Raw genomic sequence first — 1,011,677 nt, 5'->3', positions numbered from 1 at the left:
TAATGGCTTTCATTCTGGGAAACAACTTACAAAAGGTATGTGAAGTCAATACCACCTCAGCTTTGTGAACTGGAAGTTTTCTTCTTGTGAATGCTTATCAGGATGTCGTATTAAATATCAACCTATTGTGTAAAAATGTATAGTTACCCTAGCTTAGGATATATGAGAACTTCAAGGATTCTGAACTTTAAAAGGAGGCCAATTTAGTACTTTATTTCAACAAAGTCAACTTGACATATTCATGATAATTGATTCCATCTAACTTGTACACAGGTTTGGACTGCAGGGAAAAATCAGTGCCACCTTGCAAATTTAGAATCCAATAAAACTGCTCATTAAACATGTCCAGGTGATTTTCCCAGTTTAGTCATAAATCTAGTTATTTTGCTACAAATTCTCTCTAGAAGGATTCCAAAGAGTTATCAAATTAATGGCTATTAACTAGGATTTTAATGTTATATTCTAGATTATTCTGATGTTTGGTTTTAATGAGAATATGACCTACATCTAGCAAGAATCAATTTTGCGTATTGCAATTTTAAGTCAAAGTAAAACTTTATTTCTCCACAGATTATCTTTCACGTACAAAAAAGGCTTTTATAGTAGGAAAGGAGGTCAGATATGTTATTTTGTCCATATAATTCAAAGAATAAGTTTTTACGGGTAAGTAAATTCACTTTTCTCCTGTTTTGCTTTAATATCTGATTAGTATTTACCTTGAAATCATTCAAATGAGATCACTGAAAAATATATACAATATAAACTATTTTATTTTTGATGTGTCTCCAGCCATCGGCTAATGGCCATTTTCAGAGTCCTGTTTGGTGTAAGTACCACTGAAGGAAGAACAAGATTTGTCATGGGACTTGTACGTTTCTTTTTGCTGATCCAATTTTCCATTGCTTCCTTTTCATATGAATAGCCATCTAAAAAACAACAACAACAACAACACAAATTATTTGCAATTTCGGGAGGCTGGGATTTACTAAAATGAGCTGGGTATACCAGCTCCACTGCCAAGGCCATCACTGTGATTTAAGTGGGAGTCTTGTATCACTACTCCTAAAATACTTCTGCCACAACACCCTAAATATTCCTTAGAAGATGCGTTGAGATTGTATAAATTACCTTAGTGTCAATATTTTACGGATAATTTTGAACACAAAAAGTATTAAAGAAAAAAAGACCCTGTCCAAAATTCAGATATGGCAGAAAGGAAGAAAGGAAAAGAGCCAGGGAAAGGTGAGTGGTGGTGATGATAAATGGCTTCATTAGAGCTGTTAGCGACGTGTGAAAATTAATATGGCTAAAGAGAAGAGCCTTAGGAGTAACTCAGCAAAACTTTGACATACGGAAAACTCAGGGAACCAGATACCAAGAGATTATAAAACTCACCCCACTAAGGACTTGACAGTAAAGGGATTTGTGATTAAAAAAAAAAAAAAATTCCACTGGCTAATCCATGTGCTTAATACCACATCTGTGCAAAATTCTTTATATGTATAGCAAAGGTAAAGCTTTGTTTTTATATATGTATATACTTTTAGCTCTTTCACAAAATCTTCCTTCCTAATTACATTTACACATTTATTTGCTTTAATTTATGATGCGTACAACAGTTTCAAACTAACAGTGCCAATATATTGCTAACATAAGACTGAAAGAAATTGCGGATTTCTTTCTGGCTCTTTGTGTCACCAAAAATAGATCCCGTAGGGCTTCTAACTGAAATACTGTGAAAATCACTGGGGTAAAAAAAAATTCTTCCATTTCATTATGTCACCACTTTGACATACAACTATGTTCATTTGCTTCCCTCTTTATCCTCTCACTTTTTAGATTGGTTTGTCTTTCATGATTTATCTCTGTAAAACACTTAAGTGAATTCCAAGTAAAAACTATAAAAGAAGGTGCATTCGGAGGAGTCTAATCAGTCTCTGTTCAACACCTGTTCCCTGCCTTCCCATACAGGGAACTATGTACACTTCTGTTTATCCTTTTGTTTTCTGAAAATATAAGCAACTGTATGTGTACACACAATACAAACATTCTTACATGAGAGCTAGCATACTGTACACTACTTTGTACCTGCTTCGTTTTCACTTAACTGTAACTTGCTTTTTTATTCCTCCCCTCCCCCCACAGTAGTCCACTGTATGGATGGACTGTATGGAGGCATTGATGGGCATCTCGGTTGTTTCCAACCTTTGCCTTGTACAAATAGTGCTGCAATGGACAGTCTTGTTTTTGGAGAGATTCCAGAAGTAGGACTGCTGCATTACAGGGTATACGTAATTTTGCTAGATATTCACTAGATAAGAGTATATATAATTTCGCTAGCAGCATTAATAAGAATGCTTTTTCCCCCCAAGAGCTTCATCAAAAGAATACGTTGTCAAATCAGATTTTTACCAGTCTCTCACGAACACTGCTATAGGATGTCAGGTAGCTTTATTTTGAGGGAGCTAGAATTTTTTTTTTTTTTTTTTTTTTTTTACATTTAAGAGCCATTTGCTTTTCTTTGTCCTGTGAACTGTTAATATTTTTGGTTTTGGCCCATTTTTCCATCGAGTTGACCTTTACTTAGGAAGATTTTTTCCTTTTTAAACATTAAGATATAATTGACATATTAGTTTCAGATGCACAACAATTCTTCACTATATTGTGAAATGATCACTATAGGTCTCATAAACATCCATCATGATGTACAATTACAATTTTTTCCTTTTTCTTGTGATGGGAGACTTTAAAGATTTCTGTTATGGTTAAAGGGGAGAGGAAGGTACAGGCTTCCAGTTAAGGAATGAATAAGTCATGGGGATGAAAGGTACAGCACAGGGAATATAGTATATATTATATATGGTATAGCATTCATTATGCTCTACTTACCACACATGTATATAATATATATACTATACATTTTGTATAGTAAATACATTATATAATATATATGTAATACATTATTATATATACATTATGTTTAATATATATTATATACATTTGTGGTAAGCAGAGCATAATGAATGCATACAGTTGTTGAAATCACTATGCCTCACAAACTGTGTCAGGTAGACTTCAATTTTTAAAAATCTTAGCAAGTTTCTAATATACAATACAGTATTAACTATAGTCACCATGCTGTACATAATATCCCTAGGACTGCTCATGTTATAACTGGAAATTTGTGTCTTTTGACTACCTTCACATTTCAGTGGTTGTCAGAGATGGGGGGTAGGGGGCCAGTTTGTTCTATCCATGAATTCAGTGTTCTGTCTTAGATTCTACATGTAAGTGAGATCAATGGGTCTCTTTCTCTGACTTATTTTACTTAGCACAATGCCCTCAAGGTCTATCCATGATGGCACAAATGTCAGGATTCTTTTTTTTTTTTTTTAATGGCTGAGTTACATTCCATTGTGTACATATATATTTTCTTCATACATTCATCCACTGGTGGACACTTGGGTTATTATGTCTTGGCTATTCTAAATATTGGCAATGAATGTGGAGGTACAGACATCTTTTCAAGTTAGTGACTTGCTTCCTTTGAATAAATACCCAGAAGGGGGTTGCTGGATCATAAGGTAGTTCTATTTTTAATTTTGGGGGGGGGGGGGAATCTCCATATTTTTCATAGTGATTGCACCAACTTACATTCCAACAAAACAGTGCATAAGAGTTCCCTTTTCTCCACATCCTCACCAACACTACATTTTTTGTTTTTATATATTTTTTTTTATTCTGCCTCCCTTGAGAGAATGTGGACCCATAGTTAGTGTATTCTCTATCCCTTGGTCTCTTTTTTTTTTTTTTTTTCCCTTCCCCACCCCCATGGTGTTCTGTTAAGTTTCTCAGGATCCACATAAGAGTGAAAACATATGGTATCCGTCTTTCTCTGTATGACTTATTTCACTTAGTGTAATACTCTCCAGTTCCATCCACGTTGCTACAAAAGGCCATATTTCATTCTTTCTCATTGCCAAGTAGTATTCCATTGTGTATATAAACCATAATTTCTTTATCCATTCATCAGTTGATGGACATTTAGGCTCTTTCCGTAATTTGGCTGTTGTTCAAAGTGCTGCTATAAACATTGGGGTACAAGTGCCCCTATGCATCGTCTCCTGTATCCCTTGGGTAAATTCCTAGCAGTGCTATTGCTGGGTCAGAGGGTAGATCTATTTTTAATTTTTTGAGGAACCTCCACACTTTTCCAGAGTGGCTGCACCAGTTTGCATTCCCACCAACAGTGCAAGAGGGTTCCCGTTTCTCCACATCCTCCCCAGCATCTATAGTCTCCTGATTTGTTCATTTTAGCCACTCTGACTGGCATGAGGTGGTAGCTCAGTGTGGTTTTGATTTGTATTTCCCTGATGTGGAGTGACGTTGAGCATCTTTTCATGTTCCTGTTGGCCATACGGATGTCTTCTTTAGAGAAGTGTCTGTTCATGTTTTCTGCCCATTTCTTCACTGGATTATTTGTCTTTCGGGTGTGGAGTTTGGTGAGTTCTTACAGATTTTGGGTACTAAACCCTTGGTCTGATACGTCATTTGCAAATATCTTCTCCCATTCCGCTGGTTGCCTTTTAGTTTTGTTGATTGTTTCCTTTGTAATGCAGAAGCTTTTTATCTTCATGAGGTCCCAATAGTTCATTTTTGCTTTTAATTCCCTTGCCTTTGGAGATGTGTCAAGTAAGAAATAGCTGCGGCTGAGGCCAGAGAGGTTTTTTCCTGCTTTCTCCTCTAGGGTTTTGATGGTTTCCTGTCTCATATTCAGGTCCTTCATCCATTTTGAGTTTATTTTTGTGAATGGTGTAAGAAAGTGGTCTAATTTCATTCTTCTGCATGTTGCTGTCCAGTTCTCCCAGCACCATTTGTTAAAGAGACTGTCTTTTTTCCATTGGATATTCTTTCCTGCTTTGTCAAAGATTAGTTGGCCACACTTCTGTGGGTCCAATTCTGGAGTCTATTCTATTCCATTGGTCTATGTGTCTGTTTTTCTGCCAATACCATGCTGTCTTGATGATTACAGCTTTGTAGTAGAGGCTGAAGTCTGGGATTGTGGTGCCTCCCGCTTTGGTTGTCTTCAATATTACTCGGGAAGCATCACAATCCCAGACTTTTTTTTTTTTTTTTTTTTAAATAAGCATTTCTAACAGGTGTGAGGTGACTGCTCATTGTGGTTTTGTAATTCCCTGATGATTAGTAACGTTGAGCACCTTTTCATGTACTTGCTGACCCTCTGTAGGTCATCTTTGGAAAAATGTACATTTAGATCCTCTGCTCATCTTTTATTCATTTTTTGCTATTGAGTTATAGGAGTTCTTTATATATTTTGGATATTAATCTTTATCAGATATGTGATTTGTAAGTATTTTCCCCCATTTTGTAGGCTGCCTTTTCACTTTGCTGATGGTTTCTTTTGCTGTGCAGAAGCTTTTCAGTTTGATGTAGTCCCACTTATTTTTGCTTTTGTTCCCTTTGCTTTCAGTGTGAAATAAAAAAAAAAAAAAAAAAAAAAAATCATTGCCAAGCCAGATATCAAGGAGCTTACCACCTATGTTTCTTCTGGGAGTTTTTTGGCTTCATGTCTTACACTGTCTTTAATCCATTTGGAGTTGATTTTGTATATGGTGTAAGGTCCCATTTCATTCTTTTTGCACACGGCTAATGTTTTCCTAGCACCAATTAATGAAGAAACCATCCTTTCCCCATTGTATATTCCTGGCTCCTTAGTTGTAGATTAATGATCATATATGTGTGGGTTTATTTCTGGGCTCTCTATTCTGTTATATGTCTGTTTTTATGCCAACACCATACTGTTTTGATGCTATATATAGCTTTGTAATATAGTCTGAAATCAGGAAATGTGATGCCTCCAGCTTTTTCATTAAGATTTCTTTGGCTATTCAAGGTCTTCTGTGCTTCCACACAAATTTTAGGATTGTTTGCTCTATTTTTGTGAAAAATGCCATTGGAATTTTGATAGAGATTACACTGAATCTATAGATTGATTTGGGTAGTAGAGACATTTTAACAATATTCTTTCAATCCGTGCCTTTCCATTTCTTCATGTATTCTTCACTTTCTTTTCTCAATATATTATAATTTTCAGTCTATAGATTTTTTACCTCCTTGGTTAAATTTATTCCTAGGTATCTTTTTTATTCCGTTGTAAATGGGAGTATTAATTTCTCTGACAGCTTGTTACTAGTGTACAGAAATGCAACAAATTTCTGTGTATTAATTTTGTATCCTAATACTTTAATTTGTTGATTAGTTCTAACAGTGTTTTTGTGGAGTCTTTACACTTTTCCATGTATAACATGTCATCTGCAGAGATCATTTTACTTCTTCCTTTCCAATTTGGATGTCTTTTCTTTGTGCTTTGCTTCACCTAACTGCTCTAGCTATGACTTCCAGTACTATGTTGAATAAAAGTAATGAGACTAGGCTCTCTTATTCCCAATCTTAGTGGAAAAGATTTCAACTTTTCACTGCTGACACTGATACTAGCTGTGGGCTTGTCCTATATGGCCTTTATTATGTTGGAGTACATTCCCTCTATACCCATTTTGTTGAGTGCTTTTATCATAAATGAATGTTGGATTTTGTCAAAGGCTTTTTCTGCATCGAGATAGGATTTTTATTCTTCATTGTTGTCAATGTGATATATGATGGTGATTTACAGAGGTTGAACCATTCTTGCATCCTTGGAATAAATCCCACTTGATCATGGTGTGTAACCCTTTTAATGTATTGAATTTGATTTGCTAAAATTGAGGAATTTTACATCTATGTTCATCAGGGATATTGGTCTGTAATTTTCTTGTAATGTCCTTGTCTAGTTTTGCTATCGGGGTAATGCTGCCCTTATAAAATGAGTTTGGAAATGCTCCCTCCTTTTCTAGTTTTTGGAAGTTTGAGAAGGATTGGTATTCCATGAATGTTTTTTGTACCTTTGGAATATTGGCACTTCATCAGTTTTTCAGATATTTCTCTTGGATTTTGAGTCCAGGTTAGGAAATGTCTCTATTTCCAGATTATCAAGGAATTTATCTGCATTTTCTTCTGGGACTTGTTTATCTCTAATCCATTTGAAATTTACATGTACAGTATAAGAGATGAAGCCAGTTTTACCCTTTTCCATATGGTTATTATGTTGTAAGAATACCACTTGTTAAAAGTATTTATTACCACTGACTTAACATACGCCATTTTTATCATTCACTAAATGATTTCCAAATGCACTTGTATCAATTCCTCGATTAAAAAAAAAATCATTTCCATTCTGTTTATTCATGTGCCAATCTCGTACTGTGTTATATAGAGGCTTAAAACATGTTTTAATATTTGATAGGACTAAGTGATACTGTTTTATTTTCTAGGTTATTTGTTGTGTGGTCCTTCCAATGGAATCTATCATCATCATCTGTATCACTAGGAAAAAAATCTAATAGTGGCATCTTGCTGACATTGTATCTTCAAATTAGTGGGGTATGCTTTCCATTTGTTCCAAGTTTACTTTGTAGGGATGTGTTATAGTCTTCTTCATGTTGATCTGGTACATTGTCCTCTGTTATTTTTTTTTATTGAAATTGACAATGTTACATTAGTCTCAGCTGTACAACATACTGATTTGATAAGTCTGTATATTGTGCTATGCTCACAAGTGTAGCTACCATTGGTCACCATACAATGGTATTACAATACTCTTTGGCTATATTCCCTATACCGTACCTTATATCCCCCTGACTTATTCCAGAAGTGGAAGCCTGTATCCCTGTTCCCCTTCACCAATTTTGCCCATTCCCCTACCCCCCTCCATTCTGGCAATCATGAGTTTATTCCCTGTATTTATGGATCTGTTTCTGCTTTTTATTATTATTTCTTTTTAGATTCCACATACAACTGAAATATATTTGTCTTTCTTTGTCTGACTTCACTTAGCATAATATCCTCTCAGTCCCATGTTGTGGCAATGTTATGCCTTTTAACTGCTTTTTGTTTACATATATTTACACACAAGTGAAAGGCTATTGATTCCTCTTTGATTTAACTTGCTAAATGCTGATTAGACTTATTAAGCTATTGTTGCTAAGCTCCAAATTCATGCACAATACTGGGGATTCAGCATGCTGGAGCCAGGATAATGCAAACCACATTTCTGCTTTTGTCAGTTGACTCCTTGTTAGATCTTACAATAGGAATCTTCTAGAGGAAGACAAAAACAGAGTGAAATCTCCTATCAGTGTTGTGCCTGGCCATGGCCCTTCATCTGGCAGGGGTAGTTGGTTATACTCTCCAGATTTTTTTGCTTGTTTCTTTGTAGGTATATGCCCAAATTTGTCCTATCCTACCCCTTTAGAGGCACCAGTTGGGTAGTACCCCTTCTTTAAAGGCCTGAACTCTGGTTCTGAGAGACCTATGTGAGGTTCTGATAACCTCAACTTGCTTATGTTCCCCAGAGTCCTAGAGATGGTACATGCTTTCTGTAGATACTGTTACTGCCTTGTTGAGATATAATTTACACACCACAAAATCCACCCTTTTTTAGTATACAATTTAATGGTTCTTGGTGGTGATGATTGCTTAACTTTGAATTATACTAACTTCGAAACATTTTCATCACTCGGAAAAATCCTGTACCCCTTAGCATTCACTCTCCCCTCTCTTGGCAACCACTCATCTACTTTCTGTCTCTGTAGATTTGCCTATTTTGGACATTTCCTATAAATAGGATCATATACTATGTAGTCTTTGGTTTCTGGCTTCTTTCACTTAGCATGTGTCCAAGGTTCATCCATGTAGCATGTAGAAGTATTTGTCCTTCTAGCTGATCAGTATTCCATTGTATGGACATATCACATTTTATTCATTTATTCAGTGATGGGACATTTGGGTTATTTCCATGTTTTGGCTATATCAATGTTTTGGCATATCAATAAGGCTGTGAGTATTCACGTAAACTTTGTGTGTGAATGTTTTCAATTCTCTCAGATGTAGATCTACAATTGCTAGACATGGTGACTGTGTTTAGCTTTTTGAGGAAGTGCCAGTTTTCAACAACAGCTGTACCATTTTACATTTCCATCAGCAATATTTCTGCACATGCTTCCAACACATGTTAGGTTCTAGTTTTTGCCGTAGGTGTCAAGTGGTATCTAAATGTGGTTTTGATTTTCATTTCCATGATGATATTGGACATCTAATACTTATTGACCACTTGTAGATCTCTTATGAAGAAAGGTCTATTCAAATCCTTTGCCTATTTTTTAACTGGATTATTTGTCTTACTGTTGAATTGTAGGAATAGTTTGACAGGAAAACGTATTCCATTTTTATTTATAAAAATCTGAGTATAATGGGGGTACCTGGGTGGCTCAGCTGTTTAAGCATCTGACTCTTGATCTCCACTCAGGTCTTTATCTCAGGGTTGTGAGTTCAAGCCCTGTGTTAGGCTCCATGCTGGGCATGAAGCCGACTTAAAAACAAAACCAAAAAAAATTGAGTATAATGAACCTCAATCTTACGTAGTACCATCACGCTGGCCTACTACTGATAAATGATGTGCATGTTAATATTATTACTATGTGGAACATTATGAGTTCATTAACAGCTAATTCATGTGTCACGAGGCTACATAAATCTGATAATAGAATGTTTTTGACCTTCCAGATGAAAGAGGCCCACTTTTGTTATTAATTTCTTAGTTATGTTCCATTGTGGAGAGATAATGCTGTTTGTGTTACTTCTGGTAGTGATAGTGTTCGGTGCTTAAATATGGTTAATATTTATGAATGTCCCATATCTGTTTTAAAAAGCGTACTTTCTATTTTGAACATTCAGGGTTTGATACACAGATCTATTTTCAACTGAGAGATACAATCAAGCCTATTACTGTGCTTTTTCCTCACACTGTAGTTTCTACTTTAAGAAAGTTGTTGCTGTTTGAGACTGCATAATGGTTATCTTCACTGAGACCTTTGATCTTCAATATCACATGGTATCTGTGTCTTAAAAATTTGTTTTTTGGTCTGAGGTCTATGTTTGCAGACAAGTATGTAACCCTTCTTTACTTTTACTTGCAACTGTGTCATTTTTGCCTATCCTGAATCCTTGCTTTTAGGTTGGATTATGCTTTGTTAGCTAATGTCAAATCTTTTTTCTCTTTAGGGAGGAGTTAAATCCACTGGTAGAATTACCAAGCAACAAATTGGTAATACTTACCATTCTTTTTATATATCACATAAATAAACTTTCACTATAGGAGCTAGTTTCACCAATTTTAATGCTTAGGGAAGTTTGTATTTTGGATTTTTTGGTTACCTTTACAGTAATATCTTTTTTTTTTTAATGTTTGTTTATTTTTGAGAGAGAGAGAGAACTCATGCACAGGCCAGGGAGGGACAGAGAAAGTAGGAGACACAGAATCCAAAGCAGGCTCTGAGCTGTCAGCACAGAGCCCCCTGTGGGGCTCAAACCCATGGACCGTGAGATCATGACCTGAGACGAAGCCGGACACTCAACCGACTGAGCCATCCAGGTACCCCTGCACTAATATCTTTTAAAAAGAGACCAAGAATACTATTAGCATCCCCTGGTTCTTTATAGTAAGTAGTACTCAAAACTTCAAATACGTTTTCCATCAGTTAATAATCAGTGAGCATATTCAATTTTTCATATTCTCTACTCTCCACTTTTAATATATATTTTATCTGCACTGTTAGAAAATGTTATCACACGGTGTTTTGTCACCTTTAATTGAATTTTCTTAGGTGAATAATTTTTCCTTGCCTGCTTGGGTGGTAGTAGTGTGTAACATGTCAAATCATTCAGTCTATGGAGGTACAGGCTTCCTACTGTAACTAAGTCAGTTACACTGGCCATAGTTTACCCTAAAGTTCAATATCAGCTTTTCATGGTTATTCTAATGAATCACTATTTTATAATACCAAGAGTTTTCTACTGGTAACAAATACTTGATAAATAGGAAAATCAGGAATTTGGGTTGGATCTATAGCATTGCTAATAAGGTTTCAGACTGTTCTCCTGAAGTTCATCCCAAAGCAGAGGGATTATTAGAGCTACAAAGCAAAGGCCACATCCCCACCCACACATATACATAGAGCCTTTCATGCATAAACGAAAAGTCACTGAAGCATTATTATAACTAAAAACATTTGCAGCTTATAATTTGTATTAATGACACTCCTGGTTTCTTTGAAAAATTCATGCATGAAGTTTACTACAATTAGAGTTAGCTTATTTGAAATCAAACATGTTGCCAGGGGGACAAGTGACAATATTTAAGAGAATATATGTACATATTCAGTATTAACTAAGTTTGCTTATTTTTACTACTTTTTAAAACTGACTTAAATTTTAAAACCTTCAATAAAATATTTTTTGTCCAAATGGTACCATTTGACTTTTGCTATAAATTAGGATATCAAGTTGACAAATCAAGAACTGTACCAGCTAGTTCTAAGAGGTAAGCAATATTTAATAAGTTCTACTCACAAAATTTTATTTCATAATATACTCTGATGAAGAAGTTCTGGAAAAATACCAAAGTAACAATACCTTTTTAAGATTTGTTTCTTAGACTTCTATTTCTGGTAACAAAGCAGATTAAGTGAGCCCTTATATTTCTTGCTACATTATACTTAGAAATGTGACAAAAAGGAACCATCTTTTTACATGTATAGCTGACTTCCAAGTTCAAGTGAAAAATATTAGCTAACTGGCCTGGGCTTTGAATTTATATTGTCTTTGTCCAAGAAAAAAGCTTGCTCTGTCCCCTGTTGCTCTCCAACACCTCTCTGGAGCTAAATGCCCTCTTCCTGCCCTGAAATTCCACAGGTAATACTTGACTGAATACTCAGACAACAAAGAACAGAATTAGGATCCCACAAACATCAGAAAGTGAAAACAGATACAAGCTCTGAATATTTCTAAGGAATGAACCTAAGAAACAATATCTTCTGAGTATTTAATACTCACACAGCTAATTGTGTATAATTACTGTTCAAAAGCGTTGTCAGGAATACCTGACTAGTGTAATGTTTTCATTTCTACTACCCACTCCACCCCCAAATTAAGTTTGATTTTAGGTTTCTGTAATTCTAATAATAATGTCAATTAGATTTTCTTTTGTTTAATATGATGATTCTAAAATTCATCAGGAGGTCTGAATGGGCAAAAATTGGGCAAGCCAATTTTTTTAAAAATTTTTTTTTGACATTTATTTATTTTTGAGACAGAGAGAGAGAGAGCGAGCATGAACAGGGGAGGGTCAGAGACAGAGGGAGACACAGAATCTGAAACAGGCTCCAGGCTCTGAGCTGTCAGCACAGAGCCCGATGCTCAAACTCACGGACCGCAAGATCATGACCTGAGCTGAAGTCGGACGCTTAACCGACTGAGCCACCCAGGCGCCCCAAGCCAGTTTTTAAAAAGAATGAAAGATGAGCATAATTAAAGTATGGCAGTACCTATCAATATTAAGATTTTTATCCAATAGTTACATTTAAATAAGTGTACCTGTATATACTACATGACTAAGGATTTTTTCTACAGAATTACTTGGAAAACTTTATGGCACAGTCATGCCATGAAATACATCCTGTAGTTGAGAATGAGGTAGTTCTGAATATACTAACATGAAATACTCTCTGATATATTAAGTAAATGAAAGCAATTTTTTAAAAGATTGTATCATATTGCTTTGTCACAGGATGAAATTATAAATAGAAAAATATCTGGATGGATATATCAAAGCCTCCACATTTTCAAAATATATATTTCTCTATTGCTTGTTTTTCACCAATCACATGCTGCTTTAAAAAAAAAAATCTTTTTTAACATTTATTTATTTTTGAGACAGAGAGAGACAGAGCATGAATGGGGGAGGGGCAGAGAGTGAGGGAGACACAGAATCGGAAGCAGGCTCCAAGCCATCAGCCCAGAGCCTGATGCGGGGCTCGAACTCACAGACCGCAAGAACGTGACCTGAGCCGAAGTCGGACATTTAACCGACTGAGCCACCCAGGCGCCCCTGCATGCTGCTTTTTAAAAATACTCTGTAAGAATGCTTCTGAGGCAGTTAGTTTAACAGATAAGGTATAGAGGCCTTCTGAAACATCAAGGGAAAAACACCAAAAAGGATGTGATTAATTCAGAAAAATTCAGGAAAGAAGGGGGAAACGAGCTAGAAGAAAGCAGAATCAAGTGGAAATATGTTGGCAGGAATTAGCCCAAATTTATCAATCACAATATAAAGCCATCAGTTCAATTCCACTAAAGATGAAGACTGAGATTTTAATTCAACTTCAACTATATGTATGTTTTTGTATGTTTTCCACAGGGAACACCTCTAAAAGTAACACAGGAAGACTAAAAATAAATGAATGGCAACTCTCCCTGGATAATGCTAATTGAAAAAACCTAATCCCCAAATGTTATTTACTATATGATTCCATTCATAAGGTACTTTTGAAATGACAAAGTTTAGAAATGGAGAATAGAGGGGCGCCTGGTTGGCTCAGTCAGTTAAGTGTCCAACTTCAGCTCAGGTCATGATCTCATGGTTCATGGGTTCAAGCCCCATGTCAGGCTCTGTGCTGACAGCTCAGAGCCTGGAGCCTGCTTCAGATTCTGTGTTTCCCTGTCTCTCTCTCTCTGCCCCTCCCCAACTCGTGTTCTGTCTCTTAAAAATAAATGTTTAAAAAAATTTTTTGAAAGAAATGGAGAACAGAATGAGGAGAGAGCAGGCAGGTGATGGATATAGTTAGAAAAAGGCAAAAGAAGGTGTGTAGGTTTGGAGCTGTTCTGTCTTGACTGGTGGCTGATGCTCAAACTTCCAAAAGGGACAAACTTGGAGCTGGGGAAATCTAAATAAGCTTGGTAGATTGCATCAATGTTCATATCCTACTTGTGATATATCATTTTGCAAAATGTTGGCACTGGGGTAACTGGACCAAGTGTACAGACCTGTCATTTTTTAGAACTGCATGTGGAAGACACAGGCCATACCAAATAGAAGGCTATGGAGGAACTATAATTCTTATACACTGCTGGAGGGGGTAACGCTGTTTCAACCACTCTGGATAATAACCTGTGCATATCTACTCTATGGAATATACCCAATAACAATGCATATGTGTGTTCACCAAAAAACATGAATAAAGATTCATGGCAGGTAACAATGACAGAATGGATAATTTATAGTATATTGACACATAAAAGTTAAACAAATTACTGCTTTGTACAACAACATGGATAAATCAAACAATGCTTCAGAAGCTTAAGAACTCCAGAAAGACCTACTTTATGATTCAATTTAGATAAAGTTACATCAAGATGTACACTACGTTTATTTTAAAAGTAGATTGAAAGAAAAATACTATGCAACTATAAACAAAAAGAGAATCAAGATTAAAACAAATGAGATACAATTCAACAAAAAATATATTAAATGATGCCAACAAGTATATTTTAAGGTAACAGAAAATGCAAACCTCCAAGAAGAGAGAATACTCAGAAATCTAATTTGATGAAATTATGTATTAAAAGCTAGATTTGGAATTATAATTAAAAGAAACTTTCCTATAATAAAGCAAGAAAACTCCAATATCTCTTAAGAACACAGATACAACAATGCTGGAAATATTAGCATGTCAAATCCAGCAATAAGTGAAGAAGATAATTCAAACCCTAAAGATTCCAAAAGAAAGTTCTAAGAAATCAATTCAGCAAAGCTGCAGGATACAAAAATCAACATATAAAAATCAGCTGTGGTTCCACACACTGACCATAAAGAATCCAAAAACGAAATTAAGAAAATTCTATTTACAAATAGCATCAAAAAGAATTAAATACTTAGTCATAAACTTAAAGAGGTGAAAGACTTGTATGCTGAAAACTATAGAACATTGCTGTAAGAAATTAAACAAAAAAGGCATCCTGCTCATGGACTGGAAGACAGTGGTTAAAATTCCCATACTACCTAAAGAAATTATAGAGTCCATGTGATCCCCATTGCAATCCCTCTCAAAATCCCAAAGACATTTTGTGTATGAATTACAATAGATCCTAAAGAGCCAGAACAATCCTGAAGAAAAAAAGGTTGGAAGACTCACATTTCTTGATTTCAAAAGTTACTATATACAAAGCTACAGTAATCAAAACAGTATGGTACTGGCATAAAGACAGATATGTAGACCAATAGAATATAAGAGAAGCAAACCCCCACATAGTCAAGTGTTTTCAACAAGGGTGCCAAGACCATTCTTTAACAAACGGGGTTGGTGAAGTGAGTATCTGCATACAAAAGGATAAGTAGACCATATACAAAAGATAATAAAACTCAGGGGAATGCTTCAAGACATTGGATTTGGTAATGATTTCCCAAATATAACGCCAAAAACACATGCAGTAAAAGAAAAAATAAACTAGACTTCATCAAAATTAAGAACTTTTGTGTATCAAAGGGCCCTATAACAAAGTGAAAAGGCAACCTGTGGAATGGGAGCTACATTTCTAAATCATATCTGATAAGGGATTGATATCCAGAATACATAAATGACTCCTATAACTAAACAACAAAAACAGATTGAAAAATGGCAAAGGACTTAAATAGACATTTCTCCAAAGAAGACATATAAAATGGTCAATAAGTACATAAGAAGGTCAGCATCCTAATCACTAGAGAAATGTAAATCAAAACCGCAATGAGCTACCACCTCACACCCATCGGGATGGCTATTATAAAACAATACAAACACCAGAAAATAACAAGTCCTGGCAAGGATGTAGAAAACTTGGAACCCTTGTGCACTGCTGGTGAGAATGTAAAATAGTGCCGCCCCTGTGGAGATGGTATGGTGGTTCCTCAAAAAATTAAATATAGAATTACTATATGACCTAACAATTCCACTTCTGGGTATATACCCAAAAGAACTAAAGGCAGGGACTTGAGCAGGTATTTGTACACTCATGTTCACAGTGGCATTATTCACAATAGCCAAAAGGGAGTAACAACCCAAATGTCCATGGCTGGATGTATATACCAAATATGGTATATCCACACAATGAAATATTTTTCAGCTTTAAAAAGGAAAGCAATTGTGACACATGCTACAGTGTGCATGAACCCCGAAGACATTATACTAAGTAAAATAAGTCAACACAAAAGGACAAATATTCCATGATTCTACTTCTATGAGGTATCCAGAATAGTCAAATTCAATACCACTGAATTGTACACTCAAAAATTGTTAAAATGGTTTTATATATATGTATATCATCACAATAAAAAAAAAAAATCAACGAATCTAAATTGTGTTAAGTAGAATAATGACTCACAAATATGTCCACATCCTAATTGGAACCTATGACTGTGTTACATTAACATGGCAAAAGAAAACTAAGGTTGCAAAGGAATTAAGGTCACTAATAAGCTGATTTTAAGACAGGAAATTATCGTATCACATGAGCTCTTAAAAGCCAAAGAGGAAGGTAGGAAGGTGGGTCAAAGAGATGCAATGTGATACAAGAAAGATACTGTCACTAGGTTTGAAGATGGAAAAAGGCCCCAAGCCAAGAAATGAAACAGTCCACGAGGCCAGTGTATTAGTTTCCTATTGCCTCTAGAACAAAATACTACAAATTTAGTGGCTTAACACAATTTGTTATCTTACAGTTCTGCAAATCAGAAATATGACATCAGTTTCACTGGGTTGAAATCAAGGTGTCAGCAGGGTGGCATTCTCTCCAAAGACTCCAGGGGACAGAAAATCTCTTCCCTTGTCTTTATTAGCTTCTAGAGGCTGCCTAAATTCCTTAGCTCATTGTCTAGTATCAGATAATAACCTCTATCCTGTTGTCACATCTCCTTCTCTGCCCAACTCTTCTGCTTCCCTCTTTCACTTATAAGGATCCTTGTGATTACACTGGGTCTACCCAGATAATACAGGAGACGCTTTCATCTCAAGATCCTTAATCGCATCTACAAAACCTTTTTGGCCTTGTAACATTCATAGGCTCTGGGGATCTAGGACATGGACATTCTGCCTACCACAGCTGGAAACAGCCCTCAGCTTATAGCCAGCAAAAACATACAGGCCTCAGTCCTAAAATCGCAGGGTACTGAATTCTACCAACAACCTAAATGAGTAAGAAATGGATTCTTCCCTAGAGCCACCAGCAAGGAACAGAACATGCCAATACCTTGACTTTAGCCTGTGAGAATGTACTGGGCCTCTGACCTACAGAAATGTTGTTCTAAGCCACTAATTTTGTGATGATTTGATATGGCAGCAACAGGAAATGAATACAGTAATCAATCAATACAGGATAAAGGAGAAAAACCATCTTATTTCAGTGGATAAACATTTTAAATATTCTCAGCAATTAGAGATAGAAGAAAACTTCTCTAACTTGATAGAAGGCAGCTTACATCATACTTAATGGCGAAAGATTGAATGCTCCCCCCCCCACCCCCCGCCCAAGAGCAGATTAAGGTATGACTATCTACTCTTACCACTTCTATTCAACATTGCACTGCAAATCCTAGCCAGTGTAACAAGAAACAGGAAAAGGAGTGGGGACAGAAGGAGGCATACACATTGGAAATACAAATCCCTACTTGCAGATGATATGATCACGTATGAAGAAAATCTATGAAAGAGCTATTATTACCAATAAACTAAGCAAGGTCACAGAATACAAAGTCAGTCTACAAAATCAACTGTGGAATACCAAGCAATGAAGAATTGGGAATTGAAAATTTTTAAAAACTACTTTTTTAAAAGTTTATTTATCTTTGATAGAGAGAGGGTGTGCATGTGCACATGCATGGGAGAGGAGCAGAGAGAGGGAGAGAGAGAATCCCAGGCAGGCTCCTCACTGTCAGTGCAGAGCCCAACATGGGCTACCCTTATGAACTGTGAGATCATGACCTGAGTGAAAAATCAAGAGTCAGATGCTTAATTGACTGAGCCACTGAAGCACCCCACAACTAGTATTTATAGTGTCATAAAAATAGTAAATACCTAAGGACAGTATTAGCAAAGTATGGGCAAAACCTATAGACTGAAATATAAAGACCTAAATAAATGGAGAGCTGTGTGATATTCATGAGTTGGAAATGTCGATTCTGAATTGCTCTATAGATTAAACACCATTCTCATCAAATTCCTGGCAAGCTTTTACACAAATTCCTGGCAACCTACAAAACATTGTGGAAAGAAGTAAAGAAGACACAAATAAATGGAAAGGCATCCTGTATTCATGGATTGGAGGAGTTAATGTTGTTAAAATTCCATACTACCCAAAGTCATCTATAGATGCAACACAACCTCCATCAAAATCCCAATGACACTTTTTACAGAAATAGAAAAAAATCCATACTAAAATTCACATGGAATCCCAAAGGACTCTAAAGCGCTAAAACAATCCTGAGAAAGAACAAAGCCAGAGGCCTCACACTTCCTGATTTCAAAACATATTACAAAGTTATAGTAATCAAAATAGTATGGTACTGACTATACTAAGACAAACATATAGACCAATGGAAGGAAATAACCAAGAAATAAATCCTCACATATGTGGCCAAATGATCTTCAACAAGGATGCCAAGACCATACAATGGGGAAAGACCACACACTTTTCAAATGTCCACTGAATATCCTAACAAAAACTGTCAAAATTGTTCTTTTTCATGTTCATAAAATATTCTCGTTGGAGCACACATACCATAAAAATAACCCTAAGTAATGGGTAATAATAGAAAAAAATAAGTACTAAGATATCAGTGCAATGATATTTACAAAATAAAGATTTCTACTGTTTGGTGTTTGTATGTGTTTGCAAGAGTCAAAATGTAGCATAGAGCCACAGTGGAATAAAGTTATTTAGGCTAAGTCAATATTTAGAAGTGTATAAAGTTTTACACAAAGATAAAAAAAATATGGATTCACTGATCACAACTAGATAAAGTATGTATGCCTATGTCTATTGACAAAGATTAGAAATTAATGTGGAATGATGCAACTTCATAATCTTTAAATCTTATTCCTGTAAGGTTGTTTAAATTCATGGTAGACAAAATAAACATAAGAGATCTCAACAGTCTATCTCAAAAACAGTATTTTAACTTGCATTCTTATAACCGAACACGCATTTCACAAGTTTAAACTTGTGAAATTTCATAAGTTTAAACTTACTCCTTTTGTCCTAACCTACTCCATCCAGTTTTATTACGAAATATACAATGTTCAGGGCACCTAGGTGGCTCAGTGAGTTGAGCATCTAACTCCTGATTCGGCTCAGGTCATGGTCTCACCATTCATGAGTTGGAGCCCCATGTCAGGCTCTGTGCTGACAGCGTGGAGCCTGCTTGCAATTCTCTCTCTCCCTCTCTCTCTCTGCCCCTTCCCAACTGGTTCACACACACTCTCTCAAATAAACATTTAAAAACAAAAGAAATATATAACGTTCAACAGTTTACTTCAGATTAAATGACTTAAAAAAACTTACGAGCTATAAAACAGAGATTTAAAAAACTTTCCACATTTAAACAAACTTCTGTAAACTATCTACATCATTTATTCATTTAGCACACAACATGCCCTCAAACTTACAAAAGCATCACACATACCTGATGCAATGACAGGATCTTTCATAAGCTCCCTAGTTATTGGACATAGAAATTCATCAGGAATTCCAGAAGAAAGGGTTTTCACCTCTGTCCTAAGCTCTTCAATTTTCCTCAGCACTTTACTCCGCAGCCCTAGAGATTCTGGAAAGAAATTATTCTGTTAGGGTAGGAGAACCTCTGGTAACCTTTATGCAAGTCTTTAGCAAATAGAGAGGTTATCTATTACAACCCAAAATCTTCACACATACTGTTTGACCACACGGAATGGTTTTCTTTATAAATTCTTTAACCAATATTTATAGTACAGAATATCGTGTGGTTAAAATAAATCAGCAACTAATGGTGAGTTTATTCTAAACAAGCTTAGATTCTACAAGTTTGAGAATTTCAGACTGCTGAATAGTAATATACCATACAACCTTAGAAAAGGCTTGTTGTTATTGGTTATGTATTTAAGCAAAAAATTTCCTAAGAACAATTTTTAAACATCTTCAGTTTAATAATGGAAAAATTCCATCTTATATGTAAAACATTTTTGAAATTGGAAATATTATTGGCCGATCTCATATGAAACACAATCATGAAGCTCATCTGTTTGTCCCAGACTGTACACACAAGTTAAACTCACTCATTTGCATTTTTACTTTATCAAGTTTTAAAAACTACCTTCATTTTCAGCTTCTGGAAGTTGAGAGTAATTAATTGTAGGAGGTTTAGTGTTATTAGCTGTTTACCTTTTTAGAACTGACAGCTCTACTTTATTTTTTTTAATTTTTTTTTAACGTTTATTTATTTTTGAGACAGAGACAGAGCATGAACGGGGGAGGGTCAGAGAGAGAGGGAGACACAGAATCTGAAGCAGGTTCCAGGCTCTGAGCGGTCAGCACAGAGCCCGACGCGGGGCTCAAACTCACGGACCGCGAGATCATGACGTGAGCTGAAGTCGGACGCTTAACCGACTGAGCCACCCAGGTGCCCCAGTGACAGTTCTACTTTAGACAGAGACATGTGAAGGTAGGGGGGTGGGTAGAAGAAAAAAATTACATTTCCCAACACCTCACAGTTTTCATGAAAAGCCAAATCAGCTTTTTATTTTGTTGGGAGGCAATTCTTCAGGGTGTTTATACACCCCTTATGATGACTTTTTTGCAGTAATTTGTGTCCCTCCCAGAGGGCAGATTTGTTCTCTGATAGGTACAAAGATAAAATGACACTTGGGCTAGGTTTGCTAGCAATCCCCTCAAAAGATGAAAGAGTTTCGTGAGCTCAGGGTATCTCCGCTATGACACAGACACAAACTGCCCTCACAAGACTTCGGGGGGAAAGAAAAACCTTGAAGCTCATGCTGCTTGCTGTGCCCTGAGGAATACACTGTTTAAATCTATTCGGATTCATTGCCCACAATCTACGGAAGTGTGGCAAGTCAACCTAGCAGCCGCCTGCCTCTTAGGGACTACGGCACTGCTTTCCTAGGAATTCTTTCCTATGTAATTCACCGAAACCAAATTGAAGAGTTTTTAAACAGTTTTTTAAAAGTACCACAACATGTTTACAATTAGAAGTCATCTCATTTAAAGGGATAGTTATACAACATACAAGAAAAAGATATAGAAGCATTTAATATTATGAAAAATATATATTTCCCTGTCAAAAATATGGGTGCTAATATTTAGAATGCTTATGATTTTTATAATAGAGAACACAGAAAACCTATTTCAAAATGCCCCCAGATAAGAAAAAGTTAAATTGGGTGTTATCCGTGTCCAATTTTAATGTCATTTAAAAATGGAATCAGATCACTTTGCCCTCAGGGAAGCAATTACCAAGTGATATCCCCAGAGCTTAGCCAGAAACAAATATCTCCTTTTGTGACTGGGGGTTGGGAGTGGGTGTTATTAAATTTAATTGCTCAGGAAGAAAAGACCCTTACCAGCTGATGGCTAGTAAACCCTTAGTATGGGTAATGGGAACTATCTGGATATATTTATTGTAACTCTGAAAAGGCATGTGGTTCTTAATAAGATGTCAAGTTAAATAGGACAACAATTCCTGTACTCTCTTCTCCAACCCTGAAAATGCTACATAATTGAGAACTGATGGAGTCTACACACAAATAACAACCAAAGATATAAAACAAAACTCTGAAAAGCCCCTAAGAAAATAGAGGTAACTGGGTTCCAGAGTGAGGGATGGAAGATGGCCACTTACAGCAGAGCTATGTGTACACGAATGGAAGAGAGACCTTGATACCTCTACCGTTCTCTCTACCAGCTGTGTCCTGTATGGATCACTGCTGAAGCAGCAAGGCCAGCAATGGCTGGAGGCACCATAACAAGACAGAGCTGTCGCCCAGAACTAAGAAACACAGCTCATCAGGCTGGTCACTCCATCACCTCTCCACTGCCCAGAGAGAGAGAACAACAAAACCAGAAGCCAGTTTCTCAGGAAAGAACAGAACAACAAAAACATATTTTTTAAAAAAACTATTAAAAAAAAAAACCAACTCCTGACTAGAATGGTCAAGGGAAAACAAAGACGTACAAACGATAGGAAAAGAAAAGGGAAACATGATGATAGATACAAGTAGGGATTTTTTTCAAAAGGATTTGGATAAGTCGGTGGTAGAAGCAGTATAGTTTTTTAATTTCTCCGAATCTCCACATAAAAAAAGAGTGAGAGAGCAAAATCAAATCCCACAGACAATCTCCGCAACAAAGTAAAGTGGCGAGGCGTCTCACAAACCCCACCGTATAAGCAGGCGAGGACAAACCACCAACCTCCACAGACCTGTGGTTGACACCTGTGTGGAAGGAAGTAACAGGACATCTGACCGGCCTGAGGAAAGGAGCCCCCCCCAAATGCCCACAAGTTCCCACTGGAAAGTGTGGTGGGCCAATTTAAGAGCAGCAACTGAACTGCCCAGTCCAGCAGCAGGTCCATGCACAGGCTCACAGTAACTAGACCAGAACTAAAGGGACTGTGTCACTTTAATCGTGTATAACAACAACAACAACAACAAAACAGTGAATGTTCCAGTAGTTCATGATAGTTCACTTAGGCAACAAATGAAAATCTACATAAGGAAGTAGTTCTAGGAATTGAAGAAACTCAAAATCTAAGGATGTTCAGTTGCTGCATAAAGTTTGAAAAAGCATCTGATTGAACAATTTCATATTATAATTTTAAGCTAGAAAATGATAAAAATGTCTCATGTGCTTTATGGTTTCTTGGAAAGACAAGAGCAAACGGTAGAGGAAGCCTTTTGAAAAAACTTCATTCCCAATTAGGACTCTATGATTGATAATTATTTGAATGTAGGTGTAAGGACTGACATGATATAGAAGAGTTCTTCAGCATTTGTCATTCCAGGTTTCTACCACTATATCATCTACAGCAATTCCACACTCCAAGGCAGGCAGCAATTTAAAATTTCTGAGACCCAAAAATAAACTGAAGCCAAGGTGCAGATGAAAGTCATGTGGCCAGATTTACTGCTTGCCTACTATCACATCTCAGAAGCGAGATGTGATAAAAGTCATACTTAATGACTTTTGAATGAGAGATTAAATACTATAGTGGAGTTCACAAATTCGTGGATTCACAAATGTCTTAAGACAGCTCTCTCTCTCAACGTCAAGGATCTTTTGTACCTGTAATCTGTCTGGACATTTCTTATGCAAACATGGGACTAAATATAAAGAGTTATCTTCTAGTTACAACTGGCTAGTATACCCTGGTTTCCATTAACACAATCCTAAGAAAGGATGGTTATCCTAGATTAAAGCATCAAACTCCAGCAGATATTCAAGTCTATAGAAAGTTCCTTTATTATATATTTATAAAAGGCTCACTAGAAAATTTCATAGACTGCTTGATTCCTTAAAAGTAACTTAAGTGTCAAACATAATAGATACACATACTTTGGTCTCTAACACCCCAATGTGCTTTACTGCACAATTCCTCCGTATGACGAATACACAAATTCCTATTTACGTATTGACTTAGGAACTGTTCTAACAATTGTATCACAAGTCAAAAGCAAGTAAGAGAGTTATGCATCTAAAGAATAAAATTCATTATCATTTACTCATCAGTTTGCCTCTTAGCACATTTTTTCTTTAGACTCAATTTCAATTCTCTATTATGCCAATATACTATCTTAAGAATCTGCTTTTCTTAAAATTCAAGACTAAAAGAAATTCACTGTAGCTTAAAGTAGTACTTGTAGAAGATTAAAGTTAACTTCTTGATCCTTTATAATTCTTTATAATTCTATAAAAACTTTCAAATACTGTAGAATTATGTGAAAAAATAAATGCCCTAGCCCATTTACTAATTTATTCTGTTTAATTTGCCAACTTTCCAAATCTTAAACACACAGAATAGATTCCTTATTTACTAGAAAATGTTAACATTTTTGTCTCCATTCATAATAATAATTTTCCTAATTCCACTATTAGACCACTATAGAAGTTAAATTATATTTCAGTTTTGGCTTGGGCCTGACCTGATAGTTCTGAAACTTATTTCACTGAAGTTTAAAATGATTGTAACTACTAATCCTGGGACTCATCCTTCAAAAACTATTTCAAATCATTAATTAAATCCTATAAGAATTTCATATTATTTATCTATCAGAATAGAATTCTATTCCTATTGTTTTTACTATGCTTCTTTTGTTTTCAAACATCCTTGGTTGAAATCTGAAATTATTGTTTTATAGTGTTAAGTGCTTCTAAATGATAAGGTACTGTTAAGATTTATTGTGAGAGAGTAATAATAAATCAACTAATGAAGATGCAAAAATCAGCAGAAAAACAAACAAACAAACAACGCTACACTCTGTTACCAACTTTCAGGAGGAAAGAATAAATTATAAAGGCAATAAGTCATTAGAAATACAAAAATAGCTCTCATAATATGGCCGGAGTACAAAACCATCTGACCCTAAGTATTTTCACAAATCATCATTATGTTAACTTTTTAAAGGCCGTAAGATTTCAAGAGATTTAAATACACTCATATGCTATATTTACCATATAAGGAAAGTATAACACTATACTCCAAAATGGTTTTAATATTTTTTTTTGTTATTTGACTCTTCATTAACAATAAATCTCACTAAGGATATCCTATTTTCTATGCTTTCTCAGTAGGATTTCATTATAGCATGTTAATAGTAGTGTCTGGTTATTAGTTTTATTACAGCATGACATTAAGTCTTCAAACTAGGGGCGCCTGGGTGGCTCAGTCGGTTGAGCACCCAACTTTGGCTCAGGTCACAATCTCACAGTTCGTGGGTTCAAGCCCAGCATCAGGCTCTGTGCTGACAGCTTGCTCAGAGCCTGGAGCCTGCTTCAGATTCTGTCTCCTTCTCTCTTTGCCCCTCCCCCACTCACGCTTTGTCTCACTCTGTCAAAAATAAACGTAAAAAATAAAAAAATAAAAACAAAAGACTTCAAACTATTTTTGATAAGGATCTAGTCTCCAGAACATAATAAACAACTCTTACAACTCAACAACTTAAAGACAAATAAACCAGTTTAAAAATATTTTTAACAATTTTAATTCTCAGACATTTCTCTGAAGAAGATACATAAATGGTCAATAAGAACTTGAAAAAATACTCCATATAATTAGGTAAACACAAACCCAAACCACAATCTAATACCACTTCACATCTACAAGGGTGGCTATAATCAAGGTGACAGGTAATAACAAGTACTGAGAAAGAGGTGAAGAAACTGGAAACCTTACATATTGAAGCACTTACACATACAAAACATGGATGAACCTTGACAGCATTATGTTACATAGAAGAAGCCAGATACAAAGGGCACCTACTGTATGGTTCCACTTACAAGAAATATCCCAAACAGACAAATCCATAAAGACAAAGTAGATTAGTGGTTGCCAGAGGCTAGGGAGAGAGAATGGGGTTCTTTTGAGGGGATAAAAAGGTTCTGAAAATAGACAGTGTTGTTGATGGTTATAAAACTCTATGAATACACTAAAAACCACTGAATTATACACTTAAGGAAAAATGACTTGTATACTGAAAATGACAAAGCATTTTTAAAAGAAATGAAGAGGGGCGCCTGGGTGGCTCAGTCGGTTAAGCGTCCGACTTCGGCTCAGGTCACGATCTCGCGGTCCGTGAGTTCAAGCCCCGCGTCGGGCTCTGGGCTGACGGCTCAGAGCCTGGAGCCTGCTTCCGATTCTGTGTCTCCCTCTCTTTCTGCCCCTCCCCCGTTCATGCTGTGTCTCTCTCTGTCTCAAAAATAAATAAACGTTAAAAAAAAAAATTTAAAAGAAATGAAGAAGACCTGAATAAACTGAAAAACGTCCTGTGCTTATGGATTGGAAAACTTAAGATGACAATAATCCCCAAATTAATTCACAGATTCAATATAAGCCCTATCAAAATTGGCTTTTTTTTAATGTTTATTTTTGATAAAGAGCAAGTGGGGGAGGAGCACAGAGAGAGGGAAACACAATCCAAAGCAGGCTCTGCACTGTCAGCTCAGAGCCTGATGCGGGGCTCAAACTCACAAACCACGAGATCATGACCTGAGCTGAAATCAAGAGTTGGACACTTGGGGCACCTGGGTGGCTCAGTCAGTTAACTGTCCAACTTCAGCTCAGGTCATGATCTGGTGGCTCATGAGTCTGAGCCCCACGTCAGGCTCTGTGCTGATAGCTCAGAGCTGCTTGGAGCCTGCTTTGGATTCTGTGTCTCTCTCTCTCTCTCTCTGCTCCTCTCCAGCTTGTGCTCTCTCTCTGTCTCTCAAAAATAAAATAAACATTAAACATTAAAAAAAAAAAAGAGTTGGGCACTTAACTGAGCCACCCATGCAACAGCAAAATAAGTGGCTTTTTAAGGAGTGCACTTCTGATGAGCACCAGGTGTTGTATGGAAATGTTGAGTCACTATATTGTATACCTGAAACTAATATTATACTGTGTTAACAGGAATTTAAATTAAAACTTAAAAATAAATAAATTAGTTAATTAAATAAATCCACCTGATTTTAAACAGAAATTGACAGGTTGATTCTAAAATTCATATGGAAATGCAAGGGACCCAGAAAAACAAAACCAATCTTGAAGAAGAAAAAAAAAAAGAGGACCCACACTTTTCAATTTCAAAACCTACTACAAAGCTACAGTAATTAAGACAGTGTGAGTGTAAGAATCGACAAATATGTCAATGATAGAATTGAGAATCCAGAAATAAATCCTCACATTTGTGGTCAATTGATTTTTAACAAGGGTGCCAAGACAATCCCAAAAGGCAAGAATAGTCTTTTCGACAAATTGTGCTAGGACAGCAGCTGGATATCGACATCTGAAAGAGTGAAGCTGGACCCCTATACTCATACCATATCCAAAAATTAAGTCAAAATTGATCACACACCTAAATGTAGGAGCTAGACGTATAAATTCATAGAAGAAAAACAGGTTTAAATCTTTGAGACTTAGAATTAGGCAATAGTTTATTAGGTATGACACCTACAGCCTAAGCAACAATAGGAAAAAAGATAAATTGGACTTCATCAAAATTTTTAAATTTCTGTGCTTCAAAGGGCACTATCAAGCAAGTATAAGGCTAACCTACAGAAAGGGAGAAAATATTTCCAAATCACATATCTAATAAGAGCCTCATACCCAAATTTATATAAAAAATAATAAAAAGACAAATAACCCAGTTTTTAAAATGGCCAAAGGATCTTAACAGACATTTCCACAAAGAAGATCTACAAATAGCTAACAAGCATATGGAAAGATGTTCAACATCACCAGTCATCAGGAAATGTATACTGAAATCATAATGAGAAACCACTAGGATGGCTATAATTAAAAAAACACATGTTGATGAGGATGTGGAGAAATCGAAATTCTTGGGGTGTCTGGGTGGCTCAGTCAGTTAAGTGTCTGATTTTGGCTCAGGTCATGATCCCCGGTTCACAAGTTGAACTCCCGCATCAGGGGCTCTGTGCTGACAGCTCAGCGCCTGGAGCCTGCTTCAGATTCTGTGTCTCCCTCTCTCTCTGCCACTCCCCTGCTCGTACTGACTGTCTCTCTCTCTCTCTCTCTAAAATATACAGACATTAAAAAAAATTTAAAAAAAAGAAAAGAAGAGAAACTGAAATTCTCATATATAGCTGGTAAGAACATAAAATAGCACAGCTGCTTTGGAAATAGTCTGGCAGTTCCTCAAATGTAAGCACAGAGTTACTATATGACCCACGAATTCCACTCCCAATTATACACCCAAGAAAACTGCAAACAGATACTACACAAAAGCGTGTACACAAATGTTCAGAGCAGCATTATTCACAATAGTCAAAAATGGAAACAATCTAAATTCAATCAACTGATAAATGGATAGCAAAAAGTGATAAATTTATACTGTGAAATATTAGTCGTAAGAAGAAATGAAGCACTAATATATGCTATAGCATGGATGAACTCTGAAAACATGCTAAGCCAGAAAAGGCAGCATATTGTATGATTCCATTTCTATGAAATGTCAAGAAGAGGCAAATCCTTAGAGACAAAATGCAGATTAGTGGTTGCCAGGAGCTAGAAAGAAAGGGAAAGAGGAGTGACCGCTCATGAGCATGGGGTTTCTTTTTGAAGGGATGAAAATGTTGTGTGATTAGACAGTGGTGATGGCTATACAACTCTGTGGATATACTAAAAATCACTGCATTGTACACTTATAAAAGGGTGAGTTTTATCATGTGAATTACATCTCAATTTCTAAAATAAATACATTTTGAAAATTAATTACAAGGTGGCTTTAGTTACTTAAAGAAATACCACATAACATTTCTTTTCCATAATCTAACCTACATAATCCTTCTCTACAAAGAAATATACCAGCATAATTACTGTGCCAGAACAGTAAGAGGAAAGCATTAATACAACTGAAACCAATTTCAGAGTAAATTATTAAAAGTCGCTTTTAAGAATGCCCATCTTCCACTAATCTTACCAATTTTCAAATCATCAGCCAGACTTTCTTTGGTGAGATTCAACAATTCTCTTCCATCAATGTTATTCATTTTGAAAATACCAACAAGGTCATTTAAACCTTGGGCACAAAGCCACACTGAAACATCATCCTCTGACCAGTCTTCAGGAAATTGCTTCGCCTCGTCTTCTGTGCTCCTTGCTTAAAAACAAACCCACAAACAGAAAGGCAGGTAAAATAACAATGAAGGAAAGTATTGCCCTTATGAATATTCTCACTGAGAATTAAAAACTAAATAAAATTTCCTTAAAGCTGTGTTTTAACAACCTTTTAAGAAATTTCAAAAAAATCAAATAACACTATGTACAGTTACAATATTATTTAATACTATATTAAATACTACTCTCTTGGAACTTTTCAGTCTAGAAAAACAATTTTTTATTATATAAAATTCATATCAGCAAAAGTACTCTGCTCTATCGTCTGCATATCAGCACCACTATTCAGTTAATTCTGACAGTAATAAAAGTAAAATTCCTAAATTATGTGTCAACATTGCTTGATGAGGCCAAAAATAAAACGAACAAAGTAAAACTCTGCTTTCTATTTTGTTCTCAGGCTATATTTATCTGAAAAAACAGTATACGTACAAATAAATAGCTTATAAAAAAATTGGGAGGTATGATTTCCATGAATATGCTCCTAAAAGGATTTACCAACAGGTTTAACATATATAAACTACTTGAAACACTAGATTCTCTAAAATTATTTTTAAATTATACATTCGGATATACACTTCATATTGAGAAAAAGCAAAGTGAGTAATTTGTTAAAAATTTATGTGATTTAAAAAAAATTTTTTTTAATGTTTTTTTATTTTTGAAAGAGAAAGAGTGTGAATGGGGGAGGGGCAGAGAGCAAGAGGGAGACAGAATCTGAAGCAGACTCCAGGCATCGAGCTGTCAGCACAGAGCCTGACTTGGGCCTCAAACTCGTGAACCATGAGATCATGACACTTAACTGATTGAGCCACCCAGGTGCCCCCAAAAATTACAGGATTTTTAAATTTAATGGTGAATGGGATTGAACTGGGTTAAATATGATGCCCTTACTAACCTTGGCAAGGTGTTTCCAGATCAAATTGCCAGATGTTCACTGTTTTGTCCATTGAACCAGTAGCAAGTAAAAGGATATTGGGTGCAAAGGCACAAGTTGTGACATACCTAATTAATAAAAACAACTATTATGTATCCTCAGACTAATTTTTTTATTATATTAATACAAAATAAGGTTAAGTTCAGACCTGGTGTGCTGAGTCAATGTGTGAAGTATATTCTCAGTATTCTGAAAAACAATAAAAACAGCTTTATATTTGCTCAGGCAGGAGTAAAGTTACTGATAAAGGCTCATTTGACATAAATAGTTTATATGATACCAGTATTTTACTATAATTAGTCACTAATGTAAGTTGAAACTTTACCCAAAAAAAAGAGAACAGCCTCTATAACTAATAATATTATCAGGTACTTATTTCACTCTCAGTAATTAGCACTGTTGTCTGCTGACCACCCTCCTAGAAATTTTTAGTATAATAGATCCTGGGCTTCTGCTGATGGTTTTGAATTTACTAACAGTAGCCTAAACATCTATTACATGAAATGACCTGTATTTTTGCTATGGCATTTGACTTGTACCCAACTGCAGGACCGGTGAAGAGAAATTAGTCACTTAGATTTTGAGTACACTTAGCTGGCCATCTAGCATCTAGATATATTTATTAATTTTTAAAAAGTGAAGTGTAATTAACAGTGTTATATTAGTTTCAAATGTACAATTAGTTGTATTTAGCTGAGATTCATATACATATTTTATGGAGGAAGTTTAGTGTTCTAGCTATTCTTGTGAATGTAAAATCTTAAGCAAATTTGTTGAGAAACATTCAGGATCTACTTCACCCAGTTTGTATTCTTTTCCATCTCCTGCCAGAGCACTCCGCGATTTGAATTCCCACATAGAAGACTAGTTTAGATTCCTTGCTTGACCGACTACACTTTGATGATTAACATCTCTGGTTCATTTGCTAGCACGCTGCAGCCTGAATTCCATCATTGTAAGGCTCCATTCAACATGGATTTCTCTTGAAGAATATTTTCATCAACCACATCTTTGCTACATGTAAAATGTTCATTTTTTTTTTTCATACTCATGCAACTCGGTCTTTATTCATATGGCTCTACCAAAAACTGCCATTTTCCCAAGTCTATTAAAACTTACTCTTCCTTCTATCAGTCTCTAAAGCCAGCCAGATCTCTACCAGTGATCTAGGCCACTTTCAGCACACCCATCCACAACCCTGGGGTAAATATTCATTCTTTGCTATTACGGAAACCTGGTAGAAAAATTTAAGAAAAATCAATTTGAAGTGTTTTTTTTTTTTTTTTTTTTTGGATATTGGTGCTCTTTAAATCTGTATTTTCTTTGATCAGATTAATCATCTATCTTAGCCATCTATCCATCTTAAAATCATTACTGAAATATTTAAGGGCCTGTCCCAGAACCAATAACTTGCATAACTATCTTAGCACTTTTGAAAATGTATATTCTTAGGCACTCTAAAAAGAAAAGAAAGTATTTTATCCATCTTGCCTAACAAAACTTGAAGTTCAGTACCCTAATAAACATAATTTACGCATATCACACATGCAAGATTTTGAAATACTTACAGTATCATACACTATGACAGATTTATCCACTGATCTTTAAAAGAAAAAGGAAATTATGGGTGAGAAGTTCTATAAAAACCAGGTAGTTATTAATATTTTTAAATCATTTAAATAACTTTTTTAGAAAAGGCTGAGATACTGATATACAAACATTTAGAATGCAAGCTTTTTGTCCATATGTATGAACTTTTATTCAAGACTACTTGCCACATATAAAATTTTTCAGAAAATTATAAACTTTATTAAATACTAGTTTATTAATACTTTATTAACACTAGTATATGCTATTTATACCATCTAGCCATAAACAGAGTAAGCATTTATGATGTATAAATAAGACATAATCCCATATCAAGTTAATAACTCAAAGGGAAAAACCACTATAAGGGAAAGCTATTTATAATTGACCCTCAAACAATGAAGGGATAGGGGCACTGATTCTCCTCTTCCCCATGCAGTTGAAAATCTATGTATGAGAAAGACAGATACCATAGGATTTTTACCCATATATGGAATTTAAGAAACAAAACAGATGAACATAGGGGAAAGGAAAAGAGAGACAGAGAGAGAGAAGAAAGCAAACCATAAAAGACTTAACAATAGAGAACAAACTGAGGGTTGATGGAGGGAGGTGGGCAGGGGATGGGCTAAATGGGTGATGGGTATTAAGGAGGGCACTTGTGTTGAGCACTGGTTGTTATATGTAAGTGATGAATCACTAAATTCTACACCTGAAACCAATATTACCATATATGTTAATTTCTAACTAGAATTTAAATAAAGACTTGAAATAAAAAACAAAAATTTAAAAATAAAAACTGTGCAAATGTATATCAGGCTATATGGATATATGCATAAATACATGTATGAATCACAAAAATATTCTTGTCAAAAATGATACTATGAGCTACAATTCAAATTTCATTTAAGAAAAAAGAAAATCCACGTATAACTTTTGACTCTTCAAAAACTTAACTACTACTAAGCCTCCTGTTGACTGGAAGCTTTACCAACAACAAATAGTTGATTAACACATATTGTGTATGTTATATGTATTCTATACTGTATTCTTACAATAAAGCTAGAAAAAATAAAATGTTAAGAAAATCTTAAGAGAAAATACTGTACTGTACCAAAAAAACTGCATATAAGTAAACCCATGCAGTTCAAACCCATGTTGTTCAATGGTAAACTATACTTGTTACTTGGTTTTTGTTTCAAACATCATTGTTCTTTATCATTAATATAGCCATGACTTAATTACCAACCTCTCTCTCTACACACACACACACACACACACACACACACACACACGTCTTGTGACTCATTTCTGAAAACTGTAATTCTAAACTTGGTATGAGCTCTGCAAGGTTTCTTTTAATAGTATAAAATTAAAAACAGCCATCTGGGATTATTCTGGTGGTAAAAAGAAAATCATCAAACAAATAAAAATGCAAACATTGTAACAAACTACATAATTAACAATAGATAAATGTGTTTCTGCATAGTATCTTCCCTCTTTAAAAATATATATGATGCTATATATATGCTACATGCTACACCATGATATATGCTACAAGGTAAGATAATACAACAATATAAGTGTTACTAATGTCTGTACAACTTTAATAATATTTATAGTTATTATTATTAAAAGATAGCTGATAAGAGACCACAGGAGTCATACCTACTGGAGGGCTTAAAATTCCTTGTTTAGTGTAAGTTATCCAGGGTAGAGGATGGATTTTGACTGCAGAATCTTTGTTATAAGTCCAAAATAAGAATTACACTTTAAATGTTCAAATGTAAAATAAAATACAAGAAAGTGGGAAGCACACAGAATGCTTTCTGGATGTAAAAAACAGTTACAGCATTAAATGTTAAATTCCAGCCAAAAAACACTGAAAATATTAATTAGCAGCTAACATTATTTGAGTACATATATACTAAACATAACTTGTGGATACTCTTATTGAGTCCTAAATTCCTCAAGGTACAAGGTATGATTATCAGAATATATAAAATTCTTAGGGAAAACTTTTACTTCTGAGCAGCCTAAAAAAGAAAACTAAAAGGAAATTCCACCTTCTTTTTTTTTTTTAATTTTTTTTTTTAACATTTATTTATTTTTGAGACAGAGAGAGACAGAGCATGAACGAGGGAGGGTCAGAGAGAGAGGGAGACACAGAATCTGAAACAGGCTCCAGGCTCTGAGCAGTCAGCACAGAGCCGGACGCGGGGCTCGAACTCACATACCATGAGATCGTGACCCGAGCCGAAGTCGGACGCTTAACCGACTGAGCCACCCAGGTGCCCCGGAAATTCCACCTTCTTAACTACACATAGTGCAATTAAAACTGACTCATCCTAATACTATAGCACTTGAAAAGTTGGATCATCATTAGTAATCTTTATGAGCATCTTATATTGGGAAGACAGAAATAAGGACAACAAGCAAGAGTTCACATACGAGAACAGCATGAAATAAGGCCGAAAATGTAGACTAGAACAAAAATACAAAGTACCCAAGAAATGTAGGCAATCCTGTAGGCAACAGATAGTCAGCCATGAAGGCAATGGAATAGGTTCACTTGATATTGAGGTAAAAAAAAAAAAAAAAAAAAAGTGAATCTGAGAAGCAAAAGGCCAAACATTAAGATCTCCTAAGAGTCTAAACATCCAACCAAGAAGAATAGAAATTATGAATGAAGATGTGTGGACTTAGGAAGATAGAAAAGATTGTCAACTCACCTCCTATAACCTCTAATTTGACTAATGGGATTCAAAGAAAGATACCATAGGATTTGATAGCTGATTACATTTAGTGGAAGGAAATTAGAGTTAGGAAAAAAATAATAGTTTTTAATATTTGAGATTTGAGTTGGAAAGACCAGGAGAATAACAGAACCACTGTAAACAGACACAAAATAAAATACTTTGAAATCACTCAAGCAATATAAAACCTCAAAATATTCCCTAAATTGAACCTGAACCAACACTGAACAAGAAGTCCAATTGTCTGGTGCCCCTGGTTATACATTTCCTACCTGCTTTATGTAACTCTTTCCCCAACTTTTCATATCTACATTCCACCACAATCTGCCCTGTCACTTTACGCCCAGGTTTCCTTATAAAAGAAGTATTAGTTTTCAAGCCTTTTGATACTGCATTCCTTCAGTTTTGTGGCACTCTAAAACCTCAACTCCGCTCACTCAAGACTACAAGACAAACATATCAATTATATCTAGACAGTTACTGGGTGAGAGCAATACTACATATTGTTATGTGTTTGATATTGAAGAGCATACATAGACTCATGGGTGATCAGTGACATTATGACGTACAGCCACCCATATCAGAAATCACCAAAGCATTTTAATCTAAACTAGCTTTATACAATGGCAAAACAAACAAACAAACAAACAAACCCTAATCAAATGAAATTACCAACATTTCTTTAGGTCAAGTGTGTTCCTAAGTTTTAAAGATTTATTTTACACTCAAGCATTTTTATTTTAAATGTATTTACCTATGGGGGTGCCTAGTGGCTCAGTGAGTTAAACATCTGACTCTTGATTTCGGCTCAGTTCATGATCTCTGGGTTGTGAGATCAAGCCCCTCATTGGACTCGGTGTTGAATGTGGAACCTGCTTAGGATTCTCTCTGCCCCTCCCCTAATCATGCTCGCTTGCTCTCTCTCTCTCTCAAAAAAAAAAAAAGGGAGGGGTAATTATCTATGTTTCTTCTCACTCATAAAGTATTTGAAGTCTCTTACAAGATGCAGCAAAAACAAGGTAAAAATTATATGAGGAAACTGGAGACGAAGAGAATACAAAGATGAGGTGAGGAAGAAAAAATAAAGATTAAAAATAAAAATATACGTCATAAAATCCAGTCCACCTTGCCACAGGAGGGCTGCAAGTTTGGTTCTGAGCTTCTTTAGCAATTAAAAAAAATGTAGAAACACAAACTCAAAGTTTGGAAAAGAGACATCAATTCCTCAGACTGAGACCTGAAAGAACTATTTTCCCCAAGGTGTTTACAGAGAGGATACTATGACAAAAAGTCCTCAACAACTGTTTCAAAGACACATGGTTAATTTCAAACATTTATTTTATAATACCCCTCAGTATAGGCCAACGGTTGAAACTTCAAGCAGAAGTCAGAAAATGAGGAAGTAAAATGTTATGTAACTGCCCAATGTTTTATATTACACAAAAAATAATATACATAATGTTTAATAAACAATTATTATGCCCCCAAAATAAATAATGCTTTGCTGGAATTTTCTTTTTTTTTTTTTTTTAATTTTTTATTTTATTTATTTTGAGAGAGAGAGCACACAGCAGAGGAGGGGCAGAGAGACAGGGAGAGAGAGAATCCCACATCAGTGCAGAGCCTGACACGGGGCTCAATCTCATGAACCAGGAGATCATGACCTGAGCAGAAACTAAGAGTCAGACATTGAACTGACTGAGCCACCCAGGTGCCCCCAGCATTTTCTTATTTAAGCTTCATAACAATCTTATGAGGAAAGTGTTATTATTTTCTCTATTTTATAATTCAGAGAAATGAAGTTGAGATAAGATATGGAATTAGAAACTGTTCAAGGTCACACAGCTAGTAAATGGCAGGACTGGGATGAAAACTAGTTCTATGTGATCCCAAAACCCAACTTTTTGCATTTTACTTCCTAGAACATCATCCCCCATGAATGTATTAACATTAAAATTGATTCATAATGGGGATGGTTTTAGCCTAAAAACACATAAGGCAGATGACATGGCCATTCATATTTCATTAAAGCTTTCACAAGACATCTAATTTAAAGCAATGCAATATCTAATTTTATCTTTATCTATTGATAAATCGCCATCATGCACTTTTAGGCTACTAAATGTACTGACCTGTTCTATAGGATTATAAACAATGTTGTAAAGAGATAGAGGGGAAAAGATGATTTTGGAAGAGTGATCTCAAGCCTTATTCTAGTCATTACTGAGCAAGAGAAGGTTGTTTGTTATAGCCACTCCAAATTCATGACAATAAAACTCTATCCTTTACATTTACAAAATAGATAAAATATAAACAAACATCTTGTTGGATGAAAGGGTACATTTCTCAGCCTTTCTGGAATAAGGTTCCTGGTCTTATTCCTCTCCTGCTTAGCAGAAAAAGAATGAAAGATGACTGGAAAGTTTGGGGGAAGACATTAGGCCATTTGGCCCAGCCCCTTCTGGATTTTCTCTTTTACCTGATCTGCCTCTGCAGGGGAAGTCTGCAGTGGTGCTGGCTGCCCAAGAGCAGTGAGCAAGTCAGCTGCAAATCTACAGACATGTCATCCAGTCTGTCCTGTAGTTCTCTGTCACTGGTTTCCGACTCAAGAAGAAGAAAAGGGTGGGCACCTGGGTAGCTCAGTAGGTTAAGCATCCAACTTTGGCTCAGGTCATGATCTCACAGTTCATGAGTTTGAGTCCCACACTGGGTGCTCTGCTTTCAGTGCGGAGCCTGCTTATGATTCATTCATTCTCTCTCTCTCTCTCTCTCTCTCTCTCTCTCTCTCTCTCTCTCCTCTGCCCCTCCCACGCTCATGCTCTTTCTCTCTCAAAAATAAACATTTTAAAAATTTTTTAAAAGAAGGGCGCCTGGGTGGCTCAGTTGGTTAAGCGGCCGACTTTGGCTCAGGTCATGATCTTGCGGTCTGTGAGTTCGAGCCCCGCGTCGGGCTCTGTGCTGACAGCTCAGAGCCTGGAGCCTGTTTCAGATTCTGTGTCTCCCTCTCTCTGACCCTCCCCCGTTCATGCTCTGTCTCTCTCTGTCTCAAAAATAAATAAACGTTAAAAAAAAAAAAATTTAAAAAAATTTTTTTAAAAGAAGAAAAGAGGGTTTTATCTATTGAACTCTAACAACAATGAGCATTTTAAAACTGGTTTCCAAGGAATCCTACCTACTAGAACTGAGAATTTATGGAAAGTGGCAGCCCTATTTGAATTAGGAAGACTGATCTTTCCTGCCTGAACAAAAGCTATATGTTTGTTTTATCTGGTTGATCAAGAGAAGTAGGGTAGAACAAAAGACAAATTCTGCCAAAGGCCTAGAGGAAAATTATTAGAAGAGAGATGCAGAGAAAGATGGAATAAATTCCTACGTATTTTGTTCCATCGTGGGTGATGCCATCATAGCTCTGAGAACTAATGAAATATGTGAAGCAGACATGAGAACCCATGTATCTTCTGCTAGCCCAGATATTGAAGAGATTTTAAATAATGTAAAACAATGCCACTCTTTTTATTTTTCCTAAGAAAAAAAATCTTAACATGCAATGAGTATATATTTTTAATGAATTAAAAATATTTTAGAATTTTCTCAGTTTTATTTTTGGTAAATAGCAATATACATATATGTATGTATATATATGTAATATATATATCACATATATACACACACATACATGTAATATATATATTACACACACATATACATGTAATATATATATTACACACACATATACATGTAATATATACATATATATAATATATAGATCATATATAGATATCATATATAGATATCATATATAGATATCATATATATAGCATATATATGATATATATCATCCATATAAGCAAAAGCTCTTTGAGGTCAATAACTTTTAAGAATGTCAAAGAATCCTAAAACCAAAATGTATGAGAACCATTGACCTAAATCATAGTTTAATTTCTTTAACCTTTAACACCCATCTCTCCTATAGCTAGGAGATGCTTATTAGAAATGCTTTCAAAGTTTCAATTGTTTTCCTAAATCCATACAAAGTTATAACAACATCCTAGTTCTCTTTCATCTCTACAATCTATTTTTCCAGCCTCAATTCCCATTACTCCTTTTTACATTTATCATACTTTTTTTTTTTTTTTTAAGATTTATTTCGTTTTGAGAGAGAGAGAGAGAGAGAGAGAGAGAGAGAGAGCAAGCTGGGGAGGGGCTAAAGGGCAGAAAGAGAGAGAATCTCAAGCAGGCTCCACACTCAGCATAGAGTCTGACAAGGGCTAGATCCCACAACCCTGGGATCATGACCTGAGCCAAAATCAAGAGTTGGACACTCAACCAAATGAGCCACCCAGGCACCTCTCCATTTATAATACATTGTAATTCACTCAAGAATTTCCTGCCTCTTGGAATGCCCTGTTTCCCCGATCCTCCCATATCTGCATAAATTCCATAATGCCTTTTACATAGTTACCCTGTATCTATCCCCTATACCACTTCCTTAGCACACCTGACCTATAATCCCATTCTGGGGTCAATTCATTTTTCCTATGTAGCCACTTGTATTCAAAAATCTTTTATCCTACTCGCTTTTTTCCTACTCTCTCTTTAGCAGATGTATCCATTCCATCTTACCAATGATTCTTAGTTGCAGATGGAATCTATCATCAACCAATTAACTTGTTCTTTATCTATTCATGAAATATAGTTAAAACATATGTCCCAATTCTCCTAAAAGACTAAATGTTTATCTTTCACCATCCTTTACATTTCCAAACAATTCACTTGCCTGTATATTTATCCAAATGAACTAAGAATACTCAGAAAAATATCTCAATGTGACCTAGAGCACATATGCCAAAAAGTATTTAACAATGTAAAATTCCATTAATCTAGAATGACTGAAAAGGTCTATCTTAGTTAACATAAAATATTAATTATAAATCACATATATATATAAGGAAGTATGCTATAAAATGCCATTTTTTATAACACAAATAGTAACACAAAAACTATACTGAATATCACTTAATACTTCTTTCATGATTCAGAAAGCAAAGACATGTTAGATCTTGTAATATTATTAGGTTATCACGTGAACATCAAGATAGAGAATCAAAACGTCTTTAAGGGCACACTGTCTTATACTTCCTTTTACATGCCCTATTGCAATTGGCAGAGACCTGGGTACATAAGAGAATCATAAATACTTGCTGAATTTCATACCATCATTTTGTCAATTAACCTCTCAAAAATGAAATGCACGATATATCCCCCCCAAACAACAGAAGGAAATCCAACTTTATTTGTTTAAACTTTCCACTGATTTCAATCCTAGGTCAAAGGAGAATTACTATAAATGCTTTTTTGATGAGCCATTTTCATCGTTTGAGATGAAAGAGTCAATCTAAAATGATGGCAATATAACTAATTATTTGGCTTTTATCTGGCAAGGATTAGAGAATATGGGAAAAGAACTATCAGGTTCAGTCCAGAACATTTTAAGTGAATGTTAGGAGCCTAAATATCTTGGCTGGAGCAAAAGCTGCTGTGAAGAGCTATGAATGTGTATTTCAGTGCTATGACCTGTGAGATCAGACAGGCACGTTTGCAAAAATCCAATGGCAGCAAGGAGAAAATATACCAAAGTACACAAATAGGAGAATATAAAGTAACTGAATCATACCACTGTGTACCAAACCAATTGCTTTATAGAACAAAGTTTTGGAAAATAGAAGCCAAGATTAAAATTTTCAACAGAGAACTAGAGATCATAAAAAGTGACATAGTGGACCTGGAAAAACTAGCCAAATAGAAATGTCAGGACCAAAAAGTAAAATAACCAAAATTAAAGATCCATCAATGGACCAATTTAAAGTAACATATCAGATAAAGCTAAGGAGGGCATCAGCAAAGGAGAAATTATTCAGAATACAGCACAAGAAATAAGAGAATGAAAAATGCAGAAGAAAAAAGATATAAAGTTTATAGTAAGAAGGTATATTTTGCATTTAATTAGAGTCCGAGATTTAGAGGAGAGAAAGGGCAGAAGTAATATTTGAAGAGATAATAAGAATTTCCCCTTAACTGATGAATTATTACTCTACATATTTAACTAGCTCAGTGAATTCCAAAGCAAACTAAATAAAAAGAAATCCAAATCTAAATACAAAGTAAGTGCAAAAAACCAGAGAGAACATTTTTGTGAGCAGCCAGTGAAAAAAATACAAATTACAAAGAAGTAACAATTAGAATCAGACTTCTCTACTGCAATACACAAAAATACAAGTCCTGAGTAAACTGTTTTTATTCCAACAAAGCAAGGTTGGTTTAACATTTGAAAAGCCAATATAATTTACCACCTAACAGAATAAAAGAAAAATCATATGATTATTTCAAAAGATACAGGTAAAATCAGAATACCTCTTCGTGATTAAAAAAAAGAAACTCATAAGCTAGAAGGAACAGAGGGGCTAATAAAGTTTATCTCCCCAAAACCTATATGATCATACTTAATAATGAAAGCTTTCCCTTTGCAAAAAGGAATCAAAGGATGGCTGTTATCACTGTTTCCATTATCTTGGTAGTGTCAGCCAGTTCAGCAGCACATAGATGATATCAAAGGTACAATGATTAGAAAGGAAGAAACAAAAATCATCATTATTAATGTGATATGATTGATTTTTGTTATCAAAAACACAAAATTTAAGATCTTTACAGGTAAATCTCTGGTTTTCCCATATTTACTTCCTTACATTTGCTATCTCTTTTATAATAGCAACAAAAAAATTAAGTGCTTAGAAATAAATCTAATAAAAGAGGAGGAAGACTTCTACATAGAAGACAATTATTGAGAGAAATCAAAACAAAAATAAATGGAGAAACATAACACATTCATGGATTAGAAGACTCAATATCGTAAAGAGGTCAATTATCTCTGCTTTTGTCAGACTCATTACAACCACAATCAAAATCCAAACAGGTCTGTGGCTGTACAGAGAGTAACTAGAGGCACTATGACCAGCTAAATCTAAAATTTATATGGAAGTGTCAAAATTCAGGAATAGCTAAGATACAAAGCCTTGGAAAGACAGAATGGTTTTAGAGAAGGGATAGATAAACAGAAAAAAATAGTAAGTTTATTATTTAGAACAAAAAAAGCAGGCTGAGAACCAGATCCACACACACATGGTCAGTGGTTTCTCACAAGGTAGCAGAACAACATGGAGAAAAGACGGTATTTTCGATGCATAGTACTTGGACAACTGGCTATCCACATGGAAAGAAATAATATTGGATTCCTATTGTACATGATGCCCACATATCACATTTGAGAAAAGAAAAATAATGAAGGTTTTAGAAGATAATATGGGAAAATACCTTTATGACTCAGAACATAAAAAACTAAGTACACTAAAATTATCAACTGTGAACAGGCAAATCCACAGAAGGGAAAAGATATTTGTAACATATATAACCAATAAGTGGCTCATATACTGAAATACAGAGAGCATATATATATATATATATATAAAATCATATATTCATATTATATATATGTATAATATATATAATATAAACAATGAAAATCAACAAACCACAGCTGTATGCGTTAATATGAATGTCATAAACATCACGTTGACTAAGGAAAGCCAGACACAAAACAATACACATTGCATGATTTGTTTTAAATCAGTTTAAAAGAAAAAAGCAATATTGTATATGACTTGAGGTGCTGTCACCCTACAGGGGTACCTGGAAGGGGAGGATTTTCAGAGCAGAACCAGTGATGTTCTATTTCTTGACCTGAGTAGTGGTTACACAGGTCTGTATAACTTTATTGAGCTATTCTCTTATGTTTTATGTACTTTTATGTATGTCCTATTTCATATGAAAATGGTGTAAGGAAATTAAACTAAAAAGCTTACCCCGAGACTAGCATCTGCCCATTATGAGAAAAAGCACAAGCCAGAACAGGAGCACAGTGCCCACTCAGTGTACTTTTATATTTTAATTCAAAACCTGCAAATAACAAGGTGAGAAAAATTAGCAAGCTGACTGTGCTTAGAATTTATCTTTAAGTCAAAACAATTTCACTTATTCATTTTAATAAAAAAATTAAAAATAATTAAATAAATAATGAATTAAATAAATATTAAATAATAAACTTAATAAATCTTTAAGTGCCTAAACAATACAAAAATGAAAAAAACTCCCCCTGCAACTCAGGTACTGGAATGCAGTGTGATTAAGTGGTTTCAGAAGTTCAGTAATGGATAAAGTAAATGGTGCACTCAGCAAAGGTGCAGAGGATTGTAATGATCAAATGCTTTAAAAATTTTTAATGTTGGGGCGCCTGGGTGGCTCAGTCGGTTAAGCGTCTCACTTCAGCTCAGGTCACGATCTCACACTCCGTGAGTTCGAGCCCCGCGTCGGGCTCTGGGCCAATGGCTCAGAGCCTGGAGCCTGCTTCCGATTCTATGTCTCCCTCTCTCTGCTCCTCCCCCGTTCATGCTCTCTCTCTGTCTCAAAAATAAATAAACGTTAAAAAAAAAAAATTAAAAAAAAATTTTTTTAATATTAAACTCTATAAAATACATAAAAATATGAAATTGTAAACTAATATAAAATTTTAAAATACAGTATAAGACAATCTTGGCATCTAATTTTAAAAAATATAAAAAATATACATATTGGGGTTCCTGGCTGGCTCAGTCAGTGGAGAATGTAACTCTTGATCTTGGGGTCATGAGTTTGAGCCCCATGCTGGGCATGGAGCCTACTTATAAAGTATATATATGTTAAAAAAAAAAAAAATACATACACACATACATATGTATATATACACACACACAATTGCCCAAATGCCTAAAAAGGAATCAAATTGCTCAAATGCCTAAACAAAGATCAGTTTTCAAAATATGATATTAAAAAAATATTTTCTCATTCCACAAATAAAAATAATCAATGGTAATTTATCCATCTTATAATTCTAATATATAATACTCCTACAAAGTATGGGAACACTAAATCCTTTTCATACCTTCTATAATTACTGAAAAGGAATAGCACAACTATTTTAAAGGTAAACCCAGGGAATTCAATACATTTTAGTGACAAGCTATAAAAATTATTAGGAAGTTGACCTGAGATAAGTAAATAAGTGAAATCTATTAATTTTCTCAGACCCAATGAAAACTTTTTTGAAGTGTTAATGGCTCTTATAACAAGCATTTAATTAAACAAAAAGTCATTAGAGCAGGTAAAAGTTTCAACAAGTAGGAAAAAATATTTGCAGTTTGTTATTTAACTGAAGCTTATTAGGTAACAAATAATCAAATAAGAATATTTTTAGGCATCTGAAGCAAGATGGCCAAATGACCATATAATTTCAGAGTCCTCATTGAAATGATAGTGGAAGAATTAATAAAGATATAAAATCACATCAATGAAGAGAATAGAAAGAGAGGTATCAACAATCCAAAATTCAAACCAATTTTGAAAAGTCAGAAAGCAAATTAACTAATGAGGAGGAAAAAGTAACAGCCCAGAGTGCAAAAGGAGGGGCTATGTCCAAGAATACCCCAAAAGACTTAGGACTATCAAAAGCTAATGAAAAGGAAAGTCAGAATGACACAGACATCGACCTGAAAACAAAAAAGTTAGTGAAAAGCCTGTTTATGAAACAGTGTCTACCTTTAATTCCTCCCTGGTCCCACCCATAGCATACTGAACGAAAGCCTGATACTGCTTTCTGAGCAAAATATTTCTAGGGAAAATAACAGCTTTCTGGGGAGCTCCCTGGCAGCTCCAGGGCAATTCCCTAAGCCCCTAAATCCTCCTCAGTAAGGGCCAACAACCCACCCCTTTAATCGAAAGGGAAGCCAGCAACAACAAACCACTGTGTGCATAGACCCTCTAAATATCTTATTTTTGCCTAGTTATTAAATGTAAATGGAAAACAAGGATCACCAGACATTTGAAGAAGGTAACCATATGAAAGAGAAAGATCAGAGTAAACAAAAGGCCCAAGAGCAAACAAAGATAATCAGGAAACCGAAGGGAACAACAAAACAAAAAGCCTCTAATTAATACCCTGAGAGTTTTAAGATGATCTTGCTTTCATAAAATAAAAACAGTAAGAGAAAGAAACAGAAAATAATATGAGCTAATAGAAATTGAAAATATGATGGAATAAAAAATTCCATAGGGAATGAAATTAGGAGGTCCAACGTTCTATTGATGAGAGTTATTAAAAGAGAGGACATGGGGAAGAAATTATTAAAGAAATAACTTAAAGGAACACTTTTTCAAAACTGAATAATGTAAGTTTCTTGACTGAAGGGTCACCTGAAGGAATAGTGCAATACAGGGAGGAACGACCTCCCACACACTATCAAATAACAATCCCTACAGTGAATACATTTAAAATATAGTGGTATAACAATATTTACAGAAACTGTGAAAACCACCAAGAATTGCAAACAGATAAAGCGCAAAGCGGTTACCTCTGGTCAGCAGAAATGTGTGTGGTGATGGTGTTGAGGTCATCATCAGTGATGAGCATCCAATTTTTAAATCATGTATATGCAATTTCTCTGATTAAAATTTATTAAAGCATATTTTTATAATCACTTCTAGATATCCAGAATTCCTTAAGTAAAAAGAATCATTCATATAGAAATTCTATCTTGACTACAAATAATTTTAGAGAACTACTAATTAATACATACCTAAGATATGGGTAAAAGAAACAACCCAAATTTTGATCTGGCAATCCTGACCACATGATGCCAATCGAAAATACTGAAGACCTTGCTCTCCATCTAAAAACGTAAAATTTGTTAAAAATAAATACACAAGAATTGATCAAACATTTAAACCAAAAAATTTTCAACTTCCTATATCGAGATGTTAATTCTATTCATTTAAACCATATTCACAAGAGATATTAACTTTAACCAACATTTCATTCTATTGGTATAAGAATTTATTTTCAACAAGGTACTTCAGAAGATTAGGACTCTAACCCCTGAAGTTGCTTCAACAAAATACCTTTTTTTATTTACCTTCCATTAAGGTAACTCAAGGTTCCATGGGCCAATATTGAGCCACTAAGCCTAGAGAATTTTCCAGCCCAATTTTAGAGTCTATGAGCTAGCACTGATGGGAAAAATTAGGAAGAAAAGTTATGAGTGTTAAATGTTTAATTATTTCCAACTTAACTTTTTTTTAAAGAACACACCCATTTCTTTTTTTTTTTTATTTTTATTTTTTTTTAACATTTATTCATTTTTGAGAGATGGAGGGAGACAGAGTGTGAGTAGGGGAGGGACAGAATCCAAAGCAGGCTCCAGGCTCTGAGCAGTCAGCACAGAACCCGATGCAGGGCTCGAACTCACGAACCCTGAGATCATGACTGGAGCTGAAGTCGGATACCTAACTGACTGAGCCACCCAGGCACCCCAAGAACATACCAATTTCTTAAAAGCTTAGTCTAGAATTCACATGAAATAATGAGATTTTTTCCCCGCATTTGATTTAATCAAGACAAATGCTGGAATTATATGAATCCAAAATAACATTAACTCGGTCTATTTTATTTGGTGGAAATTATACAAATTAGGGAAAGTAATCAGTAAATTTGGTGTCATAAAAAATCCATTAGTTTTTAATATTTAGTGAGATAATTTCAGTGTATAATTACATACACACTAGGTAAGCTCCTAAATACCTGTTGGTAATGTAAATATTGAAATCAACTCAATTTTACATAAGTTCCACCCAACATCATCACACATGTAGCTTCATCAAAGGAAGTTTGGGCACGGATATGTATTAAGATACAATTAAATGGGTAAGCACAGGGGAGGTTCATCTGAAGTGATTTTTACCTGAAATCTAAAGGATATCTAAGAGTAACCAGGTGAAGGGTTCACATGTAAAACAATTGGAAAAATCTTACAAACATTCAAGGAATGAAAGGAGGCCAGTGTGGCAAGAGAATGCATGAGGCCAAGTGTGCTTTAAGAGGCAGGGAAACAGAGTGTGTCAGGCTTTATGTTTTGGATTTGGCATTTTCTCTTACCTTAAACTTATTTTAACCATTCACTGATAGGTTTGAAATAGGGAAGTGCCAAAATGATCCCACCCACCTCCTGGCCCTGGGCTGTGCAATAAAGGTAGTCACTAGCCACATGTGGCTACTGAATGCCTAAAATGTGGCTAGTATAAATTGAAATGTGACATAATACACACACCAGATTTCAAAAGCCTAGCACCAAAAAGTAGTAAAATATCTTATTGTTACTATCGATTACTGAAATATTTAATATATATTGAATACAATTAAAATATATCATTAAAATTAATGTCACCAACTACTAAAAAATTTTAAATTTACAAACGTAGCTCCCGTTATACTGCTAATAGGACAGCACTGGTGGTGTAACAAGACTGGAAGCAACAAAGGCAGAACTCCCATCCTAACACAGGGAATGAAACAGAAGAAGAAAGCTTCCCAACTCACTGCTATCTATTTAAAACCAAGAGTCTATCTATATTCAGGAGTCTGTACTTCTTCTAAAAGCTAATTGTGTTGTCAAACATGTCATAAATTTAGCTTTTGCTTCAAAGATTAAATTAGTAAACTTTTGAAAATTTAGCTTCTGTTTCCAATTTTTTTTTTAACTTCACATTTCTCTTTGAATATTAACATACTGTATTTTAAAATAGGGTCAAGTCCTCTAAATTACCATATCCAAGGAATCCAGATGTACTGTACAAAGCTGAGTCATCCCCAACATATATTCAAGAACCTGATTTTCCCCTATCATGTTCTTTGTGATTTCATTTTGATCAAGAGAAAGGAGAATGATTTCCTTAAAAGGAATGAATTAAAGAGGCTTCTCATTTTACTAAAGGTGAAATGAAAATGAATAAAGAACCAGAAGTCATATACAAATTACAAATAGGAACCACTAGTGCTTAAAAGAGTAAAATAACTAACCAGAAACTGGCTGTGAAGAAAAATCACAGCAGGTAATTCCAAGATCATGTGCTTTTTCACTATGCAAACACCTCATTTTATCATCCCACACTGTTAAATCTCCACACGAGGAGCCAGTGACAAAGAGGTTTCCATCAGGAGAAAATGCACAGGCCACCAAGGAGCCATCCTTAACACTACCGCACCTGAAATAAAAGCAAAAAAATAAATAAATAAAAAGAAGAAGAAGGGGAAGGTTTTCACTTCAGAGTATCTTTTACCTTATATTGCAATTTCTAACAACAGCTTGATATAGTAAAAACAGGAAAAATGGCTATCTGAGAACTAGAAAGGGCAGATGTCTATATAAATAAAAAATCATACACTTAAAAAAAAGAGGCTCTAAATGTTATCTTAACTAACATATTCAAGCCTAAGCTATACAGATCTAAACCAAAGTCCATGTATCTTCGTATTTTTCCAAATGGCAGGTCTGTATGAACAGGTTAAAATCTACAAAACTTAAAAAAAGCTCTGACAACCACCACTATCAACCATGGCCACATAATTCTTAAAAACCTATTCTTATTGAAAAACATGTTATTAGGGTCAAAAGTACTTTCAACTTTAGTATTAAAAGAAGCAACAGTGAAATCTTTTATTTTCAAGTATGAATTCTTTATGAAAAGAAAATTATCTTGGGAAGAAAAAGAAGCACTGTGCTGACAATATTATTTTCTCAATTAGGAAAAAAACTGGTAAAAGCCCAACAATTAGTGCAGTGTCCCATTCAGCACTTAAATCTGTAGTGTATCATTTTACAACATACATTAGGGTCGTAATGCCAGAGGGCCAGAAGTCGTCATCTGATAAGTGAAAAGGAAAATTCCTTAGTTGACCTCTATATTTCACGCATGTAAAAAAGATGTCTGTATGGAAACCAATTTGACAATAAATTTCATATATTGAAAAAATAAATAAAAAAATAAAAAATAAAAAAAGATGTCATTCCTCCTGCGCATTCTCTTTAAACTATTCATTAAACACTGTTTAAAACACATGACCTTGTTCAGTCAAAAGACCTAAATCTAATGAGCAACAGTTGTTTACCAGCTGGCATGTGCTCTGAATGATGCTGGGGGGCAGGGAGGAGAAAGTATACTGGGCTATTTTACTTGGTAATATTGAAAAGTTTATGGGTGGCTCAGTCGGGTAAACATCTGTGTGACTTGATTTTGGCTCTGTGCTGACAGCATGGAGTCTGCTTGGCATTCTGTCTGTCTGTCTCTCTCTCTGCTCCTCCCTAGCTAGTGCATGCAAGCTCTCTCCCTCTCTCTGTCAAAATAAATGTTTTTAAAAAAGAAAGAAAAAAATACTCAAAGGGTAAACTTTTTGTTATCTGTATTTCACCACAATGTACATAAAAATACATAGCTTTCATGTTGGCAAGTTGCAACAGAACATTACCAGTGTAACATAATTGATGTATTTTTATCTAAAAGGAGTTTTCAGTTGTTTTTCGTTTGCTTGTTTTTTAAATGTAACACAACACTACACTAATCACAAGGTTCTTTTATCTGGGGTTGGGGTTGATTATTCACCCAGCAAGAATCCTAGTCAGGAAAATAGCTGTCTCTTTAGGTGAGACTTACCTACCATTGGTCTATTATTGAGAACACCTGGGTCATGAGTGACAAAAATAAAGCCTAAAATTACTGAACCTTATTCAAAAGACCATTTTCTTCGTCTAGCTCTTAAAGTCAAAATCCATAAAAGTCTAACAGATTAATCCTTATTTTACAAGAGAAAGATTGGAAATATAAAACTCTCAGAGCCAAGCAGATCTATAAGAACCACTTAAACATCTGTTTTTATGTCCTTCAGAAATCAAGTCAAAATGTTATTCCTTGTGGTGTCTGAAAATTATCTGCTTCTTCAAGTCATCAAAATATTCTGCTTTCTATTTTTATTTTTTTGGTAGACTTGTTAATAGGATTTAAATATTCATACCTATACAACTTGTACGACTGAGCATTGTAATATTTTAATTTAAATATTAAAGCAGAAAGGATTTAAACGTTCATACCTATATAACTTGTATGACTGAGTATTCCACAAAACAACCGTTCCATCAGCTGCCCCTGACACCAAACAAGTGGAGTCTGGGGAAAACTGGCAAACCCTCACGGGGCTACCACTGGGCTGTTCCATCACTGCCAAAGGCTCTCCATTTTGAGTATTCCATAGGACAGTGGTACCATCTGTTGAACAGGAAGCCAAAATGTGTCCTGAAGGGGAGAAACAGCAGCAGTGGACAGCATAGGTGTGAAGCTTCAATGGTGAGTGGGGCAGTTCAGTAAAGTCACTGAGGGAGTACAGGCGAATTGTTTTGTCCAAAGAGCAAGTGGCCAAGAGGGAAGAGGAGAATGCACAGCAGTTGACATCATCACCATGATCAGCTAATGTGTGGATTAGTTTCACCATGTTTCTTATTGGAAGTAAAATGTCCTGCAATTTTTAAATAAAGATTACTTCATCGTCGGAATCAAATAAATACAACTCAAGTCCACATAAAAGAGTCAAAATCAATTCAAGAGTTTTCTCAGAGATGGCTCCTACATTCATATTTTTACAGGACAAACTATTATACTTGAGATAAAAATAATTGGGAGAGAAAATGCCAATAAGACTATAAACTCTAATGATGATCACAGTCACAACCGGCACACCAATAAAGTTCCATAACTCTTGAAAAAGAACCTTGTTGTGTAACTTCAAACTGATTTGATACTGAACATCCAAAACCTTGAGTATGTATTTCACCTCTGAAGCCTTTCCCTTAACTAATTACTTCTCAAAGATGCCTCATTCCAGATTGGCTACTCTCAACTCAAAAAGATTTTCCATTCTTAAGAAACTGTTTCGGCTGCTCCTTGCAGAGGATGGGAGGCAAGGCTAAAGCTCTATCTTTAAGATGCATTAACTGCACAGTTCACTCATAAAAACTAACAAACGGTTTCATTCAAAATTTCACTGGCAGTGTTGAAAGCTCTCGTGGTCCACCATCTTGCTTAATAAAGAATAAAATGATATCGAACACTTGAGGTGAAGAAACAATTTAATAAGTCAAGGAAACCAAGAGAAGGAAACCAAAGAGAAAGAGTGGTAATAAGGACTTAGCCAGACTGCGCTTAAGAACAAATTTACAAATTTAGAATGAAATCCAAGCCCTTTGTCACTGCTTATAAAATGTTATATGATCTGGCTCTTGCCTGCTTCTCAGATCTCAAGTCCTGCCACTCCTCCTTGCCCTCATTTCCTTCCAGCCTCCCTGATCAAATGGATTTGGTCCCAGCTCTTCATAAAGTTGTTTTTCCATGTTGAAATTCTCTTCCCTTTGCTTTTGGGATCTTATTTCTCAATGTAAATTCCAAGGGAGTAGAGATCTTGTCCATCTTGCTCATTTCTATATTCATAGCACACAAAACAGTGTCAGGCACCTAACATGCTCAAATAAATATTTATTGCATATTTTTTTCCCAAATCCATTTGAGTTTTACCTTTAAGTATCATATATGAACACAATATAAAGTTATTAGAAATTTTAAAATAAATCTACCAATAGTAAAAAAAAAAAATCCAGCAGGGGAAAAAATAATGCAAAATGAAACAATAATCGGCGCTGAAATACTCTTAGATTGTAATTCATGATCCCTTGTTAAAATGTTACTTACAGAATTCTTTACAAACATATGGAGCATAGCTTTACCAATATTTATCATAGCCCAAACTTCAGCCTCTTTTTTCCAAACATAAACTTCAATAAAGTCTTTAAAAAAAAACAAAAAAACAAAAAACAACAAAAAAAAAAGCAAACCACATTATGTCCTGATAGATTGTCACCTGTACTAGCGCACTGAAAACAAGCAAGATCAGGCGGTGATTTCTGGGAGAACTCCCAAATCCCAACTGTGCAGGTACACATAGGTAATCTTGCAAATAAACTTTGGCTTCCACACCCTTGTGGCACTCAGCTCCCTTTGCAGTTCCAGACCAAATAGCGACATTACCACTTGAAAGAACAGCCTGTTTGGAAAAGCTCTCTCAAGACTACCGCTTCCTGCCTCCGGGTGTGGGCGTCTCCACTCAGGGCTCAGCTGTCACTCCAGAGGTTCCATCCCCGAGCCGGCCGGTGAACTCGCCAATGTCAACACACGCATCCCTATCTAATCCAAAGCAAACCGGGGATTTGCCCTAAATCTCCCCAAATAAAGCCCGCGATTTACTCCCCCTGCACGTAGGGACCAAGAGTGTGCCCTAATCTGAGAGCCTGCCAGGCCTTAGCGGACTGAGCCACCCAGGAAGGAGGGCTGCCGGCTGACCGGCGGGGAGTCAGGCCTTCCGGGGCGCAAGGCGGCTTTTGACTCGGCCCAGCTGCGGCTTCCACGCAACGCCCGCAGGCCCCGCCCGGCTCCCGGCCCGGGTCGCACGGCCGCGCCCTGCTCCGGTCCAGGTGCTGGCTGGCCCCTGTCGCGCGTTAGGAACCAGATTCTGAGGACCAGAGGTTCAGACACCCCGAGTAGGGAGGCTTCGCCGGCTGACCCCAGCAATGCTCCCCCACCTGCCTCTGTCGCTGCTAAACCTGTCCACGGATGCGGCCACTTCCACCTGGAAGACCCAGGACCTGCGGAATCCGCCCTCAGGTGCCCTCGGAGCGGCGCGGACCACGTGACATGCAGGTGAGGCGGGCGGGGCTGGCAAACGCGGAAATCCAAAGAGAATGGAAACGGGCCCCGCCCCCCGGGCCCGCCCCTCACCGCGGCGCATGCGTGCATTCCCTCCCTTCGCTGCGGACGTCCCTTACTTCTGGCGCCAGTTCCAGATGAGTTCAGTTTGGGGAATATCCTTTATTTGCAGGGTTTTTTTTTTTTTTTTTTCCCAGTTGAGGAAACTGAAGTCCCAAGGCCTAACGAGTGCCTGAAATATGGTTTTAAAGGTGGGATTGTATCAACTGTCTGGTTATTGCAGTTCGGGGTTTTTGAAGCTTCTTCCTTTCTCATTTCTCGTGTGTATTGTCTGTTCTCTTCTGACCTCCGTGATTCTCTTTTCTGTTTAGGCTAGCTCGGCTCTCAGCGGTCCATGACTTGGTGTTTTCTGTCATCGTCTTCGTGCTCAGGTTTCCTACATCTCTTCAGGGCAGCCTGCGGTTCCTGCGATTCCTGCTGTTCCTGCTGTTCACTGGACAGGCCCCTGTGGATATCCTGGTATCACCTTGAAGCCGATGTTCATTCCTCCGACCTTTTTGAGTGTGTCTCCTGGGCTCACGAATGAACCGTGGTTTCGCGTGTAATTGACTACAAAGTCGTCCTGCCAATCACTTTTGAGATTAAAAAGTTGTGCAGAAAAACGTTCCTAAGCATGCTAACGCTTGTTAACCAAGTGCAAGTACAGGATAAGTACGTGACATTATAGGGCTCCCAGATGCAAAATCAAAGATACAGACAACTTTTATTTTTAAATTTTCTTTGTAAAGATTTTAAAACTAATATTTAAGGAATATAGTGAACTGTTGAAACTTTGAAAGCTGCTAATGATTTTGCTAGTTATTAGTAAGTATATATTGGCAAATTAGCAACCTTTAAGAAAAAAAGTCAATATAGTTTAGTCAAATAAATATAATTTTGCTATGTAACTTAATTGTAGTAACATCAATCAAAACACATAATTTCATGCCAGTGACACTGTGGGCACATTGTAAATAAACTACTACAATCCTAGAACTTAGATCAGTTTCAAACTAAGCAGCATATACAGGACACCTTCTTGTTTCAAAATACATGCTGCCTTTTGTAATGGTACTTATCCAGTCCTATATCAGCTTACACTGGCTATTGCTATTGCTATAATACAGAGACTATCCTCCTTAAAAGGAAGATTAGTTACATATTGAATAGAGTTATGAGGCTGTTAGAACCTAACTGAAGCTTCTCTTCTGGTAAATCATTGAAGTAATACTACAAAACATAGCTTTTAAGAGAAGTCTTTTGTTTTCTGTTGATCAGACTTTTTTGTTTTGTTTTTAAATTAAAAGCATATCCATGGGAATGCAAGCTGGTGCAGCCACTCTGGAGAACAGTATGGAGGTTCCTCAAAAAACTAAAAATAGAAGTACCCTAGACCCAGCAGTTGCACTACTAGGCATTTATCCACCCATGTTTATAGCAGTACTATCAACAATAGCCAAAGTATGGAAAGAGCCCAAATGTCCATCGATGGATGACTGGATAAAGAAGATGTGGTGTATATATATACAATGGAGTATTACTCGGCAATCAAAAAGAATGAAATCTTGCCATTTGCAACTACGTGGATGGAACTAGAGGGTATTATGCTAAGTGAAATTAGTCAGAGAAAGACAAATCATATGACTTCACTCATATGAGGACTTTAAGAGACAAAACAGATAAACATAAGGGAAGGGAAACAAAAATAATATAAAAACAGGGAGGAGGACAAAACAGAAGAGATTCTTAAATATGGAGAACAAACTGAGGGTTACTGGAGGCGTGGGAGGGGGGATGGGCTAAATGGGTAAGGGGCACTAAGGAATCTACTCCTGAAATCGTTGTTGCACTATATGCTAATAATTTGGATGTAAATTTTAAAAAATAAAATTAAAAAATAAAAATAAAAGCATACCTAGTTTGCAGTTATGTGAGGGAGGTATTCTATAATACAGTCTACTTTAAGAATTGTTTTATAAAATCAGCCATCAGGAGATAGCTTTTATTTTTAATCCATGCAACTTTAGAGTTTAATGAGGGAACATTATAAAAAGAAAATGAGGAAACCAAAGTCATATATTTGACCTAGCACCTAAGATGCTCATTTTATTTTTTAAAAAATTCTTTTAACGTTTATTTATTTTTGAGACAGAGAGAGAGAGAGAGAGAGAGAGAGCGAGAGTATGAACAGGGGAGGGTCAGAGAAAGAGGGAGACACAGAATCTGAAACAGGCTCCAGGCTCTGAGCTGTCAGCACAGAGCCCGATGCAGGGCTCGAACTCACGGACCGTGAGATCATGACCTGAGCGAAGTCGGACGCTTAACCGACTGAGCCACCGAGTCCCCCCTAAAATGCTCATTTTAAAGATGAAATTGAGATCACTGGAAATTATTTGTAATGAGAAAGACAAACAGAAAAGGGGCAATCAAAATTCATGATTTTGAGATGCTCCTGTGATTTTTTAAATAAGGGGTGCATCATGACTGAGATTTTGGACACCTAATTACATGCCAAAGTATTGCCAAAACAGTATGTTTCTAAAAACAACTTTGTGACTGTATGAATAATAGAGCTCTTTGTAGGAAACAAAGGAAATATAAATAAGAAAAATAGCTAATAATTGCATCACTCAAAGATTACCCACTCAAAGGGTATTCTAAGTGAAAGAAGTCAGAGAGGGAAAGACATATACCATATGATTTCACTTATATGTGAAATCCAAGAAACAAAAGAGAAACCAATTCACAGGTACAGAAAACAAGCTGGTGGTTGCCAGAGAGTGGGGGAAGGTGGGAGATGGGCAAAATAGAGGAAGGGGATTAAAAGATACAACTTCTAGGGGCGCCTGGGTGGCGCAGTCGGTTAAGCGTCCGACTTCAGCCAGGTCACGATCTCGCGGTCCGTGAGTTCGAGCCCCGCGTCAGGCTCTGGGCTGATGGCTCGGAGCCTGGAGCCTGTTCCGATTCTGGGTCTCCCTCTCTCTCTGCCCCTCCCCCGTTCATGCTCTGTCTCTCTCTGTCCCAAAAATAAATAAAAAACGTTGAAAAAAAAATAAAATGAAATAGCTTTAAAAAAAAAAAAAAAAAAGATACAACTTCTAGTTATAAAATAAGACACAGGGATACAATGTAAAGCATCGGGAATATAGGTAAAAATGTGACAGCTTTGTATGGTGATAGATGGTAGCTAGATTTATGGTGATCACTTCATGATGTATAAAAACGTTGAATCACTGTTGTACACCTGAAACTAATATGTTGTGTGTCAACAACACTTCAAAAAAAGAAAAGAAAAAGCCCAGAGATAATATTTCCTTTCAGTCTTTCATTCATATAAATATCAATAATTTTACAAAGTCCTGCAAACTTCCTTTTTAAACTTAAACTTATATCCTGAGTATTTTCTATGCCTAAAATTTCTCCAGTAGCTTATTATTCTGTATAATAGTTCACATTTCCAGCAACAATTTATTTAACATTTTCCCTGTTTCAGTATTTTTGTGATTATAAACAGTACTGGATTAGACGGCTTTGTACATAAATCTTTATCCACATTCATGGACATTTACTAAGGAAATTGTTAAATAGAAATAGAATTCCTGGGCATAACGGTGTAAAAATTCCTAATAGATACTGCCATATTGCTTTTCGGGGGGGCTGTATGGTTTGCACTTTAGGCAACATGTGGTTGTGTCTGTTTCTCCACACTCTTGACAGACTTGAGTAATATTTAATCTTCACTAATTTGATGAGCAAATTGGTTATAATATTCTGTAAGTAAAATATGTAAAACAACCCCCTGCCTACACATGACAGTAGTGCAGCACAGAGACCTTGAGGCCAATATGGTTAGCTGCAGGGAAAGGCAAGTTCAGAGAGGGAAGCCTTGCTGTAGTTGTTCTCTAGTCTATGAGTTTGCACTTTTGTGAGATATTAAAGTATCTTGCCAATAGCCTAGAGAAACATTGTAAGAATTCGTAGAGATCATTGATCACATAAGTGACTGGTTATTTTCTCTCACAGAACAGATAGAGTCTCAAAATAGTTGGAACTTCAACTTAGAATCTTAAAGATTCAAATTTTATGCATTTTTCTTTACTTATGTAACTGTGAGCAATAATCCTATTTTATCTTTATTTTCTAGTTGTTCCTTGTAATAATGCTACTTAAGGAATATAGAAGAACTTTTAAAATGATATAAAGAAAAACTAACTTTGCAATTAGTTAGCAATACATGCTCTCGAAATACAATTGCAATGGCAATGGAATGGTTGTGAATCAGTTAGTGAGTACAAAAATATATGGTTGAGGGTAGCCAAGAGCTCAAAGGAGGGAGACATGCTAGGAGCTGGAGTGATTAGAACAGGTGGGCATAGGAGTGGGTCCTAAATTAGCTTGAAGTTTGGACCAGCTGAGAGATGAGCTTGGGAAATTACCCAGTTCCACAGTAACTACTCAGGAATGTATTAGGGTTGTTTCACTTTGCCCTTTCCTCTTCTTTAGTACAAGAAGTATTTTTCTTGTTTATGGATTTTTAAATTCTAAGTACCATAATTTAATTAAAAACTGTTCTTATTTCTCCTGTGTCATTTTCTCAGTTCTTTATTTTCTAATGTCTTTTTATTAATGCTCTTTAAGAGAATTCAAGATGTTAAAAATGCATTTTTGAAAAAAACACCACATTTTTGGTTTCAGATTCATGTTTTTTTATTACATAAGAAGAAAATGTGATGGACACGATGACCCTTATGGACAGTACTCCTCTGGAAAATTCTCCAGAAGTCCCCCAGTAGACTTTCTCTCATCTGCCCAGAATTGTGTCACTTGCCCATTTGTGAAGCACTTTCAAGAGGTGTGTACTTGCCACTTTGGTGTACTAATTAAGATTTACATTCCTGGGGCTGATAAAGGGCCCACTTTCCCCTGAAGCACATGACCAACCAATATCTACAAGAGTGGATGCTGGAAGGAAATAAGGAGACAGCTAATGAATACAGTTAAAGTGTCTTCCACATGGAAAATATCTATACAATAGAAATGTATTTAACTTAAGAGAATAGATGTGAAAGTCACATCTCAATTATGTTATGCCTCGATCTTTAATCCTGAAATGGTATTACTCAGTATATTCTCATTGTATTTACCACCTAAATCTACCATACTTGGTTGTGTCTTTTTAAATGTGAAAATGAAAATAATGCACATTTGTTGCAAAGATAATTATGATATACGGATAAGGAAGATGACAGAGATGTTAGTCTTCTTAGATTCTACCAACCAGAGAAGAAACCACTGTGAACATTTTTATACATCCCTTCAGAATTTTCCCCACACTAAGTGCATTAAATATATTTTAACAGAATTACTATACATTCTATAGTATAATCACCTTTTACATTTACCAATATTGATATAGATCTATGTGATAGTTTTTAATAGCTGAATAGAACCTATTTTTAAAAAGTCACTTCTATATTCAAAAGAATTGAGCTTTGCTACAATGAAAATATTCAGAAAAGCGTATCACAAATGCTGAAAGCAATATTAAAAAAGAAATTGTAAACATGTTTTGACAATTGGAGGAGTCACTAGAATACGTATATAGATAGCTTCTCAAGGCATCACACTGTCTCCCATACAAACCTACCTCATGTAAGTGTCTCACTAACCTTTGGTAATCTAATGAACTCATTGAGCTTTCCTTTCACTTCAGAGCCCAAGATTTATTCCCAAAGGGCTCTAAGCCTTAGTCCTCTATCATTTGCTACTGAATTCCCCCTCAATATTCACCATATTCTTTGATATCCACTACCATGATTATTAGGGCTTTTTTTTTTTTTTTTTTTTTAATTAAAGGGGATGGTAAGGAATCTGTTCTGGGAACATAAGAATACCCTTAGAAATGGGAGCGCCTGGGTGGCTCAGTCGGTTGGGTGGCCAACTTGGGCTCAGGTCATGATCTCGCGGTCCGTGAGTTCCAGTCCCGAGTCAGGCTCTGTGCTGACAGCCTGGAGCCTGTTTCAGATTCTGTGTCTCCCTCTCCCTGACCCTCCCCCATTCATGCTCTGTCTCTCTCTGTCTCAAAAATAAATAAACGTCAAAGAAAAAATTAAAAAAAAAGAATACCCTTAGAAATCGAGCTTGATACTTATTTTTAAAAAAATGTTTTTAATTTTGGGGCACCTAGGTGTCTCAGTTAGTTAAGCCTCTGACTTCAACTCAGGCCATGACCTCACGGTTCCTGAGTTTGAGCCCTGCATCTGGCTGTCTGTCAGCACAGAGCCCACTTTGGATCCTCTGTCTCCCTCTCTCTCTGCCCCTCCCCTGCTCACTCTCTCTCAAATATAAACATTTAGAAAAATTTAGTTAAAAAGTTAGAATTTTTTTTTAAGTTCAAGAATGAACTATCTACAATTTATACCCCACAACACTTTTATTTAGTCATCCAATGAGAACAACCCAAATGATTTTCACGTGTATGATCAAGGTAGAGAAACTACAAACAGATCTCATATTAATTTTGCTACTGCCTCTCTCTTGATTTAAACACTAAGGTGCAAAATTCTCTTCGACTGAAGATACAGAGGATCCAAATTAGCTTTTCCTGTAACCCTGCATGTAGCCAACTCCTTACCCACCACACCTCCAAGCACTACTTTTGCTGTAGTTAACTCATAGGTATATACAGGCCCCAGGAATACCTAAGAACTTTCAATATTTTCTGTTCAATATACCTGAGCTTTTTCTTTAGCAATATCAGCTGTCCCAACTAACTAGAGCAAATGCAAATGTTTCATCTCCTGAATATCAACTTGAAAATAAAATTTGGTTGAAATAAAATTTGGTGCAGTTTTTACCATCCCTAGAAAGCAGACAGGGTTAGATATGACAGTTACATTAAAAAAAAAAACCAAAAAAACAAAAAACAAAAAACTTCAAACATACACAAAGTTGAAGCTACTAATATGATTTAGATAAATTGTTTGATACTTTTCAAAACATGGTATTCAAATTCAATATCTATAATAAATTGTTAGTGAAAAATAATACACACAAAAATTGAACATTTGTTGGAGGATGGGGAAGAAGAGTCCTCTTTCACTGCTGGTAGGTGTGTAAACTGGTGCAATCATCCGGAGAGTAATATGGCAAAAACGTGGAAAGTGTGCACATACCTAACTTGTATAGATCCTAGAGAAATTCTTATCGCAGTTAGTTTTCTACTGTTATGTAACAAATTACTCAAAACTGAGTGACTTAAAACAGTATTTATTATCTCATAGTTTCTGTAATAATTCAGTAACATGTAGAAATCAGTTCCATTTCTATACACTAATAACAAGCTATTGAACAAAAATTAAGAAAATAATCCCATTTATAACGACATAAAAAAGAATAAAAAACCTAGGAATAAATTTAACCAAGGTGAAAGCCTTGTACACCAAAAACTATAAACATTGATTAAAGACACAAATAAATGGAAAGATATTCTGTGCTCATAGACTGGAAGAATATTGTTAAAATGACCATAGTGTCCAAAGCAATCTACAGATTCAGTACAATCCTCATCAAAATACCAATGGCGTTTTTCACAAAAAAGGAACAAACAATCCTAAAATTTGTATGGAACCACAAAGACCCGGAATAGCCAAAGCAATCTTGAGAAGGAATAACAAAGCTGAGGGCATTACACTTACTGATTTCAAACTATAATACAAAGCTATAGTAATCAAAACAGTACACTACTGGCATGAAAACAAACACATCAATGGAATAGAATAGAGAGCCCAGAAATAAAACCTATGCATATATGATCAATTAATCTATGACTAGGCAGTAGAATATGCAATGGGGAGAAGACAGTCTCTTTGATACATGGTGTTGGAAAAACTAGACAATTACATGAAAAATCATGAAATTGGACCATTATCTTATGCCATATACAAAAAAATTTACAAAATGGATTAACAACTTCAATGTGAGACCTAAAACCATAAAACTCTTAGAAGAAAACATAGCCAGTAAGCTGTTTGACATCAATCTTAGCAATATTTTTTGGAGCATTTTCCAGGCAACAAAAGCAAAAATAAACAAATGGGATTACATCAAATTAAAAAGCTTTTGCACAGTGAAGGAAACCACTAACAAACGAAAAGGCAACCTACTGCATGGGAGGAGATATTTGCAAGACATACATCCAATAAGGGATTAATATCCAAAATATATAAAGAATTCACACAATGTAATATCAAAAAACAACCCAAGTAAAAAATGAGCAGAGGATTTGAATAGAAATTTTTCCAAAGGAGACATACAGATGGCCAATAGTCATGTGAAAAAGTGCTCAATATACTAATCAGGGAAATGCAAATCAAAACCAAAATGAGATATTACTTCACACTGATTAGATTGGTTATTATCAAAAAGACATAAAATAACAAGTATTGGCTAGGATGTGGAGAAAAGGGAGCCCTTATACACTGTTGGGAATATAAATTGGTGCAGCCACTATGGAAAACAGTATGGAGTTTCCTCAAAAAATTAAAACAATACCACAGGATCCAGCAATTCCATTTCTGGGTACTTATCTGAAGAAAACAAAAACACCAACTTGAAGAGATGTATGCACCCTTATGTTCATTGTAACAACAGCCAAGATATAGAAGCAACCTAAATGTCTGTCAACAGATGAATGGACAAAGAAGATACGTTGTGTGCATACACACACACAACGGAGTATTAGCCACAAAAAAGGAATGAAATCTTGCCATTTGTGACAACATAGATGAACCTAGAGGGTATTATGGTAAATGAAATAAGTCAGACAAAGACAAATATGATTTCACTTATATGTGGAGAAACAAAACATGCAAAACAGATTCATAGATACAGGAAACACACCGTTACCAGAAGAGGAAGGGTTTGAAGGGGGCTGCAATAGGCAGGGGAATCAAGAGGAACAAACTTCCAGCTATAAAATAAAGTCATGGGGATATAATGTACAGCATAGGAACAGAGTCAATAATATTGTAATAACTTCATATGGTGGTAGACAGTAACTACATTTCTCATGGAGATCAATTCATAGTATATACAAAATAAATCACTATGATGTACAATTGACGCTAATATGTAAACTATCCTTTAATTAAAAAAAAGCAACAACTCAGAAGTAGCTTGGTTGGGTAGTTTTGGCTCAGGGTCTTTAATGAAACTGTAGTCCAGATGTTGGCTGGGGCTCCAGTCATTTGAAAGTTTAACTCGGGCTGTAGGAGCCACTTCTAAGATGCTGCAGTCATTTGGCTTGCAAGCTGGTGCTAGCTATTGGCTGTTCCAGATGGGTATCCTCATAACACAATAGTTGGGCTTACCCAGAGCAAGTGATCCAAGAAAACAAGGTGGAAGCAGCAATGTATTTTATGACCTAGTCTGGGAATGCACAGGCCATCACTCTGCCATATTATGTTGGTCACCCAGGCTAACCTTGATACAATGTGGGAAAGGATTATACAAGAGCATGAATACCAGAAAGTGGAGATCATTTGGAAACATCCTGGAAACCGGCTTCCACACATAGGCCCATAGAAGATATGTATGACAATATTCACTGCAATATTAGATTTTCATTCTCAGAAAATTTGAAACCAAGTATGGTATGAGCCTGTGACGGAATACCTTGCAGCAATCAAAAGTAGTGAACTAGATGTACACATTACTTTTTGAAACTCGAAAGAAAAACAAATTTATAGCATAATGCAACTGATAAAGTTAAAAAAAAACACTGTTTTGCACACTGTATATTTGTAAAGATACACATGTTGCTAAATAAATATATAAAAGGCTAATTGGAAAGACACGTCAAAGTATTTGTACGTGGGGGGAAGGAAATCGAAGAGTTGCTGAATGAAGAACTAGAAAAATAAAGTCTTTGCAAGAACAATGTGAAGAATGTGACATGAATCGAGAGAGAAATTACCTCAATTGTATACAGTTGAGGCTTAACTTTTTTTTTCTTTAAGGTATAGTAGTGTAGCCCTCTCAGGTTTGGGAGATCTCTCACTAGAGCCAAGTTCCTAGTAGATAAGGCTCTATTAGTTTCCTAGTGTTCTATTTTTTTTTTTTATGAGTCATAATCCTATGGAAGGGAAATTTTGATTCTCTTAAAAATACTTACTCTGTCTCCTTGTTGGCATGAAATTCTTTTAACAGAACACAAACTTCCTTCATTTCTCAAATGGACATATTTAAGATACAAATAACCTTGAAGAGAGGGAGCCCACAAATAAAATTTACAGGAGGAGTAAATGATTGATACCAGATTTCCTGGTTGAGAATGTGTTTACGGGGTGGCTAAATGAATAGGACTTTAAATTTCTTGAAAGGGGATGAGGTTGGAGGTGATGGAAAAGAGAAGGAACACAGAGGGGGTGCATAAGGTACCAAGGACAGATTAGATCCTCATAATTTTGATTAAATTGATGATTTTAACAAATTTCGTTTGGGGGTTGAAACAAGAAAAAACAATCACCTTGCATTTACAGTAAGTTAGTTATGAGTTCAACGTGTACCCATAGATAAATTTTCACTGTTCAATTTTCACTACTGTTAACAACTAAATAAATATTGAATTATTCTTTACATATTTCAAACTGATGACTATTTTCTGTGTTTTCTGTGTTTCTATTACTCAGTTATTCTTGGTTGGTTACTCCTTGAGTGATAATCTAAATCTAAATATGTGGGGAAGCCACATATAATTTACAGAGCCATCAAAACTAAAGTGGAGAGTGTTCAGGTTTAAAGCCTAGTTTAAAGTATGTTGCGTATACTTGTTGTGTGACAGCAGAGGGTAAGGAAAATGTTATTATATTTAAAGTGAAAAATGATACTGGTTGATTGTAGATATACCCAACCCAGGGTACTGTCAGTGCAAGATTCATTCACAAAACAAAGGATCCACAAATTTATAGTAACAATAGTTACCCAGACCAATTGCCCTTTTCCAATCATGTCCACTTCTTGAACGCCTACCCTTGGTGAGTAACAATAACGAAGACACTAATCTAAAGGAGCCACTATTGGACGCCTGGGTGGCTCAGTTGGTTAAGTGGTTGATGTCAGCTCAGGTTATGATCTCACAGTCCGCAGGTTTGAGCCCTATGTCAGGCTCTGTGCTGACAGTTCAGAGCTTGGATCCTGCTTTGGATGCTGTGTCTCCTCTCTGCCCCTCTCTTGCTGGTACACTGTCTCTCTCTCTCTCTCTCTCTCTCTGTCTCTCTCTCTCAAAAGTAAATAAACATTAAAAAAATAAATAAAGGAGCCAGTATTTACCAAGATTTCCTTTTTTTTTCAGGGACATTTATTTTTAAAAGAAAATTATCACTCTTGAAAAATTGTACTTTGTGTGTTTAAGTATTTTATTTCTCATTTATGAGCTCCTCAGACACCAGACATATTATTATCAAGCTGCTTATATACCATCTAATATAAATTAATGTAAGCATGTATCATCCCTAAGGCACAACACCCCCATGAAGAAGACTCCCCATGGAGCATCTGGCAGTTCAATAAACACAGAAACCAGACACTTTATTCACAGCACCACCTTGTTCTTTTCTTCGCATAGTCTTTTTGATGAAGCACCAGCCCCTTAAGGCATCAGTGCAGTATATGGTTAACAAAAACTGACATATTTACATAACAACAGCTGATTTTCATAGAAGTCTCCACAAACAATCTAGAAATTTTGGAAAATACTCAGTGGCTTCGAAGCATTTTAAAGTTAGTAATATTTTCTTCAAAACTTTTCTACTCTTCCTTCACTATTAAAACCATTCTCTAAGGACATCGTCTCAGGACCACATCTTCACTAGGCTGTACGCTCCACAATGGGTCTGTGCCTGTCTCGTTCACCACTGATTCCTCAGAGCCCAGCAAGGCATCAAATCATATTTCAAGAATGCTTGAATTGGTAGCTCACGACTTATTAGAGTAATTCATAGGATCAACTTTGCTTATTGACAACTGGGTTATATGTCTACCAGTAGAGACATTTCTCATTCAGAACAAGACTTTTAAAATGTATTCTAAAATTTTCATATTGAAAATATGAAAAAAACAAACAATAAAATGCTGTTCAGAGATGCAAGTCACAACATTTGACTTAAAACCACCCTCCTCCATCCAGCCCACTGTCCTTTGAGCTACAGTCTGTTGTTCCTCCTTTATGATTTTGAAAAAATCAAATTTAAATGAACATTTTCAGGCTCATTAAGAAAAACTAAAAAACTAGTTTGTAAAAGTCTTTTATTGTATCCGTGCCACACATAGTAGTGAAAAATAACACTCCTAAAAAAAAGAATGCTACCTTTTTCACAACATTTTATTTTAAATAAAACTTCAAGTACTCTTACATAGGTACAAAAAAAATTCTGATCTATTTGCCTCCAACAGGCCACCACAACACACAGTAGATAAAACACAGTGGTTACAAATGTCTTTTAAATTTATTTCTGAGGCAAGGCAAATGGGAAGGAAATGTTTCTATGAAAAAATACTGTGTGTGTAGGAAATTGTCACAATTTTATTCCACATGGATACAAATGATTATACTTTAATTTAGGCCCTGGTGGCTTAAAATTATATAACAAAATAGAAAAATGGAAAACTAATATCCCCTACACCCTGTTTCAAAGGCAGGCACTACCAAGATCAAGGAGACGCCACAGTGTTGGTAGAGGATAATTACTGTACAAGCTGTATAGCTATAATTACCTTCAGACTAAAATAAAATGCTACAATCCTTCTAAGGCGTAAACAATAATGTCTCCAAACAATATATACACATAATACATATTTAAAACAAGACTTAATATAAACAATAATGAACAGTATATACATGTCAATTTTTCTTCACTGTCTTGAAATACAATTTAACTACACAAGTGATGCAGCAACATATATATATATATATATATATATATATATATATATATATATATATATAAAAATGTACTTGTAACTCTACAGTAAAGTTTATTTTTGGTGCTTTATAGCACATCAGTGTAAACAGTTTAACTTGGCTTTGTTTTATATTTTAAAACATTCCTTGTTGTATTTTCAAGATTTAAAGCAATTTTCTAGTTCTTCCTTTTCACAGAAAACGAAGATTCTGGATGTGGTTTAATCATAAATAATTCATAAAATTAAATACATTCACTAAAAAATAAACTACAAAGTAAAAAAATGAAAAATAGATATTTATTGAGAGGGAAAGGAGAACCATTTCCCACATTAGAGCTCTGGTGTTGAATATTCAGTGCGATTTGATATATTTTAATTGCTATTGCACTATAACACCCTTTCCTTTGAAAATTCTTTGGGTGTGCTTCCCTGTTCTACCAAAGTTAGCTGATAAATCACACAAACCAATAACCAAGGGCCTTGGTTGTTGTAGGAGTGAAGCCTTTAAAAATGGTATCATTCTTCTGATACTTTTTTTTTTGTTTTTTTGTGATGCTTATTTTAAGGAAAAAAAAGTCATTATGTATGTGCCTTGCACATTTATGTAAATACAGTTCACATTGCTGGTCTCATTTGTCCTTGTTTAAAAGGAAAAAAAAAGAGAGGTTATTATAACTTCAGCTCACTTTGAAAATATCTGTCCACTTTTTTTCAAAATACTTCCTCATACTGTGGCCAGCTCTGCCTATATCAGAATCATCTTCATTAAATGTTTCACAGTTGTCAAAAACAAGCCTGACATCTACAGCAAAGGTTTCAAGGTTTGGATATCTGAAAGAAAACACATGATTTAGAGATTGTGTTTACAGGGTGGCTTTCTTTTATCAACAAATGAAGATGTAATAAAAGGTAAAAGGAAAAATAAAACTGAAAGAAAAAAAGATTAGGATAACTACATTTAAACTGACAGAAAACATATTGTACTTTCTTATAGATAAGCATTTAAAAAATTGCATGTGTTCTGAACCATGTAGTTAAGATTTAAAAAGATTAAATGGAAAAAAACCATTTCTCTGAAGATCAAGATATATTTCAACTAACTAGCCTTTTTCCCACATCCAATTTCCTGTCTGACCTGTACATAGTTCTCCGTCCCAAGACTCATCCCACTTGACTGATTTATTAGTTCCTCTGACCAACTGTGGTACCCTATCATTCATATTCAAAAATATTTAGTTGTGGGGCACCTGGGTGGCTCAGTTGGTTAAGCATTTGACTTTGGCTCAGGTCGTGATCTCACAGCTCGTGAGTTCGAGCCCCACATTGGGCTCTGTGCTGACAGCTCCAAGCCTGGAGCCTGCTTCAGATTCTGTGTCTCCCTCTCTCTCTGTTCTTCCCCTGCTCACGCTCTGTCCCTCTCTCTCTCAAAAATAAATAAACATAAAAAAAATATTTAGTCGCAATAATGTAAATACTTCCTATGCACTGTAAATGTTATACTTGCCCTGTAGCCTTTACACACATACATCTCAGGACATATTGCTCTGTGTTAAATCTGCCCCATTTCCCATTTCTGTTCTTTTCTCTTCAAATGTGCTCTTTTGCTAAAGCACTGGAGTGTGATAATCCAAAACAAGCCAAAAAAAAAAAAAGTACGTGTTATCCCTTCATCAGAGGTAACATTATGAGGACCTGCCTTTCCATAAGAAGCACTGTGGCTTCAAGTTCTTTTTTGGCAGAATAAGTCCAATCCTCTTTCTCTGTAAGAACATGGAGAAAAGAACAGAAAGGTGAATGAATCTGCCTAAACTCATTAGTTAAAAAAAAAAAAAAAAAAAAAAAAAAAAAAAAGAGTGGTTTGTTTGAAGCCAACTGAAGCCAAACCAATACAGTTCACAAGACGGCTTCTGGAAATTCAAATTAATTCTAGCTTACGGTAAGCTAGATACTAAAATAATTTACCTATTAGAAATACCCATGAAGTACACACTGAAGCTCTGAGACCTGGGAAAGTAGAATTATTTCTTTGATGGACTGTCTTGTATAGTCTTCCCCTTCTTCCCACTTCCATTCTACTATGTGCCGTAATAAAAGGAGTAACTTTTCTCTATCTGCAATGGGCTCACCAAATTAATTCAGAACTTATGTCACCTCACCTATTTTCCTGTTCTTCTGGGGATTATTTTTTAATGAAGGCAAATTCACATAAAATAAAGTTACCCATTTTAAGATGGCATTTAGTACATTCACGACATTTACTATTACCGTTTCTATCTAGTTCCAAAACCCTGCCATTATCCCCAAAGGAAACCCTGTATCCATTAAGCAGTTAACCCCCATCCCTCCCTATCTTGTCTCTGGCAACCACTAATCTGTCTTTCTCTGTGGATTTATCTACTCTGGAAGTTTAATATAAACGGAGTCATACAACATGTGTGGGAATAATTTTTATAAAATATTTTAAGGTTACTTTGAGAAATATTTACCTCTTTAGACTGTTCCTTACTGTAAGAGAAGGTTAATGATTTTTGCTGGGGAGACTAGAATTCTGGTGAAACAAATACTATTCTTATGTCTTGTCCCTCTTCCTTTACAGAAGGATGGAGCAGTATATGGAACCCAGAAAGAGTCGCTAAAGTAGGTACTTCCTCCACTCTACTTTATACATTTCTAGTTTAAACATTTGAAATAATGTTTATGAGTTTTGGTTCCAACTTATTAGTTTGGGTTTAATCAAACAACTTGGATTTAGAAGGGTTTGAATCCACTAAATTTTGCCTCCCACACAGCTGGCATCACGAACAGGATTATAGAGAACTGCTTCCCTCTCTCTGCCTGCTTCTGCTGTGACTTCCTCCATTCACCAGGCATTCTGCCTTGGTGTTTATTTTCGGGATCTGGAGGCTTAGGTTGATCCTCCATCCAGGAATTGGAGACACATGTCAAGTCTTTCTGTGTAAGTCTTGTCGTGGCCATGTTGATCATAGAGCCCATGATGCTGCCCACCTAAACATCTCATTGTTTTGAAAGAAAAAAGCTAAAGAACTAGTTTATATCCAGACAGCAGCCATTGCTTTTTGGTTCACATTAGAACCAATAGTTTTAATAATTTTAAATGTTTTCTGATTTGGGGCAGATCCCTTCTATAATTTTTTAAAAAATAAAACAAAAAAGACATAATCTTTTGAAAGGCTGACATTTCAGTCTCCAAAGAAATAAGTTAATCATTTGATCAGTCTCTCAAATCCTTTCATACATGTGAGAAGGACACTGATTATTAGGAGTTAAATTCTACTTAACTCTTCTACACTGAATGTAAATTATGGAGCACAGTGATTTTCACCAAAAGAACATTTAAGAGGAACTAAACAACATACTGCATTGTAAGGATAACAACACCACCACCACCACCAATAATAATGTGATTAAAATCTATCTTACGGTTATTCTTCAATGTAAAATTCCTTCTTTCTCCATATTTTTTGTGACCTTGCCTGAAATTACGGTCACAGGGTAGATTAAGCTAAACCAGTATGAAGGAGTAAGAGGAGCAGAGGAGAATGGAGAAGAGAACACACAAGCTCCCAGCTCCTGGCCACTTACATGGGGGATGCTTTTGTGTGGGCTTATTTGGTAAGTGAACAGCCTCATTTTTGTGGCTCCAAAATGGGCCACTGTTCAGAACCAACTCAATTCCACTAACAGCTGCTACTTGCTGGTAGGAATTTGAAGTAGTCTAACCAATATCATTAACTGTGGCCAGGAAGTCACTTTATTCTTTGGGTAGGATCACAAAGAGAATGTGGTAGAGAAGAGCAAATAGTAGTTTTCTTTCACATTTTAAGAAGTAAATTTTTAGTATTCTCCAAGACCTCACAAGAAAACTTTTAATATTTAAAATTTCCAATGACCTTCTCTCTCTACATTATAACAATCTGAAAATATTACAATTTTTATTAAATCCACACGAGATGTTATCAATATTCCGCTGATGTATGATAAAAGCTCTCAATTATGTTATTTATTTACTTACTTTGGGAGACTTCCCTGTTACTTTTCTTTACCTCTTAGGCTGGGTCAGGTGGCCTTCAATGTCAAAAGCAGCTTTATCACACTGCTTTTCCATTGTTCAAAAAATTCTAATTGACTTGTCTAACCAAACACACATACAGACAGACATATACACACACACCCCTCCAAAGGTAGGGCTTTTATTTAATGTGTCTTTGGCTCACTAGAGGACTACCCAACACATATTAAGCATTCAATAAATATTGAATTGAAATGATTTACTTACTGCCCACTACTTAATTTCTCTCTAATTGTGGAAAAATCCATAGGCTTCTTAATAACTTTCTTATAACCAGGAACGAGTTTCAAGTTTACAGGAAGTAGAAAAGGCCACGCATCCTCATGAGTTTCCATTTCAGTAAGGATCATACTAAAAAAAAAATAATAATATTTGAAGTCAGTATCTATGCTTTAGAATTATCTATTTTTATTAAAAACTTAGCTTTTATAATCCTTCAAGTAAAAACAATGCAAATTCATTTATTAAAAGAGATGAAATACATTTACTGATATTGTAGACTGTACATTTTCCTATCTGTCAAAAGTTGTCCAAAAGTCACCTTTAACACAGTGGGAAGTTTCTAAACAAAAAAATGAGTACGTGTGTCTGAAATAATTAATACCTGCAAAGAGCGAGGTCTTTGGAGTCATCTCTTTTAGGTTTCTTAACAGAAGTAGAACTTTCCTGTTTTGACAAGTTAATAGAAGTGTTTTCCTCTATTTTTCTTTTTTTCAGGTCTTTGTTTCCTCTTTTCAGTGAACTATTTGTAGATGCAGAGTCTTCATCTTCAGTATCCCCTGTTAAAGTTCCTTTCTTGCCTTTCTTTGACTCATTAGTCTTTTTTCCTTTGACATGAAGTTTTTTGATTTTTAGAGTTTGACCACTTGCCTTTAATTAAAAAAAAAAAATAAGAAAATAACCATCTACAGACCTTTTATTACTTTAGCGGCACCTGGGTGACCCCGCTGGTTGAGCATCCGACTTTGGCTCAGGTCATGATCTCACTGTTTGTGGGTTCAGGCCCCGTGTCGGGCTCTGTGCTGACAGTGTGGAGCCTGGAGCCTGCTTTGGCTTCCTTCTCTCTCTGCCTCTCCCCCCCTCACGCTCTCTCTCCCTCTCTCCCTCTCTCTCTCAAAAATAAATAAACATTAGTTTTTTTTTAATTATGTAAGTCTAACAGGACAAAAAGAATATTATCTCTGATCTAGAAGGCTGATAATTTTATTTTTAATAGAGATTTATGAATTTGTTTTCCCATAAGGTTAAAATCTAATAAAGCATGAAAAATCTATCTTAAGAATTCTTAAAATTCGAAGATGTTGATTTATGGTAATCTATCTTTGGTACTAAAGAACTTAGCAGTATTCCTTTAGTGTAGTCACTAACCAAACGAGTTTAAAGGTACAAAAGGACTATCTTTGAGAACACAGTTAGGAACAAAGGTGAAAATGAACAAAAATATAGACCTTATTAATAAGATACTTGAAGAGGTAGTTGAAAAGCTAGGCTAAAACATGAAAAATAGCTCAGAAAGTGTCAAATAAAGGAAAAGTCCTTTATATGTGATTAAATCTACTGGAAATTGATATATCTCTGCTTTTTTAAGATAAAGAAAAAAAAACATTTGCTATGAAAAGAGAGTTCCATAAAATTGTGGTTCTCAGGTGTGAATAAAGCAATGGTGAAAAATGAGAGAGAGAGAGAGAGAGAGAGAGAGAGAGAGAGAGAATGTCTGTTTTTGCAGAAAACAATAGACATAGTATAAAAGAGATCACATTTGAAATTTAAGGTTACGAATTCTAGCTATAGCTCTGTCAGTGACTAGCTATGGAATTTGCACAAAAATGTCTGAGGCCCTATTTTGTCATCTGTAAAATTAGAAAAGTAAGCCACACAATTGGTAAGGTCATTCTAGCTCTAAAATTACATGAACAAAAATCTCAGTGTGGCCTTCTGCAATGTAACTACAACTGTAGACAGCACATTGATGTAACAATGAGCCCCCATCCTTCATCTAGAAATAGGGAAACAAGTCTGTATTTTGAGAGTTAAATGTTATAATAAATATAATGGATCCTAGGAGAGAGATAGGCAGTCACTGGTAATGCACGATTTTGTTTTGGTTTTCCAGAATAGTGCTAACCTTCTTTCAAAAAATGATTTTTTCTCCTACCCAGACTGTTAAAAATTCTTAGACCGCAGAGTCAGATATTTGGTCTAGGCTTAATCTAAAGTTGGCTCTATTCTTGAAAGAGTTGGCTGAAAACATTACTTTGGAGTATTTCATATTAATTTCTTTGACAATTTCATGAACTCTGCTATTAACATTTTAAAATAATTGCTCTTAAGCAATTAAAATTATTTGGTTCTCTATTGGGAAGTTAGAAATATAGTTAAGGAGATATTTTAATTGCCTGAAATAATAAAGCAAACTATCAATCTGATACCTTCCCCATATCGTATCAAAGAATCACTACCCCCTTGTCACTAAAATAATTAAAATGTTTTACTAAGTCTCCTTTCCATTTAGTTTATTAATTTTTATTCACTAATATCTGATATTCTGAGTTTTCATATAGCCTGACCTTCTAGCACTCTTAAATCATAAGAAAACAGAAAGAGGATGCTTAATATAATGATGAAAAAGTCCATTTAATGAAGATTAAATTAAGTTAGATTGAATAATTATGCCACTTAACAAGGACAATATTTCATGAATATGGGCCAAAACTTCTAGTTCTTTATGTGAACTAAATTATTACTTGGGATAATTTTCTAATAAACTCATAACTACAGTAGGAAAACATGAAACTTAAATCACAGAATCAAAAGGTTTTTGTGATGTTTCAAAAAGACAATGAAGTTTATACATTTCTTTAATAAATAATGTTTATCAGCTTGCCTCATTACACTGTACACATACACATACACACACACACATATATCTATATATTATATTTTCATTGTAGAAAGAGAGACAGTATGCGAGTGAGCAGAGGAGAGGGAGAGAGAGAATCTTTAATTAATTAAATTAATTAAATAATGATAAATGTATATTAATAACATTAACTTTAAAAATCTTTTTATGGGGTGCCTGGATGGCTCAGTCAGTTAATCAACTGACTTCGGCTCAGATCATGATCTCATGGTCCGTGAGCTTGAGCCCCTCATTGGGCTCTCTGCTGTCAGCGTGGAGCCCACTTCAGATCCTCTGTACCCCTCTCTGTCCCAAAAATAAATAAACATTAAAAAAGTCTTTTTACATCAAAATCAAATGTTTAATATTTTTATTGCTATAAGAAATGTAACATCTAATTCACTACATTAAATAAACAAAGAGAGCAGAGGCTTAGAAATCTGCATTACATAAAAGCACTTGGATTAGATCACAGGGTTTAGGATTCTTAGACCACTGCTTGAATGGAGTGATATAATTTAAGCAAATTTACTGAAAATAAACCTCCTATAGTCTACCAGATGATTAACAAGAATTAACACACCAATTTGTTAGTAATTCGTGAAGCTTTAAAGAAGATTTCTATAAGTTGACAGTTAAGAAGCTAAAACATAATTTATGTACAACCAGTGAAAATTATTATTGAACTACACTTAACTAGATAGGATAAAATAATCAAGTAATGAAAAATTAAGAAGTGATTACTAGCGAATATAATGCAAGGCAGAACCATCTGCTATTTTATAAAATATAAACATATAATAAAAGAAAAGATATTATATATTATAAAAGTAAAATATAAAATAAAATATAAATAATACAAATAAAACGTAATAAAGTATTATATACATATGTCACCAAACTTTAAAGTCATAAAAACTCTCACACACATGACTATATTTGATCTTCTAAAACCTCTATAAATTAGATACTATCCCATTTTACAGATAACCCTGAAGCTAAGAATGTGGTCCAATGTTTATAAATCAGGGAGGTGAGAAAAACCACCAAGGGACCGAAAAAGAGCAAAGGCAGGTAGACAACCAGTTAAGTATGGTATCTTAGAAGCCAAGTAGAAGCGGGGTTTTAAGGAGAGGAAGTGCTCCACTCTATTAAATGTAACTAATAGGTTAGATGAGGTCAAAGCACTGATCACTGAGTTGAGCAATGTGGAAGTCATTTGTGGTCATAATAAGAGCACTTCTGGAGAAGCTGTGGAAGTACAAATCTTACTGGAGTAAGTTCAAGAGTGATTTGGAGGAGAAAAAACAGAGAGAACCAGAACAGAAAACTTTCCACAAGTTCTTCTATAAAGAAAAGGGGGAAAATGAAGGCAGTGGAACAAGGAAGAAGTGAGGCCAGAAGAGGGTTTTTGTTTAGTTTTTTCAAGATGGAAGGAAGGAGGCTGGATGGAATGTTAGTAGGCTGATGAGAAGAACCCAGGGGAGAAAGAAAAACTGATGATGGTGCAGGAGAAGAGAGAACTGTTGGTCATACTCCTAAGGAAGTGAGGGGGGGGTGCCTTGGGTGGCTCAGTTGGTTGAGCACCCAACTTTTGATTTTGGCTCCAGTCATGATCTCACAGTTGGTCATGAGATTGAGCCCCACACTGGCTCAAAGCTGAGCATGGAGCCTGCTTCAGATTCTCTCCCTCTACCTCTCTTTGCCCCTCCCCTGCTTACATTTTCTTTCTCTCTTGCTCTCAGAAGAAGAAGAAGAAGAAGAAGAAGAAGAAGAAGAAGAAGAAGAAGAAAAAGAAGGAGGAGGAGGAGGAGGAGGAGGAGGAAGAGAGAGGGGATGGGTTCCTCAAACCAACTTAGAGCCACTAGTAGTTCATGGAAACAGGAGAGAAAGGAGAGTATGTAAGCACACATACAGGAAGGATGGTGGATGTAGTGGCAAATTCTTACGATCTTTTCTTCTGGCGGCTTCTATTTTCACAGGGAAATGGAAGTAAGGTCATCAGTTGAGAATACAGATGGAGGAGACAGAGCTGGAGGTAAATCATCAGGCACCATTAAAGGCCTTCTTAATGACTTGAATTTAAAGGGCTGGGTGTTTATTCCAACCACATTCAGATATAAAAATATAGGTGCTGGAGAAGTCAAAGTTGGATTAGCCAGAATCATGGTTTTCCTAAGTGAAAGAGCGGCAAAGAGGATAAAGGTGGATACAGTGATTATGATAATGAAATGTTGACACATTACAAGCTAGGTTAGGAGAAAAGAAAGGACCTGAAGGGGGAGGGGGTCTTCAGATAAACGGTGAAAAGGTCTTCAGATAAACGGACTGGAGGCCAAAGGACTGTTGGAGTTAGAGTGAGAAAGGGGGTAGACAGAAGAGAAAGGATGTGGTGAACAGATGCGTGTCTGGAATTTACTTTATGGAGAGGCAGCAGTTACTGGTAATGATTAATGATAGCTAGTGGTCAAGAGATTAAACACGGGAAGGGAGTGCCCGAGTTAGGAAACACCTAACAAAGACTCTGGCCCTCAGTACACACTGACACTTTCACACTTCTTACTTCTTACTTTCTAATTCTATTATCATGTTGCTTCTCTTTAATCAATCGGTATGAGTGTCCACAGGTTTCTAATTTAAATGTGACCAGAAAGTGACTTAAAATATATATGCTTGTTACCATGACCTAACAACTTAACTCCTTAGATATATACCCAAGTGAAAACATTTATTCATACAAAAACGTGTGTATGAATGTTTCACAGCAGCATTATTCATGGTAGCCAAACCATGGCAACAACCCAAATGTTCACTAACTGAAGAATGGATAAACAAAACGTGGTATATCCATATAATGGATTATCATTTGACTATAAAAAGGAAGTACTATTACATGCTAGGACATGAATGAACCCCAAAAATATTGTGCTAATGCAAGAAGTCAGGCACAAAAGGCAGTATATTGTAATGACCAGAATAGGTAAATCCATTGAGACAGAAAGTAGACTAGTGGTTGCCAAAGGCTAAGGGGAGACGAGGAATGGGGAGTGACTGCTCATGGGTACAAAGATATACTTTTTTAGGGTTGTGAAAATGCTGTGGAATTAAATAGTGCCAATGGTTGTACAACTTTGTGAATATTATAAAAACCACCGAATTGTGTACTTTAAAAAGGTGATTTTTATGACTTATGAATTATATCTTTAAAAAATCTCCATACGACTCTGCATTTTGATTTGGCAATTAAAAAATTTAGTGTTAGATCAGTCTTACCTTAGCAATGCAAGCTGGACAAAACCAGTCCCCATCTGGTATGGTTGTAATCTTGGGTCTATGGCAGTATGTGTGACAGCCTTTGTCACAACCATCACAAAGCAGGAGCAGTTCTTCATTATCTCCCTTTCGACAGATCTGGCAATACTATAATACATGAGAAATCATTTAAAATTAACTCTCTGCTATGAAGAAGAGTTATTGGGATATTAAACACACCATAATTCCTAATTTATATTAGTAACAAACATTCCGCTTGCTAACAAATATACAGTAGCCATACACATCTATGTATCTCTCATTACACAGATATGGACCACATGACGGGTGAGCAGTTCAATTGGGGTAAATGCACATTTCGGGTACACTGCAAAGAACAAAGCTAGAGGTTGAATGCCTGCACACACTTCAGAAGCATGTACACATTAACATATGAAATAATTAACATGACATCAGAGCACATAAAGCAATGAGTAGCTTTAATACATGGTGTTTTAATTTTTAATGTATTTCATCTTTTGCTTATCTTAGTATCCTCATGATATCCTGAGAAAGAAATAAGTAAGAGTTAGAGTAATTTTTAAGATAAAAAATAGGAAACTTGTATTAGTATCAAAATTACATATGGTAATAAAAAGATGACCCTATATATTGACTAAGTTATCCATCTATTTTTTGTGATTGATTAAAAAATGTGTCCAAACCAGAAAACTTTGGAATTCAACCCAAATCAAACAAATGTGTCACAAGTGCAGAAAATGGATCCCACAAAATGTAAAGAGGAGAAAAGTGATACAATAAATTAAATCAAATAATTTAATTAGTTATGATTTATTTTGTAGAACAAAATAAAATTACTTCTCTGTGAAAAAGTTTCTAATGTCATTAAGAACTTTAAAATCTATAAGGAGAGTTTTCCCCCCATGCATGCATATTCTGTATAACAAGTTTCACAAAGGGAAAGAAACAAAGTCAGATAAGAAAAACTTTCAGGATGGCTTTATAAACTGTATTTTGACCTTTAGTTTATATTCTCAGTCACGGTAGTAAATGTCTTGTAGTAAATGTCTTGTAATCAATATTTTAAAAAATGGAAACATTTAAACTTTAAAGCATACCAATTTAAAGTTATATATTTATCCTCTTAAAAACAAAATAGCTTAACTGCTCAAACTTATTTTTAAAATTTTCAATATAACAGTAAACCTTAAACTGGGAAAGTCTAAAATAGTGTTATATAACTCAATATGTACAATGATAGCTTAAAAATTTTATCAAATTGCAGATACACACTCTTCAGCTTAAAAATCTATCAAATATATGTAAAATACATAACACTAAAATTGGCATGTGTGCTAGGAGCAAAAACAGCAGAAGTTAACATTCCAACAGTAAGTATTTATTTTATGACCTTTCCTAACACCGTATCACTAAATACCTCAGCATGGTATTATTTCTCCAAATTTAAACTACAGCTTTAAAACTTCCACTGTAAAAACATTCATTGCGAAATAACATTTGGAAGGTTATATTTAAATCCCTATAACAGTAAAATGAAAACATCAGATTCACGAACATTAAGTAAATTCTGTTTCTATAACAGATAACTAAAAATACTATAAAGTGTGTCTTACATCTCACATTTATGATTGAAAAATAAAATTATTTTCTGATACTTATTAAGAAAGGATGGCAGTTATCAAGCCTATAACACTTGAAAAATCACAGCAGTAGCTCATAATATGCTAGAGCAAATGTAGAGCATAACAGTAGATATTGCGTATGCTTAACATTACCAACAATATAAAGCAAACTGTGGACAGAGAATTATCTAGAGGCAGATTATGATAGCTTCTTCTTTTCTTGGTAAGCCTGATCTCTGACAAATGAGGAATATCTAAGGGTAACTGAATACTTTAATTTTGATAGGATTTGTTATGAGGATTAGTATAGGCACTATTACATTACTAGTTAACAGTTAAAAAGTGCTCATTAATCTTTGAAAATGAAACTATGCCTTCTTTCAAAGATCGTTTCATAGAAAATAATGTATTATTAAATATTAAAAAATGAAGATTATAACATGAAATTAAATAATAAATGTATATTAATAACATGCAAAACAGTTTACGAATTTGCTAAAAATGACATAAAGCTTTTAACTGCAGTAAGTATACTAATGTAAAGGCAGATTTTGGTAACAAGCTCTGGGTTTCTATATATAAATTACAACAAAACTGACCACACTGCAATGACTATTATGGTATGAGAAAAATAATGGTTTGATGTAGGAATTCAATTGTTTTTAATCATTACAGCCTAGATTTCACTGAATAGATTTCTCCAAGGTGATTTTAAAACTGGTTTTAATATTAAATTCTAGAAGAAAAATTCTTTTTGCCTGGTAAAAATGCTACCAGATGAACAGAACAATGCCTTAAAATTTATGGTAAATCATAATATGGATTGGAAAAGACCTAAAAATGAGAAGATTGTGAAAACTGCAGATTCATTATTCCATGGATATTTTATGAAGAAGGGAAAAACCACAGAAGAAAAAAAACCACATTTTTTTCTTCACAGAAGTAAAGAAAAACCATATTTATTTGTAGGAATGAATTAAGTAGTCTAAACTTAGAGATGAAAATGAGGGCAGGAATGCTAAATTATTTCAGGATCACTTCTTTTCTTTCGAAGTCATTAATAAAAATATATCTCAAATGTTTGGATTTTAAAGCTAATCTGTAATTCAAAAGCAAATGATAAATTAAGCCATAAAATTTCACATATTATAAATATTTCTATATACGATATATAAGAAGCAAGAGGGACATGAACATGACTTAAAATAAGTACCTCCCTGGAGGATATATGGAATATAGCTTTTATTTTGAGTATACTGTATTTGGTGCCTGGTACAAAGTAGAGGCCACTACAGGATAATAACTACTTGGGCTTGAGCAAAGAGGTGAAAAACTAGTTTTTAACTGTGAGTGGAAAAAATAAAACATCTATTCTTCTCATCAGCTATATCCCATGTCAAATATACAACATCAAGTGCACAAACTAAGAGCTCTTGCTTATCGTGTATTTACTAATCTAAGCATTTCTCAGCATTACAAAAGAAGAAAAAGAAAATTGATAGAAATATAAAGACATTTTAAGAATGCAGTGAATGGCTGTGCCTGGGTGGCTCAGTTAGTTAAGCGTCCGACTTTAGCTCAGGTCATGATCTCACGGTTTGTGAGTTTGAGCTCTGCATCGGGCTTTGTGCCGACAGCTCAGAGCCTGGAGCCTGCTTCACATTTTGTGTCTCCCTCTCTCTCTGCCCCTCCCCCACTCATGCTTTGTCTGTCTGTCTCTCTCAAAAACAAACATTAAAAATTTTTAAAAAAAATATTAAAGAATGCCGTGAATGTCTGTAGCAGATAATGTTAGCAACTGGAATGTTTACACGTGTGAAAGGGTCTTCAAAATATTTAGATTAACAGCTATTATGTTGACAGAATACAGAAAACAACTTCAGTCAGAGTTATAAACAATATTCAATGGAATGCGAATCAAGATTTAAAAAAAATAAGAGAACACATTTGGTAGGTTCCTTCAGAGAGCTCAAAATAAGGAAAAAAGTATCACACTAATACAGTATTTAAGAATTAAGCAAAGTGTCAAGTAAAGCATACATTATTTTGACAATAAGTAATGTACAGTTAAGAAAGATTTAGAGGTTGGGAAAAACAGGACAAAGTAAATTAGTTATAGTATTTCTTAAATGAAAACACTTACAACTTTCATAATTGATTTTTCCCATGCTATTGATTTCTGTAACTGCTGAATGCACAGAGCTACCTGTGCAGCACTGCGAGCTTCTGACAATGCCCTTCTCCATACCCTGAGCCCTGGAGCAATATCCTCTTCAATTCTGCATTGAAATATAGAAAAATTAAGTAGGTCATATCCATATTTATGGTCACTGAATGTGAAACAATCATCACACTGAAAGCCAAGCAATGACAAAAACATGTAACAGCCAATAAGAATAAGGTTTAAGCAACTAAATTTGATGTAGTGCACAGACTGTGGCTACGTGCCTCAAAGCTTAGTCACAACCAGGTAAATGTAAGATCACTTTGCAGGATTATCAACGCACATAACAAAAAAAAAAATGTTTTTACAAAGCACCATGCAAATAGCATGATCCATATGGATCACAGACATACAAGAAGATACATAGATAACAGGCAATAGAAAATAGGCTCCAATTAGCAAAGAAGCACAATAATTTTTCAAGTTAATCTCAATAACCTACCCGTCACCATCACCACTAATGGATGGTGCAGGAGCAGGGACAGTAACTGTGCCCACATTATCCAGTTTGATCTGAATGGTGGTACTTAAGGGGCTCTTCAGATACCTTCTCTCAATGTTCCGCTCCAAATCAGCCAGCCTGGTTACAGCTATATCTAGGGGGTTGTCACTCTTCCGTTCTAGTGCATGTGCACTGCTTTCTTCTTCGCCAGTACATTCTCCATCATGCTCCTTGCACAACTTAGAAAATGACTTATGTTCAAAATATACCAAGTCCTCCCTTTCTGATGCAGGCTCTGGACACATCCAACCCTATATATCAAGAGAATAATGTTATTATGGTTTCCTCTTAAAATGCCTGATGGGTGAATTACCTGTACTTAAAATACAGCAGCAGACACCAGCTGATCTCAAGGATCTTTACTGAAAATTTTTACCTTGTGTTTCCTAATGCTAGGTAGAGACAAGAACAGAAAATTAAAAGAAACAGGTGTAAGGAAGGATTGAAGAAGAAAATTTAGTAACTTTTGATATGAAAGGTATAATGAAAAGCAGCAAATATTCCAAAGGACTTACATGCTTTTGATTTCGTGGGACCACTTAAATGAAAAGCTCTCAGTAGTCTCTAAACTTTGCTCTTCCTTTCCATTTTCATTCCTTCCACCACTCTTCCATACAGATCCTTGTACTTACCATTTTTGCTTCAGCCACACAAGCTTTGCCGAAGCTGTTACATTTGTCTGTATGGCTTCTCCCTCTTCTCTTTACCTACCTAACTCTACTCATCCTGTAGCTCTCATGTTAAAATGTAGTTCCTCAGGGAATTCTTCCCTGATGTCCTTTAGGAAGTGAAGTCTCCCCATTACAGGCTCTCACAGAACCACAAAATACTCCATAGCCTTGTGATAGTCCCAATTTTACACTATGAGAGCAGGGGCCATGTCTGCTTTTAGTCACTTTATCTCCAGCATAGTGAAGGCAAACAGACGGCACTTAATATAGAGATGTCGATTGAATAAATGATCTTACAACTCAGCTTGCTTATATCAACCTTCTAGCTCTAAGTCCTTCAAAGATTCCCTACTATTTAACTATTCCCTATATTTTTACCACAACATTCAAGTACCTCGAGCTACCCTTTCTTTCATGTTCCCATTTATGCATCCCCCACTGCAGTCAAAATCCATGACCTGTCACTCCACAAATATGTTCTGAGCTTCCTGATCCTTGCGCTCCATTCATGCTGTTCACTTTTCCTGGTATGGCATTCCCTATTCTGGGACTGTCAAAAGCTTCCTCATCTCAAGTTCCAACTCAACTTCTACATGAAATCTTCCCTGATCGCTCCCATATCACCACCAGAAGTCATATATTCTTTTACTAAATTCATGTATGACTGTATACTTCCCTGCAATCAGTTACTAGATTCTGCAGAGATGTATACATCTCTTGTCTCCCTATTATATGACAAGCTTTCTGAGGGCAGAAACCACCTTTTATCCCATTTTGTGATGTCCACTGACTAATGTGGAATGGGTACATAGTAAATAAAAAACAAAATGAACACTATCCTTTTTATTAAATCTCTTTAGAGATAATTACCTTGTCTTATATATTGGGATGAATTCTTCCTCATTATATTTAGAAAGGACATTTATATTTAGAAAGGGTGAAATTATGAATAGTACACATAAGTGCACTAGGTACAACTCGTGTCAAATGTCCTCATTCTTTTTTTTTTTAATTTTTTTTAATGTTTATTTATTTCTGAGACAGAGAGAGACAGAGCAAGGGTGGGGGAGGGGCAGAGAGAGATGGGGACACAGAATCCAAAGCAGGCTCCAGGCTCTGAGCTGTCAGCACAGAGCCCGACACAGGGCTCAAACTCACAGACTGCGAGATCATGACCTAAGCCGAGGCCGGACGTTGAACTGACTGAGCCACCCAGGTGCTCCTCAAATGGCCTCATTCTTATAGTTTGAAAGGGACCCTACATCCCACTTAAAAAAAAAAATTCCAGGGCGCCTGGGTGGCTCAGTCGGTTAAGTGTCTGACTTGGGCTCAGGTCATGATCTCACGATTGAGGAGTTCCAGCCCTTGGGCTCCTGCTGGCAGTGGGAGTCTGTTTGGGATTCTCTCTGTCCACCACTCCCCCACTTGCGCTTTCTCTCTCTCTCTCTCTCTCTCTCTCCAAATAAATAAGTAAACTTAAGAAAAAATTTCCACTTAGCTACTGAAAACACAGCCAAACACATCTAAGCAGCCAATAATGTGAAAGGGTCAGTGCACTAAAACCTGAGTGTGTCTCCAGGAAAATGTTTCAGGTCCATGTTCTGACTTTATACATAAGTTAGAAAAGCATGATGATATGCTTTTCCAACCAATAGCCAATCAGAACTGGCAAATTAGATAGAGGGAGGGAAGTTGGAGGAAAATAGGGCTATTAGAACCAGTCAAATTTATCTATTTATTTTGTTTTTGTTTTCGTGATTTTAGAGCCAATCAAATTTAAACCAGCAAGTAGTAACAACTGACCATGAGAGAAAACAGACTATAGAAAGCAGATATTGTCATTTAAAAAGCAAAGCACACTAGGATCATTTAATGTAGAGGTAAAACCTCTTCACATTTCCTGAGGGAATCATTATCTAATAATTGGTCTTCATACTGAAGATACTATGTCACCAATATAATTTAAATCAAACTCATTATTCTCAATTTAAGAAGGTAGTGTAATGCATAACATAAGTGACCCAACAAACATGTTTAAAAAATTATGCCACTAAAAGGAATAATTATAATTTCTCCAGAAAATTAATTTGTGTAAAAGAGTTCATTTGTTGAAGATGCCAGATAAATGAGTCAGTTTTATATTGTATTACAGTACCAGGAAGAAGATTCATATAGTTGGCTAGGACAATGGTTACAGTAAATGATAAATTTTTGCTTCCCAAAGTAGTTATGGTAGTTATGTCTGTGGCAAGAAAAGGATATTTTATTGGCTCTGGAAAATGATATTTTTTGGAGATCCCTGAAAGTTTCTGAATGCCAGCATTAAAGTAATTTTGAAGAAATATTTTAATTATCGGATAGTATTATGGCATAAGCTTCTCATTACGGATAAAACATGAAATATCAAATCGAATTACATGGAAACTACATTTTCCAAACCTTTTCAGGTGTATGTCTCACACTTATTCATCATCAATCCATTTATATCTTCAGAGACCTCACCTTATTATCAATTGAGAGGACCTTTATACTCTTTACAAAACCAAAAAAGTCTTGCACAGAGATAAAGCTTTTCTTTTGCCCTTCTACTGGAAACCAGTTCTGATCATTGTTTGTGACACGGTAATGCCCAGTAGATAAATACATATATTAAAAGCTTACATAATATGTAGGTTATGCGTGTCTGAGTACCATAATATAACATACATTCAGATACAGCTACATTCTCCAATTTTACATTATATAGAGTGAAAGTCTGACACAGAACATGGCTTGTATAGAGGTTCTTCCTGGTCCTATATGAAACACTACAGTAGGAGTTTAATAGAGCATTATATTATCACGGGTAAAACTGTGAAAGTCTGCTTGCAGTAAAGAACTGCATATCAGAAATGAGATTTTTGATTGTCATTAAGGATGCAGTGAGGTTTAATAACAAGAGCATATGATCTGGAGTTAGACTGACAGAGTGACTTGATTTGAACCCACATGTAGCCACTTACTCTAAGACTACTGGCAGGTTACTTACTCTGAGCCTGTTTTCTTACCTGTGCGATGGGAGAAATTAATTCAGGATTGTATGGAGACTTAAATGAGATAAAATGAAAACATTCAACACAGGAACTGGCATATATCAGGCATATAATCAATGTTAGTTACCTTCCATTATCCTAAAAACAGATTTTATTCCAAGCCAATTTTACCTTTACTTGCAAACTTGCTGATGCAACTCTCCTTTCTAGATCTTCTACCTGTTGAAGAATACTCAAATCCATTTCCATTGCTTGTTCTTCTACTGACCAGTTCTCCACAATATCTCGAGTTACCTGGTTTTCTTCATTTTCATTTAATTCAATAATAGCAACTACATTTGAAAAGAAATTAATTTTAAAATCTACTTTACTCCTCAGTGATTTCTCTCGGAAAGTAAACAAAATTCTATGGGAACTCATGCATGTAATCAAACACACACAAATGCACCTGTGCATATGCAGGCAGCTTATTTTTAAAAGCAGGAATATTCTTTTTTAAGAAACAACACAATATGTCTGCAGGTTGTAAAAAATTATAAGTAATACCACTTCAAGAAATGTAAATAGTTACTGTTTGTTGAGTAAAATAGGAAAAAAAAGATGCCTTTTAGTAATAAATTAAGACATACTAAAATATATCCTAAGGTAAAAGAATTAGTAAAATCTTCATAAGTAAGCAAAGAGCAGAAATTTCTTTTAGATACATACCATCCTTATTCTTGATGCAGGCTTGGGTAATATAATCCAAGTGTTTCTGAATTTGTTTCTGTAATGCCTTTTCTCTTATTCCTCTGAGATGCAGCACTTTGAGCAAAGCTTTTAGGTCCTCTGGGTCAATAATTCTCCACCAACCAAACTGCATTTCTAAGTCAAGATGAATATGTAGAACTTTTACAAATATCTTGAATACAAATTAATGGCACAATGCAAATCAAAAGATTTATAACCACATATATAACCATCAAAGATTCAGTTATAATACAGGATTCTATTAACAGTGAAATAATGTAAGTGACTAAACACCATCTCAATGTACCCACCTTCTGGAATAGGTTTTGGACTAGGAAAATCTACTGGTTTTGCTACTTCAACAGCTGCAGGTTGAGTTGAAGAGACTTTTTCATTCTGTGGGACTGGAGATTCACTTTTACTTGAAGCAACATTGGGAGTCAAGAACGAATTACCATTTCCTTCAGATAATCCCAACCCCGATCCCAGACTAGGTAAAGGTGACGTAAATGGAATATTGGAGGTAAGCACGCCAGTGGGCCATCCACAAAACTGGAGTCCCATCATAGATACTCCACTTTTCATCTACAAAAAACAAAACATTTCATAAGTAGAATAATCTAAAAAGTTAGGAAAAATGTTTAGCATCTTAAATTATTTTTTAAATTCTGAAAACAAAGTTATTAAATACGCCTCTGCATTAGACTAGAAGTGCACAGGTTTGTAATGAAGCTTGGTAATAGCAATTCTGACTCTTCCCAGTTTTCAAACGGTGGCAGTGATCATACAAATATTCAATGGATTCCCCATCTTCATGGGGTCAAAGATTAAAGAAAGCAACATAAAAATGACCAGTACAAACCTGAAGAGGTGATACAGCAAATGGATTTAGGCCAACAGGATTCTGAGCAGAAGATGACCCCAAGAGGGGAGCCGGAGCAGGGGAGGGGGACTGGGATGGTGGCTGAGACTGAGGAGTCACCACAGAAGCAGCTGATGCATCAGTATGGGTGAGTGAACTGTCATCACAAGGGGTTCTTGGCAAAAGGCTGAACCACTGTCTGTTCTTTTCAGTCAGTGTTTTTAACAGCTGGTCATTGGGTAGAGGGCTGTAGAACTTCCCTGGACCACTTGAACCAGGACTGAATGGATTATTAGAGTCTGTCTTCTCCATGTTGCTTTGTGTTGCTGTTGATTGAATGCTGGCCAATGAATGTTTTCCACTGTTTTGATAAGACAATGTACACCCGTTTGCACTACTATTTGGTTTGGGGGTTATTATGTCTGACTCAGGAGACATTTTAGCTACTTCTAAAAGCTTGCTTAATTTTGAAAAAGAGCCAGGTTTCTGAAGAAACAAGTTTGTGTTATCTTTTTCTTTAGGATCTTCCTTTTGCTCACAAAGATCTGGATTTGAGCAATTTAAAGTATCTTCAGAAGTCTCAAATATTTCTTCTTTGATCTGGATACTTTCTGCCTTTTTTAGTTTTTCTCTTTCTTTTGCAATTTCTTCTAGTCCTATAAAATTGAAAAGTATGAAGGTCAGTTATTCTATCAAACCAGTATTTTAATTGAATTTTATTACTATTTATCAAGTTATATGCATAAATATCTAAACAAACTTCTAGATTACTAATATTCTCCATTTTTTCCCTTTTTTTATAGGCTAGATTTGTTTGCTCATTGGAAAATTAATGTAATTTTGTAACTAATCATTACAAAAAATTAAAATATTAACATATTAAAAGCCCTAATACATGACAAAAATTACTATTAACATTTTTTTGTAAATCCTTCTAGGAGTTCTATATGCAAACACATATACACCTAAGCCTATAAGTGAAAAGAAAAAAAGGAAATCCTATTATAATATTCTAACCTACATGTTTTACTGAATAATACTCCGTAAACATCCTGATATATCAATAAATATATAACTGCACCATAAATTTTAATGGCTATCTTCAATGGAATGCAATTAATTTAAATAATCAATCTTCTACTGATAGCTATTATTAGGGTCTAATTATTCTATTATAAACAATGCTGTAAATGGTGAATGATCTAGTATCTGTATCATTGTACTTTAAAATTTTTTTTTCTGATTTACTTCCTTAGCATAAATTTCTAGAAAAAACCTTATTGAATGTTGAGATAGGTACTTTTCAGAATTTTTGAAGTATAATTGTCTTACTCCCCTCTAGAAAGTCTAAATTGATACACATTAACACCAGAAGTACACAAAAGCATGTATTTCCCTTAGTCCTCAAATAAACTGAATACTATTCATATTTTTTGTCTTTTCCAATATCTGGGGGGTGAAAGTCCAAATTGTACTTTTTTTCTGATCACTACGTAAGATTATCTTTTCATAGGTTTATTGGTATTTCTCCTTTGTGGACTTCTGGTTCATATGTCTGACCAATGTTTTAAAAAAATAATTCATAAACACTCTTTTAAAAATATAAATACAGGGGCACCTGGGTGGCTTAGTTGGTTAAGTGTCCGACTTTGGCTCTGGTCATATCTTGCAGTTCATGAGTTTGAGCCCCACATCAGGCTCTGCGCTGACAGCTCAGATCCTGGAGCCTGCTTCAGATACTGCGTCTCCCTCTCTCTCTGCCTCTCCCCAGTCACCATCTCCCACTCACACTCTGTCTCTCTCTCTCTCTCAAAAATAATTTAAAAAAACATTAAAAATATAAATATACTAGTTTATTTGATTTGAGAAGTAATATGTGCTCAAGGTAAAATATTTAGTAATGAGAGGTATAAGGTAAAACCGTTTCTGTCCTACTCCCTCAATCCCTATTTCTACTCTTCATAGGTAACCATGGTTAACCAATTATGCCTGTAGATCCTTCTGGAGATCTTACATGTATACATGTGACCATCATTTTACACTATTACCTAAATGAGATACTACTCTTCACTTTTCTGCAACTTAGAATAAAACCCAAACTCCTACACAAGGTCTACAACAGTGTATGATCTAGTTCCTGAAAAACTCCACAACCTCTGACCACTATTGTCCTTGTTCTTCCTTTCTCCCTTTTTTTGCTTCTCAAACATGCTAAGTTCTGACCTGTCTTGAGGCCTTTACACTTGCTATTTCCTCTGAGTAGAATACTGTTGTAACTTTATCCTCATATTTCAAACTAAGTGTCATTTTCTCAGTGAAGTTTTCTCTGATCATCTAATTTTTTAAAAATGTTTATTTATTGAGAGAGAGAGAGAGAGAGAGACAGAGCGGGAGCGGGGGAGGGGCAGAGAGAGAGGGGGAGACACAGAATCCGAAGCAGGCTCCAGGCTCTGAGCTGTCAGCACAGAGCCTGATGCAGGGCTCGAACCCATGAACCGTGAGATCATGATCTGAGACGAAGTCCGGCGCTTAACCAACTGAGCCACACTCTGATCACCTTATCTAAAGCAGGGGCCCCATCCCATTCACCTTAGAATATCATTCTGTATATTTACTTTGCAGAATTTACCATTAGACACAATAATCTGTTTATTTTCTATTCTACACCCCCTCACCCACAAACTAGAATTTAAATCAACAAATTTGCTTAAAGGTAGAGCAATGTCTATCTTGCTTATTATTGGATCCCAAATGCCTAACATGATGGCTGCTATCAAATGGAAACTCAATAAACATTTTTTGAATGATGAAATAATGAATTTAATGTTTTCACTATATATATACCTTCAACAGCTTTCAATGGCAGAACACATAATTATACTTGATCAGCTGCATAATATTCTATTATCTAGGTATATCATGACTTATTTAACTAATTCTATTAATGTCTGAAATAGCTCTTCTATGCTTCTCTTGAAATTCATTTCTACCCCAAATTAAAAGTCTATAACTCAGACTTAGGCTTCTGGCCAATCAGGAGTCACAGGGACTAGATTTACCTCCTTGCATGAAACAACCAAAAAACAGACAAAATATATGAAACAACAGTTTGTAAGAAACTGGACATCAGGTGACAATGAGAGAAACCAAGTGCAGAAGCCCTATGATTGCCCTAGTTTACTGCCTTGGGATAGTTTCCAGGCTACATCACAGAGAGAGAAATCCAGACACAGCTGGAAGACTCCTGAGATGAGGAGATGGTACTGAGAGTCCAGGGGAGACCCAAATGGCTAGAGTGCTCAGGAAGGAGAACTGGAGAGGAGAGAGCTGCCTGGAGAGAGAACTCCACAGATGAGTGGACAGACCCCTTGAGTGTTCAGCTAAATAATGATAAGTGCCTATGTGTCAGGAATGCACCTGAGACCAAGGAAAGAACCACCTGAAAAGGATTAGAGGTGAAAGTGCTAGATACTCACACATGCTGGGAATGGACCCATTCCTACCAGCCAGGCTTGGAAACCTCAAAACTCACAGGCATCAGGTAGAATACTCAAGGATCTTGCTTCAGTAGTTAGGGTATAATTAGCCCTAGAATAAACACTGTTCTAGTCCTGCCTAACAAATTTTAAAACCAAGACCTGAAAGGATCAAACTTTTCCCAAGTCCCTTAACAATATTTCAGTTAAACAAAGCTCAAAAATGTTTGTGGGAATTAAAAAATATCCAGTACCAAATGAGATAAAATTCACAATGTCAGGCATCCAATCAAAATTAGAAGGCATGCAAAGAAACAGGAAAACACGATGCATAATTAGAAAAAAAATCAATCATAAAAACTGACCCCAAACTAACAAGATAATAGAATTAGCAGACAAAGACATTAAATTTGAAAAAATAATGGCTGATGCTCTGGAAAACAGTGTGGAGGTTACTCAAAAAATTAAAAACAGAACTACCCTATGACCCAGCAATAGCACTACTAGGTTTATCCAAAGGATACAGGAGCGCTGATTCATAGGGGCCCATGTACCCCAATGTTTATAGCAGCGCTTTCAACAATAGCCAAATTATGGTAAGAGCTTAAATGTCCATCAACTGATGAATGGGTAAAGAAGAAGTGGTTTATATATACAATGGAATACTACTTGGCAATGAGAAAGAATGAAATCATGCCATTTGCAGCAACGTGGATGGAACTGGAAGGTATTATGCTGAGTGAAATAAGTCAGTCAGAGAAAGACAGGTATCATATGTTTACACTCATACGTGGATCTTGAGAAACTTAACAGAAGACCATGGGGGAAGGGAAGGGGAAAAAAAATAGTTACAAACAGAAAGGGAGGGAGGCAAACCATAAGAGACTCTTAAATACAGAGAACTGAGGGTTGATGGCAGGGGTGGGGGGAGGGGAAAATGGGTGATGGGTATTGAGGAGGGCACCTGTTGGGATGAGCATTGGGTGTTGTATGTAAGTGATGAATCACGAGAATCTACCCCAAAAACCAAGAGCACATTTTACACACTGTATGTTAGCCAATTTGACAATAAATTATATTAAAAAAAAGAAACAATAATGGCTGAAAAAATTCCAAATTTGGTGAAAACTATAAAACACAGACCCACGAAACTCAGCAAACTCCCAGGAAAAGAAACATGAAGACAACTACACCAAGACATACAATCAAATTGTTTAACACCAACGGATACAGAAAATCTAAAAGGCAGGTGACAAAATATCTTATGCCTCATATAATCTCTATGCACTTGTACACATTTACTCTAAGAAAACCCTACTTTATCACCCTAATTAGGCACATGTGGAAAGTGTCACTGTGCTTTATTCAAGTTATTGTTTAGTAAGTACTACTACTTGTTCTTGACCTATTCTGAGAACTAGTATCTTAAACGACTGCTGTCATACGTCCCAAAACAAACAGATTAGCTAAACCAAAAAACCAACCAACCAACCAACCAATTTTTACTGGCTTGAGACTAGTAGATGATGTCCCATTTATATCTAATAAAGTAGATGGAGCTGATGATACATTTTAATAGCCCATTCATCATTGTCTTCAACTTTTGTATTCAAATTACTTAATTATGAACAGTTAAACCTCTTATTAAAATGTAAAATTATCTTAATGTAAATTATTTAATTTACACAGGATGTTTAGCATAAAGAGATTTTTAAATTTTAAATAATTTTCTATCTCCTATCTCATACAACCCCCCTGGTTCTTTCCAGTTCTTACTTTTCTGACGTGTCAATAAGTATTAATAAATATCTTCAAAACAGACTGAAGGCAAGAGATGAAACAGGGAATGCTGTTCACTTGATTCATTTCCCTGGTAGTAAACGCCAGTGCATCATAACCAAGAAAATACCATTTCGCATTAAAACAAATCCTAAACAAATAACATGCTTTCTACTGGAAAGAGACGATGTCTTCTTGAATTTTCTCAGAATCACACTGAACCTTCTCAGTTCACCTAACAGTTGTCATTGGACACTAGGTGTCCACCACTCTGAGTTCAAGTGAAAAAATTTTCCTTTGCTCTCTTTACTTAGGCCGAAGAAAACTATAATTTTCAAATAAATTTTACTACACTGTAAGTAAAACACAGATAGAGAACATAAGAAAAGTAAAGACACTGGCATTTAGAATACAGGTCCCTGTGCAGTGGCTTCCTCCCAGGGCTCAAAGGCACTTTTCCCCAGAAGTACTCTCACTGATTTTTAGTTGTCTTCATGTTGAGAGAGCTCCCATTACCCAGCATCCAGGAGATTGCTTGCTATTATTACTGTGGAGAAGACTAAAGGAAGCAGATTCTCATCATTTGTCTCTCTAGGATTGTTCCTTCCCAGTCTGATTCAGGAATTAAAAAAAAAGATGATTGATACCATAATACCCTTTCCCTTCATATGAGAGTCCCCCACATATCCATAACAGGAATTATGTTTTATTTACACTTCTAGATCAAATGCTGTAATCATATCCTAATACAAAATAGAAGCGTAACATTCACATCATAGTATATACATATAATTAACAACAAACTTGTTTCATTTTTGTTACAATACCAAATAAATTATCTATAATCTAACATACCCCTACACACACACACACACACACACACACACACACACACACACACACATATCTTTGGTTTTAGCTGGGTGGCCATGGGGACTTTTTTCCTTCCCACTTTGCTGAGGGACAGCAGGACACTACAGCCTTTTAGCAGCTAATATCAACACTGTTCTCAGGGTCCTACATGTGTAGACTTTGCTTTTTGGTGTGCATACCCCCAAGCACTGTTCCTAGACCCGAAGTTCCCTTGATACATTTACTGTTAGAGAAACAAAGTGCTTTCTACCCTTTCTCACACTAACCCATAAATACAGAGCAAGCCATAGGATATAGTATTTTATCTCTTGGAGTGATTTTGTTACAAATCCAAGTCCTATGGAACCACTATGGGAGCTGGGAGATCTTTTGTACTGTTCCTTCTCTGCTTGTAAGTTGCCTTTACTAATAAACTTTGCTGCTATTAGCACTATGTGTGTCATTAGTGGTTTTGTAACTGTGCATCTTGTACAACAGTTGGTGTCCAACAAAGTTTAATGTCATGGATATTTGGAAGGGAAGCATGCAGGGGTGGAAGAATTTCTCCTTGGGGTCAGTGTAATTCACTTAGTGGACTTAGGAAGGTCTCAGTAGCTATGCCCAAAGATGAAAGAAGCACTACAGTGTATACTAAAGAGGGGGACTAGTGGTGATAAGGTGGTTTGAAATTCAGTTCTGTCCTTCCTTCCTTCCTTACCAGCTTAGAGATTTTCATGAGCCCTAAGTGGGAGAGTGAACTAGAAAGAGTGATAGGAGCCCCTTTAGAAGAGAGAGTGGGGCAAACTCCCACTATTATGTTAACTCCCCTGTTATGATGTGAACTATCCCCTATGATATGAAGCCAGTTATTGCGAGGCATGCTCCATAGGAACCTGAATGGGAATCCCAGCAGAAGGAAATCCATCAATAAACAAAGTAAGAGCTGGGTTCTCAAACTACCATAAACACTTGGAAGGATCCTTAGAGGCTTGGCTTGCTTGTTTGCATGATGAAGAGACAATAGTGGTATTAAAACAAGTGGAGTAGGGGGAATGCCCTTGCTACACAATAAGCAGTCTGGGTTAACTCGTAGTGCTGGGACAGGCATTGTCACCATTTTCAAACTGGATGCTTGGTAGCTTTGGTAAAATAGATCCCTGTTGGGGTGATTTTCCCGAGACTCTTTATGTGAACTGGACTTGATCCACAGCAGATGTAGACACTAGCTACGTTACCATAATTCTAAGAAAACCCAGGGCTTGCGAGGGGATGGGCCTGACAACATGCCCTTGGTATAAAGAATGTTAAATGACTGAATCAGAACAGGTCCATGTATGTGGATAACGGCTTTGATTTTACTCCTTCACCTGGGAGGCAATGTTAGAAATGAAATAGTTCTTTTGGGTCATACAAGCCTCATTTCAGGGAAGGAAATGGAAAGTGAGAGCCTAAAATGTGGCACAGGTTTCTATACAAAATAAAAAGAAAAAAGGTACAAAGGAAGAAGATAGGCTAGACTTCTGGTATTGCTCATAGAGAGAAGCAATGATAAGACAGAGGTGATGTGTTGTATAATTTTAGAGTATGGAAGTGTTATCCACTTCAAAAATCTGAGAAGGTGGAAAAGAGACCCATGGGATGAGACACAGAAGATCCAATGGCCACTGGCTTGAGGAGTTGTTAGGAGAGGGGGAGTTGCCAGAAGATTAGGTGAAGAGAGTCCCTGCAGAGGACTATCCCTCAGACATTATAGCAGTTGAGCCTCACCACATTCACCATCTGGTAAGATCTCATAGTCTCTAGACTCTTCAGGAAAGGATTTGGAGAATAGAACCAAGGGAAATACCCTGTTTCATCTCAACTCTTGAAATGGGATTATGGGTTGGAACATTCACAGTCATCAGCTCTACTTTATGAAATTGATTCAACTCCAGAAGCCAGGCTTTCTTTGTTCCCTGATCTGGGCTCTTTCAAACTTAAGAAGGACCAGGGCTGGGCTCTATCCCTGTGTCCCCCTCTAAAGGACTGCTAACCACACTTCTCAGTTCACTATGCTAGAAAGAAGAGCCTCAAATATTTATGGGCTTGCTAGAAATGAGGGCCCAAGTGTCTACTGTTCTAGAATGCAAAACAGCCTGGGCAAACAAGTTCCCATATTGCGGCTGCGAGTTGGTGTTACCTATGACTCAAAGCCCAGAATCGCAACCCATGTAAAGGCTTTTGAACCTTTTTGTGTGAACTCCAATTGTTCCTTTATCAGACTGCATAACTGGCATGAAAATACTGTGGTATTTAACTCCTGCACAAGTATGTCCACATATCAGTGGGACATATTTGTTGTGACTTCTACTGGCAGTTTTGGTAACTGTTGGCCAGGCATGTTGTCAATACCCAGATGCACTGACCAGGCCTGCCATGGCTGTACAAGAGTGCTACATACCTGGAGGAGAAAGATTGCATTTCTCATGCAAGAATAGATTCAGATAGGGGTACTGAACAACACCATTACACTATTTAACGACGCTGTTTGACACTAGCATTGTAAGTGTCTATGACTGAAGTCAAGACACTCTGATGACATTTGTTAAGTTTTGAATATCTCATTTCCTCTAGCTACTGAATGGTATATACACCTTTTCTGGATATAGAGATACTGTGTCTCTCCATGTGTGGACCATATAATACTATTAAGACTGAAGCATATTTATCACATAGTAAGATTTCCAGAAATAATACAAACAATTGGAATGCCTTTCACAGTTGTTGCCAAAGCTTGCCAACATAGTGTTGAGTGGCTGGCTTGTCCGTGTTCCCTCTTCTCTACAGGCAGTACAGAATGCTGGAATGATATTCTAAAAGATGGGTGCACCAACACCCCTCCATGGTGACCTCCGTACATTGTCCAGTCTGGCTGTCCTCTTCCGTTTATACTTTGAGCACTTCTCATACCTCATAAAGGTCCTTACACTGTGGTGAAGTTCCTTGGCATATTGGAGTTGAAGAGCAGAAATGGAGAATATACTTGGTATGCCAGGACCCTGAGTTTTTATACCTCAAAATTTCTCTCCTTTTTTGGCACCTTTCAACAGGTGGCTGGGAAGTTCCTGTTGTTCTTATTACAGATGAATGGATGGACATAAATGTCAATATTCTCCTACTTTTCAGATGACATTTGCAAGTTACACCCAGAGGAATGGTAATTTTTATTCTCTCTTTGTTACAACAGTTTTAAATTTTTGTTGTACACTCACTCTACAGGCAGGAGATTTTGCTGTAGTCCTTTTACCCATATAATATATTCTGTCTGGAGGACATCTTTGGTGGGAAAATGGCACCTCCTGGTTTTGTGTGGAACTTACTGTTCCAGAAAAAAAGGACAGTCCATATAGATCACCACTGAAGATAATGATGGACTTGGCATGGGCATAAACATAACTGACCACAGAAGGTGAGAGGGTGAATATAGCATGAATAATTCTCCTGTTGCCTTTCTTACAGATATTAACAAACTATACTGAATAATCCTCTACAGCTATCCCACACAATGACACTTATTTCAAAGCTATCAGGATGTTGTATTTGTCATCCTCAACCTTCTTAATTATGGAGGATATTCTGTGCATTCCACTCCCAGACAGTGTCATAGGAATTACTCATTACTCCAGAGTCCTTATTTGTTCGGGCTATCCATAATTCTGTCCTTACTAATTATGCTGTGTAAAACTCCCTTTATCTTCTTAGAGGCAGAAGGACACTCATATCCTGACATCTCAGCTCCCAGTGATCCATCAGCGCCACCTGGTAGCACTTTTCCCCACTTCAGACCTACAGTTGAGTCTGGCTAACAGCACACTGGCAGTGTGCTAACCCCAGGGAAACATAAATGCCACATAGATACAAAATGTAGCATTGAACCAGACTGGCTGGCACTCTCTGCCATCCAGGGGAACTTGTTTTCTTATGTGAAAAGCAAGGCCTTCCTGCTTCCTATCTGGACATAACACTGTCTACATTCTTTGGGAATAACTATGAGACCTTTTATAATGGCACCAACTGGCTGGTTAGCTCATTTGGTTAGAGTGTGGTGTTATATGACTAAAAATCTAAAAGGCACTGGCAACTTTCCCAGCTGTGATCTCTAGGGTCAGCATCAAACCTACCTGCAAGATGGCAAGTATGTAGGGATACAAGCTTTCATTACTTTGCACAAGGGCTCCTTCCTTGAATAGGCACCCATGAAGCTGAGGGTATGACCCCAAATCATCTACACTGAGGGACACTACCACTGAGAAGGCTTGGGCTGTTATCACTGAACAAAAATAGCATTGATTCCTTGACCCGAGTAATATTATAAATGCATAGCTTTGGACCATTTGTTGAATATACTATAGGCAGATTCCTCAGGGTAATTGATGTTGTGCAATATTGTTTGTTTTGGAATTTCTCTGGCTTATCTGATTTCTCCTTCAGAAGGCACCATTTAAAATCCAACTGATAACTGTTCCACCTAGTGAAGGCATATACCTACTGAGTCACAAGGGTCAGAGGGTAGACTGAAGGGGAATAAACCCTCAGTTTTAGCTAAATGGCTACAGGGGCTCTCTTCCTTCTGTCTTCCCAGAGGCCCAACAGAAAGCCAGATTAGTCACTGAGCTGGTTGGCAGATGGACAGTAGGGCCTTTGGCTGATGTTGGCACTGTTCCCAAGGCCCTCAGTATGTGGAACCTGCCCTTTGTAGTCATACTCCTTATTGCTGTTCCCAGGTACAGAATTCCTATATATATAGGACCTATATAAATGTTTTATATATACATACATATATATATATATATATATATGTATGTATATATAAACACACACACACACACACACACACACACACATATACATACCTACATAATATGTTGTTCCTTAGAGAAACAAAGGGTTTTCTACCCCCTCTTGGACTAAGCTAAAAAAAATAGAGTGTGAAAGAAGGCATCTCTCTCTTTGGGTGTTCTTGTTGCCTGTCTAGGCTGCAACTGGACGACACTCTTGTAGAACCAACATGGGGGCTTAGAAGATCCTGTGTGCTTTGTTATGTGCTCTACTCTTGAGTTACCATACTGATAAACTTTGTTATTAGCACCATGTGTTTCACTCATGGTGTGGGTTATCTTGCACGAACACCCTGAATTTAATTAATAATTTTCTTTGGAGGTAATCCCAGACCTGATTTCTTTTTTGTTATAATGTTGAGGATAAAGATAATTTTAGGGATTTTTAAAAAAACTTGGACATTTATTTTTTAAAGCTTGTGCATTTGTACTTTTAAATAGATGAATGTTGTTAAATCTAACTTTATTAAGAATAGATGGTTAGATAACTTTTAAAAAGTGACAAATGAGAGGAATAGAATATTGCCTATTGTTAATATTGTATTAACTTTTGTTTTCAAGTGGGCTCCATGCCCAACATGGGGCTTGAACTCACAACCCTGAGATTAAAAGTCATGTACTCTACTGACTGAGCCAGCCAGGTGTCCCCTGTATTAACTTTTAATATCCAATATTTTATGGTCATTTCTACTAGTTGGTACTTATTCATCTTTATCAGCCTTGCCTCCCAGATATAGTACTTGTCTATATTACATATTAATATGCTTTTGTTCTTTGTCTTCATATATGGTATATCTTTCCAATTAGGTTGTGAGCTCTTTCTGGAGACAGGTTAATTGATTCTTTTGTATCTCCATAGTACTTAGTACAAGGCACTATACAAGTGCAGATTAAACACCTGATTAAAATCATAAAGGTTTTTTTCTACTTTAATTAGCTGTAAGATAAAGAGAAGGAATTTACATCTGTTATTTATTTTATAAGTTTCATAGCACTTAGAATAATATAGCAGATGCACATTTATCAGCGAATTAATAAAACCTTTATGAGAAAACCTTTAAGTGAAAATTTATTCCTCCTTTTCCGCTGTACTATGCAATGACCACAAATAATAGTATAAAGTATGATTAATATTTATATATCACTTTGTAGCTCTTTTAAATTCATTATTTGACATGATAATAACCAAAGAATTTATACAGAGCCTATTACAATTCTCTTGTAGAAAGAAAAATCAGGGTCCAGAGAGGTTAAATTGTGGGACCTGAACAGAAACTGAGGTCCAGTAACTATAAATTCAATAAATGTTATTTAATTTGAGAGGCCTCAAATTAAAAAGTTTCCTGTAAGCTATTCTTATAAACCTGATAAAGACATTTAATTACTTACTTTCTTAAAGTATTTTTAATGTGCCTGTGATATATAAAGTACAATGTTTCACACTATGTAGAATCAAAAGTTGTACATATAAGGGCTATAAAACTTAAATAATATAAATAAACTCAATGTATATCAATTGCCAAGATAATGATACAATTATTTGGTTTTCTAGGAGTTCACAGATAAGCTGGAGAAGAATTTATAAAAAGGCTAGAACTTGAGCTGGATCAAGAAAGGTGAAATTTAAAATGATTAAAGAAAAGGCAAATTAGCGTTATATTGAACAGAACTCAGCAAAACAAAGTATGCAAAGTAGGAAGAATGCACATGTGTTAAGCAGTGGTGAGTAGATTGGTCTATGTAAATTCATACTGGGGAACAGTATGAAGACATTTTGAAGTCAGATTTATAGAAGGCCATGAATGCTTGTATGCCAGGTTTTATAAAGACTTATTACATCATCTTACAGGCAGTAGGAAGTCCTTCGAGGTTTTGAAGCAGAGACATGATATGATGACAGAATGTAATGTAAGGAAGAGATTGTATAGAGAGAAGTTGGGGGCAGCTGTAATAATCCACATATATATTAAGAAAGAACTGATTTCAGCAGTGTTGCAGAGATTGACTTTAGACATTTTGAAGGGAAAGCGGACATCCTAGATAACTTCAACTTTACAAGCTCAGGTGACTGAGATTAATGTGGACCTTAGTCAAATCGAACAATATGTAATTGGTCTGGGGTAGGGCTCAGGTTTTGTGATTTTTTAAGGTTCTCATTTGATTCTTGTAGCTAAGGTCAAGTCAGTCATCGGGCACTTTATTGCTCTTAAGCTTTACCAAGGCTGTGCACCTCAGTGACTCACAATTTTATAATATTTTTTTCTGTAATTTTCTAATTTTAAGTTAAATCTCTAAAGACATATGCACTTTTATGTTTATTGCAGCATTTTTTAAAGTTTTTTTTTTAAAATTCCAGTTAGTTAACATACAGTGTAATATTAGTTTCACGTGTATAATTTAGTGATTCAACACTTACATACAACAGCTGGTACTCATCACAAGTGCACACCTAAATCCCCATCACCTAGTTAACCCAACCCCCCTAACCACCTCCCTCTGGTAACCATCAGTTTGTTCTCTATAGTTAAGAGTTTGTTTCTTAGTTCACTTCTCTTCCCCCCCCCCCCCATGGTCGTTTGTTTTGTTTCTTAAATTCCACATAAGAGTGAAATCATATGGTATTTGTCTTTCTCTGACTTATTTTGCTCAGCATAATACTCTCTAGCTCCATCCATATCATTGCAAATGGCAAGATTTCATTCTTTCTTATGACTAATATTCCATTGTGCGTGTGTGTGTGTGTGTATGTATAAAGAAGTGATATATATATCAGTTGATGGGCACCTGGACTCTTTCCATAAATTAGTTATTGTAGATAATGCTGCTATAAACATCAGGGTACATGTATCCCTTCGAATTAGTATTTTTGTATTCTTTGGGTAAATATCTAGTAGTGCAATTGTTGGATTGCACAGTGGTTTTATTTTTAACTTTCTGAGGAAACTCCATACTGTTTTTAACAGTGGCTGTACCAGTTTGCATTCCCAGCAACAGTGTAAGAGGGTTCCCCTTTGTCCACATCCTTGCCAATACTTGTTGTTTCTTGTTAATTTTAGCCATTCTGACAGGTGTGAGGTGATATAGCTCATTGTAGTTTTGATTTGCATTTCTCTAATGATGAGTGATGCTGAGCATCTTTTCATTATCTGCCATCTGTATGTCTTCTTTGGAAAAATGTCTATTTATGTCTTCTGCCTATTTTTAAATTGGATTATTTGTTTTTTGAGTGTTGAGCTTTATAAGTTCTTTATATATTTTGGATAATAATCCTTTATCAGATCTGTCAATTGCAAACATCTTCTCCATTCTGTAGGTTGCCTTTTAGTTTTGTTGATTGTTTCCTTCACCATGCAGCTTTTTATTTTGAAGAAGTCCCAATAGTTTACTTTTGCTTTTGTTTCCCTTGCCTCAGGAGACATATCTAGTAAGAAGTTGCCAAAGCTGATGTCAAAGCTGATGTCAAAGAGGTTACTGCCTGTGTTCTCCTTTAGGATTTTAATGGTTTCCAGTCTCACATTTAGGTCTTTAATCCATTTTGAATTTATTTTCATGTATGATCTAACAAAGTGGTCCGGTTTCATTCTTTTACATGAAGCATTATTTTTAATAGCCTAGATGTGGAAGCAATCCAAGTGTCCTTCAATAGATGAATGGACAAGAAGATGTGGATGGACAAGAAGATATGCTATGCATACACACGCATGTGCACATGCATGTGCGCACGCACACACACACACACACACACACACACACAGGAATATTACTCAGCCATAAAAAAGAATGTAATCTAGGGTGCCTGGTTGGCTCAGTCGAGTTAAGTGTCTGACTTTGGCTCAGGTCATGATCTCACGGTTCATGAGTTTGAGCCCCACATCAGGCTCTGTGCTGACAGCTCAAAGCCTGGAGCCTGCTTCAGATTCTGTGTGTGTGTGTCTCTCTCTCTCTCTCTGCTCCCCTGCTTGTGCTCTCTCTCTCTCTCAAAAAAAAACATTACAATTAAAATTTAAAAAGAATGAAAATTTGCCATTTGTAACAACATGGGTGGGCCTAGAAGGTACAATGCTAGGTGAAATAAGTCAGAGAAAGACAAATTCCATAGGGTTTCACTCATATGTGGAATTTAAGAATCAAAAAAAAAAAAAAAAAAAAAAAAAAAAAAGAACAAAGAAAAAAACAGACAAACAAACAAACCTAGACTCTTAAATAGAAAGAACAAACTGGTGGTTGCCAGAGTGGAGGTGGGTTGGGGGATGGATGAAATAAAGGGGATTAAGGGTACACTTATTTTAATGGGCACTGAGTAATTTATAGAATTGTTGAATCATTATATTGTACACCTGAAACTAAAAACACTATGTTAATTATACTTAAATAAAAAAATAGATTTCTATACTAAACCTTTTACTTACTTTCATACTTAACAAGATCCTCCTCTTGACTCTTCTGATTCAGTTTAAAATATCACAATTTTTCTTTTTTTAAAAAATTTTTAAATGTTTATTATTTATTTTTGAGAGAGAGAGTCAGAATGAGAGTGGGGAAGTGGCAGAGAGAGAGAGGGACACACAGAATCCAAAGCAGCTCCAGGCTCCAAGCTGTTGGCACAGAGCCCAACGCGGGGCCCAAGCCCAAGAACTGCGAGATCATGACCTGAACCGAAGTCGGACACTCAATGGACTGAGCCACCGAGGTACCCCAATATCACGATTTTTCTATTAAGGATTAATTCATCCAATTTTTCTCTGATTTCATTTTTCTTACATCACATTAAATCTTTCTTATAGCGATCCTACCTTCAAGATATCACACTCTGGGGGAACCCGGGTGGTTAAGCATTGGACTTCAGCTCAGGTCATGATTTCACGGTTTGTGAGTTCAAGCCCGACATTGGGCTCCCTGCTGTCAGCACGGAGCTGTCTTGGGATCCTCTGTCCTCCTCTCTTTCTGCCCCTCCCTATCACTCTCTCTCTCAAAAAGAAATAAACATTAAAAAAAAAAAGATATCATGGTCTTCCCATGTTTCTTGTTTGTACTTGAGCTTAGGGCCTCCCTACTTTTTTTCTAGGCTACTAGAGTGATCCCACGACTGATTTCTCTGCCCCCTTTCTCCTCAATCCAATGTGTACTTTGCTCCAGATTATTTATTTTAGCATAGTTCCCCTGCCTATATTACTCTTTGCCTTCAAGACCTCACAGTCTAGTGCCAGAATGGCCATGTATGCCAAAAATTGTAAATTATTAAAGTAGGCTATATAACATTTTCCTGGTTTGAGTATTTTAAGCACTTTGTGTTTATTCCTTTGACTACCTCCAACTTCATTCACTCTCTGGTTTGCAAAGTCCTAACTTTTCTTAGAGTTGCCTTTGGGGCCACCCCTGGAATGAAAAGCAAGTGTATAGGATATAGGTCTAACTGTAAAGGCTAGGAGTTCCCCAAATACATCAACCAGAACAATTCTGGTTTTGTTAGATATTGGGGTTCTGCATAAGATTTATAAAATTTTAAACAATTTATTTAAACAAAAACAAAAACAAAAATAAAATCCCAGTTAACTCATTTCTTCCACCCCTCCCCCCTAACCTCTGGCAACCACCAATCTGTTCTTTGTATCTATAACCTTGGTTTTCTTTTCCTTTTATTATTTTTTTAGATTACAAATATAAGACAGATCATATGGTATTTGTCTTTCTCTGATTTATTCCACTTAGCATAATGTCCTCAAGGTTTATCTATCTTGTGGCAAATAGCAAGATTTTATTCTTTTTTTATGGCTGGGTAATATTCTACATGAGGTGTGTGTGTGTGTGTGTGTGTGTGTGTGTGTGTGTGTGTGTGTATACCCTACCATCTTTATTCATTCATTCACTGATGGACACTTAGGTTGTTTCTATATCTTGGCTACTGTGAATAATGCTGCAGTGAAATAGGGGTGCATATATCTTTTTGAGTTAGTGTTTTCATTTTCTTTGGATAAATACCCAGAAGTGGAATTGCTACATCATATGGTAGTTCCATTTTTAATTTTTTGAAGACCCCTCATATTCTCTTCCATTGTGGCTGCACTGATTTACGTCTCTACCAATAGTGCATAAGGTTCCCTTCTTTTCACATTGTCACCAACATCTGTTATTTCTTGTCTTCTTGATACTAGCCATTCTAACAGGTGTGAGGTGAGATCTCATTGTGGTTTTGATTTGCATTTCTCTGATGATTAGTGATGTTGAGCACTTTTCATATGCCTTTTGGCCATCTGCATGTTTTCTGTGGAAAAATGTCTCTTCAGATCTTCTGCCCATTTTTAAATCAGGTCATTTTTCTGCTTTGAGTCACATGAGTTATTTACATATTTTGGTTATTGGTATCTTATCAGATATATGATTTATAAATATCTTCTCCCACTCAGATTACCTGTTCATTTTGCTGATGGTTTCCTTTGCAGTGCAAAAACTTTTTAGACCAATGTAGTCCCACTTACTTATTTATTACTATTTTTTCCATGCTTAAAATATTTTTATTTTAAAATATTTTATGCAGTTAAAAAAGGAACCCATCACACTATTCTGTTAAATCAACAGGCTGACCCATCTACATCAATTTTTAAAAACAAGTACAATGCAATTGAAGCTTCCATGTACTCTCCCTGATACCATTAGCAACTCCTGCTCTGGAAAGGCAAGGGGTAACTTTCACATATAATTCCAATATATGATTTTATACTCTTACTTCATGTAATTTGAAACCATAGGAAATATATTACTGTGTAAAACACTGCTTACTATATGCCAACAATGCTTAAATGCCAGCTACAACTTTAAGTACTTTACACGCATTATTAACTGCTCTCCTGCAAAAGATTTTTATTTTAAAAAGTTGTTCTAAAAACAACTACTTTATAAAATTTTGGGTCTGGACATTGCTGTGATTAATCAAACCCCTCTTTCCACTCACTGGACTGTTAAAGTATTACAATGCATGGATTTTGTTTTATCTATCTTTCAACCTCCTGCAGTGCCTATAAATGCCTGGCATTAAATGGGTATTCAAAAAAAATGTGTTAAAAGAAGTTTTGGCCTGCATGCATCACCATGGAACCATAGCTATATCCTGAAACTTGTAAGCACTGGCATAATACTCTCAGTGCCATCAGAATTTAAACATTTGGAAACACTCAAACATATAGTTCTGAAAAGTTCACTTCAAGACCATTTATCCAGCACATAAATGCACTAGGTACTGAGTTAGTTAATATAACACAAGTGGAGACAGCAAGAAAATAGCCTAAAGGTAAATAAATAAATAAATAAATAAATAAAATAAAAATAAAAAATAAAAAATAAAAATCAAGGATTGTGTAGTTTAATACAAAACTCAAGAAAGAAAAAGGTTTAATGGAGAAGGAAGTGATCATAAATTTCGGACATGAACAAGATTTCAAGATGAATGAGATTACGATAAGGGTCTTACTTTAAGCAAATTATTTCCAGGGATACTGGCAGGATGGACGCTTGTTGCAAAGGTTAAAGAATAAACCACATATTAAAAAATTTGACAATGGGAAGGGAGAAAAAATAGAGAAGCAGCTATAAAGGAAAATACAGGGAAAGATCTTTGTCCACTAAATAAGAAAAGAACAGTTTATGTGTGATGTCAGAAAGAGTGACAGAAGAGAAATCATGAACACAGAGGAAATATTTATCAGTGAAAGAGGCATGAGTTCAAAAGGAAGGGGAATCAAGGTTTTACACTGTTTATCCATAAAGCAAATTTGATTGTGGAAGCACAAACTACAGTGAAGAAGTAACACGGTTTTTCAAAGTATGGTTTTTGATATTATTTTGTAACAGATTAATAGTTCCTACCTTCACCACTCTCCATGCCTTCTACAAAAATCCCCCCACATTGGGGAAGAATCCAGTACCGGCGTCTGTAACGATCCTGGCCAAACATCATCGAACGCAAAGAGTGAGAAGCGTCAAAGAGCTTCCTTCTGTACTGACTCTGTTGCTGTTAAAAAATGATGCATATAATTAAGCTATGGGTGTCAAGTGCTTTAAAAATTAATATAAAAGTGACTTTACACTTATTATGCCTTTACTAAGCAGATAAATTTCACTACTGGGAACAGACAGCAAAAGAGCTAAATATTCTATGCCTGACTTCAATTTCAGTAACACTTAATATAGTTAGTAATTATTTTGAAAGTAATTGGAATAGTCTTGTTACCATGGACTAAAAAGATGTTTTATTTTACCAGTTATCTTATAGTAAAGCAAATCTTAAGCTTGGTAGTAAACAATGTGATCAACTATTTTACTGGCCAGAACAAACTGGCTCAGTTCTATTGAGTATATAGTGTATAACAAATAACTCTCACAACATATGTAATTGACGGTATCTGTATTTGCTTATTTTTATACTCATACTGTAAACCTAAGCAACAAATTGCTAAATTTTGGGATAAATTTGGGATGAATCTAACATTGATATAATATACAGGTATCTCATAACATTAATCTCATAATACTAATACTTTTAAAAATACATCTTTTTTACAGAAGTCCATTTGAAACTTCACTAATACTACCGAAATTCAATTTTCAATTGAATTTTTAAAATCATAAGTATGTAAATATGTAATTTATAAATCCAGTGCAAATATAATCCACAAATATAGTAATGTAGAATAAAACATAAGATGCTGAAACTATTACCATGACATTTGACTGAATTTTAAAAACAATTACTTTCAAGAAATAAAACAATGCATTTATGCTATTTTGTATTTAAATGAAGAGCTGAAGAATATAGGCCCTGGTTAAGTTTAGGCTTTTAACCTTGTTATTAAACTTTTAAGGTTTAATTGTGAGAATGTTTCTAGAGCTCCTCATTTTACTTATTTATAAAAAACTTATTTTTATGTTAGCAGCCAGAAAAACTAATCCCATACAAGGTGGATCTTTAAAACACTGCAAAAAAGATGTTAACTGTAATCTGAAAAGTGCTTACTTTACTCAGTTTTTCAATCTGTTTTTCTAGCTCTTCAACACTTGCTGCTTGGTCACCTTCATCCTATACATAACAAAATACATATCATTTACCTGTTTTTAAGATTTATTTAATCAATCAGTCAGCAAATATATAATGAAAGTCTTCTATATGCAAGGTACTATAATATGCATATGGAAATGAGTAAGATTCAGTTGTTGTTCTTTATAAATTAATAATCTGGTAGGGAGACAAATAAAACATTAACACTAAAAAATGAAAACCACCAAATAGTAGGGAGCTATGAGGCTCTCAAGACAGGTAGAGATTAAGAGTCATGGAGTTCAGGGGAGGGAGAGATTTATTCTAGTGGGAATCTATACTAAGAATCTATACTTAGAATCTATACTAAGAAGTTGTGTTTTTTTTTATATGAAATTTATTGTCAAATTGGTTTCCATACAACATTCAGTGCTCATCCCAATAGGTGCCCTCCTCAATGCCCATCACCCACCTTCCCCTCCTTCCCAACCCCCATCAACCCTCAGTTTATTCTCAGTTTTTAATAAGTTTCTTATACTTTGGCTCTCTCCCTCTCTAACTTTTTTGTTTGTTTGTTTCCTTCCCCTCCCCCATGGTCTTCTGTTAAGTTTCTCAGGATCCACGTAAGAGTGAAAACATATGGTATCTGTCTTTCTTATTTCACTTAGCATAACACTCTCCAGTTCCATCCACGTTGCTACAAAAGGAATACAGGAGTGCTGATGCATAGGGGCACTTGTACCCCAATGTTTACAGCAGCACTTTCAACAATAGCCAGATTATGGAAAAAGCCTAAATGTCCATCAACTGATGAATGGATAAAAAAATTGTGGTTTATATACACAATGGAATACTACTTGGCAATGAGAAAGAATGAAGAAGTTGTGTTTTAATCAGCTACTGAAGAATGCTTAGGAATTGATTGATCAGAGAAAAAAGGGCAGGGCATTCCAGAAAAAGTCTGGCATATCATGACCTCAAAGGTCCATCAAGAGATAAGGTGGGAGATGAGGAAAGGATGAGTTTAGGGCTAACCTGTCAGAGCTGTAAATGCTTGTCAATGGACAATGATATCCCTCAAGGGCCATTAAATATCAGAACTATGTTTTATAAAGATTAATCTGATAACAGTTACGAGATAGCCTAGAGCAGGGAAAGGACTAGAACTGTTAAATCTCATTAGTAGATCCCTGCAATGATTCAAGAGGGAAGGAGAATGTGGGCCTTGCTAGGGTCAAGGAAATAGAAAAGGAGAAAAGCAAATGGATATAAGAGACATTACATAATTAACACTGCTAAGTCCTGACAAGTCATGGATAGGAGGCAGAGAAGGGTGAGGGAGATGAAGAAAGGAGTAAACTATGATGTTCAGGCTTTACATCTGGGGACTGCAAAAATCTTAGTACCATTAATCAAGTCATTTTTAGAGCAAAGAAGGCATGTTACATTTTGAACACATTGAGCTTTTAGAAGAAAAATAATCTCTACTATAATTTCATAAATGGGAAGTATATATGTGACTATGAATTTCTTTCATTCTAGAAAATAAATATAGGAAAACTTGCCCCAAATTATATGTTTGAGAGGAAAAGTATGAAATAATAGAAGGTATATGTGCTTCTTTGAATCTCAGCTGCACTACTTCATGTAGGCCAAGTACTTAACTCTTCAAAGACTATTCTGTAATCTGTAAATTGATGATAACATTATCTGTGATATGGGATTTTTGTGAGAACTAAACAAGAAACAGATCTGAAACAACTGGCATAGTTCCTGGCATCTAATAAATAAATACAGTTACTTTCCTTCTTTCTGAAAATTGTACTTTAATGAGAAGATGCAGATACATCTTAGGACAAAAAAAAAAAAAACACTTTGATATTCACTTTCTATAAGCATTTTTACAAAGGTACACCGTCACCAACCACTCATGAACAGATATTTCTAGACCAGTATGGTTATCTCCCCAATACAAGGAAGTGAAAGGAAAATCACGTTAGTTTTACCATTACCCATCATTTATCCACCCCTTATCCAAATCAAGTGAACCAAATTATAGAAGCATTTAGGCATATTAATTGTGCTAATAGTAATAGGGTTTCTATTTGGGATTAAAAGAAACCTAAAATCCTTAAATCTTGACTCTCAGAGACATATTTACATATCTATATAATTCTAAATCAATCTTTTGACCAGAGGATAAATGTTTGATAATGTGCTTATGTAAAAATACAATTCAATCAATAGGTATTTGAAATAAGACATCGAAGTAGCTATCTGTCAGCCAAATTAACTAACTGCTATTTCTAAGACTCTTCCTATGATGAAAAGGGAGTAAACTGTCTACTGAAGTTTTACTTAAAGGAGCTTTTGGCTAATAGTCCTTATAATTTTAAGAGACACGAAGGAACTTGAAAGACCAGAGAGAAAGGCGATGACAAAATTAAGAACACAGAATCTATCCCAGCCATGGTTCTCCATGGTTTTTTATCCAAAGAGAGGGCCATTATTTGTCCCTGTATACTGAAGGTTAATTGTCCACATAACCTTACATCCTAAAATGTGACGTTAAAGTTCACAAAGGTTTCAACACAAATCTAAGTATTAGGGATATTCCATGTGTTGAAGGAATCAAGAGTGAGAAAAGGGAATCATAGCTGAGACAAAAGGCAGGATTTTCTATGACTTAGTCAAGGGCAGGATTTTCTCACTGAAAGAGGTCATGTGGGCCTCTGCAATTAATCCTCTAAGGAGTATAACTACTGACATGAACTATACTTTAAATAAGAGGCCACATATGTTTTTGGAGGAATAATGTGCCTATCAGTCAGATTCACTTAAATAGTTAAACTTTTATTAAATAGGAAATTGATAAGTGGCTGCCAGTTCTTTAATATAAAGAATAGCTCTCAAATCATTTAAAGGAAATGCTAATTTGGCTTCTTATGTCCTAAAATATTTATTATTTTTAAAAGCTTTTAAACTGTTTTCTCACATGAATAACAAGATATACATTTTCCAGGGTTGTGATCAATGAAAACTTACTATCTAATTAACTCTATAATTCAACACTCATAAAAAAATAAAGTACTACTTTAAATAATACATCTGGTCTAAAAAACATTAATGATGATTTTTAAATAATTAATAATGATTTTTAAATCCCCCTTTAAAGAAAAAAGAAATGTATAGTTTGTTAATTTTCCATGTGAGAAAAGAAAGCTAGACAAAACAAATAATTTCTGTAAATAAACTCTAATTTAGTGGGATAACTACCCAGTAGAATACACTGAAATCCCACTAGAGAATTTTAAAATTTATGAGAGTTAACATTGTAAAGCAATTTATACCATTAAGTGCTGAAGAGTGATACTAATTCTATGAAAAGGTGATTAATATTGGTCAGAAAGGTTTAATTCCTGCTATGGACACAGCTCCACTTGGCAAATGAAGCAGATTGGTTATAAATGGTATCTTTTGTTTGAGTAATTACAATTCTGATATCCAAAATATATACCCTTCACATTATTTGCCACAGCATGAAACATACGATCAAGTGGTTTCAAAACTATAACATTATGAAATAATTGATTTATGCAAGGAATCTCAATGCAGTCTCTTTTCCGGATTGGTACTCAAAGAAGTAAAGCTTATTCTAGTGATTTTTATCATTTTGGTTTAAATATAAGATGGAGAAGAATTTATGAAAACATTTTGCATGTATGCTGTTTTTACTTAAGGGAATTGTATAGCACATCATCTTGTTAATTCCTCCACATTATCCAGATGCAGTCAAAATTTTGATTCAGTAATTTATCATTGGTCTTGATTAGACATTATTTTCACACATTCCATCAATAAATTCATCCCTCTAAGTCTTTTTTCTTTAATTCTCCAGCAGTACTTAGTTGATGCAGGAAAGGAAAATAGTTCTTTCTAGACTTTCTTAGCTAAATACTCCTGACATTGAGGGCAGAAGGAAAGGTTGACAGTAAATTCTTTTTTGAGTGCCATTCTGCAGCCTTATCAATATTTCTAGCATTCCTTACTGGTAACAGGTAAACCTCAACCTGTATCTTCCTCTTATACATGTCAATTTCTGTGGCTTATGGTAGTTTCCCTTAAACACACACACACACACACACACACACACACACACACACACACACACACACACACACACCTCTATGGCCTTGCCTTCTTTTCTGTAGGCAACTCTTCAAAGCTAGCCCATCCACCTTGACTGAATCCCCTCCAAAATCATTAGGGACCTTACACCATTAAATATTTTCTTCTCTTTATTCTTCAACCCCCCATCCCATTTTATTGACTCCTTCCCTTCAACCAAAAATTATCTCACGTCTTTCACATCTGAAAAATCCTTGGTCTTAGGAACTACCCTTTCTGCTAAGTCACAATGCTTAAAGCAGTCATATTCACTTTCTCACTTTCTAATTTTTCTCAGTCACAGCCTGGCTTCTGCTCCCATTCCTTTAATGAAACTGTGCTGGCTTTGGTTACCAATGGCATCTATGTTACCAAATCCAGAGAACACGCTCAGTCCTCATAGCACTAGATTCCTGCTGCCTTAACACTGTTTATCACTCCCTCCTTTTTGAAATGCTTAATTTTCTGGGCTTTTATTACTACATGACTAGAAAAGAGTTAACATTATGGGTCTGCCTGCTATCCTTTGAAAGGATGCTCACAAGTTTGGCCCTTGGTGTCTGGGAACTTGGATTTTAAAGGGTTTCCTTCATTCTGATAAGACTGGCTCACTAAACTGATATAACAATGTGGGTCATACTTTTCTTCTGTGAGTCTGGAATTTTGGCACATGCTATGCAGGGGGTGCCCATGTGACAGGCCTCGGTAAAAACACTGGGCATCAAGTCTCTAATGGGCTGCCCTAGTATATAACATATTTTTCATATGTCCCAACTTATTGCTGGAAGAATTAAGCCCATTCTGTGTCACTCCCCTAGGAAAAGACTTTTAGAAACTTGAGCCTGGTTTTCTCTGGATTTTGGCCCATATGGCCTTTTTTCTTTGCTGGTTGTGCTTTGTTCCTTTTGCTGTAAGAATTCATAGGCATAGCATGACTAGATTCTGAGTTCTGTGAGCTCTCCTACTGAATCACAGATTCTGGAGGTGGTCTTGGGGATCCTTGACCCCCTATAGAAGTCTTCTACCTCACTGACTATTCCTTCTTCAGCAAAAAGCCTTGTGAGATCTTAAATATTGACATTCCCTGGGGTTCCAACCTCAGTCCACTACTTTTTTCACTAAATCAATCCTCCTGTGAAAAGTTATCTACCTTATGACTTTAAATTATTGTTTAAATGCTAGTAACTCCCAGATCTATATTTTAAAGACTAACTTCTTCAGGCTTCAGGTTTTTTAAGTTTATGTATTTGACAGAAAGAGAGAGAGAGAGAGAGAGAGAGAGAGAGAGAGAGAGAGGAAGAGGCAGAGAGAGGAGACGGAGAGAGAGAGAATCCCAAGCAGGTTCCTCATGACATGGGACTCAAACCCACAAACTGTGAGATCATGACCTGAGCTGAAATGAAGAGTCCGATGCTCAACTGACTGAGCCATTCAGGTACCCCTGGGCTTCAGATTCTTAAATCCAACTGACTTCTCAAGTTCTGCATAGGCACCTCCAATTAAACATATCTAAAATAAGCCTACCATCATTTCCTATCTTCAACTATCTGTACTTCCTCCCCTCCTTCTCTATCATCTATTTACTCTGCTTCTCCTGATTTCTCTCAGTTAATGGCAACAATATCATGCAGTCTCCCAAGCCAGATAGTTGGGAATCAATCCTTCCCCTCTGTCAATCTACACAGCCCATCTTCAAATACTACTCATTCTTCCCACTGAGTATTTATTGAGTCCTTTCCTCCTTCATCCCAACTACAATTGGTCTAGTTTCAGACCCCCTCACAATTCATCTAAACTATGGCAATATCTCCTGACTGATTTTCCCACCTCTGATCTTGCCCTACCCAGATCTATATCTATATTCCACTATATATAGTCACTTAAAACTCAAGTTTGACTATGCAACTGCTTCACTTATAACCCTTCAATGGTTCCAAAAAAAGTATAAAAGCCTAGTTCACAGCTATTGGATAGGAGCCTGTCTAGTACCATTGAAGCACTTGTAATTCCCTTAAAGCAAAAAAGCATGTTGTGGTTTCAGGCTTCTGTGCCTGAATAGCTCATGCTGTTCTCTCTGCCTGGAACATTTCTACAGATTCTTCCCCAGGCAACATGGAGCCCACTTTGTAGCCTCAGCTAATGAGTCCACAAAGCCTTTGTGAGAATTTAGTCCTCCAAAGGTTAAATGCCCTTCCTTTGTACTGTATAGTACATTGTAAATACTGCTATCAAATCAGTGAACACTTAACACATTACATTTGGTTACTGCAAATCTTCCTCAATGAGAACATAAAATGAGAGGGGATTTTCAGTGTCTTAATCATCTTTGGTCAAAAGTGGCCAGAGCTAGGCACATAATAAACTGGTATTTAAGAAATACATCAATCTCACTAAACCTGACAACACTTTTAAGGCATGAAGAATTTTACAAATGTAAGATATGATGCTAAGAGATAAAAGAGAATACCTGAAATTAAGAATCCGCCTAGTTCTCTGGAGAATGCTCAAGTCATTATATAAAAAGAAAAACTTCACTTCTTTTATTCAGTATAAGTGCCTTCTATGTGTAGGCACTGTATTCAATAGCGACCTGATTATCACAAAAAACTGTGTGAGGTGAATATTGTAACATACAGTTTTCAGAGGAAGAAACTGAGGCCGGTAATTGTCAAAATGGAGTTTGAACACAAATCCATTGGACTCCAAATTCTGTGTTATTGTTCCAATATGTTGTGCAATATTAGTTGAGTTTAAAATCAACCTAATTTGATTACCTCATCTTCACAGATATCAGTCTTCTTTCCTTTTTTGTCTTCTTTATCTTCTTCATCCTCATCATCTTCATCAGCTTGTTCATCACTATCATCGTCATCATCATCATCAAAATCACTGTCTCCTCCCTTCCTTCTTCGTTTGCGTCCTGGTGTGGGGGTGCCCAATGGATGCTGTTCTTCTCCAAGATCAATGCCACCTGACGTGTCTCTTTTGCCTGTTTTCTTAGCATGAATGATTCTGAGCCTTTAAATATGAAAAAAAATGATGATATGGAAGAAAAGCCTTCTCTCTGTACTTTTTAAAAAACATGAGTTTTAAATAAAAATACCATAAGGTATTTTTGCCAGTAAGGAATAAATCAATGACAGTGAAGATTGGAATTAAGGAAATTTAACAAATATGTTTCCTGAAATTATAGAATATATTAACTTTCAAGAATTATTCAGGATATCCCTTTGGAATTAGAACACATTTAAAAAAATAAAACTTAGAAGGCTGAAAAGATTAACTCTAGCAATGGCCAAGTGATAATTCCTGATCTCATACTATCAGACTGAATAAATTTCAATTCAAATTATTGCAAAGAAACTACCCTTTTAACATAGAAGTTGCATAATTTCCTGGCAGGAGGCTAATTAGGTTTTAATGCTGAATACATTTGGATATGTTAGACGCGCTGTAAAAGCAAACTTTAATTAGAAAGCAATTTTTAAAAAGAAGTAGTTCCAAACAGATTCTATTTATGACAAAAGCAACCGGATGGCAACAACAATCTTAGAAAATGTGATTGTTTGACTTCTTTGAAATAAAGATAAATGGACTGTCTTCTAAGTTTGAAGAATATGAGCTTAATGAATCTCATTATATCTCTTGTCCATTGTAAATTCTGACCCTGAGTTTCATTAATTTCACATCTCATCTTAATTAAGCTGTAACTTTTCTAATTCTTAGATGAAGTTAAAATTCTATCTTTGCAATTTCTATGTTTTACAGGGGAATTTGTACAAATGAAAAACAGTAAACTAATTTTAATAAAACAGGACTTACTTGCGAAGTTTACCTTCTACTACCCATTTATCTCTCCTCAAGTTTGACATATAATCAATGTTCTTGTCAATTTCACTGTCAATGCAAAAATTTATTAGAAGACATAAATTAATCAATTATGTGACACTTTGATAATTTGATTTGGTAATAAGCAAATTGATAGTTTTTCAGTTAGTAAAAATAATGATTGCCTATGAATAGCAAAAATAATTGAAAATTATATTAACATATTATCATAGCTTAGAGACATATAGGAAACTTAAGATGTCCAATAATGGTAGGAATGCATGGCTCCAAAATATTTTGATTGACCCTTTTCATACAAAGGTAAAAGACTAAAACTAACATATTTAAATCTGTAAATAACAAATAGCAAGAACAAGATGAACATGGATTCATTCACCAAATCTTGAAATACTAGAGTGGAGAACTTACTTTGACTCTTGAATGAGGTTAAGTACTTTAAAAAAAAAGCACAAATAAATTGAAAAACTAAAATTATTAATATTGAATTAGCACATAATAAAATAAAAAGTAGCCAGGTAATTCTAGGAATGCCTTACTAAGGAAAATCAGGTAGTCATCTATGATTGAAAGATGTCAAAAAAAGAAAAATTCTGGATTCTTTCATTGGTGCTGGATTCTGGCACCACAGCAAAAATAAAAAAGCAAAACAAAACATTTTTACATTTCCATATATAATTAACAAAATTATTATATAAACAAAAGACTATATTTATAGTCTTTTAAATATAGTTTAAAATAAATATAGTTTATTATATAAACAAAGACTATATTCAGTATGATCCCAATTTTTTAATAGACTTCAAAGAAATACATGAAGATATTATTAGCAGTAATTATCTCTGAATGGTAAGACTAACTGTAATTGTTTTCTTTGTGTTACTCTGTAATTTCAAACTTTCTGTAAGAAAATTTGTATTACTTTGTGATTAGATAAACTCAAGACAGAAAAGAATCACCAACAGAAAAGTCTGGGTATATGCTTACCTCACCACACTCTTACTGCATGCCAGTTCATTGATCAGGAAAGCCAAGACTGAGGCTTTCTGTGCTGGAGTATGAGCCTGAAAAGCTTTGGTTTTCAGGCTTTCCGTAAGCTCAGTTTGTCCACAATGGGCTTCCATAAAAATCTGCAAGATCTCGGAAACATTGTCTCGGTTCACACCAACATTCAGCAAATGTTCTCCAAGAGCTGTTTTGGCCTATAAAAGTTTGGCATTTTTATCAGTATTGATCATAGCCATTAGTAACATAAAAACAGTAAGATTTTAAAAAATCGATATCACATGATATAGATATTACTGACAAGGACTTTATTCACATTCGATCAGTAGCGCTGTGGGGAGTAGGCTCCAGAGCACTAGTACTGTGGTGTCACGGGTTCTATTGCCTGCTATACTGAATGGATAGGGAAATGGAGGAGTAATTAACAGGCACATCTGGGAGCTTCTCACTGTACAACATACCAAATGTGTATCTTAGTTGAAATTAAGATAAATTTTAATGTATTGGGTATCCACTGAGCACTACAGAGTTTTCATGTGCTGGTCTGTAGATGCTTTGATTAGCCTGAGTTATTCACAGTGATTCAGAGAGAACACAGTATAGTTTTGGAAAGCACGCATAAGTTCTAATTGCTTTATGAATTATGAATCCTGTTTTGTTTAATATCACATGGGTATTTCCTTAAGTCAACTTGGTTTTTGCGGTCAGCTAGAGAAAAAGAGGAATTTGGGAATGATCTATATTCCTTAGGTTCTATGAATCAGATTTTTCTAGGTTTGTACCAATTTAACCTGAAGCAAATCTACATTTAACTTGGTGAGACATGTGGAAAAAAACTGGATCAGTCTATACAACCTTCTGCTAATATGCTAACACCAGCTAACAATTCATGGATAGTACAAATTTTAAAAAAATTTATATTTTGTTTTTTTTTACCTTGTATCCTGTAATTAGACCTGGATCACATACAGCAGCTGAGAGGAGCCTCACAAGCAAGTCTTGTACTTCACCCATGCTGTCCCCTATATTTAGCAATCCCTCTTGAAGAACACTCAGGTTTGGAACATCAATATTCACATCAAAGCCCAAAACTTTACCAAAGTTTCGTAAGAACTGCACCACCATGAGACAGTCTGAAAATGTACTTCCAGAGAGAACAAGTCCTGGAATACGAGGCAAATCTGGCAAAGGCTGAAAATAAAATAAAATAAATAATAAATAATTTAAAAGCCATGGTTTTATACCTTCTGAAGGAAAACAGGTTGCTATCTTTCTTTTTCCTGTATTATACCAGTGATTTTCCCTCTGGATTTTAAATCCCCTGGGGGCATTTCTACAACCCCATGGTATTAAGTATAGATAGGTTCTTGATTGCAAATAACCAACAATAAATTTTGGTTGAACTCAACATGAACTTAGATGTCTGCAAAAGAGAACACTAACTTTAATTAACTTACATATTTATAAAACATAGTTTATATAGCTGGAACAAAAATTAGATAACATAAGGAACAATTTGGGGGTGCCTGGGTGGCTCAGTCGGTTAAGCAACTTACTCTTGATCATGGCTTGGGTCACGATCTCATGATTCATGGGTCTGAGCCCCGCATCAGGCTCTGTGCTGAAAGCATTGAGCCTACCTGGGATTCTCTCTCTCTCTCTCTCTCTCTCTCTCTCTCTGCCCCTCCCCCCACTTGCTCTCTTTCTCTCTCAGAATAAATAAAAATAAACTTAAAAAAAAAGAAACATTTAATTCAGAGACTTTTTTCTTGAAACTTATCATACACACACATTTCTGTAGGATTCTAAAAATGTATATCACAAAGCTAACAAAAGTAAGGCTTAAAATGAACATATATTTGATACAGTGCATATGGATTTAAATAAAAAGAAAGATGCAGAAAGATAAAGCTCATTTGATGTTAAAAAATATTTACTCACTATGAAGCTTATTAAATGTGTTAACTACTGTATATTCCCATTCTGGGCTTAGGAAATTTTCAACATCCAATTGAGTAAACCTAGTATGTATACTTTCACTTTTATTTACAAGCATTTATGCTAAGTAAATAAATAGAATATTAATACAATTAAATCCTCACTAGAGTGTTAAAAGTTTGCTTTAAGCACTTTATTTTGTTTTTGTTTTTAGTTTTTTTTTTTTTTAATATTTATTTATCTTTGAGAGAGGGACACAGTGCTAGTGGAGGACAGGCAGAGAGAGAGGGAGGCACAGAATCCAAAGCAGGCTCCAGGCTCTGAGCTGTCAGCACAGGGGCCAAACTCATGAACCGTGAGATCATGACCTGAGCCAAAGTCGGTCACTTAACTGACTGAGGCACCCAGGTGCCCCACTTTAAGCACTTGAGAAGAGAGCCTGCACAAATCAAGAGACAATCATTATTTGTATATCAGATGACTATGGCATATAAGTAAATATAGATGCCACTGATCAAGTATAATAGTATTAAGATAATATTGTAGAGATGATATGCAGTATCGATACAATTCTCTAGAAATACCATCTTCTTAGCTATAGTCAAACAAAATGGATCTCTATTCATAAACATGTGAAATCATGCCTGATACCAAGATTATTTTGCTCTTTCCACATGTTTACTTATATATGTTTACTTTATTATATATATATGAATATATCATAGCCACATTACATGTCTGTGAAGCATGATAGAGGAGAAAACACATATGAGGTATTTTGGCTGGATATACTTCCTGGCTTTCAGTGTAATAAACAGTATGAACTCTGGAATTGAACAAACTAGAGACTGAATCCAAGTTGCCATTTATTAGCAAGTTTGATCTTGGGCAAGTTCCTTAACCTCTTTGTGTCTCAGTTTTCCCATCTGTAAATGGGCATAATAAATACCAGTTCCACAGGACTATGGTGAGGATTAAATAGAGAATTTATTTAAAGCACTTAGCACACTGCCTGACATGTAGCAAACATACTCAAAAGTTAGCTATAATTACTAAAGCATTGAAGGAGATTATAGATTATAAACCTTAGTTTATGTAAATATCTATAGGGGCGTGGTGAGGAGTTAGAGATTTCTGTACCTAACTGCCTGGAAAGAATCAAATGACACATAGAAATCCTATCTACTTCTATAATTCATCTTTACAGATTTCTTCAGTATTTCTACTTAAATTTAAAAAGGTTTAGGGGTGCCCAGGTGACTTGGTGGGTTAAGTGTCCAATTCTTGGTTTGGGATCAGGTCATGATCTCGTGGTTTGTGAGTTCAAGCCCACCTCAGGGATTCTCTCTTTCCCTCTCTCTGCCCCTCCCTGGTGCATGCTCTCTTTCTCTCTCTCAAAATACATAAACCTACAAAAATAAAAATAAAAAGATTTACAGTGCTCCATTTACGTACTAAGAAGTACCATTATTAGCATAGGAGCTCTAGAGAGGTTTATTGGTGGCCATCCAGGAAACACAGATTGACCTAGACATGGAAATCTACGGCTCTGGTTAAAAACAAAAGGCTTTCATAATGGCAACTCTGGCAAAGGAATCAGGTGGGATACAGAAAAATTAAATTTATTAATGAAATGGTTACATAATAAATTACCTTTTGGTCTGCTAAGCACATGTCTTCATTAGGCTTCTTTAGTTCCTTTGCCATTTCTAATTCTAATCTTCGTTGCTCCAGTTTACGCTCTTTATTTAATCTTTTCTCATCACGTTTTTCTTGTTTCAACCGTTCTTTTTCCTTGAAAATAAAACCATGTCCAAAAGTCTCTTTAATCACTGGATGTGTCTGAAAAATCTCCAGTTAACATTTAAAAAGTTAACAAAGTGTTATTATTTCCACAAACAGAATTCCCCTAAGAGGTTTAGGAATAGACTTTGAACTACATAGAAACAATGACTTATTTTGCTTTTTAGTGTTTTCACCCTTTGAATTTCAAATAGTCTTATGACTATGTGTGTGTGTGTGTGTGTTTATATTATCGATACTAGTTTAACTCAGATTATTCCATTATTCAGAATTTATTCAATCCTTCCCCAGGTTACAATAAGAGAATGAAATACTTATTAATAAGAGCAGATATATAAAATGCACATGGCTAAATAAACATAAAATACGGTTAGTTAGTATTAATACAAGTTTTTGTGTAGCTCTAGGAAGCAAGGGAGGATTTACAGCATGAAAGCAGAAGCAACATGCTTGAATTGCAAAAGCAGTTCTTTCAAAGTGCATTAGCTAGTCTTAAGATAGCACCTGTAACAAAATCAAAATATTATTTGCCACTATAAACAACACTTAAGGGAATGTAAAATGGATTCTGAAGGCAATTCCAAAAGCATTCAAAAAATATTTTCAGTAATGACAATAATATGGAAATAACTGTCCTGTCTCCCTGTTGTAGGAGATGACACTCTGCTGGAAGAAGAAGTCACGATATTTTCTTTAATAGTATTAGTGTCATTATTTTATTGCCATGCCTCAAATACAATTCTTATTTAGAGGAGAAATAACAGTAGAATCATCAGGCGGTTCTAACCTACTACCTCACACATTTGACACATTAATGATGGGTTTACTTTTGTAAAGCCGGTCATGTCTCTTTCTTCATTAAAATCTTTCAATTTTGTTTTTAATTTTTAACAAAATAAAGTCCAACTCTTTACTTTTGAATTAAAACTCTTCTTTTTCAATCTTATCTCCCATTTTTGTAGTTTATGTGGATTTAGTCCAACTATTTGCTATTCCTGATGAACATCTTGTTTCCTTACCTCCTTATATTGGTGCGCTCCAATCAGCAAGGTCATTACTCCCACCTAGTGGATCTGAATCCTAGTTAAACACTACCACCTCTTCCCCATTATCAATTTATCTTAATTCTCATAGCCCAACCTATAATTTTAACATTGCACTTATTGCTTCTTATTCGATAGTGGCATTTTTGCCCATATTCTAGCTATCTCTGTTTCCATTATCATGGCTAAGACAGCACATTGAGTGCTATGCCACAAGGAATAGGGGTAGGTGGGGGACAGAGAGGACTGGAGAGGATATATTCCAGGCAGAGTAGAGAAAGCACAGTGTATCTGAGAAATTGCTAGTAGTTTCCAGGGTGGAGTGTAGGTTGCAGGTTGAACAGTTGCTGAGTATCATGATACAGAGCCAGAGGCTGGGTCATGAGAGCCTTTTTATATGATATGCTCACGTCACTGCTCATTTTTATACTGCCTCTAAATTTCTGGGTTACTGGTTCAAGCAGGCATTTGGAAGGAAAATGTTAAGGAAGCTACTCTGTGAGATTATTGACACCAAAAAAGCGCTACAACTAATCTTATTGATTATAACTGAAAGTTTCTGAGGGTCTAATGACATAAAATATACACAATTAACATGCAACATTCCCACAATGCAGTATAGATTTTTCAAATCAAATTATCATTGGTAGAACAATTTTTTCCCAGAGTTGGATTTTCAATTTATAAACACATGAAATGTTGCTCTAAGAATTTTTCCAGGGAAGGGAAAACTTTTTGGTCACTCAACAGAATAATGAATTACAACCACCAACAGAAAAAACAAATGTCCCATAGATTTCAAAGTGGCTGGTGCAAAATTTTCTACTATATAGGACTAACCCAGAATTCTAATCATTAAGAATCTTAATGATGTTCATAACAGTAATTACAAAACTAAAAATTGAGACTAAAATTCACTAAAAACTGTTGAAAATGGTCACCATTTCTTTTCAAAAAGAGAGAAAGGGCATGTGTGACACTAATGCTCTCTTTGTTGTGCCAACTTCACATTGGTGGCAATATGGGGGTATGTAACACTTCAATGATACATCAACAATGAGTTAGAGCGCATTTCATGTCATGAGGTAAATATGCCTGACATTCTTGAATACCAGTTTTAGCTAGTGATAGGCAGTATTTTTTCCAGTTAAAAGCATGGCTATAATATGGAATAGAGAGTAAAATGACATCAATTTTTGAGATAAAACAGAGCTTTCCAAGAAATCTTAGAAATTTGTAGGGCCTTTATTACTTAAAGACAGGTATCCATTCTTATCTTGAAGTATTAGGGATACTTCTCAGGAAACATGAAGTTTCTAAATGCAATGAATTTGGTGAATTTACTCACTAATTTATTTAATGAACCTTAACGAACTGTATAAGACTAATATAAATCCTGTGGTTCAGATACAAGATAACTTTCAAAGAACTAGAGCTTCTGGGTCCCCTCAACAATCAACTAATATTTAAAATGGTTTATAAAGACAGTCACGATCTAGTCCCACACAAGTTTTGGTCTCCTATGTCATGATTCCCAGTTCATTTCCCATGCTCTGGTTACATTGTGTGATACACCTGTGTTGAGAAGATAATGTAACCAGATTGAGGTATTGTTTGGAGGAGGAGGAGGAGGAGGAGGAGGAGGAGGAGGAGGAGGAGGAGGAGGAGGAGGAGGAGGAGGAAGAAAAAGGACAAGGAGGAGGACAGGGAGGAAGGGGAGAAGTAAAGAGAAGAGGAGGAGAAGGAGAAGAAGGAGAAAAACAAAGCCAAGGTAGGTGCATACATTTGGTGAAAACTAACTCCCTCTTTGCACCTTCCTCCTCTCTGCCCCACAGGTCATTTTGAGTTACAACACTGTACCTTTGTATACGCCATCTCCTCTGCCTGGAATATAGAACTTCTCTTCCTTAACACAGAAATAAAGCCTGTTTTTTATTCTCCTCATAACTACTTCAGGCATTTTAATATTTCTGTTTTGGGGGGCTCCCATATAACTTAGCATTTATTGCACTGTGTGACAATTACTTGTCTAAAGTTATCTTTTCCACTTTAGTGTAAGCTTCTAGAGGTCAGAGGAACAAACTTATTCACCTATTTCTTTATGGACCTATTCAGTTCCCAGGAGTACAATCTGCCAGACACTTCAAGGAAGTTTTTAATGATTTTATCTTTCTCCCTATCAAGCCTGTATGAGTTCAACTTTCCTCTCCCACTGGTCTCAATATTGTTCTTATTTCCATCTACAATAGTTGTCATATGTCTTTAACAGAAATATTCAGTGTGCCTTAGCAAATAAAAATTATTTAAACATTGATTAATTTGCTGAATGATTAATTCCACAAATGCCATATAAATAATGATGTTAACATTTGTACTAGTCATTAAACATATTCGATAGCCAATTTTTTCCTCTACTTTTTATATTTCATTCTGTGGACAAACATAATCGATGTCTTCTATTTTCAATTATACACAAAAGCAGATTTTAATACAAATTAATAATATTCTACTTATATTTGCAAATTTCAAAATATCTAAGACATATTTCCCACATCTACTCCAAAATTATTAATTTCTTAATTATTTTAATTGCATACATTATGATTGGATGTGCTTGCAAATACACCTTCCCCATATCAAAATTAAATAGATTTCTTATTATCTGATACTTTTTTCCAGAAACTAAAGTTTAAAGCGGGTGTGCTATTTTAGGCCAAATTTAAAGATGTTTAAACTTGTGTAGTATTCTCTCTTCTAGAACTGATATACTGTTTGAAAGAGCAATATTTACCAACTTTTCACCTAAGCCTTTTCATGATATAATATTATGTTTTGTTGCTATGTCAAATACTAGGATTTCACAATGGAACTTTCTGATTTTGCAAGGACATTTCACAACAAACCATTTGACCTAGCAGAGAAGACTTAATACACCTATCACAATATGAAAGGAATGGTAAAACGTATTTTATATTTTGGTTAGACTTTAGGGAAATAACTTAGATTGCCTACAAATGACTAAAAAATATAGCTCCTGACTATATTTTAGATTGACTGTCAATGATGATAAACATTAGTATGGTTTCTCTTAATTTTTTTTGGCCTTCATCCTCCTACCCCCTCTAGTTTTCTAGATGTAGAAATTCTTTTTTTTTTTTCTTTTAATGTCTATTTATTTTTGAGAGAGAGACAGTGTGAGCAGGGGAGGGGCAGAGAGAGAGGGAGACACAGAATCTGAAGCAGGCTCCAGGCACAGAACTCGATGAGGGGCCTGAACTCACAAGCTGTGAGATCTTGACCTGAGCCGAAGTCAGATGCTTAACTGACTAGCCAGGTGCCCCTAGACATAGAAATTCTTGAAGTAAATGAATTCTTGGAATATAAATAATGTATAATAAAATATTAATTTGTTCATCTTATAGTAATAGAATTTTCTGTATCAAAATATTACTGATATCTTAGTTAAGAAGTCCTTTAAATTTCATTTCAAAGTTGAAACACCTTTTCATAGCAAACGCATTAAATTTCGATTATCCTAAATAGCCCAAAATACATAGGGTGAAAATTTCAAAATCAGTTTTTTACTCACATAAAAAGATTACTTTCTGGACTCTCAAGGCATAAATGACAGTATTTACAGAAATCTGTAGCACAATAAATGTATGAAATAAATTTATTCTATTTTAGTATTATAGAAGTTTAAAAACCAAACAATGGATGTGGTAGAATGACCTGCTATTGTAAACTTTTACAACTTATCAGATTGCAAAATAGGACATTTTTAAGAAACCATGTTGCAAAGATGCCTATGTTTTTTGCATTTTACGATGCTACTGGGTCTCTTAGGTGTTTGTTCTGGGCATAATTGGGAGAATACATTTCTTTTGACAGCAACTTGCACTTAAGTTTCAAAGATATAAATATAATTTAAGAGACACAGGTTTACCTCAGGGTGCAGGAAGAATACAAGTATAAATAAGATTAATAATACAAGCCATTTATAGAAGACAGATATAAAGATTAAAAAGAATATTGTTTTATGGTAACATGGAATGTGAGTAGAACAATCAGGGTAATTTTTTTTTAAAGGGGACTAATTTACATTTAAAATATTATGAAAATTATGTTTAAGCAAATGAAAAACTTATGAATCATATGACTGAAGAGACTCTTACATTTTATACTTTAATAATAATTTTACTTTATATGTGTAATATAATGATATTTAAAAAGAATAAAACCTCCCAGTTATTGTATTTTCTCAAAATCCACCACAGTATTACATAAAAGTCTGTACTTACTTTAGATTATGTATCTATTGTATAGAATAGTTTCTGTTATACCAATGTCCCCTAAGTTAAAATCAAAATTGTTAATAATTCTTGAGTCAGATAATCAGATTTCAATATATCTAAAGTTGATAATAATTTCTCAAAAATTAAATTCGTTATATGACATTTAGTATTTTATTGTGCAGTTAACATAAAATCATTTCACATTTGTTTTTAGACTAATTAACTTTAAAATTAAAGTGCATTATAAGTACATTGTATAAGTACAATATACACTTATACCATATATTTACAATGTCTTCAACTGAAAAATGGGTTTGCTTAAACAAACCCACCTGCATATACAATTCTACTTTTTATTTTCATTTTTCACTAACTCATGATTAATATAAATATAGGATTATAAAAGAGTCTCATGACTTGAATCATGGGTGGGGAGGGGGTAGGGAGGGGTTATACATTGTTTTCTGCTTTTAAATTGTTTATTAGGTAACTTCTGAAACCTGAACTATTCTCTTCTATTTTATGGTTTTGTTTCTTAAAGTGCTGACACAGTCATTTTGTGATAGCTGTATGTTTAACAACCTTTTGTAGTTTATTGATCCTTGGAGGGAGACATACAAAAGACACTAATAATTACTACGGTTGATTATTCAGTTAATATGAGTAAATTATTTATAAATTTGTGACTGGTATAATGTGAAGTTTTAATAAATGAAACAGGAGATTTTGAGCTACTTTGTCACATTGCTTAAATCAACCTCTTTCTGGTACTTAGTAATAATGAAAGCAGATGGGTCTCATATGATACTTGAATTATACTAAGAAATAAGCCTTTTTCATTCATGAGACTATTCTTTCTTACATTTTCTTATAAAATATTTATAAACTGTGATGATATGCTCATGACCCTTTAAAATTAATAAGAGAGCAATAACAAGTAAGATAATTTACAGAAGTCTGAATATTCTTACTAATTGCAGATGTATATAAAGGAAAATCTATAGAAATTGGGATTACTTTAGTAAAAATTTATTGAGTTAATACTAAATCTAAAAGTAAGATCATTGTAGTGTACACAGAGAAACATAAAAGTGATGTTTGTGTTACCTTCTTACTTTGATGGATATAGGGAATTTCTTGGAATAATTTCAGATGTTATAGATTTTTAACTAACAAGGTGAAAGTAATTCATTTTTTTAACCTCAAGTCTTTAAACATTAATCATAGCATTTGCAATTTTGTTTATCCTCTATATTTTTATTTCTTCACAATAATTAAATGTTAAATGTAATAATTAAATGTTAGAATCAAGGGTTACATATTGGCCAGTTCAGAATTTTTTTTTAATATTTCCTTAAATTTTATTTATTTATTTATTTATTTATTTATTTATTTATTTATTTATATTTTTATTTTAGACAGATTACAAGCAGGGGAGAGGGGCAGAGAGAGAGAGAGAGAGAGAGAGCGAGAGCGAGAGAGAGAGAGAGACAGAGAGACACAGTCTTAAGCAGGCTCCTTGCTTGCACAAAGCCCAAGGCAGGCTCGATCCCATGACCCTGGGATTGTGACCTGAGCTAAAATCAAGAGTTGGACGCTCACTTGATAGAGCCATCAAGATGCCCTCCAGTTGAGAATTTTTAGTTGGCCCTGCCTAGGTATCATATGACTTTAACGTTGTAAAAAGTTTGTTCTTTTAATAGTTAAAAATGGAAAAAAATATATAGGTAATAGGAGACAGAATATGAAGCCAAGATATGACCATTATTGGCATTAAAGTTACATCTTTTGCATGTTGAGTAATAATAAGGAAATGGACAAGTGCCTATAGGAATATTTTGTTAATATTCACTGAGGTGGCAAGTTCTTGTAAAGATGTGACAAAGATTTGGATTGCCAGTAAAAACATATGCCTAGTTAATGCTTAACTGTTAACACTGTAAAGTTTTATCTCTCTGATATGCTAAAAAAAAATCATTAATATTTATTTTGTTTTTCCTGCAGTATCTAATCTAATGCTGTCCACAAAATAATAGTTTAAGAAATTCAAAAAAATATTTAGTTGATCGCAGATCTATAGGTACCATTCAGTAGAGGAACAAATCAGAATAAGTGGTAAAATTATCTAGTTTTGTTCACAAGTCTATAGTTATCAGAGGATAACAACATTTTTAAAAAATTTTTCTAATGTTTATTTATTTTTGAGAGAGAGAGAGAGACAGAGACAGAGCATGAGAGGTGGAGGGGCAGAGAGAGGAGACAGAATCTGAAGCAGGCTCCAGGTTCTGAGCTGTCAGCACAGAGCCTGATGTGGGGCTCAAAGTCAGAGTGCAAGATCATGACCTGAGCCAAAGTCAGAGGCTTAACTGAGTGAGCCATCCAGGAGCCCCAGGATAACAACATTTTAGGAGCTCAGTTTTACCTATGGGATTCTCTCATATATTCCAATAAAGGACTATTTGTGATATATGTTATTCTATTGCTATTTTAAATAATGGTTCTTTGGATGTTTAGCTTTAAGAAGGAAAATCACCTAGAGTAAAATAAAAGATTTTACTGTTATTACATAAAGAGAATTATACTGACAGAAAACATAATAATGTATTCATTCTTTAATGATTTTTTTATCATCAATTTGTTTTCTTTAACTGCTACTTTCATTTTTATTTCATTCATTCATTCATTCAACTATAATTTTCTAAGCTCCAAACATATACAAATATATACAGTGGCAGACAAGACAGACAAGATTCCTGTCCTCACAGATCTTACCCTCCTGGGAGGAAACAGACCATAAACAAGTGCAAAATAAGTAAGATGATGGAACGGAGGTCCAGAAAGGGGGTATAAAAAAGGCAACATTAGGTGTTCCAGAAAGGCCTCTTTGACAAGTTAACATTTGATCTATAACTAAACAGCAAATAAGGAAGGCCTGGGTGGCTCAGTCAGTTGAGCGTCTGACTTCGGCTCAGGTCATGAGAACTTAGGCTCAGGTCATGATCTCACAGTTCGTGGGTTCGAGCCCCACATCAGGCTCTGTGCTGACCGCTTGCTCAGAGCCTGGAGCCTGCTTCAGATTCTGTGTCTCCTCTCTCTGCCCCTCCCCCACTCATGCTTTGTCTCACTCTGTTTCTCAAAAATAAACAAATGTAAATTAAAAATAAATAAATAAATAAACAGCAAATAAGAACCACTCGAATATTTGGTGCAAGAACAGCAATGGTAAAAACCCTTTGTCTAGAATAATAAAAAACAAAAATGATTGAAATACAGTACTTAAGAGACAAACTGTATGAGGTAAAGTTGGAATGAGAGGTCAGAACATGTGGGACTGCTATGTCATGGTGAGGAATTTGGACTTTATTACAATGGCAATGAGAAGCCACTGGAGAGTGTTAAGATGTAACCTGGTTTCCTTTCTGAAAAGATCACTCTGGCTGCTCTGTAGAGAATACATTAGAGAGTACTGAGGAAACCAAGAATGAAAACAAGGGAAGGCAGGTTTCGTGCATTATTGTGCTTTATATTAGTACTTTATATTTATAAAGTAATATATATTATTCTTGGTATATTATTCTTGGCATGTTGCCTCTCTATATTAGAAATCTATAATGATAGTTTAAGCCAGAGCTGAGGACAAAATACTGAAATACAGGCATCTCAACTTCTAGATCAAACAGTGTCATTTTAATTAATTGTCATTTATTAAATGCTTATCTCACTCGATAATCTTATAATCCTAGGAGGTAGGTATCATTATCTCAATTTTAAAGAATAGCCTCAAGAGGTAAAGCAAGTTGGTTCAGAGTTGGCATGGGAAATCTGAGTCTCTCATACTCCAAAGCCCTGGATACAGTGGCCATACCTTTATTTAACTACTTTAATATACAATGCATTCCTTTGTAATATATATTTTAACCTTTAACTGATTTCTATTATGTTTAAATAAGCTCATCTTGACTTATTTCAATACTTTTCTTATTCTGAATTGTCTGTTAAACGTCTATTTTAAGGAAAGTACTTGGGGGCACCTGGCTGGTTCAGTCAGAGGAGCATGTGACTCTTGATCCTGGGGTCATGAGTTCGAGCCCCACCATGGTTGTAGAGATTACTTAAATAAATAAACCTTTAAAAAAATAAGGAAAGTTTAGGTCCAATTTTACACATAGAAGAGTAAAGAATAATTCTGAAAGCAGAAGTCCACGGTTGATCTGACTAGGGTTTGCGTTAGGACTTGTTTAGGCATGCTGTAATATTAATTTTGTGAAACTCTAGTTACAGTATTAAATAACTACTTTTATCCAAACGAATGCCGGTCACTACATTAAAAAAAGATAATTAAAATCTCAGCCGAGGAAATGAACACATACATCGGAATCCTGCCTACGTTCTTTCACGTTCTAACAGTTATTATTTAACATTTGGTTTGCTTATGAAAGCCATTAAATCGCGACAAACCTATGTCCTGAAAAACTCACATTTAGAAAGACCATTACTTTAGGAAAAAATAGGTTTTATTCTTAGATAATATTTTTCTAGAAACATGAACTTACTTCTGCTTTTTTACGAGCTTCCATAGCTTTCATAAGCATCATATGTTGTCGTCTTCTCTCTCGTTCCTATTAGGCCAGAAAAAATTAGGAAAATAACTCTAGTTAATGGTTTGATTTTGAAATGGAAAAACAAAACAAAACAAAACAAAACTCAGTATAGCATGTTTAGCATTTATAGACAAGTCACAGTAAATACTAAATATAAGACAAGAATGGCCAGTCTGTGCATGTTTTAGTTCAGGTTTAGAAAGCAAATACAAGAACAATCAAAAGCAAAAAGGTAAAGCAATGAACATGGAGACAGTGTAAACAGAAGCATACAAGATTTACTTATGGTCAGTTGTGATGCTCCTTCAAAAGCTGGCAGAACAAAAAGCATAATGGTTGGCTGGAACAGGTCAGTTACCTTACATCTGCTATTAGAAAAGCCACAAATATGTACTAGAGGCCAATTAAACTAAGGTTGTATTGTTCTTAAATTTTTAGATCAGGCAGAAATTTATAATCACTTTCACTTCATGGTTTTAGAATTAGTTATTTTTATTTCAAGTACGCTATCATTTTGTAAATTCAATAAGCCACCGACAAATTAGAAAGAGTTTTTTAAAGCTTTTATACCAATTTAGTTAAACTAGTCGTGGTTCATATACAAGCACCAATGAAATGGGGTATTCCTGGTTACTGATGTCTGCCACCTGATGCGCTAGGTAAGACCATAAAAGCTGCACCATGGGCTAATAAATGGAATCTAAAAGGCACAGTATGAAAACAAGGTAAGCACTAGTTTTGTTTGATAATCTCATTTTATTTTAAAATAAAAAATCAGATAGTTATATATCTAATCATTTCTTTTTGTTTAAAAGTATTTGGTCCCCCCAAAGGGATGTTTCTAAAATTATTTCTAAAATTTGTCTATCAAACCAGAATATATTTCATATTCTCTCATCAACCTAACTCAAAATTCCCATTGTATTCAATGGCAGTTTTGCATCTAGAATTGATGGGAGAATATGGGTCATTATCACATCTAATTGTATAGTGATCCAACTTTCATTGTGACATCAGTAATGTAAATTTTTAGACAGCAGCCTTATATAAGGCTTGCACAAATCAATTAAAAATCCTGGAGATGTATCATACTTCTTTATAGACAGACAAGCAGATGTATGCAATGCACTGTGCTGTAAAGCCATGCAGCAGTATGTAATATGACAGCAGCCAGTGCTACACTTTATGCATTGCTATGACAACCATATCACAACCAAATCACAATGCGGTGTTAGATGTACAAAAATAAACATACCCATACCATATCTAGTCTATGCCTCTCCAACTCCTGGTAGAAAGAGTTGGCACAACATTATGAAACAGAAATCACAGAGTCATGAAACCAATTTTTAACCCCCCAAAAGACACCAATACCAAAGCAAGGCAATAAACTGTAAGATGAAGGAAAAACTTAAGCAGGAATTAAATTGGAAATTTTTAAGAAAATATTTTGAAGATTGTCCCCAAATCAGATTTAAGAAAAATCATAAAATGTACATTTTGACAATTGCATAACTGTATGTATACAGACCTGATGCTTCAGAAGAACGGCTTGTTGTCTTCTCATTTCTTTTTCCTTAAAAATAAGAAACTTTTAATATGCAATTTTTAGGGAAGATTTAGAACACAGTACAAATATTAAAAGTTTCTCTTCTGAGGTTCTATAGTCCTCCCTTAGGTCAAACCATATGAAATTGCAAATATTTAATCATTTTTTACTTATGTGGTGGCAATTTCATATGGTTCTACATAATACAGAAAGATTATATGACAAGCAAGGATATTATTATTAGCAAGGATATTATTCAGTAGCCATTTAAACTTAAAATACAATAACCTAATAGCACATTTCAATAGCATATTCACTGAACTGATTAGCTAGATGGTCAGATCATATAAGATACAACTGGCACGTGGACTTTTAAAATTACTTTAATACATTATGTAGTGCAACCTTCAAATCCAGCTGATTAGAACTCTGTCCATTCGGAACATAAATTCCCAAATATACTCTATAATTAAAAGCATCTATATCATTTCTATACACTATCTATTTATGAAAGTAACAAGAGACTAAGAGATCAGTTTCAGATTTTCATGCTCAGCTATAATGCAGGGCACTACCCCAAGGGGGTCAGGCTTAATGCAAACATTCTATGAATATCATCAATTTAAATATTCTTATAAAGGTAAAAATCTACATGATATTAATATCTTTTTTCTAAAGAAAAAAGTAACAGAGTCCATGTAGAAAAGGTAACAAATAGTTCCCTGGCTTTATAAGATATAATTGTGTCTGCTCCTGGAACCAGTAGGGCCTCATTTCACTCAGCAGTCCTTTCAGTAATCAATTATGAGAAAAAGTGGAAGGTGAGGGGTGGAATGTGTATGTTTGTATGTGTGTCTTGGGGAGGGTTGCGGGGGGCGGCGTTCAACTCTCTAATGCTTCACACAGAAAGTCAAAACCAAAACATTATAGTAATTAACAATGGCTAATTTTATTATTGGTAAGTAACAGTTGCTAAAATTAGATTTTTATTTCTGTAGGCTTCTCACTTTTTAATAGTTAAAATAGTTGCTGGATATTAACCAAGATAAACTTGTAATCTAAGTAGAGAATCAGATTTGGAACACAATTTAAAACATAAACATCAACAACACAAAATAGCTTTGGGAAGATCATTCTGATTCAGCAAAACTATATACAGGTATTATGTAATAGTTTGCATTTCTGATTTGATGTTTGCTACTTAAGTAAGAGCTCAAAGCATCACATAAAACCTGTATAAGGAAATAAAAAAACATACATACAATATACATACAATAAAACCACACATTATACACATATTGTATCTGTGCTAAACATTTTAAAATAATTATTTTGAGGAGAGCTATTATTTTTGTATAATTAATACTGGTGTAATAGCGTATAGTTTTTATTTTTGAAAAATAAAAACTCTGGTTCTCATCTAAACTAACCTTTATTCGTTTTTCGGCCTCCAATAATTTGGCATTTGCTGCTTCTTCCTTCTTTTTCTTTTTAGCCTGTGCATGCAAAACAGGTCTCAAAGTCATGCAACAGCACCACTACAACTTGAAAATAATCTCAGACTTAAAAATGGAGTTACATGCCTCACAGGTACAAAACAATATGTAACATATATGTAGACAATTACATACCCCCCCACCAGTTAACATTACATTTAACATACTAATCTCATTTTTAATGTATAATTAGCATTAAGATATACAAAAAGTTTTAAAATGTATAAAAGTATGTCAGCTTTCCCTCTTCAAACTCTGTTAAAAGTCTGAAATAACTAAGCATTGATGTTATTTTAACTTAACACTTAAACACAGAAAAAACCATTTTGTGGCATGTATTGTCTTTTTTATAGTTTTTAAAAGTAAAACATGATTGCTGTAGAAAGTTTAGAAAATGGGGTGGATTTTAAATGATAAAAAAGTTAATGAATAAATCAGTAACATAAAAATGCACATGTCCGTCCACTTTATTTGAAATTTCTTCAACACTTGAAATGAGATAAATCTGTTCCTCAGATGATTTAAATGACACATTAAATCTCATTTTCCCTAGCTGTGCAATGTGGTTAATTAAAGGTTTTTTTTTTTAAATAGGATGGAAACATATTTCATGAAGCATATTTTGATTATTAAGATTGTGCCATCAAATTTGAGCTTCACAATCTTAAAGTCTTTAACTATCTTGTAGTTTTATAACTATCCAGTAGTTATTATCAGTTTACTTTAAGATAAGCATATTTACTATTTGGGAGGTTTTATTTATTTATTTATTTTTTTAACAATTAATATTTTACTGGCATTTTTAGTTTTGTAACACCTTTATATGCCTTGGTTTTCTCTTACACCTTCTGCATTGGTCTTTTTTTTTTTTTTTTATTTTTTAATATATGAAATTTACTGTCAAATTGGTTTCCATACAACACCCAGTGCTCATCCCAAAAGGTGCCCTCCTCAATACCCATCACCCACCCTGCCCTCCCTCCCACCCCCCATCAACCCTCAGTTTGTTCTCAGTTTTTAACAGTCTCTTATGCTTTGGCTCTCTCCCACTCTAGCCTCTTTTTTTTTTTTTTTTTTTTTTCCTTCCCCTCCCCCATGGGTTTCTGTTATGTTTCTCAGGATCCACATAAGAGTGAAACCATATGGTATCTGTCTTTCTCTGTATGGCTTATTTCACTTAGCATCACACTCTCCAGTTCCATCCATGTTGCTACAAAAGGCCATATTTCATTTTTTCTCATTGCCACGTAGTATTCCATTGTGTATATAAACCACAATTTCTTTATCCATTCATCAGTTGATGGACATTTAGGCTCTTTCCATAATTTGGCTATTGTTGAGAGTGCCGCTATAAACATTGGGGTACAGGTGCCCCTATGCATCAGTACTCCTGTATCCCTTGGGTAAATTCCTAGCAGTGCTATTGCTGGGTCATAGGGTAGGTCTATTTTTAATTTTCTGAGGAACCTCCACACTGCTTTCCAGAGCGGCTGCACCAATTTGCATTCACTATTTGGGAGGTTTTAAAATTAATTTGAAGGCAGTAAGGAAATATCTGTATATTTCTGGATGGAAAAAAACAAACAGAAAACCTCAATTATCTGGGGTCCTCAGAATTGTTTTACATAGCAATAGTTTTCTGAATAGCTGAGAGGTTATAATAATTTTAAACATTAAAAGTTTATTTTTACAATTATGGATGAAAATAATTTTGAGACCTATGCCTGTTTAGACATAGTACCACTAAACATAATTTAGCTTTTTCTTGATGACTCAGGACAATTGTTCTGAACATCAGTTATTATACTACACAGTTCAATAGAGTAATGTATTTTGGCCACTAAGGTGTTGAAAATTGCTTGCTATTCAACTAAAAATTACATGCTGTTGCTAGGTTTTTGAATTCCTATATATGCGGGTTGGAGTTTTGCTGCATTTTTCCCTTGCTGTCTTTTGGCTATTACTTCTGCTGTTGCCAACATATGTCTTTAGCCCTATTCCAGTAGCTTCAGGGGAAGGATATATTAGAAACCAGAAAATCAAGCTAGTTAAACTGTTTCTACATTTAAAATTTACCTTTACTTTTGTAATGTTTTATTTCTAAATTAAAAATAAATATCTAACTATATGTCCTAATGAGTTTTCTAAAAGTAAAGAATATGAATTTTAGCACATGAACTTTATGACAACTATATTGTCTGCTCAGAGGTTTCCTCTTTATTTTGTCTTATTTTCTAGGTTTTTATTAGACTAATTAGGATTAGATTAGCTTGCTACTTAAATAAGGTTTAGATAAGATCTTACTCTGCGTTACTTTTAAAGAGAATTTCTGATGAATGTATTAATTTGTATGAGTGAGAGACTATGTGGGTAAAATTTTTATTTTTGCAAACTTTAAGATATATTATATCAAATTTAAGAGCTCTACCTCTAGAATTTGCTGGGCTCGAAGTTCTTTTTCCATTCTGATTTGTTGTATTCTTTTAATTTTTTCCTGTAGAAAAAGTTATGATAATTTAAGACAATAAATATGTAGATGAACACATTTAAGCGGAATGAAATTAATTTAAGGTAAGTACACATTTACCAAAGGTTGCCCATGCTGGATCTAAAACTTAATGATTTAAGCGGAATGAAATTAATTTAAGGTAAGTACACATTTACCAAAGGTTGCCCATGCTGGATCTAAAACTTAATGATTTAGCTTAGCATCATATATATATATATATATATATATATATATATATATATATATATATATATATATTCATGTCTTACTTAATAGGATTTTACAAAATTTCTCAAAACAATTTATAAAATACAAATTCTAACTAAGTATATAGAAGCCAGGTAAACCAAGGTAATTAAACTCATTTAGCCTGTTTGCAAGCATAAGTAATACCTACTTTGAAATAAATATAGGTCAGAATGATCAGAAAAAATAATACATCAGGAATCAGAAAACTTAAAGCTAGTTCTGAGTTACTGTCATTCATTACATGATCTTGAACATATAACTACTCTTGTATAAAACAGGGAGAAGTGCTTACCCTTTACTCACTATGTCATGACAAAATTACGATTCTTAAAAAAGTGTATAGTGTTATACAATTGTAATAGATTAACAACTTTTTCCATACCATAATTTCTTATTTCACATAGTGAATAACATAACATCACATTACAATAAGCTAAATTCAGCAGTAATCTAACATTATTTTAAAATGGGTCAACTACAATTTAACATTGTAAGGAATAATTCACACAACATACTAGGTATTCACATTGTCTAAATTTAATGTTCTAGTTATTGTTTTAGAATTCAGTGATCATGTAAATTTTGATAAGAATTTTATAGCTGATTTAAAAATGATGCCATATGCTATAAGCACATTGTTAACAATTTCATGTTCATAAATCTCTTTGAAATTCCCAAATTGGCACTGATAAGAATACGTAGTTTTAAAAAACCCCAAAAAAAAACAAAAAAAAACCCCCACCAACCCCAACTGTACTGCTTGCAAATTGCACTGTTCCTAGGATTTCTAGAACCAACCCATTTTACACTGCTTTCTATTACAATACCTACTCCTATCTCCGGATGCTAGTGTATCTTTTGAAGCTATGCTTTAACATGTTGTTTTTTTATTAAATTTCTTTTCTTTTTTAAAAAATTTTATTTAATTTATTTTTTTAACTTATGTCCAAGTTAGCATAGTGCAACAATGATTTCAGGAGTAGATTCCTTAATGCACCTTACCCATTTAGCCCATCCCCCCTCCCACAACCCCTCCAGTAACCCTCAGTTTGTTCTCCATATTTATGAGTCTCTTCTGTTTTGTCCCCTTCCCTGTTTTTATATTATTTTTGTTACCCTTCCCTTATGTTCACCTGTTTTGTCTCTTAAACCCCGCATATGAGTTTTTGTCTTTCTCTAATTTCGCTTAGCATAATACCCTCTAGTTCCATCCACATAGTTGTGAATGGCTGCTTTAACATGTTTTTAAACTTACTGCTGTTTTTCCTCATACTAATGTTATTGATTCCCTGCAGGGCTCTCTACTGCAGGAAAAGGAGATTTCTGAAATTACTGTTCTGATTTTAGAAGACTGATCACATTCCATAATTTTGTTTTTGGTGATCCTACTTGGTATTGAATATTAATTATAGCTTGCCAAACATAAAAACCCAAGAGTATCTTTTATTTCATTCCAGTCTTAGAGAAGGCTGTACTTGATCCACACTTGATATATTTATTTAGTTTAGAACTTGAGACCCAAGTAAAGCACACTTGTGATTTAATTTTCGTGCTCTTGTTAATCATAAGGTTATAAAATGGTATATTCTCAAGTCAGCAAAAGTGATTTATTATTTTCTTAGGCACAGAGATAGGTATGGAATTTTGGGCTTAAGTTCAACTCAGAGCTTTATCTTAGCTGTCCAAGTGATTCATATATATGTACATATATTTGGTAGTGCTGTCATCAGCATTAGCAGAGATAAACCTTGTTTATAAATTATTATAAGTTCACCTTATAATATTGAGTACCCAATCACTGAACTGGGCACTTTACTTAAAATATCTTAATGATCATTGAAAAAAAAAAACACATGGGGAGCCTGGGTGGCTCAGTCGGTTGAGTGTCCGACTTTGGCTCAGGTCATGATCTTGTGGTCCGTGAGTTTGAGCCCCGCGTCAGGCTCTGTGCTGACAGCTCAGAGCCTGGAGCCTGTTTTGGATTCTGTGTCTCCCTCTCTCTGACCCTCCCCCATTCATGCTCTGTCTCTCTGTCTCAAAAATGAATAAACGTTAAAAAAAAATTTAAAAAACCCACAAAAACAAACAAACAAAAAACAACGGGGTGCCTGGGTGACTTGGTCAGTTAAGCATCTGACTTCTGCTCAGGTCATGATCTCACGGTTCATGGGTTCGAGCCCCACATTGGGCTCTGGGCTGACAACTCAGAGTCTGGATCCTGATTCAAATTCTTTGTCACCCTCTCTCTCCCTCTCCCCTGCTCACTCTCTCTCTCTCTGTCTTTCAAAAATAAATAAATGTAAAAATATTTAAAAAAAACAAAAACAAAAACACAGGAGTTGAGGTTATCTTTTTTTTTTTTTTAACCTAAGAGAAAATTGAAATTGCTGGAGGGTAAATATTTTGCCTAACATCAAATACTAAATATAGAGACCTGGTTAGATTCCAATGCTTTTGCTCCTTCTGCTTCATAATAATGCTTCTGCAAGTCTCTTGAAAATTGCTTTGAGGACTATATGCTGATATATAGGGGCCTACTAGGTGGAATAAAGAATCCAGACGATAAGAAGCATGTGATACCATTTAATCCTAGATCTAATGCTGACTTTAAAATAGGCATTGTGACTATGTGAGTAAACCCATGCTAGACTTTGATTCACCCTATTGGCAACAACGAATAAGTCAAGTGGTATTAAAAGACTAGCCTCAGACAAATATCTTGATGAATATCTAAGATTAGTTCATTTGTATTCATGTTGCTGGAACCTTGGGACCCCAATGCTTTTTTGATGAGCAGCAAAAACTATGTAGGCTTAAGGTGTAGCCACTTTAAGAGCTTAGGAACACAAAACTGAACTTCAGAGGCTGATGAAATCTGGTGCGTCTCTAGGCATTAGGAAGTAGGATAAGCTGTAAAAAATTAGTATTTCACTTAAAATAAAATATAGACTATTTTTACATATACATGGAATATACAATAAATATTTATGTTATTTTGATATATATATATATATATATATATATATATATATATATATATACAGTGCCTTTAGCAGTCACAATCAACAAACTAAGGAATGAATCTGAGTTTACAATTGACCACATTAAATTACAGTGAGGAGTATACCATATAGTCTGGTGTTTGATATCTGTCTCTTAAAAAGTGAACATCTGTTTGTGCCAGGCATTGTGGTATATACGCTACATTCCAAGATCTCGTTTAATCATTGGATAATGAGGTTATTTCCTTTTACCATGGAGGAAATAGAGACAAAGAGGATAATTCATCTAAGATGACAAAAATATTAAGCAGCAGAGCCCATATTCAACTCTTGGCTGCCTGACTACAGACTAAGTTCTGACTCCCCATTCCACATCAACTCTCTCTAATCCCACATCACATCCAACCCAAGCCATTTATTTAGCAGCTATTTATATAATAACACAATTTACTTCGTTTCATACTCAGAAAAAACTACTTGCTGTTCAAAATATTAAATGAATAGTAGTTCCCTCATTTCCTTTCTGCTTTAATGATTATACGAATACATGGAGATGGGAGAGTAGCTCACACCCTCACATCTTAAATGCTCAATATCTTGTCATGCCATTGCATGAATTCTTAATTCACTTATAAAAATTTAAAAATCATTTCACCTACCTGTACTTAATTTTGAAAACTACATAGGGGAGAGAGATTATAGATAGAAGATAGAATGTTGGATATGTTGAAATAGTGCATTCTTGGTTTTATTTTTTTTGTGTTTTTTTTTTTTTGCACTAAGAATATTTAAGCATTCAGAAGCAGTGGACACAAACCTTATTCTATAAACTTGAATTTAACTTTCTATGTATATTTTATGTATTTCAGAAGAAGAAGCTTCTCTTACTAAAATCTAAACATTTAAGCAATAGCCTTCATTTATTGATAATTAATTTTAAAAGTTTGAAAGCTGTTCAGATGTCAACCTATATTCAAAGTCTATCAGGATATTAAAAATACTTATACAAATCTACTATTTGGTAAGCTTTAAAAACTTGGAAGTATGAGACTTGGTTCAAAAATGAGGTGAATTTTAATTAATGCAAGATGACAACTTTCTAAGTAAGATCCATAATATTAATGTGAAATGTGGTTATTTCAGAAATCAAGATGAAAATAATGTACATATCTACATATGCCAATAAAGCCTCAATATAACACTTGTGCTTTAAAAATCAGTTCTAATGCATAAACGTACCTGTTGTTTCATAATCTTTATTTGTTCTTTTTGCTTTCTCTTCTCCTCAGCAGCCATTATTGCTGTGGTAAAAACCGAAGCACAGATATCATCAACAAGGAAACAAAGAGGAGAAACTTCTTATGAATTCCCCAACACTCACTCTTGATGTTTATGTTTTCATTTAAATCACCTACCTTGTTGTTTTTTAGCTTCTTTGGCAACCCGAGCCTGTTCCTGCTTTTGAAGTTTTCTCAAAAGCTTTATTTGCGCTGCTTGTCTGGCTATTTCTGAAAAACACAACATTTCAAAAAATATTATTAACAACTTGACATAACTGTTAACCTAGAAACAATGACTGTGTGAAACTGGCATCGTCATGAAGGACATAATTTTTAAGAAAATCGCCTAAGGTTAGATACCAACTGAGAGAATGGTGTGGCAGCAAATTTCATGTTTATTTCCCCTAGAAACTGCTAAATTATTTCACCAAAGAAGATCCCACACACAGAACTACACAAAAATGATACTTCTTTTAATTCTCTTCACAAAGGGTAATCTGAGCACATCGGTTTTTGGGTTTGTTTTTTTTTTCACATTTTGTGTAATCCCCACTTTGTAGGAAAGTAGTAGCTAGTATGTAAAAATAGTGCTTTAGCTTTGGTCTTAAAAATAACAAAATACATGAAAAGGAAAAAGGACTCAAAATAGAACAAATGCAAAGCCTCCAAAACTCAGTATCACAATCAGCTATATAAATGGTAGTTTCTGAATCCAGTGACATTTTCATTTATGAAGAAGAGGGTCTAAATCTCCTAAATAAAGAGTACAGAATGTCAAGGAGTTTTATTTATTTTTTTATTTTTAAATTTTTTTTTTAATGTTTATTTATTTTTGAGACAGAGAGAGACAGAGCATGAACGGGGGAGGGTCAGAGAGAGGGAGACACAGAATCTGAAACAGGCTCCAGGCTCTGAGCTGTCAGCACAGAGCCCGACGCGGGGCTCGAACTCACGGACCGCGAGATCATGACCTGAGCCGAAGTTGGCCGCTCAACCGACTGAGCCACCCAGGGGCCCCTGTCAAGGAGTTTTAAAGACAACTTAGTTCTCATAATTTTTAAGGACAAATGCATGAAACTGGGATAGACTGACATCTATAGTCAGTCTATATAGTGGAGTGGCCCCAACTATTCATTCTTCTTTCTTCCAAGTCATCTGCAATGTGACTTTGCAGTTCCTCTCATCAAGAGGTGACATATATTTATCTTCTTGTCCCTTGATTCTGAGTTCAGACATGTGATCTTCATTAGCTAATAGGATGTTAGCAGTTGTGATACACATAGAAGGTTGAAAATATACTTGTACTATTTCTATTTCTTCACTTGTGCCTTGCTTGCCCTTTACTATAAAGACATGATTGGGCGAGGCTGCTGAAGGTTGGGACACATGGAGTCAGAGGACTTCATGTGTGTGAAAACACCCAGCCAAGATCAGCAGAGCTGCCTAACTTACCTCCAGCTGCTTTGATCTGCGCAACAATTAATGCTTAGTGTTATAAATCACTGAAATTGTGTGGTTGGTTGTTTTCCAACATTACTATGGCAACAGGTAACTGACATGGAAAGCATGTCATGCTTTCTTCTGCTGGCAAACCTGGTCAGCATATTTTTAACTATAAAAGTGCCGTATGGGGCACCTGGGTGGCTCAGTCGGTTGAGCGTCCAACTTGGGCTCAGGTCATGATCTCGCAGTTCGTGAGTTCGGGCCCCGCGTCAGGCTCTGTGCTGACAGCTCAGAGCCTGGAGCCTGTTTCAGATTTTGTGTCTCCCTCTCTCTCTCTGACCCTTCCCCGTTCATGCTCTGTCTCTCTCTGTCTCAAAAATAAATAAACATTAAAAATAAATAAATAAATAAATAATAAAGTGCTGTATCATAGTATCACTCATAAAATACCACCTTACATTAGACATTATTTTAAACTTTGTAGCAGATAAGTTTTAAGAAATCTATATATTATATTGAATAATGAATATTAATTACTTGAGTTCTACTAATTTTTTCCACCATTTATTGAACTGCTGTATTAAATTTACATAAACTTATTTAATCTTCATAACAATATTATGAGATAGGCAACATTATGCCCAGTTTACAAAAGAAATAACTAAGGCTCACAAAGGTTAAATAACAAAGCCAACATACAAACCCAAGTCTTTCTGACTTCACAGTCTATATGATCCTAGTTCTAAAAACCTTTAAGAAAAGTTGAGTGCCTTGAGATTTTAGGTAAGAATTTAACCCTCTGTCCTGTAACAGCAGAAGTGACATTGGTTACTATGGTTGATTTTCTATTAATAAGACTTTAACACAGGGGAGGGGATGTAAAGGGTCTAACTTTATCTAGTAAACTGGAAGGGTTAATGGAAGATGATGCTAAAATATATCTCCAATCCTCCAATAACTCATAAATAACTTTTGAAATATTAATTTGAAAAAGATCTTTTATGGATTAAGAAATTACCTATCCATTTAAAGATAAAAGTTTACTTTTGAAATAGTTTATTTTCACACAGAATTAGGAATATTTTAGATACACCACATTTCTTTGGTTCTAAGATGCAATTTTTAAACACACTCTAAAATCAGAATATGTGTGACAATTGGCAGTACTTTGCTTTTGTAGTGGTACATCTTGAAATAATGGTACATTGCAATGACTATGGCATCTCAGATTCTATGACATATGAAAGGGAGAGGTACTATTTCATATCTTAGAAAATTTAAAGTATTAATAGTTTTGGCAGGTTTATTTATTAGGTCAATAGTCCTTTTCATATCAAAACTGCCAGATTCTTATCTTTATTTTCTAGAGAAATTAGAGAACTCTCATGTCATAATGCTTGGGTGTACATTCAAAATTTGCATTTACTTTGCTGTTCTGAACTTTACTTCAAATTAAGTCCAGTATTTCAGTTTAGGTGAGGCCTAGTAGGATAATATGACAGAAACTTCTAGAATACCTTCAAATAACTCCCTCAACCTGTTAATGTAGAAGCCTTTCAGAAATAAAAGGAGTGATAAAGTGATTCATTCCTTTCTTCCCAAGAAAAAAATATGCATATTTTACCATATATGCTGGTAAATATTAATAATTTACTTTTAAATATTTAACATTTATATACATGTTGAGGAAAAAACATATACATCATCTTGTGAAAGGTAACAGAATTTGCAAAATGCAACATAATACAACAAGGGAGACTTATGTAACAGAATACAAACCAATTTGAAATCTCAAGGGAGAAAAAAAAATTTGGGTAAAAGTTAAATAATTGCCTTTTATTTTCTTAAAATAAAATTTAGTTAATTTTCCATATATAAAGCTGCCATTTTAGATACTAAGTATTAATAGTATTTGCAGTAGATATTCAAGACATGCATGAAGAGCCCATGCTTTGGGTATCCATTAATTTCAAGCTTTCTTATTTTATGCAAATAATGCACACTCATCACTTATACATTCATCAGAAGAGTCAGTGGTTTATTGACAATGTTAATTTTAAAAACCCATCATTTATAGCTGTATCTCTTAATATATTAACTTTTTATCAACCTTCACTAATAACTATTTAGGGGAGATAAAAATCATAACAGAAACCAAATAAAATAACATAAAAAATTTTCACTCTTGGGGCTCCTGACTGGCTCAGTCAGAATAGCATGTGACTCCTGACCTTGGGGCATGAGTTTGAGGCCAACATTGGGTATAGAGATTACATACATACATACATACATACATACATACATACATATATACATAAACAAGCAAACCAAAAAAATTCATTAACATACAAGAAAGAAAAACTTATATGACATTAAGTTACATGCCAGATAGTTAATTTACATGCCATCAGTGGAACTATGAATCAGCGCAACCTTTTTGGAGACAATATTTGCCTGCTAGCTTCCAAAACTGAAAATGCACATACCCTTTGATTCAAAGATTCTATCTCTACAATTTTATACTATGAAATAGCCATACCTATAGAAGGATATGAATAAATGTGTAATATGTGTTTATTGCAGGACCATTTGTGGTAGCAATGATTGGGAAGCAGCTCAAATAGTCATCAAAAGAGACTGATTAACTGAAGTAATGGTAGAGCCATATGTGGCATCACTTTACTATTCAGCTAGTAAAAGCCTAAGGTTGATTTTTAAGTGCAGATATAGAAATATGTTCGAGATAAATTAGGTGGAATAAATTAAGTGGATAAATTAAGCAAGTTGAATAGGATGTACATAAGCCCATCTATTTTACAAATGAAAAGATATATATGATACAATATATTACATATGTATATGTACACATATATTGTGTCACATGACTGTGTGTATGTAGGAGTGTGAATACACATTTCTGGATGGATTTATAAAACACTGTTAATAATGATGCCGCTCATGAGTGTCTTTTATTTTAAAGTGAGTGAGAACGAGTGTCTTATTTGTAAAGCATTCTATTCTTTGAGTTTTGTTGTGGGTGTTTATTTTATAATAAAAACAAAACAGCTCCAAAGAAGTCAATATTATGATAGTGTTTACAATAAAGAGAAATAAGTCAAGCTTTTCTTCCGGAAAAAAAAACCATGCAAAGAAGTAAAATCCTGTTAGTCTTTCAAGTCAATTTTTATTATTAAGCATTTATTTTATATTGATTTATATGTTTTTATATATGCTTGTGAATATAAGACACCAATACATCTCTTTTGATGTATATTCAGATAGCCTTAAGAGGCTTCACATTTGTACCTAGTTACTCAAACTCATATAGAACTCTTTTATTTTAGTCAGCTTTCTGTGTCAGACATAGCATGGTAACTTCATGTTGATAATTTATGTGTAGCTTTCAGTTACAATACATTTGAGGTTATTATGAGCACTTTGTGCTTGAAAAGTAACACTTTCTGGTGATCTTAAAATAAATTATGATTTAAATCTATCAGTTGGCCATTTTGAAAATATATGTGATATATCCAGACTACAAAGAACCCAAACTAAAAAGACTGGGGTTACTTACCAGTAATTGGAGTTCTCTGACTGAAAATTTACTCCACAGATCCACATATTTTGGAGTTATTCCCTTGTACCACCTCAAGGAATCGGGAGCTGTTAAAATGAGAATTTCCAGAAGGTTGGCACCACCTTAAGGCATGTGCCAAGTGCTGGGTGATTCCCTTTCTGTGCAAGCCTTGAAAGCTTATCCCCCACCTTTGTAATTCTAAACACACAAGATCTGATGTGTTTATGAGTAAGGCTCTTGAAAGGAGCTTACCTAATCAAAGAACTCCAGTTACCAGTGAGATTCCTTATTTTCTCAGTTTTATTCTAACACAAATATCTACTTTTCAGAAAGTGAGAGCAGTATCATTCATATTCAAAAACATAAGAAATGCGGAGACATATTAGTATGATCATTACAGTGTCATTCTATCTCTTACCTTGAGCTTGCAGTTTTCTTAGCAATTTGGCATCTGTGTTGTCTAGAAACTCAGCACTTCCCACGTTTGGAGGCCGACCCTTCCGACGTCTCATCCTGGATTCCTCTCTTGCTCGCTGTCTATCTGGATTTGGTGGTCTTCCTCTACGGCCTTCCATTGCCCTGATACGGGGAATGACATCCTCTTCTTTCAAAAGACACCACTGCATTCCCTTTTAATTAACATTTTACAGAAATAATATATTAAAAGAAAAATAAACACAAGTGATCAACATGTCAGAAAATTCTATGTAAATTCAGATATTCTGAAATTTATAAAGCTAGTATAAAGCTTAGAAATTTTAATTTTTAATTAAATTTATATCTATAATTATTCATGGCCTTTGGCATATCTTTGGTTTTCTTACTTTAATGAGTTCAACTTTAAATAGAGATCTAGATCTATAAAAATATATTTATAAACACATGTATCCATAAACCCATAAATAGAGATATACCAATCACATTTCCAAACTATAATGACCATAAAGTTGGCAGATATTTGAAAATATTAGTTGTGTGATGACACCCCTATGGATTGTTTTCATGTATTATCAGTTCAACCAAGCATGAAGCTATCCAAATAACTGAAGGAAGTTTCTCTTTATAGATATATTACAGGGATGCCTGGGTGGCTCAGTTGATTAAGTGTCCTTAAGTGTCTGACTTCAGCTCAGGTCATGATCTCATGGTCCATGGGCTCGAGCCCTAGTTGGGCTCTGTGCGACAGTTAGGAGCCTGGAGCCTGCTTCAGATTCTGTGTCTCCCTCTCTTTCTGCCCCCCCCCCCCCCAACTCCATCATGCTCTGTCTCTCAAAAATGAATAAACATTAAACAAAAAAAAGAAATATTACAGATAATAAATCAAGAAGGAATGTAAGAGTTAGAATACCAGCATTGTGTAATACCTGATGAATTCAGGGATCTAAGCATTGAACCTGAATGGTTGTCAATCACCAGAAAGAGAGACCACTAGGTAAACATCAGCCCTCTAATGGGGGTTCACTCCATCATCTATAAATTCATCTTGCCCTCTACCAAATGAATCAAACCTAAATGTGATGAGGTTTCTGGACCTAATTACTATAACTTTACAGGAAAAATAGGATAAGAAGTGTATGTTAAACTACATAGCAAAATTCAGTCTGTAGGAAATTCTACAAATTACTCAGTTTTTTTGAGAAATAAATTTTAAGGAAAAAAAACTGTAAGATTAAAGGAGACTTAAAAGATGTATCAAATACATTTTATCTAAATATTGATTCAAATATAAAACCTTCAGAAAATTAGAATAATTAAAGAACTGAAACTGTGAACAATGCCTAACATTTGATGGTATCCAGAAATCATAATTTTAAAGTGTGATAATGGTACTCTTGTAGAAAACAAGAGTCCTTATCTTCTAGAGATACATATTGAATATTTTACAGATAAAACAAGACGTGTAAGATTTGCTTCAGCAAATGGAAAAGTAGAAGCAGATGGGGACATACGTAAAACAATACTGGCTATATGATTTCTAAAGCTGATGATGGGTACATCGTATATATTACATATTTGAGATTTCCCATTATAAGTCACCAAGAGAAACACATAAACTACCATAATGCTAATGCATTATAGGAATAATCCTGCTCAGTGCATAGATACAATCTGAGTCTGGTTTTTATTATCCTCAATATGTCAATCAAAACAAATACACTGTTATATTACCTTCTTATTGTCTAAAGTAATACGTTCAGATAGAAGAATGGCACCCTTTCAAAATAGTTTTATTTCTTACTTCTTCTTTAAAAACATTTATTTTGAGAAAGAGAGAGAGAGAGAGAGAGAGAGAGAGAGAGAGAGAGAGTGTGTGTGTGTGTGTGTGTGTGTGTGTGTGGAAGGGGCAGAGGGAGAGTATGAGAGAATCTCAAGCAGGCTCTGTGTTGTCAGCACAGCCGAAGATCATGACCTGAGCTGAAATCAAGAGTTGAACACTTGACCAACTGAGCCATTCAGGTGCCCCTGTTACGTAATTTTTTAAGAGATAATTTCTCTAGGGGCGCTTGGGTGGCTCAGTCAGTTAAGCTCTGACTTTGGCTCAGGTCATGATCTCACAGTTTGTGGGTTCAGAGTTCCACATCAGGCTCTGCACTGACAGTGTGGAGCCTGCTTAGGATTCTCTCTCCCCCCTCTCTGCTCTGCCCCCACTTGCACATGCTCTCTCCCTCTCTCTCAAAATAAATAAATAAACGTAAAGAGAGAGAGATAATTCCTTTAATATGAAGGTTAAGGAAATTTTCAAAATGTGCTTTCTTCTTAAAAGAATGTTAAACTAGGAATTTAGCTTGAACCACTGTAGTCAGTTCTGCAACCAAAAACAATAAAAAGTTGTTGAGTTACTTTTTATTCCATAATTCCTAATCTGGGGCAAGAAATCTTGATTATCTCATTCAATGGGCATTAAAAATACAAATACTACTCCTGCTACCATCCTGGATGAAAGTTACATCCCACATTGCAAGCACTGTGCTTTGTTCCAGGCATTTTCAATACATTAATGTTCACAACACTTCTAATATGGTGGGTTTTATTGTTCCAACATTACAACTGAGGGAATTCACACCCAGTAAGGTTAAATAATTTCCTGAGGTACAGAGGCAACAAGGAATAGAACTGTATTTTGAACCTAGGACTATCTCACTCTAAAACCTGGGCTCTTAACCTCTACATGTAATTGATTGATGTTACAAAGATGTTTTTATATTTGATAAGTGACTGACAACAATATTCAGCTACGAAAGCATGCATGACCAAGATTGTGTCACAGAAGAATTGTGTCAAAAAACCCAAATGCATATAACCCATATTTGTATGTTAAAAATAATATCTATACTAATTATTTTCAGTAATTCTCATGTGAAAAATAATTTTAAAAAATCTTTTTTAATGTTTATTTTTTGAGAGAGAGAGAGAGAGAGAGATAGCAAGTGAGTGGGGAGGGGCAGAGAGAGAGGGACACATAGAATCTGAAACAGGCTCCAGGCTCTGAGCTGTCAGCACAGAGCCCGATGTGGGGCTTGAACTCACGGACCTCAAGATCATGACATGAGCCGAAGTTGGATGCTTAACCAACTGAGCCACGCAGGCACCCCTAATTTTACAAAGTAATTCTGAAGGAAGTAAAAATTTTTTCCTCAGATTTCAAATGAAGTCAATAGGAACAACAGTTCTATGAACTGCATTTTAATGCCACAAACCACTGAGAAGAAAATCATCAAAACAGTTTTATGTTTACCAGTATGGGAAGCTTTTGATTCATTTAGATTTTCATTTTTCTGTTATGCTTTTAGGCACCAAGGCAGTATGCATCACATAAATTGAAAAATAGAGAAGTGACATTTGTGACACTTGGAGAAGAGAGAGACTAATAAAAGAGTCTGTAAAGGAATCTACATTCAGTTTTTAAACTATCTTATTAATCATAAAGTCAACTTAAGCCAAAATTTAAAGGGTTTTATCAATTTATTTTTTTATTCAGTTACAATTTTTACATAGTTATGTTTTATTCAGCTAGGAAAACATACCTACGTCAAGAAAGGAATAGATTATGTTGGTGTCCAAAATTTACCAAATATAGTGACATTTTCATTTACATTTTTGCCCTCGGCATTTATAAAGTAAATACTTGTTAAGGGAACTGCATATATTGTGCTACATATACAGTCTTCTGACTCCTGGGTTTCAGAAAACGAGAAATAGACTGTAAGGAAAACCTGAAGCTTAAAATACATCCTTAATTCATGGAGTAGTCAAAATAAGTGAGAAGGAAAAAGAAAAAGTATTTTTCTCGATGAATGTTTCTTTAGAAAAAGGAAACAGAATTTATATCACTTGATTCATATGCTATAAGCTTTTTTGTCAATAAAAAATTATGCATCAAGAGAGTTAGCGTATTATTTTTTCTTAATTTCTAAGACTAACATAGTAAATGGCTCCTGAAAATAATCTTTCTTGACTAAGACATGGATACAAAGAAAATGGATACAAAGAAAACAGATGATCAACACGATGGGGATGGTGACAGATTGCCTATTTTACATTATTCTGCTTTCAAGAGTTACTAATTTCAAACTTTAGCAGTAACACCTTCATTTCTATAAATACTACAGAGAGAAGAAAAAAGATTTATGTTTTATTTCAGAAGACTAAACAAAATAATAAGCATACTACACCATATTGTCTGCACTGCACTATAAAAGTAAAATATAAGACTGTAAGGTTTTGGGGTGCCTGGGTGGCTCAGTTGGTTCAGCATCTGACTTCGGTTCAGGTCATTATCTCACAGTTCGTGGTCAGGCTCTGTGCTGACAGCTCGGAGCCTGAAGCCTGCTTCCGATTCTGTGTCTCCCTCTCTCTCTGGCCCTCCCCTACTCATGCTCTGTCTCACTCTTTCTCTCAAAAATAAATAAACATTAATACCATATGGTTTCACTCTTATGTGGATCCTGAGAAACATAACAGAAACCCATGGGGGAGGGGAAGGAAAAAAAAAAAAAAAAAAAAGAGGTTAGAGTGGGAGAGAGCCAAAGCATTAGAGACTGTTAAAAACTGAGAACAAACTGAGGGTTGATGGGGGGTGGGAGGGAGGGCAGGGTGGGTGATGGGTATTGAGGAGGGCACTTTTTGGGATGAGCACTGGGTGTTGTATGGAAACCAATTTGACAGTAAATTTCATATATTAAAAAAAAAAAAAAATTTTTTTTTTAAAAAGGCTGTAAGGTTTTATAAACTTGTGTTGAGGCACCTAGTTTGTACAAGACATAACAGTCTCTAAAGGTAAATGAGAATCTTCTAATGTACCGTGCTGAGTTGTAATAAATTTGAAAAAGGGTTTAGAGGTTGGGACAAGAAGTTGTCGGAATTGTCCACTTAAAAAAAATAATGATGGTCTGAATTAGGGCTTGAGAATTAGAGTTGGAAAGAAAGGTGATTACATTGGTCTTTCAGGAGGGAAGACTACCTGTATATGAAAGAGAAAAGTCTGAATGGAGACCAGAGAGGTGATTAAAGTTGGGAGGGGTCTCTAGGTAACATGGAAAAGGGAAATGATAGTGAGGTTTTTTTCATCCTGAACAAACTGAAGATACAGGATGAAAAAATACTTGAGAAAACCTGCAAATAAAATCATTACTCTCAGGTATTTTACATCTTAAAAACTAAATAGAGCTTAAAAAAACCATTTATTTTAAATGAATAATTTAAAAATGTTTTCTATATTCAGAAATTCAAAAATTATATGAAATTGAATCTACATATGATTTTGTATTTCAACGTTTCCATTATTCTTCATAAATGATACTCCAAAGTATTATTGAACATCTCATGAGCAATTTACTCGTTTTTTCCTTTACACTGAATTGTGTAATTAACTAGGATCCTACATTTTACTGGCAGCTAATGTCAATTTGTGGTTTACCAGCAATATGTTCAAGTTTTAATGAAATGTATTCTCAAGTCTCATTCCTGCTTCAATTTTATATGAGTTTATCTTTGTTTTGTTGCTCCCATTGTGTTTGATTTTACATACTTGTAGGCTGACTTATTTAGGGGATAAAGAGTATGTAAGTAAAAGAAGAAAACCAGTCCACCAAAAGTCAATTCACTGAGTAATCTATTTGCCAAGTCACTGATTTTGTTTTTGTTTTTGTTTTTTTTTAAGTTTTTATATCACGAAGACTTTGCTGCAGCAATTTCAGCATGGATTTGCAGTGCTGGGCCACTAAAAGTCAATTTCCCATGTTAATATTGGAGATGCCTAATACTTCTCCAATGCTCAATGTTATATAAGTGAATGGATAAATTTTACTCTTATTTTTCTGGATTGGGACCTATTTCTCTATTCCAGTCTTTGACTCTGGTAGTAAAACAGCTGAGGTGAAGATTTTAAAGCTGGAGTAAGATATTTGATCTGTCAATTTTAGGTTTGTTAGTCATTCAGCGAATTGATCATTTACCAAATTGATTTCAGGCTAGTTTTCAGTAAATTTAACCACAGTTCAAGTAAACAAAACTGATGTTTTCACTACTTTTTCTTTGTAAGTGTACTTTCAGAATACTTTACTTCCCAATAATTAGTTTATAAAAAAGCTTTTAGAATGTGATACCTAAAAGGGAATTGATCTTAAAGACCTATGGTATATATACTGCACATCACAGGTGAGGATACTAAGGCCTAGAAAAGTAGGTTTCAGTTTTTCAAAGCAACATAGGATGCTGAATTATCCTGACAGGAGTCTAAGAAAAAATCTTAAGAGCACAGGCAAAGTGAGGCATCAAATATTTTTGACAGGACTTCCTATTTTAAGAAAACACTAAAGCTAGTATCATGAGAAAAATCAAAGTTCTGTTGAATTTCCTTATGCTTATTTCATAATTTAGCATTATGTCTATATTTGGCTACTTTATGGTGCCAGAAGTAGGTAGTGAGAACTTTATGTACCATGAACTTTACAGCATTAGGGATTCTTAATCCACTGTAATCATATAGTTTATTAATATCATATACTAAATAGCATTTCAAAGATGTGAAAGAGTAAGATTATCTCCTGGGAGATGGGTATCATCTATTAAAAACCAGTGAGAAAGATGTGGTTTGATACAATTGTTCCACAAGGCTGGCCCTGCTTTCCAGTTACTCACAGTAGGTTACCCTCTAAGAGTCACGACCTTCAAATACTTCCTTAACTGCACACTTGGATTCATACGGTTGGCCTCCTAGTATAGGCCCTTGCCTAGCCATCAGAAATCCTACCTGGTAGATTAGTGACATAAATTTTCAGTATTTTAGATTTCTGGTACTGATCTTTCATGTTCTCAGTGTCCATATAGCCCCACAGCTATGTTGCATTAGGTGTGACAGTTAACAGCAGAGTTGAATTAGAACCCTGGTTGCTGACTCCCAATCTTTTGTTCTTTACTTATATGAAATAATTACCAGCATTATAATCTTTGCCAGAGACTGTATGTTGTCTGCTTTATTGTGAAGTGTCCCTAAATTCCTTACTAATAAAACCCTGATTTTAACTTGATAGCATTGTACTTAGTGTTTTACCTCTTTAAGCCAGTAATCATAACTTTTATTTCTTTTGTACTTTTTAGTTTCTCTACAAACACTTGCTTTGTTTTGTTTTTTCAAAGCCAGGCCTTCAAGTTCACTTCTGTAGTGAAATGTGTTCACCGTTTTCTTTATGGTAAATGCCTTTAAGGAAAATTTACCTTGGGGAAAAATGCCTGGCACATTAAGTATTTGCCACAAATATTTATTGATTAAATGACTAAGAAAAATGGTTCTTTTCAGTAAGAACAATAAATATCTTTCTTTTCTCATGGTCTTATGCCATTAAAATATATATATATATATATATATATATATATATATATATATATATATCTTTTAAAAATATATACATCTCAAATAGAAAAGCAATATTTTCTAAGTCACTTTTAACTCGTTCCTTCTGTGCATCGTTCTTTTTCTTTTTTTTTTTTTTTTTTACAGCCTGAATACAGTAAACATTCATTAGTCTATGCATGTGAACATACTGGTTGAAAAATAATTTTATCATTATACTTATGCTTAAATGTTTTCTTCTCTGCAGTTCACAACAATACTTTTTAAAGTAGATTATCATATATTTCAAATAATCTATGTCATTAATAATTTATTGTGAAGCCTTCATATATTCCTAATAAAATATGAATACTCTTTTACCTAAATATAATATTTAGGTAAATAAAAATCTTATTTTATATTTACCAACGTATGCCTAGCTCATCCTTACTTTTTATTATCCTGACACCCAAAACCAAAATAAAATGAAAACAATGACAAACGTTAGGTTCAATAAGTTCTTTATAATGTGATGAAGCAGAAATCTATAAAAAATTTATTTACCTTATACTCTTTTCAAAAGGGTTTCACTGACTAACATAGAAGGTAGCCAGCTAGTAAACCATGGCCTTATAATATTGTTCATTTTGTTCCATGAAGCCTATTATCCCTAAAATCACAGTTTTTATAGAAGCCTGTAGGAAGTGTTTGACATGTAAGTATCAATAGATACTGACAAGTAGCTGATTCTATAAATATTTACCACATTTATAGACTGAAATAAATAACACTGATAATGAATAGAGTCTTTTCTCACCATCTCTTGTGTCAACTCTGAATTAAAGGCTTTTCTTTACTTTAAAAAAATATTTTTTTAAGATTTATTTATTTTTAAGAGAGAGAGACAGAGTGCAAGTGGGGGAGGAGCAGAGAGAGAAAGGGAGACACAGAATCCGAAGTAGGCTCCAGGCTCTGAGATGTCAGCATAGAGCCCAACATGGGGCTCAAACTCACAGTGAGATCATGACCTGAGCTGAAGTCGGATGCTTAACTGACTGAGCCACCCAGGCACCCTGCTTTCTTATTTTTGAAAGTAATCATTAGATTGTCCTTTAATGATGAATTTACTTAAATTTCAATAAATGTAAGTTCTCATACCTCTCATCCCACTGTATTATATCCAAAGTTAGTCAATATTTTCAGATGCTTGCTGTTAATAAATATATGCATACTCTCTCTTAAGTTCAGAAATAATCTTGAGTTGAAAAATAACTGCTACAAAAAAACCATGGTTCTCTACTGCAGACTCGAATTATCTTCTAGTAGAAACTCCATTAATTTCATTTGTAAAAAAAATATAGAGCTTTGCATTACCACTGTTGAAATTTTTGAAATGCCTTGAGCAAAGTAACAACTTACAGAACTAATATTGGATACTTTTGATAAGTTTAAGAGGAAAAGGAAAAATATGATGGAGAAAGTTTATTTTTCCAATGCAAATGTTTAGGAAAGGGACTAAGAATAGCAATGAGTCTGCAAATATTAAACACCCAAAATAGATAAATGGGGCTTGGAAAACTGTAGCAGTAATATCTGAAATCATTATGTACAACTTCCATGCCTTTGGAAAACTGAATGCTTAGCTTTATTAGAAGGGATTGAAGTATTTATTTATTTTTTTTAAGTTTATTTATTTATTTTGAGAGAGAGAGAGAGAGCATGAGCATGGGAAGAGCAGAGAAAGAAAAAGGAAAGAAAAAAGAAAGAGAGAGAGAGAGAGAGAGAGAGAGAGAGAGAGAGAGAATGAGAATCCCAAACAGGGTCCACACTAACAGCACAGAGCCTGACGTGGGGTTCGAACTCACAAACCACGGGATCATGACTTGAGCCAAAACCAAAAGTCGGACACTTAACTGACTGAGTCACCCAGGCGCACCATATGTATTTATTTAATTGAAAGTTGCTTTTCACGTTGTATGTAATACAAGCACATTTAGAAAATGTGAAACTTGTAAGAAGTAAAAAGAAAAACAATGATCCATTGTATCACCAATCATTACATCTATCATTAAAATTTTGACAAATTTCTTCTCAGTCTTTCCAATATGCAGTTTTGTTTTTCAGTATATATACAGTCATCATTCCCTTTCTAGAATTTGTATAAAGGCAGACATATTGTAAACACATACAGATCATCTCTGCATAGCAACAGTGGCTTGGACAAACTATATTTTACATCTTCTACAAAGTTTAGGCATATCAAATTATTACAGATCATAGTTTCTCTAACAAAAATCTATAATCTTTGTTCATTTTCATAGAAAATTTTACATAATTATATACATTTCTAATTACCTATATCTTATACATTTTGATCATATATGGAAATGTATACGGTTCTACAACTGTATGTACTATATGTATCTCTAATTAATTAACTAAACTTTTTTGGGTTACTTACCTTTAATTTTTGTTCTCTGAAAGTATCTTAAAACGAATCCAACTTCCTAATTTTTTTAAACTGACAGAAGTGCTCTCAAAATTGCTAATATTTTCCCTGAGCAATCTACTGAAATGTTGGCAGCTTAACATATTCTAGATTTAGTAATTCATCATATTTCCTTGATGAATTGATCTCTCAACAAAGCAATATGCATTTGGAAAACACTGATTATGCTTAATAAAAAGTGAATGGATGTCAAAGAACATTTTACTCTGCTTAATGAGGCTTTATAGATTAAGTCTAATTATCACTGATACAAAACTAAAAATCCTTTATGTATTGAACAGTAATTAGCTTTTCTCTCAGAACAAAAATCTATTTAACTTAAAAACATAAGGATATCTTTGGCAGAAATAAGACAAGTAAAGATTTGATAACATGAGCCAAAAGATTAAAGAATGATTCGAATTTTTAAATAAATTATTGTCTTCTAACATTTTTTTGTGACAAGAAACTGATCCAGCATATATGGAAGTGGGTAAAATAACTCCAAAATTCTGAAAATCTGTTTGGTGGCAGATTTAGTTTAAGTTAAACATTTTTTTAAGTTTAAAAAATAAAAAGAGAAAAATTCTAGAATATATTTCAGGAAAGAAGCTAAACCTCAAATAAATCTATTTTGGCATTTTAGAATTACCAGGAAAGAAACAAGTGGACTTGGACATAACTTGTCCCTTAAAAAGTCATGGACAATAATAAAAAATAGGTAATGGGTTGAATGTAAAAGAACACTGTTAGAAACCCTGAGTTCTAGTTATGTCTCTGCCTGGTTGAGACTGTATGATCCTGGAAAATTCCCCTAATCTTTGAGCTCTCAAAATAAATCTCCTGCAGAATTAGGAAGGCCTTTTGTATTTCTCTAACTATAAAATTAGAGGGTAAGATATGATGGAAAAACTGCCCACTCACACTAGAAAATATTTATTGCCAGAAAAAAATTTCTTTCTGTGCATTATAATGGGCCAAAAGGGAGAAAGATTCAATCAAGAAAGAAAATATCAACTGCAGTTGGCTGAGCAATTTAACCTTTTGAAACATTTTCATGCATATGATCTCATTTAACCTCACCATAATCCTAGGAGGCAGAAGTAAAATTATTATTGCCTTTATTTTGCGGACAAAGAAATTGAGGAAAAGGGGCATTATTCTGATGTTGTTTGAAATCACAGAACTATTTCATGGGTGAACAAGAATGGTCTCCTCACTCCTTAACTAGGACCTCTTTCAATGGAGCCGATAAAGTTAAAGCGAACAGTTAACCATATGCAGCTGAATCCAAGTAAGAAACAAAAGCAAAACAATAAAGGAAACATATAGGAAATGAAGTCTCTACAGTGGGTTCTTTGTGCTGATTGGTAAGGCTGTATACTTAACTCATAAGCAAAAAGGGAGTTATGGTGATATTTTCAGAAATGTATATAATTAACTAAAAAATTAAATTTCTGTAAAAAGCAGAAATTTTACGTCCCTAATATTAAGGAACCTCCCTCCCTCCCTCTGCCCACCACCCCCCCCCAACGTAAAAATGGATCATGTAGCATGGCATAATCAGATGGACAAGATCTTTCAAAAAAACTAAGGCATATTTTTATTCCCTTCTGGACTGACTTCCAACAGCATGTTTTTCCTATTCAAATTAATTTACCTTTCAGTCAGTTTACCTTTCAGGGAACTAATGTTTTCCTATATTTCATGTGAACATGCAGATACTTTTATACCTGTATAAATTATAAAACTGTTGACAAAATTAATAAACAGGAAAAAGTTTACTTAAAAAATTTGAAAAAGAAATCTGTTATGTCAAAGCTCCTTGTTACTGGAATATAGTGGATTGAAGCCTTGGTGTGTGTTAACCACAAAGTTATATGTATAGCTGTATGAATTAACTAACAAAAGGCAATGCTCCAGAGTGTAGTGAAATTTACTTCATTTAGGTTATGGTACTACGTTTTGTTTTAAAGACTGTACTTTTTAAAAAGTGGATACCTGCGGTCCATCTCTGGCTTCATAGAAGTCACCCACTCTTATTTTTGCACTGAAGCTGAAATTGTCCCTTGAGATATCCATTATTCCATTTCTGCTGAGATACTGAAAAAATCACATATTTTTCCACTTCAGGTTTTAATAATTACAACCCAGCTTTGATGTATAGCTTTCTTCAGGACACTAATGTTTTGCATATTCTAGCAAGGGGCTATGGGTTTAGAGAAGATCACTTTAGGTTAAGTACATTAGTCTCATACAAGAGAATATTTTCTGAGAAAGGAGAGCACTTTTTCTTTCCCATAAACATGCGTAATAGGCACCAAATGTATGTTATTTGGTGAAAAGTATGTACCTTTATTACTTCAGGGTATTGCCTAAGTTTCTTTCCACATGGAGCATAATACGCTACTTCTCCTTGAAGGCGCCCTCCAAAGTTTCTTATTCTTGTCTCTCTTTGCCAGCTACACATAACAGAAATGAGGGTTATAACATATTTAATTTTAAGAAAGCTTTTTTTAAAAAAAATTAAGAACACATGCTTTTTAGACAGCAGGAAAAATACAAATAAAAGAAATATAAGTCCCTAATCATACGACTCAGATACATTTATCATTATTTTGATTAACTAAGTAATTCAATGAAAAATTAATCAGACCCAATTTACAAATATTAAACTCCATTAAATTTCTTAGAAATCATTAACTGGTATTACTTTGGGTTTTCAGACCAATTCAGTAATGTGTCAAGGTGTACTGATGTTTTACACCTGAAAAGCTTTAAGTGGAAAGAGTAAAGTGAACTTGGCTCTCTGCTCCTCGGGGATCATGTACTTCTAATGTAAACAGTCTCAGTTCCACCTAAACCATTTTAGCCAAACTCTGGGCAAGTCCCCCCAGTTTTGCCACAGTGGCTTTTACTGTCCTTTAACCCCATCTTCACAAAATCCTCTTATACTCTTAACTGTGTCCCAGCCCTTTGCCAATGACTCTCTCTTGCTTGCTTCTTTTCAGTCCTAGTCCCACCTGACTGTGTGATTCCATTCCAGATGCGCCATACCTAAACACTGCAGTTCAGCTGAATTTCAGTTTTCTAATATATTAACTTCTTTGCCCTTTGCTCTGGCTCTTCTGCTCTAATGAATACCATGCAGTCTATTCAGGTCTTTTACTAACAGCAGAGAGTGAGAAATCAAACATGCACACATATGTGGAGGAAAGGCAACGAGAGAAATCCTACTTTGCATACCCATATTCCAAAGGAATACGCAGCTCGCGCTCATCTGTTACTCTTCGCCTTTTGGAAGTGCCTTCAAGAAAATTCAGCCAGTTAACATAACAGATTAGCTTGTACAGATGATAATTTTTTGATAGTTTTGAAAATTTTCTTTAAATAATATATCTTAATGACTTGAATCATTTAATGTCTTTCTGCAACTTGTAGGTTATTTTTAGATGATTTTCAATAAAACACTGTATCAAATAGAGGCCTTTTTTCCTTCTTTGGTCTGCATGACAGAGTAACTGGTCTTTCTAAAGAAAATACAACGGAAGACAAAAATACGTAGCTTTCCTCTCATTTTGTATTTAAAGAAATAGCTAAAGAAGGAGGAGGAAAATAGAAGACAGAGGTTTCAGAAAACCAGATACAGTTGTTTTCTTTGAGAATATGACTTTTTAAGATGCTGAAAAATTTCAACAGCTGGCTCATACACTTAAAAATACTATACATCTATGTTCGTATAAATCCATAGTCAAAACTACTACCAGGTCTTTAAACCTAAGGGACAAATAGGATTATGATTACATGTAAAATTCTTTATAGACAATGACTAAGTTTCACAAATGCAAATACACGCCTCTTAAATTAGCAGACTATCATACTGGACTGTGGCAAATGAAAGCAAAACCAGACATTTGTAAGAAAAGAGTGAAATAAATAAAACAACATGATATTTTACTATATATCTCTATATTTCCTTAGCTACCAAAATAGAAATAAAAAGTCCTTTTGGAATTCATGTAAAAACTTTTAATGAAGACTTCTGGAAGTTTATAAAAGGTCAAATAGAAAAAAAAAGATGTGGCATGTTAATGAAATAATAATACTACTCACTAATACAAATGATATTTGGCTATATGTTGGACAGATATGCAATTGTATCTTAAGTAACCAAGTGAGCTCATTTTTATAAAGTACAAAAAAAGTCCAACTATCCATCAAATTCTAAATTCTAGAAGCATAAACTGAATACCAAAGCAGGAAAGTATTCAAAATCAAGAACTGTCATCAATCGTGTTCTCAAATTGGAAACACAGAAAAAAAAATGGTAATGGGTCATATCCTTTGAAAATACACATGGACCTTTCTTAGCCAACCTCAAATCTAGCTGTCACGCTTGAGTCCAATGAGATCATCCCCAGAAAACTGTATAAATAAGAGTTCTTGCTATGGTTTGACTTCTACTTTACAATAATAAAAATAAAGTATAGGTACCAGAGTGTGGACTTGAAGTAAGTGTGGAAGAAGGTGTGCCAAGAAAAGCAGGTGACTGGGATTCAGAACATAAGGCAGCAGGAGCAGAGCCTGGGGCTTTTGCTATGTGGAGGTTACGAGGTGTTGGGTGAGCAGTGAGACTGATGGAAGGGCTTTTGACAGAGGAAGTTGTTTTATTCAGTTTCATTGACGTTTTCTCTCCTTCAGTATCACTATCTGATTCATCTTGGTCTTTATCATCATCATCATCTTCTTCTGATCCTTCTGTATCTGATTCTGAATTACTATCTGATTCTGGGAAGTAAAAGAAGCATTCGTATATTATAACTAGATAATCACCAACATTTGCAGTTTGTATCTAAATGGGATAGTTTAGGAATCAGAATCTGTGATTGAACTCAACTGAGCAACTTTCCTAAAGACTTAATGTAAAAATTACTATCTAACAATCTATTTGAGTACAATGTATGCAGACTACAAATCCTCAAAATTCATTAAAAGTATCAGCTTTACTCAACTCTTTAATCATAAAACAGTTCTTCTCACATGGCACTATTCACATGATGAGTTCTGCTTAGTGGCTTCAAAATCACTTTTAATTTAATATAGAAACTAAGGTATAGAGGGAATAGAATTGATTATTTAAATTAATAGATTCCAATAGCTTTAGAAGTATACTAGGTTCAGTATGAGGAAGAGAAGTCTGGAACTACCATCATTCTTTCATCTGGACTTTGAGGTAAAAGAAAACCATTTTCTTAGAGATTCTTGACTTTTCAGGGTGCAGTTATTCTATTTAGGTGCACGATTTCATCAGGCTTCACCAAAGACCAGGTTACTGATATAATTATGTGTGATCACTTAATGGTTTAATAATTTAAGTTTGTTCTAGCAATGTAGTTCTATAAAAGTATCTCTTCCTATAGATATGTATAATCTACTCCTGGATTAAACTTGATAAACGCAGGCCTGATGCTTGGAATGTATCTTAAAGGTTCCCAGAATAACAGCTTTTGTGGAATCTGCCTATGTTGAAATTTGTTATAAAAACTGTCTTCGAAAGTTATTAATAATGGTAGTCATATTCTATCATGTAAAGTTGTGTTTATGGGAATCCCAGGAAAAAATATTATCAGGAAAAGCTGTTCTTACACTGAGCGACTTTAGATACTTTAAGTTGTATAACTGACTATATTTTCCTATTTATATTGGTAGCTAAAAAATTTACCATTGGACTTGTGGAGGGTCAGTAATAAGTCCAAATATTTTTTATAATATGTATTTCATTTTTGTATTTAAGATTTAAACTATCTTATATTTTATGCTTCCAATCTTCTGTGGAACAAGGAGGAGAGTTAAGGAGAAGAAAAACAGAAAGAAGTTTTAAAAAATACTGGAAAGCGAATTAAAAAATAAAATCAAGGAGTACTCTACTTGTTATTATACAAATTCTGTGTTGCTAATGGACAATCATAGGGATTTAGGTTTTTAGCACTTTCTAAATGACTGTGACTACAATTGTACCTCAGTGAAAATACCTGCTGCAACACTTAAACAGGTAGAAGAGATGAAAAAGAAAAGACAAATGAGTGGTCATGAATTAAATGAAAATTAAGCCAAGTTTGTGATTTCTTAATTCCTGCATCATTTATATTCATTTAAAGTTATTTGTTTAATGTTAAATGAATAACAAAGCTGAGAATTTAACTAGGATTTCCAATTTCAGTTCCTCCTATATTTTACCAGCTCATTACAGAAAGGCACATAGCTGTGGGAAACACAGTGAATGACAATGATTATAAGTCTGTGAACTAAGATCCTCCTTAAAATGTTTTGGTTCAGATAGCATTTACAGAAATACTTCAAATTTAAAAATAAAAAATAACCTGATTGGCTGTCATCAGATTCATCATCTTCATCATCTTCCTCATCTTCTTCCTCATCATCTTCTTCTTCATCCTCATTTGAATCTTCAGAATCTTTACTACTGGGAATGTCTGAATCTGTTCCCCTGAACTGTTCCACTAAAGATTTTGCAGGGTGGGGGTGATGCTGTGTTTTCACTGGGTTTACATTATTGCTAACTGCTCTTTCCTTCCCTTGACTATGCAGTATGGGAGAGGCGGAGGGGGTTACAGCTGTCTGACTGCCAGGGGTTCTTCTCCCACCTGTACTCAAATTTACAGGTGAGGAAAAAGGGGTGCTGCTTGGAGTAGCGATGTTTTCATTAATCTTACTCTGCATTTTAGTTTTGGTAGTAAGTGCTAGAGGAGCTTCTTGAATGACACTTTGAATAACTCCATTTGGTTGGTGATTACCTAAAAGTGCATTTGTCAAGAATGGATTAGGGTGGTTGTTTTCTGACGCCTGTTTTGGATGTGCTGGTGAACTAGAGGTTGCTTTCGGATTTGACAAAGCTGCAATAACCTTCTTCAAGCTCTTGGATGACTCTGGTTTCTTTAACTGTGCTGGGAATGTCTGTTTATATTGTTCCTGTGAAAACAAAAGTTAAAAAACAAAACAACAATGTACCATAAAAACAAAGATTACTTGTATTTGCCTTCCATATCTGACAACGGCTACTCATATACAAATTTAAATCATGATATACAAGTGCTTAAAATTAGTGGCAGTGATGACTAGTTGGTTGCTGAAACTTGGCTAGACATAATATATATTTAAAATTCAGTTAGTCTTTGTCCCTTCAAAATATAGGTTTCCCCTCTCTCATTACTATGGTCCCCTGTGTCTCAATAATCTAAATTTGAAATGCTGAAAACATCTTTTACTTTTCTTTCTTCCAAGTCAGCCATATTCCTATGTCTTTTGGACTCTTTCATCAGAATATTGCTCATACATAAGCCATACCATCATTTCTTCCCACACAACTCCCAACATATGCTATATCCTCATGTCATTTTTATCTTAATTTAAACTATTTTAGCACCTTGGTCAAAAGCTTTAGTGTCTCCCCTGTCACTGACAACTTTGTAAGGCCTAAATACTTAATTTTGAGCCTCAAGTTACTTTTCAAATTATAACTTTCTAGTCAAACTGTACTATTTGCCATGCCCTGTTCATGTCATACTTCTACCACCTCCGCATTTTGCTATAATCCTTTTCTCTGTGTGAAACGTCCTCCTCTTCTAAATCGCAAGCTGACAAAATCTTGCTCATCCTTCAAAATCCAGCCCAAAATGCTTTCCATGTTTGTTCCAACCAGAAGCACTCATGACTTCTATCCTTTGAACCCCATTACCTCTTATTTGTTACCGGATACTACCTGCAGTATGCATGATATGAAGCTGCTGGGATTGCTGGCTCAACATTGTGTGGAGTCTACCTTGGAGTCTCTTTAGCACATTAACATTAGAAAGAGTATAATAAAACAGTTTAGAAAAAGTGCACTTTACCTGGAAAAAAACGATTTGTAAACCATTAAGCTATAAAATTTACATCTATAAATAAGAAATAAAAACTTATTTGGCTCTCAGAATCTTGATAAGAATAAAACCACATGAACTTTATTAAATTTGTATAATTAAAATAGTACTTAAGTAGAGGGGCGCCTGGGTGGCTCAGTCGGTTAAACGTCCGACTTCGGCTCAGGTCATGATCTCACTGTTCGTGGGTTCGAGCCCCGTGTCGGGCTCTGTGCTGACAGCTCAGAGCCTGGAGCCTGCCTCAGATTCTGTGTCTCCCTCTCTCTCTGCTCCTCCCCCACTCATGATCTGTCTCTCTCTCAAAAATTAAATAAACATTTAAAAAAAATTAAAAAACTTAAGTAGAATGATTAAAGTATTTTAAGTCTAGTGTTGAATTTCAGAAGGTCAAAGTCTGTAACGAAAATGGTTGCCTTAGAATTAAAATCGGTAGCACTGTCAGCATTGAACCTGGGCTCTGAACATTCTAGCCAGCAAAAATTTGTGGTGGGCATTTCAGAGTATAAATGCAGATGGAATGCAATATAGAATAATGTATTAAATCTTTTACAGCAGCAGTGCTAGTAAGCAGTATGCAATTCCTACATAAACTTCTTTATCTTATTTAATATCCTCACTGTATTAGTTTAGAAAATTAAGTTAATTCTTTGTAAACAAAGACTGTCACATAATATTCATACCTAAGGCGATGCTTCACAAAAAGAACATGCTTAATTAGCATTTATTCAGTGATTAAATATGGGAAGTTATACTAAATTGCATTTACCTTTTAAAAATAACTTCATGGCAAAATTCTTGTATAAAATACATTATGTAAAAATGCATTAATATACTTAATTTTACTTAATAGTTTCAATATAAAAATATTGTATATTATATATAAGTATTTATATGTACTGAGATTTCAGCTGAAAAATTTAGTATGTTTTCATTTCTTAGAACAAAATTATGTCATATAATCATTTTGCACTCTTTTTTTATAGGTAGTAAATTTTCCTTCTAAACATAGGATCAAAACAGTCATGAAAACAAAACCTTGTCCTTTAGTTTTATATTTTAATTTTCTGAAATTCATTTTGACTTAATTCTAAAGAATCACTTTCCATATATTGACACCTGAAGGTTTTCAAAAAAACCCCAAAGATCACTGTATTTCACCCTAAGACTTGTATCAGTTACTCTTTTAAAGCAAACATGTTGTCCTTTTTGATACTAGAGGTGGTACATAAAAAGGGAAGGGGGGGGAATTGAGAACTGCACAACAGCAAATGTCTTGCTGCTTTAAGACAGCCACTTAGATGACGAGAGTATGGGAAGGCAGGTTTGAAGCTCTGTGCTTCCTCCAAGTTTTTGCTCCCCCAGCCCTTACCTGAGTCTGCAGTCCACAAAATAAATAAATAAATAAGTAAATAAATAAATAAATAAATAAATAAATAAAAATAAAAATAAAAATAAAAATAAAAATAAAAATAAAAAAATCTAAGCAAAACTTGATAAAGAATATTCACTACTGGTATCTATATCCAATTAATGTATATTGATTTGAATTAAATGTCTATATTATAAGGGTATAGAAAGAGCCAATGATTAAATAATACTAAAAAAAAATCATAGACTAGTAGGGGAGGCAGATACATGGCAGGTAACATGAAATAATTGAGACTATCATAGGAATAAACCAAAATTCTGTATGTTAGACTGTCATATAAAGAAAGAGAGCTGATGTAAGAAAAATATTTATAAAATACCCTTTAACTCAATGCTAGGTACCAAGAAAAAGTACACAAAGTCATTTAGAGTTGAGTCTAATATGAATGTCCATTCACATAAAATATTTCCCATGAACTACAATTATCAGTTCAGAAACACCACATTGTTTCATCTTAATCATGGGCTTGGTTTAAGAATGACCTTAAGAATGACCTTGGTTTAAAATCCTTCTGTTCTTTAATTGTTATGCAATGTTAGTGAGGGATTTAATCTCTCTAAGCTTTAGTTTCTTTACCTCACACAATTTTGTAAGCATCACATAAGATCATATGTGTAGGAAGTCTGGCTTGGCCACATTTATTAAGCAAGTGTTTAATAAGTGACTTTCTAACAGGCAGTCATATAAAATTCTTTAAATAAGAAACATTTAAGAAACTCTTTGAAAATTAAGAAACCTTTCAAAATACAAATAACTCCTAATATGCTCTATAATTTATCTTAAAGTAGGATACACATTAATTAAAAATTAAAATAACCCAAACAGTGTAAATTTTAGTTTGCTTAATTTACTCATAGGCAATAATGTGATGCCAGAAATAATACCTCCTTCTGATTGAGCATCACAAATTATCATATGCATGATATTATACCATTGGTCATTCTGTTTAGATCAGTGGTTTTCAAATCTGGCTATACATTTGAAAGCTTTTGATATGTGCAATACCTTGGTCTCAACAGACTAAGAGATTCTGATTTAATTCTTCTAAGGTATTATTCCTTTTTTTAAAGTTTTCCAAGTAATTCTAATGTATCCTTAGGCTTGAGAACTATGCATTTAGATTCTCAACAAAGCCTGATTTGTTCATGTAATTTTACTTTGACCCTGTTCTTAAATTCTTCTCAGTGCAGTAAGAGTTAATGGACAAGGACATTGTAACTTTTTTGAGAAAGGCAGCTATCACAGAGGTTAAGAACAAGGATTCTAGTACTACTGCTTAGATCTGAATTTTAACTCTGTCACTAACTAGCAGTGTGATCTTGGGAGAGTTATTTTTTATGAATCTCAATTTGATTATCTGTAAATGGGCATTATAATATTAGTAGCATTTACAGATGTTAGTGTCCAATGAGTAAATGCATATTCAGCACTTAAAACAACAGCTGGCAAACAGCAAGAGCTTTACAAGTTATCTAATGGGATTAAGAGGTCTAATGATAATTTTTGTAATCAAAAGACAGGATACTTTGTTCAAACATAATATTTTGTCTCTACTCTGGATTGGTTCTAGAATAAAAGGCACTGGTCATTTAATTACTAGAATTCTACTAGACATATGAATGTAGACTATGTAGAAATATAAAATCAATAGCAAGAAAATAAAGATGAAAAAATTCTCTGATTATTGGTTCTGGTATTTGTATAAATAAAAATTACTCAAAATATTTTATATTTCATATAGTTGAGTCTAATGTGAATGTCCATTCACATGAAATATTTCCCATGAACTACCATTATCATTTCAGAAACACCAAATTATTTCATCTTAATCATGGGATTTGATACAAGAATGATCTTGGTTTAAAATCCTTCTGCTCTTTACTTGTTATTTAGAACAAGTAAAGACTCAGTCAGGTGAGTGTCCGACTTCGGCTCAGGTCATGATCTCACAGTTCCTGAGTTTGAGCCCTGCATCATGCTCTCTGCAGTCAGTGCAGAGCCTGCTTGAGATCTTCTGTCCTCCTCTCTCTTTGCCCCTCCCCACTTGGGCAGTCAACCGTTCTCTCTCTCTCTCAAAAATAAATAAACATTAAAATAAATGATTCTTCATAAAATCATTCGTTCTCTCTCTCTCTTAAAAATAAATAACATTAAAATAAGTGATTCTTCATAAAGGATTTTTATGTTTGTGGTTGATAAGGTATAGGGCTACAGAGGTAAATGACTCAAGTTCATTTCTTTAAAGAAGAATATATTGATATTAGAAAAAAAGGACATTGATCTTAAAGAAAAGTAATTTGGAGTATATCTTATTCAAATGTATTTCTCCCCTTTCTGCTAAATCATTAAACCTCAGGAAAAATGACACGATTGTGTGCCAAAAATACATTAAGCAGATGTATATGTAAATATAAAATCAGAGAAATCTGATGTGCATATGCTATTCCTGGTAACTAATAAAGTATGAAAATAAGAGTAGAATTTCATTTAAACTAGCATATTGTAAGAGTATGTAAAAGCTCTTTTTCTAATAATAAAATTATTTTATAAATAATTTTTAACTCACCCGTTTGGATCGCATTTCACTGGTCAAAGGACTAGATTCTTCAGAGGTATTTTTATTCCCTGCTTTAAGTACATCAGGAGAAGAAGGAACTATGAGTTTCATGTAAGTTTCCTTTTTGGCTTGATTTACCAAAGATAAAGGTTTCACATTGGACACCAATCCCGTAGACTGTATTACACTTGTGTGTTTGTTCACAGATTCCTCCTTTGCCTGAGAGCTTTGGAAAATATATGGAAGCTGCTGTGACAAAACCTGAGGCTGCTTCTGCTGGGATTGGAATGATGGGTGAGTCTGGGACTCAGACACAAGAGGTAATGGCTGCTGTATTCTTTTTTCCTGGGCTTTTTCAGTTGCTTTCTGTCCATCTGCTTTTGGGTCTGATATACCATGTAATAGCACCTGTAAATAAAAATAAAAAAGCAACTTCTCAATATCTATTAAAACAAAGAACATCAAGCAGTTGAAGAAAAAGGGTACTTTAAAAAGTTTTTTGGGGCGCCTGGGTGGCTCAGTCGGTTGAGCGTCCAACTTCGGCTCAGGTCATGATCTCTTGGCTTGTGAGTTCGGGCCCCGCCTCGGGCTCTGTGCTGACAGCTCAGAGCCTGGAACCTCTTCAGATTCTGTGTCTTTCTCTCTCTGTCTCTGCCCCTCCCCCGCTCACACTCTGTCTCTCTCTGTCTCTCAAAAATAAATAAACATTAAAAAAAAAATTAAAAAGTTTTTCTAGTGACTTTAGATAGATATATAAAGCTCACTAAAAAAATACACCAAATGTCCCTTTATAAATGTTTCTCCATCTCCTATTCTTTCTTGTGCAAATATAAGAACTAACAGCAATGATTAACTTTAAACTTTAGGGACTCTGACAGTCAAGATAAAGCAGTTAATTCCTAAATATGCATAATGTGTGGATACTGCCAATGAAACTGTTTATACCTGGTTGTTACTTTTATGCTGTGCTTCGCTCTCTGAATCAGAATCATCATCTTCACTTTCTTCAATACTTTGATCTTCTTCTTCTTCATCTTCCTCTAGATCATCTGAATCACTACTACTAATGCCTTCACTTGAGGTGTCTGATGATGTACCCGAATCACTATCACTGTTGCTAGAACTTTCCATAGCTTTCTTCCTTGGTTTCTGGATAAAGACAAATTTTTAGCAAGACTTCATTTTTGGAAAAAATTCAAAGTTCAGTAAGAGCTATGATTTTTAATTTTCAAGTGGTATTTCAATTTCAAAATATCACTTTAGAAAAAAGGAAAAAGTCACATGTTGTAAGGGCAATTATTCAATAAATGAATCCAAGTAACTTATCTGATAGGAATTCTCCAATAAAAAATACAGGCTCTGCATGTACGGGATATTAGAAACATCTAGCATATATATAGATCTATTCATATGACGGCCATGCTTCAAAATGTATGACAGATTAAAAAGAGAAATTTACAAAATAATAATTCCAATTATTGTAAGGGTTACAGACACTGAAGTTTCTATTTAGCTTTAGTCTTCTTTTTTATGCAGATGGTGAGTCAGTAGCCAAATATTTACATGTAACATGCCAAACATACCCTTCCAGGTGCTGGACAACAATGATGTTTAAGACAGAGCCCTTGCCTTCAAGAAACTTACATTCTAGTGCTGGCGGTGGTAGAATAAATAAAGGACTAATATAAAAGCAAAAAAATTCCATATAGTAGTAAGTACTGTAGAGAAAATAAAATAGGTAGCAAAAGACTTAGGGGGCTGCTCTAGCAAGGAATTTAATTTTTGTATTTCACTTCACAAAAGATAGAAAATATGATAAAGACATTAATTTCTGGAACCTTTAAGGCTCTACAGGAAGAAGAAAATCCAAAATTGATACAAAGTGACATTAGGTCACATTAAAAAAGTTTTGTGTTTAAAGGACAGACAATGGTAGTGCATAAAAAGGAGGGAAAATCATGACATGAATTATAACTAAACAACTATATAACAACGGAAAAGTTAAAAGTCTGCCAACAGGAAGACTGAAAAGAAGAAATATTAACAAGGTACAGGAATAGATTGAGTATAATTCAAAGTTACATAGGAACATTTCAGTAGGATTTGCTGATAGATAAAATAAAGAAAAAATATAGAAAAATCAGCAATAAATTACAAAAGTAATGAATTACAAAAGTTATGGTCTTAACGGAAATATACTCTGTCATGACTAATGAGTCTGGGGAATGAAAGACAATAATACACTTCCACAAAAAGAAGCCAGGATGAAGTGATAGTTATAGACTGCAAATTAGGACTCTTTCCTTTTTGCTTTCTGAAATTTAAGTTAAATAAAATAAAATGCATATGAGTGAAGACAGTCACTCCTGTTGAGATATTCTGCATGCAATGATACTCTGTATTAACTGCTCCAAATTAGCAACCATAATGCTTCCTCTGGAAATACAATAAGACAAATACTGGCTACCATTATTCCTTGAACTATCTCTTTCCCTCAGAGTAAAGCAAGAGTGATGAGAAATAATGTGGGTAACACGGAATGAAAAAGACCAAAGTAGAGATTAAAGGGAAACAATAGTAATATAGAAAAATTAAGTCTACCATTTATTTGGCAGAGAAACAGCTTCTTCATTGTAACCAAAATCTATTAGGGGTTTCTAAGCATGTATAGCAAGATTATGAAAATCATGGAGTCTAAACAGAAGTTATCACTTTGCGTTTTACTAGAGGCTAAGAAAGGAAAGGAAAAAGTGAGATACAGTAATTTACCAGAGAAAAATAAACTCCTATTCCAATACCCAAGTAATCTGTATAGTTTTTAATTTAAAGGTGGCACAAGAAAGGGAGTCTACATGCCTCAAGAGTGGGTCTAGAGGTGTGGGTTCTAAAGTTTTAATGTGCAAAATATTTACTTGCTGAACTTGCAACAACCAGCAGATTCCGGAGTCCCAATTCCAAACAGGACACAGGGATCTACATTAACAAGCACTTTAATGTGATTCTGGTGCAGGTGGTCTTCGCAGACCATACACTGACAGTATACAAAGAGTCTGTGCCTCTATAATGAAACAAATTTAGTCCCCATATTAAAAAAATATATAGAAGTTAATAGACAAGTCGAGGTATTAGAGGAAAAGAAAAAATAAGTTTCAGTACTATCAATTTCATCTCCTTAATCTCTATTACGTGTGTGTGTGTGTGTGTGTGTGTGTGTGTGTCTTTTGTAGTCACACACAATTAAGTACACAATTAAGTAGTAAGTCTCTTTCCTGTCACTTAAACATTTTAAAAACGAATCTTCTTAGGTTATCAAAAAGTGATCAAAAAAGAGCTTATTAACCACCATTCACACCCTATTCCAAGCTAGGAAAGCTTTTAAGAATCCTCTCCTTGAACTTTCATTTCATTGTATACTTCTTTCTTTCAATAACAAAACAAATTCAAGGCTATTATGTACCAGACATAGTTGCTCTAGTCTCTGGGGATACAAGGGTATGACAGCAACTCTGCCCTAGTGGTAACAGGGAGAACAGAATCAACAAACAATATAATTAGGTGTTTTTAGTGATATATACCACAACTAAAATAGGATTCTTGGATTGATTGTGTGTGCTGGGGGTGAGGATGGGCATAAAGATTTAGATGCAGTTATCAGGTAAGACCGTTTTGAGCTGAGACCTAAATGGAGAGTGAGAGACACTCACATGAAGATAAAAGTAGAGCCTTTCAACACAGGGGAAAGACCAAAGGCAACAGCCATGAAATAAGTTTGATATGTTCAAAGACCTGGAAAGGTCAGCAATCAGTTATAGCACAGGGAGCCAGAGAGAGAAAGAGCCACAGGAAACAAGGTTGAATGGACTGGCAGGGGTCAGATCATATGGGGTCTTATAAGACTTGACAAGGATTTTAGTCTGAGGGGGATAGGAAACACTGGAAGGAGTGATAACATAAAATTATTTTAAAACCACAAAAACTCACTTATGTTTTTAAGAAGACTGTCTGCATGTAAAAAGTAGCTTGTTACTGACTTGTAATAGCAGGAGTGGAACTTATTTAAACTTGAATTGTTTTATTTCCCGCCCCCCCCCAACAGGCTATATATGTATTTTAGTCTGTGACTTATATTGTTTAATTTGAAATATCTACATTTATTCTAAATAATCACACATTCTATATGAGGGAATTGGACTTAATGATTGTCAATGAACACTACTGACATAGCAACCCCCAGAAGGAATTATTGAAATTAGCTGAAGAACATTTTTTCAAACTACACATGAAAAAGGTTACCGAAGCAATGTTTAAAAAGCTTTTAAAAAGGAAAAACACTGGGCAAAAAAAATATATAAAATTTTCTTCCTTAGTTCCAATGTCCTTCATTCCCATTTTACTTGACAACCTACTACCACAAATTCATGCCAGACAATGACTTACCCAGAGGAAGAAGCGCTCTTTTTCTGAAATTTTAAGTTCTAGTATCCCTCACTTTGATAACCAACCTCTCTCTAGTGTCATTTCAACATAGATGCCTATAGACACCACCACGGTACCTCAGAATCCAACACTTTATATCATTAAAAAAGTGCCCCTGTAAGTTTTTACTACTTGCTACAGGAAATATTTTTTACTTTAATAGCACCGATTTTGCTTAGAAATGTCGATGTAGATTCCTTACTAAAGCTAAGGACAGAATCTATTTCATACGTATGCTGCTAAAGTCTTGCTCAATGCCTTGTATACCGTGGAAGCACTGGAGAGTACAGATGTTATTAGATTTTAGCACTATTTCTAAGAGGTACATTCCATCCCCAAACAGCAGAAAACACATTCTTTTAAGCACATGTGGAACATTCTCCAGGATAGATCACGTTAGCCCACAAAAGAAGCCTCTATAAATTCCAAAAGACTAAAATCATATCATGCATCTTTTCCAACCACAATGTATGAAACTAGAAACCAAACACAAGAAAAAATTGGAAAGCACACAACTACATGAAGTCTAAATAACACACTACAAAACAATGAATAGATCAACTAAGAAATCAGAGGGGAAATCAAAAAATATATGGAGGCAAATGAAAATATAACAGTCCCAAATCTTTGGGATGCAGCAAAAGCTGTTCAAGAAGGAAGTTTATAGCAATACAGGTATACCTAAAGGAACAAGAAAATCTCAAATAAACAATCTAAACTTGCAACCAAAAGTAAAAAGAAAAAGAACAAAGCTCAAAGCCAGTAAAAGAACAAAAATAATAAAGATTGGAGCAGAAATAAATGAGAGAGATTGGAGCAGAAATAAATGAAAGAGACTAAAAGAACCAGGAGCTGGTTCTTTGAAAAAATAAAAAAAAATTGATAAACCTTTAAGCCAGACTCATCAAGAAATTAAGACAGGACTCAAATAAATAAAATCAGAAATGAAAGATGAGAAATAATAACTGGTATCACAGAAATACAACGGATTATAAAAGAATACTCTGAAAAATTACATGCCGACAAACAGGACAACTCAGAAGAAATGGATAAATTCCCAGAAACATATAATCTTACAAAACTAAATCAAGAATAAATAGAAAATTTGAAGAGATCAATTACTAGTCATGAAACTGAATCAATAATCAAAAGCTCCCAACGAACGCCAGATGGCTTCACAGGTGAATTCTACCAAACTCTTAAAGAAGAGATACTTACTTTTTGCAAACTCTTCCAATAAATAGAAGAGGAAGGAAAGCTTCCAAGTTCATTCTATGAGACCAACATTATCCTGATACCGAAACCAGATAAAGACATTACAAAAAGGAAAAAAAAAAAAAAAAAAAAAAAGAAAGCTACAGGCCAATATCTCTGATGCACATTACAAAAATCCTCAACAAAATACTAGCAAACTGAATCAAAAAAAAGTCACTCACCACAATCAAGTGGGATTTACTCCAGAAATGCAAGGGTGGTTCAATATTCACAAATCAATGTGATACATCATATTAATAAGAAAAAAGATAGAAAACATTTGATCATCTCAGTAGACCCATAATAGTATTTGACAAAGTACAACATTCATTCATGATAAACTATCAACAAAGTAAGTTTACAGGGAACATATCCCAACATAATAAAGGCCATATATGAAAACCCACAGCTAACATCATATTTAATCATGAAAAACTGAGAGCTTTTCCTCTAAGATTAGGACCAAGACAAGGATGTCCATCCTTACCACTTTTATAATGGAAGTCCTGGTACATAGTACTAGAAGTCCTGGCCACAGCAATTACCGAAGGGGGGAAAATACATAAAAGGCATCCAAATTGGTAAAACTTCTTCCTTATTTGCAGTTGACAGGATACTATATATAGAAAATCCTAAAGACTCTACCAACAAACTACTAGAACAGATTAATGAACTCAGTAAAGTTGCAAGATACAAAATTAATCTACAGAAATCTGTTGCATTTCTATACACTAACAATGAAGTAGCAGGAAGAAAAATTAAGAAAACAATTCCACTTACAATTGCACCAAAATAATAAAATACCTAAAAATAAACCAAGGAGGTGAAAGACCTGTATATGGAAACTACAAAACATTGATGAAAGAAACTGAAAAGGACACAAGCAAATACAAATATATTCCATGCTCATGGACTGGAAGAACCGATATTATTAAAATGTCCATATTACCTAAAGCTGTCTACAGATTTAATGCAATCTCTATCGAAATATCAACAACATTTTTCACAGAATTAGAAGAAATACTACTAAATTTGTATGGAACCACAGGAGATTCTGAATAGCCAAACTAATCTTGAAAAAGAAGAACAAAGCTGGAGTATCACAATCCCAGATTTCAAGATGTACTACAAAGCTGTAGTAAACAAAACAGTGTGGTACTGGGGCACCCGGATGACTCCATCAATTAAGTATCTGACTTGATTTTGGCTCAGGTCATGATCTCATGGCTGTGAGGCCTTATATTGGGCTCCCTGCTGGGCATGAAGCCTGCTTAACATTCTCTCTCTCCCTCTTCCTCTGCCCCTCCTTGCTCATGCTCTCGCTCTCTCTAAAAAACAAAATGAAACAAAACAAAACAACAACACAACAACAAAAACTAAACAGAACCGGAGTGCTACAGGCAAAAAATAGACACATAGCCCAACAGAATAGAATAAAAAGCCTGAAATAAACATACTTTTATGGTCAATTGATCTATAACAAAGGAGGCAAGAAAATACAATGGGTAAGAGATAATCTCTTCAACAAATGGTGCTGGGAAAATAGGACACTTACAAGCAAAAGAATAAAACAAGACCACTTTCTTGTACCATGCACAAAAATAAACTCAATAAAGATCTAAATATGAGACATGAAACCATAAAACTTCTAGAAGAAAACACAGGCAGTAGTTTCTTAGACATCAGCCATAGAAACATTTTTCTATCTGTGTCTCCTCAGGTAAGGGAAACAAAAGCAAAATTAAACTACTAGGACTTTATCAAGTAAAAAGATTTTGCAACAGTGAAAGAAACCATCAACAAAACAACAAAGGCAACCTGCTGAATGGGAGAAGATAGTTACTCATGGTACATCTGATAAGGGGTTCATAGCCAAAATATATAAAAAACTTAATACAACTCAATGCTAAAAAAAACCCAAATAATTTGATTTAAAAATGGGTAGGGGACCTGAATAGACATTTCTCCAAAGAAGACATACAGACGGCCAACAGACAGATTAAAAGGTACTCAACATCACTCATCACTCATCAGAGAAATGCAAATCAAATCCACAACAAATTATCACCTTACACTAGTCAAAATGGCTAAAATCAAAAATAAAAGAAATAAGATGTGCTGGCAAGGCCATATAGAAAAAAACCTCATGCATTATTGGTGGGAATATAAATTGGTACAGCCACTCTGGAAAACAGCATGGAGTTAAAATACAATTACTATATGATTCAGTAAGTGCACTACTGGGTATTATCCAAAGAAAATGAAAGTGCTAATTCAACAAGGTATATGCACCCCTATGTTTATTCAGCATTATTTACAATAGCCAAGATATGGAAGCAACTCAAGTGTTCATCAATATATGAATGGATAAGAAGATGTGATGTATATATTACAGTAGATATTATTCAGCCATAAAAAAGAATGAGATTTTGCTACTTGCCACAACATGGATAGAGCTAGAGAGTATCATGCTAAGTGAAATCAGTCAGAAAAAGACAAATATCATATGATTTCAGTCATATATGGAATTTAAGAAACAAAACAAATGAACAAAGAAAAGAAGAGAGAAATTTAAAAATCTACTCCTAAATACAGAGAACAAATTGGTGGTTGCCAGAAAGCAGGTGGGTGGGAGCTGGGTGAAATAGATAAAGGGGATTAAGGGTATCTTTATCCTGATGAGCACTAAGTAATGTATAGAACTGTTGAATCATTACATTGTACATCTGAAACTAATATAACACTGTATGTTAATGATACTTGAATTTAAAAAAGAACATTTCTCCAAAAAGGTGAAAACAGCTTTATTACATATTTTTCAATTAAAAATACTAGTTAATAGTAAAAGGGCAGCAGTGTGGACCTAGCTCCTTGGAGCTCATACTAATGGGAATGCCATGAACAAATCATAAGATGAAGATTGAAGACAGTTAAAGAGCAACAGGAGAGAATGACCATGTGTGGACATAGCTCCTTGGAGCTCATACTAATGGGAATGCCCATGAAACAAATCATAAGATGAAGATTGAAGAGCAGTTAAAGAGCAACAGGTAGAGAATATGACCCTGAAACCTGTGTCCCTGGAAGGAAACAACCAAGAGTCTTTTATCACAATTGCTCAGTGGGGTGGCTTAAAAGAGGAAAGAAAATGTTTGTTTGGGGCCTAAGTACAGTTCTGTTGAGTTTTGTGGTGAGTACCATTAGACTTTTGGCTTTGCCATATGACCTTCTCCAGACCTTCATATGTTTTACTTTATTCTGGAAAACATTTATCTTCTGTTGAAAAGGGAACTAAAAGATCTAGAGGAAATATTTCTGTGAAATATTCTGGGCAAAAGGAAAGAAATTTTTGTTTGTTCAATTGATCCTGGAAAACATACGGGGCTTGATGCTGTATTGAAAAAGGACAAAAGAAAATTTTATAAAATAGTTCTTTAATATTAAAGTTGGAACCTGGGAGGCATGTTGAAATCTGAAGATTTAAGGTTGGACCAATATCACCTATATTTTGCTGTGGTGTCAGAACTTCCTAGTCCCCTTGATATTACAGCTGAATGGGTGAAGAAAGTGATGTGTGCACAATCACAAACTGTTGACTCTTCCCCCAGAAACCAGGCCTTGAACGTGGTTTTTATAAAATTTAGAGATGACACCACTCTAGTTATTATCTTTGTTTCCAAAATGTTTGCAGTTGATGCTAAGACTTTAATTCAAAATAAACCAAGACCCCTCACTGGAGAGGAAATACAAATGAGAGTAGACCAAATTCACTAATATGGGTGCACTTACTAGAACTTCCAGATATAATGTGTTAGTTTGTATAGCTCGAGTTATCTCAGCTTACTTGCTTGGATGCATGAAACCTGGACTCAGTGGTTGCCTACCTTTAATAACATGGAAATGTCACAGCTTCCCTGGTATGATATGGAAGAAGAAATCTAAAGGCTTTGAGTAACGAGAATATTGGAGTAAATTTACCATATGCAATCTGCATATCCACCCTACTCCTAATAACATCACTTCTATGGCAGATAAAGTCTAGTCAGAAGGCAGAAAACACATCAGCAATTTGAACAGGGGAATTTTATTATATAGAATTATTAACTAGTGGGATGCCTAGGTGGCTCAGTTACAGGACTGACCACCCAACTCTTGATTTCAGCTCTGATCATGGTCTCACTGTTTGTGGGATTGAGCCCCTCAGCATGCTTTGCACTAACAGTGAGGAGTCTGCTTGGAAATTCTCTCTTACCCACTCTGCCTCTTCCCCACTCATGCTCACATGTGTGCTCTCTCTCTCTCTCTCAAAATAAATAAACTTTAAAAAGAAGAATTATTAACTAGTAACAGAATATGAACTGCTAAGAGAGACAGACCTCTAAAGAATACAAAATAGCAGTGTTTTCACTCATGCGGAATTTGAGAAACTTAACAGAAGCCCATGGAGAAGAGAAGGGGAAAAAATAGTTTCAAATAGAGACAAAGGCAAACCATAAGAGACTCTTAAATACAGAGAACAAACTGGGGGTTGATGGGGAGGGGGCGATGGAAGAGAGGGGAAAATGGGTGACAGGCATTGAGGACGACACTTGTTGGGATGAGCACTGGGTGTTGTATGTAAGTGATGAATCATGGGAATCTACTCCCGAAGCCAAGAGCACACTGTATACACTGTATGTTAGCTAACTTGACAATAAATTATATTTAAAAACAAAACAAAACAAAACAAAACAAAACAAAACAAAAGGAAACAATCAGCAAAACTAAAAGGCAACCGACAAAATGGGAGAAGATATTTGCAAACAACCTGTCAGATAAAGGGTTAGTATCCAAAATCTATAAAGAACTTCTCAAACTCAACACCCACAAAACAAATAATCCAGTGAAGAAATGGGCAAAAGAAACGAATAGACACTTCTCCAAAGAAGACATCCAGATGGCCAACCGACACATGAAAAAATGCTCAGCATCACTCATCATCAGGGAAATACAAATCAAAACCACAATGAGATACCACCTCACACCTGTCAGAATGGCTAACATTAACAACTCAGGCAACAACAGATGTTGGCGAGGATGCAGAGAAAAGAGGATCTCTTTTGCATTGTTGGTGGGAATGCAAGCTGGTGCAGCCACTCTGGAAAACAGTATGGAGGTTCCTTAAAAAACTAAAAGTAGAACTACCCTACAACCCAGCAATCGCACTACTAGGCATTTATCCACGGGATACAGGTGTGCTGTTTCAAAGGGACACATACACCCCCGTGTTTACAGCAGCACTATCAACAATAGCCAAAGCATGGAAAGAGCCCAAATATCCATCGATGCATGAATGGATAAAGATGTGGTATATATATATACAATGGAGTATGACTCGGCAATCAAAAAGAATGAAATCTTGCCATTTGCAACTACGTGGATGGAACTGGAGGGGATTATGCTAAGTGAAATTAGTCAGAGAAAGACAAAAATCATATGACTTCACTCATATGAGGACTTTAAGAGACAAAACAGATGAACATAAGGGAAGGGAAGCAAAAATAATATGAAAACAGGCAGGGGGACAAAAACATGAGACTCTTAAATATGGAGAACAAACAGAGGGTTACTAGAGGGGTTGTGGGAGGGGGGATGGGCTAAATGGTTAAGGGGAATTAAGGAATCTATTCCTGAAATCATTGTTGCACTATATGCTAACTAACTTGGATATAAATTTAAAAAATAAATTAAATAAATATTTAAAAGAAAGAAAGAAAGAAAAGAAAAGAAAAGAAAAAGAAAATGGGACTTACATGGCTGGGTGTAGGGAGAGCAAGGATACAGAAACCACAGGGAGCTGGCACATCACTCTCTTCCCAGGCCAGGGCTCCCCTGGTGAGGGCACTTCATTGTGCAGCCTGCTGATGCATTTCTGGCTGTGGGCAGGCCACTGTTGGAAGGGCTCTAGTCCCACATAACCAGAGTTGGTGAGAGGAGAGAGTTTACCACAATGTGGTTTGCTGTTATTTGGCAAGGCAGCCTTGTGAGGGCCCAATGTTGTGCAGTTAATTATAGCTGACTGCCTTGCATATAATACTAGGGTCCCAGCTTGTTGAAAGCCTCTAGAGGTGGAAGAAACTCATGGACAGGCAGGTAGAAAAAGGCCTCTTCCACCCACATCACTGCCTGGCATCCTAGGAGCCCACCCTTTAAATAAATATGGCCTCTGTAAGTCACTGGCTAAAATTCCCCCCAGTTAGGATTATTGCAGTGAGCACATAAAAATAACTTTCAGAGCTGCCAAAGTTTAAATGTTGCCTATATTCACCTCCCTATGTCTGTGCCTCTTAACAAATGCCTGAAGACCTCCTTAAAAATTGACCTAAATCACGAAACTATATAAAAGAGGCATTGCAACTATCAAATAGCAAAGCAATAATAATAGATACTGTCATCTGCAAATAATGATAAACCTGTCTTCCTCTCCATCACTATATCCCCTTTTTAATATTCATGCCCTATTGCACTGGCTTATTTGACTTATCCGAACATTAAATAATGCAGCCCTAACGGGGAAAAAAAAGAATATTGAAATAGCAGATGTATGGAGTAGCCACTTATTGTAGGGCACAGGTACAGTACTAAAATAAAGGTAAACTTGGAAGACAGTCTCTCTCTTCCAACCTCATTCACCCAAGGCTGAACTTCAGACTTTGTTGGAGAGGAGGTGGCTGTTGCCCAGTGTCTGGCAGAAAAGCTAACTGAGGTATCACAGGTCAGGCTGGCAAATAGAAAACATGCCAGCTGGAGTGCCAGGAAAAGTTGCTGGAAACCTCCGAGCTAGGGTGCCAGTAAAATTAGCTAGAAAGGCACCCACTGCTGTTTGGGTAAAACTTATTAATAAGGTCCCTGCTGGGATGCCCATGAAACCCACTAGAATGGGTGTACTACTAGTTCTCTTGAACAGAGCCCATGGAGAAGCAGCCAGCTGGTGACAAAGCTACCCACTGGCAACCACGGCATAAGAGCAAGAAGAAAACACCAGAAACAGAAGCCCTTTCCTCTTCCAGGGATTCTCCAAGATCCTCTGCTGACAAAGTCTAACATTGTGCCAATTGGCAAAGGAGAAGAGGGTGAATTTATAGAGCTGAAAGGCATAAATTGATAACCTGCATAGTTGGGGATAAAATGAAATAAAATTGGCCATGAGGGGATGACTGCTGAAACTGAGTAATAGGTGCACAAGATTATTATGCTATTCTGTCTATTCTATATATTTGAAACTTCCCATAATGTTTTCTTATTTTTGTTTTCCTAAAAACATAGGCTCTGGGGTCAACCTGCTTGACTTCAAATCCTGGCCACTTACCAGCCAACTATTTTGAGGCTCTGTTTCCCCATGTGTAATAGCAATACCTAGCTCATTAGAGGTATAGACAGGATTAAAATAGGTGTGATATGCAAAATGATTAGAGTAGAGCTGGTATGTAGTAAGTTCTCCATAAATCTTAGCTATTATTGCTATTTGTATTATTTATACTGGTGCTGACAGTTTTAATTTTTAAGAGACATAATATTAGCATCACACCATAAAAATAAACGTGTAAAAGTAAGAGTTGGTAATTCATAAGAAATGATTCCACGGAGTCAGGTGGTTTGACCTTTAGAATGATCTGTTGTATATTTGTCCTAGAAGGAAGAGTAACTTACCTTATCTTTTATTTTGTCAGCTCTAGCATCCAAAGGCTGGTTTTTGTTTTGTTCCTGATTACATTTTCGATTTCCTCCACCTGAGCTTATACTTTTACTTTGTCCCACAGAACTTGAAGCAGTAGTGGATAGTACAGGTGTGTTGATACCAGATACAGATGATGTAGTGTTTCCATTTATTGACCCATTTACACCTTGAAAATAAAAATAAACATGTTTATACAAAAGAATATTAATCAGTCATAAGAAGGAATGAAGTAATGATATATGCTACAATATGAAGGACTCTCTAAAACATTATGCTAAGTGAAAGAAATCAGACACAAAAAGTCACATATTGGATGATTCCATCCGTATGAAATATTGACAATGGGTAAATCCATAGAAACAGAGCACAAGTTAGTGGTTGCCAGGGTCTGGGGGAGGGAAGAATGAGGAGAAACTGCTTAAGGGGTATGGAGTTTCCTTCTGGAGTGATGAAAATGTTTTGAAACTAGATAGAGGTAGTGGTTGTTCAGTACTGTGAATACATTAAATTTCACTGAATTATTCACTTTAAAATGGTAACTTTATATTTATCTGAATTTCACTTCAATTAAAATAACGTTTAGAAATATAATTAAGAAGAATGAAGTCTTGCCATTTGCAACTACGTGGATGGAACTAGAGGGGATTATGCTAAGTGAAATTAGTCAGCCAGAGAAAGACAAAAATCCTATGACTTCACTCATATGAGGACGTTAAGAGACAAAACAGATGAACATAAGGGAAGGGAAACAAAAATAATGTAAAAACAGGGAAGGGGACAAAACAGAAGAGACTCATAAATATGGAGAACAAACTGAGGGTTACAGGAGGGGTTGTGGGAGGGGGGGATGAGCTAAATGGGTAAGGGGCACTAAGGAATCTACTCCTGAAATCACTGTTGCACTATATGCTAACTAATTTGGATGTAAATTTTTAAAAAATTAAAAATAAAATTAAAAACAAAGAAAAAAGAAATATAATTAAATGCAAATATTTCCCCTTTCAGAGCAAACCCACTGACAACTCTTACTCAAGTAAAAAAAGATAATAATAAACCATCTAAAATGCTATTATAATTTGCAGATGCTCTTCTAGCAACAGTTATCAACTACAGCAATATTAAAAATCAGTTAAAAGAAAAAAGGAGGACTTGGATATTAATTTTGATGAATTTAATGCTGAATTACAGAAGAAGTAATATCTTATTTTGGGTTACACAAAAGAGGTAATGAGATACAGAGGAAAAAGCAGTGGAGCTGGGAGTTAGAAGGCCTGGGTTCAAATCCTGCCCATGCCACATTTACATGTAAGTGGTCCTTGAATCACTTATTTAACCTTGGATGAGAAATGAGAATACTTCCAATCTCTAAGAGTCATCATTGTAAGATTAAGCAAGACAGTATGAAAAAGGTGTCTAGTACAATGTTATATAAATGTCATTAAATCTAAACTCTACTGAAAATAGGTATTGAAATGGAGCACTTGTAGGACCTCACTTAAGTTAATATAAATACCTTTTTCAGGACCATTTCTATTACTTTTTCCTGAAGTCCTTGAATGGAAGGAAGAAGAATCATGGTTCTGGGCTGGAGGAGCAAACAGCGGTGGAATTCCCAGCAATGGTGGAAAGAAGGTCGCCCCTGTACGAGTATGAACATCTGTTGTTCGCCACCATTCTGCACCTCAAAACCAAACACCAAACAAACAAACAAAAGTACGTGAATTAACTTTCTAGTTGATGTAACAATTCTTATAATTTTCAAGTTTCATCTTGGAACAAAATTGCTGAATCACACATAGTTCTGACCATCTAACTATAAGATAGTTGATTAGATATTGTACGCTCATCATTCCTCTCATTAAGATAATATCCAAGGATCTTCACTTAGCAGCTCCTTGAGTTCAAGTTTATGAAGAATAAAGGTAGTCTATGGTTTTAAAAATAAAATGGAAAACTTGGAATATTAAAGAACTATTTGACTCTTTGATAACTTAAACCATAATTTTCAAAATTAGCAAAGAAACAATATTTAAGAATACACTAATCTATTTTAAAACCTTAGAATTTAAGTTACCATCTACAACCTATGTTAAGAATTTCTTCAAGTTACATATTAATAAATCTGGGTCTGATAAATCATAAATAATAATACAAAGACTGCTACTGTAAACTGAAAATCACTGTGGGGTTTTTTCTAAGAAATGAAAAGCATTCAAAGATTTCCAAAACAAGTCATATTAAAATATGAAAGGTTTATAAAATTCCTCTCCATAAATTTAATGAAGAAAACTTGGATTTTGTTTATATTTTCTCTCATAATTACGATGATTGTTTTAATAATGTAAAATGACTCAATGGTAGAAAATCATCAAATGCAATTTAAATGTTCAAACAGTGGCTCTTAGTTTAAACTTTTAGAAAAGGAGAGAAGCCAAATTTTATAGAATATATTTTCCAAAAAAGGTGAAGATTAAGAAGAGATTTGAAAATAATCCAAAAGAAAGTCTTGTATTACCCCATTTAAAATCTCAGAAATAATCTTTCCACTTGGCTAACCTACCAGAGTAACAAATCATTTATTACCTTTGAGGCTAATCATCAAAGAGATATGCTATATTTTTCTTTGATTGTAACTACCAGAAGGAAATTATAGAAAAAAAAAAACCCAATAATATAGTATAAGAAACATTCAATATTCGTCAGGGTATTGTGTGATCTTTAAATCTTTTGCAGGAATATCTTTTCATTAAAAATAGAATGTAATGCAATGTTCACCGTCATCATCAGATTTTGCCAAGTGAAATGTTCATGGTACCTGCTATTCTAAAAGGTCTAAGAGACAGCATAAGCAGAAAACTGCAAAAACTATTCTTCCGCACTGCAGGAAGGCGCTGCTAGTGAAATGACACCAATGCATATTTAGCAGTGCCTGAATGACGGAAACTGAACCAAGAATAACTATACAAAGGCATTAATCATTTATCCACTGTTTAGATGAAAGAAGTGCATGTAGGTGGGAAGAAAAACTGTGTATTTGGAGCTTGTATCAGCACAGTTGCAATCTATTATTATTTATAGGTTTGAAACCTAGGTACCAGATAGATAATAAAAAGGGACTGAGGTTTCCTAAAGGTATTTATATTATTTAATATAGAGTCTATAATTAAAGCATTACAGCTGAATGTATAGACTTTATAAATAACCAACAAATCAAAGTGTAAGATTCAAATACTTTACATATAACCTCAGAAAAAAACATAACCATAACACTGTACTTTAGAGCATTACTATAAAATATGTACACAATGGGGAATAGAAAAAAAAATTGGAAAATGAATATGGTATATTTAAACTGACACTACAGGTAAAACAAACAAACAAACAAACAAACAAACAAGTAAATACAATAAATCAAATAAAAATATGAAGATGGTAAAGCTTCTGACTAAACTTTGCAAATGTCTAATATTTCATAAGAAATAATATAATTTTTGTTAAGCGACAAGCTTATTTATCTTCCAAATTTAAGAAAATAGAAAGCAAATTTAGTCACTCACAAACTAGCTTGTTGATAAGATAAAATATACAAAATAGGGAGTACATAACCCAGCACATGATGAGTTTTCAAATGTATTTAAATGAGGTAACAGCATATTGGCAATATTAGTCATATTCAACTGTAAGAGTTTAATATTTTAGATGATATTGAACCTAGAAAATATAGCAGACTTTTAAAATCTTTTGTGCTTGATACAGCCAGATGCTTCACAGAATTCATGATGATACAAAAATATAATTATCAAAAATCATAAATATTTTAAAAGAGATGACTGTGAAAGGCTATTTCAATATAAAAAGGAAATAATATCACACTAATATCCATGAAATTATTTTGCATCATTGATTCAATCATCTGAAATAAATTATTCCTTATTTAAAATTTCTAGTAATTTCTTCCTTGTGTGTCTTATTTTTTAAGGTGATTTCAAAAATTTGGCATTTAAATGATTACTCTTTTAAATAAAGGCAATTATAGAGAATTTAAATTTAAATTATACCAAATCTACAACTTGAAAAATGAGTCCTCTGGGTCTGGACATAGTCTCTGTTCATTTGGCAAAAACAGTATGCTTATATAGACAATACTTTCACCATCAAAGACTGCTTGTAATTGTTTATCTACCTCCTAAAAACTATAAACAACACATACAATGTGAGTGTATTCCTCAACACACAGAACATGACAGATGCTCAAAGAACTTTGTACAATAAATGAATGAGTGAATAGTCCAGGTAGGCTAGAGAAGTTATTAACTTTTTTTCTGTACAGTGGAAGTTATCAACAGTATTTAAATCCAGATGAGTAACTCTTTACAACTGATAACTATCATTTATCACTGTGATAAACTATTCATTATCACTGGTAACTATCAGTGCAGATAGTATCTGATTTTAATAATATAATAATTATATCGTGGCTTAGTAATACTCAAAAGCTATGTATGGTATGATAATTTAAGTTACCATCTAAGAATTTCCTCAAATTACATACCAGATAAATCTGGGTCTGATAACTACGATAAAATGATTAAAAAAATTTTAAGATAATTAGTAACTATATTACTACTATCTATTTTGATTTTTGTTCAGAAATCCTAGATTTCAGCAAATATCTATTGAATTGATCATCTTGCCAAGCAACCATGCTAGAAACTGGCCAAAATAAATTCCTATCAGTATTTTTAAAGCAAATGCTAAAACTTAGTTTAAGACTTCATTTTAACTTTGCAGTCACATTATCCCTCCCATTCAGCTCCTCTCTCCCAAACAACTGAATTAAAGGAATAATATGACTCAAAAAACAGTACTTGAAATATACATCTAACCATCTTTCCATTCTGTATATAGTTAAAATGAGATACTTGTTTCCTTTTAAAGGAGCACTTGACAATTTATTACCCATTAAAGTGGGCAAGAGGAAATAATAATGATAACTACAATTATGTACTAATTATATATGCTAAACTTTGCAATCAGTACTGATATGGCTTATCCTTAATCTTTACAAGAATACTAAGAGGCAGGTACTATTATTTATCCTCATTTTTCAGATGAGAAAACTGAGGCAGAGTGGTCATATTACTTGTTCAAGGTAGCAGTCACATTTAAATTCAGGTCTATTTGTCTCTAGAATTATGCTCTAATTTTTAAGCTATTTTATGTAACACTAAACCATGCGTCCCTTACTAAAATTTATTAAAGTAAAATCAATCACCAGAAACACATTAAAGTTTAGACTTTCAAAATAACATAATGAGACAAATCATAGCATGTTTGTCCAATTTAAGCTTTAACTGATGTCCTACGGAGCTCCTGAATTCTCATCTATAGAATTGGGATAATTCTGGTCTTGCTGCTATGCAAGTGGTGCAAATCTATAGTTGTTCTTATCAAATATGGAAAAATATAGAAATTTAAGAGCCAAGTTCATCTTCCTTAGGAAGTGAGAACTCAAAATAAAAGTATAGATATATTGATTGTAAGAACTGGAATGTACTTTCCACTCTGAGTTAAATAATTTTTAAAAATCAAATAAAGCTGAGGAAAGTTCATCAAGCTCTACACTTAAGATATTTACACCTCCCTGCATGTTATATTTCAATAAAAGGCATGAGAAAAACATGGCCTAATTATTCACTTTTGTGGCAGATGCCCCCTTCTCTAAACACTTGAATATCTATAATTGCACTACCACCTAGCACAAATCGTGTGGGGTTTTTTGCACATGGTAAATAGGATAGAGCCAATTCTTGTACAAGAGTTTTAATATACCAGGCATTAGACTACTCTTTTTGTTCAATTTAATAAACAAATTACCGCTTGAACATTTTCAAGCTTTCCTCCTCTCCTTGAACACTGTTTGTAACAGATGTTTACCTGGAAAAGATGCTAGTTGGGGATGTGCGGCTAAGGCTGTGGGTGTACCAAGTGTCCCCAAACCACCAAATTCTGAATGCCCTGAGCTGGCTGAATGTAGACCAAAGACTGGGTGGCTGACCATTGGGAAGGCACTCGACACTGTGGACAGGTTAAACGGTTGATCCCCAGCTGCTCTGAATAAATGTCCTGGGAGGGAAAAAAACACACTTAAAGTTGTACTATAAAAACAGATGAGATTTATCTGATTTCAGCGTTCATAATTAAAATTTCTTATCCATTAAATTTCTATTTTACACTTTTTTCTTTTGTATTTTTGCTCTTCACACTCTATAGAATATTTCTAGAAATACTGAAGTACTCTAAATATCAAAATGAGTGGTATAACCTTATTTACTTTGAATTTGAGATTGGAAAAATAATGTTTCAGGTACATAATTTTCACTAATTATATAGTTTGACCTGCTGAAGTGAACTTTCTGTTAATGCATTACATTCTTAGCAAAATTTTACACTCATAAGAATGAAAATAAAAACGTTCTATTAACATAAGGTTGAAAACCAAAGAAGTCAGTCCAGGATTTGTCACCAACCATTACTCAGATTCTCATACACTCTGGGCAAAGCATTCCCAGTTCCATGTACTAGAAGTGAAGCTATGGTCTCTGTCCAATACCTCTGAGGTGAGGAGTGTGCATACCAAAAACAGATTATATTTTGGCCTAATAAAGCAACGTAAAAGACAACGTAAAGATTTAATAAATAAACCTACTAAGATATTTCTAAATGTATCTAAGGGTGGTTATCAATACAAAAGTCTTTTTGAACTTTGTGATGGAAAGATCATGTTCAATTCAAATGTGTGACTGTTCAATTTCCACTCTAAAGAGAATCCAGTTCTGAGTGTCATGATTCCAGTTTGAAATGTTACACAATCAAAACCATGACTTGTTTTTCATATTTTGTAAGAGAAATAGCAGGAAATTTGTTAATACTTGGAAACCTTCCTTTAACTTCCAGGAAATAATTAAGTTTCCTTGGCCTGATACTATGAAAACAGAATATCAAATCCCACACTCTAGGCTATTTTAAGAATTTACTGTGTAAAAGGTACTATTATGCTCTGTGTCAAAATAAGGGTAAGTCTTCCTTATTATCTCCTGCTTATACCATACCTAACTGTGTACTGCAATTTAGGCTTAACATAATACATTTGAGAAATGTAATTATGTAAGTTAAAAAAAATAAACTTTTGTTGTCATTTAGTTATCAAGGAAATATCTCCTCTGCTTTTTTTATTCCTGAAAACCAAAAGGAAGTCATCAAAAAGGTCACAGTCCACCTTCAGAGATTAATATAAACTCTGCATTATTTACTGAAATAACACAACACTTTTTAACTGAAGTAGTAAGATTTAAATAAATTGCATCAACTATATCTTATATCAACTTATCAGGTAAAAAGTTCCAATTGAGGGTGAATTTCCCATTATAACAACGCAGTAACTGGATCTCACGGGAAGATCCTCAAAGTGCCTTTGCAAGAAGGCCCACAAACAAACTGTAAGGGAGAGGACAAGGGAAGGACAGACTTGGGTATCCTTTCTAAGTCAGCCAATCTCTGTTTCTGTTCATCACAGCCTAAACAGAAATTTTGTGAATTTGGTACTTTTGTGTTATCAGAATTCTAGACCACATTAGCACTAAAGTTGAGTCAAAACAAAAATAGGGCATACGATAAGAAAAGGCCATTCAATGGGGCGCCTGGGTGGCGCAGTCGGTTAAGCCTCCGACTTCAGCCAGGTCACGATCTCGCGGTCCGTGAGTTCGAGCCCCGCGTCAGGCTCTGGGCCGATGGCTCAGAGCCTGGAGCCTGTTTCCGATTCTGTGTCTCCCTCTCTCTCTGCCCCTCCCCCGTTCATGCTCTGTCTCTCTCTGTCCCAAAAATAAATAAAAAACGTTGAAAAAAAAAATTTAAAAAAAAAAAAAAAAAAAAAAAGGCCATTCAAAATCACTAAGAGTAGCAACAGGTCACCAGAAAGATTGTGTAAATTTTTTTTTTTTTTTGCAAAGTCTCAAAAACCCAGCTAGTTTCTCTAAAAAATGAACTGTAACATCAAGAACTAGTATTTATTTATTTTCACAGGTAAAATCCCTGGTTCTTACCAATCATTTCAACTTCATCAATCAGATGCCCTTAATCAAATGTTTCATTTATAAACATACTATGATCAGTTACCTTTCCTTCTACATCAGTTTTCTTGATAAGCAAGTTAAACTAACCACTCCAGTTTGAGGATTTTAGAATCACTTTTCATTTATATTTTATAAAATAATAATTCTTAAATTATATTTGTCAACTCTATTTATGTAAAAATGATTTAATATGAAAAAAATCTGTGGGGTAAACTCAAAACTACACAAATATTATAAAAATTCAGAACAGATTGAAATTATAAAGGGTCAGAAACTGCTCGAAATACTTTCATAACAGCTAATGAATTAGTAGTAAACGTTCCTAGATGCATAGTTAAAAGATCAATTTTATTTTTGTGAAGTAAATGAGCTAAATGTTGGAGTCTCGTGAACAGAAAACATGAACAATACTTAAATGAAGTTGTCACTCTTGCAGCAGTAATCAAGAACCAATCATACACAATTTGATAACAAAAATGTTCTTTTTTTTTTTAACTCTAAAAAGAGTGGATATCTAGAAGGAAGTGAATCTAGAATTTCAACAAAATATGAGCTTCACTCACCATAGATTCAAATGGAAAAAAGAAAGCATAGTCCTGTACACAGAGTTACATTTATGCCCAGCAACATTACAAAGAAGCTAACTTATTCTATTTTTTTACTCTTTCTTGTAAAACTCTTGGTGAAGATAATTAAAGCATAGAAAACACCCAGGTGACAATGGAATCTTTAGGGTTTATTCCCTATTGGCCTATCACTTTTGTATTTAGTAAAAAACACTAGGACCACATTATAATGATTATAGTGATGCCATGCGTTATCAAAAATACACATTAGAGATTTCCTCTGCCATATATGGATACAGTTGTACACAGAAGAGAAACGATTTCATAATGCATTTCATATTTTTTACTGTATTTTTGCCTTTATAGCAAGAATCTAGAAGTCAATGATATAAAAAATAGCTTTCTCATTAAAATCTCTTAACACTATATATAATTTCAGTATTGTTTTTGTACCACCTTTTAAAATACACAGATACTAATTCCATGTAAAAATCTTCCAGAATTATTCTGTTCTTTATTCAAAAGTTTCTGTAATTCAGGCATTTCATAAACATACCTATGAAGTGTCAGGTGCTATGTTTAGTATTTGGCATACAAGGAAGAATGAGACATAATCCCTGACCTCAAGAAACTCATAGTTGAACATAACTTAAATACTATTGAACTATTTTTTACACCACATTGTCTAAAACAAGTTAATTAATATTTCAGTATTATTTAAACTGGTACTTTCATATATAGGAGCTAGTAATAGATTCCAAACACCCAAAAATGGTGTTTCATACAAAGTATACAGTAAATATCTGTTGAACAAATTAATTCACTACTCATGAAAAGTACATCCATGGGACTTATTTCAAAGACCTTCAATCAGAACAGGAAGTATACTTCCTAGCTTTCTTTCTTTTGCCTTACTTCACCAACCCCTGGTCCTTTTTTTTTTTTTTTTTTTTTTGAATGTTTATTTATTTTTGAGAGAGAGACAGAGCTCTCTGAGAGAGAGACAGGGATTAGGGGCAGACAGAGAGGGAGACACAGAATCCAAAGCAGGCTCCAGACTCTGATCGGTCAGCATAGAGCCCAATGAGGGGCTCAAACCCACAAACTGTGAGATTATGACCTGAGCCAAAGTCGGACACTTAACCCTGACTTTTTTTTTTTTTTTAATTACCACTTCCTCCTTGATTCCATTTAGGTCTCATATTGGTTTTGATCATTCAAAACTCTACCACCTCAAAACATCTTAAACTCTTAAGTTGCACTCTACCCACAGTTTCCACATTTCCATTTCCTTACTTCTTAGCATGACTCCCCCAATCTCCTACCATACCGACCCTATCTATTCTTCCTTCTCAATCTCATTGCCATCTCTCCTGAGTTAACCTTGAAATAAAAGTCTTACCTGTATGTCTGTTCCCTCCCCACTTCTTGGGATCTTTACTATTTGTGCCAAACCTCAAGCCTCTCTTCCATTTTGTCTATAAAGTTACTAAAGTTTTCCTAATCATCAGGATGATGATGATGTCTAATCTTGACATGTCTCATTTTTAACCTCTCTGTATAAATCTGGCCTTTCTGAGTGCCTCTTCCTTATTAAAACCCACATTCAGGGGAGTGAGGGGGACTTAAAACACACACACACACACACACACACACACACACACACACACACACACACACAATCCATGTTCACCCTTAAGCTCCAGGTCACGGAACGGTCTTGATCATCTTCTTAACTGTATCTTTTAATAATATTTCTGGTTTGCTTTATTGGATTCTCTTTTCTAATTGTTAAGCATTCTTAAAGATTTTGTCCAGCTATCTTTTTTTCCCCTGTATTCTTTCTTTCTGTTATTCATGTGTTTTCACTGTTTTAACTATCACTTCTATGCAAATAATTGGTAAACTAAGATTTTAGCTCCTTGAGAACAAAAACTGAATCTGATTTATCTCAGCATCCCCAATACCTGGCATGTGTGAAACATAATTGGTACTTAAGTAACAAATGTTTCCCATGTTATATTTTTGGTCACGTTCTTTTACTTCACATCCCCCACCTACGTAACGGTTTTTTTTTTTTTTTTAACTTCTTTTGCCTTTTATAATCTTATCTATCTTAACTATTTCAAAAACATATTGCCCAAGAAGTATTCCTGAATTTCCCAGACATGTTTTGGGGTTTTTTTTGAACTTTCATGATTATTTGCAATCTTTTACCATACTACATTTCTAGAATGTAAAGTTATAAAGAAAAAAGCCATCTCTTAATCATTTTTACTGTCTTTAAAACATTGCATAAAACAAACTGTTATCAGTTGCAAGGGCAATGCTTCCTAATACCTGCATACAGACAGCTAAAATGGTCGTTTTCTTTGTTTCCTTCTTCTTTTAAAAGGCTAGAACAACCAGGAATTATTTGAATGACTGAAAATACAGTTGATCCTTGAACAACATAGAATTAAGGGGTGCCACCCCTCCTCCCACCCCCTGCAGGTGAAAATCCACCTATACCTTTTGACTCCTTCCAAAACTTAACTACTAATAGCCTATTGTCAACTGGAAGCCTTACTGACAACATAATAGTCAAAATTAACACATATTTTGTATGTTATCTATATTCTATACAATATTCTTGCAATTAAAATATTACAAATGTTAAGGGGCACCTGGGTGGCTCAGTCGGTTGAGTGTCCGACTTCAGCTCAGGTCATGACCTCACGGCCTGTGGGTTTGAGCCCTGCATCCGGCTCTGTGCTGACAGCTTGGAGCCTGAAGCCTTCTTCGGATTCTGTGTCTCCCTCCCTCTCTGCCCCTAACCCACTCGCATTCTGTCTCTGTCTCTCTCAAAAATAAATAAATATTAAAAAAATTTTTTAATATTACAAATGTTAAAATCGTAATGAAGAGAAGTACATTTATAGTACTAAACGGTATTTATTGGGGGAAAAACGTCTGTATAAGGGGACCCACACAGTTCAAACCGTGTTGTTCAAGGAACAACTGTATATCTCACTTTTTCTATCCTCCAATTATAAAAAGCATTCACAAAGTTACTCAAAGCTCTTTGGGAAATTATATGCTGATTTAAGGACTCTATGTTATGGCTTTAATCTTCTTATACAGCAGGGGGTGCTGTTTATATTACACCCTTGATTCCATCACCAGAACAATATCCTTAGCCTTTAGCTATATTGAAATTTCAAGCTTCTGTTCATAAAGTGACTTTTTATCAGGGACTGGTGGTGGCTCAATGAATGTCATAACTACATTTAAAACAAAGCATATTCTGTATTAATAAAAATAACACAATAATTTTCTTACATGAAGCAAAATACAACATGAGTCAAACAGGTTCTGTTAACCTCATGACTACAAAATAAAGTTATTTGGATATTAGAATGTTCCATTTTTGGAGAAGTAATTTTTTTCTACATTAATATACCTGATATCAGAAGATCCTCCAAAATAAACACTTGTTATGATTAAAATTCTTAAATTTTGCTCTGAGAAAACATTTGCAATCTGATAAATCATGTCATAAGATGAACATACTTTTAGAAGACTACAATTATTCTTTTTAACAGATACTAATATTCAAACATAGTTTCAATATTATGAATGCAACTTTTAGTTTCTATTTTAAGTGGTAGATAATAATGCGCACATCTTGAATAAAAATTAATATACATCTGTAATACCTGAGTTCTGACTTCCATTATAATAAGCTCAATATTTTTTAGCAGAGCTTTTTAAATTCTGCTAGCCAATCTAAAGTAATTTAAAGAAGTTACACAAAATGCCAGTGTCTTGCTAACAAGCCATGGTAACTAACAAAGCATGGTAACTGCAAGTGTCTTTATTAATGTTGGTGAATTTCATGCCAGAACACAATAAGGGTTTTCCCCCCATGAGAACAAAATAGTATAAACACTGTACTAATGCCTTGAACCTAAACTACCACTGAATAAAATCTCCTATCTACTAGAAAAGTCCAGATAGCCAATTGAAGCAAAATAATTAGGGGTACCTGCATGGCGGTTCAGTTGGTTGAGCATTCGACTTTGGCTCAGGTTATGATCTCATGGTTCATGAGTTCGAGTCCCACATGGGGCTCTGTGCTGACAGCTCAGAGTCTGGAACCTGCTTCAGATTCTGTGTCTCCCTCTCTCTGCCCTTCCCCCGCTCACACTCGGTCTGTTTGTCTGTCTCTCTCTCTCTCTCCAAAATAAATAAATATTAAAAAAATAGTTTAAAAATAATTACAAAAAGTATGCTAAAGCATTTAATCTTTTTAAAAATCAAGGAGACTGCTTACTGTGAGAGAACTCCACATGTTGCCTTTTGTGCACTAGAAATAAAAATATCTTTAATCTTTCATTGCTTCCCAAACTTGTTGCAACATGTCTTCAAACTCTTGTCTCCACTTACTTAAAATTATAAGCATAATTTTACAGCATTGCGAAATCAGCCTTTGCTATACAGGTAGGCTTACTTCTGCATAATCATCAAAACTGGCAGCACATTGAAATAAAGGTTATGTGCGTATATTAACACTAGTAATGACTAAGTGTAAAAACAACTTGAACATCATCAAAATCACTGTAAATTCAAGAAATGCTCAAATGATTGGCTCACATGTTAAAATCCTTAAATATATTAATCTTCAAATATTCTAGAACTCAAAGTGTGTAAACTATATAAACTTGATCTCTGATTAGAGAACAGAATTCTATAGTTAATGGTGATAAAACATTTCCCCAAATAAACTTCATTTCATTCCTGCAGTCTCAAAACGTTTTTAGCCAGTTAACCCTTATATTTTAACATTTAAAATGATGCATGGCATGGAAATAAAGTCTTTATTTTTAAGTATTTATTTTGAGATTATTTTAGGACTCACAAGAGTTGCAAAAACAGCAGTCTCAACCTCCCCTATGTTAACATCTTACGTGACAAAAAAGAATTTTCAAAACCAGGAAATTAACCTTGATTAATTAATTAAAATTAAAAATTTATTCAGATCTTTTAAGGTTTAGTTGCTGTACCTCCTTAATTTTCCCTGATTTGTGACAGTTCCTCAGACTTGTCTTTCAAGACCTTGATACATTCAAGAGTACTGGTTCAGTATTTTGTAGAACATCTCTCAATGTGGTTTCTTTAATGCTTTCTCTCAATTTGAAGAGATTATGCATCATTGGGTAGGGTAACCAATGTGCCCTTCTTGGTGCAACATATCTGGGGCCCAAGATGTTGCTATGTGTACCAGAGAGACTAATTCCATCACTCGATTTAAGTTGTGATCTGCCTGGATTTTATGTAAAATTACTATTTTTCCTTTCAAATAGTTGTGGTGTTATAAAATTAGAAAACAAGTCATTAACAGCCTAGGTAACCTTGGGAACAAAAGCTGCCACTCTCTAACACTGAACATGGTAAACAGCTTTTGATTCAGTTTAGCAAATGACTGTTGTTAAAAGATAGGAGCAGTTCCTCTTTCGTAATAAGCATTTTTGTTAGATCCGACGAAAGGATTTAGAGTTCATGGATTAAAATGCTAAAAATATACAATATTTTATATATACTTTTATCTTCAAATCCAACTGTACTTATTTTAGTAATGAAATAGAAAACTAAAAATAATCGAATTCCAAAATCTTATTTTACCTATGTTTTAATAAATAAAAAATACTTACAATGAGCAAAAATTATTAAATCAGCTTTGAAAAACGTACTAAGTGTATTAATTTGCTGGGGTTGCCATAACAAAGTACCACAAACTGAGTGCCTCTGATTACAATTTATCATCACACAGTTTCAGAGGTTGGCAGTCAGAAATCAAAGTGGCTCTAAGGAAGGATCTGTTCCTTGGTTCTCTCTTAGCTTTTGGTAACCTAGGTGTTCTTTGTAGGTCTTTACATGGGCTTCTCTGTGCATGTCTCTGTGTCCAAATTTCCCTCATTCATAAGGATACCAGTCATACTGGTTTAAAACCCACTCTAATAACCTCATTTTAACTTGATCTTCTGTAAGGACTCTATCTCCAAATAGGTCACATTCTGAGATACTGGGAGTTAGGACTCCAGTATGTTTTCTGGGAAGAGACAAAATTTAATCTATAGCACTGGGCTTATTTTTATGAGTACTTAATTGGTTTTAAGATATTACCTTACTTTAGTAATTTACTGTTAAAATTCTAAGTTAAAACTACAAAGTTCTACTCATAAAAGTTAGGTAAAATAATATTTCAAAAATATTGGGTGCTTTGTGATCAAATCCATCATTAAATAAACACACTAAGTTGGAGGAAGTTTAGATACTTGAAAGTTTGAGGGCCTTTATTTATGAAATTTGTAGATATCTACAACATATACAAATCATCTAAAAAGGAAAATAATGGTAGTTTATACTATAATGTAAATATTCAAAGAAACTGGGATAAAACTTTGGCTGTATCCCTAAACCCACAAGAATAGGTCTATCTCATTCCCTTGATGATTCACTAGTGATGTAAACTTAAGCCCTGGGTATCTTCTAAATAAGAAGTTCGAATAAAATAACAACTTTGAACTTGCAGGGTTTTATTTATTCCTTCTGTTTTCAGCAAGGTCAGCTGATACTTTAAGATTCTTTACCATGTGGCTTATAATGCCCATCCCCAGCTAAAATCTGCATAGCCATTTGGTATTACCGAACAAAATATAGCATCATCTAGAAAATGTATTAATTAAAGTTGATTCATCATCTAATTTTCATGTCCAAGTCCTGCAAGTTCATCTCCTTCCTTTCTTCAAAAATTGTTTCTTGAGCATATATTTTGTGCCAATCCCTGAATGGATAAATGTGGATTAAAAAAAAGCAGATATAGTTCCTGTCCTTTAAACACAGAAAAAGGACAAGTAAGTAAAATAACACCAACTGTATAATTAGATTGTGAAGAGTATGATGGAGGAAATTATTAGGGGCAAAAATATATAATAGTGGAACAATTACATAGACACTATGAACAGAGGAGAATTCTCCAATTAGTGTCTTAGGACATTTAACCTGAGACAAACCATAAGAAAGAATCAGCCACATGAAGATCTTCCAGACACAGGGGAAGCATGTTTGAGATCCTGATTTGGGAAAGAATGTTTTATATCTGAAGAAGTGAAAGGCTTAGGAGGCTGAAAGATAATGAGACCAGAGTGAGAACAGTACTGGATCAATTTGATGTAGTCAGAGATTTGATCATGGAGGGTATAGGGTGTTAGGTGTTAGGTCAAAAGGTACCAAACACCCAGCTCAAAAATGGCTAAAGTAAAAAAGTGTATGTATTAACTCACACAATGTAAAAGCTTTGGAAAATATTCACTTTAAATAAGGAAGATTGAAAGTTTACCAGCACCTAATTTCTCTTTCTTCGTTTGGTTCTACTTCCTCAAATGGGCCCTTCCTCAAATGGGCCCTTCCTCCTAGGTTTGTGGGACAAAAGGGTATCCTTTCTCACGAATAACAATCCCAGAATGGAATCCCTTTGTCTTTGATTACTCTGACTTACATCATGTGGCTCTTATTCCTTAGCCAATCACTACTGCCTGAGAAATATATTTGGATTGGCTAGACTGGGTAACACACCACCCCTGGAGTCTTAGGCGAATTTTTTTAAAGTGATTTGTTTTTGGGGGGCAACTTCAGGCAATACTGTAGTAGTAGTGAAGAGGTCACATGAACCATCCATAGAAAATAATTATAAAAATCGGATTTAAAACAACAACAACAAAATTAAAGGTACTGAAAAGCAACCAAAAGCTAAGAAAAGCCAAGGGAGAGTTTAATCTAGAAAAATCGTAATGAGAAGGGGGTAAGAAGCATGACTTTGTGGCTTTCTGGTCCGATATGCTGCCTAAACCTCACAGGTATAACTACAGAAAAGAGCGGAAGAAAACACATCAGGCTTATCAACTAAAGGTGCCAGAGGTCAGAATCCAGGGCTGAGAAAACATCAGGAAATTTATAGGGGAAATTCTGGCAATGAGCAAACCACAGAAAGAATGAGGCCCAAATTCAGAGCTTAAATTATCCAAGTGCCTAGCTACAAGTACACTGTACATGAATAGGGAAGGATTCCAGGGCACTGCGAAATAGCTAGCAGAGAATGAAGAGAAATCTACTCCTGAAAGACAGAGCTACACATAGCAGATCAGCTGAGTTTGATGTATTTCTTTATTGAGTACAATCCCTCACCATGATAAGCTTAGACAGCAGAAAGCCTGAAGTGTCAGAGTACAGAGTCCAAAGCTAGCACAGCAGCTGGAAAGTAGAGGGTAATCTTAGAAGCAAGGAAACCACAGAGAGAAAGAGACTCATCTCTGCCTAAGTACTTGGTTGACCCAACAGTTTTCACAGGCACAGAAGAAACCAGCAGGGGGTTAGTCTACAAAAAAAAAAAACAAAAAACAAAACAGTGGAAAGTCAAAAAACAGAGGATAGATCATCATCAGTATGTTTTTGACCACAATGACATTAAAATGGACATCGATAAAGAATTGAGATGTTGGAAAACCCAAAAGATTCCACCAAAAAACTGCTAGAATTGATTCATGAATTCAGCAAAGTTGCAGGATATAACGCACAGAAATCAGTTGCATTCCTATACACCAAATATGAAGTGACAGAAAGAGAAATCGAGGAATCGATCCCATTTACAGTTGCACAAAAAACCATAAAATACCTAGGAATAAATCTAACCAAAGAGGTGAAAAATCTACACACTGAAAACTATAGAAGGCTTATGAAAGAAATTGAAGAAGACACAAAAAAATGGAAAAAGATTCCATGCTCCTGGATGGGAAGAACAAATATTGTTAAAATGTCAATACTACTCAAAGCAATCTACATATTGAATGCAATCCCTATCAAAACAACACCAGCATTCTTCACAGAGCTAGAACAAATAATCCTAAATTTGTATGGAACCAGAAAAGACCCCGAATAGACAAAGCAATCTTGAAAAAGAAAACTAAAGCAGGAGACATCACAATCCCAGACTTCAAGCTATACTACAAAGTTGTAATCATCAAGACAGTATGGTACTGGCACAAGCACAGACACTCAGATAAATGGAACAGAATAGAGACTGCAAAAACGGACCCACAAACATATAGCCGACTATACTTTGACAAAGCAGGAAAGAATATCCAATGGAATAAAGACAGTCTCTTCAGCAAGTGGTGCTGGGAAAACTGGACAGCGACATGCAGAAGAATGAACCTGGACCACTTTCTTATACCATACACAAAAATAAACTCAAAATGGATGAAAGACCTTAATGTAAGACAGGAAGCCATCAAAATCCTCGAGGAGAAAGAAGGCAAAACCCTCTTTGATCTTGGCTGTAGCAACTTCTTACTCAACACGTCTCCAGAGGCAAGGGAAACAAAAGCAAAAATGAACTACTGGGACCTCATCAAAATAAAAAGCTTCTGCACAGCGTAGGAAACAATCAGCAAAACTAAAAGGCAACCGACAAAATGGGAGAAGATATTTGCAAACAATCTGTCAGATAAAGGGTTAGTATCCAAAATCTATAAAGAACTTCTCAAACTCAACACCCACAAAACAAATAATCCAGTGAAGAAATGGGCAAAAGAAACGAATAGACACTTCTCCAAAGAAGACATCCAGATGGCCAACCGACACATGAAAAAATGCTCAGCATCACTCATCATCAGGGAAATACAAATCAAAACCACAATGAGATACCACCTCACACCTGTCAGAATGGCTAACATTTAACAACTCAGGCAACAACAGATGTTGGCGAGGATGCGGAGAAAAGAGGATCTCTTTTGCATTGTTGGTGGGAATGCAAGCTGGTGCAGCCACTCTGGAAAACAGTATGGAGGTTCCTTAAAAAACTAAAAGTAGAACTACCCTACAACCCAGCAATCGCACTACTAGGCATTTATCCACGGGATACAGGTGTGCTGTTTCAAAGGGACACATGCACCCCCGTGTTTACAGCAGCACTATCAACAATAGCCAAAGCATGGAAAGAGCCCAAATATCCATCGATGCATGAATGGATAAAGATGTGGTATATATATATATACAATGGAGTATGACTCGGCAATCAAAAAGAATGAAATCTTGCCATTTGCAACTACGTGGATGGAACTGGAGGGGATTATGCTAAGTGAAATTAGTCAGAGAAAGACAAAAATCATATGTCTTCACTCATATGAGGACTTTAAGAGACAAAATAGATGAACATAAGGGAAGGGAAACAAAAATAATATAAAAACAGGGAGGGGGACAAAACAGAAGAGACTCATAAATATGGAGAACAAACAGGGTTACAGGAGGGGTTGTGGGAGGGGGGAATGGGCTAAATGGGTAAGGGGCGCTAAGGAATCTACTCCTGAAATCATTGTTGCACTATATGCTAACTAATTTGGTGTAAATTTTTAAAAATAAAAAATAAAATTAAAAAAACTTGAGATGTCAAATTACTGACTTCCAAATAACCCATTGGTGAAAGAAAAATACAAAAGGCAACAAAATATTTTCACTAGAATGATACTGAAAACATCAAAATATGTGGGATACAGTTACAAGTAGTTAACCAAGAAGTTTATAACATTAAATGCATACATAAGAAAAAGAAAAAGGTCTTGAATAAATGACCGAAGCTTTCCTTTTAAGAAGTTACCAAAAAGAAAGAAAGAAAGAAAGAAAGAAAGAAAGAAAGAAAGAAAGAAAGAAATTACACACACAAAAGAAAAAAAATCAGGAAATAATAAAGGACAGAAATAAATAAAACACAAAAGTGAGAAAAACCAATGAAACCAAAAGCTAGTTTGTCAAAAAGATTAATAAAATCGATAAACCTCTAGTCACAAAGAAAAAAAAGGCACAAATTATTAACATCGATAATGAAAGAGGACATTCAAAGGATAAGTTACTATTTGGAACAACTTTGTGCTCATAAAGTCAATGATTTAGATGAAATGGACAAATTCCTTGAAAGACATCAACAACCAAGGCTCACTAACGAAAAACGATAAGCTGAATATATTCTCTATCAATATGTAAAAAGTTGAACTCATGGCTTAATATCTTCCAACAACAATTAAAACAACAACAAATTTTCCAAGCCCAGATGACTTCCACTGGTGGATTCTACCAAAAATTTAAGGAAGAAATAATACCAATTCGATACAAACTTTTCCCAAAAAACAGGTTTTCAAGAAGGAGGAAGAGGTCAACTATGTAAACTCTGCCAAGAGGCTGAGATGAGAATAGAAAAGTAACAGGTATGGGTTGATGTGTACATAAGAGATGAGAAAAAGGAGAAAGCATATGCAACTTTGACTTTTGAGGAATTTGCCTGTGAAGCAAGGCAGAAAATAGGGCAATGACCAGAAGAATAGTTGAGATGAAAGGAAGGTTTTTGGTATGTGTTTTTTTTTTTTTTTTAGGATGGGAGATACTAACAGCATACTTTTATATTGAGGGACATGATCCAGTAAATACAGAAAAATTAATGATATTGTATAGAAGGAATGAAGTCCTTAAAAGTCTTTTAAACATCTTTTTAAAAAGCAATAGGTATTTGCTATTGTCTGTGATGCTTAAGAGCCATATCTTTTGAGTGAAGCATTTTTTCTATTTTGTTTAATTTACATTGTTGTATGGAATAATATATCAAAAGAAATTTGTAATAAGTACATATGAGCTATTAGATGTTCTGAAGAAGAAAACTGCTGAAATTGGTATTAAGTTCATCTATATATACATCAGGAGTTTATTACACTTCACAGGTTGAGAGATATGGCAGAGGGCCTATCACCAGATGAGCTGACGTGCATAGACAATTGGCTCATTTAACATTAGTTCTAACCTCCTTTCAGTGTACCTTCCTGTGATACAGAAGCTGGGCAGCTTAAAACTACATTTACCAGTGTCTCTTGCAGCCAGGATGGATATAGTTTAGATTCTGCCAATCAGATATGTTTGAAAAGAATTAAAACCTGAGTTAATCTGGCACATTAGCAGCACATAATGTGCATGCCTGAGGTGGGTGTACACCTAGGAGGCAACACAGAACAACCTTGGAGGCAGTTATGTCAGTGGTTCCCAAACACTGGATTGCAGCTGAGGTGGTATGATCCATGGAGACATTAGCTGGAACAGTGGTGTCCTGATTGACCCTTAAGCAGGCCAATTCAGTAGTAACGCCCTGAAAGCATGCATGACGACGAGGGAACCAGCTCCTCAATAATTTCATAAGTACCCAATTCCCTATATTAAATCTCTTTCTGCTGAAAACAGCTTTAGTGTTATCATGAGCTGAACTGGCTGAAATATCAACCAACAACCCCAACTGGTGACCATTTCAAAACCAAAAAGCCAATTCAGTCTATCACAACTGGTCTGCTATCTGATTACCAAGGACTCTTCAAAGTAATACTGAAGGAAAGGAAAATGAAATCCTTAAAAATGTATGTATAACCTTGAAGGTTAAAGAGGAGTTCTTAAACTAGGATAACCATAAATAAAAATATTGAGAAATCTGACTACATTAAAATTGGAAGTTCTATTAATCAAAAGACAATTTGGAATAAAAAAAGACACACCACAGACTGGGTAAAGATAGGTCCCACAAATATAACTAACAAAAGGACCAGCATCCAAAATATAAAATACTCCTAAATCTATAGGAAAAAGATACACAATCTGATGGAAAAATGTACCAAAGTCCTAAATAATCACTTCAAGAAAGAAGATCCAAAAGGCTAAAAACATAAAAAGGCACCTCAGTGAGACATTTCATATTCATCACTGACAAAAATCAAAAAGGCTGACAATGGGAAGTGTTAGCATGGATGACAAGCCTCAGGATTCTAATACACAGTTGGTGGAAAAAGAAATTAGTACTACTGGTAAAGTTGGAAGACATTTTCAGAAATGTATGCTTCTATACACTGGGATCCTTGTTTATTGGTCCTAGCATTGTAATTAGCAAAAGTTGGAAACAACTCAAATGTCCACCAACAGGAATATGGATGTATATTCTATTAAGTGCAACATGCAAACAAAAAGATAACTGAGCCTTTTCTCTTTTAAAACTTATTCCTCCTCCACATTTCTCATTACCTCACTCCTGACCCAGTTACTCGAGTCATGTCCGGGCTTCTCTCTCTCTCTAAACATTGCCTTGCCAAATTTGAATAGTCATTATGTCCCATATGTCCCTTCTTCTCTAACTCCTTAATTTGAGCCCATATAATTTCTCACCCAGATAAATATAACTAACTCCTAAAGGTCTTCTTTGCCTCTAGTCTCATTCCCACTGCAAACTGATGTTCAAATGTTGCTAAAGCTTTCATTTTCAAAGCCATGTGATGATAAAACCCTTCTACTTGGATGAAGTATGAATAAAAATAATGGTTATAATTTACTAGGCACCCACTGTATGTCAGGCATTATCTCATTTATCCCTATAAGGCTGCAAAATGGGTGATGTTATATCTATTCTATAGATGAGGCAACTAAAGCTTGAAAGGAGTAAAATGGGGCCCCTGGGTGGCTCAGTCAGATGAATGTCTAACTCTTACTTTCAACTTGGGTTATGATTCCAGGATCATGGGATCAAGCCCCACATCAGGCTCCCTGCTGAGCATGGAGCCTGCTTGATATTCTCATTCTCCCTCTCTCTGCCTCTCTCCTCCCTCACATATGTTCTCTCTCCTTAAAAAAAATAAAAAGATAAGTTAATTACCCAAATTCACACAGTTAATAAGTGAACAAGCCAAGATTCAATTTCAAGTTATTTCGATTGCAAAATCTTTGCTTTTAATCATGACTCTGCCTAAATTCCTAAGCATCGCACATGAAGTTCTAAATGATCTGACAGTAGCCTATTCCCCAGCTTGACTTCCTGTCCCTCTTGCTTCCATTTCACCATGGTAGATATTGCCTATCCCTTACTAGTAACCTCTATTTTCTTCAGCAAAGCAGTATCCTCAGCTAAAAACTTGTTTTCCTGACCTTCCGGAAGCTGAGGTTATGATTCAGAGGAAAGAGATACAAGTGGAAATCTCTGGATGGGGTTTCTGGGAAAGCTCTTTAACAGGGGCCAAAGCAAGCTAGTATGCAACTTTTGCTGCACCCTCACCCCATCTTCTTCCTTCCTAGAAAATTATGCTGTACAGAAATCAGCTCTCTTACAGCCATGGGATATACATGTGAGCATGAAAGCCCCATACTCTAAAAGACAGAATATAAAATTAGAAGCCCAAGTCTGTGATGGCATTACCCACTCCAGGACTGCCTTTCTATGGGCTTGCATGTTTAATTGCCATGTTTTCCTACTCACAGTTAAGCACTGTCATAACCGACATATACCCTAAGTTCAGGTATTTATTGGTCGACTTGCAATTTCCTCGATATATTATGATTTGGTACACTTCTGTAGAGGGAGGTGGCCTGCAAGTAAGACACATATATAAACCAGTCTTTAATTTCTAAAGGAAAAGTAATACTCTGGCTTAAGCCAGAGAATTTTTAAACCATATATTTGTTTTGTGTATTCAGCATTTTTATAAGCTTTTGTTTAAAGCTTCTACCCTTAAAAATGGGTTGAAATTCAGCAACTATTACTGAAATTTCTCAAAGTTTTACCTTTGTGTTAGGTCAATGACCACAAATCTCAAACAAATTTGATAAAGTTTAATTGTGGAACTATTCTCTTAGCTTTTACTCAGAGTCAATATGTGGAATAATCTGAGTATCTGTGAAATTGGTATGTAGGTACTATTTGGTTTTTTTATACAAAAGTTCTGGTGACATATTCCACATACCACTCAGGGCTAGAAAAAAAGGTTTATTTTTCTTCTGAAGAACTGATATACTTACTAACAGTGGTGTATGAGTCATGTAACACATTATGTATTCCTTTTATTCTTAGCGACTAGTTTGGTAAGTTTTTTGGTCCAATATCAGTGGCTTTGTTTGGCTAACACCTTTTTACCTTTTAGAGCCTATTCTTTGATATTTTAGGTATTTTGTGTTTGCTTATTGTGCCAATACATTTATTGAAAGCTGTTTCAAATTATTTTTTAGAAATAGGTAAGTTCTTTTTTAAAAATTATAACTTAAAGGAAAAAGAAATATTACTCTTCTGATATGACCAACAAAAACCCATATGCAGATACCCTTAATCAATAATTATTGCGATGTTGTTTTCTATCATAGTTACTGTAATAAAATTGAAGGTGTGTTGTGAGAGGCAATCCTCCCAGGTTTCTGCATATTATTGCTGGGTATGCCAAGAATGCAAAGCCTTGACTGCTCTGTAAGCAGACCATTTCTCAGGATTGCATTTGCAGGGAGCAACCCTGAAGGATGAAGCAGCATCTTCCTCAAGACAGAGCAGGTTTGCTTTCATTTAATATGAAAGCATTGGATTCCTCAAGTTTGGTATTCCTCAGCTGCAACACAAACACACTTATAAGATTTATAAGATTCAACTGGGCCATTGTGTTGCCTCTTTAGGACTTGGGAGGCATGGGGAGCCAAGGCCAACATGATACTCATGCTATTTGCTGCGAAAGAAATAAAATGTCTGACCCAGGAGTCTCATGTCTTCTGCCAGCATGCACAATAGGGACAGGCTAACTTGGAGGTGGGTTTAGTCCCAACCCCCAACAAGGTATTCACTCAAAAAAATTAGTTGATCATTCAAAGTTTGAAAGCAGGTTTGAATTACATCCTTTGTAACTCAGAGGAATTCCTACAGACATACCATTAATGAAGATGATGGAGAAAGGCCAATTAAAATAACTGTTTAAATCAACAGAATGTCCTCAAAGGATCCATTAAAGAACTGGTGAGGCTTTGACATTTTAAAGATGAAAATGGTTTTGTTGTCGCTATACATCAAATAAATTGAGGAGATTCAAGTTGTTTAAGACAAAGAGTCTAGATTCATTAACATTCTATGATCTTGTTATAAATGAAGAGAGTTATCAGAATGAATGGGCCAAAAACAATGAATCAAATAAGGGAAGATAGGAAAATATGATAAATAGAGCTATGCAGGACAACTGAGCATTCTCTTATGCAACCCATCGGTTGTAAGTTAATATAAGGCTTTACTTTAAACATAAACCACAACACTGTGAAAGCTAAAAACAAAAAAGCATTTTCTTAGAAACTGAAAAAACTCATGTTGCACATACTGAAAGTATGATATGTTAATAACTAATATATGTCTGAATAAACATAGAAGTAAAATATGCTTTCATTCAATATAAGCAACTCACCATAAAAATTCTACAACTTTCAAGTTGGTAAATAAATGATAAAAATGATTTTTTTTTCTAGACAACAAAATTTCTGACGTAGAAAATGAAAAAAATTCATGCTGCATATACGGAAAGTATAATGTGTTAATAACGAATATGTTTCTGAATAAATATAGAAATAAAATATGCCTTCATTCAACATAAGCAGCTCAACATAAAAAGTCTATGACACTTTCAAGTTGGCAAATAAATGTAAAAAGTGAATTCTTTCCTAGATAAGGGAATTTCTGATGTTACTTTGCAACTCAGCATACCCCACCCCTTTTGCAACTCTCAACCACCACTAACAAAAAATAGTGCCCAACATGTTGTAAGTGTCCAAAGTTATAAGCAGTTTAAGTGTCACTAATTCAGAAAACTAAGAAATTGGTAACAGCAAAGTGTCCAGAAAACTCATAGCCCTGTACTCAAGAATTGAAACCTTCAACATTAAAAAAAAAAAAAAAAAAATCTCTAGAAACACTATATAAAGACTAATACAAAGTAAGACAAGCAGATTGGAAGATACACTGAAATGAGCCGACAACAAAGGAAATAAAAAGAATTATAAAGCGCAGGAAAGAATAATTACAAAAGTACAACTGTGTACAATCATTTAGACAAACTAAGATAAAATGCCAATCACAGCATCACTATTTTTGAACACAGCATATTGTCAAAGGCATTCATCATTTTATATATAAGGGAAGTGTGCATGAAGTTGTGAACTGACTCAACCAAGAATGTACAGGATGCAGGATAGGGATTTCATTTATTATTTTTATTTTTTTTTTATTAAAAAAAAAATTTAACGTTTATTTATTATTGAGAGATAGAGACACACAGAGCGTGAGCAGGGGAGGGGTAGGGAGAGGGGGAAACACACAATCCGAAGTAGGCTCCAGGCTCCGAGCCGTTAGCACAGAGCCCGATGTGGGGCTCGAACTCACAAACTGCGAGATCATGACCCAAGCCGAAGTCGGTCGCTCAACCAACTGAGCCACCCAGGCGCCCCTCATTTATTATTTTTAAATAAAAGGCTATTTTATCTTACTTATTTTGTAATCCCTAAGAAAATTCTAGAAAATTGTTCTGATAAATCAATGACAAAATGACATCCTTCTTATCATTCCATTGATTAAAAGAAATCAAAATAATTGAATAAGTATATATTTGACAATTTACTAAGGTATTTTGTTAGCAAACATTCCATATTTATCCAAAATTATAAATCTAATTTTGAAAAAGATATCATTTAGTTCTTTGGCTTATAAACATATGAAATAATCTATATGATAAAAAAATATTTAACTTTAAAACCTTCCTAGTGATAAAGGAATGAGTTAACCCTTTAGCATTTTCCTTTTTTTCTTTTAAAAAAAAAGGAGGTATTCTACCAAATCTGCGTTTGGGCAAAGAATGATTTTGGTCAGTAATTAAAAACACCTTCTATAAAATTAATCAAAATTTATGATATTTTCACTTCTGAAATCGAATTTTTATTATTGTCTTTTTAGCAGTCTGAACTTTGTTCATGTTTAAGAGAAACTTGTCATGCTATTAATTTTTAGACTATTTTCCATCGAGTAGATGATCTCCTTTAGTACACATCATGAACTGGTGTAGTTGGGAGTTTGGTGAAAGATATTTCAAATAGCAGAAGCAAATTTAGAACAAAAGGTCCATGGCATTGGTACCTAATCTTACCACCAAGGACTCCTTTGTATTTCTTTCACTTCTTCATGGGTTTATTGTTTAAAAATATTTTGCATGTACTCATTTATTAATTGAAATGGTCAAATTAAGACAAGATGAAGAGAGCTTCTCATAAGCATGTAAAGCATGAAAGATCCAGCATGACACCTCAGTATGCTGGCAAAATCCAGGAAAAGCAGAAACCTAGTTATTGTTCAACAGGTCAAGAGAGATGATGAAAACATTTTACTCAGAGTTCAGTAAAACACTATGAATGCAAATTAATAAATGGAAGGTATTCTAAAACTGAGTCAATAAAGGGTATTCACCACATGGGTTGATTGTAGAGCTCAGGGAAGCAGCTCCCGTGGAAAGGCCACCTTTTGAAACTGATGAAGCCACAGAAGGTACTGAAGATGAAGGTGTAGTAGAGGAGGCTGTTGAGGATGGTAACCGTTCTCCAGACTCCATATCTATGAGAGGGAGAAAAACATTAATTCTCAGTATCTGATGGTGGCATTATTCAAAGAACTAAACATATTTAAATAATTCAAACATTTAGGCATATTTTTTAAAATATGAAAGTGTTTCAAAATACATGTTCTTCAGAAAGATAAAATATGGAATACATAAAAACAAAATAAGTATAATTTAAAACACCAATTTATGAAATAAGTTTAATGTTTAGTATACCAAATCCTCTTTTAATAGACTTGAAGAGTTTCCTTATAGCAAAAAAAAAAAAACATTAACAGTGGTTTGCATATATCTTCATACAAATGTGTTGCCACAATCTTAGAAAAATTAACATATTAACTTCTTATTCTTCCTAAATCACCTCATCGTCTATTCACTTACAACATAACACCCATATTATCTTAACGAATCAAGAAAATAACACCAGATTTATTTTTTGTGTGTGTGTTTTTAAATTTTACTTTAGAGGGAGAGGAAGAGCATGCACGAGTGGGTGAGAAGGGCAGAGAGAGAGAGAGAGAGAGAGAGAGAGAGAGAGAGAATCCCAAGCAGGCTCCATACTCAGCATGGAGCCTGATGTGGGACTTGATCCGGAAACCCTGGGATCATGACCTGAGATAAAACCGAGTCGGATGCTCAACCAACTGAGCCACCAAGGTGCCCCCAAAATAACACCACATTTGAATGCGTTGTAACCCTGTCTTCCAAACCCAAGTCTTGTAAGTCTTAAACATCCAAGAATCTGACTTGGTAATCCCCAACAGAGCAAGCACTCCTCCCTCACCAAAAAGATAAATCCATTTTACAGTTTTTAATCATGTCAAGTATGAACTACAATTAAAATGGCCTTAATATGACCCATTTATAATAACTGAGCCATTTATATGTATTTATACTTATTTGCTTAGCTATTTCAGGTGTAATCTTACATTGGTCTTACTGTAACAGTTAATGCTGATATTAAAAATTTAGAGTAGAAATGGGTGGAGGGGGATCAAAAAGTACAAACTTTCAGTTAAAATAAGTAAGTCATAGGATATAATGTACACCATGGTGACTGTTGTTAGTAACACTGTTTTGTTTGAAAGTTGCTAAGAAAGTAGATCTTAAAAGTTCTCATCACAAAAGAAATCTGTAACTGTGTGGTGATGAATGTTAAGTATGCTTATCATGATGATCCTTTTGCAATACATACAAATATGCAATACATACAAATATTTGCAATACATACAAATTATCAAATCATTATGTTGTATATGTGAAACGAATATAAAATGTTATATGTCAATTATACCCCAATATTTTTTTAAAAATATAGAATATTAAAATGGTTATTTTAATACTTTCTGCATACAGTGATCCTACAAGGAAGCTAGAAAATCATGACCTTCACAACTGCTTTAATAAGTACACAATTTACAGGAAGAAACAAAATAAAGACACTGCTCACTTAAAACTGAATTTACAATCCACCACAAACTTTCACTATGGAAATAATCTAACCATAAAAAAAAGATTTCTGCATGGAATTCTACAGGCAATTCAAATAAAAACAGTTTGTTTTAAAAATACTGTCCAATTAAAATAATGCAGAGTTAATGTTTAAATGTTGATTTCATCCATATGGTATCTAGATGATTTTTCTCTTAAGATGAATACATATAGTAAAGATTATCATCTCTGGTTGACACATAGCATCATTAGTAACAAGTTCAATAAGTTTTCCAATCATACACAATTCAAAACCTTCTGTTCATATTCTGGTATTGCTGTTAATCACCTTATAGATGATAATGCCATAATGAGTATGTTCATATTCTTAAATAACTTCTCTTTCTTTTTTTCAGCATTCATCATGGAAAGGCATAGCTGGTACCAATGGTTACATGAAACTAATGCTTACAGGGCAGGTTTTGGGTCATCAAGCAGTCACCAACGAACTTTGAAACATGAGGCTGGTTTGAGCCGAGGACCCTACTGACATCTTTCACTACAAATTATTTTCACCAACAAGTCTCGTTTTACTAAATGCAAAAAATAGGAATCCTTTACCTAGAGTTTATAGAAAAAGGCTATTTAAAAAAAATTATAGCTGGTAACTTCACTGTGCCTAAATGCATTTAAAAAAATGGAAAGTTGTTTTTTTTTTTAATTTGCTTTTGTACTATATAATTTGGTGATATAACATAGATAAGCACTTTAGTTGAGTATCTGGCATAAAAGAATTCAATAAATAATAGTTGTTACTTTTTTTAGGATAATAAATTATAAGCTCTAGGTGTATTTCTTTCTGTTGCTGTAACTTGATTTGGGACTAAAGCAAGTAAAATCCAGAAAGTCAAACAAGCAGTCTCTACATATTGCTTATTGGAGATCATTTTTCCTGGAAATATTTATTAAAATTAAAAATATACATATACTTGGATCTTACAATCTATTTTTGAGAATCTATTCTGTAGTAATAAAATACTAGTAGGTTCTTTATTATAACATAGTTTAAAAATAAAATTTAAACCTGGCAATAAGAAAGAGTGGAACTACAGCTGGTAGTTACAGGTCTTTAGAACTACTCAGAGAAGAAGCCTTAAAATACATGTGCACGGAGGGATACTAATAGCAGTAGAAAGTCTGGAAAAAGCAGGAGAGAGCAGAGAAAGGAGGAGAAAGTCTGAGGAGAAACAAGATATTGGCATAGTCTCCAAGTATCTGCTCCAAAGTTTTTACTAATTACAGATGGCAAAAAATTAACTTCACAGTGGAGAAACTATACAACTTGTAATAAAATATCATGTGCCCTCTGATGCCCTTAGAGGCACATACCACCTCTGTGGCATTCTTCCTGACAACACATAACCTCAGTCGAATCATGAGAAAACATCAGACAAACCAAAACTGACTAGTGTTCACCAAGTGTCCAGCTCATGAAAGTAAAGGAAAGACGAAAGAACAGCCAAAGGTTAAAGAAAGACTTAAAGCAGATACAGTTAAATGTGATGTTGGATCCTAGGCTGAAATTTGGAACAGAAAAAGAACATTAATGGAAAAGCTAGTGAAATCCTTAAAAAGTCTATAGTTCAGTTAATAGTGCTGTACCAGTGTTAATTTTCTGATTTTTATAATTTTGATAACTGTACTATGGTTATATAAATTATGAAAATTAGGGGGAAAATATATATGTGGGTAAAATATATACATGTGGGTAAAAAAAATATATGAATGCTCTGTATTTGTTTTTTAACTGTTTTTAAGTCTAAGATTATTTCTAAATGAAAAGTAAAGAAAAACAAAAAACAGTCTGGCACATAGTAGGCACTCAAAAAAATACATATGGGTTGGGGTTGAGGAATATAAATCTAAATACTGAAGAAATGAAGACACTGATTACATTGGGATTACAGCATTATGTCAACAAGACATTTGATAACAGACACTATTTGAGTTCAAAAACAGTATCTGGAGCTTATCAGCTGTGACCTTGTACCAATTATATAACTTCAGTGAACTTTCAATTCCCTCATGAGTAATATGATGATGATATAATTAGGATTAACTGAGATAATGCATGTAAAGTGCTGAATACCTACCATTTAATAATTATTAGCTATTGTTTTTAATAAGTGAATATCTGTGTATATAATTACCCATGTGTATATGTGGCAGTAAAAGAAACCTTAAGGTATTTTAGATTATTCATTTCAAGTAAATATTTCAGAGTCATATTTATTTTAAGGTTATATGTATGTTTAGCATGTTATTACATTTTTTAGCCAGATAAATTTTGTGTTAAGAATTAAAAAAAAAAGAATTTAAAATAAATGTCTTGCAATTGTATAAGTATGAATGGTGAAGTGTTTTGCCTTAAAACTTTCAAACTAAAGTGGAACACAAATATATGTGAAAATGAATACATTCATTTTCAGTTGAAAAAATATAATTATGATTACACTAAATTGTTATTCATTATTTAAGCATATTACACAAAAATGGTAGAAACCCATCTCTTCAAATCATTTAAGAAAAATATATTCAGAGGCTCCTGGGGGCTCAGTGGGTTGAGTGTCCAACTCTTGATTTCAGCTTGGGTCATGATCCCAGGGTCCTGGGATTGAGCCCTGCCTCGGGCTCCATGCTTAGCATGGAGCCTGTTTAAGATTCTCTCTCTCTCTCAACCTGTGCTCCCCTCCCCATGCTCTCTCTCTAAATAAAAAAAAATAATAATAATTTAAATAAAAGAAAAATATATTCATTAAAATAAAAATGGTTAAGGTGTCCCAGAAGCATCTATTTTCAGATTTCTATTAGGGCCAGAGCATCCAGATCTGATACTGGCAATCCTATAACAGCCTCTCATTCTGACTCTATGTGTTAAGGATACCACCTTCATCTCAGGTTCAAACCACTACCAACAAACTTCTCTGTGACCAAAAATAGCCCAAATACCGTACAATCAAAATGAAGGGGCTATATAATAATATGACTCTGCCATCGCACACACTCAGCTATGGAAGAATATCAATTAGTAGGTGCATCTTCTAGCTTAAGGCCATTTATGAATATACTTTTTAATGTATAACTTCAGAATTCTTTATTTGCAAAGTTAATAACCAAGGTAAGGTAAAGATTACTACAACTGAAAATTAACATAAAATACTACAGTAAAAAATAAATTTGTTGATGTGAACAATGGAAGAAAAACGTGCAGAAGGTGATGAAGAGATTATAAAAGATTTGATTTATTACATATCTTTCCCATAGTCTAAAGCACTAGCTCTCAACCAGGAGTGACTTCATAATGCCCTCTTTGGCCACTAGGAAACATTTGGCAAAGTCTGGAGACACTTTTGATGGCCACATCTGAGAGCATGCTACTGACAGTGCAGAGATAGAGTCTAGGGATGTTGCTCAACTCCTACAATGCAAAGGACATCCCCTCCACAGAGAATTAGCTGGCCCAAAATGTTAGCAGCGCTAAGGCTGAGAAATCCTGATCTAAAGTATCAAAAATTGTATAACTTGGAATTCAATTAACTAAGACTTTCTGTGAAGTAGTAATTATACGTAATTGTTATAAGATGATTCAAGCTGATTTAACATTATATTCAACTAGGTTTTGTGCCAAACTCTGGTCTATATTTTACATTTTGTCCTAATTGTTTAAAACTGATAATGTAGGATATGTAATTAACAGATATCAGAATATTTGGTCATCCTAGATAACATGAATTTACTATATTTTATTAAGATGATATTTACTAGGGTGCCAGGGTGGTGGCTCAGGCAGTTATATATCTGACTCTTGATTTCATCTCAAGTCACAATCTCATAGTTGTGAGATCAAGCCCCGAGTCAGACTCCATGGTGATAGTGCAGAGCCTGCTTGGGATTCTCTTCTCCTCTCTCTGCCCCTCCCCACTTCTCTTTCTCTCTCAAAATAAATAAACTTAAAAAAAAATGTGACATTTACCAGTAACAATTCTGAGAATAGACAAAAATCAAAATTACTACAAACAACTTCCTCCCTGAATGATGATTTTCTATGCTTCAGAAAGATTCAATGATCGCTTGTTACTGATAATACTGTTCAAATTCAGGCATATCAAACTTCCCTTTTGTGTAACCTGAGTTTATGAACACTGACAGCTGCTAGGCATAAACCTGAACAGGTGCTAATAGGGAAGGGCAAGACATGTTGGCTAAGAAATGCAAACGTGATCAGCTGCCTCTTGTTCCAGCTACGCAATTCTTTAGTACTGAAAGCATAGGGATAGAAGAGACTGAATATTCAGATAGTAAACATAAAAACAGATGTAGGTTTTCTCCGGAGAGGTGTTCTGCCTTTATTGTTGCCAAAAACACCAAAAGTTCTCTGTGAGAACTCAAAACACATAAGTAGATTTGGCGAAAGTTTACTTCTCAATGCATTATAAACTCGAGTGAAACACAATCATCAAGAATAGTATCAGGAGGAAGTCGCTATGCTGCTTCTTTAGGTTTAGTAGAACCACTAACTGTAGATTTACACGTCCATCATTTTCTAAAAGTTTTGAAAAAGGATTTCATATAACTCTTTTATTTACTTATTTTTTTGAAAGAGAGAGAAAGAGACAGAGCACACGCACAAGTGGGAGAGAGGCAGAGGGAGACAGAATCCTAAGCAGGCTCCAAGCCCAGTGCAGAGCCTGACAGCGGCCTCGATCTCAGGACTGCGAGATCATGACCTGAGCCAAAATCAAGAGTCAGACGCTCAAATGACTGAGCCATCCGGAAGCCCCTATAACTATTTCTTTATATAACTTCCAGGTAACTGAACACGTAGACAAATAATATTTCAAGATATTAAGTAGCAAAACAAAAACAAAGTCAAGAATACACAAACATTTTTCTGGTAAGAGATTTTGTGAAAGAGGAGATGAGGCAGAAACACCTTATTAGACCTCAAACATTCTCCAAACATAATATGGTTTGAAGGAAAATCATTCTATTTACAAAACTTTTATTTGCCTACATTTAAAAAAATAGTTCTTTTGAGTCATTAAGTATGTATATTGTGATTTAAAAAATGAATACATAAAATGAATCAATTTCTTTTGCTGCTACACACATTTTAACTACCACTGTAAATGTCAAACAGTTATATCCTCAAACAAAAGGGGGCTGGCAATCAGGTGCTCTGTGTCATAACCTGTGATCAGGGCAAGTCCCAGACACCCTAAAGACTAGTTTCCTTACCTGAAAAATGATAGGTTTTAATAAACTAGCCCTCAAGTCCCTATCACAGTTTTATCAAATTGATGGTAAAAAAAAACAAAACAAATCAAAACGTTCACATTGTGTTAAAATATTTAACAATTTAATTCCACTTTTTCCTTATCCTCCCTTTCACTGGCCTTGGTTCCATCTCCAAACGTGTGTCATGCTAAATTATAAATTTCTAAAATGTAAATTATAAATTTTTAAAGATTTGTTCATCTTATTTGTACCTCAAGAGATTTGATAAGAAAATTATTCAAGAGTGAAGCACTGATTTTCATACTATTCAGTAAATATCTAATCAGAGTATCCTTTTCCATAGAAAGGATTAAGTGTTCCTTTGCAAGGAGTCGTCTGTGAGGAAGAGGTTATCCTAAGATATAAAAGAATATTGTAGAAGATTTGAATAAAATTTAACATGTATAGATCAGCTAAACTATATATAGAGTATATGAATTTGAATATTGACTAGAATTAGAAATTTCTGGGGTGCCTGGGTGGCTCAGCCAGTTAAGCATCGACTTCAGCTCAGACAAGTTCAAGCCCCATGTCAGGCTCTGTGCTGACAGCTCAGAGCCTCAATCCTGTTTCAGATTCTGTGTCTCCCTCTCTCTCTGCCCCTTCCCACTCCCGCTGTATCTCAATCTCCCTCAAAAATAAATAAATGTTAAAAAATTTTAAAACAAATTTCTAACAAGGATACAAAAGTTGGAAGGATAAAAAGAGAGGCAAGATCTAGTTAATTGTTCCTTTCATCTACAAATGCAAGGCGTCCCAAAGCACAAGCAAAAGACCTAAAGCTTTGCTTACCTAGGAAATACAACTACATTAACTCAAATTTCTAAGATATTTCTGGAGAGTAACTGGGGCTGATGAATAAGAGATTGAGAAAAATAAAGCAGGGTAACAAACAGAAGTGTATCCACATACAAAGAAAGAAAGCCGCCAAGTACTACATGTCTGATGAAGTAGAATAAAAACTCCCTTTTAGTGGGGAAAAAGCAGAGCTAACCTAGCGGGAAAAACATACTTCTTAAAGAATAAAATGAGGTTCAGAGTTTGTGAATATCATGCTTTTGTTCTGGTAATCCTAACATTAGGTTTGTCTTTCTATATTATCACTCTCCTGTTCAAAATCTTCAGTTTATCCAAGAAATATATTCACACATATTAATTGTAAATGACTTTTAAGAGCAAAATATTCCATCAATTAGTAATTGTTAAATTACGCTACATCATTTTAATAGAATATTATACAGCTATTATAAAAGAATGAGGTAGATCTATACTAGATAATCTAATTAAATGAAAACAGTTAACTGGGAGGAATAGAAATAGAATGATCTCATGTGTGATGAAGAAAAAAGAGTATATTCTTATGTCTGTATGCTCAAAATACTTCTAAAAAATATGTAAGAAACTAGTAACTATTTACACCTAGGTAAAAGGACTAAGGAATTGGCATCTAGGATAGGTGAATTATTTTTCACCATGTATCTTTTCTACCACCTGAATATTTTTTACTATATGCTAGTATTAATGACAATTAATTTAATAGAAAAAAAAAGATTTCTAAAGATGTGGTATTACTCAAAATTACCTTCCAATATGTTCTACAGCGAGTTCCAATTCGAGATAGTGGTGCATAAGGATCCTTAATCCACCTTCTCCCACAGACATACTAAGTCTACAGCTACCTACGAAACAATTTACTTTCAAAAAAACACCTCAAGTCTGGCTGAGTAATGACTAGATATCAGGCAAACAAGAAAACCACATCAAAGCAGTTAAGAGGCTGGGAAAGTCTTGCTATAAAATCCCACTCCCCGGCATAGAGACTCATCACTAGGAAGGAACTCAAAATCTAAGAAGTTCTCCATGAGGAGCAAAGGGCTCAAGCCCCACATTGGGCACCCCAACTTTTATGACACACACTTGAGAGATGAGCCCCCAAAACAATGAACTCTGAAAAACAACAAGGTTTGCACCCCAAGACCTACAAGACTATAGTGATCCGAGAAACTTCTTTTAAGGGACTCATGCTCAGATTCACCCACCCCAGGACGCAACTCAGAGGCAGCCAATTGTGCCCCGACCTAATGTGAAGAAGGCTCACCTACTTAAGTTAAAGCGTTGGCAAGAGGGAGCAGCATCTAATTTCACACACACATCCAGGAGCCTGCTGGAACGCTCCCCTGGGATGGAGACTAGAAGATGTCATCTTCACGCTTTCCTTTTTGCTGTGCTCCAGACCATCAGTGCCTTTCAGAAGGAAGCTTTTACATACAATTAGTGCCCCAATTTTGAGGGCCACTGCCTAGGGAACACCTCTTGATTGCCTAGCTATGGAGGCCAGAGGAGACTGTCTTCCTGGTCCCACAGACTGTAATCATCATACCCCTCTCTAGAACACCAATTTTTACAACTGCTTTCAAGGGGCACCTGTACATCACTCGGCTCTGCTGGCTAGTGGGGCTTACATTCGTGGGTCCACAGGACTGTTACAAGCAGAGAAAGGTTCTTAACCAGCTACCATCTCCAGGTCACAGCAAGAGGCAACAGACCCACAGACTGATCTTTCTGTGAGGGAGTCTATTAGCTAGTCATCATTAATTTGACTTGAGCGGCAAGCAGCTAATTAAACATACATTGAGGGGCTGTAATCTCTTCCAGATACCTTGGAGGGTGGGTGCTATCTTGGAGTTCACCATGTGTCACACTCCAGAGTGCTAGTGTCTCTTACAGAGGGACTTTACACGCATCTGGTATCCTGGTTTTTATGTCTGGTGCCTGGTTTTTCTAGCTGTCACCCAGGGAACACCTCTTGATTACCTGGCTCTGGTAGTACCTGAAAAGATGTTCAATATCATTTATCATCAGGGTGATGCAAATTAAAACCACAATGAGATAATACCTCACACATGTAAAAATGGCTATTATCAGAAAGATAAGAAATAACAAGTATTGGCAAGGGTATGGAGAAAAAGGAACCCTTGTGCACAGTTGGTGGGAGTATAAATTGGTGCAGTTACTATGGAAAACAGTGTGGAGGTTCCTCAAAAAATTAAAAATATAATGCCCATATGATCCAGTAATTATATTTCTGGGTATTTATCAAAAGAAAACAAAAACACTAACTCAAAAAGATAATATGCAGCTCCATGTTCATAGCAACATTATTTACAATAGCCAAGATGGGGAAACAACCTCCAATTGATGTATGGATAAAGAAACTGTGGTATATGCATATAATCGAATATTATTCAGCCATAGAATAGAATGAAATTTTGCTATTTGTGATCATATGAATGCACCTCGAGGGCATTATGCTACATGAAGTAAGTCCCAAAGAGAAAAACAAATGCTATAAGATCTTTCTCATGTGTATAAATCTAAAATAAAAGTTTAGAACTAAAAATAAAAGAATATCAAGTTCATAGATACAGAGAACAGATTGGTGATTACCAGAGACTGTGGGGGGGGGGGGGGGGCGGTGAGAGAAAAAGGTGAACTGTTTCTGTCTTCTTTTGATTTAAATAACTTGAATTTAAAAATGTTCTGCAGAGTCTTAGGTATCTTTTAAGTGTCTTGGAATATGGCACAAAGAGGAAGGAGAGATTATGGCTCTCGCCCATATGCTACTGGCTTCTGTCAAAAGTCCTCTCATTTATTTTGTATATTGAGATTCCACATGAGATTTTGTTTGAAAAAAAGGATCCTATTGCCTTAAAAAATGTTTGCAAATCACTGGTCTAAAGGATATGTCTCATATCACTCCTTCACAACATGGCCATCTGTCCAATCCTATTTGTTGTGACTTTAAAATCTGAGTCCTCAACCGGAGGTAGGAGGCACTGTCATTCTTGTTTGGTCTTTAAATCCTAATTTCAAGCCATTGCACAATTTGTCCTCAAATTAGATCTCATTCCCCTATGAAGAATACCCACCTAATTTAGCATCCCAAATACTCTGATTCTGGCAGGTTGACTCCATTCACCCATTTGGGGAAGTTGTAAGTGACATAGCTTATTATCTACCTACTATCTCCTTGTCAATATCCCTCTGGATACTCAGTCCTCTCTTTTCTATCTTCATTTGTTTAAAAGAGGAAATCAAAAAGAATAAGAACAAAATAAGGTAACTGTAGAATAGAATGCTTGGCTCAACTGACATTAATATTTAGTAACCTGTCCATTGGAGGTTAGGGGGAACTAAGTGATGGATTTACAACACTGTAATAAAACAATTTCTTCCTCTTAGAAATTTTAAACCTTAATGACTAATCCTTTCCTTCCTTCCTGTTAAAATGGAGGTGGACTTCCTTCATTCCCTTAAACTTATCATCACCTTTTTGCAGTTTTCAAGAACTTTGCTCAATTGATCTTTCCCTCTCTTTTCTATATCTCCCCTCTACTAGATTCTTCTCCATTATCTCCCATCTTTAAAAACAACAAAAACTCTCCTCTGACCACTCATCCCTATTTTGCCATCTCATATTTTATACTCTTACTTTCTTTTTTTTTTAAATTCTTTAACAATTATTTATCATTGAGAGACAGAGAGACACAGAGTTTGAGCAGGGAAGGGTCAGAGAGAGGGGGAGACACAGAATCTGAAGTAGGCTCCAGGCTCTGAGCTATCAGCACAGAGCCCAACGCAGGGCTCGAACCCACGAACTGTGAGATCATGACCTGAGCTGAAGTCGGTTGCCCAACCAACTGAGCCACCCAGGCACCCCTATACTCTTACTTTCAACCAAGACTATTTACAATGAAATTGTCTATATTTATGGCTTCCATTTTTTTTTACCTGCCCTTCATAACTTCACTCACACTAGTCTGGCCCATCATTAGTATGACTTGAGTGCTGGGATCCCGCTGCCAAAACAACACATGTAAGCTAAGCAAAATCTAATTGGGGGAGTCTGTGGCCCTGCAGAAAGAAAGACTATAAAAAGAATACAGAAATCAACCAGGAGATAAAGAGAATTTTATAGTAAAAGTTGACAGCAATCTGACTGGGGTAATGCAAAGAAATCGATGGAAAAATTTGGACAACAGTATCATTAAGGTTGGAGGCCAAGTCATGAGAGAAACCCTGTATGCAAAGCATGGAATTTATGTACCATACAGGGGGATGAGCATGTATGTGTCTATCCTCCTGACACCCGAATGGAGTCCATCGCCTTGTCTTCTCAAGTTTACTTCCACCATAATCTGAAATCAATTTACGTTTTTCCATCTCCACAGTATCACCCTGATCCATGTCACTAATAGTTTTCCTCTAGAAACAAGCTTGTCCCAATACCCTAATCATTCCTGCTAAAATCCATTCTTCACAGAGTATGGCACTTCCTTGCTTAAAGTAGTCAATAACATTGCAGTTATATTTAAGATAAAGTATAAAATCATTGACAGGCTCCACAAAGTTCCTCCGTCTATCCCTTTAGCCTCATACATAGTATATGCTCAGTATTTTTTGGCTGAATGAGCTAAATATAAAACATGAGGGGAAATTATAGAGACGTTTTTCATAGTCACCACTGTTTTCTTTGGCGTTCTTATCATTAAACTCTAATAAAACTTAGTTAAGTGAAAAACTAGTTTGAAGTGAAAAAAAATAGGATGAGGAAGATATTTAAATGCTGACCCTGTTATTACCCTTTTAAATTTTTGTTTATATATTTAGTAATCTGGAAAGGAATTAAAAATACATTCACCAAATTTTTAGTAAAACAATTTTAGTGAAATCACTTAATTTTATTGTAGGCAAAATAAAATTGATAACAGATATATTGTAAAACACACCGTTCAAAAGGAATAGGTTCAAAGTTGTATAAACAACCAAAAGTACCACAAATAAAAGATTGAAAAAAACCACTAAAAAGAAACAGAGCAAAAAAATATAATAATAATAATGAAGTGGTCAGATTACATAGCAAGTAAGTTACCTTAAAACTGAACATCAGGGTGGGAAAACTTGAGACAATTTATTAAATACATTTCTACTATTACTGACAGTATCATCACCACTTATAATCCTATTATAACTCCACCATCATCGTATTAGTTCTTGAGAGCCCAGTATTTATATTAGGCACTATGTTAATAAGTATTTTCTCTTTGGAGTACTCTCCAAATGTATTATTGTCATCATTAACAATAATTTTCAGATGAGGAAACACAGGCATAGAAAAATTAAGTAATGTGCCATTGGCAAAGGTGTTAAGTGTCAGAGACAAAAGTCTGACCTCACTCTTGGTATTTAAGACATTTCATTATGATCTGAACTAATAAGGAACAGGTTAAGTTGTGGACACTATATTTTTTATACTTTAAGAAATAAATGTGACAAAAAATAAATTTTATTTTAAAAATGAAAAAAAAAAAGTTTTAGGTCCAAAATAAGAAGACTAAAGAATGAAAATTGTAGTCTTAAAAACTACTGGTTTAGAAAAAGCATGTAAGGGCACCTGGCTGGCTCAGTCAGAAGAGCCTGTAAGTTTTGATTGTGGGGTTGTGAGTTCAAACATCATGTTGGGCATAGAGATTGCTAAAAAAAAAAATACATTAGAAACACACTTAAAAGTAAAGAAAGAATGAAATAAAAAGAAAAAAAAGAATCTAAAAAAGTCTCTGATTCAGCCTTTTTCTTTTCCCTCCTAAATATCTATAAAACCCAGAAAAAGAAAATGTAATAGCATAAAAAAAATTAAGAGGGTTGATGACCTATCAAAATCTGGAAAGAATTTCTATACTGCAACAAAATAAAATGAAGAGATAAGTAAACAAATATTTAGTAAAGTATATACTACATAATCATTAAAAATCTTATTTTCTAATACTATTTAACACAAGAAAACATTCATGGTATAATGCTAAGTGAAAAGAGCAATATATATAACATAAAGTATGATCTAATTTTGTTTAAAAAAAGTACAGAGGTACTTGGTGGCTTAGTTGGTGAAGTGCATGACTCTTGATTTCAGCTCAGGTCATGATCTCACAGTCTGTGTGATTGAGTCCTATGTTGGGCTTCATGCTGACAGCACAGAGCCTGCTTAAGATTGTCTCTCTCCCTCTCTCTATGCCCCTCCCCTGCTCACACGTTCTCTCTCTCAAAAATAAATAAACTTTAAAAAAGTACAGATATAGGGGCGCCTGGGTGGCGCAGTCGGTTGAGCGTCCGACTTCAGCCAGGTCACGATCTCGCGGTCCGTGAGTTCGAGCCCCGCGTCGGGCTCTGGGCTGATGGCTCAGAGCCTGGAGCCTGTTTCCGATTCTGTGTCTCCCTCTCTCTGCCCCTCCCCCGTTCATGCTCTGTCTCTCTCTGTCCCAAAAATAAATAAAAAACGTTGAAAAAAAAAAAAAAAAGTACAGATATATAAGTATAAATAAAATTTTTTAAAAGAATGAAAGGACATACACCAAAATGTTAATAGTTATCTTAGAATGGTGGAATTTTGAGTGACTTCTACTTCTAATCTCTACATTAAAAGTTATTACATAAAAATTAAACAGTCATTTGTTTTAAAGGGGTAGAAATACAGCTGACCTTTGAACAACACAGGTTTGAACTGCACAGGTTCCCTTATATGCGATTTTTTGGATACTGTATTATTATTTTTTTTAATGAGAGAGAAAAGAGGAAGATGAGTGGGGGAGGGGCTGTGAGCAGTGGGGACAAAGAATCTGAAGCAGGCTGTGAGCTGACAGCAGACAGCCTGATTCAGGGCTTGAATTCATGAACCCTGAGATCATGACCAGAGCTGAAGTTGGACACCCAACCAACTGAGCCACCCAGATGATCCACAGAACAGTACTTTAAATGTATCTTCTCTTTCTTATGATTTTCTTGATAACATTTTCCTTTCTCTAGCTTACTTTAAGGATAGAGTATACAATATATATACAAAATATGCATTAAATGAGTGTTCATATTTTTGGTAAGGCTTCTGGCCAAGAGTAGGCTATAAGCAGTTAAGTTTCTGGGGAATAAAAACTAATACACAGATTTTCAACTGCATGGGGGGGTGGGAGGTCCTAACTCCTCCATTGTTCAAGGGTCAAGTATAATCTTAAAATTTAAGTCTGGTATAGAAAAAATTCTTGATCAAGAATATAATAAGTAATTTTATAGATGCAAAATTTGTCCTTGAGGGTACTTTAGGAAGATGACCTACAACCATTTGCCCTACCATGGTTCAAGAGATAAATTAGTCACAAACTCCACATTTCCAGTTACCATTAACCAAGAGTCCAAAATTACAAAGGGTACTAAAAAAATTATTCCATAAAGAACCACATGTATTCTGAAAAGTGCCATATTACTGTTATTGGCTTAGACTACTTAACTGTTCACTAACCCAAATGCAAGATTCTAGATCAAGTCATAAAACCAATTTCCTGTCAGCTATAGTATTCACTATTATAATAGTTTACTTAACCATAGACAAATTCTTATTTCTAGATGCCTATTACATAGCATAAATGAGCTGCTGATCATTGAACAAGTTATAATGAACATGCTTGAAACAAATGGAAAAACAGGAAGACTAAATGATGAAATAGAAGATATAAAGAACCAATGGAAATTTTAAAATTATAAAATGCATTAACAAAATTTAAAAACTCACTGGATGGACTCAGCACTAGAATGCAGATGATAGAGAAAAGAATTAATGAACTTCAAGACAGATCAACAGAAATTATCCAATCTGAACAACAGAGAGAGTAACCATTAAAAACAAATAATGAAACCTCAGGGACATGTGGGATAGCAACAAAAGGTCTAAATAGTTGTGTCACCAGAGTCATGGAAAGAGAGGTAAGAAAATGTGGTGTTGAAAAATTACTTGGAAGAAATCATACCTGAAAACTTTCCACTATTGATGAAAGACATAACACTTTAGATTCAAGAGGTTGAGCAAACTCGAAACTGGATAAATTCAAAGAAAAATCAGGATTTAGATAGAAATGGACAACATTTCAACTAAGTATACCACTTTTACCAAACAAATTCAAGTTTTAAGAATTCCCTCTTAGGAAAGTACCAGAAAAACACTTTTCCTGAAAGCTGAAATTTCTAATTATATTGTATTGTTTCTTTCCTATTCCTTCATTTTAGTCTGCGTCAAAAGCTTTGACTTCTTGGAAAGATATATTTTGCTTCTGATTACTATTTTACTATATTGCTAATTATTTTTTCCTAAATTTATAACAAAATTTTATTAATGCTAAGGTCCAACAGAATATAGCAAAACCCATGCTTTGATTCTTCATGTGAATACTGAATTATGATTATGAATCTTTAATGAAAAAAGTCTGGATTGGGGCACCTGGGTGGCTCAGTCAGTTAAGTGTCTGACTTTGGCTCAGGTCGTGATCTAGCGGTTCGTGAGTTTGAGCCCCACATTGAGCTCTGTGCTGACAGCTCAGAGCCTGGAGCCTGCTTCAGATTCTGTGTCTCCCTCTCTCTCTGCCCTTACCCCACTCATTGTCTGCCTCTCTCTCAAAAATAAATAAACATTAAAAAACAAATTTTAAAAAACCTGGATCAACTCATGCACAAAATATATACATAAAACATGTAAACTAATCATGTGTAATCTTATTATACTTTTTAATACAAGACTTAGAGAATGGTCAACTAATTTATACATTTTATACTACACAAGTCCAAAACAGCAATAGAATCTGTCCAACTTCCTGGGAGTTTACTAGCATGGGTGTGACTCATCTAACCTAAACCCAATGTTAGGATTATAGTCTTATTTCATATTAATTCCTGGAAGACTGATAAGTTCAAAAATACAGCTTGAGGAATTTTTGTTTTTTGAGAGAGTAGAAGTGGGGGAAAAGGGCAGAGGGAGAAAGAGAGAGAATCCCAAGCAGGCTCCACGCTTAGCATGGAGCCTGATGTGGGGTTCAATTTTAGGACCTTGAGATTATAACCTGAGCTGAAATCAAGAGTCAGATGCTCAGCCAACTGAGCTACTCAGGTGCCCCTATACCTTGAGGAATTTTAAGTTAATATTGACAATCCTTGTCACAGAGTCTGTAAGAGACAAATGAAGCAATTCACATTTTTCACACTAAACAGTCCTTTGGCTAGCCCAATGCTAACCTCTAGAGCTCTAATATGTATGCTTGATCAGATTTCACTTTCTGAGGTTTATGATAAATGAAGACAAGATCAGGAAAAAAACTGCACCTATAATATTGTCCTTCCTCAGTATGCGTGAAAAGTTTTCAAAAAATAGCTTTTCCATAGCTTGTTATATGATCTATAAAAACCCACAAGTTTGTAGGAATCTATTCATGGCCACTATTAAGTTTATACAATTTATATCTGTGTAATATGTCTTAGGGCCACATTAACCTTAAAATAATTTTAAAAACACCCTCAAAAAATTAGCTTCGTCCTACCAACATTAATACCATGTCTTCCTCTGCTTTAGTTGGGTATTGATATCAATAAGCAAGCTTAAAATATATAAATCTAACCAAATTGCTTACAGAATATATTTATAGACAGGTTTAAAAGGTGATTTCAAACATCCCAAATGTAAGCAATCATGTGCATTTCTGATGTTTAATGCTTTCTAAAACTTGAACATGTCCCTATGTGCTAGAAAGCAAGTATATTAGTCAGCCCTTGAATGATGAAGGAGTTGGAGCACTGACCCCCCACCCCAGTGCAGTCAAAAATCTGCATAATTTTTGATTCATGAAAATTTTAACTATTAATAGCCTACTGTTAACCAGAAGCCTTATTGATAACATACAGTGGTTTAACACCCATTTTATATATGTATTATATACTGTCTTCTTGCAATAAAGTAAACTAGAGAAAAGAAAATGTTATAAAAAAATCATATATTATTTTTAAAAAACCCTATGTAGATGTTACATGTTTTATTAACACTAGATATCAAAAATGTAAAGACAATGTAAAAAAATTCATGTTTATTTATAAGTATAATGATTCATGCATTGGTAATGAAAAAGTAGCAATATGAATGCTTTATGAATAGCCTAGTATAATGGATACAATCGCTTCAAGTAACCAAGCCCACACACTAATGAGTAAATTGTTATAAAATTTAATGGTTCCATAGTATTGCAATTCCATTTGTAATACAGTTTTAGAAACACTGTTACATTTAAAACAACACCTGTGAAGATAGGCTGATACACAGTTTCTCCAATTATAAGAGACAGGCATATTGTATAGTAATGTAATTCTTTGAAAGCAAGGTTACATAATGGTAAGAAAATGAATACACTGATTATATATATTTTAAAAAAATTTTTTAATATTTGAGAGAGAGACAGACAGCGCAAGTCAGGGAGGGGCAGAGAAAGAGGGAGACACAGAATCTGAGGCAGGCTACGGGGTCTGAGCTCTCAGCACAGAGCCCGACACGGGGCTCAAACTCACGAACAGTGAGTTCATGACCTGAGCTGAAGTCGAATGCTTAACCGACTGAGCCACCCAGGTGCCCCATACACTGATTATATAGTAAATATCATTCACCTTATGCCTATGTTAAGTATAGGCTATCCACTTCCATACAAATCTTTCACATAATGTTCTACGTGATGAAAACTTAGGGGGTAATGATGGTAATAACACAAAAACATTCAGTTCTTGCTATACAGTTATTAGATTTTCACATCAAGACATACACAACCAGGTAAGCTTACTAACTGTACAGCATGATGATTATTTACTATTCATTAAGTGGAAGTAAATCACCACTTCCACGAGGTGTTCGTCCTCACCATCTTCACATTGAGTAGGCTGAGAAGGAGGAGGAAGGGGAGGACTCGCTCTTGTTGTCTCATGGGTGATAAACGTAGAAGAGGTGGAGGAGGTGGAAGGGGAGGCAGGAGAGGCAAGCACACCTGGTGTAACTTTATAGAAATACTGTACATTGTAATTTCTGACTCTTTTGCTTTCAATTTCTCTAGAAACACTTCCGTACAATACCAATCTTTCTACCATTTGTTTTAGTTTCAGTGCCCATAATCTCTGAAGGGTCCATTTTTTTAGTTTACTTATTTATTTTGAGAGAGGAAAAAAAGACAGAAAGAACACAGGTGGGACAGAGAGAGGGAGACAGAGAGAAACCCAAGCAGGCTCCATGCTGTCAGCTCAGAGCCTGACACAGGGCTTGGACCCCACAGATGGTAAGATCATGACCTGAGCCAAAATTAAGAGTTAGATGTCCAACCGACTGAGCCACCCAGGCTCCCCAGGAGAGTCTATATTATAAAAGAAGTAAAAAAACAGTCTTAAGTAATTAGAACACTTCTGTCAGATCATCTAATGTCGTTTTGGCACTGCTTCTTCTATGTCTTCTTCCTCATCACGTGGCACTGGTTTGGAAGCATTCATTTCTACCAAGTCATCTTCTATTAATGCGTCTGGTATGGTGTCTACTAGCTCTTGAATTTCTCCAAGATCCATACCTTGAAACCCCTTTACCTCCCTTGTACCAATCTTTACATGATTTCCTTGATTGGCTATGTTGTAAATCCTGTGAAGTCAAGCACAACACATTTTCTCCAGCAGGAATTTGTTTCAGGCTTGATGGCTTTCAAGGCATTTTCTATAATGATGGCATCTTCAATGGTATAATCCTTCCAGTCTTTCATGGTGTTTTTCTCCAACAAGGTTCTCTTCCATAGCATTGGCAAACCTTTCCATAGAGCACCATGTGTAATGAGCCCTAAAGGTTCTTATGACCCCTCTGATTTAGAAACTGAATTAGAGACATTGTGTTTGCGGGCAAGTAGGTCACTTCAACACCCGTCAGTGTTTAACTCATGGGGCTGTGGGTAGCCAGGGAGAATCGTCCAATATCAAAAGAACTTTAAAAGGCAGGGCACCTCCTGACTTCAGGGACAAAAGCATCAATGGAACCAACCCAGCAAAAGGGTTCTTGTTGTCCAGGCCTTCTTGTACAACCAAAAGACTGGCAGCTAGAATTTACCTTTTTCCTTTAACCAAAGGTTAGCAGCTTTACAAATAAAGGCAGTCCCGATCTTAAAACCTAACTGCATTTGGACAAAATAGTAGAGTTAGCCTATCCCTTCCTACCTTGGATCCTGGTGCTTGCTTGCCTTCCTTACTAATAAATGTCCTTTGTGACATTTTCCCCCCAGAATAGGGCACTTTTATCTGCATTAAAAACTTGTTCAGGGGTGCCTCGGTGGGTCAGTTGGTTACACAACCAACTTTTGACTTTAGCTCAGATCATGATCTCTCAGTTTGTGGTGAGACTGAGCCCTGAGTTGGGCTCTGTGCTGACAGCACAGAACCTACCTGGGACTCCCTCTCTCTCTCTGCCCCCCGCCCCCCCCCCCCCCAGCCCGGCCCCATGCACTTGCATGGTCTCCCTCTCTCTCAAAACAAACAAACAAACAAACAAAACAAACTTAAAAAGAAAAAACCTGGTTCAGGCAGGTATCTTTCCTCCTCAATAACTTTCTTAATGGTACCTGGGAACCTGTCTAAGGCTTCTTGGTTGGCAGAAGCTACTTCCTGTTATCTTGACATGTTTTAAGTCAAACCTCTTTCTAAAATTATCGCTATCCTTTGCTGGCATGAAAATTTCCACCTTTATATTCTTCACCCTCCTTTTACTTTGCCATACAAAATGATTTTGCTTTTTCTCAAATCGTATTGGAGTTTATAGGTGTATAGTAAGCCTTTCTTATAGCAATCCTGCACCTACATAAAAGCTACATTTTTGGTACAAATTAAAAAGGTATTTCACAAAAAGTGCAAAGTTTTCATGCCTGTGGGTGTAGCTGCAGTAACCACTTCAGGAATTTCCTTTTCTTTTTTTACAATGGTCCTTATGCTGGATTCATTTATTTTGAAATTGCAGTCAACTATAGCTGCAGTACACAGCACGCAATTCAACTTTTTCTTGTAATGTCATGGCTTTTCTCTTGCTTCTTAGGAGCACTTCCATCATCCACTTCATATGGGTCCCAAGATGTGATTTAAGATTTATGGTATTGCATTAAACAATATGAAAAGTATGCAAGAACCAAGAGCGATCACTTTTTACTGCAATATGCAATTCACTAGAGAGACAAACTGCTCACACATATGATTAGCATCACTCAGCGTTTTAACCAGATACTCACAAAACTTTAGCTCGCTGTGATAGCAGTAGGAGGTGGCTACAAATTCATTACAGTAATACATTATGTACTACAGTTACTTTTATGCAGTTATAATCTCACACTGAAAGTGTGAAGCTTGCTTGGGATTCTCTCTCTTCCTTTGTCTCTGCCTTTCCTCCACTCCTGTTTCTCTCTCTCTCTCTCTCTCAAAATAAATAAATGAACTTAAAAAAAAAGATTATGGTAGCAGAAATCAGGTTTCTAGTATCTTACAGTTCCTACAGAGCCTTAGTGGGGTACTTTGCCCAAAATATTTGCTTATTAAATATTTGTCGAATAAATGAAAATTCATTATTTATATACCTAAACTGATGGGTCCTATTCAAAAAGAAAATAAAGAGGAGTGCCTGGATGGCTTCTTAGGTTGAGCCTCGGACTCTTCATCATTATGCTTGAGTCATAATCTCACAGTTTGCGGGTTCAAGCCCCACATCAGGCTCTGAACTGACAGGTTGGAGCCTGCTTGGGATTCAGTCTCCTCCTCTCTCTGCCCCTCTCCCCTTGCTCTCTCTGTCTCTCTCTCAAAATAAGTAAGTAAGTAAATAAATAAATAAATAAAACCCACAAAGATATGGCAAGAAAAACAGTAATGCTATAACTATCAAATTGTATTACCTGGATATTAGAGCCAGCACTCTATATCAAATTTGTTTCAAAATGATCACAAGGAATATTAAAATAATATTTTAAAATTCTAGCATAGAAATCATAGGTACTCCTGGAAACACTGGGACAGATTTGAGTTTAATTGGTACTAAAATAACGTAATATTCCCAACATTATAAGCAAAGAAAAAAGATCTTTCATATTTATAAAAATGTTTCTTTATTAACCTAAGAGTAACTTGCTTAGAGGGTGAAGATAATACAGCTAAAAAGTATTAATTCTATCTTATTGTAATGTTACCCCAAAAGAAAAACAGTAGGTGGTCACATTTTAGATTTTACAATTCAAAGAAAATAATTCATTAAAGTTACTGTATTTCATTATAATGACTAAATGAATAAATAAAATAAGACCCAATTTGTATTGCTGCCTACAAGACCCTCACTTTAGATGTAAGAAAATACATAAACTAAAAGTGAAGGGATGGAAAAAGACATTGCATGCAAATATAAACCTAAAGAAAGCTAAGACAGCTATACTTATATCAATCAAAATTGACTTTTATCAATCAAAATTGACTTTAAAGCAAGGACTATAATAAGAGACAAAGAAGGGCATTACATAATAATAAAGAATTCAATCCACAATAGGATATAACATTTGTATTATGCACTCAAGATAGGAGCATCTCAGTAAATAAGCAAATATTAACAGACCTAAAGGGATAAATAGATGGCAATACAATAATTGTACAGGACTTTAATACCCAATACATCAATGGATAGAACATCCAGACAGAAATCAATAAGGAAACCATCAGCCTTAAACAACATGTTAGATCAGACGGACTTAATAGATTTACACAGAACATTCCATCCAAAGGCAACAGAATATACGTTGTTTTTAAGCGCACATGGAACATCCTCCAGAATTCATACTCTAGGCCACAAAACAAGTCTTAATACATTTAGAAGGACTGAAATCATATCAAGCATCTTTTCTAACTGCAATGAAATAAAACTAGAAATGAATTATGTGAAGAAAATTGGAAAATTCACAAGTATATGGAGACTAAACAACATGCTACTGAACAACCAATGGGTCAAAACTGAAAGAGAAAACAAAAACAATCCCTTGAGACATATGAAAATGGAAAATATATCAAAATTTATGCGATGCAGCAAAAGCAATTCTAAGAGGGTATTTCATAGCAATAAATGCCTACACTCAAGAAACAAGAAGTCTCAAATAAACAACCTAAATTTAAACCTGAAGTAACCAGAAAAACAAGAATAAACAAAGCCCAATGTTAGTAGAGGTAGAAGATTAAAGCAGAAAAAGAGACTAAAAATAGAAAAGATCAATGAACAGAGCTGGTTCTTTGACAAAATCAACAAGATTGACAAACTTTTAGCTAGACTCACCAAGATAAAAAGGGAGAGCATCAAATAAAGTCAGAAATGAAACAGATGTTACAATTATGCCACAGAAGCATGGAGGATAATAAGAAACTACTATGAACAATTATATGCCAACAAATTGGACAGCCTAGAAGAAACAGATACAGTCCTAGAAACATACAAGCTACCAGAACTGAATCATGATGAAACAAAAAGCCTGAGAAGACCAATTACTAGTAAGGAAATTTAACCTGTATTGAAAAACTTTTTAACACAGAAGTCCAGCACCAGATAGCTTCACTGGTGATTTCTACCAAACATCCAAAGAAGAATTAATATCAACCCTTCTCAAACTCTTCCACAAAGTACCAAAGGAGGAAACTCTTCTAAACTCATTTTAGGAGGCCATTACTTTGATTCCACAAGAAAAGAAAATTGCAGGCCAATATCCCTGATGTTCAGAGATGTAAAAATCCTCAACCAAATATTAACAAGCCAAATTCAACAATATGTTAAAAGGATCATACACCATGATCAAATGGGATTTACTCTAGAGATACAAGGTTGGTTCAACATCTACAAATCAGTAAATGCAATATACCATACTAACAAAACTGAAGGAAAGTAATCATATGATCATCTCAAAGATGTAGGAAAAGCATTTGACAAAACTCAACATTCATTTATGATAAAAACTCTCAACAAAGCAGGTATAGAGGGAATGTACCTCAATATAATAAAGGTCATACATAACAAGCCCACAGCTAACATCATACTCAATGATAAAAACTAAAAGCTTTTTCCTCTAAGATTAAGACAAGAATGCCTAATTGCCCCACTTTTATTTAGCATAATATTGAAAATCCTAGCCAGATCAATTAGGCAAGAAAAAAGAAATACAAGGCATACAATTGGAAGGAAGAAGTAAAACTGTCTTTGCAGATGACATGATTTTACATATAGAAAACTCTAAAGACTCCATCAAAAACTATTATCAGTAAACTTGCAGCATATAAAAATTAATACACAAAAATCTGTTGTTTCTTTTCTTTTCTTTGTTTTTGAGAGACAGAGAGAGAGAGAGAATGAGCTTGTGAGTTGGGGAGAGGGACAGAGGGAGGGAGGAGGTGGGAGAGAGAGAGAGAGAGAGAGAGAGAGAGAGAGAGAGGATCCCAAGCAGGCTCTGCACGGAGCCAATGTGGGGCTCAACCTATAACCCTGGGACCATAACCCAAGCCAAAATCAAGAGTCAGATGCTCAACCAGCTAAGCCAGCCAGGTGCCCCATCTGCTATGTTTCCAATAATAATTATTATTAGAAAGAGAAATTAAGAAAACAATCCCATTTACAATTGCATCAAAAAGAAAAAATACCTAGGAATAAATTTAACCAAGAAGGTGAAAAACCAGTATACTGGAAACCATAAGACATTAATGAAAAAAAATTGAAGACACAAATATATGGCAAAATATTCTGTGCTCATGGATTGGAAGAATTAATATCGTTAAAATAACTATACTACCCAAAGAATCTATAGATTCAACATAATTTCTATCAAAATTCCAATGGCACTTTTCACAGAAATAGAACAATCCTAAAATTTACATGGAACCACAATAGACCCTGAATAACCACAGCAATCTTGAAAAAGAAAAACAATGCTAGAGGAATCATGCTCTCCTATTTCAAACTCTATTACAAAGCCAAAACAATTAAAACAGTATGGGATTGGCATAAAAACAGATATATAGATCAGTCGAACAGAACAGAAAGCCCAGAAACACACCCATGCATACATACATGATTAATCAGTTTATGAAAAAGGAGGCAAGAATATACAATAGGAAAGGACAGTCTCTTCAATAAATGGTGTCAAGAAAATAACAGCCACATGCAAAAATAATGAAACTGGCCACATCTTACCATACACAAAATTACATACAAAAAAATAATTCAGAATGGATTAAAAACTTGAACTTAAGACCTGAATCCATAAAAGCCCTAGAAGAAAACGTAGGTAAGCTCTTTGACATAGGACTTGGCAATGATTTTTTGAATCCAACATCAAAAGTAATAGCAACAACAACAAAAAATAAACAAGTGGGACTATATCAAACTAAAATATTTTCGAACAGCAAAGGAAACCATCAATAAAGTAAAAAGGCAACGTACTGAATGGGAGAAAATATCTGTAAATCATATATCTGATAAGGGGCTAATATCCAAAATATATAAAGAATTCATATGATTCAACAGCAAAACAAACCCAAAACAATCCAATTAAAAACTGGGCTAAAGATCTAAGTAGGCATTTTCCCCCAAAAAACATACAGATGGCTAACAAGTACATGAAAAGATACTCAACATTATTAATAATTAGGTTAATGTAAATCAAAACCATAATGACATATCACCTCATACCTGTTAGAACAGCTATTATCAAAAAGACAAGAAACAAGTGTTGGTGAGGATATGGAGGAAAGGGAATGCTTTGTGCACTGTTGATGGGGATATAAATTGGTGTGAAACAGTATGAAGGGCTCCTCAAAAACACTAAAAATGTTTGTATTTATCCAAAGGAAACAAAAACAGTAACTCAAAAAGATGTGCACCACTATGTTCAATGCAGCATTATTTACAATAGCAAAGATATGGAAATGATCTAACTGTTCACTGGTGATGAATGGATAAAGAAATAGTACATACCATTAAAAAGTAAAATCTTGCCATTTGCAACAACATGAATTGATCTTAAGGGCATTATGCTAAGTGCAGTAAGTCATAAAGAGAAAGACAAATACTGTTTGATCTCTATTATACATGGAATCTAAAAAATTAGAAAGAAAAAAAAAAGAAAACCAAGCTCACAGAGCACAGTTGGTGATTGCCAGAGGCAGGAGGTAGAGGGTGGGAAAACTCCGTGAAGGAGGTCAAAGGTTTTAAAAAAGGGGGAGGGAGCCAGACATAATAAGGGGTCAAGAATATACTCATAACTGTGGGGAGTGAGAAGGTAGAATGTAGCCTCATGAGGGAAGTGCAAGGCTTAGCAGAGAGTGCTGTACTTGTGAGTATAAGAAGTTAGGTAACAGGCCCCCTGGAATATAGAAAAAAATAAATTTTAAAAATAATGTATTTCATTCTTTAAAGACAAAGGTCATGTAAGAGCACCTGGGTGGCTCAGTTGTTTAAGCATCTGACTCCGGCTCAGGTCATGATCTTGCAGTCTGGTCCATGGGTTCAAGCCCCACATCAGGCTCTGTGCTGATTGCTCAAAGCCTGGAGCCTGCTTTGGATTCCGTGTCTCCCTCTCTCTCTGCCCCCCCCCTGCTCGCACTCTGTCTCTCTCTCAAAAATAAATAAACATTAAAAAAAACACAATAAATAAATAAAGACAAAGATCATGTCAACATGACCTTTAAAGTTAAACTTAAGAGTACAGGATTTTTATCATACCATATCCACTTTTACTTCTGTAGTTCTTTTCACTTGCCAAAAATTCTCAGTCCTTGTACCAAATATCAGTTCTTGACACTTTCAGTACGCAGCAGAGAATTATTCATGTAATTTATGACACAATATACAAACAGTAACCTCAATAACAAAATGAACACTAACACAAGAATATGGTTACTGAAAACACAATTAATTTGGTCTTTAGCATGTAGTCCGCTAGGGATATACAGCCAAATTACAATATTTAAAAAATAGTTCTTCTCTGTGTGGTTACATCTTCAATTACATTTTTAAAAAATCAAGTCTTTTCATTACATTTCATTCCAATTTTTAAGGATAGCATTCAACTAGACAGCAAGCAATTTTGATGAACCAAAGACCAATGTATCAAAAGCAATGTCTAAATCTGCACAGTCCTATAGGGTGGCTATTAACCAACAACATGCAGATAATTAAATTTAAATTAATTAAAATTAAATAAAATTTAAAAGTCACACTAGCCAAAATTCAAGTGTTCAACAGCTATCACATTATCATTACAAAAGTTCTATTGTATAGCACGGGTCTAAATAATACTCTTCTCTCAGACATTGAAATTTTCTTGCTTACTGAGGTAGCCTGCTTCATATTGAGTAATTTGAGCTGTTAAAACTGTTAAAGCATGAGTTGGCAGCTTTAGGGCAGATACTACCCTATTAAAGTTTTTTTTTAAGGAAGGCTGATGTGTAAGAAGTTATCTGGGACAGCAGTTACCTTCATGAAGAAATTGAAACTATTATCACGCTATCATGAGTGCTTCACAGAGTATATTTACCATTACCAAAATAATGGGAATATCATTAAAATCATTTGTAGATTGTTTAAGGTGGAGGTTAGCTATTTGTAAACTATTCACTTAAAAGCTTGCACTATTCATTTAGGAGGTAATCTCAAATAACTCTATTGTTATAACTTGTGTTTCTTCTTAACATTTCCATCAAAATATCCCTAGCACAAATCACAAATTTTGCTCTATTTGCAATATTATAGGTTCAGGTACTGTTATCAGAAGAGACCATATACATAAACTTACTATACGTTCTCAATGCATTTAGTTAGAATTTAATAGGAGAAAAAAAAGGGTGGCTTCAGAAAACAGGAGTAGATACAGAATTTCTTTGCATAGGTTTTCCTTTGACCCTCTACTGATGCTGACAACACTCTCTCTATAGGTATTTCAAGGGTGAAAAAAAAGCTAAAGTCTTGGTATCCCAAGGCTTTGTCCTTTTACAAAGGACATAGAACTGACAAAGAACTGTCAGAGCAGAGCCCAGTGTGGGACTTGAACCCACGACCCACAAGATGATGACCTGAGCCGAAATCGGGTTGGATGCTTAACCAACTGAGCCACTCAGGCACCCCTGAACCCTAAAATTTTAAGTCACTTCTATGATACTGAATTCTTTAGTCCCAGTTACAGAAAAATTTCAAAACTGTGACTCATTTATTGGAAGGTCATGAAATCAACATGTCAATGTCATAAAAACAAGATATCCTTTTTTGATTTCCTTGGTTTCCCAGTAATGTATATTTTTTATGGGGAAGCACAGAAGGATTTTATAATCCCTAACCCGGGATGCCTGGGTGGCTCAGTCCGTTAAGCATATGACTCTTGGTTTTGGCTCATGGTTTGTGGGTTCGAGCCCTGCATTGGTCTGTGCACTGACAGTATGGAGCCTTCTTGGTATTCTCTTTCTGTCCCTTTCTCTCTGCCCCTCCCCTGTTCCCTTTCTCTCTCATTCTCAAACATAATTAAATAAAAACTAAAAAAAAAAAAAAATACGAACAACCCTCTGAGGTAGGCACTATTATTAAAAAAAAAAAAAAAAAAAAAAAAAAAACCTAACCATACTACCTGCTATACTGGAATGATTACTACTACTACTACTAGGACTACTACTCTTACACACACACGTGTGCACACACACACATACACATGATTGTGTATACTGCTACACTAGCAGAATCCATGCTTTTTGCACACAGTCCACTAAAGTAAGAGCAGTTGTACAAAATTCTTAGAATTCCTCTAGAACTCAGGGACCTGTACTCCTAACTTTCCAATCTATGACAAAGAAATATGGGACATTATATTAGTTGGGCACCTGGGATGGCACGTAAATGTTAGATTCTTAATTTTGAATATTCAGCTAATTAAAGATAGATCAAACTTCTTTCACTCAGACGCTATAAGGACACCAATTATACAAAGTTTAACCATGTATGAAAACATAATATGTTCAACCTTTCAGAAGACATTTATTAAACCATGAAGCATGCTAGGTGTTTGGGATATAATGAATAAGTCAAGTAGGTTAAGTAGTCTATCTCAAGGGTTCATAGTTTAGTAGACTGGAGCAATGGTGAAAACTTGATCAAAACTGAGTTAAACAGATTTTTCCTTGCTAAGGAAGTTGAGCTAAGTGACAGTCATGGTGATACCAGGTATTGGAAAATAGTATTCATTTAGGAAATTGAGTGGCCTTTTGGGGAGACGTATATGTAAATGAGCAAAAACAAAGTAGAAAATAAGTTTTATATACATTGGAAAGATATTACATTCATTCTTTACTTTGTTAATGATTAGGGATATCTATATTAAAAGTTACACATTTTCTCCTAGTCAAATATATAAAAACATCTAGTATGAAAAACTAAAATGCGTCTGAAAACAAATTCCCATCTTAGAATGTAAGGACAGATTTATATTGTTTTATAATACATAAGACATTACATAATTTTAATTATTCTTTAATGATTACATTTGTGATATAGATAAGTTACAGTCTTTGCCTTACAGAAGTTCATCATCTAATAATTTTCATTTTTTAATTTTCTCTCAATTTTTTTCATTTCATCCTGTTCTTGCCACAACTTAACGCAAATCTGAATAGCTACAAATTTTTTTAATTTTTTTTTTTTTTAAGAGAGCGTGTGCATACACATGTGCAAGCAAGGACAGGGCAGAGGGAGAAAGAGAGAGAATCTTAAGCAGGCTCCATTCCCAGTGCAGAGCCCAACTACTCAGAGCTGGATCCTACCACTGTGAGACCATGACCTGAGCCCAAATCAAGAGTTGAGATACTTAAATGACTAAGCCACCCAGGCACCCCCGTAAATTACTACAAAGTTTAAAGAATTTTTTGTAGTAAACAGAAATGTATATGTTCACTTTACTAAATTCAGAAAGTATTTTAAAAATACAGGAGAAAATTTTTTTTAAAAATCCACCTCCTCACATATAATGTCTAAGTCTTAAACCTGTGTTGGGCAATAAGGTGCGTCTTGTTGTTGTTCTCTCTTAACCCTGAAATAACTGAAGATTTCTATCCAATCTTTCCTCATCTTTAGGACCAGAAACGAGGAAGAGTCAGAAAGAAGAGCTAGGGGCTGGGAGGGGTAAGGAGGTTGAAAGGAGACTAGGAATTTGAAGAGATGTGACATCACTGGTAGACTAGGCTACCAGGAAGAAAAAAAAAGATCTTTGCCTTGAAGTAATTTTTAAATGATGACAGTTTTCATGAAAGTAACATTCTAGCCTTCACTCCCATCCAGGAAGTAGGAAGGTCCATGCCGCATTGTGCTTTTCTCATGCTTCTCCCATATAAAAACATTTAATTCACCAAATAAGACTTCTTGCTACTGATATAATCCTTAACCCTCAACAGTGGGCCTCATGACCCCACTCCCATGGTCAAAGCTGTCTGAACCAGAAATGACCTGGAGGAGACAATGGCTAGCCAGAAATCTATGACATGTGTTAGCTGCCTCTAAAAGATTCTACAATGTAATCAGATTATCTTTGATATAGACATTTTAACTAATAAAAACAGAAGTTGTTGCTGAGTGGGAAATCATGAAGCCCTAAGAACATACAAACTAAAGAAAAGTTGGTTGGAAAAAATGTTGGGAGAGCAGGTATACAGAGAAGCGAAGTGGTACTGTGAGAGAGAAAATGAAATTATTACCAATCTCAGGTTCTTTTCTTTAGACCTGCCTTTTTGTTTTTCTTGTATTCCCTATGACTTCTCTCTCGCCTTCTAAATTTTTTTTAATGTTTATTTATTTTTGAGAGAGAGAGACAAACAGACAGACAGACTGTGAGCTGGGGAGGGGCAGACAGAGAAGGAGGCACAGAATCTGAAGCAGGCTCCAGGTTCTGAGCTGTCAGCACAGAGCCCAACACGGGGCTTGAACTCATGAACGTGAGATCATGACCTGAGCTAAAGTCAGATGCTTAACCAACCGAACCACCCAGATGCTCCTGTCTTGCCTTCTAAATACCCATCCTTCTAATGAGTTTTAGTGGGTTATTGTTACTTGCAACCAAAAGACACTGGTAGAAAACCTCCTAACAAATGTCACGTTTAGTCTTGTCTTTTCTCATCCTTGTTCATCCTACTTATACCACTGAGACATATTCTGTTTTTCCTTTCCAACAATCCAAATGCTGTGCTCTTTCAAATATAGGCCCAAGAGTCACTTTATCCATAAAGCTGTCTCTGACTAACCCTAGATCACAACTTCCCATCTTTGAAGTACAGAGCACTTTAGCTTCTACCCAGGAAGCTGCTAATTATATTGACTTGTTACTGCTCTGTATTTATGTTATAAATTCACTGTATTATTCAAAACATAGCCATTATGTCTGTTGAGTCTTAGTTTCTGAATCAGTAAAATGGGATTAATTACACCTACTTCAAAGACTTATTGTAAAGAGAGTGCCTAGCACACTTCCTGCTAGGTCTTTTGTTCTTCTGTGTTTGGCCAAAATTCAGAAGAAAATATCTTTATTTTCTTCAAACTAAATATACAAGAGTGGGGGAAAAGTTGATTAAAACTTAATACTATTTCTTTCATAAATTAAATGTGAACAAAACTATGTGAAAACCGTCAAGAGCATTTTCACTTCTAAGCACATTTCTTTCACAGGTAAACCTGAATAGATGTTGAAATATATTGGGTATCCCCTGTCTACATGCCCCTCAAACAGTGTTATTATTACTTTACCTATGGATAATAGTATAATTTAAAGATTTGGGTTTTGGTGACAATAACATTTTCAGTTTAGTTTTTTGTTATTGTTGTTTATTTATTTTGAGAGAGAGAGAGAGAAAGCATGGGAGGAGCAGAGGGAGAGCGAGAGAACGCCAAGAATTGTGACACTGCAGAGCCTGATGCAGAGCTCGAAGCATAGACCGCGAGATCATGACCTCAGCCAAAATCAAAAGTCAGAGGGTTAATCAACTGAGCCATCCAGATGCCTCTAGTTTTTAGATAACCAAATAGTAAAACTGCTTTTTCCTAAGAATACCTAAGGATTTCCCAAGAATGTTATAACTTTCATTATTCAAAAAAATTAATTTGCTCAGACTATAACTCCCTTTTCTCAGTAATTGAGGGATCAAATTTTTCTTTTATGACACAGATAATGTCAAGAGATTCATAAGTAGTTACAATAATTCCCTTCACCATTTTCTTAACTACAAAATTCAGTCAAATTATGTACTAATATCTTCTCAAATAGGTATCTTCCCTTTTCCTCTTAATTTTTTTATTATTTTCAGTATTGCATATAATTCTTACATTTCTTACTGTACCAACAGGTCAAAATATTAATTAATACTCCAAGTTTGTATTTGAAGAATCAAGACCCTTCAAAATACTGCTCAGAGAGAATTTAACTGCCTACCTTCATAATAAAAGGTCTTAAGTATACATCTCAAACATGTCTCAACATGACCTGTGCTAAATACATGAAAATATTACTTAACAGTTAAATATAGTGATATAATGAATGTAACTACGAGACTTTTTTCTGCAGAGTTAAAGTGTCAACTCAATAATAAAATCACTCTAAAAGTGAGCATTGAAATGATAAAATTAAGTATTCTTTTGAAATAGCTCACTGATTACTAAAATAAATGCAATCTAATGATAGAACCATATATAGTTATTTGAACTACAAAACTGTGCTTTAAATGGTTATCTAAATATTCCACTTCAAATGTTCAAAAGTTAAGAACACTTGGGTTCTCAAAAGGCTAACATAGAGTTACCATATGACCCAGCAACTCTTTTCCTAAGTATATACCCAAGAGAAATGAAAACATATGTCCACATAAAAACTTGTGTATGAATGTGGAAATAATCCAAGTGACTATCAACTGATAAACAGATAAATAAAATGCAGTAGACCCACACAATGAAGTATTATTCAGCAATAAAAAGGAATGAAATATTGATACATGCTACAACATGGAAGAACCTTGAAAACATGCAAAGTGAAAGAAGCCAGTCACAAATGACCACATAATGCATGATTCCATTAATACGAAATGTCTGGAAAAGGTAAATATGTAGAGACAGAATGTAGATTAGTGGTTGCCTTGGGCTGTGGGAAGGTTAGAGGAGAATGAGGAATTACTGTTAACGAGTACTGAGTTTCTTTTTGGGATGATAAAAATGTTTTAGTTGATTGTGATAATGGTTGCACAACTCTGAATACACTAAAAGCTGAACTGTATACTTTAGATAGATGAATTGTATGGTATGTGAATTATATGTCCATAAAGCTGGTTATTAAAAAAAAGAGACTATTTGGGTCTCATGTTGATAAGATGCTATTTGACATAATGCATTCTCTACTGAAATTTTAAAGTTAGTATTTTCAATTTCAGTCTCTATATCTAAGACTGAATGTAGAATTGTCCCTAGAATGACCTTTCATGTATCAAATTCTCTCAGGAGCTCACCATTTAGTCAATTTCTCATCTGTGTGTGTGTGTGTGTGTGTGTGTGTGTGTGTGTGTGTGTGTGTATGCATGTGTATGTGTACATATATATAAACTTGCTAACTCTATATTAACTCAGTTTAGAAACTGAACAGGTTTATCCAACATTATTAAGTTTCTAAGTACTTACCAGACTTGTTGTACAACTTCATTCCAATGGTCATGTGACTAGCTAGATTTTTATAATAGAGGGATTTAATAAAGAAAAATAAGCCTGAGATTCTAAACCACATAAACTTTTCACTCTCTTCTGCTGATCCTGCTTCCTAAATACCTTCTTTCTATTCCTACTATCATTTTAGTACAATCCTAAATCAGTTCTTACTGAAAATACTGTTATAGCCTTCTTTAAGAGATCTGTTTCTCTCTTCCCCAATCCTTCTCTACACAGCCACAGTAATCTTACCAAAAAAATAGTAATCATTTTAATACAAAAACCTGATCCTACTACTCCCCTACTTAAAACTCTTTCAGTATCTCTGAATCATATGTATGGTAAAATCCCAGGTCCTCTGTTTGGCACAAGAAGCTCTTCTTAATGAGGCTTCTGACTTCCTCTCTGGTCTCACTCTCCTCTCATACACTCAGCGGCCAAACATCTTGCCATTCCCAAATATGCCCACGTCTCCCCTGCATCCATGCCATGTATCTGGTATATGACGTTCACTGTTCCTCACATGTCCTTCCTTTATCCCTGCCAAACTCCTATACATATTCTAGGTCTCATCTCATTAATTACTTAGTCTGGGAAGCCAGTCTGATTCACTGAAGAAGTCACAGGTACTCCTTTCTTGTTGCTCTTATATACTTACTAATTAAAGTACTTATAACACTGTACTGTGCAACAATTTTGTTTTGATATCTTATTTCCTACTAAATGGTGAGATCCTTGTGAAAGCATGGACTATTGTTTATCATCTTTAAACCCTTATAATCTAGAATATAAGATCTTAATAAAAGGCTTTGAATCAAAGTGCATGATAATCATTAAAATTTATATGTAACTTGGTAATTTGGAAAAGCCAAGCCAAACCAAACAAAAAACCATTGCACACATATTCTCATTTTACCCTAAGAACAAATCTTGAAGTAGGTAGTTTTGGTATTATTTTAATTTTATAGATGAGGAATTCTGCTTTAATATTTACCACCAATTGTCAGTTTAAAAGAATGAAAAAGAAACTTAAGATATAGAAAAAACCCTCTATTTCCTATAAAAATTTTAACGAAGAAATAACTTTAAAATAAGCCTTCATAAACACACTTGTCAATAACTAAACAAGCTACTTATCAATTTTCAATTTCTGAAGTGGAAAAATGCTAGCCAGCATGGCCTACACATTTCCTTTCATCTATCACTCCAAACTCATAGCATTCAAGGTGGTTGGTAATAAGGGCAGGTGTGAGAACTCTGTCATCCTCTTGTCATAACAAGGACAGAGCAATCTGAACCAAAGATCTGTACTTTCCAGGAGTCTTCTGCCTCTTCCCAAAGAACTCTTATAAGGGCTACTATAAGTAGATTGTCGAAACCAAGGTTTACATATGCAGTAGGTATACTGAAAGCCAGAAGGGAAAATACGACTGCTATACCTCCAAAAAAGTTTCTATGAGGACATGTGACTACCTGAGTAAAGCCCTCCACCAAGCCAGAAATCCCTTACCAGGTAACCCCTACAATGATCTATCACTATTTGAGGCTCCACCTCACCCCTGCACAGAGGAAGGCAGCATGATGAAAGCAGAACTGGACCTAAAAATGGACCCACCATCCCAACTCTGCATTCTCAGAGTTGTAATATGCCACATTGGATACCGGATGTCCACAAGGTTCGCCTTCAATATCATGTCTAAGGAATGATTAATAAACAGATTACAACAAACCGATCCTACTTAAATAAAGACTCAGAACAGCTTTCAGAGAGTAATGATGTACATTTCTATTAGCTATTATTAGATGAAGAAAATACCTTGGTAATTCTGAAGTATGGTAATTCATATACCATATGTATGGTATATGTATTATATATATTGTAGTCTTACAAAAAAACTACAGAAAATATTATGAAGAAAATCATCAGGAAGAAAAAATACATTTACAATGTTGTACTGTATTTATTGAAAAAAAAAATCCATGTGAAAATGGACCCACACAGTTCAAACCTGTGTCGTTCAAGGGTCAACTGTATATTTCAAAGATTAACCTATTTTCAGATATATAGTTTACAAGTATTTTCTCCCATTCCATACATTGCTTTTCCACTCTGTTGACTATTTCCTTTGCTGTGCAGAAAATTCATAGTTTGATGTAGTCTCATTTATTTTTGTTTTTGTTGCCTATGCTTTTGATGTCATATCCATGATAATCATTGCTGAAACCAATGTCACGAAGCTTTCCCACTCAGTTTTATTTAGGGAGTTTCACACCTTCACATCTTACATTGAGGTCTTTAATCTATTTTGAGTTGATTTTTGTGTGTAGTATACTTCATGTATGTTGTCCAATTTCATTCTTTTGCATGTCGATATGCAGTTTTTCCATTACCACTTATTGAACAGACTAGTTTTTCCTTACTGTGTATTCTTGGCACTCTTTTCAAAGATTACTTGACTATATATGCATAGATTTATCTCTGGGCTCTCTATTTTATTTCATTGGTCTATATGTCTGTCAATCCAGTACTATACTGTTTTGATTACTGTGTCTTTAATATATTTCAAAATCAGGAAGTGCGAAGCCTCCATCTTTGTTTTTCTTTCTACAGATTGATTTAGCTATCTGTGATCTTTTACAGTTCCACACTAATTTTAGAATTGTTTTTTGTATTTCTGTAAAAAGTGCTGTTGAGATTTTGATAGCGATTGTACTGAATCTGTGGACCACTTTGAATACTATGGAAAGTTTAACAATATTGCCTTCTAATCCTCCTCTTTAAATTTTCTGTTTCACTTGGTTTTTGATCGTTTTAAATTCTTTACTTTCTTAGCATTTTGACAATGCCACAATAAGAACATTTAAAATATTTTATCTAATTATTTAATTTTCACTAGCTTATTCAAAGTATTTAAGTCTACCACAATTCTGTGTTCACTTAAGTATTGTCTTTTTGGTTTTAACCAAATGGAAACTTTTTTTCCGAAAAGCTATCTCTAAGTTTAACCTTTATTGATGACTTAGAGACTCTATAATCTCATTCTCAGTTCCTATTTAATTGTGGAAAGACTCTAGGCTCAAAACACTACTAAGGCAACTTTCCTCAGAGGTTTGAACAAAGGAAAAAAGAAGATTCTGTGAGTTCTCCTGTGTCACTTTTCTCAAAATTGCTGGCTATTTCAAATTCCCTATTCACCAAATAGTCTCACGTACACCCTTTGATAAGAAATTTAAAGGAACCTTCTGATTGCTCTTCCTTTTATTTCCAGAAATTACTTCTCTAATGTCCTAAACAATATTATTAGGGTGACCAATTATATCTGTTATTACTATTACCATATTGAATACACAAGTAATTCATTATTGTTTATGTGCTTATTATATTATACATACTTCCTAGGGAAGTTTGCAATTAGGTCAAAAAGTTTCCCTATTCCAATACCCCTTCCCATTTCCTCAGTTATATGACCTTATCAAGCCAGTGAAATAAGTCTGTCTTTTGGCTTTAGTGGCTCCTCACTGATCTAAAAAAGGTAAACACTGTTCTACTAACTCACACTGAATTCTAGAATTTATACTTTCACAAGTCATCTCAAAAACCAGTCGTCTCTCTCAATACTTAAAGGCATAAAATGTTAATATAACTGAAATAAATAAATATAAAATGACTAAAAAGAATGTATTGGGAGTATTTTCCAGTTAGATATAATTAAGTGGGATTTTACTTTATAATGTGAAAAGGCAACTAAAAAATATCTTAGCCTTGGGCAGAATTACACTGAAGTTACATTACCAGTAGGCTTAATTATTAAAATTCACTTTAAGAGGTGGCTTTTTACACGTACACATTTCTTTTCTTCTCCTTTTAAGAAAAGCATATGTTATGTGCTGAAGCCAGTATTCAGTCTAATCTTTTACATACTCTATAGCATAATAAAAGGTTATTTTTAATGTTTATTTATTTTTGAGAGAGAGAGAGCATGAGCAGGGAGCGGTAGAGAGAGGGAGACAGAGAGTCTGAAGTAGGCTCCGTGCTGTCAGTGGAAAGCCCAATGTGGGGCTTGAACCCACAAACCGTGAGATCATGACCTGGGCTGAAGTCAGAGGCTCAACCAACTGAGCCACCCAGATGCCCCTGTATATATAGTATGATAGAATAAAAATTAATGCTTGATGCAGTCACTGCAGACAACAGATTCCTCAAAAAGCTAAACATCAAATTACCACATGACCTAGCAATTTCATTCCAAGGTACATATATACCCTGAAAATAACTGAAAGCAGAGTACTGAACAGATATTTGTACATTTAAACATCCATCAAAAGATGAATGGATAAATGTGATATATACATAAATATATACATACATATGTATGTCATATATGTGATAGATAGATAGATAGATAATGGGATATTACTGAGCCCTAAAGAGTAATGAGGCTCTGATACATGATATAACATAGATGAATCTTGGCACATTATACTAAGTGAAAGAAACCTGACACAAAAGGACAGATATTACATGACTTGACTTACAGGAAACATCTAGAATAGACAAATTGATGGGGACAGAAAGTAGATTCAAGATTATCAGGGGTTGGGGAAAGGGGGAAATGGAGAATTAATTAGTGCTTAATGGTTACAGAGTTTCCATTTGGGTAATGAAAAAGTTTTGAAAATAAAGCAGTGACTGTCAGACAACATTGTAAATGTAATTAATGCCAATGAATTGTACACTTAAAAATGTTTAAAATGGCAACTTTTATGTTATATATTTTTCCACAACTTAAAAAACTTAGTACTACTGAATATCCCAAATCATTGGATTATACACCCTAAATGGATAAATTGTAAATTGCAGTATGTGAAATATCTCAGGAAATATGTTATAAAATTAATGTTTGAAGTCTTTCTTCAATGCTTGAAGTTCAGGTCCCTTTTCCTTTTTCCAGACTTCCTTGGTCATTTTAGTGACCTTTGTCTTGTTCTCAAATCACATTTCACTTGTTTATATTACTTACTTAGCAATTAATCCTATCCTCTTTTTGGCATCACTAGTGTTTTAAAATTACTGTTATACGTTTAAGATTTGATTATGCTTTGTTTATAGAACAAGATTAGATGCTCATATTATCAAATTAAGACCAATATTTCATATCTGTTTGTGCTTTGTTTACCAAACAAGATTAGTAGTAGCTCAAATTGTCAAATTAGGACCCAGTAGTTCTCTGCCATCTTCTAATCTTCAAAAAAATAATACTACATTTGCACAAATATAGAGAGTAAAAATTTCAGTTACAAATGTTAAGAGAAAGCAGTCTCAGAAAAATATGATTGGAATACTCATTTGCTGGGCACTCCACAATTAATCAAGGATGTAATAGATTTAGTTCAGTAGTAATTATTTATTTTAATGTTTTATTTATTTTTGAGAGAGAAAGAGAGAGAGAGACAGAGTAAGAGCGGGAGGGGCAGAGAGAGGGGGAGACACAGAATCTGAAGTAGGCTCCAGGCTCTGAGGTGTCAACACAGAGCCCAATGCAGGCCTCAAACCCATGAAACCTAAGATTATGACTGAGGCAGAAGTCAGACGCTGAACTGACTGAGCCACACAGGCGCCCCTAGTTCAGTACAATTATTAAAAATAGGCAATAGGATACTTTCACCAGAAAATTTTCTGACTGACCATTTTTCTTTTTCCCCAAAGACACTATACAAATAAGAAATAAAACAAAATAGGTGAGGAATATACAAACATTTAACATATACGCTAATATTTTTTTATGCCTAAGTAGATGTGTTTAGGATATATACTTCTAATCCTGAAAAGAATTAACTAAAACATGAAATTATACAGATAATTAAGTTACAACAGCCAACCAAAATTTTTGTTTACTGAAAAAGCTCATTTAATGATTACAGCAGTCTTGGGGCACCTGGGTGGCTGAGTCAGTTAAGTGGCCGACTTCAGCTCAGGTCATGATCTCATGGTTTGTGATTTTGAGCCCCATGTCGGGCTCTGCACTGACAGCTTAGAGCCTGGAGCCTGCTTCAGATTCTGTGTCTCCCTCTCTCTTTCCCTCCCCCACTCGTGCTGTCTGTCTCACTCTCTCTCTCTCTCTCTGCCTCTCAAAAAATAAATAAATGAGAAAAAAATTAAAAAACAATTATAGCAGTCTTAAATTATACATAAGTATTTTGGGGTATAAAATGAAAAAGAAGGTAGACTTTAGAAAAAGAAATAGGAAGGATAAATATCTTTTTTTTCTTGTTCCTTTGAAAAATAGCATAAAAATTTGGGAAATATATAAAACAGTGCACTTGGAATAAAGTCATATAGTTATAGAACAGAAATATAAAGACTAGGTAAATTTCCTACATATGTCTTTAGTATATGCTTAAAATAACCTGTTAGGCATACAGACTATTTTAATCCACAGTGGAGTTTTTAATTGGTACTTTTAAAAATGTGCAAAATGCTTTTGTTAAAATATTTCTTTTCTACAGAATGTCTGAATGACCTTCTCTTAAGTGTGCTTTTAAAAACATATCATAAATTCTATAAATTATATTTTGATCTAAAGGCAAATGTTTAAGCTTTTAAAGTATAGCATCAGTACCTCAAAAGTAAATCTGTTCCAATGAACAAGTATGCTTCTATTCTTTACTGAAGTAGAATGACTTATATTCACTTTTACAGTGAAAATATCCACTGACATCTCAGAGAATATTGCTTTTCCAGTCAGAAACACAGCTATTTATCAAATCACTTCCCCATAAAACAGCCAATAAAGGGAAGGAAACAAAAATAGGTTTCCATCAGATAAAATACATGAGTTAAACTCATTCTATATTAATTAAAAAGTCCTCATGCCCTTAATCTCTGAGGTTTTATAATTTACACATGACTCCAACAAACTTGGATTGTGATTTCAAGGTCACAGCATATTAGAAAGAGGGATAAAGATGATAATGATAGCAGCTGTAATTTTTCTAAGCGTGTATTAAGCACTACGCAGGGGGACAGGGCTGAGGGTGGAGGGACTGTCAGTAGTAGGTAATTGTATGAAAGTCGTGCAGAAATTAAAAAGAAAAACAAAACAAAACAAAACCCCCCAAAACAGCATCAACAAATGGCTTTAACTCTATGATGGAGAATCCATAAGCCTTATGTCCCAAGGGTATCCCTATGTTCCAATACAGGGTAACAAAAAAAGACAACTCCATGAAACCTTAAACAAATGTTTGAAGTTTAATATATCAGACTTTTTTAAAATGAGCATAGGCAATAGAATCTAAAGATTTAGATTTGAACCCAGACCCATCACTTAATATATCAACGACCTCAGGCAATTAGAATCTCCCTCAGACTCAGTTTCTCCAAGTGTAAAGTGGGATAATATTTATTTTATGGCACTATACTGGGAATTAACATATGTAATAGCACCCAGTACAACTGATTAATATAGTAGCCACTGAAATACTCTGAAAATTTAACTATCCAGAATAAATTGTTCTTTGAAATAAACAATTTTATTGCTTTCCAAAATATTATAACTTTTTAAATTTTTTTAATGTTTATTTTTGGGAGGGAGAGAGAGAGAGCATGCGCGCGATAGTGAGGGAGGGGCAGAGAGAAAGGGAGATACAGAATCCAAAGCAGGTTCCAGGCTCTGAGCTGACAGCACAGAGCCCAATGCGGGGCTCGAACTCCTGAATTGGGAGATAGTGACCTGAGCCAAAGTCAGACACTTAACCAAAGTCAGACACTTAACTGACTGAGCCACCCAGGCGTCCCAAACATTATAACTTTTTAGATGTTACTCTGGAGTTTGTAAATACATAAAGTAGAAAATGCCAAGATTCATTTAAGTGTATGAAGAATGCTCTCAAATCTCATCATAATGCACCTCTTTGACCAGGTAAGTCCAATTCATTCTTTAGCCTCAGTTTAGATAGTATCTCTTCTGGAAAGCCTTCCCACAATCTCTACTTGCATATCTTCCAGACACTTAAAAATCGATCACATCCCAAACCGAAGTCCTGAATGCCCATCTCTATCCCAGACTTGTTCCATCTGAATCCCTTCCCCATCTCACAGCCAATGGCAACACCATCCTTCTAAGTTGCTCAGCCAAAAACCTGAGAGTCATTTGTCTTCTTTTTCTCATATCCCACACCCAATCCATTGAAAGACCTTTTTGCTTGTACCTTAACAACATCCAGAATTTGCTACCAACTTCAGTCAGATTATTCTATTAGCCTTCTAACTAGTGGCCAATGCCACCAGTCTCAAAACAGCAACTGGAGTGATCTTTTAAAAATATAAGACAGATTTACTGATAGCCCTGCAATGGCTCCTCAAAGTCGTTGTAGTGTTCTGTAAAGTCCTATATGAAATGACCCTTCTACCCATTACCTGTGTCAATAGCTCCTCTACTCTCCTTCCCCCCTCACTCTGCTCTAATCACAATGGTCTCTGTTCATTACTCTGAACAATTGACATATATTCCTGCCTCAAGCTTTCTACCTGGAAGGCTCTTCCTAAAGATTTCCACATAGCTAACCAATTCCTTGGTTTTTGGTTAAATATCACCTTCTCTGTAAATCCCTCTTCAGCCTCTGCTACCCATCACCACCAAAGCCTTATTCTGCTCTACTTTTTCTATCTTCCATAACACTTGTCACCTTTAAACATGCTATACACTTTATTTATCATGCTTATTGTTTCTATCTACCCCACTGTATGTTCCACAAGAGCAGAGAGCTTTGAAAGTTTTATTTACTGATATATCCCATGTACCTAGAACAGCACACCAAATGCAAATTAAATATGTGAATAAAGGAATACATTAGAGGGATGCCTGGATGGCTCAGTCGGTTAAGCATCCAACTTCAGCTCAGGTCATGATCTCACAGTTTGTCAGTTTGAGACCCGCAGCAAGATCCTCTGTATCCCTCGCTCTCTGCCCCTCCCCCCACTCTCGCACACTCTCTCTCAAAAATAAACAAATATTAAGAAAAAAAAAAGAGGGGCGCCTGGGTGGCTCAGTTGGTTAAGTGTCCGACTTCGGCTCGGGTCATGATCTCTCAGTCCGTGGGTTCAAGCCCCGCGTCGGGCTCTGTGCTGACAGCTCGGAGCCCGGAGCCTGTTTCAGATTCTGTGTCTCCCTCTCTCTCTCTGAGCCTCCCCCCATTCAAGCTCTGTCTCTCTCTGTCTCAAAAAATAAATAAACGTTAAAAAAATTTTAAAAAAAGAGAAAAAAAAAAAGAATACATTAGATACTTCTTGTGCTGCCTGCATCCTGCACTGACTAGTATTATAGGTTATCACATTGTACTGTAATATGTAATAGCCTGTTAATTTTCTGCCGCTTCAACTAAACTGTTTCTTGAAACAAAGAATTTTATTTTGTTTTCCATTATTGTTGCTAGTACTTCCTTATAGTGCCTGACACTTAGTAAGTACTCTGCATTATTTAATAAACTGATGGGAAAAAAAACCTATCTAAATCAAGGTGTAAGCACCTTATTATCTCCAAAATATAAACACAATGCTTAAAGGCATGACACCGAAGACTGAGTTCTGGATTCTGGATTCTGTTACTGTTTTTGGTCTGAATCTGGCCCTTACTGGCTAAGGAACACTGTTGAAATTATTTAAATTCCCTACCACTATTTCCTTATCAGTACAAATAGGAGTAATGATGGTATCTAAACCTCAAGTGATTATCATGAATATAAAATACAGGTAATAGTGAAGGAGTTCAGAACATGCAACACTAGCATATTGACTATTTTGAGTTAAAGGCACTTGAAAAACAGTAAATATAAGGAAAGCAGATGACCTTCCTTCTTTTTCTTAAAAGCAAAAACTGAAATTCTTGTATTAAAGATGTCCTCCCTATACCAGAAGGAAAGTAACACTCTTATCATCAAGGACAAAAAGTTGAGACTAAATTAATCCTACACAAACAGACTTTGTTAAAAATAATTATTCTCTCCCTTTGGCCTCTGCACATAGGTTAGTCACTTTTCCACAATTGCCTCTCTTTGTGCAACTTAATATAAAACAAGTAGGTTTTGCCATTTCTTTGGGTCATCATTTCTTATGCAGTCTCCCATGTCACACAAAACTTTTATTAAATACATGTGTATGCTTTTGTCCTGTTGATCTATTTTGAGTCCATTTAATTTTCAGGCCCAGACAAAAAGAACTCTAAAAGAGTAAAGGTAAATGTTTCTATCTCCTACAACAGAATTAGCTCAGTGATTGGTACATATTAAGCAGTCAATAATTGAAATCTATTACTTGTTATCACAAATTAAATAGAGGAACTATTATAAGTCCTATTTCAATAACTTGACTAAGCTAAAATATTCACTAAATATAATCTTTAGAATCTCCTAGAAAGCACCAATAATATATATTAAAAATTATTGAGTTACCTAAAATAATTTTGATAAGCATTTTGGAAAAGAAAATACATTAACTCAACAAAATAGAATTATATTTATATTATCCCAGAATATTTTTAAGTATTTCTAGATGTTAGGTTCTAAACTATATTCAATAATTGCCTTTAATGTTTAATAATTTCATAATGTTTTCTTTTAAATGGCCAGGATACCTACTACTAGAGTTTAAAAATAAAACAACTTGGGGTGCCTGGTTGACTCAGTCAGTTAAGTCAGCTCAGGTCATGATCTCATGGTTCATGGGTTCGAGTCCTGCATTGGGCTCTGTGCTGACAGTTCGGAGCCTGGAGCCTCCTTCTAATTCCGTGTCTCCCTCTCTCTCTGTTCCTCCCCTGCTCATGCTCTGTCTCTGTCTCTCTCTCTTGAAAATAAATTAACATTAAAAAAATTTTTTTCTAATCAAATATCTTACTATTTAGATAAACTATGCTTATAGGCCTTTAATATATATGCACATTCTTCCTTCTACTCTGAATAATCTCATTTCCAGATATGAGACTTTTGAGAAAAAGATTTAAGTACATTTGTGACTCTTTACTAAATCACCTCCAAGGTTTTCACTTGTCATTTTAGTCATGTATCCAACAATAAATATAATCTTTTGGTAATGTTGTATTAAGAACTGAGCAAAACTAACAATTCAGTCCAAATTAAAAGACCAATTTTATGGTGTTTATTTTAAACCTTATTTTCTCTTATTTTATAATAAAAATGTTTCTGTTGTTTTATAATAGAAATAATTTTCCTATTATTTCCCTGCCTACTGTGACTCCTAAATGTTTTCCTACTCTATCTCCAGAGTCAGTTCTCCATTTTACAAAATACTTGTGAAAACTAATTTTCTTTATAGTTTGTACTGACACAAAGAAATAAACAAACATACACATTTTACTAAACACTCATATGGGCAGTAGACAAGAAAACTGAGGCAAGCAGTTTAGATGATTGTCCCAAGAACACAGATGGAGTGACTGCCAGCTTTAGGATTAAAACTAAGAAGCTCATTATTCCCTTCTTATATTGCGAGTACTTAATATTGTTTTTACATCACAAGGATCTCTTAACTAATCTAAAAACAATAATTTAATAATTAAAACAATTATCAACAATAATTATGACAAATGTAAACAGATTTATGAAATCTAGTAAACAAAAGTAAAATTAATTTATCCAAATATTCCCTGAAAAAACCTGATTTACCACATAAGTTGTTTTTAAATTTTTCCTTAGAAAGCCAAGAAAGTGGCAGTCGAATATAATTTATCATTTCAATGTCTTTTTAAAAAACCAATTTCTTGAACCAAAATCTACAATGAGTATATGAGACCACACAGAAATACTCTTCATTTAAAAAACAATTCTCCAAACTTAAAACACTAGTTTCAACTCTAATTGTAAACTTAAACTTCAGGATATATTTATAACACATATATCTATGAAAAGACAATGCTAAAAAGTAAAGAAAACACCAAATACTACTGCATTTACAAGAGAAAAAGACATACAGTATAACATTAACAGCTTACTGTGGAGAGTGGGTTTAATCAGGAAGTAGCCATTATCCTTTCGATTCAGAGCAGTGACAGCACTCCAAAACAACAAGCCGTGGTATTTTTCAGTTAAAAGGAATGAAAGAATACCTACTATTGTGTCCTAGCTTTGCTGACCCCAAAGGTCACCACATGTCTTTTAATCAAAAGCTATCATGAAAACATAATCCAAGTAAGCATTTACAATGCTCTATTTGTTGAAACACCTAAAATCTACCTAACACAACCTCTCTCCCTCAGTTACTCACAAAACATGGCTGTCTTATTCAGAGATTAGCAATTATTGTAATGAGATACTGTCGGAGAGGGTCAAATAGTACTTCCTGCAGTTTACACATCTTGATTTCCTGGTAAACAAACTGAAAGGCAGGTGGAGCACTTAGATCACCAGTAAACGTGAATGCTCACGTGACAAAACTAAGCCAGGTAAAGTGGATGTCTCAAGTAATCGCTCTTCTTAATTTTATTAACGTCAAAACAGACAATAAGGAGTTCCTTCTTCCTTTTTCTAAGGAGGGTTTATTCCTGACATGCATAGGCACAGTTTATAATAAGGAATGCTTGAAAATGAATCTGTTTAAGTAGGTTTTGAAAATTACTTCTGGCAAGTAAATTGTAAAAGACAAGGCAATGCTAACAAGGTATATTAAAAAAAAAAAAAAACAACTAAGAATAACTGTTCAAAAACCTGCTAAATATAAAGAAAAGTCTTTAAATTTCAACTGCTTCAAGAAAGTAGATAAAAGAAGTTTCTGAGTTATAATTAAATTTTAGTCAAAGCATAAACCTATTTTTATCAGGACAAGCTCCTACAAAAATATTACTTTATAATTTATGTGGCAGTCTTTGAAAAAAAACTATCTCAATTATCTGAATCAAAAAGTTTACACAACTCGAAGCTATTCCCAGCATCCTTTAAAATTCATATTTCAAAAAGAAAACAAAACTGAAAATATTTATCTGTGAGCATCTCAAAAAAATATTGTTAGCTTGAAGACTAAGTTTTCTTGTCCCTAGTTTTTTTCCCCCCAAAACTGCTGTTTTTTTCCCTGTCTGAAATTTCTAGTATAGGTGAACGAGGGTTGGTTTAAATTACCTAAGGGTATGAAACAAACAAACACATACTCTGTCAACGTGATAAACTAATTCACTACTTTAAAAATATTTAGGCGATTTTTTTCTTAATCTACAAAACTGCATTTATCTTAATTCTATTTATACCAAGGCCATGCATGCATCTATTTCGTAACTACTAAGAACATAGACTGTTTTGATTTTAAGGCAAAAAGCTCTTAATGACCCTTTTACAACAATATAATCATATCACGGCATTAAATTATATTATTTAAATCATATTTACTCTATTTGCAAATAAAATTCTAATGTACTGAAATAGAAAACAAAAGAAATTAATAACAGAACACCCAAGTATAGAAAATTGTGCCGAGAGTACAGAAACTCAGAATGGGTCTCATTTACAAACAATATGTGTCATTGGAAAGGAGTGTGTATTCAATATTAAACATTAACACAAGTCGCTAATCACCACCTTTACTACAATGACACATGAAATAGCAAATTTTCAGAAAACTATGACTAAGGAGTTAACAGGTCCAGCTGAATTTCTTGGTCAAATGAAATAATTCAACTATTCTACAGTTACCTGAAAAACAAAACAAAGCCCTTACTTATTCCCTTTATAGAAAATTTAACATATTATTCATAATTAAATATGTAGCTTTGACTGTGATTCATATACCAAAACAAAAGTAAAGTTTAAATTAGAAAATTATCAGTTCAGTTATTTCAAAGATCCACGACTATCTTAGCTTTCTATAATAAGTCAAATTTAGAGGATAATGAAATAAAAATATAAAAGTAACGAAGATAAATTTGAAATTTTGTTTCATTCAAGATAGCTGTTACCAACAAGCAGCAAGTTTTGGTATTAAGAATTTACAATTCAGCTGAAAGGGCTGGGGCTAAAACCAGGGTAATATATGTGGTCCTCTGTGAGTTAGAAAAAGACCCCTCTGAGCTCACATATGAGAAAAAGGCACCCTTTCCTCCTCTAGGATGTATTTCAGCCTTACTTGTTTCTCTCAAGTCAGGCACTCTTGTGTAGGCACACTTAGCACAATGAGCTAGCTATACCTGGTAGCCCTGTACAGGCAAAAAGCTTCAGAAAGGATTCCCCTGCCCGCCTGGCAAGTCTAAGAAACCACACAGGAGATTAGTCATCCATGACTTAAGAAATTTATACAGAAAGAAAAGAGGAGACAGGGGAGGGGACACCAGGGAGAAAGGTTCCTGCTTTTATTTGCTTGTCTTCTGCTGGCAATAAATAAGCTTTTATTGGTTATTTATATCCCATTTTATTCCAAAATAATTTAATGTGACTTACAGAAATATGAGTAGTAGAACAGATGCTTTCAAAATATAAATTAACATGAATAAAGGGAAAAATAAGAGGAAGGAAGATGAAACACAAGGTAAACTTGAAACACAGAAACACCTATCACAGTTGCCTTACACAATTCTAAGATGTGGGTGGTTCAGCTCTGAGCTTCCTAGCTATGGAAGTAAAGTGGGAAACAAGATCAAATTACAAAATTTTAATTCTCTGTAATATGTGTTACAAACCAGCACCAAGGCTTTTCCTAGCACTCCGAATTGAGAGAAATTTCTTTTATACTTTTTAATAAAGTAACACTGGACAATTCAAATTTTTTTCCCACAGCATCTTTACAGAAATTAAATAACAAACTTCATATGAAACTTTCTTTTAACATTTCCTTAGCACAAGCTGAGGTCATAACACAATGAAAAGTTACCCAGAAAATAAGCCATCTTGCTAGGAAAGCTTCTGTAATTTGTCTAATCTATTTTTTTTTTTTTTAAACAAACACTAACCATCCCCAAGGACCTCTTGTTAAATTCACAGTCTACTCTCATGTTCCAAATTCATACTTTATTTTCTAAATTCAGGTTCTTTTGCTGGATGAGCAAGTAAAAACAGGGCATGCAAGCTCTAACTGTGGTTCCACATCAGACAAGGGAAGACACTGGTAGTTAGGTAAGTCTAGATACTTAAAAGGGAACTTGTCTTTTTTTTTACTTACAATAGTTCCTCTCTTCTTTGTTAGTGACTTTCCACAATCCTGCTCAATCCAACAGCCTGAGAGCCCAATCTATGATGACTTTTATTCCTCCTTAGTTTGGTATTTCTAACTAGGGTAAAGAAATCTAACTTAGGGTTTCTAGATTCCTAAGTTGTCATTCAGTCTGCACCAGTTTAGATTCATTTTAGAGCATGATTTTTGAGTGCTTTTATAGCATTTGCTTTTAATATTCTTGGTTGGGGGAGGAATGGAAGACAGTAGTGAAATTAATACAAACAGAATTCCTATCTCTCATTTTATTATACAAGAAAAACAAAGTTGGCAATGGTAGTATCTCAAAATACCACATATCTGGACTGAATACCACTAAAATTTAACAATGTTACAACCTGATTTTCACATGTGGCAAATAAGTAGTAGCAAATCACATCTTCCATTACAGCTGAGTTGGGTGCTTCTCAGTCTCCCAAAGATGCCAAGTTTATGTTCTGTTTCCCATTGCTTTTCCTTCTCATTATCAGCTTAGACCTTATCACTTTCAGCATTCTCCTCTCTCACAGCCTATTTGGTCCCATGAAACCTTCTTTCTCTACTTGATTTAGCTCTATATTATTCTCTAATTATTTTAGGAACCTCCCTTACTAAATTTGGAAATTCCTTATTCTATATTACTCACTGTGAATCATAAGATGCAAACACCTTAAGTACAAATTAACTTACGCATTAATAAACTGCTGTACATATTTATTACAGCTCATGTTTGTCCAACATGACCAAGATATTTATTAAGATTGCATCAGGTGAGCCAGAGGCCATTTTTTACTATATAGGTAATTTCTAAATGGTGTACACAGTCAACCCATATTAAATCAAACCTTAGGCTTTTCTACTTTCAAGATGGTCTAAGGAATTTTAGTTGTAAGAACAACTTTTGAGAACACTGCCAAAAATCAAACATATTTGATAAAATTGTCAGACCTAAAAATGACCAAAATTAAATAACAACTGTGTCTAATATAGTTTGGTCCATATTTGAACTCATATACATAACCCAAAGAGTTAGGCAGCCTACTCCCTTATTAAATGAACTTTTTCAATGTGTAGCCACTAAAATGTGTTATATCTGAATTTCCTCTTTTATGAAAATTCAATCTAAGTATATAGTTAATCTCAATGTTCAATTTTCGCTATTGCAAAAGGTAGCGGTATTTACATTTGGCATAATGTGTACACTTGCTTAACATTTTTCTTGCGATAATAAAAAGCACTTCTAACATTTAAAAATGTTAGAAAGCATATGCTTAAGAAGCTCATGTCAATTAGCAGCTTAAATCAATCAAGATTATATTCTAGTCATTTAAAAAGTTATAGGATAATTAAAATGGTCACAATATTAACCGCCTTATAATTGTTTACCTCAAAGAACAAAAGTAGAAAACATATGTCTAAAATAAATCGAAAAGCTTTCAAACCAACTAAACAACAAAAGAAAGAATATAATCCAATTTTCTCTCTCTTCCTAAAAAGCAAACCGGAAAGAAGAAACCAAAGGAAGCTACAAATATATATTTTTTCATTTATTGCCACATAATAGATACACGCAGAGCCAGTGAGAATACAATATTCATTTTGCTGCAGAAGAACAGACATTGCATAACAATGAGATTTGCTAATGAAATCAACCATCAACCTGGAATACATATGTATTAAACCAAGACCTCAGTGTCATTTTCTTTTTGCATCGTTTGTTCTTTCTTTCATTTTCTTCTTGACCTTGTCAGTATTTTTGTCCTTTAGATTTCGGAACTTTGTAAAGCAAAATCAAGACTATAATATCATAGTGTAATGCTTTTTATTCATCACATTTATTTTTAATGTAAATTCCAATTGTTCTGCTTCTATCAGCACTATTAATGTACCTTACGAAAAAAAAAAATCAATGGATGCTACCAGAAGAAACAAAGGAGGCTTATTTCTATACAAAATAGTTGGATCAGATCTGAAAAAAACTTTTATCAAGACTTGACATAAAATTCCACATAACAGTTTTTAGAGCAATATTAGTGCTTGCTTATGTAATAAGAAATTTAAAAAAGAATATATTTTAAAGCCATTTTTGTAATGATATAAATCCTCCAGCAATTTCTACTACAGAGAGTTATTAAGTGAAATAATGTGGGGCTGATAGAATAACTATCAACATGCAAATTATTCTAATGCTTTTAGATTAAAATCATAATTTTTCTCCCCAAAAATGCTCTGCCGTCCTGGTCTACAAAGTTAATCACCAATTTCCATTAATCAAAAGTAAATAATTCTGACAATTTTCTTAAAAATTTATTATTTTATGATTTAGTTATTACATATTTCTGTAAAGGCCCAAAAGACTATGAAAGTACTTGATATTATATATCTTTTTTAAAAAAGCACTAATGTCCCTCATAATTAATTAATTTATTTTTTTAGTATAAGCTATTTAACTAAATGACTGTCCTATTGGTTGACTGTTTACACAATTAGGTTTTTCAATTCATGTGTGCTACAAATAAAATGAACAGACTAACCTGCTGTGGTATATAATTGCTACTAATTCATGATAATAACAACTTTTAAAAATAGCAATACTTATACCAATTAAAACAGCCTTAGTCAAACAAAATTAAGTTCTCTGTTTTTATTTTTGTAGTACCTTAATATCTAACCTCAAACAATATCCTTCAATATCTGTTGTAAAAGTAAACTGAATATTCCTTATAATTTAAACTGTCTGAAAGTTGCTACTGACAGTCTAAGAGTTCTCCAGACTATTTTAAAAGCCATGAAGGATGATTTTAAGCAAAGAAACACATAATCACAGAACAATCATTAATCCATACACACAAGGTATTTCCTTAAAAAACCCAGAAATTTCTGTTAAAATGACAAAATATGAAGCCGACCATAGGGAAACAGCCAGTTGAAACAAATATTTATGGCAATACTGAAAACCTACTTTCACTCAGGCAAAGGGGCAAGGGATACAATCCTAAAATGTAGTGATGGGATTTGGAAAGTCATCTAGCTCCTTGCTACTAAAAGTGTGGTCCACAGACGACCAACATTCCAGCTGCTTCTTAGAAATGAAGATTCTCAAGCCCCCACCCAAACCTACTGAATCAGAATCTTATGTACCTTAAAAGTGAAGAAGCCATGGTCTAGAAAATTCTTCAGCCTACCTAAGAATTTGTATACCAATTCCAGTGACTTCTGATATTCTAACAACTCCACAAAAATCCACAGTAAAATGCAGAACATTCAGAGGATGAACAATTTACTTGTCATACTCAAAGTCCATTACCTAGCATTTGCTTAATGACTTGAAGTTTCATACTCATATGGAAACTAATTAGACAATAAATTATATTTAATATAAAAAAATAAGTTTCATACTCCTATTGACTACTGATTTGACATTTGTGGTGATAAAAGAATAAGGGGGCAAGAATAATATCTTTTATGTAAGATCTTAGAAAATATTAAATAAATAGTAAAACAGCAGCATTTACATATCCTTAGCAATTATTTTAAATTTTTCAACAGAAGAGTTCTTTCTTAAATAGAATCTTGTGAGGAAGCCCCACAGAGTAAAAAATAAATGAAGGCCTACTCTTTGGGGCCAAGGAGGCACCCAGCAGTAGCCAAGGCATCTCAACAGAACTACCTCATATGTTTCTTCAGGGTACAGTTTGAAAAACTCTGACTTAAAGAAACTTGAGAGCCTAAAAACAAACTAAACAACTGTTATACTGATCACAAATAAAATTTGCTGTTCATCAAAGTAAAATCTTAAAGATCACTATACTATAGAGAAACCTGTTTACTTTATTCTGTGGTGTTTTAAACTAAGAACCCTAGATTGAATTACATAATAAAGCATTTTTTTGTTACTCAAATTGATCTTTCCCCAAATTGTTCTAATTGGCGCAAGCTAGATTTCTTTCACTAATATGAGATTTTAATTTAATTATTTTAGTTAATAGTATGCCTACCATTATACGAGACATTATGTGAAGTGCTACAAGGGCAACGTAGATGAATGGACCAAGTATTCTACTGATCACCTTGGAAGGGTTAAGACAAATATATGGGATATAACAAGTGCCATAAAAGCAATATAACTATGGAAGCATAATTAACTGAGGACCTCAGAAAAGGCTTCATGAAAGGTGACATCTGAAGCAGACTTTGAAAAGTATGTAGGATTTTGAAAGGCAAAAGTGGCTGTGTTGGAGGAACCAGAAAAAATGGCATCATTTAAAAAAAATTTTTTTTTAACGTTTATTCATTTTTGAGAGACAGAGAGAGACAGAGCATGAGTGGGGAAGGGACAGAGAGAGAGGGAGACACAGACTCTGAAGCAGGCTCCAGGCTCTGAGCTATCAGCACAGAGCCCGATGCAGGGCTGGAACTCACGAACTGTGAGATCATGACCTGAGCCAAAGCCGGTCGCTCAACCGACTGAGCCACCTAGGTGCCCTGAAAAAATGGCATCTTCAGTGGAGAGAAGACATATGCTGAGAAGCAGAAGCTGAAAAGGTCTGGGTATATTTGAAGAACAGCTTGAGGCAGCTTGCACGCTCCCTAACCAGAATCTAAGGTGCCTGGGTGGCTGGGTCAGTTAAGTGCCCGACTCTTGATTTCCACTCAGGTCATGATCTCACGGTTTGTGAGCTGAAGCTCTGTGTTGGGTTCTGTGCTGACAGCACAGAGCCTGCTTGGGATTCTCTCTCTCTCCCTCTCTTGCTTGGGATTCTCTCTCTCTCCCTCTCTTGCTTGGGATTCTCTCTCTCTCTCTCTCTCTCTCTCCCTCTTTTTCTGTTCCTCTCTTGTCGGTGCACACACACTCTCTCTCAAAATAAATAAAGAAACTTAAAAAAAAAGAATCATGAGTTGTTCATTTTATGACAGTAACACCCATAGAACTCAAGTGTTAATATACCTGTATAGTCCTGTAAGAGCATTAAATACCTGTTTGAATGAATTAATCAATCAATGAATGAATGTAATCTACTATGGCTAGTATATATGGCATATGTAGAAAATAGTGGGAGATACGGCTGAAAAGGTAGTTTATGACCTTATTGGAGACAACCTTGAATACTATATTAAGTACTTAAATTTAATGCTGCAAACAATGGTAAGCCACCTGCATTAGAAATATTGATCTGGCAGTGTCAAGTAGGATGGATTGGGACAGGAAGAGAGTTCCAATAGGGATACTGAAATGTTCAGTCTGTTGCAATAGTTTAGGCAAGAGGTTGTGGGAGTAGAATCAGAAATACAAAGATGAGTATGAAAGACAAGAATAATCAATTTTTTTTCTGTTAGGCAGTCAAAGTAGAGCAAGAAATAAAAAAATTATAGGGTCACCTGGGTGGCTCAGTTGGTTAAGCGTCCAACTTTGGCTCAGGTCATGATCTCACTCTCTTGAGTTTGACCACTCGTGAGTTTGAGTCCCAAGTCAGGCTCTGTGCTGGCAGCTCAGAGCCTGAAGCCTGCTTCGGATTCTGTGTCTCCCTCTCTCTCTGCTCCTCCCCTGCTCATGCTCTCTTTCTCTCTCAAAAATAAACACTAAAAAAAATTTTTTTTAATTTATATTATAGAAGTAAAACCTGTTGGACTTCATAGCAGGTTCTATATAGAGGGAGTGGGAAGGGAAAAAGTAAAGAAATCCCAAAAGTTTGCAAGAATGTAAAACAGGAAATCTCTTATGCACTACTGGTGTAAACTGGTATGACCAGCTAGAAAAAATTAGTATGTAATAAAATCAAAGCTGTACATAGTCTATATCACAGTAATTCCACTTCTACATATATAACCCAGAAAACTCACACATGTGCATAAAGGGGCATATACAAAAATGTAATTTGCAGCACTATGTTTATAATGAAATATTGGAAAATGAATAAATTAAAAGATTGTAGAATGTTTATATAATGAAATAGTATAGAGCAATTAAATGACCTAGAGCTACACATTTTAACATATATATCTTTAATAAGAGAAGATGAATTGTTTTATGAATGATCAATGAAACCAGTCTCTGGAGGACAATGAAAAGGAAAAAAAGTTAAAAAAAAAAAAAAAAAGAATAAATTTTTAGGTTTAGTGTGGAGGGGAAATAGGTTTTTTGTTTGTTTTTACCAGGACTTATTATTTTACAAATGGAAGTGTGCACCTTTGACCACCTTCACTCATTTTGCCCATCCCCCACCTCTGGCAACCAACAATCTATGCTTTGTATCTATGAGTCCCAATTTTTGTTCCTTTTGTGTGTGTTTTGGGGTTTTCTTTGTTTTTTGTTTTTTTTGTTTTAGATTCCACGTGTAAGTGAGATCACATGGTATTGGTTTTTCTCAGTCTCACTTCACCTAGCACAATGCTCTCAGGGTCCATCCATGTTGTCAAAAATAGCAGGATTGCCTTCTTTTTGTGGCTAATATTCCATTGTATATAATTACCCATTCACCCATTGATGGACACTTAGGTTATTTCCATGTCTTGGGTATTATAAGTAATGCTGCAATGAACGTGGGAGTATCAGGCAAACTTTTTTTCTCAGAGATGGGTGGAGAGGTAGAAGAAGAAAAAAAACATAGTTTTCTAACTTTTAATTTTGAAATAACTATATATGTATAGAAAGTTGCAAAACTTTACATAACTATAGCACAATATCAAAACCAGTAAACTACAATATGTATGTATAGTTCTGTGTTTTATCCTATGTGTAGATTCATGTAACCAACAATGCAATCAAGATATGGAACTATCCCATCATCACAAAGATCTCTCTCATGACACTCTTTTACAGTCACACCCAAACCTCTCCTTCAGCATCCCAAATCCTGATAACCACTAATTTGTTCTTGAACTCTATAATTTCGTCTTTATATAGGTGGAATCATAGTGACCTTTTCAGTTTGGCTTTTTTCACTCAACCTAATGCCCTTGAGATCTATCCAATTGTTATGTGTATCAATAATTGGAACCTTTTTAGTGCTGAGTAGTACTGCACAAAATGGACATACCATACTGTCTTTAGCCATTCACTTATTTATTTTACTTATTTTTAATTTTTTAATTTATTTTTGAGAGACAGAGAGAGACAGAGTGTGAGCAGGGGAGGGGCACAGAGAGACAGAAAGACACAGAATCTGAAGAGGCTCCAGGCTCCGAGCCGTCAGCACAGAGCTCGACGCGGGGCTTGAACTCACAAGCTGTGAGATCATGACCTGAGCCGAAGTCGGACGCTTAACCGACTGAGCCACCCAGGGACCCCTAGCCATTCACCTATTGCAAGACATTTTGGTTGTTTCCAATTTTGGCTATTACAAATAAAGCTGCAATGAACAAATATGTACATTTTGCTGGGATATATGCTCAGGAGTGTGGTGGTGGTTTGGTCATGTAGTAAGGGTATGTTTAGCTGTTTGTTTCTTTTTTTTTTTCTTAAATAAACTGTCAAACTCTTTCCCAGAGTGGTTGTGCCATTTTACATTCCCAGCAGCAATGTATAAAAGTTCCATTTTTCTCCACATCCTTGCCAGCATTTGATGTATGTCACTATGTTTTATTTTGGCTGTTCTGATGCGTGAGTAGTGATAGCTCATTTGTGCATTTCCCTGATGGCTTGTGATGTTGAACGTCTTTTCATGTACTCACCTGATATCTGTACATTCTCTTTGGTCACATGTTTCTTCATCTCTTTTAGCCATTTTCTAACTGGACTGTTGGCATTTTTACTGTTGAGTTTGAGAGTTTTTATATATCTGAGATATGAGTACTTTGTCAGATTTGTGGTTTTCAAATATTGTCTCCTAGTATGTAGCTTGTGTTTTGGAAAGCAAAAGGTTTTAAGTTTTATAAAGTCCAAATTACTGATCTCCACTGATTTTTTTTTCTTTTATGGATTTTGTGGATTTTGTGTCATGTATAAGAACTCTTCACCAAGTTAGGTCCCGTAGATTTTCCCTTATGTTTTCTTCTAAAAGTTTTATATATTACATTTAATTTTATAATCCAAACAGATTTTAAACTAGAAAAAGGAGAAAATGATAAATCTGTCTATCAGAAGGTTTTCAACTACTTAATAGAAATAATTTCAACATTTATTTGGTATCCTATTACAGCAAAACACTTAAGATACATACAAGGTATAGGATCTAAAGAGTGGATACAACATATATTTTTATTTTATTCTTACAAGTGCTTTGTCAGAATTATACATCAGTGCACCTGACTTAGGAAGAACTTGTACGTGTTCTTGGGGGAAAATTACAGCTGTTCTAAACCTTTAAGAGTGGAAAAATTAGTCTACTCACCAAAAGAAGGCTGTGTCAGGAAGACATAATAGCACTGAACAAAGGCAAAAGAACTGTATGTCCACTGCATGCTTTAGGAAGTATACATGGTCTTAAAGTTAGAGAGCACTAAGTATGGGAGATTTAGGCAAAATTTTGGATGTAGGCAGGAGACAGATTATGGAAGATTTCATATGCCATGCAAATTAGATTAAATTTTATTCTGTTTGATGGGAAGCTAGTAAATTATTTTAAGTAGGTGAATAATCTAGTTAGATTTGTGATGTCAATTAAATTGTCACTGAGAGGATGATGAATTTGGACACAGCAAGACTAGAGGCAGAACCACCAGGTGGAAGGCGATAGTGACATCCTAAGTAAGGCATGATGCAAACCTACATAAAGATTTAAGCATCGTAAATAGAAAAGAAAGGATGGATTTGAGAAATATTTAAAGAAAAAAAAAAAAAGAACTATAGTCTTCATTATAAAAGCAGGCAGGGAGAGGTGTTGACTTAAGGTAAACAGAGAACTTATGAAACAGCTTTGTAGAAATGCTTTTATTAACTTTTAGTTAACTCATAGTTAACCTGTAGTATTAGATAACACAGTATTTACCAGGGCATGAAAAACACTAGTACCATAAGACGATCTTTGAAGGGAGGGTCAAATGAGTTGGAGATTCACAAAACATAATTTAAAAACATTATGTTTATTTATTTTTGAGACAGAGAGAGACAGACAGACAGAGACACAGAGTATGACTGGGGGAGAGGCAGAGAGAGAGGGAAACACAGAATCTGAAGCAGGCTCCAGGCTTTGAGCTGTCAGCATAGAGCCTGATGTGGGACACAAACCCACAAGCCATGAGATCATGACCTGAGCTAAAGTTGGAAGCTTCAGGACTGAGCCACCCAAGTACCCCTTAGATTCACAAAACTTATTAGCATATTAACAGATGCACAGAAACAGCTTTTAAAATGAATTTTGTAACTTTAACATTAACCCTATGTTTTCTAAACTTATTTGACCATGGAACTGTTTTTCTTGCAATGCTCACTCCATACAACCAATGCTCTACTGAGACTACTTTGGGGACTGCTGGTTTAGCAACAGTGTGGGCTTTGGTTAAGCTTAGAACATAATTTTTTTAAGTCTTCCCTTAAAAAAAGAATTAAATCTCAAATGTAAGTTTAGGTGAAACTTCTATGACTTCATTTATTATTCTCCATTGGCTCACACCACTTCAGTCATGCTGGTTTCCTTATTGCTCTTCAAATATGCCCAACATAGTCTCCCTTAATGTCTTTGCATTTACTGCTTTCCTTGGAATAGTCCTCACTTAGATATATGCATGACTTGCTCCCCAAACGTTCTTACGATCCTTGTTAAACTGTCATCTTATTAGACAGGGCTTCGCTGACCACCCTGAAAGAAATACTAATTCCACAACCCTTGCACTCATGACCCGTTATTTGCTTCATCTCTCTTCAGTGTTGGTTGTCATCTCACATATTAAATATCAATTTATTAGCCATTATCCCTTTTGCTCATAGAATATAAGCCCCATGAGTGCAGAGTCTGTTCTGCTCACTGCCTTACCCTCAGCACTTGCATGTACTAAGCACTCAATAATTCACTATTGAATAATTCACTAATCATCATTTAACCTCTCCCATAGGTTATTTACTTCATAACAAAAAAAATAATGGGGGAGCATCTGGCTGCCTCAGTTGGTAGAACAGATGTCTTGTGATCTCAGGGTTGTGAATTCAAGCCCTATGTTGGGTGTAGAGATTATTTAAAAATAATAATAATTAAATTAAAATTAAAAATAGATAATGGGTAAAATAGCTACCTATCAACATATCCATTAATAGGAATAGTATTGGAAGATGGCGGCCTAGGAGGATGCTGGGCTCACCGCGCATGCTCCTGATCACTTAGCTTCCACCTACACCTGCCTAAATAACCCAAAAAACCGCCAGAAGACTACCAGAATGGAGTCTCCGGAGCCAAGCACAGACGAGAGGCCCACGGAAGAGGGTAGGAAGGGCGGAGAGGCAGTGCACACTCCACAGACTGGAGGGAGGGAGCCGGGCGGAGGGGCGACCCCCCGGCCAAGCAGAGCCCCCGAGTCTGGCTGGCAAAAGCGGAGGGGCTGGACGGAGTGTGTTCCGAGAGCAAGCGGGACTTGACATCTGGAAGGTTATAAGCTAACAGCTCTGATCGGAGAACGGGAGGGCGGGAGGACAACAGGAGGGAGAGTTGTTCAGCCCCGGACGACAGAGATCAGCCTGGCGGGGAATAAAGGCGCTCGCCAGTGCCATCTCCCTCGCCCATCCCCCAGCCAAAATCCCAAAGGGAACCGGTTCCTGCCAGAGAACTTGCTTGCACCGCGCAAACACCCAAAGCTGTGCTTCTGTGGATCCATCCCTCTGCAGGTCTGACTCCCTCCTGGTGCCGCAGGGCCCCTCCGGAAGCAGATCTCTGAAGGAAAAGCAAGCTGAGCCTACCCCTCCCAACCCTGTGCACCTTGACGATCCACCCCAGCTAATACGCCAGATCCCCAGCACCACAAGCCTGGCAGTGTGCAAGTAGCTCAGATGGGCCACGCCATACCACAGTGAATCCCGCCTCTAGGAGAGGGGAAGAGAAGGCACACACCAGTCTGACTGTGGCCCCAGCGGTGGGCTGGGGGCAGACATCAGGTCTGACTGGGGCCCCGCCCACCAACGCAAGTTATTCAAGACAGCACAGGGGAAGTGCCCCGCAGTCCGCACCACTCCAGGGACTATCCAAAATGACGAAACGGAAGAATTCCCTTCAGAAAAAAGTCCAGGAAATAACAACAGCTAACAAACTGATCAAAAATGATTTAAACACTATAACAGAAAGTGAATTTAGAATAATAGTCATAAAATTAATCGCTGGGCTTGAAAACAGTATAAAGGACAGCAGAGAATCTCTTGCTACAGAGATCAAGGGAGTAAGGAACAGCCAGGAGGAGCTAAAAAAGGCTATCAACGAGCTGCAAAATAAAATGGAGACAACTACGGCTCGGATTGAAGAGGCAGAGGAGAGAAGAGGTGAACTAGACGATAAAATTATGGAAAAGGAAGAAGCTGAGAAAGAGATAAAAAAAATCCAAGAGTATGAGGGGAAAATTAGAGAACTAAGTGATGCACTAAAGAGAAATAATATACGCATAATTGGTATTCCAGAGGAGGAAGAGAGAGGGAAAGGTGCTGAAGGTGTTCTTGAAGAAATAATAGCTGAGAACTTCCTGGATCTGGGGAAGGAAAAAGGCAATGAAATCCAAGAGGCACAGAGAACTCCCTTCAGACTTAACTTGAATCCATCTTCTGAATGACATATCATAGTGAAACTGGCAAAATACAACGATAAAGAGAAAATTCTGAAAGCAGCTAAACATGCTCTAACATATAAAGGGAGACCTATAAGACTCGTGACCGATCTCTCTACTGAAACTTGGCAGGCCAGAAAGGAATGGCAGGAGATCTTCAATGTGATGAACAGAAAAAATATGCAGCCGAGAATCCTTTATCCAGCAAGTCTGTCATTTAGAATAGAAGGAGAGATAAAGGTCTTCCCAAACAAACAAAAACTGAAGGAATTCGTCACCACTAAACCAGCCCTACAAGAGATCCTAAGGGGGATCCTGTGAGACAAAGTACCAGAAACATCGCTACAAGCATGAAACCTACAGACATCACAATGACTCTGAACCCATATCTTTCTATAATAACACTGAATGTAAATGGATTAAATGCGCCAACCAAAAGACATAGGGTATCAGAATGGATAAAAAACCAAGACCCATCTATTTGTTGTCTACAAGAGACTCATTTTAGACCTGAGGACACCTTCAGATTGAGAGTGAGGGGATGGAGAACTATTTATCATGCCACTGGAAGTCAAAAGAAAGCTGGAGTAGCCATACTTATATCAGACAAACTAGACTTTAAATTAAAGGCTGTAACAAGAGATGAAGAAGGGCATTATATAATAATTACAGGGTCTATCCATCAGGAAGAGCTAACAATTATAAATGTCTATGCGCCGAATATAGGAGCCCCCAGATATATAAAACAATTCCTCACAAACATAAGCAACCTTATTGATAAGAATGTGGTAATTGCAGGGGACTTTAACACTCCACTTACAGAAATGGATAGATCATCTAGACACATGGTCAATATAGAAACAAGGGCCCTGAATGATACATTGGATCAGATGGACTTGACAGATATATTTAGAACTCTGCATCCCAAAACAACAGAATATACTTTCTTCTCGAGAGCACATGGAACATTCTCCAAGATATATCACATACTGGGTCACAAAACAGCCCTTCATAAGTATACAAGAATTGAAATCATACCATGCATACTTTCAGACCAGAATGCTATGAAGCTTGAAATCAACCACAGGAAAAAGTCTGGAAAACCTCCAAAAGCATGGAGGTTAAAGAACACCCTACTAAAGAATGAATGGGTCACCAGGCAATTAGAGAAGAAATTAAAAAATATATGGAAACAAATGAAAATGAAAATACAACAATCCAAATGCTTTGGGATGCAGCGAAGGCAGTCCTGAGAGGAAAATACATTGCAATCCAGGCCTATCTCAAGAAACAAGAAAAATCCCAAATACAAAATCTAACAGCACACCTAAAGGAAATAGAAGCAGAACCGCAAACACAGCCTAAATCCAGCAGAAGAGAAATAATGAAGATCAGAGCAGAAATAAACAATACAGAATCTAAAAAAACTGTAGAGCATCATAGATGTAGAGCATTATAGATCAACGAAACCAAGAGTTGGTTTTTTGAAAAAATAAACAAAATTGACAAACCTCTAGCCAGGCTTCTCAAAAAGAAAAGGGAGATGACCCAAATAGATAAAATCATGAATGAAAATGGAATTATTACAACCAATCCCTCAGAGATACAAGCAATTATCAGGGAATACTATGAAAAATTATATGCCAACAAACTGGACAACGTGGAAGAAATGGACCAATTCCTAAACACCCACACGCTTCCACAACTCAATCAGGAGAAAACAGAAAGCTTGAACAGACCCATAACCAGCGAAGAAATTGAATCGGTCATCAAAAATCTCCCAACGAATAAGAGTCCAGGACCAGATGGCTTCCCAGGGGAGTTCTACCAGACGTTTAAAGCAGAGATAATACCTATCCTTCTCAAGCTATTCCAAGAAATAGAAAGGGAAGGAAAACTTCCAGACTCATTCTATGAAGCCAGTATTACTTTGATTCCTAAACCAGACAGAGACCCAGTAAAAAAGAGAACTACAGGCCAATATCCCTGATGAATATGGATGCAAAAATTCTCAATAAGATACTAGCAAATCGAATTCAACAGCATATAAAAAGAATTATTCACCATGATCAAGTGGGATTCATTCCTGGAATGCAGGGCTGGTTCAACATTCGCAAATCAATCAACGTGATACATCACATTAATAAAAGAAAAGATAAGAACCATATGATCCTGTCAATCGATGCAGAAAAGGCCTTTGACAAAATCCAGCACCCTTTCTTAATAAAAACCCTTGAGAAAGTCGGGATAGAAGGAACATACTTAAAGATCATAAAGGCCATTTATGAAAAGCCCACAGCTAACATCATCCTCAATGGGGAAAAACTGAGAGCTTTTTCCCTGAGATCAGGAACACGACAGGGATGTCCACTCTCACCACTGTTGTTTAACATAGTGTTGGAAGTTCTAGCATCAGCAATCAGACAACAAAAGGAAATCAAAGGCATCAAAATTGGCAAAGATGAAGTTAAGCTTTCACTTTTTGCAGATGACATGATGTTATACATGGAAAATCCGATAGACTCCACCAGAAGTCTGCTAGAACTGATACATGAATTTAGCAAAGTTGCAGGATACAAAATCAATGTACAGAAATCCGTTGCATTCTTATACACTAACAATGAAGCAACAGAAAGACAAATAAAGAAACTGATCCCATTCATAACTGCACCAAGAAGCATAAAATACCTAGGAAAAAATCTAACCAAAGATATAAAAGATCTGTATGCTGAAAACTATAGAAAGCTTATGAAGGAAATTGAAGAAGATATAACGAAATGGAAAAACATTCCATGCTCATGGATTGGAAGAATAAATATTGTCAAAATGTCAATACTACCCAAAGCTATCTACACATTCAATGCAATCCCAATCAAAATTGCACCAGCATTCTTCTCGAAACTAGAACAAGCAATCCTGAAATTTGTATGGAAACACAAAAGGCCCCGAATAGCCAAAGTAATTTGAAGAAGAAGACCAAAGCAGGAGGCATCACAATCCCAGACTTTAGCCTCTACTACAAAGCTGTCATCATCAAGACAGCATGGTATTGGCACAAAAACAGACACATAGACCAATGGAATAGAATAGAAACCCCAGAACTAGACCCACAAACGTATGGCCAACTAATCTTTGACAAAGCAGGAAAGAATATCCAATGGAAAAAAGACAGTCTCTTTAACAAATGGTGCTGGGAACTCTGGACAGCAACATGCAGAAGGTTGAAACTAGACCACTTTCTCACACCATTCACAAAAATAAACTCAAAATGGATAAAGGACCTGAATGTGAGACAGGAAACCATCAAAACCTTAGAGGAGAAAGCAGGAAAAGACCTCTCTGACCTCAGCCGTAGCAATCTCTTACTCGACACATCCCCAAAGGCAAGGGAATTAAAAGCAAAAATGAACTACTGGGACCTTATGAAGATAAAAAGCTTCTGCACAGCAAAGGAAACAACCAACAAAACTAAAAGGCAACCAACGGAATGGGAAAAGATATTTGCAAATGACATATCAGACAAAGGGCTAGCATCCAAAATCTATAAAGAGCTCACCAAACTCCACACCCGAAAAACAAATAACCCAGTGAAGAAATGGGCAGAAAATGTGAATAGACATTTCTCTAAAGAAGACATCCGGATGGCCAACAGGCACATGAAAAGATGCTCAACGTTGCTCCTCATCAGGGAAATACAAATCAAAACCACACTCAGATATCACCTCACGCCAGTCAGAGTGGCCAAAATGATAAATCAGGAGACTATAGATGCTGGAGAGGATATGAAGAAACGGGAACCCTCTTGCACTGTTGGTGGGAATGCAAATTGGTGCAGCCACTCTGGAAAATTAAAAATAGACCTACCCTATGATGCAGTAATAGCACTGGTAGGAATTTACCCAAGGGATACAGGAGTACTGATGCATAAGGGCACTTGTACCCCAAAGTTTATAGCAGCACTCTCAACAATAGACAAATTATGGAAAGAGCCTAAATGTCCATCAACTGATGAATGGATTAAAAAATTGTGGTTTATATACACAATGGAGTACTATGTGGCAATGAGAAAGAATGAAATATGGCCCTTTGTAGCAACGTGGACGGAACTGGAGAGTGTTATGCTAAGTGAAATAAGCCATACAGAGAAAGACAGATACCATATGGTTTCACTCTTATGTGGATCCTGAGAAACTTAACAGAAACCCATGGGGAGGGGAGCAAAAAAAAAAAAAAAGGTTTGAGTGGAAGAGAGCCAAAGCATAAGAGACTCTTAAAAACTGAGAACAAACTGAGGGTTGATGGGGGGTGGGAGGGAGGGGAGGGTGGGTGATGGGTATTGAGGAGGGCACATTTTGGGATGAGCACTGGGTATTGTATGGAAACCAATTTGACAATAAACTTCATATATTGAAAAAAATAGGAATAGTATTCTTCTTTATGATGTTAACAATTAATATTTTTCATGTCCACATTTTATCTACAAGGTCTGAGCAGTTTTATCCAAACAAAACTTACAAAGAAAACCAAACACTTATTCAAAATTCTCACAGCTTTCAGCACTAACCTTTAAAAATTTTCTACTAACCAAACACATCTGTAAAGTTGTATAATTTTATCATTAGAAAATGCACAAGCATCATTCTGTATAATTGTTGTCAAATTTCTCTTTAACTGTGTTTCTTTAGATACTGGCTTAGAAAAGACTATAACTGGAAGCACTGAATGTAGCAATCTTGACCCTCTAAAGCAAAGGGTCCTTTTCTGCTGTAATATACAGTAATTCATTTCTATAACGTTAGCAATTGTCAAATGCTTTGGTAATTTTTAAGTGTGTGATGCTTCCACTTGTAATTTTAGTCATGATGTACACTTTAATATAGGCCAGCTGTCCAATTGAACACACTATACATGACAATACTCTCATTGGTATATATATTCCACTAAAACTAGAAGAAATTCTCATGGATACATGCAACAGTTTTTCAAAATATCTCAATTAAAAAATCTATAAAAACCTTAAATATTTAATATTTAATATAATATTAATATTTTCATATCAAATGCAACATCTCTAACAGAACAGACTTTTAAAAATACTCAACACAAAAAATATATTTGAATAGGTTCTGGTTTAAACAAAATATTGTTTAAATGTGTTTTTATTAAGGACTAAGAAGATATTTCATGCATATATAACTTTATAACCCAGTATAAACTCTCCATTCAATTAAAATTTTTCTATACTGCAATCTAGTGATGCAGACTAACATAAAAAACTATAGGGGTGCCTGGGTGGCTCTGTCAGTTAAGAGTCCGACTCTTGATTTCAGCTCAGGTCATGATCTCACGGTTAGTGAGACTGAGCCCACGGTTGGGTTCTGCACTGTCAAGGTGAAGTCTGCTTGGGATTCTCCCTCTCCCTCTCCCTCTGCCTCTCCTCCCTCCTGCGCACACACGCTCTCCCTATCTCCCTCAAAATAAATCTTTTTAAAAAATCACAAAACTTGAATTCTTTCCAATGAAAACATGTGCAATTGAATAGTAAATAAAAGTCTCTGAAATTATGTACTCTTACGCAGCTGTCATGAGTAAATAGGTGTATGTTGTGATTTTTTTTTTCAGTTTATTTATTTTATTTTTGAGAGAGAAGGTACAACATTGGGAGGGGCAAAAAGAGAGGGAGAGGGAGAGAGACCCAAGCAGACTCCACACTGTCAGCACAGAGCCCATTGCAGGGCTTGAAGTCACAAACCGTGAGATCATGACTTGAGCTGAAATCGAGAGTCAGTCAGTGGCTCAATCAGCTGAGCCCCCAGGTGCCCCTACGTTGTGGTATTCTAAGTTTTCTTCAAAGAGAGTAGTTTCTTTCACCTTCATAATTAAAGGCATTTTATATGTATACAAGAAATAATCTAACAGTTACCTAGTGTTTTTAATGAACTCATTTGGTTACCTTGGTTAAATCACAGTCTCTGAGACTTGGTCTCTTCATCTGTAAAATGACAGTTTGTCTAGGATTTTTAATATACTTCCTAGCTTTAATATTCTATGACCCTATAAAATTGTTTTTCCTGTTAATCTCTATTGTTTTTCTTCTTGTTAACTGAGAAATACTTTTGATAGCAAGAAATGCACATTCCCTTAAAAGCTACTTCTTTAAAAACTAGATAATAAAACATATTTATGTCTCTCTATAATTAAACACCTCAATTTGTACTGAAATGTGATAAGTACTGTTTATCTACTTTAGGTGAATAAGAGCTGAGGACAATTTATTAGAGCATAAGAAAGACGCCTCAGCACTAGAAGGTCACAGCCTGTGTGCTGAGCTGCTAGCAAAACATCTATGATGCTCCAAAGCTGCCATTTTTCTTCCTTGACAAAGACTCCATCTGCCACTGAGCCATTTACAGCCTCTAAGTCAGAATATCAATGATTTCCGACTATTCTGCAAGCCTGCTTTCACCTTGACATCACCTCTGTAATACATCTAAAGCAAATGATACATATATCCCCAACTGTAAGCATGAAGCCCATGCTTTATTCACCTGATAGGTATTTAAGCTTCCCTCTAATGTACCATTTTTATTTATGCAGACTTGAAGAGAATTTTAAAGTGTATATATTTGCTCTAATTTTTGTTGCTTTATTTACCTGTTCTAAATCAAATATATTCATAAAACTTTAAAACCTGAAAAGGCTGTGCTAGGGAGTGTTCAGTAATGGCTTACTAACTAAGACAACAAAACTACATCATATTTACACCTAATACAATCTGCTATAAAATTGCTTCACATAAAATATTTCCTTAGAAACTGAAAACACTAAAGCAATGAAGAAATGTTGATAAAATTTCTAGTTTTGTACTTAAATCAATGTTCTTCACATTGTAACAAGTGAAACCCATCTATGTAACAATTAAAAGAGACCCAGAGAATTTTTCAGTTATATCTTGCTATTTCTTACTATTTTTGTTTAGTAAAGTATTAGAAATAGATGCAAACTTCCAAGAACTATTCAAAACTCTTCTTCCATCCCTTTTAAATAAAAGCAGTATAATCCTTGGTCATTAACATGTATAAAAATGGAAATAACCTTATTTACAATATTACTTTTATCTGAATATAATTCTCTATAAAACAAAGATTGTGTTAAGGCCTATTATACGCAAAACATTAAGGGGAGTACAAAAAAGTTTCAAGTAAGATTCTTGGGCTCAAGAAGGGGAAATTATAAATGAACTCATAAAAAATAGTCTAAGAAGACAAGGTACTTTAGAGTGAGAGGAAGTGTGATACACAGGAAGGAATTCTGGATTACAGGTTAGGAGACTGAAGTCTATTTATATCTTGGCTCTGAACCCTCCAAGTGCTTATATTAACCATTTAACTCTAGACAAAGTACTTACCCAACTGTAAAGTGAGGTGACTAGACTAGGTGATACCCAAAGTCTCTTGCTGCTCTAGCACTCTATATCAGGATCCATGAGTCTAGATGTCAAATGATTACAGACACTAACTGGCCCAAGATTTTCAGTGGCACTCTATTTAGGTAGATGTGGCTCATATCAAAAAGGAAATAAGATTTGGGTTTGGTACTGAAGGATGTGCAATATTTAACTATATATGCGGACTTAGAAACTTCCCCAAAAAAGAACAGCATAAATAAAGGTGGACAAAGAAATCATGATTTCCCATGTGTTAATGTAGCAATGTTCCCTGCAATGAGTGAGAAGAGGAGACATGATACTGGAGACAGAAAAGCTAGAGAAACATCTAAACATGACCTAATAGGGTGGTGGTGGGAACACAAGGAAAACAAAAAAGGCAAAAGGGTACAGGCCATAATGAAGCCAGAGCACAGTCACTTTCAAGTTTTGATTTAGAGTCAGAGGAAGGAGAACGGTCCAACATGATACCAGGATTCATACAATGATGTGGAAAATGGTGATACTATTAACAGAAATAACCCTGAAATGTGATCCTCTTTCTAAAATAACGTGAAAAAAATAGAATACCTTAAAAAGAAATAAAGTCATCTAATTATTGAAAAGGAACATTGAGCTGGGAATTACACACTGACGCTGGATTCTGCCATGAACTAGCCGTGTAACATAGAGCCAGTCGCTCTAAGGTTTGGTTTTGCAAAATGAAAGCACTAGACTTAATATGACTTTAAGATGCTTTTCAGTTTTGTATATAATATGCATCTTAATTTCTGAACAAACTTGAAGTTGTAGAGGCAAGCAATCTTTTGTAATAGTATTAATCCTAACTGATTGAAGATTTAGCATTTTTTACATATGAAATAAAAGTACTTCATACAAAAATAATAAGAATGGTTATTTCCACCTAAGAGTTACAACCCCACAACCCCAGACACAACCACCCCAAAACCAAAGACAGAAGAAGCAATTTCAGAACTAACCCTGCAGTTTTGATCCTGAATTAATAATTAGCTAATACATTCATTAAATACCTTTTACTAGGCACTAAGGGAAAGGCAAAAGAAGATACAGTTTCCACGTTTAAGCATGTAATAACTTTATTAATGAGATAAAATGAACTTGTGTGAACAATTAAAAACTGCCTTTTGATGCAGACTAACCCACATACCAAAAAATTCATTCCTTAACATCAATTCAAAGGGAGATAAATCCTGAAGCATAAACAGAAAGATGTAATGGATATGAAATTTGGTTAAAGGAGAAAATATTTTTAGAATGTTTCCTTTAACAAGAGAGGCCATAATCAAATTAAAATTTTTATTCCTTTTTCATAGTTATTTTTGCACAACAATTATTTTAATTTCAATAAAAACTTCATATTTATTATGATGTCATGACTCAAAATATATGGAGGATTTATAAAATTTACTCCTAGTAGAAGGTGTCAAACAAACAAAAGAGACAAATTTTTCTCTAAACATTAAATTACAATTTATATCAAATTCTAAAATACTTTGTATTCCAAAACTAATTTTAAAATTTACTAACAATTTTAATTTTTTCAAGAAAGTAGTTAAATTTAACAAACATACAAAAGAGAGAACTTAATTTCTAGTAACTTGCCTCATTTCTTCCATTAAGTGTGCTTATAATAAATATTAAAGGGGCGCCTGGGTGGCTCAGTTGGTTGAGCATCCAACTTTGGCTCAGGTCATGATCTCGCGGCTCGTGGGTTCGAGCCCTGTGTCGGGCTCTGTGCTGACAGCTGGGAGCCTGGAGCCTGCCTTGGATTCTGCGTCTCCCTCTCTCTCTGCCCCTAACCCACTCGCATTCTGTCTCCATCTCTCTCAAAAATAAACAAACATTAAAAAATAAATAAATTTTAAAAATAATTAAAACAGCATATCAGAGCTTCTTAGTCTTTTTTTTAAGTTTCATTTATTTAAGTAATCTCTTCACCATACGTGGGGCTCAAATTCACGATCCCAAGATCAAGAATTGCATGCTCCTCCAACTGAGCCAGTTGGGCCCCCAGAGTTTATTAGTCTTAATACTTAACATTATAGTCAACTGAAGATATAATATAATTAGCAGGTACTGCACATATTAGAGTATGATAAATTTTTATTCTTTGGAAAAATACTTCCATGTACTCATAGACTTTGATCTCCAAGATGACATCTTTTTTTAAAAAATACATCTTTATTTTACTTGAAGGGTATGAAGACTAAAAATAAACCTTCTTTATTTTGCCTAGTAAGTCCAATATTCAGTATTCAAAAATAACCACAATAAAATGCTTAAAATAAGACAAAGCAAATGGATTAAAAACAATGAGACACTCACACACTACCGAAACTCAAACAGGAAGAAACAGAAAATTTGAACAGGCCCATAACCAGGAAAGAAATTGAATCGGTTATCAAAAATCTCTCAACAAATAAGAGTCCTGGGCCAGATGGCTTCCCAGGCAATTCTACCAGACATTTAAAGCAGAGTTAATACCTATTATTCTCAAACTGTTGCAAAAAATAGAAATGGAAAGAAAGCTTCCAAACTCATTCTACGAAGCCAGCATTACCTTGATTCCAAAACCAGACATAGACTCCACTAAAAAGCAGAACTACAGGCCAGTATCCTTGATGAACACAGATGTAAAAATTCTCAACAAGACACAAGCAAACTGAATTCAATAATACATTAAAAGAATTCTTCACCATGATCAAGTGGGATTTATTCCTGGGCTCCTGATATTTGCAAATCAATCAATGTGATACACCACGTTAATAAAAGAAAGGATAAGAACCATATGATCCTTTCAATAGATGCAGAAAAAGCACTTGACAAAATATAGCATCATTTCTTAATTTAAAAAAAAACCCTCAGGAAAGTAGGAATAGAAGGAACATACCTCAACATCATAAAAATCATACATGAAAGGCCCACAGCTAATATCATCCTCAGTGGGGAAAACACTGACAGCTTTCCCCCTAAGGTCAGGAACACGACAGGGATGGCCACTCTCATAACTATTATTCAACATAGTACTGGAAGCCCTAGCCTCAGCAATCAGACAACAAAACAAAATAAAAGGCATCCAAACTGGCAAAGAAGAAGTTAAACTTTCACTCTTTGCAGAAGACATGATATTCTACATGGAAAACCTGAAAGACTCCACCAAGTAACTGATACCAAATAACTCCACCAAGAACTGATATGTGAATTCAGCAATGTCACAGGATATAAAATCAATGTACAGAAATCGGTTGCATTTCTGTACATCAATAATGAAACAGCAAAAAGAGAAATCAAGGAATTGATCTCATTTACAACTGCACCAAGAACCATAAAATATCTAGGAATAAACCTAACCAAAGAGGTAAAAGATCTGTATGCTCAAAACTATAGAAAGCTTATGAAAGAAACTGAAGAAGAGACAAAGAAATGGAAAAACATACCATGCTCATGGATTGGAAGAGCAAATATTGTAAAAATGTCTATACTACCCAAAGAAATCTACACATTCAATGCAATCCCTATCAAAAATATCATCAGCATTCTTCACAGAGCTAGAACAAATAGTCATAAAATTTGTATGGAACCACAAAAGACTCCAAATAGCCAAAGCAATGTTGAAAAAGATAACCAAAGCTGGAAGCACCACAATCCTGGGCTTTAACCTATATTACAAAGCTGTAATCATCAAGCCAGTATGGTACTGGCACAAAAACAGACACCTAGATCAATGGAATAGAGAACCCAGAAGCGGACCTACAAACAAGTGCCAACTAATCTTTGACAAAGCAGGAAAGAATATTCAATGGAAAAAAGACAGTCTCTTTAGCAAATGGTGCTGGGTGAACTGGACAGTAACATGCAGAAGAATGAAACTGGACCACTTTCTTACACCATACATAAGGGCATAAAGTGATAATTCAGCAAAACAAAAACATTGTATAATCCCACTTATATTAGGTATTTTGAGTAGTCAAAACACGGAAACAGCAAGTAGAATGGTGGTTGCCAAGGAATGGAGGGAGGAGGAAATGGAAACTTCTTTAATGGGTACAGAGTTTCAGTTCTGCAAAATGAAAAAGTTCTGGAAACTGGTTGCACAAACAATGTGAATATATTTAACACTACTGAATTTACAATTAGAAATGGTTAGCATGGCAAATTTCATATTAAAAAAAAAAGATGTCTTTTAGGTGGGGGCATCAGCACAGAGGCCACTTCATATCCTGTTTTTCATATCAAACTAAATGATAAAAGACCAAAAGCCTTCCCCCTAAGATCAGGAAGAAGACAAGAATGACTGCTTTCACAACTGGAAGTTCTAGCCATAATAATTAGGAAAAAAAAAGAAGACGAAGAAGAAGAAGAAGAAGAAGAAGAAGAAGAAGAAGAAGAAGAAGAAGGAGGAGGAGGAGGAGGAGGAGGAGAAAGGAAGAAAGGAAGAAAGAAAGGGAGGAAGGGAGGAAGGAAAAGACACCCAAATTGGAAAGGTAAAACTGTCGCTATTTGCAGATGACATGTTCCCAAAGACAGAATACCCCAAAGATAAGAAAAAAAAAAAAACTACTCGCACTAATAAACAAACTCAGTAAAATTTTACAGAGTACAAGATGAACACACACAAACATGCGTGTGTGCACACACACACACACACACACACACACACAATCAGCTGGGTTCTATAGACCAACAATGAACAATCCAAAAAAGAAATTAAGAAAGCATTTACAATAGCATCCAAAAGAACAAAATACCTAGAAATAAATTTAACGAAGGAGGTGAAAGACTTCCACACTGAAAACTACAAAACATGGCTTAAAAAAAAATGAAAGATGACCTGAATAAATGGAAAAGCATCCGATGCTTGATTTTAAGATTTAGTATTTTTAAGATAGCAACACTACCCAAAGTGATGTACAGATTCAATGCAATTACTACCAGTATTCCAACAACCTTTTTTTTTTCTTACAGAAATAGAAAAGTTAATCCTCAAATTTATGTGGAATTGCAAGTGGCCCCAAATAACCAAAGTAATATTATGAAAGAAGAACAAAGTTGAAGGACTCACATTTCCCAATTTCAAACTTATTACAAAGCTACAGCAATCAAACAGTGTGGCACTGGTGTGAGGACAAACATATAGACCCAATGGCATAAAACTAAAAGTACACATATTGAGTAAACACAAATATCTACAGCCAACTGATTTTTGACAACAACATCAAGACCATTCAGTGAGAGGAAGAAGAGTCTCTTCAACAAATGGTGCTGGGAAAACTGGATATCTATATGCAAAAAAATTAAGTTGGACCCCTATCTCATAATATATATGAAAATTAATTTAAAATAGATTGGGGACCCTGGCTGGCTCAGTTGGTAGAACATGTGACTCTTGGTTTTGAGTTTGAGCCCCCGCCGTTGGATGTAGAGATATTTAAAAGTAAAATTGTATAAAAAATGGGCTAATGACCTAAACATAAGTGAAATAATAAAAAAAAAAAAATCTTAGAAGAAACATAGCGGTAAATCTTCACAAACTTGGATCTGGCAGTGGATTCTTAAATATGATACCAAAAGCACAAACAAGAAAGAAATAAAATAGATAAACTGGATTTTAAAGAATTAAAATCTGGGAGATAAATCAAATATTATTAAGAACGTGAAAAGATAGGGCACCTGGGTGGCTCAGCTTGTCAGGCATCCGACTTCAGCTCAGGTCATGATCTTATGGTTTGTAAGTTTGAGCCTGTATTGATAACTGTATTGGCAGCTCAGAGCCTGGAACCTGCTTCAGATTCTGTGTCTCCCTCTCTCAAAAAAAATTAATTTTTTTTTAAAAAGGTGAAAAAAATCTACAGAATAGGAGAAAATATTTGCAAATCACATAACTGTAACGGTCTAATATCCAAAATAGATAAAGAATCTTACAACTCACAAAGACACAACACAACAACACAAAGACAACAACCCAATTTAAAAATGGACAAAGGATTTGAATAAACATCCAAAGAAGATATATATATATATATATATATATATATATATATATATAGCCAATAACCACTTGAAAAGACACTCAAAATCATTAGCAATGTGTGAAATGCAAATCAAAACCACAATGAGGCAAATCAAAACCACTTCACACCCACTAGTATAGCTGTAATACTATATAAATAAATAATAAAAATAACAAGTATTGACAAGGAAATGAAGAAATTGGAAATCTCATACATTGCTGGGAGGAAAGCTGGGGGGAAACGATTTGGTGGATTTTCTAACAGTTAAACAAAGAATTAACATCTAACCCAGCAATTCCATTCCTAGATATATACTCAAAAGAACTGAAAAGAGGCACTCAAGTGCAAGTATATGCATGTGTTCACAGCAGCATGACTCACAGTACTCAAAAAAGTGATAACAACTCCAATCTCCATCAATGAACAGACAGAAAAATTGTGCTATACACATACAATAAAATATTATTCAGATACAAATAACAATCAAAACTGATATCTACTACAAGGTAGATGAACCTTCAAGGCAAGTCAGAGCCAGAAACCAAAGGCTTCATATATGTATTATTCTATCTTACATCTTCAAAATAGGTGAATTCATAGACAGGATACAACATGGTGAATGCACTAAATTGTTCACGTTTTTTAATTTATTTTTTATTTTTTATTTTTGAGAAAGAGAGAGAGCACAAGCAGAGAAGGGGCAGAGAAAGAGAGACAGAATCTGAAGCAGGCTCCAGGCTCCGAACTGCAGCAGAGACCAATGTGGGGCTCGAACTCGTGAACTACAAGATCATGACCTGAGCTGATGTCAGATGTTTAACCGATTGAGCCACCCAGGCACCCTAATTTGTCCACTTTTAAATGGGTTAATTTTATGTCATATGAATTTCACTTCAATAAAAAGAAAAGTTTTTGTGTGTTTTTTTTTTTTTTTTAAGGGCAAACAGGACTTAATCAAGTTCTTTTCCAAGGAGAAAAGAGAAAAGTACACCAGGGTTAAGAACATTTTAAAAATGCCAAAGTTCTTTAGTATGAGGGAAAAAAATCTGTAATTACTTATTACAGATATCATCCTCAATTTTTTTTCTTCTCTTACTCCCTCTCTCCCTCTCTCTCTATATATATGTGTGTACATATTATATGTAAATTATTTATTTTCTCTCTATCTCTCTCCTATAATTCAGATTATACCTTCTGTCTTGGTCCTACAATGATCTCTCTGCTGTTTTCTACTTCCTCTTATCTATTTTTTATGAGATGGCCTCAATGTTATCCTCTAATCCTTCTAAGTAAGCTTTTCATTTGATATTTTAACTTTTGAGAGCTTTCTGGGTTTTGCCCATTCATTTTTTTATAGCAAACTCTTGTAACATGGATACATTGTTTTCTCTTCTCTAAAAATATTCATTATAATAATTATTTAATTTTTCTTCCTCTTGTAGAGTTTCTGTTTCATCTCATTTTTTTCCTACTTATCTTTTTTAGGTCTGTCATTTCTAACACAGGCTTTCCTCAAATGTCTGATGACCCTTGCCTATCCAATCATAGAATGAAACATTAAAACCTTAAGTGGAAACTCTGTCAAGCTGTATGAGGCTTATCAACTGCGGATTTCACTATAGGGTGACTTGGTTAAGCCATTTCACTTGAGAATCCCTTTGATGTTTTTATCTTTAGGTTTTTAAGACCCAAGTTAGCAAAGGTGACTAGGAGATCACAATACTCAGTATATAATAAGCCTTTACTCAAACTCAATTTTGTTACAATACCCTTGCCCACAAAGGTGTTTCATTTACCTAAGTCCAAAGACCCTCAGTTTTATCTACCCCAGAGGATAAACAATAAACCTCCAATCTTCTAGTGAGTAAAGGAGGCACCCAACTGTGTTAAGTACAGGAGATCTGAGGAATATAACTGGTTAAACGGACTTTTTTATGTCTAATGAATGTTTAATAAACATTTTATATTTTCATAGAGTCTTTGTATTTAAAGATTCACTTGTATCTATAACTGTACCCCACCACTACTGCTGCCCCTTCCAGAGATTCCTAGAACTGACCATTTCTGAGTGTTCAAGTTTTCCAAAGGTATAAACTGCACTTTTTCCCAGCTCTCCTCATTGTTAGCTGATTATTCAGTTCTCGCACTCTGCTAAATTGGTTACTACTCATCTGTCCACTTTCCAGATCCCAGAATTTTGTTGCTATTCATCCCTCTCCTATTTCTTTGCTTATGTTTTCTTAAAATGCATTTTTCTATCAAATTAGTGGGCCTTCAGCAATTAGCCCACCCGTGCTCAGCAAGCTAAGTATATTATATGTGTTCAAGCTACCTATTGTCGTCTTCCCTCAGTCTTATGAAGTTTTTTCTATGTTAAAAATCATCTTCTATAAGAAGATACTGGTTTCAGGGGGAATTACTCTGTTGCAATTAATTTTAAAGGTCATTTTTTATTAGATAAAGGCTGGCTACCCTTTCTTGAAGTTCTGCTGTATTTTTCTTTTAACTTTTCTTTTTATATTCACTCTGTACAACACCGCACTGTCTGTTTTGACTGAACATTTAACTGCTAAGGAGGAAATAACACCGCCTCCTTCAGTTCCTTCAATTCTCTCAGTATACTTATGTTCTAAATCACACTGTGCTGGTTTCATTTCTCTTCATATCCTGGCATGTGGGTACTCTGCATTTGTTTTAAGTTTGTACTTTCTCTTTAGGCATCTCCCTAGGTTTCATACAATTTAATTTTCTAAGAATCCTTCCTCTAATTCTTGACCAACAGACTTACAAAGCACATAGTTTTCGCTATAGACTTGTTGCTCATTCCCATTGTACTCACATTCATCCCATGGCACTCTGGCCAGTTTATTTCTAAGAGGGCCTGCTTAATATGGTGGGAAACCTTATACATCTAGCTGGGATTTTGAGTGGGTGAAAGATCTAAGCTCCCAGTACAGGGCCATCAGCAAATGCTATCACCAGCTCAAAAAAAAGTAAGGTCCCTTTTTACAATCACACCTCCCCCCTCAAAAACAACTCCCAAAATTTGCTATGAGTATGAAGCCTTCTTTCAAAACTTTTAACATTTCGTCTTGTTCCCACCTCAAGTACACTTACAAAACTGGAGGATAAAGGGTGAGAGAGAATAGAACAGGAAAAGGGCAGCAGTAACAAAGAGCATCATAATGTTTTTACACGCTTTACTGTGAAAAGAAATTCAACTTTCTCATGTATACGAAGTCAGGTACCACTTATTTATTTTGCTATATAGCTGGAAATCCTAAAGATTTTTTGCAGCATAAGCATCTGTTTTCAAATAGTAATACCTAGCCCCTATTATGCTTCAAAAGCAAGATGGAAAAAACAAAACAAAACAAAAACAAAAGCAAGATGGGAAATCTTTGTAGAATGAAAAATTTTGATGAGGCCTTTCCCACCCCCAGGGATTACACCATGCTTTCTATATTCAAAAAACATGGTATATATACCTCTGTCATGGCATCTATCACATCCATAATGACTGGTTTGTGTGTCTGTTTCTTCACTATATCTTACACTCCTAAAGAAGGGAATACAATCAGTATATTTCCCATCTTTATAAATTTACTAAGTAATTCAAAAGATACAATGTAATGTTTATTGAGAATGCATATCCATGAATTTCTTTTAAGATGATGGAAACTTCTTAACTATGATAGCAATAGTATATAATTTAAGAATAAGAAAACAGAATACCTCCAAAAATATAAATTCATACAAATCACAAAGAATTTATACTATTACTTTAATGCCACCAATGTACTATATATACATGACTTCCTCTTTAAAAGCCTCTAATAGGAGAAAAGTTGAGTTTGGAACATTTTCAAATTAAACATGAGATGAAGGAAAATAAAATCCACTGCCAACCAAAAAAACTTCCAGTGGCTTCTCTTCACATTGGAAAGAAGTTCTAACTAGTTTTGATGACATATGCCTTCCCCTTCTCCACAGTTTGCAACGGTCTAGTCTCATCAGCACTGTGATTCCTATTTCCTCAGAACAGCTGGTTCCCTCTGGTGATGCATTTCTCGATACAAGTGTTGCCTCCTCACAGAGGCCTTCTCCAACTTTTATATGTATACTACCCTCAATTCTACCCTGCCCCCATATATGCTATCATATTTTTCTTACCTTTCAGCCTCCTTAGGAGATCTTATCAATTATTAAAAATATTTTTTAATGTTTATTCATTTTTGAGAGACAGAGAGAGAGAGAGAGAGAGCATGTGTGTGAGTAAGCACAAGTGGGGGAGGGGCCCAGAGGGGGCAGTGGGACAAAGGATCCAGAGTGGGCTCTGGGCTGACAGCAGAGAGTCCAATGAGAGTCTCAGACTCCCAAACTGCAAGATCATGTCCTGAGCCAAAGTCCAATGCTTAACCCACTGATCCACCCAGGCACCCCCAAAATATTTTATGTATTAATTTACTTCTGCTCTCTTACCGAAAAGTAAACTTAATAAAAGTAAACAGTAAGAAATTTGTCTTACTGACATAGTATCTACATAGTATCTACAATAGCTAGATGGGGGAAGCATGTAAGTCAATATTCCATAAATGTTTGTTAAATAAATGAATAAATGAGTGACTGAATGTGAAGCACATAATGCACTGATTGACTGAATGAATGGCTCACAATTCTTTCATAGGGAATATTTTCTGAAGCAATACATTATATAGTAGAAACATCATTGTCTTTAGAGAAGTATGAATTTGAATCCCAGTTACACCAATTACTAATTATGTCAACTTGGAACAGTTACTTATTATCAGTAAGACTAAGATAAAATGAAACTTGGAATCTGTCTGGCACACAATTAGCCTTTGTTAACTCTCTGTTAGTGGGCTGGAGATGAAAATAGAAGAAATCATAGCAACAGATCAAATATATGTTTGTTCTAATGGTCACTGTTGAGCATCATGGGTTCACCTATTTACTGAAAAGCAACAGGTCACAAGCAGAGCTAAAAAAATAATATAACCATGACTGCGTTTGAAACAAGTAAAATCATATCCCTCAAACATAGTCAGCATTTTGTTATCATCTATTGAAATAACAAGGAACAATTTCAGGTCACAGAAATCTCAAGCTTATACATTTCTTTTTAAAAAAAATTTTTAACATTTATTTATTTTTGAGACAGAGAGAGAGAGAGCATGAACAGGGGAGGGTCAGAGAAAGAGGGAGACACAGAATCTGAAACAGGCTCCAGGCTCTGAGCTGTCAGCAGAGAGCCCGACGCGGGGCTCAAACCCACGGACCGTGAGATCATGACCTGGGCCGAAGTCGGACGCCCAACCGACTGAGCCACCCAGGCGTCCCACAAGCTTATAAATTTCTTAAATATTTCTTACATTTGTATTTATAAGAAATGCAGTAGTCAAAGTATTGGATCAAGGCAATCCTAGATTATGTTACTTGTTCTACCTCTTGATCACTGTACAATCTTAGGTGACTTGTTCAACCTCTGTAAGCCTCAATTAATATTGGGTTATTGACAATTCAGCTTTAATTCACACTTCAAATATTTCTCTTTGCTCTTAAGGTAAAGGGGGAAAACACCTCATCTTATTCTACAATGCCCTTTATCTTCTGGTTGTTAGTCTCAAACCATAATCCTTGTTCTCTGTACTCTAGCTACACTGACCTTTTTTTTTTTCCTTCAAAGCACTATGTTCCCTACCTATTTACCTATGTAGTTACCTTTTATTTATTTCCTTTTATTTTTTTAACATTTATTTATTTTTGAGAGACACAGCACAAGTGGGGTAGGAGCAGATAGAGAGGGAGACACAGGATCTGAAGCAGACTCCAGGCTCTGAGCTATCAGCACAGAGCCCAACGCAGGGCTTGAACTCATAAACCACAAGATCATGACATGAGCTGAAGTTTGATGCTTAACCGACTGAGCCACCCAGGAACCCCAGTAGTTAACTTTACTGGAGTTTTATACTGCTTTGTATGGCTTTTAGTTACTATGTCTGTTCATTTCAGCCTGAAGAATTCCTTTTACCATTTCTTGCAGGGCAGGTCAACTAGCCCAACATACTCCTAAATATGCTCAAAGAGCTAAAGAAAACCATGGACAAAGAATAAGAAGAAACCAGGAAAATAATACATGAGCAAAATATCAATAAAGACATAGAAATTATAAAGAGGAAGTAGGGGAACCCAGGTGACTCAGTTGGTTAAGCACTGGACTCTTGATTTCGGCTCAAGTCATGAACTCACAGTTTGTGAGTTCAAGCCCCACGTGGGGCTCTGTGCTAACAGGGCCTGCTTGAGATTCTCCGTTTCCGTCTCTTTCTGCCTTCCCCCATTCACCCTCTCTCAAAAATAAATAACATTTTTAAAATAAATAAATAAATAGGAACTAAATAAAAATGCTGGAGCTAAAAAGTACAAGAAGTGAAATTAAAGTCACTAGAGGGATTCAAAGCAAATCTGAGCAGACATGAGAAGGAACTAACAGACTTGAAGATAGGTCAATTTAGATTATCTAGTCTGAGGAACAGAAAAAAAAAGTATGGAGAAGTGAACAGATGTATTATGGATGTCTCAAAAGAAGAAGAGAAAAAAGGGCAGAAAAAATATTTGAAGACATATGCTTGAAAACTTCCCAAATTTGGGGGGAAAAAACATGAACCTACACATCTAACAAGCTCAGTGCACTCCAAATAGGATAAACACAAAGAGAATCACACTGAGACACACAGCCAAGCTGATGAAAGACGAAGACAAGATAGAATCTTGAAAGCAGCAACACAGGAGCACCTCGTCATTTATAAGGAGTCTTCAATAAAATTAACAGCCAATTTCTCATCAGAAAGTATAGAAGCCAGAGGCAGTAAGATGATATATGTGAAGTGGTAGAAAAACTAAAAATTAAAAAACAATTGTCAACCAAGGATTCTATATCTAGCAAAACTACACTTTAAAAATGAAGGAGAAATTAAAACATTCCCAAATAAATGAAATAAAGGAGATAAATATTAAGAGCACCATGGCAAAAAGAGAAACAATGTAGCACAGTAAAGACATAGGCTCCATGTGCAACTGCCTTGGCTTTAACTCTGAACTTCACTGCCTAATAACAATGTAACTCTGGGCAAATTGTTTAACCTCTCTACAGCTCAGTTTCCCAACTATTAAATGAGGATAATAACAATACCTACCTCATGAAGTTAGGATAAAAGAAGTTAAAACAGTAAACTCATAAAAGGGTACGTGGTACATAATTAAGCACTCAGATGTTGACTATCATCATCATCATCATCATCATCATCATTTTTATAGAAGTTCTAGAAATATTCATTTTTATTTTTTTCAACCACCTATATTTTTGTAAAACAAATACTGAATATTGAGAAAGCATGATAAAATAGTGAAAATTTTTGTAGAACTGTGCATTAGTGAAATAACAAAATTATTGGGGCACCTGGGTGACTCATTTGGTTAAGTGTCTGACTCTTGATTTCAGCTCAGGTCATGATCTTACAGTCATGAGATGGAGCTCTGTGTCAGGTTCCGTGTTGAGTGTGGGACCTGCTTAAGATTTTCTTTCTCTCTCTCTTTGCCCCTCTCCACCACTTGCACACACTCTCTCTCTCTCTCTCTAATTTTTTTTAATCACAAAATTATATTTTATTTCTAATAAATGGTATTGAACTAAATATTTTATTACCCCCTTTTTCAGAGGCCAAGTAAAAAAAAAGTGATTGGTTAAAGCACTTTTTTTCAAGCCTCTGACAAAGATGTTTATGTCTTTAGGGATAGACTTACGCTTTTTGCTTAAAAAACAGCCCAACACTACTATCTAACAATAATTCCTTAATATTAAATATTGAATCAGTATACACATTTCTTTGTCTTGTCATATTTTTAAATTATTTGTTTGAATTTGGACTCAAATATAATCTATACATTAGAATTGGCTGATATGTCTTTCAAACTCTGTTAATCTGTAACTGCTCCCACCACATCTCCAAGCCATTAATATTTTAGTTGAAGAAAATAGGTATTTTGTCTTTTAGAGTTTGCCGGTGTGAACTTATTCTAATTTTATCTCCCTGATGTCACTTAATATGTCATGTGGCCCTTACTATTTCTTAATCATATTCAATATTTTTTTCTATTGTTTTAAATTGGATGGACAGCTTCATGGTGGTGGTGTGTACTTTTGTTAGCTAATAGATGTCTTTCTTACATAAAATAGGAATAATAAATAAAGTCGTTAGGAAGACTGAATGAGTTATTACATATCAAATTCTTAAATTAGTACCTGGAACACAGCAAACACTCCATAAACATTGGCTCTTATTATCATACTGCCTGTAGACAATCATAGGATTTGATATTAAACAAGATAAGAATTTTTGAAGAAAGGGGTGCCTGGGTGGCTCAGTTGGTTAAATGTTCAAGTTTGGCTCAGGTCATGATCCCATGTTTCATGAGTTCGAGCCCCATGTCAGGCTCTGTGCTGACAGCTCAGAACCTGGAGCCTGCTTCACATTCTGTGTCTCCCTCTCTCTCTGCCCCACCGCCCCTGCTCATGTTCTGTCTCTCAAAAATAAACAAAGATTAAAAAAAATTTTTTTAAGGAATTTTTGAAGAAGTAGTTAAGAATAACTAATATTTCTGGCTTGGGTGGCTGAGTGGATGTTGATGTCACTGACCAATACAGGGAGTATATAAAAAGGAAAAGGTTTTGGGGAAATTGGAAGAGAATGTGTTCAAGTTTAGAAGTGTTAAATTTAGTGCCTGTGGGATAGCAAGGAACTGGAAACAGGGGTTCTAAAATTTAAAAGAGAAGTCTGTGAGCAGGAAATAAAGATAAAATGTTGAGAGGAAAGGGAGCTCAGTGAAGGTCAGAGTTGTCATAAAAGACTAGAAGACCACTCCTGGAATGAATTGGCATTGGATAAAGAGAGGTAACAACACTTCAAGCAAAGGAAATGATGTATGGAAAAAGGCACACAGAAAAAATCATCACTGTATGTTCTGGTCATAAGAATGTTCTGAATAGAAAACAATCTGTGTGTTGGAAAGTTCCACAGACAGAACAAAGCTAACTTTGGCTCTAAAATTCAGGAATAGGTAATTCAATTTAAGTAGAAAATGGGAAGATGCTTAAGATGTTAGTAAGATGACTAAACTCTGTTGTGGCAACATGATGCAAAAATCTACTATAAGAGAATTAGAAAGGTAGAAAATGTACTTACTATACTAACCTAGAGGATTTAAAATTTATGCCAGTTTTAATTCCACCTAAGCTAAAGAGAACACTGCCTAGGTACTGTGGCTTCAGGAAGTACCCCAAAAGTGCAAGATGGCATCTTTAGTGCTTTCCCATATCCCTTTCCATTCCATTCTCCTGTGTCTCCTCTTCCTTGGGAAACCAATGTTCTCAAGCTGCCCTAACTACATAAAACTACATTTTTGCAATGATGCATCATCTTATTCCTTGAAGCATGCTGGTTACATCTTCACATTCAGTTCTAACCTGCCATGTAATCTTTCATTCTCCCCCTACTACCCTAGAGATCCTTTGTCAAATCAAAGTAATTCATGCAACACGGTAAGCGATCAAAATCCTAGGGGATATTTAATTTAAAAAGAAGAATTTACTAACTTGTATGACTTTCAAATTGTCAAAGTGCATGGTCTCCATATGTTTTCTATATATTTATCCATTCCAGTTCAATCTGAAATGATCACACTAAGAGACACACTAGCATAGGACAGTTTACTGAATACATTTTTGCCGTGCCACTACTGGAAGCAAAGCATTCTAACAGACTCTAAGGGAACTGCAAGAATGAATAAAAATCGATGCCTTTACCAGATGGTAAGGACTTTACAGTCTAACAGGTGAAATAGCCAAACACACAACTCATAAGGCAGGTAAGAGCTTTATAAGAATGTTTCTAAAGCTTAAGTTATGTATAGACCCTTACAAAGGGAGAAAAAATGCTTTCTGAACACATGGGTAGACTGAAATTAACTAAATCTTATATTACTGAAATACACAGAAAACAAAAACTATGAATAAGCACAAACTCTTCTTGCTACTAGATCTAATTCAACATAGTACCAAAACAAATTTACAAAGTGTGCCCATAAGAACTATAAACTAACTGTCATCATATGATGTCTTTTCTAAAATAAAATCATTGTACTCAACATGATGGAATATGGTACTGACTGCTGCTTCTCCATTATTTTCTAGTTACATTTGAGTTTGGCATGCCTATCTTATAATCTAGTGTTCCCTGAATGATTTAATATTTCCACCATTTCTTTCTACTCAAACTGCTACAAAGCTTTAATTTAGTTCCCTCTGATGTCATCTGGCCTTCACTTGATACAAACAAACCACTTGCACATGTCAAATATATTTTTGTTCTTTTCTCATTAGACTGACATAATTAAAGACAGTCCTAGTCCTGAAAGTACTGGTAGTAATTGGTTATAAGGTAAGCATCCCAGGTGATTAAAAAAAAAAAAATGCTTGTGTTAATTTCTTTTATATAAACATTTGTAAATTATTGTAGCAAACTCTCTCTCTCTCCACAGAAAATATATCTACATACTCAGGTCCAAGGTAGTGCTGCAGAACAATGCTGTGACAGAAATAACAAATACTAGAAAGGCAGAAACGATGGGGATATTAATTCCAACTGCAAATGGATCCAGAGGTTTTAAGGAGGAGGTAACATTTGAGGGGAACCGTGACATTTGAGATCAGTGCCAAATGTGTAAGTTTTCTCAAATGTCCTTTCTGTAGGTTTGGCACTAAAACTATGAAACAACTAGAGTGAAGAAGAAAAAAGACACCCAGAAATATTCAGTAATCAGGACAATAAAGAGACAAAAGCCATGAGTGGTATGAACAAAAGTTGAGTAGTTTTTCCTGAGAGGAAAGCAAATCAGAGCATAAAATTATAAATATTAGATGTGCTATTCACAAAACAGATGGCATACTTTGCACGCAGTACTACTTGTACTACTTTACGTTATGATGGAAATACACCTATTGATGAATTTAAAATGCGTTTGAAAAATGCAATCATATAAGGACAGCATCAGGAATATTTGTATGAGTTAAACTGTTTTCTTAACATCCCTGACATGCTAACTAGGTGCCTTTTTGATGCTATATACAATAAAAATTTTCCATTTTTATCAAAATCTTTTCTCTTCTACAGTTTTTTATTTGTATATGTATACAAAAATAATAAGAATCAATTTGATAATTCCACAATCCAGTCTATAACAACAGTCCTCTCTCAAATCTAAAAAGTTTTTGAAGATTATATTTGTATTTTATCTGCTCCTTGACTAACATTTGGAAGTCTTCACTGGTGTTCTAGAAAGTGTGAGTGAAGAGAATGATGTACTAACAAGATTAAATTTAAAGTCACTTCCATTCAGAAAACATTCACCTAGTCTAGGTTCTATACTCACTACTGATTATAGCAAAAACCCACCAAACCAAAGTAGAAAACTCTTTTATATTCTCTCATGCTTCCATGATTACTTCTAGACTATGTTAAGTTACTGCCTTTTTCTTTTTTTAGGCAAATTAAGCAGTAGCTCATTTAGAATTTTCAGGTGAGAACTGATCTTTAAACCAAGTGAGTGTGTAACATTGCACACTTCCTCTTGTTCAAAGAAGCTGAGTTGGGTCTCTGCAGCATGGTGTCATTTATACCTGCAGTCACTCACATGGGGAACATCATGCATGCTTTTAGCTCCATTAATGGTATAATGGTACAAGTTTGCAGGAGATGCATCTTGGGGGAGGAGTCTTTTATCCAAACATACATCTACTTTTGGTATTAAAAAAGTAGAAAAATAAAAGTCACTTAATACATACCAGACTTGCTCTAGAAATGGTTGATTTCTGTACTTTGCAAACAATGACTTAACTAATAAATCACACTGGGAAAGACTCTTGCCCTTTCTGAGTCATAGTTTAGTTATCTGTAAAACGTAATAACAGGTCTTGTAAAATTGTTAAAGGCTCAAATAGAAAGCACTTACCATCTTAAAAAGCAGTGAATAAAGAAATATTAGTTTTGGTCTTCCTTCTTCAACACATACATAAAATATATTTATCATTAAAATATTTAATGGAGGGGTACCTGGCTGACTCAGTCAGTAGAGCATAAAACTCTTGATCTTGGGGTTGTGAGTTTGAGCCCCATGTTGGGTGTAGAGATTACTTAAAACATCTTAAAATATTTCCTGGAAAAACCATGTATAATATTAAAATGATTAATATTAAAAGAAATCTTTGTTAGATACCTGGCATTTACCAAACATCTTGGTAAGTAAATTCCTACAAGATCTAAACTTTAGGCTCATTTACTTCCTCAAATTTTACATTTCAACAGTATTGGACCCAAATATTTGCGTGTCCCTGAACATATGCCCTTTCCAAATATATATGCATATTTCCTCTTTCTGGATTCTCTTCCTTAAAAAAAAACTTTTTTGAGTATAGTTGACACAAAATATTACATTAGTTTCAGGTGTACAACATAACGATTCAACAAGTGTATACATTATGCACCAAAGTGTAGCTACCACCTGTCACCATACGACACTATTATAACATCACTGGCTATACTCCTAAACTGTGCCTCTTATTCCTGTGATTTAGTCATTCCATGATTGAAAGCCTATGTCTCCCACTACACTTCCCTCATTTGCTCATTCCCCCCCAACCCCCCACCTGCAACCACCAGTTTGTTCTCTGTATTTACAGGTCTGATCTACTTTTTGTTTTTTCATTTGTTTTGTTTTGTTTCAAGAGTATTTTCTACATATAAGTGCAATCATACGTTACTTGTCTTTCTCGGCCTTAGCATAATACCCTCTAGGTCTATCCATGTTGTCACAAATGGCACAATCTCATCCTTTTTATGGGTGCATAATAGCCCAGTGGAGTGTGTTGTGTTGTGTGTGTGTGTGTGTGTGTGTGTACACGTGCATGCACACACATATGCCACAATTTTCTCTACCGTTCATCTATTGATAGACACTTAGGTTGCTTCTGTATCTTGGCTATTGTAAATAATGCTCCATTAAACACAGGTGCATATATCTTTTGGAATTAGTGTTTTCTTCTAATTCATACTTCAAACATCTAGCCCTATGTCATCCTTCTCTGTAAAGGTTTCTTTAGTCTCCTAGACACAGTGAATAATTCCATTTTCTATCAAGCTATCAAAAATGGGGTGCTTGGGTGGCTCAGTTGGTTAAACGTCTGACTTTGGCTCAGGTCATGATCACACGGTTCGTGGTTTCGAGCCCCACGACCCACTCTGTGCTGACAGCTTGGAGCCTGGAGCATGCTTCAGATTCTGTGTCTCCCTCTCTCTGCCCCTCCCCCACTAACACTTTATGTCTCTCTATCTCTCTCTCTCAAAAATAAATAAACATTAAAAATTTTTTTAACAAGGCAGCAGAATTCAATAAAAATAAATAAAATGTAAACAAATCAAAGACATTTAAAAACGGCATGAACTTTGTCAAATTATTTTGGTGTGTCAGGATTAGTTTTGGCCATGTCTGACAGAAAATCCAAAACCAGTGGCTTACAAAAAAAAAGCATATCTCTGTCATGTCAAGGAAGCCCAGATGGTGACAGGCTAGTGTAGACACAGTGACAACCTGAAGATATTAGAAACGTTCTATCTTATTGCTTTGCCCATTCTTTGTTTGTTTCTTTTTTTGTTATTTATTTTGAGAGAGAGAGAGAGAGAGAGAGAGAGAGAGAGAGAGAGAGAGAGATTGGGGGAGGGGCAGGAAGAGGGAGAGAGAGAGCATCCCAAGCAGGTTCCACACTGTCAGTGCGGAGCCCGACACAGGGCTCAATCCCACGAACTGTGAGATCATGACTTGAGCCAAAAGCAAGTGTAGGACGCTTAACTGACTGAGCCAACCAGGCGTCCTTGCTTTGCCTATTCTTAGTTTGTAGTTTCCACTCACTTCCAATTATCATGTCCACATTTTAGCCAGCAAGGAGGACAGGGGGGAAAAAGAGGGAATGTACCTCTTCCTTTAAGACTATTTTTTGCAAGTTGCACACATTACTGCTGTTTACTTATCTCTAGCCAAGACTTAGTCACATGAGTAAGATGCAAGGGAAATTGGGAGATATTTTTATTCCAGGTATTGCTATTCTGGGGAAAACATTAGTGCAAGGGGGGAGGGGAACCAACATTAGGGAACAACTAACAATCACCACTGTATTTCATTTTATCTTATCTGTCATAGGTATCTGACATTTTAAATTTGCTATCTACCACCAATATTTCTAACAGTGTGTACACTAAAAATTATGTAATAATTCCTTCTAAATTTTAATTTTTAAATGAAACATTTCTATTAGTAGATATTTGTCTCTATAAAATTTAAAGAATATTTATAATAAAATTACCAAGGGAAAAACAGGAATATTAATAAAAAACAGAAAAGGCCATTTCAATTATTTTAAAAGTTGCTTTGTAACAGATTAAAATATGTAGTAAAATGTGAAGTGAAAAGTAAAATGAAGCCACTGTATTAGTGAAAGTACATATGAACAAAACTGCATATAAGTGAAACTGCATAAATACTCCCAAAGAGGAGGGAGAATTTGGAAAGATACAAGAAGAAAAAAATATATGAGTTATTTTATCTTACTTCCTATAAATGCTGCTTACAGATATTTTTTAATCAAGTAATGGTGATCACAAAACAGAACACTAAAGAAGTATGGTGGAAGAAAGCAAAAGCAGGTTTAGGCCAAGATGTCACACTAGGTGACTCTGGTAAAGTAACTTCACAGGTGATGTCTATGATGAGGGGTCAAAAGAATCTAATACGTATCAGCCTCTGTGCTATGTTTCCTAAGCATTATGTCACTTAATATTCACAACAGTCCTAGAGATATAAATATTATCTCTGCTTTAGAGAGGAAAAAACTAGATCTTAAGCATGTGTAATTGTCTCAAGATCACAACAGCTATATAAGTATCAGAGCGCAAACTTAAACAAAGGTTTTTCTGACCACAGTTCATGTTCTTTACCATTTCGTATATTATCTCCCTTGGTTTTCTCAACTGTGTATCAGGGGAATGTAGCACAATCTGAACCATTCTCAAGTGCATTCTGGCCTTTTAAGATGTTGGTATCCTGTAAGGTCTGACTCTCTTTCCCTAAATAAAACCACATCATATCAAAACATCTAATCAACCTCTTCCCAGGAATTTATATGTCAATTAAGTTATAAATATATATAACATAGAAAGTAGAAATTCATTTATTGAAATTTATAGACAAGGAGCTCCTGGGTGGCTCAGCTGGTTACACCTCGGGCTCTTGATTTCGGCTCAGGTCATTATCTCACGGTTCATGAGTTTGAGCCCTGCATCAGGCTCTGCCCTGACAGTGCACAGCCTGCTTGGGATTCTCTGCCTCCCCCTCTCTCTGCCCCTCCCCTGTGTGCGCTCTCTCTCTCTCAAAATAAATATTTAAAAAACTTTTTTTTACTTACAGATAAAAAGGACCGCCATATTGGGGCACCTGGGTGGCTCAGTCAGTCGAGCATCTGACTCTTGGGTTTCGGCTCAGGTCATGATCTCATGGTTTTGTGGATTTGAGCCCTGTATCGGGCTCTGTGATGGCAGTGCCAAGCCTGTTGGGGATTCTCTCTCTTTCCCTCTCTCTCTGCCCCTCCCCTGCTCGCACTCTCTCTGTCTCTCTCAAAATAAATAAATAAGCTTTAAAAAGTTAAAAAAAAAAGGGGCGCCTGGGTGGCGCAGTCGGTTAAGCGGCCGACTTCAGCCAGGTCACGATCTCACGGTCCGTGAGTTCGAGCCCCGCGTCAGGCTCTGAGCCCCGCGTCAGGCGCTGGGCTGATGGCTCGGAGCCTGGAGCCTGTTTCCGATTCTGTGTCTCCCTCTCTCTCTCTGCCCCTCCCCCGTTCATGCTCTGTCTCTCTCTGTCCCAAAAATAAAAAAAAAAAAAAAAAAAAAAAAAAAAGGACCACAATATGTAAGATAAATTCAGATGTTTGGGGTATATCCCTGATCTTTACAGCTGATTTTATGCACCTTTATCTAAATGTCAAGAAGACATATATAAAGTTAAGAGGGAGGAAAGTTAATGAACATTATATTTACATTTTGCATAGTAATCCTTTTAAATGTAACACATTTTAGAGGTGAAGACACTGAGGCACAAGGATGCTGATTTGCTGAAGGTCACATACCTAGTATACAGTTGCATCAGTACTTGAACTCCTTCTAGTTCTAAAATCTACATTCTTTCCCATCCACCCTGCTTCCTGTGGTTCAATTTTGGATATCCATGCATTAATATACTTATTTCTATTTTAATATAGGAAAACTAAAGATACGATTTAACTTAGCTCTTTCTTAGGCATTTTTGATTACCGGCAAACATTTGCTGAATACTCATTTAATGAGCACAGCTGGAATAAATGTATTAAAATATGTAAAATACAAGAGAATATATATCATCAGTAACATAGGAATAAAAAATTAAGCATTACCAAACTACTAAGGAGAGAGAATCACTTTCAATTAGGAAGATTAGGGAAGGCCTCGAACACATGGTTACATGTGGACAGGGCATTAGAAGAGAAGTTTGAAATCATCAGAAAAAATTAAAAGCCTGAAAGGAAAAGAATATTCTAGGGAGGGGCACCTGGCTGGCTCAGTTGGTAGAGCATGCAACTCCTGATCTCAGGGTTGTGAGTTTAAGCCTCACGTTGGGTGTAGCGATTACTTAAAAATAAAATAAAAAAAACAAAAGGAATATTCTGGGGAAAAGGAAGTATGGAACCAAAATGAATATTCAACATGGAGTAGAGTCCACACAGGGTAGAGTGTAGGATTCTTCTTCTTGAATAATAGGATATTTGGCTGGGAAATATGCTAGAGCCAAATTGAGGAGGAAGCTTAAATACCAAGTTAGAATATCTAGAGTTGATCTTGTAGGAAAAGGGAAGTCACTGAACATCTTCAACCAGAGAAATGAAAGAGAGCAGTGTTTTAGTAAATTAAATTGAGATGTATAGGCTTCAAGAGAATTGATGATGGCCAGGAAGATGGGAGATTAGATTTGGACATTTCTGTGAATTACAACATGGGAAAAACAGAAATTCTCTGGGGAAAAAAGTATAAAAGATGTATACTATATAATATATAAAAACTCATTACAGCTTCAACTCTGAAACAATCTGTAATATACCCCTCCCTAACCACAATATTCTATTCTTTTAGCTATTACTTTATCATCTGATTTCATCAGCTTATCTACTTCTGACTAGTCCCTTACCCTCTCCATTTTCTTTGAACATATCAGCCCTTCCCCGGCCTCACTTTATTTCTACCCCATGGTCAATACTTGAACTACTCTGTCCATAGTTCCCTAAGCCTGAATCAGTGTTGAAATCTACCCTCTTTTCTTGACTCAAGGGGCTGGAGAAGGCCTCAAAGTCCTGATATTATTACAAAGTAAGGGTTCCTCTTATTAGTCACTTATGAACATCTCAAATGAATACTTCTTAGTCTTTAACTTATTTAATATTTGATAATATTGGATAGTACCTCTTTTCCTGAAATTCTTGAATTCAGAACAGCTGCAATTACATACTCTCCTAATATTACCCTAAAAATGTACAGTAAAAGTCAGCATTTTCAAATTGAAAACCTTTTTCATCTGATTCTAATGTTAATCTCCTTGATTGTAAAGTACTAGATATAAACAGAAGGTTACTACAGAAATATGTTAATATCTTGTTGTAAACTATTCAGTTAGGATAATAAAGTTCTGATTAAGAAAAAACAAACAAGGAAAGAGCTACAAATCAGAGATAGCTAACTTGATCCCCTAGGAAAATAAATGAACATTCCATAAACATCTGAACATCTGTATACTCGATGATGATAAAGTCTTTAAAAATACGATAAAATTCTCCCTGGCCTCTGAAAAATGTTAACCTTAAAAAATAAACCAGTTTTCAAAATAAGTGCTAAAACATAAACACAAAGATTACACATGAATTTACATTTCTGATAATTATTGCTTCTATAATTAGTGAACAATTAGGACAGGATTAAAGAAGCAGACTGTATAAATGATTTACTCTAAATTTATTTCTCTGTCATTTAAAAGAATTTTTCAAAAATACTATAAAATCTCATTACTGTAATTCAGATTTTACTATTTAGAATTTCACAATAATGTGGATCATGGCCTTGGATAAAGTTTTTTCATTAAGAAACATATTTCCTTATATATAGTAGAAATTAACAGTTTAAAATTAAACAGGAAAAGTGTCAGTTACTTATGAGATCTGTTTTCAACAACTCTCCATATTTGGAAGACTCTCTATAAATCATTCAAATATCAATGAAAAATTTAAGCAACCCTAAGAATCCTTTCAAGGCTGTTTTCACAGTCTTGTGATTACAATCTCAAGTAACTTTATTTTTGTAATTTTTTTCCTAATGTGGAGTCACCTTAAATGTTCTGCTATTTTTTAGTAAAAAAAATGTTAAAAGATGGTGTTCAGATTATGATTCACACTGAAATACATTAATATAATTAGGCACATAGTTTCAGGTATAAATTAAAAGTAGTTTTCATTTTAAATGTTTTTAAATCATTTAAAGCAATATTTTAAAAGTATTTAAATAACTACAAGCATGAGATGTGGTTCATTGAAAACGTAAACATTCAATTGGCTGTTGAATGAAAGAATCATAATTTAAAATTATAAATAATTTCCAACTCAAGTGTTATTCTGGAGAAAACAAAACATCCTTAAAAGCTTAATTATTGTTTTAGTCTTACTGTGATCAATGTGGTCAATCTTGTGACATCACTGTTGAGAAATCTGCAATAGGAAAACAGAAATAGCATTCAGCTGAATCACATTTGAGTAAGTAATTTCAGAAACTAAAATGTTAGTTTAGTATTTTTGTCTTCCTTGATGCCATAAGTCATATTTAAATTAATCTAAAGTTGTCAGGGAAAGTACAATTGGCATGGCACAAATAAAGCATGAAGCACTTGCGGTTTTTTTATAGGTCATTATTTATTATAGCATGGTAAATTATGTTCTGTTTATAATCAGCAACACCCCAGGGTTACCATAATGTAACATATTAGTAATACCCTATAGGACATTTGGGTTAGTTTTATTTGTTTTCAAATATTTACTAAGAAGAGAATCACAGTATGTTAAATATACTGCAAACAAAAGAGTGGTACTGTTTATAGATAACTTTTTCTCTATGATCAGATTAGCAGTTCATTTTATGGCTAGAATGTGATCAATTTATTATCAATTAATAGGAGAAAGAGCTTTATGCTCATCCTTATGAAGAGTGACAAAACTAGTAAAGACTGAAAATATCATTGGGAAAGAACTATACACTATAAATCCCAAGGAAGTTACAAGTGAAACTATTTCCTGAACTGTAGATAGCTTAGAGTTCTTATTTCTGTAAAATCAAAGCTTTTAGAAATTTCTCAGCTAGTAAGGCATGGTTTCAGGTAAGCTTTGTTTTTTTTTTAATGTTTATTTATTTTTGAGAGAGACAGAGAGAGAGAAAGAGCAGGGGAGGGGCAGAGAGAGAAGGAGACACAGCATCCAAACCAGGCTCCAGGCTCTGAGCTGTCAGCACAGAGCCTGACACGGGGCTTGAACCCACAAAATGTGACATCATGACCTGAGCCAAAGTTGGACGCTTAATTGACAGAGATACCCAGGTGCCCCAGGCAAGCTTTTAAATGTTTCATGTTAAAAATAACACAATGTTATGGTGTTCTAATATTCATAACGGGCCTTCATATAATATTTCATCAGATCCTCATAACAATTCCTTCAAAGTAGTGGGAAAGAGATATTTTTTATTATACACTCATGGAAAATAGATGGTAGACAGTATACATGATTTGTCCAAGTACACAGAACTGAGTTTCCCTTGGGTCCTTTTTTATCTCACACCTTTCATCCATTCCATTCTGCCAACAAACACATTACCCTCTGTATCCAAAGACCTGCCTTCAAGGAGCTACTTCCTAGCATTATGCTCTCAACTTAAATCAATATAAAAAGCAGTCTTATGGGGAGCCTGGCTGGCTCAGTCAGTAGAGCAACTGACTCTTAATCTCAGGGTCCTGAGTCCAAGCCCCACTTTAAACAAACAAACAAAACCAAAACCAAGACAGTCTTGTGATGATAATGTGTCAACACAAAAAGTCTTATGAAAGAAGCAATTATACTTTCTATAAAACTCTGTAATTCAAAAAGGTATTAAAGTTTTTTTAAAGTTACATTCAAACAATATTTGTGATTGAATAAAAGATAAATGTTCCATTTTATTTTTTATTTCTTGGGGGAAAAAAGACAAGGTAATTAAGACTATCTATAAAGAACTAGTAGGGGCGCCTGGGTGGCTCAGTCTGTTGACCATCCAACCTCAGCTCAGGTCATAATCTCATGGTTTGTGGGTTCAAGCTCCACATCAGGCTCTGAGCTAACAGCTCAGAGCTAGAGCCTACTTTGAATTCTGTGTCTCCCCTCTCTTTCTGTCCCTCCCCAACTTGTACTCTATCTCTATTTCTCTCTCTCTCAAAAATAAATAAACATTAAAAAAAAGTGTCTTAAAAAATATATACGTTTTACTGGGTACTTGCAAATGCAAAAAAAAAATACATGAAATTAAAATAACACCAGATAAAATCAGACAAACCTTAAAGCTTCTCATACAAACCCTAAGTGGCTTTTACAAGGAAAGGTAGTTCTTTAAACTCATCTTGAAACTAGGAAATATATTCAATGCATATTCATATATAAAAAGTAATATTAAATTTTATGAAAACATAAGTCAACTAATATATTGGTTATGTGCTTTTTCTCCACAAGTCACCATTCCAGTAAATATGCACAGAAAATCTCAACCAAATTTACCCCCAGAAAACACCTGCCAGTGTTAAACTGTGGGATAAGTCAAGATATACAATTATATAAACATTTTTCAAGTAATTAGCATATAACTGTCTTTATTTTTCCTCTTCTTCTGCCCCAAAACACAGTCTTTCTTTATATAATTGATTTTAACACACTCAAGTCTTAACCTTCACCTGACAGCACCACAAAAGTCTCAACATACACAAAGTAAGGATTCCTATCCCTACCCAGCGTATTGAAAAGATTCAAAGGAATAAATGGATACAATACCTACTTTTTCTCCCTTCACTCAAACTGAAGATAGAAATATATGCTGCTTAACTCTAAAATTCACTTAAACAATAGTCATTAAATATTTAATGTTTTTGCTGTGTTCTATGCTGTTTTCAAGGTGTGGTTCATACAATAAAAAATATTTCTTTTTTTTTTTTTTTAACATTTATTCATTTTTGAGAGTGAGAGAGACAGAGCATGAGTTGGGGAGGGGCAGAGAGAGAGGGAGACACAGAATCCAAAGCAGGCTCCAGGCTCCGAATTGCCAGCACAGGACCCAACGGCGGGGCTCGAACTCACAGACTGCGAGATCATGACCTGAGCTGAAGTCGGACGCTTAACCGACTGAGACCCCCAGGTGCCCCTAAAAAATTATTTCTAAAATTTACGTAAGAAAAATAATTTCACATGGGGAGCCTGAGTGGCTCAGTTGGTTCAGCATCTGACTCTCGATTTCAGCTCAGGTGATGATCTCAGGGTTGTGAGACTGAGCCCCACATCTTCCCTTCTCCCTCTGACCCTCCCCTGTGTGCACACATGCGCTCTCTCTCAAAAAAAAAAAAAAAGAAAAGAAAAAAAAGAAAAAAAAAGAAAAGAAAAGGAAAGAAAAAGAAAAAACTAGAGAAGAAACGGCTACTTGTAGGCCGTTTCAGTTTTGGCAGTCTTAGACTGCACACATGGAAAGCCTGCTTCTATCATTCTCTTTCTAAAGATTCACAACTACACATCTTTTGGCATGTACTTTTAAGGTTTACCAAAAACTTTTTTAAAAATCTAAACATGTTTCTACCATCATCTAGCTATTTCAAATCCTGACCATTATTTTTTTAATTAGGGAAATTATTTGATAAGTAAAAAAAAAAAATCCACAGGCTTTGATAATAATACCTTTTTTTAGAAGGTAAGGACAAAATACTTGTAAATACGAGGAAACTACTGAGGAAACTGGTAAAAATGTCATCACCACCAATGGAATACTTTATCCAGTGCTGTGCAATAGAACTTTCTGCAATGATGGGAATGTTCAGTATCTGTGCTGTCCAATACCTAGCCCACAGCCAAATGTGACTACTGAGCACTTGTAATATTGTTACTATGACTAAGCAACTGACTTTTAAATTTTAATTAATTTTAATTACTATTAATTTAGATTTAAATAACCACTGGTAGATAGCGGCTACCATATTAGAGCACCATATCAAGACTGAACTGTAAGTGATTCTTCTAAATATTCGAAAATGTTCTTCTCTAGTTTTTAGAAATGGAAAAAGGGGAGCCTGGGTGGCTCAGTCAGATGAGCTTCTGACTTCGGCTCAGGTCATGATCTCATGGTTCGTGAGTTCGGGCTCTGTGCTGACAGCTCAGAGCCTGGAGTCTGCTTCAGATTCTGTCTGTGTCTCCCTCTCTCTCTGCCCCTCCCCTGCTCACGCTCTGTCTCTCCCTCTCTCTCAAAAATAAATACACATAAAAAAAATTAAAAAAAATAAAAAGAAATGGAAAAAAAAAACCCTCAACTGTGTTGTATAGGGTATGTTCATTTCAGAAAAATTGCTCCAAATTTGGAGGGGAACTATTTTATCTTTGAGTAACTTTCAAGTTTATGTTTGGTGGGGGGAAAAAAGAAAGATTTATTTTACCATCCTTAATGTATCATAGGGCTTATACAAGGAAACAGTCTTGGGTTTTGGAGAACTGTATTCTAAACATTTTCAGATTGCACTGATATTGCCTGCTATTTAAAAGTTTCAATTTACTTTACTTTGTTCAGCTGGGTAGAACATGTACTATTATAACTAAAACCTCAACAGAAGATAGGGAAAAAAAGAAATTTATTTTATTAACAACTTTGATAGTCTTGATCCTTACAAACCTCTTTTGCTATCAACTGTTTTTGTTTATTATTTTAAGAAAAACAATGAGCAAGCCTTAATAGCAAGACAAAAATTTTAACTAAGCATGTAGGGGCACCTGAGTGGCTCAGTTAGTTAAGTGTCCAACTCTTGATTTTGGCTCAGGTCACAATCTCAGTTTGTGAGTTCGAGCCCTGCATCAGGCTCTGAGCTGACAATGTAGAGCCTGCTTGGGATACTCTCTCTTCCTCTCTCTTGCCCTTCCCCAACTCAAATACTTACTCTCTCTCTCTCTCAAAAATAAATAAACATACTTTAAAAAAAAAAGTTTTTACTGAGCATGTAATATAACGTATATGAAAAAAGCCTGCTATCTAGTCTAAAGTGAGTATAGAAATAGAAGACATTAGGGGTACCTGGGTGGCTCAGTCAACTAAGCATTTGACTCTTTGTTTAGGCTCAGGTCATGATCTCACAGTTCATGAGTTCAAGCCCCTCATCAGGCTCTGTGCTGACAGTTTGGACCCTACTTGGAATTCTCTCTCTCCCCCTCTCTCTGCCCACCCTGTCTCTGTCTTTCTCAAAATAATTAATTAAAAAATAAAGTTAAAAAAAATAGACATTATATAACATTAATATAAACTTCGTTAAGCAGCTTTCTCAAGTTGGATAGGCACTGATGAATTTAGATATTTACTTTTACTTTACATGCAAATAAAGTGATAGAAATAATTTCCTGATCTGTACAAACACTGGTATCCGGGCTAAAAGTTGTTTTCCTGATTTCTACATCCAAGGTAGAAAAAGAAAGGAAAACAGGCAGCGTGAATAAATATGGATTCCAATCCCAAGCAGTATTTTTGGTGCATCGCATTCACTGAATGGCTCCTGTCCTCGGTTTCAACTGCGTCTAAGCTGGGCATGCAGTAAAATACCTGATGTGCTTCTTTCCTTGCTGTTCACAGAGAATATGAAGGCAGTAGCTGTAATTATTCTGCAACTGCACATTAATCCATGCTAAAATACACTGGAATTAGTAAAAATGATGGAACTTCCTATCCTTAAAACTGACAACTGACAGGCTCCCTGAAATAAAGTGTTCACACAACTTACAGAACTGAAAGAGTCCTACAGGTTCACCAATTCAAAGTCATCAGTTTTTATTTTGACTGTTGTAATTTTTTTAATGTTTATTTAGTTTGGAAGAGAGACAGAGCATGAGTGGGGGAGGAGCAGAGAGAGAGGGAGACACAGAAATCCAAGCAGTCTCCAGGTTCTGAGCTGTCAACACAGAGCCTGATGCAGGGCTCGAACTCATGAACCGCGTTATCATGACCTGATCCAAAGTCAGATGCTTAACCGACTGAGCCACCCAGATGCCCCGAATGTTTATAATTTTTTGATCAATAAAAGCAAGATTATTAATGCCTAGGTTCTATATGCTGGCACTGTTTGGCTTTGGAGATCTCATCAGGCTTTCTGGTAGGTTAAGTAGACCTCTAATTCAATACCTGCTGTTGATTATTTCAATCCCTGCTGTTAGAATCAGAAGGCCCCTATCTACACCAGAGAAACTCAGAAAGTTAGAAAGTGATGAAGGCTAGGAATAAAGCAAATTACAGTTTTTCAGTTTAAAACCTCTCACTTTGTCATATACAACGTAGAGCCGAAGTGAGATTTCCCTTAAGAGAGCTTCCTTAAATGCTAAACAAAACCAAAAGCAAAAACAAAAAAGCATATATAATCTTTTAAAGCCTTAAAAATGAATTACCAGGATTCTAACTTTTCGGCACCCTCTCCAAGTCACTACTCTCTTCAATTAAACAACTCATTGTCAGTACTACTACTTGAGATAAAACCAAATAAAACAAAGGTCATTTAAAAAGCACTTCTTGTATGGTCAATGATTTCACATTTCTTATAAAACAAATTTACATTTCCATAACTTACTAAAATGTATCAATAATTTCACCTTCCTTACTGCAAAACACACACACACACACACACACACACACACACACACACACAAAACTATCACCCCCTCAAAACGAATTACTTTATTTGAAATGTTTGTCCTTATTGTTATGTATGATTGAAACTTCTCTAGAAAAGTTTTAATCCAGTCAACTCACAAAATTTTTAAACAACGAACGTAAGCCCGATTACATGAAGTTTCCCTACAGCTCGTAATTCTGTTGATAATAAAAACCAGGCAAATGAAGCACAACCGGCTGTTAGACTTGGTGAAATATTTTAAAAATGTAAGTATATGTAAGCTGCATGGTTTCCCCAACTTTACCACCCCACTCTTTCAACACTAATTAGCACTTCTCAAAATCTTTACTCACTGGTTCATAGGTTTCTGCTTTAGAGCCATAAATGGTCACCCAGCAGAGGAAGAAAGTGGTAGACTGCTAGTCGGTATTGAAACATTCTTGAGGTTAATATATACACAATATCCAAAAATGAACTAATCACTTGGGGGAAGTAACATAAAGAAGAGCTTCATTTGAGAAAAATTATATGCTGTTTTGGCTGTACTTTTATATCTCTAAATTCTTTAGGAAATTCAACTCAAATTGTAGCAACACAAAGAGACAAAGCTTTTAGGAATTACTATTAACCAAATTAAAACATGTTATCTGAATATAATTATGGGGAAATTTTACTTTTTTTTAATGTTTTTTATTTATTTTTTGAGACAGAGAGTGACAGAGCATGAGCAGGGGAGGGGCAGAGAGAGAGGGAGACACAGAATCTGAAGCAGGCTCCAGGCTCTGAGCTGTCAGTACAGAGCCCAACGCGGGGCTCAAACTCAGAGACTGTGAGATCATGACTTCAGCCGAAGTCGGACGCCCAACCGACTGAGCCACCCAGGCGCCCTGGGGAGATTTTACTTTTTATCAAAATCAGAGTGCATCTTAGTCCTCTCAACAAATGCCAATCGAAAATTTGCCACTTACAAGATAGCCTTTAAAAAAAGCAAAACAGAAACATCTCACTTGAACAAGCCAATAATTAAGACAAGCACCTAAGTTCACAGCTTTTTTTTTTTTTAAGGGTTTCATGTTCCATAGCTAAAAGACTGAAATGAAACTATTCCCATCCAAACCTTCAAATATCCAATGCAGGCTATGAAGACTGATGAGGCAGTTAGCAATGTAACAAGTTAAAAAAAATAAGTTTGGGGTGCCCAGGTGGCTGAGTCAGTTAAGCATCTGACTTGATTTCGGCTCAGGTTCTGGTTTCATGGTTCGTGAGTTTGAGCCCCACATCAGGTTCTGCACTGACTATGCGAAGCCTGCTTGAGATTCTCTCTCTGTCCCTCACTCTCTGCCCGCACACCCCCCGCCCCACCGCCCCACACTCTCTCTCTCAAAATAAATAAACTTAAAAAAAATTAGATCCAATAACTAAACATGCTATCATTAATAACAAAAACTAGGTTTCAGATAGCATATATTTTCCTCTGTTAAAACTTTTCCATGAATGTTAAGGGAGTTTAAATAATTATTACTGCTATTTTTTCTTAGAAACCTTGAATGATTTCATCATTAACAAGAAATCTGGTCTACTGCTTTCAACAATACATTACATAACCTTCATCTTCATTTAGAATTCTGGCATATATTTATTATATACCTTGGGCAATCTCACAACTTTAGTTTGCCATAGCACAATTATCTACTTTACACCAAGGTTGTGAAGTTTAGTTAATTATGCTTATAAAATTTTTAGACATACACAGATGAAAGACATGGATAAGGCACTGATATATCTAACTGCATGTACTTAATGAAAAAATGCAACTTACAAACATTTAACAGCCACAGTCTGAATGAATCTTAAAGACACTATGCTAAATGAAATAAGGCAATGCTTATTGACTTATTTTAAGGGTTGTGTCCATCCCCTGTCCCCTAATTCATTTGTTGAAATCTAACCCCCAATGTGATGGCATTTGAAGGTGGGGATTTTGGGGGGGGGGGGGTGGTGATTGGGTCACGAGAGCAGAACCCTCCTGAATGGAATTAGTGCCCTTATAGAAGAGAACCCATAGAACTTCCTTGTTCCTTCCACCATGTGAAATTATAGAAAAAGACAGCCATCTATGAACCAGGAAGCAGGCCCTAACCACATACTGAAGCTGTCCACACCTTGATCTTGGGACTTCCCAGCCTCCAAAATTGTGAGAAACAAATTTCTATTGTTTATAAGCCACCCAGTCTATAGTACTTTGTTATAGTAATCCAAACAGGACTAAGACAGCCAATCACAACAAGACAATATATGAGAGGTACACTGAATAGTCGAATTCATAAAACAGAAAGTAGAATGGTGATTTGCCAGGGGCTAGGGGAGGGGCAAATGGGAAGTTATTGTTTAATGGGTACACAGTTTTAATTTTGGAAGATGAATGATGTATGGTGGTGATGACTGCACAACAATGTAAATGTACTTAAGGCCACTGAACTGTATATTTAAAAGTAGTTAAAACATTAAATTTAATGTTATGTATATTTTGCCACAATAATAAAAAATTAACAAGTGGAAATCTTATATAAATCATAAACCAATCTTAAAATTTTTCTTTCACTAATACACACATTAAAACATTAATCAAATCAAGCAATTCACTTGTTCATTAACTATTGAGTGTTTTCTCTGTGCTGGAAATATGGCAGTGAAAAATACAAAATCTCTGTCTTCACAGAACTTATGCAGAAATAGCAAAGGCCTACAAAACAACAAAAAAGACAAATTTTATCCTTTCTCATAGTGACAAGTACTACAATGGAGGGTAAAGAGATGGAGTGGTGGCAAGGAAGGCCTCTCAGAGAAGATTACTGCCCAGACACCAGAATGCAGTAAGAAGAAACACTTCAGGTAGAGACAATAGCAAGTGCAAGGGTCCTAAAGCGGAAAGGCTTAGGTGTTTTAAAAAAATGAGGGGCGCCTGGGTGGCTCAGTCGGTTGGGAGGCCGACTTCGGCTCAGGTCATGATCTTGCGGTCTGTGAGTTCGAGCCCCGCGTCGGGCTCCTTGCTGACTGCTTGGAGCCTGGAGCCTGCTTCAAATTCTGTGTCTCCATCTCTCTCTGCCCCTTCCCCATTCGCACTCTGTCTCTCTCTGTCTTTCAAAAATGAATAAATGTTAAAAAAAAAAAATTAAAAAAAAAATGACAAGAAGGCACAGTGCTGGTGCACAGTAAGTTATAAGTCAGTGGTAAGAGAGTTAGGCGCAGATCACAGAGGGCCTGAAAAGCAACAGCAATAGTTTGAATATTATTCCAGGTGTGCTGAAAGCCACATGGGATGCTTTCACTAAGGGAGTGATCTGATTAAAACAAGCAAAGACACCCTAATTACTCTATACAGAATAATCTTGGAGATAGGAGAGGGAGAGATTAATCAAAACACAGAGATCAATTTAGAGAACAACTGTTTGTGGAAATGAGATGACAATCATGGTAGCCATGTCAATGGTAGAAGTGGTTGGATATTTGTCGCTGATGGACTGAGAAAAAAAGCATCATAACAGTCAAGGATGACTCCAAGGTTTTGGTTAGATCAATTGGGTGAACAATGCTGCCAAACACTGAGGAGGAGGACACTAGGGTAGGAATAGGTTTGGTGGTGTTGTTGGTGACAGTATTAAGAAACCAAGAATTTGGTTTTGGCAACGTTAAGTACGCAAGTGAAAAGTTTCAGGAGAGACGACACAGTGAACTGTGACAAATGGTGCTGGACAACACTTAATCTGAGGGCTGACAAATGACCATGGGATTTAGTGAGGGAAATTCATTGGTGCCCATGACAAGACTGCTGTCAGTCGAGTGATGAAGACAAAAGCATAAATAAAACAAGTAAAGCAAAGAAAGTGTGACGAGGCCATGCAAGTGGCATATACGGACAACTCTTTGAAGGAGTTTTGCTATAAAGGACTCTACAGAAATAGTACTATAGCTAAAGAGGGATGTGGGATCTTGAAATGCTTTTGTATTAAAATGAGGGAACAGTACAGCATGTATATATGCTGATGAGATGAGAAAAAAAATGAATGATGATAGGGAAAATTACAGAAGCAAAATCAATGATTACTAAGCATCAAATAAATGCATAAATCTGTCCTTTGCCGCTAGAAATGCAAAGATAATAAATATACAACATGTAACTAATCTAAGGATTATATGGAAACTATATTGAAAATCAGAGGGGAATATAGTATATACATAATTAAATTAAAAATCCCTTAGAAACAGTATTATTTTATAATAGAGGCTGTCATGCTAAAAAGATTATGCAAAGCAATGTTGATCATTTTATGATGTGACAGCAATGTCCTTCTAAGCTATACACATGCAGCTGCACAATTTAAAAATAATGCCATACACAGCTTTTATTTGATTATGCACAGTGGTGCTTAAATAGGATCAACATTAGATAAAGAGTAAAGCCAGCAATTTTTAAAAACATCTCCATTGTACTTTCCCTTTTTCCTTCTCTGTATTGACCCATTTCCACTTTTGGACTTCCAGCACCCTCTTCTGTAACTCACCACTCTACTCAAAACAGAAAGCAATACTCATATCAATCATTGACACAAATCTTCATCATTTCTCATTATTTTCTGTAATGTTCCCTTGCCTCCTTAAAAAAGTTAAGAATTAGATAGTTGTAAGAGGTGATGGGGATGAAAGTGTGCACTGGCTGTGATGAGCACCGGCTGTTGTACAGAAGTGCTGAATCACTATCTAGCACACCTGAAACTAATGTTACACTGCATGTTAACTGGAATTTAAATAAAAACTTAAAATAAAAAGAATTCGACAGTTATAAAGACCATTGAGGACATATTAGTGTAAATTAATATGTTATTCAAACACATTTGCATTTTAAGCTTTTTTCCCTCCAATTGTAAGATTTTTTATTCCTTCTTATTTTTATATTCTGTCCCGTTAAAACATAAGATATGAGATAATACACTTACGTACATAATAAACAAAATAAAAATAAGAAATTGAGAGAAAAATAACATTAGGCCAAAAATAAAGTTAGTTTCAAAAATGCATGCCACAAAGCCCTGTACTCTTAGTTATGGTAGGGGGAAGGGGCAACCAAAGAGATAGGGGTTTCAGTTTCCTGATAGCCAAATGCAAAGAAGAAATGACTGTCATAGGCAGCTTTTACTGATTTATATTATTCACAGTACTCATAAAATTAAATCATTTTCTTGAAGAAAGCTCTTTTTGTTACTGAGACCTAAGAAAAGTCATTCTATTGAGTTGTCAAAAATATTCCAGCAATAACTAATCATTTTTGAACAAGGATTTCTTTAACATTCCTCCCAGACTGGCCAATGGCATAGTACTTAAGAGTCTTTCAGCAGCTAAACAGGGTTCAAGTATGTCACACACAACTTTAATTCAAGGATAAGATATGGAATATCCAGAGCAGTATTCTACCTATTACAGGTATTCCTCCCCAAAATATATTGTTAGAAATCACAATTAATTTTTAAACTTGAGATAAAATTCACATAACATAAAATTCACCATTTTAAAGTATATAACTCAGTGGTGTTAATAGATTCACAATGTTGTACAACCACTATTGAATTCCAGAACATTTTCATCATCCCACAGAGAAACACCATACCAATTAAGCAGTCATTGCCCATTCTCCTCCCCACTCTCCTTCTCAGGCCTTGGCAACCGCTAATCTACTTTCTGTCTCTATGAATTTGCCTATTCTGGACATTTTCACATAAATGGAATCATATAATATCTGACCTCTACCGTGTGGCTTCTTTCACTTATCATACTGTTTCCAAGGCTCATCCATACTATAGCATGTATTGGTACTTCATTCTCTTATATGTATTAATAATAGTCAATTGTACGTGCATTTTTTTTATCCATTCATTGGTTAATAGGAATTTAGGTTGTATCTACCTTTAGGCTCTTATAAATAATGCTATGAACATTCATATACAAATTTTTGTGTGTACAAAAAGTGTCAGTTTTCTTAGATAAATACCTAGAAACAGAGATTTTGGGTGATATGGTGACTATATTTAACTTATTAACTGCCAAACTGTTTACCAAAACAGCTGTAGCATTTTACATTCCCACAAGCAGTACATGAGATTTTCAATTTTTCACATCTTTGCCAACCCTTGTTATTTTCCATTATTTTTTATAGTCATCTTAGTAGATATGAAGTATTATCTCATTAGAGCTTTAATTTGCATTTCCTGGTGGCTAATGATGTTGAGCACTTTGTCACGTGCTTATTGCCATTTGTACATCTTCTTGGAGAAATGTTCGAATCCTTTGCCTATTCCTTAATTGGCTCACTTATCATTTTGTTGTAAAGTTTTGTTCACAATGAATTTTTAAGGATTTTCATCTATTACCAGTTGTCAGATTAGGAGTGAAAAAATAAAATAAATTATAATATGTGCAAATGAAGATAGAAGATCAAAACTACTTTAGGACAGGGGCGCCTGGATGGCTCAGTTGGTTAAGTGTCCGACTCTTGATTTCAGCTAGGTCATGATCTCACAGCTCGAGGGTTCGAGCCCCACATCGGGCTCTGTGCTGACAGCACGGAGCCTGCTTGGGATTCTCTCTCCCTCTCTCTCTCTGCCCCTCCCCTGTTCACTTGCTCTCTGTTTCTCAAAAATAAATAAATAAACATTTAAAAAACTACTTTGAGGCAGAAAACACATCTCCATATTACATGGAACTACTGTATAATAGTTACTAATATCAACACAAATCCTTGCACTGCTTGTTTATTTTCTTCTTCCTCAATACCAAATGTATTGCCTAGTTAATGAACAGTTGGTATCCATAAAGAGGCATATTGTTTTAACATTTCAACAAAAACTGGCAATTGTCAAATAATTAGAAAAAAAAGATGGATATTAAGACAGCTTGAAACATTTCAAAAGAAACTAACAAATAAATAGATTATAGCTTGAAAAAGTAAAGCATATAATATTTGCATGCTCACTGAGTTCTCCATGCAGACTTAAAAGCTTTAAAAAAAAAAAGTTAATAGCTCTTATTTGTAGCTTTAAAGGCAATGCTAAGTTTGACTCTTTCAATAGTGACCAAAGATTTTATTCCAGTGTCTGGATTACTCTGGTCTGAATAGGCAACACTTTTCTTTAAAGTTCTAGGAATGGAAGATACTGACCATCAAGCTAGTTAACCAAATGCAGTCACAAGCTTAAATTTATGGTAAGAAGGATGGTGAAAAGAACACTTCTGAGTTTCTTAAGAATGCGATTCTTATGGATGGAATTTGAAACAAATATAATACTGCCTTTGCTGGGGGAAGAGGGCAAGAACATGAGCGCTCCTAATAAGTTTCACCACTTCAATATCTAAGTTATATTAGATATAATTTTAATTCACTATTGCCATAGTAAATGAATTTTATTATTCCATTTACTATTTTTTTCCTTATAGGATTTTTGTGACCTACCCCCTAACATTACTTGGCATGATCTCTGTTCTATCCAGTGATGCACAGGCAGCATTTATCAAGCAACAATTAAGGTATGTGATCTATTCCATAACCAATTATGTCCTGACTTATAATTTCAATCTATATGTGTGATATTATCAATGATACACAGAATTAATGTCACCCAGCCTTGTTCTCAAAACAATGCATAAAGCTTTAAATTTAAAAAATGATTCTAATTCTCAAACTGTTAATGAATTAAACAAACATAAAAATTGGAATATTTCAAAGGGAACACCTGCCTTCAGTTTCTAAAAAATATTGAGAAGTGAGCTATTCAAGATTAAACAATGATTGTTTTTACAGCAACCCAAAGAATAACCAACATACTACAAAATGTGCAGACTGTGTTCTTCCTTTCTTATCATATACTTAAACAAAATAGGTAAAAAAGTTTCATTACATGAAAACAGGTTTAATGCTGTACCCACTTGATCAACAAGTTTTCTAATATTAAGCAGAAATAGTATGAAAAGATGCAAATGTTTGCATTTTTTTAAGTTGGTAGATTTAGAATTTTTTAAAACAAAAATACATAAAAAAGATGCTTACATTTCTCATGATAAAAATATTTTTGACTCCATATGTTAAAAATGACTTCACTTTTCTAATTGCTTTATAGTCACTGTATTTCAAAAATGTATATGAATTAAAATTTCACCATTTTCAGCAATTAATTCACCTGGGAGATCATCTTTTTTTGTGCTTTAACTTAATCCAAAGAAAGCAGGTCAGTTCATTAAGATACAAAAATGTTCCATGACAGGGGTGCCTGGCTGGCTCAGTCAGTAGAGCATGCAGCTCTTGATCTCCAGGTTGTAAATAAGTTCAAGCCCTGTGTTGGGTGTAGTGATTACTTTAAAAAATAAAATAAACTAAAATCTTAAAAAAAGAAGGTCCATGATACAACAGTAAGCCTTGTGGAGTGTCTGATACATAGGTTTTCAATGTACGTCTACTAAACTAAGTTGTATATTTTATCTGTGCTTTAACTTCCTCTGATATACAATACCAGAATGTAGAGAATAAAGATTCTGATCTTTAGTTGAAACTTTAAAACTTAAAATGTTCTGGGTCACCTGTGTGACTCAGTTGAGCATCCAACTTTGGCTCAGGTCATGATCTCACGGTTCATGAGTTCTAGTCCCACATCGGGCTCACTGCTGTCAGCACAGAGCCTGCTTTGGATCCTCTGTTCCCCCCTCTCTCTGTACCTTCACAGCTTGTGCTCTGTCAAAAATAAATAAACATTGAAACAAGAAAAAAAAACTTAGAATGTTCTTACTTAGAAATCAATTTCACTTTAGAATATGGACAATTTGATTCCAGTATTTTACTTCTTAAAAAATTTTTTAAAGGACACTTGAGTTTTTTAAGTTTATTTATTTTAAGAGAGAGAGAGAGGGAGGGGCAGAGAGAAAGGGAGAGAGAGAATCCCAAGCAGGCTCCACGCTGTCAGTGCAGAGCCTGACACAGGGCTCAATCCCACAGATCCTGAGATCATGACACAAGCTGAAATCAAGAGTTGGCTGCTCAACCAATTAAGCCACCTAGTCACCCCTCATTCCAGTATTTAAATATGATTTCACTGTATAGAAGAGGGCAATAGATAAAAAAGCAGAGTAATACTCAATTTGAAAGGCTCTCCAATATATCATCCTGAGGAAAAAGTGATCCCCATTAAATGACATTTTCCTGTCATTTTTAGCCCCAAGACACTTTTTACCCTTTCTCTGTCTTCTCTCCTTTTATCTAGAAAAGAGCAACTTCTCCTAACTTCTGCCATCTCTCCTCTGACCCCAGTGCCAACTTCCAGCACTCCCTACACCCTGTAGATAAATGTGGTGATCTTAACACCCCATCAGATGCTGTGCATATCTTTATCACTAATTAACTTATTCCTATTGTTAGGATCTTCTTTTTATTAATCTGTTTCCTTTCACTAGACTCCAAGTTTCATAAAAGTAATGGTTATGTCTAATATATAACGGATACTTGTAGTGCAATAAAAAATAATCTAATATATAACAGATACTTGTAGTATAATAAAAAATAAATATATAGTCTCTATCTCTGGTTCCTGACACAGAGCTCCAAAAAGTTCTGGAATTTAAATTTACTACGTCTATATGTTGGTGAGTGGACTCATGGGGAAGGTAGGTAGATAACTTCAGGATGGGGGTCAGTCACCAGAGAAAAACCAACCATTCAATTAGAGGGTTAGAACTTCCAGCTCCACTACCTCCGAAGACAGGTGAGGGACTTGAGATTGAATTTGTCAACAATGCCTATGTAATCAACGATACCTATGTAACCTTCATAAAAACCCCTAAATGATAGGAGTTAGGGAGCTTACAAGTTAGTGAACAGATCCATATGCCAAAAGCATCATATATACTAACTCTATGGAGACAGAAGATCCTGTGCTCAGGACCTTTCTAGACATCACCCTATAATATACTTCTTATTGTGCCTGTCCATCTGTATCCTTTATTATAAACTGTGACAGTAAGTAGAACACTTTCTTGAGTTCTATTAAGTCCTCAGGGAGGGGGTCGTGGGAACCCATGATTTATAGTTGGCCAGGCAGAAATGTGGGTAGCCTAGGGACCCCATTTGCAGCTGGCACTGGAAGCAGGCAGCAGTCTTGTGGGAGTGAGCCCTTAACCTGTGGGATCTGCACTGTGTCAGAATTGAATTAAATTGCCAGAGACTCACTGGGTGTTGGAAAATTGATGAATTTGTTGTTTTGGGAAAAAATACTCAATACATTTATTTTGGGAAAATGAATAAATGAGTGAAAAGTTAATTAAAAAAGAAGTAAACCAGGCCACCTGAGTGGCTCAGTTGGTTGAGCATCCAAATCTTGATTTCGGCTCAGGTCATGATCCCAGGGTTGCGATATTGAGCCCCATGTCAGTCTGCTTGGGATTCTCTCTCCCTCTGCCCCTCTTCCTCACTCATGCTTGCTCACTCTCTCTCTCTCTCTCTCTCTCGCTCTCTCAAATAAAAAATAAAAAAATAAAAAATAAAAAGAAGAAAAGCATATTTAATTTATTCACATTATAGTCATTCTTACATTAATTTTTAGAGCTTGTTTTTCCTTTATTGCTATTCATTTACATTTAATTTCTCTACATAGACAATGCTTGCTTTTTTTCTCTTATAATTATTTTAACATAAGTACTCTCTTTTAAACTGAATACTGCTTTCAAGTTTGCCAAAACTTAAACCAAAATATATTATCAAAATCAAAATCAAAACCAAAAAGTTGATTTCTCCTTTATGAAAGACTGAGAATTTAGCATGGACTTACGTGCCTCTTATTTTATTTTATTTATCATAAGCAACTTGAGAATAAAGATTGTGTTTAATTAGAATTTTCTTTCCCAGAGATTAACAGAGTGCTTAGGACATGAAGTGTACTCATGAGCTAAAAAAGAAAAAGAAATACTGTAAGGGGAAAAAAAGGTCAGAAAAGGATTGTTAATTGGAAAGGAAGAGGGAAAAGATCTTCCTAGAAAACTGGAAAAAAGAGGAATACATAACAGGAGAGAGGAATACTGAATTTGGCCAAAGTATATTTTGAGTAATCTTCAAGAAAATAATTTCAGATAAAAAATCTTTAACAAGCCCTCACAGAGGTAAGTCATGAAAGGAGAACTTGTTGTAAGAAATTTGGAAGGGACCCAAAATGGCCAAAACAATCTTGAAAAAGAGGAACAAAGCTGGAAAGTTAACACTTATTTTTTTTAAGACTTACTACAAAGCTACAGCAATCAAAGCAGTGTGATAATGGCTTAATACTAGATATTTATTTATTTTTTTAATGTTTATTTATTTTTGAGAAAAAGAGAGACAGAAAGCGAGCAGGGGAGGAGCAGAGAGGGAGGGACACAGAATCCCAACCAGGCTCCAGGCTCTGAGCTGTCAGCACAAAGTTGGATGCTTAACTGACTGAGCCACCAAGGTGCCCCAATACTAGATACTGAAATGAATACTATATCAATGAAATGAAATTGGGAATCGAGAAACAAACCTTTACTTGTGTGGTTGATGGATACTTGATAAGAGTGCCTAAATACAACAGGTGCCTTTAAAACAAAAAAGTGCTAGGACAACCAGATATCCAAATGTAGAAGAGTGAAGTTGGACCTTTACCTCATACCATGCACAGAATTAACTCAAAATGGATCAAAAATCCAAAAAAAAGGGGCGCCTGGGTGGCGCAGTCGGTTAAGCGTCCGACTTCAGCCAGGTCACGATCTCGCGGTCCGTGAGTTCGGGCCCCGCGTCGGGCTCTGGGCTGATGGCTCAGAGCCTGGAGCCTGTTTCCGATTCTGTGTCTCCCTCTCTCTGCCCCTCCCCCGTTCGTGCTCTGTCTGTCTCTCTCTGTCCCAAAAATAAATAAAAAACGTTGAAAAAAAAATTTAAAAAAAAAAAAAATTCCAAAAAAAAGCTAAAATTATAAAACTCTTGGAAGAAAATATAGGTGTAAATCTTCTTGACCTTGGATTAGGCAATGATTTCTTACATATGATGTCAAAAGTGAAGGCAATCAAAGTTAAAAGCACAAGCAATTAAAGAAAAATAGATAAATTGAACTTTATCTAAAGGTGAAATTTTTGTGCCTCAAAAGACACTGTCAAGAAAGTGAAGAGACAACAGAAATGAAGGAAAATACTTGCAAAGCATTTGTCTAATAAAGAAATTGTATTATATATATAAATATACCTCTTAAAACTCAATTTGTTAAAAACGAATAATGCAATTTTAAAATGGACAAAGAATTTTAATAGAAATGTATCTAAAGAAGATATACAAATGAACCATAAACACACAAAAAGATGCTCAACAACATTAGCCACCAGGGAAATGCAAATCAAGACCACAATGAGATACTACTTCATACCCCTAGATTGGCTAAAATGAAAAAGACAGAAAATAACAAGTGTTGGTGAAGATACAGAGAAACTGAAGCCTCTAAATATTGCTGGTGCGATTGCATGTTGCAGCCACTTTGGAAAATATGTGGTAGTTCCTCAATAAGTTAAACAGAATTACCATATCATACAGTAATTCCTTTCCTATGTACCCAAGAGTATTGAAAATATATGTCACACAAAAATCTACATGTTTACAGTGTAGGTTTTGTGCATGAATGATCATAGCAGCATTTTTCATAACTGTTTAATATTCACAATTATTCAAATGTTCATCACTGATAAACAAACAAAATGTGGTAATCCCTACAATGAAAGATCATTCAGTAATAAAATAAAAGGAAGTGCAGATACATGCTACAACATGGATGAACCTAAATATAAAACACTGTTATGTGAAAGAAGTCAATCACAAAGGCAAAATACTGTAAATTTCCATTTTTATATGAAATTTCCAGAATAGGAAATTACTGGTTTCTAGGGCCCAGGGCAGTGGGAAACCATTAAATTGCTGGTCTCTAGGGGCTGGTTTCCAGGTAGTGGGAAATAGAGAGTGACTTCTAGTTTATATATGGGATTTCTTAATGAGGTGAAAAAAAAAGTCATAAAATTATATAGTAGTGATGGTACAGAACTCTGTAAATATATTAAAAACCATTGAATTGTATTGTATATTTATTTAAAAGGGTGCATTTTACAGGTGAATTATGTATCAACAAACTTAGTTTAAAAAAAAAAAAAAAAACAGTTAAGGGGCACCTGGGTGGCCCAATCGGCCCCATCAATTCTTGATTTCAGTTCAGGTCATAATCCTGGAGTTTTGAGATTGAGCCCCATATTGGGCTCCATCCTGAGCATGGAGCTTGCTTGGGATACTCTCTCTCTCCCTCTGCCCCTCTCCCCCACTCACGGTCTCTCTCTCAAATAAAAAATATATATAAATATAAATAAATAAACAGTTAAGAGATCTGTAGGCAATACTGAGAAGCTCCAACATGTAACTAATAGGTAGGTCCTAAAAAATGGATGGAGTTATAAAGAGGCAACATTTGAAGAGTTAACAACTGAATATCTTTTAGAATTGAAGAAGGAATTCGTTTCTCACATTCAAAGTATAGTTTGTGTCCCAAGAAGGATAAAAATATATATATCCACATCTAGACAAAACATCAAGATGAAATTGCAGAACATTAGGTAGGATAAACAGGAAATCACAAAAGATGTCAAAGAGAAAAAGACATATATTATCTCATAAGGAATACCGACAGACTATTCCTCAGCAACAAGAGAAAACAAAACACAATGAAGTAATAGCTTCAAAACTGAGAAATTGTATACAAAATACAATCATTCCTTAAAGATTAGCTTGTTTATTTTTTTCGTATTTTAGGGGAGGGCAATTTTAATTGTTGATACTGTTTCTTTCTTGATTATTCATTTACTCGGGTTTTTAAAAATCCTGAAGCAATTTTCAAGTATAGATACTTAAAGTTCTTTTAGAAAATTATCTGTTTTACATAAGATTTCAAATTTCATATAAAGTTGTTCATTTTATTTTGTTACTTTTTAGGTGCCTGTGATTTTAGGATTTTTTTTATGTTTTGGTAACTCTTGATGAAAGCAATCCCTTATTATTAATTTCTGTGGTCCTTGATAATATATCTTGCTTTGATATCTACTCAGCCTGAAATTAATATAATCAATCCAGCTTTCTTTTGATTATTTGTCAAGTATACCTTTTATACCCTTTCACTTTTAATCTACCTATGTCTTTATATTTAAAATGAGTTTTTCTTCAATAGCATATAATTGGTTCTTACATTTTTATCTGATCTGTCTCTCTTAATTGAAGTATTTATACCATTTACATTAAATATAATTATTGATATGGCTGGATTTAAATCTACCATCATGATAGTTGTTTTCTATCAATCCTACTTTTTTCCTTTTCCTTCTTTACTTGTCTTCTTTTAGATTAAGTATTTATTTATTTATTATGGAAAAGAGAAAAGATAAAGAGGAAAAGACTCACTTTATGAAACTAGTTTAATTTTGAAAGTAAAACCAAACCAATTTCAGTTGCAAAATCCTAAACACACTGGTAAATCAAATATAGCAAAATATGAAAATACTATTAATAAATCATGATTAAGCAGTTTTTATTCAGAGAATACAAGGATAGCTCTATTTCTGAAAAGCTATTAATGTTAATCACAATATAATGAATTATAAGGAGAAAATTACAGTATCTCCTCAAGAATGCAAAAAAAGTATTCAATAAAATCCAAATATAAGTTTTGAGTAAAAACTCTTCACCAACTTAGTTAAAAAGTAGAAAATTTCTTTAACATGACAACTTACTATTAGTAGTAACAAATAATAATTAAAATGAAGAAGCATTCTCAATAGGGTCAAGAAAAAAACTAAATGTTTGTTCTTACCACTTCTATATAATATTGTCCTTTAGTTCCTAATCAACAAAGAAAGTTAAGAGTATAGGATTTCTGGCTGGCAGCCAAGCTGAAAACCCAGCCAACAATCAGCATCAACCATAAGACATGAGCAAAGGTATCTCCAGATTATTCCAGCTTACGGCTGGGAAGCCACCCCTAGACTCCATCCGAGGCATATGGAGCAGACACAAAGAAACCCTGCTATACTCTGTCTGAATTCCTAACACACAGAAACCGTAAAATATAATAAAATAAGTGTTGTTTTAAGTCACTAAATTTTGGGTTACTCACTGGAACAATGGGGAAAGATTTTTAAATTAAAAAAACATAATCATAAAAGAAAAAACTAACAATTTTTAAATTTCTATACAACGACGTTTTAACCAAAGACAAGGCACTGAGAGAAGATATCGCCAAGTCATATAACTGTAGAATAACAGACAGCCTAAGTTTGAAAAATGGGCCAAGAATAGGAACAAACCACAAAAGAGGAAACTTAGATGACTCATAAACATATAAAAGATATTTAACCAGGCAATGGGAGAAATAAAAATAACAATTAGGAACCACTTAATAACCAGTCAGATTGGTAAAAATTTTAAGTCTAATAATATCAAATTCATTAAGGATCAAAAATATGGAAATCTGGCATGCATTTTGTCATAGCAACTGTCCCCTGCATGATGATGTTATCCAGAAAAGCCAAGGATGTATGGCAGGGACAGCGGCTCCCAGAACCCACTCTCCAGATGTACAGACATCATTCCTCAGCAATCACTTGGGAGCAGTGAAGGGGACACCCTGAGGGACAGGTGGATGTGGTCTGCTGCCAGCCATGAGGCCAGAGCTTTCCCAAATCACAACACAGACCTAGGGATTGTGGAATGTTAATGTACAACTATCAGAGAGCAATTTGTCATTAGATAAGTATTTCAAGGTACAAATACAATTCTAGATATATACCCTTCATAACTCCCACAGCTATGCCTAAGAAGATAGGCAGAAGAATATTCCTTTCAACACTTATAGTAAAAAACTATAAACACCCTATATATCAACTATTAGGAGAACAGATAAATTAACTGCATTATATTCATACAAAGAAATACTGTTCAGCAATTAAGATGAATACCTTACAGTACATGAATAAACACGGATAAATCTGAAAAACAACGATTAGTGATAAAAACAGTTTGGAAAATGATACATACAGTATAATGCTATATAATAAGGTTTTAAAACCTGCCAAACAATACTGCATATCATATACATATATGGTACAAATCCGTACACTTTCTTAGGAGTTTCTTAGGAGTGATTGACACAAATCTCTCTTCTATGAAGAAAAGGAAGAGAAAGAATGGGATTGGGTAGTTACATATAAGGTTTCAAGTGTACCTGGTTTTATTTATGTATAATAAGTTGAAACATATGTGGCAACAGATTAACATTTATTAAAGTAAGGTGATAGGTACAGTACAAACATTGTATTATTTTATAGTCTTTATGTCTGCAATGTTTTAAAATGTTTTTTAAGTTTTAAAAAACATTGCAAGGGACCATGGAGAGGTTGGAGGCTTGAGAAAGTGAAAAGATGTGGAATCTTGATTGTGGAAAATGTACTAAGTTCAGTTTATTAGAAATGAGTGATACAATTGCCAGTAAAAATACAGTAATTGGATCACATGGAAGCAATTTATGAAAAGATTCGAAACAGTGCCATTTTAAACAGATGTTCCCTTAATACATTTAATAATGTCTATTTATGAAACATTCTACTTGAATTTCTCTGCCCTACAAAATAAAGAGACAGTTATCAAATAATCAAAAACAAATCTCTGGGGGTGCCTGGCTGGCTGAGTCGATAAAACATGTGACTCTTAATCTCAGAGTTGTAGGTTTAAGCCCCACGTTGGGTGTAGAGACTCTTTAAAAAATAAAATCTTAAAAAAAAACCAAAAATCTATGAAACCATAATATAAATTTACACAAAAGAATATTTTGTTTCTATTAGCAACTTTTACAGTTACCTCTATTCTAGAAGACATTTCTCTTGTCAAAGATATAGTAATTAAAATGCAGAGGATTCTGAATATATACATATCTGAATAGAAAATGCTTTGACTTTATTAACTAACACAGTTTAAAGGAGATCTGTAAAAACCTGCTTAGGTCCTTCAAACTCTAGACTCCAAAATTATTGTGTAACTTTACGCTTTATTGAAAATGGTTAGAAGTTATTAAAAAACAAAATTCCACTTTTTGTAATAGCCTTACACTTAAATAGCAACTAGAACCTGTACCTCATCTCTCTGACTTTTGGAGTCTAAGCTTTATAGTTATCACTTGGTTTTTTAAGTATTTTGAGTAACCCTTCCTACTTTTTGAGAGCAGGAAATGTTTTATGCATCACTGTTTTCCCAATACCTAATCCATAAGAGATGTTCAATAAATAATTATTTGTTAAATGAATGAAATGAATCTAGCCCCTAGCACAGACACAGTCTCAAAAGCTCTGCAACAGACTGCACAGCCAAAGCAACTATCGTGGGTCAGACCAACTAGCTCATTCAGCTTAAGATTCTGGAAATTATTTAGAGACTTTACTATCCTCAGGAGCTCTACTTTTAATACTTCTCCCCTAATATATCAGGCAGTAAGCCAATCATTTGGATCTAAAATTCTCTTGAAGATAGAAGACCAACAGACAGCTCTTTAAAATGTAATAAAAATATTTTTATATATGGGAATTTCACACTTCATGGACTAATTATGATTCAAGAGGCCAAGATTCACTGCTAATACTACAGGTAATGAGATGATGAGGACTAAGCAAGGTTACTGGATTTAAAAAAAAGGAGAATATAACTCATGATGCACAAAGGAACTATTTCAGTACAGTGGTAGGAACAGAAGACAAACTACTTTTTATAAATATGATAATAATAATTATCTAGTTTAGATTTCTTATATTTAGAGACAATGTGGCTGATTCTACTAAGGAATAATACCACAACAAAGGAGCAAGCATAATTCAAAAAAATCCTATGTATCCATATAATATAGGCCACGCTCAAAGGTAAGTTATCAACTATTTTGAGTTTACTATCTTTCTTTTTTTTTTGCTTAAATGCTTATTTTTTATTTTTGAGAGGGGGAAGGGGCCGAGATAGAGCGGGACAGAGGACCTGAAGCGGGCTCTGTGCTGACAGCAGAGCTCCCAAAGTGGGGCTTGAACTCACGCAGTAGGAGATGGTGACCTGAGCTGAAGTCGGAAGCCCAACCAACTGAGCCACTCAGTCGCCTTGAGTTTATTATATTTCATATGCATTTTGATAAGACTGGAACATTAAGAGCAGGATGAGTTTTTTGTTTGCTTGTTTCTTAATATTTTATTTTTAAGTAACTCTACACTCAATGTGGGTTTTGAACTTACAACACCAAGATCAAAAGTCACATGCTCTACTGGCTAAGCCAGCCCGGTACCCTAGGATAAATTCTATTTTAAAGTACAGCAATTTATTAAATCACTTTTCTTTTGATTTTTATCGTGACACAAGAGAAAATATCAAAACAATTTAAGAATGTTGAGGACTAAAACTCCAAACTGCAAGGTGCAAGGTGGTAGGTGAGAAGTAAACAAGAGTAATAGTACACCATCATAGGAAAAGCAAGTCACACACAGAATAAAATTTATTCCTGGGGCACACAGGTGGCTCAGTTAGTTAAGCGTCCAACTCTTGATTTCTGCCCTGGTCATGATCCCAGGGTTGTGAGACTGAGCTCTGCGACAGGCTCCATGTGCTGAGCATTCAGCCTTCTTAAGATTCTCTCTCTCTCTCTCTCTCTCTCTCTCTCTCTCTCTCTCTTTCTCCCTCTGCTCCTTCCCTACTTACACCCACAGGTGTGCACTTTCTCTCAAAAAAAATTATCCCTGTACTACATTATTTACTAATTAAAATAATGATGCTAATAATTATAAAACAATTACCAAATCTTTTTAAAGGACATATTATATGTATAGGACTTTTTCTAGGCAACTGTGTTCATAAGAAATATAAAACCTAGGTCTATCATATGTTCTTTTTTCTCCCCATTTTTAAGTTTTGTTAAAATAAAGTTTACTCTCAAATGGTTCAGAACAAAAAAGCAAACGGTGAATTTTGAAAAAGGGATAAAAGCTATACTGGATGTTCTACACTATTCTTATTCTTGCAGCTTGACTGCAGCTTGAAATTTATGTAAATAAACAGTTAAAAATTGTGCCTAAGACATAGAAGCTACATATGGAATTCTAATTGATAACACTAAAGAATACAAGCAATTATTAGCAAGTAATTATGTAAAAATACAAAAATACATGTAATTTCAAAGCACTGTCAGTTTATCACACCCAAATTGTAAACAATGACAGATCTGTGTCTTTCATGAAACTGGGTAAATATAATGGGGTCAATTATATCAGGACATTCTGTATATGGTCAGTAATTTCAATTAAGATTCAGAAATTGTGGAAATTACCTCTAGCAATGTTTATTAATATTATTAATGCTGAAAACAGGTTTTTGTGCATCACTGAATTCAGTCCTCACTGACTAACATTTAATGGGTCAAAAAGAATGAGTTTTCTGTTGACTCAGCCAGTGCAGTGATTGACAAACATAATTCAATAATACCAGAAAGAATAAAATGTCAACTTCTGTGTCTGATACTTACAAGATTCTATCAATGCTTTATTTTTATTCTATCCTTTTAAAACTATTTTCTCTTACTTCTGATTTACTTCCTTGCTGCTGTTTTTGTTGTTGTTGTTTTGGGGTTGTTTTTTGTTTGTTTTGTTTTGTTTTGTTTTTTTGCAAGAGAGAGAGAGCACTCATGTGCACACATAAGCAAGGGAGAGGGAGACAGAGATGGAGACAGAGAATTCTAAGCAGGCTACATGCCCAGCACAGAGCCAGACTCGAGGCTCTATCTTATGATGGTGAGATCATGACCTGAGCTGAAATCAGGAGTTGGATGCTCAACCAACTGAGCCACCCAGGTGCCCCTGCTTCATTGTTTTAATTTTTCAGTAGACTTTTTGTTTTATCTTTCATATTTTTTAATCTTAATTTTCCTTTCAATTGTCATTTTTATCTTATTTATTATTATTATATGAGTCTCAGTTTACACCAATAAGAAGAAAGCATTATATATGGATAACACAGATTATGAACATACGAATTGGAATCCTTTTTTTCCATCCATTTCTATAGTAAGTCTCTACAAAATCTGAGATTTAGTATATCAGAAGTTATACATTCAGACAAAAACTCACTTCTACAATATTACTATACTTGTGCAGATATCATATTTAGACTGCTGAAACAATGTTGCTTTCTCACATTATTTACCATCATTGATTTTTGCCTTATATAACTATTAATAATTCTATAAACAATACAATATATATTACAAGAAGTTAAATTAGAATTTATATTTATGGAAGGGCTTGATGTCCTTTGCTTATTACAGAAATGATGCAGGTAGGAAAGAATCTTCTGACAGAAATCCAACACTGTGTCCTATGATTGCTTTAGAGTATACTAGCTCAAATCTGGCCTATCTTTATGAAATTTTATAATTTATAAAGATAATTTATATATTTTTTCATATTTCTTAACGTATCAATGCATTAAGCTATCTTACACTATAAGATATATACTTGTAACATAACCATAAATCACAGAGAAAGTATCATCACAGAAAGGAAAATTGAAGTTTATAGACAGATTAAATGATTTACCAAAATTACATAGACAGCAAAGTAGCAGACTAGAGGATGTAAACACTAACATGTCCCTAGCCTAAAGAATGAGAAGAACTTCTCTTGGTCATGTCACAGGAGCAAGTGAAAAGAAATACAAAAGGTGGCTATGCAGAACCAAAAGCAGCACTGTGTGAATTGATCTAAATCATCAAGATTATCTCTATAATATCTGCTAGACACTTCATAGAACCATAAATACCTCAGCACTTTATTTTGTCTGCTCTGCAATGAGCAAATATATCCTACTTCCAAAATTTCTTCTATACCAGAACCACTGAATCAGACAGTGATTTTATTTTATTTATTTTATTTATTTTTTTATTTTTTACACACACGGCAGATTTATTTTTAATAAAATGTGGCAAAAACCAGCTTTCTTGCCCGAGCAATTTATCTATAGAAGATAGTGTGTATATTTTACATTTATAAACCAGCAACCAAAATTGCTGAATATCCCCAGTAGATCTTATTGTTCAGTGGTTTGATGATTCTTTCTTTGTCTTGCCCACACCCATTGCCAGTGGTTGTACCAGATTTTTTCTAGGAGCATGCTGTCTACTCAGGCCTATGTCAGTGTACATTTAGCCTTCAGACAGTGATTTTAAAAGCTTTTTGTTTTGAACTGATGGTTACCAGAGAGGAAGCAAGTAGGGGGAATGGGTGAAATAGGTGATGAGGATTAAGGAGTGCACTTGTTGTGATGAGCACTAGGTGATATATGCAATCGTGAATCACTATACTTTACATCTGAAACTAATATAGCACTGTATGTTAACTATACTGGAATTAAAATTTTAAAAAGATAAAAAAAATTAAAAAAAATATATAAGCTTTTTGTTTGGGACAGGTATAAAAAAGAACCAACAGGAGAGCAAATAGTATATAATGTTATAATATACATCAGTTCTGATTTTTTCAAGATAATCCCTTCACTGAGAAGTTTTTTTTAGCCTGAATCATTGTAATTATAATCCAGAACCAATAAAATAAAGGATCAAATGTGTTAGAAACAAGGACTGAAGACTGAAGGGAGCCATGGAAAAGACTGGTTCACTACACGGGGATATTCTTACCCTTGCAAAAACTTTGATCAAAAGCATTGTTGCAAAAGCACAGCTAGAAGAGAATGAACATAGACACTCCTCAAAATTAACCTCTGACTCAGATTCCAAAGAGTGGTCAAGGCTTGCTCTGATTTTGGTATGTGGTTGGAGGGAGACTATTTCAAACTGGTAATATATAAGGAGAAACACTACAGGTTAAGATAAACACCAATCTTCTTAGGGCTTTTTCACAGCTATACAATAATAGGAATGCAGGCTGCAATTGGTGTGGGGGGGTGGTAAGGAGTTGGGAGTATATAAGGATACACAGTCTTACCAGATAAAATGTTCTTAAGCAGTGAGGCAAATATTCAAAGCTATCTTTCATCATGTAGGCAATCTAAAGTTGGAGTAAAGTGGCTCCAGGCTAGCTCAGTCTGAGAAGCATGAGAGTCTTGATCTTAGGGTTGTGAGTTCAAGTCCCATGATGGATGTAGAGATTACTTAAAAATAAAATCTTTAGGAAAACCTGGGTGGCTCAATTAAGTGTTGACTCTTGACTTTGGGTACTGATCTCATGGTTCATGGATTGAATCCTGCATCAAGCTCTGGGCTGAAGGTGTGGAGACTGCTTGGGATTGATTCTCTCTCTCTCTCTCTCTCTCTCTCTCCCTCCCTCTCTCTCTCTCTCCCCCTCCCCCACTCATGCTCTAAACAAACAGGGAGTTAAGATGGTGGAGAAGTAGGGGGATTAGGATTTTCCTCATACCTGAAACACAGCTGTATTGAGGTCAGATCACTTGCAACACCCAGGAAATCAATCTGCGGAGTGGCACTAGGATCTCCGTAGTTGGAGGGAGACAGCTTGGTGGGATTGAGGTGCGTGTATGTGAATGGGGGGGAGATAAAACAGCGTCTGACTTCCACTCAAGTCACAATCTCATGGTTCATGCATTCAACCCCTGTCGGGCTCTGTGCTGACAGCTCAGAGCCTGGAGCCTGCTTCGGATTCTGTATCTCCCTCTCTCTATGCCCCTCTCCTGCTCATGCTCTGTCTCTCTCTCTCAAAAATAAATAAACGTTAAAAAATTTTTAAAAAGGAAGAGCTAAAAAAAAATCTGTAAGCTGAAAACAATAGAAAGCTTATTTAAAAAATTAAAGAAGACACAAAGAAATGGAAAAACATTCCACGTTCATGGATTGGAAGAACAAATATTGTTAAAATGCCAATACTACTCAAAGCAATCTGCATATTCAATGCAATCCCTATCAAAATAACACCAGCATTCTTCACAGAGCTAGAACAATCCTAAAATTTGTATGGAACCACAAAAGACCTGTATAGCCAAAGAAATGTTGAAAAAGAAAACCAAAGCTGGAGGCATCACAATCCCAGAATTTAACCTGTATTAAAAGCTGTAATCATCAAAACAGTATGGTACTGGCACAAAAAAAAAGATGCATAGATCAATGAAACAGAATAGAGAACCAAGAAATGGACCCACAAATACATGGCTAACTAATCTTCAACAAAGCAGGAAAGAATATCCAATGGAAAAATGAGAGTCTCTTTAGCAAATGGTTCTGGGAGAACTGGACAGCAACATGTAGAAAAATGAAACTGGACCACTCTCTTATACCATACACAGAAATAAATTCAAAAATGGATGAAAGACCTAAATGTGAGACAGGAAACCATCAAAATCCTACAGGAGAATACAAGCAGCAACCTCTTTGACCTTCACCACAGCAACTTCTTACTTGACATGTCTCCAAAGACAAGGGAAGTAAAAGCAAAAATGAACTATTGAGACCTCATCCAGATAAAAAGCTTCTGCACAGCGAAGGAAACAATCAGCAAAACTAAAAGGCAACTGACAGAATGGGAGAACATATTTACAAATGACATGTCAGATAAAGAGTTAGTATCCACAATCTATAAAGAACTTAACCAAACTCCACACCCAAAAAAACCAAATAATTCATAGAAGAAATGGGCAGAAGACATGAATAGACACTTTTCCATAATAGACACCCAGATGCCAAATAGATACATGAAAAGATGCTCAATATTGCTCACCATCAGGGAAATACAAATTAAAATCACAATGAGATACCACTTCACACTGCTCAGAATAGCTAAAATTAACAACTTGCAGATCAACAGATGCTGGTGAGGATGTGGAGAAAAGGAAACCCTATGGCACTGTTGGTGGGAATGCAAACTGGCGTAGGCACCCTGGAAAACAGTATGGAGGTTCCTCAAAAAATTAAAAGTAGAGCTACCCTATGACCCAGCAATTGCACTACTAGGAATTTATCCTAAGGATACAAAAATGCTGGTTCCAAGGGGCACATGCACCCTAGTGGTTATAGCAGTGCTATCAACAATAGCCAAATTATGGAGAGAGCCCAAATGCCCATCAACTGATGAATCAATTGAGAAGATGTGGTGTGTGTGTGTGTGGGTGTGTGTGTGTGTGTGTGTGTATACATATATATGCAATGGAATACTACCCAGCGATGGAAAAAGAATTAAGTCTTGCCATTTGCACAATGGAATTGGAGGAATAATTAGTGAAATAAGTCAGCCAGAGAAAGACAGATATCACATGATTTCACTTACGTGTGGAATTTGAGAAACTGAACAGATGAACATAGGGGAAGGGAAGGAAAAATAAGATAAATACAGAGAGGGAAGCAAAAGAGAAGAGACTCTTAAATACAGAGAACAAACTGAGAGTTGATGGGGGGGGGGTTTAATGGGTGATGGGCATTAAGGAGGGCACTTCTGGGGATGAGCACTAGGTGTATATGTAAGTGATGACTCACTAGGTTCCACTTTGGAAGCCAAGACTACACTGTATGTTAACTAACTTGAGAATAAAAAAAAAAAAAAAAGGCACCTGTGGCTCAGTTGGTTAAGCATCTGACTTCGGCTCAGGTCTTGATATCACAGTTCATGGGTTCGAGTCCTGCATCAGGCTTTGCACTGACAGTGTGGAACCTACTTGGGATTCTCTCTCTCCCCATCTCTCTCTGCCCCCTCCCACTCATGCTTTCTCTCTCTCTCAAAATAAATAAATAAATTTATTTAAAAAAACAACAAAGTTCCTTAAAACAAAAATAATATATATGAAAAAATAAACATTTTTTTAAAAAAATTAAAATAAAATATTTTTTAAAAAGAAAATAAAATGGGAGTAAAAACAGAATTGGGACCTGGGCAGGCAGTTTTACCAAAGGTAGGAGTCTACATATGAATGCAATGGTCACAAAGAAAACAAAATAACAATCAACAAAAACAAAGACCAGTTCCCTCCCTAACTTCTCAGGCTTTTGAATGATGAACTAAATGACTGAATAAATCTATAGTATTAAAGCCTTCAGGATACAAGACAGTATACAGATAAATAGAGAAGGAAGTCAAGAAGAATCTACCTATATATTGTTAAGCAAATAGTAATTCTTTATAAATCTGCCCTTATATGAAGACGACTCATCTAGACGAAAACCCCAGGCAAAAATTTTGTCATTAAAAGGTATGAAATAAACACAGTAGGTAAAAGATTAATGAAGAAGACACACCAGGAAACAAGAATGAAAGACTGCTTTCTACACCCAGGAAAATTTCTCTCTGTAAAGTAAGTTATAAAATGAAATAAAAATAGAATGAATCAAAATTTGTGAATTTAGTTCAACTCTAGTCAAAACTCACAGGATTATTTTCTGTCACTTGACAAAAATGGTCAAAACATACCTGAGAAAAGCAACTAACATAAGAATTCTGAAATAAGTGAGCAAAGATGAGAGGTCTGTCCTAAGAAATATCGAAACTTAGGGCGCCTGGGTGGCTCAGTTGGTTAAGCGTCCAACTCTTGGTTTTGGCTCAGGTCATGATCTCACATTTGGTGGGTTCAAGCCCCCTGGTGGGCTCTGTGCTGACAGTGCAGACCCTGCTTGGAATTCTCTCTCTGTGTCCCTTGTGCACTCTCTAGCTCTCTCTCAAAATAAGTTAATAATCTTAAAAAAAAAATAAATACGAAAACTTATACAGCTAACAATTAAAATTAAGGTATTGAGGAAGAAATAAGAATATGAAAGAAACCCTTCTGCCTCCGTGAGCAGTGCCATGGCAATTGGCAAGAAAAAGCACCTTACAAAAGGCAGCAAAAAGGGAGCCAAGAAAAAAGTGGTTGATCCATCTTCTAAGAAAGATTGGTATGATGTGAAAGCACCAGCTATGTTCAATAAAGTAACATTGAAAAAACACTAATTACAAAAGCTCAAGGAACCAAAATTGCATCTGATGGCCCTGAGTGTCATGTTTATGAATTAAGCCTTGCTTACCTGCAGAATGATGAAGGTACATTTAGAACTGAGGATGTTCAGGGCAAAAACTGCCTAATTTCCATGGCATGGATCTTACCTATAAAAAAATGTGTTCCATGGTCAAAAAATGGCATTACATGACTGAAGGTCATGTTTTGATGTCAATACTCCCAAAAGTTATTTTGTCTGTTTTGTGTTGGTTTTACTAAAAAATGCAACAATCAGATTCAAAAGACTTTTTATGCTCAGCACCAACAAATTTGGAAAAAGATGATGGAAATCATGACCTAAGAGGTGCAGACAGGTGAATTGAAAGAAATGGTCAATAACTCTATTCCAGACAGCATTGGTGTTAGGATGTCCTTGGAACCACAGTAGAGGGGACGGCCATCTTGCCAGCTCAACCCAATGAAAAGCCCCTAGTAGTTGCCAGAACGAATTGGAGGTCAACCAATCACCGAGCGACAGCTCGACCTGATGGGGAAAAAGGCCCACCCGGACCTAAACCCTGAACCGCTGCAGCTTAAAAACCCCACCCCACCACACCTGGGGGCGACTTCCCTGACTCTTCTCTCTCTCCCTGAGTCACAAAACCTCGCCCAAGACCTTAGTTCCCAAATAAAGCCTTTGACTGCTAAAATTTTTTAGCCTCTGACTCCTATCTTTACCCTGCCTTACGCCTGACCCTAACAATTGGAAAAGACATATAAAAGGCTTGCCAGGAGCACCATGGTGGCTCAGTCAGTTGAGCATCTGATTCTAGGTTTTGACTCAGGTCATAATCACGCAGTTTGTGGGATCGAGCCCCATGTCCAGCTCTGCACTGACAGCACAGAACCTGCTTGGGATTCTCTCTCTCTCTGCCCCTCCCCACTCACAATCCGGCTCACTCTCTCTCTCAAAATAAATAAACATTAAAAAAAAAAGGAAAGAAAAGGCTTGTCAGTCTATTTATCTGCTCCATGATGTCCTTGTTAGAGAAGTAAAAATGCTAAAGAAGCCTAAGTTTGAATTGGGAAAGCTTATGGCACTTCATTGTGAAGGTAGTACCTCTGGAAAAGCTACTGTTTATAAGACTGGTGCTACACTTGACCATGTTGATAAACATGAGCCATCACTCCAAGAATTCAAAATTTAGATATTTAATGGTGAGAAATAAGAAATCTTATTTGCGATGTTTAAAAACAGAAGAATATGAAAGACATAATTCAAAGAATGCAAAATGAGTCCTAATGAGTTTAATATATTTTTTTTTATTTATTTAATTTTAGAGAGAGTGCGTGTGTGTGCACATGCAGGCAATCAGGGGAGGGGCAGAGGAAGAGACAGAATCCCAGGCAGGCTCCACCCTCAGCATGGAGCCCAATGTGGGGCTCGATCCCATGACCCTGGGATCATGATCCCAGCCAAAATCAAGAATCGGACACTCAACCAACTGAGCAACCCAGGCACCCCAAATATATGTATATATATTATATATATTTTACGTTTGTTTATTTATTTCTTTATGAGAAAGCGAGCAAGTGTGCAAGGAGCAGAGAGAGAGGGAGACAGAGAATCCCAAGCACTTTCTGTACTGTCAGCACACAGCCCAATATGGGGCTTCAACTCACGAACCATGAGATCATAACCTGGCTCAAAATCAAGAGTCAGACATTCAACCAACTGAGCCACCCCAGTGCTATGCCCTTAATATGTATTTTTAAAGTGATATTTCAAATTAGTGAAAAAAGGAACAAGCATTCAATAAATAATATTGGGATAATGGGCTAAAAATCTGGGAGAAAAATTAAATGATCTATAACTCACAATTCTAGATTTCCAAATCAGACCAAAAAAGACATTTTAAAATATCAGCAGGAATATTTTTATCACCTTAGCACAGAGAATGGCCTCCTTCTAGAGGTGGCATTTGTGTCAAACACTGCTCATTATCCCTCAGTGTCCATTCTCTTATTTCTAGCTGGAGGATAGAATCACACAAAAACCCAGATTTCACTGGGAACCTCCCCCTCAGCTAGCAGTTTCATTCCCCAATGCTCTCTTGCAATGTTGTGACAAAGTTATAAACAAGCACATATGAACAAAGTCATATGTGCAACTTCCCAGTTATATTCTTTAAACAGGTCTACCTTCCACTTCTTTCTCCCTTCCTGATGCTGGAAGAAAGTGACAACTAATACCATCGCCTTGGATTCACAGATGGAATTCACATAGTAGGAGTGTCAAAGCCATTCTTGGACCACTCCCTATTAAACTGTTACATGGAAGAGAAATAAAGTTTTATCTCATTTAAGCCACTGCAGCTTTGGTCTCTTTGTTCTAGCAGGTTGGCCTGTATTCTAATACCAAAGCTATAAACCATACAGGAAAAGAAAGAGATCGTAGCACTTAAAAAATAAAATTTTTTCACATGGAAAATGTATATAGTTAAATGTACACAAAATTATTCACACAAGGTTAAAAAGTAAAGAACAAATTGTTAAAAATATATTTTCAACATATGTGGTAAAAGTTTCATTCCTATGAATAAATAAAAAAAGGACACGCACCCAAAAGAAAAGTAGACAAAATATATGTGTGGACAATTCCAGAGAAAATACATACCAAAAAAACAGCCCTATTATTTACCTCTAATACTTTACCTAATAAATACAAATCTAAGTAAGATACAACTTTTTCCTTATTAGATTGGTAAGGATTAAAAGTATCAGGAAAAGGGAACTCTCATACAAATTAGTGCAAGTTTTGTACAGGAATAATCTACCAAAATTGATAAAATTTAATGTACATACTCTTTGATCCAATAACTATTTTCTAAGAAAATGGTCACACTCACACACACACACACACACACACACACACACACACACACACACACACACATATATTTCTCAACAATTTCTGTAATAGTAAAAAACTAGAAGCTTCCATTTCCTGAAATAAGAGGTTGGTTAAACAAATTAGAGTATATCCACAAAACAGAATATTCTGCTGCCATTAAAATGATATAGTTTGATATGTTATGATACAGAAATATTCATGACATATAGTTGAATGAAAAACAGGTTCCCAAAATAAAATGCTCAGTAGAATATTTGTATATACTGGTACAGGAATAAGTGTAACAATTTACACCAACACATTTAGTAATTATCTCTGGATGGTGAGATTTCTGTATTACCTGAACTTTTTTTTTTAAAGAAAGAACATAAGAGACTCCTAAATATAGAAGGAAAAAAGCCATTTTCACTTATAAACAAAAATACAGAAGTAATGACATATCAATATGTCAATTTCTACAGAGAAATCATCCATGAGAATTGAAAAATTCCCACAAAGAATTTAGCAATGAACAATTGTTAGTGATCTTCCTCAAGAAGAACAGTTTCACTGGAGTGATGGGAGTAAAAGACATACTGTAATAGAGTGGGTTAGCAACAATTAATTTCAAGTCTTCCTGCATCTCTATCCCTAAACCCTTCCAAACTCTAGGAACTACTATTACAACCTTCAACAGGATTTCAAGATTCCTCAGGACTATTATCACGGACCACAGTCTAAGTCTACACATCCATCTACGCATCCATTTACTCCAGTCAAAATTAACCACTCCTTTCTCTGGCATCCTGCAATACTTAGCATATCTATTTATGGATATTTATGGTTATTATTTATGTGTCTATATAAATAGTGTATTGTTTATATTTCTATAGCGTCCATCATGTTATATGGTCTTTGCTATCAAGCATAGAGTCATTCATGTCTGTTTCTTACGAGTCTTTTTTTTTCCAAAGTTTATTTAAGAGAGAGAGAGAGCACACATGTGTGCACGCAGGGGAGGGGTAGAGAGAGAGGGAAAGAATCCCAAGCAGGCTTTGCACTGACAAAAGCTCAAACTCATGAACTGCAAGATCATGACCTGAGCCGAGATCAAGAGTCAGACACTTAACCAAGGAGCCACCCAGGTGCCCCTGTTTCTCAAGACTCATAAGCATAGTATCTTTCATAGAGCCTAGGAACCAGCTAACTACCTACAACTCTGAATTTAGTGACAAAGTGATTTAGAGTCACTAAATCAGTGATTCTAAATCACTGATAAGTCAGAACCACTTCTAAAACAAAAAGAACAAGTTCAGAAAGTGAATTCAAAAGAACTAAGCAAAGAATGACTACGTTTTCTATTGGCTATTAGTTTCTACTTCAAGACTATCTGCACACAGGTAGTCAACTTCCATGATTGGCTGTCAGCATTTCAGTCTTTTGTGTATTCCTAAGAATTCGATTAATAGTATGCATGCGTGATTTGGCAATGAAGTTAAAAAACTAACAATGAGTGAATGATCACTGGAATATGGGTTAGTTATCTATCTATTCTTAAAACTTGAGACTAAGCAAACTACCAAAACCCCTGATATTGACTTCATGGTGTTTTACATAGACTATCGTTGTATAAAGCTCCTGAACCACCAGCATTGATCTTCATGAGAAAGTTCTGAACGGTTATATTATATTTCCAGAAATTATAAACTGCCTTCCTTCTTGAAGCCTGCCTAAACCAATTTCTGAGAAATTTCGTTCAGCTACAAAGCTATATAATCATTGCCAAATTAATCTTAACAAATTTACACATTTCTGCCATTTTGTCATTTCTATCCTATACTGTTACATGAGACCTTTGAACTAAATAGCATCTTAGTTCAGATTCTAAAAATCTACATGTTTATAATTTGATGCAATACTATTTAAGTTTTCACCTGCATTTATTAATTCAGCAAAGAATTCCAGAAGGACACTGGACTCAGGAAGAACACCTATGTTCTTGTTCAGTATACGAGTACCTATCAGCTATGAAATAAAAGGAGTGATCACAATAAAACCTAAAGAAAATGTGGTAGAAAACAAATTTAAATTATTCAAGAGGAGAGAGAATAAAATAAAAATGGAAACAAAAAAAAACATAAATAAATTTAATTCAGGGGCACCTGCATGGCTGGGTCGGTTGAGCATCTGACTCTTGATTTTGGCCCAGGTCATGATCCGGGAGTCATGGGATTGAGCCTGGCATCAGACTCCACGCTGAGCATGGAACCTGTTTAAGAATCTCTCTCCCTCTGCCCCTCTTCCCTTTTCCCCTCACCTTTCTCTCAAAAATAAAAAACTCAATTCAATAGGCATTTTACCAAGTGCTTTTCATATTCTAGGCATGAAGTTATGTGTTAAGAATATAAAGGTAAACAGGGGTCCCTGGGTGGCTCAGTTGGTTGAATGTCCAACTCTTGATTCTGGCTCAAGTCATAATCCCAGGATTGTGGGAGCGAGCCTATGTCCAGCTCTATGCTGAGTGTGGAGCCTGCCTAAGATTCTCTCTCTCTCTCTCTCTCTCTCTGCCCCTCTCCCCCACTCATGTTCTAAAATTAAAAAAAAAATAATATAAAGGTACATATGGGGCACCTGGGTGGCTCAGTTGGTCGTGTCCAACTCTTGGTTTCAGCTCAGGTCATGATTTCACAAATGGTAGGATCAAGCTCCTTGTCAGTGCAGAGCCTGCTTGGGATTCATTCTCTCTCTCTCTCTCCCTCCCCTCTCTCTCTCTCTCTCTTTCTCTCTGCTCCTCCCCAACTTGTGGTGTTTCTGTCACTCTCAAAATAAATCAAAACTTTAAAAAAGAATACAAATAGATTGAAGTATTAATTAACTTGGTAATGCTTAATAAGTCTTTAGCCAAAAAGAAGCAAGGACCCAAAAGCCCCAAATGAGATAAGTAAAATTGCTGTTTAGAGTTGAACCACAGCATTTGCCACTAATTAACTTACAAATCTATGTCTAAGGTTCCTAATCTGTATAATGAGGAATGCAGACTCAAGATCCTTCACTTCTAAAATTCTAAGACTTAAAACCACGTTAACAGAATAGAAATTGGGACAGTAGATCCAAATCTACAAAAAGTATAAAAAGATGATTATGAAACCCTTATAGTGAACCAGTATGTACTTAAGGTATCAAAATTTCAAAAGAAAAAAATATTATAATATGGATATGTAATATGTATTTTAGATACAAAAGCTTCAAAAATACATCCAGATCTAGGAAAATAATCTCTACATCTTCCTTCATTCATAGGAATTGTTTTTAGACCATATAAAGTTAGGAGGACACTAAGCTAAATCTACAAATGGCAGCCTAAAATGCTAGGACCAAAACTTACAAACATTAGTAAAATATTTTTCCTTTAAGATCTAGAAGCTTACTAAATTCCTGAAAAACAAATAGCTTCAAATTATTACCAATTCATAAATTAAATTATAATCATGAAATATATTCAGAATCTCAAGTAAATCTGGCTGACATTACTGAGAGTACAGAAAATATGGATTTGAATCCTGCATTTACCATACACTAGCTCTGTCATCTTGGGCAAGTTATTTAACCACATCTCAGTTTCCTGAAGTGTGAAACAGAACAGATATAGAACCTACCTCAAAGAATTCTTGTGAGGATGAAAAAAATATATGCCAAGTCCTAATAGTATAATACAAATATAAGTAAAAGATGCTAACAGATAATATACAGAAAAAATAAAGCAGCCATTTTAAGGGGCACCTGGCTGGCTCAGTCAGTAGAGCAGGGGACACTTGATCTCTGAGTTGTGAGTTCAAGCCCCACATTGGATGTAGAGTTCACTTATAAAAAAAAAAAAAAGTGTCCATTACATGCAAATATATTAAATCTGACTAATAATCAAAGACATACAAATTTGAACAATCTTGAGTCATCATTATGGACCAACCAGATCATCAAAGGGTAAAAAAAAAAAAAACTTTTTGTTTGGTTTTTAATTTTTTTAATGTTTATTTATTTTTGAGAGAGAGACACAGCATGAGTTGGGGAGGGGCAGAAAGAGAGAGACACAGAATATGAAGCAGGCTCCAGGCTCTGAGCTGTCAGCACAGAGCCCAATGCGGAACTTGAACCCACAAACCCATGAGATCATGACCTGAGCCAAAGTCAGACACTTTAACTGACTAAGCCACCCAGACACCCCCACAAAAAGTATTTTGTTTTGTGTTTTTTTGAAGGTGTAGCAGCAAGTATGCTCTCATACAATTTTAGAGAGAGTATAAGTTGTTACCATTGTTTGGAAAGTAGTTTGGTAACAATAACCAAAATTCTGATCCAGCCATTTCTCTTTTAGGAATTACACTATAAAAATAACCACAAGAGCATAAAGCCAATTCTACAAAATGTTCAAGAGGGAACTCCTCATAATTTGGAAAACTTTGAAGCCATTCAAAATATCTATTAATGAAGACACTTCTCTAAAGAAGACATCCAGATGCCCAACAGGCACATGAAAGGATGCTCAACGTCATCCTCATCAGGGAAATACAAATCAAAGCCACACTGAGATATCACCTCATTCCAGTCAGAGTGGCTAAAATAAACAAATCAGGAGACTATAGATGCTGGAGAGGATGTGGAGAAATGGGAACCCTCTTGCACTGTTGGTGGGAATGCAAACTGGTGCAGCCGCTCTGGAAAACAGTATGGAGGTTCCTCAAAAAAATAAAAATAGATCTACCCTATGACCCAGCAATAGCACTGCTAGGAATTTATCCAAGGGATACAGGAGTACTGATGCACAGGGGCACATGTACCCCAATGTTTATAGCAGCACTTTCAACAATAGCCAAATTATGGAAAGAGCCTAAATGTCCATCAACTGATGAATGGATAAAGAAGATGTGGTTTATATATACAATGGAATACTACTTGGCGATGAGAAAGAATGACATATGGCCTTTTGTAGCAACGTGGATGGAACTGGAGAGTGTTATGCTAAGTGAAATAAGTCATACAGAGAAAGACGGATACCATATGTTTTCACTCTTATGTGGATCCTGAGAAACATGGGGGAGGGGGAGGGGAAAAAAAAGTTACAGAGAGGGAAGAAGGCAAACCATAAGAGACTCTTTTTTTTTTTTTTAACCTTTATTTATTTTTGAGACAGAGAGAGACAGAGCATGAATGGGGGAGGGTCAGAGAGAGGGAGATACAGAATCTGAAACAGGCTCCAGGCTCCAAGCTGTCAGCACAGAGCCCGAATGGGGGCTCGAACTCACGGACCGCGAGATCATGACCTGAGCCGAAGTCGGACGCTTAACCGACTGAGCCACCCAGGCGCCCCAAGAGACTCTTAAAAAGTGAGAATAAACTGAGGGTTGATGGAGGGTAGGAGGGAGGGGGAAATGGGTGATGGGCACTGAGAGGGCACCTGTTGGGATGAGCACTGGGTATCGTATGGAAATCAATTTGGCAATAAATTTCATATTAATAAATAAATAAATAAATGTCTATTAATGAGCATTAATGCAATTTGGGTATATCCATAAAGTGACTTTGTAGTCATTAAGAAGTGATTTATATTCTCTATATTGATAAGAAGCAAAGTGCTCCACAACATACTTTCTTGAGTAAAAGAGAAAATTACAAGCCAACAGAGTATGACCTTATATTTATAAATGTGTTATGTATTCTTATAGAGAAGAAAGTTCAATATTATAGTGTTAAAGTGCTTACCTCCAGATAGGATTTTAAGTGACTTAACTATCTTACATAAATTCTTCATGTATTACTTAAACTTTCTATATGAGTATTCATTACCTTTATAATCAGAAAAAAAATCTATTTTCATTATTCAAATAATTTTATAAACAATTACTGAAAGAGGAATATAAATTCCTCCTCCAATGATTGTTTTTACCGCACGAAAGAACTGATCCAAACAAACACTATTACATAAGGAAAAGAAAACATACTCTGAATGTACCCTAAGATTAGAGGAACCTGACAACTCAAGGAAAGGAAAAGACAGACCAATTATGGCAAAAAGATTCAACAGTATCTCTATCATAAAACATTTCCAACATTATGACTACAGTCTTCTTATATACTACAAGAAATAAAACTAGGAACCTGAATGAGGAAGAGAAAGGCAAAAGAAAGAGCTAAGAAATTTACTAGGCACAATCAAACTTAACACTGCTTTTCAAGTGACTCTTACTTTTCAAGTAATTGAAAGAATTATTCAAACATGAGAAAGGAACTAGTCCATTTATGTCAGAGGACTTTAAGTTATTTAAGAAAACCTGTATCAAACTGATCGAAATCTAACCTGTCTTCACTTGTCACTAATTATCTACTGAGATATCCCATGCTGATATAAAGAAAAGCCTAAGGACATACAAATGTTAACTTTTCCTAGTATCAATACATGAAAACTATTTTTTCCCTTACAAAAAATTCTAGTGCTTAACTTTCCTATTTGAATTCAGGAAAAAGTACTAAATGATGATTAAATTTAAAGCATCAGGAGCAACACGGAACAACAGTCAAGAAACTGAGGGTATGGTTCCAATTTTCCATTTACTCAGTCTCAATTTCATTATAAGTAAAATGAGAAGATTGACGAGAGCTCCAAATATATTTAATGGAGCATCAGTGATATGACAGGCTCTTTGAAAGAATTACATGCTCCATGAAAATAAAGGTTCTATTGGTGAAGTAAGTTCAGGAAATTCTGCACACCACTTACCTCTCTGAAGTATCATAATGCACTGTACTGCAGAAAAGAAAGTATGTAACTTTGTATAACCACCATGTCTCATAATTAGAGACAAACTAAATGTCTGTCAATAGAGGAATAATTAATTATACAGCATAGTGTGATCTTTATAAAGAAGACATTCTATATACTGATATGGTAGATTTCTGTGACACAAGATAAAAAAGATAAACTACAGAATAATACATATATATGTTAGATTTTTTAGTTCTTGTATATATGTAGTCACATGCATACAAAAAGTTCTGAAAGAATACACAGCAAACTTTTTTGTTTTTATTTTTTTAGAGATAGAAAGAGAGAGCACAGGAGTGGAGGACAGAGAAAGAAAGCACATAAGCGCAGAGGGGGGGAGAGAGGGAGAGAGGGAGAGAGGGAGAGAGGGAGAGAGGGAGAGAGGGAGAGAGAGAGAGAGAGAGAGAGAGAGAGAGAGAGAATCCCAAACAGGCTCCATGCTGCAGGGCTCAATCCCACAACTGTGGGACCATGACCAGAGTCAAAATCAAGAGTTGGGTGCTCAACCAACTGAGCCACCCAGGCACCACCCCACACAGCAAAGTTTTTAAGAGTGATTCTAGAAATGGCAATTGGCAGGGTGAAGGGGAATACATTTCACAGATTTAACTTTTTCCAGTACAAACATACCTTTCTAAAATAAAACAAGTAGCCAAGAAAAAAATATAGATGCACTAGAGTATAGAGTAGTTCACACTATTTAAAGTGGATCTTTTCATAATGGAGATATATTGGTTCTTTTGTAAATATTAAACTTCATGCCTTTTTTTATAACATGATGTATCTCTAGGTCACTGAATTAAAGATTTACTAGGATATTCACTGAGACCTTGCCTTTAAAAATACAAGTTAGAAAACTTAAATGCTTGTAATAATAAATGACTATCAACCCAAGAAAATTTTTCAGTGTTATCTATTTTATGACTTGCCTGCATGATTTCATACGAGTTTTGAAAGTTAACAAAATAATGTGTATAATTATGCAGAACACATAACAACCAAAAATGTACCTATAACATAAAGAAAAAAATCCAATGTGTAATTCTGTTATGATTATACCTGTGTAAAGTGAGAAGTATATTCTTTTAATAACTGAACATATGTAATACAACAATGTGTGCTAAACACTAAAGAAATAGACACAGAAGTTGCAGCACTGGCCTCTCAGGAAGCTTTAGTCAAGTGGAATAAAGACGAGTAAATCAATAGTAATCGTACAGTGAGATTGATGTACTCCCCCCCCCCCCACACACACACACACAAAACATATTCAGATATGCCAAATGCTGTCTAGATGCTATTTTTTGGTAGAAAGAAAAACAAAAATAATTCTGGTTTCTTCAGGAGAGAAAACTACAATAAAAATATGTGAAAGCCTTAAGTGCCAAAGGAAAAAATACAGCAAAAAAGGGATAGGGAATGCAGGGTGGAGAGTTTGCAATGTGGGTTAGGGTGTTAAAGAAAAGAATCATGTGGAAGAATACTTTGAAGCAATTGTATGAAAGAGCTGAGAACAACCCATATGGTTATATGAAGGAATAGCAAATGCAAATGTTTTTCTTTTTTTTTTTTTAAGTTTATTTATTTATTTTGAGAGAAATAGACAATGCAAGTGGGGGAGGGGAAGAGAGAGAGGGAGAGAGAGAGAGAACCCCAACTAGGCTCTACACTGTCCGCACAGAGCCTGACACAGGACTCAAACTCACAAAACTGTGAGATGGTGACCTGAGCCAAAACCATGAGGCGGACACTTAACTGACTGAGCCACCCAGAAGCCCCATAAATGCAAATGTTTTACCTATTACCTATACAAGAAATACCAAGGGGGCTAATGTAGTTAGGCCCAGAGTATACTATACAGAGTATATGTAGTAAGAAGTGACATGAGGCCCTGTAAGGAAGATCAGGTTGGGCCTTGTAGGCCACTGCAAAAACTCTGGTTATATGTATGGGTTCGTTGATTGGTTAGTCGCTTTTACAGATTTTATTTTTTAGAGCAGTTTTAGGTTCGCAGCAGAACTCATGGGTTGGTACAGAGATTTCCTTGGCCCCAAACATGCATACCTATTATCAACATACTCAAAGTGGTACATTTGTTACAACCTAAGAACACGCAAAGTCCAGTTTACATTAGGAATTGCTCTTGGTATGCATCGTATGGGTTTGGAAAAATATATAATGACATGTGTCTACCAATATAACATCATACAGAGTAGTTTCACTGCCTTAAAAACCCTTTGTGCTGCACCTAATTCATTCCTCCCATTCTTCTAACCTCTAGCAAACACTGATCTTTTTACTATCTCCAGTTTTGCCTCTTCCAAAATGTCATATATTTGGAATCATACAGTCTGCAGCCTCTTCAGATTGGCTTCTTTCACTCAGTAATAAGCAATTAAGGTTCCATATATATCTTTCCATTGCTTGATAACTCACTTCTTTGTAATACTGAATAACAGTCCATTTCTGGATGCACCACAGTTTATTTATCCATTCACCTGCTAAAGGACATCTGCATTGCTTTCAGGTTTTAGCAATCATGAACGAAACTTCAGGCTTTTTTGTGGACATAAGTTTTCAACAAATTTGGGTAAATGCCAAGGAGAGTGATTGCTAAAATGTATGGTAAGAATATGGTTAATTTTATAAGAAACTGTGAAACTGTATTCCAAAGTGGCTGTACCATTTTGCATTCCCACCAGCAATCAATGAGAGTTTCTGTTGCTTCAAATTCTCTCCATAATTTGATGTTGTCCGTGTTTAGATTTTGGACAATTTAATAGGTGTGTAGTAGTATATCATTGTTGATTCAGATTGCATTTCCCTGATGACATATGATGTAGAGCATTTTAATGTGTTTATTTGCCACCATGATTTCTCTGGTGAGCTTCAAGATCTTTGGACTCTTTTAAAATTAGGTTGTTTAGGGGCACCTGTGTGGCTCAGTTGGTTAAGTGTCTGACATTGGCTCAGGTCACAGTATCATGATTTGTGAGTTTGAGCCCTGCATCAGGTTCTGTGCTAATCGCACAAAGCCTGCTTTGGATTCTCTGTCTCCCTCTCTCTGTGCCTTGCTCGCATACTCTCTCTCTCAAAAATAAACATTTGAAAAAAAATAAAATAAAATTAGGTTGTTTTCTTATTGTTGAGGTTTTTTATTTTGTTTTGTTTTTTGTTTTTATTTTTATTTTTTTTTTGAGAGAGAGAGAGAGAGAGAGCAAGCCAGGAAGGGGCAGAGAAAAATCCCAAGCAGGGTCTGTGCCATCAGTGCAGAGGCCGACATGGGACTCAAACTCATTTCTTTTCTTTTTTCTTATAAGTTTATTTCTTTGAAAGAGAGACCAAGGAGGGGCAGAGAAAAAGAGAGAGAGAGAGAGAGAGAGAGAGAGCGAGAGAAAGAATACCAAGCAGGCTTTGCACTGACAATACAGAGCCTGATGTAGGGCATGAACCCACAAACCTATGAGATCATGACCTGAGTAGAAATCAAGAGTCAGATGCTTAACTGACTGAGCCACTCAGGTGCCCCAGTTCTGCCTTCTAATTTTTAGGTATGTAATTCATTTTAGGTTAATTTTTGTAAAGGATGTAAAGTCAGTGTCTAGATTCATTTTTGCATGTGGATGTCCAGTTATTACAGCACCATTTTGTGAAAAGACTATCTTTGCGTCATTTTATTATTGCCTTGCTTTGTCAAACATCAATTGCTTATGCTGATGTAGATCTATTTCTGGGTTTTCCAATCTGTCCCACTGATCTGTCTATTCTTGTGCCAATACCATACTGCCTTGATTACTGTAGGTTTATTATACGTATTAAAGTTGGGTAATGTCAGTCCTCCAACTTTAACACTGAGAATCTTAAGTTTGAGATGCCTCATAAACATGTAGGCATAAGTGCCAAGAAAGCAGTTGGTATGAGAGTTTCAGTTTAGGGGGGGAAAAAACTCCAGGCTTATAAATTTATTCCATTAAGAAAAAAGAAAATGACCTTCTTAAACTCTTCCAAAAAAATAGAAGAGGAGGAGGAAACACTCCCAAATTCATCTTATGAGGCCAGCATCACCCTGATAACAAAATCAAACAAGGACACTAGAAGAAATGAAAATTATAGGCCAATATATCTGACAAACAGAGATGCAAAAATCCTCAACACAATAACAAACCAAAATCAACCCAGCAATTGCACTACTAGCTATTTATCCAAGGGATACAGGTGTGTTGTTTTGAAGGGGCATATGCACCCCAATGTTTATAGCAGCACTATCAACAATAGCCTAAGTATGGAAAGAGCCCAAATGTCCATCAATGGATGAATGGATAAGAAGGTGTGGTGTATACACACACACACACACACACACACACACACACACAAAGGGAGTGTTACTTAGCAATCAAAAAGAACGAAATCTTGCCATTTGCAACTATGTGGATGGAACTGAAGGGTATTATGCTAGGTGAAATTAGTTAGAGAAAGACAAAAATCCTATGACTTCACTCATATGAGGACTTTAAGAGACAAAACAGATGAACAGAAGGGAAGGGAAACAAAAATAATATAAAAACAGGGAGGGGGACAAAACAGAAGAGACTCATAAATATGGAGAACTAACAGAGGGTTACAGGAGGGGTTGTGGGAGAGGGGATGGGCTAAATGGGTAAGGGGCACTAAGGAATCTACTCCTGAAATCATTGTTGCACTATATGCTAACTGATTTGGATGTAAATTTAAAAAAAATAAATAAAATTAATAAAAATAAATAAGTAAATAAACGTAAAAAAATAACAAACCAAAATAAACAATATATTAAAAGGATCATACACCATGATCAAGTGGGATGTAACCCTGGGATACATGGATGCTGCAACATTCACATATCAATCACATAATACACCACATTAATACAATGAAGGATACAAATCATGATTCTCTTAATAGATGTAGAAAAAGCATTTGATAAAATTCAACATCCATTTTTGATTAAAAAAATCTCAACAAAATGGGTATAAAGGGAATGTACCTCAACATAATAAAGGCCATATCTGACAATCCCACAGCAAACATCATTCTCAATGGTGAAAGCTAAAACTGTTTCCTCTAAGATCAGAAACAAGGCAAAAGAGAGACAAGTATGCCCATTCTCCTCACTTCTATTCAACATAGTTTGAAAACTCTAGCCAGAGCAATTAGGCAAGAAAAAGAAATAATAGGCATCCAAATCGGAAATGGAAAAGTAAACCTGTCTCTATTTGCTGATGACAAGATATTATAAATAGAAAACACTAAAGACTGCACCAAAAAACTACTAGAAGTAATAAATAAATTTAGTAAAGTTGCAGGATTCAAAATCAATATACAAAAGCTGTTGAATTTCTATTCACAAATAACAAACTATCACAAAAAGAAATTAAGAAAAGAATCCCATTTACAACTACATAAAAGAGAAAAAAAAAAAAAGCCAAGGAATTTAGCCAAAGAGGTGAAAGACCTATACACTAAAAACTGTAAGACACTGAAGAAGACACAAATAAATGGAAGAAATATTCCATAGTTATGGATTGGAGGAATTAATATTGTTAAAATGTTGTATGCTACTTAAAGCAACCTGCAGTTCAGTGCAATCCCTATTTAAATTCCCATAGCATTTTTCACAGAAATGGAACAAACAGATCCTAAAATACATATGGAACTACAAAAGACTCCAAATAGCCAAAACAATCTTGAGAAAGAAGAACAAAGCTGGAGGCATCACACTTCCTGGCTTCAAACTGTATTACAAAACTATAGAAATCAAAACAGTAGAATATTGACATAAAAACAAACCAAGACACATAGATCAATGGTACAGAATAGAAAGCCCAGAAATAAATTCATGCATATATGGCCAACTAATTTATGACAAAGGAGGCAAGAATATACAATGGGGAAAGGACAATCTCTTCAAAAAATGGTATGGGGAAAACTGGATGGCTACATGCAAAAGAAAGTCATTGGATCACTATCTTACAACATATACAAAAATCACCTCAAAATGGATTAAAGACTTGAACATAAGACCTAAACCCATAAAAGCGCTAGAAGAAAACATAGGTGGTAAGCTCCTTGAGATTGACTTTAGGAATCATTTTTTAGATTTGACACCAAAATCAAAGGCAACAGGTACAAAAGTAAACACATAGAACTAAATCAAACTAATAAGCTTCTATACAGAAAAGGAAACCATCATTAAAAAAAAAAAGAGGGGGCACCTGGGTGGCTCAGTCAGTTGAGCCTTTGGCTCTTGGTTTCAGCTCAGGCTGTGATCTCGCAGTTCGTCCATGCTGACAGAGCGAAGCCTGCTTGGGACCCTCTCTCTCCCCCTCTCTCTGCCCCTCCCCCATCCACACTCTCTCTCAAAATAAATAAATAAACTTTTAAAAAAATGAAAAGGCAACCTACTGCGTGGGAGAAAATATTTACAAATCATATATCTGATAAGAAGTTAACATCCAAAATATATAAAGAACTACAACTCAATAGCAAAAAAAAAAAAAAAAAAAAATCTAATTAAAAAATGGGCAGAGGATCTGAGTATTTTTTTCAAAAAGATATGCAGATAGCCAACAGGTGTCTCAACATCAAGGATCATCAGAATGATGCAAATCAAAACCAAAATGAAGTACACCTCACATCTGTTAGAATGGCCATTATCAAGGGGCATCCGGGTCGCTCAGTTGGTTAAGCAGCCGACTTTGGCTCTGGTCATGATCTCGTGGTCCCTGAATTCAAGCCCTACCTACATCAGGCTCTGTGCTGACAGCTCAGAGCCTGGCGCCTGCTTTGGATTCTGTGTTTCCTTCTCTCTCTGCCCCTCCCCCACTCACACTGGGTCTCTGTCTCTGTCTCTCTCTCTCTCAAAAATAAACAGACATTAAAAAAAAAAAAAGGGAGCAGCGCCTGGGTGGCTCAGTCTGTTAAGCCTCCAACTTCGGCTCAGGTCATGATCTCACAGTTCACGGGTTAGAGCCCCGCGTCCTTGGGCTCTGTGCTGACAGCTCAGAGCCTGGAGCTTGCTTCAGATTCTGTGTCTCCCTCTCTCCCTGCCCCTCCCCGACTCATGCTTTGTCTCTCTCCTTCAAAAAAAAAAAAAATTAAAAAACAAAATTTTAAAAAATGGCTATTATCCAAAAAATCCAAGAAATAATAAGTATTGACAAGGATGAACAGAAAATGGAACATTCGTGTACTGTTGGTTAACAATTTAAATTGGTGCAAGGCGCCTGGGTGGCCTTGTTACAGTCTGGCTCTTGATTTCAGCTCAGGTCATGACCTCAGGGTTCTGTGAGTTTGAGCCCTGTGTGGGACTGGTGCTGATAGCAGGGAGCCTGCTTAACATTCTCCCTCTTTCTCTGCCCCTTCCCTGCTCGAGTGCTGTCTCTCTCAAAATAAATAAATAAACTTTACAAAAAAAAAAAAAAAGTAAATTGGTGCAGCCACTATGGAAACCAGTATGGAACTTCCTCAAAGAATGAAAAATTGAACTACCATGTGGTCTAGCAATTCCAGTTCTGGGTATTCATTAGAAGAAAGTAAAAAATACTAACTCAAAAAGATATACGCACCCCCATGTTCACAGCAGCATTCCTTACAATAGTCAAGGAGCAACCAAAGTATGTACCGATGGATGAATGGACAAGGAAAATGTTCGTATGTACAATGAAATATTACTCAGCCATAAAACAGAAATACTGCCATTTGTGACAAAGTGGATGGACCTCAAGGGCATTATGCTAAGTGAAATAAGTCAGAGAAAGACAAATATGGTATCATCTCACTTACATGTAGAATCTTAAAAACAAACAACCCCACAAGCTGATAGAACAGATTGATGGTTGCCAGTGGCAGGAGGGGAATAGGTGACATGGGTAAGGAAGTCAAAAGTTGCAAACTTGCAGTTACAAAATAAATAAGTCATGAGATGTAATACAGCGTGGTGACTATAGATAGTAAATTATATTGCATATTTGAAAGTTGCGAGGGGAATATATCTTAAAAGTTTTTATCACAAGAAAAAACATTTTGTAACTATGTACGGTGATAGATGTTAACCAGACTTAACGGGGTAATTATTTCACATCATACATAAGTATCATTAAACTAATATAACATTATACATCAATTATATTTCAATAGGAAAACTCCCCTCAAAAAATGGAATAAGCAACTTTGGGAGTCATTAGCATTTCAATGCTATCTAAATCCAAGGATTGAATTATTTCACCAAGAAAGTGATTACAGTGAAAGAACAGAAGTTGTGCAAGGAGTGAGGCCTGGGGCATGGGTGGAGAGATGAAGAGAAACCAGCAAAGAAAGGGAAAACAGAAAACTAGGAGGAAAAACAAAATAAGAAAATTGTGGAAGGCAAAAGAAAAAGAACATTTAAAGGAGGATAGAGTGACAAACTTTGTTAAATCCTACAAGTCTTGTTAAAAAGTGAGAACTGGGAACTGACTGAAGTCACAGAAGTCATCATGAACACTGGCAATAACAGTTTTGTGGAGCTGATATGAAGCAAAAGCATGATTAAGGCCAGAATAAGGAAGAATGGCAGGCGAGCATTATAGGTAGCAAATTCAAGAGAGCTGAGTGACAAGCAGAGAATTTATGGAAATAATGAAAGAAATGAAAAGAAGCATCTTTTTTCCCTGGTATGTTGTAGTAATAATCCAAGAAGGGAAAAGATGATGATTCAAGAGGGAGACATGTGAGTAATATGAAGCAACTATACGAAAACAAGAGGGATTATGGGGGAGTGGAAAGGCAAGTGTACCTACCTCTGGGCAGATCTCTTTGAGATACGTCTCAAAGATTATTTGATTTGATGATGGATTGGGTAATAAATACTAGGTACATGGAACAAACAAGCTTTGCAAAAGCAAAAATCTTACAGGCAACTATTTCTTTCTCTTTCTAGTTGGCCGTATTTTTGCTCCCACTATTTGATTTGCATACCTAGGAAATCTTGTTTGTTCTGAATTGTATTAGGCTAGTAATATTTGATACTGTATTTATGAAATGAGTGCAAAAAAAAAAGGTTATTTCCCTGAAAATTGAATGCTTCTGAAAAACTTGATAAAAATATTTGTTTTCTTAAAGTTACTGTTAATTAGACAAGGTAAGATAAGCATATATACTTACAGAAAACATCATAAATATATATAGGGACTGTGCACCCAGAAAGCTTTGTAAGAATGTAAGTTCTTGGTGCAGCCACTCTAGGGAACAGTATGGAGTTTTCTCAAAAAACTAAAAATAGACCTACCCTACAATCCAGCAATTGCACTCTTAGGTATTTACCCAAAGAACACAAAAAATACAGATACAAAGGGGTACATGCACCCCAATGTTCATAGCAGCATTACCAACAGTAGCCAAACTATGGAGAGAGCCCAAATATCCATCAACTGATGAATAAAGAGATGGTATACAAATACAATGGAATATTACTCAGTGATCATAAAGAATGAAATCTTGCCATTCATAACGACATGCCATTCATAACAACATTATGTTGAGTAAAATAAATCAGAGAAAGCCAAAGACCATATGATTTCACTCTTATGGGGAATTTGAGAAACAAAACAAATGGACACATGGGAAGAGGGAAGAAAAAGAGGAGAGAGGGAAACAAACCACAAAAAATAAAAGAGAACAAACTGAGGGTTGATAGAGTGAGGTAGGTGGGTGGGAGATGGGCTAAATGGGTAACAGGTATGAAGGAAGGCACTTGTGATGAGCACTGGGTGTTATATGTAAGTGATGAATCACTGAATTCTACCCCTGAAACCAATATTGCATTCTATGTTAACTAAAATAAAATTTAAAAAAAAGTATCTAGGTTCTTTCTACTTTAAAGAATCTGATAATAAATTTTTATTTTGGAAGTGTGGGTTCAGGAAAGACAATGATTTCCACTTAGGGAATCAATCCTTAAATAAAAAGTACAAATTTACTCCCTCTCCTCCCCCCCAACAGACAGATTTAAAAAAAAAGATCACAAATGGGGCGCCTGGGTGGCTCAGTCAGTAGGGTCATGATCTGAGTTCCAGCCCCGTGTCAGGCTCTGTGCTGACAGCTCAGGGCCTGGAGCCTGCTTAGGATTCTGTCTCTCTCTCTCTCTCTCTCTCTCTCTCTCTGCCCCTTCCCTGATCATGCTCTGTCTCTCTCTGTCTCAAAAATAAATAAAAACATTAAAAAATATTTTTTTTTTAAATCACAAATGAATGTGAAAGTTTGAGTTATTAACAGCTTACATTAAAAAAACTAAATGTTGGGGCGCCTGGGTGGCTCAGTCGGCTAAGCATCTGACCTCAGCTCAGGTCATGATCTCGCGGTCCGTGAGTTCGAGCCCCGCATTGGGCTCTGTGCTGACAGCTCAGAGCCTGGAGCCTGTTTCGGATTCTGTGTCTCCCTCTCTCTCTGACCCTCCCCTGTTCATGCTCTGCCTCTGTCTCAAAAATAAATAAACGCTAAAAAAAAAAATTAAAAAAAAAAAAACAACTAAATGTTTTGGAGCGCCTGGGTGGCTCAGTCCGTTAAGCATCCGACTTCAGCTCAGGTTATGGTCTCACAGTCCGTGAGTTCGAGCCCCATGTCGGGCTCTGTGCCGACAGCTCAGAGCCTGGATCAGGCTTCAATTCTGTGTCTCCCTCTCTCTCTGCTGCTGCCCCACTTGTGCTCACTCTGTCTCTTACTAATAAACATTAAAACAAAATTTCAAAAAAATAAATGTTTATTATATATGTATATATATATTTTTAATGATTTCCCATTTTGACTGTTTTGATTAAATGAATAGCTATCACCTCCAACTTGCATTGGATAAGAAGTTTCTGTTACTGTAAATTCAGCAAATAATAATTAGAAATCATTTTTTAAAATTTAAGTATCCATATTAGAAATATTCCAGATAAAATGGTTAACATACTTTCCCTTCCTCCTTCAATAAGACTCTGTCTTTTTTCCTAATACTCAGAATCATCTAAAAAAATCAATTAGGTATTTCCTATGTATTAGTTTTGTAACTGTAGTACAAGTGATGTCCGCATTAAATGAACTAGACTTTGTCCCTGTGCTTAATGGAAGCAATAAGACTTCTTTCAGTTTTCCTCATCTCTCTCTTATTAGAAATCTTACCACTTGTGACCTGCTTGCTACCTGAATGCTTACTTAAGATTAATCTTTTTAAGGGTGCCTGGCTGGCTCAGTCTGAAGAGCATGTGACTCTTGATCTTGGAGTTGTGAGTTTGAGTCCCACATAGGGTATAGAGATTACTTAAAAAAATAAAAAAACTTAAAAAAAATAATTGTCTTTTCAAAACCTTGGCCTAAATAAATGACTTTTTCCCTTGCATGCCTACTCATTCTGTATTTTTAGCAAAAGTCACCCTTATGTTGTTCACTCACAAACTTCTCAACTAAGTATGAGTAAAGCAGATTTAATACTCAGAATTTAAATGTATTTAATAAATGATTTTATGTGTGGTAAAGATGCAGGTTATTATTTTTAGGATACTATACTTATTTCACAATTACAGCCTTATTATTAAAATATCATATTAAACTTGAAAACCCACTGCGAATTGTTAATTTATTGATGATCTAGAGTTTGTAGTAATTATAGCATGATTAGAAGTTTACGTCTGCTACAGCAAAAAAGGATTTGTAAAGATCAAGACTAAAAGTATTACTTAAACCTTGAAAATATCTGCCTTCATTTTGTTTTGTTTTTTGTGTGTGTGGAAGGTGCTGGACTATATACAAATCTGCTGAATGGAAGTAATCAAATCACCTAATTCTACATACAATTCAGAATTTTTTTTGGCAAATTGCTGCTAAGCTTATTATTAAGCTACCTTAAAGGTGTTAACTAATCTCCAGTTGAACAAGTTCATCAACTTCAGGCTTATAAATTTCCTACTTAAAAAAAAAAAAAAATTAAGCAAGTTCACTAACTATTCTCCCTGATATGTATCCAAATACCACTAGTATATATGAATTGGTCATTTTGAATATTAAAACGTATCATAAGGATAACTAAAAATATATTGAAAAATTAAAACTATTCAACATAAAATATATTTAGACTGGGATAATATAAACTCTAAAACTAAATAATATAAATGTGTAAAAGCTTGAATTTAGATGCTCGGTTAAATTTTGATCCTACAAGGTTTTACATGTTGAAATTCATTACTAAGAAAAGATAACTTCTCTCTCTCTCTCTTTTCCCTCAATTACATCTTCCACAATGCCAGTAGAGATCCTTTTCTAAAGCCTAAACCTGACTAAATCTAATCATGTCCCTCTCCTCCTTTCAAAAAACTTAACGAAAAAAAAAAAAAAACCCTCACTAATGTCCCATCACCTGCAAGATTCTTCATCACTTGCTAGCCTGATCTTCCAATATTATTTGCTAGCACTGTGCTTTCCCATTTTGCCCACGTGAACATATTTCAATTAATTCTTCAAAAATCTGCTAAGATTTCAACTTGTTTAATCACTAATATTTATTGACTATGACTATATTACCAGTATTTTTTTAATGTTTATTCATTTTTGAGAGAGAGAGACAGACAGACAGACAGACAGACAGAACATGTGTGGGAGAGGAGCAGAGAGAGCACAGAATCCGAAGCGGGCTCCAGGCTCTGAGCTGTCAGCACAGCCCCGATGCAGGGCTCGAACCCACAGACTATGAGAACATGACCAGAGCCGAAGTCAGATGCTCAACCAACTGAGCCACCCAGGCACCCCAACTATATTACCAATTTTAAGGTCCAGGGCTATGTGTTATAAATATGTAACTTTTAGATGATAAAATGCAGCCCTTGCCTTCAGAGTAGAACAATATGGTGACTTTCTCCCTAAAATATTACCCATCTCACAGTTACCTTCTTCAGAGCTACCTCTTTACATTAAATCTAATTTTTCTGATGCATTTATCATCCTCTAATGTAATTATTTACAAGACTGTTTAAGTTCGAATTATTTTCAGTGATAATGAATGAGATGAAAACCATCTCAGAATACGTGTGTGTCTGACTTCAGAGTAGGTTTGTTTCCTGGCCAAAGCCTACTATAAATCTAAGATGTTCAACGTCTTGTCTGTTCTACTGGCTCTTGGCAAAACTTCTGAGACCTTCGAGAAAAGCAATGTATTCCTGGTGCTCCCCAGGCAGTGCTGAGCTCCACCAACTCACCTGCAAAAGTGTTATCCACCCCTCCGGCTGCCACAAAATCCATCAGGTAGTTATATAAGGCCCAGCCCAAGGAACTGGTGTTGAGTGTGTAATTTGTGTTCTTCCATGCAGATTCGCCAATGGACTGAAAGCTCACCTCACTGATGGAGAAAATGTCGCTCTCGTCCTCCTCTTCTTGCCCAACCTCATCTTCTGGATAGTGACAGTCCAGGAATAGGGCCTTCTTACCAGCATTCTTTTAACTTCAACCATGAAATTAGGAGTGGACAATTCAGGTTCCTGTTCTTCAACCTTCTCCCTCAGGGAAGGATCCTCCTCCCCATCAGATGTTGGCAGGATGCTATTGTTAATGTTGAAAGTGACACTGATCTCTTCTTCAGCAACTTTCCACATTAATTTGACTTCTGTCCCATTCACTTCCAGCTCCTAACCTCCAGACATCTTGGGGAGGGACTTAATGCTTCTGTATCTTTTTTCTCCTTAATTTCATCATCCAGGGATGCAACAAAAGCTTTGTCTTCCTGGTTGTGCAGCATGCGGCAGCTGCAGCCACAGGGCCCTCGAGAGCTCAGGAGGCCCTGCTGATCCAGCCCATCTGCAGGTGAGGGGGCCTCAAGTGCCCCATACAAGGCCAGGCATGGCTGCAGCAGAGGCCAAGGCAGAGGGGCTGGGCTGGTCACAGAAGCTCCCCCCCCACCAAAGAGCTGGGGACGCTAGGGAGCCCAGATCATGAGGCACTCAGTACAGCAGAGGCAACATCGGGGCCATAGACACGTGTGGGCACAAAGGATGACCCAAGTGGAAGATCCCAGCCCACGCCCCACTGTAAATACCCTATTTCAAACTTTTTCATTATCATAGTATTTGTTATAGTGATCTGTGATCAGTGATCTTTGATGTTATGATTATAATTGTTTTGAGGTGCCATGAACCATGCCCATACAAGATGATGAACTTAATAAATGCTGGATGTGTTCTGATTGCTCCACTGATGGGACAGATCTCCTGTCTCCTTCTCTCAACTTGGGCCTATTCCCCAAGACACAACAATATAGAAATTAGACCATTTAATAACCTTACAATGGTGTCTAAGTGTTAAAGGGAAAGGAATGTCTCCTACTTTAAATTGAAAGCAAAAATGATTACGCTTAATGATGAAGGCATGTTGAAAGCTGAGGCAGGTCAAAAATTAGGGCTCTTGTGCCAAACAGCCAAGTTGTAAATGTAGAGGAAAAGTTCTTGAAGGAAATTAAAACTGCTACACTAAAGAACACATGAATGATAAGAAGTGAAACTACATTATTGCTGATATGGAGAAAGTTTTAGTGATTTAGACAGAAGATCAAACCAGTCAAAAAATCCCTTTAAGCCAAAGCCTAATCCAGTGCAAGGCACTAACTCTTCAATTGTATGAAGACTGAGAGAGGAAAGGAGGTCGCAGAAGAAATGCTGGAAGCTAGCAGAGGTTGGCTCATGAGATTTAAGGAAAGAAGCCATCTTCATAACATAAAAGCATCAGGTGAAGCAGCAAGTGCTGATGTAGAAGCTGCAGCAAGTTATCCAGAAGATCTAGCTAAGAGAATTAAAGAAGATGCCTACACTAAACAACATATTTTTCAATGTAGACAAATAGCGTTCAATTGGAAGATGTCATCTAGGACTTTCACAGCTAGAGAGGAGAAGTCAATATCTGGCTTCAAACCTTGAAAGGACAGATTGACTCTTGTTAGGGACTAACACAGCTGGTGACATGAAGTTGAAGCCAATACTGATTTGCCATTCCCAAACTCCTAGGCCCTTAAGAATTACGCTACATCTACTCTGCCTATGCTCTATAAATGAAACAATAAAGCCTGGATGATAGCACATCTGTTTAAAACATTGTGTACTGAATTAAGCCCACTGTTGAGAACTATTGCTCAAAAAAAAGATTCCTTTCAAAGTATTACTGCTCATTGACCATGCACCTGGTCACTACAGAGCTCTCATGCTGCTGTCATGCTTGCTAATACAATATCCATTCTGTAGCCAATGGATCAAGGAGTAATTCTGACATTCAAGTCTTACTATTTTTTTTAATGTTTATTTCTTCTGAGAGGGAGAGAAACAGCGTGAGTGTGCAAGCAGGGGAAGGACAGAGAGAGAAGGAGAGAGAAAGAATCCCAAGCTCACAGCATAGAGCCCAACTCAGGGCTCCATCCCACGAACCATGAGATCATGACCTAAGCTGAGTTGCTCGGGGTGCCTGGGTGGCTCAATCAGTTAAGTTAATCCCTGCTTAGGATTCTCTCTGCCCCTCCACTGCTCGCTCACATGCTCTCTCTCTCTCTCTCTCAAAATTAATAAACATTTAAAAAACATAAATAAATCGCTTACCTTCGAGAAGAAAAAAGGGTCAGACGCTCAACTGACTGAGCCACCCAGACACCCCGACATTTTACATTTTAAAAGTTGATTTTAGGGGGACCTGTGTGGTTCAGTCAGTTAAGCATCAGACTTCGGCTCAGGTCATGATCTCACGGCTCATGAGTTTAAGCCCCACGTGGGGCTCTGTGCTGCCAGCTCAGAGCCTGGAGCCTACTTTAGATTCTGTGTCTCCTTCTCTCTCTGCCCCTCTGCCTCTCATGCTCTCTCTCTCTCTCAAAAATGAGTAAACATTAAAAAATTAAATTAAAATAAAAGCTTATTTTAAAACATTTATTTCTTGACATGATAAGTAACAGTCTTAACTACATCTAATAATATTTTCAATACCTTCTCAGAATTTAAGATCTGTATTTTTCAGGGTTCACTTAAATAGTATGTGTGAAAATATATTGACCACAGTAGGCTTATATCACATAATATCAAATCTCATTCCCTAGAAAACATGTGTTATTGTAATACCTATGAATGAAAAGCACATTATAAACATCTAAAGATACAGCAGCACAGAATAGATAGTAGTCTAACCATTCACAAGAATGAAAAGCTCTTTTCCAAGCTGTTAGAAAGGCTCTTTCTCGGGGCGCCTGGGTGGCGCAGTCGGTTAAGCGTCCGACTTCAGCCAGGTCACGATCTCACGGTCCATGAGTTCGAGCCCCGCGTCAGGCTCTGGGCTGATGGCTCGGAGCCTGGAGCCTGTTTCCGATTCTGTGTCTCCCTCTCTCTCTGCCCCTCCCCCGTTCATGCTCTGTCTCTCTCTGTCCCAAAAATAAATTAAGAACGTTGAAAAAAAAAAAAAAGAAAGGCTCTTTCTCAATAGCTTTTTAGGCAAATGAACAAGTCTGAAGCAAATGAGAGTTAAGTTTTCAGGTTATTTTTCCTCCTAGTCAACCGACCTTACACTGCATATCTTTAAAACAGGAGTTGTAAATTAAACACAACTACAGGTAAAGAATTAGACTCCTCATTAATTTCAGTTGATGGCTGCTTTGCCAATTTCCCTAGTCCACTTCTGTTTCTATGGTAACAAAGGTAGACTCAAGAAGCAGAAGCAAATATTTTAAGTTAACAGTTATGTGGGGAGAGTCAAGTACTGAATGGCATATACAGTAATTTAATTTTAAGAAATAATCTAAACTATGAAAAGGAAGAAGGGAATCACAGTTCATTTAATCTAAAAGCAACTCAAAAGGAGGAGTCTGCCAGTCCAGTATTTTTTCCTTGATTATCTTCACAGAAAAATATTTTCATTTTCATTTAACTTCTCTAAAAAATCTGGTCCCACTCCCACTATGGGTGGCCAAAAAAACAAAACCCTAAACTCACCAAGTGTCCAGATTTACTTTCTTTTTTTTAAATTTTTTTTTTTCAACGTTTTTTATTTATTTTTGGGACAGAGAGAGACAGAGCATGAACGGGGGAGGGGCAGAGAGAGAGGGAGACACAGAATCGGAAACAGGCTCCAGGCTCCGAGCCATCAGCCCAGAGCCTGACGCGGGGCTCGAACTCACGGACCGCGAGATCGTGACCTGGCTGAAGTCGGACGCTTAACCGACTGCGCCACCCAGGCGCCCCCAGATTTACTTTCTAACACAAAACTCATACTACTAGCATGAAGGCTTTAAAATATGATAGCGTATTTTGTGATCTTAACTAGGGCTCCATTTTAGACTGTGATTTTCTTTGAAACAGCTGATTCTAATATGACCTTTTATTTTTAAGCAAAGCAACTATATTTAAGAATGAAAACAAACCTATTAATACTGGTATGAATCTTTCATATATATGCATATAATGAAATACATATTTATCTGGAATACGAATTTCTCTAGCAGAGTTTCTAAATATTTCTGGGATCATCTTAAGTTTGAGTATCTAAAATCCTGAATTAGTTAAATCCTTTCAACTGTTTATTCTTTTCTAAGTTGCTTTAAGTTCAAATTTTTCTTTTTCCTCTCTCAAAACATTTTCACTCCAAAGAGTCTATATTTCTGTCTCTGTCTCTGTCTCTCTCTCATTACTCTGGGGGAAGCAAAAAGCCATGTCAGAAGGAGCACTATGGAAATGACCATGTGGCAAAGAACTGAGGCTGCCTGCCAAAAGCCAACAAGGAACTGTCAATAAAAATGTGAGCTTGGCATCCAATTCTCCAGCACCAGTAGAGCTTTGAGGTAACTGCTGTCCCAGCTGGAAGCCTGATAGCTACCTCAAAAGAGATGCTGAGTTAAAACAACCTAAGTCAATCCCAGTTTCCTGAGCCACAGAAATTAAAATACAAAGATTAGTGGAAAAAGCAGGTTGGAAAATGATACATACAGAATAATGATATGTAAGGTTTTCAAACATGCCATATAATGCTACTAAACATGAGTATTTTGCTAAATTTGATAATCAATAGGATATTATTCATCTTTTTATTTCCTCCCACCCCAACTCTGTGAGTTCCTTGCCTACAGCAAATACTTTTAATAAGTAAAGGACAAAGTAAAGCATTAAGATGTAATGCAGTTTGGCCAAAATTCATACCTAATGGGCTTGCTCTTACTGCTAAGGGAAACAAACTTTAAGCCCCTACCTCTATGAGAGAACTAAATAATAAAAAGTAAATGTTCATTTATAAAATACGTCAACTGCTAACCTGTAAACATCAGAAAACAAAGTATGTCCAAAATCTACATTTTGACCACTATTTTCCAGAGTCAACATACAAACTTTGGCCAAATGTTTTCATCTTTATCTACAGACAATTTGGAATGTACCTCTGTTTAGTTCTATGCATCCAAATATTACCTCTCTATTAAGAATGTTCCTATTGAACAAAAACAGACACTCAGATCAATGGAACAGAATAGAGAATGCAGAAATGGACCCACAAACATATGGCCAACTAATCTTTGACAAAGCAGGAAAGAATATCCAATGGAATAAAGACAGTCTCTTCAGCAAATGGTGCTGGGAAAACTGGACAGTGACATGCAGAAAAATGATTCTGGACCACTTTCTTACCCCATACACAAATATAAACTCAAAATGGATGAAAGACCTCAATGTAAGACAGGAAGCTATCAGAATCCTTGAGGAGAAAGCAGGCAAAACCTCTTTGATCTTGGCCGTAGCAACTTCTTGCTCAACACATCTCCAGAGGCAAGGGAAACAAAGCAAAAATGAACTATTGGGACCTCATCAAAATAAAAAGCTTATGCACAGTGAAGGAAACAATCAGCAAAACTAAAAGGCAACCAATGGAATGGGAGAATATATTTGCAAATGACAGATCAGATAAAGGGTCAGTATACAAAATCTATAAAGAATTATCAAACTCGACACCCAAAAAACAAATAATCCAGTGAAGAAATGGGTAAAAGACATGAATAGGCACTTCTCCAAAGAAGAAAACCAGATGGCCAACTGACACATGAAAAAATGGTCAACATCACTCATCATCAGGGAAATACAAGTCAAAACCACAATGAGATACCACCTCACACCTGTCAGAAAGGCTAACATTAACAACTCAGGGAACAACAGATGTTGGTGAAGATGCGAAGAAAGAGGATCTCTTGTGCATTGTTGGCGGGAATGCAAGCTGGTGCAGCCACTCTGGAAAACAGTATGGAGGTTCCTCAAAAAATTAAAAATAGAACTACCCTATGAACACAGCAATTGCACTACTAGGTATTTATCCAAGGGATTACAGGTGTGCTGTTTCAAAGGGACACATGCACCCCAATGTTTATAGCAGCATTATCAACAATATCCAAAGTATGGAAAGAACCCATATGTCCATCAATGGATGAATGGATAAAGAAGATGTGGTATATATATATACCATATATATATATATAGCATATGGTATATATTTGGTATATATATGGTATACCATTATATGGTATATATATATACGTGGTATATATATATATATATATATATATATATATATATATATATATACACACACACACAATGGAGTATTACTTGACAACCAAAAAGAATGAAATCTTGTTATTTGCAACTACGTGGATGGAACTAGAGGGTACTATGCTAAGCGAAATTAGTCAGAGAAAGACAAATATCATATGACTTCACTCATATGAGGATTTTAAGACACAGAACAGATGAACACAAGGGAAGGGAAGCAAAAATAATATAAAAACTGGACATATTAAGAGACTCTTAAATATGGAGAACAAACAGAGGGTTACTGGAGGGGTTCTGGGAGGGGGGATGGGCTAAATGAGTACAGGGGATTAAGGAATCTACCCCTGATATCATTGTTGTACTATATGCTAACTAACTTGGATGTACATTTAAAAAAATAAATTAAATTAAAAGAAAAAAAGAAACAAAGAAGGTCAAATATGGAAGCATGGAAAACATAAAAATTATATTTTTATTCAAGTAACACATGCACATTGTGGAAAAGTCAAAAGGTGTAGTTAATCACAAAATAAGCTCACTACCAATAAGCACATTTTCACATTTTGCTGCATGTCATTCTAGGCTTTTTATGTATAATCTATACATAAATATATAACTTTTGAAAATAGGCAGATTCAAAAGCGCCATCAAATTTTAGGGTTAGTAGAAATTGCATTCTGTTGACAAGAGGTTTGTTTTCACCATGTACAGCAATGCCCTTTAAATTTGGGAACTTCTGTATCATTCAGATGTGTACTTTTGCAGTTGTAAAAAGTATCAGATTCTAAAAAAAAAAAAAAAAAGTGTTCCTAAGAGAAAAAATTGTATAAGACTTTTTAGCAAAAGCAAAAAAGGGTTACAGATGGCCTATCCAGGACATCATAATAAATTATCAGTGCCTTTCTTTTTTTCTGGGGGGGGGGGGGGGGGGGTAAAATATACATAACATTTACCATTGTAACCATTTTAAAATGTACATTTAAGCATTTAAAATTAGGTACATTCACAATGTTGTGTAACCATTACCACCACCCATTTTCAGGCCTTTTACCGTCTGTAAAATTTCCAGAGAATAAAGAAATTAAACTTGTAATCTTTTATTTACTTAAAAAAATTTTTTTTAATGTTCATTGTATTTTTGAGAGAGAGAGAGAGAGAAACAGAGCACAAGCAGGCGAGGAGCAGAGAGAGAGAGAAGGATATACAGAATCTGTAACAGGCTCCAGGCTCCAAGCTGTCAGCACACAGTGGGGCTTGAAATCACGAACTGTGAGATCTTGACTGGAGCCAAAGTCGGCACTTAACCAACTGAGCCATCCAGGTGCCCCAAATCTCAGGACCACAAAGTGCCACAAAGTCAGGACGTTTTAAGACCCCAGTTTGTATAATTAAGGCAAATATTTGGCAAATTAGACTAATTTAATAAATTTGGTTTTTAAAAGAAGTTATGGTGTTAACCAAACAAGCTAACATTAATCCCATACAATGTTTATAATTTTGAAAAATATAAACTCCTATGTTCAACTAAATTGAATCATTATTCTGGCAAATTTTTATTTCAACAGTAACTATGCTTTGTAGCTTGGCAGCTTTAAGGTAATTTTTAATATAATTTATTGTCAAATTGGTTTCCATACAACACCCAGTGCTCATCCCACAAGTGCCCTCCTCAATGGCCATCACCCACTTTCCCCTCTCCCCCAACTCCCATCAACCTTCAGTTTGTTCTCTGTATTTAAGAGTCTCTTATGCTTTGCCTCCTTCCCTCTCTGTAACTTTTTTTTTCCTCCTTTCCCTCCTCATGGTCTTCTGTTAAGTTTCTCAAGATCCACATATGAGTGAAAACATATGATATCTGCCTTTCTCTGACTGCCTTATTTCACTTAGCATAATACCCTCCAGTTCCATCCATGTTGCTACAAATGGCCAGATTTCATTCTTTCTCATTGACAAGTAGTATTCCATTGTATATATAAACCACAACTTCTTTATCCATTCATCAGTTGAGGTACATTTAGGCTCTTTCCAGAATGTGGCTATTGTTGAAAGTGCTGCTATAAACATTGGGGTACATGTGCCCGTAAGCATCAGCACTCCTATATCCCTAGGGTAAATTCCTAGTAGTGTTATTGCTGGGTCATAGGGTAGTTCTATTTTTAGATTTTTGAGGAACCTCCACACTATTTTCCAGAGTGGCTGTACCAGTTTGCATTCCCATGAAGGTAATTTTCAAGATCTTTAGGTAATCAAAAAACCTCGGAGTGGTATTAAATTGAGTTGATTATGTATGCCCAGGTGACTCAGTTGGTCAAGTGTCTGACTTTGGCTCAGGTCATGATCTCATGGTTAGTGGATTTGAGTCCCGTGTTGGGCTCTGTATGGGTGCAGAGCCTTCTAGGGATTCTCACTCTCTCCTCTCTCTGCCCCTCCGCAGCTCAAAATCTCTCTCTTTCAAGATAACTTAAAAAAATTTTTCAGTTGATTGAATGATTATTAGATACATAATTTCTAAAGTAAAATACTGAAACATCAATTACTAAACATAGTTGTATGCTTATATGCTTTTGCTTCTTTTTAAAAAAAATTTTTTTTAATGTTTATTTCTTTTTGAGAGAGAGATACACAGAGTGTGAGCAGGGGAAGGGTAGAGAGAGAGATAGACACAGAAACCAAAGCAGGCTCCAGGCTCTGAGCTGTTAGCACAAAGCCCAATACGGGGCTTGAACTCACAGACCGTGAGATCACGACCTGAGCCGAAGTCGGAGGCTTAACTGACTGAGCCACCCAGGCACCCCTACATATTTTTGCTTCTTATTTTAATATTGATAAGCTATTGTTTTGAGTCATGTTAATGAAACTGTTCATTTTTGCCACTTTGAGGTGTAAAACAGATGAATGTGTGGCTGTAAAAAGTTGTGTTGCACATGCTCATGAGCTCTGCCTAGTCTGCTAAAATGCTGGTGCACGGCAGACAGGTCTCAATTATTCACCCCTAACTTTTCACTGTGAAACAGAAATCACTTAGTTTGACTAAAAGGTACAGTCAATAATGAGTAGTTGAGACTACATTAGGAGTAACAGTGACAGAGAAGTACAAATGGGTATGTGCATTTATTTCTCAAAAAAAAGAAAAAAAAAGAAAAAAAAAGTTTTATCCTAAAGGAGGGATTCTCGGGTTTTTCGGTCTCCTGGTCCTTTTCTACTCGTAGAACTTATTGAAGACTTCAAAGAACTTTTATTTTATGTTGAATATAGCTATTGAAATGTACCATATTGGAAATTAAAAATGAGAAATAATTTTAAATATTTATTGACATATTTGAAGACAGCAATGATGAATGCTTTGTATATTAACATAAATAACATCTTAGTATTGTTATGAAGACAGTTTTGAGCTCATAGATCCCCTTAAAGAGAATCACTGACCTGTAGTAAAGTGTCCATTTATTTCAGAATATGAAAGACAATAAATAAAGGATCTAAATTGGAAAGTGAACCTTATTGGTTTTGATCGATAATAGCCAACTCAGAACAACAGATATGAAACATTTTAAATTTTAGTAAATTACATTCAATGTTGATGGACTTGCCTCCTTGGGGTAATTATTAATATCTTCATCTTCATATGAAAGGCTATTTTACACCTTCTATATCAGAAATGCTATGTTTTACCAGAATAATTTTCTGTGCATTATTTGACTTTATTAAGTCCTTGATTATATAGAGAAAAATTAAAAAAATAAAGATTCCTCCTCACTTATGAATCAGCAAAAGTATTATCTTCTATGTTTATTTCTTTAACTTTTTTTAAAGTTTATTTCTTTTGGGGGAGGGGGGAAGAGACAGAGGGAAAGAGGTAGACTCCCAAGCAGGCTCTGCACTGTCAGTGCAGAACTCAACGCAGGGCCCAAATCCATGAACTGTGAGATCGTGACCTGAGCCAAAACCAAGACCCAGATAATTAACTGACTGAACCACCCAGGCACCCTTTCTATGTTTATTTTTACTGCTACTTTGATTAAATAGATAACCAAATACTGTTTCTCAGGCATCCAGGTATCCTTTTTGAAGGATGATCATAATAATCTTAAAGATTTTTCTTGATTACCCCCAAAAGACTGGTCTTACTATGAGGTATGGCTGATTATTTTCATAGGAGCAGGCAAGAATGTTAACCAGCCTCTTTGAGTTTGTTTTTGCATGTCTTAGTAAAGTCTATACACTTATTGTCCAACTACTATCGCTACCAAATAAACTCAAGGAGGCTGGACCAGACTTGTGGGGAAATCAAGAAAAATCTTTAAGATTATTATGATCATCCTTCAAAAATCTTAGCAAAACCATTCCTTCTAAACAATTCAAATAGAAATATGATTCCCTAGTAAACAGAAACATGATTATCTGTAAAAATTAAGAATACACAAATTAAAATTATTCCCATTAAAAATACAGTAAGGAGAGCCTCGATGGTTCATTCAGTTGAGTGTCCAACTCTTGATTTCAGCTCAGGTCATGATCCCAGGGTCATGGGATCAGGCCCCACATTGGGCTCCACTCTCAGCATGCATCCTGCTTAAGATTCTCCAACTCTCTCTCTCTCTCTCTCTCTCTCTCTCTCGCTCTCGCTCTGCCCCTCTCCCATGCTCATGCACATTCTCTCTCTCTCTCAAAATAAAAAATATTGGATAAAAGAATACAATAAAAAATAGGTGCCTGGAGGCGCCTGGGTAGCTCAGTTGGTTAAGCGTCCAACTCTTGGTTTCAGCTCGAGTACTGATCTTGTGGTTCTTGAGTTGGAGACCTGTGTCAGATTCTGTGCTGGCCAGCGTGGAGCCTGCTTGAGATTCTATGTCTCCCTCTCTCTCTGTTTTCCCCTACTCACAATCTCAATGTCTCTCTCTCTCTTTCAAAAATAAATAAGTATTAAAAAAAAAAAAAAGGAGGCTGGCTGGCTCAGTGGGAAAAGCATACAACTCTTGTTCTCAGGGTTGTGAGTTTGAGCCCCACACTGAGTATAAAGATTAGTAAAAAAAAAAAATAAACTTCTACTAAATTTTTTTTAACATGTATTCATTTTTTGAGAGACAGAGAGAGAGCACAAGCAGGGGAGGGGCAGAGAGAGAGGGAGACACAGAATCCGAAGCAGGCTCCAGGCTCTGAGCTGTCAGCACAGAGCCCGACACAACTCAAACTCATGAACCCCGAGATCATGACCTAAGCCGAAGTCAGACACTTAACTGACTGCGCCACCCAGCAACCCCCCCGACAAAAAATAAACTTTTAAAAAAAGAATAAAAAAAATTATCAAAGTCCAGTGCAAGGAGCATAAAATAGTACATTTTCTCCTGAGGAGCATTTCATGAATATGTGAAAGAGAGTTTTAAAATCTGAATAAAATTGCATTCATTCACATAATCCCTCCCAAAAATCTACCCAAAAGGACTAAAACCAGTACAAAAAATGCCATCATCAAAGAAGTACGGGAAAATACCAACACTATAAGAAGACTCTGAATCTATACACATATGCCCCAAGAATAAAAGGTGGAGATTTTAGGAAATAAGAATATTCTGAAATGTCCCAACCCATAACTTGTAGAATCAAAGTTTAGGGATATGGAAGGCCTGTAAGAGAAGTGGGAATCACAGAGTTTGACACTCAGGTTCACATTGCAGAAAGACATCAAGGGCTACCTTTTGGCCTCATGGTTTTAATTTTCCTCAACCTGTGATTAGGTTTGAAAAGGAAACAGCTTTAAAGTGATGATGAAATCTGACTAAGCAGATACAAGTGCTAACTCGCCACACAAACCTCATAATCCACAGTACTACAGGGTAGCCATTATCCCCGTGCTGATATTCCCCATCCACAGGTATGCCAGGCTCTCCCTGAAGCAGGGGAACTGTTAAAATCAAAGGTTGACTCTCAAACATAGGATCACAGGTATACCCACAACACAGATCTCAAGAGGTTCAGCAAAAAAGCTCTAGGAGAAAACTATATATCTTGTTGCCAGTTCATCTTGTTGCTTATCCGAAATGTTAAAAACCATCAACATCTAAACCTCTATCTACCCCAATTATAAAATGAAAAACAAACTTAAAAAACACTAAGGTAAACAGAGAAAGCCATCAAAAATTACCAAATTGCCCATGCATTTAAATAAATTTCAACTTCCTTCCTGAATTTTTTAAAAGTCTTAATAAAATAAAAATAGATGAATACTTGCTTAGCATGATTTTCAAGAACATATGTAACAAACCAAAAGTATCACAGACAATGATGAGGTATTTGAAGCATTTCAAAATTCAGAAAAAGAAAATAAGGGTGTGCTCAGTGTTAACACTGATACTAGTCAACTTCATTTTATTCTTTACACAGAAAAATAAAGTTATAAATATTAGAAGTGTGGCAGCAAAACTATTTGCATAAGATATGATTACATATCTGGAAAACCTTGAGAATCAACTGAAAAATTATTAGAAACAATAGGAAAACTGAGTAACTCAGGGGGATCTAGGTGGCTGTGTCAGTTAAGCATCTGACTCTTGATTCTGGCTCCAGTTATGAACTTACAGCTATGAGATCAAGTCCTGTGACAGGCTCCATGCCCAGCATGGATTTGCTCTCCCTCTCCCCCTGTCCCTCATGCATGCTCTCGCTCCCTCTCAAAAAAGAAAGAAAGAGGGGCGCCTGGGTGGCTCAGTCGGTTAAGCGTCCGACTTCAGCCAGGTCACGATCTCGCGGTCCGTGAGTTCGAGCCCCGCGTCAGGCTCTGGGCTGATGGCTCGGAGCCTGGAGCCTGTTTCCGATTCTGTGTCTCCCTCTCTCTCTGCCCCTCCCCCGTTCATGCTCTGTCTCTCTCTGTCCCAAAAATTAAAAAAAAAAAAAAAAAAAAAAAAAAAAAAAGAAAGAAAGAAAGAAAGAGAAGGAAGAGAAGGAAGGGAGGAAGGAAGGGAGGAAGGAAGGGAGGAAGGATGGAAGGAAGGGAGGAAGGATGGAAGGAAGGAAGGAAGGAAGGCAGGAAGGAAGGAAGGAAGGAAAAAAAAAAAGAGAAAGTTGAGTAATTCAATCAATAGCCAGTAGGAATTACTCCACAATAGTTTGGGGAAAACTGAATAGTCTTGTGGGAAAAAAAAATAAAGCTCGGAGTTCACACCTTATTTTCACTTAAATAGATTCCATCTACAATAAACATTCTGGTGTAAAGCAAAACAAACCTTGAAGCTACACATAAAAAGGAATGAAACATTGGTCTTCTAAATACCTATACTTCTTCCTGTCCTGAAAACAACAATCTTGGGGGGAAAATTCTACAATAAATTTCAAAAAAGAAAGGAAGAAGAAGGAAAGGAAAAAGAGAAGAAAGGAGAAAGAAAAAACTAACCTAGCAGAATGTGCTAGGGCTTGCTCATAGAAGTTCACAAGAGTCAACTGTTAAAATTTTCAGGAATTTTGCAGTTGTTAAACACAGTCATTATTAAAAATTAAATTATATAAACTTACCATTCAATAAATTATTTTGAAAATAAGGTAGGGGTGCCTGGGTGGCTCAGTTGTTTGAGCGTCCCACTTTGGCTCAGGTCATGATCTCACAGCTCGTGAGTTTGAGCCCCGTGTCAGGCTCGGTGCTGACATCTCAGAGCCTGGAGCCTGCTTCGGATTCTGTGTCTCCCTCTCTCTTTGCCCCTAACCCACTCGCATTCTGTCTCTGTCTCTCTCAAAAAATAAATAAACATTAAAAACTTTTTTTTAATAAAAATAAGGTAATAAGCACTCAAAACTTATCACTTCCTAATTGTCTTACCACATTTTATTAATCTCTATGCTGTTGAGGTTATTTACACCTATTGTATCAGTTTGATACAGATACTGTGTAATAATTGTATGCCTGCACTTCTCAACTCTGCTCAGGGGTATTAAGTTGTTGGAATGAAATAGGCCATGTCAGGAGTTCTAACACCAGAGAAAAGAGCACACACTATAAATCAAGGCTCCCACCACCAGGCACACAAACCGGTTGTTAATATTTACCAGAATACCATTGCATATATGTAAATCATTCATTATACTTTGACCCAGCAATTAAATCTCCAGGAATGTTTCCTACTGAAATATATCAGATTATGAAAAAAGGCTTAGTGATGTTTGAGGTTAAATTATTTCATTATATATATCTTAACCAAAAACAATCTAAATGCCCCAAACTTGGGTAGTTGAATAAATTATTATATACTGTTTGAAAATATTTAATGACATGAGAAAAAATGCTCATGATATAATCCAAAAAAGAGCTAATGAAGTAAAAAAAAAAAAAAAAAAAAAAAGCAGAATGAAAATCTACATGTATAATAGCTACTCTGGAAAAGAAAAAAATACACACACAAATACATTTTTTTTAAAAAATCAGAAATTAAAACTTTGTTTTATGAAAAAAACAGCAAAAAGGCATTTCTAGTTGAAGAATTTCTGATATTTGTAAGTTAAACTCTGAAATTTCTTTCTGTCAAAGCTCCAGTCTCACTGCTGTACATACCCACATCTTCTCATTCCCTCTAATTACAGAGCGACCCCTCCTTCTAGTTAATGTTAATCAGTATCATATGGGTAAGGAACCCATGTCTTCCCACTTCTCACAGAATTTCTGAATTATATCCCTTGCCCCTAGACCTTCATTCTTATCATTACAAAAGTCATTTTCAAGCCACATTTCCTTCTTAGAAACTTTCCAATTTCTTTTCCTTTCCCTTAAAAAAAAACAAAAAAACAAAAAAACAGAAAACTATCTAAACTCCATGTTCCTATTTCTTTAGCTTTAGTCCAAACTACTTGACTAAAACTATTATGGCCAAAGTCACCAATGTCCTTTTTGCCTAATTCAATAGGATTTTTTTGATTTGTTCTTACTCGTTACCACAAAAACATTTCACTCCATGTCTGCTCCCGTCATTTTTTTCTTAGAAGTGAGGTTCATGGAACACACTTGCTGTTTTTTCATTTATGAAGACTTTCATTTCATTAAATAAACTTCAATATAAAATAAAATAAAAATGCAAGTAATAGAGTTTTGGGCATTTGAAATTTTTATCTTAATACTTTTTCTGTATTTTTCAAAACTTTTAAGAATGTTATTAGTGAAAACTACACTTTTAATTTTGAAAAAGAAAAGTCCTTATATATCTAAAACATAATTATATGCCAATTGACCCTCAACTTTTTTTAAATTTTTTTTTTTTTTTTTTTTTTTTTTTTATTTTTGAGACAGAGAGAGACAGAGCATGAACAGGGGAGGAGCAGAGAGAGAGGGAGACACAGAATCTGAAATAGGCTCCAGGCTCTGAGCTGTCAGCACAGAGCCTGACGCGGGGCTCGAACTCACGGACTGTGAGATCATGACCTGAGCCGAAGTCGGACGCTTAACCGACAAGCCACCCAGGCGCCCCGACCCTCAACTTTTAAAAAATGTTACCAAATAAACAACAAAATGAATATAAAGAAAATAATCAAAGGACAATTAAAATGTAAGAAGGAATAACAGGCAAGTTGTAGAGTTGCATGTACAATTCACTTTTATCATAAATAAGTATATAGCACAAATATAATAGAAGATCTGTTTGGTTTTTAAAGGTTCAAGTTGTATTCTCAAATAGTCATAATTCAGACATCTGATAAGTGTAACAGAATTATGTACCAGGATGATAACCCTACCTTATCAAGGAAAATTAATTTTTAATACACTCAGTATTATCTAATAAAATTAATATTTTTAGAAGGAATTCTATTACTCCTTAGTTATCTAGTTCAATGTTCCTTATAATAGAGATTTTTTTATACTCTAAGTGTTGAAGGAAAGTTGGACCCTTACCTTGGGCATTAAGGGTAGTTTTACTACAAAAAGAATGGGGAAGAGGGTGCCTGGGAAGAGGGTGCCTGGCTGGCTCAGTCAGTAGAGCATACAACTCTTGATCTTGGGGTCAGGATTCGAGCCTCATTGGCATGAATTTACTTAAAAAAAAAAAAGAATGGGAAGAATTATATGTCAAAAAACAAAATAAATATATGAGAAGTTACTATAAAAACTCCGGAGGTGCCTGGCTGGTTCAGTCGGAAGAGCATGGGGCTCTTCACTTGAGGTTGTGAGTTCGAGCCCCATGTTGGGTGTAGAGATGGCATAAATATATTTATAAACTAAAACACACACACACACACACACACACACACACACACACACACACCCCAAAAAACAAAAACAACCTCTGGGGAAGAGTGGATTTTTTAAGTTTAAAATGGAAACAATGTTTAAAATATATGAAGAAGTAATCAGTATTTCATATTTCTGTAAATAAAAACTATTAAAAAGCAAAAGAATTATAATAAATATAATAAAAGCATATCATTAATATTAGGAATTTATAAATAGGTTATAATAAATATATTAAGACCTCTAGGCGGTAACAGGCAATGCCAAAGACAAACCACAAAAGAGAAACAGGTTAAAGTACTGAAAAAATGCTCATTGTAACCAGTCACAGAAATGCAGATTAAATAAGGTACAATTTTTTTGCAATTGGATTGGCAATGGCTAATAATGATGAATATAACCCAATCCAATGAAGGTGTTAGTAAAACAGGCACAGTCATATACCATTAGTGAGATACTGTAAACCCATACAATCCTTTTAAAAGCCAAGTTCACAATACATATATTAAGAGCCTTAAAACATTCCCAGCCTTTGATCCAGTAATTGCATTTTTAGGAATTTATCTTATGAAATGATGTCACACAGCCACAAATAAAAGTACTCTGCATAAAAATGTTCATTGAAGCATCATCTATAAAGGTTGGAAGTAGTGAATCAATCCATCTGTATGCACAACCATGTGCTCCATTATTAGCATTCCACTGTAGCACAAGGGAAGAATCAGATAACCATGTGAGGAGGCAGAGGGTTGAGAAGATTTCAAAAACATAACTCTTCACAAGAGTCTTAGAAAAGAAGCAGATTTTACCAAGCAGAAAGAGAGGGAATAAAAATTGCATACAGGGAACATCATGTACAAAATCATGGATTCATGAAAGTCTATCCTCAGGGATCCATAAAAACTATGGTTTGTTTGTAGTATGTTTAGAGCCTGCTGCTTCCTACCTCCCAGTAGTTTTCAGAAAGTGATGTTTAGCAGTGGTTTAAACACATACAGAGCATCAGCACTCCTGTATCCCTTGGGTAAATTCCTAGCAGTGCTATTCCCGGGTCATAGGGTAGATCTATTTTTAATTTTTTGAGGAACCTCCACACTGTTTTCCAGAGTGGCTGCACCAGTTTGCATTCCCACCAATAGTGCAAAATGGTTCCCGTTTTCCACATCCTCTCCAACATCTATACTCTCTTGATTTGTTCATTTTAGCCACTCTGACTGGCGTGAGGTGATATCTCAGTGTGGTTTTGATTTGTATTTCCCTGATGAGAGGGTGGCAGGTAGGGGAAAGTGGGTGATGGGCATTGAGGAGGGGACCTGTTGGGATGAGCACTGAGTGTTGTATGGAAACCAATTTGACAATAAATTTCACATTGAAAAAAAGATGTGAAAAATAAACCACATACTGAACAATAAATACAAACAAAAATGAAAAATATTAGGCTAACTGGATATGAGTATTCATCTTCATATAATGTGATACACCAGGAGGAAAGTAGAAGGGTTTTTAAAAACAGATGAGACTTTATCTTAAGCTAAACTCATCATGAGAGTGTTATGATATTAGAAACAATATCTAACTACTGTCAAGTGATAAGCTACAGGCAATCTCTTTTGTTCTTACCTTTACTATCTGGCATGGAGGAAATAAGAGTTCAACTACATCAAATTACTGTTATGGTCATAAGAAATAGATTTGCATGAAGGTAATACAATCTCCAACTTCCCCAAACTAGTTCAACTCCATTCCTTTAAATTATCATGTACCTCATATTTATCCTTCTGCCCATTCTATTTCTATTCGTTTAGTCACTACCACCTGACACTGGAATGTCTGCAGTAAGTCACTGGTCATTCTTTTAATAGTCTCTACTTTCTGTACATTTAACCGATTTCTTCCAAATCTATCTTTCTAAATTTTTAATCATATCATATCTCTGCTTAAAAATCTATTAGCTAACAGGGTGCCTGGGTGGCTCAGCCGGTTGAGAGCCCAGCTCTTGATTGTGGTTCTGATCATGATCTCACAAACATGTCACTGTTAGTGTAGAGCCAGCTTGGGATTCTCTCTCTCTCTCTGCCCCTTCTTGTTCACGTGCTCTCTCTCAAAATAAACAAACTTAAAAAAAAAGATCAATTAGTTAACCCAAACTCCCCTTTGTAACTTTATCTCCCACTATTTTCAAACGAATTTTAGTTAGGTTTCCCTCCATCCTCTCCTTCATTCAGGTTGCTGTTCTAAAATATCTACCACTTCCTTCAAAACCCAGCTGAAGAGTCACTATCTCCTTGAACCCTTTTAATTCTAGACCAATTATTTCTTTTCTCTCTTTCTCTTTCTCTCTCTCTCTTTCTTCCTTTCTTTCTTTCCATTTTGGGGTATCAATAGCAATACTTAAGTATATAAACTATCTTGAACCATGCTACCTTCAATATATACTAAAGACTCATCTTATTGGGGGTTGGGGAGTGTGGGTAGGTCCTAGTCAGTAAGCTGTATCAAAATATAGTAAACATTATCTTTGACATTAACCATACTGGAGACAGATACATGATCCTTCAATAAGTACAACACAGCCAGTTTGCCAGCATTCGAACAGATGTCCAGAAACACATAGCTGGCCTGAATTTAGGAGCTACGATATACCAAAAAAAAAAAAAAAAAAAAAAAAAAAAAATTCTATTAAGATATAAGAGCCACACTTAGTGTAAGATGCCACACTATGACAGCTACCCAGGAACAGAGAGTACCTGACTCTGGCATCCTGCCTGGAGACACCTTTACTGAATGAATGATGGTTATTGAAATTGTTTTTCCTTTCCCATCCTCAATTTTTCCTAACAGTTGAATTTCAATGGGTTAAAACCACAAAAGATGAGACTGTACTCTATGTACATCCTTTCACTCTGAGTAAATTATGACCTCCTTGAGCATATGCATTTTATTTCTGAGCACTTTGAATTGTTTCTAGTTACTAAGAAATAGATGCTGGCTTAATTCTTGTTTTCAATTTAATGATCAATTTATTTCACTAATAACTACTGCCTAATATGAGACTATTAGCACATCACAATAGTGTGAAACATGAAAAAATAAGTGATTTTTATTTGTTTCCATGGGCAATTACAGGATTACTTTTAGGTCTCTTGTGAAGTCCTGAGAGTAACAAATACAAAAATAAACATGCATTTTTGTCTGGGTACATGTAATTAATTTAGTTGGTACCTCTGGACTGAAGCTGAAACATACCAAATACTACCTACTAAGCATAAAATATTTGCAATAAATTGCAAAAAAATTACCTATTTCACAAAAAGTGTCCCTCATTAAGATGAAAAAGGTCAAATTCAAGGTACTATGTCAATAGAACATTTCAGGAGTGCCTGGGTGGCTCAACTGGTAAAGCATCTAACTCTTGATTTTGGCTCAGGTCATGATCTCACAGTTCGTGGGTTTGAGCCCCACATGGGGCTCTGCACACAGAGCATGGAACCTGCTTGGGATCCTCTCTCGCTTCTCTCTGCCCCTCCCCTGCTTGCTCACTCTTCACTCAAAAAAATAATAAAATAAAATAAATTAAAAAATAGAACATTTCATTAAAAACAACCACCCAAAAAACCCCCAAAATCTGGAAAATTCTAGTCACATTCTATTTGGCTTTCTCCTTCCCCTGATCCCCAGCATGCTTTAGTCCTATCCTCCCATTTCACACGTGGTACAAAAGCACTTACACATTCTTTAAGCCAATTCTTCTCTTTTGAATTTTGGCTGTACATCTATGAACAATCTTTCTGGAAAGGAAAGGGAAAAGAAAGCTTTCACCTAACTGGCCAAAGTATTACATGCTCTCTTCCTGGACGGAATGTTTATTGTTTACACAGCCCTTCCCTTACCCTTCAACTTCCTACTTCAAATCCCCAAGGTATGATTATAGGTAAGAGTTATTTTCTCAATAAGCTGCTGAAAATACTAATGACATTGCACAAGAATCTAATGCTACAGTACAGAGGCCACAATGGAGAAAATCTTGAGACTTTCCAAGAGGACTCAATTGCATAACAATGCTCCATTTCTCTTAACCCCATTTAAAAGCTTCTTTAAAGCTGTCTCCTCTCTTTGATATTGTTACTATCTACCTCCTAACAACACTTCCTTTAGCTCTGCAGTAACCTCTCTTTTACAGTAAGAGTTTTGACCCACAACCTCTGTCTGTTACTGTTGCCTGGCAGACCCTATTTCTTCCACTATGCTACACTAACCCATAAAAGGAGAAACATATCATCCTGTGACTTACGGGCTGCTCCCTGATTTTTTCAGATGCTCAAGATTGGCTTTGCTGCTTCATATGTTGCCATAATGGTTTATGTCAATAGTAATCCTTTTCCCAAGGAAGTCCAGAAGTATGTTTCAATAACCATGTTATCATGGAAACCACAAAAAGATGGTTAAGCGCGGCTTCTCTCTAAACTCAGTCACTAGACAGCCTTTTATTTCCACTCATTTCCACCTCTAATTTATCTCAAAACACATCATCGTACAAGAAATACTTATGTAAAAGTTTTAAGGTTTTCTTCTGACCTGTCTCCTGCAAGTAAATATTCATCACAACATTGTAAATAAGGAAAATGAAATAAATGTCATGGTCTTAGTGCAGCAATAATGAAGTTAGGAAAAGTCTAACCACTGAAAATTAAGCGGTTATACATTCGTGAAGTTTTTTGAATCTTTCCTTTTCATACATTAATTTTTTTTTTTTTTTTTTTTTTTTTTTTTTTTTTTTTTTCTGAGAGAGCGAGCTCTTATAGGCACAAGCATGCGAGCAGAGGAGGGGCAGAGGGAGAGGAAGAAAACCTTAAGCAGACTCCAGGCCCAGCCTGACCTGGGGCTCAATCTCATGACTTTGAGATCATGACCTGAGCCAAAATCAAGAGTCAGACACTTAACCGACTGAGCCACCCAGGCGTCCAAATCATGCTCTCTATTTTTAATGGTATTTCTATTAGTGTAATTCACTACTGATGTAATTACAAGTAGGGGTTATAAATTTCTTTTTGTCCTTATGGATATTCCTATTATTGGCAGTTCAGACAGTTCCACCTTCTTTATTCATCCACAGTAACTACAAGAGGGGAAAGTGTTTTTTGAGTCGGTTATCAAATCCCCTTGGAAAGCTAGTTCTTCACCAGTAAATGGAGAAAAGAGAAAAACAGATGCCCTCTCTTGCTCAATGTTCTTAGCAAGTATAATCATGCATTATGTTTCAAAACAAAAACAAAAACCACTTATAAAGCAGCGGAAAAGAATGAAGGAGAAAGGAATGGTTCTGATTAGTCTCACAAGAAACACAGTATTTCAATAACTCTGATCAGAAAGGACAGTTTTGTCAATTTTAAACTGGTCTCCACAAACAACAAGCCTATCATTGAAAGGGATGATTTGAAACTGATTAACCCATCTTCTCCAGAAAAAGCAGAGCAGTCATTTTTGAAAGCAATGGAGGAAAAGGATTCCAAAACATTTTCTTTTCTTCAGGGTAACCTCAAGAAGGTTGCCCAACTACTCCAGACACCTAATAGACCTAGCTTTAATTTATTTGTTCTATGTGGGGCTCATAATGTCCTTCTTTTATTGCATGCTTTCTTCCTAATCCCTAAATATTCAGTTTACTCATTTTTCTAGGTCAAATTCAATGCTACCTAACCAAAGAATCTTTTCTAATGATTCCAAACCAGAAGTCATGTCACCCCTATTCTAAGCTTTCACAAACTGTCATCCATAGCTTTTTAAGAATACTGAATACAGCATTCAGTATAAACTTGATGAATGAAGGTAGTTCTCCCCTCTTTCCCCCTGTTATTAGTACTAGGACAATAAAAGTGTATCAAATATCTGACTCCCCTGTGGTTGTCATTACTGAGTCAACTCATTTTTCAAGGAATGGCTACATTTTCTACTGTTTTGTTGAGTTACTAATATTTTAAAAATTGACTCCATTTCCTCATCTTTCTCTTTATCTAAATATAATCATCTGTTGCAATGAGAGCCAAAAAACGTAGACAAATAAAATCCCAAACATTCATTCTGGTGAAAATGTAAGAACTTCTTTCCTTCTGATTTATCAAGAAGTGGGAGAGGAAGGGAAAGAAAACTTATTTGAATTTTACTTCCTTTTATTTCCTCAGCTTATTCTGTGATGAGATTCCAAACAGGAAAATAACTGAACAGACAACAGTCAAAAGACACAACAGACAACAGTCAAAAGGCACACACACAAAAAGAAGATTTATAATAATTCATGAAATGATCAATGTAACCTCAAATGATGGCAAATTAACTGCGTATATAAAGTTATTATCCGATGCAACTCAAAACTAAAACATAACACATCGTCCTTTAATAACCTCTGAATTTATTATTTAGAAAAAAGTACAGCCTACTATCTGTTAGATTAAATTTGGCCATATATTCTGTTATATTACCAACACATCCAGCCATTTGTGAAACCAAGAAAGAGTAAAATGCACTCTTAGGAGTGGTACTCAACCTTGAAGTGCTGAAAGCTACTTCATCATCTAGCATGGGGACAAACACATGCATGCACATGTGAACATAACACTATGTTGTGTAGAAGGCTCAATATAATCACCATCCTTGTAAATCACTCAGGTATCCACTTATTTTAACATACACAAATCAAGGCAGAGCTCCCTGTGATTCCTACAAGGAGAGCGGAAATCACATTTAACACCTCTCCTCCCACTCTTCTCATTGAAAACTTGGGATTCACAGGTTTTCCCTCTCCTTTCAGTCACTACCAGGCAGCACAACCTGCGGGAAACTATTACAGGTGGACTAGTTTATACATATCATTTAAATACTGTAGGAGTGCAGCTGTGCTTAATATTCCAGAAGTGAGCCAAAAAGCAGAAAAGACTCATTAGATTTCTTCTAAAAAAAGATTAAAGTAACTTCCTGGTTTTAGGATTAGCATTACTCTAATCAAAGCATAATGTCTTGCTGATTTTCCTATCTTGTCTTACACCACTCATAAACTAAAAGTATTGTCACTTTTCTATGTATTATGTGAAATTGTTTTACAGGCTAATTAAGCACAATCTATTGCATGTGTTGTTACCTAAATCTATATATAACTAGCAAAATATAATTAACAACATTTTCAAATCAGAGATAATTCAGTTACTCATCTATGAACAAAAATTATAAAACATATTTTCCAAAAAATACAATGGTGGTGTAATCTAGCTTTGTTTCCTTTCTGGCCAAGATGAGATATATGATGGGTAATATATTATTGACCTTTTACACTTGGTTCTTTCAAAGCTTCTTCATTTTATTCAGCATTTAGTTTAAATTAAATATTTAAAATTGAAGCTGTTCTATGTTGCAGACATAGCTAAAATGAAGAGCTTCTGTAGCAGCAGTGACCAGATTTTAAATGCAGGTAGATCAATAAAAAAAAAAAAAAAAAAAATCACCAAGCACAGGCTCCATGTGTGAGTGGAATGGTTTATAATAGCTTGCAAATGACTATGTGCTTGCTGTAACCAGCTGTTCTTAAATTATGAATATGCAACCAATTCATGTTAAAGCCAAATCCCTGCACTATTTCTACAGAGAAATCCCAGTAGTTTTGCTTGTTCTACATGTTAGCTCTGTTAAGGATACAAATAGCAGTAAGCTTCCGAACAAATAGGACCAAACTATTGGCATTTCATGCACTGGGTCCATTATCACAGCAGGGGATGTCAATCATTGGTACATTCCTATAACAGCTCAGGCAATATGACAATGATCTCGTAGGAAAAAAAATCAAAATCTCTGCAGCATACTCAAAGTCCTTCTGACAACCTAATGCTTTCTTACTTCAGCCAATCAGAATGTCAGACCTGACCTACTAGAAGACTTGCATCAAGCCTGAAACATTTAAAAACATCAATCATAAAAACAAAGACAGGACATTGAATTATACAGTATTAACCTCCAGGGTTTGCATACAAAGACCTTAGATTTATTTATGTCCCAGTGAGTTAAGAGCTTCAGTACACCGTTCTTTACACCAAACTGACTGCCAATTTGATGAACCTCTCTGCCCTCAGCAGGAGTGCACTGTCTTTGATTAATGAGTGCATGCTTGTGGAAAAGTGTTAAGAGGAGAAAACAGAGGAAAAACACACAATTATGTCTACACATAGCTGAAGTACCAATGCAATAATTATCTTCAAAACAAATACTCCTTTTTCCTTACATACACATGCACACATGTGCACACACAAAATTAGTAAAGGTTCTTATCTGTATTACTTTCATTGTTATATCTAACATTTTTTTGAATGAAAGACATTCAAAAACCAAAGTACGAGTCAAATTTCATAGATTATAAAAACAACTATGTTAAAAGCATTAATGTAAAAAGATAGAAAACACCCTATCTTATATAGTAAATTTTTAGATATGTGGGATAAAAACTTTATTTTCACCTCATACTCTTATAAAAGCCTATTCATTTAAAAAACTCAATGTTTAATCTACAAATATCAAGACCATTAAATATTTTACACCTCAAACTGTATTATGAATTGCCACAATTCACATAACATTCAAAATAGATTTAAAAGTCATATAAATTGTTTTGGTTTTCTCTCAGCAAAGATATTGCCAATATTTTATAATTCCATATGTAATTATAAATTATACTCATTGCCCGTAACTTCAAAGCTAATACGGTCAACAGAAAAACTCATGAATGAAAGTTTAAATTTTTTATGATTCTTCTGTTTAGAATTGCCCTCTACCCAATGTAGGAAAATTCCTGCTTAAACAATGGAATGCTGATTTGCACTACACTATAATTAAGACTACATTACCTGTAAAAATGAGTTAAGCATTGAGATTCCTTTTTTAAAAAGTTGACATTTAATATCTTTACCTTAATCCAGTTTATATGAGTATCTGCCTTGACACAAACATCTTATGAGTAAGTGTATTTCTTAAAAACTGAATCACAGGCTAAGGTTAACAGAATACTTTTCTTTTTAAGGAATTGTAAAGCTATTACATAAAAAGAGTTGAGAAAGCATATTACCTGAAAGAAATCTTAGTAATGTGTGATCTATTTAAAAGGAAAACATCTCTATAAACTTATAATTTCAGGAAATCATAATTCTGGTATCACTCAGCATGTACTAAAAGTGCTTACAATTTGTTTATATTGTATAGGAAATCCTTCTAAGGCTATTTAACTTAGCAAATCATATATTCGCATCATCAATTTCACATTTTAATATTTTTAAAGGCATCCTATTTTAAATGTTATGAATTTTATGCTCTTTGAAAAACTGTTTTAAAGATTTAAAAATTAAAAATGAATAAATACTGGAACTACAAAAGATCTCCTGACATAGTGAATAAAGTATATTATATCCTTAAACTTATTATCCTAAAGATTTTTTACACAATTTTTCAAAAAATGTTTTCTCTTTTGGAATAATCACTTTATTCTTCCTCTTTTCTATCTCTTCTCCCACTAAATAAATAAATAAACAAATAAACAAACAAATAAATAAAAGAAGTAGAAAACACTTAGGCACCAATGGGATGATTTGACACCATTTAGTACCATAGTCTGATAGTTGAAACTATCAATAAAAGTTATTAGTACAATAAAAATATAATTCCCATTTTAAAATCATTAGATGATCACCAATTATTTATTATCTTCACCTTCTTATACAGAAAATTAAACATAAAACTGCCTTTTCCTCAGCAATTCTTTTCTCTTCTGATTACCTTCTGCAACAAAAGTTTAAAGAAATATTTAATCAAACAAGTCAGTATTTATTAAATAAAGTACAATCTTTTAAAACCTTGTGGTATGAAATACTTAATTTTATATAATCAAAAACCTCTTAAAATACCTAACTAGGTAATTTAATTAATCCCTCAGGATATCAAGTATATTAAAAATCATTAAGATGATATAATCTCAACTAGGGATCAAAATCACATTATTTTGTTCGTGCTAAATCACTTCTTTTAGTAGTCCTAGCTAGGAGTAGGTCCAAAACTCAGAAATTACACCTTAAAATCTTTTTCTTTGAGAAATCTTTAAACCAAAAGTATTCAAGTTTAACACATTCTTTCACTAATTCAAGGAAGTAAGACAGAAAACAGAAACTTTCATGCAACTGTGATATCCTACATCTTGTATAGTAACACAAAAGTAGCAACAAAGACATTAACAATTGCAGTTCAAGCTGGGAGTGACTGTTCTGTTTCAATTCAATGACACCACTAATGGCTTCTTAGCAGCTCCATGAAATCAACCAGCTGTCAAGTTGATGCATCAGAAGGAACAGTTATGCACTCCCATAAGAAAAAGCAACACATCAGGATGTTTGGCAAAACATCTGCTCCTTTACACTGCAGTTCTATAATAAACATGCAAACAAAGAAATGAGAGAAAGGGCAACAGAATTAAAATTCCAAGGTTTCCATTACAGTCTTAAACGCATTTAAAATAAATGACATAAAAATAAAAACAAATTTCTGCCAACTTGAATACTTTTATTTTAAATCTCGAAAAATGCTAAACATAATTACTCAGATTCTTCTGGAAAGGCAAAAACTACAGAAAAATCATTTCATTTTAAAAATTGAGAGTAAACTTGTTCACCAAGAAAAATCATTATCATAATGTTATGTACAAAACTCAAAAAATAATACCAAAATATATCCTTCATTCAATTAGTACTTAATAAATTATGTCAAATGCGTTTCCAAGACTGAATACTCTAAAAAATATTTTAAATAGTGTTTGAAAAAGTAAATGCCACTACAGTTCAGCACTAGCTTAACATATAAAACCAGTAAAGATACTATTCTCTGAATTTTAAAATATGTACCTACTCCTACTTTTCTCCAAACCATTATATGAAGACAACAATATTAAGTCCTGATAAATAACTTTCTTTTAAACGCATACTATTTGATCACTCCCCCCCTCCCAAAAGACTCTTCTTGTTTGCCATTACAGGCTGAAAATAATTTTGATTACAGCCATTCATTTCAAACACTTGTAAAATTTTACTTTTTTCTATCTGAAACTTATAAGTGCCTCAATGTTGTCTAAATTATTGATTATGCAGCACAGTGACAATATGTACAGTGTTTACAATAGGTGTGAGACATCAAATGTACTTAACTACCATTTTCTTAAACTACTTATCCTCTGTTGCTTGCCATTTATAATCTGCCAAATCTTCTAGTCCTTTGTTGCATGTATAATTTAAAACCATCTGTTCTATGTGCTTTTAACTATTTAAACATTTTTCACCTACCTACAATTCACATAAATGGCAGACATTCAATTCAGTCAGGCTTTCTGTATAGCATTTTACATAAAGCAAATTCCAAGATAAATAGCATAGCAAACAACACCAAAGACGACTGCTACAGAGATAAAAACATACTACTACATACAATGTAAGTTCTTATGTGTTAGACAAACCTTTTCAGAATTGTTTCAATTACTTGTTTTTTTTTTTTGTTTTTTTTTTTTTAGTTAATTGTAGTCAGTGTTTTTTCCCAACCCAGAAGACAAAGAGAATGCAAATTAAATACAGACAGTTTCATGTCCTTGTTAGAAGAGAAGTAAATATGCTGACTGAAAATGACTACAGGAGACAGAATTCCACTTTCCCATTCAATTTACAGTGCTTTTATTTATATACCAGTCAGTGTATCATTAAGTTTGGTCATGTGACCCACCGAACTTCTGTGAGGTGAAAAACTACGTTAGACAAGCAAATTAAAACAACACTATTTTTATTATTTATTTTTTCATAATGGCTGACAAGGAGCTTACAGCTTGAGGTTATAAAATATATTTTAAAATAAATTTTGTCTTTTAAATACTAACTACATTTTTACCAATCGTTTGATTTAATATCTGCTACTAAATTTTAAAAGTATCCAGTATCTCCAGGTATTTTCATAGTTGTTTTTGCAAAATGCAAGGAAATATGTAAAAAATAATTTAATTACAAAAGGGGATCTAGGTAATCTAAAGTCATTATACGTAAAATGTTAACCAAGCTGATTAAAGAAAAATCGACAGCAGAGTGGAGTAAATGAGAAAGGGAATGTGCTGATTAAAAATAACATTTGAAACCTTTAAAGAATAAAAAAAAAAAAAAACCAACACGTAGACAAAAGCTAGGTGAGTATCAATGACACTATAAAAGTTTATACCATTTTTTTTTTACACATTTTCCACCTGTTACCAAAACAAAACGTATAGACGCTGAGGGTTCATTTTGAGAGCAGAACCCAAAAATAAGCAGCACAACTTCTCTAACCAGTAAGTTACACGGTCCTTTAAAACAGGGAAAAAATTTAGCGAAAAATTGACTCTTGGGAAAATTTCTCGATAAAGTTTACATGACGTCACTGGGCCCCCTGAACATTCCCTAAACTTTGAGTCTTTTCCACACACACTTTTTTGCCTTTCTACGCCTTCTTACCCTTTCTCAAAAATAAAAAAGGGGAGACTTGGGAATAAAAATTGCCCAAGATGGCGAAACGCTTGTTGTTTAGAGGGCAGGGGAAAAAATGGAGGATATTGTAATATACACAAAGGGATAAATTTCAACAACTCGGCCAAGGACTGCAGCTGCTTCTCTCTTTATAAGGAAGCAACACACAAAAGATAAATACAGAGGGAGAGAAAAGAAGAGAAAAATCTCCCAAATAGCAGGGCCAGCTCTTACTCTGCAAACACTTCCTTCCTTTCCCAAGTCCCAATTCTGGGGTTCATGGAACTACTTTAAGGGGAGGGTTGACGCGAAAGAGAAAGGGGGGAGGGGAGCGACAAGAAGATTAAAAGCGAGGAAGAGTTGAGGGCTGGCGGCTGTTCTCGGGGAGAACTGCTAGGAGACAGACATTACTGTAGGAAAAGCTGTGCTCCTCTAACCTCTGTGTACAGACGTGCATCTTCCCAAGTATCCAGATCCTTTCCCAGTCCCACCTGCCCCCATTACACGCCCCGCGCCCGCAGACCATTTTCTGAAAACTCTGGAGCTCCAAGCTACCCAGAGAGAGCTAAAGAGGCCCGAACTGGGGAGTGGGGGGGCGCAGCTCATCAGTCCTAAAGGGAAGAGGGGGCGGAGGCAAAAAGGGGCAGCAGTAGGCGGACTGGGGTCGGGGGGGGGGGGTATATTGAAACTACCCCGACAGGGATTGGGGGAGCAGCGTATATTCCCTCGTAGGAACGGCGATCGCAACAGTGCCAGAGGTTATCGTTTGAGAAGCAAAAGTGTTGGCGGCCCCCCGAGCTCTGGAAGCCGAGAGGAGGAGGAGGCGCGCAGCCCCGGCGGCCAGGCTGGGCGGCCGGCACAAAGGAAGCGGACTCGCGGCGGCGGCGGCCCGCGGCCCTGCTGCACCGAAGTCCCGCACCGGCAGCCAGGAATAAAGTTTACATTCTCCGGAGACCGCACCCCCCACCTCCCACCCAGGACCGCGTCCTCCTCCCCCAAACTCCGCTCGGGACCCCGAGCACCGCCCCAGCCTTCCAGCCAGCACAACAAAGAGACACACCGACCGGCGAGGGTAAACAGCCGCTGAGGGCGAGCAGGGCGGGCAGGGCGAGCGCCGCGAGACCAGCAACTCCGGAGTCCCCGCTCGCAGGAGCGTAGTTTCTCCTGTTCTGCTGCCGCCGGCTCGGTAACATTTGCAATTTTCGACTTCACCCGCACCCCTCACACCCGAACATTTTGAACTCACCTTTACTTTCGAACTGAGAGTTGCGGTGGGTGGGATTTTTGTCTTCCCCAGATGGTTGAAGGTTACGATTTTTGTTTTTGGAAACCCTACCACCTCCTTATCTCGATTATTATTTTTGCAAGAAAAGTATAAAGAGAGTTGGAGTGGAGGTGAGATTTGTGATCGGGAAAGCCCTTGACTCCCTCCTTCTCCGCCTTCCGCCTCTCTCTGATTAGTTCCTATCCAGCAGCAGATTGAAGCAGGAGATGATTCTTCTCAAGGTTTGTTCAGCAGCTTCACTTCTAGGCGAAGGCTTCATGAACCAAGTGACGTCAACCAACAAGGCTTCTCTCTCTCTCCTCTCTCTAACAATGAAAGTTGCTGTTAACAAGGGAAAAAAGAGAGAGAATTGTTTATACCATTTCAGTTCCAATAATAAATGACCTATCAGCTCCTAAAGGAGCCAAGGGAGGGAGGGGGGTTACTTCTTTCTCCAAGAATACTATAGCTTCGAGTTTGCAACCGTTCCTTGTCCCAGGAAAAAAGTTAAGAAACTAATTTTTTTTTGCTTTCAAAAGTAGGGCAGAAAATAGGATTGAAAACCTAATTTTAAAAAACGTAAACTGGAAAATAGGGAGCATAGATTAATCATTCTCACCTAAACTTTTTTTCTCGTAAACTCATAATTCGGTTGAAGTCTGTAAACCAACTAAATTAATATGCCAAGAATTCATGGATGTTTGGAACTCAAAAAGCAGGACGCAAGATGGTCCGGGATAAAACGCTATTGCCCAAACACGGGCAAATTAAACTAGCTGTAGTGTTGATGCACTGAAATAAATTTAAATAAAACGTTAAAACAGTAAGTCGTTTTAAAGTTATAAATTAAAACTGTAAAGGGTAATCTCAATTGTAGTTTTTCCCTCCAATTTCTGAGGTCAAAAAAGTGGAGGGGGAGGGAACTAATTGTAGGAATTGAGCATTTTTTAAAGAATCAAGTTAAGACTGGTAGCTCATTGCTCCATTTTTAAACTACACAGGAGGTATGCTTTTTGTCTACCCCCCAATCTCCTCCCAACTTTCTGTTTACCCTTCCATTTCTCCCTCAGCCCTCAATTCCAACATCCTGAAACCAATAAAGTTGAAATAAAGGTGAAGCACACCCTATTCCCTCCTGGATACACCACCCCATAGCTTCCTAAAAATGATTCTTAAAAAGCCTTAACTTTGGCTAATGTTTTATTACACAGGAAGATATATAATTTTTTTTTCCCACTGAGGTAGTGTTTTTTCCCCACAACACATTAAAATCTCAAAGTTCATATAATAAAAAATTTCATGAGTTAATTTTCAGGATGAAGAGCAAGTGAAAGGCAAGCTACGGAAGAATAATTTGACCATATATGTGTATTTTGTCCATACATTTGTGGATAAATGTATCTTAAAAGATGCTATTGTTTTATGTTTCCTCTTCAGCCACTGGCTGTGATTTTAATTGTGCTGGAGGATCTTCATTAGTATTAACACATGGGGAGATTTCACAAAGCTGCTTCATTAGGAGGGAAAAAAAAGCTTGGCAGACTAGGTCTTTTTGCATGCACTGAGAATGTCAGCCTTACCTCGGTCATTTGTAACATAATAAGTGCAAGTACAATGATTGCAATGCAGGAGCACTGGGGGAAGGGCAGAAATACTGCCTGTCTAATAGGGATATCTGAAAAAAAGGCTGCTCATTACACAGTAAAATGTATGCTAAAAATTAGTGAAGATGATGTCTCAGGAGACTGATGCTAAATAAATTAATGTGCTGATATGTTTTTAATTATTATTTTTGTAGTAGTTTATTTCGTTCTCAGGATTCACATTGAGCAGCAAAGCTGCGCTAGCACTTATTGATTTTTTTTCCCTGCCACATTCCCGGAATACAGATTTTAATCATTTCACTACACCACACTCAGTAATTTCATTAAAAACTGGAACCTTCCATCCCCAGAAAAGCATTTAATTTCAATGACATACAATTTCTCTCTTAGCAGAAAACTGTCTCTACAGTAAAAGCTGGCCTAAGGTTCAAATGCATAATTTAATCCTGAGTTTTCCATGCTCTGCATTCCTTTGAAGCTATAATTTGAGTAACTACCTAATAACTGTAATAAGGACAATAATTTCCTTATAATATATTATTAACTCATATTTAATTAACTCAGAGGCCAAGCTCTGTACATGTATGACTGGGTCAAGAGTTCTACAATCTCAAAATTTACCAATAATGTTCCAGAAGAAAAACATAGATTAAAATACAAGTATGAATGCTATCATTTAGATATTCCAGCCAAATTAATATGCAAAAAAGTTCATGAATTTTAAATAATAGTGGTCATTACTCAAATAAACAGTATTTTAAAACATGTGGAAGGAAACCAGGCAACTCACTAATTCTATATATAAAGAATTATAATATTGATATTTCAAAACAATCCATTTCTGACAGTTTAATCACTAGATTTACTACTGAGAAAGTATTCAATTTTGAAAACATTTTTTTAAAAAGGGCTATATTCAAGTTGCCTCAATTTTCATACAGAATTCTCTTAAACATTTCTCTTAAAGTTAAATGGCACGCTTGAGTAATTTGGATAACAAAGGATATTTAAATACTTCAAGAACAATATACAGCAAAGTACGTTTCAATTTTAGGTTACAGTAATATTCTGAAATGATACTGGGTTGAAGATGGCACATTGGTTTTCCAAACAATAGGTTTTATACGGATATGTAATTTATATTGCCTGCTTTTAGAGAAGAAACCTGTGGGAAAAACATTTGATATAATTCACTTATTACTTTGAATATATATCTAATCAACAGAAAAGACTGATACATCTCTAATAAAAATGACTAACTTATATAAAAATCAAAACTCATATTAAAAATTCCTATCATTCCTCTGGGTGATTTTAAAACCATAATCCAAAAAAAAAAAGTTTTAAGACTATGTATATATAATCTCAAGTTGCCATCACATACAACACAAAGCTTTTCCTTGGTTGAATGATGGAAGTAACTTACACAAAATAAGACTTAAGTGTTGTCAAAATGTTAGAAAAAAGGATAAAAGTAATGATAATACAGAACTTGGTTTTACTGCCTACAAAATATTTAAAAACTATATATTTTATATTTTATTATCAAAACTATATATATTTATTATATAATTTGGAAAATATTTTTGCAATGCTCAGAGTTGAAATGCAATTAAATGTAAATCAATAATTAACAAAACAGTGGATAAATGAAAAACTCAGATTAACATCTAAAATTCATAAGGTGAATTTCTACATTTCAATAAAAAAAGCTTCAATTTATATATTTAAGTATATATTTAAAATAATTTGGTGCTTTTTGGGAGTTCAAATATATTATCTAATTTATACATTTAAAACTGATTTTTTAAAAAACAGCATACTAGAAATTTAAAACTGGATTATGCCAGTATTTGATACCCTCTTACTATGAAGTTGTGCTTATTTTTAATGATTCCTTCCTTGTTTTATGTTATCGCATTTGATTGTTTCAGAGATTACAACACAGTCACAGAGTTGGGGGGTGGGGAGATAATTACTATAGTTATAAAATAATTTGGCTTCAGTAGCACTTAGTTCTTTGCCTAAGATCATCATCTAAATTAGTACTTCATCTTCAGAATTCTAAAATAAATTTAAAACACATCTTTTCTAATATTACTGATAACTATTTCTGAAATTCTATCTATGATACATACCTAACCCATGCTACCACTATATGCCACCACTAGATGTAAATTTTGCACTTTCTTCTGTAAAGTAGCATCTATTTTTAGGATCAAAATAGAACTTCTTAAATAGGTAGATATAGAGATAAAGATGGTCAGGTATCAAATTTATTACTATGGGTATAATACATGGATCTTCAAAGAGTAAGGAATTGACATGTACAGAGAACAAATTCTATAAAGGCTGACTACAAAAAGCCAAACGAATGAGAGATCTCAATAGTGGAACAAGCTGGCCACTGTCATGTCTTGTTTCAGTTTCAATCAGTACAAACTAATGAAGAGTTATTTGTTTTCATTCATTGAACAAACATTTGAGTGCTCGCTATATGCTATGCGCTCTGCTACAGGCTGGAAAAACATGAAAAGCTCATATTCTGGTTGATGTTGAAAGTGTGAAATTCCTGGGAGATTAGAGACTCACATAAATCATATTATAAAGATACAAATAATGAAGTTTTGTTAGAATAAAGAGGATGGGGCAACTAATTCTGACTGTGAGTCTAAAAAAGAGCTTTATCAAAGGGATGCCATTTGAACTGCATCTCAAAAACTGACAGCTTACCAGCTATTTGGGAAGGGGCAGATCCTAAGTAAAAGAAACCATAAGTTTAAATACAAAGAGCTACTAAGTCTGGTGCCCATCCACTAGTGAGAATACCAGTGCAACAGGAATTTCAGTGTGAGGTGTATCAGGGATGAAGTAGGAAAAGGAGGGTAGGATCTGAGAGTGAAAGGCCTGATACATACCATGGTAAGATGGCTGAATTTATTCTGAGCGCCAACAAAGGTGAGCAAAGGAGTGACATGATCAACCTTGTTTTTAGGGAGCAGCAACTGTCTAGGTGCATTGTCTAGTGCAAATGATAGACTGTAGTATGTAACGGTCCATGAGAAAGACAGTAAAAGACAGTGGCATTAGAGATTCAAAGTCAGATATTTTTGAGGAAAATGTGGATTTGGTGACCAACTGAAAACACATAGAGTTAAAGGAGAGGAAGGACTGAAGGAAGACTAGTGGGATTTCTGGCTTAAAAAACCGGATAAATGGTAGAGTCATTTGTAAGGCCATTTTTAATGGAATTATCAGAATCCATTGCAAAGGTTTTTTTGTTGTTGTTTTTTCAATGTACATGCCCAGGGACAATATCAAGAGATTCAGTAGGTCTAGGGTGGAAACCAAGTACTTCTTTTCCTTTTTAAAAGAACTCTGACAGTGCTTCAGATAAACACTCCTAATTAAGAACAGTATTATAAAATTGATTATAAAATTCAGTTGGAAGAAAAAAAAAGCCCTGAAAAAGAAGAGCATTGAAAGTGTGTGTGGAGGTCCCACATCGGATACTAAAATATGCTATATATGTGGCCTTTATAATTTACATTTGGCCTTGGCACCTGAGAAAAAGACCAATGAAACGTAATAGAAAATTGAGAAATTGACCCAGGTGCATATGGAAATTTAACATAGATAAAAGCTGAATCTCAAAGCAGTGAGGAAGAAATGGACTTCTTAATAAGTGGTATTGGGATATCTGGGTAGTCATAAGAGATGAATTGGGATCTATTCTAAAAATGAATTTTAAAAAGAACAGATACTTAAATATAAAAATTTGAACCACATCAGTACTAGGAGAATTTATGGGTCAATCCTTCTATAATTGGAGGGTAGGGAAAACATCTCTAGTAATGGTTAAAACTAAATGCAATAATGTGAAATACTGGCAATACATAAAATACATTCAAATACATGAAACTAAAAAGGTTTATATGGCACTTAAAGAAAAAGGTTTTATATGGCAAAAAAAAAAGAAAAGAAAAAATACCACAAGTTAAGAACAATGACAAATGAGAAGCTTAAAAAAATATTTTAACTTATATGAGATAATGGAATAACCCTATATATAAAGAGTATCTAAAAATGAATAAAAGACCAACACCCTGATAGAAAAATGGCAAGAGATATGAACAGATATTTTAACAAAAATAAATGCAAATGCCCCTTACACAGAAATATCCTCAACCTCGCTGATAAGAGAAACACAAATTAAGAATCACTGAGATAGGAGTGTCTGGGTGGCTCAGTCAGTTAAGCATCTGACTTGGCTCAGGTCATGACCTCATGGTTCCTAAGTTTGAGCCCTGCATCAGGCTCTCTGCTGTCAGCAGCAGAGAAACTCTGCCCCTCCCCGCTCATCTCTCTCTCTCTCTCAAAAATAAACATTAAAAAAAAGAAGAAGAAGAATCACCGAGATACTATTTCTCACCCAACAAGTTGGCAAAAATCCAAGTTTCACAACTTGTTAGAAAGGCACTTGTGGGGAAAAGGACCCTCTAAAATATGCTTATTGGAGTGAAAGACGTAAAATCCCCAACAACAGAGAATTTGACAGTATCTAGCAAAGTAACATATGCATTTCTTTTCTGACTAGCAAAACCCATTTCCAAGAATCTGATCAACACTGACAAAAATATAAAATAGATATAAGAAGATATTCACTGAAGCATTGTTTGTTACCGCTAAAGTGTGGAAAATAACCCAAATGTTCATCATAGGGAAATGGTTGAGTTAATTATGGTACATGCACAGTATTATGCAATTTTTTTTAATTAAAAAAAATTTTTTTTAATGTTTATTTTTGAGAAAGAGAGACAGAGCATGAGCGGGGGAGGGGCAGAGAGAGAGGGAGACACAGAATCTGAAGCAGGCTCCAGGCTCTGAGCTGTCAACACAGAGCCCAAGGTGGGGCTCAATCCCATAAGCTGTGAGATCATGACCTCAGCTGAAGTCAGACACTTAACAGACTGAGCCACACAGGTGCCCCATGCAAGTTTTAAAAATAAATAAGGAAGGAATGTATATAGTATGAAGTATTTCACACCTACCGAATATATTAAGTAAAACAAAAAAAAAAGCAAGGTGGATAAAAACATCAACGGTATGCTACCATTCTTACATATATTTACCTAATTTTTTAAATGAAAGGAAAAAAGTCAAAACTTTAAAAACATGATCACCTATAAGGAGAAAAGGAACAAGGTAGAAAATACAGAATAGTAGGAAGTTTTCACATAAGACTTGTTTTGTAGATGTGATTTTAGAACCATATAAAGTAATTTACATAATTAGAAAACAAAAACAAATTAAACTTAAAAACACTCCCATTAAATGAAAGTTAATGAAATGAATGAACTTGATTGCATATGGAGTTCCATACAGAGAATATTTCAAATGCCTTTACATACAATAATTTTTTTAAGTTTATTTATTTATTTTTGAGAGACAGAGACAGAATGAGAATAAGTGGGGGAGGGGCAGAGAGAAAGTGGGACAGAGGATCCAAAGCAGGGGCTGTGCTGGAAGCAGATAGCCTGATGCAGGCACAAACTCATGCACCATGAGATCATTACCTGAGAGAAGTCTGACACTTAACTGACTGAACCACCCAGGTGCCCCTACATACAATAATTTTTAAAAACCACACACAAACAGTAATTTAACAGCATATCCCTCATAGGATATAAACTAAAAAATAACTTGAAAGCAGCAACAAAACAGGAACTTAAATTGCTATCACTAACCATATTTTTGTGGTATGAACTGGTGTTGTTACTGTAATATTGTTGCATGCACAGTCTGAGATAAAGCAAATGGATGTTTTGCAAACAGCAAAGTTAGTGTTTTTAAAAATTAATTTTTGCTACGGGACAAAAAAGAAACATATAAAATGAATGAGTTACATGAACTCTCTGATCCTGAATTTGAACTCTGATCCTGAATTAGGATATATAAATGAACTCATTACATATTTTATATTTAAAAATATATACTTCTTAGTTTTGCTCACTGTAAAAGCCTTAAAAACAGGGACCATTGCAGAAGCAACAAGCACACACCTGTGTACCCATATTATAGTCTCTAAACACCATTTGCCCTGAAAAGAATTCCTTGATGTCAAGGCTGATTCCAGGTTCAGGATAGGAAATGTCCAAGATAAGCCTAGAATACCCTATTACACCATTAAGCATGGAAACTATCCAGATTACTGGCTTCATGCTAAAAGGACTAGAGAAACAATTTAAAGAGGACAAATAGAAGTGACTCCCACTGGCCAAAGATGAGACAATTTGAACAACTACAATGGAATGAAACATAAATATATCTTAATATATAAATTTATAATGATACTCTTTTAAAAATCTCATTTTTCATCTTTGAAGGATGCCAGGAACCAACTCATAATTTTGAAAACTGGTAAATAAAGGAAACAAGAATTTATTCAACATTTCCTACCAAATGTGCCTTTGGGAATCTAATTTGAAATTGTGTTGCAATATATACTGCTATATATCTGCATGTATGTGTGTGTCTATATATACAAAGATTTCAACGTTAGATTTCATTTTTTACAAAAGAAGCTTAAAAATGTTACTGGTCTGGGTGCCTGGGTGGCTCAGTCAGTTAAGCATCTGTTTCTTGATTTTGGCTCAGGTCATGATCTCACGGTTCTTGGGATGGAGCCCCCCATGTTGGGCTCCATGTTGACAGCATGGGGCCTATTTGGGATTCTCTCTCTGCCCCTCCCCCTGCTCATCCTGCACTCTTTCTCTCAAAATAAATAAATAAACATTGTTAAAAAATGTTATTGGCCTGTACTAATGGTTACTGTTCAAGTACACAATTAACCTGTGAGCTTCAAGGCAGAAAAAACAAAGAGGGAATATAATACCATTCTCCTTATCTGGTAAATAAGAAACTTACAACTTATTTTATTTATTTATTTATTTATTTAAATATAATTTATTGTTAAATTGGCTTACATACAACACCAAGAGCTCATCCCAACAAGTGCCCTCCTCAATGTCCATCACCCACTTTCCCCTCTCCCCCACCCCCATCAACCTTCAGTTTGTTCTCTTATATGTAAAAGTCTCTTATGGTTTGCCTCTCTCCCTCTCTGTTTGTAACTTTTTTTTTCACCTTCCCTTTGCCCATGGTCTTCTGTTAAGTTTCTCAAGATCCACATATGAGTGAAAACATATGACATCTGTCTTTCTCTGACTGACTTATTTCACTTACCATAATACCAAATGGCATCATTTCATTCTTTCTCATTGCCAAGTTGTATTCCATTGTATATATAAACCACATCTTCTTTATCCATTCGTCAGTTGATGGACATTTAGGCTTTTTCCATAATTTGGCTATTGTTGAAAATGCTGCTATAAACATTGGGGTACATATGCCCCTATGCATCAGCACTCCTGTATCCCTTGGGTAAATTCCTAGCAGTGCTATTGCTGGGTCATAGGGTAGTTCTATTTTTAGTTTTTTGAGGAACCTCCACACTGTTTTCCAGAGTGGCTGTACCAGTTTGCATTCCCACCAACAGTGCAAGCGGGTTCCCGTTTCTCCACATCTCTCCAGCATCTGTAGTCTCCTGATTTGTTCATTTTAGCCACTCTGATCAGTGTGAGGTAGTATCTCAGTGTGGCTTTGATTTGTATTTCCCTGATGATGAGTGACACTGAGCATCATTTCATGTGTCTGTTGATCATCTGGATGTCTTCTTAGAAAAGTATCTATTCATGTCTTCTGCCCATTTCTTCACTGGATTATTTGGTTTTTGGGTGTAGAGTTTGGTGAGTTCTTTATAGATTTTGGATACTAGCCCTTTATCCGATAAGTCATTTGCAAATATCTTTCCCATTCCATTGGTTGCCTTTTAGTTTTGTTGACTGTTTCCTTTGCAGTGCAGAAGCTTTTTATCTTCATGAGGTCCCAATAGTTCATTTTTGCTTTTAATTCCTTTGCCTTTGGAGATGTGTTGAGTAAGAAATTGCAGTGGCTGATGTCAAAGAGGTTGTTGCCTGTTTTATCCTCTAGGGTTTTGATGGTTTCCTGTGTCTCACATTTAGGTCTTTCATCCATTTTGAGTTTATTTTTGTGTATGGTGTAGGTGGTCTAGTTTCATTTTTCTGTATGTTGTTGTCCAGTTCTCTCAGTACCATTTGCTAAAGAGACTGTCTTTTTTCTGTTGGATACTCTTTCCTGATTTGTCAAAGATTAGTTGGGCATACATTTGTGGGTCCAATTCTGGGTTCTCTATTCTATTACATTGGCCTATGTGTCTGTTCTTGTGCCAATACCATACTGTCTTGATAATTACAGCTTTGTAGTGGAGGCTAAAGTCTGGGATTGTGATGCCTCCCACTTTGGTTTTCTTCTTCAATATCACTTTAGCTATTTGGGGTTTTCTGTGGTTCCATACAAATTTTAGGATTGTTTGTTCTAGTTTCTTACCAATTTAGTAAGATGAACTTAAAATAATGGAATAACATCAAACAAAATTTTATAACGAATGTATAAACAATATTTATATGGTTTCCATAGCAGTCCTCCATGAAGGCCAAGGGTGTAGTGATAAATATAATTAAGTTGATTGAATTTATTCAGTTAGACTCTTGCTCATGCAAGTCAATCATATAAGATTGTATATATTATGCCCAGCAGCACTCCAGGGGCCGCCACATGTTGAATCCAACTCATACTAACTCATGACAAAGTAAACTTTTCAGGAAATTTGCACGTTGGCTTTTCTTTTTTTTTTATTTTTTTATTTATTTTTTTAACGTTTATCTATTATTGAGAAACAGAGAGAGAGAGAGCATGAGCATGAGAGGGACAGAGAGAAGGGGAGACAGAATCTGAAGCAAGCTCCAGGCTCTGAGCTGTCAGCACAGAGCCTGACATGGGGCTTGAACTCATAAATTGCAAGATCGTGACCTGAACCAAAGTTGGATGCTCAACTGACTGAGCCACCCAGGTGCCCCGCAAGTTGGTTTTTCAACACAGTCATTACCAAAAATAAATATTTTCAAACTTAAAAATCAAGTAAACAATATTAAACACAAACACTCAAAACTCATCACTTCTTATTTTATTATGCTTTACTATCATAGGTGTACTTCAGGTTATTTATGTTTGCTGTAGTACAGCAAAAACAAATCAACAACAACAACAACAAAAACTACAAGTAGTTGTGTGCTACCTCTCATCTCTTCCCAACTCTGTGTTCAGTGATGGCACATTGGTAGCTTGAGATGGACCATGACGGGAACATTTACACAATGGAAACTGGCAAACACAACATATCAGTGCGTAACAATGTGTTTTTTTTGCTAAGTCTAGACTTAAGAAGTTAATGGAAAAATGTTAATGCAAATTAAACTTACATGTTACATTGGAATAACAGAAAAAATGGGAAAATAACAATCTTCTAATATTTGAAACCTATTAACAAGTTAGCAAGAAGTCACTCACATCATTGATGAACAAGTTTTTTTTTTTTTTAATCTTATTCACTTAAACAAAAGTATCAACGGCCATTTATGTCAGAACGACATTCTTCAGCAATTTCAACTACAGGTTGGCTACAGACACAAGAGTTTGGTAAAATCAATGAGAGCATTCTGTGAAAATAAACTGGCTATATCTATTTGACAATACAGTATTATATATTTTATTATTTGAAATTTATTCAAATAATTTTCCCAGATTTACCACCACATCTCTGTTGGAGAGGACCATAATGGCTACTAGCCCTTGAGGAATGCACAATCCAATTGAGAGAATCAATAATCTAAAATATCTGATACAATGTGATAAATAATCTAACAAAGGTATTCAAAGTAAAATAAGTGCACATTAGATATTTTCTCTGGGTAGAGATGGGGGAAGAAAAATGTGTATGAGTCAATCTCATAGTAATTAAGCCTTCTTTGCATTACAGTTTATCTTGATGTATAATTTACAGCATTAAACTTTATAATTTAGCTCTGAAGGATAGTTTCAAAGTATTCAAGGTACTGACACATGCCATTTGGGCAAGCCCTCTAAAAATCACAGAAGTAGTGTTTTCTGGATCAGGAAGAAATTTTTTTTTAAGTTTTTTATTTATTTTGAGGTGGGGTGCAGAGAGAGAAAGAAAATACCAAGCAGACTCCATACCACCAGTGTGGAGCCTGACATGACACTGGAACTCATGACCCATAAGATCATGATCTGAGCCAAAATCAAGTTGGGACACTCAACCGACTAAGCCACGCAGGCGCCCCAGGAAGAAATATTTTTATATCCTATCTGATTTCAAACATTCATGTGACTCCCTTCCCAACTTATGGTCAACATGTTTCAAGTTTGAAAACCAGGGTTTTATATTCGCCCCTCATTTATTTTCACAGCATCCTGAAACATATATATTCTAGGACCAAAATTCAATCCTAAGCATAATTTTCACTACTTCCCTTATATTTTGTTAGTCATCTTATTATTGTTATTTTTCTTTAAATAGACTCCAGGCCCAGCATAGGGCTTGAACTCACAACCCTGAGATGAGGAGTTGGATCCTCTACTGAGCCAACCGGTGTCCCCTTCACTCCTATTAAAAACTGAATCAACAGGCACCTGGCTGGCTCAGTTAATACAGCATATGACTCTTGATCTCCTGATTGTGACTTCAAGCCCCATGCTGGGCATGGAACTCACTTTAAGAAAAAATAAAAAAAATAAAAAAAATAAAAACAGAATCAGATCAGTCCATATTGTTTACAGACAATTGTGCCCTGGGAATAATGCAATATAAGAAATAATATTCAAGTGTCAACTCTTTAGTATAGTAATGTTGTTCCTTGTCCTACAGCTTTCAGTCTATCAATATAGATTCCAACACACCTTTTCCAGGACATTTTTTTGGCTCAAAATCTAATTGTGATCCAAATTTTTTCAATTTCTTCCTCTTTAACATGGATTTTCACTGACCTTAAAAAAGTTGTCAAGCATTTCACTCTCATAAGTGAACTGCACATAGGTAAAAAGCTCATTCATACTCTTCACATAAAAGGTTTCATCCAACTGTAAAGCCAAGTATCTATTAGCATGTACATGTTAGAGTAACTGTGCATTCATACTGTATATCATTAATAGTATAGTGTCCAAATGTATCACATTAAAGGAATATTGCCAAAAGTTCATTCTGACTTATTCCCAGACATAATATTTATTATTTTGTTGCTTGTTTAATAAGCTTGGAAAATGTGTGGCTTATAACTGCTTTTTTGCTCTGAGGAGTGCAACACTTAATTAATACTTTCTTAGCTTTAGTGTCTTCACTTTTAGAGACAAAAATACTGGAAAGTAATATTTTGTGTTTATTCTGGGAAGCTTTTACTATTTTACCAGAATAGTTTACAAAAAATGTCATTAGTTTGTTTTTTCTTTAAAAAGAGTCAAAGATATTAAAATATCCCTAGCCCAAATGAATTCAAATTACTTTTTATGATCTCACTCTTTCCCCCTATATATTTATAACCTTTCTTCCATTCTTTATTGAAGAAAGACAATCCAAAAGAGAGAGAAAAATTATCCTCCTGAGATACAAAACAAATGACAGAAATCACCTGCAAACAAGGTAATATAAACTGGATTTTAAAAAAATTTTTTAATGTTTATTTTTAAGAGAGAGAGAGAGAGAGAGAGAGAGGGCAGGGGCAGAGAGAGAGGGAGACACAGAATCCGAAGCAGGTTCCAGGCTCTGAGCTGTCAGCACAGAGCCCCAATATGGGCTCAAACTCATGAATCCTGAGATAATGACCTTAGTGGAAATTGGACACTTAACTGACTGAGCCACCCAGGCGCCCCAACCTGGATCTTTTAAAAGAGGGGAAAAAAATTATGAACACTGAGGTATTTATTATGGTTAAACTATAAGGAGAGGGAGACAATTCAGAAGGAGCTTTTTTTTTTTTTTAAGGTAATCTCTTATACCTAATGTGGGGCTCAAACTCACAACTCCAATATAGAGTCACATGGCCTACTAACTGAGCCAGCCAGGTGTTCCTCATCTAGAGCTTTTGTTGCAGCTTTTATGTGCAGCTTTTGTTGGAGGAATTAAGTCAAGTTCACTGAGATTTTCTTGGAAGTTCACCTTAACTACTGAGGGGAGGAAACGTATCTTTATTCTGAGGGACACAGCCCTTAGGATTCAGATTATTCCTTTAGTTTAGGAGTCTTCAAGCCTCTGTTTCTGCCTCAAAATTACCCTACCCTTCACGTTTCACCTTTCAGTCATCTCTTCCCAGCAGCTGTTTCTATTTCTGCTTACTAAGAAAGAGAATAATATATTGAGACACTATACATCTATTCTCTACTATTATAAGTGTATCAGTGATGAATCTCAAGATCATCATTAATCTTGAGATTAAGGGAAGCTTTTAGGGAGTAGATGTAAGGTTGGGCACCACACTGTGCTTCAACAAATCTTTTGTTTCTTTCCCTTGCTATCATCTTTTGAAATGTATGATATGAGATTCCACCCTGTTTCTCATTTCTGGTTACTGCTAGTGAACATTTTGTTTTGTTTTGGGTTTTCTTCTGGTTCTTACTTTCATTTTTTTAATGTTTATTTATTTGTTTTGATAGAGAGTGAGAAAGCAAGTGGCACAAGAGCAGAGAGGGAGAGAGAGAACCCCAAGCAGGCTCTGCACTGTCAGCGTGGAGCCCAACCTCATGAATCACGAGATAATGACCTGAGTCGAAATCAAGAGTTGGACTTAACTGACGCTTAACTGACTGGGCCACTCAGGTGCCCTCCGCTTTTTTTTAATTGTTGTAGCTCATATCATTAACTATCAGAAGAATGAAATTCTGTAGCTTCTTTCTACCATCTTTACACAAAAGCCTCTTTTTAAAACAATTTTTAATGTTCATTTATTTTTGAGAGAGAGAGTGTGAGCAGGGGAGGGGCAGAGACAGAGGGAGACACAGAATCCAAAGCAGGCTCCAGGCTCCGAACTGGCAGCACAGAACCCAACACAGAGCTCAAACTCACAGACCAGAAGATCATGACCTGAGCCTAAGTCGGATGCTTAACCAACTGAGCCACCCAGGACCCCTACACAAAGCCTCTTAACTGAAAACATAGTTAATTGAAAGCATATTTGTTATATTTAGATGGTTTGACACATAATACCAAAGCTTATATCTAGAGGAATTTTTGTCTTTACTAAAATCTTTTCATACCTCCTTTAATTACTATACTATACCAGGTCTTTTGTTTCATTCAGTCGTTTAATTGTTTGAGAAATTCTTACTGAAATTCTATTTATATGTCAGGTATTATTATAGATGCTAGGGATGCAGCAATGAAAAAAGTAAACCTGCCTTATAGGGCTTACTTTCTTGTAAGGAGAGATAGGCAATAAACAAACAAGCAAACACAGTATGTACCAGGGTCAGCAAACTTCCTCTATCAAGGGCCAAACAGTAAATGTTTTAGGCTTTGTGGGCCATGCATCTCTGTTGCAATCTCCCAACTCTTACAGTGAAAAATAAAAATTAAAAAAAACAGCCACAGACAATGTTAAAAAGGCAGGCATAGCTGTCTCCTGAGAAAATCTTACGTACAAAAACAGACAGTAAGTAAGATTTAACTCACTGGCCATACTTTGCAGATTCCTGTTATATATGACTATAACAAGTATTATGGAGAAAAAATAGTAGAGGCAAGATGTATAAGTAGGTCTAGGAATAGTGAAAAAGGGCCCCACTAATAAGATATTTGGGCAAAAACCTAAAAAGAAGTGAGTGAATAAGGCATGTAGACATATAGGGGAAGAGCTTCCCAGGCAGAGGGAACGAGATTTGCAAAGGTCCTGTAGTGAAAGCATGCTTAGTTTGTTCAAGAAAAGTAAATAGGAGGGGTGCCTGGGTGGCTCAGTCAGTTGAGCATCCCAGCTCAGGTCATGATATCACAGTTCGTGGGATCTAGCCATGCATCAGGCTCTGTGCTGACAGTGTGAGCCTACTTGGGATTCTCTCTCAAATAAAAATAAAATCTCAAAGTCAACTAAAGATTACATATCGACAATTGGGTTTACAACAAAGCATCATAGCTGTTTCACTGAAGTGGTTAGAAAGATTTTTTAAAAACTTCTTTCAGTTAAGGAGTATGTCTTTTAAAGTCCCCCCCCCCCCCCGCCCCCGACAACGCAGGGGTTTGGGAAGTATTTTCTAAGCTCTTAAAGAATCTGGGAATATATTTATGTTTCTTTTAGAAATGAGACACAAATCAGTTGAACACAAAATTCTTAAATCAATCTTTTCCCCTTAAAATTTTCTATTTCTTACAGAATTTTACTGTTAAAAAATTGAGTCCATTCAATTGAGCCTGAAACATGTAAAATTTTTTTATGCTTTTACTGTTAAGTAATCTCTACACCCAACATGGGGCTCACACTTACAACCCTAGATCAAGAGTCGCATGTTCTACAGACCGAGCCAGCCAGGTGCTCTAAGACTGCTTAATAATTAATGGAAATTAAATTTTATTTCCTTATAGGTAACATGACTCTTCCGAGTGTCTATTCTTATTATAATTCAAAAATACAGTCAGGTGGATTTAAGAATTGTTCTCTGTTAGGGGTACCTGGGTAGCTCAGTCAGTTAAGCGTCTTGACTTCAGCTTGGGTCATGATCTCACAGTCTGTGGATTCAAGCCCTGCGTCAGGCTCTGTGCTGACAGCTCAGAGCCTAGAGCCTGCTTCGGATTCTGTGTCTCCCTCTCTCTCTGCCCCTCCCCTGCTAGTCTCTCTCTCTCTCTCTCTCAAAAGTAAATAAAACATTTTAAAAAAAGTTAAAAAGAATGATTCTCTGTTGATTCTTCTTAGATTAGCTGAATTATTTAACTGGAATTCTTAGATTTAAAAATCTTCATAAATATGTTTGATTTTTGCTCATTTTCTAGTTGCTTATTTTGTAACATACCTAAGTTGGATATGTTTAAAAAATAATATCATTGCATATATTCTTCTTTTCTTCCGCTTACAGGGAAATTTCAAGATTACATCAATGATTTGTTTGCATGGTCATTTGGGTACATATTGCCACTAATAAAGACTTAAATTCCATCAGAGAAATTTTAATTTCCTCAAAATCTTTCCTGATATTACTTAACTCCCTTTTTACCCAATCTTAACATTTTTCTATTCTACTTTGGGTTTTCTGCTCAACTGTTATCAAAATCATACTTTCTAACTTATAGCAGATATTGAAAATGTTTATAGAATTTTCTTTTAAGTTTTAGTGTTATATTCTTTCCTTGATTTGGAGGATAATGTACATTTGCTCCTCTTCTGTAACATGTTTTTCATCCATTGCTTAATGACTTTTTTCTGTTTTCTTTCACCTTAATGAAGCGTTACCTATAACAACTTAGAGCTTGTCATAGGCTATAGCATAGACCTTCTTTGTGCACACTTCAGTGATATACAGGTTCTCAGATTTACAGCTGGATATATGTATATATATTATACCTATATGTGTATATCTTAGTTTATGAGTGTATATAGTTTATCACTTAATTCCAAGTATCAAACAGGTCTTAATCAAGTGGTGAGAATCTTCTAGATATCAGGCCACCTTACCAAAAATCAATTTACTAAGAGCTAACCTTCAATTTACTAAATGATTTGTTAAATATATCAAACTCATTCACAAGTAACAAAGGTAAAGGCTTTAACATATTTTAAAAAAACATATAAAAATATAATGAAATTTCAGAAAATAAAAGATCAGTGTTTCACATAAAAATATTTTTACATATTTAAAAATTTTTTTAACATTCTCTTTTAGATTTTATTTTTAAGTAATCTCTAACGTGGGCTTGAACTTACAACCCCAAGATCAAGAGTCACATGCTCCACCAACCCAGCCAGCCAGGCACTCCTTTTAACAAATTTTTGATTTGGGATTGTTTGTGCTAATTTTTATTTCTTTTCAAAGCTTTTGTTTTTATGCTTAACATTTTAATTTTATTTTATTTAAAAAAATTTTAATTCTAGTATAGTTAAAATACAGTGTTATATTAGTTTCAAGTGAACAATATAGTGATTCAAAAATTCTATACAGTACTCAGGGATCATCAAGGTAAGTGTACTCTTAATCCCCATCAACTCTTTCACCCATCCATCCACCCATCCCTTCTGATAACCATCAGTTTGTTCTCTAAAGTTAAGAGTCTATCATTTATTTTTTTCCTTTGTTCATTTGTTTCTTAAATTCCACATATGAGAGAAACCACATGGTATTTGTCTTTCTCTGACTTATTTTGCTTAGCATTATATTCCATAGATCCATCCATGTTGTTGCAAATGGCAAGATGTAGTTCTTTTTTATGGCTGAGTAATATTCCATTGTATATATATACCACTTCTTTACCCACTTATCTACTGATGGACACTTGGGATACTTCCATATTCTGGCTATTGTAAATAATGATGCAATCAACATAGGGTTGCATATATCTTGTTGAATTAGTGTTTTCACATTTTGGGGATAAATATCTAGTAGTGGAATTACTGGATTACATGGTAGTTCTTTTTTTATGTAGGTTTCACACACAGCACAGAGCCCAGTGCAGGGTTTGAACTCACATCCCTGAGATCAAGACGTGAGATCAAGAATCAAATGCTTAACCAAGTGAACCACCCAGGCACCCCTATGGTAGTTCTATTTTTTACTTTTTGAGGAACCTCCATACTCTTTTCCCACAGTGGCTGCACCCATTTGCATTCCTTCCAATAGTGCTCAAGGGTTCTTTTTCTCCACATCCTCACCAACACCTATTGTTTCTTGTGTTGTGGATTTTAGCCATTCTGATGGGTGTGACATGATATCCCATTGTGGTTTTGATGATCATTTTCCTGATGATTAGAGATGTTGAGCATATTTTCATATGTCTGTTGCCCATCTGTATGTCTTTGTTGAAGAAATGTCTTTTCATGTCTTCTGCCCATTTTTAATTGGATTATTTGGGTGTTTTTTTTTGGGGGGGGTACTGAATTGTTATCAGTTCTTTATATATTTTAGAATCTAACCCTTTATCAAATAGGTTATTTGCAAATATCTTCTTCTATTACATACCTTGTCTTTTAGTCTTATTATTTCCTTCACTGGGCAGAAGCTTCTTATTTTGATGTAGTCCTAATAGTTTATTTTTACTTTTATCTCCTTTGCCTCAGGAGATATATCTAGAAATATGCTGCTATGGCTGATGTCAGAGAAATTACTGCCTGTGCTTTCTTCTAGGATTTTTATAGTTTCAGGTCTTACATTTAAGTACTTAATCCATTTTGAGTTTATTTTTGTGTATGGTGTGAGAAAGTGGTCTAGTTTTATTCTTTTGCATGTTAACTGCCCAGTTTTCACAACACTATTTGTTGAAGAAACTGTCTTCTTCCCACTGCATCTTCTCATCTCATTTGTTGAAGATTAATTGACCACATAATTGTGGGCTTACTTATGGGCTCTCTATTCTGTTCTACTGATCTATGTGTCTATTTCTGTGCCAGTACCATACTGTTTTGTTTACTATAGCTTTGTAATAAAACTTGAAATCTAGACTATGATACCTTCAGTTTTGTTCTTCTTTTTCAAGATTACTTTGGCTATTTCAGGATCTTTGGTTATTCAGGATCTAAACACATTTTAGGAATTTGTTCTGGTTCTGTGAAAAATGCTGTTGGTGTTTTGATAGAGACTGCATCAAATCTGTAGAGTGCTTTGGGGAGTACGTACATTTTAACAATATTTGTTCTTCCAGTCCATGAGCATGGAATTTACTTCCATATGTTTGTGTTGTCTTCAGTTTCTTTCATCAGTGTTTTATAGTTTTCAGAGTTCAAGTCTTTCACATCCTTGGTTAAGTTTTTCCTATTTTATTATTTTTGGTGCAGTTGTAAATGGGATTTTCTTAATTTCTCTTTGTGCTGCTTCATTATTAGCATATAGAAATGCAATGGATTTCTGTACATTGATTTTGTATCCTGTGACCTTACTGAATTCATTAATCAGCTATAGTATTTGTTGGGTGGAGTCTTTAGGGTTTTCTATATATAGTAATATGCCATGTGCAAATAGTGAGAATTTTACTTTTTCTTTACCAATTTGGATGCCTTTTGTTTTCTTGTGTAATTGCTGTGGCTACGACTTCCAGTACTATGTTGAATAAAAGTATTGAGAGTGGACATGCTTGTTTTATTCCCCATCTTAGGGGAAAAGCTCTCAGTTTTTCACCGTTGAGTATGATGTTACCTGTGGGTTTTTCATATATGACCTTTATTATGTTAATAAGTTCCCTATAAATGTACTTTGTTGATGGTTTTTATCATTAATGGATGTTGTATTTTGTCAAACACTTTTTCTGTATCTATCGAAATAATCATATGGTCTTTATCTTATTGCTGTGATTTTTTTGAAAGCTCTTGAATTTAATTGAATGAAACCTTTTAGGTGAATTTATACATTCATACTTCCTTCTGATGCCTTTGAATACAATTAAATTAAAACTAAAAAATTTAAATTATTACTAGTTTTAGTGGTTTTATTGAGATATACAAGTAATCTACACTTTGCACAATAATGCAGGAGAGTAAAAATGACTGTGTAATCTGAAGCATGTAAAGATTTTTATTAATGGAAAAAATTATGAAAGCTCCATAACCCTTACAAACTTTTGTCAAAACATGGAAAACTCTCTTACTGCTAACTACAAATTTATAGGGAAATGAAAAAAATATTAAAACCAACATTATATAGTGCATTAAAATTTTAAACATCAAACACATTGAGATTAAAGTATTTTCTCACTTCTTTGAAAAAAAAACTATTAAGAGTAGTTTGAACAGTATTTGCTTTCTCTTCCTTCTATAACTTAAGGTAGAGAATGAGCAGCTTTTCTATGCCTTGGTGTATTTTATACCGCATTTTAAGTCAGGATCAGCTTCCAACATTTCATCCTGGTGCTTTCAATGTCATGAAATATCCCTAAGAGTTATTTTGGAAAAATTTTACTGGATGACTTCTTCTGGGACATCTTAATCCTTTTCGTCACAACCACTTTCCTCATTTATGTGGATGACTTCACTTTCACTAAATTCCTCTGACTTAATATCTAGAGTCTTTTGAATGACAGTGGTGTCAACATTCCCATGGTCAAGTATTTCATCTATAACTCCAATTAAGATAGATTTGAATTTCACTAACAACATTATCACAGTTTGGGTTTTTGGCTGCACTTTCATCTTTGTCAGTATTAGTCTGCTCAGCAATAACAAAATAGCACAGTCTGGATGGCTTAAACAACAGAAATTTATTTCTCAGTTTTGTATGTTGGAAAGTTCAGTCCTTGTCAAGGTGCTAATGAGGTAGGCTTCATTCTGAATTCTCTTTTCTTGGTTTATTGGTAGCTGCTATCTTCTGTGCCTTCATATAATGGAGAGAGAGAAAATAAGCTTTCTAGTTTCTTCTAAGTTTATTTTTTTAGTAGCCTCTACACCCAACATGGGGCTTGAACTCACAACCTCAAGATCAAGAGTCACATGCTGCACTGACTGACTCAGCCAGGCATCCCCTGTATTTTCTTTTTCATAAGGCCTCCTCTCCTCCATGTCTGGTATCTCTCTCTCTCTCTCTCTCTTTAAGTTTATTTATTTTTGAGAGAGACAGAGCATGAGCAGAGAAGGGGCAGAGAGAGAGGGAGACATAGAATCTGAAGCAGGCTCCAGGCTTTGAGCTGTCAGCACAAAGCCTGACGTGGGGCTCGAACCCACAAACCATGAGATCATGACTTGAGCTGAAGTCCAGATGCTCAACCGACTGAGCCACTCAGGAGCCCCCTTTGGTATCTCTTCTTAAAAGGACACTAATCCTATTGGGTAAGGGTCCACCCTTATGACCTCATTCAATCTTAATTACTGAGAAGCCTCATCTCTAATAAAAGTCACATTGGAGGTTAAGGTTTCAACGTAAGAAATTTGGTGGGATACAAACATCCAATCTGTAACATTCCACCTCTGGCACTCCAATATTCATACCCTTCCCATATACAAAATATATTTGTTTCATCCCAACAACCCCCAAAAGTCTTAATTCATTCCAGCATCAACTTTAAAGTCCAAAGTCTAAATATCAAGTATATTAGACATGGGTGAGATTCAAGGTAATTCATCATGAAAGAAAATTCTTCAGCTGTAAACCTGTGATACCAGACAAGTTTCAAAATACAATGGTGGGACATGCAGATGATAAACACTCCCATTTCGAAAGAAATAAACGGGAAACACAGGAGAGGTGATAGGTCACAAGCAAGTCCAAAATCTAACAAGGCAAATTCCATTAGATCTTAAGGTTTGAAAATAATCATCTTTGGCTCAATATTCTACCTTTTAGGCCCACTGGAATGGCAAGAATCACTCTGATAGCTCTGCAGGGAATCCCTAATCTTATGACTCCCTTTGAGAGCCCCTCTATCTTAAATTAAGTAGAAAAGAACCTTGCTCCCTAGGCCTGTAGTGAGAGTGGCAGCCTTAAAAACTCTGAGTCTCTTTTGGGGTCATTCTTCATTTTTCTTTAAGAATAGCATACATTTACAGCTGAATAGGTCTATGGTCCTGTCCTATAGAATCTAAAAGTCCTACAGCCTTCTTTCATTCTGTCCTGCTTTCCCTGTCCCCTTGAATTCAAATTGATAGAGTCTCTCCTAGTACAATCTCCTCTCTATTCCTGGCTTCTGCTTAGATGGCTGATTGAATCCACAAATTGCACCCAGGATCTCTTTATCAAATGGTTGTTCAGCCACACCTTTAGTATTCTCTTCAGAACAAGCTTTTCAGTTTTTGCAATATGGATGGCCTGAAAATTTACCAAATCTTCAAATTCTGGTTCCTTTTTGCTTAACAATTCTGTCTTCAATTTATCTCACTTCTCACATTTTACCATAAGCAATAAAGTCTAGAGCAACACCTGTAATGCTTTGTTTAGAAATCTTCTTTGCCAAATATCCAATTTCATTATTCAGAAACTCTATCTTTCACAAAACACAAGAACAAAATTTGGCTAAGCTTTCAGCCACTTTACAACAGAGACTGCCTTTCCTTCAGTTCCTAATAACCTGTTCCTCATTTCTGTCAGAGACCTCACCAAGAATGGTCTTTAATGCCCATTTTTCTACCAACATTGTATTTATGATTATTTATATATTCTCTAAGAAGATGAAAACCTTCTCTTCAGCTCTTCTTTTTCTTTCTGAGCCCTCATCAGAATGGTCTTTAATGTTCATACTCTAGCATGCACTTCATAACTCATCTAGCTTCTGCCCATTATCCAGTTCCAAAGTCACTTCCACATGTTTAGGTATTTGATACAGTAGCAGCCCACTTGGTACCTGTTCTTGGTACCAAAATCTGTATTAGTCAGGGATCTCCAGAGAAACAGAACACTATATATATAGAAAGAGATTTATTATTACGAATTGACTCATGTAATAATAGAGGTTGAGTAGTCCTGTGAACTACAGTAGGCAAGCTGGAGATCCAGGAGAGACAATGGTGTAGTTCCACACTGATACCGAAGTCCAAAGTACCAGGAGAATCTTTGTTGTAAGTTTCTCTACAAGAGCTGACAGGATCAAGACTCAAGAAGAGCCAAAGGCATGAAAAGACTTAAGTCACAGTGCATCAGACATGCAGAAGGAGTATCCTCTTACTCAAGGGTCAGCCATTTAGTTTTATTTAGGCTTTCAAGTGACTTGATGAGAGCGACACACATAGCCGTTCAATCTGCTTTACTCAGTGTACTGGTTCAAATGTTAATTTCATCCAAAAACACCTTCACAGATACACACAGAATACTGTTTGACTAAATACCTGGGCACTCCATGACCCTATCAAGTTGACACATAAAATTAACTATATCAGTCAGCTAATTCCCTCTTTTAGTTATCCATTTTCATAAATTGTAACGAGGGTTGATCACTGGGAGGCAACACAACTATGTGCTTTGCTGTTTGTCCATGAACTAATATTATATATGCAGTGAATAATCATCAACAGACTTTGAAAAAAAAGTAGTGTGACTAGTCACTATCATGACATGCATCTGTTATTTATTCATTTTTACTTATTATTTTTTTGAGAGAGAGAGAGACAGAGTGTGCAAGTAGGGGAGGGGAAGAGAGAGGAGGAGACAGAATCTGAAGTAGGCTCTAGGCTCCAGGTTCCCAGCTGTCGGCACAGAGCCTGACGTGGGGCTCAAACTCACGAACCACAAGATCATGACCTGAGCCAAAGTCAGATGCTTAACCAACTGAGCCACACAGCCACCCCACATCTGTTATTTAAATAAATGGTGATTTGTGGGCTGAAGGGTTAGGAGCAAAGTTTGTAATCCATGCAATTATTTAAAAGAAATAGTCTGTAATGAATTAAATTCGGACCATATTTTTAAGGAGTGGGTATAATTTAATTAAATATGCAAAAATTTGTAAATATTGGAGATATGCAAAGTGAGGACTTCTTGTACATACAATAAGTTGTACATATTTAATACTTATAATTAGATCATTTTGTTATATGTTTATACCTTTCAACATAATCAGTGTTGTGAGTATATCCATTACCCTCAAAAAGATTTCTTATGCTCCTTTACTTGTTTTAATAGTTGATAATTTAATTTAGATTTGCTATCAGTTACCTTTAATTCTAATAGCATATGTCCTTGAGTTAGACCACCTGCATTTAAACTCTGCCTTCTGTATATACCAGGTCCTTATGCTCCTTTATAATACCTCCCTTCTATTATTTCATTTTACCCAACTCTGGAACCCAGGCAACCACTGCTTTGTTTTCAGTCACAATGGATTAGTTTGCACTTTCCAGAATTTTATCTAAATAAAATCATATGGTATGTACTCTTTTTTGTCTGGCTTCTTCCACTCGGTATAATTCTTTTGATATTCACCAATTTTGTTGCATGTATCAACTATTCATTCCCTTTACTGCTAAGTTGTATTCATTCTATGGATACCAAGTTCAATTTATCTGTTCATCAGTTAATATTTGGATTGTAATAGCCACTTTTTGGCTATTACAAACAATGCTGCTATAAAGTTTCATATACAAAATTGTATGCAGATGTACATTACCATTTTTTTAACCACTTCTTTTGAATATATACCAAGGAGTGGGATGACTGGATCATGTGGTAGGTATATATTCAATTTTGTAAGAAGTTCCAAAATGACTGTATCATTTTACATTCCCACCAGCAGTGTGTGAGTGCTCCAGATCTTTTACATTCAAGCCAAAACACAGGGATGGTATGTCTTTTCAATTCTGGTCGTTCTTATAGTTGCCTGGTAGTATATGGTGTCTGTGTTAATTTGAATTTCCCTCCAACTAATAATGTTGGATATCTTTTCATATGCCTATTTACCATTCTTGTATCTACTCTGATGAAGTATCTGCTCAAATCATTTGCCCCCCCCCCTTTTTAAATATTTATTTTTGAGAGAGAGAGAGACAGAGCACAAGCAGGGGAGGGGCAGAGAGATAGACACAGAATCCAGAGCAGGCTCCAGGCTCTGAGCTGTCAGCACAGAGCCTGATGCAGGACTTGAACTCACAGTTCCTGAGTTCATGACCTGAGCCTAACTCGGATGCTTAATCGACTGAGCCACCCATTTGCCCTTTTTAAAACTGGGTTGTAAATTTTTTAATTCCTGAATATTGAGAGTTCTTCATGCATTCTGGATACAAGTCTTATCAGATTTGCAAATGTATCATCCCAGAGTGTAGTCTGTCTTTTCATTCCCTTAGGAGTATATTTTGAAGAGCTAAGATTTTCTTCTTGATAAAAAACAATTATCTATTTTTACATTTATAGATCCAGCTTTTGGAAAACTTCATGGAAAATCATGATGAATTTCACCTTCTCTTATGTTTTTTTTCTAGAAGCTTTATAGCTGAGGTTTTACATATAGGCCTATGTTCTATTTTGAGTTAGTTTTTAGGTATCATGCAAAGTACAGATGAAAACCCATTTCTGGTACAAGGATATCCGATTTTTCCAATTCCATCTGTTGAAAGGAATAGCCTTTATTCATTAAATTGACTTTGTACCTTTATAAAAATCATTAATCTTTCAGTTTCTGTCTGTATTTCTAGAAAAGACTTCATTTCCATGTTTGAAAGATTTTTGCTGGGTATAGAATTCTCTACTATTCTATAATAAAAACTATAGAATTCACAGTTATTTTTCTTTAAGTATTTTAAAGATATCAATCTATGGTCTTCTTGCTTACATTATTTCTGATGATGAATCTCCTAAAAGTCTTCTGTTTGTTGCTATGTAGGTCATGTGTCTCTTTCCCTCAAATTGCTTTCAAGATTTTCTCTTTTTTACTTGTTTTGATTAATTTCATGATGACCTACCCTGATGCAGTTTTCTTATTTCCTGGTTTTATGCTTTATTGAGTTTTTTCAATCTCCAGGTTTATAACATTCATCAAATTCAGAAAATTTTCAGCCATTATTTCTTCAAATATTTTTTTCTGCATCTTTCTTTTTGGAGAAGTCCAATTACAAATATACTATTAGGCTATCTGATTATTCTAAAGCTCAATGATGTTCTATTAATTTTTTTAAAAATTTACTTTATGATTCATTTTTAATAGTTTCTAATGTTGTATCATCATATTCATTAATCTTTTCTTCTGCAACATAAACTTTGCTGTTAATTCCATCCAATGTGTTTTTCATCTCAGGAATTATTTATCAGCACTAGATGTTCATTTTGGGTCTTTTCTATATCTTCCATTATTCTATGGAAAAAATATTCATTTTCATGCTTATCTTTCCTCTACCTTTGTTTTACAAATGGAATATACTTATAATAACTTTGATCTCCTTATCTATTTCTACCATCTGTGTTAATTCTGAATCATTTGCAATTAATTGATTTCCTTATTATTCATCATATTTTCTTGTGTCTTTGCATGCCCAGTAATTTTCTTCTTTTTCAACTTTATTTATTTTATTAAGTAATCTCTATCCCCAACATGGGGCTCAAACTCATGACCCCAAGATCAAGAGCCACATGCTCTACTGACTGAAACTGCCAGCTGCCCCCAAAAATCACGTGTTTCATATATTCCTTCTTTTTTCCATTTATTTCAGGTTGTGAGGTAAATCTTGTTCAGTGACTCCATCTTGTTCAGGAACAGAAATGCCTATTAATTTATTTTTAATTATTAAAACATTCCTGCTAAAAACCATAGGAATTTAAATCCCCAGCACATAATGCCATCAGGGTACTACCTTTCTTCATATCTGTGGAGAACCATATATCCAAAAATTCAATCCATTTATTCCAGCAGTCACCTACTTTATAAATAATGGGAAAAAAAATGGGAAAGGGCTGGTGCATTATAATGGCGATCTCAGAAAACAGTAATGGAATGGTTGTATAGCCTTCTAATTTTTAAAAATTTTTTTATTGTTTATTATTTTTGAGAGAGACAGAGAGACAGAGAGACAGAGAGCAAGCAGGGAAAGGGCAGAGAGAGAGGGAGACACAGAATCTGAGGCAGGTTCCAGGCTCTGAGCGCTCAGGACAGAGCCCAATGTGGGGCTCGAACTCACAGGCTGTGAGATCATGACCTGAGCTGTAGTCGGCAGCCCAAGTGACTGAGCCACCCAGGTGCCCCAATATAGCCTTCTGGTTAATAAAAACCTCACTGCAAGCAGGGGAACTAATAGTAGAGAGAAAAAGTTTTACATTTTTCCCCAATGACTACAACTATTTTTATTTTATGAAAGGATGTATGTGAGTTGTTTTTCCCATTCTAGCTCTACCTTTAGATTTAGTGAACACGCCTTGTACATTCTCATAATTACTCTAATGACAATCTTAATTTTTGGCAGAAGTGTAGGTTTTCATTTATTGCTATTTCCACAGTTATACTTGTGTGATCAGGTATGACAGGGTTGCTTGGAAGATTTCCTTTTTAAGATGTTTTTTATTATTGAGATATAATTCATTTACCATAAAATTTACCCCTTTAAGATGTGCAATTTAGTGTTTTTTAGAATATTTGCTAATTTGTGCAATCCCTACTACTATATAATTCCAGATTTTCATTACCCTAAAAAGACATCTCATAGCCATTAACAGTCACTACCAAATCTCCCCCAGTTCCTGGAAACCACTAGCTGACTTTCCCTATAGATTTGTGTCTATGGCCATACCACCCTGAACGCACCTGATCTTGTCTGATCTCCCCCTATGGATTTGTGTATTCTGGACATCACATAGAAAAAGAACCATACAAAAATTTGGTCTTTTGTGACTGGTTTCTTTCACACAGCATTATGTTTTTCAGGTTCACCCGTTCTGTACCATGTATCAGTACTTCATTTCATTTTATTTCTGAGTAATATTTATTGTATGGATATACGACATTTTATTTTTCCATTTGTCTGTTAACAAACATTTGGAGTATTTCCACCTTTTGGCTATTTTGAATATTACTGCTATAAATATTTGCATACAGGTTTTTGTATGAGCATATGTTTTAAGTTCTCTTGGATGTATATAACTAAGAGTAAAATTGACAAGTCATATGGTAACTATATTTAACTTTTATTTTTAATTTTTTAATGTTTATTTTTGAGAAAGAGAGAGACAGAGCATGAGCGGGGGAGTCAAGAGAGAGAGGGAGGCACAGAATCTGAAACAGGCTCCAGGCTCTGAGCTGTCAGCACAGAGCCCCATACGGGGCTCGAACTTAGGAATGGTGAGATCATGACCTAGCCAAAGTCGGACACTTAACCAACTGAGACACGCAGGTGCCCCTCCCTGTTTAACTTTTTAAGCAACTACTAAACTGCTGTCCCAAGTGTCTATACATTTTACTTTCCAACTAGCAATGTATCCTCACCATCACTTCCTGGTCTCTGTCTTTTTTTTTATTACAGCCAAATCTAGTGGGTATAAAGGGTGTAAAGTGATATCTCATTGTAGTTTTGATTTGCATTTCCCCATGACTAATGATGTTGAGTATGCAAGATGTCATTTTCAACTAACTTCCTACAATAACCCCTTATGAAAAATTCAATAAGAATTTCAACAAAAACCTGATAAACATTTGACATTAGTTTTTTAAATGTCACTTCTATAAGATTTCTATTAGACTATTTTTCAATTTGTTCAAATGTGTACATAAACTCAGCTGTGTACAGCTGAAATAGATATTCTGTAATTCCTTTAAAAAACATAAAAAATCGTAAAGAATCATAGTTTACAGGCTTCATGTCACCTAGTACCTCTCACCAAAATATAAAGTAGTCTTTGCTTGTTGTCTTATAAATCAAAACAATTTAGAATTGAAATTTAAAACTTAAAGAAAACCTGGATCAACCAGCTTATATGCTCTATGTTGTAATTATAAATAAAATTCAGTGACTTCCAAAATCACTTAATTAGTGCTACAACTGTAATTAAAATTTAGATATATTGACCACTATATCAGTATTCCTTCTAATGGGGTTCACTGAAAAATAAGCTCAAACAGTAAAAGATGTAGCACAAAATAATGGCAAGGGCAATTGACTGGTAATCAGAAGACCTGCATATATTTTATTACATTTGGTTTTTCATGGGGGAATTGTATTTTGTTTTTAAGTTTTTAATGTTTATTTGTTTTTGAGAGAGAGAGAGACAGAGAATGAGCAGAAGAGGGGGAGAGAGAGAGGGAGACACAGAATCTGAAGCAGGCTCCAGGCTCTGAGCTGTCAGCACAGAGCCCAACATGGGGCTCAAACTCACAAACTGTGAGATCATGACCTGAGCCAAAGTCAGACACTCAGTGGACTGAGCCACCCAGGTGCCCCTGGAGGAATATTATCTTAACCTCTGGGACATATCTTGACCAAATGGAAAATTCTTTTTTTTTTTTTAAGTTTATTTATTTATTCTGAGAGAGAAAGCACGAGCGGGGGGAAGGTCAGAGATAGAGGATAATGAGAGAGAATCCCAAGCAGGCTTCGCACTGCCAGTGCAGAGCCCAATATGGGCTCAAACTCACAACTGTGAGATCATGACCTGGGCTGAAGTCGGACACTCAACTGACTGAGCCACCCAGGCACCCCTCAAATGGAAAATTCTAACGATAATATCTAGCAAATTCTTCCACATCTGAAATTCCTTGGGAGTCGGTAGAGTACAAAAGAGCATTAACAACTGAATTTGGGAGTTAACCTACAAAAAAGAGTACAGGAACTTTAAATAATAAAAGCCAAAACCTTTGTCGAACTGTCACTGTTATAGCAATGGAATGGAATCAGAAGTACATTCCTTGAACAAGAATAGCACAGACTACCACAGGTAGGAAAAGAACTCAACACACACTCTGTTGTAATATATAATATTTCCCAATTGCACAGAGGCAGCCGGAATCAGAAGCATGCCAAAGGTTTCACCTTAGCTTCTTTTCTCTGTAATATCTTCAGAGTCTGTAAATGCCAGAATAAAATATATAAAGAAGCAGGGCACAGGGTGGGAATATATGAAATTATGCATACTGGGAGTGGAAAAAGGGTGGAAACGTGTACTTGAATATAACACATATATCCAAAGCATTGTAAAATGAAGTCTGACACCAGTTTAGACAGAAAACCCAAACCTAAATAGCCTAAATAGCCTACATAGCCAAAGCAACCATGAAAAAGGAAAAAGTTGAGGTATCAATTCTGGACTTCAAGTTATATTATATTACAAAGCTGTAGTAATCAAAACAGTATGGTACTAGCACAAAAACAGACACAGATCACTAGAATGAAATAGAAAACCCAGAAATAAACCGACAATTATATGGTCAATTAATCTTAGACAAAGCAAGAAAGAATATTTAATGGGAAAAAAATCTCTTCAATAAACGATGCTGGGAAAACTAGACAGCCAATGTGCAAATAAATGAAACTAGACTATTTTCTCACCCCATACACAAATATAAATTCAAAATGGATTAAAGACCCAAATGTGAGACATGAAACCATAAAAATCTTAGAAGAGAACACAGACAGTAACTTCTCACATTGACCATGGCAACATTTTTCTAGATAGGTCTCCTGAAGCAAGGGAAACAAAGGCAAAAATAAACTATTGGGACTACAGAAAAATAAAAAACTTCTGGGGTGCCTGGGTGGCTCAGTTGGTTATAATGGCCAACTTTGACTCAGGTCATGATCTCATGATACATGAATTCCAGCCCCGCATGGTATCACAGCCCAGCCCCTGTGTTGACAGTGCAGAGTCTGCTTGGGATTCTCTCTCTCTCCCTCTCACTCTGCCCGTCTCCCATTTGCTCGCTCTCTAAATAAATAAATAGCTTCTGCACAGTGAACAATCAACAAAGCTAAAAGGCAACCTATAGAATGGGAGAAAATATTGCAAATAACATATCTGATAAAGGGTTAGTATCCAAATTATACAAAGAACTGATACAACTCAACACTCAAAAAACAAACCAATTAAAATATGGGCAGGGAAAGCATAAGAGACTCTTAAAAACTAAGAACAGAGGGTTCATGGGGGGTGAGAGGAAGGGGAGGGTGGGTGATGGGTATTGAGGAGGGCACCTTTTGGAATGAGCACTGGGTGTTGTATGGAAACCAATTTGACAATAAACTTCATATATTGAAAAAAAAAAAAATAAAATAAAATAAAATAAAATAAAATAAAATAAAATAAAATAAAATAAAATATGGGCAGGAGATATTTCTCCAAAGATGACATACAGATGGCCAACAGACACACTGAAAAGATACTCATCATTACATATCATCAGGGAAATGCAAATCCAAACTACAATGAGATATCACCTCACACGTGTCAGAATGTCTAAAATAAAAAATAAAAGAAACAACAGATGTTGGTGAGGATGTGAAGAAAATGAAACCTTTCCTTGTGCACTGCTGGTGGGAATGCCAACTGGTGCAGCTACTGGAAAACAGTATAGAGGTTCCTCAAAAAGTAAAAGATAGAACTATCCTATGATCCAGCAATTGCACCACTGGATTTACCCAAGGAATATAAAAACACTAATTCATAATTTTTTAAAGTAACTTCTATGACAATGTGGGGCTTAAACTCATGACCCTGAGATTAAGAGTCACATACTCTACTGCCTGAGCCAATCAGGGCCCCTCACAAACACTAATTAAAAGAGGTACATGCACCCCTAAGTTTATAACAGTGTTATTTACAATAGCCAAATTATGGAAGTAGCCCAAACGTCCATTGATTAATTAATGGATAAAGAAGATGTGTATGTGTGTGTGTGTGTGTACATATACATACAAACATATATATGGATATATGTTTATAATATACATATGGATAAAGATGTTTATATATATCCATATGTATATATACAATATATCCATATATATGTAAATATGTATCCATATTTATATATAATATATTCATATATAATATATATGTCTATGCTTATATAAATATATAATATATATCCATATATATATAAATATTCTATTACATAATGGAATGTTATACAGCCATGAAAAACAATGAAATCCTGCCATTTGCAATGACATGGATGGAACTAGAGAGTACAGTGCTAAGTGAAATGTAAGAGAACAACAAATACTGTATGATTTCAATCATATGTGGAATTTAAGAAACAGAACAAGCAAAAGGAAAAAGAGAGAGACACACACCAAGAAAGAGACTCTTTAACTATAGAGAAGGAATTGATGATTACCAGAGAGGAGGTGGGTGGGGGATGAGTTAAATACATGATGACAATTAAGGAATGCATTTGTTGTGACAAGCACAGGGTGATGTATGGAGTTGTTGAATCATTACATCATATACCTGAAACTAATACATATACTGTATATTAACTAATGAATTAAAATAAAAACTTAAAAATATATAAATAAAATAAAATATATAAATAATTAATGAAAAAAACACAAGATAGGCCAACTCATCCATAGAAGATAAGTATCAATAGGTATTGCAAAATGAAGTAGAATCTTGGCTTCAAAGTCAATGCTCAAAGGGCTATTTTCCAGCAACTGTTTTAAGTGAGGATGCCTAGGGGTCTTTCTTCATTGCTATCTGTTGAAAAGAATGCTAGATAGCCTTATATGAGTATGCAGGCAAGAAGAAAAAGAAAGAAAGAAAGAAAGAAAGAAAGAAAGAAAGAAAGAAAGAAAGAAAGAAAGAAAGAAAGAAAGAAAGAAAGAAAAAGACACTTTTTAAAAAAAAGAAAAAAGACACTGCAGCAAAAGTAAAAGACATGTTAAATGTATACATTCTATAAATAGTTTCCTCTGAACAAAACATAAACATTTAGTTTCATTTGCTTGGTTACCTCAAAGAGGATGCAACAGGAAACACAGACAAAGAGACAACAGGGAAGGGTAGGGGTGGGGGAGACAACATGGATTCAGAAGCAATTAGCCCATATAAGGAATTACCTAATACAAAGTAACAAAAATAATTAAAATATGCATTACAGGCAGACTAAATCTGAAGATGTGAAAGACATAGTTTGAAATATTTTTTAGAATGAAGAAAAATATTAATATGGAACAATCCGGAAAAGAGAAGATGGCTGATATGAAGGAAAGAGAATGAATATCGTACCTAAAATAGCTCTATATATCAGCCAAGATTCTTCTCTCAGTACATAGATGGCACAATTTGGGATAATTCAAAGAAATTTAATGTACAAAGGTACTACTCATAAAAGTAAGAGTGAACAGAAACCACAAGGAACAGTACAATAACCCAGGGCTAACAGCAATAGAGCTTTTACTGTCCCTATAGTCACAGGTTTGAGTAGGGAGGTTAGATACTGTAATTAGAAGGGAAGAGAGTAGAAAAAATCCATCTTCAGTATACAGACATAGATAGCCTAAGGTGTCCTAATAGGGAGAGAGCCACAGGGATAAATACTTTGGCTACATACTCTACCCTTCTTCTGATATTTTTGAAGGGCTCTCTTCATTGGTGGAAATTGATCAAGTGCCAGAGGGTTTGTTTTTTTAACCCATATAATGCATAAAAATCAGCATCCTAGGGTAAAAAGCAAAGTAGACAAAAAAGAAGAATGGATTTGTAAGGGTAAATGGAAGAAAAAATACTGTTCCATAGGAACAAAAAAATGTGAATGTCTGCCTTTTGAATGAAGTCCCTTCACAATTATTATAATTATTGACACAGTTGTACTTTTTTCATCATTATATTTGTTTTCTAAATGTCCTTCTTGGTCTTCTATTACTCCTCTGAGGTCTTATATGTTAAATAAGTATGTTTTTAAATGTAACAGTGTAATTCCACTTTTGATTAAATTATCACATTTTGTTTAAGGTTTTTTTAGTCATTGCTTTAGGGGTTACAGAATGAATCTTTAATTTATGACAATCTACTTCAGATAAATACTGACTTAATTCTATTACAGCAAATTGCTTCTATATGTTCCATTTCCTCCATCATTATTAGTACTATTAATGTCAATTACATTACTGTTATGTATGTTACACACTCAACAACAAAATACTAAAATTACTGTTTGAAACTACTTTTCTGAAGGTTTTTTTTTAATACGTTAAGAAAACAAAGAAAAATATTAGTGTTTTATGTTTACGCACATATATACCATTTCTAGTGCTCTTCATTCCTTCATATGGATCTGAGTTGCTGTTAAGTATTGTTTCTTTTCAGCCTGAATAACTTTCTTAATGTTTGTAGTGCCAGTCGGTTGGCAACAAAATCTTAGATTTTGTTTTCTTAGGAATGTCTTTATGTTACTTTAATTTCTGAAAGATAATTTTACTGCATATAGAATTCTATTGTTGTCAGTTCCCCACCCAAACTCAACCCCAAGACTTTGAATATGTCGTTACATTGTCTTTTCAATGCCATTGTTCCTGATGAGAGAAATCAGCTATTAGTAGTATCCTTGCTCCCTTGTATATTGTTGGGGTTTTTTGTTGTTGTTTTTGTTCTTGCTTCTTTCTAGAGTTCTTCTTGTCTTTGACTTTAAACAGTTTCATTCAGTATATCCAAGTGTGGCCCCATGTCTTTTTCACAGTTAGAGTTTGTTGAGCTTCTCTAACCTACACATTAATATTCTTATCAAATTTTCATTAGTTATTTCTTTAATTTTTCCTGCCTCCCTCACCTGTCTTGTTTTTTTAGGATGCCCATTACATGTACATAGGGAACTTCACACATCCATAGTTATATGAGATTCTGTTCGTTTTCTTCAATCATTGTCTCTCTATTCCATGCATAGGGTAATTACAAATGATTTTCAAGTTCACGGATTCTATCTGCTATTGAGCCCATCTAGAGAATTTTTAATTTCAGTTACAATACATTGAAGTGCTAGAATTTCTATTTGGTTCTTTTTCTATAGATTGTATTTCTCTATTTAGATTCCCTTTTTATTGAGTTATTTCTACTATGTTTTCCATTAGTTCTTTAAACATAATTTTCAAAATATTAAAAAGCTATGTCTAAGAGTTGCTTTGAGATCATTGTCTGTAAAACCTAACATCTGGGTCTATCAGCGTTAATTTCTATTGACTTATTTCCTGGTATGTGTCATTCTTTCTTATTTCTTTGCATGTCTAGTAGTTTTGAAAACATTTTAGAGAGCATATGTCAACTCTGGATTCTGCTCTATTTACTGACACGTTTTGTTTTGGTAACTTGCCTGGATTTAAACTGCAGAATCTGTCTCTGCATCAGTGGATATCATTGATAACTTTGCTCAAATAGAAAAAAATTAATTTTTTGGATCAGTTTTAAAGAAAAATAAAGTACACATGTTCTCATATACCCTCTCATATCCCTCTATAATTTCCCATATTATATATATATATATATACATACATATATGTACATATATACATACACACATACATGTATATATATATACATACACACATATACATATATATACACATATATACATATACATAAATTTATCTATTTTTTATTTTTATATATACATATGTATATATACATTTATATTTATATATATGTATATATACATATATATAAATTTATCTATTATTTTTAATTTTTTAGTGTTTACTTATTTTTAAGAGAGAGAAACACAGCACCAGCAGGGGAGGGGTAGAGAGAGAGACAGAATCCTAAGCAGGCTTTGGGCTGTCAGCAGAGAGCCTGATGTGGGGCTTGAACCCATAAACCATGAGATTGTGACCTGAGGTAAAGTCAGATGCTAAACCAACTGAGCCAACCAGGCACCCCAATATTTTGAATTACTATTGTATATTTGTTAAAACTCATGAGTCAGATTTATACATTATTTTTAACTAATGCCATAGAGTACATTAGTGTTCACAATTTCTGTTATTCATTCTATGGGTTTTGACAAAGTATAATGACATGTATCTACCATTTGAGTATCATACAAAATAATTTCACTGCCCTAAAAATCTCATATGCTCCACCTATTCATCCCTGCTTTCCTTCCCTAAACCCTAGCAGCCACTAATTTTTTGTTTAATCTTTTTATAGTTTTGCATTTTCCAGAATGTCATATATAATTGTCCTTATATAGTATGTAGTCTTTTCAGATTTTTTTTTCCCTTAACAATTTGTGTTTAAGTGTCTTCCATGTCTTTTAGTGGTTTGACAGCTCATTTACTTTTAGTGTTGAATAACATTCCATTGTATGAATTTATCACAGTTTGTCCATTCACCTATTAAAGGACATCTTGGTCACTTCCAGGTTTTGGCAGTTATAAGTAAAAATTCTAGAGGCACCTGGGTGGCTCAGTCAGATAAGCATCTGACTCTTGATTTCGGCTCAGGTCATGATCTCACAGTTCATGAGTTTGAGCCCTCTCTCAGTGTGGAGCCTACTTGGGATTCTTTCTCTCCCTCTTTCTCTGCTGCTCCCCTGCATGCTCTCTCTCTCTCAAACATTTTTTTTTAATGCTATACACATCTGAAAGCAGATTTTTGTGTGGACATAAATTTTCAACTAATCTCAACTAATTCAAAGGAGCATGACTGCTGAATCATACATTAAGAGTATGTTTAGTTTTGTGTAAGAAGCTGCCAAACTATCTTCCAAAGTGGCTGTACCATTTGAACTCCCAACGGCAATGAATGAGAGCTCCTCTTGCTCCACATACCTGTCAGCATTTGCTTTGTGTTGTGGATTTTGACCATTATAACAGGTGTGTAGTGGTATCCTATTGTTTTGATTTACAATCACCTAATCAAATGATATTGAGCAGCTTTTCATATACCTATTTGCCACTATATATGTATATATACATGTATATATATATATATGTATATATATATATATACGTATATATATATATATATATATATATATATATATATATATGTCTTCTTTGATGAGGTTTCTATTCAGGCATTTTCCCATTTATTAATTGGGTTGTTTTCTTATTGTTGAGTTTTTGTAAGTTATTTGTATACTCTGAATACCAGTACTTTATCAGATATGTGTTTTATAAACATCTTTTCACAGTCTGTGACTTGTCTTCTCATATTCTTAACAATGTCTTTTTCATTTTCAATGAAATTTCAATGTCTTTTAAATTTTAATATGGTCTAGGGGCGCCTGGGTGGCGCAGTCGGTTAAGCGTCCGACTTCAGCCAGGTCACGATCTCGCGGTCTGTGAGTTCGAGCCCCGCGTCGGGCTCTGGGCTGATGGCTCGGAGCCTGGAGCCTGTTTCCGATTCTGTGTCTCCCTCTCTCTCTGCCCCTCCCCCGTTCATGCTCTGTCTCTCTCTGTCCCAAAAATAAATAAAAAACGTTGAAAAAAAAATTTAAAAAAAAAAAAATAAATTTTAATATGGTCTAATTTATCAATTTTTTGTTTCATGGATTATGCTTTTGTTGTTGTACCTAAAAATTTATTAAAAACTCAAGGTTACATAGATTTTTTCCTATGTCATCTTCCTGGAATTTTACATTTTTGAATTTTACATGTAGGTTTATGATCCATTTTGAGCTCTTTTTTTTTCATTTTGACTTAATTTTTGTGAAAGTTATAAGGTTTGTGTCTAGATTAAATTTTGCGCATGTATATGTCTAGCTGTCCTGTATCTTTTATAAAGATTATCCTCCACTGAATTCTCTTTGCTCCTTTTTCAAAACTCAGTTAAATAAGTTTTTGTGGGACTATTTCTAGGTTCTTCATTCTCTTCCATTTGCCAATTTATCTATTCTTTTTTTTTTTTAAAGTAAGCTCTATACCCATGTGGGGCTTGAAGTCACAGCCCTGAGAACAAGAGTTGACCCCAAGACCCAGAGTTGCATGCTGTACCAAATAAGCCAGGTAGGTGCCCCTCAATTTATCTTTTCTTTCATCAATACTGCACTGTCTGGAATACCGCAGCCTTATAGTAAAATCTTAAAATCAGGGAGTATCATTCCTTTAGTCTTTTTTCTCCTTCAATATTGTGTTGACTATTCTGAGTCTTTGCATTTCCATTTAAGGTTGAAAATCAGTTTGTCAATATCCTCAAAATGGGTAGTATTTTGATTGGGACTGCATTAAATCTACACACCAAGTTAGGAAGAAATGATATCTTGACAATATTGAGTCTTCATATCCATGTACATAAACAAGCTCTCGATTTAATTCCATCTTTAATTTTTTTCATCAGAGTTTAATAGGTTTTTTTCACATACATCTTTCACATATTGTGTTATATTTGTATCTAAATATTTCATGTTTTTTTGGTAGCAATGTAAAAGGTATTGTGTTTTCAATTTCAAGCTCAAGTATCCATTGCTTGTATAAGAAGGCAATTGGCTTTTGTATATTAGGGTTGTACTCTATAATCTTTATTTTAATACTTTATCCATTTTGAGACAGAGAGAGTGAAAATGGGGGAGGGGCAGAGAGAATGGGAGAGAGAGAGAGTCCCAAGCTGGCTCTGCACTGAGTGCAGGGCTTGATCTCACAACTGTGAGATCATGACGTGAGCCAAAATCCAGAGTTGGATGCTTAACTGACTAAGCCATCCAGGTGCTCCTCTACAATCTTGCTATAATTGGTTATTTGTTCCAAAAGTTTTTTGGTTGATTCTTTAGATCTGAGAACAAAAGCAGTTTTATTTTTCTCTTCCCAATCTGTATACATTTAAGTTCCTTTTCTTGTCTTATTGCATTAGCTAGACTGTCCAGTATGATGATGAATGGGAGTAGTGAGAATGGACATACTTGCCTTGTTACTGATGTTAGTGGGAAAGTGTAGTTTCTCACCATTAAGTATGATGTCAGCTGTAGGTTGTTTGTTTTTTAATACATTTTCTTTTTGAAGTTGAGATTTCTTTCTATTTTCAGTTGGTAAGTTATTATGAATGGTGCTGGATTGTCTCTAATTCTTTTCCTCTATCAATATAATCATATCATTTTTCTTCTTTCACTTGTTGATGTGATGAATTACATTAGTTGATTTTTGAATACTGATGCTACCCTTACATATCTGAAATAAATCCGAGTTAGCCATGCTAAATAATTCTTTTTATACATTGTTGGATTCAATTTGCTAATATTTTGTGTAGTATTTTGCATCTATATTCCTCAGGGATACTGACCTGCAATTTCGTCTCTTGTAACGTATCTGTCTGGTTTTGGTATTTGGGTAATGCTGGCCTCACAGAATGGGTTAGGCAGTATTAGTTCTGCTTCTGTCTTCTGGCAGAGATGATACAGCATTTGTATAATATTCCTTGAATGCTGCTAGGTTTTTTTTCATTCCTATTATTATTATTTTGTAATGTGGCTTACTAGATGATGTGTCCTTTGTGGCATAACTTAGTGGTCAGCCAATGATTTGGCCAGAGTTTATATATTCATTCCCTTCCTGCCACCTCCAGATTTGTACACTTAGCAAAATGATTTTAAGATGCATTCATATTGTTATATGTGTGTTGATAGTTCATCCTTATGTATTGCTGAGGAGTATACCATTTTATAAATACATCACAGTTTGGTTATCCACTAACATTTCAGATGTTTCCAATTTGGGGCTATTACAAATAAAGTTGATAGGAGCATTCCAGTACTAGAATTTATGTGGACATACGGTCTTGTCACTTGGGTAAATTCCTAAAGTGGAATAGTTGAATAATGTGGCAGGTGTATGTTTAACTCTTTAAAAAACTGTCAAACTGTTTTCAAAAGTGGCTTTACAATTTTACATTCTCATCAGCAGGGAATGAGTGTTCCAACTCCTCCACAACCATGTCAACACTTGGTATGGTCAAGCTTGTAAATTTTATCCATTCGAAGTATATTCGAGGTATCCATAGAGGTATCTCTATACATGTTTGTGTTATTATGGGAATTCACAGAACATGAAATTATTTTAAGGGGAATAATTCAGTGGTACTCAGTACATTTACAATATCATGCAACCATCCCATTATTTAATTGGAAAACATTTACATCACCCCAAAATAAAATCTCATACCAAGTAGCTATTATATATTCTCTCCTTCTCCCAACCACTGGTGACCACCAATCTGTTTCTTCCCCCCAACCAATGTACTTTCTGTCTCTAGATTTATCCATTCTGGATATTCCACATAATTGGAATCATACAGTAGATATACGGCCTTATGTGTTTGGCTTCTTTCACTTAGCATAATGTTATTGAGGCTCATCTACATTGCAGCATGTATCACTACGTCATTTTTTTTTAATGTTCATTTATCTTTGAAAGAGAGAGCTACAGAGTGTGAGCAGGAGAACTACTTTATTTCTTCTAAGTGACTGAATAATATTCTATCATATGACTATACCCCAGCTGGTTTATTCATTCATCCACTGATGGACACTTAGGTTATTTCTACATTTTGGCTACTATGAATAGTGCTGCTATAAACATTTGTGTGCAAGGCCACCTGGGTGGCTCAGTTGGTTAAGCATCTGACTTTGGTTCAGGTCATGATTTCATGGTTCATGAGTTCAAGTCCCACATGTGGTGAGCTCGAGCCCCACTTCGGATGAGCTCATGCCCCACTTTGGGTGAGCATGAGCCCTGCTTTGGGTGAGCCCTGCTTATCTCTGTCTGCCCCTTGTGGGATCCTCTCTCTTTTCCTCTCTCTCCACCCTCGCTTACTTGCACCCTCTCTCTCAAAAAATAAATAACATAAAAATAAACATTTGTGTACAGTATTTGTTTGAGTATCTGTTTTAACTTCTTTAGGGTATGTACCTAGGAGTGAAATTACTAGGTCATATGGTAATTATATGTTTAAGTTTTTCAGAAACTGCCAAACTGTTTTCCACAGTTGCTGAACCATTTTATATTCCCACCAGCAATGTATATATGAAAGGTTCCAATTTCTTCACAAACTCACCAATGCTTTTTTCTTAATCCTTTGTTCAGAGGCCAACCTAGTAAATATGAATGGTATCTCATTATGGTTTTGATTTGTATTTCCTTAATGACTAATGATACTGATCATCTTTGTGTGCTTATTAGCCATTGAGTACACCTTATTAAAAAATTTTTAAATGTTTATTTATTTTTGAAGGAGAGAAAGAGCATGAGTGGGGGAGGGGCAGAGAGAGAGATAGACAGACAGACACAAAATCTGAAGCAGGCTCTAAGGTCCGAGCTGTCAGCACAGAGCATGACATGGGGCTTGGACTCACGAGCCATGAGATCATGACCTGAGCTGAAGTAGGAAGGGTACACCTTCTTTAGATAAATGTCTATTCAGATACTTTGCCCATTTTTCAATTGGGTTTTTGTCTTATTATTGAGTTGCAAGAGGCTTTCACATATTCAAGATACAAGTTTCTTATTAGATATTTCATTTGAAAATATTTTCCCCATTCTGTGGGCTGTCTTTTTACCTTCTTGATATTGGCCTTTGAAGTACAAAAGTTTTAATATTGATGAAGTCCAATTTATCTGTTTTTATTTTGTTGCTAACTTTTAAAAAACTATAAACCAGGAGGACAGAGTTAAGATAGAAGAGAAGTAGGGGGACTGGGATTTTCCTTGTCCCTCAAACACAGCTGTATTGTTTTCACTTGAAACACCCAGGAAATCGATCTGCGAAATGGCTGTAGGATCTCCACAGTTGGAGGGAGACAGCTTGGCAGGATTGAGGTGCATGTATGTGAATTGGGGGAGATAAAATGGCATATGCACGGAGAGGAGAGAAACCTTTCTGTGCAGAGACAAAAGGTAGAGAAAGAGGGGTTGTAAAAGTGCAGCATCAAGTTAGCATAAGAGGAAAACCTCTCTGCACCATGGACTGGGAAAGAAAAATAGAGAGTGCCAGTTTCTTTTTTGCAAACAGCCTTAGGAGCTGAAACTCAGAGGTTCAGAAGTGCACAATGTTCTCCTGAGCCTTGGCACACCCTCCTGAGAGGAGGGAGCTGGCCCCAGAGTGCACAGCCCAGTGTAGCGATCTAGAGGCCCACTGGGAAAGAACAGTCCCCTTATAAGAGTAATTTGGGAAGAGGGTATATTGTCTTCCCAAGGACAAAAGACCCTGCAGGTGCCAGCCAAAGATCTTTATCAGAAGGGCAGAGTGGTTCTACTTCAGAACAGCGTCCATACAGTGTGGGGTCCTTTAAGACATGAGGTTTTGAATACCAGCCAAAGACCTAGAAGGAGTGTGAGAACTGTGGAGCAGGGCAAACTGACTAACCTCGTTATTCTGTGAGAGCTGCCTGAACAGCGTGGTTTGAGATACACAGTCCGGGAATAAGAGATTAGGGTGTCACCATTTTTCTCTCCAACACCAACTTGAAGGGACTTTAGAGAGCAGCACAGCAGCCAGCAGTGGAGGCAGAACATGTTTATACAAATCCTGCCCCTCCATGCCTGGCAAGTGCTTATCTACTGGACAAGACTGACTGACCCAATGCAGCTGGCCTCTCCTCCAGAGCATCACAGTCATCGGTCCTAGGCACCAACAGAAAATTGTTTTTTGTTTTTTAATCTATTTTATTTTATTTATTTTATTGCTCTTTCTTCCCGCTTCTTTTTTTCTTTTGGAATCAGGCTCATAGTTTCGGACTTGTTTTTGGTCAATTCGTGTTTGTGTGTGTATGTGTATACACACACACACACACATACACATATGCATATACACACATACATATACATATACACATGCACATATATATATATACACACACACCCTTTTTTTCTGATTAGGAATTTTTATTCTATTCTTTTCCTACCTTTTCTATTTCTTCTTCTTTATTTTCCTTTCTCTTTTTTCTGGATTAAGACTTATAGTTTTTTTAGTCTTTGTTTGGCCTTCTTTTCTCCCCTTTCATTTTTCTCTTTTTATGGTATCAGGCTTCCCCCACCTTCCTTTTTTTCCCTAGGTTTACTTCAACAAACAAATCAAAGTACACCTGGCTGAAGATCCAAACACTCCACCACTACAAGCAAGAGGGGGTCTGCAGAGGACTGATCAGTGGGATAGAGCAGCCAAAATGCAACAACAAAGTGCACACAACATATACCAAAAACACTTCTTGAAGTGCCAGGCCCTGGACAGTGTATGGCCCCCCACCTTTTTTTAATGTTTATTTTTATTTTTGAGAGAGAGAGAGAGAGTGTAAGCAGGGAGTGTGGGCAGAGAGAGAGGGAGACACAGAATCCAAAGCATTCTCCAGGCTCTGAGCTGTCAGCACAGAGCCTGATGTGGGGCTCGAACCCACAAACTATGAGATCATGACCTGAGCCAAATGCCCAACGGACTGAGCCACCCAGGTGCCCCAATGTATGACCCCTTTTTAACACAGTAGTACTCTCAGGTGCAGGACACATTACAAGCTTTTAAAACACGCAAAAGACAGAAACTTAGCCAATATGACAAAACAGAGGAATTCTCCCCAAAAGAAAGTTCAAGAAGAAATCATAGCCAGAGAATTGCTCAAAACACATATAAACAATGTAGGTGAAAAAGAATTTATAGTGACAGTCATAATATTTATCACTTGGCTTGAAAAAGCATATAAGACAGCAGAGAATATATTGCTGCAGAGAACAAAACCTAAGAACGAATAAAAATAAATTTAAAAATGCTATAAGATGCAAAATTAGCTAGATACAGTGACACTGAGGATAGAAGCAGCAGAGGAGAGAATAGGTGAAATAGAAGATAAAATTATGGAAAATCATGAAGCTGAAATAAAGAAAGAAAGGAAATTACTAGATCATGAGGGGAGATTTAAAGAACTAAGTGATTCCATGAATTGAAAAAAATATCTGTATCATAGGGGTTCCAGAAGAAGAAAAGAGAAATGGGAAGAAGGTTTATTTGAACAAATTATAGCTGAGAACCTCCCTAATCTGGGGAAGGAAACAGGCATTCAAGTCCAAGAGGCACAGAGAACTCCTTTCAAAATCAACAAAACAGATCAACACCATGACATATCATAGTGAAACTGGCAAAATACAAAGATAAAGGGAGAATTCTGAAAGCAGCTAGGGACAAATGGTCCTTGATCTACAAGGGTAGACAAATAAGGTGAGTACCAGACCTGTCCACTGAAACTTGGCAGGCCAGAAGGGAATGGCAGGAAAGATTCAATGTGCTGAATGGGGAAAATATGCAACCAAGAATCCTATATCCAGCAAGGCTGTCATTCAAAATAGAAGGAGAGATAAAGACTTTCCCAGACAAACAAAAAGTAAAGGAGTCTGTAACCACTAAACAAGCCTGCAAGAGATTGTAAGGGGAACTCTGTGACTGGAAAGCATCAAAGACTACAAAGGACCATAGACATCACTGCACCATGAAATCTACAGATAATACAATGGCACTAAATTTGTGTCTTTCAATAATTACTCTGAATGTAAATGGACTAAATGCCCCAATCAAAAGACACAGGGTATCAGAATGGATAAAAGAACAATATACATCTATACGCTGCCTACAAGAGACTAATTTTAGACCTGAGGACACCTACAGATTGAAAGTGAGGGGATGGAGAACCATCTATCATGATAATGGACGTCAAAAGAAAGCTGGAGTAGCAATATTTGGTATCAGACAAACTAGATTTTAAAACAAAGACTGTAATAAGAGATGAAGAAAGGCATAATTCAGGGGTCTATCCATCAAGAAGAGCTAAGAATTGTAAATATTTATGCTCCCAACGTGAAGGATCCCAAAAATATAAATCAATTAATCACAAACATAAGCAAACTTACTGATAATATTGCTGTAACTGTAGGAGACTATTCACTTACAACAATGGACAGATCATCTAGGCAGAAAGTCAATAAGGAAACAAGGGCTCTGAATGACACATTGAACCAGATGGACTTAACAGAGATATATTCAGAACTTTTCATCCTAAAGCAGCAGAATACACATTCTTCTCAAGTGCATATGGAAAATTCTCCAAAACAGATCACATACTGGGTCACAAAACAGCCCTCAACAGGTGCAAAAAGACTGAGATCATACAATGCATATTTTCAGATCACACTGCTATGAAACTTGAAATCAACCACAAAAAAACTTTTGAAAAGCTCCCATATACATGGAGGTTAAAGAACATCCTACTAAGGAATGAATGAGTTAACCAGGAAATTAAAGAACAAATTATAAAATATACAGAAGCAAATGAAAATGAATATATGACAGTCCAAACCCTTTGCGATGCAGAAAAGGCAGTCCTAAGAGGAAAATACACTGTAATTCAGGCCTATCTCAAGAAGCAAGAAAGGCCCCAAATACACAATCTAACTTATACCTAAAGGAGCTAGAAAAGCAACAGCAAATAGAGCTCAGAGCCAGCAGAAGAAAGGAAATAATAAACATTAGAGCAGAAATAAACAACATAGAATCCAAAAAAAACCCGTAGAACAGATCAATGAAACTAAGAGCTGATTTGCTGAAAGAATAAACAAAATTGATAAACCCCTATTAGCTAGACTTCTCAAAAAGAAGAGGACCCAAATAGATAAAATCACGAATGAAAGAGGACAGATCACAACCAACATCACAGAAGTTCAGTTATTAAAGAATACTATGAAAAATTATATGCCAACAAACTGGAAAATCTGGAAGAAATGGACAAATTCCTATACACTCACACACTACCAAAGCTCAAACGGGAAGAAACAGAAAATGTAAACAGAACCATAACCGGCAAAGAAACTGAATCGGCTATCAAAAATCTCCCAAGAAATAACAGCCTTGAGTCAGACAGCTTCCCAGAGGAATTCCACTACACATTTAAAGCAGAGATAAGATCTATTCTTCTCAAACTTTTTCAAAAAACAGAAATAGAAGGAAAGCTTCCACATTCATTCTATGAAACCAGCATTACCTTGACTCCAAAACCAAAAACCCCACTAAAAAGGAGAATTCAGGCCAATATCCCTGATGAACCTGGATACAAAACATTGCAATAAGATACTAGCAAAGTGAATTCAACATAACATTAAAGGAATTATTCACCATGATCAACTGGGATTTATTCCTGGGCTCCAGGACTGGTTCAATATTTGCAAATAAATCAACGTGATATACCACATTAAGAGGAAAGGATAAGATCCATATGATCCTGTCAAAAGACGCAGAAAGAGCATTTGACAAAATACAGCATCCTCTCTTGACAAAAACCCTTAAGAAAGTCAGGACAGAAGGAGAATACCTTAACATCATAAAAACCATACATGAAAGATCCACAGCTATTATCATTCTCAATGGGGAAAAACTGAGAGGTTTCCCCCTAATGTCAGGAACATGACAAGGATATCCACTCTCACCACTGCTGTTCAACATAGTGTTGGAAGTGCTAGTCTCAGCAATCAGACAACAAAATGAAATAAAAGGCATCCAAACTGGCAAAGAAGTCAAACTTTCACTCTTTGCAGATGACATGATACTCTACATGGAAAACCTGAAAGACTCCACAAAAACTGCTAGAAATGATCCATGAATTCAGCAAAGTCACAGGGTATAAAATCAATGTACAGAAATTGGTTGCATTTCTTTACATCAATAACGAAGCAACAGAAAGAGATATCAAGGAATCAATCCCATTTACAATTGCACCCAGAACCATAAAATACCTAAGAATAAACCTAACCAAAGAGGTAAAAGATCTGTATGCTGAAAATTATAGAAAGCTTATGAAAGAAATTGAAGAAGACACAAAGAAATGGGAAAACATTCCATGCTCATGGATTGGAAGAACAAATATTGGTAAAATGTCAGTACTACCCATAGCAATCTACACATGCAATGTGGTTTCAATCAAAATAGAACCAGCGTTTTTCACACAACTAGAACAAACTATAATAAAATTTGTATGGAACCACAAAAGACCCTGAACAGACAAAGTAATGTTGAAAAAGACAACCAAAGTTGGAGGCATCACAATCCAGACTTTAGCCTGTATTACAAAGTTGCAATAATAATCAAGATAGTATGGTATTGGCCACAAAAACAGACACATAGACCAATGGAATAGAATAAAAAACCCAGAGATGGACTCACACATAAAATGGTTTAGCTTAGCTACATCTGAAAATGGTTTATTGTTTCTTTTTTTTTTTTTTAATTTATTTTCTAGTTAGTTAACATTTGGCCAGCTAATCTTTGACAAAGCAGGAAAGAGTATCCAAGGGAAAAAACGTAGTCTCTTTAGCAAACAGTGCTGGGAAAACTGGACAGCAACATGCAGAAGAATGAAACTGTACCATTTTCTTATACCATACACAAAAATAAACTCAAAATGGATGAAAGACCTAAATGTGAGACAGGAAACCATTAAAATCTTAGAGGAAAAAACAGGCAAGAACCTCTTTGACCTCAGCTCCAATAACTTCTTACTTGACATGTCTCCGAAGGCAAGGGAAATAAAAGCAAAAATGAGTAAAAATCTCATCAGAGTAAAAAGCTTCCGCACAACAAAGACACAATCAACAAAACTAAAAGGCAGCCAACAGAATGGGAGAAGATATCGCAAATGACATATCGGATAAAGGGTTAGTATCCCAAATCTATAAAGAACTTACCAAACTCAACACCCAAAAAACAAATAATCCAGTGAAGAAATAGGCAAAAGATATGAATAGACATTTTTCCAAAGAAGACATCCAGATGACAAACAGATACATGAAATGGTGCTCAACATAGCTCATCATCAGGGAAATACAAATCAAAATCACAATGAGATACCACCTCACACCTGTCAGAATGGCCAAAATTAACAACTCAGGAAACAAAAGGTGTTGGCGAGGATGTGGAGAAACAGGACCGCTATTGCACTGTTGGTGGGAATGCAAACTGGTATAGCCACTTTGTAAAACAGTATGGAGGTTACTCAAAAAATTAAAAATAGAATTACCCTATGACCCAACAACTGGAACTACTAGGTATTTATCCAAAGGATTAAAAAAAAATGCTGATTCAAAGGGGCACATGCATCCCAATGTTTATAGCAGTGCTATCAATATGGAAAGAGCCCAAATGTCCAACAACTAACGAATGGATTAAGAAGATGTGTGTGTATGCACACACACACACACACCCCACACACACAATGGAGTACTACTCAACAACAAAAAAAATCAAATCTTGCCATTTGCAACAACGTGAATGGAACTGGAGGGTATTATGCTAAGTGAAATAAGTCAACCAGAGAAAGATATATGATTTCACTCATATGTGGAATTTGAGAAACTGAATAAATGAACTTAAGGGAAGGGAATGAAAAATAAGATAAAAACAGACAGGGGCAAACCATTAGAGACTCTTAAATACAGAGAACTGAGGATTGATGGGGAGGGTGGGTAGGTGGGTTAAATAGTTGATGGGCATTAAGGAGGGCACCTTTCAGGAAAAGCACTGGGTGTCAAATGTAAGAGATGAATCACTGGGTTCTACTCCTGAAGCCAAGACTACACTGTATGTTAACTAAAAAAAAAAAAAAAAAAAAAAAAAAAGGTAAAGAAACCGTAAACCATTTTCAGATGTGGCTAAGCTAAACCATTTTATGTGTCCACCAGAATTTGCTGCAAATCCTAACCAACATTTAGTACTGACACCTTTTAAACTTTAACAATATTAATGAGTATAAAAGGGGTCTCATTTTGATTTAAATTTTCATTTCTCTGTTGACTAATGATATTGAACAATTTTCTTTTGACTATTTATTTCCCTATTCATGTATCTTTCTGGTGATGTGCCTGTGCAAAACTTTGGCCTATTTTTAAACCGGATCATTTTTCTTTTATTCCTTAAAAATTTTTTTAATGTTTATTTATTTTTGAGGGAGAGACAGAGAGACAGAGGCAAGGGGAGAGGGGTAGAGAAAGAGGGAGGAGAGGGAGTCACAGACTCAGAAACAGGCTCCAAGCTCTGAGGTGTCAGCCCAGAGCCCGACGCAGGGCTCAAACCCACAGACCATGAGATCATGACCTGAGCCAAACTCGGACACTTAACCAATTGAGCCACCCAGGCACCCCAAGAATTGACCTTTTCATAATGCTAAGTTTATGTCTTCTTTGGGATCTTTTCGGAATTTTTATGTTTTTACTCAGATGGTTTTAGGCATTTTATATTAAATTTATGCCTAGATTTTTTTTGCATTATTTTTGTTTTGTTATTGAAAATTAAGTCTTATCTTCCATTATATCTTCTATTTACTTTTGTGTCTATGTGAGGATGTAAATTTTTTTATGTTGAACTTATAATCTGCTATTTAAATTCTCTTATGGCTTTTACTAGTTTTCACATTTCTTCTAGATATTTTTGGATATAGAGTCATACCATCTGCAAAGAGAAGTGGTTTACCTCTTCCTTTCCAATTTTTATGACTGAAAATTCTTTGTCTTGTCTAAAACTTCCATAGCAATATTAACCATCTTTATCTTTTCCTGACTTAGTGGCAATGCTTCTATTGTTTGTTACTGTTGCTTTTGCTTGCTTTTTTGTTTTAAATAAGCTCTATATCCAACATGGGGATTGAATTCATGATCTTGAGATAAGGAGTCAGATGTTCTACCAACAAAGTCAGCTAGATGCCCCATACTGTCTATGAATAAAGACCTTAAACACAGGGTATTAGCTGAATATAAAACTGCAAGAAGGGCAGGAGGAACAGGTTCTTTAAAGACTCTTTAAAAATGACTTCCAGAACAAAATCACTAAAAATCTTCCTGAATTGGCTGCCTGGTAGTGACAGCCAAGAGGAAGAGAAAAGTAGCCTTCACTTAACTTCTTCCTTCCAGATTTTGCAGGAATGCATTTTTATAGGAGGGACTTGATGTGCATCCAGAACCTGCGAAACAAAAGATTCAGGAAATGCAATTTTTAGTTTCAAGGCTCCTTAATGCAAGAATGCACAACTGAATGGGGGCACCTGGGTGGCTCAGTTGGTTACACCATGGACTCCTGATTTTGGTTCAGGTCACAATCTCACAGTTCCTGAGTTCAAACCCTGCTTTAGGCTCCACGCTGACAGCACTGAGCCTGCTTGGGATTCTCTCTCTCCCTCTCTCTGCCCCTCTCCCGTTCATGCTCTTTCTCTCTCTTAAAATAAATAAACTTCAAAAAAAAAAAAAGATGGCAAAATAGAATGTAATTGAAGGGAAGGTGAATGAGCTAAATAACTCTAAAATCCCTCTGGTTCCTCACTCAGGGATAGGAAAATTTTGTGTGCATTAGTGAATTATTCTCTATTTTTACTCAGGATATGAGGGAGTAAGTTCAAGGTAAAGAATGTCTTAGCAACGTTAAGTAAAACATTAAAAAGAAAAACCCTTCCAGTTATAGAATTATGAAATCCAAGAAAGGCCTTCTCAAGAGATATTAAAAATTAGATCAAGTAATTATTTTTTCTGGGATAATTAAGGTAAAGTTTTCTCTAAATGTACAGAAAATGGTTCTTCAAATTTCCTCAATGCATTTAATTATTATCCACTATATTTTTATATTTACTAGCATATCGACTTATTAGAGAATATAAAAAATTTTTAGCTTTCTTAAATGAAAGGCTCCAATTATCTCTATGTATCAATGTTGTTAAATATACCTACTTATGACATGAATCAAACTCTTAATTTTATTTTTATTTATTTTTTAATATGAAATTTATTGTCAAATTGGTTTCCACACTACACCCAGTGCTCATCCTAACAGGTGCCCTCCTCAAGGCCCATCACCCACTAAACTCTTAACTTCAGTACAGAAATTTCTACAAGGATTCTGCCCATTTATCTTTTAACCATGTATCTTCCCACTCACCAACACCAAAATCTGAAGCCTTTTCTTAAATTATGAATCATGTCTACTAAATGTCCTCTTCAGAAAATTCTAGGTGTGGACAGTTAATATTTGACACCACTCATTAAAATTCTCTATTTACTCTTGTTCAGAAAACTCCAGTGGCAATGTTTGGCTTATAGTGCAAGCAAACCTTTTCTTTAAAAATAGTTTTATCTGAGAAGCAGTTTCTTAAGATTAGTAAAAATATTTTTATACCATTTATTTGCTGTTTCTGTTGATATTTATGAACTAATATGTCTTGTATAGAACTTGAAACAGTTAAACAGAACCTCTAAAATGAAAGACTTTTTTCCTTCTAATTCATATACCTCTATGTATTTTCTATGTCATACTGTTTTACTTCGTTTGTCACTTTGGTGTGAATAAAATGAGGATCTTAATTATATATGTATGTATGTATTTTCCCTGACTTTTGTTCTAATATAAAGCCCATCATAAGAATTAAATAAAGAGTTATGAGCTCTCTTCTTCCTGAAAATACTGAGGATATCCTAAGAATAAATAAGATGGTTAGTAAACTTACTCATATGAGTAACTTGTTTCTTTGTGATGATTTACAGCTATTTCTGTGTCTGTGTATGTGTACATAGTACTGTTCAGTGTTATATTTTAGTTCTTCCAAATGACAATAATAGATCTTTACCATATTAAATATTTTTCAACTAAGGGAAAAATTTAAAAATATAAAATCATATTAAAATCAAGCTATTCAAGGCAAATTCTTAAGACAGGAAGTAGCTTAGAGGTTACCAGTAGCTGGGGAGTTATTGCTTAATGGTTACAGAGTTTCTGTTTGTGGTGATGAAAAAAGTTTTGCAAACTAGCAGACAGTTGCACAACAGTATGAATGTAATTAATACCACTGAATTGTATACGAGAAAATGGTAAAACTTATGTATGTTACAAATGTTTTAAATGGCTAGAATGGTAAATTTTATGTTGTATATATTTTAAGCACCATCTTAAAAAAATGGTCATTCATTTACAAGAACGTTTATTCCCTTAAAAACTGCTACATTTGATATAAATGTTAAATATATCATAGTCTCACACCTCCATTTCTGAGGTAGACTTTACCTAAAAATTTCACAGATATATAATAATCTATAATTCATCCCCATTATGCTAGAAATTGCCATATTTTCCTTGTTGAATAAATCATTTTAATTATAATACTACATATGGTAAGCCTTTTAATTTTAGTTGAGTCAAAATACTGATGAAAAGCACCTAGCAACCAAAAATCTAAGATGGACTCCTGAAAGAAAAAAGGTGTCAGCCCTTTTTGAATAGAAGTTCTGCACCGTGCTGAAAGGGAATCTTTAAGAGTGATACAATGTATACATACCAAAGCCCACATAATTATCAGAAATCATGTGTATTTGCCTGAAAAGTAATAAAAACATGCAGTATGAGAGAAGAAAATCCTCAAGAAATAAGAAGACAATCTAACTCTTGAATATATACAGCTCTCCTCATTTCAGAGACAAAAAAAAAAAATTCCTTTTCATTTCCTATTTTTTTCTAAGTACTCTTTAACAGACCGTTTGCAACACAACACAATATTTTGTTATAGAGCAATTTTCTAAAGATATTCTTTTTTTTTTTTTTTTAATTTTTTTTTTTTTTTTTAATGTTTATTTATTTTTGAGACAGAGAGAGACAGAGCATGAACGGGGGAGGGTCAGAGAGAGAGGGAGACACAGAATCCGAAGCAGGCTCCAGGCTCCGAGCTGTCAGCACAGAGCCCGATGCGGGGCTCGAACTCACGGACCGCGAGATCATGACCTGAGCCGAAGTCAGACGCTTAACCGACTTAGCCACCCAGGCGCCCCTCTAAAGATATTCTTAATGTAGCTATGTTTTTGATAATTATATGTAGAAGACTAAAAATCAATAATAAGCCATGAAATTAACATAATTTTAAACATACCTTTAAAAAGAGATAAATGATATTCATTCTTTCTTATAGTGTCAAAAAAAGGATTAAAAAAAAAAGACAGAGGAAATGAGGTTCCTGGGTGGCTCAGGGGGTTTGATTCTTGATTTTGGCTCAGGTCGTGATCTCACGATTCATGAGTTCGAGCCCTACATCGGGCTTGATGCTAACAGTGTGGAGCCTGCTTGGGATTCTCTCTCTCTCCCTCTCTCTCTGCCACTTCCATGCATGCATGGTCTTTCTCTCAAAATATGTAAAATAAATTTAATTTAAAAAAACAGCAAATTAAAATACATCTTACTTGTTAAATTTTATTTCTGATTTCATATCTATCATGAAACATATATCAGGACAAAATAAACCCATAAACAACAAGTATCACATATTGTGGCAATGAAGAGTCATTCAAAGAAAGTGGTTTCAGAATATGCTATTTGAGCACAGATAAACTTTATTTTTATTTCAGAAGCTTAATTTTGCCCAAATCCTGATTACCATAACATTTAGAAATATAAAAACAAGTACTTTTGTGGATTTGTTTGTTTGTTTTCTTCTCTCTTTTCAGGGAATCACCCTTATGGCTGTACCTATCAAGTTACTTCTAAGAACAAGAGAAATAACAAATGCCGTACTGTTTACATCCCCACCTAGTGGTCCTAAAGTTTTGTTCATCATAGCTATTAAAAAATGAATACTTAAAACATGAAAACTCAAATAAAGTTATCTGGCTAAAATTAGAACAAAACTTTACAGCTAGGAAAGGTATTATTAGATCATTTAATTCCATGTTATTACAGTTAGGGAATGTATTGCTATACCAGAAACTATATGAAGCCATCAGAAAAAAAAAAATGGAGCATTTTCTTAGAACGTCTAGTTTACTTAATGCTGTGTATTAAAGCAAACATATATCCTGAAGTAAAATGTTTATTTATACCATTTCTATTACAAAATAGAAATCAAGTTCATGAGACACGAAATACTAATTCCAACTGCCAAACTGCTATACAATATGTGTGTGTGTGTGGGGGGGGGGGGTTGTATATATAATTTCTTAGCTCTTTTATTCTAGTCTTCAGAATTTTCCTTTCACTTCATATCATAGCACATGTACAACCTAAGGTCAACTCAAAAGTCCTATTCTAGATTCTTTTTTATAATTTGTTTAAAAATTTAATATTAAATTGAATTTTGGAAGAAGTAGATACTTCTATGATTTTTAATGCATGTACACATTCATGTTACTATCAGCACAATCACGATAGAGAATACTTCTATCACCTTCCACCTTCAAAATCTCTTTTAGTATATCTTTGTAGTCACACATTCCCACAATCCCTAGCCTCTGGCAACCACTGATCTATTTTCTATTAATGTAAGTTTATCTTTCCAAAAACAGTTTATAAAGGTAATCATACATAATGTAACCGCTTGAGAATGGTGTCTTTATATCATGGTTCCCTTTGACATTCATTCAATTTTTTTCCCTTCATTTAACTTTCAGTTCATTCCTTTCAATTGTTTTTTTCTTTTTTTTAAAGTTTATTTATTTATTTTGAGAGTTTGTGGGGCTCAAACTTAAGAACTGTAAGATCATGATCTGGGCTAAAACCAAGAGGAGTCGGAGGTTCCAGACTGAGCCATCCAGGTGCCCTGATTTTTTTTAAGCAATTTTTTAGTCCTATTTTATTTTTTTTAATTTAAAATTTTTTTAATTTTAATTTCAGTTAACATACAGGGTTATATTACTTTCAAGTATACAACAAAGTGATTCCAAAATTCCATACATCACCCAATGCTCATCATGACAACTACACTCTTTAATCCCCATTAGCTATTGAACCCATCCCTCACCCCCTTCTCCTTTCTATTGTTGAATAGTTCTATATAATATATGGGATAGTGTATAGTATATCATGGTATAAAAAGATATATATATATATATATATATATGATATATATATATGATATATATATATCATATATATCATGATATAGTATATCATGGTATAAAAAGAAGTACCATAGTTTGTTTACACATTCAGCCACTAAAGAATTTTTGGCTTGTTTCTATTTCAGAGTGAATGTGAATAGAGTTCATAAACATTTGTGTTTAGGCTCTTTTCTAATTTACAAATGTAGGTGATTTACTATTAGAAGACTTTTGTAAGTCAACTATTTATAAAGAATGTGACATGAAAATACAACTTTCATAAAAGTAAGAATTTAAATAAACATTCATATTTTAAAGATTTTATTTTGAAGCAATTTCTACACCCAACATGGGGCTTGAACCCACAACCCCAAGCAAGAGTCATATACTCTATCAACTCAAGCAGCCAGGTGCTCCTAAATAAATACTTTCAATGCCTAGATTACTTCATCACTATTTAGGAATTAGCATTAAGAAGACAATTATTTCAGCTTATATATGAAAAAAGTAAAATAGAAAGGATGAATAGTTAAACTTCTTTTAAATAAGAGTATATGTCATAATTTACTTAAAAAAATCTAGAAAGGGGAGACTTCCAAGGACGATGGTAGAGTAGAGGGATCCTAAACTCAACTCAACCCAGGGATACAACTAGATAATACCCACATCCGTGCAAATAACCCAGAAAGTGATCCAAAGAATGGCAGAACAGATTCTCTACAGCTAAATATAGAGAAGAGGCCACATAAAAAAACATAGGAAGGGCAAAGATGTGGTCAGGAGCTAAAGGACCAGTGGGATTGTCTGATGGAGAAACACCGTAGGTGCAGAGAGGAAAAAGAAACTGACCCTCAGACTGAGCATCCCAGGCACAGAGAATCTGAATTGGGAAGATAAATCTCCATAACATTTGGATTTGAAAACCTGAGGGTCCCAACAATCCGTGGGACTTAACATCTGAAAGTTTAAAAATCAGTGGACTCAGTTCTGGCAGAGCTGGGAGGGCAGCTTATTAAGAGACAGCACAATAAACAGACTTGCTGAGATACAACATAGAATTAGCAGTTTGGAAAATGCCTGGGGTATATGGGAGGAATATTTATTCACTAATCTCAGAACCTGTGCTACAAGAGGAGTGATCATTGGGAGACCTCTCCAAGAGAAAAAAAGAGCTGGGGCATGCCAATTCTCTTTCCCATCCCTTGGTCTAAATACTCCTGTAGGAAAAAGCACAGTGCTACCCTCTCCAATTAGCTTGCTAACATTGCACCCCACCCCTTCTTGTGGGTATGGGCAGTGTGGGTATGGGCTGCAGGTCCACTCCCACAATAGACCAGTGTGGAACGTGCTGGTACTGAGTGCCTTGTACCTGTTCTCCTGTAGATCTGCTCCCTGCAATACTGCCCTTGGCCAGAGCCCACTCAAAACACTGCCACAAGCCTGGTGGTGTGCAACTAGTGCCCACAGGGGCCAACACCACTCCAAAGCGCTCCTGCCCCAGGGAAAGGGGAAGACAACCACTCATAACAGTACAACTACAACACCAGCAGTTCACAGTGAACCCTAGCAGTTCACTGGGGCAGACACCTGGTCTGACTGCAGGTCTTGCCCACCAAAGAAAACTTCTCCAACATAGGGAAAATGCACTGAAGTTCTCTGGTAAACATCTGGTCTGACTCAACTGAAACTCAACTAACAACACAGGAACCAAACACTGCCCACAAGAGGCAAAAGAGAGCCATTGCAGATGACTGACTGGACTGAAGGAAAATGTGGCTCAGCCACAACAGTAAGGCACACACAGCACACATAAGAGGCACCCCTTAAGTGGCAGGTTCTCATGAACCAGGGACATTGCACTGAAAGGCACTATAGGACCTCTTCTTCATAAATCCACTACTTTCAAAGGCAAGAGATGTAGCTGATGTTCCTAACACACAGAAACAGATATAGAGAGTTGGACAAAATGAGGAGACAGAAGAATATATCCCAAGTGAAAGAACAGGACAAAATCACAGCAAGAAAGCAAAATGAATGGAGATTAATTAATACACCTGATAGAGAATTTAAAGTAATGGTCATAAAGATACCCACTGGGGGGCCCTGGCTAGCTCAGTCAGTAGAGTATGTGACTCTTGATCTTGAGTTCAGGCCCCATGTTGGATGTGGAGTTTAATTTTAAAAATAAGATACTCACTTGACTTGAGTAAAGAGTGGAGGACCTCAATGAGACGCTCAAAAACAAAATATTTTAAAAAATCGGAGATGAAGAAGTCAGTTGAAATGAAAAATACACTAAATGAAATAAGTGGTAGATTAGAGAAAGAAAAAGAACAGACTGGCAACCTGGAGGACAGAGTAATTGAAAGCAATCAAGTTTAACAGGAGGAAAAAAAAATGAAAATAGACTAGAGGAATTCAGCGGCCCCATCAAGTGTAATAACATTCGTATTATAGGGATCTCAGAAGGAAAAGAGGGAGAAAGGGAGCAGAAAATTTATTTGAAGAAATAATACCTGAATACTTCCTGAATCTGGGGAAGGAAAAAGATCTCCAGATCTAGGAGGCACAGACAGCCTCCAACAAAGTCAGCCCAAGGAGGTACAACATCAAGATACACAGTAATTAAAATAGCAGAGAGTAAGTACACCTGGCTGGCTCAGTCTGTGGGGCATACAACTCTTGATCTCAGGGTTCTGAGTTTGAGCCTCACATTGGGTGTACAGATTACTTAAGAATAAAATCTTTAAAGGGTGCCTGGGTGGCTCAGTTGATTGAACATCCGGCTTTGGCTCAGGTAATGATCTCATGGTTCATGAGTTCAAACTCCCCATCAGGTTTACTGCTGCCAGGGCGGAGCCCACTTTGGATCCTCTACCCACTCCCCACCCCTCCACTGCTTATACTCTCTCAAAAATAAACATTTAAAAAAAAAAAGAATAAAATCTTTAGAAAAATACTTTAAAAACAAAGTTAAATAAAATGGCAGAAAGTAGTGATAAAAGAGATAGTGATAAAGAGAGAATTTTAAAAGAGAGATAAAGAGAGTAGAAAACTATTTCATACCAAAGAAACCCATTAGGAATGCTGGCTGATGTTTTAGCAAAAACTGCAGTACAAGGAGTGGCACAATTATTAAAAATGCTGAAAGCAAAAACTTTGCAACCAAGAGTACTCTACCCAGTAAGGGTATCAGTCAAAATAGAAAGAGAGATAAGCAGTTTCTCAGACAAAAGTTAAAGGAATACATCACCACTAAATCAGCTCTACAAGATATGTTAAAGGAGACTCCTTGAGTGGAAAGGAAAGACCATAAGTAGGAATAGAAAAAAGTAGGAAGTACAAAAGCAGTAAAATTAAGTATATTTATAAAAATCAGTCAAAGGATTCACAAAATAAAAGTATGTAAAGTATGATACCATGTACCTAAAATGTGATAGGGAAAGGAGTAAAGAAGGGGTTCAAACTTAAGTGACCATCACCTTAACATAGACTGCTATATGCATAAGATGTTACATATAAACCTAGTGGTAACCACAAATTAAAGACCATTAATAGATATGCAAAAAATAAAGAGAAAGAAATCCAAGTATATCACTAAAGAAAGCCAGAAAACTGTGAGACAGCAAGAGAACAAAGGAACAGAGAAGAACATTGAAAACAACCATAAAATAACTAACAAAATAGCATTAAGTACATATTTATCAATAATTATTTTGAATGGGGGTGCCGGTTGAGCGTCCGACTTCAGCTCAGGTCATGATCTCATGGTTTGTGAGTTCCAGCCTCACATCGGACTCTGTGTTGACAGCTCAGAGTCTGGAACCTGCTTTGGATTTTGTCTCCCTCTCTCCCTGCCCCTCCCCCACTCACACTCTGTCTCCCTCTCTCTCAAAAATAAATAAAGATTAAAAAAACATTTAAAAAATTATTATTTCAGATGTAAATGGACTAAATGTTCTTGCCAAAATACATAGTGTGACAGAATGGATTAAAAAAAGCAAGACCTATCTATATACTGCCTACACAACACTCATTTCAGACCTAAAGACACATGCAGATTTAAAGTGAATAGATGTAAAAGCATTTATCAAGCAAATGGAAGTGAAAAGAAAACTGTGGTAGCAATACCTAGTATCAGACAAAATAGATTTTTAAAACAAAGATTGTCACAAGAGACAATGAAGGACACTATATAATCATAAAAGGAATGATCTAACAAGATATAATAGTTACAATATTTATGCACCCAATATGAAAGCACCCAAATATACATAAAGCAAATAAGAACAAACATAAAGGACATAACTGATAGTAATACAATAATAGTAGAGGACTTTAACACCCCACTTTTATCAATGGATAAATCATCCAAACAAAATCAAGATGGAAAGAGTGGCTTTGAAGAACACATTGAACCAGATGGATCTAACAGATATACTCAGAACATTCAATCATAATAGAGCAGAATATACATTCTTTTCAAGTGCACATGGAACATTCTCCAGAATAGATCACAAAATAAGTCTCAAAAAAATAAAAACAAAAGGAAGTTACACAATGCATCTTTTCTGACCACAATGCTATGAAACTGGAAATCAACCAGAAGCATACAAACATGTGGAGGTTAAGTAACATGCTACTAAATGTTTGAATGGATCAACCAATAAATCAAAGAGGAAATCAAAAAATACATGGAGACAAATAAAAATGAAAACTCAATGATCAAAAATCTTTGGGATGCAGAAAAAGCTGTTCTAAGAGGGAAGTTCATAGCAATACAGTCCTTACCTCAAGGAGCAAAAAAATATCAAATAAAAAAACCTAACTTTATACCTAAAGGAGTTAGGAAAAGAATAAACAAAACCCAAATCCAATAAAAGGAAGGAAATAATAAAGAATACAGTAGAAATAAATTAAATACTAAATCAATTAATGAAACCAGGAGCTAGTTCTTTGAAAGGACCACCAAAATTCATAAACCTTTAGCCAAACTCATCGAAGAACAAAAAGAGGACTCAAATAAACAAAATCAGGGTTTCTCAGGACTCCAATAGACCTTGCTGCCACTGCTTACCAAGGATCACAGTTGTCAATACAATGAACCAAGGAGACATCATGCCCTTGCTGGACCTGGAACTGGCAGATACCCCCACACTTGGCAGCCTGTACCACTAGAATCAAGGTGACAACATGATCCAGCAAGTCCCCACCCAAAGGTGAAAGACTTCCTTTACCAAAGTCAGTCCATATAAGACACCTGGGTGGCTCAGTCAGTTGAGTGTCTGACTCTTGATTTCGACTCAGGTCATGATCCCAGGGTCATGGAATCAAGCCCTATGTCAGGATCTAGGCTGAGCATGGAATCTGCTGGAGATTCTCTCTTTCTCTTTCCCTCTGCCCCTCTCCCCAGCTCACTCTCTCTCTCTCTAAAATTAAAAAAGTCAGGCCATAAAGTCTGGAAAAAGAAACGGCTTCTTCAAATGCACAAATACCTATGCAAGGCTACAGGGACCTTGAAGAATCAGGGAAATCTATCTTCCCCAAAGGAATACGTTAAATTCCTCCAGGAATTGCCTGACAAAGAATTCAAAGTAATTGTTCTACAGATGGTTGGAGAGCTACAAGAGAGAAACAATTATACAATATCAAAGGAACAATAAAAGAACAAAATGAGAAGTTGAACAAAGAGAAAACACAAAAAGAATGAAACAAAAACTTTGGAACTGAAGAATACAATGACTAAACTTAAAGTATTCAAGTAGAGAGCTTCAATAGTAGAATTGAACAAACAGGAGAGAGATTTAGAGAGATTATCCATTCAAAGGAGAAAAAGAAAAAAATAATGAAAAGGAATGAAGAAAGCCTCTGGTACTAATGGGACACTATCAAGTAAAATAATGTGTGTATCAGTAGAGTGCTAGAAAAGGAAGAGAAGGATAAAGGGGCAAACAGCTTATTTAAAGAAATAATGGATGAGAACTTCCCAAATCTGGGGTTTTATCTAGATATTCAAGTTCATGATGCTAATAGGTGGCCTCAAAATTTGAATACAAAACAATTATCTCCAAGATACATAATAATAAAGCTGTCTAAAACTGAAGAAAAAGAAAAGTGTTAAAGCAGTAAGAGAAAAAAATTTCTCTCCTATACAGGAATCCCCATAAACCTATCAATGGATTTTTCAGATACCTTGTAGGCCAGAAGAAAACAGGATGACATATTGAAAGTGCTATAGGAAAGAAACTGCCAACCAAAAAAACTTTATACAGTAAAGTTGTCCTTCAGAATTGAAGGTGAAATACTTTCCCTAGTAAACAAAAGCTGAGCAAATTTATCACCACTAAACCTACCTTACAAGAAATGCTGTAAGGGGGTCTTCAACCTGAAGAAAAAAGGATGCTAATTTGTATCAAGCAAACACAGCAACAAGAGTGCCCAGCTGGCTCAACTGGTTAGTCGTCTGACTCCTGATTTCAGCTCAAGTCATGATCTCATGGTTTCATGAGTTCAAGCCCCATGTTGGACTCTGCACTGCTTAGGATTCCCTCTCCCTCTCTCTCTGCCCCTCCTCCTCCCTCCCTCCCTCCTTCCCTCTAAAAAAGAATAAATAAACTTAAAAAAAAAAAAAACACAGGAACATATACAATACACTGGTAAAGGTAAGCATACAGCCAAATTTAGATACACTAATACTGTAATATAGTTATGTATTAACCTCTTAATTTTAGAATAAAGGTTAAAGGACAAAAGCATTTAAAACAGGTATAGCTTCAACAAGTTGTTAAAGGGATTACAGGCATAGCTTCAAGTTGTTAAGGGATACACAATACAAAAAGATATAAATGATGACAAAAAATATAAAAGGGAGGGAGTAAAAAGAGATTTTGTATGTGATCAAAGTTAAGTTGTTATCAACATAAAATAGACTGTAAAATGATACATAAGCTTCATGGTAACCACAAAGCAGAAACTTATAGTTGATATCCAAAATGATAAAAAGAAAATCAAAGCATACTACCAATGAAAATTATTAATACAAAAATAGGTAGTGAGAAATGAAAAAAGGAATAACAAAACTAAAAAACAGTCAGAAAACAGTAAGATGGCATTAACAAGTCCACATCTATCAATAATTACTCTAAATATAAGAGGACTGAATTCTCTAATCAAAAGGAATAGAGTGGCTGGATGGACAAAAAAAAACAAAAACAAAAACACACACACACACACCCAATTATATGCTGCTTATTCACTCCAGCTTTAAGGACATTTATAGGCACAAAGTGAAGGGATGGGAAAAAAAATCCACATAAGTGGAAACCAAAAGACAGCAGGGGTGACTATAGAGCTGACGTTGAACAACACAGGTTTAAACTGTGCAGGTCCACTTAATACGTGATTTTTTTTTTTTTACACACACAGTATATAATATGTTTCTCTTATGATTTCTTACCATTTTCTTTTCTTTAGTTTATTGTAAGAATATGGTATATAATACATATAACATACAAAATTATCTTGAGTGTTTATGTGATTGGTCAACAGTATTCTAGTCAACAGTAGCCTATTAGTTAACTTTTCGGGGAGGCAAACGTTACATGTGGATTTTCAACTCTGTTGGGGGTCAGTACCCTTAAATCTCACATTGTTCAAGAATCAACTGTACTGAAAAAGCTTTCGGGGAAGATGGCGGCATAGGAGGACGCTGGGCTCACCGCGCGTCCTGCTGATCACTTAGATTCCACCTACACCTGCCTAAATAACCCAGAAAACCGCCAGAGGATTAGCAGAACGGAGTCTCCGGAGCCAAGCGCAGACGAGAGGCCCACAGAAGAGGGTAGGAAGGGCGGTGAGGCGGTGCGCGCTCCACGGACTGGCAGGAGGGAGCCGGGGCAGAGGGCGGCCCACCGGCCAAGCAGAGCCCCCGAGTCTGGCTGGCAAAAGCGGAAGGGCCGGGCGGAGTGTGTTCCGACAGCAAGCGCGACTTAGCGTCTGGGAGGTCATAAGTTAACAGCTCTGCTCAGAAAGCGGGAAGGCTGGAGGACAAAGGGAGGGAGAGCTGCTGAGCCCCCGGACGACAGAGCTCAGTTTGGTGGGGAACAAAGGCGCTCGCCAGCGCCATCTCCCTCGCCCATCCCCCAGCCAAAATCCCAAAGGGAACCAGTTCCTGCCAGGGAACTTGCTCGCTCCGCGCAAACACCCAACTCTGTGCTTCTGCGGAGCCGAACCTCTGGCAGCGGATCTGACTCCCTCCTGCTGCCACAGGGCCCCTCCTGAAGTGGATCACCTAAGGAGAAGCGAGCTAAGCCTGCCCCTCCTGCCCCCGTGCACCTTGCCTACCCACCCCAGCTAATACGCCAGATCCCCAGCACCACAAGCCTGGCAGTGTGCAAGTAGCCCAGACGGGCCACGCCACCCCACAGTGAATCCCGCCCCTAGGAGAGGGGAAGAGAAGGCACACACCAGTCTGACTGTGGCCCCAGCGGTGGGCTGGGGGCAGACATCAGGTCTGACTGCGGCCCCGCCCACCAAATCCAGTTAGACACCACAGCACAGGGGAAGTGCCCTGCAGGTCCGCACCACTCCAGGGACTATCCAAAATGACCAAATGGAAGAATTCCCCTCAGAAGAATCTCCAGGAAATAACAACAGCTAATGAACTGATCAAAAAGGATTTAAATAATATAACAGAAAGTGAATTTAGAATAATAGTCATAAAATTAATCGCTGGGCTTGAAAACAGTATACAGGACAGCAGAGAATCTCTTGCTACAGAGATCAAGGGACTAAGGAACAGTCATGAGGAGCTGAAAAGCGCTTTAAACGAAATGCAAAACAAAATGGAAACAACGACAGCTCGGATTGAAGAGGCAGAGGAGAGAATAGGTGAACTAGAAGATAAAGTTATGGAAAAAGAGGAAGCTGAGAGAAAGAGAGATAAAAAAATCCAGGAGTATGAGGGGAAAATTAGAGAACTAAGTGATACACTAAAAAGAAATAATATATGCATAATTGGTATCCCAGAGGAGGAAGAGAGAGGGAAAGGTGCTGAAGGGGTACTTGAAGAAATTATAGCTGAGAACTTCCCTGACCTGGGGAAGGAAAAAGGCATTGAAATTCAAGAGGCACAGAGAACCCCCTTCAGACATAACTTGAATCAATCTTCTGCACAACATATCATAGTGAAACTGGCAAAATACAAGGATAAAGAGAAAATTCTGAAAGCAGCAAGGGATAAACGTGCCCTCACATATAAAGGGAGACCTATAAGACTCATGACTGATCTCTCTTTTGAAACTTGGCAGGCCAGAAAGGCTTGGCACGATATCTTCAGTGTGCTAAACAGAAAAAATATGCAGCCGAGAATCCTTTATCCAGCAAGTCTGTCATTTAGAAGAAGGAGAGATAAAGGTCTTCCCAAACAACCAAAAACTGAAGGAATTCGTCACCACTAAACCAGCCCTACAAGAGATCCTAAGGGGGATCCTGTGAAACAAAGTACCAGAGACATCACTACAAGCATAAAACATACAGACATCACAATGATTCTAAACCCGTATCTTTCTATAATAACACTGAATGTAAATGGATTAAATGCGCCAACCAAAAGACATAGGGTACCAGAATGGATAAAAAACCAAGACCCATCTATTTGCTGTCTACAAGAGACTCATTTTAGATCTGAGGACACCTTTAGATTGAGAGTGAGGGGATGGAGAACTATTTATCATGCTACTGGAAGTCAAAAGAAAGCTGGAGTAGCCATACTTATATCAGACAAACTAGACTTTAAATTAAAGGCTGTAACAAGAGATGAAGAAGGGCATTATATAATAATTACAGGGTCTATCCATCAGGAAGAGCTAACAATTATAAATGTCTATGCGCCGAATACCGGAGCCCCCAAATATATAAAACAATTACTCATAAAAATAAGCAACCTTATTGATAAGAATGTGGTAATTGCAGGGGACTTTAACACCCCACTTACAGAAATGGATAGATCATCTAGACACATGGTCAATAAAGAAACAAGGGCCCTGAATGATACATTGGATCAGATGGACTTGACAGATATATTTAGAACTCTGCATCCCAAAGCAACAGAATATACTTTCTTCTCGAGTGCACATGGAATATTCTCCAAGATAGATCATATACTGGGTCACAAAACAGCCCTTCATAAGTTTACAAGAATTGAAATCATACCATGCATACTTTCAGACCACAATGCTATGAAGCTTGAAATCAACCACAGGAAAAAGTCTGGAAAACCTCCAAAAGCATGGAGGTTAAAGAACACCCTACTAACGAATGAGTGGGTCAACCAGGCAATTAGAGAAGAAATTAAAAAATAGATGGAAACAAACGAAAATGAAAACACAATAATCCAAACGCTTTGGGACGCAGCGAAGGCAGTCCTGAGAGGAAAATACATTGCAATCCAGGCCTGTCTCAAGAAACAAGAAAAATCCCAGATACAAAATCTAACAGCACACCTAAAGGAAATAGAAGCAGAACAGCAAAGGCAGCCTAAACCCAGCAGAAGAAGAGAAATAATAAAGATCAGAGCAGAAATAAACAATATAGAATCTAAAAAAACGGTAGAGCAGATCAACGAAACCAAGAGTTGGTTTTTTGAAAAAATAAACAAAATTGACAAACCTCTAGCCAGGCTTCTCAAAAAGAAAAGGGAGATGACCCAAATAGATAAAATCATGAATGAAAATGGGATTATTACAACCAATCCCTCAGAGATACAAACAATTATCAGGGAATAGTATGAAAAATTATATGCCAACAAATTGGATAACCTGGAAGAAATGGACAAATTCCTAAACACCCACACTCTTCCAAAACTCAATCAGGAGGAAATAGAAAGCTTGAACAGACCCATAACCAGCGAAGAAATTGAATCGGTTATCAAAATCTCCCAACAAATAAGAGTCCAGGACCAGATGGCTTCCCAGGGGAGTTCTACCAGACGTTTAAAGCAGAGATAATACCTATCCTTCTCAAGCTATTCCAAGAAATAGAAAGGGTAGGAAAACTTCCAGACTCATTCTATAAAGCCAGTATTACTTTGATTCCTAAACCAGACAGAGACCCAGTAAAAAAAGAGAACTACAGGCCAATATCCCTGATGAATATGGATGCAAAAATTCTCAATAAGATACTAGCAAATCGAATTCAACAGCATATAAAAAGAATTATTCACCATGATCAAGTGGGATTCATTCCTGGAATGCAGGGCTGGTTCAACATTCGCAAATCAATCAATGTGATACATCACATTAACAACAAAAAAGAGAAGAACCATATGATCCTGTCAATCGATGCAGAAAAGGCCTTTGACAAAATCCAGCACCCTTTCTTAATAAAAACCCTTGAGAAAGTCGGGATAGAAGGAACATACTTAAAGATCATAAAAGCCATTTATGAAAAGCCCACAGCTAACATCATCCTCAACGGGGAAAAACTGAGAGCTTTTTCCCTGAGATCAGGAACACGACAGGGATGCCCACTCTCACAGCTGTTGTTTAACATAGTGCTGGAAGTTCTAGCATCAGCAATCAGACAACAAAAGGAAATCAAAGGCATCAAAATTGGCAAAGATGAAGTCAAGCTTTCGCTTTTTGCAGATGACATGATATTATACATGGAAAATCCGATAGACTCCACCAAAAGTCTGCTAGAACTGATACATGAATTCAGCAAAGTTGCAGGATACAAAATCAATGTACAGAAATCCGTTGCATTCTTATACACTAACAATGAAGCAACAGAAAGACAAATAAAGAAACTGATCCCATTCACAATTGCACCAAGAAGCATAAAATACCTAGGAATAAATCTAACCAAAGATGTAAAAGATCTGTATGCTGAAAACTATAGAAAGCTTATGAAGGTAACTGAAGAAGAATTAAAGAAATGGAAAGACATTCCCTGCTCATGGATTGGAAGAATAAATATTGTCAAAATGTCAATACTACCCAAAGCTATCTACACATTCAATGCAATCCCAATCACAATTGCACCAGCATTCTTCTCGAAACTAGAACAAGCAATCCTAAAATTCATATGGAACCACAAAAGGCCCCGAATAGCCAAAGTAATTTTGAAGAAGAAGACCAAAGCAGGAGGCATCACAATCCCAGGCTTTAGCCTCTACTACAAAGCTGTCATCATCAAGACAGCATGGTATTGGCACAAAAACAGACACATAGACCAATGGAATAGAATAGAAACCCCAGAACTAGACCCACAAACGTATGGCCAACTAATCTTTGACAAAGCAGGAAAGAACATCCAATGGAAAAAAGACAGTCTCTTTAACAAATGGTGCTGGGAGAACTGGACAGCAACATGCAGAAGGTTGAAACTAGACCACTTTCTCACACCATTCACAAAAATAAACTCAAAATGGATAAAGGACCTGAATGTGAGACAGGAAACCATCAAAACCTTAGAGGAGAAAGCAGGAAAAGACCTCTCTGACCTCAGCCGTAGCAATCTCTTACTCGACACATCCCCAAAGGCAAGGGAATTAAAAGCAAAAGTGAATTACTGGGACCTTATGAAGATAAAAAGCTTCTGCACAGCAAAGGAAACAACCAACAAAACTAAAAGGCAACCAACGGAATGGGAAAAGATATTTGCAAATGACATATCGGACAAAGGGCTAGTATCCAAAATCCAGAAAGAGCTCACCAAACTCCACACCCGAAAAACAAATAACCCAGTGAAGAAATGGGCAGAAAACATGAATAGACACTTCTCTAAAGAAGACATCCGGATGGCCAACAGGCACATGAAAAGATGTTCAACGTCACTCCTTATCAGGGAAATACAAATCAAAACCACACTCAGACATCACCTCACGCCGGTCAGAGTGGCCAAAATGAACAAATCAGGAGACTATAGATGCTGGCGAGGATGTGGAGAAAAGGGAACCCTCTTGCACTGTTGGTGGGAATGCAAATTGGTGCAGCTGCTCTGGAAAGCAGTGTGGAGGTTCCTCAGAAAATTAAAAATAGACCTACCCTATGACCCAGCAATAGCACTGCTAGGAATTTATCCAAGGGATACAGGAGTACTGATGCATAGGGGCACTTGTACCCCAATGTTTATAGCAGCACTATCAACAATAGCCAAATTATGGAAAGAGCCTAAATGTCCATCAACTGATGAATGGATAAAGAAATTGTGGTTTATATACACAATGGAATACTACGTGGCAATGAGAAAAAATGAAATACGGCCTTTTGTAGCAACGTGGATGGAACTGGAGGGTGTGATGCTAAGTGAAATAAGCCATACAGAGAAAGACAGATACCATATGGTTTCACTCTTATGTGGATCCTGAGAAACGTAACAGAAACCCGTGGGGGAGGGGAAGAAAAAAAAAAAAAAGAGGTTAGAGTGGGAGAGAGCCAAAGCATAAGAGACTGTTAAAAACTGAGAACAAACTGAGGGTTGATGGGGGGTGGGAGGGAGGGGAGGGTGGGTGATGGGTATTGAGGAGGGCACCTTTTGGGATGAGCACTGGGTGTTGTATGGAAACCAATTTGACAATAAATCTCATATATTAAAAAAAAAAAGAAAAAAAAAGAAATATTAAGTAAAAAAAAAAAAAAAAAAAAAAGAATCAACTGTACTTATATCAGACAAAACAAACTTATAGCCAAAAATGGTAACAAGAAGTGAAGATGGTCATTATGTAATGATAAGGGAGTCCATTCATCAAGAAGCTGTAACAATCTTAAATACACATGCACTTAACATTAGAGCACCTAAATATATTAAGTAAACTCTAACAGATTTGAATGGAAAAATAGACATTGTATTGTAAGAGCAGTGGACTTCAATACCCCATTTTCAACAATGAATAGATCATTCAGATAGAAAATCAACAAGGATATATTGGACTTGAACCATACTTTAGACCAAATGGAACAGATGTGCACAAAAAATTCCATCCAACAGTGGTAGAATACACATTCTTCACAAATGCACAAGGAACATTTTCCTGGATAGATCATATGATAGGCCATAAAACAACTTTTAGCAAATTTAAGACTGAAATCATACCAAGCATTTTTTCAGACCATAGTGCTATGAGAATAGAAATCAATTAACAGGAGTAAAGCTGGAAAATTCATAGATATGTGGGGATTAAACAACAAGCTCATGAATAACCAATGGATCAAAAACTAAATCAGAGAGAAATCAAGAACTCTCTTGAAACAAATGAAAATGGACCACAATATATCAAACCCTACGGTATGCTGCAAAATCAGTTCTTTATTTTTTTTAAGTTTTAATTTATTTTTAGTATTCTCTACAGCCAACAACGGGCTTAAAACTCATGACAAGATCAAGAGTTGCACGATTTTCTGACTGAGCCAGCCAGATGCCCCTGCAAAATCAGTTATAAGAGGGAAGTTTACAGAGTCAACGCCTACATTAACAGGAAAAATCTCAAAAAAGAAAAAGAAAGGAAAAGAAAGAAAAAAGACAAGAAAGATCTCAAAACAAACAGCTTCACTTAACATCTTCAGGAACTAAAAAAGAAAAATAAGCTAAGTCCCAAATTAGCAGATGAAAGGAAATAAAAAATATCAGAGCAGAAATAAATGAGAGACAAGAAAAAATAATATATCAATGAAACTAACCTACATTTTTGAAAAGATAAATAGAATTGATAAACATTAGCTAGACTGTCACTGAGTGGAGAAAAGCAAATGTTTGTGCACTATTGGTGGGAATGTAAATTGGTACAACTACTATAGAAATCAGTATGTAAGTTCCTCAAAAAATTAAAGATAGAACTACCATATCTGATTTCTGGGTATATATTTAAAGGACATGAGAAGAGGCTCTCAAAGAGATTATCTGTACCATCATGTTCAGTACAGCATTATTTACAATAGCTAACATACGGCAACTTAGTGCCTTAAAAACACAAGTTTATACTTATGCACATAAGAAGTTTGACGTGAGTTTTTTTAAGATTTTACTTTTAAATAATCTCTACACCCAACATGGGGCTGGAACTCTCAACCTTGAAATCAAGAGTTGAATGCTCTACCAACTGAGCCAGCGAGGCACTCCTAAAATGAATTTTATTGGACTAAAACTAAGGTGTTGACAGGTCTAATTCCTTCTGAGGGCTTCAAGGAAGAATCTGTTTCTTGCTTCATCCAGCTTCTGGAAACTACCCGTATACCTTGGTTCCTGGCCACATTACTCCAATCTCTGCTTTGTTGTCCCATTGCCACCTTCTCTTGCCTCCATCTTATAAAAACTCTTGTGATTAGATTTAAGGTTTTATCCAGATAACCCAGGATAACTGCCCATCTCCAGATCTTTAACTGAATTACATCTGCAAGTCCCTTTTGTCATATAAGTTGACACTTTTTGGTTCTTGAAATTAGAATGTGAGTACCACAGTAGTCAACTCCTCTGTTACCCAGCCACTGGCAACCACTGCTGATAGATCTGTCCCTAGTAGTTTTACCTTTTCCAGAATTTCATATAAGTGCAATTACTACAGCATGTAGCCTTTGCAGTCTGGCTTCTTTCTCTCTTAGCATAATAAATATGAAATTCATCCATGTCATCGCATCAATCAGTTCATTCCTTTGCATTACTGAGAAATATTCCATTGCATGGACATACCATATCTTGTTTATCCATTCACAAGTTGAAGGATATTTGTGTTTCCAGTTTTTGCCAAGTATGAAAAAAGCTGATAAAAACACTAATGTGCAGTTTTTTGTGGGAGCACAGTTTCATTCTCTTGGGTAATTACCTAGGAATAAGAATGCTAGTTTGTATGGTTAGCATGTTTAACGTTCTAAGAAACTGTCAAACTCCACTGCAATGTACCTCTACCCCTTGTATCTTTTTTTAAAGTTTATTTATTTATTTTTAGAGAGAGTGAGTAAACAGAGAGGGGGCAGGGAAGGGAGAAAGAGGATCCCAAGCAGGTTGCACACTGCCAAAGCAGAGCCCAACACAGGGCTCAAACTCATGAACTGTGAGACCTGAGCTGAAACCAAGCATTAGATGTTCAACCGACTGAGCCACCCAGGCGCACACCACCCCCTTTATCTTTTCTGATGCACATATAGTTAACCACTGCATAAACAAAGAAAAAGTGTTTGTAAAGAAAAAGTTAAGGAAATAGTTTTTGATTAGACAACACTGTTTACCAAAGTGCTAACAATGAATTCTCAATAGAGAAAGACATAGATACAAAAATAGGAAAATACATTTAAAAGACAGGACAGATACTTCTAAAGGCTCTAACATATATCTAAGAATATTTCCAGAAATTATTCAAGAGAATAAGAGAACATAATATTCAATAAATAACAGCTGAAAATTTTCCAAAATTCTGGAGATATTTAAATCCACAGATTGATAGTGCATAAACAGAATAGTCTTACCCAGACACACTATGATAAAAACAGTAAGGATAGTAAGAACAAAGAGAAAATCTTAAATCTACCATAATGAATAAACGGATTACCTAAAAGAATGAAAATTAAGATTGATAAAATATTTAACCAACAATAGCAGAAGCTAGACAACAATGAAAAAATCTACAACTTTTTATGTGAAATACTGGGACCAACAATATTTCAGAATTCGGATTTTTATGGGGGAAGAAGGATGTTAGAAAATTAATATGGTTCATATCCTCCTATACATTACATAGGACTTCCATTAGCACATTTAGCCAACCCCAAGGAATAATGCTTAAGTAGCAAGGTGAAAGGGGTAGATGTTAGGCTCCAGAAGCTTCTACAGAGATATGAAGAGATACATCACAGTAGAGAAGATTGGGCAGAATAATACTAAGTTTGTTTGGACACTGCAAATTAAATCACCACTTTACATGGATTTACCTTTTTCTGTATTGTTTATATAAAATAAGTAAGTTAGTTTCCAGATCTTTTCTTCTGAAATCCCTCTCCTGCAAAAATCCATTTCCTACTCCCTGGAGGTCCACTCTTAAAATGTTTTTGGTCTACAATCCTAGAACTGTATTTTTAAAAATACCTTTTTTGACCTAGATTCAAAATAAGAAATGTATTTTACATTACAATACACAAATCACTTGCTCACACACATAAACATCTGTAATAAAAGTTTCTGTAATAGTAATTATATTATGTGACTAGTACTGGCATTTTCTATTGTTTTATTCAACTTGAAACAATGTGACTTACTAAACTGACTTCATGACACACCAATTGGTAACAACCTGCAGCCTAAAAATGATCTAGAAATTTTCTATGCATGTATACAAATTTTATGTAAAAATGTGATAAGACCATACAAATTATATCTTTGTTACATTGTAGCTGACTTTAAGAAAAATTTTATTTAAATTCAAGTTAGAGAACATAAATGTAATATTAATTTCAGGTGTAAAATTTAGTGATTCAGCACTCACATATAACACCCAGAGTTCCTCACAAGTGCACTCCTTAATCCCTATCACCTATTTAACCCCCCACCCCCACACCTTTCCTTTGGTAAACCATCAGTTTGTTCTCTATAGTTAAGAGTCTGTTTTTTGGTTTGCCTCTCTCTCTCTCTCTCTTTTGTTTTGCTCATTTGTTTATTAAATTCCACATAAGAGTAAAATCATATGGCATTTGTCCTTCTCTGGCTTATTTTGCTTAACACAATACTCTCTAGCTCCATCCATGCTATTGTCAATAGACATTGTAGCTATCTTTATTCAGTCTTTTTTACACTGTTTGTTAATATGTTCTTAGTGTCACTAAGAGCTAAAGCATACCTATATCCTCATTTGCACTTTCTTTACTTGTAATTGTATTCTGGAAGCAATAAATTATTTTCTTGGGGCACCTGGGTGGCTCAGTTAGTTAAGCGTCTGACTCTTGATTTTTGGCTCAGGTCAGGGTCTCATGGTTCGTGGGTTTGAGGCAGTGCAGAGCCTGCCTGGGATTCTCTCTCTCCCTCTCTATCGCTCTCTTTCTCTCAAAAGTAAATAAACATTTAAAATAAAACAAAGTAAAATAAAACAAAATAAAATATTTTCTAAAACGACTTTCTAAGGGAGTGCCTGATTGGCTCAGTTGGAAGAGCATGAGACTCTTGATCTCAAGGTCATGAATTCAAGCCCCACATTGGGTGTAGACATTATTAGAAATAAATAATAAACTTTAAAAATAAATAAATAAAATAAAACGGCTTTCCAAGATATAGAACAGAAGTATCCGGTAGGGTAGTAACCTTCTTATGTCACAGATCAAAGAGATATATTTTCAAACTTCCACAAGAAATCCTATATTTTTATATGGAATTTCCTGTCAAACAGGCCAAGCTGTCTACATCATTCTTACTCACTGAAGTGGAATTTGAGGGTGGAGGTATTATTGCTTGAAAGAGTTATGAGTAATGTCAAGATCTCCCTCCTTTATGCCCCTGCTATGCCCTTTTATGTATGCATGTTAAGCTAGACTGTTTAGTTATTAGTTTTGTTATGTAAATAGTGTCATGAATTTAATCACAGACCTTTATGCTTTTCATAAGAGGTGAGAAATATGAGAAAGTGTTTACACTTTAAGAAGTGCAAATAAAACGTACAAAAATGTCCTACTGCAGCTGTATAATTTTATTAATAATTTCTAGATACCAAGTAAGCTATAATTTTTATTTAGAAAGAATAAGCATCAACCAATTTTAAATGGTAACATTTGGTAACTGACATAATTAACTAAGGTATTGCACTTAAGAATAACAAATAGGGTATGTTTCTTACAACTTTTAACTCTGGGTTTTTTTTACTTTTTATGTTGAAGTGACTTCAGATTTAATAATAGCGTTAGGGGTGCCTGGGTGGCTTGGTCAGTTAAATGCCAGATTTCGGCTCAGGTCATGATCTCACGGTTCATGGGTTTGAGCCCTGCATCAGGCTCTGTGCTGACAGCTCAGAGCCTGGAGCCTGCTTCGGTTTCTGTGTTTCCCTCTCCTTCTGCCCCTCCCCACTTGGATTCTGTCCCTCTCTCTCTTAAAACTAAATAGTTAAAATAATAATAATAATAAAGTTACAAAATAGTACAAACCACTCAGCACCAAGATCTTGGTTTCTAAATATTATTCTTCAATAAAGGGAACAAGGTTCTGGAGAAATAGCCCATTTAGGACAGGGACAAGGAAAATACAAGATAAAAGAGAAGCATGTGGAAATATCAAAAAGCAAGGCAAAGCTCACAAACCAAAAGGATGGGGATATATCAAAAGGCCATAGGAGATCACCAGGATTTCCAATAGTTAAAGCTGGAACCATTTCGGTGATAGAATAAATAATGTATTAGATTTAACTCAAAGAATGAAATAAATACAGATGAGTCCATAGAAATATAAATAATAAATAGACAGAAAAGAGTCAAATATCCATTATAAAGGAATCCAAATGATATAACATAGAAACTATCCTGTCCAGGAGGTGAGGCTTAACCTGCACCCCACCTGATCCTTTGAGACTGGGCTGGACTTAGTGACTCCCTCCCAAACAGAGTAGGAAAAATTGCAACTTTACAGAGGAGAAACCTGGCAGATACTACCTTAAGATATCAAGGTTTACATCACCAGAGATACCATGTTGATAGCATCTACTCCTGATATGATGTGATAGAAGGGTACTTCACTTCTGTAGTATTCTAAGAAGCCATAACCCCAGTCTAACCATGACAAATACATACAAAAAACAAAACTGAGGGATATTCTTAGAAATATTTCTAAGATTATTTCTAAGAAATATTTCTAAGATATTTGAGTTTCCTCAAAACTGTCAATGTCATGATTTTTTTTTTTTAAAAAAGGCTGAGAAACTGTCACAGACCAAAGGAGACTGAAGAGAGATGACAAACAAATGCAATGTGGTACACTGGACTGCATCTTTGAATAGAAAAGGGACATTAAGGGGTACCTGGGTGGCTCAGTCTGTTAAGGGCCTGACTCTTGATTTTGGCTCAGATCATGATCTCATGGTTGGAGAGTTTGAGCCCTGCATTGGGCTCTGCACTGACAGTGTGCAGCCTGCTTAGGATTCTCTCTCTCTCCCCCCAACTCCTCTCTCTGTCCTTCTTCCGCTTGTGCACACACTTGCGCTCTCTCTCTCTCTCTCTCTCTCTCTCTCTCAAAATACACTTAAAAAAAAAAAGGACATTATGTGATTAAGGTCTGAAGTTTAGAGGAAAATTCGTAGAAAACAGATGAAATCTGAATAAAGTCAGATTTAGGGGTTTAGTTAATAGTAATGCACCAATATTGGTTTCTTAGTTTTCAAAATGTACCATGGTAATTTAAAATGAAAACTAAAATTGGACGAAGTGTGTACTATCTTTTAAACTTTTCTGTAACTCTGAAATTATTCCAAAACTTAGAAGTTTATTTTTTAAACAATACAATTTCCATAAACCCTTCTTCATTCAGATTCCCCAAACTTAACATGTGCTTTATCAGTGTCTTTCTCTCCCCTCTACAGACTTTTCTGAATTTGAAAACAAGTTGCAGACATCATTCCCCTTTATAAATATTTCAATGTAGTTCCTCAAAAAGTACATTAATTAAAATAAGGCACTTACCATTAACATAGCACTATCCAATTTACAGACCTTTACATTTTGCCAATTGTTCCACTACTATCTTTTACGACAAAAATAGAATAATAAAATAAAAGTAACTTTTTCCATCTTGACCAATGACTCAGCCCAGTGTCATACACTGTATTTAACTGTCATATCTCTTTAGACTTTGATCTGAAGCAAGTTCCTCATTCTTTGTTTTTCTTGACCTTGACATTTTTTTAAAACAACGGGCCATTTTTGGTGAACTATCCCTCAGTTTGGGTTTAATTGAAGTTTTTTCATGTTTAAATTCAGGTTACATTTTTTTTTATAAGTTCATTTGCATTTTATTTTCTCTTTAAAAATAAAACACACACACACACACACACACACACGTATACACAGAAGAAAACAGATCCACTGAAAATGAGAGTGATATCCACTCAGTGCTACTAGCAGGATGGGCCAGGGTTTCCACTTCCATGGTCTGGATGAGAAGGGTTTTGCATTTGTTTGGCTGGGTGAGTTTCACCATTCATCAGGTGTTCCAGGTGAGTCATTCAGTTTTGGTTTCTCTCTGAAAGACCCCTTTGGAGGTCACTGTATGGCCCACGTGTTTGTTTCTGCTGCCAAGCTGGTCTAATCAGATGACAATATGGCAAAGGCTCCCACATTTCCAGCTGCCCAGAGTTTCTTTCTTTCTTTTTTTATTTTAATTGCAGTATAGCTAACATACAGTGTTATACAAGTCTCAGGTGTACAATTTAGTGATTCAACGATTCTATACATTACATAGTGCTCATCATAAATGTATTCTTTAACCGGCATCACCTAGCTCCCTCATTCCCCCACCCACCACACATCTTGGAACTATCAGTTTGTTCTCTATGGTTAAGAGTTTGTTTTTTGGTTTGTCTTTCTCTTTTTCCTTTGCTTCTTTATTTTGTTTCTTAAATTCTACATATGAGTGAAACCATATGGCATTTGTCTTTCTCTGGCTGACTTATTCCACTTAGCATAAGAATCTCTACCTTCATCCATGTAGTTGCAAATGGCAAGATTTAATTCTTTATTATGGCTGAATATATTCCATTGTATATACATATCACTTCTTTATCCATTCATCTACTGATGGCCACTTGGGCTGCTTCCAAATTTTGGCTATTGTAAATAGTGTTTCAATAAACATAAGGGTACATGTATCCCTCTGAACTAGCATTTTTGTATGTTTTGGGTAAATACCCAGTAGTGTGATTTACAGAGGTAGGGTAGTTCTATTTTTAAATTTTTTTCTTTAACATGGAAAACTTCACAAATTTGAGTGTCATCCTTGTGCAGGAGTGCCATGCTAATCTGCTCTACATCATTCCAATTATAGTACATGCACTGCTGAAGAAAGCACTCTATTTTTAACTTTTTGAAAAACCTCCATGCTGTTTTCCACAGTGGCTGCACCAGTTTGCATTCCCATCAACAGTGCAAGAGGCTTTTTTCTCCATATTCTCACCAGTACTTATTTCTTGTTGATGTCAGCCATTCTAATAGGTGTGAGGTGATATCTCATTGTAGTTCTGATTTGCATTTCCCTGATGAGGAATGATGTTGAACATCTTTTCATGTTGGCCATCTGTATATCTTCTTTGTAGAAAAGTGTCTTCATGTCTTTTTTAAAAGTTTTCATTTAAATTCCAGTTAATTAACATACAGTATAATATTAGTTTCCTGTGTATAATTTAATGATTCAACACTTACATACAAGACCCAGTGCTCATCTTAACAAGTGCACTTTTTTTTTTAACATTTTATTTTGAGTGAGCTAGACAGAGCACAAGTGGGGGAGGGGCAGAGAGAGAGGAGGGGACAAAGAATCCTAAGCAGGCTCCGGGCTCTGAGCTGTCAGCACAGAGCCCGACGCGGAGCCTGAACCCACCAACTGTGAGATCATGACCTGAGCTGAAGGTGGCCACCCAACTGACTGAGCCACCCAGGTGCCCCAATACAGCAAGTGCACTTCTTAGTCCCCATCACCTATTTAACCCATCCCTCCAGACGCCCCCCCCCCCCCCCCCCCCCCACGTAACCATCAGTTTGTTCTCTACAGTTAAGAGTTTATTTCTTGGTTTGCCTTTCTCTTTTTTCCCCTATGATCATTTGTTTTGTTTCTTAAATTCTACACGAGTGAAATCATATGTTATTTGTCTTTCTCTGAGTTATTTTGCTTAGGATAATATTCTCTAGCTCCATCCATGTCATTGCAAATGGCAAGATTTTATTATTGTTTATAGCTGTAATAATATTCCTTTTTATATATATACACCACTTCTCTATCCATTCAGCACTTGATGGACATTTGGGCTCTTTTCATAATTTGGCTACTGTAGATTATGCTGCTTTATAAACACTGCAGTGCTTGTATTCCTTCGAATTAGTAGTTTTGTATTCTCTGGGTAAATACCTAGTAGTACAATTACTGGATCATAGGGTAGTTCTATTTTTAACTTTTTGAGAAACCTCCATACTGTTTTCCACAGTGGTTGCACCAGTCTGCATTCCCACCAACAGTGTAAGAGGGTTCCCCTTTCTCCACATCCTCTCCAAGACCTCTTATTTCTATGCTGTAAATTTTAGCCATTCTGACAAATGGGTAGTGGTATCTCATTGTAGTTTTGTTTTTCCCTGATGATGAGTGATATTGAGCATCTTTTCATGTGTTTGTTGACAATCGGTTTGTCAAATTGTCATGAAGAGAAATGTCTCATGTCTTCTGCCCATTTTCTAATTGGATTTTTTGTGTGTTTTGGGTGTTGAGTTGTATCAATTCTTTATATATTTTGCATACTAACCTTTTATAAGATATTTCATTTACTACTAACCTTTTATCAGATATGTCATTTGCAAATATCTTCTCCCATTCTGTAGGTTGCCTCTTAGTTTTGTTGATTATTCCCTTCACTGTGCAGAAGCTTTTTACTTTGATGTAGTCCAACAGTTTGGTTTTGCTTTTGTGTCCCTTGCCTGAGGAGACACATCTAGAAATATGTTGCTATGGATGATGTCAGAGAAATTACTACTTGTGTTCTCTTTCAAGATTTTTATGACTTCAAGTCTTAAATTTAGGTCCTTAATCCATTTTGAGTTTATTTTTGTGTATGGTGTGAGAAAGTGGTCCATTTTCATTCTTTTGCATGTAGCTGTCCAGTTTTTCCAACACCATTTATTGAAGAGACTATCTCTTTCCCATTGCATATTCTTTCCTCCATTGTTAATGATTAATTGATCATAGAATTGTGGGACATGTTACATATTTTGTAATACCACAGAAGTGATATTATGCTCCTCTCAGTACATACTATCAGGATATATTATGTCTATTTGTCCCATTACTAACAATGTTGACAACTTGGTAAATATGGTGCCTCTGCTGTAAAGTTGCAATTTTTTTCCTTCAGTGATTAGTAAGGGTCTTGTGGGGAGGTATTTTGACACTGTAAAACCACCCTCCTTTGTCAACTCTTTATGTATTAGTTGTAGGATCCATAGATGCTAAGTACTTGAAACATTTCCCAGCTATGTTTACATAGATGACTTCCATATCAACTCATCTAGCTCTATAAAAAAGCATGATGGTATTTTCATTAAGATTATATTAAAATTATAAATTAAGGAGAACTATCTTTTCATTGGTTCAAATCTAGTTGTGTATCTTTAAGAAGTATATTAAAGATTTATTCAAATAGCTTTTGTATAATTCTTGTTATATTTATTCCTAAGTATTTTATCTTCTTTGTTGGTGTTAAATTGGGGTTTTCCCTAACATTATATCTGCTAACTGATAAGTGGTTGTATATGTAAAGGATTTTAGGTTCTATTGAATTATACTGAATCCTAATTTTATAGCTTAGTGGTTACTGAATTATTTTGTCTGAGTTAGTTTTAATGATTCTCTAGGTCAGGAGTACACAATCTTTCTGTAAGACGTTAAAATGTTTTCAGCTTTGTTGGGCCAGACCATTTTTACCACAACTCTCCAACCAGGCCAGTGGAAGGAAAAGTAGCTACACACAATACACAAACAAAATGATATCACTAGATTTGGTTACTGGGTTCCTTTACTGATCCCTGCTCTAGGCTTTTCTAGGTATACTACCTTAACTGCAAATAGAGACTGTTGCCTTATTTTCTAACTGTTATGACTCTACTGATTGCTCTGGTTTAATTGCATTGCCTAATATCTCCAGTAAAATGTTTAATAGTGTTACTGGATACCCTTGCCTTGTTCCTAATGTTAGTAGTGAAAATGCCCTTAGTGTTGCGCATTAAGAAGATGTTAAGAAAATATTCATTGATTCCTCTTTGTTGAGTGTTTTTACTAGGTGTTTATTTTTGAAGGTCATTTAAGTGTCTATATATGATTTGTTTTGTTATGTACAACATGGCAGGGGCACCTGAGTGGCTCAGTAAGTTGAGCATCCAACTTTGGCGCAGGCCATGATTTCATGTGAATTTGAGCCCCACATCAGGCTTGATGCGGGCAGCTTGGGCCTGTCTGTCCCCTTTCTCTCTACCCTTCCTGGCTCACGTTCTCTCTCAAAAATAAATAAATAAATAAATAAATAAATAAATAAATAAATAAAATATAAATATATGCACACAATATGGCATATTCTATTAATGGGTTTCCTAATATTTAGCCAACCTTGTGTTCCCAGAATAAATCCCACATTGTCATATTATTTTCTTAATGTACAGGAATTTAAGTAATATTTTATCTATTTATAGTTGATATCAGTCTATAATTTCTTTTTTGCACTATCTTTAAGAATTGGTATTATTCACTTTCAATGGTCTGGAATAATTTATAGAGCACTAAGACTATTTGGTGTTTAGATATTTCATAAAATATCCTTGTGGAACTATATGGTCCTGGTGCTTTTTTAAAAAGTAGGTCTTTTTTTTTATCTTTCTCTTATCTTTCTCTTTCTTTTTTATCTTCTATGTCTTCTACAGAAATTAGAGTATCTCAAATGTCAAATGTGTCAGGTGTTTTTTTTTTTTTAAATATTTATTTATTTATTTACTGGGGTGGGGGTGGGGAGCAGAGAGAGAGGGAGAGAGACAATCCCAAGCAGGCTCTGCGTTGTTAGTGCAGAGCCCAATGCAGGGCTTGATCTCACAAAGTGTGAGATCATGACTTGAGCTGAAATCAAGAGTCAGACACTTAACCAACTGAGCCACCCAGGTGCCCCAACAGTTTCAAAAAACCATATTTACCTTGGAAATTACCTTTATCAACTAGATTTTCAATTGTATTTAAAAAGAGGTTTGCAAAGGAGGTTCTTATAATATTTTTTTAATTGAGCTATAATTCCCATATCATAAAATTTACCTTTTTACACTGATATGTGATAAAGTGTACCCTCCTATCCCAAATTCATATGTTGAATTCATCTAGTACCTCAGAATGTGACTATATTTGGAGACAGGACCTTTAAAGAAGTAATTAAGGTAGAAGGAGGAGATATGGATGGGCCCTAATTCACTATGAATGGTCCTCATCTGAAGAGGAGATTCGACACAGATAACACACAGACCATAAGGTGATCATGTAAGGACACAGTGAGAACACAGCCATCTGTGAGCCAAAGAGAGGCCTCAGAATAAGATCGACCATGCTGACACCTTCATCTCAGACCTCTAGCCTTCAGAACTGTTAAAAATAAACTGCATTGTTTAAGTCACCCAGTCTGTGGTATTTGTGATGGCAATCCTAGCAAACTATTACATAAAATACTCAATTCACATTTATGCAACCATCACCACCGTCTACTTCCAAAACATTTTCATCACATAACCCTGTACCCATTATCTGTAACTCCCAATTTCTGCTTTCCTCAGTCCCTGGCAACCACTAAATCTATTCTCTATCTCCTTACATGTTGATATCCATTTGTCCCAGCACCATTTGTTGAACATACTTTTCTTTCCCCATTGAGTTTTCTTGGCATCCTTGGTGAAAATAAGCTGACCATAAAGACGTTTATTCTTGTACGTTCAGTTCTATTCCATGGAACTATGTCTATCTTTAGGCCGTTTATTTTTGGTGGGGGAGTGAGGGGTAATAGCCATTTTCATCAACTGAAACAGAACTTTTTATCCTCATTTTCTCTTTCCTTTTAGAAATTAGTTTTATGTAGTTCAAGTTCCTGTCACTTCTGCATTTCTGTGAACAGGAATGACTGGGGCAGTTTATAAGATCCCTGTATCTTACATAGGATAGAATATCCTCTGCTTTTAGTAAAGAATGATTTCTTTACTGATTGGATCTGGGGCCAGGGCAATATGAAGGGATTTGCCCTCCTGTTTTTAAAAATATTCTTCTGTCTTGCAGGATCCTAAATTTTCCTCTCCTGCTTTTTTTTTTCCTTTTAACTATTTAGTTTCCAAAGGGCAATTTCCCATCATTTTTTACCTTTCTTCCCCAAAAGATATGCCTTTCCAAAATTGCTTCTGTGTGTCCTTTACAAACATGTAAGTCCCTTTCCTGTAGTGTGCTCTGATTTATAAGTAAGCTTTTTTTCTCAAAACTTCAGTATTTAGGGAAGAACTTCCTTTCCTGAAAGTGATTTTAATCAATCGTAAGCATGTCACTAGCTCCTTTCTCGTTCTGTGCAATTTTTCCCAGACCACCCTTGCTGTGGTGGCTTCCACAGGGGCATGAATGATGGCTTATTATAATTTGATATTCATTTTTCTATTACAGATAATCTGAAGTTTGAATACTCTCTTTGTTCTAGTTATGTTAAAACATGGGATTATGTATAGTTTTATTTGTTCTTTATTGTTTTTTGGAGGATGTGTAGGGAGATTCAGATTCATGCATTTGTGGTTACTTCAGTTATCCAGTCTATCTTTTAATATTTTTGTGAATATTTTGTTTGTTTTTCCTGGATGAAGAACTGTCAGGCTCTTAATGGTCTGAGGTATGTTTACTCTAGTATTGCAACGGTAATACTGCTCCAGAGCAATATTGCAACTGACTAATCTTCACCGACTCAATGGTCAATATAGTATAAAGGTAATTACTATAGATACTATACTCCTACCATGGCATTAAAATAATTCATAAACTATGTGGCATTTAATCAGTAATGACAACTGTAGAAGAAAAAACTTGTTAACTAAATGCAAAATAAAACAACAGTCTTACATACAGAAGGAAATTCTTTTAAGGTTCTTTTTCTACTAGAAAATTATTTTTCCTTAAATAGTCAGGTTTAATAAATTACAGGTTTATCATAATGTCTATATAAGAGAGCATTTGATTCACAGTCCATACTACTTTTGGCTTTTCTTGAGCTTTGCTTACCAGAATACAGCCCACATGAAAAACCTAATGAACACGATATTAAAAATATCAAATGAAATTACTGTCTCCTTATATCTTAAAGAATGTTTACCTATACTTAATAGAAATTAACCTGGAATTAGTTTTAGTAAAAGATACTTCGTTTTAGTAAAGAATTTTTTTTTTAAGTTTATTTATTTATTTTGAAAGACAAAGAATAAGTGGGGGAGTGGCAGAGAGAGAATCCCAAGCAGGCTCTACGCTGTCAGCATAGGCCCATCGCAGGGCTTGATCTCATGGAACCATGGATCATGACCTAAGCTGAAACCAAAAGTCGGATGCTTAACTGACTGAGCCACCCAGATGCCCCAGTAAAGAGGTTTCTTTAAATTACTGTGACTTACTATTTTTATTCTTGGAGCTGCAATAGCATTACTTAGGTGTTATTATACTAATTTTACTTTACATAGGAGTTAGAACTGATTACTGGGAATTTGAAACTATTCAGGTTCTATCAGTTAAACAATATGTGATCTTAGGTAAATAACTTTGCTTCTCTCAACTGTTGTTTTTTTCATATGAAATACGTAATTATTTGATAATATCTATTATGAGAGGTTGTGAAAGGTTTAATTAGTGTTTCCAAAATCCTTTTAAATATTCAAATGAAAAAGAGTCAATGCAAATTACCAATAATTATCAGTTTGGCTAGTACACATTACTCCACTAACCACCATTGCCAGAACACTCATTGCAGTATCTTGGGAAACTAAGTATATCTCCCAAAAACCTAGTATTCCCCTCAATATAAAACGATTTTACTTTTTTTTTCTTTCTTGTTTTATTTTCAAATTTTTATTTAAATTCCAGTTAGTTAACATTCAGTGAAATATTGGTTTCAGGAGTAGAATTCAGGGATTCGTCACTTACATACAACATCCAGTGCTCATCCTAACGAGTGCCCTCCTTAAACGCCATCACCCATCTAGCCCATCCCCTACCATCCCCTCCATCAACTCTCAGTTTGTTCTCTATTTTTAAGAGTCTTTTATGTTTGTTTCCCTCGTTCTTTTCTCCTTTTTTCCCTTCCCATATGTTCATCTGTTTTGTTTCTTAAATTCCACATATGAGGGAAATCATATGGTATTTGTCTTTCTCTGACTGACTTATTTCACTTAGCATAATACACTGTAGCTCCATCCATGTTGTTACAAATTGAAAGATTTCATTCCTTCTGGTAAAATCATTTTACTAACAGGTATTGCTGTACCATACATATAAGAACGTTTAGCCCTTTTATCAAATACTATACGTGGCATACTATTATAAAGTCTTTTTCTTTTTAACATAAAAATATTTTATGGGGACCTGGGTGGCTCTATCAGTTGAGTGTCTCACTCTTGATTTCAGCTTGGGTCATGATCCCAGGGTGCTGGGATCAAGCCCTATGTCAGGCTCCACACTGAGCGTGAGGTCTGCTTAAGATTCTCTCTTTCTCCCCACCTCTGTCCCCTCCCCTGCTCATGTGGGCATTCTCTCTCTAAAATATATATATATATAAATAAATAAGTAAATAAATAAATATTTTAATAGGAGCTACTGCTACTTCACGTAATAAAAATAATTAGTCTGGGCGCCTGGGTGGCTCAGTCAGTTAAGCATCTGACTTCAGCTCAGGTCATGATCTCACGGTTTGTGGGTTTGAACCCCACGTCGGGCTCTGTGCTTACAGCTCAGAGCCTGGAGCCTGCTCCAGATTCTGTGTTTCCCTCTCTGCTCCTCCCCTACTTGCACTCTGTCTCTCCCTCTCTCAAAAATAAACAAACATTTAAAAATAAATAAATAAATAAATAAATAAAAATAAAATTAGTCCTTTCCACCATATTTCCATATAACAGTCAGTTGACTTTTAATATTGCCCTGAATCAATGTTTTCTTTCTTAATAGCTCTTGGAATCAAAATTTTTCTATTCAGGAGTGCCTGCATGGCTAAGTCAGTTGAGCATCCAACTTCAGCTTAGGTCATGATCACACAGTTCTTGGGTTCTAACCCTGTGTCGGGCTCTGTGCTGACAGCTCAGAGCCTGGAGCATGCTTCAGATTGTGTCTTCCTCTCTCTCTGCCCTTCCACTGTTCATGATCTGTCTCTCTCGTTCTCAAAAATAAAATTAAAAAATTTTTTTCAATAAAAGTTTTCTATTCATATAATAGTATCCAAAAGTACTAACAATTTTTATATTTCTAATGAGTATAATCATGTCTTACACAATTAAATAGTGTCTTAAACTGAAGATTTCTCAGCAACAATATTTACTCTACCTGTCCAAAACATATTTAGTGAATATACACTACTATCATATAATTACCACTTAACTATTTTAAGCAACTTACAAAAAACAAAATCCCAAAACTTCCTTGTTTGCTCCTTTGTTTAACATTTAAATGAGTCTGCCTCTGTGCTGAGTGTGGAGTCTGCTTGAGATTCTTCCTTTCTCTCTCCCTCTTCCCTTCTCCCCTGCTTGAGCTCTTTCTCTCTCTCTCTAAAATAAAAAAAAAAACAAAAACATTTACTGAGTGCCCAGGTTTGCAAATATGGTCTCTAGTTATCTCAGATATTAGAAATAGCATGTGGTGACAGAGCAAGGAATACAGGATGGAGTTAGACATACCCAGTAGCCTCAGAAGGGACAATGACACACAGCTGAAGAACAAGTATCCCTTGGAGCATGCCATTCCAAAGGACATTGCTGGATCTTATAGATTAAATCAATATTTAAGTTGGCCCAGGCACATTAACACTATTAAAAAGCCATGATTAGAAAAAAAACCCTGAATTCTCATTCTTCATGGAACTTAGAATAAATGTCAGTGGATGAAAATCTAATATTTTGTCTCTGTGCTTTGATTATTCAGTCACCCCAAATATAGCTTCTCACTTACATGTATTTTTTAAATTTTTTGTTTATTTATTTCTGAGAGAGACAGAGAGAGAAAGCAAGTAGGAGAGGGGCAGAGAGATGAGACACAGAATCCAAAGCAGGCTCTAGGCTCTGAGCTGTCAGCACAGAGCCCAATGAGGGGCTCAAACTCATGAACCGCGAGATCATGACCTGAGCTGAAGTCGGATGCTTAACCTACTGAGCCACCCAGGTCCCCCTCAATTACATATTTTTTTGAAGTTTATTTATTTATTTTGAGAGAAGAAAGTGTGAGTTGGGGAAGGGCAGAGATGGGAGACAGAATCTCAAGCAACTTGGTGCTTGACCTCAGGAACCGTAGAATCATAACCAGAGCTGGAATCAAGAGTTGGATGCTTAACCAACTGATCCACCCAGGCACCCCTCACTTCTATTTGAATCCTATCCCTATGGCGGGGTCCAGTTGTAATACCACATCCACAAATACTCCAATGGATTTTATTCATCCTGTATTACACTGCATCGTATGAATTTAGAATTCCTCCAACCTATGTATTGATCTTAGCTACTTATCTCCACTATAGGAGTCCATAGTCCTGGGACTTTTACTCATATGGCATTACAATACAAATGCCTTACTGGTAGAAAAAGTCAAACATGTAAGAATCCTTAGAAATTGTTAAAAAATTAAAAATGGGAAGTAATGAAAATGTTACCACCTTCACATTTTCTCTTGACTCTGAAATATATAAACTGTCAATACTATTTCTCATTGCTAGTATAAATAAATGAATCAAGTTATCCTAATAAAATTTTGAAAGTGTTTAAAACAGGAAACTAAAAAAATAATAAAATAAAACAGGAAACTATTTTAAGATACTTTTAAAATATTAATGAAAAGCATACTGAATGTCTATGATAAATTATGAAACTACCATACAACACCGAATATGAGCGTAAAGTTTTCAAACTCTGTCTTACCAACTGCCTCAAAATAATGAATTTATTTTAAATAAGTCACAAATATAAGCAATCCTAGAAGAGTTGGCTATTCACCTTTTAGATAAATGTTCTTTTAAAAAGCTTTGAGAATTTGACATTAATACTATCTTTCTTTCTCATATTTTAACATCTATGAAAATTTGAAGGACATATAGAAAGTTTTATTCATATATTTTTGAAAAGTCTGTCTTTTGTATTTAAAAACAAGGAGCGGAAGGTACAGGCTTCCAGTTATAGAATGAATTAAGTCACAGGGATGAAAGAGAATATAGTTAATGGTATTAACTATATAATAGCATCATATAGTGCCAGTAGCTACATTTGTGGTAAGCATAGAATAATGTATAGAGTTTTCCAAATCACTATGTTGTACACCTGAAACTAATGCAACATTGTATGCCAACTCTACTTTATTTTTTTTTTAATTTTTTTAATGTTTATTTATTTCTGAGACAGAGAGAGACAGAGCATGAACGGAGGAGGGTCAGAGAGAGGCAGACACAGAATCTGAAGCAGACTCCAGGCTCCGAGCTGTCAGTACAGAGCCCGACGCGGGGCTCGAACTCACAAACCATGAGATCATGACCTGAGCTGAAGTCGCTCGCTCAACCGACTGAGCCACCCAGGTGCCCCTAACTCTACTTTAATAAACAAACAAAGAAAGAAATAAAGTGAAAATACTGTACAGTTCTCCCAAGAAGAAAGGAAAAGAAGCAATAGTGTGTCTGAAAAAAAAAAAAAAAATCAATCCATAATAATGGCTTTTTAGAAGAAATTTAGAGTATGAACTGTATCTTCAGTTCTATTTAAAAGACTTTTTTAAAAGACTGTTTAAAAAAAACCAGTTTCCTGTTTTAAACACTTTCAAAATTTTATTAGGATAACTTGTTTAGTGATTTATACTATCAATGAGAGATAGTATTGACAGCTTATATATTTCCAAATCAAGAGAAAATGTGAAAGTGGTCACATTTTAATTACTTCCCATTTTTAATTTTTTAACAATTAAAAGACTTTTTAAATAGAAAATATTTCAAGTCTATTTAAAATACTTCTTCAATCTATAAAAATTTTAAATGTCAATTTCTTCCTTTTAAATTATAGAAAGATAACATAACTAACTCAATGAGTTGCTATTCAAACATGTAGAATATAAATATTTGAATAATTTTATTTTATCTTATTTGCTACTAAACTCAACAATTTATTTGTAGATGACAATTTCTACCATAAACACTAATCATTTAAATAATAAAGTCTGTTTGCAACAACATGGACGGAGCTATAGAGTATAATGCAAAATAAAGTCAGAGAAAGATAAATACCACATGATTTCACTCATATGTGGACTTGAAAGAACAAAACAAATGAGCAACAACAACAACAACAAAAAGAAACAAAGCAAAAAATGCTCTTAACTATAGAGAACAAACTGATGGTTACCAGAAGGTAGCTGGGTTCGGGTATGAGTGAAATAGGTGAAGGGGATTAAGAGTACATTTATTATTATGAGCACTGAGTAACATATAGGATTGTTAAATCACTCTACTGTAACATGAAACTAATGTAACGCTGTATGTTATATATACTGGAATTAAAATTTAAAAAAAATAATAAATAATAAAGTCTGGCAATTCAAAGATACTACTTTCCTAATATCAGGCATGAATTCGCAAAGCAATTATAAAAGAGTAAATTCTACGAATTATAAATACCACTTCTAATTTTTTATACTATTTATTTTCTATTACTAGTACTTATTACCACTTATTTTATAACATCTTATTTAGTTACCTGGGCTGCTATAACAATATCACAGACAACATATATCTCTCAGTTCTGGAGGCTAGAAAGTCCAAGATCAAGGTAACTGGTGAGGCTCCACTTCCTGGTTTATAGACTGCTGTCTTATCATTGTGTATTCACATGGCTCACTCCTTCTTCTTACAAGGGTACTAATCCAATTATGAGGGTCCCACCATAATAACACAGACTAAACCTGTTTATTTCCCATGGTTCCCACCACTAATATCATCACCTTGGGGATTAGGGTTTCAATATATGAATTTGGGGCGAGGGGTGGGGAAACATGTTTATTTCAATGCATAACACTAATGGACAGGATGAAAAGTTTCTCAATCTCATAAAGTGTTACAGTCTAATATTTCTTAAAAAAACGATTTTCAAGTAGAATTTTTATTACCTATATATATTCTATGTGTTACATAGATTTCATGGTTAAACACGATTTAATCATGAAAAATGTTAGGGCAAATTTAACTGGCAAACAAAGTTTGATTAAAGAAAAATACTACAGGGGTGCCTGGCTGGCTTGGTTGGTTGAGTGTTTGACTCCTGATTTTGTCTCAGGTCGTGATCCCATGGTCATGAGATTGACACCTGCATCGGGCTCGGCGCTGATCGTGAAGCCTGCTTAGGATTTTCTCTCCCTTCCTTTGCCCCTCACCCCCACTTGTTCACCCTAGCTCTCTAAAATAAAAATAAAAAAAATTACTACAAAACTTCATTTTGATGAGCTAAATAGAGCCATGCTTAGTTTTTAGTAAAATCTACAGAATTAAAACATTTCTAATCAATGGTAATCCAAAAGAACATTATGAAGTATTAAAAAAAAAAGAAAAACCAAAAATAAAGTATTCTATAAATTAAATCTAAATGTGATTAATGTCATAGTCATCAGCCACCATGAAAAAGACACATCTATTATAAAATAAAATTTATGTACACATCTTAGAGAGCAAATATTAGGAGAATGTATTCACTTACAGATACATAGAATGGTTTTTTTTCAATTTTTTCTCTAATAATTTTTTAAGGATTGATGAAAGTTATTCTAATATATTCCTGAATTTAAAAAAAAAGACCTTATGTTTTAAGTTGGTTTCAGGATTTAAACTGAGAGAAAAGGACAAACATTTCTCATATGTATCCTGTCACCACACATGTATAGCCTTCCCCCATTATCAACATCAGATACCAAAATGGCATACATACATGTACGTATATATGTGTGTGTGGGTATATACACACACACACAAATACATACAAATATATATATATATATATATATATATATATATATATATATACACATTTATTTTTTAAAACCAGCGATGAACCTACATTGACCCCTTACTATTACTCAAAGTCCACCTTAGATTTCATTCTTGCTATGTAAATTCTATGTTTGGACAAAAGCATAGTAACTTATATTTAGCATTATAACATTATACAGAGTATTTCCACTTCCTACAAATCCTCTGTGGTATGCCTATTCATCTCTTCCCAATCCTACTCCTGGCAACCATCAATCCTTTTGTTGACTCCAGTATTGCCTTTTCCAAAATGTCATATACTTGGACATAGCCTTTTCAGAATGGTGGCTTTCACTTAACAATATGCACTTAAGTTTCTTCCATGTCTTTTCATCACTTGAAGCTCATTTATTTTTTAGCTCTGAATAATATTCAATCGCCTGGATGTGCCACAGTTTATTTACCCATTCACCTACTAAAGGGCATCTTAGTTTCTTCCAAGAATAAAGCTGCTTTAAACATTCATGTTCAGGTTTTTCAAGGGACAAAAGTTTTCAACTCCTTTGGGTAAATACCAAGTAATGCAACTGCTGGATATTGTGGTGAGAGTATGTTTCATTCTGTAAAAAAACATTTTCATTTGTAAGAAACTATCTTCAAATGTGGGTATACCATATCCTCACCAGCATTATATGAGAGTTCTACTTCCTCATCAGCATTTGGTATTGTCAGTGTTCCGGATTGGGGCTATTCTAATAGGTACACAGTGGTACTTCACTGTTTTAATTTGCAGTTCCCTGATGACATATGATGTGGAACATCTTTTAATATGCTTATGTGCCATCTGTACATCTTCTGTGGTGAAGTGTCTGTTAAGGCCCTTGGTTCATTTTAAAATTAGGTTTTTTCTTATTGCTGAGTTTTAGGTGTTCTTTATATATCTTGGATAACAGTTTTTTATCAGATGTGTCTTTGGCCAATATTTTCTCTCACTCTGTGGCTTGACTTCTCACTATCTTGACTGTCTTTCACAGAGCAAAGGTTTTTTATTTTAATGAAGTCCAGCTTACAATTATTTCTTTCATGGACCATGTTCTTGGTGTTTTATTTAAAAAGGTATAACCAGGGGCGCCTGGGTAGCTCAGTCAGTTGAGCATCAGACTTCAGCTCAGGTCATGATCTCACAGTTTGTGGGTTCGAGCTCCACATCAGGCTCTGTGCTGACCTCTTGCTCAGAGCCTGGAGCCTGCTTCAGATTCTGTGTCTCCTCTCTCTGCCCCTCCCCCGCTCATGCTTTGTCTCACTCTGTTTCTCAAAAATAAATAAATGTAAAAAAAAAAAAAATTAAAAAACAAAAATAAAAAGGCATAACCAGGGGTTCCTGGTGGGCTCAACAGGGAGAGCATGCAACTTGATCTCTGGGTTGCTAAGTTCGAGCCCCACAATGGGTGTAGAGATTACTGAAAAATAAAATCTTTTTTTGAAAAAGGCATAACCATATCCAAGGTCTCTAAGTTTTCTCCTGTTTTAGCTTGTGTAGTTGCATAGTCTTGCATTTTATACTAGGCCTATGATCCATTTTGAGCTAATTTTGATGAAGGGTGTAAAGTCTACTTAGTTTCATTTTTTTTTTTCACGGGGAGGGTGGGGAGGGGGGCATGTCGATATCCAGTTGGTCCAGCACCATTTGTTGCAGTGACTGTGTCCATCGTGTTGCCTTTGCTACTTTGTCAAAAAACAGTTGACTACAGAGGCACCTGGGTGGCTCAGTCAGCTAAGTGTCTGTTTGACTTTGGCTCAGGTCATGATTTTGAGGTTCTGGAGTTTGATCCCTGCATTGGGCTCTGTACTGACAGCTCAGAGCCTGGCACCTACTTCAGATTCTGTGTCTTCTCTCTCTCTGCCCCTCACCCACTCGCATTCTGTCTCTCTCTCTCTCTCGAAAATAAACAAACATTAAAAAAACTTAAAATTTTTTTTAAGTTGACTATAAATGTATATGTGTATAAATATATGTAAGTATATACAAACATATACACACATGTAAATATTTACATACATATACATATACATACAAAGGTCTATTTCTGGGCTCCGTATTCTGTTCCATTCATCAACGTCTACTCTTTTGCCAATATCACACTACTCTGATTACTTTAGTTATATAGTAAGTCTAAATGTTGGGTAGCCATCAGTTCTCCAACTTTTTTCTTCTCCTCCAATACTGTGTTGGCTATTCTTAATTTTCTGAATAAACTTCAAAATCAGTTTGTCAGCGTCTATGAAATGACTCGCTGGGATTTACTGAATGTATAGAACAAGTTGGGTAGAACTGACATCTTGATAATGAGTATTTCTATCTATGAACATGAAATTTCTCTCCATTTATTTAGTTCTTCTTTGATTTGTTTACCAGAATTTTAAAGTTTTCTTCATTCAGATCTTATACATATTTTGTATATTAGCATTATATCCTGGAACTTTACTATAATTGCCTGTTAGTTCCAGGAGGTTTTTTTTTTCCTTTTCAAATTTGCATTTAAATTCTAGTTAGTTAACATAGAGTACAATACTGGTTTCAGTAGGATTCAGTGATTCATCACTTACATACAATGCTTGTAACAAGTGCTTCTTTGTATTTCTGTGGTATTGGTTGTGATCTCTCCTTTTTCATTCATGATTTTATTTATTTGGGTCTTTCCTCTTTTCTTTTTGATGAGTCTGGCTAGGGGTTTATCAATTTTATTAATTCTTTTGAAGACTCAGCTCTCAGTTTTGTTGTTTGGTTCTACTGGCTTTTTTGTTTGTTTGTTTCTATACTGTTTATTTCTGCTCTAACCTCTACTATTTCCCTTCTTCTGCTGGTTTTAGGCTTTATTTGATGTTCCTTTTCTAGTTCCTTTAGGTGTAAGATTAGGTTTTATATTTGAGACACTTCCTGCTTCTTGAGGTAGGCCTCTATTATAATATGCTTCCCCCTTAGGACTGCCTTTGCTGTAGCCCAAAGGTTTTGGACTACCGTGTTTGCATTTTCATTTGCTTCTGTGTACTTTTTAATTTCGTCTTTAATTTCCTGGTTAACTCATTCATTCTTTAAAATAGGATGTTCTTTAGCCTCCATGTATTTGTGGTCTTTACAAATTTTCTTCTTGTGGTTGGCTTCAAGTTTCAGAGTATTGTATTCTGAAAATATGTATGGAATGGTCTCAATCTTTTTGAACTTGGGAGGGCTGATCTGCGATCCCGTATGCAATCTATTCTGGAGAATGTTCCATGCGCACTCAAAAAGAATGTGTATTCTGCTGCTTTAGGATGAAATGCTCTGAATATATCTGTTAAGTCCATTTGTTCCAGGGTGTTATTCAAAACCATTGTTTCCTTGTTGATTTTCCTCTTAGGTTATCTGTCCATTGTGGTTAAGTGTGGTGCTAAAGTCAATGACTTTTTTTATGTTTGTTATTAATTGACTTATATATTTGGGTGCTTCCAATTTGGGAACATAAATATTTACAATTGTTAGATCTTCTTGATGGATAGACCCCTTAATTATGATATAATATCCTTCTTCATCTCTTGTTACAGTCTTTGCTTTAAAATCTAGTTTGTCTTATATAAGTATGGCTACTCCAGGGGTGCCTGGGTGGCTCAGTCTGGTAAGTGTCTGACTTCAGCTCAGGTCATGATCTCACAGTTCACAAGTTCAAGTCTGGCATTGGGCTCTGTGCTGACAGCTCAGAGCCTGGAGCCTGCTTTAGAATCTGTATCTCCCTCTTTCTTTCTGTGCCTCCCCTGCTCATGCTTTGCCTCTCTCTCTCTCAAAAATAAATAAAAACATTTAAAAAATTTTTAAAAAGTATGGCTACTCCAGCTGTCTTTTGATGTTTATTAGCATAATGGCTCTCGATCCCCTCAACTTTTTTTTTAATTAATTTTTTATGTTTATTTATTTTTGAGAGCAAAAGAGACAGAGTGCAAGCAGGGAAGGGTCAGAGAGAGAGAGGGGAACACAGAATCCAAAGCAAACTCCAGGCTCTGAGCTGTCAGCACAGAGCCCGACATAGGGCTTGAATCCACGAACTGTGACATCATGACCTGGGCTGAAGTGAGACGCTCAACTGACTGAGCCACCCTAGTGCCCCTCCCCTCAGCTTTCAATCTGCAGGTGTCTTTAGTTCTAAAATGAGTCTCTTGTAGCCACCATAAAGATGGATCTTGTTTTTTTAATCCATTCTGATACCCCATGTCTTTTGATTGGAGCATTTAGTCCATTTATATTCAGAGTGATTACTGAAAGATATGAATTTAGTTCCATTGCATTACCTGTAAAGCTGGATTTCTGGTGATGTTCTCTGTTCCTGTCTAGTCTTTGTTGCTTTTAGTCTTTTTTTTCACAAAGAGTCCCCTTTAATATTTCTTGCAGGGTTGGTTTAGTAGTCATGAACTCCTTTAGTTTGTGTTTGTCTGGGAAACTCTTTATCTCTCCTTCCATTCTGAATGACAGCTTTTCTGGATAAAGTATTGTTGGCTGCATATTTTTCCCATTCAGCACATTGAATATATATATATATATATCTCCTGCCATTCCCTTCTGACCTGCCAAATTTTTGTGGACAGATCTCCTGCAAACATGATCTATCTTCCCTTGTAGGTTAAGAACTTCTTTTCTCTTGCTGCTTCTAAGATTCTTTCCTTGTGTATTTATTTTGTGAATTTCACTATAATATGTCTAGGCAATGGCAGGCTTTTAATTTAATGAGAGTTTTCTGTGCTTCATGGATTTCAGTGTCTGTGTCCTTCCCCAGATTGGGGAAGTTTTCAGCTATAATTTGCTCAAGTAAACTTTCTGTCCCTTTTTCTCTCTCTTCATCTTCTGGGACTCCTATGATAAGAATGTTATTACACTTTAAGAAGTCACTGAATTCCCTAAATCTACCTTCATGATCCAATACCTTTCTTTCCCTTTTCTTAGCTTCATTAATTTCCACAATTTTATCTTCTATATTGCTGATTCATTCCTCTACATCATTCATCCTTGTTGTTATGACATCCACTCAGGTTTGCATATTGGTTATGGCATTTGCAATTTCATTCTGACTAGGTTTTAGTTGTATTTTTTTTTCTAATTTTAGAGAGAGAGTGAGCGCATGAGCAGGGGAGAGGGGCAGAGGGAGAGAGAGAGAATTTTAAGCAGGCTCTATGCTCAGCATGGAGCCCAATGTGGGGTTCAATCCCATGACCATCTTGATTACAACCTGTGACAAAATCAAGAATCAGACACTCAACTGACTGAGCCATACAGGCACTCCTGATTTTAGTTCTTTTATCTCTGCAGTAAGGGATTCTCTACTGTCTTCTATGCTTTTTTCAAGCACAGCTAGTATTCTTGCAATTGCTTGTTAAAATTCTAGTTCAAACATCTTATATCTGTATTGATTAAGTCGCTACCGTTAGTTCACTTCCTATTCTTTTGGGGTAAATTCCTCCATCTTGTCATTCTACCATATAGGAAAAAAAAAAACCTAGATGCTGGGTGTCTTTGGTCTGCTTGTTGAAGGAAGCTAGATCCAAAAAATAAAAGTAAAAAAAAAAATGTACATTTTTTAAATTAAAAAATAAAAAATATATATAAATTTAAAAAGTAAATACAAAAAGGAAGCTAGATCCTATTTCCCCTAAAGCTGAAGCTTTGTGGCACTCTATTATCAGTAGACTTACTGATAATAAGAGTAAGATAGACTTACTGATAATAAGAGTAAGTGCAAGAGGTTTGTGCTGATCTTCTGCATGAAGAAGTGCCTGTTGTACTGATTCTTGGGCTGGTTTGCCCTTCTAGAGATGCACCTGCCAGGCACAGGGAGGTGGGGTTTGGTGCAAGCTGCTCTGGCCTCCACTCAGTGGCAGTGCTGTTTATCTCACTCAGGTCAGTCAGTGCTGATGGGTAAGGGCAAAACGACTTTACCCTGCTCTCTCATCCCTACGGCAGAAAGCTCACACTCACCACTCTTTAGAAAGCCCTCATACAACCCCTCTTATGTCCTGGGCTTCTATCAGATTCGTGCCTTCACCCTGTCTGTGTCCAACCTGTTTTAGATCAAGTGTGTGGCTGGGTTTCTACACTCCAAATTTTAGGGACTTGTGCAGCACAGCCCTGTGTTGATCCTCTGGGGGGTGGGTCTCACTGCACTTTTGCCATTTGCCATCCCATGCCAGGAAAGCAGTTGCACAACCATGCAGCAGCTTGGATGTTATGGCAAAGCAGAGCAGAAAGCCGGCACCACGACTCACTGCCCTCAATTGGTGTCCCCACTCCTATATCTGGAAACACTGCAGCATGTTGGTGCCACACTTTATTCTGTCCCTAGAGAGCCCTCACTGCCACTCCCAAATGTACTCCAAGCAGGGGAACTGTGTCTCCACATGTGACCCAGGGGATCCTTAGGCCGTGCTGTCTGCTCCTAGGCCTCCACCCTCCTTCCCCTAAGACTGGCACAACCCCAGTGGTGGTGGGCTTCTAAAACTTCAGATTTTGTGTTCCACCGCTTATAGTACCTAATGGTAGTCTCCAGAAGCAGGGCTCCCTCCCCTCCAGAGCACTTGCAGCACATTCAGTTCTTATCTCCCCCAAATCAACTCTCCACAACTCCTACCTTCCATGATTCTACCTGTAGACGTGCAGTTTTGTTCTCTCTGTCCTCAGATTGATTTCTTGGGTGTTCAGAATGATTAGACATATATTTGGCTGTGTTCAAGGGATGAGACAAGCTTAGGGCCCTCGTACTCTTCTGCTATCTTAACTCCTCCCAGTTCCATAAGTTTTTTTGTTCTTTTTTATTCTTTCATATTTTCTACATAGACAACCATATCATCTGCAAATAAAGACAGTTTTATGTCTTCTTTCCTAATCTATATTACATTTTCTTAATTTTTTTTTACCAAATTTCAGCCTTATTTAGGTATAATTGGCATAAAATTTTAAGATTTTTTTTCTTTTAGTAGGCTTCATGAACATCACAGGGCCCAACATAAGGCTTGAATTCATGACCCTGAGGTAAAGACCTGAGCTGATATTAAGAGTTGAACACTTAATCAACTGAGCTACCCAGATGCCCCAAACTGTAAGATATTTAAAGTGTACATCATGGTGATTTGATATATGTATATAATGTGAACCAATCTGTACACCTTTTAATGCCTTACTGCATTAGCCATGAGTTCCAGTACAATGTTGAGAAGGGGTGGTGAGATGAGACATCTTTGCAGTGTACCCAAACTTAGTGGGAAAGCTCCAAATTTCTCACCATTAAGAACATTAGCTGTAGGGGCGCCTGAATGGCTCAGTCAGTTAAGCGTCTGACTATGGCTCAAGTCATGATCTCACAGTAAGTTTGAGCCCTGCATTGGGCTGTGTGCTGACAGCTCAGAGCCTGGTGCCTGCTTCCAGTTCTGTGTCTCCCCCCCACCCCACCTCTCCCCCATGTGTGCACATACACTCTCTCTTAAAAATAAACTTAAAAAAAAATTAGTTGTAGACTGTAAACTTTTTACCAAGGTGAGAATGTTCCCCAATATTCCTAGTTTGCTGAGTCTTTTATCATGAATGGGTGTTGGATTTTCTCAAATGTTTCTTTTACATTTGCTGATATGATCATGTGATTTTTTAGCCTGTTGATATAATAGATTGCAGTAACTGATTTTTTAATGCTGAAGCAGCCTTACATACCTGAGATAAACCACACTTGCTTGTTATGTATAATTCTTTTTACACATTTGTGTATTTGACTTGTTAATATTTTGCTCAGGACTTTGGCATTTATATTCATAAGCGATACTGGTGTCAAGTTTTTATTTTCTTGTAATGTCTTTGGTTTTGGGTAGTGCTAGCTTCACAGATCCGAAGTTAAGAAGTATTCCCTCTGCTTCTATCCTTTGAGATTGCAAAGAATTGGTGTAATTTCTCCCTTAAATATTTGGTACAATTCACTAGTGAACCCATGTGAGCCTGAGGCTTGCTGTTTTGGAAAGTTGTGAATTATTATTTTTTTAATTTTATTTTTTATTTTTTAAAATTTACATCCAAATTAGTTAGCATATAGTGCAACAATGATTTCAGGAGTAGATTCCTTAGTGTCCCTTACCCATTTAGCCCATCCCCCCTCCCACAACTCCTCCAGTAACCCTCAGTTTGTTCTCCATATTTATGAGTCTCTTCTGTTTTGTCCCCCTCCCTGTTTTTACATTATTTTTGTTTCCCTTCCCTTACGTTTGTCTGTTTTGTCTCTTAAAGTCCTCATATGAGTGAAGTCATATGATTTTTGTCGGAAAGTAATGAATTATTGATTCAATTTCTTTAACACGTATAGGTCTATGCAAATCTATATTTTTGTATGTATCTTGACAAATTGTCTATTTTTATTTTTTTAATATGAAATTTATTGTCAAATTGGTTTCCATACAACACCCAGTGCTCATCCCTACCACCCCCCATCAACCCTCAGTTTGTTCTCAGTTTTTAAGACTCTCTTACGCTTTGGCTCTCTCCCTCTCTAACCTTTTTTTTTTCTTCCCCCCCCCCCCCCCCCCCCCCCGCCATGGGCTTCTGTTAAGTTTCTCAGGATCCACATAAGAGTGAAAACATATGGTATCTGACTTTCCCTGTATGACTTATTTCACTTAGCATAACACTCTCCAGTTCCATCCACGTTGCTACAAAAGGCCGTATTTCATTCTTTCTCATTGCCACATAGTATTCTATTGTGTATATACACCATAATTTCTTTATCCATTCATCAGTTGATGGACATTTAGGCTCTTTCCATAATTTGGCTATTGTTGATAGTGCTGCTATAAACATTGGGGTACAAGTGCCCCTATGCATCATTTTCCTGTATCCCTTGGGTAAATTCCTAGCAGTGCTATTGCTGGGTCATAGGGTAGGTCTATTTTTAATTTTTTGAGGAACCTCCACACTGTTTTCCATAGTGGCTGCACCAGTTTGCATTCCCACCAACAGTGCAAGAGAGTTCGCATTTCTCCACATCCTCGCCAGCATCTATAGTCTCCTGACTTGTTCATTTTAGCCACTCTGACTGGTGTGACGTGATATCTGAGTGTGGTTTTGATTCGTACTTCCCTGATGAGGAGCGACGTTGAGCATCTTTTCATGTGCCTGTTAGCCATCTGGATGTCATCTTTAGAGAAGTGTCTCTTCATGTTTTCTGCCCATTTCTTCACTGGATTATTTGTTTTTTGGGTGTGGAGTTTGGTGAGCTCTTTCTGGATTTTGGATACTAGCCCTTTGTCCAATATGTCATTTGCAAATATCTGTTCCCATTCCGCTGGTTGACTTTTAGTTTTGTTGGTTGTTTCCTTTGCAGTGCAGAAGCTTTTTATCTTCATGAGGTCCCAATAGTTCATTTTTGCTTTTAATTCCCTTGCCTTTGGGGATGTGTCGAGTAAGAGATTGCTATGGCTGAGGTCAGAGAGGTCTTTTCCTGCTTTCTCCTCTAGGGTTTTGATGGTTTCCTGTCTCACATTCAGGTCCTTTATCCATTTTGAGTTTATTTTTGTGAATGGTGTAAGAAAGTGGTCTAGTTTCATCCTTTTGCTGTCCAGTTCTCCCAGCACCATTTGTTAAAGAGACTGTCTTTTTTCCATTGGATGTTCTCTCCTGCTTTGTCAAAGAGTAGTTGGCCATACGTTTGTGGGTCTAGTTCTGGGGTTTCTATTCTATTCCATTGGTCTATGTGTCTGTTTTTGTGCCAATACCATGCTGTCTTGATGATGACAGCTTTGTAGTAGAGGCTAAAGTCTGGGATTGTGATGCCTCCTGCTTTGGTCTTCTTCTTCAAAATTACTTTGGCTCTTCGGGGCCTTTTGTGGTTCCATACAAATTTTAGGATTGCTTGTTCTAGCTTCGAGAAGAATGCTAGTGCAATTTAGATCGGGATTGCATTGAATGTGTAGATAGCTTTGGGTAGTACTGACATTTTAACAATATTTATTCTTCCAATCCATGAGCATGGAATGTTTTTCCATTTCTTTATATCTTCTTCAATTTCCTTCATAAGCTTTCTATAGTTTTCAGCATACAGATCTTTTACATTTTGGGTAGGTTTATTCCTAGGTATTTTATGCTTCTTGGTGCAATTGTGAATGGGATTTTTTTTTGTCTTTGTCTTTTTGTTGCTTCATTATTAGTGTATAAAACTGCAACTGATTTCTGTACATTGATTTTGTATCCTGCAACTTTGATGAATTCATGTATCAGTTCTAGCAGACTTTTGGTGGAGTCTATCGGATTTTCCATGTATAATATCATGTCATCTGCAAAAAGTGAAAGCTTAACTTCATCTTTACCAATTTTGATGAATTTTATTTCCTTTTGTTGTCTGATTGCTGATGCTAGAACTTCCAACACTATATTAAACAACAGCGGTGAGAGTGGACATCCCTCTCACGTTCCTGATCTCAGGGAGAAAGCTCTCAGTTTTTCCCCACTGAGGATAATATTAGTTTTGGGCTTTTCATAAATGGCTTTCATGATGTTTAAGTATGTTCCTTCTATCCCGACTTTCTCAAGGTTTGTATTAAGGATGCTGAATTTTGTCAAACGCTTTTTCTGCCTTGATTGACAGGATCATATGGTTCTTATTTTTTCTTTTATTAATGTGATGTATCAAATTGATTGATCTGCGAATGTTGAAACAGCCCTGCAGTCCAGGAATGAATCCCACTTGATCATGGTGAATAATTCTTTTTATATGCTGTTGAATTCAATTTGCTAGTATCTTATTGAGAATTTTTGCATCCATATTCATCAGGGATATTGGCCTGTAGTTCTCTTTTTTTACTGGGTCTCTGTCTGGTTTAGGAATCAAAGTAATGCTGGCTTCATAGAATGAGTCTGGAAGTTTTCCTTCCCTTTCTATTTTTTGGAATAGCTTGAGAAGGATAGGTATTATCTCTGCTTTAAATGTCTGGTAGAATTCTCCTGTGAAGCCATCTGGTCCTGGACTTTTATTTGTTGGGAGATTTTTGATAACTGATTCAATTTCTTTGCTGGTTATGGGTCTGTTCAAGCTTTCTATTTCTTCCTGTTTGAGTTTTGGAAGCGTGTGGGTGTTTAGGAATTGGTCCATTTCTTCCAGGTTGTCCAGTTTGCTGGCATATAATTCTCCATAGTATTCCCGATAATTGCTTGTATTTCTGAGGGATTGGTTGTAATAATTCCATTTTCATGCATGATTTTATCTATTTGGGTCATCTCCCTTTTCTTTTTGAGAAGCCTAGCTAGAGGTTTATCAATTTTGTTTATTTTTTCAAAAAACCAACTCTTGGTTTCATTAATCTGCTCTACAGGTTTTTTTAGATTCTATATTGTTTATTTCTGCTCTGATATTTATTATTTCTCTTCTACTGCTGGGTTTGGGGTGTCTTTGCTGCTCTGCTTCTATTTCCTTTAGGTGTGCTGCTAGATTTTGTATTTGGGATTTTTCTTGTTTCTTGAGATAGGACTGGATTGCAATGTATTTTCCTCTCAGGACTGCCTTCGCTGCATCCCAAAGCGTTTGGATTGTTGCATTTTCATTTTCATTTGTTTCCATCTATTTTTTAATTTCTTCTCTAATTGCCTGGTTGACCCACTCATTCTTTAGTAGGGTGTTCTTTAACCTCCATGCTTTTGGAGGTTTTCCAGACTTTTTCCTGTGGTTGATTTCAAGCTTCATAGCACTGTGTTCTGAAAGTATGCATGGTATGATCTCAATTCTTGTATATTTATGAAGGGCTGTTTTGTGACCCAGTATGTGATTTATCTTGGAGAATGTTCCATGAGCACTTGAGAAGAAAGTATATTCTGTTGCTTTGGGATGCAGAGTTCTAAATATATCTGTCAAGTCCATCTGATCCAATGTATCATTCAGGGCCCTTGTTTCTTTATTGATTCTGTGTCTAGATGATCTATCCATTGTTGTATGTGGAGTATTAAAGTCCTCTGCAATTACCACATTCTTATCAATAAGGTTGCTTATGTTTGTGAGTAATTGTTTTATACATTTGGGGGCTCCTGTATTCGGCGCATAGACATTTATAATTGTTAGCTCTTCCTGATGGATAGACCCTGTAATTATTATATAATGCCCTTCTTCATCTCTTGTTACAGCCTTTAATTTAAAGTCTAGTTTGTCTGATATAAGTATGGCTACTCCAGCTTTCTTTTGACTTCCAGTAGCATGATAGATAGTTCTCCATCCCCTCACTTTCAGTCTGAAGGTGTCCTCAGGTCTAAAATGAGTCTCTTGTAGACAGCAAATAGATGGGTCTTGTTTTTTTTATCCATTCTGATACCCTATGTCTTTTGGTTGGCGCATTTAGTCCATTCACGTTCAGTGTTATTATAGAAAGATATGGGTTTAGAGTCATTGTGATGTCTGTAGGTTTCATGCTTGTAGTGATGTCTCTGGTACTTTGTCTCACAGGATCCCCCTTAGGATCTCTTGTAGGGCTGGTTTAGTGGTGATGAATTCCTTCAGTTTTTGTTTGTTTGGGAAGACCTTTATCTCTCTTTCTATTCTAAATGACAGACTTGCTGGATAAAGGATTCTCGGCTGCATATTTTTTCTGTTCATCACATTGAAGATTTCCTGCCATTCTTTTCTGGCCTGCCAAGTTTCAGTAGATAGATCCGTCACTAGTTTTATCGGTCTCCCTTTATATGTTAGAGCATAATTATCCCTAGCTGCTTTCAGAATTTTCTCTTTATCCTTGTATTTTGCCAGTTTCACTATGATATGTCGTGCAGAAGATCGATTCAAGTTATGTTTGAAGGGAGTTCTCTGTGCCTCTTGGATTTCATTGCCTTTTTCCTTCCCCAGATCAGGGAAATTCTCAGCTATGATTTCTTCAAGTACACCTTCAGCACCTTTCTCTCTGTCTTCCTCCTCTGGAATCCCAACTATGCGTATGTTAGTACATTTCATCACATCACTTAGTTCTCTAATTCTCCCCTCATACTCCTGGATTTTTTTATCTTTTTCTTAGCTTCCTCTTTTTCCATAATTTTATCTTCTGATTCACCTATTCTCTCCTCTGCCTCTTCAATCTGAGATGTGGTCGCCTCCATTTTATTTTGCAGCTCATTTATAGCATTTTTAGCTCCTCCTGACTGTTTTCTTAGTCTCTTGATCTCTGTAGCAATAGATTCTCTGCTGTCCTCTATACTTTTTTCAAGCCCAGCAATTCATTTTATGGCTATTATTTTAAATTCATTTTCTGTTATATTGCTTAAATCGTTTTTGATCAGTTCATTAGCTGTCGCTACTTCCTGGCGTTTCTTCTGAGGAGAATCCTTTCATTTCATCATTTTGGATAGTCCCTAGAGTGGCACGGAACTGCAGGGCTCTTCCTCTGTGCTGTCTGGAGTAACCTGTGTTGGTGGGTGGGGCCTCAGTCAGACCTGATGTCTGCCCCAGCCCACGGCTGGGGCCACAGTCAGACTGGTGTGTACCTTATCTTCCCCTCTCCCAGGGGCAGTACTCACTGTGGAGTGGTGTGACCCCTGTATGGGTACTAGCACACTGCCAGGCTTGTTGTGCTGCTTCTATGGGATCTGGTATATTAGCCGGGGTGTATCTGCAAGGTGCACAGGGGCGGGAGGGGCAGACTCAGCTCACTTTGCCTTTGGTGGTCCGCTTCTGGAGGGGCCCTGTGGTACCGGGCAGGAGGCAGACCCATCGGAGGGATGGATCCACAGAAGCACAGAGTTGGGTGTTTGCTCGGTGCAAGCAAGTTCTGTGATGGGAACCGGTTCCCTTTGGGATTTTGGCTGGGGGATGGGTGAGGGAGATGGCACTTCCCAGCGCCTTTGTTCCCCGCCAAGCTGAGCTCTGTCCTCCGGGACTCAACGACTCTCCCTCCCAATGTCCTCTCGTCCTCCCTGCTCTGAGAGCAGAGCTGTTGACTTATTAATATTCCAGATGTTAAGTCCCACTGGCTGTCAGAACACGCTCCATCCGGCCCCTGTGCTTTTGCAAGCCAGACTCGGGGGCTTTGCCTTACCAGGCAGGCTGCCCCTCCGCCACCCGGGCTTCCTCCCGCCTGTCCCTATAGCACGTACCGCCTCTCCGCCCTTCCTCCCCTCTTCCATGGGCCTCTTGTCTACACTTGGCGCCAGAGAGTCCGTTCTGCTAGTCTTCTGGCAGTTTTCTGGGTTATTTAGGCAGATGTGGGTAGAATTTAAGTGATCAGTAGGACACGGTGAGCCCAGCGTCCTCCTACGCCGCCATCTTCTGCCAAACCTCGACAAATTGTGTCTTTAAAGGAATTGGCTCATTTCATCTAGGTTATCAAATATGTAGGCATAAAGTTGTTCATAGTATTCCTTTGTAATCCTTTTAGTTTCCATGGAATCTGTAGTGATGTCCTCTGTTTTCTGCCATTATTAATTTGTATCCTTTCTTCTTTTCTTAGTTGGCTAGAAATTTGTTGATTCTATCAATCTTTTCAAAGAACTGGCTTTTAGTTTTGTTGATTTTTACTATTGACTTCCTGGTTTTAATTTCATAGATTTTAGTCATAATTCTTACTATTTCTTTTCTTCTATTTACTTTGGACTTAATTTTCTCTTCCTTTTCTAGCTTTCTAAGGTGGAAACTTATTGAATTTAGATTTTTCTTCTTTTCTAACATATGAATTCAGTGCTATAAATTTACCTCTAAGCACTGCTTTACTGCTTCCCACAAATTTTGATTAAGTTATATTTTCATTAAGTTCAAAATATTTTAAAATTTCTTATGAGATTTCTTCTTTGACCCCTATGTTTAGAAGGGTATTGTTTAATCTCCTGTATTTTAATGTTTTCTAGTTGTCTTTCTGTGATTGATTCCTAGTTTAATTCCATTATGGTCTGAGAACACACATTGTATCTCTATTTTTAAATTTGTTAAAGTGTGTTTCATGTCCTAGAATATAGTTTATCTTGGCAAACGCTCCACATGAGCTTGAGAAAACATTAATTTTCCTGTTTTGGATGGAGTCTATATATGTCAATTATATCTAGTCGATTAAAGACGTTGTTGAGTTCAAGTATGTCCTTACTGATTTTCTATCTGCTGAATTAACCCATCTGAGAGAGGAGTATGGATGTCTCCAACTATGATAGTGAATTCATCTATTTCTCTTTGCAATTCTATCATTTTTGTATCAGGTAGTTCGATGCTCTGTTAGATGCATACATTTAAAAAATTGTTATGTGTTCTTGGAGAACTGATCCCTTTATCATTATGTAATGATCTTCTTTATCCCTACTAGCTTTCTTTACTTTGAAGTCTGCTATATACGTTATACATACATATTTAAAATGAGTTTCTTGTAGAAAACATAGAGTTGAATCTTATTTTTTCATCCATTCTGATGATGTCCTTTAACTGGTACATTTAGACCAATGATATTCAACTTAGTTACTAATATAGTTGGATTACTATCATTACATTTGTTACTGTTTTCTTTTTGTTGCCCTTGTTCTCTGTTCCTATTTTTGTCTTTCACTCTTTTCTGCCTTACAGTTTTAACTGAATGTTTTATATGATTCTATTTTCTCTTTCTTAGCATATGAATCTTAGTTCCTTTTTGCTGTTTTTACTGGCTGCCCCTAGAGTTTTCACTATACATTCACAACTAATCCAAATCCACCTTCAAATAATATTACACAACTTCACAAGTAGTGTATCTTATAATAACAAAATAATCCTAATTTTTTCCTTCCCGCTCTTGTATCATTGGTGTTAGTCATTTTGCTTATATATAAGTATACAGAAGCACTTATATACACATATACATATACATAATTGCATATATTGTTGGTATTATTTTGAACAAAAAAAAACCTGCTATCTATTAGATTAAGAAGAAAAATAAAAGTTCTTATTTTACCTTCATTTTTTCCTTCTTTGGTGTTCTTCCTTTCTTCATATATATCTGAATTTCTAAACTATATTATTTTCCTTCTCTGTAATGAATTTCTTTTAGCATTTTTGTAAAGCAGGTCTACTGTCAGCAAGTTTTCTCAAATGCCGTTTGTCAATTTCTCCCTCAGTTTTGAAAGGAATCCCATATGGCACAGAATTCTACATTAGTGGTTTTTTTCACAGCGTTTTAAATATTTTAGTTCACTCTCTTTCCTTGCATGGCTTCTGAGGAGAAATTAGTGTAATTCTTATCTTTGTTCTTATTTGGATAAGGCATTTTTAACTCTGGCCTCTTTCAGGATTTTTTCTTTTGTCTTTGCTTTTTTTTTGTAATTTTAAAGTGATATGCTAAAGTGTAAGTTTGCTTGGACATTTTATCCTGCTCGGTGTTCTATGGATATCTGGTTTGGTGTCTAACAAAAATTTGGTAGAAATTCTGTCATTATTGTTTCCAATATTTCTTCTGTTCTTTTCTTTCTTCTCTTTGAGATAGTCCCATTAACCTATGTTACACCTTTTCTAGTTGTTCCACAGCCCCTGGAAATGTATTGTTTTTTGATAGTTTTTGTTCTCTTTGACTTTTGGTTTTCATGGATTCTATTGCCATATACTCTAACTCAGAGATTCTTTCCTCAGTTATGTCTAATCTAATAAACTCATCAGAGATATTCTTCATTTCTGTAACAGTGTTTTTTTTTTTATCTGTAGCATTTTTTTGTTATTGTTCTTCCTTATGATTTGCATGATTCTGCTTACATTGCTCAGCTATTTTTGTGTGTTTACTTTATCCATTAGAGCCTTTAGCATATTAATTAATTATAGTTGTTGCAAATTCCTATTCTATGAAGAACATAGTATGTTAAGAATCTCCAATGGGAAAATGTGCACGGTGTTAAACTGGGGTGCTATGTTAAAAATAAATATATGATGGGAGCAACAAAAAAATTCCAACATCTCTGCTATGTCTGGTTCTGATGCTTGCTTTTATCTCTTGAAATTATGTTTTTTTCCTTTTTGTTATGCCTTTTAATTTCTTCTTGATAGCCAGACATAATTTATTGGGATAAAAGGAACTGCTAAAAATAGACTTTTAGTGATATAATGGTGAGATATGGGGGGAGGGGAAGCATTGTATAATCCCATGATTATGTCTCAGTCTTTTAGTGAGCCAATGCCTATGGACTATGAACTTCACAATAGCTTTTCAGGTTTTTTTTTTTTTTTCCCCTACTGCCTTAGGTGGGACAGGATGGTTAGAGTTGGCTACAGTTGGGCACTGCTCTTCTTCTGCAAGGAAGGATAGAGCTTGCTCTAGTTGGGGACTTCTCTTACCCAGACCAGTTAGGCTCTGATAATACCTCAGCAGGTTAGGTTTTGGTTAAGTAGTTTCCCCTGAAGGCCGGGTTTCTTAAGAACAGAGTAATCTGGTGTATTTCAAAGTGGTTTCTTTCTTCCTTCTCTTGCCAGAAGTCCAAAGAGAGTTTTCTTTGATACTTACTTTGGGAATCTGGTCTAGTTCCTGAAAGTGAATCTCACAATATTGTGGTGCCCCCCCACCCCATGAATAGGTCTCACTGGAGTTTTTAAGTCCCAAAATTGTCTACACTAAGCCTCCAGCAATTCATCAATTATAGTTCAGGTTTCCCTACCCAGGCACTGGTTCCTGTGGTCAGCTCCTGATTCTCCACTCCTATAAGCCACAGCTCACTGTATTTGTCTGTCTAGTCTCTCCAATCTTGGGGATAGTGTTTGTTTTGTGTCCTCCTCTCTCTTATGAATTCAAGAGCAGCTGCTGATTTTTCAGTCTGTTCAGCTTTTTACTTGTTGTTAGGATGGAATAGGGACTTCCAAGCTCTTTCAATGTGTAACCAGAAAGTGGAACCACTAGTCATTGATCTTTAATAGGAACAGATGGTCCCATTCTTTAGCATTAAGTGCCTGTATCATTGATTTTTTTCATAAATAAAGGTAGTTTACTTATCTGTATGAATTGATGGAATGCTAATTTAAAAATATTTGGGGGGGGCGGTGTGTCGGTGGCTCAGTTCATTAGGTGTCTGACTTTGGAAGCAGTTTGTGTGTTGGAGCCCCGAGTCAGGCTCCATGTTGACAGCTTGGAGCCTGAAGCTTGCTTCAGATTCCGTGTGTGTGTGTCTCTCTCTCCACCCCTCCCCTGCTTGTGTTTGCAAGCATTCTCTCTCTCTCTCTCTCAAAAATAAATGTTAAAAAAAAATAAATTTTTTTTGTAAATTCAGGAAAAAAGGGAAATGTTCCCTTATTCCTACTTTAAAAGCAACACTGTAATGTTTAATAGTTGACTCTGTATTTTAAAAATTTACATTTTATTCTTAAAAGCATTTTTTAATCTACCTTATATTAATTTTTGTTCATTTCTTTTCCACAACATTTTTCTGAACAAAATAAGTTAGAAATATTGCAAATATAGTTAATGCCAATTTTGCTGTGAATAAAACTTAAACTCTACACACTGTTCTGATAGCAAGAAAACAAAAGTCTTCTAAAAAGGGTGTAAAAACTTCTATTTGGCACCTAAGAGTTGATTTTCTCTCACTTTGATTTAGAAGCAGTGTTGCAATAGTGTATTTAGGTCTTTCTACACATTTTTCTTTCATTAAAGAGAATAAATGATAATAGTTTTTTATATGGCTTTCTTCCAAGCATCGATAAGACTAAACACTAGCAATTTTTATTTCTGGACATTGTAAGAAAGAATTATTAAAATTTAAACTCTTTACTCAAACTTTTTAGATATAAATTTTCATCTACCCAATTAATTTCTTAATGCTATAATTTGATTAGTGTTTTATTTATTCAGATTAAAGATTGTTAATAAGGCCTATTAAAATCCTGATATATAATTTCATAAAAATAATTGTATTTTAGAAGTACTCTAGCAATTTGTAACAGGATGACTAACAGCAAAATTTATGTACCAAGAAAACATTTGGTTATCAACCTAAGGAAACAATGTCTAAAACAAAAGAGTCATGTCAATATATGTATTTATAAAACTGTTAAAGGAAACCAAATATTTCTTAAAATTGTATTTATTTTCATTCACATCCTAAGACCCTATTATGAAAACACATGTTTAAAACTTTCAATTCAAGAATATTTGAGACAAAGTTCATAAGATTAAAAAAATACCTTAACAGAGTTCCAAACAATAATCACTTTCCTGAGAAAAGCCTTTCCATAATTTATCATAACTGGCTATACACAAACAAAAAGTACTGATTTAGTATCCCTAAAAACTGAAAATATAATTTTTTAAAGTAGAGGGTTCTCAGCTTTGAAGAGAATAATATTCAAGCCACAACAAAATCGACAACTACCACCACTGTTTGCATACTATACTAAAGTTAAGAATTACAAACATTTACTATAAATGAAATACTTAAAGTATGTCACTATTATCATAACATTTATGATGACATAATAGTGGAAAATGTAGAATTTCTTCTGTATTGTCCTTGGTACAAATGGCCAACTTGCTGTCAAGAGTGGACAAGGCTACACAGTGAAAATTGAGATAAGACTCTTGGATAGGGAACAGGGTAAAGAAGCTAAGTAGTATATATGTATTTATGTGTATAATTTAAAAAAAAATTATTATGATATATAAAAATATTAATACGGTATTTTTAAATAATTAAGTATATTCAATGGTTTTAGCAAACTGCTGATAAAAGGAAGTAAGAATAGTGGGAAAAAAATTAGATAATTCCTAGGCAGGTTAGTAGCATAACATGCACTGTATAATACAAAGTTAGTTAGGTGTATTGGGGGATTCTGGAAGAAACAGTTACCATTTCTTATTACTGAAATAGGCAGGTGACTGAAATGCAGAACATTATCAATATGTGAAAAAGATTCAAAAGGGACCCAAACGATAGCACTCTATATAGTTCGGAACAGTCTAGTTTTCACAATATAAAATCCAGAAATAAATCTAGTATAAATTTGAAAATTCAGTGTGTGACAAAGGTCATACATAAAGACAGGATTATTTAAGAAATGCTACTAGCACAGCTGGTTATCCATTGAATGTAACATGAAACTGGATCCTATGATCTTATTCCATCACACAATCTGAGTTTAATTAAACATAATCTGGAAAATGTAGGATACTACATGATACAATCCAGGGAGAGGTTAAGATTTATTAAACTAAGTTAGAAACCCAAAAGTCATAAAAGAAATCACAGATACATTTTAACATGAACATATCTTTGGCAAAAGATACTAAACGGCAAGTCAACAGACAGATCAGAGAGTTGAAAAAACACTGTGAAGACAGGAGAGAGTGGTAATAGCCATCACAAATTGAAAAGAAAGGATAAATAATCAATACAAATAGGGATTTAGGTAAGAGGTACTTTTGGTTGAAAAAAGCCAGATGCATATGATGCTATTTTATAAAATAAATGGTTAAAAAAAACCTCCAAGTAGTTCTGTGTGTGTGTAGAGAAAAAGAGAGTGCATGTGCACATGTATGTGCATGTGTATATGTGTATTATAGAACTATTCTTTTAAGACTGTGTAGTTGTCCAGAAAAAAGTGCAGAAAGATACTGATTTTGCAAGGATATTTGTATAGTGGTAAGAGAGACAAATTATGAAGGAAAAGGGAAAAAATACTAAAACAGCTACTATGAATAATCACATACCTACATTGTTATAAAAGCATACACATGAAGAAAAATTAAGTTAAGAAAGGCATAGTAACCAAACTTGCCAGAGGGAATACCCAAGGAATTTCTATTAGTAATTGGATGTTTTTCTGCTTATAGTCTCATAAAATGTAATCTGAAGTGGCCATGGAGGCCAATTATTATCATTCTGATGTGTGTGTATGTTTAGCTTGGTTGTTATTAAAAGAACAAGGTCAGTTCAGTCTGGTTTCACAGTTTACTCCAAGGGTCAACAAACTTTCTGTAAAAAAACAAACAGTAAATGTTCTAGGCTTTTGGGGCCATATTGTCTCTATCACAACTAGTCACCACTGTTGGGTAAAAGCACTCATTCATAGGTTGTTATGGTTAATTTTAAGTGTTAACTTAGCCAATGCAGAGCATCAAGTTATTTAATCAAATGCTAATTTAAGGCATTGCTGTGAAGATATTTTGTAAATGTGCTCAGTATCTACAATGTGCTGACTTTAAGTCAAGGAGATTATCCTTGATAATAAGATGGGCCCCATCTAATCAGCCTTGAGAGCAAAAACAGTGTTTCTGGAGAAGAAATTCTGCCTCAAGACTGCACTATCCACTCCTATCAGAGTTTCGAGCCTTCTGGCCTGCTCTACAAATTTCAATGTTAACACTCCCTACAACTATGTTAGCCAATTCTCTAGATAGAGAGTTCTGTTTCTCTGGCCAACTCTAATATACAGACAATACATAAACATAGTCTGGCTGTGTTCCAATAAAACGATTTACAATAACAGACAGTGAACCAGATTTGGCCTGTGTACGATATTTTTCCAACCCCTAGTATTATTAATAATAAAAGCTGCTTTTATTTAAAACTATGTCTCAGGCAGTGTGAAATGCGCTTCACATACAGATTCCAAGTGCCTTGTAAATTGGGAACTGCTCCTATTTGGCTCATGTATTCCAGAGCTAAATGAGCAAGAATGATATTCCTAGAACTAATGAGTTCTAGACCATGAGCTTAGGTGTAAGAAAGTGTTTCTCAGAGAGGGATTCAAGATGGTATTCTCTTTGTTTTTATATTGTTTCATCTATTGGCTCTGGGGATTGAAAATTATTGCAGCACAAGTCAACCGGGTGTCGTGGATGTTTATTAAATGTGGCACCTTTTAATTAAACTCGAATTTCTAAAATTCCATTCAATTAGAGGAGAAAAATTCACAAAAATCACTAAATCTGGGGCTTATCATTTTTGGAATGAATGGAATTCTTTATATCAAAGATTTAAAGCAAAGGATCTTTAAGAAGGAAGAGGCCTCAATCTGTAGACTATTATTATTATTATTACATACTTAAAATTACTTGTAACTATTTATTTTTGAGAGAGAGAGAGAGAGAGAGAGAGAGGGAGTGTGTGTGTGTGTGTGTGTGTGTGTGTGTGCGCATGCGCACACAGGGGAGGGGCAGACAGAGAGGGGGAGAGAAAGAATTCCAAGTAGAGTCTACACTGTCAGCGCAGGGTCCCATGCAGGGCTCGAACTCACAAACTGTGAGATCATGACCAGAGCCAAAAGCAAGAGCCGGATGCTTAACTGACTGAGCCACTCAAGTGCCCTTAAAATTACCTATAACTTTAAATAGTAGATCCTAAACTTGGTTGATGCCACAATGTTCCCTTCTCCAGGGATTAATAAGATTCCCATCTGAGAAGAAATTGGCATCCTTTGTTTGCAACTCAGGGACCTCTCTATAGCCACTCTTTTCTCATCCCAGGTATTACCTTCTGTTAGCCAAAGCTTAAGAAATAACCTACATTTAAAAATGATTTGATTTAGGAACACCTGGGTGGCTCAGTTGGTTAAGAGCATCGGGTTCTATGCTGACAGTGTAGAGCCTGCTTGGGATTCTCTCTCTTTCCCTCTCTGTTTCTCCCCGACTTGTACGTTCTCTTTCTCTCTTTCAAAATAAACTTTAAAAATGCATTTAAAAATGATTTGATTTACAAAAAGCAAATATGACCACACCTTTTAAAGACCACATAGCTTATGCAAAGTGAAAAATATCTATAAGATTGCTTTTACATAGAGAAGCTTCTTAGAAAGTTAGGGTGTGGGATGACAAAAAAGGAAGAAAAATTGGAACTTGGAAATTCAGTATCTGAAAGAGAATTCTCTAAGCTATCAGCTAGTTGAAGAACTATTAACGTAAGAGGAAAGGACTGTTATGACCATGACCAAATGATAGGCAAATTTACAAAGTAGAAGGGGAAAAATTACTAGTAGTATGGAAACTAATTTAAGTGGTGTGGGCAAGTGGTAAACCAAGATATTTAGATAAAAAAAGGTACGTCAGAGTTGGTCATAAGGATAAAAAGCTTAGCAAAAGAAGGCTAATTAGGGGAATTTTGCACACAAAAAAACAACTATGGAGTCTAAATTGATCAGAACAGTTCTGATTTCAAATATTTTCCTGTCAAATCATTTTGTACTGATTTTTAGATCAGAAAATATAGTCACCATTTTACCCATCTGTATCCACAATTCTATCAAATTGTCTTTAACATAGGAAAATTTCAAAAAATTTTTGATAATGAAAACTCATTAAAAACTCATGGAAACTCAAATCAGAGAAGGTACTTTAAAAACAATGAAAACTAACCATTCTTAAGGAATAAAAACACAGTTATCAGTGGTTTTTATGCAATTACTAGCATCAGTAATAGAGTGTGGAAAGTATGTTTAGCATAGAAAATTGGTGTCACACTCACCTCTGCTGATATCATCAGTTCTGGGTGTGGATGAAGCCATAATCTGTCAAAATCTGATCCATTCTTGCCAGGTTTGGGGGTTCTGTAGAGAAGTTACTGGTACCAGGTCTGACTGCCATAGCTCAGAAAAATGGTGCAGTCATTCCTCTTAGTGTAGAATATACTTGAGAAGATGTTTAAGGGACCTATATAATATTAAGCCCCAGAAAGACAATATTAGTGGTGGCTTAGACATGGAATATAATAGCTAACAGTTATGGTATGCTTACTATGTTCCAGGAACTAATGCATTATCTTATTTAGTATTTTCTTTTTTTTATTATGAAATTTATTGTCAAATTGGTTTCCATACAACACCCAGTGCTCATCCCAACAGGTGCCCTCTTCAATACCCATCACCCACTTGCCCCTCCCTCCCATCCCCACCCATTTAATATTTTCAACAGCTCTGTGGGGTACAGGTATTGTTATTAATCCCATTTTACAGGAAACAGGCTTATCAAGGTTAAAGAATTGCTGGGGCCCCTGGGTGGCTCAGTTGGTTGGGCGATAGACTTCAGCTCAGGTCATGATCTCAGGGTTTGTGAGTCTGAGCCCCGCATCGCGCTCTGTGCTGACAGCTCAGAACCTGGAGCCTGCTTCCAATTCTGTGTCTGCCTCTCTCTGACCCTCTCCCACTCACGCTCTCTTTCTCTCAAAAATAAGTAAGTCCTAAATAAAATTAAAAAAAAATTGCTCAACACAACAAAGGTAGTAATACAGAGGCAGAACTAGGATATGAACTCATGCAATCTGGTGCTTCACATGTGCACATATCCATAACTACATTGCTAGTAGTATACTCAACCTGGCTGCAAAAAAAAAAAAAAAAAAAATGTGTTTTCTAAAAAGGGCAAGTTAATTTCCTCTAATATGTTCACTTTATCCCATACCACATGCTTAATCTTTAACTCAAATCCTAAAAAGCTAGACTGGCATTTATATGACAATTTTAAATAATAAACTTTGAATCTTTAAAATTTATAATATTTTACAATTTATAAGAGTGAACGAAGCATGGATAGTCTGTTAGTCTCCCAGAGTGAAATGGGGATGAGAAGTGATAGTGCATTCCCTTCAGATGAAATGACAAAGATATTCATAGAAACCTCATACTTCATTTATTGGAATTATTTGAATACAATGCATCGCTTAAAACCTAATAAAACAGTCACTTTAACAGATGCCGTTGAGTAAGTCTACAAGTCTTAGTAACTTATCTTTACCGTTAAAGAACTTTTATGTTTGATACATTATTCAAAATAAGTACAATATCACCTGAATCCACGTAATGTAATCTAAATCCACATCAATTGCAGTTTTCTCTTACTCCTTTTTATTTTTTACTAATCATTTACATACTAAGCTTACCACATTTACAGGGTTTTTAAATGTTTCGCCTAATTTTCACAGGACCATTTACCTTAAAATTTTCCTCCAAGTGAATTTTTACTGCAAAATCTGTAGCTACACTATCAAAGATCAGTATCACGATTTTAGGAGACACGACTGTAAAAGTACACCACCACCAAGCCTGAATGACCACCAGCAAGAAACGGTCCTGGGCAACTGGCTCCTACCCTGAAAGGTGAGGGCTCTCAGACCACGGGCAGGACCGGCAGAGAGTGGGAGGAGGGGAGGTCGGGAGAGGCAGTGCTTGATTCAAGTCAATAAACATTCACTGCGCCACTTACCAAGCGCCAAAAAAAAAAAAAAAAAAAAAAAAGGAACTGGGCGGTATTTCGAGCAGTGGGTCCAACTGGTTTGCCAGAGGCGGCAAGAGACGATGGCGTGGACTCGGGCGCCGGGGCCGGCAAGGCTGAATTAGAGCCTCTAGCCAAGTAAGCGAGGCGGCAACTAGGGCTGGGCCTCCAGCACCCCTCTCCCGGCGTCCGCACCCTTGCCGGCCCAGCCGCCAGCCCGCCGGCCCACCAGCCGCAGCTGCTTACCGGTGGCGCCTTGCTGCCTCCCTGGGGGCAGCCCTTCAACGGTTGCCGCAGTCAGAGCACCACCCCGCGGTAGGGTACGTCGAGCCCGCCCGCCCGCAGCTCTCGGGTCCCCCGCAGCACCGCCCCTCTCGCGAGATGTCGGCGGAGTCCGTGAAGTGGGGGGAAGAGAAGGGAGGGGCTTTTAACGGTGGCGGCTGGTTCTGCGCCGGATCTGAGAGAGGGGCGGTCGCCATTGTGCTTCTCTGCGGACTGCTTTGCCTCAGTTAGAGGCCTAGAACTCCGAGGAGGAAGGCAGTGCTGCGGTCGTTGCGAGAGGGACGCGCCTTATTCGTTGCCAGCTCGGGAGCAGGGGTAATAAGCTGCGGCGCACGGGCTTTTCTCTCTCTGGGAGTTGGTTCTAACCTAGGCCGCGTGGGGGAAGGGAGAAAACGAAGTACAGGCTTGGGGACGCGGAGGCTGCTTCCTCCGTCTTTACTTGGCGCGGAGGATCGTGATACGGAGTCACGGGTACGAAGGGAGACTGGGCGCAGGCCTCTGCCGGTGGCCTTTCATCTCGTGGTGGAGTTTGTGACGGGTGGAGGGGCAGATTGTACGTCTTCCTTAAGGACGTGTTGTTGGCAAGGGCTGGGGGTTTCGGCCCTATCTTGGCCTTTGGAGGCCTGCTCTTGACTCGGGGTAAGGAGGGTCCTCCAGAGCCCTGCGGGCCGGGCGTGTCACGAGTGAAGTATTTAAGGAGCGCGGTGTGGAAGGCGGGGAAGTTTGGGCCTCTGCCAACCCGGTCTCGAATTGAAGGGACTTTGCTAAGCCCCTTAAGTTGCGGTGGCGCTTTGCTCGTTGATCGCCCTGTTTCTTGAATATCGTGATACTTTGAGAGTTGCTTTGTGTTGTGATAAATTTGTATGTTCTTCGAGTTGAAATAGTTGGTGGTATGTATAAAAACGAACCTGTTGGTAGAAGAAGTAAAAATATGGAAGGCACGATTTGTAGAATATTCCCTTATTTTGATGGAACTGCGTAGTGAAGATGAACATGTACAAACACACACCATAAAATACTACAATTATTTTTTTTCGTACGTACACAGATAGTAATATACGGGGGAAATCTACCCTGGTAATGGATTCCTCACTAGTGTCGTTTGGCACTATTGAGAGTAAATGTGCCAAAGTGAAACTGAATTTAGTAAGGTGTCTTTTGTTTGTTTTTTGTAGGACTTTTATTTATTTTTACTTAAACCTCCCCTTCCTCCCTTTCTGTTTACAACTAAGAGGTAAGGTTAAAAATGAATTTTTGTTTTAAAAACCAAACAGTATGTTGTTAACAAGGCAGACAAAAAGTGTAACGAGATTTTTTTGGTGAAGATAAAGATTTTGTTTCAGAAATGAGGTCAGTATTTCCTTTACAGGTCTACAGCCTTTTGTGAAACAGTTGTGGTCCGAAGACCTGGATTTGAGTCTTAATTTTGCCGATTTTAAATCTCTTCAGATTTCCTTGAAAACGGCAGTTTTCCTAGAGTTGATGTGAGGACCAAAGTGGATGAGGTCGCCTGTAGTAGTCAACACCTAGGGGACATAATACTCTCAAAGTGAATTTTTCATGTATATAAAAGCAATTGGAATTGATACAAGTCCAGTTTATATTCCAGTCAGAATAACCTTAAAATATTATTCTGCCTGTAATTTCTCCTTCCCCCCAGTAACCTGTATTTATATAAATTCTATAATACAAATGTTTTTATTTTTTTAATTTACATCCAAATTAGCATATAGTGCAATAGTGATTTCAGGAGTAGATTCCTTAGTGCCCCTTACCCATTTAGCCCATCCCCCTGTCCTGTAACCCCTCCAGCAACCGTCTGTTCTCCATATTTAAGAGTCTCTCCTGTTTTGTCCCCCTCCCTGTTTTTATATTATTTTTGCTTCCCTTCCCTTATGTTCATCTGTTCTGTGTCTTAAAGTCCTCATATGAGTGAAGTCATGTATTTGTCTTTCTCTAATTTCGCTTAGCATAATACCCTCTAGTTCCATCCATGTAGTTGCAAATGGCTGCAAGTGTTTTTAGATAAGAACTTTTTACAGCTTTTCCTTTGCTTTAAATGATGCCTCAGATGTCAGCCTGTGGATATGCATAGTCTTGGCTTTTCTCAAAGTTGCACACAGGGTCAGATGTCTTGAATAAGAATGATTAAAAATTCCTACTTAAATACAAGTGATTACTCTTTCTGCTATACTGGTAAGAGTGCTTATTTTCCAAGATAAAGTACAAAGATTCCCTTATATAGATAGACTTGCACATATGTTCTACATGAAGATGTCAGGTAATCAAGTGAGACCTCATTCGTGGCTCACATGCAGCCAATCTTTAATGAGCTCTATATCCATTTTACACAACTCTTCATCTGACTTATGTTCAAGAGTTGCCCACATTTTAATACTATGTTTTACGAAAATGGTAGTGCAGAATTATCAAATTATGTAAAACATTTTTTGATAACTTATTGCATTCCAGCTACTAGACCAGGGCTTCACATTATGAGAATGAGCTGGACACCTCATCTGCCCTCTACAACTCACAGTTTAGTCATGAGACTAATGTATAAACAACTACTGCTATTATCTTAGTGTAGGTACATAGTAGTACTGTGGGAGGACAGAAGAGGGGTGCTTAATCTTTGGGGAAATTTGTACAGAAAGTATTGCTTGAACTGAGATGTGGAGAAGACTATAGGAGTTTGATAAGGAAACTGCAAAGTCATGGTATCCCATTTTGTTTTAGGAATGGACAGTTTGTTCCCATAGCTGCAACGAATTGAATGGAAGATGACTTGAAAAACCTCTACTGTTTGAGAAAGTGCTCTGTGTCTTTGGAAATGGAGAGCTATTATGTCCCTAAGACCAATAAAAGTAATTTTTAAGATTGCCTTTACTGACAGCATCTTTTCTGTTACTGCAGATAATTGTCAGTAATAAAGAACAGTGGGAAATGCTTAAGTGGAAGGCAGTGAAATGTTTGCATCAAACCTTATTTTTAACCAGCAAATTAAACTTAACTAATTAACTTTTAACTCCTAAATAACAGATTAACAACTGATCCCATTAGGATTACAATGTGAAATGAGTAAGATTTTGAATTACTTGTAACATCTATTGAATTCACTAAAGCAAAATTCTGTTATAGTGAAATAATTTATCTCCTCACAAATCATTATTTTATAGAAATACTGTCTTTAAAAAGTTGCTGATAGTAAGATGAACCCAAGAGCAAGGGATAAAATTATAATTTGAGAGTTGGCTGTGGCTTAATTTTCATTGATCTTAACTTTTCTATTCTGGTCTGAAGTCATGCGATCGATCAAAGCTGGTTTTTCTTGCTCTCAAATATATTTCTCTGTGGCTCTACCAGTTAGACTACATAAGTTGAATACCTGGTTTTGAAATCACCTACTGTTCTCCACCTAGTTTTGTCAACAGTTTTAAAAGAGGGCAACTTCTGAACTTTAAAAGCTAGGTTCTCATCTATTATTATTGCACTATAGTATAATGTGTCTCTCACCTTCCAGAAAAAAAAAAAAAACTAACTAAAATGGTGGCCACTCTAAAGATTGAAACTTGATATTTACATTTTAATTTTTTTCTTAATGTTTATTTTTGAGAGAGAGAGAGAGAGAGAAAGAGAAATATGATTGGGAGAGGGGCAGAGAGAGGGAGACACAGAATCTGAAGCAGGCTCCAGGCTCTGAGCTGTCAGCATGGAACCTCATGCAGGGCTGGAACCCACGAACCATGAGATCATGACCTAAGCTGAAGTCGGATGCTTAATCGACTGAGCCACCTAGGTACCCCAGCAGATTAAATACATACTTTAAAGGAAAACAGATTATCTCATAAGGTAGTATATAGACTATAGTCGTTTTCTCGTGAGGATGTTAAACCTTTTTCTGATTATTTTTTAAGACGTGGGTATGTTTGTCCTAAGTATCTGTCAGCTACAAACCCAGAGGCAGTTTTTTTTTTGTTTTGTTTTGTTTTTTAAAGACCCAAAGAGTTCTCTGCTTTCTGATGTGACCACCCAGTGTGAATGAAATAGCTTCCACATTTCCATGTTCACTAGAACCCATAAAACACTAGGATTTCCCACTTACAAAAAAAAAATTATTTTTCCCCCAGAAGCAGATTGATTAAAAGACTATACCAAATAGATGTAAATAATGGAATTATAACTATGCAATTCTGTGAGACTACTGGCTATTGAAATACATTGGTATTTTGTGTGAGAACTTTGGCCTTCATGCCATGAATTTATTGTGTAGTAATACTGTGCTCTTGATAATTCATTAACTTCAATTCCCCTAGATATTTAAGACAAATTCTAAATTAGACCCTGTAATAGAATCAGATTTTTCATAGAAACTGGGTACATAATGATAATTATGGCAAAATAGAAATTAGGATGAATTGTGAAGCTTTACTCTGTTGCTACATAGCAAACCACCTCAAAACCTAGTGGATTAAAATTACTGTTTACTGTTTTACAGCCCTATGTGCCTGTTGGGCAGTTCTGGTTTTGCTGGGGTTCACTTACATACCAGTATTTAGCTGTAGGATTTCTCAGACTGGAAGGTCCAAGATGGTGTCACTCATATTTCTGACAGTTGGTATCAGTTAACATGTAGGCTCTGCTCCATGTCGTCATCTTAATGGCATGGGGGTCTCGACAGCATTCCAAGAGAGAGAGAGAGGAAGTTGTAAGGCTTACAGCTTTGCAAATCATATGATGTCACTTACACTACATTCTTTTAATCAAAGTAAGTCTCGCAAGACTAGCGCATATTCAAGGGATGTGGAAAATAAGAGTCTGCCTCTTCTGGGCAGACAGGCAACATGATAATGCAAGGAGGTATGTATGCATACTTGGAGGGATTTAGAGCCATGTTTTGTAATTTACCACAGGTTGCTTAGAACAGTTTAAGAATAGGCACTCTTATAGATATCTTGATTGGGATTTGCTTTAAAATAGAGAATGGTGGGGTGCCTGGCTGATTGAGTGGGTAGAGCCTAGACGTTGGGACTCTTGATCTTGGGATTATGAGTTCAAGCCCCATGCTGGGTGCAGAGATTACTTAAAGATAAAATCTTAAAGAAATAGAGGATGGTAAAACAGACTATAAGATAGGTCAGATGTTGATAATTATTGGAGACTGTTGATTGGTATGTGGAAGTTTATTGTCTCTAGTATATGTTTGAAATTTTTTATAGTAAAAATTTTAAAGCATACTCAGGTGTTCTAAATGTTTTGTGGAGTGATTTTAACCTTATTTTCTACTTAGTAATTACTAGAATAGTACTTTAATTTTTTTTTATTTTCTTTTGTGGTTAGTAGATACTAAAGAGGGTAGACCAGTAGTGCTGCAATTTAGGGAATTATTCTTAGGAGTTCTCTAGAGTTTATTATATTTAAAAAAGAAACATGTCTTTCATTTTTAAATAATTGCTTCCCATAATTACAAAAGGAAGAGCAGGTACATTAAAGAAATTTCGAAAACTAAATATAAAGAAAACAAAATCCAGTTAGAGATAACAGGAAAAAATGTTAATAATGCTTATTTTTCCCAATATTTATGTACATACTCCAGTGGGCAAAGTGTATTTCTTCATCCTGTAGCAGTTATCCTCCTGTAATAAATCCGCATGACACTAAAAGTCTTACTGTGTTAAAAACAAAGTTCAAGTAATGAAATAGCCAACAGAATGTCTACAAAGCTGTATGAAAATCTTTTAAAGACGATGGCATTGCTCAATAATAGGGAGTATTTGCTGAATACATATTATGTCCAGCAAAGTTCACAATATACCTTTGAAGTTGGTACTATTATTATCCCCATTTTGTAGGTAAAGAATTAAACATTAGAGAAATTAAGCTTAGAGTCGCACCAAGGACAGACCTCATAGCTTGCATTCTTAACTGTCTTTTTTTTTTTTTTTTTTTTTTTTTTTTTTTTAATGTTTATTTCTTGAGAGAGAGCGAGTTGGGGGTGGAAGCATAGAGTGAGACAGAATCTGGAGCTCAAATATGGGCTCAAACTCAGAATCCATGAGATCGTGACCTGAGCCAAAATTAAGAGTCAGATACTTAACCAACTGAGCCACCCAGAGGCCCCTTAACTACCATATTTCTGCAAATAGTTAGAAATTGGCTTTTATACTAAAAATTGGGCAATGCTTAATTTATTGTGCTTAGCCTCAGGTTCCTATTTATTTCTATCTTAATTAGTATCTTAATCTTGATTTCTGAAAGGAAAAGTCTTAGGTGTGGGCTGTACTTTGTTGATATAGATCAGGCTGGGGCCTTTATGTTAGTCTGGTTATTTGGTTTTTGACTACTTGGTGATTTTTTTTTTTAATTTTTTTTAACGTTTATTTATTTTTGAGACAGAGAGAGACAGAGCATGAACGGGGGAGGGTCAGAGAGAGGGAGACACAGAATCTGAAACAGGCTCCAGGCTCTGAGCTGTCAGCACAGAGCCCGACGCGGGGCTCGAACTCACGGACCGCGAGATCATGACCTGAGCCGAAGTCAGCCGCCTAACCAACTGAGCCACCCAGGCACCCCAAACTTGGTGATTTTTGACAGATCCTGAACAGACTGTTAACATAATCTTAAGAGTGGTGACAAAGAATACATGCTATTTAAGAGATTCCTTTATAGGCAGAATCAGTGAAAAACTATAACATTATGCTATCATTTCTCTGATCTTAGGAATTAGTAAGTTTTCCAACTTTGGTAACCAAAAATCCAAGCCCTGCTTGGTAAACAATTTGTGGTAGTGCTCAAAGAAAACTTTATGTTAAGTAGGGTAATAGGTAGGACTCCTTTGGTCTTAAGTGTTTTCCTATACTGCCTGAAGCTTTTCAGTTTACTTTTTCATAGTGCCCCAAATTCTACTTATTAGACATAATTAGTGGAGGCAAGCACTTAGGCTTACCATGTAGAAGGTACAGTGAAATCAAAGGGCAGGGAGATAGCCTATGTGTATGAGGAAAAGTAAGTAGATGAGTGTGTAAGTGATTTAAAATCTCTTATCACCCCAGGCTGCTGTCCTGTGTTTTCAAAACTATTTCCAATGTGCTTCTAGATCTCTTACATATATTTCAGGCTACTCATTTCTTTAAAACTCAGCTTGTGTTTTTTGTTTTTTTGTTTTTTTTTTTTTGTCTACCACTCCCAGCTCCCTGCCAAAAAAGAAAAATATGTTTGTTTTTCATCATTCTGAATAATCTCTCTCATCCCCCCTGCCCCCCATAGAATTCTTTTCTATTTGATGTATTGAATATGCCTTCTATCCATTTACTTTTGGATCCTCTTTAATTTGCCTTGGAGCCAGTATGTTTCTTTCTGATAACTTGTCCTTAATTGGGGAGAAACTTGTGGGGGGGGGGGTGTTTGTTTTTAGCTGATGGTATTTCAAAATCTTCAGTAGCTCCCGAGCCTGTAGTCCATAGTATTAGATTGTGCTCCCTTATTCCACAAAGGTATTAAAATTAATTACTTTCAGTATTATAAGAAATGCAGGAAGATGTTTATGTGTTTATTAAGACTAGGCAAAACTAGACAGAGTTTTGTTGGGTTACTAATTGTTTCATCTTTGAAAGTTCTGTTTGTCAGGAACATAATTTATGGGGTCCTAAGAGAAAAATAATATACAAATTACTAGTGGTAAAAGCTTCAAAACTATCATTTTTTTTTTTAATGTTTATTTTTGAGAGAGAGCACGTGTATGTGCACAGGGGACAGGCAGAGACAGAGGGAGACAGAATTTGTAGCAGACTCCAGACTCTGAGCTAATAGCACAGAGCCTGATGTGGGGCTTGACCCATGAACTGGGAGATCATGACCTGAGCCAAAGTCGGACACTTAACCCACTGAGCCATCCAGGCTCCCCGAAAACCATTGTATTGTTAAAGTACGAACTCCTGAGCAGAGAACACAAGGTTGCCTTTACAGTATGGGTATAACCTGTTTTATGAATTCCTTTTAGCACCCTTTCTGTTCATCTCTCCCATACCATCCCTTTCACTCTGGCACTCAGATCATTTTCTATTTTCCAGTTCTTCAACATGCTTTAGCATTTTTATGCATCCTCCTTTTTCTATTATTCTTCAAAGGTCAAGACAGACGTTCCCTTTTCTGAAGTCTTTCTCATCTGGAACTTTTGTTTATTTCCAATCAGTGCTCCCATGGCATTTTCAGGTTTTTGTTGTTTTTAAGCAGAATTTTTAGTGAGCATAATATGTTCAGTTTAAGCATAATTTTCAGTGAGTATTGATGTAATTGCTAATTATTCTAGTTGATATCTGCTGGGCTTTCTGACTCTAATCATTACTTTGTCACTTTTGAAACACTTTCAGCCAGTATCTCCAATTTTTTTTTCTCTGTCCTGGTCCTTTCCTTCTGTAATTCCACCTAAACATATGGTAGACTTCCTTAGTCTTCTTTTAGTATCTTTGAAGCCCTCTCTTCTATATTTACCACCATCTGTTTTTCTCTGCTTCATGCTTGATAATTTTCTTCTAGCCTATTTTCCAGTTCCCTAGTTTTTAGTTTTGCTTAGTTTACTGTTAAATGCATCAGTTTTCCACTTTGCTAACATTGGAGCCATATTCATCTGGTTCTGCCCGACTCTCTTATCTCCTAGCAGTGGGTTGATTCTTTTTTCCCTTGTATTTTTGTGTGTCTTATAACTTTTGTTTAAATGCCAAACATTGTAAGTAAAAGAAGAGACTGAAATAAATAATATTTAAGCCTGAATGTGGACATTGGACATAATCCACTTTTGTCAGACAGTGTGATGGGTTGTGTTGGTTTAGTCTGTAGTTGGGTCAGGTTTGAAATTTATTATCACTTTATTTACCTTTAGAATACTCCAGTAGTAGACTGTCACTACATAGTGCTTAGTGTGAGGCCTTGGATACTAGAGGATATAAGTTTTCTTTCAGTAGCCTCAACTTCCTTCAGGCCCTGCACATCTAGCATTAAGGGGTCTCAATTTGTTACAACTCTCTCAGCAGTAAGCTACCTTTCTTATTTGGAACAAAGCTTGGGACAAAAGGAAGTGTACTTAGTTCTGTACATCTTTCTCTAATCTTAGGCAAGCTCTCTGTGCCTGGTCCTCAGATTTCTGTCCTTCTTGCTGCCTTCTAGAGTGTAGAGTGCATGCAAAACTCTGCCATCTCCCCTACCCCACCCCAAAAGCAACTGATCTCTGCCTTGTATTGATGGAGGATCTTGGGCAAGCAGGTTTCATAGTCTTTCTGTAGTAGCTACATACAGACCACAGCCTTGTATCAGTTTAGAATCTGTGCTGGAAGTGGGTTTCATACCCTTTATTAGCAACAGCCACTCGCACCTTGTACTCCTGCAGGATCTGGAGCATGGACGAGCTTCTTCAAGTTCTCCTTTTCTTTTCTTTTCTTAAACATAGGCAGGTCGTGGATCGTCATGCTGCAGAGAGTAAGACTTTCCAGTCTCCTGTCTGTCCTCATTCTTTGTTATGAGCACTCAGTGGAGGCCTGTGTAAAAGACTTACCTTGTATTGAGGCTCCCAGAGTTATTAAAGTGTCTTACACTAACAAATATTTGTCTTTGTGTATTTAAGAATTTGATAAATTTTGGCTGTTACCAGCCTTTTTTTTTTTTTTTTCAATATATGAAATTTATTGTCAAATTGGTTTCCATACAACACCCAGTGCTCATCCCAAAAGGTGCCCTCCTCAATACCCATCACCCACTCTCCCCTCCCTCCCACCCCCCATCAATCCTCAGTTTGTTCTCAGTTTTTAAGAGTCTCTTATGCTTTGGCTCTCTCCCACTCTAATCTCTTTTTTTTTTTTTCCTTCCCCTCCCCCATGGGTTTCCGCCAAGTTTCTCAGGATCCACATAAGAGTGAAAGCATATGGTATCTGTCCCTCTCTGTATGGCTTATTTCACTTAGCATAACACTCTCCAGTTCCACCCACGTTGCTACAAAGGGCCATATTTCATTCTTTCTCATTGCCACGTAGTACTCCATTGTGTATATAAACCACAATTTCTTTATCCATTTATCAGTTGATGGACATTTAGGCTCTTTCCATAATTTGGCTATTATTGAGAGTACTGCTATAAACATTGGGGTACAAGTGCCCCTATGCATCAGTATTCCTGTATCCCTTGGGTAAATTCCTAGCAGTGCTATTGTGTTACCAGCTTTTTTGATGGCCTCCTTTGTTTTATTTCTTTTGGAGGGGCTTACCATTCTTTGTATTTCAATTCGTCTGTTTGCCTTGTAGCCTCAGCTTTGGTGGACTCAAGAAAAATGATTTTATAGATTATCTGGCTCATTCTTGATATGTTAGGTGTTGGAATGATGGTCTCTTGTGGCTTTCCATGAAGCAGTGGGGTGACACTTAATCCCAATTTTATTTGATTAGTTTGACTTTTCTTGACAATATTCAAGCAGAGGGGTGCCTGGATATCTCAGTTGGTTAAGTGTCAGACTCTTGATTTCAGGTCAGGTCATGAACTCAAGGTTCGTGGCATCGAGCCTTGTGTCAGGCACATGCTGATATCATGGAGCCTGCTTGGGATTCTCTCTCCACCTGCCCCCTCCCCCCAAATAAATAAACTTTATTAAAAAATAAACAGAAAAGTTGGGAGACTAGTGAAATTAATATGTGTACAACCATGCCTTGTGCATATCCTGGGCTTTGATTTCTTCCACAAGAGTGGTAAAATGAAAATTTAAATTTTGGGGAATTTACAAATGCTCCCAGGGGCAGAAGTAGCTTCTGTATCTTCATATCTCTTAGAGTCCCATTTCCCCTTCATTGTTGACCTAGTAATTCCTTATTTTGTCAACCTTTCGTTGCTCTTAAGAGGATGCTCTTTATATTTCAGTCTAATATTTTTCATTGTTTTGAGGGAAGATTGCTTTGAATAATCTATCAAGAACGTATGATTCTCTTCCATAGCATTTTGTATATTTTTGGTATTTGTATTTTATTGGAGTTATTTATGTATTTATTTATTTTTATTCTATTCACTCCCTGTACCCCTTAAGTATGAGTTCAGGAGATAGTTTTTTTTTTATATTTTGAGAATTTAGCACCCCACCTGGCATATTGAAAGTACTCAGGGAAAAAAAAGTACTCTAAAAAAAAATTCTTTTTTTACATTTATTTTTGAGAGACAGAGCACAAGTGGGGGAGGGGCAGAAAGGAGACACAGAATCCGAAGCAGGCTCCAGGCTCTGAGCTGTTAGCACAGAGCCCAACCTGGGGCCTGAACTCAAAAACTGTGAGATCATGACCTGAGCCAAAGTCGGACGCTCAACCGACTGAGCCACCCAGGCGCCCCAGTAGTCAGTAACTTTTAAAAGTTGAATGAACTGGAACTAGGAATTTTTTTTTTAAGGTAGTAATTGGAAATTAACTGGAAATAGTAGGTTAGAGTTCTGGATGCTGAGCCAAAGAGTTTAGGCTTTTCTTTTTAAGGTATTAAAAAAAAGTTTGGTTGGAAATGGTGTATTACTAGTAGAATGAAATACAAAAGAAGGTGTGTGGATTAATGATGAGTTTGCTTTAGACAGATCTTAGTATGGTATTTTTAGAGACTAACTTTGTTGGTTTACCCAGAGTACCCTTGATGTCCAAGTAAAGTCTTGCTGGTAAACATTGTAAAATTCAATTTTAATTTGTTTGTATTCCAGTGTTGTGAGAAAATTTTTCAGTTGCATTTAACATGTGATTATGAGATCTTGATAATTTGCAGATAACATCAAGGTGCAGAATTACAGAATTTTGCATGTCAGGTGATGACATGGAATTCTTTTAGGCTTTTTATCTGAACTAAGAGAAGGTGTAAGGAATTATTTTTGCCACAGAATAGATTTGAATTGTGCTGTTTATAGGTAGAAAACACATTTTTTTTTTAAATCTAAAGATCTTTTAAAATGTTCAGGTCACTGGAAAACATGAACTTGTTTTAAAGAGCTCTTCAGAGAGTTTCTTAGGAAACCTAGCAGAATGATATTATCGACAAAAAAAATAATCAATTTTTCTAGTAGCTAACAAGTTACAGGTTTATGAGATGAACGTACTATATAAATTGTGGAGTTGATATGAACACCTGTATTCCACTCCTGTTGCTTATGTCAGTCATTATTAAAATGCCTCAAGGTGAGGGTACACTTAACAGGGTAAAATCACAACTAATTAGGTAAACTAGCAGTTAAATATCTGCTCCAGAGAATCTTCACCTAAGAGACCTCTGATTTCCAAAGTTGAAAAGTTCAATAAAGTAAAACTCTCAAATTGATCAAAAGATTTTTGTGGCTCGTTTCCTTCTTTCTGCATTCAAACCAAGTCTGGAGAATGGAAAATCAGCCCCTTGGAGCTAGCAGTGCTTCAGCTTACTAGTCAAATATGGTGATAAGGAACATGAACACATAATGTGGGTAGACCCGTGATGCCTAGGACTTGCATGGGGCTTAAAGAGAGTATAAATTGTGTTGTGGAAGTTTCATAGTAGTCATCAGTACTATATGCAACTTGAGTAGGAAGGTATTCCAGATAGTTACATACCCCTTCGGCTCACGCTCATGCTCTGCTCTCCTGACTTCACTTATAAAACAGGAGTTCAAGGATGAAATTATCAAGAATTTCAGTGTGTCAGCATCAGAGCTTTCAGGGTCCTATACTTGTGCAAAGGTGTCTCACACCTTGGTGATATGTTTATTTTATTACCATACAGAAAGAGAGCTGTGTAACTCTGGAATCAAATCTAAAGAAATTTAGATTTAAAGGCATAATAGTGTTAGAAAAACCTGAGAAACTATTACACTGACACATGAACTTTATTGTGCTGTACTCTTTAAGTTTTGGTTAAAGCTTCAAATACTTTTTTCCGATAGTCCATTCTTGTTTACACCTTTATTTTATAGCACTTAACAACAATTTAAGTTATATGGTTATTTATGTGGTTTGTTTTCTACCTGTCTACAACATCTTCTTAGTCACTATCTCAGTGTTCATACTCAATGTTATCCTCTGACCGCATACCTTTGTTTAGTGTTAATTAATGTGCCTAGCACACACACTAAGCATCTAGGCTTGAAAAGATGCCTCCATAATACTTTGTATATGGTCTGGTAGCAGTCCACATTGTAGGTGGTCTGGTAGAAGTCTTCCAAGGACCTGCACATTTTATTTTTTTCTACAGTTTTTTTGTGCTTTCAACCTACATCTTATGCAACCAAGTTATGTAAGTTTTCTGGTAACACCTACATTGTCAGAATTCAATCAATTTATATAGAGGAGTTGCCAAAAATAGTTTTATGCAGTATAAATTATATATCTCAGAGGACTCTGCCTCTTTGCCTTCTCCCGAGAGGTTTGTTTTGAGCAGATTTCCTACTAGGTTAGTTTCATTCTGCAAGTAAGTCTGCAAGTAAGATTGGTATAAATACAAAGTAACTATAAGGTATGATTAAGAAGCATAATTGTTAAAGAACTGGCTGCAGGCCTGTATCTTTTAAAACAAAATTTGTGTCTCTATACTTATCACAAATATATCCCTTGTTTAGTATTTTTAAGACTTCTTAATTAAATGATAAATCTGGTACTTGTTAAATCATTTATGGGTTTTTGAATGTCTGTATTTAACCAGTGATATTCTTACTACTAGTGCAAACCTTTTTTAAAGGTCAAATTCATAATCCTCTTTAATAAAAAAAATTTTTGTATAGTATATTATAAATGGTTTATAAAAAACTGAAGGTAGAAAAGATTTGTTAGGTGACTGTATGCTTTATCATCCAAACCAGGCCACTTTTAAGAGACAAACCAAGGACTATTAATAGTTGTCTTGGGATAATGAGCACAAATTAGGACTTTTCTGGCCATGCCAGGCAAACCAGGAAATATGGTCATCCTACTTAAAAGGAGAGAAGTCTTTTGCCCCACCCTTCATTCCCAGTCTCTTTCCAAAGGCACTGACCCTCAACTTTTTAGCTGTTCTAGAATTTATCTTCATATTTCTAAATAATGTGTTTATACTATTTAATATTTTTTCACTATTATATGTATTTTTCCTATTCACCCTTGTCTTCTCCAATCACCTGTATTCCACAGCATGTTTGTAGCAAAATTATTGATTCAGTAGTTTATGTTTACATTATTATAACTATGTAAATTTTAAGGTTCACTTTGCCAAACACCCCCTTTTTTGAAAAATAACTTTTCCTAACAGAAAACTAATTTGCCATTTGTTCTTTGTGCTCAGCATTTTTTTCCCAATTTTTTTTTTAAGTTATGTATTTATTTGGGGGTGGGGGGACAAAGGGAAAGGGGGAGAGAGAATCCCCAAGCAAGCTCAGCGCTGTCAACCCAGCTCCATCTCAGGAGCTATGAGATGATCTGAACCAAAATCAAGAGTCGGAGCCACCCAGGCGCCCCTCCCAATTTTATAATGGTCTCTGACACATGCCAAAATAGTTTCCTTATGATTTCCTCCACCCCCCTTAGAACTTTGCTTTCATTATCTGGGATCCTGCTCCAGTCTGGATTAGCTGTTCCCTGTGCTTCCTATATATCTTTGGAACTGTTTCCTGTGTTCTGTGTCTGGAGTTTCTTTTACTTAAGTTTCCTGGGTTCCATGTCTGTTTCTTTACACTCATTTTTCTTTTCTTTTTTTAAAAAAAAAAAATTTTTTTTAACGTTTATTTTTAATTTTGGGACAGAGAGAGACAGAGCATGAACGGGGGAGGGGCAGAGAGAGAGGGAGACACAGAATCGGAAGCAGGCTCCAGGCTCTGAGCCATCAGCCCAGAGCCCGACGCGGGGCTTGAACTCACGAACCGCGAGACCGTGACCTGAGCTGAAGTCGGACGCTCAACCGACTGAGCCACGCAGGCGCCCCTACACTCTCATTTTTCTAGGATATGTTCTTCATTTAGCTTCCTTTGACTTTTTTTCTTGTTTTTTTTTTTTTCTTTATCTTGTTTTAAAGATCTTGAATGTCTGAAAATGTGTCCTATTCGCCACCTTACACTTAGTTGCTAGATGGGAATTCAAGGCTAAACCTTTTTCTCAGTACTACAGGCAATTGCTTAATTGTCTTAAGCGTTTTTAAAGTTGTAATTAAGAAGCCAGTAGGGGGTCTTCCCTTCATTTCTCGTGTTCTCAAATTTCAAGATGATAAATTGTGATTAGTGTTGGTCTTTTTTTCTTTGATCCTGCTGGGTAATCTAGAGCCCTTTCAATGTGGAGATTTATATCTTTAAATTAATAGAAAGGTTCCTATTTCTTTGGTAATTTTTTTTCTCTTTTCACCATGGTTAAAGTCAGATAGTAATTTGCCTGGTTAATTCTCTTAATTTAAGGTTGTATTTTCTACTTCTAAGAGGATTTCTCAATTTATTCTTAATAGTTATATTGAATTTAGATGAATGTATCACATTTTTTAAAAAGCATATCCCATTTTAAATGGGCCACACAAGATTTTTATTATCATCTGATTGCTTTCTTAAGGACTGTTATTTAATGAATAGATGTCTTTTGATCCCTTTGAGGAGGGTAGTTATCTCCTTAAATTTTCTTTAAGTTCCTTTTTTTTTTTTTTTTTTTTACTCTGGTCTTTCTTTCAAATTGGGGGATTTCTTTGGACACTTACTTAGTGATCCTTATTGTTACTGTTTGAAGGAAACACTAAAACTGTTTAGAGAGACGCCTGAGTAGCTCCATTGGTTAAGCATCCAACTCTTGTTTTAGCTCAGGTCATGATCTCAGGGTTGTAAGATAGAGTCCAGATTAGGCTCTGCGCTGGGCATGGAGTCTGCCTAAGATTCTTTTTGTCCCTTTCCCTCTGCCACTCCCTCACTCCAAAAAAAAAAAAAAAACTGATTAGAAACTCTTGGTGACTAGTAGACTTTGCTGTGGAGTAGGATGTTTATGTGGCAAACTAGCTTTGTAACCGGGGGCAGTCCAAATGTCAGTGTCCAGAAATCTTACTCCTCTGGTGTTTTGTTTGGTGATCCAACAGTAAAAATGCCTTAATTTTATGGCAATATTGTAGAAATAGGACCAGGAAAAAGTTTTCAGGTCTCCGTATTGAACATGTATAGATTTTGTTTTATTTTTTTTACATTTACCCCTGTAAAGATGATTGTATGCTTAAGTGAGGTGGATTGCCTGTGAAATCCTTATTCTGAAGAAGCCTTATTCTGACTTTTGGAAGAATGAAGCTAGGGGAAGAATTTGGAGTTTTACCGTTCCAGCTACAGATTTTAATTCAGCTCACTTTCAACCCCATGCATCTTTTTTTATGGTACTTTTCAGGTCTTGGTTCTTTTTAGTGTGCTAAGGCCAAATGTTTTGTTTTTAGTTTCTATCTCTTTCTAAGTGCCTAGGGTATAGTTTTATCTTCTCTGCTTAATTATTATACCTCTCCTTCTCCTCTAGATTTTCCAAATACACATTGAAATCTATTGCTTTCAGGGCACCTAGGTGGCTCAGTTGGTTAAGCCTCCAACTTCGGCTCAGGTCACGATCTTAACAGTTGGTGAGTTCAAGCCCCACATTGGACTCTGTGCTGACAGTTCAGAGCCAGGAACCTGCTTCAGATTCTGTGTCTGTCTGTCTGTCTGTCTGTCTCTCTCTCTCTCTCTCTCTCTGCCCCTCCCCCGCTCTGTCTCTCAAAAGTAAATAAACATTAAAAAAAATTTAAAAAAAGATCTCTTGCTTTGTGTGGCCCCCTTGCTGTTCTTTTTTCATGGTTAAAGCCTTTGGTTTCAATTATTGTCTTATAAAGGTTTTGGAAAGAGGGGCAAATAGATGCATAAGGATAACCTGTCATTTTTTTTAATAGTTATTTATTTTTGAAAGAGAGAGAGAATGTGTGAGCAAGGGAGGGGTAAAGAGAGAGGGAGACACAGAATCTGAAGCAGGCTCCAGGCTCTGAGCTGTCAGCACAGAGCCTGATGTGGCGCTCAAACTCACAAACCTTGAGATCATGACGAGCCAAAGTGCAGGCTTAACCTACTGAGCCATCCAGGCGCCCCTAGGATAACCTGTCATGTTTTAACAGAAAGTTCAAAACTGACCTTTTTTGATAAGCTTTCTTTGATCTAATCATATCTCAGTATAATTTTTACTGTGGTTTCTCATTAGCTAGATATTCTTAGTGGAATGATTTTAATTGATCATGCATTTGTGTTTTCATGTTTGTTGTATATTTCCTACTGTTTTTTCCTCTTCATCTTTTCTGTTACCGCCTCATACCATGTTTTTAAAGTAAATATGATCAGCAAAGGAAATTTCTTTTGTAGTATTTTTTTCTGTGTGCTGTTACCTTTTATTTTATTTTATTTTTATTTTTTAATTTAATTTGTTTTATTTAAAAAAATTTTTTTTAACATTTATTTATTTTTGAGAGACAGAGCATGAGCAGGGGAGGGGCAGAGAGAAAGGGAGACACAGAATCCGAAGTAGGCTCCAGGCTCCGAGCTGTCAGCACAGAGCCCGATGCGGGGCTTGAACTCACAAACTGTGAGTTCATGACCTGAGCCGAAGTCGGACGCTTAACTGACTGAGCCACCCAGGCTCCCCTTAATTTTATTTTTTTAAAATTTACATCCAAATTAGTTAGCATATAGTGCAACAATGATTTCAGGAGTAGATTCCTTAGTGCCCCTTACCCATTTAGCCCATCCCCCCTCCTACACCCACCCTCCCAATCCTCTGTTCTCCATATTTATGAGTCTCTTATGCTTTGTCCCCCTCCCTGTTTTTATATTATTGTTTCCCTTCCCTATGTTCATCTGTTTGGTCTCTTAAAGTCCTCCTATGAGTGAAGTCATATGATTTTTGTGTTTCTCTAATTTCACTTAGCATAATACCCTCCAGTTCCATCCATGTAGTTGCAAATGGCAAGATTTCATTCTTTTTGATTGCCGAGTAATACTCCATTGTATATGTATATATAGCACATCTTTATCCATTCATCCATCGATGGATATTTGGGCTCTTTCCATACTTTGGCTATTGTTGATAGTTCTTTTGTAGTAACTTTTAAGGTAGAAAGTTGTGATTGATCCAAGGTAGGTAAGTTAATAAGGTTACATGCCAAAAATAAATTAGGTATTTTTACTTTAAATGTTTAAATTTGAATATTTTGGTAAAGCAAATTCTTTAAATACAAGCAGCATGCCAGGAAAGTGAAGTGCATCTGTTTGTAGTTGCTTTAATTTCAATCCATTACCAGAACAATAAGGGAATTTTTGACATTGAAAGTGAGGGAAAAGTTGAGATTATTATTTCTTTTTTATTTGCGACTTTCTTTTGCCCTTCTCTTCTTTCTCCTCTCAAGACTGGTGGTTTCTCAGTTATCCAGTGGCCTCATTTCTAAATGAGGATTTAGATTTCTAAATCCTTTCCCCAGAAAATTTTTAAAGTTTATTAATTTATAAAAATAATGTGAGGGGCGCCTGGGTGGCTCAGTCAGTTAAGCATCCAACTTTGGCTTGGGTCATGATCTCATGGTTCGTGGGTTTGAGCCCCACATCAAGCTCTGTACTGACTGCCCAGAGCCTGGAGCCTGCTTCAGATTCTATGTCTCCCTCCCTCTCTACCCTTCCCTTGCTCACACTGTATCTCTCTCTCTCTCTCTCTCTCTCTCTCTCGCTCTCTCTCTCTCTCAAAAATAAATATTAAAAAATATGTTTGGAAGTCTTTATAGCAGTACTACTTGTAATAGCCTAGAACTGGAACCGATTCAGTGTTCATCCACAGTAGAATAGGAAAATAAATTACGTGTATTGATATAGTAAAATACCGTACAATCCAATTAAAGTGAACTTACAACAGCTACATACAGCGACACAAATGACTCTCACAAATACAATATTAAGCAAATAAAACCAGACATAGAAGAGTACATGTTGTATGTTTCTGTTCATATAGACACAGGTGTCCACCTCTGTCCAAAAGTAGAGCATTTCTGTGAAACTGTTTGTAAGCTGAAATTGGTGTAAAGAGAAGAAGCAAATACCATTAGTTTATGTGAGAAAACTATTGAATGTTCCCAGCCCAAAAAATAACCTCCTGTTGCCAGACTTTTCTGGCACCTTAGGCCGCCTCTTGTTAATGGTTGCATAAAATACATTGAGGTAAAGCACAGAAACTCATAGACACAGTTTAAAGTTATGGGAACTTGATGCCAAGGCCAGGAATGTAGTTCCTGGGAAAGGAGGTTGGTGTTGTCACTTGCTACTCAGTACACATTGCCTCTATAATGGCTTGCTGCAAAACAAATACTGAATGTTTTTTTTTCACTTTTCACCTTTTTTTGTTTTTGAGAGAGAGTGTGCCTGTGTGCATGCATCACAGGAGAGGGAGAGAATCCCACCCAGGCTCCACCCCAATACAGAGCACAATACAGGGTTTGATCTCAGGACCCTGAAATCATGACCTGAGCCAAAATCAAGAGTCAGATGTGTATCCAACTGAGCCACCCAGGTACCTCATTGCCTTCTTTTTATAAAAGCAAAAATTCTCTTTGGATTTCTTCTGGTTAGTGAAAACAGGTGAAGTAGCATAACATAGACTTTTGAAAAGTAGGAGATACCTGCATAGTTAAAAGATCATGCATAGCTGTTGGGACTCTTGGTGTAGGTTAAGGAATATTTAGTAAAGAAAATTTAGAAGTTATTCTCATTTTTGAAAAATCCTACAAATTTGTGTAGGATTCTATAGAGAGAAATTACTAAGGAAAAGAGCCCAAGCTTTGGCAACAACCTGAGTTTCTCATCTCACTTTTATCAGCTTGCTTCGTTTTATGGGCAATAGGAAGCCTTTGATGGACTTTAGATTCCTGCCTTGTAGAAGAAGAGTTTTGATAGTCTCATAATTCCCCATGCCTGATACAGTTAATTTGCATGGTTAATTCTTGATTTGAGTTGATGATTACGCCTGGGTGGCTTAGTCAGTTAAACATCTGACTCTTTATTTTGGCTCAGGTCATAATCTCAGGGTCGTAAGATCAAGCTCCTCATCAGGCTCAGGGTCGAGCCTGCTTGGGATTTTCTTTCTCCCACTCCCTTTGCCCTTCACTGCCCGCCCCCCACCCCTCCCCAAGAAAGAAAGAAAGAACCTAAGATTTCCATGATTTTCCAAAGACAATTAATCAAAATTTACATTTTGCAGGAAACTTTAAGAATGGAGTCTAAACCTTCAAGGATCCCAAGAAGAATTTCTGTTCAACCATCCGGCTCTTTAAGTGCTAGGATGATGTCTGGAAGCAGAGGAAATAGTTTAAATGATACCTATCACTCAAGAGACTCTTCATTTAGACTGGATTCTGAATATCAGGTAACAACTTAGAATATATGTATACAGTCTCTTTTTCAAAATCTCCTGGGGCCACATGTTTTTTAGATTTTAGAAAAGTGTAATTTTAAGATCTTCAGCTGGATCTGAGACATCCTGTAATAAAACCCATTAATATATCTGCAGGAAAGTGAATGACCATTTACACCAAGTATTAAAAACTCAGTGTTTTTCCAGCTTTGTGGACTTCAGAATTATGAAGAAGACATTGTGGTTTGGGGCACCTGGATGGCTCAATCAGTTGAGCATCCAACTCTTGATTTTGGCTCAGGTCATGATCCCAGGTCATGGGTGGGATCGAGTCCTGGGTTGGGCTCCTGTGCTGAGCAAGGAGCCTGCTTAAGATTCTCTCTTCCTCTGCTCCTCTCCCCTTCTCATATGCCTGCCCTTGTGTCCGCCCCCTCAATAAAAATAAAGGCGGCCTTGATGCTCTTATGTAAAATAATTTTACTGTATTTCAAAGACTTGGAAACCTGTTTACTTAAAAACATAAGTATCATTTAAGTGTAAGTTTAACTTGTCAATGTGGATGACTTGGTCAAAGGACCAAAAACTACATCCTTTCTTTAACATTATATTATGAATTCATCTGACTTTTCTCTGCATGTATGCAAAGCAGTGGTGGAATAATGAATTTTTTTTTTTAATGTTTATTTTTGCAGGAGAGAGAGACAGAGTGTGAGCGGGGGAGGGGCAGAGAGGGAGATACAGAATCTGAAACTGGGTCGAGACTCAGCTGCCAGCACAAAGCTGTGCGCCGGGCTTGAACTCACAAACTGTGTGATCATGACCTGAGCCAAAGTCAGATGCTTAACCAACTGAGCCACCCAGGCACCCCTGATTGTTAAGTGTTTTTATTTCACAGTATGGCTTTTAAATATTTTGATTTTATTAGTAGGTGATTGTTAACAGACTGTCTTTTAGACGAACTTTAGGGTTTTATTTTTATGGTTAGTTAGGAGTTTGCAGATTCATTATCTACATAAACCTACATAAGCTACTCTTATGTAGTTAATTTTCCTTTAGATTGACAGCAGAGTTTTGAAAGGGCTTATTAGTGATATAAACACAGTAGTTGTAGTATAAAACAGTATAAATTTCAAAAGCCATGATTTCTAGGTTTAATGCAATTTATATGGCTGATCTTTCAAATTTAAATTTATTGCATTATTGTCTGAACAGCTAATGAAATCATAAGTGATGTGCAAAAGTCTGTTTGGGTAACTAGAATCTAAAAATCCTTTAGTGAGAATTTCCATTTAAGTTATTTAAAAATATGTATACCATGTGATGTGTATTATATGAGAGAGTCTCATTTTAAAATATTTCTACATAGTAATAAGCATTTTATAAAATATTCCGAGAAAGACTGAAGTAAAATATTTCTTTAAAGTGCCTAATCTATTACATACTTCCTCACTTTTTACGAACTATTTACTTACTCTTATTTTATTTGTGTTTTTAAAGTTTATTTTTTGAGAGAGCACAAGTGAGGGAGGGGCAGAGAGAGAGAATTCCAAGCAGGCTCTTGCAGTGTCAGCATGGAGCCTGTTGCAGGGCCCAAACCCATGAACCACAAGATCATGACTTGAGCCAAAATTGGATGCTTCACCAACTGAGCCACCCAGTCACCCTTATTTTATCTTTTAACGTTTGTTTTTTCATTTTGAGAGAGAAAGGGGGGGGGAAGCTAGCACCACCCATGAGCCGGGGAGGGAGAGAATCTCAAGCAGGCTCTACATTGTCATTGTATAGCCCGATGCAGGTCTTGATCTCAGGAACTGTAAGATCATTACCCGAGCCAAAATCAAGAGTCAGGCACTCAACTGACTGAGCCACCTAGGCACCCCAACTTAGTCTCATTTTAAATGTTGGTTGATAATGTATTTTTTTATTCTGTTGCTAGACAAAAAGGACACTTGCCCAGAGGTGCAGAATTGTATATTTTCATTCTATAGAAAAGTTCTGGGTTAAATGATTGTTACTGATTAAGAGCACAGATTTGTTTTTTTTCCAATTTTTCATATAGCTTGTTAGTAAGGAACAAAGACTCTGAAACCATACTGTATTGCCTGGATTGGAGTCCTGTTCTGTTATTTGCTAGCTGTGTCAACCTAGGCAAGTTACTTTACATTGTTCTTTCTTATTTTCCATATCAGTCAGTTGGGTTATTAGTGTTAGGTGAATTATTACACTGAATGAGAATAGTGCCTGCCACATGATAAACACTATGTAAGTGTTAGCTGCTACATTTGTTTTCATTATAATTGTCATAGCTAATTATATTAAGTGTAAAGTCTTAACTACATTTAGAAAATTTATTGACAACCACTTTAAAACATATTTACAATACTATTCCTTCTGGCTTTTTCTTCTTTTTCTTAATGTCCTACTAGATTACTCTAAAAGTCTCAGTTTTCATGGTGGAAGTTCAACAAATGCAAGCGTGAAAAATCACTTATATCTTTCATTGATTGTTAATAAGATAAATCAGCTTTGGAGTTTTTCTTAATGTTTTTCAATCGCTTTAAGTGGCATCCATTTTTTTCTAATGGATTATAGGAACATTTCCAGTCTTAAATCAACTACTCCTAGCCTGCTTTGCTCTTTAGCTTTGATTTAGAAACTGAAATTTCTGTGTTCTTGTGTAAATTATTTTTTATCTGGGTTTCTTCTGTAAAATGGTGGTAATAGCTTTTCACACAGTTATTACTAGGATTAAGTGAAAGAAATAACACATTAAAGCACTTACAACAACTGTGGCTGGAGCTTAGGGTTCAAATGTTTCCATTTTATAATGATTATTGTTTCCATTTTATGATGATGTTTGTGATTGTTACTGTATTCATTATTTCCTGGCTTTATTTTGGTTTAAATAGATAATACCCTTAAGGTACAGTGTAATATGTTACCAGAATATTTAAATTACATATTATATATTTAGTTTTATATAATCTTAATACTACTCAACAAAATGTTTACATTTACATTCCCTTTAAATATCAAAGGGAATATTTTTAAAAATTACTCCTGTTTTCTCACACCTGTTTGCAACCTAGCATTCCATTCCCCTTATCTCAGACACTTGGTAAAGCTGAAGCTTCAAAAAGATAGGCATGATAGATCAATTTCAGTTACATTACAGACTAAATGATAGGGAAACACCTTATATAGTGCTTAACATTTTATAGAATAATGTTTCCTTTTAACTTTATTTACGTAGGGTGGATACTTGTGTCATTTCATGCATAAAGATCTGCAATCTGGAAAGAGAAGTGGTTTCCCCAGTCACATGATTAGGATAGTGTACCTAAAAATCTAAGACTTAGGGATAGCATTGTTTCTTTGGGAAAATATAGATTCTAAGTTCCAAACAATTGATTTTCTCAAGATCTTTTGGTTTTCAGCCATTTGTAAGCTGGGCTTCCTCTCTTACGAATCTTGCTGAAATTTTTGTTACTTCATCTTGAAGTTTTTGTTAACAATTTGAATGATCATCTTATTTCTTTGGTAACAGTTAAGTAGAATTTTAAATATTTTTGAAAAAATATAATTCCTATAATTCATATTGTAATAAGAATTTGGTAGTATTTTGTAATATGTAATAATTATTTCACATACATTTCTTTTTTTATTTTATTTTATTTTTATTTTGAAAGAGAAAGCAGGTATGTGATCGGGGGGGGGGGGGCAGGGCAAGAGAGATGGGGGGAGAGAGAGAATCCTAAGCAGGCTTCATGCTGTCAGCAAGGAGATGAACATAGGGCTTGATCCCATAAACCATGAGATGATGACCTGAGCTGAAACTGAGTCCAACACTTATCCAACTGAGCTACCCAGGAGCCTCAGTTTTACGTATATTTCTATAACTCAATTTAAGTGACCATAATCCCACTACACTTTCTCTCTTCTACTTTGAGATTACTTTTATTTTTTCATTTTTATTTTTTTTTAATTTTTTAAAATTTTTATTTTTTTAATTTATATACAAGTTACTTAGTCTATAGTGCTATAATGATTTCGAGTAGATTCTAGTGATTCATCCCCTGTAACATCCAGCTTTGAGATTACTTTTAATGTGAAACGATAAAATGAGAGGCTTTCTGTTTACATATTTTCTAGTTTGTAGATCAATTTAGAGAGCTCAGTACCATTTGCATATTTTGCATACTATGTTATCTCAAGAATTAAAAGAATGGTCATTAATATGTGTTTATGTACTACAGGGTTCACTTCCAGAGAACTAAATGCATGCAAGTATGCATATAATCAGTCAAGAAAATGAAAATAGTTTTAAAATGGAATCAGGAAAAATACAGATAAAATACTGAAAGTGGATCAAAGTTGCAACACTGCAGGCATTTGTAAGTCCTGTAGTGTTTTAATGTTAAACTTGGACTCTTGTTTTGGGCTTCAGAAAGGTCACAGGGAAATACAGTCAGCTTTCAGCTTTTAAGGTGTTTTGTTCATAAGGACAAGTAACCAATTCCTCAAAGCAATGCTTGGCAATTTGGTTTGGAAGGGGACCGTGAATAATACAGTGGACCACGTCTTTAGTGTTCATATTATTAGTATATTCCTAGTTTAGTCAAGTTGTTTCATGGTAAACCTAAGCATTAGCAAAGGATGTGATGCTACAGTACAGCTCAGTGAAATCACTTCCATAAAGGGACAACAGAGTGATCTAAATACCAATTTTCTGGTAGTCTTCATATAGGTATTGGGGAATTTTGAGTGATCAGTGGACTCCAAATCCTTTTTTGTATTCTGTAAGATTTCTTACCTGGATTTATCATAAAGTTGGGCATGAATTAGTTCATAAATCTTAAAATCATCTAATGTCTTTTTTATGAAAATTGAAGACTACTCATTCGGAATACAAACTGGAATGTAAGATTTCACATTAGTGTGGCAATGTATACTCTTAACACATGAATATTTAGAAGCGGTCAAAGTTCCAAGTTGTTACTTATGGCTGAGATAATTTTGGTCTGGAAATTTTTCAAAGCAGGAATTAGCAGTCATCCCAGTCATAGCATTGATTCATGGAAATGATGAGCCAAGGAAGAGCATTTCATTCTGGACTTGGTTCTGGTACAGTGCATTAAATGATTAAGCATTGTCCAGTGGATGACACTGATTGTATTTGCAGCAATTGTTAATGTTCTTTTTTTCAAGAATAACTTCTTTGAGGTATAGGTCACATAGCATATGACTCACTCATTTAAAGTATACAATTGGGTGGTTTTTATTTTTTAATTTTTTTCTAATGTTTATTTTTAATTTTGAGAGAAGAGACAGAGCATGAGCTGGAGAGGGGCAGAGAGGGAGAGACAGAATCCAAAGCAGGCTCCAGGCTCTGAGCTGTCAGTACAGAGTCCGATGCAGGGTTTGAAACCACAAACCGTGAAATCATCACCAGAGCTGAAGTTGTACGCTTAACCAACTGAGCCACCCAGGCACCCCTACAATTTTGTGGTTTTTAGTATATTTGCAGAGTTGTGCAAATCATCACCACAATCAATTGTAGAACCTTTTTATCTCCTTAGGGAAAAAACCCAGATTCTTTAGCTGTCACTGCACTGCCCTTCCTCCTCAGCACTAAGCAACCACTGGTCTACTTTCTGTCTCTGTAGATTTCCTTATTTTGGACTTTCATTTACAGAAATAGAAGCATATGCTATGGTATTTTGTATTAGCTTTCACTTAGCATGCCTTTAAGGTTCATCTGCGTTGTGGCGTATATCAGTACCTCATTCCTTTTTTATGAATGAGCAATATTCCATTGAATTGGATATACTTTTTTTATGGATAAATAATACTCCATTGTGTGGATATGTCACATTTTGTTTATCCATTCATCTATCCACTGATGGACATTTGTGTTTTCATGTTTTGGCTATTATGAATAATGGTGCCATAAATATTCATGTACAGTTTTTGTACAGACTTACGGTTTCAGTTACCTTGGGTATATACCTGAGAGTGGAATTGTTCAGTCATATGGTATAACTCTGTTCAATTTTTTGAGGAGCTGCCAGACTATTTTCCAAACCAGCTGGACCATTTTATATTCCTACCAGCAATTAAGTATGGGGTTCTGATCTTGCTACATCTTTGCCTACACACTTATCTTACATTTTGATTCTAGCCATCCTATCCTGTGTGAAGTATCTTATTGCAGCTTTGATTTAGATTTCCTTGATGACTCTTGATGTTTAGTATCTTTTGCTAATTATAATTAGCTACTTTAATATCTTTGAAGAAACATCTATTCAGATCCTGTGCTCATTGTTTACTTGGGTTATTTGTTGCTTTATTATTGAGTGGTAAAAGTTTTTTATTTTCAATTCCACTTTTTTATTACTAGCATATGGGAAAGTGATCAAGTTTTTTTTTTCATATTAATCGTGTGTTCTACAACCTTACTGTAATCCTTTTTTCGTTCCACAAGGTATTTTTTTGTTATTGTTGATTCTGTAAGATTTTCCACATTGAGGGTGTCATCTTCAAATAAAGATACTTTTATGTCTTCCTTCCCAATCTGTACATTTCATTTCCTTTTCTTGCCTTATTGCACTACTTAAAACTTCTAGTGCACTGTTAGGAAAGAGTGGTGTAAAGAAGAACCAACTAAGCCCAAAGTTAAAAGGGTAGAAATTAAAAAGATTAATAAAAAATAGAGACTAAAAAGACAATAGAAAAAATAAGTGAAACTAAGAGCTGTTTGGGGTTTTTTTTGTTTTGTTTTTTAAAGTTAGACAGAATAGACTAACCTTTGGCTGGGCTCACCAAGAGAAAAAGAAGTCTCAAAATCAGAAATAAATGGTACCAAAAAATACAAAGGATCATAAGGGACAACTATGAACAATTATATGCCAAAAACTGGACAACCTATAGAAATAAATTCGTGGTAACACATAACCCACTAAGGCTGAATCATAAAGAAATAGAAAATCTGAACAGATCAATAATGAGTAAGGAGATTGACTCAGTAATCAAAACCTCCCAACAAATGAAAGTCCAGGATCAGATCACTTCACTTGTACAAATTTTACCAAACTTCTCAAACTTTCAAAAAAACAGTAAGATTCCCAATTTACTTTATGGGGCCAACATTACCCTAACACCAAAACCAAACATGAATACTATAATAAAAGAAATATGCCAGTATCCCTGGTGAACACGCATGTAAAATCCTCAATAAAATATTAGCAAACCAAATTCAATAATACATTAAGAAGATCCTACACCATGGTCAAGTGGGGTTTATCCCTAGGATATAAGGATGGTTCAACATCCACATATCAGTCAATGTGATATTCCACATTAACAAAATGAGGGCTAAAAATCATATCATCTCAGATGCAGGAAAAGTGTTTGACAAAATTCAGCATGCATTTATGATAAAAACTCAGCAAAATGGGTATAGAGAGAATGTAACATGGTAAAGACCATATATGACAAGCCTACAGGGAACATCATACTCCATGGTGAAAAGCTGAAAGCTTTTCCTCTAAGATCAAACTAGAGACAGGAAGCCTACTCTTTATCACTTTTGTTCAACATAGCATTGGCAGCTCTAGCCAGTGTGTAGTTGGTCAAGAAAGAGAAATAAAAGGCTTTCGCATCAAAAGAGAACGTGTAAAACTGCCTCCTTTTTCTAGATAACATAATACTTAGAGAAACCCTAAAGACTCCACCAGAAAATTGTTAGAACTAACTTAAAAATTCAGTAGAGCTGTGTGATACAAAGTCAGTACAAAAATCAGTTGCATTTCTATAACAAACTATTAGAGAAATTAAGGAAACAGTCCTATTTGCAACTGCATCAAAAAGTAAAATACCTACAGGGGATTAATTTGAGCAAGGGGGTGAATGTTGTATACTTGAAATTATGAGACATTGATTAATGAAAGAAGTTGAAAAAGACACAGATAAATGGAAAGCTATCCTGTGCCCTTGGGTTGAAAGCATTAATGTTGTTAAAATGCCCATACTGCTTTGGGTGCCTGGGTGGCTCAGTCAACTGAGTGTCTGACTCTTGATTTTGGCCCAGGTCATGATCTCACAGTTTGTGAGATTGAGCCCCGTGTCAGGCTCTGTGCTGACAGCGCGGAGCCTGCTTGGGATTCTGTCTGCCTCCCCACCCTCCCCCTTCTCTTTCTCAAAAATAAATAATCATTGAAAGAAAAAATCCCATACTCCCCAAAAGAGTCTACAGATTGGGTGTAGTTTCTACCAAAATTCCAGTGGTATTTTTCATAGAAATAACAGTCTTAAAGTTTGGTATCTCAAAAGCCCCAATAGCTAAAGCAATATTGAGAAAGAATAATGAAACTGGAGGCATTGTGTTCCTTGATTTCAAACTAGATTACAATCCTAAGACTAATCAAAACACTATGATATTGGCGTAAAAAGCAGTTAAATCAGTGGAGCACTGTAAAGAGTCCAGAAATAAACCCACGCATATATGGTCAATTAATGGACCACAGTGGAGCCAAGAATGTGCAGTGTGGAATGTAAAGTCTCTTCAATAAATTGTGTTGGGAAAACGGGAAAGCCATATGTAAAGGAATTAAAATGAGCCACTATCTTACACAATACACAAAATCAAGTTAATGGATTAAAGAATTGAACGATAGATCTGAATCCATAAAACTAGAAGAAAATATAGACTGTAAGATCCTTGACAGGGGACTTGGCAATTTTTTGGATTTCACACCAAAAGCAAAGGCAGCCAAAACAATAGTAAACAAGTGGGACTGCATCATATTAAAAAGCTTCTGCATAGCAAAGGAAATCATCAAAACAAAATGATAAGGCAGTCTACCAAACAGGAGAAAATATTTGCAAATGATATACCTTATAAGGGGTTAACCTCAAATGTATAAAGAAATTTTCATACAACTCTGTAGCAAACAAAAGAACTGTTTAAAAAATTGGCAGAGGATCTGAATGGACATTTTCGCAAAAAGGACACATTAATGGCCAATAGGTACATTGAACAGGTATTCAACATCACTTATTAGAGAAGACAATGACCTATCACCTCAAGAATAGCTAGACAAGAATTAGCAAGTGTTGGCTAGGGTATGGAGAAAAGAAAACCCTTGTGCACTATTGGTGGAAATGTAAATTGGTGTAATCACTATCACAGACATGATGAAGGTTCCTCCAGAAATTAAAATCAACTACCATATGATCTAACATTTCTACTTCTGTGTATTTATCTGAAAGAAAGGCATTAATTCAAAAAGATAAGTACACCTCATGTTAATTGAGCATTATTTACAGTATCCAAGACATGGAAACAAGTGTCCATTGATGGATGAATGGGTGAAGTAAATGTTGTGTGTATATTTACGGTAGAATATAATTCAGCCATAGAAATTAAAAATATCCTACGATTTGCAACAGCATGGTGGCATTGTGCCAAAGTGAAATATGTCAGGCAGAAACAAATCCCTAATTAGATCTCACTTCTATATGGAATCTAAAGAAAATTCTGAATTTATGGGTGCAGAGAACAAATTGGTGATTGCCAGAGTCTGGGAGGTAGGGTTGGGCAAAGTGGGTGAAGGTGGCCAAAAGGTATAAATTTCCAGTTATAAAATAGTCCTCAGGATATAATGGGCAGTATATTGACTATAGTTAATAATACCAGGGGGTATATTTGAAAATTGGTGAGAGAGTAGATCTTAGAAGTTCTCAGTCACAAGGGTAGAAATTTTATCACTGTGTTGTAGTAGATGTTGACTAGAATGACTGTATTTATCATTATGATACACAGAGAATCATGTGAGACATCTGAAACTAATGTTATATGGCAGTTACATCTAAGGTTTGTTTGTTTTTTTTCTTAAGAGGATATAAAAAGATAAGCAGTGCTGAGGGGTAAATCTTTGCCTTATACCTGATGTTAGGGGGCCTTGGGTTTTCCAACCCAATTCCAAAGTGGGAGAGGGTGGGATCCCTCACACAACCCACATAATTCTTGGACACCATTGTGGTGTGTCTAAGAATTCAGTTCCATTCTGGGGCGCCTGGGTGGCGCAGTCGGTTAAGCCTCCGACTTCAGCCAGGTCACGATCTCGCGGTCTGTGAGTTCGAGCCCCGCGTCAGGCTCTGGGCCGATGGCTCGGAGCCTGGAGCCTGTTTCCGATTCTGTGTCTCCCTCTCTCTCTGCCCCTCCCCCGTTCATGCTCTGTCTCTCTCTGTCCCAAAAATAAATAAAAAACGTTGAAAAAAAAAAAAAATTAAAAAAAAAAAAAAAAAGAATTCAGTTCCATTCTAACACTTATCTATTTGGAGATAGCATCAGATTTCCACAGATTAGTGAAAATCCTGCAAGACTGCCTTCTACCCACTCCCCCACTTTAGATGCCAGTCACAGGGTAGGTTCTATCAACATCCACCAGAGCTTTTAGGTTTTAGATTTTTTTTTTTTTTTTTTTTTGCTTTTTTATTTTATTTATTTTGAGTGAGGGAGAGCAGGGGAGGGGCAGAGAGGGAGAGACAGGATCCCAAGCAGACTCCATGCTCTCAGCAAAGAGCCTGATGTGGGGGCTTGAACTCCCGAAATGTGAGGTCATCACCTGAATTGAAATCAAGAGTTGGACGCTTAACTCACAGAGCCACCCAGGTGCCCCCCATCTTAAGTTTTTTATTTGCTAGAGTGGCTCACAGAAGTCAAGGGAATTCTTTTATGTTTACCGGTTTGTTAAATAATATGAGTAAGATGAAGAGATAAATAGGGTAACGGATGGGGAAAAGGTGCAGAGCTTCTGTAAGCCCTCTGCAGGCATGCCACTCTACTGCATCTCCACATGTTCACCAATCTAGAAGCTGTCTGAACCAAGTTCTTTTCGGTTTTTATGGAGGCGTCATTACATAGTCATAATTACCTAAGCTATTTGCTATTATATACTTAAACCTTCACCGTTCTCTCTGGAGGTTGAGGAGTGACGTAGGACTGAAAGTGTAATCCACATTATCACAGAGGACATTCTTGCCTTATTTGTACAGTGTTACTAGTCTCAGGTATACAACATAATGATTCAACAGTTCTGTAGATTACTCCATGCTTATCAAGATAAGTGTACACGTGGGGCACCTGGGTGACTCAGTCGAGCGTCCAACTTTGGCTCAGGTCATGATCTTGCTGTTCGTGGGTTCAAGCCCCACATTGGGCTCTGTGCTGACAGCTCGGAGCCTGGAGCCTGCTTCGGATTCTGTGTCTCCCTCTCTCTGCCCCTTCCCCACTCATGCTCTGTCTGTCTCTGTCTCTGAAAGATGAATAAACGTTAAAAAAAAAAAAGAATTAAAAGATAAGTGTACTCTTGATCCCCTTTTGTTTTTTAAATTCTACATGAGTGAAATCATATAGTTGTCTTTCTCTGACTGACTTATTTCACTTAGTCTGCCCATGTTGTTAGAAATGGCAAGCTCTAATTCTTTTTTATGGTTAATAGTCCCCTGTATGTATGTATGTATGTATGGGTGTATGTATATATACACCACATCTCTATTGATGGACACTTGGGTTGCTTCTGTATCTTAACAATTGTAAATAATGGTACAGTAAATATAGAGGTGCATACATTTTTTTTTAATATATGAAATTTATTGTCAAATTGGTTTCCATACAACACCCAGTGCTCATCCCAAAAGGTGCCCTCCTCAATACCCATCACCTACCCTCCCCTCCCTCCCACCCCCCATCAACCCTCAGTTTGTTCTCAGTTTTTAACAGTCTCTTATGCTTTGGCTCTCTCCCACTCTAACCTCTTTTTTTTTTTTTCTTCCTTCCCGTCCCCCATGGGTTTCTGTTAAGTTTCTCAGGATCCACGTTAAGAGTGAAACCATATGGTATCTGTCTTTCTCTGTATGGCTTATTTCACTTAGCATCACACTCTCCAGTTCCATCCATGTTGCTACAAAAGGCCATATTTCATTCTTTCTCATTGCCACGTAGTATTCCATTGTGTATATAAACCACAATTTCTTTATCCATTCATCAGTTGATGGACATTTAGGCTCTTCCCATGATTTGGCTATTGTTGAGAGTGCTGCTATAAACATTGGGGTACAAGTGCCCCTGTGCATCAGTATTCCTGTATCCCTTGGATAAATTCCTAGCAGTGCTATTGCTGGGTCATAGGGTAGGTCTATTTTTAATTTTCTGAGGAACTTCCACACTGCTTTCCAGAGCGGCTGCACCAATTTGCATTCCCACCAACAGTGCAAGAGGGTTCCCTTTTCTCCACATCCTCGCCAGCATCTATAGTCTCCTGATTTGTTCATTTTGGCCACTCTGACCGGCGTGAGGTGGTATCTCAGTGTGGTTTTGATTTGTATTTCCCTGATAAGGAGCGACGTTGAACATCTTTTCATGTGCCTGTTGGCCATCCGGATGTCTTCTTTAGAGAAGTGTCTATTCATGTTTTCTGCCCATTTCTTCACTGGGTTATTTGTTTTTCGGGTGTGGAGTTTGGTGAGCTCTTTCTGGATTTTGGATACTAGCCCTTTGTCCGATATGTCATTTGCAAATATCTTTTCCCATTCCGTTGGTTGCCTTTTAGTTTTGTTGGTTGTTTCCTTTGCTGTGCAGAAGCTTTTTATCTTCATAAGGTCCCAGTAATTCACTTTTGCTTTTAATTCCCTTGCCTATGGGGATGTGTCGAGTAAGAGATTGCTACGGCTGAGGTCAGAGAGGTCTTTTCCTGCTTTCTCCTCTAAGGTTTTGATGGTTTCCTGTCTCACATCCAGGTCCTTTATCCATTTTGAGTTTATTTTTGTGAATGGTGTGAGAAAGTGGTCTAGTTTCAACCTTCTGCATGTTGCTGTCCAGTTCTCCCAGCACCATTTGTTAAAGAGACTGTCTTTTTTCCATTGGATGTTCTTTCCTGCTTTGTCAAAGATTAGTTGGCCATACGTTTGTGGGTCTAGTTCTGGGGTTTCTATTCTATTCCATTGGACTATGTGTCTGTTTTTGTGCCAATACCATGCTGTCTTGATGATGACAGCTTTGTAGTAGAGGCTAAAGTCTGGGATTGTGATGCCTCCTGCTTTGGTCTTCTTCTTCAAAATTACTTTGGCTATTCGGGGCCTTTTGTGGTTCCATATGAATTTTAGGATTGCTTGTTCTAGTTTCGAGAAGAATGCTGGTGCAATTGTGATTGGGATTGCATTGAATGTGTAGATAGCTTTGGGTAGTATTGACATTTTGACAATATTTATTCTTCCAATCCATGAGCAGGGAATGTCTTTCCATTTCTTTAATTCTTCTTCAGTTACCTTCATAAGCTTTCTATAGTTTTCAGCATACAGATCTTTTACATCTTTGGTTAGATTTATTCCTAGGTATTTTATGCTTGGTGCAATTGTGAATGGGATCAGTTTCTTTATTTGTCTTTCTGTTGCTTCATTGTTAGTGTATAAGAATGCAACTGATTTCTGTACATTGATTTTGTATCCTGCAACTTTGCTGAATTCATGTATCAGTTCTAGTAGAGGTGCATACATTTTTTTGAATTAATGTTTTCATTTCTTTCAGTAAATACCCAGTAGTGGAATTACTGGATCAAATGGCATTTCTGGTTTTAATTTTTTGAGGAATCTCTGTACTGTTTTCCACAGAGGTTGAACCAGTTTGCATTCCCACTGTCAGTGCCCTAGGGTTCCTTCTCCATATCCTCCCCAACACATATTTCTTGTGTTTTTGATTTTAGCTCTTCTGACAGGTGTGAGGTGATACCCCATTGTGGTTTTGATTTGCATATCCTTGATGATTAGTGACATTGAGTATCTTTTCATGCACCTGTTGGCCATCTGTATGTCTCCTTTGGAGAAGGGTCTATTTAGGTCCTCTGCCCGTTTTTAATTTGGTGGTGGTGGTGTTGGGTTGTATAAGTTCTTTATATAATTTTTGGTTATTAACCCCCTATTGTATACATCATTTGCAAATACCCAATTTGGTATGTTGCCTTTTTGTTTTGTTGAGGTATAGAAGTGATTTTGGGGGCAGGGGTGGGTAGAGTCCCAATAGCTTAATTTTGCTTTTGTTTCCCTTTCCTGAGGAGACATAGCTAGAAAAATGTTTTTACAGCCAATGTCAAATTATTGCCTGTATTTTTTTCTTGGAGTTTTATGGTTTCAGATCTTACCTTTAGGTCTTTAAATAATTTATTTTTGTGTATGATGTGAGAAAGTGGTCCAGTTTCATTCTTTCCCATGTAGCTTACCTGTTTAGCCAGCACCATTTGTTAAAAAGACTGTCTTTTCTCCATTGTTTCTTAAAAAAAATTTTTTTTTTGCACTTTTATTTATTTTTGAGAGGCAGAGCATAAGTGAGGGAAGGGCAGAGAGAAAATGAGACACAGAATCCAAAGCAGGCTCCAGGCTCCCAGCTGTCAGCCCAGAGCCCGACGTGGGTTTCAAACTCAGGAACCATGAGATCATGACCTGTGCCAAAGTCGGATGCTTAACCGACTGAGCCACCCAGGTGCCCCTGTCTTTTCCCCATTGTATATTCTCTCCTCCTTTGTCATAGATCAGTTGACCTGAAAGATGGGATTATTTCTGGGTTCTCTATTCTGTTCCATTTATTTATTTGTCCGTTTTTGTGCCAGTGCCATAGTGTTTTGATTACTATACCTTTGTAGTATAGTTTGGAATCTGGGAGTGTGATTCTTACAGCTTTGTTCTTCTTTCTTAAGATTGCTTTGCCTATTCTGGGTATTTTGTGGTTCCATACAAATTTTAGTATTATTTTAGTTCTGTGAAAAATGGCATTTTGATAGAGATTTCATTAAATCTGTAGATTGTTATGAACATTTTAACAGTCTGTGAGCATGGAATATCTTTCCATTTCTTTGTGTCCTCTTCAGTTTCTTTCATCATTGTTTTTATAGTTTTCATTGTACAGTTTTTCACCTCCTTGGTTAAGTTTATTCCTAAGTATTTTATTATTTTGGGTGTAATTGTAAATGGGTTTTTTTTTTTTAAGTTTCTCTTTGTAGCTGTATTTTTTTTTATAGATAATTGTTTATCAAATTGATGAAATTACCTTTTATTTCTAGTTTGCTGAGAATTTTTATCAGAAAGGGATGTTGGATTTTATTAAATGCTTTTTTTTTCATCTGTTGGTCACATGATTTTTGTTTCTTTAGCCTTTTAATGTGATGGATTACATGGATTGATTTTTTTTAATGTTGAACCAGCCTTACATATCTGGGATAAATCCCTCTTCGTTGTGGTATATGATTTGTCTTGTACTTTCTGAATTCAGTGCTTTAGTATTTTATTGAGGACTTCTGTGTGTCTTCATGACAGATAGTGGTTTATAGTTTACTTGTTTATTATGTCTTTGTCTGGTTTTGGTATTAGGGTAATGCTGCCCTTATAGTATGAATAAAGAAGTATTTTCTCTTCTGTCCTCTGCAGGAGATTGGAGAGAATTGTTGTATTTTCTTCCTTAAATGTTTGGTAGAAATCACCAGTGAACCCATGTGGGCCTTGTTTTCCCTGTTTTGGAAACTTAAGTATTGACTTAATTTATGAGTTGTGAGAGTTTTTAAAATATTCTGGATATAAGTTTCTTATTAAATCTATGATTTACAAATAAGTTTTCATTAATGTTCTTTTTTTACTGCACCATCTTAGTAAGATCAGTTGTGTTGGCAGTGTTTTTTAGACCTTAGAAATCTTGAACAAAAATTTTTTTCGCATTATTCATAATAGTCAAAAAAGTGGAAATAACCCCAAAACTACTTTTAAAGCATCCATTATCTGAAGGGCAGTATGCTTTGGAGATAGACTAATTTCCTATTTTATTTGCCCACCAATAGTTCCAAATTGTTAAAATAATTAAGAATGGTAAAAATTTCAGACTAAAGGTATTTGAACGGTGGACCAAGTTGGTAGGAGCCCAAAACAGTTTTGATTTTGATTTTAAACCAGCAGAAATACTGGTCAGAACCTCTGTTTTTCCTTTCCATATATTGATATTAACAAGCACTTTTGTCTCTCGGATGACATATAGGCTGCATGGGCTGCATTTTAGAGTGGGAAGTCATGAAAATTGTTTCCTGAGCAGTGAGTGTGTCTTTACCCACCAGTAGCCAGTGCCTGAAAACAGAATTGATACTCAACTTTTTGTTCATTTCTCACAATGTCTCTAAATTTGATGAGTTTTCATCTCTTATAATTATTCTGTTCTCATTGCTTTTGTTGAAAGCACTTATTCCCTGCTATTTCAATGACTTCATAGTTGATTTTCCTACTTTCTGTTATTCCGTTTTTTTCATCTTCCACAATGCTCTAAGGATCTAAGAAGTGGTTGATCCGATGGTATTTTCTCCTTTAGTAGTTACCAAAGTCCAATTTGCAGAAGTGCCATTCAGTAACAATTTGGTCCATGCAAGAGGGGAAAAATAAGGAAAAGATATTATACGAATAAAGTTTATTCACTTTAAAAGTCTGTTTTATTCTATTATGTTGTCATGTTTGAGGAGTATATAAAGTGTCCCTTTTAAAAGTTGGAGTGGGATTAGATGGTATTTGCTAATTTAGATTTCCTTGCTTGTCAACCTGGCAATTCTTTCTAAATTTTAAATTAAAACATCTTTATTTTGGTCTCTGAAATCCAAAGGTCTTAGAATCAGTGGTCTATATAACACATGGTCCCTAATACCCTGATGATGGCACATAATAGTTTGGTTGTGAAATATCTAATGAATTTCGTCTCTAATGCTACTCCAGTTCATTCATTGAGGCTCTGTGGAGGACTTGGTGCAGAAGGCTTGTGAGACCAAATTTGTACTAAGCTGAAGCCACACTGAGTTTGCAGTAGGGATGGGCAAGGGATGGATGAACTCTGGATCTGGCCTGTTCCTACTTATTCAGCTTTGCATCTTCTACTTTTCCATGTGTGCAAGGCTTATTTTGTACAGGTACCCTGAACAAATAATACATAGTTCCCTGAAACCATGCAGTATGCTTCTTGTAATTGAAGCATAATAGAAAAGGACACTTTTTTTTTTTTTTTTTTTTTAACATTCATTTTTGAAAGGCAGAGACAGAATGCGAATGGGGGAGGGGCAGAGAGAGAGGGAGACACAGGAGCAGAAGCAGGCTCCAGGCTCTGAGCTGTCAGCACAGAGTCCAATGCGGGGCTCAAACTCCTGGACCACGAGATCATGACCTGAGCCAAAGTCGGCTGCTTAACCAACTGAGCCACTCAGGCGCCGCGAAAAGGACACTTTCAACAATTATGTTGGAATATGTTCTTATTATTTAAGTCTACATATTTAAAGGGATAGATTAATCCTTTTTCTTTTTATGCCTTGCATAGAATAAACTGCTTTAACCAATTAAAGAAGTAGGAGGAAGTGAAATAGTTTGTACATTCTGAGTAATTTTTGTATTACAGGTTGCTATAACTTGTGTGTGTATATTTCTGTGTTCAAAGAGAAAACCTTGAGCTAAGAGTTTTAATATATACTATGTTTACTATGTATATGTTTACCTGTTTCTTGCTTCACTGATGAAAAAAATCCAGATACTAGGATTTTTTTTTTAATACCATTTACATTCTGAGAAAAATACAGAATATTTCTGGGCATTAGATCCAAGATACATTTTTTATTATTTGAAAAATCTTGTTTTTATAGTAGAGTTTTCATAATTTATTTATATATTATTTTTTTGGTGTTCTGTTCACCTTTAGGAAAGGACATAGGTTTCTCAGGAGTTTGAAATATTAAACCAGGAAAAAAAATGATTGTAAGAATTTTGTTCCTCAGTTTTTTCTAACACAAGTATTTATATACAGTTACATAGTAGATTTAATCTATATCAGATTGATTACCTAGCAGAGTATAATTACAGTATAAAGTAAAGGGACATGTGAGTAGAAAGGAACAAAAAACTATGAAAAACCTACATAGTAGAAAAATGTATGCTTGTGAGGAATGAATTGAATTCAGAATAAATTAGTAGACTGAATACAAGCATTTTGTTCCGTTACAACCGTTTTTTGTTGTTGTTTTTTTTTACTGATAGTCTACATCAGCATCAGCATCACCATTTCAGTCTACTTGGTATAGTGAATCTGAGATAACTCAGGGAGCACGCTCAAGATCACAAAACCAGCAACGGGATCATGATTCAAAAAGACCTAAACTTTCCTGTACAAACTGTGCATCTACCTCTGCTGGGAGAAATATTGGACATGGTTTAAATGCCGTATCAGGTAAGAGTTAAATTTGTGTAAGGGTTATTATATATGCATTATGGACTAAAGCCCTTTTACCAAAACTTAGTGTTATTAAACAAGTTCTGCATGCAAGAGTGGGTCAAAAATGTAGTGGAGATTTCAAAATCTTATTAGTGCTGAAACTAAAATTAACTCAGTTTGGATTTTCTTTCTAAATTTGATACAAATTTCCTGTACAAACAAGATTAACATATTTTGGTTAATTAGAATAGCTGATCTGTTTGGTAATCAAATTGGTAAAAATGACATGTATTTTGCTGGTTATTGTATAGGAGGTCACTTTTTTTTTTTTTTTAATTGTTATACTAGGGAAGCCAAATTTACTGATACGTTAACATTCCCTAACCTAAGCGTATCTTTTATAAATGGTGAATATTGTGTTATATACTTATATTGAGAAAAAATAGAAATTCTTTGAACAAAAATAGTTGATGGTATTCTATTTGGAGTTCTATATATAAGGAATCTGAAAGCGATGATTCAATTCTAGACCTCTGTATGGCATTGGACAAGTCACTTAACCATTCTGGGATTTAGATGCCTTATCCATAAAGTTCCATGCATGGTATTTTGTACTCACAGACATACATTTATTGCACAAATTGAAAACATCTTTTCTTTTCCTTGAGGGGGCAGATGAGGCTCCCTCCTCACTTAGATTCCTCTTCAAATGAAACACTAGGAAATGCCTGAGATAGTTTTAAGGTGAGACAGAGTTTGTGATGACACAATTGGAGATAAAATTCTTGAAATGCATTTGTATTATCATTTGAATTAGTGTAAGCGATTCCTTTCTATTTTGATAGGCAGGACCGCCTGGGGAAAGACACTGCCCATCTGAAGAATATTAAGAGTAGTGTGATGGGGAAGAGCAGACTGTCCTTAACATTGTAGACAAACACCATTGTGCACAGATACTTTTGGTCTCTTCTGCTGTGTGAAGGCATAGCATTAAATACCCTGGGCCATTTCCCTTAATGAGGAGGAATCAATAAGGCTATTGGGACTAGGAAAGGAAGAACCAAAATTTCAAGGTAAATAGTTAGGGGGGAAAGTTATCAGACTTATTTTTAATTTATTTTGTTAGATATGATTTCATTTAAAAATTTAGATTATGATTGCAACAGTACGTTAATTTTTACAATAAGTGAAGCAAGTGTGATGGCAATGATAATATTTCTGATAAAATATCTTCAGTGGCTATAGTAAAACATCTTCCATTTTGACATGGCTTGATTTTAATTTTGGCTGTTCTCCAATATCAGTTTCATTGACTTTTCAGGAAATTCTGCATCTTTGACCAGCTTTGCATTTTGTTCTGGAATTATTTTACATCAAGCTCACATGGTATGGTCAGGTGTTCTAGAAGGTGACTGAGACATTGGCATCACGGATGGGTGGTAAATTGTAGTGTTAGAGAAGAATATTTGAGTAGGAAACAATTTTATAAGTGATGAGTTCATTAGTGAATAATTTTATGTTTTGCTGAATTTTGCTTCTGATTACATCTATGTAACAAATCATGATAACCTCCCTGTATAATACCACAGAATTGTCATCAGAAATCTTGAAAGCATTTTCTGAATTAAAATTTCTTCCATTATTTTAAGAATCTTCTTGGAGGCATAATCAAGTTCCTAGATCTTCATCAATGGTACTTGGATCATTTGGGACTGACTTGATGAGAGAGAGAAGAGATTTAGAGAGAAGAACAGATTCTTCCATTAGTAATCTTATGGATTATAGCCACCGAAGTGGTGATTTCACAAATTCATCATGTATGTATAAATTGTATTATTATGTATAGCTTAATAATGTTACATTTTCCTCTGTGTATGTATTATTAAAATGACAGTACAAACGAATACATGAAGCGCATCATACGGAGATTTCAAAATAGCTTAGTATGTTTTTATACTGTATACTAGCTTATTTATTTTTATACTTTAAAAAATAAAAAGCTTAAAATAGATGTACAGTCGTATCTGGATTCTGCCTGCTTATAATTTTCTAAAAGTATATGTTGGGGCACCTAGGTGGCTTAGTGAGTTAAGTTTCCTACTCTTGGTTTCAGCTCAGGTCATGATCTCACGGTTCGTAAGATCAAGCCCTGCATTGGGCTCTGTGCTGTCAGTTTGGAGCCTGCTTGGGATTCTCTCCTCTCTGACTCTCCCCCACTCTTTCTCTCTCAAAATAAATAAATATTGAAAAATACTTTATTAAAAACTATGTCGTAAAGTATACTAAATAATTTTAGCATACCCCAATATCATTTGCGTTATACAGTTGACCCTTGAACAATGCAGGGGTGAGGGCACTGGCCCCTATCTGCCCCTTCCTCCAGTGCAGTTGAAAATCTATGTATATATAACTTTTGACTCCCCCAAAACTTTACTACTCATACCCTACTGCTGACTGGAAGCCTTACCAAAAATGTAAGCAGTTAGATAACATATACTTGTATGTATTACATAATGAATTCTTATAATAAAGTAAGCTAGAGAAAAGAAATTATGTCATTAAAAAAATCATAATGGGTGCCTGGGTGGCTCAGTCGGTTAAGTGTCTGACTTCGGCTCAGGTCATGATCTCGCAGTTTGTGAGTTCGAGCCCCGCATCGGGCACTGTGCTGACAGCTTGGAGCCTGGAGCCTGCTTCGAATTCTGTGTCTGTCTGTCTCTCTTTCTCTCTCTGTCTGCCCCTACCCGCCCTCCCCAAAATAAATAAACATTAAAAATGTTAAAAAAGAAAAGAAAAAATCGTAAGAGAAATACATATATAATGCCTACTGTATTTACCAGAAAAATCTGTGGATAAGTGGACCTATGCAGATCGAATCCATGTTGTTCAGGGATTAACTGTATAGTGTAATAACTACTTAATGGTAAATTTCTGACCTAACTAAAGCTTGAAATCAACATTTAATTTAGAATTACTTTTGTTTAACATGAATGTGCTTTTATTCATTCAGTTGAAATAAAGACCCACACTATTTCTGTCAGTGTATTAAGGTTTTCAAAATTAAATGTCATAAAATAGTAATACTAAAAAACAAAAGGTGCTTATTGAAGTTGAGAGATCTAGCAGGCAGAAGTGGAGTTTGATTTACATAGAAGAAAATACATTTGTTTGGGGCACCTACGTGGCTCAGTCAGTTAAGTGCCTGACTTGATTTTGGCTCAGGTTATGATCTCAGGGTTCTTGAGATCGAGGGCCTGTGTTGGGTTCTGTGTGGACAGCACAGAACCTGCTTTGGGCTCTGTCTGTCTCCTCTCTCTGCCCCTCCCCCGCTTGTGTTTTCTCTCTCAAAATAAATAAACTAAAAAAAAAAAAAAATTGTTTTAGGTAATCTCTTCACCCATCCTGGAGCTCAGACTCACAACCCCATCAACTGAGCCAGCCAGGCACACCCTGTGTAGGTTATTTTAAATAAAGTTATTGGGGCAGTCTTTGCCTTGACCAATGATCAATGAAGACCTCTTTTTATTTGTTTGGTTTTAGGCGTATGAGCTCTAGTATATAGTATCAGTGGCGTCTAGGTTTGAATGTCTAAAAGTATAGGGTAGAGTAGATTTAGCCACTAACAGTTTATCCCTTCACAAAGGTCCATGTGTTAGCACAGTATCAATCTCACTCTTTAAGCTAAGTGTGTGGTTGAGAATTCTTTATAAAGGAATGCTGTAGTATTTCTCATCTCATTTTAAGGTGTAGAACCACCACTAGTGGGCTCTATTCTGACTCCTAGCTTCTAGCAAGTGTTGAAAAATAGAGTTATGTCTGATAAGTAACAGAGATAAGAACTTGAAAGAAAAAAGATTGGAGGAATTTTTAGCTGTCAACCAAGGTTTGCCGTAAAATTTTAAGGATGATAATATTTGTATGAAATAACTTTTATACTTCTTGCAGTGTAGGAAGAATCTCCAAAACACTGTCTTCCTAGGATTATTTTGCCATTATTTATTGTAAGAGTCCTTTACAGTGAATTCTTTGGCTCATTGAAAATTTCTTATCCATTTAGAGGCACCTGGGGGGCTCAGTCGGTTAAGCATTCGACTTTGGCTCAGATCAAGATCTCATGGTTTGTGAATTTGAGCTCCACATCATTCTCTCCGCTGTCAGCGCAGAGTCCACTTTGGATCCTCTGTCTCCCTCTCTCTCCCACACACGCTCTCTCTCAAAAATACCCCCCCACACACACACGCACTCTCTCTCAAAAATAAACATTTAAAAATAAAATAAAATTCCTTATCCATTTAGATGTTAGATATTTACCATATCATTTTCTGATTAACAGATTCAGACTGTTATACCTTCATTAATTTAGTAGATTTAGATGTTTGTCTCATTAGCCATGATACATTTCTTTCTTTTCAGTTTGGAGTGTTGACTTAGCAGTATAAAAAGAGAAATACATTTATGTTTTTTTCTGTAATAGTAGTTAAGCTGTGTATTCATAATAATAGCAGTATTGGTTTGAATCCAGTGTTTCATTTTGCAAATATTAGTTAATAATTCTAAATTTAATACTCAAAATATTTCATGTAATTGGTTATCTTTCTTTTCTTTCAAAAATAGATATTCAAGACAGAGTTCCTTCTTCATATTCACAGGGAGCAAGACCAAAAGATAACTCAGTGAGCACTTTACAGTTGAATACATCATCCACAAACCACCAGATGCCTTCTGAACATCAGACTGTACCATGTTCTAGGGACTCTAATAGAAATTCTCTAAGGTCAAATTTTTCTCCAAGAGAATTGGAATCTCCCCAAAGCAGTACACAGCCTGGATTTTCTTATCTTTCAAATAGAGATGAAGCCTCAACCATAAGCAGTTCAGATAGGGTTGGTTCATCTCAAAGATCATTTCAAGAATCTTCTGACAACGAAGGTAGACGTTCAACCAGAAGATTGCTGTCACGTATAGCTTCTAGTATGTCATCTACCTTCTTTCCCCGAAGATCTAGTCAGGATTCCTTGAATACAAGATCATTGAGTTCTGAAAATTCCTATGTTTCTCCAAGAATCTTGACAGCTTCACAGTCTCGTAGCAATGCAGCGTCAGCTTCTGATGTTCCCGATAATAGGGCATCTGAAGCTTCTCAGGGATTTCGATTTCTTAGGCGAAGATGGGGTTTGTCATCTCTTAGCCAAAATCATAGCTCTGAGCCTGATTCAGAAAATTTTAACCAAGAATCTGAAGGTAGAAATACAGGACCATGGTTATCTTCCTCACTTAGAAATAGATGCACACCTTTGTTCTCTAGAAGGAGACGAGAGGGACGAGATGAATCTTCAAGGATACCTACCTCTGATATACCACCTAGATCTCATCATATTTTTAGAAGAGAATCAAATGAAGTGGTTCACCTTGAAGCACAGAGTGATCCCCTTGGGGCTACTGCCAACAGATCACAAGCATCTGCAGCATCGAGTAGTGCTGCTACGGGTGGCTCCACATCAGATTCAGCTCACAGTGGAAGAAATACAGGAATAACAGGGATCCTTCCTGGTTCTTTATTTCGATTCGCAGTCCCCCCAGCACTTGGAAATAATTTGACCGACAATGTCATGATCACTGTAGATATTATTCCTTCAGGTTGGAGTTCATCTGATGGAAAAAGTGATAAAACTAAAAGTACACCTTCAAGAGACCCAGAAAAACTGCAGAAAATAAAAGAGAGGTAAATTTGAATACCTGTCATAAGTCGGTAAAGCAAGAGCAGATTAGAGGAAGAAATCTTTTTTTATTTTTGAAGGGAGAAAGCACATGAGTGGGGGAGGGGCAGAGAGAGAGAGAGGGACAGAATCTGAAGGGGGGCTCTGCAGTGAGCCTGATGTGGGACTCAAAGTTGTGAACTGTGAGATCATGACCTGAGCTGAAGTCAGATGCTCAACCAAGTGAACCACCCAGGTGCCCCAGAAATCTTTATTTCTAAAATGGCTTCTCATAACAAGAAACATACCGGAAATTTCTTTCCTTAAAATTTATACCCACTAAGATGTTAAATTCTCAGAGGTAAAGTGGATGAGAATTAGTAATGAAGATAGGCACTGGGGGTGTAGATTGCATCAAGAAATAGTCTGAAGATTATTTTTAACCAGCTTTCAATACAGCTTTTTGCATAAAAAGGCAAAAAATCTTAATGTCTCACCCTGTTCCTTGGTAGACCATTGCTAAGTAGAATTGATAAGGGACCCCAGGGGTTTATAAATTATCAAAACTATCTGTCTTACCCTTTAGTAAGATTTATTTACCATTTATTTGTATATCTCATCTCAGACTCTTCTGGAATGAGATAAAATAAAATCATTTGCACAGATTTTGTTTTTGACGTGTACATGTACACAGAATATTCTTTGTATATTGATTTGACAGAAATAGTAGTTTAAATTTAGGACTTAGAATCTTTTTATAAGCAAATACAATCTTTGTACAGTTGATTATTTAAAAATCTCTGGTAAGAGTGAAGAGATGAAAGATCAGAGATTTCAGTCCCAACTTGATTGTTTATTTTGTCATTTTAGTGTACTTAGTTTTTCCATCTATTAAAATAATTTTTATTGTAAAATGGATTAGGATAGTTCATGTAAAATATAGGAAGACAAGACTTAGGTAAAGCTAAGGTTGTGGGGTGTTTTAACTTGTTGCTTTTTCTTCTTCATAAATAACTAATGTAATGGGATTGTTGGGAAGCATAGTTTTTACTATTTTAGATTTTTTTATTTTTTTAAGAAGAAATACATTAAAATGTAACTCTCTGGGCATAAAGAGAGTCTGGGTTGTTGGATATTAGGCTACTACATTCCCTTTTTTCTTTATGTAGGACAAATTGTAGCATGGGACTATTCTCTTCTCACATTTGAAGTTTGCTATTTTTCCTTTCTTGATAAAAGATACCCTGGTAGTCTTAGCTTTAATGTCATAGTAACTCCCTCTGATTATAAGCTGTCTGCTGATAAATGTAGTAACTATTATATTTCCTGTGTTCAAAGTTAGGTTAATTTGAGGGCAGTGGTTCAACAGAGGGCAAAGCATTAGTTTGGTAATTTCCAAAGAGAAACAAATTAATCCAGCACCACCGTGTCTGGTTAGATTATAAAGCAGTATTTGTTGGTTATTTTGTCATAGAAATAGTGTGTGGGTATTCCTTCATTATATATTTTTTGCTAATATGTGATTTCAAGACACTCCACAAGTAAATTAATACAAGTCTAAAAAATTGAAACTCTTAAGTAAAAATAATTGAAAGTATAAGCCAGAGAAAGTTAAATCTGAAGGTAAAACATAAATATTTATGCTTGAGGTTATATCTCTGGCTTAACCAGACCATGATAATCACCTAACAGTTGTACATCTAATCCTCTTTCCATACATCTTTTTGCTGAATTCATTAGGAACCTGTATCATCCAGGTTGTATTTTAGTAACAGTTTAGCATTCAGTTGTAATTTACTGAGTTACTTCTTTCATGCCAGCAATGGACTAAGGCAATAAGCACTTTAACAAACATTAAATATTTGTAAAATATATATATAAATGGCTATCATTCTGCATTTAAATTAAGCAGTACATGTGGGCCTGTTAGAGGACATAGGTTAATGAAAACTGCTTCACACTTTAAAAGCCTACTCTGTTGAAATGAGGATGATTAAATAAATAACATTGCTAGGGGTGGGGGAAATGAATAAAAGTCTTTGTTCTTTTACTGTGATTTAGCACAAAAAGTTTATCAGTTTAACCCTATGTGGTTCTGATAGCATGTAAGTGAAAAAACACAAGCCCGGATTTAATTTTTTGAAGTTGTCCTAAATGTTTTTTCGGAGATGGGGGAGGAAAGTGCTAAGTATGTAAGTACATTACCTTTATACCATTGGAACTGAAGTAGTCTACGACACTGTAGAAATTAAAATTTCTTGGCATATTTGTAAAGTGATTGTGAAAAATAAGGTGTGATACGAAATAAGTGTGATATCAAAGACAAAATTACTTAAATCCTTTGAAGGTAAATAATAGGATATCCTGTTTCATTTACCTTTAAAACAGTTATTGTCATTTTCATTCTCATTGAATTGGTTTTTAATGGTGGTTGGAGCTTTTTATGGTTGTTTGCTTTTTTTCTACTTAGAACATGAATAGAAATAACAAAAATATTGTTTGAGATTATGTATGATTTGAAATGACCAACCAGGATAAGTTTTGATAGCTGTATTTACAAGATGTTCCTTCTTTTCTAGCCTCCTTTTAGAGGACTCTGAAGAAGAAGAAGGTGACTTATGTAGAATTTGTCAGATGGCAGCTGCATCATCATCTAACTTGCTGATAGAGCCGTGCAAGTGCACAGGAAGCTTGCAGTATGTTCACCAAGATTGTATGAAAAAGTGGTTACAGGCCAAAATTAACTCTGGTAAGATTTGCCTTTTTGTGTGTTTTGTTTTTGCAGTCTTTCCAAGAGATGCACGTACATATACGTTTTAGTTACCAAATCTGATTATAATTTACTGATTGTCAAATTTATACTCTTATCAAAAGTATGGTAATTAATTTTTGAAGCAAAAGCATTAATGAACTTCATTAATCTTGCTTCAAAATTTAATGTATTGTACTGTGGTTTTTTTTTTTTTTAAATATTACTTCTTTTGGGGCGCCTGGGTGTCTCAGTCGATGAAGTGTCTGACTTGGGCTCATATCATGATCTCAGTTTGTGAGTTTGAGCTCTGTGTCCGGCTCTGTGCTGACAGCTTAGAGCCTGGAGCCTGCTTCAGATTTCAGATTCTGTGTTTCTTTCCCTCTCTCTCTCTCTCTCTCTCTCTCTCTCTCTCTGCCCCTCCCCCGCTCGCGCGCGCGCGCGCTCTCTCTCTCTCTCTCTCTCTCTGCCCCTCCCCCGCTCGCGCGCGCGCGCGCTCTCTCTCTCTCTCTCTCTCTCTCAAAAGTAAATAAACATAAATAAATAATTAATTTTTGAGAGAGAGAGAGAGTGCAAGCTGGAGAGGGGCAGAGGGAGAGGGAGACAGAGAATCAGAAGCAGGCTCTAGCCTCTGAGCTGTCAGTGCAGAGCCTGATGCAGAGCTCAAACTCAAAACCATGAAATCTTGACCTGAGCTGAAATCAAGAGTCAGACACTTAACTGACTGAGCCACCTAGGCACCCCTCTTTTTTTAATGTTTATTTGTTTATTTTGAGAGAGTGAAATTTAATTTTAAAGTTGAGAGAAATTTGTTAGACCATGAGTACCAGAGGATATAAGTAAAAATGACTCCTAAGGTAAGAAGGGTGGGAAATTAGATGAGATTAGTAAATGTGCACAATTTTAAAAAATTTGTTTATTTTGAGAGAGAGAGCAAGCAGGGGAGGGGCAGAGAGAGAGAGAGAGAGGGAGGGAGACACAGCATCCCAAGCAGGCCCTATGCTGTCAGCACAGAGCCCCACACGGGCCCGAACCGTCAGATCATGAGCTGATAAGAAGAGCCAGATGCTTGACTGACTGAGCCACCCAGGCGCACCAGTGTATGCCATTGTATGAGATTGATGGTCTAATAATAGTTGGTGACAGGAAAATAATTTGTGAGGTAGGATGGCATTAATACTGATTTTTTTTTTTTTAACATTTATTTATTTTTGAGAGACAGAGCATGAGCAGGGGAGGGGCAGAGAGAGGGAGGCACAGAATCAGAAGCAGGTTCTGGGCTCCGAGCTGTCAGCACAGAGCCCAATGTGGGACTCAAATCCACGAACCGTGAGATCATGACCTGAGGCGAAGTCGGACGCTCAACCGACTGAGCCACCCCGGGGCCCCTTTAATACTGATTTTAATCATCATTTTGGAAGACTTGGGTAACCTGTTCAAGCTGGAGATTGTGAGGCTCCTGGGAAAAATTTGTTTGTAGCTAGGTAACCAAGGCCTCCTTTGGGGTAGGGAGGTTATGTTTTCTTTTAAACTAGCCTGATCCCAGTGCTGTGGGGGAAGACCCATCTCACCTGTTGCAGCTTCTTAGCTGTACGGTGGTATGATAGCTTCTTGGCTTTATCATGTCCTGGGCCGTTATCAAGATTAAATGAATGTTCAGCATGGTAGCATTTGTTCTTGACACTTAGTAAGGGCCCAGCAATGTTAGCCATTACCAAAATGAGAAACAAGTTGACTCACCTTCTAATACATTTGCAGTTAGACATTTAGCGTTGTGTAGGCAGGAAAACAGTTGATACAGTGTGTTAAGAACATTGTTAGGCCTAGATTGGAATAATGGCACTAAAACTTAACTGAAGGATCTTAAGTTTTTTTAACATTGGTTCTCAACCTTGGCTGCTGATCAAAATTATCCCTTAGAGTTTTAAAAAACATTGATGCCTTAGATCTACTTTTGAATGTTCTTAAGTAGGTCTGGGATTGGGCCTCAGATCCATTATGAGTAAAAGTGAGTAATTCTTACCACATAAGGTTGTTGTGAAGGTCAAATGAGATGACGTTTATAAATAGTTTCTCACAGTACTGGGCATGTGGTAAATACTCAATTAGATGGGTGTTACCAGGTTATTAATAAGCTTTCTAAGATATGATCAGATGAATATAAAGATCTCAAGAACTGAACCTTCTTGATAAATTTTCACAAAGGCTTTCTCATACTTACATAAAGACCCCATCTAGTAGAAGATTCATTCTGGTAGAGATTGATTTTAAACATTTATTAAGCAGCTGCCACGTATGGACTGTTAAACTCTCAGGGTATGCGAAAATGAATAAAGCAAGTCTAGTACAAGTTGAGGCGAATGCAGTCAGGGCAGTCAGGGCCTACTGAATGAGGTGGGGTCTTAATGGAAAGAGCCCTAGATTAAACATGTAGGGATAAATGGGCTTTTCTGAGCTGTATATGATCTACTGAACGTTGTTCTATAAGTCACTTAATTCCTAGAAGAAAAAACATGAAGCACTAAAACGTGAAAGAATTTGTACTACATGATCTCAGAGGCCCGTATTTTATAATCACACTTCTCCTGCTTCTGAATCAGAGAATAGTTCTAAGAAATGTCTGATAAATGTAGGGCGCCTGGGTGGCTCAGTAGGTTAAGTGTCCAGCTTCGGTTCAGGTCAGGATCTCACCATTCGTGAGTTCGAGCTCCACCTCAGGCTCTGTGCTGACAGCTCAGAGCCTGGAGCCTGTTTCAGATTCTATGTCTCCCTCTTTGTCTGTCTGTCTGTCTGTCTCTCTCGCTCTCAAAAATAAACATTAAAAATTTTAAAAACAAATGTCTGATAAATCTCTTTCACGTTCTTTGTTTTCCATCAGTCATAGTATGGACTTATCCTGAATTTAGTTCAGTGGTACAATATTAATTGTCTTTAATTAAAATATTCCAGATGCATTTTAATTTCAGTATCTCTATGTATGTTAGACTCCTAAAACAGCAACAACAGCTTGGTTTTAATCATATACTGGAAATACAGTGACTATCTTAATGTAATTTGACTACAGGACATTTTGAGACAACAGAGAACATACTACCTTAGAATAGCACTCACTTTCTGTTCCAACTATTTTCAAAAGAAAATGCATATAAATTACTGCTGTCTTAGACTTTATGCCAGATTTTACTGTTTAAGAGCTTGAAGGCAGAGGTTACTACTTTTCTTTTTCCTTCTAAATCTTGGCATATAACAGTCAACAAATGTTAATTGAATCTAAACTTCTACCCTGTTAATCACATGACTTCTTTGCTTTTAGGATATGTGTGTGTGTATATATATATATATATATACATTTTTTTTTTTTAGGATATATATACATATATATACACACACTTTTAGGATATTATATATATGTATATGTATATTTTAGTTTAAAGCTGTCTAAAAATAAGCATGGGGGAAAATGGCTATATGTTTAATTAGACAAAATTACCAATGATTTAATTGGAGCCAGAAGCTTAGGAGTAACCAGTAACTGCATATTGGACAGAAAGAACTGTTTTTCCTTTTGTGATAAAATATATATAAAGTAAAATTTCCCTTTTGACCATTATTACATGTGTAATTCAGTGTCATTGAGTATGTTCAGAATGTTGTGTGACCATCACCACTATCTACTTCCAAAATTTTATTATCACCCCAAAACAAAAACTCTTCATCCATTAAGCAGCAGCTCCCACCTCCCTTTCTCCTGAATCCCTGGTAACTTACTTATTTTCATCCATGTTGTAGCATGTATCAAGACTTTGTTCCTTTTATGACTGAATGGAGCTGTTTTTACCTAGACAAAGGTGGATTCCTTTTGTTCCCTCCTAGCTTACAGGGAATGCACATTTCTTAGAGGACAAAACGTCTTAGGTATATATTGTCACATCAGAGATACTGGCCTGGATATAGGTAACTAGTTGTTTGGGATACTACATTATTTAACATTGTTTTCATGGCATCGTGCCAAGGTACTTAAATAAGAAGCGGGAAGTACAGATGATGTTCCATTGTCAGCTTCCCACCATCAAGGATGGGGTAGCATGCATTTCTGGAAGGAAAAAAACAGACACCTAAATAATGGGCATAAGCTTAGGACCTGACAAGCACGTTAGTGTTAACCAGTTGTTATTTTAGGAGACCTTACCAGGTTTATGGCAGTAATGCAATCTTCCTTCCTTTCTCCCTTTTGATTCTCTATATTCTAAGCTTAAAACTTTACAAGGAATAGTATTTTGTGGAGACATAGCAAACTAAGTTTTCCTTTTAATTTTACCAGGTTCTTCATTAGAGGCTGTAACCACCTGTGAACTCTGTAAAGAGAAGTTGCAGCTTAACCTGGAGGATTTTGATATTCATGAACTACATAGAGCTCATGCAAATGAACAAGTTAGTATATTTTGCCTAATTTGGTAAGTGTCTGTTCTATGCTTAAAGGACAACTCTTGAAGAAAAGATTAAATCATGGTCAGAAAACCTGCATTAAAATAATAATAATAATAATGTTTTTAATATAATTCTGTTACCACATTAGGTATTATATGATTCTATAATTTTTCATTTTCCCCCTAACTTTTTAAAGCACAAGGCACATAACAAAGTCACAAATTTTAAGTGTAAGGTAAAATTCATCATATGCTTCCTAAATAAACCTAAAAATAAGGAAAGCTTAGGAAATGGGTCCCAAAGTAGGCATGCCAACCTTCTCTCCCCAGAGCTGTCTCAATTGTGAATGCCTCTGAGTACTGGAAAATAATTGAAACACCAAACCCCAGATCTGCATCCTGTTTTTTGTTTTGTTTTTTTTTTATGTTAGGAATAATTTTTTATGTGCCTATATAATCCCCTGTTCTTCCTCATGTCTGATTCCCTCTACCCTCCCCATTCCGCTTCCATCTATATGTTGAACGAGTTATCTTATGTGAAATCATTTATTCCAAGTTCACATTGTTTTTCTTTCCTTTAGTATTTGTATCACTACAAATACATAATGTCAGGATTTCTCTGATGATACTAAAATTTTATTTCATGTATTATCCTCTCATGTCTCAGATTTTTTTGGTATGTATTGATCTCTCCTTCCCTTCTCCCCCCATTGATTGGATCACTAATTTTTCTTGAAATTTAGAGCTCAGTATTTTTTCCTTTTTAAAGGAAAATTCAGGTGGGAGATGTTGAAAGATTATGAGGATAACTCTAGGGCCATACTATCCAAATGTGCTTATTAGCATATTTGTGATAAAAAGAGAGGTGATGGTGACAGAATGCATGAATGCTTGAAAAACACCTTTTAAATGAAGTGTTTGGACACTTTTCTCCCTTTTTTATTAAAGTGAAGTTTATGTAATGTAACCATTTTAAGGTGAACAGTTATTGGTACTAGTACACTTGAGCACTACACAACCATTACCTCTCTCTAGTTCCGGGACATTTTCATCTCTTCAAAATAAAATCCTGTACCCATTAAGTAGGGGATCCCTATTTCCCCCTTCTCCCATCCCCTGGCAGCCACCAATCTGTGTTCTATTTGACTTTGTCTATTCTGGATATTTCATATAAATTGAAACATGCAATATATGATCTTTTGTGGACACTCTTTTTAAATGTGCGAATATAGATACCCTTTGAAAATCTGATTAAAACCAAGGAACACTCTTTACAAAATATACATAGACACAAAATCTGCATATAATTTAAGGGACTCCCAGATCTCTTGAAGCTAATTGCCTAGATCCAGGTTAAGAATCACTGATCTAAGGAATGAAAAAAATTAGTTGATATAGTACAGATGCTACTCTAATACTGGTTATTGTTTTATTCCTTAATGAAGCCAGTTGTCCAAAAGGAGTACCACTTTCAATAAGGAATTGTCTTAAATTCTTAAGGAGTCTCTCTAGACAGCTAGAGTTTTAAGTTTTTAAGTTTTTTAAGTTTTTTTTTTTTAAGTTTTTTTTTAACGTTTATTTTTGAGACAGAGACAGAGCATGAACGGGGGAGGGTCAGAGAGAGAGAGACACAGAATCTGAAACAGGCTCCAGGCTCTGAGCTGTCAGCACAAAGCCCGATGCGGGGCTTGAACTCACGGACTGCGAGATCATGACCTGAGCCGAAGTCGGCTGCTTAACTGAGCCACCCAGGCGCCCCCTTAAATTTTTTTTAAATGTTTTATTATTTATTTTTGAGAGAGGGAGAGACACAGCGCAAGTGGAGGAGGGGCAGAGAGGGAGACAGAATCCAAAACAGACTCCAGGCTCTAGGCTGTCAGCACAGAGCCCGACCAGGGGCTCAAACTCACAAGCCGTGAGATCATGACTTGAGCTGAAGTGATATGCTTAACCACCTGAGCCACCCAGGCGTCCCTAGACAGTGGTATTTTAAAGAACAAGAAGAAAGAGTATGGAAAGATGCAAAGAAATTTTTATTTTTTTCCTCAAAATCAGAGTAGGTTTCAAAGAATGGTTTTCTTCCATTCTTTCTGTAGGTACTCCATCATGTCTCTTGAAGGTGGTTCTTTGGCTTTTCAGTACAGCCAAGAGTATTTTTATTGTTCTTCAAGGATTTTAATGACCCACCTCTTAAATAATTGAGAGGCATTGAGAAATATTAGGTGGAAAATGACAGTCTTGATGAAGCTTTCTGGCTTTAACATCTTTGTTCTTGGTGAATCATGGATTTTAGTGGTCTGACAGATACCCTCATTTTAAATGATTAGTTTATAATACATTTTAATCTTCTGGATGCATGATTTCCTTTTAAGTTAAAAACAAAGTTAATGAAGTGAAGCATTTAGAGAAACTTTTAATTTCAAATTTGTTGAGTATTCTGAAGAATCTATAACCAGTTACTTGCTGAAGTTGCCACTAAGAACATAGATTTCTTAAGTTATCAAAATATGATACAATTTAGAGATCACTGTGTAAACAGTTACAGAAGAGATTAGATTTTTTAATAGCACTATATTCATGATTTGTTTTCTTAGCTTCAAAACCAACAGAACAGCATTGAACCAAAGATCTATTTTTACCCATTGCAAATTTCTATGTGAATGATATGAGGAAGTTACTTTACTACCTTTTTTTTAGTTAATTTTTATATTTAGTGTTGCCTTTAAGTTAATTAAATTACATGAACAACCTGTCAGAATAGGATTTTAGTCACATAATGTATTGATTTTTGCTGTAGATGAAATGGTAATTTTTAAGCAAATAGTTACAGCTATCTGTGTAATGAAATCAGTTTTCAGCTTTATGTAGAACCAGAGCATTCATTCCACCATCAAATGATTTTTCCCACTTTTATATAAATCATTACATAAAGGAAGACTATATGAGAATGAAAAGGTTATTCATACACCTATTTGAATACATTATATGGCAATTAGTGAACTTTTATGAAACTATGAAAGACAGCTCTTTCTTTTTCAATAATTGGCATTATACTCTTCCTAGGAGCTGGATGTAAATACATTTCCTCTAGTTTATCGGTATGCTATAAGTATCAATCTCAATTCTACTAATTTTTCATTCTTCATTTTTTTTTTTCTCGCTTGCTTTCCTGTTGAAGGCTGAGTATGAGTTTATCAGCTCTGGTCTCTACCTAGTTGTGTTATTGCACTTGTGCGAACAAAGCTTTTCTGATATGATGGGAAATACAAATGAACCAAGCACACGTGTCCGAGTAAGTAATATTGGAGTTGGGGGAGCAGGGAGGGTGTGATGCAGCAAGTGTTCGCTTTGGAAAGCAGATTGTCTTACATGTTTACATTTAGTTTTCTTTAGGGAGCTCTTATATTAAAATGTGCCTTGAAAATAAAGATAATGTAGATTTAATGGGAATTGCTTTCTTCCTTCTTTATCAAGCAGGCTAATTTTTCCAAAAAGCTATTTTTAAACAAGTAATTTTCTAGCTCTTGAAGGTAATTGGAATATATTTTAGTGAAAAACAGGGATGGAATTGAAAATACCTAGGGAAAATGCTCTTTTTCATTTGGGAGGGAAAAAAACAACTCATTATTAAATTGAACTCCAAAAACCAAAAGAGTATGGGAAATTAACTTCAATTTCATTTGTTACTATCCTGTAAAAGATTAGCAGTGTACTAATTTTTAAGTATTCATATTACTAGAAACTACTTAAGATATGGACTATTGTGTGTTTACTCTGTACACTCTTACCTTAATGTTAACACTTGAGCTAGCTGTCTCTTAGGTGCTTATGAGTATAGGATGCTACTTACCTCAGTGTACCATAGGAAATTTATACTCTCTGCCTCGCCCAATTTGTGTGGCAGGGGCTAGGGCCTGCATCAGTACTGTAGTATTGTGAACACTTCATATCTTGAAATGTGTTCATAAACATATACTTCAGACTATTTTTTAAATACTCACTTTGTTAAAAATGGAGCCAAATTTCTGGTGAGGTGTAATGTTTTTGTTTTATCTTGAAAATTACCAAATAACCAAATAATCAAAATTACCAAATATATATAGTTTGGAAATTGGTAAAACATTTTTCTGTAATCCTCATGTGAACATTCCTGTAAGCCATTTGATAGATTATTATCATTGAGAGAAAAGAGAATGAACTATCGAGCATTTATAATTTGAGCGAAGATCGCTGGACTTTTAAGTACTTTAGAAATCGTAGTACCTAAATATAGTAGATGCCATAAGATGATTTCCTAAAAGGTAACTTATCTTTTCAAAATGAATAAACCTTTATATAAAGCATATAATTCATGCCTTTGTAAAAGGTACAAATTATTAAAGTGGAAGTCATTTTCACAAATTTTTTTTAAGTATCGAAATAAATGTAATACATCTGGAGCTATCAAATTTAGACAGGAAGATAAAATTGTTCCTGTTTTGTTTTTTTGACCCCTAAGAGTGTTCATTTGTGTCCACATTGTAATGGTTTTAATTTTTTCTCCATAATTTTTTGAAGTGTTGTATTTATGCAAGACAGAAATGCCATTAGATAAAATTATTTTATTATAGCAGCTTTCAGTTTTTACATGATTCATGATTTCTACATGACCATTTATATAATGGTGATTATATACAACAGTTAAAAAATATTTTAAGCTTGTAATTTTTGATGTGGGGGTAGAAAGACCCCTATTTTAAAGGCTTAAATGGTGTTTGACTTTTTAAAGTAGAAATGAATCTCCTATACTGATTCTCTTTTTAGATCAATTTGCAACATTTAAACTACTATATTTCTTTCTGCATTGTTTCTAGTTTATTAACCTTGCAAGAACTCTTCAGGCACATATGGAAGATCTCGAAAGTAGGTGGAATTTCCCCTTCCCAGACTTGTTGAATTTCTTTTGCAAATTAAATCCACAGACCAAAACCTTACTGTATACGCTTTCTACCAAATTAGAGCTTCATTTATAGGCGTAGTAATACCATAATAACTGATTTGGGAAAGATGGGTTGGGCAACTGAGCTTTTTCAAAGCATATTTTTAAAAAATAACAATTTTAAGGTACAGAAGGATATATTTTAACTAGTGTTTTATTTAAAATTTTTATTTTTGATCGCCTTAATTTTAATCAAAAAGAAAACTTCTGGTCAAACCACACTTCTAAATCTGTTAGGTGTGTGTGTGTGAGAGAGAGAGAGAAATTTTGTTATTCATCTTTGTTAGATCATTAAAAGTTTTCCCTGGGTTTGTGTATAGTTCTAGGAAAATAGGGGTGAAAGATTCCTAGTTCTGAGTCCGTAACAGAAGCCATAGTTTTTTTTTTGCTCCTTGTTCAGGTCCTCATGGACCTTTAATAGGCAGCCAGCTCCGACAGCAACTCCAATCTCTTAAGATCACGTTCCAGCATTAGGACTTCTGCCTGGGCTCCTATGTGAAGGCACTTAATGCCCAAATCTTTACAGGCATCTGCACAGCTTAACCTCAAAGTCCTACAACCTCCAGGGTGCTTCGTACCAGGTGGGCACAGATATTGGTGGCTCTGAAACAGTTCCTGGGAATTCAAGATTACCCTACCTATTGTACTTTTTCACCCAAAGCAACTGGCTCCCCACGATCAGATTCCATTACACTCTTTGAAGTGTTTTAAAATATATATTCTCCACTTGATTATTCTCTGTACTCATCTTCAAAACACTTGTGGAGTGTTACCTGTAGTGTGCGTGTTTTTTTACCCTTTGAAGTAAAGTTTGAGAAGGACTTGGTCTTCATGAGAGCCTTTTAATTCCTAGAATATTCTAAGACATGGGTTGTTGTCATTAAGTTTGTACTATTTTTAAGTTTTGAAAGGATTAGAGGTACAACCAGATGCCTTTTCACAGTTTAGTATGTGTGAAAATGGTATATAAAGGAGTCTGGTATATAAAGTGGGAATTCATTTGGTGTACATCTTTTTTTTTCTTTTATATAAACTTCTTCACATCCCTTATGTTACCTAACACAAAGATCTCTTTTAGCAAATTATAATTCATACTTTGCCAGATGTGATGGTAGTAATTTGTTTTAGATGATAGTAATATTTTCCCCAGATTGCTTTACTTTTTTTTAAACTAACATTTAGTAGTTTCCTAAACATAGCAATGTCTACTGCCAACATGTAAGAAAGACGGAGGTGAAATATACCCAGATTCAGCTGAGAGTAAAAGCTGTTGTGGGTGCTACAAGCTTACTCCTAAGTACCAGAATATTAATGTATTCTAAAAGTTGGTTCTCACTGAATTTTCTTCTCTTGTGGAGTTAATTGAAGAGAAAACATGAGAAGTTCTCTGAAAAACTGTTTTATTTCTTAGTTTGATATTTCTCCATAATATAGCATAAAACTTAACCATAGGATTTACTCATTCATGAGCCAAGTATATGCTTGCTATCATTTACTAAAAATGGATTGAAGATTTCTGCAAGATAAATTGAAACATGAAAACTTAAGTTTCATCCATACATGTAGGATGTTTTTGTTGATTCCATTTGTTGGGTGCTCTTAAATATTGGGTCTAATATTAATACAAGAAGAGTATACATTTAACCTTTCTGCCCTTGATAATAGGGGAAATGCTGGTTGGGTGTTTATTTTAGTGAATTCCATTTTCCTCAACACGTAACAGTTTAGAGAATCCATAGTTTTATACTTAGGTCCCTCCTATAGACATTCCAGGATGTTTATTTTAAACTTCTGAGCTACTACAATGGCTCTTAAATTGAAGTCAGAAATGTTACAAACATGATGTTTCTGACAATGTAGAGGCATAGGAATAATCTCAAAAGTTTTTTACTAAATCCAATTGTTTTAACTTAGGCTGTGTCTATATAAAAGCTTTTTGGACTAAATAGAGCTTTTTCTTGGCATTGTATAGACATAGCTTTGATGTAAATTGCAAGGATACCCATAACCTATTCTGTGTACATTTTTTTTCATTCTCATCGGATGCATCAAACATGCAGCGGTAATAAACCAGATTCTACTCAGGTGTGTGAGAGCACTTGCCTTAAGTTCATTTTTTTCTCTAGTGTCTAAATCATTAGCTACTGTGAACACAGGCTGATCTCAGAAGCTTTTTAGAAGACGTTCTTGAAGCACATTTTTAAGCATTCTCATTTTTATAAAAACTAACATAAAAAGATGTTGGGGTGGGAGCATTATGGATGGGCATCACCCACAGTCAGACCACCCCTAACCCTGTCATAACTTATCATTTTGACCAAACAGAATACTAAATTGGGTTTTTTTATTTTACAAGTCATTGCTGTTCTGGCTTCATATTTATACGTATCCATTCTCATCCCCCTTAAAATCATTCTTGATCATCCTGTTTTCTTTCAACAGCTTCAGAGGATGATTCCGAAGAAGATGGAGACCATAACAGAACATTTGATATTGCCTAACTTCATATAAGACAAATGGATGATCTGTGAACAAGTGTTTATTAAAACTGGCAATTACGTATGATTTAATTTTGTGGGGAATGCCTATTGGAGATATATATAGATATATCTAGATATATCTATCTATAGATAGATATATCTAGATATATCTATATATATTCTCAAGTATTGCTGAATTAAAAATTCTCCTGGACCTTTTAACATGGCCAATGAATCTGATGTTTATAAACTGGTCATCAAAAGTATTTTTCTTTTCGGTGAGTGGGAAAATGTTATCCTTGTTTTAAATATCTAAGTAATGCTGATGACCCTTTTTTGTGTTTTGATTACTGTAGTCATATTTATGAAAAAAAAATGGTTCATGTTTTTAGTTTCTTGCTAGTGAAAAAAGTGGGACAAAATATGCTTTTGAAATAAAATGGCACCTAATTATTTTTCTTTTCAAAAATGCCTTAAGTTACAGTCTCATTTTCATGATCATTTGCTTCCAGTGTTTATAAAAAAAATAATTGGGAAGTTATGAAAGCATTATATATTAGGTTCCCAAAGTTAATACGAATCCTAAATTCACTTAGCAATAAAATCTAATTTTTAAGAAGTATATAAATATAAAATGTATAAATGATGGATAAATTTTTGTATTGATTTGCAAAATGCAGATTATATTTGATAAGCCATAGTATGTAGATATTCCTTTTAGGAGTATTACAGCTGTAAATTATATTGGAATTGCCCATCAAATGCTATTTGGGAAAAAAAATTACTGCAATCTCAAGTTAATGGAATATTTTTAAATCCCACATTTAAAGTTTAAAACACTGGTTTTCAATGTGTTTTTTAGTGTTGTCACTTCTTTATAGATAAATACGATATAAATAACCTGTTTGGATCCTGGTCGTTTTTAACTGTTCCTTGGTAATTCTGAGCATTTATTTACTGACTTAATATTTTTCACCACTTTTGGAGAACAGATGAACATCACCTATTCACCATGAATAGATCTACACCATGGTCAGGAGTTGTGTATAAAGTTTCATAACACTGTATATATTTCCTCTGTCAACACCCTTTAGGATATACTTTTAAACACCTTCAGGTGGTTTCAGATTAAATAGTCTTATGTTATGGCAACTAACTACATTTTCAGAACCTAAATAGAAACCATGCAATTTCTCAAATGTGAATCAACAGTTTGCCCACACTTAGTTTGTTTGTCTTAATGTAAAACCTTGGCTGGAAATAAAATGCATACTGATTGATTTACTTTATAGTTTGAAATGTTTCCTTTTGAACTGGTGGTGCTCAAAGTAGACTTCAAACCTTAAAGCTTTTTTAAGAAGTAAAACCCCAATTCATACAAAAATATAAATTTAAAAAAAAAATTTTTTTTTAACGTTTATTTATTTTTGAGACAGAGAGCATGAATGGGGGAGGGTCAGAGAGAGGGAGACACAGAATCTGAAACATGCTCCAGGCTCTGAGCTGTCAGCACAGAGCCCGACGCAGGGCTTGAACTCATGGACCGCGAGATCATGACCTGAGCCGAAGTCGGCCGCTTAACCGACTGAGCCACCCAGGCGCCCCTAAATGTAAAACATTTGCTCAATTTTTACCTGTTATCTCTGCATTGCCTTAAAGGAAAAATACAAAATTAAGGATACCAGTTTCACTATTCTGTGGGCCCTTAAGGGGTGCTTTGAGTTTCAAACATTTACACTTTTAATAGACTCAGCATGAAAGTTAAGTATCTTCTACTTAACCCACAAAACTTACTTCAAAATTTAAATAGTAGGGGGCGCCTGGGTGGCTCAGTTGGTTAAGCGTCCAACTTCGGCCCAGGTCATGATGTCCTGTTTTGTGCATTTGAGCCCCGCATCGGGCTCTGTGCTGACAGCTTGCTCAGCCTGGAGTTTGCTTTGGATTCTGTGTTTCCTTCTCTCTCTGCCCCTCCCCCACTCACTCGCTGTCTCTCAAAAATGTTTTTTTTTTTTAATTTAGTAGAAAACATTCCATTGGTATGCAGTTTATTGTCATATTAAATGCTTAATGCCAGAGATACACAGTGGCTTGAGCTTAGTATACTTTCAGTTCCGTAGTACCGCTTACTATTTCATATTTCAATATTGCATAAGCTTCTGATACCCTGTACGTGTGAATTACTTTTAAAACCATATAAACAGAAATAGACCATAGAGCACTCACTACAGAGAATGCAAATTCTTAGGAAAATGCAGTTTAATGTTATTCTCTCTAGATACCTGCCAAACGTAAGAATTTATACTGTCCTTATTAACCAAAACCAAGATGTTGAAGAAAGCAATTTATACATTTTGAATATAAATAAGCATGGTTATGTTGATGATAATAAAAATATACATACAGACTTGAATGACCCAGTTTGCTGTTGACCACTGAATAGATGCAAAGGCCCTGTTACAGATGTTCTGATGTATGAAGAAAATTAAGATTTAACACTTCACTAACCAGGGACCTCTAAGGACTTACTTGAAAGGTGAAATCAAATATGGAAAATTAAATCAGTTTAATGTAGCTGTTTTGTAAGAGCTGCCATTGGGTAGAAGTGATCAAAATGAACAAGAAAATTAGTTGTATGGGAGTTAAGTGGAAGGGGAGATTCTAGAGCAGCACTGTCCAGTAAAACTTCGTGATGATGGATGGAAGTGGAAATGCTCTGTAATTTGTATTGCCTATTACGGTAGCTGCTACATGTGTTTGAGCATTTGAAGTGTGGCTAGTGCAACTGAGAAACTGAACTTTAAGTTATATTTAATTTTAACATAAATAGCCACATGTAGCTTGTGGCTACTATATTGGATACTGTAGAAATCTGTGACTATTAGAGAACGTTTTAAGGAAGAGTTAAGATCTGTCTTAGTTTTTAAATGACTGGTAGAATTTGAATAGAAAAAGGAAGGAATTCCAATCTGTTCACTATTAATAACTTACCAGGAATAAAATAGTATCCAAAAACTTAGAAATGTAAAGCTCTTGCAGAGTGTAGTTGTTTTGTGTAAGAAGGCTAGTGTAACATCTGTTCTTTTAGTACCACACAGCCATACCATATAGTCTTGTCAGCACTTTGTAGTTTTTCCTATGTCATTAAACAACAGTGCCATTAATTGTGATGAAGGAGGTTATTCGTAATGCCAGTGGACACATCGTGTAAGCTGGGACTTTGTTGCCATTGGTCAAGCTTGAGATAGTGTATCTCCCCATAAGAAAAGTTTTTCCCATAAGATAATTGATGAGACATTGGTTAGGGAGAGAGACTACTACTTTGAGCTTTCAGGGTTTCTAAGTAAAGATAATTTTATGTGAACTCCATATATTTATCTTTTCTAGTTATTTTTAAGCTATAAAGAATGCTAAGGAAAATCACTCTTGATTCAGCTCTCGTTTTCATTTTTTACCCCCAAAAAGATTCTTCTCACCTTTACTGACAACTTTGAGCATCACAACTACAGTAGTATGTAGTGTTTTTCTGCAGTTTTTGCTACCCTAGTTTTCATGTCCTTGAATGATAGTTCATCAGTGTTCGGGGAGCACTGACACACCTTATATAGGAACAGATCTGGAGGTAGAGAAGAAATATTCTTAAATAAAGGGGCTCTGTGATCAAAGCATTATCCTCACTGCCATCCACTTCCACATCTTCCTGGTATGGCTGTAATCCTTTTTGCTTCAAAAAATTTATAAAATTTCATTGACATTCTAACCATTTGTTATTAGTACAAAATAAGATTTCTTGTCCAAAGTGATGTTCTAAAAGTAATGAAATTTTAAAATGTAGGATATGGGGTGGTTAAAATCTAAAAAATTTTCTACATCTAACTCAAAAGGGAAGATAAAAATATTAGGGGAATCGTCTGCCACAGTAAATTGTAATGTGTGACGTCTTAATGTATAGGATCTTTTTAAAGGTATGTTTTCTCATGTTTATTAATAAAAGAGCAAGACCTAGAAATTGGTTAAGACCTGGTGATTACTAAAACTACAGTGGTAGGTAAGAGTTATTTTTGTTTTTGTTTTTTTCCCCAATTCTAACCTAAGGTGGTTCAACCAAATGGGAAGGAAGATAGAGCAGTAGACTGGGTTTTTATTTTTATCTACTTTACTACTTTAGGCTTTATTTAAACTTTTTTAAGTGAAAGGTACATTTAGGGAGGTGGTTAAAACTACCAAATTGTATTTATCATTCCTTTTTAAAAACTTATGATAAACCTAAAGATCAGTTTTTGTCACGATTATATGAGAATAATGTTACTGGAATAAGGAAATATACCATGAAAACTGATTTTCATTGTCAAATTTTACATTAAAATCCTGTACAGGAAATCGCTGTCAACATTTGATGTCTTAATCTGAAATTTCCAAGATCTTAGTCAAATTGAACAGCATACTCATTTTCTTCTGCAACAACCAAAACACAGTCGTCGTTATAAGGTGATTGGGGTGCAGCTGAAAAAACTGTGGTGAAACCAGAATCCAAATTTCTTTTGTACAGGAACCAAACGATTGCTCCCAAAACTGTCAAAATTACTGTGCTAGCAATCACCAAAGCTGATATTAAAATGTGGTTATCTGAAAAGGAAAAGACAAAAAAAAAAAAAAAAAAAATATATATATATATATATATATATATATATATATATATGGAAATCAGGACACCCAGTTGCTAGAACTGCACTTGGGCGAGGGGGGGCATAAATACAGTTTCATCATGTAAATATTTGCCTATTAGAATTTCCCACACTGATGAGAAAAATAAATTACACTTATTCAGATTTGTATTTGTTAGCTTGAATGACTGCCATTCTTAAGATTTTAAGTTTTACAATTCTCCATCCTAAAATGGAAATTACCTACACTCAGGGTATGTCACGGTTCTACGTGTCTTCCTTGGATTTTACTTCCTAGTCTAAGACTTCCTATTTACTGCTCTTTTCAAGACTAGTTGTCTTTAGATACTTGTTTACATTAATGAAACTTATTGGTTCATCTGGCTTTTGGCATTTAAAATTTGTTATCACTGAGAAAAAACAAGAATGGCAGTGAATTATCTCCCTTTTTCTATTTATTCAAGTAACTATATATATGTGTATTCCTGAAGCAATTACAACCTTGCAGTCCTTGGCTACTGAAAACCCTCATAAACTTTCCATAAGTCAGTCAGTCCAGGGAAATTAACTCAGTTTAGGAGTTAGGAGGAAGAAAATGGCCACTAAAAGGAAAATTCTCTCCTTTTTGATCTTTAAAGTTTGTAGCAGTCACAGTTTGGTAAGGTTTGGGGTGTATTATTTGTTGGACCTTTAGATGAAAACGTGTCAAGAAAGCCAGGCAAATAGTTGCACAGTCTTATGAAATATTATTTTTTAATGAATTCAAAGACAACTCTGTTGCTAGTTCTTTCAACAACTCCTGATAAGATTTTGAGAACCATCATAAACCTACATACACTTTTGTACTTAAATCTCTATGTATCCTTTTATATTCTACTCAATCGGTAAATATCCTTCCCCCTCACCCAAATATACACGTGCAAATGTTCTACAAGATATGTGTCAGAAAATACTGTGCTCCTCCTGTCCCACTGCCACTCACCCTGAATTCCCATTCATCAAATCCATTCCTTTTAAGATTATTTGCCTCCATACTTATAAATAACATACTTACACGGCTTTTCTTAATTTTTTAATGTGAAATACACATAACAAAATACCATCTTAACCTGTTTTAAGTTTACAGTTTTATAGCGTTAAGTACGTTCACACTGATGTGCTGTCACCACTTTCTCCACAGAATTCTTCATCTTTCAAACCCGAGAAACTATGTATTAAACAGTAATGCCCCATTCTTCCCTTATTTTATTCCTTGTCAACCACCATTCTACCTTTTGTAGGTCCACTACTCCAGGTATCTCAGATCATTGGAATCACCAAGTATTTGTACTTTTGTAACCAGCTTATTTCACTTAGCCTAACTAATGTCTTCCAAGTTTGTGCATATTGTAGGATGTGTCAGAATTGCCTTTTTAAGGCTAAATAATGTTCCATAGTGTATATATCATGTTCTACTTACCCATTCATCTGTTGATGGACACTTGGGTTGGCACCTTCCACTTTTTGGCTATTGTGAATAATGCTGCTATGAACATGAGTGTACAAATCTTTGATACCTCTTTTCATTCCTTTTGCGTATATACCCAGAAGTGGGATTGCTGCATCGTAGGTATTTCTATTTTTAGTTTTTTGAGAATTTATCATTACTGTTTTCTGTACCATTTGAAATTCCCATCAATAGGGCACAACTGTTCCATTTTCTCCATATCCTTGTCAATACTTGATTTGTTTTTTGTTATTATATGTATATATGTGTGTGTTTGTAATATATATATATATATATATATTTTTTTTTTTTTTTTTTTTTTTTTTTTTTTTGGTAGCCAACCTAATGGATGTGAGGTGGTACTCTGCTTGATTTTATTTTTGAGTTTTTTTTTTTTTAACGTTTATTCATTTTTGAGAGACAGAGCATGAGCAGGGAAAGGGCAGAGAGAGGGAGACACAGAATCTGAACCAGGCTCCAGGCTCCAAGCTGTCAGCACAGAGCCTGATGCAGGGCTTAAACCCACCAACCGCGAGATCATGACCTGAGCCGAAGTCGGACGCTCAACCGACTAAGCCACCCAGGCACTCTGCTTGATTTTATTTTTAAGCTCTGTGCCAACATGGGGCAACTCACTACCCCGAGATCAAGAGCCAAGTGCTCTACCAGCTGAGCCAGCCAGATGCCCCTTTGGTTGATACTTTAAGGTATTTATTCCTTCTGTTGAAGAGTGAGAACTTAATTCTCCAATATACACACGAATTCTCAAACACTCCTTTCCTCTTCCATCACAGTTACAGCAATCCCCAAATTAGAAAATCTACATCTGACCATGCCAATCCAGAATTTTTAAAAACAACTACCAATTTAGAAAGCAACCCAATAAAAAATAAGGACAAAAGACTTGAGTAGGCATTTCGCAAAACACAATGAAATGGCTAATAAAAGTGCTCAACATTATTCACCAGGGAAATGAAAATCAAAATGATTACACACACCTGAATGGCTGAAATTAGATGGGACTTTCCATGGGATGGATATGCAGTAGAATGTAGCAGTTCAACCACTTTGAAAAATTACTTGGTAGTTTCTAATAAAGCCAAATATATTAGCTACCCTATTGACCTTGCAGTTCTTCTCTTTGGAATATACACAAGGAAAATGAGAAAATAGGTCCAAATGAGAATGTTCATAGGCTGTTCTATCATTTTAGTACCAAACTAGACATGATGCATATATACATAATAGGAAATTGGACAAATTGTGATACATTTACAAAGTACTATACAACAGTAGAATAAGTACAATATATACGTAACATGGATGGATCTAAAAAAAATTCTTGAGTGAAAAAAGCCAGTAGAATTCTATCTATGTTCTAAACCAGCAACTCTAACCTATGGTGATGGAACTCAAAATAGTGGGTAACTCTGGGAGAGATGATGGTAGGGGATACATTTATTGGTAATGGGCATGAAGGAAATTTTTTGGTGTAACATGTTCTTTCTCTATCTTGATTTGGGAGGTAGTTACCCAGGTATATCCAGAGGCAACCATCAAACTGTACACTTAAGATTTGTGCATCTTATTCACACCTCAGATTAAAAATTATGCTACCAATTGGCAACAAAAAAAAAAAAATTTAATAGACATGTTTCTGGGAATGCAAAATAGTACAATTCTAAAACCATGTTATCGATCAAAGTTCTACATCCACTTTTCAAATCCAACATTTGCATTTCAGGGAATCTAATCTTTAAATAATGTATTTGTGCAAGTAGATTCATTCACTGCAGCACTGTAATGTTTGGAAACCAGCCAGTAAGGGTCTGGAGCTGGTTTATATCCATAAAGACATATACGGAAGAGTATGCGTTGTTGATACCTAGAATCTATTAGTGAATAAAAGGGCAAAGTAAGTCCTATATCTCAATTTGCTGATCTTGGCAAAAGAAACACAGTTAAGAAACTTGACCCGCCTCAGGCTCTGGGCTGACAGCTTGGAGCCTGGAGCCTCTTTCCGATTCTGTGTCTCCTTCTCTCTCTGCCCCTCCCCCGTTCATGCTCTGTCTCTCTCTGTCCCAAAAATAAATAAAAAAACGTTGAAAAAAAAATTTAAAAAAAAAAGAAACTTGAGCTGGTGCCCAATAAGGATAAAAGTAGAATAATGTAGACAGGGGCAAGATGGGAGACGGACTTTTCAGCATTTGCCTTACTATTTTGCTTTTTCAACCATGTTAATGTATTACCTGTTCTTTCAAAAAAATATGCATTTAGGGGCACCTGGGTGGTTCGGCCAATTAAGTGTCCAACTCTTGATCTCAGCTCAGGTCATGATCTCACTGTTCCTAATAAAGCCCCACATCTGGCTCTGCTGACAGAGCAGAGCCTGCTTGGGATTCTCTCTCCCCTCTCTCTCTGCCCCTCCATTCATGCACACGGGCTCTCTCAAAGTAAATGAACTTTAAAAAAAATGCATTTAGTAAACCCTTAAGACAGATCCTTAAAGAACTATAATTATAAGGTCAAAGTCTTTTAAACAAAAGATTGCAGACTCATTTCCCACAAAAAAGGGAATTCAATGGGAAAATACAATTTGGTATTTAAAAAAATTCATACATATTTGCAGTTACCATATTTAGGATGTCAATTCTTATTACTAAGTTAAGACCTTTCTAAATTCTTATAAAAGTTGTTCCACTTTATAAAATTATATAATTAATTTTAAGGAGGTCTTTAGTAATATTTTGACATTAGAATCAATGTATTTTTACTTGTGGGAAGATTTTTAACAAAAGACCATTACTTACCTGATAAATATTTCTTTTCATATGGGACTAAAATGCAAAAGAAAATGAAAATTAAAATTCAAGTATGTATACTTTATTCTAAGTTTGCCTTTAAACACTTTCAAAATAGTTGAAAATGAAATTTAGTAGCTTAATATCCCTATTTCTATTGCTTGGTCAATTGTTTTCCATTTTGAACAAAGTTGTTTTTTGTTTCTTTTTTTTTAAAGATGTAGAGGTCTAACAGTGTATTAGCTTGGTTGGTGGAGAAAGAATAAGGAAACTCAAAGTGATGAGGTGAGGAAAATAATTTTTGTTAGAGGGTCTACAGAAAACAAACCTAATAAAATTGAAGTATACAACTGTGACCCCATTAGTATGGATTTGCTCACTATTTCTGATGTTTCAGTTATAGTTTAATTAAAAATTTGGTTTATATAAATGTGCCCTGAGACTTAGTACATGAAAAAAAAATTTTTTTAATCCAATAAATATTGGAAGTGGAATTCCACTACCATAAAACTATGATAAATTTAATATAATCAACTGTAGTTAAGAACCCTGCTGAGGCATACAAAAAAATCAAAAGGGGAAAATAATTTTGGTTTACAGTTGAAGTAGAAGGGGGGAAATACTAAAGATGCAAAGTGGAGAAATGGCTGTCATGTTTCAAGTATCCCAAAATCATATTTTGAAATTTTAAGTGTTTTTAATAAGAACAAAATTTTTTCTGAAACTTGGAACATGCTTTGATGTTTAACAATAACATCAAAATACTGTTGTGAGACATAATAATTTTGTCCATTAGAAAGCATTCTGAAGGGGAAGAAGGGACGGCCAGAGCCCAGGGGTGGTGGTTGGAAGGGCAGGGGCCAGGTTCAGAGCTTGCACCTCAGGGTTGCGGTGGGGAGAAAAAGCATTCTGATGGGTCAGAAGAAAAATTGCATTTTAGTCCAGAATAAGTTATTGACTACAATGCAGTTTTTCTTCATTTGCCTAAACAAAGGATGTTAGTACCTGTACAAGGTAAAATTCTTTAAACATTAGCTAGAACTCTGGAATCAGACATGAGTAGCTAATCCAATAACATGCAAGGAGACTATGATAATTCCTTTGAACAAGAGAAGAAATTTCTGACCTCTTGCAGGCTCTAAGAATAAGCAGATAGAATGAAAGTATGCCTGATTCACATGAGAATTATATTGGACTTCCAAAAGATCTGGGAGCATAGCATCCTAATTAATATATTCTGAAGTCTTTCTTACTCCCTCTAATTTATTGAGGCATACTTGTCTCAAAAATTTTTATTTTAAAACCAGCCCTACTTTCCCCACCCCTCTAGAAATGGAAAAAAGTTTTCAGTTATACTTACTAGCTGCTTTACAAAGGGTTCCTTCCACAGAAGAAATTTCACAATTTCCTTTTTTCCATTCACCTGTCTTGGTGTGCAAAAAGGCACAGGTGTCAACTAGATCCTCACCATCTTCTTGGTCTGTCCATTTATCAAATGTCATATTTGACTTATCAAACCACTTGAAACTTGCATCTGTCAGTTAAGAATATTTTTATCATTATGACAGTGTTAAATGGAGTTAAAAAGAAAGCCTAAGAAAAGGATCTGGGATTAAAGGTGGAAAATTACTAAGATATGTCTGCTCAAAACTTTTAGTTGTAGGATTTAAATTAGGAGGAATATATCTTGTGTACCAGCAAATGAAAGGTATTGGCTCAAAGAAGTTCTACGGAAGATCCTGTTTTTGAAAATAATAAAGTAACATTTTCTTGGGGGAAATAGCCAAGAAAATTAAAATATTAATAGTAACCTTAGTAGTTTCATTTCATTAATAATGCATGTACTTTCTGTTTCCTACAGGGACAATAAATACATTTACATAATATAACCTTGATAGTTCAATCTAGCAATATCCTACAGTTGACACATTTATGACACTACCATATTACAAAAATGCTGAGCCTAGAACCATATTTTAATCCGGACAAAAGAAACACAGCTGCTCAGGAAAGAGTTGCAGTATAGGTCATAGGTGCACACTGAAAATAGAATACCCAGAGACTATAGGAAACATCAACTTGAACTACAGAACTGAAGAATCTCAAAGTTACCAGTTTTATTACCATTAAAAAAAAAAAAGTGGTTTCCTACAAGGTAAATATTACTTACCATCTGTGTCAAAAAACATGCCTAGTAGGATATCATCTGGGCCTTTCCATTGCTTTTTCAAAGTCTCCAGTATAAAAGCATTTTCTTCTTCATTATGTATGCTTACCATGTCTGCTCCTGAAATTATTTTTAGGTAGAAATAAAGTTACCATGTTTCCAGAATCAATGCAGATCACAGGAATTATATAAAAATTATGCATTATAATACATTTACCATAATGTATTATACTTTCACACCTTTTTAAATTTCAGCTTGAGAATATGCACAATTTTGAAGAGACAATATATTCATGAGTAAAGTGATGTGATAAATTGAGCACAACAATTTTATATTCTCATTTCATTTATGTAGAGTTGGTAATTTACACACAAGGGAACAAAACATCATGGGAGGCTTCAGCAATAGAACATATTTTCTGCATCTCTCAACTTTCCTTTTTCCCATCACCTCTTCCTCGAGCAACCATGGTTTCTCCCTTTGTTTACTAGTGTAGTGAGGAGAAGCTCTGACCAAATCTAGGAGAACTGTAAACTATGAAGTCAACTTGCCAGAACAGTTGCAAGACGTGAAATTAAGCAACAGTCTGACTTGCCTCATTTAACTGGCCTTCGTGTGCCTGCTGCCCAAAGCCTTACATGTACATATTCTGTGGTCTTTAGAAAATTCCTGGTTAAGGAAAATGATCAATAAAAGAGGTCTATCATTGGATAGTTAATCACACTTTCATGTGATTCAAGAGTAAAGAGCAGCAGCGATCTATATTTTATATCTCCCATACATTAGCTTTTGTGGTTCTTAAAGTCTATAAGCTACATATACATACAAGCATCCTATAAATATCAGGAGTAACTACTTTTCCAAGAGATATTTAACCCTGTTTCCTTACCTAGACAAAGATTCTCTTGCAAATTAAAAAGAATTTCACTGTCTTAATTGGATAATACTTTAGAGAAAATGCTAGTAGAGTTAGTTCCTTTCATGATATTCTGTTTTTTCAAGTGAAGACAGTTGAATAAATGATGACATCAAGGCTTGTGCTCAAAGCAGCCAGAAAGCTGGCAGGGAGGATACATCTAATCCCTGGGTGTAAGACAAAAAAAAAAAAAAAAATAATAATAATAATAATGTAACAGCCTTTCAGGTGTACTCAGCTAAATATGGAATATAACACAAAAATAATAAACATAGGACTTCTCAGCCTCAGTAATTTAGAAGTAACAATTTTCCCATTTTCCAATGATAAGTTGTTGATCCTACGTATATTTTACAGTGTGGAGACTTTCTGTACTATAACTAATGCAAGTACATGGAGAAATACGGTACTTTTGCCTACTATTACATTCTTCCAAAATCATCCAAACTTAACAAAGTCTCCTGAAAATTCCAGAATATTGTCTTAGTTCAGTGGTTCTCCACCTTGAGCATGCATCAAAATCTGGAGGGCTTCCAACTGGAATGAGATGGGGCCTGAGAATTTACATTCCCAACAAGTTCCCAGGTGATGCTGATGCTGCTGATCCAGGGACCATCCTTTGAGAATTACAGGTGGCTTAAATTGTAGGCTACTATATTTATGACCTCACTCTAAAGTTGATAATATTTTGTAATAAGTTAACAGTTAAATGGAAAAGACAGCTACTATGTACTGACATACTAAGAAAAATTTTTATTAAATGATTACTTTTATACCTTAAAAGAAGCTTACCAAAAAAACCCCAATAAATTTAACAATAGGGGAAAAGAAAATTACTATAGGGCCAAAAAGTCTAAAATCACAAACCAGGCAGACTGCAGCTCTATTATAAATAAAGAAGCCAACACCTTAATGGAAGAAAAATAATTGTTTCAAGACTGTAAAAAAGACAGTTCACCCTCACAGAAGGAAATCTAACAAAAGAAATGTGTGAGAAATGCAATCTCACTGGTAAAGAAATGAAAATTAAATTAAGCAGCCTTTCAGACTTCTAGATTAAACAGTGTTGGCCCTGGGTATAACAAAATAGAAACTCATAAGTGGTTAGGTGGAGTAAAAATTAGTACAACCTTCTTGGAAACAATATGGCAAGATGTGTCAAAAGCCCTTAAAAGGGCACATATTTGACCCAGCAATCCTTAATAATCATTGGCTCTGTGCTCAAATAGACACGACCATTAATGTTCACCGCACGTTTGTGACACTGAAAGATTGCAAATAATTCAACAGCCAATATTAAAGGATTAATTAAATCAATTATGGCATTTCTATATACTGGATTAATACACAGTTATTAGGAAATATGCATTACATTTTTGCTGCCACAGACATCTTTAATGGAAAATGCAAATTACGGGACAGTTTGCCAAATATCCCTTTTTTTATATATTAAAAAAATAGCTGGGACGCCTGGGTGGCTCAGTAGGTTAAGCACACAACTTCGGCTCAGGTCATGATCTCACAGTTCGTGAGTTCAAACCCTGCATAGGGCTCTGCACACACAGCACAGAGCTACTTCGGATCCTCCCTCTCTCTCTGCTCCTCCCCCTCTGGTACTCTCTCTCAAAAATAAACATTAAAAGGCACACTGCATTAAAAAAAAAAAAAAAGTATTAATATAAATTTGCCTGGGGTGAAATGTCTAGGATATTTAACCAAAATGTTAACAATCATTACATTTCCTTATTAGGGTGGTGCAATTTAGGGTGATTTTGCTATATTTTTAAAATATCTGCACATGTATTTTTCTAAGTTTTTTAATAGTGATTGTGCATATTACAAAGAACTTTTAAAAGAAAAATCAGATAACAATACTTTAATCCAAAGTTAGGATTCAGCAAGGCTCTCTGAGTCGTATCTCCATTTTGAAAAACTCTATGATGGTTTTCTTATCATTTCCAGCTGCCTGCCTGTTAAATGTCGCACAGACTTTTAATTTGTTTCACCCTGATACTTGTACTCACTTGTAAAATGTGACCAAAATACCACTCTAGAAAAACTCTCAAGGGAAGTATTTAACTAGGTTATAGTTTTGGCTTAAGTGTTCAGAGAGGAGTTTTTCATCCTTTTCTTTGACCTTGTGGAAGCCAAGGGAACTTTAATGATTCTTAACATTGTAATCTAATTAAATATTGTATAAACTTAAATTACTGTGTCAGGCAAATAAGTCACACTTTCATTTTCTTTAACAAATGACAGCGTAAGTCCCTGGAGAATGCATGTGCTCAAGAAAAATTTTTTTACAGTGCATTACCAGTGACACTACCTGCTGAGATATAATATGGGTCTTCAATTCTTTTTATAGCTAGTGACATATCTCACAAATCACAAAAAAGAAATATTGAAAATATTTATTTTTTCTATTATAATGATAACATAAATTAAAGGTAAATGTTGCAAAATAAGAAAAATGTTAGCCTCTCACAATTATTTACCTAAATGAATAAGGATACCAAAAATAAGGAGAGGTAATATGAAGTAAATTATACAAAACACTGGGAATATTTCTAAAGATAGCTCACTGCAGCACAAAAGGTAACAAGTCACTTGTTTTCTAAACCCCTAATGACAGGTTTTACATATGATTTTGTATAGCTGGCAAGATTTTATAAATCCCAATGTAAATACTGTAGTATTATACCTTATGCTTTTTCTTCCTCATACATAGCAAACACTGAATTTATGTCTACTTACGACTCTTAACCAAAATACTGGTGTAGCCAAAAATAAATACCAGTGTTATTAACTAATTTTAGCTAATTTTCTGATTCATTAATGAACTGGGTATTTCCAGAGTAGAAACAAATATAGAGGATTTTCAAATAAATGGTAAGGTAAAGAGAAATGTATGAGAAATTTTTAAAAATCCAATCAGTAAGACAAACTGAATTTATAGATTTTTAACTGGGGAAAAGAGTTATATTTTTCTTTAGACACAAGATAAATTTTATAAGCAAATTTGAATATAACAATTTAAAATTCCTGGGGCCTCTGGGTGGCTCAGTCCTTAAGCATCCAACTTCAGCTCAAGCCATGATCTCATGGTTTGTGGGTTCGAGCCCCGCATCGGGCTCTGTGCTGACAGCTCAGAGTCTGGAGTCTGCATCAGATTCCGTGTCTCCTCCTCTCTGTCCCCCTTCCCTGCTTGTGTTCTCTCTCTCTCAAAAATAAATAAGCATTTAAAATTCCTTAGTGGCTGCCCTGCTTGAACAAATAGAGTTAATGGACTCCAGAACAAGCAATCAAGGTCAAATCACAAAGTTTCTGGCTGTTTCCAATTCTGTTTTGCTTTGCTAAAGAAAAATGGCAAATACAACTCAACTGCAGTTGAGTCGTAGAAAAAGTCAACCAGTAGTAATTTTGCCTCTGTAAAGTAAGCATTTGCTTAATTGCTAAAGATAAGTAGTAAAACTGGACAGTGAATTCTGACATAGTGGTTCATACAGGCTAGTAAGTCCCAAATAATGTCTGTTATTGAAATCTACATTAAGTATACCTAATATAAGTAATTTTTTAAAAAGATAGAAAATTGTTATAGGGGAAGCCCCATTTGAAAAAATGCCTATTATTCAATTTTTGAAAAAATATTTATTTTGATAGAGAATGTGTGAGCAGCTGATGGGCAGAGAAAGAGAATCCTAAGCAGGCTCCACGCTGTCAGCACAGGGCCTGCCTGACTCGGGGCTCAAACTCACAAACCGTGAGCTCATGACCTGAGCTGAAATCAAGAGTCAGATGCTTAACCGATTGAGCCACCCAGGCAGCCCTCAATTTCTTTAAAATGAAACCATACTGGTAGATTCGAAATGTCTTATTTTCAAAGAGCCAATGTTCAACACCATTTGGCAGGTATGGGTTTTTCAAAGGGAAACAATATGCATTGAGTACTACATGGCACTTACCAGGATTAAAAACCTCTATGCTTACATTCACTCCTTCTATGATAAGTGAATATGATTTGATATTCTTCCAAAATGTTGTATTGGTCGGTTGTTAGATTTTTTTTTTTTTTTAAGGTAAAGGGCATTTCTAAATGCTGGAGTTACTGATAAGTCTAAGATAAAATTTAATGAAATGATCAAGAGATTTTAGATCTCATGCAGTAATAAAAAACACCTCTAAAGAATCAAGGACTCTCCTATCACCATCACAGGTATTTCAGTTGAAAAAGTTGCTAGTTCACATCCTAGTTTCAGTTTGAACTTACAAGTATCACAACAGTTAGAGACAACAACAAGGATGCACTTTGGGCCAAACAGCCAAACATATAAAGAACACCCAAGCACACCTTTTTAAAAATACCATTTTTATTTAAAATATTTCACAATGTGAAGTTGTAAATATATTTTCTGGAGAACACTGAATGTATCTGCTAGCAAATAGCCTTTTTCTCTTTTTTCTTTCTCTTTCTTTCATTTTTTTTTTTTTTTTTTTTTTTTATTTTGAGAGAGAGAGAGAAAGAGAGCATGAGCAGGAGAGGGGCAGGGAGAGAATCCCAAGCAGGCTCTGAGCTGTCAGTGCAGAGCCCGAGGTGGGGCTTGATCTCATGAACGATGAGATCATGACCTGAGCTGAAATCAAGAGTCAGACAGTCAACAGACTGAGCCACCCAGGCGCCCTTCTCCTTTTTCTTTAACATACATTTCTTTACCACAGTTTCACCTCATGGTCCCATTTGACTTCTGCCCACACTACATACCTGAAACAGCACTTTCAAGGCAGAATAACAGAGTGTTCTGTTAGACCTTGCTAGACCCTGGTTTAAATCCTGGCTCTGTCACTTACTACCTGTGTGACCTCAAACAAATAAACTGCACTTAGTTTGTCCCGTTGATAAAAGGAGGATAATAAAAAAACTACCTGATAGGTTTGTTACGTTCATTAAAGCCAGGTAAAGTATATGGTGTGCCTAAGCACAGTGCCTGGCACAGAGTATGCACATTAAATGGAGACTTCTGTTGCTAAGTTTCTGGCACAAAGCTTTGGACAGTACTGGCTAACAGCTGTCTCCCAACTCAAAGGTTAAGTATATGCCCAATTCCACTTATGGCTTATGTATTCTACAATAAAAATGGTCCATCTATTACAGGGACCCAGGTAAAAGCGAGATATTACAAAACTGTTTATTTTTGAGAGAGAGCCAGCGAGCGAGCATGCGAGCGAGCATGCAAGCGGGGGAGGAGCAGAGAGAGAGGGAGACACAGAATCTGAAGCAGGCCAGAGACTGAGCTGTCAGCACAGAGCCCGATGTGGGGCTCAAACTCACAGACAACAAGATCATGACCTGAGCCAAAGTTGGAAGCTTAACCGACTGAGCCACCCAGGCGCCCTGACAAAACTATTTTTGCAAGGAATTAGTGAACACTATTTAAAGACTGTGAAAAAAAAAGGAATGAACTCCTTACCATGATCAGTACACTGATTTCTGATGTCCTCTATGCTTTCTACTTTGATGGCTTCTTGAAGAAAAATGTAACAACTGTCTTGGAACTGAACCCAGGTAGATGAAGGACAGTCTATATGGGAAAAAAGAAACCCTGTTAAATAACTTGAAAAGAATTCCATGAATTCCTAAAGATAGTAGATATTAAATTTTCAAAGAGAAAAAGAAAGGCAATACCCCTTGTTAATTTAGCAACAAAGCTCTCAGTCTTTGTCAAAAGAAATCAACTACTGTGATGGGAATTTATTTGTCTCCATTCTATATATGGGAGAAGAGAAATGTGCCAATGATTCTCTTCTGATTTGACAGAACAAAGTTACAAGCCTTTAGGGTGTTTAGAAATTCAGACATGTAGATTACAGCATTATTACCAAGGCAACGAACTATCAAGAAAGACAACCAATAGAAATACAAGCTCTTTGTGAAGGTTGTCTTTGCAGTATGTAGTAACAATTTCAAAGTCTCAAGAGTTTATAAGACCTTTCTTAAAAATTATACTTCCAAGAACAGAGAACAAATTGCTAGATTATGAATATTCAGACACGTTTTCATATTGCACAGGAAAACAAGATAGATGTTCTTATGAATGTTTTTAGTTTAACACCTCATCAAAGCAGATTCGTTGAACTTAGTTCTGTGAAACAGAACCATCTCTCTTCCTCCATTGCTGCAAAGGGGAGTGGCACCTCTTTTGTCTCTTGATCTCTTCTTGTTCATTATAAATGTGTACATCTGGGGGCACCTGGGTGGCTCAGTCGGTTAAGCGTCCGACTTCAGCTCAGGTCACGATCTCGCGGTCCGTGAGTTCAAGCCCTGCGTCGGGCTCTGGGCTGATGGCTCAGAGCCTGGAGCCTACTTCTGATTCTGTGTCTCCCTCTCTCTCTGCCCCTCCCCCGTTCATGCTGTCTCAAAAATAAATAAACGTTAAAAAAAAAAAATTTTAAATGTATACATCTGTGAACCTTGGCTCTGGAATTTCATTAGTATTAGAAGCAAAAGTAAAAGAGCTTGATTTCACTGGCCAGAATGGGGAAAACGGAGGAGGATTTTACTGAATTCCAGTGAATAAAAGAAGCATAAGGCATTAATCTTCCCTATTTCCTTAAGCCTCTATAGGGAAAATCACTATGATTTTTCCTGGTTTTATTTTTAAGTTTTGTTTGTAATTTTGGTATACACAAGTAAAAGAATCCCTTACTACAAAGATCAGGACTTAACCTCAGACCTATGTTAATTTAAATTCAACAACTTGACTTTACTAAGCTCAGAATATAGCAAAGACCATTAGCTGTCCCCAGTACTTAACCTCAGCGTTTCTTTTCTGGTATATTTATTTTTATTTTGTCTCATTTCATTTCACTTCATTTCATTTCCATTTCATTATTTCATTTAATTTCATTTCCCTCAGTTTCTTATATAGCACAAAATACATGGCCACCAAGCTAACCTGTTTTCCAGTCTTCTAGTAACTTCTGGATAATGAGCTGTGAGCTGAAGTGAAAGGTGCAAAATTGCCTTTAAAAGTACTTTCAAAGTGTGTTCCCTGGATTATACTTCCCCTTTCCCACTGGCTAACGTATACTCAGCCATCTTTAATCATATGAACAATGGAAACAGCCTAAGAAGAAGAAAGCAACAAGACAGAAGGATCCTACATGGAGCCATCATATCACACTTGGATTGTTACGAGACAGAAAACAAACTTCTATCTTGGTAAGCCATTGTTAATTCAGGTGACTGTACAGCATCTGGGTCAATATTCTAAATTTTTTTTTTTTTCAACGTTTTTTATTTATTTTTGGGACAGAGAGAGACAGACAGAGCATGAACGGGGGAGGGGCAGAGAGAGAGGGAGACACAGAATCGGAAACAGGCTCCAGGCTCCGAGCCATCAGCCCAGAGCCCGACGCGGGGCTCGAACTCACGGACCGCGAGATCGTGACCTGGCTGAAGTCGGACGCTTAACCGACTGCGCCACCCAGGCGCCCCAAATATTCTAAATAATACCACAGGTTACTTAAAATTGCCTCCATGGTGAGACCTGAATTTTTCCTGGCCTCATACTGCTATATTTAGTAGTTAACTCATTCAAGATGGGGGTGCCTGCCTGGCTGACTCAGTTGGTAGAACACGTGACTCTTGATCTTGGGGTTGTAGGTTCGAGGCCCACGTTCAGTGTAGAGATTACTTAAAAATAAAAAATAAATCATTCAAGATGTACTAGCATAAGGATAGGTGTCTCAAGATACAATTTATTTTATATACAGGTTTTTTCCTTCCTGCTGTTCTGTAAGTACTTGCATGACACCTGTGACTACCTTGGCTTGAACTCTGGTAGGAATCTAGAACTTTCTCATGGTGGTGGCTTAAAGGTAGTTGGTAGGGTATTTTAGCAACAGTTACATAATGAAACATCAAGTATAAAAAAAAAATCTGGCTGTAAAACTGTATGTGCAGTATGATCTCAGGAGTTAAAAAGCAAGAAGTCCAGAAAGGTTTAAGAATTGGAGAGGCCAGACACACATCTGTAGGGGAAGCGTTCAGGGAGGACCTGAAAACAGAATGTGTGGTTGAAAGTCTGTAGGTGGAGGAGCAACGCTCTGAGATCCTCTTCCTACGAAACAGTACTCAACCATCATACTTTCATTATATACCTTTGCTGCCCTCTTTGAAAGTCGGGTTCTTAGAGGAACTTTTTTAGATTCACATATAAGTGAAATCATATAATACCTCAAGGTATTTTTAATTTCCTCTTTGATTTCTTCATTGACATTGTTTCATACCATGTTGTTTAGCCTCCATATGTTTGTGGAGTTTGGGGATTTTTTACTTTTTTTTCTCTCTTGTATTTGATATCGAGTTTCATACTAGCTATGTTGTTATCAGGAAAGATACTTGGGGTGCGTGAGTGGCTCAGTCAGTTTAGCGACTGACTCTTGATTTTGGCTCAGATCATGATCTCAAGATTCCTGAGATCAAGCCCCACTGTCAGCACGGACCTTGCTTGGGATTGATTCTCCTTCCCTCTCTCTGCTCCTCCCCTGCTCACACACATGCTCTCTCTCAAAATAAATAAACATTTAAGAAAAGATGCTTGATATGATCTCAATCTTTAAATTTATTGAGACTTGTTTTGTGGCCTAACATGTGACCTAAAGTGAGAATAGTCCATGTGCATTTGAAAAGAATGTGTATTCTTCCCTTGGGTCTGTGTGTATCTATTAAGTCCACGTGGTTTAATACGTTAAGGCTGCTGTTTCCTTATTGATTTTTTGTCCAGATGATATATTCACTGATATAAGTGGAATGTTAAAGTCCCCTACTATTATTGTATTACTGTCAATTTCTAACTTCATATCTGTTAATATTTGCTTTATATATTTAGGTGCTCATATGTTGGGTGTACAGATATTTGTAACTGTTATATTCTCTTGTTCGATTGATCTCTTTATGATTATGTAATGCCCTTCTTTGTCTCTTGTTAACAGTCTTTCTTTTAAAGTCAGTTTTGTCTAGGGGTGCCTAGGTGGCTCAATCGGTTAAGCATCTGACTCTTGATTTTGGCTCAGGTCATTATCCCAGGGTTGTGGGATTGTGCCCTGCATCAAGCCCCATGTCAGGCTCTGGATCAGCTTGTGACTCTCTCTCCCCCACTCTGCCCCTTTCCCCTGCTTGTGTGCTCTAAGTAAATAAATAAGTAAATAAATAGTCTGTTTTGTCTAAGTATTGCTACCCAGCTTTCTTTCCATTTCCATGTAATATCTTTTTCCATTTCTTCACTTTCAGTCTATATGTTTCTTTAGGTCTGAAGTGAGTCTTATAGGCAGACTGTAAATGAGTCTTGTTTTGTTTTTGTTGAAGCTCTATGCCCAATGCGGGCTTGAACTCACAACCCCAAGATTAAGAGTCGTATGCTCTACCGAGTCAGCCAGGTACACTAGGGGTCTTTTTTTTTTTTTTTTTTTTAATTTATTTAGTCACCCTTTGTCTACTGACTGGAACATTTAGACCATTTACATTTAAAGTAATTATTGATAGCTATGTATGTACAGCCACTTCGTTAATTGCTTTCTGGTTGCTTTTGTAGTTCTTTCTGTTCCTTCTTCTTTTGCTCCTTCCCTTGTGATATGACTTTCTTTAATGTTATGTTTGGATTCCTTTCTCTTTATTTTTTGTGTATCTGTTATAGGTTTTTGGTTTGTGGTTACCATGAGGTTCATACATAGAGCATCCTATGTATACAGCAGTCTATTTTAAGTTGATGGTTGCTTAAGTTTGAACACATTCTAAAAGCACTACATTTTGCTCTCTCCACATTTTATATCTGACATCATATTTTAAAACTTATTTTGTGCATCCCTTACCTAATTATTGTAGATATAACTGACTTTACTACTTCTGTCTTTTAATCTTCATACTAGCTTTATAAGTGGTTGATCCATTACCCATACTAGACGTTTCCCTTTACCAGTGCATTTTTTTCTTTCAAAATCTTCTTCTATTTATGTTTTTTTTTTCTGCCTAACGGAGTCCCTTTAAGGTTTCTTTTAAGGCCGGTTGAGTGGTGATGACCACATCTCTGCCCCTCCTACCCTTCCCAATGTGGCTTTTTCTTTCCATCTTTATCTGTGGAAGAGCTGCTCTGCTAACTCTAGTCGTGCTCAAAGAGAGTTGATCTGTAGATCGTTATAGCCGGGCCAGGTCCATGGGCGGAGTTGAGCTCCGGATCCTCCCACTCTGCCATCTTGATCCTCCTCCCTCTTTTTTCCTTGTATTTCTGTGTTACTAACTGGAATCATTTTCCATTTGTTTGAAGAAATCCCTTTGGTGTTTATTTAACTACAAGTCTATTACAAACTCCTTCAGTTTTTGGGTTTTCTGTAAATATCTTTATACTGCCTTCATGGTTAAAGGATATTTTTGCAAATACGGAATTCTAGATTGTCAGCTTATCTTTCATTTAAGATGTCATTTTGTTGTTTTGGCTTCCATCGTTCCTATTGAGAAATCAGCTGATTGTTGCTCTTCCTGGCTTCGTTCAAGATCTTGTCTTTGTTTTTTAGCAGTTTGACAGTGGTATGCTTCATTTTTATTTTATTTATTTTTTAATGCTTATTCATCTTTGAGAGAGGGAGAAGGTGTGAGAAGGGGAAGGGCAGAGAGAGAAGGGGACAGGATTCAAAGTGGGCTCCATGCTGACAGCAGCGAGCCAGATGCAGGGTTCAAACTCACAAATCGTGAGATCATGACTGATCCGACTGAGCCACCTAGGATCCCCTCTTTTTTTTTTTTTTTTTTAATCCTGCTAACATTTCATTGCATTTATAGAATCTATGGCTTATTTTCAATGGTCTCTTTCAGAAAGTTCTGGGCCACTATCACTTCAGATAATGCTTCCATTTTCTCTCTCCTCTCTTGCTGGGACTACAATTATGTTTATGTTAGACTTTTCACCATGTCCCATATGTTCCCTTTGCTCTTTTCTATATTTTTAATACTTCTGGCTTTCCATACTATAATTTTGTTCTTTCTGGTGTACTAATCTACTCCTTAGGTTTTAACAAATCTGCTGTTAACACTCATCTATTCAGTTCATAATGTCAATGCTTCTTCAGTTATAGAATTCTAATTTGTTTATACTTTTATAGATTCTGGGTCTCTGTTAAAATTCTCAATTTTATGATCTATATTCTTAAACTTATTACAGTTATTTTAAAGTCCATTTCTGATTAATCTCTGGGTTGCCTCTTGGTCTATTTTTGTTTCTTTTCCCTTTTGGCCTGTTTCTTATTCCTTGGTACATGACTGGATGTGTTTTGTTGTTGTTGCTGTTGTTGTTTTTTATTTTTTAAATCAATTACCAGACACTGTGTAGGAAAAAAAGTAGAGGCTCTAGATGATGTTATTCTCCTCTAAAAAGGACTCTAGTGGGAAGCTTGGGTATTGACATTTTATTTTTTTTTATTTTTTTTTTTTAATTTTTTTTTTCCAACCTTTTTTATTTATTTTTGGGACAGAGAGAGACAGAGCATGAACGGGGGAGGGGCAGAGAGAGAGGGAGACACAGAATCGGAAACAGGCTCCAGGCTCCGAGCCATCAGCCCAGAGCCTGACGCGGGGCTCGAACTCACGGACCGCGAGATCGTGACCTGGCTGAAGTCGGACGCTTAACCGACTGCGCCACCCAGGCGCCCTGGGTATTGACATTTTAAAAAGAAGGAAATAACTTGAGCTACAACTCACAGGATAAAGGAGTTTGCCATATACAAAAATCAAAAGAGAAAGAAATTCGAAAATAAAGGGAATATCATAAAAAGCACCCAGTAAAGGAGTGAAATATTTGTTGTATTAGTGAAGTAGGCAGGTCTCTCCCTCCTACCAGATAATATTTCATGTATTAAGACATGAGAGACAAAACAGTCATTTCCAGAATGAAACTCAAATAGAAAGTCACAAGGGCAGGTACTATCAAATGCAAATTTTAACTTTCTTTTCCCTTTTTTTTCTTCTCCTATTTTCTTCTGATTCCTTTTGCTGCCCTTTCTTTCTCCTTATAAAATTAAAAAAAACAAAAAACAAAAAACAAAAAAAAAACAACCTTAAATGGAAACAGACTCCATTACCCTATTTGATGACACCTGAGAGATCTTTACCTATCACTGGAAGTTCTTGGATCACAGGTTGAGAAATGCTGTTGTATTATTTCTAGTCAAAGCTACACATAGTATTTTCTACTGATAATAAGTAACTCAAGAATATAAAAATAGTTTTTGCAATACTGTTTATATGGAATAAAGGAACTCTATTAAGTACACAAAAATATAATCAACACCTAGTAATGTAAGTTTACAAATTACTTCTTTGTACACTTGTAGTTCTTATGCTTTATAAATGCTAATTCTGCTCTCCACATCATCTATTGATTAAAGTATACTCTCATTTCGGAGGCAGCTCATGTGTGAATTCTCTGTGAAGTGTCCAACCCTCATCTTCCTGTATGTAGCCTCTTTCTCCTCTGAACTTCTACAGGACTTTGCACTACACTACATATGAGAGGCCTTTTTGGTTTCAAGAACGAAAGACTTGTTCAGGTTACCCCAAATGATAGACATGATAAGGATACACGGGATAATAAGAAATCTGAAGATTCTATCTCAGCAAATAGGCTTCATAGGGTTCTTATACCAGGAACTCCCTTGAGCTGCTACCCAGCCTAGAATAGTCATCCTTCATCCCTCTTTTGATTAGTTGAGGTTAGGGCAGTAAGGATAAAATGGCACAAAACATGGGGACCTATGCATAAGAACCACAGACAGCCATTCTTCTTGGAAAAGGGGCTGTTACCCTTTGATGACCGACACTCATTCATATAGCACTGATCAAATCCTACTTTGTATGATAGTTATCTGATATTTACCCTGTTTTCCCAATTGGACTGTTAACTGCATGACAACAGAGACCATTTCTTTATTTTTTCCCAAAGTTTATTTCTTTAGAGAGAGAGTATAAGTGGGGAAGGGGCAGAGAGAGAGAATTTCAAGCAGGCTCCACACCACCAAGTGCTGAGCTGTCAGCACAGTCTGACGTGGGGCTCGAAATCACAAACCTCCAGATCGTGACCTGAGCCGAAGTCACTTAATTGACTGAACCACCCAGGGGGCCCAACAGAGATCACTTCTTAAATCTAACTGTACCCTTAATAATAACTATCATAGTGTCTTGTACGTAACACAAGATAGCATGCAAGGAACTAGGACGGTGCAGGGTTCTGATTAAGCACATTAAGCTGTGGAGAAGTCTGGTTCTGACTGCATGACCTTGGATATGTTACTTAACCTTACCGTGCCCCAGTTTCCTTTTTTGTAAAAACGGGGATGATAACAGTACCTACTCTCAGGAGGTTATTGTGGGAAAGTTGTTCTAGGTGCTAGGGATTCCACAGTGAACAAAAAGGAGAAAAAATCCTTCCATCCTGGTAGTTGAGGCAGATACACAAAGGCAAGATATGTTAGATGATGTTTTATACTTAGAGGATACATTAGTAATCTATTTTTATGTAATAAATCAATAGCTTAAAATGGCAAAGAAAACACAAAACACCTTTATTATCTCACACAGTTTCTCTGGGTCAGGAATTTGGAAGCAGCTACCTAGCTGGGTGATTCTGGCTTGGAGTTTGCCATGAAGATGCGGTCAAGCTATTGGCCAGGGCTGCATTGATCTGAAAACTGAACTGAGGCTAGAGGATACGCCTCCAAGAAGCCTCCTTTATATGGATGGTGGGTTGATGCTCATTGTGGGGAAGAGGCCTCAGGGTGGCTTGAGGCTCCTTATGACATGGCAGATAGTTTCTCTCAAAGCAAATGATTCAAATGAGAACAAGGGAGAAGTACAATAACTTTTATAATTCAGCCTTGGGAGTCACACTCTTACTTCTGCAATGTCCTATTGGTTACACAGGTCAGCCCTATTCGGTGCTGGGGTGAGCTACACAAAACTATGAATACCAGGAGGAAAGAATCATTGGGGCCATCTTGGAAGCTAGATAGTGATAAGCACGGAGGAGCAAAGCTAAACCAGAGAAGTAAGATCCTGAATGTAGGTCAGGGGTTAGAAATTTTAGAAAGGAGTCTAAGAAAGATCTCATTATAAAGGTGACATATGAAAAGTCTGCATGAGCTGAAGGAAAAAAAGCCATGTGGAAATCTAGGTCAGATAGGGAATAGCAAACATGGGCCCCTGAGATGGGAATGAATATAGTAATGATAATGATAGCTGGAGCAACTCAAAAACCACTGCTGAATAATTACATAAGCAATACATGGCAAAACAAAAAATTTAGAAAGCTATAGACAGAAAAATAGAAAACAAACTGTTCACTTCCTCAAAATTTTCAACTGCCTCCTACTCAGGCTCATTTCAGCATTAGCAGTAACCCCAGTTAATTCAGCACTGAACCCTTCCTCTCGTGCTACAAGTCAGTGTGTGCCCCAGAAACACGTTTTAAGCGCCAAGAGATATGTTTTTACTTTGAGAAGAAAGGTGTTCGAGCAGAGGCTGGATAGCTCTTATGCAGAAAGCTGTTGAGGTTTAAGCACTTCATGAGCAGAAAGCTAAGCTAAGCCTTCTTCCATGCTGTTTATCTTTGCAGTAACCCTGTTATCATTAAAAACCTGACTCCCCAAAATACTGCCAGAAGTTTTCAATTACAGATGCTGTAATATTTTCTATACAAATATATTTCAACAATGCACACACACACACACACACACACACACACACACACAGCCTGCCCACAATGCTCTTTGCAAAGTACTTTTCTGTTACTCTTACTTCCTCACAGCAGCCTTGAAAGATAGGTTATTAATAACTTTATATTATGTGACTCTTTATGGATTTTATAACTTTATAATTCTATTGACTCAATATATACAGAAATTTAGGAGCCTGATGAAAACTTGAGCAGCTTGTACTTATGATTCCAAAAGTTTCTACATAGATCCTCTACCTAAAATTACCATGTGCTAAGACAATAAAACGGCACATCTACAGGAATATTTGGCATTATCAGTCAGTTCTAGTAGAACTCTCTGTTCCCTTATAATTTCTCTTCTTAAGCAACCAGGCACAGCATAAGAGGAAGTGATCCTTGGGAAATACTTGTTCTGAATATTAACAAAGTGAAGGCAAGGACTGCACTTTTCCCCCTGGTCAATAAGAAGACCTTTGCTCCTCTCCATTAGGATATGAGTCGTGCTTCCGTACCTTCCATAAGAGCAACTGTGGTAGAGTCAAAGAAAGAAGAGGAGCTGTTTGTTTATTATGTATGAAGGCAGGAGTGGGGTTCCAAGTCCCTGACTAACCCAGAGGGCCTGTGGCTGTACTCTGGGCTGCAAGATCTCCCTGAATCACAAGGAAATTCAGCTTCTCTGACTCCGCCTCCATATCACCCTTAACCCAGCTTCCAAGATGTCCACCTCCATCATCCACCCTCCAGTCCCATCGCAGAAGAGCTGTCATGAGATTTATTTATAGAATGGGGGTGCCAGTGTTACTGTGCACCTTTCTCGGTGGGCATCACTGGTCCATTTTCTTATAGATTCAGTTTCAAGATTTGCTCTCAAAATCTGAAATAACCCACACACACAAAAATAAAATACTTGATACGTATCATAAAAAACTGTAGACGGGGCACGTGGGTGGCTTAGTCAGTTGAGCATCAGACTTCATCTCAGGTTATGATCTCACAAGTTTGTGAGTTCAAGCCCCACACTGGGCTCACTGTTGTCAGCGCAGGGCCCACTTCAGATCCTCTGTCCCTCTCTTCCTGCTCCTCCCCTGCTTGCGCTCTCTCTCTCAAAAAAAAAAAAAAAGTGGACAATGACCCTGTTGCAAAACTGGTTTTCAACACACAAGCACATTTTTAAATGCTTCTCAACAATGATAAAAGTCTTAAAATAATACCTAACTGTAATTTCACTTTCTTCTTTTTAGAAGAAAAAGAAACATTTATTAATGTTTCAAAATTTGCAAAAATATACCTGAGATAATTTCCCCTGAAACATCGCTGTGCCATCTACAAGGATTACAAAAAGTCACATCAATACATGAAGATGATTTCATGCTTTGAATTCAATTATGAGATCAGTTCAGGAAAGAGGTAAAGTAATTTGAAAGAAACTGAAATCCCATTATCACCCTTACTTTTTAAAAAGCATTCATTTAAAACTTTTGGTCCTTTTATTATAAACTAGACAAAAGTACAGAGACACAACTCAAAACAAAAATTCACAAGACAGTAAAGTCTCTGTTATTATGTATCTTAATTCAGTAAGGGGACAACAAGCAAGAAGATGATGAGTAAACAAGATGCATTTGGATAGTATTAAGTGCTTTGAAGAAGATAAAATATGGGGTTGTGATATTGAGAATGTGGGGCGTTCAGGGAAGGCCTGAGGAGGTGACATATGATCATACAGAGATTTGAATGACGTGGGCGGGGGCAGCCATGCCAAGGATAGGGGAAGGGGAGGGCAGTCTGGCAGAAGAGCCAGCAGGTGGTTGAGTCCCCAGGGGCTCAGTATGGATAAACAGAGTGAACAGCAAGAACGGTAAAAGATAACGTCAAAAAGAAAGGCAGGGGCATGGGCACCTCATCTAGGGCTTGTAGCCCATGGAAATTCAAAATTAGTAATGTAGACTGATCCACAGAATGAGGACTTACTCTGAATATGCTTATTCACTCACCTCATACCGCCGATGGGAAATCATTGACCCAATAAACATATACTGATCACATACTGTGTGCAAAAAGCACCATTATAGAAGAACTTTCTAAAAGGGATGCCATGGGACCTTACTCAGGAATTTACACAATGTGTTATTTATTTTGATTTTCAAGATAATAACTAAGAACATAAGATCACTTATACTAATAAATTCCAAAATAACAGAGAATAACAATGATTTCCACTTCAACGTTAAATTTATACTGCATACAATATGAAAGGTGCTTTTCTGTTAAGATCTTGCCATTCAGCTAATTCTGTGATAATCTTGAAAAGCTCTTTCTTGACTTAGTTCTAAGTCTAATGTAATTTTCTGATGGTGTTTGGATAGAAGATTGTGAAGTATGATGAAAAACATGTTTTTTTCAGCCCTGTATCATCAACATGTATGTGAATGTAATCAGTAACCACAACTATCCAAACCCACATAATGTGGCACTCATGATGTTTTCTAATTGCAATAATTACCCTTCATTTTGTATGAAGAGAACAGAAGGAAGGAAATCAAGATTTGCCATGCCTGCAATAGGTACAAGCCATCGAGTTCTCACTTAATGCTCATGATGGTCATTCGGGGTATTATCTCCAAGTGCAATGAGTTGGATAACTTGATCAAGGCCATACATTCTGTACCTAACTCCAAAGTTTATGCTCTTTCTAAATTAATCCTTACAGCCTCCTGACTGATAGAGGCTGGTTAATTACTAGCATTAATTTATTCAACATGCCCCCTTCTTAAGCTTTGGAAAAGCCTAGTTAACAAGGAAAAAAGAACAAAATTTTCCAAAGATAGCTTGTCCTCTATTACTGATCAAAAACAACTTCTCTGAAAAGACAGATATCAAAATCTAGAAATAGATTGTTTTAAAAATCTGACAGGAAAAGTATGTTTTGACTAACATGAAGTATGAGGGCATGGCAGCCCGGAGGGTGGGTTACACAGGCGTTTAGATGTTACTGGCAAACATAATGAGGGTGTGTAGGGGAGGGCGGGGTCACGAAACAGTCCAGCCTTGTCTTACTCAAAAAATAGGCTCAGTGTGAAGTATGAAAATCGGCACATCTTGTTTCTGCCCCTCCAAAGGCAGCAGATGGCATAACTAGTCCTAAATGCTGATCCACAAGGGCTCTCAGGAAAGGAGCTTTGATTCTGAGCTGCTTACTCTAGCTGCCTCCAACACTGAGATCCGTTCAACTATTTCTGCCTGTCAGCAGGCTTCCAGGAAGAACTTACAAAATGGGAGAGAAATTCAGGGGGAAAAACCCCAAAAACAAAAACAAAAAACAAAACACAAAACCAAAAAAAAAAAAAAAAAACCCACTTGCATAAGCATTTTATTTAAACCCACACAAGTATTCCCTTGGTTCTTGTTTATTTTGCTCTTTAATTCCTGGAACTGTTTAATCAATAGTGTTTCTGGATGGAAGTCTTCCCCCCCCCCATTCAATTTTTTTGACATGCTTGTATAAAAAACTTGTAAACTAAAAGCTTGTAAACAAACAAACACCCCACATATTCAACGGAATTGTCTATTTTCCTCCGTAGTCATTTTGGCAATGACTGACTAATCACGTGTGATTTTTACAGATGACCCTTGCACAACAGCAGAGCAGACTTAAAGACTTTTTAAAATCACACGACGTAAGACGAATCTGAGCTTAGCCTGTTCACGTCCCACCGCGATCCAGGGGTTAGCTGGCTGAACTGTTTTCCTGTTTCAACAACTTGAACACCAAGCGGCGGGACAAACAAGGCGGCGAGCACGTGAGGGCCTGCTTCCTCCCGCCTCCACCCTCCGTCCGCAATGCGCAGAGGGGAAATCTCCGCAGCTGACTTCCCCGCTTCTCATTTCGGCCCCAAATGGCCCTGAAGCTCCCCAGGCGTGCGGCTCTAAGTCCCTCTGCTCTGCCATCAGACAGCACCCCCGTTTGAGAACCCCTCCCCGATAGTGGGGTCTGCGCCGAGGCTGTGCGCACGGTGGGCGAGAAAGGGCAAGCTCGGGTCTTCGACGGGCCTTTCCCTGGGGCGCGCACTCGGAACCCGCTGCACCAGGGGGCGCCGGGCGGGGGCCGGGAGGTGACCGGACGCAGGGCCCCGGAGCAGGGGGGCAGGCAGGAGGGCGCCCGGGGTGGGCGCGCAGAGCAGGGTAGGGCTAGACGCCCGGTCGGGAGGCCGCGCCTCCGGGCCACCCTCGGGAGGCCAGCGGCTGGAGCTACACCACCGTGCCGGGGGTGAGGGCTACCGCCCGGGGTTTGGCTGCCGGGAGGAGGAGGGGACGCGGCAAGGGGCAGCTCACCAGCGACGGCGGCGGCGGCGAGGCCCAGCAGCGGGAGCAGGAGAGCCGGCAGCGCGGCCCGGGGCATGACGGCGCGTGCGGGCGCCCAGCTGCGCTCCTCGGAAGTGCGGGGCGCGGCGAATCCCGCCCACGCGGCCGGTCTCAGGGGGCGGGGGAGAAAGGCCAAGGGGGCGGAAGGGGGCCCGCCGGGGGCTGACCCGGCCGCGAGAGCCCGCCCGTGCGCCGCCTCTGCGAAGTCTCTGTTGTATTTGGAACTTGTCCTTTGAACTGGAATAATTTCGGACTCTCAAAAATGTTGCAAGAGTCCGAAGAATTTCCGTAACCCTTCAGCCAGCTTCCCTAAATGTTAACAACGTGTATAACTCCAGTAAAATGGTCGAAGCCGGGAAATTAAAACTGGTATAATGCTATTAACTAACCTTCAGCTTTTATCACCTTTCGCCAATTGTCCCTCTAACGGTCTTTTTTGTTGTTGTTCTGCGCGCGTATGTGTGTATGTGTGTGTGTCCTTTTCTGTTCTAAAATCCAGTCCAGCATTATACATTGCATTGAGATGTCTTCTCTCCTTAGTCTCCTTTAATGTGGGACAGTTCCTCTGTCATTGTTTGTCTTTCCCCCATCTCGTTTGAAGAGTACTGGCCATTTTGTAGAATGTCCTTCAGTTTTGGTGTGTCTCATGTATCCTCTGGAGGGAAGTTGGAAGAACAGGATTCAGGTTATGTTTTTGTTTCTTTGGCGAGAGTACCACAGAAATGATGTGTCCTGCCCAGGAGAGACACCATGTCAGTATGTCTTATCACTGGTGATGCTAATTTTGAACACTCGGTCCAAGTGTCTGCCAGATTCCTCCTTTGGATCTAGTGGTCAGAAACCTTTTCAAAGGCTCCTCCCAGTGGACTGTGTCTCTCAGACAACTTTCATCTGTTATCAGCTTCAGGGATTGAGGACTTTAAACTATATTTGCACAGCCCCTGAAAGGAACGAACGCTCCCCATACCTTGATCTCAAACTTCTAGCCTCGAGAACTGTAAGACAATAAATTTCTCTTTTTAAAGGAAAAAAACAAAAACAAAAAAACTGTGCTTGCTGTAAGTATAATCTAAGCAGCTATGAACTGACTGGCGAGGCATCTAGAACCAGATAACACAAAGCACAAACAAGAGCCAAGTAAGACTGTTTGTTTAAACCCCAGACATAGCCTCGTGTCTTCAGTGAAACACTGCTTTAAAGTCAAGTCTAAATTCAACAATAAAAACACAAACAACTCAATTTACAAGTGTACCAATGATCTGAGTAGACATTTCACCCAAGATTTTCAGATGGTAAAAAGCATACGAAAGCACTCGACATCATAGGTCACTAAAGAATTGCAAATTAAAATAAAAATGAGATACCACCATACACCTATTAGAATGGCTAAAATCCAAAACACTGACAACAACTGTTGAAGAAGATGAGGAGCAAGAGGAACTCTGAATCGTTGCTGGTGGGAATACAAAATGGTGCAACCACTCGGAAGACGGTTTCGCAGCTTCTTAACAGAACTATTTATATCCATCCTTACCATACAATGCAACAATTGTGCTTCTTGGTATTTTCCTGAACAAGTTGAAAACTTGCACACACACAAAAAGTTGCATACGTATGTTTATAGCAGCTTTATTCACAATTGCCAAAACCTGAAAGCAACCAAGATGTCTTCCAATAGGTGATGAACAAACTGTGGTACATTAATACAATGGAATATTATTCAGCACTAAAAAGAAATGAACTATCAGGTCATTAAAAGACACTAAGAACCTTAAATATATAATACAGTATTAGTAGCTGTAATCACTATGCTGTACATTAGACCTTCTGAACTTATCTTATAACTAGAAGTTTTTGTCCTTTGTCCAACATCTCCCCATTTCTTCTACCCTCAAGCCCCTGGTAACCACAACTCTGCTGTTTCTATGAGTTCAGCTATTTTTTATTTCATATATAAGTGACATCATACAGCATTTGTCTTTCTGTCTTACTTTTTTGTTTTTGTATTGAGATATAAATTGACATATAACATTATATTAATTTCAGGTGTATAACATAATGATTCTATATTTGTATATGTCATGAAATGATCACCATAGTAAGTTTACTTAACATCCATTGCCATATATAATTATACATATTTTTCTTAAGGAAAAAAAATATTTTTTTTGCTTGTGATGCTGACTTATTTCACTCAGCATAATGTCCTCAAGTTTTACCCATGTTGTCACAAATGGCAGTTTCCTTCTTTCTCGTGGTTAAATAATATTCCACTATGTGTGTATGTGTGATACAGGTATCTATACATAATTTATTTTATCCATTCATTTATTGACAAATAACTAGGTTCCTTCTATGTCTTGGCTATTGTAAATAATCCTGCAGTGAACAGGGGAGTACAGATATCCCCTCAAGATCTTGTTCTCATTTCCTTTGACTATACACCCAGAAGTGGGATTGCTGGATCATATGATAATTATATATATATTTTTTCTTTTCTTTTCTTTCTTTCTTTCTTTCTTTCTTTCTTTCTTTCTTTCTTTCTTTCTTTCTTTTTAAAGTAAGCTCTACACCCAATGTGGGGCTTGAACTCGTGGCCACAAGATCAAGAGTCTCATGCTCTACTGACTGAGCCAGCCAGGTGCCTCTGGTAATCCTATTTTTAATTTTTTGAGGATGGGTCCTCTTCTTTCTTCTTCACAGGCTCCTGTTCCTCAACTTCAGTGAAGTAACTGAGGACAGGTAGAGGAAATCGATCAATTTTCCTGGTTGTCATCAGTACAAATGTATGGCTTTTAATTTTATCTGGGTCCTGTATGCCTTTTCTATGATCCTTTTATTTGTCTTGGTCATTGTCCTCCCCCATTCCTCTAATCGGGTATTGCAAAATGTTTTATTAACACTCTTCAAACTGAGACCCAATTTGCTACTCATGTTTCTCAGTAGAAGATCTTGCCTTCTACTCCATAGAGAAAGGGGGGCCATCAGGTCTAGACAAAAATTTTCAAATACTTTCCTGCTCTCCCTTTCTCTTCCACACAGGTCTTCCTTGTGTGGCCTCAGAGAGGATGGCAGTCTTCTCTGTCCCATCCAAACCCGGTTCCTTTTTCTGTGGGCTTCGACCTGCCCTTCTCCATCCCAAGATTTTCTTCTATGACTCCGTCTTTCTTCCCTGCATCATTAATTTCTCTCTGCCCACTCTTTGTGGATCTTTCGATTTGTTTTGCTTTGTTCCTCTCAGTTTCTGATCTGTGAACCTCTTTCCCTCCTTCTTTGGAAAAAAAACCTTCTTCAACCCACCTTCTCCCTCTTCTTTCCTTTTCCACCATACTTTTCAGAATCTCACGTCCCCCATTTTCTAATTTCCCTTCCACTTTGCAGCTCACTCTGGATTCTGGCTCCACTCTGCTACATTTCCACTGGCTTAGATCACCAGTGTTTTGCTAATTTCTGGAGTCCAGTTCTATCTGACTTTGTTTCTCTATTGCTTAGCAATTGGAAGAGAGATGGAGTCCTGGGAGAAGATCTTGGGGAAGATGGAGAAGGGCAGGTCTAAGCCCATAGAAAGAGGAACTGGGTTTGGATTGACTTGATGTTACATTGCATTAAAAGGGTGAACTTGGCCAGTGAACTTACCCCCTAGGGCTTCCCAAACTGTCAGTCCACATAAGGTTCCTGGGGAAGGTCCCTGGGCTGGGCATTGCTGAGATCCCTTTTGGCCTGAGATAGGTAGGAGGCCTAGATAATTTTAGACCAAAACACAGAGGGAGTCCTCCTCTGTATTTCAGCTCCTGTAGGCTCAGGAGTGGGGAAAATGGGATGAAGAGGAAAGGTTGATGAGGAAGACCAGTGAAGAGCCTGGTGCAAACAATCCGGGGAGAAAAAAAAAAATTATAAAGGCCTGAATTGAAAGAGCTGATAATGGAAACAGCCACTCTGTGAGAAGCCTGAGATAAAACTGACTGAATTGTTGAATTAGGGGGATGAGAAAGAGATGATTGGAGGATGAATTCTGAATTTCTAGCTTGGGGGAAAAGGACTGTAGTGTTTTCATATTGATTGAACGAGAATATACGAAAACTTAGGGGAAATGGAAAAAAAATTTCTAAACTTCTGCTTCTGATTAATTTAGCTTGGAAAAAAAAGAGAAATACACATATACTAAATTTGCTGAAATGTAGATAATTGTAAGAACATTTTAATTTAGAACATGCAGGGAATTAGAGGTGACTTTGTATGGATGATGAGGTCTAGTCAAAATAAGTCTTTGACATCTAGCTAAAATTTGTTTTCTTAAACAAGATAAAATTATTGAACTAATAACAATTAAGTCTTCACTTCCCCAAGAGGGCTTTAGGATTAAATGAACCTAAGATAAAGGAATGTGAATCTCTTTCCATAGCATAAATTTAGCAGTGGCTTGAGGATTTGGGGTTACCAACATTATGGTAGTCATTTGCAGAAGACAACTGCCAGATAATGGCAACATCCTGCCCCAGGATCGGGGAGGGGAACATGCTGTGTGTGGGGAGAAAGGACGAAAAAGAGGATGATCAATGGTATCACTTCCACATTTGTCCCCTGTACCTGATCATTAGGTGTATCTACTTACTTTTTTAGGTACCCGGTTTCAAGAGATCAATTTTGTCAGACCGCATGTGAGGGTTGGTTTTGTCAGACCGCATGTGAGGGAAGACTGGAAAAGGCTGTCTTCATTTCTATTGATCCATCTGCAACTGGTCAAATGAGGAAGTGAACACCATATGGGCAGTTGTGGTCATGCTGAGAAGGACTTTCATGTAGATTATCCAGTGGGAGTTAGAAATATGAGCCTGGAACTTGATATGTAATCTACTGACTTAGAAGTGGCTGATGAATGCCTTGGGCTGGGAGGTAGGGGAGAATCTCCTGAGGGAGCACTATGAGAAGTAAGAGTGGATCGTAGATGGAATTTCTGCTGATCTAATAGTTAAAAGACTTGCTGAGAACTGCTGAGTCAATGGCATCTGAAAAAGAGACTCAAGTCAAACATTCAGAGATACAGGATGATATTTATTCTTTAAAAAATGTACACAAAATCTTAAGGATACCTCACATTACAACAGCTGTATATTTACCTTTTCTTATACTACATGCCTCACATAATAAAACCCAATCTAGAGATGTTTTTGAGATACATTTTTTCAACAAGGATCAACAACACTTTCACTAAAAAAATGAAACAAGTTTATTATAGCATCGCTACTATATATAGCTGTGTTTTCACATCAAGTTGGTTTAGTTCTTTGAAGAAAGTCTTTAACAACTAAAATTGTACAGATCACAGGGTAAGAGGACCTAGTCTAACAAATTCAGTAAAAGATATTTCAGGACAACCATACTATACTTTAGACTATACTAAAACTGTCTTTTGAAAATTATTTATAAGTTTATCATAGTACAAACACTCTAAAATTTTAAAATAAATCTATGGATATTATACAAAAATATTCTAAAGTATAAATATAAACACTGAATAAAACATTCACCATGTTCAGTGGAAACTATCATTCAAAATATATTCTAGGTGGTAAACTTAAAGTGATAACCACCAAACAGTGTTTCCTTAATTATTCATCACTTAAAATAGTAGTAATCACAAAGTTTAGAGTTTCATTATAAAATTTTCAGTTTCACAAATGCAAGATACACAATTTCTTGTATACATAGACACCTTTTCTCTTTAGCTCACAGAAAAAGGCATTAAAGTAACACAAACTTCTTCGTCAAAATTTGACATGTCACATAAAGCATAAAAATTGCAAAATTTTCAAGAACTTGTATCCTTAGCTGATTCCCTTTAAGAGGGAAAGAGTTAAATATTGTACATAAGAAAAGACAAAAACCACACTGCTACAGTATACCTAAATCAGTCTAAAAACAATGTTCCTGTATACTTTAGAAAAATGTTAAGTATTAAATCTTCTTTAAAAGCCATCATTTTATGAATAAGTATGACAAAACAAAATATTTGCATTTAATCAATTTTAGTATGAAATATGTTTGGAATAGTATAAGAAGCATCTTGCCAAGAGCATTATTTTGCTGTATAAAAAAGTAAGCATATCTCATTAATAATTTCTCCTAAATGCTACAAATGACTACTTTAAAACAATGTTGATATTATTTACAGTTATGTTTTTACCTTGAGGTACAAATTTTGCATTAGGCTAGATTTTTTTTTTTTTTTTTTTTTTTAGTAGGCTCCATACCCAATGTGGGGCTTGAACTCACAACCCTGAGATCAAGAGTTGCATGCTTTACTGACTGAGCCAGCCAAGCACCCCTAGGCTGGATATTTTTAAAAGCAAAAAGGTAGACTTGTGACTTATTAACATGCCAATTTTAAGTTAAAATACCATTAAAATATACATATCCTAGTTACTAACTACATTCTTACAGAGAAAATGCACATGAAATTTATTACCCTACAAATAACTTGGACTTTAGTCCCAGCTTTGGTTCTTTTCCATTCTATTAAGTAAAGTTTTAAACATGGCATTTCGTGGATAATTCACTGTAGATACTAGGACTGCAATTAAACAACTGAAAAAGTACTAATGACTTCTACTTTAGAACAGAGTAAATACTGACACTGGGAAAATCTGAGAAGGCTCATTTTCCTTAACACGTTAGTGCAAATTAACAAACTTTTAGAAGAATTTACTCATGGAAAGTGGGAAGCATAATCTCATCTTCATTCATTCCTTGTTCATATCGAACTGAAGAGAAGACTGCCCAGTGCAAACGGTTCCTTTGGAAGAGGAACCAAATCAGTGCACTGATGAGAGCTAAGACACTTAGCACAGCAAATGTGATAGTTATTCCTCGGTAATCAGAGCCTAGAATAGGGAAAGGTTTGACATTGGAGGAGAGAATATAAAAGCGATCATTATTGATCTAATACATTAGGCTGTGTGTCACATTGTAAACTCTGTATGAATTAGACACAATAAGTACTTGATTGTTTCATAGCATTAACACAGAATTCAAAGTCATCATCAAACACTCAAGTATTTTCTTTACAGATTTAACCGTTTTCCTTTTCATTCAAATCCTATTCATTGTTTTAGCAATTTTCTTTTAAAGAACTTAGAGCATTGTCATTATTCTCACTTTCCCTCCTCATCATCCTTTCTGAGAACATTACTCCCAGTATATTACCTTACTTTGATAGCAAATTGCTGTAAGTTGTAAATTTTTGTGTTTGACTCACCCAGTGCCAAATAAAGTGTTATTTGCTTTAAAGCAAATTTACGACTTTAGGATGACTTCATTTAGCTACTAGCTATTCAATTTCAAATGCTCTTCCAGGCCCCTTCTCTACAGGCTGCACAGATGGACTCATTCTGTCCCCTTCTTTTAAACATCATCTCTAAGCTGACCTCCCTTCTCTTTCATATGTCCAACTGCATGCTAGACATTCCATATGAATATCTCATCTCCATATGGACAGTTCAAAATGCCAAATCAGAACTCTCGGCTTACATCACCCTAACCCTGCTCCTGGGCTCCCCCCATAATCTTCCAGTTGTTTTCCATTTCACTCAGCATAGAACCTGAACTCTTCAGCCTGGCTTCCAGAGCCCTAGGTGGCTGGTACACGCCTACCTTTCAGCTCTTCCTTGAGCACTCGTCAAGCTTGTTCTGCTTGAGGCTTTTTGCTCCATCTGGTACCTCTCCCTGGCGTGCCTTTTCCCCTGATCTTTGTTTGGCTGGCCTTTCAAATCTCAGCTTCAGTGTCTCCTACTCTTAGACATCTTCCCTGATAACCTAATCTAGTGTAGCCATCCCCATACCCAGCACACAAAACCCAGCATACAGTAGACACTCCAAATATTTGCTGAATCAATGCATGAATATATAGATACCAATCACTTAGTATTGGCGATTTATCTTCAATATTTATTCACCAAAAGGACGCTTTTATGCTAAATCTTTAAAGATGTTGCCATGAAAAACTTAGAGCTCCTTTCTCTAGAAATGAAATTAAGGTAAGATTTTTTCTGGTTATTCTACGCATCAATTCAGGATGAAACCTAAGTTTAAATTATGACTTTCTACAGATGTTCCTTCCAGGAAATTTTAAGTAATTAAATCCAGTTTTGCACTGTTGCTAAGCTAATCATGAGTTTTATGGGAATGAGGAGAAAGGAAGCAAGCTAACTACAGAATTAGACCTTTGACCTTTTACATATCTGACCAACAGAATCAAATATATCTTAAGAACATATTCAAAGAAATGAGCTCCCTAATATTCTGGCAGCTTCTATTTTTCTTAGGAAATAATTACACAAAGTTTAGGCTGTTTGTGGTTTCACCTGGGAGTCTTAGACATCTTGGTATTTATTATCTCTTACAATACATTTTTCTGAGGGAAAGCATCTGTGTAGCTTAAGCAATTTTTTTGGTTATCCTTTAAGGACTAAATAAGGACTTCAGGAGGCAAGTGCAAAACATTGCACATAATTGAGTTGTACATTTACTTCCTGACCTGTTCTGCAAAAATATTCCTTAAGGGCAGGTTCCATACTTACCCAGAGGAGCTTTGCAGACAACCCTTCCATAGCCATGTGAACATTCAACTTTTATCCAAGTTTCATTTGAAGCTAACAAAATGCTACATTTTCCATCACCACTCTTAATTTTATTTGCCCATTTGACAAATGTCACTTTTGATCCATCCAACCAATTCCAAGACTGATCTAAAGAAAGAAATTAAGTTTATTGTCTCCAAATTTCTAAGGTAGAAAGGCATGTGGCTCGTATAACTCATTTACATAGAACTATGCTATGCCACTGTTGAAAATGAAACTTATTAAAAATGAAAATATTTAAAAAAAATCAGTCCTTCAGTTGCACTTGTCACATTTCAAGTGCTCCATAGCCATATATGGCTAGTGACTACTGTTACACAGCACAGATATAGAACATTTCCATCTTTGCGGAAAGTTCTATTAGCACTGATATAAAATGTGGTGTTTTGATTAAAAAGTAGAATGCTTGCACATTCATTGTGGAAGGGATAGATTTCTAAAGACCTGCATCTCCATCAGCAACCTCACCTCCTACTAAAAAACTCGTATCATTAAAGATGTGCTGGGGAAGAAGGGTCTAGAGGGTCCAGGAGGGTCTCCCCACCAGGACTCCATTTTTATTTTCCAGCTGAGGTAGCACCACCTTGTGGTGATAGTGTAAACACAATTTAGAACTCATTTAGATGGCCAACTTTGAATCCATTCATTTTGACAAGTGCTTAATATTTTGGAATTCACATGTATTTCAATTATTTAGAATTCAACTTTGCATAAAATGTGAAACACACTTCCTATTCTTCTATTGAATTTGTACTCTTCATTCTTTATCCATTTCAAATTCACTAAAATCTTTTTTACCCATTACTGCTTGGATTAATCCATTATTCCTTGAGAAATTCTTCCACAAATCTTTTTTAATTCTGTGCAATTTTACTAAGCTGGTTTGAAAGACAAAATCATCATTAAGGATTAATTATTCTCTTGGGGTGCCTGGGTGGCTCAGTAGGTTAAGCGTCCAACTTCGGCTGGGGTCATGATCTCACAGTTCCTGTTAGTGAGTTTGAGCCCACCTCTGGCTCTATGCTGACAGCTAAGAGCCTGGAGCCTGCTTCAGATTCTGTGTCTCCCTCTCTCTCTGTCTCTCCCCTGCTTGTGCTCTGTCTCTCTGTCTCTCTGTCTCTCAACAAATAAATAAACTTAAAAAAAAATTACAGAGGCAGTGTGAGTAGGGAAGGGACAGAAAGAGGGAGAGAGAGAATACTAAGCAGGTTCTGCACTGTCAGTGCAGAGCCTAATGCGATACCGTGAGATCATGATCTGAGCCAAAACCGAGAGTCAGACGCTTAACTGACTGAGCCACCCAGGCGCCCCAATATTAAAATTTTTTTAAAAGAATTAATTATTCTCTATGGTAAAAATATTTCAAGATGGAAGAGAACAATAAGAAGAGAACTTTCTGAATAACAGAGTTATAAGCTATAAAAATATGACTGATAGACACTAGAACTCTAAGGAAAGTAAGTCATGGGTTCTCTGTGGGACATGGGGGGCACAAATATCATTGTAGGAGAAAAAATATGCTATTGATCCAAGTACCTTAAGCATCTAGAACATCCCAGTTGATTTAATCTGACTTTCTATTTCATTAGTATTTTCCATCGGTACTAATAAGTCACTTGAATATTCATTAGGATTTTATAAATGTCCAAAACAGCCAGCAGACCTAGCTTATTCATCAATAAGAAGCATTTGAATTAACCACCACTTGACATTCTTTAGCAAGGTTGACTTGGTATTTAGGACAAATTGGAACTCTCTTTGCACACTGTCCACACAAATATGTCACTTACCAGTAGAATGTTGAGATAATCCGAGCCAAACTCTCATGGTAATGTTATTATTTTCCCTCATCAGTCTGCTCACAAATTTATTCTCATCTTCATCCTCTATGGTAACAATAGTTGCAGAATGATCTGTTGACAGAAAACAAATCCTAAACTAATGAGCTTTATGCAAACTAGGGAAATGGCTTATTTTCAAACAGCCATTTGAGAAAAAAAATCAATCTTGATAAAGATCATTGAGAAATTCAAGCTTTACATAGAGAATACTTTTTAAATCTGATATTTGTGCCATATTTTTAAAAGAATAGCATTAATAGATCCCAAAAAAAGTTAGACATATTTCTAGATTGAACCTTTATTTAGAGAAATGTTATATTTCTTTAAAATGTTTACCTGATAATATTATTTGACCTTGGAACTGCCTACCAATGAGACCTTTGTATATGAACAGCTAGTTAGAAGAAGTGGGGTATGTGATTGTAAAAAGACATATCAGCATACTCTCCATATAATAGCTCAGCTTTAAATTCACTTCTATTAAAATGAAAATAAAAGCAAACAGGTTTGGGATATTGAGGAGCATTAGCATTTCCTTTAATATTATTTTATACATAAATGAACTTGGTTATGCCCATTATATGTTCCCAAATATAGTATGGAATTGAATACTCTTGAAGTTTGATAAATTGCCCTAAACCCACAGAGAAAATAGTATTATCACCATCATCAAGCAAGGGATAAAAATAAAATAATAACTAGACTTGGAAATAAATCCTAAGTAGAATCAAATACTCTCCAACAGTGACAAGGCTATCTACACTTGAACTAAAGCATTTCTTTCGTGGTGGTGATACTGGGAGAATGGCAAAGGCAAGTCTTTACTCCTTTATAGAAGACCACAGTGTGCACATGCTTGTTTAATATTACAAAATCCTGTAGGGAAGATATCACTATTTTACAGATGAGGAAATTGAGCCTCAAGGAGATTAATCATTCAGGTTTTTACAGCTAGCCAGTTATAAATTTAGAGAGACAATCTCAATATTTTCTAATAATAAGAATAATTTGCTCACTATTTGCAGGGCACGGTGCTACATTTGCATATATTATCTCATTTCATTCATTCTTACAACAACTCAACCTTTGAAATAAGTACTATTTTCATTCTCACTGTTCAGGTGAGAAAAGAGAAGCAATTATGTAACTTCTATAGTATCACTCAGCTAGTAAGTATGGGAGTAGGATTTAAAACTTAGACCTGTCTGCCTCCAAGGCTTAAGTACTTAACTCCCACACTACAATGACAGTAACCCTTCCTATTTTCTCCTGTAGGAGCAAGAGGCGTCTCACTTTCCGAACACATACATAGTTCACAATAGTTCCCATCGTGTGTGTGTGTGTGTGTGTGTGTGTGTGTGTGTGTGTGTGTACACATACACCACACAGGAGTTCCCACACAAAAGTTTCCATCATGTAGTCAAGCAGTAACAAGGAGATTTTTAAATCAGGCAAATGACTCCACAACAATTAGCAAAATAAATGAGAGATATGCCACCAGTCTGGCTAAACTGCTACCCAAGGATGCAGGTCTTTGAAATACTCTCGGTGGTCTCCCCAGAAGTCATTTCACAGTTTGACTATAGAGTAAATTTATTATGGGAGAGATCCAATTATTGCTGTTCTTTCTAAAATAGTTAAATTTGAAGACAAAAAGTCCTGTTCCTTATGATGTTCAGAGGATATGGGCCATTTCTATTGCAGGATGGATGAACAACCCATGCTTCCTTGATTTTGTTACCCTGGTCAGTGATAAGCTTACTTATTTATAACTAAGTAGTGGGAAAATCTGTAATTTGTATTTAGTACTTAACCAACTTCAAAAAAAAATTGCCTTTAATCCCTTCATCTAAGCATATCTAACTATATTTAAAACCATTTCATTTGTCCTTATTTTCACATAATAATTCACATAGCAATTTTTTATTCTACTTCTTCCCACTTACTTTTATTTTCCATGTACTTATTCTTACATTGGTCACTTTTAATGGCTATTCCAATGTTCCACTTAACTCATACATCATAAAATACTTATCTATTTCCCCACCACTGGGCAATTCGGTTATAAAATGCCATTATAGATATTGAGTGTTCTAAAAATATTTTCAAAAATATAATCATTACATCTTTGGGAAAAATTCCAATGATTAAATTATTGAGTCCAAGAAAATCAACAGACTTTAACTCACCAAGTTTTGAACAAAACAGTTCAGCTTCCAAGAAACTGTGCAATGCCTGGTTGGACGCGTAACAGTGGTCCCTGTACTGGATCCACTGTGATCCGTTCCCTTTCACTGCTGGACATCTTGATGAGTATGTATGAGAAGACACCTCTTTAGCTATAAAAATGTTAGACATGACTGTAAACATGCACAGACAAAATGATTGGCTTTAAAAATCTCACTAAACCCTGTTTGAAACTGTGGTGCCTGTGAGTAAGAAAGCATTCAACTCAATACACACACCAGAGAAAGCTACAGCTCATACTCTAACAGTATACATTGTTTTAAGTGTTTATTTATTTTTGAGAGAGAGCACAAGCAGAATAGGGGCAGAGAGCCCAAAGCAGGCTCCATGTTGACAGCAGCCAGCCTGATGTGGGGCTCGAACTCATGAACCTTGGGATCATGACCTGAGCTGAAGTCGGACACTCAACAGACTGAGCCATCCAGGCACCCCTAAGAATACACATTCTAATTAGCTTTTTTGGAATACCATTTTTAACTTAGAAAATAGAAGAAACTATTTAGCTTTCTAAGATGTAATTAGCTTAATGTAAAAACAATTGGAGAGACAGAATAAGAAAAGAAGCAAAGACAGGCTGGCTGAGTAGGCCTGTAACTACTTTGAAACAATTAAAACTCTTTCCTTGAATTCTTTTTATCTTGGTAATATATAACTAGTTTTACCTTGCCATGTAAAGAACTACTTTTAAAAATCACATCTACAAGTGAAAATTTGGTAATTTGTTTACACAGTGCAGTGTATCTGCACAGCAAAATCTGTCTCAAACAAAAAGTCTAAGTATGGCTTCTGTACCCATTAAATAATAACTCCCCATTCCTGTCTGCCCCCAGAAACCACCATTGCACTTTCTGAATCCATGAATTTGACAACTCCAGGTACCTCATACAATTCAAGTCATATGGCATTTGTCCTTTTGTGTCTGACTTATTTCACTTGGAATCATATCCTCAAGATTCATCCATGCATGTTGTATTATGTGTTAGAATTTCCTGCTTTTTAAATGCTGATTAATATTCCACAGAATGTATATACCACATTTTGCTTATGCATTCATCTGTCAATGGACAATTTGGGCTGCTTCCACCTTTTGGCCATTGTGAATAATGACGCTTGTGAACAGGGTTGTACAAATATCTGTTCCAGTCCCTGTTTTCATTTCTCTTGAGTATATACCCAGAAGTGGAACTGCTGGATCCTATGGTAATTTTATTTAAAAATTTTGAGAAATCACCATACCATTTTCCACAGTGGCTACACACAATGTTTTATTCCCACAAGCAGTGTACTAGGGCTCCAATTTCTCCACATCCTTGCCAACACTTGTTATTTTCCTTTTTTGTTTTTTGAAGATTCAGTTTTTAATGTTTGCTCTTGTATTAGTTTCCCAGGGCTGCCATAGTAAATTACCACAAACTTGGTGGTTTAAAACAACAGAAATTTCTTCTCTCACAGTTCTGGAGTCTAGTCTAAAAGTGAGTGTCAGCAGGGTTGGTACTTTCTGGAGGCTCTGAGGGAGAGTCAGAACTCCCAGCTTCTGGTGGTTGCTGGCAATCCTTAGCTTGTAGCTGCATCACTGCAATTTCTGCTTCCATCATCAAATGGCCTTCTCGGTCTGTCTGCTTCTCTCCTCTTATAAGGGCACCAGTCATTGGATTTAGGGCCCATCCTTATCAAGCATTACCTGATCTTAACTAATTACATCTGCAAAGGCTATTTCTTTCTTTTTTTTTTTTTTTTAATTTTTTTAACGTTTATTTATTTTTGAGAGAGAAAGAGACACAGCGTGAGCCAGGCAGAGAGAGAGGGAGACACAGAATCCTAAGCAGGCTCCAAGCTCTGAGCTGTCAGCACAAAGCCTGACGCGGGGCTCAAACTCATAGACTGTGAGATCATGACCTGAGCTGAAGTCGGACGCTCAACCGACTGAGCCACCCAGGTGCCCCTTGAATCGATTTTTTAATTTATTTTTTTAATAAATTTTTTTAGTGTTTATTTATTCTTGAGAGAGACGAGTGTGAGCAGGGGAGGAGCAGAGAGAGAGTGAGAGAGAGAGAGAGAGAGGGAGAGGAAAGCACAGAATCTGAAGCAGGCTCCAGGCTCCGAGATGTCAGCACAGAACCTGACACGGGGCTCAAACTCACGAACTGTGTGAGATCATGACATGATCCAAAGTTGACACTTAACCGACTGAGCCACCCAGGTGCCCCATGCAAAGGCTATTTCTAAATAAGGTTGCATTCTAAGACTCTGGGTGGATGTGAATATGGGGGGGGGCGGGACACTATTCAACCCAGTATGGCACTGAATTTGTTTGTTCATGTCATTCAACTTGATCCTATAAAGTCTGTTTAGCTAACACAGATGTCCTTTCCATTTTCTCATGTATCCTCATTGTTTTTCTAAAACATTACATTCATTTTCTGTACCTAACACCTGGGATGTCAGGTTTTGATCATCCATTTATTTCTCATTCTTGATATCATTCTCCCTTTCTTGTATTCACTTGCTTCCCTAGATGAGGTTTTCACATTTTCTTCTGCCTGAATCTGTTTAATTCCAAATGTTGGATCTTCTCTAGAATACTCTTTGGAACAGAAGCATGGCAAGCGCTGAGCGCCAGAGGCTTCAGAGACCACCACCGCCACCATCTCTTGGCTTGTCCAGCAGGCCCTGCAGCTCCGGGGTGGGCGGGGGGGCATCTTAGCTCTTCTGTTCTTCATTAAGGCTCCGCCTGTCAGGATGAGCCCAACCCTGGTGGAAGGGGCTCTTTCCTTAGATTTTAAGAATCATGTAAGTTTGGAAAATGCTGAGTTACACAAAGTTAAACTGCTGTCTTTACTACAGAAACTATCAGAGCCGTCAATATGATAAATCAGACCTGAAGTATTTCCCAAATTTATGTGCTTTTGAACCCTTTTTTACCGTTTTTATTTATTTATATTTATTTTTGAGAGAGAGACAGCATAAGCAGAGGAAGAACAGAGAGAGAGGGAGTCACAGAATTCAAAGCAGGCTCCAGGCTCTGAGCTGTCAGCACAGAACCCGACACGGGGTTTTGAACTCATGAACTGTGAGATCATGACCTGAGCCGAAGTCAGATGCTTAACTGACTGAGCTGCCCAAGCACCCCAAATTCTTTTTTAAAAGCAGTGTCAGCCTTTGAGGAACATTGCTAAGTGAAACCAAAATTCACAAATTCTAGAGTAGTATGTACCTGGTGATAGAGGAACTGAAAGTCTTTGGGTACATACCCTAAATGGGTATATCATGTTCATCTCTCTTCACAAAGTATCAAATTTATTTTTGTAGGATGTGTGAATAAACATTATTTAAAACCTACAAAAAATTCCTTTGAGTATTTAGTCATGTGCACAAGACAAAATGTCATATTTTAATTAATATAGTTATTCAAAATCAAGTCTTACATTTTGTAGGTTTATAACAAATAGCACCATCCCTAACAGACTTGCATTTTTCATGTGTCCAAATTCCTTTTGGATCCAAGACAACACAATTTCCAGCAGATTTTTTATCTTTCCATGGGATGTAGTCAAATGTACTGCCATCAGACCATTCAAAACTTGATTCACTTCCCTGTTTTAAGAATAATAGAGATAAAAAAGCTTAGCACATTTTTAGCATAAGAATTGCTTTTAATTAAAAAAAAAATAATACAGAAAACCTGAATCCAGACAAAAGAATGTTCAAAAAGAACAGTAAGAAGAATGTATATACTTTAAGAAATATTGGAATGGATTGTTAATTATTTGCTTACAATTGTTATAGGTCTGGACCTATTTGTAAAATCAGGGATTTACTTTTGATGCATTGATTTGAGACATTTACTCTGGTGCAATTTAAGTAGGACTTTAAATTTATAGACAGTTACTATACTCTGTCCCTAGATTTATTTATTTTTTTTTTTAAGGATGAGTTTATATAATACTTGAAATTAAATGATGTGCAAATGGCTTCCATTTGTCACAATTACAGATTTATATTAGCAACCTTCATATTACTCTGAATATTGTTTTTTATGTTTAATAGTTCTGTGGTTTGTGTCTCTGGCTACATGTTTTATATTACAGAAGCCATCAAGCAGCAGGGGTTTGGAAGAGGAAAATACTTCCCAAGAAACTCATATGGGAAGATTACTTTTGATTTTTCCTTTATTCTATAAACCTAATTTGTCATGCTTTTTAAAATTTTGTCCACTTTGTTCTAAAGATTATTTAAATTAGGTTTTCAATTCTAATCTCTATAGTAGCCTATTTCTTGGGGGGGGGCAGGAACTGGACATTATTATAGGTACATGAATATACTAATTAATAGGATTCAAATAGTGGCACAAAAGATGTATTTACTACCAAAACATTATCTCAAATAGTGCTCATTTGTAGGGTGAAAGTGAGAAGAAAATACACATATTAGTTAGTCCTAATATTAAGAATTTTATTTGACATCTTATATAAATTTTTGTGTTAATCCCACTATAATCCTATATTAAGGAAAATATTATCACCCCAGTTTTACCAATGAAGAAATTAACTTCCAAAGATTAAATGACCTGCTCATGATCACCAAACATAAATGGAAGACCTACCACTAATACCAGAACTCGGGTTTTTCTGATTCGGTGCTATTCTTTTTTCCCAGCTTTGCAATTAGTCTGCCCCATCTAGGTAACAGAGAGGTGTTGTTGAGATATTAATCTACTGGGCCCTTAGGATGGCCTGGCAGTGTCTAGGGCGGCTGCAGTCCAGGCCATTTGCTCTACTACATTCTACAAATACAATTTTCTATTTAGTTTCTGTTGTAAAAAGATAAGAAAGCACTATGCTATGCAAATTGAGTCCCAGGACTTACTCTGATGTTATACTCTGAATTAATATCTTATGCTCAAATTTCCAACCTTCTAACACATTTGGAAAATTTCTGGAAAACAAGACAAGACTTACATCGTGACTTGAGAGCCCAACCCATAGTGGAAATCCATCACGTTTTACGATATCTTCCAGAAAGAGCTGGCCATTTTGGTCATGAACACTTGCCAAATAACCTCCACTTTGAGAACACATGTTCAATGCTTCATACCATGTTACCTTTTTTTGAATAACATTATAAATACCATCTTCATATGGAATAAACAGTGGCAGAGTAGCATTATATTCTTCCTTGTAGTCAACTATAATATTTAAATTAAGAGTATTAGTGATTAAATTTAAATTATTTAAAATACATATTTTGGGTAAGACTGGACATGCAACCATTTCTAAAGTTAAATAAAACTGGATTTTTCTTATTAACAAGGGAGGTAAAATGCATACTTTATTTTTCGTATTGCCACAACACATATAATAGGTTCTTAAATAGTATAGTTGCCTGGTGGATTAAAAAAAAGATATAAACATTGTTTTTCATTTAAGGAACTTACATATTAATTGCAGACATTAAACAACAATACTTGAAATTCAGGCAAAACAATTATCTACTCTAATATGTGTGACTGAGTAGAGAAGGAGAGACTCATCTGAGTTAAGAGAGTCAGAAAGCCTGCTTATCAAATTAGGTTTCCAGAGTTTAGGTGAGGTGAATTAGGACCAAAAAGAAATAAAGTAATCAGAAAGCTAAAAGCAAATGAAGAATAACATAACAGTAACAAAATGACAATAGTAACAACAATAACAAAAGCACAGTGATAAGGGTACTTGAAAGAGGCACAGGAGCCAAGTGAAAGAGCTCCCAATGGCCCAAACTAGAACAATTTTAATAAAATATTAAATAATGTAGGGGGCGCCTGGGTGGCTCAGTCGGTTGAGCACCGACTTCGGCTCAGGTCGCGATCTCACGGTTCGTGAGTTCGAGCCCCGCGTCGGGCTCTGGGCTGATGGCTCAGAGCCTAGAGTCTGCTTCTGATTCTGTGTCTCCCTCTCTCTCTGCCCCTCCCCCGTTCATGCTCTGTCTCTCTCTGTCCCAAAAATAAATAAACGTTAAAAAAAAAAATTAAAAAAAAAATTAAATAATGTAGTATATTGTATTATAACCCAAAGTATAAAATATATACCATGAACTGATACTGATATAAATAACTGAATAAATTTTAAAATGGGAGAGAACAGAAAAATCTCTTGCGTGGTAGAATTCCAAATAATTTACATACATACACCCTTCTCAGGAAGGTGGAGAATAACTCTTCAGCCTGTAAATATGTACTAAATATACTGACTTCCTTAAAAAGAGTACAGCATGGAAATGGGGAAAAGAATAACTTTGCAGTGGAGAAAGCTGACAAACACCTAGAGCCAGGTGATCAAGGTTAAAATCAACAGTGGGAAGTCGTGTTGATAGCATATACCCTTCATATGATGTGATGAAAATGACACTTTAATTCTGTGGTTTTTCCTAAACCTCAAGTCCACAACTCCAGTTTAATCATGAGAAAAACATCAGCCAACCTGAAGGGAGACACATTCCACAAAAAACGTGACCAAAAAAATACATGACCAAAAAAGTGCTCCTCAAAACTGTCAAGGTCATTAAAAGCAAGAAAAGTCTAAGAAGCTTTTACAGCCAAGAGAAACCTAAGGAGACGAGATGACTATATTAGCATGGTATCCTGTATAGAATCCTGACTAGAAAAGGGATATTAAGTAAAAATGTTAAAAATCTAAATAACGTATAGACTTTAGTGAATAAGTAATCCATCATATTGGGTTTCTTAGTGGTGACAATTGTACCATACCAACACAAGGTGTCAACAATAGGGGATACTGGTTATGATATATATGGGAACTCTCTGTACTGTCTCTGTAACTTTTTTTATAAACATAAAATCATTCTAAAATAAAAAGTTTGTTAAAGAAGTAAAACAAAGGTGGAAGACTTCTTGTCAATAAAAAACCATAAGTAAAGGTGCAAATGAGGATAAGCATACACTATACATGGGACAATTAAGACATCAGCCTCACAGAAAAAGAGCCTTATTGAGCCAAGAATGGGGGGAAAAAATCAAGGTTGGAAGAAAGCCTAGAATTTTAGAATAGACAGTGTTTCTAGAAAGTCTTAAAAGCTTACATGGACCCAAAGTAATTGGTAGTAGGGAATCCCTGGAGATTGTTGATGGAAATGGTGTTCCAGAAAGTTATTCTGTGGTACTATGAAGGGAAAAGGTCAGCCTGGATGTTAGCAGAGGTCTTAAAACAGTTTTTAAGCTGTGAAAAATTTTAAACTGATATGCATTTTAAAATAGATTTATTTAAGGAATTAGGCAAATTTAAGAGAAATTTATTTTCAGCCTAGAATGTCAAAACTCTACCCAAACACACTTTCTTATTTATAAAAATCTTCTCCATTCTTCAAGACCCAACCAAGTTTTACTTTCTTCTCAAAGCATTTTGTTGTCATTATTTGTTTTCATTGATCCCTTTTGACTTTCCAACAAATTTAAGTCAGTACCAAATCACCTAAAAGTAACCTACATGAAACAATGATAAAGAATTTCATGCTGTCTCCCCAACTCCATTTTACTCCTTGAGATCAAGACCATGACACCAGGAACTGTATCTTTTCCTTCCTGTGTAACTTCCACAGTACCTCTCACAGGACTGAAAATAGAGGAGGCACTCAAAAAATATAGTTGCATGATTCCCACTTGCGGAGCTAATTAGCCTTATGGAGTGAAAATTCTACATTAGCATACTTACCCATTTCAATTTTACAAGCAAGAATGCTGTTCTGGTTATAGTAAAATATTTCTTCAATAGCATTGAAGGTTTGAATATCCCAGAAGCCATCAGTACTCAAGCCAGCAAAAAAATTGCCATTTTTTATATCTGGTCTTCCTCCTCTCCAATTTGTGTATGACAGCATGGTCTTATCAGACCACAGAAGAGAATTATCTAGAGAAGAAACAGTTTTTCTACAATTAGAGATTAAATCACGATTTGAGTTAGAGTTATGAGGTTAATATTTCAAACTCAACTAATTTTCTTTCTTCTTTACCTGCTTTCTAAAAAGTTATATAATTATGTATATCTCTTTATACATAAAGAGATAAATATTTAAATATTTTCTGACTATAACAGTAAATTATGCTTATTTTTAATTTGGAAATTACAAATTAGAAACATAAAAATTAAAATTTACTTATAATTTCACCATCCTGCAATAACTTTATGCTTACTATTTTTAACCAAATATTCATTTTTACTGTATATATGTTTAATTGCAATGAAAATTAGTATAATTATTTCATTTAAAAAATTTATATATTATAAAACTAGTGACAGAAATCTCTTCTCCGGACCTAAGCCATACACAATTGTGCACATTTATGTCAATCTAATATATATTTGACCTTTTCCTTTCATCATATACAAAATGAACTCAAAATAGATCATAGACCTAAAGGTAAGAGCTAAAACTATAAAACTCTTAGAATAAAACATTGGCGTGTGTCTTTATGACCATAGGGCAGGCAAAGTCTTCTAGATATGCACAAGTGATAAAAAATAGATAAATTTGATTTCATTAAAATTAAAAAGTTTTGTGCTACAGATTATACTATCTAGAAAGTGATGGGGGGTAGGCACCTGGCTGACTCAGTTGGTAGAACTTACAATTCTTGATCTTGGGATTGTGAGTTCGAGCCCCACATTGAGAGTAGAGATTACTTCAAAGAAGTAAAGTGATGGGAGAAAATATTTACAAATCATTTATTTGACAAGGAACTTATATCCAGAATATATAAAGAATGTTTATTGATCAACAATAAAAAAGACAAATAATTAAAAAATGGATAAATGTTCTGGGGCACCTGAGTGGCTCAGTTGGTTAAGTATCTGTCTCTGGATTTCGGCTCAGGTCATGATCTCTGAAGATTCGGGAGATTGAGCCCCAAGTCTAGCTCTGTGCTGACAGTATGGAGACTGATTTGGATTCTCTCTCTCTCTTTCTCTCTCCCCCACTCTGTCCCTCCCCTGCTCACACTCTCTTTCTCTCTCTCTCTCTAAATAAATAAACTTAAGAAAATACAGTATTAAAACAAATAAACAATGGATAAATGATCTGAATAATGTATTCTCCAAAGATGATATACAAATAGCCAATAAACACATGAAATTATGTTTAATATTATTAGTTATCAGGGAAATGAAATAAAAACCTCAATTAGATGCCACTTCATAACTACTAGGGTGGCTACAATAAAAAAGAGAGATAAAAAGAAGCGTTGGCATACGTATGGAAAAAATGGGAAGGTATGGAAAATGGTATAGCAGCTTAGAAGAACAGTTTGTCAGTTCTTCAAAGGATTAAAAAAAGACCCAGAAATTCCTCTTCTAGGTACATACCCAAGATAAATGAAAATATACATCTACAGAGAAACTTGTACATGAATGCTTATAGTGACATTATTCATAACCAAAAAAGTGAAAAGAACCTAGATGCCCATCAATTGATGAATGGATAAATATGGTATATCTGTACAATAGAATATTATTCAGCCATAAAAAGGACTGATATACTGATACACACTATAGTACTGCATGCATAAATGCTAAGTAGAACAAGCTAGTCACAAAAAGAATCACGTATTGTATGATCTCATTTATATGAAATGTGTAGAATAGGCAATCTCTAAAGACAGAAAATAGATGAGTAGTTGCTGGAAATTGGGAGAGGGGTAGGGAATGAGGAAGGAGTTCTAATGGGTACGATGTTTCTTTTTGCGGTAGTGATACCTGCACAACTCTGTGACTGTCTTAAAGGCCATTAAATTGTACATCTTAATGGCTGAATTGTATGATATGGGAATATATCTTATTAACGCTTTTGGAAAAACAAGTTGCTAGGCCTATTAAAATCATAAATTGGCATAAAGAGTGAAGTAATTATAAGGTACGCATACCCGTTGTTGTCCTGGTTGTTTGTAGCTTTCCTGATTACCATCTTCTGAGGAGAGATACCTAAATATCTGCCTGCAGCAAAGATACACTAGAAATACTGTACATATGATTGGTTCTTGCTTGCTGCTTTCTATCACCTCCTGTCTCCCAGTCACCCTTTCCTTCTTCCCAAATGTTAAAGTTACAATTTTCTGGACAATATGATGGGCAGTGATATATTTCTAAAGTTGTTATACAAAAGGGTCACTTTTTCACCTGGCTTGAAGTATCTTTTAGTTGATAAGTGGCTTCTTTTAGTAATTTCTATTCATGGCCCTATTTTCGAAAAGTCTGAACTTTTTAAAAAACAAAATCCTTTGTATAGGTGGTATATATAATTAAATATTATTTAATATTAAAGTAATTTAACAAATCTATGGGTGTAAATCAAGCCAGTAAGAATTAAATTTAAACTAAATTTGCTGTTTGCTTGAAACATCTTTCTATATGTCACTCATATTTCTACATATTTTAGTCAGAAATCCTGTTACTCATACAATTTATAAAAGAAGTTAAGATTATTAAAAGGAAGTTTACAGATCTGAAAATGCTTTTTGGAAGAAAGAATACATTTTCAGGTGTTTCTGATAATATAACTAATAAGGTATATCAAAAGGTAAAATTGAACTCTGTATCCTGGGTACGGTCTCCACTGGTTCCTATGGCATCAGTTTCCTCAGTCATTTTCATGTACAGCTGGGAACTTTCCACCTAGTTTCTCTCTATTTTTTCCCCCTTCCTTAATTTTGAGGGTATTCAAGTGTCATTGGAGAAAAGATTTGGGCACGGAAGTCCTACTATGATGAATTCATCTTCAACTGGCAAGCTAAGTCTTACCTATTGCTTGATAGCTTGATTTTTGTTAATTCATCTGTAAGCCATAAATATTTAAGAAAAACTTTAGCAACTCTAAGAAAGAGTCAGGTTAGATAGCAAGGTGAAGACTATTTTTAAAATGGTTATATTTGAGGGGCGCCTGGGTGGCTCAGTCGGTTAAGCAGCCAACTTTGGCTCGGGTCATGATCTCGCAGTCCGTGAGTTCGAGCCCCGCGTCAGGCTCTGTGCTGACAGCTCAGAGCTTGGAGCCTGTTTCAGATTCTGTGTCTCTCTCTCTCTGAACCCCCCCCCCCCCCACGTTCATGCTCTGTCTCTCTCTGTCTCAAAAATAAATAAACGTTAAAAAAAAGGTCATATTTGAGTAATTTAGCTTCTGCCTATGGCTATCACTGTCCCTTGTCTCCTAGTAAGCCCCACCCCCTTATTGGGTAAATGTATGCTTTTGATATATTATGTCCCAGAGTGACATTTTTCCTAATTCCAAACTTCTATGATTTTCAGGACAGCTGTAAGTAAGTATTTTTCAAAACTGGCACAGTTCAAAACTGCTTTTTTAAAGCAAAACTGCTTTAAAAAATTTCATAGCAATTATACCTTGGACTTGTGGTATTCAGTCCCAATTTCAAATATTCTATCCCACTGTCAGACTGTTTCTCATTTTTCTAATGTATACTCTAAACCAATGCTGTAAACCAAAAGGTGCAACATTAATAGAAGTATAATTCCATTCTCACTCATCCCATATTCTTAGGAGAGATATAAAGTCAATATCGAAGGTTTCTGTGACAGTGTGGTCATTTTTAGTTAGTCTTAAATTGCTAGAAGGAATAGTGGAGAAAGGAAATTATTTTCTACCATGTGACTCTAAGCTTGGTGGTAAAGGCATTTTAATGGCAGATTAGAGATACAAAAACTGTCTGGTATTTATGTAAGTTCTGCTAAGTGCATAATTATAATTTTGTATATCGATAAACACATATGTTGAAGAACTATACATCTGTAGCTTGATAAGTAATTTATTAATTTATTAAAAAAATTTTTTTTAACATTTATTTATTATTGAGAGACAGAGAGTGACAGAGCATGAGCATGGGAGGGGCAGAGAGAGGATGAGACACAGAATCTGAAGCAGGCTCCAAGCTCTGAGCTGTCAGCACAGAGCCCGATGCGGGACTCAAACCCACGAACCACGAGATCATGACCTGAGCCAAAGTCGGACGCTTAACCGACTGAGCCACCCAGGCGCTCCATTGATAATTAATTTATAATGAAGTATGAATATAAAGAAAACCAGTAGATTTATAACTTACTTTCATAAGTTATACCTAATGTGACCCATAAAGCCATATTATTCAAGTGCAGAAGTTGCTCAAGAACAAAGTTATTCTCTTTTTCATCTCGAATACTCAGAACATGTGATTTTGGATCTGTTAAAAAAAATAGTCAATAATTTTAATAATTACTTATCTAGAACACTTTGATAGATTTAGAAAATTTTATTTCCTAGTTTAATAAACTCTAAAACAATATTGAAAAATAAGACAGATGTGTAAATTAAAACTATCTCATTGTATGAAAATGAATAGATTAATAAGTTTTCAAACATTTTGATGTTAAATTTTGACATTCTGATGTCAAACATTTTGATGTCTTATAGCCTAGTATAAAATTATAGCTGAGTAGAGATTTTAAAACATTGATTTGCTTCACTTTTCCTCCATTTAAATCTTGTTTCGAATTGGTACAAATTTACACTGGTAAAGATACACTGTCAAAAACTATAATAAATATAACCTCTTGGATGGTCTATATGCTAGATCTTTTTCTTTAGAGATCACTCTGATATTTGGATTATAAAAGTTTAATATTTCCCAGAGGGTGTCCCTCAGGAAATTAGCAGGAATTTCTCAGAAAAAGACTAGATGGATAAAAATGTCACAAACATTAATTAAACAAAATTAAACTACTTCATTTGTGCCTGTACTTCTTAAAGTACATGCTAATATATATTTGATAATGTCTAACAGGAAACAATGGCATGTAGTGTTTCTCAACCTTGCTCTTTTTCAAAGGATTCTTTTTTGTAGACTATCTCTCAAGACTAGTTTCTACATTTTTGGGAATAATGGTTTGATATTTTCCATAAGAACTTCCCACAGTTCCCAGGTCCACTGCTGAGAAGTCATAAAGCCTCAGTGGATCTCACCGACAATATCTGGAGAGTCCTGAGAGCCACAAGTGTGAAATATGCATTTCTTTTATGCAGAGCTCTTCTTTGCTTTCATTTACTCACCTGAGCTTTCAACTATGCAAATTTGCCTATTTTCACTTCGCCTGTAGCCTCGCTTGGTTGAACATCCAGTTCTCTGCTTGCTAGTGTCATTTCTGTGTCTTTTAAAGTAGAACTCATTTTGTTCATACATGTAAAGACAGACTGGTTCTCTAATGGATAGGTAAAGGAGTAGCCCCTATATTCTCCATTTTAACTAAACACAAATTTTAATTTTTTGTTGATAATGTAGAAATTAGGAGATGAGTATTTTTGAAATCTAGTCGCTAGTGCTAATTAAAAATATTTATAACACACTCAGGTGAGACTTGTTTTTTTAATGAACAAATGTAATGATTACTCATAAGTTGCTCAAGAACAAAGTCATTCTCTTTTTCATCTCAAATACTCAGAACATGTGATTTTGGATCTATTAAATAAAAAATAGCCAATAATTTTAATAATCACTTATCTAGAACACTTAAGATACTTACTCAGATTCTGGCATTTAGAATGAACTTCATCTGGTGTTACTGCATGATATTTAGTCTTTCCTACCATGAAATTGTAGCAAGAGTTCTGAAATGGTATCCACGGAGTTGACAGAATGGGAGAGGGACACTGAACACTGTCAACCGGTTTGATCTCTTTTTCAGTCTCATCTGAAAAAAATGACAATGGTAAGAATTCTAATCTTAGATGTAAATGTTAAATCCTGTTCAGAGTAATTAGGCTTGATGTGTAGGGAATATTCAGGAAGCCAATAAATAATAGCTTAATGATGCCTGTTCTGTTTATACTCAAATATAATGTGACCTCTTAACTGGGTTTCTGTAGGAAGGAGTTTATTTAACATAATTTCTTTCCCCTGCTGTGGAGTGAGTGGGAGAATATAAAACAATAGGTCCTATTAGGTTAAATGTTGTTTCTGTATTCTTGTATCACCAAACCTCAAATACAAGGGGCAACCTCAGAGACTACACAAGGATATTAATAATAGGCACCTAACTATAACTTTGGGAACTCATCTTTAAGTTTCTGGTTACTGGTATTTCTCTAATTTTAATTTTTTTACTGTTTATTTATTTTTGAGAGAGGGAAAGAGCACAAGCGATGGAGGGGCAGAGAGAGAGAGAGAGAATCCCAAGCAGGCTCTGTGCCGTCAGCAGAGAGCGCAATGCAGGGCTTGAACTCACAAACTGTGAGATCATGACCTAAGCTGAAGTTGGACACTTAACCAACTGAGCCACCCAGATGCTCCTTTTCTCTAATTTTAAAGATAAATTTTAATTTTTATTTATTTATTAAAGGTACATTTTAATGAAATATGTGATGTTCTAAGTTATTGCTTTAATGAAAGCAAACAGAAATAGTTGAAAATGTGATTATGGCTTTTATTATGAAAAAGACATATACTCCAGGAGATGCAAATATAGATATACTCTACTCAAAGTCAACAAACAGATTTAATATGCAGTAGAGACCATCCAGCATGTCTCCCAGGTTGCAACAACTCCCTTTGGGAAGTAGTCTTTTCTTTCTACTGCAAACACACACATGTGGGCCTCTGGCAGCTGTAAAACTACTTTACTCTGACTGAGCTAGAGATTGCACACCTTACTCTAGCGAAGTACATCAGATTCTAAGAATTTGGAAAGTATAATTTAGGGATAGTCAATCCATCTCCAGTTATGGCTATCATTGAAAGCTACAGAGCTGCCATGTTTTACCATGCACAGAGAGAAGCATAAAGTATATAAAAAGAAGAGTGCGGGTCTACAGAGAGAAACAGAAAGGACAGGTGGGAGACAGTATCTCTGGGTTCCAGATTCCATTCAGTTTCTGATTCCCATTCTTCATGAGGCTCAGCAATATCCTCATTTTGGAGGATCTAAGTGTCCCTTTTGGCTTAAGCTGGCTTGAGCTGGTTACTGTTACTGGCAAACAAATGAATCTTAACAGTGACTCTTAAAAAGAAAGATTAGTTGTTGATCATAAGAATTACAAAAAAATAATTCTCACAAATATGAGTTTTCTATAGAACATAAACACAAAATACATACAAAATGAGACCAACGGGAGTTAAAACTCAAAGGTCAAGTACCATTGTCAGCTGACAAAAATAAAGATATAACATGTCTAAAATAACAAATCAATGACAAAGTATTTAATATATAATAATTCTACTTGAATTTTCACAACAAATTTTGTTGTAGAAAAAGAACGTGATTATAATTTCAAAACCAGATTTTACAAAACCACCCCCCATAAATTAAAATATTTAAAATTAGCATACTTCCTGGATAGTAGCAAATAGCACCTGGTTGCTGATGCTCACAGTCAGATGTCTTCCAGAAACCATCAGTGTCTAACATCACACAGTCTTCAAGTTGATTATTATTTTCAACCCAGCGGCTAAATTGAAGATGTTTCCCATCTGACCAACCATAGTTGAGTTCATCCTGTAAGCAGCCGAAATACAGTTCAAGTGGCAATACTTCATGATATCTCCTTTGTATTATTTCAACCCTCATGCTCAATCTAATAACTTTTAATTTTATCTTATATTTAGCACATAGTTACACAGCACTTACCACGTGCCAGGCACTGTTCTAAGTGCTTTGCAAAGATTAACTTATTTAATCTTACTAACAACCATATGAGATAGGAACTTTTATATTTCTTTCACAGATGAGGAAACTGAAGGCATGTAGTGTGCCCAAAGTCACATAGAATGTATACTGCAGTGCTGGGATTCCAATCCAGGCCATCAGGTGCTAGAGTCCATGGCCCGAGTCATTATGCTAGGCTGCCTCACACATAGTTGGAACTATTGGTTGTTGCAAGTCAGAAAAACAATTATGTGGTAGTGTAAAGAACATGGGCTCTGGAGCTACGCATATCTAGTTTTGAATTCTGGCTCAGTCCCATATTAGTTTTTGATTTTGAGTTTACCTTGCCAAGTTTCCATCCCCTCATCTATTAAACCGATATGACACTTAACCTCTCAGGGCTGGAATTCGTGGGGTAACGTATAAAACATGTAACTCAATGGCCAGCTGGTGCACAGGAAGAGCTACATAAATCTTGGCTCTCTCCCTCTAACCCTGACTCAGGCCTTTTGGCTCTCACACTGCTATTTTTACACTTGTCTTTGTAGAAAAGCTTCCTCATTCACTAAACTCTATTGTGCACTAAAAGTCTATGAACATTTATCTTTACATCCTGACAAGGGCCTGACCACCCACCTATCTTGAGGGAGGCTTTACAGAATAGGTACAAAAGTCCAGGGTACAGACCTGTTTGGGCTTCCCCATGGTGCTGTCAGAGCACCAGCCCTTATACATTGACCCAATGAACTAAGCTGTCCTGAGGCCCAAGGCAATTCTGCATCCCTGGTTTATTTGGAATACTGGGCAAAGGCCACACACAGTATCCTTAGTGAACCATAAATAACAAACATGTTCAGGCTTCAATACCACCAACTATTTCATTCTGAAAACTTCTCCACCAGAGTTCCAGTTGTAACCTTGTGGCCTAAGCCTCTGACCTCAAATGTGCCCTTTGGCCATGGGATGTTGCTTGCACTTGGTTATTACCCTGGATTTCTTCACCTTTGTTGCACTCACAGCAGGTCTTTGGAACTTCTATTCCTCATAGATAAATCACCGCACCTTCTATCTCTCTGCTGATTGTGATCTCTCTTTATTACGACTGTAAGCGTCTCTTTACTAAATTCTTGACCTTAATTGATCTTAATTAAAACCTGCCTTTCCCAAGGGAATAAGTTCCTTTCAACACCCACAAGGGAAGGCTGTTTATTTTTCCATTCTCAGATACCGCAGGGCTATGAGAATGGGATAGCAGGTTATTTTTTATCTCCTTCAGTCATTTCCTTTGAGGTTTATGCAAGCTCCCAGATTCCTTGCTCTCTCTGACATTCACTGAGGACTTGCCTCCTTATTCCCCCCTGATATTCACTGGGGAGATACCCCATGTCTTGCTCTGTCTTCTTGGTCCAGCCATCGACTTACAGACATTAATATTCATGTGGGTAATTCATCCAGCTCCCAAGCCTTCTTGACTTCCTCTCTTTCTATGTATTTCCACTTCTGTGTACTTGAGTGACCCACTGCCACCACCACAGTCTGAACTTTATATAAACCAGAACTGCCGTGAGCCTTACTTCAGGCCAACATCATTTCCTGCATGAATTTCTGTAAGAAATCTCCTAACTGCTCGCTTCCTTACCCACCCTCTGCCAGTATAATTCTTCTTAAGTAAAAATCTGATATTGTCACTATCAGGTTTAAAATCTTTCAATACCCTTCCATTGCTTTCAGTGTAAAATGTATCCTGTCCATGCTCTAAAGATTTAAGGCAGCTTATGCAAATACATAATAAACAGCTACATAGAATATGTTAAAGAGTGAAAGAAAAAAGAGAAACATAGGTACAGATTGAAAATAGGATAAGAAATAAGGCCAAAATCCTTAAGTGGTGAATAAAAAGTTACAAAATGGTATGATTCTAATTATCTTAAAAATATACATGTGTGGGCACCTAGGTGAGTCAGTTGGTTAAGTGTCGGACTTCGGCTCAGGTCATGATCTCACGGTTTGTGGGTTCGAGCCCCGCATCGGGCTCTGTGCTGACAGCTCGGAGCCTGGAGCCTGTTTCAGATTCTGTGTCTCCCTCTCTCTCTGCCCCTCCCTCACTCGCACTCTGTCTCCCTCTGTCTCAAAAATAAATAAACATTAAAAAAAAATACATGTGTACATAGAAAAAACTTGAGGGATATATATCAGATTACTAAATCATATTTATCACTAGTTACTGGGATTATAGGTGATCTTAATTTTCTTTTAAAAATATTTACTATAAATTTACAAATTTTCCACAGGGATGGTATTGCTTTTGTTTCAAAAGGCTAAAGGTGATTGAAACTAGGAAATGTAATAACTTATTACTACCCTCACAAGAGACACAATGATGGGTTTCACATAAACCCAAACACTGAAGAGGAAATAAATAAAAGCAATGTTATGAAAGAATTGATATAGTGAGTCTTAAAAACTAGTTCAAGCTGACGATCTGGCTCTGAGAGTCTCAGAGAAAACATTCAAGAAATTTCTAAATGCTAGTTTTAACTGAGCTTCTAGTACATGCTAGAATGTACTAGATTCATTTGGTAATGAATCCAAAATTTGTCAAAGGTAATGTTTACTTCTGAGTCTATTTTAAGTTTTTTTCACCCATTCTCCAGTTCAACTCTTGGTGTGTGCTAGGACTAAATCACTTTCAATCACATTTTTTTCCATGCAGTCCTAAAACCATCTTGGTATATACCACATTGGTATATTGAGGGTTTCCCCAAGGTATATATAACTTAGGTTTACTTCACAATGTAAGGTACTCTTCTGTCCTACTCTGCCAATTGCCTTCTCTCTGAGAGTGAAGAATACTGGTTTAGGGGACATTTATCTAACAAGGGCTTCACCAGTCATGTACTGTGCAGATGCAGGGGGCAGAGTTCACATCACAATCTTTGTAAATGGCACCCCCTATGCAGAGCATAATATATGCAGCCTCACATACCAGCCCTATATTTTACCCTTCAATACATCTCAGTGGGCATACATAGAGAGCCTAGAACAGAGACAAAAATGACCTACAATGCTGACAGAAATACTACAGCTTTATTTATTATTTTTTTTACTATACCTTTATTTAGAAAAATGCTTATTAATTATAGCTAAATGCTTCAGAAGCATAAATGTTCCTGTTTATGTAACATGTTTGTAGCTTAGCACTGAGAATTAGCAGGAGACTAGTATTCTTTGCTGGGCTGTGAAATAAACTAGAAGTACTTAAGACATCTATCCAGGATCAGGCCTTGAACTGTGGTGAAACACTACTCTAATCCACTTTTAGAGAGGCTTAATTGTACTCTGCTGATTCTGAAAAGGATAAAAAGACTCTTCATCAGAAGCCACAGTACTTCTACACACTGGACCTCATCTGATTTAATTCTTCTCTTCCTCTCTGCTTTTCACTGGCTGGGGAGAGATGGCAGTTCCTGCTTCTAGCTCAGTCTTTTACTAGAATAAAAAGAAGTGCTCATCTACATATGTCCACTAGAACTTCTCCTTAATCTAAACAATAAAGCATCAGAACTTTCAACAGTGGAAAGATGACTACCACTAAAAATTATACACTTCATGAAATTTACTCAGTGGAGTAAGATTTTACAACCTCTGGGTTCTTTTGGTCTGGTATGAGAAATGCTGCGCGCAACAAAAATTTCACGTTTCGTCAGTCAATCCTGGCAGTTGGGACTGAAAACTTACGTCTCGACTGGAGAGTCCAATCCATAAAGAAGAGTTATGAAGGACCGTCTGCACAGTTAGGAACGCCTGCTGGTAAGGGTCTGTGATGCTCACCAGGTGCATGTTATCTTTCTGACACTCCTTCAGAGCATCAAACCAAGTCAGACTCTTCGGGATTATTTTGTACAAATTATTTAGATACTTTATAGTGTCTGAAGTATTCTGCAAGGTCTGTCTGCTTTCAATTTCTGTGTGTAAAAGAAAAAAAAACACAAAAACCACCCACTCTGCGAGGCATGGGACATTTCTTCATTTCTCCATAAGTACTTTAGATATTACTTATCTATTCATTTATTTCAGATTTTCGTTGGGAGAACTAGGTATGGCTTGGTGTATACCTTAGGCAAATATGTTTGAGCCGCATCTTTTTTTTTTTCTAAAATTGGAACAAAATTGTTTTTGTTAATCTGATTTAGGAAGGAAAAAAGGCATAAGTAAAAGTAGGCTACAATGAGATTACCATTTCAGATTGGTATCAAATACCTCCTTTGTTTGAACTCCTTTAACAAGAGGAGGTGTTAGGTATTCCCTTACAAAGTTTTAATCTGGGAGAGCTCCCATGAAAAAAATGTACAAAACAACCCACAAGAGGATATATTGAATTATTATTTTACAGTACTTCCCTGAATAAAGCAGTTACTAAACAGTATGAGACAAATGACCATAGGTTAATTAAACAAAAAGTTCCTTAGAAGCACGTGGATTATCTACTTGAGGTTCTCATTACATGATAAAGCTTTTTAGAAATTTTATTTATTTTTTTGTTTATTTATTTATTTTTATTTTTGAGAGAGAGAGAGGGAGGGGCAGAGGGAGAGAGAATAAGAATCTTAAGCAGGCTCCATGCTCAGCACAGAGCCCAACGCAGGGATCAATCCCATGGCCCTGGGATCATGACCGGAGAACAAATCAAGAGTTGAACATTTAAGTGGCTGAGCCACCCAGTCGTCCCCAAAGGTTTTGTTTTTTTTTTTTAATCATTTATTAAGAACATTGTGATCAATGGAAACAATGTGATACTTTTGAAAAACATCTTTTTTGAAAATATGGACCTCTTAAAAAAAAAACATTTTTTAACATTTACTTATTTTTGAGAGACAGAGACAGAGCACAAGCGGGGGAGGGGCAGAGAGCGAGGGAGACACAGAATCCAAAGCAGGTTCCAGGCTCAGAGCTGTCAGCACCAATACTTAATTTTGATATTTAATTAGGTAAAGCAATGACACTTGAAAAAAAATCACATTCCATTTGAGATAATCTGACTCACTGAACCAATATGAGTTTAGCCATGTTGAAAATTTAGGGAAGCTATATGTTTACAAATTAATATTAATTCATTTATAAGATTTTCATGAAAAAGTAGTGTATATATCTAACAGCATAAAGTAGCATAGTTATCTAGATGATAATTCATACCTGAATATCTCTGACAGAGAGACAGAGTGTGGTGCTCACTGCAGGAAGTAAAATTCCATGTCCCAGTATAAGGCGACTTTTCGAGGTTGAGCATTATAGCACAGTGGTATTGGGACTCTTCCTCAAAAATCTAAAGGAAAAGGCAAATATGTACAAATAATCATGAAACTACCTGTCTGAAGATCCCAGCAAGAGAACTTTATATTCCAAATTGGATTTTTCGTCCTATAAAAATTTCATTAAGGAGCTGACTGTGAAATCACAAGAAAATCCTCCAAAAGTTCCAAAGAATGGGAAAAGGGCAATTAACTTTAGAAATTATAAAAGAAAAAAGGAAAGGACCCAAATAAGTAAAATCAAGAATGAAAGACAGATCATGACCAACACAACAGAAATAAAAACAATAGTAAGAGAATATTTTGAGGAATTATAAGCCAATAAAATGGGTAATCTGGAAGAAATGGACAAATTCCTAGAAACATATACACTACCAAAACTGAACCAGGAAGATATAGAAAATTTGAACAGACCCACAACCAGTAAGGAAATCGAATTAGTAATCAAAAATCTGCCAAAAAAACAGGAGTCCAGAGCCAGATGGCTTTCCAGGGGAATTCTACCAAACATTTAAGGAAGAGTTAACACCTATTCTCTTGAAACTGTTCAAAAAATAGAAATGGAAGGAAAACTTCCAAACTCCTTCTATGAAGAGTTTCATAGGTTCGAGCTCCGCGTCGGGCTCTGTGCTGACAGCTCAGAGGCTGGAGCCTGCTTGGGATTCTTTGTCTCCCTCTCCTTCTGCCCCTACCCCACTCGCATTCTGTCTCTGTCTCTCTCAAAAATAAATAAACATTAAAAAAAATTTTAAACAGATCAAGAAAAACTGGTACAAGATTAAAACTCAATTATAGTAATATTTAACACTCTGCTATCATTCTTGATATTTCAAAGCAAAAAAAGTAATGATGAATAATTTAATTAGATGTTTCTAAATTTTTTATGTTGACAAACTGTATACTACAACAGAGTACTCACCTTAAAGCTTTGATCCTGTATCTGTCACTATAAAAACATCCATAAACATCTATTTAGATTTCATTCTCTGATCACAAATCAATAATACTAGATATAAAAATTTTTTCGAAGTATATTGTTCCTATATTTTTTGTATGCTTGAAACATATCACACACTTAGAAAAATAAGAAAAGTAGGCTTATCCCAGGAGTTACAAATTTTATAAAAACACATACACACATGTTACACAATAAACACGGAACTAAAACTGAAATAAAATAATTATAGGAAAGAATAATATCACCAGGGATATGTGTAAAACTTTTTTACAGAGGCAAATGTGTATTATTATTAAGTGTTTTATTTGAGAATAGTTGACACACAAAGGTACATTAGTTTCAGGCATACCACATAGTGATTTAGCTTCCCTATATGTTATACTATGCTCCCCACAAGTGTAGCTACTGTCTGTCACTATATAATCCTGTTACTCCTGTAACTTATTCCCACAACTGGAAGCCTATAACTTCTTCTTCCCTTCACCCCGTTTGCCCACTCTCCCAGTCCGCTTCCTCTGACAACTATCAGTTTGTTCTCTGAACATTCAGTTTGCTCTCTGAACAAACATTCAGTTTGTTCTCTGTGTTTATAGGTATGACTATCCTTTTTATTTGCTTATTCATTTGTTTTGTTTTTTTCACATGAGTGTTTTCCACATAGGAGTGAAATGGTATTTGTCTTTCTCAGTCTGACTTACTTCCCTTAGCACAATACCCTCTATGTCCATTCATGTTGTCACAAATGGCAAGATCTCATCCATTCTTATGGTTGTGTAGTATTTCTGTGTGTGTGTGTGTGTGTGTGTGTGTGTGTGTACCACATTTTCCTTATCCATTCATCTATCAATGGATACTTAGGTTGCCTCCATATCTTGGCTATTGTAAATAATGCAGCAATAGATATAGGGGTGCATATATCTTCTTGAATTAGTGTTTTGGTATTTGGGTGAATACCCAATAGTGGAATTCTGCAAATATATATTATTAAATGTATTCTGGTTTTTAAAGGAAAGATGAACTAAGAATTGAATACAGGAGATTAGAAAATGAATAAAAATATAACTCCAAGAAAAACAGGATAGAAAATGTAGTAATATTTGTAAATGTATCTTAAGCAATAGGAGTAGAGAGGGGAGAAGAGGGAAGAGGAAGCCATTAACACACCAATTTTGTAAAAACCTGAATAAGAAAAAGCAAAAACACAATCAAATTAAGATATGGAGATTTAAAAAGATAATAGTATACACAATTTTATTCTAATACATTAGAAAATCTAAATGAGGGGCACCTGGCTGTCTCAGTTGGAAGAGCATGAGACTCTTGATCTTGGGGTTATGAGTTCGAGCCCCATGTGGGATGTAGGGATTACTTAAATACATTTTAAAAACTTAAAAAAAAAATCTAAATGAAGTAGGCAGCTTTCTTGAAAACTACAAATTAGCATACTTTTTATAAGGAGAAACAAAATCCAAAATGTACCAGTAACTTTGGAGGAAACTGAAAATTAATATTCATAGTTCATTTTAAACACTATGTGTCAGAGAGCTAAAACCTTTAAATGAATTGTCTATGTAATTCTCACATTGTATTGTAGGTGTAACAGTGTCAGAATTTACAGATGAACAGTTGAGGCTTAAGAAAAATTAAGTGAACTTACAAAGGCACACTAAATGGCTGGATGGAATTCAAACGCAGACAATGTGACTCTGGAGTTTAAGCACTCAACCACTACACCAAATCCTTTTATTATTAAAGAATGATCTCTGAAAAGTAACATCACATGATTTTTTAGGTAATTCCTTCAAACTTTCAGGGAAAGAAAATTCTCCAGGCTGAGTCATAATTTCAAAACATAAAGGCAAAAAGCTACCCAGTTCATCTTACGAAGCTGATGTAATCGGAAAAAAAATCCGACCACATAGCATAAAAAAATCAACTCTGTGAACAGAGATGAAAACATTCTCAAATAAAATTCTAATAAATCCAATTCAGTATACTAGTAAAATAATAATCCATTCTGAGCAACTAGATTTTATGATAAGAAGATGAAAATGGTTTACTATAGCTATACCACAATTTTAGCAGATGCTGGAAATAAGCTTCAGAAAATTCAGTACTTATTCTTGAATAGAAGTTCTAAATAAGCTAGTTCTAGAATGATAAAACTTAAACAAAGAGTAGGCATCATATATAACAATGAGAGACTTCAGACAGTCCAGAAAATACAGAGCAAGTCTAGGTTGGTGGTTATTACTTCTGGTAGTACAACAGTTCTGGAAGTCCAGCCATATGTGGTGAAGCATGGACAGGTATTTGAAGATTATGATTATCTGATTAGGAAACCCCCCAAAAAATCTAGCGAAAAACTCTGAGAAGTACTGAGGCTTTTAGGAAGATGGATGCCTATGAAATACATATGTAAATATACCCAAATAATAGCTTTCTGCCTGTCAGAAAATCAAGAAAAAACCTGCCATTCTCAGAGGCAATGAGACAAAATTACAAAAACTTCACTGAGGGCTCTGAAGGAAGACTTGAGTAAATGGAGAGATATAGTACACCATATTTTTAAATTGAAAGGTTAATAAAAAGATGTTAATTCTCCCTAAAATGTTGTCAAATTCTCATCAGAAGTTTTTTTTAATTTAATTAGTTTAGTTGGAAATTTACTAAATAATACAGTTTGGAAGAATGGACAAGAATAGCTAAAACTATTGTTTAAAGGTATACATAAAGGATAACTATTCTTATTACATTTTTTTAAATATGGCAAAATTGTAGTATTTAGATCCGTGTTATAGCTATGTAAGAGCATATCACATACACACACATTTAATATATAATAAAGGAGGCATCCCATATTGTCTTTAACAAATGGAAGTGTATTTAATAAACGATGTTAGACAGGACTAGGGAAACGCCTTAAGTATTCACTGACAACATACACAACATACCATGGCTGTACCATGCTGTCAGGAAAAAAAAGGCAAAGAAAATATAAGCATATATTTAAGTAACATTTACATGATGAGCTTTGTAATCTAATAGAAATGGAGGAAAAAAAGAAAATAAACAGATTTGAATATACACATATGCAAAAAATCAAAACTTATTTCTAGAATATTTTTGGTATTCAGAGTTTAAAAATGTACTGGAATATTTTTAGTAAACACAGGAAATAGAGAGTTAGCATGTTTAATATTTACAGTTATAATATCATAAGAAATACATGAAGGCAAGAAAGAAAAAAGAAATATATGAAGGCTTTGATAAATATTGGCAAAACATAACATTTATACTTGATGAAATTCAAATTACTACTGAACTTATAGAACTTATTATATATAATTTATTAGATATCAGAGAAATATAAATAAAAATATGACATATTTAAATTACCAAATTAGCAAGAATTTTTAAAAGACAATGCCCCTTGCACCTTTTGGGATGAACACTGGATGTTGTATGGAAACCAACTTGACAATAAATTTAATATTAAAAAAAAAAAAAAGACAATGTCCCTTACAAGCAACGTAGTAAAGAACCTAAGAACACTGGTTCTGTGGAATCTTGGACCTAGATTTAAATGTGACTCTGACACATTTAAATGTGCATGGCTGCACAATTGGGGGTAAGTTACAGGATTCCTTCTGTTTTTACATTTCTAAGATAGAGGTGGGGTAATAGTCTTTTTCACATCTGTCATGCAGATTAAATGAAATAATGTATATGATGCATTAGCAAAGTACCTGACACATATTAGATGTTCAACAAATGTTAGAAATTGTTAATATGTTGCTATGGATAAAATGGCAATCATAATATATTGCTAATAAGAATATAAACTCATAAACATTTCTGGAAAGCATTTGGTGATCAGAGCTTTATAACTACTTACATCTTTTGATCTGGCTATATGACTTCCAAAATCTATCTTAAGGAGGTAATTTGAAATATAACCAAAGATTATGCACATAAACGTTCACTATAGCACTATTTATGATTGTGCAACAATGGAAACAACCTAAATATTCTCACATATCTATCCTGAAGTATTGTGCAACTATTAAAATGCTTATCAAGTATATCTTTTAATGGTATAAGAAACTGTTATATAATACTAAATAAGGAAAGTAGAATACAATAGTATGTATACAGTGGTAAACAGACTGTGATTTTATCTATGTCAGAAAGATAATATATGAAAAAGCCCTAGAAGGAAAAATGCTGAAATACTTATTGTGATTTCCTAGATGTGGGTTCAAATATAGTCTGTGACTCATTTAGTAGGTTGTGACATCAATTCAGTAGATCTTGACTCACATATGTGATAATGAAATAGGATTGGATAGGAGAAGGAGAATAGCTTAGACTAGACTAGACTAGACTAGAATAAAATAAAATAGAAGGAAAATATCAGTGGGTATATGCTGTAAGGGTAAGTACTGTTTCTTGAAACATCTGTTTCAATTCAGTATTATATTTATATTCATGTACTAAATAGTAATTTAAATGTATTTTTTACTATGGGGTTATGGTTGAAACCTTGAAAGCTACTGGCCTAAGTATAAGTAGAATCAGGTTGACAGTTTTCTTTATTGCATTTACTCTTCTACAACTTTCAGATTTTCTATGATAACCAAGCATTATTTTAATATTTACTTTGTACCTAATTACATATGACTCAGAGTTCCCTTTGCCACCAACATCTACCTTGAGCAAAGTTATACTGCATCAGGAACATCAACTGTTGTCTAGGCATACCTTTGGAATTTGACTTTAAAGTTAATTTCTTAATCTTTGCCATTGTGCAAAGGGTGGTTTATATCCAGCAAATAGGGAAGACAGAAGCAGGGGGCAGCAGAATCATGGTATAAGGTAACTATTGTTAACACAATGCTTTTTTCCCTTCTATAGCTTCTTTGTGTGTAGCTGTTTGGGAAGAATGATCACTAATCACCAATTTTGTACTTTTGGCCCCAGGAGACAGCCCCCAAATCCCAAAATGTTAATAAAACATTTATATTTGCTTCTATTTGCATCTCACTCCTTGATGGCTTATTGTGGTTGTAAAATAAGTGTCATGGAGTCTGAAGCTACTGTGAAAAACAGGGGCATCTGCCTGAATGCTGGGGAGCTCCTGTTCTTCTTGGGACAGTTTTATTGACATATTACTCATAGGTGATATAATTTACCCATTTAAAGCACACATTCTATAGTTCTTAGTATATTCAATTATGTAACCATCACCCCCAATCAATTTTTAGAACATTTTTACCACTCCAAGAAGAAATGCCATGCCCTTTGGGCATCACCCCCAATCTTTCCTTCCTCCTTAGCCTCTGGCAAACACTAATCTACATTTTATCTTTAAAGATGTGCCTGCTCTGCACATTTCATATAAGTGGACTCATAAAATAGACCTTTATTCTTTTTTTATATGCTTATTTATTTATATTGAGAGAGAGACAGAGAGAGAGAGTGCGCGCACATGGGGAAGGGACAGAGAGAGAGAGAGAGAGAGAGAGAGAGAGAGAGAGAATCCAAAGCAGGATCCACACTGTCAGCATGGAGCCCAATGCAGGGCTTGAACTCATGAACCATGAGATCATACATGACCTGAGCCGAAGTTGGACACTTAACCACCTGAGCCACTCAGGTGTCCCAATAGACCCTTGTTATTATCTTAATCTAGTAATTTATGGAATACTTGGGTATGTCACAAACCTATATAGATTTCTGACTCAAAAAAACTTACATTTGCTGGTATTTTCAGCCTCCAACCAGACAGCAATGGGTGAAAGTTACTGTATGTCAGCTCCCTGTTATCTGTCCACTTGTTTATCCTTTCATAGGCAGTCCAGCGCAAACCAATCCATAATGTAGCCTCCATATCCGGAAGCAAGGATGTAATAAAATCTGTCAGAAAGAGATTTTTTTTAAAGCATTTGACTTATTCAAATTAAAGATATATTAAAAATGTTAATGAATATCTCTTGCTTATCTACAAAGATAGTCTTTTACCTATTCTGTAAAATAAGTTTATTTATTTATTTTGAGAGAGAAAGAGAGACAGAATGAGCAGGGGAGGGGCAGAGGGGGAGAGGGAGAGAGAGAGAATCCCAAGCAGGCTCTGCAATGTCATTGAGGAACCCGACGTGGGGCTTGAACTCACAACTGCGAGTTCACAACCTGAGCCAAAACCAAGAGTCAAGTGCTTAACTGACTGAGCCACCCAGGTGCCCCTAATAAGATTTTTTAATATGCGAATTCCCCACGGCCTCCCCAAACTATCTTGGCTCCCCAGATCAGAATAAAACATGTTTTCAGAACAATTCTGCTACCTTGTTCTCTCTGGCTCAACACTGAAGGAAGAGTGCCACCATAGGTATGACAAGTATCACTTGCTTGAGAAAATGTGAGAGACTTGGGTTTGATTTTTAGAAAACACTGCAAACAAAAAACATGAAGAATATTCTTATGAAGAATAAGATTCCAGACACAGGAAAGCTCACATAGTAGGTAAACGCCTCATCTTTTCTTTATTTCTTTTTAAAGAGAGAGAGAATGAGAGAGAGAGAGAGAGAGAGAGAGCACAAGCCAGGGAGAGGGACAGAGGGAGAGGAGAGAGTGTTAAGCAGGCTCCACGTTCAGTGCAGAGCCTGACGCGGGGCTCAATCCCATGACTCTGGGATCATGACATGAGCCGAAATCAAAGGTCAGAGGCTTAACTGATTGAGCCACCCAGGTGTCCCATAAACACCTCATCTTTTAGAGGGCTGCTAATTTTTGGTCTCTGAGAGATGGAAATTCACAAAGTAGTACTATATGAATGCAGATCTCTGCTCTCAATATAAACAACTAGAGTGGTCTATTAGTCAAACTATTTTTTTTAAACCTCCCATTTATTTATTTATTTATTTATTAACGTTTTGTTAATTTTTGACACAGGGAGAGACAGAGCATGAACAGGGGAGGGTCAGAGAGAAGGAGACACAGAATCTGAAACAGGCTCCAGGCTCTGAGCTGTCAGCACAGAGCCCGACGCGGGGCTCGAACTCACGGACCGCGAGATCATGACCCGAGCCAAAGTCGGCCGCTTAGCCGACTGAGCCCCCCAGGTGCCCCAAAACCTCCCATTTATTGAGTGCTTCCCAGGTGCTAAACAGTTTGCATAATATTATCTCATTTAATTCTCACAACAAATGGGGGGAAACTGAGGCACTGGGCAGTTAAGTAACTTCTCCAATGAGTGAAATAGCCAGACAGTGGTATGGTCAGCATTTAGATTGTGTTCCATCTGACTTCAAAGGCTGCATTCCAAATCATCACCTCCTTATATAAAAACAGATATTTTAAAAGAAATCATCCCTGTTTCTTTTGGCAGGATATTTTAATTCAAAATTACACCAACTATGTAAATTAATTTAGTCCCAGTACCTTGGGGAAAAAAGATTGTACTACTTTTAAAATTAATATCTTAGCTTTAGTACAGAGCTTTCAGTTGTCAGACACATATCTTCCTTTTTCTTTTTGATATTGTGATCACATTAGTATGGAGTAGTATGCTCTAAATTGTGTTTCTTGAAACATTCTACAAAATGCTTTCTTTCATCTTCCTTACAGACTGCAGTGGCCAATGAGCTATATAAATCATCATCATCGGGTGGCTTCTAGAAAAGACCCGAGAGAGAACACTCTGAACTTGAGCTTGGACGTTTTATTATGCTAAGGATGGCAGAGCAAAAAGACAAAAGGAACCATTTTTGAAGATGTCATGGGGCTCTCACACCAACCCCAGCCTGCTTATCATCAAACTTCTCTTACGTAACAGAACACATGTTTTAACATACTATAGCAATCTCTCTACTTAGCATTTCCAAAGAGATACATATACCAATACAGATTATGAATCTCAAAAGAGGCAGATCTAGAATGCCCCCTTTGGAAGCAAGATCAATGATGAGCATTTTGTTAGCATATGTGTAGTTCCCAAAAAGTAGTTTGGGGAATGCTGGTCTAATTTAAGTGACAGATACTGCTTGGATGTTTTCTTTCAGGGGGGAAAATTTATCAGCCAGAAACTGTCAGTTTCCTTCATGCTATAGAGAGAGTCTATTTAAAGTATTACAATCCATTGACAGATCAATATCAGCAATTTAAGTTTAGTAGCAACAGAATAGGAACACAGTACTTGGAAAGACCTGTAGGCATGCCTAACTTGAGAGTCAACTTGGTTTTGGAAATGCAGAGGGATCAGGTGAGTTACTGAAATATGCAGAGTCTATCTTAGTGAAGTTATCTGATGGGCTGCGTTCTGCCACAGGCCATACAACCAGCATGAAAGCAATCATCATTTGTACAATGTAGCAATTCTCTTTTTACCTTATTCTGAAAAGCAATCCAATCCCCAGAGCACTGTATTTTAGCTGCAGAATCTGGACTATATTTTTCTAACGAAGAGACATTATATTTTTCACAGATGAAGGGCAACTTGGTACTACAATCTGCAGGTTTATTTAAGTCTGAGAAATGAAAAGCAGGATTACTGTAGTGAGAATTTTCTGTTTAGCAAATTTTAAAAACAATCCAGTAGTAAAGAAAATCTCTTCAAATCAATCTTTCCCAAACAGTTAAATTATATTCCTTTTCTCCTCTAGCCATTTCTATCTTCTATAATTATCAGTAGGTTACAGTACACCAGTGTTGCTGATAAAAATGCACCCATTTGGTATAATGACCACTGTTACCACAGTTCCTGATGGCGAGAAAATAGGTTGAAAGCAAAGGCTAATGAAGGGGAAAGAGACCTAAACTATATTTAGAATTGCTACCTGTTTATCTTGGCAAATTTGTTTATAAGCTTATCAGTTATGAAATTGGTAAGTTTATTTCTAAGTAACTGCTTTAGGATAAAGTCAAAATATTCACAGTGAAAAGCACCTTTATCTGCATTTGGAATTTGAGCCATAGTCATTAGCAATAAGCCAAAACAAGATGAAGCAACCAAACATATAATCAAAAGGAAAACAAGGTTAAGCTAGTAATTGAACCTGAAGTTCACATATTACATAATTAACATTAAAGGATTTGGAATTAATTTACCGCTAAACCAAGTCTTGGCAGACATGTACAAGCATTCCTCCCGAAATGTTATAGGAAAGTGATGCCATAGATATCGTGAGCTGAAAGAAAAGGAGAGATTTCACAGCTCATAACGTAGTTACATGTTCCATTCTGTTTTTTACTGTAATTTTACTTCTAAATTTAATGTTATGCCATTATTTTATACCACTTTTTTCTTAATGTTAATATGCAAAAAGACTTGGTTTCTCTAGTCTACACAGTTCACAGATTAATGTTCAAAACAAATTGCAAATAGCAATCCCTTTTCTAAAGGGAATTTGGGCCTTCTTAAAATGACTTTACAAAGGCAGCATCAATTGTGTCACATACTTAAGAAAGTGACGATCTATGGGCTGTTCGGCAGTTCTCACCCACCACTTCTGTTCATCACCAGATATCTGAAAAACAAACCAACCAACCAAATCACCCATCCTTACATGTGTTGACTTTTTTAAGAGAGTTTTGATTTACATACCCTATCTTACCATAACCACAACCACTAAAATTTCCAGACATTCCTTGGTCTCTAACTTATATACACCAGGTCCTTTCACCAAAGAAGTAGATGAAAACTTCTGTATATTCACTATGTGCTATTTTGCATACAGAAAATATGGTCACTGTAATAACAGACATATGTTAATTGGATATAGAGGATATACTACAAGGAATTATACATTTAAAAATATAAAAATTATTTTTCCCACAAAGATATTTTGCAAAGTTAGTTATTAGAAGAAACAGAAACTCAACTATAAAATTAACTTTTACTACAAAAGAATTAGAGTAATTTATATTATCTATTGATGTTCATCTTATAAATTGACATTTATATTTAATCTTGAATATTTTAAAACATTGTGCAGTTCTATTTAACTTTTCTAACATGAAATGATGAATTTGGATGTTGTTAGGCAAATTTTACTTGAAAGAAACATTTAACTTTTGTAGATTTTGGCAAGATTTCTGAAATATGTTTTTTTTTTAAACATTTATTCATTTTTGAGAGTGAGAGAGATAGAGCAGTGGGGGAGGGGCAGAGAGACAGAGAGACACAGAATCAGAAGCAGACTTCAGGCTCCGAGCTGTCAGCACAGGGCCCGACGCGAGGCTCGAGTTCGTGGACTGTGAGATCATGACCTGAGCCGAAGTCGGACGTTCAACCGACTAAGCCACCCAGGCGCCCCAATAAGCTGAAATATTTTTTAGTGGAATAAATAATGAAAATAAGAAAAAAAATTTAATATATTATCTCAAATTACGTTTGCTATTTTGTTTTTGATGGCTTTTAGTCCTGTCAAAGATGTCAGTGTAGCCAGGGAGCTGTGATTGCTAGCACAATACAGCACAGCTTCTTCATAGTTTAAGTGAGGATCAGCAACAAACCAATATTCACTCCCTTCAATGACAACTGGAGGTCCATGAATTCCAGCACGCTCTAAAGAAGAAGAAGAATATCAGAATTATGTACAAATCAAAATGCAGCCTCTAAACACAAATTAATGTTCAAAACTACTTATAAATAGTAATCCATTTAGATTATTGGCTCTCTCTGGCCAGGGCAGTGCTGTCTGCAAGGCACCAAGGATTGTTGAGCCAGTGAGAGATACAGCCAGCCTTCTGTACTCACAGAGGAGCACAAATCCAGCCTCAAAGTCTCATTCCACATCAGCCAATCACCTTTCCTGCCTGGAGATACTTCACCTCCATTGAAGATGTGATAGAAAAGCTGGCACTTAGGCCATGGCTTAAATAATTAACTAAATACATTATTGAGAAGGTAAAAGCAGCTTTGGCTAAATTTTAGTTTCCTTAACTTACCTGGATTGTACCAGTCTGGTGTTTTTGGAGTAAAGCCTATATAAGAAAGAAAGCAAAAGGCTTAAAATTAGTACCCAATTAGAGATAATGTCAGTAAGTGCCTTTAATCTAACTCAAGAGGACTTGCAGAATTGCTGAGTTTGACCATTTATGGCCAAACCATTACCTTTCATATTATGATTGCTTCAGTTTGAATTTCGTGGGGCCTAAGCTAAAGCTGCTTTAGTGGCAATCAAAAAAGCAGATCTATTACTATTAACGTATTACTAGCAGTTCTCTACCTTATATCACTAAGTCACAAAGGAAGACTAGATGGATAAGATACAGTTAATAATTAGAAAGTATAAATAAGCAAATGAGTATATCATATACTTTACATATGAGCAGTAAGGAATAGGCACCAAGACAATCATTGTAGGATGAGATTATTCAGAAGCTAACTACTTCTCCATCCAACGCAATTTGAGTAATTGTTCCATAAACCTGGGTTAGTTGAGTTCATTGTCTTAGGATATCCTTGTAAACAATGTAGAGTAATTCAGTACTGAATTTTTTAAGAAACTTTTTTAAGAGACAAAGCTGGGAGAAAAATAATAAAAATCACCCAGAATTCCTAGTTGGAAACAGAGAAAATACAGTACATTACAAAGAATTTTCGTCTTTGAAGTTGAGCGGGTCAGTTTCCAAATGCCCTCAGACCCTTTACTGCTGTGGGACTTTGGATTAGCTGTTTAACTCCCTGAGCCTCAACTCTCTACTCTATAAATAAAAAAACAAGATTCTGCTACCATACTCACAAAGACTGTGAAAATCAGCTTAAGACCACGCCTTCAAAAGTACCCAGACAGTTGCAGGGCAGAGTAGCTTCCCCAGAATGCTTGTTGCCTTCTTCTCCCCAACTTCTTTCTTTCTTTCTTTTTTTTTTTTTTTTTAAGTAGGCTTCACTCCCAGCTCGGAGCCCAACACGGGGCTTGAACTCATGACCCTAAGATCAAGAGTCGGTCAAATGTCATGCCATTCCAAGGCAAAGATATAATTTGATGAATCTTATAAATTACAGGGCAAAATAGCTGTTCTTAATTTCGCTGTTGTATCTGGGCCTAATGGACAGATGACCCTACTTAGAGGACTGTCTATGTATCTAACATCTTGGGTTTCTCTCTGTGAGTCGTTCTCTGCATACTGGGTAATTTCTATCAACAATGGGTCAAATCAATTAAAAATATACATAGTTTCTTGTTTGTAATCTCATCAAAAAGTTCTGTTCATTTGTGTCTTGGGGGAAGCTATGTCTAACCTTGAAATTTCTTTAAATTAGTGAGAAAAGCAGAATGCAAATATTTTTTTCTTCACAAGATTACGTATGTATGTGCAAGTTATCAAGAAGTATAGGGGTGCCTGGGTGGCACAGTCGGTTAAGCGTCCGACTTCAGCCAGGTCATGATCTCGCGGTCCGTGAGTTCGAGCCCCGCGTCAGGCTCTGGGCTGATGGCTCGGAGCCTGGAGCCTGTTTCCGATTCTGTGTCTCCCTCTCTTTCTGACCCTCCCCCGTTCATGCTCTGTCTCTCTCTGTCCCAAAAATAAATAAAAAACGTTGGAAAAAAAAAAAAAAAAAGAAGTATAATATACTACTTGTTGTGTTTGGGTAGTGGCATTATAGATGATTTTACTAAAGACATTTTTATGAGTCTTATTTTTGATACTATTTGTTCAATTTAAAGAAAAGAATATTTTAAAATTATGTATATCTATAGCGGCTATGGCTATTTAAAATTTCTAGGTTGTCAAAGTATCCCTTTTAGAGAAGGGGGACTAATTAGAAACAATTGGATCAGGTAATAAAAAAGGCAAATACTCTGGTTTCTCTTCAGATCTTATAAATCTTTTACCTTTTTAAAAAAGGCAGGAGCAAAGGGCACCCAGGTGGCTTAGTTAGTTAAGTGCAAGCTCTTGATCTCGGTTCAGGTCATGATCTTGAAGTTCCTGCATTTGAGCCCTGCATGGGGCTCTGCACTGACAGGGTGGAGCCTGCGTGGGATTCTCTCTCTCCCCTTCTCTCTCTGCCCCTCTCTGGCTTGTGCGTGTGTGCTCACTCACTCTCTCGCTCAAAATAAATAAATAAACATTTAAAAAAGGACAGGGGCACCTGGGTGGCTCAGTCAGTTAAGCATCTGACTTTGGCTCAGGTCATGGTTTCATGGTTTGTGAGTTTGAGCCCCACATCGGGCTCCATGCTGACAGTGAAGAGCCTGCTTGGGATTCTCTCTCTCCCTCTCTGTCTCTGCCCCTCCCCAACCCACACTTTCTCTCTCAAAATAAAAAAATAAATTAATTAAAAAAAAATAGGTAGGATAACTTCTTTATGGAAAAAAAAAGGCAGGAACTAGAGCAAAGGTATGATGATTTAGGTTACTGAGGTTTATAAACTGCTTTAACAAAACCAGAAAAATACAGATTGATACAGAAATATCCAGTTGAGCAGACTTTAGCTGCTCTCCTAACTGAGAAAACATACAGCTAGGTGAATATGACACATTATAACTTAGAATTTAGGGGTTATCAAAGGGAAGTTTCCCTAACATTTAAACTTCTGGATCAAACAATCACTAATTTCTTCAGACAATTGTGAATAGACTAAGGAAGTTCTTTAGTTTTTAAATTTATTTCTACATGAGGAGAGCAGGGGTACTGTTATTTAGAAGATTTATTTAGTTAGTTAATTGATTTATGTTTGCTAAGCTTGTTAATTCCCTTCTTTTTTATTTAAAATAAAAAAATATATAAAAAAGACAAAAAGACAACTACATGCTCTTCATAATATTTCCCGTACTTACTCGTTTGTAATTTCTCTAGTTATGCTGGTGTGAACTCTTGGGTTTGCCCCACTGCTCAGATACGAGGCACAGGGGTGGGGTAGTAGATACCAGTGAGGACACAGTTTGGAGGGAGCAATGACACTGTCTGTGGCATGTTAGCAAATACTAAAGATTAATGGGAAGATCACCACTCCTGCTTCAAACCAGAGAGTTATCCAAATTAGTCATATATGTTAGTTACTTCTCTGCTTGTTTAAAGGGTATCTGGATTGGCTTCCTTTTGTTCCTTTGCAGGTTTAATCAAATAATCAGGAATACCTCAGGTATAATTTCTCTACTGGAAAAACCCTGTCAACACACACACAGTTCCCTCTTTTATTAATGGCCTGCCAGTTGCTTTTGTGAAAGAGACTTTCCAGTTACTGTACTGGATATCATGTCTGAAGCTCTTTTAAAGGCAATATGGTGGCCTTTTTAGGGAAAAAGAACAATGTTCTAATAGATAGTTGTATGAAGGGACACTCTGGGTTCTTTGAGAGCTTAGTAGAGGATCTACCTTTAGTTCCAATGATTTACATTCAGTTCAGAAATTTCCTTTAGAGCTTTCTGTGAATTTACCACTACTTAATTGAATATATCCAATAAAACTACTTAAAATTATTTTAAAATTATTGAAAAACAATTTGAGTGTTAAAAATCTTCTTAACACTTTCCTTAATATTCTTTAACATTTTCCTAGTAACAAGCTAAATAAAAAGGTATCTCTTTATTCCCCTTTCTCTCCTTTTTGTCACCAAAGCCTCTACTATCAAGCTAACTGGTCTCCTAGATTTGAACTTGAATTCCATAAACTATTAGCACTATGGGAGTTCAGTGCAGATTGCTTCCACATGTTACAGAGACCTGCCAAATTTTGATTTCTTGATTCTTGCCTCGTTCTTCCCAAGTTTATCTTCATTTTGCATCAAAATAAAAATTGAAATGATTCCCTCCACTATGTATCTTCTTTTAGTTGAATTAATCTTTCATTTCCAAATCTAATCTCTCTAAATTCAACTTAAATTTTATTTTCTATACACATTCTTTCATGATCAAAGAGGAAGGTACCATCTAATCTCAATAAGCCAGCCTTGTACTCAGGGTAGGAGTCTAGCAGGATGGAGCTTAATGTATTAACTGTGCCTTTATAGGCTTTTTAAAATTATGATTATAGACTAAAATGCTCTCTTAGGCACTTTAGGCTCAGCATTTACAATGTTCACATGAGAAGACTGTGAAAAGGAATAACTACCACTTACCTTTTGGAATCTGGCATACCCATTCAAGTTTTGTATCACAAGCAAAAGGTCGTAAGTAAATAAATTCTCTGTCATCATAGAAATACCAGCTTCTTCTCCCTGGCCTGTGAATGACCTAAAGGAGGAAGAGAATTGCAGACAATTCTGAAGTCAATGCAGGTTTATAAAACACTAAACTTTAGGCCCTATAGCGTTTAATCTATTTTAGCTCTAGCACCTAAGTTATTTGTTTAATGAATGAACACAGTGTTTAAACGGTTAACAGCCTAATCAAGAACCTTCAAAGGGGCTGATAAAGGAAATAAGGTCATGTTTATGATAAGGTCATGTTTATGTCCAAAATATAAATTATTGCTTTTTTTTTCTGTTCTTGTTGATACGAAATTGTAGGTTGCACCTTTAAATTTGAGAAAGGTCAAGCTAGAAAAAGATGCTTATTTCCGTGGCTTCCAAATAGCAGACTGTGATGAAAGCAGATCTGTGAAATGTGACATTAGAGGCTGATATCAAGGGCCTAGGTTCCTGCTGTAGTGTTGCTCTGCACTGCCAGGATGTGAGCTTCTTCTATGTGATCCAAGATCGCTCTCTACAAACCCCAGCCAGCAAGCAGAGAAGAAAGGAAAGGAGAGGGCATGACCTGGGAGGAACCGCCACCATTCTTTGGACTGCTCTCTCTTATGACCAAGATTCTGGTGGGTACTGTGGCAGGTTAGGTGAGATTCTCCTTCCAGAACACTGCCCTGGCTGGTCTTGTTCCTGACATAGGTAGCATCAGTGTCTCTTTTATTTAGTTCTTTGGTAGATTTTTGACTCTCTTAGCACATAGGGATTCTACTTACATAGAACATAGTTTATTGCATCAGTGTTCTGGAAACTTTATAAGCTTCTTTGAAGTTGTCATCTTCTCATGTGTTAAATAGAATTCTATAAAAATGGCATGATACTATATAGTTTATTACTAGAACAGGTGCTTAGAAACTAGTGTTTTCCAATGAACTTTTCAGTTCTTTTCTCAACCTTCCTGCAGCACTTCTGGGCAATCACCTTCTTGAATCTCTTTCTTGGGCGTGCATAGCAAAGATATCATTTATAGGTCTCCTACTTCCTCATCTTACATTCTATGCGTTGATGATTCCCCTAAATCCACTTTTGGCCCTTTATACTTTTTTAATATACATTTTTCCTTCAACTCCAGTCTCTTAACTTCAACTTACTATAGAATATTTCTTACCACTAGCTTGAATTCAAAATATCTAAACTAAAATGTAGTATTTTCTCCATAAGCCAGTATCCTTTCTGACTGTTTCTATAAATGCCTAGTCATATAGCAGGGTGGACCCAGACACGGGGGGTTAAATTTCAGTTCTATAATCATGTATACTCACTCAGAACTCAAATTTCTCAGAACTCATAAGGTGAATATGGTAATAGTACCTACCTCACAAGGTCATGTAAGCATTAAATGAAATAATAAGTGTGACATGCCTAGCACTGTGCCTGGCTCATGAGTCCACAAGTATTAGCTGCTGCCACCATCATCACTATCACCACTGTCAATCATCTAGTCCAATGCTTGGACTGTCATTAGTGGAATCAATAAGTGAACGAATGTTGCAAAGGAAGATACCTAACTGGTCTTTTATTGCCTTCTGATCCTATCTGCTGCATCCTGAAATCTGACTTGATATGAATCTTCTTCGCCCTCCTTGGTTTCTTGTCAAAAATCCTTAATAATGCTGTTGCTTACCATCAATCTAATTTCCCAACTTTTTTTTCTTTTTTTTTTTTGGTTTATTTATTTTGAGAGAGAGATAGAGAGAGGGTGAGTGGGCTCGAGTACAGGGAGAGGGCAGAGAGAGAGGGAGAGAGAGAATCCCAAGCAGGCTCCACACTGTCAATGAAGAGCCCATTGTGGGGCTTGATCTCACAAACTGTGAGATCATGACCTGAGCCAAAATCAAGAGTCAGAGGCTCAACCGACTGAGCCACCCAGGCACCACCCCCCTCAACTTTGTTTTCAACCACGGCACCAAAGAAACCTTCTTGATCTGTATTCTGTTCTCACTGCCTTAGCCTCTCCCTTCAACTCTCTTGTGATTTTATGCCACCTCCTCATGTCATCCCCCATTGGAAAGGCTTACCCTATCCTACCTGTGCAACAGCACAGTTCAAGTCCCACCTCCTTCTGGAAATAGGCCATAGGAATCACTTCTTCTGAGTTTCATTAGTGCTCCTCAGCTCATTCACTTGGAGCCTATTACAGTAATAAAAGCCATCTTGCCTGAATATGAATTTTATCTTCTCAAATGAAGTGTAAGTTAGGTAGCTTGGTTCTTACCTTCCACTGCACCCAATATCATGCTCCACACACAAAAGGCACTCTGTGGATCTGTTGCCTGACTGAACACAATGTCAAATTTATTTTTTAAATATGCAGATTTTCCAGCATTGTACCGACCTTGACAGCAGCACAGTCTCTGATATCATAATCCTGCTGAAACTCATTTTCCATGATGATAGTAGACACCTTAAAGAACAAGAGAGGCTTGAGAACTTAAGACTGATGTATATATATTTGCAATTTAGATGTAATTTAGGAAGCTTTAATAACTCAAACACATTCACATGCCATGGAAGGAAAACTTTTCATCTCTCTCTTTTTTTTAATATCAGGATGTTAAATCATCAGATGACTTAGAAAATATCGTACTGTCGTCAGTTTCCCAACGAAGGAAGCTATAGTTACAGAAGTGGAGGTTAACGGTGTATTAAGTTTGCATCTGGGATCACAGAGAATCAGGAGTTTACAAAAGACCTTTTTTTTTGGCATCTGTTGAAATGCTAGTTATTCAGTTAACTAATTTCAGACATGTACCCATTTAAAAATGAAAGTCAAGGGATTTTATGTTTGGAAAGAATATACAATGAATTGACACAATGGTAATGTGGAGTCAATATTCAATACATTTGAGAATAATTTGCTCCTATAAATGTTACCTAAAACTTCTCTTTAAGATAATATAACCATTTGAAATAGTATTTAAGGTCTCTTTAAGGTTTCCCCAAACAAATTATTTCCCCCAATAAAGACATATTCTTTTTTACATAACTCTAGTAAAACTCTTTTACATAACTCTTATGTAACTCTAATAAAAATAGAAGCTTCTCATTGTGAATAAAGGACATAAAAAGCAGCACAAAGAAAAAGAAAAAACTTTACTATCCAAATATGACCACTATATCTATATATCCATATTTTTTGGACTATAGAGAAACTAAATTATTTTTTAATTTTAATTCTAATTTTTTTAAGTTTATTTATTTTGAGAGAGAGAGAAAAAAGTATGAGTGGGGGAAGGGCAGAGTGAGCGGTGGGGAGAGAGAATCCCAAGCAGACTCTGAGCTGTTAGTGTGGAGCCTTCAAGAGGGGCTGGCTCTCACAAACCATGAGATCATGACCTGATCCTAAATCAAGAGCCAGGGTGCTTAACTGACTGAGCCACCCAGGTGCCTTTATGTGGTTATTTTTTAAAATAAAAATGAGATTAGTAACTTTTCCCCTCGCTTCTTATATGTGAACGGATTTCCATTTCAATAAAGATACTTCTTCATAACTTTAACACTTGTATGGTCTATGGGTGTATTATTCATCAATTCACTTGATATTGAAACAAATAATCCCTTTATATTAACCCAAACGAGAAAGTTTAAACTTACTGGTGTATGATCACTCCACTCCCAGGATCCTTGTAAATCTGGGCTCCTTTTATTCAAACCTATCCACAGCCAACGCTGGTCACTATGTAAAAAGAAAGTATTAAAAAACAATGTGAGCACAGATTTGGCAAAAATATTTAGTATTCACATGTTTAAATTTTTTTTTTTTTTACGTTTATTTATTTTTCAGACAGAGAGAGACACAGCATGAGCGGGGGAGGGGCAGAGAGAGAGGGAGACACAGAATCGGAAACAGGCTCCAGGCTCCGAGCCATCAGCCCAGAGCCTGACGCGGGGCTGGAACTCACGGACCGCAAGATCGTGACCTGAGCCGGAGTCGGACGCTCAACCGACTGAGCCACCCAGGTGCCCCTATGTCTTAAGTATTTTAGACATGTGAATACTGGGGCGCCTGGGTGGCGCAGTCGGTTAAGCGTCCGACTTCAGCCAGGTCACGATCTTGCGGTCCGTGAGTTCGAGCCCCGCGTCAGGCTCTGTGCTGACGGCTCGGAGCCTGGAGCCTGCTTCGGATTCTGTGTCTCCCTCTCTCTCTGACCCTCCCCCGCTCATGCTGTGTCTCTCTCTGTCCCAAAAATAAATAAAAAACGTTGAAAAAAAAAATTTAAAAAAAAAATAAAAAAAATAAGTAAAATGCTTAAGACATAGAAGTTTGTCTTGTCACTAACTGAAAAGCGCCATTTTAAGCTCTATAAAGACATCTTTTGAAATGAAACCAAACCCTAAATATGGGAAAAGTACCATACTTCTTAAAACTAAATTTTAAGTTATGTTCTTCATATGAAAGGTAAAAACTTTCCATTTTGAACTTCAGAGGAAAAAAAAATGCATGATAATCTAAAACTTTTACTGGAGAGCTTCAATATTAGATAATGTTTTCAGATACAGTCAAAGATAGCAATAGCATTTGCTTAAAATGTTTATAACACATTTAGATATCTTTTTTTTTAATGTAGTATAAATCATTTGGCTAAATTTAAATTAAAAAAAATTTTTATTCCCACTGCCCATTAAGTTTAGAGTAAACAAGTATAAATATCTTTTTTTTTTCAAAGAATAAAAAAAGGTTTCTTTATATTTGAGAGAGGAGAGAGACAGAGACAGAGAGAGAGAAAGAGAGAGCATGAGCAGGGGAAGGGCAGAGAAATAGGGAGACACAGAATCTGAAGCAGGCTCCAGGTTCTAAGCTGTCAGCATTGAGCCTGACATAGGACTCAAACTCATGAGTTGTGATATCATGACCTGAGCCGAAGTTGGATGCTTAACTGACTGAGCCACCCAGGTGCCCCTTTTTTTCAAAGATTTTATTTTTAAGTAATCTCAACACCCAATGTGGGTCTCAAAGTTACAACCCTGAGATCAAGAGTTGCATGCTCTACCAACTGAGCTAGCCAGGTACCCCCTGCTTTTTTTAAAGATCAAGTATAAGTATCTTCTAAGTGCCAAACTTCATGGGTTATACCCATGAATATACCAGAGCAATATAATTAAAGTCATTTAAATGGTTATATTTAATACTCATTACTATTATACTTCTATGTACAAGGCATTGAGCTAGGTGCCATGGTGACACAGAGAAGTACAAGACCTAGTATCTATCCTCAAATGGCATAGAAACTAGTCAGGAGGATGATATATACATGAACAAAGAAAATAATGGCCATTTAGAAAGATACCAAGTGACGTAAAATTTGTATAAATTTTAAGCATTACGAAAGTTCAGAAACAGAGGGTCACTGTGGACTGCAGCAAGTCACAATACATTTTGTGAGGTCAGTAGAACAAAAGATAGTCTTCAAAGGATGGCTAACATTTCTTTTGAGTCATAATCTGAGTGTTTAGCACATACGAATATTACAACTGACTGAGAAGAGAAAGGAAAGACATTCCAAGGAAGGATATATACAATAATACATAGAAGCAGGGACATACATTGTAAATATCCTTTTCCTCAATTAAACTTATTCTCTGGCTAGGAAGATATTGGCAATATAAATAGAAGTGATAGAACCATAAGAACATTTTCTTCACCTCTCACCCCACTTGAAAATATTATCTAAAGTATGTTACACTTTTTAGGCCTTAATAAATAGACTATTATCTAAACATATAATTTTTTTGGTGATGTTGGTTACTTTCCTTATAATTTAACCTTCTAATTGCATGTAGTATATATGATCAGTACATATGAGTGTATGTTATATGTGCATAATAATACATATAAATGTTAGATACATATAAATATAACACATATTAGAGAAGAGATAGGATCCAAATCTAAAATTAATTCTTACTCTCAAGCTCAATAGAATGTATGGAACATATGGAATGTATAGCTAAAAAGTAGAAGTCTGCAATTCAAAGAATTTGCTAGTGAATCAAGTCTAGAGCAAACTATTTTATTTTTATTTTTTTAATATGAAATTTATTGTCAAATTGGTTTCCATACAACACCTAGTGTAGAGCAAACTATTTTATAAGTAATTTCTCACTTTTTAATAAACTAATTGCTTTTCTTTACCTCTTTCCTCTATTCAATATTCCCTCATACTTTTTATTTTTTTAAATTTAAATCCAGGTTAGTTAACATACAGTGTAATAATGATACCAGGAATAGAATTTAGTGATTCATCACTTACATATAACACCCAGTGCTCATCCCAACAAGTGCCCTCCTTAATGCCCATCACCCATTTAGCCCATACTCCCCCCCAACACCCCTCCAGCAATCCTCAGTTTGTTCTCTACATTTAAGAGTCTCTTGTGTTTTGTTTCCCTCCCTGTTTTTATATTGGTTTTGTTTCCCTTCCCTTATGTTCATCTGTTTTGTATCTTAAATTCCACATATGAGTGAAATCATATGATACATGTCATTGTTTGACTTATTTCGCTTAGCGTAATATATTCTAGTTCCATCTACATTGTTGCAAATGGCAAGATTTCATTCTTTTTGATTGTACAGTAGTATTCCATTGTATATATAGACCACATCTTCTTTATTCATCAGTTGATGGACATTCCGGCTCTTTCCATACTTTGGCTATTATTAATAGTGCTACTATAAACATTGGGGTGCATGTGCCCCTTCTAATCAGCATTTTTGTATCCTTTGGATAAATACCTAGTAGTGTAATTGCTGGGTCATAGGGTAGCTCTATTTTTAATATTTTGATGAACCTCCATACTGTTTTCCAGACTGGCTGCACCAGTTTGAATTCCCACCAGCAGTGCAAAAGAGATCCTCTTTCTCCACATCCTCACCAACATCTGTTGTTGCCTGGGTTGTTAATTTTAGCCATTCTGACAAGTGTGAGGTGGTATTTCATTGTGGTTTTGATTTGTATTCCCCTGATGATGAGTGATGTTGAGCATCTTTTCATGTGTCTGTTAGCCATCTGGATATTTTCTTTGGAAAATTGTCTATTTATGTCTTTTGCCCATTCTTCACTGAATTGTTTTTTGGGTGTTGAGTTTGATACGTTCTTCATAGATTTTGGATACTAGCCCTTTATCTGATATGTCATTTGCAAACACCTTCTCCCATTCCATTGTTTGCCTTTTAGTTTTGCTGATTGTTTCCTTCACTATGATGAGGTCCCAATAGTTTACCTTGATGAGGTCCCAATAGTTCATTTTTGCTTTTATTTCCTTTGCCTCCGGAGACATGTCAAGTTAGAAGTTGCTGTGGCCGAGGTCAAAGAGGTTGTTTCCTGTTTTCTCCTCTAGGATTTTGATGACTTCCTGTCTTACATTTAGGTCTTTCATCCATTTTGAGTTTATTTTTGTGTATGGTGTAAGAAAGTGGTTCAGGTTCATTCTTCTGCATGTTGCTGTCCAGTTTTCCCAACACCATTTGCTTACGAGACTGTCTTTATTCCATTGGATATTCTTTCCTGCTTTGTCTAAGATTAGTTGGTCATACGTTTGTGGGTCCATTTCTGGGTTCTCTATTCTGTTCCATTGATCTATGTGTCTGTTTTTGTGCCAGTACTATATTCTCTTGTTGATTACAGCTTTGTAATATAGCTTCAAGTCTGGAATTGTGATGCCTCCAGCTTTCCTTTTCTTTTTCAGAATTGCTTTGGCTATTCAGGGTCTTTTCTGGTTCCATACAAATTTTGGGATTGTTTGTTCTAGCTCTGTGAAGAATACTGGTGTTATTTTGACAGGGATTGCATTGAATATGTAGATTACTTTGGGTAGTATCGACATTTTAACAATATTTGTTCTTCCAATCCAGGAGCATGCAATATTTTTCCTTTTTTTGTGTGTCCTCTTCAATTTCTTTCATAAGGTTTCTATAGTTTTCAGTGCATAGATTTTTCGCCTCTTTGGTTAGGTTTATTTCTGGGCATTTTATGGTGTTTGGTGCCATTGTTAATGGGATCGATTCCTTGATTTCTCTTTCTGCTGTTTCATTATTGATGTATAGAAATGCAACCAATTTCTGTGCATTGATTTTATATCCTGTGACTATGCTGAATTCATGGATCAGTTCTAGCAGTTTTTAGTAGAATCTTTTGGGTTTTCCACATAAAGTATCATGTTATCTGCGAAGAGTGGAAGTTTGACTTCCTCCTTGCTGATTTGGATGCCTTTGTTTCTTTGTGTTATCTGATTGCTGAGGCTAGGACTTCCAACACTATGTTGAATAATAGTAGTGAGAGTGAACATCCTTGTGTTGTTCCTGACCTTAGCAGGGAAGCTCTTAGTTTTTCCCCATTGAGGATGTTATTAGTAGTGGGTCTTTCATATATTCAAGATCATATTTCTTTTATGATCTTGCAGTATGATCCTTCTATCCCTACTTTCTTGAGGGTTTTTATCAAGAAAGGATGCTGTAGTTTGTCAGATGCTTTCTCTGCATCTATTGAGAAGATCATGTGGTTCTTATCATTTCTTTTATAAATGTGATGTATCACATTGATTGATTTGTGGATATTGAACCAGCCCTGCATCCCAGGAATAAATCCCACTTGATTGTGGTGAATAATTCTTTTAATGTATTGTTGGATCCAGTTGGCTAGTATCTTGTTGAGGATTTCTGCATCCATGTTCATCAGGGAAATTGGTCTGTAGTTCTCCTTTTTAGTACAGTCTTTGGTTTTAGAATTAAGGTAATGCTGGCCTCACAGAATGAGTTTGGAAGTTTTCCTTCAGTCTCTATTTTTTTGAACAGCCTCAAAAGAATAGGTGTTAACTCCTCTTTAAATGTTTGGTAGAAATCCCCTGGAAAGCCATCTGGCCCTGGACTCTCGTCTGATGGGAGTCCCTCATATTTTAATATAAAGAAATACTTTTTGTCTTTTCAGCCTTAAGCTTTTAAACTTATTGCAGTGGAATGTGAGGACAATCCCCTTAGTCTTTATTGTTATACTGTTTTCTTTCATACAGACATTTGTAGACTTAGGATAATCCAGTGGAGACAATTAAGTCCTATTTGAATTTAGCAGCTATAAGAAGAATTTGTAGTTGTGTCTTCAACTATTCAGAGCTTTCTAACAGGCTTCCAAATTTATCATACATCCCAACAGTATAATTTCTTTTTTTTAAGTTTATTTCTTTATTTTGGGAGAGAAAGAGAGAGAGAGAGAGCAAGGGAGGGGCAGAGAGAGGAAGAGAGAAAATCTCAAGCAGGCTCTGTGCTCACAGAGCCCGACAGTGGGTGGGGGTGGGGGTATCAATCCCATGAACTGTGAGATCATAACCTGAACTCCTAAGCTGAAATCAAGAGTCGGGTGCTTAACCGACTGAGCCACCCCTACCAAATGTTGAATTTCTAAAACACAGAGACTAGATAATTGCCATATACAATATAATTAAAGTCAGACAGGTAACAAAAAGAGAAGGTCAAGTTTGCTTCCTTGTTATTTACTTAAAGACGTGACTTTATTTCTTTCAAATTTTTGCACATAATATATTTGAGGCTGGGGATTTGTGCAAAATTTTGTGTTTCCCTCAAGTAAGCCTTAGATATTCTTCTTTTCACAATCAACAGTACAACCAGGAAGATGGTCAAAGATCACTTGGCACCTGCATTTACTCTATAGTCAGCTCCCATAGAAATCCTCTTTAGACATCTTATCTCTAACCTTTCCACCCAGTCCTCTCTCAGCCCCAACTTTTCCCACTTAGAAACCTTTCCTTTCAAGCTCCTTTTTGCTTCCTCAGTAGCATCTCAGAAAACAGTTTCCTAGAAAACACAATTTGCCCCATTGTCCAAAAATTTTAATATTCACTACTTTCTGAGACTGAATTTCATTTCAACCCAGACATTTATAGTTTTCAGCTACCACTTCAAGAGATTCATTAGTGTGTTATAAATATAGAAAATAGTAGCTACTTGGTTTTTTTTCCATGTGTGGTAAGAGGTGGAACATATTTCCTCAATTGTAACTTATTCCTGGTTTGACCTGGTTTATCCATAGGCAGATAAGGAGAACAAATTGGAAATCACATTAATTATTGTACACCTCAATGCGGATTTCAAAAACTTGAGGGAGGGGCATCTGGGTGGCTCAGTCAGTTGAGCAGTTGAGCATCTGACTTTGGCTCAGGTCATGATCTTACAGTTCGTGAGTTCGAGCCCTACTTCAGGCTCTGTACTGACAGCTCGGAGCCTGGAGCCTGGTTTGGTCTGTGTCTCCCTCTCTCTTTTGCCCCTCCCCTGCTCATACTCTGTCTCTCTCTCAAAAATAAACATTTAAAAAAATTAAATAAAAAAAGAAAATTTGAGGGAAAAAAATGGATCATATCTGGAGAATTAAATCAAATGGAAAATTTCTCTCTCTCTTTATAAATTTCTTCTACTACAAACACTAAGTATATGGTTTTAGGGTATTAGGTTAAGAAGACATTGCACAAAAGGTTAATATGTGTATCTGTGTTAAAATTCTTACTCAATCAAATTTCCTGCTGCATCTGGTTTCTAAGGAAAACAGTATCTCAGCTATAAACCACAATAAATACTATTTGATGAGGGCGCTTAGTCTGCAAAGCCTTAGATTTATATCTAAATCCATTCATGCCACATCACAGGAGGTAGCACACACAGCAGCAACAGCATTGCAAACAAGGCTTTCCCCTTTAATCCTAAAACTATTTTTGCTCTACAATGGCTTTCCCTGGTGGGCTGCCATTAAGAGTTACAAAGATCTTAGAGCCTTAATGACTTGGTGCACCATGAATCCTTTTCACTGAAATACAAATAGAGATGTGGAACTTAGATTGTGAGAAGTATAGCAGTAATCTGACTTAACTCCTTGGCATGCAACACACAATATGAGCAATGGACATCTGAGAAAGGTCAATTTCTGCAATAAAAAGGTAAGGCGTTCGAGGAGTAAGCTTTAGAATCATTTTCTGATATAAATGGGTTTGCCTCCTTCCTTCCCTTCAACCCATGGTTACAGAATTGGATTTAGAATATGTTACCTTTTTAATAAAAAAAAAATAAAAAAAAAAAAAAAGAATATGTTACCTTTTTAAGTATAACATGGGCAAATGATCTCTTTATTAATGGAGCACATATTAAGCAGACAACACGGTCTGCCTTAATATGGCATGTATTAGCTGCTGGCTTAAGAGTACAAATAAAATACGGTCCCTATGAACAAAAGGATTATGGTGATTTGTGGGGTTTCTTTGTGCTCTTCTGTTTTCTAAATTAAATATACATTACTTCTGTGGTCAGAAAAAAATTACACATTGATTCTTGTACATCCTTTGGAAAATAAGCTATATGCATGGGAATGAGAGAAAGTAGAAAGGATTCACATTAAATGCTGTGTTCAGCATTCAATGTTAATAACTATGTTTACAGAGCTAGGATTTGAGATGATTTTTATTTTTTTCAGTGTTATTTTTTATATTCCCCAAATCTTACATAATGAGCATGTATTAATTTTAATTGAAAGGAAACTCAGCAAGTGTGATCAGAAACAAAAAAATTCCTTAATTACCTCTGGCATTTAGTTTTGCTTTTTAGTATAATCTATTCTGTATTTAGAAGCTCTTATGTCACATGTTATTCCATTTTCCATCAACTGATTCCCATAAATATCTATAACCTCATTGCTTATTACTTATCCATGGCTCCCTGTTCCAGTTAAAGGTTTCTAACCTCTTACTTGGTGTTATTCAAAACCCAGTTTGTTTATGTCAATATTTTGCTTTAAAAATACTTTAGCTTAGACAGTATGATATTGTATTATGTCAAGCTTGAGATATAGGGGTCAGTAAGTTGCCCTGATCAAAATTCTCACTTCAGGGAGGATCATCAGGGTATTAGAGTATGTTCTAGAGGTGGCCACCACAAGGATGTGTGGTATCTGAAGCTACACCTGATGTTTTGGTTATTAGCAGAGTGAATATCAGAAATGAGTGTATATCTGATCAGAAATTAGAAGCTTGTTCACCAGCATGATGTTAGAAATGGTCTCTCATTGGTGGAATTTAAATTATGTAAGATATGGGGAATAACTAAAATATTTAGGGATACTCTCACCCTTCATAAAAGGTTATTATTTTCTGCTGAGGCTGGTAGCCAGTACCATAACAAATGATCTGGGGCTTGAGGTACCTGGGTGTCTCAGTCAGTTGAGCCTCTGATTTTTTATTTCAGCTCAGGTCATGATCTCATGGTTCATGGGATTCAGCCTCCTGCGGGGCTCTGTGCTGACAGTGTTCAGCCTGCTTGGGATTCTCTCTCTCCCTCTCTCTCTACCCCTCCCCCACTCACATTATCTCTCTCTCAAAATAAATAAATGAACCTTTTTTTTTAAAAAAAGAAATGGACCTGGGGCTTGATCTCTAAATGGTCCCATGTCCAGTCATTGGGTCGAGTGATTGGAACTGCCTGATGCCAGCTATTAATGGGAATAGAATTCTGTCTCTGGAATACTGTCAAATCTACCTCAAATGAACTTTCCTTGTAAGGTGGTGGGTGGAACACCAAGGACAGACTGGATGGGATGTTGGAAGGTTACAAAACAGATTCTATGAAATGTTTTGTGCCTGCTTCAATGAATGTTTATTTACTAAATGTTTATATATGTGGAAAGATTTGGTCTGAGTTTTGTATTCATTAAAATCTACTCACAAGGTTGTGGGAAGTAGCTAAGAAGCACTAACCCCAAAAGGAAACTAAGAGTTTGTATATCCCAATTAGCTCAGGTTAGTGTGCAATGAAATCTTGTATATTAATTCCTAATGCTGGAAAATGAAGTCCAGAATGCCTGAACTTCTACAACAGATGCTTAATAAGTGAGTATTTATGGAACACATGTACTGTATTTTACATCAGGTTTCCAGCTCATAGTAGTGAAAATTCCCTTTCTTTAATGAGAAAAACACAATAGTGTGTGTTTTTGTTGTTTGATTTTTAAAAAGTTTTTTTTTAAACATTTATTTATTTTTGAGAGAGAGAGAGAGAGAGAGAGAAACAGAGTGCTAGAGGGGGAAGGGCAGAGAGAGAGGGAGACACAGAATCTGAAGCAGGCTCCAGGCTCTGAGCTGTCAGCACAGAGCCCCTTGCAGGGCTTGAACCCACAAACCGTGAGATCATGGCCTGAGCTGAAGTTGGACACTTAACCCACTGAGCCACCCAGGTGCCCCTCTCTTTTTTTAACATTTATTTATTTATTTTGAGAGAGAGTGAGAGAATCCCAAGCAAGTTCTGCATTGTCAGAGCAGAGCCCAATGTGGGGCTCAAACCCCCCCACCGTGAGATCACGACTTGAGCTGAAACCATGAGTGAGATGCTCAACCCACTGAGCCACCCAGGTGCCCCAGTATTTACTTTTTCAAGTCTAGTCATGAGGTTGGTCTGTAATTCCTTGTGCTGTTGTTGATAGTCTTTGATATCAGAATTAGACTAGTTTGTTAAATAAACCTGATGCCTGCATCAGTTTCTATGTAATGGAATACAGGCTCTTGCTTATACTCCTAAAATACAAGGCAATGATCTCTGCTTTAAAATGTAAAGAAATTCGGTGATGGGCATTGAAGAGGGCATCTTTTGGGATGAGCACTGGATGTCGTATGGAAACTAATTTGACAATAAATTTCATATAATAAAAAAATAAAAAAATAAAATGTAAAGAAATTCGTATATATAACCATATGTTATACTTCCTATCTTTCTTAGAAGAAATTCTTTGTCAGCTTTTTCCATTTCTTTCATGGCTATTGAATTATTGGGTTTCTACTTATCAAATCAATTGTATACTAATTTGTATTTCCCTGGAGACTATTTATTTTAACAATTTCATTTGTAACAGCATAGAATTATGCATAGTCTTACCAATTAAAAATTTCTCCATGAAGTAAGTTTTATAATCCCTTACTAAAGTTTCATTTTAAATCTCTCTCTCTCTCTTTATGTATTTATTTACTTATTTGGTTCTTATGGTTTCCTTGTATTTATGTTGAAATTTATTTTTACTTTTAGGTGAATGCTTATTTTATTTTAATTTAATAATTAAAGCTCTTTTTTAAAATTTTATTTTAGAGAGAGTGAGTGCAAGCAGGGGAAAAGGGAGAGGGAGAGAATCTCAAGCAGGTTCTGTGCTCAGAGCAAAGCCCAATGCAGAGTTTAACACGGGAGCTTGACACAGGGCTCAATCTCACATCCTGAGCTGAAATCAAGAGTCAGATGCCCAACTGGCTGAGCCACCCAGGCACCCCAATTATTAAAGCTCTTAAAGCTATTAATGTACCTACAACTATAGCTTTGGCTCTATCCCATGAATTTCAGAATGAGTGTTGTCATTGTCATTTATACAGTTTTTATTTTTTTGCCACAAAAGGGTTTGACTTCACTTCTTATTTACCTGTATAATTTCATCACTTAGTAATTTTAGGTTTGCTTTTTAGCCTATTAGATCAATTATTGTAAGTGATACAGTCAACGAGCTCTAAGAGAAAGTATATATGGAATTTGTAATGTAGAAACAAAGAGGATATTATTAAATCAACCTTAATTATACTATTCACATGTTCTACATTATTTCCTTTTTGTCTGTCTCACTTGTTAATGAATGAGACAAATGTTAAAGTCTCCCATTACTGTTATCTGTTGGACAATTTCACTAATATAATTAGTATTTTTGCTTTATATATTTTGATGCTATTATTTTTAAATATGTAATGGTTTTTGACTGCTATAACTTCATTGTAGAATGTAACTTCATTCAAGATAAAATAGATCTCATTTCCCCATTCAATGCATTTTTACTTCAAGTGTATTTTATCTAATATTAATACTGTGACTTTAGGGGGCACCTGGGTGGCTCAGTCGGTTGAGTGTCAGACTTTGGCCCAGGTCATGATCTCACAGTTCATGGGTTCGAGTCCCACATCGGGCTCTGTGCTGATGGCTCAGAGCCTGCAGCCTGCTTCGGATTCTGTGTCTCCCTCTCTCTCTGCCCCTCCCCACTCATGCTCTGTCTCTCTCTCCTTCAAAAATAAACATTAAAAAATTTTTTAAAAAAATACTGTGACTTTAGGTTTTGTTCACACTTACACAATAGAATTTTGCTCATTCTTTTAATTTTCCCATTTTATTTGTGGTATTAAGTTCGTGATCATTAACTAAATTGCTATTTAGGTTAAAATGGGACAAGAATATAAGTAAAGTAAGTCAAGAAGTAATAAATTAGGGACCACCACAAATTGGAGAGTGATGCCCTATCTTGGTGGGTCACTGGCTACTCAGGACTAACTAATTGCTGTTATAATATGAAGACATGTCCTATTGTTTAATATTTAAAGAAGTGTTAAAAATACAGATTTTTATCAAAATTTTCTATTTTGAAATACTTTGTAGCTTCTTCCTTCTAGGAAAAGAACATTATACTCTTTGGGCTGGGTAGAATGGCAAGAGTTGCATGAGGTATCTTTCAACAGCATAGTATCAAATATCATTATTGAGCAAATTTGCAGTCTAGGACATAAATATAACTGATAATGGATAAATGTGGTCTTCTGTCACCTGGCTTTATTGGATTTCATGCTTTGTTATTTTATTTTTTTACAGTTTGCTATATAAACCTTTTTTCATCCATTACATATTCAGTAGATGAACACAGTTTGTTTTAAAAATGTACATAATCTATGGTTCTAAATATGACTTCTAGGTAAATGAGGAATTTATTATACTTTCATTTTTTTACCACCATTTATCTCAGCATATCCCAGTTTTTATTTATAAATAGAGTTAAACACCTGGTCTTGTTAAAATATTCTTAGGTTTCTTTCAGAATTTAGAATAATTTCTTCCTATTTTTATAATTATATATATATATATATTGCATTATGTAGACTGGGGCTGTTTTTACATTATATACTCTTCCTTCAAATTCTTTTAAAATAAATTACCTATTCATGTGTTCTTGATTTTTTTTCATCTCTCAGCTGGAATGCATCTTTGAATTTTTTTTCAAGAAAGAAGCTATAGTGTTATATTAATTATAATCTTCACAAATGAAAAGCAATGTAGTTGAGAACTAAAATTAATATATTACAAACATTTCCACCTCAAAACTCTTTAAATGTCAGGTGTTTTTTTGTTTTTGTTTTTGTTTCAAGTTTTTATTTAAATTCTAGTTAGTTAACATACAGTATAAAGTTAGTTTCAGGATAGGTGTCAGGGTTTTTTTTAATTTTTTTTAACGTTTATTTATTTTTGAGACAGAGAGAGACACAGCATGAACAGGGGAGGGGCAGAGAGAGAGGGAGACACAGAATCTGAAACAGGCTCCAGGCTCTGAGCGGTCAGCACAGAGCCCTACGCGGGGCTCAAACTCAGGGACTGTGAGATCATGACCTGAGCCGAAGTCGGACGCTTAACCGACCGAGCCACCCAGGCACCCCAATAGATGTCAGTTTTAAAATGCCTTCTTACATTTAATGTCCTAGAAAAGACAGCTAGTTGGATTTTGTGTTTTGGTACCTGTTTTGTTTGTTTGTTTGTTTATTTATTTGCTGTTTTTCTTTGAGGTTTTTGAGTCAAAATAATAAGGCAAGTATTCACTAAGGTATGTCCAAGTGGTAATCTTGACATGGTTCTGCCTGGTATACCCTAAATCCTTGATTTACAGATTTGGGTCTTCTTTTCAGTTCATAAATTTAGGGAAGAAAAAAAATAAATTTGTGGAGTTGAAGGCCCTCATATTCATGATTGCTCCCAAAGCTTCAGAGAAATTTTTTTTGCTTTGATAACATCACTTGGCCCATATTTCTCCACATCATCCTTAGAATATCAGAAAAATCATCCTGAAATCCTTCCATCGTAACATCAAAAGTGCAATGGTTTATTGATTCTGTGTTTATAACACCTCTGATTACTTTCCTATTTTCACATTCTTACTGTCTATCCTCAAAGTAGTTTTCCACATGAGGGCTGTAATAGCCTTCGAATTACTTGCCCTGCATGTACCTACCATCTCTCAATCTCTCTCTCTCTTCCTCTCTTCGCACATATGTATCACACACACACACACACACACACACACACACACACACACACATTGTTGTCTGGTTTTTTTGCTTATTGACTTAAGGTCAAATTCCTTCCCTGGCGAACAAGGATGCTCCATTTTAATATCCAAATCTCATTTTCCAACTAAGTGGTATGGCTCATTTCTCCTTGACTGTATCTGTACACCTTGGTCTCAGTAAGTTTGCTAATGTTTGTTGTCTCTAACACCTTCTCCTATCTTATTTTTCAAAATACTGCCTCACCTTCCAAGATCCATCCTTCTTCATAACATTTTTCCCAGTTATACCTCCCCAAAGCACTTCATCTGTCCTTAGCATTTCCATGGCCCGTCCTTACCTTTGTGCTAGATTTTTCACCACACTTTTCTTATCCCCACTATTGGATTTGGTCATGCTACATAAAGGATGGGGAGTCTATCTTCCTTACCTTTGAATCATTCACACTGTCTTGCACATAAAAATGTTTGATGCTGAATGACTGCTAAGCACTGAATGACTCTTTTAGAAAATAAAACATGTCACTTCTGACTGGAGGACATCAAATTTAGCATGGAAGATCTCATTCTAAAAGTATTACCTGAACTGGTCCATTAAAAAGTGAAGAAATTCCTTTATTTCATCCATATGACTGAAGCTAGGAAGGTGTCCTCCAAGAGCTTGGCAGAACCTCTCAGCTTCTTCCCAGTTCCTTTTTCTTACAATTCTTTCTATATGAAACAGCTTAACAAAATACAATGTTAATTTGTTTTGTGGCATAATCATAAAGTATTCATAATTTCAAAATTAATTATAGCCAAATGGTAGGCTTTTTTTATTAAGTTTTTAATTCAAATATAATTAGCATACAGTGTTATAGTAATTTCAGGTGTACAATGTAGTGATTCAATAATTCAATACATTACTCAGTGTTCTTCAAGATAAATACACTCTTTAATTCTCTTCACCTATTTCACTCATCTCCCCACCCACCTCCCCTCTGGTGACTGTCAGTTTGTTCTTGTATCGGTAAGAGTCCGTTTTTGGTTTGTCTCTTTTTTTACCTTTGCTCATTTATTATGTTTCGTAAATTCAAATGTGTAGGCTTATGAAATGGATTCTTATAGGCGTAATAATAAAAGGAAAATGTTTTCATTTTTACCTGTGATAAAAACAGGTAAAAAACATACACTGTGACACAGATAGGACCCGCTGAAAATGTCAACTAAAGGCCAACCCAGGTGCCAGATGGATGACCTTCCTTGGCCAGTATGGGGAACAGCTCCAACAAGACACCATAGTCTCCTGCTTTGCTAGGACCTTGAGAAATAAATTGAACCAGCAGGCAAGGCTATAAAGGGTATATATGAATACTTTGGGAGTGGACTTCTGCAGAGAAATGTGCTAAAAATAATAATTATAAACATAATACACTGAGACCTGCCCAAGCACAGGCCTATTTTCTGATGAAGATGAATCAAAGGGCCGACTGCACTGGTCTAACATTGACAGAAGTCAGCAAAACAAAACTTGCCATTTCTATTTCTTTGGTTTGTGATGACTAATTTTATGGCAAAGTAACCACAGTTGTTTCAAAAAAAAAAAAAAAAAGAGACGGAGATGATACAATGGTAGATTGAATTATTAGTCCTAATTCTTCAGTCTCCATTCCTGTCATATAACTGTACATTCTTGCCTTGACCTCCTGGTTGGGGAAGAATACTTCCCCATACCTTGATTTGGGGCCCGGCCATGTGACTTGCAGTGATCAATGGCATATTAGTGGAGGTAAGGTGAACAGAGGCCTGAAATGTGCTTACATGGTTAGGCTTGCCTCTTAGGCTCCAGCCATTTACTATAAGAAGAACAAGCCCCTGACAGCTGCTGCCCCTTGAAGTCTGAGACCCAGATCAAAGGGCAGCATATCCAGCTCAGAGTCTGGAACCTAGCACAGCTGACCGACAGTTGAAAGCAGAGCTCGACCATTCAAGCCTAAACCAAAACAATCAATCCCTTTTGACCCAGAGATCTGTGAACATGAGACTAAATGTTTGTTGTCATAGTCACTGGGGATGGCATCAGCTGACTGATACGGGCCCTAAAATAATTTTTTTTTAATTGTAAGAACTGATAGAATTCTTCATTTGATAGCAAGGATTAGAGAGATAGGAGGATCATAAGCAAAGCGTCAGGGTGGCATGTAGCTTACTCAACTTCTCAGAACAAAAGAACACTAGGAAAGAGCCAGTTCTGACTCTGGCCTTGCTCTTTTGTTTTTGTTTTGTTTTATTTTTTAAACTGTATTTATTTTATTTTGAGGGGAAGAGAGAGAGGGCATGAGCATGTGAGAGGGGAGAGAGAGAGGAAGAGAGAATCCCAAGCAGGCTCTGCGCTGTCAACACAGAGCCCCACATGGGGCTCGATCTCATGAACCGGGAGATCATGACCTGAGCTGAAATCAAGAGTCGGAAGCTTAACCAACTGGGCCACCCAGGCACCCAGGCCTTGTTCTTTTGGGTAGGATGTGAGTTTATGTGGGGATGAGCTGTCTCATAACAAAGGTTCAATGGTGCTCCCAAACATCTTGGTAGGTTACATATGTGTCTGGGGAGGAACATAATTTCTACAAGGATAGGGACTAGGATAGTAGAAAGATAACCTCATTGAGGAATTGAATGAAAATGTTACTTTACCTTATAACAAGAAATACTGGAGGGGAAACTATGCCAGCCTTCAGGACAGGGGGCTTCAGGCTTGGGAGCTACCTCTTCAGGCTCAATGGGCCCACTTATTTTCTTGCAGATTGAAAGTGCTCTGAATTTTCTGCAGTCTTTTACCTCCCACTTTCCAAGAGACTTTCCAGTAGCCATAACCACACACCCACCTGGAGAAGCTGGGGTTAACAGAAAGTTTAATTAAACATTACATTTGAAAATTAAAGTCCAAACATTTTCTAGTGTCCTTACCCTTTATTTGAGACAAGGTTTGGAGAAAGAATATAAAAGAAAATGGGCGAAAGAAATGTATTGTTTATAATAATGATGATGATGATGATGATGACAATGGTGATAATAAAGAGAAGTGTATATTACTTCCTAAGTACTATTCTAAGAGGATTAAATGAATCAGTCCTCACAACAAACCTCAGGATTGGTTCTGTTGTCATAAGGTACAGTGAGGATTAGTGACTTGTTCAAGTAAATGTTTAGTAAGTGGTTGATCCAGAATTAAAGCCCAGGAGTTCTGCATGTGGAGCTGTACCCTAAACCACTATGCTGCTCAGGGTAGCCTAAGTGGCTCATATTCATATTAGCTTAACAACTTTGAACAGTTTTAAGGCAACTTAGTAACCCTCAAAACAGAACTCTTTCAGATTCAGATCCACAGGAAGAGCTGGTATAATAAAGGTAGGAGGAGGTGTTTGGTAACATACAGTTGTTTACTATTTATTTTATGGCAGCCAGAATTTTATTTATTCACAACATTAAGCAACAGTCTGTATTATCAGATCCATTTTTCAAATAAAGAATAAGTGACTTGCCATAACCATAGTTAGTGAGTGGTAGAGTCAGCACTTGAAAAGTGCCATGCTCCCTTTTATATTACACCATAGAGCCTGAAGTGGGCAGAAGACAAGAAGAGCATAGTTTGGAAAGTAATAGGCCCAATTTCTATTCCACGAAGCAGGCATTGTCTAATGTCCCATACATGATCAGCAATTGGAACAAGGGACTGGGAGAAAAATGCTATGTTGCCCTGAATGAATGTGCTATTCCCCACCCTGTTCAGCCCACCACCCATGCCTTCTCCATGATGGACCAAGCTGGCTGAAGCTGGGAGTAATTATGGTAAAGAGAGCTTAATGGTAGTCTTTCTGGCCAAAAGACTGAGAGAATGTCATTGTAGCTACTTTCTGAGCATCTCTCCAATCATTAAGGCTTATCTATGAAGATTATGACACCAACCCTAAGATATCTGAATGTCTATAAAAGAAATCCCAGGTGTTTTATTTATTAGAACATTATAATTTAAGGTGATATTTAACCAGGATTGGCACCTGTATCCTCCATTTTCTAGAAGTGAAAAGATGACTTTGCTATCCATACCATTCACATTTATGGTGGCAAGAATCTATTTCAAATTTTGTGTGTCATTATACACTCGTATGTTCAAATTACTGCATTATAAAGAGTGATTTTAGTGATCACACTGTACAAAAACAAAAAAAATACAAATAATCCAAAGAGAGAAAAGTTGGATGCTTTATAATTCCAGTCTTATAGAAAGCCAAAATCCTCTAAAAAGGATTTTAGAGGCACCTGGGTGGCTCAGTTGGTTGAGTGACAGACTTAAGCTCAGGTCATGATCTCACAGTTTGTGAGTTCGAGCCTAGCATCAGGCTTGCTGCTGTCAGTGCAGATCTTGCTTCAGATCCTCTGTCCCCCAATCTCTCTGCCTTTCCCCGCTGCGCTCTCTCTCAAAAATATAAAAACAGGGAGGGGGACAAAACAGAAGAGACTCATAAATATGGAGCACAAACTGAGGGTTACTGGAGGGGTTGTGGGAGCGGGGGATGGGTTAAATGGGTAAGGGGCACTAAGGAATCTACTCCTGAAATCACTGTTGCACTATATGCTAATTTGGATGTAAATTTAAAAAATAAAAAAATAAAATAAATAAAAAAATAAAATAAACATTAAAAAAGTATTTAAAAAACGTATTTTAGATTATAAATCAGGGGATCTGAATTTTAGCAAGTCAATAACCAGGTAACATTTGTCAAGTAAATCACCTTTCTAAGTCTCTTGTCTTCTCAACTATAAAATGAGAAGGGACTTCCGAAGTCCTTTCTTGTTCAAAACATTTTGATTCTATGGCTAATTATGCTCAATGCTTTGAGCCGGTTAAAGGAGGATGAACTAACTTTCAGAATAAGTACAATATATTGCCTCCTTAATTCCCACACATTGAGAATAATAGAAACAAACACAATTTTGTTTTTATGAAACATAAATTCAATTTTGGAGAAAGAAATAAGCAGAGAGATGAAAATGTAAAACACTTCAAAATGAAGCTTCTAGATTCTGTTTGAGACTTACATGGAAAAGATAAAAAAAAAAAACTCACACTGATGGTTCTAGCTTTGAGCCATTAGAGGTAGTTTCCAAGAACTGAGTTTTTTAGCTCCTTTTACTAGATTATTCACAAGAATTTAATAAGGAAGACATATCCACTCCTTCTATTTATAGTTCCACAGATAGACTGTCATCCTGAAGATTATCGTTTTCCTCACATTTCCAAGGTAAGTGAAGAACACCTCTGGGAGGGATACTGCATTTCACTAGTCGTCAGATTCCATTACTTTAAAGGCTAAGGCACTCACCTGGCTCAAGAAAATTCCAGTTGGAAAAGGTTACAGCTTGCTTTACTCCACCAACACCTGTCCAGCTATACTCTCCATGTGAATCTGTATCTCTGAGGCCAGTCCAGAAGTATTTTCCTGGAGAGTTAGTATACTTTTTAATCATATCATTCAGGTATTCTTGCTCAAATCTACAAAACAGGAGTCAAACCAGTAGGTGTTTTTTACGACTGAATTACTATATAAATTGAAGATGCATCTTTTTCTTGGGAAGTTTCTTTAGCAAAGGGACCCAGAGTTAAAATTTCACCAGTACATGTTTCCTGATGGTCACACCTGCTAGTTATAGTCAGATTGCACTTGGTTCCAAAAGGGACCTCATCCTTGTAAATCTTGTAACAGGTTTCTCCATGTCTTTTCCAGTCCTAAATCAAAGGAGAAATATCATCACACTGTCTTTCAGACTTGATGTCCCTGCTCTGACAAGCAAAGTTCTGCCGCACTAATAAAATCTCACACTTAGAGAAATTAAGGGCATGGCCAGTAAACTCGTTCACATGATGAAGGTAGGATACAACTTCACAGAGAATTCCCACAAGAGTGTGAGCCTGTATCAGACAGACAGTGTGTCTTAATTCTCTTTACCTCTAGGGCATAGCTCATCATACTATAATGTTGTTGGTCGCATTATTTTTGAACAGGATAAATATAAACGGGGGGAAAGTAAAGATATCAGCATTAAGAATTGTAACCACATACATTTTTATAGAAATTCATGAGTAGGTAACTCCTTTTCCTATAATGTTTTTTCTTCTGTAAGAATGCCAAAATGTTATGATTCACTGACCTCTGATTTATTCTAACATAAATGAACAGAAGGTAGTCCTTTCTTCTATTTTTCCAAGTCTGAATTGTTTCAGTTTTACCTACCATCCTTAGCCAAGAAATTGTAATATTGCTTAGAAAAACTTACACAGGGATTTTACATACCTCATCTGGAGGGCATATCTTATCAGAAGTGGTATCATTCATTTGTTCTCCCTTTTTTTTACATACATATTTAAGTTTCTCTTCACATGATTGGACTTTCCACTGACCTAGCTTTTTAAAAATAGAAAAAAAATTCCACAGAGAAATTATTTGCCATATGTTTAGAGTTGAGCTCTAAATTTATTTATTTATTTAATTTATTCTCAAGTTAGCTAACATAAAGTGCAGTCTTGGCTTCAGGAGTAAATTCTTGTGATTCATCAATAACATACAACACCCAGTGCTCATTCCAACAGGTGCCCTCCTCAATGCCCATCACCTATTTCTCCCACCCCTCAACTCCCCACCCCATCAACCCTTAGTTGTTCTTTGTATTTAAGAGTCTCTTATGATTTGCCTCCTTCTCTGTTTTTATCTGATTTTCCCTTCCCTTCCCTAATGGATATAAAGTTTTTTCCACATGAATGGAAAGTATTCCACATGAATGGAATACTACTCGGTGATGAAAAAGAATGAAATCTTGCCATCTGAGACAGCATAGACGGAACTGGAGGGTATTATACTAAGCAAAATAAGTCAGCCAGAGAAAGACAGATATAAAATGATTTCACTCATATGTGGAATTTGAGAAATCTAACTCATTTTAAATCAAGATAGTTTCTTCTCACAAAACTGTGAGCAAGGGGTGGGGTGGGAGAGAGGAGGGAAAGAGAAGATGACTATAAATGAATGACTAAATCTGAGAACATACTCCTAGGAAATGCTACTGAACAGGCCTGCAAGGTTATGGCTTGCAGTCTGTTAGTTCAGAACCATCTCAAGTTCATAGTGGAGATGAATTCCATTTTCTTCTAAGATGAACAATAAAACCATCAAAGCACATTTAATACAGAAGTTGAGGAAAGAAGAACTCAGCCTACACACAGTTGCCAGTGTTCTTGTCTTCTTCCATATGTATGGCCAAAGTTTGCCCATGGGTTAAAAACTTTTGGACATATCAACCACCCATGCTATCTCAGTTTCCTCATGTGTAAAATGGTAGTTAGAACAGCTACTCTCCAAGAATTACAGAATCAAAATTTTATTCCAACTCTATTTCAGCCTAGATTTCAAAGTTCTCTTTCAAATATGCTACTCTGATTAATTTTGCTAATTATTAAGTTGCTGCTTTCTTCAAATTAAATTTCATTTAAGTCAATTGTGATAAGGGTCAGTTTTTTTTAACTTTTTTTTTAATTTATTTTTGAGACAGAGAGAGACAGAGCATGAACGGGGGAGGGGCAGAGAGAGAGGGAGACACAGAATCGGAAGCAGGCTCCAGGCTCTGAGCCATCAGCCCAGAGCCCGACACGGGGCTCGAACTCACGGACCGCGAGATCGTGACCTGAGCTGAAGTCGGACGCTTAACCGACTGAGCCACCCAGGCGCCCCAAGGGTCAGTTTTAAGCACTGGAATGCTATCTAGATATGCTATCAGTTTACTCTTGCCTATGGAACCTCACTTCTATCTTTGACACTCTACCAAAGATATCTTAAATGTCCTTTTAAACAGAGCACCAAATGTGACACACTTCTAAATTAATCTTTGACAACTTTCTCAATACATCTTTACTCTTGAAACACTTCTAAATATACATATCATTTATTGTTTCTACTTAGGTCTCTCTAGAAGTTTGGGTGACACAAACCTCTTAAACAATTAGGAGTCCCCAGGAAAGCGATGCAAAGTATAGAGATACACATGTCTTTTCTCTCAACACACAATCTATTTTGGACCCTTAACTAAAGCATGATCAATAAATATTTAAGCATTCTACAGAAGATGTTCTCTGAAAAACATTAGACCTAATTTTTATTTTTTATTTTACTGATCCATTTATTTATTTATTGTAAAGATTTTTTTTTTAACTATTCTCTATACCCAATGTGGGGCTTGAACTCACACACTGAGATCAAGAGCTGCATGCTTTACTGACTGAGCTAGCCAGGTACCCCTAGACCTAATTTTTAAATAAAAATATTTTTTCACTCTCAAAGTAGGATTAATGTAAAACTTAATCTGAACATGAATTCAGAAGATGGTATTTCTCAGCTTAAGTTGTGACTTTATGTTACTACACTTGATCTTAGCCAAAAGGCCGAGAAGCGATGTGACTTTATGTTAAATATCATAATGATGGTCCAGAGAGAAAGAGCTTATTAGAACCAATATGACACAAGAAGAATTGAATTCTAAAAGGATTTTCTTCATCTGTTTCAGACCAGAGCAGATACTCTTAGACAGGAAGAGGATTGCTTATTTATTCTTTGTTTTACTTACCTCTTTTTTCCAGTAGCTACTGGAAAGACAATCTACAGGGCTCTTACCTTTTATTTTCTTTCCCAGCTTATACACAAATATCCTAACCCAAGTCATCTTAATATTATTATTTAGTATATAATAAGAATATAAATAAACCACAGAAGTTTTCCTACCTTTCCTAAATAGGAAACGCAGTTGGGAGTCTTATTGTAGGGAACATTTGGCTCATTCTTATTCCAATATGTTAAAGTAACTTCAGTATCATCTGACCACTGAAATAAAGTTGGTATATTTTTGTTCTTAAGACCTGTCCATATTTCTTCTTTGGCATCTAAAAGAAAAATGTTTTATTTATTTGGTTTTACTCAATTACATACTTCAGTATGTATACTGTTACTGATTTTTACATTCTGATAATGGGGTTTTAAGAGCCTTGATGGTATTTACAATTAATCTATTAAAATATTGATGTTAGGAAGGCCAGGAGTCAAGTGCTTTTTAGGGTACTTATGCAGGCAGAGCACACGGTGGAACAGCCATGCTATAATCTGTAGGTTAGGAGCTCCTGATATCAGGTTTAGATAAACCTTGCTTTATGGGGTATATAGATTTCCACAACTTCGCTTTTACAAAAAACATATGTACGTGTTTTCACTAATTGAAAGAAATCTGAAGAGGATTTTCACTTCTATGAAATTGTATTTGCTTCTTCGTTTTATGCCATTTTGGTTTATGAAAGGTTTCATAAGAACAGTCTACTTTTGGATAGCAAGGGAACCTATAATGAAATTCTACAAATACACTCATAGATACTCCAGTTAGAATGGGAGTGATGTCCATCACTGCCCTGGAATGACTATGCTGCCCTCCCAGGTAAAACAATTAGCACCATGCTGATACAGAATAGGTATCTATTATTAGTTATTAGTGATTAGTGAATCCTAAGAGGAGGATATAATATTGCCTGTCTAGTGTATTTTTTGTTCTTCAGTGTTTAGCTTTTAAATAATTACAAAAGTGAAATAATCATCACTTAAGCATCTGGAACAACTTAAATAGTATTTATCTTATGAGAAGAGGGAAATTACTCAATCACTGGCTGTACAGTCAAATTGGTAGCTACTTGCTAATGTTGCTAATTATACATTAATTAAAATTAAATAAAAGTAAAAATTCAGTTCCTCAGTTACATTTCAAGGGCTCAAAAGCCACAAATGGCTGGTGGCTGGCTGCTGTATTGGTCAGCATAGATTATAAAAGAGTTCCATCATCATAGAAATTTCTGTTGGACAGTGCTGATCTGTAGGGATGATTGTAAGCTTTTCATTCCCACTAAGAGTCTGAAAATTAGGGGGCACCTGGGTGGCTCAGTCGGTTAAGCATCCGACTTTGGCTCAGGTCATGATCTCACAGTCTGTGAGTTCAAGCCTCACGTTGGGCTCTGTGCTGACAGCTCAGAGCCTGCAGCCTGCTTCGGATTCTGTGTCTCCCTCTCTGTCTCTGCCCCTCCCCTGCTCACACTCTGTCTCTCTGTCTCTCTCTCTCTCTCTCTCTATCTCTCTCTCTCTCTCTCTCTCAAAAATAATGAATAAACATTAAACAAAAAAAGAGTCTGAAAATTAGGGGTGCCTTAGAATGTTTTAAACCTTTCAAATAGGATATTTTAAAAACTTACCCCCATGATGAAGTTTTGTGACAACCACCTCCACATCTGCTAAAGAATGAATGCTGATGAGGTCACTGCTTAAGGCTTTACATTTCATATGTGCCTTATCCCAGGAATCACTTTCATTTACCAGAAGATAGCAAAACCCATTATTTGACATCCAGCCTGCATCACAGTGTGTATCTGAATATGTCCAAACATCTGGGGGAAAAGCATCCATATATATTCCAGTAAAGATACATCAATAACATTTTAAATTGTTTCTCACATCATCAGGATTCTGGAAAACTGGGGAACGTGATGTCAAATAGTACAAGAACATGGATTTATGTGGTGCCTCATTCTACATAGCATCATAAGAGTGACTATAGGGATACAGGTAATGATATGACTTTATTGTGATACAAATGTGCTACATGATTGGGCTCTGACTCATTGAGGAGGGACTGCCCTTAGTCCTAGTAGACAGAAGAATGGTGTGGGATAAGCCATTTGCTGACAAATCTCTTCCTTGCTATGGGATTTGTTAGGTTCCCTTCCAGTCTCTGACTTAGAGAGGTTATTTAGTCCAATCTCCTTTCGTGTATGGTCAGATTAGCAAGGGGATGTGAATTAATGCTCACTGTTGAACAAAGACATACAGAGATTTATGAAACAGAGTAAAACATTTATAAACTCCACATGAAAGAGATGATAGTACTGGAGAGAAAGGGCACAGGGCCTCTCTGGACCTCTTCTTTCTTTCCCTCTACTAGACCTATATCCTCATAGAATTAGTGATTCTTTGTTTCCACCATGTTAAAACGCACTCAAATGATGGTCAAGGAAGATTGGAGAAAAGATTGAGGTATAAAACCATACAAAATAATTCTACTCCTCTTAATAGAATTAGAAATTAAGTTGAATTACTCGGACTTTGTGGATTCAGAACTGTTCGGAATGTCTGTCGTATAAAAACACAGCATCTTAAAAAATGTGAACAGCTTGTTCTTCACTGAAAGATAAAATTCAGGTCACGCTACCTTCTCACACTTGAGAACAAGAGAACACAGGAGAACTGAACTAATTTTCAGTTTCTGAAATAAGACATGGTATTATTATTATTATATTTTACAATTATGATAAAGGAACAGAGGAAAAAAACACCCATAATTGAACTTAGAACAAATGTTTTCCTATTCTAGTCTTTGTCTCTATGAATACATATTTTTACAAGATTAAAATGATAAGTAGGCATATCATTTTGTTCTGCTATGGTATTTTCCTGCTGGCACAGTTATTTTAATAAATGCATATTATTCAATCATGTGGAAACATCATGATTTACTTAATAATTCTACTCTGCTACAGGGTATTTACTTGATCTATCATCAGTCATTCTGTTTTATTTTCATCTATGCTGTCTTTTCTATTACGCTTTTTGTTGTATGGACTAAATTTGGTTTGAATCAACCTGGAAGATGAATGTTCATTTTCATCTATGATTATAAACATCTCCCAACAATCTTTATTCTATATATTTATTTTCTAGTCTTAAAAAATAGCTTTATGTTCCTATATGGATAAGCAATTTTATTCCCTTCCCCCAACATTCTTTAAGCAAGACATTTTAAAACCTCCTTTTCTTCCCCTCCCAGTTTTGAGTATTACTTTTTCATATTCAGGAGGACTTAATCAAATACCAGTATATGATGGGTCCTGTGCAAGACAGTAAGGACACTCCTCTTATTCTTTCAAAGGCTTCTGAAATTTCTCTGCACCTCAGAAATTTCAACTGTTCTGCGATTCTCTTATCCTTGAAACCCCTTGACAAAAAACCATACTTGTACACATTTTGTCCTTCTGCACCCCACCTTTTCTACCTGATTTATCAACACAATAACCTAAATAAGCAGCCCGGCAGAGAAAGACAGAGCAGGGGTGGGCATCATGGGGTAGGAACTGGAAACCTGAGGAGAGTTCCCACATCCATCATTTTTAGTTCTCGCAGAGGCAGGTAAAATATAAGACCTGAGTGTGCATCAGCATCACCAGGAAGTCTTCTTAAAACACACATTGTTGATGTCCACAGAGTTTTCAATTCAGTAGATCTGGGGTGGGTCCTAAGAATTTGATTTCTAACAGGTATGGTTGATATCGATACTCTTAGTCTAAGGAAGCACACTCTGAGAAGCAGTGCTCTAAAGAAAAAAGAGCCACCTGTGAACAGAAATATATTTCTCACTGAGGATATCTCTGCCATCTTAAGGGGATATATCAAACCAAAGCTTTATGCATATATAGTTGATGACGTCTAACCACTGCATCAAAATAAAGTAGTTTTTGGCATTGGCAGTATAGGGTGAAGGAAAGGTGGAAATAGATATCTGAAATGGATTTACTTGCACCTACTTGCACAGAAAATGAGAAAGATACCTGTTAACTCCGCTGTGTTATTTAATGGTTTCTTGCAGACATAGGGCAGTTGAACTTCACAGGAAAAACTCTGCCATAGACCAGACCTGGCATCCATTCTTGCACAGCTTGATCCACCTATTATCATAGGTGCACTAGGCATATCTTAAATGATTAGAAAGAGGAGGTTAGGGCCAGAGTGGTGGTTAGAAAAGATAATTTGTATTCCTAATTTTCTGCTTTTATGGGAGCTCATAAAATAGTTAAAACCTTCTACTAAAGCCTCCATGGAAACTCATGTGCTTAAATCTGTCTCCCTTCTAAAATACAGGATACAGGGTGAAACACTCTAATACACTATAGTTAATTCAAAAACCAAAACCAAACCTCTATCCCTAATCAACATCCATGTCTTACTCTATGGTCAGTAGCTATTAATCTGCTACTCTATACAATAGATATACTGATTTGTGATTCAGTAATGCCCTTAAGACCTTGAATTAAAGGTTAAATTATCTTTAAAGATTTTATTTACTGAGGTGATAGAGAATTTACTCACTGATCATGAAATTTCATTAAACTAAAGTGACCTATTGGTATTGCACTTAACTCATTTTTCTTATGTGTGTATAGAATACATTTATACTGAAGCTACTGCTAACTTTTAGATTCTACACTTGTCAGAAGCTGAAATTTAATTTTTTTTTTTAATTTTAGAGAGAGAGAGAGATGGAGAGATTAAGCAAGGCCCACGCTTAGTGTGGAGCCTGACATGGGGCTCGATTCCACAACCCTGGGATCATGACCTGAGTTGAAATCAAGAGTCAGTTGAGTGTCCTGTGTCCCAACCTTGTGTCAAGCTCTGTGCTGGGCATGGAGACTGCTTAAGATTCTCTCTCTCCTTCGCCCCTCCTCCGCTCATGCTTGCTCGTACTTTTTCTCTCTCAAAAAAGTTAATTAGAATAAAAAGGTATCTAACTTCTTTTGGGAAGAAAAATATTTTGGCTAACTAGGGTTTTGTTTGTTTTATTCACTATAAAATTTTCTTTAAGGTATTTACATATGCAATATAATATAACCATTAGGTTGTCAGTACTTGAGCACTACTATAGGAGACCCCAAGAGTTCTAAAATGAGAGAATGTTTCTGTATTGGAGTTGAGCTGCAGATGAAACACCATTGGTCCGTCATAGACATGTCAAGTCCCCTAAAGGATACAGAACAACTGCCAGGCCATGTGATGAAGCTCATTCTGCTGTTACCTAAAATTGTAGTGTTGCCATAATGGTTACAGACAAATTCTCACTTCTCTATGGTATGGTTCAACTTGGCTATCATGGTATTACAATAAAGAAGGAATGAGGGGAAAAAATTGTTCTTAGAATTAACCATAATAACAGCTGCCAAGATTTGAAATTTTTATAAGCTCTCAGTGAGTGGGATGCTTTTGTTTATTTACTTTTTTGAAGATTTTGCTCTGTGCATAATAGATGGAAGAAGGAGCAGTTACCTGGGTCCCAGTTGAGAAAGTTTAATGGCTTGTGGTCTGACCATTCCCAGCCTCTAGCAGAGTATAGTTGATTTAAGCCAGTCCAGAAAATTCTTGGAATGCCCTCTTTTTCTGTAAGAATCACATAATTTTAACAAGTGACAAAATTACCTAAATTATTACCTAAGTCAGACTTAAGCTTCTACTAATAGCAAAATTATCTGAAGGCCTTGATTGTGAGGCAGGAATCCTGCAGGAGGCTGTTTATCCAACAAAGGCAGGTGATGCGTTAAGTCAATTCTGCTTTCCCATTAGCTTGTCCCTGTCTACTAAGGTAAGGACAGAATCTTCTCAGAACAGATGTCCCACTATTTTTAGCCCTGTTGTACTAATACAGAAGAAAACAATTTCCACTATATATCTCAGTTTTGAAGAACTGATTGTATTCCAGACTGACAGTGTAAATTCATTAAGCACATATTGTTTAACTGGTACTAAGAATATAAAAACCAAAAATACAAAGTCCCTGCCTCTCTGAGGATTTCAATTTAGTAGACAAGAAGAGATATGGATCCCTCAAAAGGTAAAGTGTTACCCATACTGTTTCAGAAATATGTAGAGGAACTGTTTGGTAGGCAATGGACTATGTAGTTCTAGAGTCCAAAGGAGACATTTAGGATGAAGACACAGAACAGGACACACACACACACACACACACACACACACACACACACCCCACACGACAGTGGAGATATATCATTCAAATTCATTATTTGACAACCAGAAGCCATCAGCAAAAAAGGGAAAGAGAAGCAGAGATAATTTAAGTAGTGATGCCAGTTGTAAATATGCCACTCAATATGCATATGCCCATAAACATATGGTAAACTGAATGAAAAGATTATAAGGCTTTTTATGCCAGTATCAAGAAAGTCAGCAAAATTATTCAACAACCTGGTAAGACTTCATCAACATCATGAAAAAAGAATTTGAAGATATTGAGGGCCTCATAGAAGAGACAGAAGAACTGATGTAATGGCCTAAGAAAACAAGGATGATGCTGACCAATAGGAAGAGTTAATAGGTTGGAATCTCTATAAATTTGTTGATATATTCTCAGCAGTAAAACACTTGATAACAATTTCTTAATTCCTCTCAGAGAATTATGTATGATGCATTATTATACTATATAAATGATCTCTGTGTGTGTGTATATATATATATATATATATACATATTTGAAATATAATTATATTTATAATTATAATATTCATAAAATATTAATTTTAATGTAAAATTTATAAATTATAAAATGTAATTTCAAATTATACTTAAATTAATTTATTTAATTTAAATTATAAATATTTATAAATTTATAAAATAATTAAATGTATATTAATATAATTATATTTTATATGATGTATATGTATATTATATACAAAGAAATGGTTCTTAAAATATGGATATTTTTTTTTTTTTTGTAAGAGAGAGAATATGAGCAGGGGAAGAGCAGAGGAAGGAGAGAGAGAATCTTAGCAGGCTCCATGCCTAGTGTGGAGCCAGATGCGGGGCTTGATTTCACGATGGTGAGGTCATGACTTGGGCTGAAATCAAGAGTCGGACGCTTAACTGACTGAGCCACCCAGGTGCCCTAATATGGATTTTTATATGCAAATCAAACAGATACACCTGATATGTATCATTTTGTTCCATTACATATATCAGATATATCTGTATGATTTGCATATAGAAAAGCATATCCATATTTTAAGGGTTTTTTGAGGGAATTTTGACTGTACACAATTTTTGTCTTACTGCAGCCTTGAGAATGTGAATACCTAAAACATGTAACTTCACTAGAACTGACACTCAGGAAATGGAAAATATCCTCTGTGTAGAGCAGAAATAGCAACAGCAAAGATGAAAGGGGCCAAGAGCAGTAACCAGACACCAGCATTAAAGGGATGGGCAGGAGTCTGGAAAGAGGGTGGTAGGGACAAAGGCCCAATTACCACTCCACTGAGAACGAGATGTGAAGTTAGCAGTGAATTACAAAGATACCCTGTGTCTTCCAGGAGCTTATTTGTGACAGAGGCAGGTCTTTGGGATCTAGAAGAGAGATATACCTATATCTGTATCTGTATCTATATCTGTATCCTGTATCTATGTCTATAACTGTATCTATATCTGTATCTAAATCTGCATCTGTATCTATATCTGTATCTATATCTTTATTTGTATCTGTATCCTGTATCTATATCTGTAACTGTATCTATATCTGTATCTACATCTGAATCTGTATTACATCTATATCTGTATCTACATCTGTATCTGTATCTATATCTGTATCTGTAACTGTATCTATATCTGTATCTACATCTGTATCTACATCTATATCTGTATCTACATCTGTATCCATATCTATATTCATATTTGTACCTATATCTGTATCTACACCTATCTAACTATATTTTTTAATGGTAGAAATTTTAATAAGTTTATGGCCTGTTGGGAGAAGAGTCAGTAGAAGTGAGAATCAATGAAAATATAAGAGGGAGAAGAAACACCTGATGTGGATACAAACAGCTTTGGGGAAGGAGTTAACCTTGAACAAACTGGAGGGATGACAGATACAGATAAGTTTGTAAGTACTAGGATGGGAAACTAAGGATTTGCTTCACTTTTCTCAAGGAAGTAGATGGTAAGGATACTCTCTAAGGGAGGAAAAGGTAGGTATTTGGGTAGATGGCTTGAAGAGCATACTGAAGGGAACTTTGGATTCATCCTTTTCTTTCACCTTGTTAGCATAAGTGCTGGCAAACAAACTGAGGATTTAATCCAATGTAAATTTCTCATTAGGATAATTAGTTTTCTAGCCTTCCTAAAGAAGTCCTGGAACATATTTATGGCACTCCAACTCAACCATTACAGGATATTCCAAATTCCCTTTATTAATTTTTAATGGGGATACTATGGAGGACCAATCCTTCCCATCCTTCCCAAGTTCAATGTCCTTCTTTCCATGAAGACTTTTCAGATATCCCCAGAAGGATATTTGAATAATCCTATTGCTTACCCGCACATGGGAAGTACATATTTATGAAGATACTAAATGAACTTTGGAAGCTGGTAAGTTCCTATAATTTGCTTAATTACACTGTCCTATTTGTGAGCTGTATTGGTGACTTATTCTTCAATAGAATTATAGGATTTTAAAATGGACTGTTTTGACAAACAGGAATGTTCTTTATGTGTTTTATGCCAGGTGAATGTGAATGGGAAATAGATTCTAAAAATCTGGGTTGGTCAAATATGAAAGGCAGGTATTTCTTTTATGGCTTGGACAATCTGAAGCTAGATTTTTTTCTCCATACTGTCCAAGCAAGAAGCTGACCAATTTGAGACTTTGCTCACCACATCTTTGCCATCAAGAAACAGACGATTGATAGCATAAATCCCCATACCTAATCAAATCAAACAAGCGAGTTCACTGAAGTCGATATTTGTCACTGTCCTTAAAACCTGTTCAGACTTGACCTTCTATTTCTATTCCTCTCCCCACAAGGGAGACTACAGGCCTGATAATGGTAATTGCATGTGGAAGGAGCCAGAAAAGAACCTCTTCTAATGTATAAGGAAGGTCAAACCAGCAAGGGGCCCTCACTTAGAAGTAGCCTAGCCTTGGGGCACCTGTTGAGGCCACTCTAAGTGAACAACCTCTCAGGGTGGAGACAAATGAGGAAGAATGGACTGTTGGGTCTTCTTTTGTAATTCTGGGATGAATCTGTGGTTAGAGGTTCCCTGGGAAGGCTAGAGCCATGGGAGATCTGATTCCCAAACAAAATCCAGAATCCCCCATCCCCAAAGCCCGTGTATTAGTAGAACAAAATCAAAACAAAACTAAGTGCAGGGCAAGCAGAAAGGAAAAAGAAAGCTCTTTTAGGTTGCATGGGACTTATTTTCAAGGGGCTGCTTCTGCTTTTTTTCTGGCAGTAGATTCCCTAGTCTACCATTAGCTACCAAACTAGAAATCATTTGGGAATAACATTCTCCATTATGCTCTGCATATGTACAATTCTTCTCCCCAATTAGATCAAGCACTTGGATCACAAAATCTCTGAGTCACTTTTGTTGGCCTCCCTCTCCTAGCCTAATATTTACACGTGATAGTTTTCAGTGAAGAGAGAAACTTCAAGAAACTTTCAAGATTTTGATACTGTGAGTTTCAGATGTTAAAGTACAGCTTGAGTCTTGGGAAACTATCAGTTATAATTAGGCTATAATAATTATATTATGCTTAAACAGCATTCATAGTGAAAGAGAAGTCTGGAATATTAGAAAGGGTGTATCTCTAAAATTATTGCTATATATAAAATGTGGGAAGAGTCTGGCCTAGGAAACAGCAGGGTCATTTAATATGTTATCTCACTTTTATGAGTTATAATATAAAAATGATAGATAAAGAAATCATGCAACATTCACTCCTCCAAATGCATCATTAGATTGTTAGGGTTTTGATAGTCATACTTGGACACTTTTCTCCTTCACCGAAAACATCAGTTTCCAAATGTCAATATTCCAGGAGGCTTAAATTTATTGGTACTTTTCACTTTCAACAATATTTGTTGTAAGGTTCAGTGAGGTCTGAAAAGGAATTCCATTGACAACCACTAACCCATCAGGCTTATTTGATAGATTTCCATTCTAGAGCTCTGATTATTCAAGTATCAAACAAAATGGGAAAAGGGTGAAGCTAAGGAAGTAAGAAAGGAAGGCTTTTAAAAGGAAAGCTTTTAGCTAAAGAGCATGACAAAAGACTAGTAGACTTTTAATGATGAAAAGAAATGAAGAGAAAAATATATATATAAGAGGATTAAGTAGTATAGTAAAAAAGTAAGGGCTCTGGAGTCATATATGTTGATATTTGAATCCCAGTTCTGATACTTCTGAGGTGTGTGATGTTGGGTATGTTATTTCTAAGCATCAATTGCCTTATCTGTAAATGGGGGTAAAAATACCTTATGAGGTTGCAATGATAATTAAATTATTTAATTTGTCTGGAGACATGCGGGTTTTGCTCATAGTTTGGATTTACCAAATATTAACACTTATTATAAAGCAGTGTGATGGGATTTATCTGAATTAGTCAATAGGTATTTGTTTCATATATAGGAATTAAGATGCTTAGAGTTTTGCACAAAAGGGAAAAAACAACCCATGAGACCCACCTATACCTGCAAAGAACTTAACTAGTCTTAAAAAAGGTAAATGCAGGGGCGCCTGGGTGGCTCAGTCGGTTGAGCGGCCGACTTCGGCTCAGGTCATGATTTCGCGGTCCGTGAGTTCAAGCCCCGCGTTGGGCTCTGTGCTGACAGCTTGGAGCCTGGAGCCTGTTTCAGATTCTGTGTCTCCCTCTCTCTGACCCTCCCCCCGTTCATGCTCTGTCTCTCTCTGTCTCAAAAATAAATAAACGTTAAAAAGAAATTAAAAAAAACAAAAACAAAAACAAATTCTCTTTATAAAAAAAAAAAAAAAAGGTAAATGCAGACACATGCCAGATACAACTTGTTTTCAAGTCAGATTGACTGTGTTCCAATTTTGGCTCTGTTAATTACTTGTGGGTGACCTTGAACAAGTTACATTTCCTTTCTGATCCTCACATTCCTCATCTGCAAAGTAGGCTTATTACTAAAAATACCTACACCTCATAGTATTGTTATATAGTATTAAATAAGATAATGTATGAAAAGCATTTAGTACTCAGTCTGAAGCATCATTGCTGTCATATGTTATGATTATTTTTTCATTCAAATCATCAGAAACTTAATAACTTTGGCTTCATTATTTTTAAAAATAATACAAAAAGTTTCTGTTTATAAACTTTCTAGTAAAAGAAGTGCAATGCTCTGATGGAAAAAGTTAGAGAAGTTTACTGAGTACATAAAAGATGTCCCAAATAAATAGAAAGGCATACCATATTCATGGATGAGTTGACTTAATAAATAATGTAGTGACAAAGGTGCCTCTTTAATCTATAATTCAATGCAATTCCGAAGTCCCAATAAAGTTTTTCATTGAGATTAATAAGCTGATCCTTAAATTCATAGAAAAGAATAAGTGGTTAAAAAATAGCCAAGGCAATTCAAGAAAAAAAAAAATGAGAGGACTTGCTCATCCATATTTACCATGCAGCTGGCATAATTAAAACAGTGTGGAACAGACACATAGACAGACAAGTAGACCAAAGGAATAGAATGGAGAACCTAGAAATAACCCACATGTAATAGGGGAGTTTATATTTATTAGAGGTAGAATAATAAATTTTAGGGAAAAATGTAAAAGAAATAGTGCTTGATCAACTAACATCCATGTGGAGAAAGACAAATTAGATTCCCACCTCTAGAAATTTTATTTCAAATGGATTATGGATGTAAACATGAAAAGCAAAATTAAAAACTTTTAGAAGAAAAATGAGAGGTTATGTTCATCATACTAAGGCTAAGAAAGAATTTGCTAAATAATATAAATAAGCACAGAACATTATGGAAGAGACTGACTGACCAAATTAAAAGTACCATATTTTTAAATAATAAGAAGCAACAAAAGTGAAAAGACCAAAGACTAGGAAAAGATATTTGTAATCCTACAGCAAAAGATAAGTGTATATGAAGAATTACTATAGATCAATAAGAAAAAGGAGGCAAACAACTCAAAAAGAAGGCAAAGGATATCACTTGGCAGATTATAAGCTGAAAACCTGAATGCCTAATAAACACAAGGCACAAAACCACATGAATTATCAGGAAAATATAAAAGACAAATGAAATAACCATTTCACATTAATCACAATGGCCAACTAAGTCTGACAACATCAAGTGCTTGCAGAGGTGTAAATGAATACAGCCACTTTGGAAAGTAATTTGGAATTTTGATTAGAGCTGAAGAGATGTGCACCCCATGACTAAGCAATTCCTACTCAAGTAAAAATCTCATACATGTCTACCCCATGAGACACATATGAGGATGTTCCTTACGGTGGTATTTGTAATAGGAAAAGCTGAAAACAACCTGTTTCTCAATAGGGGGATGGATAAATTGTGGTTTATTCATACAAGGTAACAGCAGCAGTTGACAACGTATAAACTTACATATGGGTAAATAAGTATTTGTATCATTTAAAAACCTAGATATGTTTTTATATCTGTTTTAATCTATGTTTTTATATCTGTGTATTATAGATCTATATAATGAAAACATATGCCGTATTTATACATATATATGTTATAAAAGCACTCAAAGAATGGTTATTTTGAGACGTGGTCATGGGTTTTCAACTCTATTAACATTTTATTTCTTTAAAGGGAGGGAAGCAAGGAAAGAGGGACGGAATCAATCCATGTAATGCAATATGACAAATGTTAGTGTACAACGAGTGTGTAAAGTCAGGGCAGTGGTTATACAGGTCTCTTTTAGGTTATATTCTATTTTTGTATGTACAAGTTTTCACAATTAAAAATTTTTAAATTACCACCATCACCCCACAGACAAAATAAAACAAAATCCTATCCACTCTATGTGTCCATTCATTAAACCATTTGCAGATTTCATAATTCTCTCCTTGCCTTTGAGTACGGCACTCCTCTACCCAACCACAAGAACGTTTCCCTGAGGCCATCTAGTGTGACTCAGCCATGTTCGTTACCTTCCTTGAGTTCTCCACTTTTCAATGTTCAAACTGTTTAATGTTCACCTTTTACAAAATCTTTTCTCTTAGGCTTAGGGTAGCAGTTTAATCTTGCTACCTCACTCCATTTTCTGAGCAATAACTTCTTTTCGGTCTCCAACATGAAATGCAGTTTCAATGGATAGAATGTGATTCTACTAATACCTTTTTGCTTGAGGGCTTCAGTGTTGATGTTTAGATCCCAAGAAAAGACAGAAAGATATATACACAAATCAACATACCCGGGTATGAAAATAGAGGTAGATAGATGGCATCTTTACAATCCCGGCAATTTGGTCTACCACATGCAAACCTACCTTTAAGATAAGTTAATTCATCAGCATTGCTGATGCTCAGTAAGTTAGCTCCTTGATTCTGACATGAAACATAAGCTTCCTTCCAAGAAAGAGATGTCTGAGTATTAAATTGGTAGCAACTTCCAATCTGCTCATTCTTTTCCCAATTATCTTCACAGCCATTTTCTGTTGATACAAAGATATGTTAGCCATCATGAAGTAAGGGCATAATGTTTTATATTACTAAGAATGTTTACCAATACTGCAATTCAATTTCCACCTTCTTAGGATACACTAAAATTGAACTTTATTGTTCAAATGACCATGTTTTGATTCTTTGGTTACACAAAGAAATTTTGAAGTCATAGGAACCAAATAACCTTGGCTGATGAAAGCTTCCACTCTCCTATCCTCTACTCTCCCATTATCCCCTACCAATTATAATGCTATATTTTAGCCCCTGCCTGCCCTCTGCCTAAATGTAGGAGTCTTCAACTGTGTTCACATTGTTAAACTCCTGAGCTGATGAAAAACAAGTTCACTTGCAGATAGCGGCAGACGGCAGAGGGGTTTGCCACAGTTTGCAGCAAAACTCCTGTGTGTATGTGTGTGTGCAGACATGTTGCTTAAATGCCCATAATGTAGAACCCAAGTGACTACCTTATTCGAAAAACTCAGTCTGAATTTTTCCTTAATATATTAACAGAGGATTTAATATATGACATATAATTAATAGTATACAATCACTATTACGTATGTATATGTACACGTGTGTGCATATGTATACAGACATACATGTTCGTTGTATAATGTGCATATTATTTTCTTCAACAAATACTTAGGCACACCTGGGTGGCTCAGTCAGTGAAGCATCCAATTCTTGATTTCGGCTTAGATCATGATCTCATGATTTGTGAGATTAAGCCCCGAGTTCGGCTCTGTGCTGACAGCATGGAGCCTGCATGGGATTTCCTCTCCTCTCTCTGCCCCTCCCCCTGTTTTCTCTCTCTCTGTCTCTCTCTCTCTCAAAATGTTAAAAAAACCCCAAATATCTAAAAGCAGTTACAATTCCAGACAAAGACCCTTCAAATTATTTCTTATATGAGATATATAGATCTTGATACAGCTGGTTCAAAAACATACTTAGAGACTCCCATATACTGTCTAGAAGAGGAAACCTAATATAGGCTATATCGCATGTGTCCCAGGCTCCACTCTGGGGGTTTTGCAAAGAGCCTCCCATCATCAGTCACATATCACATGTTAGACTCATGGCCTTTCAAGCTGGAAGGGCCCTCCTAGGTCATCTTGTCTAATGCTCTCATTTCACAGATGGGAACAAAGATCTAGAGGTGCTTGTGGCAGAGTTGTGATCAGAGCACCGGTCTCTAAATCTACTCTTGTTGATCTTTTGAACAGCATACGCTGCTTCTTCAGTCACTTTTGAATGGCCTAAATAGCAATATAGGTGGTTGTGACATTTGGTGAAAACAAAATAGGTAGATTTGCAAGTACATCGCCTCAAGTTTCCTTATTACCACTGGAGCCCTATGCCTGAAATCCGGAAGCTTCCGGGGGATGGCAGTATGTCTGCTATAAAATATAATCTACATGGTTTAGGAATCCTCAGCTTTGAGAAACTCACAGTCTTACTTCGTCCCTAAAAAGAACTCTGAAAGGTATATGAATGCATTAATACCTCCCATTTTCACCCCACCACCCAAAAGAAGCTAAAGACACTGATACTCATAACAGTCAAGGAAGCAAGGTGGAGTGGAATAAATATGTGGGGAATGAGTGTCAGGAATCCTGGAATCTCCACCAGACTCCGTATGAATGTGGTCTGATCCTGACAGACCATGTCATCAATCTGGGTCTGCCGCCCCTCACCTGAGAATTGAGGGATTGCACTGGATAACCTCTACACTCCCTTTCACATCTAAAATTTCTGATCCAGACTATAATGAGGTTTAAATGAAATCAGTGCCTAGTTGACCAAACTCTGCCTCATATCAGTTATAGTTGAAGCAAACATCAGCGTTTATCTTTTAGTAGGTTCTGGGTGTTGAAAAGCCTATGCCTCTACCTGGAACAGTAATTCTCAAAGTGTGGTCCTCAGACCAGTATCCTCTGGGAACTCATTGAACTGTGAATTCTTGGGCCCCACTCCAAAGCTACCAAATTATAATTTCTGAAGGTGGGCTCCAGAAATCTTTGTTCTAACAAACTTTCCAAGTGATTCTGCTGCAGAACCATTTTCTCATTATAACCTCTTCTAGTTGCTTAGAACTTTTCATTTTGAAGCTCAGCTTCCTTAAAGAGGAATCAGCATTACTAATACCAGTAGACTGGCTACTGAATGAGGCATGATATAGTATAGTTATTTGAGTCAAGGAATTCAGAACTGGGTTTCCTAGATTTGAATCCTAGTTCTGAAATGTATTTGTTATGTGACCTTAGGCAAGTGCTGTAATTCCCCTGTGCCTCACTTTGGTCATCTGTGAAATGGGGATAAATAGTGGTGCCTACCTTATAAGGTTGTGTGAAGATTGAATGAGTTGATATAGTTTGAGTGCTTAGAATGGTATCTGACACTTGGTAAGGCCCTAAAAGCATTAACTATTATTACCTAGGTCTGGCGATTTTTCCTTTCTCTTTGTTATACATTCTTCCAAACTACTGACCACTTAAAAATATTTCTGGAGCACTTATCACATGTCAGGTATTGTGATCACCTGTAACTCTCACCTGACTGGTGATAAAATATGTCTCAGTTATATGCCAGATAATGAATCAACTGCTACTTTGGTCTCTCTCTCTTTCTAAAGAACAGTGAACTCTTTAGCATGTCCTGAATAGTTTGCTTCTAGTAAGAAGCAATTAGAAAAAATGCTCTGCTCAACACACACAAATAGCAGAAGGAAAAGTGTTACCAATTTTGAGAGGGCCAGGGATATGGGTCTCTTTTGTCCCCTACTCTCTACTTCAGGCCATAAATATACTTAAGTGTCTATCATCCTAAGAGTGTTTCTTTAACATATCTACCCCACAAACCACCATCTTTGCTCTTTTTCTATTTCATAAACCTTAAGAGGCTTTCTCTCTTATTCACACCTGTCCACTATAACTTAGCTTCTATGACCAATGGTCTTTTGAAACTGCTCTAATGAAGGTCAGCAGCAATTTCCTAACTGCTCATGCCTTTTCCACTTCCTATTCCTGAGGTATCTATGCTACAGACACTCCCTCCTTCTTTGTCTTCCATGATACCATTCTGTCTTGGTTCTATTCTTGGCCTACTCCTAAAAGCAAGCTCATAGCTACACATTACTTCCCTCTTCCCTCAAATATATATTTATTCTCTAGGATATTTGTTGCAGTCATTTGTGAGTCCTCTTGGACTCTTTTTTGTCCCTGTTGCTTCACAGAAATGGTATCCATTGTCTCTCTATATATAAAGCCTGTTAGCCCATACATACCTGGTATTAAGCAGATGCCCCACTTTTGATCATACTCATAATTTAAGGTGGTTGCACACCATGGCCCACCATGATTTTCATCACGAACGCACTCATGATGCCAGGTCCCATTAACTAAGAATGGTAATTCACAAGGTCTTCCATAGGAGTTCCCATCTCTGGTATATATCTCTGTGGTGTGGGGAGGAAGGAAAGGAAAGTTAAAAACTGGACAATCACCTTCATTTAACTAATTCCTAAATTTTCTGTGAAAGAAAGATTGTTGTTTGCGCTTAAGAGAATACACTATCAGGGTGCCTGGGTAGCTCAGTGAATTAAGCATTCGACTCTTGATATTGGCTCAGGTCGTGATCTCGCAGTTGTGAGACTGAGCTCAAGCCTGGCATTGGGCTCTGTGCTGAACACGGAGGTTGCTTGGGATTCTCTCTCTCCCTCTCTCTGCCTCTCCCCTGTTTGTGTTCTCTCTCTCTCTTTCTCTCTGTCAAAATAAATAAACTTAAAAAAATAAATAATAAAAAAAGAGAATACAGTATCTAAGTAGGTTGCACAGTGTGGAAATTCAGAGCATGGAAGCTGACTGGTCAGATCTGTACTTGAATACTGGCTCCCCCACTGAGTGACTGTGTGGCTGTAGCAAGCTCTCTAATTTCTATTAGCCTCAGTTTCTGTATCTGCAAACTAGGAATAATAGTATCTAGCTAATAGGTTTATTCAAGAGGATTCAATGAGATAATCCATGTAAAGCATCATTTATTATGGTGTGATAAAGAGCTAAATGATCCTGGCTTGATCCTGTAGGGATCAACTGATTACCATGGGTGGAAGACTAATTCACCAGAAGGGGATCTCTGCCTGAGACTAAATTTACATTTTAAATTATTTTATTTAGTAAGAGTGGGGCCAGAAAAATACCTTGGAGTCACTGAGGGTGGGTGTGGACTTTGGAACCAGGTGTAGTTAGGCAGATGGACGCATAGCCCATTGCTCACAGACTGGTGGTAGAACTGAGGTTGTGGGTTTTGAGGAAGTGGGAGAAAGAACACCTAGATCTCTGAGATGGTTCTTGGAGAAGAATGGGGCACGGTAATTCATGTTATAAAAGAAGAACCAGCTTCGTCTGGGAAGTCATGGGACTGGCTGGTGGCCAGAGAGGTATTAGTACCAGGTTTTCATTTTGTTTTATTTAAATTCAAGCTAGTTGTCATACAGCGGAGTCTTGGCTTCAGGAGTAGAACCCAGTGATTCATCCCTTACATATGACACCCAGTGCTCATCCTAAAAAGTGCCCTCCTTAATGCCCCTCACCCATTTAGCACATCCCCCTACCCATCTCCCCTACAGCAACCCTCAGTTTGTTTTCTGTATTTAAGAGTCTCTTATGGTTTGCCTCCTTCTCTGTTTTTATCTTATTTTTCCTTCCCTTCCCCTATGTTCATCTGTTGAGTTCCATTTTAATAATTTGCCCTGGTGCATGGATAAAAACTGAAAAATTATTCCAACCACAAATATGCCTGGAAATAATAAAGAAAGTGCTCAATATTTATGCAGACAACAGTTCTCTTGGAAAGGGGCTTTTATAGAACAGCTAGCTATGTAATTATTTTGGTCACCTTTTTCCATACCCTTAATTTGTTTAAAACCAAGGTCATTATCAGATCAAATAGTGGCTATTAGGTAAAGCATAATAGTCAGATCTTATCACCCTTTACCAGGCTATTAGGGTCCATCAAAATGTCTCACAGATTTGCTTAAAAGTGTACTTAAGATAGTATTTGATTCCACGTCCTTTATCATTCTCAAATATTCAGTTAACTGAAGTATGAGACTTGATTTAACAGTTTAGAATATATTAAGTAGTAGTACAGCAAAAAGTAAGAATAATCCAGACGCTTTTATTTACAAACAATCTTTTAAGGGACACTGGTTTTATTTTCCTCTGACATATAAATGATTTTGGACAGGATATTTCTGTTAAAGAGTAATTCGGCCTTACATTTTATAATAAATCTGCTTATTACCTGTGTTCTATTTCTAATGATACCAAAGCTCCCAATAGTTCATGACAATTTCTCTTCCAACATTATAGTACTTAAAAGGAGTCCCTGAACACAGCAACTATTACTTGTAGAACCCTCAGTTTCTTCCTTTTTAAAAAGTCTTGTGTTTCTGTAATACAGAGTGCTTTCACATACATTTCTTTTACTTGCTCTTTACCATAAACCTATGAGATCTATAGGGCATGTATTACACTTTTTTGTGAAATCTCCATTTTTTGCAATGTAGTTAAATAAAACATTCACTAAACGGTAAGTGACAAGGATGGGAACTGGCTCCCTCATTAGAGTCCTTGACATGTTAAGCACAACTTGTGACTTTAACGGCTGCCTTCTCAGGTTTCAAGTTCTGTTTCATAGCTTAAAGCTGGGTTTCAATTAAAAAACTCTCCTATTCACAATATCGTTTGAAGAATGATAAGGATATAGCAACCACCACATCAGTAGCAGCTAACTTATGTTAAATGTTCACAAAGAGGTTTATTCTCACACATTTTTCACTGCTGCTGGACCTCTTAAATCCTATGGGTTTCCCTAGAGACAGCCTTTTCCTGAGAAGAATCTTCTCTGAATGTGTGAATTTATGATGATCGCACTCTCAAAACAACAGCTTATTCTGAAATAGGTACAAATTGGTGAGTTGAATCACTTACATGGAAAACTAACATTAATTTCTTCTGCAACATGAGGCAAAATAGCTTCAATGGTTAAAAAGGTTGGCAGGCTCGCAAGAGTTGTTCAAAATTCAGACAGTTCTCCACTAAATTCAATTTCCTCTGGATTCACCAAATATTCAAAATTTGAAGGCTGCTAGTGAGCTCAAGATATCTTAATGATATACACGTTTATCTGGAGGCTGGTCAAAGGCAATTCATTCATAAAGTTTATACAACTAAAGTTTTCTCTGAGATGAACATGACTCTCACACGGGATGGGGGTTGGAGGAAGGCAACCCAGGAAACAATGACAAATAATTTTTCTCATATTATAAGTAAAAACATTTATATTGCAAATACAAGGGAGAAATAAAAAAGCTATATTTGGGGAATTCAATTATGGTGTTGAGCACTGCTTTGCTGTAACAAGTTTGGGTAACCTTGGACTTCACTCTATTGGGACTCTTAAGTCTTATCTTTCTTATCTCTAGACAGCTAGCTAGACAAAAGGCAGGGCAGAGACCAATATGCAGAGTCTGACAGAGTAGTGCCAGAGAAAGCCCTTAACTTAAGACAGTAGTCTCTAATCTAAGAGCAGGAAGGGACTACATACATTTAAAAGAGTAAAACTGCCAGGACTTAATATGTGATTAAATTTAGTAAGAGAGGAAAGCAGGACAATTCCAGGGTGACTTGTAGATTCCTGACACACACGATTTGGATGGTACCAATCATCCGGAAAGGAATAGAAAAGAGGAAGTAGGTTTGACCCTGGCTTCTGTCCAGATTAAAACTTGAGGTGTGTGCTGATGAGTCAGAACTATGAGAGCCTTTCCTCAGAAATCTCTAAAGTTCTTATTTGAAAATCCAGTGTTCCAAATATTGTATTTGGTAAGGTCAAGAAACACTTTGTGCCTGTGGGCACTGCTTAGTTCTTTCTGGGTTGGTACCCCAAGTGGGTTCTTAAACTTTTTTTGTGCTCCTGATAACTTTGGCAGCTATATGAAATGCACAGGTGCCCTTCTCAGAAGAATATTACAAATGCATAAAATAAACCCCATAGGATTACAAAGAAAATCAGTTAGACTGAAATTAAGGTCTTGGGGTACTTAAGGAATTTACGATTACAACTACATCCCTCAAAAGAATCAGGAGCAGGAGACAGAAAGAGCCCTGCAGAGAAAATAATACTGTCTGATCTTTGAACAAATTTGATGAAACAAGTCAAATCCAGTTCAAAAGGCATTTTGTGTCATTCCATGTTTTCTCTTAGTTGCCAAATTGGAGAAACACTTTCAAAGTACAAAATTTAAACTTGCCATTAAGTGGTACCCAAATAGCAATTGCTTTTTTTTTTTTTTTTTTTTTTTTTTAACGTTTATTTACTTTTGAGACAGAGAGAGACAGAGCATGAATGGGGGGAGGGTCAGAGAGAGAGGGAGGCACAGAATCGGAAGCAGGCTCCAGGCTCCGAGCTGTCAGCACAGAGCCCGACGCGGGGCTCGAACTCATGAACCACGAGATCATGACCTAAGCCGAAGTCGGACACTTAACCGACTGAGCCACCCAGGCACCCCTAGCAATTGCTTTTTAATGTTAGGAGGAAGCTGGCTAGCAAAAACAGACTTGTTCAATGACTCAAGGATCGAGGATTAAAAAAAAGGAAAACCCCATATCTAATTCTCCAATATTTTCCCGTTAAGAGCAGAACCTGACATCTCAGAAGCAGATGCATCTTCAGTAGGAAATAGAAATAGGTTACCACAGGAGAAAAATGTGTGTGTGTTATGGGAAGGACAGAAAGCCAAATTTAGCTTAAGTGAGCTTTAAGAGAAAAGAAAAACCCTGTGAACCTATATAAATTTACAAAGAAGAGCAAAGGTGAGATAAGGGTTAAGCCTTAGATAAGATAATTAAATATATATTTATATATAAACATTTGATGTAATTCAGAACAAGATGATGAAAAAGATTTGCTTGGGTGATACCAAATTACATTTAGAGGTTTAAAAAAAATAAATCTACTCCTTCTGACTTGGAAAGTTGTTATAATCCAGTTTCTAGATGCAGAACAAAGTTCATGATCAGCTCTGTCATAGGCAATATTCATATACAGTTGACCTTCCAATAACATGGGTTTGAACTGCACAGGTCCGCTTATATGTGGATTTTTTTCTGATAAATACGGTACAGTAATGTAAATGTATTTCTATTCCTTATGATTTTCTTTTCTTTTTTTTAGTTTATTTACTTATTTTGAGAGAGAGAAAAAGAGAGAGCATGAGTGGGGAAGGGGCTGAGAGTGAAGGAGAGAGAGAATCCGAAGCAGACTCTGACTTGGGGCTGTATGTCACCAACTGTGAGATGATGACCTGAGCCAAAATCAAGAGTCAGATGCTTAACTGACTGAGCCACCGAAGCACCCCTCTTTATTATTTTCTTAATAGCATTTTCTTTCCTCTAGCTTACTTTATTGTAAGAATACATTATGTAATACATATACAAAATACGTGTTAACTGTTTATGTTGTTGGTAGGCTTCCAGTCAACAATAGGTTATTAGTAGTTAAGTTTGGGTGAGTCAAATTTTCAGTTGCATGGGGGTCAGTGCTCTTAACCCCCACATTGTTCAAGGGTGAACTGTATTTATTTTTGAAAGCAATTGAGAAAAAGTCCACTCTTAAAATGCTGAATCATAAACACAAACATCAAAGTGTGACCGCCATGCCAAAAATAGAAATAAACTCACTCACACGAGGTCTTGAAGTTTTTCCATTACATAAAAATCTGCCAAGGAGACATACATTTTCTTTTTTCTTTCTTTTCTTTTCTTTTTCTTTCTTCTTTTTTAACTTATAAAAAGTTTGATTTTACTAGGTCATTTGAATTTTACCCTTTATGAAGAATTTCCTGTTACTCTACCATTTCTTTCCCTCTGGAGTTCAGAATGTAATCATAGGAAATACATATGCTCAAGCGTCAGAGAGATTTCAGATCCTAGGTTTACTACAGAGTGACTGTGTGACCTCTGACGAGGTACCTAACCTCTTCTGTAAAATAGGAAAGACAGCACCAACCTCACATGGGTAGCTCAATGTTACTGCACTGTGCCTGAAATTGAATGCTAGCTCACTGCCCTTACCAACGCATGACTTTATTTGTGATCAGTTGTGCAGGTTCAATGTCACATTTACCAAACCCAACAGCAAATGAGTAAAGTCCCTCCCCAATACTCACCATGGTAAGGCTGGTCACAGAGGTTTTCCTCTGTGCCTCCTTTCTTCCAGACGTCAGATGAATTTGTACTTGCTATAGCATGTCCATTCTTCAGAGCCAATCTGTACTGGGCAGCTCCGTACAAAGAGTAGTGCTCACATTTCCACCACAACATGGCACTGGAGTCACAGCTGAACATTCTCAAGGAGTCTGTGGGTTTAGTAATATCTAGCCCAAGGCACTTCTGGGATTGCAAATGAAAGAGGCGATGCTGGGACACCCACTTCCATAACATGTCCTTACTTCCATCACAGTCCGTTGCTATTATCCAGTCATTCAGTGGCTTGATGCACTTGCCCATGTTTTCATTGACAACGGTGAATGGATCATTGCCTGAGTCAAGACAGACAGTTAAAGAAGACATTTCAGGATTCTGAACTGTGTGGTTAGTGTGCCTTGGCCCCTGCTTGCTGAGGGGAGTCTGAGCACTCCGGGATTACTCCCACCCTCCAACATCTATAAACTGCAATGCACTTACACAAGGTCAGAGGACAGTGGTAGTCAGAGAGGCAGTATAGTGTGGATTAAGAGCATGAGCCAGTCTGCCTAGGTTCAAAGTCTGCCTCTGCTACTTACTACCCATGTGATCAGGGCAAGTTATCTAACCACTATGCCTCAGTTTCCTCCTTTGTAAAATAGTACTTCCATATGGTAGATATTAGGTCAAAATGAGCTTATACAGGTAAAGCACTTAGAATGGTATGTATATTTTTATTGTTGTTCCGTGAAATATCTGCCCCCCTTATTTAATGAGATGAAGAAACTCCTTCGTTTTCATCTTCCTTAGAGAGGTGGTCTACAGTCAATGAAAAGTATCCTGAACCTATTCAGGACCACAGTTCTGTCTTGCTTATATTAGCTACTATGGCAGGGTAAATTATTACATGGCATGAACGTGTCTCAGAGGAGATGCAGAGACTTCTGAGGGGGCAGAAGTAGAATAGTGGGGTAAAGGGATGAGAGGAAATGAAGATCTGGATTCTAAGGGTAGGAGGGACTGTGATCAGCTCTACCTTAGCACCCACAGGAACGTGATGAGAAGCCGTGAAGAGGGGTCGGGAAAGTGCTGACTGTGTGGATCACCTACGGAGGCTGAGGCTGAGCCTGAGCTCCAGAAATCACCTGGGATTCAGAATTCAACAGCCAGGAGGTTTGGACAGTGGGAAACTCCAAAGTGATGAGCATAAGCTGAAGGCGAACCAAGGGACCTCCCTGAACGCTTCCCTGCCACTTTTGCATAAGTTGGGGAAGACCTGAGTAATGACAAAAACTGAAGTTCTGCTAACTTGGTGGAATGGGACCTCAGAATAAAATTTAATCTGATTCTATGAAAATAAAGTAATGCATGGTTTCTTGCACACCTGAGCTTGTGGAACAGGATTCACATCTGTTAAAACAACTTACAGTTGAACAATTTGGCCAGTGCTTTTAGAAAGAAAAATTTTTTGAAGTTATAGCACAAAAGTTCATGTTGCTGAGAGGAAAGCTGAAAGACAGTTAAACAATCATTGTCAGTGAACCAAAGGGTTCAGCAGAAGGACCTGTAAATTTTTAGTTCCCAAAAGGCACTTTCATTTTGATGCCAGCTTCACAACCATTGATTTTACTAACGCTACATACCTTTTCTGATAATAATTCACAGGCTTTCAGAGTTAAAAATTCTTATACGAAGGACTTGAGGGGAAATTTCACCATATAAATAATAACTATACCATTAAGTCAAATCTCAGCTTGAACTAGGAACAGAATTTTTTGCTTTAAATAGCAGCAGCAGCAACAAGAATAGGAACAACTACAAAATCCTGTAAAACTTTAAGTTACTTCTGCTTTCAACTCTGTATTTTAAAATATTACGTAAGGCTGCAGCTAGGTGTCTTGGTCATAGCAACTTCCATCCCTCACCCTTCCTTCTTGGACATTTCTCTGCCATTCTCTGCTTTATGGACACCATTTGGGAGGATAGTTAACAAAAAGAGGAAAACATACTGTCTTAGAAGATTATCGCTCACAATTTCTCCAGTACGCTTCTCCGAAATATTCAATATCGACGCAGACCCATGAGGTACTTTTTTCCCAAACTATTCTCTCACTTCTCCAAGATAAATCTCGTATTCCAAAGTATCAGGAGTTACTGGAGAAAAAAAAAGAAGTCTGCTTCTACAGGAGAATAGGCTGCCACCTCCCTTGCTGGAACATTTCCCCCCGTTGTCCTGTGGTCTCACTGTCTTCTTTCGTGGGCACTCTGCTCTGTGCCCTTTGATCCCAGATAGGTGAGCTGGGCCAGCAGGAGTTTTGCTATCTTTGCAGTGTTTCAAAGTTCTTTCAAGTTGCCTTCGCAGAATCCAATAGATTAGCTATAGCTCTTAGTATAGTGGCACAAGCAGTGGAATACGAGTTAGGGGTGCTAGGTTGAAGACCTACCTCCACTACCAGTTAGCTGGTAGACATGTTGGGGAAGTCACTTAATCTCCCCAGGGTCTTCGTATCTCCAAATGTAAGATGAAAGCAGAGAAGTTTAAGATACCTTAGCCACTTTCAGTACTAATATCCTATGCTTCCACAAGATAAGTTTTCCTAGCCTTTCAGGTTTTACTGGTCTTTGCCAAGTTCATTGTATATTGTTCTTAAACAGATGTCCACAACTTTATTATGTCATGTTAATGCTAGTAGCATTTTAGGTCATCCTAATCCCATTAGCATCAGGTATGTGCACTTAGGTAACAGTGATGCTTTATAAATACTCTTTGGAAGTGAAAAAAAAAAATTACCCTTTCCCATTTACTGTATGTTTTACTTCTGGGACACCCATAGACTGAAGAAGTTTGTAGGAACTCTGAAAGACTACAGGAGAGGTATGGAATGGCATGGAAAAGCTATGTAAAAGAGGAGTTGCCAAGCTTCTTACCTAATTGTAACATCTATGATCATAAATACTTGCCTCATTTTAGATCTGTCTTTTAACTATTTACAATCAATGTTTGACATCCATAGTGTTCCCTTAGCACATACATTAATTATTGATATGATTTAAGGAAACTTGCCATTAGCCTTCATACATAATGTATGTGTAAGCATTCATACATAATATATAAGGTAGGGAGAGTCGTCTTTTCATGATGTTTCCCCATATCATTCCTTACCCTTCGCAGAAGCAGTTCAGTCTGCCTCAGTCTTGTGACCCTATCGGGATGGTAGACTGAAGGGTGGGAAGGACTGAGGAAGTGTGAAAATAATTCCTTATTCATAAAATGTGTTAAATAAGGGTAAATAAAATATTTCAGAAATATGTTACACTTTGAAAAGGTAATTACACAGCAACTTATAAAAGATTCTTTATTGACAACCTTATGTTGCATCTTATTCATGTTATCTTATAATATATCCTAAATGGAATTTTAATGTTTACTTCCACATACAATATTTGGGCAAGTCTAAAAGGCAAAGGTTGATGAAAATAAGCCTCATCATCCCTAGTAGCATTTTTATATGCTTCATTTCATAGAAATATTCTAGTGGTATCTGAGAGGAAATGGCTAAGTAGTATTATCATATATTGAAAATGAGTTTTTAGTATTCCACATTCATCAAAGGAAAACTATCTCCTATTGCCTAATCATTATTGTCTTACCTAAACAAAAGAGGTTTGCACATTCCAAAGAGAAGTTGGACATCAACATTTTATAATCACAGACAAATGGAGAGGGAGATAGAGGCAAGAAGGATGAAGATTGCAGTATTTTTAGTTTCAGGGGAACTTCTAGAGCCCACAATGTTAAGCATTTCATGGAGTCACCACCATGTATACAGATCATACATGTGGAGTAGGAAAGAATCAGAAGTTTGGGTTTGTCAGTTCAAAAACAGGTCCTGAAGTGACCTTGGGTCCATGACAATCTACTAGGAGTCAGGAAGTCATGGCATTCAGATTGGGTGTTATGGGCTGGTGAGAACCTCAGGAGTTCTAGAAGGATTGGTTTACTTCAAGCTATTAGCTCTCCCAGGAAGCCAAAAAGTAAACCAAGCAATTGGGATTTCCCCAAGGGCACAGAGCAACTACTAGGTGTTGAAATTAGGTGTTTCAGCACCTGAGCAACACAGGCCTCCTGCACAAACCTAACGGCATACATGTGACAGACTGCATGCCATTACCAGCATCGTGAAGCTGACACGCTGCCAAACAAATTACTCAAATGGCTAGGGTTTCAAAATTCCAGTGCTTCCCTTAATGGGACCACAAGTCTGGTCTGAGGGTGTAGTAAACAGACCAGAGCAGCTACTAAGGGTGAGGAAGGATTCAGGAAATCAAATACCTGTCAGGACCTAGTGCAGGAAGAATGGAGTTAAGCTGATGCTCTTTGCTTTGGGGTGATGAGAAAGGCCAGGGACTGCAGAGATTGCAAAAATTAAGGAAATCTTGAGTTCTGTGGGGGAGACAAAAACAGATAAGACTAAAGCAGAAGTAGGTGGAAACCAAGTCTTCGGTGACAGAAAGGTCAGGGTGTTTTGACTGTGGTTAGTTGTGGCAGTGAAATATTTCTACCTGGATTGTGGACAGGTGGAAAAGAATTCTCACAGCCAGTAAAGGACTTTTGGCAGTTTCCAACAGGGAGGGTCAAAGGAGAATGGAGAAGTGTGAATCAGATCAGCATTCACTAAAAGGTCCTTGTTGTAGATAGGGTGATGTCACTCACACTCTGGGAAGCTTCTTCACATCACGCTCTGAAAAAAGTCTAAATCTGGCAGTAACTTAGTTTAGCTGTTACAGGAAAATAAGAACCACAAGCAGCCTACGGTTTTCAAAAAAGTTCTTACCCATCTTTTACTTCCTCATACAGGAAAAGTGAACAGAAGTGGTAGGTGGTGACGGCCCACTGACCACTCGCTATGCAGCCCGACTAAGAAAGTCCTCGGGGGCATCTTTTGCCAAGGCAAAAAGAAAGTAAAAGCAAACTCCGATTGCTGCCAGGGGGCATGGTGAGGCTGGCACTACCCAGAGCATCAGCGAAGGGAGTCTATTCCTGGTCCTGCTTCCGCAGTTAGAGGCAGGAAGGTCTCTGGGCAAGCCACCTGTGCTTCAACGTGGGACCGTCAGCCTCGCAGGGGTGTTTTGGAGCTGATAAGGCAGGGGAAAAGATCGCCGCTCAAGGCTTTAGGGGAGGGCATCATAAATAAGTTATGATCATGGTCACTTTAGAAGACATGGCTTAACCTAACTTCCTTTTGGATGTGCACGTTGGCGGACGTGCAGCTAAGTTGGGGCATCATTAATCATTCTGGGCGCTATGGATAGAAAGTTCCTCTAGACACTGAGTGGCCAAGGTGACCAGGAGGCGAAGGAGGGGCGAAACCCGCTGGATGGGGTGTGGGGGTTGCTGAAGAGCCCTTTACTCTAAGGAGGCAAGATTTTGGAGGCTTCAGGACGAGGAAGGGGCGGGGGACCGGCACAGAAAAGGTCATGCGCTTTCCCTAAGGTGGACTGTTCTCTCTCAGCACCAGAAAGGCCCTGCCCCCCCCCGCGCCCCCCCCCCCCCCCCGCGACCCCTCCATCCTCCAGGCGCCCGAGGGCCAGGGAGCTCCTCCTACCCCAGAATTCCCCTTCGGCTCACATGTTCGGCTCCAGACCCCCGAGGAAAGCAGAGGTGACGAGACCCGGGGCGCCGCCCTAACCCCAACCGAGGAAAGTCGGCAGACCTGACAACTTCGAGGGCCCTAGCCGCCGCCGACCTGGCCTGCCCGCGGTTACCTGCGCGGCCAGAGGGCTCCGCCAGTGCGCAGCACCTGAGAAGTAGCAAGAGGAGCTCCGCCGCGCGGCGAAGGGTCGCCCAGCGCGTCCTCATCCTGAGCCGGCCCCAGCAGTCCAACCGGGTCCTCGGGCGCACGCGGGACCCACCCCTCCCGCTGCGCCCAGCGGGCCGGGCCGGCGCTTTTGCCTAGAGCCTCCGGGGAATCCCGGCCCCGCCCCCTCCGCCCTCGGCCAATCAGGCGGGGCGGGGCGGGGCAAGTGAGTGGACTCTTTGGCGGGAAGACGAACCTACGCGCACCTTCTGGAGGACCGACCCGCCAGGAGACGGGAAGTGAGCGCGGAGCTAGACTGCAGAGTGTCGCTCAGACTACCGGGCTTGGGGGTCCTGGCCCCCACTCTTCTTCAGTAAAGTTGAGGAGACGCGGCAGTTGCCGGGACTTGGCAACTTCCTGGTGTGTGGGTTGGGTTCGTTTAGGACTTTGTTCTCTGCCTAGCGCACCTGTCTGGGAGGACCTCTTGACTGTGGGCTAGGCTGGAGAGGCACCCACATCCTCTCATACCCCAAAGGCGGAAGTCTGCATCCGTAGTGTTGCTGCTGCTATCAAGCCAAGGAATTCAGGTGTCCTTAGTTGCGTCTTGTGTTTTCGGATAGTGCAAACAAAGGCAGGGTAATCGCACTCTGCAGTTTCACCCACAATTGTTAAAGAATGAAAAAGCAAGAGCTATTTGAGTGAACCTACAATCAATACTTTCAACGATTTAGGCCTTATAACCATCTGACCTTTGCAAGTAAGCTCTTCTCTTAAAAATTAATAATAATAATCCAGTGGAAATGGGAAGTGTGCACCCCAAACCAGCAGTGTGAGAATAATATTTATCCTCTCCCTGTGGGAACTGCAATCATTATAAATAGGCTGACCTAAGTTGCCTGGATGTGAATGTCCTATATTCTTAAACCCCATAAAAGCACATGGTGTGTACCCAGAAACACCTTCATTCCTGTCTTCTGAGGGTGAATGCTTCCAGGAGAAGAACATCTAGGTTGCCTCTCCTGATTTTAACTGCCAAGGCTTTGCTGATGACTCCTAACCTTGACTCTGGTCTCTCCCCAGACTTGGGCCTTCAGTTCAGTAAATATATTAAGCACTTGCTATTATGGGGAGGGGCTCCTCCCAGGATAAGATAAAGAGAAAACATCCCTGCAGGCTCAAGCTTACTGAGTACTAGGGGAGACTGAGGCACACACAGTTAACTTAGGGCAGAATGAATGGGGAGACTGGACAAAGCTTCAAGGAAGACAGCACCTCAACCTGGGTCTTGGGTAGTCGGTAGGAATTTGACCATGCATAGCTGGTTGGGGAAAAATAGTAACAGAATGGCAGGAAAATTGCAAGGCAGGGGCAGAGGACAGCAGTCCAGTATGACCACCCTTCCGGGTGCATGTGTGTGTGTGTGTGTGTGTGTGTGTGTGTGTGTGTGTGTGTGTTAAAAGTAGTTGTGGTGGAGGCCTAAGTGAAAAATGACAGCAGAGAAGTAACTTGTGGAAGTTTCGTGAAGTGCCTTGAATATGATGTCAAAGACTTTGACTTGATTCTCTAGAACTGGGCAATCAAAGTTCTGAGTAAGACTATCTGCTACTGCCCTGATTCCCTCTGCATTTGTGGTTGCTTGCCTTTCTGATCCTGCCCAACTTGGAGCTACTTGACAGTTGTGCTCTTCTCATTATTACCTTCCTACACTGAGCACAGACCCGATCCAGAGTAAGCTCTAAAAAAAAAAAAAAAAAAAAAAAAATAGTTTACTTACTAAATGAATTCCTAGAGCCACACCTTAGCATAGGGCCATATGAGCTCTTGCTTGCATTATGTTGCAGTAGTTTCTCAGTTGACCTTCCTGCCAACAATTGTCCTCTTAGGCAAAGGAATCTTTTTTTTTTTTTTTTTTTTTTTATTTTATTTTTGGGACAGAGAGAGACAGAGCATGAACGGGGGAGGGGCAGAGAGAGAGGGAGACACAGAATCGGAAACAGGCTCCAGGCTCCGAGCCATCAGCTCAGAGCCTGACGTGGGGCTCGAACTCACAGACCGCGAGATCGTGACCTGGATGAAGTCGGACGCTTAACCGACTGCGCCACCCAGGCGCCCCATGGCAAAGGAATCTTAAACACTGCTTGGAACATATGACCTTTCTTCTGCTCACATCCTTTCAGTGCTAAGTGGGAGTTCAGGAGGATTGTGAATGCCTGAAATTATATACAGTTTTATGAATGCACTTAAAAAAATTTTTTTTTTTTTTTGAGAAAGAGCAGAAGAGGTCCAGGGCTTTCCTGAGAGTCTCAAAGAAGCCTGTGATACAAAAGGAAAACTCATCTAGGATAAAGCAAGCCCCTCTATGATCTGACCCTTTATGTTTATTTACCTTCCTATGTCATTCTTTGCTTCAGTCAACCTGTCTGAATCTGTCTTGCCTTTTCCTATCTCTGCCCATATATCCATATTTTCTCCAATGTAGAATGCTTCTTTTCCTTCTCCCTTGGTTTAGTTCTACCCCTCCAGTTAAGGCCGTGCTCAAATCTCACATTTTATATAAAACGTTTCTAAGAAGGACCCTAACCCTTGGGGATTCCAAACATCTGGATAATATGCATTCTGTTCACTTCATATTTAACACGTAGTGCCTCTTGCTGTTTGAGTAATCCCCCCTTATCTGTGGTTTTGCTTTCTGTGGTTTCAGTTACCCTCAGTCAACCACAGTGTGGATGATGCTTTTTCTGATGTGTGGTCAGAAGGTCAATAGTAACCTAAATCTACATCACTACATCGTTTGGCTCATTTCATCTCATATGTAGGCATTTTACAATCTCACATTATCAATAGGACGATGAGTATAGTACAATATTTTGAAGAAAGAGAGAAAGAAGAGAAACCACATTCACATACTTTATTGCAGTATATTGTTATAATTGTTTTTTATTAGTTACTATTATTAATCTCTTAGTGTACCTAATTTATAAATTAAGTTTTACAGTTACATGTTATAAATTAAGCTCTGCAGTTACATGTGTACTGATACTCCACCTAGGTTATATGTCTTAAATAACTATTTATTGTCTATGGTGACAATAGAAAGCAGTGTATCCTTCAAGTCTTACCTTGAATGTCACTTGTTCAAAGAAATCTTTCTTGACTCTGCAGTCTAGGTCAACTTCCTCTGTGATTGGTTCAGAGTACATCCCACACTTTGTCTTGATAGCACTTAGCATAGCTGGATTAAACAATTATGCACTTGCTCACTTGCTGAATGTCTGTCTCCCTTTCTAGGCTGCAGGACCCCTGACGGCGGTGACTCTGTCTGTTTAGACACATCTCTGTTCCTGGCACCTGGCCCACGATTTGCTGGATGAATGCCTGAACAAATATATGGTAAGTGCCTCATAAAGGATGAATGAATAAATAAATACCTGGTAAATATCTCCTAATTTGCTGGATGAATAAATAAGTAAATATATGGCAAATGCCTAGTGCAGGCAACAGGAGGTCTGGGCATTTAAAAAAGGGAGAAATCAACTGTGGTGGGTGGGTGAGGGTCTGCAGGCACCAAGCTGAATGTCCTTCGATGAGTGAAATTCAGTAGATAGAGGTGGTGGGAGGATACTCCATTGCTGAGGCAATGATGTGAGCAAAATCACAGACATCTGCCACCCATTGGGTGCCAGGCCATCGTGCTGACAGTTTCCAATGTGCTCTTTTATTTGATAGTCATTCTATGAAGGAACTATTATTATCCTTATTTTACAAATGTGGAAACTGAGACAACATAGACAAGATTGATAACTAGGCCAAGGTCAATAGCCATAAATGAGGATACCAAGATGGAAATCTAACTATAGAACTTGCATGAATATATGAGAGTATTAATATTATTTTATTCTTAGTTGCAATTAGGAAGTGGGAACATGAGCTTTTGGTATCTCCAAAGTGAAGTTTTTAATTATAAAATGCATCATACCTGAAAAAGAGTAGCTAGGATTGTGGGCTTCCTACTGATCATGTCCGCCTTATTCTCAGACAGAGGTAACACCTCTTTGGAGTCATTTCTCATTCCTTTCTTTACAGCTTCCTTATATATAGTTCATGCCTTAAACAGACTATATAACTGTGCATGTTTTAGGATTTTATGTAAGTAGATTCAGTTCAAGGTTTTTTGGGCACTTATCTTTTTTGCTCAAAATTATGCCTGTGATAGGGGCACCTGGGTGCCTCAGTCATTTAGGCAACCAAGTCTTGATTTTGGCTAAGGTCATGATCTCATGGTTTGTGAGATCAAGTGGAGCCTGCTTGGGATTCTCTCTCTTCTCTTCCCCCTCCCCCTCCCCCTGTTTGCCCCCCCCCCCAAAATAAATAAAAAAGATTATGCCTGTGATATTCATCTGTATTGATGTGTGTAGCTATAATTTATTCATTTTATGCAATATTCCATTATAAGAATAAAACATACTTTATCCATTCTCTTGCTGGTGGACATTGGAGTAAGTTCCATCTGGGTAATTTGCTGCATTTAGCGATGCTTCTGTGAACATTGCTGTACATGTCTCCTGGTGCACATGGCTAGGTTTTCCTGAGAGTGCATTCTTAGAAGTGGCATTCCTGGAACACAGGGTATGTTCAGCATCAACATTATTAGACAATGCCTGTATGCTTTCCAGTTTGCACTCCCAGGTTTGCATTCCTGCTGCTGAACATCTTCACCACTTGGCATATTAACATTTTTGGTGGGTTAAAGTTATGGGTGGGTTAAAGTTGCATTTTTCTGATTACTAATGCAGTTGAACATATTTTCCTGTGTTTATTGGTTATTTGTATTTCCTTTTCCAATTCGTGTATAGCCTGTTTATTTGCCTGTTTTCTCTTAGATCCATTCCCTGCACTCCCCTGCTTTGAATCTCCAGGGCCTAGTTTGCATTCTCAGGCTCCCTTTGCCTTCTGGTTAGGTTCAGCCAATGGGAGTAACTGGGAGTAGGACATGGAAGTTTGGGTGGGGGAGAATCCAAGATTTTTCTCTCCTCTCTGCTTTGGGAGCATGCCAAGCAGTGGCTATGTCTCTTCTGTGGTTTCAGTTCCTGTCTGGAAGCCCCATTCTTTGTGGTCCAATTCCTACCAGGCAACTGTGCTGTGATTCCAGCATGGTTGAGTGGTTCTTTCTCCAAGGGTCTAGCTCCCACAGGGTGGCCTGGGCTCTTATTCAGATAACACTGTCCTTCTCTGCTCCTCAGGTCCCAGGGGTAGTAGTAGCTTCTTGTAATTGCTACTTTCTGGGTAGCCTCATTGGCACTTATTTTTAGGTCTTTCAACATCTCTGTAACTAGTTATTTCCCTATATTAAATTTCTTCTATTGATTTTTTTTTCTCCTATTTCTATTCTTCTATTTCTATTTCTATTGATTTTTTCTTCTATGGATTTTGTTCTCCTTACTGGGCCTGGATGATACTGATTACGCATGTGAAAGAACTGTACCTGAGACAACATTCAAAACAGAGTGAGATGTGAACAAAAAAAACCTACAAATGGAGCATATTCAACTGCATGAGGAGTTGCAACATAAAGAAAGCCAGTGTGGGATGCATTTAAACTGCAGTTTTGATGATGCCCACAGATGGTCCCTGGTGTAGTAAGGAGGACTCAGGAGGCCCAAGTGAGGGCTTGGTCTAAGAATAAATTTTAAACAATTCCCATGACACTGTGATAATAAAGATCTGCATTTATTTCTGGTTATAACTAAACTCGTGAGGTCTATATAATCATGGACATAGATCTCAAAGGACCAATATAAGGTTGTAATTCATCCACTTAAAAAACAAAAAACAAAATTAAACAACTCCTCTTGTTAAAATAAACTGAATTTACCCGACAGACTTCTTTTTTAGGTTTATTTATTTATTTTGAGAGAGAGAGAGAGAGAGAGAGAGAGAGAGAGATCATGCATGAGTGTGAGCAGGGGAGGGGCAGAGAGAGAGAGGGAGAGAGAGAATCCCAAGCAGGCTCCACCCTGTCAGCACAGAGCCTGACAACGGGACTCCATCCCACGAACCATGAGATCATGCCATGAGCTGAAATCAAGAGTTGTATGCTTAAACTACTGAGCTACCCAGGCACTCCCCCCACCAGGCTTTAAACTGTAGAATTCTCAGATAAGGAAATGTTTTATCAGTATGTCTACAGAACATTGACATATGGGACTGGAAAGGAGCCAGAGTGGCTGACTCATTCACTTACTCAGCTTAGCCTCATTCACAGACACCAAGGAACTATGGAATTATGAGTTCACAGAGAAGTTTGGAGTCCATCATCTTCCCTCTCACATTTTGGATGAGGAAACTGGAGCTCAGAGGTTTCAGTGACCTTTGTGGATATAAAAAGCATAAGTGAGGTTCAACGTGGACCCTTGAGATTCATGGGAAGACTTCCAAAACACAGTGAGAACACCTTAGGGCTGGCTACCTGCCTCTGATAGAAGGCAGGGGTGGTTGTGGCGAAATTTAGGTGCTAGGTGATGATGAAAAAGTGGGTCATAGGTTAAGACGATGCTGGTGTTGGTAAGACTTGTGTAGTTGGTGGTTGCAAAGATCAGTAATGTGTTCTGAGCAGGAGTGTAACACCTCAAGCATGGTGGGAATTCTCTAGGAATCATTTTTGTCAATGGTGCATTCTTTGGAAAATAAGGAAATAATTTTAATGGTACAGATGACTTTATGGATGTGGGAAATGTGATGAAGGATTTGGTTTTTATATTGGCATGCATTCACTATGTTTTGTCAAAGAGGCAAGAATTAAGGTGATATGTTTGCTTTTTACTTATGTAATTGGAAATTCTTTCCTCAGAATAACTAAATCCGTTGCCAAAATCTGTTCCAAGAAAACAATAGTTCAAATGATAAATAATCAAAGCCCAGGAGTCCTTGCTCCTCGGGGAAACTGGTCAGGTTTACACTTTAGAACAATTATTTTCCTGACTTTAGCAGAAGGTAGTGAATGTCAAGTTTTCCAGCTTTGGAAGTCAGAGTGTGATGTAAGTCTCCATCAAAGCTGACTCATAACTCAGGACCACCTAACTTGTTAGTTAAGGGTAAGGTTAAGATATCTACCTTAGTTAAGCTAAGAATGATGGCTGATTGACTTTTAGAAACATTTTTGAAGTGTAATGGTGAGAATCCTAAAAAAATTTTAGGTACTGAGAGATATGACGCTATTTTTAGTACTGAGAGGTAGTACTGTACCATCTGTTCACCTTTTGTCAGCTCACTAATATCCCCATGATGCAGATGGTTTAAACTTTTACTTTTTAGGACCCAGTTCCATGTCCTTGTAGACTTCTTCCAGGGAGCAAAATGTGCCTCTTTGCTGGTAGGCAAACCTAATGAGGCTCCCTAATGTGAGTCTACCATGTCTCTGTATTTCCTGTTACTCACCTTTATCTCAGTTTTGGAGGAAAAGTGAGCACCCCCCCCCCCCACCTTTTTTTCTTAAGTTTATTTATTTTGAGAGGGGTGAGGGGAGACAGAGACAGAGACAGAGACAGAGACAGGGAAGATCCCAAGCAGGCTCCATGCTGTCAGCACAGAGCCCCACATGGGGCTCCGCCCCACAAACCATGAGATTATGACCTGAGCCGAAATCAAGACTCAGACACATAACTGACTGAGCCACCCAGGTGCCCCAGACCTCCTTTTCTTAACATAAATTCTTCTGTGTTCCTGACCATAATCTTCCCCTCCTTGGTATTTTTAGTCTCTCCCTCTCCATGAATCAGAGTAAGAGAGACTCTGAGCATGTTTGAATTTTTTGTTTTTATTTTTTTACTATAGAATATAAAAACTGCACCCAGAGTAGGGAACATAGTATAATGAATTTATAGGTCCCATCACCTTCTTCAACAGTTACCGATACAGGGTCAGTCTTGTGTCGTCTCTATTTTGACCCACTTTCTACTCCTTTCAGATTATCTTGAAGCAAATATCAGAACATCAAATATTTCATCTGTAAATATGTCAATATGCATCTCTAAAAGATAAGATCTTATAAAAGACATAACCACAACACATTATCTCACCTAAAAACACTGACAATAATTTCTTAATACTGTTAAATATCCAATCGGTGTTCACATTTCCCCAGTTATCTTATAAATTTTGTTTTCTTTTATTTTTACCATGTGTTTGAGTCAGAATCTAAATATGGTTTTTACATTGACACAGGTTGAGATTTCTCTTAAGTATCTTTTAATCTCCAGGCACCCTGTCTTTTCGTTCTTTTTCCCCTTGTAATTGTGTGAGAAAAAACTGGCTCGTTTGTAGAATTTCTCAGTCTGAATTTTGATTATTGCATCACTATTGTGTTCACAGGTTCCATTATCCCTTGTAGCTCTTATAAATTAATAGTAGGCTTTATGAGACTCAGATTCAATTTATTCTTGATGGTACTATTTCATATGTGCTGTGCTTTTCTGTCTGGAGGGCCATAATGTGATATTTTTTTCTCATTGTTTAGTGATGTTATCAGCCATTGCTGATCATTCCTGGGATCACTAAGCATTAGAAAATAAAGATATTCTAATTCCATCATTTTTTTCTTCATTTATTAGTTGGTTGCTTCTTTAAAGAGAAACTTTTCCTTATCAACTAGTTGGTTACCCAGAACTACAGATCATGTAAGAAACTTGATTCTTCCTTTATTGATCAGTTTTGAAAGTATAAGGAGGTGGTTCATAACATCCTCTGAAGGTGACCAATGAGATTTTAATTTTTAATTATGGTTTATTAATATTTGGTGCTTTTCAGTCCCTTTCATTTATTATATATATTGATGCTCCACTTTGGCCAGGGGAGACATGACCATAGAAGTGTTCACAGTTTCCTTGTGATCTGGAATGACAAGATGTTTCAGTCTCCACATGTACATTTTCTGTTCCAGACCTGGAATCAGCCACTTCTCTAAAGATGTTTGCTTCTTTTTAGTAGGAAATGGTGGAGACCACAACTGGGTACTAGGAGTACTCTTCCTGATAGGTTGGCCCTTATTTCCATCAGGGGTTTTGAAATCAGACATGTGGGTTTGAGTCCTTACCCCACCTCTTGCTAGCTGGGTTCTTAGGCAAGACACTTAATTTGAGCCTCAGCTTTCTCACTGAAAAAAGAATAAATAACAACACTTAGTCTTAAGATTACTGTAAGCCTTAAATTCCCTAGCACAAAATGAGCAACCAATAGATAGCAGCTACTGATATTTAATGTTTTCATTAACACATGTAGGCATGTTATCATGTGGAGGGGTCTCAATAATCTGATCCAAGTCATTCCCAACATTACCTATTTGACCTTATCATCCATTAGTTAATGTACGGGTCCAAATAAAAATTTGAATATGGAGTATTGTTCATGTTGTTCCTCCAACCATGACTGACTTTTCTCTTCCGTGCAGATTTTAACTCTTCAAAGCCTATCCTCTTTCACCTCCTATAGTAGTACCTTTTATCTTTGGTATTTGGTCATATGTTGTGTATTGTTTCAATAATTTTTCCACATATGTATGTTTTTGTCCCCCAGGAATACTGTCATATTGTTGATAGTAGAGATATCTTATATATATATTTTTTATTTTGAACTACAATGTATATGAAAAAAGCTTATAAAGCATAAATGTGTAGTAAAATATTTTCAAAGTGAATATCTATGTAACCACCTCCTAAGCAGAAAATATATAACATTTCCAGTACTCCAAAAGCCCCGACTGTGTCCCTTTTTTATCACACATCCCTTCATCCTCTCTAAACACAGCCACTGTTTGCACTTTTATGGTTATAATGTCCTTGCTTTACGTACAGTTGGACCTCTGACAAGTAGACCCCTTAGTGTTGCCTGTTTTTGAACGACATACAGATGGATTCATGATCTGTGTATTCTTTTGTATCTGAGTTCTTTGGCTTGATGTTATACTTTTAAGATTTATTCACATTGTTGTGCATGCCTGTGTTTTTTCATTTTCGTTGCTATATATATCTTATTGTATGAACACACCGCACACCACAATTTATCCATTTGATCGTGTTTACAGTTTTTGACAAATACAAATAAGGCACTTTGATCACTGAACAAATATTCTGACGTACAAATGCATGCATTTGAGTATACTCTAAGAATTAGAATTGCTTGGTCACAGAGAATGCATACATCAAATTTAAAAAAAATTTTAATGTTTATTATTTATTTTTGAGAGAGAGAGAAAGACAGAGTGGCCAGCAGGGAAGGGGCAGAGAGAGAGGGAGACACAGAATCTGAAGCAGGCTCCAGGCCCCGAGCTGTCAGCACAGAGCCCAATATGGGACTTGAACTCATGAACTGTGAGATCATGACCCAAACGAAGGTCAGACACTCAACTACCTGAACCACTTAGGCACCCCTACATCAAATATTAACAGATAATGGTATACTATTTTCCAAGGTTGTTTTGCCAATTTACTGCATAAGAAAAAGATCCAATTGGGCTTTCTGCTTCTCTTCTTTTTTTATAAAAAAAAACCAAACAACTTTTTAAAAAAACATTTATTTATTTTTGAGAGACCGAGAATGAGCAAAAGAGGGGCAGACACAGAATCCGAAACAGGCTCCAGGTTCTGAGAGTCAGCACAGAGCCTGACACGGGGCTCAAACCCATGAACTGTGAGATCATGACCTGAGCCAAAGTCAGACACTTAACCAGACTGAGCCTCCCAGGCTCCCCTTTGCTTCTCTTCTTTTTGTTTATTTTAATTTTTTTTTTTTAATGTTTATTTGTTTCTGAGACAGAGAGAAACAGAGCATGAGTGGGGGAGGGTCAGAGAGAGAGGGAGACACAGAATCTGAAGCAGGCCCCAGGCTCTAAGCTGTCAGCACAGAGCCTGATGCAGGGCTTGAACTCACAGACCGTGAGATCATGACCTAAGCTGAAGTTGGAGGCTCAACTGACTGAGCCGCCCAGGCCGTCCCCCTTTGCTTCTCTTCTTAAAGACAGTTCAGTAGGAAGCTCCGAAAGAGAAAGATGCTAAGACTTGCAGGGGTTACTTTAACCTGTAGTAGTGAAAAATGGCAATCACAACAAAAAGTCCTTGGAGCTTTCTATTCCCTGCCTCTTCTTTTGGAAATTGTATTGTTCTCTGAAGTATACTTCAAACAGTTTCTTCCTTGAAGCTAACCCCAATCCCTCACTTTGAATGAGAGTGCTTGATAGGTTTTCCTTTGTATTATAATTGTGTTCATGCCATCATCCCCAGCCTGGAGCAGGTACCAAGTCTTAATGGTTTGTATTCCCTACTCTCTGGTACAATTCCTTTTAAGGCAAAGAAAAGAATCCTGTCAGGCAACAATGGATGACAATTCAAGAATAAAATTTAAAACCTTCATTTGTTTAATAAAGGACACTGAGGCTTCCCCCCCTCCCTTTTGTGGATAGAGTGTGGACCCCTGTGTTTTGTGAGGTTACCACAAAAAAGTTTGGGTAGGATGTTTATGGCTATTTCTATTTCCAGTTCCTTTGAAGGTGCCTTATATGTTCTGTGATTTCATTCATTGTATGGCTGTTTTGTAGTGTTACTGTTATATTGTGACATCTGTGTGAGTCAAGTAGTTATTGAGTCTAAGGGATGTTTTAGTGTTTTATTATTCTTACAGTAAAATAATATAGTCTGTAAATTATCTAACAAGTTGCTGTATGCAATTTACAAGATGAGAGATAGATACCTAACAATTCAAAAATTAAAAACAATACAACCATAAATAAAGGTGTATCTTTCCTACCTTGTAAATAGCTGTAATCAGTTTTTGCCTCATGGGCGTTCAGACTTCCCTTGTGAGTTAACAGAAAACTAAGGAAATACTCATAAGGTTCTTAAATGTGGTTCAACCTCACATTGCTCTTAGTGGAAAGAGTTGATTTCTGGGGCCTTTGGTGTGTGTGTGTATGTGTGTGTGTGTGCATATGTATCTGTGGGTTTATTTTCCCTATTGATACTGTACTCCCAAGTTTGTTTCTTATATCTTTACTTTACATATTTTAAGATATTGCTTTATGATTGCAAATGACACATCATCATTTCCACATTGGGTGTATAGAGCACTTTGAGTTCTTTGATTTGACCTACACAGTTTGCTACTGTTGCCTTCACTTGTTATCACCTTGCCATATTTATGCCTAGCAGGCATTACCCAAATGAATATGAGTGTACTCTCAGGAGAGATCTCTGGCTTTGCTTCTACTTCTCACACTCACAGAGGCTGCCATGGCTTGTGGCCAAAGCCCCTGTTAAAGGGTAAGCACGGGTTATGATCCTCTGTTCATATGACCCTGTAACTCTGATCATAGCTGATTAGATCAAGGATGAGCTCTTGCCTCAAAGACAGCCAATCTTTAGGTGGCTTAGCAGAATATGAAATGGCCTTTTCTGAGTTGGGTTCTCCAGAAGCAGATCTTGGGATGATTTGATTTTTCTGGCGAAAAGAATCCGGAAATAAATCTAGAATTTGTATTGCTGTCACAGGACTCTTGAGATATAAAGTGTTCCCGAGAAAAAGTAGAGTTGTGGGGACATGGGGCAGGGAAGGGAAAGTAAGACAGACAGAGGTGGGATGTCAAACAAAACCCCACAGAAGATAACTGTCACAATTCTGTAGAGAGGATTGAAGAGAGGTGGTCACCTCACAGGCAATCCTAGCAGTGGTGAGGGAGCTGGGATGTTTATACTCCCATATTCATCAGTCATTGGTTAAGGGCCGAGCCTGGGTATATAAGTTTCCAGGCACTATATGCTCTTTGTGCATGAAGAAGAAACTGGCCTCATGCAACCTGAGGGCAGCCTGTTGATTGTGAGATGCAGTTGCTGGTTGTTGAGAGTGAAAGCACTCCAAAACTGAAGTACACTTACATAACACAGCATTGGAGGGGATCTGCATAGAGCACTGTCAGTGGGCCTGATGTGAGAGGTTGCTCAACAGGGATTATGGTGATTCATGGAGCTAATTAGATCCTCTCTCTTAGGGATCTGGAAATGACATACACAAAGAGTTAGTAAGAATTCAACAGGGTGCAGTATCCAGGAGCAAGACGAAGCAGGAGAGTCGAAAAGAACAGATGCAAAAATTTACAGAACTCATCCTTCTGTGATTTTCAGTTTGGGTTGTAGGTGTCTCCGATGAATTAGTCTGGAAACTAAAGATGTGTTTGTAACAATTCTTTACCTCACTGGCTTCATGGTGATCAGTAGGTAGTTGTTATAAACTGTGATTTGGCACCAATCCTTGGGCTACAAATACCTTAGCCTCTCACCTCACACCCAGTCCCAAATTCCACCATTTATTATGCATTCGAACTCAGCATATTGGAGTTGTTAACATGAAAATGTTTTCTGGAAATAACCCATATCAGTTAAAGAATTGCAAAACTGTAGTTCCATAGAAAAACTATTTCTTACAATCTAGGATAACTCTCAAATCTGTCTTAGTAGTGTGACTTGCAGGAGAGAGAACTTAAGCCAGATAAATAATAAATTAGCACAAGAACTGCCCACTTAGTGGTATTGAGGTGGGCATTTTTTTCTTCCCAGACTTGGCAGCTTCATTTCCGTATCTGACGTTTTAAGGACACGTAGAAGTAATACTAGTACCAACTATTTCTGTACTTGATGGTTAGGTATAAATGAGATCAGGGAATGGGGAAATGATTTACAATGTCAGTATAACATATGAACACAAAAATAAAAACTAAAACAAAGCAGTTAAGTTTGAAGGTCTGTATACATGGAGTTGAATTTAGAATGCCAGGCAACCTATATCTCCTCCAACCAAATAGCTATACTCATGCCATTGCACACTCTTTCCCTGCACCAAGGTATCAACTTCCGGTTGTAACAATATCTGGGAACTCTTAGGAGTAATGGTGATATGACTACATTAATTTTTTTAAAAGCAATAATATTAATTCACATGTATTAAGCACTTACCTTGTGTCTTACTTTTCTTATGGGGCTAGTAATAATACCTACTTCATAAAGGTATAGTGAGAATTAAATGAGGGAAGCATTGAGATTAGCACTGGAAGCCATACTACTGTGCAATAACTGATATTTATTATGATTATGGTTATTGGGTACTAAAGTCAGTATTGAAGATATTAAAAAATGGACAAGATATGGTACTTTTCTTCAAGGAGCTCTGAGCCTAATGGAAAATGAGACATGTAAAGAAGCGTTTATGATTTGATCAAGATAGAGACATGTTAATGCCAGGGTCCTGGCTTTAAAGGGGGAGCAGTTAATTTTGCATGGGTAGGTAATGAAGATTTTCCAGAGTTAGGAGGCCATGGCATAGTATTTGATACTGGGCACTGATAGAAGCTGTCATATGAGAATGGGCTGAAGAACCTTCCAGTAGTGAGACACAGTACAGTACATTTGGGAACTAGAGTGGATACCCAGGAGTAGAGCAAGGTCTGTCTGCAAAAGCAGCCAAAGGTGATACTGGATGGTAAGGCAGAACCATATCAAAAAAAAAAAAAAAGGTGTTCTGTGTAACATTCAGGAGCTTGGACTTTATCCTCTGTGCACTGCAGACCACTGAAAGGGTTTGGTCAAAAGCAACATCAAAAGAGATAAAATCAGGTTTACATTTTGAAAAGATGGTAAGATGACTCTGGCAGCTGTGGACAAATGCCAGGTTGGTGAGACTGGACAAGCTGTTAGGAAAGTCTAGGCAAGAGACAGGAGAGTGTTAACTAGGACAATAATGATGGGGACAAAGGAGATAAGAGATAAGGCAGCTCATACAGGGAGACAGAATATAATAAGCTGCTATTGAACGGGTTAGAGATATAATTGTTATTTGTGGTACAGTTAGACCCTCCCAATTACTCTAAAGAAACTTCTCACTTAATGCCTGTCGTTCCATGTACAATTGCGATTCTTTGCATTTCTCTTCAAACTGTATACTGTTGTATAGGGTTTTGTACTTTCCAACCAAACTTGGCTCCACTTAAATTGTAAATGTTTGCATTTACAGAGAATAAAGTCAGCGATAAAGCTGCGATGGTCCTTGTAACTTAACTTGTGTTTGCTGCAGCTCCTTGCCCCTGAAAGGTGTCAGAATGAAGAATTTATGAATATAGTCAACGTAAAAATAGGAAATTCTAAAGGTATAAAGAAAAAAATGGGATAGAAATGGTAGTATGTAAGGATTATATTGATATATGTTAGTGAATTGCTCTAATAGAATCAGTAGTATTTGGAAAGCTGTCAATGTCATCTCATATTTAAACTATTAAGTGCATATTTAAGCTGTGCAAATCACTTGCATTCATTTCATGGCTAATCAATCCAGTCTGAAATTGTTTGCCAAATGGTAATGGGATTTTCTCTAACAGCTAGATACTTAAGTCACTAGACACCAAATTATGGGATAAAAAAAATCAATTCCACATCCCAGATAATTACTGGCCTAAAACAATACTGTGTTGAGTCCTGGCGCATACCCTCCAACAGCAGATGTCTTTGTTTTGGACAATTTTGATGATCTCAGTAACTCTAGCATGATAAACTAGTGATGCAAATTATTTTTTCATTTTAATTTTACATTGTAGATGGAGCTATTGACTTTTAATGCAGCATATTTTCTGTTGCAGCCAGAGCCTAAATTAGAGTAGTAACCGTGGAGAAAGAGAGCAGGTGACATATTCTTGAGCTATTTGGAAGTGGGAGTTGAAAGAATAAATTCCAGGCTTCTGAAGTGGGTGACTGGAAAAAGATGTTGCCACGTGCTGTGATAAGGAAGACAGGAGGAGGGGGCAGATTTAAGGAGTAGACAAATATCTTTTTAGATTTGATGGATTTGAGATCCATGGTATGGACTTGGAGAAATTTACTAATCCTTTAAGTCTGGAACTCAGGACGGATCTATGTTGGAACCAGAGGTTTGAGAGTCTTCAGTGTACAGGGAGTAGATAAAATTAGAGGAATGGCTTAACAATGAACAACTGTAGGGAATACTAACATGGAAGGAGGAGTACAGGGCAAGAGGAGAGAGAGGAGGCATGAAGACAGTCAAGAAGAAAAAGTAGAGGAGGGAAACAATGAGAAAATATTACTTACAGGGAGATGGTTTAAGTCAGTGGTTTCCAAACCTTTTTTTTTAAGTTTATTTATTTATTTTGAGAGAGAGAGAGAGAGAGAGAGAGAGAGAGAATCCCAAGCAGGTCCATGCTGTGAGCTCAGAGTCTGATACAGGACTCGAACTCACAAACCCTGAGACCATGACCTGAACTGAAATCAAGAGTCAGATGCTTAACCAATTGAGCCACCCAGGAGCCCCAGTTCCCAAACCTTTTAAATTGTGTATTCAATCAGTAATTTTTTGAATGATTCCCATATATGTATATTTACTTATGGATTATTACGTGTAATATTTTAACTCATGTAATAACTATTAGTAAAACTTAATTTCTTAAAGTTTTACTTAGCAGAAGATGCATATTTTCTTTTTTTGTCTTTTAAAAAATGCATTTTATTTTATTAGTATGGTTTTTTGGCATATGAAAACTTATTTTTGTCATATTTGTCACCATCAAAACTTACGTTCTTTGTTTTTCCCTCTTGCCTTAGTATAAGGCCCAAAAAGAGACACTGGTTACTTTGACAACCTTAAAGCAAGCTCCAGGAATGTTACTGATAGCATGACCTTTGTGACCAAATCCAGCAACTGGAACCTCATGATTTTCCTCAGTAAAATTCAAGCAGCCATCACTGGGTACAAAGGCTGTGATTTTTTCCCTTTTTGATCAGCTGGACTCTGACACACTTCCTGATGTGGCAGAATTTGGCTGTTTGGCTTCAACCTCTGTTATTTCCAGCACAATTCCCTTTGCATGGGAAGCGCCTCCGAAAGGGCTGGCCTTCAGGGCTGTGCTGAAATGGGCTTTCTTGTAGTGTTTATCATGCCACTTCTGATCTTGTCGGTGGCTGTGGAGCTTCCTGGGAGTATGAAGACCGCGACACTTGCCCATACTGCTGGCACCGTGAGCCTGAGCGAAAGTTATTCTTTTTTAAGTAATCTCTGCACCCAACGTGGGGCTCAGACTCACAACCCTGAAATCAGGAGTTGCATGCTCCACCGACTGAGCCAGTCAGGTGCCCTTTTGTTTCGACTTTTAAAAACCTATTATGGAAAAATTTAAACATACTCAAAAATAGAATAGGATAATGAACCTGCACATAGCTATCATCTAGTTTCCACAATTATCAACATAATATTGACATTTCATTTTATTTTGTCTTCTTAAGTTTTTATTTTAATTCCAATCAGTTAACATATATTTGTTTCAAGTGTGCTATATAGTGTTTCAACACTTCTGGTGCTCAAAATGACAAGTGCACTTCCTAATACCCATCACCTATTTAATCCACCCCCCACCTACCTCCCCTCTGGCAACCACTAGTTTGTTCTCAATAATGAAGAGTCTTTTTCTTGATTTGTCTCTCTCTGTCTCTCTGTCTCTCTCCCTTTTTTTCCCTTTGCTCATTTGTTTTGTTTCTTAAATTCCACATATGCATGAGATCATAAGGCATTTGTCTTTCTCTGATTGACTTATTTCACTTAGCATTATATTCTCTAGCTCCATCTATGTTGTTGCAAACGGCAAGATTTCATTCTTTTTTGTGGCTGAATAATATTCCATTGCATGCACACACACAGACACACACACACACATACATACACATACATATATGTACATAAAATAAGATGCATATTTCTCCCACCCCATTTTAATATCTATCAGGGAGCTGAAATGACATCACTGTCTATACATACATGAATTCAGTCACAGCAAATCATATTGCCATTATTTGTAAGTTTAAATAAATGCTTAAGTTTAAATCTAAAAGAGTTCTTGTAATAAATATTAACTGAACTTCAAAATTACAAGACAGTTGTGTCATATTTAATTGGCAATGTCTCTCTTTCTATGCATATGATGCACAGAAGGAAATATGATGCATTTTATAAACAATGAAAGTTGTAATGTTTGCTTCTATCACCTAAGTGAATCATCTTGTGTGCCCCACTTTGGAAATTGGGATTAAATTAAGAGGGAAGGGTCAATAGAGTGGGACACCTTGAACAGATTAAAGAAAATATTATCTTAAAACAATGGGAAAATGTTCATCACTCTTAACAACCTGGTCGCTGGAGGCCTTGCTGAGGCAGTGTCAACAGTGGAAGAGGGGCAGCCAGATCACAGAAGTTCAGGGAGTGACAACAGGTGACATTAAACGCACACTCAGTATATATCAGACACTGTGCTAATGAAGACCTTCTCAGACAATCCCGAGAAGAAGTTATGATTGCCTCTAATTTAAGACAATAATCAGAGACTTGTAGAATCTAAGTGACTTGTACCAGGTCACATAGTTGAGTGGTCCTAGGAAAATATGAACCATGTTGAGCATTTTAAAAGCTGAGCTCTTAAATAACATGCGATAATGTCTCCTGGCATGAGGCAAATTAGTGGAGATGGAGTCTGAGGGCAGAGAACTACTGTCGCAGGAAGCCAGGTATCTTGCCTATGGATAAAAGCAGAAAGAAAAGTAAATAAATGGCCAAGTGTAAGGTGAGAATTGAGCATTTTTATATGGTGAGGGGAATGAGGCAGGAAAGAGAATTTGAGGCATTTAGGCAAGAGAGATAATAAGGATGACAAAACCCCTAAGGATCTAGAGCACAGGGGGGAAGTTCAGCAGCAGGAGGTTGCCTCCGCTACAGGGGGAGGAGGGTGGTAAGAATTGGAATAAGGTGCAAATAAGTATGGAGGCTTTATGTGGGGAGGAGGAAGAATAGGCAGCGGAGATTCCAAGTTCACATTATTTATTTTCTCTGTGAAGTAGGAGACAAGGCCATTGCTTAGAGTATGTGGAGGGTGGAGAGAAAACAGGTAATAGTCAGACCTGATAGGACTATTATTAAGCTTTAAGCAATAGCTGTGGGGAATGGGAGCTGGTACAGTTTTGGAATTTTATACTGTATAGAGAGACAGTGATGGACAAGACGGACAAGGGAATCAAAGACAAGGTGGACAAGGCGGCAAGGGAATCAAAGATTGCAAGAAAGGTGGAGGGACCTGACAGACTGAAGAAAATCGAGGGATCAGAGTCCTGGAAGTCTCAATGAGATTACTGGCTTGACGGATATAGGAGAGTAGGAGAGTTCCAAATCTCAAAGGGATAAAAGACTTGCACTTAGGCATTTGAACCTTCACAGCAGGGACACTTAGCTCCCATCCTCCCAATGTCCATCCTTCTAAATGCTCTCCTTCATGGCAGCACTGGAAATTTGAAAATTACATTTCTCAGACTCCCTGTGGAGTTTCAATTCAGAATCCTGTGAGAGGCACTGGGTTGAGATTTGCAGGTAGAAGAGGAGATGCCATTTTTCTTCAGCTGCTGCTCCAGACAAGCATATGAGCATCTGCAGATAGCAGACATCTAGGCAGCCTTGCCAGGATTTCCAGGCATACATCCTCCTGTGAACCACCTACTTGAGTGCTGACATCCTCAGTGGTGGTTTCTACAATGTATGCATTTCTAAATTTCATAAATTCTAGCAGTGTCTTTTCTCTCCTTTTTTCCCCTGGACCGTAAGAGATTGTATAATCCAGTATTTTTTTAAATAAAATCCCCTTTTACTTGTGCCTAGAGAGCTTTCTGTTTTCCTGACATAACCTAGGCTGATATGTCACCCCACCCCATTCTTCATTTAAGCTAGGTTATGAGCTTTTTCATGATCATATCAATATTAGTCAGGATTATCATAGCTGTTTATTAGGATTCTTGGTTGCAAGAAAAATAAAGAAAATATAGCTGCTTTTTTTAATGTTTTATATATATTTATAAATATAAATATGAGCATGAGTGGGGCAGGGGGGCAGAGAGAGACAGAGAATCCAAAGCAGGCTCCAGGCTCCGAGCTGTCAACACAGAGCCCGATGCGGGGCTCGAACCCACGAACTGCAAGATCATGACCTGAGCCAAAGTTGGACGCTTAACCGACTGAGCCACCGAGGTGCCCCAAGAAAATATAGCTACTTTTAAAAGAAAAGAAATTTCTTTAAAAGATTTCAGATAGCTTGTGGACTTGCTAGGAAGGCTGGAGAACCAGGCTCTGGGAATCAATCTAGACAGTGGAGAGGAAACAAGAAAAATTATGCCACAAAGTCAAGTGCAGTGCCATTGCTGAGCTCAGAGGCAAGTTTGCCTAACTGATGAATCCATGCCCCTCTGTCCTAGATATAAAGGTGGCAGGGAAAATGAGGCTCTGGACTTCCAGCTTTAGAGTGACAGCTCTGTCTGTAAGGTGAAGGAACCTCAAATAAGAGATTCAGAAGCTGGGAAGCCTCATAATTGGTAAATGTCTACTCTGACATCCAGTTTTTTGTGTGCTATGGTGTAGACCCCCCTTTTTTTTTTTGGCCTGGCAGACCCACCAAATGCTCATCGTTCCTGCTGTGTGTACTTATTCTTTAGGAGCCAACTTCCTCCTTGAAACATTCCTAGCTGGAAGTGTCTGCTTCCTGCCCTGAATTCCTCTAGCAATTTGTATCTTGTTTGACCCTATTAAATTCCAGCTTGTTTTCATTGATATTTGCAGTTAAAACTATTAAAGTTACAGCATATTTAACATTGAATGAACATAACGGCTCATTTAATGTGGGTAGCTTATCCGCTTCTTGAGGTCATGGCTTGCCTTCCCAATATTCTGTAGCCACAATTCCCAGAATGACACTTAACTTACGATAGACGCATCATAAATGTTAACTTGAAGTAAAGGAACTGCACCAAGATTTGCTTGTCCCTGTTTCCATTCTCTCTTCTAACCACCTCCCTCCATCACCACCAGCTTGTCTTCAATCCCAACCCCTCCCACATCCTCTAGGATCTTATTTGGCTCTTGTATTTTTTCTGGAATTTTCAATCACCCTCTTTACAGATTTCTTCATAGTGGTCTGAAATGTGCTCAAATATCCCCTGTTCTACAACTACCTTTCTTGGTTATCTTTCCTTCCATCTTCTCTCTCTCTCTCTCTCTCTCTCTCTCTCTCTCTCTCTCTCACACATACACACACACACACACACACACACACACACACACAAAAGAATAGTTTATATGTTTATATGTAGCCTCCATGTTGTCACTTCACTCTTGTCTCTCTCCTCTTTTTTCTTAAAGTCTGGCTTGTTTCCTCTTCAAGGTGACCACAATAGCCTGTTCCGGGAACCGTTTGCCCGCATCCTCTTTGGCATCCCTGGTTGTTTGCCACTGGTGATCACGTGAAAACTGCTCTCTCTTGTCGTATGAGACTGCACTTCTGATTCCTCTGCTGCCTTTCCTTCCTGGTTGCTCTAGTGAACATCCATCAGCTTTTGGCTGCTTAGCATCCTGACCCCTGTCTGTTTGGAGAAATCGCTGGGGCAGGGGTGTGGAAGCAGGCAGAACCCAAGGGTGGGGTGGAAGCCCTAACTCTCCCCTTCCTCCCTACCCCCCCAGCTGCTAGTGTGCTGGCTCATGGCCTGTGCCTTGGCAATCAGAGGCTCCTGCCTGCAACAGTCAGAAATCATTTCTACAGGTGGAAGTAGCATTAGAAGTCTCCTACCCAGAGCAACGGTGCAGCTAAACACTGCTGGGCATGCCCTGCGGGCAGCACTGTGTTGGTGTTCTTACTGATTACTGCTGTGGCCTGCGTGAGCTTGTCCTGGCTAGCGGCTGCTGGCCTCCTTTGGTTCCTTTTTGTTTTCTGAGGCTAGTTCTCCTGTTCCTGCTCTCTGAAAGCAAGCCCAGTATCCTGTCAACAGACTCCTTTTCTGCTTAGATGAGGCAGAGTTCGTTGGGTTCTGTGGTTTGCTCTGCAGATCTGCGGCGAGTACATTTTCTTTTCTTCCTCCTTCCACCCCCTCGATGAAGGTGTTCCTCCTGGCTCTTTCCATGTCTGTCTTTTCTTACCATCCATACTTTTTGCTGGCAAGCTCAACTATTGCCTGTGTGTCAGTAATCACCTTTATGCCAATTTCTCCTAAATCTTTTTCCAGATTCAACTTCTCTCCTGAGCTTTGATCTAAGTTCACATTTGTAAATGCACACCCTCGCATGTCCTTCTAATGCATCAAAGTGAACAAGAGTGAAACTCAGACTCACCAACTTTTATGTTGCTACTAAACCCATTTCTCCTCTAAATTTCTCTCTTGCTGAACACCCAGACTTTGTATTTTTCTATCTATGCCATCCCTCACATCTCCAAATTAACAGTACCAAGTTCTTTTTTTTTCAAGACCAGTATTTCATATTCTTCCTTTCCCTGATGCTGTCATTACCTTGTTGTCACCTGAACAATTGTCACATGCTCCCTACTGAGCTCGTACCTCTAGTTGTTCTTCTGAATCAACTTGACACGTGGTCAGATTAAATTTCCTAAAACACATTTTTGCTTATATCATCCTCTCTCCTGCCCCTTCATATCCCTTCAGTGCTTCCAGGCTAATGAGAAAACCCTAGAACTTGACTCTCAAGCCACCTACAATCTGATTCTAACCTACTTCCCCTTTATCCCATTTAGGGGGGATTCTTTTTTAACATTTAATGACCACAGTCATGTCCCATGTCGTTGAAGCCTCGTGTTTTCTTTATACGAAGTGTCTTTCTCCATAGTTCAACCTAAGCATCACCTTAAGTGCCAAATCAAATGCCACCTCCTCTAGGAAGTCCTCCTCCTAGTCCCCATTTGAAGTACTTCTCAACCTTTAATATGCATATAAGTCACCTGGGCATCTTGTTAGAATGCAGATTCTGATTCATTAAATCTGCTTAAGGTTGAGGTCTGGGATTTGATATTTCTTTCTGTATTTTTTTAAGTTTGTTTTTATTCTAAGGGAGGAGCAGAGAGAGAGAGAACGTCCCAAGCAGTCCCTGCACTGCCAGCATAGAGCCCGATGTGGAGGGCTCAAACTCATGAACCGTGAGGTGATGACCTGAGTTGAAACCAAGAGTCAGACACGTAACTGACTAAACCACCCAGGAGCTCCTGGGATTTGATATTTCTAACAAGTTCCTCCTTGATGCTGGAGGGTACTGGACCACCCTTGGGGTAGCAGGGCCCTAGAGAGAAGCATGTTTTTGAACTAAACCATAGGGCAAGATACCAAGGCAGGAACTGTATATTTGTTATTTCACTTACAATATTCCATAATCTTTAAACTACATCTTTTGCCTCCTCAAAGACAAGGATTGGGTTTAGCTCCTCATTATTTTGGTTGAGTACAGTAACTCAATCAATTTATTCTTACTGAATTAAATGTGTTCCTTGTATCATCTCCTTTTCTTTTCTACTCAGTGGTTCCCCTCACTTCTTAGCTTAACTGGATTTTACATGGATAGATACATGGAAAGAAGAGAGTGCTTCATATGTGATCTGTTGTAGGTAAGGATAACCCAGCATGTTTAAGATAATCTCATTTAATTATTGTTATATCTATGGTTCTTAAGTGCCAACAACCTAATCTACTCTAGTTCAAGCAGAAAAGGAATTTATGAAAGCATGTTAAACAGCTCACAGACTTGTTGAGAGGGTCAGAGACTACACAGCCAAGGCAGTGCATAAGTTGTACCAAAGGACTCCTCATCCACACTTCTTTGGGCATCGGTGCTGCAGTTTACCCTGTACGTGAAGGTAGTCCTGGAACTTCAGACGCTACTGCTTCTGGAAGCTCTCTGTGGCTGCCCAGTCTCACCACAATGGGTTCCATGTAGGGCCCGTTCCTTCATGTTGGTGTTAGTTCCTGTTGTGTAACAAATTAACACAAACTGAGTGGTTTAAAAGAGAAGAAATTTGTTCTGTCACAACTCTGGAGGCCAGAAGTCTGAAATTAATATCACTGGTAGAAATCAGGAAAGGTGTTGGCAGTGCTTCCCCCAGAGCTCTGCGGGAGAATCCATTTCTGTCCCTTACAGGTTGCGATGGTTACCAGCATTTTTTGGCTTGTGGCTGCAAAATTCTAGTCTTTAAGGTCAGCATCTTTGAATCCCCCTCTGCTCTGTCTTCACATTGTCTTTTCCTCTTTGTGTATATCTAATTTCCTCCATCCTCCTCTTAAAGGATACATGTGACTCATGCAGGGCCCCCCAGATAATGCAGGTTAATCTCCCCATCTCAATACCTTTAATTGAATTACATCTACAAGTTCTTTACTATGCACAGTAACATTCACAGGTTCCAGGAATTAGGACCTGACATCTTTGGAGGTCATTACTCAGCCTACGGCAATGGTGTTTGCTTCTGAATTGAAGTCTCACTCATGTGCATCTCATTGGTGGAGCCTGCGTCACAGTCCTGCTCCTGAGCTGCAAGGGAGGCTAGGAGTGAGCTTGTCAGGAAAGGTGTTCAGGGATGAGAGGTGGCCAAAATATTTGTCTACCATCAACAAAACCAGTCTCTAAAACTTCATAAAAATGAACTTTGGGCCAAAATCTTTAGGCTAAGAGATGCTACTCATTGATAGTTGTTTTGGGCACTGAATTTCAAGCCTTGCATCTACTGACTAGGAAAACCATCTGTTTAGAAAACCATTTTCTTTGACTTGGGGAGGGGCATGGCAAAACAAATCACCAGGTATGGTTTGGGGGCTGTAATCCTTTTTTGATCAGAGGAAAAATCTGCCCCAGGACCCTAATATTGACAATTCAGTTAGATCCAATATTTCATTAAGAATGACGTTTGGTTATAATGTCATGGTGAATTCCATTTCTCATCGGGTCTGATGTATAGTACTCCTGTGATGCCTAGCTTCGTCCAATAGATTTATGGCAATAAGGACTTGTGCAATAAGAGGTAGACAACTTCTGTTTTTTCAACTCCCTTAAATTTTATTTTCAAACAAACAAAAGTGTCCTTTTGTGCCTCCTTCCTTTTCCCCAGTGCATATGTGTACCTCCATGTCAGCAATTAATTTCACCAGCTTACCTGTATGCCTGTTAGAAACAACGGTGCCAAATCTTATTTTCCTAATCAATCTGTCAAAAAAAATCCATTGATCTGTTAGGATGTGCATGCCTTAGTAGTATTACAGTAATGGTAGGCATATGACAGGTTGTACAGTGTCCAAATACTATGGCAAGAGCAGTAATTCTACATTTTGGGATGTATGTGTATTTAAGAGAGGGAGAGAACCATTGGAAGTTATTGAGATTAGTATTTATAGCAACTGCATAGATGTCAGTGTAAATACTTCTTGGGCTCTTCTGTGTAAATAATCTTCTGAGAACGTTGTTTTTATTGTTGACACTTTGCTGCAGGCTTCTAAGACACACTTAAAATTCAATTTGTTCCCTTGAGTGTTTTTTTGTGAATGTGGCAGCATAATAAAAACTTTCTTTGGAAGGCTCAGAATCACAGTGATGAAACAAAATTAAAGTTGTGAGGAAAAAAATAATTTTTTCCTTTAACCTCTGAGGCTTCCTATTTATTTGTTGAGAGAGATTTTATTCAGGAAGGGACTGTCGTGTTACGATCTGATTGACAGTGATCCCACATGCCCCAAACACTAGCTGAAAGTTTGGGGCAAATGCCTGACCCCTTCTGGTACTCCAATTCTCATTATGAGATGAGAATAATAACCATGTCACCATCTTATTTCCCGGTACCAGTTACTTTCCTCTTTCTTAGATATGATTGGCATTTTCAAAAAGTATATTTTAGTGCTTGTTTCTCCCTTGGGTTCTAGAGTGGTTTTGTGTATACCTAACATTCACAAAATGTCCGTCTCTTTTTTGTTCCCAAACCCTCTGATTTGATGTGACCTTTTTTTTTTTTTTTTTTTTTTTTTTTTTTTGGTGGGGGGAAGGTCTGAAAGGATGAAGGAGAAATGTAGAGGTTTGGAAGCTTCACTCTGTGAATTAATATTTCTGCTTCAGCATAATGTTGGTGTTTGATCAAACATAAAAAGCTTCAAGCTTTTAATGTCCTGCTGACACCAGTATCAACAAAGCATTGAAGCGGAAGCTTTCTGGTGGCTGATTAGAGGGAGATTTTATTTCACGAGCTTTAAGACTAAGTATACCTTTTAGTAGATCTTTCTCAAGGATAAGCTACTTCATGCATTATAAATCAAATTCAAGAGCTTTAATAAAGAACCCTTGATAATTTGGTAATATATTATCACTATGTTTTGGAAAGGCGATAAATGAATGCTTTTTATAGTGTAATTTAAAATAATAATATGGATTACAGTTGTGTTCAGTCATGAAAGTATAATTTAACAGTTTGGGCTTCTAATAACCCTTTTTCCCTTGACAGTGTCCACTCCTATTTTAGCCCAAGAATGGCTTACTTGGGAGTGATTTACCATGCTTGCTTTTAGAGTCTAGTAGGGCTGAACATGTGTTTAATTGGAATTTTATGTTGTTGTCTTGGAAAAGCTTCACACAAAGATGAAACCGAAAGGTGGAGAATAAAGACTGCTAAAGTGTGAGCCACTACAATATCAAAAGCATGGCCCATGTTTGCAAGTTTGCTGTATCAGGGCCCTCCAGGAAATGGGTGGCTCATGAGATGTGGAATTGAAGAGACTTTAACAAAGGGGCTATTTATAAAGGTGTGGTAAGGTTAAAGGAAGCACCCAGGGACTCCATGCAGCAGGGAGCTGCTACTACCGAGGCCTGGAGAAGCAAGTAGTTTTGCCATTCCTGGGTCTGGAAAACACTACAGGTGTGGGGGGGGGGGGGGCAGGGCAGAGTGCAATGAGGGCTATGGCCTCAGTGGAGGAATGTGGCCACTGTTACGTTACATCAAGACAAGAGGGAGCCAAGGAGATTAAAATGCAAACCTTTCTTTTTTCTTACCTTTGAGTTTCCTTTTGGAGTGTCCCACTGAACTGGACCCCATAGAAGCTACAGGACAAGGAAGTCTGAGTGATCTAGGCTGAGGCACAGAGCAGGGTGAAGACAGGTGGGGTGTGGATTTGGAGGAATATCCAGCACACATACAAGACTGGAACAAGACTGATGCTAAGAGACTGCATTTGTATCTGATATGGTTGTGACCTATTAGAATCTACACTCAATGGTCTTCCAGTTCCCATTCTTCTGCTTTCCGGTCATTACTAATAAAAAGGCTTTTCCCAAAATTCTGTTTCCTGGGGCTATGTGACTTTCAGAGCTGCTTGTCTGATATGTTTAATCAGTTTGGATTGCAGCTTACTAGCTTTTAACCAGAATGCATTAGTCTTTAGGAACATGGAACAAGACAGAAACAACCCAATTCCTGCTACTATCCAGGACTGCAGGAGGAAGTCTTGCCATTTGTCAGATTCATCAGAAAAAGCAAATAGGTAATTTGCTTTTAATTGTTTGTCAGGTAATCTGTAGCGCTCCTCTGGGGTTCCTAACTCTCCCTCTTTTATACTTCTTTCCTTCAGCTCCCCACTGTTAGAGCTCTCCTTGGGGCTCCTTCCCTGCTCCACAGACCTGTTTGGATTCCAAAGCAGAATTGCAACTATGTGTCACCTTCCCAGTTGTGTGAGTTAGCTGAGAAGCCTATTTACCCTTCTCTGATTTTACGGCCCAATAGCATGGCCTCTTTAGTTGTCCTTGGTCTACCATGCCCCCAGTTCCTTTAAGCCTCCACCTTTCTTGTAGCACTCTGTAATTAATCAAACTGCAGGTAGCACAAACTACTGACAAGAGCTCAGAACCAGTAATCATGAGATCAGGTTCTGAATCCAACTTTGCCACAAATTAGCCATGTATCACCCAGTGGTCAAATAGAAGAATGTTTCTAAACCTATTTTCATCATTTGGAAACCAGGATAAACAAGGTGCATGAATTTGGTCTGTGGTCCTTCAAATACTACCATGAGATAAATGGAATGAGAGCTGGTGGAAGAGGCCTAGTTGTCATCACAGAAAATGGAGGCTAAGTGGAGATGGGTTGGACCTTGAAGATCACAACTGTGTTCCAGGATCTGGTTCTTGATTTTAAGAGAAACTCACTCTTGTTTGGGACCAGAGGATGTCATGCCTTGGTTCCCCCTAACTAAACACCCACAAAAACCAAGGTAGAAATCATAATACCAATTTAGGGTTGTTCTGCCATCTAAGTAAGCACTGTGCACATGTTCCTTCCATCATTGCACCAGGATAAGTCCTTTGGGTCAAGATTCCCTTTCCACACCTGAACACCTCCAACAGTGACAATCTGGAGCCATCATTGATCCTACAAAATCATACAGGAGACTGAAGTAGCTATCACGATGCCAGTGTGTTAATTTACCATTAGAAATTTAAGATGAGTACTTGCACAATTAGCACCTTCTCTCAAGTGCATGGGAATTTATTCATAGTCACAAGCCATTTCTTTTATCATAGGCAACCCCTCTCCTAGGGCCTAACATACTCAAAGTCTGGGAGATCAGACATTCTCTCCTTAGTAGGCAAACCTACACTGAGGACCCAAATCCTAACTGGAGATTTTGGGCATGGAAATGGAATAAAGTTAGTTATGTGTAGAGCACAAGTTAAGTTGGTCTAATAATATATTCATCTCACCCAGGGATGCCTTTGTAACCGTAAAATTCTTGGGCCATACCCCAGGAGCCTTGCCATTGGAAGTAGAAATACACGTTGTCTAATACCCAAGTCCCTTTCTCCCCAAAACTGCTGAAGATCTGTCTGTGAGCTTGGTTACACAGGGGACGGACTCCCCTCCCTACCACTTTCCTCAGCACCTTCTTGCTTTCTTTCCTCATACATGTTTAATCAAGTTACAATCTAGACAGATAACCTGGGAAGATATTTTCTCTTTTAAGATGACTTGCTTATTTATGCTCAGATCCATTCTGTGTAGATTCCAGAGTTAAGTTCTGAGAGAAAGTCTTCCTATGCCTGCTGTAAACCTCAGTCACTAACCACTGACCACTGAAGAAGCAACTTACTTTGCCGCCGTGCTGGATCAGCCAAGCCATCTGTGAAATGTGCTGTTTAAGGCGGGTGGGGGCAAGGTTGATGTTCCCACCAGTTCCTTCATTGGCTTAACATAAATTGGTTGTGCTTGTTCCCAAATCTGTTTATGCCAATTGGTGCTAGGTATTGTAATTTTATAGTTTAATTAAGTTTAAAAGTATAAAATATGAGTGTAAAAAGAAAATTCTCTAATGAAAACTCAGTTAAAGCTTTGAGGAGACTCAAAATAGGTGAATAGCTAATTCTGTTGTTGAAGAAGACAATTATAAATATTGTGGAAAGTTACAAAAATTTAAAGCTTTGCACTCATATTTGCCTAGAGCTATCTTTAAATTTTCACTGCACTAAAGACACTGAAACTAGAGATTGTGGACAAAATCCTATGGGTATGCTTTATGCATGAGACCAACAGGAAGCCATATTGAAATGAATGATACTGTGTCTACACCAAAAGATCTGTGGAAAATGTGTATTTATGTATTCTAGTAGAAAATAAAATGTTTATGCTAAGTGTGCATGTATCAGTTTCTGTGATTCCTTGCTTTAACTGATATTTTTGATTCCCTGACTAAATCCCAACCGAGTTAGATGAGAATGCTTCCAATGGATTATGAGTAATGATAACAACAATAGGATAATTATTATGGCTGCCATCCATGGAAGTATACTTCTTAACAAATGCAGTTTATTACTGAAGTGTAACATTACATTTACTTATTAATATGCAGTTCAATAACAGATTATCTTCTAAGGCAATACATAAACAAGTAAGCCTTCTTTCTCAGTATTTCTCTCTAAACTTCCTTTGGGAAGTATAAGTTGTAGTATCAACTCCAGGGAATTTCTACTGTGAGTACCAATGTCACTAGCTCTCTGATCCTTCTCTGTGGCCAGGAGGCACTACTTCATTCGGATCACCCCCTGTTGGCCAACATGTGAGACACTGGTTTTCCTTTGCACTTTTAGTTGTCATCTGGAATAAAACAGGAGTAAAATGATTTCTTGTCTGAGCAGATGAATTTTTGCTTGAGGACTATTTGTGCCTATGGCCTTGGTAAACACTACATTTATCCAGACATGTTTATTCTTGTTTTTTCTTTTTAATATTAATTCCAGTATAATTAACATTCAGTATTATTAGTTTCAGGTACATGATATAGTGACTCAATTCTATCTATGACTCAGTGTTCATCATGATTAAGTGTGCTTTTAATCCCCTTCACCTATTTATTTTTATAAATAAATTAAATTTATAAATAAATTAAATAAATATAAATAAATTATAAATAAATAAATTTTATAAATATATTTATATTTAATCCCCTTCACCCATCCTCCCACCGACCTCCCTTCTGGTAAACATCATCCTGCTCTATAGGTAAGAGTCTGGCTTTTTTGTCTCTTTTTTCCTTTGTTCCTTTGTTTTGTTTCTTAAATTCTGCATATGAGTGAAATCATGTGGTATTTGTGTTTCTCTGAATGACTTATTTCACTTTGCAGTATACTCTCTAGCTCCATCCATGTTGTTGCAATGGCAAGATTTCATTCTTTTTGTATGGCCGAGTGATATTACATTCTGTATGTGTGTGTGTGTGTGTGTGTGTGTGTGTGTGTACCATATCTTCCTTTTATGTATGTATGTATGTATGTATGTATCTTAAATTTAGATCCAAGTTAGCATATAGTGCAATAATGATTTCAGGAGTATATTACAGTGATTCATCCCCTACATGCAACACCCAGTGCTCATCCCAACAAGTGTTCTCCTTAATGCCCCTTGCCAATTTAGCTAATCCCCCCACCCATAACCCCTCCAGCAACCCTCAGTTTATTCTCTGTATTTAAGAGTCTCTTATGGTTTGTCCCCCTTCCTGTTTTTATGTTATTTTTGCTTCTCTTCCCTTCTGTTCATCTGTTTTGTATCCTAAATTCCATATATGAGTGAAGTCATATGATACCTGTCTTTCTCTAATTTCACTTAGCATAATACCCTACAGTTCTATCCACATAGTTGCAAATGGCAAGATTTCATTCTTTTTGATTGCTGAGTAATACTCCATTTTATATATATACCACATCTTTTTTATCCATTCATCCATCGATAGACATTTGGGCTCTTTCTATGCTTTGGCTATTGTTGATAGCGCTGCTATAAATATTGGGGTGCATGTGCCCCTTCGAAACAGCACACCTGTATCCTTTGTATAAGTACTTAGTAGTGCAGTTGCTGGGTCATAGGGTAATTCTATTTTTAATTTTTTTTCTATTTCCAAAAGCACCATATGGAACTGTTATTTTATTTTATTTTAACTTGTTTTTTTTTTTTTAATTTACATCCAAATTAGTTAGCATATAAGTGCAACAATAATTTTAGGAGTAGATTCCTTAGTCCCCCTTACCCATTTAGCCCATCCCCCCCACAACCCACACTTGTATCCTTTGGATAAATGCCTAGTAGTGGAATTGTTGGGTTGTAGGGTAGTTCTATTTTTAGTTTTTTGAGGAACCTCCATACTGTTTTCCAGAGTGGCTGCACCAGCTTGCATTCCCATATTTTTAATTTTTTGAGGAATCTCCATACTATTTTCTAGAGTGGCTGCACCAGTTTGCATTCCCACCAGCAATGCAGAAGGGTTCCTTTTTCTCTGCATCTTCTCCAGCATCTGTCTTGCCTGAGTTGTTAATTTTAGCCATTCTGACAGATGTGAGGTGGTAGCTCATTGTGGTTTTGATTTGTATTTCCCTGAGGATGAGCGATGTTGAGCATCTTTTCATGTGTCTGTTAGTCATTTGGATGTCTTCTTTGGAAAAGTGTCTATTCATGTCTTTTGCCCATTTATTCAGTGGATTGTTTTTTGAGTGCTGAGTTTGATAAGTTCCCTATAGATTTTGTATGCTTTATCTGATATGCCATTTGCAAATATCTTCTTTGGTTGCCTTTTAGTTTTGTTGATTGTTTCCTTTGCCTTGCAGAAGCTTTTTATCTTGATGAGGTCTCAGTAATTCATTTTTGTTTTTGTTTTCCCTTGCCTCCAGAGATGTGTTGAATAAGAAGTTGCTGTGGGTGAAGTCAAAGAGGTTTTTGCTTGCTTTCACCTCTAGAATTTTGATGGCTTCCTGTCTTATGTTTAGGTCTTTCATCCATTTTGAATTTATTTTTGTGTATGGTATAAGGTGGTCCAGGTTCATTCTTCTGCACATCGCTGCCCAGTTTCCCAACACCATTTCCTCAAAAGGCTGTCTTTATTCCATTGGATATTTTCTCCTGCTTTGTCAAAGATTAGTTGGCCATACATTTGTGGATCCACTTCTGGGTTCTCTCTTTTGTTCCATTGATCTAAGTGTCTGTTTTGTGCCAATACCATACTGTCTTAATGATTACAGCTTTGTAGTACATCTTGAAGTGTGGAATTGTGATGCCTCCAACTTTGGTTTTCTTTTTCAGGATTGCTTTGACTATTCGGGGTCTTTTCTCATTCCATACAAATTTTAGGATTTTTTTGTTCTAGCTCTGTGAAGAATGCTGGTGTTATTTTGATAGAGATTGAATTGAATATGTAGATTGCTTTGTGTACCACATCTTTATGCATTCATCTATCAATAGACACTTGAGCTGTTTCCATAATTTGGTTATTGTAAATAATGCTACGATAAACATAGAGGTGCATTTATCCTTTCAGATATGCTCATTCTTGAACAAATTTCTCATTAGTCTCCATAGAACCGCATTTTGAATCAGGAAATCCAAAGTCGTTGGTGACAGTGAGGTAACGCTTCCTTTTAAGTCCCTAGCCCTCCCTTCCCCTTTTCGTGAGTTTTCCCTGGTTCTGCCTTCTGGCTCTGGGTCTCACTGTCTCCTCAAAGTCTACAGGGGCAAACATCCCACTGATTCCTACATCTCTGAGTTGGGTTTCCAGCTCCACCCAGGTCTGCTCTCTGAGAAGGTAAAGAGTAAGGTTTAAATAACCTCCTGGGGACATCATCTCCTAAGTTGGAGCTAAAGAAGCTCAAGTTAATTCACAAAATGCCATGTGGAAACAATAATAAAGTCACAATTTTAGGATTAGGAGAGGGGCAAATTCTTTATAATTTGCCGTATTAATTCATAATATATTTATCTGAAAAATGCCTAGGAAAACATACATGCTTGAATTTAATGTAAATGAAACACTTAATGGGAGAGATGGAGAAAGGCATTTTATATTAGTTTTTAAAATCAATTTCCATTATTAAATAGAAGCACAGGAAACAAATTAAAAATAGCATAGATCAGAATGTCTTTTTTTGTTTTTTGCAAAAAAATAGTATTGCTATTCATAATTACAAGAAATGGATGACAATATTTTAAATGAGTTAACTTGGGCCCACCATGTTCACTTCATGGTGTGAAGAAAACAGCATTTCAATGATTTTTTTTACCTAATTTGTTCTAAATTACAGTAAAGTGCTCTGCAAGAAGCAAGTGCTTGTGTTAATTAACTGAGTAAAGAAGGTCACTGGTATACATGGGAATCATTTTGAGATTTTAGTCATGGATTTTCTTCTGCAATTATAATTCTTCATTAGGCATTATAAGCACACGTAGATTTTCAATTTTTTTATCTAGCATTTCAGATTTAGGAACATTTGTTGATTTTTCTCTACAAGATTTAAAATGTAACAATAATGGAATTGACTTAAATGAAACATATGGTTCAACATATTTATAAGTATACCTAAAATATTGGCCATTTGTGTAAGACTAAATATTGTGGCCGAATTTTTTTGTTATTTAAAAAAATTGTAATTCCAGTATAGTTAACATATTATATGTTATATTAGTGTTATATAGTGTTATATAGTTATATAGTGGTATAGTGATTCAATAATTCTATCCATTACTCAGTGCTCATCATGATAGTGTACTGTTAATCCCCCTCTGGGACCCATAAGTTTGTTCTCTGTATGGCTAAGTAATATTCCAGTGTGTGTGTATGTGTGTGTGTGTGTGTGTGTGTGTGTGTATACCACATCTTTATGCATGCATCTATTGATAGGCACTTGGGTTGTTTCCATAGTTTGGCTATTGTAAATAATGCTGCAATAAACATAACTGAATTTTAAAAAACCACATACCCTATTGTACTTCAAACTTATAACACAAAGAATGAACAAATCTGAGTTTTCAGTCATTTTATATTCAGTTGTAAACATCAGATGCAAAACTCTAAATGCTATAAATTCTTGTAAATAATCCAAGATATCATAAGGTTTATCAGGATTTTGAGAACCATTAACAGCTAAGTCAAGATTTCTAAAATATATATTACTTTTAAATGTTTATTTCTAAAGTTCAATTATAAAAGCTTTAGGGTTTTTTTAGTGTAAGCCATGAATTTTATGCCTAAGAATTATGAGAGCCATGGTAGGTATTATTTTGTTCATATAACACATGATATATAGATTTTTAACCTGAAATTGTTTACAGAATTTAGTATTTGAATGCTGTGGTATGATGGGCAATGCATATTTACTCACATCTTCCAGTTCACTCTTGTAATAGCTTGGAAGCACTATAAACAAGTTGGCTTTAGCCACAATATAGAGGTAGTAACCTGTGCCATTCTTGTGACTGTCTTTTTTCTGAAGATTCAAAAGTTAGCTATACAGCAGTTTGGTCCACTTCTTCATTGTTAGCCCCAAACTGAAAACTTTTTTCCTAATTCAAAAAAAATGTCAAAGAAAGCTTTTTCATCTAAAATTTCCTATTTGATAGGCATTATTCTCCGTGTTAAGCCTCTTTATCTGACAGAATTAATCAGTGTTCTTTTTTTCTGATTCTGGTCCTCCTGTTACTATTTGTATCACATCGTATTGCACTTATTATTTATGTATTCCTCTGCCCCTAAGGTCTGATGAGAACAGAGACAATTTTATTCATATTTCCAGTGCCAGAGCCTAAGACCCTCTCTGGGCCACAGTAGGCTGTCAATAAATGTTTACTGATCAGAATTGCTTAGTGATACGCTGAAGTGCTGCCCATATATATAATAGTGCTTGCTAGGACATGTCAAAGTATGTTGGATCACCTATTTTAGGTTTTTGATTCTTTATATTAGGGTCAGCAAACTTTTCCTATAAAGGGTCGGATGGTAAATGCAGACTTTGTGGGCCACTCGGTCTGTGTCACAACCACTGAACTCTGCTGTGGTAGCCTGGAAGTGATCATACATGGTGTGAAAATGAAGGAGGATGGCTGTGTTCTAATAACTTTATTCACAACAACAGGCATCATTCTGGATTTGGCCTTGCCCATCTCTGCTATCAATCACTGTTTTGAGAGGTGTAAGAAGAGGGACTGGAGATTCCAACCATGTATTGTAATAAATACTATATTTCAAGTTTCTTATAAATGTTGACAATGAGAATTATGATGGACATAACATTTATGAAATATCTGTCATTAAGACTAAACCATGAGGTTGTAGTGGATAAGCAGGAGTAAGAGAATGAGAAGTCCTTCACTCATTTGTGGAATTTAAGATACAAAAGAGATGAACAGAAGGGAAGGGAAGCAAAAATAATATAAAAATGGAGGGGGACAAACCATAAGAGACTCTTAAATACAGAGAACAAACTGAGGGTTGCTGGAGGGGTTGTGGGTGGGGGGATGGGCTAAATGGGTAAGGGGCATTAAGGAACACACTTGTTGGGACGAGCACTGGGTGTTATATATAGGGGATGAATCACTGGAATCTACTCCTGAAATCATTATTGCACTATATGCTAACTAACTTAGATGTAAATTAAAAAATAATAATAATAATAAATTAATTAATTAAATAAATAAAATTTAAAAAAAGAGAGAGAGAGAGAGAGAATGAGAAGTCCTGAAAAGATCTGGAGTGAGGAAGAGTGTGGAAAAAAGAGAGCAAATGCAAGTAAATGTAGCCCACAGCAAGACATATCTCGGTCCAAAACCTCCAGTAGGAGAGTTATCAGACAGACTGAAGAAAAGATGGATTTTGCTTGTTTCTTATTTGGGACAGGAGAGAAAGAACGTCAAAGAGTAGCAGTCCTCCAATGTTTGTGTTTGCATACTTCCTAAAAGAATTTTGAAAAAAAGATGTACATCTCTTCCCACATTTCCAAGTTGACATCTAAAAATGTTTTATAAGTAGGATGCAATTTACAGCATATTATAAATAATGGCATTGAAAAGTAAAAATGTTATGACACTCCAAGGGGCTCTCATATCATAGCAGATTTTTCACTTTTTATTTTGAATGATTTTAGGTTTATGGAAAAGTTGCCAATATAATACAGAGAATTCTGTATACCATTTATCCAGCTTGCCCTAATGGTACATTTCACATAACCATACTACAATCATCAAAACTAAGACATTAGTACTAGTATAATACTGTGTTAACTAAACTATACATTTTATTGTAATTTCACATGTCCATGATGTCCATTTTCTGTTCCGTGATCAAATCCAGCATTCCACCGTGCACTTAGTTGTCATGTCTCCTTATTTTCCTCCAAGCTGTGACATTTTGTCAGTCTTCCTTCAACTTTTATGACCCAGCACTTTGCAAGTGGTCATTTTGTAAAATGTTCCTCCATTTGGATTTGTCTGATGTTTTTTATTATTAAATTAAGATTATGCATTATTGAAGAGGGTACCAAGGAAGTCATGTGCCCTTCTGAGGACATCATATTAGGGAGTACTTGATGCTGAAATGGCTAATTACTGCTTATGTTAACCTTGATCATTTGATTAAAGCGGTTTCTGTAGTGTAAAGTTAGTACTTTCCCATTATAATTAGTGACTATCTTGGGGGTAATACTTTAAGGCTATGCAAATTCCTGTTTCTCCGCAAACGGTCACCCACTAATTCTAGCACCCACTGGTGGATCTTGCCTATATAAATTATTACTGTTGTGTTTGCCTAATGGTGATTTTTGTTTCTCTTATTCCTACTACACTTATGAGTTGTATTTCTTCTGAAGAAAAGAATCGTTTTCCCCTTAATTTATTTATTCGTTCAGTTGTTTATTTTTATCAATATGGGCTTATATTTTATGAGTTACAATCAAATACTATCAATATTTTTATACTGAAATTGTTCTAATGTTAGCCATTGGGAACTCTGTCAGGTTAGTTCCTGTGTCCTTTGGACATGACCTTATCTTTTTGTGAGCATTTTCTTACTTTCTGGGACCACAAGATAATCCACTTTCATCTTGCATTTTTCCTGCCCCAGACCTGGAATCAGCCACTTCTCTGGGGAGCACTAATTCCTTTGACTGAAGATTCCTTAATGATTTGAATTCCATCAGAATCTATTTAAAAACAGAAATACACACAGACGAGCTCTTGGCAGTTAGAGACATTGTTTTGTTTTTCTCCTTAGTCTTATATTTCCATTCCAATCTGCCCACAGAATTTTATCCTAATGTAATATATTTTTAATCTTGAAAAATATTTTACTCATCACCATGTCATATTGGCCTATAGTAAAAAGTATGTATATAAATTAAAATTATGTTTAAAATTTCCATGTGAACATAGGCTCTAAGTGTTATACATTTTCTTCTATATTGAGCTGTCATGTCAATTTTTATTAGTACACAATTGATTAGAACAACATAAATATTTACAACAGTTAATAATGAGCATATATCAAACTAAATATTATAGGTAATATATCTCTTAATGAAATGGATATATCACAATGAAATTAATTATTATTAATTTAAAATTGCAGGGGCGCCTGGGTGGCTCAGTCGGTTAAGCGTCCGACTTCGGCTCAGGTCATGATCTCACGGTCCGTGAGTTCGAGCCCCGCGTCGGGCTCTGTGCTGACGGCTCAGAGCCTGGAGCCTGTTTCAGATTCTGTGTCTCCCTCTCTCTCTGACCCTCCCCCGTTCATGCTCTCTCTCTGTCTCAAAAATAAATAAACATTAAAAAAAAATTAAATAAATAAATAAATAAATAAAATAAAATTGCTAAAATAACTCAGGGTTTAGCATGAATTCTATTATTGTTGTTGTTGTTGTTGTTATTTTTTAGCTATACATGCTGAGAAACTCTGGTAGAGATTATTGGTGCTCATAGTTGTTGGTTATCCTCTTCTTCTTGAGCACACTGGGAGACCTGTCAGACTTCCTTGCAGTTAGGTGGGACCATGTGACTAGTATGGCTAGTGATATATTAGTGGAAGTGCCATGTATTGCTCAAGGACCCAGGAACTTAACAGTTCTACTGCTTTTTCCTACCATGAAAAAGCCCCATGTTCCAGAGGCAGGAATATGCAGTCTGGATCTCTGAGTTATTGCTTGGATGTGAACTTCCCTGGAGAATCCATGGAACCATAGCAGGCTTTCTATGACCAGAAAATTAATTTTTGAGTATTGTTTTGAACCATTAACAGAGGGTTTACTTGTTTCCATAGCATCCCATAACTTATCCTGACTAATATAAAAACTTTCTTCGTATAAACTTCATATAAGTAGATAGGAATTAAAGGGGGTTTGTTCATTCATAGGCACTGTTGTTTCATCTGATATACCAAGTAAAGTTAGGAAAATGATATACTGTTAATATCATTATAGGTTTGTCAGTACTATTTTTCTATTAAAATGTTTTTATCTTAATATGTGATTTAATCATGACACTAGAGTTGCAAATTAGATTATTTAGTTAATGAAAAATATTCATCATAAAACTTAATTGGTGAGGCCAATCTTCATGGTCAAATCCCTGAGCCAAATAAGACAAATAAATATTCAGAAAAAATCTGATTCAATTTTTCAATTCAATGAGCAAGTTTTTTGTTTTGTTTTGTTTGTGTTTTTGTTTTTTAACATTTATTCATCTTTGAGAGACAGAACATGAGCGGGGGAGGGGCAAAGGGAGGGAGACACAGAATCTGAAGCAGGCTCCAGGCTCTGCACTGTCAGCACAGAGCCTGATGCAGGGCCTGAACTCATGAACCATGAGATCATGACCTGAGCTGAAGTCAGACTCAACTGACTGAGCCACCCAGTCGCCCCGAACTAACTTGGATTTAAATTAAAAAATAAAAAAATATATATCTCTACCTTACCTTCACTTAGAAATCTAATACAGAGAAAGCACACATCTTTGTCATAAGCTTTTCATCAGGGTAAAGTAAGATGTCAGGTTCTTATATATATCGACATTCTCTTTGCTTTCACCAGAATTTCTTTCCAGAAATATCTTCTTTGACAATAGTTAGGGGCTGGGTGAGATAAAGTCTTAAACAAAAGTAGTTATCATTCCTGTTGTTCCACTGTATAATGCATATTAATTTAGAATATTGCAACATGGAATTTCTCACTCATCACTTCATCCTTCACAGAAAAATGTATGAACACAGGGAAAGACATGAGGCTCTACACTGGTTTTATAATTCCTTTATTAAAAGAAGCTTCATTGACTTTAAGTTTTTTTCCCTTTGTTTGGTGCCATGGAGGATTTTCTCCAAGATAAAGCATCATAGCAAGATTTGGAGTGAAAGCCATGTTTTGTTTGTTTTTTTTTATTTATTATTATTATTTAGGTAGTGATAAGCATTTGTGCATTGTGCAAGAGAAGTAGAAAGGAAGAACCAGCATGACACTATGATCTCACAGGTGTTCGCATGAAGGTTAGTTCTAAGAAAGAATATATATGAAGGCTAAAGATTCTGGAAACTGAACTCCTTAAAAATATTCAATGTCCCCTTTCATGCTCTGTCGCTCTCTGTCTCCTGCAAACCCATTGTTGATATGGATGAGAAGTAAACCTTTGGTGTGTTAAGCCACTGAGGTTTTGGGATTGTTTGCTAGAGCATTTAGCCTCCCCTAATAGAGTAACTGATGGTGCTATATACGTCTCACTACTGTAGATGTGAAGTGGCCTTGTATAACAGCAGTGTTCAGGTAGAGAATTGAATGGGAGTCACAGCCGGTACTCCAGGGACAAGACGGTGCTGGAGTGAGCCAGGATGGAGCCAAATCTAAGAGAATAGAGGGCAGGTTGCGCCAACTACAGACTTCATAGCTGATGCCTGCATTGTTCCCAGGAATGGGGCCAGACAACTACCCTCAGTGGACAGAGATAACACACATTTACAGTAAGTTATCACTTTCTTCCCCAAGTACTACAATGACACAAATTCTCATATATCCATCACCATTTTGAGGAGGAAAAGGAAACTCCAAAATATTGTTTATCTAAGACCCCATCTAACCCACCCCTGGTAAGAAGTGGAACTTTCAATTGAAGAAGCATTTAAACTCAAAGAAGACTGTTGGAATTGGAAAAGTGTAAGATATGTTTAATTGTAAAATCTAAGATTTCCATTACCCAGAGTCATGGATAACAATTGATTTTTTTGGAGGGGGGCACATTAATTATGTGTGAATGAGTTTATGACCCTAATGCTTCTTTGCTTTTCATGCCATAGCTATGAAATCTAGTGCAGATTAAAAATAGATGTGGAAAAACTTTTTTTAAGTGCACATATATAAATAAAACATAATATTTCAATACTTTCTATTTCAGTAATGGGAAGGACTGCATGATCTTGTCCATGGGGACAGATTCCCCAGAGATGCAGTTCAATACTAAATAGCAAAGTACAGAGCATTGACAAGAAGTATGGTCTCTTTGGGGCGCCTGGGTGGCGCAGTCGGTTAAGCGTCCGACTTCAGCCAGGTCACGATCTCGCGGTCTGTGAGTTCGAGCCCCGCGTCAGGCTCTGGGCTGATGGCTCGGAGCCTGGAGCCTGTTTCCGATTCTGTGTCTCCCTCTCTCTCTGCCCCTCCCCCGTTCATGCTCTGTCTCTCTCTGTCCCAAAAATAAATAAAAAACGTTGAAAAAAAATTAAAAAAAAAAAAAAAAAAAAAAGAAGTATGGTCTCTTTCTGCAAAAGCACTTTATTAATGACATACTTTGTCAAATTGTTACGTGTAACTATTCCACTTCAATATAACTCAACTAGAAGGATAATTGATTAGCAGTTTTTACCAATCCCACTGAAAAGACAGAACTTTAATTTCATTTGACAGATTGTTAAATCGGACTTTTATACCACCTGGTTAGTTCAAGCCAATTATTCTTATGAGTGATAAATATTCAACTGCCACACAATATAATATCCTTTAAAAAATGAAGTCTTAAAACTTACAAAAATTATGGAAGTAGATTGTCCTAATGTGTAAGTTACACAGCGGTAACAAAGAGCTGCTTTTGGAAGCTGTATTAATTGTTTCAGGCCACAAGGACTCCTTTCTTAGGGTATGCTCGTTAAATTACATTTCTAATGATGATGGTTTTTCACTTAGCAATTCACTCACACTTTCTCCTGGAGCTCCACCTCATGACTAGTGGCTACTAGTTAGTTTCAAGGCAACTGGATGTTATAATTAAAATGCACCTTCAGGGGAGGCCCTGAGATTCCCCCAGTTCCTCTCTATCACAAGACCTTACTTAATTTTCATAACCACCTGGAATTTTGTACTTATGCATTTCTTTACTGGCTTGCTCTCACTTTTTTCTCAGAAAATAAGTGACATAAAAACAAGAGTTCTCATTAATTTGCTCACCACAATATGTCTAGTTTCTAGAATGGTACTTGGTTCTTAGTAGGAATGCAATAAACATTTATGTACTCAGTAAACTTTTAAATGTTGATTATGAAAGCACTTTCCCATATCATAAATTCATGTAGGAAAGTCAAATCTGTGATATTTAATTTACAGTGTTATGCTATTAACCATAATTTATCAACTGCACTAACTAGTCCAACACAGAGATGGTTCTTAAGAACCATAATTTACTAAATAGAATACCCCAAATAAACTCATTTATATAACAAAGGTATCTAGATTATGATTGGAGAGTAATTTATTTAGTACTTCTCAATATATCCTATATTGTGGTTCTAATGGGACTGTAATTCAGATCTTCATTTTTTCCCCTTTAAAATCAAATTATATTTTATATCTTTCAATTGTTAAGAGAGTTATATATTATTTTAACATTTAGTTTTTAATAAAAACCATGAGTTTTAACAATAGTAAGATTTTGATAAATTCCTTTAAGTTTATCTATATATTTAAACATCAAATGTAGTCATCATTCAGTAATTGAAGATTTTAAGCCACATTATATGGTTGCTTATGAAAGTGTGCTGCTAACCAAGGTCTTTCCTATTTAAAGACAGGTAATTTTTCTTTTTTAGTTTGAGAACTCAGAATTAATAAAAACAAATATCACTGTAAATATTAGTTTAGAGACCAGAATGTGTGAGTTTTAAGCTTAGAAATTAGTTTTCTAAATCCTGTGTTAAAATGATTGAATTAAAAAACCAACAAGAAAACCTCTCAGAAGCCTTTAACTTTTTGTCTTGTATAAGGTCTAGAGTTTTGAAATTTGTTTTACTTCCCCTCTCTCTCTTTTAATGGAATGAGTATGGGTAAATGTCTGAATAGATGCTAGATTAGGCTAAAAATTCTTTTAAAGTTTCAGTAAGCCATTCACATTGGTTTGAGAGTCTTGAAGAGGGAGTTATTTTTAATAGTTCTTGTTTTCTGAATAGTAGCCATTGTATAACTTCCCCTTTTTAAGAATAGATCACAGTTTGGGGAAATGAGTAAATCAAGACACATCTGATTTGGTTACAGTTCAAAACCAGTAATCACTTTAAGAGTAATTAAATAGTGACACAATTTACATTATAGCGGCATCTGGTCTGTAAGGAAAATGAGGGGAGACTCCCCTTATAGTCTTCTTATTATCCTCATGGCTGTGGCATTTTCTGGACTCATTGTTATTGGTCATTCTTCTCAAGATCAGAAATGAGAATGTTTTCTTCCAAATGTACTGTACTAAAGTTGGTTGTAGGATAGTAAGGATTCCCAAACCCTGCAAGTCTCCTGAAGATACCTCTGTTGTGCTTGTATATACAGAAGGAAAGTGCAGAAATTGCCAGAATTACTATCAGTGTCAGTGCTACCGCAAGAGGTACAATGCTGTGACTTGGTCCTGAAAGAAGATGAAACAAAGGAAGGGTTCAATGACAATGAATTAAGATAGATACTGCCACACAGTTACTTTCTGTTTTATTATTTCTAAGAGACATCAAAATTTTCAAACCTACCTTTTCTTGAGTGCTCCTTTATTGTGTGAATATCTAAAAACAAATACAAAAAAAACCCACCTGAGATTAAAATTTTCTTTTAATTCAGCAAAATTATGTTATTATTTGTAGCAGAGTTCAACAAATTATGGCTCATGGATCAGATCTGGTGCCTGTTTTTATAAATAATGTTTTATTGGAACTCAGTCACACTCATCCATTTATGTATTGTCTGTGGCAGCTTTCATGCTACAGTGGCAGCGTGACAGAGACTATATGGCCCCCAAAGCCTAAACTATTTATTGTCTGGCCCTTTACAAGAAAATTTTGCTGACCCCTGATTTATTATAATCATTATTATTGCTCACAAACACATACACTGCTCTTTTTTTTAAGCTGAAAATTTTCCATCTAGTCTCAGCACTACGCTACAATAAAAATATGAATAAAATATAGTCCCTGCCTGCAAGGAACTCAGTTTTGTTAAGCTATGAGATGGAGTTTGTCCAGCAATGATAATCTCTTTACCTCCAGGGAAGGATTCTAAACTCAGCACTTTCTCACCTTTGCAATCTTAAGAATCTTGAAAAATGAATAAAAAATAGCTCTTCCACTCAAAAAGTTGGAGGGTTCCCATTTGACGACTTTCTACAGTAAAAATGTATCTCTTTCAAGTAGACTCTGTCTCAAAGTTTGAACACTGCTATTTTTCCTCTAGGTAAAGATCCAGAGAAATGGATGATTCTCCATTTCTGAATGACCCAGAGAAAGATCAGTAAATGATTTGTGAGTGGAGAAAGTGCCTTGGTGCAGTCCTTAGGCCCATTCATTCTTATACACTTAAAACATTAACATTGTCACCAACAGCAAAACCACATTAACAAAACCTGTTTTGCAATTTAAAAATAATACTATATAATTTTTCATCATACTATTAAAAACATATGTTATATGTGTGTGAAGAAACTTTAGAGTTATTATTATTTTTTTATTTTTAGCTTTTAATGTTGGTTTATTTTTGAGAAAGAGTGGGCACGTGCGTGAGCAGGGGAGGGGCAGAGAGAGGAAGACACAGAATCCAAAGCAGGCTCCAGGCTCTGAGCTGTCAGCACAGAGCCCAACATGGGACTCTAATTCACTAATGGTGAGATCATGAGCTGAACCAAAATCAAGACGCTTAACCAACTGAGCCACCCAGGTGTCCCATGTGAAGATACTTTTTAAAGAGAAGCTGTTAAAAGAATATTTATTCTCAAGATGCATGCAGTAGGCAGATATGGAAGGACCATGTAGAGTCAAAAAACTTGGACTGTGGGCTTCAGTTTGATCAAGTACATTTCTCATCTGTAAAATGGGAATATTGTATCTGCTTCACTGCTTTAAAAATTGCTATGAGGGGGGCGCCTGGGTGGCTCAGTTGGTTGAGCGTCCAACTTCGGCTCAGGTCATGATCTCATGGTTCGTGGGTTCGAGCCCCACATCAGACTGTGTGCTGACACCTCAGAGCCTGGAGCCTACTTCAGATTCTGTCTCCCTCTCTCTCTGCCCCTCCCCCACTCATGCTCTGTCTCCCTCTGTCTCAAAAATAAATAAACATTAAAAAAAATTAAAAAAAAATTCTATGAGGGACGAAAGAGGTATCCTATATATTACAGGAAGCTTTAAAGTCTTGTATAGACGCAAGGTGTTTCTGATTTGTTTTTGATACTTAAATGCTATTGATCACTTGGGCACACTACTTATTAGGCTCAGTCCTGTTTTCCACACTATTAGGGCTTGAATGTTGGTGCCGACATCTTCCAGTTTTTTCTCCTTCATTCCCACCCAGTCTCTAATCAGATCACCAAATCCTGATGATTCTCTTTTCCTATTTCTATTCTTCCTCATGTTCCTTGTTCTGTCACTCAAATCACAACTGCCTCCCTTTATATCCATATGAGTGTGATTCCACTGCAAGTGTCTACAGAGCACATAGGGCTTCCCTGTCAGGTTCACCATGAAGTTCAGCTCTCTAAACTGATACTCTCTGTGAATGGATCCTACATTACTGTCCAGTTTTATTCTCATCACCACCTAATATGAGCCCTTTGCTCCAATCTGAGCTCATTCTCAATCACTGGCTTTAGTCATGCTGGGACTTTTGTCTAATATGCCTTCCCTCCTCTATCCTCTTCATCTTTTGGGATTCCAAAACCTTATCTCCTCTCTGAAATCTTCATCAGCAGGTTCCTCCTTCTCTGCAACACTGGCATCTAGAAATGTTGTGATTATTATTAAAAACACCTTTCCACTGTTAATGTTCATTGTTAACATCCTATCTTAGAAATCTCTGTATTATTGGCAACTGACTAGAATTTTCTGGCTTAGATTTCTAAAATGATTATTTCTTTTTATCACCACAAACTATGTAGCTCGCAATGAAGTTAAAATATGACTTTTATAACATATTATGGCTAGCAACAGAGAATCACATCCATTAGTCCACAACAAGAATACCTAGGCCTTGATCATATTTCCTGGGACCAAAGATGAATCTTAACATTTCTGAGTAGCAGTTGCCAGAATGGTACTAGCAGTACCAGTAGCAGTTGCTTTTAACATTTCTAGTTCCATTTGTTTGAGGTTAAACTGCTTTTTGCACATTAGTTGAACAAGGAGGATGACACAGGAAAGTCATAGTCTTTATAATGATTTTTTTGTTGATATCAGAGAAAGAAGGAGCTGAAATGTCCTCTGACTTGTTTGATGTAGAACAAGATGATAATGTCAGAATCTGAATATTCCCCGAATACTTGCATTTTCAACGCTTGAAATGCTAAAGAGGTGGGTCAACATTAGTCAGGGTAGAATCAAAATGAAGAATTATCCTCTGACTTTACCCACCTGCTTCCATTTTGCATATAAATCCTTTTTTTTCTTGACATGGAGATGACTGCCACACTCCTTCGGGGATCCTCAGGGCAATACACAGATGGGGTTTGACATGGTCCGCCTCTGGCTTCCGAATGCCCCAGTTCGACTGGTCTGTGGGAGTTCCATCAAACCACTTTATGGTTTCATCTGTAGAAAAATTGTTGACTTACTATGACTTATATGTATGATTATCAAATATACTAAGACTGGAATGAACCACAAAAAGCAGTTCTTGGGGCATCTGGGTGGCTCAGGTGGTTAAGCATCCAACTCTTGATTTCAGTGGAGGTCATGATCTCACAGTTGTGAGATCGAGCCCTGCATTGGGCTCTGCGCTGGGTGTGGAGCCTGCTTGTGCGCACGTGCTCTCTCTCTCTCTCTCTCTCTTTCTGAAAAAAGCAGCTCCTAAATTTAATGAGACTGTCTCTTTATCTGATACATTCGACTCAGTAGGTACAGTCATGAAGTCATTATCAAAAGGTAGGTATTAGTAAAGTTGCTTTGTGAACAGCTCTATTTATTTTAGATACATTGTTCTAATTTAGTTCATTTAGAATAGCATCTTAAAAAATTTTTTTTAATGTTGATTTATTTTTGAGAGAGAGAGAGAGAGACAGAGAGAGAGCACAAGCAGGGAAGGGGCAGAGAGAGAAAGGGAGACCAGAATGTGAAGCAGGCTCCAGGCTCTGTGCTGATGCAGGGCCCGAAGCCACGAACTGTGAGATCATGACCTGAGCCAAAGTCAGATGCCCAACCAACTGAGCCACCCAGGTGCCCCAAATATCATCTTTTTTTTTTAACGTAATAGTTTGAATTTTGAAATATTCCCTATAATTGTAATCAATTTAAAGACATCATTTGAAGTCCTACCATCTATATCATTGCATAATGACTCTCTTTCTAAAATAATTTTACAATGAATTTCTTTAAGAAGCAAGCCAGTGGGGACTGAGGGGGTGGGAACAGTGGTAGAGTCCTCCAGGTGTAAGCAATAAGAGGAGATGCATTGTCTGAAAAGGATTTAAAACCAACAATAAAAGTACCTAAAAGTCGGTCAGCTTTTTATTACCACAATGGGCTAGAAATTCTAAACAATGTCTGTGATTGAAACACTCCTCCTTGTCAGAGTGAACCCACCCTCCACCTTGGGGCACCACTGTAAGAAGTTCTCCGTACCAATTAAAATATTTTTCTTTATAAGTACTTTCAATAACCACCAATTACATAGAGAAAAGAATACCACGTTCTCATTTGATCACAGACCCTGGTTTTTATGAGAAGCAAATAATTCTAAAAGCACAATTCATCACTGAAACGTTTCTATAACTCTGTTGTGCTTTTATAACATCGAGGAATCTGGGCTATTTTCAAATAAATAGGGTTTTGTTGTCTATGACTAAGTCTGTGAACACAAATTTCTCTCCAAGAACCTTCATGATGTGAGGGTAAGTATAAGATAAACTTGTTTGCTTGTTTTTATGTTTGGTATTCTGGGATTATTTCAAAGGACACAAGTGTATAGAAAAGGGTTAGCAATATTGCCTTTGGAGGAAGTGGCTTTCGGATTACTGCTATTTTTTCACTGCAAATATATCTAAGGAGAGCCTTCTCGTTTGTAGATGTCATTTTCATTAGCCTTGGCCACCATGTATTTATTTATCCTGTCTCCTCTTTACCCAAATCACTTACTGTCACCATCAAAGTGAGCATTCAACCAAACCATCTGGACAGAAGAACCAAAAGCAAAAAGCTCTTCTAGGAGAAATGAATTTTCAGTCTCATCCTTGATTGTTAAAAGATTAGATCCTATAAAAGACACAAACAATAAATAAACAAGTATTTGTGTTTATGGGTAAATTCAATTTTAAAAATGTCTCCTTTACAATAATTTGTTTTTTTTTTTAATTTTTTTTTAACGTTTATTTATTTTTGAGACAGAGGGAGACAGAACATGAATGGGGGAGGGTCAGAGAGAGAGAGACACAGAATCTGAAACAGGCTCCAGGCTCTGAGCGGTCAGCACAGAGCCTGACGCAGGGCTCGAACTCACGGGCCATGAGATCATGACCTGAGCTGAAGTCGGCCGCTCAACCGACTGAGCCACCCAGGCGCCCCTACAATAATTTGTAAAACTCAGTCTTTGCAGAGCAAACATTTCTATTGTGAATAAGTGATTTTTGATTAAAAATTTAAAAATTATACTACATTTATTAAAAGAGACAAGCATGTACTTAAGAAGCTAAAGGATAGAATATTAATTTTAGAGAACATTAAAAGTTTATAAATTAGGTGCATTCAAAAGGAACATTTTCTGTGAAAGTGTAGTATTCTGAGATATCATATTAGGTTTTCACATTCTATACCGGACACTGAATTTCATAGATAGTCCATCCCCAAACAAGCAATTCAAAAGTATTTACTTTTTTTTGTTGTTGCTCCTAAAGTCACTAAATAATCAGACAAATGAAGAAAACCACATTGTTTACTGAAACGTCAAGAAGGAATGCATTGAAAGCATTTTACCATCACAAAAGAATTACCTTCCTTTTTGCAAAATTCATGAGCAGCCTCAAAACTCGTACTGTCTAGGACTGTAGAAAAACTGTAGCAATTACTTTTGAATTTTATCCAGGGAATAGATGTTTCTGAGCACAACTCTGGGTGTCCAAATGGTTTTGTTTCTGTAAACAAAAATCAGTTATGATTTTAGGGTGGTGACTGGGTTCATTTATTGGGATAAACATTGCATTAAATTCTATGACAAACTAAGATAAATAGTGTAATGAGATTTTCATGATAATACTCTGAAAGAGTGGGTTTAATATAAATGATCATAAAACCAAATCTGGTTTGTAGCATTTCTGGCAGAAATAATCTTTACCTACACATAACAGGGTATATTCATGCATAGCTTCTTAGGCTTAGTTTGGGTGCTGCATGGGTGAGGGTGGCTGTCTTTCATGTTTATAATTGGTATCCTAAAGGTTGGAAAAACTGGGGGATGTGATTCATAGAAATGAATGAAGTTGGCAAAAAGCACTTCCAAATGTACAAAATGTGTTCTATGCAGTGCTGAATATTACAGATTTAGCAAATCCTTACCTGCCAATCAACCTGTGAGAGAAAATAATGCATTTGGTAAAGTAACATAGCATAGCAAAACATAACACATAACTAAGGGAAATATCAGGTAGACTTTGCTTTAGAGGTCACATCCATGATGAGATCCTAGGTGTATGGCTATGGGCATGTTACCTATCATATTCATACTTTGGTGTCTTTATCAATAAAAAGAGAGCCAACAGGACACCTGGGTGGCTCAGTTGGTTAAGTGTCCGACTCTTGATTTCAGCTCAGGTCATGATCTTACAGTTGTGAGATCAAGTTCTGCACTGGGCTCCACTGTTGAGGTAGAGCCTGCTTCAGATTTTCTCTCTCTGCGCACCCCCCTCTTCCCCTCCCTTACTTGTGCTTTCTTTCTCTCTCTCAAAATAAACATTTTTTAAAAAGTTATAAAAGAGAGTTAAACAACATCTTTTTTACATGAGAAGTTTATTTATTTGTTTTTATTTTTCCCTTCTAAGTAATCTCTACACCCAACAAGGGACTCAAACTCATGACCCTGAGATCTAAAGTCACATGCTCTACCAAATGACCTAGTCAGGTACTGCTGCGTGAGGAGTTTAAATGAGCTAGTGCCTGACACTTCTTAAGCACTCAATAAATGCAGTGCTATTGAAAAGGGAAGAATAATTTTTATGGTGTTTTAGTAGCAGAATTAGCTTTTCCAGTGTATGTGGCTATTATTTACATTACTATCCTGAATTATTTTGATCCGAAGTTACATAGTGTGTATGCTGTTTAACTTATAGTATCCAGAATGTAAGCAAATATGTGCACTTTTACTAAATGAGAGATTTTAAAAGACACCAGCTGGTGTTAAAGAACTCTACGTAGCAATCAAGGGAAGGGGGACTTGGTGTAATGGGATGAACATCACATCAAAGAGCAAGGAAGCTTGGCTTCTCCTCCTGGTCCTATTGGTGGACATCTGTGAGATCTTCAGTAAGCTATTTCATGCTCTGAGTTTGTTTTCTTTTTAAAATAAAGTTCACCTGGCTCAACTGGGAGAGCCAGGTGAGCTTTAAGAGTAATGAGGTATTATTATCATTGTTATCATATAATATAAATATTATTACTATCATCATCGTCATCATCTCTAGAATTTTATTAGTCTTTGACTTAAACATGAATTTGCAGTCTGGCCTTCAAGGTCACACATGCTCTTAATGCAGGTTTCTAGCCTGATTTCCCACCTCTCCTTACTGGTACACTGCCATGAAGGCAAATTTCAACACTAGCTTTGCTTTACAACTTTCTTCCTTCCATGTCTTTGTCCAAGCTTTTCTTTTTTAACATTTACTTATTTTTGAGACACACACACACACACACACACACACACACACAGTGAGTGCGGGAGGGGCAGAGAGAGAAGGAGACACAGAATCCGAAGAAGGCTCCATGCTCTGAACTGTCAGCACAGAGCCCAACGCGGGGCTCTAACTCACGAACCAGGTGGTCAGGTGGTGACCTGAGCCGAAGTCAGATGCTTAACTGACTAAGCCACCCAGATGCCCCTGTCCAAGCTTTTCTGTTCAGACTGCCTCTCCATGTCCAATCATTTTCTCACTACATCCTACCTATTCTTCAAGGCCAGTCACACAGTTATGTCCTTCAAGAAGTCTTTCTATTTGTCCTCAAGTGGATGTGTTATGTTCTTTTTTCTTGCTAACCCCACAACACTTACTACCTCTTTTCCATCATTTGGTAGTTCTGCTTGGTATAACAGTTATTTGTCTGAACATCACCTACCAGACCAGAGGCTTCTTGAGGGCAGACACTTCTTACTCTTACTCAAAGCTCCTGCTTAGCACAGTGCCTTACACGCAGTAGGTGCCAGGACATATTTGTTGAGTTGAATAGAATTGAACCTACCAGTAGGTACATGACAAATTGCTCCTTGCAGAAATGACTCGCAGGCTGTGCTACTCCAGCATCCACTGGTGTCAGCAAAAACACAGTCACCCAAGATGGATGACTCATCGTCTTTCCAAAAAGTGAAGGAGGATTTGGTGCCATCTGACCAGTCAAAATTAAGACCATTCTGTGGAGGGAAATGAAGCCATAATTTCTTTGCTAGCACTGCATCACCCAGTGCTATTTGAGCAGCCCTTACTTCACGCACTGATTTGTATTTCCACATCTAGACTTATATTTCAGGGGGTCTAGGATAGCTTGTGAATGTGGCCTGACAAAAAGATATAGCTGTCACAACAGTATCTTTTTTAGTTTTGGGTAATCCTTTGTTCCCTACCACCATAATTTCCAAGTAAGCAATCAGAATGAAGTTGGATTAATATCTTGTTCTTTACACCAAAACCAATTTCAGATTGGTCAAAGATTCATACACATGAATTGCAAACATAAAAGTGCTAGAGAAAACTTGGCTAAATATTTTATACTCTTGGTGCGGGGAATATCTTTTCAAGTCTGATACAAAATCCAGAGGCCATAATGCAAAATTGACTACGTGAAGTTAAATCATTCTGTAATGCACAAGTATAATAAACAACCATAAGACACATTCTCTCACCTATCCCAATGACAAGGATTAAAATTTTGACAATGTCCAGTATTGACAAGGATATGAAAAGCTACCTGTTATCATAGTTGTTTGCATGTAAATTAGTGTAAACTTTTGGCAGGCAGTATGGCACTATTTCTTAAAATGTAAAGTGTGCTCAGCAATTTAACTTCTAGGAATTTATCCAACTTACACAGGGTTGTTTGTTGTGTATTGCTTGTAATTGTGAAAAACTGGGAAGAACCCAAATTTATATTCACAGGAGAGTGGTATGGTATATCTTTATGTGGTGCTGCAAAGAATGTGTAAGATTTTTATGTGCTGACATGGAAAGCTGTACAAGGCATATTAAACAAAAAACAAGTTAAAGGACAGCACAAGTAGTATAACCTCATTTGTATTTAAAAAACAATACATGGGTAATTTACAATGGGTAAATACATATTTACCCATTATGTAAATATGTGTAGGAAATTTTTAAATGATGCATAAGAAATATTTACAGTGATTATCTCTGGGGTACAGAACCAGAGGTTGAGACAGAACAGATTTTACTTTTTACTACTGCAAGTGTATAATAGTTTTATTTTAAAAAAAAAGAAAGCTAAGAAAAAAATCTTACTCTCCAAAATACATCCCTAGAGGGAGAGAAAACCCACGTGTTAAATTCCAAGGTGGTACTGAATTAATTAATAACCACATTTCTAGACAGGAAGCATGATCCATTTTTCTTGATAATTTCTTAAATGCAGATTGCCCAAATGCAGGTTCTTGGAGGCAAGAACTGGCAGTATCTGGAGATACTCAGAAATTTTCAGAGAACCTTTGAAGGGCATTATTTTCCATAGATTAGGCAAGTGGATGTTTGTTCTAAAAAAGGTGTATACCTTTAATTTGTAGTCATAAGCTATTCGTAAGGTTGGTCATAGTTGTTGTATGAACCAATTACTTAAATGTTACATTTGCTATTATTTCTTGGAATTTTTTTTCTCTGTGTTAATTTCAGTGTCCATACCACTAAGGAAGTAGATGTGAAACTTAGTTATGCAGGGATGTTCCAAGAGATTTAAGATACTTACATCTGCAGTGAACAATCCAATCCAGTGGGGATGTCCTAACCGGTGGAGGATAACAGTGAGGAAGGACTGGTGATACTGATCTGTAATGCTGGCCAATTCTGCTCCATGCATTAGGCAGGTTTTTATTGCTGTATACCAAGTCATATTTGCATTAATTATCTTATAAGTTCTGTTTCCATATTCTAAGGTATTGGGGACTGGATACATATCAGATGTATTTACACTGTGTCCAGAGGTATCTAGAACAAGAACAACAACAACAATCATTTTTAGCATCCGGTTGAGAAAGGGAGAGGCAAAGCTTAGCATGGATCCATGTCATAATGATCCATGCTGTGATGAACATCAGTTTTCCTTCCCAGAACTATTTCAAAATGAGGGTAATACCTGAAAGCATAGGTGATGCTAAAGAATGAGAACTTAGGAAGTTTAATGCATGCGTTTCTTAAAAAAAAAAATACATACATAGAGAAGATTTCTAGAAGATTTCCCATTTTTTACTCCCTTTTTTTCCTTTTTTTAAAATTTAAATTTAGTTAACATAGAGCGCAATATTGGTTTCTGGAGTAGAATTCAGTAATTCATCATTTACATACAACACCCAGTGCTCATCATAACAAGGTCCCTCCTTAATACCTTATATAGCTTAATACCTTAATCCATCTAGCCCATCTCCCACCCACACCACTCCATCAACCCTCAGTTTGTTCTCTATCATTAAGAGTCTCTTGTGGTTTGTTTCCCTCTCTCCTCTTGTTCCCCTACCCCCACCTTCCATATGTTCATCTGTTCTGTTTCTTAAATTCCACATATGAGTGAAATCATACAGTATTTGTCTTTCTTTGATTGACTTATTTCACTTAGCATAATACATTCTAGCTCCATCCATGTCATTGCAAATGGCAAGATCTCATTCTTTTTTTTCCTTTTTTTTTAATATATGAAATTTATTGTCAAATTGGTTTCCATACAACACCCAGTGCTCATCCCAAAAGATGCCCTCTTCAATACCCATCACCTACCCTTCCCTCCCTCCCACCCCCCATCAACCCTCAGTTTGTTCTCAGTTCATCAGTCTCTTATGCTTTGGCTCTCTCAAGATTTCATTCTTTTTGATGGCTGAATAACTGTGCATACCACTTGACTGTCCCTTTTTTTAAAGTTTGTTTACTTGTTTGTTTGTTTATGTATTTATTTTATGTAAGAGAGAGCACACAAATAGGGGAGGGGCAGAAAGAGAGGGAGACAGAGAATCCCAAGCAAGCTCTCAGCTGTCAGCAGAGCCCAACACGATGCTCAAGATGCTCAGTCCCACAAACCATGAGGTCATGACCTGAACTGAAATCAAGAGTCGGACACTCAACTGAGCCACCCAGGCACCTTTGACTGTCCCTTTTTAAACGGACCACTTTTTGATGGAACTGATCTTCTTAGGCAGGTTTTTTGAAAATCAAGTTTAATTAATTAATTAACTTAATTGAATTCTTTTACAGAGAGAGAGAGTGTGAGTGGGGGAGAGAGGCAGAGGGAGAAAGAGAGAGAGAGAATCTTAAGCAGGTTCCACACTGAGCATGGATGTCAAAGCCGGGCTTGATCCCACAACCCTGGGCAGAAATCTGAGCAGAAATCAAGAGTTGGATGCTCAACTGACTAAGCCACCCAGGTGCCCCAGACAGATTTTATTCCACTAGTTACATCCGGCCCAACACACATTGCTCTGGCAGAACTTAATACTTACTAAGAGAATATTGACATATATTATGGAGTCATATATTGTGTTGCAAACATAAGTTTACAAGTGCATATTCTCAAATACCACCCTTTCTTTAAATAATTTTTTTAATGTTTATTTATTTTTGAGAAACAGAAAGACAGAGCATGAGCAGGTGAGGGGCAGAGGGAGAGGGAGACACAGAATATGAAGCAGGCTCCAGACTTTGAGCTGTGAGCACAGAACCCAGTGAGGGGCTTGAACCCACCAACTGTGAGATCATGACCTTAGCCAAAGTCAGTCATTTAACCAACTGAGCCACCCAGGTGCCCCCCTTTTTTAAATCAAATACCACCCTTTATTAAACTTGAGATTGTATGATAGTTGCTATCATGTTTAATGTTTACATGTATAAATTCTAAATAGAAACTTAAAAACTACATTAATAAACAGAATACACACATTCTATAAATAGTTTCTATTAATATGTCATCTGTCAGAGTCAAGATTTACAAATTAAAAGGCAAGGTTTTCCCAGACATGATGACTGGTGCCTTCTTGTTCATGAGTGACAGGTCATGTGACAGCCAACCCCTTGTTTTACATCCAGGATATTTCCTCTTTAAAATGTGCACTTGCCTTTTTGTTCTGTACTATATCATATACTATGATAGGCTAAATTTAGCAAACCTAAAATAGAAAAACAAGGTAAGAATTTCTGAACTGTCTTATCCAAAGTGGCTGGGATATTTTTCTATTTACTGGTTTTATTACAATTGGGGTTGAAAAGGAGCATGGTGAGGTGTGAATAGGTCAGAAGACTTGTGAATCAACCCCAGTCCTGACTATGCATGGCTAAGTGACCTTGGAAAAATAAGTAATCCTCCAAGCCTCAAATTTCTGGTCTTTAAGAGATAAGTAAAGCTTTCCTTGGAGGGGTGTGGGTAGAATTCAGAGATAACCACACAGAGCACTTACTGGGACACAGTACTTGGAATGTAGTACCCAGAACACAGCAGGTGCTCAATAAATGTTGGTTTTTTATGCCAAGTAAAAATGGCAAAGTGGGAATTTGACTCTTGCCTGAAAATGTTACCTCAATATAATAATAGCACATATTGTAAAACAAAAGTGAAATTAACCTATTTACCAAGTAAATTATGATGGACTACCCTTTTACATTTGTTTATTCTTTACTAGAGGTCTGTTGGCCACTTGCCAGTCTATATACCAAGTCTAATGTTATTTTTAAAAAAAAAAAAAAAACAATATAATACCATAGTAGATATTTAAAAATGATAACTAGTAAAATTAAGGCAACTAAATATTTTCATATATGTGACCTGAATACCAATTTTACTATTTACCCCCATTATATTACATATCTGTATTTTTACACACATAAAATTCTTCATATGTAATTGATTCCATCAAACTTCAAAACATACGTGATTTTGAGCAACATGATTTTGCCACTCATTGACCTGAAAAAGAAGGATCTGTTGGAAACCAAGCCCCATGTTGGGGGTCTTGATTTTGTTCCTGTCTCCCTTTTATTTCGGTATCTTTATTCTTTCAGGCAGTTAAGAGAGTTTGCGCTCTATGCCCAATGTAAGCACCTGTTTATATGGCAAATAAAGAAGTGGAGCAGAATTTGGTCATTTATTGTAGGCTAAGAAAATTTGTGTAGTTGAATAATATTTTTTGGAAATAATAATACAAACAGCTGTCATTTGTTAATATGCTGGCAACTTGCTAAGCATTATATATGCATAGATTCTGTATGTGCATAGAGTGAGATAGTTATTATCCCATTTTACAGATGTGAAATCACATCTGTAAAAAGATAAGAAACTTCATTGACACTTAATTACAGAGATGGGGAAAGAACCCAGGTGGGGTATGAATTCCAGTGCCTATGCTCCCAACCACCCCTACTTTAGACTATGTCCAAAAGACCATATACAATGTTAGCCCAAAAAATTTCAAAGAGAGAAAGTGGTAAGAGAGCAGTCCATTTTAAGAAGAGATCAACATCAGTGTCACAGAATAGAATCATTGTATTTAACTGAGGGACCTTGAATATGTAACTTATTTTTTCTAAGCCTCAAGTTTCTCATCTGTAAAATAACACTTTTTACCTACTTCTAGCATTGTTGGGAGGTTTTTATGCCTTATTGCTTATGAAGCCAAGGCACAGGGCCAGGTATATCATAAGTATGCAAATACATGGTGTATTGATATTATTTCTTTCCCTACAAGACTCTTCTCTTCTCATAATACCCTTGCTATAATTGATTATCTTCTTTCAATTCCTGAATATTATTATTTTTAAGTGATAACTATGAATTGGGAAATAGCTTCCCTGGGCTATTCTGAGGATGGATAGATACTCAGTGCATTAAAGTGTTCACATACATGCAACACTGAGAGGTATAAATCATATTCCAAGTAAGTATATAAACAATAGGCTGCCCAGAGTTGCACCCAGCTCCAAACACAAACTGTGGTCTTCTAGAGTAGCATCATACAGGGAAACCTTGCACTTGGTGAAAGCACAAGTTGGAGCTATTGTTTTTGTTGTTGCTATCTTTATTTTTATTAGTCAAGGTCACTTACAGTGCATTTGACCTGATCATCAATCCCACTGGATACGTGTAATAGTATGGCTTTGGTATTTCACACCAAAAGTTACTGGGGGTTCTGATCATTAGCTCTAGAGATATGCTACATGTCATATTTAGTCACAGAGGGCATTTTTAGGTTTCCAAGAAAGTAGGAAATATTAGTTTGTTTATTTCTTTATTTTACAACATTTTCTTAAAGCCTTTTTTATTCCCTGAACACACACATAAACTCAGAAGAAAGCAGTAAAGCCACTTAATAGGGCTAAAATGGATGCATAAACTTGGTCATCTCTCAGATGGTCTCTGTAGTCTTTAGAACCCCACTAAAGGCCATAATCCTGGGGTAGTAGAGATTAAATGAGCAAATATATGTAAAGCTCAAAAAGTAAGTGCCTGACACTGTTAGCTATGAAAATGACAGTTATACAGTGTGTAAAACAAATATGGAAGAGAAGAGTGGGTCATAGAGATGAAAGGAATAAAAAAGGAAATATTTCTTACCCTGCATTTTTTCACAAACAAACCCATGACCTTCTTTTCCACAGTCTTCAAAATACCATTTTCCAGTGAAATGAAAATTAGGATTACTCGACAGCAAGGCACAGAGAGGAATGTGTTTTTGAACTTCAGTGATGTTATGACTTGGAATCTTTAAAAAGATACATATGTTTTCCAAAAAAAAATGGAAACATATAACATTATTATAACACTGAAATTTTTATTAAGGACAATTTAAAAATTCAAGCACTATTATCCCTTTATTTGCATTTAATAAACCTGTTCACAGATCACTTCATAACCTGACAAGTAAATAATTATTGTGATAAGTAATTCCATTTATAGAACACATGAAAATGACATAATTACATTATTAAAAATTAATATAATAACACACTAATAAAATGTATGCCTATAAAGTATAGGAAGTAAAAGAACACTTCAGTTAGTAAGTATTAAATAGGATCTCTTGCTAAAATTTTTTCTAAAAATTAAATCTGAAAACTTACATTTATATCAAATGGAGACCAGTTAGAATATGCCACAGCCTTTCCATTTAGCCATTTTTCATAATTACCATTTTGTAACCCTATCCACACATTAGTGGTCTGGCCAAAAAGATTCATAGTAATGAAAGCTAAAAAATAGAAATACATTATCAAATTTAATACCATATAAACCATTTGGGTAATCATCGAATTCTGTTTGTAGCTATGATTTTATTTAAATGACAGCAAAACTTAATTATGAATCAATTGTAGGAATTTGTTCTTACTAAAGTAATGCAGTCTCTTTCACTTTTGTTTCAGTTTAATTGATAGACATTAGCTAGCTAAGCCTGGGATTTCATCGTATCATTAACAAAACTATTTCCAGTGTTCATTCAATGCCTTTCTAAACAAAAGAAGATTTATCAACTCTACTTAAACTGAAGTATACAATTGCCTAAATATCAAATAAAGGTGTACAGGTAAATCTAAAGGGATCTAAAAATTATACCATGCAATTATTATAAAGTGTACCTCAGATTATTTCAGCCATTTTGCAATAAAGATCATAAATCTGCCCTATTTTTTCCACTATTACTGGGGAGACAAAAGTCTTCAAAAATCAGCAGTTTATAAGCAATGCAATGTACTAACTTTTACAGATGTCGTGATATAAACCTTATAGGTCAAACTGAAAATGTATGTGTCATCAGCTATATAATACATATGATGTTGATTTGGAAATGTTAGCATTTTGGGGGGACATTTTTAAACTTTATTTATTTATTTTGAGAGAGAGAGAAAAGGTGAGTGGGGGAGGGGTAGAGAGACAGGGGGAGAGAGAATCCCAAGCACTGTTAGCACAGAGCCAGATGCAGGGCTCTGTCTTACAAACTGTGAGATCATGACCTGAGCTGAAATCAAGAGTTGGACGCTTAACCAACTGAGCCACTCAGGTGCCCCCATTTTAATAGATATTGAAATAAAAATGGTTATTTTTGCCCGACTGAATATTGAATACTCTACCTTGCTCCACCTCATTTTCAATGGCGACCAGTGTCCCCCCTTCCTCAACACAGAAATCTTGAGCTGATGTCCAGTTCTTCCAATCCCTTGGGTCTTTGGGGATTTTCACCAAAAGGCACTTTAAAAAAAAAGGCCAAAAAAACATTCATTTCCATATTTTTCTTAACGAGTTAAAAACCTTCCAAAGACACTGAGGATCAGTCTTTAGAATTCTTTATAATTTTCTTGAGCAGAAATGACTCATTTTTTTTTCTTTGAGCTGCTCCAAAGATAGGAGAGTAAAACAGAAGACCAACTTTTAGGGTAAGTCAATATCTTGCATGCATTTGTATCAGGCAGGAACAGAAACAAGGATGTGTTTTGTTCTGTAAAGTATCAGAACAATGTCTTTTGCTCAATGAAAAACAGTATTCCTTTTAAAAAGGAGCCAGCCTGTAGTGTGGTAGATTTAATTTTTAAAAATCCTGTAGGTAGCAATTAATAGCTTAGTTCAATTTTATTTACAAATACATTTCCTCACTTTAAGTGAGAGGGGAATACTGGGAAATCAAACCACAACAGGGACTTAAATTCACTAATTACTTGAGTTAGCTATGTGGTTTGTAAGTCCACGAGGAAGAGCCAGAAAAGAAAAAAAATGAGCCCAGTTGGAAAAGAAGCAAGGGCAGGACCAAAGAAACCTAGGGAGGAGAAATAGATGGGACGGTGGCCAGCACGGTCAATGGAACACAAAAAGAAGGCTATGGGATTTGGCAGTGAGGGCTGATTTTTACTCATGAGAGAATCATGTCTGTGGCATGGCAGGGCTACTCATTATGGAGCGAGAAATGGAACAATAACCACTGCACGGGTCAGGTAGTGTTGAAGACACCACCCATCCGCAACCAAAGCTCAGTGAAATTTAAACATGTTAATAGGGCCAGTTGGAGTCAGGGGGGAGAGAGAGATAGAAAAGAAAGGCTATAGTGGATCAGGCAATGTTCCAGAGACGTCAGGAGAAACTGTATGCAAAGAATATTCTGTGTTGAATATTCTCTTGTCAATGAACATAGGCAACCCTGGTCATTGATAGGTTAGATCTCAAGATTTCACCACCCGGAAAATCCCAGTTACAAGATAATTCTAGGCTAGTGTGGAAGCCTGCACTTGAGAGAGCATCCTTCCTCATCCCCTTTTGGAATGACATCCTTCCTCATTCTTTAATTTCTATATTTGTCAGTCCCCCATCCTTTCCCCATCATCAAAAACTCATTAAAAAGCAGAGACTAAATTTGCTTTTTTTTGAACATCACAACAAAGAAGGTCCCCAATAAATATTTATGGAACATTATAAAAGCCAATAGACCCCAAAATAGTTGTCAAACAACATTCTCAGGCATTCTAGATTTAGTCCAATGGTTCTCAAAGGGCAGCATTCAATAATCTCTGGAGACATTTTTGATTGTCACAACTTGATGTGGGAGCTTTGCTCTTGGAATCTGGTGGGTAGAGTATAAGGATGTTATTAAGCATTCTATAACGCACAGGTCAGCCCCTCATAACAAAGAATTATTCAGCCCCAAATGTCAATAGTGTCCAGGTAATTCCTTTCAGAACTTAATCCTAATCATCACTCTTTAGTTTAAAACTATTAGGGATTTTCCAAAAAAATCAAAATCTAAATCTAAAAACTATAAGGGATTTTCCACTGTTCTTAGGATAAAAACCAGAAATCCTGATGTAGCCTGAAGTTGAATTACCAAATAAGAGAGGAAATACATTTTCAATTCTTCTGGTCCCTGTCACCTTGTTTGCTTCACAAAGAAATGGAATTGGCTTTAAAGGATTTTAATTTTATAGCAACTATTCTTTTATCTGGTTCCTTTCATTTTGTCTCTTCTCTCTAATTACAAATTCCAAACAGTGGCACACACTAATTATTAGGCAGTCTTATCATTTAATGTGAATTCACCTTGCGTTCAGATAGTCACACTAATGAACCATTCATAAATACCAATGAACCTCATTGGTTTAGTTAGCTCAATAAATCTTTCTAGAAAACACACACACACATGCCCCCTATCCCATCCCCCAACTCATCCAACCCCCCACATTTGCCTCAGCCAAGATTTACTAGCTTGAGTATGAGAGTGTAGCCTCCTATTACCACACTTCATTGTTTCAAAAAAAATTAGTAACACACTTTGAAATGGTTGTCATTAGTAATTAAAGCAAAGCAGCAAGAAGACGTACAGCACTTTTAAATTGTTTATTTACTTACTAATTTGCAAAATGTGATCAAGGTTAAGGCATCTCTTATTATTACTGTGAATTAAGGATACCCTACTGTAATCCAAATGAGTTTTGAATACAAAATTCTTACCTTAAAATCATTTCCAGTTCAAAACTTGAAAATGGAATTTATGATCTTTCCCCCAAACTTGGTCCGTTTCCAGTATTCTTACTGACATTGAATGGCAAAGTCAGTCATACATTTATATAAGCCTGAAACCTGGGAGTCTCCTCACCTTCCCACCCCAGCCCCTCTTCAATCTATCATTTGGACATCCCATTTCTCAATGTCCTTCCCCCATTCCTACTGCCTCACAGTCTCTGCCTTCACTATTTTACCTTGGATTATTACAATAGCTTCCCAACCACTCTTAGAACCTTCATCATCCTTGCCTCTCTCCAGTCTGTCTTTGCCATTGCAGCATGAATGATTCTTTTTCAAAACTCATTCCTGATTATGTCCTTCTTTAGGTAAAACCCTTGAGGCATTTCTCATTGTTCTTAGGATAAAAACCAGAAACTCTTTTTTATTTCACTTTTCACATTCTAGTTCTTTATGCTTCCTTTAGTTTCTTCAATAGATTACATCCCCTCTCACCACAGGACCTTAGCACATGCTATACTCCCCTGCTTTTAATGCTTCCTGTCCTTCTGACTACGTCAGTCATGTTCTCCTGTTATATACTTTAATAGAACTATGTAAGTCTTCTTCATCATATGTGTCACAGTTATAAATTAGAGGTCTTTTCCTGAGTGATGTACTAATGTTTGTTTCCTCTCTAGTCTGTAAGCTCCAAAAGAGAAGGGATTTTGTTTGTTTTTCCTCACCATAAAATTACCAACATCCAACATAGCTACGTGAATGAATAAAGTGCTAATAATATTAATAATTAAGAGAGTGTTTTTTTAAAGAAAAGCTATGTTGTACATGAAATCAAATTTTGGCTAATTCCAAAGTAGATGGTGCAAAGCAGGCATTAGTACTCGACCCAGATCCCTGGATAAAGATGTGTGAGTGGAAGCATAAGAATTAATCTAATATAAACACAAGCACATGCACACTTAGAATTTTTCCTGCCTATAGCTCTGCTGTGACAGGTATCTTCGATGACTCACTCTTCTGGAAGTAATCCCAGGTCAGGACTCATGTATCATCAAACACAGAGAAAATAATTTATAAAACATTAGAAAAGATGCTTAACTTCTGGTATCTCAGTTTTAAAACTCTTAAAGGTGACTTCCTCTTCCTGTAAGCTGCCTGAGGTGATCTTTGAAAATGGTTGACTATTCACTTGACCCAGACAATCTGACAAAATCATGCAAATCAAGAGGCTCAAATATTCATGTTCACTTTAAGAACACACGTGAAACTGCCCAGCCCATCAAGGGTATGCATATCTGAAAAGCCACCAAGTATCTGAAAAGTATTTGCAGAAGCAATGTGTTCAATTCCGATGCTACAGTTGTGGAGTTGGTAGGTGTGCCCAGGCCAAACAGTGTGGCTGGACACAGGGTCAGTGGCCCAAAAAAAGAATTTTTGCTGCACATGCTTAAAAATGCAGAGAGGAATGCTGAACTTAAGGGTTTAGATGTAGATTCTCTTGTCATTGAGCACATCCAGGCGAACAAAGCCCCCAAGATGTGGCATAGAACTTACAGGGCTCATGGATGAGCCCGTACATGTGCTCTCCCTGCCACACTGAGATGATCCTTATTGAAAAAGAGCAGATTGTTTGTTTCTAAACCAGAAGAGGAGGTTGCACAAAACCAGAAGAGGAGGTTGCACAGAAGAAAGTGAAGACACAAAAACTAATGGGCTGGGAGTTAATTCTGCATAAAATAAATGCAAATAAAAGTAAAACAAACAAACAAACAAGCCTCTTATAGGTGGATAGCCAACCAATTAGATTTTTTTTCTTAGAGATAACCAATAAAAATGAGCCATAGAAAATTGACAAACAAGAAGCAAAATTTAATGAGATATAACATATCGATGCTCATTCAGAACTGTGAAGTGAGTAATGTCTGTCATTGCTATCTCCCAGTTTTCCTTCTGTAACTTTGTTAATCAGGGAAGCCATCCCCACAGGGCTCTCCTCCTCTCCATTATCAATCCTCCTATTGCCAGCTTTTCTAATGATCTGATAAGCCCACTTATTCCAAGGCGTACATGATAAATGAGGCAATCTCAGAAATAAAGAAAATTAAAAAATAAAGAGTCAAGGCAAAGGAGTGAGACTCCAGTGATTTTAGACATTACTATGCAAAGGAAGGTGTGGTGGGTGGGGACACTTGAGCACCCTGTAACGTTACTCTGTAAAAGATCCTTTCTTAGGAAGCCTGCTGTGACAGTATCTTTATTAGTCAATTCCTCTGAATGATTCAAAGACTAAGTCATGCAGCTCTCCTATTGCTGGGCAAATATTGGCTGTGCATTAGAATAACCAAGGGAACTTTTAAAAAACACTGATGCTTAGATCCAATGCAGATCAATTAAATCAGAATCTTTAGGATGTCACCTGCACCTTGACATTTTTAAAAAGCTAACATGGCAATTCTAAATATTTGATCAGGGCTGTGAACCACTAATCTAACTGTTAGTTATCAATAAAGTTTTTTTTTTTTTTAACTTTGAGCTACACAGGGATGTTTTAATCCTGTTCCAGTCCTGCTTCAGAAAGCCTTTCTCCTCTCATGTATGTGTTTGTGCTTTACTCACTCCCCTTCTATTCCTTTCAAAGGAAGTATTCACTTACTCTGTTGCCCTGAGTCTGTTCCCCGGTTACTGCTACCATGCCTCTGTACATATACACTCAATATGTTTACACAGGAGAAAACATTGACTAGAGTTAAGCTGTGCAGATAAAGAAGTTTGGGGGGAGGATAATAGCCAAGGGCTGAACCAAAAACAAATATTGAGAGTTTCTAAGAATTATTTCTCTACTGCCAAGGATTTGATTTGCTGTTAATTTCCTTAAAATACCCTCCTTTGTACATGGGAGAAGTTATGATTAGTAACTGGAACAGTTGTCCGCATGCTTTGGGGTTGCTCACTGTCTGCATCAAAAATGTGGCTTTGAGACAAGATATGCATTCCTTTGTGTCTGTCCCATATAGAGCACTCCAGGATGCATCTGTTTTAATAGTTGCAAGGTAGAAAAATTAACTAAAAATGGACCAAAACCTTAAGAGCTAAAACCATAAAGTTCTAGGAAGAAACATAAGAGGTAAATTTTAATGACCTTGGGTTTGGCAAACTATTCTTAGATATGACACCAAAAACATGAGTAAAAAGAGAAATTAGATAAATTGGACTTCATTAAAATTAAAACTGTTGTGCATCAGAAGATATTAGAAAAGGCAACCTACCGAATGGGAGAAAATACTTGCAAAACATGTATCTGATAGGGGCTTAATTTCTAGAATATATAAAGAACTCCTACAACTCAACAATAAAAAGACAACCCAAATGAGAACAGACAAAGGACTTGAATAGACATGTTTTCCAAAGGCAATATACAAATGGTCAATAAGCACATGAAAAGACACTCAACATCCTTAGCCATTAGGCAAGTGTAAATCAAATCATAATGAGATTAACTCTAGACATGCACTAGGATGGCAATAATAAAAAGATAGATAATAACAAGTGTTGTTAAGGATGTGGAGAAATTGCTAGCATACGTTGCTAGCAGGCTTGTAAAATGGTTCAGCCATGTATGTGAAAAACATTTTGCTGGTTCTTCAAAAAGTTAAACACAGAATTAGTACATGATGTAGCAATTCCATTCCTAGGTGTATATCCAAAAGAAGTGAAAACAGGGACTCCAGCAGATACCTGTATGCCAGTGGTCATTGAAAATTTATTAACAATAACCAAAACGTGGAAACAACCCAAGTCCATCAACAGATGAATGGCAAAACAAAATGTGGTGTGGAATATTAGTTAGTCATAAAGAGGGATGAAGTTCTGATACACATTATAATATGGATAAACAGTGAAAACATTATTCAAAGAGAAATAAGCCAGAAAAAAAAGGACAAATATTGTATAAATTCACTTACATGAAATATCTAGACAGGCAAATTCATAGAGATAGGAAACAGATTAGAATTTACCATGGCTGGAGGAATGGGGAATTGGGAGTTACTGCTTAATAGTTACAGGGTTTCTGTTTGGGATGATGATAAATTTTAGAAATAAAGGGGATGGTTGAATAACATTGTGAATGTAATTATTGCCACTGAATTGTACATTTAAAATGGTAAAAATGGCATATTTTATTTTAAATATATTTTACCACGGTAGAATAGCTATAAAAAGAACTAATTGTCAAAGGTTTTAATTAAAGACTTAGTTATACTCAGTGTTCTATTGAATACTTGCTACGTTTCTTATATTGAAATGTATAAATTACTTGTAACTGGTAGATTTTATAGTTTGGGAAAATAGGAATCAGGCAGAAAGTATTAACTATTAAAAATGTACCTCAATACCATATAAAGTTTTAGAAAACCACTATATTTTAGAAGATATCTCAGTGCCACCAGATTGACTGTATCATGGGGCTAAACTGATCTAGTAATTTAAGAATTCTTTTTTTTTTTTAATTTTTTTTAATATATGAAATTTACTGTCAAATTGGTTTCCATACAACACCCAGTGCTCATCCCAAAAGGTGCCCTCGTCAATACCCATCACCCACCCTCCCCTCCCTCCCACCCCCCATCAACCCTCAGTTTGTTCTCAGTTTTTAACAGTCTCTTATGCTTTGGCTAGTAATTTAAGAATTCTTATATGAAGTGGCAACTGTAGGAAAGAGACAAGACTACTTGACTCGAGGTCAGAAAACCTGAGGTTGATTCTCAACCTGACACTTATTTGCTGTGAACTTCCAGAAAAAGCACACAATGTTACCAGTCTTGGTCTTCTTGTGTATAGGATGGGATAATAATTCTGTGTATTTAAAGAATTGAACAAAATAAGAAATATATCTTTTTTTAAAATTTTTTTAACGTTTATTTATTTTTGGGACAGAGAGAGACAGAGCATGAACGGGGAGGGGCAGAGAGAGAGGGAGGCACAGAATCGGAAGCAGGCTCCAGGCTCTGAGCCATCAGCCCAGAGCCTGACGCAGGGCTCGAACTCACGGACTGCGAGATCGTGACCTGAGCTGAAGTCGGATGCTTAACCGACTGAGCCACCCAGGCGCCCCAAGAAATATATCTTTTAAATCAGCCAGCAAAAACTCTTAGCCACAAGGTGGAAGAAACCCAAATGTCATCAGTGGGTGAGTGGAAAAACAAAATGTGGTACATACATATAATGGAATATTATTGTCTCAAAAAGGAAGGAAATTCTGACACATGCTGTACCATGGATGAACTTGGAGGACATTCTGCTTAGTGAAATAACCCACTCACAAAAGATCAAATAACGTACAACTCTACTTATCCTCAGTGTCTGAGGTAGTCAAATTAATAGAAACAGAAAGCAGAATTATGGTTGCCAGGGGCTGGGAGAGGGGAAATGAGGGGTTGTTGTTTATTGGATTTAGGGTTTCAGTTTTACAAGATGAAAAAGGTCAGCAGATTCATTGCACAACAATGTGAATATACTTAACACTGCCTCACTAAACACTTAAAAATGGTTAAGATGGTAAATTCTATCTTATGTCAATTTTACCACAATTAAAAAAATCAGTGCCAAATATGTAGTAAGTGTTCAACAAATACGTGTAAAATCCCAGTGGCCCCATATCACAAATTAACAGTGAACGGAAGATCATAAAGGAGAGAAGGCTCTGCCAATATAACTGAATATACAGATTGAAAACTGGCTGTCAACAAAGAGCAATTTCATATTAACATATAAAATTATGACACAGTTTGGGTTTTTCCATTATCAAAGAATTAAACTTTTATAATTTGGGATGCATTTTAATTACTTCCACACCTAAGGCCTATAAAGTTATTTTATTATAAAACATAATAGAGTGGAGAAAAATTCTTGGCCTTAATTGGAGGCATTATCAGAAATAATAAATCTGGTTTACAATATCCCCACTGGCAATTTTTTTTTTTTTAAATTTCAATTCTGCACGGAAGCACCAGCTTTATGAGGCTCAAGATGACATTATTAGTGGGTCAATTCACACAGCGGGCAGAGCTCTATGCCAGCTCCAGGCAGGGAAGACACAAAAGAAAGGGAAGATGGAGTCTGTGCCCTCTGGAGTTGACAGCTCATTTGGGGGCAGGGCCCAGTTACACACACTCATATGCATCACGCCTAATGAAACAGTTATACAGCACAATGAAGGATTGTGAGCAAAAACAGTATACAAATGAAGGGTGGTGTCAAGGCTATTTCTTTATTCCAAGAGATTGCCCCTACCTTGAAAACCTCAAATCTCTTGAAAGCTGTGACAAAAAAATTCCAGGTCCAATGGACAACTCCTGGTTTTTCAAAGCCATACCTACTTTTTTTTTTTTTTTTAATTTTTTTTTCAACGTTTTTAATTTATTTTTGGGACAGAGAGAGACAGAGCATGAACGGGGGAGGGGCAGAGAGAGAGGGAGACACAGAATCGGAAACAGGCTCCAGGCTCCGAGCCATCAGCCCAGAGCCTGACGCAGGGCTCGAACTCACGGACTGCGAGATAGTGACCTGGCTGAAGTCGGACGCTTAACCGACTGCGCCACCCAGGCGCCCCATATACCTACTTTTTTAATTACGTTCTAAAATGTCTACAAGAGAGAAACACAGGCAACTTTTTGAAAATGAGTTTACCTTATAGTTAATATATAGCCATCCTTTGGGACATGTTCCATGTTGTTTTGGGATATCTTTCTCTTTCTCTATGAGCCAAACCTTCTTTCGCTTACAGATGCTAGGCATAGAAACTGAACACTCTTCACTAGCCCAGAGTCCTGGGGAGTAAATGAGTTAGAGATGACCTGAAATAATGGTGACTCTTTGTAAGCATTCTCTGTGTATCACATTTTTATGACTGCTAATGGTTTATCATAATTTTTTTAATCTAGAAATTGGACTAAACTGCTAACAGAGTTCTCTCGTGACAAGAGCAAACTGGTCAGGGTGCTAAATCAGTAATTCTAATTTGAGAATGTAGGAATTTCGCAAATGCCAAAAAAAGAAAAAATGCCCCAACTAACTGAAATATTACAGTTGAAATCACAGAACTGATTACAAGTGCTGAGAATATTTGATTTTGGTTAACAGAAGAATGTAGAGTAATATTTTTGTTTTAAAATATTCAATTTCAATATAAAGAGAAACAAGATTCTAAAACAATAGATGATCATTTCTAATTTCTAATTCTTTAGAAAATACACAATGTAGAAAAGTTAACTCTGTAACTTCTAAGAAAGAAGCACTTTTCAACACGGACCCTTAAACAAAACAGGCACACATAGACATGCCCTCAGGAAGATACATCCCAAAGTCCTTAGCCTCCTGTAAAATGTATTTTAATTTAGAAGAGCTATATTTTCAGAGTAAAGGTTATAGAATGCATTTCATTAGCATTCAAGTTATAAATCCCAGAATAGGGCAGGGATGCATGTAAATTGCAAAGGCAGGTTTCAGTTTTCTAGTGAGGGATATGAACCAAAAAAAAAAAAAAAAAAAAAGGCATTTTGAAGGAGGGGCTGGCATGCTATTTTCAATGCAGAGTAGCTGCTAGTCTTCCAGAATCACAAAACAGCCTTTCTGTAGGCTGTTGTGACACCTGCTGGCAAAAGAGAGCTGATTAACGACATTGTGTTTCCTTTCCTTTCTCTGCAGACACCCTTCCACCAAGGATTGCTTTCTGTGCTTATCCCTCTCCTGCCTTGATGCACAGGTTCACTATGAATCTGTTAAGAGTCAGGAACATAATTACCTTTTATAGGATAGAAAGAGCGGGGTGAATATGAGTGGACAATGAACCCAAATAACATTGTACTGATAAATTAAATAAAAAAAAACCCCACCCATCTTAAACGTACATGTATTTCTAAATCCAACTTGGAGACAGTTGGTATTCTATGGCAAGAAACAGTTAATGCCAGGCATTAAAAAAATACTGAATTCAATGAAAATCTTTCTTAAATGGGAAAGTGGAAGTAAATTTCATAGAGGTTAAAGTTCTGGCCAAATATAAACTGAATATTAGGAAGAGATTTTAAAAATGAGCCCATATTGACATTTTATAGAGAATAGTATTTGTCAGGTATATTTTTGATCAGTGTCAATGGGCCTATTTCTGGTGCCATTTTGGTTCATGAGGAATGACTTATCTGGTTGTAATTCATTTTCAAGAACATGAACACATGGAATTAACTGTAGGGATGACCATCCTTAAACCTTAAGACTGATGAAACGAAACACATTCAACTAAAAAGCAAATTAGCCAAATAAAACCTTTTCACTGAACTCATGCAATGAAAAGGAGACTTCAAGCCTCCTGAAAACTATCAGTTTGTATTATAAACCCCAAAATGGATGAGTAAAATAACCTGTTAGGGATGAAATGAAGCCACATCTCTGGCTCTGATTATTCATAGATCCTTCTCTTCCCTTGTCCCAGTTTTGGTATGTTACTGGCGTTCCATCTCTCCAGCTGTAGGAAAATGGAAAAATTTAGGGTCTTCTCTTTTTCTGTATGTCCAGTCTCCAAACACCATTCTTGAAGTTCTGGGGTATGGACTAAAGGCATAATGTTTTATTAAATTAAAAAAATACTCATGTCTTTGGTTAGAGAAATGAAAATTTATGAGTTAAAGATAATGTTTGAAGGCTATTCAACACATTGATCACTAAGATCTAGTCCAATCATTCTGCAAATAAAACCTGTCAAACAAAATAAAATGCACATTGATCTAGGTCCATACCGAAATTCATCATTGCCTCTTTCTTCTTGAAGTCCAATCCACCAATTTACACCATACTTTGATAGCTATTAAAAAAAAAAAAAAAGAAAATGTCAGCGTTTATTCTACTTGTTTTCCCTTTTCACTATTAAGATTAATGGGGTTGCTGTTAATAGCTTTCTATTCTTTAGTATTTTACCCAATTATCTAAAGAAGAGTACACTAGGCCTAGCATCTTCAGAGAACCTGAAACTTCATTATCTTAAAATATTCTCTCCTCATTATGAAGGGAAATTGGAATCAAATATTGAAAATCTTTCTTACAACTTTCCCTACGTATTTAAAAGTACATTTTCTAACTTTAATAATAGGGCTTTAAAAAGTAATATTGTAAAGTAAAATAGGACTCCTTTTTTTCCCTAAAAATTTAGTGTTTTATCATCTCAGCAGTTTATAGAAGTTTACTGCCTGTGCCATGCTGTTTGAAAACAATCAAGGCACAAAGACATCAATAGTAAAAAAGATTTTGAATTTTTGGCATTAGTCTGATTGTTAAGCTTTTAAACTGAGTCATAGCATGCTCCCCATTTAAATAGACACAATATAGGACAAAGGAATCTGACACAACTTCCAGTGTTTCACAATCAGAAAATTATTTCTATATTTTAATGATATTGTACCATTATTTATCAGACAGATCCCAGTACACTAAAGTCTAAAATGAAACCCCATGTTCACACATGTGTGCATGGACATGTACATACATTATGGCAAATGTAATACCGGACTGATGACCCTGGAAATTGAAATTCCCTCTTTAACTATAAAAGAGGAAGAGACAGTAAGAATTTCTATAAGACTTCTAAATCAATATACTGTATTGTGTGTGTGCTCAGTGTGTGTGTGTGTGTGTGTGTGTGCGTGTGTGTGTGTGCGCGTGTGTGTGTGTGTGTGAAATGTAACTTAATTTTTAAGCTAAAAGCCTGTTAATTTGAAGGCATTGCATATTTAAATTTGCACTTCATTTCTTCTGTAAAAATTGGAGAATACACTTTAAGATATATTTTTTTTTCCCACAGAATTTTGGGTCATCATACAACAGAACCTAACAACTCTCTAGCATTCTAATTTATAAACAGGTATTTTTACTCCTTGAATAGTGTGGCTGTCTGCTATATCAGCAATTTGAGAATAATGTAAGATGGAGCAACTATAATTTGGGGTCCCTGAGGTGTTGTTCCATGGACATGTTCTTACATGCTGAATTTAGATTCCTTTTGTCAAGCTTTGGAATGGGTCCATTGAGACTGGCTGTGAACTCAGTGGGAGAACCACAACAATTTCATTCAATCTAAAGAGGTCTCACATGCAACAATAGTGGAAATCACAGGCTGATTGTTCACTGCCCCAATTAGGGACCTCTAAAGAGAAATTATACCTACTGCATCTTAAGTGACATATTTATTACCACTTCAATTACAGCATGGTAATCCTCTATATGGCACACCACAACCTGTTGGGATACGGCATAGAACTGCAAGCAAGAAGGACAAGCTAGAAGCTAGGGTGAAAATGCATGGTGAAAAATAGATGTTTTAAATTTTAGCTTAGGTATAAATTCACAACAATAGAAGACTTATTAATATTCTTTCCTATAAAGATATGTGATATGACCACAGATTTCATAACATCAACTATGTTTTGTGACAGCCATTATAGATAGCATCATATGGGAAGAATACTTATAAAAAAATACAGCACCAGCTAATATAATCTACTAAGTAATTAATCTACAATATAATACAAGGAAGAATAGCCTGTCATCTCTTCAAATGTTTCCATCAAAAATACCAAAACCAAGTTATTTTAAGGTTTTTAAAACATCATATTTTGGTGGATGACTAATAGACTTGATATATTTTTGTTAGAAGTATTTAGACATGAACTTATAAAAATAAGAGTAAATTTCAGTTTTGACATGCAAATATTGCACAACACAGCATAAAATGTTAGCTGAGTGGACTATTTGGCTAGTAGTTCATGTTAAACAATTCCCACAGTGCTATGGCTTTTTACTTTTTTGGCATTAATCTAACCCAACAAGATGGTTCAAAAAAGAAGTACTCAAAAATTCACTCTCATCATGCCTGTGGTATTCCGTTATTCAAAGAGAAAATACTGACTAACCACATTTCCAAGATAGAAACACTGTAAAAAAAAAAATTCTTCAGATTTTAAAAACTGTATCCAGCTTTCTTTTTCAATAGTTCTTTTACTTTCCAATTGTTATTTTTGTTCTTCACATTTCTAAGTTACTACTCTTTTAGGGAAACTATACAACACATATGGAATATTAAAAATATTTAATTAGTATTGTGATTCTTCCTGCACTAATAGGATGAGTGTGCCACAAAAGTGAGTGGTATGACCTCGACATGTTTAGTTCACCATCCTGGATTAAAGTAGCTTCTGAACTGACTCCTTCTAGTAGGACCTTTGTAGATATGGAATTTCTCGCTCATGAACTGTAAATGGTCACCATAAATACCACTACTCTCACCACCACCACAAAGTGCCTAACACAGCCACAATATTATGCAATAAGAACTGTTTTGGAAACCTATAGTTTTCTTCTTTTTAAATTGATACTCTTTCCCCTTACCTCTCTTGCCCCTTTTTCAATCTACACATTTTATACCATCCAGTAATTTTCTTTTGTGGTGTTAGATCAGTCAGCCGCTCACCCATGATACTGACAGGGCAATTTATAACAACACGGTCTCAGGCTGGGTAACAGTTTTGCCACATAAGATACCATAAGGTTTGTGTGGTTTGAGATCACACTAGATTTAGCCCTCACCTAGTATCATAGCGCTAGGTATGACTTCTCAAACAGCTAAACCGATGGGTTTTATTATTCCCTTCTATGGGAGGTATTAACTCTGCCATCCCCACTGGCTTCCCAAACACTAATAATTGGGAGGTTGAATTAAGGGAAAGGTGAAGGTAGAAGACCTGCAGATGTTTCCAGGAGAGCTAAGCTCATTGGAAAGATCAAAGAAGTCTTTCATTGCTCATGTCTGGGACAGAGCTGGCACCATCTTTTGGAGAGGGATTTTAGAACTAGCATTTTAATATAATGAAGACATTGTGCGCTTATATCCCTCCCATGGCGCTGCTCTGCTGCAAGCAGAGGGTTTTAAAATGACACCGTAAGTCATATGGCCTGGGTTCACTTTCAGATTCCACCACTCAGCTGCTGTGCAAGTAACCAAGTTACTTCACCTCTTTGGAGTTTCAGCTTCCTCATCTGTAAAATGTACTAATAATAGACTTCCCATAGATAGTCCTTGGAAAGATTAAATGCCATTAAACATTAATACTTAGCACAGTGCCTGACACTGTTACAGTAAGTACTGGCCAGATATCAGTTCCCCGTGAGACATGCACTTTGTCATGTCAAAGGATGGATTGGTTTTCAGATATTGACCTGATGTCTTGTTATTGCCACCAGGAATCTGCTGTCTAGTTAAAGAAACAAACATATTTTATGACATCATGTTGATACTTAACATTATGGTTTTGGCTTGAGTGTTCCATTTGTGGGAGAGGAACGGTGGTAAAATAGTGCACAAAATAGTGGGGAACATCATGTTCTAGCGATTGGTCTATCGTGAGTCTGTGGGACTGTGAGGTTGTCATCGAATATCCCTGTTCAGCTTTTTCCATCACAAATCAGTAGTGGTCTTGACCTACGTACACCTCACAGGCTCCTGTGCATCAAACAGGATTATAGAAATGGAAAAGCTCCATGAGCTGTAAGGGAAGACATTTCTCTTACAACCCCAGGATGCTTTAAATATAGAGCTTCATTTTATTTTTTTTATTTTTTTTTAATTTTTTTTTTTAACGTTTATTTATTTTTGAGACAGAGAGAGACAGAGCATGAATGGGGGAGGGTCAGAGAGAGGGAGACACAGAATCTGAAACAGGCTCCAGGCTCTGAGCAGTCAGCACAGAGCCTGACGCAGGGCTCGAACTCACGGACCGTGAGATCATGACCTGAGCCGAAGTCGGCCGCTTAACCGACTGAGCCACCCAGGCGCCCCTAGAGCTTCATTTTAACAATCAACTTACAAACATATGAAAAGATGATAGCTCAACAAAGGATTCCTGGTGATCATGAAATAATGTTAAATTATGGAAAAGAAAAAAAGTCTTTTCCTTACTTTCAAAGATTTCCTAAGGAAAACTGGGAGTGAGGTTTCTCCCCTTAGTGTCCCCTTGGTAATTTCTACATATTGCTCCCTTTTCACTTATTATTACTTCCAGTTTTTTTAATTTTATTTATTTATTTTTTAACGTTTTATTTATTTTTGAGACAGAGAGAGACAGAGCATGAACAGGGGAGGGTCAGAGAGAGAGGGAGACACAGAATCTGAAACAGGCTCCAGGCTCTAAGCTGTCAGCACAGAGCCCGACGCGGGGCTCGAACTCACGGACCATGAGATCATGACCTGAGCCGAAGTCGGCCGCTTAACCGACTGAGCCACCCAGGCGCCCCAAGTTTTTTTTAAAAACAGAGTCTGTATCTCATTTTTGTGTTCTTGACATTATGTCTTTGACAAATATCACAATCCCCGACACTTACCTTAATAAATACTTAATAAGTAATTCTTAAAAAATAATTAATAAACACTTACCTTAATAAATGCTTGTTGAAGAAACACAAGGAAAACATATACTATTCCTGACAGTCTGTTTCATTATTTAACAGGTTTCGGATGCCTTTCCAATTAGCCTAGCTCCTCAAAGATTGTCTAAGTCTTTGTTTTATGTTGAAAGGGAAAACCACTCCCTATCGTTTTCTGAATATTGAGTCTTTAGAGTCTTATAAATATTGTACTCTTGTAAGTAAAATTCAGAACTTTAAATCAGCCATGTGCTCTCCCCACCCTCTCCCCAGTATACCACGTCTCTCATTTGTGCTTTATTTTCTCCCATTCCATTTATCTATTTGTCTTTTTCTAAACTATTTTCTAATGCTATGTGCTTATATTGATTATGGTCTTTCTTCTCAGACTAGATTATAAGCTTCACAAGGGCAGGAATTTTGGTCTGTTTTAATCACTGATAGAGCCCAAGTCCTTCAAAGAGTAGACTCCAAATAAATATGTCCAGAATGATTGAATGACCCTCACTAAAACAATAAAGCCCTACTTACTCATACTGATGCTACCAAGAATCAAGAAAAGTGATATGACGACCAACATAGTAAGCCTGTTTCCATTATTTTCTCTTAATCCCTATACGAAAAAGAAAAACAATTCTTAAAAAACCTGTGGCTTTTAATGAAACTTAAATAAATGTCTGAAATAAAAAAAAATTCCTCCCAAAGACCGAAGAAGGGGCTAAGCTCTGAATCTCTCATGGTTAATTATACTGAAATACCGCTCTTATTTTGCTGAGGATAAATTCTTGCTCATGTGCAGAATGAATTGTGAGAAGATCACCACGTAGCCAGCCACAGACAAACTCAAAGGAGGACCATTCTGCAGCATAGGTATGAAAAAGATACTCTGCATCCTGATAAAAGAGCCAGGGTGCATCTGAAAAACAACAAGACCAAAAAAACAAAAACCAATGCAAATCATGCAAAAACTATTGACTGATATAATGCAGACTTAATAGGATATGTTATGATCGACCCCAAATTTGTAATTCAGTTGCTTAGCATTAAAAACAATGTGTGCGTTTACATATACATAAATATTTTTACATACACATAACTCAGCATATAATTTGCTTAATTTCCTTGGTATGTCTAAGAAAACTACATTTGTATTCCAAGGTCTGGGATAAATGCATATTTTAAAGTCACATGTCATGAAAAGAGTGTTAAGCTATAATACTAATCTTTAATCATATTTAATGACTTTTATTAATTTGATTATTAGTTACTTTGAGCAAATTAGTTCTGGATTGAAATAAGAAAAGAGAGACTTGATTGGAGGACTGTAATAATACAGTAATTGTATATGATAGCAGGTAGTTAGAAACTGAAGAACCGCCAGGATAGCTCTTACCGTACTGGTACCAGGGTGGAATCTTGGGTCTCACATCTGCAAAGTGAAAACAAGCCACCTTGAGGGACATTTCTTCACAAGTGCGCCATCTCTGAAGTACTTCAGCTCTAAACACAACATCTTGGACTTTGCTCTTTAAAAGAGCATTTAAAAACCAGGTACTTTTGTGCTGTCTGAAATATGGTTAGTTCTCAAACTTGAAAAGGAGGCTCAAGAGAGGCCTCTGATTAAAGAAGAAACGATGTGAGCACTTGTCAAGGGCCTACTGTGTGGCACACACTGTGGCGGGTGTTTTCTCTTACTCATTTGACAAGTGATTTGGTTTGCTTGTCATGTCACAGTGACATTTCTTCCAGACTGTACTTGAAAAATATCATATTCCACAATACAGTTGGTTATCTTTGTTTCCCATTAACTAAATTAGTGTACTGCAGTGATGTCACCTTTTCTCATTCCCCTACGATGCATCCTTTGCTAAACTCGTGCAATTTGGTTCATCACGAGGGTTGTTGGTACTGTAGACCAGGATGCTTACATTTTAGATTTCTGTAACTCTTCACTTGGAAAAGTGCTATGGATTATTAGAAAGCAAACACATAGTAAAGATCTTATTACTATTTTTACCTCTTGGAATCTTGCATATCCATTCACGTTTGGAACCACAGTGCAAGGGCAGCAATGTTTTATTTGCTTTATAAATAGCACAATTTCTTGCATCTTCTCCAAAATAAGTATTGTCTAAAAATGAAGAGACAACCTGCAGCAGATCAAGTTCATTATTTCTTAATGATGATCCCCCACAAAAAGTTTCTCTGTAAATAAATCACAATAGGCTTCTGGAGGAAGCTTAAGAAATGTCTGGATAAGATTGCATTTAGGGGCGCCTGTGTGGCTCAGTCGGTTAAGCGGCCAACTTCGGCTCAGGTCATGATCTCGCGGTCTGTGAGTTCGAGCCCCGCGTCAGCTCTGTGCTGACAGCTCAGAGCCTGGAGCCTGTTTCAGAGTCTGTGTCTCCCTCTCTCTGACCCTTCTCTGTTCATGCTCTGTCTCTCTCTGTCTCAAAAATAAATAAACGTTAAAAAAAAAAATTTAAAAAAAGATTGCATTTAAAGATTGTCCCACATTTGCAAAGAACAAGCTAACCAAATTAGCATTTTTCCTTAAGGATGCTTTTTTCCTAAAAAGAAGCATGCTATTCCTTTCTCCAGAGAGAACAAATCAGGTGCATGCTCCCTTCTGAGGTTGTACTGTTGTCTCACTGGCTGCAAGAGGCTTGTCCTGGGACCCTGGGTAAACTTCTGAAAGGCTCTGATCTGTCAGATTTGAGTCCCTTCTGTGATGTAGATTCTTTTGCATGTATGCTAAACTTTTTGTCTTCAGTCACTAAATTTTAATTCATCACTGGCTTTAATTAGGAAACGATCCACACTTTCCATGAATGATCATGTACAGGGATATGAAGTAAAGATTCATTCTTCTCAATGATTTAATGGCTACCTGACAGAAGAATGGATGGACCACAAGTAAAACTGGAGCAAAAATTTGGGAAAAAGAGGATGTTTGAAACGTAATACTCCTCTTCAAACATGTACACAATCATACAATAAGTCATCTAACTTACATGTATGTAAGCTCAGATTCAGGCAATGGTGTGCATTTGAATATTTGTTTTGTCTAGTAGGGAGTGGTGGTGAGGAACTCATTGCACTGCTTCATGGCTTTATCTCATTTATTCTGAACCAAATTGTTCCTCTCTATTACTAATAAGACTGTTTTACTAAAACAAAAGGAAGCATTCTCAACCTCTACACGGCACATTTAATTTTTCAAGTGCCACATTGACATTAATCACCCAAGTGTGCCATATGGTGGCTGCCATTTATGTAGCAGGCGGACTCTGCTAAGTTCCTTCCACTCTCTGGGCCTCAGTTTCTTTGACAGCAAAATAGATGGGTGGGGCTGCGTGATCTCTTAGATCTCTTCCTACTCTCTGGTCCCGATATCCTTCTCAGAGAAGCAGCACTGAGGTGAAAATACGTTACATATATATATGTTTAACTAGCATGGCCTTATTATTTTTGTTTCCCACATAGAGTTTTCCACAGATCCTTTCCTTGCCACAGATTTTCTCTAGTGGGGCTAGAGATCTTATTTCTCTATTGATCTTTACTACGTCAAAGTTTGGCTGCTGATATTTTGCCAACTGGGAGACATGATAACATCATAGCTTTGGAGGCAGACAACGTGTGTACAAATCCTGGCTCTCTGAAGCATTATTTTAGGCAAACTATTTAAGCATTCTAATAACCACTGCACTGAATCATCATAAGGGGAAATGAGATCATGCTGCGGCACATTCAACCCAGTGTTTGGAACATAATTCAGGTTCAGTAAATAGCAGCTACATTAAATGCTCACTGCCGGCTCTTGCTAGTAGCCCCATTTCACAGGTGAAACTGAATAACTTGATTTTGCATGGGCCTCAGATGAATCCCATTTCAATCTGGGATACTGCTTCCATTTTTTCCCTATCATCTTGAGGGAAATGTGAAACTTCCTCATTGCGCCTGAAAAAAAAATGTAATAGGGAGGAGTTTCTTCTTTCTTTCCTTCACAGAGGTTTTTACAAGCATGAGGCTGAATGAAAAGCAAAGTATTATTTTTTCTTTCTGAATAACTGGCTCTGGTTGAGGAGATGGTATTTCTAAGTGTGGCATTTCTGTCCTTTTAGAGATAAACTGAAATGGTTTTTTTCCATTGTAATCTGGACTTGGGTCTCACATTCATATAATTAGGTACTAAGCCAGAGAGGGAGGGTGGGGAAAAGAAAGCCTCATATTATTTTAAACAATACTTGCTTCTTTCTTGAGACTTCACATGGGAGATAGTCTGGGGACATTTCAGAGATCTTTGATCCCTTTCCAGGATAAGATCCTACAGTTGGCCTCAGATCTATGTGGCTAGTAAAGGTTTCCCAGGACTTTGCAGAAATTACTCTAATGGTACTGAGATCTGGTGCAGTTTTCGATCTGGGTCTGAGTCACAGGAAATATAGTCATTATTTCCAGTTTCTGTTGGCTGGTTTACCAAGGTGTTCCAGGGCCACCTGTTTTGAATTCATTTCCTTTTCTTCAGTTTGGAAAAACTTACAGGAGTCCCATCAGACCACTCCCAGGAGCCAGCATTCAGTGGGTTTCTTTTATTAAATCCAATCCAGAACTGCCTTTCTTCTGTCCTGTGAATAGAAAAACAAAAACTTGGCTCTTCCTATTGAATTCATAACATTATGTAAAAGGTTCAAGAAATATTTTAAAGTAATTATGTGTGTAGGAAACAGCTGATACTACTGGCAGGATGGATCAAGTCAAACAAACATTTATTGAACATTTCCTTTATGCAAAACCTGAGCTATGAAATGAATGTAGAGAAGATTAGCCTGGCTTCCCATTTCTCTTGGCTTATAGGGTGCGCTCACTGGTGACGTGCGGTTGGGGGAAAAGTCAACCTATATTGAGAACATTGCTTTCTCATGTTCATTAGGAGTGGCAACACCTTTCAATCAAGATAAGAACACATGAAAGCAAGTTGGTAAGAAATTTTGGAGCATCTTTTCCCTAGAGGACTTTTTACTATTTCACTATGTATTTATTACTTTACTATGCTTTGATTTGTTGCTTTTTTTTTTTTTTTTTTGGTCAAATGTTCATGTACTCTCTGAAGGTTAATTACCACCACCCCCTTTAATAGAAGGTACACAGTAGATTTTGGTTTTTTGTTTTTTTCAGATCCCAACATAAATAATTTCATAGCAAATCAGTCTGAGGCACAGTAGATTAACTTCAGCAGTCACCACTGGGTTAGATGTGGTGAGAAACCCCACAGAGAACCATCTTCCCTCCTATTAGGTGGAGGAAAAATACATCAAACCACAGAGTACTCAATAAATCAACCAATAAATTCTAACTGTACAATAACCCATCTCACTAAGACAATTTTCTGAGAATAATTTGGAGAATTAAAGATTTAAAAGATTCAGAAATCATGACAGATGCTTTATTTTCGTTAGTACAGAGAAGAAAGACTATTCTGGAGCATCCACTTCTCAAATATGAGAGCTACTGTGCCTGAACAATACAAATGAAAGTAAAATGTGACTTAGAAATCCGAGAGGTCACTGGGGCCTGGCTGGCAACTGCCATGATTACAGTTTACAATTTACAATTTATAAGGTTATGGAGGCAGAGGATGCTGCCTTAAGGTTAAGCCAGGTACGTTAACATCAATGGTCTAGGCTGGGAATTCATATCACTCTCCTGCCTTGAGAATTTTTTGTTCCTTTACTCACAGAGTTCAACATTTTTCCTGATATGTCCTGGCTCTTAGGTGATGAACTGACATTAATTTTCTCTTCATCCATTTCCTAAAATTGTATGATTTTTAATAATATAATAAATAATAAAATAGAAATAGAAAATCGGTGCCATAAGGAGGAGAATATATGCTAACTATGAGATTTGGTTTATTTGCTCTAAGCAAACATGAGATTTTGTTGAACTCCCTGGCAGTCTGGGCACAAAGTAATATTATATAGCTTTTATGATTAAGTGCTAAAGATTAATAATTTGATAGATGCTTAATATTAAAGTAATTTCAAGTGTGAGAACTTATAGAAATAGAAATGACATAATGATATTTGATCTCACAGCAAATTTGGAAGCAGTTTGCACATGTTTGTTTCACATAGCAAACCTCACTATACTCAAGTATGAAAGGATGTTTTTGCAAGGGGCTAAAGTCATGAAGCAAAGTTACAACTTAGAAGGATGAAGATAATCCCATATCCCTTGGATCTGTGGCCTCATACCAGACTAACAATCCAATTAAATCCAATTAATCAGGAAGCTTCTTGAACTTTTCTTCAGTCTCAGAGAATCTGACTCAGCAGCTCTGGTGTGAGACCAGAGGGCTCTGTATTATAAGGTGTCCCAAGTGAGTGTGATAATCAGCCAAATTTGGGAAGCATGATTTTTAGGTCAGCATTTCCCACAGACACTAGCAGTTCCGTGGAATGTTGATAAATATTCTCAAAAAAAAAAAAAAAAAAAAAGAGGGAGATTTATGGTCAAAGAAAGTGCTTCCTTCTAGAAGCCTTTACAATGCTAAGGCATATGGCAAATTTCCAAGTTTGTGCCTTGTTTTGCAAACATATTTGACTTCCCCCCCCCCCCCCCCAACAGTGCTCTGTGAAAGTCACATTGGGAGATGTTGTCAACGACTCCTACCATTAAGGTCATTACTGTTGATGTTGGAGGTGAATAATTTGATAGATATTACATATTAATCTTTTTGTGGAATATCCTAAAGGAAACTTATGGGAAGACAAGGATTTTCCTCAAAAAGTTGTTCTGGATTTTTCTCTGTGATTCAAGCAAGTGTTTCATTGAGACTCCAGATTTCCAGAGCTTAGAGCATAGTACTTGGTGTTACATTTGTTTTTGCTAAATAAATGTGTGGAGTCATGGAGTCAGGCCCCCTTAGACTACAACATTCTCAGGGGTGAGATTTTGTCCATCCTATCTATTGCATGCTCCAGCCAACTATGCATATAAAAGTACCCCTTCCATAGAAGATATTCCAAACATGTATGCTAGTTGACAAGAACATTTTACAGAAAGAGGCCAATGGATAAGAAGGCTCACTAAAAGAGAACATAATGGCTGTCCTCAAATAACCAAAAATAGAGTAGACTTGATCTGTATTGCTCTGGCTTACTAGAAATTTGATCTTTGAAATCACCCTCCAGTAATGGAACGGGCATTCTCCCAAATAAGAAGCACTCTGAAAGGAATTGTGCAGACAGAAGATGACCACAGGAATACCTCAGAAGGAATTTTTGTATTGGGTAGAAAATAGTACAAGCCTTTTACGGTTCTTCAAGTTTAAACTAAATTGATTTTCTAACTCCATGCAGTTCAAGATTCTGTAAACTTGCAAGGTGGATGCCAACAAGTGAATGCCTGGTTCCTCAAATGTAAAATTGGGAATCAATCAATGGGGCTTTCTTTTTTTTCCAAGCAAAATCTTTTTTTTTCTTTTTTTTTTTTTTAATTTTTTTTAATGTTTATTTATTTTTGAGACAGAGAGAGACAGAGCATGAACAGGGGAGGAGCAGAGAGAGAGAGGGAGACACAGAATCTGAAACAGGCTCCAGGCTCTGAGCTGTCAGCACAGAGCCCGAGGAGGGGCTCGAACTCACGGACAGTGAGATCATGACCTGATCCGAAGTCGGACGCTTAACCGACCAAGCCACCCAGGCGCCCCCCAAGTAAAATCTTACATGGACTCTATTATAACAAAATACATAGAAGAGGAGCTGGTGGGAGCTGCTCTCGTGGGTCAGTGAGCACAGAAGCGGGACTTCTGTCCCTTGTTCCCTTCCTAGTCCTGAGTTCCAGGACTCTTGGGATTCGCAGGCAACAGTTTGAAAATCACAGGGCTAGACAATTACTGAGTTTGGCAGAGAAACTCTAAAATTCTGATTTGAGGTACACAGAAAAAATTTCAAATATCAAAACAATCATCACTTTGTTCTTTGTTTTATGTAATGAGAACTGGGTGCAATATAAATATAAAACTGTATATGTACGTATTTTTCTTTTACAACTAGTGGCTAGTTGCTTTTAGGCTTAAATACTTGAGATTTTAAACAAATATTTGGGATACTCTTCCCTGAGAACTCATAACTGGGAGACAGAATGTTTGATTGCATTTTTCAAAATGAACAAGTATTTACCTATTGAATTTTGAATGCAAAAGCTCATTCACAAAATTCTCTTCCTCAATATGGGCAAAGCTTGCAAGATGAGCTCCAAATTCTTCACAAAATGCTTCTGCTTCTCTCCATGTTCTTTTCATCAGGACTTTTTCACTATGAAATACCTGGTTTAGTAAGAAGCAAAGAAAAGTTGACACTATCATGGATAAAGTGAGGTTGTTTAATTCTTGACAAGAAAATAACAGTAATATAATTGTCATTAATCTATATTAAAAGCTTGACCCAGTAGGGGAAAATAACATTTATTGAACTAGAATGTGTCTACTCATCGTAAAACTGTTATCTCATTTTATTCTCACAACAAATTCATGAGAACGATAGAAGGAATCAGCTCAGTTTTATAAAGGAACTCCTTGAGTTCCTTTTTTTTTCTTCTAAATTTCCTGTAACTGGCATATACTTGTCCCTTAATAAATGTTTGTCAAGAGACAATGAGAGTCAGGCTAAGAGAGATTACAAATTTCCAGTCACAGAGCTACAAATAGGCAGGACTAGGATTACATCCAGCACTCCTTCCTGCAGGAGCCCATGAATTTCCATCCCACCAGATTGCCTTCTGACAAATTAGAATTGGCTGAAGGATCATGAATCTGGCTGACCCACAGCAAGAAATGAGAAATGAGACCTGGGACCTAGGGCAGGTATATTACTAAGTTCTTTGGGTCTTAGCTGTGCCTAAATTCTCTGCTGTTTCTCAGCTGTCCTTGGCAGTAGCAGGAAGAAGTCAGTCAAATGGAGAGTCTGGTCCTGACTTTATTTAAGATCAAGGGTAAGGGCCCAAAAACACAGAACTCCAAATCCTGGGCCTCTGTGCCCTCCTTGTTTTTAATTGCCTGACACTGCTCCCGAGTTTCTGAAGTCAGGCAGGCACCCTGCGGCCAGGCTTCGCCAAGCTCTGATTTGCTGAGACCAGAATGAATGGTTTTCCCAGTCCTCTGGGCCACAGCACAGCCTTTCCATCTTTTAAATTATATGTCAAAACTCAGCTCCTCTGGGAACCTTTTCTTGAATCACTTAAGATTCATCAATCCTACCACCATGCCCATCAAACACACCTTTACATTTGTTGTCACATTAGGGTAATATATGGTAGAAAAAGCACTGAACTGGGATTCCCAAGACCAGGAATTTATTACAATTCTGTCAACAAATAATTGTGATCTTGGGCAAATCACTTCATCCTGCTGCCTCAGTTTATTGATTTGTAAAGTTTAACTTACTGCTTTGTGAGGTCACTGTTACCCAATGAATTCAGTGTAGGATTGTGCATGCGTACATTAAATTGAGTGCATTCACAGATATTTCATGATAAGAGGATTGTAGGTAGTGATTTATATCTAGGATCTAAAGCTGATTTGCAAAAAGACATTTCTTCACACACTTTTTTCATACACACAGGTACACACACATATCAAGTATATGTATTAATTTGTTTGATCCTCAGATGTCTAGCAAGCTGCAAAAGCTATTCTTAGCAGCAAAATGATAGTATTCCATAATAAATACTTTATTCTTTTTCTTACAAACGATATGGAATTGTATCATTTCAATAGCCAGTGAGGAGTACATTGCAACAAAAATAACATTGACTGGGGCCTGGATAACAATCTTCATGAAGAGGCCTTCAGTATCACCAGGGATATGTCAGTCTTTCAACTTAAAATTTTGGAATATAATTGAAAAGATAGAGACAGCCAACAACATTAAGTACTTGCTGTGTGCCAGGCACTGCTCTGGAATAAAGGAATTTGAGATACATGGACAAAACTGAAATAATGTTTGTTCCATTCAGAATGTCTAGATACCCTTGGCATCACCTTGAAGCAGCTCGCCAAGCCAGGCTCTGATTCCCAGTCCAAGTAGCAGGGGTGAAAGGGCCATCTCTCTTCCTGCTCCGTTTTCTCCTGATTTCCCACTGGTTGCTTACACAGGGACATTGCCTTAAATTGTCTGCAGTCCTTCACTTCCCACCGACCAGGTGGATTCCTTCCTCGCATGACAACACAGCCACCACTGTAGCCTAAAAGCAGAAAACAACACTTAAAAAATGTTTATTTATTTTGAGAGACACACACAGAGAGAGAGAGAGAGAGGGAAAGAGAGAGAATGAATGTGAGTTGGGGAGGGATAGAGAGAGAGATCCCAAGCAGGTTCCACGCTGTCAGCGCCCAATGTGGGGCTCAGTCTCATCAACTGTGAGATCATGACCTGAGCCAAAATCAAGAGTCAGACATTTAACAGACTGAGTCACCCAGGCACCCTGAAAACAGCACTTTTTTTTTTTTTAATTTTTTCTTTTAATGTTTTTTATTTATTTTTGAGACAGAGAGAGGCAGAGCATGAGCAGGGGAGGGGCAGAGAGAGAGGGAGACACAGAATCTGAAGCAGGCTCCAGGCTCTGCGCTGTCAGCACAGAGCCTGACGCGGGGCTCGAACTCACGGAGTGTGAGATCATGACCCGAGCCGAAGCCGGACGCTCAACCGACTGAGCCACCCAGGCGCCCCCAGCACTTTTTAATACCAGAATGACTAGAACATTTTGGTCTTGGAATACTGGTCTTTGGAGTGTTGCATAACTGACATCTCATAATGAAGAGACCACTTAAGAACAATAAAGATGAGAAAGAATGCTTTATCAACAGGACTATCTTCTTTTCATCTTTGGAGAAAAGAATAGAAGATGAAAAAGTGAGGGAAGAGAGCCTGTGAAGACTGAAATTTGGACATTTTGAGCTCAGATGATAAATGATAGAAAACTAGGCACTGTTTAACCTGGGACTGAAATATCCCCCATAGCCAATCAAATCCCCAATATTTCAATCAAATGCCAACATTCCTCTACTTCCAATTATTGTGCTTTTTTTTAACTGAGCAGAGAAAAGTTTAGCCCACCATTTACTGAGCACTTACTCTGTACATCATGCTCTCATACCCCATTGTGAAAAATCAACAATGAAAAATGCATAGTGCTTACCCTCTGAGAAATAGATTTGACCAGGAAAATACATAAATGATGGATTCAAGGCAGACTGCAAGATACACCACAGAAAACCAAACTGCCAACCATGGGAGAGTGGAGAGAATGAGCTAAATTACGTATGGAGTAAAACTGGGGGCAGGAATAAAGGCAGACATTAAGGAAAAGGGAAAGACCATCTAGTTCTGGATGAAGCTCTATTCTTTTGTGTATGTTTGAACATTTTGGAAAGTTAACCATGTTTTTCCATAGAAACAATTTCTTTGTTGAGTTAAGGTGCCAAGTTTGTCGTTAACTCTATACAACTCGTAGGATAGCTAAAAAAAATACCCCTTAATTTTCAGTGAATAATAGAAAACAATCCCATTTGAAAAATAGAATAAAAATTGAGTAAGAATGAACCTTATTTCTTGAAGCCAAAGTGATCATTCATCTATCTAAATCAAATTCAACCACAACAAAATTGTGCATCTATATCTACATACCAGGCTAGTCTGTATATTAGCTACTAGAGAAAGGAGGACAAAACAAAATAAAACAAGCAACCCCCAGCCCTTATTTTAGTGTGAGGCATAGACACATTAATTGCATTGAACATAATGTGTGAAGTATTATAGTAAGATTTCTGTGGAAGATTTCAGAAGGGGTGATGGAGTATGCCTCGGGATATCAGTAAAGGATTTGCAGCAACTGACATTTTAGCTGTGTTTTGAGGGCTGAAAAAGAGAAAAAGAGTTTTCAAGGGATGCTTGTGAAAAAAAAGCAAGCAATTAGAGATGGAGCATTTGAGGACTCTGATGACTCTGGACCTAAAGGCACTTTTAAAAATGTAGTTACTTGGGACTATATATGTGTTTTACTTAATTTCCATCACAAAGAATGGCTTCAATTTTTTTTTTTAAACATATGGTAACTGGACTTATCCTTGTCAGCCATGGGTGGTTATTTTACACTCACAGAAAGACTAAAGAGAGGGTTGAAGAAGAGGGGAAGAGAGAAGAAAGAAGACAGAGGAGGACATACAAAGAGCCTCTCCTAGAGGAATGGAAGAGTTTGTGGAAAAGGAGAAAGAATAAGGGGGCGACAGAACCAGTGTTTGTGTCTTCAGCAATCCTGAGTGTACACACTGTGTTAGACACCAGGCATCATGGCCATCCACAAGAAGCCTACAGTCGTGTGTGTGTGTGTGTGTGTGTGCGTGTGTGTGTGTGTGTGCTGATATGTCAGAGAGACCCACAAAGGTGAAAATGTCCGGTAGTAAACAAGAAAACATGACTAGTATGACCTGTATAGAAGCAAAGAAAGTCAAAAGAGAGTTGGTCTATACAAAAGCCATTAGTCGGGGCGCCTGGGTGGCTCAGTCAGTTAAGCGTCCGACTTCAGTTCAGGTCATGATCTCGCAGTCCGCGGGTTCGAGCCCCACGTCGGGCTCTGGGCTGATGGCTCAGAGCCTGGAGCTTGCTTCCGATTCTGTGTCTCTCTCTCTCTCTGCCCCTCCCCCGTTCATGCTGTGTCTCTCTCTGTCTCAAAAATAAATAAACGTTAAAAAAAAAAAAAAGCCATTAGTCGACTCCATTGGCCAGAACACGTAGGTAGTGTTAAAGATGAATGAAAGATTGGGGGCCACACAAGGGGAAAAGATTATAGCATGCAACTGCAATCTGTCATGAATGGAGCTTTGCAGTCCTGTTCAATGTAATTTTGGAATGCATCTCACAATCTAGCTGGGTCCTGAACAATAGAGGGGATGTTGCATACTCCCCAGTGATGAGATTGTAATGAAATTGAGCTATGGAAATCCACATGAAAGCCCCAAACATAATATGCTAATGGAGTTGCTCTAGTTCAGAGAGCTGGGTACATGCATTCCCTCTCAATTCCATCATCCTTCCCCAGCATCCTTGACTTGGAACCTGAAGTATGGGCTTCTAGTCTCAGCACAAATATGTAGTAACTCAAAATTCAAACAGGTTAATTAATCACACACACAAAAAAACCCTTGTCTGAAATGTGGGGATAAGAATTCCTTTCTTTCCTCAGTGGTTTTCATGAAGATCAAATGGAATAATGTATTTAAAAGCACCCTGAAAGATAGGAAGGGCTAAAACCAGCCCTAAGATGTTGCTTCTATTCTTTTTTGACTGTTTATTACAAAAGCTTGGATTTTGTGGCATGAGTTCTGCCTGCACGTTCAAGGAATTTTTAAAAAGCTCGATTCAGCAAATTTAAAATGTAATATACTTTTTTTGTTGTTGGTCTTGCATTTTGTTTTACTTTTTCACATCAGACAATGATTAAATAGCTTTGGTTTTAGATACTATAGATACTCAACTCATCTTCATTAGTAGAGAAGGAGATGTTTGTGAACTACGATGAAGGTGAAAATGCTGTGGGAATGTTACTGGGATTCTAAAGTGGTTAACTTAATGGAACATTTGACCCGAATTTTGGAGTCTCAGCCCCAAAGAAGCAGTAAAGCAGTGTAATAAAGGGAGACTGGGATAAGGGAGATATAAACCGAATTTATAATCCTATATTGTAGGCATGCTTGCAAAAGCCAAATAAGAAAAGTAGGGTATGGGTGGGAGTGGAGGGGGTTTTTCTCCCAGAGATATTGTTCTCAAATTCAATAACTCATCTCCCATTGGAGAAAAATTATCATTCTGTTTCTCAGTGGTGAATCTCACATTTAAACTGATTCTCCTTATCTGCCTTACCCTCCGTCTATCCCCCTTCACTCTGTCCATGGAACATGAATGAGTGGCTTAGGCGGTTAAGCATCTGACTCCGGCTCAGGTCACATTTCACGGTTTTGTGAGTTAGAGCCCTGCATTGGGCTCTCTGCTGTCAGCACAGAGCCTGCTTCAAATCCTCTGTCCCTTATCTCTCTGCCCCTCCCCTGCTCGCGCACTTACTCTCTCTCTCAAAAATAAATAAACATTAAAAAAAACACGAATAGGATAACTTTGGGTCAATTAAGAAATTCCAACTCACTGTTCTAGCCCCTTCCATTTGACAAAGCTATCTAACCATATAAATTGAACTGAGGTGAGAAAGCCTCCATTTTTCACCTCTCTGGTCAAATATCTGAAAGCAGACAAACAAAATCTATTTGTGGCCTCAGGGTAGGAGGTAACTGTAGCTGGGCCTTCAGAGCCTCTGGACAATTATTTTTCTTTAGTCTGTTTAGTTATTTTCCCATTCCTTGCAATAACCCTTTCCCATTATTATTTTTTTTTTTTTTACTATGACCAAGTGAGATTTATTCCAGGTGTGCAAACATAATTCCACATTTGAAAACCAATTAATGTAATCCACCATATCAATAGACTAAAAGAAAAAAAATCATATGATCATATGATCTACCCACCTTTCTTCTCTGTCCTTTTCTCCATGTTCATGCAGAAAAGTGATGCAATGGGGGTAGCTTCCGTGGAATGCTGTTAGGTATTTTATATGGTCTTTATTTAACTTCAAAAACTCTGAGATAGATATCATATCAGTATTTACAGTTTGCTAATGGAAAAATTGGGGCACAGAGGTTTGGTAACTTGCCTAAGGCCACACAGTGAGGGGTTTGATGCAGAATTTGAAAACAGATTTAACTAAGTCTACTATGAGACAATGCCAAGGTACAGAATAGGCAGGCATTCAATACATAGCTGTTGAATCAATGATTGAATCTTCCCCTCAATTATGTTCCTCCTTTTCTATAGTCATGTTTCTTTTCTGTGTGTGATCACAGCATTTCCGTAAAGATCTCTGATCCCACTTTTACCTTGTATGACAGTTACTTACATCATTACAAAAAAAAATATGAAAATACCCAAAGAGTGCCCAGAAATGAGAATATGTTTGTCCTCATTTCAGAACTCTGGGAAGCGTTAAAATGGATCAGCCTATCTACCTGCTGGCTGGACAGACTTTTCTTTGCTATGTGAAGGGCACTTTCAAGAAAAAGAGATCTGATTTACTCTACTGGCATCCCATTTTCTTTGTCACTGGCAGAAGATTTCTATTGACTTGGGACAACTGGGGTAAATGTTCTGGAGTTATCCCATTTAATGTTCCTAAATAAGAAAGTCCCCATTTTTTCCCTTTAATTACTGGTACTAGTTAGTATGTATCAAAACTGGTTTTCCTGTTTTACCTGAATAGTTACTTCTCTTAAAATACCAAGTGCCACAGTCTCTTTGCTGTTGTTGTTTTAGTAAAATAGCAGGAAACTATCTCTTTATAAAGATATCCCAGATAGGAAGCTATGAAGTAACCCCTAAGGAATCAATGGATCTAGGCATTGATAATTAGCGGCTTCTAACATTGCAAAAAGTGAGAAAAGTGAACATTATGTGCCTTAAGGTAGAACACACAACTACTTATGAAATGGTTTTCCAAAAGAAAAGAAAATATGAATTATATAATGCCTTTGATTCTACCTTCTTAAAAATAAAAATGTCAATTTTATGGAAAATAAAGAGGATAGAGTAACGCATTAAACAACATACGGGGATTCAATCAAAAAGTCCAGACTGTAGGAAACTCTGCAGGACAAACAACCCACTTGCATCAACAAATAAAATTTTTTAAAAATAGGAGGGGGCAAAGAAGAAGGGAATGTAGAGATTAAAATAGACTTTAGGGGATCTATCAACCAACTGCAAATGTATAAACCTTTTTGGATCCTGATTCAGACAAACTGTGAAATCTGTTGTATAATATTATGAATCATTTAGAAATGTGAGCATTAACTGAAGACTTATGATATTATGAAATTATAGTTAATTACCTTTAGCTGTAATAATTGTCTTATATTCACATTTTTTAAAAAGAAGTCTTTATCTTTTAGAGATGATATTGAAATATTTGTGGATGAAACAATATGATGTTTGGGATTTGCTATGACAAAATATTAGAAGTGTTGGGGAGAGTGGGTGAGTATATAGATGAAACAAGATAGATTGTGAGTTGGTAATTGATGACACTGGGTGATGGGTATATGGTGGGTCATTACACTATCTGGTGAACATAATACAATGTTGAAAAAAGTGGCAGAACTGTGATTCCCCCACAGATTGAATATTTTGATGATATGACATAAAGACAGAGTCTTGGCTAAGTTTATAAAAAAACTGCAGGCTTCCTATTCAGTGGTCAATTTATATAGTCAGTCTGGGCTGGATTAAGATTCTGACATGAGGACGAAGTTAATGGATACTTTTGTGACAGGCAGGGAAAAAATGTGATTTAGGATGGCATTTCTGCAAACTGCAATTTAAAAGAAAAAAGGAAACACAGAGGCTTTTATATTGCTATTTTCTTCAAAAAAAGATTTACATTTTCATCTTATTCAGAGACAATTTACTCAATGTCAGTCAGCATGAGCAGCCAAACTGAGCATCATGATATTATTTTTGCTTCAGGGAGAGGAGGAAAAGAGTAGTGCCACTCAAATAAATTATAGTAGAAACTTATGAATGACAAGGAGCTCTGCTTCAGTTCCAGATTTTAGACATCCAAATATGCCCCAAGGAAGGTAACATTAAGAACCAAGATTTTGTCTATTCAAAATGTATTAATTTATTTTGACAGGTATAGACATTCCTAACAAAATTCCGAGGTATATTAGAAATGAAGCCTGAGGTTTTTTTTTTTATTTTTCAGTAATAGTGTGACATGGAACTTCACTATTGTCTGCATTTTAATAATATTCACAGATTTGTAGAATAAGAAGGTTGTTTACTGAGTGAATTATGATGTTTCTCGTTTAGAGCCATGCAAGTCACCAGTTTCTATACACATTTCCTAAACCGATGCTTACACACAAAAAATCTGATTTGTCTTAACTTCACCTTGCAGTCATTTTTTTAAAGTATAGGGGTTTTTTTAAGAATAATAAACTATGTATATTAGAGCATTTTGAATTCATAGCAAAACAGTGGAAAGTACCGACTTCCTTTATACCTCCTGCCTCAAATAGGTAAAACCTTCCCCACTATTAACATCTCATACCACAATGGTACATTTGTTAAAGCCTACAGTGACACATCATTACCACCCCAAATCCATGATTTACATTAGGTTTCATTCTTGGTGTTGTACATTCTATGGTTTGGACAAATGTATAATTACATATATACACCATTGTGTATATATAGAATAGTTTCACTGTCCCCCAAATCCTCTGTGCTCGGTCTATCAACCCCTCCCTTCCCCCTGACCCCTGGAAACCACTTTTTACTAGTAATCTTTTTACTGTGTCATAGTTTTCCCTTTTCCAGAGTGTCCTATGGTTTGAATCACATAGTTTGTAGACTTTTCAACTGGCCTTTTCCACTTAGTAATATGTATTTAAATTTCTTCCATGTCTTTGAATGGCTTGATAGCTCATTTCTTTTTAGCAGTGAATAACATTCCATTGTCTAGATGTCCCATATTTTGTTTATCCATTCACCTGCTAAAGGACATCTTGATTAATTTTAAGTTTTGGCAAGTATGAATAAAACTTCGATAAAAATCCATGTGTAGATTTTTGTGTGAATATCAGTTTTCAGTTTATTTGGGTAGACACCAAGGAGTGTGATTGTTGGGTTATATAGTGAGAGTATGTTTAGTTTTGTACGAAACTATCAAACTGTCTATGAAAGTGGGATGCTATTTTGTTTTCCCACCAGCAATGTATGAGTGTCCCCATTGTTTTATATCCTCACCCGTGTTTTGGATTTTGGTCATTCTCATAGGTGTGCTGTGGTATCTTGTTGCAATCTATAATTTCCTAATGACATATGATGTTGAACATATTTTCATATGCTTGCTTGCCATCTATATATCTTTATTTAAGATCTTTTGTCCATTTTTAATTCTTGTCCTTCATTTTCTTATTGTTGGGTTTCAAGGATTCTTTGTATACTTTGAATTACAGTCCTTTGTCAGATGTGGTTTTTGCAAATATTTGGTCTTAGTGTGTGGCTTGTCTTCTCTTTCTCTTGGCATTGGCTTTCTCAGAGCAGAAGTCTTTAGTTTTAATGAAGTCCAGCAAATCAACTGTTTCTTTCATGGACTGTGCCTTTGGTGTTATATCTAAAAAGTCATTGTTTTGCCCAAGGTCATCTGGTTTTCTATTATGTTATCCTCTAGGGTGTTATAGCTTTGGGACTCACATTTAGCTCTATGTTTTATGTCAGTCAGTTTCTGGGCTGTCTTATGTTCAACTGACTTGTCTTTTTTTCCCCCCCAATACCACACTGTCTTGATTACTCTAGCTTTATAGTAAGTCTTAAAGTCATGTAGTGTCAGTTCTCTGACTTTGTTCTTCTACATCGATATTGAATTGCCTATTCTTGGTCTGTTGCCTTTCCATATAAGCTTCAGAATCAGTCTTTTCAATATCCACAAAATAACTTCCTGGGATTTTGATTGGGATGGTGTTGAATCTATAGGGAAGTTTGTGAAAAACTGATATCTTGATGATACCGAGTTTTTCTATCCATGAACTTGGAATATCTCTCCATTTATTTACTTGTTCTTTGATTTCTTTCATTAAAGTGTATAGTTTTCCTCATATAGATTTTATATATATTCCATTAGATTTATATATGAGTTTTTCATTTTGGGGGTGATAATATAGATGATAATATGTTTTTAAGTTTAAACTCCATTTGTTCATTGCTGTTATACAGGAAAGCAATTGACTTTTGTTCATTAATCTTTCATATTGCAATCTTGCCATAATCACTTATTAGTTCAAGTGTCAATAGACAATCTTATCATCTGTGAACAAAGTTTTAGTTCTTTCTTCCCAATCTTTATTTATTTTATTTTATTTTATTTTATTTTATTTTATCCTACTACATTGGCTAGGCCTTCTAGTACAATGTTTAAAAGAACTGTTGACAGGGAACATCCTTGCCTTGTTTCTGATTTTAGTGGGAAAGCTTTTAGTTTCTCACCATTAATTATGATATCTGTAGGTTTTGTAGATGTTCTTTATAAAGATGGGCACCTGAGTGGCTCAGTCAGGGAGCATCTGACTTTGGCTCAGGTCATGATCTCACAGTTTGTGAGTTCAAGCTCTGCATTGGGCTCTATGCTGACAGCTCAGAGCCTAGAGTCTGCTTCGGATTCTGTGTCTCCCCTCTCAATCTGCTTCCCCCCTCTACTCATGCTCTGTCTCTGTCTCAAAAATAAATAAATGTTAAAAAAAATTAAATATATAAAGTTGAAGAAGTTCCCCTCTATTCCTAGTTTGCTAACAGTTTTTAAAATAAATAGGTATAGGATTTTGTCAAATATTTTTCTTCATCCATTGATATGATAATGTGACTTTTATTTTACAGCCTGGTGATGTGATGGATTACACTAATTGATTTTCGAATGTTGAACCAGCCTTGTATAACTGGGATAAGTCCCATTTGGTTGTGGTGTATAATTCTTTTTTACATTGTTGGATTCAATTTATTATTTTATTGAAGATTTTGCTATTTTGTTTGTGAGAGACATTGGTCGTTAGTTTTCTTTTCTTGCAACATCTTTGATTTTGGTATGAGGGTAATGCTGGCCTCATAATGAGACAGGAAGTATTCCCTCTGCTTCTGTCTTCTGGAAGAAATTGTAGAGAACTGGCATAATTTCTTCTTTATATGTGTGGTAGAATTCACCAGTGAACCAATGTGGACCTGGTGCTTTCTGTTTGGAAAAGTTATGAATTTTGTTTCAATTTCTTTATTAATAGCTATTCAGATAGTCTATTCAGATAGTCTATTTCTTCTTGTGTGTGTTTTGGCTGATTATATCTTTAAAGGAATTGGTCTATTTCATCTAGGTCATCAAATGTGTGGATATAGAGTTGTTCATAATATTCTTTTATTATCCTTTTAATGTCCCTGGCATCTGTAGTGATGCCTCCTCTTTTATTTGTGATGTTAGTAATTTGTGTCTTCTCTCTTTTTTTATTTTTAATTTAAAAAATTTTAATGATTATATTTATTTTTGAAGGAGAGAGAGACAGAGCATGAGTGGAGGAAGAGCGGTGAGAGAGGAGACACAGAATCCAAAACAGGTTCCAGGCCCTGAACTGTCAGCACAGAGCCTGGTGTGGGGCTTGAACTCACAAACTGTGAGATCATGACCTGAGCCAAAGTCAGACACTTAAATGACTGAGCCACCCAGGTGCCCCAAGTCTTCTCTCTTTTTTTAGTGAGCCTGGCTACAAACTTATCAATTTCATTGATCTTTTAAAAGAACCAGGTTTTGGTTTTGTTGATTTTCTTTATGGAGTTCCTGTTTTCAATTTTATTGATTTCTGCTCTAATTATTATTATTTATTTTCTTCTGCTTACTTCAGATTTAATTTTCTCTTCTAATACTTAGATTGCTGATTTTATTTTTTTTAATATTTATTTATTTTTTAGAGAGAGAGAGAGAGAGACAAAGTGTGAGCAGGGGATGAGCAGATAGAGGGTGACACAGAATCCGAAGCAGGCTCCAGCCTCCCAGCTGTCAGCACAGAGCCTGATGTGGGGCTCGAACTCATGAACCATGAGATCATGACATGAGCTGAAGTCGGACGCTCAACCTACTGAGCCACCCAGGCATCCCAGAGATTGCTGATTTTAGATTACCATTTTCATTTAGTTTAAAATGTTTTTTTTTTTTTTTTTAATTTTTTTTTTCAACGTTTTTTTATTTATTTTTGGGACAGAGAGAGACAGAGCATGAACGGGGGAGGGGCAGAGAGAGAGGGAGACACAGAATCGGAAACAGGCTCCAGGCTCCGAGCCATCGGCCCAGAGCCTGACGCGGGGCTCGAACTCACGGACCGCGAGATCGTGACCTGGCTGAAGTCGGAGGCTTAACCGACTGCGCCACCCAGGCGCCCCTAGTTTAAAATGTTTTAAGATTCCTCTTGAGATTTCTTCTTTGACCCACATGTTATTTAGACATGTGTTGTTTAATCTCTAAATATTTTGGGATTTTCCAGCTATCCTTCTGTTGTTGGTTTCTAGTTTAATTTCACTGTGGACCAAGAGAAGACATTATATGATTTCTATTCTTTTAAATTTGTTAAGGTGAGGTTTTTGGCCAGTATGTGGTCTATCTTAGTGAGCATTTCATGTGAGCTTGAGAAGAATGTGTAATTTGCTATTGATGGATTAACTAGCCTATAGATATCAATTATATCCTGTTGATTGACAGTACTATCGAGTTCAACTTTGTCCTTACTGATTTTCTGTCTCTTGGATTTGTCCATTTCTTTTCTTTTTTTTTTTTTTAATTTTTTTAATGTTTATTTATTTTTGAGAGAGAGAGAGAGAGAGGGAGAGGGAATGTGGGCAGGGAAGGGCAGAGAGAGATGGAGACACAGAATCCAAAACAGGCTCCAGGCTCTGAGCTATCAGCATAGAGCCTGACACGGGACTCAAACCCATGAGCTGTGAAATCATGACCTGAGCCAAGGTTGACGCTTAACTAACTGATCCACCCAGGCACCCCTGTCCATTTCTGATAGAGGGATGTTACAGTCTCCAACTGTATAATAGCGTCATCTATTTCTCTTTGCAATTCTATCAGGTTTTTTTGCTCATGTATTTTGACGCTCTGTTGTTAGGTGCATACACATTAAGGACTGTTATGTCTTTTTAGAGTACTACTCCGTTACCATAATATAATGTCACTTTTTTTAATCCTTGAAAACTTTCCTGGTTCTGAAGTCTGCTCTGTGACATTAATATAGCTATTCCTGTTCTCTTTTGATTAGTATTTGGACAGTATATCTTTGTCCATCCTTTTACTTTCAATTTACATGTGCCTTTATATTTAAAGTGGATTTCTTTTTCTTTCTTTCTTTTAAAAAGTGGGTTTCTTGGGGCACCTGGGTGGCTCAGTCGGTTGAGCGTCCAACTTTGGCTCAGGTCATGATCTCGCGGTCTGTGGGTTCGAGCCCCACGTTGGGCTCTGTGCTGACAGCTCAGAGCCTGGAGCCTGTTTCAGATTCTGTGTCTCCCTCTTTCTCTGACCCTCCCCTGTTCATGCTCTCTCTCTGTCTCAAAAATAAATAAATGTTAAAAAAAAATAAAAAAAATAAAGAATAAAAATAAAAATAAAAAGTGGGTTTCTTGTAGTCAACATACAGTTGGGTCCTGTTTTTTGATCTTCTCTGACAATCTCTGTCTTTTAATTGGTATATTTGGTCCTTTGACTAATTATTATCATTATATATTTGATATAAGAAAATTATTTTGACAGTATTATAATAATATCTATCTCTCCTCAGGGAAGAGCCTAAGGCCCCCTAACCCATTTCCTCCAGGAACACATTTAGAGGTATCTTATTGCCTATCATCTCTTAGGGTAGCCCTGATTGAGGCCCGTAAGTAAGAAATGGACCAAGGCATCCAAATAGGAATTCATGCTGATGTAAAGGTGTGTTGGGTCTAGGCTGGTCACCTAAGAAGGGCCTAAAACTTGTTCCAAAGGGGCTAGTTCTAGGGTAGTTTGTGGCTGGAGCCATTCGTTTCTCTGGAACTGACTAACCTGGCACAGTTTCACGTTTTGGGATTCAGAGCTGAGAATATGAGGATGAACTAATAGAGCAACTCTGAAATCCTGGCTAAGGATAACAGAAGCCCATGGAGGAGATGGACTAACAAGAGTGTTACCTAAGTAATGGGTCAGCATTCCATGGCAAAGTGGCTGTGACTGTGGACTGATTAGATGTACCTATATGTGCCCATTCACTGTGCTTTGAAGTATATCAGACTAGTCTGGGCTGAGTAAGCCCCTGATATTCTTGGACAATCAAGGGCAGGGGGAGGGGGAGGGGGAAAAGCCTTTAAGGAAGAAGAAACTGGACTTCCTGCTAATAAAGGCATGTGTGGTCTTGAGCAATGAATTTACACCTTGGACCTGTCAAATGTCACATGCATCATACTTTTAAAAAAGACCAGCCATATTTCACCCCCTGAGAACCTGTGGTAATTGTTTTAATTGATTTAGGCATTAAGAAAACATTAAGGAAGCACCAGAGGAGCTGGATCACGGGGTGGAAGGAATTTTGAGCAAAGGAAACAGGAGGGAGGAGTGATGTTATAGTTCTCTCTACTTACGAGGCTGATATGCATTCCAGTGTGTGTACTGCACCGGCTCAGACTTCTGACCCTCTGCTGTCTTCCAAGTGTATTCTCCTGTGCCATTTTGATCTTGAAGAGCTATCCAAAAATAACTGCCCTTCGTTTTTACCACACTACTGATCAAACTGGTAATAAAAGCCTGTTCAAACCTTAAAAACAGAAAAAGGAAATGGTTATAGTAAGTTCCTGGGCAATAAAAAAATTGTCATTAAAGCATAATGAGCTGCACAGAATGGCACCAGAATAAGCATTTCTGACGAATTCTTCAGAACATGGAGCAGAAAAATACTCATAGACCCTGAGCATTACTAATACATGCCAAATGTCACTGCAATGCTCAGAATTAGATGAGTGAGGAGCATTTGAGTCTCAAAGACAAGGCTTAATTCTTTCAAGGAATAGAGTCCAGCTCCAGTTTCAGAGTATATGTGGTAAAGCCCATAAAGTTAGCAATATATTTCTTGGCACAGCAAGTGCCCTGTTTTGTAATTAGGCCACACAGCACATACCTTGCTTTAATGTGCGTGCAGGGGGGAACTGGCAGTGGGGGGAAGAAATGAGTGTCTGCCAACATGGAGTTCACATGTACCGCACCCCCCTCCCCTGCCACACTTGCCTAGTGAGAATGGAACAGAGATTGGAGTAGCAATTTTATGTATCCCAAATCAGTTTGTTCATAAGCACATGGAGTCCGTGGCTTATTCAAATGTGTTCAGATGGGCATGTTCACTGAAGATAGATTTAAAACCCTAGGAACTAATCCAAGGATGTACACCCACCAATATTTTCCCCACACAGCTGAATGAATTAGTGTTCAGTGATTGGTGGCAGTGCTCCTTCCCCAACATGAATGCATCAAAAGCGGAATCTGGAAAATTTGTGTATATGCTTCCACATGAATACCTAATAGAAAAACGTGAGTATTAAAATTTAACTAGCGTTGAAATTTTAAGCTAAGCTTGAAAAATTTATTTTCAATACACATGAAGTTTTAAAGAAACACATTTCAAACAGTGATGACTTTTGGCCAGAACTGCTGAGTCAATGAGAAAGGGAAGGCCTGATGAAATCATCCAGAAAACCTAAAAAGAAAGCAAATTAAATTTTTTCATCCAGTTCTGGAAGTTTTTCATTACCATGCATCTTTAAGTTGCTAAAGGAAACAAAAGCAATGGGGTCATTCAAGAGTAGAAAAGCTTCAAGGGAAATGGGGGGAGACGTACAATTTTTAACTGCCTTATAAACATCACTAGCAATATTTAGTAATCTTAGGCATCTATGATACTCATCTTTGCAGGACATATAGATTTTTATTATGCTTTACTAACTATTTTCTGTAGGTGCTCTATTAATAATCTATATAGCACACATCTAAAACTAGAAAAGTTCTTTTTTAACCAGATTGCAGTGGCAGAATTTTATGTAAATGTAAAAAAATGTAAATGTAAAATGTTTTATTTTTAAAAAAAATTTTTTTTTTTAACGTTTATTTATTTTTGAGATAGAGAGAGACAGAGCATGAACAGGGGAGGGGCAGAGAGAGAGGGAGACACAGAATCTGAAACAGGCTCCAGGCTCTGAGCTGTCAGCACAGAGCCCGACGCGGGGCTCGAACTCACGGACTGTGAGATCATGACCTGAGCCGAAGTCGGACACTCAACCAACCAAGCCACCCAGGCGCCCCAAATGTAAAATGTTTTAAATGTAAAAAAACCTCCTTCAAAAGGACCGTACATAAAACTAAACATTGTCTAGATGCTATTGTAATTTTTCTTATGCTTCCAATGGTTCATACTCTCATAATTTAGAATCTGCTTTTCCTTCTCCCCTCGGAGACAGAGTAGCATTGTTATCATGCCCAGCTGGTGCCTTAAACTGCTGTCCTAGGAGGCTAGCATGGCACTGCATCGTTCAGGCTATGGCCCGACTACTATTCACTGTGCTGGTTCTAAACCCAGGGGACATTGCTGGTTCCTCCATGACCTTGTACTATGGCATTTATTGGATAATGGAGAGATATAACATTGTCTGTAAACTTGGCCACTGGTATCGTTATTCATGACAACATTTTCCTTTTGTTCCCTGTTGGTTTTGGATTTATTTAGTCCACTCTGATTTGCTATTTTATCACTATGATTGCTTAAAACAATAGAAACCCTGTGTTTTTTAAATTGGCAAGTATCTTTTAAGTAGTTGCATATAATACTCATACATTAGATCCTAAAACCTTCAAATCAGAACTCTAGTTCTCTTGGTACTGTTTAGAAGATAGCATTGTTAATATAGAAATTCAGCAAATATGTCTTTCTTTTAAATTATGTGCTCTAAGAACTTAACTCTGGATCACAGCATGCAGCCATTTGAGTGTCTGTTTCTAACCAATAAAGAAACAAGAGTATATTTTATACTTGTTACCACTCACTATTTGGTTCCAAACACTTAAAAGGGTTGTGAAAACTCTGGCTTAAAGTAATAGAGCAGATGATCTTTTAAAGTCTTTTTTGGCCTTGTGTTTAGAATTCCGCATTTGCGAATATTCCAGAGTTTCTTTATATCTGGCCTTTTTGCCTGGTTTCACTAGATTATTTAATTCAAATGTTATGACTTAAGAACAAAAAGTACAGATTTTTAGTTTATTATTTGAACCAGGATAATATATTATATCCAAAGAGTTTAGTAAGTAAATACTGTTGTCTTTTAGAAAAGCAAATGATAAAACACTTTGCGTTTGTGTAACTACTTATAAAATCAAATTTTTAGGGAAATAATTCTTAAAATCAGGAAAAATTTTTTTTCCAGTCAGCTCCTTAAAAAAGTTAAGAAACCAAATATGCATTTTTCAATGTAAATAAGAAAAATATATCTTGAATTTTCATCAATTTGTTAACAAATTGTTACTGATGGTGCTAAACATTACATTTTAATTAAAAAATGCAATTTGGGGTGCCTGGGTGGCTCAGTCGGTTGGGCGGCCAACTTCGGCTCAGGTCATGATCTCGCGGTCCGTGAGTTCGAGCCCTGCGTCGGGCTCTGTGCTGACAGCTCAGAGCCTGGAGCCTGTTTCAGATTCTGTGTCTCCCTCTCTCTGACCCTCCCCTGTTCATGCTCTGCCTCTCTCTGTCTCAAAAATAAATAAACGTTAAAAAAATTTTTTTTTTAAAATAAAAAATGCAATTTGAAGACTGTAATACATATTTTTGGGATATATACACTGATGATTTTTTTCATTTCAAAATAAATTTTGCATTTCAAAAAATGCACACTTCAAAATGAGATTTTTTAAAAAAGATTTTATTTAATTTAATTTGTTTATTTTATTTTTTTAATTTACATCCAAGTTAGTTAGCATATAGTGCAACAATGATTTCAGGAGTAGATTCCTTAATGCCCCCAAAGGAGATATTTTATATTTGAGTCTCTGAAAATATTTCATCCATTTAGCCAATGTACTTGAAAAGAAAGATGTTTCTTGTCTATAAGTAATACTATACTTAGCAGATAGCAGTACTTAATGATTATGTTTGTATTACCTAAAACTAGAAATTGAAAAAAGTAATGAACTGGATGTAACTTTACTAGAGAACTTACTACAATTAAAAAAAAAACAGTGGTAGTCTTTACATATAGTGATACAGTTAGGAGGTATTCAGTTTTTAACTGAGTGATTGCAATGGGATTTCTTCTAATAACATGATTGTTAACATTTTTAATACCGTATTCAAATAACTGACTCTATTGCTGAATGAACATAAAAATGATAAATTCCTTCTCTTTCTTTTAAATCAAGAATAGAAATAGAATATCATTGTTTTAAAATGGGAGACATGTATCATGATTATTATTACAAGAAGTTTTTGGTGGCATGCCTCAAGAACTAGAAGTCTTAAGTTTTTGGATATTATTTATTGCAAAAGACAGAAGAGATAGAAAAGATACTTAACGTACACACAAGAAATGCACCTGGAAGAGCAAATTCCAAACTGTTAATGGCAGTTACCTTTGTTAACTGTTAATGGGAAAAGAGTGGGATTGGTTGGAGGGAGAAAGAGTGCAGGTGAGGGGGCACTCTCATTTTTTAGTTTATATTCTTCTGGCTTGCTTGAATTTATACTAATGAGAAAGTTGGTCTCACAACTTTGATTTCAAAACTTGTTGAAAGTACAGAAATCAAAACAGTGTGGTACTGGCATAAAGACAGACATGTATTAATAGAATAGAGAAAAGAACCCAGAAGTAAACCCTTGTAGATATAGTCCAATGATTTTCCACAAGGGTGCCAAGACCGTTCAATGGGAAAAGGACAATCTTTTCAACATTAATGTTGGGAGAACTGGATATCCACATGCAGAAGAATGCAACTAGACTCTTCTTACTTTATACCATTTACGAAAATTAACTGAAAGTGAATCAAAGACCAAACACAAGAGCTAAAATTATAAAACTCTTAGAAGAAAACATAGGGGAAATGTTTCATGACACTGAATGTGGCAATGATTTCTTGGATATGACACCAAAAACACTGGCAACAAAATAAGAATGGATAGACTTAAATATGGAGAACAATGGAGGGTTACTGGAGGGGTTGTGGAAGGGGCAATGGGCTAAATGGGTAAAGGGCATTAAGGAATCTAGTCCTGAAATCGTTGTTGCACTATATGCTAACTAACTTGGATGTAAATTAAAAAAATAAATTAAAACAATGGATATATTGGATTTAATAAGAATTAAAAACTTTGTGCATCAAAGGACATCAACAGAGTGAAAAGGCACCCCATGGAGTAGGAGAAAGTATTTGCAAAGTATGTATCTGATAAGGGAGTAATATCCAGAATATATAAAGAACTGCTACAACTCAACAACAAAGAATAAACACTCCAATTAAAAAAAGGTAAAGGACTTGAATAGACATTTCTCCAAGGAAGATATACAGATGCCAATAAGCACATGAAAAGACACTCAACATCACTAATCATTAGGGAAGTGCAAGTTGAAACCACAATGAGATACCATTTCATACCCATCAGGATGGCTATTATACAAAAACAAAATAACAGATGGGTGGCTAAGACCTGGAGGAATTGGAACCCCCTGTGCACTGCTTGTGGGAGTGTAAAATGGTGCTGCTGATATGGAAACCAGTATGTCTGTTCCTCAAAAAATTAAGAATAGAATTATCGTATCATCCAGAAATTCCACTTCTGGGTATATGACCCAAAAGAATTGAAAGCAGGGACTCTAAAGATATTTGTACATTCATGTTTACAGCAGCATTATTCACAATAGCTAAAAGGTGGAAGTATCTCATGTCTATTATATGAATGGGTGAACAAAATGTGACATATACATATTATGGAATATTATTCAGCCTCAAAAAGGAAGGAAATTCTGACACATGTTAAAATTCTGACACATCGATTAACCTGGAGGACATTGGACTAAGTGAAATAAGCCAGGCACAATAAGATGACTGCTATGTGATTCCACTTACGAGTTAACTTTAGTCAACTTCATAGACAGAAAGTAGAATGATGGTTCCCCAAAGCTGGGGGCAAGGGGAAATGGGGAGTGGTTATTTAACGGACACAGAATTTCAGTTTGGAAAGATGCAAAAATTTAGGGAGATGGATGGTGGTGATGATTGTGCACTATTAAAACTGTACTTAATGCTGTTGAACTATACACTTAAAAATTGGTTATAATGATAAATTTTATGTTTTATCACAATAAAAAATTAACTGCAAATGTATTTAGAGGGTGTGGGGGTTGCAGGAAAATAGCAGAGCTGTAAAATTGCTTGGAAATAATGCAGATTTAAATCTAGCAGAAAATGAGATATTGTAGGATTTCTTACTATTGGTAAAATTCACAAAATTGAATGTAATTTGGATTATTATTATTATTTATTTTTTTAATGTTTATTTATTTTTGGAGAGAGAGAGAGAGACAGAGTGAGAGCAGGGGAGGGGCAGAAAGAGAGGGAAACACAGAATCTGAAGCAGGCTCCAGGCTCTGAGGTGTCAGCACAGGGCCTGATGCAGGGCTTGAACCCACAAACTGCGAGATCATGACCTGAGCCGAAGTTGGACGCTTAGCCAACTGAGCCACCCAGGCGCCCCTGGATTATTTTGTACTAAATATTCCATGGCTGATTGATTTAAAATTTAGATACACATGCATTTAGACAATTATCCATGGTAACTCTGGAACTCAAGATTTATAGTCATGCCCTATCTGGAAGTAAAGTGTCCAGGCCTGAAAATATTTTGTAACAGGAAGAAAATAACATTCTGTTATTCAGAAATAAGGGTCTATTTTTCTTTCCCTCTCTATTCCACAAAGTGTTAAAAAGTCCAATACCAGGAGCAGTTGCCCGATAACAAAAGAAATAAGTAATTTGTAGCAGGTGGTTCTAATTGTGCCCATCGAATCTGTGGCTCAATTGTGCAGAAGAGTGGAAAATCAATTAGCAACTACAAGGTTGGGCACTGGTGAGTGACAGGAGTGTCTTAACTCAAACAGGAAATCAGTAATGGAAGAAAATGATTATCCAGGCTGCTAGTGGACACTTCTGGATTTGAGGAGACTTTCCATCTGCTGCCCAACCTTCTCAGACAAAAGATGCTGTTGAAAAATTTTGTGGTGCATTGTCACTCAAAGAGTAGGGTATAGTGTGAGGCTTTGTTTCTTACCTGATGGAATCTGAATGAATAACAGTTAAGAGCATGGGCCCCTTCCTTTCCTCAACTTGCATTTCCTTTGTTGGAGTCACTGCTTTGGATATAGACATGTTTGCAGGGCCGTGTACATGTGTGGTAACTGTCTAGGAGAGATGCCTCACTGGGGCTAATGGTAGCAATGCAGGATCTTGACTGTTCATTGAGTAGCATTCTGGCACAAAGTCACCTGAGTGGGCCTACAAGGTTGTGGATAGAATGAAAACAAACTTATTTATCCTATAGTTCTGTTGTGGAGTTAGACCATACAGTAGTCAATTAATATTGACTACTGAATATAGTTTATCAAAGAAACAAATTATTTATAACATCTTCTTGTATCCAGTTTTGGGGGAAATGAAACCAAGTAGATTTTTTTTCCAGACACTTTATTTGTATGAGATCTCCAGGATTCTTAGAAAATGGAGTATCTGGGGGCCCCTGGCTGGCTCAGTTGGTTGAGCATCCCACTCTTGATTTTGGCTCAGGTCATGATCTTAGGGTTATGGGATGGAGCCCTGCCTTGGGCTCCGTGCACTGAGTATGGAGCCTGCTTAAGATTTAAGATTCTCTCTCTCTCCCTCTGCCCCTCTCCCCTGCTTTCACGCGCTCTCTCTCTCTCTCAAAAAAAAAAAAAGGAAAGGGAAGGGAAGGGAAGGGAAGGGAAGGAAAGGAAAGGAAAGGAAAGGAAAGGAAAGGAAAGGAAAGGAAAGGAAAGGAAAGGAAAGGAAAGGAAGCATTTGAACGTTAACAGATTTCTGCCCTACTTGGGTCACTATGGCATTATAGGTTATCTGTAATGTCACTTTGAATTTATCCATTTAGTGTGTTCTTCCATCTTCTTCACTATGTTTCTATATTCTACCTCTTTAGCTGCTGGCCTGCAAGTGGCACCAGGACAATAATAACATGCCTTTTATTTCTTTTGTACAGCATGCCAGTGTTTAATATGGTGCCTCTCACAATATAGATATTTAATAAATAATTTTCTAATAAATGCTTGACTATTGCTTTTTTTGCATTGTCTAGATAGTATTTGAAAAGTAATTAGCACAGTGCCAGGTATGTGACAGGTATTCAATGAATATTACACAAAAAAAAAGGAAAGAAAGAATAAAACATAAGAAACAGGTGAAACAATTAGACAATTTTCTTTAGTGAAAAACATAATTATGTTATAATTAACAAAAGAGCATAGATAGCTTCACTGATCAGGCTCCTGAATAAAGTCCAGTGTTGGCTCACTTACTGGAGGACCTCTACCCCAAGGTGCTTTTGAAATCTTTTGGGTGGGTGAGCAAGTTGAGGATAAAGGCTTCTTTCTGCCTGCCAGCTATTCTGGGGAGGAGGAAGGTAGAACTAAAAACAACACTGGGATACATCAAGGGTGGTACTACTGCTGAAGGAAGGGACTCCTGAGCACAGAATGTTTTGCTAGGCAATTTATTTTGAAACTGCTGTCAATCCAGTCATTGTGTGTGTGTGTGTGTGTGTGTGTGTGTGTGTGTGTGTGCGCGCGTGTGTGGGTGTGGGTGTGTGTGTCGGCATGTGCATGCACACGCATTCTGTGCATGGTTTGGAGGAAAGACTGGGAAAGAAAATAAGAGGAAATGGGAAATACCGGTGGCTTTGCATGTTGACTTCCTCTGTGGGGAGAGCAGAGAAAGCACATAATTCCTCCTACAGGTTAGACCTATGGGTAAGAGTCTCTAGGTAAGACTATAGTATCAATTGTCTTGTTTCTGGTCTTCGGTGTATATTTTTAAAGGCAATAGCCTCAGTAAAAAAGCAAATGACTAGCTCTGCAGGTATAGTTTTCCAAGCAACCACAGAAGGGTTCTACCTTGTTTCTGTCTTCAGTTTGGAGGAGTCATTTTCCCAGCCCTCATTGTTCTCCTGGCATTGATAGTGACACTGAGGTCACTTCTGCTGTTGGTACTTTTATTCCCTATTACAAATCTATAGCATATTGCAAATTCTGTGGAGTGTCAAAAGGGCAGTTTCTCTGTTACTATGGAGAAGACACCTGTGAACAGAGAAGTCTATATCTAAACAAATATAGAGCTAAGAAGCAATGGGGAAGCATTTGAAAATACTCCACAGTTTAGCTATACTTACTTTTGTTCTTCAAAATAACCTCACATAACTCACACACATTACATTAAAAACATAGTTTTTAAATAACATATTTCTTTTCCATTATATGCATTTAGATAAAATCTGACTGAATATATATTCAAAACTAAATAATTAATACATCTTTATGGAAAGTAAAAGTCATCTTAAATTTTACTCGGTTACTCAAAAATTGATTTAGGAATAACATTGTGTGATTTAAATTCATCTCAATCAATAGTTTAAATAATTTAATATTCTACTGTACAGTTTAGATTTTGACAAGTTACTGATTATGGCTAGATTTTATCATCCCAGGAGCCCTCCTGTCAAAAAAGTACAGTCATGTCTCTGATAGAAAATTTCTATCTTACCTGTTTGTAATGGTTACAAGTGCAGGAGGACAGTAATAACCACTGGAGGCATGGTCAAAGCTTCGAAGGACAGTGTCAATTTTGTAACAGAATCTACCATGTCTCTCCCATCCCTTCGAAAAGGAAATAGAAAATTAAATACATAAATGATTTAAACAGCAAAATAGTGTTTTTGTGTATTCTTATTTACTACTTGTACATAACTTCCTTCTCTGACCCACTCAAAACTCAAAACTTGAGTTTTTGTCTTGAAATCTTTGTATTCTACCTGGCCATTAGCTACAGCCACTTCTATATTTATTTAATTATTAAAACCTGAAAGTTTTAATTAACTGGAAATCTTAAAATCTAAAATGAAATAAAGGAGCACTCACTCAAGATCTCTTTCTCTCTCTCTGTTCAGGCTTACAGAGTTTCATACAAATGCTTCCTACAGGATAGTAGAAACCAAGACTGTTGGGTTTGAAGGCAGAAGGCATGGGTTTGAATACTGGCTCTACTAGTGTGCAACTTTATATAATCTCTACATGTCTTAATTTTCTCCTTTGTAAAATGAAGATAATAATAGTGTCCATGGAGTTGTTCTGAGAATCAAAGGGAGACAATGCAGGCAGAGGCCTTAAATAGAGCCAGGAACTCAATATGAGCAAAGAGGACATATGTATCTAGATAATAGTGTATACATCTTTTCAACTTTGTTTCATATTGCTTATTTCATGTTATCCCACTGAGATTCACTGAGGTTAGAGACCTAGAAGAAGTCACAAGCTAGTGGACAAGCTGGTCTGGAACCCAATTCTGGTGTAATCCGGGATGGTCTTGGGTAGATCATAATGTTTCCAAATAGAGACTGGCTAAATAAATGTATACAATATATAAATGTATATTATATAAATATATATATTACATATACATTTATATATTATATACACACACATAAACATATATGTATGTATTTATATATGTATATATATACACATATATGCATACACATAAATATATACATATATGTATATTTATGTATATATAATATATTTATATGTATATATACAATATGTTGTATATATATTTTAAATATAAATAATACAAACATATATAAATATATGCATATATATACAAACAAATATATATATATGTAAAAATTATTCCTAAACCAACTGGCTAGCCTTTGAGACAGAAAGAAAGCAAGCTTTGGCACTTAGACAAAAATGATAAATGTGTAGTTCCATACCTCCGCCCTGAGAGCACTGAAGGGTATCTCTGTTCTTTAAAATCATACAGTACAGGAGACATGTATTCATTAGTCTTCTATATTTTCACTGAGTTATTTTAGTCTCTTTTCTTTCAATATTATAAAATCACATCACTTATATCTATCTATTTTTATGTATTTGCCAGTTTTAAAATACACTTTATTCTGTGTCTGTGTCATGCCAATACTTGCCAGATTTTGATCAGATATAAAATGACTTCTGCTATATTTCTTAGAAAAGGTCTCTGTCTTGCAGTAAATTAAAGAAAACCTTATTTTAGAACTCAGTTATTTTTTTCAAAACATATTATTAAATGAGGTGTGGATCACAGGAGTTCCACATCCAGCCAGCCACAATGTGCTCTGAACTCACTCCCTGATCTTCTTCCCCATAACCTCATCTGTGTGAGTAATTGACAGCTCCAGCCAGAACCCCCGGATCACTCCAGATGGGGTGGGAGGTTAGACTGCTTTTGTATTTGGAAGGACAGGCGGAGGAAGGCTGACAATTTGACCTTTCTAACAAAGTATTCCTTCTTCATTAGTAGTTTTCAGATCACAGGCTGCTTAGTAAAACCAAAAATCTGAGAACTGAACAGACTCTAGGAAAGGGGGTGGGGGATGTGGCATAGTAATAACCAGAAAAACAAAGGCTCCTTACTACAAGCCTTTGTCCACACAATGAAAGTGGGAAGAATAATTGATTGTATCTGTGAATATCTTTTGTACATGAGGTGCCATTTCATTTTAAATGAAATGATGATGATGACAGTACTGAAACAATTGCTCATATTATACAATCCCCAAAAAATGACTCAGAGCAGGGGGTGGTTTTTTTTTTTTTTTTTTTGCTTTGAAATTATCAAGAAAATTTTCTCCCTTGTGTAGTGCTTTTTACTCCTGTGACTTATTCATTCCATAACTGAAGGCTACAGCCATCACTCATTTTGCCCATTCCCCACCCCCTCTGCTAGACAACCATCAGTTTGTTCTCTGTGTTTATAGGTCTGATTCTGCTTTTTGTTTATTAATTTACTCTTTTAGATTCTACATATAAGTGAAATCATATGGTATTTGTCTTTCTCAGGCTTATTTCACTTAGCATCATACCCTCTAGGTCCATTCATGTTATTGTAAATGGCATGATCTCATCCTTTTTTATGGTTGTGTAATGTGTGTGTGTGTGTGTGTGTGTGTGTGTGTACAACACATCTTCCTTATCCATTCATCTATTGATAGACACTTAGGTTGCTTCCATATCTTGGCTATTGTAAATAATGTTGCAATAAACATAGAAACATATCCTTTCAAATTAGCATTTTTGCTTTCTTTGGGTAAATATCCAGTATTGGAATTACTGGATCATGTGGTGTTCCTATTTTTAATTTTTGAGGAACCCCCATACTGTCTTCCACAGTGGCTGTACCAATTTACATTCCCACTAAGAGTGCATGGGTTCATGAGGGCTCCTTATTTTTCCCACATCCTCACGAACACTGGTTATTTCTTGTGTTATTGATATTAGCCATTCTGACAGGTGAAGGTGATACCTCATTGTGGTTTTGATATGCACTTCCCTGATGATGAGTGATGCTACACATCTTTTCATGTATCTGTTGGCCATCTGTATGTCTTTTTTGGAAAAAATGTCTATTCAGGTCCTCTGCCCATTTTTAATCAGATTATTTGGAGGCCTTTTTGTTTGTTTGTTTGTTTGTTTTTGTGTGTGTTTTTTTGGTGTTTACTTGTATACATTCTTTATATATCTTGGATATTAACTCCTTATTGGATGTACCATTTCCAAATATCTTTTCCCACTCAGTAGGTTGCTTTTTTGTTTTTTGATTTTTTTTTTCACTGTGGAAAAGATTTTTATTTTGATGTAGTCTTAATAGTTTATTTCTAATTTTGTTTCCCTTGCCTTAACAGACATATCTAGAAAAATGTTTCGACTGCTGATGTCAGAGAAATTACTGCTTTTGTTCTCTTCTACTATTTTTATGATTTCAGGTCTCATATGTAGCTCATTAATCCATTTTAAATTTATTTTTGTGCATGGTGTGAGAAATATTTTATAAGTTGATTTTACACATACAGACTGTTTAGAGAAGTGCAGTGAAGCAGTGGGCTAAAGGAAAGGAAACTTTTGAAACCACATTCACAGATTGATTCATAAAGAACTTAATGAGAGTTTCACCATAAAGTTAGAGAATGGGATCTGAACTCCAGTTTTACTCTGAACCTTAAATACTAGTAATGCTGGCCAGAAAAGGGAAGCTGTGTACAAAAGTTTGAATAGAAGATCAGTTCTGTTTTTGCTGTGTAAGGAGTTAATTTCCTTTTCAACACAAATACAACATGTTGAGTTGCTTTGAAAACCACAATAAGACAAATATTTTTTTTCAATATTTCTGATCAGCTATAGATCAGTGATCAGCTCTAACTTCAGGAACTGTAATCATTAGATAAAATGTTTGGTAGTATGTCAGCTATGGCATAGGTATTGTTGACCTAAAGTAGGAAGAGTAATTCATATGTTTACACTGATTACTGAATAAAATGCAGTTTCTTGGAAAGATGGGTCATTGCCTCATCGAAACATAAATACCTGGATTAGAAGAGAAAATATTTAAGAATTGCATAAAAATCCAGGTTTGGGAAATTTTTGAGATGCATACAAATATCCAATATTTAAATTTAATTGTTTAGTGTGTGTGTGTGAGAGAGAGAGAGAGAGAGAGAGAGAGAGGCAGGGAATGAATGTGTTGAGAACTTTACTCAAGGATACTGAATATATTTGAAGAAATTTAAAACATAACCTTCTACCTTTTAATTTTAAACCTGAAGTGTTATGTATTTTTTATTACTTTAAGTACTGAGAATAATTATGTTAAGTACCAAAAATAATTTATTAGTTAAAATATTAAAGTATTTTTATTATCTCTTTCCCAACTAATAAATATATTGCAAACATGCACTTCTCACCATTATTGTATTCTATTCAAATATTTAAGTTTAAGATGAGTGAAAAGGAAGTCAGGAGTCTGAGTGAAGAAGTTCACTCTCCATCAAAGGAATGCATTTTTTTTTCACTCTGACAGTCCTCACTGGGAGACTATGAAAACCACCTGTGAGATGGGGCATCACATGACAGTCATTGTTTGTACAGATGGGATAACAGGACCTTTATATTTTTTATTTCAAAAGAAAAGTAGTTTAGGTTGAAGAGGATGGCAAGACAACAATCTTTGCAGGGCTGTAAACCCTTCATATGCTCCCAGCTGATAACTGCTTGGTTTGTTAAAAGTAGCCCACAGTCAAAAAAAAAAAAAAAAAAAAAAAAAAAAAAAGGGAGGGAAGGAAAGAAAGAAAAGTGATAGGGAAGGAGGGGAAAGAAAGGGAGGAGGGAGCAAAAGTAGGTATGAGAGGGAGACATTGTTTAAATTGCTGTTGCATAAATTATTCTAGTTATGCATTCAATACACCTAAATGTAATGTTAACAGCACTTACCTTTTGACAGCCTGATTCAGTGTCAGAAAGGACATGACCTGCTTTCTTACAAACGTAAAAAAGTGTTTCTTCACAATTTTTAACTTTCCAGTGCCCCTCCTAAGGGGAAACATGTTACAAGATGGATGAATTAACTTCATTATTGATGCTGATAGGCAACATCAGTTATTTTCTTTTTTTAAAATATAATTTATTGTCAAATTTGTTTCCATACAACACCCAGTGCTCATCCCAACAGGTGCTCTGCTCAATGCCCATCACCCAATTTCCCCTCTCCCCCACCCCCCATCAACCCTCAGTTTGTTCTCAATATTTAGGAGTCTCTTATGGTTTGCCTCCCTCCCTCTCTGTAACTTTTTTCTTCCCCCTTCCACCCCCCCATGGTCTTCTGTTAAGTTTCTCAGGATCCACATAAGAGTGAAAACATATGGTACCTGTCTTTCTCTGCCTGACTTATTTCATTTAGCATAATATCCTCCAGTTCCATCCATGTTGCTGTAAATGGTCAGATTTCATTCTTTCTCATTGCCAAGTACTATTCCATTGTATATATAAACCACATCTTCTTTATCCATTCATCGGTTGATGGACATTTAGGCTCTTTCCATAATTTGGCTATTGTTGAAAGTGCTGCTATAAACATTGGGGTACATGTGCCCCTATGCATCAGCACTTCTGTATCCCTTGGGTAAATTCCTAGCAGTGCTATTGCTGGGTCATAGGGTAGATCTATTTTTAATTTTTTGAGGAACCTCCACACTGTTTTCCAGAGCGGCTGCACCAGTTTGCACTCCTACCAACAGTGCAAGAGGGTTCCCGTTTCTCCACATCCTTGCCAGCATCTATAGTCTCCTGATTTGTTCATTTTAGTCACTCTGACTGGCATGAGGTGGTATCTCAGTGTGGTTTTGATTTGTATTTCCCTGACAAGGAGTAATGTTGAGCATCTTTTCATGTGTCTGTTGGACATCTGGATGTCTTCTTTAGAGAAGTGTCTATTCATGTCTTCTACCCATTTCTTCACTGGATTGTTTCAGTTATTTAAATAAAAAATATGATTAATAATAAGTGTTTCAGTATGGGGTAATGAGTCAGGACCTTGTGTTATCATTAGAAGAGTTGATACTCTCTCTACATGAGAGTGGGAGGCCCTGCTCTCTCCAGCATGTGAGCAATTACAAGATGCGAAATCCCAGAGTGGTGGATAGGAGGGGAGGGGCCATTAATGTTTCTTGATAGTGTGCCAGGCTTAATATTGTGTGATTTTCATGTATAATTTCAACATTTCTGTGAGGTAGGCATTATCATTCCTATTTTAAAGGTAAGGTTTAATACTTTGCGCAAAGTTTTATAGTCAGTAAAACTGGAAACTAGGATTTAATACCAGGCTCAGCCTAGATTTACATTAAGCTGCTCTCAATTTTTCTTTTAAAAAGATGGGTTAGAGCAGGGATTCTCAATCTTTTTTTTTTTAATTTTTTTTTTCAACGTTTTTTATTTATTTTTGGGACAGAGAGAGACAGAGCATGAACGGGGGAGGGGCAGAGAGAGAGGGAGACACAGAATCGGAAACAGGCTCCAGGCTCCGAGCCATCGGCCCAGAGCCTGACGCGGGGCTCGAACTCATGGGCCGCAAGATCGTGACCTGGCTGAAGTCGGACGCTTAACCGACTGCGCCACCCAGGCGCCCCAGGGATTCTCAATCTTTACTGTGCACCAGAATTATTTGAAAGGATTACTAAAGTGCAGATGATGGGGCCTCATGATCAGTGTGTCTCATTTCACAGGTCAGGTAGGACACAAGAATTTGCATTTCTAACAAGGTTTCAATTGATTGATGCTGCTGGTCTGGGGACCACACTTTGGAAACTATCCTCGTGACCAAGTGAGACTGCTGCTTCCTTTCTTCAACCACTTCTAAATATTAAGTGGAATGTTTGCTACTTACATATATAAACCTAATGCTGGGGAAATGCCTGGAAGCTACCATGAATCACCCTAGATAACATTATCATAGATGAACTTTGTGCTCAAGCCATAATGTCCTTCTTTATCACTAAGTTTCCAAAGCCCCACCCCATTTCTTCTTTATATGACAGGTGGATACTTTCACGTCTTCTAGTTCTGCAGATAGCTGCTCTAACAACCTACATTAATAATGAAATACAATAACTGCTAACAGATTAAAATTTTATCCTCCCAAAGGATTTGTTAACACAAATCAGACCTTTAGGCTAAAACCACACAATTCAAATTTTAGGTGGTATCTCAGGCATGCAGGTTTTTAGGGGAATATACATACTGGGTAGGAGGCTGACACCTTCATCTTACAGAGCAGCCCTATAGCCCACCATCATGGAGTCTTCTAGCAAGCCATCCAGTTAAAGGATACTGTTAGGCCTACTGTATTTGCTTAATAACAATTGGATGGATGGATGAATGGAGAAAGTTTCCTAGGCTCTCACATTCAAATTAGGCATCAACCATGCTTAGGTAACTTGTTAATTACAATAATCATATTCATGTTGAGTTCTACTTCATGGGAATGAATGTTACTTTTTATGCATTTACTATTTAAGGAGCCACTAAGCTGCCAGAAAGGAGGACCCAAAGTATCACACTTACAGCAGCATTGTCCTGACACATCCTATAGTATTAATACCTGTTCTTACTCTCTTAAAAATAATTTATGTTCAAATGTTGGCTCCTGTTCTGTGAACTTGCTAAGTGAAATAACCAATGTCTGTCAAATGTAAAAGGAGAATGTCAGTAGGAAATGAAGGTCATCTTAATTATCTCAAAACCAATGAACCAATAAAGCGTCAAATATTGTAGAATAAACAGTGATGGCTTTCAGCAGAGTTAGACGCAAGATAAACATTTAGAGAGGTCATTGTTTGTCCCTTTTCAAATGTGACTTGAGAACTACCTTGGCATTTTAATTGTAACTGAGCATATCTATAACAACCTAAAAGGGGAAACAATGAAATGTGCCATCAAAGTAGGTGCTTAGAAATTTTCTATGTTTGGTTGGTGCCATTACTTTGTCCAGCTACTTAAGTAACATTTAATTAACTGCACTTGACATGGTGTCCTCCTGGTGGTAAGAAAGAGTGAGAATGCCTACCAAATCCTAATGACTTAAAACTCAGCCAGTGAGTTTAGTAACTATCTGATCAAAGAGATTAAGTCTACTTTAAACATATAATAAACCCTTCAAATGACTTCGGATTAAATCAGATGTTTTAGATAAATGAGAGATTAGGGCATAGAAATAAGTGTGATGTTAAGGCCACCAGGACCATTACATTCTTGTGAGGAAAAGAGCAAGATTTTCCATTGATTCACAGTTTTCAATGAGGTTACACACATTGTAGAAATCCTTTTATGTTAATAGGATAATGGAGCTTAAAAATCATCAGTCTCTAGAGTAATTTCCTGACACCTCAGATCTTCTCCTTACATCTTCACCACGGTGGTCAATGGCACCATCATCCACAAACGTGGTGGTTGCTCAAGCCAAAAACCTATTCCTCTCTCACCCCACATCTACTAGCAACAATTCCTATCCTCCAAGGGATCTTTGAATTTCTCTCCTTGTCTCTATATTCACTACCCCATTTCAACACTGAAGTAGCCCCCAAACTGGTTTCTCTGCTTCCATTTTCTGTCTTTCTCTAAGCTGCTTTCTATGTAGCAGCCACAGTTATTTTTTAAAATGTAAATCAAGGGACACCTGGGTGGCTCAGTTGGTTGAGCTTCTGACTTTGGCTCAGGTCATGGTTTGTGTGTTTGAGCCACAATAAAATAAAATAAAATGTAAATCAAACAATGCCCTTCATCTCCTTGAAGTCCTTTTGTCATTCTATACCAGGACTATAAGCTTCACATTTTTGCATTCTTCCTGCCCCCTCTCCTAGGATCCCCTCAAGCCACACTGGTCTCCTTTTTGATTATTAAACATGGCAAGCCTTGGCCGGCCTTTGAGCTTTTACACTAGTAGCTGTCCCCTGGCTGGAATGTTCTTCCTCTGCTCCTCCAGAGGTTTGTTTTTTTTTTAAGTTCTAGCTTAAACATCACCTCTTTGGAGAGCTTCCCCTGACCGTTCTGTATGAAGTAGCAGCCCCAACCCAGGTTGTTCACCATCACATCACCTATCTCCTCAAAGCTATGATCGCAACTATAATTACCATGTTTCTCCTGTGTGTGCATGTTTACTGCCTAGCGTAGAAGCCCCAGGAGGAGTAGGGACTGTGCCTTGGTCTCTGCCACAGCCCACGTCCCTGATGCAGGTGGCCCTCAATACAAATCCAGCAAAGTGAGCACTAAACAAACAAATCAACTTACAGATTGCTCTGCTGAGACACATAGTTGGCTTCTATTTGGAAGAATTTGGGGCTCAAGTGCGTGCCAATTAGTAAAGGTGACTGAAGAGCCATTGGACCATTCAAAGGAAACTGGAATTTTATTGCTGCTCAAACCAATCCATGTTTCTGATGCATTTTCTGTAAGAGAGAAATGTAAACTACAGGAATCCTATTAATGCAAAGGAGATAATGCACCAGGCCTGTTATAAATGATTTCTTCTTTATTTTTTCATGTGATAAAACCTTTTAAGTCTCAGTATAAAATATCTACTGAAACCTGTTCCCCCTATACTATCCCATCTGCTTGACTCAGACCTTGTAAGTGGGGCAGAGTATGAGCTAAAGCCAATGCAAGGACAAAGCTTAAGAGCAAGTCAGATTGCTGGGACTCTAATTAGTTCCTGCTACTGTCTGAAAAGTATATTTGATCAGTATGGTTTTGCTTTTGCCTAGATAAAGGAAAAATAGGAAGGTCAATTGGATTAGGAAAAGGACCTTTAAAAGAAAAATCTTTACAATATATTTTTTCTTGACTTCTCTCTCTCTCTCTCTCTCTCTCTCTCTTTTTTTTTTTTTTTGCCATGGGAAAAAGAGGAGCAGAAACTCTTAGAAGTATTAAAATGGGAGCAATGGGGTTGCCAGAAAAGTAAATAAAGTTTGACAGTCCAGGTAAGGTGAAAAGACCCTAGGAGGCTGAGAGAAACGTTCAAGTGCCCCTATTGAGACAGAGGCAGCCACAGGATTCTTTTAATCTCAAATGCAGAAGGTGAGAAAAAGTGACAGAGAGGATTTTTGTTTTTACTCGAAACTAAAACCTAACTTCCAAAAGGTCACCAGTGTAGACTCTGTAGATTTTTTTTTTTTCATTAAAAAAAAATTTACTCTAACTCAGTGATTTCAATGTTTTTCAGAAGAATTCCATGTCAAATACAAGACACAGGGGGAGGCCTGCTCTGATGCACGGAAGGTGGGTGCAGGCCCAGGAGCTCAGAATTCCTGAACCATGGCACACAGCTTGAAAACCACCAAACCTTTCACTGGCTACAGTTATTAAAATCCAATTATTTATTTAAGGAATTCCATTACTACTTAGATCACATGACCATAGCACATGACTGCTATCTAGTGGCCATAAAGCTAAATTACAGGTTTAAGTTTCATGTTGTTTTTTTTTAGTGTTTTTGGAACTTCAGATATATATACCATAAATCATCACTTTTACATAGCTTAACTTCTTTTCAACTCCACTAATAAAGATAGTGACTATATTATATTTCATACCTCTTAGTTCAAAGACATGTGGCACTTACCATCTCCAAGGAGGGTTATAAGAAACTCCACCTGTGCTAATGAAGCAATGTTTATTAATGTGCTGTTGTCAGACTGGCAAGAATGCAAAGCTTCCTTCCAGGTCTTTTTTTCTTTCTGAAGTTTATAGCAGTTACGATTATGGGGATTCCAGCCAGGCTCACAGTAGGTAGTGTAATATTTCCAAGCATCTTTTTCTTTTTAAAACAATGAAAAACAATGTCATTTTCCACAATTTTTAACATGTTACTTGTTAGCCTTAATAGAAATTGCCATCAATATATGATTATTTTAAAAATTTGAAAAATAGAGACATATGAAACAATAACATATAAATCATCTACATCTTCAGAGTTGAGAAGGATTCACTATAGGATCTAGATCTAGATTGAATGGATCTCAGTGCTTTATTTTACAGATGAGCTAAGGTACAAAGAGGTAAGGAGACTTGGTGAAGGTCATAAGCCAAAGTGAACCGTCAGGGCTAGATGTAAAATTTAGCAGTCAGAGTTCTGCATTTAGAAAAATTTTTTACACCAAAAATGAGTATTATGACATACAATATAAATGGTATTCCGAAGATTTTATGTACAATATGTAGATATTTATCCTCAGCTGAAAAAAAGCCTGAAATTCTGGTTACTTCCTCCAAAGCAGAGTTGACAAATAGCTTTCACCTTTAGGGTATGTCTGAGTGTCTGTGTTGTCCTTCTGGGTTCATATGGACCCTGGGTTAGACTTACAGAACAGTTCCAGGATGCTTTGGCACTAATAGGGAAGGCAGTGGTATGCATACGAACTTTTGGCTCTCCCTTTCCAGAAGCTTGTCCCCAACCTGGTAATTAGCATTTTTACTTTATTTTATTAACTACAACTGAGTGCCTCCCTTAAGCACTAATTTAGTTAGATATAGCTCCACTGCTATTTGGGAAATGAGACATTGTTTTAAAATTGCTCTGGGATGCTGAGCGCAAATGATATCTAAATATTTAGATATCATCTACCCCAGTGGTTTTCAACCAAGGGGTCATAGAACCCCTTTTGAAATTAAAACCATAAACTTTGCTCTATGGGTAAGATAAAAAGATAAAATAGAAATTTCTCTGATTGAAGCAGGGTGGAGCCAAGCAAAGAACCTTCAGATCCCAGAAACAGTTTGAAGACACTGGACTAGGTCACTGAAAGAATTTGTTAAACCTGAAGCAACGGCAAAGAATCCAAACTAATTTAGCTTAATTACCCTCATTTGTGGTCTTTGGGCTTCAATTAGTAGAACCTTAGAGTAAATAAAAGAGAAGAAAAGAAGGATGGCAGGAGGGCATAAGAAAGAAACGAGTAAGAGAGGAAGAGATGGAAGGGAAGGACATAAATAGCAATAGCAATTTCAGCATGTTCTTGACATAGTGAAAACTCTACATAAAAAAATGGCACAATGCTTCCCCCCCCCCCCCCCACACACACACCCTGATTCCACCATTCACTTAGGGTTAGCCACTTAAAGGAAAATGAAAGTTAACGTCTGATTGTAAGGAATAATATTTTAAAATGATAATTCTAGGGGCACCTGGGTGGCTCAGTTGGTTGAGCGTCCGACATCGGCTCAGGTCACGATCTCGCTGTCAGCGAGTTTGAGCCCCGCATCGGGTTCTGTGCTTCCAACTCAGAGCCTGAAGCCTGTTTCAGATTCTGTGTCTCCCTCTCTCTCTGCCCCTCCCCCACTCATGCTCTGTCTCTCTCTCCCTCTCTCTGCAAAAATAAATAAACATTAAAAAAATTTATAAATAAATAAAAATGATAATTCTTTTTATTTTAAATCTGGAGTTCCTAATTATGCTGGTCATGATTCTTCTAAATATGGTTATGTTTTTATGTCTACTTTCTGAGTTAAGACATTAACTCCCACAGAAACTAAAAAGAGCCAGGAGACCTTAAAAACAAATAATTGGGCTTTAGGTATTAGATTGTAATTAGGTAGTATTTAAGTCTTAGTTGCACATAAAAGTTTGTATGTTATTTTGAGGAGGATGGTTATAAGAGACTCAGAGTATGGTAGGAGATCAATGAAGTAAAGAATTTTATAAAACTGTGTTCTAATTTATATTTAATTTCGAAGGTAACCATCATTAAAACTCAAAACTAGACTAGAAAAGGAAGCATATCTTGTTTTACTAACGCAGAACAACTCAATTAAAGAAATTAGAAGAAATTAAAGAAAAAGCAGCAGAAATTGTCTTCTATGCTTAGGTCCTTTGCTTTGGTTTTTAGTAAAAACCTAAATGCATTTGTTAAATTCGTGGTGCCTTTGGAATAACAGATATTATCTGCTTACATATTTTTATTCATGTAACTATAAAACCCAGCCCTAGCTGCTTAAATTGTGAATTACTAGCAAAAATGTAAATGAATTTGAATACATTGAGATGACAAGTAAGCAACTCATAAAGCCAACTTAAAGTAAAATCACTTACCAGTCACTTCTTGATCACTGTGGTTTAGATACTTTTTACATATATAAGGCAAGGTGGACCCACAATCCCGACTCTGCCAGGCATTTGGCATCAATGAATTCAATGTTCCACAATGATACTCAACAAATGGCTCAAAACTTATTTCTGAAAATACAGTGTATGTGTGTTTAATGTTAGAGGCAAAAGTGGTTAGTTTAAAATATATTGATGTCATTTTATTTATTCAAGTATGATATATTTGACATATGTTAAGTGTGGTGTTTTAGCATCAAGGAGATAGCCCTTCTCTGGCATGTGTGACAAATCCTAGAAGATGCTATATTATATCTATGATTTTGCAGTTGAAGTCCAGACATGACAATGAAATGATTTTTCAAAGATAGCAATAGCTGATTTTGTTTTAAAGAAATATTTGCAGTTTGTTGCTATTTTTTAAAACAGCTGACTAGAGTCTTGGCTCTAAACCAACCCTCCTGCAACCTTGGAGAAACAGCTTACCTTCTTGACCTCCATTTTCTTATCTGGAAAAGCTTGCCTTATAGGAATTCAGGCAAGCTTAAAAATGTTTATAAACCACTTTTAAAATAACATGACTTCTATATGTGTGGGACATAGCTGCTGTGTAAGGCTGTGGGATAATGCTACCCATCAAAGGCACATAAAACACTGCAGGTACCTGGGTTCCAGTTCAGATAGTTGAGCGGCGTTCTATCAGACCACTGCCAGCCAGCATTTTCATCCAGTTGATTCAGACCTATCCACATTTCCACCGCTTCACTGCCCAAGTGCTCTAAAATGAAGAGAAAAATAAGAGTTTGAACACGAGGAAACAAACACCCCCCTCCCCACAATGATACAATTCTTTCTTGTTTTCTCATTCCTGAAGGATATAGTCATAAATGAATTGCGGTCAATGACAGAGAAGGGTTTTAAGTGCTACTAAACCCCACTCTGATGCTTCAGAGTAACAAAGTCAGGCTCTGGCATCTTGAGAAACACCGCATTCTTATAAAGGCTCACTAACAGCAGTTCTTGAGCTGTGAAGGGCTTAATCTAAGCATCCAGAAGTGCTGCCTTTAAAGGATCATCAGTCCACCCAAGAGTGCATGGTTGCACATCTGAGACCATCTGATTTGCATGAACTCATGCAATTAAGGGTTTTGGATGGGGGAGGAGGAAGTGTCCAGGAAGTCCACTCCAGAAAGTGCCCCTCTGTCTGTCCTCTCTTGCTATGTGTTCCTGGTAGCAGCTTTGGCTTGGAGGCTCAGGACTGCAGTTTGCTGAGGTTACCATAGGCTCCAAGTAAGGGGAATAGGAAGAAGTGATGTTAAATCTGTATAATGGGTATATGTGTGTGCACATAAAATTTTCTGTATTTTTCAATATTTTTGAAGTATTTCACAGTTAAAAAATTAAACAATGTAAAGACTTTTTTTATCGGGATCTAGCAAGGAAGAGAAAACATAATTATTGTTAGTGAATGGAGACGAGTCCTCAAATTTAAGAAGGTATGCCAAAGCAAGCAGCAATGGGGGTGGGGTGGGACGGCTATCCAGTGTGAGAGCCAGTAGGAGTTGTGTGACTAAGAGGAGAAGCATAATCCAAGGGACCAGAGTATCCAGGCAGGCTGGAGCCATACACTGTTGTATCTTCAGCTGGGATTGGGAGAAGGCTTTCTGTCAGGCTGCCTCTGTGGCCCCTGCTCCCAACCGCTGTGCCATAGCTCCTCACATTTTAATTTAACCCCATTTTTGTTAGAAATGCAATGTATAAACATGTATATTGGTATGCCTATGCTGAAAAACATGGTTCAAAATTAGAGAATTAGGGGAAATTTTTCTTTGGTTTTTCTTTTGTTACCTGAATTAAAAAAATTATTCTAGAATAAAAGAAAATAAAAGAAATAAAAATAAATAAAAGCCAGCCCAAAATGTAGAAGGCGAACCAGGGAGAAGTATGTAATGGAAATTAAGGGATGGATATTTTTGATTGCATAAAAATATTATATAGTTGTTTAAAGGATGCTTTTAAAGTATTTAAAATAATTAGAGATTTTACTGACATTGAGAGTAAAATGCAACCTACTAAATTAAAATATTAATAATATTTCTGAATTTGGGGATTATGGCTCCCCAAAAAGAGAATGGATTCACCAAACTGATCATGTACAATGCCAAAAGGAAAGCCACAATAATTTCAAAATGATCTACACAGTGTATATTATAGTTTATGATTATATTTCAGTTATTTTGCTTTAAAAAATAAAAGAACTTCCTTTAAAATCCAACAAAATTTATTATAGGATACATTTTAAACAAATCTCAGAAACTTAGTAAAAGTTGATTTCTCATCAGATCATGGAGGTAAAAAAAAATAAAAGAGACAGAGACTCAGTGAAAGTGACTAATTTTGTGACACTCTCAAATGTTGCCACTTAATCTTTTAATATATAAAAGGAAGCACTTTTCTCTTTGTCTTATGGTTCATCTGTATCAGAACCCAATATATTTGAACCAGATGCAGGGGACTGAGACTGAGACCCTGGCAGGTAAGACTTGTGTCAGGAAAACTCATGGTTTATGCTGGTAGTTTCAGAATAATTACTAATCGCATCCCCTTTTATTCTAAAAAGAGTCTCAGTTTGAATGATCAATTGTATGACCACCCCAAGTATAAACACCAGTGTATTCACATAATAAATGAGTCAGCAGCATCCTCTGTGATTGAACATTTCAGTTACATGGTGGAAAACTGGAAGAACTTAACCCACTTAGGAAAGAGAAAAAATGGGGTTGTAATTCTGAGACCCCAGAAATCCCTAAACAGAAACAGCATACCATTCACTGGTCCCCCCTTTCCAAATTCCTGCGGCGTTTACACAGAGTCTCTTTCTAACGTCATTTTGATTAGTCCTTTCAGTAACACTATCGGATTAAATAGTGGGCATTGTGATGACAGGAGGCGGCATGGAAGATGGATTGACAAGGTAGAGAAATTTTCCCATTTCATATCAGGGCAAATGCCAAGCAGTATTTTCAAATAACCTAATTAAAATATTAAAATATTAATTATTCTTATCTTAGAGGTATTTCAAATACCGTCTGTGCAGTTGTTTTAACAATACACACAAAAATCATTGGGTAATTTATAATGTGTGTTTAAGGTTACAACAGCTGTTTATTTAGCTTTACGACTACATTGGCTCACAGTTCTGTAATAATGAACTCAAACCTAAATTATTTTGGATATTTCTTGGCATTTGTGACAGCTTAGATAATTCCTTATAACTATTAATGTTCACCAGCAATTAGCAAAAAACTAGACTATTCTCATCATTAAAAAAATACCATGGTCAGAACAGGGTTCTGTCTTTATGAATAGACTTCTGTTTTCCTAAACAATCCCCGAAGTCTAATTATAGAATTGTGGTATTTAAATCAAAGTCTCTGACATATCTTACTTCTTTAATCATTATTCAAGTTTGATGAGTAAGTCCAAACCTTCTTATTAGAAATTCTGACAGTCAAGATAGGTAACAAGTATAATTCATAAATGGTATGCAAAATTTTTCTGTAAAAACCATTACAGGCTAATAATGATATTAGAAGCTGGTGTTTTCCCTGCAATATGACTCACTGAAATCAGTTTTGATCATAATTTCCCACTTTTGCCTGTCTGTGGGCAAAAGGGGCAAATCTGCCCTGTTCACGCATTTGTTACGTTCCTTCTGGAAGGTATTGATGACTTTCAAAAGCTTCCTCTTCCACCCAGTGAATCCACTTCCACAAACTTGTAGAGAAATAATTGGGGATCTATGCCCAAAGGTAAGTGCAGGGATGGTTTATAAGAGCAACAAATAAATAAAAGCAAAATAAATAATTGTACCTATCTATCACTATCTAATAGTAGGGGGTTAGATAAATATATTCTTGGTAACCTATAATACTAGGTAACCATTAAAAACCATGATACAGACCTATATTTATAGACATGGGCAGATGTTCATTATATGCTGGTGCATGAAACAAGCGTATTATCAAACCGTGTGCATAGGTGTTAAATGGTTAACACACATTGAGTGTTTGTTATTTTCTAAGACTTCATCTGCATCATAACGTGTAATCTGTACTGCTAACAAGTAGCATGGCTATTATTTCCATTTGATAGGGGGGGATTTGAGGTACAGAGAGGTTAGGTCACTTGTAGGAGGAGCTCTGCTAGTAAGTGGTAGAGGCAGGAGTCAAACTCAAGCATATGGTTCTCTGGTTCCTGCTCCTAACCACCATGAAATAACTGCCTCCTGTATTTATTCAGTACTATTTTCCATAGACACTGTATATGCATGCATACCTTCACATGTTTTGGGTTTTGTTTTTTGGTTTTTTTTTTTTTTAGAAAAACATGATTGCTCCTGGATTATGGAATTATGGGATACTCTTCTATCTTTATACTTGAAATTTGAAGAATATTCTAGGGGTGCCTGGGTAGCTCAGTCAGTTAAGCATTCAGTCTTGATTTCAGCTCAGGTCATGATCCCAGGGTCATGACTCCACGCTAAATATGAAGCCTGCTTGGGATTCTCTTTCCCTCTGCCCTACTCATGCTCTCTCTCTCTCTCAAAAAAAAAAAATTATTCTAGAATAAACATGTACTACATGTGCAATAAAATTTGAAAAAAAGCATCAGAAACTTATGAGTCACTAATTTTGTGATATTTTCAAATGTTTCTAAAATTTTTTTAAAAGCTGTGTGTATACATCTACAAACATATTTAACCTATAAAGGAGAAGTAAGAGGAGAGTTTAGGTGATAGGTAAAACCCAAGATCCAGCCTTTTAGCATAACTCTTTGACATATTATTGTCTTATACTGTTAGTTAATATGTGTGTGCTTTTGCTTTTCCAACTAAATTTAAGTTCTTTGTCATGTAAGAGAAGGCCTATGTACCTATGCATACTGACTGAGAGGTGAGATTTTGTTTAATTAATAAAGGACTTAGGGGTGCTTGGGTGGCTCAGTCGGTTGAGTGTCTGACTTCAGCTCAGGTCATGATCTCACAGTCCGTGGGTTCGAGCCCTGCATCGGGCCCTGTGCTGACAGCTCAGAGCCTGGAGCCTGCTTTGGATTCTGTGTTTCCCTCTCTCTCTGCCCCTCCCCTGCTCATGCTATGCCTCTCTCTGTCTCAAAAATAAATAAAACATTTAAAAAATTGAAAAAAATTAATAAAAGACTTATTCATTAATAGCAGCTGAATAGCTAAGATCTCCAGCAGAGCAGGAATCTGTATGTAAGTTTAGAAGTCTCCCAGATCCACTTTTAGAGCTGCAAATTCTCCGGGGTCCCTTGCTGGGGCTTCAATTCCTCTTCTCCAAGGGAGAGAAAATAAAGAATATATGCCCAGGTGCAAATGGAATGTCCCAGCATACAGGTAACAATTCTGGGTGTGAGTCGGCACCATATTAATAAAAGAAAAAATATTTTTAAGGGACTTTTTATTTATTCAGAATATATTTTTGCATACCTGGACATAACTGTTAACAAATCATTTTAATTGCATTAATATCAGTGTGCATCATCCCCCTACTTACTCCTTATGAAGTTTTCTTCGTTCTCATCTGCAATACTTAGTAAAGCTCCTCCTTGCATCTGGCATGAAGAATGTGCTTCACTCCAGGAAAGAGAGGAAAGCAGGTTGAATTGGTAGCAAATGTGTGAATTGAGATCCTTCTCCCAGACAGCATCACAACCCACTTCTGCAGATGCTGAAAACAAAGTCCATTACAACATTAACTATAATCCTATTTTATATAAACAACAAGGTATTTTTCTAAAATGAATTTGAATGGAATGATTCCAACTTCAACCTCTAAAACTTCAGTGCCTTATTGATTCTTCTTTACGTCTTTATGATGAAATATACATTGTTATCCCACTGGCACTTTATGGTTCAACTCTTTCAAGATTTCAGGAAATTCAAGAAATTATCAATAAAGAAGGTCCAATCCCTTCTGGGAAAATAAGAGAAGGCATTTTTAAAAGGAGGAAATAGATGTGAAGTATTTGTGAAAATAACATCTGAGTTCCTTAAAAAGCAGTCATTTAGAGCTTTATACTGAAAGCATTTAAATGTTTATTTGAGACACATGCAAATGTTGTATCAAAAAGCCTTTTCCCCCAAATACCAAAATGCTAGGTGGGATAAAAGAGATACAGTTGAAATATGAGTCTGAAATGAACATAAGTTTTTAAATGAACCCTGAGAACAGGAACACTGATACTCAATTTAAGATAAAATTCTTTCAGCCAAAAGGAAGAGAAGTAAAATCCACTTGTGAAACATTGCATAGTATGCTTAAAAGTAAATTTAATGAAGTGTGAAATGTGGATCTGAAATCTAAAGTTTACTGAAATAACAGAAAATAAAGACCTACTTTGGGTGATTTTGCTAAAATTTTAAATCAATCCCCAAGATGAACTAAGCAGCCATAGTGATGACCTGAAATCAAATTCAGCCAAAGAATTTGAAGAAAATGTGAAAATGTAGAAAATGCAAAACATGTTACAGCATGAGTGTAACTGATGGACAGGCAATCTGCTAAAATCTAGAACATTATTTCCCAAAGTGTGATCCACAGAGTAATACAACTTCACAAGCTCTTTAAGAAGAGCTGGGACATAATGCATATATAACCTCCAAGTTCAAAATGTACGATAGCATAGAAAAGGCTCTGAGAAGGTCTGTAGTAAAGAAACAGCTCAATTTTAATTTGGTTATACCTCAAACTTACTTAACAATGAAATCTTTTTTGTTTGTTTCTTTTCTCCATAATACTTAGATGGTTCCCTTGGGAATGTGAAAATTTGTTTTCATGTCTGATTACAATGTGCTTTCCCCAGAACTGAGTTAGTTAAGTAGACGTTATTAAACCACATATAACTCTAAAGCTGTCTATAGAGTCTTCTGACTGATACATGAATTTATAGAAGGATCCATGATTGAAGGAGGGCAGAAGAGAAAGCTGTCATCAAGTAGGGGCAGAAGACAAAGCTATCATCAAGTAAAAATTAAGGAAAGGAGAAGAAAGGAAGGAGGAATATTTCAGTAATCATTCTTCTCTGGTGTCTGAAATTTCCCCATTGAGAATGGGTTTTTAGAGATTGTCTTCAGTTAGAATGTTAGATCATCCCTGAGATGAACAACACAGTAAGTGTTAATAGACATAATAATAGACAAGCTCAGCGCTGTTCATCTGGTGTTCATCTCTCATGAGGCCATGAGAGAAGGGTAGGGGGTGGTGTCTACAGTTTCAATTTGCATAAAAATCATCTAGTAGCTTGTACAGAAAATGTAGATTCCTTGTTCTCAGTCCCAGGGATTCTGAATTAGGTCTGAGGTGGGATTCAGGAACCTGCATTTTAAACATATTCCTGATTCTAATCCAGGTGGTTCACAAAGCAAACACCAGCAAATATTGACTTGGAAGAAAAAAATTAAAGCACTTCCCAAGGAGTGCATGCAGGTCTGAGTAGCCCTTTACTACTAGAAGATAGTAGGATGTCAGAGGGGAGAGATGTAGGTAGAAGATACCAGAAAGGGAAATTGGGGGAGGATGTCAGGAAGAGAGATCTGGACATAGGGTACCTGCCTCTCATCTCCTGCCATAAGGAAAGATTCGATAATAAATCCTAATTATAAGTCTTCAGGCCACAGCCATATCATGATATGTAAAGGTCTGAAGGACACTTCAATTGATCTCATTCCCATTTTTGCCAAGAGTTGGGCCTGCCCTTTCAATGGACATAGACTGAGCTGTGTAGACACAGCTTTTTGCAATAACCTGCATCAGTTCCATACATTGCACAGTTGAGATGGGAGGCTTACAGGTGATCCTGTCTCTGCTGCAAATTACACAGCCCAGTTTTGTTAGATTGTCCTTGGTTTGGATTATCTGTGCCAATCCTTATGGTTAATCAAAAGGAAACTTCCAGTCAAATGTTTGCAACAGGTGCCTATATTCTTCTAACAAGTAAGTTCATTTGTCATTGAATTTTTTTATGTTGATTTTTTTTTGAGAGGGAGGAGGGGCAGAGAGAGAGGGGGACAGAGCATCTGAAACAGGCTCTGTGCTGACAGCAGAAAGCCCAGTGTAGGGCTCAGACTCATGAACCTTGAACTCATGAACCAGGAGATCATGACCTGAGAGGAAACCAAAGTTGGATGCTTAATTGACTGAGCCACCCAGGTGTCCCTGACATTTGGTTTTAACTAAAATATTAAGAATTTGTACTTCTGTGCAGTCAGACACAAGTCTTCTCTCTTCTTCTCTAGGTAGACTGTGTGTCACTCCACGGATCTTATTTGAAGGTTGTATGGTAACAAATGGGATGAAAGTGCTACCCTGGGCCTGGGCACTGGGATGTGCTGTCCTGATTTCCCTTCAGGATCAAAGGCCTTATTTCTGCAGCTGTCAGCAGACACATTCCAGTATTAATTAGACCTTTTTCAAGGACTGCCTTTGCAGAAGTCACTTTCCCCAATATCTCCTTTTCCAAAGGCGGCCTGCAAACTATGACTGGTCCGTGCAGGGCTATAGGTCCCTCCTCTCACCTCAACTGGGAGTAATTCCAGCCTGAGAACTTCTCATAGAGTCAGTCTAGGGGTCACCAGGCCTGCATCACAGTCCTGCACAATGCTACTTTCTTCCCTTGCTTTCCACATGTATTGATCCTTGAACATTCCCCAAGAGACCTGCTGTTCATCTCTGCCTCAGGGACTGCTTCCCAGGAACCCACTTGGCATAGGCTCCCATCTTGGCCTGGAGCATTAACATTTACTTATTCTTATTTTTCTTGCTTCTTCATACAAAGTCTCTCTTCCCAAGCCACTGAAAATCGCAAGATTGAAGGCTGATGTCTCAGGTGCATTTAATTATTCTTGAAAAATTCTAAGGGCTGGAATCATATTGTTACTTTTCTTTGCATCTATGGTTGTCTTTATACTGTTTCTTCTGTCACTAAATTATGAGCTCCTTAAGGAAAGCAACTGTGTCCTACATATCTTTGTATCTCCTACTATTTGATGAAAGAGTACAAAATATTTTTGCACCATGTTATAAATAGGTGATTCTCCCCTTCCCCCAAGTATACCTCTCTTCTAATGAACTGAAGTCTATTCATGTCAACGCTGATTTTATTATGGATTTTGACTGGGATGCAGCCATTCCTTTCCTCTATTAACATGGCTGTTTTTTCTTCCCTAAGGATACAGCCTTGCCATTGTCCCAAGTCAACTGTCTCTTGCCACTTTAAAAAATTTTTGAGTTCTTCAAAAAAATTAATTCTCATATTATTAGAGCAACTCCAAGCTATAAAGTTATTATTTTCTCTCTCTTTTGTCTTTATTATTATTATTATTATTATTTTAAAATATTTATTTACTTTTGAGAGAGAGAGAGTGCAAGCGGGGGAGGAGCACAGAGAGAGAGAGAGGGAGACACAGAATCCGAAGCAGGCTCCAGGCTCTGAGCTGTCAGCACAGAGCTCAACACAGGGCTCAGGCTCACAAACTGTGAGATCATGACCTGAGCTGAAGTCAGACATTCAACCAACTGAGCCACCCAGGCGCCCCTAGTCTTTCATTTACTCATCATATAGTTGGTGGGTACCTGCTCTCTGCAAAGTGTTGGTAAATCTCATGTAAAAAGAATATCAGACCAAGTCAGGACCTCCTGCTGTACATTCCCAATGCCTTACAGGGCTTCTTGGTAGCCCTGATCACAACTGAAATTAAATGATGTATTTAATTTTTCTCATTAGTTCTCTGTTTTTCCTGATAAAATGTAAGTATCAGGAAAGTAGGTACCATGTTCCATCTTTTTCATGCTATTTCCCAAGCATACCCATCTGCATTTAAAGGGAATTGGGTAGAGGAGAATATACTATCAAAGGAAGCTGAGAAATGGTGGCCACAAAAGAAAGAAGAGAGCTAGTAGATGTGGGTCCTGGAAGCCCAAGAAAAGAGATGGTGTGAATTTTGTTACATGTTGCTAAATCTTTAAGTTGAGGACTGAGTCCATAAGTGAGCATGGAGCACTGTTTCAACAGAGGAGCCCAATCATTTGCCTTCTCTATGCCTGCACCCAACAGGGGAGCACAGAAAAGTCATTCTGATCATTTGATTATCAACCACCCTCAATACTTCCTGGAAGTACTGCTAGTTTTCTCTAGTAAGCTTGCTCTCCAGCAGCCACAATACTCATTTCACACTTTTTCTGTTGTCCAAACTTTTTGTTACTTCTTCCCCTTCTTCAGAGAGAAAGTCTACAGCCACTGGACCAGTTTTTCCTCATCTTCTCCTATGACCTAATCAATCAAACTTCTTGGACCTGTACCACCCTCTCCCTCTTCAGAAATTGTCCTTACATCTATGCAAGGCCAGTCTGTCCATCTATGTTCTAGATCCTACTTCCTCTGTCTTCGGAGAGATCATATATACACAGTCAATTGCTTTCACTTTGCTGTATCTTCAACCTCTCTCTGTTAGATCATTTCCACATGTATTCAAAGATGGTCTAGTGTCTCTCATCCTCAAACAATAAGAAACAAAAATACTTCCTCCCTTGACCTCCCGATCCCAGTCATTGCCTTTTCTCTACCCCCATTAGTGAAATCCTTTTATACACATACTATCTTCAATTACTCATCTCCCATTTACTCATTCAAAAAAATAAGTTTTATTGAGATATACTTGACATGACATATAACTCATTTAAAGTATATAATTCAATGATTTCTAGTATATTCAAAGAATTGTGCAACCATCACCACAATTAGATTTAGAACATTTTCATCACTCAGGACCCATTAGTAGTCACTTTCCATTTCCCCCTCAATCCCTATCCCCACCTTCAGTCCAAGGCTGATCAGACTAATCTTGTCTCTGTCTTTATAGACTGTCGCTTATTCTGGACAGTTCATATAAATGGAATTGTATAATATGTGGTCTTTTGTGACTGGCTTCTTTCAGTTAGCATACTGTTCCTAGGAGTCGTCTATGTTGTAGCATGTACCAGCACTTTACTTCTTTTTATTGCCCCAAAATATCCCACTGTATGGCTATATTACATGTTATTTATGCCTTGATCAGTTGATAGACATTTGGGTTGTTTCCATTTTTGGGCTTTTATGAATAATGCTGCTATGAGCATCTGTTTATAGATTATTGTATGGGTACATGTTTTCATTTCTCCTAGATACATACCTAGGAGTGGAATTGCAGGATCATGTAACTCGATGTTTAACCTTTTGAAGAACTGACAGACTGTTTTCCAAAGCAGCTGTACCCTTTTACAATTCTACCAGTGGCAGATGAGAGCTTCAGTTTCTCTGTATCTTCATCAGCACTTGTTATCTGTCTTTCTGATTGTAGCCATCCTGCTGGTTGTAAAGTGGCATCTCATCGTGGGTACTGTTTGAATTTCCCTGATGGCTAAAGATGAGCATCTTTTCATGTGCTTATTGGCCATTTGTAAATCTTTTCTGGAGAAAAGTATATTCAGATACTTTACCCATTTTTGAATTGGCTTGTCTTTTGATTATTGAATTAATTAGAATTCTTTATATATTCTAGATATAAAGTCCCTTATCAGATATATGATTTGCAAATATTTTCTTCCATTCCATGGGTTGTCTTCTTATGTTCTTGATACTGTCCTTTGAAACACAATTTTTTTTAATATTGATGAACTCCAATTTATCTATTTTTTTGTTCCTTGAATTCTGATGTCATATCTAAGAACGCATTGCCATATTCAAGAGCATGAAGCTATGTCCCTATATATTTTTCTAAGAGTTTCAGTTTTATCTTTTCCATTTAAGTCTTTGATCTATTTGGGGTTAATTTTTTTATAAGGTGAGAGAGAGATAGGAGTTCCATTTCATTCTTTTGATTGTGAATATCCAGTTTCCCTTACTATTTGCTGAAAGACTATTCTTTCCCCATTAAATTATCTTGGCATCCTTATCCAAAGTCAATGAACCATAAATGTGGACTTGCAATTTTATTCCAGTTTTTTAAAGTTTATTTATTTATGTTTTAGTAATCTTTACATCCAGCGTGGGACCCAGACTTACAACCCCAAGATCAAGAGTCGCATGTTCTTCCAAGTGATCCAGTCAGGCACTCCTAGTCAATTTTTTTTTTTTTTTTTTTTTTTACTCCTAGTCAATTTTGACAGTACTACATTGTCTTGATTACTATACCTCTGCATAAGTTTTGAAATTGGGAAGTATAAGTCCTCCAACTTTGTTCTCTTTTTCATTTCATTTTGGCTCTCTTGGATTCTTTGAATTTCCATATGAATTTTAGGATAAATTTTTCACTTTTTACGAAGAAGTCAGCCAGAATTTTAAAGAGATTGAGGTAATAGTGCCTTAGCAATATTAAGTCTTTTGGTCCCATGAGCATGGAATATGTTTTCATTTTAGGTCTTCTTGAACTTCTTTCAACTATATTTTGTAGTTTTAAGAGTATAAGTTTTTCACTTCTTTTGTTAAATGTTTCCCGAAGTATTTTATGTATTATTTTGGATGCTATTATAAATGGAATTGATTTCTTAATTTAATTTCTGCGTTGTTCAATGATACTGTACTGAAATACAGTTGATTTTTGTATATTGATCTTGTATCCTATGAATGTGTTTATTACTTGTAATTTTTTTTTAATGGATTCGTTAGAATTTTATATGTACAAGATCATGTCATCTGCAAATAGAGATAGTTTTAATTCCTGTTTCCAATCTGGATGCCTTTTATTTCATTTTCTTGCCTACTTGACCTGATTAGAACCTCCAGTACAATGTTGAATAGAGGTGGTGACAGTGGACATTCTCATCTGACTCCTGATCATATGAGGAAAGCATCCAGTATTTCACCATTAATTATGTTTGTGGGTTTTTCATAGATGCTCCTATTAGGGTGAGGAAATTCCCTTCTGTTCTTGGTTTTTAGTGTTTTTTTTTTTTTAATTCCATGAAGGGATGTTAAATTTTGTCAAATATTTTTTTTCTGCATTCATTGAAATAATCATGTGGCTTTTGCCCTTTTTCCTATTGATATGGGTATTATATTAATGGTTTTCAGATTTTAAACCACTTTTGCATTCTTGGGATAAATCATGGTATACAATTCTTTTTGTATGTTGTTGAGTTCTGTTTGCCAGTATTTTGTTGAGGATTTATGCATCTACATTATGAGAAATATTGGTCTGTACTTTTCTTTCATTATAATGCCTTTGTTTGGTTTCAATATCAAGGTAATACTGGCCTCACAGAATGAATTAGGAAGTGTTCTCTCCTCTTCTGTTTTTCCATTTACTCTCTAACCCACTCAGTCTGGCAACTAGAGCACATCTTGTTAAGCCCATCAATGACCTCCATGTTGCCAAGTCCAGCAAACACTTAAGTTTCAGATCTTGTCAAATCAAGCCCGTCAGCCACGTTTGGCAAGTTGAGCTTTCTCTCTTGGCAGATATACTCTCTTTTCTTGACTTTACATGCTTGGTTACACTTCTACCTCTTTGGCCGCCTAGTCTCAGTCTCCTTTGCTGGTTCATTCTTCTCTGGTCAAACTGAGTGTTTAGGTCTTAAGACTTGGGCCTGAACCCCTTTCTTTCTATTCTACACATACTCTAGACTATCTAACCCATTACTGCAACTCTCAGATATTTAGAGGCCTTTACGTCTAACTGCCTAGTCCACATCTCACATGATTGACTGATATGTAACCAGTTCCAGTCTGAATGCTTGATTGTCTCTTCCAAATCTGTATCTCCATTAACTTAGCTATGCATATCAGAAACCTGGGGTCTTAATTAACATCTCATTTTCTCCCTTATCTCCTTTAAGTCTCTCCTTACCAGTGAGGAGTCCCACCTCCTGGTTAAAAATCTATATATGATTTTTCAGGCCTGACCATAGGCAATTACAAAGGTTTTACCCGGCAGACTTCATGGGGGAAGGATGCACTCCCACATCGGACTTGGCTCATAGCCAGTGCACTGAAGTCTCTGAAGGGAGTTTTAGTCAAAGACTCAGGTCCCCTGGCCCATCATGCTCTTCACTTGTTTGCATTCCTAGCCCTGGAACCTTCATTTCTAGGCCTCTTTATCTGCGGCCTTGGGATGATATCCTCTTCATGTACCTCTGCTGAGGTTGGGGGTGGAGGAGGGGGAACTTTCTGAAGACACTTTTACTCACTCTGACTCTCACTCAGTCCTTTTCCACTACTAGCTTTTCTCCCCTCCTTACCCTTGATCCCAGAGTCCACAAAACTGAGGAAGCTTTTGTTGAGAGCCCTCTGATCCTTTTGACCCTCAACCAGTGTGCCATTTCATAAGGAAAAATGGAACAAGAGGAGTTGGTACTTCCTCCCACTTTAGGCTCTTGCTTACATCTGACAGTAAGTGATGAAAGGCTTTAACTCTTTCATTTTTGGCTTGTTGCTTGAATCAACCACTCAGGCACCCGACAGCTCAGCTCCTTCTCTCCAGCTCAGCTGTGTTCCTGACAATCACATCCTATTCAGTCTATTTCCAAATTAGATCTTCAATACATCTATTCTCCAATCCCCTTTCTGCTACCTAACCCAAGTCACCACTATCCCTGGGTCAACTACTGATGTGGCCTTATAACTGATCTCCAGGATTTCTCTCTTACTCCCTTCTAAGCTATTTGCCATAAAGAAGTCAGAATGACCCTTAAAATTTTGTAAATCATTATCACATCACTGCTTAAGATCCTTTTATAGCTTCCATTTATAGTTAGAATTAGGTAACTCTTTACCCCTAGGACACCTTGAATTATCTTGCCTCTGCATGAGTTGACCTCTGCCAACCTCTCCAGAATGTCTTGTTCCTTTCTCCCTTACTCACTGTGCTCTTGCCACGTTGCCTTTCCTAGATAGTAGCAGTCACCTCTTTCCCTCCTCAAAGCCTTCAGACACATGGCTAGTGGCATGCTGGGAGTGATGGTGGGGAAGCAGTCACCCTCGACAGGTAACAGTATTTTATCACGGACGTTGTTTAGAATTGTCAGTGCATGTGCACGGTGAGTCAAAAGTAGATTAACCTGTAGTTGGTTTTATTATTTCTTTTCAGTTCTATTCAAACAATATATTCCCTTATTGCCGGTACACCCAGTGCTGACCAGGCCTATAGGCTTCTTTTCAGCTTGCCTCTTTGGTACACTGCTGCACCATGCACCTGTGAATGGATATCTCATCCCCTCACTTTCTATCTTGATAACGCTTACTCATCTCTTGGACTAGAGTTTAAATACAACATACTCAGGAACGCCTTCCTTGACTCACAAATTTAAATTAGATTTCTTACTGATAACAACATTTTGTTAAAGTAGTACTTATCAAAAATTGTAATTATATATTAATTTGGGTATCATTCTCGAATGTGAACTTCATTAGGGCAGGCACTATGACTTTCATCTTTCATGTTCATGGCTGTAATCTCAGCAGTGAGCTTGGCACATAGTAGGTGTTCAATACAAATTTGTGGGACTGAATGAATGAATGATTTGTGGAAGTGGAGATCAGGCATGCATTGTCATAGAAGTAAAGGAGAGACAGAGAAAATGAAAGCAAGGTGAAGAGGTATAGACAATTCTTTTGAACTGTCTGTTGGGGAGTGGTGAAAGACATGGGTGTTTTCAGGAGGCATAAGTGGGGATGAGGGTGTCCTACTATTTTTAAGATGTTATTTTAAGACATGAGCATGTTTGACTGCTAATGGAGAAGGATCCAATAGAGTGGTGTGCACTGAAATTACTTAGAAGACTTGTTAAAACAGATTGCAGAGCTGCACTTCTAGAATTTCTGATATAGTTGTTTGGGGCTATGGCTGATAATTTGCATTTCTAGCAAGCCTGCAGGGAATGGTGATCCTGCCAGAATGGGGATCACACATTGAGAAACACTTAGATACAGGTTGGAGAAGGATGAATGTGGGGCTCTGGAGTCCAAGGGTGGGGGAGAATTTGCCTTAGGGTAGAAGGAGGAACACCATTGTACAGGATGGAGGAAAAAAGATGGGTGCAGACCCAAGTAGGTTTAAAGGTTAGGGAGCAGGAAATTGTCAAAACTTCCCCTCTGATAGATCCTGTTTTCATTATGAGTAGGAATTGAGGTCATTTCAGGAGAATCAGGAAGGAGAATCGGGGGTAGGGTAAGAAGTTAGAGGAGGATAGAGAGGTTGGTAGTGTCACTGTGGTGAGCAAGTGAGCAGCATGACAAAAGACTATAGCATTGCAACCAGTGTTGAAGGCTTAGGTGAGGTTTGGAGTCATACATCCGTGTTAGTACCAATCTGCTCTGTTATACCATTGAAGTTAGTGGTAAAAAAACTGTATCAGCTGAATAAGGTTCAAGGGCAATCCTCAGGCTATTTCAGAGGTTAGTATCTTAAAAATATCTCAAACTAACTAAACATGACTGTCCAGCTGTATAAAACACACAATTAAGAGGTACTTAGGGGGGCGCCTGGGTGGCTCAGTTGGTTGGGCGGCCGACTTCAGCTCAGGTCATGATCTCGTGGTCCGTGAGTTCGAGCCCCGCGTCGGGCTCTGTGCTGACAGCTCAGAGCCTGGAGCCTATTTCAGATTCTGTGTCTCCCTCTCTCTGACCCTCCCCTGTTCATGCTCTGTCTCTCCCTGTCTCAAAAATAAATAAAACGTTAAAAAAAAATTAAAAAAAAAAAAGAGGTACTTAGGATGGCAAAGAATTGCCTCTAAACAAACCCAGAGAGATTTCTATATACTCCTTGTTCCTGAAAATTTATAGTGATAGGTATTTTATTGCATCTTTCACTGCCAGTGTGTTTGTATATGTAGTAATATTAAATTTAAAATTTGCTCACTTAAAATCAACTTTTTTTTTTAAAAAAAAGAAGCATCATTTTACGTTGAGATACTAAAAACTTCCATTAAGAAAGATGATATACAGAAGCACAAATCTTTATTCCACTCACTCCTCCCTATTCTATCCACTTGTTGCTCCTGTGGAAAGAGCCATCAGCTTGCTCAGATTTCACCCTCTGACACATCATTTTGAGTTATGTTGGTCACCAGGAACTAAAAGTAACAAGAAAGGAAGAAAACTGGAACTGTAATTTAGCACTTTACAAATATACATGCACTACTGGTTGTGGTAAAGGTCAGGAGAGCTGGAATCTAGCAGGCTGTCAAGCAGAAGCAGAAGCAGCTTCTGCGCTATCAGAAGACTGGGGTGGCACAGGGGGTGAAAAGCCCCAAGCACCACTACACCCAGGCTTCCATCTGGGAAATAATAATTGCATAAGAGACAGAGGATGGTAAAGGGCTTTTCACAGAACCTCAAGAATACAGTGAAATACATGTTAATGCTGTTGGTGTTGGTTCAGGTACTTTTAATAAGGACATCTATGAGAGATAGAAATGGAAAGAGAAGACAATGCAAATGATAGGACATCTGACTCAAGAATCTAAGGAGCATAGGGATTATAAATACATCCACCTACATACAGATATTCAGATTCAGATAGAGAAGGTTAATGACTAAGCAGTTATTAAACAATGAAACACTTTCATGCTGGTTGGTGAATAGCTGCCATCCTGAGCTCCCTGAGGGCCCCTTGCTGTGCCAGTCTCTCCTGCATCTTTTCCTTCATCCCACCTCCTCACATTCCAGCAGCTGAGGGGTTAATACCAGCACTGGGCCTTTGGGATTCCTAACCTCCATGCTAAAGTCTCTACTTGGATTGGTCAATAGCACATAACATATTAGTGGTTAAATGTCTTAATATCACCTATGTATATGGATCTATGTGGCACAGGATTATCTGCATGCTATGAATTGTCTGATGAAGAATTATCTGCAACAGGATCATTTTGGGTACTTGTCAAAAATGCAGATGCTTACTTCTTGATATGTCTCTGGAGGCAAGGAAAATAAAAGCGAAAGTGAACTATTGGGACCTCATCAAGATAAAAAGCTTCTGCACAGCAAAGGAAATAATCAACAAAGCTAAAAGGCAACCAATGGAATGGAAGATGATATTTGCAAATGACATACTGGATAAAGGGTTAGTATTTAAAATTTATAAAGAACTTACCAAACTCAACACCCAAAAAACAAACAACCCAGTGAAGAAACTAGCAGAAGACATGAATAGACACTTTTCCAAAGAAAATATCCAGATGACTAACAGACACATGAAAAGATGCTCAACATCACTCATCATCAGGGAAATACAAATCAAAACCACAATGGGATACCACCTCACACCTGTCAGAATGGCTAAAATGGACTATTCAGGAAACAACAAATCTTGGCGAAGATGTGGAGAAAGGGGAACCCTTTTGCACTGTTGGTGGGAATGCAAACTGGTGCAGCCACTCTGGAAAACAGTATGGAGATTCCTCAAAAGATTAAAAATAGAACTACCCTAGGATCCAGCAATTGCACTACTAGGAATTTATCTAAAGGATACAAAAATGCTGATTCGAAGGGGCACATGCACCCCGATGTTTATAGCAGCAGTATCAACAATAGCCAAATTATGGAAAGAGCCCAAATGTCCATTGACTAATGAATGGATAAAGAAGATGTGGTATTTATATACAATACAATACTACTCGGTGATGAAAAAGAATGAAATCTTGCCATTTGCAACAGTGTGGATGGAACTAGAGAGTATTATGCTAAGTGAAATAAGTCAGTCAGAGAAAGACAGATGTCATATGGTTTCACTCATATGTGGAATTTAAAACACACAACAGATGAACATAGGGGAAGGGAATGAAAAATATGATAAAAACAGAGAAGGAAGCAAACCATAAGAGACTCTTAAATACAAAGAACAAACTGAGGGTTGCTGGAGGGGAGGTGGACAGGGGGATGGGCTAAATGCGTGATGGGCATTAAGGAGGGCAGTTGTTGGGATGAGCACTGAGTGCCACATGTAGGAGATGAATCACTGGGTTCTACTCCTGAAGCCAAGACTACATGGTATGTTAACTAGCTTGAGTTTAAATTAAAAAAATGCAGATCCTTGGATTCCAGACACTGGACTCACTGCATCTCTGAGAGAGGGGCCAGGATATGCATTTGTACCTATGCCATAGGTGATTCTAGAATATCATATCAAATATAGTCTTGCATTTTCCAGCATAGAGCAAATCTGTACTGTATTACATCTAGACGCCAAGTTCTTTGAAGGCAGGGTCCTAAGTCCTAACACTCTTGGTATTCACTGCTATGCCTGGCTTAGTGCTGTTGACAGACAATAAAGAGAAGGGGTCATTGATTCAGAAGTGCATACTGAAAAGATAAGTTATCTTTGATGATGATACATGTTGATGGTGATGGCTAATCATGGTGAGTGCTTACCATGTGCCAGATAGTATAATTGCCTTAGATGCATCATCTAATTGGATCTCAATAACTCTAAAAGGTACTGTTATGATCTCCACTTTATGGTGAAGAAACTGAGACTCAAGATCTCATTGTTGAAAAGGAAAAGGAAAAGGACCCCAGTCTTGGTCTGTCTGACTTCAAAGCCTATATTCTCTTTTATTCACTAAACCATACTGGTTCTTAGATTACAAAACAATTCTACAGATAACTTATAAATCACATTCTTTGGAATTCATCTCTTCAATTTGCTTTTGCTTCAAATTTATTTGTTGCATTTTGTTATATATATGAAGGAGAGGGGCAAGAAGATGAGATAGTAGGAGCAATACTCTCTGACTTGCAGGAACCAAGGTGAAGGACATTGAATATAGAAAGTAAAAGGTATATATAAATATTCTTCAGTATTTAGGAGCTATTGGAAAACTTTTAGCTAAATAAAAATAAAATAAGTACTAAATGAAAAAAAGTTGGAACATTGCAGCTGTCAGATTTTGAAGTTCTAGCTAGAAATTGAGTAATAAGGAAAGGGAATCAAGATGAGAACTCATTGTTGAGAAATAATGAGGGCAACAGCGATTTTAGAAAGGTCATCAAGGAGCTAGCTGATGCCTGGACTTGACAATGGGCAAGACAAGCAGTCTGGACATGGAGAAATTAAGGCAGCTTATAAGAGGGGGGTGGACTGAAAGTAGATATAAAGAATGAGTTTTATGTGCATTTAGGTTTGTTTTGACGTATTCTGCCCGGAAGCTGGGATTAATGAGCATACGGAGTGTTATAATTTCATTCTGGTTAAAGCATCCTTATGCACTGAGCTTAGTGAAGAAAGGCTAATTAACATCTTTTGAACACAGGAGGGAAAAAAAGAGTATACATCAGAATTGTCTTTTCAAGGCAAAACAAACACAAAATCAAAATCTGGATAAATGGAATCAGAGTGCTTATTCAAACTTCAATATTTCAATCCTGGTGCCTGTCTTTAGATACAGATAACTTTCTAATCATGCTTGATTCATTCATGACATATGGAGAAGCCTAGATTTTGTTCTTACTGGGATCTGGGCAAAATCCCCACTTCTCATCTCTTTCATATCGGCTTGTCGTGGCACACCACAGTAAGTTGTCTTCCCGCCCTTCCCGGGTGCATTCATGATGCCACTGATGGTTATACTGGAAGGGAAACATGCACGGTGTTCCATGGGCATTCCCTTTGATTGTATACAAATCTAGGAGAAAGATAAAGACAAAGTCAAATAAGTATTACGTCAGCTTTATCTTTGGAAACTGTCATATGGTGAATACACTTTTTTATTGACTGAAAACCTACAATGGGTGAGGCCCTTGCTATATCACTGAGAACACTCAGGACCTACTGTCTAGTGTATGTAAAAGTACAAGGGTTCAGAGAGCATGCTGATAAAGTACAAGGGTTCAGAGAGCTTGTTTACATAATTATCTACTTGTTTATTTACTGTGGTGCCCCTGCGACAGTAGCACACATATTTGTTAATGGATGAGAAGGAAAATTAAATGGAGATTTACTTCTTAACTTAAGAAAAATGTTTATTTTGAGAGAGAGCCAGCGAGAGAGCACATGAGCTAGAGAGGGGCAGGGAGAGAATCCCAAGCAGGCTCAACACTCAGCGCAGAGCCTGACCTGGGGCTCAATCCCACAATAATGAGATCATGACCTGACCCAAAATCAATAGTCAGATGCTCAATCGACTGAGCCGCCCTGAGTTTTACTTTACAATACCTTCCACTCCCCAAATACATCAGAGATCAGCATCTGAACCTCAGGAGTTTTATAGGCACCTATTACTTTTTTTCATTCAATAGATATTTATTGAGCATTTAATGTGCCCAGCGCTGGGGATGTACTAATGAGCAAACCTGCAGATGTTCCCTTTCATATGAAGCTTCTGTTCTACTGGGGAGAGACAAAGAGAAAGCAAATACACAAGTAAACACATAATTCCAGGTAGCAGTAAGTGTCATGAAGAAAAACAAAGCAGGGTAGGAAGACAGAATGACTGTGTGTGTGTTTGAAGGGTGGAGGGGCCCTATTTTGGATAGGGTTGTGAGTGAAGACCTCTCTGAGTAAGAACTGGGGGAGGTGAGGGTGCAGGTCTTTGCAGAAGAGTTGTTCTGGTGGGAGGAACAGCAGATACAAAGGGCCTGTAATGAGAACATGTGTGGGGTGAATGGAAAGAGCAAGCAGGTGCAAGAGGAAGTGCAACTGGGGAAGTACTGGAGCGTCAGCTCACAAATGGCCAGCTCTGCCACATTATGGATTTTGGCCTTTACCCTGAGGGTAGTGGGAAGTCACTAAGTGAGTTTTGAATGGGAAAATGACATGATCAGATTTCCATTTTTAAAGACTAACTCAGGGTGCAGGGTAGCAAACAGAACCTACATGGCGAGAGGGGAAAATGGGATGACTAGCTAGGAGACCTCTATCATAGTCAAGGAGAGAGGAGTGTGAAGAGGTGGCCTGTTGGCTGCCTTCTCAGAGTATTACAATAATCGGGCATCCTTGGCCTTAAGCATGACTCAGCAGGGGCTTTCAATGGTGAGGGGGATAAGGACTGCCTTCGATTAAGTTAACAGGTCCTGGAGTGGAAGGGCCAGCTGTGGAGATTCCCACTCCTTCCCCACAATTGGCAAGGGGCTAGACCAAGAGCACCCCACATCATTGGCCCTAGAAGTTTGGGCTGTTGAGGAATTACAGGTGTTTCAGGACACATCCCCTTGTTCCAGTCCTCTGAATTCTGCTCAGTCTTCACTTGAGTGCATAGGAATGTGAGTATCTGCCTAAAAAATTAACACAAAGCAAAATATTAAGTTCTTCCTTAGGACTGTAGACTATTCAGAGTGCTGGCCTGCAGCCCTTGCTTATCGTAGTGAGTCCTGCCAATGGCCTGCTCTTGGCTCTGTCTCTCTTTATTCTTTTCTCGTAGGTACAGGAGAAAGTCCTGCTTTGGATCGTAGGAGTTCCTTGCTCTCCTTCCTAGAGTTGGGGCATCCTTGGCCTTACGCATGACTCAACAGGACTATGCTCTTGTTAAGGCATAATTCTACAGAGCACCATGAGGTCAGGAGCCACATCTGTCTTGTTGGCTTTTATAAATTAAATGCCCAGCCCTACACCAGAGAAACCGTCACTGCTCAATAAATATGTGATGGATGGATGAATGAATGAGGAAAGCTACAGAACAGAATCTAAGAGACAGGATTGCAGTTTCAGAATTTATGCCATTTTACGTTTTTTTTTTTTTTCCTGCTTAACATGTCAAGTATTATAGAACTACGGAGGATGAAAGCCCCCACTCCTGAAACCATTCTTCCCACCGCTTGACACTCGCCAATTGTTCCTGACAGTCGTGTGTGGTTTATCTTTCAATGCCTTGTACGTGACCATCACATGGATGCCAGGCAGGCATGAGGAGGCATTGAGGTGCTCCGTAGACATGCTCATACCTGGGGCTGAGTTTCTACAATAATAGAAACCGTGGCAGGAGAGGTTCTTCTATTCATCCTGACAAGTCTTTACTTCACAGACTTTATCTTCCACCTTTATTTTCTCTTTGTCTCCTATACTTCTGTTCTTTCGTCCCCTTTCCATTGAGTTACTTAAGTGTTTTCTCCTCTAAAACCTTTAAATTCTGAGTTTGCTTCATTAGCTGAATTTAGCAAGTTCATTCTAAGATTCCAATAATCCTTTTATGATAAGCAAGTAGCAACTAAAATGTATTTAGCAGAAGTCCCTTGAGGCTCTGGGTGCTGTCATATAATTTACACATCTTTACTTAGGCATAAGTTTTCTAAATACATGATTTCATAAGTACTTTCATTTAAATTATTTTTTACCTTTGTGCAGATATTCACAAATGCTTCCACCACCTGACATGTAGGAAATCCACTTATGAAGATATTTCCATGAGGCCACAAGCACGTTGTTGTGATTCACCTGGACCGTGTACTGGAGAGGGCCGGTGATCATGTTCCTGTTACAGCGCCATCTCAAGGAAACATGAGTGGAATCACACTCATATATGCTTAGTAGCTGCTCTGGATTCGATAAATTCAGACCCAGGCAACCACTGCCTCCTATGTTAAAAAGGCGGTGGTTTGAAACCCACTTCCACAGCATGTGCTTGTTTGCTGGTTTGCAGTTCTCCAGGATCAGTGAAGATTTGCCTGCTTGAATGCATTTCTTGAGGCTCTCACTCTGGATAACGAATATTCCTTTATCTGAAACAACAAAATAGGAAACGTGGCATGGAACTTTCATTTATCATTAACTAGTGTCATGAGGATCCTGGTGTGCATGTCTAAGATGTTGTATGTGACAATTTACAGCCATTTTGAACAGATCTGAGGTGATGGATGGGTCCACCAGAAGGGCTTTATTTGCACAAAACAGAAGCGTTTCTTAGGAAATATAAATGGACTTGTTGGAACTAATGAGAAAGTGATCTAAGACCTCCATGGCCAGTAGCAAAGGCTGCCTATCAATCCACAGGGGAGAGGTACTATGGTGAAGGAGCTCACCACAACTGGAGAGAGAGCAAGGATTGGTAATAATACTCAGGGCTAAATGGGAGGGACATTGCATGCCCAGAGGTATGGGGATCTTTTGGTTTTCTTTAGACAAGCGCCTGAATATTAGTAACACGGCAGCCAAATCAAGGGCCACTGAAATGAAAACTTCTACCATCAAATTCCTACAGAAAACCGAAAGGATAGAAGCAAAGTGTTGCTTTATGTCTTGATACAAGGTGTAAAGCTGGTGGGGAAGAAAAGCTTCTCCAATTTGCTCTCTGTGCTGAGTCCAGGTGGAGTAAAAAAGTAGGGACATTTGCTGTGGGGATGGCCTATTCACTAGAGAAGCCTTGTTAAGTGGTACCAGCAGGAAGTGGATGCCCAAGACCCCCGCTCAGGCCCCCGCATCATGTGTATTTTCACATGGGAGGTACTAGAGCACCATGGCAGTGGCAAAACCACACAGGCCACAGGGAGATATGGAGAGAGTAGGCTTTTGTGATGCACCTCTGAACCTCTAACGCCCTGAAGATATTTGGGTGAATTTTCTGTGGAAAAACTGTAAGGGCCCAGCCAGGGAATGGGTATTAGCTACCTGCCTGCCATCTGACTATACCTCATCACTGGCCTGGAAGATACCGGTTATACAATTATGAACTTGTTCTCTCATAGGTTTTCTGAAGGTAGAAATCACATCTACTTTCTTCAGTCTAAGCACAGAGTGTACTGAACATGTTTTAGAAGTTGAGTAAATGCTTGGCGTTGATTAGATGTGCTAGCAGCTGTACAGGTCTGCCTGTGTAGGCAGGTAGGCCTAGGCTTCCTGAGTTACCCAGCTCAGAATGTCTGGTCAGGCCCAAGAGTTCTTTTATTCTGTCTTCTTGTAGTTTACCTCCTGTCCATTCTTTAAAAATCTGAAGGGACATTATCAACTTCCCTTTAAAATGACTGTGATTCAGGGCAAGTCGTGTCCTATGGCAGGGGTATAGAAGTGACAGGCAGAGGCCTTCTAGGGATTTGGAACAGCATGGAACGGGCTTCCTTGTGCATGGGGACAAGGGGAAAGTTCTTTTGTTTTTTCCTAAGTTACTTAGGCTGAGAATTGATTTACAGTAACCAAAATCACTTAAGACATTGTTAAAAAAAAGAATGTCAATGTATTAATGAAAGCTATACCTCATTTAATAATTGATAACCTTACTTATAACCATATATTTGAGGAGTTGAATTAGTTGTCAGAAAATTGCTTTGATCATCATATATCAGAGCAAAAGAGAAGGGAGTGTGTGTTTGGGCGGGGGAAGAGAATGAATGGTTTTAGGGAGATTTCATTTAGATCAGGAAATTTGTTTTCCTAATAAAGACCATGTCTGTATGGTTATTAGTAATAGTCATTCAAGATCAAATCTGCCCCTTGCCAATGTGATGTAGACTCTGATAATTAACCTTCTCTTGAACTCTTGTTTTCACCTTTTCACGCCTGGGTAGAACGTTAACCTTAATTTCTGTTGTAATCTCCTAATTACTTTCTAGCTAGCTCAGAGTTTCATTAATTTTTTACTAAAGGATAATCATTTTACTATAACTGTTCTGGAGTTTAGCTTCTATCTCATTTACTTGTTCAAATATATCCACCTACTTACTGGCTAGACCTCAGCTCTCTGGGCCTCAGTTTATATACCTAAGATGGGTAGACAGCCTACCTGGCGAGTGTTTGAGGGCTCTCAAATCAGGCAGATCAGTCTGGAACTTTGGGCAAGTTTTTTAATCTCAGTAAGCCTCACCTTTCCTTTTTGAACTGGGAGCATGTGTGATACTGATCTCATAGGGATGTTAAGGGCATTCCATTAAATAACCCATGCAAAGCACATCACACACCACTTTGGCATGGGAAGACTTCAGCAAGTTGTTAGTATTATTATTGTTACTATTATCCCTCTGGCTTCCTGATTCTTGGTCTGCAAATGCAACTGCAGATCTGGTTGAACACCTGAAGAGTGCTAATATGAGCATCCCCCAAAGACTTCTGTCATTAGCAGAAAAATGCATTTTACTCTAGCTTCTGTAGCACAGTGTGTGTAGACTTTTTAGTGTTAAATGATCCTGAGATCACCTTTTATGGAGGGAAAATACTCTTCAAAATCAAGATAACAAAATATTTTTCTTGTTTGTTCAAATATATGTGCAATCATGAATTAAGAGTCTCCATCTGTTCATCTTCCAAACTAGTATCTACCTGTAAAGTCTATACTGCAGTTCTCTTATAAGAAAGAGAAAAACACATAATGTTGACAAGCAGTGTATGGATAGGCAAATGGATGATCTTTAAGTCAACATGGACATTATATATTATTAACATTTTGGATGAATAAATATTTTTAAATGTTCAAATTATTAAGTGTTAAGAGAAAAGGAGTGGTGTAATCGGAACTTCTGTAGTTACACTAGTGATCATAAAAATACCTTCCTGAAGCAGAAGATATTAGACACACCTAATCCCATGCTGTTCACTTTTGGGGTGTTATTATGTTTTCATGCCCAGCTGCCTTTAGAATGTAGCTTTGGAAAAGTTCCTCAGAATGTATCATAAACAAGTAGCTCTGGCTTACCAATAACAATAAATATGCCATCCCCAAAAGAATACTATGCCACACTAAGCTAAAAAATGACCCAATCCCATTTTCCCATTAAACTATAATAGAATCTGGTCTTGGCACCATTAATCTCCATAAATTCACTGAAGAGAAAACAATTGCCTTCAAATAAACTCTGAGGAGACCCAATATGGGTATCAATATTCTGATCATTATTATATGCATATATAGGCTGTCTGTAACAAACACATAATGTGAAAAAAGCCACCAATCCTTAGCGTCTACAGTCAGGTTTTAAAAAGTATGAAAATCAAATGTGGGAGGAATCAAGATTGATTATATATGTCAAGGACATCAGTTCTGCTTGAACACTGATTAAGTGATTAATGAAGTACTGCCAGAATTACTAAATCTCTTTGCAGTAAAATGTTATTATACTTCCCTTCATAATTATAAGTTTAAGAGGAGAAAAAGGATTGATTTACTAGAAGTAACTTACAAGCTAATATTCATTCTTTTTTATTCCATGGAATAAAATCCATGGAAGACAGTTCTACTTTCTACTTCTGGGTTCCTCTGAAGAGGAGATCATTTTAGACCCACCCTTTGCCCCACAGGATAACATGTACTTTTCAAAGGAATGGGAGGAGAATGCTTCCTTGATCAAGTGTGGAATTTAAGTTTAAGGTAATCCTTTTTTGACTGCATATAGAAAATTACTTCATTCCACAAGCATTCATTGGGTGGTAGGCACTGTGTAGGGCACTAGAGATAGAGGGAGAAATTATTTGCCTAAGTATCTGTCCCTTAAAAGTATACCTATTTCTTCTGAAATCATGAGAATACTCCTAGTTAATGAAAAGAAGGAGGTTCCATCAGTGCCAAAGAAAACATTGTAACCACATTTAAGATAGCCCTGGGGCACCTAGATGGCTCAATCAATTGAGCATCTGACTCTTGATTTCAGTTCAGGTCTTGATCCCAGGGTCGTGGGATAGAGCTCTGTGTTGGGCTCCCCGCTGAGTGTGGAGCCTGCTAAAGATTCCCTCTGTCTCTCCCTCTGCCCCTCTCTCCCATTCGTGCTTGCTCTCTCTCTCTCTCTCTCTCAAATTAAAAAAAAAATAGCCCTTTAAAGCAAGTGGTGAAAAATAAGAACAAGAAAATAGCCCAGAATTCAGAATACTTGACTGGATCCTCAACTATTGTCATGTGTAAGGTGGGCATGACTCCTCAGTGTCATCAGATCATTCTGAGTGGGGAGAGTGTGTGTGTTTGCACACACTTGCCCCTTTTCCAGGGAGGAGACTGAGAACAACACCGGAAGGAATGAGGCCATTTGGAGGAGACTAAATTTTCTTATTTTATTTTATTTTATTTTATTTTATTTTATTTTATTTTATTTTATTTTAACTTTTGAGAGAGACATAACATGAGCAAGGGAGGGGCAGAGAGAGACACACACACACACAGAATCTGAAGCAGGCTCCAGGCTCTGAGCTGTCAGCACAGAGCCCAATATGGGGCTCAAACCCACAAATGTGAGATCATGACCTGAGCTGAATTCGGACACTCAACCGACTGAGCCACTCAGCACCCCCTGGAGGAGACTGACTATCCATAAACCCAGAATCATGAACTTTAAGGCTGGCTGGGACTGAAAGGGTTATGTAATCAAATCATTCTTTTACATTTTTTTCCAAATGTATTTTGTCTTAGTTTAATATCCATATGCATAGTGAGGACCATATAGGTCTAGGCCTATCTTTATTTACATACATTAATTTATAACCTATAAAGGAGAAAATAAACTGCTGCAGATTGTTGCCAAACAATTTGAGGTAGAAAACTTAAAGTTTCAAACAAACATTTTTTTCAGTCCCTAGTATGGTATGTGTTAGGAAGCCTGCAGAAAAAAGGGTATAAATGTCATAGTGTTTGCCCTCAAGGAGTTGCTGTAATCCCCGGGAGTACATCTTGAAATATACGGAAAGAACTATAACAATGTCAAGATATATTTTGATATCAGAGGTATAGATAAGCACAATGACATGGAAGCCAGAGCTAGAAGGGATAGGTTTGGCCTATCAGAGAAATCTCTTTCAATCTCTCTCTCTCTCTCTCTCTCTCTCTCTCTCTCTCTCTCTCTCCCTCTCCCTCTCCCTCTCTCTCTCTCTCTCTCTCTCTCAATTTCTCTCTCTGTCTCTCTGTCTCTCTCTCTCTCTCTCTCACACACACACACACACACACACACACACACACACACACAGACACACGCATTTTCATTCACCAGTCATTTATTAGGGACGTAACATTTGTCACACACGGAGGTACCTTGGTGAACTGGCCAGACATGGTAACCTGTTCTCACTGCAGAGACAAAAAGTTCTAAATAGTGGAGGAGGTCTATAGATGCACAGCTGGTTAAGTGGGACAAAGGGGCACAGAGCGAATGTCACCAAAGTTCAGAAGTGACAAAAATAATCAGCTCTAGGGTGATGAGAGCCTACCTATATAAAAGAATTTGGTGGTTATAGAATATAAAGTTGGAAAGAGGTGGTTTGGGGTCATTTTATGAAGAACTTGAATTTTATTCAAAAATTTGTCTTTTATTCTTCAGATGAGAGGGAGCATTGGGAATAATAGAAAGCATGACTGAGGCTGTGGTGTAGATGAATTAGCATGGTGAATCATTCAGCAAAAACACTTATTGAGCATTTACTGTGTACCCAGCCTTGTTTCAGGTGCTAAGAATATAGGTGTGAGGCAAATGTCCAAATTCCTGGCCTGGAGGAGTTCTCCTGTAGGTGGGACGAGACAGTCCATGAATGGAACCAGTGCACAATCTGGGGACTTTTGCTATGATCCAGCAAGGGGACCGAGGCGTCAATTCAGCTGGTTGTGGTGAGAAAGGAAAGGAGGGAGTAGTGAGACTCCAGTCACTATAAAACTAATTCAAGGAGGGAAGAAATGACAAGATTTGGCGATCGATGGAATGGGAGGATTCTGGAAAAGGTAGTTGCAATGACTTGTTTTCTAGCTCAGGTGTTCAGGTGGCTGGCAGAGGCCTGCCAATTTCTATGACACTATGAGGTTGGAGTCTACAGCCTGGGGCTACTATTATAATCTGATCTGTCTGTTTGAACGGTGCTGATTGAGGGTACCTGTAGGACATTTCTCTTGAGGCCCCCCCACTTCATTTTCAGCACCCCTTCCCGTGACCTCCACCTGCCTTGTGGTGGCCCTTTGGCTTTAGACAGCTCTTAGAAATGGCTGAAGGTTTGAAGTAGTACGTGAATAAGATAAGGTTTGAAGTGTTAAGACTTCGTGAGGTTTCTGTACTTTTCACACAAAAACACTTGAAACAAACAATAAAACAACAATTCCTAAAATGAAGCTCTTTTTCTGGTGGATTTTAGGCAAGCAAAGGGCTTTCTGGTATTCAATAAAGCCCACCATGATAGCGGTCACCTAATCCAACTACACATAGAAAGTTGGTTTCAATGCTCCTCCATGTCAAGGGAACTGGAAGGAAAAGTTCACATACATGGTTCACATCAAGTGCAATGCTGACAACTAGCTATTGGGAAGCCACAGCTTGCCAAATGCAATCCAGTTTCAATCTCCCACCCCATTTCCCTGGGTTTAAAGCTCTTCTGCTGTATCCACCCACACAGCTGGTGCCAGGCTCATGCACTCCCTGCCCTGTATCATCTCTTGAATCTGTTTAGTCCCTTTCTTTTCTGACAGTACAGCAGCCCCCCTCCTCCCTTATCTTCCATTTTGCTTTCCGCAGTTTCAATTTACCCAAGCTCAACCGTGCCCAGGCAACAGACGATCCTCCTTCTGAGGTATCAACAGAAGGTCACAGGTAGCCTAACACTGTGTTGTAATACCCACGACATTCACCTCATTTCATCTCATCACACAGGTTATTTTGTCATCTCACATCACCACAAGAAGAAGGGTAAGTACAGCACAATGAGGTATTTTGAGAGAGAAACCACATTCACATAACTTTTATTATAGTTTATTATAATTGTTTTATTTTATTATTATTGTGGTTAATCTCTTACTGTGCCTAATTTATAAGTTAAATTTTATCATAAATATGTATAGGGAAAACCATAATATATATAGGGTTTGGTACTATCTGCAGTTTCAGGCATCCATTGGGGGTCTCGGAATGTATCCCCCGTGAATAAGAGGGGGCCTATTCTATTTCAGTTTGGACATGGAAGGGGTCCAGAAGGTAGTGGGGAGGGCATTCCTCCCCTGTAACCAATCTGAAGGTAAGCATCTTCTCTCTTGAGATGTATTGACCTTTTCCAGCTACACAAATATGGGTTTGTCCTGTCCAGTGAACAATGGATTCAGATCTGATTATGTTCCTTACTTAGATTACTCTGTAGCACGAAAGGATGTGGTAAGCAGCTGAATCCAGTCCTGTTCATGGCTGAATGGTGCAGAAAATCTGGATTCTTAATGACTTTGCAAACCAATAAGCAAGGAATTTCTGATGCTTGCAGCATGTGCATTGTACTTGAAAAAAGAGTCCCAGAGAACAAAGTTAAAGGTGTGTCTGCCCTTCCTGGCTCTCTCTGCATGCACATTGCATTTTATCCCAAATCATCTGAGATTTGGTGTTTGTCTCTTAATCTGACAGCACCTAACAAAGCCTGTAGCTACCTCTCAATTGCCTTCTATTAATCAACTAAAAGGTAAAATGTACTTTAAAATATCGCCTTATCCTGTCTCAGAACTTCTGTCTCTTTCTCTGCCCTAGCACTGTCCTTGATTTTCAGCGTTCTTTATTTCTCCTGCAGCTTCTGAACCTGGATAATCACCACCTCCACAGGCCCATGGGATCCCACTTCCTAAATCTTTTTACTTGTCCTCTCCCCCTTTCTCTCTAATCTTCCCAAATCACCACTTCCCGTTCCATGGGGCACATAATACACTTTCTCACATGTGGGAAACATGAAACTCTGCTAATCAGCTCCGCTGGCTTGGCTCCAGTTTTGTAGGGATTCAAATTGCCTGTTACCAACCCCTGTGTGAAGTGGATTTACCCTTTTAGATTGTCTTTGCCACTCCCTGCTTCCCCTGGTTCCCTCCTGCCCCTTCCTCTAACTGTAGCTGACCCTTACAGAAAAATCTCATCTCTTCTGAAGTTCTTCGCTGTATCTCTCTGTATGTTACCAATAAGTTTTTCAACTGAATTGAAAACATTTTTTTTTCTTTTTAGCTTTTAGTCTATTCCTCCATCGTTTTGTCTTTAACTCAAAAGTACCTAACAGACGTTGCTGGTATAAAAATCCTTATTCACAGCAGCTCTGTTATCATCTTATATACTGTGTTGAAAATATACCACCTCAGTAACTGGGGAGCCTCACTACAAAGAACAAGTTAAGGCAAGACACAGTAAGAACATAGTTAAACTTTCCTCAAAAAATCCTGCATTTTGGGGCACCTGGGTGGCTCAGTCGGTTAAGCATCCGACTTTGGCTCAGGTCATGATCTCCCGGTTTGTGAGTTTGAGCCCCACGTCGGGCTCTGTGCTGACAGCTCAGAGCCTGGAACCTGCTTCAGATTCTGTGTCTCCCCCTCTCTCTGACCCTCCCCATGCTCATGCCCTGTTTCTCTTGGTCTCTCAATAATAAATACATGTTAAAAAAAAAAAAAAAAAAGGCCTGCATGTTGAAGCCCTGGGCATATGATTCAAAGACTAGGTCATCAGAACAAACAGAAACAGAAAACAACTCCACCAACAATCAAAACAACCCTGGAAATGATGTGGCATTACTGAATCAGAAGCATTTCCATCTTAGGTGCTTTAAGAATACACCCATTTAGGGGAAAAAAATACATTTACTTAACTGGGAGACAGAAATTAACACAAAAACAAAAGGAACTTTTAATGGTAGATATACTGTTAGTCCCTGTACTCGTTTACTAGGGCTGTGATAACAAAGTACCACAAACTGAGTGACTTAATAGAAATTTATTGGCTCATAGATTTGGAGGCTATAAGTAAAAAATCAAAGTGTCAGCAGGAATGGCTCCCTCTGAGTCTGTGAGAGAAGGATCTGGTCCAAGCTCTCTCCGTCTTATAGATGGGTGTCTTCTCCCTGTGCCTCTTCATATCATCTACTCTCTGGGCATATTTCTGTGTCCCAATTTCCCCTTCTTATGAGGTTACCAGTCATATTAAATTAGGGTCTACTCTAATCACCTCATTTTAACTTAATTACCTCTGTAAAGGCCCTGTCTGCAAATAATGTCTCATTCTGAGGTAATGGGGGTTAGGACTTCAACATACAAATTTTCAAAATATACAATTAAAACCATAGTAGTCCCCATGCTTCTGATTCAGGCTGACTACCTACTTTGCAGGGCCAAGAGTAAAATAACAATGTGGGGCCTTGCCTGGGGCAAGGAAGTCAAGTCAATCTCCACTTCCCATGAGTTCAGGAGGGATTGCAACATCTGTGCCAGAAAGTGCTGGAATCACACTCAGTCCTTGGACTGGGAATAGATGACAGGCTCCCCACTCAGTCCTCGCTGGGCGCTGTCAGCCCAGTGGGGACAGCTGCTGCCTTGCCCTTCCCTGAGATGATACTGGCTGTTCACTACCAATCCCTGGGCCTCCTGTCACCCAAACACAATCTGGTTGGCACAGTGGGTGGAGGGTAGGAGTGTGCAGGCAGCTTAGAACCCATCCAGGGGATTTAGGGAGGTGACACAGGTGGAACTGAGCCTAAGCTGAGGCTTCTAGCTTCTGGCTCATGCTCTACTGTCCCATGAGACTTCAGGCCCAAAGCACAAATTCAAAGGTTAAAATTATTAAGAATTCCAAGACCCAAAGCCACAGAACATTGAACGCCATGTTGCCCTGCTGAACATGGGGCTCTGTGTCTTCACTGGCTACTTGCCTATGAAGCCCACCCTGTTCTTACTTGAACAACGCTGACACCATGGGGGAAAGACTTTGGCAAACTACAGAGCATTTCTTTTAGGGTAGAACTGCTTGAAGCTAAAGTGCCATCTGTACAATGGGTGTAATAATAGCACTGGCTTCATAGGATCCTGATACGGATTACCGCAGTCACTATGATCACTTTCTAAATGCTAAGAAAAGCAAAGCAAATCTTGACGTTGAGCACAGATAGTGCCAAATAAGACAATGTTGTCAGTTAGATAACCACTTTGAATTTCCTCTTTATGTTTTCATAATTAAAAGGAAGTTCTCAAGAACAGAATGCCAAAAGCCAGAAATAGTAAAACATTTTTACTAGCATATTTCTTGTTTTGGTTTTGTGTGTGTGTGTGTGTGTGTGTGTGTGTGTGTGTGTGTGTGTGTTTAGTTTATTACCTGGGAGGCTGAATATGTTTTTAGGTGAATCATTTACTTTTTTTTTTCCTAATTAAGTTTTCATTTAAATTCTAGTTAGTTAACATACTGTGTAATATTAGTTTATGGTGTACAATTTAGTGATTCGATACTTATATTCAACACCCAGTGCTCATCACGACATGGGCCCTGCTGAATCCTCATCACCTACTTCACCCATACCCCCCCCCCACCTCCTCTCTAGTAACCATCAGTTTGTACTCTATAATTAAGAATCTGTTTCTTGCCTCTCTCTCTCTTTCTCCCTGTGCTTATTTATTTTGTTCCTTAAATTCTACATATGAATGAAATCATACAGTATTTGTCTTTTTCTGACTCACTTATTTCGCTTTGCATGCTAACATATTTCTTTGGAACTGTGGTAGCCTGGAAAGTATCATAAATTTAAAAATCACGTAGCCACACATGAAAGCAGAAACTTCTTGTTTGTTTTGTTTAGCTCTGTATCACAGACTGAATTTACAGAAATTTTAATAATATTCCTCCATTTTTCTTGAACAGCTTTATAAAATATTTTTCCCTAAATGACTTAATACAGTATTTATAAGGCATTCATTCTTTTGTTTCTTTTATGAACTGTATGTCCTTTCACTCTGAATAATTAAAGAAATATAATTTATGTTCCTAGCTTTGAATTGGAACATCTCCTAAAAGGCTTTCAAAGATAATTTCTTCTTCTTTTTTTTTAATGTTTATTTATTTATTTCTGAAAGAGAGAGAGAGAGAGCATACACAAGGGAGGGGCAGAAAGAGAGGGAGAGACAGACTCCCAAGCAGGCTCCACTCTGTCAGCATAGAGCCTGACTCAGGGCTCAAACTCATAAACTGTGAGATCATGACCTGAGCAAAAATCAAGAGTCAAGTCGGACACTTAAACTGACTGAGCCACCCAGGTGCCTCAAGGATAATTACTAAAAGAAAATGGAGGCAAGCATCTATAAATGTCTCAACTATATTACTTTGATAGATCATATGAAGATTCATTGCACAGGGATGAGTTTAAAAGAGGCAAAACAAAGGAATCATTTCTTCAGAAAACTGGATATAAATAAGCAAATTGTTAGATAAAAGAAGGGGAAATGAGATATCTGAGCTCTCCACAACTCAACTGTTCTGGTCATTGGCTTGGAACTTGCATTGTGTGATATCAGTTACTGTGAAACCAAGAATGGCAACAGGTTGTTAGAAGCTTACTGAGAAAAAGTAAAGCACCAGGAAAACTGGAAGTCTATGTTGACTCTCAAAGACTAGTAAGGAAAACAGCCAGTCAGAGAAGCTAGAATGAGAAAACTATGAAGTGGAAAAGATTCTGAGAGAAGACAGTGAAGATGGGTAAACGGAGTCAGAGGGTTGGAGTGACTGATGGCTGGGAAGGACAGCTAAACCAGTATCTGATCAGGCTTTTATGTAAATTCCAAATCTCCAGATTAGAAGAATGGCTCATTGCCCAGGGGTGTAGGAATTGCCTAGAACATTTGCCTAGAATAGTTGGGTAATAGTAAGGGTAATAGTAAGGGTATTAGTACCTACCTCACTATGGTGAAGGTTCAGTGTGCTAAGGTATGTAAAATAGCACACAGTAGTCACTCTCCAAATGTAAGATACTATTAGGAGTTGTCAAGGGGGCCATTGTTACCTTTGTATCAGAAATTAAAGCTATGGGGGAAATCTCAGGGTCACAGTGTCTCCCCACTGCTGTCTCTAGGTGGTGGCTCTTCTCATCATCCTCTTTCAGAAGCCTCTCTCACATGGCACTCCATCTTCCCTTCCTCAACACCAGGGTGCACCCCCTGAATCTCTTCCTTGCATTTGCTATGACATTGATGCCAGTGGGCTCCCCATTGTCCTCTCCACCTCAATGCTTTTATTTATTTTTTTTTTTAATTTTTTTTAACGTTTATTTATTTTTGAGACAGAGAGAGACAGAGCATGAACAGGGGAGGGTCACAGAGAGAGGGAGACACAGAATCTGAAACAGGCTCCAGGCTCTGAGCAGTCAGCACAGAGCCCGACGCGGGGCTTGAACCCACGGACTGTGAGATCATGACCTGAGCCGAAGTCGGACGCTTAACCGACCGAGCCACCCAGGCGCCCCTCAATGCTTTTAATTTCCATACAGATGCTCCAACACTCTGACCCAGTGTTTTCTCCACAGATCATGGCTCATTAATGGGTCATGATATCAACGTAGTGTGTCATAACCCACATTACAAAATGAAATGGAATGGAACTGAGTAGATGAGTAGCAGCACGTTGTATTAGGTAATGGTATTTTTTTTTAATTAAACTTTTGTTTCAGACACATATGTCTGTACTGCCATGGATGCTGGGTTCCTCAACTTCCTCTGCTCCAAGAACCTTCTCTCACCTGTTCTCCACTTTAGCGACTGCTCCTACAACCACACCATGGACCTGGTCATACCAAGAATGGATCCATCTCCAAAACTTGTTATTCCCATTGTATAACCACTGCCCCTCCTATTCTTCCATTTCTCTCGTGTCTTTTGCTAAGCTTATGAATTTTATTTTTCTTCCTTTTTAGCCTGTATTTCTTGAATCCAAACTTTTTCATCCTCAGCATTCTTGCTGCCACTGACTTAGCTCAGGTCATCAATGTCTTCCTTCATGGGCAATCACTTTAACCTCTCAGATGGTCTCCCTGCTACCCTCCAGAATTGCCCTCTTCAAGTCCCAAACTGACCATGTCATTCCTAAACGTAAAAGTGCGACCTGATTCTCTTTGTCCAGACTCATGAGGCTCTTCTCAGCAGAGAATTTGCTCAACCAACTCACCCAACCAGAATTTATTTTCTTTCAGCAGAGTGCCTCTAACCAAACTCTTCATTTCCTCATCTCTTGCATGCATCCAAATACAGATATGTCACAGCTTCTTGTCTTGCCACACCCCTATTCTGGGGATCTGCTCCATCCACAGCCCTTGAAGGGCAGATCCCTGTGTGCATCTCACACCACTATCACATCCTACTAGCCATGGGAAGGCCTCTAATTCAAGAGCAGAACACAGGGACTGGCCAGCATGCTATGATGAATGTGGACAGATCCCTCTCCTAGAAAATTAGGCAACTCTTCCAAAAAAGCTGTGGGAGCCATACGTGAAAGGTCCTGCAGGTTGAAGCAGAAGAAAACAGTCCACAGAAAGAGAACCAAACAGGACCAGCAAGCAGCTCTTGAGAGAGAAACAGAGAAAGTAGTTGCTTCATTTCAGTGGTCAGTTCTCAGTTGCCAGAGGCCTGAGCCTCACACTTGCCTGAGTGACCTTCAGTGGGCCCTTTTCCCTCCATCCAAAAAAGCCCAAGAAAGAACTTTTAGCTTACTGCCTTTGCACACATTCTGTACTTTTCTCCAGAATACTCTATCTCCTTTTTCCCACGAGGCAACTACCTACTTATCCTTTAGGAAAATAAATGCCCTCTTGTGAGTCTGCAGCTCCTCAAGCCAGTCCTTTCACTGTATCCCTTTAGAATTTTGCTCCTTCCTTATTATTTTAACATCTACTGCACTGGTTTATAATTGTTTGTGTTTCTGTATCTGTCTCTGGACTCTCAGCCTCTTGGGGACATATCCTACTCATATTTTTATCTCCCCAGTCTGGAGGTGAGTAGCAGATTCCATTGGTTCCCTACCCACACCACCTACCCTGACATTGCTCCATGCAGGCCAAAGACGAGGAGATTAGTCCCCCAGGAAGGACCTTCCATCAGTAAGGGGTGGAGGGTGGAGAAGAAATACCTCGGTTTCCTTCCCCTCAGTGGGTCCACTGCATTCTCCACAGTCACTCAGAAGAGCTCCTGTGAAATCGGGCCCCAGTTGCCTATAATGGTTTTCTTCCCTTCCCTGTCTCACTTCCTCACTCCTTCATCATGTCTTCTACAATCACCTCCCAAATAAACTACTTACATTGAGATAAATACATGCTTCAGGGATTGCTTCCAGGTGAACCCAAACCAGGAAGGGAGATAAAGCATACAGTGCTTGACAAATAGTGAATGAGCAGGTGAAGCCTTCAGCACCTTACCCCTCTTCCTGTTGGCACAGGATTTCAAGAGTTGACCCTACCCCTCTATCCCAGTTCCCATCCTTCTTCCAAATAGGCCCCATGGTCATGAACTTTGACCTCAAGCTCAACAGCACCCCCACTTCCCCTGGTCACCCGTCATTCAGAATAGCCTACCCTGACCATCCTCAAGGACTAACACAGCTGTGGGCCCCCTCCAGTCCTTGGGAAGATAAGTGCTGCCAACGAAACTCTCCTATTATTAGGTTGGTTGGGGCCATTTCACATAATTTTCAGCTCTCGACATAGCTTTAAAATTCTTTTATTGCCCCCATTCATTTCCTTTAGCAACCTCTACAGAGACTATGTCCACCTTTCCCCAGAGTGCCTACTCCCTTCTTCATTCTCCCACCTGCCCTCCCAGTATTGGGGGTACTTGAGTGAATGAAGTTACCAAGTCACAGCACTTACTAGAAGAGCTCAGATTCTAGAACCACAGTGAAGCCCGTGTTACAGCCAACACAGACATGCCAAGTACAGTGCCATGTGCAGGGCAGTATATAATTGTTAAGGGACTATCAACCTGTCAAAGTAGTCTGGATTGGCCAGAGATGATGGTGTTGTGGTGATATTGAAACCAAAGGAAAACACTTGAGTGAGTACTATTATTACCTCCATTTTTATATATGAGGAAACTGAGGCACAGAGAGGTTAAGTAATTTGCCCAAGGTGACAATGGTACAGACAGGATTTGGACCCATACCATTTGGCATAGAGACCATGAACTTAACTATTATATGACACTATATCTACTGATTTTTGAACACAAAATTCTTGATAAATGATTGAAAAGTCAATACAATAGCCTCCCAAGGCTGAGATGCTTATAATACATATCAGATCAACTAGTAATACATATTAAACAACTCAGATGAAAAAGTACTACATGTACAATCTGCCTTGCATTATTACATACCCCTTATTAGTGAATATAAAACTGAAATGCATGCATATTTCTCCTGGCTGCTTTGTGGATACCAATCATAGCTAGAAGTAGTCAGTGTGGTTGGTGCACGTGTGGAACACAACAGTAAACCGAGGCACCTCCAAAACATGATTTAAAAAATGGTGTAAAAGCTTCCACATCTGGGGGCGCCTGGGTGACTCAGTCGGTTAAGCATCCGACTTCGGCTCAGGTCATGATCTCACGGTCTGTGAGTTCGAGCCCCGCGTCGGGCTCTGTGCTGACAGCTCAGAGCCTGGAGCCCGTTTCAGATTCTGTGCCTCCCTCTCTCTCTGACCCTCCCCATTCATGCTCTGTCTCTCTCTGTCTCAAAAATAAATAAACGTTAAAAAAAAAAAAAAATTTTTTTTAAAAAAAGCTTCCACATCTGAAAAATGGAAAGCTGGAGTAGACAATGTCTCAGGTCCCTTCCAATGCTAAAATTTTGTTTTTCCATCTTTGTATAAACAGGAAACACTTGATTTCAAACCGATCCCGATTATACTTTAAATGTCACTGATGTGGGGGATTGAAGTCAGGGAGGGGAGCCTGTGCAAGGTTTGGTACATTCATTGCCACACAGTCTCCAAGACCCACATTCCATGAACACCAGTAGCAGCATTTTCATATCTGAAGAATCTCTCTGCCAACTATGTCAAAGGCCTTCAGATATGCAAACTGTCACTTGGAGTGTCCAGGAGGTAGCAGATAGTTTTAACTTCAGAGTGCCCTTGACCACTAAAAAGAAGGCACTGATTAGAAACTATCTCAGGCCAGGATTTGGGTCTGCTACATATAGTAGGGATTAGCTCATTAGTGCTAACGCTGGCTCAGAGGATCAACAGTGCATTTTCTCTGTGTGGGTTGGGTCCAGCTTCTGTCCTATGGGCTACTGCCCTGTTCTAGATACCTATCACTAGGCACATTTTAAACATAAAGTAATAAGCACTGTATGGTAAACTCTTCGTGGAGATGGGTCATACCTGGGGTCAGATATACATCCACAGGACCATTTCTTTTGAACTTCCCAAGAGGGTTAAGAGGTCTCTGATCTTTGGCCATTTTAGAATAAGAATTACTCAATCTGTCCCAGATAAAGCCTTGTGGGAGTACGAGAGAATACAGTCCAGGTGAGATTATCTCAAAAACGTATGCAAAGTATGTTGAGAAAGAAAAAAACAAAAAACAAAAAACACAGGCATTGACCACACCTTGTTTTATCTCCTTTCCAAATTTATTGCCAAAGGCAGAGAGGATGGAGGCTGTCTGGAGGCTTCTCCTGGTTTATTTATCGCCCTGCCTGCCTCCTTTCACACAGGGGCTTCCACTTTTGGACACTAGCTTCCCTCTGCCTCAGAAGCACCCATGCAGTTATTCTCCAGAGTAGGCCTCCCTGCAGGACAACCTCTCCTCATGACTCTTTACACATCTTTTATGAGTCGTATGTATATTAGGTGCTGAATAAATGTTTGGTGAATTGATCCACTGTGCACTTGTGCTGGCGGGGCGGTGGGGGGTGGGGTGGTGACTTTGAAGGAACTCTGGCTCACTGGCACACCAAATGCCTTACAAGCTATCTCATTTAATCCTTGGTGGTCCTCTGGATATCACAGACCCCATTTCTCTGATGAGAGGAACTGAGAAGCCAAGAGGGTTATTTGCTCAGCTTACAAGGTCCATGGGGGCTACAGAGGCTCCACTCCCCCATTTGGTCTGCAAGGTATTAATAGAAAAGACTTTAGTATTCTTTTCCCCAGACGCAGTGGGGTAGAGGCCTTGGCTTAGGGCCACTGGGCAAGTGGTGGCACACATCCAGAAAGCTTGCTTTGGGAGGAGATGAAATGAGACATCTTTCTGCCATCATTTATCTGAGAGGTGACCCTTCCAAATAAACAACTCTCGGAGACTACATTTTGAAACATCTGCTACCCCTCTGTGCCCGGCCTGTCCCGGGACAGAGCTGAGTCAAGTTTTGCCGAGAGCCCAGGCCAGGCCCCTCGCCTCGCCGCCCGCTAACGCCAGGAGGATGCGGGGGCTAGAGGAGGGGGGTTGTGGGGCGGCGAGAGTGGGGTGCAAAGCCCGTCCGGCTGCAGGACTGGCCCATCCACACGGCTTTCTCGGGACTACCGAGACGCGGCTACCGTGTAAATCCGGCCGCCTTAGCTCCTTAGCAGCTCACGCCTCCCTGCCCCCAGCTTCACCCCTCCCTCCTCTGCCTTAACCACCCCACCCCCCGATGTGCCGATCTGGTCCCACCGGCCCTGGGGACACTCACCCTGCCACTCGAGGACCGGGTCGGGGTTAAGTGCCGTCGCCGCGCCCTCGGTGAAGCTCCGTGGCGCCCCCAGCAGAAGCAGCAGCGGCAGCGACCGCAGCAACAGCATCCCTAACCACTGGACTCGCCGGGCGCCCGGGGTGACGGTCGCGGCGGCCAGCTCCACAGCGGGAGCGCGGGGATGCGGCGCTGGGGGCGGGACCGCAACCCCCACCCCCCAAGTGCTCCACCCCTCCGGGGGCCTCGCTGCCCCTGCGTCCCGGCGACCCACTCCGTCGACCCTGCCGCGACCGTATGCGGGAGCTCAGGGCTCTGGGCCGGAGACAGGGAAGTTGCAGAGGTTTTCCCCGCCCTACCCACTCGGGCTAGGGCAAGGAGGAGGAAGAGGAGGTGGACCATCTGCCCATCCCAGAAATTCCTGCCTTTGGGGTGGGGAGAGAGGAGGGGTGAGGCTACCCTGTGCACGCTCCTCCTGCTTCCAGCAGCCTCTCTCTTTCCTGGGGGAGGCCGAATAGGAGTTGGGGGTGAGCAGTTGAGAATCCCTGGGACAGGAAGTCTGACATCTGGGTTTGCAAACCACCCGGATTCTGGTAAACACCACGGGTTTGGCAGCTAGCAGCTTAGAATAAATCGAGCTGTGCTGTGAACCCAGGCGCTTTGGGAGCACGCTGGACCCCCTCTCCTCTGGAATGTTAACCATTGGAGGTCTCTGGGGTGCGCCCGGCTCTTCCCTCCAAGTACCCCAAGGTTCTTCCATTGTTGAGCTCCTTTCCTTTTTAAAATGCCACCCCCCACTTTCCTTCTCCTTGGATCCCCTAGCCCAGCAAAATAGCTGGGTTATCCCACTTTATAGCTGAGAAAAACCGTCGGGAAAGGCAAAATTATTTGCTCTAGGTCACCCCTTAATCTAGCTAAATTAGTAAGTAGGAAAAGCCTAGAATGTAGTTCTTCTAACTGTAGTCTTTCAAATAACCAGCAGAACACTAGGAACATTTAATATCCATGAGAACAAGCTAACATAAGATGGTTCCTAAATAGGACCTTGATCTTCCTCATTAAAAAATAAGAAGGGGAGGGGGGGTGGGAGGGAGCTTAAAAAAAAAAAAAAAAAAAAGGAAGGTGGTGGGATCTTGGAGGTCCTTTCTCAGCTGTCTATTGACAAAGACCAAACCAATATTTTTGAGTAACGGTGTCTGCTATAGACTGAATTGTACCCCCCTCCCTCAGTTCATATGTTGAAGCCCCAAATCTCAATGTGATTGTATTTGAAGATAGGGCTTTTAAGAGTTAATTAAGTTTAATGAGGTCTTAAGGGTGGGGTCCTAGATAGGATCAGTGGTCTTAGAAGAAGAGGGAGCCATGTCTCCACCTGTAGTGACGTAGGAAAGGCCACTTGAGGACACAGCAAGAATGTAACCATGTGCAAGCCAGGAAGAGAATCCTCATCAAAAATTGAAATTTTGGACCTTGATCTTGGACTTTCTAGCCTCCAGAACTGTGAGAAATAAGTATCTCTTGTTTAAACCACCCAGTCTATGACGTTTTGTTCTTGTGGCACAACTAGACTAATAAACTGTTTTAGCCTGGTTCCCCAGAAAGCAGAACCTGGGATGAGATCCCTGGCAGGAAATGGGATTAAAGACCAGAGTGAAATAGGGAACTGCAGTAGCAACATGTGTTCAGTCCTGCAGGAACCTCAGAAGGTCTCCAATCTGTTTGTCCTGGGGAAAAGAAGAAAGCATTTAAGTGTAGGCTCACCATTCCCTCTGGTTGTGGTGATTCTGGGGTTATTAATTCCCCTGCATAGTTCCTTGGCAGTGGTGAGCTTTAAGCACAGTCCTATGCTGAGGCATCTAAGAGGCCCAGGGGCGGGCAGCAGCAGGTGCATGGCATGGCTAGAGGTGAGGTGCTGTCAGATTGCCCCACAAGGAACCTGGAGGAAGCCTGGGCAGGGCTGGCTGCTGCAGAGGCAGTTGGGGTGAGGTGAGGCTGAGAGAATGTGAGAGGTTCCAATGTGTGTACTGAGTCAATAGCATATCATTATATGTAAAAGTTAGCATCTCTGCCTGAAAACATGCAGAAAAGGGATGCTTTCAGCATCTGACTATAGAGACTTTTATCATGAAGTATTTCTTCTGTGGCCTCAGGACTACATTGTGTGCTATGGGAATATCTCCAAAGTAGATGATTCAGGCCTGAGTGGGCTGGCATCTCCTGCAGCAGTCAAGTGCAATCCACATGCATAATCAGGTATCAAAGTGCAACACCGATGTCAATCTTTGGTGAAGGGCAGTGCAGGGAGATTAAACGGAAGAGAGACCAGGAGGAGCTAGAGCGATTGTACAGGGTTTGATATGGAGCAAGAGGCTGTGCCAGGACTGAAAGAAGTAATGAGAGAACATACAAAGGTTTGAGTGAGAAATGCTTGCATTAGCAACAGTGAGTAGGTGGGCCTGGGTGGGGCAAAGGGCAGCTCCCGGGGCACTGTGGCAAATGAGGTCAGTCACTGGGACATTGGGCTACCCCCCACTGGCTGTGGGATCCAGGTGAGAGAGTGACCGGCCATGGACTTCAGTTATACCCTCTGTGTGATGAAAAAAGGAGAAAGCCTTCCCTGACCCAACACAGATAATATTCCAAAGTAGCAGAGCTATGAATGGGAGCAGGATACAGAGAGGAAATAAGCCATATTTCATCTAAGGGCAATTAGTGTAATGAAGAATGGTGATGACAGCTTCCTGGCCTACCAACACCACATTTCCTATTCAACAATTAGAAGACTCAGAAAAGGCTAGTTTTTCATCTCTTCCTGAAGTATTGTGGCTTTGAGGTGGAAATCTGTGGCAAAGAGCTTTTTAGCCTTGCGAAAAGTATTCTTTCCCATAGTCAAGTCTTGCGTGTGGTTTAGATCTATGAGGCAGGGTAATGTAATGGTTAAAAGGTGCTCTGCCACTTACCAGCAGGTTACTTAGCCTTCTTTAGCTTCAGTTTTCTTCTGTGTACAATGCAGATGGTCACGTTTGCCTCATAGTGTTGCTGTATTTAATGAGCTAAGTATGTACAGTGCTTAGCACAGAGTCTGGCATCCTGAGAATGTTCGTTTGTGGGAGAGTCAATCCTGTTGTAATGATATAAAATCCTGTGTCCTGACCCCAGCTAGGAATGGGGTGGCTGGAGCTCTGTGCCTGCAGGCCTTTGTACATCTTCCCATTGCTCAATTTATCATTTAGAATTAGAATTAGTTACTTGAGGGGCGCTGGGTGGCTCAGTCAGTTAAGTATCTGACTTTTCAGCTCAAGTCGTGAACTCCCGGTTCGTGGGTTCGAGCCCCATGTTGGACTCTGTGCTGACAGCTCGGAGCCTGCAGCCTGCTTTGGATTCTGTGTCTCCTTCTCTCTCTGGCCCTCCCCCACCCACACTCTGTCTCCTCTCTCTCAAAAATAAACAAACTTTAAAAATTTTTTTTGAAAAGAAAGAATTAGTTATTTGATTATATCTCTCACTTGAATGTGAGTTCCTTGGGGGGTTGACTATATTTTCCTTCTCTGTGAATCTGCAGGGCAGCACATGTCCTGGCATTTAGTAAGTTCTCAAAAAGTTTTCACTGAATGAGTGTGAATGAATGAAGGGAAGTAGGAATGAGATTGAAAGGAATATAGCTTTTGGAGTCATTTGAAACTCAAGAAAAATGTTAGAACTTGAATTGTGTTGAATGAAAACATGGGAGAAGATTCAGGGATTTAAAACTCACTTAATGTTTGGGTTACAGTGAAAGTCAAAATTAAAAAATATTTTTTGAACACGGCAAATCATATATCTTATAAAGAACTTGTATCTAGAACATATATAGAACATATAGAGAACATATTGAGAGTCACCCTCAATAACAAGGGAACAAACAACTTAAATAACAAATAGGCAAAAGCTTTAAACAGACACTGCACCCAAGAAGATATACAGACAGTAAATAAATATATGAAATGATTTTCAAGACCATTAGGCATTAGGGAAATGAAAATATATACCACAATGCGGTACTACTATACCTATTAGAGTGGCGAAAGTTAAAAAGGCTGACCATACTAAGTGTCAGCAAGGATAATGAGAAACTGGAACTCTTACACACTGCTGATAGGACTGTAAAATGGTGTAATCACTTTGGAAAATAGTTTGGCAGTCTTAAAAAATGCATAACTACTTAGTTTCCTAGAGCTACCATAACAAATTGCCACAATTAGATGGCTTAAAACAGCAGGCATTATTCTCTCCCAGTTTTTTAGGCTCGAAGTCCAAAATCAAGGTATTGGCAAGGTTGGTTGTTTCTTGGGTATGAAGGAGCATTGCTTCCAGGCCTCTTTCCTAGCCTCTGGTGGTTGCTGACAACCCTTGGCATACTTGGCTTATAGCTGCATCAGTGTAAAGTCTACGTCCATTGTCCCATTGCCTTCTTTCCTGTGTATGTCTCTGTGTCTTTGTATGCACTTCTTATAAGGACATCCATCATTGGATTTATAAAATTCTGGAAAATGCAAACTGATCTGTGGTGGCAAAAAACAGATTAGTGATTGTCTGGAGATGGGAATGGAAATAGGGGGTTAGTGAGAGATATTTAGCTGAGCTAAAAGGGAATGGACAAGTATTCTAGACAGAAGGAATAGAGGTAAGAGTGGACATAAAGTACTTGAGAAAATTGTGGAGCAGAGGGATTGGGTATGGAGATGGGAGGTTCTGGAAGCATTGGGGCTAAATAGGAAAGCTGAGGCTAGGTCCAAAGTCATGTTAAAAACCTTTATGCTAAAGCCAACAGGAAGCTATTAAGGGGTTTCACTGTGACCAGATTCATGTGTTATATTTTAGAGAGAACATCCCTGCTATAGAATGAAGAATGGATTGGACATGAGTGTGCTTTATAAGGATGAGGAGGCTGCTGCAGGAGTCTGGATAAAGAGATGGCTCTTGTCTGGACTAGAAAGGAGATAGTAGAAGATTGAGAGAAGTGAACACATGTTGCAAGATGTTTAAGAGGAAGAATAATCAAGACCAGGTGTACTGGGGAGAAAGAGGAATTATCAAGAATGATGTCCCAATTCTGGCATGACCAATCTGCTGGCTCAATCCAGTGAGAAACCAATTTGGGGAAGGAATAGGATTTCAGTTTGCAATATGTTGAGAGGCTTATGGGAAACCCATGTGGAAATGTCCAGGGGGCAGTTGCAAATATGTGTATTAAAGTCAGGAATAGGATGGGAACATAGATTTAGAGGTTATCTGTGGTTGATAATTAAAGCCATGGGCATAGATATGATTGTTGGAGATTGGGATAGAAGTGGAGATGCCAGAAAAGAATCACAGGGAACAAGAACATTTAATTTAAGGGTCAGCTACAGAAGCAGACTGAGAAGGACTTAGGTGTCTAGAAGCTGGGGAGGAGTATTTCACTGAGAGAACCATCAACAGCTTCATGTGCTCTGGATAGGTCAGAGGATGCAAGGACAGAAAAGTCCACCTGATTTACATATAAGGAGGTAAGTTATGACCCTGGGGAGAGTGCTTCTAGTGGTTGAAGCTAGAAGACACATTAGTGGTTTGGGGATCCCTAGGAACAGAGACACCAAGTATAGACAATTCTTTCAAGCAGTTTGTGGTTGTTGGGTGAAGGAGAGATAACTGCATGGACTATGGATACATGCTTGGGGATGAGGGCAAATGCGGTTGTTATTGTTGTTATTATTATGTTGGTTTTTAGGTGAGAGACTTGAGCATGTCTGAATGCTAGTGGGAGGGATCCAGTAGAGAGGGAGAAGTCAAAGATACCTAAAAGTATCTTTTAGGAAAAAGTCAGAGTGAGGTTCCTGAGAAGGCAGAAGTTTCCAGAACAAAAAGTAAAAGGATTCACTTTAAAAAGTAAGGCAATGCCTCCCATCATAGCGGAAATTGGTTGTAGACACAGGTTAAGTTGTAGACACAGGTTAAGTCTGAAGTCTGAAAGCTGAGGGTAGAGAGATCTCTCATCTGCTAGGTTCTAGTTTCTCCGTGATGTAGTAGGGGAATTCATCTGTGAGAATGAGGAGAGAGCTCAAGTCAGAGAAAGGAGGTGGGGCTAGTTCTGGTGTCCACAGAGAGAGCTGCTGTGGAAAGATATCTGGAAATCTGGGCATCTCCAGGGACCTAGATGTGGCCAAGGACCATGAATTTATAGTGGACCATGTATTTTCGTAACAATGCTCAGCAGCCTAGGTACATGCAGAGAGAAGGTGGGCCCTGGGCTTCATCTAGAGTGATGCTACTCAATTAGGGTGTTGCATACAACGGAGTTGAAGACATTGGCAAGAGAAAGGTTGATGATGCTGGTGGGGTCACACAGGACTCGGCTTCATGATGGGCAAGCAGAGGTATGCAGGAGCGATTCTAGGGCTAGACTGTTAGTTTTGGATTCTGGCTTTGATGAACTCTACGTGCCTTAGTTACCTCATCTGCACAATTGGCATAAAAAGAGTACCATATCATTGGCTTATCAAGAGATTAAATGAGTTAATACCTGAAAAGTGCTTAGAACAATGACTGTCACAGAATACCCAGCAAAGTCATTTTTATTATTAATTACTGTTACTCGAAACAAATAAAAGATATTTTTGGGCCAAGAATGAGTATTAATTCGGTTTCTTGCTGGGTGGAGAGAAGAGCCATATTCTTGTCCTTTCTTCTTAGTAGCTGTCCTTTCTGGTGTGTTTTCTACGTGCCAGGTTTTGCTTGGGGTGTCATAGTTGAGAGGTCACATTGCCTGTGTGGAAATCTGCTCTGTGACTATGCCAAGTCATTGTGCCTCACCCAGCCTCTGTGTCTTTTCTGTAAAATAAGATCATAAGAGTGTCCACTCCATAGCCTAATATGTGGAAAGCACCCATAATCTAGCAAATAATGAATCCTCATAAAATGTGACTACAATTATTAGATAATACCCACAACAGTTACATCACAAGGTAGCCATTATTATGGTCATTATATACAGATGAGGACACTGAGAGAGTTTAAGTGACTTATTGTTAAAGCCCTACCCTGAGCTACTCATTAACTTCATGTGAGACCCTATCTCATTTAGAGGAAACCATACTGTGGATGAAAGGGAATATCGGTTTATATAAGGCAGAAGTTTTCTAACCTTATTTAATGTATATTTTTAGCAGCTTTCCCTGAGTTATTTATTAAAGTCTTCTGGATGTGTCCAAAATATCACTTTATGTTGTGATTTAGCAGCAGCATGGTATTTTAACTAATAACATGCGCAGTGGCTGGAGTACTAAGGGGGGAAAATAAGTGAAAATTCACTGGGCTAAGGGCCAATTTCAGGAGTGAGTTAATGAACTAGTTTTTCACCTTAGTCCAGGCAACAATTTGTATCAATTTAATTCAATTAACGGCTTTCCCAGTGTGTGGTATTTAGCCAGAAAGGAAATTCCACTCGTGTGGAAGTTTCCGCTGAGTGTCCGTCTCCATGGGGTCTGCACAGGGTGTCTGAAATCTGCCCTACCAGTGCATAGCCTGGTTTCTGCATGCTCATGCTTTCCTTCTGCCTCCTGCATGTAACCTTGGAGAGGATGTGCAGAGAAAGCAGGCAAAGGGATGTACATTCGTAGAAACAGGAGGAGAACCCTCTAGAAAGAATGTTCACGGGCAGCACATGTTTTCTGCAACCTAGCTTGTCCAGGAGTGCTCAGCTCTCATGGTGGTCAGGGCCACCTAGAGAGTTGTTGTTGTTTTAAAATTGTTAACATTTTAAATTTATTTTTGAGAGAGAGAGAGAGAGAGAGAGACAGAGCACGAGCAGGGGAGGGGCAGAGAGAAAGGGAGACAGAATCCGAAGTAGGCTCCAGGCTCTGAGCTGTCAGCACAGAGCCTGAAGCGGGGCTTGAACTCACGAACTGGGAGATCATGACCTGAGCCAAAGTACGATACTTAACCAACTGAGCCACTTAGGCGCCCCTAGAGTTTTTAAAAACCAATATGCAGGCCCCGTCCCCAGAGATTCTGATACAAGTGGTCTGCGGTGGGACCACAACATCTATTTTGTTTGTTTGTTTGTTTGTTTGTTTGTTTGTTTTTAAGTTCCCAAGTTTTTGTATTGTGCAGCTAGGGTAGAGAACTTCTGGGTTTATGTTCTAAACTGCTGTTGGGTTCTGAATGGAGGAGGGCAGGAGGTAATGTTTGGGATACAAAAAGGAAGCGAAATCTATAATAAACTTCTCAGCTGGGGGAGAAGAGGCTGGGTTTTTAAGGTAAAATTTCCAATTGTAATCAAAGGAAGGGAGGAGCAAGGCATGAGGAAGCTTTAGCAGATATGGCCTGGCTGTCATGTGAGAATGGGGAATTTTACTTCCTGACCCTAGGAGCTCCCATTTGGGAACCAGAACTACCGAAGGACTTTCTCAAAGCCTTGAAGCTCTGGTTGTCACCCTGTGGGCTATAACTTTCCTAGAACTTTGGCAGAAAGGCTGGCAAGTGATCAATGTTTATCTAACATCTATTAATCATTTTCTGGTAATTTAGATATTCTGAAATGTATATAAGATAGTTTTTGTCATCACCAATGCTCCTTTTAAACAAAGATAATAACAAAAAGAGGGTTGCTGCACCTTTTAATTTTATCCAAAGACTCCCCAGATAAATCCAGGCAGAGTCTGTGAGTGTGTTCTCACCCTGAAAGAGTAGGTAAGGGGAGAAGGAGGCAGCTAGAGAGCAGGGTGGAACTGATGGGTTAAAAATCCTTCTTCCATTATTTCTTGGTTGTGTTACTTTGGTCAAATTACATAATCTTGCTGAGTTTCGTCCCTAAATGTGGAACAATAAAAACCTACCTTACAGGATTGTAATGAGAATGTGAGCCAAGTGCCAGGCACAACAGGGCCTCCGGAAGTATAGCCACAGCAGGCATTCTGAGGTGGGGAAAATGATCCTAATGGATCAGGGACAAAGAAGTCTCTGGTATGTTCATACTTGCCCTATCATGTACACGCATAGGGTTGGAGATCGTCAAGTTTTATTTCTAAGCCAATTTAAAATGCTAAACCTCAGGGTAGAAAAGACAAGATCATTGGGATTAGACAGGATATAGTCATGGGGCTATGAAAATAAACTTGTTGACAAAGGTCTTCACCTACCCTTTTTAGGTTTAATTGCTTAAATATTAGACTTTAGTGCAACTTTCAAAGAAGAAAGCCTGAAAAGCTCAGTGAATAGAACACTAGGAAATTGGAAAATCTGATCTTGCTAGTTCTTCTAGGAGTCATCCGAAGCATGCTACTTGACTTTTCCATAGCTTAACTACTTTTCTAGCTTGAAACAGGAATCATAGTGTTGTTAAATGTATGGATTTTTGTAACCAGGAAAGATATGGATGTTAAATGACCAGGAATCCATGATATACCTTAATTTTTTCCTGCATTTATTTATAAATCAACATATAGTTTTATTCTTGCATAATGAGTTTATTGGCATTCTGTTACTTGAAAAGAGCAATTTATTAATACAAGGCCAGAAACCTAAGACTGATGGGTTAAATAACATTTTAAATACATTCCTAGTGAATACCCCAGTTATAAAATTATAAAAGGCCTTTGCTGTACTTTCATTGAAATAAAATTGAAAAACAATAAACTGCATAAATTTAAAATGTGCAATTTGAGAATTTTTGACATATCTGTATATCCATGAAACCGTTGTTATAATCAAGGTAGTGAACATATCTATAATCCCTACAAATTTCACTGTGTTCCTTGGTAAGCCTTCTTTGCCATCCTTCCTCATCCCAGACCCCAATCAGCTACTGCTCTGCTTTCTGTCATGATAGATTAGTTTGAAATTCCCAGCATTTATATAAATGAAATCGTACAGTATATGCTCTTTTCTTGTCTGGCTTCTTTCACTCAGAATAATTATTTTGAAATACTGCCGTGTGGTTGCACGCATTAATAGTTCATTTTAAAAAATGCTGAGTAATTTTCCATTGCACAGCTATACGATAATCTGTTTATCCATTTACCTGTTGATGGATATTTGGGTTGTTTCCAATTTTATGCTATTGTAAATAAAATTGCTATGAACATTTGTGTACAAATCCCTGTGTGGGCAAATCTTTTCATTTTTCTTGGGTAAATATCTCTAAGTAGAATAACTGGATGATATTGTAGTTATATGTTTCGCTTTTAAAGAAACTACCAAATTGTTTTCTACAGTGGTTGTACCACTTGACATTCCCACCAGTCATATGTGAGAATTTCAGTTCCTCCAGATCTCATTATGGTTGGAATTGTATTCTCTCCCTCAAAGATCCCCCAAAGATCTCGAAGTTCTAACCCTCAGTACTTGTGAATGTGACCTTATTTGGAAATAAGGTATTTGCAGACAATCAAATTAAGATGAGGTTATCATGACTGGTGCCTTTATGAAAAGTGGACATTGGGACACAGAGACAGACACACAGACAGGGAAAACACCATATGAAAAAGAGGACAGAGAATGAAGTGATGCATCTATAAGCCGAAGAATGCCAAAGATTTCCAGCAAATCACCACAACTCAGGAGAGAAGCATGGAAGAGATTCTCCCTTTCGGCCTTCAGAAGGAGCCAATCAACCCTTCTGACACTGATTTTGGACTCCTAGTTTTCAGAACTGTGAGATATTAAATTACTGTTGTTCAAGCCACCTACTTTATGGTACTTTGTTCTGGGAGCCCTAGGAAACTAATATATTGGCCAACACTTGGTGGGGACAGTCTTTTAAACTTTAGTCATTCTTAATAGTGTATAGTGGTATTCTATTGTGGTTTAAATGTGCATTTTTCATACAGCATGGTGGCTATAATTAATAAGTATATGTATTGTATACTTGAAATTTCCTAAGAGTAGATCTTAAGTATTTTTATCAAAGGAAAAAAAGAAAAGAAAAAAAATGCAACTATAAGGTGTTGGCTGTGTGAGTTAATTTGATTATGCAAGTCATTTCACAATATATATGTATATAAAAACATCATGTTGTGTACTTAAAATAGATATAATTTCATCAATTATACTTCACCAAAAAAAGAAAAATAAATAAATTTACTTTTCTCTAATGACTAATGGTATTGAAAATCATCATGTACTTGTCTGATATCCATATATCTTCTTTGGTGAAGTATCTGTTTAAATCTTTTGTTCATTTAAAACAATTGACTGTTTTGGGGCACCTGGATGGCTCAGTTGGTTGAGCATCTGATTGTTGATCTCGGTTCAGGTCATGATCTCATAGTTCGTAAGTTCAAGCCCCACATCAGGCTCTGTGCTGATGGTGTGGAGCCTGCTTTGGATTCTGTCTGCTCTCTGCCCATCTCCTGCTTGTGCGCACACTCTCTCTCTCTCTGTCTCTTAAAAAAATAAATAAACTTTTTAAAAATTTTTGAAAATTAAAAACTGTTCTATTATTACTGAGTTTTGAGAGTTCTTTATATATTCTGTATACAAATTTCTTATCAGATATATTATTTGCAAATTTACTCTCCCAGTCTGTAGCTTATTTTTTCATTGTGTTAATACTGTCTTTTGAAGAGCAGAAGTTTTAGATTTTGGTGAAGTCTACTTTATCAATTTGTTCTTTTATGGATTATGCTTTTGAAATCTAGAAATCTTTTCCTAACTCAAGGTTACAATGATAGTCTATGTTTTCTTCTAAATGCTTCATATTTTAAGATTTTACTTTTAGGTCTATGGCTCATTTTGAGTTAAAATTTGTTTAAACTGGGAGGTTCATTTTTTTAATGTGTGAATAATCAATTTTCCCAGCACATTTATTGAACAGATTATCCTTTCTCCACTAAATTGCCTTTGCACCTTGGTCAAAAATGAGTTTTCTACATTATGTCTATTTGTAGACTTTCTCTTTTGTTCCATTTAATTATTTGTTTATATTGACACCAGTACCTCCACGCTGTTTTAATTATGGTAGTGTTATAAGTATTGAAATCAGGTATTTTAACCTTCCAATTTTGTCCTTCTTTTTCAGTTATTTTGAGTACTCTCGATACTTTGCATTCTTGTTTGGATTTTGAAAATAGATTTTTAACTTCTACAAAAATCCTGCTGGGATTTTAACTGAGATTGCATTGAATCTATAAGTCAATTTGGGGAGAATAGACATCATAATAATACAGAGTCTTATGACTCATGAACAATCAATATCTATTCATTTATTTAGATCTTTAATTTTTCTCAGCAATGTTTTATAGCTTTTAATGTAAAGTTCTTTTACATCTTTCATCAGATTCATCCCTAAATGTTTCATATTTTTGATGCTGTTGTAAATAGCATTTAAAATTATTTTTCAATCTGTAATTGTTTTTTGCCAGTATATAAAATTACAATTGGTTTTGTATATTGATCTTGTATCCTGCAACCTTGCTAAGCTCATTTATTGGCTCTACTAACTTTTCATACATTCCATAGATTTTTCTGCATAGATAATGATGTCATTTGTGAATAAAGACATACACTAAAAGTATATGTTTAATAGAAATGTTATGAGTGGAAAGCATTCAGTCTTTTACCATTAAGTTTCATGTTAAATATAGGGGTTTTGTAGGTGTCTTTTATCAGCTTAAGGAGGATCTCTTCTATTTTCAATTTGATGAAAGGTTTTATCAGAAATGGGTGTTGCATTTAGTCAAACATTTTTTCTGCATTTATGAGGTGATCATGATTTTCTTTGTAGTTTGTTTATGTGGTGGATAACTTCATTGATTTTTGTATATTAGATGAACTCTGCATTACTGGGATAGAACCCCATTTAGCTATGATGTATTTTCCTTTTATGCATTGGATTTGACTTGCTAATGTTTTGTTTAAAAATTTTTCCATCTATGTTTTCATGAGGGATTTTGGTCTTTAGTTTTCTTGTAATGTCTTTTGTTTTGTTAGCTTGATGCTGGCCTCAAACATTGCATTGGGAAGTATGCCTTTTTCACTTTCCTGCAAGAGTTTATGTAGAATTTGTAGGTATTATTTCTTCATTAAGCATTTGATAGAATTTATCTCTGAAGCGATCTGGGCCTGAGGTTTTCTTTGTGGGAAGGTTTTTCACTATGCTTCAGTTTCTTTTGCAGATATAGGAAAATTCAGATTACCTATTTTTTTGAACAATTTCTTTTGTCTTTCCAGGAATTTGTCCATTTCATATAGGTTTTCAAACTTATAGGCATAAAGTTGTTCATAATATTCCCTTATTTATCTATTTAATATCTGTAGACTCTGTAGTAATGTCACCTGTCTCATTCCTGATATTGATAACTTGTGTTTTCTATTTTTCTTTTGCTGGTCAGTCTGGCTAAAGGTTTACCTATTGTATTTACCTTAAAGAAAATTTGGGTGTCATTGATCTTCTCTTTTGTTTTTCTGTATTCTTTATCATTGATTTCTACTTTGATCTTTATTATTTATTTCTTCTACTTACTTGGAGGTTTTTTTTTTTCTCCTCTTTTTCTGGTGTCTTAAAGTAGAAGCTGAGGTCATTGATTTGTGACTTTTCTTGTTTTCTAACATAGGCATTTATTGCTACAAATTTACCCCTATGTACTGCTTTAGTGGCATCTCTCATATTCTGATGTATTGTGCTTTTATTCAGTTTTAAATGTTTTCTGATTTTCATTTTGAGTTCTTCTTTGACCTATGGGTTACTTAGAAGTGTGTTATTTAGTTTCCAAATATTTGGGAATTGACCAGATATCTTTTTGCTATTGATTTCTAATAAAATTCCATTATGGTCAAAGAATATACTCTGTATGACTTGAGGTTTTCTAAATGCATTGGGATCTGTTTTATTGGCCTGGAGCATGGCCTATTTTGCTAAATATTTCGTATGTCCTTGAAAAGATAATCGCTTTTGCCATTGTTGGGTAGAATGTTCTACAACTGTCAATTAGATAAGCTGGGACTATGTAGGACTCACCTTTTTGTTTTCTGTGTCTCAGGGATGACTGTCCTTTAATGCCTGATGTCCAGTGTCTTGAAAACTATTGTTCTATGTATTTTGTTTGTTTGTTTGTGTTGTTGTTACAGGTGGGGGAACAAATTTGGTTCCTATTATTTCATCTTTTTTGGAAGCAGAAATCTCCTATTCATTTTTTAGGGATTTTTTTTAATCACATCTGCATTTTGTCTCCAAACTTGCTTTTGATGAGGAAAGGGAAGAAGCATAAGGTACTCTGGAAATTTGTACTGTAACACTTTTTTCAATAGCCCATGACTCTGCTTGGTTTTTCCCAAGGAGTGTTTGTGGTGTGTGTGTTTGTGTGTGTGTGTGTACTGTTAGTACATAAATACATTTCATATTTAGCTAGACCACATTTCAGAACCAAAAAGTAAACTTAAAAAACAAATCAAATCTGAGTAGCCAAATTAGATACAAAATCTTAGAAGCATGTTACTGAAGTCTCTGGGCTAAAATGTCTGTGTTTTAGTTGAGAAGAATGCTTCAGACCCACACTCTTACATTATAAATGATTCTAACAATGGGATATAAGGTGTTAATCCAAATGCACAGAAAAGATATTTGACTAGGCATTCTCACTGAGAATCTTGTTTAGCAATCTCTGCACTCCAGCAGCTATCCATTTCCAGGGCAGGGCACACCTGTGTTCGAAGCTTCCTATTCATTTTAGGCAATATAAGAAAAACAGTGACTGGGTCTTTCCTTCACCTTTCTGTTCCTAGACTCCATGATGATCGTTGTTTCCATTAACACTGTCTTTCCTCACACCATACAGTAGAAAATACCATCAAATGTCATCTTATGGCTTTTTTACAGAAATCACATGCCAGCCCTATTCTAGTTGTCTCACTTCTATTTGTAGATATTCACATCTTCCTAAATCATTTATTTCATGATAGTCGTTTGGATTATTTTTTTACAAGGGGTTAATCATCTCCATTTGTGCTGATTTTTACTAGTTTCATTTTCAGAGCTATTTAATTTTCAACTCTGGGGATGGCACGCTTCCTGTCTATGGGCTGACTAAAGGTATGCTGTGCTTAAACTGGATCACCCAGGTGGCATGGCCATACTTTGTATACCATACTACTCCTTCCCACTTGATGAAAATCCTCCTGGATTTTCCCTAGTCCTTTGACTTTAATTGTATTCCCTGAGGGATTGTGTGACTAACCTATGTGAGATGCAGAAAACCTGTGCATCTCTTTTTACTAGATCTTCCTATGTTTTGACTTGCAATTTCTATTCAGGCAAATTCCTGCTTGTTAGTAAGAGCAATTATTTTCAAAAAAGGCTGGGCCCAAATCTGAGCTGGTCTTAGCTTGTTAGCTCAAGTTTTTTAAAAACAAAATCTGAAATCTGTCACTTGTGTGTTTGTTGTTTGCCATAAATAGTTGTGGCCTTATTTCCATTAATATTGTTAATTTTGCCTGGAGGTCCTCATGACCTACATTATTCTTCCACTCCTTCCCCCAGTTTTCCCACCACTTTCCTATTTCTAAGAAAAGCCTGTGATTTGTTTTTGTGGGCTATCCCTCTGGGAGGATGGGTTAGGGAAAGGACTAAGATACATTATTGTGAAATTATTCTTAGAACTGAGTAATGTCCTCTAAGGGCCACAAATGTTAACTTGAGAAATGTTGCTTCAAGTGGCTTTTCTTTCATCTACATCCTTATCAAATATGTCTATCCTTTGAGTGTTAACACTTAACACTTGTGAAATGTTAGCACCCAGAAGGTATGAGTAAGTCTTTTTAACATTTAGACCTAAATTTTGTTGGCTAGATTCCTCACTATGGTACCTGGAAGACTTAAAGAACCATTTCGGAGGTTTAAACTCATGTCTGGTATCTGGGAATCTTTAGGGGGTGCCTTACATACCCTATGGCAACTTGGTGTTTCCGTGGAACCATGCCTTGGCCCAGAACACTTCACATTCCACTGCCTGAGCGGAGCATCTGCCTCCAGGCCCCACCTGAGGCTCCTGTCACCCACTAAGTTCCCTGCTGCTGCCTATCTCTAGGCTTCTGCTCAACCTACAGCCCTGGCAGGTACCTGCTCAGTTGCTGTCACTCACCTCTACTCGAGAGCCTTAGGCTCTGCCTTCAGAGCCCATATTTCTTTGCCATTTGCAAGCAACTCCTCTCTTCTGTGTTCCACTCTTTCACAGCACCACAATAGAATGGCCTGGGCCCCAAGAGTTTAACAGGTTTAAACTTCAGTTTCTATAGAATTCTTTTAAGGGCTAAGAAGCTGTTACCACATATACCCAGAAATAGCATTCTCCTCTTATGATTTGACCCTTATTCTGGGTTATTCTTATTCTAACTCATGATATCAGAGGACTTTCTTTGTTATTCTTCTTCATAACTTCATGGTTCTTCCCTGAAATTTGTCTTTAGTGTTCCAGTCATATCTAGACCCCAACCTTGGATACTCTGCTTTTTTACTAAGTGGGCAGTTATTGGATGGCAGAACTCAGTTAATGAAAAACAACTACCATTTACTGAACATTTATTAAGCAAATATGTCAAACTTTTTAATATGTTATTTCATTTAATTCTCACAAGAACCCTAGAAAATACGGGGAATATGTGTACTAAATTTACAACACAGAACCAGGTTGAAGACAGGAGTATCTATCAGATTGTTATCTCTTCCCTATGAACTTCTCAGCAGGTAAAGTTAAGACACAAATATTCACATCCTGTTGGTGCCTAAATCTAAGCCTGGGATATTAAATGGTGGCTTTGTGTGCTAAGAAAGGATAAAAATGATAATGTGTGCTTTCTTGTGTCCATCTGGAACTGAAGTCATTTTCAGATTTTTGAATGAATCATAGAATTCTATTAAAGCATGAATTAGTTATCTCTTAAAATGAATAGATTTGATTAAATCAAACAATGAGTGAACATGATCAAAAAAGCCCCAGAGAAAAACATTTTACATTTTCTTTTCTGCCTCTATGACAGATTCATATATTTTATTATGCTCAGCGTTTTAAATCTTATTTATCTTTTTCTTCTCCAATTCCATCTTCTTAATAAAAAAGTTTCAAAAATATGAAACATTTCTTGAAATCAATGCGATAGACATTCAATACACTAACACTATAAAATACATGTAACAGCTTAATTTAAATTTTCATGATGTCACTGCAGTGTTTATGCTACTTCTAATCCTGTGCCTCAGTTTCCTCATTTATAAAATAGGAGAAGCGAGAGTGCCGGAAGATGGCGGCGTAGGAGGACGCGGGGCTCACAGCGCCTCCTGCCGATCACTTAGATTCCACCTACACCTGCCTAAAGAACCCAGAAAACCGCCAGAGGATTAGCAGAAGGGAGTCTCCTGAGTCAAGCGCAGACTAGAGGCCCACGGAAGAGGGTAGGAAGGGCGGCGAGGCGGTGCGCGCTCCACGGACTGGCGGGAGGGAGCCGGGGCGGAGGGGCGGCTAGCCGGCCAAGCGGAGCCCCCGAGTCTGGCTGGCAAAAGCGGAGGGGCCGGACGGACTGTGTTCCGACAGCAAGCGCGACTTAGCGTCTGGGAGGTCATAAGTTAACAGCTCTGCTCGGAAAGCGGGAAGGCTGGAGGACAAAGGGAGGGAGAGCTGCTGAGCCCCCGGACGGCAGAGCTCAGCTTGGCGGGGAACAAAGGCGCCAGCGCCATCTCCCCCGCCCATCCCCCAGCCAAAATCCCAAAGGGAACCAGTTCCTGCCAGGGAACTTGCTCGCTCCGCGCAAACACCCAACTCTGTGCTTCTGCGGAGCCAAACCTCCGGCAGCAGATCTGACTCCCTCCCGCTGCCACAGGGCTCCTCCTGAAGTGGATCACCTAAGGAGAAGCGAGCTAAGCCTGCCCCTCCAGCCCCCGTGCACCTTGCCTACCCACCCCAGCTAATACGCCAGATCCCCAGCAACACAAGCCTGGCAGTGTGCAAGTAGCCCAGACGGGACACGCCACCCCACAGTGAATCCCGCCCCTAGGAGAGGGGAAGAGAAGGCACACACCAGTCTGACTGTGGCCCCAGCAGTGGGCTGGGGGCAGACATCGGGTCGGACTGCGGCCCCGCCCACTAACTCCAGTTATACACCACAGCACAGGGGAAGTGCACTGCAGGTCCTCACCACGCCAGGGACTCTCCAAAATGACCAAACGGAAGAATTCCCCTCAGAAGAATCTCCAGGAAATAACAACAGCTAATGAACTGATCAAAAAGGATTTAAATAATATAACAGAAAGTGAATTTAGAATAATAGTCATAAAATTAATCGCTGGGCTTGAAAACAGTATACAGGACAGCAGAGAATCTCTTGCCACAAAGATCGAGGGACTAAGGAACAGTCACGAGGAGTTGAAAAACGCTTTAAACGAATTGCAAAACAAAATGGAATCCACGATGGCTCGGCTTGAAGAGGCAGAGGAGAGAATAGGTGAACTAGAAGATAAAGTTATGGAGAAAGAGGAAGCTGAAAGAAAGAGGGATAAAAAAATCCAGGAGTATGAGGGGAAAATTAGAGAACTAAGTGATACACTAAAAAAAAATAATATACGCATAATTGGTATCCCAGAGGAGGAAGAGAGAGGGAAGGGTGCTGAAGGGGTACTTGAACAAATTATAGCTGAGAACTTCCCTGAACTGGGGAAGGAAAAAGGCATTGAAATCCAAGAGGCACAGAGAACTCCCTTCAGACGTAACTTGAATCGATCTTCTGCACGACATATCATAGTGAAACTGGCAAAATACAAGGATAAAGAGAAAATTCTGAAAGCAGCAAGGGATAAACGTGCCCTCACATATAAAGGGAGACCTATAAGACTCGTGACTGATCTCTCCTTTGAAACTTGGCAGGCCAGAAAGGCTTGGCACGATATCTACAGTGTGCTAAACAGAAAAAATATGCAGCCGAGAATCCTTTATCCAGCAAGTCTGTCATTTAGAATAGAAGGAGAGATAAAGGTCTTCCCAAACAAACAAAAACTGAAGGAATTTGTCACCACGAAACCAGCCCTACAAGAGATCCTAAGGGGGATCCTGTGAGACAAAGTACCAGAGACATCACTACAAGCATCAAACATACAGACATCACAATGACTCTAAACCCATATCTTTCTATAATAACACTGAATGTAAATGGATTAAATGCGCCAACTAAAAGACATAGGGTATCAGAATGGATAAAAAAACAAGACCCATCTATTTGCTGTCTACAAGAGACTCATTTTAGATCTGAGGACACCTTTAGATTGAGAGTGAGGGGATGGAGAACTATTTATCATGCTCCTGGAAGCCAAAAGAAAGCTGGAGTAGCCATACTTATATCAGACAAACTAGACTTTAAATTAAAGGCTGTAACAAGAGATGAAGAAGGGCATTATATAATAATCACAGGGTCTATCCACCAGGAAGAGCTAACTATTATAAATGTCTATGCGCCAAATACCCGAGCCCCCAGATATATAAAACAATTACTCATAAACATAAGCAACCTTATTGATAAGAATGTGGTCATTGCAGGGGACTTTAACACCCCACTTACAGAAATGGATAGATCATCTAGACACACAGTCAATAAAGAAACAAGGGCCCTGAATGATACATTGGATCAGATGGACTTGACAGATATATTTAGAACTCTGCATCCCAAAGCAACAGAATATACTTTCTTCTCGAGTGCACATGGAACATTCTCCAAGATAGATCATATACTGGGTCACAAAACAGCCCTTCATAAGTTTACAAGAATTGAAATTATACCATGCATACTTTCAGACCACAATGCTATGAAGCTTGAAATCAACCACAGGAAAAAGTCTGGAAAACCTCCAAAAGCATGGAGGTTAAAGAACACCCTACTAACGAATGAGTGGGTCAACCAGGCAATTAGAGAAGAAATTAAAACATATATGGAAACAAACGAAAATGAAAATACAACAATCCAAACGCTTTGGGACGCAGCGAAGGCAGTCCTGAGAGGAAAATACATTGCAATCCAGGCCTATCTCAAGAAACAAGAAAAATCCCAAATACAAAATCTAACAGCACACCTAAAGGAAATAGAAGCAGAACAGCAAAGGCAGTATAAAATAGGAGAAGCTAATAATACCATCCCATTGGGTGGTTGTGAGCTCTGAATAAGTTAGCGTATATAAAGTCCTTGAACAGTAGGGGTTACTTATTTTTATTAACAGTGCAAACTATTTCATGATAATAAGACACCTCTATTAAAATTGGAAACAATAGATACATCTTAAATAGCAATAGATATAAACAATAAGCAATATATACAAATAAATCTAGTAGATATATCTATTAAAATAAGAAGGAAATATGTGTGTTTGTATTTATATATGTACTATATGTGTGTGTGTATATATACACACACACACACAAATAAAAATTATTTAATAGGAAGTTGTTTTTTAATACACACACACACCCCTGTATTAGGTATAGCAAAGCCAACTGGATGAAAAAATTAACCTAGTGACTTTTTCCCCAATCAGTTATTGACAAATAAGGGAGTTTCATGATGTACCATCTTTAGATGTTGACCTGAAACAAGATTGGCTGCTATGCAAGGACCATGAATGTAAATACATTTCAGGCTGAAAAAACAAAACTATTTGAGCAGTAAGTTTCCTCATAAAACACATACCTAGATATTACAAAGATCAGATTGAAATTTCAAACTGAATTTGAAGTTCCATGGGATTTCTGAAGTCTTGAAGTTGATAATGACACCAAAGAGTGTGTTTGGGTCAAATCTGTGCTTTCCGGAGCCCAGTCTCTGGAAGTGACTGGTAGTGCCCAGGGTCTACCTCTGAGACAGGGTTACAAGATGAGAAACTCCTGGGATGCCTGAGCTGTTCTCTCTTTGCTGGTTGTGCAACCAAATACAAGAGAACAGAAGGTGAAGTTCTGATTCACATTTGGATGTCTCCAAGGCACAGGGAGATAGCATATAACCCCACTGTGGTCCACAAACCAGAGAATTAAGGCCTTGGCCCAAGCTGTGGGATTATTTGGCTGCTGCTCACCCTCCTGGCTGCAGAAGCATCATCCAGAACTTCTCTCACTTAGTACCAGAGTATTCAGACCCAACTGACCTATTAAAAGAGCCACTGTGAAGTCCTGAATTTAAATTGCCATGCTTTTTAGTTGCGTTTACTTGAGTCCGTTGCAGAATGATGACATTTAACAGAAGGGAGAATTTCTATTTATCACATGTCATTCAATTCCTCTGAATAGGGAATGTTTTCCCCATTTAGATATTTATAAAATGAAGATGACACAAAATTGTTTTGAATCCCTAACATTTAAATACATTTACTCTTTTGAGAGGTCAGCCTTCTCCTAGAGCCAAAGAATGTTATTGGCAGGTTTGCTTCTCTAATACTGGGAGTACTTGAAGGACTGGGTGTAGAGAGGTGAAGGAGAGAGCAAATCAGAAGACGCTGGTTTGCTTTGGGGGCTGCCCTTTGCCATTTGGGAGGGTTCACAGAAGCTTTCAGGGCATGGTTGTTTCTGATGTTAAAGAATCTTAAAGGAGAAACCTGAACCAGATTAAATCCACATTTGGACTCTCAGCTGACACCCCCACAGAGCTGGGTCTTCCCACTGGGAAGCCCCACATGTTGCCTTAGTCAGGGTAACAGCAGGCTCACAAGAATGAGTACATTTAAAATGAACAGCCAACCACCTGCAACCCCATATATCTTATTCTCAACACTGCCCAGACCCAGTTGCTGCTCCAGAAACTTTCTCTTCCCTCTTCCCAAACTTCCCAATCTTTCCTGGCTCTCCCTCCAGCGCAGACAGGTAAACTTTTAGTTTCTTTTCTCTCCCCTCCCTGGCTCAGTGCCTTACTGTGCCTTACAGAGCAACTTAGCCTTACATTTTTCTTTTAAAACTTCTCTTTTCTTTACTACCTAGATTCAGCAACCTCTCTGGACTGGGGAGTTACGTGCAAGATGGGTTTTACTTTTAAGGGAAATGTGTGAGCTGATGCTGAAGGGACACTTAGCTTAGACCTTGGAGACAGGTGGGGACATGCGCATCTGGGATGTGCATACGCTGATATTGTACATTCATTTGTTTACTATCTTCTCCCTTACTAGAGAGCACAGGAACTGCTTATTTTGTTCATTTCTGTATCTGTAATCATAAGAAAAATGTCAAAAAAAATTTAAAAAGAAAAAAAATCTAGCATATATTAAGCACTCAATAATAATGACTAAATGGGGGCATCTGGGTGGCTTAGTTGGTTAAGCTTCCAACTCTTGATTTCAGTTCAGGTCATGATCTCATGGTTCATGAGTTTAAGCCCTGCATCGGGCTCTGCACTGAGAGTGCAGAACCTGCTTGGGATTCTCTCTCTCTCTCTCTCTCTCTCTCTCTCTCTCTCTCTCTCCTCTTTTTGCCCTTCCCCCACTCTCTATGTCAAAATAAACAAATATACATTAAAAAAATAATACTGACTGAATGAATTTATTGAGCACCCACTATCCTATAGGTGTTGGAAGAAGACAGGCATTGCCACCATGTTACAGCTGGAAAAACTGAGGAGAAAAAGGACTTCCTCAGTGCTGTCTAAAATGTGAACAGGTTCCGGATTTTCAGATATCCAGCTTTTGTCTGTAATAAAGTGTTTCAGAGTATAAATACTTTTGACTTGAATTTCTCTGCCCTTCTATGAGGAAAGAGCCCAAGAATAGGACTTTTTCTAAGCTGGGTCTGTTTGTAAGCATTGGTTTCTCTCTGCTTAACTTTGGAAAATGAGCATGGCCCCATGGAATCCAGCAAATGGATGCCCAGAAAAGCGGCACCATCTGACTGTACTGGTTTTCTAGGGTTGCCATAACAAAGTACCACGAGTGGAGGGCTCAAACAACAGAAATGCATTTTCTCACAATTCTGGAGGCCAGAAGGCCTGGAGCAAAGTGTTGGCAAGGTTGGTTGCTTTCAAGGCCTTTCTCTTTGGTTTGTGGATGGACTTCTCCTTGTGTCATCACATGGTTGTGCCTTTGTGTGCATCTGTGTCCTAATCTCCTCTTCTTATAAGGACACCAATCATATTGGACTAGGACCCAACCTAATGACCTCACTTTACCTTAATTACTTTTTTAAAGACCTTATCTCCTAATACAGTCATATTCTGAAGTACTGGGGGGTTAGGACTTCAGTACACAAGTTTTAGGAGAGGGACCACAACTCAGCCCATAACACTAATCCTGATTTTACAAAATGTAGGGTAATATCCAAGACTCTTTTTTTAAAAAACCTTATGATGTGGATATCATAACCATGTAGCAAACTGCAGCCCATTCCCTGTTGTCTCTTGCCATTGGTGACTGCCTCTCTCAGCTCTTCTCCTTGGCCCCAGAATGAGATCAGCAAGGTGGTCAGAGCAGGTCACGCAGGGATCCAGAAATCCAAGAAGAGTGTTTTGTGTCAAGTAAATAAAAGGAATTATCATCCATCTAAGGTTAGTTGTTTAAATTACCATGTTTATTTATGTCAACACAAAATACAATACAACAACTTACAAAAAACCATTTATCTTCATGTAATATAACTCTTCAGTGAACAGAAGTACTACTGTTAATGTTTTGACCTTTTAAGGTCCAGCCTTGGGTCAAAACAGTATTTAGAGAAATAGCAGATTATTCTCTACCTTCCCCAATATACACACAAAGAAAACTCATATTTTCTACAGTCCCATTCCTATAATTATACAAAAATATCACGGGTAGAGGTGAATACTACTGTTGGGTCATCACTATTGCAACTTCCTTGTTGCTGTAGGTTTTCCCCAGACCCTGGGCTTCAGTCAGGAACAGAGCGGGTGCATCTGTCCTTCAGGTGTCCAAGGTGATTGTTTAGTAATTCTTTGAGTATAGCTGTGTATTCCCCAAGTGTCTGATTAACCTGAGTTACTTAGAAACCAGAAATCCAAGTGATCAAATGTGAATTGAAGAACCTTATCATACATTACCTGTGCCAATTCCGTGGATACATTTGAAGTTTCTATTACAGAATGAACTATTCACCTAGTAAAAGTTTTCACATTACAATTTACTCAAAGGTAATAAACACTGCACAAAAGTACAAGACCTCACCTCTACTCCAGTACTCCAGTCATTTAAATGTTATTTTAGTCTCAGTACATTTTCAAACAAATGATAGTGATCACTTAACTAACAAAATCTTTCCATCATTTCATGGACAAAAGGGTCTGTCTCATACTGTGGAGAGAAAAAATATCTTGGAGTGGAAGATCTAGATTCTGGACCAGTTCTTCTACTCACTCTCTGAGGCTTAGTTTCCTTATGAACATCAAAAAAGAGGACAATGCTTCGTGAAGCAGTACTAATAGGAAATACTATTCTACAACGTCCATCTCTTCAATCAACCTATGGAACTCAAATTATCCACATCTATTTTGCAAGTAAAATCTTACTTTTTATTTTTTATTTTATTGTTTTTTTCATGTTTATTTATTTTTGAGAGAGAGAGAGAGAGAGAGCACAACCTGGGGAGAGGCAGCAAGGGGGAGACACAGAATCGGAAGCAGGCTCCAGGCTCTGAGCTGTCAGCACAGAGCCTGACGCAGGGCTTGAACCCATAGACTGCGAGATCATGACCTGAGCCAAAGTCAGACGCTTAACCGACTGAGCCACCCAGATGCTCCATAAATCTTACTTTTTAAAGTAAATATAAGATGCATATTTACCATATGCAACTGAAATGTGCAAGTTAGGTTATGTAAATGGGAACAAATATAGATAGAAAGCCTATTACTCATGAGAGACTGTGTACTCTTGACGCGTTTGCTTTAAAGCCATTTAAAATTTTGTTCTATTTTTAACCCATGTCCCTGTTGCATTATTGGAGCTCTTTTTGAATAAACTACCTAATCGTTTACAGTAGTTTTTTAACAAGAAATTAAAACTTTCATATGGCATTTCCAGGGGTTAGGTGACTATGAAATTAAGTAAAAATGATTGAAAAATATGGGAGAAGTAAGAGTTTAAAAACTTGGGGTCAGGAGGGAACCTGAGTGTAGAAAATTTTCCAGTAATTAAAAATAATCCAGGGGCGCCTGGGTGGCGCAGTGGGTTAAGCGTCCGACTTCAGCCAGGTCACGATCTCGCGGTCCGTGAGTTCGAGCCCCGCGTCAGGCTCTGGGCTGATGGCTCGGAGCCTGGAGCCTGTTTCCGATTCTGTGTCTCCCTCTCTCTCTGCCCCTCCCCCGTTCATGCTCTGTCTCTCTCTGTCTCAAAAATAAATAAAAAAAAAAACGTTGAAAAAAAAATAATCCAAATAATGGACTAGCTATTTTTGTTTTTACTGGTAACTTTCTAATTTATAGATTTCTTCTTCATTTGTAAAACAAATAAAATACTTGTTTGTGTACCTGACTTTTAGATACATGCAAATCCACAGAAATTATTAACACTAATTACATTTGGGGCATCTTTAGAAGAATTGCATCCTCTCAGTTGAAGGAAAAGTCAGCATCTCATTTTTCATAGATTTTTAAAAGAATCCTCCTTTAGGAAAGGGCAGATTTACTCAAAGTTTGGAATGAATTCGCAAGTGTGATTATTTAATGTGAGCATATGGACTGTGTGACTTTGCTGAGACAAAGACTTCAGGTAGCTCTATTCCTGCAACAAATGAGATTCTAATTTCAAACATTTTTCAAATGCAAATCAGGCCCCCATGTGTCATTTTGATGATTTTTTGAGGCATTAATGCAACAGAGTTAGTATTCCTCAATGATCCCCAAAGTCACCCCTTTGCTAAGGATATTTCTCTTCTTGATTATTTTGAACCTGCCAACACAGTCTCTAACCTTCATACAGACAATGACTGATCTCCAAATGACCTATTATTATCTTAAACCAACCTCATTTTAAAGCAACAAAAAAGAAAAATTAAATAGTGCATTAACATTTCATATCAGTGAAGCAGACTTTTTTTGTGCATGAAGTAGTTCTATCCATCTGCGGAAAGATCCATCTTTTGTTTCTCCCTGTGTTTATAGGTTACGTTTTTGAAGGTACTGGTTGAACCTCTATACAGTGGATTGGTTCCCTAAAAGAAACAACAAAAAAGTTCAAATGAAAGTATGTACATATTATTACATGGTTTTAATATATCTGAATAATTTCATTGTACATTATAAATGAGAAGAAGAGAGTCAGGCTCATGCTTGGAAGCCATTTGAGTAATTTTGATTAATTCCATAGATTCAATATATTCTTATATAATTTCATATATTATTTTAGCATTTTAAAATTTATACCTTTTCATTTAATTTTTTATTTTTATTTACTTTTTTAAAAATTTTTTAACGTTTATTTATTTTTGAGAGAGAGAGAGAGAACGCACACGTGCACTCAAGAGAGGGAGGGGCAGAGAGGCGAGAGGGAGACACAGAATCCAAAGCAGGCTCCAGGCTCCGAGCTGTCAGCACAGAGCCCGATGTGGGGCTCAAACTCACGGACTGTGAGATCATGACCTGAGCTGAAGTCAGCCGCCCAACCGACTGAGCCACCCACGCGCCTCCTGTTCATTTAATTTTTTAATATGCAGAACCAGTGCCATATGTGTATCATAAAAATCTGACCCTGTTTGGAAACACACTAATTTATGGATAGAAAACAAGACTTTGACTGTTTTGTTCACTGCTATTTTACCAGAGTTGAAAACAGTGCCTAGCCAACAGCAGGCATTCAGTATTTACTGAACGAATAGAATGAACCATAAGGTGGCCCCAAAAGGAAATAAAAAGTAAAAAATGGGAAAAGTGCACTTGTAGAAGCATGCAAAGACAATGACATAGTATCTGCCTTTAAGAGAGGTGTTGCTGGTGAGAGGCATCACACAAGGGCACAGATAATCTCGCTAACGTGAGATAAAAATTCAGGAGAAACAACTAGCTGCTTGGGAGAAGCAAGGAAAGATCCCTAGGACAGTGAAAACCTGCTCTAGAGAGTGAAAGAATTAGGTAGCATGTGCTTCCTAGAGAATAGCAGTGTGTGAAGCAGAGAGTCACCAGGGACTGGCATGTAGGACACTGGGCGCATGACGGAGTACAGGTCCCAAGGCAGGTTGGGCAAGATGGCTTTGCCTTTGGGGAAGTGCAGAGGATTTGTGCCAGTGTCTGGACAATTCAGTTGTGCTCTTTAGGGTGTAGATGTGTTTCTAGGTGCCATCACTGGGACCAGAAGAAGCCAGGCTCTGTAAGTGTTTAAAGAAATACCAAGCTTGATCCTCCAATTTCCCTCCTTTGGTTGAATTGTTCCAGGCAGGCACAAGATGTCTGTGTAAGTTGCAGTTTCTTCTCTCCCACTTTCCAAGGTTGACCACACAGGCTTTGATGTCAGACAGCCTGGTTTCAAACCCAGCTCTACCACATGACCTCAGTTAAGCAATTCTGAGTCTTGGTGTCCTCGTCCACTGGAGGGATTACCAAAGTGCTTACCTCATTCATGAAGTATACTTTAGCACAGTCCCTGACACATATTCAGTGCTCAATAAATGCCGCCTCTTATTAGTTCTTATCTCTACCTCTTCTTCATATTTGGAATTTCCTTCTGTTTAAGTTTTGGAGAGGGTTAGAAAGATACTTTCCCCTGGAGCTTTCACATTCAACATTTCCAAGCCCACTTCTGCTTGTGTATGAAGTCTAGGTATCACCTATGACCTTACAAATTACTAAATCTTATATTTTGGTCTCCTTATCCTATACATTGTAGAGACTGTGGCAAGTTCTAGACATAGATTTCAAAAACAACTGTATTTGCTTTCCCAGGACATTTCTCTCAGTTCTCAGAAGAACTAAATAGAATTGAAAAACATTCCTGGGCCTTCCACTTGTTGTCCTTGCATTTGCCACAGTGTCTTTATTGTGAGGAGGAATCACACCTGCACCCACTTCTGCTAGAGCCAGTAACCTGACCTCTGACTGAGTAACATGTAACCTTTGTTCATGTGCCTTCAGAAAGATGCTATCTCGGCCATAAGTGCAAATAGGAAACAGGCTCCCTGATGGTGGATGATGAATGAAGTCCAGGTCACCATACTTCTCTATTCGTGAAGTCAGCCTGGATGATTCTGAGGACGCTCCTGTCGTTATTTAGTCCTGCTGCCATAAGAACTTGGAATTTGGAGAGTGAAGGACACACTAATATGGTCTTAAGTGTGGTTGGAGTCTCATTTGGAAACAAAAATCATGTATGAATTCTATTCAGTTTTCAAGACTACAAGCTATTAAGTTTAAGCTGGTTACAGAAAAATAAAGAACTCAGTCGAAGAGGAAAAATGGCAAAAATAAGTACAGGTTGGGATGACAAGTCCTGGAGGAAGAGGAAGGCTTAGGGAAGAGAAAAAATACTCTGAAAGAGTAAATGGGCTGTGAGCAGGGCCAGCTTAGATCTTCATAGGACCAGGAACTCTTTCGTGAACCTCATCTCATGCTATGTCAAACATATTAAAATGCACCCCCATTCCACACTAAGTATAATTTATTGCACCATAAGGGAAGTGACTTGTTACAATGAACTGAATGCATGATGTTATTTTGTAGACATTTAGATGAATGTTCATTTTGATTACAGTGTTCATTCTGTATTTTGAAGCGACTTTATTCAGGGGGTCTCTTGCAAAGCTAGTTGTAGGTCCTGGGCATGATGGCTGAAGCAGACCCCACCATAGTAAGAGGGTAAGGTGGGAGTTGAAAGGTGTAGAAAGAGCAAGTACATATTGCTGGGAGGCAGTTGTGTTTCCTGCCCTCAGCTGACGATCAGAACTCAGGAGAATATGCTCAAACGAGGTTTTGTTGGTAGAAAAAAGGATGGCAATGTGTAGTACTGCCTCCTCTAGGCCACGCAGATGGTAACTCTCCTACAGGTTTCCAGCCAAGCCACAGCCTTGGGTCTCCATTTCAGGTGGGTCTGAATTCTTTCACTGTTTAGACAAGGTTGGGTTTCCCCCACAATGATCTGGGGTGACCAGGCTGATTTCCCCTGAAATCTGGGGGTGCTAATTTAGGCTGTGGATTCTGTAAATGCAGTGGCATATTTCTGGAGCTTGAAAAAGTGGTAATAAGAAAGCTCTTTGTCATGACCCACAGCTCTCTTAATGATTGCCTAACTGCCAAATGCAGACCTGATTTGCTTAGCACAGTACAAAATCAATCCATGACTGCAAGAAATGTCAGACTGAACATTTTTTGCCTCTAGTTAATGACTTGTCATCCTAGAAAAAAATGTCTAATCAAAGATGAATTTAAATATCCTCCCTTTGTGTTTTCATAAAGAATATGGATGGGGAGGTTATTTTTAAAAGTATAATAAAAGGTAACCTTTCTTTATGGCTATGATGAAATGTTTCAAGAGGCAAGAAACGGAGCTCTTTTTGTCTTGAGCTCTGTCACCTTTAGAGTCCAATGGAGGCCTATGGGTCAGGAGATCCAACCCACCCCTACTGACTCTGGAGGTCCCCTGGGGTTTGAAGACCAGTCAAAATTAGTTCTCAAGAAGAAACAGTTTTTAGATTAAAAGTGGAATCAAACTGAGGACCCCAAAATGGATGCACTGAGCAACATTGTTTTTTCCAATAGGATATATTAGTGAAATTTGAATTGAATTATTTGAATTAAACCTCTTTTGCATCCAAGTGAATAATTATTACCCAGTTATTATCTAGTCAAGAACATCAAACATTTGTTATTCAAAGAAACTCAGTTTAACAAGGGAATAATATTTTTCATTTATGATTTTATCTGTTTAATGCATATTTTTGTTCCATTTTAGATGAAGAAACAGTAAAAATCAGCATTTAAATTTCAGTCATGTTCTACACCCTGAGGGAACACAATGCATGTTTTGGGGAAATTAACTGTTAATTAAAATGTTATTTTAAAGATATTAATCATTTGTCAGTGTTCATGCCTTTGTATGAGAACATTAAAATGTGCTGGTTAGTAGATACACATCACATAATTGCCCAAGTGCTTGTTTGTAGAACACCTGCTTATTATTTCTAGGAGGGTCAAGGCTGTGCTTAGAAGAAGGCTGCAGTTAGGATCGCAGCTCCAGCATGGATCAAAAGTTTGGGAAGTCTGGAGTGGACAGACTTCACTGCATTCTGGGAGATACAGACTGGGGGAGAAAAAAAGGGGTGCTTGGAAGCGGCCCCTGGTTCCCCCCTCTGGAGGCACAGAGGGCGGGGGCTTTGGTGAATGGCTTTCATGCTGGCCGCTTGTGGAGTGAGTAGACCCAGAGGGTCTGGGAAAGGGGCCGGCCCACACCCCTGAGTCCCCAGGGTCCCTGCTGCCTGTCTGGGCCGGGCCGTGGGTGTGAATGTCGCTCTCTCCCTGCCTCCTTTCCGCTGCCCTCTGGGGGTTTGGATTCAGGATTTGTTCCTAGTGTCCAAGACTTTGATAAGAAACTTACAGAGGCCTATGCTTACCTACACATCTTGATAGAACAGTTAAAGCTTTTTGATGATAAACTTCAAAACTGCAAAGATGATGAACAGAGAAGGAAAACTGAAACTCTTGAAGAAACAACAAAGAGCATGGTAAAATCAATTAAACATTGCATTGTGTTGCTGCAGATTGCTAAAAGTACTATTAATCCTGTAGATGCAATATATCAACCTAGTCCCTTGGAACCTGCGATCAAAACAATGCCTACTCAGACTGTCTTACCTCCAGAACCTGCTCAGTTGTGTAAGTCAGGGCAGCATCCATCTTCCCTACCAGTTTGACCTGTATTAGCTACCTTGGGACATCATCAGACTCCAACACCAAATAGTACAGGCAGTGGGCACTCACCACCTAGTAGCAGTTTGACTTCTCCAAGCCATGTCAACTTGTCTCCAAATACTGTCCCTGAGTTCTCTTATTCTAGCAGCAAAGATGAATTCTATGATGCTGATGAATTTCATCAAAGTGGCTCATCCCCAAAGCACTTAATAGATTCCTGTGGATCTGCCTCTGTCTTGACAAACAGCAGCTCAGGAAATAGTCGCAAGCGCCTCAATACCACAGAGTCACTTAATTCTTCCATGTCCAATGGAACAAGCGATGCTGACCTCTTTGATTCACATGAGGATAGAGATGATGAAGGGGAGGCAGGGTCCATGGAAGAGCACAAGAGTGTTGTCATGCATCTCTTGTCACAGGTTAGGCTTGGAATGGATCTTACTAAGGTAGTTCTTCCAACATTATTCTTGAAAGAAGATCTCTGTTAGAAATGTATGCAGACTTTTTTGCACATCCGGACCTGTTTGTGAGCATTAGTGACCAGAAGGATGCCAGAGATCGAATGGTTCAGGTTGTGAAATGGTACCTCTCAGCCTTTCACGCAGGAAGGAAAGGATTGGTTGCCAAAAAGCCATACAACCCTAATTTGGGTGAAATCTTTCAGTGTCACTGGACATTACCAAATGATACTGAAGAGAACCCAGAGCTAGTTTCAGAAGGACCAGTTCCCTGGGTTTCCAAAAACTGTGACATTCATGGCTGAGCAGGTTTCCCATCATCCACCCATTTCAGCTTTTTATGCTGAGCGTTTTAACAAAAAGATACAATTCAATGCTCATATCTGGACCAAATCAAAATTCCTTGGGATGTCAATTGGGGTGCACAACATAGGGCAGGGCTGTGTCTCATGTCTAGATTATGACGAACATTACATTCTCACATTCCCCAATGGTTATGGAAGGTCCGTCCTCACAGTGCCCTGGGTGGAACTAGGTAGAGAATGCAATATCAATTGTTCCAAAACTGGCTATAGTGCAAATATCGTCTTCCACACTAAACCTTTCTGTGGGGCAAGAAGCACAGAATTACTGCTGAGATTTTGTAGTTCTCCAAATGACAGGAAATCTTTTTGCTCAATTGAAGGGGAACGGAATGGTGTAATGTATGCAAAATATGCAACAGGAGAAAATGCAGTTTTTATAGATACCAACAAGTTGCCTATAATTAAGAAGAAAGTGAGGAAGTTAGAAGATCAGAATGAGTATGAATCCCACTGCCTTTGGAAGGATGTCACTTTCAACTTAAAAATCAGAGACATTGATGTGGCAACTGAAGACAAGCATAGACTTGGAGAAAGACGAAGAGCAGAAGCCCAGGAAAGGAAAGAGAAGGAAATTCAGTGGGAGACAAGGTTATTTCATGAAGATGGAGAATGTTGGGTTTACGATGAACCATTACTGAAAAGTCTTGGTGCTGCAAAGCATTAGGTTGGGAAATGCAATGTTTACACCTGATGACCAGGGCAATAGGCATAATTAAGCACCAATCTTCCTTTGGGAGAACCTATTCACTCCCTTCTTATTGCAGTGGTTCCTATCTCAAGGATACTGGACTTTCTGATGCAGATGAACAATTAAAGCAAGAAAAACTTCCCTTTTTTTCCTTTTCTGTGGCAGTTACAATTGTGACTTCAGTCCTGAGAAAAACTTCAGGTTTTGAAAATAAGATGTCTGCTTTTTCCCCAAACCCCATGCTTTGAAAAGCATTTATGAGTCCCAGTCTTAAACCTTGCATACCAGTTTGGCTGTTTCATAGTTCATATAATTCTGGGTTCTACATATATATATATGTAACACATATATAAATATATACCTGATGCCAGATTTTTCATAAATACTCCATCTACTATAAATATTGATTCTTCTGAGTTGTTTTAGAAAATTAGTGCAATGTATTAAAATCAAGTGTTAGGAAATGTCATGGCCTCACCTATAATAACTTTTTTTTTCGGAATTGGACTATTAATAGGAATTAGACTATTATTAAATTGTATCTAATGCTGGACTATATTTAATTATACTCAGTGCTTCTTAAGGCTTCATAAAGTAATTTTTCCAGTTAAAAAAAAAAAAGTTTGGGAAGTCCCTTAACTTCTCTGAGCATCCATTTCCTTACGTTCAAAATGGGATTATCTAGACTACTTCACAGGGTGGTGGTGTTCAACCAACTACTGCTTTTTGGGTTTTTTTTGTGTCAACTTAATCATATTCTTTTGCCTGATTGCCCTTTTTAAAAAAATTTTTTTAATGTTTATTTATTTTTGAGAGAGCGCGCGCACAAGTGGGGGAGGGACAAAGCGAGAGGGAGACACAGAATCCAAAGCAGGCTCCAGGCTGTGAGCACAGAGCCTGCGCGCAGGGCTCGAACTCACAAACTATGAGATCATGACCTGAGCCGAAGTTGGACACTTAACCGATTAAGTCACCCAGGTGCCCCTGTCTGATTGTCCTTTTGACCATTGTCAGGCATTTGCTTGACAGTTGATGAGAGTTGTAAACACCCACGGCCAGGGGATTAGATGAAGTTAACTGTCCTCAACTTTAGCCTCATAATACTATGTTCTAAGTCACCAGACTAATCTAGCAGGTTACATTTTACCTTGTTAGGGACGGATAAATTATATCCTCATTGCAAATCCAAATTTACTCTCCTAAAGCATTTTATTTAATTATGAATAATTCATACATACACAAAAGAGGAAAGCTGTATAACAAACCTCTATAGACTCATCACTCAGATTCAACAATGATCAAGATTTTGCCACACTTGCTTCACTATTCCACTCTTTCTTAATGTGAAAAAAATTTTAAGTTTATTTATTTATTTTGAGAGAGAGAGTGAATGAGAGAGAGACTGAATCCCAAGCAGGCTCCATGCTGTCAGCACAGAGCCTGACAGGGAGTTCGCTCCACAAACTGTGAGATCATGACCTGAGCTGAAATCAAGAGCCAGATGCTCAACCAACAGAGCCACCCAGGTGCCCCACATCCCCTTCTCTCTTTTGGCTGAATTATTTCAGAGTAAACCTAATCTTCATTTCCTTTCACTTCAAAATGTGGATATTTTCTAGCAAAGTTATCATGCCATTATCTTACCTAGTCAAATTAATCATAATTCCTTGCTATCATTCTAATATCCAGTCTATATTATCCTCCTTCCAGGTGTCCAAGAAATGTATTTTTACAGTCAGACTGTTCAAATCAGGATCGAAACAAGATCCATGCATTGAATATGGTTGTTGTGTCTAAAGGCATTTTTAATAGGAAGATGAAGTAGCTGAATATTTTTGTTGTCCATTGTCCTGCACTGTATCTTAGCATTACTTCAAAATAATTGGATGATATATAAACATGTCTTATCAAGATAAATTTATCCAAAACAGAAATTCCATTTGCTTTAAGAATTGAGGATATCACTATATAATTAGAGGGGAAAAAAATGTTAATATCAACTTATTGGGGCAGATGAACACAAAAGAGCATTGTGTTTGCCTGTATTTTCTCCAGTGAAATCACTGTTTTTAGAATCAGCAATGTAAGATAATTGCTATTAGATAGCTGGCACACTATTAGAAATAGAAAGATGAAATTAAAACCATGAAATTGTTTCTATGGCCCTCTAGAAATGTAATTATCTCTCCTGTGGAAAAGAAACACAGAAAATTGGAGTCCTGTTTTGTGTTTGTCTAGTGTGAAGGGGAGACACATAAATTATATCTATTGAGTATACGTACTTAAATGTTGACACTTTTGGGGTATTTTTCAGGTAGCTGTTTAAAATTTGTTATTGAGAAGAACTACCTGAATGATATATATATATATATATTTTTTTTTTACCTGAATGATATTTAAAAGGTCTTCTCAACTTGGCATTGTAACATATTATAAGTAATGAGTATTTCTATGGAAATTGGCATGAACTGTAATACTACTCACGAACTTTATTCTGTTGGCTATAACACAACTGATCTATGGAGGTGTTTAGATACAGCACCTATGCTTTATCAAGAGGGGCCTGAATGATCCTCCTGGTGGTAATGATTAAATGTATCTCCTTTATGTCCCTAAACAGTATATAAGGAGTTTCAAGAGACTCTTCAGAGTGGGGGAAATCCCTACTGCACTGAGAGACAAATGTATGCTATGAGCGTTATTTGGGTCCCAAATAGCTATCTGGGTTCCTTTGTCCTCAACAAATCAAAGCTGTTAGGGACATGGTGAGAGGGGTAGGGAAAGAACCAGTGAAATCACTCTTTTAGAGCAGAAGAAAGCTGACACCCATCTCTTCCATGAGTCACTTTCTCCCGGAGACAAGGGATAGCCCCCAAGTGTTTACATACCGTTTGCCACTTGGCCTTTGACCGTTCTGCTTCAAATTTGGCAACTTCTTTACGATCATGAAATGACACCAACAGCTTCCAAATGCACAGGAGGACAACCCCAATGAGAAGAATAGCCAGTGAAACCCCCAACATGATCATGGGAATGTTTGGGGGCTTTGGACAGTCTGTGGAAACAAAATTATATTAAGAAGATGGTATAATCTTGTGAGGCAGAGAAAAGATTTCTCATTAAAATGTCCAACTGTATTTTTTCTCCAGTAGAGGGAAAATTGTAACAAGTTTTGTTTTGATGAATTAAAAAAAAATGAGTTACTTGCTGAAAGATACCCCTATTCCTATGAAGTAGAACAAAAGATAAAGTTCTGTTATTTAAAGCAAATGGATATATACTTGAATGGCTGACTCAAAAAGAGTTAGAATCCAAGAATGAGGTTCATACACACAGAACATGTAAAGGACCATGAAGAAGACTATAGTTTAATTCCTAAAAATGGTCTCTTCTGGATACATGATAGAATAGAAATGAAATGTGTATGTGTGCACACATTCACACACAAACACATGATATTACTTTTTTATGGATTTCCTTGAAACATAAACTATCTAGGAGATTATATTCAGAATTATATAAAACCCACCCCCTGAGAAGTTTATTACTTGCCGCTGCTTCTTTTTTTTAATTGAAGACAATGATGGCTATTTGTTTTATTTTAATACTAATGTAGTGCTCTGGTGTCCTAGAAAGTTCCTGGACTGGGGTCAGGGGAGGTGGTTTCAATTCCCATCTGATGTAGCTCTCTGAAATCCATCAAGTCCTTCGATCTCTCTGAGTTCCAGGACCTTCATCCATCAAACAAAGGTGTAGGACTTCAGTGTTCCCTTAACTTCCGTGAGGATAAGGTTGAGCTCAGGTGCTTATGCTTATTAAACCCACAGCTTGCAGTGGGGCGCCCGGGTGGCTCAGTTGGTTAAACGTATGACTTTGGCTCAGGTTATGATCTCAGAGTTGGTGGGCTGGAGTCCTGCTTCGGGCTCTGTGCTGACAGCTCAGAGCCTGGAGCCTGCTTCGGATGCTGTGTCTCCCTCTCTCTCTGCCCCTCCCTGGCTCACCCTCTGTGTCTCTCTGTCTCTCAAAAATAAATAAAAATGTTTAAAATTTTATAATAAATAAATAAATAAATAAATAAATAAATAAATAAATCCACTGCTTCCTAGAGCCCAGAGATTCTGATTCAGTGGGTCTTAGATGGAGCCACAGACTTTTTATTATTAGCAGTATCCCAAGTGATTCTTATCTTCAGGGAAGTTTGGGAAACTAAAGTTTCTGTATAGTCCTTTCAACTTGAACATTCTATGAAATGTTATTTTGACTCTATTGATGATATTAATATAATTTCACAATTACACAGTGCCTTCCCTCATTGACAGCAGAATGACTAATAATTCTTGCAATATGCCTGAGAGATGATACATTTCTTAATGAAACATTATAATTAAGCTCTCCCCTTGCTTTCACGAGGAAAAAAATCCCACATAAAAATTATCATTAAATATCTGCCTCCCTCTGCAAGAAGTGAGGCAAATCTGTGGTATCTGGGGAGGAAATGAATCATGCTTAGTTTAGCCTAACTCTTATTGCTTTTAGATATTTAATCAGGAGAGTTATACACATGGGATGAGTGATGCTGCTTTCAAGGTAAGGATCTATAACTGATCTGAATTTGAGCAGGACTAATGACCCCACAACAGCATGATGCTTGGCCTCAGACACTTTTGTTCTTTGGACAAAAAAACCATGTAAGGAGATTATGCAGAAATAAGTAAAGGAGCTAATGAAATAGCTACTCCAGTATGAAGATCTAAAGACTGTTTCTAGCACAGCAAATGAACCATAGCTGCTTCTAAGAGGTTAGCAACACTCCTGCAAAGAAAGTGGGAGGCGTGTGTCAGTGAGAATATACACTAGCTGCATCTTTGACAATGAAATGTTTGGGATGGAGCATCATAGCATGTTCTTGCCGAAAGCAAGATGAAGCTTACTAGGACCCTGCCACCAGAATGTGAATTAGGAGGGCTCTCCAGTAGAGAATAAATAAAGGAGGAACAGGCACAGCCTGGCAGAGACAATTTTTTAAGAACTTAGAGTCATTATACATTTATACATTGAGAATACATTATACCTTGAGAAATTATACATTTCTCAAGAAAAGATTTCGGCCCAAGTTCCAGGGCAGGTATCACACAATAGAAATCTCCACTGTTTATTTTCTCTTTAGTTTTTTCCTGAAATGCTCAGACTGAAGACATATTTCTAGGTGGGAAAAGAGGGCCATCTCTACCACGGTGTGCAGTATTGCCTGTCGAGTCCTGGCCACTGCCACCTAATTCTAAGGTCCAAACTTCTAGCTCTGTCACATGCAGCTAACCGAGCATGGAAACATGACTTTTCTGAATTAGGTGGTGTGGTAAGTATACAATACACACTGATTGTGAAGACTTAGTTTGGAAAAAAATAAAGCATGTCAATAGTTTGGGTATTGCTAAATGACAATATTTCGGATAGACTGGATTAAATAAAACATATGATTAAAATTCATTGCACCAGATTTTGACTCTTTGGTGCAGTTACTAGAAAATTTTAAATTACATGTGTGGTTTGCATGACCTTTCTATTGATGCTGATGTAACATATTTTTGGGAGTCAGGTATTTATTACGATCGTACAGCCAGTGGGAGGCAGTATCGCACAGGAGTTAGGAGCCTGGGCTCTAAGCCAGCCTGCCAGAATTCCCCAACCAGCACTGGTACTTAATTGCTGCAAGACCTAACACATTTTTAAACTTTTCTGCTTCAATTTCCTTATCTGTAAAATGGAAATAATAGCAATACTTGCTTTATATGGTTGTTACATGAGGGGGCTAAAAGAATTAATTCATGTAAAACATATAGAGCAATACTTGGCATAAGGCATTAGTATGGGCTCAATAAATGAGAGCTATTACTGTTATTGTTATTCCTATTCTTAAAACTGCAAATACATTCTTCCTCCTTTTCTATTCTCAAGACTTCAAGGACCTGGACCCTCCATGTTGGAACCTGTGGGTGTAAAATCCACATCCACATCACTGCCAGGAAGGCTCCTGAGTATCATTTCTTTCTTTCTTTTTTTTTTTTTTTTTTTGCATATTTATTTATTTTTGAAGGAGAGAGAGACAGAGACAGAGCATGAGCAGGGCAGGGGCAGAGAGAGAGGGGAGACACAGAATCCAAAGCAAGTTCCAGGCTCTGAGCTGTCAGCACAGAGCCCAACACGGGGCTCGAACTCACAGACCTCAAGAACATGACGTGCCGAAGTCGGACGCTTAACCGACTGAGCCACCTGGGCGTCCCTCAAATGCCATTTCTTGACTGTGGCTCTTATCCTCTGAAAGTTTTTCCAGATGGAAGAAAAAAGATGAGCAAAGCTGTCCCTACATCCACACACACCCTGATACTGACTGTTCACTTGGTTTCTATTTAAATCTGTTTGTAGGACTGTGGGAATCCTTAGCATCCACTTCCTCCTTTCTATCCTTGCCTCTGATCCCCAGCCATGGGATTCTCTGGTCTTATAGCTGTGAGAAGGGCCTGCAGATTCCAGGGCAGACTCTGCCCTCAGGGCCCCTGGAAGCTCCGGGCCTACCTAGGAACATGAATATTGCCAGGGAGAAGCATCTTTGCAGCTGTCAGGTGACACTTCTGTTAAGCCTCAGGGAGGTAATTTTCCCCTCACTTTTCGTTACTACAAAAGCACAGGGAGAATAAAAAGCCTTAATAAAAAGTCATCAGGGAGTCTGAGTGCTTTCAGAAGGACGTCATGTTTATGTGCCACTCAGATTGTGTGGAAGCACACACACAGACACACACACACACACACAAACCCAATGGTTCAGTAATGAGGGGGCATTTGTCAGCCAAAGGCATGTTTCTCTCTCTCTCTCTCTCTCTCCCTCTCTCTCTCTCTCTCTCTCTCTCTCTCTCACACACACACACACACACACACACACACACACACACACTCAAAATAAAAATCAAACCTACCAGATACAAAAGCCCCTGAATTAAAGACAATTCTGGAAGTTCATTTTTGTTGCTTAAAACTCGTTTTTCCAATGGAATCAATATTATGTTTCACGAGAACTTGCTAAAGCCACTGCCATGGTTACAAGTAGAGGGTTGGGGGGATGTAGTTCGCGAATCTGGCTTTATAAAACACATAATGAGGAGCCAGGTTTTTTGTACTAAGTAATTCTTCCTTGTGCAGCAGGATTCACCTTAAATTTCATTAACTAATGGCCTCTACAAAGCATTTTATATATGCATTTCAAAGAAGTTGATTCATATGAGATTTGCAAGAGCAAGTCTCCAGGTGCATTCTGCCCACCTGAGCTTCAAGGCCAAGGTCACAATCATACTCTTGTATCTTGTATTGTGCTGACTTCTGCCTCCCCTTGACCCCCAATACTATACTGTGATATTTTTCTAATCATGTTTTCTTGGTTGGTTTATAGTATCTTGAACTTACTTTTTGGTTACATTGGTATTGCTTTCGTTTTTACACACTTTAGTGATGGCAGTTTGATATCCTTGGTTTCAAATTTAGGAGTTACAATTTTGTTGACACACTGATAAGCAAGCACACACAACAAAATACATCTGCCTGCCAGCCTTCCCTTGCTGCTGTTGTCTGGGGCAGAACTTAGGCTCCACGCCTTTGGGGGTAGGAGGAGGAAGAGGTTGCTGACGAGAGCTGGAGCGATCTGATTTAATGCAGGTGTCATTTCTGCCAGAAAGATTTAGGAACACATCATTAATTGAAGACAGAAAAGGTGAGGCACTTGTGAATATCTAAGAATGCAGGCAGGGAGGTCTGGAAGCCATCTGTAGCAGAGTAGTGTTAAAATGCAGAGTCCTGGGACAGACATCACACCTGCTGACTCAGGATGCAGGCAGTTGAGCAAGCTCCCCAGGTGAGTCTGATACTCACTAAAATTTAAAAGTTCTCGACAAAATATCTTTTCCACTATTTTATTTTCTACCCAATATAAACTTCTCTCTGAGATTTTCGAGATTTTTACTTGAGAGCTTCCCAGGTCCTAAGCAAACTCCATGAGCTGGTGTGTTGAAAACCTAAGAAGCTAAGGACCCTGACTTCTTTTGTGGATCACTTTCTTCTTCACTTGATGTTTCATGTCTTTTCTGACTCAATGACCCATTGTTGTAGGTTATGAATTGGCACATGTTTTATATGCATTATTCCATTTAATCTTTGAGTCAACCCGTAGAAGATGGTACTATTATTTTTCCCATTTTACAGATGAGGAGACTCAGAGGCAAGTATCTTCCAGAATGTCAAGCAGCTATTAAGTGGTTAGAGCAGGATTTGAGCCAAGGTTTGCCTGATGCAAATCTCATCCGTTTAGAGTATTATGCTCCTCCCTGTTAGCCTTTCTTAAAGATATACCTTTTGCTTACATTGCATTCAGTCAGTCCATCTTTCTACAAACCCTCAGCCAGCTTTTGGGGAGATGATGGTTGGTACAAATGCGCTCATCATGTTTTGTGGTCTAAGTAACAGACATTGGACCATATCAAACCTCTCAACAGGTATATTTCAATCCCTGGGAAAGTAGAAGCACTCCATCAAAATTCTGGAAATGCCTTTCGTGGAAAGCTACCCCAAGTGTCTTTCTGGTTGTTTCCTCCTCCCCCACGTAGTATCACTTACCATTGACAATAGAAGCATGCCACCCACCTTTCTCATTGATGCTGTGAATGATGGTTTTCCCTTCATTGTCTGTAGTTACTAGGAATGTAATAAGACATTCATTTTCTCCTTGCAGAGAACAGGGAACAGAACTATCCTTTGAAAAATCTGCAGATAAAGGAGTCATTCATTAGATTAAATGAGATTCCAAAAGAGATTATTTTTAAAGCAAAGTGGCATTGAGTTTTAATATGCAAATAGGAATTTTTGACATTGCAGCATAGGAATCAAAAGGACATAGGATTTTTCCCACCACTGAGGTTTTAGTTTCTACTCATGTTCCAGAAGAACAGTTCCAGGTGTGGTCAATCAGTACTGACCATCAAATGCACTTATCAAACTAATGGGAGCAGGATTTCAATAGAGTGAAAGTACTTGAAGGCAGGTATGCCTAGTTGTTTTGGGAATAGAATGGCCTTGATTGTGGCATTGAGAGGGCTGTATGTTCCTCTTGGCTGGGAGCATCTGGGAGGAAGCCTAGATTACATTTCAGAAAAAGACTGCACAGCCCAAACTGATACTGATACTTCTAAGGGGGCCTTTCCCACAGTCAAGTTGATGGTCATGTATTGTCACAACAGTAAATATACATTAATATCAGGAAATGGCCATTGAAGTCTTATGCGCTCAGGGACTAGTAGGATGAAAGTAAACCCCAGATTAAAAGGAACCCAGTTGACAGTTTGCCTACTATTCAGTATAACCCCCTTTTTTAGTTTAAAAACAAACGTAATCCAGTTTTCTTCAAATCTTTTTCAAATAAACTCTTATTGAGCTTATTTAAGAGGCAGAAAATGAATGTCATACAGAAACTGAAAATATAGTAAAATGGTCAATCCAAGATGTTAGTACCATTTATCAGAAGTTTTAGAGGTTTGGTATCTATGCCAAAATTATGTAGCATTTTCCAAATTAAAAAAAAAATCTTGCTTAAAATTCTCCTATCTTCTAAGTTGGAGACTTTGTAATGATATTGTTTTTGATACAAATGATACAAAAACTTTTTTCAGCAACCTGTAAATGGAACAAATGTTTTCTTTTAACCTAAAATTTTGACATGATCCAATATTAGTGTATGATGACACAATGAGTCAGAATATTGAAACTGGGACAGTCTCAGATAACCTTAGACATACTCTTGCTAGACCTATAACTTTTCCCATTAGCTTAAACATGAGCTTTAACAAAACAGAATCTACATGTGTTCCTCTGATTCTAACAAAGTAAATAATATGCTATTTTTTGTTCAACAATGCTGTAGCCACAGAAAGGAAGATATTAAGTTGGTTTTGCATTTAATTTATAAGATAAAAACCTCACGTCAGGGTCTATAAGAAGAATGCTCATATTATCTATGAAAAAAAGGAATGGGTAGAACATTTACCATTATTAATAAGATTTCAGATGATAAATTTAAGTGAAAAAATTGCTTTTGAATCCATTAGAAGCATCTATTTACATAAGAATATTAAGAAGTCGAATTATAAATCATTCTCATCTGGTCATTCCCAAATGTTTATGATCATGTAAATCACCTGGGATTTATTTATTGCATTTATTTCATGCAATAGCACTGCATATATAATTCATACTTTGGTCATTTTTAGATAACCTTTACCACATGTCCTCCTACCAAACCACTCCAATTGACTAGAATTCATGAAGTCTTGGAGAATATGCTTTTTCTTGTTAGAGTGTTTTTTCTCCCCTTCCTCCTCTCCTCCATGACTGTGCACAACCACTCTTCCTCCCAAGTTTACTTAACAGAACATTTTATTCTAAGGTAGAAAATATGTGGATAGCTTATAATACTCCTTTCAGTAATATTAATCTTGCTCTTTTATTTTCTTTTAAATAGCTACACTGAAGCACAGGGAGGCTTAATTTACTTCACTAGGATTATTTAAGTTTTTAATGGAACTGTTAATATGACCTTTGCGTCATGACTCCCTTCTTGCTTTAATTACTTCACCACTCCTTTTCATGACTGTTATGACTAGATTTAGCCAGTTTTGTAGTGTTTGGGTATTAAAATGGTATTATTGAATGTGCAATGAAAGAGTCCAGCTTGGGCTGAAGATTTGCATAATTAGCTGCTAAGGTTTTCTTTTGTTGTTCATTAAGAAATGGACCTTTCTTTTTTACTCTCCTTTATAAGTGCCAGCAGTGCTGCTCCTGAATAATACAATGAAAATAAGGTCTCAGGCAGTCCATGAAATTATACTTAGAAAAGGAAGAAATGTGAGAATGGGGGTGAGGAGGCCAGCATCCAGGAAGGTCCAGGAAGGATATAGAAATATAAACCATCTGTACCACTGAATTAAGACACCTATGTGTTTAGGACCTGTGCTTTGGGGCTGGGTCAGTAGTTCTCAGAGAAACAGTTTCCCAAGGAAAAAGAAAAGGGTTCTGTGGTCAAACAAGTTTGGGAATCCTTCCTTACTCCAATTCCTTCTATGCCTCTCCTGAAAATTCACAATGCATATTTAATATAATGTGCATAATTTTTCAGGAGTCGCAAAATAAACAAAAAGCTTAGCTCCCCATTTCCAAAATTTATATGACCATGGATACTATTTTCCATTCAACACTTTTAGAATTAGTGTTCTCATGGAACACACTTTGAGTAATAATGCTCTGAGTACATGAGTGTTGGGGTAGATTAAAAAGGGTCTTTCACTAAAATGGAATGAGTAAAGTTAAGCCACATGTCTTTAGAAATGCTCACACAAATCCCCACAGCAGAGCTGAGGAACGATGTATTTGGATTATAAAGTTTTGCTCTTCTACTTTACTCTACATATCCTTGTCGGGAAAAGGTGGGGCTGAGAGAAGACCCTATGTGAGAGCAAATACATGATGATAATTTCAAGGTGATGTGATCAATGACATAACTGCATAAGTTGAAATAGAACTCATAAAAGTCTCATTAGAAAAGTGACTTTTAAATTTTTATTTTTGTTTTTTATTTTAGAGAGAGAGCACACAAGCAGGGGAAGGGTAAAGGGGGAGAGAGAGAGAGAGAGAGAGAGAGAGAGAGAGAGAGAGAGAGAATCATAAGCAGGCTCCACACTCAGTGCAAAGCCTGACATGGGGCTTGATCCCACGACCCTGGGATCATGACCTGAGCCAAAATCTAGAATTGGACACTCAACAGACTGAGCCACCCAGGCACCCCAGAAAAGTAACTTTTTAATTCACAGGCTGACACATATGTTTTTTCTCTTAAATTCAACAAAGTTAGTGCCTTAAATGGTATTAGAAATCCAGTTAATATTTTCAGTTTCTGAGTTACAAATAATTGTATTCCCCTATTTTGAAGATAATTTATCTAATTACAGAAAAAGAATAATGCAAATATTTTAAATGCCACTTGAGGCCCAGTGTTCCTCTGAAATCCAAGAATTTATGATAATTACTTGAAAACTGTGTATTTAAATATAGCAACTCTGTTCATGACTTACATGTTTCCAAGGTTTATTCTTTTTTTCCCCTTAGCACATTAGATTTCCCATGCTGCTGGTGAATGGTGTTCTAGTAATTTGCAGGACATTTTTCTGCAATTTTTAGCCATTTCTTAGAAACACTTGCTAAATATCTCAACTGTTTGCTGTGAAATGAAGCCTGGGGATATGCTTTGACTTTGAACTAGTTACTAATGTGGACGGTCCACAAATGTTACTTTCCTCAGTGCTTTTACTGCATCCTGCTTTCAGTATTAGTGTAAGGTACACACCATCTTGTCCAATTTATGGCTATTCGGCATATTTATCTTTCGTCACCAGAAAAGAACAGAAGAGGAGTTTTATGAGCACTCATCATGCTCCTCCGTGCAGGCATATTCAACTGTGCACAGTCAGAAATCTCAATTTTGAAACAATGTAGGCAATTTTCAAAACAATAAATGCCACTAACTTATTCCTCTTTGGAAATGAATTAATTTCTTTATTTCTGTCTCTTCAAGATATGTATCCTAGAGTGTCATAAATTGTCTTGATTATTGCACTTCGCCTGAGATACATCTTGGTCACTGCTCTCATGTGTGTAGGGCAGTGAGCGGTTCTGCCTGAGCAAGATGGGAATGCAGAGAGTTTGGGATGATGGAAAAACTAATCCCCCTAGATTGGCCCTTCAGGAGGAGTCAGGCATCTTCTTTACAAATTATTTGTTTAAATGGCCTTGCCAGCTAAAATACAACCTATTTAAGTATTTGAGATGACATTTTGCCTTTAAAAAGAATCTTATTTTAAATAATTAAATTTTAAAATGACAGGTGAAAGCAAGAGCAGAATTTGCTTAGCAGTTAAAGATAACAGGCCCTTCTTGTTTTGGGGGAGTGAGGCAACAGGGAATTAAGGGTGGCCATGTAACACTCATGTTCAGAAAGCACAGAGAAGGGGTGGAGGAATAAACGGCTACTAACCAGAAACTGCCTTGTGCCTGAGGCTTGCTCTCAGGAAACCCATATCATACTTTGCCTTGTCCTGTCTTCAAATAGGGCAATCAGATGATAGAGGATGATTTCAGGTTAAGAGATTAACATTTAGCTGTTTTTCAAATTTTCTTATTTTCTAATTAAAAACATAGCATTCTGGAATTCTCTGCAGTTGTTTTTCGTGAAGCAGAGGTGAACTTGCCAACAGAGCTGAAGCCAAATAGAATAGCTATGACTTTAAATTGCTTGTATCCCAAGCCATCATGTTTTTAACCTTACGGAATGCATTTACTCTTAAATCCTAATGCTGCTGGGGCGCCTCAGTGGCTCAGTCGGTTAAGCATCTGACTCTTGGTTTTGGCTCAGGTCATGATCTCACAGTTCGTGAGTTCCAGCCCCATGTCAGGCTCTGCGCTGACAGTGCAGAGCCTCCTTGGGATGCTCTCTCTCCCTCCCTCTGCCTCTCCCGCTGTCTCGCAAAAAATAGATAAACTTAAAACAACAACAACAACAACAACACTAGTGTTGAACTAATGCCCTGGTTCAAATGAGATTGAGTTACTGAAAAGCGCTTCACGGCGTTTCTGTCTCTCAAAACCTATGTTAAGAAAAAGAAAGCAACTGGAGACAAGTACAACCTTCTGCTTCATTGATGGTCGCACCAACTAGTTTGCATTTGTCAGCACATTCTTCTCGGGCCTGGCCATCGGCAGACAGGTGACATTCAATGCAGCTCCTGTGAACATTATTCAGTAGAGTTTATCAGTTCATGTTGTTGGAAAACAGATATGTAGCTGGGTTATTGCTTTAATGGTTTAATGCTGTTACTATGGCTCATGACGTAGGAATGTCTCATAAAGGATGTTGCTTTTTGTTACTTTCAGAAAGATATTTGAGTGATGTTCAAGAGGAAACTGCTTTATTCTGATTCCACTTAGTAATCAGTGTTTCCTGAACCAGGCTTGACAGTAGCTGTTATCCTCATTTATCTCTAATAATTGTTTCTGATTGGTTAAGTAGCAAAAAAACAAACAAACAAACAAACAAAAAAACCCAATAATAAGACACACTTATTTTGGTGTTTGATTTAGGGTTTTTTTTTGTGTTTTTTTTTTTTTGGTTGTTGTTGTTCATTTTACATTTTCCTGGGAAAGGTTTATGCTGTTAAAATATGATTCATGACTAAACAAAGTTTTAATTTCTTAACAGAAATCATCTGTTTTGAGAAGAATTCTAAGAATTCATACATGTCATGAAAGGCTATTTCAAAGATTCACTTGTCTGTAGCTATTTTGAATGAGTCTAAGCCTTATAGGCATATTTTCAAAAGCTGGGGTTACAGCTTGGGTCCCCATTAATGTGGGCTTTTTAATAAACGAACTCTACTTACAGAAAAGTGTATTTTCAAGAACATAGCCCAGGAATTAAGCTTCTCTAATGATGTCTCCACAGCAGAGTAAAACTCAGACTCTGAATTAATGTTGTGCTAAAAATCACTTTATAACCAGATTCTGTAGGGAGTAATCCAAAACAGCCAAAGTTCTCTTACTATGGGCACTCATCATCCTGCCTCTCTCTCTTCCCCAGGCCATGCAAATGTATGCTCTTGTAAGTGCTGGAAACATTCCCCACAGCCGTGCCATCAGTGTTTCCCTCAGTATCGGCTGAAACTGCAGTGCCCTAGGCAAGCCTTCCCTGACTCCTGCCAGTTAGTTCTCTTACAGTGCAAACCTCTGAATTCCTTTGTAGGAAGGGCTAAGAAGCAGCAGTTTACGTGGGGGTGGGAAGAGAAGTCTTGCCTGGAAATTGCCTTCGCATTGCAAGTATATTGCATTTATCTAGGTTATATATTTACTTAGAGTGGCTTTGCAGGGGTCTGCTGGACATTGTGGAAACCCTTAAAACCTCTACCGTTTGTATGTCTCATTGATGTCTGCCCAAGCTAGGGTGGTAGGCCTGCCATATAGTGCCACAGTCCCCTCTATATCCCTTATTGTAACTGTCAGCTCAGATATCATTATAATTACTTTAAAAAAATGTCTGTCTTTCCCACTAGATTCTTAGCACCTGGTATGGCGGGAATTATAACTGTTTCAGTCATCATTATGTGCCCTTGGTGAACAGTAGATACTTAATATCTATTTGATAAACGAATGTATGAATGAATAAATGGAAGAATGGACACATCTCAAAGCTAATATAAACACTCAAAGCTAACATAAACACCAAGGAGATTACCTGATCCCTCAAATTCAAACTACCTGGTTTGTTAATTTCACATTATATAAACCAGATTTAAATTAAATCATGTTTACAGAGAAGGTGAAGCAGATAAATAACGGGAGAAACATCCTGAAAGGACATTTTACATTTAATTCCATTCAACTAAGTCTAACTATGTCCCCACACATCTCTTGGCATATGTCCAGGCACAGTGACAGAGAAGTTTTGACACCTGAATGGTGAGGAGTCACTGAGTGAATGTTGATTTGCTTACTTAGTTTACACTGGAAATGCAAATGTTACCATGTTGGGTAATGAGTTAACGAAACTATGAACTGCTTAAGCAGTGTTCACTGTATAATAAATTATATTCTGCAGTGTCATCACACAGCCCATTTGGAGACTTGCTTTGTTTGACCTATAAATGTTGCCCACTACCCATGAAGAAGTTAGCTAGCAACCAAAGGAATAGATTTTTTTTTTTACTGGAAAACAAAAACATGTTGTTGTTGTTGTTGTTGTTCATCTGGTATAAAAGAAAATACAAAACACAATAGCTGTGTAGAATGACAACCAGAGGGAGGTGCCAAAAGGCACGAGAGGTAAAGAAGAGGGAAGAAATGGAAAGCCAAGATCCTCTTTCTGCCTTTTTGCCTCCACGAGTCTATAGATAGGAATGAATCAGGAAGGTCAAGCTTTAAACTTCTAGATAAGAAAGAAGCTTGTCTGTTTCCCCTGAAAAGGTACTGAATGTGGATGTCCTCAGTCTACCTCCAGGGTATTCCTTCTGTGTGGCTGGTATTGTAAGTGAAAGGCCACCTGATGTTATCAGTGTGGGACATCAGCTCAGCTTCCCCAGGCTTGTTTCTAGCAGGAATGTGAGTGGCACTGTGGTCCTGGATAAGCAGGACAAAGAAAGAGTCAAGTCGGACACTGACGTTCCAGGTTGACGGTCACAGGGGCCCGTGGGTCTGTGTATTTGGGCGGATGCTCGGAGAACAAACCCACCAAAAGCAATATGAGGTCCGAGTAAAGAGACCAAGGGAAGTTGAGACATTACCGTTTGGAGTTACAGGGATCGCCACAGGTAGGACAACGTTCACAGGTGGGTCCAGAGGCCCCCGGGTTCGTGCAAACACACTTGCCACAGATGCAGTCCCCTCGCCCGCTGCAGAGCACCCCGTCCTCCGAGACGCAGGAGTCGGTGCTGGTGGTGCAGTTACAGTATTCGCCCGCCCAGCCCGTCCTGCACACGCACTCGCCGCAGTCACAGTCGCCGTTATCTGTAAAACAAACACCCGGTGATGCTTAGGGCCCACGCCACTTCTGATTCTGGGGCCATCTTTTCTCTTTGCCTTTATTTATTTGTTTTTCATTTTTTAATGTCTATTTTTGAGAGACAGAGAGACAGAGCGTGAGCAGAGGAGGGGCAGAGAGAGAGGGAGACACAGAATCCGAAGCAGGCTCCGGGCTCTGAGCTGTCAGCACAGAGCCCGATCCAGGGCCCCAACCCATGAACCGAGAGATCATGACTAGTGACCTAGTCATGACTAGTGACCTAGTGATCATGACTAGTGATCATGATTAGTGACCTAAGTCGGTCACTTAACAGGCTAAGCCACTCAGGCACCCCTTCTCTTTACCTTTAAACACCATTAGAAAGACTGAAGAAGAAGAATGAGAAAAAAGTGAGTGGGGGTGGGAGGGGAAGCAGTGAGCATAGATATATTTTATGGAACAAATTTTGCTAAGTATGTATATTTATTGATCTGGTCTCTTAACTGAAGACTGATATGATTACCTGATGTTATATCAAACAGAACTTAGAGCCAGATGAAATGAGATAATCCAGAAGCCTATAACAGCAACTTGTGGGGGGTGGGGGGTGGGGAGGGGGTGTGATTATGTGTGTGTGTGTGTGTGTGTGTGTGTGTGTGTGTGTGTATTTAAATTGTTTTTACAATTTTTTCCTTTTAATTATGGTGCCATAAGATAGAGATGCAGCACAGACCTGGGTAATACCCACCTCTACATCATTCAAGCTGAGTGATCATAAAAGCCTCATCTATCAAATAGAGGGAATAAAATCTTACAGCGGTGTGGTCAGATGAGATAATGTGTAAATCTTCTACTTCACATTCACCAATTAGATGTCCTGCAGGCATACAGTGAGTGCTCAACAAATTCATTTGTTTAAGAAACTTTAATTGAGCATATATCATGTGCCAAAGATTGCATTAGGCATGAAGATACAAAATTAAATAAGGTCACTAAGCTTATAGGCTAGTGTTGGAGACAGGCAAATAAATACCACCAGTAATAAATACAATGCAGTGTGATAAGTGTTATGTACACAGAAGGAGAGTTTCCAAATTGGACCAGAGATTTGGAGACCTCTCCAGAAGAGGTGATGCTTGAGCTGAATTTGGAAGATACAGATAAAAGGTAGAAGATGTTTATATGCATTTTAAGCAGACAAAAAAGCATAGGTAAAAGACAGAAGTGTGTAATCATGGGACCGGCTTTTTTTTTTTTTTTAAGTTTTATTTATTTATTTGACAGAGACAGAGACAGTGCAATTGGGGCAGGGGCAGAGAGAAAGGGAGAAAGAGAATCCTAAGCAGGCTCTGAGCTGCTAGCCCAGAGCCCGATTCAGGGCTTGAACTCATGAAACTGTGAGATCATGACCTGGGCTGAAACCAAGAGTGGGACGCTTAACCAACTGAGCCACCCAGGTGCCCCTTGTGTGACCTGCATGATACCCAGAGTAGTTTCATATAGACAGAGCCAATGGTGCACAGGAGCTGTGGCAGGAGGCGAGGTTGGAGGAGGCGGGGGTTGGAAAGATCCATGGAAAGTCAGAAATCACATCACATCACAGAAATCACATGAAAAGCTTTATGGGCTAAAGTAAGACCTGTTATCCTGACAATTATGGAATTTTAAGTAGAGGAGAGACTGAACAAATAGATATGTGTCTGGTAATATCCTGGCATCAGTAGAGAGGGTCAGACGAGAGATAGGAAAACCACTCGGGAAGGTGTTGCAGCAGTAGCGGCGAGAAGACATGAGGCCCTAAGAGTGCCAGTGGGGATGGAGAGGAAAGGGGATACAGTTCAGGGGATGGAATAGTCAGGGCATAGTGCACTTGCTGCCAGGGTGGAGGGAGAGGGGAAGAGAGAGAGGGATGGAATCTTCCCCAGGTAACCAGACTGGGCTGCTCAGTGAACGGTGCACCTTTTTACTGACCTGGAATGGAGGCTGCCAGCTCATGCTCGCTGCCTTATCCGTGGTGCCTGGCACAGAGTAGTGCTTAATTGTTGAATGAATACATTGTTCTGAAGCAGAGGAAGAAGAGCATCTTTGGGTGGGGAAGATGATGAGTTCATTTTTGGCTCTGTTGAGTTTGAGGGGCCTGTGGGACATTCTAATAGACAGATATATGTATCTATGTGTCTATATCTATAGAGAGAGTTTTGAGGTTTGGATCCATCAGAGACAGATGGCAATTAAAGCTGTTGTGGATCAGGTAGAGAAAGCAGATAGAGCGAAAAAAGCCCTAGAGAGCATCAGCATTTAAAGTGTGATCAGAAAAAAGGATCTTACCAGGACGACTGAGAGGTAGGAGATCAATGAGAGCAAAGCTGCAGAAACCCAGGGCAGAGCAAAGCTGCTTGAAGGAGGAGACACATGGGAACTTGCAGCAGACATGTCTCATCTAAATCATCCTCTAAATTACAATTGCTTTTTGTTCCTTCCTCAGCAAAAGGGGAAACTTATTCTCATAATAGGGATAGATTTCTATATTGAAGTTTATTCCAGAAAATTAATATGATTTATAAATATTGTCAAATGAAATGTGCATTTCCTTTGCGAATGCCCAAGTGTATCACTGCATGTAAGAATTACTTGGCAGAGGGGCGCCTGGGTGGCTTGGTTGGTTAAGCGTCTGACCCTTGATTTTGGCTCAGGTCATGATCTCATGGTTCATGAGTTCAAGTCCCACGTTGCGCTTCTCACTGACTGTGTGGAGCCTGCTTAGGATTCTCTCTCTCTCTCCCCCTTTCTCTCTCTCTCTCTCTCTCTCTCTCTCTCTCTCTCAAAATAAACTCTACAAAAAGAGAATTATTTAGCAGAAATTTAGAAAACTCTTCCAAGAGCTTCTGTCAGAATTTAGAAACCTTTCTGTGGGCTTTCCAGAACCATCCACCATATCGTTGCTAGTTGATATTCACAAGCAACCAATTATCTAAAGTACCTGCTCATATAACCACAACCACAAAAACAACAACAAGACCCACACAATGGCTTCATGCAGAGGCAAGATGATAAACAAAGATAAAAAAAAATGGTCAGGCTCTTTTGAGAGGGATAGATCTTTCTGGAATGCCATTGACTGATAATTGTAAGTGCATAATGGCAGGAAGTACTTTTTGTAATGCCTTCTGCCTGTTAGTTTCCCCTCTCTTAGAATCAAAATACAAAGGACTAATGGAATTTGGGCAAGGGAATAAATCAATGGAGTACTTATAGGTGGATGAAAGGAAGTATACGAAGAAGAACCTTGTGGTAATAGCCCTTCAGAGAAGTGGCACATTGCAGGGCGAATTAGTTGTAAAATCAGAGAGATCTGCACGAGAAGTGAATCGGTAGCACACTCTGGCCTCTGTTACAAACGACAGTAACCACAGAGCCAGTCACAGTTTTCATCCCTGCGTGAAATGCGATGCCAGGCACCTCGTAGGTGCTCCACAACTATTTGTTGAATTTGAATAATAGTACTTGCTTTTATTATACCTTTTTAAAGAGAAAGTTACTAATGATCTAGTAACATCCTTTGCCATGTTGCTACAAGCAAAATAGCTTCTGAGAAACAGTAATGATTGAGAATTGTAAAGTATCCCCAAATATGAAGGAACCTGGCATTGGTGAAGTTTTCTTAGTCCAACTGCAGAAATAATCGCATTTTCTAGACAGAACTTCTCTAGCAATCACTGTATCTGATACAAAGAGAGGCCCTACTGTCAGACCTCTCAACCTACGAGGCACAGATCAAGTCCACTCTTTTTAAAGAGTTCAATTCCGTGTGCATGCGTGGTACCAAATGCAGTAGAAGACCATTAAGAAACGGTAAGAACTGTGTTGCTAAGCACAGTTCAGGACTGCTCTGGAATTCTTTGATTTAAGATTTAAAGGGTGAAATATAGGTAGGGGTACTATTGCTACCATATCATATTAGGCTGCACATAGAATTTTGTTGAAAGGTAATTTCAAATGTTTTGAGAACATATTTTATTCAAAGAGTTTTATGAGAGATGCAATCTGGGAATCTGCGGAGCATATTCTGTTCAAGACATGGTGACAGCCACAGGCTTCAGGCTGTCTCCTGCCTGCAATCTTGTGAGAAGAGAACTGATATGGGTTTGGAAACACACCCATTAAATAGGGAAATAGACCTCTGAATGAAAGGGGAGAGAAAAGTGTCTCAGTCTGGACAGACCCTAAATTTTTCACTCTCTGGGGAGAAGAAAGAAGGCGGCCTCCGGAGGAACTTGTTGGTAGCAGGAGCCACCGCAAAGAAATGAAATGGAGGTATGCTTCTAAAGGCATCACACGGTTTTTTCAAAGAGCCTGGAATTCTTTGAGGCTGCTCTTCTCAGGCCTTTTTTTCCCGAGAATCAGTCTCTTTTATATGTTCCCGACACTGTGGTTTGAAAACATAACTTGCTTAGTTTTCTTTACAGATAATGGCTTTCTGTTTTGAAAAGGTGCCTGTTCACACACTGTGAAAAAGGGAGACATTGGGAGCTTCAATTCAGCAGTTAGTTAATATTCCAGTTGTAACACAAATGTATATCATTTTAAAGAATATGAACACATTTGTAATTCTTATGCAGATAGATTATACTTAAATATATGGATATATATCAGAATGACTTTATAATAGTTATTCTTAAACTATTCTTAGACTAGGTTTTAAACTGTAGCAATTTTCCATGTGCAAAGGATTTTTAAAACATACACTTTTCTGCTATTTAAAAATTTTCTTTTTTTTTTTAATTTTTTTTAATGTTTATTTATTTTTGACAGAGAGAGAGACAGAGCATGAGCAGGGGAGGGGCAGAGAGAGAGGGAGACACAGAATCTGAAGCAGACTCCAGGCTCCGAGCTGTCAGCACAGAGCCCGACGCGGGGCTCGAACTCGCGGACTGTGAGATCATGACCTGAGCTGAAGTTGGATGCTTAACCGACCGAGCCACCCAGGCGCCCCCCCTCCCCTTTTTTTTTTAAGAAGAGTTGGGTAAGATATCTGGAAACCTGATCCAGGAAAGTCTGGAAGATAATAGAGTTCAGATTACATGTAATTTTGTGAAGTCTGGATAATAACCAAAGAACCTTCTTTTGCCTACTTATTCTTAGGGAAACAACAATAGAGATGTAAATTGAATTGGCAGGCATCTCACCCCAAGAGAATGTAAGAGCCAGAAAAACTACAAGAGAAGATCAGTTACCTTATGTCTAGAGATTAACCCACTCACTTGACCAGCAAATACTTATTGAGCACCTACTATGCCCAGGCAACTGTGGAAGGTTCAAAGGATGCAAGGCCCCTCCTCGATACTTGCACAGCCACAGTGTGAAGTGGACTTAGACGCCGCCTACCTCCGCAGAGCAGCCCTTTGTGTCTCACGCAGGAGAAGTTGTCACACTGGCAGTAGGGCCCATAAATGTTTCCGTAGGGAGACAAGTGGCAGATGCACTGCCCACAGTAGCAGTCGCCTCTTCCACTGCAGGAGGGGTGATCCGGGGCCTGCTTGCAGGAGTCTGTGCTCAGCGTGTCCTCCCCGCACTCACAGCGAGGACCCATGTGGCCAGGGTTGCAGGCACACACCCCACACTGGAAGGACCCGTTCCCGTTGTGGCATTTGGAGCTGTTCACTTCCACTTCTTTCTGACAATTGCAGTTGCATTCCGGACTGACAAGTATTTCTAGGGTGTCCCCCAGCCCCACGGGCTTTACGATAATGTGCCTGTCTCTTCTCTCGCAGTTTGGTATACTCACGGTCACGTTGAATGAAGCCTGGAAAAGAACGCTCTAATTATCTTCTTGTAGCCTCCCAAAATGCATGGGAGGAAACAGAGCTGCATGGGGGTCGGCTCTTCCCAAAGCATTTCTTACGAAATTTTTGAAAATTCCTTTTGAAAGTCTTGAAAGGAAAAAAATTCAGCTTCGGTGCAATAAGGTAACTTCTGACTTACCTGAATATTTTTTTTCAGACAACCTATTGACCCTCTACTTACTGTGTCTCCCACCTTCATGTGAGAGCATTTCTTTTGGTGTGGGAAGAGGGCACCGTTGTTACAGATCGCTGTGAAAGACAGGTTGAGTCCTTCCGTGTCTCCTAACACTTCCAGTTCCACCTCAGACCGGAGTTCCTTTGGTGAGGACACAAAGAGTTAAAGTCACAACCACAAAATACAACCAAAAGAATCCATGAATCATGTTCATTAAGCTCCAATGAATAAAATTAAATTGAGTCTAGAAGAAATTCACCATACCATCAATCAAACAACAAAGCCAGCAAGATACACATGCACTCACGCACACACACACACACAGGCACGCATACATGCACACACACAAATACATGTCATATTTTATTGAATCTAAGATGGCATCAATTATAAAACACACCATTATTTTATGACAATGACATTATGACAAAATATCTCAAGATCGCTCTGTGCAACATCTAAATCAATTGTATCAGTCTATCATTTCTTTGAAAATTATTGTACACATTCTGAAGGATTTGGCAAATTCTCCAGCCCTCAGTTGTACTGCCTGGCATATAAAAGCCTTTTTTATTTTTTTGCTTGCATCTCAGTAACAAAATATAGTAGCTTCCTTTACTTGTAAGTATCATCATTTCTTAGGTCACAGAAAGCAGCTGGTTGTTGCTTTGCACGGAATACAGAATTATAGTCATTCCTTCCACAATGAATGTTTGCTTCACTGATATCAAATTGATACCCTGCTGCTCTGTTTTGGTACATTTCTGCATACACAATAACTTTTCATTTCCGTATCAAATCATAGTGCAAACTTTTTGAAGGTATTTTAAAATGGCAATCACATTCAACACCTGTACTACCTACCAATGGTGAACGTAATGAATTCAGGTGACAACTACATGTACAGTTACAGCCGATTTCATACATTTGCAGTTGACAGCATTTGTAAGACGCCATTAATCATAAAACACATCCCGATTTTAGAGATGTTAAAATGTGGGAGAAACTGTTCCTTAAAATCAATATTGGAATTTATCAAGTACCTATCGTACATTATCAGTGTGGAGTCAGGTCTGGGGGATGAGTGTAAAATGGGATTTGTGCCCTCAAGATGATTATCATTTTGCTGAAAAAAACCAGATGGAACAAGTAAAGCAGTTAATGTCCAAGTCAACTGATGTATCACTAAGTTAAAAAAAATTGCATAACACAGATGTGGGTTTGGGACAGTTCAGAAAACAGAGTGGTCACTGAAGGCTGGAAGTATAGAAGTCCTTAATGGCTATGTTGGATGTAGATGTGTGGAGAGGATGACAGTGGTATTTCAGGTGAGGGGACCAGAAAAGGCCCAGAAAGTTCAGGGCCAAGAGTGGTGTGGAACACAGACAAGTGGGTCTCAGACGAAGCCCCAACTCCTGGGAGACACCAGACAACAAATAGCCTTGAGGTTTGGAGAGATGAGTTAAGACCCATGGGAAACATTCCCTATAGCTTTGAAGCAGGGGCCCATTCTACTGAAAATACAGCTGCAGGGAAGTTCTCTGGAAGGCGTGTGCAGGACAGACTCATGGTCTATCAGACTTACAGACTTACAGACGTGGTAGGAAGACAGGAGTCAAGAAAGCTGGGACGTTGTCGCGTTCACCCCGGCCTGAGGCATGAGGATCAGGAACCGGGAGTGGTTGGTATATATGATGACGTAGATGGAAGAAAGAAAGACTAGATAGGAAGTATATGGGTTATGGCAGAAGGGAGATAAAGGCAAGGTTTTACAGGAGGAAGAATGTCAGGGAAGGAGAAGAAAGAGCTATTTGTTATGAGGAAAGCTAGTGTTATTATGTAGACTTTATTCTTCTTTCTTTTGCAAAATAAAAAGTCTCTAGAGAACAAAACAGAACTTTTAAAAATAAAAAAAAATAAAAATAAGTTGTAAAACATTATGAATTAAGTAATACTTCAGTTCATCTAAGAAGACTTGAGTCCCTATACTCCTGGAATTTTAAAAGCATATTCAGCCTCAAATTTTCCTTAAGTATAATTTTGCCAACTGCACAGTAATATGACCCGCCTTCCTCCAAATTCTAAGTCACTGGCTATAAATTCTCAGTCATTCTTCTTCTTCTTCCCTTTTTTTATATTTGCCCCATACCAACACACCTTCAGTAGATGGACATAAGGCTGACTTTTCAGAATATGGTCTTCATCAGAGATTGAAGTGTCATTTCTCAGTCTTAAAGATTATGTCTTTTCTTTTAAAAAAAATTTTTTTTAAATGTTTATTTTTGAGAGAGGAAGAGAGACACAGAGCATGAGTTGGGGGAGGGGCAGAGAGAGAGGGAGACACAGAATCCGAAGCAGGCTCCAGGCTCTGAGCTGTCAGCACACAGCCTGATGCGGGGCTTGAACTCACAGACCGTGAGATGATCTGAGTCAAAGTTGGACACCCAACCGACTGAGCCACCCAGGCACCCCTTAAAGATTATTTCTATCATGTCTTAAGATTTCAAATTCTGCCAATTTAGCATTAAAATGTACTCTTTTAATCTGTTTCATTTCAAATAGTTATATTATAACTTTATTCACCCAGAAAATATTTATTGAGTATCCAATATGTGCTAGATACTGTTCTAAGTGCTTGGGAGGCAAAAACCACTAAAATAGCTGACCTTTTGTGGTTTACATCCAGAAAGGAAACAGCATAATACATAAAACTATGCAGCATGCTAGAAGGTGATAAATGCTATGAAAAAAAGTTAGGGTGGGATAATGAAGATTAAGAGAGTGTCTGCAATTCTTTAAAAAAGTAGTTACAGTAGGAAGTAAGGTGACATTTCAAGGAAGTGCAGAGTTAAATAGCATGCAGGCATATGTCAAAAGAGTGTTCCAGGAACAGGGTACAGTTGGTGCAAAGGCCCTGAGCAGGAGCATGTCTTAGGACTTGCTTGCTCTGGAAATAGAACAGCAAGGAGGTTAGAGTTGCTGTACTGGAGCAGAGACAGTTGGTGTAATAGGAGGTGAAGTCACAGAGGTAAAGGAGTGGAGGAGAACAGATCTGGTAGGGTCCTAGGAGGCAGTTTTAAAGAATTTGGCATTTACTCTATGTAAAATGAGAACATAATTAGGGTTATCTATAGAAGAGTGATATGGCCCGACTTAATATTTTTAAAGGAAAATTCAGGTTGTGTTGTGTTTTGTTTTGTTTTCTTGAAAACAGAATGTAGGAAACCAAAGGTAGAAATGAGAAATAGCATTTAGGAGGCTTTTGCAGTCATTCATGTAAGTGAAGATGGTGGGTCCAACAGGGCAGTGAAGGTAGTGTCTGGGTCAAATTCTAAATAATTTTGAAGATAGAGCCAGCAAGGTTTTCTGATGGAGTAAAAGTGCAGGGTAAGAGAAAGAGGGGAGTCAAGGATCATTTCAAGCTTTTTAGCCCTCGCAACATGAAGGATGGAATTACCATCAATTGAGAAGGAGAAAACTGTTGGGGCGCCTGGGTGGCGCAGTCGGTTAAGCCTCCGACTTCAGCCAGGTCACGATCTCGCGGTCCGTGAGTTCGAGCCCCGCGTCAGGCTCTGGGCTGATGGCTCAGAGCCTGGAGCCTGTTTCCGATTCTGTGTCTCCCTCTCTCTCTGCCCCTCCCCCTTTCATGCTCTGTCTCTCTCTGTCCCAAAAATAAATAAAAAACATTGAGAAGGAGAAAACTGTTGGTGAAGTAGGTTTAGGAGAGTCCAGGTTACCCTCCTGAATTGCCAGCTAATGTATCAACTGACTCGTGGACGTCTCCACTTGGATGTCTCCTAGAGAAGTACGGTGTGGTTGCTGGGTGGCATTGAGGAACCACTTCAAGTACATGATCATGAATTTAAAGTGAGACCAGTTAGCATGATTGTATGTTTTTCCCTTTCCTGTTCAGTTGTGCAGGGTGAATGGACAGTTGGGTTTAACCAGGACCATGATTGGCTAAGCGACCTCAGTGGAGCCGTAAGGGGTAGGGGAGCTGAGGGTATGTCTACAGAGTGATCGTGATGGTGGAATTTAAGCTTGGGGCCCAGGCAAAAGAGGACATCAAGGAGATGAGGAACTACAAAGAGAGGATAGAGTCACTTGAAGTAAAGAGAGAGAGAGAGAGAGAGAGAGAGAGAAGGCAAGGTTAATTAGTTGGAGATCCTGATGGGTTGGAAGAAATACAAAGGGAACTCGCCGGGGTGAGCTGAAAAGGTTGGAAGTGGTGAGCAGGGAATGAGTTACATGAAGCTGAGATTATAGAGAGTCTATTGGCAATGACAAGCTTTAATGTATGACAAGAGAGGGGGACTAGATCATTTTAGAAGCAGAGTTCAAGAAACAAAGGGCAGGGTACGGGAAGGAATAGATGTATACTTAGACTGAAATCATCAAGAGTTAAGGCAAGAGTAATGTTAGAGACAGTGGCACAGTGAGTCAGGAGCAAAAGAGGTGAGGGATATGACCTGCAAGTCTGTTCTGTAGATTTGAAATTAGGAGCAGTGGGTGACATGATCTGACCAAAATAAGGGAGATCTTAGCATTGATATAACTGGAATATCACATTGCAGAATTCACCAGGAATATTTTAATGTGAATTTCCCAAAGAAAGGATATAAATATTTATTTGTATATTTTCATCCTATCATTCATTTACTGAGCATCTGTTATGAACCAGGCAAAACAAACCAAACCAAGTCATTTTCCTTCTGGAGCCTAAATGCTAGGGGTGCCTGGGTGGCTCAGTCGGTTGAACATCCAGCTTCGGCTCAGGTTATGATCTCACAGCTCATGAGTTCGAGTCCCATGTCGGGCTCTGTGCTGACAGCTCAGAGCCTGGAGCCTGCTTTGGATTCAGTGTCTCCTTCTCTCTCTGCCCCTCCCCCATTTACACTCTCTCTCTCTCTCTCTCAAAAATAAATAGACATTAAAAAAAAATTAAATGCTAGTAGAAGAACTTACCCTTGGGAGCACTGATATTTCAGTAGCTTCTATTAGGTGGTTAAAGAAGGCAGAAAATTAGTGAATGATGGTCAGATGAATACACATCTGGTGTTTAAGGGTTTTCATGTCAATATGGCACTGTAAAATACTGAGCTGCAGTTTGTAGTCACTAGTTATAAACACAAATTGTGTAGCTCTACCCCACTGGAAGTTAGTCAGAAGTGCTTTATCTTTTCTCTCAATTTATTCTCTTTCCTTTCTCTCCTTTTATAGACTAGAAAGACATCCAGTCAATGGATTCTCATATTTTAATGTCTTTGTCAAATACATTTTAAAATAACAGAATAGAAAAATAATTTGAACTAGTGCCAAAATCTATTACATACTTGATTCAGTGAATCATGAAGTTACAGTAACAACTCTGGAGCAAGATTATATAGTGTAAGAATTATAAACACTTGTTTATATTTTTGAAACAGTAAAATGAGATTCACTTCAAATGTTTGATGCCTTGATTCAACTACCCTGTAAGTTATGTGAGCAATTTGGGACCACAAAGTGAGACAGAACCCCTGGCAGCACGGAAGGGGCTGGTCAAACAAGAGGGAGAAATGTTTTTGACGTTTATAATTTTCTCATTTGCATAATTCCTTTGAAGATGTTAGTGGCCAACACTTTTGAGAAAATGGAGTGTGTTCTAATGCATGGAGGAGTGCTATGTGATTTTATCAGATTCTACACATTAAAACTTTAATTACTGCATAAGAGAGAGGAAGGTTTTCATAGTATTTTGTTGACAAGCTTTCCTATCTGGAAGAATTTCAAGCCTGAGCTAATGTGGTAGTTAAATTTTGATGTGAGCCAAGAAAACTGAAGTTTCTGAGGATATAAGTTAAAAAAGCAAAAAACAAAAAATACCTCATCTTGTAATTTTGATGGACACATCTGTTGAGCTGACAAAGGGTTCAATCCCACGACCCTGGGATCATGACCTGAGCCAAAATCAAGAGTCAGATGCTCAACTGATTGAGCCACCCAGGTGCCCCATCATTTCTGTCCTAATTTAAATCTTCATTTCCATCTGTGTGTGTGTGTGTGTGTGTGTGTGTGTGTGTGTGTGTGCACGTGTGTGTGTATGTTCTTTCTATGTAAGTGGAGGCAAAAAAGGGGAATGATACTTAGGAACCAAAATAAAGAAGATTTGGTAACTGGCCATCTACCAATGATTAATTGAATTATGAAATGGGGACAAAGCAAGAGAACATAGAAACTCCATAGCTATGTATTTTATTTTAAGGGAGGAAGCTTACCTGATGTACTATTTTCCAAAGTCCAGGCAAAAAAATATATATATTTTTGTATATATGTACACATATACATATATACATATATACATACACATATGTGTACATATATATGTAGAGAGAGAGAGAGAGATCTGTCTATATCTTTCTACATATATATCCATAAAAATGAAAAATTCCTTGGTTCTCAAAAGTAGAGAATCCACAAAGTGGTGTTCCTGATACGCTTTTGTCTTTTTTCTTTTCCTTGAGTAATGAGGTGGTCTCATTAAGCCTGTGGAGTTAGTTCTTCACATAGTTCAGTTACCCATTTTAAACTAATTTTTTTTTTTCAGGTAGAGAAAAGGGGAGCTTAATTATAGGACTTGTGGAGTCTTTTCAATAGAATTAAAATTTTGCAAGTGACAGTGCTGCTATTGGTTATTATTATAAAAATAATCTTAACTTTATGATCAGGTTATGATTTCTCTACCTTCTGCCTCACTTTTCAGGAAGGATATCTGCAAATAATGTGAACAAAATTTATATTTTGGCTGCACGTTAAGGCAGAGAGATTTTCTTTGGATAAGTACTCTTTCTACTAACAAATCAGAATGCACTTAACTGCCTAAAACACATCTGAGTTTTTGAATACCAAAACTGAATGAAAAAAATAAAAAAAAAGGAAAGTAAAAAGAGCCAACTGTAAAATATCATACTTCGTAAGCTGAGATGATCAGCTGGAGAATGTTTCCAGAGTCCTTCTGAAGTAGCCCTACTGTAGCTCCAGGAATGAGTTTTGCGTAATTCTGTAAACAAAAAAGAATAAGTCAATCTGTTCACTGTGATCAAGAAACACTACCTGTGGGTTTCAACCTGCTGGTTGAGATCACTTCTATTTCACTGGCCAGGGGAAACAGGATCCTGGTGATAAATGAGTGTTTCTCCTGAAACTGTAGTCCTGCCTGATGCTGCTTCCTGCATGCAAGTGGGAACTAGACTGCCATTGGGGATATCAAGTGTCTGTGGTTGCCTTCGTCTAGAGCTGTGATTTATGCCACAACTGGAGTCAAGTCTGAAATAATAATAGCACTTATATACCATCTTCCATTTGTGGAACATCCTTTGTCCAAAATATTACGAGCATACTACCAGGAGTTTTCTTCTCTTTTTGTAATGTTATGGAAACTTTCTCTGCCATCAGGTGCTCTCCAAGTCATTCAGCCCAAGGGTCTTAATTGTCAATTGTTTGGTGGAGAAAAGGAGTGAGTTATGTGGATGCTTGCTGTTAACCCCCTTTCCTAGCAGTAACGAGCACTCTTTTAGGGATGTCACCATGGTGCTGGGGTTGACTGGAACTGAGTCCCCACTCATCATGACTGACTCAGTCAGAACCTATCTCTAGACCAGCTGCATTCTGCACTTACATCCTTCTCTGAGATGTCATTCCCACCTGAGGAGAACTCACAACATTAGTTTATTCACACTCTAAATATCAATCATGACCAGGGAAATGAGGCATTGCAAGGAAGGGAATTTTCCAGACTGCTGAAAATTACCCCTCCCTTAAGTTTTATGTTTTAATACTTATTTTCAAATGAAAAGTTTTCTGAAGTGTATGGTGCACCTATCTGTCTTCCTAATAAAGATTCCCAAGCACACCTGGACTTTTTTCTTGAAGAAACAGCCATACTTATCAATATGAGTTATAGGTCTATAATCAAAGACTTCTAAAATCCACGGATAGATCACACTCATACCAAGTGGACCCCAACTGCTATGCTTTTTGCTTCTTTTATTTGTTTTTAAATAGCTTCTATCTTCTCCTTGTTAAGCTGTAAGGTATCACTCACCTACCAATTTTCTCATTTATTCATTTACTGTTGCATTCAACAACATCTATTAAGCAGGCTTAATATGCTGTGCTACGTCAGGAAGAGACAATCACTCTTCTTGTCAGCTGTGGTCTTCTGAGTTGCTGTGTGTTGTGAAATCAGATGACTGAATTTATTAAAAGTGTATGTAGAAATAGAAAGTAAGTTTTGACTGAAGGATTTAGGGCACCTCCTCTCGTTCAAACATAATGCTATTCTGTCTTATTCCAAAGAAGATTTAAGTAGCTTAAAACATGTACAAAAATAAGTGAAAATTAGTAATGATTATTGATTATAATCGTGATACTATATCAATGGATCAGATCGAGGCGAGACAAGGGGAGGAACAAATGAAGCAGGGGTGACTTTAGAACACAAACATGTTCTAGGAGGTACTTGCTAGAGGTGGGTACCTGGGTTAAGTTCAGGTTTTCTACACCTCCAGGATGGAAAAATGGATGCTGCTTTTAATTGGTGGGTTCTGTAATATTCCACTTCTTTCCATGTTCTTGATTGTGTTTAAGTTTGAAGTTGATGGAAATCTGAATTCTTAAAAGTGGCAGTTGTGATTCTGCCTTGACCCTGGGTTTTATTATCGAAGGGGTCATGGACAGTAGACCAGGGAGGAACATTCCTCCTATTACCCAGTGCCCCACATCACTGCCTATTGAAGGTGGGCCCCACTCTGTTTCCCTGAGTCAGGTAGAACTTGTCAAATATGAGAAAGGCACCGGTTCATTGACTTACCTTTTCAAATAAACACATGTCAAAAGGGCTGTGAAGCATGAGACCTGTGGTTAACAGCGAATACCTAAATAGGAACTTGAATTTCACTCAAGTGGAGCTGGAATGTGTGTAAATTTGACTGGTCCCAAAAGAGAAGGCAAAGGAAAACTTTAAAGCTTGACAAAGAAAGGTTTAGATCTTTTCAAAAAAGAATTTCAAGGCTCTTAGCTTTGCATACAACTGCTAGCCTTGAAAAATGTGCTGGTTTCTCCAAGGCCAAGGTATAAAGGGTACTGTCCACAAGCACTAGTTCAAGTGGCCTCTAGATTTTGGGTTAATTCTTGGTTAACACAGCCAAACCCATCTACTTCCCAGAGCATAATTATGATCCTGCATGTGGTATGACGTTTGGCGTTTGGCTATTAGGACAAGTGGTTTAACATTAATTGCATTTGCTGATTGCTACCAGAGCGAGGGTATAAAGGAGTTGGCAGCTAGAGGCAGCACCCTGTGATAACACTGACAATTGTGTAGAGGAAAACTAGTAATTAATTTCTGGATGCTGATTCCTCCCAAAAGCATTGCAAATAATTAACTAAAAACATGGACAATTTGGCTTCCTGATCTAACACTGTAAAAAATTATACTTCAAATCTTGTAGTATTATGATTACTGTAAATATCGTGTGTCAAACGTCTTTCTTTCATTAAAGCCCTAAAGTGCTATTATAAATTGTTCTTATTAAACATGTTTAATGTTAGAAAAAGGATGATTTTGCATGCCTGGATGTGATAAATTATAGCGCTGTGACTGTAAAGGATAACTCTTGGATATAAGAAATGGTGAACTCTAAAAACACGATGTTTCATGAGCTAATTAGAAATGCCACCTTCTTGGGCTTGAATTTCTTGGGCTTCAATTCCCTGTTATCTGCCCATGGGTTATCCTAATTATGGACTTTCTCCCTCTCCCACCACCATGCCACCCAGGAGTTCCTGAGGTTGCTTTTCTCATTCATGTTTGCAAAGTTGGCTTTTTCTGATTGCCTTAGTTTTCTTAACTTCCTTCATCAAACCCTATTTATTTGCTCACTGTGCCCCCACAGTGATTTCTTATTTGTCCCACGGTCTGTTTTTGCTCCTTAGAAATCTCCGGCTTGTCAAGGATGGAGGCTAAGAAGTGGACAGGGGGTGATTTAGTGGGCAGGCAACAAAAGATACAGAGGAAAATTCTTAAATTCACACATGTACACTGGGCTCCTCTCGGGGAGTGTCTCCAAGGTCAGTGCTTCTCGGTATCTGGCTGCTAGAACCAGCTGTCACATCCATACCCCTACACACCTGCCACCCCAGCTATCCATGGTCAGACTACTGGTTGGCTCTTTCTTCAAAGACACTCAGACTAAGGACCTTGGCAGATACTTGGCTGCCTTTGGTGCTAGAAGGGACATTACTGATGTGATCTTCATTCTTGCGTTGACTGAACTTCCTGCTGGGTTCACTCATCTCCAGGTTTAGGTTCTGGGAAATGGTTTTGTATTAACTGTATCCTAGCTGGACATCTTGATTGGGTTTCTGCCTTGGATGATTACTCTCCTGGACCCTTCTGTCCTACTGCTGTGACATTCCTGCTGTGGTCTCAAAGATTCTTCACCACCTGAGACTCATAAGCCACCATTTTATATAGACCACACTACTCATGCCCCTCATCAGAGGTGGGAAGCTAGACTTGCCATATATCTGCTAGCAGCATTTTAATAAAAAATCTGTAAGACCAAATTCTTCTCTCTTTAGGCTCTATGCTTACTTAACTCTTTCTGTGAAGCCTCACTGATATGGAGGGACTTTATGCTCAGCACTGATCATTTTCAATATTATATTATTAATCAACATCAGTATTTATGGCCTTAAATGATACTTACTGAATGTTTTTTGTTTGCTAAAATACATTTAGTAAAAGTTTGGCTTATATAGATTGAGAACCTATGATGTTATAGAATGTGTCCACAAATATTTTCTCTAATATCTCACTGTATATACATAGTCATTACCTAGTATATCTTCAATTAGTAGCTTCTATTCATCCATTTTCTCTCTCAGAAAATTTAACGGCAGTATAACACACATGCACAGCATACGAGTAATAACTATACAATTCAATGGGTATTTTAAATGTAAACAAGCAGGTGTAACCACCCCAAGATCAAGAGGTAGAGAGTAATCAGCCCCCTGAATCCTCCCTTGCACTGCTTCTCAGTCATTCCCCTCCCTTAGAAGCCTAACTACTATTCTGACTTTTATTACTGTAGAAGTCAGGGGAGATATCTTCATTGACTTAAGGGTAACAAAAATGTCTTAAGTAGGACACAAAAGCGCTATCTATAAAAAGGAAAAGATTGATAAATAGGGCTTAAACTTAGGAATTTCCACTGTGAAAAGATGCCTTTATGAGAGTAAAAGGGAGTCACTGAGTGGGAGAAAATACATGTAATACATGCATCTGATCTGGCACCAGAATATCCAAACAACTCCTACACATCCACAAGGAAAAGACGTTTGGAAAAAAAAATTTAATGTTAGAAAAAGGATGATTTTGCATGCCTGGATGTGGCATGCAAGTGACAGAAGAGTACGGCAAATTGTTCACCATCATTAATCATTAGAGAAATAGAAATTGAAACCAAAAGAGATGCCAGCGTGCGTCTACTAGGAGGGCTACGATTTAAAAACCTGATGATGCTCTCTCAACTACTTGCCGGGGGAGTCTACACTGGTACAACTACTTGGCAGAACTGGCAGTAGCTGCTAATGCTGAACATGAGCTCATCCAATGACCCAGCCATTCCACTCCTGGGTGTAACCACCAACAGAGATGAACCCGCAATGTATGACTGCTCTGAGACAAACAAATGCACAGAGAGGCATTCATTCTTACTGTCAAGAGGGTGCTTCTGGTCATCAAGGTGTCACTTAAATTGGAGAAAGTACAGATAATTCTTGAAAGGTCTCAGATCATTCAGGGATTTGGCCACAAGGAGGAATCAGTTCTTACCCAGATTCTTTCAACCTGGGGACGGACCCAGGGGAGGTGTAGACTGGCAAACTCCCCAGCACTCACAGCATGGTCTGTCTCTTCTGAATCTCCCTCCATCCCCAGGCACCGGTCTCAGGACCAGGTCTTCATGAGCCGCATTCACCAATTCTGGGAGCCACACAATGGGACGGAGAGGTCCTCACATGCCCCCGACTTCCCCGTGCACCTCCTGCCTTTTGACACCTGCATCCTCAGAAACCCAAGGCTCCTAGAACATCTGCTGTGGGGACTCTGGGACAGCCTTGGGAGACTGACAGGAATGGACGAGGAAGGGACCACCTTGCTCTCTAGTGGAAGCAAAAAGAAATGAAGAAAAAGTTGTGGCTGTAATCACTTTCAAATGGAAAGGCTACATCTTGAAAAAATGTAGCAAGTAGCAAAAGCATAGAAGCAAAAAAAAAAATTTTTTTTTTGTCCTGGGGGACTGTATTGTGCTGTTTATCTGGTCAAAAGAAAACAGCTCTTTGCTGATGATGCCTTGCTTTTGTTGAGCACTGTGCTTCTTCCAAGTTGGGGGGAGTGGGGGCCGGTAAGGGTTTGCTGAAATAAGTCCTTCTTCTGAAGGCAATCAGAAGGCTTTCTTCCCGTGAGGTCTTTCATTCTTGTGGGGTTTTATACTGCTGGTTCTCATGTTCATTATCGGTAAATGCAGGGCTCCCAGTATTATGCAAAAGTTTACCCCCAGGCTTGACTGTGTTACTAGGACACCCAAGATTCCAAAAAGAATATGTAATTGTTTCTGGCACAAGGTAGCCTGAATGTCTGTCTCTGGGTTGCATGATATCTGCTTTGCCTTCAGGCTTTCAATTGTCAGCATTCCACAGGCAGGCAGGCAGCAAAGGGAGTGTGCTAATTAGATCAGGTGCTTGATCTTGAAGTCTGCACCAGCAATGACTAGGTAGTCGCTTCGGAACTTTTGAGCACTACCTGTCTTTCTTCCAGTCTGCCCTGGAATGTAATTATCTTGTCAGCCAAGAAGCTGCACGAGTTCAGCACACAGCTGAACGAGTGCTCGGCAGCAGTGACAGAGTGATAAGGGAAGACGAATGGACCCACCGTGCATGACTGTTCTGAGACAAACAAATGCACAGAGAGGCACTGGAGAATGGAGACTTCGAGAACAAAGAGGCTACACTGAGTATTTGTTGCTGAGGATACTTCACATGGTCCCTTAATAAGATTACCCTGCGTTTTGAGAGGGATTGTAGACCTTTGTTGGCAAATGCAAGTCCCAAAGCTTTAGAAAGCTCTTTTAAAATGGGCAGCTGTGTTGGCTTCAGTAGCAGCTTATGTGCTTTGCAGACCAACCGGCAGGTAATAAAACATTGAAAGATGACTAGTAGGAACACGAGGAAGGGGACCAAAAAAGAGAAAGCAGGTGTAGATACAAGGGCTGCTAAAGAGGTATCAGCAGCCCTTGCTGCTAGAAGGGTGGTGGGTGGACCAGTAGCAGCAGCAGCATCTGGAAGCATCTGGAGAAATGCAAAATCTCACTTTAATTTTTTGAGGACCCTCCATTTGGTTTTCCATAGTGGCTGAAGCAATTTACGTTTCCACCAACAGTGCAGGAGGATTCTCTTTGCTCCACATCCTTGCCAACACTTGTCAGTTCTTATCTGTTTGATGATAGCCATTCTGAAAGGTGTGAGGTGATATCTCATTGTGGTTTTGATTTGCATTTTTCTGATGATTAGTGGTGTTGTGTATCCTTTCCTGTGCCTATTGGTCATCTGCCTATCTTCTCTGGAAAAATGTCTATTCAAGTCCTCTGCCCATTTTTGAAAAAGTGTTTATGTTTATTTTTTGTTTGTTTTGCTATTAAATTCTTTACATATTGTGTACTCTTGTATGAATTCTTCATATATTTTAGATATTAACTATCGGATATATCTATTGGATATATCTATTACATATATCCAATGTAACTATTAGATATTAATTATTTGGATGTATCACCTCACACCTTTTAGAATGGCTATCATCAAAAAGACAAGAACTAACAAGTGTTGGTGAGGATGGATATATATATATATATATATATATATATATATATATATATATATGATGGAATATTACTTGGCCATAAAAAAGAAATCTTGCCATTTGCAGCAATGTGGATGGACCTTGAGAGCATTATGCTAAGTGAAATAAGTTAAGCAAAGAAAGACAAATACCATATGATTTGATCAAATCAAAATAAAACAAAACAAGCAAAAATGCCAAGTTCATAGATTCAGAGAACACATTGGTAGTTGCAAGAGAAAAGAAGGGATGGTGGGGAAATGAAATGGGTAAGGGGAGTCAAAAAATACAAACTTCCAGTTATAAAATAAATATTTCATGGGGAAGTAATGCACAGCATGGCAACTATGGTTAATAATACTATATTGCATATTTGGAAGCTGCTAACACAGTAAATCTTGAAAGTTCTCATCACAAGAAAAAAATTTTGAAATTATGTATGGTGATGGATGTTAACTAAATTTATTTTAGTGATCATTTTGCAATGTATACAAATATTGAAATATACAACTGAAACTAATGTAATGTTCTACATCAATTATATCTCAATTAAAAAAAGTTTTTTTTTAAAGTGTTTATTTATTTTTGAGACAGAGAGAGACAGATCATGAGCAGGTGAGGGGCAGAGTGAGAGGGAGACACAGAATCCGAGGCAGACTCCAGGCTCTGAGATGTTAGCACAGAGCCAGATGCGGGGCTCGAACTCAGGGACTGTGAGATCATGACCTGAGCCGAAGTCAGACGCTCAACCAACTGAGCCACGCAGGCACCCCAATTATATCTCAATTCTTTTTTAAAAAAAGAAGAAATGCAAAACTTCAGACCCCATCCTAGACCTGAATCAGAGTTGGTATTTGTTTGTTTGTTTGTTTGTTCTTTGAGACAGAGAGAGAGATAGAAAGAGAGCACGCACGCAGGGGAGGGGCAGAGAGACAGGGAGAGTAAGAATCCCAAGCAGGCTCCATGCTGTCAGCATGGAGCCTGATGTAGGGCTAGACCTCAAGAACTGTGAGATCATGTCCTGAGCCGAAACCAAGAAATTGGATGCTTAACCAACTGAGCCACCCAGGCGCCCCAGAGTTGGTGTTTTAATAAGCTCCCTGAGTGATTGGAGACACCAGAGGAACTTAAAAACAAAACAAAACACTGATGCCTGGGCCTCAGCCTTAGAGATACTGAATTAATCAGATCAGGGTGTGGCCTGGGTACTGGGTTTTTTAGAAAGCTCCCTGTGCGATTTTAATGAACATCAATGTTTAAGAATGGCAGATATAGAATAGTCTGTCTATACCATTCCTGTTGTCAAGCAGATGCTTCCAGGAAGGGCTATGGTAATTTGGAAAATAAAGTTTTTATTTATTTAGTTAGTTAGTTGGTTTGTTAGTTAGTTGGTTAGTTGTTATGTTTTTAAACCTGTACACCCATAATTTGTAAGGGATCCTCAGTTGGTCATACACCTGTGACATCCATTCTGTACTCAAGAACAAAAGTGGTGTTTTTGAATGCCTGATGCCCATGGAATAATAACATGCTTACTTCCCTAGGCCTTCAAGACTGAAGTATCTAGTGTTAGCCTATGTTATCTACTCCATCCTCTTCTATCCTAGCTCATATCAGTCTGACTAGCCTTTCTTCCGTTTCTCGAACAAATTGAGTGCTGGGTCCTTTGCTGCCTCAGGGCCTTTGCACATGCCTTCTCCTCTTGAAAACTCCTCAACCTTTTGGTTGATGCTTTATAATCACCTTTTGAAAGGGGTCTTCCCTGAAGATCCTATAGAAGTAAAGTCTCACACTCTCCTCTTTCATTTTTCTCCATTGCTACACACTACTCTTTTCCATTTTTTAGTAATATTTTCAAAATTTTAGTCCCAAATATTGCACTGGAACATACTAATACTAACAAAATTATATATTACTTATTTGTAATTCAAATTGGATGCCCTGTATTTTTATGTGCTAAATCTGGCAATCTTATAGAAAAAGTATGTGAATTTCTGAATAAATAAATAAAGTGTGCCCAAACTGTTCAGGCTCAATAAAATGTTCTACTTCGAGAATTTTCTGTTTATTTATTGAAGATTCAATACCATAAAGGCAACAAAATATTAAACTATGTTATAATTAATAGTAACCCCTTTGTAGCATATTTTTGGCTCTTTCAGGTAATTAAGCATAATATTAAAATGCATAACCCTCCCAAACTTCTCTGTGTCCAGGGACTGTCAGTTTAACTTGTCCATTGTGCCTTGATGTCCTATGTAATCTGTAAAAGGCTACGGTGGAGAATGCTTGGTTGTGGCTAAACACCTGTGTGGTGATCCGTGTCAAAGGGAGCTTCCTTTAAGCATTGCTAGAATTTGGGCCAGCTGCACAGACATGGACAGAGTGGCCAACTGTAAGCATAGGAAAGGTTTCAGGGGATAAATGTGTAGCTCAGTTTAGTGAGCGTCCCTGAATTCTGTGAGGCTCTGAGAAAGCATAGAATAGAGCAACTGCACAGTTTTAAGCACTTCGTGGTATGGAGAGGCACCTTTGAAGAAACTGAATTTGTTCACAAATATTGGAGTCCTCACCAAAAGAGCACTTTTAAGGGATAAGAAAAGGGATACTGGAAATGATTTGTTGGTCCTTGTTAAGGCCATCACATGAATGCATAAAAAAGTAACTAAGTATCATTTGAATATGTAAACAACGTAACCTTGTAGTTAATGTAAAAATATAGTAATGGTGGATGTTCTGGGGCTGCTGGTGGGAGGGGAGCAGGTTTGTTTTTATTTTAAAGCAGACACCCTCTATGTATGGCAACCACAGATTTGGAATGTTTTAGAAGACCTTGATTTCATCTAATGTGATTCTTGTCAATAAAAGTGATTGTTTGACATATAACCAAAAGCAATTTAATTTTCATGCCTTTAGAAGGCTACAAATGTACAAACTCATTCAAAAAATCTGAACCTACTTAATATGTACCGTATGATGCCAATTATGTTAACATATGTAAAGGAATGCAAAAAAAGAGAAGACTTATTTTAAAATGTCAAGAATGGTTAGCTGTGTCTGAATGGTGAGTTTATGAGTGATCTTTATTTTCTGCTTTGTGCTTTTCTGGATGCACCTCCCCCACCTCTTTGGGGGCAAATAACATGTATTAATTTTGTCGTCAGAAAAAGAGTAATTTAAAGTACGTGGTAGGTTTTGTTTGTTTGTTTGGTTGGTTGGTTTTGGCCATACTCCCACACTGTTGGTAGGAGAGTAGCTGATACGGCCACTTTGGAAAGCTTGGACACACCCGGGAGAGTTGAAGATGCCTTTTCTTGTGACCCTGAGACTCCAATTCTAGACACGCATCCTCCATAGAGAACACATGTACAAGCATGAGCATGGGTGTGACATTTGCCATGCTTTACCAACTGGGCATGATCCATGCTCCCAGCTACAGAATGAACACACCACAGGTTGTACACTCGATGGATTGTCCATGGCAGTGGAACAGAGTACAGTAGAGTTATATGCATCTCTGCAGACAAGCCTCAAAAACGTAACATTGAGCACCACAATATGAATGTACTTAATGTCACAGAACTGCGTATTTAAACATGGTTAGAATGGCAAATTTAGCTTAGGTGTGTTTTACCCTCACAACCCATCCCCAAACATAACATGGAGTCAAAAAGAAAATTATCAAAGTAATATGTACAGCATGAAGTTAAACTTGTAAGCCAAGATTATGTAATTGTTTATGGATCCATATATATTTTAATGGTACAAAAAATAAACATGAGAATGATAAACACTAAGTTCAGGACATTGGTTACTTCTATGGAGGAAAAGAGGGGAGTGGCATCAGAGTTGCACAGGTATACAGCAGGCAACTGTATCTAGAATGTCTTACGTCTTTAAAAAATCTGAAGCAAATATGGCGGCAAAATGTTAAGATTTGAGAAGGCTGGGCAGTCGATGCGTGGGTGTCATTATATGACTCTACTTTTCTGTGTACTTGAACTGTATCATCATAAAAACCTACAGTCTTTGTTAGACCAGGTGTCCCCTTTGTCTCTTAGGTTGGAACTGCAGATGGTGATTCCCATAGACAGTAGCTGCTGTTGAAAGGATGTGTTGACCAATGGCATGATGCTCCCTGACTGTGTGGCCTGTTTTTACCACTCAGAATCCAACGGTCTTTTTTTCAAGTCCACCCATTTGTAAATTGCTCTATTTGTCTAAATTAACAGCAACAGTAAAGGGCCCTAGATGAAGTGTGCACTGATTTTAAAGGACTCTGCCATTTTTAAGAATTCCACCTATTCATCTGTTCATCTGTCAGGCGGCTCGGCTCCACCCTTAGGCTCTCTGCTTTTACAGCTCAGTGACTTTCAAAGTTGGTGACTTTGTTTAAAAGGCGGCTTCTTTGGTGGTCTAGTAGTTAGGGACTGGCATGCCCTTTCACTATAGCAGCCCAGGTTACAGTGTTACTTAACTCAGTGATTGACGCTATAGACTCAAAGTGCCTTGGTTCGAATCCCAGCCTACACAGGCAACTTGCTTTATTTTGAGTTCTTTTATTATTTACTTTAATTTATTTGGTTCAATTTTTATTTTTTTATTCTATTTGGGTTTATTTGGGGTCCATAAAATGGAGATTAAATGATAAAATGAGTTAAAATATTTAACCCCAAGCTGCCACCTAATACACCCTCAGCAAACCTTCTATGATTCTCATAGTCATAGTTACAGAACATCTTGGCTCTCAGTTTTCCACCACTATAAAGTGAAGGTCTTAGCTCAACACTATCATACTGTTAGTATCAAAGCTAGTTTTATGATGGCCAATTAGTTTACTGCCCATTCTAACAAAGATGGTGAGTAGGAAAAAGTGAAAACATTGACAGACATGCAAACTCTGACCCCTCATCAAAACTGTGCCTTGGATAGGGGCACTTGTACCCCAATGTTTATAGCAGCACTTTCAACAATAGCCAAATTGTGGAAAGAGCCTAAATGTCCATCAACTGATGAATGGATAAAGAAATTGTGGTTTATATACACAATGGAGTACTACGTGGCAATGAGAAAGAATGAAATTTGGCCTTTTGTAGCAACATGGGTGGAGCTGGAGAGTGTGATGCTAAGTGAAATAAGCCATACAGAGAAAGACAGATACCATATGTTTTCATTCTTATGTGGATCCCGAGAAACTTAACAGAAACCCATGGGGGAGGGGAAGGAAAAAAAAAAAAAGAGGTTAGAGTGGGAGAGAGCCAAAGCATAAGAGACTGTTAAAAACTGAGAACAAACTGAGGGTTGATGCGGGGGTGGGAGGGGGGGGAGTGGGTGATGGGTATTGAAGAGGGCATCTTTTGGGATGAGCACTGGGTGTTGTATGGAAAACAATTTGACAATAAATTTCATACATTAAAAAAAAAAAAACAAAACCAAACCTCTGCCTTGGGGTGCCTTTCCAGAACATAACCTCTAAAATGCCTTCATCCTGTTCTTTAGGCAAATTATTGGTCTACAAGTCTACTAATGCTCTGTGAGACTTCTTAAGGTAGGCACTGTGTCTTATCCTTCTCTGTACTCACAAATGAAGGGAGGTTCTAATGAAATGCTTGATGAATGAATGAATGAATGAATGAATGCATGCATGCATTCAATAGCATCTTGGTTCTATTGATATGCTAGATATCCTGGGTGTTGTGTAAATCTTGAAATATTTAGGCCTTGTATTGAAGTTCCATTTTGTAATCGTTCATGGGCTGGCCTAATAGAGCATCTCATTAAAACCCTACTTTAAGTCTGAATCTTCTCTTTTCTATTTTTTTTTTTTTTTACCTTTGTGTTTATTTACTGGATTATGAGTCTTTGAGTTCTTTAGAAGAAAAGTACTATATGTAAACTAAGGGTAACTACTGATGACTTTTCATGGTTATAATTTATTAATTAGTCTGGAAAATGCTTCTAACAACTTTGTGCTGATAATCTGAGGACATGAGTTTTATTTCCAAATCTTCCCTCTCTAAGAGCTATTTTTATTAATGAGGAAGGTATAGGCTGGCTCTCCTCAGTCTTATTCCCAGATATCATCAATTGAAGAGAAATAAAAATCCTTTTCCATTACACTTGAATTAAGAGCAATTTGTTAACTGTATGGGGATTTCTCATAATTCAGAAGTTCTCTTTTTATTCCTAGATGATTTTATATTCACTAAAAGCATAAATTTGGAATACTTCATTACAAGATGGGGTTGATAGGATAAAGAACAATTTTTTTCATACATGCTTAAAAATTAGCTATATTGTGGCTAGCTGAACTTTGTGCATAGATCATTGGAATTCATGGTGATTTCCCTTCTTCAGGTTCAGAGTCATTGACTACTAAGGCTGGAGGTCATCCAGTTCAGTCCTTTTATTTTGTCAAAACTGAGGCCAGAGAAAAAGGGATTTTCATCAGAGCAAAATCGTTTTGATCTTTTCCAATAGTGAACATTATAAAACAAAACAATAATAGAACAGGATATCACAGAGCAAAAGGGCTCAATTTTTGTTTTATCTCCCTCTTTAATTCTCTGCCTCCTTTCAACTCTCTTGCTGCAGTGAAAAGCTCAAAAGATAAGCAAAAAAGGAAAGAAGGGGTGATATAAAAACTGGGTTATTGATCTTAAAAAATTGAAACTTGCATACGATAGGTTATATTCACAAGCCACACAAGCTCTTAGCATGTTGTGGCTATACTTTATGCTGGTTCTTAGATAACAATGACCAGCAAATAGGGGTAACTGCTCAGGGGTTTTCCTTTTGTGGCTTAGCGAGAAGGCTCTTGAACTTATCCAACGGGTTGGTCCCAGGAGTGATGGCAGTGTTCCTTTCCCCTGGTGCCATCTGGGTCCAAGGGCAAAGAGATGGCTGCAAATGACTGTAGCTCTGGGTCAGGCAGACCCCCACCTGCTCTTATACATGGGCTCCCTCAACTTCCACAGGTATTTGTCACACAAAATTCCAAATTACTATTTAGAAACTTTGACCCAAATTGACTAAAGATGAAAATCTATTGTGTATTGAGAAATAGCCTAAACAGAAAGATGAGCAAAACCCACCATTCTCCTCAAAGAGGTGATAATTGAGGGCTTTTCACTTCCAGAGGGAAGGGCCCTTTGGTGGTATTAAAACCTGCATGGGTGGGGCTCCTGGGTGGCTCAGTCCCTTAAGCAGCAGACTTCGGCTCAGGTCATATCTCACAGTTCCTGGGTTCCAGCCCTGTTTCATGCTCTGTGCGAACGGCTCAGAGACTGGAGCCTGCTTCAGATTCTTTGTCTCCCTCTCTCTCTGCCTCTCTCCTGCTTGGACTCTGTCTCTCTCAAAAAACAAACAAACAAGCAAACAAACAAAACCCTGCATGGGTGTCCTGTCCCTATACTTTAGATATATCACTCTGTCCTATTAACAATAGGGACATCAATCAGCAGTCATAAATGTTAGCAACTAAACTGGATGTGTCTATTACTAATATGTCTTGTTTGCTTTCTAATGTTTCAACATTTCATTGTAAATACTAGGTTATATAATAATTATCATTATCAACTTAACAAAACTCATCTTTTCCAGCCAGATGTGAACATTTTGAAAGATTAGAATATCTTAAAGTCTTGTAAATAATTCCAGGTGATTAATAACATGATTTGACAATGTAGTTAAGAATGCTAATTTAATTGCTTTTTATATCAATATCTCACTAGGAAGGAAAGACTAGTCAAATTAGACAATTGGGCTTTAGTAGCCTGATGCTATCTTAATGTAAATTAAGAGTAAACATTTGAAAACAATAGAGGAGCTAAAAATTTTTTTTTAAGCTTGGGTAATTGAATCCTGATTCAAAATGGTATTTACCACTAGAATGTAATATGCTACCTACTGCTCAGTCTATTATCTATCATTATCTTTTGAACCCTATAATTGGACAAACAGGCAACTATTCATAATAATAAGTTTGTTCAAAATCATCCTTTTGCTGGAGTCTGGGGTGCACTCTGCAGTCATATTGAACTGAAGGCAAAACTGCTTACTTTATCCTTTCCATTGTTTGTTCTTCTTTGTTACCACAAAGCACAGCAACACTGCACATCTGGACAGTCCGGAGCATCTTCCCAAAATTACAAAACAAAAACCTGTAATTTTTTTCCTGCATTCCATGAATGGGCAACATAAATCATATTTGCTACAAGATGGGCCACCATTGAATCGGAGCCATCCTGTGCCCAGAGTGTATGCACATAGCTATGCTTAACACAGAACTGGGGCAAGCAAATTGCCTTTTGGAATTTCCATTAGATCTAACCACGTATTTATCCTATCACTGGTTTTATTTTTTCAGTGATTCTTTAGTAGTTATATCCCTTCTATCACAGCTATCCAAACATCGGGTTGTGCAGGGCTCCACCTCATATTGGGCTCCTTCTAAGAGATTTAAATGGAAAGGCAACACAAGCCATTATTGGTTTATTTTCAGTTTTCATTATCAATAAAACAAGAGATCAGCATTTTCATGCTGTGTGAAGCCTTCAGGGAAGTGCAATGTCGCTGTCATTATTTTTAGGCCAGACTGCCGCCTGCCCCGACTAATGCAGATGGAATGATGAATACATCAAAATAGAGATAAAATGATGAAAGAAATCATCAGAGTCGGAGAGTGGGCTTCTGCCCTGGTCTGCTGCATGGCTCCCTGACAATGTCCCTTTGAATTTAGTGGAGCCTGGATGGTAAAGACCACAGATCATGACAGAACATAAATTCGCCTCATAATGAGATTAGGAGGCAGGCAAAATAAATGTCCTGCTGTTAAATGAGAGCCAGGCTCTAATCTGGTGTTTTCCTTGGAAATGATCATTTCCTTTGCAACGGGGGAACCGTCGGCCCAACTAACTTAAATCTGACAGATTCTGTTTTGCCACGTGGTTATTTTTCATCTTCTTCTGTCTTTTGGTAGCAGTTTTGAGGAGGCGTGTAAATGAGTTGTGAGTCTTAAAGACTATTACTGAAGTGAGTTATGGACGACTATGTTCATGATCATCAGTTGTATTTCTCTGACTCCCCTTTTAAGAAAAGTTCTGTGCAACTCCCCTTCCCCCTTCTAAACAGGACCAGGCTGTGGAGGAGGTGTTGTGACCCCCAGGGTCCTCTCGCTCTACCCTTAAGGATCAAAGGCAGAATAGACTCACTATTGTATTTGGGGTATTTTTTTTTTTAATCTTAACCGCAACTCTACTACTTAAAACCACTGGAAACAAGTATCACATACTAAAGAGCCTTAAAAAAATGCCCAGATCAGGTGAACCCACATGGTCTCTGAGTAGAACAAAGGCCTTGAGTATGCAGCTTGATTGCAAAGCACTTTTTTGGTTTTCAGCAGAAGGCAATCTCACCTGGAGTACAATACCCTCCTCTCATTAAAAATGCAAGATAGGATCTCCTCCTGGATCCTTTCTATAGAACCTGATGCAAGTTCATGGGCTGCACTGTCCTTAGCAGTGAGTGGCATTTAATCAAAGCCTTCTGTGAAATAATGTCAGAGTTTCCCGAGCCCTGTAAAGTCACCAAGAGAGTTAAGAGGTCCTTTAAAAAGGAATGGGAGATCGGACTCTGAACTTAGGAGTATTTAAAGCTTCTGCATAGAAGGCACAGACAATTTAATGTACACCTAGTTTCTCTACATTTTCTCAGGTCCAGGCTAGAGATTCCTTACTTCTCTGTGAAACTGCCCAATAGGAATAAATCATTTGCTAGCATCCTGATACATGGTATTCTGACATATTGTTTTTTAGGCTGGAATAAACCCACGGAAATCTTTTGTGTTTACATATGCATTTTACAGTGTATGCAGTGGTTTACAAACACTAGCACATCTAATGAAACAGTTTCCTTTCTGCGTCTGGTGTTTCCATCCAAAAACTTAAACTGCAAACCCAGCTACTATGAGGGAGAAAATATATTTGTGGCCCAATTTAACAAGCTTTTCTCTTTTACCTTACTTCTCAATGGTTTGAATTGTATCGCTACTTGTATATTTTCTATGCCTTGATTTATAGGTGTCTGGAAGTTTCAAGTCAATTCTGCTCCCTTGCTCTGTTAACTCCCTCCTTGTCACATGAAACAGTCCAAGGGAAGACAGACTTTCTGTTAAGTAGGTGCTCCCATGTTCCCTGGTGCTCTCTTACAACTCACCTTGTCATTCCTTAATTCTTTCTTCCCTGCCCCACCAGATCTCTCCCCCACTCTCCACAGCACCCCTGGATTTGTAATTTAAATTGCAAACAGTAACTTTACCAAGTGTCCAGCATATCTGTCACATGTTAATGATTTTCTGATAGCAACCCATGCATTGAACTCTGAGTTCATGCTAAAGTTCCACGTCCAATACTTTCCCTGAAGGAATTACCCAAATTATGTTTGCTTACCTCATATAAATGAACTTGTTCTTGGGTTACAGCAAAGATTAATAACACGTTATTTTGCACCAGTTTATCAATGAGTTGTCCAATTGTTGGATATTCCTAAAATTGACATATAGATTTTAAATGTCATCTTAACACAAGAGTGTAAAATAAAGAAAGGAGTATTTCTTTCAAAGTTATCATACTGAGTTTGGCATTTCAGTTTGGTTCTAAGTAAACAAATACACAATTAGCATCAGTCACTCAATTGGTTTAATAATTGTTTCCTAAATCTTGCAAATCGAATTAATTCCAGAGAGTCAGTGCCTGGCAATGTGATATATTATGCTCAGTCACTTCTAAGGAGAGCACTTGGAATTTACTTAAAGAATTATAGTGTGTCGTATTTTCCAGGGTAGAGACACGGTTCTTCTAAGCGCCGCTTGCCAACAGGCTCAAGCTGTAGAGAATGTTAGAGCTGGGGGAGGAGCAGTGGACATGACGGATGTGACTGCGGTGACTCAGGTAGCTCGGACACTCCTACTGGAATTGGATGAGGCGGGAGGAAGGGACAGCCTGCCGAGAAATGACACACTAGGGTTCCTAGGTGCATCTGATTTGAGACGTTCCTGCACCAGTTTTGGATTTGGTTTTACTGGCTTTTTGATGTCACTAATCAATTTTAGGGGATCCTGCGACGTTTTTACAGGACAACTGAAAACACATTGTATTTCTTTTTCATTGACACATTCATGCCCAAGTGATACGAGCTCTTTAAAAAACAAGAAAGGCATAAATGATCAAATTTGAACATGGCCTCTACTTTCCAAGGTTAAAAAACGTGCAGCACACTTGGCTGTTGTACGAATCCAAACGTGGATAATGTACAAACAGGAAACTCAAATGAAAGAGTAGCCTGCAAACAATGAGGCTAAGATGATGTTGATCATGAAGGCAGCCAAAGCAGAGCAACACTGACAAGTAAGCCCTCTCGTACACTGATGTGTTGTGTTCACATATTCTCAGCACTCTGGGACTAATTCTGCCTGATATCTTCTTTAGGCACAAGATTCAAATTCCAGGAAAACTATAGTTTTGTCTAAAATACTCCGGTAAATGATCCAGCTGCGTATCTGGCTGGGTAAAATGGGCTTGCCATCCGATTTGGATTTTTATTAGTAGATATCCAGATAACATAAATCTTCCGGGGTCTGTCTGACATTTTCAGTGTCCCCTGCTTTTCAATAGCCCAAACACCAAAAATCCCTGACCTTCAAGCCTAAATTCCTCCATCGCTGGGCCTTCCTATCTCCACATTCTCACACTTTCTACTGATGTGCATGTTTTGCAAGGATCACACTGTGAAGCCCTTCATAGACGGGCAAATGTGGTTTTCTATTTGGCCTAAATCAGTTGGTTTAATTTCCACAGTTATATTGTAAGTTCCTCAAGGCCAGGGACCGTGTCCTATTATTTTGTGGCCCTTGGAGCCTGGCTCAGCACTGAGTACATAGGAAGTGTTCAAAGGACCCAGGGAACTATGCTGTAGGCAGACATGGAAATAATCCACAACTTCTGTGCATTTGCACCAACTTACTGAGTGAAAGTAAATTGAACTTTTATTAGATGGGAAGGTCATACCAAGCAACAAGTAGTGCTTGCTTCTAAGATCCTGCTTTTTCAGAGATGTCTATTAATGGGGCATTTGAATAATTGCAAGAAAAAGTAATAAAAAAGAGATCCATGCCTCACATTTTCTTGGCCCTCAAAGGCTAAAACACAAAAATGTGGCTACTCTCATGGATATTATAATGTGGAAAGGCAACTTACATGATAAAAGAATATATAAGTTTGAGGACTACTATTGGTCAATAGGGGGAAACACTCATGTTGAAATTTAGAAATTTAAGTCAAGGAATGGTAGCAGGTAATTTATGAATCATTTGTTTTTTTTTTAAACTAATATATATTATATATATTAAAACTAATATATGTATTATAAATAATATTTATAATATATATTATCTCATTCAATTCTTTTTTTCAGGAATAGTTTTTCCAATCTGATATTAGAATTCTAGGTTCTTTCCCTCTCTCTCTCTCTCTCTCTCCCTCTCCCTTATATATATTTCTCTAGCACTGTCATTTTAAGAAGTCACTCGAATTCTCTATACCATATTTTCCCAAGTGTTAAGTAGGGACAATGTGATCTTCCCAGGTTGCTGCTTCATAATTCAATTTTAATTCATACATAGTCAACACCCATTTTGTTCCAGGCACTGTGCTGTCAGGAAATAGAGATAAAACACCAGTCCTGGACCCGAGGAACACATATTAAAGACTGACAAATATGAGCAAACACATTTGTGCATGGAGATGGGTAAGGAGACATCTACGTATTAAGAGTGAGGGGAGGGATGATCATTTTGGGGCCCAGCAGAGGGCAAAGAGCACTCTCTGGGAGCAGTCATAATTAAGTTGGGTTTTAAAAGATAATTAAGAGTCTCTCAGCAGCCTACAAGGGAAGAGCATTCCAGACAGAGGGAAGAACATGTCCTTGAGAGCCTCATGGTCCAAACAAGGAAAGCAGATACATAGGGTTCCGGTGAGGATCAAATACAATCATATATGTCAAAGAGCTCTGAAAATTTTACCTTGTTTTACAAAAGTCAAGAGCTTTTTTTTCTTTGAATGTTACCAGCATTTTTTAAATCACAAAAATAAGCCAAATGTGAATAAGCACCAGCCAAGCAGTACTTGACTAGTTGTTCCCCGTGGAGCATAATGGTGCACAAAAGCATGGCATTATTTAGGGGGCATGACTCTGGGACCATCATTCACTGAAATTCCTAGGTGATTGTTATTTTGGCCTAAGACCCCCTTTCTGGGGCTGTCGTTGAGAGCAGACCCAGAATTCTCACATATCCCCACCATCCACCTGTGCTCCTGTCGGAAGCTCTAAGGGCAATTTGTTAATCTCAAATCAGAAAATGTATGGTTTTCACCAAATGTGGGTTATTCTGCTGGGTACTGCAGCAATTGTTGCTTCATTTGCCTACTTGAAGCCCTGAAAACAGTGAAGAATGCAGGTTACACACCAAAACAGTTGACATGGAGTATTCATTTTTGTTGTCCAAGTGACAGAGCCCATCGTTAGGAATGACGATGCCTGCCAGTTTGCTGTCCATTCCAAAATGAGAATCAGCATCACTCACAAAGACCAGGAGATGGAGGGAGTCATTCCGCCAGCCAATTTTTTCCTACAGTGAGAGAGAAATATTTGGGTTGTACGGGATAGAGGCAGGCATTTATTGAGAGTGGATCAATTATGATTGGACACATTAAGATCATAAAAACTATAATCCTAATCCATCTATTTTGGCCCTTTTCATCTCTTCTGAGTTGATACTATTAATGAATTAAAAATATGAAACTCTATGGCATTTGATTTTTCTTGGATAACACTTTTAGATGATTTATGCTTCAGAAAAAACTGTTCCACTATAATCACTATCCAGTTGATCTTGACTTTTACATAGTTAATTATTTTTACTGTCCAGCTTTCAATTTACCAGAAAAATGAGGAGAGGGAATGAGGGAGGTCATAGATCATTCCAAACCCAAGTCTAAGCAAAACTAGTAAGAACGCAATACACAGTGGACTTAAAGTCTGCCTGTTCTATTAAAATGTCACCCAACGTTTAGGCACATTTTTCTTTTTCTACTGATACCATCCAAAAATTATAAATGTAACACAAATAAAAGAATTTTTTTTTCAAAATCAATCCCCAGCATATGGCTTTTTAGGATGATCTGTTGTCTGTTTCTTAGCAGAGCTCCCCCCTTTAATTGATATTATTCCAGGAACTAGCGGGACAAAAGCTCATACTGGCAGTGCCATCCCACCTGGCCCCTTTTCCCTTTTTCCCTTAATACCTTGGCTCCTCCACCTTCCAGAACCTTCAGCCCTGCCTGTTTCTTGGTATTTTCCAGGAAGACCTGTCATCTGGACAGGGGAATCATTCCCTTGGATACCTGTCTGATTGTCAAGGAGGGGCAATGCCCCTGCATTGTTGTAGGGACACTGTAGCTTCTGGTACTTATTTTGTTGGCTCAAAACAATAGATATCTAATCTTACGTAGAACTTTATACTGATTAGGGCATTTTTATTTTTCATTAATTTCTGCCTGTGATTTTTATTTTTACCATGGTTTATTCAAGAACAAATCTGATCTTGATCTTTGAAAATTGATCATACCTGACTATTGTTTTAACCAATTTTTCCCAACGCTACTATAATTTTATTAGATTATTTGAATATCAGGCATAAAAAAAGTGTCCATTTCAACACTAATAAATTACAAATTTTTGGAAATTTTTTGCTTTAAGAAACATAGAAATATGGCAGTTAAGGGAAAGATGGCTAAGCTTTTCAGAATAGATTTGCTAATAAGAGATGCAATTTGGGTTACCCCTCAGCATACCTTACACACAGCAGCTTGCATAATTGCATCAAATCCACCTTCTGGTGTGTCAATATTAGCAGAAATTTTCTGATTCTTCACAATTTCATTGAATCTTTCAGCATCATTTGTTAATGGCAGAATGTGCTTGAATCCAAATGTAGGTAAGCAGAAGTATGGAATACTACTGCAAAAGTAAGATGTGAAAATGTTCTTGGTGAAATATGATACAGCACACAATTAATGGATCTAGCAGCCTAGCAACTTCATCTTAAATCAAGATGAATTTTCCTCAAGTACCTGACTCTGTAACTTGATTATGAATTTCCCATTAAGGTTGTTCATGATCTCCCACCTACCCCTTCCAAACTGACCCTATTAGCTTGCACTTAGAGCTTACTGTGTATTTTACTCTGATTCAAGCTCAGATAACAGATAATCAGGTCAGACTCCCCACTCCTCTGTTTGTGTGTGTGTGCGTGTGTGTGTAATCACTACCTTCCAGTGCTTCTCAACCAAAATCTACCATTAAGCTTGCGTGATGACAACAATTCCTTTGTATTCTGCTAGCTTAAGCTATTATCAAGTATGAGTCACCCTATGGCAAGACTGAGAGATACCTGTCTTCTTTCTTCTCTTCTCCTTCCTGTACTCCCAACCCTACCTGCCAAGGGCCCGAAAGTCAGAGCAGGACTCTTGGTTCTCTAGCTTGATTCTGTTATGACTGAACAGACTGTTGCATACCTGGCTAGGAATAAAACTACCACTTAAAATAGTTGACACATGGGAGAAATGCCATGTTAAGAGGAGATCTGCCCCAAAGATATTGCAGTTCAACAGAAAAAGTTGATCATGAACTCAGCCACATCTTATTCTAAAAACCAGTTAGTAAGACCTTGGACAAGTTACTCAACCCTTATGAAATTTGGGTTTTCATTTGTAAAATGGAGATAATAGTATACAGCAGAGGCTTTCAAAGGATGGTCCTTGAACCAGCAGCATGAGCATCACATGGGAACTTGTTATAAATGCAAAATCTGGGATCCTATTCCAGACCTACTGAGTGAGATATGTGAGGAGTGGGCTCAGTGATGCATTCATATCTTCCTGACGCATTCTGATGTTTGAGAAACACTTGTATAGAAGTATGGAAACAAAAGAGAGTAGTCCACAGTGAGGTTGTGCTATGCTACCTGGGGAGAGCTGGTTGATTCTTGTGAGAATAGTTTTTTGGTTCAGTAGCCAAAACTTTGTGTGTCGCTGGCACACAAAGAACTGGAGCATTCTTCAGGGTCAGGGTCCTGTTCACCAAGTTCATTTGCCTGAGTCAGTCTTCGTTATTCACAGAATCCATATCTGCGAATTCACCTACTTACTAAAATTTATTTGTAGCCCCCAAATCAATACTTTTAGTACATTCTGAGTCATTTATATACACACATAGAAGGGAAAAAAATTTGAGTCACCTGATTCACATGTTCCCAGCTGAGGTCAAACAAGGCTCTGTGTTCTTACTTCACCTCTCATACTGTAAACAAGTGTCCTTTTTGTCATCTATTTGGTTTCCTTTTCCTTCTTTTTTTTTTTTCATTTGTGTGCTTTTTGTTGATGATCTTGCTGTTTAGAATGGTCCTGCAGAGTAGTGCTGAAGTGTTGTGTAGTGTTCCTAAGTGCAAGAAGGCTGTGATGTGCCTTATAGAGGAAATATGTGTGTTAGATAAGTTTGTTCTGGCATGAGTTATAGTGTTGTTGGTTGTGAGTGCAAAGCTAATGAATCAACAATATATATTAAATAAGGTGTCTTTAAACAGAAAGACACAGAAAATAAAGTTATGTATTGATCAGTTGGAAAAAAAAAAAAAAAAGTCCAGAGGCTTGCATGAGCCTAATCCTGTATTTTTTCTAGGAGCAATGATTTAGCATTAGCTAAGTAAGTATTTGAGGATACTTTATAGAGCAAGACTCCCATGAGTAATGAGAATCAACTATACAAATCAGAATGATTGTGGATGCACTCACACTGAGAGATGGGGCTCTGCTGGGACCAAAATGCTAGTATCTGCAAAGGTAGCAATTTTTTTTTTTTTCCCTGTCAGTAGACTTTAATGGAAAGCAGATCATAATCCAATATGTCCTCATGCTTTAGAACAAGGGGAGTTGGATGACCCCAGCAGTCTGAGATGTCCTAAGACAGCCATCTCCAGAATGGATGCTCTTGGTCATATCTGACTCCTCCCTCACCTGTGGTTGGCTTCCTCAGCTAACAAAGTTTAGGACGTTCTGATAGCCAACGGGACTAGAAACTCTGGAAGGGCCTTGGTTAAGGCTCTTGGGTGCATGTGGACCATACTTGCCTCTGGAACCGCTCTTTCTTCACATTCCCTAACCTCCCATGAGCAAACCTACAGGCCTGTTCATTCTTTCAGCTCTGTTGAGATACCTGGTCTGGTGGGCCCAGGAAGCCAGCCTACAGCTTACAGGGAACTTTCTGATTTTCTTTCTGACTCATTATATTTCACTTTAATTCTCAGAAGGCAATCGTTTTCTCTTATTTTCAATATCTTGCATCAGCTTTCATTGAAGCTCTGAAGTGCTGACCACAGATAGTATCTACTTAGTAAGATTGTTGTAAGGCTTGAATGAGCTAAACTATGCAAAGAACACAGCACAATGAGCTTTTCGGTTAAGTGCTTGCTAAACCTTAATGTGATTTTTTTTACCTAAATCACTTTTACACAAAGTCTAGCACAGACTTGACAACAGATCACAGATTTGGCCAATGGCATCTCAAGAATTGTATGTTTTTTACTGATCAAATATTAATACAGGTTCACTGAAGAAAATTTGAGTTAATATAAAAGTATAAAGAAGAAAATAAAAACATAAATGTTAAGTTATGAGATATATCACAGTTTATTTGATAATCTGTTAATAAAATTTTGTTTCATAAATCTTTCCATAATTAGGTAATGTTGTGATCCTTTCGCATACACCTTTGCAGGCTCTGCTGTATCTCTGCTGAGAATTGACTCCAGAGAAATTGCTGGGTTACTTTTCAATCCATACTAGCAAATGTCTTTCCAAAAAGTTTGTATCAGTTACATCATTATAAACAAAACAAAACAAAGCAAAACAAAACAAAAATATACCAGTTGATCAGTTAAAAATGGCATCTTAATTTAAGGTTTAATTTCTATTTTATTGCTGCTAAGACTGAGCACTTGTTCATATTTATGGACAGTTTGTATTTCTTCTTTTGCCAATTGCCAGCTTACATCCTTTGCTCATTTTCTTATTGGGGTATTTTTTTTATTTTCTAACTAAATTTTAAGAACCATTTCCCTTAAAAATATTAACCTTTTGCCTTTGTGGTTTGTATTTTAATTTTGTGTATGCTGTTTTTGGATATATACCTTAAAACTTTATGTAGTCAGGTTTGTTTTCAACCTTCAAATATGAGATGTATTTTAAAGAGTTATATGAGGAAGATGTTTAATTTTTTTTTTTCAAATCGTTACCTATGAAATGACAATAATTTATCATTTGTTCCAATTGCTCCAATAGCATTTAACGTAGTTGTGTGTTGGAAGAAAATGCATTTGATTTAGAATAAAAAGACTGAGAGGTGATCTATCGTTGGGCAAGTTACTTCACATTGCTGGGCCTCAGTATCTTCATCTGTAAAATGAGACTGGTGTACCTACTTGACGAAGTTCTTGTGGAGGTTACATGAGATAAAAAGTATGCAACTATGTGAGGTGTACCACTGTCCCTATGAACTAAGTATTCTTGAAAATTGTTAGTTTAATCTTTTATTTGGGGCTGCTTGCTCACACTGTACAAAAGTGACATTTGAACATCTTCTGAAACCAAAGAAACTAGCATTCCTATCTTTTTGTAAGAAATGTACATCTTTGTTGGTAAGAATTGCTAGGCAGATCTTACTAGAATGCTATGCTTTTGGAAAATGGAATGAAATTCTAGTTTAATTCAGTAAACTCACACGCGTGCTGGGAGACCGAGGTAGCTAAAGCAAAGCATAATGCCAGGCTTGGCTCATGCCAGGAAATTTTGATTAAGAGACTCCCCCTGTTTTGGTCAGAGTCTTTCCTCTAACAAATGCTCATATTGGGCTGTTATTTTCTTGGCATAGCAATTGAAGGAAGTAGGTACTCATTAGCAAATAATTTTATTTTGAGTCCCTAGATAACAATAGATTTTCATTTAAAACGAAGAATAAGGGCACCTGGCCGGCTAAGTTGGCTAAGCATCTGACTTAATTTCGGCTCAGGTCGTTATCTCACAGTTGGTGAGATCAAGTCCTGCATCCGACTCTCTGCTGATAGCAGCAAGCCTGCTTGAGATTCTCTCTCTCCCTCTCTCTCTCTGCTCTCCCCCCTGCCCCCCGCTTGTGCTCTCTCTCTTTCAAAATAAATAAATTAAAAAAATAAACTGCAGAATAATTGTGAAACACAATATACAAAAATACTATCTACATTTTTTGTTAGACTTTTAAATAAATGTACACAAACTAAGATTACAATGATACATACCAAATAGCTAACACCATCATTTTGAGTGGGATTAGAAATAATTTCCATTTTCCTCTTTTTGTCTGTATTCTCACATGGGCTAGTTATTGCCTTTGCAATAAGAAACTGTTCTGTACACTCATATGTGTTTGTGTGTGTGTACATGTAAGAAATCTAAGCATTTCATGGTTCTACTTCCTCTTTTGCAAAACTATAGTGAATACCTCATTGTTGGCATCATATTAAAAAAACCCACAAAACAAAACATAGCACATGTGGAATGATGTTAAAAAAGAAATCTCTCAAAATGTTTGATAGAGGGAGAAAATTTGACCTTTGTGCTATTAAATATTTTAAAATGCATATTACAACCTATCTACAAATATGAAAATGGGGAAAATACATTTTTGTTAGTGTATCTTAAACAATAGCATAAGGAAAACTTCTTTAAAAACTGTAAGCCACTTCAGCATTCTTTACATGGTGTAATAAAATTTTTTAGTGACCGTATATCCAAAGAAGATAAAGAAAGAAACTACTCCTAAAAGCATTAGAGATTAGATTAAACAGGTTTTAAAAGTGTGGTGCACAGACTCACATAGGTCCCTGAGACATTTTCAGAGAGGCCATCGGGTCGAACTATTTTCTGATAATAATAAAAGATGTTATTTGTCTTTTTCACTGTGTTGACATTTGCACTGATGCTGCAAAAGCAGTGGTGAGTAAAACAGCTGGTGCTGGAGATCAAGGCAATGGCTCAAACCTGGCTAGTAGTGGTTCTTATGATTTTTACTGGCAAGCATTTATAATCATAATAAAGTTGCTAGTTTTACTTGGTTATCTTTGATAAAGCAGTAAAAGTTACTCATTTTATTAAGTCTACACCCTTGAATACGTGTTTTTTAAAAAAATGTATTTCTGGGGCACCTGCCTGGCTCAGTTTGTAGAGCATGCGACTCTTGATCTCGGGGTCATCAGTTTGAGTCCCACGTTAGGTATGGAGCCTACTTAAAAAATAAAAAAAATAATAAATAATAAATGAAGTGTTTCTGTGTAACCACATGGGACATATGCATACAACATTTCTGCGGCACACGGAAGCACAATGTTCACAGTGACAAAAAACTTCTGCAGTTGTTTGAACTCAACTGGCCCTTTTTTTATAGAAGATTTTTACCTGAAAGAATGTGTGCCAGCCAAACTATTATTCCAACTTGGGTATGCGGCAGATATGTTCTTAAACATGAGGAAAACCTGTCCTTCAAGGAAAACAGCTGTCAGTATTTGTTGCCAATGATAAAATTTGAGGTAACTAGAAAATTAGAATTCTGGAAAATTTTAATCTGCTACCCATGAGATTAATAGCTTCTCAGGACTTGAAGACTTCTCTGATGAGATTTGTGGTGATATTAACAAATGTGACTTTTTTCAATACTGTGTTAGGAAACTTGGAAGATCTACATAATTCACTGAAGAAATATTTTCCAAATTACCGAAGTATATTACAAAATCACATACATGGGTAAAAGAGCCATTCAAAGTGCAAGACAGAACAATGGCTTTACACAAAGTTCGTTGATATTGTTTCAGACTCCACTTGAAACTAACTTTTACCTCTTGTCTAGTTTGAATGTAGTATCAAAGAAGAATGTCCACAGACATTGTAAAAAGCTATTAAATGCTTCTCTCTTTTCCAACTATAAATCTATGCGAGATTTGACTTTCTTCAGGGAATTCAACCAAAACAAAATATTGCAACAGATTAAATGCTGAAGAAGACATGAGAATCCAGTTGTTTTCTATCAAACCAGATATTTTAAGAGGTTTGTAAAAATGTAAAATGGTGCCACTCTTCTTGCTGATTTTTGTTTTGTTATGAAAAATATAAATTTTTTTTGTAAAGATGTGATTTTATAATAATGTATGGCATGTTTCTTATTGGAATTATGAAATGAATCAATAAATAATCATTTAAAAAATTTCTCAGTTTTATTTTCTAAGATGCTGAATTTTGATAGATACAACCCACATAACTAAAGCTTTATGGGGTCTTAATTTTTGAAAATAGAAGAAAGTCCTGAGGTCTAAAATTGTGAGGACTCTACTTAAAAATAACTAGAAATACTAAGTATGGATGAGAGAAAGAAAATTAATACTTGTTTTGAATGTTTGTTATATTCTGACCTCATTCAATTGTCATGATTACCCTAGGACATGAATATTATTATCCTCATTTATATGGGAAGAGACCTACTAAAAGAGAGTAAGTTGTTTGTCCAAGGTTAGGATTTAAACCCAGGTCTGAAGAACTCCTCACTCTTTCCTCTTATTGCCTTCCTACCAAAGAACATTTTATTCCTTAATTATGAGGTTTGGATTGATCAAAGGATTGACTATTATGTTTGGTATTTGAGTTCTTGGTGAGTATATGTCTGGGGGTGGTATCTGGACAGAGAAACTGGGAGAATTAGGGATGTGAAAGGCAAGGAAAAAATATACTGCTGCAGGAAATAACTCATTATTTATAATTTTAACTAATGGCAAATTTTGCAAATAAGAATAAAAGAGACACCTTTGGAAAATATTGACCTTTCAAGAGATCAAATGGATGATTCTCCTTTGGGACTCCATTCACCACAGCTTGTGCAATGCTCTGCTCTCCCCCTAACTTCACTCTGTTGATGTTGGTAGTAACTACCACTTACGGAGAACTTCAAGGTCAAGGCCAGTACCAAATGCTTCATTACCTCACCCAGTCATTACAACCACTCTGTGTGATCGGTATGGTTAATCCAAACTGAAGCTTTAAGGGTGAAAATGTTCACTTAAGTTGATGTTACAAGTGAGTAGACAAATCTGAACCTAATGCAGGGCTGATGGCAAAGCCCATGCTTTTAATGACCATGCTAATACTGTGTGCCTGCTCCTCAAAGAATTTCAGCTTTTTGAGGACTGAGTATAAGTCTTTTTCTTCCAGATATCTCCATGCCTGGCACAAGGCTTGGTACATAGTTGGAGCAGAGTAAATTTTTGTTGAATGAATTAATGAATAAATGAGTGAAATACAGTCAGAGCTATAAAAAGCCAAACTGCTTCCTTTTTTCTAGGAACCTGATTAAGGACAGGGTCTTATTGTTAGATGATGGGCTGCCAACTTAGCTGAGCCATTGGTTTGTTAATTTTAATTGTTTTCTCTGGTAACAGTCCTTACTCATTGGTTCCCATGGTCATTATTGTACTTGATGTTACTACCTCTTATCTGGCCTGTGACAGAAAGAATGATTTTGACTAAGCCCCTGGGGCAGAGGTTGGACTTTGTAATCCTAGATGAAACTGCACTACTAGACTTTCTACCAAAGCTTAACATACCAGAGATCTAAATAAATACAAATTAAAAATAAATAAATAAATACACATTTTAAACAAATACAACATTCTCTATTAAACATATATATATGAGGGCCAGAGCATCAGAAATGCTTTGGGAGGCTGTTAGAACCAAGTTCACTTCCCTTCACAAGTGAATCAAACAATTGATAATAGTAATCATACCTTACTATTTAATATACACCATAAATCTATTCTCTAGAAAGCTCTTTGTTGAGTCTTGCCAGAAGTGCTATTCTTCTCTACTACCAGAAATCTGGCTTCATTTGGGGTAGCAATACACTTCCTTTGCAGCTAGCCATGGCTATGTAACAAGTCCTGGCCAATGAGATGAAAGTATAAGGAATTGGGGAAAATTTGTGGCAAAACTCCTTAAATCAAGGAAATAAAATTCATCATCCATTTATGATTTTTTAAAAAATTTACCAAATAAGGAATAGAAAAGAACTTTCTTGATCTGATAAAAGGAATAAAAACAAAACAAAACAAAACAAAAAACAGTAGCTGATAATATAACCAATAGTGAAACATTGAAGATTCCCTCCTAAGATCACAAGTTAAGTAACATCATTCTCCACTTCTATTTAAAATCGTATTAATGACCCTAAGCAGTGCAACAAGGCAAGAAACAGAAAGAAGAGGCATAAGTATTGGAAGAGGAAGAGGTTGTTATAAATGACATGATCATGTACATAAAAAATTCTAAGAAATCTATAAAAAACTAGACTGGAACCACTGAGAAAAATTTATCAAGGCTGCAGAATGCAATGTGAATATGCAAAATAATTCCATTTCTATATGTTATCAAGAAACAAGTAGAAAATACTTTTAGCAACAGAATTAAGAAAAAAACAAACAACCCTAGGAATAAATCAAAAAAAGGATGTATAGGATATCTACCCTGAAAATGACAAACCATTGCTGAAAGAAAGTAAACAAGACCTAAATGAATGAAAATATATGTCATATGCAATGATTGGAACATTCAGTATTTTTAAGATGTCCATTCTCCTTAAATTGACTTATCATTTCAATGCAATTCCAATCAAAATCTCAGCATATTTTTTGAAGAAATCTACAATGTGATTCTAAAATTTCTGTGGAAATGCAAAGGATCTAGAATAGCAAAACAAAAGAGGAACAAAGTTGGAGAATTTACGCTCCTGATTTTAAGACTTTTTATAAAGTTATAGTAATAAAGACTGTAAGGCATTGGTGGTTACATGGGTGTATTCAGCGGATCAGGGGAACAGAATGGAGTGTCCAGAATTACATTCATACATATATAGTCAATTACTTATTAACAAGGATATAAAGGTAATTCAATGGGGGAAGGAAAGTCTTGCTTAACAAATAGTGCTGGAGCAATTGGGTATTTGCATGAAAAAAAAAGATGAACCTAAGCCTTTTCCTCATTCTAAATACAAAAACTAATTTGAGGTCATAGACCTAAATGCAAGAGCTTCAACCGTAAAGTTTCTAGAAGAAAAATAGGAAGAATATTTGGGATATTTGCTAAGGTAAAGATTTTTTTTAGGACAAAAAAACACACTAGCCACAAATTTAAAAATTGAAAAATGGAACTCCCACAAAATTAGAAACTTTTGCTTGACCAAAGGCATTGCTAGAAAAATAAAAATACAACCCACAAACAGGGAAGAAATATTTGTAAAACATGTATTTGACAAAGAACTTTTATCCATATATTTGACAAAGAACTTTTATCCAGGATATACAAGGAAATTATATAACATAATATTGAAAAGAATCTAATTTTTAAAAATGGGCAAACAACTTGAAAAAATACTTCACAAAATAAGATATGAGAATGGAAGGAAAACCGTGAAAAGATGCTCAATATCATTTGTTATTAGGGGAATGCAAATCAAAACTACAATAATATACATAGCTATCAGAATGGCTAAAACTGGAAAGACTGACAATACTAAGTGTTATCAAGGATTTGGAACGATTGGAACACACTGCTGATGGAAATGCAAAATGGCAAATCTACTTTGGAAAACAATCTGATAGTTTATTTAAAAATTAAAACTACACTTATCATACAATTTAGTAACTCCAATTCTAGGTATCTATCCAAGAGGAATAAAAACATACATACACACAAAGATTTAGTGGCAAGTGATCATGGCAGCATTTTTCATGATAGGCAAAAAAATGGGGAACAATCCAAATATCCATCAATGAAAGAATGAATAAACAAAGTGTAGTAAATCCATACAACGGACTATTACTTAAAACCGAAAGGAACAAGCTACTGATCAACATAAAATCATGGATGAGTCTCAGAAACATTATATTGAATAAAAGAAGCCGGAAACAAAAGGTGTATACTATATTATTTCATTTATATGAAATCCAGGAATAGGCAAAACCAATCTAAATTATGGAAATCAGAAGCAGTTACCTCTAGGCGAATAGAACCGACTATAATGTGGCACAAAGAAACTTTCTGAGGTGATGGAAATGTTCTACATCATGTTTTATGTGGTAATTACATTGGTATATTCAATTGTCAAAACTCATCAAACTGAACATTTCTGATGTATGGCATCTTGGTGCGTATCAATGATACCTCGAAATAAAAGGTGGGGAGAAAGGCAGTGCCTTTTATTGATCTGCCCCTCTTTTCCTCTTTCTTTACTGTCTGGAATGAAGAAGTAATGAGTTGCATCCCTGAAAACTCCTTGGGCCTTGAAGTTAAAATCCAAGAGTCAATGATGGGAGAGCGAAAAGCAGATAAGGCCCAGATCCCTGATGTGTGGAGCTGCCATACCAGCCTTGAATTGCCTTTTTCTAGACTCCCTTCATGTGAAAAAGAAAACAAAAACCAAAAACCTTCCCTTTTTAAGCTACTGTCTCTGGTGCTTGCAACCAAACACAATTCCTAACAGCTACAGTCAGTGATGAGTTCCTTTCATGGTCAAATTATCTTTGTCTATGTCAGATTCTAGTTGGGAACCACACTGAAAAGTTTTTAAATGATATTATAAAGGTGCTTGTCTTTTAGAGATTGATGCCTTGGGTGTATAAAAGTATTAAAAGTCAATATACTTTTGGAAAGCTGTTGCATATATACTGGATTCATAGTAGTAAGGGGCTTGGTTTTGGACCAACCCAGATTTTGGTACAGATCACTGATTAGTCATGTGGCCTTGGGAAAATTACTAACCTCTCAGAGCCTCTGTTACTTCCTCTGAGTAGAAGGATGATAAAACCTGCTTTGAACTGCTGTTATTATGAAGATTGAATGAGGTCCTGTGTGTGCAACCTGTAGCACAGTGTCTGGCACACAGCAAATGGTAGCTCTTTTTAATAGAAGGATGTTGAATCATTTGATTTTGAACGTGTCATTGACTGTACACGTATGCCATCACAAAGCAACTTTCCCCTGACCATCACCTGGATAACACATGGTTTTAATAGCTGACAGTAGCAGGTTACAATAGAGTCCATAATGCTTATTTTCCTACTGAATTGGGTAGCAGAGAAGGCTGGAAATAATAAGAGAAAGCCAAGCGATAAGAGAAATCCACATTTCCCAAAGTATGTCAGAGGGAACTGTATAAATTGGTATTTTGGCAGAAATCATGGTCATGGAGAAAAATACTCTGAGAAAGTATGGGTTACTGTCAAAGAGCCTCAGAAAGAGGCGGCCTTTGGGAATAGAAGGTCTCTGAGAGGTTGTAGATGGACACAGGCCATTGAAACCTATAGTGAAAGAGTCACTTCCCCTGTCTGCAGAACACGAAGCCAAATTTGCCACTCCTGAAAAAAGATTCTACACAGGAAGACAGATGTGAGGGTGCTGAAAGAACCCAAGGCCAGAACCAGGTATTAAGATGAGGTCACCTTGGTTCCAAAATGCCCGGACAACTGAGAGAGCTGCCAAGATCCAACCTGGCAGGAGGGAAATGCCAGGGAGTTAGCAAGCTCCTGGCAAGTGCCACTCAGAGCAGGGCCATCTCTACAGAAAATCAGTGTTCAAAGATGCCAGAGAATCATTTACTTACCTGCAAGGGTTGGCGATTTCTTCTGGTGTTGTTTTCATAAAAGGGGAGACGGGTTTTTCCACAAAAGAGCCGAAGCCCAGTCTAAAGTTGCTGGTTAATTTAGACATCTCCTTGGAAAGCAGGGAGCCCAGCTCTTTGATTGTGTTGAGGTCATCATCCATGGAGGCTGAGAGGTCCATGAGGTAATACAAGTCCACTGGATAGTCCTCTGTCTGGCGGACTTGCACTTGCAGGGTCTGTTCACTACCTGCAAAGCCCATGTAAGAAAAGAAAATACTTAAAAATACATTGAGACTGGGGCACCTGGGTGGCTCAGTCGGTTGGGCATCCGACCTCAGCTGGGGTCATGATCTCACGGTCCGTGAGTTCAAGCCCCACATCAAGGTCTGTGCTGATAGCTCAGAGCCTGGAGCCTGCTTTGGATTCTATGTACCCCGCCCCCCCTCTGTGTACTCTCCCTCCCACAGTCGTGCTCTGTCTCACTCTGTCTCTCAAAAATAAATAAATGTTTAGATGAAAAATACATTGAGACTTGTGAATAGCCATTTACTGGGCCAACTGGCTACTTCATACCAATAAGAACTTGCTGGAGATACTGAGGATTTCATAAACTACCTGGTCAAATTTACAAGTGAATGAGCCCATGAAAAATCTTTCAGCAGTGAGTTTAGAGCTACTAAAGGAGGTAAAAGTTAGGATATTTTATATCTCCTTGGGAGAACCAGCATCCATTTAGATGGAAGATAAGCTGAATTTTTTGTATGTGGTTTTAGCCAGGGAGAAGAAAATAAAGAGGTGTTTAAAGCTACATTACAGTTCTTGAAGAAATGTGAGGTAGGCCCTAACAACATTTGAGCAATTCAAATGCTTACTATTAGATAAGCTTATTTTAGTGATGCATTTGGAGTGTGAGTGACCAATGTGAATGAAGAAGAGTATTAGGCCAGAGATTCTCTATTTCCTTAAGAATGGGAACTCTGACTCATAATAATCATGATATGTAACATGGTACCAGATCTATTAGCTTAATAATGGTATTACCATATGTGACGGTAGATTTATTTACATGAGCCAATGCTCGTGTAAATCACAACATACCTGGTCTCAATTTAAGAGTCAAGCTTTGAGGTGCAATCTGAACAATGTCAGAACTATTTTTCTGTCTGCCTACACTGAGAGGCTTATTTGTAAGTATTTCTATTTGGGAGACAGGGTTTTCGATGAAGGTTAGTTGACATCCTTTAGCTAAAAGAGTTGCTGGGGTATCACACCTTTCTCCAATTCCAGATGGATGGGTAAAATTCTAAAACAAGAAAAAAAAAACAATAAAGAGAAAAATAAGACAAATCTCCGTTTCTTTATAAGACAAAATTTTTTTTTGCTTGTTTTGCTAGTTGGGCAGCTTGCCATACTCAGTATATCATATCCCCATGTGCCTGATGTTAATTGTAGGCCTAAAATTAAGTTATAGCAGAATAACCAGAGAATTCTGCCAGTGAAATTCTGAGTAAAATTGGATTCTCCTTTTAATTATACCCAGTTGAATTCCCCTACCAGTTGTTTATTTGTTTGTGTTGCTATTTTGTTCTTAATGCTCACTTCTTTAAAGCTCTGTGCCATGACCACCAGATCCTTGAAACGGTTGATAAAGTTAATATCATTCCATGAAAATATCTGCTTGGATTGACCTGTAGGCTCCTGGACTGTCTTAGCTCTCCGTGTGTCTGTTATCAAATCTGACGACAAAGAAAGCCTTTCCTGTGGGTTCTGAAAGGGCAAAGATTGTGACATCTCCCCATCTAGCTCTCTGTTCTGGCTTAACTTGTGGATACATTCATTACCCCTCTATTGAGGCCTTACTTCACTAAAGTTTGGGGACTTCACTACAGTCTTGGGGACTGTAAACTCAGTGTCTGAAAGTATTCCAGTTCAAGGTCTTTGGAACTTTTCTCCAAGATTTGGAAGTGGAGAAGGGAAGCAAAGAGAATATGGTGTAAAAGACTACTTTTTTGTGTAGGACTCAGGAGTTTCCCAGGCCCCTTCTGATCCACTTGGTAACAGGAGGCAGTGAGATGATGTTTCCAGGCTAGAAACAACCTTGCAACATTGACCCAGATGGAGTTGAGAAATAATTACCTGTCTTACCCCATAGCACAGCTGCTCTAGAGCTACTGAAGTTCTAGGCAACGTCAAATTTGAGGCTCATGGACTGTCATGCTTGGAAAGAAGCAAACCAAGGCTCATAGGGTTTTCCTCATCTCTTAGAATTCTAAGCCACTCTAGCTATTTCACCAACTAGAAAGGTTACATTTCTTCTGAAATTGATTTTTTAGAATTCATTATTTGTCAGTGAGGCCTGGTACATATTTGAGGCCCTAGACTAAGCATAGCAAATGCTGTAACTTCCCATGCTACATCCAAGGCGAACAGTGGCTTGACAAGGCCTCAGAACACTTCTCAACACAATATCGCTGCCACCACCTGTAACCACAGTGTTGGCCAAAGTGTCAGAGGTGGTGTTAACCATAGAACCTATTTTTTTTTCCAATCTACTCTAAACAGAAGCCTCGTGTACTGTTTGCTTCAGTTGTCTCAACTGATGTAACTACTTCTCCTGTTAGAGTGTGTTCAGAATACTCTGCCTTTGAAAATTGACAATAATGTGACTAACAAGTGTCATGCACAAGTAAAGCTATTCAGGAGTGACTTAAGAAGCCCCCTTTAATGAGTGCTAAAATAATACATTTAAATAAAAATCTACAGGTAGGCGTATTGTTAGACTGATTTGTCGTTGTGGGTCTCTGGCATGAAATTAACACCATCTTCTTCAGAGAGTCAATATAAAAAAATGTGGTTTTCCTCTTTGTATATTCTCAAAACTGCTTTTGATATATGAGTTTACAAAAAGCATAACTCCCTCACATGTGTATGTATGTCCCATCAGTCAGAACAGTAGTGGGGGAGTGAGCTGGGTCTGTGTTCTGTGTCTGTGAGGCTTTCCTCCATGGTATACACTCAACTTGGAATTTGAGATTTAGTAATTATAGCCTACTCCTGAGCCAGGCACTCAGGTTTGTTCCCCTTTGAGCATACTACTCAGTTCTTGCTGAACTTGGCGTTTGTATGCTTTGATTTGTGTTCAGATTCTTTTTGTGAGATTCAGTAGAGAATTGTTTTAAATCCAGGAAGAGTTAAGACAGCTCAGGAATCATTTACAGATGGCTCTAAGGTGTCACAGGAGGCAGTGACTTAGGATTCCTTGTTACATGTGCCCCCACCCCCTTATACTACTTTTACATAGTTTTCCGTTTGATCAGATAAGGAATGTCTGTTTCGGGCTTTGTCATCAGTGTGGTATAGAGTCACCAAGCTCATGAAAGCTTAATTTTTAGAAGAGCTGGATACTGTCTGAATACTCAAATTTGCCCCAAACCTGGAAGACATCTCTTAGAACCCGGCGGTGGCTCCGAATGGATCCTTAGACAGAGTGCAACTATGCTATTGAAGTTAAATGTATGTTTAACTTTAGAAAATATCCTCTCCGTGATCTCTGATTACTCAGAGCCTTGGCATTTGACATGTAACCGGTTAGAAGCGACTTTAAAATAAGAGGAGGGATCAGGTTAATAAAAGATGCCGAGTTAGGTATTTTTCACAATGATTTGACATTCACTACTTCCGCAAATTGTTTCCGAGAGTAATCACGTGAATGACACTGTGATCTACTAATGCTTACATTTTTCTTTCCTGATTTGTTTCGCTCCTATACCCCACAGAAGGCAGAAAACTATCAGAATAATCATCGATGGAATCCGCAGGAAGTATAACTGCAGTTTTTATAAACACGATGAAGTCATTTGTTTTACCTCCTGAGAACACCAGGCACACTGAGGTCCAATGAGTAAGCAGTCTTCACAGGTTTCTGCACCTCCCATAGCACAGCCACCTGTGTTTAAACCCAGCAAGACACAAGGGATTCAGCACACTTTCGGTCACTCCACTTACGAGAAAGAAGTATGGCTCTTAAAATACATGAATGAAACAACATCAAAGTCAATTTTAGTCTTCAAAGATCAGTCCTTGAAATTTTGGCAGCTCGTTAAAAAGTTCATATTTTACATCCGTCACATTGAGAACACTTATGTCTTTTTAGCCAAAATGATCATTCTTTTTTTTTTTCTTGAAATATAAAACTATCTCAGCTTTCACAAACTTAGAATCATTCAATTTATTAGCCTCATTCACTATCATCCACTTTAATTTTTAGAAATTATTTGCAACCATTAAAGAATGCTTCTCTCTTAAATGTGTTATTTTTTTATTCTTAAAATAAGGTTTTCTTTTTCAAGATTATTACTCTTAAGCGGAAGACCTTGTACAATAGAATAGCTAGAAAAGTTACCAAGATGGTTGTCACGAAGGTATTAAGGAGCCCTATTGTGTAGAAAAGCTGTTTAATTCTCCTCATTAAGATGCCCACGCAACCTTTGTATTTATTTACCTGAAGCCTGGAGCATTTGCTGTGGGAACAGCCCTGCCTCCGCCTGTAATTTGTTAGTGTTCCTTCAATGGCAACGAGCAAACGAACAGATCAAATAAAAAATGACTTCAGATCTAGTTTCTGAACCAAATGACAGGTTTGTCAAGCATACCGCGAAAGCAATATATCGGAGAGCTTAGGTCTTACCTTGTACGTGATCGTTCCTTCCTAGAAATAGAAAGAACAGGCAAAGCAGTTCAATCCCCATTCGTTTCAGTTCTCGCTGTGCAGACAGATTAAAAAATGAATTACCTTCAACATTACAAGACCAAAGCTGAACATCGTTAAAGTCTTTCTTTTCTTGAGGTGTAAAATTTTAAATACTACTTACGCTGCTTTGAAAAGAAACTTGAGATGTAAATTTAAAAGTTTTCATTAAGACTGAAATGAAAACAGGCTACCTGGACAGGTAAAGAAGGAAAGCTGTGTTTAAAAGCAACTTCAACATGATTTACTTCCTTGTTCTCCTTATAAGGAAGGCAGGTGTACGTACAATCACCAAGAAGGTGGGGAAATTCATTCAGCAGAAATTTTTGTATAAATTCTCTTAGTCTCTCTGCACCCTAGAGAAAGTTAATATCTTTAGTGAAATAGTAATCAATGAAATGTCAAAAGAGCAATGGAACTAGAATCTAAAGTTTTTCCTAAAATAGTTTTAATTTAATGGCAACAGTAAAGGTGATACATAAAATACAAGGCTATAACTTCTATGTAAGAAGCATTTTAAAAATAAGCTAAAGGCAGATACCTGAGATTTTTGTATTCCATTGTTAAATCCTTTGCAGAAAATTGAAATGAACTCTGAAAAATAAAATTCATTTTACAGTCAAACTAGAAGGCAGACTAGGGAAAGCAAAACACTGCTCCTTTGTTTTTCATATTGGATGAAAGATATTTTTTCATGAGTATAGAATTCTTTTTTTTTAAGTTTATTTATTTTGAAAGAGAGAGGGCACAAGTAGGGGATTGGCAGAGAGAGAAGAGAGAGAGGGAATCCCAAGCAGGCTCCATGCTGTCAGCACAGGGCCTGACACGGGGCTCAAACACAAACTGTGAGATCATGACCTGAGCTGGTATCAACAGCCAGACACTTAAACAACTGAACCACCCAGGAGCCCCCTCAGCATAGAATTCTCAATTAAAAAGTGTTATTGGAAATAAATATAATATATGAAAATGAAATTAGACCCAGAGTAGATAATTTCACAACAACAGCAATGGACACAGAAATGGTGGTGCCTAGGATTCAGCATCCCTTTGGATAGGGACCAACGGCTCTTCTTTCTGTCCCAGCCTCTAACTTGCCACTTAGCCCATAGCAGGTATTTACTTGTTAAAAGAAACAGTGACCAATTTAAAATATATACAATCTATGTCTAAATTCATGTGGTCGATTGCCTATTTTCCCAATGTATTCAGGAGAGTGTTTGGGGATTTGTAAAAACTGAAAACCAGTAAGAATCAAATATTCGCTTTGTTACTCTCTAAACTCTCTGACCTTGGACAGGCTTCTTTGTGGCTGGGCCTATGTCCTGGGAGATTATCCTTTAAAGGTGTATTTCTAGACAAGCATGCGAATTCTGTGGAGAGAGGAAAAGCTAATTATAGACTGCTCAGGTTCTTCTCGGAAGGCTGTGTTCAATTTTGAACTCCATCATACACAAGAACATGAAAGAACATGGCAAGAATCCTGTAGAGAGAAACTAGAATTATTAAAAAGCTGAAAGATATACCTTTTGGGAGAAAAATACAGTTGTACAAAATCAGTCGATTTATAAAAGCTTGAAGAAGAAATATTTGAGGCATAAAATATCTGTGTCCTTGATATTGTCTCCATATTTGTACTTAGTATTAGCAGTCATTCATTCATTCATTCATTCATTCATTCAGCAAATATTTATTGAACATCTACTCTGTGCCAGATATTGTTCTAGAAGCAGAGGATATGTCAGTGAACAAAAGCAAGTTCTTGACTCATGAAGCATATAGTCTAAGCTGCTTCTTAAAATCAGGCAATAATGAAGTTGACTAAAAATGACAAAGCTGGGTAAAAGGAAAGAGGGGTAGAGAGGGTATGTTATTTTATTTAGGATAATCAGGGAAGAGTTTTCTGCTCAGCTGACATCTGACAGAGCCCTAACTGACTTCGGCAACCAAATGCAAACGCCTTGAGACAGCCTCGTGCTCAGCATTGTCAAAGACAGTGAGAACAAAAATGGACAAGAAGCGTAGGAAATGAGGTCAGATTTAGAGGTAGAGGCCAGAGTGCATGTAGTGTCGACCTTGAACTTTATTCTAAATGTGTTTGCAAGGTCATCGGAAGGTCGAAAGCAGAATAATATTATTTGATTTGCATTTAAAAAGAATTACTCTGGCTGCCATGGAGGTCATAATGTATGGGGGAAGATTAGAAGGCAAGAGGCTGATTAGAAATTTATGGCAATTGTTGAGGACAGAGACAAAATGATTGAAACTAGTGTGTTGATGATATAGGAGGACAGTGGTAGGCGGATACAGGTTATAATTTGAAAACAGAATAAGGCTTATGGAATATTGGTGTGCATATGGAAGAGAGATTTTTGGCCTGAGCAACTGAATATATAATACTCTTTCCTAAGAAGGGTTACCCTGGGTAAAGATCAGGTTTCACATGGTGGAGGATGGAACTAAAAAATACGTTATGCTTGAGACCTCTGGAAGATAACCAAGTGAAGACGACACATAGGCAGCTTGGTATCTGAGTCTGGGAGTGGGGGTGGTTTTGAAGTGTGAACTGTAAATTTGAGATCATCAAAGTGGATTTAAGCTGAATTAGATCCCAAGCAAGGGAAGGTAGATAAGGAAGAGCTCTGAGAACTAAACCCTGGGGCCTGCAAATAGCTAGGGGTCTGGAGCAGAAGGATCCAGTAAAGGAAGCTGCTATCTAAAAAACACTCCTCTAGCTAAACAGGAACTTCTTTCCTGGAAGACCATTCTCCAAGTATCTCCCACATTTGTGTCTATCTTGCGAGCAGAGGCACTGACTGCTTTTGTTCTGGATTATCTTTTCAAGGGTGTTTGCAAAGTGAATTGCCTTTGAAGGTAGAGATACTGTCTGTCTGTAGGACAAAGAGCAAATTGCTTCCAGCTTTGGAAGACAGAGATGAGTCACCCTCAGAATAGGAGCAAGCATGCTTATTGCCCATTATAAAGGATTCAGTTTCCCTAAGCTTGGGGCTCCTCTCTTGTAACACAGGCATTCACATGAGCAGGTGCCACTTCTTCCCCTTTGTGTCACCTCCTGGGAATTGGCCTTGGGGAACTGGTAAAAAGAAAGTGCTGTTCCTCTGGCCATTGCTATTGCTGTGAATAACATAGTCCATTATCTCTGACCTAGGCACCTCATGTGTCTGTCAGCACCCATGGATCTGTGATAAGCTAACTTGTTAGCTTGCAAGGAAAATCTCAAGTCCTTCACAGTTCTTGACAATTTTCTACTTGAAATCCACCTTTTCCTATAGACTAAACATGCAATTGTCAAATCTCATTTTTAAAAAAAAATTTTTTTAACGTTTTTTGAGAGAGAGAGACAGAGTATGAGAGGAGGAGGGGCAGAGAGAGGGAGACAGAATCTGAAGCAGGCTTCAGGCTTTGAGCTGTCGGTGCAGAGCCCAATGCAGGACTCATGGACCATGAGATCATGACCTGAACCAGTCGAACCCTTAACCGACTGAGCCACCCAGGTGCCCCTGTCAAATCTCATTTTGAAAGATAATCTTACACCCCAAAAGACTGCCTAAAATACCTTGGACTGACCAGTGCCGCCCCAGTCATTGAGCAGTCTGTGTACCCACTGACCTCCCTGGCAACCACCATCAGGTACTTTGGACGAGCTGGGATCAAAGATACCTGCACAACCCTGGATGTGACCACTCCCTAGAAAGTTTTCTCTAAGGATCTAGCCACCACCAAAAATCTACCTCTCCCAGCCTGTCTTGCAGTTAAGAGAATTCCAGTGACTAACTCATGCCAATGGAATATGAGTGAGAGTGGCTTACACCAGGTCCAGGCCATCTTCATGCCCCTCTGCCAACTGGATGCGGGCAGCTGCAGCAAGGTCCTAGGGAAATTCCAGACACTGAGTTCGACCCTGTGCTTAAATTGAGGACCCTGTACCATCCCATGTATAGACTTCCATCCCAGTTCTTAAAGTCATAATTGCACTGCTTTATCTATCCTGTCTCCGATTGCAACCCCTCAATGTTAATTCCCTCCCCTACTTCCAAGCCTTTGCACATTCCTTTGTGCTGCGTGGAGGCCCCTGCCTTCATCTCATTCCTCTCACTGGCTAACCCAGCTCACTGCCAGGTCTCAGAGCAGACATCAGTACCCACAGGAGGACCTTCATGGTCTCTCCAGACCTCTGTGTGCAGACTTTCTCTAGGACAGCCCTGTTCACTCTGCTTGTAATTGCCTAATACTTGCCTCTCGTGCCCACTAGGCTGGGAGCTCCTTTAAGGCACTTGCTTATTCAACAAGTATTTATTGAATTCTTCCTCCATAACAGGCAGGGACTGTGTCTTAATCTTTATATTCCCAGCAAACAGCATAATGCCTAGTACTTTGTAGGTAGTCAGTTAATATTTATCAAGTAAATGAATGAATTTTATATCTTCATTGTCAAGATTTTTCCCTGTTATAAAGCAGGTACTCTATGGATATTGAGTAAATTGATAAGTAAATGAATGAGTGCTTTTTGGAAACTACATAATATAATTAGGAGAGGGAAAAGGTGTCCCCTGCTTGGGTGGTGATGAAAGTTGACAGAAAGCTTAAAAGGCAGGGTGGAAAAAAATACTTTAGAGAAAATATAAAGCAGAACAATACTACAAGAAAACATCCATCCACTCTGTTTTCACCTGGGCACCACTCTAGATAATTTGTAACAGGCTATAAGGCATAGAGAAAACATTCTTGCTTCCTGAAGATGTGGTGCCTGGTGCCTTCTCCTGGAAAGTACCTGCCCTCTGTACCCCTATAGATGGAAGTGGCCCTCATTGTTCCATGAGCTAACCAGCACCCCATGAGGTATCCTAAATGAAAACAGTGTCCCCTTAGCCAAGCCACTCAGATTAATTACTTCTGTTCCTTTATATATGGAATTTGAACTAGAAAGCACAGACTAAAAAATCAAGGATTTGGCACTGAGGCTGAAGCTGAAGCTAGCAGGGAGAAGATATCCGGTTAGAGGGAAAATGATGCTTCAGGAGTGAATCAATGTCTAGAGGAACTGGCAGCTACAAGAAGGTAAAAGAGGAAGAAGCCCGAGGTAGAGGAAAGCCATAATGAGCAGAAGATGAAGTGGTGGGTTGAGAGTATCAGAGTCAAAGCAGCAGAGAAGGGCCCCTGTACCACATGAAGAGGACACTAGAGTCAGGTCCGCAAACTCACTCTGTCAAGGAGGAAGCATGGCACAGGCTGAGAATTGCTATGGATCCCACATGCCCGTCCAGATCAAATGTCTCTGAGGCTTGGTCTTCCTGGGTTTCACAAGATCCTGTCTCTTTTAGGGCACTGTGTATTCTTACAACCAATTCCCATCACTTGTAGGGTGTCCAAGGAGTCTGTATATTCTTTAAAATCAAGAGATCCTGTCACATCATGTAAAATTTGAACAGAATTATACTTTCCTGATTGCTCAGAGTCCTGCCTGGGGCTCTCACTCTGAGGGTCTGACCTTCTTCAGAGGATCTGAGCCAGGGGGGCAGGGGAAGTAACACAGCTCAGCTCTTACACTCTGCCCTTCAACTAGCCTTTCCTTCTGAGATTCAGAAATGGGCTGAGTTCAGCAGAGCCCTAACTTCAGGAAGCCATGTGAACCCATCTGCCTCACTATAATTGGCTTGGGTCTCTCCAGACACAGCCAGTCATCCATATTAGAGAATGACAATCTAGGGCTCAGTTGGGCCAGCCTCCAGGTACCTCAAAACACTCCTGAGTAAGCCTGGGTGGCATCCAATTCAAACTCCGGGGACCTTAGTGAGGACTGCTAGCTCCTGGGATGCACTACCTGCTTTATTTCAAGTACCAGTGACAAGTCCACCTGTAGTTGTCTTTCCAAGAAAATGTTTCACAGTGAGTAGAAGACAGAAGAAAGAAGACAGTGGAAATGGATGCTTTGTCTTAGGGTCTGACCCTGATGCATTTATGTATGTGACACACTGCAGGGTAGGCCTTCTGCGGCACGCTATGGCTGACTTGTGGATGTGTGTAATTCAGGGAGTGCAGAATCTGGAAGTGGATACGTTTGTCTCATATTCAAGACTTTCAGAAAAATTCTTTTAAAGAAGGATATGGAATAGTTTCCTGTCATCTTAGTGAATAATGCCCATGGTATATTAAGTGCTAGTGAAATTTTTTGTGGCCTAGGTCTTACATTCTAGTCTGGAGTTTACTTTTTCTCTTGTGGTAAAATATACATAACATAAAATTTATCACCGTAACCATTCTTAACTGTATAATTCATTGGCATTAACTACGTTCACATTGTTGTGACTTTCACCAGTATCCATCTCCAGAATTTTTATCATCCCAAACCAAAATTTTGTACCCACTAAACAATAACTTGCTGTGTCCTTGGCCCCCGTCAACCACAACTCATTCTTTCTATCTCTATGAATTAGACTATTCTAGGGAATTCACATAAGTAGAATCATACAATAAAGTCTCTTGGGGTGCCTGGGTGGCTCAGTCGGTTAAGCGGCCGACTTCGGCTCAGGTCATGATCTCGTGGTCTGTGAGTTCGAGCCCCGCGTCGGGCTCTGTGCTGACAGCTCAGAGCCTGGAGCCTGTTTCAGATTCTGTGTCTCCCTCTCTCTGACCCTCCCCCATTCATGCTCTGTCTCTCTCTGTCTCAAAAATAAATAAACGTTAAAAAAAAAATTTTTAAAGTCTCTTATATGTGACTTATTTCACTTAGCATAATGTTGGCTCATCCACATTGTAGATGTTTTAGAATATCGTTCCTTTTTCAGAAATAGTATTCCACTGCGTGGATAAAGCACATTTTGTTTATCTCCTCGTCTGTCCGTGGCCATTTGAGTTGCTTCCACCTTTTGGCTATTGTGAATAATCCTGCTACGAACATAGGCTCTGTTTGAGTCTGGAGCTTCCTTTGTAAAGTCTACATGACACCCATGCTGGGAGGAAGTCGGATGCAGTGGGAAGAATTTACATTTTTTGTGTAGAGACCTGGGTTCAAACAGCAGCCCTGCCAGGTCCTACTGTATATCCTTGGGGATTGATCTCTGAGCACTTTAGTTTCCAGTCTGTGAAATAGTGATAATATCCACTTTTCAAGATTATGGTGAAGATTCAATTATACCATTCTGGGATAAATCTGTATTGTGAAGGGCCCAAACATTATATGATTTGGGGTGCCGTCTTCAAGAAAAGGAATGCAAAATTGGAAATAAATTAGGTATGGAAGTGTCTATCTAGTTAAAATGAGCAAGAAAGCAAGAAAGGAAGGAAGGAAGAAAAGGAAAGAAAGAAAGAAAGAAAGAAAGAAAGAAAGAAAGAAGAAAGAAAGAAAGAAAAGAAAAGAAAAGAAAAGAAAAGAAAAGAAGCCAAACAAACCCATGATAAACTATGCAAGACTTGGAGAATCCACTCCCTTCCTTCATGATATCTCCTTAGGCAGTTCACCAGAAATGCTTCCTCATGGTAATCCGGCTTCCTCGTCCGCACTTGGAGCCACCTGCAGCCCCCAGCTACTCCCAGACACCTGTACAACGTGGCACCTAGACTGAGCCTTCATTCCTTTCATGCCAAAACTCCCTCTGATTTCACTCAGGATTCATGTTTACTGTAGTTAGCTTTATTGAGTTCTTCCCATTTGCCAGGCACTGTTAAACATTTTGTTAATATTGCCTTATTTCATTCTCAAAGTTCCCCTATGAAGTAGGGACTATTTTATTTCCATTTACCAAATGAGGAAACTGAGGCACGAGAAGCTCTGTAACCTGCCCAGTGTCACTGACCTGCTCAGGCAGCAGAGCCCTGGAGACAGAACGCTCCCTCCAACCTGAGCTTAGCGTCAGTAGGGAAACTGCCTCCTGATAGATAAAAGATGTTCATAGAATTGTCAAGCAGCTGTCAGCAAGAAATTAAATCCTCCAAGGAATCTTCAAGCATGTCTGCCTCTCAATCTCCACAGTTGGAGACTCTGTCTCCAGCTCTAGCTCTGTATCCAGCTGTCTTCCTTTTGGTTTGTTTTGTTGTTCATCTTGTGGGTCATTCACCACCAAAAATGAGACAGAAATGTGGTCCTGGATCACACAATCATGTTTTTATTCCTCCTCTGATTGAAGTCTGCTACAAAATCACTTAAAAACAAATGAAACAAAGCATGCTGCCCGGCCCTTCAGGGGAAGGAGACACCACTTGGGAGCCAGGCCTGGCATCAAGTCCAGAAGAGGGAGGTCACAGGCATGTCCTGTGGCCAGGAAATGACTCAGAATTAACTCCTCCTGGTCGTCCACATGCAGTCACCCTCCACCCAATTTTGGAGTTCAGTACTCAGTCACACTTAGTTAAAAGAAGATAGTTCTTACTTGGCAAATCTGATGTAAATCTTACATGTTAGGCCTGCTTGAGAAGCGTATTCACTTCAGGTATGGGAAATTATTTTGAATTTAAAAGAACTAGCTCCTTCTGTACTTTAGTTTGTGGAAAAAATTCCAAAGACAAGATTTTTCATGAAATATCAGTGAATCTGAGTTTATTCTGACTTGACTCAGAACTAGACTCTCTCTTTGTGCCCCTATTTTCCTATCTATGAAGTGAACGGTATGCCATGGTAAGACGTCCATTGCAAAGTGATTTACTCATTCACAGCTTGCAAAACCATTAAATATTTTTTTTCTTTTCTTTTTAAAAGATAATTCAAGTGGTCTATCCAGAGGTTAGGATTCCTTGGTTTTAAGCAAATATTTTTTTTTTCTGATGAGCACCATCACTTATATATGGGGCTGCAATGGGCAGCAGCATTACTGGTAAAAACTGGTTCTGATTTATTCATTCATTCATTCATTCACTCACTCATTCAGCAGATACCTGTTGAGATCCTACTATGTCCCAAGCACTGTTCTGGGAATACAACATTGATTAAAACTGACAAAGTCTCTCCCTTATGGAGCTTACATTCCTCGAAGAGATGGACAATAAACCCACAAACAAATAAAGATGCCAGGCAGTGACACATGCTAAGAAAAGTAAAGGATAGTAAGAGGTCAGAAAATGGCCAAGGTGGGGTAGCCAGAAAAGCTTCTGATAAGGTGGCGTTAAACAATACCCTGGAAGTCAAGGAGGGAGACACATGGCTCTCTGGAGGAAGATCAACTATAAGGTTTTGGGCAGCACTATTTGGTAATAGACAAGGTGGCTGGTGAAATTAGGTTGGACAGAGTGAATGACCATGAGGAGGTAATAGGGGACAGGCCAGAGAGGCAACGGGAAGTAGGGAGCTCATTAGGAGAGTCTTGTTGGCCATGGGCAGGACTCTGGATTTGTATTCTGAGAGAGAAAGAAAATTTTTATGGGGTTTTGGTGGGACATGATGTAGCTAATGTTTTAATGTTTTGAAGGGATCACTCTGATCAGACAAAGATGGAAGCGGGGAGACCTATCAGAGGCTATTTTAGTAGTTGTGACCAGAGATGTTGAAAGCTCAGACAAGGAAGGTAGAAAGAAGTGGTTAGATTCTGGACATACTTCCAAAATAGACAGGATTTACAAATGGACCTTGTGTAGGGAAGGAGAGAAATCAAGGGCTCAAGGAAGAATCCAAGAATAACGGAGGTCTCCACTTGATAACCCCACCATCACCAACAGGTTTTTCCAGACATGTCATAGAGACATTGGATAATGTCAGCCTACAGTAAGAGTCATGGTCAGTTCTAGTTGGCTCTGATAACCTGTGGAGTCACGTGGAATCATAACTGTGCAAAAGGTGTTCTTGGCAGAACAGGCAGGGTCAGAACTATGCAGGCAGGTGCTCCATGGTGAGACTGTCAACATACTTGTGTTGTTAATATTCTTTTAGTCCACTGAAAGTCTGATTAGCTGATGTCTCTGTTCTTGAATTCTTCATGACTTGGCATTTGGGGAGCAAAAGAAAACCTGGAAAATCCCCATGGCCCCACAGTCCTCTCTAGCTGCACAGGTAGATGATTGGGGTGACTTTCAATACCAAGAGTCTGCCCTAACAGATTTTTAAAAATGCATTTCTCATTAGGCCACTGTGAGAGGGCAAGTGAGCTGGGCATTTTTAATTAAAACAAGATCTTGCAAAGTGGAAGGATTTCAGACTTTTTTCCTTAAAGATGCAATTTAGGGGCACCTAGGTCGCTCAATTAGTTAAGCATCCAACTCTTGGTTTCGGCTCAGGTCATGATCTCACAGTTGGTGAGTTTGAGTTCTGCATCAGGCTTTGTGCTGACAGTGAGTGTGGAGCCTGTTTGGGATTCTCTCTCTCTCTCTCTCTCTCTCTCTCTCTCTCTGTGCCCCACCCCTGCTCGTGCTCTCTCTCTATCTCAAAATAAATAAATTAACTTAAAAAAAAGATGCAATTTATTAGCTGCAACAGTAGAGATGGTTTTTACTTATTATTATTATTATTATTATTAAAGTAGGCTTCACGTCCAGTGCAGAGCCCAATGCAAGGCTTGAACTCAAGACGCTGAGTTGACATCAAGAGTCAGACACTTGGGGCACCTGCGTGGCTCAGTCAGGTAAGTGTCCAACTCTTGGTTTTGGCTCAGTTCATGATGTCACAGTTTCATGAGGTCAGGACCCGCATTGGGCTTTGTGCTGGCAGCATGGAGCCTGCTTGGGATTCTCTCTCTCCCTCTCTCTGCCCCTCGCCCACTCACACTGTCTCTTTCTCTCTCAAATAAAACATAACTTAAAAAAAAAAGAGTCTGGTACTTAACCAACTGAGCCACTCAGGCACCCCAAGGTTTTGTTTTTGTTTTTGTTTTTGTTTTAATGTTTTTGTTTTCTTTTTTGAGAGAGACAGAGACAGAATTCTAGTGGGTTAGGGGCAGAGAGAGACGGAGACAGAATCCGAAGCAGACTCCAGGCTCTGAGCTGTCAGCACAGAGCCCGACTCAGGGCTCGAACTCCTGAGCTGTGAGATTATGACCTGAGCCTAAGTCAGATGCCCAACCAACTGAACCACCCCGGCGCCCCAAGGTTTTTATTTTCTAAAAAAACTGGGAGAAATGGTCACCAGCAATTACATTTAAGGAATATCCTTGAGGAGTTCTATAGAAGGTTTATTACTTTCAACTGCCATTTTATGGACTTTTCTGATTGTTGCTGATGCCCACTCACTGAATTCTACCAGTAAGTTTAATACCCAATAAATTATTCTAACAATTATTCAAAAATCTCGTTAGCCTGGTGATGTCTCAATAATTGGAAGGGGAGAAAGAAGAAAAGCAAAATTCAGCTGGCATGTATTAATGATGGTATGTCGGATTTTTACACAGCAGAAACAATGTATCTTTATGTTGTTGGGCTTGATTGCTTTCAGACAAAATGTGCCTCCAAGGAGCTGTCAGATGTGAGGGACTTCGAGGAAGTGTGAAAACTGCCTGCCTGTCCTACAACCTGTTGTCTCAGGGCTCCTCTGGGTGCAGCTGTACTGGCAGAGAGTCCCTTCTCTAGGCCAGGTAGCCCAAGAGCGTGTACCAGGGTTTCAGCTGATGCCTAGTGCAGTGGAGGGCTCAACAGTAGTTTCAACATTTTTTTAGGTAGTGAGTAATTTTCTTCTTATCAAGGAGTTCAAAATGTTAAAATTCCAACCAAAACACATATAGTGAAAGTTTTTGATAGAAGAAAATTTGTGTTCGTTGCGTATGTTTGGGGAGAGTTTGCTTTTTTGTTTTTTGTTTCTTGTTTTTTTTTTGGCAAATATTCCTATACATTGATCGAATTAGGATATCTGGAGCATTAATAGCTCAAATGCATGGAAAATGCAGTTGTTGGCTCTGGTCTCATCCAGACCTTGGTGGATTATTGGATATTTGTTGCACAGTGTAAATTAATTTTGAAATGGTTTGGGGTCTAAACTTTAGGCAACCAAGGATTAGGAAGACAGGATTTAAATGTTAGGTCAACCAATAGAATGATTTATTTTGTTGTGTGTCACTGGAGGAAGAACACTGAATAAAGTATGACTTTAGATCATAATGTATCAATATTGTCTCCTGAAGTCTGTTCTCAAGAGAGCTGTTAATCCTTGCCGTTATGATGAAATGCTCCTATAGTTTAGTTAATACAGATGATCAAATCTCCCATATCAGAAATCACAATGCTCATTAACCTATTAAACACTTTAAGAAGCCCCACAGTGAAGAAAATAGCTTACCTTTGTTTAACAATTAAACAAACAAATATTTGCTTAAGGAAAGTCTTTTTTCTTCATGTATTTATTAGCATCCCTAGATCCATTTCCATCTAATAGTTTCAGAAGAAGAATAGAGATATTGAAAGTTTATGAATATTTACCTAGGCTACTGTCAAGGAGATCCAGAATCAAATTTAAAAATTGTAGCCAGAAAAAAAAAATTGTAGCCAGATTTCCCAAGAAAATCCAGGTCTGAATTTGTTTCCTGTTGTATTTTGAAGGCATTATCTAATTCAAAGATCTTTCAAGATGGGTTTTCCTGAAAAAAAAATTCTCTTTCTCAGAGAAGTCCAAAGGGCAAGTCCATTTAGATGGTAGTTCAGATAAGGGACTTGGGATAGTGCTGACTCAAACCTCTAAACTCAAACCCAGGCCTTGACCTTGGTTATTTAAAAAGCCCAAATATCATTGGGCTTTTTGTACTGAACAACTTAGTCTTGTCTCCCTTGTGAGACACTGCACGTTACTTCCCTATGACACAGAGGACCCCACTGCTGCTTGTGTCCGCCCTTTGCTTATTTCTTATTAGTACAGCAGCCCGTCCTCAAACTCTCATTGGTGTACTCATCAGCCTGTCTTGACTGCAGGTCTAGAAGAGTTCTTTGGGTAGGAAGCATCGCTTTCAGGCAAGAGATTGTGCAACATTTTGTCGTTGTTGTTGTTGCTGTTGTTTTTTTCTGTCTCAGGCTCTTAGGATGTAAGGCTTCAGGCAAGGTCGGAAAGATCTGCTTAGATCTGGATGTCCCTCCTTGATATCATCATTCTGCTAACAAGACCCATTTCTAACAGTGGTCAGTTGTGTGTCATTCTTTAACAATAAAAATGTTGTTCCTTCATTGAGATAAGAGCCTAAGTGAATATATAAGAAATGAGTTATTTGTCTATGTTGTGAGGTGTCAAAATAGCAAAAGAAGAGTCACTGTAATTCACTCTGCTTAATTTTCCAAGAAAAGGGTAAAATGGGATATAGGTGCTTTTAAAACATGGAAGCCAATAACTTATTTTTTTTTTTAACACATAAGGACCATGTTTCAAAGCTTATATTTGAAAGTATTTTTTTTTCTTGTTCTCAGATAAGCAACCTGGATTATTCATTTGAACTACATGCAGAGAGTAGGAACGTTGTCAGAAATCAGTTTGAAAATCCAAAAACCAAGAAATACTGAGATAAAGAAAGAGAACATTCACCGATTTTATGTGGCTGAATCTAGCTTTGGAGTGAAACAAAACTAAAGTTACAATAACATTTTCAGACAACCCCACTCTAACAACATAGCATCATCTTACTTTAGAAAGAAATCATTTAACCTGTTCCATGGAACATGAAAAACAAATTACTTTGGTCTTGATAGTAATCTTAAAACAACAATAGCAAACAATCGCCCTACAATGTACCAGGAACCGTTCTAAATCTTTTTTCACACTGTTAGGTAAGCTACTAATATTCTACCCTTTTAAAACACAATATTTAGGGGCACCTGGGTGGCTCAGTCAGTTAAATGTCCAACGTCGGCTTAGGTCATGATCTCACATGAGTGAGATCTTGCCATGAGTTCGAGCCCTGCATTGGGCTCTGTGCTGACAGGTCAGAGCCTGGAGCCTGATTCAGATTCTAGGTCTCCCTCTCTCTCTGCCCCTCCCCCACTGTGCTCTATCTCTCTCTCTCAAAAATAAACATTAAAAAATTAAAAATAAAAATAAACAATAATTTAATTTGATATTTTAGAACAGTTTTAGATTAATTAGTACAGAGGGTTCCCATAGGTCTCACACCCAGGCATCTCTATTATTCCCTATCAGTACATCTTAGATTAGTATGGTATATTTGTTACAGTAATAAACCCATATTGATACATTATTATCATCTAAAGTCCATACTCTATTCAGATTTCCTCAGGTTTTACTTAATGTCCTTTTTTTATTCAAGAATCCAATACAGGAAACCACATTACACCTGTTGTCATATTTCCTTAGGCTCCTCTTGAATTCTCCCCATTATACAAAAGAAAAAAACCAAACCAAAAACAAACGCTGCACAGAGAGAGGTTAAATAACTTGCCCGTGGTCTCATAGTTACTAAGTGGAAAAGTTGGCCACAAATCCAAGCAGTCTGATTCCGGCATGGGATTCACCTTTGTACTGAATTATTGTTGCTCTAATAGTATTATTTCAACTTGAATTACTTACATGACGTGTCTGGTCAGGCAGCAGAGTGGTGAATGTACCTGACCCAGGTCCTACTTAGTGTTCTCTTCGGTCTGAATCATCTCCTCTTCTTATACGGACAATTATAATTGGATTTAGGGCCCACCCAAAGAGTCCAGGATGATCGTCTCAAGATCCTTAATTTCTCTGCAAATCTCTTTTCTAAACAAGATCACATTCACAGGTTCTGGGTAGACATATCTTCTGCTACGGTCACGTTCAACCCACTACAGGGGCTAATAATGCGCACAGGGCTGTTGTGAGGTACTCGATACATGGTAGGCATACTTTAAAAATAATAGCCATTTTATCATTCTTTTATACAGCATGAGACCCCGGATACAAAAGTGTTAAGTTGGGTAAATGTCTCAACTGAAATAAATGCATTCATCTGTATCTAGTTTACAACTATTATTAACCTTAACGATTGCTTTATATTATGGTTGTCTTAGTTCCTAACACTCGGTCCTGCCAGGAACTTCACAAGGTTGTGTGAATTGAGCCTTCTTTCTTTACTAGGTGGCAGGGGTGGGGGACACCCTCAATCAACACTTTCAGCTAATGACTTTTGTCAGAAACACAAAAGGGCTTCAGGCTTACAAATAATTTCCTCATCAAGAGTATTATGACCCGGAGTCTTGATGAATGAATTTCCTGTCCGTTGCCCATGCTGATGGATATGCAGCAGAAAAAAACAGCTGGGCAGCCTCAGCTGCTTCTCTGCCCTTTGGCTACCCTCTGTGGTCACTAGATGTGGCAGCCCCATTTCCTGATCTGGATCTTTATTTCAGGGATGGAGTTAGGGCTCACTGCTGAGTTTTCAACACCCATCCCACTTCACCCCCACTCCTCTGCATTGCTGTTCCACCCCTTCCCCGTGCTGTCTCTTGCAGTCACTTCCCTCTGAGTTGGCTTCTGTGAAATTCCTTCTGCATTGGTCAGAGCCACAGAGTCTCAGAACGTTAGGGCAGAAAGGACATTTAGACAGCCAAATCCAATCTCCCTCTATTGTTTCCCCAACGCTGTCTTTATATAGTCAGCCAATGCACTGAACATCTACTCTGGGTGACACGTGATGCTAGGTGCTAGTTATGGTGAGCCAGCTCAATGGAAAGCTTCCCAGAATGACAGCGGGTCACCTCCATGCTGCCTGAGTAGGTGTCCATATAATCTCTGATACCTTATGTTTTACTTAGAAGCAATCCTTTAATATACATGTTCTTAACCTGAGGTCTACCTACTAACAGAACTTGGGGAGGAGGGTCTGTGGCCTTGGAATGGGAAAATAATTATACCAATCTCAGATTAAAATGAAACATTTCCTTCCATTATAAATGCAGAAAACAAACCACTGTCATATTAGCAGTACCCGTTAACTCTCACCAGGAGAAATTGCACATATTTCTCATATCACTTTATATTCGTGGCAGATATTTCAAAATGTTGTCAACACTTATCATTGTGTCAAAATCATAGTAGTCATTAGACCTGCCTCTGGGCGTTGTTATTTAAAGTGTTAATAAAGAAGTACGTGTGTTACTGTAACATAAATTTGTTTTTCAGTACTTTGATAGCCATGTTTCAATCTAATTGGCTATATTTTAGGAATTTTAAAACATTTTCCCTGCAAAGGGATCCGTAGGCTTCATTAGATTGCCAAAGGGGTCCATGGCATACAAAAAAGGTTCAGAACCTGTAAGTGAGGAAAGGCAATAATAGGCCTGCAAGCTAAAAAGACTCTAGACCTTCCAAAACCCACTGAAATTTTCTTCATCTTTTTATCCCTGTAATGAGATTGAGACATCAGATATACAGATGTAGGCCACCTAACTGTTCCTGGATCACTCAAATGTACAAGTTGGCCCTGTGCAAGGTAAAACGAGCATGATTTGGGGTTTCCAAAATAAGATCTAGTACTGGGGAGTTATGTGGTCAGGTTTTGACTACACTGATGTTCTTTAGGCCAATGCTTCCAAATTTCTCTGAATCCCAAAGTTAAGAAAGACTCTGAGTGTTAAGAAGGACCAGAGAGGATTCCCAGCGATGAATCCAGAGTTAAAAAGTTCTTAAAGAAAGGTTTAGGCAAATAATTAATACATTGAGTTAGGCGTAGGTCATAAATTCAACTTTTATTCAACCTATACTTCTTTTAACCCTCATTTAGGTATGCTATCACTGAATTACCTACAGTGATTCTCATTTGTGTTTCCATATACCAGTTGGTGAATTAACATTTTAAATTTAAGCTACTGTACATAGCTCTGTCTGGGTGACCCATATTTCCATTTGGGGAGTAGTGCCATCCTTGTTCATTGAAGTTCAGGCAAACTGAGTATTTTGTTAAGTGAATTGATTTCATTTTATTTTTTTTCCAAATAATTGTATGTAAAAAAAGTTGTTGATAATATTTATAAGAAGAAGAAATATCATAAGCCTGGAAGCCATTCGGTTGAAAGCAACACACATTTAGCCTCACATGGATGCTCACTGACTGTGAGTTTACTTATGAAAGAAAAGAGCAAACTGAAGGGGGAAAAAAAAAAAAACATACACACATTAGAAGCATACCACTGAAGACTGTGTAAAGTGAGAAAAGGATGGGGGGTATAAAGGTTTTTAACTCCCTGGGAACAGACTCTCCACTCCTTCCATCACAAAGAAGTATTTGATTAGCTTTTGTATCCTCAACTTCCACGTGTGTTTTTAGGAAACATGACTATCTGCTTCTGGACAAGGAACTTAAAAAAAAAAAATCTACATTTTTCTTATCCAACTCTCCACCCTGCCCACCCACAAACAACAGCAATAGTTCTTACGTCAATAACAAGATTTCCACCACCCTCTGAAACCTGCCAGGCCCCTCTATGCCAGAATTCTCAGCTGAAAAGTAAGTGACTGAAGAGGTCTTTAATCCACTTTAAATGGTCTTTAAGTGGTCTTTCCTCTCCCAATCCTTCTTCCACCACTCACATATTATGCATTGGCTAAAACATAACTTTTAAAACTTCAACCATCTTTGGTGATTCTCCATAACCTATAGAATAAAACCCAAAAACCAGCATTCAGAGCCTTCCATAACTTTGCACCAATCTATTGTTATAACTTATACTACATGACTCTCCTATGATAACTAATGCTTCTGGGGGAGAAAGAAAAGGTTTTCCTGATTTCCCCAAAATCCATTTTTACCAGTTTCTGCTGACACCCTTATCCTTGTTGGAAATGTCTGCACCCACTCACCGTGTCTCACCTTCTGTGCATCCTTAATTGCCAAGCTCAAGTCCAATCTCTTTCCTGATACTTTGGCCAAAATATCTGTCCTGCACAAATTTCGGTAGTCCTAAATATATCATCCACTTAGGATTTATTAGGAACTATGTTGAACTGGAGACATTTATTTTCTAAGTAAATTGTACTTTAATCTTTTTTAAATGAGAACTGGCACAATTTCAAACACACAGTAGGCATTCAATAAACCCTGGCTTTGTCATTTACTAATTGTTTGATCCCTTAACTTGTGTTACTTAACACTTGGTCTTCTCATTGGTAAAATAAGAATAATTGCTACCCTTCAAGGTTGTTGTTAGAATTAGAGATAATATATGTCAAGGGCCTTGCATAACACATAATATAATGAGGCATCCCAACCCTAAAATAGATAATCATCTAGTTGAAGAAATAGATATAAATTGAAAGAGACAAACTGATGTAGAGGAAAAAAAGTAACAAGGAGCTAGGAGACTTAATTCCCCTCTCCATTTAGCCTCTCAGCAAATTAGTGACTTTTCTGTTCATTCTTTTCCTAAGTCTCAATTTCCACCTAAATTCAGGGGAGGTGGTGTGTGTAAAGTAGAAAATCTCCAATGCCTTTACTGACAGCAATTTACAATGATTCCAGAAGCAGGAAATAAAAACAGCATAGAGCTATAATTCTGAATTTTGAGCAGTGTAAAAAGTGGAGAGCAGTTATTCAGGACATCATTTTTGAAGATGAGATTTGAGACAACTCTTAAAGAAATTGGAGTACATAAACTTGTTGGAAAAGAGAGAGTAAGGCAGGCATAAGAAACACGAGCAAGATTAATATCACAAGCAAAATCTTGGAGTAGTTATGTAGAAAAGCATTGGCTCCCTGGCTGGATCTGTTCTTGGGGCTGTGATGCAGTTGGACATTAAAGAGAAGATCATTTGATGGAAACCTTGAGCACTAAGCTGCAGAATTTATATTTGAACTGCTTGGCAATAGGGAGCTGCTGCAGGTTCTGAGCAAGGGAGTGACAAGAAGATAATAGCATTTAAGAAATAGCATAATGGCAACCACTTCACTGTTGATGTAATATGGAGACACTAGAAGCAGAAAGATTCAGGGGCACCTGGATGGCTCAGTCGGTTAAGTGTCCGACTTCAGCTCAGGTTATGATCAGGTAATGATCTCGCGGTTTGTGAGTCGGAGTCCTGGCTTGGGCTCTGTGCTGACAGTTCAGAGCCTGAAACCTGCTTGGGATTCTGTGTGTCCATCTCTCTCTCTGTCCCTCTCTCACTCATGCTCTGTCACTCTCTCTCTCTCTCTCTCAAAAATAAACAAGCACTAAAAAAGCAGCAGCAGAAGAAGAAGAAGAAGAAGAAGAAGAAGAAGAAGAAGAAGGGAGACCCAAAAGGGTCTGTGGGAATACTTCTATTGGGACCAGATTAGATTAGGATTAATAATCCCCTGAGATTTAATAATCCAGGTATGAGGTGATTGGATCCTTGGCTAAGATAGTATAGAAGATTGTTTTATTGATCAAAATATTAATTTCTTACATTCATGGCCACTGATGTCAAGCTTGGCCATATGACTTGCAGTGGCCCCAATTTAATGAATATCATATATATCTCTTCCTACTGGACTCAGAAGCCATGTGGTCTTCTTTGGCAAAGAGATATGAGTGGAAATGATACGTGCTACTTCTAAGCAGAAACTTTAAGAGCCATGCAAGGTCCCACTAGCTTCTCTTTTCCATCTGCCATCAAACTAGTAGTATTCCTCAGAGGAGCTGCTTCATAAGCCTACATCCTGGAGTGAAAAGAGAGTGGTGTATAGCTGCCCTTGGCCTAGAGCCAACATGTAATGTGTAAGAAATAAACATTGCCAATGTAACCCCTTGAGATTTTGGAGTTATTTGTTAATGCAGCTTATTTTAGCCTTAGCTGACTGATACAGCTGATAATTGTCAGAGAAGACTATTAAAGAGAATGAAGAGGGAGAAGGAAGTTGCTAATTTAATGAAGAAGAGAACAGCACTTCATGAGCTCAGGGCAGCACTTTGTGAGCTCAGAGCATTAGGCTGTTACCTCAGCTGTGATAAGGAGCTTATTAAAGGTTTAGAGGTAGGTGAGAAGCAAAGGGATAGTAATCCTGTTCCTGACCTTCTGAATTAGAGCTGACATTAGGGCATCCAAAGGGATCCTTAGGTGTCAGACCTAGCTGGACTTCCTTCCCACTCCTCACTTTTCTAATGTGACCCAGGTGTGACCCTGGTGTGCTAGATCCAATGGAAGGTAGCATTTCTGGGACTCCCAGATCAGATCGTTGAGTGTGCTAATGTTAGTCGTAGGAATTGAGTCTTTACAGGCAATAGACTCTAATGAGGTCAAGGCAGTCAGTAGGAATGACCACTGGACTCAGAACAGTGATTTAGGTGGTCTGGAGGTGGGAGAAAAGAATTATTGAATCAGAGCAAGAGGTGAAGGGGATCTGATGTAGTGCAGGGCCCTGGGAATGAAGAGGGATTGACATTTTAGAGGTCCGATTTACATGACTTATTTATAGACTTCCTACTATTTGTGCCACTTTTGTCCTTTATATTACACCTGAAATCAGTGATCCTTCCAAAAAGGAATCCAGAAATTAATCTCTGGCCTCACAATCAACCCACCACAGAGCCTGCCTTATCTTCCGTCTAATTGCCAAGCCCATTTACCTGTCATAATAATGATGATGATGAGAATGTTGATGTTATTTAGTACCTACTGTGTGCCTGGCACTGTGCTAAGTGCTAAGTGCTAAGTGCCTGGCACTGTGCTAATATGATTTTTTTTGTTTGTTTAATCCTAACTATGATTGGGTTATTGGTTAAGTTACTGTCTCAGCTCCAGACTCAGCCCTCTCTACCCAGCTTTGTGTTGCCGATGCTGGGAGCCTACAAGCCCCACTTGTGCTTCGGCAGCTGCTTCACATCAGGCCCTGCCAACGAGGCCAACAGAGGGAAGCTGTAAGGCTGGGGGCAGGAGAAGGAGCCGCGGCTTCTTGTCTGCTTCCTGTTCCAGTGTCTTCCCAGTGACGCCTCCGTACCCTGGCAGTGGAGCTCATTCCAGTAGCATAGTTGAATTGATTTTTTGTTTGCTCTTTTTGCAGAACCAGCCTCATCATGCCCACCCGGAGACCAGTAGTGCCAGCCCAGCGGTGTCTCTGCCCATAGGTCTGAGTCTCAGCCCTGCAGAAGCCCTCCTTAGGTGTCTAAGGTTGCTTTTTTCATGTTTGTTTGTTTGTTTGTTTGTTTTGGGAGGGAGAGAGAGAAAGAGAGAGAGAGGGAGAGGGAGGGAGCATGCGAGCAGGGGGTGGGGGCAAAGAGAGAGGGAGAGAGAGAATCCTAAGCAGGCTCTGCACTGACAGACGCAGAGCTCAATCCCACGAACCATGAGATTATGTCCTGAGCGGAAATCGAGTCGGATGCTGAACCGACTGAGCCACCCAGACCCCCCTGTATTTAATTCTTTCTGTTCAGATAAGGTGTGTCATTTCTGTCTCCTGCTGGGACCCTGACTGGTACAGTGAAGTAAATATTGTTATTTCCTTTTCATGAATAAGGTAACTGATGCATAGTATTAAGAGAGACTAGGTAACTTGCCCAAAGTCACGCTGATAATAATTGGAGTCAAGTCAGGGGTCATAGCTCCTTCCAACTCCCTGGTCATGGATGTTCTCATGTCTGCTTCATCTGGGTCTCATTATCTTGCTCCCTTTCATGGCCTTCTTTCCTTTGTGTCTTGGGGTATGCCATCACTTAGCAGACTGCAGTTCTCCACCCCCCACCCTGTGCGCTGGGTGCAGAGTGGAAGGCCCATGATGTGGGTGGTGCAGCCTGGCCTGGGGCCAGAGAGATGGCCCAACTAGCTGCTGGTGCCCATTTCTGCCATACCATGAGTTCAGACCTTGGCATCCTGTGAACCACTTTGCGACCCTCAGCTGACAGCTTTCTCTCCTTAGCTTCTCCTGGCAGCTTCAGGCAGGGAGAATGGAGCATCAAGGGTGTGGATAGCCTGGTGGCTTGGAGAAAAAGCAAGCCTGGTGGGGGCAAGAAGATGGGATCTGCTGGGAACTCCCCAGTGTTTGGCCTGTTTTCTTGGGAAGGAAGAAAAGCTTTAAATCTTGGTCCTCTATGAATAAAAGCCATTCTGGGATAATATGGTTTTGCTTAGTGCCATAGCTGGAATGCCCTTCTCTTCACAGAGCTAACAAAACAACACAAATAGTCCATCCTGTTGAGTACCGGCTTCCAGCCCTGGAAGCCTCCTGCAGGGAGAAGTGGTGGCCTGAGCTGTGGCTGAGACTGGACCTGGAAGAATGGGAGGAGGGAGGGTGGGCTCAGCCCAGCTGCCCCCTGCCCGCTTCCAGGAAGCCCAGCATAAACCCTCCTCTCTGGCCCCTCAGCACAGCCTGCAAGAGAGGGAAAGTGCCAGTGTTTGCTCCAGGCCTCCTCAGGCCGGCCCCACACGCCTCCCTTCTATGCCACCTGGCTCTGGCCGAGATGATCAGGCCAACATCTGGAAGGCAGTTGGGATGATCTGAGAGCCAAGCAGGATGCTTATGCCACTCACAGTGTCCTTGCTCTGATTTCGTGGATTGAGAGAGGCTGGGAGAATCATCTGCAAACTACCAAGAACTCTGAGAAGGGCCTGATGGCTCATTGTGATCCTGATGGTGATGAGCATTATGGATTGAACAAACTAAAGTTTACTGATTGCCTACAGTGTGCCCGGCCCTGGAATGAAGGTGTTAACTTAATTCGGGTAACCTGGGTAAGCACAGTCTGCATGGCAGACATCGTACATTTGTCTATTTATTATGACAATTTTCTGGGAGATGACAATAGTGTCTCGAGGGAGGGGCCTCACCTATCTTGGGTAAAGACCCCACGTGGGCACTTTTAGTCTACTTGGCCACCCCTTTCCTCATGCACATACCCCGCTATGGATTGCTGTCTGCATCTCCGGTGTCTATAATGTATCACAAATGCACAAGAGCTTTCTTCTTTCCTCTTGGAGAGGGAAACGCCAGAGGAGTGAATGAAGTGAGGAGGGTGGGAGGACTGGCGTGCTCTTTACTCTCGGTCCAGTTTGGAGGACTCGGGCCACAGGGCAGAATGCCGCAGCACACAGAACTGCTCAAGAAATGTCCGTGCGGGGAGGTGTGGGCAGCGAACTGCCTTGGGGCCCAGTGACAAGATGCTGGGGAGGGGGGGCCCCTCTTCTCCCTGCGTGGCACCCGGCTCTCTTCTGGCCCCTGAGAACCGCAGGCCTCAGGACCAGGCAGTGGCTGCACCCCCAGCAGAAGACCCCAACCACCCCAAGAATAGGTGGTGGCAGAGAGGCTCTCTGCAGCTTCGTGAGTGAGGAGCATAGACGAGCGGGCACCGGGGATGCCAGGTGCTAGCTGTAGATTGAGACTCCCCCTCCGTTCTTCACAAGCACAGCTACAAAGGATCCAGACTTCGGAGACAACCACCAAGAAACAGCTGGCAGACCCGTGGGGGAGGCTGAGATCCTGCTGTTCCCCACTCGCCAAATATGTAGGGAATATTAAAGAAAATGTGGTCGGTTACTTTACCCAGTGTGGCCAGGGTGATCCTCTCTAAGGAGCCTGACACAGGGAAAGGGGACGGTTTAGGAGGAGGGAACCAGTTCCAAGGCTTGGAAGGGGGAGCTTTGGAGATGCTCTCTGCGTGCCAGAAACCGCAAGCCATCCAGTGGGGCTGGAACCACCGGTGTGGGGACAGTGGTAGAGCCGAGAGAGCTAGCAAGGGAGACAGAACCCTGGAGGTCTCAGAGAGCATTTGGGTTTTCCTGTCAATGAGATGGGAGCCATGAGAGGGTCCTGAGCAGAGGAATTATGTGGTTTGGGGGATATAGATATGTCTCCTAAATCAGCAGCCTTTTGAAGTTTGCACATAGCAACTTTGATGGGGTTACGATTGTTATCCTTGTCCTAAAAGCAGGGAAGCTTCACTTAGAGAATTCAAGGCACCTACCTAAGTTTAGCCAGTGAGGAACAGGAGCTGGAATTTAGCCCCACGCAGAATGAGCCATGCTTTTGATCATTACCGCCTCTCCATTGCTGAAAACCTCCTCATTTGTGAAAACCTTTCCCGTGTAGGCTCGTAGTAGATGTGAAGGTACTCTCTGTGCCTGCCAAGAACTTCCTGACCTCCCGGGGATTTACTTCACTCTGCAATCATTCTTCCCACTCTCTGGAACACCCACCTGTCGGGGCTCTCCGGAGGATGCTAATACTTTGGGGTTAAGGATCTTATCTCAATTTATGGGGAGACCCCCAGGGATACAGAGATCTAGTCCCATTAAGCCTGCACATTTATTTAATTAAAAACAAGTCCAAATGCTGAGGCTTGGGAGATTGCCTGCCTGGTAATACAAATCTATAAATCCCACTTCCTGCTGCTTCCAGGCTGTCTGTACATACCCTGAAAATTCAGCTTCACTGGAAATGTTTTGACCATTCTGCTTCTGGCTCAATGGGTAGCAATAAATAAAAATGAAAAGTGGTGGGAGAAAAACTGGATTAAATTTATTTAAAGCTTAACATGGCTCAGCTCAGGGAAAATGGTTAAGGACTTCTGGTTTGTTCCTGTCATGTCTGACTTGGTCCTTTAATTCCTAACCTCGGGCCCTCAGGGCCTGGATTACCATATCCTGCCTCTGTGATGACTCACCTTCAGCTCTCAAGGTGATGGGCACAGATGAATCACCATCATTCCAGAAGCAACGGTTGATGGAAAGAGCCTCAGTTTTGCTATCTAAATATACAACTGGGGCAGTTGTATATTCCCAGCCCAAAGTAAGCACCAAGCCCAGACAAGGGCTACCCAGGAGGTCCTCATGGGCCAAGGGAACAGGATATCTGAGACTGAGGGTCTTCTTGGGAACCTGGATGTGTAGCTGTAATATGTCATATGAAATTGAAATCAGGGTCTTGGGGCTGCCTGAATTCTCTAAAAGGGTGGGCTATCATTTAAGGATGGATATGTGCTCTAAAGGACACATTCCACTCCTGGTAATAATAGCTGTAGTGATGCAACAGTAGGGAGTATGGTACACCAATCAACCCCCAGATGCTGTGATCCCAAGGCCTTCTGAGCTCTCCCGAAAATCCCTGGGAGATTCATTTGTGAAGTCAACTCTGAGAGAAGCAGACTCTCAGAGCTGTTGGTGATACTGCCTGGATTTCACGTGGGACAATGTGACCAGTTGGTCTACTTTGTGGCCCCGGTGAGGCTAAGGAGGGGTAAATAAGGTGTAGCTGTGAGCTCCTTACTCCACTGCAGCAGACGCCTGCCTACTCTGTGAGCACTACCATCTTCTTTAGGCACAACGACCAGCTTCCCCCCAACCCCACGATGACCTAGGGCTTTGTTTTATTACCATTCAGAGGTTCCTGGTCTCCCCCATGACGACAAAGCCCATTGTGTGTTTGTTAATCACTTATTTATTTATTTATTTATTTATGCATATATTTATTTATTTTGAGAGGGGGGGAGGGGCAGAGAGAGAGAGAGAAAATCCCAAGCAGACTCTATGCTGTCAGTGCAGAGCCCAATGTGTGGCTTGAACTCACAAACCATGAGATCATGACCTGAGTCGGATCAAGAGTTAGATGCTTTACCAACTGAGCTACCCAGGCACCCCTAAAGCCCATTACTTTTAAGTCAGCCTTTAAGTCTCCATCCTGCACACTCATGAACTGTGTTCTAGTTGCTTAGTAGGGCCTTCACAGTGTTCACCACTGTGGCTGTAGACTGTAATGTTTTGTCACTCTGTTAACATAGCACACAAACACATGTGGGCACACATACCCTGAGACCCTACACACACATGCACACACAGAGCTTTCCAACAAACAGAATGAAACCAAACACGTGAATCTTTTCTAGAGTGGGGCAGCTAGATCACCACAAATAGTAGAATTGTTTTGTCAACTTCTTGTTTCACTTTGAATTCAGCTCTACGTAAGCAGAATTGTTTTATATTTTACCGGAAGTGTTAGTGGGAAGGGAACTGATTCTCTGCATGCCCTTTGGAATGTGCCTCCTTTACCCTACACTCTGGGGTTTTTGCAATAGATACTAAGTACGTATCTATTTAAATACAATAAATAAAGTTAATAAAATAAAATAGTTAAATTTTAACTATAAAAATGTTAAATTTCTTGCTGGTGATATGGAAGACAATTACATATGTTTATATTCAACTCCCAAGTAGACAACTTTATGAACCCAACCTGAATTGAACCATTTTGCTATAGGTCTTTTAACAATCTTGGGGCCCATTTCTGTTGAACTTACAGTGTCATTGCAGGGAAGAAAACTATTTTCCATATTTTGTAAACTTATGCAGAACGCAACCCTAAGGCAGAAGCAATTACAATTAGCTCCTGTTAATTAATTATACCTATTTAAGCACAGAAGCCGACCAGCCGGTGGGCTTGGAGAGCCATCCCAGCAGCCCACAGAGGCCTGGGTGCCACAACAGGGCCCTTGTTCTGCCCATTATTGCCTTTGGCTCCCTCTTGGCATTGGTACTTAATTGCCTCCCGACTGAGTAGGTCTGAACCTGTTTACCGAGCCTCCTTGGCAAGGATGTAACCAAATGTCCCCAGGCCTCACCAGCCTGTGGGGGCCAATTAGATCATATTTTCACTCAAATTTTGCTAGCTGACTGCTCCACCTGCTAGCCCTCCATGCCTCCCCTTTCTCAAAGTCTCTTTACTTATTTGGGGCAAGTCCATAGGACGTATCAGGTATGCTCAGAAAAATTTTGCAGCTCTTGGGAGTACATGGTTTGTCGGTCATTTGAAACCACCAACTCTGCTGGGTGCCCTGAATGCGAACATGTCTGCACAGGGCCCCAGTCTCTGACTCAGCCCCACCTGGCACAGGGTGCCGAGCTGCTGGCTGGGGCCTCTGTGAGCTTTTGGGTGCTGAGGCCATGCAGAGCTCCCCAGTGGCCTGGGGATTTATTCAACGCACTGGGACTTGGGTGCTGCTGAAAGTCCCTGGTGAATATGCTCCTTATGACACTGCCCCTGCTCAAGGTCTGTCTTCAGTGCCCTGAAGCTGCCCCCTTGCCAGGCCTCTGCCCTGTGTGCACAGCTCCCCAGAGCTCTTTGCCTCTCCTCCCCATGCTGCGGGCACACGCTGCACTCCCTGCAGAGGAAGGGAAAATACCCTCACCCACCCAGTACCATTGTTTATATTCTGAGTCCGAAGGCTGCTCTGCTTTTCCTCAAAGACCCGTAATTCTTTCCTGCACATAGCACTTCGGCTTCTGACTCTGGCCTTTCTGCCCTAAGGGCTCAAACCCTGCAGGGCCTCTCTCCACCATCTTGCACAGTGCCCCCTCCAGGTCTCCCTTAGGGTCCATTCCCATTCATTAAAATCTACCTTGATCCTGGAGCACCTGGGTGGCTCAGTCGGCTATGCCTCTGACTCTTGGTTTTGGCTCAGGTCCTGATCTCGTGGTTTTGTGAGTTCGAGCCCCTCATTGGGCTCCGTGCTGGCAGTGTGGAGCCTGCTTGGGATTCTCTTTCTCCCTCTCTCTCTGCCCCTCCCCCACTCATGCTATCTCTGTCTCTCTCAAAATAAATAAACTTAAAAAAATCTTCCTTGATCTTTCAGCTGAAAAAGATGATGCAGATCAACCAGGCAAAAAAATGCTTGGAAACTGTTGGTGGGTCCTGGCCTCATGAGTCAGATCTCTGCTTGGGCTTAGCTGGCTCTGCTACAAGGAAAGCATTGAGCCTCCAACACACATATTCCTTTTTCTGGTATTAGACAGAAAGCAACTTATGGCTTCTGGGCAGCAAGGTCCTTTGATTCCTTTTCCTTAATTTCCTCGTAGCTTCCCACAAGGATCATATGCAATAATGTGTTGATGGTTATACTTAAACAGAAACTGACCATGTTATTGTAAGGTAAGGTGAAAACCTTGCACACTGTGGATGCTCAATGGATGCCATTACTGAATGGCTGTTGGCCATGACATTTAGCTCAAAATATATTTAACAGCACCCACTGTTTGGCAGGCTCTGTCCTAGACACTGAAGATACAGAGTGAGTAAAAGAGAGGTAGCCTAGTAGGGAAAGATGAATGCTAAATAAATTAATTAAAAATAATAATAAAATGTTAGACTGGGATACATTGCAGAGCATTGATTGGGGATGATATGGTAGGGTGACAAGGTGGCTCCTTTGGAGAGGGATACCAAGGAAGGCCTCCCTGATGAGGTGAATACAAGTTGAGATTAGAACAAAGAAGACACATCCATGTGAAGATCCGAGGAAAGAGGGTTGCAGGCAGAGAAACAGCACAGGCAAGGAGGTGGGGCATGCTCCATGAGCCTTGATGATAGGAAGAATACAGGACATCCAGGGAAGGAGAGGGTGCTGCCAGAAGAGGTCAGTCGGTCACCATGAGAGACCTAGGTGGTAGAGGGCTGTGCAGGGCAGGAGAGACATTTGGTTTTTGCTTTGAGCAGAATGGGAAGCAATTAGAGTTTGAACCAGGGTAGCCACATAATCTGATTTAGGTTCTAAAAAGAGAATAGAGGTTGCCGTGGGAGGAAAGAACTTTAGAGGAGCAAGAGATAGCATGCGATCAGGCAGGAGTATGATGTAAGACAGATGGGAGAGACTGGTAATCAGGTGACTGTGTCACACACCCCGGGAGCAGAGACAGATTCGGGGTCTTTGGGAGCAGAGCTAACAGGACTTGCTGATTGGCCATGGAGAGCGAGGAAACGATGGGACTCCAGAAGGAGCCCCTCACCAGTTTGGAATGCAGGTGGTTGTCAAAGTATCTGGAGGGTCACTTATTCTATGTATGAGAGGGAAAAGGGGCATGAGCCCGTCCATCCCTCTCTCTCTCTCTCTCCCTCCCTCCTTCTCCCCTGCCACCCCCACAGATATGTACAGGTACAGGAGAAACATGGAGAAAATCTGCTAGAGGAACCAATTGGTTCCAGATTTGTTTTAAAAAAGCAGCTTTTAAAAGCAAACCATAACTAATTTCACAGGCTAGAAAGTCAAATAACTTAAAAATAGCTCAAGGCAGGTAGAGTGGATTGAAGTAGCCAATCGTTCTGTTTACCTGATAAAATATCCATGGCAAGCAAGAGGGAGAGTTCAGGAGCTGGGCTGGGCCTGGGAACTTGTGATAACAGTCTTCACGTTGGAATTTAATTTGTTTTACTTAAAGGTAAACCTGAGTGCCTATTCACATGAAGACTGCCAGCCCAGTCTATTCTCCAAGGACATGAAAACCCAGACCCTGAAGGAACAGTCTTCTTTGCCAGCATTCACTGTGTCCCAGTGTTTGCTGACTTCACAAACACATCTCTATGAAAATACGAAAAAAAAAAAAAACAAAACCCAAGAAGGGTAAATGTATGAAATGAGGACCCTCTGGGAGCTCAAGGAAATTTCAGATCCCTCAATTTTATCACTGTACTTACTTTTTAATTAAAGACAATAACTGCTTCTTATAGGTTCTTACAGACAAATAAAAATGCAATGTCACTTAAGCCTATGATATGATAATCTTTCCCAGAACTGGGAGGATCCGGGACTAGATAGTCATGGCATTTTTTTTCCCCCAACGTCTGACACTTTCTCCTAATTCTCTTAGTCACACATAGTTACTCATTACCTAGAAGGGCATTAAGAGTTTATCCACGGCCACTGTACATTTTGTGCTGCTTTGTTAAACCAGGAAAAATGCAGACGACTGAGTCATTGCTTTCAATTAGTTTTTCAATTTCACCTAGAGCAAAGTTTCTCTATATCCATACCAATTTTATTGCTTTCCACGTTACTCTGATCACATACTTTGTGAGATAATTCAGTCTTTTGCTTGAGGATATTAATAATATGTATTGTAAGTGGGGAGTGGCATTATCAAAGTACTCTTAAACAGATGTAAAAATGGAAATACAGCAAGATTTAGTAACTCATATTCAAGGTCTATAGAGATGTGGCAGAGAGGAAAGGATAATGAGACAATAAAGAACCTTGAAATCATGGCAGAGCTTTGTTACCTCTGGAAGAACTACAGTAATATGGTTTTCAAATTTAAAACTTATTTAATTCAACAGGAATTACACACCTATTATAGACCCAGCCCCATTTTACAGAATAAGTACATTCAAGCAGTTAATAAATAAGATGTTTTAAGTACTGCTAACGTGCCTGTCTTCCAGAAACCTTTACCTAATTGGATAAAAATACACACATGAACTAAGTTCATGTTCAAGCTCAATGACAAAACATGGTGGAGTGTAAGATGGGCTAAAATGAGAGGTGCAGATAATACATGCTTGGAAGTTAAAGACATAGAAACGATGCAGCATAGAATCATCAGAATCCCAACCTCAGCTAAATGATCCTTGAAAGACAAACACGACTTACATGGGAGAGACTAGAGGACAAAACACTCCAGGCAGAGGGAACAGTGTGTACAAAGGCACCTCACTGGGAAGGATTAGTGTGTGTATGTAGGATGGGGGACCCACCTGGTGAGGCGATTTGGTGGAGACACATTGAAAATAACATCTACTAGCAGATCATGTCACTTGCTGTGATAAGAAATAACATCTGTCTGGAGGCAATAATGCCTCAATTCACATTGAGTCTCTGTGCAGTTGATGAGGAAATGAGTGACAAATAATCTCCCTTATCTATATTTGCATGAGTCAGGCTGGAGCTAGAAAATTGATGATGAAGCATCTCATTAAAGAAGTGGTAAGTCAATTCCTAGAAAGGAGGATGAATTGAGGTGGACTAATACTGGAGTTATTTGAGAAAAGAAAGGGAAGAATCACTGGTAACAAATTTACCTACCAGCCCTATGCATTCATTTCCTCCACTGAAGAAATTGAACCTCAAAGGAATTAGTTCTTCATTTTTGGAATTAAAAAATAACCTCAATGATCAAGAGATTCCTTTGGCTCAGAGGGTTCAATGGACTTAAAACCAGAATGGCAACTTTAGAGATTGTCCAATTCTGAATTTTCCGGGACCATTAATTTGCTGCATGTGTGATCCTGGATATAATTATAAAGCCCCAGTTTCTTCATCTTTGAAAAAGACACCAAAGTGTCTCAGAAAGTGAAAGGTAAGAGAATGAGTCTTGGGGCACCTGGGTGGCTCAGTCAGTTAAGCTTCTGACTTCGGCTCAGTTCAATGTCTCACAGCTCCTGGGTTCAAGCCCCACGTCGGGCTCTGAGCCTGGAATTTGTTTCAGATTCTGTGTCTCCCTCTCTCTCTCTCTGCCCCTCTCCCACCCACTTGTGCTCTCTCTCTCAAAAATAAATGAATTTTTAAAAAATTGTAATGAAAAAGAGGGTCTCATTCTCCCTTGCTCGCTTTGGCTCTCTACGTAGAATAATGCTGTAAATATAATCCAGCTTCTCTTCAGAACCATAGTTGGCTCTGCCACTTGCTACCTGTGTGACTTTGCACAAGATATTTAATTTCTATAAGCCTCGATTTCCTCCTTTTAAAATCTGCACAATAATACCACCTGATAGAGATATTGTAAAGATTAAGACAACGTGCAAAATTTCTAGCACAGAGGCCGGCCTTCAATAAAATACACCTATTGTTCTTTTTGTTCAACCTTCATAGTTATTTATAGTTTGCAAAACATTTTCATTAATTTTACAAAAAGCTTTTAAGGTGGTTACAATTATTACCAGCTTTAGAGATGAGAAAACTGGGGCTAAAAAATACTAAGTCCAGAGACACCCAGTGGTAGGAGACCAGTTGCAATACCGTTTCAATGGTCTTTACCCTCTGCTCTAGTTATCTTTTTTAGTGAGACACACAAACTAAAAGAAAACAAATCGTGCTTGTATTTCATACAATGCATCGTGAGGCCTTGATCCATGTGGTTCCCTTTTGAATTCCACTAGGTAGCTAGCAAGAGCTCTAGGTGACACTGGCAAGTGTTCCCTATGGGAACCATGACCTCACAGGACTGTTGAGTACTTGGGATGTGGCTGGAATGAATGGCAAAGCAGTACACCTATAAAACACCTGCTGGATTTCAGAGACTTAGTGTGGAAAATATGTAAAATATCTCATTAATAACCTTCGAGTTGATTACATGATGCAATGGAAATATTTGGGATATGTTCGGTTAAGAATTTCACCTATTTCTTTTTTTTTTAATTTTATTTTTTAAAATTTAAATCCAAGTTAGTTAGCATATAGTGCAACAATGATTTCAGTAGTAGATTCCTTAATGCCCCTTACCCATTGAGCCCATCCCCCCTCCCACACCCCTTCCGGTAACCCTCTGTTTGTTTTCCATATTTATGAGTCTCTTCTGTTTTGTCCCCCTCCCTGTTTTTATATTATTTTTGTTCCCTTCCCTTATGTTCATGTGTTTTGTCTCTTAAAGTCCTCATATGAGTGAAGTCATATGATTTTTGTCTTTCTCTAATTTCGCTTAGCATGATACCCTCTGGTTCCATCCATATAGTTGCAAATGGCAAGATTTCATTCTTTTTAATTGTTGAGTAATACTCCATTGTGTGTATGTGTGTATATATATATATATATATATATATATATATATATATACCACATCTTCTTTATCCATTCATCCATCGATGGACATTTGGGCTCTTTCCATACGTTGGCTATTGTTGATAGTGCTGCTATAAACATTGGGGTGCATGTGTCCCTTCGAAACGGCACACTTGTATCCCTTGGATAAATACCTAGTGTGCAATGGCTGGGTCATAGGATAGCTCTATTTTTAATTTTTTGAGGAACCTCCATACTGTTTTCCAGACTGGCTGCACCAGCTTGCATTCCCACCACCTATTTCTTTTTACTTCTTTCGAATGTGGCTCCTAGAAAATTTTCAGTTGCATAAGTGACTCTTATTTATGGCTTGCATGATATTTCCATTGTACAGAGCTACTCTACCTACCCCTGCCCTTCCACTGGTGTTCCCTGGCCTCTCAGCCTCTCAGTGGACTCTGAGATCCTCCTCTCTGGAGAGCAGTGATCTGCTGACCTACTTCATGCCAGGGTGCTCAGGATCTCTCTCTCTCTGCAGAAAATCTATTTTCAGAAAAGGTACTGAAAATGGAAGTTAATGCAGCTTGGATTGAGAGAGATATTAGAGTGAGGATCAAAATTTCAAGTGCTTAGAGGGATCAGGTGAATACCAAAAAGGAGACTAGGTGTGGATAGCAATAGGGAGTCGTGGGGACTATGGCAAACTGAAGCTCACCTGCTTGATCCAAAGGGGACAGACACCACCCAGCTCTAGCTAATTATTGCTATATTAGAATTTGAGCCCAATGTGGCCAGATCTTTTGATTTTTCAAGAGCAACCAGAACTCTACATTCTTATGTGATGTCTTCTGAGTTTTAAGAATTTTCAATGACATAAAAGCTTTTAATTATTATAAAGGGCCTATAAGGTCTGCCTTAGGGCTTTACTTGGCCCACTTGGCCTCAGTTTGTATCTTTTTATTTAGCTATAAGTAAGGCCCACCTGATGAGATGTATGGCAAATTGGATAGGTAATGCTTATGACATTGGCTTTGCCTCTTGATATTTGTAGAGCTGGAAGAGTCTTCTCCCTTTATAGATGAGATACTGAGGCTGAGAGAGGACAAGTGGCTTCTCCACAGTCTCACTGTCACCCGTTCAGAATAAGAATATCAGGTTACTGATTCTTTGTCCACTGATCCTTTAAAACAACAGACAATGTCTTCTGTCTGCCCCAAGGTTTGCCTCTGAGAAAGAATCTTGATGAGCTGAAACACTCTGCCAGGTGTGTAAGTAAGTCTTAAAGCAGAAGATGCTGTACCCATACTGGTCTCTGTGGGCTAGGGGAATAGCACCAATGGGTAATACCCTTTGTGAGCCTCGCTCACACATCATAGCTTTTACTCTCCAGGATACACACTAATTGTTTACCCAGAGTGAATTGAATCCCCAGACAATCCCGGTGGAGAAAAATAATCACAATGCTGAATAATCCTGCTATTTATGGGCAAGGATATGTTCTAGACACCTGAGTCAGGCCCCGCAGGGAGAAAAGTTCTTGATTCTGCACTTGACACAGAAAGATCTCCATCAAGGTCATACTTGAAATGTCTTTGCCCTCCTCCCAATTTTAAAGTGTGAACGACCTAAATTGACCGGTAGGAAAAATGTGGATATAAACTTAGCATTCCCTCAAACCAGCATTTGTTCTTTCTGGCCTCTCCTTTTGCAAATACATTTTACAGCACTTAAGACTTAAACCGCCTGCTTGTGTTATTGATAATGGTTCCAAAACAAATATCAGAGTCTGAATAATTTCAACTCTTCTTGCTTAAAACCTGGTACTTTCCCGGGTGAGGTAGAAGGATCAAGCTTTTCCAAATGATCCAGGTTATGATAACATTGCAGAGTTAACTTTTTGGAAATTTATAATACCATGGTTTCTAGGGTTTTCAAGTCTTAAGAGCAATTTCATTTCTACTCTGCTGTTTGTTCCAGTCAACAGTCTAATGAAATTGGAAGAACAGATTTATTGTCCACCTTTTAGAGATGAGGAAACAGAGTTCTAGGGGACTGACTCCATGACTCACCTACATAATGACAGCACCTGGTCCTCATAGACGTTTCTTTCTATTATAAACTGAAGCAGTGAGGATGTAAGAATTCCTTAGCTCCCATTTCTAAGAAGAGTGAAACCCCATCACAACACAGTAATTTATTACCTTGCCTTAGATATTCTGTGGACAAAAAGGAAGTGTAAACCTTCATATTCACATTGATCCTATGTTCTAACCTAAGGCATAAAGATTATTTATGACATTAATTTAAAAATCAAATCAAACAAGCAAGAACGAGCAAACAAATAATTCCAAGAGTATTGAATTTGCCACAATTCCTGATATCCCTGAATGACATGGGGACATTTTCTCTTTCTTTATGGGTATCTAGACAAGAGACCACCTTCTTCCAAATAGGTGGTCTTGACAGGCTCTTTCTCGTTGACTTCTTTTCTATTTTAAGGAAGACAAGGGTATAGAGAGAGGACAGTGTTTGATAAAGGGGTACATAGCCAGCAAAAGGGAAGGTGAAATGGCAAAGACCAAAGAAAAGTTGGGAGAGGGGAAGAATGGAGGATGTAAATTGAAATCCAGATTGAAATCCAGACTTTCAGCTTCCCTTGAGGAGTTCAAAGATCCTTTTTAACATCTTCAAGTGCTTTTCTCAAGCATGGTCTCCCAAGATACATAACAACACCCTTTGTAATTCAATTTATATTTTGTTATTTGATATTAGTAATCCAACAGTATTCTACAGTTTTTCATCTTGAATTTATAGTATGTCAATTGCATTATTCTTTTTTTTATTTTAATTTTGTTTTGAGAGAGAGAGAGAGAGAGAGTGCATAAACGGGGGAGGGGCAGAGAGAGAGAGGGAGACACAGAATCCGAAGCAGGCTCCAGGCTCCAAGCTGTCAGCAAAGAGCCCGACGTGGGGCTCAAACTCACGAACTGTGAGATCATGACCTGAGCTGAAGCCGGCCGCCTAACCAACTGAGCCACTCAGGCGCCCCTCAGTTGCATTATTCTTAAATGAGCTTTTTAGCCCAGTCTGAGAAGCTCTCCCCTTTATCATGCAGATTCTATAAGACAACATGTTCTAAGTTCCATCAGTTGAGTTAAAAATGAGTTGTAACGGTGCAATCTGTCAGTTGGGGGCTGTCTATAAGTACAATGACACCACGGGAATGAGTTGTAGATATAGGTTATGCATCTTAGAGTTGCTTCAAGAAACTGGAAAAGACAACTAGCACACAATGTTTTACCAAATACACTCATCACTGCACCCCAGTGCTTAGCTCAGTACTGGCCAGTGGGAGTTTCAGGGTAAATATTTGTCAAAAGAAGTCTCACATCTTCATGTGAACTAACATATGCCTCCTTTAGCATATGATTTTGTATTTTTACCAAATCAAGGGATAGAATAATTATTTTCAGATAACCACATGGCCCACAATAAATGTGCTTTGCTGCTTTAAAAAATATATGTAACAAGTCTTCTGCACTGTTATTTAACTGGTCCTAAGTCCTGTGATAGTTCCCACTCAAGGAAACAGTCCATCATTCATTCCAAAATTCTCTGTGAAAGATCCAGTGTACCAAGCTGTATTGTAGGCCTTGGGGAGAGGAAATAGACAGAAACCCCTGCTCTCATAGAGCTTATGTCCTGAAGATGAGGACAGAGACAATAAACACTATTTAAAAAGTAAAATGTACAGTTCATTAGGTAGTTAACAGGGCTAAGGAAGAAAGAGAACAAAACAGGGAAGGGAACTAGCAATTGTCAAGAAGGTGGTGTAACTACAGAAACCCTCACTGGGAGGCGGCATTTGAGTGAAGACCCATAGGCAGTGAAGGATCCACCACATGGATATCTGAAGTGGAGCATTTAAGGCAGAAAAAGCAACAAGTGCACAGAGCCTGAGTGAGGCAGGAGCATTTCTGATGTGCTCAAGGAACATGGCGGAGGCCAGTGAGGCTGGCAGGGTGAGGGGGAAATTGTTCTTGATAAAGCCCAGGAGGTAACATCTAATACGGGTCTTACGTGGAGAGAAGGAAAAGGCATCTATTCCAAATCTGATACTATTCTCCCATCAAGTAAAAACTCCTTTTCAGCTTTTCTCATCTCCATGCAGACCACCCATCTGGAGAAAATCATCCCCCAACACAAATCCCAAAGATGGCCATCTCTTTGACTTGGATTACGCTTTTTCTTACTGGTTGCACACAATATAAGGCATCCATGGACTTCATCAACTCTGCTCCATTTCCATCCCCCTTATCACAGCCTAAGACCACAGGGTCTTTTCTCTGGGTTAGTGGTTAAGCCCTGGGCTCTTGTTCTGCCTCCAGGGTCTATAGCTTGTTACCATCCTGCACACCTGGCCCAGCCACTTCCCTAATACTAAGAGTTCTGAGGGTCCTACGGGGTCTCTGGGACAGGCAAGAGAAAGAAGGAGATGATGGTTGGGTCTCTGGACTCTCACTCCCACTTCGGCCAGAGCTTCCCTGGTTTATCAGAATTAAGTATGATGCCTCTATGTGAGATTTCCTTCTTCTTCTCAAATTGGAAAACCACTCATCTAAAACAACAGCTCATATCATGTTGTTCTGTCACTCTCTTGCTCCAAAACCTTCAACACTACTTTGCCAATAAAATAAAGCCCAAGCTCCCACTATGCCTCAAATAAAATACAAAGTTCTTACAGTGGTCCATGAGGCATAGTGCAACCTGGCCTCTCATGGCCTCTCTGACTTCCTTCCCTCCTGTCTTCTCGTCATGCAGCCCACTCCAGCTGCTCCTAAGGCTGGCTCCAGAACCCTCCATGTATATGCCGCCACCTCAGACTTCGGGCTGAACTTTCCTTCTGCTGGGGACATAATTCTTCTGCATGTTTGCTTGGCCAACTCCTCATTCATTCAGGAACTCAGTCAGGTGTCATTCTCTTTTAGTCACCCTCGGCCACCTCATCTAAAATAGCACCCCATTTACTCTCTATTTTCCCAACCCTGCTTTATTTTGCTTTATGTCATCTATTACTACCTGATGTATTACATGTTTGCTTGTTTACTGTTTCTGTCTATGCCCAGAACTGCAAGCTATATGAGACTAGGAACTTTGGGGGTGCCTGGGTGGCTAGGTTGGTTAAGCATCCAACTTCGGCTCAGGTCATGATCTCATGGTTCATGAGTTCGAGCCCCACATCGGGCTCTGTGCTGTCAGCATTAAGCCCACTTCTGATCTTCTGTCTCCCCCCCTCTTTCTCTCTCTCTCAAAAATAAGAAACACTAAAAAAAAAAAAAAAAAAAAAAAAAGAATCAGAGCTTCATTTTGTCACTGTCCTATCCTTAAGCATTTAGTATAGTGCCTGGCCCATAGTAGGTACTCGCTAGATATTTGTTGCAGAATGAATGCATGAAGCGTGTAAGCATGGCCTTCAAGGCTTTTCACAGTCATTTGGCCAATACTCTCCAGCCTGAACTTATGGCTCTCCCTGCCCTGTCCCCACCCTACCCCCAACCAAACTTAGTGTTGACCTGACCCCAGCCAGTATTGTTTCATTTTTGTTCAAGGTCCTGAACAAAATGTCCTGAAATGTCCTTCCTGTCATCTTCACCTGACATAATATGCAATTTTCAAGACTCAGCCTTTCCCCAGAACCCTGCCTGGAACATGTTTCCCTCCCTGGTCCCTAGAACTCTTTATTCTCTGGTCTTCCCATAGAATCGCTCTCCCTGCCTGCCTGCCTCCATTTGTGAGCGTGCTGGCACTCCTGGCTATGCAGGGCATTCTGTGTCTAGGACAGTGTGTAGGGGTGTATATGTGCTCAATAAAAAAAATTTATTTCAGAGCTAGGAGAAAGCACTGAGTGGTAGCTAACACAGCCTTCTTGTCCTCCTTGCTTTTATTTTTACTTGGACTGAGCTGCAGTCTGCCTTATCTTTGGGTGCTAACTCACAGCAATGTAACTTTTATCTCTCCTGGATAGGTTTTGTCTTCTCAGCCTGACTTTTTCTGGTGCTTCTATTCTCCACTGTGCCCACCAGCACATTTCGTACATCCCTGCCTTCAGTGCTTATAGCTAGAGAGGCTCGTCGACTTGTATCCAAATTATTTTTCACCTGATCCTAAGCCAGCACGTCCCAAAGGGTGTCCTGGTGACACCAGTTCTGGGAGGAGTGGAGGGGGAAAGACTTCCACCTGGAATATGTTCAACATGTTAAATGTTCTGTGAAGTCTTGCAGTAAAAATACCTAGGTAGCATCATTAAGCCAAAGAATCACATATTTCTTTAATTAGTGAACTATTTTTTCCCCACAAAGCACCTGTTAATGCCTTGAAAAATTATAATTCTGCAGTGCATAATTGTATGATGTTATCCTGGATGATGTAAGTCTGCAAGAGTATTTGTGAGATAAATTAAGGAATAAACAAACAGCAGATGGTGTTGCAACTCATGCACGTGCAGAAAAGGAATAATAATCAGTAGCATAATAACACAGTATAACAGTCAGCCTATGTCGATGGTCCTTTCATACCTGGCACCACTCTAGAATAATCCTCACAAAAACTCCTACGAGGAAAGCGCTATCACCATCAGACCCATTTTACAGATGGGGAGATAAGATGCAGAGAGGTTAAGGGACCTACTAAGTCACACAGCTATTAAGTGGCAGATGAGGGCTACAAGACTAGGGGTCTGTCTCCATGGGCCCTGCTTTAAGTCACCCCACTCTAGTCAGGCATGTCACATGGGCCTCTCTATAATGCGGGTTTATATGAAACTTTTCTAAGAGGAGGAGAGGAGGACTCGTTTTGCACCTACTGTGCATCAAGCACTTTATCCTCATCTCGTTTAACATTCTCAGTAACCTTATGAAGGAGGAATTATGATTGACATCTCCAATCACCCGGTTACTGAGTGACATCTCCAATCACCTGGTTACTGAGCCATTCATCTCCCCACTGCCTTTCCATTCCCGATGGTGCTCAAAAATGGCACCAGGACCTAATGTGCTCTCCTAACCACTTGTTAGGTCTTCCTTATGGCAATTCCTTTACATAAATTCCTTCCAGAAGCCTGGGGATGGGCTGAAGGAGAAGGTCTCTCCTGGGAATGCGTTGTAAGCTGAGGAAACAGCCTTGTATATTTGGAGAAAAGGCAGCAGCATCTACCAAGGGCACCCATACATCCAGGTAGCTTTTCTTTCCTTTCACTAACAAGCCTGTCGGGCCAGAAATAAAAGCATAAAAGGGTCTGTTGGCCAATACAGGTGAGATCTGTGGATGATCAAAGGCTCAGTGGGGAAGAGAGGAGGGCTTGCTGGCTGCTACAGCTGCACTCTGAGAAAGGGGCCCACTGAACACTGGTTCAAGTCTTTCTCAGACCTGCAGTAAGCATCCAGCACCCCAAACCACACATATCGGCATCGAATGGAGTGTGGTACAAGGATGAAGTGAGCACCATTTTTCTCTCTCCAAAGGATCACGATGGCAGAGTCCAGATTAATCAAGCCAAGTCTGAGAGGAAAGTATCTCTGGGTCTGTGTCCTCAGCACCGAGGCTGCTGGAGGAACCCAAGTGGAACCCAAGTGGCCAGTGCAAAAAATAATTGGACAGGAGCATGACTCATCTGGGCATTTGCATCCCTCAGGTGAGCCCCTCAAGAGCAAGTGGAACAGGGACACCTGGGCTTCACTCTTGGCTGATGAAACCTCATCCAAATTAGTTAGATATTTTTCAGCCAAATAAATGTTAAGTTTATTGAGATTCTTGGGTAAATAACTGACCAGGAAGATAGAGGAGACGCTTGCAGGCAAGAGTAAGATGATTGTGGGAACCTGGAAAATTCTACCGCAGGTTGCCAGGTGGGTAGCTCCGACGTCTTTAGCTCTGGAGCTCCACGACTCCTGAGTGAGCCCCTTAGGGCAAACCATGGGGGGATTCAGTCTCATTTAGGGAGAGATCAGAAGCTGTGGATGCCTCTCAGCTAAACTGGGCAAGCCCCCACCCACAGCTTCCTGAAGTAAAGGAAACCCACGTGGCATGGTGCTGGAGATGTTCTAGGTCCACCACAAACGGCTGTGCCTTGCAAAACCCTGGGGGGCAATCTTTAAATCCTATTCCCTGTGGATTCCTATACTGATTATGACCATCTTAGGGCAGATAGCAGTCAAAAGTCCAAAGGAAGGTGACATTTTTTCTTATTCATAAAAGAGTCTTTTGTGGACTCACTCGGTACAGCCTGAACCCTGAGCTGCTCACAGGTTCTGAGTCTTGCCTTCTCTTCCTGCTACTTCCTCCTCCAGTGAGGAGGAAAGGTGTGGTCATGTTCTTGGTCAGGGAGAGAGCCCTGTGACAGGAAGGGCCTATTCCTGGTTAGGAAGGGATCTGGCTTGTATGAAGGCTAACAGACCTCCGACTGCCTTCTCTTTGAATCTTCTGGTTTGTTTCGTTTTCACACTGCTTTCTCTTACATCTTTTCAACAGAGACTTACAAACATCAGGATAGCATATTCCTTTAAAAGCTAATTTAAAAGGTGCCACTTTTAAATCTGCAAAGAGTAAACGTTTTTCCTGCTCTTTCCCAGCAGCTGTGCTCCTGGGCCAACGTGTTTAAGGTGCAGTAACAGAACCCAAAGCCAGCCTTTCCCTGAAGCTGGGCTGAGGAAAAATCCCCAGGGCTCCTGGAAAGGAAGTGAGGTCATGGTGAGGTCATCCCACCACATCACGAAGGGGAATTCTTGAGAATCGGTACCTTCGGGGGGAAGAAAGAGTTTTCAACCTTAAGGTTGCCAATATCCAGAAAAACCACCCTGAACATCTCTCTCTTTACCCCAAGCTTTTGTCTTTTCTTTTCCTTCTTTTCTTCTTCTTCTTCTTCTCCTTTTTTTTTTTTTTTTTTTTTCCTCTGCACTGTGAAGCCTGGATGCCCCAGATGCCTGGGCAAAATGTTTTATTCCTTCTTGGCTCCGTGCCGTTCCTGGCTGTCCCTGCCCCAGGCCAAGGCAGCTGCAGGTGACTCAGTGTCTGAGTCTAGTTCCTGCAGATTCTAGGCTGAGTTTGTTTCTTTAGGAAAACTCCAGCACTGCCCTCGACTTGCCTTAAATCAAAGCTTTCTTTGAGATCCGGGACTGCCTCTTTCTACCATTATTCCTAGCACTTAGCACAATGCCTGGCACTCAGAAAATATTTGTTGAGTGAACTGAATAAATAAATGAACGAATGAAAAAATGAATGAATGAATGAATAGTGTGTTTTACATGGATTCATGTATATGATGTGTATCAGTCAGGGTTCTCCAGAGAAATGGAACCAATAAGAGATATTTTATATAGATATATATTTTAAGGAATTGACTTATACAATTGTGGGGGCTGACAAATCCAAAATCCATAGGACAGACCAGCAGCCTGGAAACTCAAGAGGCAAGAGCTGATACTGCAGTCGTCTTCTTCTTCTTTTTGAGGGAAAGAGAGAAAGAAAGAGCGAGCACACGTGTGTGCACGCACATGAGTCAGGGAGGGACAAAGAGAGAAAGAGAAAGAATCTTAAGCAGGTTCCATGCCCAGCATGGAGCCTGATACCACAGTCTCATGACTGTGAGATCATGACTTGAGCTGAAATCAAGAGTCAGATGCTTAAAAAACTGAGCCAGCCAGATGCCCCAATACTGCAGTCTATAGTCAGAATTTCTTCTTCAGGAAACCTCAGATTTTGCTCTTAGGGACTTCAACTGACTGGATGAGGCCCACCCATATTATTATTATTATTATCATTATTATTATTATTAACATTGATTTATCTTTGAGAGAGAGAGAGAGAAAGAGTATAAGTGGGGGAGGGGCAAAGAGAGAGAGAGAGACAGAATCCAAAGCAGGCTCCGGGCTCTGAGCTGTCAGCACAGAGCCCCATGCAGGGCTCGACCCCACAAGCTGTGATATCGTGACCTGAGCCTAAGTCAGATGCTTAACCGACTGAGCCGCCCGGGCACCCCGCCTACCCATATTATTAAGAATAATCTCTTTAATTTAAAGTCAACTGATTGTAGATGATAATCACATCTACCAAATACCTCCACAGCAACGCCTAGATTAATGTTTGATTAAAAACTGGGTGGCATAGCGTAACCAAGCAACACAAAAAACTAACCATCGTATCTTGTGTCGAGTTATGTCCATAGAAACAATTACTATCACCACCACAGAAACCTGTCATTGAACAAATACTAATTAATAAAAACCCAGGGAAATAGAGTTAAAAACCTATACCCCAGTTCCAGAGAGGTTCTGGCAGCCCCAAGATGCTTGAAACACATTCAGTGCCCTCAATGCGATAACTTGCCAGTAGGAGAGAGAGTCCCCTAGGCAGATAGTTACAAACAAGTGTAATAAATGCTACAACCAAGATGTAGCTAAAACTTGCTTACTGCTATTTAGAATTGGTAACCTCTAAGTGGTCAGAATGACTGGTAACCTGAGAGAGGGTCTCATGTCTGCCAAGCTAATATTACAACCTTAGCTGCCCCACAGGGAGAGTTTCAAATACCTTAAATAAATGGGCTGTGAAATGGCCACGGGGTCTTAATGCCAGGAAATGTCAAAACACCCAAGGCAATCTGGGTATTTGGGGAGCGGCCTGCCAGGCAGCCACCCTCGTTTTGCTGCCCACAGCTTTTCCTGAATGCCAATCACATACCCCTGGCCCTGCTCAGTTTTGGAATAAATTCCCCAAGAAATTAATTGATGTCTAGGAGGGCAGGTGTGAGAGGTGACTCTGTCTGCTGCCTCACCTATGGCAAATGAGGCCCCGAGCTGACTTTAGCAACAGTTGCATTTCTGGAAGAGCAGCTCTGCATCCCGCTTCCCTCTCCTCGGTGTTGGAGCAGATGAAAGGCATCTCTTTACTTCAACAGTGCTGATGACTTCTATAATGTGCATGTTCTTTTTTCCCAACAATATCTGTTGTCAAAGTAAAGACTGGGCTCAGTATGTTTAGCTGCAAATGCATTGCTAACACCAAGATGGGGTTGTCTGATTTACCTCCTGTCCCCTGCATGGAAACAGTAAGATCATACAGTTAAGTGCCAGTACATTCTCAGGCCAGTCCATGTGGTCAAATCCAATGGCAAGACTCCCAAATGGAGGTGGCCCTGTGTTAAATCTGCCACTGAGTCTTGCAGAAGCACAGAGGCAGGACAGGAGTGGATCTCACTGGTACAGAAAAAGTAGCAGCGATCCTACAATGTCATGTTAAGGTGTCAGTATCTGGCAGGTCAGAAAAGTATTCAAAGACTGCAACCTAAAGTATAGGAAGAGTCTGAGAGGAAAGCCTCAGCCCTCACTTGGTTCTCTCTGGAGGGTGGGATGGGAAGGGGCACGGAGGAGCCCTCATTTTTTACTTTGTACACTTTCATGTTGCTTGAATTGGATACAAAGGATAATATATGACTTTTGCGATTAAAACATCAAAAGCTAAAGTTGTTGTTGTTGTTGTTGTTTAAATAGAATTGATTGTTTCACCCTGACACAACAGCAGCAGCAGGGATGGCAATGCAATGCTAGAGTCTACCAACTGACTCTGACAGGGAATACCCTTAACCTCACTAAACACATGCTTTGTAAGAGCAGATTCTCCATGACTTTGATCTTATATTGCTCGATGTGGATTTTAAAGGCACTACCTATCCAGGGCAATCCATTCAGAATAGTGCCAGCCCCCGGGGGGTCCTGGGTAAGGAAGCCCCAGGGCCCTGCCTGAGCCTGAGGGGTGGCGGATGGCAGTGGTCATCCAAGTGTGTATTTGCCAACCCAGACGGAGCTTGGGACTGACACGCAGTTTAATTATCATGCGGAGCTGCTGCTGGAGGCGGCTGGAGGGAGCTGGCATCTGCTTTTGCAGAGCACAATTTCTGCAAATAATTAACCACCAGAACTCTTGATTCTCTCTAATTAATGAAGAGGAAGGCTGGAATCTTCAAAGTCCACGGATGTCATGCTGCCATTGTGTCAGGATTGATCTCCTTTGTTCTAAACCGAAGAGCATGCCTCTGCTGCCTCTCCTAATTCTTTATAAATTGAATTTTTCTATTACTAGTTGTGACAGCTAAGTAACATGACTTCAGAAATTCACCCGCAGTTCATGCCAGTATTAGAAGCCTGAATAATAATAATTTTTTAAAAAGAATCATAATGGAACAAGCTTTCTGTCTCTGACCGAGAATTAATCATAGTGAGGAGACACCTCCTGAAAGGAGGGTCGTTAATTAGCTCTAATGGATCTCGCTGGGTGGAGTCTGAATTACTGGGAAACTACAAACAGGAAAAGAGGAGATTCTTCCCTTTCTCTGTTCATCTCTATGTGAGTCTGGGCTGGAAGATGGTGGGATTTTGTTTCCAGAGGGACAGGGAGTCATGAGGGAGACTCAGATGAGTTCAGTTCAGTGGGGGATACAGATGTGTTAGCCTGGAAGCCTGCCAACTCTGAACATCTTTGAGGAAAAGAGGTGGAGGTGGTTATTTTCAGTGCAAAGGGTCTATCTCTGTGACCTAGACTAAGCATATAATGAAACCATACAGAACGGGATCCTATTTAAGTATGTCAGATCACTCTCCTCCAAAGACTCCAAGGATCTCATTTCCCTAAAGAAAAACAAAGCTTATACATCAGCCTACAGAGTCCTACATACCTGATCACTGTTCCCTCTATGACCTCATTTCCTCTTTCTTTCTTACCCACTCTGTCATAGGCATACTGTCTTCCTTGCTGTTCTACTCACACTCCACTCATGCTCCTACCTCAGGACCTTTGCACTGGCCATTCTCTCTGTCTATAGCACCGCTTTCCATTTGGCTCCCATCTCTTCCTTTAAGACTTTACTGAACTCTCACCAGTTAATGAGGCCAACATTGACCACCTCATGTAAAATGAACCCTCTCACCCCCAGCACTTCCTATTCTTCTTGCCCTGCTATATGTTTCTCTCCTACCTCCTAAGATACCATGTAATTTCCTTATTTATTCTATTCGTTGTTGAATATTTGCCTCCTCCACCTCCCCCTAAAATATAAGCTCCACAAGATCAGGGATTGTTGTCTGTTTTGCTCATTGATGTATTACCAGCACCTAGAACTGTGCCAGTTCAATAACTATTTGCACAGTGAGTGAATCAGTCATCACACTTCACAATGCTTGCTAGTATGTGTGAAGCCTGCATGTGCCCATCCAAAACGATTGCTCAAACATCTTATAAAGGCTGGGTTATGAGCTGTTGCTTTTTCCTTCTTAAGTGTCTAAATGAAGTGCTGTTGTTTCTTCTGGTTGCCAAATGTTAATAATTCAAGCATAGCAGTGTGATCAGAGTTAAATATTACTTGAGCCGTTTCTTTTTTTCCCAGTGACTTCTGATAGAGAACACTAGTGTGGGACTGGCCAAGAATGATGCTTTTAAAAAAGGGGGTTGACTTTTGTCCCCGGGGTCTGTGTTCTTCCTCTTTAAGTCCATAGAGAGTCCTCTCTAAGACTTTAGAGACATGGTGCAGCAGAAGTCATGGCAGGGTGAAATGTGTCCGTGGTGTAATTTCACAGTGACCCTATGGGAGGAGGCATTCGTAGGCACCCAAAGAAGAGGCATATCTGCTGAGGATATGGGGTCAGGGCCAGAGCAGAGAGCTGTAGGCAGGGAGCAGCAGTGAATTTTACATCTGTGGATTGTTGCCCTATCTATGGATTATTTCCAAATCCCCTTGCACCCTTCCCACTCATGCTTCCCAACAATGGGGCTGTAATAGATTCCTGCTCTTAGATTCTTTCCATTAAAGAATATCTGCTGAGTCCTGCTTGTATCTGGAACTTACTGAGGATTAGGTAAATCTGGAGGAGTTGCAGGGTAGACTGATCGGGGAAGTGGGAAGTGGATAGATCCAACCTTCCGTGCTCTACTTAATTTATGCCTATCAATCCAGTCTTTAGTTCAGAGGGGCTGATGTCAGAGGAAAACATGTGTGCATTCAGTTAACAAGCCACCTGGTACTAGGCTAGGTGTTGAGTCATGAAACATAGGTTGTAACCCTGATTCTGCAGCTGCTGGTTGAGTGACTTTGGCCATTCATCATCCTGTACCATGGTTTCTAATTGGGCCTTCTTAATAATTTACAAAATTCTTTCTCATGTGTTCCTCTGAATAACTCTTTTTTTAATTTTAGGGATAAAGAAGGAAAGGCCCAGAAAAGTCATTGCATTTGCCAAGGTCACACTGTTATTAAGAGGTAGGAGTAAAAAAATCTTAAAATAGTACTACCATATGATCCAGCAATCCCACTTCTGGGTATTTATCCAAAGGAAATGAAAATAGAATATCAAAAAGACACTGGCACTCCCATGTTCATTGCAGCACTATTCACGATAGCTGAGATGTGGAAACAACCTGTCTATCAAAAGATGAATGGATAAAGATGTGAGATACATATACACACACAATAGAATATTATTCAGCCATGAGGAAAAGGAAAATCCTGCCATTGACAACAACATAGATGAACCTTGAGGACATTATGCTAAGTGAGATACATCAGACAGAGAAAAGCAAGTGCAGAATGGTTACCATTCAAATGTGGAATCTTTAAAAACAACAAAAGTCAAAGTCATAGAAACAGAGCGTAGAAAAGTAGTTACCAGGAGTTGGAAGCTTTTGGAAATAGGGAGAGGTAGAAAGAAAGAAAGAGAAAGAAAGAAAGAAAGAAAGAAAGAGAAAGAAAAAAAGAAAGAGAAAGAAAGAAAGAGAGAAAGAAAGAAAGAAAGAAAGAAAGAAAGGGAGGAAGGAAGGAAGGAATGGGGAGTAAGAAAAGCAAAGAAAAGACATAGGACCAGGACCTAAGCTCTCCCTGAAAATCCATAATGCCCTTCAGGTCAGAACAACATGCACCCTATTTTCCTCTTGGAGCTACAAATGAAACTTCTTATGAGTAAAAGGGGATTTTACCAATCCAAAATGGATTATTATTAATGTGGCCTCCCAATTTAGAGGATGTTCAGAGGTCAGAGCTGAGAACCCGGAACTACTGGGTTTTTTTAGATATTTAAATTCTAATTCCAAGGCTGACATTTAGAGCATCTCTTCAAAGCCAAGTTTGGCACAGTGCTCTGGTTCTAAATAGCAAAATTGACCTTCCCTCTTAGACTCATATTCTAAATTATTCTGAAGATTCTTCCTCCTAGACTGCTCCTGACAACCAACCTGAAGCAGCCTCCAGGACACTCTCGCTGATTTACAACTGCAATCTTGCTAAAAGGAATGGAAAAAAGCCAGGGCGAGTTTCTGTTAGACAGAATGACTGGCATGAAATACTAACATCGCTACAACTTGGCTTACAACAGACTGGCTGACTGAGTGACGGCCCTCCCTTTCTTACTTCACCGAAACAGGTCATTTGTTAGGAAACTAAGGGAGCCTTGTTCCTCAGCCTCCACCCGCAAAAGATGAAGGGAGAAGGCTGCTGACCATGTTCCTTAGAGTGTGCCTGCATGTGGTGCTCAAACATCAGCACTGGGCCAGCAAGCCTTTTCTTGTGACGTTCCATGTCAGTGGTTTGTCTTTGATGAGTGTCTGTGACTGCTGTGTGCAGAGCCCTTCTGTTTCCTGTCTTTATAGAAGGAATAAAGACTGGGCAGGATTCAAGCAGTAAGCTCCAGCTGTCCCTGCTTAACATACAATGATTAGATGTGAATCGGCCATTTGGGTTTGACAAAATATTTATCTAAATGAGGGAGGGGGTCTTTTTCCCTAATCCTTGTTTTCTCCCGGAAACTTGACCCCATGCTATCAATTAGTCAATCAAATACTTGACCACTCCCCTTATCTCATTTTACACAAAGCAAAGGGTGCAGCAAGAAGTAAAACCTTACAAATTATTAAAGACCTAGCTTGGAAATTATGGTGAATATTTATTCATCAAGAGTGGAAAACTCAAATGACTACAGGAGCCAGGTGGACAACATGAAGGAATGAGTGAATGAAGCTGTTTCATAATAGCATCTTAAGGTATTTTTTTGACACAGATACATTTTCCTTGTATGTTTAATTAACAGGGATATTCTTTTCTCGAAGTCACAGCCCTATTCATCCATATTTAGTTTTACCTTTTTCTTAAAGAGATGAAGGTATCTTCTTCAACTCTTCTATAAGACAATAGGGTATGTGCCAATTCAAATGGCAACCAACAGCGGAGTCCAGGTTAAGAGACAGTTGGAAATGCTACATGCAGTGGTGGGGCTGTGTCTAGTCACAGAGCCTGGGGAGTTATCAGCAGAGAGCAGCTTCTTACTAAGTACCACGTTGCCTTACTGCTGAGTTAAGATGGGGGCCCAGAATATATCTTCAAATTCTTCTAAGACACCATTCTTCCCTCAACAGGTCATGGAGTATGTCGCCATAGATTTCTTTAAGATTGTCTTGTCCTTCTGTTTCCCCCAAATGGATGGGAGGCTCCTCCTGGAGGCTGAGGTTTCCCCCTTTCGGCCCCTCGTAAGGGTGGTCTGAGCTCTTTGTACATGGCTGCTGGGCAATGGCTAACTCCATGTCATCACTGGGCTCCTCATGACAGAGAATATACTCCTTGTGCTGTGGATTATGCACAGTCATGCACCAATGCATGAGTTTTGATTCTCAAGGAAAGCAAAGGGATCTCCAAAGTGACATCTAGACTTCATTCAGGTAATTTGGAAAAAGCCTCTGTAGTAGATTGCAAAATGGCCATAAATACCTTTCTTGTGTGCTGGCCACTTTGCCACTCCTCCCATCAAGAAGTCTAGTTGATGCTGGGTTTGACTATGTAACTTGCTTTGACCATTGAAATATTAGCAAACATAATATAGGTAAAGACTTGAAATACAGGTAAAGACTTGCTTACTAGCTCCTACTGCACTGGATCCATGAGAGCACCATAAAAACAAGCTCAAAACCCCAGCAGACTATCTGTTAACCACTGGTCATGTGAGTGAGGCTCATCCTAGACCAACCATCTGGCCCAGATGAGACTTGAAGAAGAACCAAACAGCTGAGCCCAGCCCAGCCCAAATTTCCAACATCCAGAAATGTGAACTAACAAATGATCCTTATTTAAAAAAAGAAAATGTGCCTTGCTTTCTAATCCAACTGAAGAACAGATTCTGCCCACTGCCATCAATTTACGCCACGCTGAGGTAATGATAACTACACAGCTACATGAGGAAAGTATTTGTGAGATCAGAGTCTCCATGCAACAATACGATACCAGTTCCCTCCTCCTACATGCCAAGTCAGCCCTCTGACTATTCCAATGCCTCTGATAACAAGAGTGACCCTTGAAGGCAGCTGCTTTCATTTCAAGTCCGTTTTGACTCTTAGAAATGTCTTCTTTACATTGATCCAAAGTGTCTCTCCTGGGACTTCAACCCATTGGTTCTGGCTGCAGCACGAGGCAAGCAGCACAAGTCTATCTCTATATATGAAAGTTCTTCACATTCTTGAAGATAATGACTGCAGCATACCTAAGACCACATGACCTAAACTTCTCTTGTTCCCTCGACAACCTTTTATAGGACATGATTCCAAGTTTCTTGACCACCCTATTTGCTGTGCTCCACATGGGCCCCAGTGTGTGTTCCCCATGTGGTGCCCCAAACCAAACATGGCTCTCTGCTGTGGTCTGACCCCAACACAGTTAAACAGATGTGACTCACTTCCTCACCACAGATGGCACCTGGATTTTCAGGTGGCCTAAGATCACGTTGATTGGAGCAGGCCCATAATGAACTCTGTTGACTAAAAATCCTAAGAATTTTCATTCAGACTGCTGCAAAATTATGTCTTTCACCTCCTAGAATTAGATTTAGGCCACAGTCCCAATATTCAATATTTAACAGCTTCTGTGGTTTTAAAATATATTCACAAAGTTTGTGAATACTCCTCCCTTCAAGGTGTGAAGCCTAATTCCCCTCCTTGTGTACAGGTGGACGCAATGACTTGTTTCTAATAAATAGAATAAAGTGGAAGTGATGGTGTGTGGGTTTCAAAACTAGGTCCTAAAAGGCATTGTGACTTTCTTCTTCTCTCAGCTTATTCTTTCTGGAGGAAGTTTGCACCATGTCCTGAGGATGTGCATGCAGCCTATAGACAGGTTTTACTTGGTGAGGAACTGAAGTCCCCTGCCCACAGCCATGCAAGTGAGCCAGATTCAAAGAAGATCCTCCACCCCAGTCAAGCCTTCAGATCACTGCAGCCCTGACCCACATTCTGACTGAAATTATAGGAGAAACCCTGAGCCAGAAACACCCAGCTAAGACACATCTGGATTTGTGAACTAAAGAAACTATAAGATGATAAATACTTGTTGTTTTAAGCCACTTAATTTTGGTGTGATTTGCTATGTAGCAAGAGAGAATATATCTTGATTCTGTGGTTGGATAGCTTTCTTACCCATCCATGCTGTTCACACAAGGAGTAAGTATGCCTTTTCTATGTGTATCAAAACCTCCAATTGATACAAGTTATAGGTATGACAGAGCCCTTGGAGATACCGCTAGAAGCCTCTTTAAGATTAGCACTCTATGGGGCGCCTGGGTGGCAGAGTCGGTTAAGCGTCCGACTTCAGCCAGGTCACGATCTCGCGGTCAGTGAATTCGAGCCCCGCGTCAGGCTCTGGGCTGATGGCTCGGAGCCTGGAGCCTGTTTCCGATTCTGTGTCTCCCTCTCTCTCTGCCCCTCCCCCGTTCATGCTCTGTCTCTCTCTGTCCCAAAAATAAAAAATAAAAAAAAAATAAAAAAAAAAGTTGAAAAAAAAAAAGATTAGCACTCTACACAACATCCTTAGATATGGTACTTTAGCCAGTTCTTAATACACCCTGATGTAAGACGGAGACAACACCAGGCTTTGGTGGGAAGACTTGAATAGAACCTTGATGAATTATAAGAATTCAGACCGGTCAGAGGGACGGCAGGTGTGAACTTACTCAGTGCACACAGACAGATTTCCTATATATAAGTCATATTCAAGGGTCAATAGAGAAATAGCTAGACTGCAAGCTCTTGAGGAGAAGGACAGTGTTTGTCTTGTTTACTGACCATATCTCAGGTCTGGGACATGAAGAAAGGCTCAGTAACTTTTTAAAAAATGAGATAATAATAAAATGGAGAGCTTTATAGATGAAGAGTAAAAGAAGGTTAGATATGGAGACTCGTCTGATATGAGAAGAACTTCATGGTCAAAACACTTTTCTAGGAGTCAGCTTTTCAGCAGTGAGGATTGACGTCTGCTTGAGCTTTGAGCAGAACTTAAGCAGTATTGACACTTGGTGTGACAAGGAGGTACGGAAAAGATTGTGGGTCATGAACTGTGACTCCCAAACGTGACCTTGGGTAGGTAGAGATTAGTTCAACCTTGGCAGTCTCTTGAAGAAATATTTGTCTTGGAGAAAACTTCATGAGGGGAAATGATTCACCTAGAAAGGCAAAGGTAAGAACCATGCTGGTAATTGACCTTGAAGTGAAGGTTACCAAGTTAAGCCTAGATGTAAGCTGAGAATTTGAATGGATGAGCAGAGCATATAGGGATGTAAGTAAGAGAAGAGACAGCCTCGAGGCATACAATATGTATGAACCATCCATGGTGTCTGTTTCAATTTTATTTTATTTTTAATTGTTTTTATTTATTTTTGAGAGTGAGAGAGACAGAGTGTGAGCAGGCAAGAGACAGAGAGAGCGGGAGATACAGAATCCAAAGCAGGCTCCAGGTTCTGAGCTGTCAGCACAGAACTCGACGCGAGGCTTGAACCCACGGACCCCAAAATCATGACCTGAGCCGAAGTCGGACGCTTAACCAACTGAGCCATCCAGGTGCCCCCATTTCAATTTTAACAGCTCCTTTGGTTCCAAAGTCTTCCAGAATTGGACTGTACTTATTGGGTGGCATGCCCCTGCCCCAGCACATCCTTGCTCCTGACTCTTTTCCTTTGACCTAATTCTCTGGTCCCCAGTATTTTTCTAGTTCATCTCTTGGCAAAAGCATGAGCTTTCCTGAAGTTCAGATATGGGTCCTTAGAGTACAACCCAGCATAAGACCTGGTAAATTGAGTTCTGTTTAGCAAAGGGCATAGGTTAAAAAAAAAAAAAAAAAGGACTTGAATTAAAATACACTTTCTTGGATGTGACTGGCTGATTTCTTTGTGAGATTTATTAATACAACAAAATTTATTTATTGCTTTAAGTATCGCTATAGATATTGAGAACACAAAAATCAATAATATAAGATTCTTACATTAAGAACCTCACAGCCTAGTGGGAGAGTCTAAAATCTGTGTGTGTGCGCATGCGCACTTCCTATGATACAAGAACTAAGAGTCAACAATCGCCTATGGAGCATCATAGATGGAAGGACTAACTACACATGTGTATGTATTTGAGCCACGGGGCAAGTTTTGGAAGAGTGTCAGGGAAATACCCATCAAAAGGGTGATGCTCAAACCGAATCTTGCTGGAAGAAATATAGAAGATCACTAGGTAGATAAGATTGCTAGACAGATCTGGAGACATGGGCGAGCATGGCGCGTTTGAGGGAGCGGGTATATTGATACGATGAAGGGAGAGATAGAAAGATGGCCTGAAGGGAATGATAAGAGATGAGCCTGGATAAGTAGTCTGGAAAATGCCAGGCTAGAGAGTTTGGGATTTATCTTGTGGCCTATGAGGAACCAAGGAAGGGTTTTAAACAGAAGAGTTATGCATTCTGATGTAATTTTGAAATATAACTGATGGTGGAATGTTGGTGAATTGGAGGCAGGAGATTGGCTGGGAGGTTATTACTTCAATCTAGGCAAAAGTGGATGAAATGTAATGGCAGTGGACATGGAAGAGGAGAGATCTATAGGGATCTGAATGGACAAGGCCTGGCAGAGATTAGAGGCTGGTAGATGACGGTAGAGAAGAAGGAAGCTAAATAAGCCTGAGGGTTTCCTGCTCAGGCACTTGGTTGAAGTAATTTGATGTAGCCCTGGTGAGCTTTGTGTTGTTAAACAAAGATCAGTAAAGGTCAGTTTTAATATTATGCTTTGACATACCTGTGAACCCCCCGTGGGGGTCTGAAAACAGGTAGGATATTGTAAAGGTGCAAAGAGGCCAGTGTATAAAGCAGATTATGGTTCAGAACGGTTAAGTATGAAAGTAACTGCCAGCAGCATGAAGGGCAATCAAGGGCCTTCTTGTGGAAATTCCGACTCAGAATAGCTCTCTGGGCTAGACTGGCTGGACTGGCAAAGCCCATGCCCTCCAGCAACGTATGGGTGCCATCGCTGTAGCAGGCTTGGGAGATCCCCAGATGACCTTGGCCTATAGTTAGCTCTCACAGTCAGCTGTGGCTGGTTTCCAAAGTAGCAGCAACGGCAGCTGACAGCTTTGGAAGTGTATTTTCTTCTCTGTTAAAGAAAAAGTGCCCATTAGCAATACATTTCCCAAGAAGCTCCTCTTCCTGGTTTGACTGAGGGCTTCTGTGGTAGAAAATATGCCAGTGTTTCCAGAAGGCTATTTAAAAAAAAAAAAATTAATCACTTTTCTCTTGAGACAAAATACCTTGAACCTCTTGGGTAACTTAGAAGAATCAAAATGTAAGTTCTATCCTTGGAAAACATGTCAAACGCCTTCTTGAATGCCTTAGTTCATTAGAGAATCTTTTCCCCTTTTGCCTATCACAGTAAAAGTGAATTAGAATGTAAGGTTTCAAAGGCAGAGGAGGAATCTAAAGCCTAACAGATTAAAGTCAATGCTTACTTTGGGGAGCTGAAGTTGGAATACAAGAATCTAAGTTTGAGACTCTTCGATAAAAAATTCTTGCAATCACTTAGTGTTCATGTCGAAACATCTGGTGGCAACTTTGCTTTAGTGTATGGTAACTGGGGAAAATATTGAGAGATTGCAGTAACGTTTTTTGTTTGTGTGTGAATTGAGCCTTAATTCATGTACTTCATCCAGAAAACACTAGAGGGAGTAAGTCGGATAGAGGAAAAAGGCTACCTCAGAAGGAACAGCAGTGTAGAGGAGGCTGAGGAGGAAAGCATTTCTGCATTTCCCTAAGGCACAGAATTTTACTTAGGTAGACACTAATCTTTACATTGTGACCAAGTGACTTTATATTTGAAAGCCGGTGCTAAAAAACTTTAATTATGATCTGCTGAGCCTGTTCAGAATCCAAAACAGTCAAGGAAAACCATTACTCTCTGACTAGAATCTGTATCCTGTCCATTTTAGGCATTTTGAGAGTGAATATGATAGAACTCTGTGAGTCTTTAATTTTAGAGGACACATTCTTTGGATGAATAACCTTTCACGGATATTGAATTTTTTTTTTTATAGCACTGGTAGTAATACTTCCAGTGCTCGAAGTGAATAGTAATGATACCAGGCATTTTCAGACACTTGTAGGAATAAAATGAGCTCTTTGTAAATATCCTCGATGGGAAGCCTTCCCCTCTTCGTTTTTTCCATAGTTTTCATGAATTAGGTCTACCTTAAGACATCATTTTACGATCTAGTAACACTGAAGTTAACTGGCCCAATGTCATGCACGTGTCAATAAGAACTGATAATTATTCTTCTTGTTTAAATTCCCAGTTCCTCAGTTCCTTTGTGACGCTTTGAAAATGCCAAAAGACCTAGTGAAGGCTAGAGTCAAATCGCCTACTTAAAAAAAAAACAACTGACAATCACTATAATCAGAAACAATATCTTAAAAAGCTGTTTAAGACACTATTAAACTGAATTTTAAATATTTTCCTGAATGATGAACTAATAATTCCATAAAATACTGTCCTTACAACCATAGCAGATTTTTGAAGAAGAGTTGTTAAAAGCATGTGTGAATTCAAATGTAAGAAAAATCACAATAAAGCATGCTAAATTAATGAGGATCTTCCCTCCTACAAACCATGGGGGTCAGCCTCACCTGGATGTTAATATCCAAAGAGAAGTAACATTATGAACTTCCTAAGGCAGAGGCTGTTGGAAAGGATCAATTACACTGACAAGGAAAACTCAGCTCCCAAGTTTGGGTTTGCGTTTGTTAGTCATGCATTGTACTACTTACCTCTCAGGGCAGACCTTTAATTTCAGAAAGTGCTGAGATGCATTACTGCACCCGTTATCAAGTCTTTGGCAGAAATACCATTTATCCTTGTTGTGGTAATGAACAGATTTATAACATTCTGGTGTCACCATTCCTGAAAAAGCACGTTCATTTGAACATTTCTTCCACAAACATAGTGAAATATTTCATGAAGGCACATTGGTGTAGACTACTATGGAGAGATATTGCTGGTGAATGACAGAATGTCTGGTTGATTTACATGAAACCCCAAGTGCTCGTATGAGAAGAGGTTAGGTTTAGATTGACGAGCAAATGTGTAACCAGACTTCTGGCTGACAAATGGCAGAACTATGCCAGCGCATTAGCTGCTCTGGAGAGAGACCAAAAGTAAGGCAGGGGGATCAAGTTCGTTCCATAAAGGACATTCAAACCTAATGGATGGCAGGAGGGCTGGGGCAGGAAGCACTTGCAGATTTTAATGCCCCAAAATAGTAGTGGGCAA

General features: G+C 37.0%; 7 protein-coding genes, 2 long non-coding RNA genes, 1 other non-coding gene and 5 pseudogenes across 56 annotated transcripts; 4 read left to right on the top strand and 11 right to left on the bottom strand.

Annotated features, from left to right (window-relative positions):
- Positions 1-536: 536 nt before the first annotated feature.
- On the bottom strand, positions 537-51,850 carry WDSUB1 (WD repeat, sterile alpha motif and U-box domain containing 1). Of its 6 annotated transcripts, none has more exons than XM_078451264.1 (11): positions 51,739-51,850; positions 49,204-49,625; positions 47,139-47,323; positions 44,863-44,955; positions 42,058-42,151; positions 31,367-31,400; positions 29,947-29,987; positions 29,760-29,866; positions 28,665-28,844; positions 19,664-19,804; positions 537-926 (listed from the first exon to the last, which is right to left on the bottom strand). In XM_078451264.1, the coding sequence occupies exons 2-11, from the start codon at positions 49,599-49,601 to the stop codon at positions 769-771; spliced, it is 1,431 nt and encodes a 476-aa protein (XP_078307390.1). In that variant the 5' UTR covers positions 49,602-49,625; positions 51,739-51,850; the 3' UTR covers positions 537-768. The 6 variants fall into 6 exon arrangements, with proteins under 6 accessions (XP_078307390.1, XP_078307392.1, XP_078307389.1 ...); XM_078451266.1 differs by having other exon boundaries at positions 49,204-49,378; positions 51,739-51,845; XM_078451263.1 differs by having other exon boundaries at positions 49,204-49,405; positions 51,739-51,835.
- On the top strand, positions 51,747-54,735 carry LOC144617163 (uncharacterized). 2 transcript variants are annotated; one of them, XR_013557295.2, is made up of 2 exons: positions 51,747-51,856; positions 52,294-54,735. It is a non-coding gene; the product is annotated as an uncharacterized LOC144617163 (long non-coding RNA). The 2 variants fall into 2 exon arrangements; XR_013557296.2 differs by lacking the exon at positions 51,747-51,856 and adding an exon at positions 51,954-52,113.
- Positions 54,736-64,190: 9,455 nt separating this feature from the next.
- On the bottom strand, positions 64,191-499,159 carry BAZ2B (bromodomain adjacent to zinc finger domain 2B). 24 transcript variants are annotated; one of them, XM_078451217.2, is made up of 41 exons: positions 498,971-499,159; positions 496,983-497,167; positions 383,733-384,092; positions 298,146-298,188; positions 296,897-296,957; positions 205,347-205,490; positions 184,231-184,419; positions 179,807-179,974; positions 178,266-178,459; positions 165,792-165,995; positions 164,856-165,254; positions 159,304-159,910; positions 157,418-157,711; positions 156,170-156,230; positions 155,277-155,385; positions 154,925-155,026; positions 143,023-143,233; positions 137,720-137,812; positions 137,544-137,605; positions 132,973-133,038; positions 130,479-130,544; positions 129,031-129,075; positions 128,755-128,787; positions 127,452-127,517; positions 117,411-117,551; positions 114,756-115,010; positions 113,802-114,016; positions 112,791-112,865; positions 111,743-111,986; positions 104,781-104,843; positions 103,634-103,778; positions 84,790-85,445; positions 84,239-84,512; positions 83,907-84,062; positions 83,370-83,530; positions 79,436-79,746; positions 78,913-79,048; positions 75,127-75,273; positions 69,559-69,824; positions 69,162-69,305; positions 64,191-65,695 (listed from the first exon to the last, which is right to left on the bottom strand). In XM_078451217.2, the coding sequence occupies exons 6-41, from the start codon at positions 205,486-205,488 to the stop codon at positions 65,542-65,544; spliced, it is 6,654 nt and encodes a 2,217-aa protein (XP_078307343.1). In that variant the 5' UTR covers positions 205,489-205,490; positions 296,897-296,957; positions 298,146-298,188; positions 383,733-384,092; positions 496,983-497,167; positions 498,971-499,159; the 3' UTR covers positions 64,191-65,541. The 24 variants fall into 24 exon arrangements, with proteins under 24 accessions (XP_078307343.1, XP_078307339.1, XP_078307350.1 ...); XM_078451213.2 differs by lacking the exon at positions 296,897-296,957; XM_078451224.2 differs by lacking the exon at positions 296,897-296,957 and having other exon boundaries at positions 79,541-79,746.
- LOC132670990 (small ribosomal subunit protein eS1-like) lies at positions 330,190-331,933 on the top strand (annotated as a pseudogene).
- LOC132672493 (complement component 1 Q subcomponent-binding protein, mitochondrial pseudogene) lies at positions 352,337-357,158 on the bottom strand (annotated as a pseudogene).
- Positions 460,551-460,657, bottom strand: LOC132674009 (U6 spliceosomal RNA). The gene has a single exon (XR_009608337.1). It is a non-coding gene; the product is annotated as a U6 spliceosomal RNA (small nuclear RNA).
- Position 499,160: 1 nt separating the features above from the next.
- MARCHF7 (membrane associated ring-CH-type finger 7) lies at positions 499,161-559,242 on the top strand. 16 transcript variants are annotated; one of them, XR_013557292.2, is made up of 12 exons: positions 499,161-499,321; positions 519,205-519,369; positions 537,454-537,643; positions 538,950-539,036; positions 539,278-539,445; positions 542,243-543,350; positions 545,904-546,073; positions 550,395-550,504; positions 553,679-553,792; positions 555,354-555,402; positions 555,879-556,059; positions 557,921-559,242. XR_013557292.2 is itself a non-coding variant. In XM_078451256.2 (12 exons), exons 2-12 carry the CDS (start codon positions 519,217-519,219, stop codon positions 557,931-557,933), a joined length of 2,187 nt encoding a protein of 728 aa, XP_078307382.1. In that variant the 5' UTR covers positions 499,161-499,321; positions 519,205-519,216; the 3' UTR covers positions 557,934-559,242. The 16 variants fall into 16 exon arrangements, 12 of the variants coding, with proteins under 12 accessions (XP_078307382.1, XP_078307379.1, XP_078307380.1 ...); XR_013557291.2 differs by having other exon boundaries at positions 555,879-557,563; XM_078451256.2 differs by lacking the exon at positions 555,879-556,059 and adding an exon at positions 557,539-557,563.
- Positions 559,243-560,181: 939 nt separating this feature from the next.
- Positions 560,182-590,428, bottom strand: CD302 (CD302 molecule). The gene is made up of 7 exons (XM_060624621.3): positions 590,414-590,428; positions 589,079-589,361; positions 575,456-575,566; positions 569,077-569,193; positions 568,267-568,440; positions 566,916-566,942; positions 560,182-562,581 (listed from the first exon to the last, which is right to left on the bottom strand). The coding sequence occupies exons 1-7, from the start codon at positions 590,426-590,428 to the stop codon at positions 562,379-562,381; spliced, it is 930 nt and encodes a 309-aa protein (XP_060480604.3). The 3' UTR covers positions 560,182-562,378.
- A 3,711-nt stretch (positions 590,429-594,139) lies between these two features.
- LY75 (lymphocyte antigen 75) lies at positions 594,140-693,655 on the bottom strand. The gene is made up of 35 exons (XM_078451252.2): positions 693,463-693,655; positions 687,681-688,052; positions 681,735-681,905; positions 678,277-678,441; positions 670,258-670,368; positions 668,769-668,912; positions 666,363-666,554; positions 664,861-665,018; positions 662,386-662,496; positions 661,732-661,820; positions 661,417-661,586; positions 658,727-658,926; positions 656,635-656,777; positions 642,540-642,621; positions 641,281-641,349; positions 638,823-638,937; positions 634,709-634,744; positions 634,150-634,325; positions 633,218-633,285; positions 632,867-632,946; positions 632,147-632,286; positions 630,106-630,211; positions 629,520-629,680; positions 622,688-622,817; positions 621,233-621,459; positions 617,179-617,344; positions 615,377-615,544; positions 613,924-614,040; positions 609,536-609,730; positions 606,791-607,017; positions 605,258-605,426; positions 601,775-601,924; positions 599,535-599,657; positions 597,685-597,852; positions 594,140-595,989 (listed from the first exon to the last, which is right to left on the bottom strand). The coding sequence occupies exons 1-35, from the start codon at positions 693,554-693,556 to the stop codon at positions 595,811-595,813; spliced, it is 5,172 nt and encodes a 1,723-aa protein (XP_078307378.1). The 5' UTR covers positions 693,557-693,655; the 3' UTR covers positions 594,140-595,810.
- Positions 646,655-651,983, bottom strand: LOC145715660 (uncharacterized). The gene is made up of 2 exons (XR_014138054.1): positions 650,038-651,983; positions 646,655-649,991 (listed from the first exon to the last, which is right to left on the bottom strand). It is a non-coding gene; the product is annotated as an uncharacterized LOC145715660 (long non-coding RNA).
- Positions 664,332-664,535, bottom strand: LOC132674153 (U2 spliceosomal RNA; annotated as a pseudogene).
- Positions 693,656-710,103: 16,448 nt separating the features above from the next.
- Positions 710,104-710,535, bottom strand: LOC132673592 (small ribosomal subunit protein uS12 pseudogene; annotated as a pseudogene).
- Positions 710,536-734,439: 23,904 nt separating this feature from the next.
- PLA2R1 (phospholipase A2 receptor 1) lies at positions 734,440-855,768 on the bottom strand. Its single transcript, XM_078451212.2, has 30 exons — positions 855,230-855,768; positions 837,257-837,640; positions 834,439-834,612; positions 819,514-819,687; positions 814,602-814,715; positions 813,926-814,069; positions 811,460-811,654; positions 810,130-810,287; positions 805,783-805,881; positions 801,020-801,132; positions 791,794-791,966; positions 778,533-778,735; positions 776,674-776,819; positions 773,031-773,115; positions 770,505-770,637; positions 769,881-769,916; positions 769,246-769,403; positions 763,816-763,880; positions 763,441-763,544; positions 761,711-761,850; positions 752,650-752,767; positions 751,645-751,772; positions 751,139-751,286; positions 746,300-746,538; positions 744,572-744,740; positions 742,117-742,257; positions 741,266-741,382; positions 739,547-739,723; positions 736,685-736,717; positions 734,440-736,569 (listed from the first exon to the last, which is right to left on the bottom strand). Exons 1-30 carry the CDS (start codon positions 855,336-855,338, stop codon positions 736,355-736,357), a joined length of 4,392 nt encoding a protein of 1,463 aa, XP_078307338.2. The 5' UTR covers positions 855,339-855,768; the 3' UTR covers positions 734,440-736,354.
- A 22,965-nt stretch (positions 855,769-878,733) lies between these two features.
- On the bottom strand, positions 878,734-1,011,386 carry ITGB6 (integrin subunit beta 6). Of its 3 annotated transcripts, XM_060626839.2 has the most exons (19): positions 1,011,176-1,011,386; positions 957,011-957,092; positions 956,261-956,313; positions 955,844-955,913; positions 955,660-955,735; positions 954,839-954,918; positions 952,071-952,275; positions 950,973-951,219; positions 939,041-939,206; positions 937,654-937,815; positions 934,580-934,675; positions 917,136-917,225; positions 910,193-910,327; positions 909,554-909,971; positions 903,951-904,173; positions 901,306-901,403; positions 896,221-896,340; positions 890,424-890,590; positions 878,734-881,343 (listed from the first exon to the last, which is right to left on the bottom strand). In XM_060626839.2, exons 4-19 carry the CDS (start codon positions 955,886-955,888, stop codon positions 881,245-881,247), a joined length of 2,427 nt encoding a protein of 808 aa, XP_060482822.1. In that variant the 5' UTR covers positions 955,889-955,913; positions 956,261-956,313; positions 957,011-957,092; positions 1,011,176-1,011,386; the 3' UTR covers positions 878,734-881,244. The 3 variants fall into 3 exon arrangements, with proteins under 3 accessions (XP_060482822.1, XP_060482821.1, XP_060482827.1); XM_060626838.2 differs by lacking the exons at positions 956,261-956,313; positions 957,011-957,092; positions 1,011,176-1,011,386 and having other exon boundaries at positions 955,844-955,975; XM_060626844.2 differs by lacking the exons at positions 955,660-955,735; positions 955,844-955,913; positions 956,261-956,313; positions 957,011-957,092; positions 1,011,176-1,011,386 and having other exon boundaries at positions 952,244-952,275.
- Positions 884,923-888,219, top strand: LOC132673892 (oxysterol-binding protein-related protein 9 pseudogene; annotated as a pseudogene).
- Positions 1,011,387-1,011,677: the final 291 nt, after the last annotated feature.

This window comes from Panthera onca, chromosome C1 (assembly GCF_046562875.1).
Source record: "Panthera onca isolate mPanOnc1 chromosome C1, mPanOnc1 haplotype 2, whole genome shotgun sequence".
In the NCBI taxonomy this organism is placed as follows: Eukaryota; Metazoa; Chordata; class Mammalia; order Carnivora; family Felidae; genus Panthera; species Panthera onca.
The sequence above is the reverse complement of the archived record's forward strand: the minus strand, read 5'-3'. Positions and strand labels throughout refer to the sequence as shown.

What these genes read in the sequence shown, in the direction of transcription:
- WDSUB1 (XM_078451264.1), bottom strand. Translation starts at nt 49,601, where the DNA reads ATGGTGAAACTAATCCACACATTAGCTGATCATGGTGATGATGTCAAC. An exon ending in TTCTTCACAGCCAGTTTCTG is followed by an intron (nt 44,956 to 47,138) that starts GTTAGTTATTTT and finishes TTACGTTTTTAG; the next exon opens with ATGGAGAGCAAGGTCTTCAG. An exon ending in TCTGGAAACACCTTGCCAAG is followed by an intron (nt 28,845 to 29,759) that starts GTTAGTAAGGGC and finishes TTTGTTTTTAAG; the next exon opens with CAAGGAGCACAGAAGACGAG.
- BAZ2B (XM_078451217.2), bottom strand. Translation starts at nt 205,488, where the DNA reads ATGGAGTCTGGAGAACGGTTACCATCCTCAACAGCCTCCTCTACTACA. An exon ending in AAGAAAACTGCAAGCTCAAG is followed by an intron (nt 137,813 to 143,022) that starts GTAAGAGATAGA and finishes TGTGTTTTTCAG; the next exon opens with AAATAGCCAGACAAGCAGCG. An exon ending in AAAAATCAATTATGAAAGTT is followed by an intron (nt 75,274 to 78,912) that starts GTAAGTGTTTTC and finishes CATGTATTATAG; the next exon opens with TATTGCCAGATCTGTCGAAA.
- MARCHF7 (XM_078451253.2), top strand. Translation starts at nt 519,217, where the DNA reads ATGGAGTCTAAACCTTCAAGGATCCCAAGAAGAATTTCTGTTCAACCA. An exon ending in ATGGTCAGGTGTTCTAGAAG is followed by an intron (nt 539,037 to 539,277) that starts GTGACTGAGACA and finishes CATTATTTTAAG; the next exon opens with AATCTTCTTGGAGGCATAAT. An exon ending in AACCAAGCACACGTGTCCGA is followed by an intron (nt 553,793 to 555,353) that starts GTAAGTAATATT and finishes CATTGTTTCTAG; the next exon opens with TTTATTAACCTTGCAAGAAC.
- CD302 (XM_060624621.3), bottom strand. An exon ending in AAATCAGTGTACTGATCATG is followed by an intron (nt 569,194 to 575,455) that starts GTAAGGAGTTCA and finishes AAATAATTTCAG; the next exon opens with GAGCAGACATGGTAAGCATA. An exon ending in AACCCTTTGTAAAGCAGCTA is followed by an intron (nt 566,943 to 568,266) that starts GTAAGTATAACT and finishes TTTGCATTTTAG; the next exon opens with TCCCATATGAAAAGAAATAT.
- LY75 (XM_078451252.2), bottom strand. Translation starts at nt 693,556, where the DNA reads ATGAGGACGCGCTGGGCGACCCTTCGCCGCGCGGCGGAGCTCCTCTTG. An exon ending in ACCAGACTGGTACAATCCAG is followed by an intron (nt 634,326 to 634,708) that starts GTAAGTTAAGGA and finishes CTTCTTCTTTAG; the next exon opens with AGCGTGCTGGAATTCATGGA. An exon ending in ACTGTTTTGTTCAAAACTTG is followed by an intron (nt 599,658 to 601,774) that starts GTGAGTTAAAGT and finishes TTCTGTCAACAG; the next exon opens with ATCATTCTGCAACTATTGTT.
- PLA2R1 (XM_078451212.2), bottom strand. Translation starts at nt 855,338, where the DNA reads ATGCTGTTGCTGCGGTCGCTGCCGCTGCTGCTTCTGCTGGGGGCGCCA. An exon ending in CTATCTGAACTGGAACCCAG is followed by an intron (nt 814,070 to 814,601) that starts GTACCTGCAGTG and finishes CTGTATTTTCAG; the next exon opens with AAATAAGTTTTGAGCCATTT. An exon ending in GATATGCAAGATTCCAAGAG is followed by an intron (nt 769,917 to 770,504) that starts GTAAAAATAGTA and finishes TTCACTTTGCAG; the next exon opens with ATGTGAGACCCAAGATTCCA.
- ITGB6 (XM_060626839.2), bottom strand. Translation starts at nt 955,888, where the DNA reads ATGAAAACTTTTAAATTTACATCTCAAGTTTCTTTTCAAAGCAGC. An exon ending in GAAATCGCCAACCCTTGCAG is followed by an intron (nt 939,207 to 950,972) that starts GTAAGTAAATGA and finishes TTACTTTTGCAG; the next exon opens with TAGTATTCCATACTTCTGCT. An exon ending in AACAAGTTCATTTATATGAG is followed by an intron (nt 917,226 to 934,579) that starts GTAAGCAAACAT and finishes TTTTGTTTACAG; the next exon opens with AATTACGCAAAACTCATTCC.